The sequence below is a fragment of the Pelophylax lessonae genome (assembly GCF_965119305.1).
Source record: "Pelophylax lessonae genome assembly, chromosome: 7".
Lineage (NCBI taxonomy): Eukaryota > Metazoa > Chordata > Amphibia > Anura > Ranidae > Pelophylax > Pelophylax lessonae.
The window spans coordinates 176,367,050-177,520,482 of record NC_138774.1 but is presented as its reverse complement, the minus strand read 5'-3'; the positions used below and the strand labels follow the sequence as shown (position 1 = coordinate 177,520,482).

The 1,153,433-nt window shown below is 43.9% G+C and overlaps 1 protein-coding gene across 10 annotated transcripts; it reads left to right on the top strand.

Moving 5' to 3' along the window:
* The first annotated feature begins 318,330 nt into the window (after positions 1 to 318,330).
* Positions 318,331 to 1,013,719, top strand: DAB2IP (DAB2 interacting protein). 10 transcript variants are annotated; one of them, XM_082263572.1, is made up of 18 exons: positions 318,331 to 318,762; positions 426,857 to 426,963; positions 574,074 to 574,192; positions 823,972 to 824,125; positions 831,382 to 831,480; positions 832,075 to 832,629; positions 873,408 to 873,552; positions 886,693 to 886,837; positions 921,047 to 921,283; positions 924,699 to 924,897; positions 935,660 to 935,838; positions 947,281 to 948,157; positions 980,336 to 980,485; positions 981,879 to 981,917; positions 989,995 to 990,197; positions 996,890 to 996,977; positions 1,006,022 to 1,006,092; positions 1,012,472 to 1,013,719. In XM_082263572.1, exons 1-18 carry the CDS (start codon positions 318,645 to 318,647, stop codon positions 1,012,479 to 1,012,481), a joined length of 3,495 nt encoding a protein of 1,164 aa, XP_082119698.1. In that variant the 5' UTR covers positions 318,331 to 318,644; the 3' UTR covers positions 1,012,482 to 1,013,719. The 10 variants fall into 10 exon arrangements, with proteins under 10 accessions (XP_082119698.1, XP_082119694.1, XP_082119697.1 ...); XM_082263568.1 differs by lacking the exon at positions 1,012,472 to 1,013,719 and having other exon boundaries at positions 426,860 to 426,963; positions 1,006,022 to 1,006,417; XM_082263571.1 differs by lacking the exon at positions 1,012,472 to 1,013,719 and having other exon boundaries at positions 947,347 to 948,157; positions 1,006,022 to 1,006,417.
* Positions 1,013,720 to 1,153,433: the final 139,714 nt, after the last annotated feature.

The following is a 1,153,433-nucleotide window of genomic DNA, read 5'->3' as shown; positions in this document are numbered from 1 at the left end:
ACAAAAGCAACAAAAAAAAAGGGGGTAGACTCGGTGGACTACTTTGTCTATTTCTGCCGTTACTTTTCTATGCTTCTAATATGCGCTTTTATCTCCCATTCTATTTCTTCCTGTCCCATCTTCACTGCCTAAACCAGTGTCTTAAAACTGGCGGCCCTACAGCTGTTGCGGAACTACATGTCCCATAATGCCTATGAGAGTCATGCTTGTAACTGTCAACCTGACAATGCCTCATGGGAATTGTAGTTCTGCAACAGCTGGAGGGCCACCAGTTTGAGTGCCGGTTCCCACTAGTGCAATGCCAGACATTGCATGTGATTTGCACCGCATTGCTGTGCAGATCACATGCGATGTCTGTGCGATGCGATTTCAGCCATACAAAATGTATGGCTAAAATCACTTCACATTCACACCAAAATGGTGCAGGACCCTTCTTTTGGTTCGCACTGGATTCGGATCGCACGGGTGTTCACACCTTTGTGATCCGATTCCTGCAACATTTCACAGTTGGCACTGCGATCCAATCTGGGGGTGTCATTAACTTTACATTGACACCCCAAGCGATTCACAGATCTTAGTGTGAACCACTGTGCGATTCTGGTGTGATGCAGGAAACGGCACTGATTCGTAGGGTTTCCCGCATTGCACCAGTGTAAACCGGGACTGAGACCCCTGGCCTAAACATAAACAGTTGTACAACCTGATCTTTTCTGTTCAGAGGAGTTGTTCAAGATGGACTAAAATTCAATCTTTACAAAACTGTGCTGTCTATGTACAGTGGCCTTTTAGTGGGGATTTGTGAACAGGAAAACAGCTGTGTTGCAAGATAATACTTCCCCTCGGACTTGAACGTCATCACCACTATCTTTACTTTTAAAAGATTGCAAAAAATGTTGAAAATTGTCTTTTTCATTTGCTGCCTTTTTAGGCAAGTACTCAGAAAAATAGGAATGTGCATCTGGTTCAGACCTGTACAAAGATTTATCTATTGGAAAATGGGATGGTATGAGCATGTGTATAGTGAAGGCTTTTGTGGCTGTATAAACATTTATCTAGGTGACAATGTAATGTGCGATATAATCCAGATAAGTGATTGTACAGATACTTCAATGCCCTATTTGGACCTTTTGGTCTGACAGTATTGCAGTGAAATCATGTTTCTCTGTTACTTTTTGGGTTAGAAATGCCTATTAGTCTAAAATTGAAGGAGGCATACTCCTGTATTGTCCACATTGTCCTGAGAAATCTGTGCCCCTGGAAATGCTTCTGGTTTTCAGATTTAGCCTCCTGCGTAGGAAGCCCTGGCTATGAATTCATATGCTGCAAACTAATAATATTCAGGTCTCAGAAATAAGAAGCGAACATACACACACAGATCAGGATGAAAAATGTCTGATTATAAATACAGACACAAATCATTTGCATAAAATAGCTTTTAATCTATGTATACTATGAGAAAGAACCAACAAGAAACTAAAGGAAAGATGTCGAGGCCTTTTGAGATCTCACACTGAAATGGTTTGTTAAATCATTCCTGTCAGTCATGCAATATGTTTAACATTATCTCTAATCTAGACAGATTCCTTGTACAGGGATTTTCACTCATTCATAGTGATCTACTGAGTTTTTTTCAACAATGCGGCCATTGCTGTCATACAGAAGAGATCAGATGGAGCTTGACACAAACACCAAATATCAATCATCCGAACCAAATGGTTTGGGAGGATAACTGTCATATCATATCTATCAGTACTGCCAGATGCTCAGGGGCAAAAGACGAACTGTGTAAACCAATAATCTTTACCCTTCTAAGGATATGCCAACCCTAGAGGAGTTAGACCACGCCCCCTACAAAGAATTATGTGACAGTTAGACAGGTTTAGACAGATAGTGCTCTTGTAACTCTACAGCCAGTGTATGTCTGATGAGAATGTTCAGTGTAATAAACACCCTGATTCAAAAACATTTTACAATAGGCACATATTCTGCCAGGTTAAGGGCTTTACCTTCATATCTTCACATTTTGGATAGATATTTCTGAAGTTGGTAATTTTGTTCACTTCAAAGCAGTTACAACATAGGGAAGCTGCAGCAAACACTAGGAACCCAAAATATGAAAAAAAAAAAAAAAAAACTTGTGCTGATTTCAGGGAGGTATTTGCACTTGTTGCAATCCTCAGCATGAGCGTTATCTGCAATCTATGATGGGAAGGAGTAATTAACAGTCATTAGAGTGAGTGGACCCAGGTGTATTCTCTGCCACGCAGATGCCTCCACCTGCCAATATACGCAGTCCAGCTGTGGCCAGCATTGTCTACATGGCTCCTGCCACTGTCGGCTCATTGGACTGAACAATGAGCATTAGCCACAGTCACAATACTTGTTAAGCTCCAGCCTGGCCAACGCAACATGGAAGCAAATGATTAAATAATAGACAAAGCAACTTGGGTTCACCAGTATAATCATTTTCTCGTTTTAGAGGCCAAAAACATCTTGCAGGTTGCTCCATCAACCAGACATGGCGCTCCCATAATTACATGATACACAGTGGATAAAATATGTAATTATTTGCTTGTCCGCGACTCTGGGAATTGATGAACTGGTACAAAGGACATCAAACGGTACGGTCATTTGTTCAACATAAATTGCTGTGTTGGATTGTGCCTGACAAATAAAAATCAAATGATCTGTTGTGCCAGAAACAGAAATCAAGAGCTGTGAATGAGCACGAAACTGGCCCAAATCCCAAAATGTAATAGAGTTCTTCATGATACAGGAAGAAATGGTGTATGTTTTTCCTTTTTTTTAAATACAGAGGGGTTGATTTACTAAAACTGCAGAGTGCAAAACCAATCAGCTTCCAGGTTTTTTTTTTTTTACAAAGCTTAAAGTGTTACTTAACCCATAACAGTAAAATTAGTCATGTATGTAGTAAAGCATGCTTGTTATTCTCACTGTGGAACCTAAGGGGTACTCCTGTGCAGTGTGTAAAATGGCTGTTTAATCCGATCTTCTCTGATCCTTCTCATCCTTTACAGTCCCCAGTCCATCTCCTGATAGTACAGAGCCTTGGGGGCACTCTGCACATGCTCAGTTTGTATTGCTAGAGATTTTTTAGTTTTTTTGGGAGGGTGCATGTGATCTGCACAGGGCCAATCAGCACTGTCTAGACAGAGTGTCAGAGGTTATGCAGCCTCAAAGGACAGTCGGAGGAGAAAAAAACTCCTCCTACAAGCTTTAACCACTTCAGCTCCGGAAGGTTTTTCCCCCTTAATGACCAGGCCATTTTTTGCGATCCGGCACTGCGTTATTTTAACAAAAAATTGTGCAGTCGTGCAACGCTGTAACCAAATACAATTGATGTCCTTTTTTTCCCACAAATAGAGCTTTTTTTTTTGGTGGTATTTGATCACCCCTGCGTTTTTTAGATTTTGCGCTATAAACAAAAAAAGAGCGACAATTTTGAAAAAAACTCAATATTTTTTAATTTCTGCTATAAAACATTCACAATAAAAAAATTTAAAAAATCTATTTTTTTTATCAGTTTAGGCCAATTTGTATTCTGCTACATACTTTTGGTAAAAAAAATCCCAAAAAGCGTATTTTAATTTGTGATGAGACCCTTGCTCGCTCGCTTCCACTCTCCCGACACTCCTCTGTTTCTAGTGAGTCAGCTTGCAGATCGCAATGTCTGATGGTTCGGTCAACCAAGGATCCGGGATCCGAACTACAGCTATGTGCCGTTCGAAATCCATTAGAATAAACACCAGGCAAGGCTGTATGTAAGTTCAAACAGGAAGACAATTTATTGGAAGAACACAGCACACTTTTATACAGAATTTGGAACATCCTGCCCCCAACAACCGCTTTCCTATTGGTCAATTGTAAAGTACCTGCAGTTCCCCTTCTGGTCCTCCTTAGCCATGCAAATGAGGAATTGAAAATGAGTCAGCAGTGATTAGTCAGATAACTTGACCAGAAGGACTGCCATGTGCAAGGAGACAGAAGCCCCCAGGGGGCAATCAATGTACTCAATAGCCAGACACAGAACAATGGTTCCCTAACGAGCCCTCATTACACATTACTCTGAGTGTCAATACATCCCTTAGCAGACAGCAGGTGAGTTTATTAGCACACCCGACAATAGGTGAATGGAAAGCCACCTCAGACAAAAGCAACATTGTTAGACAGTCATTGAACTTCCTGGAATGACCATATTAGGAGTTGTACTTCCTGGTCAGAGACCTTGCTGACAAATATGAAGCAATTCAAACCGTCACCCATCTGTCCTTAAATTCCAGTGACGGTGAACACCATCACATAATTGGTTTGTGCAAAAGTTATAGCTTTTACAAACTACAAGATAGATTTTTGGACTTTTTATTTATTTTTTTCTTTTTATAAGTAATGGCGGCGATCAGCGTTTTTTAGCGGGACTGCGACATTGCGGAGGACAGATCAGACCCCTGACATTTTTGACACTTTTTAGCGACCAGTGACACTAATACAGTAATCAGTGCTAAATATTATGCACTGTTACTGTATAAATTACACTAGCAGGGAAGGGGTTAGCACTGGTGGTGATCAAAGGGGTTAATGTATGCCTAATAATGCTTACTGACTGTGGGGGGGAGGGCTCTGTGACAGGCACAGAGAGATCATGAGTGTTAGCTTAGCTGAAACTCATGATCTCTCTCTGCCTGTAAGACAGAAGACCCTGCTTTGCTTACATGAGCAGGCGGGTCTTCTGTCAGTTTCTGTGACGAGTGCGGGAGGCCGGCGATCGCCGCCGCTCCTCCTGCTGCCTGACTCCCGCTGCGTCTTATCACAGCGGGACCGTGGCTCCAGCCGCGAGACCGCATGCACATAATCACGTAGATATACGTGATTATGTGCAGTCGAGCCGCCCTGCTGCAGTATATCTGCATGGGGCGGTCGGCAAGTGGTTAACCAATGCTCGGCCAGACAGTTATAGAAGTCACAAAACTGCTATATACGGCTAATGAGAAAAGGTATTTAGCAGTTTATATTTACTAAAATAATCACATTTTCATGTTCTGTGTACTGTGGGAGACCAAATATAATGAATGCAGGGTCCGGGGTTTGGTAACACTTTAATTGAACAAACTGAAGTTAGAAGATGTCTGGCTACCATGCAGAGGTGCACCAGCTTTTGCACTCTCCAATTTTAGTAAATCAACCCCAGAAGATGATTCTCATGAGGGAGAAGAGAAATTTCTGTCATAATATTCAGGGGCCATGTAAAATGCTAAAATCATGGTTGGCAATGTGAATGACAGCTCTGTGAGCTAATTGGTGGGAGGGGGAGGTATGAAGGCAGAGTTACAAGAGGAAGGGCATTTAGTAGGGTTGCGCATCTTCACTTACCTCACGATTCGATTCGATTACGATTATTAAGGCAACGATTCGATTCCGCGATGCATCACGATGCATCACGATTACTATGGGGACCCTTTTCTAAAGGGGGATCTATGGGGACCCTACTCTAAATGGGTATCTATGGGGACCCTTCTCTAAAGGGGGATCTATGGGGACCCTGCTCTAAAGGGAGATCTGTGGGGAGCCTGGGCCTGCCCTAAAGGGGATCCAGGGGAACTGAGCTCTAAAGGGGGATCTATGGGGACCCTGCTCTAAAGGGGGATCTATGGAATAGATCCCCTTTAGTGCAGGGTCGCCATAGATCCCCCTTTAGATCAGGCCAGCGTCCCCAGAGATCCCCCTTTAGTAGAGCAGGTCCCCCCATAGATCCCCCTTTAGTAGAGCAGGTCCCCTCATAGATCCCCCTTTAGAGCAGGCCACATAGGGTCCTCCTTATATTCCCTTTAGAGCAAACAAGGCACTAGGCAGGGTCCCCCACTTCTCCTTTAATGGTCCATTCCAATTTTAAAGTCTGGAATCGCTGTTATAGGAGGACATTCACAATGCAGAATGAATGAAGAGTTGATTTACTCACGTGACGTCTCTTATGAGAAGCTGGAACCCGGGCGGGCTGGGGCATGCTGCGCACTGCTGAGACCGATCATGGCAGGCACGGGCATCAGGTTAGAAGAGTTACCTGATGCTAGTTGTAGTACCGTAGCCGTAGGCCCTGGTAAGGAGGAATGCTGGGCTCTGTAGTCCTCCTAGTTGTAGTATAGCAGGCCCTGGTAAGGAGGAATGCTGGGTTCTGTAGTCCCCCTAGTTGTAGTACCGTAGGCCCATGTAAGGAGGAATGCTGGGCTCTGTAGCCCCCTAGTTGTAGTATAGCAGGCCCTAGTAAGGAGGAATGCTGGGTTCTGTAGTGCCCCTAGTTGTAGAATAGCAGGCTCTGGTAAGGAGGAATGCTGGGCTCTGTAGTCCCCCTAGCTGTAGCATAACAGGCCCTGGTAAGGAGGAATGCTGGGCACTGTAGTGCTCCTAGTTATATTATAGCAGGCCCTGGTAAGGAGAAATGCTGGGCTCTGTAGTCCCCCCTAGTTGTAGTACAATAGGCCCTGGTAAGGAGTAATGCTGGGCTCTGTAGTGCCCCGACTTACCAGGAAGCAGAGCTGCAGCCAGTTGTGGATGAAGTAGCGTTAGGTGTATGGAGTAGGGCTCGGACAGGTCCTGGGTGATGAGCCTCATGATGTTGGGCATTTGGAGCTCGGACTCGTAGCGGATATCGCGTGCACGGTACAGGCGGAAAGCAGGGCGGGCAGGGCCTCCTTGGCCAGTCCATTGGGGGTGGCAGTCCCTGGGTCGGGGGACAGTTTGCACTGCAGCCTCCGCTCTCCTCCTCTCCTCTCCCACGAGGAGCTCCGTGTTCCGCAAGCCCGGCCGCCGCCGCCACTCTCATCAAGCGCCAGCGCCGCCCACGGAAGTGACGCCATTAGCTAATCGATTTTGCAGTCACCCCGAATCGATGCAGAATCGCGAAGGGTCGCATTGCGATGCATCGATTCGGCGATTATATTCCACAGGCCTAGCGTTTAGGGTGTGCATCACAAATTGATGACTTTCACTAATTGAGCAAGCAGGTGGTGGGCCAGTGGGTGGAGTTCGCAGAGCTGCAGCGTTATCGCCCTCCCTTGTTCCTTTGAATTCTAGAACAGTGACCAACAGGAAACAGCTTAAGGACATATAAAGATTTATCGTGCTGGCCCTGTAAAGAAACATACTGTGCTGTAAGTGAATACATCACCAGAAAGCTTTCACTATATTTGCACTGACAGCATGATCATACTGTCCAGGTATTTTTATATGGAAATGATGCATGTAGCACTCTAAGGCATGGTCTCCTCTCTCTTGTACTAGCACATTATTACACGGTTAACTTTCTGTATACCCAGCTGTATGTCTTCCACAGCCGGCTGCTCATTCCTTTATCAGTCGCTAACACCGCCACATCAATTTAAAGTTTAACAACCAACTTTTCCCATTTTCATTATTTTGCTGTCAGGTGGAGATATTCACTCCTCCGATAAAATGCAGCTTTTCCTCTTTATTTATTCACACACCAAATACAAATGTTAAAAAGGAGATCAGAGAGTCTGGCTGCGGGCGGAGGAGGATTCATAACAGGCGTAAGCGGCTTATTCCACGCTGCTTCCATTGTATTTCTTAATAAAGGAACCATCTCTTCCGCAGCCACGCTAGTCCAACCTCTGGAGCTGATAATTACACCAAGACTCCCAACCTTCTCATAGAAAGAATTCTATTTTTCACTCTTCAGATTGCCAGCTGTAATCGCAGATACTTAACACAAAATGAAAACTGGTCATTGCGCTCCTCAATCACACAGAAGAGGCACCGCTCCTGCGTTACTCTGACCGGGGGCTACTGGGTAATTGCCTTCTGATTATCTGTTAACTCATGCACCGAACGCACTTTCTAATGAAGTGATAATAAAGGCTTTAATGAAAGTCACTGGACAGAAGGAAAGGACCTCACAATGGCGCTTGTACAACATACAGAAGAGTCAAGAGGTGCAATTACAGCTGAGCAGCCCTGGGAGAATGATTTGTACATAACACTATTATTATTATTATTATTATTCAATAATAATAAAAGTCACATGTGGGACCCCACTATAAAGGTGGGGAGGGGGTAGAGCTCTTTTATTTCCATTAATTAGTCTGCTGGGGAGATTTTACCTTACTTGAAGACTCATGAAGACAACACAAGAAATGTAAATCCCCCCATCCAGCAGGGGTGTAGAGCAAAATAATTCGGATCCATTCTCACTCAGTTTAAAGCTCTCTAATATAAAAATCCTGATCACAATATCAGAAAATATATTTTTTTGTTTATTCTACATAAGATACAAGTATGGAATTTTTGTACAAAAACTTGTATTCAAGAATCCTAAAATGCAGCAAATGCCCTCCACAAACTAGACTGCAGAGTGTAAGGAGTCTATCGCATTACGCAGTGTGCAAATATGTGCAGTGCAGTATTACATTATATTGCAAAATGCAGTCAATGTAACCAGCATACAGCATACAGGACCCTTCCAGTGTCCTGGAGTGCAGTTCCTTAGTGACTAGGTGGTCCTATTTAAAGCAATAGATATTTACCTGTCTGTCTATTTAGACTGCGCTGGAAAATGCACAAATATGTGTGACAACACATCCAGTGTGAACCAGCACTCTTGTCATCACTAATAAGTAATTCTCTAATAGTATAGCCAATGATGATGACATCATAATGTAAGGAGGTTCCTAGGTAGATAACTATGACATGCTGGAGCTTATAGTTAACACACAGTAATTAGTGGCGTTGGTCTCTTGCTGCAATTTAGCATTCCTTCACTAGAATACTGGTTTTATGGCTCATGCTATATGCTAACAAATATTTATTTATTTTTTTATTTCACTTTTAATTATAAAACTTTTTAACGTCTACAAAGCTAGAAAATATATTTAAAAATGAGCCGACATTTGGTGCTAAGTACCACAGGGCTCTTTGGGAGGGCTTTACGCCCCGGGCAGAGGGGTACACATGGGGACACAGCTGTTCAGTCTTTAGATATTACTGTCACTGGGGAGGAAAATGCTCAAATCTCGCTACACAGATCTAAAAATATACTCCGACAGCACTGCTGAATATCTCTGAGCAAATTAGCCGGCAGCGTCCGGCCGTACCTGAGCCCAGAAGATGGCGATAGGCAACATAGAAAATTATATTTTTCCTTCCCAATGCAGCAAAACACATTTACTAACAGATTTACATATTATGAAATGCTGTAAAATACCCAGCAGAGTTCTGATGAGGACTTGCTTTTGCTGTCCACAGGCAGGACAGTGTAAAAGGTTGGTCATACAAGGACCAAGATTTCAGATTGTCTGATTGACAAAGATTCTATATCTGGACATTATTGTATAGGCTATAGGTGAAAAAAAAAACAGATAGGAGCAGATATTTTGTGACTTTTTATGAACCTTGCATAGGTTCTGTGTTTGGCAGTTTGGCGACGTGTAGATTATAACTGGCAGTTGATTGCTCGTTATATTTTTGTTTATTAAATATATTTTATTTGGCTCTTGATTCCTTCCTGAATTGTACAAAATACTACACCTTGTATGGTTAGGCTACCCTGTGTGGTTAGGTTCACAGCGCCCTTGTTTAGACTCCTGTGCAGTGTTGCCAACCCCCCGGAGGGAAATTTACTGGCAGAATGTCCAAAATTTACGGACGGCACAAATTTTTTACTGGCACTGCAAAAATGTACATAAACAGGCTGTTTTCAGTGCTAAACCGTGCAAATATCAATACTTAAACTATAAACATGTAGATAGTGCTATTAGCAATGTGTTTAGGTTAAACAAAAGTCAAAAACCATATTTCTCCATTTACATGAAGATCAGATTATTATAACCCAGCCAGCACAGCGTTCCCCCATATATCAGAGTGTGCAGGATTTCCCTTACAGTGTAACTCTGACATAAAGAGGAATGCTGCAGATCTTGATTTAAGGGGGAACTCTGATTTAAGAGGGGGCTCTGGTGACCAGAAACCGCCTTATATCAGAGTCCACTGCATTCCCCTTTACATCAGAGTTCCCTTTTACATCAGAGTCCGCAGAGTTCCCCCTTTGCACTGTAAGGGGAGAATCCTGCAGACTCTGATGTAGAGAGGAATATCAGGAACTCTGATGGGGGGGGGGGGGACTCTGGTGACCAGAGACCACCTTCCACAGATTAATTACACTAAGGTAAGGGGGGGATTCCCTGCTATAAGGGGGAAACCTTTATATCAGTTCCCCCTTACATTATTGTATTCACCCAGCCCTTGCATCAGTGACCCCCCCTTAGCCTGGCCTGGCAGTGCTGTCACTTACCTGAGGGTGGTCAGAGGCTGCGGAAATGATACGGGAGGTGGTCAGATGCTGTGGACATCATACAGGAGGTGGTTAGAGGCTGCGAACATGATACCGGAGGAGGTCAGAGACTGCGAACGTTCTACAGGAGATGGTCAGAGGCTGCGCGGACATGGTACAGGAGGTATTTAGAGGCTGCAGACACCCCCCATTCCCCCCCCAACAGTAGTGTCCTAATCTGCCCCCCTTCACCCTCCACATCAGTGTCCACCTCTGCCACCTTTTACATCACCCTCCCACAGCAGAGTCCTCCTCTGCCCACCTTCATATACCCTCTACAGCACTGTCCTTCTGTGCCCCCTTCAGCCCCCATAGTACTGTCCTTCTGTGTCCCCTTCAGCCCCCATAGTACTGTCCTGTGTCCCCTTCAGCCCCCATAGTACTGTCCTTCTGTGCCCCCTTCAGACCAAATAGTACTGTCCTTCTGTGCCCCCTTCAGCCCCCATAGTACTGTCCTTCTGTGCCCCCTTCAGACCAAATAGTACTGTCCTTCTGTGTCCCCTTCAGACCCCATAGTACTGTCCTTCTGTGCCCCCTTCAGCCCCCATAGTACTGTCCTTCTGTGTCCCCTTCAGCCCCCATAGTACTGTCCTTCTGTGCCCCCTTCAGCCCCCATAGTACTGTCCTTCTGTGCCCCCTTCAGCCCCCATAGTACTGTCCTTCTGTGCCCCCTTCAGCCCCCATAGTACTGTCCTTCTGTGCCCCCTTCAGACCAAATAGTACTGTCCTTCTGTGTCCCCTTCAGACCCCATAGTACTGTCCTTCTGTGCCCCCTTCAGCCCCCATAGTACTGTCCTTCTGTGTCCCCTTCAGCCCCCATAGTACTGTCCTTCTGTGTCCCCTTCAGCCCCCATAGTACTGTCCTTCTGTGCCCCCTTCAGTCTCCATAGTACTGTCCTTCTGTGCCCCCTTCAGCCCCCATAGTACTGTCCTTCTGTGTCCCCTTCAGACCCCATAGTACTGTCCTTCTGTGTCCCCTTCAGACCCCATAGTACTGTCCTTCTGTGTCCCCTTCAGACCCCATAGTACTGTCCTTCTGTGTCCCCTTCAGACCCCATAGTACTGTCCTTCTGTGTCCCCTTCAGACCCCATAGTACTGTCCTTCTGTGCCCCCTTCAGACCCCATAGTACTGTCCTTCTGTGTCCCCTTCAGACCCCATAGTACTGTCCTTCTGTGCCCCCTTCAGACCCCATATTACTGTCCTTCTGTGTCCCCTTCAGAATCAGCCCCCACAGCACTGTCATTCCCTGTCCCCTTCAGCCCCCACAGGCACTGTCATTCCCTGTCCCCTTCAGCCCCCACAGGCACTGTCATTCCCTGCCCCCTTTAGTCCTCACAGGCACTGTAATTCCCTGTCCCCTTTAGTCCCCACAGGCACTGTAATTCCCTGTCCCCTTTAGTCCCCACAGGCACTTTCATTCCCTGTCCCCTTTAGTCCCCACAGGCACTGTCATTCCCAATTTCCCTGTTCCCTTTAGTCCCCACAGGCACTGTCATTCCCAATTTCCCTGTCCCCTTTAGTCCCCACAGGCACTGTCATTCCCAATTTCCCTGTCCCCTTTAGTCCCCACAGGCACTGTCATTCCCAATTTCCCTGTCCCCTTTAGTCCCCACAGGCACTGTCATTCCCAATTTCCCTGTCCCCTTTAGTCCCCACAGGCACTGTCATTCCCTGTCCCCTTTAGTCCCCACAGGCACTGTCATTCCCTGTCCCCTTTAGTCCCCACAGGCACTGTCATTCCTCCCTGTCCCCTTTAGTCCCCACAGGCACTGTCATTCCCAATTTCCCTGTCCCCTTTAGTCCCCACAGGCACTGTCATTCCTCCCTGTCCCCTTTAGTCCCCACAGGCACTGTCCTTCTCTGGCTCTGCCGGGTCTGCCCCCTTCTCACAAGTTCCATGAGTGTCCTCGGCTCCTGAGTCCTGACTGTGTGCTCCTCTTCTCTAGCCACAGCTACTCTCACCGTGGATCCGATAGGCTCAGGCTGGGGGAGGTAGCGGCCGCGGCGGCAGTGGCGGGAACATTCTGGGCGGGCCATGGGCAGGGCACAGGCAGAGGCGGTCAGGCGGGGGAGGAGGAGATGATGACGAGACTCACTGACTGTTAGAGTGTCCGGCGATGGGACCGAGGCGCACGCCGCGCATGCGCAGTCAGATTGTCTCGCCGAAGCCATTGTTTTAACGGGCACTTTTCTCCTGCTACGGGCATTTACGGGCAGGAGAAAAGTGCCCCGAATTTACGGACTGTCCGTGAAAAAACGGACGGTTGGCAACACTGCTCCTGTGTGGAACAATACACCAGTCATATCTAAGAGAGGTTATTATTATGTTGAAATTTGGGCGGTGTATAATGGGGAAGCAAAAGAAAGAAAAGAAAAAAGGAAAGAAAGAAAGGGCAGAAAGAAGCGGAAAGAAAGAAAGAAAGAAAGAAAGAGGAATAAAAGGGCAGCAAGAAGCGGAAGGAAAAAAAGAAAGAAAGAGGAATAAAAGGGCAGCAAGAACAGGAAGGAAAAAAAGAAAGAAAGAAGGAAAGAGAAAAAAAGGGCAGCAAGAAGCGCAAGGAAAGAAAGAAAGAAAGAAAGAAAGAGAAAAAAAGGGCAGCAAGAAGCGCAAGGAAAGAAAGAAAGAAAGAAAGAAAGAAAGAAAGAAAGAAAGAAAGAAAGAAAGAAAGAAAGAAAGAGAAAAAAAGGGCAGCAAGAAGCGCAAGGAAAGAAAGAAAGAAAGAGAAAGAAAGAAAGAAAGGGCAGCGAGAAGCGCAAGGAAAGAAAGAATGAAAGAAAGGGCAGCAAGAAGTGGAAAAAAAGAAAGAATAGGATGAAGGAAGGAAGATTCTGTTTTTTATCACCTTTCAATAGGCCATACAGGGTCTCTTTTCTTAATAAAACCTCAAAAACTAGATATTTTTCTGCATAACAATCATCTTAGCTGGCTGAGCCTCTGCTGAGTGGGTTAAAAATAATGTTATTTTTTCACAATCCGAGCCCCAGGGAGGTTCAGAAGACCAAGGTCGTTTTTGTGCAGCTAAGCGATTGCAGTTCCACTTGTCAGAACTCATTACCTCCCTATTATATACTAACTAACATTACACGAGTCCATTATTGCTGCATAAAATCTGAATTCAGGTAGAGTCACATCATTAACTGTCATTGTTCAGCAGCGTCCTCTGTGACACAGGAAGGGTTAATTACTGCAGCGCACTTGTTTGTTGAACGCACAAACTAAGATTACATTGAAGTGACAAAGCAGTTCAGGGTCAGTCTACCAATAACTGACAGACTTTTACATACAAGGATCATAGCAAACGATTTAATGTTTCATATGTCTTCTGTTCTTGGATATTACAACCACCTTTTCCCTGGACCAGTGAGCTTGGTGTAGACCTTAATAAGCCAATCAATCAATCAATCAATCAGTATAGCAAGTAGTAATTTGGCTCTTTTCCTCACTTATGACTCATCATCTGACGGAAAGAGACTGTAGAGAGATTTTTCAACAGATTCCACTACAGTGATAAGAATATTTTCGGATCACCTATTTATTCAGTTTGGAAAAAATAAGACTTAAATCCGCACAAACACACTTAAACAATAAATGCATATATGGGGTGACATAACTTACTTTGTATTCAGCCTCGACGTGTGGGCTCTTACCCTGCTTCATCTGGTAATGAATAGTATTTATATTAGCCAAGACAGCACATTTTCAGAATTTGAGGGCCACGTGTGGACTTGGTTTTGGGTCAGTTTTGTTTAGAGCATTGTGATCCATTATTCAGTTTCAATAAATTTTTTTGAGATTACAAAGGTGCAGAACAGCCTTTCCCAACCTTTTTCCACAGAGGAAACCGTAAACTAATTGTAGAGTATCGGGGAACCCTTACTAAAACTAATTATTGAGGGTCAATGTGAAAAATGCCCCTTACATTGGTGATCATTAGGAGGAAATTAACCTATAAAGTGGTGAAGGTGATCAAAATACCACCCTTACAGACAGCTCAAAAAAATTGGGTTTATGGGATTATGCAGCTAGCTCTGGCAAGTGGCTTAAACTATGCAGGTCCGTCAGATAAGAGGTCAATCAGCCCCTGTTTAAGGAACCCTTAGCAATTTTTGGAGAGAAACAAAGAGAAAAGACAGGCGCCTCTGAGTAAAGACTGCAGCATTTATTTAGCAAGGTACATTAAAAACTTACATCTGGGTAAGTAAATGTAGATATGTGGGTCCTCCGGCGTCCGGGATCGGCATGGGGCCACTGCTTATGTGTCGTTCCGGTTCCTGTTCAGCAGAAAATTAGATTGTATGTTTGGAGTTTGACCGAGGCTTGGACCGCAGGGTGAGCTGCACTGTTGCCGTCTGTGGATCTTCCGGTGTGCTGACGACGTGTTTTGGAGCATGCGCACTGCGATGGGATCCTTTTTCAAGCTCTACATTTACTTACCCAGATGTAAGTTTTTAATGTACCTCGCTAAATAAATGCTTTACTCATAGGCGCCTGTCTTTTCTCTTTGTTTTTTGCATGTATGGAGATTGCTTCCGCTCCCCTCTAGGCTGGCCTTGAGTTTATGGACTGTTTCCTTCTCATACTACAAGGACTATTAGGGCAAATGGCTACCCTATGGACTATTAATTAGTGTCTTATGCTATCTGCTTGAGCCACCATGTGTATACTGTTCAACTTTTGGAGAGACCCTAGGGTTCCACGGACCCCTTGTTGAGATAAGCTGGTATAGAGATACTGTGCATTATACAAAAACAAGATCTAGGTGCATATACATTTTGCTTCATTATTTTTTTTCTAATTATCCATTTTAATTTGCCAGCACAATATCTCTTCATTTTACCTGTCTGATTTTTAATATTGTCAGTGCCGATAATCACAGTTTTTTTATGTGATCCATTAATATTTTTCCTTTTTTTTTCTCCATAAACCAGCTTGTTATGGACAGTTAGCTACTCTTTAAATGGCTGCACCAATGAAATAGCCTGATGTGTGTTGTGATGGTCATTTGTGTAGGTCAGTGTCTAACAGGAAACTTTATACTTTGATATGTGACATATCTTTTAGGTATTCCCACTGCTCAGCCAGGAGGAAGACAGGGAGCGGGTGCGATGCAGGAGACTGCAGAGAACGATTAGCGCTCCTCTAGGGAGATCATGTCCTGATCACGTGGAAAATGCTTTATTCCTGCAAAGTAAGTGAAACTGCTAAAATTTATATTTGCCAGTAAAATATATTGAAATATTTATTTTGTTATTTTCTGTTTAGTTCCCATGTCCACCTCTATCTGCACCAATATATAATTGTCCGTGACTGCTTGTAATGAGTAATGGGGAGCAGAATTTTTGCAGCGTTGGATTCAAGGTGCAAGGACTTCTAACTCACACACATCTCTCACAAATCCCTCACTAGATAATGCACAGCTGGATTATGCTTAATAAGATTCAGAGTGTTAATATAGCCATAGCCAACCATGTGACCACAATGGGGCCAAGAAGCATAGTGAAGGCCCAGAACTCTGTGGCTACAAAGTGATTAAGACTTTAAGGTTTAAATAGCATTTGGCAAATATATTTGGATAAATAAATGTATATATTAAGTTTGGGAACTGCCTTTAGGGCAGAAATATAAATAATTTTGTTGTTTTTCTATAGGCCATATCACACTTTCAGCCCTGGATTCTGCCCTTATAAACCCCATTAGAAGTCAGAGCTTTGTTGGGGAAGGGGGATTAAAAAAACCCTTTTGGCCCCCAAGCCAACTGTTTTGCTGGGTCCATAATATTGTATCATCTTTAGACACATCAGTGGATAGATAGAAGATATATCCTATGTGTCAGCAGGTAGATATTTCCTGGTGATGCTTTCCATTGCTGAAGGGTGGGGGGATGGTCAAGCACTCTTGAATCAAGTTTTATATTTGGGGCCCCCAAATGGGCAGAAACCCAGGGGTGAATTTTGTCTTTTTATAGTCTTTGAAACATAAATTAGTTCAGTTCTCTAAAGACTTCAGAAGGGGGAAATTAACAGCCGAATTTGATCCAGTCTAGTTCCTGACACTTTGGAAGTGTTGCTTCCCTTTCTCCTTCACTTTATTAGAGCTTCCCAGAAGAGCAGGAGCTTTTATAGCTACAGTAATGGAGGAAGGGGAGCAACTCCATATTATTGGCCAAAACTTTTAAATGGGATTTCCAAAAAGTTTGTGTGTTGACCAGGTGTCTTCAAATCTTTGGGTATATATATATATATATATATATATATATATATATATACATACATATATAGAGAGAGAGGTGGTTGGGTGTGTGTGTATACCTTCACAATTACCTGTGCAGTGATGGTCGGTAAAGACCATCGCTGCACAGGTAATTGTGCTGTCTGGTTTTGGTAATGGCATTACAGTGGATGTCATAAATCAGCGCTGTCAATGGACCCTTAATTGGGTATCCTGCTGTGCATGTCTAATTAAGATTAATTTATATTATTAACTGTTTGTCCTTGATATCATGTGGTCCACATTATGACCCCCCTCCATTTATATGCCTTTGCAGAGTTCATCACACACACACACACACACGCGGTCAACATTACCATTCTTTGAGTTTTACACATTAAATGGCAGTTGTCATCCCAGTGCCAACCACATGTGCCTGTAGATGGGTTTTCATCTTAGGTCACATGATTCTGTGCTGTGCAACCTTCCTCCACAGATGCCTGGAATCCTACACATGCTGTATTTTTGCCTGCTTAGATTCAGGTCAACATTGCCTTGTCTTTGCAGGTCCAATTCCTTGACATTCCCACAGTGATTATGGAATTATGGGTTCCCATCGCAGCAATGCTGAACTCATTGCTAGCAGATCCTAGGGTGATAACCCCACTTCAGCTAATCAGGGAGAAAAGGAATTCATCAAAATGTTTCAACAGTGTTAACCCTGAGGGGTCACGCAAATTGTATGGATGGTGTTGTGTACCTGCAATGTTGCAGTGCATTCACACCTTAGTTTGGATCTGAGACATGTGTTCCATGGCAAACAAAGTGTGCCAATTACTGCAAACAGCACCAGGTACTGAATAGTGTATTTACCACATAAAATGGCCATGCAACTTCTCACCGCTGTCTGCCTGCTCATAGGTTTTCTATCTCTACTAGAATATCTCTGTAAATTTATGCAGAAAATATGCACATTTTTTCCTTCTAATTCTGTTGCCAGGTAGTTTTTATTTTCAGGAGCGTAGGTTAAGGGCTTAATGCCATAAGAGCAATTAGGAGCCAAAATGTCTCTAATATTATTTGTGACGCACAGAAAAAAATGTTTAGAATTCAATATTCAATCTATTATATTCATTATTTCTATTATATGCATTTTGGTTGGACAGAGCTCTCTATTTTTTATAATGAATTATACAGCAATAGATGGCATTAAAAAAATGGTATGTTAAAAATATTAGTCTGGCTGGTAAAGCATATTGCTGATGGAAGGGACCTGTATCATCTTTCCTCTGCGTAATGTTGTTTAATAAGCTTTTATTGGGTTTTGTATGGAATATTTTACATTTTAAAGAGCATTTTGTCTCTTATTGGACTGTGGAAATAATTCATTTTCATAAGTAATGGTATAATATAAATGAGTATATCCAGGCTGTAGGGTATATTGGAATGTTCTGCTGTCCTTGGGCCAGGGAGCAAAACATAATAGCTACTATTAGAAGGTATCCGAAGGTATTAAAGGGGATCTAGAGATAAATCTTGTGTGATCAGTGCATCCAACCATCTTTTATAAACCATGTGTAAGCTGGTGGGGACATAGTTGCTCATTATTTATGCAGTTTACTGCTTGGTCGTAGCAAATATTAATTGTGCTTTACTGTTCCTGTCAGTGCATTTTTACTGACTGAAAAAAATATGCTGTCTGTGGAGCCAACTTATCTTATCTCAGCAGACATTTTGCAAGAATGCTGATTGTACTGCTCAATATAAATTTAGGTATCTAAAATTGAGTATGCAAAATACCATCATGAAAAAAGAACAGTAAAGATCATATTACTTATAGATGATTATAGTCATGGCTCAAACATTTTCTTTCCTTTCTGAAGCCTCACTTTAAATGGTTAGGGTGTTCATTGGTGTCTGTATGGAATATAGGAGCATCATTAAAGCATACTGTATCTATGGTCAAGAGTTAAAATCATATATTCATTTCCACGTTGTTTTTCAATGATTTCTAACCTGCTGCTACTAATCTGAATGATCTTGCAGTTTGTAAACTTACTTTGTAAAGTTCCCCACACATTTACTTCCTTGAATTCTGTTGCACAGATTTACTCTGCCCCATGAGTAGGCACTGTTGTGCCACATATTTCACAGAGCCTGCCTTCTGAACTACAGAGGTGCTGAGAGAAGGGGGTTCAGGAGGCGGAGTCAGTACAGGAATCACTGCTTGAAGGCATGAAGGGACCATGGGATATGTAGTTCCTTGCAATTAAAAGTAAACTGTAGCGGAGAAGCTGCAAAGCATACAGGAAATCTAGAAAGTTGTGGAAAGAGATGAACAATAGACAGGCAGAGCCCACAACATGAAAAGAGATTTTTAAAATAAGCTGATTTTGGATTGTAAAAAATAACTACTGTTTGTATTGCTATTACAATACTGATGTTATAAAATCAACGTGTATGCTGTGACCATAGATTTCCTTTATTTTTATTTTTTACCAGGGCCCACTTTGCGGCTCTGTCCAGGCCCCTTTGTCTGTACAATGATTTATAAAATGTAGTAGCTAAGGTTAGGGGTTTGTGGGTACATGCCATCACTTTTCATCTTAGTAGTGATTCAGGCTACTGTTGCTGTAATCATCCAAGCCAGAGCTAGGCTGTGGAAGAAATGTTCCTGTTTCTGTGAAGTCCATATAGCTCAGAATTCACCAGGAACTGCTGAAATCAGCATGACATACAGACGACCTGTCAATGTCATATGTGTTCTGGTATTCAGACATGAACACCATCTTATCATCATAAATATCCTGGGTGATTCTACACTGTAGAGGCTGCTGGAGAAGATCTAATCTCACTGCCCATTACGGGGGACAGGTTAGTGCGCCCTGATCATAAACAGTACATTTACTGTGACTGAGATCTTCTATTATCCTCTTCAACCCAACCATCAGAGCTCCACATGAGTTGGCTATATTGCATTTTTCAGAAATAAGACATTCCACATATTACTAGGAAGATAGGATGTGACCCCACAGACAGCAGGCAAGGAGGCTGGAGGCTTGATAGAAAACCATCTGGTTGTGAACAAATCTTTATACATCCAAGATTCTCTTACACAGTTTGTCATATATCATGAGACCTGTACACACTCTGTGATGCACTGCATGAGCTTCATCTCTGCTCATCTCTGACAGTGAAGAATTACCAGAGAGAGGGTTTCAGCACCATTTTTTATTCTGCCACCTTCAGGTTAAATGTGATCATTCAATGTCTATTCATTGACTAGATATACAAGACCGTAAATACCAGACAATGACCATTAAAGAACTGCTATCAGTGTGGGGCTGATGCAGGACAGAGATAGTATGGGGAAGGGGGGATTGGAGAGAGTGTGAAGAGGATAAGGGAGAGGCAGAGAGAGGGAAGGGCAAGGAGAGGCAGAGAGAGCGAAGGGCAAGGGAGAGGCAGAGAAATCAAAGGGCAAGGGGGCGGCAGAAAGAGTGAAGGGCAAGGGAGAGGCAGAGAGAGTGACAGGCAAGGGAGAGGCAGAAAAAGCAAAGGGCAAGGGAGTGGCAGAAAGCGTGAAGGGCAAGGGAGGGGCAGAGAGAGTGAAGGGCTAGGGAGAGGCAGAGAGAGCGATAGGCAAAGGAGAGGCAGAAAGAGCAAAGGGCAAGGGAGTAGCAGAAAGCGTGAAGGGCAAGGGAGAGGCAGAGAAAGTGAAGGGCAAGAGAGAGGCAGAAAAAGCAAAGGGCAAGGGAGCTGCAGAAAGAATGAAGGGCAAGGGAGAGGCAGAGAGAGCGAAGGGCAAGGGAGAGGCAGAAAGAGCAAAGGGCAAGGGAGAGGCAGAAAGAGCAAGGGGCAAGGGAGAGGCAGAGAGAGCTAAGGGCAAGGGAGAGGCAGAAAGAGCAAAGGGCAAGAGAGCGGCAGAGAGAGTGAAGAGCAAGTGAGCTGCGGGTAGAGCAAAAGGCAAGGGAGAGACAGAGAGAGCGAAGGGCAAGGGATCTGCAGAGAGAGCGAAGAGCAAGGGAGCTGCGGGTAGAGCAAAAGGCAAGGGAGAGACAGAGAGAGCAAAGGGGAAGGGAGCTACAGAGAGAGCGAAGAGAAAGGGAGCTGCAGGTAGAGCAAAAGGCAAGGGAGAGGCTGAGAGAGAGCGAAGGGCAAGGGAGCGGCAGAGAGAGCGAGGGGGGGGGGAGGTTGAGAAAGTGAGAATAGTGACCAGAAAAAAAGAGAGGATGCAGAAAGCAGGAGAGAGAGAAAAAATGGCGGGAGGGGGAGTGAAAGAGTGCAAAAGGAGAGAGAGAAAACAGAGAGCGTGTGTGTGTGTGTGTGTGTGTGTAAGGGTGGTGGGGAGTGAGCAAAGGGGTAATACTGTAGAGAATAAAAAAAGTGAGAATAGGAAAGAAGAAAATGAGGTGACAGGTGAGAGTGTGGGGAGCAAGTGGGGAGGAGATAAAGGAAGGGATGCAAGAAAGAGAGAGAAAAAAAAAACCCTCACTATAGTGAAAATAAGGAAAGGGAAAAAATGTGAGGAGAAAAGACATAAGGTGGAGAGAGAGAGAGAGCAAGCATAGAGGGGGAGAGAACGAGAGCAAGGGGGTGAGAGTAAGGAGGAAGAGAGTGTGAAGGGGGAGAAAAGTGAGAGAGAACAAGGAAAGGAGTAAATGAGAGTGGAGAAAGAAAAGACAAGGGAGAGAGGCAGAGAGAGCAGGGACCAAAAGAATAAGAGGGGAGAAAGAAAAAAGAGAGCAAATGGGAGGGAGGAGGGGGCAGAAAAAGAGAGTAGTACTAGTGACCAGAAGATAAGAAAGAATGCTGGAGGTAGGAATGAGAGAAAGTGTTGGGGATGGGCGAGAGAAAACTGAGTACATGGAGAATGGAAACTGAGTACATGGGGAATGGGGGGGGGGGGGTCAAGTGGAAGAGTGAGAAAGGGGGAATAGAGAAGAAATGAAAGTGGGAATGAAAGAAGAGGGGACAGAGGAGAGACTGAGATAGGAGTGAGAACAAGTGGGGAAGTATGTAAAGAAAAGGAGAGAGATACAAGAAAGAGAGACAGAGTGAAAGAGAAAACAAAAAAAGAGAAGCCATTTCAAGGGGGAGAAAGAGAATGAGAGTGGGGGCAAGCGATAAAGTGATTTAAAGAAAAAGAAAAGTTTGATCTACATGTGTAGAAATTAGGAGAGAGATCAAAGAATGAAGTGTTGGTTTTGTGTCTGCTCTATCGGCTTCCAGTTCCCCTTTTTTTTCCCATTCTGCAGTTCTTGTCCCTGGAGGACATTCACTGATATCTCGCTGTGTCACAGCTCTTTCTCTATTTAATCCTTCATTTAAACTTCTACTGTAAATCTCTCATCTCTGAATACATAATACCGTTAGTCACAGCCTGAAGTCTCTCTCCAACCTGTGACCACCCTGTAAATGGTGCAGAGGCCACCATCCGGCTTATGTGACATCTCTGCTTAGCCTGATAAAGCATTTCCTACAGTACCAGAGGCGGATTGCTCCTAGTTGTCAGTGCTGGACCTTAAGCTTCTGCGGGTGATTTATAAGAACTGAAGAAGTCAAGCGTTAAGAGCCAAACTTTTTTTCTTTTTTTTTTAGTTTTTTGAATTGGCAAGGATTAGAACTCCTGTCAGATTTCTCGGAGACTCTGTTGAAGAGATACCTTCACTTCCTGTCTGGTAAAAAGATTGTCCTCAGGATGGAAAATGAAGAGAAATCTCTCTACCAACAACACAGATGGAAGTAAAAATGTTTTTTTTAGAGTTAAAGGATAAGTACACTTTAAAACAAAATTTACTGGCACTGAGGAGAATTTATCAAAACTGGAGAAGCAAGAATATGGAGCAGCTGTGTATAGGAACCAATCAGCTTATTTTATTTTCAAAGCTTTAAGTGTATTTAACCACATTACCTTCATGACCAGTCCATTTTTTGCGATACAGCACTGCGTTAATTTAACTGACAATTGCGTGGTCATAGAAAATAGGACAGAATATTTAGCGCTGAACTAAAACAGTAGTTAAATGAGATCAGCAGCTAAGCACTAAAGGTAATCTTAACCACTTAAGCCCCGGAAGATTTTACCCCCTTCCTGACCAGGGGGTATTTTGCAATTCGGCACTGCGTGACTTTAACGGACAATTGCGCGGTCGTGCGACATTATACCTAAACTAATTTGACATCCTTTTTTTCCCACAAACAGAGCTTTCTTTTGGTGGTATTTGATCACCTGTGCGATTTTTTTATCATGCGCTATAAACAAAAAAAGAGCGTAAATTTTGCAAAAATAACAATATTTTCCACATTTTTTTATATGAAATTCCAAAAAAAGAAAAATGTAAAAATCAAAATTTTTTAACATTTTAGGCCAATTTGTTTTATGCTACATATTTTTGGTAAAAAAAAATCGCAAAGAGCATATTTTGATTGGTTTGCGCAAAAGTTATTGCGTTTACTAACTAAGGGAAAGATTTTTGTCATTTTTGTTGGTTTTTTTTTTAACGCGTAATGGCGGCGATCTGCAATTTTTTTTTGCGGGACTGCGACATTGCGGCGCACAGATCGGACCCTTGACTGACATTTTTGACACTTTTGGGGTTACCAGTGACATTACTACAGTAATCAGTGCTATACATATGCACTGTTACTGTAAAATTACACTGGTAGTGAAGGGGTTAACTTTTTTTTAGAGGGAGGGGTGGTGTGTGTCTCTAGGGGCGTGATTCTTACTGTGATTGGCTGTGGCTTGAGGTGTAGGAACAGTGATCAACGGTCCTACATAGTAGAACAGTATGATCACTGTTCTTACACAGGGGAGAATGACAGGCGGCTTGTTTACATCAGCCACCTGCCTTTCTCCCGCTGGCACGGACGATCGCGAGTGCCCGGCGGACATCGGGCGCGCTCGCTCCCCAGAGCCTCACAGGCTAGTGACGTACCCATACGTCACTTTGCCTGTGAGGGGCTGACCGCCGCAGTATATGTACTTGCGGCGGTCGGCAAGTGGTTAAAATCCTTTCAAAACTATTTAAATAACAAAGTGCAGCGCAATCTCAGCAATCTCATGTAGCTTAAAAGAGTTCATTAAGCCAAATGCATGATAATTCAAACACACTCATAATATGCAATGCAATTCATATGTTCATATATAAGAAATGAGTCCCATATAGCAGAATATAAGGTGAAATAGACAGTCTCTTAATAAGCGTTCAAAAGCCCAGGTTCTGGTAATTGAAGTCATGCAGCCACACATATATCGGTGCTTATTCCCAGCACCATAGCTCTCTCTGCCTCTCACCTCAAAACAGCTACCCTGAGGTGAGAGGCAGAGAGAGCTATGGTGGTGGGAATAAGCACCGATATATGTGTGGCTGCATGACTTCAATTACCAGAACCTGGGCTTCTGAACGCTTATTAAGAGACTGTCTATTTCACCTTATATTCTGCTATATGGGACTCATTTCTTATATATGAACATATGAATTGCATTGCATATTATGAGTGTGTTTGAATTATCATGCATTTGGCTTAATGAACTATTTTAAGCTACATGAGATTGCTGAGATTGAGCTGCACATTGTTATTTAAATTGCGTGGTCATGCAATGCTCTACCCAAATAAAATGTATATATATATATATCATAGGTAAAAAGGCGCTGGTAATCTTAATATATCACGTGTTATAAAAATTAATAGGTGATTTAAAGTGTAATATATGTGATTAAAAATTGCTACAAATATATATATGATCTACTATTGGTGCAATTAGCAAAGAAAAGTGCATACCAGTGCAATTTCAATTCAGAAGTGTTTGTGCTTCTCAAAGTAAATTAATCCACAAAGGTGTGGATCAGTGAACCAATAAATAGATATATAAAGAATTCCATACAAAAATCACATAAGAATATATAAAAATATAAATATATAAATGTGCTCCAAGTAGTGTTTAAAAATCCAGGCAATAGCATGCAATCAAAATTGTGCTTGGTGGATTCTTATTAATCCCTTCACAGTGCTCCAGGTGCTGGGATGTGACAACCGTCAATTAAGAAGTGCTTGTGCTTCTCAAAGTAAATTAATCCACAAAGGTGTGGATCAGTGAACCAATAAATAAATATATAAAGAATTCCATACAAAAATCACATAAGGATATATAAAAAAATCACATAAGAATATATAAAAAAGTATAAATATATAAATGTGCTCCAAGTAGTGTTTAAAAGTCCAAGCAATAGCATGCAATCAAAATTGTGCTTGGTGAATTCTTATTAATCCATTCACAGTGCTCCAGGTGCTGGGATGTGACAACCGTGGCCTCTTACCAGCTAGCAGCAGGTCACAAGGACCCCCAACGCCTGTGATCCCTTTATTGGGTGGATCAGACCTCTCCTCGATTGCTTGGATCTCTGGCTCCTATATTACTCGAGTTGGACCATGTAGTCCCCCCATACACATAAAGATATAGAAGAACAAATAGCCTCCAATAGTGAAATACTGTTTTATTCTCCAAAAAACATACACTATAAGGTGACAATTAGCCTCTTACTATTTGTTGTGCCCTCCTGGCACTGGGCAATTCGGCAGTACAAAATCGTTTTTTTGGGTCTTAGGAAGATATTCTCCGGGGATCTGCAGCACCCTGTATCTCCTTTCCCCCTTTCTTTGTATTGCAGCGGTGGATGTGTATCCCAGCCTCTGTTCCGAATGCCTCTGTGTGTTACTTCCGGGTTAGCATTGACCACAATGCATTTCGCTTAACGAGCGTCCTCAGGCAGTGACTGCCTGAGGACGCTCGTTAAGCGAAATGCATTGTGGTCAATGCTAACCCGGAAGTAACACACAGAGGCATTCGGAACAGAGGCTGGGATACACATCCACCGCTGCAATACAAAGAAAGGGGGAAAGGAGATACAGGGTGCTGCAGATCCCCGGAGAATATCTTCCTAAGACCCAAAAAAACGATTTTGTACTGCCGAATTGCCCAGTGCCAGGAGGGCACAACAAATAGTAAGAGGCTAATTGTCACCTTATAGTGTATGTTTTTTGGAGAATAAAACAGTATTTCACTATTGGAGGCTATTTGTTCTTCTATATCTTTATGTGTATGGGGGGACTACATGGTCCAACTCGAGTAATATAGGAGCCAGAGATCCAAGCAATCGAGGAGAGGTCTGATCCACCCAATAAAGGGATCACAGGCGTTGGGGGTCCTTGTGACCTGCTGCTAGCTGGTAAGAGGCCACGGTTGTCACATCCCAGCACCTGGAGCACTGTGAATGGATTAATAAGAATTCACCAAGCACAATTTTGATTGCATGCTATTGCTTGGACTTTTAAACACTACTTGGAGCACATTTATATATTTATACTTTTTTATATATTCTTATGTGATTTTTTTATATATCCTTATGTGATTTTTGTATGGAATTCTTTATATATTTATTTATTGGTTCACTGATCCACACCTTTGTGGATTAATTTACTTTGAGAAGCACAAGCACTTCTTAATTGACGGTTGTCACATCCCAGCACCTGGAGCACTGTGAAGGGATTAATAAGAATCCACCAAGCACAATTTTGATTGCATGCTATTGCCTGGATTTTTAAACACTACTTGGAGCACATTTATATATTTATATTTTTATATATTCTTATGTGATTTTTGTATGGAATTCTTTATATATCTATTTATTGGTTCACTGATCCACACCTTTGTGGATTAATTTACTTTGAGAAGCACAAACACTTCTGAATTGAAATTGCACTGGTATGCACTTTTCTTTGCTAATTGCACCAATAGTAGATCATATATATATTTGTAGCAATTTTTAATCACATATATTACACTTTAAATCACCTATTAATTTTTATAACACGTGATATATTAAGATTACCAGCGCCTTTTTACCTATGATATATACCTATTTATTGTTTTATTACAATTAAAAGGGCAGCAGGTTCAACAATCTTTTATTTAAAGGGCCAGGCGCCTTCTCTTTTCTTTTTATTGCAAATAAAATGTATGTCCTTTTTTCCCCCACAAGTAGATCTATCTTTTGGTGGTATTTGATCGCCACTGCTTTTTCTTATTTTTTGCACTATAAACAAAAATACTTCGACAATTTCTAAAAAAATATATATATATTTTTGACTTTCTGCTATAAAACATATCCAATAGAAAAATTTAAAAAATCAAATTCCTTCATGAATTTAGGCTAATGTGTATTCTGCTAAATATTTTGGTAATAAAAATCCCAATAAGCATATATTGATTGGTTTGCGCCTAAGTTATAGCATCTAAAAGCTATGGTATGCATACTGGAATTTTTATTTATTTATACTAGCAATGGTGGCGATTAGCGACTTATAGCGGGACTGTGATATTGTGGTAGAAAATCAGACACTAACTGACACTTTGTGGGAGCCAGTGACACTAATATAGTGATCAGCTCTAAAAATAGGCACTGTCACTGTACTAATGACACTGGCCACTGACTTGATTTAGTAGAACTGGAAAGTGCAAAATCTAGCCAATCAGCTTCTAACAAAAAATCCTGGAAGCTGATTGGTTTCTATGTAGAGCTACACCAGACCAGTAACACTTTAATTGAAGAAGCTGACGTTAGAAGCTAACAAACAAACAAAGGGTTGGGGAGGGGGGCACACCCTGAACATGCATTTCTAAAGCTGGTGCAGCTATGAAAACCAAATTGCATACATAACTACAGAGGATAGCGCACACATGAAAAAAAAATGACTATCAAATATAACAAGGCAATCAAATTTAGTAAACATGGGGATTTAGTCCCACCGTATGGCCATTTCGTGCTCAAGCCCACCACCACATCAAAGTACCCCATTGTCAGTGGGTCCTACACTATCCATAAAATGAAGGATAAATCCAAACTCTCCAAAGTTTAGAGAGGTTGGATTTATCCTTCATTTTATGGATAGTGTAGGACCCACTGACAATGGGGTACTTTGACGTAGTGGTGGGCTTGAGCACGAAATGGCCATATGGTGGGACTAAATACCCATGTTTACTTAATTTGATTGCCTTGTTATATTTGATAGTCATTTCTTTTGCATGTGTGCGCTATCCTCTGTAGTTATGTGATGTTAGAAGCTGCTTGGCTACTATGCACAGGTGCACCAGATTATGCACTCTCCAGTTTTAGTAAATCAACCTCTTAGCCCTCGTTCACACTGAGAGCGGGTTTGAAATTGTGCGAGTGCAGCTGCACTACTGTTGTTTTTAACGAGTAATTGACTGACATTTTTGACACTTTTGGGGGTACCAGTGACATTACTACAGTAATCAGTGCTATACGTGCTATACATATGCACTGTTACTGTAAAAATGACACTGGGAGGGAAGTTGTTAACTTTATTGGAGAGGGAGGGGTTAAGTGTGTCCCTAGGGGAGTGTTTCTTACTGTGATTGGATGTGGCTTTGTGTGTAACAGCACAGATCAACGGTCCTACATAGCAGGACCGAGTGATCAGTGCTTTTACACAGGGGAGAGTGACAGGCGGCTTTGTTTACATTAGCCGCCTGCCTTTCTCCCTCTCCACCCGACGGTCGCAAGTGACCGGCGGACATCGGGTCCGCCGGTCACACGCGCCGGCTTCTTCGGGTACAAGGGGGTGCGGGAGCGCGCCTCTGGCGGTGCACACTCGCCCCCTATTCGCTCCCAGGCTAGTGACGTACCGGTACGTCACTTTGCCTGGGAGGGGCTGACCGCCACCGTATATAGTCGGGCGGCGGTCATCAAGTGGTTAAAGAGGTCGGAGACTCTTCTTGAATTTACTTTCAATAATATATATTATAAATCACTAGCTGTTTTCCTATTGATTTCAGAAGTGCAATCTCCCCACTGTAGCTCCTGGCTTTGGCACACCCTCTGGCCTTGGAGTCTCAATCCTCCTGCTGCAATTTCCATGTAAAAAAAAAATAAGCAGGTAAAAAAAAAAAGAAAAAAACCCTACTTCATGGCCATAGCCCATATCCAGAGCTGAACACTAAGTCTGGGTTCACACTATTGCAATGCGGGAAACAGCGTGATTCTAGTGCGGGTTCTTGCATCGCATCTCCCTTGCAGGCAGACTGCCCTCTGCGAACTGCTGCGGGTGTCAATACAAAGTTAATGACCCCCTCAGAAGAGTGCGAAGTGTGAATTCCCTAAAAACACCTATGCGATCCGATTCTAGTTCGGGGAAAAAAAAGGTTCCTGCAGCATTTTCATGCAAATACAATGCGAGTTCAGCCCTACAAACTGTGTGGCTGAATTCGCATCACACAGACATCGTATGTGATCTGCACAGCAATGCGGTGGGAATCACATGCGATGTCTGCGTTTGCAATAGTGTGAACCCAGGCTAAAGGTCAGAGTCACTGGGAGATGCAATCTGTCAGCATCCACTCAAATTAAAAATATCATTAATGGATAGACTGCTGTTGTTTGTAGCCATATGCTGGTAAAATGTTTTCTGGAGGTATGACCAGCCCAGCCACAACTACTTATAAGTAGCTTTAAATAAAAGGCAATGGAACCAGAGACAGAAATTTTACATTGGATCACATGTAGAGATCTGCCTCACCTGTATGGCAATATGTCTGTCTGTATGAGCAATAATTGAATTTTCTTAGTGCAGAGGGATGTTGTGTAAACTACAGGCCCACCCCTCCTGTACCCTATATGAAATGTGCCAACAAAAACAGGCAGAATTGTGCAGGATAGCCTGGTAGCTGGAAATATCCCAATGAAAAACTTTTGATTTCATTTCATATTTCATCTACTTGTCTAATTCATCAAAAAGATTACAATGACATTAACCGGCAGTGAGCTGTTTGTGCGAATGACCTTTACGCCACGATTCCATGTATCGGGGCTAATTAACGTTCTGCTCTTCCGAGACGGGGACAAAAATGTGAAGTGTTACAATGAAACCGAAGGAGCCGCTTCCCCTCCTTTATTTTCTTGACTTGCATTTCTTTTATACGCAACTTACACCCACGTGGAAAAATCTTCACAGAAGAAACTCAGCAAGACTGTAGGTGTAACACAATGACTATACATCCCAGCAGGTGACCGCATTCGCCGACATCTCCACCCACGCCCACCTCATTTTTTTCAGAGGGAGAAAGTATTTCCTAACCTGAAATGCAGGTAAAAAAATTCTATATAGGGGGAATTCTGATATACCGGTCAAAAAAAAGAAAATGTAATGATGTCATCTAAGCTGGGTGATGTCATCATGGGTAAGTGATATAACTCTCAGAGAACTGCACCATATAAATGAACTTAATGAAGCTTACAAGATGGGGTTCAGTGATCCACATATCATTGCTCTCGCCCTGATCTGGCTTCATCTCACAGTTACCTTACTCACAACAATACATAGAATTCACGCCCTTTTGATTTTTTACAGGACTGTAAGGGATCATAGACCTGAAAGTAGCAGACAAATGGGGACAATGACCATTATGTAAGATGAGCCAGCTCAAGCTGCCTAACCAACCCCAATAAAAGGAAACATAAACAAAGAGCAAGAGTTCTTTTCAGGGTAAATTTGAACAAAACTATTAAATGACATTTGACTGCTCTGACTGTTTTTTTGCCAAAGCTAGACAATAATCTCATGACTATGGGGCAGCTGCCAACTGTTCTTAATGAAGAATGTAACCAGGCAAAAAATAAAACCTTGCCTAATTGTCTATATTCGGGATCTTCAAACTTCGCCCTCCAGCTGTTGCAAAAATATACATCCCATGAGGCATTGTAAAACTCTGACATTCATAGACATGACTAGACATTTTGGGAATTGTAGTTCCTGAACAACTGGAGGGCCATAGTTTGAAGACCCCTGTATAATATGACTGTCAAGTGACTCAGAAACTGCTGAGGCCAGAGCATCAACATATCAACCAGGCAACTCAGAAGGGAGTCAACAATGGCAGTGCCATATTTCTCACAAAGGGGGCTTACTTTAAACTTTTAGAAGTATCAGAAGGCACTAGAGAAGCCTAGAGTTGGAAACTTAAGGTAAAAGGAATGCAGTATCTGTTTTGTTGTTGTCTCTATATACCAGGCATCTCAACCTGCAAAAATCCATTTCAGGGAGGTGGCAAACTCATTTCAGGGAGGTGGCACCCCGCGCCGCCGCCGACGCCCCCACACTAATTTAACACAACTAGAGGATGATCCATTTCAATGGAATCAGTATACAAAGGTTTACTTCTTCTAAGAGATATTAAAGGAACACTCTAACACACGAATCACTAAAGTGGTGATGGTGGTAGGAGTCAGAAACCCTGCACATGCTGGGATATTTAGTTATGTGCTGGGGGCTAGTTGCACCCCTAGCACATATGACTTAGGCAGCCAGAAAATGTCATGTCCTTATTCATACATGTATGAACAAGGACATGACATATTATGACAAAACTCAACTAGTTATTAAAAAACATATTGCAGCAATTTACACACGCTTATGCACATACATTTTCTACTTATTTTGCAGACTGCTGCCGGTTACTGCTGGCCGGTACTGCTGGTGCGGTTACTGCTGGCGGGTACTGCAGGCAGCTCCTGCTAGCGGTTACTGCTGGTGGGTAATGATGGCGGTTTTGCTGGCGGGTAGTGCTGGCGGGTACTGCTGGTGGTTACTGCTGGTGGGTAATGCTGGCGGTTACTACTGGCGATTACTGCTGGCGGGTAGTGTTTGTGGGTAATGCTGATGGTTACTGCTGGCTGGTAATGCTGGCTGTTACTGCTGGCGGGCCGCCCTGAGAGGAATTACTGTGAGTACTGAGGGCCTGCATTTATGTCCCCTCTGTGAGTCTGCTATCTTGCACTCCTGCTTGTGTGTGGACTGAATTGCCAGGGCTATGGTTGCTGCTACCATGATCTAGTGAGAGACTGTTCCCTTGGCATTCCTGGCTGCATGGCTGTGTGGGACACTGAACCTCTGAACCTGCTGTAATCTGAATTGTGCTATGTAGGAATACAAAGCTCAGTGTGCCCTTGTAACCTAGGACTATGCAGACTGTTGTTCCAATGTGTGCTGTGCTGGTCTTCCAGGCTTACTGATTCCAGGGAGGAGCTTTAGTCCAGCGGCTGCAGTGGAGAGCAGAGCCGCTGCTTCCTGTATGGCTCCTGTCACAGGCGTAGGAGGGGTGTATTTCATATCACTCCGCCTGTGACAGAGCCAGAACTATACAGGAAGTAGCGGCTCTGTCACTGACTGCAGACATCCTAAGTCTTCCGCAGCAGCCGGGAGATCGCACGGCACTTGCCGGTGTCCGTGAGCCGCTGGCCAAAGGCGGGGAAACCTGGGATGTCTGATATACCAGAAGGCCAGGGGCTTCATACGTTGTGTCTGACACTGTTGTCATAGGTTGCTACAGGCTGGCTCCATTCAAATGCTTGACTAATAGTAATATCTGCCTGTTGTGTATGTAGACGGTGGCTCTTGTCACTGGTCTTGTCACTTTGAAATCCTAAAGTGTTTGTTACCCCAAAACTTCATATTCCTAATATGTGCCTGCGGTACATGTACTTGTATGAGAAAGTACCCTGTTCTCTTTGCATTGCTTCCTTTGTGTGAAATCCTTGGCGTTCCTGCTAGTCCCTCTGCTTTTCTATTGAAAACTGACCACACTAAGCAGGAGAACACACAGTAGTGAGTTATCTAGCAATTCCTGCTGATCAGACTTGTCCTGACACACCTCTGCTGCCCAGCCATTCACTGGGAAGCTCAGTGTGCTGCTTCTAAGCAGAAGAACACACTGTGGTCAGTTCTGTAGCTAGGTCTGCTCATCAGACATGTCCTGAAACACCCCAGCTGCACAGCCATTCACTGGGAAGCTCAGTGGGCTGTTGCTTCTCCTCCCCCCAGCTCTTATGCACCTGGGAACTGAGGTAATGTGATCACTTAAAAAAAAATGAAAAAAGGTATTTATAATGTATTTTTATATCTGTACAAAAATGTTTTGCCTTTCATTTTGATTTTAAACTGAAGGGGTTGTTTTACAAGGTGATCGTTTACAATCACTTTAATGAATTTTGAGACCTTGAAAATACACATTTCAGAATGACACTGAAAAATATTCACAGCTAACAATGAAACCAAATTGTATTTCTGTTAAATGTCAGTCCAGGTTAATCAGGATTCCAGCTGCTTTCGTTTTGCGTTCCCTCCAGTGGCTCATACCGGACGGTGGCAGGAATCATGCACGTCTTATGACAACCTCTTTTTTTTACTTGTGCTTTACAATGTTTTCCCTTGTGCAGGTCTCAAGGATTGGTATCTTTTTTATACCTTAATTGTAGAATGTCCTGTCATTCCCCCGCACCGCAGACCGCAGCAGGCAGCATAAAAGCTGGCACGGAAGGGAACAAGCTCTCGACATCTAGAGGGAAAAAAGAAACAATTACAGCAGAAAGGAAATGATTACAGAGCAAATTTATTATAAAAGTCAGAATATACCCCAGCGGGAAGTACTAGGTGAGGACATTAACTGTTTCTGGAGGATATTTAACCTTTTCTGTGGAAGGAAGGGAATGACTGGGTATTACCTACAAGTCACAAAGTCTCTGAATGCAATAACAATCACTTTTGATGCTTGCGATTATTTATTGGTTTCCAGGTAACCCCCGCATGACCTAATCACCACAAGCATATAAGGAGTCATGTACCGATCTACTGCCTGCTCCAAGGATGCAGCCCTTCACTGGTTGCCATGCGTTTTTGCACTTCTTGACCATTGTTAAATAAAAGCCAGCCCAGTAGGTGGTAAAATCACACGACCCATTCTATGAACTGTGTTTTTTCTGTATGTCCGCCATCTGCTGCCATTTGGAAGGGGTTGTACAGACATTACCAGACTGACCATTGTAGAGAGCGTTTGTTGCAGTCTGTGAAAGTAAAAACTAACATCAAATGTAATTTCTATGATAGTGGCTTGTGATTGAATGTATGAGAGCAGGGAACAGGATGACCCACATACAGAAAAACCTAGTGCTCTTAAATTCCTTTCTTATTGAGATTTTTCTCTGCTATCTGCAGTCATTCCAAAAAAAATCATTCAATGTATTTTTAAATATCATCTTCCCATCTAACAGCGCAGCTTTTTACCTCCAGCAGGAATACAGTGTGTAGCTACAGAGAGAAATGTCAGCAAGGCCACTGTGGCTGCGATGACACCTGGCTATGTATGAGGGGGGGGTCGTCCAATTTACAAAGCTGAAGGAGTGCAATACTAGCAAGCTGCATGTAGGTGCAGATCAGTTAGGCTGATTCCTTTTCTGTTGAGGCATGGAGTGACCAGGAGAGAATAAATGGTAAAAGTGGGGTAAGGGTGGGGGGTGAGGGGGATAGAGAGTCAGGAAAAGGGACAGAGAGCAGGGGGATGGAGAGAGAGAGAGAAGGGGTTATGGAAGACAGGAGAGGGATGAAGATACAGAGTGTGGGGGGAAGAGAGGAACCAGGGCCAGAGATATAGCGGAGAAGGATGGGGAGAGGTGTGACAAGGAGAGAGAGGGGCATTGTTAATGGGACACGATGAATGTCCAGGGCTGGCCCAAGACATTGTGCTGCAAAATTGATAATCATTTTTTATATTAATTTGTATTTTGATTGATTCACACTTTACCACTTATCTTCACCTTCTTTGCGCTGTGTTAAGAAAGAGTTGTCTAATGATCACATGGTTATGAGCAGCTGCATCTAAGGTTTTTTGAGGCTCTTTAACGGAGGAAAAAATAGTTTAACATATGAATTGTGCAGCACCACAAAAGCTTCCCCCTTCCTCTTCACGGCCACCGAACAACTACACTCCGATCTAGGCTCAGTGATGCAACATGCGGCGACAGCAACCCTTCAGTGGTAGGGGGTTCTCCTGCTATTGAAGCCTGTGCTGTTCCGGGAGCGGGAGAGCTGCTCCACCCCCTGCCCCACTCAGCTTTTCCGCCCCGTCCCGCTCCGCTCCCCAGCAGTACACCTTGTACTGCTAGGGAGCGGGGTGGGGCTGGGGAGCGAAGCATGATGCAAGGATGACACTGCATGCTAGAGGGAGGGAGCCTCGGGTTCTTAGCAGTGCGCCCCATTTTTCGCCCCTCTTAAAGTGCCGCCTGGGTCCCATGGACCCACCGGGACCCATGGTAGGGCCAGCCCTGTGAATGTCATTGGAACGTACTTTTAATATTCGATTTCGGAGTGAATTAAATGTGTTCATTGAAGAAAAGCTTTCCATCCTGCTTCTTCAAATGTTTTTTATCACTGTGGTAAAAAATGAACGTCTATTTAAAAAGAGAAATTTTCAAACTAAATTCAACCAGTATATGGCCAGCTATAGGGTATATAATTTGATCGTAGAATCTCTGTACAATCAACCTTAGATCTACCAAAACTCTGTAATATGAGGACCTTCCTGAACTATCCAATCAACTGCTATTAAATCAGGCTGACCCTTGCACTCAGTGCTGGGACAAGGTCATCCAGCGCCCAGGGCGAACGTGCAAAACTGCGCCCCCCTGGGTTGTGCATGACCAATCATTTTACCCATGCCTGATTACCACACTTGATAATTACACCTGTGAATAGAGTGCTAAGGTCAGGACTGAATAATTTACCCCTATGAGGCATTTCATATATGCATGAATACATACATACAAACACTCAATATATACATTAAACCACCAACTAATGTACCTGTCTAACCCAAATGTCTTCCCTGAATTTTTTTCATAATAAACGTTTAAATCCCAACTTCAGGAAAAAAACAAAAAATCAACCCTTGCAATGGGGCCTGAAAAGTCCCAGTATATTCCTAAGACTAGCATGAAAAAAAAAAATGGTTTGATATTCTCATTGTGTGTATGGGACTTTTTTATTCTAGGAGCAGTGGATAAGGGTAAAACCAATTAGTCCCAGTTCACACTGGTGTGATGCGGGAAACCTTGCTATTCAGTGCCGGTTCCCGCATTGCACCAGAATCGCACACTGGTTTACACTGAGATCTGCAAATCTCTGGGGGGTGTCAATGTAAAGGTAATGATGACACTTTTAGATTGGTTCGCAGATCGCAGTTCAAACTGTGAAATGGTGCAGGAATTGGATCCCATAGGTGTGAACACCCATGCAATCCGATTCCAGTGCGAACCAAAAAAAAGGGCCCTGCTCCATTCTTGTGCAAATGGGAATGCAATTTCAGCCAAAAAGTTTGTATGGCTGAAATCACATTGCACAGACATCGCATGTGATCTGCACCACAATGTGGTGCAAATCACATGCAATGTCTGACATTGCAATAGTGTGATTCTGCACTTAAACTGGCACACATGCATAGGTTTTTTTTTTTTTTTTTTTGGTTTAGCCAGTGGGCTGAATTGAAAAAAAACACTTCCAGATTCATCCATCCACACAAGAGGTGGATGAAGAAATCCCCTCCACGAGTCGTATTCTGACGCTGGGGACTCTTCTCTGTCAGAATACACTGATCAGCATTGCAGCTGATTGGCTGCAAGCTGCTGATCGAACAAGGTTTTCCAGCAAGCTCCCATTCTACAGAAGCTCCCATTCTGACAGGCGGCCAACAGGCAAGGCCACACATAGATCAAAATTCAGCTGGTCCCTGCTGAACCGAACAAATTTTGTTTCATGTGTACCCAGCTTTACCTTAATCCTTGCTCCAGTAGGCTCTCTCCAGTGCTGTGATTGGTCCTCGGGAGCTCCTGGGTAAACACTGTGACTGGCTGGGTCCCACTCCAGCCTCATCATACCATACAGGGTTAATGTTCCTGTATGGTATGTGATGAGACTTTGGGTGGTAGAGAAGAGCACTGTAGCTGGCTGGAGAAAGTATACATGAGGCTATTTCCCCCAGCACTGCAATGGTGGACTGTTTCACTTTGCTGGAGTTGGGCTGCAACATATCACTTGTTTATGGTCAATCTTTGAATAGATTAGGAATATACTGGGACTTTTCAGGCTCTACATACTGTAGATGTATTCCACATACACACTATATCTTATTAAAAGGCAGGATTAAGATAGAGTGTGTTTGTGTGGAATACATTTACAGTATGTGGAGCCTGAAAAGTCCCAGTATATTCCTAACCTATTCAAAACATTTTACTTTCTCTTTAGTAAACCTGCACTGCAAGGGTCAGTACAGGTTTACAGCACAGCATTGCACAGTAAAACAGGACAGGACAGATCGGGACTCACAGGAGGAGGAAATTCAGTCTGCTATCTGTCTCTTATCTTCAGCTTGAGGAGGAGAGGAGAGGAGAGCTCCGATGTCTGCTGGGCAGAAAACAGTGATCGAGGCTAGTGTGCTCTGCTAGCTCCGCCCACCTGTACAGGAGCTCTCACGGTCCCGATCCAACCAGCCAGCCTGTACGAAACCTGTGCCCAGGAGAGTGTTTCTCTCCTTTCCAGCAAGGGGCGGGAAGCCTGCAGAAGGTATGGGCGCATTGTTGGCTCTGATTTTGGACATGTTTTAGCAGCACAGGAGCTTAGAATAAAGGTGATTCTTCAGTGTTTTGGCGCCCCCTCCCACACTCCTCCCACACTCCGCCCAGGGCAGCCCTTCCTCCCGCCCACCCCTTGTACCTGCCCTGCTTGCACTATATACTTGTGGGTATATCTAAAGTAGATTATACAATCAGATTGTAATGGGCGTGGTAAACTTAAGCGGGAAAGAAGAGAGAGGGAAAAGGGGTTGTGTGGGGGGGGGGGGAGTAAAAAGAGATAGGTGGAGAGAGAGTGCAAGTTTGTGAAATGTTTTTAATGCAAGTTTACTACTGTGACTCATTCTTGCTGTCAGCCAGCATTGGTTGTTAGGGAGCTGGCAACCACCGGCATCCTAACAACCAGTGACTCATCCCTACTGTCAGTGAGAAATTCCCCACTGACAGCAAAATGTAAATAAAAGAGCCATACCAGGCCCTTCCATCTGGTATAAATTTTAAAGGTATCCCTATGCCAAAAAAAAAACAAAATAAAATTGCAGTGTTATATGAGGGAGTGGGGGTTAGAGGGGGAATGAGAGAACTGTCCTCCCTCCTGAACTATACCAGGCCACATGCCCTCAGCATGAGGGACCCCCATCCCTGCAAAGCACCTTATCTGGTAATGAGGACAAAGGCCTCTTTCCCACCAGTTGGTTATGGGGGTGGTAGGGATAGATTATCGGAATCTAGATGCCCACTTTAATAGGAAGACCCCCAGATCCTGGCTTCCCCATGTGAATGAGTAAGGGGTACATACAGTAGCCCTACTCATTTATCAAAAAAATGTCAAAAGTAAAAAAAAAGACAAGACAGTTTTTGGCAAGTCCTTTTTTTAAAAAAGCAAATTATGATGAAAGCTGGCCACAAAAAAAAACTCTGCAAAACACAGCTGCTCCTGTTGCTTGACACTCCCCGAATGATAGCACCCCTTCGTCCTGCCGTAAACAAGTAAACAAAGGGGTTGGTCACTGGCATTAATGGGTGGGGTTTTCTTGAGGGGCAGTCATCCTCATTGACAATGAATTTACCTTGGGGAACAATTTTATTTGTTTTCCAAATAAAAGACTTGTCAAAAATCATCTTGTGTTTTTATTCACCTTTGACTTTCATTGGTGAATGAGTAGGGGTACAATACTCATTCACATGGGGGGGGGGGGGGGGGGCTGGGATTTGGGAGCCCTCTTGGTCTAGGAGGCATCCAGATTATGATAAACTGTCCCCTGCATCCCCACAACCACCGGGCCAGGGTTTTGGGAAAGAGACCCTTGTCTTTATCAACATGTCAGCAGAGAAGATTCATTGTTAGGACACCAACAGGTGCCTGCTCCTAACAACCAGCACAAATCAAACTCAAAAATGCATCAAAAGATTTTGATGTTCTTCCACTGAAATCCATGGGCTACAAAAACACACTGCACCAAACCAAAGTAATACAGGACCCTCCCCTAAAGTAACATGGCAGCTGCGCTGCATTGATGTAAGCAGGCACAATTGAAAGCAATGTTATTTCCATTGCCATGTGACCCAAGTTGCATCTGAAATTGCATCAGTGTGAACCAGGCCTTACACTGTAGTTATAAATAAGTGAAAGTCCAGATTTTTTTTTAAATAAAATACTAATAGGGAGTGTCTGTCATTACCATATTCACATAACCAGCCTTTTTGCTGTAATAAGAAACTTTACACCACTGGCACATTAAACACTCTTTGCAGCTGTTTCATCAAAGATGAAAATCTCAGTACAGTAAATCTAAGAACATTTTAGGGGATACCATACTCCTAGACACAGACCACCTCAGAGACAGTAAATCCATTAGAGGAGCATGGGAAGGAGGTTTCCCAGAAATGCTATATACCAGTGATATGATAGGAAGAGATTTGTTTTTGACAGTTGCAAAAATGCTGTTTGCAGAGTGAAATAGGTGATTTTATATAAAATAAATTACAGAATGTCTTGTATGGAAATTATATATTTTATTTGAAAGTTTAACAGAAGTGGAGTTCTCCTTTCATTGTGATGTCTGCCTGTAAGAACTGCATATTGGTCCCTGACATTTCTAAATGAGTGAAAGTTAAGTGGATTGTTTGCCAGCTTTTCCAGAGTGGCCATCACAGCTGCTTTGAGGTGTAAGTCAAGCCAAAAAGTTTTTTTCCCCTAGTTGTTGATAGAGTGGAAATTTGAGAATGATTAGAACTCCTTTTGGGACTTTACTACTATCTTGTGCTCTGTCAGAGAGATTTCCCCTCACTTCCTGTCCTATTGACAATTGTTTTACTAGACAAGAAGTAAGGGAAACTGCAACAGGGGCGCATAGAGAAAGAAAACTCTAATGACATTTTTTTTTTTCTTTATGTAGCAATATTTCCAGGCATTGGGCCTGATATGGTTCTGCTATTGTTACCGGGTAACATTTCCAACACATTTAAGTTGAAAACCCAAGTGTGAGAACTGAGACAATGACCATTCCGGCATCTTTGGTTTGTTTTGTTTATTTTGTAATGGGGATGGGAGAAGGGAATGAGTGAGATACTCCTCTGGCTCAACTAGGTTCAACTGGGACACTGTACAGAAAAATGGCTGTTAGCGCTGTCTTGACGCCAGCTGAATGAACGGCCAACGCTCCCTGGTGCTTGAAGATACTGTTCTGCTGAACTATGCCTAAACTTCGACTTTAATATTCAGATTAACTCAGAAGATCCAGGACTGTAAGACATTTGACTCCTAACACTCTGTTTAGCTCAAAAGTCCGGTGAACAGCTCCCTCCAACCCTTCACTGACTGAGGTAGCTCCTTGTAACTGCTTGTGCTGCTGCAACTCTTAACACTGAACACTGCACGCTGTACACTTAAAGCGGAGTTCCAGCCATTCACTCACCTGTCCAACGGTCCAGCAATGCGGCCGCCCGAAGCCTCGATCCTCTCCCTCGGCGCCGGCATCACTGCTGTGGGCACCCGGCTGTGACAGTTTGCGGCTTCACAGCCGGGTACCCACTGCGCATGCGCGAGTCGCGCTGCGCGTCTTGATTGGCCGTCAATCTTCTGGGACCTCTGACGTGTCCCAGAAGATTGCAGGGAGGGAGGGGGAGAGGAGAACTTCCGTTCAGGGCGCCGCGGCGCTCCGAGCCGAAGTGGGATCGGGTACCTGTCAAAACTAGGTACCCGCTCACCCCCCAAAAAAATGACATGCCAAATGTGGCATGTCAGGGGGTCAGGACTCCCTAAAGCGGAAGTTACACTTTTGGGTGGAACTCCGCTTTAACTCTTCAGGACCCAACTGCTGGCTCCCCCTCTACACTTCAGGGTCCTCTCACTAGGCACCCCCTCTACACTTCAGGGTCCTCTCGCTAGGCACACCCTCTAACACTTTAGGGTCCTCTCACTAGGCACCCCCTCTGACACTTGCTGGCTCCTGGATCCCTGGGACCTTCACCGGAGTGGTCCCCTCTACACTTCAGGCAGACCCTTAGGTGCAATTCACAGTACTCACAAACAAGACATGCTTTCCTGGAACTGAACCCCTCTATCTCCACTGGTCCTCGGCACACCGGATCCTCTCTGCAGCTCAGCTCAGCTCTCTCTCTGGACTCTCAGGCAGCCACCCGAGACACCCGATTCTTCTGACAGGAGGACAGACAGCCGTACCCTCCCTCCTGGGACTCTGCTTCCTACCAAAGACAATGTGTCATGCGTTCCCCTCAAACTTATACCCACTCCCAGAATCCTCTGCGGCAGAATCTGCCTTCTGGGGTCGATACAGGCCTGAATGAGCCACTGATTGGGTTTCCTCCACTGCCCAATGAGAATCCTCTCATGGAGCCAGTGGGGAGACTTCCCTCTCAGCAGTCACCCCTGCGAGACATGACAGCCCAGCTGAAAATCATAGCCCTGCTGTTAGGCAGCCAAGGCACACTATGATTTTACCTAGCATCTAACTTGTAGGGTGCTACATCTATCTACTAAAGAAAACATTTTTATTTCTATCTGTGTTACTGTTGGAGATTTCTCCATTCCTCCTGATTGTTAAAGCTTTGTCAGCAAGACAGGAAGTGAGGGTACATCTTTCTGTCAGACCCTCAGATTCAAAAACTTGCCCATGGTTCTAAACGATTCCCCCACTCTATCCAAACTAAAAACCAAATGGTTTGGCTTAGTTGATATACACTTTAAAGAGGAACTTCACCCCCTGTGTTATTTTTTTTTCCAATAGCTTCTTTTTTTTCTTGGTTATCCTCAAAATTCATACTTACCCGCCCAGTGAATCCAGCATTGTTCTGTTGCACTTTGCCACTTTGCTGCTGTATGCTCGATCCCATGCTTCTATCTTCCTTTCTTATGTCATCAGGAGCTGGCTGTCTTCTCCTGGTTCTTTCAGCCAGTCCACTGATGACCGAGCAACAAGTCCTTCTTCCAGCACTGTGTGGAAGCTGATACCTACTGAGCATACCTCCCAACAGTCCCTGATTGTGCGGGACATTCCTGCATTTCAAGCTTTGTCCCACAGTCCCAGTATATAGGGACTTTGTCCCACATTGCTCAATTGCTGACAGCCTAGCAGGATATGTAGCAGTGGGAACATCCATCCAGCACAGCCAGGGATTGGTGGGCAAGCCAGGGGCATGGGCGTATGGCTGCAATGAGAGTGAGTGCAGCTATCAAATCAAAGCTCTGATGTCGGGGATGGGCGGGGCCAATATGCGGGGCTCCGCCTGTTTGTCCTGTGCATAGACAAAGCAGCTGGCGTTTATACATTGGTTGGCAGGGAAGGTGGCAGAGGGCAGGACCAACTACTACATGTGCATCCACAGCTGTGTATAATTCAGGTTGATTATACACAACTGTAGGTGCACATGCAGTAGTTGGTCATGCCCCCTGCCACTTTCTTCCCCTGCCAGCAATGTATAAAGACAGGCTGTTTTGTCTATGCAGAAGACAAGAGGGCAGAGCCCTGCATATTGGCCCCACCCTTTCCCACATCAGTGCTTCGATTTGACAGCTCCACTCACTCTTATTGCGGCCGTATGCCCGCTGGATTGCCCATCAATCCTTGGCTGTGTTGGATGGAGGATCACACTGATGCATGTCCTGCTAGGCTGCTCTCATTTATTATCCATCTGATGCCGCCATTCTTGCCTTGGCTCCTGTATGCTGGTAATAAAAGATTTTAGAAGATAAGTGTGCTATGTTTGTTTATTTGGTGTCTTTGCAGTTTAACTAATTCCTGAACCTTGCACTTTGTACAACGCACACCTGAACCTTGCCCCCTGTCCAACACACTCCTGAACCTTGCATTCTGTACAACACACTTCTGAACCTTGCACTCTGCACAAAACGCACTCCTGAACCTTGCACCCTGTACAAAATGCACTCCTGAACCTTGTACCTTGTATGTAACGCATTTATAAACTGTGCACTCTACATGAAAACGCACTCCTGAACATTTCACAGAGTATATAATGCATTCCTGAGCCTTGCACTCTGTATGAAATGCACCTGAAGCTTTCACTTTGTACAATGCACTCCTGAACCTTGCACTCTGTACAACACATTCCTAAACCTTGTACCCTGTATGAAACGCACTCCTGAACTTTGCACCCTGTACAACATATTCCTAAACCTTGCACCCTGTACAACGCATTCCTAAACCTTGCACTGTGTACAACGCATTCCTGAACCTTGCACCTTGTACGAAACGCACTCCTGAACCTTGCGCCCTGTACAACACACTCCTGAACCTTGCAACTTGTACACAAGGCGGTCCTGAGCCTTGTACTCTATATTAAATGCACCACTGAACCTTGCACTCTGTACAAGCACTCCTGAACCTTGCACCCTGTAGGAAACGCACTCCTAAACCTTGCACCAAGTACAAAACATTCCTGAACCTTGCACCGTGTACAACGCATTTATAAACCTTGCACCGTGTACATTGCATTCCTGAACCTTGAACCCTGTACAACGCATTTCTGAACCTTGAACCCTGTACAACACACTCCTGAACCTTGCACCCTGTACAACGCACTCCTGAACCTTGCACCTTGTACGTAACGCATTCCTGAACCTTGCACCATGTATGTTATGCATTCTTGAACCTTGCATCTTCTACAAAACCCACTCCTGAACCTTGCACTCTGTACAAAACGCACTCCTGAACCTTGCACTCTGTACAAAATGAACTCCTGAACCTTGTACTCTGTATAAAACGCACCCCTGAACCTTGCACGCTTTACAAAATGAACTCCTGAACCTTGTACTCTGTACAAAACGCATTCCTGAACCTTGCACTCTGTACAAAACGCACTCTTGAACCTTGCACCTTGTACATAACACGTTCCTGAGAGTTGCACTCTGTATGAAATGCACCATTGAACCTTGCACTCTGCATGAAATGCACCCCTGAACCTTGCACCCTGTACAAAACGCACTCCTGAACCTTGCACCGGGTATGTAACACATTCTTGAGCCTTGCACTCTGTATGAAATGCAACCCTGAACCTTGCACTCTGTATAATGCACTTCTGAACAACGCACTCCTGAACCTTGCACCCTGTACAAAACGCACTCCTGAACCTTGCATCCTGTAAAATATATTCCTGAACCTTGCACCCTGTACAACGCATTTGTAAACCTTGCACCGTGTACAACACATTTCTAAACCGTGCACTCTGTATGAAATGCACCCCTGAACTCGCATTCTGTTCAAAACGCACTCCTGAATCCTTCCACACTTAGCATACTGCACTTTTCCACAGTCTGTGCAAAACCATTTGTAATGGAAGTTTTTTATTCTTTTTTTTTTCATGGTTTGTGTCCAGGAGCCTCCAGCTTGTGGCACAGCAATCAAAGCTTTTTTTTTAAGTACAAGGAAGTGCATTTTTTTTTTACACCACACCCCTTCTGCTCCTCCCACTCTTAAGCATTTGGCAACACCCATTTTGCCACGCTACACGTTCCACAGATTACTTCCTCCCTCAAGTGTCCCTCATTCTGAGGTTCAAAAGTTGGGAGGTATGTTACTAGTGTATGTGACATAAGTATCCCAGGAGGCTGTAGGAGTAGGAATTCATGTCATTATCACCTAGGCGAGAATGGAGGCAGAGAGTGGACTGGACTGTGAATTAAAAGAAAGAAAACTGAAATAAAACACAAAATGAAAAAGAAAAGTTTGGATTTTTAGATTGTGGAGGGGGAAGGATTACAATTAAGTTAAGTGTTATTTTTTTTTTTTTTACGAAGGTCCATTTTGAGTCTGCGCTATACAGCGTTCATATACTATATACTGTACAAACTAGGCAGAACTAAGCAGCCTCTGATTGTGTGATCATCATCTGCAGAACTGTTTCAGCTTCATGATACAAATAAAATGAGTCTGTGAATGGCCAATGATACGTAGTTAACTGAAACTCTGATAAAGTAAGAACATCCAGTAAGTTTACTGTCATTTAATTTTTTTATTAAATCTAGGTTCAAGGGAATTAGTATTTATATGTAGTACTGCTACAGTGAGTTTAGAGAGGAGCTAAAACTAAGTCACAGATAAACTCAAGGGTAGGTTCTGAAAGTGAAAATAACATGGTGAGGACCATCTCTGAAAATCCAGAGCAGTTGATAACTGCTTCTGCAGAAACTGGTAGTTATATGCAAGGATGAAATAAAGCTTTCCAAGCCTATAAGATTCATGTAAGTGATCACTAAAATTCAGTCACCATAGGGGATGTCGCCACAGCCCAACATATGTTCTCAGTGTGATAAGACATATGTCAGCAGTGCCAAAACAAATAATGTTATTTTATTGCAGCCCTAGGTGTGATCATACCACAATGTTTCCACTAGATGGCACTCTTCCATTACTGTCTGTGAATGGGACATAACTTTGTTTGCTGCATCATGATATCAAACTCTGCTGAACCTGCTGGAGAGAAATGTGAATGTTTTTGGCAGTTATAGAGACTCATAGCTGGCTGTAGATTGCAAAAGAACAGGGCCTTTTTTTTATTAACATCAAATTACAGAATGGTTTATGCAGCAAATATATCAAATTTGTAATAGAAGTCGCATTCTGTAGTAAGACCTGAAATTTTGTTCTGTATTGCGATTCACACAGCCTGGCTGCGCTACATATTCATGGGTGACTCCAATATCCTACAACTCAGCTTTTAACTACTCCTCACCCCTTCCAACCTGCTGTTTGGCTTATGATAGAACATCACCAAACTGTTAAAATTTTTCTCTGTGCTTTCTCGTCTCTTGTAAGCCTCCTGCATCTTTCACTTTACACCCTCAGTGACCGAAACATGTTAGAATGACAAGACTATGCATTGCAGTAGAGCCAGACTCACTCACTGAGCTGGCAATTACAGCCTGATTTCTGGTGTTCCAGGGATTAAGTTAACTTAAAGTGACTGTAAACGATCACCTTGTAAAACAACCCATTTGGTTTAAAATAGAAATGAAAGGCAAACCATTTTTGTATAGATATAAAAAAAAATTATAATTACCTTTTGTATAGGTGATCATATTTCCTCTGTTCTTGGCTGCATAAGAGCTGGGGGGAAGAGAAGCAGCAGCACACTAAGCTTTCCAGTGAATGGCTGTGCGGGGGGGGGGGGGGGGCGCGTCTGATCATTGGAGGAAAGTAAACTAAGTTCCGAGCAAAGCTGGAGGACTAACCATGAAGTACTCTCCTGCTTACTGATGTCAGTTTTTAATAAGAAAGTAGGGGGACCGGCAGTATCACAAGGGATTTCACACAGAGGAAGCAATACAATGAGAGCAGGATACTTTCTCATACAGGTACATGGTATAGCAGGCACATATCAGGAATATGAAGTGTTAGGGTAACAAACACTTTAAAATAAAAGTATATTATTTGCCTGGAATAATTTGTTATTAAATAAAATTAAAATATATTCAGCGCAAATCAAAACAAATAGCTAACAACTGACTTATGCAAGCTGAACACTTAAAGGTCAAGACACAGTACCTTAGATAAATACAATCAGATAAAGTAGTGCAGCGAAAAAAGAATACTATAAAATAATACAAATCATAAAATCATAAGACGTTCATATAAAATCTATCACTTAAAGCGGAGTTCCGGGCACAGAAGTCATTTGTCAATAAACATACCCCCGGGGCAGTCAGGGCTAGCACATTCCACAATGGCTAGCCTCTGATCTGTCCCAGTTCGCACTTACCTTTTAGAAGAAATACTTACTTATAAAATTTCTTCCACAGTGTTTCCATCTCTCTTGTGGGCAGCTGAAGCCGGCGCGGTCCTCTTCTGTGTCTTCTTCCGCGTCTTCTTGTCCCAGAATGCGCCTGCACCGGCCCCTCTCGTCACTTCCGGTGCGGCGCCGCATTCCTCCACAGCTTCTGGGCATGCCCAGAAGCTGTTTAGCAGGGGAATGCAGCGTCGCCCGGAAGTGACGAGCGGGGCCGGTGCCGTCGCATTGATTCCTGGGAGCGATGACGGTCAGCTCCCAGGAATCATCGCGAGACAGGAAGTGACGGGTGAGCCGCGGCGCTGAGGGAGGAAGTACTCTGAGGTGAGTATTTACGATCTTCAATTACAAGGTGAGTAAACAAAAAAAAAAAACCTAACTATCTAATTCCTTTTCAGGTGATGTCTAACTAGCGGAGGGGCACAAAAAAAAAAAATATCGATTTTGTGCCCGGAACTCCGCTTTAAAATCCTCAAAATCATGACCACTGTGAGGAAGTGCTTGAAACTGGGACGTGCAGGTGCCGCTGTGAGAATCCCTCCACCGCAGTCATAAGCAGCCTCTCACCTCGTTCATAAGACCAAACAGGTCCCAATGCGCCTTCCCCAATGGGGTCAAAGATACTCCAGTCAGCATACAATAGCTGCGATAAAATCCATCCATGGTATGTAAAATAAATGAAAAAACATCTAGTGCTCTCTTTATATAATCAAACTTTTAAGCTTTAATAAAACAGTAGTTAAAAAAAAACTTACAAGCAAAGCACTTCATTCAAGTGCAAACAATCAGTGCTCTCAGTATACAATTAGACTGTAAGGATGGCCGTGGCTGGCGTCACACATTGCTCCTCCCCGTACTCGTTAAAACATCCTTGGTGGGACTGTAACGAGTATGGGGAGGAGCAATGTGTGACGTTGCTCCTCCCAACGTCAGGAATGGAGCCCCATAGTAAGCCCGCTCCTAAATACACTTGAAAGCTCCATGGAAACCAAACGCAACCTATCAGAACCAGTTGATTTGACTGTGCGACTCCCCAGCATAACAAGTGAAACGGAAGCCAGTATGAATTATAATGATCAATTACTGAAATTCCATCTACATCTTCCATCTTTTACATCAACACTATACTGAGTCAAACCTTGATGTGGGTTAAAATTTAAATTCTGGAGAGGCCCTCACTTCTAATAACGCTGGTTTAAATGTAATACCAACCTAAATGTCACATATATCATCTAAGGGAACCCCACTCCTCCTATCAACTATATACGTGCTAATATTAAAGAGGGCTCCCAACCTCCACAGAATCAATAAAATAATGAATGATATTTTCACAAACCAGTTGATACTATAGTTTATTAAAACATACGACTCAACCATGGCCAGCCTTTCACAATATATACAAGTCCTAAAAATAAATGAAAAATAAATAATGATTGAAAAATAAAAGTTAAAAAATGAAAATGAAAAATTACTAAATAAAAAAGATAATTTAATCTAATAAACTGATTTTAAATTGAATTAAAAATGAAACCCACTACCTATCTGAAATAAAACAATTCAAATCAAACTCGACATTTAAGCCAGCAGGGGCTATGGCCTTCATTTCAAAGATCCAAAACGATTCTCTGTGGCTTAAGTGTCTAATTAAATCCCCCCTGCAATGTCTTATCACTTTCTCTATGCCCCAAAGTTTGAGGCAACTGGGGTCCCTAAAGTGTTTTGATACTCTATGGGTTTTAACCCCTTTCCGGATATTATTAACATGTTCCCCTATTCGGACATGAAGGGCTCTGAGGTCCTACCAATATACTGTAGTCCACACCCACATTCTAGTATATAAGCCACACCTTGGGTGGTAGATGTGATCAAATTACTAATGCAGTATTGTTACCCAGTCACTGATGCTACAAAATCTTTATGTTTTTTGTTATTCACTTTCAAACTCCTACAAGCCGAACATTTGCCGCATGCATAAAAGCCCAAAAGAAAAGAATACAAACGGCTGTCCGAGTTCTTAGGAGGGTCAATAAGTGCCGACATTATAATCCAAAATCATATGAAATGCATTACTGTTCCCATTGTTACGATCACTGGTATTTGATACAATGATGTTCCTATATTAAGCTCTAACTCTCTCAATTGCTCTGTCTATAGTATCTTTAACATACCCCTTTTGATTGAATCTTTGGGCTAACACCCTAGACTGAGCTAAATACTCATCCTCAGTTGAGTTATTACGTCTAAGACCAATAAACTGTCCCCTAGGAATATTGCATAGCCACATATTATGGAATATAAGCTTTCCTGTCAATGGGCTTAAAGTGGTCATAAGTTTGAAAATTGTCTCCTTCTATAAAAATGTCTAAATCAAGAACTACCATATGATGTAAGTCGATATTCCATGTGAGGGTGATGTTTATATTGTTGTTATTCAATTTATTCACAAAAGATTTCAAGCTAGAAAAGTCGCCTTCCCAAATCATAATGAAATCATCAATGAATCTCTTGTAACAGCAATTTTTAAAAACCACTTCCTCCTCCCAGTGGGCCATAAATTGGCCACACTGGCAGCAAGTAGTAAAACAAAACCTCCTGCGCTCAAGTGCTGTCTGATGGAGTGGAAAGAGGTGCACTACAAACTCAGATGTAGAGAGAGCTGTTTGGTCTTGCTGCCCCCTTCAGGATCAAGGGTATCCAGAACCACTAGTTGAAAAGACAAAAAAGAAAAAGAGGGGCTCACCGACCTAGTGCATTACCATAAAACCATTTATTAAAATATTAAAAAGTGTACAAAGTACTCACAAGACTGGTGTGATACAACACACATAAAAATTGCATATACAGTCTCCAAGGTAGCCAGGTCCCAATTGTGACGAATGGACATGCAGATGGTCGCATGGGGCTGCTGTGGCTAGGCTGACGCTTTTCAGGGGCGAGCCCCCTTCCTCAGAGCCAGAAAAAATGCTGCTAAATCACAAGACGAACGGCCGAAGACTAAATGGGAGCTGGCCCCACCTATTCCTGCTCTGCCCCAACCCCAAGGGCGGGACAAAAGGGGAGGGGGGAAGGGAAGAAAAGGGAAGAGGAGGGGAGAAGGGAAGGGAGAAGAATAGGACGGAAAGGGCAGCAAGAAGGAAAGGGAGGGGAATGAAAAGTGGGGATGCTAGGACAGGGAAGGAACATGGAAGAGGGGGGGGGGGGGCAAGGACACTTGTCCAGCCCGAGCCAAACCATGCCCACCTTCCAAGGCCAGCTCGGACTATGTGATCAGCGGCAAAAAATATATAGCAAATGAAACACTTGTTCAAACATGAAAGGAAACAATAACAAACCAAATGTGATGAATAATACATTGAAGACAAAGTTGTATATATATATATATATACATACACCAACAGTCAATACCTTAGATCTCCATAGGTTCAGGAGGATACCCCACTGCCTTACCCATGCATCTCTACTAGAACAGCAAGCAGACCAGTGTCAACCACCCCCCAGCCTGGGGGTGGGTAATATATTGATATCTTTATATACTGCAGTGTAATGTACATTACTATGTCACCATCTATAATACACAGGTAGGTGCAGGTGCTCTATCATGGCTGGCTCTGTCACAGTTTCACAAACACTGTGACAGAACCAGCCATGATAGAGCACCTGCCTGTGTGTTATTATAATCACAATGATCTTAAAATGCATGTGTTTCTGTTTGTTATCAAGGCTTCCTAGGGTGGAATCTGCTTGTTCAGCAAGGGGTCTATCCACTAATCCCCCCCCCCCGCTGAGCAGAGTGGGCAGATGACAGGTCATCAGCCCAGGACACGGCCCACTCTGCTCCAAGGGCAGCTGGTGTAAACAAACCAACTGTCTGTTTACACCCGACTGCCCTCCAATTCAATCCGCTAAACAGAGGGGAATGGATCCCTTTATATTTTGTTTAGCGGATCGGACTGGAGGTAGACGGGTGTAAATGGTGTAAAAAGTCAGTTTAGACCCATCGCTCTATAGTAGTGAATGGAGGGTCAGATCAGACCTGTATAGTGTACACTGTACATTATTTTAGCAGATCACTGTTTTAGTGTCACTATTGATGTCAGTGTCAGATAGTCAGTTAAGCCAGCCATTGATGGTTAGAATCCTCCCCGGTTTAGCAGAGACTGGCTAAGATTCAAACCATCTTTGGGCAGGCTTATTGTACCCAAGTGATAGATTGACTTGGGTACAACCAGCCTGTCCGATTTTTACATGCGATTGTTTCAGGGAGGGGCTGGGGGTGGGGCTGAGGGTTGAGCTGAAGGGGGCCCCATCAGGTAGGCTGTAGGGGGCCTCATGATTTCTATCAGTGGCCCTGGACTGCAGTATTTTTTATCCCATTCGGGAAGGTGCATTGGGACCTGTTTGGTTGCTGCTTTTCTCTTTCAATGTTTTTATTGAATTTTTCAACATAAAAAAAGAAACAGATGAGCAATATTATACAGATAATGTGGCAAAGAACAAAATAAATCATAACTAGATACTGTTAGTAGCTCTAAAGGAACATACATGAGTTGGGTGGACTTCGACTAAGGTAAGCATTAATAGACAATGCAAATAAGTCCCCTATTGTCCCCAACCCATCAACTCTAAGGCATTTTCTAATTTTTAGTCTTTAAAAATGGAGTGAAACCACAAAGGGAACTTTAAAGCATTTGGGAAAGACCAACCGAAAGAAGGAGAGAAAGAGAGGAAAGTAGAAGAAATGATAAGATAAGAAATATTGCGAGAACATTTCAGATTGTAGAGTGATTAAAATTACTTCAGGTCAAATGTAAGTAGAGCATATGCTGCTAGGTATCTGACGGTACCAGTACGCTCAATGCAGGCTCACCTATGTGGCCTACAACTGTCCAGCTCGGAGGTCCCCTTCCAGATATGCAATCCATGGGCTCCAAACCTTTTCAAAAAGTTGCACTTTATCATTAAGTATGGCCAAGAGGCGCTCATTGATCATTATCCAAGATAATTTTACCTTAAGCAATTCAAAGGGTATGGCAGCCGACTTCCAAGACCTTGCAATCACTATTCTTGCTGCCACAAATATAAATCAAATTAAATCTAATTAGCAACTTGGCATTAGCAACCACATCTCCCAACAACGCTTGTTTTGGAGATTTTTGTAGGTTTACCTGGATCAGGGAGTAGTAGACAAAGTTGTACACCCTGATCCAGTATCGTCTCTCCTTGGGGCACTGCCTCCAAATGTGGAACCCTGTTCCCTTCTGACCACATCCCCAGAAACAGATTGGAGAGGCCCCCGAGACATAGGCGGCCAGTCTGGCTGGGACCATTTACCATCGTAAAAGAACTTTATAATTCGCCTCAATGATGGAGGTATTAATCAGCGCCCTGGAGGCGTTGCATGCTAACTTGTGCCAGTCCTCCAACTCCAAGGATTCATTCAGGTCCACTTCCCATTTCTCCATGTAACTCAGTTTCTTTGTTTCAGATGTCTTAAGAATAATATATATTTCCGATACGTGACCTCTGAGTTTATCAATTTTTCACATAAGTACTCCATTCGAGTCCTACAGGCGAGACCTGATGTGCGTTTTAGGGCATTAATATAATGTGCTAGCTGAGAGTACCTGTAATGTTCAGACACTGGCAATTGAAATTTGTCAATCAGAGCTTGTTTGGTATACATCCCCCTATGATCACACATATCAGCGATGCGCAATAGGCCTTTATTTATCAACCATGAGAATGCCCGGGGTTCTAGACCTGGGGCAAACTCAGGGTTTCGATACACTGGAGCCAAAGGTCCATAAGGAGATCAAAACTTATAAGTTTTGGATAACCTATCCCATATACCCAGGGAGAGAGACAATGACGGACATAAGATAGCCGGTCGTGACTTAGGTAAAAGCCACAACAAATTGGAGATCACCCACTCTCCACTGGAGCAGGATTCCACTTTCATCCACAGTGGGTGTGTGGCTTGCGTATGGGATCTTAGTTGAGCCAGCTGAGAGGCATAATAATATTCCAGTAGACCCGGAACTCCCAATCCTCCTCTCCCCCTGGGGGCATGGAGAGCATGTTCACACAAGTCCTCATATCCCACCATATAAATTTAATCAATTTCCTCTGAAACAATGCTAGATCCGTCATATTAAGTGCTATTGGTAGAGTACGAAACAAATATAAAACCTTTGGGAAAACCATCATTATTAAGGAGTGCATTCTGCCGAACCATGATGGAGGTTGATGTTGCCACCTAGTCAGATCCTCTGAGAGTCTTTTGAACAATGGAGGGTAATTTTGGGAATATAGAGTATGCAGGGATGGAGTGAGTTGTATTCCTAAGTAAGGGAGTGCTTTGGATTGTCATTGGAACGCAAAATTCAGTTTCAACGCCTCAACTGTGCTATCTTCTAAAGAGATATTTAACGCCTGAGATTTAGCATGGTAATTGTGAGTCTGGAGATATGAGAGCAATGTCGGAACATCAAATACAAATTTGGAATGGAGGTGAAGGGCGAAGACAACATCATTAAGATGTTATCTGCAAAAAGTACACATTTATGTTCAGCCCCCCCACACTATTTCTCATTTTTATGGCTAAGGGCTCGAGTGCTAATATAAATAGTAGCGGTGAAAGGGGGTATCCCTGATGAGTGCCCCTATGGATATTCAGGGAGTTGGACAGATGACCCTTGACCAGTACGGAGGCCGTGGGGCCCTTGCACCCAGAGTAGAGACATAAAGCGAGGGCCAAAACTATAACGATCCATAACATTAAGCAGATAGTTCCATGAGTCGAATGCCTTGTTGACATCGAAGTATAGCAACATCCCTTGTCTTATCCCTTGTGCATCCCAGTCTGAGTGAATCGCTGATATAACATATATAACTCGCCTAGTTTGGTCTGAGGCTTGCCTGGTGGGGACAAAACCTGCTTGGCCTGCCAAAAACGAATTCATTCGTGCTGCCAGAACCTTTGTCAAAATGTTTAAGTCAACGTTGATCAAAGAGATGGGGCGATAGTTCGCACACTCTCTGTGATCCTTACCCGGCTTAGGCAAAACATGAATGAAAGCCCTATTCTCATTTGGTGGAAGGGGTACTCCTCTTTGGATCTCGTTATAATAAGAGCAAATATGTGGAATTGGTTGCTGCTTTTTACTGTGGTGGAGGTAGTCTCACAGCGCACCTGCATGTCCCAATTTCAAGCACCTACAGTGATCATGATTATGAAGATTTTAAGTGTCTTGAGGATTTAATGGACTTAAAATGATCTTAATATGATCTTCCTATGATTTTATTATTTGTATTATTTTATAGTATTCTTTTAGAAATGTTGTTATTGCCTGGAGTTCTGCTTTAACACTGTGCTATTTTTCGAATAGCATTTTTTTTAACAGTTAAAAAAAAGACAAAAAGATGCGTTTATAGTCTATGTGGAATGAGCACAGTGCACAGGATTAGTATTTATGGCGGATGTAAATCGAGTGAATGAGAGAAGTAATTGAAATACGGCTGGACAGATGGAGACGTGAACAGCGAGATGGCAGCTTGATCCATGGCAGATGATAAGTCAGGAAGAGGCATCAATAGGATATGTGGATAATATATTCCAATCGCATTCATCACACAGGCGCTGGGAATGCATCGCCCGCAGAATGATCGTTCTCAGTTTAAGGGGCTTAAAGGCTTCAGGCCAAGAATACACCATATATTAATATGACCTATTCTGAGAAATAAAGAACAGCTTTGTTCACTGCACGAATTCTGACCAGTCAGGGGGGATAGGTACTGTTTCCCAATTGATAAGGCAGTTAGTTTCAGTTAAAGAAAAGCCATACCGATCATTATCTGCCCTCCATCCAGGGGTAGGCAATGAACACAGGGCCCAACAATCTCTGCCTCTTTCTCCATCAGAATGATCACCAGCTCATATACAGTATTAGAATAGTAGAGATCAGGGCCGGCCTTAGGTGTTCAGGCGCCCTGTGCGAGCTAATCCTGTGGCGCCCTCCGCACATTTTCTTGCACCTTTTTTGCACTTTATTTGACTTTTCTTTTTTATGATCACTAATAACTAAAGAGCCCCCTTTACATCAGAGACCCCCCACACAAAGCCCCCCTTAATTTACAGCCCCCCTCACATCAGAGACCCCCCACACAAAGCCCCCTTCACATCAGAGACCCCCCCACACAAAGCCCCCCTCACATCAGAGCCCCCACAAACAGAGCCCCCTTACATCAGAGACCCCCCACACATCAGAGACCCCCCTACACAAAGCCCCCTAACGTCAGAGACCCCCCCACACAGAGACCCCCTCACATCAGAGACCCCCACACAAAGCCCCTCTAAGATCAGAGACCCCCTACACACACACAAAGCCCCCCTCACATTAGAGACCCCCCACACAAAGCCCCCCTCACATCAGAGACCCCACACACAGAGCCCCCTTACATCAAAGACCCCCCCACACATCAGAGACCCCCCCACACAGAGCCCCCCTCACATCAGAGACCCCACACACAAAGCCCCCCTAACATCAGAGACCCCCTACAGACACACAAAGCCCCCCTCACATCAGAGACTCCACGCACAGCGGGAGGTAAGAGGCGGCCGAGGCCTGTGTTAACCCTGTCCAGGCCGCGGTCGCCGCTCACCTCCCTCTGTGCGGCCTGAATCGCCTGATCCTCTGCAAGCTGTGATGGCCTCACGGTGCCCTTGTTGCCCATGGCGCCCTGTGCAGCCGCACAGCTCGCACACCCCAAAGGCCGGCCCTGGTAGAGATAAAGCTGCGCTAAAAGTGATGCATGTAATTGCAACAAATGTGTCTCATAAAGTAGCAGTGAGCTGTCAAACAAACTTAAGAGTGAACATACAAGAAATATGCATATGTGCAATCAAGCAAATAAAAGGATCACCCCCTAACAGCAATATAAATACTAGCTCCAAACAAAAAAGTATATATATATACAGTATATAGAGTCCAGTTGAAGAGATAAAGAGTCCAAATACTGTGTATTAATGTGCAAAGAGACAGAAATCCTCCACAGCTAAAGTGAACTCTTCCTCCACTGTGTCAAAGTGCCAAAATCACGCTATTGCGCTTACCAGATGGAAACTGTAATCAGGCATTGGAAATAAACCATACGAGGTATGTATCCAGTCAGCTCCACCAGAACCCTTTAGTACCTCCACTCCAGGTCCGCTAGATGATATGCACAACGTTGTATGGAGACAACAAGGGCACTCCAGCAATTACCATGAAAAGATAATAGCCATCATAGTGAAGTATGCAACAATAGGCGTTTATTAAATATGGTAGAAAACTCACATGTATAAAACCAAAACAGCGCTTGTATTCGGCGGGATCCGAAGAACACAGCCGCCCGACTTCCGGGTATCATGTGTTAACGTCAGGCGGCTGTGTTCTTCGGATCCCGCCAAATACAAGCGCTGTTTTGGTTTTATACATGTGAGTTTTCTACCATATTTAATAAACGCCTATTGTTGCATACTTCACTATGATGGCTATTATCTTTTCATGGTAATTGCTGGAGTGTGGAGTGCCCGTGTTGTCTCCATACAACGTTGTGCATATCATCTAGCGGACCTGGAGTGGAGGTACTAAAGGGTTCTGGTGGAGCTGACTGGATACATACCTCGTATGGTTTATTTCCAATGCCTGATTACAGTTTCCATCTGGTAAGCCCAATAGCGTGATTTTGGCACTTTGACACAGTGGAGGAAGAGTTCACTTTAGCGGTGGAGGATTTCTGTCTCTTTGCGCATTAATACACAGTATTTGGACTCTTTATCTCTTTAACTGGACTATATATATATATATATATATATATATATATATATATATATATATATATACTTTTTTGTTTGGAGCTAGTATTTATATTGCTGTTAGGGGGTGATCCTTTTATTTGCTTGATTGCACATATGCATATTTCTTGTATGTTCACTCTTAATTTTGTTTGACAGCTCACTGCTACCTTATGAGACACATATGTTGCAATTACATGCATCACTTTTAGCGCAGCTTTATCTCTACAATTGTTCATTTTTTGTTTCCCACTGTAGCTGCAGCTTTAATTTATTTTTTTCAATTTTTTTCACGCGTTTATTTTTTCACGCATGTTTAGCGCGGTTATTTTTGTTTCATACAGTATACTATACAATACAAATTGTAGGAATTGGCTTATCTGCCAGGAAATCTGTAAAGTAACATGCATTGCAAATTTCATAAAGTGTAATAGAAAATTTACACTGGCTCTTCTTCCCCAGATTCCTCACTGCTCTTTGGATTAGAAGTGACATAAGAACTCTGATGATGTTGGGACACCTAAATACCTCCCCTCCTACCCACCAGTTTACAGGGATGCCTCTCCCACTGCAAGCCTGATTTCAGCTTTTAGTTGCCATGTGGAAATTCTATATATAAACAGGTTTTGAGTCACTACATTGCCTGGACTGAAAAAAAAAAAAAGGTTTTTGACTTATAAAGGAATATAGAAGTTAGAAATGGCTAATTGGAAATTTTTGCAAGGAGGAATTTTTCTTTAAAGTGTTGCAGAGTGGGTGGCATTTGGCAAACCCCATGTGGTGCCCTGCACTGAGGAGAAGAGGGTACAAGTGATTGTTATGCATTGATTCTGCGATGGGTCTCAGCAGGATCTCTCCTGCATCTCCTTTATTACTGTTGTATTTCATATTCGGCTTACAGATATGTGCCGCTGTGATAAGTGACGCACACTGAACTGTTCCGCCTGACTCCTCCATATGGAAATAGCTGTGTTGTTTAGTATGTCAGCGGGGTGATGAGACACCCCACAAATGTCCTGACAAGCTGGCTTTACTGATGGCAGTTGCAAATGTTTAGATTATAAGGTGAAAAATGCCAGCTATTGTAACGTTCCATGTCTGACAACCTATACCACGCTGCTCTTATCGCAAAACACTATTTTTTGAGCTTGCAACTATTTTAAAGCTAAAATCTAGGCAGATATAAAAGACAAATTCATGCAGCTCTGTATTCTTTAGTTCAGCATTAAAGTGCTACTAAACCCCCAACAGTAAAATCAGTGTGTATATGCAGTAATGCATGCTTGTTATACTCACTGTGGAACCTAAGGGCTTAATCCTCTGCATTGTGTAAAAAGGCTCTTTTATGCTGTCTTCTCTGATCCTCCCCTTCTTCCACTGTCCCCAATCCATCTGCTGATAGTACAGAGCCTTAGGGGGCACTCTGCATATACTCAGTTTGGTGTGTATTGCTAGAGAGTTTATTTTTTTTTTTTTGGGAGGGTGTATGTAATCGGCACAGGACCAATCGGCAATCTCCGGAAAGAAGGTCAGGGGTCATACAGCCTCATAGGACATTCAGAGGAGAATAAAACTTCTCCTACAAGCTTTAACCAGTGCTCAGGCAGAAACTGATAGAAGTCACAAGACTGCTATATAGTGCTGATGGGAAAAGGTATTGTAACAATGCTCATTGTAACTGAAATGTGCAGGTTTACTCATGCATGGTCATAGTTAATCTTTATTGCAAGAAGTTCATTTTTTCTGCCACAAGATGGAGCTTTATGAACTTGGATTAATCATCAGTTAGGAGAATTTCATTTTGGGAGTTGTGGTTCCAGCCAGAAAGAACTCAAAAGTGGGGTTATTTAAATTAGAAATCCCGGGAAGCCAGAGGGGAGTCCGAAAAGGGAGACTGGTGTGTGAGGAAGTGCAGACCCTGTCTGGAAGAGAGACAGGGGGAAAGATACAGGAGAAGACTGTGCTTTACAGTAGAGACAGTGCCTGTCAGTTCTGGAGAACTGGTGAAGCTGCTGCCATCTGCCTAGACAAGTCTGCATTCATCTCACTGTGTGCAGGAGCTAGCGATCATCCTGATGCCTAGTGTTGGAGACCCAGACCTGCTGATTTCTGCTGTGAGGCTGCTGAGTCTATCTAAGGGCTGTTGCTGCATCGCAGAGGTTCTGCTGCTGAATACTGCAGATGTACACCTAGAATCGTTCCATCTTAAAGGGGGCCCCCCGTTCATCACTGAAGAAGACCTGCTGCTACGAATACTGTGCTGTTGGTGAGTGGAATATTTATCCTGTGTGTCACACTGACTGACTCTGTAGTGAAATCTATTGTAAGACAAACCACACTATCCCTCTTAAAGGCACCACCAACTTTCCTTTGATATTCTGAAAAATTCTGCTGTTTAGAATTTTAACGCCGAACATCCGAGATTCATCTAATAATATACTCCTGATAATTAACCCCTTGCTGGACACTTTGCCACTCAGTGCCCTTGGGAACTCAGTGTTCTACAACCATTTCTTTTTTTTATAGAAAACATTTTCTTTATTTCTTAAACTTCTTCAAGAGCTCCAATGTGGATGGCCGAAGATTTACTTTGAAGACTGCATTAGAGAGCTTGTTACCCTGTTCAGTCAAGAGTTTATAGTTATTTTACTGTCATTGCATTGTAGCCTAGGCCCTAGCCTCCTCACTGTAAGTGACTCTAGGCGACCTAGTCATTGTTCTATTGATACCAAATATACCGTTGCCTTTTGTTGTTTATTTCCAGTGGGGAAAGCTTTTATTCAGCTTTATCAAAACCTAAGGAGGCACTGCTACGGCATTGATTGATATTTGAAACTGTATATGCTAAAACGTGTACTGCATTGTGATTTCCTGTTATTTTTGACTACTCATATTCCTAATTTAACTTGTTATCAAGGTATCCAAAGTCTCAAGTCTCATTTCAGGGTGACCCTGAGGCATTTACCAAACCTTTTCAATTTGTGTCTGTTGACGGATATACCCAAGGTGTCAGGAGTACAGAGGTTTTTGTAGAGGTCAAGGTAAGAACAGAGGACCCAATTCAACCAGCGGCTCCTGCAGGGGTAGCGCTAAAGTATTTAGTTGATACTTACTAAAATAATTACATTTACATGTTCTGTGTACTGTGGGAGACCAGATATAGTAAGCGCAGGGCCCTGGGTTTAGTAACACTTTAAATTTAGTTTTTTAATGCAAGCAGTATAGTACCAGAATTGTACCTGATATCAGCTTTTTGCAGTCTTTGTACAGCAGACCTGGAGTGTCAGAGGAAAAAGCTTTGCAAGGAGCCAATAACTTCATGTACTGAAAATGAGCATGATGATAGGTGGTGAGAGCAGAGTGACCCAGAGATGAGCTCATCACTCTGCTACTTCTTTCATTATCCAGTCGCAGGTTGGGACAGTTCTGGGAGGACCTGGGTTTAGAGGAAATACATTTAATGATGCTAACCATCAGAGTGAGGACATCTAATGGCACAATAGAGGTTCTGTGGACTGAAGGTAAAAATTTCAGTAAATATTGGTTCTATTATTTTATTTTTTAATACGCCATTGTTTTTTTTTTTTTTTTGCTATTTTTGGCTGGAGTTTTGCTCTAGGGGGAAAAAACAATTTCTTAACTCTTCCTTAAACCTTCAGAGGCACCTCAAAGAGTAGGACTCTCAGAGATACAGATAATCGATCATGTTACAAGTTCTTCTCCTGTCAGCTTGAATTTAAATTTCAGCCATTGTTTGAGGGTAAAGGTAATGTAAAGACAAATACCAATTGCATGGCAGACTTTAGGCACCATGTCAAACTAGCAACTTTGTAGCAGAGTGAGAGCACATCTCAAAAGAATTTGATGTCCAAACTGAAACCTCCAATGTGGGACTTGGAACTATTCTATCATAAGTCATCCATGAAGAGGAAGATCCTGTGATCCTTCTCAGTCAGAAGTTAACCATAGCTGAGGGTACTATGCTATAGTAGAACAAGAAAGCTTGGTCATTAGGTGGACCCTAGGCTCATTCAGGTATTACCTCTTAGGAAAGAAGTTCAGGCTCATTTGCACCCATGCTCCTCTGGGCTAAAAAGTCAGTGTCCAACAATTCTGCTTGTCCCCAAACATCACACACTCTCCAATATCTATTTATGGGACTGCAAATCACTGGTGTGCCTGCCCATTAGCAGCTGCATTGAATAACGAGTATCTTCAAATGCTGTAATACCAATCGTTCAGCAACTGGGCTTAAAATCACTTGGAACGACTGCAACAATTACCTGTCATTTAATGCAAAGTCATTTCTTGCAATTTATTCAACAAACACAGTAGGAAGAGTGATTCTGTAGTGGCATCAAATCTCTGCTACATATTAACACAGGGACATGGCCAAAACTCCAAGCAGAAATGAAAAACACCATCAAATGTAGATATGTGTTCATTAAAGTCATTAATGGCCCATTCAGACTATTGTGTTGTGGTAACATGATAAAACTTGTGTAATGCACAAAACATTGTGCAGTATGTTGTAGTTCCATTCATTTTGAACAGCATCCCAATGCACCTATGAAGCGCAGCACAAATATACTTGTGCTTAAGCCAAAGGCAAGACACAGATGTTGTGGTGCACAAGGCTGTATTTCTTTAAAAGGAACCTACCATAAGAGAAACATGAAGGCCAGAGGAGAACTGGGCTAGGAGCCAGTATGAAGAATATATGTTAGGGTGGTAGCCCTGATACTTAAGACATCGATCAGAGCAGAATCTGCAATCATTGACACGTGCTGGGTATTAAATAGATTCCTGTTTTCCATTCAAAACCACGATTACAGATTCTGGAAGAGGATATTTTGACCTGACCTTACTCCAGTGTTTCTCAACCTTTTTTTAGTCAAGACGCCCTTTAAAATGATGGACAATCTTAAGGCACCCTCCAAAATTATGGACAGTCTTGAGGCACACCTTCCTAAAATGTAAACACTATGCTAATAGTTTTACATAATACAGTAATATATACAGTGCCTTGCGAAAGTATTCGCCCCCCTTGAACTTTGCAACCTTTTGCCACATTTCAGGCTTCAAACAAAGATATAAAACTGTAATTTTTTGTGAAGAATCAACAACAAGTGGGACACAATCATGAAGTGGAACAAAATTTATTGGATATTTCAAACTTTGTTAACAAATAAAAAACTGAAAAATTGGGCGTGCAAAATTATTCAGCCCCTTTACTTTCAGTGCAGCAAACTCTCTCCAGAAGTTCAGTGAGGATTTCTGAATGATCCAATGTTGACCTAAATGACTAATGAGGATAAAAAGAATCTACCTGTGTGTAATCAAGTCTCCGTATAAATTCACCTGCACTGTGATAGTCTCAGAGGTCCGTTTAAAGCGCAGAGAGCATCATGAAGAACAAGGAACACACCAGGCAGGTCCGAGATACTGTTGTGGAGAAGTTTAAAGACGGATTTGGATAAAAAAAAAGATTTCCCAAGCTTTAAACATCCCAAGGAGCACTGTGCAAGTGATGATATTGAAATGGAAGGAGTATCAGACCACTGCAAATCTACGAAGACCTGGCCGTCCCTCTAAACTTTCAGCTCATACAAGAAGACTGATCAGAGATGCAGCCAAGAGGCCCATGATCACTCTGGATGAACTGCAGAGATCTACAGCTGAGGTGGGAGACTCTGTCCATAGGACAACAATCAGTCGTATTCTGCACAAATCTGGCCTTTATGGAAGAGTGGCAAGAAGAAAGCCATTTCTTAAAGATATCCATAAAAACCAAAATCTAACTTTTTGGCAACAATGCAAAACATTATGTTTGGCATAAAAGCAACACAGCTCATCACCCTGAACACACCATCCCCACTGTCAAACATGGTGGTGGCAGCATCATGGTTTGGGCCTGCTTTTCTTCAGCAGGGACATGGAAGATGGTTAAAATTGATGGGAAGATGGATGGAGCCAAATACAGGACCATTCTGGAAGAAAACCTGATGGAGTCTGCAAAAGACCTGAGACTGGGATGGAGATTTGTCTTCCAACAAGACAATTATCCAAAACATAAAGCAAAATCTACAATGGAATGGTTCACAAATAAACATATCCAGGTGTTAGAATGGCCAAGTCAAAGTCCAAACCTGAATCCAATTGAGAATCTGTGGAAAGAACTGAAAACTGCTGTTCACAAACGCTCTCCATCCAACCTCACTGAGCTCGAGCTGTTTTGCAAGGAGGAATGGGCAAAAATTTCAGTCTCTCGATGTGCAAAACTGATAGAGACATACCCCAAGTGACTTACAGCTATAATCGCAGCAAAAGGTGGCGCTACAAAGAATTAAATTAAGGGGGCTGAATAATTTTGCACGCCCAATTTTTCAGTTTTTTTATTTGTTAAAAAAGTTTGAAATATCCAATAAATTTAGTTCCACTTCATGATTGTGTCCCACTTGTTGTTGATTCTTCACCAAAAATTACAGTTTTATATCTTTATGTTTGAAGCCTGAAATGTGGCAAAATGGCGCAAAGTTCAAGGGGGCCGAATACTTTCGCAAGGCACTGTACATATGTAGGGGACCCAACGTTGGAGGTGCAAATGGTACTGATTAGTATTCCAATGTTTCTCCCCTTCCTTAGTTTTTCTCCGTCACTCAGCTAATGTGACCCCAAAGCTGATGGAGGGAAGCAGGAGAGGGTCAAACAAAGATGCTATACAGGCGACTGACATCCTCCTTATCAACTGATGATGTCGTAATGGTGCAGAATGAAAACCTATGGCTTTGCGTAACTAAAAGGCAGGCTTCACCCACCCGCTGCCTTGTAATACGCTCTGTGTCTGCTACCCCTCTTGCCAATCTCTCCATTGGCTACCACTCAACCAACAAATTTAATTCAGGTTACTAACCATAACTTACAAAGCCATCCATAACTTGGTGCCCAGTTACATCACTAATCTGGTCTCAAAATACCAACCAACTCATTCTCTTCGTTCCTCCCAGGACCTCCTGCTCTCTAGCTCCTTTGTAACCACTTCCCATGCTCGCCCCTAGGACTTCTCCCGAGTTTCTCCCATCCTCTGGAATGCTCTACCCCAATTTGTCCGACTATCTCCTACTTGGTCTACTTTCAGACGATCCCTGAAAACACATCTCTTCAGAGAAACCTATCTGGCATCCACCTAACAACTGTACTTTTATTTTCTCCATCAGCCCATTCCCCCACAGTTATTACCTCTTGTATCTTTTGAGCCTCCCTCTTAGATTGTAAGCTCTAACAAGCAGGGCCCTCTGATTCCTACTGTATTAAAGTGTATTGTATTTGTACTGTCTACCCTCAAGTTGTACATTTTTGGGCAATTTATAGGCATTTTGCCAAGGCACCCCTGAAGAAACCTCAAGGCACCCCAAGGTGCCTTGGCACCATGGTTGAAAAAGGCTGCCTTACTCCACCCTCCCTAATGAATCGATTTTCTCCCCGTGAGTGTCTCTGAAATGAATAAAGCTACAGGATTAGCATGACAGCAACAAAATAGCTTTTTATAAAGTATGGGTCTCTATAGCAGGCAACATACTGTATTTCTTTTTCAACAGGATTAAATTAACTACAGTTTTCAGCCTAGGGATTCCAGGAGCCCACTGTGCTGTCTGACCTGGTATAGTGATCACAAGACTGGTTGATAAGTGTTAGAAAGCATTGTGCAGATAAAATACTTCCCAGATACGTCTGTGTATTTAGTTGTTTGCCTGCAGTTTGACTTCAATAAAGGCAGAGAGAAAGCTTTAGGTTTGGGAGGATGGAGATTTTGTAACAACTCTAAAAATAATTATTTATTACAGAATCTGCTTAGCTTCTTAGGACAACCATATTTGCTTCGTTTTTCAGGTCAGAAACATTGGCAGCCACTGAGGTAGGGTTAGTGGATAGTTGTTGTTGTTGCATGGAAATTTAAATGCAAGAGGCTTGCACAACTGCCTAATACTGAGGCAGTAGTAGGCACTAACCAAAGCATGCACCTGCATTATAGAGATATACCAATATTTGTATGTTTGTAAGGGGGACTAGGATTAGGCAGGTGTTGGTGCCGAGCTGTGCAAGGCCCTGCCCCACTTCTTTTTGCATAGGACAACCACCCTCCTGATATTGATGGAACACTCCCCCATATTGTGTCATACTCCTGAGCATTGGCCCACTCTCAGCATTTCCAGCCGGAGGCCTTAATCCTAGTATAAAGGAATATCCACACATAAAATGCATTTTCCACACTTACTGTAATTTCTGAAAGCTTTCCCTGACATTGCTAGCCGCAAACGGGTAAGAGCACTCATCTACCCCAATCCTCTAGGGGCAAGGTGCCACGATCTAGGCGGCGGCCTTCCTTTAATGCTCATAAACGTCTTTTTCGTACCTCCGGGTCGCCAGAAAAAGGGGAGGAGTCCAGCGACGTAGGTCTACGTCGCTGGACGGGAACGAGCCACTTTGCTGCAGTACAGTCAACGTGACTGGTCGGCAAGTGGTTAAATAACTCATTAAAATATCAAAGACATCACAATGTAATAGCAAAATAACAAAGAAAATTGGTTACAAAGTGATTGTAGACATAACAGAATGATAGTGAACATGTATAAAACATGCATAATTTATGTATGAATGCAAAGGCTCACAAATAAGTAAATGCGATACAAGGCAGAACCCAACGGTTCTGACTGTGGTGTGTGTCTGCTGACACATATTGAGATATTATCCTAAGTTTTTGTTGACTGCTGCCAACTATCCGGTTCTTTGTTTTTAAACTCTGATTGTTAGATTGTTCATTGGCTTCTATGATGTAATCACAAGACATTTGCTACCCCTGAAGAAAGAATATCATTCCGCAATGTGTTGAGCTTTGCCTTGTATCGCATTTACTTATTTGTGAGCCTTTGCATTCATACATAAATTATGCATGTTTTGTACATGTTCACTATCATTCTGCTATGTCTACAATCAGTTTGTAACCAATTTTCTTTATGTTATATTGCTATTACATTGTGATGTATTTGATATTTTAATGAGTTATTTAATAAAAAATTATATTTTTTTATACCCCTTTACAACATACTTGTTTGACTTCTAACTGTAGGTCGTTATAGTCCCACCTTGTGGGAAACTTTTTTCTCTTTTTTTCTGGTATATCAGGGATGAGACCTACTCTGTAATCCAAACCCACATCCTCCCCATTTTCCCTTTCCTGGGAACCAGTTATGTCCAGTTCTCCAAACATAGTATAGACTCCAGGCAGTTAATAGTTGGCAGATAATGCACTTTTTCACTATCACAGTTGCCCAGCTATGGCATTTAGCAATGATAGCTGCCAATTTAAGGTACCGTATATACTCGAGTATAAGCCGAGTTTTTCAGCACATTTTTTTGTGCTGAAAACGTCCCCCTCGGCTTATATTTGAGTCAACAAAAAAAAAAAAGTTCCCAGCCGATCCGACGTGTTTAAGATTTAAAAATGGCGCCGCCCGGCGTATACATGTCACCACGCATGCGCCGCTCCCGCTCGGGACAGGCCGGGAATAGCCGAACGTATACCAGCTTTCCCGAGCGACGGCGGCGCGTGCGCAATGACGTGTCGGCGCCGGGCGGCTCCATTTTTAAAATGAAGGCACCTCTGGAACAGGTAAGTGAAACACAGCCGCACTAGTATGCCCGCAACCCCGCATCCTCTTGTACCATGCTTGCCACCCTGAATTCTCCTGTACATGCCAGCCACACTGCATTCTCCTGTACCATGCCAGCCACACTGCATTCTCCTGTACCATGCCAGCCACCCTGCATTCTCCTGTACCATGCCAGCCACCCTGCATTCTCCTGTACCATGCCAGCCACACTGCATTCTCCTTTACCATGCCAGCCACACTGCATTCTCCTGTATCATGCCTGCCACCCTGCATTCTCCTGTACCATGCCTGCCACCCTGCATTCTCCTGTACCATGCCCGCCACCCTGCATTCTCACCCTAGGCTTATACTCGAGTCAATCATTTTTCCCATCTTTTTGTGGTAAAAGAAGGGGGCCTCGGCTTATACTCGAGTATATACGGTATTTTTTCTACTTTACTAATCTACAGATTATTAACTGTATTGTATCCGCTGTTTTCTCTTATTAGTGGGGGCACCAGTGGCGTACCAATGGGGGGGGCGGGGGTGCGGCCCGCCCCGGGTGCCACTCACTGGGGGGTGTCAGCCGCTGTCCTGCCCGGTGTGTTCAGACAGATCCCGCAGTGTGACAGTCCGTGCTGCTAGCGGGGGGCGGGGCCACGGCGGGAATAAGGGGGCGGGGCCGCGGCGGGAATAAGGGGGCGGAGCCTCGGCGGGAAGAAGGGGGCGGATCCTCAGCGGGAAGAAGGTGAGTGCCCATTACCCAGGTGTGTGTGCTGGATAGGAGGGGGATGGGGCTGCTGCATATAGAGGAATTCATCATTCTCTATTATTCCTGCAGCTGCCTGCTGAATAACTGATTCCCCTCTCCCTCCTGCAGGAAGAATAGGGAAAGATCAATTCATCTATATGCAGCTGCCCCATCCCCCTCCTATACAACTTATTTTGCTGGCCCCCCAAAGTTCTTAACCTCCTCCAGTGCTCCTAATCCCCCCTCAGTGCTTTTAGCCCCCCCTGTTCTTTACCCCCCCCCCCGATGCTCTTCAGCTCCCCACAGTGCTTTCTCCCTCCCCCCAAGTGTTCCCTGTCCCCCCCTGTGCTCTCCACCCACTGGTTTTCCCTTCCCGCCCCCCAAGTGCTCCCTGTCCCCCCCAGTGCTCTCCACCCCCTTGATTTTCCCTGCCCACCCCCCAAGTGCTCCCTGCCCCCCCCCAGTGCTCTCCACCCCCCTGGTTTTCCCTGCTCGCTCCCCAAGTGCTCCCTGCCCCCCCCAGTGCTTTCCACCCCCCTGATTTTCCCTGCCCACCCCCCATGTGCTCCCTGTCCCCCCCAGTGCTCTCCACCCCCCTGATTTTCCCTGCTCGCCCCCCAAGTACTCCCTGTCCCCCCCAGTGCTATCCACCCCCCTGATTTTCCTTGCCCACCCCCCTAAGTGCTCCCTTTCACCCCAGTGCTCTCCACCCCCTGGTTTTCCCTGCTCGCCCCCCAAGTGCTCCCTGTCCCCCCCAGTGCACTCCACCCCCTGCACCTTCCAACCCCCCTACAATGCTTTCCAAACCCCCTCTTAATTCTCTCCAGTCCCCCCCCCCACCGTGCCCTTCAGCTCCTCCAGTGCTCTCTGCTTCGCCTGTGCTCTCCAGCCCCCCTAGTGCTCTTCTATCTTCTATCATGTCCTCAGTCTCTGAGCATCTCCTGTATCATGTCTGTATTTTCTGACCATCTACTGTATCATGTCTGCAGTCTCTGACCATCTACTGTATCATGTCCTCAGTCTCTGACCATCTACTGTATCATGTATGCAGTCTCTGAGCATCTCCTGTATCATGTCTGCAGTCTCTGACCATCTCCTGTATCACGTCTGCAGTCTCTGACCATCTCCTGTATCATCACTGTAGTCTCTGACCATCTCCTGTATCATGTCTGTAGTGTCTGACCATCTACTATATCCTGTCTGTAGTCTCTGAATATCTCCTTTAGCAAGTCTCCAATCTCTTACTCAAACTTAAACACATTGCTAATATTAGCTATCTACCTATGCTGAAGGTAGGACTGTGCAGGGGAGGCAGAGAGTGCAAAAGGGGGAACTGTGATTAGAGAGACGGAGGGCAGACTGCAAAGGGCACTGTGATGGGGGGCTGTGAAATTTGTGCAAAAAATATTCTTGAAAACATTACATTTTTTGTGGCTGTTTTTACATTTTAAAGTGGGGGGTGCCAGATATAGGAGCCGCCCCGGGTGCCAAATGCTCTAGGTACGCCACTGGGGGGCACAAGAGCAAAATCCACCGACACCCATGTCCACCCCACTGCTTCTGTTTTTTCTACAGATACGACATAGGAGCAGTAGAATTCTCTTCTTCATATGGGATTATGATTTTCCCTTGTGTTATAAAACAGATTGTTCTGTGGTGATTCATATCTGATTGTCCAAGCAAGTTAACCAGTTTACAATGTGCATTATTTCCATTCTTTGCCCTGGGGTAGCCCATCTAGTCACATTATGGTAAATGGGACCAGAAAGATACATTCTCTTATTAGAAGCATAGCAAAGTATTTTTATAGTATTTTTTGTAGGGTTCAATTTTTTTGCCCCAGCACACAATAAACTGAATCCATAGTCTCCTTTCTCTTTTCTCAACCACCTATGCACTGATGAGTGATAACAAGCCTGGAAGAGTTGTATTCAATGGTTGCTAGATTGCTCTATATTTGGGCTGTATCTTGGCTATAAACTAAAGGTTCTGCCTGTACATTTGGATACATTATTATTATACAGGATTTTTATAGCACCAACAGTTTACGCAGTGCTTTACAATATAAAAGGGAGACAATACAGTTACAATACAATAAAATACAAGAGGGTTATAAGGGCCCTGTTTAGAAGAGCTTACTATCTAATAGGGTGGGCAGGTGGTACAAAAAGTAATAACTATGGGGAATGAGCTGATGGAAGTAGTAAAAGATTAGATGGAGGTGTGATAGGCTTCCCTGAAGAGATTAATTTTCAAACAGCGCCAGAAGGCAGCTAGAGTAGGAGATAGTCGGACAGATTGAGGTAGAAAGTTCCAGAGGATAGGAGAGGCTCTGGAGAAATCCTGGAGACCAGCATAGAAGGAGGAGACAAGGAAGCTTGAGAGCAAGATGTCTTGAGAGGGGAGGATGGTTTGGGTGATATTTGGAGACAAGATTGGTGAAGTAGCTCGGGGCAGAGTTGTGAATGGCTTTGTAAGTTGTGGTTAGCATTTGATTTGCTGGGCAATCGGAAGCCAGTGTAGGGATATGGGCAGAAGGGTGGCAGACTCTGACTGGTAACGTAGATGAGTCTGGCAGCAGCATTCATGATGGACTGAAGAGGGGATTGCCTATAGAGAGGTAGGCCTATGAGGAGAGAGTTGCAATAGTCAAAGTGAGTGAATGAGTAGCTTGGTAGTTTCATTAGTTAAAAAGGGGTGTATTTTAGAGGTGTTACGGAGGTGATGTCTACAAGCTTTTGACAACAATTGGATTTGAGGCTGAAAGGACAGGTGTGAGGGGAGGTATTGATGGTTGCATTATTGAATTGATGGAAAAGTCATAGAGGGGGGTACGGATGGGGGAGGGGGGAAAATTATCAGCTTGGTTTTAGAGAGATTTATTTTAGGGAGTGGTGTGACATCCATGCTGATATGTCAGTAAGTAATGTGAGAGGAGACTTAAGGAGGGAGGTGAGGAGTAGACGAATAGATTTGGGTGTCATCAGCGTATAGATGGTATTGAAAGCCGTGGGCAGTTATCAAGTGACCACGTTTCTGGGAGTGATCTGCGCATATTTTAGAGGGGAGGGGAAAGTGCCACTAGAGAGGGAGAGATTGAAAATGTAAGTGAGGGAGCATATGATAGAATAAGAGGGTGACCGTAGTAATTGTGAGGGAACAGGATCCAGGGGACAATTGGTTAGATGGGCATCTGAGAAAAGTTTTGTAACCTCTTCAGCAGTAGCCAGTTCCAAAGAGGAGAGTGTTGACTGTGCTGTTAGGCTAGGTATGTTGAGTGGGGAAGATGTATGCACAGTGGGGGTGTCCTCACGTATTGCATCGATCTTGTCTTTGAAATGATTGCCAATCTCCTGGGCAGTGAGTGAGTTAGTGGGTAGAGGGGGTGGGGAACAAAGCAGAGACTTAAAGGTTGAGTAGAGTCGACAGGGACTGGATGACAAGGTATCAATAATAGAGACAAAGTAGGTTTGCTTGGCAGCATGGAGGCAGGAATTGTATTTTAGGAGGGCGGACTTATAAAGGGACAAGTCTTGCAGGGATTTTGTGTCACAGTCGTTCAAGAGCACGGCAATGTCTCTTGAGATTTCTAGTATTGTCAGTTTGCCAGGGTTGTAACGGTCGGGGCCTGATTCTGCATGTAGTTAAAGGAGCAATTAGCATGTAGTTAAAGGAGCATAGACAGAGGTGGCCAGGTCAGGAAAGGACAAGGGAGAGATTATGTCATAGAGCTGGTCAGTAGCAGAATAGAGAAGAGAAGGGTTAAAGTGGCAAAGGTTCCTACAAGTAATTGTTTGCTGCTTGGAGGGATAGGTGGTTGGAGGCAAGTATATTGTGAACCTGATGAGGTTTTGATCAAAGAGAGAAAAGGGGGTGTTGGTGAGGTTACCAGGAGTGCAGGGATGGGAGAATACAAGGTCGAGGGTATTACCATTGAAGTGAGTGGAAGTGTTTGTCCATTGGGTTAGGTCAAAAGATGAGGTTAAGTTGAGAAGTTGAGCTGTAGCTGGGCTGTTAACATTAACAGGGATGTTGAAGTCACCAAGAATGATAGTAGATAATTTGAAGAAGAAAAATTAGGGTAGCCAGGTATTTAGGATCTGATTTGTGACACTTGAATATGGGGGGGGATTGACAATACCAGACTAGCCGCAGACAAAGGGAAGGGTCATAAAAGGTATAAATGGAATAAACTGACATTCTGGGTGGACAGTTGTATAAATGGCTATGTACAGCATATGTGGACTCTATCTAGGTTGTAGACCAGCAGTTCTAGATGTGTAGTTGAATAAATGGCTTTTTATGTAGGTGGTATTTGTGCTGTAAACCAGCAGCTCTGAATGTATACTTGGATAAATGGCTCTACAGTATATTTAGGGGGAATGTTGGCTATAAACCAGTGACGGTTAGATAAATGGCTGTTTATGGTGTATATGTGCTATAAACCAGTGGCTCTGGATGGATAGCCGGATAACTGATTCTATATATAGGCTGCATATGTGTTTTAAATCTGCAGTTCTGGATTAATAGTTGGATAAATGGATTTATATAAAGTCTGAATCAGAGCTATAAACCAGTGGTTCTAGATAGACAGTTTGGAAAATGGCTATATCTAGACTGTATCTGGCCTATAAATGAGCAGTCCTAGATAAACATCTAGGTAAATGGATCTACAGTATCTCACAAAAGTGAGTACACCCCTCACATTTTTGTAAATATTTTATTATATGTTTTCATTGGACAACACTGAAGAAATTACACTTTGCTATAATGTAAAGTAGTGAGTGTACAGCTGGTATAACAGTGTAAATTTGCTGTCCCCTGAAAATAATTCAACACACAGTCATTAATGTCTAAACCGCTGGCAACAAAAGTGAGTAGACCCCTAAGTAAAAAGGTCCAAATTGGGTCCAATTAGCCATTTTCCCTCCCCGGTGTCGGTGACCTGAAAAAAAGAATTGTTGCTCTACATAAAGATTGCCTAGGCTATAAGAAGATTGCCAAGAACCTGAAACTGAGCTGCAGCACAGTGGCCAAGACCATACAGAGGTTTAACAGGACAGATTCCACTCACAACAGGCCTCGCCATGGTTGACCAAAGAAGTTGAGTGCTTGTGCTCAGCGTCATATCCAGAGGTTGTCTTTTGAAATAGACGTTTGAGTGCTGCCAGCATTGCTGCAGAGGTTGAAGGGGTGGGGGGGGGGGGTCAGCCTGTCAGTGCTCAAACCATATGCTGCACACTGTATCAAATTGGTCTGCATGGCTGTCGTCCTAGAAGGAAGCCTCTTCTAAAGATGATGCACAAGGAAGCCCGCAAACAGTTTGCTGAAATTAAGCAGACTAGGGACATGGATTACTGGAACCATGTCCTGTGGTCTGATGAGATCAGGATAAACTTTTTTGGTTCAGACGGTGTCAAGCGTGTGTAGCACTACTACTGCTGCTGGTTACAGGTTCCAGTGGGTTACCCATAGCAACAACACAATAGATTAGCGACTTTAAAGCGGAGTTCCGGGCACAAAAACAACCTTTTTTTTTGTGCCCATCCGCTTGGTCTCCTTCACCTGAAAAGGAATTGGATAGTTAGGCATTTTTTTTTTCACTCACCTTGTATTTGTAGATTGAAAATATTCACCTCAGTGAACTTCCTCCCTCAGCGCCGCGGCTCCGCCGTCACTTCCTGTCTTGCGATGATTCCTGGGAGCTGAACGTCATCGCTCCCAGGAATCAATGCGACGGCGCCGGCCCCGCTCGTCACTTCCGGGGCGACGCCGCATTCCCCCGCTAAACAGCTTCTGGGCATGCCCAGAAGCTGTGGAGGAATGCGGCGCCGCACCGGAAGTGACGAGAGGGGCCGGTGCAGGCGCATTCTGGGACAAGAAGACGCGGAAGAGGACGCCGAAGTGGATCGCACTGGCTTCAGCTGCCCACAACAGAGATGGCAACGCTGTGGAAGAAATTTTATAAGTGAGTATTTCTTCTAAAAGGTAAGTGCGAACCGGGACAGATCAGAGGCTAGCCATTGTGGAATATACTAGCCCTGACTGTCCCGGGGTATGTTTGTTGAAAAATGGTTTCTGTGCCCGGAACTCCGCTTTAAAGTGCTTGGCTCAGTGAAGAAACAGTCTACTGGTTTCGTTTTTTTTGTAGTTTTATTTGAGAACTTGGATAGGAGAAGGGATGAGTGGGATACTCCAACTTGAATGAACTAGGCACAATTTGCTGGGACGTCTAGAAATAACTGAGTACGGCAAGGCCACTGCCTAGCCTTGTCACTAGCAGTGAAGAAGAAGTAAAGAACTTATATTGCTCTGTGAATCGCTCTTCAGGGTCCAACTAGGCACCTCCTTTATCCCTATTCTTCAGGGTTCTAAATCGCAAAACCTTTACTGTAATTCTTTCTGTGTGAGCTAGCTCCTTGATCCCCTGACTTCATTGGAGTGGTCCCCCTTTCTGGGCCAGACCCTTTGGCAAGTCCCTCAGTACTCACGGACACTGTTTTTCCCAAGAGACTCTGCCAGCAGCTCAGCTCCACACCTGGTTCACTAGGCTGACTGCCTAAGACCACCTTCCTCACACACAGCAGGAGGAGAGACAGCCATCTGCCTTCTCCTGGGACTCTGCTTCCCACCAAAGATGCCCTGTCACATGTTCCCCTGGCTTTTATGAGCAATCCCAGGATGCATTGCAATAATGTCCTCCCATTTGGGACTCCCATAAAAGCCAATGTGTCACTGGCTAGGTATCCTCCACTGTCCAACAGGCTCCCCTATTGGATGCAGTGGGGATACTCCATCAGACCCAGTGAATCTCACCTGGAGACATGCAACAGGCACCCTAATAGATCAGGCTTCCCTGATAAGAAGAAGGAGCAATAGAAGCATTTTCCTAGCACCTACCACCTAGGAGGGTGCTAAATGTGTGTGGCGGCAACCAGTTGAGGAGTACAAAGACAAGTGTGTCTTGCCTACAGTCAAGCATGATGGTGGAGGTGTCATGGTCTGGAGCTGCATTAGTGCCATCACTGGGGAGCTACAGTTCATTGAGGGAACCATGAATGCCAACATGTACTGTGACACACTGAAGCAGAGTAGGATCCCCTCCCTACAGAGACTGGGCCCCAGGGCAGTATTCCAACATGATAACGATCCCAAACACACCTCCAAGATTACCACTGCCCTGCTAAAGAAGCTGGCCAAGCATGTCTCTAGACCTAAACCCTATTGAGCATCTGTGGGGCATCCTCAAACGGAAGGCGGAGGAGCGCAAGGTCTCTAACATCCACCAGCTCCGTGATGTCGTCATAGAGGAGTGGAAGAGGACTCCAGTGGCAACCTGTGAAGCTCTGGTGAACTCAATGCCCAAGAGGGTTAAGGCAGTGCTGGAAAATGATGGTGGCCACACAAATATTGACACTTTGGGCCCAATTTGGACATTGTCCCTTAGGGGTGTACTCATTTTTGTTGCCAGCTGTTTAGACAATAATGGCTGTGTGTTGAGTTATTTTGAGGGGACAGTAAATGTACAATGTTATACAAGCTGTACACTCAGTACTTTACATTGTACCAAAGTGTCATTTCTTCAGTGTTGTCACATGAAAAGATATAATAAAATATTTACAAAAACGTGAGGGGTGTACTCACTTTTGTGAGATACTGTATATTGGTTTATGAATGGTTCTACACACAAGTGGGCCATTAAGGGTAACAAGCGTAACATTTTGAATGCCACTCTAACGCACTGAAGTAAAGCACTAGCATAGTAGTGAGCTGCAACACAAATGGTAGTGTGTTGTGGTGTGTAGGATTGCCGAAGAAGGATTGTGTATGATTCGTGGCATGTTAAAGCAGATGTATACACTATAAAAAAAAAAAAAAACCTGCAAGACAATGGCTTTATGTGCTAATATGCATCGCATACTAGCACATTATGAAATACTTACCTTAGAACTAAGCCTAATGCCCGGTGACCACTGTGGGGGCTGACATGTTCCCCCGGCCTGTCTTTTGGGTTTGTGGGTTCCGGTGCTGCGAGTGGCCAGAGCTGAGATCACTTCACTCCCACGTATGTGCGTGGGAGCCCTCGGTTCCACCAAAAAGCTCTGAAGTTCCGGCACGATATGCCGGACCTTCAGAGCGCATGCGCCACTGACGTCAATGGTTGCATGCAGGGTGAATATCTCCTAAATGGTGCATGTTTAGGAGATATTAATTTTACCTACAGGTAAGCCTTATTATAGGTTTAACTGTAGGTAAAAATAACAAAACGGGGTATACAACAGCTTTAGGGTGGTTTGGCAGCCAATTTTTTTCACTGGGCTGCCTTAAGGCAATGCACATTAACGCGCAAAATAACATGCGTTAATGCACTGCAAAGATTTAGTCCTTAAAAATATCTTGTCTTTCGACTTATGAGGAATTAGCTCCTTAATTTTGGATTTGTACTTGCAGTAATGACATGTGATTACATTGTACTGTAACAGTCATCTGCACTTCCTGCACTTCAGAAGCATTTTATGGAATTTAAACTTTTTTGTTAGTCTGAATTCTCTAGATATTCTAGAGTGGTTCCAGTAACATCCTTTGTTAGGTATATAAGAATTTACTGTCAGTGTTTTTCACACCAGAATCCCTTTACATCCCCAGACACAAAGGAACCGAAAACAAAATTTATTCCAGGTAGTGAGGCAAAATTTAGTGTTCTGATGAAGCCAGCTGATTCTATTGAATTATCGTTTGAAAGCTTTCTTTATCTTATTGCAGAGCAGAATCAATTTGGGTTTGTAAAATCATGGTTATTTGTGAGAGGTTGATGTTGGTAGAGATCAATACTTACTTCTGCTGAGAATGAGACTACATGTGTGCATCCCACCACTAGGCACTACAAGAATCAGCATGTCCCAGCAGTTTTTTATATGAGGAAATCTTGGTGGCATCCCTGTGGAAGATGGAAGAATCAGGGTATCCCTCCATCTGGAAACTTAAATTGCGTGCATAAAAATAGGAAATAATCAATGATGTCTGTTAACCACTTAAGGACCAGGCCTACTTCTGGCACTTGTTGTTTAGAAGTTAAAATCAGTATTTTTTGCTAGAAAATTACTTAGAACCCCAAACATTATATATTTTTTTTAGCAGAGACCCTAGGGCAGTGATGGCGAACCTTGGCACCAGTGTTCCCTTTAAGGTGCGCGCGTGCGCGGACGCGCAGTGGAAATTACGTCCCGCGCAAGCACCTAGTTAGACGGCGCAGCCGCAGACAGGGCGGCCAGGGAGCAGAGCGTGCGCCCCGAGAGCACGCCCATCGTGTGACAATAGCGAATGAAAATTCGCTATTGTCATACGGATTCTCCTCCTGGCCAATCAGGGAGCGGGTCCTCCCGCTTCCTGATTGGCCGAAAGGCCAACTTCATGGCATTGGCCGAGGAGGAGGCGCCGGGACTCGGGAGGATGGAGACGCGGGAAGCTGGAAGCCGGGGACTGAAGACAGAGTACCGTGACCGTCCGTGAGGTAAGTGCACGGGGTCGCGGGGGGGGCCATGCCACGGCTGGTCAAACACCAGAAGATCCACTCAGGAGGTCAGAAGCTGTTCATTTGCTCAGAATGCAGCACATCCCTTACCCGAGCCGCAATGCCGACTTCCTGCTCCACCAGCATGTTAACGCAGGAGAGAAGCTGGCATCTCTGCATTTATTGGGGGCATTGCTGTGGCACTCTGCAGTTTATTGGGGGCATTGCTGTGGCACTCTGCAGTTTATTGGGGGCATTGCTGTGGCACTCTGCAATTTATTGGGGGCAATGCTGTGGCACTCTGCAGTTGATTGGGGGCATTGCTGTGGCACTCTGCAGTTTATTGGGGGTATTGCTGTGGCACTCTGCAATTTATTGGGGGCATTGCTGCGGCACTCTGCAGTTTATTGGGGGCATTGCTGTGGCACTCTGCAGTTTATTGGGGGCATTGCTGTGGCACTCTGCATTTTATTGGGGGCATTGCTGTGGCACTCTGCAGTTTATTGGGGGCATTGCTGTGGCACTCTGCAATTTATTGGGGGCAATGCTGTGGGCACTCTGCAATTTATTGGGGGCATTGCTGTGGCACTCTGCAGTTTATTGGGGGCATTGCTGTGGCACTCTGCAATGTATTGGGGGCATTGCTGTGGCACTCTGCAGTTTATTGGGGGCAATGCTGTGGCACTCTGCAGTTTATTGGGGGCATTGCTGTGACACTCTGCAATTTATTGGGGGCATTGCTGTGGCACTCTGCAGTTTATTGGGGGCAATGCTGTGGCACTCTGCAGTTTATTGGGGGCATTGCTGTGGCAATCTGCAGTTTATTGGGGGCATTGCTGTGGCACTCTGCAGTTTATTGGGGGCATTGCTGTGGCACTCTGCAGTTTATTGGGGGCAATGCTGTGGCACTCTGCAGTTTATTGGGGGCATTGCTGTGACACTCTGCAATTTATTGGGGGCATTGCTGTGGCACTCTGCAGTTTATTGGGGTCAATGCTGTGGCACTCTGCAGTTTATTGGGGGCATTGCTGTGGCACTCTGCAATGTATTGGGGGCATTGCTGTGGCACTCTGCAATTTATTGGGGGCATTGCTGTGGCACTCTGCAGTTTATTGGGGGCAATGCTGTGGCACTCTGCAGTTTATTGGGGGCATTGCTGTGACACTCTGCAATTTATTGGGGGCATTGCTGTGGCACTCTGCAGTTTATTGGGGTCAATGCTGTGGCACTCTGCAGTTTATTGGGGGCATTGCTGTGGCACTCTGCAGTTTATTGGGGGCAATGCTGTGGCACTCTGCAGTTTATTGGGGGCATTGCTGTGACACTCTGCAATTTATTGGGGGCATTGCTGTGGCACTCTGCAGTTTATTGGGGGCAATGCTGTGGCACTCTGCAGTTGATTGGGGCAAGCTGGTCACTCTGCATTGACGTCCCCCCCCCCCCCATTGCTCAATCTAAAGGTTTGCGCTCAGAAATTTTTTTATTTGCTCAGCACAGTAAAAAATTAGAGGGAACATTGCTTGGCACCCCAGATGTTTTGGAACTGCATTTCCCATGATGCTCAACTACACTGCAGAGTACAGGAACATCATTGGAAATGTAGTCCCAAAACATCTGGGGTGCCAAGGTCCACCATCACTGCCCTAGGGAATAAAATGGAGATTTTTGCAATACTTTATGTCACACTGTATTTGCGCAGCTGTCTTACAAATGCAATTGTTTTAGAAAAAAAACACTTTTTTTAATTAAAAAATAAAAAAGAGTAAAGTTAGCCCATAATGTGAAAGAGAATGTTATGCTGGGTAAATAGATACCTAACATGTCATGCTTCAAAATTGCACACACTCGTGGAATGGCGACAAACATTGGTACTGAAAAATCTCCATAGGTGTCACTTTAAAAAGTTCTACAGGTTACAAGTTTAGAGTTACAGAGGAGGTCTGGGCTAGAATTATTGCTCTAGCTCTAACAGTTGGGGCGATACCTCACATGTGTGGTTTGAAAACCATTTACAAATGTGGGCGCGACTTGCGTATGAACTCGCTTCTGCGCACGAGCTCGTAGGGACAGGGCGCTTTAATTTTTTATTTTTTTTTCTCTCTTTTATTTTACCTTTTTTCTTTTTTTTTACACTGTCCCTTTTAAAAAACTTTTTTTTTTAATCAATTTTATTCCTATCAGAAGAAATGTAAACATCCCTTGTAATAGAAATAAGCAGGACAGGCCCTTTTTAATGTGAAATCTGGGGTCAAAAAGACCTCAGATCTCACACTTAAAATTAAAAAAAAAATGGGCCCTTTTAAGGCCGTTTGGCAGAAGCGACGCAATGTCGTTGCTCCGGTCCTCCATGGCCATAGAGTCAAGTGGGGGCAATCTTGCCCTCAGTCGACTTCCTGCCTGGGACACAGAGGCTCCGATAAGCGGTGAAAAGGATCGGGAAGCGGGGGGAGCAGTTAGGGCACCTCTCTCCCCGCCTATAAAAGTGATCCTGCTGCGAATCTGCCGCTGGGACTATTTTTCTGTGAATAAGGACCACTGACCGTGTAGAAAAATACTGCGGTATCAGGGGCGGACCATCCATCCCCCCTATTCATGTGTCCGGCCCCCTAATCTTCATGCAGGGCACCGGAGGCATGGATTCCAATAGGAGATTTTTTCTTTTTTTGAAGCAAGTGATTAGAGTCAGAGGCTTAAAAAAAAGGGTGGGCGTGGGGCGCAGAGCACTGCCCCATGAGCCCACCCAGTTGTATGGCAATAGCGAATAAATATTCGTTATTGTCACACTGACTCTCCTCCCAGCCAATCAGGAAGAGGGTTGTGAGACCCCTTTCCCGATTGGCCAAAAGGAGAAGCGATCTTACTGGCCACTGGCCAGGAAGAGGCAGAAGACACACGGCTGGAGGAGAAGCACAGTGGCTCAGCCATCAAGCACTCAACGGCTTGGACAGGGGGAAGGAGGAGGTAAAGAGGCAGGCCGTTCAGGGGGGGGGGGGGGTGTTTTGCCTGCCTGCCGACTGACCAACCGACCGACCGTCCGTCGGGGGGGGGGGTGCATTGGTTTGCCGCCCCCCCCCCCCGAATTACCGAGCACCAGCCGCCAATGCGAGGTATAGCAGCTAGCTGCTGCCATAACACCTATATTTAATGTCAAAGTAGCAACGTAAATACGCGGTGGGCGGTCCGGAAGTGGTTAAAGTGGTTGTAAACCTATGAAATGAAATATGAACAAAGCATATTCCTCTATAGTGTGTATTTGTCTCAACCCAGAGCACTAAGTGTCATTTCTGTCTGCTACCTCATTCCTCGGCTATCTGCATGAGTCACTTCTGACAAGTTTTCCTTACACCAAATAAGGAAAACTAAGATCTGCAGAGTGCAGCTTCAGCTCCCCACCCACTACATTCTGAAAGCTCAGACAAGCTGTATAAATTTTGCACTTTCAGCTGATGAACAGGTACAACTTATGTGGAAGGATTTGTTTCATCTCTGCGTATCACCTGGGCTACTCACTTCCATAGGCGGCTCTCTAATTAGGCAATTTAGGCGGTCGCCTAAGGCCTCGCACCTACAGGGGCCTCGCGGCCAGTGGTGGAGCGACAACATTTAGAAGGGTGCAGTCAGGGAAATCTCCCAAGTAAAATATTGTTTTAGATCCTCGGATATAAAAGTTGCAGCAGTGTGCTGCAGTCCCTTCACTGCGGCTGCCAGGTGTCTGTTGTCCGCTGACACTTACCCCGCCTTCTCTGCCTGGGGATTGGCCGTCTGATCATGTAATCCTAAGATGTGGAGGAATCGGTGGGCGTGTACCTGCATCAGTAGGAAGTGACTGCCCGGTCAGCTCACTCTGCTATCATCGGTTGTTGCTCCGGGAGGAGAGCTCTGCCATGGCCCAGGAACCAGGCCCCAACTTGTCACTCTGCAGGCTGGTCATAGATTTGTGGTGTCTACTACGCAAAGGGGGTGAGTAGCCCCAGGGAAGTTGGAAGAGTCTTAGAATGGTTGGTGGAGTAGGAGGAGGAGAAGAAGGCCCTGGGTGGCTGGGGGAGGAGAGGGTGGCTGGAAGAGAAGGAGAGGGTCCCTGGGTGGCTAGGGGAAAAGGAGAGGGGCGATGGGTGGCAGGGGAAAAGGAGAGGGGCGATGGGTGGCTAGGGGAAAAGGAGAGGGTCCCTGGGTGGCTAGGGGAAAAGGAGATGGTCCCTGGATGGCTAGGGGAAAAGGTGAGGGTCCCTGAGTGGCTGAAGGAGAAGAAGAGGGGCCCCTGGGTGGCTGGAGGATGAGAAAGAGAGGGCCCCTGAGTGGCTGGAGGAGAAGGAGAGGGGCCCCTGGGTGGCTGGAGGAAAAGGAGAGGGGCCCTGGGTGGCTGTGGAAGAAGGAGAGGGCCCCTGGGTGGCTGGGGGAGAAGGAGAGGGCCCCTGGGTGGCTGGGGGAGGAGGAGAGCCCCCCCCCCCGTGACGCCAGAGTCAGTTGCCAGGGAAGAGAGTGGAGCTGAGCCAGTCCTGCATATCTGACATCAAAGCCAAACATGGTGGAGATGGAGCCCTTTGCCCTGCACAATAACAGCACCCAAGGTGGAAGGTGAGGGGTAGCGGGGCTGTGACATTATATAGCATATGGAGTCTGTACATTATTGGTAGTTTTGGTTGGAGTTGTCCTTTAGATGTTTAACTGTTGTTTTCCCCCCCAGCTGTAAGGGACTGAGGAATGACAACCCACTATGCTGGGACTTATAGTGCCCTAGAATGTGGAGGACTGAGGAATCCTCAGTCCCTCACAGAGGGCACTACAAGTTCCAGAATAGCAGGCTGCCATGCCTTAGTCCCCACAGAGGGCACTACAAGTCCAAGCATAGCAGGCTTCCATTCCTCAGGGGGGAATGGCAGTGCACTATACTGGAGTTTACAGTGCCCTCTGTGGGGACTCAGGTATGGCAGCCTTCTGCAGTGGGACTTGTCATGCCCTTGACTGTGGCGGACTGGAGAAGGGAAGTGTAAGGGGGTCTCTGGAAACTCTGATGCAAGGGGGAGCTTTGGTGACCACAGAGTTCCCTTTTACACCAGAGTCCCCAGCTTTCCCCCCCAAATCAGGGTTCCCAGAACTCTCCTTACATCAGAGTCTCCAGCATTCCCCCTTAAATCGGGGGTTCCCAGAACTCCCCTTCCTTCAGAGTCCCCAAAATTCCTCCTAAATCAGGGTTCCCAGAACTCCTCTTACATCAGTCTTCAGAGTTCCCTCTTACAGTGTAAGGGGGAAACTCTGGAGACTCTGATGTAAAGGGGGCTCTATGAAATTTGATTTAAGAGGGGGACTCTAATGTAAAGAGGAATTCTGTGGACTCTGATGTAAGGAGGAGATGCTGGGGGGAATCTGATTTAAAGGAGAACTCTTATGTAAGGGGGGACACTGAACTCTGATGTAAGGAGGGACTCAGGGAATCATGAATTATAGGGAAACGCTGGGGACTGTGATGTAAAAGCAGACATATATATATATATATATATATATATATATATATATATACATACATACATACCCGATGTTTAATGATCTTTGATTAAAGTTTGATTGGTTAGAGAAAATTCTAGAAACTCTGAATTCATAGTACAAAGGTTAAGGCTCTTAATATATGCAATTTATACATTTATTTTTATCGCTTGAATTATCTTTCCCATTATGGGCATGAGTGGGGCCTCATGTCCAAGTTTTGCCTTAGGCCTCACAAAGCCTAGAGCCGCCTCTGCTCACTTCACTGGGCAGATGTATGGGTTTACAACCACTATACAGTAAGTCCATGAAATAAAATAAATTTCCATAACAAAAGTACAATTTTTTTCTTGCTTTTAAAGGAAACCTGTACTAAAAGAACTAAGTGTATGCCATTGCAGACTTCTCCCTCTAAAAATGCTAGTTGTGTTGCTTCCAAGCTGACCCAGTGGCCTTTGGTATACTTTTTTTTATCACTGGTCTGGAAGAAGTGTGCAAGTTGTCATTCTGGCTTTTTTCTGTTGCATGCCTGTTCACTTCAGTGTCCCAGTGTTGAAATCAGAGACAGCCTGGTAACTAGCATCACCTGACATTACTGGGCACTGAAGTAGTCAATGACTTGTGCAGAAAGACATATTTTGGGTTGTGAAGATTAAGACTGAAGGAGTCTATAAGTCCTTACTAGAGTCTCCTGCCTGGTTCTTATGTCATTTGCTGCCACTGTCCTCACAATTTGTTGAAGATAGTGTGCCTTGTAAAACTAGATGCAGGGTGGCAGCTTGGAAAGATAAGGCAATTAAACACTTGATTTGGACTGTGTGGTGATATTGTAATAAACCCGGAGGCAAGGCTGACTGTCCTTAAAGCTGAATGCATAAAGAAGACCTTCTACTGCAAATCCTTCTTTGCAGCCTGCTGTTGCCCCCCTTGTAAGGGGGATTCGAACTAGGTAGATGTTGACACCTCAATGAGCAAGTCCTCCTCTTGCTTTTTTGTGGATAGGACAGCTACCAACCTGTTGTCGATGGAATCCTCTGCCATATTGTGTCACACCCCTGGCTGTAGGCCCACTCACGACATTCCAGAACATAGGCCTTAATATTTGTGAATAAAAGAATGTCCATACATTCCTTTACAGAATTCTTTGTCGGGACATGCCATACACAGGGGTATACATGCAGGTACATCTGTAGTTGTTATTTAGGCGCAGAATCCTAGCACATAATTTGTAAGCCATCTTCCCTTTACACCTCCTCTCCTTGGTAGCACCACAGAGTTGTGACCACTTACCCTTGTATAGAAGTCTACAACATTCAGCTTCATTCACCAAGTAGAGTCATGGTGCCCTCATTGGTACACCAGTCTATCCCATTGTCTCTTCGATAGCTCTGCCCAGCTGGGCATGCTCCCAGATGGCACACTCATTCCCAGGCTTCCACCAAAACTCACATCAGAGGACTCTGGCCTGGCCAAAAGTCTCAAGTCCCAAAGAAGGAAGACAAAGTTGGAGAAGTCAGAAGAGTCAGGGCAACAACAGCTGTTCCTATTAAGTTTTGTACCACAGAGGAGTCAGGGCAACTACAGCTGTTCCTATTAAGTTCTGTACCACCTCACCTGGGACCTCAGCCCTGTTAAGGGCTTAGACAGTAGCTGACTACATCCAGATAGCTCTGTGGTGTTTGGCTCCCATGCCCCATCCCACACTAGGCCCCTCCCACCCCTGCATTTATATGGGCAGTAACTCTTTCCTTATATCACTAGAAGAAGGTTTTCTCTAAAATGGGCCTTACACTCTATTTTTTTCCCCCTACACTATACAGCACTGGGAACAGAGCCATCTAGTGGCAAGCAGACTAACTGCACCTACTAACAACCTTTGCTGTTGTAAACTGCCCACAGTCCACACTAATACTCTCCCCACCACCCCACCAGCAAACAGTCATCACCACACCGAGAAGATAGCTAAAAAAAAAAACATTGGAGGACCCTCAGACAAGATGGGCTAAAATGAAACTGGAGCTCACTCTACTCACAGTAAAGCGGCTGCAGATAGGCTGGAGCATTTTGCCTATACTCCAGAGGAGACAGGTATTATTTCCCTGTGTCCCCAGAATACCCTGACTGTTCATTGAATCAGGTGGAACAGGGTGAGGGCGAGAGTAAGCTACATGCTGGTGATCCTGAATGCCATACAGTTCCCCTCACTTAGAATGGGGATCCTAAGCAAGTGAAGCCCACTTTAGTAGAGGTTCTGCAAGCAGTAAACAGAAAGGATACAAGATCACAGATACAAAGTCATAAAGAAGACATCACTCTAATAAGGCATAATATCTAGAAAATAAGAGAAAACAGTTCTACTCTTGAGGGTAGGATAGGAGATTTATAAGACAGAAAAAGAAACAAAATGTGGCCCTTCTGTGTTCCAAAACAAGAGCACATGATATGAGATAGGAGGATCTCGAAAATAGACTCCGATACTACAAAGTATAACCTTCGATTTTTTGGTATCCTTGAATGTGCGTAAGGCTAACACCCCACTGGATTTATTGAGACCAGGCTACGCAATGCATTTGGCAGTGAACATTTTGTGCAGTTTAGTGAGGAGGGCCCATAGAGTATTAGGTTGAATGCTCCCTAGTGAATCTAAGCAGGCCCAGTTAAACTCCCAGTTAAACTCCTAAATTACCATGCCTAGGATAACATTCTGAGATTAACCAGAAATTGTTGTGACTTACCTATTAACAATGCAAACATTTCAGTCTTCCTTTATTTCTTCTCAGAAGCACAAATGCAGAGAGCAAAGTTCCTGTATGTCAAGCGTAGGCTGAGAAATCTGCATGTTCCGAACTCTATGATATACCCTTCTAAACTTCTGCTGGTGGTCAAGGGTAAAACACATTTCCTGGACACTGCTCTTGCTACCCTAATCTGGTTGGATCATCATGCACCCCAAGGCATAGCCCTAAATAACATCTGCCATGCATTTCCTTTTTATCTCAAAAGTGGTGGTACCTTATCCTCTTAAGCAGCACTAGACCATAGCATTGCAAGACACATCAGACTGCACTTACCCCACTTGATTCCCAATGTGATTCTAGTGGACTTAGGATACCAGTTGTGGTGGGACTTCTGCGTTCTATCTGTTTTTCTTGGTTGTTTAACTGTTACTGGCTCACTGCTTCTCATGACTGCAAGATCAAGATGTTATTTCCGAGGACTTCAATCCAACCATCTTCCCTGATCTAAAATTCACTGCTATAAGCAATCATAGTATGTGATAATGTGTATGTGTAAAAAAAAAAAAAAAATCCTGATCAACTCCCCAGAGAGATACAGTCGTACTATGGTAACACTGTATTGCTCTGGTCACGGTATGTAACAAAAAGTAAATAAAATAAAAGGAAAAAGAAAAAATATTTTAAAAAATTGAAAAAAAAGGTATTACATTTTTTTTTACATACTGTCACCAGTCAGTGACCCTAGTCACTGCCACACCAGTTGTATGATGATGCTGTTATGTAAGTATATAAACCGCGCTAATGCTAACCAAATATAATTGATAATAAAGGAGTAGAAGGCAAGCAGCAACTTCAAAGTGTGACATCACCCCAAAACAATATATATGAAAAGTCGAGCTAAGTGATGTAAGATAAATAGTCTTAAGTGAGAAAAGTCCAAATAAACATAAATCAATGAAAAAAGTTTGTGAATTCCAGTAAGTGAAGGGTAAATCAGGTTAAGCAAGAAAATCCACAACTGATTGCTGTTCCGCTTACCAGAAGCTGGTGAGTATTGTGCAAAATTGATAATTAATAAAAATATGATGATGCTGTACTTTAATGGTGACATTATATTGTGAAAAAAACTATTGTAACGACACCCCGAGTATGAAAGGGGTTACAGTCGTTTAGGACAATTCATTCCCGAACACAAAGGCAGCTACACTCCACTCAGCCGAACAAGAAACCCATACGAATAATCCCCCCCAAGTACGAGATGAGGCTCTGTATTGAGGATCAAGCAGGAATCAGACTGTTTATTGAAAAGGAACACACGCTTTATATACACGTTAGAAGTAATGCAGTCACTACATGAACAATGACCCAAATCCAGCCCCCAACATCACACAGTGATTACATAACGAGCCCCCAATACCCATTAGTCTGAGTGTCAATACATCCCTTAGCAGACAACAGGTGAGTCCATTAGCACACTTAACAATAGGTGAATGGAAAGCCACCTCAGACAAGAATATCACAATTTACTTATTCAGACAAAAGCAACATCATTAAGCAATAGACAGTCGGTCTCCACATTAAACTTCCTGGAATGCCCATATTAGGAGTTGTACTTCCTAGTCATAGACCTCATAATGTACAGGGAATAAATTCTTCATATTTCAAGAGAGACATCATTCCTGAATATCACTGTCCCATTTGGAGCAATCCAAACCATATCCCCAGCGCCCCCCAGTTTCCTGGTCACCCCGCGCCCAAAGTGACTCCCGTCACAACTATTTTTTTTCTTCATCTCCCAAACTTCCAAAAAATTGTAACAAAAAATTACAACTTCAAAAAATGTGCTATGCATCTTACTTAATACCTCGGACTGTCTACTTTCCAAAAAGGCCATTAGAGGGGTATTTGTACTGTCCTGGTGTTTTCAGGTCTCATGAAATAGGATAGGCCGTCAGTACATCAGGATTGATCGATTTTAAGATATATAGTGGGTATAGAAAAGAATCATCCCCTTTAAAATAATCACTTTTTGTTGCTTTGGAGCCAGAAATGAAGACAGACAAAGTTTTTATTTTATCCAGCTGTACTTATAACATCCAAGTGAAAGATATAACACCAACATGTCAGAACTAAAACTAAAAAAGTTCAAAAACAGAATCATTGAGTTGAAAAAAAGGATCACCCCCCTTATGTCAGTGTTTGTTGGACTACCTTTTGCTTTAATTACAGCCTTTAGTCTGTTGGTATATGTATCTAGACTTTGCAATATTTGCCCACTCTTCTTTGCAGAACTGCTCAAGTTTAGTTAAATTTGATGGTGACCATTTGTGGACTGCAATCTTTCCACAGATTTTCAATGGGGTTTAAGTCGGGGCTCTGATTAGGCCATATGAGGATATTCGCCTTTTTCTCCTTCAATCACTGTGTGGTAAATTTTGCTGTGTGCTTTAGGTCATTGCCATGTTGGAAGGTAAACTTTCTTCCCATTGTCAACTTTTTGACAGAGGGCAGCAGACTTTTCTCAAGAATTTGATTGTATATTGCCCCATCCATTTTTCTTCTATTTTGACAATTGCCCCTGTCCCTGCTGCAGAGAAACACCCCATAACAGAATATTACCACCTCTATGCTTTACTGTAGGAATGGTGGTATTTGGATGATAAACTGTATTGGATTTCCGTCAGGCATATCGTTTGGTGTTGAGGCCAAGTAATCGTACTAGTCTCATCTGACCACCATAAGCGTACCTTGAACATTCTGAGGCCATATGAAAAAAAGAAAAAGGAGTTATGGTCAGATGAGACTAGAATTGAATTATTTGGCCTCAGAAATAAAGAAAACATTTTTTTTTTCATAGCCTCTTTGTAAGGATTAAGCAAAACATAAAAAACACAGTGGTGATTTAATTAATACCACTAAAAGAAAGCCCTATTTGTGTGAAAACATTTATAAAAATGTGGGTACAATGTTGCATGACCGCGCAATTGTCATTCAAAGTGTGACAGCACTGAAAGCTAAAAATTGGCCTGAGCAGGAAGGGGTAAAATTGAAGTGGTTAAAAAAAACACTCAGTGCTCCACTCCAAGTAGAGAATTCAATGGTGCTCCAGACAGCAAAAGTGAGAAAGGTACCTCAGCACACCCCTTTGGACAGTGTAAACTCACCAGAACATAGATGTAATTCGCTTAATCACATCAATTGGATTCCTCCATTCCTCAGGAACCACCAAGCTCCATAAAACATGGGTTTAATATATTCAATTGTAGGTATTATTCCTCCAGTGCTCTAAACACACCAATCTCCACTCAAAGGGACGAATGGGAAACATAGAAAGAAATGTTAATAAAATATAGAAAGAATCAGCGCTCAACTCTCAATGAGGGGGACCACTCTCTCTAACTCCAATGTATAATATAAAAACGTGTCTTTGGATCACAAGGATCTGGTGATCAATATCTATGAATGTGTACGTGAAGATGTGGAACAAAAAATGTGAAAAGATGAAAGCAATGAAATAATAGTAGTGATGGTGAATAAAAAGATGTATAAAATATATTCAGATAGTCATCCAATCAAAAGTAGGACAGGTGAGTAAACTGGTGCAATCACAAGTGGCTGATCATGCAAGACAAAATAGTGTGCAACTCATATATGATCAAACAATTATAATATAAAAAAGCACATGACAATGTAGATGTTGATCATAGGCAAAGTGACCAAAAACAAACTCAAAAAAAAAAAAAAAAAAAAAAGTGCAGCAATAATCTGCTGGAACGTGCTTAAAATGTCCACCAACTGAGTCTGAACATCTAAAAAATATTAATAATAATAGTCCCAATAAGTGATTAAGGTGCAAGGTGCCAAAAAATTTTTTTTTCTTATATATAAGGTGATCTTTTCAATACACTCTAGGGGTGAGGTGCGCTTTGCAGACACAGCAGAGTGAGTGTATCCCGGTGAGCTCAAACTCCAAACACCGAGTGCAGTGGCCGCTCACCTCCACAACACTCAGACTGAGCATTAGATATGAATATCCAGGCCACCCTCTCAACTCGTCCGCCAACTGCCTAGCGTCCTCCAGCAGCAATGGATCAAACAATGGGAGTATAGCAGCATAGGAAACTCAAAAAGCCTTAATCCCTGTATTGGTGCTCAAGCAAAGAGAGGCTCTCATGGTGCAGAAACGTAGGGTAACTTTTATTAAAAGACAGTACAGGCTACTCACATTACAGAAGGTAATAACGTGCAGACAGTTTCCAAAACCCGCCGATGCGGTGCGATTCGAAGCTTCCGGTCTCGGCCGAGGACCGGAAGTGACGTCAATACGGCTTACCCTGACGCGTTGCGCTACGAACACCCGTAGCTTTCTCAAAGGGGGAACAGAAAGAAATGAATTGCATAAAATTGGCAAAAATGTTTATTATTAAAAAAAAAGATAGAACATAGGAAACACAATTACATTGTTTGTTGCCTTGAAATTGTCGGCACTAACATACACAGCTTTACAATGTAAAGAAATTGTTGTCGCTCTGCTTGTCATCTGAGCCAGTCTGTGTTCCACAGTGCAATCACAAGATCCAAGACACCTGAAAATGATCCCACAGCCATTCAGATCCACCCCAATGCATTACGCCCTATCGGCTTCCTCAGGAGGTAGGATCCGGTCAACACAGCTTTCCATTTATATCCACTCACTAATTAACCCTTTTTTAGGAGCCGCAGTTCAAAGCAACAGATCCCCATAGATGATCCAATCTCCTGTCAGACACACACAGACAGGGAGATCACAATAGAGCAATTGGATGCCGCCAGAACAGCCACCAGCCCGATCCAAACGCTAAGATCTCCCCCAAGCGCTCCATACACAGGAAGTTTAAAAATGAACCAATTGGTCCACATAAATAACAACAAACAACAATAAAACTGGGGTTTCTATGTAGCTTTCTATTTATAGGCACTCACTATTCAACTATTAAACCGCAGCTCAAGGAAACCAAAGCCACTGATTCCCATGAATAATCCAATCTCCTGTTAGACACGCACAGACAGGGCGATCACAACAGAGCAGTGGGACCCCGCTAGTCCTACCCAATCCACCCCGCAACAAACACAGCGAGGCTTAAGACAGCCGCCAGCCCAATCTAACCTTTAAAATGCCCCCCCCCCCAGGAGTTTCATACACAGTAAGATTTACAATGAATCAATCGATCGACATAAATGACAACAATAAAAACGGGAATAAAATATTTAAAATGTTTGATACAGAGGAAACTAAAAAAGAGGAAGGAAAAATCACATATCATATATATATATATATATATATATATATATATATATATATATATATATATTCATACACATATACAGTATCTCACAAAAGTGAGTACACCCCAGCACATTTACACTGTTATACAAGCTGCACACTCACTATTTTACATTGAAGAAAAGTGTCATTTCACATGAAAAGATATAATAAAATATTTACAAAAATGTGAGGGGTGTACTCACTTTTGTGAGATACTGTGTATATATATATATATATATATATATGTATATATATATATATATATATATATATATATACCAAAAAAGAGAGCGGCACTCATGGGTCTTGAAAGGTATATGCACAATGACGGTTTTAATCAATGTTTCCTGAGGAAGACGAGCTTGTGCCTCATCGAAACGTTGATTAGAACCGTCATTGTGCGTTTACCTTTCAAGACCCGTGAGTGCCGCTCTCTTTTTGGTTTATATGTGCTGCAATCTCTGCTGTGCACCCGGGCCCATTTTTTTATCCCTGATATGTGTGTGGTGGCAGCCATTTGATATTGGGTATACAGTCAGGTCCATAAATATTGGGACATCTACACAATTCTAATCTTTTTGGCTCTATACCCCACCACAATGGATTTGACATTAAACAAGATGTGCTTTAACTGCAGATTTGCAGCTTTAATTTGAGGGTATTTTCATCCAAATCAGGTGAAAGGTGTAGGAATTACAACAGTTTGTATACAGGGCCGGTGCTAGACTATTCTGCACCCTAGGCAAGACCAGCTACTTGCGCCCCCCATAAATAAATTTAAAAAAAAACGTCAAAATGTCCCTATTTTCCTATATTCGCAGCACTTGCATCAATGCATTCTCCATACTCCCCCCTATACTTGCATTACTCATAGTGTCACGGAGGGGGGAGAGCAGTGTGTCCGGGTGGGGGGAGAACAGTGTGTCAGGGTGAGGGGGGGATAGAAAAGTATGTCAGGATGGGGGGAGAGCAGTGTGTCAGGTGAGGGGGGTAGCAGGGTGTCAGGTGAGGGGGGTTAGCAGTGTGTCAGGTTAGGGGGAGTAGCAGTGTGTCAGGTGGGGGGGGTAGCAGGGTGTCAGGTGGGGGGTAGCAGGGTGTCAGGTGGGGGGGTTTGCAGGGTGTCAGGTGAGGGAGGGTAGCAGTGTGTCAGGTGGTGGGGTAGCAGGGTGTCAGGTGGGGGAACAGTGTGTCAGGTGAGGGGGGTAGCAGGGTGTCAGGTGAGGGGAGGGTAGCAGGGTGTCAGGTGGGGGGACAGTGTGTCAGGTGGGGGGGTAGCAGGGTGTCAGGTGAGGGGGACAGTGTGTCAGGTGAGGGGGGTAGCAGGGTGTCAGGTGGGGGGATAGTGTGTCAGGTGAGGGGGTAGTAGGGTGTCAGGTGAGGGGGGGTAGCAGGGTGTCAGGTGAGAAGGGGTGGCAGGGTGTCAGGTGGGGGGGACAGTGTGTCAGGTGGGGGGTAGCAGGGTGTCAGGTGAGAGGGGGTAGCAGGGTGTCAGGTGGGGGGACAGTGTGTCAGGTGGGGGGCAGCAGGGTGTCAGGGGGTGTCAGGTGAGAGGGGGTAGCAGGGTGTCAGGTGGGGGGACAGTGTGTCAGGTGGGGGGGGGTAGCAGGGTGTCAGGGGGTGTCATCTGAGAGGGGGTAGCAGGGTGTCAGGTGGGGGGTAGCAGGGTGTCAGGTGGGGGGACAGTGTGTCAGGTGGAGGGGTAGCAGTGTGTCAGGGGGTGTCAGGTGAGAGGGGGTAGCAGGGTGTCAGGTGGGGGGGACAGTGTCAGGTGGGGGGGGTAGCAGGGTATCAGGTTGGGGGACAGTGTGTCAGGTGGGGGGGTAGCAGGGTGTCAGGGGGTGTCAGATGAGAAGGGGTAGCAGGGTGTCAGGTGGGGGGACAGTGTGTCAGGTGGGGGGGTAGCAGGGTGTCAGGGGGTGTCAGGTGAGAGGGGGTAGCAGGGTGTCAGGTGGGGGACAGTGTGTCAGGTGGGGGGGGGTAGCAGGGTGTCAGGGGGTGTCAGGTGAGAGGGGGTAGCAGGGTGTCAGGTGGGGGGACAGTGTGTCAGGTGGGGGGTAGCAGGGTGTCAGGGGGTGTCAGGTTAGAGGGGGTAGCACTGGGTGTCAGGTGGGGGATAGCAGGATGTCAGGTGGGGGGTAGCAGGGTGTCAGGTGGGGGGACAGTGTGTCAGGTGGGGGGTAGCAGGGTGTCAGGGGGTGTCAGGTTAGAGGGGGTAGCACTGGGTGTCAGGTGGGGGGTAGCAGGGTGTCAGGTGGGGGGACAGTGTGTCAGGTGGAGGGTAGCAGGGTGTCAGGGGGTGTCAGGTTAGAGGGGGTAGCACTGGGTGTCAGGTGGGGGGTAGCAGGGTGTCAGGTGGGGGGACAGTGTGTCAGGTGGGGGGTAGCAGGGTGTCAGGGGGTGTCAGGTGAGAGGGGATAGCAGGGTGTCAGGTGGGGGGTAGCAGGGTGTCAGGTGGGGGGACAGTGTGTCAGGTGGGGGGGTAGCAGGGTGCCAGGTGAGAGGGGGTAGCAGGGTGTCAGGTGGGGGGTAGCAGGGTGTCAGGGGGTGTCAGGTTAAAGGAGGTAGCGCTGGGTGTCAGGTGGGGGGTAGCAGGGTGTCAGGTGGGGGGACAGTGTGTCAGGTGGGGGGTAGCAGGGTGTCAGGGGGTGTCAGGTTAGAGAGGGTAGCACTGGGTGTCAGGTAACATAGGGCACAGCAGCAGCACACACAGGTCTCCATGCACTTACCCCCCCCCCAGCAGCCACAGCACCGCCTCCTCCTTGCTCAGCATCCTGTGTTCTCTGGTGTACGGGGCAGCCAGATCCCGCCGCCAGCACTTCCCTCCCTGCCGCCCACGGCTCCATGTGACAAAACCCGGAAGTAGCGGTGGGCGCTTGTTTGACATTAAACAAGATGTGCTTTAACTGCAGACTTGCAGCTTTAATCTGAGGGTATTTTCATCCAAATCAGGTGAAAGGTGTAGGAATTACAACAGTTTGTATACAGGGCCGGTGCTAGACTATTCTGCACCCTAGGCAAGACCAGCTACTTGCGCCCCCCCCCCCCCCATAAATAAATTTAAAAAAAAACGTCAAAATGTCCCTATTTTCCTATATTCGCAGCACTTACATCAATGCATTCTCCATACTCCCCCCTATACTTGCATTACTCATAGTGTCACGGAGGGGGGAGAGCAGTGTGTCCGGGTGGGGGGAGAACAGTGTGTCAGGGTGAGGGGGGGATAGAAAAGTATGTCAGGATGGGGGGAGAGCAGTGTGTCAGGTGAGGGGGGTAGCAGGGTGTCAGGTGAGGGGGGTTAGCAGTGTGTCAGGTTAGGGGGAGTAGCAGTGTGTCAGGTGGGGGGGTAGCAGGGTGTCAGGTGGGGGGGTTTGCAGGGTGTCAGGTGTCAGGTGGTGGGGTAGCAGGGTGTCAGGTGGGGGAACAGTGTGTCAGGTGAGGGGGGTAGCAGGGTGTCAGGTGAGGGGAGGGTAGCAGGGTGTCAGGTGGGGGGACAGTGTGTCAGGTGGGGGGGTAGCAGGGTGTCAGGTGAGGGGGACAGTGTGTCAGGTGGGGGAGTAGCAGGGTGTCAGGTGGGGGGTAGCAGGGTGTCAGGTGGGGGCACAGTGTGTCAGGTGGGGGAGTAGCAGGGTGTCAGGTGAGGGATGTAGCAGGGTGTCAGGAGGGGGGTAGCAGGGTGTCAGGTGGGGGGATAGTGTGTCAGGTGAGGGGGTAGCAGGGTGTCAGGTGAGAGGGGGTAGCAGGGTGTCAGGTGGGGGGACAGTGTGTCAGGTGGGGGGCAGCAGGGTGTCAGGGGGTGTCAGGTGAGAGGGGGTAGCAGGGTGTCAGGTGGGGGGACAGTGTGTCAGGTGGGGGGGGGGTAGCAGGGTGTCAGGGGGTGTCATCTGAGAGGGGGTAGCAGGGTGTCAGGTGGGGGGACAGTGTGTCAGGTGGAGGGGTAGCAGTGTGTCAGGGGGTGTCAGGTGAGAGGGGGTAGCAGGGTGTCAGGTGGGGGGGACAGTGTCAGGTGGGGGGGTAGCAGGGTATCAGGTTGGGGGACAGTGTGTCAGGTGGGGGGGTAGCAGGGTGTCAGGGGGTGTCAGATGAGAAGGGGTAGCAGGGTGTCAGGTGGGGGGACAGTGTGTCAGGTGGGGGGGTAGCAGGGTGTCAGGGGGTGTCAGGTGAGAGGGGGTAGCAGGGTGTCAGGTGGGGGACAGTGTGTCAGGTGGGGGGGGGTAGCAGCGTGTCAGGGGGTGTCAGGTGAGAGGGGGTAGCAGGGTGTCAGGTGGGGGGACAGTGTGTCAAGTGGGGGGTAGCAGGGTGTCAGGGGGTGTCAGGTTAGAGGGGGTAGCACTGGGTGTCAGGTGGGGGATAGCAGGATGTCAGGTGGGGGGTAGCAGGGTGTCAGGTGGGGGGACAGTGTGTCAGGTGGGGGGTAGCAGGGTGTCAGGGGGTGTCAGGTTAAAGGGGGTAGCACTGGGTGTCAGGTGGGGGGTAGCAGGGTGTCAGGTGGGGGGACAGTGTGTCAGGTGGAGGGTAGCAGGGTGTCAGGGGGTGTCAGGTTAGAGGGGGTAGCACTGGGTGTCAGGTGGGGGGTAGCAGGGTGTCAGGTGGGGGGACAGTGTGTCAGGTGGGGGGTAGCAGAGTGTCAGGGGGTGTCAGGTGAGAGGGGGTAGCAGGGTGTCAGGTGGGGGGTAGCAGGGTGTCAGGTGGGGGGACAGTGTGTCAGGTGGGGGGGTAGCAGGGTGCCAGGTGAGAGGGGGTAGCAGGGTGTCAGGTGGGGGGTAGCAGGGTGTCAGGGGGTGTCAGGTTAAAGGAGGTAGCACTGGGTGTCAGGTGGGGCCTACGGGGCCAGCATTCATTGCGGGCGCAGCGCGACGGGGGACAGCATCCACGGGGGGCGCGCAGCGCGAGGGGGCCAGCATCCGTGGTGGGACTCGGAGCAGGAGGGAGAACTGCATCCGTGACTGCGCCCCTAGGCAGCAGTGCGCCCTAGGCGACCGTCTAGCTCGCCTAGCGGGAGCGCCAGCCCTGTTTGTATATGTGCCTCCCACTTTTTAAGGGACCAAAAGTAATGGGACAATTGGCTGCTCAGCTGTTCCATGGCCAGGTGTGTGTTATTTCCTCATTATCCCATTTACAAGGAGCAGATAAAAGGTTCAGAGTTCATTTCAATTGTGCTATTTGCATTTGGAATCTGCTGCTGTCAACTCTCAATATGAGATCCAAAGAGCTGTCACTATCAGTGAAGCAAGCCATCATTAGGCTGAAAAAACAAAACAAACCCATCAGAGAGATAGCAAAAACATTAGGTGTGGCCAAATCAACTGTGGAATGGGAATAATAACCGCGCTATTGGAAATTATAAAAAGCTGCAACTTCAAGTGTGACCACACCCCAGTGAAACAAAATATAAATCAAGTCGCGCTAAACAAGAAGAATGGAACAAATAAAGTCCATATGAAGTCCATAAATATAAATGGTGCAATCCGTGATTCTCAAACCAGGCTCCTTATGGATATATGCTTACCAGAATGGTAAAAAAATAATGCAGGTTCTTTAAACCAGAACCTTATCCACTTTTTAGAAGGCAGGAACCAGAAGACTCGTGATAGAAATGTGATCGTTGGGTCATGAAAAAATATGAAGAAAAAAGCGCAATAGCGTAAAACCCAACAAAATGCGGTACAATGTGACTATTGACACCAATGTGGTTTGCAGTGATTGAAACAGAAAAAGTGCTTATAAATGGTGAAAAAAGTGTAACCTCCACCAATCTTTTTCACTGCTTACAAAACAGGAAAAATGGGCGTGCACAAAAAAACAGAGGAAATGAAGATCCCATATAGAAAGACACCTTAAGGTACTCCTTACCAAAGTAAATGGCAATCGCATGAACACCCAAATGACAGTGCTATCCTTCACCAGGTAGATTCGCCTCTTACCAAACAAAAGTAGTAAAACGCTTGCAGGTAACTCAAACTCCAAAGATGATAACACTTGTATCTAGAACTTCTAATTAAGGCAGGTTCCAACCCAGATATCTCCAAGGAATGACCCCAAGATGATCACCGCCTGCTTTGCACAGTTCTGCTGTGCAGTCATGTGACCTTCCTCTGCTTCCCTTCCCAATCTAAGAGACTACAGTTAGAACCGTCATTGTGCGTTTACCTTTCAAGACCCGTGAGTGCCGCTCTCTTTTTGGTTTATATGTGCTGCAATCTCTGCTGTGCACCCGGGCCCATTTTTTATCCCTGATATGTGTGTGGTGGCAGCCATTTGATATTGGGTATACAGTCAGGTCCATAAATATTGGCACATCTACACAATTCTAATCTTTTTGTCCCTCTGCGCTTTAAACGGACCTCTGAGATTATCACAGTGCAGGTGCATTTATACGGAGACTTGATTACACACAGGTGGATTCTATTTATCATCATTAATCGGTTATTATTCCCATTCCACAGTTGATTTGGCCACACCTAATGTTTTTGCTATCTCTCTGATGGGTTTGTTTTGTTTTTTCAGCCTAATGATGGCTTGCTTCACTGATAGTGACAGCTCTTTGGATCTCATATTGAGAGTTGACAGCAACATATTCCAAATGCAAATAGCGCACTTGAAATTAACTCTGAACCTTTTATCTGCTCCTTGTAAATGGGATAATGAGGGAATAACACACACCTGGCCATGGAACAGGAGTGTGTAAATGAGAGTGTTTGACCTTTCTTCCAGAAGTGCTTTTGTGAGGTCAGGCACTGATGATGGATGGGAAGGTCTGGCTCGCAGTCTCCGCTCTAATTCATCCCAAAGATGTTCTATCGGGTTGAGGGCAGGGGCAGGCCAGTCAAGTCTCCCCACCCCAAACTCGCTCATCTATGTCTTCATGGACCTTAGACACACTCCTAAACCTTGTGGACAGCCTTCCCAGAAGAGTTAAAGCTGGTATAGCTGCAAAGGGTGGGCCAACTCAATATTGAACCCTACGGACTAAGACAGGGATGCCATTAAGGTTAATGGGCATGTAAAGGCAGGGGTCCCAAGCCCCACACACAATATAGTGTGTGTGTATATATACATATATATATATATATATATATATATATATATATATATATATATATATATATATATATATATATATATATATATATATATATATATATATATAAATATCAGGGCTCAAAATGTCAAGTCCTGAGCTACTAGCCAGGCCTTAAGAGTTACTCGCCACCAGTTGCCCCACCCAACCCCTACCCTGCCTCGCCTATAATTCCACCCCTAAACACACCCTCCTAGTTATCTCATTAAATTACACTGTTAAATGTTGTATGCAGAATTAGGTTACAAAAATATTTATCAACAACAACTTTAATAATATGGGCATAGGCACTGTAAACATCATTACTGACTTGTTAAGTAAATATACACTACATACAGAGTGCAGGATTGAGAGGTGCACTACGAACAGACTGTAGTGTTGAGAGGTGTACTACGAACAGACTGTAGGGTTGAGAGGTGCACTACGAACAGACTGTAGGGTTGAGAGGTGCACTACGAACAGACTGTAGGGTTGAGAGGTGCACTACGAACAGACTGTAGGGTTGAGAGGTGCGCTACGCTAAATTATTGTGCAGGAGTGACACCTTCTTTCTGCGTTCTCACCGACCCCATCCTTAAAGCTCCACTCATACTTGTGTTCATATGTGTTTTGTAAACGCATGCAAAATTGCATATGCACGCATTTATAAAACCTGCTAAAACCACATCACGTTTGCTGTGCCATTTGTTGTTAATGGCATCCCAAACACCACAAGCTGACATGTGTTTTTCTGCATGCAAAAATGTGAAAGCACTGTAAAATTAGTGGTGTAAAAAAAAAAAACTGAATGCAGAAAAAGCTCAATGAGCTACTTTGCCTTATGTAGTGTATCCCCATTTAAATGAATGGGCTGCCCTATGCATGTTGTGCATAAAACGCTAGGTGTAAATGGGGCCTAATAGCAACCATTCAGAAGCCAGTACAGTTGGTATGATAAGTTAACAGCCTGCACCTATCATCCCTGTACATTGCCTGCTTGTGCAAACTTACACACTCGGACTTGTCTCTCTCTGTCTCTCTGATGGTCTCCCCAATGTCTCGGTTCTCACTTCTCCCCAGTAGGCTGTTACCTGAAGTTTGAGTTCTCGCTGCTGACTCTTCTTCCTCCTCCTCACTGCCCTGGGACGCGCATCTTCTCTGCCGCCTCAAGTCCGGCATGTAAGTGAGGAGAAAATCTGCGGTGCTGTGCTGGAAACTACACTTCCCAGTGTGCATTGCGGCTCACAGAGCCCTCCATAGAGATGACTGGGGAGACGGCTTGTCTAAAGCCGAGCAGACCCGCTCCCAGCCCGAGCCGAGCCATCCGATCGACCCGAGCCAAGCCATCCGATCCATCCGCCCCGAGCCGAGCCATCCGATCCACCCGCCCCCAGCCCGAGCCGAGCCATCCGATCCACCCGCCCCCAGCCCGAGCCATTCGATCCACCACCATTCACCACCATCTAAGCCAAGCTAGAACACTCGCCCTCAATTAAATTCCACTCGCAAAATGCGAGCAGGCGAGTGGAATTTTTGAGGGCTGTATATATATATACACACACACACACATACACAAAGTATCTCACAACAGCGAGGAAAGAAAAAATCACATATATATATATATATATATATATATATATATATATATATATATATATACACACAGTATCTCACAAAAGTGAGTACACCCCTCACATTTTTGTAAATATTTTATTATATCTTTTCATGTGACAACACTGAAGAAATGACACTTTGCTACAATGTGAAGTAGTGAGTGTACAGCTTGTATAACAGTGTAAATTCAGCTAGGCTGAAACACAGATCTATAATTTCCTCTAGTGCATCCACTCCCCCTACAGTTAGAAAGCCCTTCCTAGGAGCACATTTAACCCCTTGATCACCCATAGTGTTAACCCCCTCCCTACCAGTGTCATTTATACAGTAACAGTGCATTTTCTTAGTACTGATCACTGTATTGGTGGCACTGGTCCCCAAAATCTGTCACTTAATGTCAGATTTGTCTATCGCAATGTCGCAGTTCCGCTTAAAATCACTGATCGCCGCTATTGCTAGTAAAAACAAAGAAATAAATAAAAAGTCCATAAATGTATCCCATAGTTTGTAGACACTATAACATTTGCGCAAACCAATCAATATACACTTATTAGGATTTTTTTTACCAAAAATATGTAGCAGTGTAGCAGAATACATATTGGCCTAAATTGATGAAAAAATTAGATTTTTAAAAAAATTGTATTGGGAATGTAAAAAATATTGTTTTTGTTTCAAAATTGTGGTTCTTTTTTTGTTTATAGCAAAATATAATAAAAATCCCAGAGGTGATCAAATGCCACCAAAATAAAGCTCTATTTGTGGAAAAAAAGACTTCAACTTTATTTGGTTACATCATCGCACGACCGCGCAATTGTCAGTTAAAGCAGCACAGTGCCGTATCGCCAAAAATGGCCTGGTCATTAAGGGGGTAAAACCTTCCAGAGCTGAAGTGGTTAATGTGTGTGTTGAAGTTGAAGCAAGCCCTAAAAGTGAACTAACTCTTTAAATTCACAGTTGATATCAAGCATAACTTGCCTGTATCGGACCAGTTTTGTGCACCTCCAAAACATGTGGAAAAGTCTTTACAGTGTGCTACAAGATTACTTCATTCTCACACCTATAATCCTTCATTGAATATTTTTCACAGATTTATATATTTTGGTCATCTTAAGTATTTTCACTTACTGGCTTACTTCTTCACTTACGCATTGCATGGCAGATATTGTGATAAGCCTGTAGTAAATTGATGGTAAATCGCATTTCAACTCTAACAAACATTGTAAGTCAATTATTTTTTGTTTTGTATCTGTTGTTCTTTTTTCTGTACCAAGAAATGTGGAAAACTGAAGGACTCTGTTCTCGAATAAAATTTCATAATTTAAAAAAGAAAAATCAATCAATTGCCAAATATCTGAAAACAAATTTAACAGTTGTTGTAAAACAAATACAGTAAACCCTCCTCCATTGCGGGGGTTACGTTCCAGACCCAGCCGCGAAAAGTGAAAATCTGCGAAATAGAAAAACCCTATTAAAATGCATTGTAGGCATGTTTTTTTACTGTCACTGTACGTGTAAAAGCATTTTAAGGTCTTTAAACACACTTTTAAAACAATAGAAACTGGTTTAAACACATAAAAGATACTGAGAGACACAGCAAGAGCTATGGAAAACACAAAAATATTTCATTTTTAATGATTTATATAGTAAAATAACATTACAAAAAAAAACGCGATATACCGGGACCGCAAAAACTGAACCGCGATGGAGCGGGGGTTTACTGTATGCTGAATGTTTCTGACACTTGGATTTGTCCCTGAAGAATGGCAGTTAAAAAGATTTTATTGGGTGAAGATGTGAATGAATGTAGACAGAAAACAGGCTTTATTCTGACAGGCAAAAAAAATGTATGAATATTTACTGATTTTTAAATATGTCAGTATATAAGTGGCGCACTGGAGTAGTTGACAATAATAAAGTTTTTGGAAAGTATTCAGAAACTTGTGTAGGCTCAACCCACTGGCCTGTTTCTGTCATGACATGAGGCGCATTTGTTTCATGCAGTATCCTGAGAGCACTCACATGCAGCTGGGGACATCCTATATCTGGAGAATCTCTGAGGAGAATTTGGCAGCCCTGGTGGACAAGCATTAATACCCCAAGGATTGCTGCATATAAACTTCGGCTCTATTAATCATGCGGATTGTTACAGCAAGACCTATGATTTATATTTTTGCATTGTTCTGCTCAAAATATTTTAAGTCTTCAACCTGCTGGGATTTCATGAGTGTCTCTAGATAAATAACGATCCCTCAGACAGGTTCCCATAGAATATTCTCAGTAACATAAAGAAGCTATAGTGAAGCTGGTTTACTAAATAAAATAAATAAGTCACCTATAAACTTTGTGTTTACAATTATATAATCCTAACATGTGTGCTAATAACATTCATTCACATGTGCAATCTTGTTTGATGTTCAGTGTGTACAGTGATGTCTCATTTTTCCATGAACATCCAAATAATTTTGCTTTTATGCTTCCTCTCCTATGAGGTGAACCACACTATGCACATAGCAAACATACAGTACAAGATATATAAATATTGTATGCTATTACGAAAAACTTTGTACACTTTACTGTTGTAAGGAAAAGTCAGTGTACCTACGACTATATGAGAATAGCCCTACACATACGGTTTGCGAATGCTTTTTCAAAATTAATGTTTCAAAAATAAGGTCCCCTTTAATGATAGCTCTGCACATGGTGTTTGATATCTATATGGTATGGGTATCTAAAAATGCTAACAGCTAAAACTTGGGCATCAGCAACGTCCTAAGGATGATGGTGGATTGGCTCTACCAAATCCCTTGTTAAACTATATATTGGCCCAATGGAAGCACATCATTGGGACAATGCAAGGGGACAGTGAGCAAGTTGTTACCACTGACTGCTCGTCGCTCTATGTTATGTTGCACACAGTACAAAAGGAATCCATCCCTTTGGCCCTGGAAGATCACGCTTTTGGTAAACCATATAAAATATACCCGTTGTATAACCTTATTCAGAAAGTATGGTGTAAAGCTAAATATCTCAAGGGCAGTGGCGGCTGGTGAAGTTTTAACATGGGGGGGCGCAAGACCCCGCCCTTCTATTTTGGCCCCTCCCATTTCTCAGAAGCCACACCCCTTATAGACCCCACCCATTTTGTCCCCTGTATTTTGCTTGCGTGAACCAATTCTCCCAATATATCACATATTAAGGGGTCCATCAGTACTAGTATAACCCATAATAGGGAGCAGGGGCCCTATTATGGGATACACTGACAGAGTGGCACAAACCCCACAGTACAGGCCCCTTGTACAAACCCCACAGTACAGACCCCCTAGCACAGACCACACAGTACATGCCCCCTTTCAATGCAGTGACCAGCGTACATGCCCCCTTTCAATGTAGTGACCAGTGTGCATGCCCCCTTTCAATGTAGTGACCAGCGTACATGCCCCCTTTCAATGTAGTGACCAGCGTACATGCCCCCTTTCAATGCAGTGACCAGCGTACATGCCCCCTTTCAATGTAGTGACCAGCGTACATGCCCCCTTTCAATGTAGTGACCAGCGTACATGCCCCCTTTCAATGTAGTGACCAGCGTACATGCCCCCTTTCAATGCAGTGACCAGCGTACATGCCCCCTTTCAATGCAGTGACCAGCATACATGCCCCCTTTCAATGTAGTGACCAGTATACATGCCCCCTTTCAATGCAGTGACCAGCGTACATGCCCCCTTTCAATGCAGTGACCAGCGTACATGCCCCCTTTCAATGTAGTGACCAGTATACAGGCCCCCTTTCAATGTAGTGACCAGTATACATGCCCCCTTTCAATGCAGTGACCAGCGTACATGCCCCCTTTCAATGCAGTGACCAGCGTACATGCCCCCTTTCAATGCAGTGACCAGCATACATGCCCCCTTTCAATGTAGTGACCAGTATACATGCCCCCTTTCAATGCAGTGACCAGCGTACATGCCCCCTTTCAATGCAGTGACCAGCGTACATGCCCCCTTTCAATGTAGTGACCAGTATACAGGCCCCCTTTCAATGTAGTGACCAGTATACATGCCCCCTTTCAATGCAGTGACCAGCGTACATGCCCCCTTTCAATGCAGTGACCAGCCTACATGCCCCCTTTCAATGCAGTGACCAGCGTACATGCCCCCTTTCAATGCAGTGACCAGCATACATGCCCCCTTTCAATGTAGTGACCAGTATACATGCCCCCTTTCAATGCAGTGACCAGCGTACATGCCCCCTTTCAATGCAGTGACCAGCGTACATGCCCCCTTTCAATGCAGTGACCAGCGTACATGCCCCCTTTCAATGTAGTGACCAGTATACAGGCCCCCTTTCAATGTAGTGACCAGTATACATGCCCCCTTTCAATGCAGTGACCAGCGTACATGCCCCCTTTCAATGCAGTGACCAGCATACATGCCCCCTTTCAATGTAGTGACCAGTATACATGCCCCCTTTCAATGCAGTGACCAGCGTACATGCCCCCTTTCAATGCAGTGACCAGCATACATGCCCCCTTTCAATGTAGTGACCAGTATACATGCCCCCTTTCAATGCAGTGACCAGCGTACATGCCCCCTTTCAATGTAGTGACCAGCGTACATGCCCCCTGCAGAGGTATGGCAGTGGGAGAGATGGGATCAGGCAGAGGGATGGTGGTGGGAGAGATGGGATCAGGCAAAGGGATGGCGGTGGGAGGGATGGTCATGGGATGAGGCAGAGCAGAGGGGGATGGCGGTGGAAAGGCTGGATGGATGGATGGTCATGGGATAAAGCAGAGCAGAGGGGGATGGCGGTGGAAAGGCTGGATGGATGGATGGATGGATGGATGGATGGTCATGGCCCATGATGACCATCCATACAGCCTTTCCACCGCCATCCCCCTCTGCTCTGCCTCATCCCATGACCATCCATCCATCCAGCCTTTCCACCGCCATCCCCCTCTGCTCTGCCTCATCCCATGACTCATGGGATGAGGCAGAGCATAGGGGGATGGCGGTGGAAAAGCTGGATGGATGGTCATGGAGGACTGACAGGACAGGAGGACCACGAGGACTCACCGGTGGTGATGTCTTCTTCCAGCAGATGACCTCCGGTGGTCTGGTCTCCTCTCCGGTGCCGCCGTCACTCCCGTCCGGTGTCCACCCGACTCCATCGCCCGCGGTCCGGTCCACTGCTGCGAGTGACGTCAGCGGGGTCAGCGTTGGATGTCCTGGATGCTGTGATTGGTCCAGGCTGGAGGCTGGACCAATCACAGCCAGGAATCCACGAAGTGGGGGTTTCCAAGGAATCTGCCTTGCGCCCAGGTTACGCCCCCCACGCCCCCCAGAAGGCAGCCAATCGGCGCCTCTTCTGGGTGGTAACCCCACCCCCCCACCCCCTCCACATCGGCTGGCGGCGGCGGCGGCGAACGCAATTTTTTTTTTTTTTCAAACTTTATTGCTCGTTTTGCAATCTTTTTTTTTTTTTTTTATCTTTTTTTTTTTTCTTCCTTTTTTCAGGGGGGGCGGCGCCCTAGCGCCCCCTATGCACCGGCCGCCACTGCTCAAGGGCATGACAGGATTCACAGAATATAGTCCTATTTGTACAAATGAGACTTACTTGGAGCTGGCTAAGTTGCAGCATGGTGCTAAGTGAAAGGGATATGAAGTGATGTATGTTAGCCAAATTTTTTGAAACAGAGTATACAGTAGATACCCTTTGAAGAGTTAAGAGGGAAATTTAACCTACCAAATTCTATGTTCTTTTATTACATGCAGTTGAGACATGCAGTGATAGCACAGGGTAGATCATCAGAGTGGACAATGTCCCCGACGCCCCTGTTTACATTAATCAGGGAAGCAGAGACATCTAAAGGGTTTATATCGCAATGCTATGCTATGCTACTTCAATCTTTCTTGAAAAAACACCCTTTAAAAGTGCTGGGGACGTGGGAAAGGGATATTGGCCAGCTTAAAGGAGATCGATGGAAGGAACGCCTACAAACAGTGGTGACAAGTTCATTGAATGTGACGCAGAGTTTGACTCAGTTATACATTATCTTGAGGGTATATCTCACGCCTCAGAAATTGCATGTTATGGGCTTACTGCCTACTCCAATATACTCAGTGTAAGCAAGATCATGGAGATCTAATACACCTATTATGGAGGTTCCCTAAATTACATATGTATTGAAAAGGGGTGGTTGACCCTTTGAACAGGGTCTACCAAGTTTTTTTACCCATGAATTCCCAATTCTTGCTTACTTAGTATATTGGATGAATTTGAATGGGAGAATCATACTAGAGAGGCAATTGTGAGAACCTTGTTCTTAGCAAGTAAGCTTATAATTGTAATAAAAAGAAAAGAGAAGGCGCCTGGCCCTTTAAATAAAAGATTGTTGAACCTGCTGCCCTTTTAATTGTAATAAAACAATAAATAGGTATATATCATAGGTAAAAAGGCGCTGGTAATCTTAATATATCACGTGTTATAAAAATTAATAGGTGATTTAAAGTGTAATATATGTGATTAAAAATTGCTACAAATATATATATGATCTACTATTGGTGCAATTAGCAAAGAAAAGTGCATACCAGTGCAATTTCAATTCAGAAGTGTTTGTGCTTCTCAAAGTAAATTAATCCACAAAGGTGTGGATCAGTGAACCAATAAATAGATATATAAAGAATTCCATACAAAAATCACATAAGAATATATAAAAATATAAATATATAAATGTGCTCCAAGTAGTGTTTAAAAGTCCAGGCAATAGCATGCAATCAAAATTGTGCTTGGTGGATTCTTATTAATCCCTTCACAGTGCTCCAGGTGCTGGGATGTGACAACCGTCAATTAAGAAGTGCTTGTGCTTCTCAAAGTAAATTAATCCACAAAGGTGTGGATCAGTGAACCAATAAATAAATATATAAAGAATTCCATACAAAAATCACATAAGGATATATAAAAAAATCACATAAGAATATATAAAAAAGTATAAATATATAAATGTGCTCCAAGTAGTGTTTAAAAGTCCAAGCAATAGCATGCAATCAAAATTGTGCTTGGTGAATTCTTATTAATCCATTCACAGTGCTCCAGGTGCTGGGATGTGACAACCGTGGCCTCTTACCAGCTAGCAGCAGGTCACAAGGACCCCCAACGCCTGTGATCCCTTTATTGGGTGGATCAAACCTCTCCTCGATTGCTTGGATCTCTGGCTCCTATATTACTCGAGTTGGACCATGTAGTCCCCCCATACACATAAAGATATAGAAGAACAAATAGCCTCCAATAGTGAAATACTGTTTTATTCTCCAAAAAACATACACTATAAGGTGACAATTAGCCTCTTACTATTTGTTGTGCCCTCCTGGCACTGGGCAATTCGGCAGTACAAAATCGTTTTTTTGGGTCTTAGGAAGATATTCTCCGGGGATCTGCAGCACCCTGTATCTCCTTTCCCCCTTTCTTTGTATTGCAGCGGTGGATGTGTATCCCAGCCTCTGTTCCGAATGCCTCTGTGTGTTACTTCCGGGTTAGCATTGACCACAATGCATTTCGCTTAACGAGCGTCCTCAGGCAGTCTCATAATTGTGCATTTGGAAGTCAGAAAATCCTCCTACAGTAAAGAAATAGATTACAGCAGTGGGTAATATTCTGCGGAAGGAAACATTTATTTACCAACACAGGGGATGTTCACGAAAATATAAAAATTTTTGGGCCCCATGGTTGGATGTCCCTGGGCTGGATATAGTCATGGACAGGCTGTTAGGGTTGAATGTTGTATAATGACCAATTTCTGTGATTTATACATGATGCTTTAATACACTAAACAAAATTATAAACGCAAAACTTTTATTTTTTTTTGCCCCCATTTTTCATGAGCTGAACTCAAAGATCTAAGACTTTTTCTATGTACACAAAAGGCCTATTTCTGTCAAATATTTTTCACAAATCTGTCTAAATCTTTGTTAGTGAGCACTTCTCCATTGCCGAGATAATCCATCCACCTCACAGGTGTGGCATATCAAGATGCTGATTAGACAGCATGATTATTGTATATGATATATGCTACCTTGATGAGGGTGGACTCCCCTAGGCTGCATAGGCTCTGGCAAAGGTGGCTGACTGACATACCCGGCCTGGACAGGGAGGCCTGGGAGGACTGCCTTGGGGACTGTTCCAGACTGATGATAGCGTCCAGAGACAAGTTAATTCAGATGAAGTTCCTGCGCGGAGTGTATTATACGCCCAAGAGGCTGCACAGAATTTACCCCCGCAGGTCCTCTGCTTGTACTAGATGTCTTACATAGGAGGGTACTTATTTCCATATGTTCTGGACGTGTCCATGGGTGGCCAAGTTCTGGAGGGGGGTGTTTGACGTCATCAACACCCGTTTACGACTTTCGGTCTCCGCACTCCGGAGCTGGCGCTGGGCATGCCAGATGATGTTCAAAGGCCTAGGAATACTAAACTGCTGATCTTTCTGCTTTATTATGCAAAGAAGGAGATTATACTTAAGTGGGCTTCTCCCACGACAACATCGTGGGAGGCCATCATCAATGGGGCCTTACCAATGTACAAACTGACTTATGTTAATAGGAATTGCCCCCAGAAATTTGAAAAAATCTGACAACCATGGCTGGATTGTGGATATGTTGTGACCGCATCCTGACTCTCGTATTGGATGTATGGCTTGTGATGTTTGCATAAATGTCTTGATATAGCATTTGAGTATCTCCTGTTTCATTGTGTTGTTCACTTGTTACACCTTTGTTTTTATTCTGTATCATCCCTTTTATTTTTTAATAAAGAGCAACCCTGTTTTGTTAAAAAAAATATTCAATTCACGGCCAACAGCTCTGGTGGACATCCCTGCAGTCAGCATACCAACTGCACGCTCTCTTGCGATATTTGTGGCATTGTGCTGTGTGATAAAACTGCACATTTTAGAGTGGCCTTTTATTGTGGCCAGCCTAAGGCACACCTGTGCAATAATCATGCTGTCTAATCAGCATCTTGATATGCCACACCTGTGAGGTGGATGGATTATCACGGCAAAGGAGAAGTGCTCACGAACACAGATTTAGACAGATTTGTGAACAATATTTGAGAAAAATAGGTCTTTTCTGTACATAGAAAAAATCTTTGAGTTCAGCTCGTGAAAAATGGGGGCAAAAACAAAAGTGTTGCGTTTATAATTTTGTTCAGTGTATGTATGTATGTATGTGGTCAAGATAATAGGCTTAATGTAATGGTCTTGGATGCAAAAACAAGTATATTGTGATTCAGAGTTGTACTGGTTATGACCGCTTGTACATACAGTATCTCATAAAAGTGAGTACACCCCTCACATTTTTGTAAATATTTTATTATATCTTTACATGTGACACCACTGAAGAAATTACACTTTGCTACAATGTAGAGTAGTGAGTATACAGCTCGTATAACAGTGTAAATTTGCTGTCCCCTCAAAATACCTCAACACAAAGCCATTAATGTCTAAACCACTGGCAGCAAAAGTGAGTACACCCCTAAGTGAAAATGTGCAAATTGGGCCCAAAGTGTCAATATTTTGTGTGGCCACCATTATTTTCCAGCACTGCCTTAACCCTCTTGGGCATGGAGTTTACCAGAGCTTCACAGGTTACCACTGGAGTCCTCTTCCACTCCTCCATGATGACATCACGGATCTGGTGGATGTTAGAAACCTTGCGCTCCTCCACCTTCCATTTGAGGATGCACCACAGATGTTCAATAGGGTTCAGGTCTGGAGAAATGCTTCGCTAGTCCATCACCTGTAGCCTCAGCTTCTTTAGCAAGGCAGTGGTCATCTTGGAGGTATGTTTGGGGTCGTTATCATGTTGGAATACTGCCCTGAGGCCCAGTCTCCGAAGGGAGGGCTTCCTTTTGGGACTACAGCCATGCAGACCAATTTGATGCAGTGTGCGGCGTATAGTCTGAGCACTGACAGGCTGACCCCCCACCCCTTCAACCTCTGCAGCAATTCTGGCAGCACTCATATGTCTATTTCCCAAAGACAACCTCTGGATATGACGCTGAGCACATACACTTAACTTCTTTGGTCGACCATGGCGAGGCCAGTACTGCAATTACAAAGAACACAGGGGTGTAGCTACACAATGAAAATGTATACCCGAGCAATGGAATGTTAGTTAGTAGGAGAAGGAGAGGCAAGAAACCACTTGTAAAGGGCATGTTTTCCAGGAAATTTTATTAAGGTGATCAAAATCAAGCCACTCTGTCCCAAAAAAGCTTGTGTACTTTTTTGAGCTTCTAGCATCATGCTTCAAGTGATCAGGCACCATAACATATGACAACACTTATAGAAAAACACTTTGAATCACTCAGGTGTGAACTGAGCAAAGAGGAAAGAAATGGAAAGGTCTTGTTCCTTTCTGGCCAATTGCTTTCGGAGGTGATACCTCTCTAGGTGTAAGGAAAGTTGTTGCTTTTAGAAGTGGATATAGGTTTTATCAGTGGTCTCCAAACTGCAGCCCAAAGGCCGGATGTGGCCCTTTGCTTATTTTTATCCTCGGGGAAATATCTTTTCTTCTGATAAAAGGCACTATTCTCCCCACTGGCACCAACAGTGGGGCATAATTTCTGCCACTGACAACAACTATGAGCCATTATTCCTCCCACTGACACTTACGATGTGGCACTATTCCTCCCACTGACAGCAACTATGGGGCACTGTTCCTCCCACTGACACCAATGATGTGTCACTTTTCCTCCCACTGACACCAATGATGGGGGCTATTCCTCCCACTCACACTAATAATAGGCCACTATTGCTCTCACTAACACCAAAAATAGGGCACTATTCTGCCCACTGACACCAACATTGGGGTACTATTCCTCCCACTGATACTAACATTACGGCACTATTCCTCTGCTTAATATCAAAGATGGGGCATTGTTTACTCCCACGGGAACCAGGACATTTTTCTACTTCCACTGGCCACTGTCCGGTTCTCCTAAAATCTAAAGAACAGTAAACCAGGCCTTTGGTTTCGAAAATTTGGAGACCACTGGGTTTTATAAAAGAGCCAGTTCTGATAGCTGGGTCAAGTTAGGATTTCATTGAGTCCATACACCACAACTTTGCCAATAGCAGGGTACATAAAACTGTTTGGTTAGTCCTTAGGTGATTCTACAAGGCCAGGACATACCATTTTGCATTCACATGCAGCTCATAGTTCGAACTATTAGAAGGAGGAAAAACTTAAATTTTCCTACAACTAATACCTTATGTCTGATCTAAAAACCTGAATAGAAATCCCAGCCAGTATGCAGCTTCAGTTTGCTAAGACTGAGTTGCAGTTGCAAGATCTGTAAAGATTCTTTGATGGTTTGTGAGGAGATAGTTAATTTACTTTATCTGTAGCCACAAGCCTACACAGTTCAATCAGAAACTTGTTAGCAGCTAAGTGTTATTTCAAGTCTGCAGACATATTCAGATGATGTTCTAAATATCAAAAATGGACTGGTCATGAAGGGGATAAAATCTTCCAGAGCTCAAGTGGTTAATAATTAACCTCCCCCCAAGAGAGTTAACCACTCCAGACAGTTCACATGGGGATCGCAGACACTGCCATCAATAATGGGGGTTATTACATAAGCTAGCACCATTGCTGGGGATTTTTGTTGCAGAAACTGATGCGAATGCTTTGGGGTATTATTGTGTAAATTGGCTACTGTTTCCTAAACTGGCACCAATGCTGGGGGATATAATTGCAGAAACTGGCACTGATGTTGGGGGTTATTAATGCTGCTACTGACACTAATGCTGTGGATTACTATTACAGAAACTGGCACTGATGCTGGTGGTTATTATTATAGAAACTGCCATTTATGCTGAGGGTTATTTTTTTTCAAACTGGCACAGATGCTAGGGAAATGAATTGCAGAAACTAGCACTGATGCTGGGGGTTATTATTGCTGCTACTGACACCAATGCTGTGGATTACTACAGTTTTGCAGTAACTGGCACTTATGTTGGCGGTTATTATTGTGGAAATTTCCATTTATGCTGAGGGTTATTTTTTAAAAACTGGCAGGGATGCTGGGGAAATTAACTGCAGAAACTGACACCAATGCTGTGGATTGTTATTGCGTAAATTGGCACTGATGTTGGTGGTTATTATTATGAAGACTGCCATTTATATCAGGGGTTGTTATTTTCTAAACTGGCACCAATGCTGGGGGAAGTAATTGCAGAAACTAGCACTGTATCTGGTGGGTTTTATTATGGAAACTGCCTGTCCTCGGGTTATTTTTTTCAAAGCACTTTAAGTGCCTCTAATAAAATACATATAATTAAATGAGTTGTAAAGTCAGAAAGTTTTTTATCTTAATGCATTCTATGCATTAGGATGAAAAACCTTCTGGGTGTACCAGCCATCCAAGCACCCCCTAATACTTACCTGAGCCCCATCTCTATCCAGCGATGTCCACAAATCTCACGGCCATCAGGGATTCTCTTTCATGATTGGCTGAGACACTGCCACTGCGTCATTGGCTCCTGCTGCTGTCAATCAAAGTCAGTTAACCAATCAGGACGGCCGAATGGCTGCTTGCTGTGGGGGCACTCACCTGGAGGGAGGGGCCAGGAGCAGCAAAGATGGACACGAGAAGAGGAGGATCTGGGCTGCTCTGTGCAAAACCAACTGCACAGAGAAGGTAAGTATAACATTTTTTGAAAAAAAAACAAAAAAACGAGACTTTATAATCACTTTAAAATTTGTGAGTGAACTCTGTTTCTATGAAATTAAAAATAATTTATTGTGTATTGTTTTAAGTATTTTCTTGTTTTTAAATGCCACTGACTCTTTCTTTACACCCGGGGGAGGGTGTGTGACCTCGTTTCTGTAGGAACAGTTTGGTGAGAATAAGCTAACGTACACCAGTACATACTGTATGTGGGAAGAAGCAGATGTAGGAACATATACCATGTAGATAGCATCCATTGTAAGAACTGAACTCAGGATGCCAGCACTGAAAGGATATCATGTCCAGTAGTGACCCATGACAGCAAGAGTTCACTTTTCATGGGTCAGATCATAGAATTGTGTTTACTGATTGAATGCTCCGCTAGTTACTCTTTGCTTTATTAAACACAGACTTGAACGGTTTCCGGCGCTAGCAGCCAGTCGGTAACCTTTCTTTGTCTCCAGAATAAGGACATTGATCTCCAGCAGAATTTGCAGTTCTCTGTAAATCAGGCAGGTCATTAAATTATAACACCGTGGCAGTCAGTTGCAGATGGCGTTAAATAATAGATTTACCTGGGTGAGTGGATGGCCACTGCGACCTGTGGAGTACAAATGGGAATTTCCTCCTCAGTGAAATAAGTACAGAAGGGAGAGGCTGCGACATCATTAAATCCATCTTGAAGTTTATTAGAAGCGCACCGACCTCTGCAGCCAGTGACGGCCTTGCGTTCAAATTCATTTCATCTCATCCGTATCATGTTCTTACAATATTCACAAGAAAGCTAAATCATTGTTCTTTTACAGGATCAGCATATGGAATTTAATATTATCTTCACGACTCCATAACTCAGTGGGTCTGCTGCGATATGACAGCACCACCATCATGCTGTGAAGAGCTAAAAGCAGATCTCCATCCGAAACGACTTATTTAGTTTTGGGTGGAGCAAAACGAAGGCGGAGGGTTATAAAAATGTGATTTAGCAGGGCACACTGAGCAATTGCGGTCATAAAGGTAGCCATATAACGCTTGTTAGGCCTTGAATATATGGGCATTGTTGTCAAATATTTTTTGCTGAATTCAAAAGCAGGACTGCTCCAATGCATGTGTTTGAAAGTGAAATGATGCAAAACGCTGTGTTTGTCACAAAAAAGCAAAAGATTTCCCAGCTCACCCACCAGCCAGCCTGTAAAACAACCAAAGTGACCATCTAACAATTCACGTTAAAAACAGAAGGTTTTATTTGTATACATTTGCAAATATATGTGTAAGCTGCAGTGCCTACGTCAAAACTATATACTGTGGTCCTACTCCTAACTATAACTTACAGAGTCTCCAAAGCTGGAGCACATATAGCAGTGGATAGATTAGGGGCAGGTTTACCCTGAGGGAGCTCACCCCTCCTTAAAGGCACAGGGGCGCACGTGACACCCAGCAAGGTATCTAGTGCATCCCCACACCCAATACAGTCAGTTGTACAAAATAATGGCAACCACTCCAACCTATAACTAACCTTTGTATTGACCACTTACGGACTGTTCACATTGCTGCTACTGCAGCAAGGTGGCAGCCCTGGGTCTGGCGACGTAGACCTATGTCACCAGATTCCTCTCTCTCTGCGGCACACGCGCCGCCGGAGGTTCGCTCCCGCTGTGTTTAGACATCACCGCCGCTTTTCCCCGATCGTCGGGGAAAGACTGAGGAAATCCGATTGTGTAAACAAAGCGGGCGGATCTCCTCTGTGACAGGCAGGGACCGATCACAGGATTCAGCATAGCTGAACCTGCGATCTGTGTCTGTGTCACACAACCCCCTCCTCCCACACACGTCAGTAAGCATGAGGCACACATTTAACCCCTTAAACACCAACAGTGTTAACCCCTTCCCTACCAGTGTCATTATTACAGTAACAGTGCATATTTTTAGCACTGATTACTGTAGTAATGTCACTGGTCCCCCCAAAAGTGTCAAAAATGTCAGTTAGGGGTCCAATCTGTCCGCCCCAATGTCACAGTCCCGCAAAAAATTGCAGATCGCCGCCATTACTTGTAGAAAAAAATAAACAATAAAAATGACAAATCTTTCCCGTAGTTAGTAAACGCAATAACTTTTGCGCAAACCAATCAAAATACGCTTTTATTGTGATTTTTTTTTTACCAAAAATATGTAGCAGAATAAAAATTGGCCTAAAATGTTAAAACATTTTGATTTGTAAATTTTTTTTGGGGAATGTTATATATCAAAATGTGAAAAATATTGTTTTTTTTTTTTTCAAAATTGTCGCTCTTTTTTTCAAAAATTAAAAATCGCACAGGTGATCAAATACCAGCAAAAGAAAGCTCTATTTGTGGGGGAAAAAAAGACATAAATTTAATTTGGGTGCAGCATCGCATGACTGCGCAATTGTCCGTTAAACTAACGCAGTTGCGAATCGCAAAATATGGCCTGGTCAGGAATGGGGTAAAATCTTCCGGTCTTAAAGTGGTTAAAAATACGCTCATTGAGAATCTTTTTGTCAAAGACATGTAGCTAAATACATTTTGGAAAAAAATACACAAAGTATATTCCTGCGCCAATGGGGGACCTAAATAAATAGATTTACCTAATAAATCGTGGAAAATAATTAAATATGTATAAAAATAAATATATAATAAATATATAATAGTGAAATACCATCGACTGAAAATTATATATATCACCCTGGGTTTAATAAATACTTAAATAGCAGCAGCTATAGAAAGTGCTAGTGCCAATGTGGAAAAAGTGGTCAAAATAGATTGATCACCTATAGCGCTTGCTAACCTCAAAATTGTGGTGTGTGATGTGGGTAGTAAATACCATATACAGTGAAAATAAATAAATGATTAAATATATAAATATATATAAGCAATCAATCTACACACAGCCAGGGCCGGACTGGGAATAAAAACCAGCCCTGGAAATAATTTCATACCAGCCCCATAGCATTATTATACCGGCCCAACAGCATAACGCCATTTACGCCAAGAAAATTCCGGTTAAAAGTGGTGAAGGTGGAGCAATCCAGGGGGACCCCAGGAACTCTGGGAATGTGTGTGTGTGTGTGTGGGGGGGGGGGGTAATGATATAAGGGGAGCCTTTATATTAATGCCCTCTTACATTATTGTATTCCCCTTCCCCCCTTACATCACTGACCCTCCCCCTTCAGACTTGCCTGATGGCCTGTCCCTGACCTCCTCTCACCTTTTGCGCAAACCAATCAATATACGCCTATTGGGACTTGTTGTCCTCCGCTAGTTGGGGGAGGGTAACATATCCTCAGTTCTGAAGGGTTCATGCTGGGACTTGCAGTTCTTCGCTTTAGGGAGGGTCACATCCCCCAAAAGTGACAGATTACAAGTCCCAAAATGAACCCCTCAGAGGTGAGGATGTGACACCCCCCAACTAGTGGAGGACAACAAGTCCTAACATGAGCCACTGAGATTTAAGAACGTGATCCCCCCAAAAGTGCAGGACTACAAGTTCCAGCATGAACCCCTGAGATCTAAGGATGTGACCCCTTATATCTGACGGGTTCTGGGACTTGCAGTTCTTCACTTTAGGGAGGGTCACATCCCCCAAAAGTGACAGAGTACAAGTTCCAGCATGAACCCCTGAGATCTAAGGATGTGACCCCTTATATCTGACGGGTTCATGCTGTGACCTGTCATTTTTCACTGGTTGGGGGGCCGGGGGGGGACACCTCTTCAGCGAGGGGTTCATGCAGGGACATTGGGACCTGTAGTCCTTCACTAGTTGGGGGGGGGGGCAGGGTGTGATACATCCTCAGCTCTGTAAGGTTCATGCTGGGACCTGTAGTCCTTCACTTTTGGGGTATAACATCAGCAAAGGTGAGGGACTACAAGTCCCAGCAAAAATTTCTGAGATCCATCCTTGTGACCTCCTCCTCCCATCCCTCTGCAGGTGTCATCTGCTTCCACCTCGTCCTGCCCAGCAAACACAATAAATAGACTTCTGCTCACTTCCAGTGCTTCCTCTTTCCAACCCACATCTGCACATCTGGTTACAGCAGACTCCCACCGCCTCGATACAGTACATCCCACCAGGCATCTTCTGGCTGCAGTGCCCACATCTTCTTTTCAAATGTGGCGGGCTGCAGAAGGGGGGGGCGGGTAACATTCGATCTCTAATGCTGATTGGCTGAGAGGTGGCGGGCGGAGAAATTGTTGCAGCAGCAGAGACTCGGATTACATCGTCTCGGGCGGCTGGCTCTCGAGCATCTCCGGAAATGCGCATGTGCAGTTTTGAGCCGAGCTGGTCAAAGGACGGTCGGTTTGTGTTGAGTTCACGGCTCCTGGGCGCAGGTCAGAAGAGGACTTTGATGCCCCTCCCCTCTGTGTCATCTCACGGCGCACCCGCACTTCTTTGTACCCGGCCACCGTGACCCGCCCGAGATCGGTCCTGGGCAGGGACCGCAGCAGCTTCCCAGCCCCAAAGTGGCCCCAGGGCAGGCAGCCTAGCGGGAAAATTCCCGGTATCCCGCTAGGCCAGTCCGGCCCTGCACACAGCATATTATACGTGTATAAAATGTCCATATAATAGTGTTCTCCAAAAAAAAGATTTCCAAATGACAATCCGATCAACGGTGCAAAAATATATATATAGATGTAAATAAAGTGCCAGTGCTCCTGCTCCTTTTCTTCCTCCCGAGTGGCCCTTCACCGTGCAAAATAAGTGAAATACAGACTCACCAGAAAACGTGGGTCCTAAATACCATATGGCATTAAGACCAGCAGTGCTTGTAGGAGACAATCTCCAGATATGGGTGCGTCCCTCCTGCCGTATACGGGTATCCCTCACGCCGCCTCCTCTGCCAGCCCTCTCCTGGATATAAGGTCCCAAAGAGTGCAGATATTGCTGTGGTCCTCCTACTTCGGGTCACCTCCGGCCATAGGGAAAAAGGAATAAAAACCCGGATAGTGCAGTACTGTATAAGTGATTTTTATTGCACACTCCCGGTCACTCCAAACAAATTGCAGTCCCAAATCCGCAGTGTAAAAACTATTCGTAGGATCAAATGCATTCAGGGAACATCAAAGCGTGATAAAAAGCCAAAAAAACAAAGAAAAATGGTGCAAAATCGTGGGTATAGTCCATATAGCATGCACAAACAGCGTCAATACACGAGGGCTCCGAGTGGAGAGCGTGTATGACGTCACGATGTGTGTTCCACCTAACGGGTTTCGTCATTGGATAGACGTCTTCAGAGGTGACCAAGCGCTATAGGTGATCAATCTATTTTGACCACTTTTTCCACATAAATACATTTTGGCCTAAATATATGACAAAAATTGAATATATTGGATATTTTTTAACTGTCAAAGTAGAAAATGTAAATTTGTCACTAAATTTTCGCTCTTTTTTTATTAATATCGCAAAAAATGAAAAGCACAGAGGTGATCAAATACCGCCAAAAGAAAGCTCTGTTTGTGGGGAAAAAAAGGACGTAAATTTTGTTTAGGTGCAGCATTTCATGACCGCGCAATTGTCAGTTAAATTTGCGCAGTGCCAAGTGGAAAAAAGTGGCCTGGTCATTAAGCAGGAAAATCGTAGAGTCTTAAAGTGGTTAAGGAGCACATGGAAGGGCAATGCTCATAACAAAAAAAAAAAAAAAAAGATTTCCCAGCACACTTACCAAACAGCGTGCAAAACAGCCAAATTGACCCTTTCTAACAATTCACATTACAATCAGGGTTTTTAATGTTAATTGTTGGACAGGGCCAATTTAGTTGTTTTGCAGGCTTGCTGGTAAGTATGCTGGGAAATCTTTTGTTTTTTTTGGGATGTGTTGCCCTTCCATGTGCACATTACTTCAAAGGCTAGTTATAGGTTGGGGTGGTGCCATTTTTTTGTACAAAAGGCTGTGTTTGCTAAATGCAAAAACATCTCAATAGGACCTGCAGCTAAAGAAACCTAAAGCAGTTCAAACACAGCTTTACCGTGCCATTGGAGTAAAAGGAATCAGCGGATTTGCTTTTAATGTGCGTTTAAAACACATGTAAAACATAGAAAATCAAGGGCCATATTCGAAAAATGCTCTTGCTCGACAAAAGACCATCTGTACAAGCTATCATATTGTGACTCTGTATTGGGTGGAGAATGTTGGGGCATATGCAATTGAGGAATTTCAACTAATCCTCATCTGCGCTATGCCAAATGTGTGTGGACAGTAGAGATGAGGGTAAAGTACAGCATGAGCCTGGCCTTGCATTAGATAGCAAAAAGATTAGCAGATCTATCATTTGGGGATTATAAATAACCCACTGAAAGTTTATAGGATTCTAATACTTCCACAGCTGGCCATACTGTAGATGGGTCCAAAATTCATCTGGTTTAGCATTGACCGGTCTTTTTCGATACATGTGTGGCTGCTTCCACTTGACAGAATTCGATCTAACGATCAGCTTCTCTTAAATGAGCTTGTTGTAAATATTTTCTTGGTCAGCGGCTGCAGCCACTGATCATGATATTCTGACAGTGGGGAGAATTCTCTATCCACCTCAATTGTGTGAACGGAGAAATCCATTCCTTATTCACTCAACCCTCTCGCTGATCAAGTAAAAAGAGCCATCTTTGGGCAGTTTAATTAGGCACGTGTAAAAGAATGAAAAATAAAGGTGTTAGCCTACTTTACTAGCCTTCCTCCCAAGCATGTTGTACATGAGCAGGGCTGAAACAAGAGTAGGCCTTTTTTTTTTTTTGGGGGGGGGTTATATTTTCCAAAACAGGATATCGCATTAAACCTGTAGGTAAATAAGAACTGCTGCAACCAGTATATAACATTAACCATAAGCATATAGATGCACACCAGTATAGATATAATACAAGCTTTATATAAGAGACTAATAACAGTACATAAACCAAATGTATAAACAAGTATTATCAGAAAGGGCCCAATAGGAGTCCTGGTTGGATTGTGCATTTACACCTGGGTATATATAGTTATTAATGGAAATACCTCAACCAGCAAATTCTAGTTGCAGGGGCCCCTGAGGATGATCTGAGGATCTGTGTTTGTGTTGAAGATCTGAAGACAAGATCTGCGGTTATGGGGACATTCTCCAACTGATATCCAACCAGCCTGGAATGAAGAATCTTAAGGCAAGAACTGTTGTAGCACTGGCACTGTGGCACTGGAACACAGAGTCAGCTTATCTACACTGCGCCCTCTATAAAAGTTTCTAATCTGACATGAAACCGGACCTCTAAGCCCATGATCCCAACGTGGCCACAGGAAACCTAGCCTGGCTCTAGACTATGCTGGATATCAAGCTCTAATCTAAAACTATCTGTAGAATCCTTTACCAGAAGGGGGGTTAAAGTGGTTGTAAAGGCAGAAGGTTTTTTTTATCTTAATGCAGAGGCAGGACAAGCATATATATATTTACAGGCCAATTCAGACAGCAGATCCCTACATAAGAAAAAATGACTCCTCTCTCATAAAGCAAATGGAGCTTTTTTTTTTATTTATTTATTTATTTATTTTTTCTGCTCTATCTAAGCTGTGCTACTGCATACGTGTGAAATAAGCAATGGTGTGGGTAGAAACTTAATTTGTAAGGGTATTAGGTCATGGTACTATAAGGTGCTAAAATATTTAAAAGGTCATATTTTTTGTTTTCAGAATTTCCTATTTTCACTTTTCAATTTTATATCCTGCTTCTCAGATCACAAGTCTTCCAGTAAATAAATCATATTTTTCTGCGATACAATTTCTGCAATTGTCTTCCAAACCAATAAATCTTTAATCACTGTGACAAATCCATTTTAGCGTGAATACGATTATAACATCACGCCCTGTGGAGTGGCATGCCATCGGTCTTTGCTGATACGTAACAATCTGTTTAATGGCTGGTCCCATGTCAGGTGATGCTAAATGGAATTTCAATCAGTGACGAGAAGAGTAACATAATAGCATCGTGTCTCTGCACGGATGAACATTAATCTACCGTCATGGCCAACACCAGCTATTCATCCCGCTAATGATTTGTCATTGTTTGGGGCCGCCGTCACGCTGCAAATGGCGCACTCGGCAGAATTGAATCTCTCATTGTTCCATACAATGCTGCACTTAATGTATTTTTCTTCTTTTCTTCGGCCTGTTAAGTAGAGTCCAGAAAAGAATATTATCGCCTCATCTTCAGCATCTCCGGGAAAGTTTCCTACCACATCAAAGTAAAGGACTAATACACTTTCATACTGGTAAAACTTTGGCGCTGATTATGTTATACAACCAGCCAACCCCCTCCCACCAGACCCAAAACTATGAAATATAATCGATTTAAAAAATTGCTACAAGTGCTCTATTTAAGCATTCTTTAGGATTGATGACAGCTCCTCACCAGGTCTCTACCAATAGTCCACATGCATTTTGGTCACATATTGCAACAAGAATTGTCCCTCCTCTGCTTCTGCATGATTATACTGATCCTCATTGAATAGGTGGGTATGGGCACACAGTTAGTATGAATTTCAGGGACTGGACTGCTGTACACCAATTAAAGTTAATTAGGTATTAAAGTCAAACTAAATTTAATGCGGTAATAAACCCAAAAACAAACATTTATAATTTTGCAGCTTGCCAATTCTTAGATGTGATGGCTGCATTCATTTTCTTTTTTTAGGCTTTGTATGTTTTATTTTCCCCTAGTAACCCAGCCAGTAAGTCTGTTGTTTTTGTTTTTCAACAGGACAAGCTATCCTGTAGATGTAACAGTTAGAGAATTCAGACAAATCCTTTACTGACACGGGTGCTTAATATATTCAGTTTTTATTTATTAATGTAAAACCTTTATCCCAAAAGGAGCAAAACTGTTTGCTGTAACTTCTTATAAAGTATTACCCGGAGTTTGGCTTCAGTTTGTTAGTTTATCTAAATCTGCTAGTACATCTAACACTCCCCTCCCCCAAGAGTGACAATGCTGCTGTCCAAAGGTGTCTCTGTGCTCCTTCATCCAGAGTGTAGGCACCTTATTAAATTAGGTGTGTTGCTGGCCAACAGGAGGTGTGTTACTGGCCAGATCATCAGGTGAAAACAGAGGGTAAAAAGCCTAAAAAAGAAAACTAAAACATCTAAACCTAAAGCTACAATATATTACATTTTTGGTTTTGAGTTTGATATCACTTTAACTAGTAAGAAAAAACACAAACATGCAGCTCTTTATTGCAGAAGAGACTTGCTATAACACACACTTACCTGCTTGCTCCCAGTCTTCTATTGAATGTACACTGAGCTGTGCTTGCACAGCTCAGCGTGCATTTCATAGCAGACTCTGGCTGTGCCAGAATGACTGACTCCTGTGCACATATTTGGAATGATGTCATTTCCCCAACGGCAAATAAAGAGACCAAAAACCTGGCACCTGAAGTAGCCGGGGAGAAGGTGACAGTGACTGGAAGGGAATGTAACCACTGCATCACTGGGTGGTGGAAGTGAGTATATTTTGGGGTGTTAGTTCCGCTTGAACGCTTGAAAGCTGATTTCTGTATAGTTGGGCAACTACAGCCTGTATGTTGCGCTCTCTACCTTCTAAATTAAGTTTACTTATCTCAATCGTCTTTGTGTCAAAAAAACTAGATTTTCGGGTGCAAAATAAGTTGTCTTTCATTACAGCTTGAGATGCGATTTCCCTTTTTTAACAAGAGAAAAAAGTGACTAGATCTTGGGGTTGCCAGCTCTTTTTTCATGGTCCCGTAATAGTTTACATTTTTGTGGGTTGTATGTGCAAAGTGAGATCAAACAAATAATTCTACTGTAAGTATAACATTTAGTTAAAGTAATGACAGATACAGAAAACATTAGAAAATGTAACAAGAATACTTAACCAAAGATGCTGTTTCCGCCACAGAGTCCTGTCTGCTTACGCAGCATGGCACACAGGTGATAACAGACGCATGCATGATTGCAAGTTCTGATACGAGACTGAGGTCATATACGTTTTGGCTGTGGTAATATGACTTGTGTGTAAGAACCCCCACTGCAAGCAACATTATTACATTTGTAGGATTTGGTCACTTTGTAGTGACATCCCTCTGATATGAGCCAGCAAAGGTAACAAAACTTTGCCCTGTATGGCCCCTTAGCCAGGTTTAGAATTTATTAATAGGTATTGTGAGTCAACAATAATAACGAAATATGAAGTATACAATTTCCCCATAACGCCACCCCCTGGCTCACAAATATCATACAGTAATGCTTCCAACTGTAAAGGCAACATATCAACAGGAGAGAAAGCACCTCACTAAATTAAATTTTTCCACCCCCCCCCCCCCAATAAATGGAGGATCTAAAGTGTATTTTCCTATAGTGTATCCTACCTACTGTGCTTTCCCTGTCTGATTTATCTGTACAGAAAATCTAATTTGGCTATATAAAAAAATATATAAAGATATCCAAAATTCAAAAAAATATAACAAAAAAGTGTTGGACTATCAAAAAAAAAAAAAAAAAACACTAAACATGTCCTTTCAGGAATTCAAAAACACAGAAGCAGATATTAACAAACTTTCCTTTCCAAGAGTTAAAAAGCGTAGAAGCTTGTCCAAGTCCTCCATATCTAGTGATGGACAGCAGAGTCTTAGACATCAGATCACAGCTGCAGCAAGTGCAATGCTGTAGAACTCAAAGAATGCAAAGTCCATTTCATCCTATAGACTATGGCCACTCAAAAGTCAGAGATATGCAAGTACTTAACCAACATGGTAGATGTAACTTTTGGTTATTTATACAGACAATTCAGGTACTTGACCATCTTAGCAGGTGGAACCTGCACAAACAGTTCAACTGCTGATAGGTGGCAAAGTCTTTATTGACTGTTGCTGCTGTCAAAAGTGTCTGTCTACTTACTCCAATATGCTTCTTGTTGATGTCAAGGCAGGTGTGCTACCAAGATTGTTGGTCCAACATTCTACATTTTACAACATTGCCCCTAAAAGCCCATCATAGATTTCTAAACAGGCACATCAATAATCCCTAGTGACCTGGCCTAACACTAAAACTTTTTTCATCAAATGTGAAATATTGTTACAGGAACACCACTCATCTACCACCTGAACTCTAGACTACTCTGTATCTAAACCAAACTGTGTTCAACTATAGGCCAAACTTCAAATTACATAATGTGTGGGTTTCCTCTGTGTGCTCCTCCCCCATTTTAAAGACATTTTGGCAGGCTAACTGGTTCTTGTCTACACTGACTCCAGTATGTGCTTACAAATTACCCATGCATAATATGTCACCATATTCTACATGCCAGTCTCAAACATAAAATATCGGGGAGAATTAAGGAAAACAAAACCTTGTAACCTAGTTCATTTCATAATCTATCACATACCTGGTAGCAGAGCCTGAAATTATGAGAAAGCCTATCTTACACCTCTGACTCGGGGTAGTGTGAACAGAAGGCACAGTAGTGCAGACTGGCATGAATGCCTGCAGGTCTTGCCAGTAGCTGAGTGGGTATCCATGCCAGGTAGGACAGGTTGTTAGTAGTCTTTAGTGAAGCAGGTTGACTAGTAGGCAGCTGGTGGATGGCAGGCTGAAGCAGGGTAATACTGGCGACAGCAGTTGGGTGAGGAATGCACTGGTAACAGAGTATAGAACAGCAGGATGTAAGGCAAGTACTGGAAACCTCAGGAAGATTAGGAGAGTCAGACAGGTTGGGTCATACACTGTCAGGATGAATAAGGTACAGAGGAGCAGGCAAGAGCGTAGTCTGGGTACAACACGGTCAGGAGCCAATCAGTGGAAGAGAAGCAAATGGAGCCAACAGAAGCGGTGATCAAGGACAAGCCGGGGTCAGTGCAGGTGGAGATCAGAGAGTGGTCAGACCAGCCAGGTTAGCCACTGGGATCAGGGTGCAGAATCACAGAGTCACAGGATACAGGGAAAGCTGAAAGACAAAGCAGTTCTGATCCTGAGCACTGACACATTTTAAATAGCCCATTTGGCTCCATTATCTGTCACAAGTGCACATGAGCATGCTGATGCACACATGTGCGTGCACCTATGCGCATGCCCAAATGTATGCGCATAAGTGTTGGCCAAATTCCTATGTCTACGAGAGGAAGCATGAATTAGCATGTGAAGAAGAAATGGTGTTAAAGATCAGCGCAAGACTCCTGAGAAAGCTGCTAGCAATGTGAAGCACACAAAACCTCAAATGAACCAACGTATAAAATTGCAGCGCTCATTAATAATTAATATTAATAAGTGATCAAAAAAGTCCAAAGTCCACACAATAAATGTCCACCAATGCTCTAGACGATTAAAAATATATAAAGGATATGTCCAATGAAATTCATCAAAGCATATGAAATCCTATGGATACAAATCCACACGGGTATCTGATGATATTAGGCTCCTCAGATTGATTATCCATAGAAAAATATGCAAGAAAAAAATGAAAAAGCAGATCACGGTACAGTAATTACACATTGGAATGTAATACAAACATGGGGAGGGTATCACCAGTGGTGAAATGACAAGGCCTCACAGGTGCACGGTTCCTTCACCCCTCATGCAATGCAAACTCACCAGAGCGTAAATTATCATTCACCATCAATGACAGGAGCTCGGCAAGATATCAGTGCACACCCCAGAATAAGGACCAGGATCTTCTCATAACTCCAGTCAAATAGCCATCATCAATGTATTTAAATGGAAAAAAGTTGTTTTATTAAACTGATAAAAAGCACAACAGCGAACAATAGTAGTCACTCACATTGAAGATAGTATAACACTCTCAAAGGGCTGGTATCAGTACAGTCTTCATTGGGCGACCATGCCCAACATGTTTCCGGCAAAAGCCAATCGTCTGGGGCTCCGTTTTGGCATTTTCTTTTCCATACCCTTAAGTCTGTGTTCAAAATGACGCGGGCGAAACGTCACTTCCGCTCCCTGCGCCATTTTGCTGTAGCCGGAAACGCGGGATCAGAACTGACAATAACAAAAACATCACATTCCAAAAAATGAGGAGTATATACTCTTTTTTGTAGCCTTTTGTTGTCAATATTCCGACATACTTAAGGGACACTAAGCATGTCCTCAATGAACTAAGAGATATGGAGTTCAGGGAGGGAATGTTTCTGGTTACTGCCGACATTTGTACACCAACATCAAGTATGAGGATGGGATGACGGCAGTAAAATACTATTTAGATCCATCCCATCTCTACAAAAATCCTTTATCCTTGACCTACTATTTTTTGCCAAGACACACAACTACTGTTGGTTCAATAAAACATTCTGTTTACAACAGAGGGTTGTGGCAATGGGGGCTCAATTTGCCCCCAGTCTAGCCAACCTTTTCATGGCTTTTTGGGAAAAGGATGTGATTTATGGTCAGGATTGGAGATCGTTTTTTTTACCGGCGATTTATTGATGACATTTTCTTGTAATGGAATGGGGACAGATATTCTCTAGATTTGTTTTTAAATTCTCTTAATAGGAACGAAAGGAACATACATCTTTCTTTCTCAGTGAGTTTGGAGGAGGTTAATTTTCTTGATTTAGTGATATCGGTAAAAGAAGGACAATTATATACCAAAACGCATTTTAAAACCTCAGACAGGAATAGCTATATTCCGATAACAAACTGCTATCATCCTTTGGCTAAATACTATTCCTAAAGGCCAATTTGTGAGGATTAAGTAAAACTGTTCCACTACTGGGGATTACTATGAGCAGGCTAACTCTCTGAAAGATCGCTCTTTGGAAAAGGGGTACACTAAGGAGGTGCTAGAGTCCACTATGAGGGAGGTAGGTCTGATGGAAAGAGATCAACTTCTAACTGATAAAGAAGAAGGAAATAAAAAGAAATTGGTGTGTCCTTTTATTACAGGTTTTTCTACACAAATTGTTGTGGATCCCTCTAAAAAATTGTCCTTTTTTAAGGAACTTAACGGTTTTTACCCGTGTAACAATTGTGTCATTTGCAGTCAGAGCCCGAGGTGACTCGTGAAGATCACACAATTTAGTTCTTGGACCACAGGTAAAACGTACGATATAGAATCGTTCATTACCTGTGAGACAAGATATGTGGTGTATTTTCTTGAGTGTGGGTGTCATAAGCAATACGTGGGCCATACATCAAGAAGATTGAGGGATCGATTGAGAGAGCACGTGTACAAAATCAGATACCCGTGTGGATTTATATCCATAGGATTTCATATGCTTTGATGAATTTCTTTGGACATATCCTTTATATATTTTTAATCGTCTAGAGCATTGGTGGACATTAATTGTGTTCATACATGGACTTTGGACTTTTTTGATCACTTTTTAATATTTGGTTTAATTATTGATGAGCGCTGCAATTTTTTACGTTAGCCTGTAAAGAGGCACAGAAGTTTGTCTAGAGGAACCATGTTATCTACGCGCATGCCCTTCCTGACATAATCATTTACCAAGCAAATTTTATGAAAACTCAATTAAGTGGTGGCCAAAGGATCGCTGAGTGTCGGATATAACAATGTACAGTATATATCAATATTTAGGGGACCTTATTTAAAGGATTTTCTCTAAATATTGCATCCATTGCAATAACATGATTATCTCTAATTAGGACTAATATTAACCAAAACCGTTTTTTCCTTAAAGCAGAGTTCCACCCAAAAGTGGAACTTTAAGGACTCCTGACCCCATGACATGCCACATTTGGCATGTAATATTTAAGGGGGGGAGTGGGTACCTAGTTTTGACAAGTATCCGCTCCCACTTCTGCTTGGGCCGCCTAGGTGGCTTGAGTGGAAGTTCTCCTCTCCCCCTCCCTCCCTGCAATCTTCTGGGACACGTCACGGGTCCCAGAAAATTGCCTGGCCATTTAAGACATGCAATTGTGCATGCTCAGTGTGCACCCAGCTGTGAAGCCTCAATCTTTCACAGCCGGGTGCACACACTAGTGATGTCAGCGCCGAGCAGAGCGAAGGGAGAGAGCCGAGGGAGAGGAATGAGGCTTCAACTGGCCACAACGCTGGATCACGGGACAGGTGAGTGTGGGTTTATTAAGAGTCAGCAGCTACACTTTTTGTAGCTGCTGAATTTTAATAAACACAGAAACGACTGGAAACGTGATTGTAATTGTGATTGTAAAAGATCATCTTGTAAAACAAGCCATTCAGTTTAGAAATGAAAGGCAAAACATTTTTGTATGGATATAAAAAACATTATAAATACCTTTTTTTTATGTGATCACATTCCCTCTGTTCTCAGTTGCATAAGAGCTGGGGGGAGGGGGAGCAGCAGCACTCTAAGCTTCTGAGTGAATGTCTTTGCAGCGGGGGGGAGGTGGGTGTCAGAACAAGTTTAATCATTGGAGGAGAGCAGGCTGATTTCCAAGCACAGCTAGAGAACTGACCATGGTGTGCTTTCCAGCTTAGTGTGGTTCAGTGTTTAATAGGAAAGCAGGCACATCAGGGATTTTAAGTAAAGGAAGCAATACAAATTTGTAAAAAATTGTAAAAGGATACCTTCTCATACAAGTACATGGTGCAGCAGGCACATATCAGGAATATGAAGTGTTGGGGTAACAAATGAGTTAATGAATGATATGATTGGCTTAAATTCAAACTGTCATTAATGTAGAAAAATATACTTCAAATAAAACACCAGTTTTGTGTAAAACCCCAAGTTTTTGTAGTATCACCTTTTCTTTCTCTGTACTGTGCACATCCTGTGGATTCTGTTTTAAAATGTGTATGCACACTCTGCCAGTGCTTCTGCTTTACAGTTCCACTACAATGATTATGGCAGAATGTACCAAAGTACATGCTACCTAGGCTTGTGACGGTATCAGATTTTCATTGTGCGATTAATTGATTAAGGTTTTGCCACGGTATACGGTATTATCACGGTATTCAATTATTAAATTTAAATTATTAAATTTCTACCTCACTTGAATTTCATTGCTGAATTTAGGGGCTTTGGTTCACTTATGCACATTATTATATAGTCAGTCAGTACAGACTCTGTGAACCAGGCCTAAAATAGGTCATCAAGCAGTGTCTAGCCTAACTGGTGATAACTGGTCCTGGCGCTCGGCTCAGATCTGATGGCCTGGTCATTAAGAGGGCAATTCCTTGTGGTCAAGAAGTGGTTAAACCTGAAGGAGGTGTTGTTATTTATAAATTACTTTACTATTGCTTTAGGCCTGGTTCACATGTATGTGGGTTGGCGGCCCACATTTGCACAGGCATAGCAGCCCATTGATTTGAACGGGCTGCTATGCCCTCATTTTCCGCAGAAAAAAGGTGCATGCAGCATTTTTTTAAAATTCAGTGGCCTTTAAATCCATCCTGCTTTTGCACCATGCGACTTACCTGCAGTTCCTGCTCTGGCAAGCTTTCTGCGTTTTTTTGTATATGTGGGCACGGCATTTAAAAACACAGTTTGCGTGTGCAGCAACGGCAGGTAAGTCGCATGGTGCAAAAGAAGGATGGATTTCATGGCCACTGCATTTTTTTAAATTCTGCATGCGCCTTTTTTCAGCCGAAAATGCAGGCATAGCAGCTCAAGCCCATTCAAATCAATGGGCTGCTATGCCTGTGCAAATGTGGTGCCCCAACCCGCATACATGTGAACCAGGCCTAAAGCAATAGTAAAATCATTAATAGATAAAAACACCGGTCCTCCTGCAGGTTTAACCACTTCTGGACCGCAAGGATTTGCCCCTTTAAAGACCAGGCCATCGGATCAGAGCGCCAGGACCAGTCATCACCAGGTAGGCCAGACACTGCTTGATGGCTATATAATAATGTAATGTGGGCTGCTATGCGTGTGTGTGTATATATATATATATATATATATATATATATATAATATGATATGCTGCTATGCCCATGTATGTATGTATATCTCTATCTATATATATATATATATATATATATATATATCTAATTCTATCTAATTCTATCTATCTGCTGAAACTTGCTTGTATTAGCAGTGTTTCTGTGTCTGAGTCCTGGAAAAAGCATGTGGGTGTGTGCTGAGTGGGAGCCGTCTGATTGGTTACAGGGAGGAGCTAAGTCTCTCACTCTAGGATCATATTACCAGAGCTGTTTCTATTGAGTGAGTGAACTACTGAGTGTGTGAGTCATCCAGCTCACTGAAAATGTATCAATTCCAAAGTCAGGCAGACTTGAGGAGCAGAGAAACTCGGTATTTTAAAAATGCCACAATAACAATACTGTGGGTATGCAATACCGCGATATATCGAATTACCGAAAACCGGCATATGTCTAATGCTACCATAATCTAGCTTAATTCCACCCAGGAAGGCAAAATACAGAAAAATGTATAACTACATTTTTAGTGTAAATGTTTGGGTATTCTTACACCCTTCAAATCATTAAAAATATGTTACTGTTGATTAAACACTAGCTGTTTTCTCTCTTGTTGTTTTGGATTCAACTTAACTAAAGAAAAAACTTTTAAATAGCCATCATGCAGCATAAATTATTGCCTCTAAACAAAAACTTTCATTACATTCACATATTTCACAAAAACATAAAAACCATAATAAAACAGCGTAAATTGGTAATTAAAGCTGTGATCTTCTTCTTTAACCACTTAAGCCCCGGAGGATTTTCCTGCTAAAAGACCAGGGGGTATTTTGCGATTCGGCACTGCGTGAATTTAACGGACAATTGCGCGGTCGTGCGACGCTGTACCTAAACGAATTTGACGTCCTTTTTTTCCCACAAACAGAGCTTTCTTTTGGTGGTATTTGATCACCTGTGCGATTTTTTGATCACGCGCTATAAACAAAAAAAGAGCGACAATTTTGCAAAAATAGCAATATTTTTCACATTTTTTTATATGAAATTCCCCAAAAAAAAAATGTAAAAATCAAAATTTTTTAACATTTTTGGCCAATTTGTTTTATCCTACCTATGTTTGGTAAAAAAAAATCGCAAAAAGCGTATTTTGATTGGTTTGCGCAAAAGTTATCGCGTTTACTAACAAAGGGAAAGATTTTTGTCATTTTTGTTGTTTTTTTTTTAACGCGTAATGGCGGCGATCTGCGATTTTTTTTGCGGTACTGCGACATTGCGGCGGACAGATCGGACCCTTGACTGACATTTTTGACACTTTTGGGGTTACCAGTGACATTTCTACAGTAATCAGTGCTATACATATGCACTGTTACTGTAAAAATACACTGGCAGTGAAGGGGTTAACTTTATTTGGGAGGGAGGGGCTGTGTGTGTCCCTAGGGGCGTGATTCTTACTGTGATTGGCTGTGGCTCTAGCTGTAAGGACACTGATCAACGGATCTACATACTAGATCCGAGTAATCAGTGTCTTTACAGCGATGAGAATGACAGGCAGCTTGTTTACACAAGCTGCCTGACATTCTCCCTCTTCCCCCGACGATCGCCGAGTGGCCGGCGGACATCGGGTCCGCTGGTCACACGCGCGGGGGGGTGCGTGACCGCGCGGGAGCGCGCCTCCGCGGGCGCGCGCTCGCTCCCCAGACCCTCCCAGGCTAGTGACGTTAATTATCGTCACTCTGCCTGGCAGGGGCTGACCGCCGCAGTAAATCTACTTGCGGCGGTCGGCAAGCAGTTAATTCTGATCAATCAAACATATATTGATGCCATTTATTATAATCTAAGAACTAAACAATTGAAAGGTCTTTGTGAGTTATCATTACATTTCCCTCCTAGAAATAAATGAATAGTTAGCAACAAACACACGTATACAAAACACTTTCCACTAAATACAAAAGATATGGCCATCATTTTCTTGATTCATTCTCTGTTATCCATATTTAATGAGCTCATATCACCACGTTAATTTTCATTTAAGGACGTCCATCAAAAGTTGTCAATAATTCCCCATGGTTAAAATGACATTCATAGATTCATCACATTTGTGCACAAACATTTTATATCACCATCCGTTTAATTTTTTTCTATTTCAATCTCTTGTTCAATCCTAGCTATACAAATCTTGGAAACTTCTTAGCTTGTTGGAACAGATCTGACCCCTCCTAAATTAATGAAAAACTTAAAAATATTTAGTTTTGTATTCTAAAGTATCACACCTCATTATAATCACCAATAGGAACAATACAAAGTTGATATACATTTTTTTTTATAGTGATTGTTCACTATTGTCCTATCTTATGCTGTTAAGTAAAAAGTATTTTAGCTTAGTCACACATATAATTTATACAGAACTTTGAAAGTCAACTATCTTATTCAAATTACTACCATTAAAGGGCTACAACATGGTTTTCTTGGTGGGTGGGGCGTTCTTCCCTTTCCACGCCCAGTAGGTTGGAATGGAGAGCTAAACATTTAAATATTTATAATAATCATGGCTGCTTTTATGGAATTTAAAGGATGTTGACCTCAAACAGCCATTTCTTTTCTTTGTTTCAAATTATCTAATGAGGTACATAGTAAAAACTAACAATTTCATCAGGATTTTATTTCTGCAAAAGTATTTAAATATTTTCTTTGCCTTTTAAAATTTCTCTGTCACCTACATTTGAACATATGATGTTATACATTTCACAGAAAGATGAATTCAGAGGATAAAACATTTCCCTGCTTCACAAACACATAAAGGGAGGGGGGAGGAATCTGGAGAGTATGTCTTGTCTGCCCCCCTTTCTCCCTCACACAGGAGATGTAAGGGAGGGGTCATATGTCTCTCACACAAGCTCTATCTTTCTCATATACCACTTTACACAACATTTGCCTCAGGTTCATTACTTAAAGAGGCAGTAAACCCTCCTCTGACACTTTTACCTATAGGTAAGCCTATATTAAGGCTTACCTATAGGTACTGTAAATATTTCCTAAACATGTACCGTTTAGGAGATATTTACCTTACATGCAGCCAGTGACGTCACTGGCGCATGCGCTCTGAAGGAACGGCCGCTGGTGCCGTTTCTTCAGAGCCCGTGCCGTGACTGTCGGCTCCCGCGCGCGTGCGCGGGAGTGACGTCACCGCGGCTCCGGCCAATCAGATGGCCGGATGCTGCGATCCCGAAAGACGGGCGACTGGACATGTCGCCCGTCATACTGGTGAGCGGGCGACACGGCGGGGGCTCGTTCTTAGGTAAGTATTTCATAATGAGCTAGTATGCGATGCATACTAGCTCATTATGGGTTTCTCTTTCAGGTTGCAGCAAAAAAAAAGTGTTATGGGTTTACAACCTCTTTAACTCTAAGCTTACTTAGACCCTCAAACATAAGTAGCCAAACTTATTTTACAAATGAACCATACTTAGCATTACCTTTGTGTCTTAATTCAGGCAACATTGTCACATTTACCATAGACAAAACAACATGCATTCATCATGTCTTTATACAAGTAACATTTCCTCAACCTTAGCTAGCTAAAAACAAAACACAAATTGGTCAACGTTTAGATTCAGTCATACACACATATATCTTACATTAATGCAGTAATCATAATCTGAGCATCAGCTCATCGTTTCCAGACCTCAAAAAAGCTTGTTGTTCTGAAACTGCCTGCAATATAGAGTCCAACACTTTTTTACTATCACAAATTGAAGCTTCACTATCTGAATGTACTATGGCTTACAATACAAAAACAGCATTAAACTGAGCACAAACATTCTAACATAATCTTGCCATTACACATTCTAATTTTAGTATCTCTAGTTTACACAGATTCACCCTACTTCTGGTACCAAAATGTTTCGTCACGGTCATGTGATAATTTACCATTTTTGGGATCTTTTTTGATATGTGCAAAGAGAGATCACACAAATACTAACATTTAATAAAAGTAATGACAGATACAGGTAATATTAGAAATGATAACAACAATATCTACTGTAACTAAAGATGCTGTTTCTGCCACGGAGTCCCGTATACTTACACAGCATGGCACGTAGGAGATCACAGACGCATGCATGATTGCAAGCTCTGATACAAGACTGAGGTCCTATAAGCTTTGGCTGTGGTCATATAGGACTTGTGTGCAAGGAATGGCAAACCCCCACTGCAAGCAACATTATGGCCCTTTAAGGATTTGGTCAGTTTGCAGTGACATTCCTTTGGTATGAGTCAGCTGAGGTAATCAGACTTTTCCCTGTATGGCCCCTTAGCCAGGTTTAGAATTCATTATTAGGTATTGTGACCCAACAATAATTAGGAAATATGAAATATACAATTTCCCCATCACCAGCACGTACCCAACTCTTCCTTTCCTTCTGTAGTTCTTGATTGCTCAGTGAAGCCATCTATGATGGTTATTGGCCAATACCAAGTTGCAGGAGCTAGAAGGGGACCCAAAGGTCCAGGAAGCACATTTATTGTTCACATATCCTTGCATGTCCCAGAATTGAGGGCTCCTGGTGGCGCACTATAGGGGCCTGAAATGACTGTCATACAGACCCCCAAAGGTCCTATGAAGCAGTGACTGCAGTGACTGGTGGCTTTGTATGTAATCTGTACAGATAGGTAAACTTTAAGGTGAAGGACAGAAATATAGTACTATAAAAAGTAAGGTTTCCATAGCAACACGTTACAAAAAAAGCCGCAGGACTTTAAAATGGCTGCATCACCTTTAAATTTTGTTTCCTTGGATACCAAGAAAGTTCTGACAGTGAAAATAGTTGCAGAAATGTTATATATATATATATATATATATATATATATATATATATATATAAAGGGTTTATTACTGGGGTCACTTCAGGGATTATTTCACCAAATGTATACAATACTGGCAAATTTTATACTGAGTTCTATGACACTGAGGATTCTGAATATAATATGTATGTATATCATACATAAATTACATCACCACTCTCTAGATGTGTTAAATTTATATTTTATATTGAAAATGTAAAATTTAAACTTTTAAAATGTATATTTTATAGTGACACTACCAGCCTCCTGTTATGTTATCATTCGAGGTGACATCACCACTCTACAGATAAAAGTGATAATTTACAGGAATTATATCTCTGCTCTCTAGATATAGCTTAGATCTTAAAGGGTAACCCCACCTTGTGGGGAAAAAATAGGAAAATAAAAAATAATAATATAGCATATACAGCTGCAACATAAGTCATATTGTAATTGAATTTTATTAAAAATCACCTGTTTTCAAGCTGCAGCACTGTAGTTTTCTGTACAATGCAATGCAACTATGGCAACCTGAATGTTTTCTGTAAACAGATGGTATACAAAACGCCCCCAGAAATATCATTTCCTGCTTGTGTGATTGGCTTACTGAAGTCTGCGCTAAGATACAAGTCAGATATTTAGCATCCCCTGCAACAAAAATTTAATTTTTGGTGAGGCTCTCTAACCATCTAAAAGGCATGTAGGCCCTGCCACTTTTCTCATTAGAGTCTTGCAAAGTGCAGCAACTGATTGATACGTATGAAATCACTTCAATTTTCTATTCCTTTTGCACATGGACACAGACAAATAAACAGCTTCTTCAGAATAACAAAAGGTAGGAATCTGCAACAAGGTTTTTTTACAATCCTTGCAATATACCTGGAGGGGGTGTTTTTTCTCAACAAAAGTGGAGTTACTCTTTACATAATTGACATCACTGTCCTCTAGATGTTTTACTGTGCAGGGATGACATCACTGTTCTTCAGAAAAAAAGTTATATCTTTTCTAAATGAAATCCATGCTCTCCAGATACAAGTTTTATTTTAAAGGAATGGTATCACCGCTGTCCATAAAAAAAGTTTTCTTAAAGTGTATGCAAACTCTAACAAAACATTACTTCTTAGTAAGGCAGAGAATGAAGCCATACTCTATGAATTTCACATTGTTGGGTTTATTCAATGAAATAGGCTTCCAGACAAAGTCCCTGCCCTAAACCACACCCTCTGATGTGCTTTACCCTGAATAAACTTATTTGTAGAGGTTATAAACCCTACAGTGTGACATCTATAGATCATGCAGAGGTAAGTAGAAGTGAGACGTTGTCTGGAGCTGAACTAGGGCCATCCACAGGTAAGTGACACGGATGAGGGAGACATTAGTCTGGAGCCAAGCTAGAGTCATTCACAGTTGATCAGTACAGCTGGAGAGAGTAGAGAGATCAGAAACCAGGCCAGGGTTATACCAAAGAGTCCCTAAACAAGCCGAGATTAGGATCAAGAGTCAGGCATAGAGAAGTCCAGGGGCAAGAGGACTAAGTTATTATTGTTATTATTATTATTATAATACAGGATTTATCTAGCGCCAGCAGTTTGAGCAGCGCTTTACAACATGAGGGCAAACAGTACAGTTACAATACAATTTAATACAGAATGAATCAGAGGGCCCTGCTCATTAGAGCTTACAATCTAGTAGGTAGGGTCAAGTGATACAAAAGGTAATAGCTGTGGGGGAGGAGGGCATGGAGAAAATGAAAGTACAGTTGTTAGGTGAATGCAGGAGAGGCTTTTCTGAAGAGGTGGGTTTTTAGGGATTTTCTAAAAGCAAACAGAGTAGGAGATAATCGGACAGATTGGGGTAGGGAGTTCCATAGGAAGGGAGAGGCTCGAGAGGCTGTTCAAAAATGTTATATTTTGCAGACGTGACATCACCAATCTCAAGATATAAGTTATATTTTGCAGGAGTAACATCACTGATCCTCATATACAAATCATATTGACAATATCAGTTTGCAGACGTTATATTTTGATTTAGTAAAATCCCCGATCTCTAGCTATGTTATATATTATTTTATGTTATATTTTGACATCACTGCTCTCCAAAAAAAAGTTTATATTTTATGTTTAATAGGTTTTTACTGAACAAATGGAAATAAAACTATCCCATTTCAATATTATACATTTTAACTAGTCCTAAGTTGAAGTAAAGAAAACGATCATAAAACAGTCGTTAAATGGGTTATTTCTGTATATCCTATGGGAAAGTGTATAAAAAATAGAAGAGGAAGAGAATAAAAAAAAAAAAAAGGGGAGGTGGGAGGGGGGAGGCTGGAAGGGAGAGAGACAAAGAGAGAGAGAGAAAGAAAGAGTTGCCTGGTCATGGCCATCCATAATAAAGGTTATGAAAAACAAAAGGAAAAAGAAACTAGTGAGCACAGGCATTGTTTCCCCTTCCAGATTTCTGAGAGGTTCCAGAAGGCTCTGTGCAACTATTAGGTGTACAAGAAGCCAGAGATAGGTTCTGTATGGGATGTATATGTCTGTGTTGTTAGCGTTTTGGGACCTTAAAGTAATACTTAGGCTGGGCTCACACTTATGTGAACTGGATGTGGGTTTCCCTGCAGACAAGAGACTGTAACAGGCTCTCAATGAAGCCAGTTCACACAGCTCCGGGACGGCCGCAGTCCGCACTGGAAAAGGGTCCTGTGCGTTTTTGGCTCAGTTTCAGGTCCGAATTCATGCAAAAATTCAGACCTGTATCGCACCTGAAACGGCAAAAAGGGATGCACCGGACCACCTGGCCGCAGCTAGTGTGAACTAGGGATAGACCGATACCGTTTTTTCATTGCCAATACCGATACCGATATTTTGGCCATCGCATATCGCTATCGGCCGATATTTTGTACATTTAAAGTTTTGAAAAATAAAGACAATTTTTGACACAAATCTGGTACTGAACATGTTAATTTTGTTTAATGGCTGGCTTGCTGGCATCCTGTGGTGGGTGGGTGGCTGGCTGTCTGGCACCCTGTGGTGGGTGGGTGGCTGGCTGTCTGGCACCCTGTGGTGGGTGGCTGACTTGCTGTCCCCCTGCGGTGGCTGACTGGCACCCTGCAGTGGGTGGTTGGCTGTCTGGCACCCTGTGGTAGGTGGCTGGCTGTCTGGCACCCTGTGGTGGGTGGCTGGCTGGCCTGTGGTGGGTGGGTGGGTGGCTGGCACAGGGCATGTGGGTGGCTGGCTGGTACAGGGCCTGTGGGTGGCTGGCTGGTACGAAGCCTGTGACTGGCTGGCACAGGGCCTGTGGGTGGCTGGCTGGTACAGGGCCTGTGGGTGGCTGGCTGGCTCGCTGATACAGTGCCTGTGGCTGGCTGGTAGAGGGCCTGTGGGTGTGGGTGGCTGGCTGACACCGGGATGCTGTTGGTGGGTGTATGGCTGTGATACACTCCTACGAGATTAGTCCTGACTCCAGACGAGGCTTTCCAAGGCGAGGGAGGCGGCCTAAGAAGGCAGAATGACGTCACTAAAATATCGGCAATCGCGGCCAGTTTCCGGAGCCAGTTTGTTCCTTATGCTAGGGTCCTCACCAGTACAGTATTTGTACATTGATATCATATCCCCCCTCAAGTGTCTCTTCTCCAGAGAGAATAAGCCCAGTGCCTGGAGTCTTTCCTCATAGCTGATGTCCTCCATTCCCCTAATTATTTTTGTTGCCCTTCTCTGGACTCTCTCCAGTTCCAGCACATCCTTTCTGAGGACCGGTGCCCAGAACTGGACGGCATACTTCAGATGTGGCTGGACCAGAGTCTTGTAGAGTGGGAGAATAATCTCTTTATTTCTGGAGTGAATCCCCTTTTTTATACATGCCAGTATTTTGTTGGCTTTGCTTGCAGCGGCTTGGCATTGCATGCCACTGCCAAGCCGGTTGTCCACCAGGACCCCCAGGTCCTTTTCCATCTTAGATTTACCCAGAGGTTCCCACCCTAGCGAGTAGCTTGCTTTCGTGTTTCTGATGCCCAAGTGCATTACTTTACATTTTTCAACATTAAACCTCATCTGCGATGTAGTTGCGCACCCCATTATTTTGTTCAGGTCTGCTTGTAAGGTTTCCACATCCTGCTTCAAAGATATTGGCATGCTTAGTTTAGTATCAAATACCGAGATTCTGCTAGATATTCCCTCCTCTAGGTCGTTTATGAATAAATAAAGATTGGTCCCAGGACAGAACCTTGGGGGACACCCGCCCAATCCGAGTACTCCCCATTAATCACCACCCTCTGTACTCTCCCCTGGAGTCAGTTCTCTATCCAGGTACTCACCCTATGGTCCAAACCTACGTACCTTAGTTTGTACAGTAAGCGTTTGTGGGGAACTGTGTCAAATGCCTTTGAAAAGTCCAGATACACCACATCCACAGGACTTCCTTTATCTAGATGGCAACTCATTTCATCGTAGGAGGTTAATAGATTGGTCTGGCAAGAACGCTTTTTCATGAATCCATGCTGATTACTACTAATAATACCGTTTTCATTACTGAAGTCTTGTAAGTAATCTCTTAACCACTTGCCGACTGCCGCACGACTATTTACATCGGCAGTCAGCCCCTCACAGGCAGAGCGACGTAGGCTACGTCGCTGGCCTGTAAGGGTTTTGGGAGCGAGTGCGCGCCGCCGGATGCGCGCTCCCGCTTGGTCACGGACCCCCCGGCGCATGTGCCCGACGGACCCGATATCCGCCGGGCACTCGCGATCGTCCGTGACAGCGGGAGAAAGGCAGGCGGCTAGTGTAAACAAAGCCGCCTGTCAGTTCTCCCTGTGTATGAATGGTAATCAAACGGTTCTACTATGTAGGACCGTTGATCACTGTTCACTGTTCTTACACATCAAGCCACAGCCAATCACAGTTAGAAACACGCCCCTAGGACACACTTAACCCCTCCCTCTCCAATACAGTTAACTCCTTCACTGCCAGTGTCATTTTTACAGTAACAGTGCATATGTATAGCACTGATTACTGTAGTAATGTCACTGGTAACCCCAAAAGTGTCAAAAATGTCGGTCAAGGGTCCGATCTGTCCGCCCCAATGTCGCAGTCCTGCAAAAAAAAAATTGCAGATCGCCGCCATTATGCGTTAAAAAAAAAACAACAAAAATGACAAAAATCTTTCCCTTTGTTAGTAAACGCAATAACGTTTGCGCAAACCAATCAAAATACGCTTTTTGCGATTTTTTTTACCAAACATATGGTAAAAAAAATTGGCCTAAAATGTTAAAAAAATGTGATTTTTACATTTTTTTGGGGGAATTTCATATAAAAAATGTGAAAAATATTGTTATTTTTGCAAAATTGACGCTCTTTTTTTGTTTATAGCGCATGATCAAAAAATCGCACAGGTGATCAAATACCACCAAAAGAAAGCTCTGTTTGTGGGAAAAAAAGGATGCCAAATTAGTTTAGGTACAGCATCGCACGACCGCGCAATTGTCCGTTAAATTCACGCAGTGCCGAATCGCAAAATACCCCCTGGTCTTTTAGCAGCCAAATCCTCCGGGGCTTAAGTGGTTAAAGATAATGACAATGGGAGGAAGCAAGGAGCCGCACAACTCCTCCCAGTTGTGCGGCTCCTTGCTTCCTCCCATTGTTGCTGTCCTGGATTGCGGATCCTTGCCTGCACCTGTGCTGGATGTGCTTGGGATCATCCCCTCACCGGAGCGGTTCGCTCTCTCCTTACACGTTTGCGGTTAAAGATAATGGTCTGGCTGGTATCCCTAGTGTGAACCCGGCCTAAAGTCATTTTTTTTTTTTTTCCGTTAAAAATAACAAACATGTCATAAAGAGCTGCACGGTTCTGGATAAAATGAGAATCCCAATTTTTTTTGCTTGAAATAAAGATCACGATTCTCTTAAGATTCTGAAGAACCTTTTTATTTTAAAGATTTACAACCCCTGAACATTAGTGTAAAGAAATACAAAAATTACCATTAGGTTCTATTAGGGCCTTTTTTTTAGTACTCACTGATACCAATTACAGATACCTACAGCAAATGTTTTGTTTACACTTCAGCTGTCAGCAATGGTACAAAGCATTGAAGAGTTATTTTACAAATGAAATGAATATATATTTTTTAATTTTGGGCTTTTTTTTTTTTTAAATGTGAAACATGTAAATATATGTTAAAGGTGTGAAAATAATAATGAACAAAGCAAACAAAAAAAAAAGTTTTAATTAATAATAGTTTATAAAATAGAAATAAATAAATAAAAAATCAGCAGGAAAATTATAATTAAATGGAGAAGGAGAATAAGGAATCAATAAGGCTGATTAGAGTCAATTATTAACCCCCCCCCACACTTGGTACATGAATCGTGGAAATGCTGGATTAAGATCATGTGGGGGGGGGGGGTGTATCAAGATTGAGATCTTTTAATGATTATTTGTGCAGCTCTAATGTCGTACTTACCTGCTCTGTGCAGTTGGTTTTACTCAGAGCAGCCCAGATCCTCCTCTTCTCGGGTCCCTCTTCAGTGCTCCTGGCCCCTCCCTCCTGTTGAGAGCCCCCACAGCAAGCAGCTTGTTATGGGGCACCCGAGCCGATCTTCAGCTCCCTGTATCCATTTGGGCATGGAGCTGCAGCCAGGCCCTGCCCCTTTCTCTCCTCATTGGCTCACTGACTTTGATTGACAGCAGCTAAAGCCAATGGTGCTGTCTCTTGTGCAACATCGCTGGATCTAGATGGATCTCAGGTAAGTATTAGGGGGCTGAGGGGGGCTGCTGCACATAAAATTCTTTTTATCTTAATGTAAAGAATGCATTCTGCCTTTATAACAACTTTAAGGGGGATGACAAGAAGCAGTTAGAATACTAATGGATTCTCACCCGTGCAGAGCGAGGGGTTTTTGGGGTGATCCAGTAGAGAGGGAAAATTGATTTAGAGTTTATCCAGGTTTTAAGTCCTTTTATGTGAACCGCAGTCCAGAGGCATGGAGAGATCTTGGTTGGGAAAAAGCCTCCAACCCTGACCTCTAATATCTTGGTCCTATAAAGGTTAATTCATGTTCATGAGGTTTTGTGTGGAACAGGACAGTTGTGAGAGGGCTGTGGACTGTTTATCTGCTGAGATGTCGAAGGGCTTCTGTGAACCTTTTCTGGACCCCTAAGTGCCGGGTCACACTTGTGCGATGCGGGAAGGCTGCGAATTTGCAGCCTGTTCCCGCATCGCAAACGCACATCTGGCAGTTCACACTGCCATATGCGATACGCAGGGGGTGCCAATTAATTGTTAACGACACTCCCAGTTTGATCGCATATCGCAGTACGATCTGACAGTTGGCACAGGATCGGATCGCACAAGTGTGAACCACTGTGCGATCCGATCCTGATGCGGCTGAAAAAAAGGGTCATGTGCGACTTTTGTGCGGGTGCAGTGCGAATTTAGCCATACAAAGTGTATGGCTGAATTCGCACTGCACATCCGATCGCATGTAATGAAGGAGCAGTGCGCTCCGATATTACATGCGATCGCCGCACACGCTATAGTGTGAACCGGCAGTGAAGCAGACAGGAACTTTAACCCCTGAGGTGGGACAAGTTTATGATCGCAGTAAGCCAAATCTTTGTGTTGTACCAGAAGTTTATGGCCTTTTTTTTGTTTCCTTTATGTTGAAGAGCAGCTTTTTTTGTTTTGAATACATAAATACTGTTTGCTTTTACAAAGAGGGCTGGCTAGTAATCTGAACCCCCAAATATCATAATTGCTGCTTGAATGCGGGCACTAGCTGGCAAAGCTGTTGGAAGCAAAAGAGTCTAACATTTAAAGGGCCAGTACCTGTTTTGCATTTCTTGGGTCAGAGTGGCACAGGCATTGCAAACCTTGGAATGAGGTATGAATGAGGTTGTAAAAGCCTAGGTTCAGGCTACAGCAGTCCACCTAAGTGCAACTACAGGCCCAGCAGGAAGCAAACTGCTGTCATGAGGAAGTTCAAGCAGGCCAGGAAAAGGCCTTGGCTCTGTTAATACATGCTCAACAGTCCCAGGCAGCGCAGCTGGAGGCTCAGAATGAATCTCTGCAGCCCAGTTGACTGCTCTAGTGGAACGTTTGAAAGAGGTTGTTGTCAGTAGAAACCCACTGACAGTAAAGGCAAGCCATTTTTTGCTAGCACTCCCCACAATGATTTGGTAGCATTCCAGACCACTCGTAAATGGTGGCCTTTGGAAGGATGGCCTCCACACCAGTTGGCCAGCCTCATCACCCCTTTTTTAAAGGAGGACCACAGAAGGTTTATTATGACTAACTGGTGACTGAATTGTAGATTGTAATTGTACCTACTGTCATTGTAAAATACCATTTTCTATGCTTCTTTTTAAATGTTTCCTGGAAAAACAAAACAGTTTTGAATAAAATGGACAAAAAACATTTTTTGTTTCCCAATTTGTCTGTTTTTTTTTTTTTTGTAGTCCTTTCCATCTCTAGTTCTAAAATGGAATCCAGAGACTCAAATATATCTTGGATTCGAAAGAGCCCCCAACCCAAGTTTATTGCCTATTTTTGTTTGCGTTATGCTGAAAAAAAACATTTTTTTTGTTTTCCTGTTTTGAAGAAACAAAACTTGTTTGCTTTTACAAAGACAGCTGGCTATTGATCCAGACCACCAAATAGCACATAGAAATAGGTATACAGATATTGGTAATAGGTAATAGATTACAGATATTGAGAAAGTTCTCTTGAGGTCCGAAAGTATTCCCATTGGAACCAGGAAATGTCTCAGAATTGTGTTCCTCTCTGTGGATCATTTCTTTCATATGTTATATTTTACAGAAGTGACACCACCACTTTCTGTATATGGTATATTATACACAGGTGACATAATTCCAGTGAATCTAATAAACTGGTAAAAATTGGTTAATAATAACTGAAGAAATCTGCAAGAATGATAGCAAATATCCAGGGTTAAGTAGTTAGAGATGTTGCAGCAGGTGGAAGGAGACTGGCATGTTAATCGCTCACAGGTCATCTCTGTGATGAAATGTGAAGGAGCATTTGGCCCTAGCTGGGGGTTAGATTGTCGCCTGTGACTCCATGTTTGATGCGTGCATTTCATCAGTGTCACCTCTGCTAATCACACCTCCCCAAACAGATATTTACTGCTTTTCCTATATTTAATTAAGGTGGACTTTTTTACTGCTCTTTACTGGAAAGGAAATTGAAGAACGCCTTTACTGGCGCCGGACAGACTCTGGATTCACTTAACTCTTTCTAGGATGCTTTCAAAAAACAAGTTTTTACCTATCTGTACTTTCAGCAAGTCTGTAGAGTTCAGGATTCTAGTTTTGCTATGACTTTGATAAATGGCCAGACGCATGCTTCATGGATCTAATCTTGCTGGAGTGCGCTGTTGAGCTGAAGTGCTCCGTCTCTGATTGTCTGGGTCGGCAATGTAAAGGCACGGAAAGTTACCATAGCAAGGAGCATCTATCATTTCTCACCAGTTTCTCATAAGTTTTTACTGCTGCAAGAAATCTTCAGCTTACCAGCACAAGTTGCCAGGGGTACCTATGTAATGAACTTGGGGTGACTACTGTATTTACCATAAGCACCACAAAGTGTCACAAAATAGAATATTTGGTGGCTTCATATGTGATTTAGTCCATTATCACTTACATGTTGTACGTTTATGCTGAACTGAAAGGGTTAATTGCTTGTTTAGTCTAGTCCAGAGGAGAAAATACTTACCTTGTTGCTCGCTCCAGCATTGTCCCTCCAGAGGTGAGATCTTTCCCCCACAGTTCCTCTGTAAGCCGCAACCAGTTCCTGTCGCACTCCAGCCTCCAAAATGTACAACACACGGTTAATGTCCTTCTCTTGTACATGATGATGCTGAGGCTTTGCCCACAGATTAGAGCTTCAAGCAAAGAGCACCATAGTGGGCTGAAGGGGAGTGAAAGGTAAGGGATACAACCTTTTCTGCAACCCCACATACATAACAAGATATAAATCCTTTAAAAATGAGTGGACTTTTTTATTTTCTTGGAGTTGGGGTTTAACCCTTTTGCTGCCCAAGCCATTTTTTTTTCATTTTGCACACACTACAATGCACATTTGTTACATGAAAGAATGCTTGAACCCCAAAGTGTGTATTTTGAAAGCAGCTGACCTAAAAATAAAATGCTGGTAGTTGCAATTGTTTAATGTCACAAAAAATTATCGCTACTGTTTAACCACTTTAGCCCGTGAGGATTTTCCTGCTTAATGACCAGGCCACTTTTTTCAACTTGGCACTGCGCGATTTTAACTGACAATTGCGTGGTCATGCAACGCTGTACCCAAACAAAATTTATGTCCCTTTTTCCCACAAACAGAGCTTTCTTTTGGAGGTATTTGATCACCTCTGCGCTTTTAATTTTTTGCGATATTAATAAAAAAAGAGCGAAAATTTTGCGAAAAAATTGACATTTTCTACTTTGACAGTTAAAAAATATCCAATATATTCCAATTTTTTCATATATTTAGGCCAAAATGTATTTAGCTACATGTCTTTGTCAAAAAAATTCTCAATGAGCGTGTTTTTAACCACTTTAAGATTTTTACCCCCTTCCTGACCAGGCCATATTGCATGATCGTGCGACGTTGTACCCAAATTAAATGTATGCCCTTTTTCTCTTACGTCCTCAGACAGTCGCCGCCCCTTCCCAAGTCTTCACCAATGGGGTATTGACCTTTGCTCCGCAGGAGTAGCTAGGCAACAAGGATTGTTAATACAAAAGCTTTTAACATAGACACACCCCTAGGGGCTGTTCCCTCAGTCAATACCTCCCTGCACCAGCATTCCCAACTCAGTTTGATCTTGCCTAGCTTAGGAGTAGCAGGCTTTCCTGTGCTGGGGCTTTAGTCTCAGCCTTCTACCCTTTTTTGATTTTATTTCAAGTGTTTTTTCTTTTCTCTGCTAGCTGTTATTTTGTCAGCTTTAGTTAGGGTTCTTCGGATGAAGATGTTCATGCAGAGCTGGGTCTCGGACTGGCCGCCCTGGATCTCAGGGCTGAGTGCCAGATGGATCCCCAGCCTGCCATCGAGCGTTCAGCTTAGGTTTGCCCTGGCACATTGAACGACCCATCCCTGTTCGCTGCAGGGATGCTGCCTGTGAGGTGGCTACCTCACTGGACGCCATGCTGCGGTCTGTGGCTGCGGTCCACAAGCGTCCTGGCTGCGGCACTCCCTGTCTGCCTTGATAGCGGTTTGTCGCTGGAGACGGCTCCCCACGCCATCTGGTACGGTAAGCACCTTCTGTGTGGGGACCTTCTGTGTGTGTGTCAGTCTGTGGCTGTGTAGTACCCCCCATGTCTGTGTAAATGCGGGCTCCCTGTCAGATCCCTGTATGGCTGCACTGCCTGTGGGCTGCGAGGGGGGGGCCATCCTGCTCTGCTGTGAGTTATGCTCTGGGTGCAGATTTGGGTGCAGACATGTGTTGTGCGGCGACCGCTGCGGCGATCCGCCATTTCTTTGCTGGAATGCTGTGACCGGCCCTGTCCCTGTACAGCGCCGTGTTTTGGCGCCATTCGCCGCCATTTTGGCGGGCCGTGCTCGTCCGAGCACATGTCGGCGCCATTTTCCTGTAGCCTCATCCCTCAGCCGGGCGGCCATGTTTGCGGAGCCTCATAGGCTATATCAGTCAGCCAGCTATTGCATCACTTCCTATTTCTCTGGGAACAGCGATCGGTGGCAGCAGCCTGTTGTGCTCTCTCCAGGTTTTTACCTTCTTTGTCCTGTCATTCCTTGCTCAGTGTTATCTATCCCTGCGGGGTCGGTGCATACAGTAGTGTACGGTGGGCTGCGCTCGCGGTGGTGTTAAAGGGCCAGTACCTTTTTTACTTTTCATTGCTGGGGCATGGATTCTCAGGATAGCAAGTTTCCCCCCGCCCTGGTGGGGGACCAGGGGGCTGCTGCACCCCCCGAGGGGGCCGATCTGACCGCTGTAGTGGCTTCCTTAGTGTCTCAGGTGCAGATGCTGATGGCTGAACGATCCGCAAAGAGGGCCAGGGTATCCATTTCCTCTGATTCAGAGGGCGATGTGGCTGCTGTGGCTGGCGTACCCTTCTCGGGGTCCCGCTCATCTTTGGACCTTATGGGGTCCGAGGGGGAGGCAGAGGTGAAGGGGGTTGATGTTTCTCCCCCTGGCTCGCCTGAAGAGCTTGCACTCATGAATGAGCTGATTGCTTCCATTAAAGATACCTTGCACCTAGAGAATGAGCCTACTCCTCCTGCTAGGGTGTCCTCTTTTGGAACGCAGAGGACTCGAAAATCAGCGCAGGTTTTTCCCTGCCCTGCTGAATTTCACCATATGGTTAATGAACAGTGGCCCAATTTAAAGAAGCCCTTTACTGTGCCAAATAAGTTTAAACTGCTTTATCCGTTTGCGCCCTCCGGTGGATCACGCGGTGGCCATTTTGAACAAGGCTACTGCGGTGCCTTCTGAGGATACCCCGGTTTTCCGGGACCCTACGGACAGGAGAATGGAGTCTCTTGCCCGTCATGCCTATATGGTTGCTGGTTCTATGCTGAAGCCTATTTTTGCTTCCATTATGGCGGCACAGGCTGTTGCGGATTGGACAAAGATGCTTAGGCGCACCTTGGTGGCTGATTCAGCTTCACCTACCACGTTGGCTATGGTGGACCAGATCCATCAGGGTGTCATGTACTTGTGTGATGCGGACTTGAATTTTGCTCCCTTGGCTGCGCGCCTGTCCAGCGTGGCGATACTGAACCGTCGTCTGATTTGGCTGAAAAATTGGTCGGTCGACCAATCTTCTCGCAAGACACTGGCGGATTTTCCCTACGCGGGATCTCGCCTTTTTGGCGAGGCTTTGGATACTCTGATAAAAGGGGTTACGGGGGGCAAGAGTACTCTCCTACCCCAGTCTCACAAGCATAAGTCCTTCCGTGGTAAACGGAATTCCTCGTCTAGGCCCTCTCAGGGGTCCTTTCGTGCCTTTAGGTCACAATCCAAGGGCAAGCCCTTCAAAGGCCAAGGCTCCCAGAAGAAGCCGTGGGCGGGTAAGCAGAAGTCCGGCCAGTCCGGTTCAACTTCCCATACCACTTCCGCCTGAAGGGGCGCCCTCACCCGTTTCTGGGGTGGGGGGACGTCTGCGCAGTTTCCTACAACCTTGGCTGACCCGCATTCGGGACAGATGGGTTCAGGAAATCGTTCGATCTGGTTACAAGATCGAATTTCTCTCTCGGCCGGCGGGCAGATTTTTTCCCTCAAATCTTCAGCTGTCTCCGGAGCGCTTGCAGGATCTGCACCGGGCGGTGCGGGACTTGCGGGCCCAAGGGGTGGTTGTTCTGGTGCCTCATCGGGACAGATTTCGGGGGTTTTACTCCAATCTGTTCACTGTGCCCAGAAAGGAGGGCAAGGTGCGTCCGATTCTGGACTTGAAAGCTCTGAACCGCTTTGTGCGGGCTCGCAAGTTCCGCATGGAATCCCTGCGCTCAGTGGTGGCTGCCCTGAGTCCGGGGGAATTCATGGCCTCCATCGATCTGAAGGATGCGTACCTATACATCCCCATTTTCGAGGGTCACCAGAGGTACCTTCGATTCGCCATTGCGGAGGATCACTACCAATTCGTGGCGTTACCTGGCGCCGGTTCTGGCCCTGTTGCGAGCACAGGGCATTGCTGTCTTGGGGTATCTGGACGATATCCTGATACGGTCAAACGCCAGTCAAAGCCTGGTGACCGACCTGTCCACCACGATGCGGACACTGCAGGAGTTCGGTTGGACTATAAACATTCCGAAGTCGACTCTGTGTCCTTCGGTTCGTCTTCCCTACCTGGGAATGATTCTGGACTCTGTCCAAGCGAAGGTCTTCCTGCCGGAAGACAAGCTTCGGACTCTTCAGGACGAGGTCAGGTCCCTCAGGGACAACCGGCACTCGTCTCTCCGGACATGCATGAGATGTCTAGGTTTAATGGTCTCGGCTTTCAAGGCGATCCCCTTTGCCCAGTTTCACACGCGGGGTCTCCAAGCGGAGATTCTTGCCGAGTGGGACGGGCGGCCGCAATCCCTGGATCAGCGGATCTCGTTGAGCCACAGCACCAGAAGGGATCTTCTGTGGTGGCTCCAGTCCCCGGCGGTGTCGGGGGGCAAATCTTTTCGTCCATTGTTGTGGACAGTGATCACCATGGATGCCAGCCTGTCGGGCTGGGGTGGTGTTCTAGGCGTTTTGTCCGCCCAGGGAACTTGGACGGAGGAGGAGTCCTCTCATCCGATCAACATTCTGGAATTGAGGGCGATAAAGCTTTGCCTTTTGCGATGGACGGACCGGCTTCGGGGCCGTCCAGTTCAGGTTCAGACGGACAATGCCACCGCGGTGGCCTATGTCAACCATCAAGGGGGCACCAGGAGTGCCCGGGCGCCTCGGGAAGTGGCCGACATTCTGTCTTGGGCCGAGACGCACGTCCCGGCGATAACGGCAGTTCACATACCGGGGGTGGAGAACTGGCAGGCGGACTATCTGAGTCGCCAGACCCTGGACCAGGGGGAATGGTCCCTTCACCCGGATGTCTTCCAGATGTTGTGCGCGAAGTGGGGTTCTCCAGATGTGGACCTGTTCGCGTCTCGTCTAAATAACAAGGTGGAAAGGTTCGTGGCAAGGACGCGCGATCCTCAGGCAGACGCCTGAGACGCGTTAGTGGCGCCCTGGCATCAGTATCGTCTGATGTATGCCTTTCCACCGATTCAGCTGCTGTCCAGGCTCCTTCGCAGGTTAGCCTCGGAACTGCACACGGTGATTCTGGTGGCACCGGACTGGCCTCGCCGGTCTTGGTACGCAGACCTAGTAAATCTGGCAGTCGACGCTCCGTGGCGTCTGCCGCTTCGAGAAGACCTTCTGTCTCAAGGGCCGATATTCCATCCTGCTTTACAGTCGCTGGCTTTAACGGCCTGGCTGTTGAAAGCCAGGTCCTGAAGGATAGGGGTCTCTCCCCTGAGGTCATTCCCACTTTGATCAAGGCTAGAAAAGCCTCTTTGGGAAAAATTTACTACCGTACTTGGAAAGCATACTTTGCCTGGTGTGAGTCCAGGGGGTATTCCCCTCGCTCATACTCGGTGTCCTTTTTCAACGCCCTGTGGCGTCTAATTCATTGGTTAGCACCTTTGTTCAGGGAGTGCGACATTTGGCCGCTCCTAGGAGGGAACCTTTGCCTCCATGGGACTTGAACTTGGTTCTGTCCGTGTTACAACAGGCTCCCTTTGAGAAGATCAGGGAGATCTCGTTGTCTCTGTTGTCCAAGAAGGTTGCCTTTTTGGTGGCAATCACTTCGGCTCGCAGGGTGTCGGAGCTGGCGGCTTTGTCCTGCAGCTCTCCCTACCTGGTGGTTCACAAGGATAAGGTGGTCTTGCGACCTAACCCATCCTTTCTTCCAAAAAGGATCTCGGAGTTTCACCTTAATGAAGACATTGTCTTGCCTTCGCTCTGCGCGAAGCCTAAGCATCCGAAGGAGGTTGCCTTACATTCCTTGGATGTTGTCCGGGCGATCAGGGTTTACCTGTCGTCCACTAAATCTTTTCGCAAGTTGGATTCCCTCTTTGTCCTTCCTGAGGGACCTCGGAAGGGCATGGCGGCGTCGGCTGCGACCATGGCCAAATGGATCAGACAGACCATTGAGCAAGCCTATGCCTTGAAGGGGAAGGTTCCTCCTTTCCCTGTGAAGGCGCACTCTACCAGATATCTGAGTACGTCTTGGGCTTACCGTCATCAGGCTTCTGTGGCCCAAGGCGGCGACTTGGTCGTCTGTTCACACCTTCTCAAAATTCTATAAGGTGGATGTTCAGGCATCGGCCGATGCCTCCTTTGGCCGTAAGGTTCTCAGTGCGGCAGTTTCTTAGGGACCCTTGGTTTTTTGGGCCCTTGGTTATTGGGGTGTTTTACCCCTGGGTTGCTTGTTTTTCCTGGGTTGTTGCTCCTGTTCCTTTTTCTGATGTGAGTACTGCGTTGCCTTTTCTACGGTTGCGTCTCCCACCCCTCAGGTCTACACTGCTTTGGGACGTCCCATTGGTGAAGACTTGGGAAGGGGCGGCGACTGTCAGAGGACGTAAGAGAAAACGGAATTTTTGTAAAATCTTACCGTAAAATTCCTTTCTCTGAGTCCTCCGACAGTCGCCGCTCCCCGCCCCTCTTTTGGGGTTTTTGTGTACTCTTACTGCTATGCTACCAAACTGAGTTGGGAATGCTGGTGCAGGGAGGTATTGACTGAGGGGACAGCCCCTAGGGGTGTGTCTATGTTAAAAGCTTTTGTATTAACAATTCTTGTTGCCTAGCTACTCCTGCGGAGCAAAGGTCAATACCCCATTGGTGAAGACTTGGGAAGGGGCGGTGACTGTCGGAGGACTCAGAGAAAGGAATTTTACGGTAAGATTTTACAAAAATTCAGTTTTTTCTCCCACAAATAGAGCTTTCTTTTTGTGGTATTTGATCACCTGTGCGATTTTTAATTTTTGAAAAAAGAGTGACAATTTTGAAAAAAAAAAAAAAACAATATTTTTCACATTCTGATATATAACATTCCCCCCAAAAAATTTACAAATCAGAATTTAACATTTTATGCCAATTTGTATTCTGCTACATGTTTTTGGTAAAAAAAAAAAATCACAATAAGCGTATTTTGATTGGTTTGCGCAAGTTATCGCGTTTACTAACTACGGGAAAGATTTAGGTAATTTTTCGGGTTTATTTTTTTTACTAGTAATGGCGGCGATCTGCAATAATTTTGCGGGACTGCGACATTGCGGCGGACAGATCGGACCCCCTGACATTTTTGACACTTTTGGGAGGACCAGTGACATTACTACAGTATTCAGTGCTATAAATATGCACTGTTACTGTAATAATGACACTGGAAGGGAAGGGGTTAACACTGTTGGTTATCAAGGGGTTAAATGTGCGCCTCATGCTTACTGACGTGTGTGGGGGGAGGGGGTTGTGTGACACAGACACAGATCGCAGGTTCAGCTATGCTGAATCCTGTGATCTGTCCCTGCCTGTCACAGAGGAGATCCGCCCGCTTTGTTTGCACAAGCGGGCGGATTTCCTCACTCTCTCGGATGATCGGGGAACAGAGGCGATGATCACCGCCTCTCCTCCCTTGGCCCAACTCCCGCTGTGTCTGAATACAGCGGGAGCGAGCCTCCGGCGGCGTGTGCCGCTGAGAGAGGGAGGAATCCAGCGACGTGGACCCAGCCGAGCCGCTCTGCTGCAGTAGCAGCAACGTGAGCGGTTGACTAGTGGTTAACTAATCTAAATTTTCAGTAAAAATACACTAACATTGGTTTTACTGAACATAAAGAAAATATAATCCCCAAAAAGATAAGGCTGTATAGAGTGAATAGATACCAAATGTGTCAAGCCGTAAAATTGTGTGCACACCAAAAACGAAGAACTGAAGAACCTAAAATTGTCCAAAGGGGAAGCATTAAAAGCCTTTACAGGTCATCAGTTTACAAAAAAACCATGTGTGATGTCTTTAGAAGGCCTGCTAATAATATGTTTTTGTCCCACAACTAGGTTCAGTGGCATATTCTCAACCTTGTTGATCCTGTTGTTTACTGTCCCTCCCTCCTTGTCTGTGTTCCTGCTGCAGCCTGAGATTGTGTAGACTAGCTGTTGCCACGTCTACTGAGCATGCGCCAGGGGGAGTGGCTTAGACATGGCGGAGTAGAACCACACGCGTGCTGAGCTCCCGGGAACCCCCCGCTCCGCCAACATACACGGAGCAAATAATGAGAGAGAAATGACCTTGACAAGGAAAAGGAGAGCCAAAGGATCGAGTAAGAAAAACAATATACTTAAGTCTGAAGGCGAGATATTGCAGTTTTTCCCGGTAACAACTGCTCCAGGATCTAAGATGGCCGCGCCTCGTGGCCGACACGCCACCACAGCGGATGCAGCCAGCGGGAGTGCTCTGAGGGAGGAGAGCACGGGTCCATCATACCCTACCTTGCCGAGAGCCTCGGGAGTAGATGCCGGCGTCCCGGATGAGCCCGGTGGAGAGGGGGGTGGGCTGTCCCCGCGGATGGATGCGGAGCTACGAGCGCTGTTGCAGGCATTGCCTACCAAAGCGGATATCGCTGACATGATTGCCAGGCTGGAGGAGAAACAGCAAGCAGCGGTGAAGGAGGTGAGGGGAGAGATCCATGTGATGGCGCAGAGAGCGACGGTAAATGAGAGTACCCTCTCCACTCTGGAAGGACGGGTAAGAGCCTTGGAGTCCCATACCAAATTACATATGGAGGCAGAAATATCCCTTCAACTCCGCATGGAGGAGTTAGAGGATAGAAGCCGACGGAATAACTTAAGATTGAGAGGTATACCAGAGGCCACAGATACAGAAAACCTAGAAGTGACTGTAAGAGATATTTTCCAAAAGACCCTTGGAGATCTGTACCCTACCAGATTGCAACTGGATAGAGTTCATCGTGCCCTAGGTCCCCGAGCTACTGATCCAGATAGACCTAGAGATGTTATTTGTAGGATCCACCATTATGTGGACAAAGAACTAATTGTCCGCTTAGCTTGGGAGAAAGGCACAATAGATCTAAAGGGGGCGCATATTAAAATACTTCCAGATTTGTCCAGGGCTACATTGCAAAGACGTGCCATTCTCAGACCCTTACTGGATAAAGCCAGACAACTGGGACTAAAATATAGATGGGGTTTCCCATTGTCCGTTACTTTTCGTAATGCGCAAAGCTCCTTTACCTTACGAGCATTAAGTGACCTTCCAAGCCTTTACACATTTATGGGAATAGATCCTATTCAAATACCGAATTGGTTAACTTTTTTTCCTAGCACGAGAAGGAGCAGAGACGTGGTTTCTCAGGAGAAGAAGTAATAGACCCATCGATATCTGCTAGAGATACCCACGGACACAGGGGCTGCGGACTGACCTTTTTTTCCTTTTTGGGTTTTTTTTTTTTCTCTTTTTTTTTGGGGGTTTTTTGGGGGCCCCTAATGTTTTTTTTTATTTTTTATTTTTTTAGTGTTGTGAATAACTAGAGAATAACTGGAGAAACAGTGGGTGATTAGATGCCAGCATTCCGTCCCCTTCCTCCTCTCCTTTTGTTTTTTTTATATACTGCTTCACCTATTTGAGGTGGAGAAACGGTGGGCAAGAGATGGGGGAGGGGGGGATGATGAGGTTAGGGAATGTAAAATGAGGGCAGGTATGGATCTGCAAGGCCCGCACATCATAATATAAGGTGATTTTTTTTTTTCTTTCACCTTTCTTTTTTTTTTTTTTTTTTCACTTCCTGGGTGGCCTTTTTTTTTTTTTTTTTTTCTTTTTTGAGCTTAGTATAGCTCTCGTAATCACGGAAACGAGGGGGAATTGGCCCCTCTCCTTATATAATGTTCTTGCTTTGCTTGAGTCTCTCCTTTTGTCAAGAGGCTCTATACTTTGGTGATAGACACAGAAATAGAGGGTTCTTTTATTGCTTTCTTGCCTTTTGTTTTTTTTTTTACACTAAATGGTGTGTGCGCGGGCAGGTCTATGCCTAGATTGACTAAGGGATATTCACAGCCTTAAATAGTATATTAGGGAAGTATGAGCATAAATATCACCCACTTTTTTCTCCAAGATAATGTTATGGTACAATATCCGTTTATTGTACATAGACGGAGTAGTAACGTTGTAATGTTCTGATATAAGTAAGGACAGGAGGGGAGGGTTTGATTTGGATTGGAACGAAGGGCTATAAAAAGAAAAGAACAAATGAGTGATCCCTTTCCTTCCACTACCTTCCTCCCTTCTTTCCCCCTTTTTTTTTTTTTTTTTGATTGGTGCTGTATGGTCAGATTCAATAAGGAGAGGGGCTATAAGGTCTTGCTTGTGCGAGGCTTACACAGGTGGAATCACCTATGAGGATACAAGGGCCCACTCTTTTCTTTTTTTTTTTTTTTTTTCTACTAACAAATTTATAAGAACCGGAGTGCCCCCTCGTTGATTTATGCTCTTTTTGGCTGTGGTTGACTACACTTGGGTGGTGTTGAATACAGGCGAATTATGAAATTTGATGGATCGACTATGAGCAACTAACTATTATCTGTTAATAATACTTGATTGAAGGATTGTTAATGGTATTTAATGATGTGGACTAGAGAGTATCTCGCTGACCTTATGGGGACTATTGTTTTTCTTCAGTGGGGGCCACTGGTGGCTTCCCCCCCCCTCTCCCCCCCCCTCTCCCCCCCTTTTTTTTTTTATAGGGCCATGGGCCATGATCTCTGTTGGTGGGGCTGGGGGGGGGGGGGGCTCGGGAGAGCAGTGTCTTAGTTTTTTTTTATTCTTCTATATTCCTGCTGCTGTGTATGATCTATATCACTCTCCCAAATAGGTTAGTACATTGAGGGGTGACTTATAGTCACATAGTGTACAAGGGAAGTTTCCCTATTAGTGGAAGAGCGATAGGCTCTAGGAGGAGAGGGGTACGCCACCAATTTCAGTTCTCTTCTAAGCTTTTCATTTCCTCCTTTTGCATATTTTGGCAGCACACTTGAGTATAGAGTCATATATGTAGGAGTATACACAGTGGTAAAACATAAATGACAGTCACCTCCTGTCAATCATGTCTACATGCTGTCAATCAACTTCTGGGCACATCCTGACTGGTGGCAGTCCATTCTTTCATAACTAATGCTTTGAGTCTGTCAGAATTTGTGGGGTTTTTTTTGTTCACCCACCTCTTGAGGATTGGCCACAGATTCTGAATGGGGTTAAAGTCTGGGGAGTTTCCTCTGATGTTTATCCTGGAGAGAAATGGCTTCTTTGCTGCCCTTCTTGACACCAGGCCATCCTCCAAAATCCTTACCTCACTGTGAGTGCATATGCACTCGCACCTGTCTGCTACCATTCGTGAGCAAGCCCTGCACTGGCAGAGCCCCGATCTCACAGCTGAATCAACTGTAGAGAGTCCTTGCGCTTGCTTGACTTTCTTGGGAGCCCTGAAGCCTTCTTCAAAAATGCAGTGGAAATGTTTTTTTATGGGAGTAAGTTAATTTTCGTGGTAAAGAAGGAGTTTGAAGTTAATTGCAATATATCTAAAAACTCTTTGTAACATTCTGTAGTGTATGCAAATTGCCATAATAAAAACAGAGGCAGCAGACTTTGTGAAAACTAATATTTGTGTTATTCTCAAAACTTTTGGCCATGGCTGTACATTGGTTTTGACACAGTTAGTTGATTTGTGTGATGCACAAAATACAATGTCCAGTACAAAATCGCACCCACTTAAACACTCAAAGGGGTTGGGTTCAGCCTATTTACTGCCTGCAGAATCTCACAATTCTCCTCCTCCCATGCTCCCCCAGCCCTGCAATCTTCCAATGAGGCAGGGGTTAATAGAACAGAGGAAGCTGTGACACACACTCATCAAGAGTGCCTGGCTATTCCCACTTTTTCCACCCAGTTCCTCCATTTATACAGGCCATACTACAGCTTCTACGAATGAAACACAATCATTCCATGGAGGGAGCAGACCATCTATTATTCACCCATTCTCCATTTGCAGATCCTTTTTCATTCATAGAAGTCTGTAGTAATGATGTCTATGATGGGAGGAGCAAGGTGGAAAGGGTGGGTATAGTCATGCACTGTTGACAAGTACCTGTCACAGCTCTAATACAAAGCCCTGCCACATCCGAGATGGAAGATTTCTTCCAAACCAGGACACAGCAGTACAAGGGACACTTACCATTGAAGATGAATAATATTGATTGTGCTGATTTTTTATTTATTTTTTAATGCAAACTTAGGCCTTAAATGCAACAGGAAAATTGTGTAACAATAAAGTTCTATAAAGGACACCCAGAGGACTATTTTTTTTTAGTTAGCTTAAGGCTAGTTTCTGTCTTTGTTCTATATGAGATACATTTTATGTGTATTTAGCATGGCTATTTCTCAATCTTTTTTTTTGTGCAGCCTTCTGTGCTAGTCCTGAGTAGTATTGTCAGGAGTAGTACAATGTGATTTTGGGGTGTAATTCTAATTGTGTCCATGCTCTGTGTGAGAAATATCTTATTAAACTAACTATAAAAAAAAAAAAGTAATTTTCTACCGCATTTGCCAAAAACTTGTGGCAAAAAAATAAAGTCTTCAACAGGCTCACAATGCCTCTTAAAAAATACCTTGGAGTGTTCACTCTCCAAAATGTGCTCCAGGGCTTTTAATACAAAATTATTATCCCTGGAATGCCTAAAGGGATTCATTGGATTTTCGGCCTCTTTATGTGGCTAGACTGTAAAAGACTCTCACACATTCAGAAGGGGTAGCAGAATGTGTCTTGGGGTGTAATTCTAAGTAGGCCCATGCTGTGTGTTAGAAATATCTTATTCATTGAAAAGTTAGTGAAAAAAATTATTTTCATTTTCATTCCGCATCTTCCAAAAATGTGTGGCAAAAAACGTCTTCAAAAGACTCATGGCGCCTCTTAGGAAATACAGTGGGGTGTTTGCTTTCCAAAATGTGGTAATTTTGTGGGTGTTTCCACTGTCCTGGTTCTCCAGGGCCTCAAAAACTGTGATAGGTAGTCAGATAATTAAATGCGCAATTTATATCCCTGGAATGGCTAAAGGTGCTCCTTGGATTTTGGGCTCCTCTACATGGTTAGGCTGCTGTAAAAAAAATGTCACAAGCATGTGGTATCACTATACTCGGGAGGAGTAGCAACATGTGTTTGGGGTATATCTATATATCTATCTATGATGTGTGTTAAAAAAATCTTATTAATTGACAACTTTATTTAAAAAAAATATATTTTCATTTTCTTTCTTGCATTTTTCAAAGACTTTTTAAAAGTGGCAAAAAGTTATTTTTTTAAAAGACTTACTATGTGTTTCAGAAAATACCTTGGAGTGTTTGCCTTCCAAAATGGGGTAATTTTGTGGGTGTTTCAACTGTGCTGTTGCTCCAGGGCCTCTGAAATCGTGATAGGTAGTCAGGAATTAAATGTATAGTTTATGCTCCTTGAAAGCTCAAATGTGCTACTTGGATTTTGGGGACCTCTATGCAGGGCCGCTGATAGGGCAGTACAACCGGCCCTGTTGTACCGGGCCCGGCCATCAGCTACACAGTGGGGGCCCGGCCCCGGCCACATTAAAGTTCGTTACTGCATATTTAAAAAAAAATAGCTTTCTAAACTCTCCCACTTCTACTTGCCTATGGAGTGTGTTATATAATTTTCCTGGGCCCCATCAGGTCTACAAAGGGGCCCAGGAGGTGAGCGCAGTGGAGGGACTATTTCTTTATTTTCGGGCGCAAGTACATCATGCCACCCCACTATTCAAATAGTCCCGGCCGGCGGAGTGATACTACTGTTCTCCGTTCGGCTCCCGGGTTCTGTCCTGAGGAGATATGAAGCAGTTGAGCGGCTGTCAGCGAACAGCAGAAGGAGAGTGCAGCAGCAATGGACACAGTGAGTGGAGAATAGAGGATAGAATCCTCACTGTGTCCTATTATACCACAGCACAGCAGGTTATCATTAGCAGCACAAAAAGCAGGGGCTCTATCCTGTCTCTGTGTCACACGGCTGTTGGGTGCTGACTTTGTCAACTCATGGCTGTTAGATGTACTGAGTTTTACAGATTGTAACACAGCACAGCCATAACAAAGTTAGCATCCAACAGCCATGTGACACTGAGCCATGATAGAGCCCCTGCTTATTGTGCTGCCTGTGTGATGATCATAGGACACAGTGAGATGCTACTTTACAATTCAGTTGGGGGAGCAGTAAACATGTGCAGCAGAGCTGCATTTTTACTGCCCCCCAAACCAATCCCCTACATACCGATATGTCACTGGATTGGAAGGGTGATATCTTGGTCATTACTACAGCAATGAACAAGATATCATTTTTTTTTTTTGCCTCAGTGATTCTGAACACAGTAAAAGTAACCCTAGTGGCTAAGAAGCCAATGGATTACTTTTACAGGCAGTGGCATCCCTGCCTTTACCACCTTTAGGATGCAAACAGTAGCATCCAGTTCCTGAGACACAGTGAGAGGGGCGGATGTCGTTCCTCCCACTGTATGGCATGAAGCGACAAGGATTTTATCACTTCCAGTTTCGGTCTCGTAGCCATTACCAGTTTGAACAAGCATCTGATCAAACTGATCTTGGTTTGATCAGATGCTTTGGACAGATATGGGGTCTAAAAGACCCCAGATCTCTCCATAAAGAGTACCTGTCGTGGCTCATGCTATCACAAGGGATGTTCATCCCTTGTGATAGCAAAAAAGAAAAAAAAATGTAAAGATACAGTGTACGATTTTTTTCTTTGTAATAAAATTAATAAAAATACAATTTTAAATAAATTTAAACTGCCCCCACTACTTTATGCTTATGCGCAATTGCGAACGCACACGTTGGCTCCGCAAGCATTTATATAAACGGTAACAAACCTGCATTTTGTTTCGAGTTGGGATCAGGGGGCGGGGCAATGGGTGGTGTCAAGGGTTTGGTTGAGGGGGGCCCCATACAGCCCACCTGATGATGATGATGATTTCTAACAGCGGCCCTGCCTCTATGCATCTAGCTTCGCTTACGGAGATTTTTAGTACTGTAGTTTTTCGCCATTCCACGAACGTATGCAGTTTTAAATCGTGACATATTAGGTATCTGTTTACTTGGTGCGGCATCATCTTTTATAGTTTACCAACCAATTTGGTACTATATTGGGTTTTTGTGCATTAAAATGCATTAAAGTGTATTTTTTCCCCCAAAACATTTGCATTTGAAAAACTGCTTCACAAATATTGCGTAAAATAAAAAGTTGTAACACCCACCATTTTATTGTCTAGGGCATCTGCTTAAAAATATATAATGTTTGGGAGTTCTAAGTAATTTTCTAGCAAAACAAAAGATGATTTTTACATGTATGTGAGAAGTGCCAGATATTGTTTTGTCAGCTAGTGGTTAAATACCACCAAAAAAAGCTCTGTCAGTCTAAAAAAAATGATAAAAATTTAATTTTTGGGTACATTTGGGTACAGTCTTGCTTGACTGAATAATTGTTATTCAAAGTATGAAAGTGCAGAAAACGTAAAAATTGCCTGGGCAGGAAGGGGCTGAAAGTGTCCAGTATTGAGGTAGTTAATACCTCAGTACTGGACACTTTCAGCCAGGTAACCTATCAGCATGTCTTTTGGAGTGTGGGAGGAAACCAGGGTACCCAGAGGAAACCCATACAAGCACAAGGAGCACATGCAAACTCAATGCAGGTAGTGTTCTGGTTGGGATTTCAACCAAGGACCCCAGTGCTGCAAGGTAAAAATGCTAACCACTAAGTCACTGAGCTGCTCTAATTATGCTTTAAGTGTAATTTTATTTTTCACCAATCCAGCAGCATGCTTGGCTTAAAATGTCAATAGACAGCTGGCATATGAGGGCAGCATATACAATATGAAGACAGCAAAGCAATGTGCCATATCTAGTCTGCAGATATAGGACATAGCCCTAATCTGCTCATCCTGCAGACCTTCAGTTTTTGATGAAGTACAGGACCCAGCATGTCATTCATTCCATTCAGCATGCAAAATTCTAAAATGTAAAACAAACTTATGGATAGGGTTGTCACTTTTTCTTCAAGCCAAACCCGAACTTTTTAGTGGTGCACAGCAATTTTTTTTTGTTTAGTATACACTTTAGGATAACAGACCTGGGACACCTTTGGGCGCTCCAAACAGAATAGTAATGCAGTACACATACTGCCCCCTCTCCCTCCTGTCATGCCCTGTTCCGAGCTACATTCATGTCTGAATAATGTGTCTGGATTTCAGGGGTACCCGGAGGTGGCAACCCTAGTTATGGGTCCGAAAACAGTTTACAGCCCGCAGATGGATTTCCATTATCATGCAAACGATATTAGGGAAATTGCAGTTTCTGTGAATTTACATCTAAATTCTGTAATTGTTTTCCCTTATGTTCAAATATTTCTGTCACTTCACAAATTGAATCAGGACTAGGCTCGTTGGAAACAAAGGGCCTGGGCGTTATTCTGCTTTGAAGCGCAGTGACCCTGTGCCCAATGTTTTGCTGTCAGGCGGTCAGCATTCCACTAGAAGGAATCTCAGGCAGACTATATGGATCCACATTCCGAGGATCTCCTGTGTGCAGTGGAGGGCAGTCTGGCCACTCAGACATGAATAGCTGGGGCACAAAGCTCACATTCTATCTCAAGCTGGGGGGAGGGGGGTCAACATGGATGGGGAACAGATACTTATACAGCTCTGTCTATGTCAGACTAATACACATGACTTTAAATTATTTGCATTTTCACAATCCCTGTACTTTTTATGATCAATAGATTCACTAAGAACAGTTCTCTTTCTTTTTCCATTATGTGCCCAATCTGAATTTGACCTTATGTTCTCAGCACCACTCTTTGGGCCATCCTGCACAGGAACAACCTGAGTAGATCGGGTACATGGCAGCAGAGGCACTTGATTCACTGAGATATAGCAGCAACTGTTTGGGCCCAGGTACTTGCCAGAGCAGCATTGTTAATTTTGGGCAGTAATAAGTGTTAGCAGTGGCGGCCCGTGCATAGCGGGCGCCAGGGCGCCGCCCCCCTACCCCTAAAAAAAAGAAAAAAAAAAAAAAAATGACAGCGAACAAATAAAGTTTAAAAAAAAAAAAAATTGGGTTCGCCGGCCTTTGTAAGGGAAGTGGTGGCTAGGGGGGGGGGGGGGGGGTGGGGTTACGTCCCAGAAGAGGCGCCGATCGGCAGCCTTCTGGGGGCGTAACCCGATCGCAAGTCCTTGCGATTGGACACCCCCACTTTCGGATATCCTGGCTGTGATTGGTCCAGTCTCCAGCCTGGACCAATCATCATCCAGGACATCCGATCCCTGACGTCACAATGGGGGCGGTGCCGGTGCGTGAGTCAGTCACTCACCGTCACCGCCGCTCGGAGGACGAGGGAGAAGCCGCTCTCCTTCCCGCCGCCGCTGCCGCAGAGAGGACGGACTGGATCGAGGAGGGAAGAACCCGCCGCCGCCGCCGCCAGGTAAGTGCATTAAATTGAAGGGAGCAGGCACGCTGCACTCTGCAATGATTGGGGGACAATGCTGTGGGCACTCTGCATTTATTGGGGTACATTGCTGTGGCACTCTGCATTTATTGGGGTACATTGCTGTGGCACTCTGCATTTATTGGGGTACAATGCTGTGGCGCTCTGCATTTATTGGGATACAATGCTGTGGCACTCTGCAATCATTGGGGTACAATGCTGTGGGCACTCTGCATTTATTGGGGTACACTGCTGTGGCGCTCTGCATTTATTGGGATACAATGCTGTGGGCACTCTGCAATCATTGGGGTACAATGCTGTGGGCACTCTGCAATCATTGGGGTACAATGCTGTGGCGCTCTGCAATCATTGGGGTACAATGCTGTGGCACTTTGCAATCATTGGGGTACAATTCTGTGGCACTCTGCAATCATTGGGGTACAATTCTGTGGCGCTCTGCATTTATTGGGGTACAATGCTGAGGCGCTCTGTATTTATTGGGGTACAATGCTGTGGCGCTCTGCATTTATTGGGGTACAATGCTGTGGGCACTCTGCAATCATTGGGGTACAATGCTGTGGGCACTCTGCAATCATTGGGGTACAATGCTGTGGGCACTCTGCAATCATTGGGGTACAATGCTGTGGCACTCTGCAATCATTGGGGTACAATTCTGTGGCACTCTGCAATCATTGGGGTACAATGCTGTGGCACTCTGCAATCATTGGGGTACAATTCTGTGGGACTCTGCAATCATTGGGGTACAATGCTGTGGCACTCTGCAATCATTGGGGTACAATTCTGTGGCACTCTGCAATCATTGGGGTACAATGCTGTGGCACTCTGCAATCATTGGGGTACAATTCTGTGGGACTCTGCAATCATTGGGGTACAATGCTGTGGCACTCTGCAATCATTGGGGTACAATGCTGTGGCACTCTGCAATCATTGGGGTACAATTCTGTGGCACTCTGCAATCATTGGGGTACAATGCTGTGGCACTCTGCAATCATTGGGGTACAATGCTGTGGCCCTCTGCAATCATTGGGGTACAATTCTGTGGCACTTTGTAATCATTGGGGTACAATTCTGTGGCACTCTGCAATCATTGGGGTACAATGCTGAGGGCACTCTGCAATCATTGGGGTACAATGCTGTGGGCACTCTGAATTTATTGGGGTACAATGCTGTGGGCACTCTGCAATCATTGGGGTACAATTCTGTGGCACTCTGCAATCATTGGGGTACAATGCTGTGGCACTCTGAAATCATTGGGGGACAATGCTGTGGGCACTCTGCAATCATTGGGGACAATGCTGTGGCGCTCTGCAGTGATTGGGGACAATGCTGTGGCGCTCTGAATTGAAAGGGGCATGCACGCTGAACTCTGCATTGTGGGGGCACAGCACAGTGTTTATTGCATTGAAGGGGGCACAGCACAGTGTTTATTGCATTGAAGGGGGCACAGCACAGCAAAATTGTGTAAAAATAAAATTCCATAAAGGCGACCCAGAGAACAATTTTTTTTTATTTAGTTTAAGGCTAGTTTCTGTCTTTGTTCTATATGAGATTAATTTTATGTGTATTTAGCATGGCTATTTCTCAATCTTCTTTTTGTGCAGCCTTGTGTGCTAGTCCTGAGTCCTCTAATCCTTTTACCTGAAATAGCTTTTCAGGACCACAGCAGTACTGAGGCTGATGTACTAAAGCAGCTGAGGATTTTCAGACAAGAATATGTGCGAATTTCATACTTTAATTATGCAATCATGTGCAAAAGAAATAGGTAAATAGGAATTTGCTTTTCACATGACTGGATAATTGAAAATAATATTCACACAATTTATTGTATCACGATTCTTAACTCATTTTGTAAAACAGCCTATTTGTGTATCATTCTGTTTCCCTGTAGAAAAAAGAAGACTCTCTCTACCCATATGCCAGAATTAAAGTAGTTCCATTAAGAGCATTTTTTATCATTAATGCATTTTCTGCAATAAGGTAAAAATACTTACCAGAGTCCTGTACTGATCCAGCGCTGTGCCCATCTGCCGGTCTTCTCTCCTCTTTCCCTGCGCTCACAATCTTGTTTGATTGACTCCTGATGGAAAAAAAGGAAAGGTATGGTGGCGTTGCCTAGAAATAAAGTGTCATGTGTGCAGAAAGAAAAGTGTCATATGTGCAAAAAAATAGGATATGGTGACATAACCTGTAAATAAAGTGTTGTGCATGCTCAAGTGTGAACATACAAAAAATAAAGTGCAATGGTGCAAATGGGTACAATAAATATAACCTACCGGTAATTATAAATAAAGTACCTAATAAATACAATTAATGCAGTGCTAAAAAATATAACAAGTCATAAAGAATGGTATCCAACATCAGAAAATATATAAAAAGGTATTAAAAGTTGTAAAAAATTATAAAAAAATAATTATAATGTCCAATAGTCCCAGTAATCGAGCAAAGTGCAAAAATTGTGCAAAATATAATTGGTCATTTGATTGTGTAGAAATCACTCTGTGCAGACAGGTGCAATTGTGCTCCCCTATATGGACCGCACTCACTAAATGGAGGTACCCCTACAGGGGTCACAGGTAGATAGCCAGCAAATAGAATCGGACTTCCCCAACCACTCTCGTACCGACCGGCACAAATAGACTCTTAGCCCACTCTTATTGTAAAGTAGTTCCTATCCAGCGTTAGTATAAGTGGTGGATACTCCTTCTTGATGTCAGGTGGCTATTGTACCCTACACAAGCAGAATGTGAGGATCCACCATCCAACACAACCAGCACAGGGATCCACCTTCCAACACAATCAGCATGTGGGGATCCACCTTCCAACAAAACCAGCACAGGGATCCACCTTCCAACACAACCAACATATGGGGATCCACCTTCCAACACAACCAGCATGTGGGGATCCACCTTCCAACACAACCAGCATGTGGGGATTCACCTTCCAACACAACCAGCATGTGGGGATCCACCTTCCAACACAACCAGCATGTGGGGATCCACCTTCAAACACAACCAGCATGTGGGGATCCACCTTCCAACACAACCAGCATGTGGGGATCCACCTTCCAACACAATCAGCATGTGGGGATCCACCTTCCAACACAACCAGCATGTGGGGATCCACCTTCCAACACAATCAGCATGTGGGGATCCACCTTCCAACACAACCAGCACAGGGATCCACCTTCTAACACAACCAGCACAGGGATCCACCTTCCAACACAATAAGCATGTAGGGATCCACCGAAACACAACCAGCATGTGGGGATTCACCTTCCAACACAACCAGCATGTGGGGATCCACCTTCCAACACAACCAGCATGTGGGGATCCACCTTCCAACACAACCAGCATGTGGGGATCCACCTTCCAACACAACCAGCATGTGGGGATCCACCCTCCAACTCAAGCAGCATGTGGTAATCCACCCTCCAGCACAACCTGCATGTGAGGATCCACCCTCCAATACAATCCTCTACCCATCCTTGTACCCATTTGCACCATTGCACTTTATTTTTTGGATGTTCACACTTGAGCACACACAACACTTTTACAGGTTATGTCACCATATCCTATTTTTTGCACATATGACACTTTTCTTTTTGCACACATGACACTTTATTTCTAAGCAACACCACCATACCTTTCCTTTTTTTCCATATCGTTATACCCCTCGGGTTATTTGACGTAGGCAGCAGTCTTTATATCCCTTAGATATCCTAGCGTAGAATGTTTATAATTTTGATTGACTCCTGATGCTGCCAGTCAAATCCTGTGAGCACAGAGTGCAGGGTGGGCCTGTGCGGCGATGTGTGTGTGTGTCAATGGACGCACACAGCCCAGCTTGGGATCGAGCCTGCATCTCTGCCCCTATAGCAAGCACTTAAAGAGAAGGAGCAAAGATCACTGGTGGGGGATCCCAGAAGAGGGGGTTTAAGGCTGCTCTGTGCAATACCATTGCAAAGAGCAGGTGAGTATTTCAAGTTTATAAAGATTTGCCTTTAAAACTGCTTTAAAAGAGACGTTCAGGTTTCCAAAAAAATATGAAATAAAAGGTATACTTTCCTAGGTGGATGCAGCATCGATCAGATGCTGTATCTGTCCTTGCTGCCTTTACACTGAGAACTGAGCGAACAAACACCATCAGTAATGGGAATAAAGGCGTTAAAGTAAACGGCGTTACTTAACGCCGTTACTTTTTTGGGTAACTAGTAATCTAATTGACGCCGTTCCCATTACTTAATCGGCGTTACCGCAATTACATCTACCGCCACTAGATGGCAGTAGTGCAATTCCTCCTCACTCCTCTATGACCCTGCCAGCGCTGTCTGCGGTACTGGCATGTGTGACATGGAGGAAAGCAGAGAGGGAGAGCGGACCTGCCGAGGGTAACTGTGAGAGCCCTGCACTGTACCTGTACATCCACCAACCCCCCCCCATATACATCTACCTACCCACCTTATATACCTACCTACCCACCCTATACACCCACTGACCCCCTATACACACCTACCTACCCACCCTATACACCCTCTGACCCCCTATACACCTACCTACCCACCCTATACACCCACTGACCCCTATATACACCTACCCACCCTATACACCCACTGACCCCTATATACACCTACCTACCCACCCTATACACCCACTGACCCCTATATACACCTACATACCCACCCTATACACCCACTGACCCTTATATACACCTACCTATCCACCCTATACACCCACTGACCCCTATATACACTGGCAGTGTACCACGCAGGTACCAGTATACCACGCAGCCAGCCAGTACCACTCAGCAAATACCACTCATACAAGTTATTTGACATATTTGATTCTTTTTTTTAAAGTAACTCAATAGTTACTTTCCCTGGTAATTCGTTACTTTTTTACTGATGTAACTCAGTTACTTTTTGTGAGAAGTAACTAGTAACTATAACGAATTACTTTTTTTAAGTGACATGACCAACATTGAACACCACTGATCGCTCAGTTCTCCCCTTCGCTCTGACCAGAGAGTGGTGACTGTCAGTCATTGGCTCTGCCCCTCCAGTGCTCACTGGAGTGCTGGACTATGAAGGGGGTGGGAGAAGCTGGTTCGCTGAGAGGCTGAGCTAACTGCCAGTCCCGGCCTCTGGGTGGATTGATTCAGCACCTGGACCCGCTGATTGATGGAAGCAGACAGCGGACTTTAGCCCACTGTCTTGAGAAAACGGCTCACAGGAGGGCACAACATGCACTACTGTGATCCATAGGAAAAGTAGGGCCAAAAAAAGCTTTGAACATACTTTTAATATTGTCTGAGCTGGGGAGCACAAACACTCGACAGTAGCTTTTAAGCTTTCTTCTTAACCTGAAGAAACTCTTGAGATACTGAAACTTTCTGGTCTCAGGGAACCCCTGCTAATAATTACTATATTTACAGCTTACGGGACATTAGCAAAATGGTTAGAGGGAAGAATGCTCCTTTGATTTATGGTCGCTAGGAAAAATCCCTCTCTCACAGATAGCTAAACAGATTATTTTTGTGAGTGGTAACTTATCTGAGAGGCAGAAATGACTCATCACTCAAGAAACCCATAGCAACCTCTGGAGGAACCCTAGGGTTCCATGAAATCCTGGTTGGGAAAGACTGATCTCCAGGTTTGGTGTGGTGGAAGAGTGGCCAGGATAGATGGAGATCTCCCATAATTATTTGGGAGCCTTCTTACAGTATGACCCTTCAGCCCACAACTGAGAGGAGACGACAATTGCTCCTGATCTCCTGAAAATGCTAAGTGCCTGGCTTTGAGTTCAAAGTTTTCCACAGCTGGTCATAGACTGTTAGTTCTTCTTTACCAGCCAGGTGGTGGAACGAAAAAGGCTATCAGATTCCTTTATCTGCACAAGCACCACCAGGACATTCATTCTGACAGTGGCTCCTGCGGCTGATTGGCTACAGCCACTGATCAACAGATGTTTCCCAGCATGTCTGTTCAACAGAAGTCAATCTAACAATCCATTTCTGTCAAACAGGAAGCACTACACACACATATCAAAATTTGTCCGGTCCCTGCTGAACCCCAGCCTAAGTCACCTATATTGCCCAGCCTCCTGATTCTCTGTATTCTGTGTTATCTTGCACCCTCAGTCACTGAACCGTGTATTGTTCTTCACCTTTAGGCCTTGTGGTCTTACACCCAGTCCTGGTGATCTGTATTGTTTTTTATCCCCAGTCCCTGTGCTCTGACACCCAGATTCTGTGGTCTGTACTGTTTTGCACCTCAAGTCCTTGTACACAGCATCTCTGCATTGTTCTGCACCACAAGTCACTGTGCTCTAAAACCCAGTTTCTGTACTCTGTATTTTGCTGCACTTCCAGCTCCTGTGTTCTGTATTGCTCTGCAACCCATGTCCTTGTTCTCCACCACCCTAGTACCTGGGCTTTATATTTCTCTGCACCACATGTCCCTGCAATGTGCTATGCCTATAGTCCCTGCATAGTTTGCACCTCAGTCCCTGTATTATTCTGTACCCCCAGTCCCTGAACTGCTTTGTACCTAGAGTTTCTATATTGTTCTGTACCCCAGTCCCTGTATTTCTCTGCACTGCTGTGTACCCACAGTCCCTGTATTGCCCTTTACTCCCAGTTCGTGCATTGCTCTGTGCCTATAGTCGCTGCATAGCTTTGCACCTCACTCTCTGTATTATTCTGTACCCCCAGTCCCTGAACTGCTTTGTACTGTACCTATAGTTTCTACAGTGCCTTGCGAAACTATTCAGCCCCCTTGAACTTTTCGACCTTTTGCCACATTTCAGGCTTCAAACATAAAGATATAAAACTGTAATTTTTTGTGAAGAATCAACAAGTGGGACACAATCATGAAGTGGAACGAAATTTATTGGATATTTCAAACTTTTTTAACTAATAAAAAACTGAAAAATTGGGCGTGCAAAATAATTTAGCCCCCTTAAGTTAATACTTTGTAGCGCCACCTTTTGCTGCGATTACAGCTGTAAGTTGCTTGGGGTATGTCTCCATCAGTTTTGCACATCAAGAGACTGAAATTTTTGCCCATTCCTCCTTGCAAAACAGCTCGAGCTCAGTGAGGTTGGATGGAGAGCGTTTGTGAACAGCAGTTTTCAGTTCTTTCCACAGATTCTCGATTGGATTCAGGTCTGGACTTTGACTTGGCCATTCTAACACCTGGATATGTTTATTTGTGAACCATTCCATTGTAGATTTTGCTTTATGTTTTGGATCATTGTCTTGTTGGAAGACAAATCTCCGTCCCAGTCTCAGGTCTTTTGCAGACTCTATCAGGTTTTCTTCCAGAATGGTCCTGTATTTGGCTCCATCCATCTTCCCATCAATTTTAACCATCTTCCCTGTCCCTGCTGAAGAAAAGCAGGCCCAAACCATGATGCTGCCACCACCATGTTTGACAGTGGTGATGGTGTGTTCAGGGTGATGAGCGGTGTTGCTTTTACGCCAAACATAACGTTTTGCATTGTTGCCAAAAAGTTTGATTTTGGTTTCATCTGACCAGAGCACCTTCTACCACATGTTTGGTGTGTCTCCCAGGTGGCTTGTGGCGAACTTTAAACAACACTTTTTATGGATATCTTTAAGAAATGGCTTTCTTCTTGCCACTCTTCCATAAAGGCCAGATTTGTGCAGTATACGACTGATTGTTGTCCTATGGACAGAGTCTCCCACCTCAGCTGTAGATCTCTGCAGTTCATCCAGAGTGATCATGGGCCTCTTGGCTGCATCTCTGATCAATCTTCTCCTTGTATGATCTGAAAGTTTAGAGGGACGGCCAGGTCTTCCTAGATTTGCAGTGGTCTGATACTCCTTCCATTTCAATATTATCGCTTGCACAGTACTCCTTGGGAAGTTTAAAGCTTGGGAAATCTTTTGTATCCAAATCCGGCTTTAAACTTCTCCACAACAGTATCTCGGACCTGCCTGGTGTGTTCCTTGTTCTTCATGATGCTCTGTGCGCTTTAAACTGACCTCTGAGACTATCACAGTGCAGGTGCATTTATACGGAGACTTGATTACACACAGGTGGATTCTACAGTGGGTACGGAAAGTATTCAGACCCCCTTACATTTTTCACTCTTTGTTATATTGCAGCCATTTGCTAAAATCATTTAGGTTCATTCTTCTTCCTCATGAATGTACACATAGCACCCCATACTGACAGAAAAACACAGAATTGTTGACATTGTTGCAGATTTATTAAAAAAGAAAAACTGAAATATCACATGGTCCTAAGTATTCAGACCCTTTGCTCAGTATTTAGTAGAAGCCCCCTTTTAATCTAATACAGCCAGGAGTCTTTTTGGTAAAGATGCAACACGTCTTTCACACCTGGATTTGGGGATCCTCTTCCATTCCTCCTTGCAGATCCTCTCCAGTTCTGTCAGGTTGGATGGTAAACGTTGGTTGACAGCCATTTTTAGGTCTCTCCAGAGATGCTCAATTGGGTTTAAGTCAGGGCTCTGGCTGGGCCATTCAAGAACAGTCACGGAGTTGTTGTGAAGCCACTCCTTCGTTATTTTAGCTGTGTGCTTAGGGTCATTGTCTTGTTGGAAGGTAAACCTTCGGCCCAGAGCACTCTGGAGAAGGTTTTTGTCCAGGATATCCCTGTACTTGGCCGCATTCATCTTTCTCTCGATTGCAACCAGTCGTCCTGTCCCTGCAGCTGAAAAACACCCCCACAGCATGATGCTGCCACCACCATGCTTCACTGTTGGGACTGTATTGGACAGGTGATGAGCAGTACCTGATTTTCTCCACACATACCGCTTAGAATTAAGGCCAAAAAGTTCTATTTTGGTCTCATCAGACCAGAGAATCTTATTTCTCACCATCTTGGAGTCCTTCAGGTGTTTTTTAGCAAACTCCATGCGGGCTTTCGTGTTTCTTACACTGAGGAGAGGCTTCCGTCGGGCCACTCTGCCATAAAGCCCCGACTGGTGGAGGGCAGCAGTGATGGTTGACTTTCTACAACTTTCTCCCATCTCCTGACTGCATCTCTGGAGCTCAGCCACAGTGATCTTTGGGTTCTTCTTTACCTCTCTCACCAAGGCTCTTCTCCCCTGATAGCTCAGTTTGGCCGGACGGCCAGCTCTAGGAAGGGTTCTGGTCGTGCCAAACGTCTTCCATTTGAGGATTATGGAGGCCACTGTGCTCCTAGGAACCTTAAGTGCAGCAGAAATCTTTTTGTAACCTTGGCCAGATCTGTGCCTTGCCACAATTCTGTCTCTGAGCTCTTCAGGCAGTTCCTTTGACCTCATGATTCTCATTTGCTCTGACATGCATTGTGATCTGGAAGGTCTTATATAGACAGGTGTGTGGCTTTCTTAATCAAGACCAATCAGTATAATCAAACACAGCTGGACTCAAATGAAGGTGTAGAACCATCTCAAGGATGATCAGAAGAAATGGAAAGCACCTGAGTTAAATTTATGAGTGTCACAGCAAAGGGTCTGAATACTTAGGATCATGTGATATTTCAGTTTTTCTTTTTTAATAAATCTGCAACAATGTCAACAATTCTGTGTTTTTCTGTCAGTATGGGGTGCTATGTGTACATTCATGAGGAAGAAGAATGAACCTAAATGATTTTAGCAAATGGCTGCAATATAACAAAGAGTGAAAAATTTAAGGGGGTCTGAATACTTTCCGTACCCACTGTATTTATCATCATTAGTCATTTAGGTCAACATTGGATCATTCAGAGATCTTCACTGAACTTCTGGAGAGAGTTTGCTGCACTGAAAGTAAAGGGGCTGAATAATTTTGCACGCCCAATTTTTCAGTTTTTTATTTGTTAAAAAAGTTTGAAATATCCAATAAATTTTGTTCCACTTCATGATTGTGTCCCACTTGTTGTTGATTCTTCACAAAAAATTACAGTTTTATATCTTTATGTTTGACGCCTGAAATGTGGCAAAAGTTCAAAAAGTTCAAGGGTGCCGAATACTTTCGCAAGGCACTGTATATTGTTCTGTACCCCAGTCCCTGTATTTCTCTGCACTGCTGTGTACCCACAGTCCCCATATTGCCCTTTACTCCCAGTCTGTGCATTGCTCTGTGCCTATAGTCCCTGCATTGCTTTGCACCCCAGTCTCTGTATTACTCTGTACCCCAAGTCCCTGAACTTCTTTGTACCTAGAGTTTCTACATTGGTATGTACCCCAGTCCCTGTATTTCCCTGCATTGCTCTGTTCCCCAGTCCATGTTTTGCTCTCTACTTTCAGTTGCTTCATTGCCATTTACCGCCAGTCCCTGCATTGCTCCGTTTCCCCAGACCATACATTGCTCTGTACCTAGAGTCCCAGCATTGCTTTCTACCTCCAGTCCCTGCATACCTGTGCATTGCTCTGTACTCCCAGTATCTGCATTGCTACATACTGCTCTGTACTCATAGTCCCTGCATTGCTCTATACTCCTAATCCCTGTGTATTGCTCTGTACCCCCACTTTCTTTATTGCTCTAATTCAAGTCCCTGCATTACGATTTATTGCTTTGAATCCCTGCCTCTGTATTGCACTGTAACCCTAGTCGTTGCATTGCTCTATACTCCTGGTCCCTGTAATGCTATGCATTGCTCTGTACCCCCAGCTTCTACTTTTCTTTGTACCCATATTTATTGCATTGCTCTGCACTCCTAGTCCCTGCATTGCTGTGTACATCTGGCCCCTGTACTGCTGTGTACACCTGGCCCCTGTATTGCTGTTCAATGCTCTGTACACATGATCCCTGAATTACTCTTTACTCCTGGTTCCTGCATTGTTCTGTATCCCCAGACTTCGTATTGCACTATACCCCGTCCCTGCATTGCTCTGTACTCATAGTCCCTGTATGGCTATTCATTGCTCTGTACCCCCAGTCCCTGTATTGCTCTGGACTCCTGGTCCCTGCATTGCACTGAACTCCCAGTCCCTGTTTCTCTGTATTCCTGATCTGTGTTTTATTGTGCATTTAACTATCCCCCCAATCTCTATGCTTCTTTGTACTCCTGTTGCCTGCATTACTCTGTCCTCTCCATTTCTAAACTCTTCTGTCCCCAAGTCCCTGAATTCCTTTACACTCCTGGTTCCTGTATTGCTCTGTCCCCCTAGTCTCTATGCTCCCCCAGCCCCATGTTCTTCAGCACCCCTGGTCCCTGTGTCCCCCCAGTCTCTATGTCCCGCACCCTAGCCCCATGCTCCTCAGCACTCCTTGTCCCTGTACTGCTGTTTCCCCCCCAGTTTCTATATCCAACCCCTAGTAGCCCCCATGCTCCTCAGCACTTCTGGTCCCTATATTGCTGTGCTCCCTTAGTCTCTATGCCCCCCGTGTTCCTCAGCACTTCTATGCCCTATATTGCTGTGCTCCCCCAGTCTCTATGCCCCCCCCCCATGTTCCTCAGCACTTCTGGCCACGTACTGCTGTGCTCCCTCAGTCTCTATGTCTCCCCCCCCCCCCCAGCCCCGTGTTCCTCAGCACTCCTGGTCCCTGTATTGCTGTGTCCCCCCAGTTTCTATGCCCCCCCCTGTTCCTCAGCACTCCTGGTACCCGTATTGCTTTGCTCCCCCAGTCTCTGGGTCTCCCCCCCCCCCCAGCCCCGTGTTCCTTAGTACTCCTGGTCCCTTTTTTGGTGTCCCCCCCCAATTTCAATGTCCCCTCCTCCCCCAGTAGCCCCCGTGTTCCTCAGCATTCCTGGTCCCTGTATTGCTGTGTCCCCCCAGTCTCTATGTCCCCCCCCCCAGCCCCTGTGTTCCTCAGCACTCCTGGCCCCTGTATTGCTGTGTTCCCCCAGTTTCTATGTACCCCCGTGCTCCTCAGCACTCCTGGTGCCTGTTTTGCTGTGTCCCCCCCAGTCTCTATGTACCCCCCCCCCCAGCCCCTGTGTTCCTCAGCACTCCTGGCCCCTGTATTGCTGTGTTCCCCCAGTTTCTATGTACCCCCGTGTTCCTCAGCACTCCTGGTCCCTGTATTGCTGTGTCCCCCCAGTCTCTATCCCCCCCCCAGCCCCCGTGTTCCTCAGCACTCCTGGTCCCTGTATTGCTGTGTCCCCCATCAGTTTCTATGTCCCCCTCCCCCAGTAGCCCCCGTGTTCCTCAGCACTCCTAGTCCCTGTATTGCTGTGTCCCCCCAGTTTCTATGTCCCTCCCTCCCCCAGTAGCCCCCGTGTTCCTCAGCACTCCTGGTCCCTGTATTGCTGTGTCCCCCCAGTTTCTATGCCCCCCCCCAGTAGCCCCCGTGTTCCTCAGCACTCCTAGTCCCTGTATTGCTGTGTCCCCCCAGTTTCTATGTCCCTCCCTCCTCCAGTAGCCCCCGTGTTCCTCTGCACTCCTGGTCCCTGTTTTGCTGTGTCCCCCCAGTTTCTATGTCCCTCCCCCAGTAGCCCCCGTGTTCCTCAGCACTCCTAGTCCCTGTATTGCTGTGTCCCCCCAGTTTCTATGTCCCTCCCTCCCCCAGTAGCCCCCGTGTTCCTCAGCACTCCTAGTCCCTGTATTGCTGTGTCCCCCCAGTTTCTATGTCCCTCCCTCCCCCAGTAGCCCCTGTGTTCCTCAGCACTCCTAGTCCCTGTATTGCTGTGTCCCCCCAGTTTCTATGTCCCCCTCCCCCAGTAGCCCCCGTGTTCCTCAGCACTCCTAGTCCCTGTATTGCTGTGTCCCCCCAGTTTCTATGTCCCCCCCTCCCCCAGTAGCCCCCGTGTTCCTCAGCACTCCTGGTCCCTGTATCGCTGTGTCCCCCCGGTAGCCCCCGTGTTCCTCAGAACTCCCGCTCCTCATGTGGCAGTGCAGATCTGTGTGTGCCGAGCTGTGTGCACTGTGCAGGGTCCCGGCAGGCTGAGGCCGCCCCTGGGTTGTCCCGTTCTGCTTATTCACGGTCTGCAGTGATTCATGTGAGCAGCTCCGGGATCTCCGGACACATACAGCCGCCGGAGCTGAGAGGAGAGAAGAGCGGGGCCTGAGAATGCTGCCGGAATACAGGAGCCCCTCAGACTTTGATACCTGAGGGTCCCATTTCTATCCACTGAACACAGAGGACCCCATCTACAAGAAGTCAGCACATCTAGAACTGAGGACAACCGCCCCCCTCCAGGTACAAAAACTGAAGACAGGGGCCCCACAGCTAGAACCACCGAGGACAGGGAACCCCAACACTAAGGGCAGGTTAGTCTCCCCAACAGCAGACCAGGGGCCCCCTAAAAATCTGCTGCTTGGGCCCCCAGCAACAAATGTGAAGAACTGAGCAGAAACTCCCCATCCCACAGCTACAGGTACAGAGGACAGGGGCCCCAGCTACAGGTACAGAGCACAGGGGCCCCAGCTACAGAGGACAGGGGCCCCAGCTACAGGTACAGAGCACAGGGGCCCCAGCTACAGAGGACAGGGGCCCCAGCTACAGAGGACAGGGGCCCCAGCTACAGGCACTGAGGACAGGGGCCCCAGCTACAAGCACTGAGGACAGGGGCCCCAGCTACAAGCACTGAGGACAGGGGCCCCAGCTACAAGCACTGAGGACAGGGGCCCCAGCTACAAGCACTGAGGACAGGGGCCCCAGCTACAAGCACTGAGGACAGGGGCCCCAGCCCCAGCTACAGGCACTGAGGACAGGGGCCCCAGCTACAAGCACTGAGGACAGGGGCCCCAGCTACAAGCACTGAGGATAGCTACAAATACGGAGGTCGAGCATCAGCTACGATAACTGAGGATGGGGGTCCTCTCATATTGAAATTCCCAGGGACCACAGACACTGATGACAGGGGCCCCCATCTAGAAGAACTGAGGCCAGGGGCCCCCCCATGTAGAAAAACTGAGGACAAGGGCCCACAGCCCTGGTGATTGGTTACAAGCAGTAAGAGGTTGGAGCTTGACCTGAAGATCTTGTTGATTGTGGAGTAAACAGAGATGCTGAGAGCCCAGTCCTGCTACCCTGGGGACCCCCATCACCTCTGAACCCTTTTACCCTAGGCCCCCATCACCCCTAAGCACTCTTACTCTAAGGCCCTCCATTTCCCCTAACCCCTGCTACCGTGTGGACGCCAAACATCCCTCAGCTCAGCTACCCTGGGCGCCTGTGTGCCTCAGACCCTGGAGGTAAGTGCTGTCGGATCTAAAAGGCATTTCTAGTGCTGGAGCTTGGTGTGTGTATTTGAGAACAGTGTTACATTGGTCTTGATTCACTAATATATATTCACATATGATCATGCATTGATATCACAGGGCTGATGAAAACCTTTGCTTTTGGAGTTTAGCATTTGTCTGCACAGTGTGCAAAAAGTTTGTGCGCAGGCTATGGTGAACACATGCGGGATTTATTAACAAGGGTGCTGTGCTATACGATGTATGCTCCAGTGGCCAAATCTACAGCAGCTAAACCCTGTAGCTCCAGGTCTTTCTAAACTCTGTTAGCATTTTTACATGCGCATACTATATGGAAATAAAAAAGATATCAATGGCATATGGCTGTCATTAGAGGAGACTGTCAAAAAAAACCCTTGCCATGCCATGCATAGAGGGGTATGGTACTGCACATGTGCGGATCTGTATGTACATGATAAAAAGTTTGTACACAGATCTGTTGCTTGGAATACAGTGCAATGATTAATACTCCTATATATTGCATTTTCTTCCACAAAACAAAGCATACAGGGATTCTTCTGTTTGCCTTTTAGTTCATTGGTTAGTGAAATGGTCTTTTGTTTTTTTTTTTTAATTTAGGTTACTTTATTTTAATTGTTTGGCATGTGCATTGTGTGGCGTACCTTATAGGAACAAAAGACAGAAAAGCAATATTGTATAGAGCAGGGTATCCAAATCTTCTAAGAAAAGGGTCAGTTTACTGTCCTTCAACTTTAAGGGGGGGTAACTGTGCTCAGTGGTAGTAAACAATGCCCGATGTTTGGAATTAGGGGGAGAAATAGTTGGTGTCTTGGGGAGAAATAGTGCCCCATTGTTGGTGTCAGTGGCAGAAATATTGCCACATGGGCCAGATAAAGGCAAGCCAATGGCTGCAGTTTGGAGACCACGGATATAGATGATGCATGGTGAACTAGGACTGCACCATGCATATTGAACATCATTGTATGATCAGCTTAATAGGTTCTTGAATCATGATCACACACATAAGTGTGCGCAGCCTATTGCATTAGGGTGTGCACCCAAATCTTTTAAAACATTAATTGGTGTCAGTAGGGCAGTGGACTTCTCAGTAGGGCAGAGGTTGGTGTCAGTAGGGCAGTGGACAGTGTCAGTATTTTTTATTGTTATTATTTCATTCGTTATTATTTTTTACAACTTTTTTTTAGGGCTTTGGTAAAATATCAGCAGGGGTAATCTGTGCCGCACAGTGAGATTAGGGTGTGCCCAGGCACACCTGGCACACCCCCTGCGCACGCCTATGATCACACATGAGAGTAAACGTTCACAGAGTTCCCTCATACTTGCAGGAATGTGATCAAATGATATGGTGGTTTATACCTGCTCTTGTTCACATTATTCAGTACCCACCATAAGGTCTGCGGATAGGTGTATTGATACACAAAGTGCCAATAAAATGTGAAAATAAAACAGCCTTCATTCCGCATCCCCTTTCAAAATCTTAAGCTTGCCATACACAGCTCGAAATTCTCTTGATTTCTGCTAATTTGGCTGGAATTTGAGCCATGGTTGACCTTGTTGGCACCATCTGGCTCAAAGTTAATATCTCCGTTGACTTTTGGTGAAGGACCTAGGTATAAAATTGTTGGCGGAAATCCAATAAGATGAATTAACTGTTTGGGTAGTCCATCAGCCACAGGTACTGGCTCTCAGAATACAATAGCAGGCAGGGGAGATTTCTTCATCCACCATGTTTAGGTTCTTCTTGTTCAGCCTACATGTATTGTATACTGTATACATCTATAGATGGATAGCTAGCCTTAGGCCCTTTTCACACATACGGTCTGTTCAGTTCATCAGTTCAGTCACGTCAAAATTTATCAGTTTTTCATCCGTGTTTCATACGTTTTTTCATCCGTTTGTCCGTTTACATCTGTTCTCCCTCTGATCCGTTTTTTTTGACGGGATGAAAAATAGGGCATTCATCCATTCCAAAAAACGGACATTGATGGAAGCGGATGAAAACGGATGATCATCCGTTGTCATCCTTTTTTACACAGAGATGCATTGATGTCCGTTTTTCATCCGTCAACGGATGGATGAAAAACAGACAAACGGACCGTATGTGTGAAAGGGGCCCTAGGCTGGTCTGATGCAGACACTAAAGCCCCGTACACACGTAGCGATTGTCGGCCGCAAATATTCGGCCGCCGACCGATCGGCCGATTGTAGGCTTGTTAGTATGAAGCTTCCGACAGCGCATTTTCGGCCAAACAGAATCTGTCGTGCAGACTTTAAAATATTTGTTGGCCGTCACCAGAACGGCCGATTGTTCGCCAGTCAATACAGATTTCGGCCGACAGACAGCAGATTAGCAAGACTGGGCATGCTCAGAAAAGAAAAAAGACAAGGAAAGTTAACCATCACATGACATCACTTCTGCAGTCGGCTGTTGTTGGCCGACAAAATTCGTGTGCAGTCTTTTGCAGTTTTCAACAGACACGACAGCCCTGGACAAAAGACGGCCGATCGTTCGGCCGACGATCGGTACGTGTGTACGGGGCTTAAGAGAGGCTCTTGGCAGGCATTTTCAAGCTTCTCTAGGTGCCAGGTAGGCAAGAATGTAATAAGCTAAGCATTTGCATACGGTGCTAGGGTTAGGTAGTCACCTAAGAAAGTAGCTGTAACCGAAATATCTGTTTGAATGTAGACTCACATATCAAACACATATCAATTACACAGTTTCTGAGGCTAATTTAATGCAGATAAGGCACCAAGCGAGTTTAATTACCACCTTAAGCAGCCAGAGAACCTGTGTAATTACTATCTGTTTGGTTTTAAAGGGATTAGGTCTCCACCCTAGGTTGGTGTGAGGTGCAGTCTGGCCAAGATCAGTGCAGGGATGATGTGCCAATTTCGGCACATCGCACAGTTTCGTTTTTGTTTTAACAAATTCTATGGAGACGTCACACAGAAATCTCATAAAGTTCAATTGCTGGCTGTGCAGTGGGAGGCGGTAGATTGCCACGCACTGTGCTGCGCTGAAAAAAAAAGTACTGCATGCATTTTTCAGTGCACACCACCCGCATGACACCGCAAGGTAGTGGTGTGAACCAGGCAGATAGGGAGATATGGCATTTTCTCATGCTACGGGACTGTGCTGGAATAGCCACCCAATGTAACCCCACTGAATGTGGTGTGCATGGACCCATACAGAATGCAGAAAAGTAATATAAGTACTTAAAGTGTAAGTCCAGGCAAAAGCCAACTCTAAATCTGCTCTCTGCCACATGCTAAACCTAATCTATCTAACCCTGTAAAGCAAAATCGCTGTACTTCCCTATTCTGCAGCCGATCCGGTCCGGTTACCCGCGGTGGGAAGCTTTGTGCAGGAGAGCACTGACAACGGCTGTGAAGTCACCCATAGACTTACTATGGGGCTTCCATTGTCAGCTGCCTCTCTTGCACCTTCCTCCACACTGAAGCTGCCGCTGATAGCTGATGCTGGGGCCGGATTGGCTGCAGAATGGGTAAGTACAGCGATTTTTGCTTTACAAGGTTAGATAGATTAGGTTTAGAATGTGTCGGAGAGCAGGTTTAGCATTAGGTAGGTTTTGTCTGAAATTCCACTTTAAATGTTGCATTTGAAAAAAGGAGAATGCTCCTAAATCTTGGGTTACGCTGTGAAATGCCTGTGAATCGCACAAGAACTGCACCGCATTCCTGTTGAATTCACATGCGATTCAGTGCATTGCGATATGAGCCCAAATTCATTTTGAATGGGCTCAAATTGCACCAGTGTTGTGCATGCACCAATTTTGGAACCACAGTGCAACCGGATCGCATGGTACAATTTGTAACATGCGATCCATTGTGGGCAAATGGAATGTACTGACACCTGCTGCAGATTGCAAAGGCAGCACAATTTAAATGCTGTGTGGGAAACGTGCACTGATCGCAGGGCTTCCCGCACCGCATTTGTGGGAACCTAGGCTAACCTAACCTAGGAGTCACAATAACGACTGCTCGGCAGACCTTTTTTTGCTCTGCATACATCAGAGAGGGTAACATCACGGGTTTACAAATGGGCGTTCTTGTCAAACCAATCTCTTAACATTCTATGAGGAGGTGAGCTGTGAGCTAGATAGGGGCAGACCAGTGGATGTGGTGTACTTAGATTTCGCTAAGGCGTTTGATACAGTTCCCCACAAGCGCTTAATTTATAAAATAAGGTCTGCAGGTATCGACAGCAGGGTTTGCTCTTGGATACGGAACTGGCTAAAAGGCCGTGTCCAAAGGGTGGTAATAAACAGCGCATACTCAGACTGGTCTGAGGTGGTAAGCAGGGTCCCCCAAGGCTCAGTCCTGGCACCAACCTTGTTCAATTTATTCATAAACAGCATTGAGGATGGGATCAGTAGTTCTATATCAGTTTTTGCAGATGACACAAAATTGGGCAGGGCAATAACAGCACAGCATGAAGCAGATATCCTACAGAATGACCTGGACAAAATAGAGTGGGCAACAACATGGCAAATGAGGTTTAACGTGGAGAAGTGTAAGGTTTTGTACTTGGGGACTAAAAACATAAAAGCATAATACACTTTAGAGGGGGAACCTTTGGGGGAATCAAAAATGGAGAAAGATCTGGGAGTCTTAGTTGATGATAGACTAGGCAATAGCATGCAATGTCAAGCGGCAGCTGCCAAAGCAGGCAGAATATTAGCATGCATAAAGAAAGGGATGTATTCCAGAGATAAGACTATAATCCTTCCACTGTATAAAACTCTGGTCCGACCACATCTGGAGTATTCTGTCCAGTTCTGGTCACCAGTCCTCAGGAGGGATGCGTTGGAGCTGGAGAGAGTCCAGAGAAGGGCAACTAAACTGATTAGGGGGTTGGAGGACCTTGATTATGAAGAGCGTCTGCAATCGCTTGAATTATTCTCCCTGGAGAAGAGACGCCTGAGAGGGGACATGAGAGCAATTTATAAATATCTCAATGGGGATCTCAGCATAGAAAAACAGCTATTCAGTCGAAGGAATTGCATGAGGACTCGAGGGCATACAATGCGATTAGAGGAGAAGCGTTTTAACCTCAGGCAACGAGGGGGGTTCTTTACTGTTAGGGCTACAAGATTGTGGAATTCTCTACCACAAGAGGTGGTTTCTGCGGGAAGTATGGTGGCTTTCAAAAGACTCTTAGACGTACATCTCAAGGATCAGAACATTCAGGGCTATGTGAGATGATTACAGCCACACACACCTACACAGGTTGAACTGGATGGACTATTGTCTTTATTCAACCTCACCTACTATGTAACTATGTAATTTTTGAATAGGAGTAGGGAATAGTGAAAACCCCCATCAGGGTTTAGTTCTCCATCTGTGTCACAACAGACTATGAAAGAAAAGCTCTCCAAAGTGAAGTAAACTCCCACTTAGTTGTCACCAGGACACGTGTCCCCATTGGAAGATTTCCCTACTTTTCCTGCTCTGAGGACATTTAAAAAAATAAAAAATAGAATTTTCCCTTACTGACTTTCCTCTTTTATACCTGTGACAGTGGTGACCAGAACAAATCAGTAGAGCATCTCCCAAGCAGGGACACAGACTGAAATAAAACACTAAGTTTGAATCCTTCCCCACTTTTGCTCACAATCGAAAATAAAAAGTTGGTCTTAGGGCTTGTTCACACCACTAGCTGCTTTTTATCATTTTAATTATATCATATTCTTTTCAATAGCAAAAAGGTTTTGGACTTGGATTTACTAAAGATGGCCATACAACCACCCTAGGGCTGAATCTGAATAAAAAGGGATCTATGGGGTTGCTCATTTCTCACTAAATAGTGCAGATGAACAAATTTCCCACTGTGGCAATTGTATTCTAACAGCTGGTGGCCCTGGAACCCAAACTCAATACCCGAATGGCATTTGCATCTAATTGGATGCAGGTGCTGCTTGCCGGACAATTTTCCACCCCGACCCCTTCAGTTTTTCGGTTGAAGTTTAACTGACAGCGGCACCTATTGATTACATTTGGACTGTTTTTTAGGAACCAGATCAAACTCACTTTGTACGGCCAGTTTAAAGATAAGTTCAACTTTACAAAAAATAAATAAATGCACATTTTTTTTTGCAGGTAAAAAGTATGCATTTATTATTATTTTTTGTTAGGAGCCTATAAAGCTCTATATAGCTAGAAAGCTTTGCTATATATAGCTATATTGCTATATATATATATATATATATATATATATATATATATATATATATACATACATACATACAGTGGGTACGGAAAGTATTCAGACCCCCTTAAAATTTTTCACTCTTTGTTATATTGCAGCCATTTGCTAAAATCATTTAAGTTCATTCTTCTTCCTCATGAATGTACACATAGCACCCCATACTGACGGAAAAACACAGAATTGTTGACATTGTTGCAGATTTATTAAAAAAGAAAAACTGAAATATCACATGGTCCTAAGTATTCAGACCCTTTGCTGTGACACTCATATATTTAACTCAGGTGCTTTCCATTTCTTCTGATCATCCTTGAGATGGTTCTACACCTTCATTTGAGTCCAGCTGTGTTTGATTATACTGATTGGACTTGATTAGGAAAGCCACACACCTGTCTATATAAGACCTTCCAGATAACAATGCATGTCAGAGCAAATGAGAATCATGAGGTCAAATGAACTGTCTGAAGAGCTCAGAGACAGAATTGTGGCAAGGCACAGATCTGGCCAAGGTTACAAAAAGATTTCTGCTGCACTTAAGGTTCCTAAGAGCACAGTGGCCTCCATAATCCTCAAATGGAAGACGTTTGGGACGACAAGAACCCTTCCTAGAGCTGGTCGTCCGGCCAAACTGAGCTATCGGGGGAGAAGAGCCTTGGTGAGAGAGGTAAAGAAGAACCCAAAGGTGGCTGAGCTCCAGAGATGCAGTCAGGAGATGGGAGAAAGTTGTAGAAAGTCAACCATCACTGCAGCCCTCCACCAGTCGGGGCTTTATGGCAGAGTGGCCCGACGGAAGCCTCTCCTCAGTGTAAGACACATGAAAGCCCGCATGGAGTTTGCTAAAAAACACCTGAAGGACTCCAAGATGGTGAGAAATAAGATTCTCTGGTCTGATGAGACCAAAATAGAACTTTTTGGCCTTAATTCTAAGCGGTATGTGTGGAGAAAACCAGGCACTGCTCATCACCTGTCCAATACAGTCCCAACAGTGAAGCATGATGATGGCAGCATCATGCTGTGGGGGTGTTTTTCAGCTGCAGGGACAGGACGACTGGTTGCAATCGAGGGAAAGATGAATGCGGCCAAGTACAGGGATATCCTGGACAAAAACCTTCTCCAGAGTACTCTGGGCCGAAGGTTTACCTTCCAACAAGACAATGACCCTAAGCACACAGCTAAAATAACGAAGGAGTGGCTTCACAACAACTCCGTGACTGTTCTTGAATGGCCCAGCCAGAGCCCTGACTTAAACCCAATTGAGCATCTCTGGAGAGACCTAAAAATGGCTGTCCACCAACGTTTACCATCCAACCTGACAGAACTGGAGAGGATCTGCAAGGAGGAATGGCAGAGGATCCCCAAATCCAGGTGTGAAAGACTTGTTGCATCTTTCCCAAAAAGACTCCTGGCTGTATTAGATCAAAAGGGGGCTTCTACTAAATACTGAGCAAAGGGTCTGAATACTTAGGACCATGTGATATTTCAGTTTTTCTTTTTTAATAAATCTGCAACAATGTCAACAATTCTGTGTTTTTCTGTCAATATGGGGTGCTATGTGTACATTCATGAGGAAGAAGAATGAACTTAAATGATTTTAGCAAATGGCTGCAATATAACAAAGAGTGAAAAATTTATGGGGGTCTGAATACTTTCCGTACCCACTGTATATATATATATATATATATATATATATATATATATATATATATATATATAAAGCTATGCTATAAAGCATTACACCCAGGATCATCAGATCAGCCACGGTCCTGCAGACTGTCTGTGTATCTGTCTGACCGTACCTCCAATACGGACAGGCATTTACACTCCGACAGGAAGAATCAATGGACTGCCAGAGTGCTCAACAATGCCCAGGTAATTCATTGAGAACTACAAGCCGACAGCCACAAAGACTGTTGGTACTTGTAGTTTTCACAGAGCACTGTCAATGAATAATGTGGCTGGGTGGGAATGACAGCGAACAGGGGGAGAAGATCCCCCAATCGCTGCTAAAACGGGGACTCAGGAGGGGTTGGAGGCTGGGTCATCTGTAACATGTTACATAAGGTGAACTTAATATTAAATCTTTAGTTTCTAGTCACCTTCTGAAGTCATCTCAGTTCTGTTTTACAAATCTCATCCAATTTTAGCAGATGTGTAACAGAGATGCTGGGGATGCCAGCTTTCTCCCCCCTCCACAGGCTCCCTGCTGTCTGTTGGGCTTCACTAAGCTTCTGTCCATTGTCCTGACACACAGACACTCTGTCAAGGTGTAGGGAGTCAGCCATTCATCTGCCTATTGTCAGCTCTCTAATGCCCCATACACACGTGCAGATTGTCTGCAGACTTACCAAAACCATATAATATGAGGTCAAACCTAAACACTTTCAATTTGTATGCAATCCGGCAGGCCCTTGCACTACATAGAAAAGGTAAGTCTGCAGACAAAAGTCTGCAGATAATCTGCACGTGTGTATGGGGCATAAGGAACGGGGAGAGGGGATAGCATTCTCACTATTTACAGATTTTTAGCAGCTCATCCATTGCTCTGTATTTATAGAATATTATTTAGAGTGCACGTCTCTCTCATTCTGCAGAGCGGTGTTGTACTTGTGCTGGAGGACATACTGAAGTTTAGCGCTGGGATTACTGGCTGTAAACAAGCTCTTCTGAAATGCGCCCTTGCTCTGAAAAAGGATGAATCTACTCTTTAACCCTTTGGGTGAAGCACTCAGTATTCTGTTTTTTGATATATAATTCAGAGGTTTGGTAGAACGCTGCGTTAGGCTGCCGAGGCTGAGTCTGTCTGTGTAGAGGGTGGAATAGGCGTTTGAAGCGTAAGGGCAAATCCTGTTATTAAAAATTCTCTTTTGCAAGTTGGAAATGAGAGATTGGGGACGCTGTACTCTTTGGCCTTTGGATGTCAGCATAAAAAACATTAGAGAAAGAGCCGGTAAGATTATGTAAGCTCTTCCTTTCTCTGTCAGGCTTTGGATGCTGTGCTGGGATGTACTTTTACCTTGATTATAAGATGAACACCGCTTGTGGCTTGTTAGCCTGTCCAGAAATACAAGCCTCAGCAGTACCTGATGGCTTCCAGCTGCTGAGAATTGTAGATCTGCGTCACCCACAGCCGCATAACCTAATCTCATGAATGTAGGACTGGTTGGTCATAGTTAGCCCATGTTTGTTTTATGCTGAATGAGACAAAAATTGATTTGGAGCCGACTAAAACAATGCAGACCTTGCTTTTACTTTGTCCTTTCATGTTGAAAAGCCCCATGAAGTTGGTATCCCTGGACATATAAATATTTTTTTGGAAATATTTAAGTATTAAAGTAGAACTAAAGTCAAATGTTTGTTTCATTTTGGATAGATGGGGAGGGTTATAACCCCTGCCAGTTTTTCTTTTTTTTTTTGGCATCAATGTCATATTGGGGAGACTTCCCTTCACTTCCTGTCCCATAGGGTTAACAGGAAATGAGAGGAAATCCCCTCTTAGTTGACACCAGAGCTAGTGTCCCCATTGAAAGATTTCCCCTCTGTTCTTGTTCTGATGACAACTGAGACTCTCTCTGTGATAACAGTCATCAGGTTGGGGACAAACTGGGTGAATCTCCCTAAGAGGGGTACAGACAGCAATAAAAACTTGACAGGTGTTCCTATTCCTCTCTACTGTATCCAAAACAAAAAAAAAAAGTTTTGTCTGTAGTTTAACTTTAAGGTTAGGTTCACACCTGTGCGGCCACGGTTTGATTGGGCATGAGAGCCCATTCATTTGCCGGTGACACGCAGGAAATATGTCCCTGCACTATTTTTGAAATCGCAGCCCGCACATGTGTGGTTGGGATTTTCCACTGCCAGCTGCATACTATTAGGATTAATGGCACCCTTTTTGTGGTGCACTTTTGCACATGCGTCTTTTGGGGGGGTCAAAACCCCTTTAAATTGACGGAAAGTGGAAACGTATCACAGATCCTGGAATTTATAAAGACTGGTGCAGGCATATATTGAGAGAGCCTCTCACAGGTGTTCTAAAAGTGGTGCAGCATATGTCAAAATCATGTACCTGTCTGCAGCTTGTACTTGAATTTGGCATATGCAAACTTTTGCAATATCTGTCTCTGTATGCCAAAAGAAAGTTGGTCATAATTAGCTCCACTTTCATAAGATAAAAACTTTCGGTATTTTATTTTAAATTTGGTGCAGGTGTGCACTGTCTGAACCAAAACCATTGTAGATGTATTTTGAATTACACGTAACATATTCACAAGAGCAAATACCTCCAGAAAAGTGGCGCAGCAGTTTTTTTGAATCCCCACTAAAATGTTTATTTTAATCCTTTGAACAATCTGATGACCTAAGTCGGCATCAGTTTTGGGCCACTTTTGGATCAGGTCCAAAAATGATCATGGGAAATGCAATGAGAGAAAGCTTTTGTTGCCATGGCAATGGAAGGCAGGACAGATGTAACATGGAACCATACATTAGAAAATTGCTATAAGACTGAATTTACTGAGCTTTAACACATGTTGTGTGCCACTATGATCAATATTATCAGCGTTCATTAGTGTTCATTCACTAAGCTGGCTGACTAATTTCATCGTACCACAGTTCTCTTGATGTGTAATATGTATTTATTATTTATTACAGGTATTTATTTAGCGTCATCAATTTACACAAAGCTTTACATATACATTGTACATTTATATCAGTCCCTACTCTCAAGGAGCTTTACAATCTAAGGTCCCTAACGTAGATTCATACATACACATACTAGGGCCAATTACCCAACCAGCATGTCTTTGGAGTGTGGGAGGACACTGGAGTACCCTAAAGAAACCCACGCAGGTACAGGGAAAACATGCAAATTCTGTGCAGGTAGTTCTATAGTTGGGATTCGAACCAATGACCCTATTTAGGTCTCATTTACAGGGGCACGGAGATCTGCGCTTTTTACTTGCATACAGGGATGGATGAGCGGCCTCCATATCTGCCACCATCCCTGTATGCATGTAAACACCTGTCACTCCTGGGCACAGAGATTTGCCCTTTTTTTAAAGGTGTACAGCGCTCTGTGTGAAGGAACCCTTAAAGCGATTGTAAAGTCTATTTTTTTAGTTAATAATAATAAACACGTTCTACTTACCTGCTCTGTGCAATGATATTGCACAGTGGTCCTTTACACCTCCTACTCTGGCAGTGCCCTGCTGGGGTTTTCGGCTCCTCCTCTTCTCAAGGTGGCTGCTGTGGGGGCACCCATGCAGGCATCCATAGATACACACAGCACAGCTCTGCCTCGCTCCCTGCTGCCTCTTCACAGGATTTGACTGGCAGCAAAAGGAGCCAACGGCTTCCACTGCTCTTAGTCTGTCCTGTGGTGTCAGCAGGGAGTGAAGAAAAAAGATATGCAGCTATGCACAGTACTAAATCCAGAGAGGGCTAAGGTAAGTGTTTGGAGTGAGGGGGAGAACAAGTGGTAAAACATTTTTAACCTTCAAGTCTATGCATTAAGATAACCCCCCCCCCCCCATTACTTTATACTTACCAGTATCACTAAAGCCCCGTACACACGTACCGATCGTCGGCCGAACGATCGGCCGTCTTTTGTCCCCGGCTGTTGTGTCCGCTGAAAAGTGCAAAAGACTACACACGAATTTTGTCCGCCGACTGCAGAAGTGATGTCATGTGATGGTTAACTTTCCCTGTGTTTTTTCTTTTCTGAGCATGCCCAGTCTTGCAAATCTGCTGTCTGTCGGCCGAAATCTGTACTGGCTGGCGAACAATCGGCCGTTCTGGTGTCGGCATACAAAAATTTTAATGCCTGCACGACAGATTCTGTTTGGCCGAAAGTGCGCTGTCGGCTGTCAGAAGCATCATACTAACAAGCCGAAAATCGGCCGATCGGTCGTCGGCCGAATCTTTTCGGCCGACAATCTGCACGTGTGTGCGGGCCTTTATCCGCTCTCTCCCTCCTCTTTGGCTTAGAGACAGCAGTGGGAGCCATTGGCTCTCATCCAGAAAGGAGAAACTTTAACATAACACAGTTTTACTGGCAGGATCATCAGGTGAAATAAAGCTTAAAAAATAAAATGAATGCGGCCCTCACATCTATGGAGTGGTTCGCTGTAATGTTTTGTTTTTGGGTTTAATAGCAGCGGTGCGGCTTTGAAATCTTGTTACATCAGCCCTATTTCAAAGCTGCACATCGCTGTGATTTGCACTGCCAATTACATTGCGGCTTTTAACAGAAGTCTATGCAAGTCGCAATTACATCGATAAAAAAGCAGTGCAGGAACCTTTCTTATAATAGCTGCGACATTAATCTTCGCGTTCCATTTTCGGCAATGAGACGCAATGTGTCATGCAATTTGGAACTGTCAAATCACATGAAAAGCCGGATCGGTGTGAACAGAGGCATAAGCTGGATATTATTTCTTTAACTACACAAAATATTAAAGCTGGCCATACGTTGTACAATTTTCCTTTAGATTTACCAAATGCATATAATATGTGGTCAAACCTAAACACTTGCAATTTATATACAATCAGGCAGGCCCTTGCACTACATAGTTTAAGGTAAATCTTATAAAAATTGAACATGAAAATTGTATAATGTATGGCCAGCCTAAATCAATAAATATTTTGTCTTTGAAGAAAACCTTTAAGGCTGAGTTCCAGGCAAACATCTGAAAATAAAAATGCATATGTGAACAGATTTACCTGTCAAAATATTTGTTATTGTTTTTAGGCAGACGTTTGATCCAGACACATCAGTATGAGAGCCTAAATAGGCAGCTGTGTGACAGTAATTTCACGAATACACCCTGGTCACCAGCATGTGATTGTTGATGCCGATCAGGGATGTGCTAGGATCCAAGTGTGAACCAACCTGAGCTAGCCCACCAGAAAACTCTGTACTGAGTCAGTCATAAGTGGCCAAGGCATTCCCCATCTATACATGCCCATAGTATAGCTGGAGGGAGGTGAATACCCTGGCTGAAGACAATTGGCCCTCTACAGGCGACAGCTTCCTAGTGGGTTAGGACTTGGATCCAAACACACCTGAGCTGATGAGGTTATCGTTGTGCCTCCTCCAAGCACATTTAGAAAGAAACACTAACAGCACCATGCAGTGTTATAGAGCTCTCAGTGCTGCCTCTTGCTCTTCTACTCTGAGTGTTGCTGTGCAGGGTGTTACAGGGTCCAATTTTAAGTCATCATGGTCTTTATGGTAAGCATACATTAATTTTAAACTTGAATCTAATAAATGGAGCATTTGTGCATTGTGAAAAGAGTGGTGCTGATTAGGAATGGGCTCAGGCATGTTCAGAGAGTAGTCCCAAACCTCCTGAGCTATCCCGCCAGGAAACCCTCACTGCACACCGCCAATCATAGGTAGCCTAGTCAGGGTGTGTGTATGTGCCGCTGCAGGCCAGGAAATGATTCACTGCCTATGATTGGCCGTGTTCAGGCTGCACTGAAACAAAGTGGAGCATGTAACATTTTTGTCAGTGCTGCAGCACAGTGGTATTTGCAGACCTTCTAGGACCCAGGCAAATTGCCTTGTCTATGCTTTGGACTGTATTTGGCATTGTGTGAATAGGCCCTTAAAATAACAAAAATGTGTGAGCCATTCTTTGTGTTAGAACTGACTGCCAGGTAGGTATAGGCACACATATTTGAATTTTAGCCCTTGCATTTGGCCACTTCGTTGGCAAGTCGCAGCCAAACATGTCTATATCAGGGAAACTTTGTTCATTTTCCTGTGGGAGTTTCCGCAGCCCTGCTGCTGCATCTGTTTAGTGGTAATGCATTGATCAGTACGTTTTGGCTGTTTTTAGCTATTTAAAAACAAAATTCCTGCTTGTGCTGCATGCTTACTGTAGTTTGTGAGGTACCGGGTTAGCATGCAAGGTACTACACACACCAGAAATGGGGGTTTGTGTCTTGATTGTCAGTTACAGCATTTCTGTAAACTTCTGAATGTGGTTTCTTAATATTCCAGCCATGTTTGGCATTTGGCTTTGTCTCTGGCGCCTCTTGTCCAGTAGCGGATGCTTGCTGTCATCGGGTCAATATCCATGTATGCCGTTGTTGCTGAACGGCTCCTCAGAGAGTGGCTTGTCCCAGCTGATCCTCTGACCAATCAATCTCTCTGACTGCATCTAATTAATTCACCTGAGTGCGCCTCTATGAAGGGCCCCTGGGGCCAAATGCTGAAGTGCCGTTGGGGAACTTTTACTTTTCATTAGTTAACAGCTGGAAAAATCAAACCAGGCAGTGTTATTCCAGGGCTATGTGGTTCTGCTTGGACTGTACAACAGAGTGCCACTGATATGTCTTGTTTGATGGAGCAGCTACAGCAATATGTATGTATTTATCTTCCAAAAGACTTCTACTCAGAAATCGGGTTAAACTATCCTCCACCTTTGCTCTGTACTAAACACCTGGACTGCCCTTTCAGTGTGTGCTAAGTGGAAATGTATCATGTAGAACTTATGTACCTTAAAAGGTAACTCCATTTTTGTGGGGGGAAAAAAATCAGCAAATAAATTTAAAACAATATGGCGTATACAATTGCGATACACATTATATTGTGATTGAGAGCCGGTTCACATAGGCGCGACCCGACTTTGCCGGGCGACCTCGGAGAGACATGCACGGACTTCATATCATTGAAGTCAATGCAGGTCGCCCCAAAGTAGCTCAGGACCCTTTTTCTAAGTCGGAGCGACTTGTGTCGCTCCTATTAGAACGGGTCCTGTGCTAATCAATGGCAGGTGACCCACGGTGACTTGTCAGGTGACCAGTCGCCCCAGTGTGAACCGGCTCTGAATGTTATTAAAAATGACCTTTCCTTTTCAATCTGCAGCTGTTGTAATTTTCTGAAAATGCAATATGGCTACCTGGAGCTGTTCTGTACACAGAATGTGTACAGACCACACCCCAGAAACATCATTTCCTGCTTGTGTGATTGGCTCACCAATTTTCCCAGAAATCTGCCTAAGATACAAGTAAGATTTCTGGCATCCCGTGCAACAAAAATTGTAATTTTTGGTTAGATACTCCCAATAGGAACACATCTAAAGGGATGCAGGCCCAGCAGCTTTCCTCATTCGAACCCTGCAGCTGCCACAGCTGACAGATAATTAGGAAAACCACTTCCATTAGACCCACTCAGCACAGAGGAACAAACAATGATTTCTTCAGAATAAAAAAAGGGAGGAATCTGCTACAAAGTTTGTTACAATCCCTGCAATGTACACAGATCACCCAGAGGGGAATGTTTTTTTTCTCAACAAAAGTGGAGAAACGCTTTAATGAGCTTGAAAGGGATGTCTTTACAAAGCAATGGCTGCTGATTATACCTTATATTATACTTTGACATCTTGTGCTGGCTGGGGAAGCAGGTTCAGGTGTATATTGGTTCTCTAAAATAAGCTCAACTACATCCATTCCGAGGTCCTAGGGTTGCACTCTCTGATTTTTTTTTTCTTTCTTCCCAAAAGCCTCCTCTCCTCTCCTCCTCCCTTTCCCTCCATTTCTCTGTCATTCACTTTCTCATTTGTTACCCTCTCAGTCCCAGTTTCCCCCTCTCTTTCAAAAAATGTTACTCCAACATTTCATATTCCTGATATGTGCCTGCTGTACCATGTACTTCTATGAAAAAGTATCCTGTTCTTTTTATTGCTTCCTTTGTGTGAAATCCCTGATGTTACTGCCGGTCCATCTGCTTAAAAACTGACCACACTAGGCATGTAGACATAGTTGTGCTGATAACCCAGTCTGCTCTCTTCCAATGATCAGACTGGTGCTGACACCCCCCCCCCCCCCAGCCATTTACTGGGAAGTCCAGTGTGCTGCTGTTTCACCTCCCCTGTCTCTCTGAGCTCCTCATCTGAGAACAAAGTGTATGTGATATAAGTATACATAAATGTTTTTCATTTAATTTCTGTTTTAAACTGAATGGGTTGTTTTTAAGAGGTGAATTGAATGTGCCACTGTTTGGCTGACAGTTTTCTGTCTGGCTTCTTTTGATTTTTAAAAGAAGAATGTTAGCAAGGAGGTGGCTGACAGGGGCACCCATTAAAATTTGCATATTGTATGGCCAGCTTTGTTCTTCCCCGGTTCTTATGCCCTCTAGCACTTACTCTCTCTCCTTCTCCCATGTTTTTCTATCTTCCCTCTCCACCCTCATTCTTTTTCAACCCCCCCCATGCTCCCTCTCTTTTTATCTGCCTCTCCTCATCCCCCCCTTCTATCTTGTCTTGGTCTCCTCTCTCTCTCACGCCAACTCTCCTTTCCTCCTTGCACATGGCTCCCTCTCCCTCAGCTCACAACCTTGAGTACAGAACTTTGAGCCAAAGGGAGGGCCATCAGCATTTTGCTGTGGGGCTGCAGTGGCCACCTGGCTGGAAATAATGGTTCTTGTAGCTAATGTTATTACAAGACCATTAGACCCGGTTCACGCTACTCCGACTTGGTCACCTGACAAGTAGCGCTCCATTCTGTGCAATGGAATCGTTCTAATCAGAGCGACTCAAGTCACTCCGACTTAGAAAAAGGTTCCTGCACTACTTCTGGGCGAAGTCGGAGCGACCTGCATTGACTTCTATTATGAGAAGTCGTTTGCAAGCCGCGATGAAGTCGTGCTGCACAGGCGACTTTGAGTCGCCCTGGTGTGAACCGACTCTTAAGAAATTTCTCTGAAATAGTAGCAGCAATGTATGGTTACTTTGTACATCCAATGGCCACAAAATAACATCACCTCATTATTGCCTAGCAAATGTGCAACCTGTACTTTGTATGACACCTACTTCTAACTGCCAATTACTTGTATGGAAGTTCAGGTTTAAAACCGTATTCAAACCAAAATCAAAAATGTATTATATTGCAGCTTACCAATCATTCGATGTGGTGGCTGCATTTGTTTTCTTTTTTTTAGGCTTTTTTTTCCCCCTCGGTTTTCTTTTCACTTGGTGATCTAGCCAGTAGCTCGCCTCCAGTATTAGTGAGACACAACTCTGGATGAATGAGCACAGGAAGCAGAGCAGACAACAGCATTGCAAGTCTGGGTGGTAGGGGAGTGTTAAATGTATTCGCAGATGCACTAACAAATTGAAGCCAAACTCCAGCTCACACTTTATTAATCAGTTACCCCAAACAGATTTTTTTCTTTGGGGATAAAGGTTTTACATGAATAAAAATAAAAGCTGGTCATTTCAATCACCCCTGCCAATGTTAAGTGGTTTGTCTCATCCATGTAAACTGATACATTCTGCTGGAGAGCATGTGCTTTTAAAAAACACCAAACTTGCTGACCGGATTACAAAAGGAAGAAAGAGCCTAAAAAAAAAGAAAATCTAATGCAGGCATCACATCTAAGAATTGGTAAGCTGCAATTTAGTAAATGTTTGATTTTTGGGTTTAACTGCTGTGTGTAGCCAACTAGCCATACTCCTCCTCCACATATCTGAGAAAACGGCTCAGTTCCCATCATGCAGTTGGAAATCTCCCTGATCTGCTTTTGCATAAGGTGAAGCGTCAGTCACCTCGACATAGACACCTACCAGCTTAGATTTTAGCTGCTCTTTCATTGCAAGAACATTAGGTCAAATGTTGGTTATGTATTTAATATTGGTAAGTTAGGGGTGTTTTGCCCCAACAATGTGATGTATTCTCCGTGATGCTGGTTAACCCATTCTGGTGTACTGGCACAGTGGCGGATCTTGGTGGGTGGCTGGAATTATTTTGTTACTAAACATTGTTTATAAAAATGCTGTGTCTTTGTGCTAGTAATTAGGGGGGCTGCAGAATGTTAAGTGGAAACACATGTTTTCTGGCATTTTTATTGGCCTCTCTCAGCACCTTGCAACCAAGATTTCATGTCATGTCTGTACCCAGCCAGCCATAGCCAAGGACTTGTAGCTGCGCCACAATGGAGTCTTTCAGCATGACTGTGTGGGAAGGGTGGCTGGGGTCATAAATACCTGCAGGTGTGCCTTGCTCCAACACTGCTGACATTCTGTGCTCCCATATCACATCAGTGACTGTGTATTTCTACCCCTTGCTAAATATTGTACCTGTATGTTGTGTGTGATGGCTGCTGATAGCCTTCATATGTGTGCTTATTTCTGACCCCCCCCCCCCCCATTCCCATGTATAACACACACACCCTATATACAGCTCATTACCTAATGTACAGCTTGCCACCTGATATACATCTCTCTGCTTACCCAACCTCATATACAGCTCTCTACCCATGTACATCTTGCCCTCCATATACATCTTGTCATGTACAGCTTGGATTATAATCCAAGTAAAACCTTGGATTATGAGCGTAATTTGTTCTGGAAACATGTTTGTAATCCAAAGCACTCGAATATCGAATCAAATTTCCCCATAAGAAATAATGGAAACTCAGATGATTCGTTCCACATCCATTTATGCATAAGTCCTACAGTTTATAGTTCATATAAAAAAATGATAGCAATGTAATAGGTTGTGTAACTTTAACATGTCCATTGAAAGGGTATTAGAAGCAAAATTCAGAAGGAACTACAGTAAAACCTTGGTTTGAGAGTAACTTGGTTTAAGAGCGCTTTGCAAGACAAGCAAAATTTTCAAATAAATTTTGACTTGGTTTACAAGCGATGTCTTGATATACAAGTAGCCTCAAGTCACAGCTGAGTAGAAAAGAGAAGAGAGTCACCTCTAAGTGTAGCAATATGGTTAAATTTAATGAAGGTACAAACTTTAGCAACTCAGATGGTTGATGATTGGAACAGGCACATCTAAGGATGCAGGCATCCAGGCTAAAGCTGTCCACATAGACCATCCTCCGCACCGCCATCTACTTCATCCCTTCCATGCTGCCCCTCACTTTCAGATCGCTTTACTGCAGGGTGGTCTTCCCGGTCAGGATTACAGACTGGCAGCCGGCGGTCCAGAAGATAGTCTATGTGGACAGCTTTACCCCGGATGCCTGCATACTAAGATGTGCCTGTTTTATTCATCAACCATGTGAGTTGCTAAATGTTGTACCTTCATTAAATGGAACCATATTGCTACACTTAGAGGCGCCTCTCTTCTCTTTCATACTCTGTAGCTCCTGCTGGATTTTGCTTCTAATCCCCTTGTGGAAGCGGCTATTTGTGGATGGACATTTTATGGTTATATAACCTCTCGCAATGCTATAATCTTTTTATATGGACTATAAACTGAAGGACTTATGAATAAATGGTTGTGGAACGAATCATCTGAGTTTCCATGATTTCTTATGGGGAAATTCGCTTTGATACAAGAGTGCTTTGGATTACAAGCATGTTTCTGGAACGAATTATGCTCGCAATCCAAGGTTTTACTGTACAGTGTATAAAAGAGAAGAGAGGCGCCTCTAAGGGCTCTTTCACACGGGCGTTCCGTATGTCCGTTTTTCATCCCATCCGTTTGCGGATGAAAAACTGACATAATGTATCTCTATGTAAATACGGATGTCATCGGATGATCATCCTCTGACATCCGTTTTTTGTCAGTTCAGTTCAGTTCAGTTTTTTTGAACGGAGGAGAACCCTATTTTTTCTTCCTTTCAAAAAACGGAACTGAAGCAAAAACGGATGTCAGTTGTGTCATCCGCAGACATCCGTATTTACATAGACATGCATTGTGTCAGTTTTTCATCCGCAAACGGATGGGATGAAAAACGGACATACGGACCAGATGACCCAAGTGTCATCCGTGTCCGTTACAAAAAAAAAAAAAAAAGGACCTGATCGGGCAAAAAAAAAGGAACGCCCGTGTGAAAGAGCCCTAAGTGTAGCAATATGGTTACATTTAACGAAGGTTCAACATTTGGGCTCCATTCACACCTGAGCGTATCGGCTTCAGTCGGTTATTTTTTTTTTTTTTATTTGGGGCCTTTTTCAGGCATTTTTTTCTGGCTTTTTTTTTTTTTTTCCAGGGGTTTTTTGCAGGTGTTTGGAGGCAGGCATTGACATCTAACAAAAACACCTGTAATCTGCCAAAAAAGAAACTCATGTTCTTTTTTGAGCTTCAGGTGTTTTGCTTCAGGAGAAATATGCTCAGATGTGAACAGGGGCCATTGAAATTAATGGGATTTTGCTTGTTGGGCATTTTGAGACTTCAGAGATGAGCGTTTTACGAGCTGAAATATGCTCAGGTGTGAACAGGGCCTTAACAACTCGCATGGTTGATGGAAAAAAAGAGGTACATCTAAGAATGCAGGTATCTGGGGTAAAGCTGTCCACATAGACCGTCCACTGCATTGCCGTCAGCCTGCAGTCATTACCAGGAAGGACTACCCTGCAGTAGAGCGATCTGAAAGCTAGGCTTGAAACGCTCATGGAGCGCAGTGTGGAAGGGATGATGTCGATGGTGGTGGCGGTGTGTTGACCGCTTTACCCCGGATGCCTGCTTACTTAAGCCCCGTACACACGATAAGAAATTCGGAAGGGAAATTTCGTCTGACGACCGATCTGCCGATTTTCGGCTTGTTAGTATGGTGCGTCCGACAACCAACTCCGACTTTACGGCTGACAAAATCCTGATGTGCAGGCTATAAAATTTTTGTCCTCCGTCAACACACGTCCGATTTTCGTCTCATTAGTACAGATTTTGACGGAAAAAAATCTTAAGAGCAAGACTAGACATGCTCAGAGACGAACACATACAAAGCAATCCAACGCATGACATCACTTCTAAAGTAGAATTCTGTCATACAGGAAAATTCGTATAAAAATAACCTCTTCACTTTCCACATCAGACTAGCATGCCACAAAAAACGGACGACAGATCGTTTGATAATCTGATAGTGTGTACGGGGCTTTAGATGTGCCTGTTTTAATCATCAACCATGTGAGTTGCTAAATGTTGTACCTTCCTTAACCACTTAAGCCCCGGAGGATTCGGCTGCTCAAAGACCAGGCCCTATTTTGCAATTCGGCACTGCGTGACTTTAACGGACAATTGCGCGGTCGTGCGACGCTGTACCCTCATTTGCCGCATAGTTGCCCAATGAAACAGTTCACTGAGGTCAGCTTGTAAATTTGAGACATCCTGTAAAGAAATTATTCCACTGCAACGCTTGGTGTCATATGCAAAGACTGAAATGGTACTTTTAATCCCAGACCCGATATAATTTATAAAGATATAAAAAAGTAAGGGTCCCAACACTGAACATTGGGGTACACCACTGATAACCTTAGACCATTCAGAGTAAGAATTATTACCACTACTCTCTGAATTCTTTTTTTTTTTTAGCCAATTTTCTATCCAATTACAAACCGATCTTTCCAAGCCAGTAGACTTTACCTTAAGCCCCGTACACACGTACCGATCGTCGGCCCGAACGATCGGCCGTCTTTTGTCCAGGGCTGTCGTGTCTGAAAACTGCAAAAGACTGCACACAAATTTTGTCGGCCAACAACAGCCGACTGCAGAAGTGATGTCATGTGATGGTTAACTTTCCTTGTCTTTTTTTCTTTTCTGAGCATGCCCAGTCTTGCAAATCTGCTGATTGTCGGCCGAATTCTGTACTGACTGGCGAACAATCGGCCGTTCTGGTGTTGGCCAACAAAAATTTTAATGCTTGCACGCCAGATTCTGTTCGGCCGAAAATGCGCTGTTGGAAGCATCATACTAACCAGCCTACAATCGGCTGATCGGTCGGCGGCCGAATATTTACGGCCGACAATCGGTACGTGTGTACGGGGCTTTACACATTAGCCGTGTGTGGGGAACTGTGTCAAACGCTTTCGCAAAATCCAAGTATACTACGTCCACAGTTACCCCTCTGTCCAAGGTTTTACTTACCTCCTCATAAAAAGAAATCAGGTTTGTTTAAAAACTTCTTTCTTTCATGAATCCATGCTGTCTGTTGCTTAAAATATTATTATTTTTTTTCTAGCAAGAACTCATCTATGTGGTCTTTTTTATTAAACTCTCCAATATCTTCCCGACTATAGAAGTTAAACTAACAGGTCTATAGTTACTTGGCAAAGACTTTGATCCCTTTTTAAGTATAGGCACCACATTGGCCCTGCGTCAATCCAGTGGTACTATTCCAGTCCTTAACGAGTCCCTAAAAATTAGAAACCAAGGCTTTGAAATTACAGCGCTCAATTCTTTTAGGATGCGTGGGTGGATGCCATCTGATCCAGGCGCTTTATCCACCCTTATTCTGTCTAAATATTTCTGGACCATATCACTTTTGAGCCACATGACAGTTGTGACATGACGCTACTTCTATAGCAAGACATCGCTTCTTTATCAAGTCAAGGTTTATAAAAAATGTTTTCTTGTCTTGCAAAATGCTCTCAAACAAAGTTACTCTCAACCCAAGGTTTTACTGTAATCCTTTTAGAGTACTAGTGACTCTGTAGCTGAAAAAAACCCCTGCGAAGGCCTCAATCACACGACTGTAATACAACTGTAAAAAAATGTATTGATCATTAAGACAACACATAAGTTCCGGCATAAAAATTATCACGTTCTTTTTCTCAAAGGTATACGTGTATGCGCATGTCCTCAGATGCAGATTTGTTGTTGCAGAATTGAACACAGTGCATGTTTACGCCCCTGTGTGACTATCTCCATTGATTGCACAGTGTTGTAGTGGTTAGCACTTTTGCCCAGCAGCAAAAGGGTCGCTGGTTCGAATCCCAACCACGACACTACCTGCCTGGAGTTTGCATGTTCTCCCTGTGCCTGCGTGGGTTTACTCCGGTTTCCTTCCACATTCCAAAGACATGCTGGTAGGTAATTGGATCTTGTCTTAATTGGCCCTAGTATGTATGAATGTGAGTTAGGACCTTTAAAGCCCCGTACACACGAGTCCAAATTCGGCTGGGGATTTTCATCCGACGACCGATCTGCCAATTTTCGGCTTGTTAGTATTATGCTTCCGACAACCGACTCCGACTTTTCGGCCGAAAAAAATCTGATGTGCAGGCTATAAAATTTTTGTCCTCCGTCCAAAACAAAAGATTTTTGTGCAGTCAGTACAGATTTCGACAGGGAAAAATCTTATGAGCAAGACTGGGCATGCTCAGAGAAGAAAGAACACAAAGAAAGCAAACCAACACATGACATCACTTCTGAAGTAGAATTTTGTCGTGCGGGAAAATTTGTGTGCAGTCTAGGCACAGTCCAACCAACAAAACGCCACTCTGGACAAAAGATGAACGACCGGTCGGCGGAAATTCGTTGCGTGTGTACTAGGCTTCAGGCTCGTGTACACTGACAAAAATTGGACGAAATATCCTCCGATTTTTCTCTCTCATGCTCAGCGGTCATAACCGTTTTTAGTTGACAGTGCATAATGTTCACGAAATTTCTCGTCCAAATTTTTTTTTTTTTTTTTCTTTTTTTTTGGGACATTTGTTCCTAGACTTCCAGGTCGTCAGCAACTTCAGATCATGCGCGGTCTTTCGTATCCGATTTTTCGCGGACGTATTGCATACACAATCTAAAATTGGTCATGCTGGGGATGGACGATAAGAATTTTGGTGTTTGTCCCTTCTTTTTTTTTTCGTTGAAAATGTCGGCATTGGCTGCTGAAAGTACACACTAGCCAAAAATCGTGCGATTTTTACCTCGGATGGGAATTTTCGGCAGATTTTCTACTAGTGTGTACACAACTTTAGATTGTAAGCTCATTGAGGACAGTGACTGATCTGAATGTACAATGTATATATAAAGCTCTGCGAGTAAAGAGTAAAGATTCTGTGAATGGGCACCGTGACAGGTAAGTACAAATGATCTTCTTTTGAAGGAGCTTTCTTATATTTTTTATCAAAGTCCCTTTAAACCGAAATTATCGCTTCTTAGGTTATTCATTCATCGTGCTTATATGGCGATACCGAGCATGGGTAGTTTAGCTGGCGTTTATGTCAGTACGTGTCCGAACTGCTTGCACCTGTATGTATGGGTGGCCGAATTTTAAACTCTTTATTATTTTTTAATATAGTTTCTTATTTGGCTTCCTTACTTTCACAAGGAACTGCCAAGCACATTATTTACAAAGGCATTGACAGGTACACTTTATGGAGACCTAAAGGTTGTATTAGACCTGTTGCCTCCTCTACCTCCAGCCAGTCCAGTGTAGTTTACCTAGCTGAGCATTTCAGAATGCATCCATCCTAGAGGAGATTAGTGAATATGAATAAATCTCCTACTTTCCATCATGAATTAGAGAGTGGAGAAAAACTGCAGTAAACCCAATAATGAGGGTATTAATGTCCTACCAAATGTATATGTTATGTGACAATAATAAAGTGCAAAATAATCAATATAACAGTGCTAAGGTATTGCTACCTTGTGCCATACAGTGTAAAATGTAATGAATATGTCACTATTATTATAGATAAAAAAATATATCAATAACATCAATATAGGAAATTATTAAATAATGTTAAATTACTCGTATAGTAAAGTGCAATGTGGAAACAGCAAATAAAGTGCTTGCAAATGATCACATAAGTGAGATACTAAAGTCCATAATACAGGGAGTGCAGAATTATTAGGCAAATGGGTATTTTTGAGGATTAATTTTATTATTGAACAACAACCATGTTCTCAATGAACCCAAAAAACTCAATATCAAAGCTGACTATTTTTGGAAGTAGTTTTTAGTTTGTTTTTAGTTTTAGCTATTTTAGGGGGATATCTGTGTGTGCAGGTGACTTACTGTGCATAATTATTAGGCAACTTAACAAAAATCAAATATACAGTATACCCATTTCAATTATTTTTTTTACCAGTGAAACCAATATAACATCTCAACATTCACAAATATACATTTCTGACATTCAAAAACAAAACAAAAACAAATCAGTGACCAATATAGCCACCTTTCTTTGCAAGGACACTCAAAAGCCTGCCATCCATGGATTCTGTCAGTGTTTTGATCTGTTCACCATCAACATTGCGTGCAGCAGCAACCACAGCCTCCCAGACACTGTTCAGAGAGGTGTACTGTTTTCCCTCCTTGTAAATCTCACATTTGATGATGGACCACAGGTTCTCAATGGGGTTCAGATCAGGTGAACAAGGAGGCCATGTCATTAGCTTTTCTTCTTTTATACCCTTTCTTGCCAGCCACGCTGTGGAGTACTTGGACGCGTGTGATGGAGAATTGTCCTGCATGAAAATCATGTATTTCTTGAAGGATGCAGACTTCTTCCTGTACCACTGCTTGAAGAAGGTGTCTTCCAGAAACTGGCAGTAGGACTGGGAGTTGAGCTTGACTCCATCCTCAACCCGAAAAGGCCCCACAAGCTCATCTTTGATGATACCAGCCCAAACCAGTACTCCACCTCCACCTTGCTGGCGTCTGAGTCGGACTGGAGCTCTCTGCCCTTTACCAATCCAGCCACGGGCCCATCCATCTGGCCCATCAAGACTCACTCTCATTTCATCAGTCCATAAATCCTTTGAAAAATCAGTCTTGAGATATTTCTTGGCCCAGTCTTGACGTTTCAGCTTGTGTGTCTTGTTCAGTGGTGGTCGTCTTTCAGCCTTTCTTACCTTGGCCATGTCTCTGAGTATTGCACACCTTGTGCTTTTGGGCACTCCAGTGATGTTGCAGCTCTGAAATATGGCCAAACTGGTGGCAAGTGGCATCTTGGCAGCTGCACGCTTGACTTTTCGCAGTTCATGGGCTGTTATTTTGCGCCTTGGTTTTTCCACACGCTTCTTGCGACCCTGTTGACTATTTTGAATGAAATGCTTGATTGTTCGATGATCACGCTTCAGAAGCTTTGCAATTTTAAGAGTGCTGCATCCCTCTGCAAGATATCTCACTATTTTTGACTTTTCTGAGCCTGTCAAGTCCTTCTTTTGACCCATTTTGCCCAAGGAAAGGAAGTTGCCTAATAATTATGCACACCTGATATAGGGTGTTGATGTCATTAGACCACACCCCTTCTCATTACAGAGATGCACATCACCAAATATGCTTAATTGGTAGTAGGCTTTCGAGCCTATACAGCTTGGAGTAAGACAACATGCATAAAGAGGATGATGTGGTCAAAATACTAATTTGCCTAGTAATTCTGCACTCCCTGTATAATAGTGCAAATATTAAATGGTGCAAATAGTGCATAAAGTCCTTATGGTGCAGCTCTATAACAGGTGCTAGTGCATACACATATGCAGTAGTGGTGTGACCCTCCACTTCACCACCGGTGGTAAATGGTAAGATATCCCACTTACCAGATGGAGTTGATTCCTGTTGGCGTACGCCAGCAGGAATCAGTACAGGCTTGGAATTTTACCCTTGGTGGTTCCGGTCTCCTGGGGATACGTGGGGGTCCACAGCTTTCACCTATTTGCACTCAGGATATGTGCACTGGAAAATATATTTCCCAACTTTACCAAGTTGCACAGAGCAGCCCCGATCCTCCTCTTCTTGGGTCTCCTGCCTGTGCTCCTGGCCCCTCCCTCCTGCCGAGTGCCCCAACTGCAAGCAGCTTGCTTTGGGGGTCACCAAGCAGGCTCGCTCCTGAGCCACGGTTCTGTGTCCATTCACACACAGTGCTTGGCTCAGACTGCCTCGCTCTCTCCCAATTGGCTCACTGGCTGTGACTGAAAGTAGCAAGAGCCAATGGCTCCCGCTGCTCTCTCAGCCAATGAGGAGGAAGAGACCCAGGAGAGCCACTGCTCTTGTGCAAATTGCTAGATTGAGATGGGGCTTAGGTAAGTATTTGGAGGTCTGCTGCACACAGAAGATTTTTTTTACCTTCATGCATAAAATGCATGAAGGTAAAATAACCTTGAGCCTTTAAAACCACTTGTGCCTCAATGTCCGACCATTCTCTGACATATAGACCGATTTCATGTATGATGATCTACAGTGCTATGGAACAAGCCTGTCTCCTGAGTTGTATGAAAATCTATGCTTCTCATGATGGCTAACTCTGCAGTTATAGGTGTAGTGAGATCAGCCCTGTTATGCCATGCTCTTGGCCTGTGGCTCCAGCAGGCGCTCTGTACAGAGTTGGCACTGCTAAGCTGTACTGTGTCACCGCCTGCCAGCCTGTCTCCAGAGTCACCCGTGACCTTCACTATCGATCAATCTATCAAGGACTCTGCAACAGGGACATTACCATTGCTGCAAAGTGACCAACCGCAACCAGTTTCCACTTTACTGCAGCAGATTAGAGAGAGATAGATCTGGATAGGTGATTACCGATAAAGCCATTTTGCAGAGGGTGAGGGTGAAGTATCTGTTTACTTTGGTAGAACTCATTTTTTTTCTTTCTAGTTTTTGCTAATGCACCCTGCAGTGCCAAGTGCAGTGATGTGCACCAACTCGGAGAAATGTATTACAGAATGGCTGTCAGTAACTGCAGAAAGGTTAAGAAAAGGTGTGTGTCTGGTCTGTATAGATTACTGCTCTTCACCATAATGGAGAACCCCATTCAATACAAACCCCTCTGATAACTCCCACAATGTGATGTGTTGATCCCTTGGCATCTTTGTGTGTTTTACATGTAAACTACAGAAGTCCCAATGTTGAAATGAAAGTCTTCAGTGCCTCCAGTTTCACCTGGAGACTGTGTAGGCTTGGCTCATGCAGTGCCTGGTCCAGCATACACACAGAAAGCCTTGTGGTTATAATGGTCATAGATTTGATTTGGACAGTTTGTTTCTCTTCCAGTCAGAGCATTCAAACACTAATTGCAGATATATTTACTAGGTCTCATGAACACGGCTGTTTAAGGACCATACAGCGTGCAGAGCCTGTTGTGCGCCAAGGGTTGTGTTTGGGGCATACGTGTAAAGACCAGCGCACAGAGTGTGTAATACATTCCTAGGACCCGCTGCCATCACGTACAGCTAGCAAATGAAATGCATTAGAGGAGGTGGCTGTATGTGTTGTGTGGCAAGTGTTGCTTTTGGGGCATTTGTTAGTGCACATACTGTACGCATGCTGTGCAAAATTACTCTTCTAATACATTTCAGTGGGCAGCAGTGGGTCCTGGGAATGTCTTTACACAAGCTCTGCACACTATACGGCCCCTGTACGGCTCTGTGCATGAAGCCTTAAAGTGGATCCTTCGCAAGGAATTGAAACTACTCTGTTTATTTTTTTTATTTTCTGTGACACATTGGGAAAGGTTTCTGGATACTTCCTATTTCCGAACAGGAAGCAAGAGGAAACCTCTCCAAAGTGAGAAGAGATTCCCTTTTAGACCGCTGTCACCGGAAAAGGAAGAGTTCCACATTGTTTTTGTTTTAACCACTGTAAAATTCTGGATTTCCCATTGCTTTCTATCCCCGTGACAATGGTACTTGGGAAAAATAGAGAAGCTAAATCTTCCTATTGGGAACACACAAGGCAATAAAGCCTGACAGGGGTGCTAACACCTCCTTTACTCCACCCAAAACGGAAAAATCTCCTTTTGGGATATAGGTAGATACAGTGTAAGTCTTTGTTACAGTGTCCCATATTACATTGTTTTTGTAACTGTCATGCATGTGCAGCTTCATTGGCAGTTAGAGACTAGTTTTGTGGTATTGGAGAAGCAGATGTGTTGGAAGTTAATGTATTAATAAAAATGTGGGTGCTCCTATCGTTTCACAAAGGTGCTCCACATCTCATGTCCTCACGTCCCCCAGTTGTCCCGAATCCAGTGGGGCTGTTCTGGAATTGGAACAGAATTGTGCAGAGTTCTAGTGTTTTTTTATTCCTGAAAGCTCCTCTGCAAAATGATTGCCAATTACTTTTCCAGTACTTGGCACTACATGAGGATGTTCAGGCTTTGGTCACCAAACAAATAATGTCGGTGTGATCTCTTACTCCATTCCTGCTCAGTAGAAGTTCCACTGCTGATTATGTGTGTGTGTGTGTGTGTGTGGCGGGAGTTCTGCAGCTTTTGTTTTCAGAAATTCTATAGAAAATGTGTGCTCAGCAGATCTGCCTCCAGTGCCATTGTCCACATATGGCATGTAGTATTTGTCAGCAGCAGGGATAGGGGCCCATCAGTTTCCTCTGTGTGGCCACCATACCACATGATGGAGTGCTTTAGATCTCTAAACAGAATATTTTATAATACAGCCACATTTTTAGCTGTCAAGTTTTTATTGCATTGGTTTTCCCCTTACTTCATGTTTTGGTGACAATGTTATGAGTAGGATAGGAAATGAAGGAAAATCTCCAATGGGGAGACAGTCAGAAGCCAGTGTTCTGCCCAAAAGTCCAACTTGCCGAGGTCTCCAACTACGTTATTTCCAGTGACTGTACACCAGGAATAATTGGAGATTTCGAGCAGTTGGTGTTTTCACACAACACCGGCAGCCTTTACAGTCCGGTAAATGCTATAATTGGTTCACTTATTTAGTCCGCCCGCTAGTAACCAAAAAAAATGGCCGCCTCCAAGGCAGACTAACAATCTGCACTAATTATAGCATGTACCTGAGTGTAAAGGCTGCCGGTGTGGTGTGAAAACACCAAGTGCTCGAAATCTCCAATTATTTCTGGTGTACACTCACCTGGAAATAACGTAGTTGGAGTTTTCGGCAGAACACCAGCAAATAAAAGCTGACAAAGGTCCTTGCCTGCCCCTACTCTATGTTTTTATTGCTGTGTGTAAAACGCATGTATACACATATTCTAGTGTGGTTTTGGCAGAGTTTTTTTTGTGTATAAAATCCAATTTTCCTCTCCTACAAAAACACACAAAGCATGAAAAACACATTAAAAAAAAGCTTGAAGTCGCTCTACAAAAATGCACTGAAAAATGCATTGTACTGCAGCAGCACTTGTGTGAACCCTGGCTAAGTGATGTTCATGCGGTTGAAGTAAATATAATATGATGGGTGCATTATACCATCTCTTTGAAGCATTAGAAGGCTAATGGACCTACTGTGAAGAAGCAAAAATATTTGAAGGTCTGGCTGCAATATATAAATGGGTACTGAAGCGCCATAAAACTTCGCTGATGTTTAGAAAACAGCACCCTGATTACTGTTCGTTTTTTGTCCCAGTTCCCCCTTAAAAATCACATTGTTGCTAATAATTGCATGCATAGGGAACCCATTTCTTGAGCACAGGTAATGTTCAGGTGTTCTGTTCTTGGCTCCACCCACTGCAGTAACCTTACCCAGCACAGAATCAAATAACAGGCAAAGTCATACAAAGAAAGAATAAAAAAAATGTCAATGTAAATGATTGTATTAAAGTAAATACAAACAGAAAGAGATTTCTGAGTCGAGTAGACTGATGGGGTTTCTCCACAACTTTAGCAGGTATCTTGTATTCTGGAGCCTGCTGTTTTAAATCGTTGTGAAATATGGGGGGGGGGTCTCTGCTGCACAATGACTGTTGGGGGAAGGTGGAATGCATTCTTGTATTTGCCGGAGTTCATGTGACAGATTGAGGGTGCTAATCAGACAGGTGCTCTTCTCTGATCTCAACATGCGCCAGATTTATGTGCCGTTCGCATCAATTATTCAGTACAGATGACGGAGCCATCGAAGGAGATTTAGGGATTTTTGGCAAAGCTGTTTAAAAAGATGTGAAAAATGAGGTGGAGGAGGAAAAGTGCCTGAAATACAAGCCATCAGATACCTCTACCAAACACAGGAGAGGTGCAAATGAATTTAACTGTAAAAATGTTGAGATGCTTCCGGTGTCTTCTGTACAGTTGGGGGGGGGGGGGGGGTGCACCAATTTTGCTACTGTTATAGACTCCTGCTATCCAGACATTAGCATTTATCTGTGTTCCACATAATAACAATTCAACAAACGTCTGTTCTTATGTCTTTGTTATTCATGATGTGATTTGTATTTCTGGCAGATGACCTTCCATATCTTACTTTTCAGTCATGTGATCTGTGACTGTTCTGTTTTCAGTCACAATGATGCAGTGATGGGACAGGGCACAGACACAAAAACGTTTTTTTTTTTTTTTTATTAAAATAACAAACATCTTATACTTACCTCCTCTGTGTAGTGGTTTTGCACAAGGCAGCTCGGATCCTCCTTCTTGGGTCCCTGACTGGAGCTCCTGGCCCCTCCCTCCTGTCGAGTGCCCCCACAGCAAGCAGCTTGCTATGGGGGCACCTAAGCCGAGCTTCAGCTCCGTGTATCCGTTCGGCCCTGCCCCCTCTCATTACTGATTGGCTAACTGAGTTTGACAGCAGCGGGAGGCATTGGCGCCACTGCTGTGTCTCAGCCAATCAGGAGAGAGAGTCTTGGGCGGTTGAGTCATTCGTAGACATCACTGGATATAGAGGGGGCTCAGGTAAGTGTTAGGGGGGCTGAGGGGAGCTGCTACACACAGAAGGCTTTTTATCTTAATGCATTAAGAATTGGATTAAAAACCTTCTAACTTTATAACCCCTTTAAATGTCCTGCTTTGTATTCAGCCAGAAACCCTTTAACCACTTGCCTTCTGGGGCAATTTTGTAATTTTTCACATACATGCTAAAATCTGCATTTCTTTGCTGGATAATTACAATCATTTATATATTTTCTGAAAGAAGAGGCCTTGTAGAATAAAATGGTGGCTGTTGCAGTTTTTGATGTCACTGAGCAGTCATTTATCAAACGTAATTTTATTTAGTCAAAAATACAAATAAAGTGGTGATTACAGAGCTGAAACAAATCCTTCTACATGAGTCGTACCTGTTTATTTTATAAATAGGGAATTCTGCGCTTATGGAGATGTTTTATGGCTGCAGCCTACCTCAAGAAATATAGCCTGTGTAGTTTATATTCGAAAAAAGATGTAGGAATGGTGAGGTGGAGGCGCTGCCTAAAAGTGTTGGGGTATATTTATGTGAGAATGGTACCAATTTGGATTTCTAACAGCACAGTAACTATAATACAATCATATGACAAAGGCAATCAACAGTATAAAAAATAGCATATAGTGCAATAAGTGATAGTGGTGGTGGATATTGTGACACAATCAAAAGATATAAATGCTGGTATAAATATAAAGTGCTTAGTGAACAAAAAGTAACCAGACTGGATAAAATAATATCCAAAGGATATCAACCACTATTCAGTGAATAAATAGACAGTTGATAAGTGAAGTGAAGTGAATGATCAAATGAATATACAAAAGTAAGACCAATAAATAAAGTGTCTCAGTGTGAGGCCCCGTTCACATTGCCGCTATCCGACTTGGGGGGGGCGACCTCCAAGGTCGCGGTGCGAGCAGCGCGCCGCGACCTCGGAGCGGCCGCCACGGACTTCATAACATTGAAGTCTATGGCGGTCGCCTCCGGGTCACCCCAAAGAAGCTCCGGACCCTTTTTCTAAGTCGGAGCGACTTGTGTCGCTCCTATTAGAACGGGTCCGCAGCTTCCCTATGGAAGGCGACCTACGGCGACCTGTGAGGCGACCAGGTCGCCTTAGTGTGAACAGGGACTAAATGGATCCAATATATCCGTGCGTGATAATAAATTAAATTTATAAATAAAGGCTTAAAGTGGTCAAGTGCAAAATGTCATAAAAAATGTGGCAATATAAATAAACCAATTTATAAAAAATTATATATAAAAAATATATATATAGAAAAATAGGCAGAAAAGTCCATAAAGTGATTATATTGTGAATGAAGTATCAAGTAAACGTTGATGGGTGACACTCGAGGTGATCCACGTATTGGGTGCCAGGTTAGGAAACCAGTGCTCCCCTTTCAATATATCCCGCACTCACCAAAGCTCGGTACCCCCGCAGGGGTAACCAGCATGGTGTTAATATGGTAATGCCTCAGCCAGGTATATCCTGCGTACCGGTCTCATCAATGGTTAATCCTGGATCATCTCTCCCATATGTGCAATGTATTCAATAGACTCGATACATCCTCATGTATGGTTCATATCCATCAATTGTATAAAGTAAATACCAGGTCATATACAAGAAGATGAGCCTCATATAGTGAAGTACTGTATAAAATCCGCTTCTTTATTTAAATCAAAAAGGTACTCGCATTAAAATGCAGGTAAGACGAGCATACAATATATTAGGGACCGCAAATCCCTCGCTAGCGGTTACTTCCGGACGCTATGCGTTCCAGCCGCCGGATCTGCGTTCCAGTGGAGCGGAACTTCTTATATATGACCTGGGATTTACTTTATACAATTGACCTCTGTCTGTAGTCTAAGAACAGACAATTTATATGAGAAAACTACATTTCTCTTACGTCCTCCGACAGTCGCCGCCTCTTCATATTCGTCACATATGGGGTATTAGACTTTGCTCCGAAGGAGTAGCTAGGCAACAGAATATGTTAACAATAAAGCTTTTAACATATCCCACCCTCAAGGGGTGGTCCCCTCAGTCAATACCCTCCTACTTCCTGCAACCATATCTCAGTTTTAATGTCTAGCTTGTCAGGAGTGGCTGGCTCTCTCTGTGCTGGGACTTTCTGTCCCAGACTCTTTCTTCTTTTTAAAATTTTGTTTGAGTTTTCTCTCTACCTTTTACTTAGCTGTTATTTTGTCAGCGTTAGTTAGTTCTTCGGATGAAGAGGATCATGCGGACTGGGTCTCGGGCTGATCCCCCTGGTCGCAGGTCGTGGGTCAGTGGCTTCCCAGTCTGCCATCGAGCGTTCAGCCAGGTAACGCTCCTGGCGCAGTGAACGACCCATCCCTGTTCGGTGCAGGGATGATTGGTGAGGTGGCTACCTCACTGGACGCTGTGCGGTTTCTTAACCCCCATTGTGTGCGTCTTGAATGCGACTCTCCCTGCCTCATGTGCAGCGGTTTGTTCGCCTGTGCGGGTCCCCCACGCCATGTGAGGTAAGTGTATTTATGTGGGGACCTGTCTGTCTGGGGGGGGGTGTCAGTCTGGGACTGTGTATCCTGCCTCTATTCACACTGCTTGTCTCCCTATCTCTCGGCTGCATGCTGTGGGCTGCAAGGGGGGGGGGGGAGCTGTATGACACTGTGTGTGTCAGACTGGTCAGTGTGAGAAGCTGTGTGCTGTGGGGCATGTTTTTTTGGCATGTTTGGGCATATACAGCGATCGCTGCGGCGATCTGACATGTATTCTGATTTTGGAATGTAATGTGTGTTTTAATGCACTGTGGAGCGGCGGTTTCGGCGCCAAACGACGCCATTTTGCCTACACTCGCTCCGGCCGCATGTTTTACATGCATGGCGGCCATTTTCTTGTAGCCTCCATAGGCTTACATAGAGCGCCCTGGCAGCATCACTTCCTCTTTCCAGGAACACCGATCGAGGCAGCAGCAGCGGCGAGGGTCTCCTCAGGTTTTATCCTTCTGTTTCTTGCTATCCATTGCCTGTGTTCAGTTTGCATATTCCCTGTGGGGGTCTTATTGTGCTTGAGTGTGGTGCGGTGGGCTGCGCTTGCCGCGCTTGCTTAAAAGGGGCAGTTAACCCTTTGTTGTCTGGCATTACAGGGGCAATGGATTCTCAGGAGGGCAAATTTCCTACAGCTTTGGTGGAAAGCCAGGGGACCGCTGTTTCCCCCCCAGGGGGGGATTTAGCCACTATTGTGGCTGGCCTTGCTGCTCAGGTGCAGATGCTGGTGGCTGCTCAATCTACTAAAAGGCCCAGGGTTGCTCTTTCCTCTGATTCTGAGGGTGAAGGTGATGGGGCTGTTATGGCGGGGGCCTCCTTATCGGGGTCCCGCTCCTCTCTTGATCTAGTGGGGTCTGAGGTGGAGGCTGAAGTTGAGGGGGTTGATAATTCTCCCCCTGGCTCGCCTGAAGAGCTTGCAATCATGGATGAGTTGATTGCTTCCATTAAGCAAACTCTGCGTTTGCAGGACGAAGTGTGTCCCCCCGCTGCCTTGGCGGCTTATGGGACGCAGAGAAAACGCAGGACGCCGCAGGTTTTTCCCTGCAATGATGATTTTCAGCGCGCTGTTAAGGATCAATGGCGCAATCTGCGCAAACCTTTTGCGGTACCAAGTAGATTCAAGCTGCGTTATCCTTTTTCGCCTTCCACTGATGAAAGGTGGTGTGTGCCTCCCCCAGTGGATCACGCAATTTCGGTTTTGAACAAAGCCACTGCGATTCCTGCAGAGGATTCCCCTGTGTTCCGTGATGCCACGGATAGGAGACTGGAGTCTCTTGCCCGTCATACTTATTCTGTTACGGGTTCTATGCTTAAGGCTCTGTTTGCTTCTCTCATGGCGGCCCAGGCGATCGCAAGTTGGACGCAGATGCTTAGGCGCGTCCTAGTGGCCGACTCGGCCTCGCCGGTGACCCTGGATATGGTGGATCAAATCCACCAGGGTGTCATGTATCTGTGTGATGCGGACCTGGACCTGGTTCCGTTGGCTGCACGTGTGCACAGCGTGGCGGTGTTGTCTCGCCGCCTGGTTTGGTTAAAATGTTGGTCGGTGGACCAATCTTCACGTAAGACCTTAGCCAATCTACCTTATGATGGGTCTCGCCTTTTTGGGGAGTCCCTGGATGTGTTGATTAAGGGGATCTCCGGGGGTAAGAGCACTCTCTTGCCCCATTTCCCCAAGGCTAAGGGGGCTTCTGGGAAGAAGCATGCTAATTTTCGGCCCCCTCAGGGGTCCTTTCGTGCCTTACGGCCGCACTACAAGGGCAAACCGTTCAAAGGTCAAGGCTCTCAGAAGAAGCCCTGGTCTGGTAAACAGAAGTCCGGCCAATCCGGATCTGCAGCCCATAACAGTTCGGCCTGAAGGGGCGCCCTCACCCAGTTTTGGGGTGGGGGGGACGCTTGCTCGGTTTTCTTCAGCCCTGGTTGGCCCGTGTGCGGGACAGATGGGTTCAGGAAATCGTTCGATCTGGTTACAAGATCGAGTTTCTCTCTCGGCCGGAGAGCAGATTTTTTCCCTCAAATCTTCAACTGTCTCCAGAGCGCTTGCGGGACCTGCACCTGGCGGTGCGGGACCTGAGGGCTCCGGGAGTGGTGGTTCCGGTGCCTCATCGGGACAGGTTTCGGGGGTTTTATTCCAATCTGTTCACCGTGCCCAGAAAGGAGGGCAAGGTTCGTCCAATTCTGGACTTGAAGGCTCTGAACCGCTCTGTGCGGGTTCGCAAGTTCCGCATGGAATCCCTGCGGTCGGTGGTGGCTGCCCTGGTTCCGGGGGAATTCATGGCCTCCATCGATTTGAAGGATGCGTATCTTCACATCCCCATTTTCGAGGGTCACCAGAGATACCTTCGATTTGCCATTGCGGAGGATCACTACCAGTTCGTGGCGTTGCCCTTTGGTCTCGCCTCGGCTCCGCGGGTCTTCACCAAGGTGCTGGCACCGGTTCTGGCATTATTGAGGGCCCAGGGCGTTTCTGTCCTGGGCTATCTGGACGACATTCTGGTTCGGTCTGCGACCAGCCAGGGTCTGGAGAAGGACCTGTCTGTCACGATGCAAACTCTGCAGGAGTTTGGTTGGACGATAAATTTTCCAAAGTCGACACTGAGTCCGTCTGTTCGTCTTCCCTATCTGGGAATGATTCTGGACTCGGTGCAGGCGAAGGTCTTCCTGCCGGAAGACAAGCTCAGGACTCTCCAGGAGGAAGTCAGGTCCCTCAGGGACGTTCCGCACTCGTCTCTGCGGACGTGTATGAGATGTCTGGGATTGATGGTCTCGGCCTTCGAGGCGATTCCATTCGCCCAGTTTCACACGCGGGGTCTCCAAGCGGAGATCCTGTCCAGGTGGGACGGGCGACCTCAATCTCTGGATCTTCAAATCTCGTTGAGTCATCGCACCAGAGGAAACCTTCTGTGGTGGCTCCAGTCCCCGTTGGTGTCCGGGGGCAAGTCGTTTCGTCCGATCTCGTGGACAGTAATCACCACGGATGCCAGCCTGTCGGGCTGGGGTGGAGTTCTGGGCGTTCTGTCCGCCCAGGGGACTTGGTCGGAGGGGGAGTCTTCCCTTCCGATCAACATTCTGGAATTGCGTGCGATAAGTCTCTGTCTTCATCGCTGGACGGACCGGCTGCAGGGCTGCCCGGTTCGGGTGCAGACGGACAATGCCACGGCGGTGGCCTACATCAACCACCAAGGGGGCACCAGGAGTGCCCGAGCGGCTCGAGAAGTGGCCAACATTCTGTCTTGGGCCGAGACTCATGTCCCGGCGATAACGGCGGTTCACATTCCGGGGGTGGAGAACTGGCAGGCGGACTATCTGAGTCGCCAGACCCTGGATCAGGGGGAATGGTCTCTCCACCCGGCTGTCTTCCAGATGTTGTGTGCGAAGTGGGGTCTTCCAGATGTGGACCTGTTCGCGTCTCGTCTCACCAACAAGGTGAAGAGGTTCGTGGCAAGGACGCGCGACCCTCGGGCAGACGCGTCGGACGCGTTAGTGGCCCGTGGCATCAGTACAGGCTGATGTACGCGTTTCCACCGATTCAGTTGCTGTCCAGGTCCCTTCGCAGGTTACACTCGGAACGCAGCACGGTGGTTCTTGTGGCACCGGACTGGCCTCGCCGGTCCTGGTACGCAGACCTCGTGAATCTGGCGGTCGACGCCCCGTGGCGTCTGCCTCTTCGAGACGATCTACTGTCTCAAGGACCGATAAACCATCCTGCTTTACAGTCGCTGGCTTTGACGGCCTGGCTGTTGAGATCGAGGTCCTGAAGGAGAGGTGTCTCTCTCCAGAGGTCGTTCATACTTTACTCAACGCGAGGAAGTCTTCCTCCGGGAAGGTTTATTACCGTACTTGGAAGGCCTATTTTGCCTGGTGTGAGTCCAGGGGGTTTTCACCCCGCACGTACTCGGTTTCCCGTGTGCTGTCTTTCCTTCAAACGGGTGTTGATCAGCGTTTGGCGCTGGCTACGATAAAGGGTCAGGTGTCTGCACTGGCCGTTCTGTTTCAACGTCCCGTGGCTTCCAACTCCTTGGTTGGCACCTTTGTTCAGGGTGTGCGGCATCTGGTCCCCCCTAGGAGGGATCCTCTGCCCCCTTGGGACTTGAATCTCGTTCTATCTGTGTTACAACGTGCTCCTTTTGAACAGATCAGGGAGATCTCGTTGTCTATGTTGTCCAAAAAGGTCGCCTTTTTGGTGGCGATCACTTCGGCTCGCAGAGTGTCGGAGCTGGCGGCTTTGTCCTGCAAGTCTCCGTACCTGGTTATTCATTTGGATAAGGTGGTCTTGCGACCTAATCCTTTGTTTCTTCCGAAACGAGTTTCGGAATTCCATCTTAATGAGGATATTGTCTTGCCTTCGTTGTGCGCGAAGCCTAAACATCCAAAGGAGGTGAGATTGCATTCTCTGGATGTTGTTCGGGCGATAAGGGTTTACCTTAAATCGACTGAGTCTTTTCGAAAGACGGACTCCTTGTTTGTTCTTCCAGAGGGTCCTCGGAAGGGCATGGCGGCTTCGGCCTCTACCATCGCCAAATGGATCAGGCAGACCATTGAACAGGCCTATGCTTTGCAGGGGAAGGTTCCCCCTGTGCCTGTGAAGGCGCACTCTACTAGATCTCTGAGTACGTCTTGGGCCTGTCGTCATGGGGCTTCTGTAGCCCAGGTGTGTAAGGCGGCGACTTGGTCGACCGTGCACACTTTCACAAAATTCTACAAAGTAGATGTTCAGGCATCGGCGGATGCTTCCTTTGGCCGCAAGGTTCTTAGTGCGGCTGTTCCCTAGGGTCCCTTGTTGGGGACTCCTGGCTGTTGGGATAAGTTTTGTATCCCCTGGTTTTTTGTCTTTTCCTGGGTTGTTGCTCCTGTTGAGCACTTGTTTTTTGCTGTTACCCAGCTGGTTTCCTTCCTTTGGTAAGGTTCCTTTCTTTGATGCGGAGACTGCGTTGCCTTTCGGCGCGGATGCGTTTCCCACCCCTCATGTTTGCACTGCTTTGGGACGTCCCCATATGTGACGAATATGAAGAGGCGGCGACTGTCGGAGGACGTAAGAGAAAACTGAATTTTTGTAAAATCTTACCTGTAAAATTCCTTTCTCTGAGTCCTCCGACAGTCGCCGCCCCCGCCCCTCTTTTGGGGTTTGGTTGTATACTCTACTGCTATTCCACTAAAACTGAGATATGGTTGCAGGAAGTAGGAGGGTATTGACTGAGGGGACCACCCCTTGAGGGTGGGATATGTTAAAAGCTTTATTGTTAACATATTCTGTTGCCTAGCTACTCCTTCGGAGCAAAGTCTAATACCCCATATGTGACGAATATGAAGAGGCGGCGACTTTCGGAGAGAAAGGAATTTTACAGGTAAGATTTTACAAAAATTCCGTTATCCCACAATCTCTGGGTCTCTCAACCTAGTGTTCTTCAGGTGAAAACTAGTAATTACAACTGAAACAGGCACAAGCAAGCAGAGCTATGAAGGAAAGAGATGTGTTTTCATTACATTAGCACTCATACAACATAGAGTAAATAGTGAGGCATTTATTGGATGCTGAATACAAAAATGGTGCGTGAATTCAAAATGTGGTGTACATTTAAAAATGTGACAAACAAATATTGATATATAGAAAACCAACAAAGTGGTGAATGAATAATCAACATCAAATGTATATTAGTGACTTTGACACAAAAGCCAAATAAGCCAAAATAAATAGTCCAACAGTCCAAAATGCAAGAAAAGTGTGTTGTCTTCAGGGTCCATTCAGACTAGCGCGACTTGTCAGCCTGACAAGTCGCTCTCGGTCGCTCGCAATTGATTAGCACAGGACCTGTTCTAATAGGAGCGACACAAGTCGCTCTGACTTAGAAAAAGGGTCCTGTACTACTTTGGGGCGACCTGGAGGCGACTTGCATTGACTTCAATTATATGAAGTCCGTGCAAGTCGCGCCGAAGTCCACCACGACTTCACAGGTCGCCCCACAAAGTCGGATCGTGCCAGTCTGAATGGGCTGTAAATGCTGCTCAGGATTGTAGCAAATTAACCACTTAAGCCCCAGAAGATTTTACCCCCTTCCTGACCAGGGGGTATTTTGCGATTCGGCACTGCGTGACTTTAATGGACAATTGCGCGGTCGTGCGACGCTGTACCTAAACGAATTTGACGTCCTTTTTTTCCCACAAACAGAGCTTTCTTTTGGTGGTATTTGATCATCTATGCGATTTTTGATCATGCGTCAATTTTGCAGAAATAACAATATTTTTCACATTTTTTTTTATATGAAATTCCCCCCAAAAAAATGTAAAAATCAAAATTTTTTAACATTTTCGGCCAATTTGTTCTACATATGTTTTGGTAAAAAAAATCGCAAAAAGCGTATTTTGATTGGTTTGGGCAAAAGTTATCGCGTTTACTAACAAAGGGAAAGATTTTTGTCATTTTTGTTGTTTTTTTTTTAACGAGTAATGGCTGCGGCGATCTGCGATTTTTTTTTTTTTTTTTTTTTTTTTTTTTTTTTTTTCGGGACTGCGACATTGCGTCGGACAGATAGGACCCTTGACTGACATTTTTGACACTTTTGGGGTTACCAGTGACATTACTGCAGTAATCAGTGCTATACATATGCACTGTTACTGTAAAAATGACACTGGCAGGGAAGGAGTTAACTGTATTGGAGAGGGAGGGGTTAAGTGTGTCCTAGGGGCGTGTTTCTAACTGTGATTGGACATGGCTACTAGTGTAAAAACAGAGATCAACGGTCCTACATAGTAGAACCGTCTGATCTCCATTTTTACACAGGGGAGAATGACAGGCGGCTTTGTTTACATTAGCCGCCTGCCTTTCTCCCTTCCCGGCGAACGATCGCGAGTGACCGGCGGACATCGGGTCCGCCGGTCACACGCACTGACTTGTTAGGGAACGAGCCGGGGCGGGCGCGCGCTCGCCCGCTATTGGCTCACAAGCGAGTGACAGGCTAGTGACGTACCGATACGTCACTTTGCCTGGCCGGGGATGACCGCCGCAGTATATGTACTTGCGGCGGTCGGCAAGTGGTTAAGATGTGAAAGAAATCCAAGAAAATCAAAAGACAACTGTGATGTCCTCCTTACCCGGCGCAAAATAGGCAAGTGCAGTAAGTAAATTCCCTGTATTGCAAAATAAACACTTCACGTGATGTTCACCTCCAACCGTGTATAAACCACCGGTGCAAAAACAATATTGGCCTCTTACCAAATGGATATGAAAGGTGAGCTTGAAAATCACTACTTTGGAAAGAACGCTTATCCCTTCTCCTCCAAATGGGGATAGACGGCTTTGCCAGTTAGCCAGTGTAGATATTCAGTCCACGATATATACATGTGAATAAATGGAGGCTGATAGTGCATTACCCTTATAAAGTTTAATTTAAAAAAGACTTGCACTTACATGAAATGAAACGAAACAGGCTGGAAAATAAACTTCTGGCAGAGAGGATATTCTTAGGGTACTCGCGTCCGGCTGCAGCACGGACCGCGAGTGATGTAGTGACGGCACGCCGCCTCGCTGATGCATTTCCTCCAATAGGACTTCATAGGACTTGGACATTGTTTGATTATGAAGAGATGAGCATGACTAAACTAGGGGTTGGACCAGTAACATATGTCCTTCAATATCTGCTGCTTGCCCCTAATATTATGGGGTAGGAATGTCAGGATTGGAGTATTATATAAAGTAAAAAGATGTAGCACCCTGTTCCTTCCTGCAGCCTCAACATCCTTAAAGTGATTGTAAAGTATTGTTTGTTTGTTTTTTTTAAATAAACATGTTATACTTGCCTCTTGTGTGTGCAGTTGGTTTTGCACAGAGTGTCCTGGATTCTCCTCTTCTTGGGTCCCTCTTAAGCTCTCCTGGCCCCTCCCTCCTTTTGAGTCCCCCCACAGCAAGCAGCTTGATATAGGGGCACTCGAGCCGAGCTGCAGCTCCGTGTGTCCATTCAGACATGGAGCTGCCGTTCGCCCCCCTCTCTCTCCTGATTGGCTAACTGATTTTGACAGCAAGAGGGAGCCAATGGTGCCATTCTCGGCCATTCAAGAGGGAGAGTCTTGGACAGCCGAGGGACTCGTGGACATTGCTAGACAGAGAGGGGGTCAGGTAAATATTAGGGGGTGCTGGGGAGGCTGCTTCACACAGAAGGCTTTTTATCTTCTTGCATAGAATTCATTAAGATATAAAACCTTCTGCTTTTACAACTCCTTTAAATAATTCTGCCTAAATCAACTTTATATACATCGTATTTATTTGTTCAAATTGTTTTTGGCACTGAGCATAATAGAAATGTCAGAGAAACTTGTATACAAGACACGTGAGAAATAAACGTTGTCCGCTCTCAGCGTCTCTGACGTCTAGGAATATTATTGATCCCAAAGCAGATTTATTACCGGTGTCTTGTTCTCTTTGAACAGTGATGGATTCCAGTTTAATGATCTGAATTTCCTTCAGATAGAAGCAGAGCTTTGGACATCCTCCTGGATTTCAATGACACTGCTGGTTGAAAAACTAGTCCCTGTTAACACATCAGAATTGTTTGCCTGTAATTTGGAGTCACCGTACAAGATGTAATTGTATTTCTGAATGTTGCTTCCTGTTTTTACTTTTTTCAGATTTTCTTGGCACACATGTCAAAGGATGATTAGCTATATTTTAGCATTTCGTGGTTTCAGTGCTCCTCCAAAGTTCTGTGACTAACCCAAACCTGGCCCACGAAGAGCAAAACATTCTGCTCCTCGTGGGCTGTACCCGAGGGGGAGATAGTTGTCTTGTTTGTATGCTAGGGTGTTAATGTCACATCATCAATTGTTGAGAGAGCAGATGGTCAATATAATATGGAGTTTTTCTTAGAAAACGGGTGTGAAATCCGAAGGCTTTCTATGCAGTGGAATTAAATACTTGTCCTTGTAATAGTGATCCAAGCTCCCTCTTGACTTTGTTCACATGTAAAATGAAGATTTCTAGTTCTTAAAATGACAGTGTAGTGAGCCGCCTCTACAAATAATTTGGCTCCAATTCCATTCATCTAACCATGCCCCCCCCTCTACCCTCTATGGTCTCGCAATCAGCTGCATAAAACCATGTGCTAAATTGTGAGAATGGGGAATAATCGCACCTCTCAATACCCAGAAATATCAGAATATTGTACCAGCTCTGGTGGAGAATTGGGTGGAGGAGGAATTCTGAGACGGCAATGTGACATCTTATGTGATGTCGGCTTCCAAATTGCTTCCTTTGTTTTCTTAGTAATGGTTTAGCACTCAGCAGAGTGTTACTTTAAGTGCAGTAACCCACAGCGCCCATTCAGAATTCTCTTCAGCTGAAGTCAGAGCCCCTATAGATTCCTTATCTTCTGATTTGACTGCATCTTGAGAAAATTCACCCCCACTCTGTAATATCACTGCAACCCCCAACTTGCATTGGCGCATGGAATGATGGGTGTGCAGTATCACGTAACAGGAGGCTGCAGTTACATCAAGCCCCATTGTGAAAAGTCTGCTGAATCTGGCAGCAGTAAATATTTTTCAAAGCTTGGATTAATGTAATTCACAGTCAGTGTTAGCTGGGTAGCCTTGGATGGTCACTGATTTTGCTTGTTGTCTGCAGCTCTTCAGTATCCCTTAATACATGGGGCAGCAGTTTTAGAGGTGCACCCTGCTGCCAGGTGACACTGCTCCTGTTTTTCTCATTTTCTTCCTATGTTCCACCTCCCTTCTTCCCAAAGAGATGATTAATAACGCCTTAGCTGCCACTGGATTAATCAGTGTCTTGTGAGAATGGTTCTCTTTCCTTTTGGCCCTTTTAACTACATTAAACTCTCTCTGTCATGCAATATCTGCAGATTTTTTATGAATGGGCAGTGCCACTCCTGATGGATCTCTTTCTGTGATATGCATCTGGATTTGGATGACGGGGAATTAAAATGGCTCATAATTTATGATCAGCCCCCATAGGAGGGATCCAGCAGTATTGGTACAGATTACATTTAATCAGCTTTTCTGCTATTAGTCTATCAGTTAATCTGCTATCTGTCTCTGGGACATGCTCACCTGATTTATTTTCTTTTAGCATTTTAATTCCAGCACAGAGTGTGCTCTGTAAAAAATGACTTCTCTTCCTTTCAGCCATGCGGGAATATTCCTGACCTGGCAGCTGCCGAGGTGAATATTTTTTTTTCTCCTTGGAATTAATAATGTTGGGACTTCTAAGGAAAGCACATTACTTGCTTGACACAAAGACCCCAAAAAAACAGATGTCCCAACAGAGACTAACCTGCCTTTTTCTGTCTCCTTTAACACAGCATGATGTGTACATATACCAACTCTGTATCACGGAGCTGACCATCCCTTCTTCATGGTGCCACTCTATGGGTCAGAAACGTAATGTGCCTGTGCTCAGGGGTCTGAGGTGGTGGCTTTCATGACATACAAGTTCCTGTTTTCTGTTGTGTGTCCCTTTTTGTGGAAATTAACCATCAACATATGTTCTGGTAACCATTTTCACAGAATGGTATGTGAAATCCAAAATGTTACATTGGTCAGGGGCAGTGTGATATAAGGGATCTCTAGCAATGGGGGTATGTGTTATATTGGCAGCTATCAAGAATGGGATTTCCCCTCAGATCTGAGTGATTTCCTGTTAGACCTCTTGAAGAGGAAGTTAGGTGAAACATAACAAGGATTCCAATCACCCCTATATATAACAAAGACAATATTTTTTGGGGAATTTTAGATGCATTTTTTTTCTAAGCCTAAAGTCCAATTGTACTTTTAACTCAACTAAATGCACTCACTGGCCACTTTATAAAGTACATCTGTTCTGTTGCTTGGAAACAGGAATTGCTAATCAGCCAATCACATTGCAGCAACTCAATGCATTTAGGCATTTAGACATGGTGAAGATGACTTGCTGAAGTTCAAACCAAGCATTCAAATGGAGAAGAAAAGGGATTTAAGTGACTGTGAACGTGGCATGGTTGTTGGTGCCAGGCGGGCTGGTCTGAGTATTTCGAAAACTGCTGATCTAGTGGGATTTTCACGCACAACCATCTCTCGGATATACAGAGAATGGTATAAAAAAGGGAAAATATCCAGTGAGCGGAAGTTGCATGGACGAAAATGCCTTGTTGTTGTCAGAGTTCAGAGGAGAATGGGCAGACTGGTTTGAGATAATAGAAAGGCAACAGTAACTCAAATAACCACTCGTTATAACCAAGGTATGCAGAAGACCATCTCTGAACACACATTGAACCTTGAAGCAAATAGGTTACAGCAGCAGAGGACCACACCGGGTGCCACTCCTGTCAGCTAAGAACCGGAATCTGGGGCTACATTTTCGCAAATATGAACAATAGAAGACGGAAAAAAGGTCGCCTGGTCTGATTAGTCTCAATTTCAGCTGCAACAATCAGATGTTAGGGTCAGATTTGGCATAAACAATATGAAAGTGGCCTGTGATACCCTGGCTACTGAGCTTGACCTCCTTACCTCTGAGCAGGCTAAATAAATTCTATACAAGCGCTAACAAACCCGGACCCATGTTGGCCCGTAAACTTAAATCAGTGGGCTGTAAACACAAGCCTGTCCAGTTACGTGCCAGGGGTGGTGGTCTCACTTCCGACCCGATGAAGATTACGGCAGAGTTTGCTACCTTCTTGTCTGCCCTATACGGGAAACCAAACTTGTTTGACCTAGAATACGCTGAAAGCTTCTTTTTTTTTTTTAACACCTACATCTTCCTTCTTTATCCACAGCGGCCCGCAACACACTTCTTGGCCTGGATTACAGCCCCATACTTATCTCCCAATGCCTCTGTTAAATACGCTGGGTTTCTTTCCTCACCTTTCTCGATTTTTTTTTTTTTTTTTGGGGCACGAGGCAGGGCTGTTCACTCTCACCAGCGCTTTTTATTCTTGCACTGGAGCCGCTGGCCATGCTTTCCATGAAAAACCCAACATTTCTGGCGTTCCTACACAAATAACCATTATAAGGTAAATTTTCATGCGGATGACACCCTCCTGGTCCTCACAAATCCTATTGTTACTCTTCCAAACCTTCAGGTGACGCTAGATAACTTTTCCATTATCTCGGGCCTCCGTATAAATCTCTCTAAAAACACGGCACTGGACATCACCCTTCCTGATGACCTGGTCTTGCGACTACAGACCCAGTTCCCCTATCGATGGGCACCCCATTCCAAAGATTATTTGGGGATTAAACTCACTTCTTCCTACTCCATCGTGTTTGCAGCAAACTACTATCCTCTGCTGCGCTCACTGACCTCTCTTGTCTACTCCTGGCAATTTCTTTCTCTCTTGGATAGGTTGAATCCATGCTGTCAAAGTGACAGTCCTGCCCAAAGCCCTCTATTTCTTTCGGACCTTGCCCATACATGTTCCCTTCTTCTTTCTATGTCTTTTACAGAACAGAATCCTTCAGTTTATCTGGGCTCACAAACCCCCCAGTGTTCCCAGGTCAACGCTGTACACTCATAGATTACAAGGCGGCTTGGGAGCTCCTAATATGGCCAAGTATTATCTGGCAGCTCACATTTCTCAACTTTCCATGCTACATGCCACACCTGATGTCCCGTTATGGGTGCTTTTGAAATTACCTTATTGTGCCCCGATTTCTTTAGAAGCGTTGCTCTGGCTCCCTCATAGACTACGTCCTATAATTCAAGCCCTCTAATAATTCATAACCTGAAGCTGTGTGATTCTGTTAAGATATTCCTGGAAACTTGATGTCCCCTTTCTTGCCTCTTTTACCAATCGTTAATAATCCCCTTTTTGTACAGGGGTTGGAGCAATCTCGCTCCTTCTCCTGGTGGGCCCATGGCTTCACCAAGGTGCATCACTTTTTAACTGCACGTTCATTTCCATCGTGGGAATCCCTTGAGGAGGCGTACAAGATTCCCAGGCAGGAACACTTCCACTATTTGCAATTGCCAACTGGATTTTGTCTCTGTTGTACCTCCACTTTTCCTTTTCGCAAGACGTCTTTTGAGCATACTTGTCTACATTCCCGGGGTCCTCTGGTGTTATGTCATCGCTTTATGCCTCTCTTAATGGTAAGTCGTTTTTATCGACCTTTCCTATGTAACACAATGGGAGCGAGACCTTGGATCTGGTATTGAGGGGGAGGACTGGAGTAAGGCTTGGATCTGGTATTGAGGGGGAGGACTGGAGTAAGGCTTGGACAACATAGTGAAATGTTCACTCAACACTACCACTCTAGAGGCTGCTGATAAAGTGCTCCTGCGGTGGTACTGGGTCCCGGCTAGGCTTGCTCACGCTTATCCTGGCAGAAGTGACAGATGTTTTTCAAAAATTGTGGTCAACGTGGGGATGTCCTACATATGTGGTGGTCTTGCCCACGATTGATTGGCTTCTGGTCCAGGGCCTTTGGGCTTTTACAGATGTTATTTCATATAACGGTCTGCAGGGATGCCAGGCTGGCTCTTCTACATTGCCCTATACTGGGCCTCTTAGCACCCCAGCAGAAACCTTCTCAACAACATTGTCCCTTTACTTGTTTGGAGAGTTCCTTGGTCTTCATGGCAGTGTTTGGTTAGTAGTGCCTCTTGCTTAGGTGTTGCAGCCTCTGGGGCCTTTCCAAAAAGGTGTGGATATGTAATGACAGATCATGTGACACTTATGCCTTGTTTCCACTGAGCGGTATGGTTCGGTTCGATATGGTACACGATTTTTGCTGTTTCCATTGTCAAAAGTTGTAAATAGTACCCTAATTCCGAAACCGTACCGTACCACTTTTTTGGTACCCTTTAGTTGGGGTACCGAGCACATTAGTACCGTACCAACAGGGTGGAGCAATACTGTTGAGCTTAGGTACTGTTGGTGGTGGAAACGCAAGCCTGATCAAGGTGTACTGTACTGAACTGTACCAAACCGTACCGCTCAGTGAGAACGAGGCATTAGATTGCACACAGGTGGACATGTTGCACCAGAGCTTTTTATGGGCTTCATAACAAAGGGGGTAAATACATACGCACATGCCAATTTTCTGTTTTCTATTTCTAAAAAATAGTTGTATGTGTATATATTTTTCTCTTCACCAACTTAGACTATTGTGTTCTGATCCATCACATAAAATTCAGATTAACAAAACACTGAACTTAGGGCTGTAATGTAACAAAATAGGGAAAAAGACAAGGGGGTGAATACTTTTGCAAGGCACTGTATACCCAGTGAAGTGAGTAGCCTCAGATGAATTACAGAAATTAAACCCATCTTTCTACATCAGTTGTACCTGTTTATATACAGCCATTTTTCCCCTACAGTGATCCAAAGTGCAGAATTTACATAGGATCTCTCTGCTCAGCAGGGGGCGGAGAGCTGATTGGCGTGAAGGCACACGCCCACCTTTACACAGCACACATGAACAGAGCTGAGGCTGTCAATCAGCTGGAGATCCCTCTTCTCTCACCATCTTTTTCTGGGTGTCAGGAAAACTTGTCAGAAGTAACTCATGCTTATAGCAGAGGAAAGTGGCCATGGACAGAAATGACACTTCGTGCTCTGGATTGAGACAAGTACACACTATAAAAGGATATGTTTTGTTCATATTTCATGTCTGAGGTTTACAGCTACTTTTCTATTCTATTATCATTCTATTCTCTCTATTCTCTAGTTCTCATTCACATGTCTTAAAAGGCCATAGTGTGGCAAGTATACCAGCATCTGGGATCCCAGGTGTTCTGATTAGAGGCAGCTGCCCAGCCCATACAACTAAGTGACAGGCCGAAAACAGCCAGGGCTGTCCATGGCTCTAAGCTTGTTTCCCTTTTATATAGGCTGCACATCTAGTGGCTAGGAACAGATTGTCCAGGGACAAACATCCATTCCTAACCACAGGTAACCGATCGCGGTGCAGATACATGCTTACAGCTGCAGACAGCCCCAGCTCTTTTCAGCTTGCCATCTATTTGCACACTTCTGTTCTTGCTTTTATTGCTTCATAAGTCTTCCTGTGATAATGGGTTGTAGGTGTGTCTGGCATGGTGGCAGCAGATGGATATAATGACACTGGGGGTGGGGCAGTCATGGTTGTGGGGTGTGGCTTCATCTGGCAGTGGTGGTCTATTAGAAGAGAAAAGAATAGGAAGGGAGACAGAACTGACATTTTCTTGGTAAACTGTACACTACGAGATTGTACACAGTTTATACTTTACATACCACCATTTTAAACCGAAAAAAATACATAGTTGCATAGTAGTTGAGGTTGAATAAAGACAGTAGTCCATCCAGTTCAACCTGTGTAGGTGTTTGTGGCCATAATCACCTCCCATACCCCTGAATGTTTTCATCCTTGAGATGTACGTTCAAGAGTCTCTTAAACGTAGCCATACTCCCCGCAGTTACTACCTTTTGTGGCAGAGAATTCCACAGCCTTGTAGCCCTTACTGCAAAGAACCCCCTGCGTAGCCTGAGGTTAAAACATTTCTCCTCTAATCGCATTGAATGGCCTTGTGTCCTCATGCATTCCTTGGGAATGAATAGTTTTTTTTCTATGCTGAGATTACCTTTGAGGTATTTGTAAATCGCTATCATGTCCCCTCTCAGGCTTCTCTTCTCCAGGGAGAAAAAATCAAGCGCTTGTCCTCCAATCCCCTAATTAGTTTAGTTGCCCTTTCTCTGGACTCTCTCCAGCTCTGACACATCTCTTCTGAGGACTGATGACCAGAACTGGACAGAATACTCCAGATGTGGTCAGACAAGTGTTTTATACAGTGGTAGGATTAGAGTTTTATCTCTGGAATACATCCCCTTCCTTATGCATGCTAATATTCTGCCAGCTTTGGCAGCCGCAGATTGACATTGCATGCTATTGCTAAGTCTATCTTCTACTAAGACTCCCAGATCTTTCTCCATTTTTGATTCACCCAGAGGTCCCCCCCCCCCCCTAAAGTGTATTGTGCTTTTATGTTTTTAGTCCCCAAGTGCAAAACCTTACACTTCTCCACATTAAACCTCATTTGCCATGTAGTTGCCCACTCTGTTATTTTGTTCAGGTCATTCTGTAAGATTTCTACCTCACGATGTGAAGTTATTGCCCTGCCCAATTTTGTGTCATCTGCAAAAACTTGAGATTGAGCTAATAATCCCGTCCTCTATGCTATTTATGAATAAATTAAACAAAATTGGTCCCAGGACTGAGCCTTGGGAGACCCCACTTACCACCCCAGACCAGTCTGAGTATGCTTTATTTATTACCGCCCTTTGTACACGCCTCTTTAACCAGTTCCGTATCAAAGAGCAAACCTTGTGGTGGATGCCTGCAGACCTTATTTTATAAATTGAGCGTTTATGGGGAACTGTATCAAACACCATAGCAAAATCCAGGTACACCACATCCACAGGTATCCCCCTGTCTAGCTCACCTTCTCGTAGAATGTTGACAGATTGGTTTGACAAGAACGCCCTTTTGTAAACCCGTGTTGATTACTGCTGATGATGTAATTGTCTTTAGCAAACTCTTGGATATAGTCCCTTATCATCCCTTCCAGAAGTTTACATACTGTCGACATCAGGCTGGCCGGCCTATAATTTCTCGGAATATGCCTCTGCCTTTTTTTGAATATTGGTATCACGTTCGCTTTCCTCCAGTCCCCTGGTACATTTCCTGTCCTAATACTGTCAGCAAAGATCAGGAACAGTGGTCTGGATATAATCTTACTGAGTTCTTTAAGTACTCTCGGATGTACGCCATCTGGGCCTGGTGATTTATTTGTGTTAATTTTATCCAGCCTTTCCCTGATTTCACCCTCTGTTAGCCATAGCAGTAAGTCCTGTGTATTACTACTAACCATACAGTCATGGTCAGTGTACCCCTCCTTTTCCTGTGTAAAGACTTAGGAGAAGAAAGCATTTAGCACAGTTGCCTTTTCAGTGTCCTCTGTAACCATCCTCCCTTCATCGTAAATTATGTGTGCAACATGCTCTGACCTAGTTTTTTTGCTGTTGATATATTTAAAGAATCTCTTAAGGCCCGTACACACGTACCGATCGTCGGCATACAAACGTTGGCGGACGAAAGATCTGCCGATTGTACGCTTGTTAGTATGGTGCCGCCGTCAGCGCACATTCTGCCGACAAGAGTCTGTCTTGCAAGCATGAAAATTTTTGTATGCCGACACCAGAGCGGCCGATTGTTCGCCAGTCCGTACAGAATTCGGACGACAGACCGCAGATTTGCAAGACTGGGCATGCTCAGAAAAGAAAAAACACAGGGAAAGTTAACCATTACATGACATCACTTCTGCAGTCGGCTGTAGTCGGTGGACAAAATTCTTGTGCTGTCTTTGCACTTTTCAACAGACACCGACAGCCCAGGGACAAAAGACGGCCGATCATTCGCTGACGATCGGTACGTGTGTACGGGCCTTCAGGGTTCTTTTCACTATCCTTCGCTATTTGTCTCTCGAAGTTGATTTTAGCCATTTTGGTTTCATATTTACTTTTCTCATTAGATTCCTTGTATTGCTGGAAAGTCGATGATGTGCCCTCCGATTTATATTTCCCTAATAACTTTAGTTATATTACGGTTTAGCTAGCCAGGTTTGGCTTTGGCTCTTTCAAATGTATTTCCCATGGGAATGCACTGCGAGATGCATTTGTTTAATAGGTTGCTAAAGCATTCCCATTTTTCCTCTGTGGTCAGTGTTCCTAGGGTTTGATCCCAGTTTATTTCATCTATCATTGAGCACAGTTTGGGAAAGTTTGCCCTTCTGAAGTTAAGGGTTCTTATGTTCCCCTCTTGCCTTGCTATATTGTGATTTACGCTAAATGTGATCATCCTGTGATCGCTAGAACCCAGGTTGTCCTGGACTCCTACATCTGAGATTAGGTCTGGGTCATTAATTATTAATAGATCCAGCACTGCATTCATTCTAGTAGGAGAATCCACCAACTGAGACATGTAGTTGTCCTGTAAGGTTTCCATGAAGAAACGGGACTTTAGTGAGTGTCCCCTCTTCCCAGTCAATGTCGGGATTAATTGAAGTCCCCCAATATGATGACTGGCCCCAGCTTTGCAAAAAACCTTTTTGAAGTTTGAACCCCTAAAGATGTCAGTGGAACTTTATTCTCATGAATTGATAATTAAAAAACCTACTGGACAGAGGGTGAGCAGTCAATAAGTGTGTCCTGTTCTTAAAGTTACCTTGTATTTAATTAAATTAAACCAGTAAATATTCAGCCGAGCTTTCCCAGAGCTCGCCGGATACGTCTGTGAAATCTGCTATTATGATCTGGCATCGTACGAGAATAGATTTCATGCTTGTCTGATTAGATAATATCGGATGAAATGTAGTGATCGAATCTCAAAAACTGTGTACTAACAATCAGATTATCGTACGATCGCTTCAAAAGTTTTTTTTTTTTTTTTTTGTCCGATTTTTATTTAATCAGTACGGTTGTTCCGAACTACAATAGAAATACATTAAAACACATTACATCACTTGAAGGTCTATAAATAGGAAACGGTGCGCGATTCTAGCGAAGTGTTAGGACTTGTTTTGGACAGTTTTAATGTTAGGACATTAAAATTGGAAAGTGCAAATTCTGGTACAGCTCTGCATAGAAACCAATCGGCTTCCATTTGTTTGTCAAAGCTTAATTGAACAAGCTTAACTAAACCAGCTGAAGTTAGAAGCTGATTGGCTACCATGCAGAGCTGCACCAGATTTTGCACTCTCCAGTTTTAGTAAATCAACCCCTTTGAGCCTTAGTTCTAACAATCCGCTAGAATCGCTCACCGTTTCTTATTTGCCGACCTTCAGAAATGAAATCTATACAAATGATTTGGCTGTTGAGCGCAGCAGGCTGATGGTGGATTTCACAGACCTCTCCGGCGAGCTCTGGGAAGGCTCTGCTGAATATATACTGCTTTAATTTAATTAAACACAAGGCTTGGATCATTCTCTGACCTCCTCTGCAGATTGTGAAACAAATTGGAGCCGTAATATGCCACCTCACCCCTATAAATCCAGCAGAGAGTATGTCTGTATCCACTATCCTTCCCGCATATCAAATCCTGGGGACAGTTCACAATGTAACCCACCATAAATCCTACCCATCATTGTGAGAAACAAAGTGATGGCTATTAAAACTATTCAGCTTTGTAGTACCGCACAGGAGGTTATTTCTGTGTTATACAATCCTATTATATTGACGCTGGGTATTTGTGATTTCAACAAACAGGCCATACTATGTATTAAAGGAAAACTGTCATAAGAACAACACCTGGCTGCTGTTGCACTCCTGCTCCTGAAAATGCTAACAACGTGGCTGCCAAACTGATCTTCTAGACTCAATACTTTCTCAATCACTGTTCTGGAACAAGCATGCGGCATGTGAATTCATGTTCATAAACCTTGTAATATGACATCATACCATGTCCACATTGCTGAAATAGTTACGTGGCGTGGACTTCAGGGAGCACCCTCATATGTGTACCATATCTATAAAACAAAAACACACAATAGAGTGCTGTATGTAAAATACACTAATATATATATATATATACAGTGAGTACGGAAAGTATTCAGACCCCCTTAAATTTTTCACTCTTTGTTATATTGCAGCCATTTGCTAAAATCATTTAAGTTCATTCTTCTTCCTCATGAATGTACACATAGCACCCCATACTGACAGAAAAACACAGAATTGTTTTTTTTTTTTTATTTTAAAGGTTTTTTATTAAACAAACAAAACACAGTACACCAAAAGAAAAATGGCAGTGCAACATAACAGAGAGGATACAGAACATACAAAGCATCCTCTCCAATCATCTAACAAAATAAAACCACAGTACAGAGAATACCCAGTAATCGTGGTAAAAAAGGGGGGGTAACACATTATTATAAGCAATATATAACGACACATGCGGAGCAAAAGAAGGCACTGTAGACATCGCCTAGGAGGCGTCAGACACCGAGGAGGCAGTAAGATCAGAGTCTACCCAGAAGGACCAAATTTTATTGAATTTCTTCGGACATCCTCTGGCCTCATACGTCAGTTTATACAGAGGCAGAGCCTGATTAACAATAGAGACCCAAAATGGAACGTCAGGGGGTGTGGAAGATTTCCAACGGAGAGCAATAGCTTTCCTAGCATAGAAAAAGAGCAAACGCAGAAATAGTTTCGTGCGAGCCGGAGCATCCTCATCATCCACATATCCTAGGAGACAACGAAGGGGGTTACAGACATTGGACAATTGAGAGATATCAGTTATAAAGGCCGTCACCCCTGACCAAAAGGCACGGACAGGGGGACATTCCCAGAACATGTGAAAGAAGGATCCCACACCATCAGAGCACTTAGAGCAGAGAGGGGAGGATAATGTACCAATTTTATGAAGGAACAGGGGAGTGTAGTAAGCCCTATACAGGAATTTTAATTGTATGACTCTATCCCTGGAGGAAATTACAACCGGGATTTGTTCAGGAAGGACGTCATGCCAAACCTCCTCCGTCAAGTCCGGGACGTTTTCACGCCACTGGGACTCAACCACCGCCAAGCGCTTAGACTTAGAATGCAAAAGCCTACGATAATACGTGGAGACCAGTTTCTCATGTGAAGAGTCAGAGAGGAGATATTCCAAGGGGGATGGCTCCAGCGAGACATCCCGGAGGCCGAACTGCGCAGCCGCCGCATGTCTCAGCTGGAGGTAGCGAAAATGAGCCGTAGATGGTACAGCAAAAGTGGACTGCATGTCCGCAAAGGACCGGAAGGTTCCCCGGACATACAGGTGATCAACAGACTTCACCCCAAGACGGGCCCAAAAAATCCCGTCGTCCCGACCGAAAAACTCCCGAAACCGAGGATTGTGCCAAAGGGGGGCATTAGGGGAGTACGACCCCGGAGGGTCGGCCTCACCCAATGCGGTAGCCGCAAAAACCCGTAGAGTGACCGAGATAAGTGCAGTGTTCGGCCTGCCCATAGTAGATCTACGGTGCAGCAAATTTTGCAGAGAATCATAGGACGTGAAAATAGCCGCCTCCAAGGCCGCCGCAGCATGATTGTCCTCGGGATGGAACCACCAATGTGCGTGTGCCAACTGGGAGGCAAAATAATAAAGGCGTAGGTTGGGCGCTGCCAGTCCCCCCGCTAATACAGGTAACTGTAACGCATCTCTGGCCACACGTGCCGGCCGACCCCCCCAGATAAATGAAGTGAAGAGCGAATCGATGACCTGGAAACGACGTTTGGTAACATATATCGGGGAGTGACTCAACACATACAGAAATCGGGGAAGGAACATCATTTTAAAAATATTGATCCTACCCAAAACCGTGAGAGGAAGCTGGGACCAGAGCTGCAAAGAAGATTTAAGTCGGGCAACCAAGGGATCTAAATTATTGGGGAGGAAACGAGACAAGGGAAGTTGAATGTCAACCCCCAAGTATCGAAACCGATCTACCACCTGGAGAGGGCATAATGCGAGAGAAGGGGGCAGAACCTGGGGATCCAGGGGGAACAGAGTAGATTTACTCCAGTTCACCCGGAAACCCGAGAAGTGACCGAAGCGATCAATAATGGACAATAGAGTGGGGAGGGATTGATGTGGATCCGCTAGATATATCAACATATCATCCGCATACAAGGAAACCTTTTCCTCCAAGCCATTGATCACAAAGCCCGCAACAGCCGCACACTGGCGGATCTGCGCAGCCAAAGGCTCAATGGCCAGGGCGAAAAGCAACGGGGACAACGGGCACCCCTGCCTAGTACCCCGAAACACAGAATTGTTGACATTGTTGCAGATTTATTGAAAAAGAAAAACTGAAATATCACCTGGTCCTAAGTATTCAGACCCTTTGCTGTGACACTCGTATATTTAACTCAGGTGCTTTCCATTTCTTCTGATCATCCTTGAGATGGTTCTACACCTTCATTTGAGTCCAGCTGTGTTTGATTATACTGATTGGACTTGATTAGGAAAGCCACACACCTGTCTATATAAGACCTTCCAGATAACAATGCATGTCAGAGCAAATGAGAATCATGAGGTCAAAGGAACTGCCTGAAGAGCTCAGCGACAGAATTGTGGCAAGGCACAGATCTGGCCAAGGTTACAAAATGATTTCTGCTGCACTTAAGGTTCCTAAGAGCACAGTGGCCTCCATAATCCTCAAATCCTCAGAATGCTCAGAATGCTGGCCATCTGGCCAAACTGAGCTATCGGGGGAGAAGAGCCTTGGTGAGAGAGGTAATGAAGAACCCAAAGATCACTGTGGCTGAGCTCCAGAGATGCAGTCAGGAGATGGGAGAAAGTTGTAGAAAGTCAACCATCACTGCAGCCCTCCACCAGTCGGGGCTTTATGGCAGAGTGGCCCGACGGAAGCCTCTCCTCAGTGTAAGACACATGAAAGCCCGCATGGAGTTTGCTAAAAAACACCTGAAGGACTCCAAGATGGTGAGAAATAAGATTCTCTGGTCTGATGAGACCAAAATAGAACTTTTTGGCCTTAATTCTAAGCGGTATGTGTGGAGAAAACCAGGCACTGCTCATCACCTGTCCAATACAGTCCCAACAGTGAAGCATGGTGGTGGCAGCATCATGCTGTGGGAGTGTTTTTCAGCTGCAGGGACAGGACGACTGGTTGCAATCGAGGGAAAGATGAATGCGGCCAAGTACAGGGATATCCTGGACAAAAACCTTCTCCAGAGTGCTCTGGACCTCAGAGTGGGCCGAAGGTTTTACCTTCCAACAAGACAATGACCCTAAGCACACAGCTAAAATAACGAAGGAGTGGCTTCACAACAACTCCGTGACTGTTCTTGAATGGCCCAGCCAGAGCCCTGACTTAAACCCAATTGAGCATCTCTGGAGAGACCTAAAAATGGCTGTCCACCAACGTTTACCATCCAACCTGACAGAACTGGAGAGGATCTGCAAGGAGGAATGGCAGAGGATCCCCAAATCCAGGTGTGAAAGACTTGTTGCATCTTTCCCAAAAAGACTCCTGGCTGTATTAAATCAAAAGGGGGCTTCTACTAAATACTGAGCAAAAGGTCTGAATACTTGGGACCATGTGATATTTCAGTTTTTCTTTTTTAATAAATCTGCAACAATGTCAACAATTCTGTGTTTTTCTGTCAGTATGGGGTGCTATGTGTATATTCATGAGGAAGAAGAATGAACTTAAATGATTTTAGCAAATGGCTGCAATATAACAAAGCGTGAAAAATTTAAGGGGGTCTGAATACTTTCCGTACCCACTGTGTGTGTGTATGTGTGTGTGTGTGTGTATGTGTATATATATATATATATATATATATATATATATATATATATATATATATATATATATATATATATATATAATGTGTATATGTATGCCAGATGCAGATGACCCCAATCCAAAATGCATGCAAAAGCACCGAAAACACAGAATTTCATTAAAAAAAACACCTGTAAAAATCAGTGTAGCAACTGAAGATCTCAAATCTGATTACTTTTCCTCCTGTTTACAGAGAAGTATTTTTTGTAATTCACACCATGCTAATTTTTTTTTTTTTTTTTTTTTTACTGAAAGTTTTCGGAAGTTGATTGCTGTTGTAACAATTTTAAACTCTGTAATTGAGTTGGATTTTGACACTCGTGTTACTTTTCTTTGCATAGGGTCAAGCACAGTAATAGCAGGGATTGTGTGATGCTCCATATGCTTGCAAATATAAAGGTAGACGGTATTTACATCTGTTATGTTTTAGCCTTGTGTGGTCGATCCTTGCGATGGGTTAATAGCTTTGTATCTTGGTTACCGCTCACAGAGTCTTCTCTTCTTTTCTTCCCGTAGAATGACGCGTTCAGACAACAAGTCTGCCAGTAGCTGTTGGCATTTCGTTCTTGTTCTGATAATTCCCACTTTAGCTGAGTAATAAGAAAGGGGAGGCGTAATCTTTTGTTTTGGGTCTTATTTTTATCCGACTGGGAAGAGGCTGGGAGTAGGTGGGAGACAGCCAGAAAATTGTCTTGTAGGACCCGTGCAGCAGAGGCAATACTTGCCAGTGAAGAGCGGGTGCACCCTGGACTAAATGACTTGGGATCAGTGGTGGGATCAAATGTCTTGTGGTTCCAAGATATTGTGTAAGCAGTATTTCTACGTCAGTGTTTGTACTCGTTTATGGGTGCTCTTTTTGAATCAGAAAAGCTGGTGATGAAATGAAAGATCAAACAATCCCAGAGACTTTCCAGCATATCTTTGGATTTATTATAATACCTTGTTCCGTATGGGGGTCTATCTGTAGAAGCTCTTTACCTTGTCAGGCTGCTAGTTAGCGCTGAACTCTAGGAAAAATAAAATTCACTTTTGCTGTGCCTGCACTGCAAGGGTTACCTGCTTGCTTATATCGGAAGGGATCAGGTAAAGCAGTTTTACTTACCTGGTCCTCTGCTCCCAGAGGCTCCTGTGTGCTGCTACACTGGTCCTGGCAGTCTCCGTCCATTTTTCCCCCAGCATTCTTATGGTCTAAGGTTCTCTGACATCATCAAGACTGATGTAGGGTCTGCAGCCCTGTACTGCATATGAGAACACTGAGGGACACTCAGTCCACTACTGAAATGTCGGGGAGCAACGTTTAACGGGGAAGTGGCCTCACTGCAAGGGAGGAAATTGTATTTTTCCAAGAGTTGTACTTTCAATATATTTATGTGGAAATATCTGCACTCCAACGTGGAGGTCCCTGGGGTCAGTTTGTAACTAATAGTGCTCCATCTTCCTTCTACACAGGTAATGGCTTGCCAGGTTCAAACAATATAATCGGAACAAAGCCAGCCTTGGGGATGATAAACTGTACTGATATTGTTGTGTTTCTGTAAAGGGGCTGCCATGTTTAATCACAGAGGTCAGCCGGCAGTGCAGGCAATAATTACCATGCAGTCCTTACTATGTTTCCTTTCCTGTAAATAAGAGCTGTATTCAGTGTGAGGTGGAGATCCTTTACTCAGCGGGATTCTGGTTTCCGCTTTGTCTTCAGATGTGGCTGGATGGAGATTAAGAAGGAATACAAAGTTTCTGCAGTTAATCACCCTGAAGATATTATCAGTTAGGATGCTCCATGCATGTTTTCTGTAAAAAAGCAATTCTGATAATTATATTTCTGGACAAACTTCTGTTTATAAAGATTGTCAAAAATATTTCTTTGTTTTGCTAGGAAATTCATATTGCACAACTTCCGCTCCTGTTGCCGTTGTGCAGAAATGTTGGTACATACATCCTCATCACTTTGTCCATAGTTCCCTTGCTGCCACAGTGAAAGGCCTGCCATAGACTGAGCAAATTTCTTTCTTGGATCCACAGTTTGCAGGAAAAAAAATTGCATAATTCCCTAGAGAGTTGTTGTCCTTGCTCTCCTGGGGAGGGTGACGAGAGAACACAGTGATTATTGCTAGAGATTATAATTGCATGTAAAATCTGACAGGCTGGTTGTACCCAAGTTGATAGATCGATCGATTCCTTTTGAACCTTCTTCTATGGCCAGCTTAAGCATTGCATGTTATGGCTGGAATACACGATAAGAAAATCGGCTGAAAATTTCCGTTCAGCGAACGATCGGCCGATATTCTACTCGTTAACGCCCAGCCATCAATGACCGATATCGATATTGTGAACGAAAAATACCGTTTGAAAAAAACGAAAAATTCTGTCGACTCGTTTGCGAATGAACGATATTCTATACGTTGGTGTTAAGGTCGTTCATTTGAAATCTGTAGATCATCACACTGAACACTGTTTCGATGGTCGGTGGACAACGGTCGGGCGATATTCGGCCCGTGTATGTTGGCAACGTTTTCGACCAACGAACCCTTTTTCATTAGTCCGTGGTCGAACGATATTCTAATCGTGTATTCCGGCCATTAAGGGAGGTGACTATTTTAAAAAGCTGTATAGACACAAATGAGGAACATATATTACAAATGCAATACTCCTTTTTATTTTCTTTTTGCTCTAATAATAATAAATATACATAATAAACATTTTTTGGAAAGATTGAGAAAGGAGACTTTTTAGAGGAGTACAAATGAGGCTGGTGAGTTAAAGAGGTTGTAAACTCGATCAAAAATTATTTTTTTTTTTTACAACCTGCAAGAGAAAGACATAATGAGCTAGTATGCATCGCATACTAGCTCATTATGAAATACTTACCTTAGAACGAGCCCCCGCCGTGCCGCTCTCTTACCTGTATGACGAGCGACATGTTCAGTCGCCCGTCTTCCGGGATCGCGGCATCCGGCCATCTGATTGGCCGGAGCCGCGGTGACGTCACTCCCGCGCACGCGCGCGGGAGCCGACGGTCACGGCACGGGGCTCTGAAGGAATGGCACGATCAGCCGTTCCTTCAGAGCGCATGCGCCAGTGACGTCACTGGCTGCATTAAAGGTAAATATCTCCTAAACCGTACATGTTTAGGAGATATTTACAGTACCTATAGGTAAGCCTTATCATAGGCTTACCTATAGGTACAAGTGTCAGAGGAGGGTTTACTTCCTCTTTAAAATAGGATGAGGAAGAGTCGCCATTGGAGTCCCCAAAAGGTAAAAGAAAACTTTTGCTTTAAACCTTTGCTGCTGGGCCTCCTGCTCCACTTTAAAACTTGGGTGGCCAGACCATTTTTGCAATATTGTTTGTTTTTTTTTATTTTCACTTACAGCTTTCAGAGTTTGTGAAAGACCCCCCAAATGTTTATCAAATTTCTATTTTCACCAAAAATACAAATTTATTAGTGGATGCAAACACAACAAAATGTACAAAATGCCTGCTAAACTCCTACTAAGGCCTCGTTCACTTGGGACGTAGTATTGTGTATGCCCGTGGTGGTCCATTAAATTGGGTTGCAGGGGCTGCACAGACTGCTGCTCCCAATCTGTGTGGGTGTGGGTGCAAGGCCTAAATGCAGACAGTATGAGCTCAGGGACATAAACCTGGACCCGCACAGATTCCAAATTGGGAGCAGTGGCTTTGCCTTTGTGCAGTGGCTACATTCCTATTTACATCAATGGGACTGCCTGCACAGGGATGCACAGAACACCTGCGCATTCCTGTGTGGGGAAACATGGCCTTGCAGGGGCATGTGTTGTGTGTGAACGAGAAGGTCTTACTGTTTTTTTTTCTTTTGTTTCAAATTTTTTGTTTTTATAATTACATTTTCAATATTTTATGCATTTTATTTTTTGGGTGGGAATTTGGGGACTTTGGTGAGATATTTTGGGTCTAAAAAGACCCCTAATATCTTTTTGAGCAGGAGAAAGGGACTGAAGTCATAGAGCCCTCATTCTCTTTCCCTGTAGCCTCAGCTGCACTGCATACAAATGAAGCAAAGTCTCTGTATAGAGGCTCCTATTCATTCACAAACTGAATCATAGTAAACACCGTTTACTATGCTTCAGCGAGGAAAGGAAGGGGCTTGTAAATGCATGTCAGTCCATGTCACTGCAATATGTACAGTGTAGTGTATACTCAAGGTTCATGCTGCTATTTGGCAGGAGTTAATGGAATGCCTTCAAGCTTGTATTTAGGGTTGCACGTTTTTTACCAGCGACTACGAGAGCCAATACTTTGGAAGACAATCCCAATGAATAAGATTTTTTTTTTTTTTTAGATATTCTTGAATCAAAGAGTGAACAAAGAATGAAAATAAGAGGAGTACAGTTGATGAATTGTGCTGTGTGTACCCTGTCACCTGAGAGTGCAAGTACAGGCTGTTGATTGCTAGCTTCTGGTCAGTCTGGCAGGGAAAATGATGATTAAAAATGCAGACTCTGCTGAATATTCATGATAGGCTCATCGCTGTGTGCGATGGACAGACTGTTATGTCTGCAGTGTGTTAGCACTAAGTACAGCGAGATTTCCTTTCTCCCTGCTGCCAGTCATATTTACACAAGCGGCTGGTGGAGAGGAAGCTGGACTCAGCAGAAACACCAGCAGAAAGTTTATTTTACTTCTCTGCAGAAATGTCTGCTACTATCTGTACATCGTCCACATGACCACTGGTCACTATAGTTCGATGTACCCTGGGGAGTGGGGACAGCAGATACATGTCTTACGAGTTATATTCTCACTATCTTTCAATAAGTCAAGCAGAAGATTCCTGGCGTCAGGTCACCACCTGTGTGCATAGAAATTTTAAAATGCCCGCCTTTTTTCTTCCTTTTTTTTTTTTTTTTAAGTGAGCTCCAAACTTTTCAAGTCTTTACTGAAGCCCATGAAAACTCTTGAAGATTATCTTTAGACTGGACTGACAGGCGGACCTGATCAGACAGCCCATGTGAAAGGGGCCTTCGGCTGTGTGGCTGTGGCATGGCGATGATGAAAAAAAAAAAAATTATATATATATATATATATATATATATATATATATATATATATATATATATATATATATATATATATATATATATATATATATAAAATATATACAGTGGGTACAGAAAGTATTCAGACCCCCTTAAATTTTTCACTCTTTGTTATATTGCAGCCATTTGCTAAAATCATTTAGGTTCATTCTTCTTCCTCATGAATGTACACATAGCACCCCATACTGACAGAAAAACACAGAATTGTTGACATTGTTGCAGATTTATTAAAAAAGAAAAACTGAAATATCACATGGTCCTAAGTATTCAGACCCTTTGCTGTGACACTCATATATTTAACCACAGATCACTGTGGCTGAGCTCCAGAGATGGAGTCAGGAGATGGGAGAAAGTTGTAGAAAGTCAACCATCACTGCAGCCCTCCACCAGTCGGGGCTTTATGGCAGAGTGGCCCGACGGAAGCCTCTCCTCAGTGTAAGACACATGAAAGCCCGCATGGAGTTTGCTAAAAAAAACACCTGAAGGACTCCAAGATGGTAAGAAATAAGATTCTCTGGTCTGATGAGACCAAAATAGAACTTTTTGGCCTTAATTCTAAGCGGTATGTGTGGAGAAAACCAGACACTGCTCATCACCTGTCCAATACAGTCCCAACAGTGAAGCATGGTGGTGGCAGCATCATGCTGTGGGGGTGTTTTTCAGCTGCAGGGACAGGACGACTGGTTGCAATCGAGGGAAAGATGAATGCGGCCAATTACAGGGATATCCTGGACAAAAACCTCCAGAGTGCTCTGGACCTCAGACTGGGCCGAAGGTTTACCTTCCAACAAGACAATGACCCTAAGCACACAGCTAAAATAACGAAGGAGTGGCTTCACAACAACTCTGTGACTGTTCTTGAATGGCCCAGCCAGAGCCCTGACTTAAACCCAATTGAGCATCTCTGGAGAGACCTAAAAATGGCTGTCCACCAACGTTTAGCATCCAACCTGACAGAACTGGAGAGGATCTGCAAGGAGGAATGGCAGAGGATCCCCAAATCCAGGTGTGAAAGACTTGTTGCATCTTTCCCAAAAAGACTCCTGGCTGTATTAGATCAAAAGGGGGCTTCTACTAAATACTGAGCAAAGGGTCTGAATACTTAGGACCATGTGATATTTCAGTTTTTCTCTTTTAATAAATCTGCAACAATGTCAACAATTCTGTGTTTTTCTGTCAGTATGGGGTGCTATGTGTACATTCATGAGGAAGAAGAATGAACCTAAATGATTTTAGAAAATGGCTGCAATATAACAAAGAGTGAAAAATTTAAGGGAGTCTGAATACTTTCCGTACCCACTGTGTATGTGTGTGTGTGGTGTGTATATATATATATATATATATATATATATATATATATATATAATATATTTTTTTTATATATATATAAATATATTATTATTTTTTTTAATAATTTAAAACATATATGAATAATAACCACACTCCCTGTCCACTTACCTTTTTAAGCAAAAATAAGTGGACAGGGAGATGAAGCCTGCAAAAACATTCATCTCATCTCCTCTTGGGAAGAGGCAGGGGAAATAGAGCCATTAGTGACTGCTTGTCAAACTCCCGGCCACCACAAGAGGGCGCCAGTTCCCTGTTGGAAGTGTCTTTCACTGAAGAAGGCCGAAAAGCCACGGCCTCAATTATCGGATGGCGCGGTAGTCAGCGCACTCGGGGAGGGCGTGGGGGGAGCAGAAGGGATAGGACACCTCCTGCAGTGCATCCCTGGCGCCAGGTCGCTAATTCTAGTCGCCAATGCGACCTGGCGCCCGGGGTTTGTCGAGCCCTGGGTTAATGCACGTTAAGCTGTGTGTTCATGTGTTTTGCTCTGAGGCAGCCCATTGCAAAATTTGTCTCAAGAACAACATTCTCAAAGGTTCTGGGAAATGTTGGGCTTGTCAGTTTAGTCAGATGAAGGAAAACTTCAAACAAGCTCAGTAGCTCTGAAAAGGCAGCTCCAATACAGCAAGGCTTTCCTCAATGGGCACCCGCCAGTAGCTCAAATCATAGAACTAGTAATAGAGTAATAACCTGACAGCATTTTCTCCATTTCTGCTGAGCAGCTGCTGTCAAGTTGTTACTCCACAAGTGGTTCTAATATAGATGTGTGCAATCTGTTTCCAAAGGGGCCTTTCACACATGCTGTCCGTTTGTCCGTTTTTCATCCATCCGTTGACGGATGAAAAACGGACATCAGTGTATCTCTATGTAAAAACGGACGACAACGGATGATCATCAGTTAACATCCATTTTCATCCGCTTCCGTCAATGTCCGTCTTTTTGAACGGATGAATGCCCTATTTTTCATCCGTCAAAAAAACGGATCGGACGAAAAACGGATGACAACGGATGAAAAATGGATGTCAACTGATAAAACGGACGACAACGAATGAAAAACGGATAACAACTGACGAAAAAACGGATGAAAAATGGATGAAAAATGGATGGAAAACTGATACATTTGACGTGACTGAACTGATGAACTTTACGGATGGTATGTGTGAAAGGGGCCTAAGTCTATCAAAAGTTTAATCCTTTGCCCTGATGGAAGGGGAATAACATTGCCCCCGAAATGCAATGGCTATTTTTGTATGACTTTTTTATTTTTTAACTAACAATTAAAATTGCCTTGGACTCTTTCATCTGGTTTTTGTCTGTTGTTCCTTTCCTAATCTTAATGGCAATAGTTTTGCAGCCAATGTTCCAAAATGTCCCAAAAATCAGATGTGCCTCAGGTTTAGCAATGCAACCCACTACGGTGCATTGCAGAACGCTGCAACACATTTGTGTTACCTTTGAAAATAAATAGCACCGCACACATTTTGTCAATGAGCCCTTAATTAATAGCCTGTAGTTTTAATCCAGTTTGTAAATTCTGAAATTGCACGTTGACCACACAAAGAACCAATATAACTCCTTTACCAGTGTTTTTTTCCCATAATCTCCCTGGAGACACTACACTATGTGACTATTCTGCTGTAGGATGAAGCTGCTGAACCTTCATGTCTGCTGTCTCTACATTCTTTCCCATAACTAACTGTTTTTGGAAACATAGCGTTGGGAGCGCGCAGTCACACAAGTGAAAGTGTATCATCTTCATTATCTTTATCCATCGTCGCTACTTCAGTGACGCTTCCTCCTGGAATGGCCACATTAATATTTTTATGGTTGGAAGAGAACTTTATTTGCCGGATAGTTGATCTCACGTTGTGTCTGTTAGTTTTGATTTGGCCGCTCGGGGAAGCTTGCGGGAGATAATGAACACAGCGTGGTGTTGGCAGTTAGGCTCACTGACCTCTCTGAGTATTATCGAGGACGTGGCTGGTTGATTTTTAAGTAGTTGAAAGCCATAATGTCTGTCTGTGTAATCGCTCTCATCGAGGATAATTCTGGCTTGTTCAGAGTCGAAAAGTACATCTTACAGCTAATAATATGTTAGACAAGAAAACGTTCAGACTGTAACAGTCCTGGGGAAGTTCCTCCACTGCACCCAACAGAACTGATATGCCATATTCACAAGCTGGTGCTGTCTGTGTAATGTATATATTATATTGCGCATGTTATATTGCGCATGTTACTTTGTATAATTTTACATTGAAGACTTGGAGGCTATATTTACTTTGCCTGAACTCTGGGCAAATTTTTCTTTTAATCATGCAGTGGGGCTGTGCCCACACTGCATGGGGTAACTGCTTGTTGTTATCTAGGGAATTCGAGAATAAAAGGCAGGAGAAGCTCAATAGTGACCCCTGCCTATGGGAGGAAGGACTGACACAAATGGGGCAGGTAAAGTTAAATGGTTATGATTGGTCACTTGCCTGTTTGACTTTGTCAGGATTATTGGGGAGATTAAATAAAAGAAAAATGGAATTCTAAAGGCCATGTATATTCAGTCTTATACATAGAAATTTTGATGTTGCTGAAATGACGCCACGCGCCACAGACAGGGGGTCGAGGGACCCCTTCTAGCCACTAATACACGGAGGTAAGGCACCCCTACCATGACTTATGGACAGTCCAATCTCCTGCTCTTTTTGGGTGTTCCCCCTGCATCAGGTCCTGATTGTTTTGGCTATAAATAAAAAGCTATGCTTACTGTGGCATTCCCAGGCGCCACACCAGGAAGGACTCTAATCTCCTAACACTCAGGTAACCCACTCTACACTTGTGTAGTCCCTTGTTTTTTTTTTTTTTTTTTTTATCCAATGGCCTTGACTGCATTAATATAGGATTGCCAATTGAGAGCTCATTTTGCGTGTACCATGCTGGTGTCTTTGGGTCTCTTAGCTCTTTTCTAACTACTATGATTCAGTGCTAATTATTATTGGACCACTTAGGGTCCTTTTTTTTTTTCCCTCTGCCATTGTGGGATACACAAGTGTGATGAATATTTTCAAATTATGGCCCCTATTTACTATCTTTTTAGATTTATGCTTCATTTTGACAGTGTGGTGATCCTCCCGGTGTGACTGCTGTGAAGTTTTCTGGCTATGCCACGTTTGTTGCAGATCTCTATGGGCCACCTATACGAAATGGGGTTTACTCCCCTCATCGATGGGGGTTATTAAAGGTAGGCACACATAGCCCTGATGGGGTTCCCCCGCTATGTGCCCAGTCTAGTTATCTAGTTATTTGCTGTACCCCTTGTGGGCCCGGGGAGTGTTTGTGACATGGGTTCCCTCTGGGGTGGACTTTTAAGCCATAGGCTACGGCCAAACAACCAGTTCTGCATGCTTTTATCCTAGCGGTTATTCTCCATTGTTGCATGGCTTTAACTGGTCAGTATGATTTACGTAAGATACACTTATTTAGTTTGATGTAATATACTGATTGTATTTTGAATTTGACTACATCTTGTTTTTTCATACAACAGAATTAATGCACTATGTAGCCTTATACCCCTGAAGAAGAAAAAACTTTGATTTTTCGAAACCCATTGGGTGTATATCTCAACAATTTATATACAACCGCATTGTTTTTATTTGTTTATATATTGTAATTTTTTGTGTAAGATATATATGCGATAAAATTTGTACTTTTTTAACTGGCTTTGATTTACGCCCTAAAAAATCCCATTCGGCGGGGACCTGTACATAAATGTCAGTGATAATGTTTTACACAATTGTTTTATTGCTCCAACTATGCAGCCATTAAAAAATGGGGCTCAGGTTTCTTCTCTGTCTGACATGTTGTTTACTGATAATTGTGCTGTTTATCCCCCTGTAGTGTTTTCAGGTGCTGATTCAAGACAGGATGTCTCAGGTGACCAACATGGGTCCTCAGGTCCAATGGCACCTGCTACATCTGTGTCTCAGGACGCCCCTGGTGGTGAGTCTTATCGGCTGCCTTCCTTATTGATGTGGATGTCTTCTTTTGCTTCTTTAGAGGATAATTTTAAAAAATGTTTTCAAAACGGGGTCTATGGCCAATACACAATGTTCACTGCTTGTACCTGCCCTGCCGGTTGCAGATTCTAATGTTTGGTTGGTAGAACCTCTGATGCCCCATGCAGTACCTGAAAACTGTCTTAAGGAGGCCATGGCTTGCAAGCTTTCTCCTCTGTTTTCATTTGACAACCACTATTAACGAAAAGACTTGGAAAGGCGAATATTTAGATCATCTTTCTCTTTTGCCATCGCATAAAGATAACTGTTTAGAAAAAAGAGATTCTGACAAACATGAAGATGATAAACGTATAACTATTCCATGCAATTTTAACTATTGGCTTCAGGCCTTTTGTATGTTTGGGGAAAAACATCCGGAATTGTGCAGCGGTTTATCCCAACACCTTGAGATTATACTTGAGGCATATAAAAACTTTCCTGGTTTGTCGTGGGTTCTTTTATGGTGAGTCTTTTAGACAGAAATTTGCTGTACACAAACATCTCAAATGTGGTTCTAAGGACCTAGGTTTGTGGTTGAACCTCTTTATACCAAGAAAATCTCTTTTGCCTTTGCAGTCTTCAGAACCTGCCCCTTTGTTCTTTAGTTTTAATGAAGGGCAATGTAAATGGACAAAATCATGTCACTATAGACATGAGTGTGCTACTTGTGCCGGAGCGCACCCGGCCTCTCGTTGCTACAAGAAATTGATTTTGCATCGAGGATCACATTCCAAGGATACCTTTTGTCCGAGCGGCAACCCTGGTGAAGTTAGCCGCCATGCTGCCATTTCTTCACATTTGGCAAAACTGGCAGACAGCGGACTAGTTTAATGTTTTTTCTTCTGGCTTCCGGCTGCCACAATTTTCTAGCTAAGACTGTTTTTGTTGCAACAAACATGCCTCTGTTCGTCGTTTACTTACTGTTGTTGCCGAAAAAATTGTGAAAGAAGTATCTGAGGGCAGAGTGGTGGGCCCTTTCTTTTTTCCCCCTTTGTTATTTCAGGTTTTCTCAGTTTGGTCTAATCCCCAAGAAGCAACCCAACAGTTTTCGTCTTATCCACCACCTGTCCTTTCTCCCTTAATGACGATATTGACCCTCATTTAAGTTCTGTTTCTTACTGTAACGCTCCTGCGTTTCTTATATGGTGTGGATTTTCAGCTGCAGAAATAGTTCCACGTCAGTAGTCATGTAAGAGATATGCTGAGATACCATTCCCAACCTCAATGACTCATCATGTGTGGAAGCTCTTATTTCAGCCAGTAAATACACACAATTAGCAAGCTGGTTCCTAGAGTGACTTTATGTATGTGGTAACACAATGATGAAGGTTGAGGGATAGGTTGAGTGGAGGTGGTAGGTGATAGACACTTGAAGGTGAGACAGTAGCAGATGGATGCAGGAAGGTTTAGCAATGTTGTATGATAGCAGATGATAAAATAGCAGGTGGACATACAAAAGAGATCAACCCAGTGCAGAAAAGTAGCAGTAGTCTCAAGAGCTAGCAATCTAGTTATGCAGATGTGATAAACAGTCTTTACTATGCAGAGCTAGATAGTGTAAGCTTAGTATAAGTTTATATAGAATTCCCCTGCGGGGTACTTAGCACTATTAGCGATACAGCCGAAGGGTGGTTCAGGAGAGGCGGATGATCCAGTAGCGGGATACAGGGATCAGCGCAGCGAGGTTCCGTCAGCGAAGTAAGCTTGCAAGCATGGAAGCTTCAAGCAAGGTTAGCATCCAGGTAAGGGTGTTTGAACGAACACATGTGAGTGAGAACCGGCGCTTTAAATAGCCATCTAGTCCGGCGCTGGGTGATGACAGCTCCAGTCTTAAAGGTGTATGCGCACCTTTCCAAAAGTAAATGGTGGGGCGCATACACTTGTGGAAAGTGTAATTTAGGGTACCAAAGGTACCGGAACATTACACTTACGCATCCTTTGACGATGCAGTTGTTAATCTACGATGGTTGGGGTAGGTTTGCACTTATGGTCAAAGCTGATATTAAGGCAGCATTCCGTTTATTATCTATACACCCTTCGGCCTTCAACTCCTTAGGTTTTTGTTTTAATGGATGTTATTATGACAAATGCTTCCCTATGGGCTGTTCCTTATCCTATACTTATTTTGAGGCCTTTACAACATTTTTGGAATGGGCTGTGAGGTTCGAGACTGGATCTGATAACCTATTACACTAACTTGATGATTTTTTATTTTTTGCTCCAGCCAGTTCTGCAGATTGCCTGTATTTGTTCACTGACTTCTGCCTGACTTGTCAGCATTTTGGAATTCCGTTGGCCCATTATAAATCGGTGTGGCCAATGATGTATGATATGTTTTTATCCTTTCCAAACCAAAGGTGACGGTCCACACTTCACAGTCTTTGTTGGGCTTACTTGCCTTTTCCACCCTCATTATTTCCATTGGTTGTGTATTTTTTAAAAGACTTTACATTGCCATTTCTGGTTTCAGATCGCAAAGACCTTTTGTGCGCCTAACTTCACCCTTGGTTGCTGATTTGTTGGTCTGGAATGAATTCTTATTGTCCTACAATGGTTGCTCATTTTGGCAAACTCCTTTCCAAGTTGCTTCGGTTATTTCTTTGATCACCGATGCAGCAGAAAGTTTGGGCTATGGTGCATTTTACCAGGAACACTGGTCGGCAGCTCCATGGCCCTAATATTGGAAAGGTATGGGTTTAACAAAGAACATTGTCCTCCTTGAGCTATTCCTGATCTTAGTTGCCTTGGGGCTTTGGGGGGATCGTTTTCACAATTCCCTTCTCTTTTTCATTCAGATAACAAAGGGGTGGCATATGCAGTCAATTGTTTGTCTTCCAAGTCGTTACCTGTTTTAGTTGTTTTATGGCGTTTAGTTTTTAAATGTTTAGCCCTAATTTTATGGATTAAAGTCAAATATATTCCAGGTTATACAAATGTTGTTGCTGATTCCCTGTCCCCTTTTCAGCTGGATCGATTTTAGCAACTTAGCCCTAGATGCGGATCCCCATGGTTCCCCTTGCCTGGAGCATTTGTGGTCCATAATTTGTCAGCCGTGAACGCTGCTTTGCCTGATTCCCTAGCACCTTCCACTTGGGCGAACTACAACCCTGTGTAGTCATTGTGGTGTGCTTTTTGAACTCTAAGGGTATCCCTGCACATTGTTTTTTATGCAACGCTTTTATTCCTATTCACATAAGGTAAACATTTTGGCTGGAGATTCATTCGTTATGAAATTTCAGAGTTTACCTCGTGCAAAATTTTTCTTAGTAAAACAGGGTCTCAAATGTTAACGTAAGTGCTGTTTCCGCAGGGACACTCGAGTTCCAGTCACTTTAAATCTTTTACACCACCTAATGATAGCCTCTTCTTATGTTTGTTTTTCTTCAGAAGAAGTGTTCCTTTTTAAGGTCTTTCAGTGCCGGGTCACACTTGAGCGATGCGGGAAGGCTGCAAATTCGCAGCCTGTTCCTGCATCGCAAACGCACATCAGGCAGTTCACACTGCCATATGCGATACGCTGGGGGTGTCAATGAAATGTTAACGACACCCCCAGTTTGATCGCATATTGCAGTGCGATCTGACAGTTCGCACAGGATCGGATCGCACAAGTGTGAAACACTGTGCGATCCGATCCTGATGCGGCTGAACAAATGCCTCATGTGCGACTTTTGTGCGGGTGCAGTGCGAATTTAGCCATACAATGTGTGTATGGCTGAATTCGCACTGCACATCCGATCGCATGTAATGAAGGAGCAGTGCGCTCCGATATTACATGCGATCGCCGCACACGCGGAAGTGTGAACCGGCACTCAGCCTATGTTTTTTTGGGGCTTTTAGCATTTCAGAATTGCTACCTATATCCCCCTCTTCCTTAGGTCATTTGATGTTTTAGGTCTTGATTTTGTTAAAATTTTATTGCATTTTAGCAAAAATGATCAACTGGGTAAAGGATGATAGTTATTCGTCATTCACCAGGTTGTTCGGTCTGTGCCTTTTTTCTTTACTGTCCCAATATTTGCAAAACCGCCCTCTTTGCTCAGGACAGCTGTTACTGCTCAGATCTGGTCTTGCTCTTACACAATACCAATTTGCAGCTGTTCTTAAGAAATGCCTTTGTCATTTAGGTTTAGGGCATTTGCAGTGATGGACTGTATGGTCCAGTGTATGGTGGACTGTTTCTGACGTCATCATGCCCTTATACCTGCTCAACACGTGAAGACGTCAGGAACAGTCCACTGTTGCAATGTGGGGGAGCGCCGTTGCTGCTGGAGTGGAGGACCAGGTTAGTATAAGGCTTTCTGGTCACCCCTTGACAAAACTAGCAGTTAACCCATGCAGTGTAGGCACAGCCCCACTGCATGGGTAAAAAAATTGCCTGGAGTTCAGCTTTAAAAAAAAAATACAATTGTAAACAGTATCTTACTTGACTGCTGTTTACCAGCACAATTCATAAAGTCCCTGCACCTGATTTCTCTGAGATGAAGATTCAAAAGCAGCCCCCATGTTAGGTTTTATTTGGGGTGTTATGGTACCATCCAGAATAATACAAATATTCTCCCACCTGTATTCTACATGTTGTAAAATAGTTTTGAAGCAAATGTACAGTACTATGTTTTTGTATGGACTCCTGTAGGTGCTTCTCCCCCACAGGTGCCAACCTCAGTATGTGGCTTTTTCTCCTCCTCTTCTGTGATTCTCAGTTATTGATTCCCCTCCACTTTTGTTTCTTCTCTTCTGGCATCTTTGGTATTTGATTCCCCTCCAATGTGGCTGTGACACCTTCTTCTGTCCCTTTACTGTTCCCTCTTGGGTCCATCTACTGCCAATCTCATTTACACTTTTGGGCTCCCTTCAATTGTGTGTCCACTTTCCCCTGACGTTATTACGGTTCTGCTGCACGATAAATCGCTCTGTAATCGCAGCAACCCACATTGCGTGAAGCTTGTCGCCCAAAAAAGTTCAGGCGCTTCTTTTGGGCGCCATGCTTCACGCAATGCGCATTGCCGCAATTGCAGCATGATATATATTGTGACAATGGCAGGAAAACCACACAGCTATTATAGGTGCCATTCAAATGAATGATCTCACCAATGTGCGTTCTGCGATTTATCATTCACGCTTCGTCGCTTTGAAATCATGGGCAGAATCACAGCAAATCTGCTCAGGATTCAAGATGCTGAGGTGTGAATGCATCCTTAGTGTCATCCTTATTGTTGTACTTCTGTACACTGTGGCTCCTTTTCTTCCTTTGCTGCCTTCCTCCATAATGGACTCCTCTCCACTGTGGCCCCTCCTCTTAACATCGTTGTTATTCCAAGTATAAGACTACCTGCCAATGTGGCTCCTTCTTCCTCCAATGTTATCCTCAGCATTGGACTTCCCTTCACTGTCATCCTTATTATTGGACTCCCCTCCACTGTCATCCTCACCATTGAAGTCCCCTGCATTGTGGTTTCTTCCTCTTCCTTGGCATCCTTAGCATTGGAATTCCCTTCACTGTGGCTCTTTCATCCCTTCAACTTTGGCTTATTCTGTTGTCCTTTACTATTCTCCGTAATTGTCTCCCATCTACTGTTCTTTTTCCTCCTCTGCTCACATCCTAAGAGCTGTACTTGATTTTACTGTGACCCCTTTTAAAGAATGTTTATTCAGGGTAGGTTCACACCTATGCAGGTTGTAGTTGATCAGTGATACGCTTTCCCAGTGTGGTTTTTCTTTTTTCACAAACGCCTTTTGATGCATTTTGCTTTTTTGAGAGGTCTGTTTTTCATGTGGGGAAAACCAGCAAAAACGCAGAGAAGACACATCAAAAATGCATTTACATTGAAGTCTATGGAAACAAAAATGCAACCTGCTAGGGCAAAAAAGTCACCAACCCTTTCCAAAAATGCACCGGTTAAAAAACGCACGTGATCCATATGAGATCATGTTAACCCCTGTGCTATAGCTGAAAGGCGGCTTACTTTGCCAGGAGGTCCATGGACATCCTCCTGTGATTGCTCTGCCTGCGCCCCCTGCAGCGCACAGAGCTTACGGATTCAGCTGAGCACAGATCTGGGTAAAGGGACAATCACAGCGGCCCTTTACCCCTAAACACAAACTGGTTATTGGCTTTTCTTTCCACACGCTGGCATCGTGAGGAGACGAGAGCTGGTAACCAGCTTGTGTTAAAGGGACATCGACACTGATAATCAGGACACTGATTATCAGTACAGTCCCAACAGTGCCCACCAGTGCTGCCAATCTGTGCCCATTAGTTCCTCCTCATCAGTGTCACCTATCAGTGCCGCCTACCAGCGCACATCAGTGAAAGAGAAAAATTACCTTTTTGCTAAATTTTATAAAAACTATAAATTTATTTTTTTTGTTTTGTTTGTCAAAAAATAAAAAACCCAGTGGTTAATAAATACCACCAAAAGAAAGCTCTGTTTGTGTGAAAATAAATTATACAAATTTCATTTGGGTACAGCATTGCATGACTGCACAATTGTCATTCAAAATGCGACAGTGCTGAAAGCTGAAAATAGTCTGGAGCAGGAAGGGGGTGAAAGTGCCCAGTAGGTAAGTGGTGAAGTGGACTGTAGTGCATTTCTGCAAAACGTATAGGTGTGAACCTAGCCTCAGTCTGTATATGCACATCCTGACTATGAATAGTCTGAAGTACAGTGACTAATCCTGATATGACACTTACTGGGTTGAAGTGGAACTGCACTGTAGCATTTCTCCCAGTAGTAAAGCGGGCAGTTGTGTTTCTGTGCAGTCAGGAGTGACTGATAAAAAGCATATAATTGCCTGTGATTATAATCACCAGTAACAGGGTAGCGAAGGCTGATAGAGTTGATATTTGTTGGTTTTCTCTGTAATTTCTCCTTGAATGTGTCCTGCAGCAAGTTCGCAGTCAGACAATGGGGAATTGTGTGCAGCGTCCGATGCAGAGATTGGAGCTGATTGTATCTCCATTTTCTTCCTTTCTGTTTAGAGAATTAATGGGTTTTTTTCTTTAGTTTGTCCTTGAGAAGCTGTTGGGTCATTTTATATTAGAAGTTAAAATATATTCCTAGCACGATAAATCTCGGCATGTAATCAGAATATTGTGGCGTGATGTGGGGGAAATGTTAATAAAATCCCACTTCGAATACCCTAATTAATTATCAGATGTGCTGCTGTAGAGCAGGATGGCAGTGGCACTCCCTGAAGGTTATATGTTTCTTGTGTCTCCATTATTTTTTTTATCCCAATTATAAGGCTCTATGCCTGTGCTGCTGTTTTAAGCAGGATTCCATCCAATGTTCTGCATACTTTGACAGAACTCCCGGGATGCTAAGAAAAAGAGATATTGTGGCCCATCCCTAATCTACCCAAATCCCACCCGATTTAGATTTACTGTTATAATCTTCACCCATTTTACATTCCCCCTGCTCCCCTAAAGCCCAGCTGTAGGACTGTGTTGGGCGACTATTCCAGTGCAGTCCAACCTCATGAGATGGCAAAATGCCTTGTCCATAGTGTGCCTGGTTCAAACTACTGCCATGCAGTATTGTACTACACGCAGTACATTTTTCCAGCACATTGCGAGGAAATCCACTGCCTTACACTGCAGGGCTGGCGGTTGAACAGACTGAAATGTCTCTGTGACCCATATACAAATTGACGCACATTAGTAGGGGGTGCCCAGGGATGTATGATGAGGTTTGGCAGCCCTGGACGGATTGGTGATGGATCCCTGAGTGGGTTCTTGGCTACTTTGCCCTGGGTTGCATCGAGTGCCCTGTCGGGGGGCCTCCCCTCTATTGTGATGACGGTATATATTTTGCGTTTGTATAGGGAATCCACGCTACGGTTAATATATCTCCCTGGCTGCAGCCTACCTCTATATAATCTCAATCGAGAATATACTATCAATTTAAATCCAGGAGGTGAATGGCGCTGCCTGGAGCAAGAAATTATATACAGTAACTTGCAAAGGTTTTCACCCCCTTGACTTTTTACCTAATTTTGTTATTTTACAGCCTTAAGTTCAATGTTTTGTTAATCTGAATTTTATGTGATAGATCAGAACACCATAGTCTAAGTTGGTGAAGTGAAATGAGAAAAATATATACAAAAAAATATTTTTTAGAAATAGAAAACAGAAAATTGGCATGCACGTATGTATTCACCTCCTTTGTTATGAAGCCCATAAAAAGCTCTGGTGCAACCAATTACCTTCAGAGGTCACATAATTAGTGAAAAGATGTCCACCTGTGTGCAATCTAAGTGTCACATGATCTGTCATTACATATACACACCTTTTTTGAAAGGCCCCAGAGGCTGCAACACCTAAGCAAGAGGCACTACTAACCAAACACTGCCATGAAAACCAAGGAACTCTCCAAACAAGTAAGGGACAATGTTGTTGAGAAGTAGAAGTCAGGGTTAGGGTATAAAAATATATCCAAATCTTTGATGATCCCCAGGAGCACCATGAAATCTATCATAACCAAATGGAAAGAACATGGCACAACAGCAAACCTGCCAGGAGACGGCCGCCCACCAAAACTCAGACTGGGCAAGGAGGGCATTAATCAGAGAGGCAGCACAGAGCCCTAAGGTAACCCTGGAGGAGCTGCAGAGTTCCACAGCAGAGACTGGAGTATCTGTACATAGGACGACAATAAGCCATGCGCTCCACAGAGTTGGGCTTTATGGCAGAGTGGCCAGAAGAAAGCCATTACTTTCGACAAAAAACAAAATGGCACATTTTGAGTTTGTGAAAAGGCATGTGGGAGACTCCAAACATGTATGGAGAAAGGGGCTCTGGTCTGATTTGGCCATCAAAGAAAACGCTAGGTCTGGTGCAAACCCAGCACATCACATCACCCAAAGAACACCATCTCCACAGTGAAACATGGTGGTGGCAGCATCATATTGTGGGGATGTTTTTCAGCAGCCGGGACTGGGAAACTGGTCAGAGTTGAGGGAAAGATGGATGGTGCTAAACAGAGGGATATTCTTGAACAAACCTGTACCACTCTATGCATGATTTGAGGCTAGGACGGAGGTTCACCTCCAGCAGGACAATGACCCCAACCACACTGCTAAAGCAACGCTTGAGTGGTTTAAAGGGAAACATGTAAATATGTTGGAATGGCCTATTCAAAGCCCAGACCTCAATCCAATAGAAAATCTGTGGTCAGCCTAAAGCTGGATACACACTATACAACTTTTGTGCTTAGATTTCATTTAGATTTACCTTCAACTATGTAGTGCAAGGGCCTGCCTGATTGCATACAGATTAAAAGTGTTTAAATTTTACCTCCTATTATATGGATTTGGTAAATCTAAAACAATTTTATAGTGTGTATGGCCCATTAGATTGCTGCTCACAAGCGCAAACCATCCAACTTGAAGGAGCTGGAACAGTTTTGCCAAGATGTGGCAAGCTCATAGAGACTTATCCAAAGCGACTTGGAGCTGTGATTGCTGCAAAAGGTGGCCCTACAATGTATTGACTTTAGGGGGGAGAAAAGTTATGCACTTTGACTTTTTCTGTTATTTTGTCCTATTTGTTGTTTGCTTCACAATAGAAAAAAAAAAAATCTTCAAAGTTGTGTGGGCATGTTCTGTAAATTAAATTATGCAAATCCTCAAACAATGCATGTTAATTCCAGGTTGTGAGGCAACAAAACATGAAAAATGCCAAGGGGTGTGTGTGTGTGTGTGTGTGGGGGGGGGGGGGGTGAATACTTTTGCCATCGAAGAATTAATAATTTTATTCACAGTGTATATGGACATTTTTTGCACCTAGTCACCTCATAAGGAAATAATTTATGTGCAAGTTTTTTTATCACTTAACACCATTGAAGAATCAATAATTAATTTTATTCACAGTGTATATGGACATTTTTTTGCACTTAGTCACCTCATACTTGATGTGTGAGTGTATTTATTTATCTATATATTTTTCTGTGTGTTTATATTTTTTATGCACATGGTCTTGACTTTTTTATTTTATACATTGTACACATGGACACCGTTCTTTGCACTTAGTCACTTTATTTGGATTTAATCATTAGTATTATTTATGAAATTATTATTTCATGTACTTTAGAATTAATTGATTAACTGTTGATTTGCACTATAGCATCACTGAGATTTTAGGAAAAGTGGGATCTATTCACCTATCCCCATTTTAGATCATCTCAACTTATCTATTTATGTATAATTTCTTGCTCCAGACAGCGCCATTCATCTCCTGGTTTTATATTGGTATATATTTTGCATTTGTACTCCTCTCCTATATTCATAAAATGTATTTGCTGTACACTGTCAAATAATACCTCTTTAGATGTGCTGAATTGCTATGTAAACTGAACTTATTATACTATGCCATTTAAAAAAAAAAAAAAAAAGTGACATTTTAGTAAAGTTCATTTAAAAAAAAAAAAAGCTAACAGTTTGATGCACAGAGGTTGGCACGTCAGCCTTTTGGCAAATCCGCTAGACCACACCACACATCCGCCACTGCAATTTAATACAGAGTCTGATGTGAATTAGCCCTAAATGAAATGAAAGGGTGTTGGTGTTACTGGGAAAGGAAGACACAGAACAAAAATAGCGGAGTGAGATTCCAACCCTTCCACACTCTTCAAAAAAAGTCATGGTCCCCACTGGAGAGATTTCTCATCACTTCCTTCTTGTATCATTCAAACAGATAGTGAGTACAACAGGGGCACAGACTGCAATAAAAATCTGATAGACTATAACCCTTTTACCTCTGTACAAAACAAAAACAAAAAATAAAAAAATATTTTTTGGCTGATGTATATTGGAATTGTAAATAAAGTGAGATACACAACTGACTCTCCCAGGTACCTTTTCAGTTCAGTTTTTCCTGACATATCTCCAGAAATTGTAGAGGATATCTTCACCCCCCATACTTACAGTATTCTCTACTGCTTATCTAGTTCATTGAATGCCTCAAACTGACCTTTCTCCAAATTCAGTGATTTCAGCAGATAGGATTGAAGCCACCCACCCTTTTCCACAGGTATGGCCTGTAATCAGGAATGATAGAAGACAGTCTTTTATCATGCACTATTACGTGAGATTCTTTGGGATTTCTGATTTCACATTGCAGTATTCCCTATATAGTTGGACCCAGTGTTGACTTTGCACCCTATTTTGTATTTTTGAGCCAGAATCCAGCTGGTTCTTCAGGATTGTTCTCTGTGAAGGACACCATACCCACTACTGGCTGTCAGATTACAGACACACTGACAATAATCTACCTATTCTAAATGACATTTTTTCAAGTATTGCTAGGTTTGAGTGTTGAAATTTCTCCCTGCAGAGATGTATCCAATTCTCTCAGTAAAACTCAAGAGTTCAGCTGGAAGCTCCAAAAACCCTTGTCTCATTAATAATTCATTATATGGAAAGTGTAAGGTGAAGAGTTCGACTGTGTCTGCACAGAGCAGCCGCTATTGCCTGGAAGTTTGTCTTCAAATGTACATGAGTGATGGGGTCTGGACTTGCACTAGCTTAGATTTCTGTTTTTGCACTAGCTTGTGCATATGTGGGAGACTATGATGCACATTATTAAATGGATGAAATCTGTATTTCTCATTCTTTCATTGACGGACACAGCTTCTTATCTTCTTGACCTTTGGGTTATACTGCCCCCTACAGGAGTAGGACACTAGGCAGGAAAAAGCTTGACTATGCCTATGGGGCAGTCCCAGGGGAGTATACTTCCACTCTCTGCTATAGGCATTCAGTATTTTTCTGCCTAGTTAGGAGTAAGGACCTAGATCCTTGCTGGAATCTCTGGTCCTGGCAACTTTTTTCCTTTTTGAATAGAACTTTTTCCTGTCATTGTTGATTTGTTCCTGTGAGAGTCTACAATCAACTGCTGGACTGGGAGACGGACTGGATAATCTAGATCCAGAGGGTCCCGCCAGTCTGGCCAGTGATCGCGCACAGGCCTCAGCTCTGCGGTAAGTTGGCCGCGGCATATCCCCACTTTACGGGGGCTGGCCTGCGATTTAAACGTCTCGCGAGGGTGCATAGGACCTGGCCTCGGACTGAGTCGCAGCGTTTCTCCTGGCTGACGGCTCCCCCTCATTCCAATGGAGCGGTGGTCTGTCAGGAGCGGTGCCCACCCTGTTCCTGGTATGGTAAGTAGCTGTCCCCCCTCTACCCCTGGAGGGTTTTGGGGTGGACTTGGGCCCCTTCCTGGGACGGTCGGGCCTCCGGGTTCCCCTTTTTCCCATGCAGCGTCCCCCCACCTGCGTACTTGTTATCCCCTCATCTGCCCACGCCCCCCTTCCCTTCCGTGGGGTGGCCATATCTCTTGGGTCAGTCTAGGGTGACGAACAGGTGGTGGGGGTGGAGCGTGCCACCGGCAACCGGACGATCGACTTTTGGGAGGGGGCTGTACCTGATGGGGGCTCCTGCCAAGACTCCCCTTCCTGCTGGGATCATGTTCAGAGTTCCTGGGGTCCCCCTATTGACCCCTTGGAGCTGCGTGGTGCCGAGCAGGGCCACCATTTTCTTGTAGCCTTTTGTGCTTTAGATCAGTGGCCATGTTTGTGTAGCCTCAGCGGCCATTTTTTGTGGTTTTCTTATTAAAAAAAATAGCGGCAGCCATGTTTTTAAAGCTATATTGGTGGTGATTTTGGCGGTGGGAGCCCCTCTCCATCCCCTAGTGCTGACTCCTGGATCTTTTTCCTCCTGATTGCCGCATGGTGTGCAGTAGGGCTGCAACGACACGTCGATTACGAAAAATCGTCGACGTGCGTGAAAGGCGTCGACGCGTCAACACGTGACATCACACGCCCCCTGGCCGGCCGCAGCGCCGCTGTAAGCATTGCCGGCCGGGTGAAATCCCCCCCCCCCCCCCGGGCTCCGTCCTCACCGATGTCGGAGACAAGAGGACCATGAATACCTGAGGAGCTGTTCAGGGTGAGCGCTGACCGTCTCCAGCACCCCCGTACTCCGCCACAGCTTCTGCCGCAACACCTTCGCCATCCTCCCCGATCACCCAGGTACTCAGATGTCACATGTGCGGCGCTACACCGGATGTGGCTTGTAATGGTCTGTACTAGGTGGGAGGGCTTACTGAGGGGTCTGCACTGGGAGGGGGGCTTACTAAGTAGTCTGTACTAGGTGGGAGGGCTTACTGAGTGGTCTGCACTGTGAGGGGGGCTTACTAAGTGGTCTGTACTAGGTGGGAGGGCTTGCTGTGGGGTCTGTACTGGGAGGGGGCTTACTGAGGGATCTGTACTGGGAGAGGGGCTTACTGAGGGGTCTGTACTAGGTGGGAGGGCTTACTGAGGGGTCTGTACTGGGAGGGGGGCTTACTAAGTGGTCTGTACTAAGTGGGAGGGCTTACTGAGTGGTCTGTACTGGGAGGGGGGCTTACTATGTGGTCTGTACTAGGTGGGAGGGCTTACTGTGGGGTCTGTACTGGGAGGGGGCTTACTGAGGGGTCTGTGCTGGAAGGTGGCTTACTGAGGGGTCTGTACTGGGAGGGGGGCTTACTGAGGGGTCTGTACTGGGAGGGGGGCTTACTGAGGGGTCTGTACTGAGAGGGGGGCTTACTGAGGGGTCTGTATTAATTACAGGATTAATTAGCTAATCAAAAAAACACTCAATTAAGCAAAAAAAAATAAAAATAATCGTTAGATTAGTCGACTAATCGTAAAAATAATCGATAGATTAGTCGACAGACAAATTAATCGTTAGTTACAGCCCTAGTGTGCAGTTAGCTTGGGGCTGTAAGTACCTGATCAGTGGTGGGGAGTCTTTTTGTGGTGTTCTCTCTCTCCCTCTCTCTGCTATAGCAGCGGTAGTGCTCTGTGCTATGCCCTGTGGTGCCACCAGCGCGATGGGGTTGTCCCTAGCTGTGTTATACACTTTTTTTCACTAATGGAGTCCCTGGAGAACATTTTCCCACCTGATCCAACAGTCCCTGACTGCAATGATGCGGACACGGAGTCTACAAGGTGGATTTGGTCCTGGGAAAACGGGCTAGCAAAATAGTGTCCCCCGCCTTCACCTTCTTCAAACAAACCACACTCTACCCTATGAATAGTAGTTCTAATATTTGTGCAGGCAAGTGTGGGGAGTAGGTGTGGTGGGGGGTGAATCTGACCCCCGGTTTTGGAGGAGATGGTAGGTAAAATCCAGTTTGAAGAAGGGGCTGATAGAAACAATGTCATACAGGATAGAGAACAATTGCGTTCATTGTATAATTTAAAGGATATATATTAAAGAAAATCAAGAACATGGTGGAAAATACATTTTTTTTTTTTTTTTTTAAATACCATGAAGAGCAAATATATCCAAAAGGTTTGAGAATCCAGAATTTTCCTAGAATTAGAGAGATAGATCCAGATTTCAAAAAAAGATGGGAGGAGAATCTACAGCAACGTAGTAGAATTATGGTAATCTTATTGATGGACTACTATGAAAAGTAAATAATACAAAATTGATGAGGATCTACAAGGTGGCCCTGGATTCCTTATCCCCACATAGACAGAAACCACAGGTAACATCAAAAGAGAAGGAAATCTGTCAGGTGAGTGAAAGATTGAATAGGGACATATCAGGGGGGAAAAAATAAGAAATTAGAGAGGGACTGGATTGCTTACGCTACGAATCAGGCCTATAGATGGGGTGCCTTCTGAGGAGGGGGACCCTTCATGCCCAATTGGATGGGCTATCAGAGTTATGTGGAGAGTAGTCAGTCGGAAACCGAATCTGTAATCTCTATCAGGGAGACTTCATATGCGCCCAGGGGTAGAAACCATCAGAAACATGGTAATACTTACAAACGCAACAATTATGATTTAGGGGACGAATATTATTCTGGATCAAGTATGAGGAATGAACAGAGGAGAGAGGAACATAACCTTGCCCCCCCAAAAAAATGGGGAAGCACTCTTAAAAGGCGCAGAAGGAGGCGGTGGTATAAATCTAGAACCCCAGATGATCAGTATGTGAGTTCCCAATATGGTGAGAGCCCCCACACAGATGGGATTGACAACTCCGCTCCCCAAAAAATAGGACCTGGACAAATTCGCTCAAAACAGGGAGGGGGAAAGAAATTCAACGTAATCAATCTGTCAGATGTAGAGTTAACTAAGCCCCAATTATCCCTTCTAGAGAGGGGTCTCTCATTTTGCCCAACTCAGACTGGTGATGTGTTTGATATCATTAAAGACCTCTATTTATTTGCTCAGAAATACATTTTACGTACCATACACCACAAAAAGTCTAAGGAACATCCGTTGGGAGGTTTGGGGGATTAGAAAGACCTCACTAGAAGGGAGTATCATGTTTTAATGGACCTCACGGATTTGTGGGAAGAGGGCCACACTGATCTTGATGAGGAAATAGATGAGGTCTTTGTCAATTCAATGATAGAAGCAAGTGGGACACAGGAAGATTCCCCCACAATAGGGAACAAAAGGGTCTCCTTGAAGGAAACAGGACTATACAAAGATCGCAAACTTTCTCTCCCTTGGCGACAGTACCAGCAGTTTCCACGTTTGTAAAAGCAGTTACGGGTGAGATTAGACATCTTAAGAGGAGCTACATTGCCCATGATAACCTAAGCAATGAGGACAGAATGGGTCTCAGTGAATTATGACTGAACCCGGACTTGGTAATCAAGGGGGGGGGAATATTAAAGAGACAAAAAAATCAGCACTTATGGATAGTTGTCAGGCTGCAGCCTCCCTCCTAAATTTAACCCCATTTGGGGTATATACAGTGGGGATCGAAAGTTTGGGCACCCCAGGTAAAAATGTTGTTATAGAAAGGAGTAAGAACAATAACACTTAATACCCCAAAAAGGGAGTGTCAATAAATCTCACCCACTCGGCGCTATGGTGCTAATGCCACATATAATAGCATATAAATGAACAATTACACCATCAATACCAAAATTAATTAAAATTGATGTTCAAATCACCAATATTTGTAAACCTTTCGGATTTCAGCAGCTGTTATATATAAAAACATGTAAAAACAGGTGCATACATATAATAAATCACATGCATACACTAACAGCGCTATGATTAGTCACATAGTCCATCCTGTGACATATTAAATATAGTCCAGTTTGCTGGTATAATCTGCAATCTTAAAGTCCTTTGTGAGTATTCCAGTGCTCTGGCATAAAGGAAGTGTGAACCAGAAGGAGCCCCTTCACCACACCAGCATGCCCCCCAAGCAGTGCCCACGTACCTCACTGAGGGGTAATAAGCGCCCAACAAAGTATGCTCGGGATGGAAAGCCTCAATCTGCCAGACAAGGAATCTCTCAAGGATGACTGCTCACCACAGGAAATATACAGATCAAACCACTCAGATGTTTTTCCTAGCCCAACTCCGGACTTCTTTAGGGCTGCAGGCTGGATCACTCCATGTATGTCATTTCATGTATAAATAAAAAACGCTCATAGCATGATTCCATACACATGCAATTTAATAAAATAAAATAAACAATATGCACTCACAAAATAAAATAATTTCAATAGCATCAAGGATAAAACAGACTGTGGTCCCGGACCGGGCTACCTGCACGGCTCCCTCCGTCCCGTTGTGGAGCCGAAGTAGCGGCTGAGAACGACAAACGACTATCGGGTTCCGACTTCCGGGTTGGCGTGACCAAAAATGTTGTATTAATGTGCATAAAGAAGCCAAGGAAAGATTGAAAAATCTCCAAAAGGCATCAAATTACAGATTAGACATTCTTATAATATGTCAACAAAAGTTAGATTTTATTTCCATCATTGACACTTTCAAAATTACAGAAAACAAAAAAATGGCATCTGCAAAAGTTTGGGTACCCTGCAGAATTTATAGCATGCGCTGCCCCCTTTGAAAGGCTGAGACCTGCCAGTGTCATGGATTGTTCTCAATCATCGTCTGGGAAGACTAGGTGATCAATCTCAAAGGTTTTAAATGCCCAGACTCATCTGACCTTGCCCCAACAATCAGCACCATGGGATCTTCTAAGCCAGTTTTTCTCAACTCCGGTCCTCAGGGCACACCAACGGGCCAGGTTTGCAAGAAGACTGAAATACATCACAGGTGATATCATTTGCTGCTCAGTGATTGCAGTATTCTAGTCTGCATCTCCCCAAGGTAATACTTAAAATCTGGCCTGTTAGTGTGCCCTGAGGACCAGAGTTGAGAAACACTGTTCTAAGCAGTTGTCTAGAAAACTGAAACTGAAAATAGTTGACACTCACAAAGCTGGAAAAGGCTATAAGAAGATAGCAAAGTGTTTTTCAGATGTCAATATCCTCTGTTCGGAATGTAATTAAGAAATGGCAGTCATCAGGAACAGTGGAAGTTATAGCAAGATTTGGAAGACCAAGAAAAATATCAGACAGAACAGCTCGCAGGATTGTGAGAAAAACAATTCAAAACCCACGTTTGACTGCACGATCCCTCCAGAAAGATCTGGCAGACACTAGAGTTGTGGTACACTATTCCACTATAAAGATATACTTGTGCAAATATGGTCTTGATGGAAGAGTCATCAGAAGAAAACCTCTTCTACGTCCTCACCACAAAAATCAGCGTTTGAACTTTGCAAATGAACATATATACAAGCCTGATGCATTTTGGAAACAAGTTCTGTGGACCGATGAGGTTAAAATTGAACTTTTTATATGGGGTCCCTAGAGCTACACCCCCTTATATCAGGGTCCCCAGAGCAATCCCTTCCTTATATCAGGGTTCCCAGAACCTGCCTCCTTACATCAGGATCTACCGAGTCACCCCTCCTGCATCAGGGTACCCAGAGCACCCCCCCACAACATTAGGGTCCCCATTGTCACCTCATTATATATCAGGTTCCCCAGAGTCACCTCCCTTCCTTACATCAGGGTCCCCAGAGCTACCCCCTCCCCTTACATCAGTGTCTCTGGAGCCACCCCTTTCTTATATCAGGGTTCCCAGACCCCCTCCCTTCTTACACCAGGGTCCCTGTATTCATCCCTTTTGCATTAGGCTTCTCAGAGGCCCCCTAACATCAGGGTCCCCAGAATCACCCCCTCCTCTTCAGCAGAATCTCCAGAGTTCCTTTCCTTACATCCAGGTCCCCAGAGCCCCACTCCTTACATCAGGGGTCCTTGAGCCCCCCTCCTTACATCAGGGTCCCCAGAGTCACCCCTTACATCAGGGTCGCTAGGGGTACACCCCTATACATCAGGGTCCCCAGAACCACCCTTCTTTTTATTAGGGTTCCCAGACCCCCCTTCCCGACCTTACATCATGGTCTCCAGAGTTTCCCCTCTTAACATAGGGTCCCCAGAGCCCCCCTCCTTACATTACCGATCAGGGTCTCCAGTGTCATTCCCTCTTACATCAGGGTTCCTAGAGCCACCCCTATCTTATACCAGGGTTCCCAGACCTCCCCCCCCCCCACCTTACATCAGGGTCTCCAGAGGCCCACTTTTTACATCAGGATTCTTGCAGCCACGCCCCTTACATCAGGGTCTCCAGAGTCATCCCTCTTAACATCAGGGTCCGCAGAGTCTCCAACCTTTACATTAGGGTCCCCAGAGCTGCCCTCTCAACATTGAATCAGGGTCTGAAGAGTTTACTTACTTTTTTGCATCAGAGTTTACATTCACAGTGCAGCCAGCAGCTACAGGGGAAGGCTGGGGGGCAGGGAACTGGCAGCAGGTACGGAGGTGGAAGTTCGGTTGTCCTCCTCTGAAGTCTGGTGGTCGGAGCAAGCCTGCGGATTGGTTGCTAGGACACTGGGTCGTAGCAACCAACCACAGTTTATTATGGATATAGCTAGCGATGACAGCGGCATACTATTGTAAATTGTAAAATTAATTTGCATTGACAATGGGCAGGGTTGCTTTCTAATTACTGATAGTTTTCAGCTTGTGTCTTGGCTTTCCATGCCTTTTTGTACCTTCTTTTCTTCATGTGTTTAACACTTTTTTTCCCTGTGTCATTCCATTTTTTTTTTTACAGATAACCTAATTTCTGAACCTATTTGTTTTGGTTTCTTTGTATGTATGGATTGCATGGGTGGTTATTGACATGTGGTGAAATGTCAATAGCACCTTTTAGAAATATATTTACCTAGAAAAATGTTCCTGAGGCCAGTCTCAGTTGTGTGGAGTGCTGCCAGATGCAGATATGAGAGTCTTGGGTTTATGCTGGTTGAATTTGTTTTGTGTTGTCTTGTGATCCTCCTCTGGGATTGCACAGCCGATTTCACCGATTTTCTCTAAGAATTTCCCGTCAATCACTCTCTGCTTCTGCTGCATAGTTAGGATTTTTAAATCTTTTGGATTATCCGCTGGATTTACTGTAGCCGGTGCTGGTCTGATCCGACCGCCTGACCTGGAAAAATTTGTGTGCAGAGACAACTTAACCATTGCAGGGAATTGGTCAGTACTAGAGTACAATGAAAACTCAACTGGAACCATGCCAAGCTCTTTGCTTAGAATGTCTTTGCAGAACTAGAACACAAGATACTTAAAGGGTAACTCTACTAAACTTACGTGGGAAAAAATAGGAACAATATATCCATGCCAGACCCTTATCCGAGCAGGAAACTCAGCAGGTCTGGAAAAGGTGGGTCGTGTGAGCATCCGCCCCCCAGAACCATACCAGGCCACATGCCCTCAACGTTGGAGGGTTGCTTTGGAGCAGGATACCAAAGCACCTTGTCCCCATGTTGATGGTGATAAGTGCCCCTTCCCCACAATCCTGGCCGGTGGCTGTGGGGGTCTGCAGGTGGGCGGGAGTGGCTTATTGGAACCTGGAAGCCCCCTTAAACAAAGATCCTGGGCCTCCCCCTCATATGTGAATGAGAGTGGGCTACTCATTCACTCAAAAAAAAAAAAAAAAGTGTAGTGTAAATAAACACAGGAGGCAGTTTTTGACAAGTCTTTAATTAAAATAAATAAATAAAAAATAATTTTCCCCTAGTGTAGATCCAACATCAATCATGATAAACTCTTCTCTCGACGAAGATTCTCACCGAATGACCGCTCCGCTACCTTCTGTTGTTAAACTAAGGGGCAGGGCCACCTAGTGATGCCAGAGGAGCTTTTTTTTTTTTTTTTTTCTAGGTCAGCGGCTGGTGTTCTGCCGAAAACGTTAACTCGCCAAAATCTCCGACCACGTCACTTACGGTGACTGTACAGTAGGAATAATTAGAGATTTCGATGAGTTGCAGTTTTCACAGACCACCAGCAGCCAATACACTCTGGTACACGCCATAATGATTGCACACTGCTAGTAATGCCCGCAACTAACCAACAACCTGGCCACCTCCAAGGCGGCGACAAATATTTTACTCCTTACCCGGTGTTCTGTGAAAAGAGGCAACTGTTTGTGTACCGGAATGTAATTGGCTGCTGGTGGTCTGTGAAAACAGCAACTCATCAAAATCTCCAATTATTCCTGCTGTGGAGTCACCGAAAGTGACGTGTTTGGAGATTTAGGCGATTTTGGAGTTTTCGACAGAACACCTGCGCCTATCGTGATTGACGTTTGATCTACACCAGGGAACAATTCTTTTTTTTTTTTTTGTTAATAAAGGACTTGTCAAAAACTGCCACCTGTGTTTATTTACACTACATTTTTTTTTGAGTGAATGAGTAGCCCATACTCATTCACATATATGGGGTGGGGGGGGCTTGTGATCTTTGTTAAAGGGGGCTTCCAGGTTCAGATAAGACTCAATGAAACCTGCCTCCTGTGCTTATTTACACTACACTTTTTTTTTTGGTTTCCTAGGTATGGATTTTGCAGGGGACCCCACGCCATATTTTCTATTTTTTCATTGCCAGCAGTTTTTTAGATTTAGCTGTCAGTGGGTAATCCTGCTGACAGCTGGTGACTCAGCGTTTGTTAAGGCCGCCTGCTCCTTAACAACCAGCTATTTACACTGTTTGCTAAGGACATTGTCTGCCACCAGGGGTAAATTATTGCAGGCTTTCACTGCTAAAATACCGCATGACTTGATAAAATAGCGCATGCAGTATTTTGGTAGCATTTTTTAGTGAATGCCAAAAATTTTTTAAAAGATGCTGTGTCATCTTACTGCATACTCGGATATGCAGTAAGATCCTGCTTTGTTAAAGCAGCCCAATATCCTATAATTCCATGTGATGCTTGCCTGCTTTACTTCTGTCAGCACAAATGCAGTTTTAGAGGATTAAAATCTTCATTGATTAAATTTAGAGATGTCAGCAGCTCTTCATTTTAAGATTATGTTTTACATCTTGTTGTTATTTAGAGATCAGTTTGAATTGGAATATTAAATCAATCAGAAAATTCCTATCCAGCAAGTGTTGCAGCTGAAATAAAGATACAGAGTTCATTTTGTTTACCTTTTAATCTGAGTTCTCTGTAATCCACTGCAGAGAGTATCAAGTGAGTTTCTCATTTGCAGTGGATGGGACTGCTTAGTGAATCTGTGCAGTATAAATTGTTTTCTATGACGCTGATGTCAAGACAGTTTCAGGTACTTATTAGTTGTAAAACACAGTTTTATTTCTTACTGAATTCCAGGGTGGATTTGATTTAAATCAATTTGATTTCATTTATAATTTTTAAAGAGCAACTGTCATCTCCTCATTTAGGTCAACATTGGATCATTCAGAGATCCTCACTGAACTTCTGGAGAGAGTTTGCTGCACTGAAAGTAAAGGGGCTGAATAATTTTGCACGCCCAATTTTTCAGTTTTTTATTTGTTAACAAAGTTTGAAATATCCAATAAATTTCGTTCCACTTCATGATTGTGTCCCACTTGTTGATTCTTCACAAAAAATTACAGTTTTACATCTTTATGTTTGAAGCCTGAAGTGTGGCAAAAGGTCGCAAAGTTCAAGGGGGCCGAATATTTTCGCAAGGCACTGTGTGTATGTGTGTATATGTGTGTATGTATGTATATATATGTATATATATGTATATATATATATATATATATATATATATATATATATGTATATGTGTCTATGTATATATATATATATATATATATGTGTGTGTCTATGTGTGTATGTATATATATATATATATATATATATATATATATATACACTACATAACTAAGCTCCATTTCATGCTGAATAAACAAAATTATTAATGTGTCCTAAATGGAATACTATCTTTAGATAGATTTTTACTCCAAAGGTAATTTATAGATTTTTATCTACCCTGCTAAATTCATAACTGCATCAATTAAAATACAGCATTATTTTCTACTTCTGGACCGGAAGGTTTTACCCCCTTAATGACCATGCCATTTTTTGCGATACAGCACTGCGTTATTTTAACTAACAATTGCACGGTCGTGCGACGCTGTACCCAAGTAAAATAATGTCCTTTTTTTTGTACATATAGAGCTTTCTTTGGTGGTATTAGATCACCTCTGGAGTTATTTTTTGCGCTATAAACAAAAAAAGAGCAACATTTCTGAAAAAATAAAATAAAAAAATATATATATATATATATATATATATTTTTACTTTCTGCTATAAAACACAGCCAATAAAATTTTTTTAAAAAAATCTAAGTTTTTTTTTTTTTTTTTTATCAATTTAGGCCAATATGTATTCTGCCACATATTTTTGGTAAAAAAAAAAATCCCAATAAGTGTATATTGATTGGTTTTGTGCAAAAGTTATGGTGTCTACAAACTAGGGGATAGTTTTAAGACATTTTTATTTATTTTATTTTTTACTAGTAATGGTGGCAATCAGCGATTTTTAGACCCCTTACTGACACTTTTGAATGGGACCAGTGACATTATTACAGTCATCAGTGCTAAAAATTCTATGCAATGTTACTGTACTAATGACACTGGCAGGGAAGGGGTTGACATCGTGGGCGATCAAAGGGTTAAGTTTGTCCCTAGGGGATGTTTTCAAATTGTGTGGGGGATGGACTGACTAGATGAACATAGATATCTGTTTTCCTGAATAGCAGGAACACAGAATCCCTGTGTTCATCTGTGACAGAACGGAGGTCTGCCTTGTTTACATAGGCAGATCGCCGTTCTTTCTCTATGGGGAGCGATCACAGGTGGCCGGTGGACATTGCGTCTACCTGGACTCGCTGATTGGCTCCCCCTCTGGCTTTTGCATGACAGGACACATAGTATACGTACAGATACGTAGTTTTGTGCAATGGAGCCGGCGTGCCTTAGTAGATGTGTGGCGGCTGGTCGGCAAGTGGTTAAAGTTATACTTTTAGCCAAAATATGATACAGTCTGTCAGTGGAATTAACGCACCAACCTTTGTTTGGCTAAGTCCCTTCTGTAAACTTGTTTTATTACCTGGTGATCCAGCCACGAATTCTGTTGTTTTCCGCCTTCTATTAACAGACCAATCTGCCAAGCCAAGCGGCAGCTACAGGGAAGAAGGAGCCTGATGCTCCAGTGAGCCCTGAAGGGGCAGAGCAGAAAGCCTGTGACTGACAGTTACCAGCTCTCTGCTCCCTGAAGAACTGAGTGATCAGCGGTCTTTGATCGTTCAGTTCTTGGACTTAAAGGCGGTGGGGGACAGATGCAGCATCAGACCAACGCTGCATCCATCTAGGTCAGGGCTTGACAAATTTGCCTGAAACCTAGGAGCCTTTTTTTTGTTTTTTGTTTACGAACAACCAAGCTTTATTTTCAAAAAAATAACTGATACTAAATTTACACATAAAGATGACTAGGACCCCGCTCTCTATAGGGCAATCGGATGGGAACAGACTGTCTGTCTGTTTCCATCCGATGCCATCTGATCCGATCCACGGGATGGATAGAAAATAGAACCACCATCCGTCTGTTTTTGGCGGACAGGATAAGATGGTGGCAGATTACCGCTTCATAGAGGAGACTGAAGGGTCCCATCAGGCCTGCCTGAAAAACTGACAGGCGGACTTGATCAGACAGCCCGTGTGAAAGGGGCCTTTGGCTGTGGCATGGCAGGTAGATGATGAAGAAAAAAAAAAAAAAAAAAAAAAAATATATATATATATATATATATATATATATATATATATATATATAATATACATTTTTTTTTTAAATAATTAAAACAAAAAGAAAAATAATTATTTTTTTTTAAATAATTTAATAAATAATAATAACCACACTCCCTGTCCACTTACCTTTAAGCAAAGGTAAGTGAACAGGGAGATGAAGCCTGCAAAAACTTCCGTCTCATCTCCTCTTGGGAAGGAGATGGGCAGGCATTGAGAACAGGCAGGGCAAACAGAGCCATTAGTGACTGCTTGTCAAAGTCCCGGCCACCACAAGAGGGCGCCAGTTCCCCGTTGGAAGCGTCTCTCACTGAAGAAGGCCGAAAAGCCACGGCCTCAATTATTGGATGTCGCGGTAGTCCGTGCACTCGAGGAGGGGGTGGGCGCAAAAGGAACAGGACACCTCCTGCACTGCACCCCAGGCGCCAGGTCGCTAATTCTAGTCGCCAATGCGACCTGGCGCCCAGGGTTGTCGAGCCCTGACCTAGGTGAATATGAATGTTTGCTTTTATTTCAGTTCTATACTTCTCTTTTAACACTGACAGGGGTGCTCACAATGTTCAGCTTTTATTTATGTAAAACCTTTATCCCAAAAGGAAAAAATATTGCTTTAACCGCTTAATAAATGTTAGCATAAGTTAGTCTTAAAATTGTTCGTTCCATATGTAAAGTCCAATCTTAATCTATTAGTCCATTTAACAGCACCCTCTCCACTGACTGACAATGCTGCTGTTCAAAGGTGGCTACATTGTACTCCTTTATAGATAAATTTAGCCATAAATGTAGCCACCCTAAGGCTTCATGTACACTACAAGTCTCAAACTTGAGTTTATGAGCTTTTGGCGTTTTTTTTCCAAAGCTCCTAAACTCCACTCCATAAAAGTCTATGTGTCCATGTACACATAGGCTTTTACCAGAGTTTAGGAGCTGCTGCAGGTAGGTAAGCTTCAACTTCCCTCTCCTGAATGCAGAAGAATCACGTTCAGGATGGGAACCTTTTGACTGCTGGCCTGGCGAAAATGTAAAACGTGGCAAAACCGCGGTTTTGCTGCATTTCACATTTTCCTGCGGCAGCGGTAAATGTAGGCAGGACTTCATGTACACTAGCCTACACTGACAGCTCTTAAACTTAAGTTTGAGCTTTTGGTGTTTTTTTTGCCAAAGCTCCTAAACTCAACTCCATAAAAGCCTATGTGTCAATGTACACATAGGTTTTTAGCAGAGTTTGAGCTGCTGCATTTAGGTGAGTTTTAATCTCCCTCTCCTGAACGTGGAAGAACGGCATTCAGAATAGGAACCTTTTGACCGATGGCCGTGGGAAAACCCAGCAAAATCGCGCCAAAATGTTTTTTCCGCGCCTGCGGTAAATGTAGGCCAGTGTACATGAAGCCTTAGAAATGCTGGTAGGTCTCCTGTCTGAATTGGCCCTAGTATGTATGCATGTGGAATAGGGACCTTAGATTGTAAACTCTTTGAGGGTAGGAACTCATGTGAGTTTACAGTATGAGAAGCACCGCGTAAATTTTTGGCACTGTTTAAATACTTGTAATAAATTATTAAATATGCAGAACAGATCTGCACATTGCTATTGTTTTCCTTCCCCTGTTGAGCTATTCTCTTTGCGGCTTGAAATGCTCAGTGATGTTTCCTCTTGTTATCTTTCTTATATTCAGAGGGTGAACACAAGCAAAACACGTCAAGCAAACAAAACAGTGATAAGTCTTCAGCTGCTGCGCAAAGAAAATAATTTGGTACAACACGACGTTTATCACACCAATTCCCTATTAACACGGACATGTCAGCACCAACCACTTCACGGTTGTTTTTTCTTTGTGAAGCTTTTCTTTTGCGTGTTATCACCCATCTTTGCTGCGTGTTCTGAGATATCTGATCTCCTGCAATCACAATCTCTGCAATAATCCCCCTTACTAACCTTCTGCAGGTAACCTAATTTTCCCCCATTATATTCCACTATTCTGTGAAGGGGGAAAGTACTCTGCTATAAAACAATGCAATCCCAGCTGTCTATTCTGCAGTTTCTGCTTTTTTTTGTTTTTCTTTTTTTTTTGCTAATCATAAAGTAACAATTTTAACAATCTTCGTGGCTAATTTGATATTTTCATTTGCTGCAGGGATTTTCTAGCACCAATGTCTAAGTAAAAAATTTGGAGCATAAAGTGGAAACATTGGATTCAGAGATAATCACGTAAAAGGGCTGCATGGAGAGTTTGGACGATTTCATTTGATATTGTTATGTACACTCAAAAGTTTAAAGACAGTTGACAGAAAATGTCATTCTTCAGGTGACCTCTAATCCCTGACACTTAAAGAGGACCAGTCATGATTGAGCTTATGCACCAATTAGAATGTTGTTACCTTTTTAGTATATCCCTGATGTGGAAGTTTAAGATTTCCAGAAAGCATTTTCTTCCCACATTTCCGTGGTGAGCGTGCAAATATTGCTTTGTTTCGAAAAATGATTAGTCGCGGTGTTAAGATTTACACCTTGCTTGTGAAATTCCAGCGACGGTCGTTACTTCGACCCCACAGTCAGCGCTTGTTCATTCCAGGTAATTCATGAACACAAGACTTTATTGCTAATAAACAGAACCGTGATAAAGTGCGAGCCGGTGGATGGTTTGAGTTTGGACATTGAATCACTTTGATGATTCATCATTTGCCAAGTTGGATTATTACTTTAGTAAAACATATTTATTGGTTAACATTTGTAAAAGACTCAGCCTGTAACACAGTTGAGAGTGCTGATTACTGAAAAATGAGCAGCATTTAATGAGGGTTTTGGTGGTCCTATTTACCTTGTATAGCGCTGTGTAGTATGTAGGTGCTATATAAGCTACAGGAACCAGTGGTAAATAATGGTGACTTCTGGGTGGCCAGGGCTGACGAGCCTAATTTACAAATGATACTTATGCAGAAAAAAGTTTCCACATCAGCACCAAGCTTTAGAAATTGTATTTTTATGCAGCTCAGTCTTACCAAACATCTATATAAAGCTCCCAGAAAGGAATCATAAGTGGTAAGAAGTCATTGGGCTGCAGAAATGCCTGACATGACTGTCAAAAACAAGAAGATATATATAAAGGAACTAATGTTTATTGAAAAATCACAGATCATAAACAGAATGCCTGAAATGATCTCCTTTCCACCCAAGGGACTGGAACTTTTATCCGTTATATTCAGCTCTGGTAGAGTGGAGAGCCGTTTACCCAATAATGCTGGGTCTTAGAAATAGGACTGTAATGTAAACTGACATTTTGTGCGAGGGAGCACTGTTCATTCATATTGTGTTCTTGGCAGCATAAAATATTAATATTGTAGCAGAAGAGGGGAGTGGCATTTGTGAAGAGGGAAAAAGAAGTAAAACTATTTTGAGCTATGGACAACGTACTGGAGTGCGTTTCAAGTTTCTGCCCACATTGAAACTACCACCTTGGTGGAGTCTGCAATGCATACATTGAGAAAAATGGGTGTGGAGCTGCTTATTGGTGTATAACCCTTTACTTGTGCTCCAAAATAAATGTGTTTTTAAACCTAATAGTTTCCAGTATAAAACGAATCGATAGCTAAGTAAACAATACTTTTATAAATGTAAACAATACTTAAGACCCCATTCAGACTGGGGCGACACGACTTGGTGGGGCGACCTCGGCGCGACTTGCACAGACTTCATACAATTGAAGTCAATGCAAGTCGCCTCCAGGTCGCCCCAAAGTAGTACAGGACCCTTTTTCTAAGTCGGAGCGACTTGTGTCGCTCCTATTAGAATGGGTCCTGTACTATTCAATGGCGAGCGACCCACCGCGACTTGTCAGGCGGCCAAGTCGCCTGACAAGTCGCGCTAGTGTGAATGGACCCTTATAAATGTAAAAAGAGGGGAAGTTTGGGGTAGATGATGCTGTGTACCTCCATCCCTTTCATATAGAAAACGAGGGGGGGAATTAAATTGGGACTTTATATGAGGCGTGTCACTATACTGGTTGATAACGTATGCCAAGCATATATTGACTGTCAAAAACAAGAAGATAGATAGATATATAAAGGAACTAATGTTTATTGAAAATTAATCACAGAAAAAACAGTACAAGGCATTAATCACAAATTAAACAAAAATGACATCATAGTTGTAACCATACATAGGAAAAGCCATGGGTATATAGATGCAATCATAACCCACTTACATGGGAGTAATCATCAAGAGCTAAGTGCGAGCAGAGTCCCGTTGAGGTAGATATAAAAAAAAAACAACATGTATACCACACTTTGATAGCCGAGCAATTGCATCCTAAATGCTCAACGCGTTTCGTGAACTAATTACTTCCTCAGGAGCAGCGCAATCAATATATACTTCAGCTCACAATCTTGGCATTTGGTGTATAGGATTGACTAGGGGCGTCTCCACCGGGAACTGAGGGAGTAACCCATCAACATATGACAGAGAAAAACTTGCATAATCAGTGATATTAACTATGATGGAGTGGCCAAAAAATTGCAAAGAAGGTGCAGGAAGGTACAGTCTACAGAGGGGATGAAATGGGTACTCCTCAGACATAGATAGGGTGACTCCCAACATCACGCTGGCGTTTTCTGTGAGGGAAGGCATCCCCATCCGATCGGGCATGTCGAGCAGGTGTTGGCGCCAAAACAAAGCTTCCCCAAAGAAAGGATGCCAACAAGGGTTGGTTATCGGCGTCCTTTCTGCATTGCACTGCTCTGTCCTGAGGAAGTGATAATTAGTTCAAGAAACGCATTGAGCATTTAGGATGCAGTGGCTCAGCTATCAAATAGTGGTACACTTGTTGTTTTTATTTATTTAATATATCTACCTCAACGAGACTCTGCTCGCAATCAGCTCGTGGTGAGTACTCCCACGTGAGTGGGTTATGATTGCATCTATATACCCATGGCTTTTCCTATGTATGGTTCCAACTATGATGTCCTTTATGTTTAATTCTTGATTAATGCCTTGTACTGTTTCTACCATGATGTATTATCTATATTTATTATCTGTGATTCATTTTCAATAAACATTAGTTCCTTTATATATATCTTCTTGTTTTTGACAGTCCATATATGCTTGGCATACGTTATCAAACAGTATAGTGACACGCCTCATATAAAAGTCCCAATTTTAATTCCCCCCTCGACTTTTATAAATGTGCGATATGATTTGCCTAGTACATAAACAATAAAACACTATGTACATTAAAATACAATAAAGTGACTTCACTGTGCTTGCAATAAAATCTGTGAATAAAGTGATCTGCTGAGATCCAATGAAAAAAATCAATAAAGTGACGTGCTTTTAAATAAAAAAAACATTTTTTTTTTATTCCAGTGACAATTAGGATGCAAAAAAATGAAGAGAGGAGGAGATCATGGTAAAGGATAGGGGGGATGGGGGTGGGGCTGGGCAGGTCTAGGCATGCCTGTCTAAGAAAGACCAACAACCTTTTCAGGAAGTCAAAGACAGCTTGGCAAATTCAGATAAAGTATGCTAGCGTTGTTGGTGGAGAACAGGAAGAACCTGATTGCCTGGCTTAGATAAGACTTTCTAAGCTACACAAGTCGCTAGCCAGAAAATGAATAATATCAAAGATAAAGATATTTAACATACTATTAGTAGAAAATTTTCATTTTTGACCAGAGTTTCCTGTTAGGTATTTTCATTAATAGAATGTACATATATTGTTTGCACTGTTTTTTACCTTTTTTATGATTAAACAATTTTCTGAAGTGTTAATATTGTCTCTAATGCACTACTGCAGAACTTGAAAGTGATTCTAACCGTCAAAATTTTTTTTTTTCTTTAAAATGACAAACGTCATACTTACCTGCCCTGTGCAGTGGTTTTGCTCAGAGCATCCCTGATCCTCCTCCTTCTCGGTCCCCCCCCCGGCCGAGTGCCCCCATAAGCAAGCCTCTTGCTTATGAGGGCACTCCTGCTGGCTAGCTCCTGAGCCTTGCTGTCTGCGTCTATTGACACAGACAGCCGGATTTGGCCCTGTCCCCGATCCTCCTCACTGGCTGCGATTGATTTGAAGCAGGAGCTCCTGCGGCTATGTCTGGGCCAATGAAAAGGAAGACAGCAGAGAGAGCTTCTGCTCTCATGCACATCGCCGGTTGGGGGGGGGTGGAAACTACATGCAGAAGGTTTCTTTACACTCATGCAAGAAATGCATTACCTTCTGCCTTTATAACCACTTTAAAGAATCCCTGTCTCTTTGAAGAGTGCTACTATAGTGTTAATCTTTAGATATATCTGTGTGTGGTGACAATGTGTGTTACAGCTGTTTATTTTAAGTCATAAGTGTTATCGCTACTATTGTGAAGCTGAAAAATCTTGAGGCTGAGAGTAGCATTGTCACAGTGATGGCGCGGTGTCAGTTTGACCAGCCATTGAGGGTGGCCAGAGTCTGACATCATGTCTGTCACCCGCCAGACCAAAGGATAATTTGATAATTTTATACAAAAAAAACCTCCGCCTTCATCAGTTACATTGAAAACTTTGAATGGATTCTTAATAGAGTTTTCCTGTGTGCGCAATTAAGATAATTATTTCTCAGCAGATACTGCTGGCCAGTCAGACAGGCCAAACATGGTTTGAATCTCAGCAGGAACTGGCAGAGATTCAAACCGTGTATTTGCAGGCTATATGTTCCAAGTCGATCGATCAACTTGGGTACAACCAGCATGCCGGGGTTTACCTGGGATTATTGGTAACGGCTTCTATAGCTGCTAGCAATAATCGCTATCCTCTCCTGGTGGGGACAGCTTAGTTACAGCAAAGAAATGTGCTTCATGTATGGTCAGACCTAACTCTCCTGGTCCAGCACTTATCTTCCCTACATAGATTTACAAAGGAAAGCTCTATTTTGAGTCCATTCTAGTTTCTCATTTTAACTGAAACCCTGATGAGGGGGAGTTCTTTATGCTCCCTAAAAAGCGTTGGCTGTTTTTTTGAGGTTTTTTTTAATTATTTTACCTTTTTTTATTTTAATTTAAGTATTTTTTTATTTTTATTTGGCATGTTTTTATCATTGACATGAGCTGTCTGATCTGGCAATTTTCAGCTAGGTGACCCCGACTGGAAAATAACATCCATCAGGTTAGGGAATTTCCTTTGCACTGTCATAAACAGAAATGTTTGGCTGAGCTATGGAGTGTACAGCAGGTGGTGGTGGGCAGTCATATTGTGTGTCCTGAGCTAAATGTACTTCAGTGTTGGTGGACACAGGTTCTGGTGCCACCCATCCTGAGATGTTTTAGCTCTTCCTGATACATATTCTAGAAAAATGATAAAATAGGTAAAAATCCCTTTTAATGGCAGTTGTGCAGACCCGTGATGGGAGTGCAGAGATCTCGTCAACAGAGTTCTTGAGATATACTGTCAGGTGGTCTAAATCTCCAGAATCCACCAAACATTTAAACATCAGTTTTGGGTAGAGTGCCTCTTGAATCTTGGCATAGTTCTTTGTTGATCGTTTTAGGTCAGGATTTCATTGGTATGGCACATAGACGCACCACAGGATGTACACTGAGCCCTTGCTGCGTAGAAAATGTCAAAATTCCAAAACTCGCTCTTCTTCAGTCTTAGCCGCGTACATACAGCCCGCCCCCCACAGCTCACTTTGTATACAAACATGAAAGAATAATGAGAGTCCTGCAGGGATGACACAAAACATCAGCCGAGGATTCGGCAGGGGCTGAAAGGAGATAATTTTATTTCACAAAGAAGACTGTTCCCAGCCTGCTATATTCAAGACAAAAGAGGGGACAATTTAACGGCATTCGACCAGAAAGAGTGATGAGAGGGGGTGGTTCTGGTCACATGACCCTTCAGAATGCGTTACATTATTAGATAAATCGGCAGCCTTTTCTGATATTTTACTTTCATGGACTGACAAAGCTTGCACTGAGAATAGCACTGCACAGTATGACTTCTCTCATTCTTTATGCTGAGTAATTCTCAGTATCTGTACTTGTACTGTATGTATGGACACTGCACAGTATGACTTCTCTCATTCTTTATGCTGAGTAATTCTCAGTATCTGTACTTATACTGTATAAATGGACACTGCACAGTATGACTTCTCTCATTCTTTATGCTGAGTAATTCTCAGTATCTGTACTTATACTGTATAAATGGACACTGCACAGTATGACTTCTCTCATTCTTTATGCTGAGTAATTCTCGGTATCTGTACTTATACTGTATAAATGGACACTGCACAGTATGACTTCTCTCATTCTTTATGCTGAGTAATTCTCAGTGTCTACTTATACTGTATATATGGACACTGCACAGTATCACTTCTCTTATCTTGTATGCTGGGTGTAACTCCCAATGACCATCAGTATTCTGTATGTGTGGGTGCTGTACTGTAGCATGTCTCATCATTTGTATGCTGGTAGTAATTGTCAATTTTGTTAGTATCTGTTTCTATATGTACAGTAATGTAAAACGGTATTTGATCCCCTGCTGATTTTGTATGTTTGCCCACTGACAAAGAAATAATCAGTCTATAATTTTAATGGTAGGTTTATTTTAACAGTAAGAGACAGAATAATCAAAATATCCAGAAAAAAGCATTTAAAAAAACTATAAATTGATTTGCATTTTAACTACTCACTGACCACCCTAGGCAGATTTACTGCGGCAGTGCGGCTCGGCTGCGCATAATCATGTAGATCTACGTGATTATGTGCATGTGGCCTCGGCGATCGCCGCCGGCCTCTCGCAATCTTCAGGGAAACTAACAGGAGAGCCACCTGCCTATGTAAACAAGGCAGGTGGCTCTCCTGTCAGACAGGCACAATGAGATTGTGAGTCTCAGCTAAGCTGAAACATCGATCTCTGTGTGCCTGTCACAGAGTCCCCCCCCCACAGTTGGCAAGCAAAATTTAGGAGCACACTTAACCCCTTGATCACCCCCCAGTATTAACCCCCTTCCCTGCCAGTGTCAGTTATACAGTAACAGTGCATATTATTTAGCACTGATCACTGTATTCGTGTCCCAAAAAGTGTCACTTAGTGTCAGATTTGTCCGCCGCAATGTCGCAGTCCCACTAAAAACCACTGATTGCCGCCATTACTAATAAAAACAACAAAAAAATAAAAAGTCCAAAAATCTATCCCATAGTTTGCAAACGCTATAACTTTTGCACAAACCAATTAATATACACTTTTTGGGATTTTTTTTTCTTTTTTTTACCAAATATATGCAGCAGAATACAAATTCGCCTAAACTGATAAAACATTTTTTTTTTTTTTTTTTTTTATTGGGAATGTTTTAAAGCAGAAAGTAAAATATACTGTTTTTTTTTTTTTTTTCAAAATTGTCGCTTTTTTTTGTTTATAGTGCAAACTCTAAAAACCGCAGAGGTGATCAAATACCACCAAATTAAAGCTCTATTTGTGGGGCAAAAAGGACATCAATTGTATTTGGGTACAGCGTGGCACGACCGCGCAATTGTTAGTTAAAGCAACGCAGTGCCGAATCACAAAAAATGGCCTGGTCATTAAGGGGTAAAACCTTCTGGGTCTGAAGTGGTTAATGAGTGAAAAAGTATATGATTCCTTATCAGTCAGCAAGATTTCTGGCCCCCAGGTGTCCTCTATACAGGTAAAGAGCTGAGAGTAGGAGCACTCTCTTAAAGAGAATGCTCCTAATCCCAGCTTGTTACCTGTATAAAAGACACCTGTCCACACCTGTCCACAGAAACAATCAATCAGATTACAATCTCTCCACCATGGTCAAGACCAAAGAGCTGTCCAAGGTTTGTCAGGACAAGATTGTAGACCTACACAAAGTTGGAATGGGCTACAAGACCATCACCAAGCAGCATGGTGAGAGGGTGACAACAGTTGGTGTGATTATTGACAAATTAAAGAAACACAAATTAACTGTCAAACTCCCTCGGTCTGGAGCTCCATGCAAGATCTCACATCGTGGAGTTTCAGTGATCATGAGAACGGCGAGGAATCGGCCCAGAACTACATGGGAGAATCTTGGCATGCTGAAATTATACTCGCCAAGAAAACAATTGGTAAAACATTACGTTGGGAAGGACTGAAATCCTGCAGCGCCCACAAGGTCCCCCTGCTCAAGAAAGCACATGTACAGGCCCGTCTGGAGTTTGCTAATTAACATCTGAATGATTCAGAGGAGAACTGGGTGAAAGTGTTGTGCACAGATTAGACCAAAATCGAGCTCTTTGGCATCAACTCAGCTCGCCGTGTTTGAGGGAGGAGGAATGTTGCCTATGACCCCAAGAACACCATCCCCACCGTCAAACATGGAGGAGGAAACATTATGCTTTGGGGGTGTTTTTCTGCCAAAGGGGACAGGAAAGCTTCACCGCATCAAAGAGACGGTGGACGGGGCCCTCAGCCAGGGCATTGAAAAATGGATCATGGATTGGTATTCCAGCATGACAATGACCCAAAACAAACAGCCAAGGCAACAAAGGAGTGGCTAAAGAAGAAGCACATTAAGGTCCTGGAGTGGCCTAGCCAGTCCCCAGACCTTTATCCCATAGAAAATATGTGGCGGGAGCTGAAGGTTTAAGTTACCAAACGTCAGCCTCAAAACCCTAATGACTTGAAGAGGATCTGCAAAGAGGAGTGTGTGCAAACCTGCAAACTAAAGGAAACGTCTGACCTCTGTGATTGCCAACAAGGGTTTTGCCACCAAGTACTAAGTCATGTTTTCCAAAGGGGTCAAATACTTATTTTACTCATTAAAATGCAAATCAATGTTTAACTTTTTTGAAATTGTTTTTTCTGGATATTTTTGTTGTTCTGTCTCTCACTGTTAAAATAAACCTACCATTAAAATTATAGACTGATCATTTCTTTGTCAGTGAGCAAATGTACAGAATCAGCAGAGGATCAAATACTTTTTTCCCTCACTGTATACTTTTTCTCTTTCTAGTTCTCTAGTTTGCAGTTTGAAAAGTCATGTCAAGCAATGGTTGAGTTACCTTACAGATCAGTACACACGAGTTAAATCCTCGTTTCTATCCTTACCTACGCACTGTAGCGTTCAACCAGAAAATGACAGACAGACTATTTGCTAGTTTCCGGTCCTCGTTATTGTCAGATCTTCTCTTCTCATTTTCCTTCTGGCGCTCTGTCCATGGATTCATCTTTGTTTTGTCCATTTCATTTTGTTTGTTTTTTATATTTGGTTGTCGCGCTTGAGTAAACAGTTCGCTCTTAGCAATTTGGCTTTATTGACTGAGAGAATAAATTTGCTTTGTTTAATACCATGCGCGGAGCGTTGTGTGATTTCCAGACTTTTAATTGCACTATAAATTGCTGGAAGTTTGTGTCCTTTTAAAGCGTTAGTAAATTCATGCGGCAGGTGATGTGCGTATCTATAAAACTCCTAATAAATACAGATGATGCAAGAGGCAGAGGGAGGATGTGAATGGGGGTGTGGGGGGTGTGTGGGGGGGGGGGGGGGTCGTGTTTCTGCAGATAAAATTTACATTATTAAGAATCTCAGGTTTTGGCTCCTTTTTATCCCCTTTTTATTTACTCTTGAAATTCATCTGACTCCCTTATCCAAATGGGCGCTAAATTAGAATAGTAGTATTAAAGCGGAGTTCCGGCCTCAAATACCTTTTTTAAAGCGGAGTTCCGGGCACAAAATCGATATTTTTTTTTTTTTGTGCCCCTCCGCTAGCTAGACATCACCTGAAAAGGAATTGGATAGTTAGGTTTTTTTTTTTTTTGTTTACTCACCTTGTAATTGAAGATCGTAAATACTCACCTCAGAGTTCTTCCTCCATCAGTGCCGCGGCTCACCCGTCACTTCCTGTCTCGCGATGAATCCTGGGAGCTGAACGTCATCGCTCCCAGGAATCAATGCGATGGCACCGGCCCCGCTCGTCACTTCCGGGCGATGCCGCATTCCCCTGCTAAACAGCTTCTGGGCATGCCCAGAAGCTGTGGAGGAATGCAGCGCCGCACCGGAAGTGACGAGAGGGGCCGGTGCAGGCGCATTCTGGGACAAGAAGACGCGGAAGAAGACACAGAAGAGGACCGCGCCGGCTTCAGCTGCCCACAAGAGAGATGGAAACGCTGTGGAAGAAATTTTATAAGTAAGTATTTCTTCTAAAAGGCAAGTGCGAACCGGGACAGATCAGAGGCTAGCCATTGTGGAATGTGCTAGCCCTGACTGTCCCGGGGGTATGTTTATTGAAAAATTACTTCTGTGCCTGGAACTCCGCTTTAACTAAAAATACCCCTATAATACTAATCCATCGCCCTTTACAGAACTGCTATTCTCATACTTACAAGGTGTACAGTATTGGATTTTAGTCAAAATGTTACTTTTAAAAACGCTGTCTGAGCGTGGCCATCTTGGATGTGGGCATCTGAAGCCGCAGTGTAATCTGCTGTGTCCTTCTTCCTGATTCCAGGGAGTGTTCTGGGAGTTCTTCCTGATTCCAGCCTCCTGGGAGTGATGACAAACAGCTCCCAGGATGCAATGCAAAGGTGGAAGTGATGTTGGTGGCCTTGGCCACAGAGGGGGTAGAAGGAGGAAGTACAATCAAAAATGCCCTGAAAATAAGGTAAGGGACCCCCAAAAAAAATTGAAGATGCCCAATTGTTGATCAGCATAGCGAGCACTCCAGGAATCACTAAAGTTGCAAACTAGGCCGGAACTCCACTTTAAGTAATTATTTTAATGTTCAAGTTATAGAATTGCCACATTCTTCGTGTGATTGGTTTTAATTGCCAATGTGTCCATACTGTTGCTGCAGTTAACCACTTAAGCCCCGGAAGATTTTACCCCCTTCCTGACCAGGCCCTATTTTGCGATGTGGCACTGCATGACTTTAATGGACAATTGCACGGTCATGCTACGCTGTACCTAAACAAATTTGACGTCCTTTTTTTCCCCACAAATAGAGCTTTCTTTTGGTGGTATTTGATCACCTGTGCGATTTTTTTTTTTTTTTTTTGATCATGTGCTATAAACAAATAAAGAGCGTCAATTTTGCAAAAATAACAATATTTTTCACATTTTTTTTATATGTAATTCCCCAAAAAAATTTTTTAACATTTTTGGCCAATTTGTTTTCTGCTACCTATGTTTGGTAAAAAAAATCACAATAAGCGTATTTTGATTGGTTTGCGCAAAAGTTATTGCGTTTACTAAGGGAAAGATTTTTGTCATTTTTGTTGTTTTTTTTTTAATGAGTAATGGCGGCGATTTGCGATTTTTTTTTTTTTCTTTTTTTTTTGCGACATTGCGGCTGACAGATCGGACCCTTGACTGACATTTTTTACACTTTTGGGGGTACCAGTGACATTACTACAGTAATCCAGTGCTATACATATACACTGTTACTGTAAAAATTACACTGGCAGGGAAGGGGTTAACTTTATTGGGGAAGGAGGGGTTAAGTGTGTCCCTAGGGGCGTGTTTCTAATTGTGCAGGGATGTGGCTTTACATGTAACAGCAGAGATCTACGGTCCTACATAGCAGGACTGTTAGATCTCTGCTGTTACACAGGGAAGAATGACAGGCGGCTTTGTTTACATTAGCTGCCTGCCTTTCTTCCTTCACAGCGGACGATCGCGAGTGACCGGCGGACATCGGGTTCGCCGGTCACACGCGCAGACTTGTTAGGGAACGAGCCGGGGCGGGAGCCTGCTATTGGCTCACAGGCTAGTGACGTACCCATATGTCACTTTGCCTGGCCGGGGCTGACTGCCGCAGTATATGTACTTGCGGCGGTCGGCAAGCGGTTAATATTCTCTGGTCATTGCTGAAGGGTATGTGCTCATTTCATTGCTGTAGCAAACATACACAGGTTGCTATTGTCACATATTGTTGCTTTGGTGAATATACACTCATCAGCCACTTTAATGGGTACGCCAGTTCAATTCCTTAGTAACACAAATCGCTAATCAGCCAATGACATGGTAGCAACTCCATTCATTAACCTCTTATTAACACTGAATGCGGCTTTGAAATTGTGCGACTTCATCTGAAATCACATGATTTCAAAGCCGCATGTCAGTGTGACTTTGAATACCTCTCTGCAGCTTTTTGCACGGATGTCTATTCAAGTCGTACTGAAATCTGTAAAAGTAGTGCAGGAACTACTTTTTCAAATCAATGTGGCACCACAAAGTCGGTGTCGCATCGATTTGAACATGGCCATTGTCGACAATGGGTGCAACTTGTCAAATCGAATGACGAGTCACTCCAGTGTGATTGAGGGCTTGGGTATCTAGTCGTGGTGAAGACGACGTGCTGAAGTTCAAACCGAGCATCAGAATGGTAAAGAAAGGGGATTTAAAGCGGAGTTCCACCCAAAAGTGGAACTTCCGCTTTAGGGAGTCCTGACCCCCTGACATGCCACATTTGGCATGTCATTTTTTTAGGGGGGGAGCGGGTACCTAGTTTTGACAGGTACCCGCTCCCACTTCCACTCGGAGTGCCGCGGCGCCCTGAACGGAAGTTCTCCTCTCCCCCTCCCTCCCTGCAATCTTCTGGGACACGTCAGAGGTCCCAGAAGATTGCCGGCCAATCGAGACGCACAGCGCGACTCGCACATGCGCAGTGGGTACCCGGCTGTGAAGCCGCAAACTGTCACAGCCGGGTGCCCACAGCAGTGATGCCAGCGCCGAGGGAGAGGATCGAGGCTTCGGGCGGCCGCATCGCTGGACCGTTGGACAGGTGAGTGAATGGCTGGAACTCCGCTTTAAGTGACTTTGAACGTGGCATGGTTGTTGGTGCCAGACGGGTGGCCTGAGTATTTCAAAAACTGCTGATCTGCTGGTATTTTCATGCACAACCAGCTCTAGAGTTTACGTAGAATGGTCTGAAAAAGAGAAAATTGTGTAAAAGTCGTGTGGACGAAAATGCCTTGATGACTATGCTGAAAATCAATTCCAATTTTTCATCAACAAATGAAAATGGAACAAAAATGAGAAGGACATTTACCCACCTGAACTTCTGCTTTCCTCGGAGCTCCACAGCCCCCCAGACCAGTTCTCTGCCCTGTGTACTCCCTCACTCCCATTTACTTCCTCATCCCCACTACAGATTATTAGATTTTTACTCCAGGAGTATATAAGAAGTTTGGAAATTGTAGAAAAATGCTTAAATAATGCATCTTGTTGCACTAGTAAATATACATAGATCATTGCCATCATAAATGTGCTCATATTGTTGTTGCCGTGAATAAAATCAGGTCATTGCTACAGGGTATGTGCCCATTTTGTTTCTCTAGTAAATCTACCCAGGTTTTTGCCAAAGTATATTTTCTCTTCAGTGTCTCAAGAATGACCGTTTATTGCACCAGTAAATATGGTTACACAATAGCCGTGGTAAATTTTCCTATTTGTGCTGCCCTAAAGGTGTCCACAGGAAATATGGTTAGATCACTGCTGCAGTGAATAGTCCCATCATTGTACTTAGTGACAGTGACATAACCCTACCGGCCAATTCAGCTGTCGATCGTGAAAGTGAAGTTATTTGTGTTAAGGCTTTTTGCATTCACAAGCGGGACTGAAGTGTTAAATAGCAGAAAACGTCAGGGATTGAAGTTGTCAGTAATTATTTACATGAAGTTTTCCCACGTGTCGCGCTCATTAAAAACTTGTAATTAACTTGCAGAAAAAACAGCGTATAGGACAGCTTCCTTCATAACACGATTTCAGAGCGGTTTATTGCCTCTGTTGCTCAGGCGGCTTCATTATATATAAACCATGTACAAATGGATAAGCAACATTATAATTTCAGTGAGAAAAGAGGACCGGTGTCGCTTTGAAATAAAGGCAAGAACAAGACTTTGTGCCCAGATGTTCATCAAGAACTCCAAAGCTTGGATTATCAGAAGATCGGTCTCCCCGGAATTGACGACGCTGTGGCAGAAGACTGAAATTCTAGTGAAAGATGGAGAAAAAGATTCTGTAATCACCAAACCTTGATGGAATTGTGTGCTAAAAGTCAGCAATGATAAACTAGAATGTGCTTTAATATTAAAATTTGTGAACAAATCTGCAGTATTTTGCGAAGGCTGTGTGAATTAAGAGATATGATTGAGGAAGTTGTTGTTGATGAATTCCTGTCTAGGGATCCCATAAAGGAATTCTGCCAGAGTGCTATTAAGGTTTCCTTAATGTTAGAATTCTTCACCCTTACCCATGTATGAGGAATTTTCTGTCCTCATTTTTTAGGAATAATGCGTTTAGATTATTGGTTCTTCAAATCAGCCAATAGAGCTCACAGAGGAATCTATCATGCTGGTGCAGCACAGCTGCCCCTCTACTTAGGCTCTGCAGAGGGTTCTGCGTCTAGGTAAGCCCTCATATAAGGGAGGCAGAGCTTGCTTTTATTTCAGCAGTATCTCTACTTGGAAGGGATCTTATTTCCTTTTAGCCCCATGGCTATTTTCCATCTCGTTACGCTCCTAATTTTGGCCATACACTGCTTGAATCCGCCAAAATTTGAGTTTGTGGGTTCGCCCTGTCAGTACCACCCAGCTTGACAAACTTTAATATGAAAATTGAAGGACCCAGGGCAAAATGGTCAGCGGAACGGTGACCGCAGCCAATCAAATGCAATCATTGTTCAGGCATTCAGACAGCTGCAGGAGCGGCAGCTGTCAGAGTGCAGTGGTGGTCAGTGCAGAGTCCTCCATCCATGATTTCTTTATACAAGTGTATGTCTAGGTTGTTTCTCGCACTGATAGGTGATAAGCCGGTAACCACATTGAAAACAACTTATGCTAGCCATACAATTGTGGATGTTCCTTGTTCAGCCCCTTGGTCTGAACATAATTAATAGTTGAACAGTATGGATGAAGGAATCTGCCCTACTGACTTCTGTATTCTGATAGCCACAGCCCCCGTCTCTGTATGGATACCCACACAATGATTAAAGCCTCGTACACACACAACGATTATCGGCCGACCGATCATCCGTCTTTTGTCCAGAGTTGTGTTTTGTTGGTTGGAATGTGCCTAGACTGCACACAAATTTTCTCGGCCAACAAAAATCTACTTCAGAAGTGATGTCATGTGTTGGTTTGCTTTATTTGTGTTCTTTCTTCACTGAGCATGCCCAGACTTGCTCATTAGATTTTTCCCTGTCGAAATCTGTACTGACTGCATGAAAATCGGCCGTGTTTTGACGGCAGACAAAAATTGTATAGTCTGCACACCAGATTTTTTTCGGCCGAAAAGTCGCAGTCGGTTGTCGGAAGCATCATACTAACAAGCCGAAAATCGGCAGATCGGTCGTTGGACGAAAATTCCTTGCCAATTTTCGACGCGTGTGTACGAGGCTTTAGTCTGATTAGATGCAGTTCTGCCAACAATTTCCACCTGGCTTCTTTGATTTTTTGGCCGGAGTTTGGGGAGCCAGCTGGTGCAGAAATGTTAAAAGATAAGTTCACCTTAGGAAATGTTACATGTCTCACCCCTTTTTTAGGATGGAACATGTAACACTGCTGCAGTCGCTACCCAACCTGCCTCATCTAGTAATAGCGAGCCAGGGATTTTCTCCCCAAACCCGCTGTCACAATATTTTTTTTAAATGCTCCGCCTGCCCAGCACGTCATTCATTCACATAGTTCTGTGAATGGGAAAACTACAGCTGATGGCTTGTAGTTTTCAGTGAGAGCACTGGTGAACTCTAGGTAGTTCATTCATTGACTTACGAGGTACGAGCAGACAGTTTACACTGACAGTCTGCCAAAGCCCCGCATTGCACCCACGATTGGCTTTGCAGGCCTCCAGTAAAAAAAATAAATGCACATTTTTTTTTACATGCGTTTTCTTTTTTTACAAAGGTTACCTTATCCTTTAAGCACGGATTACATTATGCAGTATGAGGATAGCCACGAGAGGGCAACTCTTGTAACAAGTCTGTATATAAAAGTATGATATGAAGTGTAATGTTAAAGTCCTATTGAAAGCTACTTTCAGGAAGCCTGACAATATTATAACCAACAGTGTGTCCTGTGTGAAAATTTGTATACAGTTTCCCTAATCCTTATAAATATTCAGCTTGTCTGGTTGACAGCTGCATTATTCAGTGCGTCTGTTTCTGACAGATCTGTGTTTTCAGAAATTGTTTCAAAAGATGGTAAATATTTCTGCGGTCTTGGATTTGGATTTGGTCCTAGTTTTAGATTTTGTATTAAAAGCAAATATCTTGCGATGGAGATAAATTGGACGCTAGAGGCTGGTCGAATATCTGAAATCTTCTAGTATAATTGAAAGAAAGGACTTTAGTACTGCAGGTTGCTGAATACAAATCGCTTTTTAATGGTAATGCTGCTGGACAATCCGGTTGGTCTTATCTACAGTGTAAACATTAAATGCACATTTATATTATATTCTGCCAGATTAGTTTCGTAGTTAATTTGTTGCATTAGACTGATAAACTCTAATCATATGTTAACCACTAAAGGACTGCAAGGTTCTACCCCCTTAATGACCAGGCCGTTTTTTGCGATACCACACTGTGTTACTTGAACTGACAATTGCGCGGTCGTGCGACACTGTACCCAAATAAAATTGATGTCCTTTTTCCCCCCACAACTAGAGCTTTCTTTTGGTGGTATTTGATCACTTCTGTGATTTTTATATTTTTTGCGCTTTAAACAAAAAAAGAGCCACAGTTATGAAAAAAAAAAAACCAATATATTTTACTTTCTGCTATAAAACATTCCCAATAAAATGTTCATCAAAAATCATCATTTTAGGCCAATATGTATTCTGCTACATATTTTTGGTAGAAAAAAAAATCACAATAACTATATATTGATTGGTTTGCACAAAAGTTATCACGTCTACAAACTAGGGGAAAGATTTGTCATTTTTATTTATTTTTTTTTATTTTACTAGTAATGGCGGCGATCAGCGATTTTTACCAGGACTGTGACATTGCGGCGGAACAGATCGGACACCTGACACTTTTGGGGGGACCAGTGACATTACGAAAAATATACACTGTTACTGTACTAATGACACTGGCATGGAAGGGGTTAACACCAGGGGCAATCAAAGGGTTAAATGTGTGCCATGGGGATGCTTTCTAACAGTGTGGGGGTTTGGCTCACTGGATGAACACAGAGACCGGTGTTCCTAAATAGAAGGAATACAGGATCCCTGTGTTCATCACTGACAGAACATCAGTCTGCTGTGTTTACATTGGCAGACCGCCGTTCTGTCTCCATGGGGAGCGATCGCAGGTGCTCGGCGGACATCATGGCTGCCGGACCTGCTGATTGGCTTCCTTTTTAGCCAATTGGCACATGCATGCCCACACTAACTGCAACACGAAGCGACGTACATGTACTTTGTTTCGCGTAACAGAGCCAACCTGCCGCTGTTAAACTAGTCAGCAAGTGGTTAAACAGTATTTTGATTTGCCTTTACCTTCTTTTCCACTAATTAGAGACTCAGTGAGGTTGATTTACTGAAACTAGAGAGTGGAAAATCTGATGCAGCAAATAAATTGGAAAGTGATTGGTCTCAGTGCAGAGCTGCACCAGATTTTGCACTTTTCAGTTTTAGTAAATCAACCCCAGTGTTACTAGCTGAGTGTATGGTGCAGATCATGTGACCTGGCTTTCGTGTATGAACAGAGCTAATGAATACATATATAGCAGTTTACATATTTATAACCACAGAGGCTACCATAGCTGAAAATCTAATTTTGATTGGCTGTCATGCTGCTCCTCTGGCATCAATACAGAACTGGCTGCATAATTGTTCCAGTTAGAGACCCAGAAATCAGCATGACAGGAAACAAGCATCTGTTGTCGTATTTTTTACACAGTGTCAGAAGGTAGTGCCTGGTGCTTGCTCCCCATGTCGCTGAGCATCTCCTAGGGACTTGGTGCTGAAAAGGCGTACAAAGTCTAAATAGTTGATTATGTACAGCCACTGAGTGGTGCGTTTGCTTTGTACAATGGCATGTCCAAATGAAAATGTCTTGCAGTGCTGCACCACCACAGATGAATGCTTTTTTTTTCTTTACGTCATACCTCCCTCCTTCCTGCAGAGGGAGCTCTTCACAATGCAACCAGTGTAAGTATATTATGTAGAACCCCCATCCTTGCCATCTTGGTTTCGGGCAAATCTCAGTGAACACAGGAGCTATACAGCAGGAAAGATATGGAACATTATGTGGACATGACTAAATTGAAAATTTATATCTCTACTCAAGTCCCACTTCACCTCTTAAAAAAAACTTTTCTACGTCAGGCCTGCAAATTGCAGCGGTGGGGGACTCTGAGCAACTTGGGGAGCGATGATGATCTGTAAATAAATGCCATAATTGGGATTGATCACAGAAGGATCTTTGTGTAGACATCACACAACTGGACAGTATGTTTGAAAGCAATTTATAGCTTTCAGGGACCAGTTCTTTCTTTTAAACAAGTTGGAAGCCATTACACACAATGCAGTTCCACACACAAGTGATTTCTTCTTGCCAACATGACTTCTCTTCAGCTCCAGGAGGCATATACAGTATGTACGTTCTACCATCCAGTGCTAGAACCTTTTGGGCTCATTTTATATATTTGTATTTAGTAAGATTGTCACCTTCTGTCCTCACTGCTGCCCTCCTAGGCAGGTATATAGGTATAGGTTCATAGGTATTTGCACTATGTAGGGCATATAGGTAGAAGGAGAATGTGAGGTGGGGGCAGAACATGCTAAGATTTTTCATCTGCACATTAGAGCTTCATGGTTTACTAGTATTATCCTTTAAAAACATATTTTTGTGCCTGGAAATGTATTTGGTTGATATTAGCAGCACAGCCACTTTCCTTTTGGGCGGTCTGACTGCAGCAATCTTCTTCTGAATAATCGAGCGTGCTAAAACTTCTTCAACTTTCTTCAAAGTTTTGAGTAACTTTTGTCATCTCTCTTCTTCCTGCAGAGGGCAGCATTGTGCTGGAGATCAACCTATTTCCCAGGAATTAGCAGAGCAGTAAATCTTCATATTCTGTAAAATGTTAGGAAAATCTGCTTTTATTTCATGCCAATTGCATCTGCTGCGACCGCTACAGCGCTCTCTTGTCCCTTCTTTTCTGTGTCACAGCCAATTGGGGATATGAGAAAAAATAAATATCTAACAAGAGAGAAATAAAAATTTGTGACAAGAGGAAGCAGTGGAGATAAATTTATATACTTAATTCATATTTCTTTCCAAATATGAGCGTAGAAAGCGTCGCTGTAGCACTCAGCCAACTGGCCCTTCAGTAGTCACTGACTGCAATCTACAATCAGAAATCATAATAAAAGAGCAGAGATAATGAAGATCTATTCTCCGAGCTTACTTTCCAGGACCACAATAGGAAAAAAAAGTAGTAATGTGGCCAACAATGATGGCACAGATATCAGTTTTTATTTTCAAATTCCAGAAACTGTATCTTCCATGTGTGATTGTTTTTTTTGCCGGCTGTCCATGTATGTAAATACACATGGTACTCCATTTTCTTCTGTAAGAGGCGGTGGAGAATGATTGCAGTAGCATGATGTGTGTGTTGCCAGTTCTGGAGTCAAATGATATTGCTGTCTCTCAGAGCAGCTGGTTGCATGGAGAAGCTCCAACTAGTCACCGTGTCTTTTCTGCTAGACTGCCCCCACCACTCAGAGGGATGGTAAATGCATCACTTCCCCATATTAAATGATTTTCTTTGTATTACAAAATGTTTTGCTTGGTTTATTCTCATAAAAGCAAAAATCTGATCAGTAAAGTCCTGGGAAAGCCCCATCAGCGTCTCTGAAAATCCACGTACTGTACATACAATCTACTGACCGCACCAAAAAACATCGGAGCCCAAGGTTTTTGATTATAAAATTGATTCATAGCAGAATAAAGCCAACGCATTTTGGGGGCCAGAAAACACCTCCCCCTTAAACAGGGCTCTAAGACAAGTACTAATACCAAAGTCCTAAATATAAAAAGTCATGAATATAGAAAATTAATATACAAGTCAAAATAATGAATATAAAAGTCAAAGGGCATACATAGCCATTTGCATATAATATCGGATTCCAGTAAATAGCATAATATCCTACATACCAAAGATAACAAAACTTCATTAGCAAACCGTGAAACAAATAGATTGATAGGTAGGTAACACCGAATGGTTTGCTGTCTCCCTGGTGCCAGGGTTCGGCATGTGGTGGGCGGGGTTGATAAATTACTGGGAGGGGCTGGGCATGACCCAGCTGTCTTGGTCCACATTGGAACCAATGACCGAATATATGGAAGGTGGAGGCTCATTAAAAACCAATTTAAAAAACTAGGCTGCAAGTTGAAGAGAAGGACCTCTAAGGTGATATTCTCTGAAATATTTCATGCACAACACAGGAAAGACAGGGGGAGATTAGAGAACTGAATGCATGGCTAAAGACCTGGTATAAGGAGGGATTTGGGTTTTTAGAGCCCTGGGCTGACTTTTCATTGGAGTGCAACCTATATGCTAAAGATGGTTTGCACCTAAATGAAAGGGAATCTGCTGTGCTGAGAAGAGTTTTCTGGGAAGGCTGGAAAAGTATTAAACTAGGATTGAGGGAGGGAGGGGGGGGGTGAATTTGATTATAATGGTCAGACAGAGGTCAGCCCCTATATTAAATAATCAAAACAGCAACTCAAATGTTTGTCAAATGAGTTTCAGATGACGCTCAGTGGGGGGAGGCGAAACGCGTAAAGCGGGGAACTAGCCTCTGACGTCACTACCGGTGGTTGGAATGCACGCCGAGGCAGCGCTCACCACATGATATTAGAGGCTGATCAATCGTAAATTTTACCTGTAAGTGTATTTGATTCATATTTTAATAAAAGTCTACATTATTACACTATGGAGATCTTCTTTAATTGCATGAATACCCGTCCATTGGAGTCGCATGAATAGGAACCCTGTATTGGACTTGACCCACGCACAGGCATTCAGTATCACCAGGAAGACAACTAAATTATGCTTGTATAGCATTAGATGCCCGTTTCTTTATATGTTCCGGTGAGTGAGGACATGGGAGGGGAGCACAGAGTGACTCATGATTGCTTGGATTCCAGCACTGACACTTTCAATGAACTTATTCATTTGCATTGCTATTAATTATTATCACAAGGGCTTTTTTTGTGGCACTTTATTCATATATTTATTGAATATGATAAGCTGTTTGTAAATTATTTATTCCACATTATATCACAGGATTGTAATACCCTTTTTTTCACTAGCTAAATAATTATTTATTTTATATTTGCACTAACCACTTTATATTTTGTATAATATTATATACATCTCTAAAGGTTATTACCTTTGTCATCAGCAGAGCCCCTGGTACTTTGTATATCAATTGTATTATTTATTAATATATTTAATAGCTCACAGGATGGAGCAGTATTGACCCATGTTTCAAGGCACACACTCACTTTATTTGTAGCATTTCAGACACTTTTTTATTATTCCATCTATTTATTCCCAAGCGCGGGGACACCCATATTTATAAATCTCAGTAATAACATTAGATATCAAAAAAAAAAAAAGAACACAAGAAAGTGTCCTTCCACACCAGTCATTTTAACACCCGTGCAAACATTTTGAGTAACAAATAGTGTCCAAACACAATTCTCAAAAATGGATCTTCTCCGTGATAATTCCTTCCACCATCAAAATGTAATATCCCTACAAAAGCTAGATTGCCTGCTTACCAGAAATTAAGCAGGCGGCATCTACATCGGGAACATGTTCCCTGACTGAGCCAGTGAGCCTCTGCCCTCTGGGGACCATCCAAGGAGTGTCACTTCACAAGAGGTTTTGAAGTTGGACCAGTTGCCAGATGTTTGTAAAGGAGATCTAACCATCCCATTAATCTATGTGGAGACACAAGGCCCAGGCTGGGTTTAAGCCACAAATGGTGTTGACCTTTGTAAGAGGTCAAAATTTCTGGTAAGCAGGCAATGTAGGATATGATCAACATGTATAAATACATAAGGGGTCCATATAGTAAACTTGATGTTGAGTTATTCACTTTAAGTTCTTTACAGAAGACAAGGAGGCACTCTTTCCGTCTAGAGAAAAAGAGATTAAATCCCCAAATATGGAAAGGTTTCTTCACAGTAAGAGCTGTTAAAACATGGCTAGACTCCCTATAGAGGTGGCTCTTGTCAGCTCAGTAAGGTTGCTTTAAAAAAAGGCCTGGAATGTTTCCTAAATGTACATAATATAACTGGGTACTAACATTTAGGTAAAGTTGGAAGTTTTTCGCCTTCCTCTGGATCAACTGTGGGTAAAGGATTGTATGTATGGGATTGTATGATTTTTTTTTTCTGTTGGTTGAACTAGTTTTTTTTCAACCTGTCTAACTATGGAACTATCTCAATAAAAACAAGACAATATTGCAGTATGTTACCTAATATTGACCAGTGCTATTAAGACCCCACTCAGACTAGCACGACTTGTCAGCCTGACAAGTCGCGGACGGTCGCTCGCCATTGAGTAGTACAGGACCCGTTCTAATAGGAGCGACACAAGTCACTCCGAATTAGAAAAGGTGTCCTGTACTACTTTGGGGCGACCTGGGAGCGACTTGCATTGCATAGACTTCCATTATGTGAAGTCCCTGCAAGTCGCGCCGAAGTCGCGGTGCACACTGTGCACCGCGACTTCACAGGTCGCCCCTCAAAGTCAGATCGCCTCAGTGTGAACCGGCTCTAAATGAAATGCTGTGTCTAGAACATGAAACAAATATTATTTTTGTAACTATTGCATAGATACACCTGAGACCACAACTAAACCAGAGCCAGCGTGCTCAGCGACAATATCAGTGACCCTTAGAAAATCTTAATCCTGTGTCTCATTTGTTTGTTTAGTATTGAGGAGTCATCTTTATTCTGCAGTGGAATATGAGTTCCCCAGCAAATGTTTATTATTTACATCTCTCATACCTGCCATCCAATCATTATCTATAGATCTGCTGGAAGATTAACACTGGGACCCGTTGACAGCTTTATCGGACTCCTGTCTGAATTCTGTTATTGTCTCATTTTTCCCTGGAAGAGGAAACATTTACATGATTATCAGTCCTTGTCTTGGTTAGCGCCAATTTCTTAGGCTGGCCAGGGTCTGACACAAGCAGTTTATTCTAGATTCTACTTGTTTACAGAGCAGTTTATTCTAGATTCTACTTGTTTACAGAGCAGCCTGCGGAGTGTAGCGGAGTGTAGCATCTGGAGACGTATGTACATGGACTTTTTATGGACTCTTCTAATCCAATTTAATATCTTTAGGCTACTGTGTCATTTAAGTAGCATATGTCCGTATTGGAGCTTGTGGAAGTTTTTGGACACTCATTTCCCCAGTTGTGCGCCAGGTCTAACCCCCCTCTTTCTTTTCCAGTTTATTCTAGAAGGCACTTTCAATGATCAGAAGTGTTTGTCAAGGCACAAGGAAATTGGAAATGCATTTGGATATCTTTGTATCGGACAACCAAATGTTTTCTTTTCAGTGGAAGCTTTTGCCACACATGAGCCACTAACATCAGTGAACTGAATTGGGATGATTCTGGTGGGATCTGAGCAATATGTCAGTGTATGGGCAGCCTAGGTATCCAGCAACGCAGTGTAGCAGTTTGCAAAATAAGCATATACAAATACCCGGATTTATAATTTACTTCTGTGTGGAGGGGAATAAGCAGTTTAGCCATCACAGAACACAAGTTTCTATTTGAAGTTTTGACAACATACTTATACATTAGACATTGTGCACACATACTGTATATCCAGTGTGCCTAACCTCATAGACTTCCATTGTTTTACATGCAGCAATCCACTGTTTCTCTTTCTGCACTGTAAACATGAGCAGGGTCTTGCTCCTCAAAACTCTACCCTGGTTGGAAATGTATTGGTGAAGGAAAGAAAATGCACAAAGTTTTCCTATATTGGTAAAATCTACACAATAAATTAGGCAGGAATATACTCTCCTTTAACATGTGATGAAAGTCAGTAGAGGACATTTTCTGTGCTGTATATAATACTGAGGATATAAAACCGCTCCTGTGTGTTATGTGCTGAGCATTTGACAGTGTTTGGATTTTTGCTCATACTCCATATACTCTATTCCAGGCTGATGAGAGTCAGGAGTTGATATTGTAACTAAAAAACTAAGAAAAAGATGGGGCTTTATATGGGCAAATGGGAAGAGGAAAATCACAAATATCATACAATTATGATAAAATTACTCTCTTTTTATTGTACATACATATATATAAAAAATATATATCCTATAGACCCATATTGAGTGAAAAATAAAAGAAAATCGCTTGTGTAGAAATATATTCCCCTAGGGAATGCTGATACAGTGTATCTCAAAAGATGTTACGATCTCTATGTAGCATGGTCTAGGGTCCCCAGCAAGCCGACGCGTTTGGCAACAGGGCTTCCTCAGGGCCAGAGAGACCAAGGCAGACCGATATTTCAAACTGCGACAGAGACCTGAACGGACACATGCGCTGAGGAGCAAGTTAACAAGGATGGACATACAAAAGGTGATGTACACTAAAGCAACTGTGGCCATGCAGATTAAGAAGGCATTGCTGTTCAATATCCTTTTAGATATTATCATGGGACCACAAAATACAGATAAAGGACACGTTCCTGATATCCTACTACATCATTATTGATGGGGTCTCAATATAGACCACTGTATGCATGAGGCAGGTAATTCATAGGGTATATTGTATATCCACATACATTAGCAGCATCATGGACCTTGCCACCAGAATGAAGGACTCCTTCCGTCCACCATCATAGCATAGACCTGCCTTGATGATATTGATTTTTGTGGGAAAGATACCTATAGGAGCACAAAACAAGTCGTAAGAAGAGTCTGCACAAAAAAGTATGTGGGTGGTTTGATTGGTAGAGTCGCCTGTTGTGGTTATTCAAAAGATAGGCACGAGTGATCTGCTCGTTATAAGCTGGTAGTGTGCTCCACTTGAGAAATGTTCTTTATCAGCCAATAGGTGGAGTATAGGATTTGTGGCATGGATGTTGTGGCAGTGTTTTTCAACCTTATTTCAGTCAAAGCACCCTTTAGAATTTGGCACAATCCTGGGGCACACCAGTTTGAGGGCTTGTTCACATCAGGAGGTGCGTCCGAGTATACACGCTTTTATGCATGTTTTCGCAAGTCTCATTCTCTATTGGGCTGCTGTACGCATGAAACATGCAAAAAGGTGTCGGCATAATTTTTAAAATCGTGAAGTTTTAAAATCCATGGTACTGCGGTACCAAGCATTTTAACAGGCGTGAACATACATGCATCGAGAATTAATGGCACCCAATTTCATACTTGTTACCACACTGCACTTGATGTGAACAAGCCCTAAAATGTCTGTAAGGCAAAGTTCAGTAATCTGTAGGTTGTAAATCTTTTCCCTCTAAAACACACCCCCCCCCCCAGCACAACCTCCCCTTCAGCTCCCAAATCCCCCAACTCCTAGCATAACCCCCCAGATCCTCCCTCTTGGCACAACTTCCCCGCCAAATCCCCACTCCTAACACAACCCCCTCCCCAATTTTCACAACCTCCCTAAATCAACACATCTAACACCCCCACTCCAAAATTCCCCCTCATAGCACAAATCCACCTGCTAGTATCCCTCAATCCCCCCTTCTAGCACAAGCCCACCAGATCCCGCCTCCTAGCACAAGCCCCTCCCCCAACCCCTACTTCTAATCCTTCCCTTTGTCCCAAATCCCCCCTCCTCGCACAACCCCCTCCCCCAAATCTCCGCCCCTAGCACACTCAAACCTCCCCTCTCAGCTAATAGTAGTGGGAGTAGACACAGCAGCAGACAGGAGAAGAGAGCTGGGAGGAGGTGTGGGCTGTGGTCTCCCCCCCCCCCCACAGCTCCTCTCACTCCTCTCTCTGTATACAGGAGTTAGAAAGTGTTACTAAACCCACAACAGTTAAATCAGTCTGTATATGCAGTAAAGCATGCTTGTTATACTCACTGTGGAACGTAAGGGGTTAATCCTCCACCTTGTGTAAAAAGGCTGTCTTCTCTGATCCTCCCCTTTTTTTACTGTCCCCAATCCATCTGCTGATAGAACAGAGCCCTAGGAGGCATTTAGCATATGCTCAGTTTGGTGTGTATTGCTAGATTTGTTTTTGTTTTTTATGGGAGGGTGCATGTGATCAGCACAGGGCCAATCGGCACTGTTCAGACAGAAAGTAAGGGGTCAAACAGCCTCATGGGACAGTCAGAGGAGAATGAAAACTCTTCTTACAAGCTTTACCCAGCGCTTGGCCAGACACTGATAGAAGTCACATATTTAGTGGTTTATTTTTACTAAAATAATTGCATTTCCATATTCTGTATACTGTGGGAGACCAGATATAGCAAATGCAGAATCCTGGGCTTCGTAACAGTTTAACACAGGATTGCTCTCAGATCAGACTGTACAGGTTTTGATCATCTCCCTCCACCCACAATTTCTGCTGCCTAGACTATATCAGTGTGGGGAGGAGATAAAGGGCGGTAATCAAACTATGTATATTCTGAGCAATCATGTGTTACTCCTGTGTACAGAGAGGAGAGAGCACAGCCTGCACCTCCCCTCGGCTCTCTCCTGCTCCATGCCTATGTGTACAATTGCTGGCAAAACCGAAAGCTGAGCAGGCCGCCTAACATGTCATTAGCAACCGATAATGCATAAATATATCAACATCATAATATAAATTATAATAGCCAAGTTTATGGTGGGTGGTATACGGACACTTGGGGAGCCTAGAACACTGACACCCTGACAGTTGGAGGTCCAGGACAACGGCACACTGACACTTGAGGGCTCTAGAAAATTGACACAATGACACCTGAGGTTTCTAGGGAAATTACATTTTAAAGTCCCAGAATACTAACGCATGGAGATTTGAGGCTCCCAGACCAATGACGCACTGACACTTGGGGATTGAGAACAATGATACACTGACTCATAGGGGTCTAGAACAAAGTAAACTCACTTTCTGGAGTCACAAAACAATTGCAGACTGACTGTTGGGGGTTGCAGAACAGGGACGCACTGACAGTAGTGGATTCCAGGGCAGTGACACACTGATGCCTTGGGATCCCAGAACAATGACACACTAACACCCGAGGGTTCTAGAAGAAAACATAAAGTAATTTCAATTGAATGCTCTCACCTACAATTCCTTGTAATATTTTTATCATTGTCATTGCTGTTTGTATGTTTCTTTCACTGTAAGCAGCATTCTGTAAAGCCTGAAATATCCTGCAGTAATAAATGGGTACTGTAGATGATTTGATAAATTGCCAGCAGCCATTAAGAACTTTTAAAAATAATGCCAGTCTAGCGTGTAGAAAATATCATTGTCCAAACACTATGCATCTTTTTCATTTTTATGGCAGTTTTATAAAAGGTTTGATCGAAGTACTATTTTCTGAAGGTCAATGCACTTTTATTTATTTACGCCAAGAGTTGAACACTGATGAAGAGCTGATTGTGCTGACGTGGCATTTCTGGCAGTGTGGCACTAAGCCCGCCAAGATGTAAAGGGCAGCCAGACCTCTGGCAGCTGCTGTGAGTTCTTCTGTTTTGTACTTTTGTTGGCGGGCCGCACTGGGACTTCATGCAGGGCTTTGGTGCTTGCACTGTCACCTTCTGGTGCAATCTGGCCCTGTAAAACTGCTTGAACAGGCAGAGATCATCAGTAGGAATCATTGTATTTCTGTGGTCATTCCGGTCTTCAGCAGGGGAACAGCAGAATGAGGGACATTTGTCATGGAAATTACATTCGGCCTTGTGAGGCTGAAGCTTTTGGGCTTATATTCTATGTATTATATGAATATCTTTGCTGCTGCTTGACACAACATGTCTTAATAGGTGAGGCCTGTGCTCTGCTGTTCAGAATTTGGCCATGTGGAGATCGGTATATGAGAGACTGACTGCACTGGTGGTGGTAACATTAAGCGGCATTGGTTATTTCCTGTGTCAAATCTTCAACACAAACTGGCTTCAGTGATCTGTGGTAAAGAATAAGAATTGATCATGTGTAGCCAGTCTGTAAGGCAGATGTGTCCCTGCTGCTACTTCACCCTTGAAGGATATCAGATGCCTGAAAGGATATCCGGTATCTAGAAACAATATAGGCACCTGGAATAAAATCAGGTACCTGGATGGTTAGCAAACAACTGCAAGGTTATAATGTACTTGAAATGATATAAGCCACCTGGAAGGATTTCAGGCACCTAGAAAGAAATTGGGCACCCAAAGAGAGATTGGGCATGCAGAAGGATATCCGACATCTGTAGGGATATGATGGATACTGAGAACTTGGAAGGATATTGAGTACCTGGAAGGGGTATCAAGCACCAGAAAGGATAGCAGCCATTTAAAGGATACGGGGCACTTGGAAAGATCTTGGACACCTGGAAAGATATTGGGTACCTAAAGGGATGTCAGGAACCTGAAGGGAAATTGCAAACCTGGAGAAATTTTAAGAAGCTGGATTGTAAATCAGACATCCGGAGGGAAATGGAGGTGCCTAAAAGGATATTAGGCTCCTGGAAGAAAACTAGACACCTGAAAACTAAATCAGACACCTGAAATTATATTGAGCACACTGCTGCACACGGAAGGATATTTGTCAGCTTGAGGACTATCAGGAATCTGGAGGAAGTTCGGGCACCTGAAAGATATCGGGCATGTGGAAAAATATTGGATTAGATGCAAAATAGGATAGAGTCAGCGATTCAGTAATGTCCAGTTGGGGTTATATTTATTTATCTTGAAGACGATCTTGAAGACGAGTACAGCAGAAGTATGCTATGGGGCACTTGGAAGGAAATAAGACACCTGGAGTGATATCAGGCACCTGGAAGTATAAAAACTCTGCATTATTCTGGAACTGCTGTAAGTTCAGTGAAATAATGAGGCTTTGAAGGTGATCTGTCTGTCCCCCTGCAGCAGTAAGTTTATCCTTACACAGCTCATTGGAAGATTGGCAGTACTGTTTGAAGCATTTCCCTTTTTAGAATGTCAATTTCAGTGTCAGGACACTTTATACCCCCCTCCATCCCCGGGGCAGCTTCTCAATTCTCAGGTGGCCAGGGAGGAGGAGGAAGAAGAGATGGAATGCTGAAGGTTTTGCTTAGTAAATTTTCTAACTTGTAACTGGGACAGAGGACACATCTGAATGGACTTTGCTTGTGTGAAACCAAGGTGAGTTTTGCGTTTTTAATAATATTTCTGCCGCACCACATTCTAGATGTTATGAAATGTTTATAATGTATCTTAAGCCAAACTTTTTTTTTGCTTTTAATTTTGGATGAGATAGGAAATTTTTAGAAACCATCAGTTTTTAATTTAATTTTGCTGTGTCCCATTAATGGAGGAATACTCTTCACTTCCTGTAAAAGAGACAAAACAGAAAGGAAGAGGAAGACTTTACAAATCAAGGGGAAATCTCACCACGATTGTGAATGCGGGAACTGCAGGGAAATGGCATGGTCAAAAAGACCATGCCATTTCCCTTTGGCTGCCTTTTTGAAAAGGTGCTGAAACGTAGGCACAGCAGCCCATTTGTTTGAACGGGCTGCCCTGCTCCTGCAAACACGGCTGGAACTCTTCTTCTGTTTCTGGACTCTTCTGCTACAGCAGAGAAGTTTCCAGTCACCTTTGTTTGCCTGCTGTGCCATTCGGAATGTCTTTTGTCTCCAGGTAGGAATTTCACACGGTATGTTCAGAATCCTGAGATTTGCAGTGAAGAAGGGAATTGATTGTAGCATTTAGCAAACATGCTCCACTGGACACAAAGCAGCACAAAGTCAAACATCTACATTTACTGCCAGTAGAAATGGTAAACACGTTTGTGAAGTTTCTTCTGTCAGATACCATGTATACATCTCCTTCTGCAACTTTTATTGAACTGGTTTACTTTCTTTTGTAGTTACGATCTGTCAGTTTTCCTATATTTCTCTGTTTGTTTGCTGTCCAAAGTTGCAACTCTGCAGGAGAATCTATGGAATCCATCTGCCAAGACAACATAGATAAACCTCTGCTGGAGGGTAGAGAGACATCACTGAAAAGCACAGGAAACACCTGGAATGTGAAGCTAATCACAGTTTAGGTAAATCAAAGTTACATTAAGTCCACTTTCACGCAACAGTAAAGTAGAACTAAACCTTCCTCTCTTACAGCCCTGGAAGCTGTTGTCCTAACCTCTGTTTGATCTGCTGTTTCCATGGTGCTGCACATGTTATCAGTTATAACACCAGCTATCTGATTGCTTGACAGTTGAGAGCACAAGCAAATATGACAGTTACTATTCACAGCATGCCTTGATTGTAACTGTTTTGGAAACCAGTAAATCAATGGGTTTAGTTCTGCTTTATCCAGTTGTACCTTGACTGCTTCTTGGTGCTTTACAGCACCCTACAAAAGCAGTACTGACACCAGTTAGAAAGTTGGTGATGTCAGTGACAGTTAGTGATGTCTGTGGCAGTTAAGGATGTCTGACAGTTGTAGGTGCTAGGGATGTAAATGTAGGTGACAGTTCATGATGTTGGTGATAGTTTGCGATATTCCTAGTAGTTGGAAATGTCAGTTATAGCTATGCTCGTTAATTCCACTCGCATTTGGGAACATAAATTGTATCTAGCTCAGTGTTCAATAATAATGGATTCCAGTTCTACAGTCAGCAGATTTTGAGTGTTCACTGCCGGTTACAGCACGCAGTAACTGCCGCTGATCATTAATTAATTAAGATAATAAATTGGTGCTGTTCTCCTGAATTGCTCGCATTTTTAATTTATCCTTTGTTACCTGGCGGATGAGCTTCCCAGCTTGTCCATTTAGACCACATTGTTTAATCAACTATAGCAGTCATATTGTGTCACCTGTGAGGAGTGGGGAGGACAGCCAGTCAGATGTGTCGTCAGCCTTCCATGCTTCACCTCCTGCCTATCTGTCATGTCACCAATGATTAAACTCGTATGGTGGCGTTTTAACTGAAATAATCACAGAATCTTCTCAGTATGTGGCCCCATGGTTCCAATATGTCCGTGTTCCAATTTCAAATGATGGCTATGCTTCATTATAAACACCAGATTGGAAGGAACATATTTGAAATTTTGGAGCCACTTTCTCCCTCTTTTCTGTAGTCTTCATGTAGTGTTTTCTCTTCTTACAGAAGCATCCTTTCCACACCAGTTATTATTGTGAAAATTGTAACAAATATAAGTACATGATATTCTACAGTTATTATTCTATCATTGTAAACCTTAAAAGGTGCAACACTTCAATATGTAATTCTCTTCAACTTTGTAAAAACATTCTAAAAAAAACTGTTGAGAGCTAAATTTTTCCCAGAATCCTCAGGGGGAATGCAATCTGTGTTTATAATGTCAAGGAATAATCATCTATCTTTGTGAGTTGGAGACAGATTGATGAGAAATGCAACAGTGTTCCTGACTGGTGGACTGCTGAGGGTGCCATGGGAAGGGTTAAAACATGGGTCTCCAACCTTTTGGCTTCTCTGGACCACATTGAATGTAGAGAAATTTGCTCGGGCCGCATATAAGATATATACTATAGTTAAGGTATACAGTTGGGATCGAAAGTTTGGGCAACCCAGGTAAAAATGAGTATTAATGTGCATAAAGAAGCCACGGAAAGATGGAAAAATCTCCAAAAGGCATCAAATTACAGATTAGACATTCTTATAATATGTCAACAATAGTTAGATTTTATTTCCATCCTTTACACTTTCAAAATTACAGAAATGGTGTCTGCAAAAGTTTGGGCACCCTGCAGAATTTATAGCATGCACTGCCCCCTTTGCAAGACTGAGACCTGCCAGTGTCATGGATTGTTCTCAATCATCGTCTGGGAAGACCAGGTGATGTCAATCTCAAAGGTTTTAAATGCCCAGACTCATCTGATCTTGCCCCAACAATCAGCACCATGGGATCTTCTAAGAAGTTGTCTAGAAAACTGAAACTGAAAATAGTTGATGCTCACAAAGCTGGAGAAGGCTATAAGAAGATAGCAAAGCATTTTCAGATGTCAATATCCTCTGTTCGGAATGTAATTAAGGCAATGGCCACAGGCAATGGCCAGCAGAACCCACAGGCTATGGCCAGCAGGACTCACAGGCCATAGCCAGCTTCCAGCAGAACCCACAGGCCATGGCCAACTGCCAGCAGGACCCACAGGCAGTGGCCAGCAGGACCCACAGGCCATGGCCAGCAGGACCCACAGGCCATGGCCAGCAGGACCCACAGGCCATGGCCAGCAGGACCCACAAGCCATGGCCAGCAGGACCCACAGGCCATGGCCAGCTGCCAGCAGGACCCACGGGCCATGGCCAGCTCCCAGCAGGACCCACAGGCCATGGCCAGCAGGACCCACAGGCCATGGCCAGCTCCCAGCAGGACCCACAGGCAATGGCCTGCAGGACCCACAGGCAATGGCCAGCAGGACCCACAGAAAATGGCCAGCAGGACCCACAGGCCATGGCTAGCACTAGACAACCAGACAGTATTGAAGGTTATTTCCTATTTTAATGTTATTGGGTTGGCAGGGCACTGGCGCAGGGTAAATGGGTGTATGGGGGGGGGGGAGGGGATGTGGGGGTCAGGTGGGGTTGTCAGGGTCTCTCACCTCAGTGATGCCGATTGCAGCTCCTTGCACGGCCTCCTGGGGGGTGATGACATCTTTAAGTTGCAGCCAGCACCCAGCCCGAGCATCCCCTTGCAGGCTGGCATGCCCTACCTCTGCCTGCCTGCAGTCCAAAGACTCCAGGAGTTGTAAAAACGTAAGCTGTTCTCAAGAGTTCTTCAGGTTTCATTGCTGCAGCCATCCAGCGCACAGCCCCAGCTGGTCATGTGACATGTATGACCCATCCCCTCATGCCACATCACAGGTCCCAGATGACTGCCGGACAATTCAGGACTCGCACATACACAGTGCACACCCAGCTGTGAAGCCGCAAGCTGTCACAGCCCAATGCCCACAGTTGAAATGCTGGCATCGGAGAGAGAGAAGAGGGAGAAAAGCAAGGGGGGCTTGCAGATCGGCGATCGGTGGTGCGGTGTGTCACTCTGACACACCGCATCACCAATCCTGGTAAAGAGCCTATGACGTATCCAATCACAGCTGGTCATATTGTAAATAGGAAGTGCCGTTGATCGGCGAGTAAAGGAGAGTCGATCGGCGACTGAGGAAGGGGGGGGGGTGTCTGTGCTGTAATCAGTAATCAGAGCATTGATTACCAGTGCAGACCCTTGGGGGATGCCACTAGAGCCACCAGGGATTGCCCACCCATGGCCACCAGGGATGCCCACCCATGCCATCAGGGATACCAATCAGTGCTCAGGGAGCCTGTCAGTGCCCTCCTCATCAGTGCTGCCCATCATTGCCATCTATCAGTGCCGTCCACCAGTGCCGCCTATCAGTGCCCCATCAATGCTGCATATCCGTGCTACCTATCAGTGCCGCATATTAGTGTCTCATCATCAGTGCCACCTCATCAGGGCCTGCCCGTGCGGCCTCATCAGTGCTCAACAGTGCAGGAAAAAACATATTTATTTACAAAATTTTATAACATAAACAAAAAACCTTTTTTTTTTTTTTTTTCAAACTTTTCAGGCTTTTTTTATTTGTTTAGCAAAAAAGTATAAACCTTGCAGTGACCAAATACCACCAAAAGAAAGCTCTATTTGTGGGGAAAAAATGACATAAATTTGGTTTAGGTACAGTGTCGAATGACCGCGCAATTGTCATTCAAAATGCAACAGTGCTAAAAGCTGAAAATTGGCCTGGGCAGGAAGGGGGTGAAAGTGCCCTGTATTGAAGTGGTTAAAAGTCAGCAGGTACACTTTTTGTAGTTTCTGACTTTTAATAAACATAGAAACAACTGTAGCTCCTCTATAAAGTGTATGTAAATGCAATTCTTAAAGTCTCCTTATACATATGTAAATTCTTAAAGTCTTCTTATACATATTTGCAGTAATGTGCAAAAGCTTTGGGTACGTGTGAAAAAAAATGTAGTAAAATTGGGATGCTTTCTCAATTAACCTACAGAGTGCATAAACCGAAAGAACTAAATCAAACCAATATTTGGTGTGTCCACTCTTTGCCTTTAAAACAGCATTAAAGTGGTTGTAAAGTCACATGCCCTGCTGTCCTATCATGTCACCTCCCTCTGCTTGCATGCCCGAGTAAGTGAGTACGGTGGGAGGGGTTGGCACAGGGCCTGTGGGTGACTGGCTCGCTGATACAATGCCGGTGGCTGGCTGGCTGGTACAGGGCCTGTAGATGTGGGTGGCTGGCTGGCTGGCACCGGGCTGCTGTGGGTGGGTGTATGGCTGCGATACACTTCTGCAAGACTAGTCCTGACTCCAGACGAGGCTGTCCAAGGCGAGGGAGATGGCGTAAGAAGGCAGAATGACGTCACAAAAATATCGGCAATATTGACCAGTTCCGGGGTAGATACCGATATATCCGGGAAAGTGCATATCGGCCCCCAATATATCAGCCTTGCCGATAATTGGTCTATCCCTAGTATTTAGCATTATTATTTTAGGAAAACACACACACTGTACTGAACAGGGACATAAACAGACTGGATCAAAGTAATGAATACATGTTTCTTTACTTTACAAGCACTGGAGCAGCTGCAGGGAATAAAATTACACAGGCATGAGAGGAGAGGGGTGGGAAGGAGATTGGCTCTCGCACAGACTATGGAACTGACAGGGAGAGGGGGAGGGGGAGATGCAGAGATGCTGAGGAGAGAGCTGGATGACGGAGGCATGTAAAATGCCCATGCTATCAGAGATCAGCAGCCATGATGAACGTGGTCAGTTTACAGAAACAAGTAGGATCAGCCAGGTATTGCACATCATAGAAAGGGACAATTGACATGGCAAAAGAGCTATGCTATATCACGTTCCCTAAAGGGACAGAGGCATGTTTTTTTTTTTTAGGGTTACAACAACTTTAATTTTCCTATGTACACTTTCATTCTGTTAGGGTTCACATGAGTGGCCAGGGGGTGGTAAAAGGAGAAAGTTGAACTGCGGTTTTTACTGAATGGCCCAGCTACACTAGGGCATGCAGCCACTTAGGGCTGTACACATGTACACACATGTGGTGAAAATTTTATGGTATATTTTATTTGGCAGACTTTGCACATCCGAATGCAACCGATTCCAGTAAATGGATTTGCATCACCACCACCGTGCAATTGCATGCAATTTTGCACTGAGGATCGGCATTTTGAGGGTAAAAACAGGGTAAAAAAAAGATAATCCAATGCAGAACGATATTTACAGGGGTGGCAGTAAGAGCCCTTTCACACTTGTGTTCAATCTGGATCCTTCTGTCAGTTTTTTTAGACGCCTGCACACTAAACCACAACCTATGTCTGTAAGCAGGCAGATGTAAACAAATATACATCGCTTTAACTACTTCTGGACCGGAAGGATTTGCCCCCTTAATGACCAGGCCATTTTTTTGCGATTCGGCACGGCTTTACTTTAACGGAAAATTGCGCGAAGGTGCGACGCTGTACCCAAATATCATCAATGTCCTTTTTTTTCCCACAAATAGAGCTTTCTTGTAGTGGTATTTGATCACCTCTGCAATTTTTTTATTTTTTTCCACTATGAACAAAAAAAAGAGTGACATTCTGCTATAACATTCCCCCCCCCCCTCCCAAAAAAACTTAAAAATCACATTTTTTCATAGCTTTAGGCCAATTTGTTTTCTGCTACATATTTTTGGTAAAAAAAAAAATCGCAATAAGCGTATTTTGATTGGTTTGCGCAAAGGTTGCGTCTACAAACTAGGGGAAAGATTTATGTCATTTTTTTTTTCTTTTACTAGTAATGGCGGCGATCTGCGTTTTCTAGTGGGACTGCGACATTGCGGCGGACAGATCGGACCCCTAACTGACATTTTTGACCCTTTTGGGGGGACCAGTGACATTACTACAGTAATCAGTGCTAAAAATAGGCACCGGTATTGTAATAATGCCATTGGCAGGGAAGAGGTTAACACAGTGGGTGATCAAGGGGTTAAATGTAAGTCTAGGGAAGTGTTTCTAACTGTGGGGGTTGGGCTTTTGAAATGATCACAGAGACCTGTTATCCTATATGGAAGGATCACTTGCGCTCTGTGATCATTCCAGAGAGAAGAATGGTCAGCTGCTTTTTACAACAGCTGCCTGTCCTCCTCTCTCAGCGGGGAGCAATCGCGGGTGCCCAGCGGCAATTGGAGCTGCCGGCCCCGTGCATCGAAGTCCCCCGCTGCAGCAGGCGCGCGACTGATGTAGGGCTATGATAGTTCGCGCAGGAGGGGCTGCCTGCTGCAGTAAAACTGCGGTTGGCGGTCCTTAAGTTGTTAATTCTTCTTACATCTAAACCAGTTTATGTCCCCAGAAAAAAAACAAAAAGCCCCATGCACACTCGGTGTATAGACCCGGCGCATAAGGCTCTGGTGTTTAGGCGCAGGTGGAGGGCACAAGTCACAGGTGCAATCGGCTCTTGAAAGTTCTGTACTAACGATCAGATTATCGTACAAACCGCTTCTAAAGCTGTATTTTTAATGCGACTTTCTGATCGTGTGTACGGACTTTAAAGCGGGGAGTACAGCCAAAGCTCATTTGGCTGTACTTCCCTTGTGGATCACAGGAGTGCAATTATCTTTGCATTCCTGTGACCCGTTTTCATCAGACAGCGGGCTGAAGTCCGCTGTTGGCTGACTTCAAAGAGCTGGTCCAGGCTCGGGAAGGATTGTGAACATACCTACCAAACTAAGGAAGGTAGGTATGGATCATAAGGTGAGTACCTGGATAGAGACCTGGCTCCAGGGGAGAGTCCAGAGGGTGGTGATTAATGGGGAGTACTCGGATTGGGCGGGTGTGGAAAGTGGGGTCCCCCAGGGTTCTGTCCTGGGACCAATCCTGTTTAATTTATTCATAAATGATCTAGAGGAGGGGATATCTAGTACAATCTCAGTATTTGCAGATGATACTAAATTAGGCATGCCAATATCTTCTATGCAGGATGTGGAAATCTTGCAAGCAGACCTGAACAAAATAACGGGGTGGGCAACCACATGGCAGATGAGGTTTAATGTAGAAAAATGTAAAGTAATGCACTTGGGTGCCAGAAACCAGAAAGCAAGCTATTCACTAGGGGGTGAACCTCTGGGTGAGTCTAGGATGGAAAAGGACTTGGGGGTACTGGTAGACAACAGGCTTGGCAGTGGCATGCAATGCCAAGCCGCCGCAAGCAAAGCCAACAGAATACTGGGATGTATAAAAAGGGGGATTCACTCCAGAAATAAAGAGATTATTCTCCCGCTCTACAAGACTCTGGTCCGGCCACATCTGGAGTATGCTGTCCAGTTCTGGGCACCGGTCCGCAGGAAGGATGTGCTGGAACTGGAGAAAGTCCAGAGGAGGGCAACAAAAATAATTAGGGGAATGGAGGACATCGGCTATGAGGAAAGACTACAAGCACTGAACCTATTCTCTCTGGAGAAGAGACGATTGAGGGGGGATATGATATCAATGTACAAATACTGTACTGGCGACCCTAGCATAAGGAACAAACTATTCAGAGAAAGGGAATACAATAAGACACGTGGCCACTCACTAAAACTTGAGGAAAGGCGGTTTAACCTTAAAGTGCGTAAGGGGTTCTTCACTGTAAGAGCGGTAAGGATGTGGAATTCTCTTCCACAAGCAGTCGTATCAGCGGGGAGCATAGATAGTTTCAAAAAACTATTAGATGTACACCTTAAAGACCACAACATACAGGGGTACACAATGTACGGTTAAAAGCAAACACACACGCATCATGGGTTGAACTGGATGGACTTGTGTCTTTTTTCAACCTCACTAACTATGTAACTATGTAACTATGTAACATATGGGCAGGCTCTGCCCAGAACCTTGGACTGCCACCTGGCTCAGCCTCTGGTAAAGCCGCTGAGAGCCTGAGCCGGCCGCTCACGCCCCCTCCACAGCCCAGCGCTCCAGTGAGTGCATGGGAGGGGGAGGGGGGGCAGAGCAGACTGACAGTCATCAGCTCTCTGCTCAGGGAGCTTTGAGAACCGAGCGTTCGGTGGTGTTTGATCGCTTGGTTCTCAGTGTTGGAGCTGGTGGGGGAAGGATGCAGCATCGGACTGATGCTGTATTCAGCTAGGTAATTATGAATAAAAACAAACCCATACATCTATGTTAAGTCTGTCTGAGATTACATGAAGGATCAAATGCAATCAAGGCAGCCTAAATGCACAGGTGAACTGTGGTTAATTTTCATGAAATAATACCTAGTTATCCTACCAAGAAGACCCTTGTTCAGGCAATCGTATTAGAGTGACAGTGTTCTATCTCTGTCTCCCAATTCTGCTCCTGCATTGACACCCTGTCACATGGGCTTCTGATGGAGATTGCAGGTGACCATTTTAACACACTTTGGTCCATTGTTCTCACTCATCATGAGAAATGCCACGCTGCCATCAATGGAGTGCATGTATGTAGACAGAAATTGGCTGTAAAGTGACTGCAGGAGATCAGCAGTATTAACTAGCATCAAAGGATAAAAATCATTTCATTGACAATGTTATTTTGTTAGGGTTTATACCTTCTGTAAGAAAAAGGAAGACCTCTACCTAAAACATTAGCTCTAGGTAGACTGACCCTTCCCTCCCTGATATTACAGAGTGAGCCAGAGATACAAGCAGTGTTCTCAAAATGCTGCTGAAGCATGAAGGAACTCCCAGACTGAATTATCGTGTAGAACATTCTCCTTGTAATGAGCCCTTTTCTTACTCTCAGGGAGTACGCCGCATCCAAACCTAATAATTATTCTAATCCTTGCAGATTCAAAGTTAAATGTTTAATATCTAGAGCGGAGCTGAATTTAATCAGGAAAAGGAAACTCCTTTCCTGTTTCTGCACCTGTAAGTGAACATCTCTTTCCAACGTGTCGGGAGCAGCGGCAGTACTGGGTTTGCGGGAGAAATAACTGAGACCCTGGCTGCCTCACAACTGCTGTTCCTCATAGTCAGACCTTTCATCGCTCTGCACTGAAAACTGCTTCCTACAGATCTGGAAATTACCACCAGATTTGTGTTAAAAGCCGCCAGTATGTCTGTCATTTGTAGGGCTCTGTCCGTTGTTTGTGGCACTCCACCCCTTTGAAAGTTTTATTGAAATGTTCTGGAACTTGTCAGATAGTTTTTAATGAATAAAGAGGATTATAGCCTATTCACTTACTGTCCCTGTGTTCATGATTTCATCTCAGGATTTTCTTTTCAAAACATTCAATTCACAAAAGTAAATATCACCTTAGTACAAAACAGTTTTTGTTTCACACAAATTAATTATTGCTTATAATTTCTACCTGTATTGGCTTGTTTTCTGTTTTCTCTACAGACGCCTGAAATGAGCCTGGCATTATTGTAAGGAGTGTAAACCTGAGCGTTAATCTTTGTGGCTAGTACATACAAAATAATAGAAAAATACCTAAGAAAACATGGGTATAGCCTAGGATATAAATAAATATAAAGGTCAGTCTCCTCTTGTCTGCAGGAATTTCCATCCAGACCCTGTTATCTGGACTTACAACACTTCCTATTGTTAATAAAAAGAAAGCAGCATCATTCTGAGTACCACCAGCACTTCGACAGTGACAAGGCTGAACTGAACTATGACAAAACAGGACACAGACAATTCTGTTTCAGTCGTTTTTGTTAGTTTTACAAGAAAAAAAGTAGTACAACACAGTATGTGCTTTTACATTGCTGGAGCTGTCAAAGACGATGAAAGCAAACAGTAATGTTGAAATCGAGAGATAACAATATAGTCCCATGTTGTAATCTAGCAAAGCTATTAACGGTAGAGCTATCATGGAAGATTCTGCGGTTACGTTACCAACCAATCATGACTAGGACACAGACAATTCTATCTGCCAGTTATGAATGTATGCAACTTCCATATTGAATAAAATACATCTTTATATAATGCCTCTATATTTTAATGTCACATAATGGACTTTCCAGTCTTCAACTTGAATGTTCTTCCCTATCACACTCTTTCACCCTATCTCTACCCCTTTCTTTCTCTACAACCTCCCTTTCTCTCACTCCCCTCTCTTTCTTTTTCCCTCTTCTCCAACCTTGAAGCTGGGTTCACACTGATGTGGTGTGGGAACCACAGCGATTCCCGTGCTCTTTCCGCATCACATCAGAATTGCAGGCAGTTCACACTGTGCTCTGCAAACCGCCGGGGTGTCAAAATAATGTTAATGACACCCCCAAATTGGTTTACAGAACGCAGTGCAAACTGTGGAATCGGATGGAAGAGGATTGCATGGGTCTGAACTCCCATGCGATGCAATTCCAGTGCGGACAATAAAAAGGGTCCTGCACTTTTTTGCTGCGGATCCATTGCGAATGGATCTGTACATAATGCGTGGTTCCATTCACACCACACTAATTTCGCATGTCGTACGGACAGGAATCCGGTGCGATTCCTGTACACATGACATGCAATGCTGTAGACCACATAAGTGTGAACAGCCTGAGGGGTCTATTCACACCAGGTGCGGTGCGACTGCAATGTTGGTTATTCCAAGAGAAGATTTTTTTCAAAATGTCTAGTCTCCTATGTGCCCAGTTCACACGACCATGTTGCGTGTGTACGGGCGGTGGGTGCCGAAAAATAGTATGGCTAGCTGTACTTTTTTTATTTTTTATCCAGTGCACTGCAAGGTTATCCACTGCCTCGCACTGCATGGCGGCTGATGCAGTTTAACAAATGTCACTATGTGATCTTTCAATAAAAAAAAAGTGAGCAGTGAGATGTGCTGTGTTATGACGCAGTGGCTAGTATGAATGACCCTCAGTCTGTGTCTCTCTCATTCTCCCCATCTCTCTTTCTTCCCCTCTGCCCCACATCTTGCTTTCTATCCTTTCCCCCTTCTTTCTTCTCCCCACCTTCTCTGTATGTCTTCCCCACTCCTTATTCCCCTCTCCCCCCCTTCCCCCATCTATCTCCCCCCTCCTATGTTGGTGGAAATTCTCCAGCGGTTCTATTTCTGCTGACCGCATTAGATACAGTTCATTGTGTAACTGTTCTTATTGGATATTCTGAGTTATATTGTGTGTGATATAACCGATCTGTGTGCTGGGGGTCTCCCGGCAGAATATTGCAGTCAGTAATTCTCATATAATTGTAGCAATTAGATTTCCTCTTTAGAGTTTGCCTGGTTCCCTGTGTGCTCATTGTTGGCGGTGGATTGTGTGGGTGCAGATCTGCAAGTTCTTCCGTAATATACAGTATGTATGTTAAACACTGAGGCTTCTGCCCTGTGATTGGACTAGTGAGTGTGTATTATCCAGCCTAGTCTGTTAATCTCCCACCCCAATCTCTGACAGTTCCATCTGCAGTTATTTAAGCAATTTATACTTTTATGGCCTCTTTCACACTGCTGCCTGAAAACACCCAGTTTTCAGAAATGTGGGTTTTTTTTTTTTTTCACATAGTTACATAGTTAGTGAGGTTGAAAAAAGACATCAGTCCATCCAGTTCAACCTATGATGTGTGTGTGTGTTTGCTTTTAACCGTACATTGTATACCCCTGTATGTTGTGGTCTCTAAGGTGCCCATCTAACAGTTTTTTGAAACCATCAATGCTCCCTGCTGATACGACTGCTTTTGGAAGAGAATTCCACATCCTTACCGCTCTTACAGTGAAGAACCCCTTATGCATTTTAAGGTTAAACCGCCTTTCCTCTAGTTTTAGTGAGTGGCCACGTGTCTTATTGTATTCCCTTTCTCTGAATAGTTTGTTCCTTATGCTAGGGTCGCCAGTACAGTATTTGTACATTGATATCATATCCCCCCTCAATCGTCTCTTCTCCAGAGAGAATAGGTTCAGTGCTTGTAGTCTTTCCTCATAGCTGATGTCCTCCATTCCCCCTACATTTTTACTGTTCTAAATGTAGCTGATTGATTTCGATGTGCCTGTACACACAGACGCACAAACATGCGCTGCATGTTGATCAGTGGAAAAAATAAAAAAAATAAATCTAAGTTGCCGGTCAGTAATTTTGGGGGTATACTCACAAATACACACTTCCTGCTTGTGTATGGATACTCGCGAATCCACAGAAGTTATATACAGCTTACACTCAGTGTGCAAGAGGCCTAATGCTTGTCTTTTTTTTTTTTTTGTATTTAGGATTAAATATGCTTCAATAGTAAATATGTGGATTTATAGTTTCATTTAAGGTTATGCTACTTTTCTGGATTTTGGCTGAAGATGAATCTGAGATTCGCTGGACAAACTGAGTTTAGATTGCTTGATAGACACTTTGGTTGCAGTTGGACGCCGTGCATAGTGCAGCATACACACACGTGCATGCAAATCATTTGTAGGAACATGCTGGTTGCATGCTGTAGTCTTAGTGCAGCTTGTTTTCTCCTTGTTAGTGGATGGTCCATATTGTATAGAACTGCACAGCTGACATATACATGTAGAGACCAGAGTGTATGACCATGGTTACAGGCAGAACATTTCCAAACATCTGATTGATTATACAGGATAACGGTTTGTCAACATTATTTACAGTGTACAGTTATAAAGGTCTGTATTCTTTATGTTTTATATAGATTGTATTGACTGACCCCTATACAGCCCCCTCTCCAGCCACCAGCAAAAAGCATAGCTGGAGAAAACACTCTCACTGATATTGTTCATTTGGGAAAGGAAATCTGTTTCTTTCCCAGGAAATAGTTTTCTCAGAATAACTTATTCTAGACTTTTTTTTTCTTGCAGTTCATTGTGTGTGAAATATCAGTCGGGTTTCCAGCTATAGGCACTGGCACACAGGGCCAGTATGTTCTCACCATTCCTGGGAAATGCAGTTGAGATTGCATTAACAAGTTCAAATCGCAACGTGGGAATCAATGTCCCCTGAAATTATTTTCTGCTGTCCATCTGTCATGTGATTCTGTCCTGATTGGTCAAGGCACGTTGTGTGAAATCCTAACCCTGGCTATTTTATAGTCTCCACCTTTGCTTGTTAAAAAACAGATGTAGAACATGATGTGAGGGTCGGGCTGAGTCACTTTTCATCCCATTGTCTCTCCGCATACAACACAGCAAAGGACTTCCATCCAAATCCTGAGAGCTCTTACCACTTTGAAGCTGGATTTAGTTCCCAGCAGGCCCCGCCAGCCAGTCGTGTCTGTGTTTCTTTCCAGGGGCTACATTAAAATATCATCACGTTTCCTTAGAATTTCTGTCATAACAGATGTGATGGGGCAAAACTTTTTTCTGTGAAGTATAACAGGAGAGGTTATGGTGAGGTGGGCTAAAAGGAACCAAAAAGCCTCTACTTAACCAGTACAAAGTGTAAGCTCTGTCAGTGCAGAGTGCACCACCTGCTATAGTTGTCACCATATAGCAAAGTGGATTACGTTATGTTAGGTTCATCGTGTACACTGGATAATCACAATCACAGACTGGTTTGCACCTCATTTGCAAAGCTCAGAAATGTAAGAGGTTAAAATGGGATTCAAGCCTAACACTCAGCCCTTGTTCACACTATGAATCACACAGGAATGCCCTGCACATTCTTGTGTAAATCACATGTAATTCAGTGCAATGCAATTTGTGCCCATTTATTTTGAATGGCCACTGCATCGCACCAAAAGTGTACTACTTTTCTAAACGCACTGCAATTGTTTTGTACCATGCGATCCGAGGCAGGCAAACACACTTTTTTTGCAATCTGTGTTTAGGGTGTCAACTTAACATTGACACCTGCTGCTTTTCGCGTTTTGAACGTGAGTGGGAAACAAGCAGGGAACAACGATTTATTACATCACGTTCTAGTGGGAACCTAGCCTAACTATTCTTAAAAATTTCCCCTGTCTCCTCCTCCTACCTATTCTGCCTACCCTTTTTAATTTGTTCTGGTCCAGTCATATGATCCTGCAGATCTTGCTCCCCATATCATGGAGCGCTGGACAACACCTGGGAATTCCTGGAGCCTTGACGTCACCCATAGGCTCCCATAATTTAGTTGTCCCTTGCAGCAGCTGTTCATTGACACATGGAAGCCAGAACTGCAGAATCACGTGACTGGAGCAGAGCGGACTAAAAAAAGGTAAGTATACAGAGAAAGCGGAGGGAACATTTTTAAGAATGCTTAGTATTAGCCTTGAATTCAACTTTAATGCATAATGGTCCCTCCATAGCCACCCAGGAATTCCCAACATTGTAAAATAGTGGCAATGGTTTCCATGTTCTTATAGGACATGGACAGAGTTGTGTTTTTTTTTTTTTTTTTTTTAACGTGCCCTGCCAGGTATCATTGACTAGGTCAGGGTGACGAATTGGGGAGAATTAATTAAAAATAACAGACAATTCTACCTTAATAGGTGCTGTTGCTCATAGCAACCAAACATCTTCTATTTTTTTTTTTTTTTTTCCAAACAGCCTATTATTGGCTGCACTCTAGTTGAGATAATGTTTGTGAGCATGACCACAGTGTGTGTGACAGCCAGGTGCGCCAGCAAGGCCTTACAGTTCATTGTTCTCATGTTACCCCACTGCTGGCCATACACCTATCAATCTGGTTCATGTATTACAGTGAGGGAAAAAAGTATTTGAACCCCTGATGATTTTGTACGTTTTCCCACGGACAAAGAAATGATCAGTCTATAATTTAATGGTAGGTTTATTTTAACAGTGAGAGACAGAATAACAACAAAAATGTCCAGTAAAATGCATTTCAAAAAAGTTATAAATTGATTTGCATTATAATGAGTGAAATAAGTATTTGACCCCTTCGCAAAACATGACTTAGTACTTAGTGGCAAAACCCTTCTTGGCAATCACAGAGGTCAGACGTTTCCTTGTAGTTGGCCACCAGGTTTGCACACATCTCAGGAGGGATTTTGTCCCACTCCTCTTTGCAGATCCTCTCCAAGTCTTTAAGGTTTCAAGGCTGACGTTTGGTAACTCGTACCTTCAGCTCCCTCCACATATTTTCTATGGGATTTAGGGTCTAGAGACTGGCTAGGCCACTCCAGGACCTTAATGTACTTCTACTTGAGCCACACCTTTATTGCCTTGGTCGTGTGTTTTGGGTCATTGTCATGCTGGAATACCCATCCACAACTCATTTTCCATGCCCTGGCTGAGGAGAGGAGGTTTTCACCCAAGATTTGATGGTACATAGCCCTGTCCATCGTGCCTTTGATGCAGTGAAGTTGTCCTGTCCCCTTAACAGAAAAAGACCTCAAAGCATAATGTTTGCACCTCCATGTTTGACAGTGGGGATGGTGTTCTCTGGGTCATAGGCAGCATTCCTACTCCTCCAAACACGGCTAGTTGAGTTGATGCCAAATAACTCAATTTTGGTCTCATCTGATTCTGCTCACAACACTTTCACCCAGTTCTCTTCTGAATCATTCAGATGTTCATGAGCAAATTTCAGATGAGCCTGTACATGTGCTTTCTAAGCAGGAGGACCTTGCAGGCGTCGCAAGACTTCAGTCCTTCGCGGCGTAGTGTGTTATCAATTGTTTTATTGATGACTATGTTCCCGGCTGCCTTGAGATTAATGTCAAGATTCTCCCATGTAGTTCTGGACTGATTCCTTATGGTTCTCAGGATCCTTGAAACTCAAGGTGAGATCCTGCATGGAGCCCCAGGCCGAGGGAGATTGACAGTTACTTTGTGTTTCTTCCATTAGCGAATAATCGCACCAACTGTTGTCACCCTCTCACCAATCTGCTTGGCGATGGTCTTGTAGCCCATTCCAGCTTTGTGTAGGTCTACAATCTTGTCCCTGACATCCTTGGACAGCTCTTTGGTCTTGGCCATGGTGGAGAGATTGGAATCTGATTGATTGTTTCTGTAGACAGTTGTCTTTTATACAGGTAACAAGCTGAGATTAGGAGCACTCCCTTTAAGGGGACTTTCACACTGAACACTGGTTTGAAACTATTCAGCTGAACTCTCCCGATTTCAAACCCGCCTTTCAGTGCAACTTCGGGGGCAATTTGAATGACATCTGTGCAAAATTGGGACAATGCCAGCAATAGGCTGTGATTTGGCATGCCATTTGATATGTCAAATTGTGCCAATGTGAGCGGGGGGGGGGGGGGGGGGTTATAGAGTGCTCCTAATGATAGCTTGTTACCTGTATAGAAGACACCTGGGAGCCAGAAATCTTGCTGATAGGGGATAAAATACTTATTTCACGCATTAAAATTCAAATCAATTTATAACTTTTTTTAAATGCGTTTTTCTGGATATTTTTGTTGTAATTCTGTCTCTCACTGGTAAAATAAACCTACCAGTAAAATTAGACTGATCATTTCTTTGTCAGTTTGAAAACGTACAAAATTAGCAGGGGATTAAATACTTTTTTTCCTTCACTGTAATGAATGTAGCAGATGTCAATCGTTTTCATTTGTATTTCAATCAATTTCACCTAATTTGCATGTCATGGATTAAAAGGTATAAGCAGTTAGGTAGGTTGATAAATCAGATGGTGTATGACAGGGGTCAGCAACCCATAGATCGTGATCTACCATTATATAGCAGCCAGGTGTCTGGTAGATAGCTGGCTGGGTTTGCTGATCTGCCATCCCAGAGCATCAAAGAGTGCAATGAAGGGGGACTACTTGTAAATTTGGAGTTTAGTAGAGAGCAAAAGCCACTCAAGCCAATGTCTCCTCTGTAGTGCTGGCTCCTGTCGAATATGGAATGATACCAACTGCACTCCACCTCTTATCCCGGCTAGCAGTCTCCAGAGTGGTGGCAGCAGCAGGAAAAAAATGATTTTCAATGTCAGTGTGAAGCAATACACTGAGCATAAAAGTATTGGGCTGCATTCATACTGATGAGATATCAATAATTTCGCTTTGGGATTAAAGAGGAAGTAAACCCTCCTCTGCAACTTGTACCTATAGATAAGGCTTACCTATAGGTACTGTAAATATCTCCTAAACATGTACCGTTTAGGAGATATTTAGCTTGCATACAGCCAGTGACATCACTGGCATATGCGCTCTGAAGGAACGGCTGCCCGTGCCGTTCCTTCAGAGCCAAGTGCTGTGAAAGTCAGCTCCCGCGCGCATGCGCGGGAGTGATGTCACCGCAGCTCCTGCCAATCAGATGGCCGGATGCCACAAAGCAGGAAGAAGAGCGACCGAACATGTCGCCCGTGAGGGAGGTGAGCGAGCTCCACTGCGGAGCTTCGTTCTAAGGAAAGTATTTCATAATGAGCTAGTATGCGATGCAAACTAGCTCATTATGTGTTTCTCTTTCAGGTGTTTGTTTGTTTTTTTTTTTAATTCTGAGGTTTACAACCTCTTTAATAAAGTATTCTGTATTTGAATGAGCTGCAGTTTACCCACACCGAGGGTACATTGCAGTGTATCGGCAGCTTTCCTGTGGGCTTGTGGGGCATAGACATAGACTTCAATTATATCCTGCGGGTTTGGTACACTTTCTGAATGCAGGAGTTTTGGTGCCCTTTCAGAAAGTGCACCGCACCTGCAGGATATAATAGAAGTCTATAGCAAAGCGCAGCTAACCCAGGAAAGTTCAGATGCACTGTGCTGCAACTGCAGTGCAGATAAACCGCAGCACATCAGTGTGAAAGCAGTCTTCTAGGGGGCTCAGAACAGTAAGCATTCCTTTACATTTGTAGTTTGGGGTGTGGTAAAACCACATAGCTGAGACAGGTTTTTACCACCCCCTGCCTAAACCATACCCCCTTTAGCTGCAGTAGCCAGGGGTGTACATATGTCAGAGCCGCAGCAGAAGTTATATGCCCTGTCATGGTTGGTGTGTTTACCACCTGCCAAGCATGATCAGTTGACATGAATGAGGACGCTCTGCAAATGCCTTGCAACCTTGTGCAGTACAGCAAACAAGGGGTTAAAGCAGGCAGCATTGTATTGCTTTCTTATCACCTGCTTTAACCCCTTTGACCCTGCAGAAGCATGCAGTTGTGGGGTACTTGCAGAGTGGCTCTATTTACTTGGATGGGTTGCAATTGACATGCAGTAGCACCAACCAAAAGCAACAGGGGGTTTAATTCATGCTGTGGCATGTGTACAACTTTGGCTGCTGCCTCAGCAGCTAAAGGGGGGTAGGGGTAGTTACTTAACTGCATGGTTTTACCGCCCCAACTTTGTGTGAACGAGCCCTAAGAGTGCTGCCCCCTAATAATACAACTAGGGGTTCGTTCACACAAGTGCAGCAGGCACCGCTGCTCCTCTGAAAAGTGATCTGAGTGTGTTTGATAGGTGGTGAGGAGGCGATATACTGTATCCTCACCACCTGATTTAAACCCATGGTTGCCGTGCAGTGCACGTGATTGCGACATGGTAGTACAGCTATTAGCGTTTTAAATCCGGTGTGAGGAGGCGACACTGTACCTGGTGATCTACGACTTCTCCCATGTTGTTCAGATAGATCTCCACCTCTCTAAAGTGATTGTAAAGGCAGAAGGCTTTTTATCTTAATGCATTCTGCGCATTAAGATAAAAAGCTTTCTGTGTGCAGAAGCCCCCCTCAATTCCCCAATACTTTCCGAAGCCCATCTTGCTCCAGCGATATTGCAGGAGTGTCTCGGCTGCCCGGGACTCCCCTCCTCATTGGAGACGGCAGCACGGCACCATTGGCTCCCGCTGCTATCAATCAAGTTCAATGAGCCAATGAGGAGAGAGAGGGGGTGGGGCTGGGCTGCGGCTCTCTGTCTAAATGGACACAGGGAGCTGAGGCTCGGCTTGGGTGCCCCCATAACAAACTGATTGCCGTGGGGGCACTTAACAGGAGGGAGGGACCCGAGAAGAGGAGGATCCAGGCTGCTCTGTGCAAAACCATTACACAGAGCAGGTAAGCATAACATGTTTGTTATTTTTAACAAAAAATACTTTACAGAGGCTTCCTGCCCCTGGTCTATGAAGAGGCTGATTGCAAAATAAGTGTTTGTTTTTTAAATAATATTAATAATAAAACAAGTTTGGAGGAAAGCTTTATTTGTAAAATTCTCGATTGACAAATCAATCCAAGTAAAAATAAAAATCCTTTTTCACACTGACAGCAGCTGGCCCTAATGGCTGTTGGTGTCATTGATCGCAATCAGATGGATACAGAAGAACTTACAGTTGGTAGAATATTGAAAGACTTGTGACGGAATTAAAAGGCGATTATTTGAAAAAAGTCTATGTATGGCTGGCATAAGGATGATGTCACATGAGCAATCTGCCACACAGCCTTCCTGTTGGGCTGATACATACTATAAACAGTGAGGATAAATCCCTTTCCATGACATGTCTGTGGAGGCAGAGTGATCAGTCTAGTCCTAGAACGCCCCCTACCCCTCCTAAAGACCATCTATTCACTCGTAGAGGAGTGTTGGATAAGCCTCCATAGGAGAATTTTAATTGAACATTAAAGTCCATTTGTTGCAGAAGAGCTGATCATGCAGAAAGATGAACTCTCTCAAATATCAGCAAAAACTTCTCTTATAAGAAACCATTTCATCAGTAAATAGTTGCAGATATTGTGGCCCCTCATGGGTGCTTTGATCATTCATTGACCATTTGCTGCCCTAGGGCGTCTGCGAGCTTGTGGCAGGAGCAGTGAATAATGAGTACATGTGTTTTCCAGGAGTGTGCTACATGTTTGGAGCCCCCGAAAGAGCTAATGAGGGTCCTCACTGCAGAAGGGTCTGGCATGGAGTAACAAAATATTTTGTGTATATGTGAAGAAGAAGATGTATACATACTGTGCGGACACTCGACACTCCATTGTGGCCAAAGAAGAAAAATTCTCATCTGAATTTACAATAGTTATAAAAGTCACGAGGCTGTATAATATATTTCTCTTTATTGGCATCATATTGCTCTCACGTTTTCTCTGTGTTCTGCTGTTGGATAGTGATTACGGTTTGAGCCGCAGTTTCTAGACTTGTCTGTATTGATAAGATTGGATAGCGTATCTCTGTGACCCATCCTGTCACTTCATTGGAAAAATCACTGAAAATTCTCTGCAATTTGCTCTCTGCTGGTCATGTGTCCTAACGAAGATTCAGACTTTCCTTCTCTAAATCGTATTTATTCCTGTGCACAGTTAAATCTGAGTGGCTGCTGAAAAAAACAGTTTACAAACTTCAGTAAATGAAGTAAACTTTTCGGGATTGGATTTGACTGGCACAGACAGTCTCTCACTGCACTAGCCAAAAATGAGTGTATATGGCAAGTCATTTAAATGGCTGTAGTGTTACTGAGGAGCAGAATTAAAATCCTCTGAAGACCTGAAGACCTGATTTTACCCATACACGTTAGATAGCTCTCATCCTAACGAGGATTGGGCTGTTTTCATGATGCAAGGGGAATCATTATGCTGATTTTATCCCACATAGACATGGCCATCGATTGGATGTCTGTATGCTGTCCGGATTTAACTTGGAAGTGAGATAAGCAATCTGTGCGGTTGGCTTCTTTTTGCTGTGTAGAGTGTTTATGTAGCAGTAAGAGGGGAGGTCTCGCTGTGGGGTGTGAGTAGTTTCTCTCCAGCCCTCTCACATTACACTCGTCTCTTTCCCTGTCAACATGACTTCTACCTACAATGCTGTACAGAAAACCCTGTAGGGTCTCACTCTGCACTTCTGACATGTCGCTGTTTGGCTGGACCATTGTTCCGTGGTCACAGCCAGGCCCAGGACAGGTACCTCCACCCCAAAAACTTCCCATAACTTCCCCCAGCTTTTCCTGTCTTGTAAAGCACAGCAGATTATAAGTGACTCTTCGCAGCTGTGGGAGCCCCGGACGTGGCTGAACTGTCCCCAGTACTGAGCAAAAGGTGGAATCATTGAGGAGCAGGAATTCCCCTCTGTGGATCCTTAGCCAGGTCACCATGCCTGTGAGCAGGAAAAATTCAGGACGACGCTCCTATTACTACCGCTTTTTGGGGAGATCACAGCTTCAGAGGCAGCGCAGTCGGTCACGGAGTCGCAGCAGACCGCCCAGGAGGGGTAATCATTTTTTATAAAGTATGCTGTATGTAGCAGCTACACTGCATCAGATTCTTTGATTTCCTGGCATAAGTTCAGAAAAGATGGAATCTGATTGGTTGTTGCTTGGAAAAGCTTTAATTTCACTTATTATAACTTTTAACAAATTTTATATGTTTTTGAATCTGTCTTTTGTAAAGGAAATTTTAAATGGTTTGCTTCAGTGAATTGTCTTATGGAGAGATATTTTCTGAGAATAAAAATTAGTAGGGATGAGGGTGAGCTTGTAGAGGAGAGTTGGTGAGTATGAAAAGTTCAGCTTTTTGGCAGTTAAATGCAGAGACAAGGAAGTATGACTGGAGAACACCTGTATAACATTCCCTAATTTAAAGGTCTATGGCAACTAAAGAAAAAGACTACTTTGTGAGTTTGTGAGGAAGGGCCATTGGGACCATTCACACCCGTGTGTAAAAGTTCTCACGCTCAAGCCACAACGAATGTTTATGTCACTTTGCTGCTCCCTGCTACATAATTTGCATTTTTGTTATTCCTCATGGAATTATCAGACAGGACGTCGTCTACAACATTTATAACATGGGTTGGAATAGATTTCCTTCACTGTGAAAGTCTGTATTAAAATTATGTTCCCCTCCCCCTCCCCCTTCCCTTTCCCCTAAGATCACAATTATCAACTCTGATTTGTTTGCCTCAAGAATGGATAAAACTTTATTTTAAAGCCCATCCCCAGCTATCCAGCTTACATGTTTATTTCATTGTAGATAACATAGGGACTTTTAGAGCCTCTAACAGGTTTTTATTGACATTTGTGTTCATATTGGGGAGATTTTTCTTCATTTTCTATCATATTGGGGAGATTTTTCTTCATTTTCTATCATATTGGGGAGATTTTTCTTCATTTTCTATCAGGACAGGAAGTGGTGGCACATTTCTTCCAAAAGAGACAAAGACAAAATCACATTTTGAGTAGAGAAGGGTAGAACTTCTAACAATGCTTTTATTGTATTTTCTTATTTTTATACTTCATCCCCTTTTTTATATTGGTGTCAGAGACAGAAAGTATGGAAAAATATCCCCACTCTGTCCACAGCTAAAAAATGACTAGAGTGTATCTTTAAATTATTACTAAATGCAAACATTAGTTTTGGATAGAGTGGAGAGGGATTAGAATACCTGTCATATTTTATTGCTGTCTGTACCCCCATAAGGAAGATTCACCTTCTCTATTTGTCCTGTTTACCATTATCATTGAAAGTAAAAGTGGGTTGTCCACAGAAAATAATAGAGGAGAAACTCTGATGGGGACATTTGTTCTGGTGACCTGGGGATTCCCAAAGGATTCCCTAATTTGCAAGGATTCCCTCTCACTTCCTGTTTGGCTATGAGACAGGAAGTGAAGGGAAATCTCTGAAATGGGACACATATGGCAAAAAAAAAAATCTAAAAGGGGTTACAACCTTCCCTTACTCTGTCCAAAATGAAAATAACGTTTTGCCTATAGTTATACTTTAAAAGACTTACTTCTACTACAATTGACTTGAACTGGGCCATATACCTTCAGAATCTTGACGCTGGGTTCACACTGATGTGGCCGCGGGTCCCAGCAGGGGGTCCAGTGCATCCCTGTACACCGATTTAGGTGTAAATCAGGTCCGAATTTTTGCCTGAATTCGCACCTGAAACCAAAGATGCACAGGACCCTTCCAATGCGGACAGTGGCCGATCCGGAGGTGTGTGAACTGGCTCCATTGAGAGCCGATCACAGTCTCCTGTCAGGCAAATTTAATGCGGGGAAAACAGCATCTATTTCACAAAAGTGTGAACCCATCCTCAGTCTTATGTGGCCCAGTGCTGAAAAGATTTTCATCTGCTAGTCTGTAAACACTGAAGAGACTATAGATCTGGTGAGTTAGCAGCTGGGGATAGTGTGCTGGAGGAGGGAATAGTGCAGTTTGGCCTTGGGATGGATTTGGGGAAAATTGTAGTTATGGTAAACCTGTCCTTTAAATGTTTCTAAAAGTTCTAGAAACTTTACAGATTTCAGCTATGATAGATATACTGTTGCCATACAACAATATCACGAGAACCTGTCTCTGTACAGCAATGGTATGGGACCATGTCTCCATACAGAAATTGTATGAGGCCCTGTCTCCATATAGCAAATGTACGAGGCCCTGTCTCCATACAGCAATTGTATGAGGCCCTGTCTCCATATAGCAAATGTACGAGGCCCTGTCTCCATACAGCAATTGTACGAGGCCCTGTCTCCATACAGCAATTGTACAAGGCCCTGTCTCCATATAGCAAATATACGAGGCCCTGTCTCCATACAGCAATTGTATGAGGCCCTGTCTCCATATAGCAAATGTACGAGGCCCTGTCTCCATACAGCAATTGTACGAGGCCCTGTCTCCATACAGCAATTGTACGAGGCCCTGTCTCCATACAGCAATTGTACGAGGCCCTGTCTCCATACAGCAATTGTACGAGGCCCTGTCTCCATACAGCAATTGTACGAGGCCTTGTCTCCATACAACAATTGTACGAGGCCCTGTCTCCATACAGCAATTGTACGAGGCCCTGTCTCCATATAGCAATTGTACGAGGCCCTGTCTCCATATAGCAATTGTACGAGGCCTTGTCTCCATACAACAATTGTACGAGGCCCTGTCTCCATACAGCAATTGTACGAGGCCCTGTCTCCATGTAGCAAAGATATAATGATAGAAAAAAGATAACACTATACTAGTGTATCTCCCCGCTCCTCGGAAAAGGTTTTGTTTAAATATAAGATAAAAATATAAAATTGTGTGTGATTAGTGAGATATAAATATAAAAATATATATTGTGTGGCAGCAGCTGTAGATTTAAAATGGATGATAGAAAAATAGCCTAGGCTATATACAGCGCTTGCTGCAGAAAAACAATTAACTTAATGTATGTGAACAATGTTGAAAACGTATCTTTACAGTATAAGTGAAAATACAAATCAATTAAACACATGAAAATTAATAAAAAGTTCCAAGGAATTGATAAATAGATAAATAAGTCTTTTCCAGTGGTGATCAATATATGTGAATAAAATAAACTTCATGCTCAATAAATAAAAGTTTGTGACTTTCATGACGTGGATTCCTCTTTTCCTGTGGCTTGTGGTAGAAATAAATTACTTACCAGAATTGTTTGGTCCTATGTGCTGTATAGCACTAGGACCTACAGCGCTTGGAGGCCGTTCAGGCCGGATTGGGGATCCCCTTTGTGGATGATCCTGGTGGGATACAGGTTAGGTTCCTCCTTACCCGATCTCAATCCTCAGGATATGGGGTTAAAAGAAAGGCTCCAGATAGTGTATTATCGTTTTAAAAGTTTATTCATCAAATATTCATAAAAATCGGAGCGAAGAAAGACTCAAACTCCAAGTTTGCAGGCAAAGAAACCGCTTCCAAACACCTCCTAGCAGAGTGGCGAGCGGAGTGTTCCGGCTTGCGTTCCATGTGGTGCGTAGCGTGCTGACGTGCGTTCCACAACCTTGACGCGTTTCGTCACTTCCTGTGACGTTTTCAAAAGGTAGGGGGCCCGTACAGCAATTGTACGAAGCCCTGTCTCCATACAGTAATTGTAGGAGGCCCTGTCTCCATGTAGCAAAGATATAATGACCTGCCTCCATACAGAAATATTATGAAGACCTGTCTCTGTGCAATGATATTAAGAATAACTGTCCCCTCATGAAAATGGTACTTGCCCCCTATACAGCAATCGTATGAGGGCCTGTCTGCATACAGCAATGGTATGAGGATCTGTCTCAGTACAGCAGTGATATGAGGACCTGTCTGCATACAACAATGGTATGAGGATCTGTCTCACTACAGCAGTGATATGAGAACATGTCGCCATACAGCATTGGTTTGAGGATGTGTCCCAGTACAGCAGTGATATGAGAACCTGCCGCCATAAAGCATTGGTTTGAGGATGTGTCCCAGTACAGCAGTGATATGAGGACCTGTCTCCATACAGCATTGGTATGAGGACCTGTCTCCCTACAGCAAGCAGGGAATTCAGTGAAGTGTATGAATTTAGTGAAGTGTATGAAGTGAAGCATTGGTTAGGGATAATAGCAATGCCATGGGTTCTTTGCTTGGAAATACGTCTTTGCTGTGAAACCTAACACTGTGGCAATTTCTGGAGAACCAGTCAATAAATCACTTTATTATATATTGGAAATAAAAAGATGGTCCAGGGTCACTACAATGGGTACTGTGTGATTTGGTGTGTCCTTGTCCTCCCCTCCTGTTTAGTGCTAGTTATTTTATATTTAGCTAGACGCTGTTTCTTCTCTGTTCCCTCAGTCAGTGTTTGTTCTTTGTAGAGACAAGGCTTAAGAAAATCATTGTCTTCTTACACTTCAAAAGACTTGAAAAACATTGTCTGTCCTGCAATTATCCATAGTAAAGTTATGTTGGATTGAACTTCAGTGTCTCTCTGAAAAAGTAGGCTGCCGGGGATGATACCAGATCAGCAGTTGACCATACTGTCCAGACTTGGTCTATTGGGAGGTAAACAGAACTATGTTGTACAAGGGAGTAGTATTTATCAGCTGGCTAATTAGTTTCCTGCCTTGTGGGCTGACTCATGAACTTGTCGGACTCACATATATTGCTACAGTGTAGTTAGGATGCGACCTTGACAGTGGAATTGAGAATATGGTCATCCTTTTTCTATATTATAACATGTACGCCACATCTCTCTGTAAATTAGATTAGTTTGTGTGACTGGGTTTGCATGAATACACTTTTAATTTTGTCGTTCAATTAGCTAGTGAATGACGTAATGGCAAAAACTAAAAGAAATTAAAACTGTTCTTCAGGAAGTAATTTAGCTGTATGCAACCCACTTTCAGTCCTTTCAATCCTCAGAAGAATGCAGTTATTTTAGAGGTTCTTGCTGTCTAAAACCACCACTAGCAGAAAACCAAGGGTTCTGTTAGCCACACCGCAAATTTAACAACCATGTACTGTAACAACAGTGCCAAATATCTTACATTTAGGGTTATTGGTCTTCAAGGGCCCATTCACACTTTATTTTCAATGGGCTAAAATCGCACTGCACCACACCACACCAAAGTAGTGAATGCACTGCTTTTGGAAATGCACTGCAACCGGCTTGCATAGTACTTTTGTACATTGCGATCTGGTGTGGGCATGCTACCTGTGTTTGGGATGTCGTTAATTCTGCACTGATACCTGCTGCAGATCTCAAGGCAGTGTGATTTGAATATGGTGCAGGAAACCAAAACAGGCATGGAATATGGCATTCTAGCATGAATGGGCCCTAAAAAAATGTTAAAAATAAATATTGGTACTTAGGTGGATGCAGCATCGGTCCAATGATGCCTCTAAGACCAAGAAGAACTGAGCAATCAAAGATTGATGATTGCTCATTTCTCAGTCTTCAGTGAGCAGAGAGCAGGTGACTATCAGCCTTTACTCTGCCCCTCCAGCGCTCACTGCAGTTCTAGACTGTGGAAATGGCAGGAGCGGTTGGCTCATGCTCTAAGTGGCTTGCTGGGAGGCTGAGCTAGCTGCCCGTTCAGGCATCTGGGTAGATCCCAGCATTAAAATCAAGATCACTCCAGAGCCTGGATCAGCTGAGTGATTTCAGCCGACAGAGGACATTAGCCCATTGTCCACTGAATACGGGACACAGGAGTGCAGAGCGAAGTGCAGGAGAACTAGGACCAAAAGAGCTATGACCATACTTCTTTAAAAATGTGCCTATTTCATGGCAACAATGAATTTAATTAATTGGTATTCAGCCAATATACTGCTGAGGAACTAAAATTCTAGGCTGAATATATGCCCTCAACACAGTACTTCCCATGTGTGTTTACTCAAGGCAAAATGTTTTTTTCTGTGTGTTATGTGTGAGTTGCAGAGGTTTCTAAATTAAAGTTTAAGGCGTCACAGCCCCCAATTCCAATTGTCTCTGAGTTTACATGAAGCTTATTTTGGCACAGATCTCACTGTTTGCAGTGGCTGGTATAAACATGCACAGAAGCCTTCGTGTCACAGGCAGGGTAAACTCAAAGGTGAAATATTGTCCTTCTGCCAAACTGCACCTGAAAACAAAAGTCTAGTTATGCCTTCAATATGTGGATGCTGGAAGATATCTGGGCTCATGTCAAAGAGTCTTCTTTTCAAACACTGCAATTGCTATCCTAATGTAAACATGTGTTCAATTGACAACAGCAGTGTTTTACAAGAGGAGCCTGCATTTGACATGCTTTTATCTGCAGTTCAGCCGCACCTTAAAAGTACTTGATGTGTCCAGAGAAATGCAGCGTAATGCAAAGCAGGGTGAATGTAACCTCCAAACTACTATTTGTACTGCTCTGCTTGCCGTCATGAGCCCTTTATCTCTTTAGTCCTGGCAAGTCCTCCAGCTATGGTTCATCATTGTTCTGCAGTTTCCTCTGGGTGTTGTGACTCTCTCACACTTTAGGTGCTCAAAATTGGCAAAATCTCCCTTTGTGTTACATAGCTTGCATGTCAGAAGCCATCGGATAAGGAAACTTTTTTTTTTACTTTACATGAGTCTTGTGTGAGTTTGACTGACTCTCTGGGGTCCTTCACACGAACGCATTCATAAAGCAACGTGGGGAAGACTAGCCAGATACCATCAGGAAATTATGCTTCGATTCTAATCTCTTGGAGATATGGATAGAATACCGCTTTTATGGTCCTGTGTGTTACATAAAGATGAGTTTTTAGAACAGACCCAACAAGATTTTTTCCACTGGAACGGCAAACTATGAAAAAGTAAAAAGCTGCATATTGTTATTGGTGTACATTGTTACAGATGTACACTGTTAAAAGTATTGTGTAAGCAGCACTGTACTGTATGTCTGTGAAGGTGTGCTGAAACTGGGAAGAATTTAAGAGAACTAGTCCATTGTTATAGACATAAATTGTTTTTGGCATTCATCGCTATAGGTGTGCAGGCAAAAAGAGCAATAGGTGTGCAGGCAAAAAGAGCAAAGTGTTAAGACTAGAAAGTGTAGTGGGTGTATGAACATTTTGTTAAATGAAGAGATTTAACAACTCATATGAAGTAAAATCATGGTTGTCAAATAAATTCCCAGTTGGGTAGATCTCCAAAGGAATTGTCACAGTGGATACACTGGATATGAACTGGGGGTCACCAATCTAAGTGCAGCATGGGGGAGAGGTGGACACAACTAGATTGAAAAAGAGGTGTGGTCCTCGAAACTGGTTTCCACACCCTTTGGCGTCACTTCCCGTTTCTTCACATTCTACCCATTGCTGCGGCAGCACCATTTTGGGATCCTGGATGTCTCCTCCTCCCAGCTAAAAATGCACCAATGACTTCAATACATGAGATCATTCACACACACTGTGAGTTGCCAATTAGTGTGTGCTGTGTCCACCTCTCCACCTTGCTGTACTTAAATTGGCGCCCCCTTGCTGTCTCTCATAGCTATTGCAGGTGCCATCCAGACCATGTGTATATACCGTGACAGTTTCTTTGGTGTCCTTCCTAGCTGGGAATCTAAAAACCATGACAAACATAATTAGTTTTACTTCATGTGAGTTGCTAACTAATTTCCTTTTAATAAATGTTCATACACCCACTACAATTAGTCGGCGCACTTTGCTCTTTTTGTCTGTTTGCCACCTAGAGATCTCTTCAGTCTCTCTCAGAAGTGCTACATTAAGTGTGCTGGATTGGATTCTTTAGCAGGCCCCAAAGCCATAGGATTTGCCCTGAGGATTTAGGTCACACTGTGCTTTCCATCCATGTAGTTCGTCTTAAGACCAAGCTGCACCCATCACACCCTATTGACAGTTTTTTTTTTTTATCACTATAGGTGTTCATCTTTATTTCATCTATCTTTTGATTCAGTTAGAGGATGTGTCTTAAAAATGGTTATTCTCATCTTGGCTTTTCCAACTTCTTGCCATCAAGGAGCTAGTCACAAACAAGTAGAAATGAGCTTCTAGGGGACAGCAGCCTCTTTTCATGTAAATATTTTCTGTGCCAGATCCCTTTTGTCCTCTAGTGTGTGTGAAGGCTCATACTAAATATGATTTAAGATGATGAGGATACCAGCAGCCGTAGGGGTATTTACCTATCAGGGAAGGTGGGTACAGAAGATGAATGCTGGGATGGCAGTAAGAGCCACTTGACAGGAAGGCCACGTCTCCTGAACATTTTCAGTTCTGACTGTAGTATAGCTTTCACTGCTAAGAGGAATTTTCATGTCAGTTTTCCTTTGTACTGCTTATGGCAACCTTATAAGCACCTCACTAATCCCTTGTGAATGGAGAAATGGAGAGGAGGATTATTCCTGTCAGGAAACTGCTGCCGATTTAAAATTGAAGGAGCGCAGGCACTGCTTCTCTTTAAATGCCTCTGGTGACCCAGTTTAGAGGGAATTGTGTTAATTTCAGCAGTTTCTCCTCCATAAACAAACACGAGTCCCCGGGCACCTGTTTATACGTCCCCGGTGCATTTGCCAGAAAAACTGACTGCAATAATTGTTCCTAATCCAAGGTAATCCCTCTCCAGCTTCTTCATCTCCATGTCCAGGGGAGAGTCACTTCCACTTCCTTACATAAATTTTTTTGTACATAGATGTACCCAGGTAAGTACAGACAGTAAATGGACTGCTGCTGCGGTGGGCTGGGCTGTTATATGTGTTGCACTTGCATTGAGTCGTAGACAACAAAGTGAAAAATGTTGACTTTGTACTCTTTGTTTAACAAACTGCAAAATAAATTGATATTTGTATTTAGACGTTTTAGCCACTCCTAATTTCAAAACCATAGCCGTACTGGAGGTGACAGCAGATATCAATCAATAGGAATAATATATTTTCCTTCACTAGGCCATAGTGCTTATTTATTATGAAGTCAGCAGTCCAATGATCATATAGGGAATTTTTGCCATATTTTATTCTGGGAATGCAGCTCCTAAAGGCATAGCTTCCAACTGTCCCTGATTTTGAGGGACTGTCCCGGACTTAGAACAAAATCCCTCTGTCCCTCTTTCCCTCTTTCCTCTTCATTTGTCCCTCAATTTGGTCTGATCTATAGAGTTGTAGATAAAATGTATTATTTGTCTTTCAAAAAGTGTTTTGCAGTTCTAAACCTTTTACCTAATTTCTTATTTGCTGCATTTCTAAATTTCAAAAGCCAGTATAGTTACATAGTTAAGGTTGAAAAAAGACAATAGTCCATCCAGTTCAACATGTGTAGGTGAATGTGTGTATTAAAGAATAATCGTGGTAAAAAAAAACACTTGTGAGTTTAGCAATTTTTTATATATATAAATCTCCTTTAAGGGGGTGTGTCCTATGACCAAATACTTTTACTAAAAAAGTTCCTCGTTTTGCCATCCTAAAAAGTTGGAAGGTATGCCAAAGGGAACTGCAGAACCTCAGCCAAATTCTAAAATAATATTTAGCTTTTTTTTTCCTTAGTGAGAAACACCAATTGTAGCCATTTCATTTCTTCTTTTTTTTTTCCAATACTTTTTTATTGAAGTTTTCAACCATTCAAATAATAGAAACATTAGTAATCAGCTTCATCAGAAGGAATATAAATATTCGTTTTTACAGATCAGGGACATGGATTCATATGATCAATATCATATATATATGAATCATTCGTATAGAGGTGTTATGAATGCATCGAAAGGTTAATTTGGTATGGCCATGCCATATGGAAAGAGTTTTAACATTTTAATAATTATAAAACAATACAACTATTTTAGACTAATAGTTGTGCTAACCTTGTAATTAAAGATGTTTGAGGATGTTAAAGAACACCTCAAAGACAATATCTGCATGCCTCATCATCTGGAGCAATCTCATTAGAGACAGACGATTGGGCCGCAGCATTGTTAGTGAATTGTCTTGAAAAATATCACAAAAATAAACAGATCGACAAAACGCAAAATGTTCAAAGTGATCTACACATTCTCCTACCAGCTAGGCGTTCAGGTTGGGTATATAGAGCGCCAGGGACACCATTGATATTCGAAATGAGAATTCTTGCCCTCTCTGTATGCTAACACTTGTTCGTATTGATAGATTTCGTTCACTTGATGTAAAACTTCTCCTACATCAGGTGTTGCATTCGATTTCCAATTCCACAGTATGGCTGTTTTATCAGCAAACCAGATATGCATGGATATCATTCTTAAAGGGGTAGATATTTAGGACAGGGCTCAAAATTTAAAGTCCTGAGCTACTAGCCAGGCCTTAAGGGTTACTCGCCACCAGTTGCCCCACCCAACCCCTACCCTGCCCCGCCCCGCCCCTAATTCCGCCCCTAAACGCCCTCATAAATTATCTCAAAATTACACTGTTAAATGTTTTTGAATTAATGCAGAAGTTACAAAAATAAATATTAATAACAATGTTTTCAGTGCCCATCAGTGCAGCCTCATCAGTGCCCATCAAGGGTCTGGAGGGCGGAGGGCTGAAGAGCACTGGGGGGGGCTAAAGGGGGGGCTGAGAGCACTAAGGGGCTGGAGGGGTGGGCTGAAGAGCACTGGGGGGGCTGGAGGGGGGGCTGAATAGCACTGGGGGGGCTGGAGGGGGGACTGAAGAGCACTAAGGGGCTGGAGGGGGGGCTGAAGAGCACTAAGGGGCTGGAGGGGGGCTGAGAGCACTGGGGGGGCTGGAGGGGGGGCTGAAGAGCACTGGGGGGGGCTGGAGGGGGGGCTTAAGAGCACTGGGAGGGCTGAAGAGCATTGGGGGAGGGCTGGAGGGGGGGGGGCTGAAGAGCACTGGGAGGGCTGAAGAGGGGGGGGGGCTGTACAGCACTGGGGGGCCAGCAAAAGAAAAAAAGAAGTTGGATAGGAGGAGCGGTGGGGTGGCTGCAAGAGGAATTGATCTTTGCATAATCCTCCTGCAGCTGCTAAGTGCCTGCAGAGAGGAGAATCGGACATCCAGCTGGAAAGATCAATTCCTCTATATGCAGCCGCCCCACCGCTCCTCCTATCCAGTCACACAGGGAGGCTGCTAAATCCTTGGACACTCACCTGCTTCCAGCACCCGTGAGCAGCGCAGCACAGACTTAGGGAGCAGCTGCCTACACATGAGATGATCGGCGCGAGTACCGGTGTAGCTCTGGGAGATTGATTTTCACGCTACACCGGCTTGACACCCCCCATCGGTATGCCACTGCTGGCCGGATAATGTTAGAGCGGCGGATCATCCCGCTGTAACAGCTTCAATTGTAATTGCCGGGCGCTCGCTGACACACACAGTCCCGCCTCCTAGCCCGTCTCCTTTGATAGACGTCACACGTCCTGGTTGGCCAGGTGTTCTGTCTATCAAAGAAGTCGGGCTAGGAGGCGGGACTGTGTGTGTCGGCGAGCGCCCCGCAAATTACAATTGAAGCTATTACAGCGGGATGATCTGCCGCTCTGACATTATCCGGCTTTCCTCTCCTCTCTTCCCCAGAGCTCGCCCAACATAATTTTCCACTCGCAGAATGCGAGCAGGCGAGTGGAAAATTTGAGGGCTGATTTAGGACACATTGACACTAAGAATGGCTTGCTCAACATTAGGCCTGACCAGAAACCCTGTAACTTGGGAAATTAGTTTGAAAATTTCCACCCAGAAACTACGTAGGTGGATGCATGTTCAGAGCATGTGTGTCAGCGTGCCTATTGGGCTGCAGCCCCTCCAGCATTCATTGGTGTTATTTGGTTGGACTTTAGTGGTTATGTATGGTGTATAATACCATCAATGGATTTTTTGGGCCATCTCCCAATAGTTTGTACATTTAGAGTACTGGTAATTGCATTTAATCACTTTTAGCCATTGGGTATCATTAAAGGTTTTATTCAGCTCTGTTTCCCATTTGCACAAATGTGAAGCCATTTCATTTCTCTTCTATTATTTTCCTTTTCTGTTTATCTCCATATTCAGCCAAATCTATTTCTTAGGCACTATCATTACTGTGTAAATACTTTCCACCAATTATTTTTCTCTGTAAATTTCAGCAGTTGTTTACTCCAACCTTAACTGAACGTAGTCCTTTACTCCCAGTGGAGAGAAGCATTACAAGGGGTTTTCTGATGGCGTGTCATTCTCTTTTGTTATTGAATGTTTTTCCCATCATATCCTTCCCAATTCATCCTATGAAACAGTTCAACATCACAATTTTCCCAGACAAAAGTTTAAACATTAAATAAGCTGCAAAATATAGCAGAGGAAAGAGCGGGCTGATCTTTTTAAATAGTACACAGTGGGCTTAGTCTATGAATATATGACTTTCTGCAGATGGACCAGCTGGAAGACTCTAAAACGTTACTCTCCTTTTATGCTGGTTTGCTCCTCTATATACTGTACAGTAATTAAACATTCTGGGACTTATAGTTCCTTTATGTACACTACCAAAACATGCTGGAATTTGTAGTTCCTGTAAACATAGTTCCAAAACATGCTGGGAGTTGTAGTTTCTCTATATAAAGTAACAAAACAAATGCTGGGAATTGTGCTTCCTTTTTCTACAGATTATGTATCTTGCTGGAAAGTGTATTTCCCATATAATCAGTGACAAAGCTGCTGGAAGTTCCTCTATATACAATTACAGATTATGCTGAGATTTGTGGTACCTCTATAAAGTGATAAAAAAATGCTGGGAGTTGTGGTTCCTATATACAATAATAGAGCATCCTCTGGGGTGCAGTTCTTTATATACAGCTATGGAACATGCTAGTTGTTGTAGTTCTCTATATACAATGATTGAATACAGTACATTTGAAAAGTATTCACAGCGCTTAACATTTTACTCATTTTGTTATATTACAACCCTATTGCAAAATGGATTGAATTAATTATTTCCCTCAAAATTCTACAAACAATACCTCATAATGACAATGTGAAAGAGGTTTTTGTGAAATCTTTGCAAATTTATTAAAAATAAAAATAAAAATATCATGTACATAAGTATTCACAGCCTTTGCCTTGACACTCAAAATTTAGCTCAAGTGTATCCTGTTTCCACTGATCATCCTTGAGATGTTTCTACAACATGATTGAAGTCCACTTTTGGCAAATTACGTTGATTGGATATGATTTGGAAAGGCGCACACACCTCTCTATCTAAGGCCCCACATTTAACAGTGCATGCCAGAGCATAAACTAAGCCATGAAGTCCAAGGAATTGTCTGTAGTCCTCCAAGACAGAATTTTTTCGAAGCACAGATCTGAAGAAGGGTACAGAAAAATGTCTGCAGCATTGCAGGTCCCAATGAGCACAGTGGTCTCCATCATCCATACATGGAAGAAGTTTGAAACCACCAGGACTCTTCCTAGAGCAGGCTGACCAGCCAAACTCAACGATCAAGGGAGAAGGGCCTTAGTCAGGAAGGTGACCCAATACTCTCACTAAGAGTGGCCAGACAGAAGCTACTCCTCAGTAAAAGGAAAATGACAGCCCACCTGGAGATTGCCAAAGGGCACCTGGAGGACTCTCGGACCATGAGAAACAAAATTCTCTGATCTGATGAAAAAAAGATGGAACCTTTTTGCCTGAATAGAAAGCATCATGTCTGAAGGAAATCAAGCACTGCTCATCACCTGGCCAATACCATCCCTACAGTGAAGCATGGTGGTGGCAGTATCATACTGTGGGGATGTTTTTCAGTGGCAGGAACTGGGAGACTAGTCAGGATCGAGTGAAAGATGAATGCAGCAATGCACAGAGACATACTTGATGCAAACCTGCTTCAGAGCGCTCTGGACCTCAGACGGGTGCGAAGGTTCGTCTTCCAACAGAACAATGACCCTAAGCACACAGCCAAGATAACAAGAGTGGCTACGGGACAACTCTATGAATATCCTTGAGTGGCCCAACAAGAGCCCAGACTTGAACCCATTTGAACATCTCTAGAGAGATATGAAAATGGCTGTGCACCGACGCTCCCCATTCAACCTGATGGAGCTTGAGAGGTCTTGCAAAGAAGAATGGGAGAAACTGCCCAAAAATAAGTGTCCCAAGCTTGTAGAATCATACTCAAAAAGACTTAAGGGTGTAATTGGTGCCAAAGTATTGAGCAAAGGCTGTGAATACTTATGTACATGTGATTTTTTTCGCTTTTTGTTTTTAATAGTATTTTTTGTAGCATTTTGAGGAAACATTTAATTTAATTTAATTTTTTCCATTTTGGAATAAGGCTGTACAATAACAAAATGTAGAAAAAGTGTAGTGCTGTGAATACTTTCCGGATGTACTGTATGTTGGAAGTTGTATCCCCCTGTGCACTGTGATGGAACGTGCTGGAAGTTGTAGTATTTCTATATGCAGTGATGGAACATGCTGAGAGTTGTAGTCGTCTGGCAAAAGGTGATGGTGATGATACTAGGACTTCCAGGGATAGGCGAATGGTGTGTGCCTCTCAAGGTATAATGTTATAGCTCTGTGTGGTGGGATGAAATCATAGTTCTCCTGGGTGGGGGTATGATGTCATGGTTCTGTTTGGCAGGATGATGTCATAGTTCTTTTCCCCTACTGTCATTTATCATACATTGCCCCCATTACCCTCATCCAGGTGAATTGTACTACATTTATGGGTAGTGCAGGAGTAGCTCCAGGTCACAGGCAGGATTTGCTATCTGCTGCAGGCCCAGGACAGAAATCCAGGTAATTTTTTTTCTTGTAGACCTACCTAAAGAGCAAAACCAAATGTAAAAAGTCTTTCCCGCAGTCTGCATGCAACTCCAAATATATTGTTGTATTAATTACGGATACATTTCCACTTAAAAGTATAATTTCGGATATGGCTGGATGCTGATCAGTTGAATTACCTGCTGGCTTCTTGAATTTCTTGTCGAATCTCCTCAACAAAATGTGGCTCCGGTCCTCTTTCATCTGTTATAACACAAAGGAGTCCCACTCCTCCAGTTGCATTCTCAACAATAAAGAACAAATTCAGCAGAGATAGTGAAAGCCCCTCATAATGGTCAGGGTAGGTGTCTAACTCCGAGATCTTACCAATAGTGGTCCCGAGCACCTACCAAACACTGAAATGCCTATTCTGGGCATGGTGACAGTTCAGTATAGTGCTACTTCCATTTAACCCGAGAACATAACCCACAATGTAATGTCAGGAAACGTTAACTCCTTTGATGAATAGTGCTTTACTTTCAATGGGGTTACTATGGCCCTAACGGTCAGGAACATGTAAAAGAATTTAAATATATGGGACCAGTTTGTAGTCCTGTTTTAGTAATTTATTGATAAGCAGATCTGAACCAGGAAAAGCTCTGTTCTGACAATGCACTATGACATCATTTGATCTGTGAAAGTGTAATGATGTGAAAGTGGACAGAGCCTCATACTACATTTCCAGGGAGGTCCAGCACTGGACTTTAATAGCTGTTCTCATACTGGAAGATAACAAAAGAAAATCAGGTGATCTAGTAATTCAGTTGTAACATAATCTCTTCGTTTTCCAGAGTGGAATTAAAGGCCAACATGCAGGAAATTTTTTACTATGGATTAACTGATGGCAAAGCTTCACTGCCAAAGTCCCTGAAATGAGAACTGTCTGTATTTCTTGTTGCAGCCAGTCACATTGAAGATTTCATTCTCTGGCCATCATTTTTCCAGTGATTGGCAACACATACAGTTTCTCTTTCTGATAACAAAGAAGATATGGAATGTCTACCTGGAACTTAAACAGTGGGAACCACTGATTTTTCTCTCATGTTGGGACAAGCAATGTGCAGGGTATCAGTGTTTACTCTGCACCTCTGGCTGTTTACTCTCCACATTGAACTCTGATGACTGAGCGTGACAAGACATGTTAATCGCCTGACGTGTTGCTGGCTATGTCCGTAGTAGAGTGTCAGTCTGTTCTTGGCAGCCTTTGACATAAACGCTGAATTCCTTTACCTTATCTGTGTACACAAAGATTGGGGGAACAATGGGGCAAGGAATCCACAAATCCACCTTTTCCTTGAAGGAATTACAAACCTTCCTACCTTCATCTTGTATTTTTCATCTGCATAAGATGTACATTGCACCTGTACTTTCATGGTGTTATTGGTTGCTCTGTATGCACAGTCTACAGTAGAGTAAATCTTCATATTCCTGTGTCAAAGTTTGTTTGTGTTCAAATATGTGGCATGGCACTGCACAGGTTAATGCATGACATTTGTCTGTAGTCTAAGAACTGACATTTCCTGGGAGAAAACTATGTCCCACAATCCCTGAGTCTCTCAGTCTAGTATTCCAAAGGTGAGAGCTAGTCAGTAAGAGAATCTGACACAGACTAAGCAGACAAAGAAAATAAAAGGATAAGTAGTGCCAAAGCTCTATTGGCCTTTCTTTTCCTGCAGTTCACAGGAGTGCATTTTGTTCTGCACTCCTGTGATCCATATTCAGCTGACAGCGGGCTAAAGTCCTCTATCCGCTAATGTCACTCAGCTGGTCCAGGCTCTGGATGGATGCCAATTTTATAGCTGAATACTGCACCCAAGGACTAGAGAATACTAGCTTAAGTGCAGACTGGAACTGACTTTATTGTAAACTCGCACACAATATATGCCACACAAAATCAGGTAGTAGCCTGATCACATTACCTTAACAATGCAAACTGTAAACAGTAATCTCATTAGCACATCTAGGGAACAGCCACCGGTGATCTAATTAACAACTAGTTACCTAGACAAACCTAGGTGACTCAGTTTACTGCCCACCCAGACAATGCTTTGATTAATGAGGGATCCTAGACAGACCAGCAACAGTCTACAACCCTGAATACACAAAGTACACCGCAACAGTGACGTTTGGAGGTGGGAACATCATGGTATGGGGCTGTTTTTCAGCATTCATTGAAGGAAGGATAAATAGAAAAATGTACCAAGACATTCTTGATAAAAATCTGCTGCCATCTACCAGGACGATCAAGTGAGGAAGGTTAAGCGAGGGTGGACATTTCAGCAAGACAATGTTTCCAAACACAAAGCCAAGGAAACTCTCAATTGAAGAAACTCTCAAGAAAGAAAATAAAGCAGCTAGAATGGCCCAGCCAATCACCTGACCTAAATACAATAAAAAATCCATGGAAAGATCTAAAGATCAGAGTTAATAGAAGATGCCCACTGAACCTTCATAATTTGAAGACTGTGTGGAAGAATGGGCCAAAATCACACCTGTGCAATGCATATGACTAGTTTCTCCATACAGGAGGTGTCTTGAAGGTGTCATTACCATCAAAGGATTTTGTATGAAGTATCAAATACATTTCAGTTAGCATGTTCAATACTTTTTCCCTGTGTCATTCCATTTTATTACACATAAGTTAATTTCTGAACGTATTTGTTTTTTATTTTGTTTTTTTGTATGTATGAATTACATGGGTTGTTACCAACATGTAGTGAAAATTTCCTGTCAATATCACCTTTAGGCGGAATAACACTAGCCGTGGCTCGCAGCAGGGAGTCCGGCGCGTCCCTGTTCTGTTTCAGGTGCCCATCAGGTCCGAATGAATTGGGACCTGAAACTGAGCCAAAGAGGTACAGGATCCTTTTCCAGTGCAGACCGCGGCTGCCCTGGATGTGTGTGAACCGGCTCTATTGAGAGCCAGTCAAAATCTCCGGTCATGCTATTTGGATGCGGGAAAAACTGCATCCAATTTTCATTGGTGCGAACCCAGCCTTAGAAATATAATTACCTAGAAAAACGGTGACGTGTTCAATGCTTATTTTACCAAGTGTGTGTGTGTATATGTATGTATGTATATATATATATATATATATAATATATATCTCCATGTATCCATGCCCTTCAAAATCAAGTTATTCATAAAGTGCTCATACAGTACAATTCAAAGTGCTCTAGTGCAAATAAAAGTGCAAAATCATATGCTGCAATTCTTCTCAGAAGTAAAGTGATTTGTGCTCTGTTCAAACTTCACACTTCAGACTCCCCTATTCTGTGTCACCAGCAGGGACCAAACTCCCTGAAGGTTGTTAACCCCCTGAGCTTATACCGAAGAAGGTCAGAATGTGCTTCTGTCCCAGATCCACTGTGTATATTACACCATTATCCAAGGGCTCTGTACTCCCAGATTCACATCAAAAGTGGGGTGCCTCCTCTGGCAACTAGAATGATCTGACCGTGCTTGGTATGGAACTGCTGCTTCCGTGATTCCATACCAAGTACTGGCAGATTGTTCCGGGTGCTAGGGGAGGTACCCCACATTTAACCTCCCTAGCGGTATTCCCAAGTATGGCTCGGGGTTAATATACAGGGCCACACTCTGGATTACCCCACAATAAAGCTCACCTTCACCTGTGATCCCCCGCCATCCTCCCGCTGTCCTCCCGCTGTGTGCTCGGCCGATGCCAGCACCTGTCTTCCGGCTCCCTTCCCTGCGAGCGTTGCGACGCAGGGGGGGGGGTTGAACCGGCGGCAATTTCAAAAATGTAAATACATTAAATGACATGATACAAAGCTGTGATCTTAAAGGATTACACTGTATCATGCCTTTTCACCACAGGATTTCAGTCGGTGACCCGTTGGCTTTTTCAGTTCCCTGCCTGTGCTTTTCCAGTTCTTTGTGCCTGGAAAATTGAGAACAACCATGGCATCCAGCTGTGTACTCGGCCGATGCTGACACCTGTCTTCCGGTTCCCTTCCCTGCAAGCGCAAAATCGCTTTTAGAAGAACTGGAAAACAGCGACAGGAAAACGGAGTTACCTGAAGAACTGAGCGATAGCGATTTGTGGGAAAATTCGTCATCCGGTACGGAAAGTGACGACAGCAACGATTCTGATGTCTATTTCTGGCACATAGCTCCGTTAGAAATTCTGAAGAATGATTTGATATACTTCCCAAATTTTTTTTAGTTTTGGTGCAGGATGAGAAGTTTCATCAAATTCTTCATTATTTTCAAAGTGGAGATATTTCATTATGAGGGAAAATCAGTTCCTCTAAAAGCGGCTTTGTGCTTGCAGGGAAGGGAACCGGAAGACAGGTGGCCGGCATCGGCCGACCACACAGCGGGAGGATGGCTAGAGGACGGCGGGGGAAGGACGGTGGGGGATCGCAGAGGAAGGTGAGCTTTATTGTGGGGTAATCCTGAGTGTGGCTCGGGATTACCACTTTTGGTACTCTATTAACCCCAAGCCACACTCAGGAATATTATATTATTATAATTTACGATTTCGGGTTTCAAACTTTATCATACCCGGGATGTCTACTTTTAAACTCTTGTTTGGACAGATTTAAGTGGGTTATTCCTAAGAATTACAGGTCTAAAATCTAAATCAACATATTTCCATGCAAAACAATGTACCGCTTTTAGCACAAAAATTCTGACATAATCAGACCGCCAGGGAGGGTAATGTGAATCTGGGAGCATGGAGCCCTTTATATCTTATAAAAAACTAAGTAGCCTACCTTAAAATTTAGGTACAGTGAAAAACTCTGCATTCACTTTCATTCACAATTTTTTTCATGTCTGGGGAATAATTGGTTACCCCCACAAGGCTGATGCCGGAATTCATCATGCAAGCAGAACGTCTGTTACTGTAGGCTGATTTGTTTGACTAGTTTCAGGCCTGGCTATCTGTCCTGATTTCTGGCTAGTGTAAGTAGTATGTAGGGCAGCGTCCAGGGCTCAGTAGTAGGTAGAGCAGTGTACAGAGGTTAGTAGTAGGCAGGGCAGTGTACAGAGCTCAATAGCATAAAGAGAAGTGAACTGAAGTCAGCAGTATGAAGAGCAGTGTATAGAGATCAGTAGGGCAGAGGACAGGGGTAAGGAGGCCAGAGGTTAGCAGGGCAGAGAACAGGGGGTCAGGAGGGCCTGGTGCAGAGAGGACAACAGGGTACACTACGGGAGGGGGGGGGGTCAAAAGGGTACAGTACTGAGGGTTTAGGAGGGCATGGTGCAGGAAGAGTCAGTAGGGTACGGTGCAGAGGAGTCAGGAGGGCGCATTGCAGGGCTTCAGGAGGGCATGATATTGGGGGGTCAGGAAAGGGAACAGTACAGGGAGGACACGGGGCTGAGAGAGAGGTGCAGTGAGGACAGGAGGACACGGTGCTGAGAGAGTCAGGAGGGTACGATGTTGGGGGTTCAGGAGGGCACAGTACTGGGGTTCAGGAGGGTATGGTATTGGGGGGTCAGGAGGACATGGTACATGGGGGTCAGGAAGGATGGGGTGTCAGGAGGGCATAGATGTTCTTTCCTTATGCAGAGCGCATTGGATTTGGCGAGGAGGGTTGGTGTAGAAGCGCGCACTACACACATTGAAAACACTTGGAAGAGCCCGAACCCGCCTGAGCTATTTCAAAGCTTTTCCCTGCCCTGCAGCTGCGTGTATGAAAGCCTAGGGTTGTCTAACCTCTGCAGCAGTGAGGGAGAGAATAGGGTCGGCAGTGCAGGGCCGTGTTTGCAATCTACTCGTCATCTGCCCGCTGTCAACGGGTAGATTGTGATCGATGAGTTGCCGACCCCGATTTACACGCACACACAAATATTGTACGAACTCTATATGTACACCTACACACAGATATTATACAAGCTCTATATATGCACCCATCCCCAGATCATGTACCAGCTCTATAGGTGCATCCACACAGAGATATTGTACCAGCTTTATATGTACACCCATCCTCAGATATTGTATAAACTCTATATGTACACCTACACACAGATATTGTATGAACTTTATATTTGCACCCATACCCAGATATTGTATGAGCTCTATATGTACACGCACACACAGATATTGTATGAGCTCTATATGTTCACTCACACACAGATATTGTATGAGCTCTATATGTACACTCACACACAGATATTGTACAAGCTCTATATGTACACCCACACACAGATATTGTACAAGCTCTATATGTACTCGCACACACAGATATTGTATGAACTCTATATGTACACGCGCACACAGATATTGTACGAGCTCTATATGTACACTCGCACATAGATATTGTACGAGCTCTATATGTACACGCACACACAGATATTGTACGAGTTCTATATGTACACGCACACACAGATATTGTACGAGCTCTATATGTACTCGCACACACAGATATTGCACGAGCTCTATATGTACTCGCACACACAGATATTGCACGAGCTCTATATGTACTCGCACACACAGATATTGTATGAGCTCTATATGTACACGCGCACACAGATATTGTACGAGCTCTATATGTACACTCACACATAGATATTGTACGAGCTCTATATGTACACTCACACATAGATATTGTACGAGCTCTATATGTACACTCACACATAGATATTGTACGAGCTCTATATGTACACGCACACACACAGATATTGTATGAGCTCTATATGTACACGCACACACAGATATTGTACGAGTTCTATATGTACACGCACACACAGATATTGTACGCGCTCTATATGTACACTCGCACATAGATATTGTACGAGCTCTATATGTACACGCACACACAGATATTGTACGAGCTCTATATGTACACGCACACACAGATATTGTATGAGCTCTATATGTACACGCGCACATAGATATTGTACGAGCTCTATATGTACACTCACACATAGATATTGTACGAGCTCCATATGTACACTCACACACAGATATTGTACGAGCTCTATATGTACACGCACACACACAGATATTGTATGAGCTCTATATGTACACGCACACACAGATATTGTACGAGTTCTATATGTACACGCACACACAGATATTGTACGCGCTCTATATGTACTCGCACACACAGATATTGTACGAGCTCTATATGTACACGCACACACAGATATTGTACGAGTTCTATATGTACACGCACACACAGATATTGTACGAGCTCTATATGTACTCGCACACAGATATTGTACGAGCTCTATATGTACTCGCACACACAGATATTGTACGAGCTCTATATGTACACGCACACACAGATATTGTATGAGCTCTATATGTACACTCACACACAGATATTGTACGAGCTCTATATGTACATGCACACACAGATATTGTACAAGCTCTATATGTACTCGCACACACAGATATTGTATGAGCTCTATATGTACACGCGCACACAGATATTGTACGAGCTCTATATGTACACTCACACGTAGATATTGTACGAGCTCTATATGTACACTCACACATAGATATTGTACGAGCTCTATATGTACACTCACACATAGATATTGTACGAGCTCCATATGTACACTCACACACAGATATTGTACGAGCTCTATATGTACACGCACACACACAGATATTGTATGAGCTCTATATGTACACGCACACACAGATATTGTACGAGTTCTATATGTACACGCACACACAGATATTGTACGCGCTCTATATGTACTCGCACACACAGATATTGTATGAGCTCTATATGTACACTCACACACAGATATTGTAAGAGCTCTATATGTACATGCACACACAGATATTGTACGAGCTCTATATGTACACGCACACACAGATATTGTATGAGCTCTATATGTACACTCACACACAGATATTGTACGAACTCTATATGTACACTCACACATAGATATTGTACGAGCTCCATATGTACACTCACACACAGATATTGTACGAGCTCCATATGTACACTCACACACAGATATTGTATGAGCTCTATATGTACACGCACACACAGATATTGTACGAGCTCTAAATGTACACGCACACACAGATATTGTACGAGCTCTATATTTACACTCACACACAGGTATTGTATGAGCTCTATATGTACACGCACACACAGATATTGTACCAGCTCTATATGTACACCCACACACAGATATTGTACGAGCTCCATATGTACATGCACACACAGATATTGTACGAGCTCCATATGTACACTCACACACAGATATTGTATGAGCTCTATATGTACACGCACACACAGATATTGTACGAGCTCTAAATGTACACTCACACATAGATATTGTACGAGCTCCATATGTACATGCACACACAGATATTGTACGAGCTCCATATGTACACTCACACACAGATATTGTATGAGCTCTATATGTACACGCACACACAGATATTGTACGAGCTCTAAATGTACACGCACACACAGATATTGTACGAGCTCTATATGTACACGCACACACAGATATTGTATGAGCTCTATATGTACACGCACACACAGATATTGTACGAGATCTATATGTACACCCACACACAAATATTGTACGAGCTCTATATGTACACGCACACACAGATATTGTATGAGCTCTATATGTACACTCACACACAGATATTGTACGAGCTCTATATGTACATGCACACACAGATATTGTATGAGCTCTATATGTACTCGGACACACAGATATTGTACGAGCTCTATATGTACACGCGCACACAGATATTGTACGAGCTCTATGTGTACACTCACACACAGATATTGTACGAACTCTATATGTATACCCACACATAGATATTGTACAAGATTTATATATACACGCACACACATATATTGTACGAGATCTATGTATACACGCACACACAGATCTTGTACGAGATTTATATATACACGCACACACATATATTGTACGAGATCTATGTATACACGCACACACAGATATTGTACGAGATCTATGTATACACGCACACACAGATATTGTACGAGATCTAAATGTACACGCACACACAGATATTGTACGAGCTCTATATGTACACGCACACACAGATATTGTACGAGATCTATATGTACACCCACACACAAATATTGTACGAGCTCTATATGTACACCCACCCCCAGACTCTGTACTAGCTCTGTATGTACACCCAGCAACAGAAATTGTTCTGGGTCTATATGTACACCTACACACGGATATTGTGTTAGCTCTGTACATACACATACTCAGATATTGCATGATATCTTCTTATAGATATAGTTTGAGATCTGTTGCCACACATGCTCACAGATATCCTTTGAGAATTAGTTCTACATTTGTACACAGATAAACGCATGCATACTGATGTGCGTTGTGTAGGGGCAGTAGGATACCTTCTTACAATGTATCAGACTGTTTACTTTGTTTTTCCTTTTTTTTTTTTTGCTTTATTGAGGTGTCACTTTCTTCATCCATCTGCACTGTGTAAAAATGCAGCATTTTTATGCCATGTACACCCCGCACATCTATGGTGGGAACAGGGCACATAAATAGTTGTTTTCTGTGTGTCCTTATGCTGAGCCTAGATAACCACAGTTCAATGGACATGATGTGAATGAGCCCTAATGGCATCCATATTGGGGGAGGGGGGGCTCAGGTTATTTCAGTGCAAGGCATTGTCTATATTACATGATATAATTATATAAAAAGATTTTCTCTTGAAATAGATGCGTTTAGTTATCTCTGGGGACCAACGGCTCATAACGTTGTGTACATGTTTAATTATGGCAAATATTTATTTACCATTTCTTCAGGATTATTTCTCTCATATCTATTGTTTGTGACAGCGCGCCTCACCTTCCTAAACTCTATAATAGCAAATATTTACCATGTACTGTAAACAAATGTGAACTTCATTCCCACAATATGCTTAGCTTGCCGAAGGTGTTTATAAATTGGGCACGTCATTAACTGCTTTTGGAGAGCTGACCAGCTGGTTTTTGGGTACCGTGATCAATTATTTAAATTTAGAATCAACAGAAAACAAGATAACGTTTCGGTTATTGGCAGAAAATGAAGTCTAGAAAATCATGACTTCCTCTAGACATTACACACAATGTAGTGCAATCACTAGTGATGCCCTCCCCTTATACCCTAAACTACATATTAGATTGAAGCACTCAGCTGGCAGGAGCTCAGAGCATACAGATCACAGCTGTAAGAAGCTCCCCTCGTCTGAGATTATACAGATGCATCTCAAAAAATTAGAATATCAAAATGTTAAAGGGATTGTAAAATCTCAAAGTTTTTCACCCTAATGCATTCTATGCATTAACCCACTTCACGACGACATGAGGGCAAATATGCGGTCTCAGCTTCAGGGGGTTGTACAGGGGTGATGCCTGCAGCTAGAGGCATCACCCGGGGACCGTAGTTTAGAGCTGATAGTCGGCTGACTTAGGGCTGCACGATATTGGAAAAAAAAGTACATTGCGATATTTTTTTTTCAACAATATATTGCGATATTGAGAGGAAATCATGGAAGTATTGCAGCAGCACAGCCTTCTTCTGATTGTAATTGCAGATTGCACCATACAGCCAGGGCAGGCCAGGGTTAATATTATTGTAGGGATTGACAGTGACAGTCAGTGTGGATTAGGCACAGTCGGGACTCACAGTGGTGGCAGGAGGTAGAAGAACACAGCCTGACATGACATCCGTCCAGTCCCACACGTTCTACGGTGTACTGAACTACTCAGGGAACTGACTCAACTCTTCACTCTGAACTGTTACAATACAAGCTTGTTTCCAGTTCTTCAGTGTCATTGTGCTGGGAGCCGCTGATTGGTTACAGGGAGGAGCTGAGCTTGGTCTTAAAGCGGAGTTCCAGCCATTTACTCACCTGTCCAACGGTCCAGCGATGCGGCCGCCGGAAGCCTCGATCCTCTCCCTCGGCGCCGGCATCACTGCTGTGGGCACCCGGCTGTTACAGTTTGCGGCTTCACAGCCGGGTACCCACTGCGCATGCGCGAGTCGCGCTGCGCGCCGTGATTGGCCGGCAATCTTCTGGGACCTCTGACGTGTCCCAGAAGATTGCAGGGAGGGAGGGGGAGAGGAGAACTTCCGCTCAGGGCGCCGCGGCGCTCCGAGCGGAAGTGGGAGCGGGTACCTGTCAAAACTAGGTACCCGCTCCCCCCCCCAAAAAATGACATGCCAAATGTGGCATGTCGGGGGGTCAGGACTCCCTAAAGCGGAAGTTCCACTTTTGGGTGGAACTCCGCTTTAAGTAATATTCTAATTTTCTGAAATACTGAATATCACTCTGTGTATAATGAATCTATATAATATATGTTTCACTTTTTTGAATTACTGAAACTTTTTTTTAACTTTTTTAACTTTTTGATGATATTCAAATTTTGAGATGCACCTGTACACATCAGTTTGCCAGGTATATTACCACCCATTTGTTTTATGTCCTGGTATGGATACAAATATGTTGCCAGACTGCAGACATGGCACAGCTATGGATGGTAGGGAGAGGTGGCTCCAGAGCAAAATGGAAGATAAGGTGCCCAGTGAGTGCAGACAGACTCTCCCTGAAGTTATTGCGGGGAACCGTCAGTGATAATGGAATATTGTATTTTGCAGCGGTTGCGGAAGAATATCCATATCATCACTTAGCTTTACAGAACAAGATGATTATGACTCTCAGCTATGTAGTGGCAGGAAGCTGGTTTTCTATTTCCAGCGTCCCCGCTGTATCTTTTCAGAGAAATGCACAATTTTTATTTCCAGCCATGAGTTTACCACTTAAAGCTGCACTTTTCTTCCATTCTCAGCCCAGGGGGTTCTCTGTTCCCAGAATCCATTAGACAGAAATAATTCTCTCTGACAAAGACAATTCAGACCTGGGAACCTTCTGATTTCATCTTTACCAGATGTGGCATGAAGAAGTGGGAGAAATAAACTGCAAGCTCTGTGGCCTAGAGCTCCTTTTATCATATTAGACATACCCATGGAGGAATGGTCTGTGGTGGCACTCCTGATTCCAGGTTCCTGTTGATAAGAGATTCAGGGAAATCACACATAGTTGGCAGCCATGACGATTTAGCATTTTATCCCTGAGGTAGAGTCATGTGACTGCACAGCATGATGTTGCCAGTAGAAATGAATTGTGGGAAATAATGCTGAGATGACAGCCTTGGCAGTTAGCATTTATCTCCCTGCAAGACAGCCATGTGACTGCACAGTGCTATTGACATGTTCCCAGTAGCAGGGGATTATGGGTAATAAAAAATGGAGATGGCAGCTATGACAGTTCAGTGGCAATTTTTCCTTTTATTTCAAGTGTTTTGCTTTTGGCTGTTAAAGTTAAATATCTCATCTGGAGCTTCTTTGAAGCTCTGTGGAGCCCCCTTAGCAGGGAAGGCAGTGCACAGCGGGATTAATAGCGCACCTTCCCTCTACTAAATAATTTATCTGAAGATTCAGAAATAGTTGGATCTCCTCTGCTCCTCACTTAATAAATGTTGAATCTTTGTAGATGGCAGTACTGCACTGTAGATTATGTCAGTACTGTCAGTTTAAAAGAAGTATCTGAGACCGATGAGAAGGATTGGAGCTGTGGACATCTGAGTTCAGTAGACTGCCCTAGACTTGGTACTCTACGTGTCTATATAGATCTGTATAGACCTGTGCTCTGCATGTCTTAAGATCTATATAGACATGGTGGTTTAGGCGTCTGTAGAACTATATAGACATGGTGATCTACATGTCTGAAGATCTATATAGACACGGCTCAACCGCATGCTTTTACTGCCAACTGTGTGAGCGTGCCCCAGGAAGGCTCACTGCTACTAATGTAGGAGAGAACACTGACCACTGATGTAAATGGGGACAGTAGGCACTGACCACTAACATAAGTGGTTATACTGAGCACTGACCACCAATGTAAGGGGGCACTGTGACAGAACCCACTGTCACTGTGTGTTTTGGAAGGGACTGTGTGCAAGCCTCCTACCGACAGACTATGGGCCAGAAGATACTGGGAGAGCTGGGGACATGCTGGCATTGAGTTAATGTAATGTAATGCTACAGCCCTTCTCCCCCCCCACCCCCCACCTCCTCTTTTTGTGTCTAATTGTGTGGATTCATGACACAGACAATGGTCTGGACTGGAGACATCTCTCCGCAGGGGGTGTGTATTGACTGCCTGTTTCAATGTACAAATGTTCCGTTCCCATTGGCTGGTCCTTGTCCCCCCCCCCCCTTTGGCAAGGCTAAGGGGAGTTTCCCTAACTGTGTGTAAAACTGTATGTCTTGGAATTTAATAAACAGTTTCTTGCTTAGACTCACAACATAGAGTGTCATCTCATGTTTGTGGGAGAAGGCTATACCAGCTCTATCTCCCTTCGGCTTGGATCGCTAAATCCCTAGCTCTGGTAAGAGCAGTTCCTGCTTCACTCTAAAGCATCCCTCACACTAGGGAGGAAGAGAACATCTCTGGCGGCGAAACCCCTCTTTCCATCGGGGCGTCCGCTACAGGAACACTGGGCATCTAATGTTGTACGTAGTCCTGACACCTCCAAATTGCACACTCCTGACCCCCACATTCTATACGCTAAGTTGTATGTTACACAATAAAGGGGGAGCAGTGATCACATAATCCTGACTGCTATATGCCAAAAGTTCTGTTGTATGTTACATAGTCCTGACCATTGCACCACAAACTATATTTTGTCTGTTTTGACAGTTGCATTACATACACTATATTGTACATTAAATAGTACCGATCGCTCCATATTCTGTCTTGATTGTTACATAGTCCAAACGGCTGTGCTGTATATGTTACATAGTCCTGACCACTGCATTATTTACACTGTGTTGTACGGTACTGTCCTAACAGTTGCAATTTATATGCTTTGTTGATCATTTACATATTTCCTAGCAAGGAGTTTTTATTGTCTTAACAGTGAGTGGTTGCAAAGCAGTTCCCAACCAATTAAAAAAAAAACTCTTCTTTTAGCCAGAATCAGACATAGTGTTAGCTCTCTATATTCTGTGTTCAGCAAAGCATGTATGATAGAAGATTTTAAAGTAATAAAGGCAGATTTGTGGGTACACGGACTACAAAGTGTGCAATGTACATAGTAAGTGGGCTCAAATGTCATTTAACCTATTCCTCTTATGTTCAATCTGAGTTTATTGAAAATCTTACCATACAGTATACAATACGATAGAAGTTATGCTCATACAAAATAGGGCCAATATAAAAAACAAAATACAAACAAAAACTCAAAAAACAAAAAATAAATAATAGGGATACTCAGATCAACACAAACTATAAGGGGAGCGAAACCCGATAACCCTATTCCTCTTAAAGTGATTGTAAAGCTTTTTTTTAATTTTATTTTAATAAACATGTTATACTTACTTGCTCTGTGCAATGGTTTTGCACAAAGCAGCCTAAGGCCTCTTTCACACGGCCGCTCCGTATGTCCGTATATCACCCCATCCGTTTGCGGGTGATATAAGGACATAATGCATGTCAATGGAATTGCGGATGTCAGCGGATGACCATCTGCTGACATCCGATTTTCGTCCTTTCAGTTCTGTTCCGTTTTTTGGAATGGAATAGAACCCTATTTTTCTTCCGTTTAAAAAACGGAACGGATGCAAAATCGAAAGTCAGCGGTGTCATCCTCTGACATCCGCAATCCCCATACACATGCATTATGTCCGTATATCATCCGCAAACGGATGGGATGATATGCGGACATACGGACCAGATGACACAAGTGTCATCCGTGTCCATGAAAAAAAAAAAGTGCCGGAGCGGAGATAAAAAACGGAGCGGCCGTGTGAAAGAGGCCTTATTCTACTCTTCTCTGGTCTCCCATCGGCGTTCATGGCCCCCCCCCCCCCTCCGCTTAGTGCCCCCACATCAATGCTTTGGGGGCATTTGTGCATGCTTGCTCCTGAGCCCTGCTCTCTTGTGTTCATAAGCCCCACCCCCACTTATTCGTCACTAGCTCTGATTGACAGCAGGAGGAGCGAGATAGCTGAGAGAGCCTCGGCTCTTGCGCACATCGCTGGATTGAGATCAGGCTCAGGTATGTACTGAGGGGGGCTGGGGGGGAGCTGCACGCAGATTTTTTTTTTTTTTTTTTACCTATTGCATGGAATGCAGTAATGTAAAAAACGTTCTGCCTTTACAACCACTTTAAGCCACTCCCACTGTTAGGTGCTATCTGTACATGCCCACTGCTCACCTCGGCATGCTATGTGCTTTTTTGTTAGTGAGCCATTGGGTGTCTAAGGTCCTTCACAATCCTAGCAACACCCACGCACCATAGTGAGAGTTTGTATTTAACTTTTCCTAGCTAATAAGTAATGACCGGGTGATGTCAGGGACCTGTGGTCTGCAGCGTTATCCTGCACCTCCAGACATCTAGTCTATAGTACGCACAGGCTGCTGTGACTCAGGGCTCACATTATTTTCATTGTTGGTATAAGAAGAGGGGTTGCTTGTGGTGCAAAGGGGAAGTGGCCTGGAAGAGCTTGTGGTGTTCACATGGGACAGAGTGCTTGACTGCGTGGCCTGTTTTCAGTGGGTGACTGAGTCTTTAACCACTTCCATACAGAGCAGTTTGACACCCTTCCTGCCCAGACCAATTTTCAGCTTTCAGCACTCTCACACTTTGAATGACAATTGCTCAGTCATGCTACACTGTAACCAAACAAATTTTTTATCATTTTTTTCACACAAATAGAGCTTTCTTTTGGTGGTATTTGATCACAACTGGGTTTTTTTTTTTCGTGATATATGCAAAAAAAGAGCAAAAATTTTGAAAAAAAAACACTTTTTTTTAGTTTCAATTATAAAATTTTGCAAAAAATTAATTTTTCTTCATACATTTGGGCCAAAATGTATACTGCTACATGTCTCTGGTAAAATTAACCCAAATTAGTGTATATTATTTAGTCTGTGTGAAAGTTATTGAGTCTAGAAGCTATGGTACCAATTACTGAAAATTGATCACACCAGAAGTACTGACTGCCTATCTCCTTTCTTGAGGCCCTGAAATGTCAGGACAGTACAAATACCGCCCAAATGACCCCTTTTTGTAAAGTAGGCAGTCCAAGGTATTTAGTAAGAGGCATGGTGGGTATTTTGAAGTTGTAATTTTTTCCCACAATTCTTGGGAAAATGAAGAAAAAAAATTTTTTTTCTTTTTTTTCCCACAAAGTTGTCAATTTTTAAGCTATTTCTAACACATAGCATGTACACAGCAAAAATTACACCCAAAAATACATTCTGCTACTCCTTCCGAGTATGGCGATACCACATGTGTGAGACTTTTACACAGCCTGGCCACAAAAAGATACTCCACGTCCAAGAAGCACCTTCAGGCGTTCTAGGAGCATAAATACACATAAAACTTTCTTACTACCTATCACACAAATGACCCCATTTTGGAAAGAAAACACTCCAACGTATATTCTATGAGGCATTATGGGTCCTTTGAACATGTCATTTTTTTCCACAGGTTTTTGGAAAATGTGGGAAAAAAATGAAAACTTTTTTTTTTTACACAAAGTTGTCAATTTATAGTATATTCCTAACACATAGCATGTACACAGCAAAAATGACACCCCAAAATTCATTCTGCCACTCCTCCTGAGTATGGCAATACCACATGTGTGAGACTTTTTCACAGCCTAGCCATATAGAGGGGCCTAACATCCAAGGAGCATCATCATGCATCCTAGCCACTTGCCTAGGCCTATTTTTGACATTTGGTATTTACAAGCTAAAATCAGTTGTTTTGCTAGAAAACTGCTTAGAACCCCCAAACATTATATATTTTTTTTTAGCAGTGACCCTAGAGATTAAAATGGAGATTATTGCAATATTTTTTATCACACCGTATTTGCGCAGCGGTCTTCCAAACGCAATTTTTTTGGAAAAAATTCACTTTTTTTAATTAAAAAATAAGAAACCAGTAAAGTTAGCCCAATTTTTTTCCATAATGTGAAAGATAATGTTACGCCGAGTAAATAGATACCCAACATGTCATGTTTCAAAATTGCGCACGCTCACGGAATGGCGACAAACTTTGGCACTTAAAAATCCCCATAGGCGACAATTTAAAAATTTCTACAGGTTGCCATCCTTGAGTTACAGAGGAGGTCTAGGGCTCAAATTATTTCCCTTGCTCTAACGATCACGGTGATACCTCACATGTGTGGTTTGAACACCGTTTACATATGTGGGCGGGGTTTCCGTATGCGTCGCTTCTGCGCGCGAGCTAACGGGGACAGGGTGCTTTAATTTTTTTTTTTTTTTTTTACTATTTATTTTATTTATTATTTTTTATTTTTACACCGTTTAACAAAAAAAAAAAGGATCATTTTTATTTCTATTACAAGAAATGTAAACATTACTTGTAATAGAAAAAGACACGACAGGACCTCTTTTTTGTGAGATCTGGGGTCAAAAAGTCCTCAGATCTCACAAGTACACTAAAAGATAGAAAGAAAAAAAAAAAAAAAAAAAATTATTATATAAAATGAAAAAAAAAAAAAGGACCTTTAAACCGGTTGCTAGGCAACAACATTTTCCGTAGCCCCGGTCCTCCAAGACCATAGAGTCAAGTGAGGGCAAGCTTGCCCTCACTCGACATCCTGTCTGTGAGGATCCGGGACCGGATCGTTTTCCCCGCTGCCGGCGGGTCCGGTAAGCGGGGAAAAGGACCGGACGCGGCGGGAGGGGGGGGGGGCACCTCTTCCGCCATCCCAGAAGGGTGATCCCACGGCGAATCCGCCGCTGGGACCACCCTTATCGGAAAGCCAACCATCCACCGTTTAAAAAAATACCAGGGTTATGGCAGCTATCTGCTGCCATAACACCGGTATTTAGGTTTAAACGGAGGACGTATATAAACCTTTTTGGACTTAGACATGGTGGCTGTATGAAGGGCGACAGGTACTCGGGTACTTTGTTGGGCAGGTGACAGGTACTCTGGTACTGATGAGCAGGTGGCAGGTACTCGGGTACTCCGATAGGCAGGTGACAGGTACTCGGGTACTCTGATGGGCAGGTGACAGGCAGGTGATAGGTACTGATGAGTAGTACTGATACTGATAGGTGATACTGATACGTGATAGGTACTAATGAGTACTGATGAGTAGTGATGGGTACTGATGAGCAGGCGGCAAGTACTCGGGTACTTCAGGCGTCAGGTACTCTGATGAGCAGGTGGAAGGTACTCGGGTACTCTGATGGGTAGGTGACAGGTACTCAGGTACTCTGATGACGGGTACTCCGTTGACAGGTACTCAAAGTACCCGAGTATCCGTCATCAGAGTACCCGAGTACCCGTCATCAGAGTACCCGAGTACCCGTCATCAGAGTACCCGAGTACCCGTCATCAGAGTACCCGAGTACCCGTCATCAGAGTACCCGGGTACCTGTCATCAGAGTACCCGGGTACCTGTCATCAGAGTACCCGAGTACCTGTCATCAGAGTACCTGATGGGCTGGTGACAGGTACTCGGGTACTTTGATGGGCTAGTGACAGGTGCTCTTTATTGGGGGGGGGCAATCAGTGTGTTTGGGGTGCACTATGATTGGTAACTAGCTGTTACCACAATCTCCTCCTCACACAGGATCAGTGTGTGAGGAGGAGAACACGGTGACAGCTAGTTACCGTGTTCTCTGTTGACATTTGTGACCGGCTGTGATTGGACACAGTCGGTCACGTGGTAAAGAGCCAATTTCATTGGCTCTTTACCTAGATCGGGGATCGACTCTGTCCGAGGGACGAACCTCGTCCCCGATCGCTGCTCTGCGCGCCCCCGGGGCCGCGCATTACAGAGAGAACGAGCGGCTCGTGCTGGAGCCGCTCATGTGATCGGCTGTGATTGACACAGCTGATCACGTGGTAAACAGCCAATTTCTATTGGCTGTTTACCTTGATCAAGGATGGGCTATCTCCGAGGGACGAGCCTCACCCCCGATCGCCGCGCTGCGCGCCCCCGGGGGCGCGCAGTAGCAGCTGGAGCGGGCGGACGTCATATGACGCCCGCCCGGATCCGTACAACCACCATGCCGACGTCATATTACTATGACTCGGTATGGAAGTGGTTAAATGGTTCTCTGGCTTATTTGTGGCTGTTGAAGTACTATATTTAACTTCACCACTGACATGAGGTAATTGCTTGGCCTGATACCTTGCTAGGTGTTATCGCTGGCCCTGACCTATGCTGGGAGTTTTTATTACTGGCCCCAACACTTGCTGGGGGCTCTCATTGCTGGTCCCAGTGGAGCTTATTTTACTTTCACAATCTCTTTAGTGTATCTCCAGGCCCTATTTAGTCTATACAAAGGGGAAAAGGTGGCACACTATGTGCTATTGACCTGAAAGAAACACTCACTTTGGGCCACACCCACCTTTGGCCCCGCCCACACATGCAAAGTGGCCGTACGTGCGCAGCATCGGCTCCCTCACTCGTGATTCCAGCACCTGCACAGCACCTCCAAAAAATTGTGTGTGGGGTCAAGTTGCACAGTCTGGATCCCAATACTGTCTGGTTGCATAGTGGTTTATGCAGGGAGTGGTTACAATAAGAAGACACATTTTATTATACAATTTGGGAACCTCTGTAATTCCTAGGAAAGCAATTATTTTGTATCGGTAGAGGGAATTTCAGCTGGAGAAAGCTAGAGCGGTTTTGCTAAGGAGCCCCATCACATGCTGGCACTTGTAGTGCTATTTACTATCTTATTTCACACAGGAGAGTTTTTAGCTATTTCTGTTTTTGGGACGTCTGGCCCAGAGATTAGTGGTGCTGATGCTGAATACTGGGGAAAGCTCTGCCAGTAACCCCCACCATTCAGGGAGCCAGAATCCTATTATTGGTCACTGTGATCCCCATTGGCAGAATGGCGGTGTGAATACTTTTGCTCTGACACCTCACAATTTGTGTTTTTGCAGCATTCTTTCTGTGGGGCTCAATAACCCCTGCTGTGCCCCCTTTGATAAAGCTCAGGTGTCAGCTTCTCTTCCAGAAATCATATCCTCAGTGGTAGAAAAATGACGTGTGGCCTAAAATTACAGCATTACCTCAGGCCTTGCAGTTGCCGTGGTAACTGGCCCCCATCTTATAATGAATAAAGCGGCTGCTATGGTAACAGGGCTAATACCCATCCAGCCACTCACTTCCATTATCGTCATTTTAAACATCTTTTAGTTAACTTTCTGTGCTGGCGCCGGAGGAGGTGACTCTGAGACTGAAAGTCTTCACCGCGGGGGACTTTTCTACCAAATTTTGCATTGTAACTGTTTCACAGGCTGGCCCTGCCCACTGCGCTGCAGAAGGGACTAAAGCACAAATGCAGATCTGCGCCTTCCCACCGCTTTTCAATTTTAACTCTGCGAGTTCAGAAACATCCACTTATAGTTACATGATATCACTTAAAGGAAACTTACTGGGAAAGACCTGAAGGTTGCTATAACTGACCATTGAAAATTATAATTGCTTAGCTGTCATGGCAGTCATCTGGCTTTTGAATTCCTAAATCACAGATCTGAAAGAGGTCAGCGGGTCAGAATTTCATCAGTTGTCTTTCATTGGCTGCATGCTTATTCTGAGTCAGTAACAATAACAGCCAGATGACTAGCGTTTTCATAAGAGGATCAGCAGTGGCAGCCCCATATTTTTTTCACAGCAGGTTTCCTTAAAAGTGACACTAATGGAATTTTTTTTTTTTTTTTTAAGTTTTGGATAGAGTGGAGAGGGATTAAAACTTGTTAGGTTTTATTGCTGTCTTTGCCCCTGTTAGGGAGAATAACCCTATTTGTCATTTTTACTGTTATCATTGAAATTTGAAGTAAAATAATATTCTGGGTTGACGTGTCAAAGATGGCACCGGGAGCAGACATCAGACCAAGAGGCTCTACTATCTGGTCTACAGATCTCCTGACCTATTTGTGCAGGGTAACTTTGACTGGCCCGGTTTGGCTCTCCTTTCCTCTGTGGCGACGAGGGATATGACAAATTAATTAAGTGGCACCTGAGCCCGCTACGCTGTCGATCCCATGAGTGCCTAAGGACTTGTCGTAAGATCACTCCACTATTACAAGCAGATGGAGGTCTTAATACCTGTTCCTAATCTCCCGTTGTTGTTTGGCACTGGACAACCCTAGGAGCATCCTGGGGCATAAGTTAAAGCGGAAATACTCCCTCCTATCATTTGCAGCCAAGGAAGCTGCCATCTTGGCCTCTGTTGATCTTCAACTGCCATGAAGCTGCACATTTGATCAGTTATTACACTAGCCATTTGATGGTTTGACAGTTCGGTTGAGAGCACAACTGGTTGCACTTGCTAGGAATTTAACTGTTTTTTTTTTTTAATTGTTAATTCAATGAGTTTAGTTCTGCTTTAAGCTCTTGCTCCTTGCAATTGTCCATGGATTAGAGATCGACCGATTATCGGCAAAGCCGATATATCGAGGGCCGATATGCACTTTCCCCGATATATCGGAATAGGCCTTTGGATTTACTGATATTGCCAATATTTAGGGAAAGTGCTTGTACCAGAGTGATGCCTGCAGCTAGAGGCATCACCCTGGTACCGGTGTCCATAGCCGATGGTCAGCTGACTTGTAATGACAACCAATGCGGCTAACAGCTGCTCGGCTGTCATTACAAGGAGCGGGAGGGGACATCCCCCCCCCTCCCGCCGACTTCCGCGACTCGCCTGGGTCTCCCGTCCCACCGGGAGACCCGGGAATCCTACCTGCACCGCCGCCATCTTACCGGGTCTCCATTTTTTTTAATTCTGCACCACCGAGTACCCGGACTTCCAGGTACTGGCGGCACAGAATTAAAAAAACTTACAGCATTCAAAACAGCCAAACTTGGCGTTTTGAATGCTTTTAAGTGCAGAGGAGGGGTCTGGGGTCTTTTAGACCCTCAGATCCCTTCACCACAGTACCTGTAGACCAGGGGTGGGGAACCTTTTTTCTGCAAAGAGCCATTTGGGTATTTTTAAAATCATCCGGGGGCCATACAAAATTATCAACTTAAAAATGTGCCTGTTTTATTTGGTCAAACATTTAATTAACTCACCCCTAATGTGATGGCTGCAACTGCTTCTCTTTGGTGAGGTGTGTGATGTTAGCTGGTATTGATGATGTTGCTACTGGCAACTAGTTCTCCAGGTTTGCCCCCCTAAATGCAGAGTGATTAGTGCCCCCATCAATGCAGAGTGATGAGTGCCCCCATCAATGCAGAGTGATGAGTGCCCCCATCAATGCAGAGTGATGAGTGCCCCCATCAATGCAGAGTGATGAGTGCCACCATCAATGCAGAGTGATGAGTGCCCCCATCAATGCAGAGTGATGAGTGCCCCCATCAATGCAGAGTGATGAGTGCCCCCATCAATGCAGAGTGATGAGTGCCCCCATCAATGCAGAGTGATGAGTGCCCCCATCAATGCAGAGTGATGAGTGCCCCCATCAATGCAGAGTGATGAGTGCCCCCATCAATGCAGAGTGATGAGTGCCCCCATCAATGCAGAGTGATTAGTGCCCCAATCAATGCAGAGTGAATAGTGCCCCAATCAATGCAGAATGATTAATGCCCCCATCAATGCAGCGTGATTTGTACCACCATCAATGCAGAGCGCATGGGGATTAGAGCATCTCCTGATTACACACAGAGCAGGGTTCTTCTACTTACCCGGCACGTGCGCTCTCATACGAAGTCACGCCTCCTGGACCGACTCCTATGATAGACGTCACCACTGTGCTGTCTATCATAGGTAGGAGGCGTGACTTTGTATGACAGCAGCCACGCCGGGTAAGCAGAGGAACCCGCTCTGTGTGTAATCAGGAGGCGCTTCCCCTTCCCTATCCCTCCGGAGGCAGCCCAATAGCAGGGCCTGATCAGATGGCTTTGGGGGCCGCATAAGGCCCGCGGGCCGTAGGTTCCCCACCCCTGCTGTAGACATTAACATTTTTTTTTTTTTTAATGTCAGAAAATATCGGCCGATACCGCTATCCAATGATCAAAATATCGGTATCTGCGTTAAAAAAGCGATATCGGTCGATCACTACCATGGATACCCAGGACTGTAATGTTTGCCGTAAGTACTGATCTACTTAAGTTCTGAATTTGTTTGCCTGACCCAGGAGTTTATATGTGTCTTTTGTTTGTTCTTTCTTTTGACGCTCTTGCCTGTACAGTTGGGTCTCCTCTTGGGTTTTCCCGAGAATTCATGACCTGCATTGCAGTTACATTTGGTTGCAACCATTTCTTACTGCCTATGTATTAGTAACCCTAGTTTTTACTGGGTGACCTGCACAACACTTATTCTCCAGATAAAATGTGCCTATTTTTTTTATAATCAATCTGCATGCTTCTTGCACACTGTACCCCCTACAGGCCGCTCTCAGTTTTAAGGGGGGTTGGTGAAGGGGTTCTAAAGTGTTTTTTATTTTTTGTTGTTTTCTATTTTAATCTGCTACAGCTCAATCAGTATGGACTTTTATCTCTTTCCTTGCAGTTGATATGCTGTGTACCATGCTGTTCCATTTGGGTCTGCTGCTTCTTGTGCAGATATTATTAAATAATGCCTATGACTCATTACGGGTCACGAGAGGAGTAAAACTTTAAAGCTGGATACATAATATACAATTTTCTTAAGACTTTTAAACTTACCAAAATCATATAATATGAGGTCAGACCTAAACACTTTCTATTTGTATGCAATCAGACAGGCCCTTGCACTACATAGTTGAAGGTAAGTCTAAAGGAAATCTACCAACAAAAGTTGTATAGTGTGTATCTAGCTTTAAGTCTCAAGAAACCCAGAGTAGGTTATCATTACCATTTTAGCTATTGTAATTTTGCCAGGGTGTGAGTGTTCTGATGCACAAGTACCTGCCTTTATGGTTATTAAACCTGGTATTGAACCCAGATGGGCAGTATTTAGTCACATATGCCTTAATTGAATGTATGAAAACTGTCCTGGTAGGTCTCTACCTACCTTCCCCTGCTTCACTTAACCACTTAAGCCTCGGAGGATTTGGCTGCTCAAAGACCAGACCCCTTTTTTCAACTTGGCACTGCGTGACTTTAGCTGACAATTGCGCGGTCATGCAATGTTGTACCCAAACGAAATTTATGTCCTTTTTATTTTCCACAAACAGAGCTTTCTTTTGGTGGTATTTGATCACCTTTGCGCTTTTTATTTTTTGCGATATTAATAAAAAAAGAGTTAAAATTTTGAGAAAAAATTACATTTTCAACTTTGTCTTTTAAAAAATATCCAATATACTCAATTCATGTCATATATTTTGGCCAAAATGTATTTAGCTACATGTCTTTGACAAAAAAAATCTCAATGAGCGTATTTTTATTGGTTTGCGCAAAAGTATAGCGTCTACAGACTATGGTGTGAATACTGGAATTTACACAGCTTTAATTTCTGACTGCCTATCTCATTTCATGATGTGCTAAAATGGCAGGGAAGTACAACCCCCCCTCCCCCAAATTACCACTTTTTGGAAAGTAGACATCCTAAGGAATGTCCTGAGAGGCATGTTGAGCTCATTGATTATTTCATTTTTTTGTCACAGGTGTTTGAATAATGACTAAAAAAGTTGTCATTGAAATGATATATTGCTCACACATGCCATGGGTATATGTGTAATTACACTCCAAAATATATTCTGCTGCTTCTCCTGAGTACAGAGATACCACATATGTGAGACTTTTTGGGAGCCTAGTTGTGTACGGGACCCCGAAAACGAATCACCACCATCAGAATTTCAAAGGGCGTACATTTTTCATTGCATTTTCTTACTACCTATAACGGTTTCGGAGGCCCTGAAATGTCAAGATACCACAAAACCCCCCAAATTACCCCATTTTGGAAAGTAGACACCCATAGCTGTTTGCTTAGAGGCATGGTGAGTCCATGGAATATTTTATATTTTGCCACAAGTTTTGGGAAAATTACAATTTTATTTTTAACACAAAGTTGTCACTAAAAGATACATTTCTCACACATGACATGGGTATATGTGGAATGACACCCCACACTACATTCTGCTTCTTCTCCTGAGTATGGAGATACCCCATGTGTGAGACTTTTTGGGAGCCTAGCTGTGTACGGGACCCCAAAAATCAATCACCATCTTCAGGTTTTCTAATGGCGTAAATTTTTGATTTTACTCCTCACTACCCATCACAGTTTCGGAGGCCCTGAAATTTCAAGATGGCACAAAACTTCCCCAAATGACCCCATTTTGGAAAGTAGACACCCCAAGCTATTTGCTGAAAGGCATGGTGAATCCATGGAATATTTTATATTTTGCCATAAGTTTCGGGAAAATTATTATTTTTTTTTTATTTTTTTAACACAAAGTTGTCACTTAAACATAAATTGCTCACACATACCATGGGTATATGTGGAATGACACCCCAAAATACATTCTGCTGCTTCTCTTGACTACAGGGATACCACATGTGTGAGACTTTTTGGGAGCCTAGCTGTGTACAGGACCTCCAAAACCAATCATCACTTTCAGGTTTTCTAATGGCGTAAATTGTGCATTTCACCTCTGCGCTACCTGTCACAGTTTCGGAGGCCCTAAAATTTCAAGATAGCACAAACCCCCCCCCCCCCCCAAATGACCCCATTTTGCAAAGTAGACACCCCAAGCTATTTGCTGAGAGGCATGGAGAGTCCATGGAATATTTTATATTTTGCCACAAGTTCCGGGAAATATATATATATTTTTTTTGTTTTTTTACACAAAGTTTTCCAGAGAGTCCAGAAACGTACCAGTACATTGCTGGTCCTTGTTTGGCATATAGTGTAGGTTTTTTTTTTTTTTCATGCAGCCTGTGGGCTGAACGAAAAAAAAAGAGAACCTAACAGAAATCACCACAGGAATATTGTGTAGTATACACACCATTAACCGCCCAACAACCAAACCTACTGATTTAATGGTGGGTATACATGACAATATTCCACATATACCTAAAGGTATTCTAACTGCAGTGGTGAAATCAACCTACCACAGCTGCTGCCATCAGAGGTATCCATATATGCTGAGCGCAAACGCTGTTTGTGTCAGAATATATAAAATCAGTGTGGCAGCCGACGGGTCCCTGCAAGAGAAACAGATTAACAAAAGAATGAAAAACAAAGAACAGTAAAAGTACAGTAGGAAGAGTAGAAGAACATAAACATAACTGACTCGACAACTGTTTTTGGCTTTTTTATTTTATTTTATTTTTTTACACTTTTTTTTGTGAACTGCAACTTTCCAGCTTAGGGCCTCTCAAAATGTCGATAGCCATCTAACATCTTTCGAGACTCTGTTTTTGTGTGCCCTACACTATGTCGTGTTGTACCCTACACTAAAACTCCACTAGTGTGTGGTAGCGACGGAAACATTCCCCAATGCAGAGACCAGGTTGGTTAGGACAGTCGGGACAATAATAACGGGTGTCACGCCTTAATCCGCGCCTGCTATAGACACGACATCTTCTTTGGGGGTGTGTTTGGGTAGGGGTACGCGGAAGGACATGTGGAAAAGGCCTCTCATGCAGCCGGCTCACTGCATCTGGAAGGGGAAGTTGGACAGGAACACCTCCTGGGTACAGGTAGGCATTGATGATCTCTTCCTGGAATTCTCGGAAGGATCCGGTTCGTCCCGACGCCCTGTATAGGACAAAGGCGTTCAGCATAGCCAACTGGAATAAATAAACAGACACTTTTTTGTACCAGCGTCTGGCTTTACGGGCAACTAAATAACCCCTCCCATATTAAGGTTGTAGTCGTGGACACAGAGGGGTTTCTCCATAACGCCAGTTGCCGTAGTAATTTGGATCGTCGTGTCTGGGTAAATGGAGGACAGAACGAAAACATCCCGTGTATCCCTCCACTTCACTGCAAGCAATTTGTCCATTTTCAAGCAGGCTCTCTCCCCCCGATTTAAGATGGGAATTTACATGCCGTTGGGGGAAGCCCCGGCGATTAGGTCGCACAGTGCCACATGCGCCAAATTGTAATTCACGAAGGTGACTAAATAGTGGCACGCTTGTGTAAAAGTTGTCCACGTACAAATGGTACCCCTTTCCGGATAAGGGTGACACCAAGTACCAAACTATCTTGCCGCTGCTCCCTATGTATTCTGGGCAGTTGGGGGGGCTCCACAGTGCTATCTTTTCCCTCATAGACCCGGAAACTAACTGTATAGCCTGTGGCCCTGTCACAAAGCTTATACAGCTTGACCCCGGATCTGGCACGCTTGCTGGGGAGGTACTGTTTCATAGCAAGGCGGCCAGTAAACTTAATCTGGGACTCGTCAACGCAGACAACTTGTTCGGGGGTAAACAAGGCTGCAAACCGCTGATTGAAGTGGTCTATGAGGGGCCGAATTTTGTGGAGCCGATCATATTCAGGGTCTCCCCGAGGACGAAAGATTTTATTGTCGTTGAAATGCATAAATCGCAGAATTTGCTCCTATCTCGCCCTGGACATGGAGGCAGAGTACACGCGCATATAGTGAATTGGGCTAGTGGACCAATATAGCCGCAATTCACTCTTTTTGGTTATGCCCATGTTGAGGGAAAGGCCCTGAAAGATTTTAAAATCTGAACCATTATAGGTTTCCAGGCGAATTGTCTGGCAAGGGGCGAATTTGGGTTGGTTGCGATGAATTGGCGTGCATATAAATTTGATTGATCCACAATAGATCTGAAAAGATCTTCCGTGAAGAACAGCTCAAACAAATTCAGGGGCATAAAACTAGCTGTTTCCACATGGATTCCAGGTTGGGCAGTGAATGGGGGAAGTACTGGTGCTTTAGAATCAGTGGGTTGCCAATTGGGATATGCCAGCGCATCAGGGAGGGCACTATGTGCTCTACGGGTCTGTTTTCGAATACGCGGTAGCTGCGGGCCACTACTTGTGCTAGCCACGGCACCAGCTTCAACTGCACTTATGGGACTTGCCACATCACCAAGTGTTACTGCAGTGCTGGTTGTACTAGGTCCAGGGTGTACTAGGCCGCTGGCGCTTGCCAGGCCACCAGAAGGATGAGCGGCACTAGTACAGACACTCTGCTCCATACGAGCACCCTGCGATTCCTGCATCTCAGCAACTCCAGAATGGGGTCGGGTACGCCTGGGTCTAACAGGGACCCATCCGTCGTAGGAGCTATCTGTCAGGGAGCCGCTTCAGGTTCGTATACTGACCCTGATTCTGCCAGTGAGGCTTCCCCATCGCTCTCATCTGACATGGTCAGCATACTGTAAGCCTCTGCACTACTGTACCAACGTTTGGTCATTTTAGTAACTAAATTTACTGGTACAGTAGTGTGACTCACAGGTAAAAAAAGCACCTGGTTGTCAAGGACTATTTCAAGCGCTACCAAAAAAACTGCTAATGCTAGCAGGGATCAGGCCTGACTCTGCTAACACAGCGGTTTTGTGTGTTGTGTTTTTTTGTAAGTGACAGTAATCTATTGATTACTACACTTGCCTGGGTGGGGTGGGCTGGACGGAGGGGTTAAAGCGGAGTTCCGGGCACAAAATCGATGTTTTTTTTTTGTGCCCGTCCGCTAGTTCTGGATAACCTGAAAAGGAATTGGATAGTTAGGTTTTTTTTTTTTTTAAAACTCACCTTGTAATTGTAGATCGTAAATACTCACCTCAGGGTACTTCCTCCCTCGGAGCCGCGGCTCTCCCCGTCACTTCCTGCCTCGCGATGATTCCTGGGAGCTGAACATCACCGGCCCCGCACGTCATTTCCGGGCGAAGCCGCATTCCCCTGCTAAACAGCTTCTGGGCATGCCCAGAAGCTGTTTAGGAATGCGGCGCCACACCGGAAGTGACGAGAGGGGCCGGTGCGGCGCATTCTGGGAGAAGAAGACGCGGAAGAAGACGCGGAAGAAGACGCAGAAGAGGACCGCGCCGGCTTCAGCTGCCCACAAGAGAGATGTAAACGCTGTGGAAGAAATTTTATAAGTAAGTATTTCTTCTAAAAGGTAAGTGCGAACCGGGACAGATCAGAGGCTAGCCATTGTGGAATGTGCTAGCCCTGACTGTCCCGGGGGTATGCTTATTGAAAAATCACATCTGTGCCCGGAACTCCGCTTTAAATGCAGGTGCTGGCAGGAATCAGTGCTGATCATGCAAACACCGCGTTTTGGGAACCCTAAACTATGGGGACGCTAGTAAAGTTCTGATCAGATATTGATCTGTTCAAACCTTATACTAGTAATGGAAGTGTATTTGTGTGTGTGTGTGTGGTAATGAAGGGGTTATTTCTAACTATGCGCCGGGGATCTGCGTTTTCTTAGACTGACGCTAACATTAGCTAATGTCACTAATAATCGTGATCAGAAAAAAAACTGCACACTATAAAAGTGACACTGTGACAGGGCAATGAAGGGGTTAACTGGGGGTGATCAGGGGGGGGGGGATCAGGGGGTTAAATCTTTATTGGGGGGGTAGCTGGGACCCTAAACCTACTTGGGACAGAAAATAATTCGCTAGCGCTAACTCAAGTCACAATCACACTAATACAAAATACAGTAAAACACTATATTACCTGTTTATTAGTGTGCAATGTGACAGGGGGATGGGGTTAACTGGGGGTGATCAGGGGGGGATCAGGGGGTAAATCTTTATTTGGGGGAGTGGCGGGTATCCTAAGTGTAAAAAGAAGGGCCGCAAGCGCTAAACCTGGTCACAAGTCACACTTATACGGGGATATAGGAAAATGCTATATACAGTATACAGTGTGTGTTGTGACAGGGGGTGTAGGGGATAACTTGGGGGGGGGGGGTGATCGGGGGGTTAAATGTGCCTATCTAAGTGTGTGTGGGTGTGCTGGTGCAGTACTCGCAGTTTAGATCTGCTCTCTCCTCTCAATGAATCTAAAAAGGATCATGGGAGGGGAGAGCAGGTCTTTTCTGTGCCTGTGTTTACATTTCACAGGCACAGATCAGTATCTGATTGGGCAGGACCGATCAACAGGTCCAGACCAAAAATCATTGGCCTGGACCTGATGACTGATTGGTTCTGAACCAAATCAGGCCATCAGCGGGGGCGTGCGGGTGAGCGCCCCCAGAGCAGCAGGAATGAGCGACGTAGCCCTAAGTAAATAGTCGTGCGGCGGTCGGCAAGTGGTTAAACTGCTGCATAAATTGATTACAATTCTTGCCGGCTATTCCACAGATATGCAAAAAGAGGCACACTCAAATCCCCCTTGGTACAGCTCCACCATCTGTTTGGTTGATCTGTAACCCCCCTCTTTTTGCACATGCAAACTACATAGGGGAAGGTGCCACTATATTACCTTGATTTTTGTAGGCCTCAACCTCCCCCTCCACAATTTACCTATTCCACAGATAATATGATCATTATGAGAGACTTTAATATGGTTCCTGACCCAGACTAGAGACTCACAGATATATAGTAGGCTTCAAGGATTGACCAGAGAAATTCTCTTCCTATGCATGACGCAGACTAGAAAGAGTTTACTCCATCAATCCCAGCAAATATTTGAGCAAGGTAAGTGGAATGGGCAATTGCTGGCCTGGCTTGCCAGGGAGCAATCTGCATATGTGACTATTCCCTAGATTATCAGTTTGACAGGTAACCTATCCACAGACACTGTGGCGATAAATGACTTCTTTGCTTTCTATTATTGCGAACTTTATACTTCCTAGGTAAATTATGCTATTAGTGACCTTAAGACTTAGCTAACTACTGTGGACTTCCCTGTTCCTACATCAACTTACAGGGATCAGTTGGACTCCCCTATCACACTCGAAGATGTACAGAGGGCCATTTCCTCCCTTTAACCCAGGAAGACTCCTGGCCCAGGTAGGTTCCCAGCGAAATTCTTAATTGCTTGCACGTTCTCTTCTGTGTTCAGCTGTCGATGTGGAGGCATTTCCTCACAGCTGAAACTTTGGAATTTTTTTTTATATTGATCTCTTCTGGGCTCCTCTAGCATGTGTAGATGTTTGGCTTTGGAACAGTGGGATTGATCATGCTAGCTGATAATGACACTTTTTTCCTTTAAAAGATTAAGTATTACCACAACATAAAAAATCCTACTACACATAATTCAGCAAAGCTCTGGGGCCTCACACCCCTTCCAAAGAGTAAACTCAGCCTTATTGTTTAGCATAGGCACACAACTTGCTCTATGATTAAGCCCCAGTAAAGGGACAAACCAATATTAGACGGAGGATCCATTCTTCCTGCCTTCCAGGTGTCATTGTGATCCTTCCTATCTGCCTTCCATGTGCCATAGTGATCCCTTCTTCCTGCCTTCCACATGCCATAGTGATCCTTCCTGCCTTCCAGGTGTCATTGTGATCCTTCCTGCCTTCCATGTGCCATAGTGATCAAAGCATACTTTATAGGTACAAGGAATCCTAGGTTTGTTTAACCACGGCACTTAAGCCCTTCCCACTATCATGTTTGGCCATGTGCCATATAGTGATCCTTCTTTCCTGCTTTCCATGTGCCATAGTGATCCCTCATCCCTGCTTTCCATGTGCCATAGTGATCCATTCTTCCTGCCTTCCAGGTGTCATTGTGATCCTTCCTATCTGCCTTTCATGTGCCATAGTGATCCTTCCTGTCTGCCTTTCATGTGCCATAGTGATCCCCCTGCCTTCCATGTGCCATTGTGATCCTTCCTGCCTTCCAGGTGTCATTGTGATCCTTCCTGCCTTCCAGGTGTCATTGTGATCCTTCCTACCTTCCAAGTGTAAGTGTGATCCTTCCTGCCTTCCATGTGTCAGTGATCCTTCCTGCCTTTCATGTGTCATAGTGATCCTTCCTTCCTGCCTTCCATGTGCCATAGTGATCAAAGCATACTTTATAGGTACAAGGAATGCTAGGTTTTGTTTAACCACGGCACTTAAGCCCTTCCCACTATCATGTTTGGCCATGTGCCACAGGTCACGGTCTCCATGAAATGTCCCTCATTTTCAAATTCAGAAGTTGGGAGGTATGCAGACCTCTGAAGTTTGAGCAACTGGCGCTGATGATTACAGCTGTCCTAGGAGCTGCTTCATCCTTTGTGGGTAACATAAAAAATCCTTTTTGACTCCCCCAGGGGACCAAGTGCATGCAGTAAATGGTCCAATTTTTATCCATGGTCTTTTGGGTGTTAAATGATCATTTTTATTACTGTCTGTGCTGGCCGTAGGTGCACTCCAGGCTGAAACCCAAACTTGTGGGTGTTTCTATGGAGGAACCACAGGAAGCACTATAGTCACCTTACCCTGCCCCTGTTAAAATAGATTGCTAAAGTGTGCCAGCTTACCCTGCCAGCACCGACTAAATACTCGCAAGGTGTGGTACAAGCTGTCTGTCCATACTGCTCAGCAGTGAGGCCACAGATCAGAACAATGCCAAGTGCTCCATGCACTTGGTCCCCAGTGAAATTATTAAGGATTTTTAATATGTAGTGATACTTCTTCTCCAAAGAAGTTGTAAAGTCAGAAGGTTTTTTTATCTTAATGCATTAAGATAAAAATCCATCTGTGTGAAGCAGTCTCTCCAGCACCCCTAATACTTACCTGAGCCCCATCTCTGTCCAGCGATGTTCATGAGTCCCTTGGTCGTCCAAGACTCTCCCTCCTGATTGGCTAAGACACAGCCACGGCGCCATTGGCGCCAGCGGCTGTCAATGAACGACAGTTAGCCAATCAGGAGAGAGAAGGTGCGGGGCTGAGCCACAACTCTGTGTCTGAATGGATACAGGGAGCTGTAGCTCGGCTTGAGTGCCCCCTTAACAAGCTGCTTCCTGTGGGGGCACTCGACAGGCTCAGGAGCAGAGAAGAGGGACCGGAAAAGAGGAGGATTTGGGCTGCTCTGTGCAAAACCAACTGCACATAGAAGGTAAGTATAACATGTTTGTTATTTAAAAAAAAAAAAAAAAAAACATGACTTTACAATCGCTTTAAGGCCACATATTTAAGTGACTCCATATTTGGAAATGATCTGAAAGGCTTCTAGAATAAACTGAAAATTGCTGTATAGTGTGGAGCTGCCAAGATCACTAAATACAACCAGTTATCGCCAGATGTTCTGTTTATACAGCTAAGGGTTTCTTTTGGAACATTATAATGCTAGGAATATTTCCTGATCAAAATTCTCTGCTAATAACTAGAAGGTGAAGTTTCCGGGACGTTCCTCTTCTGTGCGGAAAGCAGTTAAGAACTTTATCTGCCACATCCCCCATTCACAGCCATCTCTGCCTTGAACCGGATGGGCCACCAGCGGCTGCCTGCTAAAATATTCATAGAATTAGGCAGACATATTTAAAATCGCAACGAGAATCTCCTCGAAGTGACACTCAGAATAGATGAGCGTCATTTACATTGCCTGCCGAGCTGACATTTCCTCTTCTATATTTTATTTCATAAGTAGAGAGGATTTGTCATGTACTGTATACTATACAACCTCCACCTTCAATGTATGTTATAGCTTATACCAGTGGTGATCAACTCACTTGATCTCTAGTCCAGGGCTGCATTTGAGACCCACATCACCTAAGAGACACATTTAGGCTCTGTTTACACCTGGCGTTTTTCAATGCTTTTTGCAGAAACACACTACAGTCCATTTACCATGGTTTCCTATGGGACACGTTCACATCTATGCTTTTTTTAGCTGCTGTGTTTTTGGAAAGGGTCAGGGACTTTTTTAAAAGCAAAATGGTGTGTTTTTGGTTCAATGGACTTAAATGGAGAAGCTTCAAAAAAGCATTAATGCATTTTTGCTGTGATTTTGCTGTGATTTGCATTTTGCGTTTTTTTAATCCACCCATTCCTCACATCTGAATGGGTATTCTTTGCAAAATGAAGATTCATTTCATTGTCTTAACTCTGGAGCAAATGCAATTGCAAAGTGCAGTCTTTGCCTTTAGTAAATCCACCCCAATACATGACACTGCTAGTTATCATGTCTATTGCAGCCCCTTTACAAACTATGCTTCCTATGTTTGCAAACTACAGCCCCCTTTTGATATCTCTCACAGATTTAGGCTAGATGAACACCTGTGCGGGCGGTGCGGCTGCGGGACCCGCACCAATTCCCGCAGCTGCATCAACCCCCACACAAAAACGCAGGACCTTCCAGCGGGTGCCATTAATCATAACACACTGGAAATTGCACTCGCACAGGGAACTGCACTGTACCTAAATTAAAATGAATGGGTTGTCATGCCCTAACAAACGCCAACCGCATGGCCCGCACAAGTGTGAACCTAGCCTTAATTAGATCAGAGAAAAAAAACATAAAAGAAATTGGATGGACATCACTGATGGACATCACTGAAAAAGTTAAGATATTGTGAAAGAAATAAATCAAACTATTTATTTATCCTCTAGAAGCCAGTCCAAACAAAAATTGTTTTTATTTCCTTGAGTAAGCACCAAAACACAAACTGCTGTCTTCAGGGAACAGGACGTGGTCAGTGACCATGTACGTACTACAAGAGATGGTCAGAGACTTCAAATATGACATAGGTGTTGGTGAAGACTGAGGACATATGTCAAAAGACAATCCTAATCCGGAGAAACTTTAAACGAGACTGCTAGTGATCATTGCCATTGCAGTCCCTTTGCAAACTATGGTTCCACATTTGTCCTCCTTACACACTCCCTTTTGATATTTCTCCCAACATTCTATAAAGATCAGAGGAGAAAAAAAAAAGAGAAAAGAGATAGACATCATCTGTGTAATCTATGAGGATGAATTACTCCAATGTACCGGCAGGTACAGAGGTCAGTGAAGGTTTGTTGAAATACTCTACTGCTTGTTAAAAATATTTAGGTATGGTAAAGTCTGGGCACAGGTGTACTTTAACATATTCTTGTAAAAAATAATACAAACAAAACTGGTTGAACTAGATGGAATTGTATCTTTTTTAAACCTGACTATGTAAAATGGCATACACATAATGTAAGTATTGGAACCCTTAACCTAATACCGATATCTTATTAGGACACTGCTGTAGTATTGTCTAGCTGCAAAAAGATAGAATAGCCTACTGTCAAATGAAACACTGATGAGATGTACAGGACACTGAGATTGTGTCCTGGACGGCAGGTATATTCCCCTAGTATTTCAGTTGTGGTCCCTTTAAGGGGGACAGTTTGAAGACATTGTTGAGCACTCATGGGTTTTCGCCCTTGCAGGGTAGGGAGTTCAGGGGTAGTCTGGCTGGAGAGGAGAGGACTGGTTTTTGAGTGAGAGAGTGAGCTGGACACCTGTAAACTGAGTTTAGGATTGAGAAATAGTGACTAAGCTGTGAAAACCTCCTTCTTCGGACCCCTGATGCCAATAGCAGACCCCAAAACCAGAGAGTGGAACTGCACCTTCAAGTAGTTTGGCAATTTTGAGCCAGAGTATGGACTATTTGTGTTCTTTGTTTGCTAAAGATGAGCTATTTTTTCTGTTTGCCTATTTTTTTTAAAAAAGGACTGTTTGTTTTTACAAAACATGGCTGGCTGATGATCTCATGCTACCTCATATCACAGAGAGCAAAAGGCTTCCCTGAGTTTCAGGATGTTTAAGACTACACCTTGAACAAAGAAGTTCCATTGACCTTGCTCCACTTCTGTTTGGCAGGGTTCCCACCCCCAACCTTCCCACCGTTGCAGCTGGCATCATGATTCATGATATGGGGATGAGGGTAGGGCAGGTAAGAAGAATTTTCTGTAGAGTCCAGCAATGAAAATCTCTTCATTATCTGTGAGATATAAATAGTCTGGTGCATGTCACTTAATGAGCATTGTTGGAAAAAATCCTTATGGAGGGGGCACATCCAACGCTGTGAACACTTTATCATAGGGGCAGTGAAGACTATGATCCCTGTGATCTTCAGGCACTTAGATATTGACAGGTCTGAACTTATGGGAAACTGACATATAATAGCAGGCCAACAGCCCAATCAACTGTGGCCGTGGAATGCCCCATAGCCGCACATTACAAGGGAACAAGGATGCTGAAGACCTCATTGATCTAATATGACCACAAATATTTGGGCTGGTGGTCTGCCCTCAAGTGACAGTTTTTAGTGACTTTGGGCTGAACTGAGCTTGGCTTTTATTGAGATAAGAAAGGCATAGGTCCTCTAAAATTGTTTTTTTTTTTTGGAAACTTTTTATTACATTTTTAATGCTACATGGGAAAACAGGTGATCTATCACGCGCAGGAGCAGACCACCTAGACAACGTACAGAACGTATAAACAGTGTAGAAAAAAAAAGAAACCAAAAGGGGGCCAAAACACCTCAATACAATTGTTTGTGTGGCTCGTGCTAAGACTACAGAGATTCAAGCAAATATATAACCAAAACGCAACAGGAGCTGAGGGTTTATTCCAGTGGAGCATAAGTGCTTTTCTGGCATAGAATTCTGAAATTGCTTTTATTGCTTTCTATCCAGTCCCCAAAAATTGGCTGAAATTAGTTCCCAGCTCTGCCCACCTTCTGCAGTCGTTGTTCTCCCATATACTGTATTTCACACTGCATAAAGTGCAGCAGGTAGAGGGAGTTATCATTTGTTCAGAGACCTTGTCCTTTAGGTATTAAAAGCCAGGTGGAGACCCAGCCCAGCAGACTTTACTATTAATTGAAAATCAGTGTTGGATGGTCTTACCCTTTAAATTTGCACCCCTCCCCTACCTCAGTGTGAGCAGCGTCTATAAAGAGTGTTTTATAATCAGCCAGATAACAGCCATTAATCAATAGGTGTGTGAGTGCCGCCACTGTTCTCTGTCCCCAGGATCGATGCTGAGAAAGAGGAGAAAAAATGAATTCTATAGCGGACTGCCACCGTGAAGTTTACAGGAATTTCTTCAGCTGGAAGCGGATGACCTTTATCACGCAGAGTTAATTATCAAGGGAATATATACGCTCTGGATTTAATCAGACTACCATGCCATAGCCAAAATATGTTCACAGATATGCCCGGCACCCATCCTCTTACTCAGGACAATTACCGAACAGTGTGAAAGAAGTAGGTCATTACTCTTGTTGCTAATGTGCGGCCTTCAGAGTCTGACCACACACATTTACTGAGGCTGCATTGGAGAACTGGGTAACTAAGGGGATTAAAAAATCTGTTTTTTTTTTCTTAAGCTTTGACCTCCATGTACAGGACTTGTACAGGACTTGTCACTGAATAGAGAACAGAGCAAGTGCAAGTTGGCACTGGATGCAGGTAAGTCGCAGTGACATAGCTGTACATCTGGTGCTGCTGTAGTGCATCCTTCAGTAATTTGAATGGATTACCCCTCTCACCATAATGGCAGACAACATGTCACACACCAGCTGAGAGTTGAAGTCAGGCTTACAGAGAAAGTGACATCTCTGTAAGCAGATAAGCAGGAGGGAAAGGTACTTAGAGAGAAAACTCAGAGGATGTCACTAGTGTGGGGTGTTCACTAGTTATCCTAGCGCAGGCAGAAGAAGGCGCAGTGGCAGGACTGCAGGAACTTAAAAATATTGTAATATTGTCACTATAAATATACAGTGGGGATCGAAAGTTTGGGCACCCCAGGTAAAAATTTGTATTAATGTGCATAAAGAAGCCAAGGAAAGATGGAAAAAATCTCCAAAAGGCATCAAATTCCAGATTAGACATTCTTATAATATGTCAACAAAAGTTAGATTTTATTTCCATCATTGACACTTTCAAGATTACAGAAAACAAAAAAATGGAGTCTGCAAAAGTTTGGGCAGCCTGCAGAATTTATAGCATCCACTGCCCCCTTTGCAAGGCTGAGATCTGCCAGTGTCATGGATTGTTCTCAATCATCATCTGGGAAGACCAGGTGATGTCAATCTCAAAGGTTTTAAATGCCCAGACTCATCTGACCTTGCCCCAACAATCAGCACCATGAGATCTTCTAAGCAGTTGTCTAGAAAACTGAAACTGAAAATAGTTGATGCTCAGAAAGCTGGAGAAGGCTATAAGAAGATAGAAAAGCATTTTCAGATGTCAATATCCTCTGTTCGGAATGTAATTAAGAAATGGCAGTCATCAGGAACAGTGGAAGTTAAAGCAAGATCTGGAAGACCAAGAAAAATATCAGACAGAACAGCTCGCAGGATTGTGAGAAAAACAATTCAAAACCCACGTTTGACTGCACGATCCCTCCAGAAAGATCTGGCAGACACTGGAGTTTTGGTACACTATTCCACTATAAAGAGATACTTGTACAAATATGGTCTTCATGGAAGAGTCATCAGAAGAAAACCTCTTCTACGTCCTCACCACAAAAATCAGCGTTTGAACTTTGCAAATGAACATATAGACAAGCCTGTTGCATTTTGGAAACAAGTTCTGTGGACCGATGAGGTTAAATTTGATATTTTTGGCCGAAATGAGCAAAGGTACGTTTGGAGAAGAAGGGGCACAGAATTTAACGAAAAGAACCTCTGTCCAACTGGGGGTGGATCAATCGTGCTTTGGGGTTGTATTGCAGCCAGTGGCACAGGGAACATCTCACGAGTAGAAGGAAATATGGATTCAATAAAATTTCAGCAAATTTTGGATGGTAACTTGATGCCATCTGTGAAAAAGCTGAAGTTAAAGAGAGGATGGCTTCTACAAATGGATAATGATCCTAAACACACCTCGAAATCCACGGGGGATTACATCAAGAGGCGTAAACTGAAGATTTTGCCATGGCCTTCACAATCTCCTGACCTCAACATAATTGAAAATCTATGGATAGACCTTAAAAGAGCAGTGCATGACAGACAGCCCAGAAATCTCAAAGAACTGGAAGACTTTTGTAAGGAAGAATGTGCAAAGATACCTCAAACAAGAATTAAAAGACTCTTGGCTGGCTACAAAAAGCGTTTACAAGCTGTGATACTTGCCAAAGGGGGCAGTACAAGATATTAACTCTGCAGGGTGCCCAAACTTTTCCAGACGCAATTTTTTTGTTTTCTGTTATTTTGAAAGTGTAAATGATGGAAATAAAATCTAACTTTTGTTGACATATTATAAGAATGTCTAATCTGTAATGTGATGCCTTTTGGAGATTTTGCCATCTTTCCTTGGCTTCTTTATGCACATTAATACTAATTTTTACCTGGGGGGCCCAAACTTTCGATCCCCACTGTAGCGCAGTAGGGCGGAGAAATTTGTGACCGAGCTAGTGCTGACCAAGTATTTTTATTTTATTTTATTCTCCAAAGCTTAAAGGAAACCTCTCTGATATTGTTCATTTTTTATTTATCGTATAAGATATGTATTATTCATAACATTGATCCTTTCAGCCGAAGCTCATAAAGGTATTTCACCACTTCTGCGTGAGTCTCGTGTGTCTAATGTGTATTGCTTGCTCAGGCGGTCAGAAAACAGAACAAAGAAGTCACTCAGTAGTTTTGGTTTGATCTGCATTTTTGATTCCAGATGAGACCATAATGTAATTGTCAGTGTCACTTACCCCCTGTGACCAAAGATGCAGCAGATTTTGCAGACGGAGAATATTTTACACTAAAAACCTCAAAATGTAGAAATGTTTTTGGGTGAGTTGCAGTGGCTTTCACAAATTAAAAAATACAAAAAAAAAGACAGAAGCAATACTTGCTCCTTTTTTTTACAGAGTAAATCAATCTGTAAACCAAATGACCTACAAACCTGAAGAGCTTAACAATTGTGCTGTATAGAAGACAGAAAGTGCACATGAGTGGCCATATACATCACTGATTGTGTGCAGTAACACTTTAGCCTTTTTTCATTCAGGCATGAGACACCTTGAATTAGACCATACATTTTACACTTCCATTCTACAATCTCTGTACATTTTTCTTTAGATTTACTAAATCTCTGAAACAGAATGGGCCTTCCTATACAATCCATTCAGGCAGGCCCTTGTACTAAATAACTGTTCTTTGGTATAAATCAGATAAATTAAAATTGCAGTAATTATGATTCGTTTGAGGGTTAATAATCCACCAATAAGGCTGGCCATAGAGGAATCATTTTTCCAATCAAGGTGGATAGTGGAATCTTCCCTGCTGAGACATTGTATTCTAATAGTGGGGACCCTCTTCTGTCAGAATATAGTTACCGTATACTGACCAGCAGCAGCAGCCAATTGGTTGAAACTGCTGATGTAGAAAATGTTTCCAACAAGCAGGTTGGACAGAAGTTGATTGTTAGATCCCATTCTGTCTAGTGGCAGTGGCCACACCTGCTGAACCGGCCGAATTTCTGTCAGTGTATAGGCCAGCCTAATGGCCTATACACGTTATGAGAAAAACGGGAGAAGGTTTTTGTCCGAGGAACATTCGTACGATTTTCTGTGTGCAGTGTGTACCAACTTTGAACAGCTGATTCCTGACATTCTGAACGGAAATTTCCGAAGGAACAAATGCCAAAATTTTTCTCGTATGGGACCAGAACGGACAATTTTTGTAAGAGAATTAGCAGATACCAAAGACTGCTCATGATCAAAAACCACAAATAACAAAAAAAAAAGCCTTTGTCGTAATTTTCGCACATTATTTCTATCCTTGGTTCTGACTTGCTGTGAAACCTCAAGGAAAACTGGTCCTCCCCTTCTCCACCATCTTTCACCCACACCCCAACACTGATACTAATAGCTGCTATTCTTCAATTTAGCTAAACAGAACATAATTTTGCTTGTGATACTCATCAGAAGCTTCACATTTTAGGCATTTTTTTTATTTTCAGTTCCAGTGTGTGGTCTGGTGTCTCCTATCCAAGTTTTTCAATCTAAAATAACTTCAGAACTTTTTTCTCATTACAGAGGCCTTTAAAATACTCCCTTCTTTTCTCAGACTCCCTGCGGTATGACCATTAGAACCATTTTCATGTTAATAGTGGCTGCACCATCTCATGTCTCTTTCAGCAGAAAATTAATCATCAGCAGAGGGTTCTGTGTATCCCAGGTAAAGCAATGTAACATTTTGCAGCTAATGGTGAGATTATGATTATTAACTTTGTATAATAAGAAGAGTTTGTACAAGATGCAGGTGCTTCCTAGATCCAACTTCTCTTTCAATACAATGTTTGCCAACATATATTTAGAGTTTTGGGTGGAGAATATCTAATACATCTAGCTAGGGATGCACCGAAATGAAAATTTTGGGCCGAAACCGAAACCGAAAATGCAGGATGCCCTTGGCCGAAAACCGAAACCGAAACCGAAAATGACTTTTTCCCCAAAAAAAATTTGAAATGGATAGAACAGGGACATAAACCAAAAACAGGCAGCGACGTACACCTACACCTGTCGCTGCCACCCTGTCACAGTATATGTACTGTGATGGGTTGGCAAGAGGTTAATTTAATTACCAATGGTATTTGTATTATGAGGCATGAGGGGTTAATGTATTGTCACTGCTGGTCACTCATCTATTAGTGACTGACCAGTGGCAGGTAATTAACCCCTTTGTGCTGCATTAGTGCAACCAGTGTTAATTAACACTGACACTGGTTGCACTAATGCAGCACAAAAGGGGTTAATTAACTGCCACTGGTCAGTCACTAATAGATGAGTGACCAGCAGTGACAATACATTAACCCCTCATGCCTCATAATACTAATAGCATTGGTAAGCTGCCTCAGCTCCCCTCCCCCTTCCCCCACTGCCTCAGCGTCCTCCTCCTCGGGTGTCCTCTCCTGCATTCAAAAGTCCCGCCTCTGGCCGGCGGCACCGCCTCTCAATGATGTCCCTACTACTCTGTGCATTATGAATGGACATACTAGGCGGGGGGCGGGGCGAGCGGCCGCTATAGAGAGAACTATTGTGATCCTTCACTGTCAGCTCCTCACGTCTATGTATGAATGAGAACTGAACTGAGCTGACACCGGGCGGGGGGGGCGGGCGGAGCGGCCGCTATTAGCTGTGACTATGTGAGAGCTTCTCTTCCTTGTCAGCGGAGATACGTGCCTGTCAGGGAAGTGAAACTCTCACATAGTCACAGCTAATAGCGGCCGCTCCGCCCGCCCCCCCGCCCGGTGTCAGCTCAGTTCAGTTCTCATTCATACATAGACGTGAGGAGCTGACAGTGAAGGATCACAATAGTTCTCTCTATAGCGGCCGCTCGCCCCGCCCCCCGCCTAGTATGTCCATTCATAATGCACAGAGTAGTAGGGACATTATTAAGAGGCGGACGGCCGGCCAGAGGCGGGACTTTTGAAACCTGCCCTGCGCTGCGCTGCGCCCTCCTCCTTCCCCACGGCGGCCATTTTTATTTTCGGCACTGTTAACCCATTATCGGCCGAAATGAGAGAGGCTCATTTTCGGCCGATAATTTCGGTGGCCGAAATTTCGGTGCATCCCTACATCTAGCCCACCTCAGGCTTTAAGAAAGGAATGAAGACTGAGGATTGGTGAAATGGAGAGTTTGAGCTTCACGGAAATGCCTGTATAAACCAGACTCGTGCAGCCATATACTTACTGGCTGTAATGCAGTTTTTTTTTTCAAGCAAATTTTGCCAAAGCAGTTCACATGTCAAAATGTGAGGGTTCCTTAAGAACTCAAAATTTTGGTGAATGCAAAATCGGTATTTTCTGCAAAATCACTCTGGTCTTTCATATTCGGTAAGAGTTTTTGAAAATGATTTTTTTTACTCTGTAATGTTTGTTACCTGGAGTTTGCACAGTTGAAGGTTGCACGGGTTTATATAACTGTGTTCTTGTTCATAACGTGTCCGCACACACACTGAGCAATATTCCTTTTTCAATGATTCTGCATTTATAACAAAGTACTTTTCTAAATAATCAGCATTGTCAATAATCAGCATAGCTGCAATAGAAAGCTCTGGGTCTGGGTTCCTGGGCTTTTCGGATTCTTAGTTTACTAAAAGGTGGCCAGTTACCTGTAGCAGACATGTTTGTAAGGGTCTGTGTGGACCTCCTTTAGGCTTTTGTCAATGGCATCAGTTTGACGTCAGCTTGAATAATTACGCATTCCTTGTCAGATGCATCTAACCTGCAGTTCATCTCCTTCTGATCTGCATTTCACCTGCTTTAGTGGAGATTTGTATTCCCATAGACTTCCCATAGCTCTCTGACACAGGTCCTTAATCTGCCCCAGAGAAAACTCACTGTTGCTTATTCCAGACACTGTTTTTGATGCTTATGGCTAAATGTCAGACATTTACCATTATGCTGACCTGCAGTTTTGTCACTGCTTTGTACTAATTATTGCTTCCTTTCCTGCACTTTTCAGTTCTTAGACAAGATCCCCAGGTTTGTAGATGTTGGGATTATGGCTTTTTTTTTTGTTTCATTGAAATAAGTGAGATTTTTTTTTTTTTTGGCATATCTATTGGAAATTGTTTAAGAAAGTCATGACAGCATTGTCCTTATCACATGGTGGCAGCAAGTTCCAGAAAACTCAATAGTAAAAAAAAAGAATAATAAAGATCCAGCTCACATCATAGAGATACACCCCCCCCCCCCATTCATCAATTACTGTCTCACCCCCTCCTCTCTCCCACCCTCCTCTCCTCGTCTATTCGTGCCTCTTACTCTTCTTACTCCTCCTCCTCGCTCTTTCTTTTTTCCAAGTTCTTTTTCTTCTCTCCCCTCCTCCATTCTGTCTTTACATTCATTCCCTCCCCCTACCACTAGCTGGATATATGGAGAGACAGGGAAGTCTCATTGGCTTCTACATCTTGCATAATTAAAATGACTAGCTACCAAACTCTTCACAACAATGAAATGTGCAGAGTGTGTTTGTCGTTGCTATGGCAACTGCCACAAAGAACTGAAAAAATACTATGTATTAATTGCTAGATGCTAAATAGAGGCTCGTGTCACTTTTTTACTTAATTTTATGGAGATTTCTGGTTTAAGAAAAACAAATCCATTAATTCAATCAACAAGGCACATCAATCAATATAAAATGAACTCCGAGTCGGAAATTGCTACATTTATTTGTGCACCAATGTGATGATGAATTTCCAAAGCACAGTGACGGGTGTGGGGGACAAGGCGTATGCCGTTTACCTGGCCGGGATTGTGAATAGCAAGTGCATATTATTTCATCTCTTCATATATTCTCTTCCTGCTTTGTTACGCATGCAAAAATCCGTTATGCTGTTTGAATAAATGAACTATGAAATTGTGGCTATTGTCAGCAGCTTGGAGTCCTGATATCGTTTTTCTAGTTGGGCTTTTGGAACCAAGGGGGAGGAGGGACAGACAGGTGGCTTTTCTGTTTTGTGAGGGGAAGTATTCCAGGAAGCCTTTATATGTACCTGATCATCTTTGAAGGAGACATTTGATGGAAGTAAGCCCATCATAATGAATGCCAGTTTAGTTCTTTAATATTTTTTAGTGTGGTGTAGCCCTCTGCCTAAGGACATGCAGGCAACTTTGCCGGGTATGTGAAGGATTGGAAACAAAGTGAACCAATCATCCTGTTGCACACATCAAGCGAAGCTGAACACAACACCTAATGCACTTAGCACTAGATCACTGTCCCAACTGCTCTGCATGCCTCTGTACCCAGGAGGAGGAGGCTCCCTTGTCTAAGCTGTGTGTATGCTTTTGCAGCGAATATTTGGAAAGTCATTGGCAGTTTAGCTTGCATTCAAATTTTCCTGGAATTCTAGCCCTGGGGTTACCCTCCCAGGTAAAGGGGTGCACAGTGTCCAATTGACCTACCTAGACACATGTTTTTATGAGACAAATAACTTGGTGAAATGTTTTTTTTTTTTTTTTTTCAAGATCATACATTTTTAATAAGCGCCGGTTCACATTACCGCGACGCTACTTGCAGGGACGACCTCCGAGATTGCGGTGCGAGCAGCGCGCCGCGACCTCGGAGCGGCCGCCACGGACTTCATAACATTGAAGTCTATGGCGATCGCCTCCTGGTCGCCCCAAAGAAGCTCCGGACCCTTTTTCTAGGTCGGAGCGACTTGTGTCGCTCCTATTAGAACGGGTCCGCAGCTTCCCTATGGGAGGCGACCTGCGGCGACCTGTGAGGCGACCAGGTCGCCTCACAGGTCGCCCTAGTGTGATAAAGTGGTAATAAACGAATAAACCCAAAACAAAAAATGTAGATTTAGATGTGGTGGCTGTATTATAATTTTTTTTTTTGTAGGCTTTTTCCTCTGTTTTCGCCTGGTGATCTGCCCAGTAACACATGTATTATGGTGCCTCCACTCTAGATAACGGTGCAACAGAGACACCTTTGGACAGCAGCGTTGTCAATCTGGGGGGGAGGAGAGTGTTTAAGGTACTAGCAGTTTTAGATACACTTACTAAGACAAGCTTTAGCTATCACCCTTTAACCACTTCCATACCGCCAGCCATCATATGACGTCCTTAGTGGGGATTGACCGATTATCGGCAACACCGATATATCGGGGGCCGATATGCACTTTCCCTGATCTATCGGAATTGACCCTGGAAAATACCGATATTGCCGATATTCTCGTGACGTCATTGCGTATTTTGCACTACTCACATTCTGCCTTCTAAGACCTCCTCCCACGCATGCGTTGCGCACACATGAGGTCATTCTCCGCGCGCTGCACATGTTCTGCCTTCTAAGACCACCTCCCACGCCTCGGACAGCCTCCTGTGCAGCCAGCTGCAGTCCGGTCACGGTGCCAGCCAGCCACCCACAGGGTGCAAGCCATCCAGCCACAGCAGGGTGCCAGCCGCCAGCCATCCGACCCAGAAAGGGGTGCCAGGCCAGCATCCAGCCACCTACCCCACAACAGGGTGCCAGCAGCCAGCCACCCACACCACAACAGGGTTACAGCAAGCCAGCCACCCACAGGGACACCAAGCCAGCCACCTACCACCACACAGTGTTCCAGCAAGCCAGCCACCCACAACAGGCCAGGGTGAGTGACACCAAGCCAGCCAACCACAGTTGGGTGACGCCAAGCCAGCCACCCACCACAGTGTTCCAGCAAGCCAGGCACTGCCACCCACAACAGGGTGACACCAAGCCAGCCACCCACCACAGTGTTCCAGCAAGCCAGCCACCCACCACAGTGTTCCAGCAAGCCAGCCACCCACAACAGGGCGACACCAAGCCAGTCACCCACAACAGGGTGACACCAATCCAGCCACCCACCACAGTGCTCCAGCAAGCCAGCTACCCACCACAGTGTTCCAGCAAGCCAGCCACCCACCACTGTGTTCCAGCAAGCCAGGCAGCCACCCACAACAGGGTGACACCATGCCAGCTACCCACCACAGTGTTCCAGCAAGCCAGCCACCTACAACAGGTTGACACAAAGCCAGCCACCCACCACAGTGTTCCAGCAAGCCAGCCACCCACAACATGGTGACACCAAGCCAGTCACCCACCACAGTGTTACAGCAGGCCAGCCACCCAACACAGTGTTCCAGCAAGCCAGCCACCCACAACAGGGTGACACCAAACCAGCCACCCACCCACCACAGTGTTCCAACAAGCCAGCCACCCAAAAGAGGGTGACACCAAGCCACCCACACTGCCAAGCGTCAGCCACCAATCCAAAACAGGGTGCCAGCAAGCCACCCACACTGCCAGGCTTCAGCCACCGACCCAAAACAGGGTGCAAGCAAGCCACCCACACTGCCAGGCGTCAGCCACCGACCCAAAAACAGGGTGCCAGCCAGCCACCCACACTGCCAGGTGTCAGCCACCAACCAACAACAGGGTGCCAGCCAGCCATCCACACTGCCAGTCGTCAGTCACCAACCCACAACAGGGTTACAGCAGCCAGCCACCCCAGAACAGGGTGCCAGCCAGCCACCCACACTGCCAGGTGTCAGCCACCAACCGACCCACAACAGGGTGCCAGCAAGCCACCCACAGCAGGGCAGAGTGCGAGCAGCCAGCCAGCCATTTTTTTAAACTTTAATGTCTCTTTCAAATTGCAGTGGAGATGGATGAGAACAGAAAAAGTAAGTGTGGTCTGGGACTATTTCTCGTCTCCACCTTCTCCAGGAAAAGCAGCAGTGTGCAACACATGCACAAACAATATAAGCATGGCATCAGTAATTGCAAAAAACAAAAATACATCAAATCTTTGGGCCCATCTAAGAGTTCATCATATTCAATTATTCATTTCGTTTTTTCTGTGCTGCATGTAATATCAATGTGATTTTGAAATACCTCCTCCACTATCCCAGGCAACAATAACAGAGATGTTTGTGAAAAAAAACAGGTGTCACTGTCTAGATTCAGATGGAAGATTCTAACTGCTGGAAAGAGTAATCACAGAGATGATGGTCACTGATAACCAGCCACAATGGTGTCTGACTCAGGATTTAAGTGGTTGATGTCCATACTTGAGCCAAGGTACACACTGAAGAGTACACACAGAAGAGTGAGAAGTATTATCGAACTGAAATGCTGGGAAAGATTCACCAAAAGGTCATTGAGAAAGTAAAGGCTATGCTGCAACCAGAGAATGCTGGCAACTCGCTCTCATTCACAAATGACTGCTGGTCAGAACAAACAGAGTCACTAATGATTCTTACATGCCACTTCGTTGACAGCGGATGGACAAAAAGGCAATTGGTATTGAATACAAAAGTGATGGAAGGATCCCACACTGAGTACAGTAGAGAAATGTTTCTAGGCATGCTTGAAGACTGGGGAATCAACAAAGACCGAGTGATGCTTGTGCTACTTTGATACAGTGGAGCAAACATGCGGAAAGGAATGAGGCATGCTGATATGTCAGACCTCCGTGTCATGACGCACAACGCCCTCCAACTTTCAAATGATGGTCTGTCAAGCCAAAGAGCTTTTGATTGATATATGTTTTGAGAAACATGGAGATTAAAAATATTGTGCTTGCAAGTCTTTTGAATCCTCGATACAAGAACCATGCTTTCTCTTCTGATGATGTATTGGCCAAGGCAAAACAATGGCTGCCAGAAGATATTAAACAGGCAGTGCAGGAGGTTCCTGCAGAAAAGACAAGTCCAGAACAGCATTTTTATAATCTGAAAGAGCAGCATGCTGCAAAAACAGAAAAATGTCCACAAATACTACAATGAACAGAACAGAATCATCTTCATCGTGGTCGAATTGATCAGGACATTTTCAGTGTTTTATTGGGGGCCTCAGGCGGAGGATTCAATTTCTTCTGAATCTACAATAATGAGCCTGGATGATGAACTTCATCTCTATTTGAAGGGACCAGTAATTGACAGAAGAAGTGGTGATCCTTTTCAGTGGTGGAAAGAAAATGAGGCACGCTACAAAAGACTTGCTTCCCAAGCTAGAAGATACCTGTCTCTCCCAAGCTAGAAGATACCTGTCTCTCTCTGCTCCTCTGTCCTTCTCTCCTCTTTTACTAAGTGAGCATGTTAATGAAGTGGCAGCATTATATGAACAAAACAGAAGCCGTTTAACAGATGACCATGGACATGCTGAAATGTTATGCTTTCTGCAGTATAATATTGTTCTACTTAACTGGAAGTATTGAAAGTGTAGTAGTACTAGTCCACTCCAATCCACTGTCTAGCTTTTTTCTAGCAGTTTTGCACTGACTGCAGTAGTTGCAGTGAGTGCACTACTGCAGCAGTAGTCCACGAACTCCAGCCCAATCCACTGTCTAGCTGTGCTGTTGCCTAGCTTTTTTTTTCTAGCAGTTTTGCACTGACTGCAGTACTGATTTAAAATCATTTCAGTGAGTGCACTACTGCAGCGGTAGTCCACTGACTCAATCCACTGTCTAGCTGTTTGTCTAGCTTTTTTTTTTTTTAGCAGTTTTGCACTGACTGCACTGCAGTAGTGATTTAAAATGATTGCAATGAGTGAGTGCACTACTGCAGCAGTTTATGCATCTTTCACAATTAGACAATGTGAAACTGATGTCCCTGCAAGTACAGTTTTCCTATCAGTTTTCATGCAGTTAAAGAGGTTGTAAACCCATACAAAAATGTTTTATTTTTTTTTTCAACCTGAAAGAGAAACACATAATGAGCTAGTATGCATTGCATACTAGCTCATTATGAAATACTTACCTTAGAACGAGTCCCCGCCGTGCCGCCCGCTTACCTGTATGATGGGCGACATGTTCAGTCGCCCGTCTTCCGGGATCGCGGCATCCGGCCATCTGATTGGCCGGAGCAGCGGTGACGTCACTCCCGCACACGCGCGCGGGAGCCGACGGTCGCGCCACGGGGCTCTGAAGGAAGGGCACCAGCGGCCGTTCCTTAAGAGCGCATGCGCCAGTGATGTCACTGGCTGCATATAAGGTAAATATCTCCTAAACGGTACATGTTTAGGAGATATTTACAGTACCTATAGGTAAGCCTTATCATAGACTTACCTACAGGTAAAAGTTGCAGAGGAGGGTTTACTTCCTCTTTAAGGTGTAAAGAACGAGCCCTTAATGTTAAACATGTTAATAAATAAAAATTAACATGTTCAGTAACAGATTTGTGTCAAAATTTGTGTTTATTTTGCAAAATTTTAAATGTACAAAAATATGGGCCAATATCGGCCGATACCGATATGCGATCGCCAAAATATCGGTCTCGGCAACGAAAAACCGATATCGGTCGATCGCTAGTCCTTAGGTTTGAGTGGAGATATCTGAATGATGCCTGGAGATTTTTTTTTTCTGCCAGCAATTCCCTGCACAGTAATAAAATTCATAGTGGCTGTTCAGCTGCTTGATTGTTTTTACAGGCAGCAGGAGAGGGGGCGTACTTCTACCAGGTCGACAGTGCGATCAGGGGGAAGCAGAATGAATCCGCCAGTGGCGAAAGTTTACCATAGAGCTGACCAATCTCTATGACCTTCGGAGACCGGGCGCAATGTTATGACGTCACATCCAGCCTTGGCAGATGTAAACACTGCCATTTCTTTTGCTGGGAAGCCGAGATCATGTTTCTTTTTTTTTTTGTTTGATCTCAGGCTTTCCAGCCTAGAGGCGAGATCTGGGGCCTTATAGACCCCCAGATTTTGCTGTAAAGAGGACCTGTCATGCCCTATTCCTATTACAAGGAATGTTTACATTTTTACATTCCTTGTAATAAGAATAAAAGTAATTAAAAAAAAAGAAAAATTGAAGGGAAAGTGTAATAATAAAAAATAAATAAAAATGTAAGCGCCCTCTTCCCATCACACTCGCGCGCAGAAGAGAACGCATACGTAGGTCACGTCTGCATATGTAAATGACATTCAAATCACACATGTGAGGTATTATCACGATCGTTAGAGCCAGAGCAATAATTCTAGCACAAGACCTCCTCTGTAAAAAAATGTAAACGAGTCGCCTATGGAGTTTTGTAAGCACTGAAATTTGGCACCATGCCATGAGTGTGCGCAACTTTAGGCCTGTTGCACACTGCAGCTTGAAAAAGCTCAGTACAGCTTTTTTTGTTTTGATAAAATACAGCCCATTAAAGTGTGATGTGCTGGGTATCTATTTCCTCGGCGTAACATCATCTTTCACATTATACAAACAAATTGGGCTAACTGTACTGTTTTGCTTTTTTTAACCACTTGCCAACCGCTCACTGGAACTCTACTGCGGCAAAGTGGCTCGTTCCCATCCAGCGACGTAGACCTACGTTGCTGGACTCCTCCCCTTGTGGGCGGCGCACGCACGTGCGCCGCTGGAGGCTCGCTCCCGCTGTATTCAGTCACAGCGGGAGTCGGGCCAGGGGAGGAGCGGCGGTGATCACCGCCGCTCGTCCCCGATCGTCGGGGAATCGAGTTTGGAGATCCGCTCGCTTGTGTAAACAAAGCGGGCGGATCTCCTAAGTGGCAGACAGTGACAGATTGCAGGGTTCAGCATAGCTGAACCTGCGATCTGTCCCTGTGTCACTCAGTCACCTCCTCCCACACACGTTAGTAAGCACCAGGCATACATAAACCCTTCCCTCTCCAATAAAATTAACCCCTTCCCTGCCAGTGTCATTTTTACAGTAACAGTGCATATTTATAGCACGGATTACTATAGTAATGTCACTGGTACCCCCAAAAGTGTAAAAAATGTGAGTCAAGGGTCCAATCTGTCCGCCGCAATGTCGCAGTCCCGCAAAAAAAATCGCAGATCGCCGCCATTACTCGTTAAAAAAAACCCACCAAGAATGACAGAAATCTTTCCCTTAGTAAACGCAATAACTTTTGTGCAAACCAATCAAAATACGCTTATTGTGATTTTTTTTGTTACCAAACATAGGTAGCAGAAAACAAATTGGCCAAAAATTTAAAAAAATTTTGATTTTTACTTTTTTTTTGGGGGGTGGGGAATTTCATATAAAAAAAATGTGAAAATATAATTTTTTCAAAATTTACGCTCTTTTTTTTTTTGTTTATAGCGCAAAAGGTAAAAATTGCACAGATCAAATACCACCAAAAGAAAGCTCTGTTTGTGGAAAAAAAAGGACGTAAATTTCGTTTGGATACGGCGTTGCACGACCGTGCAATTGTCAGTTAAAGTCGCAAAGTGCCGAATCGCAAAAAGTGGCCTGGACGTAAGACAGCAAAATCCTCCAGTGGTAAAGTGGTTAATACCTGAAAGTTCCTCCCCCCCCCCCCCCCCCCAAAAAAAAAGTGCGTTTGAAAATTTGCTGCGCAAATACTGTGTGACATAACATATTGCAATGACTACCATTTTATTCCCTAGGGTCTCTGCTAAATAAATTAATATATATATATATATATATATATATATATATATATATATATATATATATATATATATGTGTGTGTGTGTTTAATGTTTGGGGGTTCTAAGTAATTTTCTAGCAAAAAAACAATTATATTTATATGTAGGAGGGGAATGCCCAGGATTGGAAGCGGTTAAGCAGTTACAGCAACCGTTTTTTCTTTTTGGGATAAAAGTTTTACATAAAGAAAATGGTCATTGTAAGTTCCCCTGTCAGTGGTAATTGGTTTGGCTTATCCCACTGCTACATCTGAAGGACAGCTTGTTTTGTTGAAAAACAACAGACTAAGACCCCGTTCACACTGGGGCGACCTGGTCGCCTGACAAGTCGCCGTGGGTCGCCTGCCATAGAGCAGCACAGGACCCGTTCTAATAGGAGCGACACAAGTCGCTCCGACTTAGAAAAAGGGTCCTGAGCTTCTTTGGGGCGACCTGGAGCGACCTGCATTGACTTCAATGATATGAAGTCCGTGCCGGCCGCTCCGAGGTCGCGGTGCCTTCACAGGTCGCCCCAGCAAGTCGGGTCGCCCCAGTGTGAACGGGGTCTTACTGACCTGATCACCTGGTTAAAAGAAAGGAATATAATCCCAAAAAAGAAAACTAATGCAGACATCACATGTAAGAATTGGTAGGCTGGATTATAATAAATGTTTGCTTTTGGTTTAATACTGCTTTAACTTTGAACTGGCAGAAAGTTGAATTCTCAGGGTACACCAGTAGAAAGGGAAAAAGGTGAAAGGCCAAGAGGGTAAACCAACTTGATTTGCCCAAGTACTGTATTTAATGTAGATTTGTGTAAAATGAGGGAAAGTATGCAACAAAGATAAATATATCTTTTGGTGTGTTTTTATTTGCAAAAAATGTTTATTTACAAAAATCTGGATATGTTTCTCTCTCAGTTTCTGCTTGTATACAATTAAGTTGCTTTCATCCTTTTAACTTCTACAAGTAAATATTCACATACTTTTGCCTCAAGCTCTGGCATAGAAATCTTTCCTTGCCACAGAATAAAGTTATGTTGAAAGATCTCCTGCCGCCAGGATAGTCCAACATTCATACGATCAGTGATAATTCACAGAACATGTTAATGGCGGCACAGTATTGTATGCCTGGCGGCCTTGATTCTGGTGTCCTAGCAGTGATTTCTATCACTCCTGAGGGGACTTTATAAAGACGCCAGTTACCATGGCAATTTTGTCTTTCACAACGTAGGGCAATGATTGGCTCTCACCCAGAGCGATGTCAGGTTTGTGACAGCAAATTAGTTGGGTAACGCAGGTCTGAATTGTGTGTTTTTTTAGCAGTACAAGGGCTTTTGTGCTTAGTGAGCTCCGTAGCTTTGTTTTGAGAGCTGAATGCAATCTGTTTGTTATAGAACGGAGAAAAACCATCTAATAACAGGCTGAATTTTCTTCTATTTTTGTACGAAGGATAAGTGCTGTGTAGGCAGATTATCTGTGATGGTTTAGTTACATAGTAAAGCACGCAATGTATAACTGTATGGAACATTCACTTTGCTATCCAATATGCAGAGTACCATGCAGGTGAGAAAAACAGAGTAGCTGCTGGCGAACTACAAGTTCAAGCATATTTGGAAAAATTTGGAGCACCATCAAATCCTTAGCTTTCAAACACATTAAATGTTGGCAGCACTAAAATGCGCAAGAGAAAGCACTGGGAATGCAGTCTTCCTTTCAAATGGAAAATAGATCGAGAATGCAGCCTATGCAATCACTGGAAGATGTACTTATAATCCACCCTATCCATTCACTAATGTCAGCAATAATATTATATCCTATCCATTTAGTAGAGGCAGTGGTACGAATAAAGTCTGTAATACGGCACTGAAGAAGAAGAAAGCCTATGGGGGATTTGCTAAAACAGGTGCACACAGAATCCAGTGCAGCTGTGCATAATAACCAATCAGCTTCTATGTTTTAGGCTGGCCATACACTATACAATTTTCTTGTTCAACTTTCCTTTAGATTTACCAAAACCATGTAATATAGGGTCAAACCTAAACACTTTCAATTTGTGTGCAGTCAGGCAGGCCCATGCACTACATAGTTTAAGGTAAATCTAAAGGAAATTGAATAAGAAAATTGTATAGTGTATGGCCAGCCTTAGGCCCCTTTCACACAGGCGGACCGTTCAGATCCGCCTGTCCGTTTTTTTTGGCGGATCTGAAGGGTCCCCCCATGCATCCCTATGGGGCATCGGATGTCAGCGGAGACATGTCCGCTGACATCCGATCCATCAAATCCGGACGGATGGAAACCCTATTTTCCATCCGTCCAGCGGATGGGATCGGATGAGAACGGACCGACGGTCCGTTCCCATCCGATTCCCCCATAGAGATGTATGGGGATCTGACAGCTGTGTCTCCGCACACAGCACGGAGAACAGCTGTCATTCTCCTGCTCAGCGGGGGATCGGCGGATCGATCCCCCGCTGAGATAAACAGAGCCCGTCCGACAGACGGATAGTGTGAAAGGGGCCTTATTGTCAAAGTTTATTTGAACAAGCTTAAATTAGAAGCTGATTGGTTACTATGCACAGCTGCACCAGATTCTGTTTGCACCAGTTTTAGTAAATCTACTCCTATACAGTATCTCTTCACCAGAGACTGCAGAATGTAGACTATCCATTTATTTAAGACCGCACAGAATTTGCAGCCTTTAAATTCACTAGACACAGCACTGTGAATGCAGCCTATCCATTCATTAGAGACAGCGCTGTGAATGCAGCCTATCCATTCATTAGAGACAGCGCTGTGAATGCAGCCTTTCCATTCATTACAGACAGCGCTGTGAATGCAGCCTATCCATTCATTAGAGACAGCGCTGTGAATGCAGCCTATCCATTCATTAGAGACAGCGCTGTGAATGCAGCCTATCCATTCATTAGAGACAGCGCTGTGAATGCAGCCTATCCATTCATTAGAGACAGCGCTGTGAATGCAGCCTATTGATAGTCATTAGAGAGAGCTCGTAGAACGCAGCCTATCTATTCACTAGATACAGAGCTGTGAATGCAGCCTTTCCATATTCATTTGAGAGAGCACCAAGAATACATCTGTTTACTAGAAACAACACTGGAAATGCAGCCTATTCATTTGCTAGAAGCAGTGGTAAGACTAAAGCCTATATATATTCAATAAATGGAGCACTCAAAAAAAAGCATGTATCTTTTCACCAGAGAACACACAGAGATTGTATCTTTTTCATTTACTAGATACAGCACTGATAATTCAGCCTATCCATTGGCTAGAGTCCTGGTGTCCAACCTTTTTGTGCAGCCCTCAGGGCCTCCTCAGACACTAATTGTTGTTTCCCTATTGCCATCTTATAGCAATGATTTCTATCCTTCTCATGTGTCACCTGTCTATGACTGTCTCCTTAAAGCGGAGTTCCGGGCACGAAAACTATTTTTCAGTGAACATACCGCCGGGACAGTCAGGGCTAGTACATTCCACAATGGCTAGCCTCTGATCTGTCCCGGTTCGCACTTACCTACAAGAAGAAATACTCACTTTTAAAATTTCTTCTCCAGCGTTGCCATCTCTGTTGTGGGCAGCTGAAGCCAGCGCGATCCTCTTCTGCATCCTCTTCCGCGTCTTCTTCTCCCAGAATGCGCCTGAATCGGCCCCTCTCGTCACTTCCGGTGCGGGGCCGCACTCCTCCACAGCTTCTGGGCATGCCCAGAAGCTGTTTAGCAGGGAATGCGGCGTCGCCCCGGAAGTGAAGAGCTGGGCCGGTGCCGTCGCATTGATTCCTGGGAGCGATGACGTTCAACTCCCAGGAATCATCGCAAGACAGGAAGTGACGGCGGAGCCAAGGCACAGAGGGAGGAAGTACAGAATAGGTGAGTATTTTCAATCTACAATTACAAGGTGAGTGAAAAAAAAAATGGCTAACTATCCAATTCCTTTTCAGGTGAAGGAGACCAAGCGGATGGGCACAAAAAAAAGGTTGATTTTGTGCCCGGAACTCCGCTTTAAGCATGTCTCTAACAACTCCTAAAGCGTGTTCACAGCTTCTGAAGGTCTCCTGCAGCATGTCCACAGTCTCTGACCATCTCCTGTACCATGTCCGCAGTCTCTGACCATCTCTTCTATTATGTGCGCAGTCTTTGACCATCTCCTATATTATTTCTGCAGTCTGTGACCATCTCATGTACCACGTCTGCAATGTCTAACCATCTCTTAGATTGTAAGCTCTTCTGAGCAGGACTGTCTTAATCCTCTTGTATTTTACTGTGTCTGTATTGTCTCCCTGTTATATTGTAAAGAGCTGTGTAAACTGTTGGCGTTATATAAATCCTGTATAATAATAATAATCTCTTGTATTATGAGCACGGTGCTTGAAAATCTGTATGAAGTCGAAAGTCTCTGACAATCTCTCCTGTTGTGTGCCTGCTGCATCTTACACTAAATATTCACTACATTTTATGTGTTGCTCTTTAGTGATGTTGAGGGCCACACTTGAGGCCATATATATATATAATATATATATATATATATATATATATATATATATATATATATATATATATATATATATTATATAGTGAAAGTGTATAGCCTCAAGATAGGGGCAACCTATAGCACTTGCTAATTAATTGTCTATATATACACACATTAAAAATGTAGCCTATCCACTAGCGAGCATTGAGAATGCAGAGTCTATCCAACTATCCAATCGCTAGAGACAGTGCTGAGAATGAATCCTATTCAATCACTAGAGACAGTGCTGAGAATAAAGCCTATCCAATCACTACTACAGCACTGAGAATGCAGCCTATCCATTTGCTATAGACATCACTGAGAATTCAGCCTATCCATTTACTATAGACAGCACTGAGAATGCAGCCTATCCATTTACTATAGACAGCACTGAGAATGCAGCCTATCCATTTGCTATAGACAGCACTGAGAATGCAGCCTATCCATTTGCTATAGACAGCAGCAAGAATGCAGCCTATCCATTTACTATAGACAGCACTGAGAATGCAGCCTATTCATTTACTATAGACAGCACTGAGAATGCAGCCTATCCATTTACTATAGACAGCACTGAGAATGCAGCCTATTCATTTACTATAGACAGCACTGAGAATGCAGCCTATCCATTTACTATAGACAGCACTGAGAATGCAGCCTATTCATTTACTATAGACAGCAGTGAGAATGCAGCCTATCCATTTACTATAAACAGCGAGCATGCAGCCTATCCATTTACTATAGACAGCGGTGGAAATGCAGCCTATCCATTTACTATAGACAGCACTGGGAATGCAGCTTATTCATTTACTATAGACAGCACTGGGAATGCAGCCTATCCATTTACTATAGACAGCAGAGAGAATGCAGTCTATTAATTTACTATAAACAGCACTGAGAATGCAGCCTATCCATTTACTGTAGACAGCACTGAGAATGCAGCCTATCCATTTACTATAGACAGCAGGGAGAATGCAGCCTGTCCATTTACTATAGACAGCGCTGAGAATGCAGCTTATCCATTTACTATAGACAGCAGCGAGAATGCAGTCTATTCATTTACTATAAACATCGCTGGGAATGCAGCCTATTCATTTACTATAGACAGCACTGAGAATGCAGCCTATACACTTCCTATAGACAGCACTGAGAATGCAGCTTATTCATTTACTATAGACAGCACTGAGAATGCAGCCAATTCATTTACTATAGGCAGCACTTAGAATGCAGCCTATTCATTTACTATAGACAGCACTGAGAATGCAGCCTATCCATTTACTATAGACAGCACTGGGAATGCAGCCTATCCATTTACTATAGACAGCACTTAGAATGGAGCCTATCCATTTACAATAAGACAGCAGTGGGAACACAGCTTATCCATTTACAATAGACAGCAGTGGGAATGCAGCCTATCCATTTACAGTAGCCGGCACTGAGAATGCAGCCTATCCATTTACTATAGACAGCAGAGAGAATGCAGTCTATTAATTTACTATAAACAGCACTGAGAATGCAGCCTATCCATTTACTGTAGACAGCACTGAGAATGCAGCCTATCCATTTACTATAGACAGCAGGGAGAATGCAGCCTGTCCATTTACTATAGACAGCGCTGAGAATGCAGCTTATCCATTTACTATAGACAACAGCGAGAATGCAGTCTATTAATTTACTATAAACATCGCTGGGAATGCAGCCTATTCATTTACTATAGACAGCACTGAGAATGCAGCCTATACACTTCCTATAGACAGCACTGAGAATGCAGCTTATTCATTTACTATAGACAGCACTGAGAATGCAGCCAATTCATTTACTATAGACAGCACTTAGAATGCAGCCTATTCATTTACTATAGACCGCACTCAGAATGCAGCCTATCCATTTACTATAGACAGCACTGGGAATGCAGCCTATCCATTTACTATGGACAGCACTGGGAATGCAGCCTATCCATTTACTATAGACAGCAGCGAGAATGCAGTCTATTAATTTACTCTAAACAGCGCTGGGAATGCAGCCTATCCATTTACTATAGACAGCGCTGAGAATGCAGCCTATTCATTTACTATAGACAGCACTGAGAATGCAGCCTATCCATTTATTATAGACAGCAGCGAGAATGCAGCCTATTCATTTACTATAAACAGCACTGGGAATGCAGCCTATCCATTTACTATAGACAGCAGTGAGAATGCAGCCTATTCATTTACTATAGACAACAGTGAGCATGCAGCCTATACATTTACTATAGACAGCAGTGGAAATGCAGCCTATCCATTTACCATTGACAGCACTGGGAATGCAGCTTATTCATTTACTATAGACAGCACTGAGAATGCAGCCTATCCATTTACTATAGACAGCAGCGAGAATGCAGTCTATTAATTTACTATAAACATCGCTGGGAATGCAGCCTATTCATTTACTATAGACAGCACTGAGAATGCAGCCTATACATTTCCTATAGACAGCACTGAGAATGCAGCCTATCCATTTACTATAGACAGCAGAGAGAATGCAGTCTATTAATTTACTGTATAAACAGCACTGAGAATGCAGCCTATCCATTTACTATAGACAGCAGTGAGAATGCAGCCTATCCATTTACTATAGACAGCAATGAGAATGCAGCCTATCCATTTACTATAGACAGCACTGAGAATGAAGCCTGTCCATTTACTATAGACAGCAGGGAGAATGCAGCCTATTAATTTACTATAAACATCGCTGGGAATGCAGCCTATTCATTTTCTATAGACAGCACTAAGAATGCAGCCTATACACTTCCTATAGACAGCACTGAGAATGCAGCCTATCCATTTACTATAGACAGCACTGAGAATGCAGCCTATCCAGTTACTATAGACAGCACTGGGAATGCAGCCTATCCATTTACTATAGACAGCACTGAGAATGGAGCCTATCCATTTACAATAGACAGCAGTGGGAATGCAGCCTATCCATTTACAGTAGCCGGCACTGAGAATGCAGCCTATCCATTTACTATAGACAGCACTCAGAATGCAGCCTATCCATTTACTATAGACAGCACTGGGAATGCAGCCTATCCATTTACTATAGAAAGCACTGGGAATGCAGCCTATCCATTTACTATAGACAGCAGCGAGAATGCAGTCTATTAATTTACTCTAAACAGCGCTGGGAATGCAGCCTATCCATTTACTATAGACAGCGCTGAGAATGCAGCCTATTCATTTACTATAGACAGCACTGAGAATGCAGCCTATCCATTTACTATAGACAGCAGCGAGAATGCAGTCTATTAATTTACTATAAACATCGCTGGGAATGCAGCCTATTCATTTACTATAGACAGCACTGAGAATGCAGCCTATACATTTCCTATAGACAGCACTGAGAATGCAGCCTATCCATTTACTATAGACAGCAGAGAGAATGCAGTCTATTAATTTACTGTATAAACAGCACTGAGAATGCAGCCTATCCATTTACTATAGACAGCAGTGAGAATGCAGCCTATCCATTTACTATAGACAGCAATGAGAATGCAGCCTATCCATTTACTATAGACAGCACTGAGAATGAAGCCTGTCCATTTACTATAGACAGCAGGGAGAATGCAGCCTATTAATTTACTATAAACATCGCTGGGAATGCAGCCTATTCATTTTCTATAGACAGCACTAAGAATGCAGCCTATACACTTCCTATAGCCAGCACTGAGAATGCAGCCTATCCATTTACTATAGACAGCACTGAGAATGCAGCCTATCCAGTTACTATAGACAGCACTGGGAATGCAGCCTATCCATTTACTATAGACAGCACTGAGAATGGAGCCTATCCATTTACAATAGACAGCAGTGGGAATGCAGCCTATCCATTTACAGTAGCCGGCACTGAGAATGCAGCCTATCCATTTACTATAGACAGCACTCAGAATGCAGCCTATCCATTTACTATAGACAGCACTGGGAATGCAGCCTATCCATTTACTATAGAAAGCACTGGGAATGCAGCCTATCCATTTACTATAGACAGCAGCGAGAATGCAGTCTATTAATTTACTCTAAACAGCGCTGGGAATGCAGCCTATCCATTTACTATAGACAGCGCTGAGAATGCAGCCTATTCATTTACTATAGACAGCACTGAGAATGCAGTCTATCCATTTATTATAGACAGCAGCGAGAATGCAGCCTATTCATTTACTATAAACAGCACTGGGAATGCAGCCTATCCATTTACTATAGACAGCAGTGAGAATGCAGCCTATCCATTTACTATAGACAACAGCGAGCATGCAGCCTATCCATTTACTATAAACAGCACTGGGAATGCAGCCTATCCATTTACTATAGACAGCAGTGACAATGCAGCCTATCCATTTATTATAGACAGCACTGAGAATGCAGCCTATCCATTTACTATAGACAGCACTGAGAATGAAGCCTGTCCATTTACTATAGACAGCAGGGAGAATGCAGCCTATCCATTTACTATAGACAGCACTGGGAATGCAGCTTATCCATTTACTATAGACAGCACTGAGAATGTAGCCTATCCATTTACTATAGACAGCACTGAGAATGCAGCCTATCCATTTACTATAGACAGCACTGGGAATGCAGCTTATCCATTTACTATAGACAGCACTGGGAATGTAGCCTATCCATTTACTATAGACAGCAGTGAGAATGCAGCCTATCCATTTACTATGGACAGCACTGAGAATGCAGCCTATCCATTTACTATAGACAGCACTGGGAATGCAGCCTATCCATTTACTATAGACAGCAGTGAGAATGCAGCCTATCCATTTGCTATAGACAGCACTGAGAATGCAGCCTATCCATTTACTATAGACAGCACTGAGAATGCAGCCTATCCATTTACTATAGACAGCAGTGAGAATGCAGCCTATCCATTTACTATAGACAGCACTGAGAATGCAGCCTATCCATTTACTATAGACAGCACTGAGAATGAAGCCTGTCCATTTACTATAGACAGCAGGGAGAATGCAGCCTATCCATTTACTATAGACAGCACTGGGAATGCAGCTTATCCATTTACTATAGACAGCACTGGGAATGTAGCCTATCCATTTACTATAGACAGCACTGAGAATGCAGCCTATCCATTTACTATAGACAGCACTGGGAATGCAGCTTATCCATTTACTATAGACAGCACTGGGAATGTAGCCTATCCATTTACTATAGACAGCAGGGAGAATGCAGCCTATCCATTTACTATAGACAGCACTGGGAATGCAGCCTATCCATTTACTATAGACAGCAGTGATAGGAGTAGTAGGATTGGGAAATATTTTTGCAGCATGTTACAGTGCCTGTGGTGGATTGCGGGAAATAATGTGACATATTCTGTGGTGCTTATAATTAAAGCTTCTTATACGACTTACAAAATGTGTTGAGGGAACAGGTGATTTACATAGCACAGTGTCTCCGGAAATTATTATATCAACGCATTCGTTTTGCCAGTTGCAGCCTTTTCATCTGCCCTTCACAGCTATAGAGCCGTTTGTTCCAGGTGAGGATGTTCTGCTTCTTATTCGTTGCACATCTGATGCTCTGGTGAAGAGACGTCACAAATCAGCACTTCACAATATCCAGATGTAGGAGAAGAAGAGGAAGAATTTTGCTGACTAAATCTTTTACCTTTTGTCGCATCTGTTGCACAGTGCAAATCATCCACCCATAAATATTTTCTCTTTATACTGGACACAAATAATCCTGTCACATGGAATTTTTTTGATCGTGGTTTCAATAAAAAAAATAAGCAGAAAATATTGTCAGTTTAGAACAACTGCAGCTTTTTCATACAATTTTAGATGCTTCCATTCTGACAGATTCCTTGTACATGAGTCTTTGGAAGGAAGAAGAGCTGTGGGACAAAGGCCATGTCTGTTGCACTGACAGTGGAAAGATGCAGACAGATGCAATGGCGTTGAGGAATATTATCCATAGAAGGTCGGCAGCTGCTGGGGTGACACACTATCTATACCTACAGAGACTTTAGTTAGGAGAATAGTAGGTGAAAGAAGGGAGCTCTGGGGGTGTGGTCTGGAATTTGGGTGTGCTTTCTACTAATTCATACACATATTTGATGGCTGGCAGGCTGGAAAGGGCTGTTTCCATGCATTTAGACAAGTTGCATGTTTTTTTGCTCGTCAGCTTCTCTCCTAAATGCGCTTTTGATTTAGATTTTTATTTTTTTCAACCTTTAAATGCTGCTTTTCCTGACAGACTCCACGGCAGCATACGTATGGGTAGCCCCGCCTCCTCTCCTACCCCATAGGGCCTAGCTCCCATAAATCGGTGCTCCAAGACAGGAGCCATGTTCCTTTTTTTGTCCTCCTCCTACAAGTTTAAATGCTTTTCCCTATGGGACAAATTCCTGTCGGCCTGATGGAGTGTCAGCGTGAGGAAGTGACGGTGCTTCATAGTGAGGATGGTCCAGCAATCCAAGCGATTAAGGGGGTGGAAATGGGCAGTATAACTGGTGCAAGGAAGAAGCTGTAAATCCTGAATGAGCTCTTTGGTCATTCGTCCCAGCTACTAGCGGGAGGCCCTGATGCCCAGCGTGCACGCCGGTTGCATGGTGGTGGGGAGAGGTCAGGTCTCATCTACAGAAAGTGGTATTGTACTGTTTCTCATTCCTCCTGTGTTCATTATGTGTTCTGTGTTGTTATTTTACCTGTGTTTCCCCGCAGTATAGGTCCGTAATGGCGGCTGGAACGTTCCTGTGTCCCAGACCGCCGCTCTGGGCTCCTCCCTCCACTCGTCTGCCTGATGCTGAGTGGCAGACGAAAATTAAGCTTGGGGCACATGGCGGTTCACGCATGCGCATTCCGCTCATCAGGCCGCTCACGTCAGAGGGGGCCAGTCAAGCTGTATAGCACTGGGATTTCTGCGGGATCAGCGGAGGCTTCCCTGTGCTCTGTCCAGTGAATGGCTCAGTAAGTCGTGACTCTAGAGGTGGAGGAGGGGGAGGGAGCAGTGAGGAGAGGGGGGGGGGGGGAAACTGTGTATTACTGGACTCACTCTCTCCCCATTGCAGGCTATTCACTGAAGCCGCAATGGATCCTTCACTGCCCCATGGTGGCCAGTCCCCTCTAGGTCTGGTTTTCGTTCTTTTGTATATGGAGCCAGGGATCAGTCACCACCTAAACATCATCACTCCTCCTCCAGGTCCCGTCGCCATAGGTCCAGATCAAGGTCCAGGCATCATGAGGATAACTCTGGTCCGCCCCGTCCTCAGCCAGTCCGCCATTTCTGGGACAATTCCTGTTGGGGCTTTGGGTCCCCTGTTACAGAGGGCAGGTCTCTATGCGACATTAGCTATTCCTGGGCCATCAGAGAGAGACAAGGTGGAGATCAACCGGTTGAGTCGCTAGTCAGACGGATAGTCCAGGAGTCCCTCAGGGACTGGGACTCGAGTCGGGCTTCCGGCCAATTGCCCGAGGCTACAGGCGCACTTCCAAGGGAAGAATCTGAGCCAGCTGCTATTCAGGAGGTTCTTCAGATAGCGAGGATGACTTGGAAAATCAGGGCATGGGTTTTGACTTCACCATGGTGCCTCCGTTAGTCAAAGCGGTTAAGCAGTCATTGAAATAGGAAGACCAAGTAGAATCGCCGGCAAAGCAAAATAAATATTTCAAACATCTGAAAAAGGAGCGTCCATATTTCCTGTTCTTAGAGGAACTCGGGGAAATATTTACAGATGAATGGGGTGGAGTTGAAAGAAAGAACTCCCTTTCGTCCAAGTTTTCAAGGATGTATCCCTTCAAAAGTGAGAAGGTAAAACATCTTGAGTCAGCTCCTATGGTTGATGCGGCCTTGATTAGACTAGTCAAGCACGTCACCTTGCCGCTGGAAGACTCTGTGTCATTTAACGACAGTCTGGATAGGCCAATTGACACGGACCTTAACCACTTTACCACCGGAGGATTTTGCTCTCTTACGTCCAGGTCACTTTTTGCGATTCGGCACTGTGCGACTTTAACTGACAATTGCGCGGTCATGCAATGCCGTACCCAAACAAAATTTACGTCCTTTTTTTCCCACAAACAGAGCTTTCTTTTGGTGGTATTTGATCACCTGTGCGATTTTCATTTTTTGCGATATTAATAAAAAAAGCGACAATTTTGAAAAAATAACAATATTTTTCTACTTTGACAGTTAAAAAATATCCAATATATTCAATTTTTGTCATATATTTAGGCCAAAATGTATTTAGCTACATGTCTTTGACAAAAAAATTCTCAATGAGTGTATTTTTAACCGCTTTATGACCGGAAGGTTTTACCCCATTCCTGACCAGGCCATAGTTTGCGATTCGGCACTGTGTTAGTTTAACGGACAATTGCGCGGTCGTGCAACGCTGTACCCAAATTACATTTGTCCTTTTTTTCCCATAAATAGAGCTTTCTTTTGGTAGTATTTGATCACCTGTGCCATTTTTACTTTTTGCGCTATAAACAAAAAAAGAGCGAAAATTTTGAAAAAATAACAATATTTTTCATATTTTTTTATATGAAATTCCCCCCCAAAAAAATGTAAAAATCAAAATTTTTTATCATTTTAGGCCAATTTGTTTTCTGCTACATATTTTTGGTAAAAAAAAATCACAATAAGCGTATTTTGATTGGTTTGTGCAAAAGTTATTGCGTTTACTAAGGGAAAGATTTCTTTCATTTTTGGTGTTTGTTTTTTTTTAACGAGTAATGGCGGCAATCTGCAATTTTTTTTGCGGGATTGCGACATTGCGGCGGACAGATCGGACCCTTGACTGACATTTTTGACACTTTTGGGGGTACCAGTGACATTACTACAGTAATCAGTGCTATACATATGCACTGTTACTGTAAAAATGACACTGGCAGGGAAGGGGTTAATTTTTATTGGAGAGGGAGGGGTTAATGTATGCCTGGTGCTTACTAACGTGTGTGGGGGGAGGTGACTGAGTGACACAGGGACAGATCGCAGGTTCAGCTATGCTGAACCCTGCAATCTGACCCTGCCTGTCACTTAGGAGATCCGCCCGCTTTGTTTACACAAGCGGGCGGATTTCCACACTAGATCCCCGACGATCGGGGAAGAGCAGAGGTGATCAACGCCCCTCCCCTGGCCCGACTCCCGCTGTAACTGAATACAGCGGGAGCGAGCCTCCGACGGGGCACGCGCGCCGCCGAGAGAGGGGAATGCCTGGTGACGTAGGTCTACGTCGTCAGATGATAACGAGCCACTTTGCCGCAGTACAGTCAACGTGACTGGTCGGCAAGTGGTTAAGAAGATATACACCTCGGCCGGTATGGTCTGTAAACCTGCCTTGGCCCTAGCAGCAATGTTCAAAGCCATGGCGGCATTGACGGACAATGTGGATGCCACGTTGAGAAGCGTCTCAGAAGAGGTGGCCAGAGGTTCCTCTATTCAGGAGCTCAGACTGGCGTCAGCGTTTCTGGGGGAGGCGTCCATTGATATTATCCGCCTAGCGGCTAGGGTCATGCTGTCATCCGTAACTGCCAAGCGTGTCCTGTGGCTGCGCCCCTGGTTGGCTGACCCTGCCTCTAAACAGACATGGTGCAGAAAGAATTCCTTTTGAGGGTTCTTCACTATTTGGAAACAAGCTGGACAGCGCCATCACCCGTGCCACAGGCGGTAATTTGGGCTTCCTTCCCCAGGATCGCCGGTTGCTGGATCATAGAAGAACTAAATGCCAGAGCTCGAACAAAGCCAGGGAAGCACTTATCTACAGGCCTGGGCGTGAATTCAGAAAAAATTGGAAACGCAATCAGTTAGCAGGCCAGAAGTTCTCAAAAGGGGCATCCTCAGGTGGCCATGAGGCCACAAAAGCAGGTAGGCGCCCGCTTACTCCGGTTCTCGCACGTCTGGGCAGCCTCGATCAAGGATCGCTGAACTATAAGAACCATCTCTCACGGCCATGTCTGGACTTTAGACAGCCCTCCCATTTTACGGTTTGTCCCTACAACCCTTTCTCGATCAGTGGAAAAAAGGATAATTCTTCTCTCATACGTGGACTCACTGGTCGCCCAGGGCGCAGCTGTACAGTTTCCAGCCGAAGAGAAATTTCAAGGTCTTTACTCCCCTCTCTTTATGGTCTAAAGAAAAACGGCTCCTGGAGGCAAGTTAGTTCAGGCTCGGGGGGCGCACTGTCTGTCGGAGGTGGCCCAGGGCAGTTGGGACTTCCCTTCTTGCGGGGGGGGGGGGTTTCGAATGTCCAACAGCTTTGGGCAGCCTTCTGCGCCCTTCAGGCCTTTCATCACCTTGTAGTCAGAACTTCAGTCCTCCCTAAGACTGGGCAGTCGCATATATAAAAAGACAAGGGGGGACGCGCAGTCCTTCCCTGATGGCAGAAGTCAAACCAGTGATGTCTTGGGCTCAACGGAATTTATCCAACCTCACCGCTGTCTACCTTCCGGGAGATCAGAACGTCCAGGCAGATTTCCTCTCGAGGACTCCCCTGGACAACAACCAATGGTCCCTTCATCCCGAAGTCTTCAACTGGATCATCCCTCTGGAGATCCTCCCAGAAGTGGACCTGTTCGCCTCCCCATGCAATGTCAAACTGAAGTGGTTCTATTTGAGATGGCATTGTCCCCAGGCTTACGGAATAGATGCCCTGATGGATCGGTGGGAATTCCACACAGCTTACGCCTTTCCCCCAGTCTCGGTCATCTTCAAATTCCAGCAGAGACTCAGGATGGAGAAAGTAGGGATTGTGGAGGTCATTCCTTTCTGGCCGAAGAGGCCGTGGTTTCCCCTACTGCTACAATTGAGTCTTCGAGACCCGGTACCTCTGCCCGACAGGCCGGATCTCCTATCTCGGGGCCCCGTGTTACATCCCTGTCCAGCACAGCTGCACCTGATGGCTTGGTTCTTGAGAGGGAAAGATTGGAGGCACTAGGTTGCCCAGCTGGAGCTGTTTCTACACTTCAAAATGCCAGACGTCCTAGTACTAACAAGGTCTATGAAAGAATCTGGTCCAGGTTCACGAATTATGTGGCCAATACAGTCTGCTTCTTTACCGACCCTAAAATTCAAGATGTTCTTGACTTCCTCCAGTCAGGTCTAGAATTACGTTTGACGATGAGCTCCCTCCGAGTCCAAGTCTCGGCTATCTCCGCCTTTACAGGTACTTCCTGGGCCAAGCATCCCCTTATTCGCCAGTTCTTCAGAGGGGCTACTAAACTTAGACCTCCTAGGAAACGCAGGTTCCCCAAGTGGGACCTCCTGTTTGTCTTGGAATTTCTTTCGCTGGCCAATTTGGAGCAAGGAGATCCGCTCTTTGTCAAAAATCTCTCCCTGAAAGTGGCCTTTCTGGTGGCTATCTCATCAGCCAAACGGGTGTCAGAGATCAGTGCTCTAGGTTGTAAGGAACCATTCTTGACGTTCTTTCCTGACTGAGTAGTACTGGTCCCAATGCTGGGTTCAAACCCGAAGGTATCATCGGTTTTCCACGTCAACCTTCAGATCTCCAGACGATCTCAGTGCCCATCCACTGGATATAGGCGAAGTACTGCAACTATACTTGAAAGTAATGGCTCCTTTCTGTCAGTCCGATTATCTATTTGTACTCTTCTATGGAGGGAACAAGGGCAAGCGTGCGTTTTCAAGGTCAATTGAATCTTGGATAGTCCAGACCATCCAGTGGGCTTATAAAGCCAGGGGCTTGGCACCTCCAGAGGCGGTGACTGCTCATTCCACCAGAAGGATCTCTACGTCTTGGGCGGCCTCTCGTCATGTGGCATCTGAAGTGATCTGCAAAGCGTCCTCGTGGTCCTTGATCAACACCTTTATGACACACTATTGTGTTGAACCTGCTTCCTTGTCCTCTGTTAATTTTGGTTTAAAAGTTTTGTCAGTTGATGGTGCAAATTAAACCTTTTTATGTTTGACCAGCAGTTGCTCACCCGGGATTGTATGGCTAGTTATTTCCCATATGTATGCTGCCATGGAGTCTGTCAGGAAAACTGAAAATTTCCTATCAAATACTTACCGTATTTTTCCTTTCCTGATGGACTCCATGGCAGCAGGCGTTTCCTCCCATCTGCTGTAGTCTAGTCCTGTCTTGGAGCAAAGATTTATGGGAGTGGGGTCCTATTGGTTAGGAGAGGAGGCGGAGCTACCCATACGTATGCTGCCATGGAGTCTATCAGGAAAGGAAAATTACGGTAAGTATTTGATAGGAAATTTTCTGTTTTCTAATATGCCTGTAAAAAGCCTAAGTGTGCATGGACACCTAGGCTAACATATAGTTGCTTTACAGGGTAAAATAAAAAAAATGCATGATGCCTAAAAGTAGAACTATAGGAATTTTTTTTTTTGTTTTGTTTTTTTCCATTTCAGGTACAATAAAGGAGGGTCATAACCTCTGTTTCATCCATATACGTATGCCATTGGGGAGATTTTCCTTCACTTCCTGTTGCAAAGCCAAAATAGGAAGGGAGAGGAAATTACTCCAAAGTGAGTAACTCCTTGGTTGTCACCAAGGTCACCAGAACTAGTGAAAGATTCCCCTCTATTACAGTTCAGGGGACCACCCAAAATTAGGGATTTCCTTTTACTTTCGCTTACAGAAAAAACTAATTGGGAGGGTTAACCTCCCCAGTAAGAGCACAGACAGCACTAAAAACCTGACAGGTGTTCTAATCTCACTCCACTCTTAAAAAGAAAAAAAAAATCCTTTAGTTATACTTTAAAGTGACTCTAAAGCTAAAACATTTTTACATTAAAGTGATATTAAAGGCACAGTTAAAAAATAAATACATAAACATACCTATCTGCTCTATGCAGTGGTTTTGCACAGAGCAGGCTGGATCCCCCTCTTCTCTGGTCCCCCTGCTGGCGCCCCTGGCCCCTCCCTCCTATCGAGTGCCTCCAAAGCAAGCAGCTTGCAATGGGGGCACCTGCTTGGCGTATCCAGTTAGACACTGAGCCACTGTTCGACCCCATGCCCTCTCTCTCCTCATGTTTTTTCAGCCAAATGAGAAGGAAGAGTCTCCGGAGAGCTGAGCCACTTGTGCACATCACTGGATCGTGATGGGGCTCAGGTGAGTATTTGGGGGGGGCTGCTGCACACAGAATGTTTTTTACCTTTATGCATAGAATACATGAAGGTAAAAAACAACCCTCAGCCTTTGGAACCATTTTAATGCAAGAAAGAGAGCCTTGGATGCAGATATTGTTTACCACTTCTGGACCGGGAGGTTTTACCCCCTTAAAGCGGAGTTCCAGCCTTTTCACTCACCTGTCCCACGGTCCAGCGATGCGGCCGCCCTGAAGCCTCGATCCTCTTCCCTCTGGTCTCGGCGGCGCCGTCATCACTGGTGTGGGCACCCGGCTGTGACAGTTTGCGGCTTCACAGCCGGGTACGCACTGCGCATGCGCGAGTTGTGCTTAGCGTCTTGATTGGCCGGCAATCTTCTGGGACTTCTGACATGTCCCAGAAGATTGCAGGGAGGGAGGGGGGGAGAGGAGAACTTCCGTTCAGGGCGCCGCGGCGCTCCGAGCAGAAGTGGGAGCGGGTACCTGTCAAAACTAGGTACCCGCTAGCCACTCAAAAAAATGACATGCCAAATGTGGAATGTCAGGGGGTTATTACTACCTAAAACGGAAGTTCCTCTTTTGGGTGGAACTCCGCTTTAATGACCAGACCATTTTTTGTGATACGGCACTGCGTTATTTTAACTGACAATTATGTGGTTGTGCGACCCTGTACCCAATTAAAAGTGATATCCTTTTTATCCCACAAGTAGAGCTTTCTTTTGGTGGTATTTGATCACCTCTGCGGTTTTTAATTTTTTGCGCTATAAACAAAAACAGAGCAACAATTTTGAAAAAAATATATATATTTTTTTTACGTTCTGCTATAAAACACAGCCAATAAAAAAATGTAAATTATCAATTTTTTTTTCATTATTTTAGGCCAATATGAAGTCTGCTACAAATTTTTGGTAATAAAAAAATCCCAAGAAGTATATATTGATTGGTTTGCACAAGCGTTATCGCGTTTACAAACTAGGGGATAAATTTATGTAATTTTTATTTATTTTTTTTACCAGTAATAGAGGCGATCAGAGATTTTCAGCGGGACTGCAACATTACGACAGACAGATCGGACACCTAACTGACACTTTTGACACTTTTGAGGGGATCAGTGACATTACTACAGTAATCAGTGCCTAAAATATGCACTGTTACTGTACTAATGACACTTGCAGGGAAGGGGTTATCACTAAAGGGTTAAGTGTGTCCCTAGGGAATGATTTCTAACTGTGTGGGAATGGACTGACTAGATGAACAGAGTTCCGTGTTCCTAAATAGCAGGAACACAGGATCCCTGTGTTCATCTCTGACTGAACGTTGGTCTGCCTTGTTTACATCGGCAGACCACCGTTTTGTCTCCCTGGGGAGCGATCGTGGGTGTCCGGCGGACATCGTGTCCGCCCAACCTGCTGTTTGGCGCCCCCACTGGCTTTTGCACAAAACAAAGTACAGGTACTTCATTTTGCGCAAAAGAGCCGACTTTCCACAGTATATGTACTGCTGGCGGTTAGCAACTGGTTAAACAAAATAAAAGCTAGTGTCAGTCATCGCTGACTGTCTACACCATATTCAAGCACAAACATACACATTTTATGTTCAATAAAGATTTATAGGGAGCTATAAACCGTTTTCGATAATTTTAAGCTAAGGCCCCTTTTACAGGATCGGGTCCGCTTGTCCATTTTTCAGGCAGGCCTGATCGCTATCCATTGGCCCTTATGGGGAGGCACCAGGGCCGGTGCTAGACTATTTTGCACCCTAGGCAAGACAAGCTACTTGCGCCCCCCCCCAAAAAAAACCAAAAAACTTTAAAACATTTTTAAAACACTGTCACTGCACTATGGGTGAGATGGGTTTTAGGTAGAAATGCACCTGTGGTGTCATTGGAAAAAAGATTGTCCCTGCATCCTTGGTGTCACTGAAATAAAAAATTCCCTGCATTGGTGGATTCACTGGAAGGAGAAATGTCCTTGTGTCCGTGTTGTCACAGGAAGAAAAACATTTTCCCTGCGTCCATCATATATGATGTGCACCAGTAAATTTAAGGGGCTTTGGTGGTAGGAAGCTGGCAGTGGGGTACGGGGGGGGGGGGTGAAGATGACAGGGGGTGGGATGGAAGGAAGATGACAGTGGGGAACGGGGGGGGGGGGGGGTTGAAGATGACATGGGGTGGGGTGGTAGGAAGATTACATACATCCCACCCATCTCCATACATCCCACCCATCTCCATACATCCCACCCATCTCCATACATCCCCCATCTCCATACATCCCCCATCTCCATACATCCCCCATCTCCATACATCCCACATCTCTATACATCCCCTATCTCAATACATCCCCCCCTAGCTACATACATCCCCCCCAGCTCCATACATCCCCCCCCCCAGCTCCATACAATCCCCCTATCTCCATACACCCCTCCCTCCATACATCCTCCCCCTCTCCATACATCCCCCTCCCTCTCCATGCTTCCTCCCCCTCTCCATACATCCTCCCCCTCTCCATACATCCACCCCTCTCCATACATCCTCCCCCTCTCCATACACCCCACCCTCTCCATACATCCTCCCCCTCTCCATACATCCCCCCCCTCCATACATCCCCCCCCTCTCCATACATCCTCCCCCCTCTCCATACATCCCCCCCCTCTCCATACATCCCCCCTCTCCATACATCCCCCTTTCTCCATACATCCTCCCCCTCTCCATACATCCTCCCCCTCTCCATACATCCCCCCCCTCTCCATACATCCCCCCCCTCTCCATACATCCTCCCCCTCTCCATACATCCTCCCCCTCTCCATACATACTCCCCCTCTCCATACATCATCCCCCTCTCCATACATCCCCCCCTCTCCATACATCCCCCCCTCTCCATACATCCACCCCCCCTCTCCATACACCCCCCCCTCTCCATACATCCTCCCCCCTCTCCATACATCCCCCTCTCCATACATCCCCCCCCCCAGCTCCATACAATCCCCCTATCTCCATACATGCCCCCCCTCTCCATACTCCCCCCCCCCCCCTCTCCATACATCCTCCCCATCTCCATACATCCCCCCTCTCCATACACCCCCCCCCATCTCCATACACCCCCCCTCTCCATACATCCTCCCCCTCTCCATACATCCTCCCCCTTTCTTTACATCCCCCCATCTCCATACATCCCCCCATCTCCGTACATCCCCCCCCCCAGTTCGATCTCCATTTACCCTCCCAGCAAGTTAGTATTAGATGTAAAAATCACAGTCACAGACCTCAGATCAGAGCGACGATGTAACAGAGAGTGGTATGCTGCTCCCGCCTCCTCTGTGTACAGGAAACACAGGAAGGGGGAGGGGCGGGTTCAGTGCTCTCCGCTCTCTGCACTGACACAACACGGGCAGGCTGCAGCCAGGGAGAGAGACCGGCTGCCATGTGTCACTCGCGGTGTGCGGGAACCAAGCCGCCCACACCGCCGCGCCCGCAAGCATTCCTATACTCAGCCCTGATTCGCTGGGGACGATCCCGGCGAATCAGGGACACTTGAGAGGTAAGGCTGCGCCCTAGGCAGCAGTGCACCCTAGGCGACTGCCTGTTTCGCCTAGTGGGAGCGCCGGCCCTGGGAGGCACCCGTCTGGCATCCGATCCCACAAGATCCACTGAAGACAGACATAGGGTGATACGTTTGCCATCTGTCCAGCAGATGGGATCGGATGAAAATGGACAGACTGTCCATTTTCATCCGATCTCCCCATAGAGGAGAATGGGACTCTGACAGGTCCATCAACGGAGCTATCCCCGCTGATCCAAATGGATCTGCCCCATGTAAAAAAGGGAACTAAATTGAATTGTTATTTTACAATTTTTTTTTTTTTTTAGTTATGTGACTGGCAAAGGACAAATCAGGGCTGGCCAAACACAGACTCACACTTTAGAGAGCATACATCAACAAAGTAATTGAAATCCCTCTCAAATATCTTTCCCTGCAGATGCCAAAGAACAGGGAGAGATTAACCTTTTCTCAGCCAAGGCACCCTTTAAAATTCTTCACAATCTCGAGGCCCCCATTCTAAAATGTAAAACACTAAACGAATTGTTTAACATTCACACATGTAGAACACCCAACATTACCGGTGATGTATCCCTCCAAGGCAAACACACCTTTGTACACTGGTACTGACTAGTATTCAGTTTATCTCCCTCACTCAGCTAATGTGACCCCAGTGCTGATGGAGAGGGGCAGGGGAGGAGCAAACAAGGATGCTCTGGAGGGGCTCCCTATCCTCCTTATCAATTGATGATGTCATTGGTTGTTAGAGTGCTAGCGTCTAGGAGATTTTAGTGGTGTACAATGCAAACCTGTGATTTTGTGCAACTAAAAGTTAGGCTTGATCCACTTGCTGTTAAGTATACACTTTTTGGGCAATTTTTGAGGCATTTTGCCAAGGCACCCCTGAGGAAACCTGATGGCACCCTGGTTAAAAAAGGCTGATCTATACGACTTGTATAATTGAATTATGGTAATTAACACTTTTTTTTTTTTTTTTTAGTATCACTTCAATGTTCTTTAACCACCTTCTGCCTGGCCTATTCTAATAATAGCATTATCCTGGGTGGACATCACATGACATCCTCCCACTCATGTCCCTTGTGTATGTCCTAGGGGGCCACACAGTGGCGCTGTCTGCAACCCACGGTGTCCACCGGAACACACATTGTTGTGTCGGGTTGGCCCTGGTACCATGCGATTGCTGCGACCATTTACAGAGATCATATGTCAATTGTACACAATGGATTTCATTTATAGCAATTCATTGTGTACTATTGTGATCTCTGTGATTGGTCACAGTGATCACATGGTACAGCGCCAGCCAGAGTGGACTGGTACCATGTGATAGCTATGGCCAATCACAGCGATCACAATTGTACACAATGGCACATAAATGTTGACTGCATGACAGTATATGAGAGATACAAGTGTGACCCACTGTCATTTCGATGAGTGTGGGTTTCCTCTCCATGTCATGATTACAGACCGCATAGACTCGCACAACAAGAGTTATTTAAAAATGAATACGTTTTTATTATACATAGTTCAAATTCCGCCCAGTGAACATAGCATAACGTTGAACAATGCATTATACTGGTTCACTATGGGCATCCATTGAATGAAATGAAACCTTAATTAGTCTCAATACAGATAAAATAAAATCAAAGACACAAAGTCCATCTAGTTCAACCTATAAAAAAGGGGAAAATAACATTTTTTTTACATTCCTTCATACACAATCCCATACCCACATTTGATCCAGAGGAAGGCAAAAAACACCAGCAAAGCATGAACCAATTTGTTACAGCAGGGGAAAAAATTACTTCCTGATCCCCCAAGAGGCAATCGGATGATCCCTGGATCAATTTTACATATAAATGTTAGTATCCAGTTATGTTCTGTACATTTAGGAAATAATCCAGGCTTTTTTTAAAGCAATCTACTGAGCTGGACAGAACCAGCTCTTGAGGGAGTCTATTCCACATTTTCACATCTCTTACTGTGAAGAAGCCTTTCCATGTCTGGAGATTAAATCTCTTTTTCTCTAGATGTAAAGAGTGCCCCTTGTCTTTTGGGATGACCTTAAAAGGAATAACTCACTATATGAATCACTTATGTATTTACTGTATACATGTTGATCATATCCCCCCCCCCCCCCACTCTTCTCTTCTCAAGAGTGAATGAATTCAGTTCCTCTAATCCAGTGTTTCTCAACTCCGGTCCTCAGGGCACACTAACAGGCCAGATTTTAATTATTACCTTGGGGAGATGCAGACTAGAATACTGCAATCACTGAGCAGCAAATTATATCACCTGTGATGTATTTCAGTTTTCTTGCAAACCTGGCCTGTTAGTGTGCCCTGAGGACCGGAGTTGAGAAACAGTGCTCTAATCTAACCTCGTAGCTGAGCTCCTCCTTGCCTCTTGTCAGTTTGGTTGCCCTTCTCTGCACTTTCTCCAGTTCTCCAATATCCTTTTGGTGAACTGATGCCCAAAACTGAACTGAATGTTCCAGATAAGGTCCTACTACTGATTTGTAAAGGGGCAAAATTATGTTTCGTTCATTGACGGACACAGTTCTTCAGTACTCTAAACCATTGGGTTATATTGCCCCCTACGAGAGTAGGACACTAGGCAGAAAAAAGACCTGGCTATGCCTATGAGCAGTCCTAGGTGGTATACTCCCTCTGTGATATAGGCCTTCAGTTTTTTTTCTGTCTAGTCAGGACTAAGAACCTAGTCCCCTGTCGGGATCTCTGGTCCTGGCAATTTTTTCTTTTTAAATTGTTTTTTTTTCTCCTGTTTTTTTTTTTTCCTGTGAGATCTACAATCAACAGCTAGACTGAGCGACAGGATGGATAAGCTGGATCCAGTGGTCACCCAGTCTGGGCAGTGCACGAAGACCACAGCTCTGCGCTAGGTTGGCTGTGGCATAGCCCCACTGGATGGGGACTGGCCTGCGAGTTAAACGTCTCGCGAGGTCGTACAGAGTCAGTGTTTCTCCTCCTGGCCGACAGCCCCCATTTTGATGGCGATGAGGTTCTGTCTGGAGCAGTGCCTGCCTGTTTCCTGGTTATGGTGAGTAACTGTCCCCCCTTCCCCCCTGGGGGGTTTTGGGGTGGACGTTGGCCCCTTCCTGGGATGGTCGAGCCTGTGGGTTCACCTCAGACCTCAATGAATGTTGGGGGTCCCTGTGAGTCATCTCTTCCCCCCCTCCCCCCATTTGGGGTAGCGTGGTGGTTTGGCATAGTGTCTGGGGCTGGTGTGCTGTGCTGTACTGTACTGATGGGGGGCGCATCACCAGCAACTGGGCTTTTGGCTGGGGAGGGGGGGGGGGGAACTGCCTGCTATGGGGGTCCTGGACTTTGTTGTTACAGCCAGGCCTCCAGGGATCCCTCCTGGGCCCATTGGAGCCGTGTGCGGTGGCCATTTTGCCATGGCCTATGTGTTTCAATGGCTGGCGGCAATGTTTGTGTAGTCCGGCGGCCATTATTCAATGGTTTGGCCTGCTAATAGAGCAGCAGCCATAACAGAGGAGCCTTTAGGCGGCAGTTTCGGCTGTGGGAGCTCCTTCTTTTTCCCCCTAGTGCTGGCTTCGCCTGGCTTTCCCTTTGGATGCCGCACGTGGAGCAAGTGCAGACGGTGCTACTCTGGTGGGATGGTGAGTCTGCTGGAGTCCCTCTCTCTCTGCTGCAGGTTGTGGGGTGTCTGCTTGCTGGCAACCTGGAAGTGCTATCAGTGCGATAGGAGCATCCCTTAGCCGTGCTAGCCACTTTTTGTGGGGGTTCTCCTCTTTACTGATGGAGTCTCTAGGGCATGATTCCCCACCTGACCCCCTTTAGAGGCTGCAGGTCCTTCGGGGTCCCAGCCATCCATTGATGCACTGACAGCGGTCCTGGAGTCATTTGTGTCCTGGAGGGAGGTGGCTTTTAGGCAGTGGGCTTGCAAAAAACATCCCCGCCTTTCCCGCCTCATCTGTCTCCTCAGATCCTGAATCTGACTCTGATGTGGCCAACCCTTCGGGGTCTGCGGCCACGCTCCCTGAATTATCAGATAGTGAGGAGGATTCCTCCATGCTTGTAGTGGCGCACGAGAAGGAGCTGGTTGACGCACTGATTCTGTGCGTGAAACTTTAAAAATGGAGGATGCAGCTAAAGCTGCGGCGGAGGTGGCTGTCCCGTTTGACACACACAAGCTGCCTCGCACGGCAAAAGTGTTTCCTTATCCGTCCTACTTTGACAGATTAGTTGCAAAAGAGTGGAAGCGTCCAAAACATCCCTTTTGTGGTTCCTAAGTCCTCAAGAAGTGGACTGTCCCAACAGTGGTGGACCTTCCCCCCCCCCCCCCCCGGTTTCCAGGTTGAACAAGGCAATGTTGAGGAACTTTTAAAGATCCGACTGACAGGAAGGCGGAGTCTCTGGCCCGCAATATGTTCACTGTTGCTGGGTCGGCGCTTAGGCCAGTCCTGACCATTGCCCTGTTGTCTCCAACTCTGGCGGAATGGGCTAAACTTTTGCACCGTGACCTAGAGGGTGAGCAGCTTCCCCCTGCATTTGCTGAATTGGCAGACCAGTTGGTCCAGAGGCTGCAGTTTGTCTTCAAAGCCTCTTTGGATTCGACACCTCTGTTTTCTAGGATGTCTGTTTTTGGCAGTGTTGGTCTGCGGACCAGACTTCTAAAAAAGCTCTAAATAATTTACCTTTTTAGAGCGATCACTTGTTTGGGGCTACACTGGATGACATCATTTAGAGTCTCACAGGGGGGTAGAGTACTTTACTTTTCTTCCACAGTCCAGGAAGGGTAAAGAGCCTTGTCGCAGACGTGGCCCGTCCTTCAGGGTCCTCTGACAAGGGCTCAAAACCTTTCAAGTCCACCTTGGAGGTTCCAAGTGGCCCTGGTCTGGCAAGCCAGACCAGGATTATCTAGACCCACGGTCAAGGCTCCTTCAGCATGAAGGTGCGCCCTCACCAATGCCTGGGTTGGGGGGACGTCTTCGCTGGTTTCCTGCGGCCTGTGGACCGCTTTGATAAACGACAAGTGGGTCCACAAAGTGATACTGTCCGGTTACAGATATTTTCATACTTGCCCTCCAGGAAAGGTTCTTCCTTTCCAATGTGTGTTTGTCCTCTGACCGATTGCAAGCTCTCTTTTGGGGAGGGGTACAAGACCTACTGCTTCAGGGTGTGTTTGTCCCGGTTCCTGTATAGAAATGGTTTCAGGGTTTTTATTCCACCCTGTTCATGGTCCCAAAAAAGAGGGCAAGGTACGACCGATTCTGGACCCTAAGGCCCTGAACTGCTTTGTGCGGGTATAGAAGTTCAGAATGGAGTTCATTCGCATGGTGGTGGCATGCCTACATCAGGGATTTTCTTGCCTCTATCAACATCAAGGATGCTTACCTGCACATTCCAATATGTGCCCGACAGCAGCGCTTCCTCTGTTTTGCTGCAGGAGAAGAGCATTATTAGTTCATGGCATTACCCTTTAATCTCGCCTCCACTCCTTGGGTCTTCACAAAATTGTTGGCTCCGGTTCTGGCGTTGCTACATCAGCGGGGGGGATTGCGGTACTGGGCTATCTGGACAACTTCCTCTTGCGAACGGAGTCCTCTGCTGCCTTGATAAACAACGTGGAGATCCCTCTACAGACCCTGAAGGAGTTTGGCTTCTAAATTTCCAAAAGTTTGCTCTGATTCCATCCAGAAAACTGAATTCTCTGGGTCTGACTCTGGATTCAGCTCTAGGCAGAGTGTTCCTTCCTCTGCACAAACAAAAGTTGCATGCTACAATTCATCTCTTGCTGTCCAGCAGATGGTCATCCCTCTGGGCTTGCACGTGTGTGCTGAGCCTGATAGTATCTATCTTCAAGGCATTTCTGTTTGCACAGTTCCATACAAGGTCCCTTTAAAGGGAGATCCTGGTAAAATGGGACAAGTGTCCGAAGTCTCTGGGCAATCTGATCTGGTTGAGCTGGGAAACCAAGGGGTCTCTGGTCTGGTGGCTTCGCTCTGGCTCTTTGGCAGGGCAAATCCTTTCTCCCCTTGTATTGGACAGTGGTCACCAGGGATACAAGGCTGTCCAGGGGCGGGGAGGTGTCCCGGGACTAAGCTGCACTCAGGGTTTTTGGACACTGGAAAAGTCCAGTGTGCTGATCAATGTCTTGCAACTCCGGGGCGATCGGCTTGGATCACTGGACAGATCGACTTCGGGGGCTTCCAATGCAGATTCAGTCAGACAATGCCACAGCAGTTGCTTATGTCAATTACCAGGGCGGAACAAAGAGTCGGTTGGCAGCTCTGGAAATAGCCGGCATTCTCCGGTGGGCAGAACAGTTAGTTCCAGCCCTCTCCGCCGTACACATTCCATGAGCAGAAAACTGGCAGGCAGACTATCTAAATTGGCTGGTGTTGGACCAAGGGGAGTGATCCCCTCAACCGAAATTGTTTCAGTAGATATCTCTCCAGTGGGGCACCCCCGAGATGGATCTGTTGGTGTCCTGGCTTAACAGAAAGGTACCGAGGTTTGTGGCAAGACCGTGGGATCCTCTGGCCGGCGCCACAGACGCTCTGGTGGCCCCCGGGGGGCCAGTATTGTCTGATCTACGCCTTCCTCTCAAGCTTCTGCCATGGCTTTTGCGCAGAATCGTGGCCAAGGGGATTCCAGTCATTCTAGTGTCCCCAGACTGGCCTCGCCGGTCTTGGTACGCTGACCTGGTGCGGCTGCTCACCAATGTCCTTTGAAGACTGCCTCTCAGGGAGGATCTCTTGTCTAAAAGGGCAAATATTTCATCCTGCCTTTACATTCGCTGGCTTTGACGGCCTGGCTGTTGAAAGTCAGGTGCTGAAGGATAGAGGTTTGCCTGGATCGTTGATTCCGAAACTGCTGAAAGTCTGCCTTTTGTAAAATCTACCATCGTACCTGGAAAGCTTATTTTGCGCTGTGAGTTGATTTGTTTTTGCTTTGTTCTTTTCGGTGGTTCTGTGTTTAGACCTTCCTTCACTTAGGTGTCGAGCAGAAATTGGCCTTGAGTACCATCAAGGGCCAGATGTTGGCCTTGGCAGTCTTCTTTCACCGACCCCTGTGCACGGCCTCTCTGGTTCGTACCTTTATTCAAGGTGTTCGACATCTGACTCCACCGGCGTGGTCTCCTTTAGCGCCGTGGGATCTGGACTTGGTACTTTCAGTTCTCCAGAAGCCTCCCTTTGAGAATATTCGGGAGATTTTTCTGCTTAAAGAGGAAGTAAACCCTCCTCTGCAAGTTATACCTATAGGTAAGCCTATGATAAGGCTTACCTATAGGTACTGTAAATATCTCCTAAACATGTACCGTTTAGGAGATATTTACCTTCGATGCATCCAGTGACGTCACTGGCGCATGCGCTATGAAGGAACAGCCGCTCGTGCCGTTCCTTCAGAGCCCCGTGCCGTGACTGTCGGCTCCCGCGCGCGTGCGCGGGAGTGACGCCACCGCGGCGCCGGCCAATCAGATGGCCGGATCCCGCGATCCCGGAAGACGGGCGACTAGACATGTCGCCCATCATAGAGGTGAGCGGACGGCACGGCAGGGGCTCGTTCTAAGGTAAGTATTTCATAATGAGCTAGTATGCGATGCATACTAGCTTATTATGTATTTCTCTTTCAGGTTGTAAAAAAAAAAAAAAAAATTTTTTTTTACAGAGTTTACAACCTCTTTAAGCTGTCCCAGAAGGTAGCCTTTTTGGTGGCTATCACTTCTGCTTGCTGGGTGTTGGAGCTGGCGGCGTTATCTTGTCGTACCCCCTACTTGGTTGTACACAAATATAAGGTTGTTCTTCGCCCATGCCCGTCAATCCTTCCTAAGATAGTCTCTGATTTCCATTTCAATGAAGACATTGTGCAGCCTTCCCTGTGTCCAAGGCCCAAGCATCCTAAGGAATTTGCTTTGCATGCCTTGGATGTGGTTCGGGCGATTCGGGTGCATTTGGCAGCCACGGAGTCTTTTCAGAAGTCAGACTCACTGTTTGTGATCACGGGTTGGCCAAGAAAAGGGCTGTCCGCTTCTTCTGTGACCATTTTCAGATGGATCAGACAAACGAATACTCAGGCCTATTTGATTAGAGGTCAAGTTCCTCCTTTCCCTGGAACAGTGGACTCTACTCGGGCGCTTAGTGCTTCTTGGCTCTTCCTTCATCAGGCGTCAGTGGCGCAGGCCACTTGGTTGTTGGTACACACTTTCACTAAATTATAAAAAGTGGATGTGTTGGCATCTGCGGATGCTTCCTTTGGCCACAAAGATTTGCAGACTGCTGTTTAGAGATTCTGTTCCCTCTTTGGGGGTGAAGTGTTCAGGTTGGGCGCCAGTTGTTTTTTTGTTGAGTTCCTGGTTACCCGGTTGGCTATTTTGTTGGGATTTTTGTTGTCCCACCCCTAATGTTTAGTTCTGCTTGGGGACGTCCCAATGGTTCAGAATACTGGAGAGCTGTGTCCGTCAATGAACTCAGAGAAAATGGGATTTTTTACTTACCGTAAAATTCATTTCTCTGAGTTCATTGATGGACACAGCACCCACCCCTCTATGGAATTGTAATACTTCCGACACTGCTTGTTACAAAACTGAAGGTCTATAGCAGAGAGGGGGAGTATACCACTGCCCATAGGCATAGCCAAGTCTTTTCTTCTGCCTAGTGTTCTTCTTCTGTAGGGGGCAATATAACCCAGTGGTTCAGAATACTTGAGAGCTGTGTCCGTCAATGAACTCTGAGAAATTGATTTTACGGTAACTCCCTGGAGTCTATATCTCTCAATACAAGAAAGGACTTTGCTGGCTTTGTAAACCGCAGCTTGACACTGCATGCTATTTTTAGGCTTATGATCTACCAGAACACCCAGATTTTTCTCCACCATTGATTCCCCCAGTTGTTCTCTCCTAGTATGTATGATGCATGCATTTTCTTAGCCCCCATGTGCATAACTTTACATTGATCAACATTAAACCTAATTTGCCACATAGTTGCCAAATTAGATTGGCTTGTAAGCTGTAGACATCCTGTAAGAATATTCCACTGCATAGCTTGGGTCATCTGCAAAGACTGAAATGGTACTTTTAGTCCCAGACGCTATATCATTTATAAAGGTATTAAAAAGTAAGGGTCCCAACACTGAACTTTGGGGTACACTGCTAATAACCTCTTAGACCATTCAGAGTATGAATCATTAACCAGTACATTCTTTTAGCCCGTATTCTATCCATTTGCAAACAAAATATTCCAAACCTGTAGATTTTACGTTGCACATTAGCTGTGTGGGGGAACTGTGTCAAATGCTTTTGTGAAATCCAAGTACAGTACTGTATACTGCATCCACAACCACTCCTTTGTCTAAGGTTTTACTTGCCTTCTCATAAAAAGAAATCAGATTTGCCTGACAACTTCTGTATTTCATGAATCCATGCTGTCTGTTGCTTAAAATATTTTTTTTCCAGCAACAACTCATCTATGTGGTCTTTTATTAAACTCTCCAGCATCTTCCCAACTATAGAGAACAAGCTAACTGATCTATAGTTACTTGGTAAAGACTTTGATCCCTTTTTAACTACTTAAGGACCAAGCCTATTTCTGACACATGTTGTATACAAGTTAAAATCAGTATTTTTCTTACATCCTCCGACAGTCGCAGCCCCTCGTACAGCCTTCACGAGTGGGTAATGGTGCCCTCTGCAGGAGAAAGCTAGGCAGTTTGAAATGTTAATAAAAAAACTTACTACACTTAGGCACACCTCCAGGGGGCCGTCCCCCAGCCATTATTCTGAACCAGATACCACTGTCCTTCAGTTTTTATGCTGCCGCGTGTCAGGAGTAGGCTACGTTTCCCTGCTGGGACCTAGTGTCTCAGTTTCTTTATATTTTTTTTCTTGAAAAGTGTTTTTTTCTTTGAAAATAGCTTTTTTATGTCACCCACTATCGCTAGTTATTCAGGAAATTCTTGGAGGACTACAAGCGACAGCAGAACTGGGTCTCGCACTGGATAATATAGAGTCCCAGCCTGCCACTGAGCGTTGCAGGTCATTGGTGTGCCCTGGCCTCGCAACGTCAGTGCCCCTTGAGATGGGGACGAGCCTGCGGAGTCCCTTCTTCGCCGGGATGTCTCAACTCCGAAAATGCCCGTAAGTTGCTAGCATCCTTCCTGGCTGATGGCATCCCTGCTCAGAGCGGTGCCCGCGTTCGCTGGATTGGTGAGTGCTACTACCCCTGGGTCCCTAATAGGGGGCTATTGTCTGTGGGGGTGTACCGTGGGCCCACTCTTAGGGGATGGCAGTACATGGTGGCTTCTGTGGTATCCCCTTCCTGGCCGTGTGGTGCAGCCCCCCTTCCTCCCTGCCCCTGTTGGGGGCGCTCTGCGGTGCTAACTGCTATGACTGGTGGTGTGGGGGCTTCATACATCCTAGGGGTGCTCTCTGGGGTTCCCTGTGAGGGCCAGCATGTGTATTTTGTGCCCTATTTGGGGTTGCTCGCACGACCACAATTTTGGGTGTGGGCAGGCTGTTTAGGCCTCTTTGTGTGGGAACCATCTTAACTCATTCTGGCGCTGGTTTGGGCGCCATCTTGGATGAGGGCGACCTCCTAGTAAGGGCGGTGGCCATTTTGCCAGTGCTTCCTCTCACTTAATTTATATCAGGCACCATATTTTTAGTGAGTGAGGTCCCTTCCTCCTTTCTCTCTCACTGCAGCAGCGTGTGTGTGGCAAGTACACTGGGACACTGTGGGGTGATTTTAACCATTCTATTTGGGCATTTTCCTGCAAAAACAGTTTTCTTCTTGTACCTGTAGCTGTTTCCAAGGGTCTCCGCGAGCGGTGCAGTTTTGCGGTGGGGGACCGAGGGAACCGCCGTTTTAAAGGGCCAGCAATCCAAAACTTTTTTAATTCAAAATGGAGTCCCAGGATAACAAATTCCACACAGACCTGGTTGGTGCTTCAAGGACCCTTGAATCCTCTTCCATGGCCTCATTATCTGCTGCTCTTGCGACTTTGGCATCCAAAGTGGATCTGCTGATGTCTGAACACACTTCTCTTTTGACTCAGAGCCTGATTTGGTTGCCACGGACAATGTCCCCCTGGAGGGGTCCCTGTCCTAACATTCCAAGGGGGAGGAGGAGGAGTCTTCCTCCACAGCAGCGCGGGAACCCTTTGCGGGTCCTGTGGACATGCGTTGGACGGTGTCACCTAAGGTGGCCCACACTGTTTCTAGGTTGAATAAATCCATGTTGATGCCGGTGTTTACCGGGGGTAAGAGTACCCTTTTGCCCCAGGCCTCTAAGGGAAAAGCACCCCACGCTAGGCAGGGTCCTTCCTTTAAGGTTCATCCTGGGTCCTTTCGTGCCTTTGGGGCATAGGATAAAGGAACATTTTTCAAGACCTCGGGGAGTCAAAAGAAACCATGGTCCGGTAAGCCTAAGACCGGTTCGGCGGCCCAGTCCACCTCTTCCTGAAGGGACGCCCTCTCCCATTTCCGGGGTGGGGGGATGTCTGTGTTACTTTGAGGAACCCCGGTTGTCCCGAATTCAGGACCGGTGGGTTCACAAACTGATTCATTCTGGGTACAAGATCAAGTTTCGCTCTCGCCCCGCAGACAGGTTCTTTCCATCAAATCTCCATCTGACTCCCGATCGTTTTAGAGATCTCACGAGGACGGTGCAAGATCTTCTCGCCCAGGGAGTAGTTGTGCCAGTCCCTCCGCGGGACAGGTTTCGTGGTTTTTATTCCAATTTGTTCACGGTGCCAAGAAAGGAGGGCAAAGTGCGTCTGATTCTGGACCAAAAGTCTCTGAACTTAAACTGAAAGTTCCGGATGGAATCCATCTGGTCGATGGTAGAATCGTTGAGTACAGGGGATTTCTTGGCCTCCATCGACCTAAAGGATAAGTATCTTCACGTTCCTATCTACGAAGGTCATCAGCAGCATCTTCGCTTCGCAGTGGCAGAAGAGCATTATCAGTTTGTGGCGTTACTTTTTGGTCTCGTTTCGACTCCCAGGGTATTCACCAAAGTTTTGGCTCCGGTGCAGGCTTTGCTGCGTTTAAAGGGGATTGCGGTCCTCGGTTATCTGGACTACCTCCTATTAAGGGCGAGCTCGTGTGCCACCTTAACGAGTGACCTGGCGGTCACAGTTCAGACGCTCCAGGAGTTCAGGTGGACCATCAATTTTCAGAAGTCAGCTCTGACCCCTTCTGTTTGCCTCAAATACCTGGGGATGGTCCTGGACTCCGCTCAAGCGAAAGTCTTTCTTTCGGAGGACAAATTTCGGACCCTACAGGGTGGGATCAGGTCCCTCGGGGACAGAGATCTCTCCTCTCTGCGGGCCTGTATGCAGGCTCTGGGTTTGATGGTTTCGGCCTTCGAGGCCATCCCATTTGCTGAGTTTCACATGAGGACTCTGCAAGCAGAAATTCTTTCCAGGTGGGACAGAACACCTCAGTCGTTGGACAGGAGGATTTCTTTGAGCCTCCTCGCAAGATCGGATCTTGTGTGGTGGCTCCTGTCGCCAACTCTATCACAAGGCAAGTCATTTCGACCTCTGCTGTGGATGGTGATCAACACAGATGCCAGCCTGTCGGGCTGGGGTGGAGTTCTGGACTTGCTTTGTGTCCAGGGGTCGTGGTCGACGTAGGAGGCCTCCTCTTGGGGCTATGAGCGATCTAGCTCTCCTTGTTCCATTGGACAACTCCTCTTCGGGTTCAGACGGACAGCTCCGCGGCGTTGGCTTACATCAATCACCGAGGGGGCACCAAGAGTGTCCTGGCGGCCAAGGAAGTGGCCGAGATTCTGTCTTGTGCCGAGGCGCAGGTTCCGGAGATTTCAGCTGTGTACATTCCGGGTGTGGAAAACTGGCAGGCGGACTACCTGAGTTGCCAGACCCTGGACCAGGGAGAATGGTCCCTGCATCTGGAGGTATTTTGCCTCCTGTGCACCTGGTGTGGAACTCTGGACGTGGATCTGTTCGCATCCCGTCTCAACAAAATAGTGGGAAGGTTCTTGGGCAGAACCTGCGATCCTCTGGCGGACACAACGGACGCGTTGGTGGTGGCCGGGCACCGGTATCGGCTGATTTATGCCTTCCCTCCGATTCAACTGTTATCCAGGTTCCTCCGCAGGTTGGCACCGGAATGGGGGCTGGTCTTTCTGTAGCCCCAGACTGGCTGCATCGGTCTTGGTACGCAGACATTGGGCAGATGGTCGTCGAGCCTCCCTGGCGACTTCCGCTGAGAGACGATCTACTGTCTCAGGGGCCGATCTTCCATCCTGCTTTACAGTCTCTGGCTTTGACGGCATGGCTGTTGAAAGCCAGGTCCTGAGAGACAAGGGAATCTCAAAGACTGTCATTCCTACCTTTATTGAAGGCCCGGACAGCTACCTCTAGGAAAATTTACCATCGCACCTGGAAGGCGTATGTTGCCTGGTGCGAGTCGCATGGGTTTTTCTCCCTGCTCTTTTTCGGTGGCAAGGGTCTTGGCCTTCCTACAGGAAGGCGTGGATCAGCGTTTGGCGCTGGCCACGATTAAAGGTCAGTTGTCGGCCTTGACCATTTTTTCCAGCGTCCCTTGGCGGATAATTCCTTGATTTGCACCTTTATTCAGGGGGTGCGACATCTGGCTCCCCTGAGGAAAGCTCCTTTACCTCCATGGGACCTGAATTTGGTTTTGTCCGTTTTGCAACGGCCTCCCTTTGAGAACATCAGAGACATTCCTCTGCCTGTGTTGTCCTGTTGGTGGCCCTGTCTTGCCGCTCGCCTTATCTGGTTGTTCATAGGGACAAAGTGGTCTTGAGACCCAATCCCTCCTTTCTTCCCAAGGTGATATCTGCTTTCCACCTCAACGAAGATGTTGTCTTGCCTTGGCTTTGTGCGAAACCCAAGTATCCTAAGGAATTTGCCTTGCATTCCTTGGATGTGGCTCGGGCGGTCAGGGTTTACCTGTCCGCCACGGAGTCTTTTTGGAAGTCTGACTCCCTGTTTTTCCTTCCTGAGGGACCTCGGAAGCGTTCCGCCATGTCCGCGGCAACCATTTCTAAATGGATCAGACAGAGCATTGTTCAGGCCTATTCAATCAAGGGTCAGGTTCCTCCTTTCCCTGTTAGGGCTCATTCTACTAGAGCTGTCAGTGCCTCTTGGGCATTTCGCCATCAGGCTTCTGTGGCTCAGGTGTGCAAAGCGGTGACCTGGTCACCTGTGCACGCTTTCACAAGATTTTACAAACTGGATGTGATGGCATCCTCGGATGCTTCCTTTGGCCGCAAGGTTTTGTGTGCGGCGGTTGTTTGAAGAGACGTGTTTTTTCCTGTCTCTTCCTGGGGTGTTTTTTTCTTATTCTGGATTAGCTCTGGTTTGAGCTTTTGTTGCCCTGATTTTGTTGCCCTGTTGGTTCAGTTGTTTTTTCTGGCCTGGTTGATAAGTTTCCTTTTCGGTAGGTTCCGTCTTTCCACTTCTCACACCTGCACTGCTTTGGGACATCCCACTCGTGAAGGCTGTATGATGGGCTGCAAATGTCGGAGGACGTAAGAGAAAATAGAGTTTTTGTAAAAACTTACCGTAAAACTCTTTTCTCTGAGTCCTCCGACAGTCGCAGCCCCCGCCCCTCTGGTTTTTTGGATCTTGGGGTTGTTGCCTTCCGGTACTGCTTGCTACAAAACTGAAGGACAGTGGTAACTGGTTCAGGATAATGGCTGGGGGACGGCCCCCTGGAGGTGTGCCTAAGTGTAGAAAGTTTTTTTTTTATTAACATTTCAAACTGCCTAGCTTGCTCCTGCCGAGGGCGCCATTACCCACTCGTGAAGGCTGTATGAGGGGCTGCCACTGTCGGAGGACTCGGGAGAAAAGAGTTTTATGGTAAGTTCTTACAAAAACTCTATTTTTTTGCGAAACAATTACTTAGAACCCCCAAACATTATATATTTTTTTTTTAGCAAAGACTCTGCAGAATAAAATGGTGGTCGTTGCAATATATTTTGTCACGTGGTATTTGCTCATCGGTCTTTCAAACGCAATTTTTTTGGCAAAAATACATTTCACTGCATGGAAAAAAAAAACTAAAAAGTAAAGTTAGCCCAATTTTTTTGGAGATTATTGAAAAACGATGTCTCAGCGAGTAATTAGATACCTAACATGTTACGGTTTAACCACTTGCCTACCAGTCACGTTGACTGTACTGCGGCAAAGTGGCTCGATTCCGTCCAGCGACGTAGACCCACGTCGCTGGACTCCTCCACCTGTAGGCGGCGCTACCGCTGTTTTCAGTCACAGCGGGAGTCGGGCCAGGGGAGGAGCAGCGGCGATCGCCGCTGCTCTTCCCCGATCGTCGGGGAATCAAGTTTGGAGATCCGCCCGCTTGTGTAAACAGACCCCAGACCCCCCCACTGCACTTCAAAGTGCCAAAATCTGCATTTTTGAATACTGACGGATTTTTAAAATCGGCACCGTTAGCAGCCAAGTAAACTGGAAGTGACATTGTGACGAATCCTGGCTTTTTTCGGGACTCCAACCAGCCGGCAGACGTGCCGGCTGGTTGCTCGGGTCTCCCAGTGGGACGGGAGACCCAGGCAGAGCTGCGTAAGGCGGCAGGAGGGGGGTTGGACGTCCCCTCACACTCATAACGGCCGAGTAGCTCCTGAGCCGCAGCTGCAGGCATCATCCCTGTACAACCACTTCTGCAAGCCGGCGCACTGGTACATCAGTTTGCAGGAAGTGGTTAAATATAGGCACTGCATTGGCCTTACGCCAATCCAGTGGTACTGTTACCACTTTATGACAGCCCTATAGCAGATTTACAGCTACAGGGCGGCCGCTCTGTGCAGAATCACTTACAGTGGGGATCGAAAGTTTGGGCACCCCAGGTAAAAATTTGTATTAATGTGCATAAAGAAGACAAGGAAAGATGGAAAAATCTCCAAAAGGCATCAAATTAAAGATTAGACATTCTTATAATATGTCAACAAAAGTTAGATTTATTTACATCATTTACACTTTCAAAATAACAGAAAACAAAAAAATGGCATCTGCAAAAGTTTGGGCACCGTGCAGAGTTAGTATCTTGTACTGCCCCCTTTGGCAAGTATCACAGCTTGTAAACGCTTTTTGTAGCCAGCCAAGAGTCTTTCAATTCTTGTTTGAGGTATTTTTGCCCATTCTTCCTTACAAAAGTCTTCCAGTTGTTTGAGATTTCTGGGCTGTGTGTCACGCACTGCTCTTTTAAGGTCTATCCATAGATTTTCAATTATGTTGAGGTCAGAAGATTGTGAAGGCCATGGCAAAACCTTCAGTTTACGCCTCTTGATGTAATCCCCCGTGGATTTTGAGGTGTGTTTAGGATCATTATCCATTTGTAGAAGCCATCCTCTCTTTAACTTCAGCGTTTTCACAGATGGCATCAAGTTACCATCCAAAATTTGCTGAAATTTTATTGAATCCATTTTTCCTTCTACTCGTGAGATGTTCCCTGTGCCACTGGCTGCAATACAACCCCAAAGCATGAGTGATCCACCCCCATGCTTAACAGTTGGACAGAGGTTCTTTTCATTAAATTCTGTGCCCCTTCTTCTCCAAGCGTACCTTTGCTCATTCTGGCCAAAAAGTTCAATTTTAACCTCATCGGTCCACAGAACTTGTTTCCAAAATGCATCAGGCTTGTCTATATGTTAATTTGCAAAGTTCAAACGCTGATTTTTGTGGTGAGGACGTAGAAGAGGTTTTCTTCGGATGACTCTTCAATGAAGACCATATTTGTACAAGTATCTCTTTATAGTGGAATAGTGTACCACAACTCCAGTGTCTGCAAGATCTTTCTGGAGGGATCGTGCAGGCAAACGTGGGTTTTGAATTGTTTTTCTCACAATCCTGCGAGCTGCTCTGTCTGATATTTTTCTTGGTCTTCCAGATCTTGCTTTAACTTCCACTGTTCCTGATGACTGCCATTTCTTAATTACATTCCGAACAGAGGATATTGACATTTGAAAACGCTTTTCTATCTTCTTATAGCCTTCTCCAGCTTTGTGAGCGTCAACTATTTTCAGTTTCAGTTTTCTAGACAACTGCTTAGAAGACCCCATGGTGCTGATTGTTGGGACAAGGTCAGATGAGTCTGGGCATTTAAAACCTTTGAGATTGACATCACCTGGTCTTCCCAGACAATGATTGAGAACAATCCATGACACTGGCAGGTCTCAGCCTTGCAAAGGGGGCAGTGCATGCTATAAATTCTGCAGGGTGCCCAAACTTTTGCAGACGCCATTTTTTTGTTTTCCTGTAATTTTGAAAGTGTCAATGATGGAAATAAAATCTATCTTTTGTTGACATATTATAAGAATGTCTAATCTGTAATTTAATGCCTTTTGGAGATTTTTCCATCTTTTCTTGGCTTCTTTATGCACATTGATACAAATTTTTACCTGGGGTGCCCAAACTTTCGATCCCCACTGTATATATTCCTAGTCGGGGCCTCTATGAACTGGACCATTCAATTGTCTTGTAATAGGTTAATACATTTTTGACCTTTAACTGTTCCAGTTGTGCCATTACTCCAGTTAATTTTCGGGCAGCTAAAATGCCCCATTATTATTACCCTCCTAGCCCTTGCAGCCCTTTCTATCTGTGCATGAAGCTGAGTTTCCACCTCCTCATTCACATTGGTTGGCCTATAACGAACTCCAGTGATAAACTTTGAAGTACACACACTCACGTAGAGACAGAGAGACAGACACCACCACCACTCTGTTTTATCCTGTCTTTCCAGGAAAGAGAGCATAGCCAGGAATATAATTAGCCCAGTCATGTGAAGAATGAAGCCAAGATTCAGCAATACCAATTAAATCATAGTTCTCTTCATGCACGAAAGCTTCCAACTCACCTATTTTATTTGGCAGACTTCTGGCATTGGTGAACGAGCACTTTAATTCATTGACACATTTTGCACGTTTTTTGATTATTTTTTATTTTAGTGCAAATAGTACCTTATCTATTGGTTGTTTGTAACATGGGAACCTTTGTATTATCTGCTATAGACCTCCCCCATCTTCCCCATTTTTAATTATTCCACCCATCAATAGGGACTGGCCCCTGTCTGACCTGTTTGCCCCATTATAATCAAATTCACCCTCCCCCCCCCCCCCTCAATCCTAGTTTAAATACTCCTTCAGCCTTCCCATTAACCTCACCCCCAGCACAGCAGACCCCTTCCATTTAGGTGCAAACCATCTTTAGCATATAGGTTGTACCCCAATGAAAAGACAGCCCAGTGCTCTAGAAACCAAAATCCTTCCCTCATACACTGGGTTTTTAGCCATACATTCAGCTCTCTAATCTCCCACTGTCTTTCCTGTGTTGCGGATGGCACAGGCAATATTTTAGAGAACTTTACCTTTTGAGGTCCTTACCTTCACAAACAGAATCCCGGGACGCATGACGCCCAAAAAAGGTACAAGAGCTTCTTTTGTGCGTCATGCATCCCGCAATTCTGTTTGCGCGATGTTACCGCGATTCGGCAGGCGGAAATCGCAGCAACATCGCACAATGTTTGGGGTGCCATTGCAAATCATAGGCATCGCACAGGCATCCCGCGATTTGCAATGATTTCCGGATCGCGGGCAGAATCGCGGTGATTCTGCCCACGATCCACTACGCCCACATGTGAATGTAGCCTAAGAGCCTCAGCTCGGCGCTCCAGTGACAGTAACTGGCTCTATGCAGACTGGAAACTGAGTGCCAGGCGATCAACTGTGTTTGATGATGTGTGTTTGCTGAGTTCTCGGGCTTAGGGCCGGCGGGGAACAGATGAGTAGGAATATTTATTTTTTTTCTTTACTTCCCAAACTTCACTTTTTATATTTTTTTTCAAGAAGTAACACTGTTCACTGCGCTGCGGCGTGCTGATATGTGGAAGCATCCAGTGTGATGCAGAAAAATGCAGCATGTCTCCATTTTACTTCACCACACTATAAATAAAGCCAGTCTTAGTGTAAGAACAAGGCACCTACTGTAGAAAACAATTGTTTTCTATGTGTCCTAGTGGTAACCTGTGTTTTTCCTGTAAAGAAAAATGTGAATGTACCCTTAGCATTAGAGAAAAATGTAGTGTCACTATTGGTATCAATCTGTTTTTAGGTAGAGAAAAAGGTTTAGCGTGAGTGTAAATGTGTATTGGCTAAAAAAATTTTTTTTATTTTGTGTACGTTTTAATGTTTTAGGATAGGATAAAAATGCACACTATTGTTTCTGGGCCCAACTACTAGTAAAAGCAATAGAAAAAGCACATTTGTGTGTGTGTGTGTGTGAATGTCAGGAGGTTTCATCACTCCTTGGCAAATAGAAGGAGAAGTAATAGAAAAAGTGACAGATTTTATCTTCCCAGGCTCCAAGATCACTGGAGACAGAGACTGCAGCCATGAAGTTAAGAGACTCTTGCTTCTTGGGAGGAAAGCAATGGCAAACCTAGACAACATTATAAAAGCATATCATCTTACCAACAAAGTGCCGTATAGTCAAAGCTATGGTTCTCCCAGTAGTAACCTATTACAATGAAAGCTGGACCATAAGGACGGCTGAACGCTGGAGAATTGATGCTTTTGAACTATGGTGTTGAAGACTCTTGAAAGTCCCTTGGACCTCAAGAAGATCAAACCAGTCAATCTTGAAGAAAATCAACCCTGAATATTCACTGGAAGGACAGATCCTGAAGCTGAAACTCAAATACTTTGGCCACCTAATACGAAGTGGGGACTCATTGGAAAAGACCCTGATGCTGGGAAACATGGAAGGAAAAAGGAGAAGAGGATGACAGAAAACAGGATGGATAGATAGCATCATCAAAACAATTAACATGAAGTTAGGCAAGCTCCAGGAGGCAGTGAAGGACAGAAAAGCCTGGCACACTATATTCCAGGAGGTCACAAAAAGTCGGACACGACTAAACGCCTGAACAACAAAAACACGTCAGGAGTTGGATAATTTATTTATTTTTTATTTTTTTTGGTAGTTGGTCATAATAATGCCGTAAAGACATAAAGCTAAAGTTAAACATGTATATTTTTATTGTTTTGGGCTAGTTTTCCTTTGATAATAAAAAAACAGAAGCTATCCATTAAGATTTACCACCAAATTAAGGCCCAATTTGTGATGAGAAATCAAGGAAACTGAAAAAACTGGAGAAACATTACTCTAGAGTAAACAGTGCAATTAAATTGTATCCAATCATACAGGCCTTTGTATTACATAGTCGTTTATAGATCTGAAGAAAAAAGTTCAATCATATGTACCATATGTGCTCAACTAATTCTGATTAATGATTGTGACATGTGACACACGAATCTGGCTTTGAGTTGGTAGATATGTAGTGATATTTATTTATTTGTGACAAAAGAAACATACATATCTCCAGATATTGTGGCGTGAAATTGGTGCATAAAAAAAGTTTAATTTCATCTCGGAATAATGAGCTTTGTGGCCGAGTTCATGTCTTGAGTCTCTGAGTTTCATTTATAGCTATAACTGGTGTGAGGATTGCGCTGTGATTGCTGCACTACTTGTGTTTTATTATTCTGATTCATCATGTTCAATACATTCTTACCTGACTTTCTTCATTTCTGTTTTAAAGCAGAATCACCTTCTGAGAAGTCAGGAAGGAGGCGGAGCATGCCGGGGAGCACAGCAGAAAAAAGCCCTACTATGGAGCCTGCTGCCACCACACCATTCCGAGTGACGGTACGATGACTTCTTGTGAATCAGCCTTTATTGCTTGGAACTCAGTAGTTATGTGACTCATTTTCACAGCAATGTGAAAATAATGTTACAATTATGTTGTAGTCTAACATAGTGTTATTGTTTATAATTCTAGGATGGTGAAAACTTTTCTGCAGTCACAGTTAAAACAGAACTTATGCTTATTTTTCTTTTGCATTTTAATTTATTTATTCAAGTTTGACAAAGATTGTTGCACAATTTTCAAGACTAAAACATATGATAACATCTTAAACATGCACATTATATCGTTCTATTGTAAACCTGGTATTTTTCACCTAAAACATGTATGTAATTAGCGATTGAAAATAAGTATAAGCATAATAAAGAGATATTTAGTCTTATCGGCCAAAACTGAAGATTGCCAGTAAAGAGCTATTCAAACTAGTCTAGTGTAAAATGATGACAACTGTATGTGAAATTTGGTTAAAGCTTATACAAGTGTTCTATAATACCAATACATTTTAGCAAGAATTTGAGGTTCTAGAATGTTACCTTGTATTGCTATAGACTAAAAAACAAATCATTCACATTTTTAGTATTTATCATTGCATATTAGAACACTCTATAGCAGTCTTTTTAAACCAGGTGCCTCGCTGCCATCTGGGTTCTTCACAGGTGCCATGGCAAAATGCCTTTAAATTGCCAATAAAGCGGATGGATCAAGCTTACCTATTTCATTACGCAAAACCACTGTTTTTTATTGTGCAGCATTACAACCTTCAGGACTGTATGGGGCTGCCACCCTTCGGCATTCTACCAACTGATGATGTGATCAGTTGATAAGGAGAATGTCTGGCACCTGCAGAGAATGCTTGTTTGACCCTCTCCTGCTTCTCTCCATCAACACTGGGGTCATGTTAGCTGCGTGAGAGAGAAGAGAAACACTGGAATACTAGTCAGTAGCAGTGTGTAAAGGTATATTTGTTTTGAAAAAAATCAAAACCATCTCTAATGCAGGGTGTCCTATATTTGTGGATACTGCAGTGTTATGTAAAACTATTAGTGTTGATTTTTACATTTTAGAATGGGGTGCCCTGAGATTGTGCATATTTTAAAAGGTGCCTTGACTAAAAAAAATCCCTCTCGTTCGTTCTCTTTACTGGTCACTCAACAGAATTGCATTATATCCATGGTTGCTAGTTACCAGATTAGCTTCAGTTTACCTTTAACTTCATTTGGAATACTTGATAATTCATCATTGTTCCATCATCCAGTTGAGCTTTGTTTGGCTGTTTCAGTGGAGACTGTTATTTTTTTCCAGTTCCGAGAAAAAGCTATCCCGAATGCTAAGAAAATGTCTGCCATCAGTCACATCAGGGAAATCAGACCTCACTATTGAATCTACAGGTGATATTTTAGGGTTAATGAAGGTCAAAGTGTTACCCAGTGAAAACACTTTGATCCAAAATCTTTCCTTTTGACATCATTGTCCCTTCCTCTGAACATTTCCTAAATCACTTAGAAGAAGCTGATTGAGCGAATTTTGCAATCCTAGTAGAGACTAAGCACCATCTTAATAGCACATTATAGTTCGCTTCTACCAAGGATGTGTTTATAGATGTTTTAGAGATGATAGCAGGCCTGTTCTGCCACTCATGAATTTCATGCTTAATCTAGTAAAGTAAGGCGCTGTTCTATACCAAAACACATGTGCTATTTTAATGCGTGTCCCTCCAAAAAAACAAAATGTATATTTCTCTTTCATTCATTGAAGGACACAGCTCCTGATTCTTCTTAACCATCGGGTTATACTGCCCCCTACAGAAGTAGGACACCCAGGAGGTATACACGCACTCTTAGCTATAGGCACTCCATTTTTTTCTGTCTAGTCAGGAGTAAGGACTTATTTGCTTGCTGGGATCTCTGGTCCTGGCAATTTTTTTATTTTGTAAATTCATTTTTTTTTCCTCTTTTCTTGTTTTGTTCCTGTGAGAAATACAATCAAGTGCCAGCGAGCTCGTACAGACCACAGCTCCGCGCTAGGTCGGCCATGACATAGCCCAACTGGACGAGGGCTGGCCTGCAAGTTAACCACTTACTGACCGCCCGCCGCAGTTGTACGTCGGTATTTTGACGCTAAATTCCGGGGTTATGGCAGCAGATAGCTGCCATAACCCCAGTATTTTTTAAAACGGCGGACGATCGGCTTTCAGGTAAGGGTGTTCCCAGCGGCGGATTCACCGCAGGATCACCCTTACAGTGCGGTGGAAGAGGTGCCCCCCCTCCCGTCGCGTTCCGGTTGTTTTCCCTGCTTACCGGACCCGCCGGCAGCGGGGAAAACAATCCGGTCCTCTCTCCACACAGACAGGAAGTCGATTGAGGGCAAGATGGCCCTCACTCGATTCTATGGTCTTTGAGGACTGGAGCGACGTCATACGTTGTTGCCTAGCAACCGGCTTAAAGAGCTGATTATTTTTAAACCCTTTTTTTTTTTTTTTTAGTGTCCTTGTGAGATCTGAGGACTTTTTGACCCCAGATCTCACAATAAAGAGGTCCTGTCATGGCTATTTCTATTACAAGGAATGTTTACATTCCTTGTAATAGGAATAAAAATGATCTATTTTTTTTTTTTTAAACTGTGTAAAAATCAAAAATTATAAATAAAATAAATAGGGGAAAAAAAAATTAAAGCGCCCTGTCCCCGTTAGCTCGCACGCAGAAGCGAACGAATACGCAAGTCCTGCCCACATATGTAAACGGTGTTCAAACCACACATGTGAGGTATCGCCACGATCGTTGGAGCGAGAGCAATAATTTGAGCCCTAGACCTCCTCTGTAACTTTAAGCTGGTAACCTATAGAAATTTTTAAAATGTCGCCTAATGGATTTTTAAGTACCAAAGTTTGTCGCCATTCCGCGAGCGGGCGCAATTTTGAAGCATGACATGTTGGGTATCTATTTACTCGGGGTAACATTATCTTTCACATTATGGAAAAAATTGGGCTAACTTTACTGTTTTCTTATTTTTTGATTAAAAAAAGTAAATTTTTTCCAAAAAAATTGCGTTTGGAAGACCGCTGCAAATACGGTGTGATAAGAAATATTGCAACGATCTCCATTTTATTCTATAGGGTCTCTGAAAAAAAAAAATAACGTTTGGGGGTTCTAAGTAGTTTTCTAGCAAAAAAAAAAATGATTTTAGCTTGTAAACACCAAGTGTCAAAAATAGGCCTGGTGGGTAAGTGGTTAAATGTTTCGCGAGGGCGCATACGAACTGGCTTCCACCTGAGACGCATCGTTTCCTTGTGGCCGATAGCACCCACATTACAATGGGCGGCCTCCCCTGATTATGTTTTTGGGGTGAACTCAGTATATAGCGACACTACTGGGTCTCTGTCCACGCACCCTGAGTGCTCAGATAGTGAGGATGATCCCTCTGCTCCTCTAGCTACGCTTAAATAGGCGCTGGTGGATGCACTGTTTGTGTCAGTTCGTGAAACTTTAAAAATGGAAGTTGCTGATGCCGCGTCGGAGGCACCGGTTTCTTTTGGTACCCACAGGCCCTCCAAAGCAGCGAGGGTGTTCCTCTTTCCTCTTACCTTGATGATATCGTTCCAAACAGTGGGGTTGTCCAAAACGCAGTGGTTGCTAGGCGTTTTTTGCTTGCAGGATTCTTATGAGGATTTACTGCGTAAAAGGTGGATGGTCCCCCCTGTAGTGGACTCGCCGGTTACCAGGTCAAATTGAGTTACCTTTATCCCAGTTGAGGAGTCTCTGACCTCTACAGGTCCAGCTAATAAGAGTGGTAAAAGGGAGACAGCGCTCAAAATAAATACTAAGTGATAAATATTAATTAATTATAAACATTATTCCCTCTCATTTTATAATTAATTAATATTTTATAATAATGTTTATAATTAATTAATATTTATCACGTAGTATTCATTTTGAGCGCTGTCTCCCTTTTACCACATTTATCACAACCCGCTGTTGTTTTTGACTAGCAGCTCAAACCTTTGTTTTAATATTTGCTTCACCTTTAAAATTTGCTTCACGATTCAATATACAATATTTATTTTTAATTATTTATTAATATCTTGGCGCGATCACGTGAGTATTTTATACTCCTATAGTTTCCAGATAATAAGAGGGCTGATGCTCTGGCCTGCCATATGTGCACTGTGGCTGGTTCGGCAATTAGGCCAGTAATTACTATTGCCCCGGTGCCACGAACTCTGACGGAGTGGGCTAAGGTGTTACGCCAGGACATGGAGGGAGAATAGTTTCCCCCTGTCTTTGCTGAGCTGGTGGACCAGACCAGTTGGTCCAGGGGCTACAGTTTGTCTGTGATGTCTCTTTGAATGCGAGTCCTGTGATTCTAGGCTGTCTGTATCAGCAGTGGTCCTTCGGCGTATTGTCTGGCTGAAATGCTGGTCTGCGGACTAGACTTCTAATAAGGCCTTATCTGATCTCCTCTTGTAGGGGGTTACCTGTTTGGAGCTACCTTGACATTGTTAAGGTCTCACGGGGGGGGGGGGAGAGTACTCTTCTTTTGCAGGCTATCAATGGAAAAGAGCCCCGTCGTAGACATGGGCCGTTCTGCTCGGCTCCTAAGGGGCCTCTTCGTCTCTCAGGATCTCAAGATTAGGGATCAAAAGTCAGGGCCTCCACCAGAGGTTCCCAGAGGGCCTGGTCTGGCAAGCCATGAGCGGGCTCTTCCAGACCTGCGGACAAGGCTGCCTCTGCATGAAGGGGCACCCTCACCCGTATCTGGGGTGGGGGGACGTCTTCGCTGGTTTCTGTATGCATGGACCTCCCCTGTACAGGTCAAGTGAATCTACAAAGTTGTTCGGTCAGGCTACGAGATTGAGTTTGGTCTTGTCCTCCGCAAAGGCTTTTTCCCTTCCAACTTGCATTTGTCCCCAGATCACTTACAGGGTCTCTTTGGGGCAGTGCAAGACTTGTTATTTCAAGGTGTGATTGTTTCGGGTTCCAACTTCATAAAATTTTTAAGGGTTTTTTTTACTCAAAACTCTTTACAGTGCCCAGGAAGGAAGGCAATGTACGTCCAATTCTGGATCTCAGGGTTCTAAGCTGCTTTGTGCGAGTACAGAAGTTCCGCTTGGAGTCCATTCACATGGTTGTGGCGTCCCTGCATCAGGGGGATTTCTGCTCACACCTTTTGACATCAAGGCCGCCTACCTGCACATTCTAATATGTGCTGGTCGCCAGCGCTTCCACCGTTTTGCCGTGGACGAAGAGCATTATCAGTTTGTGGCGCTGACCTTTGGTCTCACTTCCGCACCTCGGATCTACACATGATTGTTGGCCCCCGCTGCTGACATTTTTTGAGTCAGCAGGGGGTCGCAGTACTGGGGTACTTGGATGATTTTCTTCTGCGAGTGAAGTCTCCGACTGCTCTGATGGACTACTGGAGATTGCTCTGCTAACTCTGAGGGAGTTCGGTGGGATCCTGAACATTCAGGAGTCTGCTTTGTTCTGTCCGCAAAAAATAGAATATCTGGGTCTGACTCTGGACTTGGCCTCAGCCTGGGTGTTTTTATCCTCAGGAAAAATTCCAGGGCTTGCATGTGCGTGCTGGGCCTGATGGTGTCCACCCTCGAGGCGGTCTGTTTGCACAGTTCCACACAAGATCTCTGCTAAAGAGATTCTGGTGAAATGGGTCAAGGAGCCACGGTCTCGAGAGGTGGCTTCACACTCTGACACTTCAACAGGGAAAATCCTTCTCCTCCTGTACTGCACGGTTGTCCCCAAAGATGCCAGCCTGTCCCGGTGGGGAGACGTCCTCAGCACAGACGAGCTCAAGAGGTCTGGGGGCACAGGCTGTCCGGGGGTGCAGGCTGCGGGGAGGGCGCAACAATCACTGCTAACGCTTCCAATTTTGTGCCCCCCCCTCGGCCTGCGCCCCTGGCGGGGGCGCCAATCTGGCTAGCCCCGTGGTACGCCCCTGGATTCAGGCCTATTACATCAGGTGTCAGGTTCCTCCTTTCCCTGTTTAGGCGCACTCTACAAGAGTGCTTGGCATCTCCTGGGCTTCCCTTTTTCAAGCATCAGTGACGCAGGTTCTACAAGGCCTGGTCGTTGGTGCACACTTTTACAACATTTTTTGTTTGGAGGACCTAGTCCTCTTTGAGGGTGTATTGTTTTTCAGGTGAGCACCAGTTGTTTATGGTTGAGCTCTATATTACCTGGTTGGTTATGGTTAGCCTTGGGAATTTTTTTCTGATGTGTTCCCACCCCTTATATTTAACACTGATGTGGGACGTCCCAATGGTTAAGAAGAATCAGGAGCTGTGTCTGTCAAATTCCATTCGGGAGGTGATCTGTTTCGGAGTGGTGCCTGCCTTGTACAGTGGTATGGTGAGTAGCATGTCCCCCCAAAACCCATGGAGGTCACGGGGGGCGCCCCCTTTCCTGGAATGGTCGGACCTTAGGGACTTCCTTGGTTCCCAAGCACCCCAGATGTCTACTCTGGAGAAGGTGCAGAGATTCGTAGCCTAGTCTCAAGAACCTCTGGCCAAAGCCACAGATGCCCTGGTGGCTCCTTGGGGGATCAGTATCGGCTGATTTATGCATTTCCCCCGTCTAAACTTCTGCCGCGTCTTCTGCGCAAGATAGAGGTGGAAAACATTTTGGTGGCTCCAGACTGGCCTTGTTGGTCTTAGTACGCAGACCTAATAAGATTGGCCACCGGTACCCCTTGAAGACTTTTTCTCAGGGAAGATCTGTTGTCACAAGGTCCGATCTTCCATCCTGCTTTACAGTCTCTGGCTTTAATGGCATGGCCGTTGAACATCAGGTGTTGAGAGATGGGGGTCTCTCTGAGTCTGTAATTCTCTTGAAGGTTAGGAAGTCGACTTCTCGAAAAATCTATCATTTGTACGTGGAAATCGTACATTTCATGGTGTGAATCGCTGAAAGTGCACCCTCATTTGTTTTCTATCACCAAGGTTTTGGCTTTTCTGCAGAAAGGGGTTGAACAGCGGTTGGCCTTGGATACTATCAAAGGCCACGTTTCGGCCTTGGCTATCTTTTTTCAACGCCCGTTAGCCACGCATGCCCTTACCTGGACGCTCATTCAAGGTGTGCACCATTTGGCCCCTTCTGCGGCGATCCCCGTTACCACCATGGGATCTCAATTTGGTGCTGTCTGTTCTTCAAAAGCTTCCTTTTGAGAAAATTCGGGAGATTTCACTGCTTGCTTTGTCTCAGAAGGTTGCCTTCTTGGTGGTCATCACTTCTGCCCACAGAGTATCTGAATTGGTGGCGTTATCTTGCCGCTCACCTTATCTGGTGGTTCAGAGATAAGGTGGTACTTCGACCTAATCAGTCGTTCCTTCCTAAGGTGAATTCTGATTTTCAATTAAATGAAAACATTGTACTGCCTTCCCCATGTCTTAAACCTCAGCATCCTAAGGAGTATGCCTTACATTCTTTGGATGTGGTCTGGGCTATCAGGGTTTACTTAGAGACCACTGCATCCTTCAGAAAATCTGACTTGCTTTTTGCTTTTTGTCCTTACGGATGACCTTGTAAGGCATTGGCTGCATCTGCTGCAGCCATTTCCAGATGGATCAGACAGATGGTGGTACAGGCCTATTCACTGAAGGGTCAGGTTTCTCCTTTTCCAGTGAAGGCACATTCTACTAGAGTGCTGAGTGCCTCCTTGGTTTTTTGCCATCAGGCGTCAGTGCAACAAGTTTGCAAGGCGGCAACTTGGTCATCTGTGCATACATTCACTAAATTCTACAAGGTAGACGTGTTGGCATCAGCGGATGCTTATTTTGGCCGCAAAATTTTGCAGGCTGCAAAAGAGAGAACTTTCTTTTTTTAATTTCTCTTTGAGAATTTGTTGTTTCTGGTTGAGGTCTGTTTTACCTGGTTGGCTATGTTGGCCATTAGGGCATTCAGGTTTTTTGTTCCTGTCTTGTTCCCACCCCTCATGTTTTTACTGCTTTGGGGCATCCCTATAGTGTATGATTAAGCAGAGCTGCATCTGTTGAACAATAAACTGGATTTTTGTAAGAACTTACCATAAAACCCTTTTCTCTGAAGTTCGACAGATGCAGCACCCGCCCCTCTACTTTTTGAGTTATGGGGTCTTTTTCTGTCACTGCTTGTAATACAACTGTTGAGTATAGCAGAGCCTGAGGGGTTATGCCTTCTGGGATAGCCCCTGTAGGCGTGGACAATTTTTTTTCCTGCCTAGTGCCTATCCCTAATGGGAGGAGCATAACCCCATAGTCTATGATTAAGCAGAGCTGCGTCTGTTGATGAACTTCAGAGAAAAGGATTTTACGGTAAGTTCTTACAAAAACCCATATTTCCTTATTTCTTAATTTTCCAAAATAAATGAGAGCTGCAAAATACTCATCATGCATCTTAGCAAATACCTTGGGGTGTCTACTTTCCGAAAATAAGTCATTTGGGGGGTTTTGTGCTATCTTGACATTTTATGGCCTCCAAAACTGTGATAGGTAGTGAGGAGTGAAATCAACAATTTACGCCCTTAGAAAGCCTGAAGGCGGTGATTGGTTTTCGGGGTCCTGTACGCGGCTAGACTGCCAAAAAGTCTCACACATGTGGTATCTCTGTACTCAGGAGAAGCAGTAGAATGTATTTTGGGGTGTCATTTCACATATATTCATGGCATGTGTGATCATAATATCATTTAGTGACAACTTTGTGTAAAAAAACAAAAACAAATTGTAATTTCTCTTACGTCCTCTGACAGTCGCCGCCTGATGGTATTAGCCTTCACTAATGGGTAATGGCGCCCTCTGCAGGAGCAAGGCTAGGCAGATAATTGATTATTAGGTTAATACAAAAAACTTTTTATACCTCGGCACGCCACTAGGGGGCCATCCCTCAGCCATTATCCTGAACCCAATCTGATATTACCTCAGTTTTACGCTGCCTAGCTTAGGAGCAGGTTAGGTCTTCCTGGCCGGGACCTTGTGTCTCGGTTTTCTTTATATTTTTTTCTGAAATCATACGTTTGTTCTTTGCACAATAGATTTTTATTTCTCTCACTATCACTAGTTAGTCAGGGATTCTTTTCCTGGAGGACTACAAGTGACTGCAGAGCTGGGCCTCGTACTGGGTAATATAGATCCTTATGGAATCCCAGCCTGCCAACGAGCGTCGCAGGTTACTGGTACGCCCAGGCCTTGCAACGACAGTGCCCCTCGGAATGGGGACGAGCCTGCGGAGCTGCGTCTTCGCTGAGGGTGTCTCAACCCGGAACTCCCGCGTGTTGCCAGCATCCCTCCTTGGCTGGCGGCACCCCCACTTAGGGTGGGAAGTGTCTCGTGTCAGAGCAGTGCCCACTTCCTGGACTGGTGAGTACTGATACCCCCTTGTCCCTGGGGACTTTTGGGGGGTTGTGGGCCCACTCTTAGGGGATAGCAGGGCTAGTGGTCTCTGTGGGTTTCCCCTTCTGGCCGGCTTTGGGTTATTTCCCTCCCTCCCTGTTCCCACTGAGGGCGCTGTATGGGGTACTTGTAGTACTTGGGGGGGGGGGGTGCTCCATAGCTCTGGGGGTCTCACTGAGGTCCCCTGTGGTAGCCAGAATGTGTGTATGCGCTTTTTTTGCTGCCGTTTGGAGCGGCCGCCATGTTTATTGTGGGCAGATTCCTGGGCTCTGTGTAAGGGCAGCAGCCATTTTAGGATACTGCATAAGGCTCCCGATCTGGCGCCATCTAGGATGTGGGCACATGCTAATTAAGGGCAAGCATCCATTTTCCCTGTGTCCTTTTACATAGAGTTTCAATAGGCACCTTTTGTCTGGGCTGGGCCTCTAACGGCATGAGGTCACTTCCTCCTTCACACATCTCCTGTGAGAGAACGCTCGTGGCAAGTACTGACAGGCTGGGGGATTTTTGATCATCCTTCTGACATTTTTCTACCAAAACAATATTTACTTGTGACTAGTGTGTTTTCTGAAGAGGCTCTTTCAGTTAGTGCAGATTGCGGGGGGGGTTTGAGAAGGGGATCCGCGGGAACCACCGATTTAAAGGGCCAGCGTCCCTTTTTAATTTTTATGGCAAAAATGGACTCCCAGGACAGCAAATTCCCTGCAGATCTGATGGGGGCTTCGGGTCCCCCTGAAACCTCTTCCATGGCCTCTATATCTGCTGCTCTTGCGACTTTGGCGTCCGAGGTGGATCTGCTGATGTCGAAACGCTCCTCCAAAAAAAAAATAAAAGAACGGCCTGTGCCCTCCCAGTCCCCTGACTCTGAGCCCGAATTGGTTGCCATGGACGATGGCCCTCCTGAGGGGTCCCGGTCCTATGCTTAGGATGAGGAGGAGGCATCTTCCTCCTTGGTAGCGCGGGAACGCGCTACGATGGATGCTCTCATTAGCGCTATTTAAGAAACTCTCAATCTTGACGATGAGCCATCTCAGTCAAGTTAGCAGTCCGCCTTCGGGTTCCGAATGCCCCATGAGTAAGGTCAGGTTTTTATCCCTGCCCTGAGGTATTTCACGAGATTGTGAATGACCAGTGGCGGCGCAGTAAGCACATGTTGGCGGTGCCTAATCGTTTTTTCCCTCCGCTATCCATTTTTGGAGGTGGTGGACAAACGTTGGACGGTGTCCCAAAAGTGGATCACACTGTGTCTAGGCTGAATAAGTCCACCTTGATGCCAGTAGAAGATTCCCCCGGTATTCAGGGATCTGGCAGATAGGCGTGTGGAGGCGCTCACCCGCCACATTTATCTGGCGGCGGGTTCCCTGTTATAACCTGTGTTTGCCTCGGTGATGGCCTCTCAGGCTCTCACGGCATGATCCAAGGTGCTTCGCTGCACTCTGTGGCGGAGTCAGTCTCCGACTGCCCTTGCCATGGTGGATCAGATCACCCAGACTGGGATGTTCTTGTGTGACGCGGCCTTAGAAGAGGCCCCCGTTGGTCGCCCGGTTGTCTGCGGTCGGGGGCCGCGATCAGCCGCTTTACCTGGGTGAAGAGCTGATCGGCTGACCACGTGTCCAAAAAGACGGTATCTGAGGTCCCCTATGTGGGGGGTCATCTTTTTGAGGATACTCTGGATGAGTTGATTACGAGGCTCACAGAAGGTAAGAGTATTCTGTTGCCCCAGGTCGCTAAGGGAAGCCCTTCCGCACGCAGCGGTGGCCCTCCTTCAAGACTTAGCATAATTCCTTTCGTGCCTTCGGGACGCAGGAGAAGGGTAGACCCTTCCGGCCATCCGGTAGCCACAAGTGACAGTGATTGGGTAAGCCACAAGCCAGTCAGTCTGGCTCGGCGACCCAGTCCAGCTCTTCCTGAAGGGACACCCTCACCCGTTATCAGGAACACTGATTGTCCGGCATTCAGGACAGGTGGGCTCACGAGCTGATTCGTCAGGGTACAAGATCGAGTTTCGATCTCGCCCTGCAGACGGGTTCTTCCCGTCCAATCTCCAGCTGTCCCCCGATCGTCTCAGAGATCTCATGGGGGCAGTGCACGATTTGCTTGCCCAAGGAGTCATTGTACCCGTTTCCTCACAGAAAAGGTTTCGCCGGATTTACTCCAACCTGTTCACGGTGCCTAGAAAAGAGGGCAAGGTGCGTCCGATTCTGGATTTAACGTTTCTGAACCGCTTTGTGCGGATACAGAAGTTCAGGATGGAATCCATCCGGTCGGTGGCGGCACCGTTGAGGCACAGGGACTTCCTGGCCTCCATCGACCTTGAAGGATGTGTATCTGCACATCCCTATTTTCCAGGGTCATCAGAGATATCTCCGCTTCACGGTGGCTGGGGAGCACTACCAGTTTGTGGCGTTTCCTTTCGGTTTCGCATCGGCTCCCAGGGTTTTCACCAAGTGGCTCCGGTTCTAGCTTTGCTCCGTTTACGGGGCATTGCTGTACTCGGTTACCTGGACGATCTTTTGTTAAGGTCAAGCTCATGTGTGACATTGGTGAGTGATCTGGCCGTGTCGGTTCAGACACTCCAGGAGTTCGGGTGGACCATCAATTTTCGGAAGTCGGCACTGACTCCATCAACTCGTCTTCGGTACCTGGGGATGGTCCTGAACTCTGCTCAGGCTCGAGTCTTTCTTCCGGAGGCAAAAACTCGGGACTCTGCGGGACGAGATCAGGTCTCTCAGGAACAACGATCTCTCCTCCTTGTGGACCTGCATGCAGGCTCTGGGCCTGATGGTTTCGGCTTTCGAAGCAGGTCCGTTTGCTCAATTTCACACCAGGACTCGGCAAGCAGAGATCCTGGACTGGTGGGACAGGATGCCTCTGTCCTTGGTCAGGAGGATTTCTCTGAGTCGTCAGGTTCGGTCGGATCTCTTGTGGTGGCTCCAGTCGCCGTCCTTGATGCAGGGCCAGACCTTTCGGCCTCTGTTGTGGACGATTCTCACCACGGATGCCAGCCTATGGGGCTGGGGAGGAGTTCTGGGCGCGCTTTGTGCCCAGGGGACGTGGTCGGCGGTGGAGACTTCATTGCCGATAAACGTCTTGGAGCTCCGAGCGATCAAGCTTTGTCTCTTCTTCTTCTTCTCTTCGTCTCTGCTTCAGGGGTGTCCGGTCCGGGTACAGATGGACGATGCCATGGCTGTGGCTTATCTCAATCATCAAGGGGGCACCAGGAGTGCCCGGGCAGCCCAGGAATTGGCCGAGATCCTGTCTTGGGCCCAATCGCATGTACCTGCGATCTCGGCTGTTCGCATTCCAGGTGTGGAAAACTGGCAGGGGGACTATTTGAGTCGCCAGGGGGAATGGTCCCTGCATCCGGAGGTATTTCGCCTACTGTGTGCCCGGTGGGGGACTCTGGAAGTGGATCTGTTCGCTTCCCGTCTCAAAAAAAGGTGGAAAGATTCATGGCCGAAACTTGCGATCCTCTGGCGGCCGCAGCGGATGCGTTGGTGGCGCTTTGGCACCGCTATCGGCTGCTGTATGCCTTTCCTCCGATTCGACTGTTGTCCAGGTTCCTCCGCAGGTTGGCGCCGGAATGGATGTCAGTCATTCTGGTTGCCCCGGACTGACCTCGGCGGTCCTGGTACGCGGACATCGTTCAGATGGTCGTCAAACCTCCCTGGCGGCTTCCGCTGCGAGACGATCTTTTGTCTCAAGGACCGATCTTCTTCCATCAGGCTTTACAGTCTCTGGCATGGCTGTTGAAAGCCAAGTCTTGAGGGATAGAGGTATTCCACAGGCGGTCATCCCTACCTTGTTAAAGGCTCGTACAGCTACCTCTAGGACGGTTTATCACTGCACCTGAAAGTGTATATCGCCTGGTGTGCAGCGCATGGTTTTCATCCTCATTTTTTCTCGGTGGCGAAGGTCTTGGCCTTCCTGCGTGGATCAGCGCTTGGCGCTGACTATGGTCAAGGATCAGTTGTCGGCCTTGGACATCTTTTTTCAATGTCCTTTGGCGTCGCATTCCTTGGTTCGCACCTTCATCGTTCACACCTTCATTCAAGGGGTGCGGCATTTGGCTCCCCCGAGGAGAGATCCCTTACCTCCCTGGGATCTGAATTTGGTTTTGTCTGTGTTACAACAACCTCCCTTCGAGAACATCAGAGAGATTCCTCTGTCTGTGTTGTCCCAGAAAGTTGCCTTTCTGGTGGCCATCACGTCGGCTCACAGAGTGTCTGAGTCGGCGGCCTTATCTTGCCGTTCTCCTTATCTGGTACTTCATAGTGATAAGGTGGTTCTGCGACCCGATCAGTCTTTTCTTCCTAGGGTGGTTTCTTCATTCCATTTCAATGAAGATATCATGTTGCCCGAGCATCCCAAGGAACTTGCCTTGCGTTCCCTGGATGTGGTCCGGGCGGTCAAGATTTACCTGTTCACCACGGAATCTGTTCGGCAGTCTGAGTGGAGCAGACAGACGATTGTTCAAGCCTATTCTTTTAAGGGTCAGATTCCTCCTTTTCCTGTAAATGCCCTTTCTACTCGAGCCGTCAGCGCCTCTTAATTTTTTCGCCATCAGACTTCTGTGGCTCAGGCGTGCTAGGCGGCGACTTGGTTGCCCATGCACGCTTTCACAAAGTTCTACAAACTTGATGTTTTTGGCATCTTAGGATGCCTCCTTTGGCCGCAAAGTTTTGAGTGCCGCCCCCACCCCTCTGGTTTTTTGGATCTGGGGGTTGTTGCCTTCCGGTACTGCTTGCTACAAACTGAGCTAATATCAGATTGGGTTCAGGATAATGGCTGAGGGATGGCCCCCTAGTGGCGTACCGAGATATAAAAAGTTTTTTGTATTAACCTAATAATCAGTTATCTGCCTAGCCTTGCTCCTGCAGAGGGCGCCATTACCCATTAGTGGAGGCTAATACCATCGGGCGGCAACTGTCAGAGGACTCAGAGAAAATAATTTTACGGTAAGTTCTTACAAAAATTATATTTTTCCCAAAACTTGTGGTAAAATATGAAATATTCCATGGACTCCACATGCCTCTCAGCAAATAGCTTGGGGTGTCTACTTTCCAAAAAGGGGTAATTTGGGGGGTGTTTGAACTGTCCTGGCATTTTATGCTCAATCTTAGAAACTTATGCCACACATCACCCACTCTTCTAACCACTTGAAGACCAAGCCTTTTCTGTGACTTTTTGTTTACATCAAAAAATATTTTTTTTTACTAGAAAATTACTTTGAACCCCCAAACTTTATATATATTTTTTAAAGCAGAGGCCCTACAGAACAAAATTTCGGGTGTTGAAATTTTTTTTGACACACGGTATTTGCGCAGAGATTTTCCAAACGCAATTTTTCCAAAAAAAAACCCACTTTTTTTTTTTTTATTTAATGCACAATATATTTCCCCTCCCACTGCTTGTAAAAGCAGTCTAACGGCTAATTGTCTACTAGGATCACTTTTACATGTAAGCCAACTGTTGGCTTTAAAAAAACAATACCAAGATGATGACTAAATCTGCAGGCATCATCCTGGTATGACCACTCAAATTCCAGTGATGTACCAGTACTGTTGTTGGTCCTTGTTGGGTATATATGTGGATGAAGAAATCTCTGCCAGAAAATGTGTGGTATGCCCACCATTAGACCTCACAACATCCACCCACTTCTAATGATGGGCATACATGAAATCTCTGCCAAAAAAGTGTTAAAAATATATGGCGAAGCATAGGGGAGATCCTCCCTCTGTGTCCACCCCATCCCCTATGCTTGCCATATATGCTCTTTTTTTAACTGCAGTGGTGAAATCACCTCCTTCAGCGCTGCCATCATAGATTTCCATATATGCTGAGAGCAAATGCTGTTGCTGTCAGAATATATAAATCAGTGTGGCAGCGGATGGGGGCGTACTTGCAAGGCAAACAACGGTTAACAATAAAACAATGACAATAAAACATTACATTATAATAGCATAGAATGGTGGTATCTGAAAAGCAAAAAATGGTTAACAATGAAAAACAGTAACATTAAAACATTACAGTATAACACTATATTCTAAAGTACAGTAAAAGTAGAAAGAGTAGAAAAATAGAGTAAGAACAGAAAATTAACTCGATAAAATGACAACTATTTTTGGCTTTTTTATTTTATTTTTTTTTTTTTGCAACTTTTTTTTAAACTTTTTTTTTTTTTTTTTGTAACCTTAAAACGTTCCAGGTTAGGGTCTCTCAAAATGCGATCGTCATCTAACATCTTTCGAGACCCTGTGTAAGTGTGCCCTAGACTGTGCCGTGCTGTATCCTATGGTAATAATCTACTAGTGTGTGGTAGCGACAGAAACAGTTCCTGATGTGGAGACCAGGCTGGCTAGGACAGGTTTGCACAGGTAGTGGTAGCCACTAGATCTCCGGCTAAATTGGATAAAAGATATATTTATCACAAATTGTAAATACCATATCTTGCAGGAGTATGGCACTAGGCCTTAGATATTGACCAGTGGAACAGTAAATTGAGCTCAAGTCAAGAGCGTAACTTTGTAGCATGTAACAAGACAAGAGGCTGCAGCAGGGGAGGATCTGTGTTAGCCTTTTTTTTTTTTTTTAACACAGCCAAGAACTGCACAGGGGTTAGGATTTGCACGTGTCCTATCTAAAACAATGTCTCAGTCCTAAAAGTAGCTACCTGAATGATGCCTCAACAAAATTGCTGTCATCCTGGAATAAAACAAAACAGAAAAAGTCATTACCAAGGAGAATTCTGTGACCTTAGTAAAAAAGGAATAAATAACTCAAAGTGTTACAGGGCTTGTCCGTGCTATGTGCAGCGACCTGCGTTTTTCTCTACTGGATAAATTCGGGTCACCCCTAGAGCACATAGAAAACAATTGTTTTCTGGTGTCCCATTCACACTACAACGCTGTTGCAATGTGTGGTGGGTTGCAGTGCAGAAAAATGCAGCATGTCTGCATTCATCTGCACTGCACTGGATTTGGCACCACATGTCACTACACTGCAGGGCAGCCGACACTGCACTAGCCTTCACGGTAAAATGCTGTGTTTTACTATGCAGGCTGCTAATGTGAACCTAGCCTTACACATTGTTGAGCCTGCATGTAACAGGGAGAACATATATCAGACATTAAGTACAATTTGATGTGGTTTGTATAAATGGTTCACTTTAGACCTTTGTAAATTGTTTCCCATCTGGCTTACTGGTGTGTGTATTGTGCTATCATGATTATAGAAACATATGTACAATGTCTGCAGTGATAGGAGTGTTTTTCTTCTGTAGCTCTTGGTAAATCGTACAATAATAGGATTTAGTGACTATAGATTCATAGACCCTGTGGCTTCTACATGTGTATATATTGATTTGGAGTGTCACCAACATACATTTCACTCCCTGTCTGTGTCAGGCGTCTGTGGGGACATGCTCTAGTGAAGTCTATTACCCTACACTGTATTGTTACAGTATCCCCTGTGGCCAGACCTCCAACCCTGCAGTATAACCGTAAAGGATGTGTGAATAATGTGCTTTAAAGGACAGTAATCACTTCAGTCTGACATTTGCACCATATTTATTGATTCAATTAAATATATATGGCAAAAGTATCTGTGCGAATGAGTACAATTAAAGTGGTATTAAACCCAAACACATTATATTGCAACTCACTAATTCTTAGATGTGGTGGCTGGGTTCACTTTCTTTTTTAGGCTGTCTTTTTTTCTATTTTCATCTGGTGTGGCCTGTAAGTCTTATATTTTCAAAAGAAACAAGCTCTTCAGCACAATGTATCAGTTGCAGAGATGAGACAAGCTATTTAACACTAGCAGGGGCTCATACAATAATTTGCTTTTATTCCTATTTGTAAAACCTTTATCTCGAGACTAGCAATGCTGCTGCCAAAGGTGCCCCCGTGCTCATTCATCCAGAGTGTGGGCACTGTAATACAGGAGGTGTGGTACTGGCCAGATCACCTGGTTAAGACAGATGGGAAAAAGCCTAGGAAAAAAAAACTGATGTACCCACAACATCTAATGAATAATCAATTGCAATATATCACATTTTTGGTTTTGGTTTAATACAGCTTTAATTGTTAGCAGTTGTGTAAATTCTAATTTGGGGGATTGTGTGTTTGGGGAAGGCAGGGCTAGCATTTTCCTGGCTCAGCCCCATGCCACCATGACCTTGGGTCATCCCACCCCTTGACCCCATGTAGGACATCCCTTACTAGAACATAAAACTCTGTCAGTACCTGGAGTACCTGTTCTTTTTCTGTCCTGGCTCCGGACGAGGCACGAAGACTACTGAAAGGTAGTGGATGCCCGATGGATCTGCTGTTCCTTTTATTTTTTTTTTCATGAACTTTTAATGATTCCTCTTTATTGCAGGGGGGAGAGGTCCTTCTCACAGAAGTCACAAAAGGGCAATTTCATCATTGAGCGATAAGATTCCTTATTCCAAAGCAAGGTACAAACGACACCATATTCAGCCAAGCCCTTCCTCAGCCTCTGCAGGCCCATCTTTAAGATTATCCTGACATGTACCAACTAGCCAAGATCTGTCTCTTCCTATGGATATGATCTCCAGTACATGCTGGGCTTGTGGCGCTGTGCCGTTGCCATCTAAACGCCTACGTGAGTTGTGCTTCAAATAAGCTTCCCAAAGCAGTCAAGCCATCGATGAGGATATCAAGTCTTATATTAAGAAGGCGGTGGAGGAGGGAGTAAAAGCTCTCTTGCCTGGGCCTTCTGGTGGAAGAAGTTCCGCTCGTTTGAAGAAACGTGACGAAATTTCGCCGGAGCCGGGGGCCATAAATTCAGGCTCAGAGGTGGAGTCAGATTATGGTCAGGAGGAATTGGAGGCCTATTCTTTTGAGTTTTTCCTTAGTGTCCATTTTCATATCTGCTGTTAAGCAGGCCATTGATTGGTAAGAGGCTGTTCCAAGTACTCAGGAGCCGAGAAAGTATTACCCCAATCTTAGGAAAGATGGAATTAATGGAGGACGAATGGTCCAAGCCAGACTAGAAGCCGGGGCTACAAAACAGGGTGAACAAATTATATCCATTTCGCTTGTCATTTAGGCGTGGAGGCTTGGGATGTTTCTCCAAAGGTGGATGCATCTTTACAGCGCCTCGCGAGACATATCATCTTGCCGCTGTAGGAGACGGTGTCCTTTCGGCATGCTATGGAGAGGAAGGTGGACTCGGAGCTTTAAAATGTCTTCACTGTGGCTGGAGCAGCATGCAGGCCGGCGATGGCTCTGACCTCTATTGCTAAAACGATTAAAGCTTGGTCCTCAAATTTAGAATCAGCCTTAGTTTGGAGGATGATTAATTTTCAAGTCTTCAAGCCCTTAAGCTATCCGCTGATTATATTGCAGAAGCAGCATTGGACCTTGTTAGATTTACATCCCACATCATGGCTCACTCAGTCACGGCTAGGCGTGCTCTGTGCCTTAAGTATTGATCTGCAGATTGAGCCCCAAAGCAGGCTCTTTTTTCTATTCCTGTCACGATTCTCCGGGTGTGAGCCCACAGGCAAGCAGGTGACACGGGATCCCCCGGGGAGTGGAATCTCAGGGCCAGCTGGTGTTCTGCCAGGGACCCCCTCACGGGAGTTTGGACTAAGCTGCGTGCTGGCCCCAATTCACGACCCCCAGGTTCACCCTGCTCATGGGGAAAGTTCACAAAGACACAGTGCAGGTACGGATGGATGGATGGAGCAAAAGGAGAACTTAATCAGGAGAACTAGCCGAGTCAGTACACAAGAGATAAGTCCACGAGACGTCAGGTTAGGAATAATTGCACTGAAGGGGCTCAGGAACAAGTGTTGTCAAGCAACCAGAAACTGGTCTGAGTGGGATTTAAATAGGGAGCCACATGGGAGGCTGGACAGGAAGTAGCAGGAAGGAAGGTCTATTAACCAACAGGTGGAGCAGGCGACACCCATAGCTGCTTAGTCAGTGCAGCAAGATCAAAGCACAAGCTTGTGGAACCACAGGTGCCAGCAGGCCTACAGCAGCAAAAGGTAAAAAACATATGCAAACAGTAAGACACAGATCAGCCCTGCAGCTGATCCGTGACCATTCCCTTTTCAGGCAATACTCTCTTTGACAAGCAAGACTCTCGAGGAAGCAATTCGCTGGGTGACTGGAGGGAAATCTGGCTTTCTTCCCCAGGATCGGAAGCGTCGTTCCCAGCCCTTTTGTCCCAGTAGAAGGTTTTGAGACCAGTCCAAGGACAGCCGATCCTATAGGCCCGGCAGGAAGTTCTCCAACTTCGCATGGCAGCCTTGTGGATCCTACTCAGATCAGTCCAAAGCCAAAGGTTCCCAGGCTTCCAAAGCTACAGCCAAATCCTTCTGCAAGTCGGCCCGCCCAGGAATGGCCAGTAGAAGCGAGCTGGTCTCTCTTCGGTGATGTCTGGGCAGAGAAGATAAAGGATTCCTTGGTCTTGCAGGTGGTTTGTTGCAGCCTGCGGCTCTGTTTTCAAAGTTCCCGCCAAGAAGCTTCTTCTTCTTCTTCTTCAAAGTTTCCGCTTCAGCAGAGAAGCGAACATCGCTGAGTTCATTCATTTGGGAATTGCTCGAGCTTCGAGCCATTGTGCCGGTGCCGGAGTTAGAACAGGGCCAGGTATTCCCCCCTCCTTCTCATTCGAAAAGTCTCTGGCAAGTGGCGCCCAGTCTTTGATCTAAAAGGCCTAAATGTTTATCTAAAGCCCCAGTGCTTTCGGATGGAATTCCACAAGACCATCACAATGGTGATCTGTCGAGAAGACTGGATGATTTCCATCGACCTTGAGAATGCTTATTTTCATGTGTTGGTGAACGAAGCCCATCAACGTTTTTTAGGATTATTCTTTGCAGGCAACCATAAACAGTTCAAATGTCTTCCCTTTGGCCTCAGTTCCGCCCAAGGACCTTCTTGAAGTTTTTGTTGCAGTGGTCGCATACCTGCGGAGTAAAGGCTTTCGGATTTTTCACTACTTGGATGATGTTCTGGTTCTAGATTGGACCAGGGATCTTTTGTTACAGCACAGAGAGCAGGTCCTGCATACCTTGGCAAAGTTCAGATGGATGGCAATTCTGGAGAAAAATCAGAGGAGGCGGGGCGGAGGCGGGGCAGAGCACGTCCTGAATACAGTGCATACAGTACAACTCACTGAGAGGAGGCGGGGCGTAGGCGGGGCAGGTCACGGCCTGAATACACTCTTGGGCTCTTGGGTAATACTGCAAGATTTCTGGAATGGAATACATCCCAGCACACACTGCGAATCGCAGAATGACGTCATCGCCGATCGGACTCGGAAGTGAGGAGAGGAGGAATAAAGCAGAAATTAAGGTATTTACTAGCAAAAAAAAAAGTTTTCCATAGGTAAAAGCCGTTTTAAAGGGGATTACATAGATCTAAAGTTACGAAAATGGGTGGAACTCCACTTTAACTTCATCAGAAGATTACCTTGCCATTGTTCATTCGCAACGATCTTCGATGGTGGGGCAGAGCAGACCTGTCTGTAGGCAAGCCCATCAACCCCGGAGGCTGGGTAAATATTACTTCTGATGCAAGTCCCCAGGGTTGGGGGGCCCATTGCAAGGGATTGAACGCGCAAGGAGTTTGGCACCCTCAAGTTCCCTGGTCTTCCAACCTGTTAGAGCTCAGTGCAGCCAGGGAAGCTTTGAAAAAATGCCTTCCAGTCTTCCAGGGCAAGAGAATCAGACTTCTGAAGGACAACAGAATGGCAGTCTCTTATGTGATGAGGAAGGGAGGTACGAGGAGTTTGTGCCTTCACCAAGTCACATCTGAGATTTTCGAGTTGGCTGCGCTTCGCCTATTAGACCTGTCGGGGGCATATATTCCAGGCTCTCAATATTCTATGGCAGACCAGTTAAGCCACAAATTCTCCAATCACACGGAGTGGATGTTATACCCAAAATATCTTGAAGAGATTTTCTCCCGAGGGGGGCTACCCAAGGGGGACCTTATGGCATCCTCAAGAAATTGCCAGGTTCCTCGGTTCTTCTCCTGTTTTTTTTTCTGCCTGCAAGCCCTGGGCCAGGATGCCCTCTCCCAGAGGTGGAACTTCCGTTGAGTTTACATATTTCCACCGACTGCCTTAATACCTAGATCCTTAATGATGATTGTGGAGGAGCAGCCCCTGGCGAAAAATGATCGCTCCATTCTGGCTGAGGAGGCCGTGGTTTCCTCTCCTTTGTCACCGGGCGACTTGCCCACCACTCAGTTTACTTCAGGCCCGGGACTTAATGCTCCAGAAAGGTCAGTTCCACCCCGATCCAGCCCACCCAGCCTTGTCTACGTGGCTTTTGAAAGGGACAGGCTAAGAGATCTCAACCTCTCTGAGTCAGTCATGTCAACCCTGTTGTCAGCCAGGAAACCATCAACCATGTCTACCTATCACCTGGTGTGGCAAAGATTTGAGCACGTTTCTTCTCAGCAAGGATTTTCCTTCCAGGCCCCTTCAGTAGCCAATGTTCTTGGCTTTCTTCAGTCTGGGCTGAATGCAGGCCTAAGTTACAACACTCTTAAAGTCCAGTTCTTGGCACTGACAGCGTTAACAGATATTTCATGGACCAAAGAACCACTGGTGATCAGGTTTCTTAAAGCAGCAATTAAGATTTGACCTCCAATTCATCCTTTTTTCAGAAATGGGAGCTTACCATTAGTCCTGAAGGGACTATTAAGATCGCCCTTTTTTCCAGATACGACAAGTTCATTATTTCATCTTACCCTGAAGATTGTTTTCCTTACAGCAGTGGTCTCAGCTAGATGGGTCTCAGACATCGCCGTGTTCTGCTATTAAGAGCCATATTGCACCTTTTTCCTGGATGGAGTGGTGCTACACCCTTCTCCACGTTTCCTACCTAAAGGTATCCTCGGAGTTCCACTTTAACTGGCATTCAGTCCTCCCAACTTTTTCACCTTCAGAGCCGGGTGTTAAGGAATCAGAATTGTGCAAGTTGGATCTGAAGTTAATTCTGCAAACATAGTTAGAGAGAACAGAGCCATTTTGCAAGTCTGAAGCTCTTTTTGTGTATCCAAAAGGTCCCAGGATGGACATGCCGGCTTCCCCGAGGGTCATCACAACATGGGTTGTGAAGGCAATCCAGATGGCTCACTCGCTAGAAGGCCCCCCCCCCCCCCAGGAGGTTTGTGCGCACTCTATCAAGGCACTTTCTTCTTCATGGGCAGCCTGGTCTAAGGTATTGGCAGACGTGGTTTGTAGGGCAGCGAGTTGGAGCTCCCTGTATACTTTTATTTGACATTACAAGCTTGATTTAATCTCTTCTCAATCCAAAGAAATGGGATCTTCTCTTCTGTCGTCTGCTTTGTCTTCTTGTTAATAAACTTACTTTAGCAGCATCTGGTGTTGGGTTTTTGTCCCCCCCCCCCGTTAGTTATTGGTCTAGTTAATTTCCGAGGTCATGGTGGCATGGGGCTGAGCCAGGAAAATAAAAATGTTATCAATACTTACCGTAATTTTCCTTTCCTGGCTCTGCCCCATGCCAGCAGACACCCTCCCTGGTCCGTCGCAGACTAGTTATAGAACAGGTACTCCAGGTACTGACAGTGTTTTATATTCTAATAAAGGATGTCCTACATGGGGTCAAGGGGCGGGACGACCCAAGGTCATGGTGGCATGGAGCAGAGCCAGGAAAGGAAAATTATGGTAGGTATTGATAACAATTTTCCATTTTTGGTTTTGGGTTTAATACATTATTAATTGTTGGCAGTTGTGTAAATTCTGATTTGGGGATTGTGTGGTTGAGTGAGGCAGGGCTAGCAAACTGTATAATGTGCACTGACTTTTTTGTTTTCTGAAATCATGGAATCTCAGTGGAGTTTTCAGGATTTAAGCAGGAAGCTGATGATTTTGGGGGTCCTCTGCTTCTAACAGTTGGCAGTGGTCGGTCTCATTGTTCTGACAGATTCCCTTTACTTTTGCATAACTAAACCCTTACTTCAGTTGTCATTTTTCATTTCTCTTTAAAGTTATGTATGTGTGAGAGTGTAGGGAGGGTCATGTCCTTCCAGGTCACTCCCTGCACGGTCCTTCCTGGTCCCTCTCCTTTGTCTTATAACACCTTCCACGTAGCAGTCTGAGGAGTTGGCTTTGTCGCTGTCAGGATTATGGATTTTGTGTGGGCTGCCATGATAGGAAGTTGAATTGTCCACTATTACAATCAATACAAGATGGCGGATTTGAATGCATATTGTCATGCAGCTGTTCCGATCTTAGCTGCTCACACTTAATGCTGGTAGACTGGTGACACAAAAACACTCTCGCAAACCTTCCCTGACTATCAGTTGCCAAATTTTGATGCAAGTTTGTAATTTAGGTGTTGACTCAAGACTTTAGGTGGAATCTATCAACAGACTGACATTACACTACACAGTACAGAGTCATATAACAGAAAGCTGCAGTTAGCCAGGTATTTAAGTAAAAAACGTGGTGAATATGGCTGCAGTGTATTTATTAGATAGGATATAATTTTCAGTTTGCTTGTTGGCTGAGCTTCTCTTAAGGAAAAAACTATTTTCTGGTGGTCACTTAACATCTCTGCGAAATGTTTGACTTTCTGCACAGAAAGAAAATTGTAAAGACAAAAGAACACATTTGAAGGAAACTAAAACATTGTTTCTCTAAATTGAAAGCTGTGAGGTCAGCGAGGTCAGTACTGATTCTAATTATCCACGAGTTCTCCCCTGCTTCCCGGATAGACAATGATTTCACGCCATTATTGTCACCGCTAAATGAAATGTATGTCACTGTATTAATGTGCAATTAGAAGCGATTTAATTAATATCTGGGATTAATAAAAGGAGCAGGTTTTAGGTTCACGGCTGTCAGGGAGTTACCAGAGTTTTTGTGACGAGCGATCAATGATTAATAAAAGAGAGGTAAACTAATTAAAAGGGAAATTTGTGCAAGTTCACGCCTTGCAATGAGATTTTCTGCTGGTTACTGTATGACGAATTCCCAGACATGTCTTATCTATCGCATGTCAGAAAAATCTCTGGGCTAAGTGAATAATTTACCGCCAGATGCTCCATGTTCTCTGTAGAATTGAATTCAATGCTGTCTTTCCTTCTTTCGCTGCTTGTAAAGTCCTTTTCCATAGAGTCCTAGCAGTTTATTTTCTTAATCCAAACTCCCACTCCCTTCCTTTGCCTTTATTGTAATCCCCCTCTGGCATACCCCAATCCCCCCTCTGACCTTCAATTGTTCCCCAATTACCCCCGCTTTCTCTCTTTTGTACCTAAACCTTCCCATTGCACCCCTGTCTCCTTCTGTTCCACTATTTTACCCTTTGTCCTTAAGATACTATGGAGGGATGTCCCTGCCTCCCTCCATAGTATCTTAGTCCCCCTTCTGACTCTTTTCTTGTATCCCAGTTGCCCTTTATACTTTTTATGTACCCCTATATCTCCCAATCCTCTCTTTGTTCCTCTCTTGTACCCCAACCCTTTCCATCTGTTTTTCCTTGATTCTGTCCCATTTTTAGGTCCGATTAATAGTTTAATAGAAACTATATTACCAAAAGTATTGGGATGCCTGCCTTTACACACAAATAAACTTTAATAGCATCCCAGTCTTAGTCCGTAGGGTTCAATAATGAGTTGGCCCACTCTTTGCAGCTATAACAGCTTCAACTCTTCCGGGAAGGCAGTCCACAAGGTTTAGGAGTGTGTCTTTGGGAATGTTTGACCATAAGCCTATTTGTGAGGTCAGGCACTGATGTTGAACGAGAAGGCCTGGCTCGCAGTTTCCGCATTAATTCATCCCAAAAGTGTTCTATTAGGTTAAGGTCAGGAGGAGCTCTGTGCACTCCAGTCAAGTTCCTCCACCCCAAATCAGTGGAGGGGGGATTTTGGTGTGGGGTTGTTTTTCCGGGCTTGGGCCTGGCCTCTTAGTTCCAGTGAAGAGAACTCTTAAGGCGTTCATGCTCCCAACTTTGTGGGAAAAGTTTGGGGAAGGCCCCTTCCTGTTCCAACATGACTGTGCACAAAGCAAAGACATAACCACATATAAACACGTGGATGAGTGAGTTTGGGGTAGAGGAACTTGACTGGCCCACCTGGTCCTGGCCTTAACTCAATAGAACACCTTTGGGATGACTTAGAGCAGAGACCGCGAGCCAGGCCTTCTCGTCCACATTAGTGCCTGACCTCACAAATGCGCTTCTGGAAGAATGGTCAAACATTCCCATAGATGAACTCCTAAACCTTGTGGACAGCCTTCCTAGAATAGTTGAAGCAAAGGGTGGGCCAACTCAATATTAAACCCTACAGACTAAGACTACGATGCCATTAAATGGATTGTAAGTCTCTAAGTTTTTCACCTCAATGCATTCTTTGCCTTTAGGTAAAAAACCTTCTTTGCTGCAGCGCCCCCCCCAGACCCCCTCTTTTTCTTACCTTAGCCCATTCGTTCCAGTGCCGTGCATAAGCCTAGTGGCTCCAGCCACTGGCTCTTATCCCATTGAACAGATCGATAGCAGTGGGAGCCAATGGCTCCCACTGCTGTCAATCAAATCTAGTGACATGGGAGCTTGGGGCAGGGCCAAGTCCCACTGTTTGTGTCAATGGATGCAGCAGCAAGACTCGGGAATGCGCCTGCACGGGTGCCCCTATGGAAAGCAGCTTTCTGTGGGGGCACCCGATGAAGAGGAGGAACCAGTAGTGGGGCACCCCAGAAGAGGAAGATCAGGGCTGCTCTGTGAAAAACCCTTGCACAGCGCAGGTAAGTATAACATGTTTGTTTTTTTTATTTTAAAAAATCCGAACCTTTTACAACCCTTTTGAAGTTCATTTGGGTGTAAAGGCAGGCAATACTTTCGGTAATATAGTGTGTATGTGTGTGTATATGTATATATATATATATATATATATTTATATATATATATATATATATACAGTATCTCACAAAAGTGAGTACACCCCCCACATTTTTGTAAATATTTATTTATATATTTTCATGTGACAGCACTGAAAAAATTAGACTTTGCTGCAATGTAAAGTAGTGAGTGTACAGCTTGTATAACAGTGTAAATTTGCTGTCCCCTCAAAATAACTCAACACACCAATAATGTCTGAACCGTAAAAAAATGAAAAATGAGTACACACCTAAGTAAAAATGTCCAAATTGGGCCAAATTAGCCATTTTCGACTACCTGGTGTCATGTGACTCGTTAGTGTTACAAGGTCACAGGTGTGAATGGGGGAGCGGCTGTGTTAAATTTGGTGTTATCGCTAAAAATGTTTAAATTGGGCCCAAAGTGTCAATATTTTGTGTGGCCACCATAATTTTCCAGCATTGCATTAACCCTCTTGGGCATGGAGTTCACCAGAGCTTCACGGGTTGCCACTGGAGTCCTCTTCCACTCCTCTATGACCACATCACGGAGCTGGGGGATGTTAAGAGACCTTGCGCTCCTCCACCTTCCGTTTGAGGATGCCCCACAGATGCTCAATGGGGTTTAGTTCTGGAGACATGCTTGGCCAGTCCATCACCTTTACCCTCAGCTTCTGTAGCAAGGCAGTGGTCGTCTTGGAGGTGTGTTTGGGTTCGTTATCATGTTGGAATACTGCCCCGTGGCCCAGTCTCTGAAGGGAGGAGATCATGCTCTGCTTCACTATGTCACAGTACATGTTGGCATTCATGGTTCCCTCAATGAACTGTAGCTCCCCAGTGACGGCAGCACTCATGCAGCCCCATACTATGACACTCCCACCACCATGCTTGACTGTAGGCAAGACGCAATATTTGTACTCACCTGGTTTCCGCCACACACGCTTGACATCATCTGAATCAAATACGTTTATCTTGGTCTCATCAGATTACAGGACATGGTTCCAGTAGTCCATGTCCATAGTCTGCTTGTGTTCAGCAAACTGTTTGCGGGCTTTCTTGTGCATCATCTTTATAAGAGGCTTCCTTCTGGGATGACAGCCATGCAGACCAATTTGATGCAGTGTGCACTGTATGGTCTGAGCACTGACAGGCTGACCCCCCCACCACTTCAACCTCTGCAGCAATGCTGGCAGCACTCATACGTCTATTTCCCAAAGACAACCTCTGGATATGATGCTGAGCACGTGCACTCTGCTGCTTTGTTCGACCATGGCGAGGCCTGTTCTGAGTGGAACCTGTCCTGTTAAACTGCTGTATTGTCTTGGCCACCATCCTGCAGCTCAGTTTCAGGGTCTTTACAGTCTTCTTATAGCCTAGGCCATCTTTATGTAGAGGAACAATTCTTTTTTCAGATCCTCAGAGAGTTTTTTGCCACGAGGTGCCACGTTGAACTTCCAGTGACCAGTATGAGAGAGTGAGAGCGATAACTGCAAATTTAACACACCTGGGACCTTGTACACACATGGCACTAGGGAGGGAAAATGGCTAATTGGGCCTAATTTGGACATGTTCACTTAGGGGTGTACTCACTTTTGTTGCCAGTGGTTAGGACAATAATGGCTGTGTTGAGTTATTTTGAGGGGGCAGCAAATTGACACTGTTATACAAGCTGCACACTCACTACTTAACATTGTAGCAAAGTGTAATTTCTTCAGTGTTTCACATGAAAAGATATAATACAGTATTTACAAAAATGTGAGGGGTGTACTCACTTTTGTGAGATACTGTGTGTGTGTGTATGTATGTATATATATATATATATATATATATATATATATATATATATATATATATATATATATATATATATATACACACACACACACTGTTCACAAAAACAAAGGAACACTTTGAAAACACATCAGATCTCAATGGGGAAAAATATCATGCTGGATAACTATACTGATATGGATTGGGTAATGTGTTAGGATCAAAAGGATGCCACATCGTTTAATGGAAATTAAAATTATCAACCTACAGAGGGCTGAATTCAAGGACATCCCGAAAATCAAACTGAAATAATGATGCAGCAGGCTAGTCCATTTTGCTGAAATTTAATTGCAGCAACTCAAAATGTATTCAGTAATTTGTATGGCCCCCACGTGATTGTATGCATGCGTGACAACTTTTGGGCATGCTCCTAATGAGATGATGGATGGTGTCCTGGGGTATTTCCTCCCAGATCTGAACCAGGGCATCTTTGATCTCCTGAACAGACTGAAGTGCAACCTGGTGGCATCGTATGGACCAAAACATAATGTCCCAGAGGTGTTCTATTGGATTTAGGTCAGACGAGTGTGAAGGCCATTCAATGGTAGCAATTCCATCATCCTCCAGGAACTGTCTGCATACTCTCGCCACTTGAGGCCAGGCATTGACGTGCACCAGGAGGAACCTAGGACCCACTGCACCAGCGTAGGTTCTGACAATGGCACCAAAGATTTCATCCAGATATTTAATGGCAGTCAGGGTGCCATTGTCTAGCCTGTGGGGATCTGTGCACCACTCCATGGATATGCCTCCCCAGACCACCACTGACCCAACACCAGACCGGTCATGCTGAACGATGTTACAGGTAGCATAACGTTCTCCATGGCTTCTCCAAACCCTTTCACGTCTGTCACGTGAATCTGGGGTGAGCCTACGCTCATCTGTGAAAAGCACAGGGTGCCAGTTGCGGACCAGCCCATTCGTGTGTTTAATGGCAAATGCCAATCGAGCTTCATGGTGCCGGGCAGTAAGCACAGGGCCCACTAGAGGACGTTGGGTCCTCAGGCCACCCTTATAAAGTCGGTTTCTGATTGTTTGGTCAGAGACATTTACTCCAGTGACCTGCTGGAGGTCATTTTGTAGGGCTCTGGCAATGCTCATCCTCACCCTCCTTGCACAAAGACGCAGATACCAGTCCTGCTGATGGGTTAAGAACCTTCTACCGCCCTGTCCAGCTCTCCTAGAGTAACTGCCTGTCTCCTGGAATCTCCTCCCTGCTCTTGGGACTGTGCTGGGAGAAACCGCAAACCTTCTAGCAGTTGCTTGTATTGATGTACCATCCTGGAGGAGTTGGACTGCCTGTGCAACCTCTATAGGATCCAGGTATCATGCTACCAGTAGTGACATTAACTGTCATGTACCTGGTAGGCAGAGTCGAATGTGCGGAGGAAGGCCTCTCTTACACCTCTGACTCAGAGCCCCTCATATAGTAAACAGGTGGCGCAGAGTCGCACGAGTGCCGGTGGACGTGCAGGCTGCAGGACTGCTGGTAGCGTAGAGTTCCAGAAGGAGGCAGGTGTCCTGCGAGTAGTTGGACCAATGCAGCAACTAGGAAGCCTCGGGGAATACTGGAAGGTAAGCAGAGTCAGAGAAGCTGGGTCTTACACAGAGAGGTCAGATCAGGTACAAGTGGAGAGACTGGAGAATGACCAAAAAACAAGCTGGGGTCAGTGCAGGCAGAGAACTGAAGTAGTCAGAGGCAAGCCGGGTCAAGATTTCAGGAACAACACAGGTAACAGGAAGCAGGACTGGCACAGAATGCTGTAGACGAGACAGCACTGATCCTGGGAGCAGATCCAGCTTAAGTAGCCCTTTTGGCGCCTAAACTTTCATGAGGTGCGCCGTTCACATTGGCGTGCGCATACGCACTCAAATTTGCATCCCAGCACTTCTGCATTAACCAATGCTTCAATTAGCCAATTAACGCGCGCTAACGTGTTGGCGTTAGCTAAGTTCACTTCTTCTTTAGGAGATCCGAAGGGCAGGACCTTGCCTGCAGTTGACAACTTGTCTTCTGGCAGGACCTTCCTGACATGGCCCCCTCCCAATGGGCAGCCTCCGGATGCCCAACTGGGCCATCTTATCCAGATGGGACTGTTTAATTGTCTGAAGGAGTCTTCTGGCATGGATGTTGTTTTCGGGTTCCCAAGAATTGTCCTCGGGGCCATATCCCTTCCATTTGATCAAGAACTGGATTTGGTTACCTCTTTTCCTGCAGTCCATAATTGCCTCAATTTCATATTCCACTTCTCCCCCTACTATTGTTGGCTCAGGTGGGCCAGAGTTTCATTCCGGGAAGGGGTTTGGAGAGGTTTCAGTAGGGTCACATGAAAGACCGAGTGGATCCTAAAGGAGGCTGGTAATTCCAATTCGTAGGCCACATTATTGATCCTTCTCTTTACAGGGAATGGACCCACAATCTTAGGTCCCAGTTTCCTTGATGGACATGCTAATTTTAAGTTGGTGGTGGATAACCACATTTGATCGCCAGGCTCCAGAATTAATTCCCCACGCTTTTTCCCATCAAACATTTTTTTGTTGTACTCCTGTGCCTTGGTTATTGTTGCCTGTAGCAGCTTGTTGGTTTCCAGGAAGGTTACTGTTTCTAGCACAGCTGGAACAGGGCATTCCGGGATAGCGCTGGGTAGAAATGATGGGTGGAAGCCGTAGTTGGCAAAGAATGGGGATTGTTTGGTAGCAGAGTGGTTGGGATTGTTGTAGGCAAATTCAGATAGAGGAAGTAATGATATCCAGTCATTTTGGGAAAAGGAAGAAAAGCAGCGCAGGTATTGCTCTAGGGTTTGGTTGGTCCTTTTCGTCTGACCGTTAGTTTGGGGGTGATATGCCGAAGAGAAGAATAGTTCAATTTCTTGAGGTGAATTGAACCCCTCGATCGGATACAATGTTAGCTGGGATTCCATGGAGCCTCATTATTTCCTTGATAAAAATCCGTACTGTCTCTAGAGCAGATAGTGTGCCTTTCATAGGAAGAGAATGTGCCATTTTGGACAGCCTATCAACGACTATATAGATGGTTGCGTACCCTTCTGAAGGAGGGAGTTCCACGATGAAATCCATTGAGATCATTCTCCATGGTCTGTCCGGGATTGGCAGTGGTTGAAGCAGACTCCATGCTTTGGTCCTGTTACCCTTGCTTCGGGCACACGTGGTGCATGTCTCCACATACTTTCTGCGGTCCTTATCCAGATGAGGCCACCAGAAAGTACGCTTGATCAGCTCAATTGTTTTACTGGCTCCGAAGTGACCTGCTAAGGCATGGTCGTGGCATAAGCTTAAGACAGGGACACGTACTTCTTCTGGGACAAAGATTTTGTCTTGATGCCCATTCCTTACTTGCAAGGATGTTTTCGGAAGAAGCGGAGACTCCTACCGAAGCCTGCCTGATTTGGGAGAAGATGTCCTCTTGCAATAAGAGAAAGAATGATGTCAGGAAGCTCTGTTTCCTCAGGTTCACCAAACATGCGGGAAAGAGCGTCCGGTTTAGTATTCTTCGACCCAGGCCTGAAGGTTATGTGGAAGGAAAAGCTTGAAAAGAACTATGACCACTGAGCTTGACGTGGTCTCAGGCGTTTTGCTGTCCTCAAGTATTTAAGATTTTTATGGTCTGTAAAAAGGAGTATAGGGTGAGCCGCCCCTTCCAAGAGATAACCCCATTCCTCTAGTGCAGCTTTTATTGCAAGAAATTATTTTCTGCCGATTAAAGTTTATGAGAAAAGAATGCAACTGGGTGTAGAAGGCCTTTGGCCCCCCGGCGTTGAGAGAGTACTGCTCTTACTGACGATTCTGATGTGTCAACCTCCAACACGTATGGTAAGGTTGGATCGGGATGTTTAAGAATAGGTGTAGATGTGAACAGCTGCTTAAGAGTCTCGAAAGCGGATTAGGCTTCGGGAGTCAAGCAAAACCGGTTGCTATGCTTGGTCAACTGTGTGATGGGAGAAATGATGGCAGAGAACCCCTTCATGAATTTTCTGTAGAAGTTTGCGAATCCTACAAAGCGTTGTACTCCCTTCTTATCCGTGGGAGCTGGCCAATCCAGAATGGCTGGCTGTGACTTTTTGGGGATCCATCTTTATACCCTCTGTAGAGATTATTAATCCCAGGAACTGGATGCTTTGGCCCTCAAACTCACATTTTTCTGGTTTGGCGTATAGGCCATATTGTCGAAGGCGGGTGAGCACTTTTCTTACGTGTCCTTGGTGTATTTCTAAAGAAGGGGAAAAGATCAAAATATCGTCCAGGTAGACAATGACAAAGAGATCCAGAAAGTCCCTAAAAATTTCATTGATAAAATGCTGGAATGTGGCAGGGGCAATACATAGGCCAAAAGGCATCACCAGGTACTCAAAATGTCAGAATCGGGTACGAAATGCCGTTTTACACTCATCCCCAGCTCGTATGGGGACCAGATTGTATGCCCCTCGAAGATCCAGTTTTGCAAAGATTGTTGCTGACCTGAGTCTTTGAAAAAGTTTGGGTACCAATGGTAGGGGGTACCTGTTCTTGACCGTGACTTTGTTAAGCTCATGATAGTCGACACAAGGTCGGAGGGAATGATCCTTTTTTTCCACAAAAAATAAGCCTGCTCCAGCTGGAGAGGTTGATGGGCGAATTAACCCTTTCTTCAGGCTCTCGTCAATGTAGTCCTTGAGAGCTACGAGTTCCAGTTCAGATAAGGGGAAGATTCGTCCGAAAGGCAACTCGGCCCCTGGGAGCAGTTCAATAGGGCAATCATAGGATCTATAAGGAGGGAAGGTTTCTGCTCCTTTTTTACAAAACGTCCGAAAAGTCCAGGTACGTGGTAGGGACAAATTTGCAAACCTCAGGGTCAGCATCCATATATAACAAGGCTGATGGGGAACATGGTGGTCCTGGTATGCAATGTTGTTTGCAGTAGGGTGATTTGAACTGGATCTCCCGTGTGACCCAATCAATGTGAGGGTTGTGTGCCTGCAGCCAAGGCATGCCAAGGATAATTGGGAACAAAGGTGAGGCTATGACATCCAAACGTAAAACTTCCTGGTGGTTGTAAGTGGTGGTGACAGGTAAAGGGGTGGTCTCTTGAGAAACAAGTCCAGATTTAATGGTGGATCCATCTGCCAGATGAACTGAAAGCTTCCAGGCCTTGGACTGTAAGGGTATCCGGTGTACAGCGGCAAAGGATAAGTCTATGAAGCAGCTGCAGGCCCCAGAATCAATTATAGCCGGCACTTGAATAGTTCCTCCTGGAAGCTGTAACAGAACAGAGAGAACCAGATGAGAAGAACCATTTGGCAGGGCTGGGGACTTGGGAGAAGAGATAGACAAGCACTTACGGAGTTTGGCTGGGCAATTTCTCACATAGTGGCCTGGTTCCCTGCAGTAAAGGCACAGATTGTTCTTGTGCCTGCGTTGTCGTTCCCCGTTGGTAAGGGAAGGACGGAGTAGGCCAAGCTGCTTGGGTTCAGGCACATCCTGAGCAGGTGCTGAGGGTTCAAAAGAAGCCAAGGCTGGTGAGTTAGCTACTCGAGGCAACATTCACACAGGGCGATCTGGTCCAGCAGATCTCTCCGCCCTGCGTTCTATCAATCTCCGGTCAATCTGGATGAATAACTTTTATGAGATCGTCCAGCGAGTGTGGGACCCAAACTCACTAGCTCATCCTTTAGGGCTTCTGAAAGGCCCATACGGAATTGGTAGCGGAGTGCCGCATCATTCCAATTTGTGTCTGTACTCAACTGCCGGAAATCGGAAACTTATTCCTTGACCGCTCTGCGGCCTTGCTGGAGGGAATGGAGTGCGGCTTTTGCAGTGGTAGTTCGCTGAGGATCGTCATAGATATGGGCCATGTCGCTAAAGAAGGAGGACAGGGTGTCCAGTGAAGAGGATTTCTGCTCCAAAAGACGATGAGCCCATGCATGGGGTTCCCCCTGCAGCAGGGAGATGGCAAAACCGACTTTTGTGGTCTCCAAAGAGAAGGTGCGGGGCTGTAAGGCAAAATAAAGTTCGCAAGCAGTGCAGAAAGCCCTGAACTTGCTGCGATCACCCGAGAATCTTTCGGGGGTAGGTACTCTGGGTTCCAGTGGGAGCATCACAACTGTGGATGGTGCAGAGTTCCCAGCAGAAGGTGAGGACGCAGCATTAGAAGCTGTGGATGGTGTTGACAGCGTCTGAACATGTTCCTCCAACCGTGTATAACCTTTCTGCAGGTTCTTGACGGCCTGTGTGAGGCTGGCCAGGTGTTGGCATAATTCATCCAGGGGAGAGGTTCCTCGCTCAGGCTCAGACATGGTTGTCTCGTACTGTCACGTACCTGGTAGGTAGAGCCTGCTTTTGCGGAGGAAGGCCTCTCTTACACCTCTGACTCAGAGTCCCTGATAGAGTAAACAGGAGGCGCATAGGGCAGAGTCGCACGGGTGCCGGTGGATGTGCAGGCTGCAGGACTGCTGGTAGCGTAGAGTTCCAGAAGGAGGCAGGTGTCCTGGGAGTAGTTGGACCAATGCAGCAACTAGGAAGCCTCGGGGAATACTGGAAGGTAAGCAGAGTCAGAGAAGTCGGGTCATACACAGAGAAGTCAGATCAGGTACAAGTGGAGAGACTGGAGAATGGTCAAAGAACAGGCTGGGGTCGGTGCAGGCAGAGAACTGGAGTAGTCAGAGGCAAGCCCGGTCAAGATTTCAGGAACAACACAGGTAACAGAAAGCAGGACTGACACTGAACGCTGTAGACGAGACAGCACTGATCCTGGGAGCAGATCCAGCTTAAATAGCCCTTTTGGCGCCTAAACTTCCGCAATTAACCAATTAACGCACGCTAACGCGTTGGCGTTAGCTAAGTGCACTTCTTCCTTTGGAGATTCGAGGGGCAGGACCTTGCCTGCGGTTGCCAACTTGTCTTCTGGCAGGACCTTCCTGACACTAACATCTAGTGCACCTGTTGGTAATTTCATTACCACCAAAGAAGCTGAAACTGATTGACAACCCCTCTGCAAGTTAACTGACCATATCAATATCCCAGGAGTTTTCTTGACTTGATGCTGTATTCTGATTAAAAACTGTTCCTTTTCATCTCTTTTGAGCAGTGTATATATACAGTATGTCACAAAAGTGAGTACACCCCTCACATTTTTGTAAATATTTTATTATACCTTTTTATGTTACAACACTGAGGAAATTACACTTTGCTACAATGTAAAGTAGTGAGTGTACAGCTTGTATAACAGTGTAAATTTGCTGTCCCTTCAAAATAACTCAACACACAGCCATTATTGTCGAAACTGCTGGCAACAAAAGTGAGTACACCCCCAATTTAAAAAGTCCAAATTGGGCCATTTTCCCTCTCCAGGGTCATGTGTCTCCTTAGTGTTACAAGGCCTCAGGTGTGGTAAATTTGGAGCAGGTGTTGTAAATTTGGTGTTATCACTCTCACTCTCTCGTACTGGTCACTGGAAGTTAGACTTGGCACCTCATGGCAAAGAACTCTCTGAGGATTTAAAAAAAAAGAATTGTTGCTCTGTATAAGATGGCCTAGGCTATAAGAAGATTGCCAAGACCCTGAAACTGAGCTGCAGCACGGTGGCCAAGACCATACAGCGGTTTAACAGGACAGGTTACACTCAGATAAGGCCTTGCCATGGTCGACCAAAGAAGTTGAGTGCACATGCTCAGGGTCATATCCAGAGGTTTTCTTTAGGAAATAGGCGTATGAGTGCTGCCAGCATTGCTGCAGAGGGCGAAGGGGTGGGGGGTCAGCCTGTCATTGCCCAGACCATACGCTGCACACTGCATCATGTGACAACACTGAAGAAATTACACTCTGCTACAATTTAAAGTAGTGAGTGTACAGCTTGTATAACAATGTAAATTTGTTGTCCCCTCAAAATAACTCAACACACAGCCGTTAATGTTTAAACTGCTGGCAACAAAAGTTAGTACACCCCTAAGTTGAAATTTACAAATTGGGCTCAAAGTGTCAATGTTTTGTGTGGCCACCATTATTTTCTGTCACTGCCTCAACCCTCTTGGGCATGGAGTTCACCAGAGCTTCACAGGTTGCCACTTGGGTCCTCTTCCCCTCCTCCATGACAACATCACGGAGCTGGTGGATGTTAGAGACCTTGCGCTCCTCCACCTTCTGTTTGAGGATGCCCCACAGATGCTCAATAGGGTTTAGGTCTGGAGACATGCTTGGCCAGTCCATCACCTTTACCCTCGGCTTCTTTAGCAAGGCAGTGGTCATCTTGGAGGTGTGTTTGGGGTCGTTATCATGTTGGAATATTTCCCTGCGGCCCAGTCTCTGAAGGAAGGGAATCATTCTCTGCTTTAGTATGTCGAAGTACAGTGCTTTGCGAAAGTATTCTGCCCCCTTGAACTTTGTGACCTTTTGCCACATTTCAGGCTTCAAACATAAAGATATAAAACTGTAATTTTTCGTTTAGAATCAACAACAAGTGGGACACAATCATGAAGTGGAATGAAATTTATTGGATATTTCAAACTTTTTTAACAAATAAAAAACTGAAAAATTGGGCGTGCAAAATTATTCAGCCCCCTTAGTTAATACTTTGTAGCGCCACCTTTTGCTGCGATTACAGCTGTAAGTCGCTTGGGGTATGTCTCTATCAGTTTTGCACATCGAGAGACTGAAATTTTTGCCCATTCCTCCTTGCAAAACAGCTCGAGCTCAGTGAGGTTGGATGGAGAGCATTTGTGAACAGCAGTTTTCAATTCTTTCCACAGATTCTCGATTGGATTCATGTCTGGACTTTGACCTGGCCACTCTAACACCTGGATAAGTTTATTTGTGAACCATTCCATTGTAGATTTTGCTTTATGTTTTGGATCATTGTCTTGTTGGAAGACAAATCTCCGTCCCAGTCTCAGGTCTTTTGCAGACTCCATCAGGTTTTCTTCCAGAATGGTCGTGTATTTGGCTCCATCCATCTTCCCATCAATTTTAACCATCTTCCCTGTCCCTGCTGAAGAAAACCAGGCCCAAACCATGATGCTACCACCATGTTTGACAGTGGGGATGGTGTGTTCAGGGTGATGAGCTGTGTTGCTTTTACGCCAAACATTTTGGTTTAATCTGACCAGAACACCTTCTTCCACATGTTTGGTGTGTCTCCCAGGTGGCTTGTGGCAAGCTTTAAACGACACTTTTTATGGATATCTGAAGAGTGCACATATCTGGCCACTCTTCCATAAAGGCCAGATATGTGCAGTATACGACTGATTGTTGTCCTACGGACAGAGTCTCCCACCTCAGCTTTAGATCTCTGCAGTTCATCCAGAGTGATCATGGGCCTCTTGGCTGCATCTCTGATCAGTCTTCTCCTTGTATGAGCTGAAAGTTTAGAGGGACGGCCAGGTCTTCGTAAATTTGCAGTGGTCTGATACTCCTTCCATTTCAATATTATCGCTTGCACAGTGCTCCTTGGGATGTTTAAAGCTTGGGAAATCTTTTTGTAACCAAATCTGGCTTTAAACTTCTCCACAACAGTATCTCGGACCTGCCTGGTGTGTTCCATGTTCTTTATGATGCTCTCTGCGCTTTAAACAGACCTCTGAGACTATCACAGTGCAGGTGCATTTATACGGAGACTTGATTACACACAGGTGGATTCTATTTATCATCATTAGCCCCCGTTCACATTAGGGCACTCAGACTTTGGGGGCGACTTGCACGGACTTCACATAATGGAAGTCAATGTAAGTCGCCTCCAGGTCGCCCCGAAATAGTATAGGACCCTTTTTCTAAGTCGGAGCGACTTGTGTCGCTCCTATTAGAACGGCTCCTGTACTACACAGTGGGGGCGGGAGGACCACGACTTGTCAGGCTGACAAGTCGCCTGACAAGTCGCGGCAGTGTGAATGGACTCTTAGTCATTTAGGTCAACATTGGATCATTCAGAAATCCTCACTGAACTTCTGGAGAGAGCTTGCTGCACTGAAAGTAAAGGGGCTGAATAATTTTGCACGCCCAATTTTTGAAATATCCAATAAATTTAGTTCCACCTCATGATTGTGTCCCACTTGTTGTTGATTCTTCACAAAAAATTACAGTTTTATATCTTTATGTTTGAAGCCTGAAATGTGGCAAAAGGTTGCAAAGTTCAAGGGGGCTGAATACTTTCGCAAGACACTGTACATGTTGGCATTCATAGTTCCCTTAATGAACTGTAGCTCCCCAGTGTTAAACCGCTGTAGGGTCTTGGCCACCGTGCTGCAACTCAGTTTCAGGGTCTTGGCAATCTTCTTATAGCCTAGGCCAGTAATGGCAAACCTTGGCACCCCAGATGTTTTGGAACTACATTTCCCATGATGCTCCATTATACTGAAGAGTGCATGAGCATCATGGGAAATGTAGTTCCAAAACATCTGGGTTGCCAAGATTCGCCATCACTGGCCTAGGCCATCTTTATGTAGAGCAACAAAGCTTTTGAAAACTCAAATAAAATTCTTGGAAAAGAAGAAAGAAAAAATATTTTGATACCATATTGTGGCAATACAGTTTTTTGCACTATGTAAATGGGATTTAAAGAAACGTTTTTTTCAAATGGGTAGAAGCGTTATATTCATCCCCTACTGCCTCAATTCGATATTTCGGTTTTCAGTATTTTTCGTTCCCCGTTCCCCATCTGCAGCTGCACATGGCAAGGTTGTCCCTTATTGCCTATTCTATTTATATTGGTTCTGGAGCCCCTAGCACTTTCATTACATACAACTTAGGCACTATGCGAACACGCTCCTGTTGCACACGGACGCACACGGACAATCTGGTGGTTCTCCCATGGTTTGAGTGTAAATGTAGCTCTGATCCTCACAATCTGGGTTTCATTTCACTTTTTTATGGATCCATAAACTTCTCTAAACTTAGTCTAAAAGTCAAATACATGTTGTGCTAGAAGGAAGAGCTAGGTGTTATTCTGGAAAAGGACTAGACTAGAGGGATATTTGGTCTTCTACGGCTACCAGCTCTAGAACTGGTCTTAGCTGTGGAAAATTCTTGGAAAGGGTCTTTATGCGTTTTTACCTAAACCCCTGCTCGCATTTCCAAATATTTCACAGGACATTCTCCTCTCTGCTTCAGGGGGTATGGAAGGGAGGGAACAATAGTACATTTAGGCTCCATGTACACGGGATGCTGGAAATGGCCGTTTAGGAGCAGTTGGGCGTTTTTTTCAGAAGCCCCTGAACGCAGCTCCATGTTATCTTATCTGTCCATGTACACATGGTCGTTTACAGTCATTTGCAGGCAGTTGCGTTCAGGGATGTTTTTTAGAACGCAATTATTTGCGTTCGAACGTGTGTTTCCCGGCGTTTCAAACGCGAAAACGCGACCGAACGCGTCCGAACGTGACCAAACGCGATGACCCGCGTTTAGCGTTCGTGTTTTTCCATTTTAGAGGGGAATCATTTTTTTGACCTCCTAGGAACGGTTCTAAACGCAAACGCCCACTAAACGCGGGTACAAACGCGACCGAACAGACGTTTCAAACGTCCTAAAAATTCCAGCATTCAAAGGGACTTTTAACAACGTCCCCTGTATATGGAGCCTTATAGTTGACATGTCTGATAGCAAAGGGGGTTTACCCCCCCCCCCCCCCCCCCGCCATCATTGTGGTGTAGTATTCCAGGTGGGTGGTTTTCCCCATTTATTCTCCTTTCCCTCTCTATTCTTACCCCCTTTTGTATGCTCTACAGTCACCCCCTTTCCAACCTTTTCTACCCCCCTCTTTGTTGCCTGACTTTAAACGCCCAATAAAGTTTCAGATCTCTGTTTTTGTGTACATCCCATTTTCCCCTTCCCCCTTTGAATGACTTTTAAGCAAACGTCATTTATGTATACTATTCTGTTTCTATGAGCCTCTACCGCACTTTTTCGGTTTCAATGGTTTTTATTGAAAATTTTACAAAGAACATGAAAAAAAAAATACAAGAATATAACAAACTGTAGCACTTTTTTCCCCCAATTGTCCTTCAAGTATGGAAGAATGTAAACCGCAGAAAATATTTGTGGTCTATTAGTTCCTAGTACGTATTCATCATTTACCGAGACATCATGAGAGTTATGCAAGCTAATAAATACTAATCAAAATTAAGGATTGGTTTGATCACTAGGCAAACAGCAACGTTCAATGTTCACAAAAAAAAAAAATATAATAAGGCACCACTAACTTCCATTGTTGAACAAGAATCAAGTCGCTTCGCTGCCTGCCGTACCTAATTACTAAGACAGGAAGTGCTGGCCCATGTAAGTTCGGCAATTGGGAGTACCCAATAAGGATAACTATTGAGTAGTTGAGTAAGGAAAAGAAGGAAGAGGAAAGATTGAAGAAGAAGAAAGTGGACCTGACCCCACCCCGCACCCCATGTTCCCAGGGCCCTTACAGCTGGCAACAAGCTTATGAGTTACCAGTAAGATAACGGAGCCATGGGTCCCACACCTTATCAAACATCTTCATTTTATTGTTTAATATGGCAGACATGCATTCATTCAACATAATCCATGTGAGTTTATGCCTGAGCTGGTCGAATGACAGGACAGGAGATCTCCAAGATCTTGCAATCGTAATTTTTGCAGCTGTAAATATAAAAGTGATTAATCGTCTTTGGGCCCTCATGGCTGTCTCCACCTTGAGACCCAATAAGGCCTGCTGTGGGGATTTAGTTAAATTAATTTGGGTGAGGGTGTAAATAAAATTATACACCCTTATCCAATGTCAATGATCAGGGGAGGTTAACAGGATTTTTTCTTCACTATGATTGCTTATTTACATTTTTGTAAATTGCATCCATTAAGGTTCCATTGTATACTATTGTGATTGATGTAATTGGCCACAGCTATCAAATGGTACAGGTGATTGGCCCCTGTACCATGTGATCACTGTGACCAATCACAGAGATCACAATAGTACCAATAGTACACAATGGAACATGAATGGATGCCATTTACAAAAATTATTGATTTTAACAGTGATCAGATCATACACTGTATGTCTGAACACAGTATGTCAAAAAAAAGTGTAAAAAAGAAAACAAATGTAAAAAAAAAAAAGATTCCTATTTACATACTGTTATCAATCAGTGTCCCTGATCATTTGATGAGATTGTACTGCTCTGGTGACAGCATATAAGAAAAACATTGTGAAAAACAAAATGTATTTAATTTCCTAATATACCACACCATCCTGACAAAAAGGGGATATTTGTACTACCCTGGCATTTTAGGGCCTAGAAAAATGAGGCAGGCAGTCAGTACATCAGGACTGATCAATTTTCAAATATATATATATATATATATATATATACACACAGTCAGGTCCATAAATATTGGGACATCAACACAATTCTAATCGTTTTAGCTCTATACACCATCACAATGGATTTGAAATGAAACAAACAAGATGTGCTTTAACTGCAGACGTTCAGCTTTATTTTGAGAGTCTTTACATCCAAATCAGGTGAAAGGTGTGGGAATTAAAACAGTTTGTATATGTGCCTCTAACTTTTTAAGGGACCAAAAGTGATTGGACGGATTAACAATCATAAATAAAACTTTCACTTTTTAATACTTGGTTGCAAATCCTTTGCAGTCAATTACAGCCTGAAGTCTGGAATGCTTAGACATCACCAGACGCTGGGTTTCATCCCTGGTGATGTTCTGCCAGGCCTCTACTGCAACTGTCTTCAGTTCCTGCTTGTTCTTGGGGCATTTTCCCTTCAGTTTTGTCTTCAGCAAGTGAAATGCATGCTCAATCAGATTCAGATCAGGTTACTGACTTGGCCATTGCATAACATTCCACTTCTTTCCCTTAAAAAACTCTTTGGTTGCTTTCGCAGTATGCTTCGGTTCATTGTCCATCTGCACTGTGAAGCGCCGTCCAATGAGTTCTGAAGCATTTGGCTGAATATGAGCAGATAATATTGCCCAAAACATTTCAGAATTCATCCTGCTGCTTTTGTCAGCAGTCACATCATCAATAAATACAAGAGAACCAGTTCCATTGGCAGCCATACATGACCACGCCATGACACTACCACCACCATGCTTCACTGATGAGGTGGTATGCCTTGGATCATGAGCAGTTCCTTTCCTTCTCCATACTCTTCTCTTCCCATCACTCTGGTACAAGTTGATCTTGGTCTCATCTGTCCATAGGATGTTGTTCCAGAACTGTGAAGGCTTTTTTAGATGTTGTTTGGCACACTCTAATCTGGCCTTCCTGTTTTTGAGGCTCACCAATGGTTTACATCTTGTGGTGAATCCTCTGTATTCACTCTGGTGAAGTCTTCTCTTGATTGTTGACTTTGACACACATACACCTACCTCCTGGAGAGTGTTCTTGATCTGGCCAACTGTCGTGAAGGGTATTTTCTTCAAGAATTATTCGGTCATCCACCTCCGTTGTTTTCCGTGGTCTTCTGGGTCTTTTGGTGTTGCTGAGCTCACCAGTGCGTTCTTTCTTTTTAAGGAAGTTCCAAACAGTTGATCTGGTCACACCTAATTGTTTTTTCAGCCTAATGATGGCTTACTTCACTGATAGTGACAGCTCTTTGGATGTCATTTTGAGAGTTGACAGCAACAGATTCCAAATGCAAATAGCACACTTGAAATTAACTCTGGACCTTTTATCTGCTCCTTGTATCTGGGATAGTAAGGGAATAACACACACCTGGCCATGGAACAGCTGAGCAGCCATTTGTCCCATTACTTTTGGTCCCTTTAAAAAAGTGGGAGGCACATATACAAACTGTTGTAATTCCTACACCTTTCACCTGATTTGGATGTAAATACCCTCAAATTAAAGCTGGAAGTCTGCAGTTAAAGCACATCTTGTTTGTTTCATTTCAAATCCATTGTGGTGGTGTATAGAGCCAAAAAGATTAGAATTGTGTCGATGTCCCAATATTTATGGACCTGACTATATATATATATATATATATATATATATATATATATATATATATATATATATATATATATCTCATAGTTTTAGAATTTTCACACAGACTAAAATATTATACACGGATTTGGGTTATATTGTATTTTACCAAAGAAATGTAGCAGAATACATTTTGGCCTAAATCTATAAAGAAAGATTATTTATTTTATTATTCGGTAATTTCTTTGTTTATTTAGCAACAAAAAAAACAGTGATTAAAAATGTAATTTGGGTAGAGTGTTGCATGATTGAGTAATTGGTATTCAAAGTGACATAGCTGCAAGCTGAAAATTGACAAATTGGTTAAACTTTGATTTTTCAAGTGTGAGGTTTCTCATTTTGTATCACTCTGTTAGATCCTACTTATTATGCCTTTGACTCATCCATTCCTCTTCTTATATCGTGGCCCTCCAAACTGTTATGAAGTGTGTTCATTTTCCTCTCCAACACAGCATCTTGTTGGCATGGAACAAACATGCCCTTTCTCTCAACCTGCCTTATAGGCTTCTCCTATCCAGCCAAGCAAGGAAATCCCTAGCCTGATGCATTTCCAACCCAGCTTTCAAAGTGGAAGCCATTTCTACCATACCATTGGAAGATGATACTAACAGTTGTCAATCTTTCAAAGAAGAGTAGTCCAAACTCTCACAGTTCTGGTCACTTAAGGAAGCCAAGCTCCCCATCAACATATTGGAACTCAGAACTGTAAAGATGGGTCTGCACCACTGAATCCCCCTTTTTTAGGGACCCCCAGATGAGAGTGCAATAAGACAACGCTATGGCTGTGGCCTAAATCAATCACCAAGGAGTCATCAAGCCTTGAAGGAAGCAAGCACGATCATCTCATGGACAGAGAAACACCATCTAGCGATTTCTCTTCTTGGCATCCCAGGTGAGGACAATTGGATATGGTTGTCAGAGATCTTGGTCTCCAGACATAGATTTCCTATGTTCAACAACAACCCTGTGGCCTGGGCCAAGGATCCTTAAGTACTGGCATGGGCTGCTCTGATAGTTCCTTAGTTCCTGGGAATCAGTTCCTGGGAATCAGGCTAACCTTTGCCTTTTATATTGGGCAGACTAGATGGGCCAAATGGTTCTTATCTGCCGACACATTCTATGTTTTTATGTTTCTATGTTTCTTTTCCTATGAATTCTGCCTTGAATGCCCAACATAGAGCAAGAGAAGAAGACAGTGATTCCTATTGCACCAAATTGACCCAGAAGAACCTGGCACACATACTTGCTCAGACTTATCCTTGCTGCTTCAAACAGGACAGGTCTGCTATCGCAAGGCCTCTTGTCCTCAAAAGCTTTGCCAGTGTCAAATCACCTGAAAGTACCAGCCTATAATGCAGGGTCTATAAATATCAAGCCTGTGTCCCGTAGTGTACTCCAAGATTATTAGGTTTTTAGCTGCACCATATCCATTGTTTTTCTCTTTCTGCAGGTTTCCGGATTAGTTGACTATGTGTGAAGAAAATTATGGAGCTTGCCTGTAAGTCACTTTGGGCACAAGATCTTACGTGGGTGCTCACCTTGTCTTGTGGTGCATTGTGTTGAGTTAACTGCAGGCTGTTATACAGGTCCAGGGCTGTGGTTTGCCTATGGAGGAGCCCTGTCCCTGAGGGGCCCTGTCCCTGATGGGTCTGTAACATGGACTCCAAAACATTGCCGAATTTTTGGTAAAAAAGCCTTAACTAGAGCATAGTTCAAAGCCTGATGCTTTGGTGGACTCCCTGAACCAACGTTGTTGCCTGGCTCTTATGTCAGTTCAGATGCACAGAATTATCTAGCTGCAAAATTGATCTGGGGATATAGTCAGTCTATAAGAAGCATATGAAAATGATCAAACTTTTTAGACACCTTTTATCAAGAAATTCACTGGCAGAAAATAGCACAAAAAGAAGAGGGAGGAAAGCTGTGTAGTACAGACTGTCAGAAAGTAGGCAGTAATTAATCTTGTGGTGTAGTACACAAAAAAGTTTATTGAAACTAGTTAAAAAGATATTGCGGAATTACATCCACATGGGACAGCCCCAACCTTCCAAAAATGAAGCAACAACACACATGCAAACAACAATGTTAACAACAATCCAGATTGTTGCTCAGTGTACTAGAGCAGTGCTCCCCAACCTTTTTATCGATGCGGACCGGTCAATGTTTGATAATTTTTCCGTGGCCCGCTGAGAAGGGGGTCGTCAATGCAGAGTGACCAGCGTGCCCCCAATCAATGCAGAGCGCCACTGCGTTCCCCCCTCAATGCACAGTGACCACAGCGTGCCCCAATCAATGCACAGTGACCACAATGTTCCCCCAATCAATGCACAGTGACCACAGCATGCCCCCAATCAATGCACAGTGACCACAGTGTGCCCCCAATCAATGCACAGTGACCACAGCATGCCCCCAATCAATGCACAGTGCCACATCATGCCCCCAATCAATGCACAGTGCCACAGCATGCCCACAATCAATGCACAGTGCCACAGCATGCCCCCAAGAAATGCACAGTGACCAGTGCACTTACCTGATTTGCACCAGCGGCTTCTCCTCAGTCTCCCCGTGTCTCCTTGAATCTTCCCTCCTTCTCCTTGGCCAATGGCATGGGTTCGCTATTCGGCCAATCAGGAAACGCGTCTCAGACCCGCTTCCTGATTGGCCAGGAGGAGGATCCGTGTGACAATAGCGAATATTCATTCGCTATTGTCACACAAATGGGTGGGCTCAGGGCGCACTTCTCTGCGCCCCGGGTCCACCCTTTTTTTTTTCTAAAATGGAAATAATGCAATGTTCTTTGGGCGGACCGGTGCTGTTTGATCCACGGATCGGTACCGGTCCACGGCCCGGGGGTTGGGGAACACTGTACTAGAGGGAATTTAAAGAACCATCTTGAATTGTAACTAACAATCAGGGGCATTTGTGTATTAAAGCATCCAGTGTTGCTGGTATTCCAGCCTGTAAGTAGAGAATTATCCATTTAAATGAAAAAGAGACACTGGAGGAATCTATTTCTTGCTCAATGCTGTGTCTACATTTGGCATTTTGCCTCAAGGTCTGTAAATTCTGCTCTACCGGGACTTCTGTCATTTATTTCTATTTTTCTCAGTTGTGCACACTGTGGTTAGATGACCCCTCCTGGCTGCAAACAAAGGAGCCTGAATATTATTTCACAGATAGCAATTAGACTGCAAATTCTTCCTGAATTCTGGTCACTGTCATTTTTAGGAAATTGTGGGTGCAATGACGAGGATTCAGCATGTAGAATGGCGTTATACTTTGTGTTAAAATGACAGAAAATTATTAAGAAACCTTTTCAATTAGGTTTAAAGGTTTTTAAAAAACAAAAAAACACAAAAAACTATATACTAATGACATGGGGAATGTTTAGCTCAGTGGTAGATGCAAATAAGTTCACGTCAGTCATGGACTATTAGGGCTTGGTAGCCCTTTTTATTTAAAAGAAAGCAAAAGTCCACAAACAAATGACTTCCCACGCAGATGATCTTCTTCAGCTTCAGCAGAATACAAACACTGGGAAATGCCGTGCCACCTGGCTCATAAGCTCAGTCAGCTTCAATTGCACTACCACGCTGTTCTTCTTACCAGTCTCTCGGCTGGGACCTCTGACCGCTTGATGAGACCTCTGGCTCCCCCAATAGGAGTGGTCTCCAAACTGAGAGTGCTGAGCTATCCTCAGACCTGAGCATACAAGGACATTGTACACCTGTGTACTCAGACAGGTTTCAGGTGTCTAACAAAACCCCGGACACAGGATTGAATTTTCCAATCTAGAACTGCAGGATCCTGAGAAAGTCAAATCCTAAGCTTTCTCTTCCCAGAAACACTAGTCCGGAATGTTGCATTTACCCTATAGGCGAATCCTGTGTCATTCTTATATGTATGAGTGGTTCCTGCGCTATCCGAGGTCGTATATGTTTCCCTTCCTGCTGCTGCACCACAGTACTGGCACCAGGAACCAATCCTGTGTCATATTTTCCTATCTTCTCACAATGACAGAGTCTCGTCCTGTCACCTTATATACAGTACCTTGAAAAAGTATTTATACCCCTTGAAATCTTTCACGTTTTGTCATGTTACAACCAAAAACTTAAATGTATTTTATTGGGATTTTATGTAAAACGCCAACACAAAGTGCCACATAATTGTGAAGTGGCAGAAAAATGATAAACGGTTGTCAATATTTTTGACAAATAAATATCTAAAAAGTGTGGCATGCATTTGTATTCAGCCCCTTTTACTCTGATACCCCTAACTAAAATCTAGTGGAACCAATTGCCCTCAGAAGTCACCTAATTAGTAAATAGAGTCCACCTGTGTGTAATTTAATCTCAGTATAAATACAGCTGTTCTGTGAAGCCCTCAGAGGTTTGTTAGAGAACGTTAGTGAACAAACCGCATTATGAAGGCCAAGGAACACACCAGACAGATCAGGGAAAACATTGTGGGGAAATTTAAAGCAGGTTATCAAAATATATCCCAAGCTTTTGAACATCTCACGGAGCACTGTTCAATCCATCATCCGAAAATGGAAAGAGTATGGCACAACTGCAAACCTACCACGACATGGCCACCTTAACTGACTTTGAACTTGATAAAACGCAGTGCACCAACACTAGCAGATGACATGGCTCTCCAAATCATCACTGACTGTGGGAACTTCAAACTGGACCTCATGTAACTTGGTTTCTGTGCCTCTCCACTCTTCCTCCAGACTCTGGGACCTTGATTTCCAAATTATATGCAAAAATGTCCACAGTCCGTGATTATTTGGGCAGTCATGTCATCTGGTGTTGGGCCATTGTGTTTTATTAAGTCAGCACAGCCCTCTAGCAGGAAATTCTAGAGCACTTAATGCTTTCCTCTGCTGACCAGCTTTATAGAGATGCTGTACCAATACCTGGTTTAATGATCATGGTATTACTGTGCTTGTAGGCCGCCGAGGCCTCCGCTCCGAGTCCGGGCGCATGATGATGTGGAGTGTCCGGCCGACAGCCGTTGCCGCTGCTGGCCTCTCCGCGGCCGATTCCGCGAGTCTGAGGGCGAGTCTGAGGGCCGCCGCATTACCGCAATCTGGCCACCCGCCCGCCCCGCCGCTGTCCCCGACTGCCCGGGCCCCGCATTACCGCAAATTCTGCAATGGTCTATCATCTGGCCGTGGCCGGCCGCCGGCCTCCGCTGTCCCCGACTCCCCACTCCTAACTTGGCTCAGCTGGCAGCCAGCTCCGCAGCGGCATCCAGCGTAGCTCAGGAGGAGGAAGTGGAGTCGGTCGGTGGACCGTGTGACTGTGCTGTGGTGTGAAGTGAACCGTCAGGTGACTAAGGCCGGGGGTGGAGCTAGAGGCCGGCGGGGAACCCATGCTGCCTTGTTGTTGTCGGGAAGAAGCGGGAACAGCCGCTGGCGCCGCACCTCAGACACACTGACAGTCTGTCTGAGTGACTGAGTCAGTGTGGAGTGGAGTGGACTAGTCACTCACTAGTCTGTCTGTCACTAGTGCATGCCTGCCCAGTGCCCTGGAGCTGGAGTCACTGACTGCCTGAGACTGGAGTGGAGTCGACTGTGAGACACCAAAAACACCACCACCACCACACCCACGACCATGACAGGAGCCAAGGCCTGCTGCAACAGCAACAACAGGTAAGGAAAGGTCAGCACAGCAGCACACAATGTACAAACACACAACAGACCACACCACCGTCACCGCTAGGATTTGTGGTTCCGGGTGGCCTGCGGCAGAGCATTGTTCACTTCTGGCTTAGCAGCAGGCAGGCCGCAGGCGTAAAAAACAGAAAACCGCTACACACTGTCACTGCTAGAAAACATGTGCCATGCCAGTTTGCTTGTTACATGTGATGTGACAGCCAGGTGCACATTTTCAACTTGGAAAATGTGCACCTGGCTGTCACATTACATGTAACAAGCAAACTGGCATGCCGCATGGCACATGTTTTCTAGCAGCAGTGACAGTGTGTGTGTAGCCGTTTTCAAAACAGCTACACACTGTCACTGTTAGAACATGTGCCATGTAAGGAAAGGGCACAAAAACAAACACAACACCGCTGGGATTTGTAGTTCTGGCCTCCGGCAGAGCATTGTTCCCTTCTGGCTTAGCAGCAGGCAGGCAGGCCGCAGGCGTAAAAAAAAGAAAACAGCTACACACTGTCACTGCTAGAAAACATGTGCCATGCCAGTTTGCTTGTTACATGTGATGTGACAGCCAGGTGCACATTTTCAACTTGAAAATGTGCACCTGGCTGTCACATCACATGTAACAAGCAAACTGGCATGCCGCATGGCACATGTTTTCTAGCAGTGACTGATCTGAGGTTTGATAGTGCAGGAATTGGGACTGATCTGAGGTGTGAAGGTGCAGGAATTGGGACTGATCTGAGGTGTGATAGTGCAGGAATTGGGGTGATCTGAGGTGTGAAGGTGCAGGAATTGGGGTGATCTGAGGTGTGATGGTGCAGGAATTGGGGTGATCTGAGGTGTGAAGGTGCAGGAATTGGGACTGATCTGAGGTGTGAAGGTGCAGGAATTGGGGTGATCTGAGGTGTGATAGTGCAGGAATTGGGGCTGATCTGAGGTGTGAAGGTGCAGGAATTGGGGCTGATCTGAGGTGTGAAGGTGCAGGAATTGGGGCTGATCTGAGGTGTGAAGGTGCAGGAATTGGGGCTGATCTGATTTGTGAAGGTGCAGGAATTAGGGTGATCTGATGTGTGAAGGGTCAGGAATTGGGGTGACCTGATATGTGAAGGGGCAGGAATTGGGGTGATCTGAGGTGTGAAGGTGCAGGAATTGGGGTGATCTGAGGTGTGAAGGTGCAGGAATTGGGGTGATCTGAGGTGTGATGGTGCAGGAATTGGGGTGATCTGAGGTGTGAAGGTGCAGGAATTGGGACTGATCTGAGGTGTGAAGGTGCAGGAATTGGGACTGATCTGAGGTGTGATAGTGCAGGAATTGGGGTGATCTGAGGTTTGATAGTGCAGGAATTGGGACTGATCTGAGGTGTGAAGGTGCAGGAATTGGGACTGATCTGAGGTGTGATAGTGCAGGAATTGGGGTGATCTGAGGTGTGAAGGTGCAGGAATTGGGGTGATCTGAGGTGTGATGGTGCAGGAATTGGGGTGATCTGAGGTGTGAAGGTGCAGGAATTGGGACTGATCTGAGGTGTGAAGGTGCAGGAATTGGGGTGATCTGAGGTGTGATAGTGCAGGAATTGGGGCTGATCTGAGGTGTGAAGGTGCAGGAATTGGGGCTGATCTGAGGTGTGAAGGTGCAGGAATTGGGGCTGATCTGAGGTGTGAAGGTGCAGGAATTGGGGCTGATCTGATTTGTGAAGGTGCAGGAATTAGGGTGATCTGATGTGTGAAGGGTCAGGAATTGGGGTGACCTGATATGTGAAGGTGCAGGAATTGGGGTGATCTGAGGTGTGAAGGTGCAGGAATTGGGGCTGATCTGAGGGGTGAAGGTGCAGGAATAAGGGTGATCTGAGGTGTGATAGTGCAGGAATTGGGGCTGATCTGAGGTGTGATAGTGCAGGAATTGGGGGGATCTGAGGTGGGATAGTGCAGGAATTGGGGCTGATCTGAGGTGTGATAGTGCTGGAATTGGGGTGATCTGAGGTGTGAAGGTGCAGGAATTGGGGTGATCTGAGGTGTGAAGGTGCAGGAATTGGGGTGATCTGAGGTGTGAAGGTGCAGGAATTGGGGTGATCTGAGGTGTGAAGGTGCAGGAATTGGGGTGATCTGAGGTGTGAAGGTGCAGGAATTGGGACTGATCTGAGGTGTGAAGGTGCAGGAATTGGGGTGATCTGAGGTGTGAAGGTGCAGGAATTGGGGTGATCTAAGGTGTTAAGGTGCAGGAATTGTGGTGATCTGAGGTGTGAAGGTGCAGGAATTGGGACTGATCTGATATGTGAAGGTGCAGGAATTGGGGTGATCTGAGGTGTGAAGGTGCAGGAATTGGGGCTGATCTGAGGTGTGATAGTGCAGGAATTGGGGCTGATCTGAGGTGTGATAGTGCAGGAATTGGGGGGATCTGAGGTGTGATAGTGCAGGAATTGGGGGGATCTGAGGTGGGATAGTGCAGCAATTGGGGCTGGCATGCAGACTTCTGCGGCCATTTGATGAGATTACCAAACTGGTCAGACGCAGCCAGGGCACCATCAGTGACATCGTACCTTACGCCTTCTTTCTGGAGCGTGCATTGTGTTGTGTCATTGATCAAGCCGTCGAGGAGCAGGAAGATGAGGAAGTCGCAATGCTGGATTAATTCCCAGGGGGGGCTACTCCATCTGAGACAAGTCAACAACAGGAGTCTGAAGAGGAGTCAGAGGAAGATGGTGCCGGGGCAGATGAGGGGGAGCAAGAAGAGCATGCTTTAAACTATTCTGGGATCCCTGGTGTTGTCCGTGGATGGGGGGAGGAGAATGAGGACGACATTATCCTGCATGATGAGCAGGATCCAGGGCACTACACCGCTTCCAGTTTAGTGCAAATGGGGGGCCTTCATGCTCCAGTGTTTTAAGAGGGACCCCCGTATAAAAAGCATAAAGGGCAAGGACCAATACTGGGTGGCAACGTACTTAGACCCCCGGTACAAACAAAAAATGGCAGAAAGGTTCCCACCATCACAGAGTGCTGTCAGAATGCAGCACTTCCAGGCCTTGCTTTGAGAAATGCTGCATTCTGCTGGCAGAGGAATTTCCACTCACAGAGAAACAGTTGCGGGTACCAATCCAGCAGCGCCTGCAAGAAGAGGGCGGTTTGAAGATGTGTTGGTCACATCTGATATGAGATCATTCTTTCAGACGACCCATCGACAGCTGTCCTCGTGATCCAGCATCAGGGAACGCCTAGACCGACAGGTGTCCAACTACATCGGGTTAACGGACGATGTGGACATTCTGAGAAGTGATGAACCCCTGGACTACTGGGTGGGCAGGCTTGACCTCTGGCCAGAGCTTGCACAATTTGCTATTAAACTGTTGGCTTGTCCCTCGTCCAGTGTACTGCCTGAAAGGATGTTCAGCGCAGCAGGGGGGATCGTGACCGATTCGCGCACTTGCCTATCTCACGACAGTGTTGACTAGATCACATTTCTAAAAATGAATGAGGCATGGTTCTCGGAGGAATTCAACACATGTGACCAGTAGACCATGTTTGATTCAAATTCCTTATGACAGGCCACAAATATCCGCCACCACCCATAACAATTCATGGTCCTTGTCTTAGGTAAATACAGCGGCATAAAAGGCCTTTTATGCCCGTTGAATGCCTAATATTTGGGGCCTGTAATGGCCGACACCTATTTATCCTGTGAATGCCTAATGTACCTCCAGCCATAGAATACAAAGTTCTTTGCTGTCAGGTGAACGCCTGTCAGCTAATTTTTGGGGCCTGTAATGGCCGACACTTCTGTATCCTGTGAATGCCTAATTTTTCAGACAGGAATTGAAAATCAATGGGTCTGTAAACGTTGCGCTAAATTGTGGAACGGATGCGGACCTATTTTACAGACGTGTGAATGGACCCTATATATATTTGACATGTATTTACTGGCTTCTGTCAGTTCTGGCTGATTTAGGCCGAGCTATTACACTAAAACCAAGCAATATTACAAAAAACAAAATAAACGTTATAACTGTATAAACAATTTATATAACTTATAAAAAATTTTTTTTATGGCAACTTTTCCAATGGCAGGATCATCTCCTGCACCCCCTTCATAGCCTGGTGTTGCCTCTCCTCCGTGGCCTTCATGCGCTCCTGAATTGACGAAATTTCCCAGATAAAAAAAGAATGCTTGTCAATCGCAGATTCACTTAATACTTCTGGTATGTCAGTGTCCATGTTGTGGGACTATGTGTGCACAGCTAGTAAGTATTTTGTGGCTGCAAATATGACCTGGAGGTTTTTCATGTTCGCCTGCCATTAAAATGAATGGGACCCGCTGCGAACCTGCGGTTTGTGAACATTTGAGCGAGTTTGCGCGATCGATGTTCGTCCTTCACTATATATATATATATATATATATATATATACACACACACATTTTTTTTTTTTATTTCCTTATTATCTCTATGTGTTTGTAAATGAGAACTCAACCACATTATTATAATCTAACTTTGGTGTTCAATTTCTTCTGTCTGCTTGGTGTATGTGCGGAAGTTTAAATCTCAGCTCCTTTGTATCAGGGCTCTTCCTTCCCAACATGCCATTCATTGGTCAAAACAAGGTGTGAAGGCCAATTCCCATGATGTTGTTTGGGTATCCCTAATCTTCTACACTTACAGTTAAAGAAGAACTCCGGGATAGTTATACAATTTGCACATTGGCCCTGTGTAGCTGTAGTGTAAGTAAAGTTAGTAGTTAGTGTAGTGTAGTTAGTAGTGTAAAACTGCTAATGTGATTTCGATTAAAATCACACGCTACAAAATGCTGTACAAAACTCACTGTTTAAAAAATGTGTGACATCTCGTTACATAGAATTTTCTCTGTCCCTGGGTTCCTGGAGGAGGGATCTCTGAAGTGGTGACATCACTTCCTGCTAGTTTTTGTCACCACATACTAAGACTACAAATTCCATCATGCCTGGGGATTTAGAGTCTGGCTGTAGTTCTCCGTAAAGCAAGCTTTTGATGCAATGGGTGGACTAGATTGTCTCAGACTCCCGTCCCGGTCCACCCACAGTCTGAATGGTATTCAAGTGGGCAGGACTATTTGGGATGAATATGTGTATGGGATGAATCTGACTCCTGTTCTATGCTGTACAGTGGGAGGATCAGACCAGGAGTTGAAAATCATTGTATCTACTCTCTGTATCAAGCAGTGATGTAATCACCGCACCACTCACTGTACTTAGAACTATAGGGGGAATGTAGAAGGCCAGGGGGATAGAGAGCACAGAGGCCACTGGTCTTCTGAATAGGATATGAGGGGAAAAGAGGCCTCCTCACAGAATAGAAAAGGCTGGATTTCTGACTTCCAAAGGGACTGTGTGCTTAAACCCAAAGAATTGATTTAAAGGTATGTGAAAACATTGTAAAAAGCATTGGGACACCTGCCTTTACACGCACATGAACTTTAATGGCATCCCAGTCTTAAGGCCCGTACACACGATACGAAAATAAAATTTCGTTAGACGAACAATCTGCCGATTTTCGGATTGTTAGTATAGTGCTTTCGACAGCCGATTAGGAATTTTCGGACGACAAAAACTGGATATGCAGGCTATAAAATTTTTATCGCACGTCAACACAACATCTGATTTTCATTTAATTAGTACAGTTTTTGTCCGAAAAAGATCGTAAGAGCAAGACTAGGCATGCTCAGAAACGAAAGAACACATACAAAACAATTCAACACATGACATCACTTCTGAAGTTGAATTCTGTCATACGAGAATTTTCGTATGAAAGTAACCTCTTCACTTTCCATATGAGACTAGCATGCAACAAAAAACGGACGAAAGATCGTTCGATAATCTGATAGTGTGTACGAGGCTTTAGTCTGTAGGGTTCAATATTGAGTTGGCCCACCCTTTGCAGCTATAACAGCTTCAACTCTTTTGGGAAGGCTGTCCACAAGGTTTAGGAGTATGTCTATGGGAATGTTTGACCATTCTTTCAGAAGCGTATTTGTGAGGTCAGGCACTGATGTTGGACGAGAAGGCCTGGCTCGCAGTCTGCCCTCTAATTCATCCCAAAGGTGTTCTGTCGGGTTCAGGTCAGGACTTTGTGCAAACCAGTCAAGTTTCTCCACGCCAAACTCGCTCATACATGTCTTTATTGCCCTGGGGATGTAGCTGTGTTCAGAATTAAGCAATCACATTAAAACTCGTGTTAAATAGGAGTCCGAACGCACCTGTCCTCATTTTAAAGTTAAATGAATTGATTTCAGTAATTCAATGAAACTCATATAATATATAGATGTGTTACACACAGAGTGATAAATTCCAAGCATTTCTTTCTTTTAATTTTGATGATTATGGCTTACAGCTAGTGAAAACCTGAAATTCAGTATCTCAGAAAATTATAATATTACATAAGAACAATTAAAAGGATTTTTAATGCAGAAATATTAACTTACTGAAAAGTATGTACAGTATAGTATGTACTCAATACTTGGTCAGGGCTCCTTTTGCATGAATTACCGCATCAATGCGGCATGGCATGAAGGCGATCAGTCTGTGGCACTGCTGGGATGTTATGGAAGCCCAGATTGCTTTGATAGCGGCCTTCAGCTCATCTGTATTGTTGGGTCTGGTGTCTCTCATCAACCTCTTGACAATACCCCACAGATTCTCTATGGGGTTTAGGTCAGGCAAGTTAGCTGGCCAAACAAGCACAGTGATAATATGATCATTTAACCAGGTATTGGTACTTTTGGCAGTGTGGGCAGGTGCAAATCCTGCTGAAAAATTAAATCATCTTCTCCATAAATCTGGTCAGCAGACAGAAGCATGAAGTGCTCTAGAATTTCCTTGTAGAGGGCTGCGCTGACTTTGGACTTGATAAAACACTGTGGACCAACACCAGCAGATGACCTGGCTCCCTGAATTATCACTGACTGTGGAAGTGTCACACTGGAACTCATGCAACTTGAATTCAGTGCCTCTCCACTCTTTCTCCAGACTCTGTGATCTAGATTTCCAAATGAAATGTAACATTTTCCATAGTCCGTGATGATTTGGGGAGCCATGTCATCTGCTGGTGTTGGTCCACTATGTTCTATTAAGTCCAAAGTCAGCGCAGTCCTCTACCAGGGAATTATAGAGCACTTCTTCCTCCCCCCTGATATATATATATATATATATATATATATATATATATATATATATATATATATATATATATATATATACAGTATCTCACAAAAGTGAGTACACCCCTCGCATTTTTTTTTTAAAATATTTAATTTTATCTTTTCATGTGACAACACTGAAGAAATTACACTTTGCTACAATTTAAAGTAGTGAGTGTACAGCTTGTATAACAGTGTATATTTTCTGTCCCCTCAATATACCTCAACACACAACCATTAATGTCTAAAGCGCTGACAACAAAAGTGAGTACACCCCTAAGTTAAAATGTCCTAATTGGCCCAAAGTGTCAATATTTTGTGTGGCCACTCTTATTTTCCAGCACTGCCTTAACCCTCTTGGGCATGGAGTTCATCAGAGCTTCACAGGTTGCCACTGGAGCCCTATCCCACTCCTGCATGAGCTCCTCCACCTTCAATTTGAGGATGCCTCACAGATGCTCAATAGGGTCTAAGTCTGGAGACATGCTTGGCCAGTCCATCACCTTTACCCTCAGCTTCTTTAGCAAGTCAGTGGTCGTCTTGGAGGTGTGTTTGGGGTCGCTATCATGTTGAAATACTGCCCTGAGGCCCACTCTCTGAAGGGAGGGGATCATGCTCTGCTTCAGTTTGTCACAGTACATGTTGGCATTCATGGTTCCCTCAATGAACTGTAGCTCTCCAGTGCCGGCAGCACTCATGCAGCCCCAGACCATGACACTCCCATCACCATGCTTGACTGTAGGCAAGACACACTTGTCTTTGTACTCCTCACCTGGTTCCTGCCACACACACTTGACACCATCTGAACCAAATACATTTATCTTGGTCTCATCAGACCACAGGACATGGTTCCAGTAATCCATGTCCTTAGTCTGCTTGTCTTCAGCAATCTGTTTGCGGGCTTTCTTGTGCATCATCTTTAGAAGAGGCTTCCTTCTGGGACGACAGCCATGCAGAGCAATTTGATGCAGTGTGTGGCGTATGGTCTGAGCACTGGCAGGCAGGCTGACTCCCCACCCCTTCAAACTCTGCAACAATGTTGGCAGCACTCATATGTCTATTTCCCAAAGACAACCTTTGGATATGACGCTGAGCATGTGCACCTAACTTCTTTGGTCAACCATGGCGAGGCCTGTTCTAAGCAGAACCTGTCCTGTTAAGCCGCTGTATGGTCTTGGCCACTGTGCTGCAGCTCAGTTTCAGGGTCCTGGCAATCTTCTTATAGCCTAGGGCAGTGATGGCGAACCTTGGCACTCCAGAGGTTTTGGAACTACATTTCCCATGATGCTCAACTAAACTGCCTAGGGTATCTTTATTTAGAGCAACAATTCTTTTTTTTCAGATCCTCAGAGAATTCTTTGCCATGAGGCGCCATGTTGACCAGTATGAGAGAGTGATTTTATTATTATTATTATTATTATTATTATTATACAGGATTTATATAGCGCCAACAGCTTGCGCAGCGCTTTACAATGTGAGGGAAGACAATACAGTTACAATACAATTCAATACAGGAGGAACTAGAGGGCCCTGCTAGTTAGAACTTACAATCTAGAAGGGAGGGTCAAGTGAAACAAAAGGCAATAACCGTGGGGGATGGGCTGATGGAGAAAGTGGAGGTATATTTGTTAGGTGTGGGTAGGTTAGGCTTCTCTGAAAAGGAGGGTTTTCAGAGATCGCCTAAAAGCTAATAGAGTAGGAGATAATTTGACAGATAAGGGTAAGGAGTTCCATAGGATTGGAGAGGCTTTGGAAAAGTCCTGGAGGCGAGCATGGGAGGAGGTGACGAGGGAGCTAGAGAGCAGGAGGTTTTGAGAGGAACGAAGAGAGCAATGAGGTTGGTATTTTGAGACTAGGCTAGTGATGTACCTGGGGGCTAAGCTGTGGATTGCTTTGTAAGAGTTCAGAGTCCAGGACAACACCTAAGACCTTGGCATGCGGGTATGGGCTGATAGTAATGCCATCAATATTGACAGAGAGATCAGGGAAGGGGCACGTGGTGGAGGAAAAATGATAAGCTCGGTTTTGGATGGATTGAGTTTGAGGAAGTGGTGTGACATCCAGACCGATATATCTGATAGTAAATTAGTGATACGTGAGGAGACTGAGGGAGAGAGCTGAGGGGTGGATAAATAGATTTGGGTATCTTCATTGTAGAGATGGTATTGGAAGCTGTGGGAGGCTATCAACTGACCCAGAGATAACATTGGTGATGACACCAAATTTAACACACCTGCAACCCATTCACACCTAAGACCTTGTAACACTAAGGAGTCACATGACACCAGGGAGGAAAAATGGCTAATTTGGCCCTATTTGGACATTTTCACTTAGGGGTGTACTCACTTTTGTTGCCAGTGGTTTAGACATTAATGGCTGTGTGTTGAGTTATTTTGAGGGGACAGCAAATTTACACTGTTATACAAGCTGTACACTCACTACTTTACATTGTAGCAAAGTGTCATTTCTTCAGTGTTGTCACATGAAAAGATATAATAAAATACTTACAAAAATGTGAGGTGTACTCACTATTGTGAGATACTGTATATCTATATGTATATATCATAACATTTTTGCCCGAAGTTCAGCTTTAAGCTTTCTGTAGGACACAATGTTTTGGGGTTTTGGGCTCAGTTGAACACTAAATTATAGCATCTGTGCCAATGAATTTGTGATTGTTAAGTGTCATTGAAATATTGATTGATTGTCTTTTCAGATATCTATTAGGTAATTTCTGCAGTAAAATGCCTTGGCAATTCTGCCGCTTTAATAATTTTGTTCTTCTGAATCTGAACATCGGCATTAGAGTATTATGAATTTGTGGATTCTTATGTACATACAGAGCATCTCCATGGCAACCCTTCTCATCGCCGGCCTTTAGAAAAAATGCCAACCTTTTTTTTATTTTTCATTATTTTTCTCCTTATCTGACTTTATATAATATGAAGAAAAAGTCCCCAAGAATGTTCCTGCTTTCTCATTAATTCATTTGAGCCTCAAGAAAAACAAAGAGGGCTTTTATTAAAATGTATATTATTTAACCCCCTCTTTCCTGAGAAAATAGTTTGTCTCAAGAAAAAAATCCGCTCTAAAATTTTTTATTTTTTTTGTGGAATTTAATAAAAGTATTTATTACCGGCCACACCCTTGGTACATCCTTATGAGAATTTGATGCCATATAAGATGTGGTGTATCTCTTCACCTTCCTAGGAGATATTTGAGATTTCCTATATTTTGCTGTACTGTAGCATGTGGTTTGTTAGCTGCTTAAAAGAATACCTGTGACACCACTTTATTATAGGACAGAAAGTGGGCAATGTTTGAGAAAAGATCTTCCTCATACTAGACAGGCTGCATTCGAGATCTCTGACTACCAACGTTACATATTTATCCCTAATTGCTATGAAATCGAAACCGTATATTTAACATATAAAGCCGTTTATAAAGTACTTGCTTGTCACTAGGGCTGCAACTAACGATTAATTTGTCTGTTGACTAATCTATCGATTATTTTTACGATTAGTCGACTAATCTAACGATTTTTATTTTATTTTTATTGCTTAATTTAGTGTTTTTTTGATTAGCTAATTTATCCTGTAATTAATACTGACCCCTCAGTAAGCCCCCATCTCAGTACAGACCCCTCAGTAAGCCCCCTCTCAGTACAGACCCCTCAGTAAGCCCCCTCCCAGTACAGACCCCTCAGTAAACCCCCCTTCCATTTCAGACCCCTCAGTAAGCCCCCCTCTCAGTACAGACCCCTCAATAAGCCCCCCTCCCAGCACAGACCCCTCAGTAAGCCCCCTTCCAGCACAGACCCCTCAGTAAGCCCCCTGCCAGTACAGACCCCACAGTAAGCCCTCCCACCTATTACAGACCACTTAGTAAGCCCCCCTCCCAGTACCGACCCCTCAGTAAGCCCCCTTCCAGCACAGACCCCTCAGTAAGCCCCCTTCCAGCACAGACCCCTCAGTAAGCCCCCCCACCTAGTACAGACCACTTAGCCCCCTCCCAGTGCAGACCCCTCAGTAAGCCCTCCCACCTAGTACAGACCACTTGGTAAGCCCCCTACCATTACAGGCCCCACAGTAAGCCCTCCCACCTAGTACAGACCACTTAGTAAGCCCCCTCCCAGTGCAGACCCCTCAGTAAGCCCTCCCACCTAGTACAGACCACTTAGTAAGCCCCCTCCCAGTACAGACCCCACAGAAAGCCTTCCCACCTAGTACAGACCACTTAGTAAGCCCCCCTCCCAGTGCAGACCCCTCAGTAAGCCTTCCCACCTAGTACAGACCACTTGTAAGCCCCCCTCCCAGTGCAGACCTCTCAGTAAGCCCTCCCACCTAGTACAGACCACTTAGTAAGCCCCCCTCCCAGTGCAGACCCCTCAGGCTCACCTGCGATCACATGCTACTGCTGGAGTGGCGCGTAACATCTCGTCTGTGTGGGACAGTGGGAGGGATCAGCCTGCAGCGGCCCCAATCAATGCAGCGGCCCGGCCAGCAATGCTTAAAGCGGCGCTGCGGGCTGGCCGTATCTTGGTATCCCGGTAGGCGAGTCCGGCCAGGGGGCGTGTGACGTCACATGTTGACGCGTCGACGCCTAATTTTCGTAGTTGACGTAATCGATTACGTCGACGTGTCGTTGCAGCCCTACTTGTCACAGAATGTAAATAAGTAAAGCAGAGATAATTAGTAGGTTAGAGAGGAGTCCCTGGCAGTCCGACAACTTGGAGATAAATATCTGCTCATCTTCCAAATAACACATGTGAGGTGTTTTTGTTTTTCTTTAGAGTGGCTACCTTTCTCTATCGTTCATTGACGGATGCAGTCTTCTTATCTTGATATCAGTAGGGTTATGCTGCCCCCTACAGGAGTAGGACACTAGGCAGAAAAAAGTTATACCCTCTCTCTCCCTGCTATAGGATGTCAGTTTTAATCTGCCTAGTCAGGAGTAAGGACCTAGTTTCTTGCTGGGATCTCTGGTCCTGGCAAAGTTTTTTTTCTAGATAGTTTTTTTTACTTCGCTTTTTCTCTGGATTTTTTACAAGCAACTATGCTGGATGTGGGTACTGGGCTGAATGTATAGATCCAGTGGTCACCCCAGCCGGCCAATGGGCACGCCCAGACCTTAGCTCTGCGCTGGGTCAGCCGCAACATAGTCCCACTGGAAGTTAAATGTCTCGCCAAGTCGCATACGACCGGATCTAGGCCCGAGTCGCAGCGTTCCTATTTGGCCGACAGCCCCCTCACTTCGACGGAGAGGGGTTCTGTCAGGAGATGGTACCCGCCTGTTCCGGTATGGTGAGTAAATGTTCCCCCCTCTTTCCCTGGCAGATTTTGGGGTGGACGCGGGCCCCTCCCTGGGATGGTCGGAACCTCACAATCCCAGGTTCCCCTCTGTCCTGTCACGCACCCCTGCCTACCTCCCCCCCCTCACTACTGGGGATGTTGGGACGTTGGTGACTACTCCCGGGGGCTGAGTCCAAGCTTCAGGCCGCAGATGGGGTCGGTGGGTGCACCACCGGTGACGGACGAACGATCGTGCGGGTGGGGGGGAGGTGTGTTTTTCTACCTGTCACTCCAGGGCCCACCTTCCAATCTATTCCATTCAGTAGGCTGGGGGGTTCCCCTGAGGGTCCCCAGTAACTTTGCAAACCGTGCAGGGCTGCTATTTTCTTGTAGCCACATGTATTCTGCATGCAGCGGCGGCGATCTTCGTATACCCGACGCCATTTTTCAGTGGATTTCTTATAGGAATCACTGAATAGGAGTTCCTGGAGGCGTTTCTGTGGGTGTAGCCCCTCCCTATACCCTGGTGCTGATCTCCAGATCTTTCTTTTGGGATTGAGATTGCTGCTGATACGTGTGTGCAGACGTTCTGGGCCTCCTGGTGCATCTTTACTGTACAGTGGTGAGTCTGGGGGTTCTCTCTCTCTCTCTGCTGGGGGGCGCTGTAGCACGGTGGGACGTTTTTTACATTTTTTGCTGACGAGTTCCCCTGGTGCAACATGGACCCTGCAAAACATGTGTCCCCACCTGACCCCCTCTCAGAGGCTGCAGGGCCCTCCGGATCCCTGCTGTCAATAGATGCACTTTCGGCGGTCCTGGAATCGTTTGTGTCCCGTGTGTAGGTGGCCTTTAAAGGGCGAGGTGCTAAAAAACGCCCTCCGCCTACCCCTGCCTCATCTGATGTCTCAGATTCTGAGCCTGACTCAGCCCTGCCGGGCCTACTACCTCGGGCCCTGTCTCCTCCAATAGTGAGGATGACATTTCTAACGCTGCCGCGCAAGACAAGGAGTTGGTGGGCGCACTGGTTGTATCTGTGTGTGAGACCCTAAAAATGGAGGACACAGCTGCGACTGAGGCGCAGGTTATATTTGGCACTCACAAGCAATCCAGAGGGGCAAAGGTTTTTCCTTTTCCCTCTGTATTTTGACAGCATGCCCAAAAAAGAATGGGACTGCCCAAAGCATTCACCTGGGGTTCCTAAGTGGATTGCTAGACGCTATCCTTTTAAGTAGTCCCTAAATAAATAGTGGACTGTGCCACCTACGGTGGACCCTAAGGTCTCAAGACTGAATAAAGCTACCATGATCCCAGTGGAGGATTCCCCAGCCTTTAAGGATGCGGTGGATAGAAAGGCGGAGTCTGTGACCCGCAATATGTACTCCCTGGCGGTGTCTGCACTAAGACCGGTGATTACGGTTGCACTTGTCTCACAAACATTGATTGAATGGGCTAAGTTACTACGCCGTGACCTGGAGGGGAGACAAATCCCTCCTTCCTCCAGGCCTGAGAACAAGGCCACTTCGGCCTGAAGGTGCGACCTCACCCGTATCTGGGGTGGGGGGGGACATCTTTGCCGGTTCCTGGACCTGTGGCTATCCCAAGTACAAGACAAATGGGTTCAAGAGGTCATACGGTTCGGTTACAAGATTGAGTTTAGATCCGTCCCACCGGTAAGGTTTTTCCCTTCCAATGTGCGATTGTCCCTGGATCGCTTACAGGTTCTCTTTGGGGAAGTTTAGGACCTGGTACAACAGGGAGTAATGGTTCCGGTTCTGTGCGGAATGTTTTCAGAGTTTTTCTTCAAACCTGTTTATGGTTCCCAGGAAGGAAGGCAAGGTGCGTCTAATCCTTGACCTAAAGGCACTGAATTGCTTTGTGCAAGTTTAAAAATTCAAGATGGAATCAGTTTGCAGGGTGGTGGCTTCCCTACATCCGAGGGATTTTCTGGCCTCCATAAACATCACTGATGGTGTCATTCTTGAGTCTGTCCCCTTCGCTCAATTCCATACGAGGATCCTCCAGAAGGAAATCCTTCTCAAATGGAACAGAAATCTGAATTTCCTGGACAATCAGATCCAGCTGAGCCAGGTGTCCAGGGAGTCCCTGATATGGTGGCTTCGGTCCCCGATGCTCAAGCAAGGGAAATCACTCCTCCTTGTATATTGGACGATTGTCACCACGGATACCAGTCTGTCCGGGTGGGGAGGAGTTATCTGCTCAAGGAGTCTTGACCCTGAAAGAATCCAGGTTACCGATTAATCCTCTGGAGCTGAGAGCGATCAGGCTTTGCCTAGTCCAGTAGACCTAGCACCTGCAGGGTTGTCCAGTGCGCATTCAATCGGACAATGCCACGGCCGTTGCTTAGGTCAATCACCAAGGAGGCACCAAAAGTATCCTTGCGGCCTTGTAAGTGGCAGGCATCCTTCAGTGGGCGGAACGCTTTGTTCCAGCTCTCTCCGCTGTTCACATTGCAGGAGTAGAAAATTGGCACGTGGATTACCTCGGTCGACAGGCCTTGGATTCAGTGGAATGGTCTCTCCATCTGGAGGTATTCCAGCAGTTGTGCCTTTGTTGGGGAACTCCAGATGTAGATTGTTGGCATCTCGGATCAACAGGAAAGTGCAGAGGTTTGTGGCCCGTTCCCGGGATCCTCTGGCAGAGGCCGCAGAGCGCTGGTGACCCCGTGGGGTCAGTATCAGCTGATGTATGCCTTTCCTCCTCTCAAGTTGCTGCCAAGACTTCTTCGCAGGATTGGGGTGGAAGGGATTAAGGTCATTCTTGTGGTGCCGGACTGGCCTTGCCGAAGCTCCTTTAAGACTTCCTCTCAGGGAGCACTTGCTGTCTCAGGGGCCAATCTTCCATCCTGCTTTACGGTCGCTGGCTTTGATGGCTTGGCTGTTGAAAGCCAGGTACTGAAGGACAGGGGGTTGTCTGCTTCAGTGATTCCTGCTCTGCTTAAAGCAAGGAAAGCGACTTCTAGAAAGATCTATCATTGTACGTGGAAGCCGTATATTGCGTGGTGTGTGTGTCCCCCTCGTTCTTACTCGGTGGCTCAGATCTTGGCTTTTCTTCAACGGGGAGTCGATCAAAAGTTGGCCTTGAGTACTATCAAGGGTCAGGTCTCGGCCTTGGCAATTTTCTTTCAAAGGCCATTAGCCACCCATTCCCTAAAGCGTAACTTCATCCAGGGGGCGCGACACCTGGTTCCTCCGGTGCGACCTCCCTTGCCACCTCGGGACCTTAATTTGGTGCTGTCGGATTTCCAGAAACCTCCTTTTGAAAGTATTCAGGAGATTCCCCTGCCTACCCTATCCCAGAAAATGGCCTTCTTGGTGGCTATTACTTCTGCGCGCAGGGTGTCGGAACTTGTGGCGTTGTCCTGTTGTTCCCCCTATCTGGTAGTTCACAGGGGATAAAGTGGTACTTCGTCTGGATCTGTCCTTCCTTCCGAAGGTGGTTTCCAGTTTTCACTAAGACATTGTGTTACCCTCTTTGTGTCCTAAGCCAAAACATCCTAAGGAATTTGCACTGCATACTTTGGATGTGGTTCGGGCAATTAGGGTGTACTTGGCGACTACTACGAGTCTTTTCGGAAGTCAGATTCGCTCTTGTGATTACGGATGGCCCTAAGAAAGGGCTGCCTGCATCTGCTGTGACTATTTCCAGATAGATCAGACAGACAGTGTTGCAGGCTTATTCAATTTAGGGTCAGGTTCCTCCTTTCCCTGTGAAGGCGCACTCTACTTGGGCGCTTAGTGGTTTCTGGGCTTTTCGCCATCAGGCATCTGTGCTTCAGGTTTGCAAGGCAGCTACCTGGTTGTCTGTTCATACCTTTACAAAATTATATAAGGTGGATGTGCTAGCATCTACAGATGCCTCTTTTGGCTGCAACGTTTTGCAGGCTGATGTTTAAGGGGGCTCTTAGTCTCCCTTGAGGGTTTTATGGTTTTTTCAGGTGGGTCTCATCTTGTTGTTCTGATGAGTCCTAGGTTGCCTGGTTGGCTATGGTTTAGCCTTGAGGACTTATTTTTCTGCTATCTCACCCCTCATTTTATGGCACTGCTTTGGAATGTCCCTGCTGATATTAAGATAAGAAGACTGCGTCCGTCAATGAACGATAGAAAAAATTGGATTTTTTTCTTACCGTAAAATCCTTTTCTCTTAAGTTCATTGACGGACGCAGTACCCGCCCCTCTATTTTTGAGTTGGGTTGTATTATTTTCTCTGACACTGCTTTGATACATAACTGACATCCTATAGCAGGGTGAGAGAGAGGTTATACCCCCTGGGACTTCCCATAGGCATAGCCAGAACTTTTTTCTGCCTAGTGTCCTACTCATGTAGGGGGCAGCATAACGCTAATGATATCAAGATAAGAAGACTGCGTCTATCAATGAACCTTAGAGAAAAGAATTTTACGGTAAGACAAAAATTCAATTTTTTCATAGGTACCTGCTACCACTTCCTCTAATGATGTCTGCTTGGGACACCTTTCACCTACATGTCCCAAGTGGCTGCAGAACCAGTCCCATAATGCGCTGTGCCTCGCACATGCGCAGTGGGGAGCTGGCTGAGACATCAGGAAGTCACAGTTGGCTCCCACATCCAAGATAGTGATGCTGGAGAGTGGAAGCCCTGTGAAGATTTACTTTTTTTTTTAAAAAGGGATGAAGTTTCTTAAGTGTTATCAAACCCTCCTTCAAAAAAATACATGAATAAATGTATACCTTAGGTCACCATTGCTTCCTCTCCCGTTTTGTGCAGTTTTTTACAGCATTACCAGCTTATGAAAGTTTCCTCTGTTGCGTTTGTAACTATAGGGTATCTTCCAGTGTCGTCTTTGGTTCTCCCACCTAGTGCCATGTTCATGGGATGCATGCACAGTAGAGGCTGCTGGCTCTGTGCTTTCTGCCACATGCACAGTACAACTGCCGGCGTTGTGTTTAGTCTGTGTATGCACGTTTAGTGCCGGTTCACACTGAAGCGGCACGACTTTCGAGGGGGACCTGTGAAGTCGCGTGCACCGCGACTTCGGCATGACTTGTACGGACTTCATAAAATGAATGTCTATGCAAGTCACTCCAGGTCGCCCCGAAGTAGTACAGGACCCTTTTTCTAAGTCGGAGCGACTTGTGTCGCTCCTATTAGAACCGTTCCTGTACTACACTATGGCACGCGACGGTGCATGACTTATCAGGCTGACCAAGTCGCCTGACAAGTCGTACTAGTGTGAATAGACACTAAGGGCTGCTAGGTTTCTGTACTCTGGCACTGTGCCCAGATAGCGCATGCACCATACAGGATGCACTGCCGAGGTAAAAAGACAATAAAAAAGTAAGGATTTGATGAACAAATAAAAACATAATTTCATGTTTTTTTTCTGCAGAGCTTAAAGTGATTGTAAAGTCTCGTTTAAAAAAATAAAATAAAAATAACAAACATGTTATATTTACCTGCTCTGTGCAGTTGGTTTTGCACAGAGTGGCCCGGACCCTCCACTTCTTGGGTCCCTCTTTGGTGCCCCCTCCTGTTGAGTGCCCCCATAGCAAGCAGCTTGCTGTGGGGCACCCAAGCCGAGACACGGCTCCCTGTTTCCATTCAGGCATGGAGCCATGACCCAGGCCCCCCCCCCTCTCTCCTGATTGGCTGACTGATTTTGATTAACAGCAGCGGGAGCCAATCGCACTGCGCTGCTGCTGTCTCAGCCAACGAGGAGCTGATCTGCAAAACTCCTTCAACATCGCTGGATAAAGATGGGCTTAGGTAAGTGCTGCTGTACACAGAAGGTTATTTTGTCTCAATGCTTAGAATGCATTAAGATAAAAAAAACCTTCTGCCTTTATATTTGCATTGAAATAGAGAAGTCGAAGAGTATTTTTAAAGATCTCCTACCTCCCACTGCTGCACCTGTCACATGGTGACCTGAGAGCCCTGTGGCCTGTACACACAGGGACAGTTGTTCCGCTTTTTGGTGTGCCATGGCAAAAAGTTATACCCTCTGTCGCATTTGGAGGGCAGACATGACCCATTCAAGTGAATGAGGCTGCATGGCAACCATGAGCCTAGCCTAGGTTGCAGTGCAGTATTCCTGCAGCAAAAACACATTCAGTTATCAAACAAGTATTGAGAAAACACCCCCTGAATGCCTGTCAGCAGCTTCTATACAGCTCTCTGAAAAGCGATCCACCAAGGATGAGTTTTTCAGAGGCTGTCACAAGTGTAAACAATACCTTAGGATTTAATACTAGTTTAAATACTGATTTTGACCAGACTGAAGCTCATTTAGCTCACCTGAAGCACTGTGGCACTGTCAAAGTTGTTGTACTGTATATAAAATATCCAAAGAGACTTCAGTTAGACCAGTAATAGAAACCCCCAGATTTCTCAGATGTGAGCTTCTTCAAACATTTGGGGCTCTTCAGGTGGAAGCACTGTCCCCAGCATACAGCTCCAGGTACTGCAGAGAGAGCAGTGTGTGTGTGTGTGTATGTGGCTAGTCGTAATATGGTTATGGAGAAGTACAGTCATAATCTATCATCACATTTTTATTTTGCTACTGAAGAAAGACAATAACATGTAAGAAATGGAGATTCCTACCTCAAGAGGGTATCCAGGGAAAATGGAAAATCTCTGGACATGTTTTCCAATACTGTGATTGTCTGCCGTAAATCAGATATTGTTGCTGTTCCATCAGATATTTGGTGACAGAAGTAATTTTTTCATGCCAGATGTGGACTGATGCTGATCACAAACTTGGACTCTTTTGGTTTTTGGCCATTTTGGGTCTAAGTCCAGCATCTTCTAGACCACTCCTGAGCCCTGCAGTAGGTAGGTTTCCCTTTATATTGTGCTTGCTATATAAATCATTTTGTTGCATTGTACAGCTGTAACTCAGTATAATGTTTGGCAGACCCAAAAGCCAGCTCCAGCATCAGAATTATAAAATTATAAAACCAAAACATGCACCAGAATTTCACAGCAAGTTATTGTTGTCTAAGTTTCTGAACATATTGCATATATTGTGCTGATGCTGAAACCAGCAAAAATGATGTTTTAGATAGTGAGAAATGAATCTTGAGCTGGGTTATAGGATAATTTATACCCAAAAGAAAGCTGGGTGTTCCGACAAGCTGGAAGTAGCTCTGTGCCTGGAACATCAGGTTACTTTGTAGAAGTCTGATCAGTGAGAGCGCAATAAATGTGTTTCCAATATTTGTATATATTGGTGTCACTTGCATGAAGGGCTTTAAAAAAGGCTGCAGTACCAATGATAGCCAGTGGTAGGAAACATAGGCCTTCTACAGACAGACTGAGTTAACTAAAGTTTGTAAACTGTGTTAGGGCACTATTCAATTTTACACTATTAAGATTATACTGTATTTTGTAAAGCAGTTCAAAGAGCAGTGATGATGAGCAAAGGGCAGCAATCCCATGCAACCAATTTTGGCTGTAGCAAAAATGTTTTCTAACCGTTTTGTCTCCTTGCTTTGCCTGAGAATGAAGAGAAAGGAGAGCAGCGCCATCTAAGTGCAGTATTAAGGGTACGTTTATTTCCAAAGGATAGATGTAAATTCGCATGATTTAAAAGCATATACTGGCTTCATCCACTCCAGTGGGAGGACGAGCAGCTGGGATCCGGGGAATCTCAGCTGTTCCGACTGTGCTGGTGGCTCCCAGCACTTCCGGATGCACGGGGTCCCTCAAAAAAAAAAGCCGCTGGCGTCACTTTCGGGTAGAAGGTGAAGTGGGAGGTGCTCACGTCTGAAGCATGCATGCTTCTTCCTTGGCAATGAATTTGGTCATCGGGGAGGAGTTATAAATAGAAAGTACGTGTCGCGGTGATGCCATGGTAACCGGTTCACAGTAAACAAGTACTGCACAGAGCTGATAGGAACAAGTACAGCCCTAGAAGGCTGGCGCAGGAGTTCACGGTACCCTTATCTGGGTATATGTATAAACACATTGGACTCTACTTGAATAATTGCTAAAATGCATAATAGATTCAATAATAAAAATATTGGTAATAACAGAAAACTAAGAGTCAGAAAAAAACTGGAAAAAATAACAGAAAAAGGATAAAACATAAATGCAAATATATATATATATATATATATATATATATATATATATATATATATATATATATATGAAAAAATATATAAAAATATATTTAAAAATGAATGATCAACAGAATGAAAGTGAGTAATGTGTACTAATGTAGAAATATCTGGCTTAGTGGGGGGGTTTGTCCTATGATAGTAGTTAGAGCAGGGGACTGATCTCTAGCTCCCCGTTTAACCCACCAGGTGCCACAGTATCCAACCTGTAGATCCAGTAGGACTCTCGTGCACACAGACGCCTGAAGCGTTCTGCCACAGAGAGGTTGTATATATGTTATAGGCATATATGTTTCCATTGTTATAGGAGAGAAGAAGGTCAAGAAAGGCTAACGAATGGTCATTTTTATAATTTTATATTTTTGTTATTATTTTTTCAATCTTTCATTTTTGATTCTCAGTTTTATGGTATTACCAAATGTTTTTATTATTTTATTTAATATGCATTTTAGTAATTATTCAAGTAGAATCCAATGTGTTTATACATATGCCCAGGTAATGGTACTGTAAACTCCTGCACCAGCCTGCTAGGTCTGTCCTTGTTCCTATCAGCGTTGTGCAGTACTTGTAAATTGTAGCGCTTAAGGTTAATGATAAAAAGTCCGTATCAATAAAAGGAAAAGTCCTTTAAAATCAATCCAAGCAATGGATAACCACGTGTGGATGGAAAAATAGTAGTATATTGTCCGCTCTCCCTTGAAAGACCACGTGACATAGACCACCACCAAGAGAGGTATCTTAAATACCCTTACCAGATTTCACCATGTTATGAGCAGTATACAGATACAGACATCAATGGGCATAAAGCTGGCTCTCAGTAGATATCCACGATACACTAAGTCTCATGCGCTGGTATCCTCTCGTAACTTTGTCTCAGAAAAGATATGAGGAGCCTCTCATAGGGTAATACGTCTTAACCAAACTTTATTTAGGCATAAAACATATTAATTTGCACTCACATTATTGCAGAGTGGCAGCAGCGTTCAATGTACATTCCTCTAGATGTTTCCAACCAAAAAGATGGCCGCCGTCGTCCTCCACTGCGCATGCGCCCGCCTCCACCAATGGGAACGCCCGACGTACGTTTCGTCATACGAAATGACATCAGGGGGCGTGGCCTCATGGCGGAGGGACACAGGAGCAGGACGAGATGGATTGGATGGATTTAAAACCGGAAATAGGAGCTATGCACTCCACTAACCGGAAACTGCAAGTAGGAAATCGGCAAAAAATCGGCAGTAACATGTAATTTGCCCAAAAGGGTGTATTACACCAGAAAGGGGGAAATAAATCCCGCTATAATACCACACAGAATTATATTAATAGATGTATAATCCAATTTAGTAATACATATCTTATTATAGATAGGCATGCACAGTATCGGGACGGCGCCATCTAGTGGACAAACGAAACAACTACACCCTGCTGCCACTTACATCAATATGACAATTTAAAACAGACAACAATAAAGATAAAAATACATCAATCATCAAAATATGGTGCAGCTAATCATAGTAAAAAATAAAAAATTTTCACATTAATAATTAAGACTTTCATGATTCTATTTAAAATGGTGATCAATAGAGAAGAAACGACAAGAGGTATACCTTCTTACGAGAAGAATATTATATAGATAAATGGGTAAATCATGCGTTATTTATAAACGCATTCAAGTCCCACTCGACATTGAGTCCATGGGGGCATAAGCTTTAATACGGTAAATCCAGGAAGTTTCCAACCTGGAAACAACCCGCGTGAGGTTACTTCCCCGTCAATTCCCCACATACCTATCAATTCCTAAGAAAAGAGTACCTGCTGGGTTCCTATTATGATGTGTGTCATAATGGCGGGAAACACTATGCTTAGGAAACCCATTACTTATATTGGTAATGTGCTCATTCAGGCGGACCCTAAGCATCCTAGTGGTCCGCCCGATGTATTCTAAACCACATGGGCACCTAATGAGATACACCACGTGTCTGGACGCACAGGTGATGAAGGTATTAATTTTGTGTACCTTTTTAGTAGTCCTCGCTTCAAACTCCTCACATTTTTTTCTACCTCCCGTGTTAACCTTACATACAGCACAGGATCTACAGGGAAAAAATCCAACTTTGTCCTGAAAAAAGGACACCCGTTTAGGGGGATTGATGATATTGGGGGCTACTTGTAACCTCAGGGGTGGTACACCCCTAAAGACCACCTGTGGTGCTTCTGGTAAGACCGGACCCAAAATCCCGTCATTCCTCAGCACCGGCCAATGTTTTCTCAAAATTTTTTTGATAGAATAGTGTTGCGTGGAGTATGAGGAAAAGAAAGCATGTTTGTACGTATCATCCGTTTGCCTACATCTGGGTTGTAATAATTCCTATCTGTCTCTCTGATATGCAGTGCATAGTGATATAGCCAGTGTTCCTCTAAATAGCAATGAGTATCAATCAAAGTAATACATTGTAGCAACCCATTGCTGTATTGAGAACAATACAATACAAACACCGGTGTGCACATGCTTTCTCATGGACTGAATTTCCTATATAGTGTTTTAAAACCACAAAAAATCTCTCTCTAAGGCTCCGTTCACATCTAGGCGTTTTGGGGCGTTTTTGGGGCGTTTTTCTGCTCTAGGATCAGCTCTCAAAACGCCCAACAAGACAAATCCTATTCATTTCAATGGCCCCTGTTCACATCTGAGCGTTTTGACGCTGTATACAAAACGCCCAACGCTCAAAAAAGTACATGAGCTTCTTTTTGGGCAGATTACAGGCGTTTTCCATTGATCTCTATTCAATCTAAAAACGCCTGCACAAAAATCGCGGTAAAATCGCGGTAAAAAACGCCGCAAAAATCGCGGTAAAAACGCGCGAAAAACGCTACGCTCAGGTGTGAATGTAGTCTAAAGAAAACCCTCGAAGGAGGCTCTCAAAAAAGAATTGTTTGGGAAGAAAAAAGAAATACAAAAACAAAGCAAAATCGGGTGTGGTTCACTATACATCTGTTGGCTAAACTTGGCTAAACATAGCTCTCCATTTGTATTTAGGATAGTCAACCATTGTTGTAGGAAACCCGATGTGTTAAAATCGGCCAGTCTATGGGTGAAGGTGGGAATTTATCTTATCCAAATCAGTCTGAGCAAAAAGATAGATACTTTATCATTGCTATAAATATTGGCATCACCCACAGATCCCAGAAAGAAGAAAGTTTGGAAATGAACCTCCAATATGATGTTATAATTGTGTATTTTAATATTTTGATACTGAGGATCTATGGCAATAAAGATGACTTCAGGACATATGGTCGAATATATCAAATATTATGTCACTTGTATGTACATATACTATACGAGCATATATAGTCCGGAGTCACTTCCTTAATTGTCATTGATCCTGAGAAAAACTTTTTATAAGTATCATTAAAGCTCTTATGTGTGTGTAAACACATCCTGGCTGAATAGAAAAAAGCTCAGATATTCCTATGTAAAAAATTTGTTATTACAAAATATCTGATATGATATTACCAAAACATGGAAATATATATATTTTAATGGTAATTTTTCTGGACAAAATTTAATGCTAATAGATATTTAGGTGTAAAAGTGTGCCATGTCCCACTCAAAATTCATACCTTTAGGTAATCTTGTGTGGAGTTTAAATATCCAGAAAACTTCACGTTTGCAAAGTATCTGGAAAATATCTGCTCCTCTTTTAGGTTTTAAGATTTTTTCAATGACCTGAACCATGACCAGAGAAATATCTCCTTCATGTAGGTCATTGAAGTGACGAGCGACATTCGTTGACTTGAGACAACGTATGTCACTTAGATGTTCTCTAAATCTGTCCTTGAGTCTCCTAGTTGTTCTGCCCACATATTGGGTTAAACACTTTTTGCAGGTGATCAAATATATGATATATTCAGAGTTACAATTAAAAAACTTTTCTATTTTGTAGATCCTGCCACTAACAGTGGATTGAAAATGGGGACTTTTTAGATTATGGGGACAGGTGACACAGTCCTGTGCCCCACATCTGTAATTTCCTCTACAGTGTAGCCACGTTGGCGATGGAACGATTTTTTTAGTTTGATACATGCTCGGGGACAATACATTTCCCAAGGTGGGATATACATATATACCATTATATTGTTTCAGATATGATTATTGGGCAGAAAATACAGACTGGAGTTTTTTCTATATTGCTCTTATTCTGAAATACACTCTATTGCTTTTTGAAGCCGGTCAAAATGATTTTTTAGAAATCAAGAATTTTTTCGTGACACTTTATACAATTTTTTAACAATATATTTTTATTATTTCACAACAATAAATTTTTGCACTTCAAAGTCACTTTTACAAGGTTTTCTACACATATTCTTTTCATTTATACCAGATATATATATGTCTTTATCAAATATATGACATATGACAAAATGCACTACAAATATTGAATATGTTTTTTATTCTTGATTGTTTTTCACTTTAACACTCATCACTAGGATATTTATCTGACTTATATTTATGTTAAAATGTACAATGTTTTTTGCACTAGTGTGTTTAAGTTTGAATTTGTTGGGGTCATTCTGTCTGTGCAATCTGGCCATAGATTCCCAACAGCTGACCGATGGGAGGAACAACTAGCTTGATGACTCTAATCGTTGCCAGCTGCATGTATGGGGTGTATATATGGCCGGTGCACATCCAGAGTGAACTTGGTGATGAATAAGCGACATATCCAGTCGTGAAACGCGTCCACCGATTGTCCTGCATTCACAGTGTGTACCTGTACCTGCCATTTGATTGATGTGGAATAAAGATACTCCTTTCTTTGAAAATCCATCGGAAGTGCGGTCATTCCTTTTTGTTTAAGGGTATTTAAGATACCTCTCTTGGTGGTGGTCTATGTCACGTGGTCTTTCAAGGGAGAGCGGACAATATACTACTATTTTTCCATCCACATGTGGTTATCCATTGCTTGGATTGATTTTAAAGGACTTTTCCTTTTATTGATACGGACTTTTTATCATTAATCTTAAGCGCTACAATTTTATACTTTTTATGTCTTATGATTTTTTCAGGATCTTTTTTTGTAGCTGCTTTTTATATATTTTATGTAATCTATTCAATCATTTGCTATTTTGATTTTTAGCTAAGTGGTGCATAGCGCAGCTGTTTTACACTGTTTTATATCCTCCCACTGGAGTAGATTAACCCAGTATATGCTTTTATATCGCACACATCCTGTGAGTTTACATTTATGGAAATAAAGTACCCTTAATACTGCACTTAGATGGCACTGCTCTCCTTTCTCTTCCTTCGCATATTTCCACAAAGTTCCTTCTAGCACTTATTAGAGCCTGCAGCCTTCTACAGCCAGTATTTCCCCCTTCTTTCAGCGATCATCCCACGCCTGAACTCTCATGGACTTTTATACCTGAAATTTTTCCTGCATATGCTCTCCTCTTCTCAGCCTACAGTGCACACATGTTTTTGTTGTTTTTATGTTATTTTCTTTTCCTGAGAATGTTTGTGTTTGAAAGAACCATCTCACCGAATTCTAATATCTAGTCAGCCTTCTCATTATGACATATAGGATAGATCAAAAGAACAATCTGTGGCCAACATTACTTTTCTCAGACCCTTTAAGAATACTGTTGCCATGCAGGGATGTACATTGTTAGCAACAAAGTTTAGATAGGTGGTGCGTGTCAAGTAACATCCACATGAATGGCAGCACCTAAGGTTTCCCAGCAGAATATTGCCCAAAGCATCACACTACCTCTGCTAGCTTGCCTACTTTCCATAGTGCATCCTGGTGTCATCTCTTCCCTAGGTAAGCGACACACATACTCAACCGTCCACATGATTTAAAGGAAAACTTGATTCATCAGACCAGGCCACCTTCTTCCATTGCTCCGTGGTCCAGTTCAGATGCTCACATGCCATTGTAGGTGCTTATGGCTGTGGACAGGGATCAGCATGGGCACCCTGACGGGTCTATGACTATGTAGCCCCATACACAACAAACTGCGATGCCCATTATTTCTGCTTTAAACACAACTTTATGGACAACATGTTTTCTTGCTGCCTAAAATATCCCATGGCTTTCAGATGCCATTGTAATGAGATAATCAATGTTATTCACTCACCCTGTCAGTGGTGATAAAGTTATGGCATATCAGTGCATGTTTTTTTATGTCTGTCTTTGTATGGTTAGTATAAAAACATTTATGTAGGTGAGCTGCAATAGGATTTGTAGAAATCTAATATGCCGCATACATCCCCTTTCCAATTATATTTAAGTTCATAACCTCCTTTATTGGTCATTAGTTGTTAGAAAATCCCAATATCCTCTGCACGCTGTGATCCATCTACAGTATATATACCTAAATGTTTCTTACACAATTGTGAAGGAAAAATGAATTGTCAAGAATTTTTGTAATGCGTGTTACATCTCTGCCAATACACATCACGTGTTGTAATAAGTAGTCTTCTATTATTACGTCACCAACTAATTATCACTCAGAAAGTGCTGAGCTCACCCAGCAGTGCCTATAATGCAGATCAGTGACTGCTTTTGCTGGCTGCACCTCATCCCCCAGGCACCCCCCCCCCTTCCCCCTTTACACTGTCTGCTCCAGAGCCCTATAAATTCTCCTCCCGAATGGCTGGTAAAATTGCTGTCATCATTCGGCAGGAGGTCGTGCAAAATTTACAGTGGTCACTGAGAGGCTAAGTCATTATTGTGCTGCAGAAAAATCTAAAGTGTCATATTTATAGGAGTTGGAATAATTTCCATCCATCCGGGGATTATCCCTTTTAATCTAGAAAGTCGTCGCTCTCTATGTGGCTACGCTTTAAACAAATCACGACCAAAAGCGGGATGGATGACTCTCTGTAGGCCTATAAAGAGCGGGCAGTGCGCAGGACACTTGGCAGTTCTGAAATTGATAGCCAGTTCAATTGATCGCCATGTTTTCCTCCTCTTATGCTAAAAGTTATGGCCATCACCTGCTGTTCCTGTGTAAACAGATTACATATCTACAGAATGCACTTTTTCCCACTGCTTTAGAATCTCCAAGATGAATTTACCATCCAAGCCATTGAGGTGGTTGTAAGGCCACTGTTGCTAAAGGGGCTGCACAGAAAAAAAATTCATGCTGATTTGGCTGTTTTCTCAAACAGCCGATCATTTAAATAAGACTTTTGACCTCACTAACTTGGCTTCTGGATACATTGGGCATTTTGTTTTCCATTTTAGATAAATCGCTTTTAGATTTTAAACACACTTTAAATTCAATGTTTTTTTTTTGTTTTGTTTAAAGTGTTTTTCCATTCACTGGAATAAAAGATTTTTTTCCATTTCATTGGAATAAAATTTTTTAGATATTAGTTATTATTAGCACAGGGTGTCTTATTTTAGCCAGTAAGGGTTTTTTTCACCCATTGAAAAATCGTGTTTATCTTTTTCTTGTTGCCATGGATGATCTGTATCTTCTTCCGGGTTTCATAGAGCTCAGGGCATCACGGTTGTCATGGTTACAATTGTTCAGTACAACAGCCAATCATCACTTCAATCTATCTTCTTATGCGGGTGTCGTCTTCTCCTCCGCTGATGAAGTCCCTCCCCTTGAGACATAACGCGTATGGAGGGTAGGAGGAGTGTCTCAGGGAAGGAGGGTAGGAGGAGCGTCTCAGGGAACTTCACTAACAAGCTGTCTGTACCCCGCACTTGTTTTAGTGCTTTTTCAAGTAAGAGGCGCATTTTTTTTCTAATATAATGGTGTTTTATCAATAATACACTATGGTCTCCTTATATATTCTTCCTGGGCTGATCGTATGGGCTGATTGATATTATGAGAAGTACTCTGTTTGGGCTTTCTGATCTGGGTCTGAGGATAAGGAAGTGGGAAGCAGGACGGAGTTCCAGTGATCTATTTATCCTTCTCTGGAGAGATGAAGAAAAAACGTTTGTGACTTGCTGTTAGTTCAGGGGTCCACTAGCAAGGTGAGAGGCCGGCATATATGGTAGAGGATGTGCACGTTGTATCGCATCCATTCATCAGATATACCAGATGATTTATGTTTCAGAGCACCTTCTCTGCACTGGCTTTTTTTGCTTGCATTGACTTTGACACAGCCATTAATCTCTAAACCACTGGCAACAAAAGTGAGTACAGCCCTAAGTTAAAATGTCCAATTTGGGCCCCAAGTGTCAATATTTTGTGTGGCCACCAATATTTTCTAGCATTGCTTTACCCTCCAGGGCATGGAGTTCACCAAAGCTTCACAGATTGCCACTGGAGTCCTCTTCTACTCCTCCATGACGACATCATGAAGCTGGTGGATGTTAGAGACCTTGTGCTCCTCTACCTTCCTTTTGAGGATGCCCTACAGATGCTCAATATGGTTTAGGTCTGGAGACCTGCTTGGTCAGTACATTACCTTTACTTTCAGCTTCTTTAGCAAGGCAGTGGTCGTCTTGGAGGTGTGTTTGGGGTCGTTATCATGTTGCAATACTACCCTGCTGCCCAGTCTCCGAAAGAAGGGGATCAAGCTCTGCTTCAGTATGTCACAGAACATGTTGGCAATCAATGAACTGTAGCTCTCCAGTGTCGGCAGCACTCATGCAGCCCCAGATCATGACACTCCCACCACCATGCTTGACTGTAGGCAAGACACACTTGTCTTTGTACTCCTCACTTGGTTGCTGCCACACATGCTTGACACCATCTGAACCAAATAAGTTTATCTTGGTCTCATCAGACCACAGGACATGGTTCCTTTATTGGGCCCAATTTGGACATTTTTACTTAGGGGTGTACTCCCTTTTGTTTCCAGTGGTTTAGACAGTAATGGCTGTGTGTTGAGTTATTTTGAGGGGACAGCAAATTTGCACTGTTATACAAAAGCTGTACAATAACTACTTTACATTGTAGCAAAGTGTCATTTCTTCAGGGTTATCACATGAAAAGATATAATAAAATATTTACAAAGATGGGAGGGGTGTACTCACTTTTGTGAGATACTGTGTATATATATATATATATATCACCAATTAATTACAAAATTAGGTCCTATTTTTCCCTACTGTTTAATCCATTGTGAGGGTTCCCTCTCCCTCTTCCTACCGAGCGATGTATTGAAGATTTGATAATCTGAGTCCTCTTCCTCTTTGGGAGGCAAACATTGGCATGTTCGCAGTATGTTTCCTGGCACATGGTTGAAGGTTAATTGGTGAGTAGTTCCCAGAACTTCACTCATATGTTATTGTTTCTCCCTATCTGATTTCTCTGTGTTTCAGGAAATGATTGCAGCGGTGGATAGGACTGAAATTCACTCAGAAAGCAAGTTGGGTGTCTTAATCTGCTTACTAAATAGCGGACCCCATTTATAGAGCACTAACATTGTAGTAAACTTAGACGTAATGAATTCAGTGTAATGTATGTAAGTAACTACATATTATGGAGAGGTTATTTTTTATAAGTATAATGCATGTGGTAAAGTAGATGTATCTAACACATTTACAATCTACGTGCTCATCCTGTACACTTAATTAGGCACATCACATGCAGGGACAGAAAAGGAAAAACATGGCCATTGCTTCCTAAGGTTTTTTTGTTCACCTTTTCTGAAATTACAAGGTCACATTTTAGTTAGAGCATCTTGCATATCTAAGTCCTTTTCTGTGCAGATTAGACATTGATCTCCACCTTCTCTAAAGATTTGGTAAGTAACTACACTGTGACCAATATCTCCCACACCACCTTTTGTGTAAGTCTGCATGTGAGTTCCTGCACATTCCTTTTATGTGTCACCACAGATCCATCCCCTTTGCTTCTCTGCACCTCCTTTTGTATCTGTCTTCAGCCAAGATCTCCTTCCCTTCTCCACACCCCCTTTTTGTGTCAGTCTTTAGCTCAGATCTCCTTAACTCTTTTACATCCGTTTCTGTTTAAGTCTACAGCTTTCTCCCTTCTACTGTACTTTCCTTTTTATGGCAGACTTCACCCTGGATCCTCTTCTCCATGTTTCCCCTCTGTGTCATTCTTCAGCCAAAATCTGCTACCCAACTCCACATCCATTTCTGTCTCAGTCTTCACCCTAGATCCCTTCTGTCCAAACATTTCACTCGGGGCCTAATTCACTATAAGTTGGGAGCAGAGCTGCTCACTTCTCCAGAAATAACTCCAGCCTAAACTCATTAGAATCCTAATTAGGTAAGTGGCTGGAGTTAAACCTTCAACTAGGTGCTTTAGTGAATTCGGAGTTGGAGTTAACCAAGATTGAATTCGGGTTTGGAGTTAACCAAATTCCCTTTGTGTTTTTCATAAAAGCAAATTTGTCTATTCTGAATCAATATTACACAGCAATGTCATTTATTATGGTTTAGTTTAATTTTAAGGTATAGTTATGTATCTTATGTGTTTTAACCTTTAGATTTACTAATAGCAGACTACACAGCTGTCTAATTAGCAATCTTCATTCTTTTTTCATCTGAAACTTTCAGGCATGTCTGATTGTATTCAGCACTTTGGTGTAGTGGTCTATGCTCATAGACAAAGATTGCTAGGTCATGAGTTCAAAGCCCAACCATGATAACACCCTGTGTGCTCACAGTTGTGTGTTATTATTTTTTTTTGCCACATAGTAATACATTGGCTACATCACCTAAAATTGCATGTCAATGGCCATGTATATTCAAGAAACAGACATGCATATGTGCAGGGTGCAATTATGCATTTGCCAAGTTTCTGTATTTATTTACAGTTGTCTAAAATTTAAGGAGGTGATGGCACATTTGGGATTTGAACACATGCTCGCAGTGTTTATAGACGGGAACACTAACCACTAAACCATTGAGCTGAGCATGATTACCCATGGAATATTTATTCCCATGTTTCAATAGTTAACCACTTCCTTACACGGCAGTTACACCCCTTCCTGCCCAGGCCAATTTTCAGCTTTTAATGCTGTTGCATTTTGAATGACAATTGCGCGGTCATGCAACTCTGTATCTAACACAAATGTATGACATTATTTTCACACAAATATTGCTTTCTTTTGGTGGTATTTGATCACTGCAAGGTTTTTTTTTTTATTGGCAAAAAGAAGACCTAAATGTTTGACCCCCTAAAAAAATTTGTTTATGTAATAAAATTTGGTAAATCAATATGTTTTTGGTTGCACTGACGAGTATTGATGAGGCTGCGCTGGCAGGCACTGATGAGACACTAATATGCAGCACTGATGGACACTGATAGGCGGCACTGATATGCAGCATTGATGGGCATTGATAGGTGGCACTGATGGGCAATGATTGGCACTGGTGGGCAGCACTGATAGATGGTAATGATGGGCAGCACTGATGAGGAGGGCACTAACAGGTTCCCTGAGCACTGATTGGCATCAATGGTGGCATGGGTGGGCATCCCTGGTGGCCATGGGTCAGCAATCCCTGGTGGCTCTAGTGGCATCCCCCAAGGGTCTGCACTGGTAGTCAATGCTCTGATTACAAGCACAGACCCCCCCCCCCACACACACACACACACTTACTTTGCATATGAATGCCATTTCTTCACAGCTGAAAGTGGCCCTCACCATGATTAGCCAGTTGATTGTGACCACTTGCTGGAATGTGTGCAACCCAATTTGGTTTAATTTCTGGTCCAGGGCGAACGCCAATGTGCCATTTGCAGTTTTTTGTAAAGAGATTTTGCTTTATTTTAAAAATGGTGCACACAGACAACTAAAATGTATTGGAAATGTTTTACCTAGGCCAGTGATGGTAACCCTTAACCCCCCCCCCCCCTAGATGTTTTTGCCCTACATTTCCTATAATGCTCATGTACTCTGCAGTGTAGGTGAGCATCATGGGAAATGTTACAAACACCTGTGTTGCCAAGGTTCATCATCACTGACCTAGGCCAACTAAAAAGGTGAGTGAGCGCTGTAGCAATCTTTTATTTAGTAATCATTTTTAGTGATTTTTTTATTAAATGTTTTGGTTACATTCATCCACAGAGGCTGAATGGAAATTTTGTATTATTCCCTAATTTATATATATTTTTAGCTAAATATATACATACACACTTTTTTATTAATTCTTACAATTTACCTCCCCCCACACACACACATACTCCTCCCCCCACACATACACACACTCCTCCCCCCCCCACACACACACTCCTCCCCCCCCACACACACAAACTCCTCCCCCCCACACACAAACTCCTCCCCCCACACACACACACTCCCCCCCTCACACACACACTCCCTCCCCCACCCCACACACACTCCTTCGCCCCCCCCCCCCACACACACAATCCTCCCCCCCACACACACACACACTCCCCCCCACACACACACTCCTCCCCCCCACACACACACTCCTCCCCCCCCCCACACACACACACACTTCCCCCCCCCCCACACACACACACATTCCTCCCCACACACACTCCTCCCCCCACACACACACTCCTCCCTCCACACAAAGACACACACACTCCTCCCCCCCCCACACCTCATTCCCCCCGCCATACACACCCACACACCCAAGCCACACTTCGCTGGAGTAAAGGGAGAGACCCTACCCATGTTCATACTGTACTGCCATTGCACACACACAAAAAATACAAGAAATGGATTACATTCAATATACACAAAAGATATCTGAATTACATCCAGACAAATATGAAGAAAAGAAAAAAAAACAGGAGCTGTGTATGTGTGTGTGTGTGTGTGTATATATATATATTTGAGAAAATATGTGATCAAGCTCCTTGGATATTATCTTTGGAAAAAAGTAAGGACTATGCACACACATATATATATATATATTGCACTATAGTTAGTTTATATTTTGTCACACCACTGCCATGTAGTGGTCAGATTATTTAATCAAGCTCAATTTCTAATAGTTGTATTTTGGGTGCATAATTGCAACATTTTGCAAAACACAATTTACACAAACATAATCACTTTGTTACATTTAATTCATAATATATGCCACTGATAGTTTCTTAGCCTATCAATTTATATTTAAAATACTAATTTTTCACAGAAATAAATGTTTTAAACACCTATATATAATTTCCAGCACACAGGATTATTTTTATAAATTTGTTGATTTTATACAGTTTCACTAAACTAGGTTAATTATTTGGGAATTGTGGTCTCTGAGGTTTTTTTTTTTTGTGTTTTTTGTTATCTATATACCAAACATACATGCACTGGCACCTTAAAAATTAATATAGTTTGATTCGATTAGTCCATCAAAAAATTATAATAAATAAAAATTATTTGAGCTTGAATTTGGTCTAAATAAAAAAAAATATATATATTTTTTTTAAAGCACAAATCACACATGCTTTGAAAAAATTACATTAGCACCAGGTAGCTAAGTGGTTAGCACATCTGCTGTGCAACAGTGTATTTGGGTGTTTAAATCCCTGAACTACCTACAACTGTCTGTTGTTATATATGACAAGCAACACTAATATGGCTTCTCCCCAAAAATATATTAATTTCACACATATACAATATTTTATTTTTGGGTTGGTTAGATATAGGAAGTAACAATAGTATATTGTTTTTTGCATATTTATATATATATATATATAATATATATGCATAAGGAAAAAACAATATATTATTGTTTCTATATCTAATCAACCCAAAAATATATTAATTTCACACATGTACAATGTTTTATTTTTGGGCAGAAGCCATATTAGTGTTGCTTTTCAATGTGGGGTCCCACACATTTCCTCTTTTCTATTCCCTTTTTGTCAGTTTTTATTCCAAACCCCCTTCTGTGCCAGGCTTGCCTATATTTACTTCTCTCCTCCACTTCCCATTTTGTGTCAGTCTTCAACCCAGATCCCCCCCCCCCCTCATCCTCCTCATCCCCTCTCTACATCCTCCTCATCCGCTTCCTTCATCTTTCTCATCCCCTTCATTCATCCTCTTTATTCCCTTCCTTCATCCTCCTCATCCCCTTCCTTTATCCTCCTCAAACCCTTACTCTATCCTCTTCATCCCCTTCTTTGTCACTCCTCAGCCTAGATCCCATTATCTCCTCCACATCCCTGTCTATATAAGTTTTCCGCCCTTCTTACCTTCAATATTCCACATCTCCAATCTCTAAGTAGATTATAATTATGGATAATTGCTCTCTGTATTTTGTATGCCGTGCTGTTTTACAGTCAGAAAACAAATCCAGCAGCAGATCCCAGCCATGGCAGTTGGCAATTTTTCCAGATTCTTAGCAGCTACCTGTAGACATCTAAGAGTCCCCAAGATTGTTCTGGGCTGAATATTGTTTTATTTCTTTGTTGAGCGTAGATAATCCCTCTGAACTCAGGGGATATTTAACCCAGTGAGGACAGTTGTATCCTTCCTCCAGCTGTTTCTTTCCTTCCAAGTAAATAATAATCAATAATTATAACCCACATGTCCCATGTTGTGTTTGCTGTGACTGGCTGCTGAAAATATTTCTATAATATCCACCTGCTTTTCCCTAGCTTGGAGTGTGATAAAAAATTCTTCATGTGATGATTCTCATTTTCTTTCTGCTTATTCATGGAACTGGCCTGACTTCTCTTTGTCCCTTCGAGTTTACAGTTTAGCAGAAAAAATCCCTGCAGGGTGTTCTGGGCAAGCCCCAGCTGAATATTTCTGGTGCAGCCGGGGGACATCTCTGGGAACATTAAAGTGATTGTAAAAAGTTTTTTGTTTTAAGACCCCATTCACACTTGCAGATTTGGAATCGTGAGCAGAATCACTGCAAATCTGCCCACTATTCCAAATCATGTGGCAGTCGGTGCAGAACAAATATGCGGACAAATATGGGGACCTTTTTTATGCTTTGTATCCTTACATGATAATGGACAATTTGAGCTTATGTGTTTGGAGTCAGTTGTATCTGGCTATATTTCATCTAATCTGGAAAGCTCAGAGTGAAGGGTATATTGGGATCATCCTTGGTTCCTAATGGAGATTTTTTGTAATTACAATAACCGTGTTTTGACCTATTGTTTTAAGATGGTCATGTTTTTCTGGTATGCGATTGGTCTCGCTGTATGTGGGTGGAAGTATTCACAAGCGGTTGCTGTGGATCACCAAGTGGATTGAAGAAGCACATAGAAGACTGGGTCACGTGGATATTTGGTCATGTAGAAATTTATTACTCTTGTTTTGCTTTGCATGGACTTTTTATGCACAATCTTTTTTTATGTTTATAAGCACATTTAATTTATACACATACAGGTGGATATTTTGTCATATGGATATTTATGATTTTTGTTTTGCTTTACGTGGACTTTGTATGCACAGTTTTGGGTTTTTATGTTTATAAGCTTATTTAGTGCATATACATATCCCCGTACACACTATGAGAAAATCAGACGAACGATCGGCCGGTTTTCCTTGATTTTTCACAGCAAGTCGGAACCGAGGAAAGAAATAATGTACAAAAATTCTCATACGACAAAGGCTTTTTTTGTTATTTATTGTTTCTGATCATGTACAGTCTTTCGTTTCTGCTATTTCTCGTATGAAACCTTACAAAAATGGTACACAAAATAAACGAAAATTGTTTGTTCTGTTCCCATACGAGAAAAATGTTGGCGTTTATCCCTTCTGAAAATTTTGTTCGGAATCGGCTTTTGAAATTTGTATACGCATTATCAGAAAATCATACAACTGTTCCTTGGAGTAAAATGTTGGCCTGACTTTCTTAGGCTACATTTGCGTTTTCACGTATTTTTTACTGCGCTTTTACCGTGCTTTTTACTGTGATTTTTACCGCGATTTACAGACGTTTTTTGTGCAGGCGTTTTTAGATTGAATAGAGGCCAATGGAAAACGCCTGTAATCTGCCCAAAAAGAAGCTCATGTACTTTTTTGAGCTTTGGGCGTTTTGCTCACAGCATCAAAACGCTCAGATGTGAACAGGGGCCATTGAAATGAATAGGATTTGTCTTGTTGGGCGTTTTGAGAGCTGATCCTAGAGCAGAAAAACTCCCCAAAAACGCCCCAAAACGCCTACATGTGAACGGAGCCTTATAGTGTGTACGGGCTAAGACAGAAAAATTTGCTATATTTGTTTTGATTTTTATTGTTTGTATATAAATATAGCACTACACTCTTTATAGTACACACTTTATATCTGGTAGCAGCTACATATATAAGTCCCGGTTCACACTTCTGCGATGCGGGAACGCTGCGAATATGCAGCGTGTTCCCGCATCGCATCCGCACCCCTGGCAGTTCACACTGCCATATGCGATACGCAGGGGGTGTCAATTAAAAGTTAACGACACCCCCAGTTGAGATCACATATCGCAGTGCGATCTGCAAGTTTGCACAGAATCGGATCGCCCTAGTGTGAACCACCATGCGATCCGATTCTGCTGCGGATATAAAAAAGGGTCATGTGCGTGTTTAATGGGATTGCAGTGCGAATTCAGCCATACAAACTGTATGGCTGAAATTTGCACCGCACAGAGATCGCATGTAATTTAGGAGCAGTGCGCTCCGAATTACATGCAATCTCTGTGATCGCACAAATGTGAACTGGCCCTAAAGGTGTTTTTCCCAAATGTGGATTCTTTTTTATCACATTTTGATATTTCAACTCAGGCAACTAGTCTCTTGAAACCATTGTGAGTGTGGGAGTATGATCACATGAGCGGTCTGCTTGTTTTTCAGGCGGTATTGATCGGACCCTCTATTCTCCTCTATGGACAGTTGGATGTAAACGGCTACCTCAGATCCGATCTGGCAAAAACAAATGGAAGGGGTTCTGTACCCCTCCGTCTGGCCGGATTAGATTGGAGGGCAGTTGGGGCCGCCGGTCCATTTACATCAAACTGCCCATAGAGCAGAGTTGCCTGTGTCCGTGTCTGCTCTGCATAAGCGGAGCAGACACAGACCTGTCATCCGGCCGCTCCGTTCAGCTCAGCTTAGCAGGGGATCAGCAGATGGATCCCCCAGCTGAGAAAAACCATATTCCGCTCATGTGAAAGGGGCCTTACTATCAACAGTGAGCAGAGCTTTCGGATGGCTTCTGGGTGGGGCAAGATAATCTTCTACAGTGTTTTCTGAAGAGTGTTAGTGGGTCAATGATTTCTTGTTTTCTGATGCCCATTTAAGATGCCCTAAGAAAGACTTGTTGTTTCAAGGCTATCTATAGTGTACAATTCTACATCTGACCCTACCTAGATCTCTCCTCCAATAAAGTGGGAGGAAGACCAGAATAACCTCGAATTTGGTTTCTCTGCAAATATAAAAAAGCTTTTTAGTCCCAAACACAGAAGTGTTAAGAATTACGATGCAGCAAAACTGTTAATTGCTCAATTGGAAGCAGAAAACCATATTGCAATTAAGCCAAATGGAGTAGAAGAGGAAAGATTGCACAGAAGGAGATAAAAATCTGCTTATCGAATGATAAATATTTATGCATCTGGCAGATTTTAGGCGTTTGTCTAATAGAGGTATGGAGATAATTACTTGCTGCAGCAGAGGTGCTGAACCCTTTTATGACAGCACCCCAAATGTCAGTGGCCTACTTCCAGGCCCAGCTGTCAATTTACAGAGCTAAGTATTGCAATAGAATCCTAATGAGTATTTTTCTCGTTCAAAATATTTTATTAGTTTAAGAGCATATAACAAATAGATAAGGATAACAATCGCATAATGCCACCAAGTATGTAGGTGTGTGCCTAATTCTGTACAGCTGTGAAAGCAGAGTCCCGAATGGTCAGGAGCAAATTTGGCAATCCTGGCAGGAACCAAATAACAGCGCATGAGGACCTTATAGGAGGCTTCAACTGCAACAGTGTTGGTGGAGGAGGATTTGGTATTAGTCCAGATGTCCAACATATTGTGTCATTTAAGGTACAACCTAAATTGGATTCCCATTTTGCCACATATGTTGGGGGACCAATATCAGGTTTGGCAAGTAATTTCAGGTACAATTTTGAAATTAAGCCTCTGGCATGAGGCTCTGTATAGCACACAGTGCCTTGCGAAAGTATTCAGCCCCCTTGAACTTTGCGATCTTTTGCCACATTTCAGGCTTCAAACATAAAGATATAAAACTGTAATTTTTTTTGTGAAGAATCAACAACAAGTGGGACACAATCATGAAGTGGAACGAAATTTATTGGATATTTCAAACTTTTTTAACAAATAAAAAACTGAAAAATTGGGCGTGCAAAATTATTCAGCCCCCTTAAGTTAATACTTTGTAGCGCCACCTTTTGCTGCGATTACAGCTGTAAGTCGCTTGGGGTATGTCTCTATCAGTTTTGCACATCGAGAGACTGAATTTTTTGCCCATTCCTCCTTGCAAAACAGCTCGAGCTCAGTGTTGTTGGATGGAGAGCGTTTGTGAACAGCAGTTTACAGTTCTTTCCACAGATTCTCGATTGGATTCAGGTCTGGACTTTGACTTGGCCATTCTAACACCTGGATATGTTTATTTGTGAACCATTCCATTGTAGATTTTGCTTTATGTTTTGGATCATTGTCTTGTTGGAAGACAAATCTCCGTGCCAGTCTCAGGTCTTTTGCAGACTCCATCAGGTTTTCTTCCAGAATGGTCCTGTATTTGGCTCCATCTATCTTCTCATCAATTTTAACCATCCTCCCTGTCCCTGCTGAAGAAAAGCAGGCCCAAACCACGATGCTGCCACCACCATGTTTGACAATGGGGATGGTGTGTTCAGGGTGCATTGTTGCCAAGTTCGATTTTGGTTTCATCTGACCAGAGCACCTTCTTCCACATGTTTGGTGTGTCTCCCAGGTGGCTTGTGGCAAACTTTAAACTACACTTTTTATGGATATCTTTAAGAAATGGCTTTCTTCTTGCCACTCTTCCATAAAGACCAGATTTGTGCAGTATACGACTGATTGTTGTCCTATGGACAGAGTCTCCCACCTCAGCTGTAGATCTCTGCAGTTCATCCAGAGTGATCATGGGCCTCTTGGCTGCATCTCTGATCAGTCTTCTCATTGTATTAGCTGAAAGTTTAGAGGGACGGCCAGGTCTTCGTAGATTTGCAGTGGTCGGATTCTCCTTCCATTTCAATATTATCGCTTGCACAGTGCTCCTTGGGATGTTTAAAGCTTGGGAAATCTTTTTGTATCCAAATCCGGCTCTAAACTTCTCCACAACAGTATCTCGGACCTGCCTGGTGTGTTCCTTGTTCTTCATGATGCTCTCTGTGCTTTAAACGGACCTCTGAGATTATCACAGTGCAGGTGTTTTAATACGGAGACTTGATTACAAACAGGTGGATTCTATTTATCATCATTAGTCATTTAGGTCAACATTGGATCATTCAGAGATCCTCACTGAACTTCTGGAGAGAGTTTGCTGCACTGAAAGTAAAGGGGCTGAATAATTTTGCATGCCCAATCTTTCAGTTTTATATTTGTTAACAAAGTTTGAAATATCCAATAAATTTCGTTCCACTTCATGATTGTGTCCCACTTGTTGTTGATTCTTCACAAAAAAATACAGTTTTATATCTTTATGTTTGAAGCCTGAAATGTGGCAAAAGGTTGCAAAGTTCAAGGGGGCCGAATACTTTCGCAAGGCACTGTATATGTCCGAAGGGCGATAGCTGATTCAAAGGGACATCTCTAGACATGTGCGTAGAATAAAAATTTTTTGATTTGCAAATAACGGAATATTTCAGAGTTGGGCACGTGAAAAGTTTCACATAGACCCGGGAATGGTAATAGGCCTGAGGGAGAGGCCATGTTATACAAGTGAGTTAGACCAGTGGTGGTCCAATTGTGGCAAGATCTTAGGGAAACCCAGGCAGGATAGAATAATGGATTTTGTAAGAAGGAAAGAAGGGGGTTGTGTGCAGACTGAAGTCCATATGTGGTTTTCACATTATCCTAGATTGAAAGGGTATGTTTAGTAATTGGGCTCAGAGCAGGTGGACGAGATTTAGGATTCAACCAGAGGAGGTTGGATACTGAATAGGGATCAAGTTCGGTAGATTCAATAGCTACCTAAAGTGGAATTTCTTTAGTGGCATGATATTTGGTAATGGGGGCAATCTGGGCAGCCCTGTAATACGAAACAAAGTTAGGAAAACCTAGTCCGCCGTGGACCTTGGAAAGAAACAAGGTAGACCTGGGAAATCGTGGCCGGGTGCAATCCTATGTAGACGAGAGCTCTACGCTGTAAGACGCAGAAAAAGTGGGCCGGTACTGAGATCGGGAGGACTCTAAACAAATAAAGGAGTTTGGGAAGAATTGGCATTTTAATAGCGCTAATCTTTCCAATCCAAGAAAAAGGGAGAGAGGCCCAGAAATTCAAAAGGTCAGTTATTTTCTTCAACAAAGGGGTGTAATTGGCTGAAAATGAGGTAGAAATGTTAGCTATGAGTTTAATGCCAAGATTCGAAAGGTGGTGTGGGGACCAGTGCTGGGACAAGGTCATTCGGTGCCCAGGGCGAAGATGGCAAACTGCGCCCCCCCCCCAATGTAAAGAGAGTCAGACCCCGTTCACACAGGGGCGACCCGACTTGCTGGGGCAACCTGTGACACCGCGACCTCGGCGCGACTTGCACGGACTTCATATAATTGAAGTCAATGCAAGTCGCCTCCAGGTCGCCCCAAAGTAGTACAGGACACTTTTTCTAAGTCGGAGCGACTTGTGTCGCTCCTATTAGAACGGGTCCTGTGCTAATCAATGGCAGGCGACCGACCGCGACTTGTCAGGCGACCAAGTCGCCTGACAAGTCACGCTAGTGTGAATGGGGTCTCAGTGTCATTTCAAAACAAGTAAATACTTAAAACAAATTAAATTAGGTCTAATTCAATAGAAACTGAGTTTTAATTATATGTATTTTTATTAGAGGCAATTAGAGTGCTTTGAAAACATAATGCAGCAAATGTGGGGTGGGGGGGCCTTATTAACCACTTGAGCTCTGGAAGATTTTACCCCTTCCTGACCAGTCCATTCTTTGCTAATTAGAACTGCGTTACTTTAACTGGTATTTGCGTGGTCATGCAACACTGTACCCAAACAAATTTTATATCATTTTTTTTACACACAAATAAAGCTTTCTGTTGGTGGTATTTGCACACCACTTTTTACTTTCTGCTAAAAAAACATCAAATAAGAAAAAATGTTTTTCTGCTGTCTTTGGTAAAAAAAATAAAATAAGTGTATATCAATTGGTTTGTGTGAATGCTATGGTGCCTACAAACAATGGGATATGTACAGGATTTTTTTTTCTTTTTCTTATACTAATAATGGCGGAGATTAGCAATCTATAGTGGGACTGAGTAACACTAACCCCAGATACCCCCTGCACTGTAACCTCTCTACCTCAGGTACCCCCTGCACTGTCACCTCTCTACCCCTGATACCCCCTGCACTGTCACCTCTCTACCCCTGCACTGTCACCTCTCTACCCCTGATACCCCCTGCACTGTCACCTCTCTACCCCTGCACTGTCACCTCTCTACCCCTGGTACCCCCTGCACTGTCACCTCTCTACCCCTGGTACCCCCTGCACTGTCACCTCTCTACCCCTGGTACCCCTGCACTGTCACCTCTCTACCCCTGGTACCCCCTTCACTGCCACCTCTCTACCCCAGGTACCCCCTGCACTGTCACCTCTCTACCCCTGGTACCCCTGCACTGTCACCTCTCTATGCCTGGTACCCCCTGCACTGCCACCTCTCTATCCCTGGTACCCCTGCACTGTCACCTCTCTACCCCTGGTACCCCCTGCACTGTCACCTCTCTACCCCTGGTACCCCCTTCACTGCCACCTCTCTACCCCAGGTACCCCCTGCACTGTCACCTCTCTACCCCTGGTACCCCCTGCACTGTCACCTCTCTACCCCTGGTACCCCCTTCACTGCCACCTCTCTACCCCTGGTACCCCCTTCACTGCCACCTCTCTACCCCAGGTACCCCCTGCACTGTCACCTCTCTACCCCTGGTACCCCCTGCACTGTCACCTCTCTACCCCTGGTACCCCTGCACTGTCACCTCTCTACCCCTGGTACCCCCTTCACTGCCACCTCTCTACCCCAGGTACCCCCTGCACTGTCACCTCTCTACCCCTGGTACCCCTGCACTGTCACCTCTCTATGCCTGGTACCCCCTGCACTGCCACCTCTCTATCCCTGGTACCCCTGCACTGTCACCTCTCTACCCCTGGTACCCCCTGCACTGTCACCTCTCTACCCCTGGTACCCCCTTCACTGCCACCTCTCTACCCCAGGTACCCCCTGCACTGTCACCTCTCTACCCCTGGTACCCCCTGCACTGTCACCTCTCTACCCCTGGTACCCCCTTCACTGCCACCTCTCTACCCCTGGTACCCCCTTCACTGCCACCTCTCTACCCCAGGTACCCCCTGCACTGTCACCTCTCTACCCCTGGTACCCTTGCACTGTCACCTCTCTATGCCTGGTACCCCCTGCACTGCCACCTCTCTATCCCTGGTACCCCTGCACTGTCACCTCTCTACCCCTGGTACCCCCTGCACTGTCACTTCTCTACCCCTGGTACCCCCTTCACTGCCACCTCTCTACCCCAGGTACCCCCTGCACTGTCACCTCTCTACCCCTGCACTGTCACCTCTCTATGCCTGGTACCCCTGCACTGTCACCTCTCTACCCCTGGTACCCCCTGCACTGCCACCTCTCTATCCCTGGTACCCCTGCACTGTCACCTCTCTACCCCTGGTACCCCCTGCACTGTCACCTCTCTACCCCTGGTACCCCTGCACTGTCACCTCTCTACCCCTGGTACCCCCTGCACTGTCACTTCTCTACCCCTGGTACCCCCTTCACTGCCACCTCTCTACCCCAGGTACCCCCTGCACTGTCACCTCTCTACCCCTGCACTGTCACCTCTCTATGCCTGGTACCCCTGCACTGTCACCTCTCTACCCCTGGTACCCCCTGCACTGCCACCTCTCTATCCCTGGTACCCCTGCACTGTCACCTCTCTACCCCTGGTACCCCCTGCACTGTCACCTCTCTACCCCTGGTACCCCTGCACTGTCACCTCTCTAACCCTGGTACTCCTGCACTGTCACCTCTCTATGCCTGGTACCCCCTTCACTGTCACTTCTCTACCCCTGGTACCCCTGCACTGTCACCTCTCTACCCCTGGTACCCCCTGCCTGCACTGTCACCTCTCTACCCCTGCACTGCCACCTCTCTATGCCTGGTACCCTCTGCACTGTCACCTCTCTACAGTTGTGTAAAGTTTTGCTTATGTGCTCCCCTCTAGCACTGTAATAAGGACTAACCTTTGTACCATGTCCTGTAGGCAGAAGGTGGTCCCAAACTCAGCAACATCCACAGCCCAGCCCCAGTCACAGTTCTCACTGGCAAGACAGACTGCTCTCTGGATCCTCCATGCACTTCCTGCTTTTCAAATAGCCCGCCCACAAAGTCTTCTTCACAGGCATAGCAGCATAGGTTGCAGGGTGGGCGGACAGAGGGATATGGACGGGGGTGGAGCAACCTCCCTCCTCTTTCATATACTGTACATGGCAAGTGAGGGGGAGCTGTGCTGTGCTGTCTGCCAGACTCAAATCACAGCCAGCCACCAGCGTGTGTCTGCTAGGCAGGCTCTTCTCTCTGCAAGGAGCCTCTCCGTCTATGCAGGGAAGAAAGGGGCGGAGTCCCGCATAACGGCCCCGCCCACACCCGACATCAATGCTTAATTCTGACAGCTTCACTCACTCTCCTGCCCCCATCGCCCACCAATCCCTCTCCTGCCTCAGATCGGCCACCAATCCCTCTCCTGCCTCAGATCGGCCACCAATCCCTCTCCTGCCTCAGATTGCCCACCAATCACTCTTCTGCCCAGCCAGATTGTAGCAGAACACTGCCACCACTTCACCTATCACTGCGCCCCCCTTCCTCCAGCAATTTGTTCCGCCCAGGGCACCCGCCCCTTCTGCCCCCCCCTTGTACCGGCCCTGGTGGGGACCATGAAAAAGGCAAAGCTGATTGAGCAAGACTGAGCTCACTGTCAGATAATGAGATGTTCAAAGCTGTAGATTTGTGAAAATTTACCTGTAGGCCTAAAATGTGGGCAAACTCTTTAAGAGTCTTAATAAGATTGGGTGCAGAAATGTGTGGGGAGGAGAGACATACAAGCACATCGTCAGCAAATAGACATAATTTGTAGTGGTGATGACCCCCCCCAGCTTAATACCTTTGACTAATTAATTAGTATTTTTCAGACAGTATGAAAACTCTGAAAATATTTTACAGGACCCCCTATGGGTTTTCTATAGGGTTCTCAGGCACTGCTGTATAGAGTTTGTAAATGGGAAAGTTCTGATTATGACATAATTGCAGACATAATATGATTCATTTTTTGTTGTTGTTGTTGCTAAGAGTTTTGGGCCTCATTCACATTGGATGTTTTTTTCAGCTGCTCCTAGGGGCGTCTGGCGTTTTTTTCCTACCTCTAAACACCCCTGCATGTTAGCCCATGTGTCCATCTACACATAGACTTTTAAAGGAGTTTAGAGGCAGAAATAAAATCCATTGCAAGGGTGTCCTGGAGCAGTGGCATTTCGACAGAAAAGACGTTTGACGCATGTAAACGTGCATTAGCACTTGAGCATTAATTTATATCGATAGCCAGAATAAATGATCATTCTGGCTAGTTAAATTAATTACCCTGCAAACGCCTAACACGGCTAAATGCGCCTAAACGCATTTACAAGCATCAAGCTTTTTTTTTTTTTTCTGCAAAAGTGCCCCTGCCAGGAGAGCTAGAGAAATGTCCTGTGTGTATGAGGCTTTACAGAGTGTCTTCCCAATATAATGTGTTTAATAGAAATAAGAAACTGCAAAAATAATAAGTCTTTAACTTTGCCACCATTTTGGAGTTTAGAAATGTTGTCAGAATTTGACACTGTGAAGATGTGTGCTGACTCCAGACAGAAAAGTTTGTGGATTCATTGTTTCTTACAACAACTTCTTCTCTCTGTGGTGGGGTCGTTTTTCCATTGTTTTCGGTGCAGTTCACATTGTGTAATCCATGAGAAACACATTAACCTTTCAATTTATTGTTCGTCGATAGAAAATTGATCGGCAGAAAATTTTCAAACTTGTCCTTTGTTTTTTCAGCTCAAAAACGTCACAACTGATTACCGATTTGTGTCCATTAACTGGCCGAAAAACGAAAAAACTGTCCAAATAACCAAATTTCAGCTGATTTTTCGTATAGTGTAGTATGGCCATCATTAGTCTAACCTGGTATAGGATTATTCATTAAAGGTGTCAGTTGGTTATAGTTGTAAATCGATAATCGTGTGTGTGGCTCTCTATTCACTATTAATGAGAGGACCCTGCAGGCCTTTGCCACTTTTTGCTGCGCAATCAACGCTTATTACTTGCTTAGCTTGGATGATACAGGGTTAATGATCACTAACATAGTAATCCATAATATATCTTCAAAGAAAGTGCATTGGAGTGGAGGGGGGGGGGGGGGTTCTTAAGAGTAAAATTTTTTTTTTTTTTTTTGCAGTAATTTGCTTCTGTATAACAGCAAAGAAAAACAAAAAACAGAGGAGACATTTTAATATTGCTGCACATTAATCAATGGCAGTTATCGGAATAAAGAAATACTGAGCAAATGAATGATGCAGTGAGCACCCGAATGCTACTACATGGTCTGTGCAGCACACGTATTGAGGCCATGTGTACCACAGCTGGATTCATAATAAATATACAATGAGCCTAAAGTCACCAGGATGGGTGTTGGTGTGCTATACACAGGCTATTGTATTAGGAAATGCACCCCAAAGCCTACTACACACTATAAGATTATTGGACAAGTTATGGTCTGTTTTTTTGCATGCTAGTCTCCATATCAAAATCGAATAGGTTACTAAAGTATGAAAATTTTCTTACCACAGAATACAAATTTGGAAGTGATATAATGTATTTGTATCTTTGGACGAAAAGAAGGAAACCATCGCAATGGGACACAGATGGCGGAAAAAAGCCTGTCAGTGGTTTTAACCCTCCCATACTCTATCTATCCAAACTGAAAAAAAAAAAGTTTCTCTATCGTTTATTGACAGACGCAGCTTTATATCTTTTTGACCATTGGGTTATGCTGCCCCCTACAGGAGTAGGACACTAGGCAGGAAAAAAACTTCATCACGCCTATAGGGCAAGTCCCTACAGGCAAAACCCCATACACTTTGCTACAGCCCTCAGTTTGTTTCTGCCTAGTTTAAGAGTAGGACCAATTCCCTGCTGGGACTTCTGTCTTAGCTGTTATTTTTTTGGGGAACCTTTTTTGTAATTTATGTCTTTTAGTTAGAGTTCCTGGAGAACTACAAGCAACAGCCGGATGGGAGGTAATCTGTTCGGAGCGGTGCCCACCTGATATCGTGGTATGGTAAGTGTCCCCCAATTCTCTGGCGGTCTCGGGGTGGACGTGGGCCCCCTCCATGGAATAGTCGGACACTCGGGTATCTTGTCGGTTCCCCTGGCCTCTCGGGTATACCAGGCCCCCCTCCCATGGCAGGTTCCTACCTCTGGGGGGTGGATATATTGTGGCTGCTGCGGCGGTTCTGTGGGCCGGGGGGGCGTTTCTCTGGTGGTGTCTTCTTCCGGGGACCCTCCGATGCCTTTGGTCTGCTGACCCCATTTTGCTGTAGACCCCATAGGAATGCAATGGGCGGCCATTTTCTTGTAGTCCACGATTGCTGGACAGTAAAGGGAGAAACCAAACACTAAGAATCGACTGATATCAGTTTTTCGTTGCCCATACCGATATTTTGGCCATTGCATATCGGCCGATATGGGCCGATATTTTGAACATTTAAAGTTTTGCAAAATAAACACAATTTTCAACACAAATCTGTTACTGAACATGTTAATGTTTGTTTATTCACATTTTTAACATTAAGGGCTCGTTCTTCGCACCTTAACTGCTTGAAAACTATTAGGAAAACTGCACTTGCAGGGACATCAGTTTCACATCATCTGATTGTGAATGATGCATAAACTGCTGCAGTAGTGCACTCACTCACTGCAATAATTTTAAATCACTACTGCAGTGCAGTGCAGTCAGTGAAAAACTGCTAGAAAAAAAGGTAGACAAACAGCTAGACAGTGGATTGAGTCAGTGGACTACCGCTGCAGTAGTGCACTCACTGCAATGATTTTAAATCACTACTGCAGTCAGTGCAAACTAAACTGCTAGAAAAAAGGGTAGACAACAACAAACAGCTAGACAATGGATTGGAGTAGTCAGTGGACTACTGCTGCAGTAGTGCACTCACTGCAATTATTTTAAATCACTAACTGCAGTCAGTGAAAAACTGCTAGAAACAAAACTAGACAGTGGGGAGTCAGTGGACTACTGCTGCAGTAGTTACACTCACTCGCTGCAATCATTTGTGACTGCAGTATTGATATAAAATTATTGCAGCAGTGAGTGACACACTACTGCAGCAGTAGTCCACTGACTCCAATCCACTGTCTAGCTTTTTTTCTAGCAGTTTTGCACTGACTGCAGCACAGCGCAGTCAGTGCAAAACTGCTAAAAAAAAAAGCTAGGCAAAAGCTAGACAGTGGAATGTATTGGAGTGGAGTGGACACTAGTACTATACTATTACACTTTCAATACTCCCAGTTAAGTAGAACAATATTATAGTGCAGAAAGCAGAACATTTCAGCATGTCCATGGTCACCTGTTAAACGGCTTCTGTTTTGTTCATATAATGCTGCCACTTCATTAACATGCTCAGAAGGAGAGGAGGAAAGAGGAGCAGAGAGAAAGAGAGGTATCTTCTAGCATGGGAAGCAAGTCTTTTGTAGCGTGCCTCATTTTCTTTCCACCACTGAAGAGGATCACCACTTCTTCTGCCAATTACTGGTTCCTTCCAATAGAGATGAAGTTCATCATCCAGGCTCATTATTGCAGATTCAGAAGAATCTTTTATTGAGGCCCCAATAAAACGCTGAAAATGTCATGATCAATTCGACCTTGATGAAAAAGATTCTCTTCTCTTCGTTGTTGTCTTTTTGGACATTTTTCTGTTTTTGCAGCGTGCTGCTCTTTCAGATTATAAAAATGCTGTTCTGGACTTGTCTTTTCGGCAGGAACCTCCTGCACCTCCTGTTGAATATCTTCTGTCAACCATTGTTTTGCCTTGACCAATACATCATCAGAAGAGAAAGCATGGTTCTTGTATTGAGGACTCAGAAGACTTGCCAGCACTACATTTTTAATCTCTTCATGCTTCTCAAAACATATATCAATCAAAGCTCTCTGGCTTGACAGACCATCATTTGAAAGTTGGAGGATGTTGTGTGCCATGACACTGAGGTCTGACATATCAGCAAGCCTCATTCCTTTCCGCATGTTGGCTTCGCTGTCTCGAAGGAGCACAAGCATCACTCAGTCTTTGGTGATTGCCCATTCTTCAAGCATGCCTAGAAACATTTCTCTACTGTACTCCCCAGTATGGTATCCTTGCATCACTTTTGTATTCAAGACCAATTGCCTTTTTGTCCATCGGCTGTCAATGAAGTGGCATGTGAGATGCATTCTCTGTTTGCAGCATAGCCTTTTCTTCACAACGACCTTTTGGTGAATCTTTCCCAGCATTTCAGTTCAATAATTTTTCTCACTCTTCAGTGTGTACCTTGGCTCAAGTATGGACATCAACCGCCTAAATCCTGAGTCAGACACCATTGTAAATGGCTGGTTATCAGTGACCATCATCTCTGTGATTACTCTGTCCAGCAGTTGGGATCTTCCATCTGAATCTAGACAGTGACACCTGTTTTTATTCTGAAACATATCTGTTATTGTTGGGTAGATGTATAGATGCGCTAAACCCGGATGATAAAAGCAGCACCTGAATTCCTGAACCTTTGGAATAGAAAATAAACTGATATATGAAGGTGCGCTAATAGAAAAGGTGATTAAATACATAGACTATATAGTATATAGTGACACAAAAATTAGTCATAAATTGCTACAAAGCAAAATAAAAAAATATATACAAATAAGAGAAAAGTGTGGCAAAAACAACATATTTTCAATTAAACCAAAAATGGTAAATGAATGAAGTGCCGAGTGAGGTGAAAAAATGTAAGAAGCCTCTTAGAATGTGAAATCTTCAGGCAAGTCCATAGGATTTTAGACTGCAATCAGGGTAAAGGTGGTTCACTTATTTAACCCCTCGAGTTCTGCATGCAGATCCCCTGTGTGCACACAATAAGGTGGCTCCTTACCCGATACATAGTATCAATGGGCTCATAGAAATATAGCCTCGATAGCCAAGCTATGGGATGTTCATCAATACGGCAAGTATCGCTCAGAACTGCAGGACAAAAACGCCACTCCTACACCACGCCCGGATCCGGCAGTAGCTTCCAGCGTCAGCCACAGACTCTCCGCAATAACACCAGGAAAACCACAAAAACTGGCATCCACTGTGATTGGAGTCCGCTCCTCCTGGAGTACCAGGAGGTATTTCAAAATCACATTTATATGCATTTTGTTTTTTCTGTGCTGCATGATATAACTGAATATGATGAACTCTTAGATGGGCCCAAAGATTTTACATATTTTTGTTTTTTTGCAGTTACTGATCCCTTATATTGTTTGTGCCTGTGTGGCACACTGCTGTTTTTCCTGGAGATGGTTGAGACGAGAAATAGTCCCAGACCACATTTTTACTTTCTCTTACATTCTCTGACAGTCGCCGCCTACGCATACAATCTGCACGTCTGGGTATTGGTCTTATCCACAGGAGTAAGCTAGGCAGAAGATTTTGTTAGAATATACACAAAAACTTTGTATAGACACACCTACAGGGGGCTTTCCCTTTGGTCCAGCAAGCTGCATTCCCAATTCAGTTTGTCTCTGCCTAGCATAGGAGTAGGCTGTAGTATCCATGTAGTGTATTGGCTGTATAGGCTGTAGTAGTGTATAGGCTGCATGTAGTGTATTGGCTGTATAGGCTGTAGTATCCATGTAGTATAGTGTAATGTAGTATCCATCTCCATTGCAATTTGAAAGAGACAATAAGGTTAAAAAAATGGCTGGCTGGCTGCTCGCACCCTGTTGTGGGTTGGCTGGCTGCTGTCACCCTGTTGTGGGTCTGTGGCTGATGCCTGGCAGTGTGGATGGCTGGCTGGCACCCTGTTTTGGTTCCGTGGCTGACGCCTGGCAGTGTGGGTGGCTTGCTGGCACTCTGTTGTGGGTCAGTGGCTGACGCCTGGCAGTGTGGGTGGCTTGCTGGCACCCTGTTGTGGGTGGCTGGCTTGGTATCACTCATCCTGGCCTGTTGTGGGTGGCTGGCTTGCTGGAACACTGTGGTCAGGGGCTGGCTTGCTTGGAACCCTGTTGTGGGGTGGAAGGCTGGCTGCTGGCACCCTGTTGTGGGGTGGGTGGGTGACTGGCTGGCACCCTGTGTGCTGGGTGGCTGGCTGGTACAGGCCCAGGGGCTGTAGCTGGCTAGCTGGTACAGGCAGGCCTGTGGCTGGCTGGCTGGTACAGGCCTGTGGGTGTGTGTGTGGCTGGCTGGCACCGGGCAGCTGTAGGTGGGTGTATGTATGCGGCGGCTTTGTTAAACACACTGTGTGCACTCACTGTACACTCACTGTCCCGTGACTCCCGACTCCAGACGAGGCTGAGGAAGGCGGCCTAAGAAGGCAGAAGCTGTCCCAGTGCGGGGGGGCGCGTGGCGTCAAGACAATATCGGAAATATCGGTAACCTCCGGGGCCGATTCCGATATATCGTGAAAAGTGCATATCGGCCCTCGATATATCGGCCTTGCCGATAATCAGTCGTTCACCTACTAAACACTCTAGGCATAACCCAGGTGCTTTTCTATTACCTGTGTTAAATCGATCTTTCTGCTGCACAGAACGTTCCTGGAAGCCTCCTTCTCGATTTGGTAATGTTTTTGGGATCCCTTGTTGGTATTCTTCACTCACACTGTGTGAATGTGTTAGGCTGCGACTTGCTATACCGCTAGTTCTGCGGTCCGATTGCGTTTTTTTACAACTTTTTTTAAAGTGACACTGCATCTTTTTAATTTCAGTGTAAATGGAGTTCCAGGACAAAGTTTCACCTACAGACCCCCTCAGTGCAGCGGCGGAACCCTCGGAGTCGCAGCCCTTGTCGGCTTTTACAGCAGTTTTGGAAAGGCTGGTGTTAAAAATGGATTTAGTGTTGAAAAGTACCTTTGCCTTCACCTCCCTCTGTAGTATCTTCAGATTCTGAGGCAGATATGGCCGCGCAGACGCATCCCACCTTGGTGGCTCTGTGTCATCACATTCTGATGACGAATCGGACATGTCCTCGTCAGCCACCGCGCGGGAAAGCGCATTGGTGGAAGCACTTATAGTTTCAGTGCGAAAAACTTTAAAAATGGTGGATGAGTCTACAGTGTCAGGAATGCAGGTGTCTTTTAGCACCCGCAAATCCCAGAAATCGGGCAAGGTGTTTCCCTGCCCGGAAGTTTTGGATAATATTGTCAATGAACAGGAGGGGTGCATCAGGCACATGCTAGTGGTGGCCAAGCGTTTCAAACGCCGCTATCCCTTCGCCGATGCGGTTTCCACTCCAAAGGTGGATCATCCGGTTTCCAGACTGAATAAGTCTACTGTGGTCCCGGTGGAAGATTCTCCGACCTTTATGGACCCCATTGATAGACGGATTGAGTCTCTGTCCCGCCATTTACATGTTAGCAGGCTCAATATTGAAACCAATATTTGTGACCACCCTGGTGTCACAGATAGGCTTGTGACGGTATCAGATTTTCATGCTGCGATTAATTGATTAAGGTTTTGCCACGGTATACGGTATTATCACGGTATTCTATTATTAAATTTAAATTATTAAATTTCCACCTCACTTCAATTTCATTGCTGAATTTAGGGGCTTTGGTTCACTTATGCACATTATTATATAGTCAGTCAGTACAGACTCTGTGAACCAGGCCTAAAATAGGTCATCAAGCAGTGTCTGGCCTAACTGGTGATAACTGGTCCTGTGGCTCGGCTCCGATCCGATGGCCTGGTCATTAAGAGGGCAAATCCTTGTGGTCAAGATGTGGTTAAACCTGAAGGAGGTGTTGTTTATAAATTACTTTACTATTGCTTTAGGCCTGGTTCACATGTATGCGGGTTGGTGGTTCACATGTATGCGGGTTGGCGGTTCACATGTATGCGGGTTGGCGGCCCACATTTGCACAGGCATAGCAGCCCATTGATTTTGAACGGGCTGCCATGCCCTCATTTTCCGCAGAAAAAAGGTGCATGCAGCATTTTTTTTAAAATTCAGTGGCCTTGAAATCCATCCTGCTTTTGCACCATGCGACTAACCTGTAGTTCCTGCTCTGGCAAGCTTTCTGCATTTTTTGTATACGTGGGCACGGCATTTAAAAACAGTTTGCGTGTGCAGCAACGGCAGGTAAGTCGCATGGTGCAAAAGAAGGATGGATTTCATGGCCACTGCATTTTTTTAAATTCTGCATGCACCTTTTTTCAGCTGAAAACGCAGGCATAGCAGCTCAAGCCCATTCACATCAATGGGCTGCTATGTCTGTGCAAATGTGGGCCCCCAACCCGCATACATGTGAACCGCCAACCCGCATACATGTGAACCACCAACCCGCATACATGTGAACCACCAACTCTCATACATGTGAACCACCAACCCGCATACATGTGAACCAGGCCTAAAGCAATAGTAAAGTCATTAATAGATAAACACACCGGTCCTCCTGCAGGTTTAACCACTTCTGGATCGCAAGGATTTGCCCCTTTAAAGACCAGGCCATCGGATCAGAGCGCCAGGACCAGTCATCACCAGGTAGGCCAGACACTGCTTGATGGCTATATAATAATGTAATGTGGGCTGCTATGCGTGTGTGTGTGTATATATATGTGTATATATATATATATATATATATATATATATATATATATTAGAGCTGCACGATTCTGGCCAAAATGAGAATCACGATTTTTTAGCTTGGAATAAAGATAAAGATCGCGATTCTCTGTGTAACAAAAAAAAAATTGGGATAACTTTACTGTTCCGTTTTTTTTTTTTTTTTTTATTCATTAAAGTCTATTAATTGCGTTTGAAAGACTGCTGCTCAAATACAGTGTGACATAAAATATTACAACAATCACCATTTTATTCTGTAGGGTCTCTGCTAAAAAAATATATAAAATGTTTGGGGGTTCTAAGTACTTTTCTAGCAAAAAAAAACTGATTTTAACTTGCAAGCAACAAGTGTCAGAAAAAGATCCAGTCTTTAAGAGGTTAAACCTTCATTTCTCCCTGGCAGAGGGAAGGAAAAAATACAATGTAATCATTTTTGTTTATAGTTAGGAGACTTAATGCTGAAAGGCATTAGCTGTGTGAGTGAATGAGTCATCCAGCTCACTGAAATGTATCAATTCACAAGTCAGGCAGACTTGACAGAGAAACTCGGTATTTTAAAAATGCCACAATAACAATACCGTGGCTATGCAATACCGCGATATATCGAATTACCGAAAACCGGCATATGTCTAGTCACAGACCATCACTGAATGAGTGAAGTTACTTAAAGGTCACTTGGAAACGGAACCGCTTTCTCCGGGGCTGATTGAGCTCATGGATCAAATGGCTCAAGCCCTGCTGTATATATGTGATGCATCGCTGGATGCGGCTTCCCTGGTGGCCAGAGTGTCTGCGGTGGGGATTGCTATTAGACGCATGGTGTGGTTAAAGAGCTGGTCTGCGGACCAGGCTTCCAAAAAGGCTCTTTCTGACCTTCCCTTTACGGGGCAGCGGTTGTTTGGATCCTCCCTGGATGAGTTGATCAAAAGCCTTATGGGTGCCCTCAATCCTCTAAGGGCAAGGCACCACGTACTAGACGGGGGCCTTCTTTTACTGCTCATAAGCGGCTTTTTCGTGCCTCCGGGTCGCAGGAAAAAGGAAAGCTTTTCAGGTCTTCTGGGGGTTCCAAAAAAACATGGTCAGGTAAAATTGAAGACAGGCCAATCCGTATCTGCAGGCTAATCCTCGTTTTCATGAAGGGACGCCCTCACTCGTTTCTGGGGTCGGGTGGGGTGGGGGGACGTCTTTGCATCTTTCCAGAGACTTCCTTGTTTCAGGACAGATTGGTTCAGGTAACCGATCCGATCAGGGTACAAGGTCGAATTCCAGTCTTGACCGTCGGACAGGTTCTTCCCGTCCAATCTTCACCTATCTCCAGACCGGTTAAGGGATCTTCGAGAGGCGGTACAAGATCTGCTGTGGCAAGGGGTGATTGTGCCGGTTCCTTCTCAGGAACTCTTTCAAGGGTTTTATTCAAACCTGTTTACTATGCCCAGGAAGGAAGGCAAAGTGCATCCAATCCTGGACCTCAAGTGAAGTTTTGAATGGAGTCCATTCACACAGTAGTGGTGTCCCTACACCAGGGAGACTTTTTGGCCTCCATAGATATCAAGAAAGCATATCTACACATTCCTAAATACGCTGGACACCAGCGTTTTCTTCGCTTCACTATAGGAGAGGAGCATTATCAATTTGCGGCATTACCCTTTGGTCTCGCCTCATTGGACAATGCGTCTGCAAGGTTGTCCGGTCCAGATTCAATCGGACAATGCCACGGTCGTAGCGTACATCAGTCATCAAGGGGGCACCAAGAGTGTCTTGGCGGCCCAGGAGGTGGCCGAGATTTTGGATTGGGCGGAGAAGTTTATTCCGTCATTCTCTGCTGTGCACATCCCAGGGGTGGACAACTGGCAAGCGGATTACCCAAGTCACCAGGTGTTGGATCAGGGGGAGTGGTCCCTGCATCCGAAGGCGTTTCACCTCCTGTGTGTCTGATGGGGGACACCCGATGTCGACCTGTTTGCTTCTCGACTCAACAAGAAGGTTCAGAGGTTTGTAGCCAGGTCAGGGGATCCTCTGGCCGACGCCATAGACGCAATGGTGGCTTCTTGGGATCAGTATTGGCTGATCTATGCGTTCCTTCCGCTGAAACTCCTGCCGAGGCTTCTGCGCAGAATAGAGGTGAAAGGGATTCCGGTCATTCTGGTGGCCACAGACTGGCCTTGCCGTTCTTGGTTCGCGGACCTGGTAAGGTTGGTTGCGGATGCTCCTTGGAAACTTCCTCTCAGGGAAGATCTGCTGTCTCAAGGGCCGATCTTCCATCCTGCTTTACAGTCGACGCCTTTAACTGCGTGGCTGTTGAAAGCCAGGTATTGAAGGATAGGGGTCTTTTTGACTCCGTGATTCCTACACTACGCTGGCCATTGAAGGCCAGGAAGTCTACTTCCAGGAAAATCTATCATCGTACGTGGAAATCATACATTTCATGGTGTGAATCGCTGAAAGTGCACCCTCGCTTGTTTTCGATAGCTAGGGTTTTGACCTTTCTTCAAAAAGGGGTTGAACAGCATTTGGCTTTGGGCACTATCAAAGGCCAAGTGTCGGCTTTGGCTATTTTTTTCCAACGTCCTTTAGATGCGCATGCCCTGATTCGCACTTTTATTCAGGGGGTGCGTCATATGGCTTTCCGAGGCGATCCCCTCTCCCTTCTGGGGATCTGAATTTGGTATGATCTGTTCTTCAAAAACCTACTTTTGAGAACATTAGGGAGATTCCTCTGCTTACTTTATCTCAGAAGGTTGCCTTTATGGTGGCTATCACTTCTGGCCGCAGGTTGTCTGAATAAGCGGCGTTGTCCTGCCGTTCCCCTTATCTGGTGGTCCACAGAGATAAGGTGGTACTTCGACCTAATCAGTCCTTTCTTCCTAAGGTGGTTTCTGACTTCCATTTGAATGAAGACATTGTGCTGCTTTCACCCTGTCCTAAGCCCAAGCATCCCAAGGAAATTGCTTTGCATTCTTTGGATGTGGTTCGGGTAATTAGAGTTTACCTGGCGGCTACTGAATCTTTCAGGAAATCTGACTCTCTTTTTGTCCTTACCGAAGGACCTCGTAAAGGATTGGCTGCATCTGCTGTGACCATATCCAGGTGGTTCAGGCTTATTCACTCAGGGGCGTAGATAATTTTTTTTTCCTGGGGGGGGGGGGGGATCAGCCTTGAGTACCCAGAGAACAATAATTGGCACGTTTGCTATGCTGTGACAAAGTGTGGTGTGTATATATACAGTATATACAGCGCCCCCAGCAGGCACATCTGTTAGTGAATCAAATAGTAAGCATGGCTTCAATGTCAGCCGGGCCCTGCCTGTCAGCCTCGAGGATAAGACAGGTGGTCTTCCCAGTAGCAGTGCGGCTCCCGCAGCTGATAGGGTACACTAGCCTAGCTGCTGTGAAATTGATCGATGCTCGGGGGGGGGGTTTGGACCCCCCCTTATCCACGCCTCTGTATTCACTAAAGGGTCAGGTTCCTCCTTTTCCGGTGAAGGCGCATTCTGCTCGAGCGCTTAATGCTTCTTGGTCTTTTTGCCATTAGGCGTCAGTGATGCAAGTTTGCAAGGCGGCAACTTGGTCGTCGATGCACACGTTCACAAAATTCTAGGGATGCACCGAAATTTCGGCAACCTAAATTTTTGGCCGAAAATGGGCTTATTCCATTTCGGCCGAAAATGGGTTAAAGATGCCGATATTAAAGATGGCCGCCGCGGGCCCAGTGCAGGTTTCAAAAGACCCGCCTCTGGCCGGCGGCCTGCCTCCCAGTGATGTCACTACTACTGCGATCTGTGCATGAATGAACTAACACACCGAGCGGGTGGGCGAGCGGCCGCTAAAAGCTAAAACGATGTGAGCGCTTCACTTCCCTGTCAGGCATGTATCTCCTCTGACAGGGAAGTGAAGCGCTCACATAGTTTTAGCTATTAGTGGCCGCTCGCCCGCCCGCCCGGTGTGTTAGTTCATTCATGGACAGATCGTAGTAGTAGTGACATCACCGGGAGGCGGGCCGCCGGCCAGAGGCGCGTCTTTTGAAAGGAAGGACACCGGAGGAGCAGAGTAAGGAGATTGCATCCTTGGGATGGGGAGGGACGCTGTACTGCCGAGAGGGACGCTGAGGCGGGGGGGGGGGGAGGGTGTACTGCCGAGAGGGACGCTCAGGCAGGGGGTGGGAGCTGAGGTGAGCTTACCAATGGTATCTAGTAGTATGCAGCATGAGGGGGTTAATGTATTGCCACTGCTGGTCACTGATGCATTAGTGACCGACCAGTGGCAGTTAATTAACCCCTTTGTGCTGCATTAGTACAACCAGTATCAGTGCAACCAGTGTTAATTAACACTGATAATGGTTGCACTAATGCAGCACAAAGGGGTTAATTAACTGCCACTGGTCGGTCACTAGTGCATCAGTGACCAGCAGTGGCAATTGATTAACCCCCTCATGCTGCATAATACAAATACCATTGGTAATTAAATTAACCACTTGCCAACCCGTCACAGTACATATACTGTGACAGAGTGGCAGCGACAGGTGTACGTTGCTGCCTGTTTTGGTGTATGCCCCTGTTCTATCTATTTTAAAATTATTTGGGGGAAAAAGTCATTTTCGGTTTCGGTTTTCGGCCAAGGGCATCCTGCATTTTCGGTTTCGGTTTCGGCCCAGAATTTAAATTTCGGTGCATCCCTACAAAATTCTACAAGGTAGATGTGTCGGGGCAACTTCAGATGCCTCTTTTGGCTGCAAGGTTTTACAGGCTGCTGTCTAAAAGAGAACTTTTTTCTGTTTGAGGGTGTATGTTTTTTCTAGGTGAGCTCCAGTTGTTCCTGGTTGAGCTTCTTGTTACCTGGTTGGCTACGTTTAGCCTTGGGAAATTCCGTTTTTCTTTAAATTTTTTTCTCCCACCCTTCATGCAAATACTGCTTTGGGACGTCCCAATGATCAAGAAGATACGAAGATGCGTCTGTCAATGAACGATAGAGAAAACTGGATTTTGGACTTACCGTAAAATCCTTTTCTCTGAAGTTCATTGACAGACACAGCACCCGCCCCTCTAATTTTGAGTGGAATGGGGTTGTTGCCTTCTAAACACTGCTTGCTCAGAAACTGAGGCCTGTAGCAGAGTGTGTGGGGTTATGCCCCCATAGGCGTGGTGACGTTTTTTTTTTTTTTGCCTAGTTTCCTAGTCCTGTAGGAAATAGCATAACCCAATGGTCAAGATATGAAGCTGCGTCAGTCAATGAACTTCAAGATAGAAGAATTTTATGGTAAGTCAAAAATCCATTTTTTTCCTATAGTTCTAGTTTAAAGTAAATGAAAAATCCAGCAGCAAGGATAGTGAACTCCCCAATTACTATGACAGATATGCAGAGGAAGGAAGGTGTCCGGAGATCTCACCACACCAAAGGTCAATTACTTTTCCATATTCATTGTTGGTGGGGTTTTCCCAACACCAATATCCCAGATATGCTGTCCAGTGAAATTTCTTTGTTCAGGAGTAGAATTGGCTATCCATTAGGGTTTTGGGAATGATAAATCTCTGACACTCGCCACTGTATTCATTATTGTGGCACATTGTGGGACGTGCTGGAAATAGGAATTTGTGATCACTATGCCGCTTTTCCGTGTGCTGCATTATGAAAACACGGGGAAGATGTGACTCGACAGGGCAATTTCCAGTCCCTGTGCTTGGCCTCTTATCAGATGTGACACAGATTGAATCAGTCACAGATAAAGGCGCTCTTCAATTCAAGAGATTCACAAAAAGTTAACAGACAAATCATTCCACTCTAGAAAAATGGAAAGGCCCCTCAGCCCTCTCGCTGCTGCTGTGAAGCTGCTGCTAATGCCGCATGATATTACTTAATATTTTCTTTTCTCCCGATGAGAAATATTTTGCTGGAGTAATTTTTGGGGATATGTCAGGCAATGCAAGTTTTTTTTTTTTTTTTTGTTAAATTGGCTGTGAGCTGATCAATATCCTGCCAGGGACGAGAATTGTTAAAGAAAGAAGAAATGGAAAACGCACTTCTCTTATACAGTTTATTGCAGTGTACTGATCTGGGCTGTACAGAGACAAACACAAAATGTACCAGCAGCATGTAAGCAGAAAAAGAAGAATTTCTGGTCAGTGGCAGACTCCTAGTCCTGATCTTCATCCTCCTTGTTAGCCTCACTTAGCACCGGTTCACATATGTATGATGACAGACATTGCATGTGATTCGCAGCGCACTGCTCTGCCAATCACATGCAATGTCTGTGCGATGCAAATTCAGCCATACAGGTTGTGTGGCTGAATTTGCATCGGATTCAAACACAACTCGCACAGGACCCTTTTTTGGGTCCACACTAGAATCAGATTGCATGGGTGTTCATGCGATCCGATTCATGTCCGCATCAACAGTTCGCACTGCGATATGCGAACTGATCTATGGGTGTCATTAACTTTGTATTGACACCCCCCAGCGATTCGCATATGGCAGTGTGAGCTGCCTGTGAGTTGAGTGTGATGTGGGAACCCGCAGTGGATTCGCAGGGTTCCCGCATCGCATATGTGTTAACCGGGACTTAGTGCCAGACAGAGATCGCATGTAATTCGGAGCGCACTGCTCCTAAAATGACATGCGATCTCTGTGCGGTGCAAATTCAGCCATACAGTTTGTATGGCCGAATTTGAACTGCAATCGCACTAAAAGACGCACAGGACCCTTTTTTTGGTCCACAGCAGTATCGGATCGCATGGTGGTTCACACTAGTGCGATCTGATTCTGTGCGAACTTACAGATCGCACTGTGATATGCGATCTTATCTGGGAGTGTCGTTAACTTTTAATTGACACCCCAGCGTATCGCATATGGCAGTGTGAACTGCCAGGGGTGCGGATGCAATGCGGGAACACGCTGTATATTCGCAGCATTCCCGCATCGCAAAAAATTTGAACCGACACTTACACTGTATCATTTCCAGCAGTGAGCTTGCAGAAAAATTAGTTTAGTGAAGGCCAGAAATGGGGAGCAATTTAAAATTTTACAGAAGCTGCTTAATATGAGGCACCTTTCACACTTGTGCGACCTGAAATTCAAGTGAATTTGACACGACTTGAACACCGGTTCACATTTGTGCGATGCGGGAACGCTGCGAATATACGGCGTGTTCCTGCATCGCATCCGCACCCCTGGCAGTTCACACTGCCATATGCAATACGCTGGGGGTGTCAATTAAAAGTTGACACCCCCAGATAAGATTGCATATCGCAGTGCGATCTGTAAGTTCGCACAGAATCGGATCACACTAGTGTGAACCACCATGCGATCCGATTCTGCTGCGGACCAAAAAAAGGGTCCTGTGCGTCTTTTAGTGCGATTGCGGTGCAAATTCAGCCATACAAACTGTATGACTGAATTTGCACCGCACAGAGATCGCATGTAATTTTAGGAGCAGTGGGCTCTGAATTAAATGCGATCTCTGTGATCGCACTAATGTGAACCGGCACTGAAGCAATGTCTGTGTAATCTTGAGGTCTGTGGACCTCAAGTCGCATGAATGTCAGATCAAAGTAGTGCCGGGACTACTTGGAAGTTGCTGCAACTTGAAGTTGCACAGATATGAACTTATTCATTGGAAATCAGGTCGCAGGACAAGTCGCACAAGTGTGAAAGGGACCTAACACAGACCTGTTCTTGACTTGTAACCTCCATAGCAGTTGAGCTTGTCAAGACGATTTTTTAAATTTTGACTGTACAATAAAGATGCGTAATGATCTGTTTTGCTATTTAAAGCTGGCCGGAATCACGTGAATTATTCAAAGCAAACTGGCAGTGAGGACAATGGGCAGTTTCCCTTTCACATTATATATATGTACAGTATATTTATTATAATACATACAGAAATACATTGTACAGTATGTGCTTGATTGATAGGACTAGAAATGATGATAAGAAATAGAAAAAAACAGCTGCTGTAGTTATACTGCGGCTGGTCGGCTCTGTTATATAAAACGACGTACCTGTATTTGTTTAGTGTAGCAGTTAGTGGGGGCACGGCGAGATCGCTCCCCATGGAGACAGAACGTCGGTCTGCCAAAGTAAACATGGCACACCGCTGTTCTGTCAGCAATGAACACAGGGATCCTATGTTCATCCAGTAAGTACATCCCCCCACACAGTTAGAAAGCATCCCCTAGGCACACATATAACCCTTTGATCACCCCTGGTAAGTAACCCCTACCCTGCCAGTGTCATTAGTACAGTAACAGTGCATATTTTTAGCACTGATTACTGTAGTAATGTCACTGGTCCCCCCAAAAGTGGCACTTAGGTGTTCGATCTGTCCACCACAGTCCTGCTAAGAATTGCTGATCGCCGCCATTACTAGTAAAATAAATAAATAAATAAAAGTGACATAAATCTTTCCCCTAGTTTGTAGATGACTTTTGCACCAACCAATCAATATACACTTATTGGGATTTTTTTTACCAAAAATATGTAGCAGAATACATATTGGCCTAAACTGATGAAAAAAATTGATTTTTTTTTTATTTTTTTTATTTTATTGGGAATGTTCTATAGCAGAAAGTAAATAATATTGTTTTTTTTTTTGTTTGTAGCGCAAAAAAATAAAAACCGCAGAGGTGATCAAATACCATCAAAAGAAAGCTCTATTGTTGTATTCTATTGCAGCTTATCAATCATTAGATAAGGTGGCTAGACCAGTTTTCTTTTCTTTGGATTTTTTCCCTCTGTTTTGGTGATTTGGCCAAAAACACACCTCCTGTATTAGCGAGACACAGCTCTGGATGAATGAGCAGAGGAGACACAGCAGACAACAACATTGGCAGTCTTGGGGGGTTGAGTGTTAGGCCTCATACACACTGGACGTTTTTACAGCTGCTGTTTTTGGCATTAGACGTTTTTTTTCTGCAGCCAGTAAACTCCCCTGCATGTTATCCTAACCACACATAGGCTGTTATGAGCAGTTTTTGGCAGGGGCGTTTTCTGGCTGAAAAAAAATCCCAGAACTAGTAGGTTTTAAGAGGCGTTTTTAAGCTGTAAAAATGCTCTAACTCTGATGAAAGCTTAAAAAAGCTGAAAAACGCGGCTATTCGGCGTTTATCAACGCTTTTGAGCCATAAGCTTTTGTGGGAGTGTAGTTTTGCTAAAAAAAAAAAAAAAAAAGGAAAAAAGAATGCTACAGCTGAAAAAAAGCTAAGAAACGCTGAAAAACACTGCTGCAAAAAGCTGAAAAACTCCTTCTCCAGCTACAGCTTGCTACTAACAGTCTCTAGCATACCAAACTGAACATGTGCGTAGTTCCTCCAAGGCTCTGTACTATCAGGAGATGGATTGGGGACTGTGGAAGAAGTGAAGAATCAGAGAAGACAGGATTTTTTTTTATTAGTCTTCTGTAATATTCTAATTTTCTGAGATGCTGAATTTTGGGTTTTCACTAGCTGTAAGCCACAATCTTCAAAATTTAAAGAATGAAATGCTTGAAATATATCACTCTGTGTGTAACACATCTATATAAAATAAGAGCTTCACTTTTAGAATTGAATTACTGAATTAAATTCGTTTTTTGATATTCTAAATTTATGAGATGCACCTGTATAACTGTGTAAGCATGCTTTACTGCATATACAGACTGATTTTACTGTTGTGGGTTTAGTAACACTTTAAGTCTCGGTTCACACTGGGGCGACTTCAAAGTCGCCAGACTCTGAAGCCGCCCCGTACAGCGCGACTTTAGCGTGGCTTGCAAACGACTACTCTCATAGAAGTCAATGCAAGCCGCTCCAAAGTCGCCCCCAAGTAGTGCAGGAACCTTTTTCCAAGTTGGAGCTACTCGAGTCGCTCCGATTAGAACGGTTCCATTGCACTGCATGGAGCACGACTTGTCAGGCGACTAAGTCAAGTCGCCCCAGTGTGAACTGGGACTAAGTGGTTTGTCTCATCCATGTAAACTGATACAATCTGCTGGAGAGCTTGTGCTGTAAAAAATAATAGATTTGCTGGCTGGATTACCATATAAAAATAGAAGAAAGAAAGCCTAAAAAAAGGAAACAAATGCAGCCATCACATCTAAGAGATGGTAAACTGCAATAAAATAAATGTTTGCTTTTGGGTTTAGAGCTGCTTTAAGGAAAATAGCACTTACTGATCATGTTTATAGATATTTACTGATATTATTATTATTCATAATTTATGAAGAACTATTTAGGGAGCAGTTTAGTAAAAATGCCACAAAATGTGTAAAAGTTTATGTAAACCTAAACTTTTTTTAGTATTAAATCAAGTAAGCTATTTTTTTTGCTGTCTGTGTTAAGCAGGGGGGATGTCTCTTTACATTATATCCCAGGTACACAACAAGAAGGGTCCTTTAAGGGCTAATTCAAACAGACAATTAAGCCCTTCCTCCGTGCAGAACCACTGGCAGATGCGTGTGCATCCACCTCAGAGCTGCGTGCAGGCAGCCCATAGAAGTGGATGCACACGCAGAACCTGCACTTACACAATCACATGTCAAAGATTAACCTGTAAGCAGGAGTGGGTTCACAGATCCAAATGCAAAGGCTCTGTGTTCAGATCTGTGCTCCTGTCTGCATGTCAAACTTTCAGATACAATTGTGCCCATGCCGGTGCCACGTGTGCTTCAATTTCTGTGGGCTGCTTGCATGCAGCTCTGAGGTGGATGCACATGCATCTGTCACCAGCTCTGCACAGAAGACAGGCTTAAGCCCCGTACACACGTGCAGATTGTCGGCCAAAAAGATTCTGCCGACGACCGATCGGCCGATTTTCGGCTTGTTAGTATAATGCTTACGACAGCCGACAGCGCACTTTCGGCCGAACAGAATCTGTCGTGCAAGCATTAAAATTTTTGTATGCCGACACCAGAACGGCCGATTGTTTGCCAGTCAGTACAGATTTCGGCCGACAGACAGCAGATTTGCAAGACTGGGCATGCTCAGAAAAGAAAAAAGACAGGGAAAGTTAACTATCCCATGACATCACTTCTGCAGTCGGCGGACAAAATTTGTGTGAAGTCTTTTGCACTTTTCAGCGGACACGACAGCCCGGGGACAAAAGACGGCCGATCGTTCGGCCGACGATCGGTACGTGTGTACGGGGCTTTATTCTCCCAGCTGAATAAGTCCTTACACAGGCTCTCTGACCAGGTCCACCTGTCAGTTTTCAGGCAGACCTGATCAGAAGCTCCATGCAGGTCTATAGGTAGGCAGATGTTAAACGTACTTGTGTCAGTTCACATTGGCCTATCTCTGAGTGCATCCTTTTTGGATTTTCCAGACCTAAATGGAACTGATGAAAACTGGTACATCCAGCAGCCTATAGAACTCAAGGGTCTACCACAAAGCAAAGTCAAAATGCGGACAAACAGTGAACGGCAGGATGTCACAAAATCGACATCTATCTTGTACAGTTCTAGTTCAGCAGGGGATCTGCTTGCGGAATCCCTGCTGAATTGAGCATAGAGGTCTGCTTGAATCACTTAAAATCTCTTGCAAAGTGAAAAGAATTCCCAACTTCAGCTGGCCATACACTACTCAATCTGATCGTACAATCTCCTTTAGATCTACTATCATGTATGCAGTACAAGGGCCTGCCTGATTGGATACTACTTGCTTGGATTTTTAGTCTTTGTTATATTACATACTTTGATGTAACCATGCTAACCACAAGCATTACAGTTTGATAGTACAATCTCATTTAGATCTATTATTAACAAATGTGTAGTATAAGGGCCTTGCTGATTGATTACAAAATCCCAACTCTATTGACAACTAAAATAAAGCATTTTGCTTTTATATACCTTTTATAACTAAGTAGAAGTTTTAGTATTTTTTCAGAAGTAAAAATCGCTGACCGTTCCCTACAAACAGCTGACTAACTGCCCTGCTACATAAGGACACAACAGGCAGCCACTGCTGGGCTTAGTGCCATCACAGAGCAATATGCTGCACAATGAAGGTCACTACATTGTGAAATGGCAACCCCTGGTGGCATTTGTGCCTTATTTATATGTCCTTATTATTATTACAGGTATTAACCCAATGCCAATAATTTACGCAGCAATTTCACATCAGTCCCTATCTTACATGCATACACTCACACGTTCATACTAAGACCAATTATTATATATGCATGTCTTTGGAGTTTGGGAGGAAACCAGAGTACCCCGAAAAAACCCACAAAAGCCCTTTTAGAACATACAAACTCCATGCAGATAGTGTCCTATACTGAAATTTGAATCGGGGACCACAGTGCTGCAAAGCAGAAGTGCTAACCACTAAGTTTTTCTGCTGCCATCTCGTATGTAGTTGTAATGAGCAAATTCCTTTACAGATCAGAATTACAAGGTTGGCGATTCTTTCTCTCCAGTCTGCAGAGAATTGTACAATACAACAATGACTACTGTCTGTATTCATATGATCAGCAGAAAAAATTCAACAAGTAATTAATTTTAGGCAGCAACAGCCACATAGAATGTGTCTGCAGTCCAGGGCTGCTGGCCGGTCGTAGCTGGATTTATTCCAGGGGGATTGGATATGTATGTACATGTCATTATGGCGCTGTGTTGTTGCGCAGAGTAAGTGAATGCCGAGCTCTTTGTATGAGAGGGATTATTAGCATCACTCCTCACTGTGGAAATGTTTGCCCTTCACTTTTTCCCCTACTGTATCTCCTGGTGAGTTTCTGTAAGAGGCAATAAATATAGAACTGTTTTGTTCTTTTGGGACTTGTGACCCGAACTAATACTGTGACCACACACCAAGGTGACCCATCCTGGCACCTTGGTGTGCAGTCAAAATTTTTGATCAAATCAGGTTATGATGCTGCTGAGGCAATCTGAGAATGCCCCTCGCTGTATTGTGGATCTGTAATTCCTAATTATAATTTGTTTAACAAATTGAATTTGAGTCATTTAAAATCAAAGTTGAGTTGGGTATACGTGTCTTTTTTTTTTTTTTTCATTCGACAAGCAGGTTCAAGAAAAAAAAAGCTGGCAGGTACCCACACCAGCACAAGCAATGTTAATGCAGGGATCCTCCCCAAAAAAGACAGTTGAAAAGACAGCGGTACACATGTTCCAACATTCACCCAGTTCCTGCAGCGAATCCACATAAATGATATAACTGAAATCACGTGTATGAAGATCAGCAGTTTTTGATGTAGCTGCAACATTTTTGGGGCAAGTTGTCTGAATGCAGAACTCTGTGAGCCATTTGTCTATTGAATAGAGATGTATTCTGTATGAAACTTACTACGGAGGCCATCGTTTTCCCCTTAGGTGTTGATCCACTGGTTTTAGCCACAGTTGTGTCAGTGCCTGCCTTTATTTATTTATTTATTACAGGTATTTATATAACACTGACAATTTATGCAACACTTTTACATATTTAGGCTCCTTTCACACGGCCGCTCCGTGTGTCCGCAAATCATCCAATCCGTTTGCGGATGATTTGCGGACATAATGTAAGTGAATGGCACTGCGGGTGTCAGCGGAATACCATCCGCTGACACCCGATTTTCCTCCTGTCAGTTCTGTTCCGTTTTTACGAATGGAACAGAACCCCATTTTTGCTTCCGTGTAAAAAACGGAAAGGAAGGAAAATCGGATGTCATCGGTGTCATCCGCTGACATCCGCAGTGCCATATACTTACATTATGTCCGCATATCATCCACAAACGGATGGGATGATATGCGGGCACACGGAGCGGATGACAGAAATGTCATCCGCTCCGTGGAAAAAAAAAAAAAAAAAGTCCCGCAGCGGACCTTTCACACGGAGCGGCCGTGTGAAAGGAGCCTAAGACTCCGTTCACACTGGGGCGACCTGTCAGGCGACCATGTCACCTGACAGGTCGCCTGACAGGTCGCCTGCCATAGAGTAGCTGTGGACCCGTTCTAATAGGAGCGACACAAGTCGCTCCGACTTAGAAAAAGGGTCCGGAGCTTCTTTGGGGCGACCTGGAGCGACCTGCATTGACTTCAATGATATGAAGTCCGTGCGGGCCGCTCCGAGGTCGCGGTGCGAGCTGTGCACCGCGACCTGTGAGGTCGCCCCAGCAAGTAGCGTCGCCCCAGTGTGAACGGGGTCTTATTGTACATTCACATCAGTCCCTGCCTCCAAGGAGCTTACAATCTAAGGTCCCTAACTCACATTCATACATACACATACTGGGGCCAATTTAGACTGGACAATGAACCGACCAGCATGACTTTGGAGTGTAGGAGGAAACTCACGTAGGCACAGGGAGAACACGCAAACTCCAGGCAGGTAGTATTGGGGTTAGGATTTGAACCAACAACCCTAATGCTGCCAGATCCTCAGCATTTAGCCCCTGTGCCTTCATCCCCCCCCCCTCCCCCAACAGGGTGTCAGAAAAAAAAATTCTCAATATTTTCTGTGTAGGTCTTGACACCTTGTTCTAATCAGCTACTGCTCAGCATCCTTACCGGTTCCCGTTCAGATTTTCTTGCTGCCGATAGATTCATTGTCAGATGTTTAATATTCTCTAAAGAATGGTATTTTCTGCGGGAGGGAGTGGAAAAATAGGGATTTAACACGTCTGCTTCCGGGAGCATCAGGATTCATGTGTGAGTTGCTGGTGCTAAAACATTTTGTCATATTTACCTCTACAATTCTCAGCTCCCTGCTGGAGATCTCTGTATAGACATCACGTAGCAGCTTCGCTGCAGTAAATGACACTACCCAGAATCCTTTTCCCTGTCTTTAGTGGCTTATTTACATATTTACTTTACTAAGAGCAGCTTGATGATGTGGGCTTATTCACTAAAGTGCAAAGTGCAGTAACCTAGCAACAAGATTTCTTCCTATATCACTAGAATTCATAAATTATGGTTTTTATTACTGCACTCTGCACTTATGAAAATAGAAATATGACAGTTGACATTGTTAGGTTGTTTCATGTTTTGGGGTTGTGCATCCTTATCCTTTCTTCAAAATAACTAAACAAGTATGCAGAATGACATTTGTGACATTTTTAGCCTTTACTGGCTATAAGCCTAATCCCCAGGCAGTGACTTGCTAGGTATTGAAGCCATGATGGGAATGAAAGTCTTAAAAGCTACACCTCTAGGGCAGGGTTTACTCTGTCACAGTACGTTATTTCATGTGTCAATGTGTGTTGAATACAGCTCTTTTATTTCAACACGGGCTGCCAATGCATACCAGTGTGGCCAAAACTGCACCTGACCCTGACCCTAAACTCCCAGTAGTGTTGCAACGTGCTGCAGCACATGTACATTGCCTTGTACATTGGGTTGTCTTTCAAAATAATGCCACTGCAGTGCACCAATGCATGCATACTGCAGCATTGTGCAGCTCAATATTGTGAACCCAGCCTCAAACTAAATCAGCAACGGTAGCTCCATATTTATGTCTTTTTTTCCCCCCTTACTTTCTTTGGACATTACAGGGAGTAGAAATGACATCTGTGATTAATACCAAGAAATAGCCGCTCAATGTTATCGATCTTCTATCAACAATCACATTTTGGTTGATTGGAAACTATTGTCTCACGTAGAAATTGCATCAAAGTGATTTGCTGCAGCGACTGTTTCTTCCTTTGAAGCGCAGGTGTTTAGATGAGAATAATAGGTAGCAAGACATTGTCTGTCTTCAAAACTGTCAGATCTGTCCACCACTTGCTTGGCAGACACACACAGTGTTCACCAATCCTCCGTCGACTCTATAGAACAGCTCAGAATCATTGATCATATCAGAGATTTTTCAACAAGATGATGGTAAAAAATGCTTATTATCGCCCTACCTGGCCCAGTCATTGCGACATGGAGGTAGTCTATTTCTACATGATGGTTCAGCAATGAGAGGATTCTCTGACTATGAAGGGAGGATTTGAATAATGTTATGTTTTCCCCCCCTCTGTGAAAAGTCAATGGACCCTTCATTGCACACCTGCTACCGTTGTTGGGTGGATTGGGATGAAAAGTCTCGGCAAGTTACAGTGTTGTGCTGTTCTGATGGACATATGCCTGATGAAATAGAGGGTGCTGAAAATTAAGCATTCAGGTAGATCCAAAATGGCTGGAAACAATGCAGCACATTGTAAACATTCTGGAAACTGCCAAATACTTCTTCTATCACTTTTGCCTCTGTTATCATTATTGGGTAACCTGCAATTATCTGCTGTGATGGAGTCACCCAGATCCTTCCACTGGTGTAAGTTTATGAATTCAATACATATATTTCTTTAGCAATAGCAACTCTATTTATAACTGGTCAGCAATTATAGAGAAATTCCAAGCGTCGTTCTAAGGACTTTTTCACTATATGGAAATCAACCTTGGTGCTCACTAGCCATCTGCTATCATACACCTCACTCTCCTAAGCTGATCTTGGTTATATTTTCCCAGTTTAACTGCTCAGCTAAACATGCTAACCAAACCTATGTTTCCATGTTTCTATGGGGCAGACTGGCAACAGGTTAGGTCCCAAATTACCTCTCGCCCTATAAACATACCAGCAGCTGAATTGACATTTAAAACTGTAACCAGGTTGTATATGGTTCCATCTTGTTTGGCACATCTCCACCCTTTACTCCCCAATACCTGCTTTTGAGGCTGCGATGCAATAGCAGAAGCAATGAACACCTAGTGGGCTGGTCCTATGCTTAGCAGAATCTCAACCACAGTCCTCAACCTTTTAAAAACCCTATGTAACTGCCCTTTCCCAAGAGGATTCTGGTATGTGCATCTCTATCTTAAACCTCACGCCCTCCAAAACCCATTTCAAATTTGGCAATTATGTACTACTAGCTGCCAAACAAACTATAGCAAGAGTTTTCAATAAGCAATTCACACATTTCATGGAAGTCTGACAGCGCATTGATGCTTTTTTTTTATCAATGAGAAATGTATTAGTATTTCAAAATGCCCACAAAATATTTCTTGCAGTAGGGTTCCTATAGGTATGTGATGCTTGCCCTTCATGACCAATGGCAAGGTATACCTCACTATACAGTACAGTAGGTGGTATGCTTTAGAGGAGTATATGGGGAAAGCCCCGATTCTCCCCACCCTTCCCTATGCTTCCAAATCGCACCTTTTCTCCTTTCTCAAGCTCTATTCACCTCCTCTCCATACCCCCTTTTGTAATACCTTTACTGTATTCTCTTTTTCTCTTTTCTTGCCTTGTAAGTTTTTTTGTGTACCTCTTTTTGAAAAGACCAAACTCATCCAATTGCCCCAAGCTCTCTCTGAAACGAATACTTAGCCCAGTGGTGTATTTAGGTTTTGTGCTGCCCTAGGCCTGACTAATCTCGTGCACTAATTTAACTATGATCCACCCCTTCCTGTCAAGGCCACACCCCTTCCTGTTTAAGACCCGCCCTGTCATCTGCAAACCACACCCATTCCTGTTTAGGCCCAACCTCTTCCTCTCTGTACATTACGTCAAATCTGGACGGATGGAAATCCTATTTTCCATCCGTCCAGCGGATCGGATGGGATCGGATGAGAACGGACAGACTGTCCATTCCCATCTGATTTCCCCCATATAGATGCATGGGGAACTGACAGCTGTGTCTCCGCACACAGCGCGGAGACACAGCTGCCCTCCTGCTGCTCAAAAAAAACGACGGACGGATAGTGTGAAAGGGGCCTAATAATTTCACAGCATGTAAAATAAAATTCACCAAAAAAGAACTGGCTCTTTAACTGGAATTTCAGTAGCGCAGGGATGGTGATGACCTCCCAGTATAACACACTGCCAAGTGCCAATACAATGTGATTACTCAAAATAACTGGATCTGATAAGATGCATAAATATGAGATAAATAAATAAAATCACATCCATAAGAGTCCATAAAGTCCATTAATAAAGTGCATAGAGCATTTCAAGGTGCATTCATGAGGAGTCCAAAGTGCAATTATGCAGGATCAATGGTGTGAATTATAGGACCACCCTTGCTTGCCACCACCTTCAGTGCCGCAACAGGTGGTGGCAAGCAAGGGTGGTCCTATAATTCACACCATTGATCCTGCATGATTGCACTTTGGACTCCTCATGAATGCACCTTGAAATGCTCTATGCACTTTATTAATGGACTTTATGGATGTGATTTTATGTGATTTTAATTATCTCATATTTATGCATCTTATCAGATACAGTTATTTTGAGTAATGTGGAGCCTGTGGCTGTGGGAGGCAGCATGGGACAGGTCAGGGAGGGCGGGGGCTTTTTTGTGCAAAAAATCCCTAGAATATCCATAGGCCTGGGCCTTGTCGGCCTAGGCCAAGATACAGGCAGCGTAGTAATTAGAGCATATTTTGCAGTACATTTTTTTTTTTTTTTTTTTTTAGATTTAATATTTTTTTACATTTTTTTTAACACTACATGAACCTTAACAGAATGTAAACTGTTTAATGATTTTTCATTGATTTCAGCATGCATGAAACACTTGATTAAATCACAAAGCAACGTCATTAAACAGTTTACATTCTGTTAAAATGTACTGCAGTCAATGCACAGCTGCAGCACAGTTACATTTTAATTTTATTGTACCTGCTCGCTGCTCCTGCTGTCCTGGCCTGGGGGTACCCGGGTTCTCCTCTGAAGCTGCTCCGTGCTCTGAGACTGCTCTCAGACTCTATCCCCTGCAGTGCTGTCTCTCTCTCTCCTCGTCCTCTCGTCTCGGGATGTGCAGGGATGGCGGCCGCGCGGAGGAGGGTGGGCGGAGAATTAGGCTCCGCCCCACCACCTAAATTAGGAGAAGCATCTATGGGGACCGTGACACGGTCCCTCCCCTCCCTCCCTCCCCCCTGGCAAAGTACGTCGCCGCGACGCCGCCCCTTCAGCAGCTGCAGACTGCAGTGAAACAAGCCGCAAATGTGTTTACTTCCTCAAGCCGCCGGCCGCCTGGGACTGTCACTGCTTGTGTGCGGCGGAGGGCGGCCGCGGGAAGGAAGGATGCAGAACATTGCCGGTACCCGGGTCCCAGGAGGACGGGTTGGGGGGGGTTCGTGCAGGGGGGGGCGGCTTTTTTGCCGCCCCCCCGCAAAGTGCCGCCCTAGGCCTGGGCCTTGTCGGCCTAGGCCTAGATACAGCGCTGACTTAGCCAGAAGCCAGATACCCCTTAAGATGCAAAAATGTTTGACCTTTCCATGCAAATATTCTTCCCCCATTATTTTGGTTGAGACAAGTTTGTTTTGTTATCAACCCTCAATCTAGATCCTTAAAGTGATTCTAAAGAGAGTAGTGTTAAAGCGGAGTTCCGGGCACAAAAACGATATTTTTTTTTGTGCCCCTCCGCTAGTTCGACATTACCTGAAAAGGAATTGGATAGTTATTTTTTTTTTTTTGTTTACTCACCTTGTAATTGAAGATCGTAAATACTCACCTCAAAGTACTTCCTCCCTCAGCGCTGCAGCTCACCCCGTCACTTCCTGTCTCGCGATGATTCCTGGGAGCTGAACGTCATCGCTCCCAGGAATCAATGCGACGGCACCGGCCCCGCTCGTCACTTCTGGGCGACGCCGCATTCCCCTGCTAAACAGCTTCTGGGCATCCCCAGAAGCTGTGGAGGAATGCGGCGCCGCACCGGAAGTGACGAGAGGGGCCGGTGCAGCCGCATTCTGGGACAGGAAGACGCGGAAGAAGACACAGAAGAGGACCGCGCCGGCTTCACCTGCCCACAAGAGAGATGGAAACGCTGTGGAAGAAATTTTATAAATAAGTATTTCTTCTAAAAGGTAAGTGCGAACCGGGACAGATCAGAGGCTAGCCATTGTGGAATGTGCTAGCCCTGACTGTCCCGGGGGTATGTCTATTAAAAAATGACTTCTGTGCCGCTTTAATTGCCATAATTCATTCACATAAATCATGTACATCATGCCCCACTGTATGTTTTTTTTTTTTTTTTTTAAAGCCTCTAAGTACCTTCTTCCTGCAGTGCTGTTGTGTGGTCACATGATCTCTCCCTGTTCTTTGGCATCTGAAGGGAGGGGCTTCTATTACTCTGCTGATGTATGCTCTCTACATTAGGAGTCTGTGCTTGGCCAGCTATGAATGGTGCTGTGCCAGTCAATATTAAAAAAAAAAAGATAATAATTTTAAGAGCAATTTACATTTTGAACACTTTTGTATGCACACAACAAGCCCTATAGTCCCTATTTAATCACTGGAGTGAGCAAGAGGGGTGACTATGCTCCTTCGTACAGTGGGACCATAAAGAAAGAACTTAGCCACCCTCTAACAGGATGTCAAATCACAACAGCAAAAAAAGGAATTTGGAGGAGGCTTAGAGCTATAGTGCTACCTTTTTTTAGTTAGGAATATATACTTAAAGTGATTGTAAAGTTAAGATAAAAAACCTTCTGCCTTTACAATGCCTTTGAAGTGGAACAAGTTGATAAAAGTATGTTCTTTAGCAAGGAAAATACATTTCACATTAATAATTATGCTGTCAAAATGAGTGTGTGCTGCAAATTACCTCTGACATTGCTCCTTTTTCTTTTTGCTGGAGGCTGCCATTTTGCTGAAGCCCAAAGCCCCTGAACAGCAGTAAATCATAAGGCGGAACTAAACCCACCAATTTATCGGTTTCAAAAAAAGTTACATTCCTGGAATGCCTGGATTGCTTACTGTCACATTTGCTTGTGTCCTCAACCAAACTGTTAAACCATCAAATGGCTGGTGTCATAACTGATTACATGTGCAGCACCATGGCAGTTGCACATCAAACAGAAGCAGCTTCCTTGGCTGTAAAAGATAGGAGGGTTTAATTCCACTTTAAGAGTCCATTCACACTTGTGTGACTTAAAAATCGCTTAATTTCCATTATAATTTTACAGTGCGACTTGATGCGACTTTTTTGCGACTCTGGCTTTGACAAATGTAATAGTTTTTGCTCTACAAAGTCACAGACAAGTTGCATGTATATCTTACAAGTGCACTTTTATTGAAGTCAGAACAAAGTAGTGCAGGAACTACTTAAAGTCGCTGATATGAACGGTACTCATTGGGAAACATGGGGTGTGACATGTCGTGCGACTCTGGGGTCCAAAGTCGAGTGACAAGTCGCACAAGTGTGAATTGGGCCTAAGGCTGTCAGTATCTTGGCTAAGGCTGTCAGTAGATAAAGGACAAAATGCTTAAGATGAAATCTAGTGCAGCCACCACATTTAACCACTTCCCACTCGCATGATGTCATATGACAACATGAGCTTGAAGTGGTTATATCTGAATGATGCCTGCTGCTACAGGCATCCTAAGAGATATCTTTCTTTTATTCCCTGTAATGTAAAAACCATCTTAGCAGATGATTAGCTTATACAAGCAGACATGTTGAGCCCATTGAATATTTAATTTTTTTGTCACAGATGTTTGAAAAAAATATATATATATTTTTTTTACACAAAGTTGTTATTGAAATTATATATTGCTCACACATGCCATGGGTATGTGGAATTACATTCCAAATTATATTCTGCTGCTTCTTCTGAGTATGTGGATACCCCATGTGTGAGACTTTTTGGCAGTCTAGCCGTGTACAGGACCCTGAAAACAAATCACTGCCTTCAGACTTTCTAAGGGCGTAAATTGTTGATTTCACTCCTCACTACCTATCATAGTTTTGGAGGCCATGAAATGCCAAGACCGCACAAAACCCCCCCCCAACCCCCCCAAATGACCTCTTTTAGACCAAATTCTGCAGGCTCCTGTATGACCACTCAAATTCCAACGAAATACCAGTGTGGGCTGAACGAAAAAAGAGAACCTACTAGATGCCTCCATTCACATCGATCGATGTGGATGAAGAAATCCAGAAAGTGTGTGGTATGCCCACCTTTAGGCCTCCCAGCATCCACCCACTTCAAATGATGGGCACAGATGCAATGTTATTTTTTTTTTCGTTCAGCCCATGGGCTGAACAAAAAAACAGAACATAGATTCCTCCATTTGCATCGATCGATGTGGATGAAGAAATCTTTGCCAAGAAAAGTGTTAAAAAATATATGGCGAATCATAGGTGAGATCAGCCCTCTGTGTCCACCCCATGCCCTATGCTTCGCCATATATGCTCTTTTTCAGTGGTGAAATCACCTCCTACAGCACTGTAATCATTGATTTACGTATATGCTGAGAGCAAACGCTGTTGCTGTCAGAATAACAAATCAGTGCTGCAGTTGATGGACGTACCTGCAAAGAAAACAATGGTTAACAATAAAACATTACAATATAATAGTATACAGTGCAGTAAAACAGTAGAGTGGTGGTATCTGCAAAGAAAACTCTGGTTAACAATGAAAAACACAGCAACAATAAAACATTACATTATAATACCATACAGTACAGTAGAATGGTGGTATCTGCAAAGCAAACTATGGTTAACAATGAAAAACAGTAACCATAAAACATTACAGTGTAACAGTATATTATAAAGTACAGAAAATTAACTCAATAAAACGACAACTATTTTTGGCTTTTTTATTTTTTAATGTTTTTTACTTTTTTTTTGTTTTTAACTTTTTTTTACACTTTTTTTGTAATTGTAAAAAAACTAAAAACGATTCAGGCTAGGGTCTCTCAAGATGCAATAGCCATCTAATATCTTTCGAGACCCTGTGTGAAAGTGTGCCCTAGACTGTGCCGTGCTGTACCCTATACTAATACTCTAGTAGTGTGTGGTAGAGACGAAAACAGTCCCCGATGCAGAGACCAGGTTGGCCAGGACAGGAGGGACAAAAAAAGTGGGTGACACGCCTATATCTGTGTTTTCTACAGATACAACATCTTCTTTTGGGTCCTCTTTGGGTAGGGGTACCAGGTAGAACATCCAGAAAATGCCTCTTTCTGGATACAGAAGGGCTGTGATGATCTCTTCCTGGAATTTTAGAACGATCCACTTCTTCCTGACGCTTTGTATAGCACATAAGCGTTCAGCAGAGTCAATTGGAATGAGTATAGAGAAACTTTTTTGTACTAGCGTCTGGCCTTACAGGCAATTAATTACGGCTCCATCATCTGGTCGTTGAAGTCCACCCCTCCCATGTTAAGGTTGTATTCATAGACACAGAGGGGCTTCTCAACAACACCAGTGGCAGTTGCAATTTGAACTCTCCCCTGTGAGACCTTTATTGATGTCATCCAGGGCAGCTCCAAACAGGTGATCTCCTTGGACAGGAAGATCAGTCAAGGCCTTTTTTGAAGTCTGATCCGCAGACCAGCACTTGAGCCAAAAGAAACACCGAAGGACCCCCACTGGTGGCACAGTCCTCTTGTTAAGAAGGGTCAACCCCACTATAATTTCTGTCAAGATAGGCAGGAAAAAGAAACACCTTTGCCGCTCTGGATGGCTTGTGAGTGCCAAAGAATACCTGCGCCTCCGTTGCAGCTTCAGCTTAAGCTGCGTCCTCAATCTTTATGGTCTCATGCACATATAAAATCAGTGCATCCACCAATGCCTTTTCGTGCGTGGTCACAGACATGGAGGAATCATGCTTACTATCAGCGGATTCCAGGTGCATGTTTGCAGACCCAGCAGGGTGCCCTACGTCCACGGCAGCCAAATTAGATTCAGGGTCTGATTAAACAGACGAGACAGGGGAAGGCAGGGGGCGCTTTTTGCTATCTCGTCGCCCGAAAGCAACCTCCACCCGAGGACACAAGAGACTCCAGGACCGCCGTCAGTGCATGGATGGATGGTTGGGAACCGGAGGGACCCGCAGCCTCAGAGAGGGGATCAGGTGGGAAAATGTGTTTCAAAGACTCCATGAGTCACCAGGGGGATCCCACAAAAGGTGTAAAACGCTTCTAAGGGACAACCCCCACCGCGCTGTCAGCACCACCCGGTCGCCAGGCACAAAGCACTAAGTGATCCTTAGCAGAGAGGGAGAGGACCCCACAAGACTCACCACCCGTAGAAACAAGCGCCTGCAGCCTCCAGGATAATGCACTACACATGTGGAGATCAGGAAGTAAAATCATCCAGGAGTCAGCACCAGGGGATGAGGAGGGGCTTCCACCGATGAAATCGTCCCCACAGGGCTCCACTGTCACTGCCGCCACAGTTTGCAATAGCAAAGCACATCAAAACGGCCGCTGGACTACACAAACATGGCCACCGTGTATACGAACGCACAGGCTACAACAAAATGGCAGCCCCACGCGGCACCATGAGCAAACAGGGACCCAGAAGGGAGACCAGGCCTCAAGGACAGATCCAGGCAGGATGGGGGGGGCCCCTGGCAGGAGCCCCCACCAGGTACAACCCACCTCCGCACAGTCAATCGTCTGGTCACCGGCGGCGCACCCCTCCAGCCCCCCATCGCTAATAAGCCCCCTGCCTTCACCCCAGGAACAGTGGAAAGACCACCTAAACAGCCCCAGCATATGTGGAGGGGGGAGCAGGTGAGGGACTTGGCAAGGGGGGGGGATGCCTGCAGGAAGGAGGGGAACCCGGGGGTTTGACCGTCCCAAGGGGGGCCCACGTCTACCCCAACACCCTGCAGGGGGAGAGGGGGACAGCTACTCACCACACAAGCAACAAGGTGGGCACCTCTCCGACAGAACCCCTATCCATCGAAATGGGAGGGGCTGTTGGCCAGGAGGAACGCTGCGACCCGGTCGTATGGGACCTCGCGAGGCATTTAACTCGCAGGCCAGCCACCGTCCAGTGGGGCTGTGTTGCGGCCGACCTAGGGCGGAGCTGAGGTCTGCGTGCGCTCGCTGGCCAGACTGGGGTGACCACTGGATCTAGATTATCCAGCCCATTGCCCAGGCCGGCAGTTGATTGTAGATCTCACAGGAAATTAGCTCCTTACTCCTGACTAGGCAGAAAAAAACTGAGAGGCTATAGCAAAGAGAGGGAGTATACCCCCTGGGACTGCCCATGGGTGTAGCCAGAATTATTTTCTGCCTAGCGTCCTACTCCTGTAGGGGGCAATATAACCCAATGGTTATGAATACCAAGAGCTTAGTCCGTCAATGAACGAAAGAGAAACAACTGATTCATATAATATTGAATCGTTAGGTAATCATTTATCAGAGCACTTCTTGGAAATGCAAAGCACTTTGTTTCTGAAGAAGGGCAAATGGCAAAAAATGTGTACCCATATTTCAGCTTTAAGTATAAAATATAAAATAACGTAATATACACACAGGGGTCCCAAAGTGGGGATGGGGAGACTGGAGTTAATCTTTATTCAATGTTAGTTTATAAAACAATTTGTGTTGTCAAATTTAATAATTCTTTCACTTCTATCACTCTTTCACATCAAGCGAAACAAATACAAGATTGAACATATTATGTGTGCCCAACATAACAGAAAATACTTTGAGAAACATTGCTAATACCATAAAAGCACCCAACTCAATGGATCCGCTGCGGCTCGCCATTAACACAAATGATACAATCTAAGAAAAGGTATTTATTCCCTTCAGTGCTGAAACTAACCATTCTGCGCCTTAGTGTTCTGCTCCAGAATAGCATGACTGGGCCCTATTCAATCTGAACAGATAAACAATGAGGCCCAATAATGATCAGCAGGTGACTTTCAAAACACAAGCCGAGCCACAACAACACAATTTATTACCACCACCGACGACCATCATTACTCACTGCTAGCCACACGCCGGGCTGAAACAAGAGCTGCTGCAGTTTACAAATATCTCATTAACAATGTCATTAATACAAACTGCTCACTCCAGCGCAATTATCTGTGGTGGACGAAGAACGACTCCTTTCTTCCAGGAAAAAAAAGAATCTGATACAATACAAGTCTGATTTCAAAGATTATTTGAGACACATAAAACAAATCAGCTTTGAGTCATTTCACTAAAATGCAATACGTTCAGCTTAGCGCTTTTCATACACACATGCTGCAGTTTCCCAAATTGTATAATTTCTCTTATTTAATAATTTGTCTTCAGACAATCACATGCCTACTTCGTCAAAAATGAATCCAGGACTAATGCAGATAGTATCAGCTTCTAATTGCTGTTGCTTACATCACCTATATAGCACTGTACATGTGTAAACTGATGCACTCAATATTCCTTTGGATGTGCTCTAATTTTCTAAGGCTAAGCTTTACATTTTGATGATAATAATCACTGCAGCTGATATAAATTTAGAAAACAAAATATTTTTTGAAAAATGTAAAGTTGTTTCTGAAATAGGGCTATTTGGAGCCCATCTACAAACATGGACTAGGATATAGGACTATACTGTATACTGGTATGCAAGCAGATTTGACATCCTTTTTTCCTGACAGACTCCATGGCAGCATACGTTTGGGTAGTCCCGCCTCCACTCCTACCCCATAGGACCCCACTCCCATAAATCCTTGCTCCCTTTCCAGTGCTGAGACTTGTAGTTAGGGCTTTATTACAGATGTCACAGGGGGTCGCCTGCTCCGCACCCCCTCCATGCAATAAACGCTTTTAATTTATTTCAGTGACTGCAACGCATTATGTGATTGGGGGAGGTGCAGATGAACACCACATTCTCCACTCCAATCACATAACACCTTGCTAGGCTTGCAAGAATGCAAGGCTTTAATGAATGGAGAAGATGCCGAGCGAGTGTCCACAGTGATCAGTGTACTGGAGCCAGAACTACAAGTCTCAGCACAAGACAGGAGGCTGGTGCCTGAGTAAAAGTAGGATATGTAAAAATAATGTGGAGCACACACTACATCTGTGATGGTCATGGTCATGCCCTATCATTTGTTCATTTTCGAAGACTATTTTTAAAATAAGCCACATAGGTAAAAATAAACAATGGCCAGAATGTGCTTCTCTCCATGATCTCAGGTTCTATTAAAAATAATAGTCTTTTCCAATTTTTTATTCTGGCTGGTAGAACCCTGATCCCTAGATATTATAAAAAGTTCTATACCCCCTACTATTAGAGATTGGGTCACTGAACTGATTTATCTCATAAGAATGGAGAGGTTTTGGAAAAAAAAAAAGAATGGAGAGGAATTAATTGCCATGACTAATGATAACTATGTTTCTTTTTACGGACTATGGTACGCATTGATGGAATTTGTAACTTCACCTTAAATGTTGCCCTTTCTTACTTCATTTTAGTTATCTAATTATTTCCTACTTTCGGTACACCCTTTTCCTAACATTCAGTGCCAGTTCACACTTATGCGATGCGGGAAGGCTGCAAATTCGCAGCCTGTTCCCGCATCGCACACGCACCCCTGGCAGTTCACACTGCCATATCCGATACGCTGGGGGTGTCAATGAAATGTTAACGACACCCCCAGTTTGATCGCATATCGCAGTGCGATCTTTACAGTTCGCACAGGATCGGATCGCACAAGTGTGAACCACTGTGCGATCCGATCCTGATGCGGCTGCAAAAAAGGGTCCTGTGCGTCTTTGCTGCAGGTGCAGTGCGAATTTAGCCATACAAAGTGTATGGCTGAACTCTCACCGCACAGCCGATCGCATGTAATGAAGGAGCAGTGCGCTCCGACATTACATGCGATCGCCGCAGCCGCACATATGTGAACCGGCACTCATTCCTCTCTGACTCCAACTTTCTAATTTTCTTTCTCTTGTCTTTTTTCTTTATTTATTTGTACTTTATTTGATTTTTCAGATTATCCTTTTGTATTCATTACTTTTTCCTTTTTCATTATATTTTTTATATACAGTATATCCAATATATCCCATGTTTTTATTTATTTATTCATTATTATTTTTTATTTGTATTTTGTTTTTGATACACTTTATTTATGCATTAAAGTATCGTTATAAATGATAACTAAGATTTTGTTTGCGCTATACAATACACATTTACTGTAAGTGATAATTTATTTGTTGATGCTTGTAGCTTCTATTTTCACAGGATATTGTATTATTGTTTATGCCCTATTATCCTACCATACTTGACTTTATTACCACTTCCCACTGGGAGGACGTCTATGGACATCCTCGGGTTTCTGTGGTCATACCAGGATAATGCCTGCACCTTGAGGCATCATCCCAGTATAAAAATTCTCAGCCGGTGATTCTGTTTCCAGCAGAAATGATTATAGTGGCTGAATAGCCACTCAATCACTTCTGCGGGTGGCGGAAGGGGCTCCCACTCCCCTGCCTCCGCTGCCTCTCCCATCATGGAGCGATCTGTGACGGTGGCTGCCCAGAACAGGGAGAAAGGAACTGACATTGTTCCTCTCTCTCTCTCTCTGTGACCCTGGAAACAGGAGGCTACGAGTATGTCGTCACTTCTGGTTCCATCTCTTTGTTAACCTGGCCCTTAGCGGCGAATAAAGCAACAGATCAGACCAATCTGTTTCTGATCGGCTGCACTGGAGGCCAGAGGAGAGATTTGTGGTTTAATGGACCCCAGATCTCTCCATAAAGATCACCTTTCACGGTGGTGTGTCATGTTGTTCATCCCTTGTGATAGCAAAAAGTTATTTAAAAAAAAAAGTGTAAAAAAAAAAAGTTTTGTATAAAATAAATATTAAAAATAAATCGCTCTCGTGCTTACGCGCTAATGCGAGCGCATATGTTACTCCCCCACACATATGTAAACTGTGATTGAACCACACGCGTGAGGTATTGTTACAAATGTCAGTGTAAGAGCAATAATTCTAGCACCAGACCTCCAGTGTATCTCTAAACTGGTAACCTGTAAAGGCATTTAAAGCATTGCCTATGGATATTTGTAAGCACTGTAGTTTGTAGGGCTGCGCATCTTCACTTACCTCACGATTCGATGCGCTTACGATTATTAGGGTCACGATTCGATACGATTCGATTCCGCGATGCATCACGATGCATCACGATTACTGCCCAATGCCCATGCACAGCCCACTGCCCAATGGTTTTCAAAACTTTATAAAAAAAACAAACAAACAATCAAGTAGGCACAAATTAAAGAATCATTTTTATTTTCATTTGCTTTTAAAGGACACTTCCCTGGACCCTGTCATCGCCTGCAAGCCCTGAATACTCATAGTGCACTTGCACTGCAAACATATGGGAAGGTCTGAAAATGAAAATAGCATAGCAGAGACAGACAACAACACGAGTATTTACTAGAAGTAACAGTAAAATTAGTAAAAACTGTAGTAGTGCAGTTTACTGCTTCATAAAAGAAAATATTAATATAAGGTCTACCTTTTAAAGTACAACTAAAGGCAAAACTTTTTTGATTTTGGATAGAGGAGAGGAGGAGATGTATTAGAACAGGGGTGTCCAAACTATGGCCTTGGCCTCCAGCTGTTCAGGAACTACAATTCCCATGAGGCATCTATGACATTCACATCACACAGTCAGACTAGGCATGATTGGAATTGTAGTTCCTGAACATCTGCCAGCTGGAGGGCCATAGTTTGGACATAAAACACTGACAGATGTTCTAATACAGCTGCCTCTGTTGTTCCACGCTGGAGAGATTCACCCACTCTATTTGTCCTGTGTTGTTATGATTATCATTGCAAGTACCCCCAAATTTTGTGGGATTTCCATTTTCCTCTCACTTTCAGTTTGGGACAAAAAGTGAGGGTAAATTTCTACAATGGGGGCAACATGGCAAAAATAAACCTTACAGGTGTAATAATTAAAGAACCTTCCCTTGCTCTATCCAAAATTAAAAAAGTTTTGCCTATAGTTGTACTTTAAAGCCAAGATAGAAGCCAGCCAGCCAGCCAAGCTAATATTCTTGTGAAAATGGTCATTATAAATTCCCACAAAAATTTATATAAATCCTTTTATGTGAATATATGCATTGCAAGAAATTCCAGGTGTGCCATAACCTGTCCTCTACAAAACAGAGCACTTCCTGACTAGTAGCAAACATCAAGGTGAACCTGGCAATAGTGCACTGCTAGAGGGGAGTTATAAATATAAGCTTTAAGCTTATCAATACAATTATGTCACTTTTTATGTCACTTTACAGAAAACGTTACCTGTCCTGCAGACAGTCTCTGTCTCTACCACTATTAAACCCAACTGAAGCCAAGCCAAGCCACCATTAGAGGAAGGAAAACCCTTGACAGAGTAAATCATCAACTTAAGTTTAAACCTTGAGTAAATCTTTATGGGATCACAAAACACACAACACGATTGTCTGCATCAGAATCATGAGAAAGGTTTGGCATTGGCACTGGTACAACTCAAGGCATATGGTTAGGTCAGGTTTGTGTGTATTTGTGATCCAGTAAAGATTTAATCAAGGTTTTACGCTTCAATGTATGATTTAATCTTTCAAGGATGTTCCTTCCTGTACCGTGACTGGCTTGCCTAGAATAGATACACTTTTACCTTTTAGTATTTGTTTGGTTGAGGGAACCCCTACACTTGCTATTGCTACAGAGTACAACAGACAGACATGCGTTGCAATAAATTCCAGGTGTGCCATAACATGTCCTCTACAAATCAGAGCACTTCCTGACTAGTAGCAAACATCAAGGTGAACCTGGCAATAGTGCACTGCTGCATAACTTCCATGTTCACCGTGATGTTTGTTTCCCCCTGCAACTTCCAGTCAACTCAAGTGAGTTGATGGCTGCTAGAGGGGAGTTATATAAATAAAAGCTTTAAGCTTATCAATTCACTTATGTGAATGGACCATTTTTTAAAACAAGTCATTCTCCATCTCTCCAGTGCCAGAAAAGCTGTAAAAAATATAAAATGTTCCAGGTTCACTGTGATTGTGTTTACCCCTGCCATTGCCAGTCAACTAAACACACAGTGTGTGTGTGTGTGTGTGTGTGGTGACAACTCAAAAGCTTATACGCAGCTCTAGCATGAACTCAACACACACTGTGTGTGTGTGTGTTGAGTTAATGCTAGAGCTGCGTTATAAGCTCTTGAGTTGTCACGACACTCAGTCGGTCATGTTACAGAAAGAAAACTTTACCTGCACTGCACTCTACCACGTCGTCGATTACATCTGTAACTGAAGCCAAGCTAGCCAACAAGCCACTATTAGAGGAAGGAAAATCCTTGAGAGAATAAATTGTCAACTGAAGCTTTACCTTGAGGAAATCCTTATGGGGTCACATTCACAAACTCACAAATATAGTAATATTACACAAGAATCCAAAATGGTGTATTTATTTGTGATCCAATAAGATAAGATTTACTCGAGGTTAAGCTTCAATGTACAAGTTATTTCTCTCAATGATTTTCCTTCCTATAATGCTGCACCGTGGCTTGGTGTCAGTTGTCTAGAACAGTGTTTCTCAACCTTTTAACAGTCAAGGCACCCTTTAAAAATTAAGGACAATCTCAAGGCACCCTTTAAAAATTGTGGACAGTCTCGAGGCACCCTTTAAAAAATGTGGACAGTCTCGAGGCACCCTTATTCGAATAGTTTTACATAATTCAGCAATATCCACACGTACATTTATAAACTGGTTCTGACTAGTATTCCGATGTTTTTCTTCTTCTTCTTGACTTCTTGATGACTTCTTGACTTGGCCTTCATCCACACGCCGCCTTGTATACAATTTTTGGACAATTTTTAGGCATTTTTCCAAGGCACACCTGAAGAAACCTCAAGGCACCCCGGGGTGCCTGGGCACCCTGGTTGAAAAAGGCTGGTCTAGAAGAAAATACACTTTAATATTATTTATTTGGTTGAGGGTTAAATGAACCCCTAGACACTTTTAGTGTGAAGCAACGGATTTTGGATTGGCAATGGACATTGGACAGGACAATCTTCAGAAACAAACCATCAGTGCTATAAAGCTATAAAACAACACTGGTGACTGGCAGACTAAATTAGTAATTACTAATTCATTAAAAACATGAATTAGTAATTATTGCAGTGCATAGCATTTGGGAACCTGTAGGTTTTTCTGTTAGAACACTAGCTGATCCACATGCTCAGGTTTCCGACTGCTTCTTTTTGCAGTTATAACATCTCCTGCAGTAGAGAAAACCCGCTCTGCAGATACACTTGTACCTGGGATACACAAGTATTGCTTTGACAGCTGAGAGAGGAGGGGAAATATGACCTCATGCTCACGCCACCATTTCAAAGGGTCCTCAGTGAGAGGCAGAGGTGGGGCTTTACAATATTTTTCCATTTCGTCTTCTGCTTTGGCATAGGAGGTCTTAGGTTCTATTGCACCATCAGTGAAAGACTGCCCCAGCAAAGTCATGAGCAGCGATGTTGTGGCCTTTTTTTTGGGAGGAGAATGGCTGTCCTCATTGGATGTTTCTTCTTCCACAGTTGCTTTTTCCCTAGGCACTTCATCCACATTTGTCCTTCTATTAGATGTAAGCTGTGTTTGAACAAAAGATAACAGTATAAGAAGAGCTGAGTGATTAATTCTGATGAGGTGTGGGAAACCGCACGGTAATCCATACAGTTCCACTTCCCACACCGCATCAGTGAATCAGGGCTTATTACACAACACAATATAGCTGAGCTTCTAGCTGTCTGTGAGGAAGCATGATGAAATTCTAATTACCTCCAAAGATGCAGCCTCCTCAGTCACTCCTCTGTATATCTCCGATCTCTCCTCCTCTGTGAGAATAAACGGCAGTCCTTTAAAGCAAGGATCCAGTGCAGAGGCTGTATGAAGGATCTTCTTCTCTGCTTCAGTGCTGTACCTCTTCTGGAGATCTGTTTTGATGGCATTCTTGATCTCATGGGTGTGTCTCCCATGGTGTCTGTCATGCTCTGGAGCAGTTGTGCATTTAGAGGGGCAATGAGAGACACTGTTGGGTTGCGCTCTTCTGACATCAGCAAGGTTGCATCCTTCATTGGCTTTAATGCACTCCCAGCGTCCTCTGCATTTGACACATCTGTTTCATTGAGAGTGCAGAGATCAGACTCTCCTTTTCTGACTTCTGGAGACAGCAAGGTGGCACAAACTGCAGGTTGTTGTTCTAAGAACCTCTCGACCATGTCATATGCGCTGTTCCATCTTGTTGGCACATCAGTTATTAGCTTATGATTCTTCAGGCCCAGACATTTCTGTTTCTCTTTTAGACAGTGGCTTGCTCTAGTGCTGCAATGAAAGAATGTGGATATTCGTCGCACTCTGCCGAGAAGCCTAGAGAGCGTGGCCCCTTTCAGTGCCCGCTGACATGCAAGATTGATTGTATGGGCGAAACATTTAACATGAGGAAACTTACCAACTTGAGCTGCAACTATCATGTTCGCCGCGTTGTCGGTCACAAGCACTACAGATTTATCAGACAGCTGCCATTCTTCCACGACATGAGACAGTAGCTCTGCCAGATGAGCACCTGTGTGAGACACATAAATGGCTCTTGTTTGTAACACATGTGACAAGACCTGCCAGTCCTTAGTAACGTAATGTGCTGTTATTGTAACATAGGACTCCGTTGTGACTGAAGTCCATGAATCGCACGTTATTGCGACTGGACTGGCTTGGTTCATTGACGCAAGTACCTGAGCTTTGGTGTCGTGGTAGAGTGCAGGTATAACGTTTTCTGTAAAGTGACTGCGTGACAGGATCTTATAACATGGTTCTAGCGTCTTCAAAAGGTAGCGAAACCCGGGGTTGTCCACAACAGAGTAAGGCCGTAGGTCCTTGGCGATGAAAGCTGCCACAGCTTTAGTTAGTTTCTTCCCTTTTTCAGAGTTGGGCGGATAAGTTGACATTATGGCATAATTTCTTGGCTGATCTGGGTCTAGTAGTCTTTCCTTGGCAGTGGTGGCACTGCTGGTGGCGACAGGTGTTACTTACTCAGAGTGAAAACGGCTAACATGTTTCTCAAGTTCGTAGTATTCCCTAGGTATTTTATTTTTGTGTGACAGGCTTTACACACAGCGTGTGTCTTGTCCAACTCACGCTTCCCTGTGTGTTCGTAAAATCCGAAATGTGCCCAGATTTTTGCTCTTAAAATGCTAGGTGCATTTTTTATCTCTCGATCTTTTTCTCCTTCTGCCATTACCATACTAACACGTATGTGACGGAGACGGATGACGTAAGTTTTTAAACTCTGTCAGTGCTTTTAAAAAAAAAAAAAAGCACTTGTAAACTAAGCCGCAACAAGCAAGCAACATCTTTCATAAAATATTACTGTGTGTCTGTCTGTCTGTCAGTCCCTTTTATGCATGCACTGAGCCAGAGACCCCCCTTACCCCACAGCTGCCTGCCTGACTGACACTGACAGTCAGAGAGACCCCCCTTCACCGACAGCTGAGCTGCCTGACAGTGACACTGACAGAGACCCCCTACAGCTGAGCTGACACACTGACAGAGACCTTCCCACACCTTCCCCAATCCCCCACAGCACTGACAGAGACCCCCCACCCTTCCCCTGACCCCCACAGCTGACACTGACAGAGACCCCCCTCCCCCCACAGCTGAGCTGACACACTGACAGAGACCTTCCTTCCCACATCTTCAACAATCCCCCACAGCACTGACAGAGACCCCCCCTTCCCCAGACCCCCAAAGCTGACACTGACAGAGACCCCAACCCCACTAACACTGACAGTTTGAGATGCCCCCTGCCACCGCAGAACACTACCCCCCACCGACCGTCCCCTGTCTCGGGTCCCCCCATCACAGACATCCCCCCCAGAGATACAGAGAGACCCCCATGATTAATACAATTATTCGTTCGGACTTACCATACCTGCTGTGTGACTGTGTGGGTTGTTGTGCACTGCATTGCAGAGGAGGACAGGTGCTCTGCTCTCTGGGCTCCAGTGGCTGGCTGGCGTGTGGCGGCTGGGCGTGGGATGACCACGGTGAGGCGGGCGGTGCTGGCTGGCTGGCTGCGATGGGGATGCTTGGGGCTCCAGGTCCTAGATGGCTGCAACACTCTGGGCTCCTGTGTGGACTGGAGTGTGGACTGGCTTCTTGGCTGCAAGGCCGCAGGTGGGACGCCGATACACGCGGGGGATGTTCTTGCTGCGCCTCGACCCGGGTCAAAGAGAGGGAAGAGGAGGGGCGGAGCCTTTTTATTAAGCTCCCACACCAATCCACCAATCAGCTGTGTTCTTGTGACTTCCTGCACTAATCCACCAATCAGCTGTGTTCTTGTGACTTTTTTCTCCCAGGCGCGACAGGGCGTGGCCGCGGCTGATGTCGTCATTTCCTAATCGATGTTGACGGCACCCCGAATCGATGCAGAATTGCGAAGGTTCGCACCGCGATACATCGATTCGCCGATTATATTCCGCAGGCCTAGTAGTTTTCCACCATTCCACAGGAGGATACAATTTTACAGCATGGCATGTGAGGTTTCTATTTCCTTGCCGTATAACATAATCTTTTGTATTTTACAAAAAAAAGGCATTATATTGTGTTTGTGCAATAAAATTCAATAGTGCAATAAAATTCAATACAGAGTATTTTTTCCAAACAAAATTGCGTTTAAAAAACTGCTGCGCAAATACCGTGTGACATAAAAAATTGCAACACCCATCATTTTATTCTTTAGTGTAAAAAATATACAGTATCTCAAAAAGTGAGTACACCCCTGTGTCAGAAGGAAAATCCTTCCGTCCGTTGCTGTGGACGGTGATTACCACGGATGCCAGCCTGTCGGGCTGGGGTGGAGTCCTGGGCAACCCTTCCCTTCCGATCAACATATTGGAATTGAGAGCGATCAAACTCTGTCTCTTCCAGTGGTCGGATCAACTTCGGGGCCGTCCGGTTCGGGTACAGACGGACAATGCTACCGCGGTGGCTTACATCAACCACCAAGGGGGCACCAGAAGTGCCCGGGCGGCCCGGGAGGTGACCGACATTCTGTCTTGGGCCGAGACTCATGTCCCGGCAATCTCAGCAGTTCACATTCCGGGTGTGGAGAATTGGCAGCCCGACTATCTGAGCTGCCAGACCCTGGACCAGGGGGAATGGTCCCTGCACCCGGAGGTCTTCCAAATGCTGTGTGCGAAGTGGGGATCCCCGGACGTGGATCTGTACGCGTCTCGGCTAAACCACAAGGTGGAAAGATTTGTGGCAAGAACGCGCGATCCGTGGGCGGATGCCTCGGATGCGTTGGTGGCCCCTTGGCATCAGTATCGCCTGATGTATGCCTTTCCTCCGATTCAGTTGTTGTCCAGGTTCCTTCGCAGGTTAGCCTCGGAACCGCACTTGGTGATTCTGGTGGCCCTGGACTGGCCGCGTCGGTCCTGGTACGCCGACGTTGTTCACCTGGCAGTGGCGCCTCCTTGGCGGCTGCCAATGCGGGAAGATCTACTGTCTCAGGGACCGATCTTCCATCCTGCTTTACAGTCGCTGGCTTTAACGGCCTGGCTGTTGAGACCCAGGTCCTGAGAGACAGGGGTCTCTCCCCAGAGGTCATTCCTACTCTAATCAAGGCTAGGAAGACCTCCTCTGGAAAAATCTATTACCGTACCTGGAAAGCCTATTTCACCTGGTGTGAGTCCAGGGGGTTCTCCCCTCGCTCGTACTCGGTGTCGAGAGTGTTGGCTTTAATCCAGACTGGTGTGGACCAGCGCCTGGCGCTGGCCACGATTAAGGGCCAGGTTTCTGCACTGGCTATTCTTTTCCAACGCCCTGTGGCGTCTCATTCCTTGATTCGCACCTTTATTCAAGGTGTGCGACATTTGGCTCCTCCCCGGAGGGAGCCTTTGCCTCCATGGGACTTGAACTTAGTTCTGTCCACGTTGCAGTGTTCTCCCTTTGAAAACATCCGGGAGATATCGTTGCCTCTACTGTCTAAGAAGGTTGCTTTTTTAGTGGCGATCACTTTGGCTCGCAGAGTGTCGGAGTTGGCGGCGTTGTCTTGCCGCTCTCCTTACCTGGTGATTCACAAGGATAAGGTGGTCTTGCGACCTCATTCGTCTTTTCTTCCTAAGGTGGTCTCTGAGTTTCACCTTAATGAGGACATTGTCCTGCCTTCGCTCTGTGCGAAGCCTAAGCATCCTAAGGAGGTTGCATTGCATTCCTTGGATGTTGTCAGGCCAATCAGGGTTTACCTGTCGTCCACTGAATCCTTTCGGAAAATGGATTCCCTCTTTGTCCTTCCTGAGGGACCTCGGAAGGGCATGGCTGCGTCTGCAGCGACCATTGCCAAATGGATCAGACAGACCATTGAACAGGCCTATGCTTTGAAGGAACGGGTTCCACCCCACCCACTGGACGCCTTCGTAAGGGGAACGCGTCGGTTGGAGAAGCCGCGCTATCACTACTTGCGGACCCCGCTGCAGAGCGTCCGCGAACATCTGCCTCCTGTCCAAATTTTTTCCATTCATTGGTTTCCGGTCTGATATTTGATCCTATACTTGTGAGATCCTCATCTGAGAAGTGGAATGGGATGGCGACCCTTTGACTGTTACCTGCAGTTTGCCATGGCTATTGCTTAAATGCTTGTTCATTACATCTGTCTGGTAAGCGTGTTTTGGCATTTCACTTGGTGGCGGATCTGTTGCACCCTCCTACTCAGTTTTGGTTGCTGTGTGATTACACTCTTCCACGAGGATCTCTGGATGTCTCTTCTTTTATGGACTATTTATGGACTTTCATTTAAAATTTGATTAAGCGCTACATATTTATATTTATCTTGTTTTTATATTATCAGTATATGACCAGTGTAGCTGCTATATGATATTTTGATATATTTTTATATATATATATGGTTGGAACTTTTTACTCAGTGCAGTTACCTATACATAATCCTAAAGAAATTGCTTTGCATTCTTTGGATGTGGTTCAGGCAATTAGGGTTTACCTGGCGGCTACTGAGTTTTTCAGGAAATCAGACTCTCTTTTTGTCCTTACGGAAGGACCTCGGAAGGGATTGGCTGTGTCTGCTGCAACCATATCCAGATGGATCAGGCAGATGGTGGTATTGGCCTTTTTCACTTAAGGGTCAGGTTCCACCTTTACCTGTTAAGGCGCATTCTACCAGGCCACTGAGTGCTTCTTGGGCTTTTCGCCGTCAGGCGTCAGTAATACAAGTTTTCAAGGCGGCACCTTGGTCGTAAGTGCACACGTTCACAAAATTCTACAAAGTAGATGTGTTGGCATCCTCGGATGCTTCTTTTGGCCGCAGGGTTTTGCAGGCTGCTGTTTAAGAGATAATTTAGTCTCTTTGAGGGTGTATGTTTTTTCTAGGTGAGCTCCAGTTGTTCCTGGTTGAGCTTCATGTTACCTGGTTGGCTAAGTTTAGCCTTGTTGGGAATTACGTTCCTTTCTGAGTTGTTTTCCCACCCCTCATGCTTTGGGACGTTTCAATGGTTAAGAAGAATATGGAGCTGTGTCTGTCAATCAGAGATGTATAGTAACGAAGTAGAACTACTTAAGTACTGTACTTAAGTACCGAAATGCGGTATCTGTACTTTCCTAGAGTAGAATTTTTTTCTCCTACTTCTACTTTTACTTCACTACATTTTTTCGATGATTTCGATACTTCTACTCAAGTATTTTTTTTTTGTGCTGCATAGTTACTCGTTACTTTTAAAAAAATTACCACTGCCAGAACAGTAGATGGCAGGTTGCATAAAGCTCAAAAAAATGTGTATAATGTCATTTGTAAATCAGAGCATACGAAAATAAAGGCTGTGTATAATAAAAGCTGCTATACCAAATCTTTCCAATAAAAAGAAAAAATGAAACAAACAAATAAATGATGCTACAGCGCTTAAAGTGCATCAAGAAACTACTAACAAACACAGGTTAATCATTTGAATAAATCATTTGAAATAATAAAAAACAATATGATGTTCAAACTTTTGACTTCTTTCTTTAATAACTACATAACACAGTACTTGTACTTCTACTTTCAGTACTTGAGTAGAATTTTTTTTTCAAAACTACTGGTACTTTTTACTTTTAGTACTTAAGTAGCAAATTTTTTGAAAAAACTACTTGCAATACTTAAGTAAAAAAAATGTTGAATACTTTAGTACTTCTACTTAAGTAACTTTTTCTGCGAGCACTTCCACTTCTACTCAAGTCACTTTTTGATCGAGCACTTGTACTTTTACTCAAGTAGAAATTTCGAGTACTTTATACAAGTCTGCTGTCAATAAACGATAGAGAAAACTGGATTTTTAACTTACCGTAAAATCCTTTTCTCTTTCACTGACAGATGCAGCAACCGCCCCTCTATATAGGAGTTGGGTTAGGGTTTTTTTCTTCTGACACTGCTTGCACCAAAACTGAATGCCTATAGCCAAGTGAGTGGGTGTATACCCCCAGGGACTGCCCTATAGGCGTGGTAAAGACTTTTCCTGCCTAGTGTCCTACTCCTGTAGGGGGCAGCATAACCCAATGGTTAAGAAGAATATGGAGCTGCGTCTGTCAATGAACTTCAGAGAAAAGGATTTTACGGTAAGTAAAAAATCAATTTTTTTACATGTAGGAGTGAAGTGTGTGAATTGGCCCGAGTGGCAAGTATTTAATCTGTATGCTTACAGTCTTAATAAAAAGTTTAATTTGAAAACTTATCTTTACTGTGCAAATGGCCAAAAATCTCTTTTGGCCATACTGCAGCTTTCATTTTTTCAGATGTCTTCAGGCCGGTCATTTGATATGCTGGGTCTTCTTTCTCTTTGGATTTTGTCCAGGGCTATATAGTAACACCCTATTCAGGGGTTGGATCATGATGCCCAACACTACCAGTAGGACCTCGGTCAACTGGATTGAAGGGCACTGGGTGTCCTTTAACCCAGAATGCTGAGGACATCTTGTGGCAGAAAGCAATTATTGCAAGGAACAGCAATACATTTTTTTTTTTTTAAACCTACACAGTGTCTTTAACCACTTGCCGACCGCTCACTGAGCTGGTACTGCGGCAAAGTGGCTCGCGCGCCGCCGGAGGCTCGCTCCCACTGTATTCAGACACAGCGGGAGTCGGGCCAGGAGAGGAGAGGCGGTGATCACCGCCGCTCTTCCTCGATTGTCGGTAGTCGAGTGAGGAAATCTGCCCACTTGTGTAAACAAAGCGGGCGGATCTCCTATGTGACAGACAGTGACAGATTACAGGATTCAGCATAGCTGAATCTGCGAATCTGTGTCTGTGTCACACAATCCCCTCCCCTTATACACGTCAGTAAGCATGAGGCATACATTTAACCCCTTGATCACCAATAAAGTGAACCCCTTCCCTGCCAGTGTCATTATTACATTAACAGTGCATATTTATAGCACTGATTACTGTAGTAATGTCACTGGTACCCCCAAAAGTGTCAAAAATGTCAGTTAGGGGTCCGATCTCTCTGCCGCAATGTCGCAGTCCCGCAAAAAAAATTGCAGATCCCCGCAAGTAAAATAAAATAAACAATAAAAATGACACATCTTTCCCGTAGTTAATAAACGCGATAACTTTTGCGCAAACCAACCAAATACGCTTATTGTGATTTTTTTTACCAAAAATATGTAGCAGAAAACAAATTGGCCTAAAATGTTTAAAAAAATTTGATTTTTAATTTTTTTGGGGAATTTTATATATCAGAATGTAAAAAATATTGTTTTTTTTTTTCAAAAGTGTCGCTATTTTTTTCAAAAAATAAAAATCGCACAGGTGATCAAATACCACCAAAAGAAAGCTCTATTTGTGGGGGAAAAAAGGACATAAATTGAATTTGGGTACAGCGTCTCACGACCGTGCAATTGTCCGTTAAAATAACGCAGTGCCCAATCGCAAAATATAGCCTGGTCAGGAATGGGGTAAAATCTTCCGGTCTTAAAGCGGTTAAAAATACTCATTGAGAATTTTTTTTGTCAAAGACATGTAGATAAATACATTTTGGCCTAAATATATGACAAAAATTTAATATATTGGATATTTTTTAACTGTCAAAATAAAAAATGTCAATTTTTTCGCAAAAGTTTTGCTTTTTTTTTTATTAATATCGCAAAAAATGAAAAGCGCAGAGGTGATCAAATACCACCAAAAGAAAGCTCTGTTCGTGGGAAAAAAAGGACGTAAATTTAGTTTAGGTACAGGGTTGCATGACCGCGCAATTGTCAGTTAAATTCGCGCAGTGCCAAGTTGCAAAAAGTGGCCTTTACCGGTGGTGAAGTGGTTAAAAAAAAAAAAAAAACCTTGAGTTGGGCTATACCTGTAATCAAGAAAAGATCACTATTATATGCAGTAGTTTGTGCTGTGCCTGTCACCGAGTAATGCCAAATTCACTTTAGGGAGATATTGGGAATAATTTTTTTGTAGCACAGTGGCTTGTTAGTTAGTACTTCTACCTTGCAGAACAAAGGTCCTTGGTTCAAATCCCAGCAGGTTTCCTCCCCACTATGAAGACATGTTGGTAGCTTAATGAGCTTCTGTCTGAATTGGCCCTTGTATGTATTCACCTGAGGTAAGGACCTTGGATTGAAAGCTCCAGGGGCTTATGTGCAGTATGTATAGCGCTGCGTAAATTGTTGATGCTATTAAAGTACCTGAAATAAATACATTTGCAGCAAATCAGCAACCAACCCCAGGCAAATTGTCACTGTTGTGTTGGATATTTAATGGTTAAGTTCACCTTTTCTGGCAGAATTTAACTTTTCATAATGAATCCTTTTGTAATATAATTTCTGACCCAACTGATGTTTTTTATTGGTTGGGCCAGATGGACTTGTGTCTTTTTTCAACCTAACTATGTACCCATGTAACAATCCCAATGTTCACATCTCTCACTTGAAATTTTATGTTTCTGTCTCAATTTTAAAAAAATCGTTCTGCTTGCATCACTTCCTATAGGTCATTTCCAATCATTCACTGTGTTGTTGCAAATCAGAAAAGGGTTTGATAGGTGTATTACCAGTCTGGACCACACATCCTTCTTTGGTATACCACTACCAATAAAATCTGATTGTACAAGCTCCTTTAGATCTACCATCAGCTATGTAGTGCAAGGAACTTCCTAATTTGATACAGATCGAATAGATTGTTCAGGTGGGTTATCCTATTCCATAGTTCTGGTAAATCTAAAGGAAGTTACATAGAGATTTTGCAATCAGATTGCATAGTGTATGGCCATCTTCATAGAAGTACATAGGAGGGTGGAGACAATCAGCAGTCAGGCCCCATTTACATCTTAACATAGCGGGAACTCATGTTCCCACACACGTTTTTCTTTTTCCACTTAAATGGGCAACCCTACGCCCAACAATTGCCCCAAAGAAGCTCTAGAAGTTTTTTTTTAGAGAGGAGTGTTGTGTGTTTTTCCCGTGCTATTTGGTGGTTTGCACAGCAAAGCATGCATTTTCTGTGCAGTTTTCCATGCATTCGGAAACACACAGATGTGTATAGAGCCTCATTGTTCTCATGTAAACACACCAATTTCACTTTCAGGCCTCAGTCACACCTAGCATAGTGGGGACTTACGGTTTTTGGCTTCTTTTTTCAATCACACATGAGGCAAAGTAGCTCGTGGGACATTTTGGCATGTTGCAGGTTGCACGTTTTCTTACTGTGCAGTTTGCTGCGCTTGCGGCTCATTTTTTTCACGTTGCAAAATGTGTGTTTGCTTCTGTGTTTGGTGTACCATTAACAATTAATGCCACTGTTTTTGTGTATTAAGGTGGCCATATACTATACAATCCGATTGTACAATCTCTGTATGATCTCCTTTAGATTTACTAAAGCTATATAATAGGAGGAGGTACTCTATATCATAGTTGATGGTAGATCAAAAGGAGATTGTACAATCAGATTGTGTAGTGTATGGTGAGCTTTACAGTGTTCCAGGACATACTTCTCCTGTTTTCAATACTACAGCTCTATTCACATAGGCTGTTATCTGATTGCTCTGCTCCTGCACACTCTGCCAAATGAATTATCACTGCCTGTGTGTTTAAACTGTTACTAAACCCAGGACCCTGCATTCACTATATCTGGTCTCCACCAGAACATATAAGTGCAATTATTTTAGTAAATATAAACTGCTAAATACCTTTTCTCATCAGCATTATAAAGCAGTCTTGTGACTTCTATCATTGTCTGGCAAGCACTGGTTAAAGCTAGTAGGAGGCATTTCCTTCTCTTTTGACTGTCCTATGAGGCTGCTTGACCTCTGACCCTCTGTCTGGACAGTGCTGATTGGCCCTGCGCTTATCACATTCACCCTCCCAATAAAAAAGCTTTTCTAGTAATACACACCAAATGGAGCATATACAGAGTGCCTCCAAAGCTGTGTACTATCAGGAGTTGGATTGGGGACAGTAAATGAAGGGGAGGATCAGAGAAGACAGGATCAAACAGCCTTTTTACACGATGTGGAAGATTAACTACCTAAGTTAGGTTCCATGGTAAGTATAACAAGCATGCTTTACTGCACATTCAGACTGATTTTACTATTGTAGGTTTATTAACACTTTAGAGGGAATGGTATTCACTGATTGCATTGGAAAATTGTGTACCTGAGGAAGTAGTGGGTGGTAGTGATCTGCTGGAAGGTGGGAGGGCAGATGCAGGGTGTGTGCTAATGAGGTCATCTGGTGAACTCCTTCCTGTGTCACATCCCAGGAGGTCCAGGAAGTAATGGAGACATTTTTTTTTTATACAGCCAGCTGAACACCAAGGTAAGGAGTGTGAAAGATAAATAAAAAGCTTTTTTATCTCTGCAAAAGAATTACGTTAATGCTATATTGGTACATAGGGATGCTGGAATTTAGAAGAAAAAGTGAACTTATTATATCCTTTAAATAGGAAAGTCCTCTCCTTTTCCAATGGCAGCCTAAATGTGAAATGTTCCATTCCAAAGTATTACACAGGCTACCACATAACAATTGTACCAGCTCTTGAAGTTGTCCATGTCCTTGTTCAGCAGGTATTCATGTTGTTTAAATATAATTGTCTGCAGGACATACAGTTCAATGATGTGTGTCTACAATTCCTGCAGGGATGATTCAGATACTTTTAGAGTCTGTTATTCATCTGATAGAAGTTTTCTGGATGGGATTGCTCTGTATTCTGCTTAATATCTCATCTTTCCTCCTAGTCTCAGTGTTCTCCTGGAAGGTAAACTGCTACGGGAACAGAGCTTCTCCTCTATATTCCAGCCTGTTTTCTCCCTCTCATGGTCTGTTATGTCACTTTATCTTCACAGTGTCCGTCTACCCTCAATTTGTGATTCAGTTCTGAAATGTTGTGTGGTATTTGAGTCGCCCTCTGATGTCTCATACCTGGAACTGTAGTGGTTCCTGGCTATGTCCAGTTTCCATTATAAGGGTGTATTGGGCTTTCTAGTGAAGTTTTGGCTTGTTTGTTATGCATATGGAAACTGCAGAGATGGGAGTACTGGAAAAGAGGGACATAAAGGACTGGTGGGGGGTTTAACCTATCAGTTTACTTCTATGCCAAAATTTTACTGTGGGTAGACTGTCCTTTTACTAAGCCATATACAAAGCTTGCAGGAAATGTTTGCATTGCCTGTAGCAACCAGCCGAATCATTCCCATAGTTGTTTTCCCTGTACTGAATTAATGACAGCTGGAATTCAGTTGCTATAAGCGACACCATTTCTGGTGTTTTAACACTGACCCCTTCAGGAATTGCATAGTAAAAGTGGTGCAAAGAATAGCAGTGTTGTTACTCTTCACAACCAATCATCTAGCAGGATATGTCTGGTCGTTTTAGGCTCCTGGTTTTGTCCAAAGACTCAGTACATGTGATTCGGGAAGATGGCGGAAGAACCGCATCCGCCATTTTTCCCGGTTTACTAAGGGGGTTGATTGAGCTGTTGATCTGTGAACGAGCCGTGCAGTATGCCAGCCTGGCTTGTCTGACAGCATTTCAGAGTGAGCGGATGGTTGCCATGGTAACAGAGGCTCAGGGAGGTCTCGTGGTGACGTTGCTGGCCCTTCGCAGACTCTGGGAGCAGCAGATGTGAGATGGATGCTTGTGTGCTACCCTGACAACATACAGCATCCCTTCCCCTGGCTTGGAGTTCACAGTACGCAGCCCTATCTAATAGCAATTAAAACTGGGAAGGGAAGGTGACTGTGTTCTGTCTGATGTGCCACCCTTTTTCATCCCCCAGGGCTTTCTCAGCCGTCGCCTTAAAGGCTCCATCAAACGGACAAAGAGCCAGCCGAAGCTCGACCGAAACAGCAGCTTCCGCCACATCATCCCAGGCTTCCGAAGCATCGACAATGATCGGTAAGGTGATTGATTCTTCCTTGTGTGAATGAATACAATGTAACTGCGTAGGGAGACATATTTCCTCCAATAGCTTGTCACATTGTATCAGTTCCTGTCACCTGCTGCCTGGATCCATGGCTTGGGGATGACAGAGAAGTGCCAGTATATCTGGCTGAGGTCCCCACTGATCCTTTTCTCTGAGCATCCCATTACCCTTTCACCATTACCTGTAGAAGCCTACAGTCACTGCCCATAAAACTGATGCCTCCCTGTATAATAACTGTGAATGTCATTTGTGTGACGGCAACTTTTCAGGGGTGGGAGGGGTGACAGATTGGCGATGTACAGGAATGTCAAACCAAAATGTATCCAGTGCCATAAGACAGGTAAGTACGGTCAGGGGGTGACCCAAAACTTCAAGTCTAAAGAAAAATTCCCATCAGATTTCCAGGGAGTTATTCAACTAAAGGGAACATTGATTTTTTTTTTTTTTTTTTTGTTAGTGTGGGAAAATCAGATTTTAACTTTCAGTAGAAAAGACTCCAATGTGATGTTAAATGAATCCTGCGTGCTAAAATGTTGTGTCTTATTGCAGCAGCTAGAGGCAAATGTTTGATTCTCTGTGTTGTTAAGATTTAATGGAAATGATGAAAACATTTTATTTTACTATAGAATCTGTCTATACTTGCTATATCTTTCATTGATCCATTTACAAGATTTTATAGCTCTAAAATGTAAAACTTTCATCTCAGTGTTGGGTTTCCTCTGGCTTTAATTCTCTGCGTTTGTCCCTTGTTGTGTTATTGTCATGGTTTGGTGTGGATTGTCAGCTCTCTGGACAAGCGAAGAATTTGCTGTGTTGGTGATTACAGAGAATAGCCAGATTGAAGCTTATTTAGTAGAGCAGCATCCTATAGCAACTAGTCATATATCGCTATACTATATTCAAGTCAGTGAAAACATTATTTTGGATTGTCACACTTTGTGGTGCTTTATTGAGTTAGATGGTGAGATATGTCATTGTGGATTTCCTGGGACAGTCATTAGAGTAAATAACCTGTTCACTTCTGACTTAGATCTCCCCTCTGGCATATGTAGTCATTTCATGCAACAGTTTTTGTTCTCTTTCTCTGTTCACAATAACAGACTGACTTTCAATGTTGTTTTTAATTTAATAGTATGAGCAAGGTGCTGTAAACCTTAGTAACTGTCTGTCATGTTTTATGACATTGGTAAGGTAAATTCTGATTCCTATGAGTTACCACATATTACAGTCATTGCTGTTCTTATCGAATTAAAGATTCTGTGTGACCCAGCTGTGTAGCTCTGGGGCCAGAATATTTGAATTTAAAATCCCCGTCTCCCCCACTAGCTCTAATTAATGTCTTCACGATTGCGCTTTCTGTCACCTGCGCATTTCTAATCAGAGGTCCGGTCAGCTGCCAGGTAATTGGTTGTGGCGTATTGAAGCAGTTCTGTGTTGCTGGTGTACATGTTGAATATTCATTTGAACAAGAGGACAGGATGATGTTGGCACTAATAGCTGCTTCTGCTAACCACAGACAGCTCTACAAAGGCTGCGCATGGTCCAGGAGCCAGCCTACTGCTGCTGACTAGCACAAAGGGTTAAATCCTCCAGAGATTACCAGTTCTCTTTGGTGTACAGTAACCAACAGCAACTAGCCCAGTGTCTGCTGTTATTGGCCCTGCCACAGCCACTATAACTTCACTTTTAAATCTGTCATTAAAAAGAGATGCTGTATGTTAGCTGAAAGCTGAAATAGGTCTTCTAGTGGGAGTGACTGCTATGTAATGTTGATTGGCTGAAAAGGCAGACTTAGAGAGAGAGCACAGGTTAGGGGCCCACGGATTCAATGTGGAAATCTAATGAGTAAGTAGTACATCTAATTTACAGAATCGCAGATTGTTAGAAGAGTTGTCACTCATTGTGTTATGTAGCCATACAGCAAAGCATGCAGGATCACAGGAAGATGAACACAAATTTATAGGTCTTTTGGCAGGTACAAAAAACTGTACCAATATATGTGTTTTTTTCTGTGGCTTTACCTAGCTGTCCTGGGAGATATACAGAGGTTGCCATTGCTGACCTGAAAATGTTAGTTCCCTGCGTGTCATACTGATCTTTGAGAATCTTTGAAACATGCATGAACTGCAGAACTGGTAATGCACAGATAAATAATAAAAGTAAGTAAAGATGCGCTAGCCCACAATCTATAAAGGCTGCTGCACCTGAGACTTCCTGAATACCAGGAGATAAAGTGAAAAAATATATATAGAAAGTGCACTGTCATAAAAAACAAAAATCCCAGTTGACGCCTTCTGAGGAGAAACGCGTCGGCTAGCAACAGCGGTGATGTCAGCGCACACGGACCACACTGCAGGTTTCCGTGCAACCATGAGTATCAGTGCTTTTATCCCTATGACTTTTTGTACGTGAGTTTGTTTTTTAATAAACACTACCTTTTAGCTATAATGCACTATTAGTCCTCCTTTTATTCCCTATATCCATCTGTGATCCCGGAGACGGAGTCTGTTCGCAGTATCACTGATCGATCCCTAAGCTGAGAACAGCTTACATGCCTGTTGACCGTTTTGGATCTGGTAAGCAGCCATTTCATTATTAGAGCACGGTGGTGATGCATGCAGCACTTTGAAGGATAAGAACTTAAGCACCATTGAAAACTTTCCACAATCAGATTATTTGGACTGTTGTTGGAATACAGATATTTTTGACATTCACTTGGAACTTTTTTCTATTATGTTTTATTTTTATTTTTTTATATTTGTTTGCAATTCATGCACTTATAGTATGTTACTAAACACAGCAATGTGATATGTTTCCATGATTTTATGCACTATATTCTTATATACATTTTCCCTTTGGGATTTTTGTTTTTATAACAGCACACTTTCTATATATATTAATGCACACATTTGGTCTGCATCACCAACTCAGAGGCTATAAGAAAGCTAGAGGATTACCATGATTCCCAAGCATTGTTGGTTATATGTTCCCTTGGACCCTGAGCTCTTTTCAATTCATAGACCCTTCATCAGCATAATGGAATTATGCTTAAAGTGGAGCTCCACCCTAAAGGGTAAGTTCCGCCTTAAGCATTCCTCCCCCCTCCTATGCCACATTTGAAGGTAACTAATGTGAAAAAACAAGCGTCATACGAAGTGCAGCATATGTGGGCTTTATCCACAGGGATGATTTGTTGCAGTGCCAACTATACACACTACATGCCTTTGATGCTTACACTTTTGTGAGTAACCTTCTTGTGTGTTTTTTAAAAAATCCCACATATGCTGCACTTAGTATGGCACTTGTGTTTTCTCCTTAGTTACCTTCAAGTCCCTTTTTGCTTGCACAGAGAGCTGCCTTCCAAGTGAGCTTATTCATGGACTTTTTATGTATGAACTCCATACAGAGTGTGTCCAACCCTCTGACTGTCAGCAGAACTAGTTGGGCCCATCAGTACTCCCAATTTTTCACCAATATCCTTGTTATCTATGCCACATTTGGTATGTAATTTTTTTTTTTTTTTGGGGGGGGGGGGGGGAGTGGGTACCTAGTTTTAACAGATATTCACCGCCACTTCTGCTCAGGTCTCTCCCCTTTCCTACCTGCAATCTTCTGGGACACGTCACAGGTCCAAAAAGTTTGCCCGACCATGGAGGAAGCGCAGCGCAGTGCAAACCTGGCTGTGAAGCCGCAAGCTGTCACAGCCGGGTGCCCACAGTTGTAATGCAGGGGAGAGGAGAGGGAGAGAGTCGATTGTTCGGGCGGCCACATCGCTGGATCCTGGGACAGGTGAGTGTGAGTTTATTAAAAGTCAGCAGCTACACTTTTTTTACTGGAACTCCGCTTCAAGTGTGAGAGTACATAGTTATCTATGTTTGTTTCTGACGTATACAGTACATGAAAAATTTCTGAAGGGTTTGGACCACCATGTTTGAACTTTGAATTGGTCACATATGATAGTGGTAGATAATATGTGAACAATGCATCCAACTACCAGAAAGGTGTATTGAATGTGATTATTCTTTTACCTTGACCACTTGAGTGCTAGTCTGTATGTACCCCTTCATTACCAGGACATTTTTTACGTTCTCCTGAAAATTGTGCATCACTGAACCCAAATTCATTTTATATAATTTCTTGTGACAGAAAGAGCTGTATATTGATGGTGTTTAATAACCCGTATTAAAGTGGTCTTTAGTGAAAAATGACCCCTTTTTGGGAAGACACTTCAAGATGATCTTTTATTTGCCACAACTTTTTGGAAATAAAGAAACCTGCTGGTATTGAGGTGGTTAAAGGATAAGTTCACCTTTTAAACATATTTGTTACACCTGTATTTAGGACGTAACTTGTAACATGTTTCAACAGCTCCACTGAGCCCCCTTCCCTGTGACAGCAGGTGAGGCTTCCTCTGTGATTAAATGAACTACAAGTCCAGTCTCCCATTGCAGCAGACAGCTTGTAGTTCTTAATGGAGGACAAGTATGCAAATAAGTACGCTCGTAGTCCATTCACTCTGGCTTTCAATCTGAAAGCTCTTAAAGCATAACTCCACTTTTGTTGAGAAAAAACATTCCCCTCTGGCTGATTTCTGTACATTGCAGGGATTTTAACAAACTTTGTTGCAGATTCCTTCTCTTTGGTATTCTGAAGAAATCATTATTTGTTCCTCCATGTCTCTGTACTGAGTGGGTCAAATGGGAGTGGTTTCATAATTATCAGCTGTGGCAGCTTCAGGGCTCTAATGAGGAAAGCTGGTGGGCCTGCATCCCTTTAGACGTGTTCCTATTGGGAGTATATCACCAAAAATGACATTTTTGTTGTAGGGGAAGCCAGGAATCTGACTTGTATTGCATATCTGACTTGGCAGACTTCTGGGAAAATTGGATAGCTAATCACACAAGCAAGAAATTATGTTTCTGGGGTGTGTACAGAACACCTCCTTGTAGCCATATTGCATTGCATTTTCAGAATATTACAACAGCTGCAGATTAAAAAGGAAAGGTACATTTTTTTAACATTCAATCACAACATGATTTGTGTCGCAATTGTATACGCTATATTGTTTTTTCTTTATTTGCTGATTTTTTTTTTCACCACGAAAGTAGGGTTACCCTTTAAGGAGGTACGGGCAGAAAACTGGAGAGAAAGTGTGCAGGAGCCTGACATCGCATCTGTTATTCACTGATCGCAGGTGCAATGCTTTGCAGGCTATTGTGTAAAAAAAATGCAAAACATGAAAAAAGATGTGCCTTTATTATTTTGTAGTTAATGGTGAACTTATTTTTAAAACATGCAGCTTGGTAGTGGCGCACTAGATTCATCTCCATAATGAATGTACAAATCAATCAAACAGAGGGAGGAGAAGGTGAAGGGATTAATGTACAGGTCACATAAAGTGGGAGGATTAATACAGTGGGGGAAAAAATCTGATAAACCAAAAATCCAGAAAAGAACACAATACAAATGGTATAAATTGAGTTGCAGTTCAGTCAGTAAAAGGAGTATTTGATCCCCAAGCAAAACATGACTTAGTACTTGGTCAGACTAGGTAAGACACTATTTGTAGTTGGTTACCAGGTTTGCACACATCTCAGGAGGGATTTTGGTGCACTCTTCTTTACAGATATTCTCTAAATCCTTAAGGTTATTTGGTTGTCGCTTGGCAACTCAAATTTTCAGCTCCCTCCATAAATTTTCTATAGGATTATAGTCTGGAGACTGGATAGGCCACTCCATGACCTTAATGTGCTTCTTCTTGAGCCACTCCTATGTTGCCTTGGTGGTATGTTTTGGGTCATTGTCATGCTGGAAGATTGTTCTGGCTGAAGGAAGAAGGTTCTCATCCAAGATTTTACAATACATGGCCCCCTCCATTGGCCCCTCAATACAGCAAAGTCGCCATGTACCTTTTAGCAGAGAAACAACCCCAAAGCATAATGTTTCCACCTCCGTGCTTGACTGTAAGGATGGTGTTCTCAGGGTCATAGTCAGCATTTTTCTTCCTCCAAACCCGGCGAGTCGAGTTAATGCCAGAGAGCTAAATTTTGGTCTCATCTGACCACAGCACTTTCTCCCAATCCTTCTCTGAATCATTTAGAAGTTCAGTGGCAAACTTCAGATGGGCCTGTACATGTGCCTTCTTGAGGAGGGGGACCTTGCGGGCGCTGCAGGATTTCAATCCATGGTGGCTTATTGTGTCACCAATGGTTTGTTTAGGGACTGTGGTCCCAACTGCCTTGAGATCCTTCACAAGCTCCTCCCGTGTAGTTCTGGGCTGATCCCTCACTTTTCTCATGATTATCCTTACCCCATGAGGCAAAATCTTGCATGGAACTCCAGATCGAGGGCGATTGATGCTTATTGTATATTTCTTCCATTTGCAAACAATCGCTCCAACAGTGTTCACCTTCTCACCAAACTTGCTGATGGTCTTGTAGCCCATTCCAGCTTTGTGCAGGTCTACAATCTTGTCCCGGATGTCCTTTGACAACCCTTTGGTCTTGCCCATAATGGTGAGGTTTGAATGGAAGAAAGAGATTCTGTGGACAGCTGTCTTTTATACACATAACGAGTTGTTGTTTGGAGCACCTTTATAAATTGACAAGACTAAAATGTGTACCACATGAGCACATACTGTAGCTAGTCTGTGGAAGGCAGAATTATTGTTGGTTGGGAGGGGATCAAATACTTATTTTACTTACTGAACTGCAACTCAATTGATAGCATTTGTATCATGTTTTTTCTAGATATTTGGTTGATATTCTGTCTCTTTTATTTAAAATACACGTATGATAACAATTATATACCCTTAATTTCTTTGTAAGTGGGCAAACTTGCAAAATCTGCAAGGGATCAATAAATATTTTTGCCACTGTAAGAAGGGCTTGAAGTTAGGAACAAGGGAGGTTTAGGTGTTAATATACAGTCACTACAGAGACAGCATGGGGATGAGAAAAAACAATCCCACAATTACCTTTATTAAATGCCCCACTATTTATCTACTAATGCTATTCCTATCCTCCTCCCGCTACTCCCTGGAATCCCTTTGTTTAATAAATCCTCCTCCTTCGCCTTCTCTATAGTAAGAGGAAGTGGGGAGCCCTCCAATGTAAACAATAATAGAGTGCACTTTGTAATTGATGTGATTGGCTCTGTACATTTTGCGAGTGATCTATGCTGACTAATGACAGCGTGATCCCAGGCATTGTATAACCAATGGATGCACACACAAGTAGTACAGAGTGAATGGCACCCCAGAATATCATGTCCTCTTTACCACTGTTTTAAAATTGTACGGTGGTATGCAAAGTGTTAAAGGAAACCTTGACACCCCCTTTCACACATTCAAGCATTTTCAGTTGACTTTGAAGCATTTGTTTTGTGCATTTGTACATGTTATTTTCAGGCTTACATTTATTGTTTTAGCCATTGAAAAGCTAGTCAGGAGGAGAGGCAAGAAATTGCATACAAAAAGTGTTTTTAAGGAACTTTCATCGAAGTCTGTAGAGGCCAAAAATGAGTGATTCTGGCCCAAGGAAGCTTGTGTACTTTTCAAGCTTTGGGACAAAAGTTTCAAACAAAGATATAAGCGGCCATCTTTGAAAGAAAAGCTCCTTCATCGATTATACTGCCTGTAACAGGATTTCTGAATGTGAGAGGGTATGATCAATCGCATCATTCGCTCCCATATTCACAGATTGCGTTACAAGCAATGTAATCAATAAAAAACATTTTTTATCAGTGGAGGAGGAGGAGACATGTCCCATCTGTACTGCTGTTCTGAAGGCCTGAAGCTGTTAACCATTGCAGCACCAGAGGTTTAGAGACAAGAGTATAGGCATCCCTGTAGTGAGGATTTCGCAAGGATTCAGCTGCATGCACATCTTCATTGCCGGTAAGTGATGTAACTAAAACTGAAGGACTTTTTTCTTCAGCTTTAAAACTAAACTGCAGGGAAATAAAATTTCCTCCCTTGCAGTAGGGCTGTCCCACTACTGCAGAGGTTAAAGGTTTAGTATAGGGGAGGTTTTCATTTACCCAATCCTTTGCTCCTGCAGGCTGTAAGACTACTGTCTGCAGCCTATGTTCTGGTAGTTGCAGGTCTCCTGATATCACCAGTTCAGAGCCAATAAGCACTGCATTGAACATGAGAACACTGAGGGACAGTCCACTGCATAAGATAGAAGAGGAGAGCGCCAGCTGCCAGGGGAGTGGAGAATCAGGTAAAACTGCTTTTTGGCCCTCTAAACCTAAACAAGCAATTAACCTTTGCAGTGTAAGGGCAGCTTGGGCTCACTGCAAGGGAGGATTTTTCCCTACTTGCCTGGAAATGGCCTTTTACATTTACAAATTATGACTTTTTCCCTATTGCATTTTCCTCTTCTGACTACCTCTGGGCATTTGAGTCAGAAGGCTGGGGTAGTTTGGTGTAGTCTTTACCTTGTCAAGTATCTTGAATTTTAATAGATTTTATAAAAACAAAATTTTATTAAAAACACAAACGCACACCTTAATTATATTAGCCACACCTCTTATTAGACTAGTCACACCCACTTTATGTAGTATTGTGTGAAATACATTGCTACTGGATCACCCTTCTAAGCTTCTTCCTGCGTCGACATCTCTGTACATGAGTGTCCCCAGTATTTGTGTCTGCTTCAGAAAACTAAAATCACTTCAAAATAATATTCATGTTTAGTAAGTAACTTTGTTCAAAGCATTGACCTGCTACAGTATTAATCCATCCACATGTTCCTGGTTTCTTGAATTGCCTTCCCTGGGGAGGTCTCTCAACCGGGAGCAAGGTAGAAGGGATTCAGAGTTCCATTATCAGACCTATTTAAATATTCTGTCCATGTATGGAAATAGGGGAGATGTGGTAAAGTGTGGTGAATGGCATGAAGGTTTATCTACAACTAACCATGGAGGAGAGGAGAGCGGATACGGGATAGGGTATAGAATCACTTGCTGAAGCCGTATATCTTTGCCCATCGGGGAACAAGAAAAGAGTATCAGCATGATTCAAAAGGATTGGTCTGTCCACTACTGCCACTACTGGAGGAGTAATGATGAAATCATATTCTGTGAAAAAAAAACACTGTCACCTTGCCAATGCAGTGAAAAGGGACAGTGCCTTTGTAAAGCCCCTCCAACTCCAGTTATACTCTATGTACCAGCACTTCCTTGCAGTTTCTGCCTCTGCTGCAGCCAGTCCTGAAATCCAAGATGTCGGCAGGTGTCAGATGTTAATGGGTTATGGCATCACTCCCTCATGTGACATGTGAATAGACCAACATTACATCTGGACATCTATGTCTATTTGCATTTGTGAAGGCCACCACTACACCTTAAACAATATCATACAGAGGAGGAAAATAGGCTTCTGGTTCAATGTTTCCTACCTAGCCAGGCTTGCCTGATCAAACCACATCTAACATTCGTTGGCTCCCTAAAATGCAAAGTATTTAATATTAAGCATTTTCTGTGTTACGGAGGTGAAACGTCTGGCAGATTGGTGTCCTTGCTAATGTATTGTTGTGTTTACCTGGGAAGGATTCACTGATTATATACGGACTATATCTGCTTATTTTTAGGTAAATCTGGTAAAAAATGTTTCATTCTGGCTCCTTGTTTTATATGGATTCATGTTCTAATCAGAACTCACAAAATTGAAACCAGGTCAAATTCTGCTTTTTTTGGCTGTTTGGTGATGGATGAGCAGCTCTGCCATAGAAATCGATGTCAAATCATCAAAAAATAAAAATATAATAAATTGTTTAGGGTAATGCAATACTGGGTCTTATTATCTTGGATTTTGTACCTCTGGTGGAGAGCAGGATAATGCAGGCATCAGTGCATTTAAAAAGAGTGCTTTTCAAAATATGTGCCACAGTCAAGTGCAGAGAGATCCATGCTGATTTTTTGGATGTTTGGCTCTATTGGTGCCATTCAAAGAGTTGAATGGGATGTCTTTTATAAAGGAGGCAAACCTAGGAGATGTTGTAAAACAATAAAAAAACTGTCAATTTAATTTGCAAATCATGTGTTAATAAATATGCTCTTTAAAGGACCTATGTGAAACAGATATGATCTATCATTTTTTTAGTTTGATAATTTTGCCATCATGCCACCATGTAGTATTTTACTGGGAAGACAAAGTGTTATGCCTTCATTTACTGGCTTTATCCTGCTTTGTCTCTGTGGAATTTGTGGCTGTTTTCTGGAACAATTAAGTGAATGATAAATGACCTCGTCCTCCAATCATATGTGATTCCTCTGTTCTGTCAATATGAGTGTTTTCTTGATACTCATTTCTGTATAATGAAACTCCCAGGAGACTGGTAATGTACGTCCTATTCCTTCAGCTCATCATTGTGGTCGATGGCTGCCAGTTTTCCCAATGTAAAGTAGATTGGCGCAGTGCCATTTGTCCATACGCCTTATCTCCCAGCTGCATTACTTAATTCTACAATAATGCCAATGGATTGATTGCTTTGGGTTCTGCTGCTTATTGGACCGCTGTAGAAGTTTTAGAAGCTAAGATATTGGATAAATGTAGAAACATTTTAAGTTTCTCTCTCTGTTCTGTGTGCAGATTCTATGAGTTTGTGGTGTGGTGCAGTGACCTCTCTATTGAATTTCTAAATGGATTGCCTGTGAAGCGCATTTGACCAGCTCTTGGGTGCTTTGACAGGTGTATGAATGTGTGTGTTATTATATGGGGACTAAAAATTACATTTAAAGAAATACAGACATTAATAAAGCAGCTTTTCAAACCATAAAATACTACCAAAATAATACATTTATTAACTTGGCCTTAACGTGATTGTAAACTTTCACCTTGTAATACAACCTATTTAGTTTAAAATAAAAATGAAAGACAAAACATTTGTGTATAGATATAAAAACATTATAAATGTATTTTCTTTCCCTTTTTTATAAGTGATCATATTCTCGGTTGTCAGCTGCATAAGAGCTGTGGGAGAAGAAATAGCAGCACAATGATCTTCCCAGTGAATGGCTGTGTGTGGGGGTTTCAACTTTCCACACAAGTCTGATCATTTAGAGGAGAGGGGGGGGGGGGTGAGTTCCCAGCATAGCTAGAGAACTGAAAACAGTGTGTCCTCCTGCTTAGTGTGGTCAGTTTTTATTAGGAAAGCAGAGGGACTAGCAGGATCATTAGGGATTTCACACAAAGGAAGCAATACAAAGAGAATGGGATACTTTTTTTTATAGAAGTACATGGTACCGTAGAAACATCAGGAATATGAAATTTTGGGTTTATATATTCTTTAACTAACATAGATCAGGAAATGACCATGTGTATGGGCAGTGTAACTGATGTCCCACTTATTAATACATTGGAAGTTATTTCACAATGATGTGGCTCACATACTATTGATGATGCATCACTCCTGTATATTGGGGATTAGACATAGGTGCACCAAGCCCAGCCACTGTTGATCCTTTCTATGTATTGGTGATGGTACATCTGGCCCTCGGGCTGGCTTACTCTTTTCATCACCGTCCATTTAAGGTTTCTGGAAGGACTTTTGGACCTAATTCACATTTGACGATGGCTGATCTAGCCCGGATTACGACATTAGAAGCGAGCGCATGAAATGTCCGGTCTCTCCATTTCTCACCTCTCTTCTGGAGTGGAACATGTCGGTGAAATTGGATGATCAGCGGCGCGTTCCAGAGTCTTTATCTCTCCATCAGATGGCGGCTCTCTGCAGATAACGTACAAATACCTCTACAATGTCGGGTTACTCCGGCGGAATGATAAGCATGAAATAAGTCGATGCTGCTGAAACAGCAGCGGAATATAATGTGTGTCTGCATTATTCATCGCTTGTAAACAATCTCTGGCTGTGTTCCTTCTTATTTGGCCCAGATTTCTCCTGAAGACTCTCATCTTCACAGTCCCAACTGCCCTTTATTGACCCATTGCTGGGTCTGTGAGTTCTGGGGTGGTGGGTGTTTGGGGGGGGGGGGGATCTACTGTTGTACTTCTCAATTATTTATCACAATGGAAAACACATTCGTTTATGTATTTTATTTGTATATCGTTGCTCCTGCCACTTGGCATGCCCGGCCCTCTTTGTTTAGCAATCTTACAAAGTCACGTAGGAAGCACAGAATAAATATTTCTCTACATAGAAGTGGGAGGCAGCAGATGTTGTTGGCTTTTAAATCCTTTCCCTGAAATCTTCACATTAGCACACAAGATTTGCTTACCTATATATTGGCCTGGCAGAAACGGTTGCTCATATATTTGTCTTCCTTTCACATTGGCGCATCCTTCAGCAGCTCCTTGTTCTATGGCAGTGATAGTCATAGGACAGAAGATTCACAATGATGTTTTTAAAGAAGAGAAACTTTTTATATATTCGAGTTTTATTTTTACTCACTGCTTAAATATAGTATACTTGGAGAGTTGTGGTATCAGAGGTGGAGCTTGGTATCTGCCCTTGGTGGTTTGACCTACAAGTCCCTGCTTGTCTATGGAGTGGGTGGAGTTTGTCCTGCACCTAGATGCTGAGATGGCTTATTATTTCAACAAATGATCAACCCCTTAAAAAATCTATCTTCTCTTAAAACTGAACTGGCAAACAGTTAAAAACACAGATGAAATACATATAAGGGAGCTGTTTTACCTGGCAAGAGATTTGTATTTCTATCCAACCAGCCCTAAGACCTACACAGCTCTGCTACAAAGCACAGCCCTGTCCGGCAGGGCAAAATACCTGGTTTTTCTCTGCTGCTGTCAAGTAACACGCACAGGTCTTGTCCCTGCCGCAGCCTGTGAATGGACAATGAAAAGAGAAGCAACAGACTGTCCAGCTTATATATTTGTCACTCTGCTTGCTCCTGCTATCAGCATGTTCTTTGCTCTGCAGCACACCCAAATTCCTCCTTGTGCTGCTTTTTCCCCGCCTTTGAGCTCTGCTGTACAGGGATTGCAAGAGGCTTATAGTAGGTCACATTCAGGTACTTCAACTTCTTGCATATAAAAATACATTTAGCATATTCTTGAATACAGAGCTGCATTATTTTTTGTCTAAATCTGCCTGGTGATCAGCTTTAGACCCCTTTCACACATACAGACCATTTATTTCATCAGTTCAGTCACGTCAAAATGGATAAGGAATTCATCAGTTCTTCATCCGTTTTTCATCCATTTTTTTTATCTGTTTTTCATCAGTTTTGTTTACATCCACTACCAATACAAAAACGAATGAAAAACAGACAGTTTGTCAGTTTACATCCGTTCTTCGTTCGATCTGAGAAAAATAGAACTTTGATCAGTTTAAAAAAAACAGATGATGACGGATGCGGATGTAAACTGATGTAAATGGATGATCATCCATTTAAATCTGTTTTTAGGCATTTTTTTTTTGTTTTTTTTTTATTTTACACCGGCTATATCTGTATCAGTTGTGCCTTGATTTATATTATGGGATGTTATGCTATCTTTGAGATATATGATTAAGCCTTATGGGTGTAAATTGCACTGTTGTACACTTTGTTTACTTTTTGCAAAACTTTAATAAAAAATATTGGAATTTAAATCTGTTTTTAGAGATGCATTGATGTCCGTTTTTCATCCGTCAACAGATGGATGAAAAACGGACAAACGGACAGCATGTGTGAAAGGGCCTAGTCCAGTTTGTAACAGACAATGTAAAGTTAAATCTTCCAGTAGGGAGACTTGGACACAGAAAGTAAGCCATGTAAAGGAATAAGTCTCCGCCATAGTGAATACTGTATTACAATCTCCTCTACCAATAATCTTGCCAAGCATTCACCCTGTAGATCTTCTTGTGGCAAAATCTGCAGTTTAATTTTATGTCCGCCCCTTAAGGCTGATCTCTTCGTAGTTACATTTTTTCCCAGCTCCGTCTGCGATTTTTATTTATTCAGAGTATCAGCAGTAATGCAGATGTTTCCCATTTCTTGTGTTTGTTGAAGATTAGCTCCGCTGATAGGAAATGAAATGAACTTTTAAATGAGTGTTATGAGAAGGCATGCAAATGGGTATTGAAAGACGCAGAATACAAACCGCACATGACAACGGCATCTTGTGTGTCCAGGCTGGGATTATTGCACAGCAGCAGATAGGACAGGCTCATTTCAGAGGGAAGAGGAGAAAATTAAATATTCTAACTTGTAAGACACATTTAAGCAGAACCTTTTTTTTCTATAGTTCCCGTGCAACAATCAGTAATTCTTATCATGAAAAAGAGTAATATTCGATTACCCCCTTTTTTATGTAGTGTATGTATTGTAATGATAACAATTTTATAATATTACACAAGGAATTAGACAGGTTAGATAACGGTTTTATTCTCTTTTGACACTACCAGCAACAATGATCCCCATCAATGCTTTTGGCAGGCGGTACCGTTCGTTGAACGTGACCTATTCAACTGAATGGGTTCACCCTGCAATCGCTTGCAATGGGAATAAAACAGGCAGTGAGGAGGTGACATAACACCTCCTCATCCTCTGCCTGACGTTTGATTTGAACATGGATCACTCATCAGAGGGCACCACATATATAAGCAAGGGCTAGCACTTCAAAATAACGTGACAGAAGTTTTTCCCCCACAGAGGCAGTCTTGTATGGAGTGGCCTGTGATCATGCCACCCTATTTGTTCTTTTTCATAGCCTTTTCACAAATTAGCAGAAGCCCTGCTCACATCGCTTATCCAATCATGTGCAAGAAAAAATGCTGTTTCTCTTTCGTTCATTGACAGACACAGCTCCTGATTCTTCTTAACCATCGGGTTATACTGCCCCCTACAGGAGTAGGACAGTAGGCAGGAAAAAGCTTGACTACGCCTAGGGGGTATACACCCACACTCAGCTATAGGCACTTTTTCTGCCTAGTCCGGAGTAAGGCCTTGCTGGGATTCCTGGTCATAGCAATTTTTTTCCTTTTTAGATGGATTTTTTCCTATCTTTATTTTGTTTCTGTGAGAATCTACTATCAACTGCCGGATGGACTGGATAATCTAAATCCAGAGGGTCCCCCCAGTCTGGCCAGCGAGCGCACGCAGGCCTCAGCTCCGGGCTTGACCGGCCACGACATAGCCCCACTGGACGAGGGCTGGCCTGCAAGTTAAACATCTCGCTAGGGCGCATACGCATACGGCCTTGGCCTGATTCGCAGCGTTCCTCCTGGCCGACAGCAACCCACATCCCGATGGAGCAGTGGTCTGTCAGGAGTGGTTCCCACCCTGTTCCTGGTATGGTAAGTAGCTATTCCCCCTCTACCCCTGGAGGGTTTTGGGGTGGATGTGGGCCCCTCTCTGGGATGGTGGGACCCCGAGATCCCCTCCCCCCAGCCCTCTAAAAATTCAGTAGTCACTGTGGGTCTTCAGGCCCCACCCCCCGGGTGAGGTTTTGAGCTGGCTCTTGCCACATGCTTTTAAGGGGGCCTCTGTTTGGGCATCTGCCCTCCCCTCTGCCCCTTGGTGGTCGGCTCCACTGAGGCTCGTGCCCAGGCGATTGAGCCTTCACAAAAATTTAGGCCGCCCCTTGTGGCCTACTTGGTCATGAGGCCGAGTCGGCCTCCATTGGGGTGGCGGCCCCAGTGAGCCTGGCTGGGAGGAGTGCACTTTTGACTGGGCCTCAACACAAATTGAGGCCACGGCTTGCGGCCTAACAGGTCGCGCAGCCAGCTTGGCACCTCCCTTGGAAGGGGTAGTGCGTTTTAAATTTTTAAGGCAACAATGCCGCCATTATGGTGGAGGGCACCTGCCTTTTTAGCATTGCGAGACCATTAGGATACCCTGCCTGCACATCACAACGGCCAGCCCCCTTTTAAGGGGGCTATTTCCTATTGGCTGGGCCTCTATGTTTTTTGCGGGGTCCAGTAGGTGGTACATTTGTGGACCTTGGGTCGGCGTCCCCCTTGCGGGATCGCAGTCGGCGGCCCTCCCCTGTTTGGTATGTTTTTCTGGGGGACCTTAGTATATAGCGTCCACCACCCTCCCCTGCCTCATCTGTCCATCAGATCCTGAATCTGTTTCGGTCGCCGCAGCACGAGTCAACCTATTGGGTCTGGTGTCCACGCACCCTAAGTGCTGAGACAGTGAGGATGTTTCCTCTGCTCCTCCAGCCGTGCATGAAAAGGCCTTGGTGGATGCACTGATTGTGTCAGAGCAAAAAATTTTAAACATGGCGGAGATGCTGCGTCGGAGGCGCTGGTCCCTTTTGGCACCACAGGTCCTCCACTGTGGCGGGGATGTTCCCCTTTCCCAAATGTGAAAAAACTATCAGCGCTATGGATATAATGTGCAAAAAGGTGTGCAAAAATATATATGCAAAGGAATAGAATAATATATATATATATATATATATATATAGTGATCAGCTGCAGACACTAATGTGATTACACTCCACAAACAAATGACTCAATAAAACAAATGTGTTGCGCTAAATCATACAAGTGCACATAAGGTCAAAAAAAAGAATAAGCAACAAAAGTCCATGTGATAAGAATAGTGCTATATAAATCAATATATTCTTGGGAAAATAATATATGCAAAATCCCCGTGTGCAAACAGTGCTGTGATAACTTGATTCAAAACTTCTCCAACCAAAATGTGACAAGGACTGCTCCGTGAGTGTGAAAAAAACAGACTTCTAAGAAGGCCTTATCTGATCTCCCTTTTGCCTGCTTGGAGCTTCCTGGGATGACATCATTAATAGACATGGGCCTTTCTTCGCCGGCTCATAAGAGGCCTTTTTTCATCCCTGAAGGGATAAAAGTCCTTCAGGGCCTCCCCCGGAGGTTCTAAGAGGACCTGGTCTGGCAAGCCACGAGGGGCTCTTCCAGACCTGCGGACAAGGCTTCCTCTGCATCAAGGGGTGCCCTCAACCGTATCTGGGGTGGGGGGATGTCTTCGTTGATTTCTGAATCCGGGGACCTATTTGGTACAGGTCAAGTGGGTCCACAAAGTAATTCGGTTCCGCTACAAGATCGAGTTTTGGTCTTTTCCTCCGGAAAGGTTCTTTCCTTCCAACCTACACTTGCCCCAGATCGCTTACGGGGGTCACTTTGGGGCAGTGGAAGACTTTTTACTTCATGGGGTGATTGTCCCGGTTCCGGCTTCGGAATGTTTTCAGGGGTTTTACTTACACCTGTTTACGGTTCCCTGGAAGGAAGGCAAGGTATGTCCAATTCTGGACCTCAAGGCGTAAAGAAGTTCCGAATTGTGTCCATCCGCACGGTAGTGGCGTCCCTACATCTGGGGGATTTTCTCGCTTCTTTCTACATCAAGGATGCCTACCTTCACATTCAAATATGTGCCGGTGACCACTTTGCTGTGGGTGAGGAGCTATATCAGTTTGTGCCATTTACCTTTGGTCATGCCTCCACTCCTCGGGTCTTCACAAAGTGTTGGCCCCGGTTCTAACATTGTTGCATCAGCGGGGGATTGCGGTACTGGGGTACTTGGACAATCTTCTTCTGCGAGCAGAGTCTCTGACTGCTCTGGTGGACGCCTTGAACATTACTCTGCGATCTCTGAGGGAGTTTGATTAGATTCTGAGCCTTCAGAAGTCTGCTCTGGTTCCGTCAACAAAACTGGACTATCTGGGAGGATTTGGCCTCAGCCAGAGTGTTGCTTCTTCGGAAATTCTCCAGAAATGTCAGGAGGCAATTCAGCTTCTGTTGTCCAGCAGGGGGTCATCCCTCTGGGCTTGCATGCGGGTGCTGGGCTTTATGGCGTCTACCTTCGAGGCGGTTCCGTTTGCATAGTTCCTCACTAGATCTGTGCAAAAAGAGATTCTAGTGAAATGGGACAAGAATCCACAGTCTCTAGAGGTGGCTTCGTTCTTCGGCACTTTGACCGGGAAATCCTTCTCCCCCTGTACTGGGCGGTTGTCACCACAGATGCCAGCCTGTCCGGGTGGGGAGGCATCCTTGCACAGCTTGTGCTCAGGGAGTCCGGACTAGAGAAGAGTCCAGACTACCCATCAACAGTGTTCCCTTTAAGGTGCGCGCGTGCGCGGTCGCGCAGTGGAAATTACGTCCCGCGCAAGCACCTAGTTAGACGGCGCAGCCGCAGACGGAGCGGCCAGGGAGCAGAGCGTGCACCCCGAGAGCACGCCCATCGTGTGACAATAGCGAATGAAAATTCGCTATTGTCATACGGATCCTCCTCCTGGCCAATCAGGGAGCGGGTCCTCCCGCTTCCTGATTGGCCGAAAGGCCAACTTCATGCCATTGGCCGAGGAGGAGGCGCCGGGACTCGGGAGGATGGAGACGCGGGAAGCTGGAAGCCGGGGACTGAAGACAGAGTGCCGTGACCGTCCGTGAGGTAAGTGCACGGGGTCGCGGGGGGGCATTGCTGTGGCACTCTGCAGTTTATTGGGGGCATTGCTGTGGCACTCTGCATTTTATTGGGGGCATTGCTGTGGCACTCTGCATTTTATTGGGGGCATTGCTGTGGCACTCTGCATTTTATTGGGGGCATTGCTGTGGCACTCTGCATTTTATTGGGGGCATTGCTGTGGCACTCTGCATTTTATTGGGGGCATTGCTGTGGCACTCTGCATTTTATTGGGGGCATTGCTGTGGCACTCTGCATTTTATTGGGGGCATTGCTGTGGCACTCTGCATTTTATTGGGGGCAATGCTGTGGCACTCTGCATTTTATTGGGGGCAATGCTGTGGCACTCTGCATTTTATTGGGGGCAATGCTGTGGCACTCTGCATTTTATTGGGGGCAATGCTGTGGCACTCTGCAGTTTATTGGGGGCAATGCTGTGGCACTCTGCAGTTTATTGGGGGCAATGCTGTGGCACTCTGCAGTTTATTGGGGGCAATGCTGTGGCACTCTGCAGTTTATTGGGGGCAATGCTGTGGCACTCTGCAGTTTATTGGGGGCATTGCTGTGGCACTCTGCAATTTATTGGGGGCATTGCTGTGGCACTCTGCAATTTATTGGGGGCAATGCTGTGGCACTCTGCAATTTATTGGGGGCAATGCTGTGGCACTCTGCAATTTATTGGGGGCATTGCTGTGGCACTCTGCATTTTATTGGGGGCAATGCTGTGGCACTCTGCAGTTTATTGGGGGCAATGCTGTGGCACTCTGCAGTTTATTGGGGGCAATGCTGTGGCACTCTGCAGTTTATTGGGGGCAATGCTGTGGCACTCTGCAGTTTATTGGGGGCAATGCTGTGGCACTCTGCAGTTTATTGGGGGCAATGCTGTGGCACTCTGCAGTTTATTGGGGGCAATGCTGTGGCACTCTGCAGTTTATTGGGGGCAATGCTGTGGCACTCTGCAGTTTATTGGGGGCAATGCTGTGGCACTCTGCAGTTTATTGGGGGCAATGCTGTGGCACTCTGCAGTTTATTGGGGGCAATGCTGTGGCACTCTGCAGTTTATTGGGGGCATTGCTGTGGCACTCTGCAGTTTATTGGGGGCAATGCTGTGGCACTCTGCAATGTATTGGGGGCATTGCTGTGGCACTCTGCAATGTATTGGGGGCATTGCTGTGGCACTCTGCAATGTATTGGGGGCATTGCTGTGGCACTCTGCAATGTATTGGGGGCATTGCTGTGGCACTCTGCAGTTTATTGGGGGCATTGCTGTGGCACTCTGCAATGTATTGGGGGCATTGCTGTGGCACTCTGCAATGTATTGGGGGCATTGCTGTGACACTCTGCAATGTATTGGGGGCATTGCTGTGACACTCTGCAATGTATTGGGGGCATTGCTGTGACACTCTGCAATTTATTGGGGGCATTGCTGTGGCACTCTGCAGTTTATTGGGGGCATTGCTGTGGCACTCTGCAGTTTATTGGGGGCATTGCTGTGGCACTCTGCAGTTGATTGGGGCAAGCTGGTCACTCTGCATTGACGTCCCCCCCCCCCCCCCCATTGCTCAATCTAAAGGTTTGCGCTCAGAAATTTTTTTATTTGCTCAGCTCAGTAAAAAATTAGAGGGAACATTGCCCATCAATGTACTGGAACTCTGAACGATCAGTCTTTGTCTGGATGATTGGATAATTCATTTTCAGGGGTATCGGGTACAAATTCAATCGGACATTGCCACGGCCGGGTCCTATGTCAACCACCCTGGGGCACAAGAAATGTCCTGCCAGAACGGGAAGTAGCCGGCATTCTAAGGTGGGCAGAACAATTGCTCCAGCCCTCTTTGCTGTACACATTCCATGGAAGGTACAGAGGTTTGTGGCATGGTCACAGGATCCTCTGGCCGACGCCGCAGACGTATTAGTGGCTCCTTGACGTCAGTATCATCATGATTTATGCCTTTGCCCCTCTCAAACTTCTGCCAAGACTCCTGTGCAGAATCTAGGCAGCAGGGGATTCCGGTCTTTTTAGTGGCTCCAGACTGGTCTCGCTGGTCTTGGTACTCTGATCTGGTACGGCCGGTCACCGATGCTTGGGGACTTCCTCTCAGGGAAGATCTGCTGTCCCAAGGGTCAATCTTCCATTCTGCTTTACAGTCGCTGGTTTTAATGGCTTGGCCGTTGAAAGCCAGGTGCTGAAGGATGGAGGTTTGTCTGAATCGGTGATTCCTGCTCTGTTAAAGGTTAGAAAATCTACCTCTAGGAAGATCTACAGTCATACTTGGAAGACATACGTTGCGTGGTGTGAGTCTTTTGGGGTTCTCCCTCACTCCTTTCGGTGGCTCAGATCTTGGCTTTCCTCTAACGGGGTGTTGAGCAGCGCCTGGCCTTGAGTACCATCAATAGCCAGGTTTCGGCCTTGGCTGTTTTCTTTCCTTGGTGCGTATCTTTATCCAGGGAGCTTGACACTTGGTTCCTCCAGTGTGGTCTCCATTATCGCCATGGGTCCTCAAATTGGTGTTGTCAGTTATCCAGGAATCTCCCTTCGAAATATTGGGAGGTTCTCCTGCTTACATTGTCCCAGAAAGTGGCCTTTTTGGTGGCTTTTACTTCTGCATACAGGGTGTCAGAGCTGGCGGCGTTGTCTTGTCGTTCACCTTACCTGTTGGACCTAAGGTGGTTCTTTGTCCCTGTCTGTTGTTCCTTCCAAAGGTCGTCCCTGATTTCCATTTGAATTAAGACATTGTGTTGCCTTACCTATGTCCCACGCCTAAACATCCTAAGGAAATTGTTTTGCATTCCCTGGATGTGGTTCAGGCAATCAGGGTGTACCTGGCAGCTACTGAGTCTTTTAGGGAGTCAGACTCATTATTTGTACTCACAGTTGGACCTCGAAAAGGGTTGGCTGCTTCTGCTGCGATCTTTTCCAGATGGATCAGACAGACAGTGATTCAGGCCTATTCAATTAAGGGTCAGGTTCCTTCATTCCCTGTTACGGCACACTCTACTTGGGTGCTTAGTGCCTCCTGGACCTTCCGTTATCAGGCATCAGTGATACAGGTTTGCAGGCGGTCATCTGGTCGTCTGTGCACACTTTTACAAAGTTTTATAAAATGGATGTGATGTATCTGCAGATGCTTCTTTTGGCCGCAAAGTTTTCAGGCTGCTGTTTAGAGGACCTGGTCCTCTTTGAGGGTGTATTGTTTTGTTTTTTTTCAAGTGAGCTCCAGTTGTTATGGTTGAGCGCCATGTTACCTGGTTGGCTATGGTTAGCCTTGGGAATTTTTATATGCTATTTTCCCACCCCTCATGTTTGACACTGCTTTGGGACATCCCAATGGTTAAGAAGAATCAGGAGCTGTGTCCATCAATGAACGAAAGAGAAAATTGGATTTTTGACTTACTGTAAAATCCATTTCTCTGATGTTCATTGACAGACACAGCACCCACCCCTCTGTGGAGTTGGTTTTCTTCTGACACTGCTTGTAACAAAAGTGAGTACCTATAGCTGAGTGTGGGTGTATACCCCTGGAACTGCCCAAAGGCGTAGTCAAGCTTTTTCCTGCCTAGTAGTGTCCTACTCCTGTAGGGGGCAGTATAATCCAATGATTAAGAAGAATCAGGATCTGTGTTGGTCAATGAACATCAGAGAAATGGATTTTATGGTAAGTCAAAAATCCCATTTTTTTTTTTTTTTTGTTTCATTTTCCTTGCACTTGATTGGGTATTCTTTGCAGAGTGAAGGTTTACCTCATTTACTAAGCTCTGGAGTAACTGCATTTGCCCTTAGTAAATTAACTAGTAAATTAACTAGTGTGACTTAGGGCCTAATTCACTATAAGTTTGGAGTAGAGCTGCTCACTTCTCCAGAAATAACTCCAGCCTAAACTCATTAGCATCCTAATTAGGTAAGTGGCTGGAGTTAAACCTTCAACTAGGTGCTTTAGTGAATTCGGAGTTGGAGTTTACTAAGACTGAATTCGGGTTTGGAATTAACCAAAATCCCATTGTGTTTTTAATAAAAGGAAATTTGTCTATTCTGAATCACTATTACACAGCAATGTCATCTATTATGGTTTATTTTAATTTTAAGGTATATTTATGTATCTTATTTTAACCTTTAGTTTTACTAATAGCAGACTACACAGCTGTCTAATTAGCAATCTTCATTCTTTATTCATCTGAAACTTTCAGGCATATCTGATTGTATTCAGCACTTTGGTGTAGTGGGCTATGCTCATAGACAAAGATTGCTAGGTCATGAGTTCAAGGCCCAACCATGATAACACCCTGTGTGCTCACAGTTGTGTGTCATTATTTTTTTTGGCCACATAGTAATACATTGGCTACATCACCTAAAATTGCATGCCAATGGCCATGTATATTCAAGAAACAGAAATGCATATGTGCAGGGTGCAATTATGCATTTGCCAAGTTTCAGTATTTATTTACAGTTGTCTAAAATTTAAGGAGGTGATGGCACACTTAGGATTTGAACTCATGCTCTCAGTGTTTATAGACAGGAACACTAACCACTAAACCATTGAGCTGAGCATGATTACCCATGGAATATTTATTCCAATGTTTCAATAGTTAACCACTTCCTTACAGGGCAGTTACACCCCTTCCTGCCCAGGCCAATTTTCAGCTTTTTATACTGTTGCATTTTGAATGACAATTGCGCGGTCATGCAACCCTGTACCTAACACAAATGTATGACATTATTTTCACACAAATATTGCTTTCTTTTGCTGGTATTTGATCACTGCAATGTTTTTTTTTTATTGGCAAAAAGAAGACCTAAATGTTTGACCCCTAAAAAAATGTGTTTTTGTTTATGTAATAAAATTTGGTAAATCAATATGTTTTTGGTTGCACTGACGAGCATTGATGAGGCTGTGCTGGCAGGCACTGATGAGACACTAATATGCAGCACTGATGGACACTGATAGGCGGCACTGATATGCAGCATTGATGGGCATTGATAGGTGGCACTGATGGGCAATGATTGGCACTGGTGGGCAGCACTGATAGATGGTAATGATGGGCAGCACTGATGAGGAGGGCACTAACAGGTTCCCTGAGCACTGATTGGCATGGGTGGGCATCCCTGGTGGCCATGGGTCAGCAATCCCTGGTGGCTCTAGTGGCATCTCCAAAGGGTCTGCACTGGTAATCAATGCTCTGATTACAAGCACAGACCCCCCCCCCCCCCCACACACACTTACTTTGCATATAAATGCCATTTCTTCACATCTGAAAGTGGCCCTCACCATGATTAGCCAGTTGATTGTGACCACTTGCTGGAATGTGTGCAAGCCAATTTGGTGTCATTTCTGGTCCAGGGCGAACGCCAATGTGCCATTTGAAATTTATTGTAAAGAGATTTCGCTTTATTTTAAAAATGGTGCACACAGACAACTAAAATGTATTGGAAATGTTTTACCTAGGCCAGTGATGGTAATCCCTAACCCCCCCCTAGATGTTTTTGCCCTACATTTCCCATAATGCTCACGTACTCTGCAGTGTAGGTGAGCATCATGGGAAATGTTACAAAACACCTGTGTTGCCGAGGTTCATCATCACTGACCTAGGCCAAATAAAAAGGTGAGTGAGCGCTGTAGCAATCTTTTATTTAGTAATCATTTTTAGTGATTTTTTTATTAAATGTTTTGGTTACATTCATCCACAGAGGCTGAATGGAAATGTTGTATTATTCCTTAATTTATATATATTTTTAGCTAAATATATACATACACACTTTAATTATTTCTTACAATTTAGCCCACCCACACACTCCTCCCCCACACACACACACACACTCACACTCCCCCCCACACACTCACAATCCTCCCCCCCCCACACACACACTCACACTCCCCCCCCCCACACACACTCCTCCCCCCCACACCCACACACACACTCCTCCCGCACACACTCCTCTCCCCCCCCCACACACACACTCCTCTCCCCCCCACACCCACTCCTCTCCCCCCCACACCCACACACACTCCTCTCCCCCCCCCAAACCCACACACACACTCCTCTCCCCCCCAAACCCACACACACACTCCTCTCCCCCCCACACTCCTCCCCCCCCCACACACACACACTCCTCTTCCCCCCCCCCCCACACTCCTCTCCCCCACCCCCACATACACACACTCCTCCCCCCCATACACACACAATCCTCCCCCCCACACACACACTCCTCCCCCCCCCACACACACCCATACACACTTCGCTGGAGTAAAGGGAGAAACCCTACCCATGTCCATACTGTACTGCCATTGCACACACACAAAAAATACAAGAAATGGGTTACATTCAATAGACACAAAAGATATCTGAATTACATCCAGACAAATATGAAGACAAGAAAACAAAAAACCAGGAGCTGTGTACAAATGAATAAGCTTTATTGAACATGTATAAAACATCAGTAATCACTCAAGCAGGCATGTGAAATGTGAAATGCCCCCCCCACCCCAAAAAAAAAAACCCAAATCAAGTAATCTTTATTCAAATTACATTGCAAAGATACAACATATGATGGATAGAGCTTACAATATCCAAAAACCAAGCAAAATAAGTTGTAGACACCCTAGTATTAAGCATAAAACATACCCAACATACTTTTATGTTTATTGTTTGCACGAGCCTACCTTTCCATTTAAATACCATCAAATCAGTAGTACATACAGCTACACAGAGGCATGAAAACACATGTAAAGAGTACATAAAGACACACTTTGCAAAAACTATACAAAACATTTAGAGCATGAAAAGTATTCATCCAACAAAATACACTTACTGCAATATGGGTCCTTAGGCATGCCAGCAAAGCCCCCACCCCCAAAAGCAAATTCGGACATAAAGACATGTGGCCCTGCTGCCAGAAGCCAAATGAGCTGCTCTTAATCATCCCTTTATATAACCTTGGTTAAACTACACCCACCCGGTATAGGAAACGCCCAGCAAAGTAATTAATTGGGTCTGTTGGTTCCTAAACCAAAATCACCAGTTCACTAATGAATGAGTGTTTGGCTGGCCATACATGATCCAAGTTTCTTACAAGTCAACACACATATGAAATGCTTTCAATAATCTCAGCATGAGCACAAAGTGGCTTTTTCATTTAGACTAAGGCTGGCCATACATGATCCAATTTTCTTACAATTTTCTGTCCAATTTTCTTGAAATGTACCTTCAAGTATGTAGTACGAAGGCCTGCCTAATTAGATACAAGTGAAAGTGTTGTTTAGCTTTGACCTCACATTATGTGGTAGATCTACCAGAAATTTGTACAACAAAAGTTGAACATGTATGGCCAGCCTAATGGGCCATACACACTAAGATTTTCTGAAGAAAAAAAAAAAAATATGTGCATTTCTCTCATTAGCGCCGGAATAGCGCCGTTTTACCGCAAATTTGAGGCGGTATTTGCCGCAAATTCACTATAACTCCCACTAACGTTTTCAAAAACGTTATTTTCAGCCTAATTTTTGGTATGGAGCATGCGCACATGGGCTATCTACCAGAAATTGACTCTGGAGCTATTTTTGCATTTTACACTTTTATTAATATCTTTTTTTCTACTTAACTTTTTCACACAGTTTAAAAGCAGTTTAGCTCAAAATCATATAGCACATCTTCCCCACACATTTTTTTCCTGCCATATTTTGTGATTTAGAAAAAATTTGTGAATTTGACACTGCTCATAACGTTTCTGATGGTGTTATAGTGAATTGCATTTGCACCTAAAAATAGTCAAAATGGAGGTATAATAGAACAAAATAAGCGTTGGAGGTACAGTGAATTTGGCCCTTAGTGTCTCAGAAGTAAAGATGGGAAAAGGTTCATCAATCTGTGAAAAGTGGCATCTAAAAATTGTAGAACAATTTCAGAAAAATGTTCCAGGGTATAGGACAGGAGAAGTATACCAGAAAACCCATCTTGCTACACTTACCTTTCCTCCTTTTTTGGGCAGTCAGCTCATTCCTCTTGGTTTAGACTCCCTGGAAGCTTTTAATTGCTAACCCTAACTCCGTTGGGCTCCACAACAAGTTTTTCTACTGCTTGCAAATAAGGAACTAGATTATTTCTCTGATAAAGAAAAAAGACCTTACTAATTAACTACTTTTGAATACATTTATTTCTATGACCCACTTTCTACTAGACCCATCTGTATTGTATACTGCCATCTTAATACACCAAATTATCTTAATATTCTATCACTTATGTCTCCAGATGTGTAAGAAACCAACAGACCACTGTGAGAAACAGTTTATGTAATATGATTACTGAAGTCCACCCACATGTTGCACAGCTCCATTTTTTCCCACTCCTCAACTAATCTAGCATGTCCTTGTCACTGGCAGTCTGCTACATATTCTGTGTGACAGTACTGTGCACACTCTGTGACCTCATCATCCAGTCCCTGGCTGACCTTCTACATGTTTTCAACTCCTTTAACCTACTTGCTTTTACTGGAACCCGGCTTTAGGAACTTGACTCTTCCCTCCAGCTGCCCTCCCTCGTGATCACCTCCACTGTACTTACACACCCAGACTTATAGGACAAAACAAACGTGGGGTTGGAAACCTTCTACCCTCCCAAAGAACCTTCTTTCCCCCCTCTTTGCGCCTTTCCTCTTTTAAAGCTCACGATATTCGTCTCTTTTACCCGGTTTCTCTGAGGATTATTGTGATCTATTGGCCTCCTGAACCAGTATCAAGCTTCCTTGACCACTTCTCTGACTTCTCTCTCCAGAAATATCCACAACTATTCTTGGTGACTTCAATATCCCTGGAATATGTTAGCACTCTAGCTACCTCTCAACTCCTCAACCTGACTTCCTCTTTTGACACAATACAACAAATACACACTTCTATTCAGTCTAATGGCATCACCCTTGACCTTGCATTCTCCTACTTCTGCGCTGCTTTCAACCTCTCCAACACTTCCTCTCTCTTTCTAAAACCTTATTAACTTCATGCTTTCCCTGTCTTCTAACTCCTATCCGTACAACCAACAAACAATTACTCATAGAAACCTTTGCAGGACTGTGGGACCTAGCGCTTATGGTGTGTAAAATCTGAGTGATTAAAGTGCTAAGTGTTTAATTTTGTGCAAAATATAATAATTTAAATAAATACTTGTGTAAGCTGCTTGCTGCAGTGAAAAGTGCTAGTGCTCTTTTAAAGTATAATGGTCAGTGATTGCAGCGCTGCTTTGAGATATCTGTGCAAATATGCTTAACCACTTCCATACCGAGTCATGTAAAATGACGTCGGCAAAGTGGTTGTCTAGATCCGGGCCGCCGTCATATGACGTCGGCCCGTTCTGGCAGCCAGTGCGCGCCCCCGGCGGCGCGCAGCGGCGCGATCAGGGATGAGGCTCGTCCCTCGGACATAGCCCATCCCTGATCAAGGTAAACAGCCAATAGAAATTGGCTGTTTACCACGTGATCGGCTGTGTCAATCACAGCCGATCACATGAGCGGCTCCAGCACGAGCCGCTCGTTCTCTCTACAATGCGCGCCCCCGGGGGCGCGCAGAGCAGCGATCGGGGACGAGGCTCGTCCCTCGGACAGAGTTGATCCCCGATCTAGGTAAAGAGCCAATGAAATTGGCTCTTTACCACGTGACCGGCTGTGTCCAATCACAGCCGGTCACAAATGTCAACAGAGAACACGGTAACTAGCTGTCACCGTGTTCTCCTCCTCACACACTGATCCTGTGTGAGGAGGAGATTGTGGTAACAGCTAATTACCAACTACAGTGCACCCTAAACACACTGATTGCCCCCCCCCAATAAAGAGCACCTGTCACTAGCCCATCAAAGCACCTGTCACTAGCCCATCAAAGTACCCGAGTACCTGTCACCAGCCCATCAGGTACTCAGATGACAGGTACTTGGGTACTCTGATGGGCTGGTGACAGGTACTCGGGTACTCTGATGACGGATACTCTGATGACAGGTACTCGGGTACTCTGATGACGGGTACTCGGGTACTCTGATGACGGGTACTCGGGTGCTCTGATGACGGGTACTCGGATACTCTGATGACGGGTACTCGGGTACTCTGATGACGGGTACGCAGGTACTCTGATGACGGGTACTCGGATACTCTGATGACGGGTACTCGGGTACTCTGATGACGGGTACTCGGGTACTCTGATGACAGGTACTCGGGTACTCTGATGACAGGTACTCGGGTACTCTGATGACAGGTACTCGGGTACTCTGATGACAGGTACTCGGGTACTTTGAGTACCTGTCAACGGAGTACCCATCATCAGAGTACCTGAGTACCTGTCACCTACCCATCAGAGTACCCGAGTACCTTCCACCTGCTCAGCAGAGTACCTGACGCCTGAAGTACCCGAGTACTTGCCGCCTGTTCATCAGTACCCATCACTACTCATCAGTACTCATCAGTACCTATCACGTATCAGTACTGATCATCAGTACCCATCAGTACAGTATCACCTATCAGTATCAGTACCTATCACCTGCCTGTCACCTGCCCATCAGAGTACCCGAGTACCTGTCACCTGCCTATCGGAGTACCCGAGTACCTGCCACCTGCCCAACAAAGTACCCGAGTACCTGTCACCCTTCATACAGCCACCATGTCCAAGTCCAAAAAGGTTTATATACGTCCTCCGTTTAAACCTAAATACCGGTGTTATGGTAGCAGATAGCTGCCATAACCCTGGTATTTTTTTAAACGGTGGACGGTTGGCTTTCCGATAAGGGTGGTCCCAGCGGCGGATTCGCCGTGGGATCACCCTTCCGGGATGGCGGAAGAGGCGCCCCCCCCCTCCCGCCGCGTTCCGGTCCTTTTCCCTGCTTACCGGACCCGCCGGCAGCGGGGAAAATGATCCGGTCCCGGATCCTCACAGACAGGATGTCGAGTGAGGGCAAGCTTGCCCTCACTTGACTCTATGGTCTTGGAGGACCGGAGCTACGGAAAATGTTGTTGCCTAGCAACCGGTTTAAAGGTCCTTTTTTTTTTTTCATTTTATATAATAATTTTTTTTTTTTTTTTTCTATCTTTTAGTGTACTTGTGAGATCTGAGAACTTTTTGACCCCAGATCTCACAAAAAAGAGGTCCTGTCGTACCTATTTCTATTACGAGGAATATTTACATTTCTTTTAATAGAAATAAAAATGATCAATTTTTTTTTTTTTTAAACGGTGTAAAAATAAAAAATAATAAATAAAATAAATAGTAAAAAAAAAAAATTAAAGCGCCCTGTCCCCGTGAGCTCGCGCGCAGAAGCGAACGCATACAGAAACCCCTCCCACATATGTAAACAGTGTTCAAACCACACATGTGAGGTATCACCGCGATCGTTAGAGCAAGGGGAATAATTTGAGCCCTAGACCTCCTCTGTAACTCAAAGATGGCAACCTGTAGAAATTTTTAAATTGTCGCCTATGGGGATTTTTAAGTACCAAAGTTTGTCGCCATTCCGTGAGCGTGCGCAATTTTGAAACATGACATGTTGGGTATCTATTTACTCGGCGTAACCTTATCTTTCATATTATGGAAAAAATTTGGCTAACTTTACTGGTTTCTTATTTTTTTATTAAAAAAAGTGAATTTTTTCCAAAAAAATTGCGTTTGGAAGACCGCTGCGCAAATACGGTGTGATAAAAAATATTGCAATAATCTCCATTTTATTCTCTAGGGTCTCTGCTAGAAAAAAATATATAATGTTTGGGGGTTCTAAGCAGTTTTCTAGCAAAACAACTGATTTTAGCTTGTAAACACCAAATGTCAAAAATAGGCCTAGGCAAGTGGCTAGGATGCATGATGATGCTCCTTGGATGTTAGGCCCCTCTATATGGCTAGGCTGTGAAAAAGTCTCACACATGTGGTATTGCCATACTCAGGAGGAGTGGCAGAATGTATTTTGGGGTGTCATTTTTGCTGTGTACATGCTATGTGTTAGGAATATCCTATAAATTGACAACTTTGTGTAAAAAAAAAAGGTTTTCATTTTTTTCCCACATTTTCCAAAAACCTGTGGAAAAAAATGATATGTTCAAACGACCCATAATGCCTCATAGAATATACGTTGGAGTGTTTGCTTTCCAAAATGGGGTCATTTTGTGGACTTTTCCATTGTATTGGTGCTCTAGGGCCTTGAAAAGTGTGATAGGTAGTAAGAAAGTTTTATGTGTATTTATGCTCCTAGAACGCCTGAATGTGCTTCTTGGACGTGGAGTCTCTTTTTGTGGCCAGGCTATGTAAAAGTCTCACACGTGGTATCGCCATACTCGGAAGGAGTAGCAGAATGTATTTTTGGGTGTAATTTTTGCTGTGTACATGCTATTTGTTAGAAATAGCTTATAAATTGACAACTTTGTGGGAAAAAAAAGAAAAAACATTTTTTTCTTCATTTTCCCAAGAATTGTGGGAAAAAATTACAACTTCAAAAAACCCACCATGCCTCTTACTAAATACCTTGGACTGTCTACTTTACAAAAAGGGGTCATTTGGTCGGTATTTGTACTGTCCTGACATTTCAGGGCCTCAAGAAAGGAGATAGGCCGTCAGTACATCTGGTGTGATCAATTTTCAGTAATTGGTACCATAGCTTCTAGACTCAATAACTTTCACACAGACTAAATAATATACACTAATTTTGGTTAATTTTACCAGAGACATGTAGCAGTATACATTTTGGCCCAAATGTATGAAGAAAAATTAATTTTTTGCAAAATTTTATAATTGAAACAAAAAAAAGTGTTTTTTTTTCAAAATGTTTGCTCTTTTTTTGCATATATCACGAAAAAAAAAAAACCCCAGTTGTGATCAAATACCACCAAAAGAAAGCTCTATTTGTGTGAAAAAAAATGATAAAAATTTTGTTTGGTTACAGTGTAGCATGACTGAGCAATTGTTATTCAAAGTGTGAGAGTGCTGAAAGCTGAAAATTGGTCTGGGCAGGAAGGGTGTCTAACTGCTCTGTATGGAAGCGGTTAAGCCAACATAGTGACAACATTCATGAAATTAATAAAATGCAAAAAATATTCATATAAAGTGCTTAAACAATAGTGCATATCACAAATAAATATATATAATGTCCATATATCAATCCTCCCGAATATTAAAGTGCTTTAGTGCTTGATCCGTGCTGTATGAGGGGTTGCCCCCTTTGGTTATCTACTTACCACAATGTGGTTAATAGCAGGCATGGAATACTGGTAAACTTTACACACAGCTTCTTAGATGCTGTTGGGAAGATTGTTGCTGGTAAGATCCTCAAATATAGTGATGAATCCCGAGTGTCCTCATAAAAAGAAAACTGATCATAGTGAAGATCGTTTCAACAAGGAATTTATTGAGGTAAACAGGGGTATACTCACAAACATAGTTAAAAACATGCATGAATACAAAGCACGGCTCGGTGGTTAGCTACTCCCGCAGCGTGCGCTCACCGGCCGGAAATCACGTGGCTGTCCGCTCGACCAATCGCTAGACGCGTTTCGCTGTCAATCACAGCGTCATCTGTAGCTCCACCGGCCGGAAATCACGCAGCTGTCCGCTCGACCAATCGCTAGACGCGTTTCGCTGTCAATCACAGCGTCATCTGTAGCTCCAGAGCTACAGATGACGCTGTGATTGACAGCGAAATGCGTCTAGCGATTGGTCGAGCGGACAGCCACGTGATTTTCGGCCGGTGGAGCGCACGCTGCGGGAGCAGCTAACCACCGAGCCGTGCTTTGTATTCATGCATGTTTTTAACTATGTTTGTGAGTATACCCCTTTTTACCTCAATAAATTCCTTGTTGAAACGATCTTCACTATGATCAGTTTTCTTTTTATGAGGACACTTGGGATTCATCACTATATTTGAGGATCTTACCAGCAACAATCTTCCCAACAGCATCTAAGAAGCTGTGTGTAAAGTTTACCAGTATTCCATGCCTGCTATTAACTACATTGTGGTAAGTAGATAACCAAAGGGGGCAACCCCTCATACAGCACGGATCAAGCACTTTAATATTCGGGAGGATTGATATATGGACATTATATATATTTATTTGTGATATGCACTATTGTTTAAGCACTTTATATGAATATTTTTTGCATTTTATTAATTTCATGAATGTTGTCACTATGTTGGCTTAAGCATATTTGCACAGATATCTCAAAGCAGCGCTGCAATCACTGACCATAGAAACCTTTGCCACTTTAAAAGTCTATGTTCCACCAGTTCCATAAAATACACATATATATTTTCAAAATAATAAATGCACATATATTTTCATGCAATCGAGCATACAAACCATGGCAACCATGATTAGTGGATCATGGGTGCAATTCCAGGCTCCATCAGACTCTTCCTCCATTTCTCTGTCTGTACCAAGGTATAGACTGTCAGTTATATAACTGGAGGAAGTGTCAGTTCAGGAGCAAGGTACAGACTGTCGAAGAACTGGAGGAAGTGTAAGTTCACTAATTACCACACTTGTGTTCTATTGAGAATTACAAGTTCTTCTGCAGCAGTGGGACTTGTAGTTTATTCATTCACAAATCACTGTGAATGAATGAAACCCCCACAGCTACACCAAGTCTGACAGCTTCTGCAGGGACATTTTTAGAGTGGGGGTCTCGGCACCAGGTTTCATGTTACACCCTAAATATGGGTGCAACATGTAACATGGTCTTAAAGGTGGGCTTAGCCTGTAACCCTTCTCATCTCTATTCTGCAGTAGACCACCCCTATAACAAAATATCCCCCTATTCTGACCTGACCTGGCCACTTCTGTCTACAACAGCACTCTCTTTTCCTCCCTGAACATACTCACTCTCCTCACTACACACAGAAGCAGACTCTGACTGCTGAGAAGCCGCTCGGTTGTCATTCCAAGGAGGGGAAGTCCTCTCCCGTCCCACCGGGCCATCCTACCTTCACTGCTGCTGTCTGACCCGGATCTCCATTTCTTTGAATTCTGTGCTGCCGCGTACCCGGAAGTGATGTCTTGACGTGACATCACTTCCGGGTACTGGCGGCGCCAAATTAAAAAAACTTACAGCATTCAAAGCAGCCAAACTTGGCGTTTTGAATGCTTAAGTGCAGAGGAGGGGTTTGGGGTCTTTTAGACCCCCAGATCCCTCCACCATACTACCTGTAGACATTAAAAAAAATAATTTTTCAGTTTCCAAAAATATCGTCAGATATCGGCCAAAAGTATTGGTATCGGCTGTAAAAAACGATATTGGTCAATCACTAATATAGACAACACCAGAAGTCTCAAAAAATAGCCGTACTCTTGAGCAACTGTGGCAAAAAAAAAAAAACTCCCAGCAAGACCTCACCCTGTATAAGCCAGCCCTCCCAATTACAATTCCTTGCTTTGTACTGCCAAACAGATCTATTTTATCACTCTTTAACACCCTCTCATTCAACTCATCATTCACAAACTTACTCACTGTACAGGAGAATATTTAAAAAATGAGATTAAAACTTAACACCCACCTAATTGCCTGCCCTCTGGACCTTATTCCCTCAAAACTACTATGGTCACCTTCTTGCTCTGTTCTACTCTCTTTAACTCTCAAACTCTGTCTGGCATCTTCCCCAACCCTCAAAAAATGCATTGGTTACATCCATGCTTAAAAAGCCCTTGCTGGATCCCACCCTGTCTGAACAACCTAAAAGTCAAACTCTTATCACCCCTATTCTGCAACTGCAACCTAACTGGTAACAACCTCCTTGACCCCTTTAAAGCTGGCCATACATTGATCAAAATTCAGTCTGTTCAGCATGGACCGGCCAAATTTCGGGAGAATGTGGCCGACTCTGCTCGACAGAAGTCAATTGTCTTTTAAAGGGATATGCTTGAAAACGTTTGTTGACCAACTAATTATCTGCCGTCACTGATCATTGTTTACTGACAGAGGCAGGTCCCATGAATACAGTATCCTGGCAGAGGATATTCATCCATCCATCTCATTTTTGTGGATGGAGGAATCATTTTTTTTTTTTCTTTTTATTCAGCTCGCTGGCTGAGCAAAAAAAAAAAAAATAGCCATCTGTGGCCAGCTTTAGTCTGGCTTTCCCCAAAACACTGCTCAAAAACACACTAATTGCATACCTACTATCTTCTAAAATCAACTCTTTACTCTTACTCTTAAATATTTCTGCTACCTTTAATACAGTTTACCACCTGATCCTCCTCAAAAAACTACACTGCTTTGGCTCTTTGCTAGGTTTTCTCTTACCTTTTCACTGCACCTTCGGTGTTACTTTTACATTAAACCACTACAAAATCTATATGACTGCACTGTGACATCACAGTAATTACAGAATGAAAATAGGATTGAGTTATTCTGGTGCAGACAGTCTCGGTATATTCTATAGAGACTACTGAAATATAGGCACCATCTAATTCTGCCTGCATCTGTCACGTTGAGGAATGAGCCAGTAATAGTTGCATATTTTATATTCTATATTTGTGAGGCTGTGCACTCTTTATTCATGAATTAAACACTTGTTTCCACACATCACTATTGTTATTTTCTTTTAGCAAGCTATAAGCTAATTAACCATCTGCTGCCACATAACAAATGTCAGAGTGAAGAGAGAAAAAAGCAAACCTCATTTAAAGGGACAGCAAGGAATACAGCAGTAGGTTCAGAAGATAATTGATTGCTTTGGATTTAATAAGCTGCTGAATTCTAAAATAAAAGCTAATTATAGGAGTCTCAGCTCTGACTTGTTCGGCAGTGAGAATAATAAACAAATGTATACAAAAACACCATGGAGTACATTCCCTTTAGGGAATTGCTTGTCATGCCACTTTTTTTCCCATAAATGCACCACCCTTTAAACCTCTTTAACTGAATTCAGGTTCTTGCTGAGATTATGTTCCCTTTTCAGTTTTAAGCACACAGTAAGTCAACTGTTTTTGAGATTTTTACTGTTCAGGGGAAAAAACTGAACAGACCTGAGTTGTAATGGCCCCAGAGCGGCAGTGATCAAGCCTCCTATTGTTATGTGATACTACAGCAACCACAAATAAATGGGAGCAGGATGACGTCAGATTACAGTATTAAATACTGTAAATCTTTATGTCATGGGAAATTATTTTACTAATGGCTAATGGGGTGCTGGTACAGGGAATGCAGCTGTCCCTGGGGCCCTGAAATCAGAGGATCTACACATTATTGCTCCCTCCCTTATTTCTTCACCCTACACTTCCCAGCTTTGAGTTTACATTACATCCTGTGCAGTAGAAATCCAAACCTCTTGTAGAATTGTTCACTTTATTGAAGTTGACCCTGGTTTATTATAAATGAGCCGCTGGCTAGCCCTGTGGCTTTGAGACTCCCTCTTTTTCAGAGGTTCTCTACTTTAATTGTTTTGGACCTCTGATGTCCATCTCTCACATAGGGCTTTGTGGGTCCTAGAGTCTTGAAATATATAAACAATATATTTTTCCTTTGGATAGCAAGCTGATCATTGTGAGGCATTCCTGTGCCATAAGGTCTTAGAACCCCCAAGCATTATATATCGCAACCATATTGCATTAATGAATTTTACTGCACAAAAACACAATATAATACCTATTTTTTGGTAATATTTTTGTAGAGTAAATAGATACCAAGCATGTCAACATTTGCAAGTGTGCATGTCTATGAAATGGTGTCAAACTACAGTACCAAGAATTGTCCATAGGAAATGCTTTAATAGCATTTAGAGATGACCAGTTTTTAGGTAACGTGAGCTCTGGTGCTAGAATTATTGCTTCACATGTGTGCGGCAACCACTGTTTATATATGTGTGCAGGGAATAATCAACTTTATTGCTATCACAAGGGATGAACAACATCCCTTGTGATAGCTTGGGCAGTAATAGGTCCTCTTTATAGAGAGATCGACAGGGGAGGACTGATTGACTTTTGAGCCTTGTAAAAGTGATTGAACAGCTATATAGCCACTTAGATCACATTTACATGAAAGAGCATCACTTTTACTAAAAATTGATACCATGGATGATACCATGATCCTGATATGACCTTTTCCAGTCCAGAACATATATGTACACTGGAGGGAAGCGGTTAAAAGTGACCTTCTTGATCAGTGTTTCTAAACATTTTAACCTTCGAGGAGCCCTTAGCAAAAAGTTTGAGATCTCGAGGATCCCTTGAAATATTGTTCACATTTACAGCTCACAGAACATTGGTGTGATCAGCGAGCTGTTGATAATACCGATTATTCTAAGAAATAGCATTAGAAAAATAAATATTACAATGTACTTATTTAATGTGAAACTTGTGGTTTCTTTTTCTGCTGAGATGCTCCATTCGTAGGAGCAGGGCACATTACGTGGGAGTAGGGCACATTACATGGGAACAGAGCACATTACATGAGGGCAGGGCATATCACGTGGAGGCAGGGCACACTACATGAGTGCAGGGTACCTTATGTGGAGGCAGGGCACATTACATGAGGGAAGGGCACATTACTGGGGGTGAAGCACATTACGTGGGAGCAGGGCACAATACATAAGGGTAGGGCACATCACATGGAGGCAGGGCACTTTAGTGCGGGCAGGGCACATTACAAGAGGGCAGGGCACATCACGTGGAGGCAGGGCACATTACATGAGGGTAAGGCACATCACATGAAGGCAGGTCAAATCACGTGGAGGCAGGGCATATTACAAGAGGGCAGGGCAGATCATGTGGAGGCAGGGCACATTACATGAGATAAGGGCACATCAGGTAGAGGCAGGGCACATTACATAAGGTTAGGGCATATCACATTGAGGCAGGGCACATTACATGAGGTCAGGGAACATTGCATGAGGGCAGGGCATGTCACGTGGAGGCAGGGCACATTACTGGGGGCAGGACAAATTACGTGGGAGCAGTGAACATTACATGGGAGCAGGGAACATTACATGGAGACAGGGCACATAACGTGGAGGCAGGACACATTACGTGAGGACAGGGCACATTAAGTGGGAGCAGGGTGCATTACAGGGGACAAAGCACAGGGCACATTACAAGGGACAGAGCACATACCATGGGACAGAGCACATACCATGGGACAGAGCACATACCATGGGACAGAGCACATACCATGGGACAGGGTACATTACATGGGACAGACTAGAATGCTTTCTTTTTCTTCTTCTGGCTTCAGAGGTGGCTTTCATAACTCCTCCAGTGGCGTGCTGTTTGCTGCGTCCCCTCCTACCCACCTCCTATCCTGTCTATTCCAGATGATGACACATACAAGCACCCGGGATGGACAGGAGGTAAGGAAGGGCCAGCGGGGAATAGCGTGATTCAGCAAATAGTATGCCAGCCGCTTCCCTGTCTAATCCGTACATTTGTCCATGCAAACTACCTGTCAGCTGCCTGCGTTTGACAGATGGCGCAGAACCCCTGAGGTCCTCTCACGGAACCCAGATGAAATACACTGTTCTAGATAGTGAACAGCAAAGCTGGGATCCACAAAAGGGGGATGTTAAAGTATAGATAGTAGATTTTGAAGAGGGGGAATGTTCCAAGGTCTTATCTCCAAATCTGCCCTGGGAATTGCTGGTATATGGAATGATGCTCTTAGTATCAGATTAGGTATGTGACTGCAGAGGTACCAGACTGTATTTCCTGATATTAAAGTATTATTCTATAGCTGATGATAAGCTGAGAAATTTATTTTCTTTCTGGATTTCTCTTTGCTGTCCCTCTCCCTGGATACGTTGCAGATGCTCAGGGAATTCTGTGCTCCCCTCACTGTTAAACCAGCCAGTTTTTCATCTTTTGTGGGAAAATGACCTTTATCTGGGCTGAACTGAAAACATCTATTCAGTCTTAGGAAGTCAGGAAAAATGTTACCATTTTTAGCTCAGAGTCCATCTGACAGACCAAACATTTCACTTCATTGCTGTGGAGACTAATAGAGAATTTGTGAGCTGGAGTCACAGGAGGAGAAGAGATCGTCACTTTATTCCACAAGATGAAAGGCAATTCAGAGACGGACCTGAAATTCATCCAAACGTTTGATTCTGATTTAGAAGAATTTTGTATGTGATGGAGCGGATGGCAGGGACGCCCTGACATTCGCTCTTTTCAGCCTCTTCAGACATTTGATTCTGGTAAAAGCTTCTGTTCAGAAACTTTCAGAGACAAGTACACAATTCCTCCTCATACAGGGGGCAAGTCTTTCTCTACATTATTTCAGGCAGTAATGAGGTTGAACCCTCTAATGTGAACAAATCAATAGATGCTTTGTAGATATGTAGAATAAAAGACCAGAAACGTGGCAAAATACAGCGCAGTTATCCAGACATGTACGTTTTTATTTTTTCCCTTCAATTTTGTCTTCAGCAAGTGAAATGCATGCTCAATCGGATTCAGGTCAGGTTATTGACCTGGCCATTGCATAACATTCCACTTCTTTCACTTAAAAAACTCTTTGGTGTCTTTCGCAGTATGCTTCGGGTCATTGTCCATCTGCACTGTGAAGCGCCGTCCAATGAGTTCTGAAGCATTTGGCTGAATATGAGCAGATAATATTGCCCGAAACACTTCAGAATTCATCCTGCTGCTTTTGTCAGCAGTCACATCATCAATAAATACAAGAGAACCAGTTCTATTGGCAGCCATACATGACCACGCCATGACACTACCACCACCATGCTTCACTGATGAGGTGGTATGCTTTGAATCATGAGCAGTTCCTTTCCTTCTCCATACTCTTCTCATCACTCTGGTACAAGTTGATCTTGGTCTCATCTGTCCATAGGATGTTGTTCCAGAACTGTAAAGGCTTTTTTAGATGTTGTTTGGCAAACTCTAATATCGCCTTCCTCTTTTGAGGCTCACCAATGGTTTACATCTTGTGGTGAACACTCTGTATTCACCCTTCTGAAGTCTTCTCTTGATTGTTGACTTTGACACACATACACCTACCTCCTAGAGTGTTATTGATATGGCCAACTGTTGTGAAGAGTGTTATCTTCACCAGGGAAAGAATTCTTCGGTCATCCACCACAGTTGTTTTCCATGGTCTTCCGGGTCTTTAGGTGTTGCTGAGCTCACCGGTGCGTTCTTTCTTTTTAAGGATGTTCCAAACAGTTGATTTGGCCACACCTAATGTTTTTGCTATCTCTCTGATGGGTTTGTTTTGTTTTTTTTCAGCCTAATGATGGCTTGCTTCACTGATAGTGGCAGCTCTTTGGATCTCATATTGAGAGTTGACAGCAACAGATTCCAAATGCAAATAGCACACTTGAAATTAACTCTGGACCTTTTATCTGCTCCTTGTAAATGAGATAATGAGGGAATAACACATACCTGGCCATGAAACAGCTGAGCAGCCAATTGCCCAATTACTTTTGGTCCCTTTAAAAAGTGGAAGGCTCATATACAAACTGTTGTAATTCCTACACCGTTCACCTGATTTGGATGTAAATACCCTCAAATTAAAGCTGAAAGTCTGCAGTTAAAGCACGCATTGCTTGTTTAATTTCAAATCCATTGTGGTGGTGTATAGAGCCAAAAAGATTAGAATTGTGTCGATGTCCCAATATTTATGGACCTGATTGTATGTGTGCATGCTACACAAATATACCAGTTTTTTCCTAGAAACTTATCAAAAAGATATGAATTCTTACATCAGGATCAAAAACAATTTTCATTATTCTCAATGATAGCCTGAGTGTAACACATAAGGGCAGGTGGTTCATAAACACTCACCATATGCAAATATCGTAATCACTCTGTTAAGCACTAGTAGGAATCCTAGAGTTGATATAGAGAGGTGCGCCAGCACCTGCGGTGACAATAGATCGTGGGGAGAGCACGCCTAGGCAGGGTAGCTGAAAAAAAGTTTGAATATATATACAATTGAATTGAATTGAATCCAATTCAGTTGAACTCAATCTCATCAATGAAAACACCACCTATCTACATGTATCATAAAAAACTTTAAATACTTTAAACTGCTGTCACATAATCCAAGGGTCCCCATAGAGAAGCCCAGATATGTCTATCCAGAGTTGGATAAGTTGTTACAAAGATAACAGATGAAAGCAAAAACAGTCAATAAAGCACTCCCAGATGATTAAAGATGTCCCATCTAAGGTAAATAAAGATCACAAGAGATGCAATTTGTGAAGTGTTCACAAAAATTTTTTGTGCAAAAACAACGCATATCCAAATCATCTACTACTCACCAAGGCACCAAGCATGGAGACGTAACAGCACCCTCCGGTTCCAGGCAGGTGATGTGGCGTTTACCAACATTCCTGCCTTTATATGCTTCCCCAATCAGCTGGCGTCTGATGTCACTGGCAGATCGTAGACATGCCTCCTCCTTCGCGCACATGTGAATGCCATCAGGCGATGATGTCACATGCGTGCGCCGCGAGTCCCCTGCCACCATCTTGGAACATCTACCCGAAAGGGGGTGGTCACTTACCAAATGGGACGGTCAGAACTAGAACAGCCCAGGGAAAGGTAAACAAACCAAGGCAGACATTTCCTGCCAAACAGGTCTACAACCCGACCACAGCCATGGACCATAGGGGGACCAGCAATGACAGCACGATGGGCAATGGTGCCCACCTCTGACAGGGATAAGATTAAACCCCTTGGGACCACAATCATCCTGTGATGAGAAACACCCCACATGCTGTTTTGCTTGCGTCTTATCTAGCAAGGTTACTTTGCGGTATAATCAAGGAAGCTCAGACCTCTGCAGTGTATAAATGTGCTTTTACTATACAAACATACTGTACATACAAAACTATTACAATATTAGGAACATAATAAAAGACTGGCAGATATAACAATGCCTAACAAATGAACAGCCTATGGTCTGTAAACAGCAGAAATACGCTTAAAGTTACTTAACTTATTAGGAACAGTGTGTTCGTGATCTCAGATGACAACGAGGACTCAGGTTCTTAAGCAGTTGCTGGAGAATCAGGTGAAAGCATCTTGGTTGCAGGGGTCTCTGGTGTTCACTGCATCATGGAGTCCTCCTTGTCTCATTTGCCTGACAACCTTTTATATATAAGGTTTGTTTACCTTATCTACCGAACAACAGAAATAAACAGCTTATCTTAACGACAAGCTATTTCCTATTTGAGAGGTTTTCTCAAATTCTACCTCAAGGTGGCACTCTGGTCTTTTTGACCAGGTTACTTGTTTAGTGTATCTATAGAGACAATAGACTGTTTAAATTGTCAACTGAATACAACAATGGCATCTAAGTTCCCATTGTATCCAACAGCATTTATTTGACAATTTCAAACACAAACTGATTTTGTGTGTCTGTGAACATGTAATGTCTGATTAATATAAAAAAATCATATTTTTTATCAAACACAACACACATGCCCGTACGATCAGTGATCCACCTACCAGGTGATGGCTCCAGAGAATAAATTAAAAAATAAGAACAAATATAGCAAATTGTCAATGGCCAAAACCTTCTGACAATCAATATGATAATGGTCAAACAATGTTTCATTAATGAAAGAAAAGTAATCACAATAGTGATACCTATAGCGCTTGCTGTTTTCTCCCTAGTGGAAATTAATAAATTACACTATTGCTAAAAGTACATTGCCAAAAATAAATAAATACACTGATAAATATAAATAGTGTATAAATAAATTAATAAATTACTAAACCACTCATAAATAAATGTCCATCCAGTGTATGGTGATAAATTGATCAATTAATAAAAATAAGTCCAAACACAACTTAGGTGACTAAAGTGCTGGTGCTTCTTCCTTGACTTCTTTGGTGCTTCCTTCACCGTGAAAAATAAATGAAATGCCCACTCACCAGATACTGTGGGTCCTATATGTCTTATGACATTAGAACCAACCGTGCTTATTAGAAGATCCTTTCCAGGTTCGGATTCCCTCTCCCTGGATGTAGACAGCCGCTGCGGTTAGACTTCCACCATGGGATGTGTCTCCTCCAGCCCCGATCCACTTTATAGGATGTGCTTCCCCTGTAAATCACCTCCAATCACAAGCCATATGGGGGAATAAACGGATAGTGCGGTATTGTTTTTCCAGTAAATTTATTTCACACACCCCGCACACTTCAACGGTACAAATCCATATAAAATTCCAATAGGTGAGTACAATCAGGTGTCATGCACATCCAAAGTTCAAATTTGCAGCAAAAGGTGAGGTAAAACGTGATCAATCCAAGCAGTGACAAACAAACGGACAGGACCGTCATACACGTGAGCTCAGGCAGTGGAGAGCGGTAATTCCGGCTTGCGTTCCACTCGAGCACGTATGACGTCACGGCGTGCGTTTCGTCATTGGTTAGACGTCTTCAGAGGTGGAGTCACACGTCTAGCCCAGATCTTATATGCCGGAGCTGCCGCTCTGCATTCCGCCCATCTCCGCCCATAGGCTCTACCCGAAACCCGGAAGTGACTCCGTGTCCCCGCAATGTTATTGTGCTTAACAAGCCATAAAAAATATCTGTGCGAAACTCAAGTTTTTTTCTAAAAGACATTCTCTCCTAGCTTAATATCGGTTAGCTTCTCATAACGTGTGTTAACACTATATGCTATATTTATTGGAAATCATGTACATATGTAAATAGTTTAATACTTTCTCGATAATAAATAACTGTTTATTAAATTAAGTTTTTAAAATTATTTAGGGTTGCGTTACTATACAATTTTTATTGTTTGCATCTTAAAAATCTTTATTATTTATATATTAATATAAAAATTTATTTTATTAAAATTAACTTTTATTATTAAAAATAATTACTATTTTTATTTATAAAATACGTGGATTTACAAAAACACTTTTACTGATATTATATATTTCTGTATTATGTGTTTAAAATTGTGAGTATAAAAACATTATTTATAAGTAATTTCAAAAACATTATTTTATATTTTAAAATTTTAAAATACTCTGGCTGAACAGAAAGAATTGAATTTAATAAAATTTATGGATTTGAAATAAAACAATTCATGTCCATGTCGATGTTCATACCCTTGGGCTGTAGGGTGGAGAGTTCGTAAATCCACCGAGACTCATTCTGAGAAACGGTGATTCGCATATTGTTACCCCTCCAATTTTGTTCAATCCTATCAATGCCCAAGATGGTAAGGAAGGTAGGGTCCCTATTATGTACCATTCTAAAATGTAGGGAAAGACTATGCTTTTTAAATCCTTTCTTGATATTGGCAATGTGCTCACCCATACACACCCTGAGTTCTCTCGTGGTGCGGCCCACATATTGTAGCCCACATGGGCAGTTGAGGAGATAAGTGACATGGGTACTTCGGCATGTAATTCGTTTCTTTATGTTATACTTCTTTTTTGTCACATTTGATTGGAACTCAAGTACTTGTCGTTTTCTAGTTTTCACAGTTCTGCATGATTTGCATCTTCCACATGAGTAAAAACCTTTGTAATCTAAAAAAGTTAAAAGTTTCCTTGGGGGGATCTGGAACATTCTTCACCAGTTTGTCTCTGAGGTTAGGTCCTCTCCGGTATATGAACTTCGGCCAATTCGGAATAACCTCCCTCAGTTTTTCATCTCTCAGAAGAAGGTGCCAGTGCTTTTTTATGATGTCTTCCACTTCCTTATATCTTACATTGTACTGTGTGATGAAGTTCAAAGAGTAATCCTTATTTTCTTTTTTCTTATCTTTTAGAAGTGATTCTCTATCCATGCTTTTTACATCTTCTCTAATTTTTTCCAGTGTATTTCTCTTATATCCTTTTTCATGGAACCTATCTAGAATCATATCCGATTGAGTTATAAAGTCCTGTTCATTGCTGCAATTCCTCTTTAAGCGCATAAGTTGTCCCTTGGGGATTCCTTTTATCCAGCGTTTATAAAAGCGTTTTTGTGCAGAGTCCTCTTTCTCCCTTAAATATAGTAAGGTCCAGGTAATGTATCTCATTCCTATCCCATGTCCCGCTGAATTTAATTTTGTAACGGTTGTTGTTCATGTCTTCTATGTATTCCCTCAGTGTTTCTTCCGATCCTTTCCAGACGATGATCACGTCATCTATATACCTTCGGTACATTTCCAGTTCATCTCGTTTTTTTCCCCAGATTTCCTCGTTTTCCCACTTACTTAAAAAAAGGTTGGCTACACTGGGTGCATAGCGGGCACCCATGGCAACTCGGGTACATAGAAAAGAAGAGGAGGCGCAAACACCTAGTGCATTACCCGTGGTCACTGTTGCAAATTGTTTAATTAAAAAATGCCAAATGCATACTCACAGACGCAGAGATAAAAACATGTTACAAGAATCCACCATGTGTGAACTGGAACAAGTCCTTCAGTCAGGACCGCTAACGCGTTTCGGGGGTCAGGCCCCCTTCCTCAGAGCTGGTCAGAGCTGGACGTGGTAAGACCAGCACTGAGGAAGGGGGCCTGACCCCCGAAACGCGTTAGCGGTCCTGACTGAAGGACTTGTTCCAGTTCACACATGGTGGATTCTTGTAACATGTTTTTATCTCTGCGTCTGTGAGTATGCATTTGGCATTTTTTAATTAAACAATTTGCAACAGTGACCACGGGTAATGCACTAGGTGTTTGCGCCTCCTCTTCTTTTCTTTTCTATGTACCCGTTTTGGAGTTCCCTGCCTGAGGAGAGCAGCACACCAGTCTTCCCATTCGGAATGAGCGCTGGGCTGAATTTTTGTACCCATGGCAACTCCTTTATGTTGACGATAGTATTCTCCCTGGTGCCAAAAATAATTACTTTTCATTGCCATCTTCAAGAGTTTTAGAATAAATTATTTTTGTTCCGGTTCCAACTGTAGTTGATCCTCTATGGCCCACTTGATGGCTGATAAGGCATCCTCTTGTTCAATGTTCGTATATAACGATTCAACATCTATGGTGGCTAAGATGATATCATCATCTTCCCATGTATGTGAATCGATAAGATTAATGAGATGTTTGCTATCTCTGAGATGTGATGGGTAATGTGTAACCAGAGGTTTCAAGTAGGTATCTAAGTATTCTCCTATGCGTGAGAAGAGGGAATCTATCCCACTAATTATGGGCCTGCCCGGCGGTTTTTCAGGGTTCTTATGGACCTGGTGGGACCCTAAATAATTTTAAAAACTTCATTTAATAAACAGTTATTTATTATTGAGAAAGTATTAAACTATTTACATATGTACATGATTTCCAATAAATATAGCATATAGTGTTAACACACGTTATGAGAAGCTAACCGATATTAAGCTAGGGGAGAATGTCTTTTAGAAAAAAACTTGAGTTTCGCACAGATATTTTTTATGGCTTGTTAAGCACAATAACATTGCGGGGACACGGAGTCACTTCCGGTTAGTATCTCCTATGGGCGGAGATGGGCGGAGTGCAGAGCGGCAGCTCCGGCATATAAGATCTGGGCTAGACGCGTGACTCCACCTCTGAAGACGTCTAACCAATGACGAAACGCGTTAGGTGGAACGCACGCCGTGACGTCATACGTGCTCGAGTGGAACGCAAGCCGGAATTACCGCTCTCCACTGCCTGAGCTCACGTGTATGACGGTCCTGTCCGTTTGTTTGTCACTGCTTGGATCGATCACGTTTTACCTCACCTTTTGCTGCAAATTTGAACTTTGGATGTGCATGACACCTGATTGTACTCACCTATTGGAATTTTATATGGATTTGTACCGTTGAAGTGTGCGGGGTGTGTGAAATAAATTTACTGGAAAAACAATACCACACTATCCGTTTATTCCCCCATCACGGCTTGTGATTGGAGGTGATTTACAGGGGAAGCACATCCTATAAAGTGGATCGGGGCTGGAGGAGACATATCCCATGGTGGAAGTCTAACCGCAGCGGCTGTCTACATCCAGGGAGAGGGAATCCGAACCTGGAAAGGATCTTCTAATAAGCACGGTTGGTTCTAATGTCATAAGACATATAGGACCCACAGTATCTGGTGAGTGGGCATTTCATTTATTTTTCACGGTGAAGGAAGCACCAAAGAAATCAAGGAAGAAGCACCAGCACTTTAGTCACCTAAGTTGTGTTTGGACTTATTTTTATTAATTGATCAATTTATCGCCATACATTGGATGGACATTTATTTATTAGTGGTTTAGTAATTTATTAATTTATTTATACACTATTTATATTTATCAGTGTATTTGATTTATTTATTTTTGGCAATGTACTTTTAGCAATAGTGTAATTTATTAATTTCCACTAGGGAGAAAACAGCAAGCGCTATAGGTATCACTATTGTGATTACTTTTCTTTCATCATTGGCACCCGCACTTTATATAGCAGCTGCTATTAATATAATAATCACAGAAAATATTTTTTACACACTATTTATTCATACCAGGTTTCTGAAACAATGTAAGGTTCTGGCACTCTCAGTGCCTCCTATCACATTTATTCCGGGTGATTTCCATCTACCTAGACAGAAGAAACACATATAGGTGTGTTTCCCTTTAAGGCTGAAGCTGTCATCACCCAGCGCCGGACTAGATGGCTATTTAGGGCGTCGGTTCTCACTCACATGTGTTCGTTCAAACACCAGTACCTGGATACTAATCTTGCTTGAAGCTTCCATGCTTGCAAGCTCTCCTCGCTGACGAACCTCGCTGCGCTGATCCCTGCATCCTGCTACTGGATCATCCGCATCTCCTGAGCGATCCTTCGGCTATCGCTATTAGTGCTAAGTACCCCACAGGGGAAATCTCTATAGACTTGTACTAGGCTTACACTATTTAGCTCTGCATAGCAAAGACTCTCTTTTACATCTGCATAACTAGATTGCTAGCACTTGAGGCTACTGCTACTATTTCCTGCACTGGGTTGATCTCTCCTGTATGCACCTGCTACTCTGTCATCATACATGATCGCTAACCCTTCCTGCATCCATCTGTACTGTCTCACCTCAAGTGTCTGTCACCTACCACTTCCACTCAAACCTATCCCTAAGACCTTTATCATTGTCTCACCACATGTATATAAAGTCACACTAGGAACCAGCTTAATTACTGTGTGTATTTACTGGCTGAAATAAGACCTTCCATACATGATGAGTCATTGAGGTTGGGATTGGTATCTCAGCATATCTCCTACATGACTACTGACGTGGAACTACTTCTGCAGCTGAAAATCCACACCTTATAAGAAACGCAAGGAGCGTCTACAGATTGAACGAACCCAAAAAATGGATTCAGCAGAAGTAGCCACTCAGGTGACACAATTAAAACAGCAGGTATCTGCGTTAATACACGCACTTGCTGAATTGAAAAACGACAATCAGGCTCTGTCGCAGCAGGTAATTAGACTGACACAACTTACCTCTGCACAGTCTCCTGAACCCAAGATAAATCCCCCTTTGGTATTTACAGGCGATCGCAAAAAATTTTGCGAATTTAAAAACGCATGTGAGTTACTTTTTTTGCTAAAACCTCGTACCTACCTTACTGATCACATTAAGGTTTGTACTATTATTTCTTACCTATCAGGCGATCCTCGAGCCTGGGCAGATTCTCTTTTTGAAAAAAACGACCAGCTTCTCAACTCCTATGCCTTGTTCCTGGCAGAGCTCACTTGCCTATATGATGACCCCAATAGGCAGAGTACTGCCGATCTTCAGTTAAGATCCTTGACACAAGGAAAAAGGCCTGTAGAAGACTTTGTCGCAGAATTCAAGAGATGGACCCTTGATTCAGGATGGAATGATGCATCTCTGAAAACCCAATTTAGGCTTGGCCTATCAGAAGCCGTCAAGGACGAGCTCGCCCAAGCAGAGATGCCAAAAACCCTGGATACATTGATACAACTCAGTATCACCATAGAGAGAAGACTACGAGAAAGGAAGTCTGAAAAAATGGAAATGCCATTATCCAGTTCTTCTCAGAATTCAGCTATTGACCCCACTCCTAAACCCGCTCCAGGTAACCACAGACCCCGGCTACCTAAGGAAAAAAGGAGACCTAGTAGATATGGTGATCCTGCCTGGTCATGGTCCGAGCCTGCCTCAAACAGTCGACCTTGTCACTCTGACACATCCCATTTGGACCCTGATCCTACAGAGATGGATGAGGAGCCTATGGAGATTGGTGCCATACATGCTAGGTTGTCCTCACAAGAAAAAAGAGATCACAGGAGAATCTGTGGCCTTTGTTTTTATTGTGGTGAAGGGGGACATTTCATTACATTCTGCCCAACCAGACCCCATAGGCCTAAGGCTCTCCCAATGGAGGCCAGGCGAATCCGAAGGGTCTTCCCTGAAAAACAGCCTGGAAATTATCAAGGCTGTTGCCAGCCCTGTCCCCGTTCTATATCAGTGAAGGACACCCAGAAATTAACAAATATTGGAATAGATATTCCTTCAACTCCAGTGAACTTTATACCACGTTCAAAAAACCCTCCTGTACCACCTCCTGAGTATACTCCTATTTTTGCAAGCACATTTCTGGCTTCCGATGAAAATACAGAGATTCTTGCACCTGACTGCGTACGTGCTTCTAATGGCACGGTGGTATGTAGGAAGGATCTGAGGATGTTTGAAGAAGCATTGGTTGCTAGGTCTACTAGGATTACTTCGGATGGTTATGCGTCCGATTCTAGTGAGGGGTCCATGTAGCAGACACCCTAACAACAAGTGATCCGATTCTCATCGGTTACCAACCTGATCCGATTTTTATATCGGCAACAAGGGATCCGATTCTCATCGGCTACCAACCTTTTCCGATTTTCATATCGGAGACCAGTCTTATCCGATTCTCGTATCGGCAACCAGTATTATCCGATTTTCATATCGGCAACCAGTCTTATCCGATTCTCGCATCGGAGACCAGTCTCATTCCGATTCTCATATCGGCGACAAAAAAAAAAAAAAAAAGAGAAAAATTTTTTTTTTTTCCTTCCGATTTTCGCATCGGCAACCAGTCTCATGTGATTCTTATATCAACAACCAGCCTTAGAGGCCTTCCGGAGCCGGCCTTACGGGGGGGGGTAATGTAAGGTTCTGGCACTCTCAGTGCCTCCTATCACATTTATTCCGGGTGATTTCCATCTACCTAGACAGAAGAAACACATATAGGTGTGTTTCCCTTTAAGGCTGAAGATGTCATCACCCAGCGCCGGACTAGATGGCTATTTAGGGCGTCGGTTCTCACTCACATGTGTTCGTTCAAACACCAGTACCTGGATACTAATCTTGCTTGAAGCTTCCATGCTTGCAAGCTCTCCTCGCTGACGAACCTCGCTGCGCTGATCCCTGCATCCTGCTACTGGATCATCCGCATCTCCTGAGCGATCCTTCGGCTATCGCTATTAGTGCTAAGTACCCCACAGGGGAAATCTCTATAGACTTGTACTAGGCTTACACTATTTAGCTTTGCATAGCAAGGACTGTCTTTTACATCTGCATAACTAGATTGCTAGCACTTGAGGCTACTGCTACTATTTCCTGCACTGGGTTGATCTCTCCTGTATGCACCTGCTACTCTGTCATCATACATGATCGCTAACCCTTCCTGCATCCATCTGCACTGTCTCACCTCAAGTGTCTGTCACCTACCACTTCCACTCAAACCTATCCCTAAGACCTTTATCATTGTCTCACCACATGTATATAAAGTCACACTAGGAACCAGCTTAATTACTGTGTGTATTTACTGGCTGAAATAAGACCTTCCATACATGATGAGTCATTGAGGTTGGGATTGGTATCTCAGCATATCTCCTACATGACTACTGACGTGGAACTACTTCTGCAGCTGAAAATCCACACCTTATAAGAAACGCAAGGAGCGTTACAAACAACCTCTTTGGCGCGCTAATATACATAGTATATTTCTTCTATAATGTTTCATTAATACCTCCAATGAAAGCCCTTCAAATAAATACACAGTCAGACAATTATTGAGAACAATTCTACAAATACATAGTAATGTGCATTCTCATAGGCATGGCATGGAAAAAAAGCGTCAGAGGATAAGTCAATATAGAGAAAATATACAAGCATGTATATATAGGGGGATCACTACTATAAGTAAGGCTTGAAGTTCATTGCCTCATTCAAACCCAGGAATTTAGTGGCAGACAGTTTATAGATGCATCTTGCCTCACTCTGTAAAAGTTTTTTGTCAACATCTCCTCCCCTTTCTTGAGGAGGGACATGATCTTATGCAAAGAAATTGACATTTGACAAATCAAATCCATGGTACAATCCTATATGTCTACTAATGGGAGTTTCCATTTTCTTTTTGGAGATTAGGGAAACATGGTCCCCAATGCAATGAAAAAAGGGTCTCTTTTGATAAGTGTCTTGGAAAATACTGGTATATTTGTATAGCATGCACACATATATGTAAACGTATATTAGCAATGAATGAGAACTGTAAATATTTTTACTCTGTTGATTTTATCTGTTCCTTGTAATTACACATGCTTTACAGCTCCTGAAAAACAGGAAAGCGAAACATGTTGAGCAACAAGCATTGTGACTGACAGTTTGTCTATGTATATGCAGATGTGTATTGAATGAAAAAGTTTTTAAATACGGTACTTCATTGGGGAGCAATTGTGTATACCCCATATCTTTTTAAATTTTGATTTAAATTGAAATTGTTTTTACCAATTTATGTGTTGTGGCACCAATAAAATCACTTTATCCATATTTGTACAAAAATTCTATCTCTCTGGGATGAAGGTGCCTTTGATCAATGGATGAATGTGGCTTATACAGAGATTAAAATAGGTGCCTCTACTATTTAAAATCCACTAATACACCGTGTCACCCTGCTCTGCACATGCTCAGTTGCTCTCTATTTTTTGGCACTGTGCTGAACTTTTAGAGGCTGATCTACTGACAGCCTAAAGATTTATTTCTTCTCTGGGCTTCAGCAAAATGGCAGCCTCCAGGAAGACCAAACAGAAACCATGCTGGAGGCAATTTTCAGCACACACTAAATTTGTTAGCATAATTCTAAATGTGTAATGTAAGTTCCTTGCTAAAGCACATTATTTTTAATCAAGTTTTTATGGGCAAATTTCCGCTTTAAGGAGACCTGTAATGGCAGAAATACAAGGGCTGCCACTGCTGACCTCCACCAGAAGATGCTAGTGGCCTGGCTGTCTAGTAGCATCAGCAAATCTTACTCAAAATATCATGAGACTAGCAGTCAGAGGCAGCTTTGCAGATACTTAGCTATAAGGCTGTAGGCACAGTAGTGCAAAGATACCCTCATATACCAGGAATTGCTCTGCTATCAGAAATACCAGACAACAGATAGATTTTCTGGGGTGTTGCCAAGGCACAAATGACATTTAACACATAACATATTATCACTTTATTAGTTCGGGTCCACTTTAACGAGAGCCTATTGTTTCTTTTAGGCCTGTTCACACCAGTGCATTTGTGGTAATAGATGTTACATGTGTTGGCGCACTATAGATGGCACCCCAGTGCACCTGCACTGCTCACATGATCAGACACAGGTTTGATTTTTGCTCCACTGTGGTGTTTTAGGCTTCCTATTCAAATAAAGTGGCCATCCTAATGCAGTTGGGAGGGCCTAAAATTAAATCAAACTGCAGACCCCATATTGAGGCTTTCCAGAATAGGGTCAACAAAACACACTGGTAAATAGGGACAGCTTGGCTTTTTGATACATTTCTACAGTACTTCAGAATATTCTGTTTTCAAGGAGTTCTTTATGAGCAGTGAGGTGGCATTAGAAAGAGGCAATCTGCAACAAAGAGGAGAAAAACAGCTTATAAAAGAATATAGTCATTTAAAGGAGATCTCTGCTATAAATAAATTAAATTTACAGTCTTTATGGTGCTCTTAAGATCAGAAATCCACACAAAACCTAAACAAAAAACTTTAGAAAAAAAAGATGAAATAAAAGAAACTGCTTTTGTTGCAATACTCGCCTTCAATCCAGAACTGTCCCCACTAGTACTACTTTTTTGCCATTAGATGTCCTGAGTGTTACAGGTTGAATGACATCTAATATCAATCAACCCACTTTCTCTAAACCTAGGCTGATATGGAACCTCTTTCCACCTGTGACTGGATGTTGGAAGAGAAGCAGCATAGTGAATAAATCAACTTTGTCACTCAGCTTTCTCCTCCTATCAGTATGATCCTTGTTAGCACGTGTACTGATTGGCTCCTTGTGCTGCTTCTTCCTATTACAATTTGTGCTCTGCTGTACAGGAACTGCAAGGGGCTGATTTGAAACAAACAAAAAAAAAACACATTTAATAATGTACTAATGAGTACAGAGCTGCAATTTCTGTGACCTTTATATCTGCCTTGAGTTCTGCTTTAAATATGAAGCATTAAGTTGCTGATCTCCTAAATCATACCCAGAAAAAGGTGGTGTCTCCCCCACCCTGCTCTGAGTTCCAACTCCTGTTGACAGCCTTTTCATACTGGGAAGGGGAGTGACTTCACATGGCTCCCATAGACTTTTGCACATGGACAGGGTTTCTGTTCACACAAAGGGCTGTTCTGAAATGAAATGAAATTCTGAGTTATTTCCAGTTAATTGTAAGTAGTGAAAACCTTTAAGGTTTTCAGGGCATGCTGGGACTTGTAGTATCTTGGTATAGGTGTTAGCCTATGCTCACAGCTGGGCTGTCTCAGACTTTTTAATGAGCTTGTGATCCGTGTACAGTATGTGAACTGTGCACTTGTATCACAGTCATCAGTGCTGCATTCATTAAATCCGTTTAAAAAAATAAAAGTCTGTGTCTGCCGGCTGCAGCTTGCAAAGACCAGGTCTGTGAAGGCCATGACTCTTTCCCACCCGCACCTTGCCCCTAGACCCTTGGCCTGCCTAATTACAGAGCACAGCTTTCTCTACAGCGGGCCCGCCACCCTGCAGTCATTACAGCTAATTTGACGAGACGTCATAATGCAGCATTTCCTGATAGAGGGCTGCGAGTCGCTGGGCCGTGAAGTCTCATTTCTAAGTGGCCACTAATAAGGCACAGTTAATTTCACGCTCGATCTTTGTGACATTTATAATCAGTGCGCGGGAATGAGAGACGCCATAAGCCCGATGCAATATTTATTACATGCGTTTCATTAAAGGTATTTCTGCTGTGTTTAACAAATTGCCCAATTTGTCCGTAAGATACTTAATAAGCACCGTTACTGGAAACTGCCTTGACATGACCCATGGAAATCTGTCCCGGATTGGTCATCTGGTCAGCGTAAGCAGCAAGGGTTATTACCAGCCATATTTCTTTTGGGATTTTATTTATAATTCCCATAAAACAAACATCCTGAATATCTAAACATTTCACAATTTTTTACCGCTGCGTCGTTTGTTTTGTGTGTAATTACTGCCTAGAGGTCATTGCTGGGGCTTTGCTGAGAAACGGGGCAAATCCAGTATGTAAAAATGTCAAATCTTTAAGGCTTAATTAGTGGCTGGCTATAAATAGGAAAACACAGCAAAGCAGCTATATCACTGCATTTATTGGTCCTCTGTACTTCCCTCGTTGAAGAGAACCAATCATGCACACACAGCAGCACTTTCAAAGGCCGTTGATACATACACATAACAGTATGGTAGCGTAACAAAATTTCATTAGGCAACAACATTATGAACCCCTTTTTTTAATAAATAGACTTCCTATGACATCAGATCTAAACCAGGAAAATAAACCTCTGCTCCCACAATTCAATAAAATCTGGTCTGTAAGAGCTGTGTGCTAGTGAAAGGAATGGAAGCATGGTTTGATGGTATTGGATTACATGTTGGTTAAAGTCTAAAATTACATTTAAATAGTTAATTGTGCATCGATGAACTAACGCCTTAGTCTTGATTCCCAATACCTCTTCCTAAGCCATCCTACAGGGTAATGAAAGTCACAGCATCCTCTATGAGAAAAGCTAATTTCCTGCCCTAGGTACCAGACATTTTTCCTCGCTCATTGCCTTCTTTGGCATTGGTCCTTTCCCTGCCCCCATGAGTTCTGCCTCTGTAGCCTATGAGATAGGACCCAGATCCTGGAAGTCTTGCCTCCATTAGTATGTGTGCACATCACGTATGCATTGATTTAGACACCCGAAGAAGGAAGTAAATAGAAGTAAAAGGATCAGCATGTAACCCTGGTTTCAGTTATGTAAAATGGGCCTTTGGAAGGGGGGGGGGGGGCTGCTATTTTTGGAGTTGGGCTTTAATCTCCTATAGCAAGAAAAAAGGGTAAACATGAGAAGTGATTAAATCTAATGGTTTTGGAGAGTTTCTTTGAAAACCTTCTGTGTTTTCTATTCATTCATAAACCCTCATAAAATATAAAAAAACAATAAATGACTGCGCTTAATCTAATTCTATAAGTAAAGGTGGTTTTGACACAATTAGCAGCCAGCACATAAAGTTGTTGAATCTCAACCAGACACTGCGAAAACTGACAAGGTGTGCAGAGCTCCATATACAAAACCAAGAAAAGTTCATTAAGCTTAAATGACTTTCACATATACATAAGATCCCATTCTGAAATAAATCCGCCTGAATATGAATGATAGATATCCATAAGCGATGAACCCCTCAGAGAGAAAGTCCCATTGGTGTATGCTGGTTGGATAACAGAGAAGCCTCCACCGAACACCCAAAAGTGTGGCAGCTTACCAGAATGTGTAGATCCCCATAACAGAGATCCACACCAGCTCCAATGATAATAAGCCCCAGGGCGTAATGATCAACAGCATTGGATGGTGTCTCTTCTCCTCAGACCAACTCACTCTCCAGGTATGTCAGTGATTAAATCCTCTTAAGTTTCCACACTTTCCCAGGTATGTCAGTATTGACCCTAATAAGTTGTCACACCAGGTACATTTTTTTTTCTTTCTTTCTTTTCTTTAAAGGTGTCCTCCCTCCGGACACCTTCAAAAAAAGAAAGAAAGAAAGAAAAAAAACATTTTTTTACCTTTCCTTGTGGCCTTCCGAGGTTCAGCCTCTCCTCGGCAAGAAGACCCCCTCTTATGGGCTGTAAATCTCCCTCGATGGTGGGTTCCCCTTGGTGCTGGGGGTTTCCTTTCTTTTTTTGACATCACCTCTGGTAAACGTGATCTGCCCTGGTGTGACAACTTATTAGGGTCAATACTGACATAGCTCGGAAAGTGTGGAAACTTAGGAGGATTTAATCACTGACATACCTGGAGAGTGATTTGGTCTGAGGAGAAGAGACACCATTCATGCTGTTGATCATTACACCCTAGGGCTTATTATCATTGGAGCTGGTGTGGACCTCTATTATGGGGTTCTACATATTCTGGTAAGCTGCCACACTTTTGGGTGTTCGGTGGAGGCTTCTCTGTTATCCAACCAGCATACACTAATGGGACTTTATCTCTGAGGGGTTCATCGCTTATGGATATCTATCATTCATATTCAGGCGGATTTATTTCAGAATGGGATCTTATGTATATGTGATTTGAAAGTAATTTAAGCCTCATAAAATATACTTTAAATAGGTAGATACCTGCCAAATTACTTCTGATACAAGATAAGATATTATAACCGAACCATAAAATAATGAGACTCTAATTTGTGCCTCAGAATGGAAAGCCACACAAATAAAAATGATCAAGCTTTATTCCACCATATTAAAATACCACCTATATGGTGATCACTTAAAAACAATTCACAAAAACTTATCATTGCACAGGTCACTGCATCAGACAATTATCGTGTACAAAGCATAAAAGCCAGTTAATGTCAGGGTCATTTATTATTATTATTATTCAGGATTTCTATAGCGCCAGCCTTTACAATGTTAGAGGGAGACAATACAGTTACAATACAATAAAATACAAGAGGATTAAGAGGGCCCTGCTCAGAAGAGCTTACAATCTAATGGGGTGGGGCAGGTGTTACAAGAGGTTGTAACAGTAGGGAATGAGCTGATGGAAGATTAGTTGGCGGTGTGATAGGCTTCCCTGAAGAGATGAGTTTTCAGGGATCGCCTGAAAGCAGCTAGAGTAGGAGATAGCCGTACAGGTTGAGGTAGAGCATTCCAGAGGATGGGAAAGGCCCTGGAGAAATCCTGGAGACGAGCATGGGAGGAGGAGACATCGCCTTTCGTAAGATTCCCCACTTTCTCAGGACCAAATTGCCCCAGCTGATAATACAGATTTCTGAAAGCTACAAATACAAAACATAAAAATATAATTACATATTCTACAGACTGTAATTAAATATACAACTAAAGAATACTGAAATCTTTTATAGTAATGTGTTCTATCTACCTTAGGGAGGAGCAAAGCAGGAAAACAGACAGAAAAAAAAAGAATTTTATATATATATATATATATATATACATACAGTGTGTATATACAGTGCCTTGCGAAAGTATTTGGCCCCCTTGAACTTTGTGACCTTTTCCCACATTTCAGGCTTCAAACATAAAGATATAAAACTGTAATTTTTTGTGACGAATCAACAACAAGTGGGACACCAGCATGAAGTGGAACAAAATTTATTGGATATTTCAAACTTTGTTAACAAATAAAAAACTGAAAAATTGGGAGTGCAAAATTATTCAGCCCCCTTAAAGTAATACTTTGTAGCGCCACCTTTTGCTGCGATTACAGCTGTATGTCGCTTGGGGTATGTCTCTATCAGTTTTGCACATCGAGAGACTGAAATTTTTGCCCATTCCTCCTTGCAAAACAGCTCGAGCTCAGTGAGGTTGGATGGAGAGCGTTTGTGAACAGCAGTTTTCAGTTCTTTCCACAGATTCTCGATTGGATTCAGGTCTGGACTTTGACTTGGCCATTCTAACACCTGGATATGTTTATTTGTGAACCATTCCATTGTAGATTTTGCTTTCTGTTTTGGATCATTGTCTTGTTGGAAGACAAATCTCCGTCCCAGTCTCAGGTCTTTTGCAGACTCCATAAGGTTTTCTTCCAGAATGGTCCTGTATCCTCCCAGGTGGCTTGTGGCAAAACTTTAAACGACACTTTTTATGGATATCTTTAAGAAATGGCTTTCTTCTTGCCACTCTTCCATAAAGGCCAGATTTGTGCAGTATACGACTGATTGTTGTCCTATGGACAGTCTCCCACCTCAGTTGTCGATCTCTGCAGTTCATCCAGAGTGATCATGGGCCTCTTGGCTGCATCTCTGATCAGTCTTCTCCTTGTATGAACTGAAAGTTTAGAGGGACGGCCAGGTCTTCGTAGATTTGCAGTGGTCTGATACTCCTTGCATTTCAATATTATCGCTTGCACACTGCTCCTTGGGATGTTTAAAGCTTGGGAAATCTTTTTGTATCCAAATCCGACTTTAAACTTCTCCACAACAGTATCTCGGACCTGCCTGGTGTGTTCCTTGTTCTTCATGATGCTCTCTACACTTTAAACGGACCTCTACTATCACAGTGCAGGTGCACTTATACGGAGACTTGATTACACACAGGTGGATTCTATTTATCATCATTAGTCATTTAGGTCAACATTGGATCATTCAGAGATCTTCACTGAACTTCTGGAGAGAGTTTGCTGCACTGAAAGTAAAGGGGCTGAATAATTTTGCACGCCCAATTTTTCAGTTTTTTATTTGTTAACAAAGTTTGAAGTATCCAATAAATTTCGTTCCACTTCATGATTGTGTCCCACTTGTTGTCGATTCTTCATAAAAAATTACAGTTTTATATCTTCATGTTTGAAGCCTGAAATGTGGCAAAAGGTCGCAAAGTTCAAGGGGGCCCGAATACTTTCGCAAGGCACTGTGTGTATATACATATATATATATATATATATGTATATATATATATATATATATATATACATACAGTGTGTGTATATATATATATATATATATATATATATACCATATTTTCCAGCGTATAAGACGACTGGGCGTATAAGACGACCCCCCTATTACATGATCTACTGGTAATACTTATACTTAGGTTACCTTGGAGATATTATACTCGGCGTATAAGACGACCTCCCATTTTTGGGGGATTTTTTTGAGGTTAAAAAGCAGTCTTATACGCCATAAAATACAGTATATATATATATATATATATATATATATATATATATATATTAAATCGATTTAGCTACATAGACTAATGTTTTCAGTCAGACCTGACTCATAGACCTGCACTGAAAATGAGAAACAGTAAAGAAGCACATGCACTGTTCAGCATTATAAAGCAGGAAGCAGGGGCTGAACAAATATGGCCACACCCTTCTATGTATATACTTACTATATATATATATATATATATATATATATATATATATATATAGAAACAAGGTTTCAAAAACCATAATGAACATTGTCATGCTGATAAAACTATTTAGAAAAAGCTAATCTCATTTTCAGGCATATTAGAAGATGACAGATTTTCTCCAATGATCTCCTATTTGTACGTCACTAAAGTGCACCACAGATCTCTGATATGATTTCTACCAGTTACGTAAAGGGAATGGCCCTGGCAGTCAGCTGTGCATTGTGAGCAAAACAAAGAAAAAAATCTGCAGCCATTTTTGTTGGAGGTCTTTAAGCAATACAACAATTCTCAGCATTCATTTTTGCAGTTTGGTTTTCTTTAGTCCTCTTAATAGTTTTCAAGCATCTATAGTTAGTGGCACTAAATACCTTTAATAGGGAAAAATTTTACAATATGATGGAAGTTTCTAGTCTTCTTGATTATTATTTGTTTTTTTTTGCATTTAGAGTGACAGATGAAATGTGACATTAATAAGGAAAGAAAAATAATCATCTCAGCAGTATCTGGTGAGCACAGTTCATGGCTGACGCCGCACACAATTGTAAATCAATTAAAACTTCCCAGAACCGGAATACATTTCCAGAAGACTTGAAGTAGAAAGTCAGAAGAATGGAAATGAGAGGCGACTCCTACGCAGGTTCCGTCAGGCTGCGCCACTCATTGTTCGGCTCCAGAAGCGTCTTTATATTTTATGGAAAATACTATGTTGGGGCGAATCAGGATTTGCTGATTACTGCTCCAAGGCAGATATTTTTCATAAAGGACCCCATGTATCATCGCGTCAGTATTAGGAACAGTCATATTTCTCAATGCCAGCCTAATTCACACATCGGATCCCAGCCGTTGTTCGGATGTTTTATTGGTGCTGAGATTCTGACTTATCAGACTGATTCTTTTTGTAGCTTTTATGATATACAATATACAGTACATGAGCAATACCACTATTGTGTCTTGTCCAACCACTCTTTTCTGCTCTATCGTTTATTCTGTAAACTCCATAATTGCACATCTAACGGGTGATCCCTGCTCATTTCACAAAGCCGCTTAATACAGACCTTTTAATAAAAATTACATCTGCGTGCAGCTCTGCATGCTGAAAATATACAGTGGTTTGTTTAACAAGCATTTTTTGCTTTTACTTACAATTACTGTTTTTCCACACCCTGGTTGAGTGGGGCACTGATGATGTAACCTGGGAAATATGTAACCCATGCATCCTGGGAAAGTTACAGCAGTAGTGCTTTCCTGCAAAATCTCATCTGTAAATTGGAATCTCGCGAGATCTTGTGGGAAAGGCATTTTTTCCCCCTCAGATGATGTGCACTTTCGCATGTTCCAGGAGGCAGAACCACAGTTCCAGGAAGTAAAACAGATTGATTAATCTGCCCTTAGTAAAAATGGCCAAAATGAGTAGAATGGGAGGAAAGAGAAAGTAAGGTATGCAAAGAAGAATAGATAAGCCCACAAATATCTATAACAATCTGTTTATAGATTACCATTACTAAATATTTCTAGAGGTACCTTTGTTTTCATTTTTAAGACTGTCAGAATAGAAATATGATTGCAGGCATTGCTTTCTGGTTTGTCCCTACAAATAGTCCCAATTTAACAGTGACGTGTCATTATTTGTGTTACCAAGGCCATTTTTAAGATACACAAGGTGGGGACCTTCTGTCGGTGGCGCTCACTAGTTTGTCCCTGTAAGAGTAAGTAATGTATAGCTGTAAGGCTACCAAGTAAGGAGCAGTCTGTGTAAACTGAGTGGAGCAAGGGGTTAAAGCGGTGTCTCAGCTCGCCACTGCGTGCAGATGACAGTTCCAGTTCCACATGCTGGGCAGTTAGCAATCTAGCTGGCAGGTTCCAGAGGCTCTCAATGCTGAATGACACACACGTGGTCTCTGGCAGCCTCAGCAGCAGGTCTGTCCTCCCTCTAATGTAGACAGTAAGGCACCAGCAGCAAGACCTCTCTATGCAGCACTCTTTCTCTCATGCAACGGTGTCACATCCCGCATCAGTGTCTTCTCAGCTGGCCAGGTCTGTCCTCGTAACTCTCTTCCTGTGACAGCCTCAGTTGCTCTTAGTTCACCCGGGAAAACAGTGAAGCTTTTCCTACTCTCAGAACAGGAATTATGTCTCCTTCCTCCATAAATATAATGTAGACGTTAGCCAAGATGTGGGTTGTACACAGAAATGTACTAATAACTGGCAACCACCCAAATCTGTAACTAGCCTTTGCAGTAAGGTGCACATTGAAGGGCAACGCACATCACAAACAAATAAAAATTTTCCAGCACACTTACCAGTTATCCTGCAAAAAAACAAAAGCAAATTGTCCATCTCTAACAGTTCATGTTAAAAATAGAGGGTTTAGTTTGCACACATTTGCAAATATATGTAAAGCAAGGCTCCTCTGTATACTGCGGTCTTCTGTATATAGGCACGGTATATGCCATCCTCCGGCCTACTATAACCTGTTTTAAGAGTCTCCAAGTTGTAGCATATTGCAGCAGATAGATTAAGGGCAGGTATGTATAGTTAGGGTCTGTAGATATCAGGGTGCCTTGCCGTGGCCTGCAGCTTACGCATGTATTTGTAAATGTGTGCAACTAAAGCCTTGTTTTTAATGCATACTGTTAGACAGGTTAATTTGGTTGGTGGCTGGCTGGCTGGTTGGTAAGTAGTGACTGGAAATTCTTTGGCTTTTTTTGACATGCGTTTGCCCTTCCAGTGCTCCTTGCTTATAAAGTGGAGTTCCGGCCACAAAAATCGCACCGGAAGGGGCCAGTGCCATCGCATTGATTCCTGGGAGTGATGACGTTCAGCTCCCAGGAATCATTGCCAACCTGAATTGATGGTGCAGGCCGTGCCCGCCGAGGGAGGAAGTGGAAGAAAGGCGAGTATATTTTTCTACAATAACAAGGTAAGTAAAAAAAAAAATCGTAACTATCCATTTCCTTTTCAGGTGATGAAAAGCAAGCGGATGGCCACAAAATCGATTTTGTTGATTTTGTGTCCAGAACTCCGCTTTAAGACCAATTATAGATGGGGGAGGTGACCACTTTTTGTATTAAGGGCAGGTTTGCCTGGAGGGAGCCCACCCCTCCAGGAAGGTAAATGGTCTGCCGAGCAAGAGCACAATGGCAGCTGAAGGCATCCAATGCGTCCCCGCAACATTGTACAGAGAAATACAAGGTAAAATAAAAAGAATAAAGCATGAAAAAAGTAAAACAAATGCAGCGACCACTTCTAAGGTCTGGTATTCAGCAATGTATTACATTTTGTTCTTGAGTTTAGTTATACTTTAAGTCTGTAAGCATGCAAGCTGTTTGTTCCCTGCTTCAGCTTCTGCCCCTACAGTTCACTGTAGCCCTGCCCACACATACTGCAGCATAAATAGAATCATGTAATAAGAAGCTGAAGTCCTAGCTGGAATTCCAGCGAAAAAACAGTGGTGAATTTTGTGAAGGTCACATGAAGGTAAATGGAGGGGACTTTTGTACTTGAGCACAGCTGCACTGTCTACTCAATAGAATAGGGTGATTTGCTGATTAACAGGACATTTTTCCTGAAATTGGTCTTTGAGAAAATGTAAACCTTCCACTTAGACTGTGTTCTCTCTTTAAATCATTTTGTCTCGGTTTGCAGCATCTGCTGGTGTTGCTGTGTCACCCTTTTTCATGATTGCTGCATCTTACAGTCTTATTAGCTCTGTAATATTAATTTGGATAGTAAATATTTTTAGATATTGACTGAACTCCATTATATGAGCGCTCCAGTGTAATGTGAGCTCAGCGCGGTATATGCCATCCTCCGGCCTATTATATATTCCATTAATACAGCCAGAAATAGCGGCAGGCAGGAAGCGGCCTGGCGATAAATCTCCCATTGTAAATGGCATTTAATATCTTCTATTTATAAATGTCATTGGAAGTTATTTTACCGCTAACCTCCTGCTACATTAACTTCTTCTTATTAGAGCTTTTTGTAGCGGCCCGAATGTTTCCTTCAGGCGTTTTGTCTTTTCATCAGTTATTCCTCATGGCGGTATTGATCCAATGAAAGAAATATATTTTGTGTTTATTCTGTACAGGTCCAGAATATGTGCCAATATTTAATGTTTCTGAAAAGCTCTCTAATCACACTGCAATGTCTAATATGTGATTTATCCATGCAGCTTCCTGCATGCCATCATGGTTACTTTGCTGCATCGCACACATGGAATGATGGATAATAAGATCATTTTCAATTGTTGCCTCTCCACCTCAATGCCTGGTACCCATAGGCAGTTTTTTTTTTTTTCCTCAACCTAGCCAACTGCATGAAACAAAAATAAAGCACACATAAGGAGCGTTCTCTACAAACAGTGTTCTCCCTGCTGAGCTATTGTGTTCTGGCAGGGGGACTGCCTCCCCACCAGAACACACCGGTCAGCTCTCACAGTCATTGGCTGCCAGCACTGATCGGATGCTGCTCAGCTGCTGCTTTTCCAGCATGCCCATTCAACAGAAGCCGAACGTTAGGCCAGCTTCTGTCGGACAGGCTGCTGTACACACTGGCCAAATGTTGGACGGTTTCTGTTGAACCTATTATTCAGCCAGTGTGTACCAGCCTTTAGAAAAGTGGAATATGTGTCTTATTTAAATAAAGTCTGTTCATCTGTTTTTTGTTTTAAACTCATTTCCAGCACAGTTGCTGTTGCTTTGATATGTGGGAGTTTGTTGTGTAGAATGTTGTCACATAGCGTCTGAGAACAGAGTTTATATCCAACAAGGCTTTAAAAAGGTATTTTCTGAACATGGCGCACACAATAGACAGGGATTCTACGTCTTAAGCAAGCTGCGGAGGCCAGGGCACGCCTTCTTCCCCTTATTAACATAGATTTAATGGATACACCAGATAAACATAATACAATTTGATGGGTGGATAGGGATGACATTTACAAACTAATTTTTCACATTTTCCTCTTTGCTTTCTTTACAGAGTAGGAATTTCCAAATGTGAAGTCTTCTCTCCCACAGTGAGCACTCAAAAATCCTCTTTCCTTGTTCTGAATCCTTTTAGCTCAAGAAAGCATAAGGCTTCATTCACATTTGAGCGACTCCAAAGTCACAAGATTTCCAGTGCGACTGTGATCCAACTTTACACTCACTGGTACTAAGTTGCATCAAAAGTCACATAAAGTAGTGCAGGCACCTTTTCAAATTCGTTGTGATTTTAAGTCGCACCAATCTGAACAGGTGCCATTAAAAACAATGGGCTGCGGCTTGTCATGTGACTGTGTTCAAAGTCGCACAAATGTGAATGGAGCTTAAATCTGATTAGTGGTTTATTCTGGCGTTCAGATCTTGGCACAGCTTAATCCTGGAGTGTGCAGCAGAATAAGGTAACTAATGTGAAGTTGGCCATACATTGTATGATTTCTATTCCCCGATAACAGTGCAGATGGACGTATTTTCCTGCAGGCCAATATGTTGTGTGAGCTGGCCCCTGCAGCTGTCTAAATACCCAAATGGTGTCTGCAACTAATTGGATGTAGCTGCTGTATCAATGACAAATTTCTGCCAGGTTCCTTCGATTTTCAGGTCAAAGGATTTCAAGTGAGCAAGTGCCAATAAGGCCACCCAAGGTTCAAAGTTTGGTCGCTCAGCGTATAACCAGCTTAAGGGCTTGATTTGGGAATTAGGTTAGTGTTGGACTAAGGCTGGGTTCACATATATGTGAATTGGATGTGGGTTTCCCTGCATCCAATTCGCATGACATGCGAGTGTGACCGACTCTCAATGGAGCCGATTCACACAGGTCTGGGGCGGCTGCGGAGCAGATTGCAAAAGGGTCCTGTGCATGTTTGGGTCCAGTTCAGGTGCAAATTCAGGCAACACCTGAGTCGCACCTTAACCAGTGAACAGACACACACTGGATCCGAGGCACAAACCCACAGCCACACACATGTGAACCCGGCCTAAGGGTTTAAAGCTGGGAGTATGGAGTGCTAGGATTAGGGTGGGGCTGGCTAGGGGTTAAAGTGAATAAATTGTTGATATTTAAACAAAAATGCAGCAAAATACATTTTGAAGAAAAAGCTGTACCTTGCTAGAAAGCAATTCTTAGCTCTAATCAAGTGATCTTATACAGAATGAGATGATGTTTACAATCTGCTACAGGCAGGAGAAGACATTTCTTCAGTCTAGACTCTCCTAATAATCACTCAGACTGTACACTGTAAGTTTGTAGCAAGTCACAAGGTTGCAGCAGAGGGTGATCTGTGTCAGACATTTGTGAACATACCCGAGAGCTCTACAGACATTTGCATTTAAGTGTTGGTGCCATCTTTCTGAGACAGCATAGCAGTCCACGAAGTAGATGTTCACCTGGGTGATCTAAACAAAAATGTAGCTGTCATTCTGGGGAGGAAAGCAGATGAAGTCATTGCGAGGGGAAGTAATGGGAGAGGTAATATATATCTTTATTACACATTACTTGGCATGCATGCCCTTAACATGAAAAAAATATGTGATGCTAGGTCCAATTCAAGTGTGCTGTCTCCTAGGTCAGTTGTTAAGGTTGGGGTGCAGATAAAGGATGGCTAGGTGTTGGGGGGTGCCTTATTGTAGTGAAGCTTTAATAGTGAAAAACAAAACAGGTTTATTATTCTCACTGGTTTCTGGTGAAAGGAAGCTCTCCAATAAGTGCTGGACTAATGGCACTGGGAACAAACATATGGTTCCTGCCCTTTCCTCTGATTTAATAAAATGTATTTCCAACCAAAATGTTCTGTTCTAGTTTGGATAGCATGGGTAAGGATTAGAACTGGGGTTAGAGAGATATCTCTTTGCTTTCTGTCAGTGGACAGTGATGGGAAATCTGAAAGAGGGACTGCAGGGACAGACTGCAAACAAAAGCTAGAAGTCCAATCTACCTATAACCATCCCCTTGCTACCACAAAATGTGCTCAGATTACAGTGATGCGGTGTTAAACTCCGGTAAGAAAAAGCCACCAGAAAACCTGAATGACTTACTCAGGTCATATTGCATAAAATAAAAGATAAAAGAGTGTGCTACACATAGCCTGTACAGAGAGCAGAACTGTGGGAGGGTCTCAGCAGGCCCAACCCACTACAAGTCACCTGAGGAAAACCAGAAGGGGACAGAGACCAGACCAGCCATCCTGCACAAAGGAGAGAGCAGCACTGACTGGTCTTTATTTCAGGAAACTCCTGCATAGAGGCAAAGTTTAACACTGGATTACTGCACAGATCTGGAAGAAATCCGCTCAGCACACCAAGATTCAGGTAAGAATACACGTTTCTCATACAGTGTTTATAAACTCCTTGCCTATCCTGGAGTTGAGCTTTAAAGATTTTACCTTGCTTCCTTGTTATCAGCTGCACAGTAAAGTGGGGTACAAACTAGTAGAAAATCTGCCGAAAATTCCCATCCGAGGTAAAATCGTACGATTTTCGGCTAGTGTGTACACAACTTTCAGCAGCCGATGCCGACATTTTCAACTGAGAAAAACGGAGGGACAAACACCAACATTTTTTTCGTCCGTCCCCAGACGATCAACTTTTGTTTAATGTGTATGCAGTACGTCCTTGAAAAATCGGATACCAAAGACCGCCCATGAGCTGAAGTTGCTGACGACTCAGAAGTCTAGGAACAAATGTCCCAAAAAAAAAAATCGGACGAGAAATTTCGTGAACATTATGCACTGTCAACTAAAAACAGTTATGACCGCTGAGCATGAGAGAGAAAAATCAGAGGATATTTCTTACCCTCCTGCACTCTATCCCAAAAAAATTTTTGACAGCACATAGACTTTAAATACCAGTGTCCGATGGCAGATCCTTGTTACATTGCAGAACACAGCTAAAGAGTTTACACTAAAGTTTTACCACTGCAGCAGACACAACTTCAGGGATGCCTGTGTATTTAGGCTGTGATGGAAGCATTAACTCCCAGCTCATGTTTAACATTCTAGTTCTCAGGTAGTGACTTAATAAATAAGTTAAAGTGTCCGTTTATAAAATTGAGATAAGCTGTGATTATGATGATCGCGGCTCATCTCAAACCTTTAGCGGTTTATGTAACAGATGATCAGCAGAGAAGATGTACTCCGCAGATCATCTTAGAGTCATCACACAATGCTTCCCTCATTCATTGTTACACAAAGGGCCAGTTTATGAAAGTTAGATCTGAGTATCTTACTGGCTGTTAGTGTGAAATATTTCCATCCCGCTATATATATATATATATAGATATAAATACACAATGGATATAAAAAGTCTACACACCCCTGTTAAAAGTCAGGTTTCTGTGATGTAAAACAATGAGTCAAAGATAAATAATTTCAGAACTTTTTCCATGTTTAATGTGACCTATAAACTGTACATTCTAATTGAAAAACAGACTGAAATCTATTAGGGGGGAAGTAAAAATAAAGAAATAAAATAATGTTGTTGCATAGGTGTGCACACCCTCTAATGACTTGGGATGTAGCTGTGTTCAGAATTAAGCAATCACATTTAAACTCATGGTAAATAGGAGTCAGTACACACCTGCCATCACTTAAAGTGCCTCTGATTAACCCAAAATAAAGTTCAACTATTCTAGTAGGTCTTTCCTGACATTTTCTTAGTCGCATCTTACAGCAAAAGCCATGTTCTGCAGAGAGCTTTCAGAGCTTAAGAGGGATCTCATTGTTAAAAGGTATCAGTCAAGAGAAGGGTACAAAAGAATTTCCAAGGCATTAGATATACCGTGGAACACAGTAAATAAAGACCATCATCATCAAGTGGAGAAAATATGGCACAACAGTGACATTACTGAGAACTAGATGTCCCTCCAAAATTGATGAAAAGACAAGAAGAAAACTGGTCAGGGAGGATGCCAAGAGGCCAACACTAACATTAAAGGAGCTGCAGGAATATCTGGCAAGTACTGGCTGTGTGGTACATGTGGCAACAATCTCCTGTATTCTTCATATGTCTGGGCTATGGGGTAGAGTGGCAAGACGGAAGCCTTTTCTTACAAAGAAAAACATCCAGGCCTGGCTAAATATTGCAAAAACACATCTGAAGTCTCCCAAAAGCATGTGGGAAAATGTGTTATGGTCTGATGAAACCAAGGTTGAACTTTTTGGCCATTATTCCAAAACATATGTTTGATGCAAAAACAACACTGCACATCACCACAAGAACACCATACCCACAGTGAAGCATGGTGGTGGGAGCATCATGCTTTTGAGCTGTTTTTCTTCAGCTGGAACAGGGTCAAAGTAAAGCTGAACATGAAGAGGAACCTTATCTGTCAGCATGACAATGACCCAAAACATACATCCAAATCAACAAAGGAATGGCTTCACCAGAGGAAGAATAAAGTTTTGAAATGGCCCAGCCAGAGCCCAGACCTAAATCCGATTTAAAATCTGTGGGTAGATCTGCCCTCTTAATCTGACAGATTTGAAGTGTTTTTTTCAAAGAAGAGTGGGCAAATGTTGGCAAGTCAAGAGGTGCCGTGCTGATAGACTCATACCCAAAAAGACTAAGTGCTGTATTAAAATCAAAAGGGGCTTCAACAAAGTATTAGTTTAAGGGTGGGCACACTTATGCAACCATATTATTTTAGTTTTCTTTTTTTAGCTTCCCTCCACCTAAAAGATTTCCGTTTATTGTTCAACTGAGTTGTACAGTTTATAGGTTACATTAAAGGTGGAAAAAGGTTGCCTCAAATTCTTCTGTCTCTCTCTCTCTCTTTATATATATATTAAAGCCTTGGATTGCAAGCATGATTCGTTCCGTAAACAGGGCCTTAATTTTACAGCTGTGTTATTTGAATGATATATTTGGATATATTTATTTTTCAGTTTTATGAATGGTGTACAGTATAGCTGCATGGTAGATGCAGTTTCAACCATTTCTCTATACACCATTCACATGAAAAAGCATGCCTGATTATTTTTGAAAAATAATACGTATGTTTCCTACTTAGGGGGTGTCTGTTTTTGTTAATGGGGGGACTTTATCTTTATTTTATTTTTATCAGGTAGTGTATTATTTACATTCATAAAACTGTGGTTGTGAGATGTCAGCCTGCATTGACAGTTCTCCAGTGTTCTTAGCGTTTATAGATTGTTTCACTTGTCCTTAGGAGAAGTGATCTACAATTCTTCATAAGCCGGCACTCAGAGAACTTGTTACTCTGTCAATGCCGGCAACTTTAACAGCAAGGATTTACCGCTGATTAATAAACATACATCTTAGTGCTAGTTCTTTAGAAAAAGTATGTAGCATAAATGGAAGAATTACTGCTTCCAGCAAAGCTTAAAATGTTACTAAACCCACAAAAGTAAAATCAGTCTGTATATGCAGTAAAGCATGCTTGTTATGCTCACGGTGGAACCTAAGGGGTAATCCTCTGCATTGTGTAAAAAGGCTGCTTGATCCTGTCTTCTCTGATCCTTCAATTTTTCCACAGTCCCCAAACCATCTCCTGATAGAACAGAGCCTTGGAGGCAAGCTGCACATGCTCAGTTTGATGTATATTGCTAGAGAGTTTTTTTCTTGGGAAAGTGCATGTGATCAGCACAGGGGCAATCTGCACTGTCCAGATAGAGGATCAAGGGTCCTGTAGCCTTATAGGACAGTCTTTGCAGAATAAAAACTCCTCCTACAAGCTTTAACCAGACACTGATAGAAGTCATCAGACTGCTATATACTGCTAATAAGAAAAGGTATTTAGCAGTTTATATTTATTAAACCTATTGCATTTGGGAGGCCAGATATAGTGAATTCAGGGTCCTGGGTTTATTAACACTTTAATCACACAGGTATCCCACTCTTTGACAGAATCACTTTACTGGCGCTCAGATGGGAGAGCAAGATCAAAAGATATTAAAAATATACTTGATGAAATATTCCATGATGAATCTGCTTTTTGATCAAATAATAGACTTCTTCCTTTGATGCCTCTGGTGTGAATTGAATATTCTGAGGCAGTGTAGACAGGTAATATTATCTTTCATCTTCAGGAATTTTCCTCCTTTCATACCATTTTATACCGTGTTGCTGATATTTTACTGTACACAGTCTCCCCCTGTGCTATATTGCACTGACACTGAGAACCTATAGACTTGGCTGGTTTAGGGCAGCAGACACCAAGGTCTTCATCCAGCACCAGTACAAACCTCCAATATGCTGTTCTCATCTGCGGTAGGTAAACCAGAACTCCAGAAATCACGACTGTATGTGTCCTGGTCCTGTGACATGACTGACGCACACAAACGCGGGTAAATGCTAGTCGCTTTTAGCGTTTGAGTGTTCATTCATTTACAATTCCATTTTTAATGGCTAGAATAAATTAAATGATTATTTTAGCAAATGGAATGAATGAATGAATGCCTAAACATGTTTGAATAACACAGCTTTAGTTTTGTTTTTTATGCTGCTTTTCTCCGCCCAGGAGAAAAGGTGTTCAGGTGATCTGGACAAATGCCAAGTGTACAGGGTTCTTAGAGCCCTTTCACACTGAGGTGCTTTTTAGGCACTTTGGCACTAAATAAAGTGTCTGAATAGCTCACGTAAACCTATTCCTATTGAAATCAATGAATGCTTTCACACTAGTGGGATGGTGAAAAAAAATCCTGCATGCAGCATCTTTGGAGCGCGTTTAAAAAAGCGCCTCAAAAAAGCCCCTCTCTATTGAAATGAATGGAAAGCGCCTCAAAAGCGACTCAAAATGGTTCTTGAAGCAGTTTTTAAATCACGTCTCCTTAAAAAAAAGCGCACCACTAACGCCTCAAAAGCGCTGCTATAGCGCTCGCCGTTTTATGGGCAGTTTTCAAGTGCATCAGTGTGAAAGGGTTCTTGAAGTGATATGAAAGGCAGAATTTTTTAATTTCTTTTAATTTGCTAAATTAACCATTAATAGAAGAATTTACATGCCCTTTCAATTTTCTTCCTCATACTGCTTTTCAGCCACACTGCCCAACTACAGGTATGTGGGTGCCCCTGTGCCTACCAGGACCAATGGAATCTCCACTATTTGCATGCTTCTATTTAGGACTTCAACCTTACTTGCATCCATTCCCAAAACAAAGAGCCAATGCCATATTGACTCTGGAGCAGCTGTCCATTACTGCCATGGAGGAGGAGGGGTGACATGGCTTTGGCTCCGTGTCGTCTCGCTCTGCCTGTGTGTATAGTGATGGGAATATCTGCATGTAAGATTGTAGTGTGGGCAGTATGAGAAGAAAGATGAAAAAAACTGCAGGAGCATGGTAAGTTCTGCTATTTGCAGCTCATTCAGCAAACATAAAAAACTGACTGTAATATCACTTGAATAAAATGATTTTGTTATTTATAATGTATTGTGTCTAAAAAAAGCCTTGTATTTCTTTCAATGATTCCAAGGCACTCTCTAGTTGTAGGAGGTACTGATGACAGTCACAATTTCCTCTCTTTCAATAACCGAATACTTTGCATTCATTAAAAAGAATGCAGGGATTTTTATGAATGGAGGAGTTACAAAGTGACTGACTCACAGTGCTCAGTATACAGGCAGTCCCCGGGTTACAAACAAGATCTGTAGATTTGTTCTTAAAGTGGAGTTTCACCCTAAATTTATACTTGCCTCCATCTTCTCGCTCCGGGTCACCTGAAAAACAAATGGATAATCGCAATTTTTTTTTTTTACTTACCTTGTAGAGAAAATATACTTACCTTACTTCCTTCTTCCTCCCCTCGGCGGCCACGGCGATTCGTCACTTCCTGGCTTTTGCAATGATTCCTGGGAGCTGAACGTCATCGCTCCCAGGAATCAATGCGCCTGCACTGGCCCCGATGTCACTTCCGGGGCGCGCGCGTCATTCCCTTCTAAACAGCTTCTGGGCATGCCCAGAAGCTGTGGAGGGATGACGCGCGCGCACCGGAAGTGACGGCGGGGCCGGTGCAGTGCATCGTGGGACCGAAGAAGGAAGAGGACGCAGAAGAGGATCGCGCTGGCTTCAAGCTGCCCACACCTGAGATGGCAGCGCTGGAGAATACTTTTTCAAGGTAAATATTTCTCCTAAAAGGTAAGTGCAACCCGGGACAGATCAGAGGCTAGCCATTGTGGAATGTACTAGCCCTGACTGTCCCGGGGGTATTTTTATTAAAAAAAGTTGGAACAGGTACATTTTTTAAGTGTAACTCCAGCCATAAAATTATTTTTAGGTTTTGGATAGCATACAGAAGGGTTAACACCCCTGTAAGGTTTGTTTTGCTGTCTGTGCCCCTGTTCAGAAGATTTTACTTTGCTTTCTGTCCCTGTGACAATTGGATTTTGAAAAATTTGGGATGTCGTGGAAACAAGGATTGGTGATAAAGTTTCAGTAGAGACACCTTTTTCCCATGAGAACTCTTACAGGAGAGAATTTCCCTTCCTAGGAGTAGATTTCCCCTCACTTCCTGTTGTCTCCCTCCGTTTGTTAGTAGGAGTCATATGTAAGGTGGATGTATTTAACTCGGTGGCTGCCTGTACTGTGGCTGGAACCACACACAAGTCTCAGTGTGGGACGTTTTGGCTCCAGCAGACGTCTACAGCCAGAGATGGACACAACATTAGAAATAACTTATTTTACAGTGCAAATAGCCCAGAATTCTTTTGGCCATACTATAGCTTTAAGGGTAACACTGGGAAAATTCTGAGCCTGATTTGATTTGCAGAGTTCTCTGTCAGCAGTGTGATGGTGGAGCCTCTGATGCTGATTGCCAGGCGATTTATTACAGCATAGGATTGCGATTTTTTTAAAATAAACCCTTCCTTCCTGTTGTGTTTGAGATTAGGTCTTTGCCCGGGCTTTGTTTGGAGGCCAAAAGAAACAAAATGGCACTCCAAACAGCATTATTTCTTCCCCTTTTAATGTTTTCAGACTTCATAAAAATTAACAGTCTTTTTGTTTAATCTAATTATCTACCTCCTTCCCTGTATCTTTAATTAAGCAGTGGCAGTATAATTAGCCCAAACAAAATAAATGAACGTTAAGTTGGTGGAAAGATTTACCTGTTTATGAAACCTTTTCATAAGCAACTGTCTGTATTTCAGTTTAAATCACATTTGGGAAGTCAGGAATAAACTGACATTGCAGAGTGCATTTTGGACGTTGCATAATAAGAGATGTCAGCTGTATTACCCCTAATGTTGTTTTCTGTTGGATAATAAGTGTAAATTTCAGCTGTAGATTGCGCTAATTGGGGAATGATCGCCAGCTAATTAACAGACTGTGTATGCAACGACCCATCAAAATATCATAAATGCTGCCAGTGGAGTGCCAACTCTGGGAAAGTTTTCTGCAATAAAAGCAGCATTATCAAAATATCATTCCCACATTTTAATTGTCTTTATTTTTGTATTTTTCAAAAGCAATTTACAAGTTCGGATTCTATCAGCAGAGTGCTGTATTACTGGTAGACCTGCCTACTTTGTTCTTATGTCTACAAACTATACCAGTCCTCACAATCCCATTCCGTTCCCTTCTCTAGCATTCATTGCTTATGACTGTCACTGAGCAACTGCACACTTGACATGAGTTAAACAAATGCATTTTAATATTTATTAACTCCATTTCAAATTTCTAGACTGTAAAGGGTCTTGCACACTGCAGCTCAAAAAAAGCTGCTTTCGGTATCTTTCATCGACAGATGCAGCTCCATCTAGTTGGAAACTATAGGTTATGCTCCTCCTATCAGGGATAGGCACTAGGCAGGAAAAAAGCTTAACCACACCTTGCTATCATCAAGCAGTTTGTTTCTGCCTAGTGTAAGGAATAGGACCTAGCTTACTGCTGAGACTTCGATCTTAGCTATTACGGGAAAGTTTTGTTAGTTTGTCATTTTTTTATTTTCATTAGTTAGTTCCTGAGGACCAAGATCCAGAGGAACTACAAGCAACAGCCGGGTGAGGTTTCACACTGGATAATCTAGATCCTTAAGGTCTCCCTGCCTGGCCAGCAAGCGTGAGCAGGTTATAGTCCAGAACTAGGCCTGGCCACGACAGTGATCCGACAGATGGGGACGAGCCTGCGAGTGGACCGTCTCGCTGGGATGCACACAACCTGGAACGCCCTGAGTCACAGCTTCCCCTTAACTGACAGCACCCCCATCCCGGGTGGGAGGTGATCTGTTTCGGAATGGCGCCCACCTGGTACCGAGGTATGGTGAGTAAATTGTCCCTCAAAAAAACCTCTGGTGGTCTCAGGGGCAGACGTGGGCCCTTCCCTGGAATAGTCGGACCTTAGGGGTTCGCCTGACACCTCGGAGGACTAGTCCCGTGTACCCCTCGGCATTCCCCTACCCCTAGCAGGTTTTTACCTTGGGGGGGCAATAATAATGTGGCCGTTGTGGTGCTTATTTGAGGTGGGTGACTTCTCCTGTGTGGGTCCCTGGTCAGGGACCTTCTGATGGCAATTGTTCTGGGCCCTCTTTTGGGGGTCCTGGAGACCGCATGGCACGCCGTGGGGGCCGCCATTTTGCTGTGGATCATGGTTTATATATTCCCATTAGATTATATGGGCAGCCATTTTCTATGATTCCCCATTGAGAATGCATGAGCGGCCATTTTCCTTAGGTCCATAGGCTGGACAGGCATGCGGCATGGCTTTTTAAATATAGAGGCTGAGTTTTCTCTTCTTCCTGTACAGTCAGTGTCAGTTTCATTTTTGCACAGATCATGCTGGAAGTCTCCTCTGTGGTCCGGTAACGTTTTCCTGGGGTTACCTGTGGCTTTTTCCTCATTCACTACATATCTTATAATAACCAGGGATTGTGAGCCCGCACTTATAGCGGTGGAGCCGCGTTTTTGGCAGTTTTAAAGAGACACTGTCCAAATATTTAAAAAGTGTAACATGGAGTCCCAGGATAATATTTCACCTGCAGACCCCCTGGGAGCAATTGCGGGACCTTCTGGTTCACAGTCTCAGCCAGAGATTGCAGCTTTTTTGCAAAATCTGATGTCTTAGGTAGATTTTGTCATTGCTAGTGCTGCTAGCCACAAACGCCCTCCGCCCTCACCTCCTTCAGCAAGGTCTTCGGACTCTGAGATAGACATGGCCGCCACAGACGCAGACAACCCTGAGGGGTCAATCTCCTCACATTCTGGCGGTGAAGAGGACTTGTCCTCCTCAGCCGTCGCGCGGGAACACGCTTTGGTGGAAGCTCTGATAGTTTCAGTGCGGAAAACTTTCAAATTGGCTGATGAGCCCACAGCACTGGGTACGCAGGTGTCTTTTGGCAACCGCACATCCCGTAAATCGGGCAAGGTGTTACCTTGTCCAGAATTGTTTCATGCTATTGTGGATGAACATTGGCGGCGCATTAAGCACATGTTACCGGTGCCTAAGCGTTGTGCATACCGTTACCTCTTTGCTGAGGCAGGGTCCACTAGATGGACTGTACCACCAAAAGTGGATCCCCTGGTGTCCAGGTTGAATAATGCGACTCTGGTACCAGTGCAAGAGTCTCCAACTTTTTCGGACCCCGTGGATAGACGGGAGAAATCTTTGTCCCGCTATTTACACGTGGTAGCAGGTCACATGTTAAAGACTACCTTTGTGAATGTTTTAGTAGCGCAGACTGCTATGGAATGGGTGAAGTTATTTAAAAGTAACTTGGAAGCTGAACAGCTCCCCCTGTGGTGTTGGAACTACTGGACCAGTTGACTCAAGCCCTGGTGTTCATGTGTGATAAGTCCCTGGATTCAGCCCCATTGTTGGCCAGGGCGTCAGCAGTGGGGATTGCTATTAGGCGCATGTGGTGGCTAAAAAGCTGGTCGGCGGACCAAGCTTCTACAAAGGCCTTGACTGATCTTCCCTACCCAGGGGAGAGGCTGTTTGGATCTGCTCTGGACGAGTTGATCAAAGGTATCATGGGGGGTAAGAGCCCTCATCTCCCCCAATCCTCTAAGGGCAAGGCACCACGTCCTAGGTGGGGGCCTTCCTTTAATGCTCATCTTTTTCGTGCCTCCGGGTCGCAAGAAAAAGGTAAATCATTCAGGTCTTCTGGGGGTTCCAAGAAGCTGTGGTCGGGAAAAGCAAAGACTGGACCTGCAGACAAGTCCTCGTCTGCATGAAGGGGCGCCCTCACCCGATTCTGGGGTGGGGAGGATGTCTTTGTTTCTTTCTGGAACCCTGGACCTCCTTGATTCAGGACAAATGGGTTCACAAACTGATCCGATCTGGGTACAAGATCGAATTCCAGTCTCGCCCGTCGGACAGGTTCTTCCTGTCCAATCTTCAACTATTCCCAGTCCGGTTAAGGGACTTGCCAGGGGCAGTACACAATTTGCTGTTGCAAGGTGTGATTGTACCGGTTCCTTTTCAGGAACGTTTTCAAGGGTTTTATTCAAACCTCTTCACCGTGCCCAGGAAGGAAGGCAAGGTGTGTCCCATCCTGGATCTCAAGACCCTGAACCGCTTTGTGCCAGAACAGAAGTTTCAGATGGAATCCATCCGCACAGTAGTGACGTCACTACACCAGGGAGATTTCTTAGCCTCCATAGATATCAAGGACGCATACAGTGCATTGCGAAAGTATTCGGCCCCCTTGAACTTTTCGACCTTTTGCCACATTTCAGGCTTCAAACATAAAGATAGAAAACTGTAATTTTTTTTGAAGAATCAACAAGTGGGACACAATCATGAAGTGGAACGAAATTTATTGGATATTTCAAACTTTTTTAATAAATAAAAAACTGAAAAATTGGGCGTGCAAAATTATTCAGCCCCTTTAAGTTAATACTTTGTAGCGCCACCTTTTGCTGCGATTACAGCTGTAAGTCAGTTGGGGTATGTCTCTATCAGTTTTGCACATCGAGAGACTGAAATTTTTGCCCATTCCTCCTTGCAAAACAGCTCGAGCTCAGTGAGCTTGGATGGAGAGCGTTTGTGAACAGCAGTTTTCAGTTCTTTCCACAGATTCTCGATTGGATTCAGGTCTGGACTTTGACTTGGCCATTCTAACACCTGGATATGTTTATTTGTGAACCATTCCATTGTAGATTTTGCTTTATATTTTGGATCATTGTTCTTGTTGGAAGACAAATCTCCGTCCCAGGCTCAGGTCTTTTGCAGACTCCATCAGGTTTTCTTCCAGAATGGTCTGGTATTTGGCTCTATCCATTTTAGCATCAATTTTAACCATCTTCCCTGTCCCTGCTGAAGAAAAGCAGGCCCAAACCATGATGCTGCTACCACCATGTTTGACAGTGGGGATGGTGTGTTCAGGGTGATGAGCTGTGTTGCTTTTACGCCAAACATAACGTTTAGCATTGTTGCCAAAAAGTTCGATTTTGGTTTTATCTGACCAGAGCATCTTCTTCCACATGTTTGGTGTGTCTCCCAGGTGGCTTGTGGCAAACTTTAAACAACACTTTTTATGGATATCTTTAAGAAATGGCTTTCTTCTTGCCACTCTTCCATAAAGGCCAGATTTGTGCAGTATACGACTGATTGTTGTCCTATGGACAGAGTCTCCCACCTCAGCTGTAGATCTCTGCAGTTCATCCAGAGTGATCATGGGCCTCTTGGCTCCATCTCTAATCAGTCTTCTTCTTGTATGAGCTGAAAGCTTAGAGGGACAGCCAGGTCTTCGTAGATTTGCAGTGGTCTGATACTCCTTCCATTTCAATATTATCGCTTGCACAGTGCTCCTTGGGATGTTCAAAGCTTGGGAATTTTTGTATCCAAATCCGGCTTTAAACTTCTCCACAACAGTATCTCGGACCTGCCTGGTGTGTTCCTTGTTCTTCATGATGCTCTCTGCGCTTTAAACGGACCTCTACTATCACAGTGCAGGTGCATTTATACGGAGACGTAGATAAAGTAAGTCATATCAAGCTCAATTGCTCAAACGTCCGGGTGTAGTCCATACAATCGTTCATAACTGATGAGTTGACGGCTGACGCGTTTCGAGGCCCAGCCTCTTCCTCAGAGCCACTGTGTCATGGCTTTCTCCTTGGTTTATGTAGTGATGTACTGATCCAGTCCCTACCCCTAAGTGGGAGTGTCTCTTCCCCCGGGGGAATGGCTAGAGTACTACAGCTCTTCCTCTCATGACCTCACTGTTATTAGTGGTATATAGTGACATAAATCAATCATGCTGATACAAAACAATGCTAAACATATATGCTAAAAATGTATATGTATACGTATAGTTAAAATCATGTACATGAAAATAGGATTAAAATGTAATATAGTAAAAGGACTGACTACGAAGAACAAGGTACAATCCTTAAAGAAAGATTTGTCGAGAAGGGCTATAAAGCAGAACATATCGAGGAGGCATATGTTAAATATTGGTTAATGTATGGGAGTGACCTCTCGGCCGAACACCCATCTCCGATAGATAGTCTCCAGCATACCAGCAACTCCAAGAAAAAGCCCCCCAAGGTTACTAGCACAGGGTCAGTCAGGTTCAGTACTGTCTACAGTAACAAAGCCTTTGACATCCAACGCGTGATACAGCGCAATTGGAAAATTCTTAAACAAGATCCAGTTTTGGGAAGTGTATTGCCACAAAGACCAGAAATAGTGTTTAGGAAGCCAAAGGACTTGAGGAGCCAAATCGCACCCAGTAGGGTTCGTAAACCTAAAATCTCTCGAGGGGTACCTACATCTAACCCGTGGTTCTCAGCCTTTGACCAGAAGGGAAACTTTAGGTGTGGGGTCAAAAATTGTGGGGCCTGCTCCTTCATGTGGCATCGGAAGAAGGAAGTAGCTGGCACAGACGGGCGAAGCCACGTGATCAAACAATTCATTAATTGTGGCACAAGCTACCTTATATATGCCCTAATCTGCCCATGTGGTCTACTATACATCGGACGTACCATACGACCCCTGAGAGTAAGATTCGGGGAGCACAAGTGTAGCATACTCAACAAAAAGACCAAGGAGGGACCGAGAGATCGTAACAACTACTCGGTACCCCGCCACTTTTGCCAGTTCCATGATGGAGACCCTACAGGGCTAAGGGTGTTTGGGATCGAAGCCATCAGTAAGGACCAGGATGATGGGGTGAGATTCCAGAAACTCTGCAAGAGAGAAACATACTGGATCTTCTCTCTGGGGGCTTTAGCACCAGGGGGCATTAATGAGGATCTAGAGATCCATGGGGTTCTGTAAGGACAATGGGTACACTGAGTCTGTTAGCTCCATTGATCCCCATACACATTTCCACATGTTCAGGTCGGATGCCGGGCCCGTTGGATAGCCTGTGCCGTGGGCACCCTACATTCGGTCTGTTCCTTCTCTGCTTTTTGATATTGGTTCTAAGGATAAAAAAACATGATCTAGATTCAATTTTCTAAGTTGAATCTGGATCATGTTCTAGTTCGAGTCTCCGGAGCGGCATCCATGGATGTTGTTCTGGAGTCTCGGAACTATATTGTAAAACATGGTCCCATCCAGTTTGCAAACAGCCGTGTAGTCGCAGGTTTAGCGGGAACCTGTGACTATCAGTGAATGATGATATCGGTTCACCCAGACTTGAGGACGGGTCTTTTCCCCTGGAGAGACGGAAAAGTCAATCCTCGGGTCAACCCTCAAAAGGAAGGTATATATGTACACCTACACATTCCCCTCAGCTATCAATTATTCTCTATATTGATTTTAATTGTCGGTTTTATATTGTGACCATATTGAGCATTTATCTAGATATACAGTGCAGCATATTCTTATACACGTGTTCATATCAACGGTTTTTGGACTCGGATTAACGTAGAGAAGGGCTCTGTCCATCTTATATGCATATTGTGCATATGTGGTGCTGCGTGCATGCGTGTGTGCATATGGGCATGTGATCACATGCCCGGTGTGGGTCCTTGTACGTATGTATCATGCGCGCCACCACATGTATGCACTAGGACCACAATAGTACTAATAGTAAGAGGAAGCAAGTAAAAAATATACATATATCCATATACAATCCTCTCAAGTCCATTAGAGACGCATTGTGGTTTCAAATGGTTCCAAATTAAGGGTGGAGGTCCTACAATAAGGGACAGTGCTACAATTGAGGCTAAAATATATGATTACTGGAATCGTCCATATGTAATCAATTAGGATATGGTGCTGTGCAGTAGGGGCGGTGCTGGTGCTCGTTGGACCAATGGAGGGCCAGGGAGGGTCACCATGGAGACGAACTACCTCGCTGTACGTAGCATCTCTATTCATGGGAAGTGACGTCAGCGGAAGTGATGTTAGCGGAAGTGACGACAGCTGGAACGCATCGCGGTAACCCGGAAGCCATGTAACGGCGTGCGTTCCACGGAGCCGGTGATCGGCATGTAATGACCGATCGGCTCCATATTCCGCATGAGTCCTCCCTCTATTGGCATTCTACGGAGCCGGGAGCCGGTGTATAATGATCGATCGGCTCCCCACCCCCGTTTTGACTCCCCCTGTTTGGTGCAGATCTTCTCCACGCCCCCCCTCCCTCTCCTGTATGATGAAAGAATTTGGGGATTGTATGGAGAGGAGTGGGTGAGACTATGGCCCAGACCACAGCAGACCGGCAAAGGTAAAAAAGGAAAATTATGGGGAGTATTACCAATAGTGATCACATTAGCTGCCCTCCATTGTCAGTTCAGGGAGCCCCTACAGTGTCTCTATATGCACTCAGCAAGCAACTCCATCAGTCTGTGATATCTGCTCATGGTAGTTTTTATGTATATGGTTTTTACTTTTACTATATTACATTTTAATCCTATTTTCATGTACATGATTTTAACTATACGTATACATATACATTTTTAGCATATATGTTTAGCATTGTTTTGTATCAGCATGATTGATTTATGTCACTATATACCACTAATAACAGTGAGGTCATGAGAGGAAGAGCTGTAGTACTCTAGCCATTCCCCCGGGGGAAGAGACACTCCCACTTAGGGGTAGGGACTGGATCAGTACATCACTACATAAACCAAGGAGAAAGCCATGACACAGTGGCTCTGAGGAAGAGGCTGGGCCTCGAAACGCGTCAGCCGTCAACTCATCAGTTATGAACGATTGTATGGACTACACCCGGACGTTTGAGCAATTGAGCTTGATATGACTTACTTTATCTACGTCTGTGAGTAGCCATTTTTTAATGTTACTTCAATAAAGCCTTCTATTGAGGATAATGCGCTAGGTCGGTGCGCCCTTTTTTGTTTCTTTGCTTTCAGTACCGGTGGACTACCCCAGTCCGTTATGGGCAGCAAGACCTAAGCCATCTAAGAAGCCAGTTGTGAGTCCCGGGAGGAGTGTGGTCGAGGGGCTTGGATACCAAGCGCAGGAGGAGGGTGGTCACACCTTATTGTTTTTTGGAGCATTTATACGGAGACTTGATTACACACAGGTGGATTCTATTTATCATCACTAGTCATTTAGGTCAACATTGGATCATTCAGAGATCCTCACTGAACTTCTGGAGAGAGTTTGCTGCACTGAAAGTAAAGGGGCTGAATAATTTTGCACGCCCAATTTTTTAGTTTTTTATTTGTTAAAAAAGTTTGAAATATCCAATAAATTTCGTTCCACTTCATGATTGTGTCCCTCTTGTTGTTGATTCTTCAAAAAAAATTACAGTTTTATATCTTTATGTTTGAAGTCTGAAATGTGGCAAAAGGTCAAAAAGTTCAAGGGGGCCGAATACTTTCACAATGCACTGTATCTACACATTCCTATTCACGCTTGACACCAGCGGTTTCTTCGTTTTGCGGTCGCAGAGGAGCATTATCAATTTGTGGCGTTACCCTTTGGTCTTGCCTCAGCTCCCAGAGTGTTTACCAAGGTTTTAGCAACGGTATTGGCATTGCTGCGCCAGCGGGGGAATTGCGGTACCGGGGTACCTAGACAATCTCCTGTTGAGCGGACTCTCCTTCAGTCTTGTTGGGGGATCTGATGGTCACTGTCAGAACTCTGCAGGATTTCGGTTGGAATATCAATCTCAAGAAATCCACGCTGACATCTGTCTTGAGACTGGATTATCTGGGCTTGAGTCTGGATTCAGCCTTGGCCAAGGTGTTACTTTCCCTGGACAGGCTGCAAAATTTTCAGGAGGCGATGCGGTTGTTGTTGGCAAACAATCTGTCCTCTCTTTGAGTTTGCATGCGGGCCTTGGGTCTGATGGTATCAACCTTCGAGGCGGTTCCGCGTGCTCAGTTCCATACCAGACCTTTGCAAAGGGAGATTCTTGTCAAATGGAACAAGGATCCAAAGTACTTGATTTCTTTGATTCAGTTAAGCTACAACGCAAAGTCTGCTCTGTTGTGGTGAATTCCGTCTCCAGCACTATGCCAGGGCAAGTCCTTCCTTCCGTTGTTTTGGACAGTGGTGACCACGGACGCCAGCCTATCGAGCTGGGGCAGGGTGCTGGGGAAGCTCTGTGCCCAGAGTACCTGGACGATGGAAGAGTCAAAACTACCGATAAATGTTTTGGAGCTCAGAGCAATAAAGCTTTGTCTGAGCCTTTGGACGACTTGTCTGCAAGATTGTCCGGTTCGGATTAAATCCGTCAACGCCACGGCTGTGGTTTACATCAATCACCAGGGGGGCACCAAGAGTGTCTTGGCGGCCAAGGAGGTGGCCGAGATTCTGGCCTAAGCAAAGAATTTCCAGCCCTCTCTGCTGTACACATTCCAGGTGTGGAGAACTGGCATGCGGATTACCTGAGTCGCAGGTTTTGGATCAATGGGAGTAGTCCTTGCACCCGGAGGTGTTTCATCTCCTGTGTGTTCGGTGGGGAACTTCCAAGGTCGATCTGTTTGCTTCTCACTTTAACAAGAAGGTACAGAGATTTGTAGCCAGGTCTCGAGATCCTCTGGCAGAAGCCACAGACGCTTTGGTGGCTCCTTGGGTTCAGGGTGGGCTAATTTACGCCTTTCATCCCTTGAAACTCCTGCCGAGGCTTCTGCGCAGGATAGAGGTTTCCGGTTATTCTGGTGACTCCGAACTGGCCTCACTGGTCTTGATACGCATACCTAGTGAGGTTGGTCCCTGATGCTCCTTGGAGACTTCCTCTCAGCGAAGATCTGCTGTCTCAAGGTCCGATCTTCCATCCTGATTTACAGTCGCTGGCTTTAACGGCATGGCTGTTGAAAGCCAGGTGTTGAGAGATAGAGGTCTTTCTGCCTCTGTGATTCCTACGCTATTGAAGGCTAGGAAGTTGACTCATAGGAAGATATATCATCGTACGTGGAAATCGTATATTTCATAGTGTGAATCACTGAAGGTGCACCCTCGCTTGTTTTTCGATAGCTAGGGTCTTAGCCTTTCTGCAGAAAGGAGTTAATCAGCAGTTGGCTTTGGGCACTATCAAAGGCCAAGTGTCGGCTTTGGCTATATATTTCCAACGCCGTTAGCTACGCATGCTTTGATTCATACTTTTATACAAGGAGTGCGCCATATGGCTCCTCCGAGAAGGTCCCCACTACCTCCGTTCTTCAAAAGCCTCCTTTTGAGAACATTCGGGAGATTTCTCTTGTTGTCCCAGAAGGTTGCCTTCTCGTGGCTATCACTTCTGCTCTGAGAGTATCTGAACTGGCGGCGTTGTCCTGCCACTCACCTTATCTGGTGATACACAGAGATAAAGTGGTACTTCGACCTAATCAGTCGTTTCTTCCTAAGGTTGTTTATGATTTTCATCTGAATGAAGACACTGTGTTGCCTTCACTCTGCCCTAAGCCAAAACATTCTAAGGAATTTGCGTTGCACTCTTTGGATGTGGTTTGGGTGATCAGGGTCTATCTGGAGACCACAGAGTCTTTTAGAAAATCAGACGCTCTTTTTATCCTTACCGAAGGATCTCGTAAGGGATTGGCTGCATCTGCAGCGACCATATCCAGATGGATCAGGCAGGCAGTAGTTCAGGCTTATTCACTGAAGGGTCAGGTTCCTCCTTTCCCAGTGAAGGCACATTCTACGAGAGCGCTGAGTGTCTCTTGGGCTTTTCGCCATCTTGCGTCGGTGCTGCAAGTTTGCAAGGCGGCAACTTGGTAGTCTGTACATACGTTTACAAAATTCTACAAAGTAGAATCTTCGGATTCTTCCTTTGGCCGCAAGGATTTGCAGGCTGCTGTTTAAAGAGAACTTATTTTTTTTTTCTCTTTTAGGGTGTATTGTGTTTTCAGGGTGAGCTCCAGTTGTTCCTGGTTGAGCTCCATGTTACCTGGTTGGCTAAGTTTAGCCTTTGGGGAGTTACGTTTGGGGAGTTACGTTTCCGTTTGCGTTGTCTTCCCACCCATCATGTATATACTTCTTTGGGACATCCCTATAGTCTCTGAATAGATGGAGCTGCGTCTGTCGATGAACGATAGAGAAAACTGGATTTTTGTAAGAACTTACTGTAAAATCCTTTTCCCTAAAGTTCATTGACAGACGCAGCACCCATCCCTCTACTTCTGAGTGAATGTTTTTTTTTTCTATTTAAAATACTGCTTGCAGCTAAACTGCTTGATGATAGCAGGGTGTGTGCGGTTATAAGCCCCCATAGGTGGTGTTAAGCTTTTTTCCTGCCTAGTGCCTATACCTGATAGGAGGAGCATAACCGATAGTCTCTGACTAGATGGAGCTGCATCTGTCGATGAACTTCAAAGAAAAGTTTTTTTTGGTAAGTTCTTACAAAAATCCAGTTTTTACAGGCATTTGGGCTTTTATTTCTCTGCCTAAAAGCTGGAAGAAGCTTAAGCTTTTTTGTGCTCTTTCACGTGTTTTTATTGCACATTTTTTCGAGCATTTGTAAACATAAGCGTTTTTTTCACAAACCCTCCCCTCAGCTAATTTTTCAATTTTTTTGTGCTTTTTCCACTTTTTCATGTTTTTTTTAAATGCGTGTTTTTGGCTTTTAGGTGTCTTTTATGCTGGAAAGCTTCTCAAAAACGCGAGTTTTTGCCTGTAAGCTCATATGCCTGTAAATTCCTGGAAACGCTATAGTGCTATAGTGTGCATGGACACATTGGCTAACATGGAGAGGAGTTTCCAGGCAGAAAAAAATGAGAGCTCAAAAGCCTGTTGGAGCTGCTTATTTGAGCTGCAGTGTGCATGAGTCCTAAGAGGCAGCCTGGCTGCTGATATGTTGTACGAAGTGAGGTCAAAATAATGGGGACTTTGTGTGTGCTTGTATGAGTTTGTATTGTGCTACCCATATTGAAAATATGGGAAAACCAAAAAAAACTTCCCAGTATGCCAAAGAATCTCAGGAAACAGTAGCAAAGATACAATACTAGAGAATTCTTTCTTGGTCCTCATAGCAGTACAATGTTAGAAAATCTCTCCAATGGAAGCTAAACATATAATTTTGCAACTGTAGCTCACTATTGTTTACGAGCCTCCAACTGGTCCATACCATACACCAACAATCTTGTCACCTTATTTACCATAAAATGCTCTCCTGCTTACTTCACTGGCGTTCATATAATTTACTTGACACTAGAAATTATTTCAGAGCATTCCCTGTCCCCCCCCCCCCAAAGTGGCGACAATTCAGTTTCAGCTTTTCTCATTTTCCCATTACTAGTGTCGCATATTAAAGTGATTGTAAAGTCTTGTTTTTTTTTTTTTAAATAAACATGTTCTACTTACCTCCTCTGTGCAGTGGTTTTGCACAGAGCAGCCCCAAACCTCCTTTTCTCAGGTCCCTCGCTGGCGCTCCTGGCTCCTCCCCCCTATTGACTGCCCCCACAGCAAGCAGCTTGCTATGGGGGCACCTGAGCCGAGCTGCAGCTCTGTGTGTCCATTCACACACAGAGCTGCTGTTCACCCTGCCCCCTCTTTCTCCTGATTGGCTCACTGACTTTAATTGACAGCCGCGGCTGTATCTCAGCCAATCAGGAGGGAGAGTCTCAGATGGCCGAGGGACTCGTCGACATCACTGGACAGAGAGGGGGCTCAGGTAAGTATTAGGGGGTGCTGGGGAGGCTGCTGCACACAGAAGGCTTTTTATCTTAATGCGTAGAATGCATTAAGATAAAAAAAAACCTTCCTGCCCTTACAGCTCCTTTAATTACCAGCCCTTTGCTAGCACATAAAATCAGTGATGGCGACAGAAAGACCATTCTTATTTTGGATGGTAGTAAAATGATGTGTGTAATTGTTTCTTTATTCGTCAACTGCTATAAAAGAAAGTGTCAATATTCCAGCACAAATACATCTAAAGAAATATATGCACATAAAGAAATGCACATAAAGAAAATATGTACATAGAAATCTAAATTTTTATGAAAAATTACAAAAGACAGGAGACTGGAAAAAGCATAGTCCTCCAAACAATATAGAATATTTGAGGGCAGAAAAGTTGAATAGTGTAAGGGGTCGAATCCTCAAGCAGTGCAGAGTGTTTCAGGAGAATAGAGTTAGTGAAAGGAGTTCTCCAAGAGCGCAGACTTTTGCAATCTGGAAATGAGCTGAATCCTGCAGCAGCACAATTTATATTAAAAGAGGATAGTTAGATAAAATAAGGAACAGTTTATCTAGCAGCACAGAGTGCTTCAGAAAAGGTGCATAAAATAATGGCAAGAGAAGAGCCATCAAGCAGCTCAGAGTGTTTTGGAAGAGGAGATAGTGGAAGAAGCAGAGTCCTCCAGAGTTTTGTACGTACATTACTTGTGAGCTCTTTGCACATTTCAGGTCGATGAATCCCCCCACCCTTCCTTCGCTGATGGTGTGTGCCATAATATTTTTGACACTAGAAAGGTTTTTTGAACACATATGAGCTCCTGACAAAGTATATTTTTTCTGTGTGAATTAAGGATAAACAGGCGAGGACGAGACAATTCACAGTCACGTCCTTGGGATTATTCAGGCAGTACAGTAAATCCAGGAGAGACACAGAACATTAGAGCGCAAGACACTGTGTGGAATATAGAAGAGGATGCAGAGAAATGAGAATGATTGAAATACCAACAGAAATGATGGGGATGACAGACGTTATATGTAACAGATAGAAACACTCTCCCAACATGTCATTTATAAGTTTATTATCGATGAAGAAGCAGTTTTCTCCTTCATCTTTCACTTCCTGAATGTGGAGTGTGGAAAGCACAACTCCAACCTTCCAGTAAATTGATATCTTCAGATATTGTGCCATAATGAAAACATTGTACACAGTATACAGTGTAATAGTATTTTGGAGACTTTTGTCATCTGTTTTGATTTGTGCAGGAAACACCGTGTTATACATATAAGAAAATCTAGGAGGTATATATATATATATATATATATATATATATATATATATATATATTTTTTTTTTTTTTGTGAATTCTTTTCATGAAGAAAATAATACAGAAACAGAGCCTCTGGGCTTACAAAGGCTTGAAAAAAACAAAAAAGTACAAGAGAAAAAGAACAATAACGAAAAAAAAAAACCCCCAAAGCTTGCTGCATTAAGGAGGAATATTGTGTGCTCCATAAGGTGTATACATATCATTTTATGAATAACCTATGGTTAGAGACCTGTGGTCTGCGGCTAGTCATCCCCTCTGTTATATTAAAGGACAGGATACTCTAGGGTGGAACCTTCACAGGATCCTCTTGTCCAACAGTGGTGTTATCTGTCTCCAACCAAATATTCCAGACTTCCTCTATTGGTATAAGCTATTTTATATAATGGGATTACGGAATTAACCAGTGACTTCCACATGTTAAGGGTGGGAACATTGTTTGCTCTCCATTAAAGCACAATCAATTTTCTGGCATAGAAGAGGAGAAGACCCAACATTGTACGGTCCACTCTAGTGTGAGCCAAAGCATTTACAAGCCCCAAAATGCAGACATCTATTTTTTGTGGTATAGGCATGGTGGTTAAATTAGTGATGAAATTCACAATACTTGACCAGTAAGCTTGAAGGGAAGGGCAGTGCCATATCATGTGTTAGGAGGTATATTTATAAAGCAAATATATTTATAAAGCAAATAATTAATAAACATTGCCTGCAGGTATATCTTCCTAGGGCATGTGTTTTAAAGCAGAACTAAAGGTAGGATACTCCCCTTCCCAAAGCTCCCTCGCTGGCATCTTCTTCTATGTGCAGAGTTTCAGCCATCTTTATTAGCCGGCCCGGGATGACTTTACTCCTGATTATGTGCCTGATCTAGTCTTCTCAGTACACAATATTGGCCTGGTGCGCTCATGAAGCTCAGTTTTCAGTTCTCGGATCACTGTGAGTAGGTAGGCAGGAAGGTGTTTTTTTTTTTTTAGAAGAGACCTTTCCAAAGGTCCCTTGTCAATGCCGGCATCCTCTCCTGTGTGATATCACTTCTGTGTATGTGCCAGAGCCACTCATCCTAGCACATAGGGAAGGAATTGGCCTTGTGCTGTAAGCAGAGTGCCTGTCTCTGTATGCAGTATAGCAGTGCAGCATATTTGCCGCAACTACCCTCTCCCTGTCATTAGTTGTTAAGGATGCTGCCAGCTTCACGGACAACAGCCTCCTAGCAACCAGTGGTACTGCAGTGGGTGGAGATTGATAGGGAAGCTTAGACACCAGTTCCCCATTAGGTCAGCTCTAGCCTTGTAATTGTCATCAGGCAGTGGGCAGATTATTTCGCCAATAGCAGGTTTTCTATTCGCTGAGGATCTGCCTGCTGTCAATCACAAGGAAGCAGAGCTGATGAGGAGCTAGCATCTGTAAATTGCAATGAGGGTCTGCCCCCCCCAGGCACCCCAACGCTGCGCTATCTGACAGGTGCAGCGGCAGGGAAGAAGCACAGTTGCACTGAGGGCAAAGCGTCTGTATGGACACTCTGGCCTCAGTATGCCTCCACACTTGGTGCGTGCCCCAGATTTATATACGTGTCTTCAACAGGCACTTGGGTCTGTATGTTTGACATTTGTTGTGTGGAGGCATGTCAGAATTCTAAAAAGTGTCTTTGAATTCCCCTGATTGAGTCATCTGCTCCCAGGTCTCTGTAACACTATCTTCCTCTCTGTATCTGTGTGCAATAAAGCTCATTATCCTGATACTGCACCATTAAATGCTGGATCAGCAGCTGTTGAAAGAGATGCCACCTGCGATGGCCTTTTTTATGAACCCTTATAACCTATTGCTGAAGAACGATAAAACACATTTTCTCCTTTTTTAAGCATTTCTGGAAAAGGTTCTTCATTCATTTATAAAGTACCGTACGATATTTATAGCTCAACATAGCAAAGAGCTTTGTGATTCTTAGCTTCTGATAGGGCATATTTAAAAGAAATTGGATTTTTGGCAGAGTTAAAAAAAAAATTGCCTAGTTGAGGTGGTGACATCTAAACCTTCTATTCACAGCATCTGGAGAGTATTGTATATGAAAGGAGATTCTCATCTCGGCAAATGGAAGAACAATATTTTACTGCAGAGTAGATCACCAATCAATTAGAAATGTCTGCCTCCTGTGTTCAGATGAGGCATCAGTAAAAGATAGAATAATTGTAAACAGAAATTAGCGGTGATGATATTGAGGTATCAAGTTATCGTTGACCATGCACATTACAAATTGATTAGTCACTCAGAACCAGTGCAGTTGAAGCTGGTGGTTAGATGATAATGCAATTACCTAGAGCCAATGTTTTGAAAACTGGCCATGTAACAATGTCATGTAATCATTCAGAGTCAATGTAGTGAAAGCTGGCCATGTATTGGTGTGATGCCATGTGATAACTTAGGGCCAATATAATAAAAGCTGGCCATGTATTGCTGTGATGTCATGCAAAAGCTTAGGGCCAAATATAGTGAAAGCTGTCCTTATGATGACATCATGTGATAACTCAAAGCCAATGTAATGAAACCTGGTGCTGTATTATCATCAAGTGATTACTCAGGAACAATTAAAGCCAAAATAGTAAAAGCTGGTGTAATGTGATCATTCAGAGCCAATGAATCATTATATTGCAGAGTGCCCATGTCACAACCTCCTTGTATATAGAGTGAATACTTAAAAGATTTGAACCGATGTGAACATTTGATAACATCATGCATAAACCCCTAGATTGTCATCTTGCCATCTGTAGATACAGTATCTCACAAAAGTGAGTACACCCCTCACATTTTTGTAAATATTTTATTATATCTTTTCATGTGACAACACTGAAGATATGACACTTTGCTACAATGTAAAATAGTGAGTGTACATCTTGTATAACAGTGTATATTTGCTGTCCCCTCAAAATAACTTGACACACAGCCATTAACATCGAAACCGCTGGCAACAAAAGTGAGTACACCCGTAAGTCAAAAAAAATGGGCCCAAAGTGTCAATATGTTGTGTGGTCACCATTATTGTCCAGCACTGCCGTAACCCTCTTGGGCATGGAGTTTACCAGAGCTTCACAGGTTGCTACTGGAGTCCTCTTCCACTACTCCATGACGACATCACGGAGCTGGTGGATGTTAGAGACCTTGCGCCTCTCCAACTTCTGTTTAAGAATGCCCCACAGATGCTCAATAGGGTTTAGGTCTGGGGACATGCTTAGCCAGTCCATCACCTTTACCCTCAGCATCTTTAGTAAGGCAATGGTTGTCTTAGAGGTGTGTTTTGGGTCGTTATCATGTTGGAATACTGCCCTGGAGCCCAGTCTCCAAATGGAGGGGGATCATGCTCTACTTTAGTATGACACAGTACATGTTGGCATTCATGGTTCCCTCAATGAACTGTAGCTCCCCAGTGCCGGAAGCACTCATGCAGCCCCAGACCATGACACTCCCACCACATTGCTTGACTGTAGGCAAGAAACACTTGTCTTTGTACTCCTCACCTGGTTGCCGCCAGGTGACTGACAGGCTGAACCCCCACCCCTTCAACCTCTGCAGCAATTCTGGCTGCACTCATACATCTATTTCCCAAAGACAACCTCTGGATATGACGCTGAGTACGTGCACTCAACCTCTTTAGTCGACCATGGCGAGGCCTGTTCTGTGTGGAACCTTTCCTGTTAAACCACTGTATGGTCTTGGCTACCATGCTGCAGCTCAGTTTTAGGTCTTGGCAATCTTCTTATAGCCTAGGCCATCTTGTGTAGAGCAATAATTCTTTTTTACACACCTGCTTCCCATTCACACCTGAGACCTTGTAACACTAGGGAGTCACATGACACCGGGGAGGGGAAATGGCTAATTGGGCCCAATTTGGACATTTGCACTTAGGGGTGTACTCACTTTTGTTGCCAGCGGTTTAGACATTAATGATTGAGTGTTGAGTTATTTTGAGGGGACAGCAAATTTACACTGTTAAACAAGCTGTACACTCACTACTTTACATTGTAGCAAAGTGTCATTTATTCAGTGTTGTCACATGAAAAGATATAATAAAATATTTACAAAAATGTGAGGGTAGTACTCACTTTTGTGAAATACTGTAACTGAAGTGTTGGTAGGGCAATGGATACAAAGGTAAATATAATCTGGCAAAAAATCCAGCTTTTGGAGGCTGCTCTCTGTCAGCTGGGGTGTTTGCAGGGATCCCTGGATCAGTCTGAAGAGTATAATAAAGAATGAGAGCTCTAGATCAAGCCCAGTAAAGATTCATTCTTTCCAAGCAAGAGGTCAAAGAGTGTAGTCAACACATTTTGGGGGGCTGAAAAATCCCCCTTCATCAGGCATTTACAGGTGATTGGAGATCATACTGAAGAGGTAATACCAAAACATGAAGATTAAAGTAATAGCAGTAAGAGTTACCTTTCATATATCCTATATTATGGGCGATAACCAAGGAATAAACTGCTGAGTGTATAGTGAATTCTGATCAGTGATTTATTTTCCTAGGAAAACTGAGAATTACCCTTTCCCAAGGCTTCCCCAAGGTGCTGAACTGCAGGGCCAGAAGCAATTGCTCTCACCAAATATCATGACCTATATTTTCTCAAAAAGCTCTTTCTGATTTCAATTTAAAGTTCCCCTTATCCAATTTAATGAGCGGAAGCAATTACTAAGCTGTAAAATGAGACCGCGTTATCTTGCCTGGTTTCTAGGCGATCGCTTGGCGCACTGCAAAATACCAGAGATGTATAGTAACGAAGTAGAACTACTTAAGTACTGTACTTAAGTACCGAAATGCGGTATCTGTACTTTCCTAGAGTAGAATTTTTTTCTCCTACTTCTACTTTTACTTCACTACATTTTTTCGATGATTTCGATACTTCTACTCAAGTATTTTTTTTTTGTGCTGCATAGTTACTCGTTACTATTATAAAAATACCACTGCCAGAACAGTAGATGGCAGGTTGCATAAAGCTCAAAAAAATGTGTATAATGTAATTTGTAAATCAGCGCATACGAAAATAAAGGCTGTGTATAATAAAAGCTGCTATAGCAAATCTTTCCAATAAAAAGAAAATATGAAACAAACAAATAAATGGTGCTACAGCGCTTAAAGTGCATCAAGAAACTACTAACAAACACAGGTTAATCATTTGAATAAATCATTTGAAATAATAAAAACAATATGATGTTCATACTTTTGACTTCTTTCTTTAATAACTACATAACACAGTACTTGTACTTCTACTTTCAGTACTTGAGTAGAATTTTTTTTTCAAAACTACTGGTACTTTTTACTTTTAGTACTTAAGTAGCAAATTTTTTGAAAAAACTACTTGCAATACTTAAGTAAAAAAAATGTTGAATACTTTAGTACTTCTACTTAAGTAACTTTTTCTGCGAGCACTTCCACTTCTACTCAAGTAATTTTTTGATCGAGCACTTGTACTTTTACTCAAGTAGAAATTTCGAGTACTTTATACAAGTCTGCAAAATACTGCTACAAATTGAGGTTTACAGCTCCTGGTTATGAGATTATATGAACATTTGAGAAGTAGGACAGCGAAGTCCTAGGTGCCCCATCCAGAAAGTCCTTTTATACTTGTCAAGTGGACAGAAACTGTATTTTATATGGTTGCCATGCATCTGAAAGTTACCTGAATGTCTGTGAGACATGGTTGGAGGCAGCGGGATGGGTAATCAGCCAAAAACCATGAGGGTTCAACAGAGTGCAATCTCCGCCAGATGTTTCGAGAATGGCTCCTTCAGAGGCTCATACCATCATTTTTGGGTAATATGCTGCTGTACAACTATGTTTATTGTCAGCTGTGAGTTATATTACCTTCGTTGCACTATTTTCATGTATGGTGCCGCTTTCTCACACATATCTGTATGTAGAAATTTTCTTTAACCACTTTAGGACCGGAAGATTTTACCCCCTAATGACTAGGCCATTATTTGCAATTTGGGACTGTGTGACTTTAACTGGTAATTGCACAGTCATGCAATGCTGTACCCAAACGAATAGTATGTCCTTTTTTTCCCCCACAAATAGAGATTTCTTTTGGTGGTATTTAATTGCCACTGGGATTTTCATTTTTTGCGATATAAACAAAAAAAGACTGAAAATTTTGAGAAAAATTATATTTTCCACTTTTTCTTATAAAAGAAATATCCAATAAACTCAATTTTTGTCATACATTTAGGCCAAAATGTATTTAGCTACATGTCTTTGATAAAAAAATCTCAATAAGCGTATATTTATTGGTTTGCGCAAAAGTTATACCGTCTACAAACTATGGTGTATATACTAGAATTTACGCAGCTTTTACTTTATGACTGCCTATCTCATTTCTTGATGTGCTAAAATGGCAGGGCAGTAGAGCTGCACGATTTTGGATAAAATGAGAATCACGATTTTTTTGCTTAGAATAAAGATCGCAATTCTCTCACGATTCTTGGCGTAACATCATCTTTTACATTATACAAAAAAAAATTGGGCTTACTTTACTGTTTAGGTTTTTTTAAATTCAATAAAGTTTATTTTTTTTTAAAGTGGTTGTATCCTTAAAAAACAAGAAACAAACCCTGCAGGACAGAGGCATAATGAGCTAGCTCATTAGGAAATACTTACCTTAGAATGAAGCCCCGACATGGTCGCCCGGACACCGCTGAGGCAGCTGACATCTTCCCTCGGCGTCTCTTACGAGTTAGGTGGCTCCGGCGCTGTGAGTGGCCAGAGCCGCGATGACGTCACTCCCGCGCATGTACGCAGGAGTTCACTTTCCGGCAAGGAGCTCTGAAGGTCCGCTGGACCTACAGAGCGCATGCGCCGCTGGTGTCAGTGGCTGCATGCAGGGCGAATAGCTCCTAAACCGTGCAGGTTTAGGAGATATTAATTTTACCTACAGGTAAGCCTTATTATAGGCTTACCTGTAGGCAAATGTTAAAAAGCGGAGTATACTACTGCTTTAACTTGTAAGCAACAAGTGTCAGAAAAAGGCTAGTCTTAGGGAGGTTAAACTGCCCTCTCTTAGAGCCCATTCACACTGCAGCGGCACGACTCTGTACTACTTCGGGGGCGACTTGTGAAGTCCCGTGCACCGCGACTTCGGCGCGACTTGCACGGACTTCATATAATGAATGTGTATGCAAGTCGCTCCGAGGTCGCCCCAAAGTAGTACAGGACCCTTTTTCTAAGTCGGAGCGACTTGTGTTGCTCCTATTAGAACGGGTCCTGTAGCAGTCAATGGACTGCGAGGGACCGCGACTTGTCAGGCTGACAAGTCGCCTGACAAGTCGCGGTAGTGTGGATGGAGCCTTACAGACGGTAGTTCATTCCTTTGATCTAAAATAAGGAAATGATACATTGGAAAGCATTGTGTTTATAGTTATCTAGCAACCTTAACAATGTTGATAAACATTTTCCGGAGTTTTTTTTTTTTTCTTTGACAGCTGTGAGTGAGCAGAGATTGGCTCTGTAAGAATCGAGTAAATGGCGTTTTAAGATCGTGAGGGGGGGGGTGAATCGAGATTGCATTTTTTTAATGATTAATCGTGCAGCTCCACAGGGCAGCATGAAAGCGCCCCCCTTCCCCCCAAATTATCCCTTTTTGGAAAGTAGACATCTCAAGGAATTTGCTAAGAAGCATGTTGAGCCCATTATATATTTATTTTTTTTTGTTGCAAGTGTTGCAAAAAAAAATGACAAAAAAAAAAAAACCACACACACACAAAGTTGTCATTAAAATCCTATAGTGTTCAGACATGCTATGGGTATATGTGGAATTACACCCCAAATACATTCTGCTGCTTCTCCTGAGTATGGGGATACCCCATGTGAGAGACTTTTTGGCAGTCTAGATGCATACAGGACCCCGAAAACCAATCACTGCCTTTAGGCTTTCTAAGGGTGTAAATGGCTAATTTCACTTCCTCACTACCTATCACATTTTCGGAAGCCATGAAATGCCAAGATAGCACAAACCCCCCCTCCCCCCAAATTACCCCTTCCCAGAAAGTAGACACCCAAAGCTATTTGTTGAGAAGCATGTGGAGTATTTTGCAGATCTTGCTTTTTGTCACAAAGTTTTTAAAATGTAAAAAAAAAAAAAAAAAAAAAAAATGTTCTATTTCTTTCTTTTTTTTTTCTATTTTCCAAAACAAAAAAGGGCTGCAAAATACTCACCATGCCTCTTAGCAAATACTTTGGGGTGTCTACTTTCCAAAATAGGGTCATTTGGGGGGATGGGTGTGCTATTTTGACATCTCAGGGCCCCTGAAACTGTGATAGGTAGTGAGGAAGTAAAATGAGCAATTTACGCCCTTAGAAAGCCTGAAGGCCTTGATTGGTTTCCGGGGTCCTATACACGGCTAGGATCCCAAAAAGTCCCACACATGTGGTATCCCTGTACTCGAGAGAAGGAGCACAATTTATTTTGGGGTGTAATTCCACATATACCAATAGCATGTGTGAGCAATATATCATTGAGTGACAAATTTGTGTAGAAAAAAAAAAAAATAGTAATTTCTCTTTCGTTCATTGACAGACATAGCTCCATATCTTCTTGATCCTTGGGTTTATGCTGCCCCCTACAGAAGTAGGACACTAAGTGAAAAAGAAGCTTGACTACTCCTATAGGGCAGTCCTATGGAGTGTATTACCACTTCCTGCTATAGGTCTTCAGTTTTTTTCTGCCTAGTCAGGAGTAAGGACCTAGTTCACTGCTGGGATCTCTGGTACTAGCATTTTTGCCCTTTTGAGTGGAATTTTTTGCTTCTTTTATTATTTTATGTTTCTGTGAGAACTACAATCAATTCTGTTCCTGTGAGAACTGCAATCAACTGCCGAACTGGGCGACAGACTGGATTTTCTAGATCCTTATGGTCTCCCCAGTTCTAGCAAGAGAGCACTAGGTCGGCCGCGACATAGCCTCACTGGACGAGGGCTGGTTGACATGGATGCATAGCCCTGGTCATGACCTGAGTTGCAGTGTGTCTCTGGCCCACAGCACCCCCATTTCAAGGTGGTGCAGTGGTCTGCCTGGAGCAGTGCCTGTCTGGTCCCAAGGTGTGGTGAGTAGAGTCCCCCCTCCCTTCTGGTGGTTTTTCAGGGTGAAGGTGGGCCCCTCCCTGGGTTGGCCCCTCCCCTTTTGCTGTCCAAATTTACCTGGGGGTCCTCTGAGGGTCCTGGGAGCCGCATGGGCACCGCGTGGAGCCACCATTTTGCCATGGATGGCTGTGCTATCTACCGGTGGCCATGTTTGTGTAGTCCGGCGGCCATTTTCTTGTAGTTTCTGGTTGCCATCACACGGCAGCCATGTTTTTAAAGCCTATAGAGCCGTGAATCGGCAGTGGGCCTCTAGTGTCAATTCCTGAACCTTTTCTTTCTCTCTGATCGCCACACGGCATGCAGCCTGGCACTCTGTCTCTGTGCCTGAGTAGGGGGTGGGGAGTCCCTGTGGGTGCTAAATGGCTCCCTCTTTCTGCTATAGCGGTAACTTGGTGTGCTGGGACTTGTGGTGCCGCTGGTGCAGCAGTGGGGGGTACTTTACAGCAATTTTCTAAATTTTTGTTGCGGTCCCCAGGTTAGTTCCTGGAGTGCGTATAACCACCTGACCCCCTTTCAGAGGCTGCACGGCCCTCTGGGTCCCAGTCCTCTTTGTCTGCTATGACGGTGATCTTGCAGTCACTAGTGTCCAAAGTAGATATGGCCCTCCAAAATAGGATGAGCAGAAAGCGTCCTCTACCTTCACCTGCATCCTCTGTCTCCTCAGATTCTGAGGTTGATTTGGCCATCGCGGACGGTCACCATACTGGGTCTGCGTCCAAGCACCCGGAGTCCTCTGATAGTGAGGACGAAGCCTCTTCCACTACAGCCACGCATAAAAGGGCGCTAGTGGATGCACTGATTGTATCAGTTCGGGAAACTTTAAAATTAGAGGACACAGCTACAGCTTTTTTCGGCTGCGCAGGTGCACTTTGATACCCACAGAGCCTCAAAGGCAGCAAAGGTATTCCCATTTTCACAGCATTGTCACAAGTCAGTGGGGTTCCCCAAAATGCACTGTTGTGGTACCTAAGCATTTCGCTAGAAGGTATACTTTTGAAGAGTCCCTGTTAAAGAAACTGACAGTACTATTTGTGGTGGACTCTCAGGTCTCCAGGTTGAAAAAAGCCACCCTTCTCCCAGTGGAGGACTCTCCTTCCTTTAAGCACCCTTTTGACAAGAGAGCTGAATCTCTGGTCTGATACCTTTTTACCATGGCCGGTTCCATTCTGCGGCCGGTGTTTGCCATTACCTTGGTTTCCCAGACCTTAACGGAATGGGCTAAGCTCCTGTGCCAGGATTTGGAAGGGGGACACCCTCCTCCTGCCCTGGCAGACCAGTTGGTACAGGGGTTGCAGTATATCTGTGATGCCTCTTTGGATGCGGCCCCCTTAGCTTGCAGGGTGTCCATGACAGTGGTGACCCTTCGCCACATGATATGACTGAAATTACCAGGCTTCCAGGCAGGTACTCACTGATCTCCCCTTTGTAGGAGACTGCCTGTTCAGAGCTTCCATGGAGGAGGTCATTAAGGGTCTTACGGGAGGTAATAGTATTCTGCTTCCTCAGAATACCATGGGGCAAAGAGTCTCGTTGCAAACGTTCCCCTTTCTTCTCGGCCCATAAGTGGTCCTTTCGTCCCTCCGGATCTAAGGACCAGGGGTGAAAATCCACCCATAACCCTGCAGGGGGTTCCAAGAGGCCCTGGCCTGGTAAGCTGAGAGCTGGTTCCTCAGGGACTGCAGACATGCCCACTTCTGCCTGAATGGGCGTCCTCACCCGTATCTGGGGTGGGGGGACATCTTCGCTTCTTTCCGGATCCGTGGACCTCCTTGATTCAAGAGAAATGGGACCACGAGTTGATTCGGTCCGGTTACTAAATCAAGTTTCGGTCCTTGCCTCCGGGAAGGTTCATCCCTTCCAACCTGTGCTTGTCCCCAGATGGCCTACGAGGTCTTCTTGGGGCGGTACAGGATCTGCTCTCATAAGGGGTCATGGTACCGGTTCCAGAATCCGAACGTTTTCAGGGGTTTTATTCGAACCCTTTTTACTGTTCCCTCGCTTCAACAGGGAAAATCGTTTCTCCCCCTGTACTGGACGGTGGTCACCACGGATGCCAGCTTGTCTGGGTGGGGAGGTGTCTTGGGCATGGATTGTGCTCAGGGGGTTTGGACTCTGAAGGAGTCCAGCCTGCCGATGAATATCCTGAAAATTCGGGTGATCAGGTTTTGCCTGACCCAATGGATGGATCATCTGCAGGGGCGCCCGGTAAGGATTCAATCTGACAATGCCACAGCCATGGCATATGTCAATCATCAAGGGGGCACCAAAAGTGCCCTAGAAACCTGGGAAATAGCCAGCATTCTAAGGGTGGCAGAACACTTTGTTCCAGCCATCTCTGCTGTGCATATTTTAGGGGTGGAAAATTGGCAGGCAAGACTGCCTCAGTCGGCAGACGTTGGATCAGGGAGAATGGTCTCTCCACCCGGAGGTGTTTCATCAACTGTGTCTCCAGTGGGGGATTCCTGATGTGGACCTGTTGGCCTCTCGTCTCAACAGGAAGGTGCAGAGGTTCGTAGTTCCGGATCGCCACGGACAAGCTGTGGGAGGGTCCATCAGCAGCGGTGAGCTGGCCAGAACGCCGTGGTTGCCTTTCTTATGATTACATTGCCTTATCTTTATATTTTTGATGTAAGCAGATTGGATTAGGGGGGTTACTTTGGTGTGTGTACATTGATTTATGGAATCAAAATAGAAAACAGTATTACACTATTGTGCCTCCTATCCTATCTTTTATTGGTACGGTCCGGTCTCTGGTCATCCATTAGGAGCTTTCCTGTTTGAGGTTATCAAGGGTGCAAGCAACCTATGCTTACAGGCGAATGATCATTGATTTTCTGGTGAGTGCCCATTCTTAAGGGGAGCACTTATGGTGTGGTGAAGGCGGACGCCAGATCTGTGTGTGGAGCACTGGGAGTACCAACGCTTATTGTGGAATCCTGTTTTTTCAGCAAAAAGACTGAACTTTCATAGATTCATTTATTTCATGAGAATGTTTTATGATTAACAATATGCTATTACATATTGAGCGCTGCTGAATGCTATTGGTGCTAAATTATTTATTTATAGTATTTATTGCATTTTATTGAGAGTAAAATATCTGTACACTGTATATAGTGATACTGTGGCAGGGAGTGAAAGGGTTAACTGGGGGGTGATCAGGGGGTGAAATATGTGCCTATGTGTATTGGTGTCAATGTAGTGCTTGTGTACTCACAGTAGATGCTCTCTCCTCGCTCGCTGGAACCGAAAAGGGCTCCAGGAGGGGAGATTGCATCATTTCCTGTGCCTGTGTTAACATTACACAGGCACAGGTCGTTCTGTGATTCGCCAGAACCGATCAGCAAATCCAAGCCATAAATCCTTGGCATGGACCTGACGAGTGATCGGTTCTGGAAGAATCAGATTATTGCCGTGTCGGAGTGCATGCATGCGCGCCACCTGCTCGCGGGCACGAGCGATGTACAGGTTCGTTAATTCGTGCAACCGAGCTATCTTGCCACAGTAAATCTGCGGCGGGTGGTCGGCAAGTGGTTAAATAAAGATTACATTTAAACAAAAACAGTGCGATCCACCAACTACTTTAGTGAGTGCTATTAAAGTATAACTAAAGGCAAAACTGTCTTTCTTTGTTTTGGACAGAGTGTGGAGGGATTAGAACCCCTGTCAGTTTTTATTGCTGTCTCTGCCCCCGTTAAGGAGATGTATCCCCTCTATTAGTTCTGTTTATCATTATGAAAGTAAAAGAAACATTTGGGGTTTTGGGTTGTCCCCAAAAAAGTAATAGGAAATCTTCAAATGAGGACACTAGTTCTGGTGACCTCGGGGTCCCCAAGGAATTCCCTTAATCTGCAGGGATTTCCTCTCGCTTCCTGTTTATCAGATGCAAATATACCAGAAAATATTGCCATTTTGTAGATGCAGAAAAAAAGTTGTATTATTCATTAAAAAAGTCAGTCAGTATAAACTATGTAAAAACTCAAACTGCCTTGTACTACAGCATTCACAAAGTGTGTGCTGCTGCTTAGTGGTGTACTAAGGCTTGGCAGGTAATAATGAGCATTAGGAATATTGCTCAGAGTAGAGGCCTTTGACCCTCAGCATAGCTTTGGTATAACTGGGTGCCTGAGCCCTCAAAGCCCCACGCCACCCCCTCTTCGCTGTTGGTCGGGTCATTTTCTGTGCTTTGTTCTTGAGAAGCTCCAGCGTCTGATTATCTTTTCAAATGGGAGTCAGCGCTCTGCCGGAATGATCTCTGCGGTTTTAATGACACTCCGCAACTCTTCTCATCTGCAGTTATGGCTGTGGTAAAGTGCTTTGTCCTTGAATATTAAAATCATTTTTATCTGAGCAGCAAATTAATAATTGGCTCTTCACTTCAATCAAACTTCTGTGAACAGACGATTGTTTCCTCTCTAACCTTGAAGCCCCACAGCAGATGGCTTCTCCGCTGTATACCTATACGATGTGATAAAAGGGGACATTATTCCCTTTTTTTTTGGATGCGGTCAATTTCCCTGAAGCATGAGGCTCTGAGAACCTGACATTTTTCCATCAATGCCATTTAGTACCAGTGTTGGCATTAAGGTAAAGGAGACCTCTGCTCAGTGTTGTTCACATGAATTAGCTACATGATTATTACAGAGAATTTACCTGAGTGAAACTTTTATAATCTCCTCATAGCAAAATATTGTGAAGACTTTCCCTGCATCGCCCCTGTATTCTTTTTGCTAGCACTTAGCACAATGTAACGAAGGATTTGAGCACAAACTCTTATGAGAAAATTTACTAAAACCTATGAACACAGAATCTGGTGCATCTGTGCACAGTAAACAATCAGATTATAGGTTTTATAACACAACAGCTGCACCAGATTCTGTGTGCAGCAGTTTTAATAAATCCCCCCCATCCTTAGTAAAGGTGTCAGGCACTGGGTTTTGCACATTTGCTGATCTTCCCCTACAGCAAAGTGGTGCTCTGATGCTAGCATTCTAGTATTCGCTTCACTTACTAGTGAGTCACTGACCTGCAGCCAGTAAAGTGTGAACTCCAATCTTGCATGTTTGCACCAGGGCTTTCCGTTCAGGTCTGCCTGCCAGTTTTTCAGACGGACCTGATCGGACACTCCATGCACCCCTATGGAGCAGCGGATGTCAGCAGTGACATGTCCACTGACACCCGCTGCTATCTGATCTGGTCCTGTCCATGAAATCCAGACGGAGGGTAACCCTATTTTCCATGCGTCTGGAGGATCAGATTGGATGAAAACAAACAGGCAATCCATTTTCATCCAATCTCCCATAGAGGTCCATCTCCGCACAGTGAGCGGAGACTGATTTTGTCATCCGCCTGCTCAGAGGGGATCAATCCCCAACTGAGCAAAGCAGAGTCCGCCGACCGGAAAGCAGGGGAAATTGCTGTACTAACGTCGGATAGTTAGTACAGCGGCTCCTCCTGAGCTGTCAGATTTTTTGCCCTATAGGCAAATGACGGCGGGAAGGGGGTCACATTATCCTGACCGGACGTCATATGACGGCGGCAGGATAATGCGCAGGGGCGCGCATAGAGGCGATCAGTGATGCGGCATGTCACTCTGACACAGACTTGTATAAAGTACTCGAAATTTCTACTTGAGTAAAAGTACAAGTGCTCGATCAAAAAGTTACTTAAGTAGAAGTGGAAGTGCTCGCAGAAAAAGTTACTTAAGTAGAAGTACTAAAGTATTCAACATTTTTTTTACTTAAGTATTGCAAGTAGTTTTTTCAAAAAATTTGCTACTTAAGTACTAAAAGTAAAAAGTACCAGTAGTTTTGAAAAAAAATTTCTACTCAAGTACTGAAAGTAGAAGTACAAGTACTGTGTTATGTAGTTATTAAAGAAAGAAGTCAAAAGTTTGAACATGATATTTTTTATTATTTCAAATGATTTATTCAAATGATTAACCTGTGTTTGTTAGTAGTTTCTTGATGCACTTTAAGCGCTGTAGCACCATTTATTTGTTTGTTTCATATTTTCTTTTTATTGGAAAGATTTGGTATAGCAGCTTTTATTATACACAGCCTTTATTTTCGTATGCGCTGATTTACAAATGACATTATACACATTTTTTTGAGCTTTATGCAACCTGCCATCTACTGTTCTGGCAGTGGTAATTTTTTTAAAAGTAACGAGTAACTATGCAGCACAAAAAAAAAATACTTGAGTAGAAGTATCGAAATCATCTAAAAAATGTAGTGAAGTAAAAGTAGAAGTAGGAGAAAAAAATTATACTCTAGGAAAGTACAGATACCGCATTTCGGTACTTAAGTACAGTACTTAAGTAGTTCTACTTCGTTACTATACATCTCTGCTCTGACACATCGCATCTCCGATCTGACGTAGGCTCTTTACCATGTGACCAGCTGTGTCCAATCACAGCTGGTCACATAGTAAATAGGAAGTGCTGTTGATCGGCTTTCCTCAGTTCATGCCTCACAGGCATCAGAGCATTGATTACCAGTGCAGACCCTTGGGGGGGGGGGGTGCCACTAGAACCACCAGGGATGCCCACCCATGACCCCAGGGATGCCCACCATGGCCACCCCATCAGTGCTGCCCGCCAGTGCCCTCCCCATCAGTGCTGCCCACCAGTGCCCATCATTGCCATCTATCAGTGCCGCCCACCAGTACCCATTATTGCCCACCAGTGCTGCCTATCAGTGCTCATCAGTGCCCATCAATGCCGCCTATCAGTGCCCATCAGTGCCGCCTGTCAGTGCCCACCAATGCTACATACCAGTGCTACCTATCAGTGCCGCATATTAGTGCCACCCTATCAGTGCCGCATATTAGTGCCACCCCTCAGTGCCTCCTCATCAGTGCCTGCCAGTGTGGCCTCATCAGTGCAGGAAAAAACGTATCCATTTACAACATTTTATAACATAAACAAAAAAACTTTTTTTTTTTTTCAAACTTTTCGGTCTTTTTTTATTTGTTTACCAAAAAAGAAAAAACCTTGCGGTGATCAAATACCACCAAAAGAAAGCTCTATTTGTGGGGAAAAAATGACATAAATTTGGTTTAGGCCTGGGCAGGAAGGGGGGAAAGTGCCTGGTATTGAAGTGGTTAAGTTAAAAAAAAGTCTGTGTGAAGCAACCCCCCCAAAATTACCTGAGCCCATCTTTATCCACCGATGTTGCAGGAGTGTCTCAGCTGCCCAAGACTCCCCTCCTCATTTGCTAAGACAGCAGTGTGGCGCGACTAGCTCCCACTGCTGTCAATCAAAGGCAGTCAGCCAATCAGGAGAGAGGGGGCGGGGCCAATCGCGGCTCCATGTCTGATTGGACACAGGGAGCTGTGACTCAGCTCAGGGCCCCCACAGCAAGCTGCTTGCTGTGGGGGCACTCAATTGGAGGGAGGGGCCAGGAGCACAGAAGAGGTACCTGAGAAGAAGAGGATCGGGACCACTGTGCAAAACCAACTGCACAGAGCTGGTAAGTATACCATGTTTGTTATTTAAAAAAAAAAAAAAAAAATATGGGACTTTACCATCACTTTAGGGGTGTATATGAGCTGAGCCCTTATCTGAGATCATCCAAAAATGGGACCGACTGTTAGCGGAGGTTCTGTCATAGCTGCTCTTAGAACTGAATAGGCAACTAAGGCATTGTCTTTCATACCAATCAATCTATTCCAGTATTAGATGATTTCAGATAAGGGCCAGACATTACATAGCTCTAAGTTCTTTTGTGCCAAGGGCTATATAACAGTGAACAGACTCCTCTGTGCCAAGGGCTATATAACAGTGAACAGACTCCTCTGTGCAAAGGGCTATATAACAGTGAACAGACTCCTCTGTGCCAAGGGCTATATAACAGTGAACAGACTCCTCTGTGCCAAGGGCTATAAAACAGTGAACATACTCCTCTGTGCCAAGTGCTATACAACAGTGAACAGACTCCTCTATGCCAAGGGCTATATAACAGTGAACAGACTCCTCTGTGCCAAGGGCTATATAACAGTGAACAGACTCCTCTGTGCCAAGTGCTAAACAACAGTGAACAGACTCCTCTATGCCAAGGGCTATATAACAGTGAACAGACTCCTCTGTGCCAAGGGCTATATAACAGTGAACAGACTCCTCTGTGCCAAGTGCTATACAACAGTGAACAGACTCCTCTATGCCAAGGGCTATATAACAGTGAACAGACTCCTCTGTGCCAAGGGCTATATAACAGTGAACAGACTCCTCTGTGCCAAGGGCTATATAACAGTGAACAGACTCCTCTGTACCAAGGGCTATATAATAGTGAACAGACACCTCTGTGCCAAGGGCCATATAATAGTGAACAGACTCCTCTGTGCCAAGGGCTATATAATAGTGAACAGACTCCTCTGTGCCAAGGGCTATAAAACAGTGAACAGACACCTCTGTGAACAATTGCAGAATGGAACCCCTTCCTGGAGAACCGTTGTACTGAATTTTTGCTCTTCCTCTAGTTTCTGCTAATAATGCTCATAGTCAGTTGGGTTTGTGCTTTCCTATTTTCAAGAAATTTTTTTGGGGTCTTTAAACAAGGTGACACCCCCCCCCTCTCTTTTTCCCTTCTTTAGAATAGCACAGCATTTTCCTTACTATCGCTGTGTGTGCGCACTTCATAGTTACTATGAATGCATTGTAGATCTTCTATCTGGACATAGAGGTTTCTAATAAAATGGAAAGCGGTAGTGAGCATTTCAGAAACGAAGAATTAACCTCCTGGGCGCGATTTGCAAATTTGTTGCATACTGAGTTTCTTTCAAATCTGAGACATGCAGATTTACTGACACTCTAAATAAAAATTCTGCGTGAGAAGGCCATGTCACGTTCTTGCATACTCTCGCATTATTATGTATCAGTGTTGTAATGCCCGGGGCCTCATGGAATAGGCAGTTGGGGGGGGGGGTAGGCGTACGTGCCCTCCCCCCTCTTCCCGCCAGTTCGTATCCCATTATTCTACGGGAGTTAATTACTTGCAGTGTTTGTTTTGGGCTGATTAAGTTTAATTACCTTTTTCTGCTTTGTGTGAGGATGGAAGTGACGGCGGCATTGAAAGAAGTGTAATTAAATCTCTATTATATCACTTGGTGTGTATCAGTGTGTGTTTACCGTGACCTCCGCCTGCCGCTGACATTCTTCCCACTGACACCTGTCTACAAAGGAGGAAGATGATTAGAAAGATGGATACAAATTACAGGCCACTAATGAGCTATTAATAACCCCTAAAAAGCGCTATCAGAAGCGATTGAAAAACTTGCCTCAGTTATCTGCCAGTATTGAGGAGTGTTGGTCTTGATATGACACTTTCGACAAAGATTCACAATTTTGTCTGATGTAGGGCCATGCATGTCCGTCTGCGCTGCTGATGTGTGTGACATGTGGCCACAATTCTCATCTGTTCATTGGATATTGCTTAATGACAGGTTCTCTTCAGCAAGCTGGAATAGCTGTGCAGGAAAAGAACTTCCGGTGATCATAACTACTTAATATGGCTCTAAAAAGCTTGGTCCTCCCCTGATGAACCTGTGCCTAGAATGGACACCATGTTATCTGTCTGTGTGTTGTTCTGATCTTGTGCAGATACCGTATTACGGATGATTGCCCCCTAGTGCCTCTGTACAGCGACAGCAAAAATATCTGCCATAATTCTTTATAAGGGCTGATTCACACCACAAAAAAGCATTCCAGATCCGTTCCGGATGTGTTTCTGCATGCACCTTTTGGATGCATTTTTGAAGAATTGCTGTATGCATTCCAGGTGCTTTTTTTCTTCTTTTTTTTTTTTTTGCACTATACTGGGGTCCGGTGAATTTTTTAAGTGTTCCAGTGCATTCCGGTGCGGTTTTGATGCATTTTCCTGTGTTCCAGTACAGTCCACTGCAGGAAAAATGCAGCATGTTCTACTTTTTTTTTCTGAAACTGAAACACACTAGAACTGAGTGCACTGGTGTGAACTATGCCATTGGAATTCATATACCCTACTTTCCATGTGTTTTTGATGCAGAAAAAAACGCATTGGACTGCATGTGATGTGAACTAGCCCTAAATCCATGTAAGTGTTATTCATACACATTACTTATCATGCATGCACTTCACGTGAAAAATATATCTGATACTGTGGATAAATTCTGAACAAGTGAAATGTCGGCCTCTACTTTTACTAACGATGTGTGTCTAATTACTTTGAGTAAAAAGTGCACAGTTCAGTGGAGAAGCTTTAATTGTCCTCTGCTATTAACATTTACTGAACTTTGGCCTCATCACGTAACTCTAGATTGACTTCTCTAAATGTCCAAAATGTCACCCTGGGTGAGCAGCGCGTGCTGAGCGGCATTTGTGCTGGGGAATGTTGACTTACCTGCCGTCTGTTGTGCCGTGTGCACCAGCACATAAAGAGGAAGGTTGTCCTGGCAACAGATGACAGCAGCATGAACTTTGGACAGGAGTAAGGGAATTTACACTTTTACAGTGTCTTTTGGCTGGCAAACAACCGTTTTTTGTCAGTGAACTGGCATTCTCCACCTCCTGCGCCACCTTTCTGACCAGACAGAGCTTATTGCAGAGTGTCTTTTAGACAGTATAGGGTCAGAGTGACGAGCCAGAGGAATCATCTCTCTTTTTAGTACTGTGCTTCACATTGTTTTGTGTCACTTTTTCTTATCTGTGGCAAGCAGATATTGCACAAAAACATCATCTCTAGCCAGCACCCCAAGTTAGCAGTTGAGAGTGGAGGCACACAGGAATAATCATTTCAGCTTAAAGTACAACTGTAGCCAGACTGTAGACATTAAAGGGGAACTGAACTCCAAAAGCCCTGCTTAAAAAAAAGGTCATCATTACAGGCTTACTGTGCCTTGTCCCAGAGTGGAGGTGGCTATCTTGGTAAAGGCCGAGCTTTGCTTTCTTATGTTAGAGATTCCAGCAAGGAGAATAGTGAGCATCGCAGTAGTGACATCACCAAATCTCACTCCAAATCAGCTGAGAATAGCAGTCAGAAGCAGCAGTATCTTAAATCTCACACATATACTGTATACCATTACATACCTCCCAACAGTCCCAGATTCTGTGGGACTAACCTGCATTTTCACATTAGTCTCATTGTCCCATATATAGAGCTGTTGTTCCTCATTACCATGCTTGCTGTTTAGGTACAACCTCCTCATCTGTCACAATTCTCTCCTCCTGTGTAGCATCTTGCTGTAGTCACTCCTGCCCCAGTAGTTACATTATGCCCACAACAGATTTACATATGAATGAGAGGTGCCAGATTTATATATGAAAGAACACATTGGGACTTGCATATAAATGTGACAGGACCACTTACTGAAAGGAGAAAAGGAGAGGAGGGGGTGGGATAGTGCCTCTTTAGGGAGAAATCTGGGTCTTGGTCTGAAACTGGAGAAGAGGAACCAATGAATGAGCTAGTGAGAGGGAGAGATACAAGATGCTGTGCACCTACACTACCCACACTGTGCACCTACAGTCCTGGCCAAAAATTTTAGAAATGACAAAATTATTAATTTTCACAAAGTCTGCTACTTCAGTGTTTTTTAGATCTTTTTGTCAGATGTTACTATGGTATACTGAAGTATAATTAAAAGCATTTCATAAGTGTCAAAGGCTTTTATTGACAATTACATTAATTTTATGCAAAGAGTCAATATTTGCAGTGTTGACCCTTCTTTTTTAAGACCTCTGCAATTCGCCTTGGCATGCTGTCAATCAACTTCTGGGCCACATCCTGACTGATGGCAGCCCATTCTTGCATAATCAGTGCTTGGAGTTTGTCAGAATTTGTGGGAGTTATTTTTTGTTCACCCGCCTCTTGAGGATTAACCACAAGTTCTCAATGGGATTAAGGTCTGGGGAGTATCCTGGCCATGGACCCAAAAGGTAGATGTTTTGTTCCCCAAGCCACTTAAGTTATCACATTTGCTTAATGGCAAGGTACTCCTTAATGCTGAAAAAGGCATTGTTCGTCACCAAACCTTGGATGGTTGGGAAAATTTGCTCTCGGAGGATGTTTTTGACCCATTCTTTATTCATGGCTGTGTTCTTAGGCAAAATTGTGAGTGAGCCCACTTGGCTTGGCTGAGAAGCAACTTGAATGAATGGTCTCAGGATGCTTTACTGTTGGCATTACACAGGATTGATGGTAGCACTCACCTTTTCTTCTTCAGACAAGGTTTTTTCCGGATGCCCTAAACAATCAAGGGGATTCATCAGTGAAAATTACTTTACCCAAGTCCTCAGCAGTCCAACCCCTGTACATTTTGCAGAATCAGTCTGCCCCAAATGTTTTTCCGGGAGAGAAGTGTCTTCTTTACTTACCTTCTTGACACCAGACCATCCTCCAAAAGTTTTTGCCTCACTGTGCGTGCAGATGTACTCACACCCGCCTGCTGTCATTCCTGAGCAAGCTCTGCACTGATGGTGCCTCGATTCTGCAGCTCAATCAACTGTAGGAGACGGTCCTGGCGCTTGCCGAACTTTCTTAGCTGCCTCGAAGCCTTCTTCACAGATGCAGTGTAGACGTTTTTATGGGATTTGTAATTTTCATGGCAAAGAGGGACTTTGCAATTAATTGAAATTCATCTGATCACTCTTCATAACATTCTGGAGTATATGCTAGTTGCCATCATAAAAAACTGAGGCAGCAGACTTTGTGGAAATTAAAATTTTTTGTCATTCCTTAAACTTTTGGTCACTGTTGTACACGATAGACACTCTGTGCACCCACACTATCCACACTGCACCCACACTATCCACACTGTGCACCTACTCTACCCACACTGTGCACACACACAGACACCCAGGCAACAGAGGTCTTCTGTAGGTGGAGGCAAAGAGGAGCTAGCCATTTTAGGATTGAGGTGGGGTGGTATATTACTATGCATTCTTTCACCACCTTTGAGGCATACAGTATGGTGACAAGCAGTAAGGGGCTTATAATAATGACCACTGCATTCTGTGCACAGTGCTGTTAATTATAGTCATGGCCCCTGGACTGCATTCACTATGTTGTACCTTATACTCCTGACCCCTGCACTATATGTGTTGTACATTATGCTCCTGACCCCTTTACTGTATATGCTGTGTTGTAAATTAGTTACATATTTAGTCAGGTTGAAAAAAGATACCAGTCCATCTAGCTCAACCAATAAAAAACAGTAAAAAGAAAACAACCATACAATCCCATATACACAATCCTATACCTGCAGTTGATCCAGAGGAAGGCGAAACCCCCCAGCAAAACATGATCCAATTTGCTACAGCAGGGGAAAACATTCCTTCCTGATCCCCTGAGGGGCAATCGGATATTCCCTGGATTAACTCTACCTATAAATATTAGTACCCATTTATATTATGTACACCCAGGAAAGAATCCAGGCCTTTTTTAAAGCAATCTAGTGAGCTAGCCAGAACCACCTCTGGAGGGAGTCTATTCCACATTTTCACAGCTCTTACGGTGAAGAAACCTTTCCGTATTTGGAGACTAAAATCTGTTTTCCTCTAGACGTAAAGAGTGCCACCTTGTCCTCTGTGTTGACCTTAAAGTTATTAACTCAACAACAAGTTTACTATATGAACCCCTTATGTATTTATCCATGTTGATCATATCTCCCCTTAATCTCCTCTTCGCAAGAGAGAATAAATTCAGTTCCTCTAATCTTTTCTCATAGCTGAACTCCTCCATGCTTCTTATCAGTTTGGTTGCCCTTCTCTGCACTTTCTGTAGTTCCCCGATATCCTTTTTAAGATTTGGTGCCCAAAACTGAACTGCATATTGCAGACGAGGTCTTACTAATAATTTGTACAGGGGCAAAATTATATCTCTCTCTCTGAAGTCATTGCCTCTATTAATACAAGAAAGGACGATGCTTGCTTTGAAAACCGCAGTTTGGCATTGCATGCTATTATTAAGCTTAGGATCTACCAGCACACCTAGATCCTTCTCCGCTATGGTTTCCCCCAGTTCTACTTCCCCTAGTATGTATGATGCATGCATATTCTTAGCCCCCAAGTGCATAACTTTACATTTATCAACATTAAACCTCATTGCCACATAGTTGCCCAATGAAACAGTGCATTGAGGTCAGCTTGTAAATTGGAGACATCCTGTAAAGAAATTATTCCACTGCAAAGCTTGGTGTCATCTGCAAAGACTGAAATGGTACTTTCAATCCCAGACCCTATATAGTTTATAAAGATTTTAAAAAGTAAGGTTTCCAGCACTGAACCTTGGGTAACACCACTGATAACCTTAGACCATTCAGAGTAATAATCATTAACCACTACTCTCTGAATTCTATCTTTTAGCCAATTTTCTACCCATTTACAAACTGATCTTTTCAAGCCTGTAGACTTTACCTTACACATTAGCCGTGTGTGAGGAACTGGGTCAAACAGTTTTGCGAAATCCAAGTATACTACGTCCACAGCCACACCTCTGTCCAAGGTTTTACTTACCTCCTCATAAAAAGAAATCAGGATTGTTTGACAACTTCATTCTTTCATGAATCCATACTGTCTGTTGCTTAAAATATTTTTTTGCAGCAAGAACTCATCTATGTGGTCTTTTATTAAACTCTCCAGTATCTTCATGACTATAGAAGTTAAACTAACAGGTCTATAGTTACTTGGCAAAGACTTTGATCCCTTTTTAAATATAGGCACCATATTGGCCCTACACCAATTCAGTGGTACTATTCCAGTCCTTAACGAGTCCCTAAAAATTAGAAACAAAGGCTTTTAAATTACAGCGCTCAATTCTTTTAGGATGCGTGGGTGGATGCCATCTGGTCCAGGTGCTTTTTCCACCCTTATTCTGTCTAAATATTTCTGGACCATTTCACCTTTGAGCCATTGTGGATCATTTAGGGCTGTGTCAATACCATCCTCTCTATGGTCATGAGCTCCCCCATGCTCCTTTGTACACACAGAGCTGAAGAAAGTATTTAATAAATTTGCCTTCTCTTTGTCCCCAGTCACCCACTCCTGATTATTTTGTAAAGGGCCTACATGCTCACACCTAACCTTTTTACTATTAATATATTTGAAGAATTGTTTGGGGTTTGTTTTGCAATCTGTCCATTTTGAATTGTTGTGTCCTGGATTTCCTTTTTACATATTCTGTTACATTGTTTACAATAATTAAACAATGATAGTGTTCCTTCATTTTTATATTTTTTAAAAGCTCTTTTCTTATTATTATATTTCCTGTATGCATTTTTGCTTACAGCTAACATTAAATTAAATTATATTATGGTCACTGCTACCCAGATGTTCTTTTATATGAACAATATTAATTAGCTCTGCATGGTTTGAGATTACCAGGTCCAACAGAGCATCATTTCTAGTGGGGGCCTCAATAAACTGTACCATAAAATTGTCTTGTAATAGGTTTATAAATGTTTGCCCTTTAACTGTTCCAGCAGTGCCATTACCCCAGTCAATGCCTGGGTAGTTAAAATTCCCCATTATTAACACTGTCCCAGCCCTTGCAGCCCTATCTATCTGCTCCAGGAGCTGAGTCTCCACCTCCTCATTAATACTGGGAGGTCTATAACAAACTCCAATGATAATCTTTGTATTACACACACCCATGTACATTTCCACCCATACTGCTTCAGACTCAGCACACTCTCCAGCAACTAGGTCCTCTTTCACACTCACTTTGAGATTACTTCTCACATTGAGACAGACACCACCACCCCTCCGTTTTACCCTGTCTTTCCGAAAGAGAGCTTAGCCAGGAATATTAATAGCCCAGTCATGTGAAGAATGAAGCCAAGACTCATCAATACCAATTAAATCATAGTTCTCCTCCTGCACCAGAGCTTCCAACTCACCTATTTTGCTTGGCAGACTTCTGGCATTGGTGAACGAACACTTTAATGCATTGTCACATTTTGCACACTTATTTTGCATATTTTTAGTTTTGGTACAAATAGTACCATTTCCAATGGTTGTTTGTAACATGGGAACCTACTTATCCTCTGCCATAACTCTCCCCCCGTCTTTCCCCATTTCACCCACCAATAGGGGCTGACCCTGTCTGATCTGTCTGCCCCATAATAATCTAATTCACCCTCCCCCCTCAATTCTATTTTAAAAACTCCTCCAGCCTTCCCATAAACCTCTCCCCTAGCACAAAAGACCCCCTTCCATTTAGGTGCAAACCATCTTTAGCATATAGGTTGCACCCCAATAAAAAAGTGAGCCCAGTGCTCTAAAAACCCAAATCCCTCCTTCTTACACCAGGTCTTTAGCCATGCATTTAGCTCTCTAATCTCCCCCTGTCTTTCCTGTGTTGCGTGTGGCACAAGCAATATTTCAGAGAATATCACCCTGGAGGTCCTTCCCTTCAACTTGCAGCCTAGTTCATTAAATTGGTTTTTCAGGAGCCTCCACCTTCCATATATTCTGTCATTGGTTCCAATGTGGACCAAGACAAGCTGGGTCATGCCCAGCCCCTCCCAGTAATTTATCAAACCGGTCCACCACATGCCGAACCCTGGCACCACGGAGACAGCAAACCATTTGTGTTAAGTGATCCTGGCGAAAAAATTATTCTATTAGTCCTTCTGATTATAGAATCCCCAATTACCTGCAACTGTCTAGGCCTACCTACAGTCTGCTCACCACCTTTACTAGACGGACTGCTCTCCCGGCTGTTAGGGATAGCAGTGACATTTAGTGCTGCCACCTCTGAGCTTGCCCCCCCACATCTTCACCGAACATGGCAAATCTGTTAGGGCGCTCAAACCCAGGGCTGGCCTTTCTTTTCTGTGAGCCCCTACCACTCCATCTGACTGTATTAACCCATCTTCCTACCTGATAATCCTGACTTACCCCTCCACCCTGCCCATTAACCCCGCTATCCAACTGCTCAGCGAGCAGAGGACCCCTTTCAAGGTTGTCAGTTTTGCAATTTGCTCCTCCAGATCTCTTATGTGAGCTTCCAGAAGGGCCAACCCACTCACATCTGTCGCAGCGGTATCCATCCTGGAGTGGTTGCTCCGTTATTGTATACATGTGGCACACTGTGCACTGCACAAAATCTTCAATCTTGCTAGCACAAATTTTCCCAGTTACAACAATAATAAAACCAATAGAAAATTTCAGAAATGTTAGTCCTAAATATGTAGTACCTAATACATGTGAACACTGCGCCGTATATATACTATGTTGTATGTTATAAATCCTGACCCCTGCACTGTATACACTATGTTGTATTTTATATTCCTGACCCCTGCATTTTATAGTCTATGTTGTATGTTTTAGTTCTGACCTTGCACTGTTTACAATACGTTGTAGATTATATTGCTGACCCCTGCGCGGTTTATGCAATGTTGCAATGTTGTGGATTATACTCCGGACCCCTGCACTGCATTCACTATGTTGTACATTATACTCCTGACTCATGCACTGTATGCACTATGTTATGCAATGTACTTCTGACTCTTTTATACACTATGTTCTACATTACATTTAGCTGGGTGACATCGGCGTAAATAGTTTTATTACACAGGATTTTCGCCATTTACAAAAACCTTCAGCCCATTAGATTCTTTATATGATCTTGGGACTTTTATTGGACTTTTAGATATTGGATGAGAAGTAGCACTTTATGGTTACTTTGCTTGCACAATTAGTTTCCTGTATATTGTTATCTAAGGCCATATATTGATGCACTTTAATGTTTTATGTTCATGTATTGATATTTTTTTTTTATTTATATCATATTTTGATGCGCTTTACATTATAGTGCTGCACATTTTTGTTTGGTTTATTTTTACTATAAGGTTGGTGTGTCCCCATTTTGTGTGAGCCGGTTCTGCCTCTGAATGCTCACTTGTGGGTTTTTTATTGAAGCAACCTTTTCAAAGTCGCATAGATGATAATAATGAGTGCCATTAAAAACAATGGGAGGCAAATTATCATGCAACTTTATGTGCCCAAAGTCGCATGACAAGCCACACAAGTGTAAGCAGAGCCTTAAAGCGGTATTGAACCCAAACCCAAAAATTCACAAGAAGTGAATGGAATGATCAGTCCCAGCATATATCATACCTTTGTACCATGTTGATCTGTTGTCTGTAGATCCCCTGATATTCTGGGTTTAGTTGTCGCTTTGTGTCATGTGACATTCTGACTATCCTGCTGTTAGACTCCGTCCCTTCCACAGCCACTTCCTGCAATTAGTATTCAATTCCACCCAGGAAACACCTACAGGAAGAGTCCAAACCTCCCAATTCCTACATTATTCAAGAAAGAAGCACCTTTATACACAGTCTGTTCTGACAGCTAGCTGTGCTGCTGCTGGGCAGGATTGAATTGATCACAATTAGAATTCAATCCTGTCCAGTTAAATATGCTGACCAGTGTAAACAGGGAGAGTCCCACCCCTCAGCTCCTGTCCTCCCAGAGTCCTGTGATCTGATTCATTTACATATGAAGAAAACACCTTCATAAAAACCTCTCATAGCCCCTCCTCTGTGGTCTTTCAGTAAGTCATTACTCTTTGGCATGCTGCAAGATAGGAATGACACAGAAGGAGGTATGACACATTTACTCCTTTCACCACCCAAATGAAGGCCCAGAAACACCCACAGTAACCCTAGGACCCACCCACATCAACTCCCAGAACTGCTACAAACGATTCCCATAGCTCACCCTGAAGCTACAGAAGGTCAAAGGATCATGGGATATGTAGTATCAGGACTGGAAAAGGAAGGAAACAGGAAGTCTGAGAACTTTGAAATTCAGCCAGGAGGAGAAGTGATATCAGAGACACAGAAAACTGCTGTATATAGCTAAAGGAGGTAAGTTACACACAATCTGACACTGGGGTTGTGATTCATTTACATGCACAATATATCTGTTGTTTTGGTTGAGGAAGAGCTGGAGTTCTTCTTGAGAAAAATCCTTAGATGTGGTGGTTGTTAGAGCCTGATTGTCAGCCGCAATAGCACAGTCCCGCTATAGGTCACTGATCACTGCCATTACTAGTACAAAAAATGAATAAAAACTTCATAAAATACTGTATATACCATAGTATGCAGACGCTATAATGTTCATGTATACCAATCAATATATGCTTATTGGGATTTATTTTTTTTTTTACCGAAAACATGTAGCAGAATATATATTGACCTAAATTGATGAAGATATTTGGTTTTTTAACATTTTTATTGGATATGTTTTATAGCAGAAAGTAAAATATATATATATTTTTTTAAATTGTCAGCCTTTTTTTGTTTATAGTGCAAAAAATAAAAAATGTAGTCGTGGTCAAATACAACTAAGAGAAAGCTCTATTTGTGGGGAAAAAAATGACATAAAGTTTATTTGTGTACACCATTGCATGACCGCCCAATTGTCAGTTAATGTAATATAGTGCCGTATTACAAAAAATGGCCTGGTCATAAAGAGGCGTAAATCTTCCGGAGGTCAAGTGGTTAAAATAAGCGAATACCATGTTTATTATTTTAATAGAACAAAAAAATTGCCTTTAATAACATTTTAATACATAGCGTTTGTGTATATGTTTGTATATACTGCATTGTATGTCTTTGTGTGTGTGTTTATGTACATATACACACACATACATACATCACTGTGTCTCCTATATCGTCTATTTCCAGTTCCATCCAATATAGTTTCTGCAGATGAAGGCAGGATTTGCATGTTACTGCATGTTTGCGGCAGCGATGGTATTCCAGATTTCTGCCATTGGTGTCATAGATGAGACTTTTACAGTTTTCTGTCATGTTAATTGTTAGCGAGTTGTCAGGTTTGAGACAAAGACATATCAGTGTTACATCAGACTGTCACTTCCTTGAAATAAAAACTTCCAGTTTAGACATCTTGAGGCCCATGCAGTAAAATCCTTGAGGGTTTCTAGGTGACAGCAATAATAATTTTAATCTTGTTAAATATTGTCAAGAGGCCAAAAAGGTAGTCATGGGTGGGCAATTCAATTCAAATTAAAATCTTCAAATAACAGCTTTAAACACAGCTGACCCTGATCATTGCCTCCACACCATAGACAGCAAATGGTCAACTCACCATTCTATCAGCATCCCACAGGGTGCTGTGTGTGTGATCCTCAGTGACAAACAGGAAATGCAAGTGTGTCATCGTCATATGTCCCATCAACATCTAAGAAAAAAAAAAATTTGTGCTGCATTCAAAAGTCTCTTAAGGCCCGTACACACGATAAGAAAATCTGAAGGGAAATTTCGTCCGACAACCGATCTGCCGATTTTCGGATTGTTAGTATGGTGCTTTCGACAGCCAACTCCGACTTTTCAGCCTACAAAATCCTGATGTGCAGGCTTTAACATTTTTGTCGTCCGTCAAAACAGCGTCTGATTTTCGTCTCATTAGTACAGATTTCGACGGAAATCTTAAGAGCAAGACTAGGCATGCTCAGAGACGAAAGAACACATACAAAGCAATCCAACACATGACATCACTTCTGAAGTAGAATTCTGTCATACGGGAAAATTCGTATGAAAATAATAACCTCTTCACTTTCCACATCAGACTAGCATGCCACAGAAAACAGACGACAGATCGTTTGATAATCTGATCATGTGTACGGGCTTTAGGGAAAGACATTTTCCTGCACACAGCTGACTTCCTGTCTAGTTTATGTTCTGGCGACCCTCCTTTTTTTGTCACAGAGCAATGTTATTTTAAATTTCCTTTGGGTGTCATCATTTTGAATATTTACCTACTGCACCCAGTGCTTGCAACTACATGTAACTTTCTGCATAAGAGATTAAAAGAAAAAGTAGCAAAACCATCTGATTTTCCACTGCTGGTTACTGGGCAATGGAAGCATCATAAAAACAATTGTTTAGAATCAATGCTCTCCCTGTGTGGCTGATATCCTGTCTGTGTTTATTAAAGCCACACTCCAAACACAATGTAGTTTCTCATTTTGTTTGAAAAATGAGAAAGGTTTAGATCCTGTAGCAAGCTTTATTGCTGTCTGAGTCCTTTAGGTCTCATGCACAAAGATGCTTAGAAGCCTTTGTGTGCTGAAGCATAAAATTCCCAGCACTTTCTGGTACCCAGCAAGGTTTATGTGCGCATACAGCCACCAATACAAGTAAATGGCTGCACTGTATATGCCCATGCTTGAAGGAAAAAAAAAAAGGGAAATTTCTGCAGCAATAACATGGGAAAGAGTTAAAATGCTTGAAAATGTTTTTTCTATTGCCACCTTTGCCTTCCTCTCTGGTGCCAATTGTTGTATAGGTGTCACAGAGACAGGAAGCAACGGAAAATATATATATTTTTTTTTAGCTGAGAGCGAGGCGAGTGATTAAAATGAAATAGAGAATTTATTAGGTAATCTAGAAATGTCAGTTCATTAAAAGTCTGTAAACTCCTATGCCAGAGCAATGTCAGTGAAATCTTATACTTCAAATCGCATTACCACCGCCTGGGTGCTACAATGCACCTCCACATTTGACTCCGCCGCGGCCAGTGCTCACTCCTTACCATAGATTGGGAACCTCCAAACTATAAGAGGTTAAAAGCAGCACAAGGAAAGGGTCTCCTGGTCCCAGAAGCAATAACCTGACTCCATGACAACAGCAGCCTGATTCCCCATTACGTGGCTCACACAATGGCTCTACAGCTTCAGTATACAGCCACCCAAAAGTGCATGTGTCACTCAAAGAAATAATAAACATACTCCATGGCCCAGTCATTCAATGGGCAGGATTTATTAAAAAGCAGACTACTCACAAAGGTCTTGGTGCATCAGAAACTCACATACAGCACCTGCTACTATTGTGATCATGCTGTCTTCCGGGTCCCGGTCTGAGCCGCTGCCCTGCAACTTAGTGAATACAGGAGCCTGCACGCATTGAGAAAATGTAAAGGGTACCCTACATGGTGCCCATGCCTCATGTGATCACTAAGCAGCAGGGCAACCACTCAGCACAGTACACAGAAACTAGAGGTGATCACCATAGTAACGGTTCCTACTATAACGATTGCTAGGTATGACACATGCATACTTGAATTGGGCCAAGCTGGACCAATGTAACTAAGTAAAATATGCATACATAGACTTCAGCTTCTAGGGCTCATTCAGACAGCAGATTAGTGCCTTTCTCCATCTCCATGCAGAGCTACTGGCAGATACGTGTGCATCCACCGCAAGAGCTGCATGCAGGCAAACCATAGAAGTGGGTACACACGCAGTGCTGGCACGGACCCATAGAAGTGGGTACACAATGCAGCGCTGGCAGGAACCCATTGAAGTGGGTACACACGTAGTGCTGGCACAGACCTGTAGAAGTGGATACACACGCAGTGCTGGCATGGACCTGTAAAAGTGGGTGTACACACAGTTCTGGCATGGACCTATAAAAGTGGGTACACACGCAGTGCTGGCATGGACCTGTAAAAGTGGGTACACATGCAGTGCTGGCATGGACTTGTAGAAGTGGGTACACATGCAGTGCTGGCATGGACCTGTAAAAGTGGGTACACACGCAGTGCTGGCATGGACCCATAGAAGTGGGTACACACGCAGTGCTGGCATGAACCCGTTGAAATGGGTGTACACGCAGTGCTGGCACAGACCCATAGAAGGGAGTACACATGCAGTGCTGGCACGGACCCATAGAAGTGGGTACACACACTGTGCTGGCATGGACCTGCAGAAGTGGGTACATATGCAGGGCTGGCATGGACCTGTAGAAATGGCTACACATGCAGTGCTGGCACAGACCCATTGAAGTGGCTACACACGCAGTGCTGGCACAGACCCATTGAAGTGGGTACACATGCAGTGCTGGTACGGATCCATAGAAGTGGGCACACATGCAGTTCTGGCACTGACCCGTAGAAGTGGGTACACACAGTGCTGGCACAGACCCATAAAAGTGGGTACAGACGCAGTGCTGGCACAGACCTGTAGAAGTGGGTGTACACGCAGTGCTGGCACGGACCCATAGAACTGAGTACACACGCAGTGCTGGCACTGACCCATAGAAGTGGGTACAAATGCAGTGAGTGCTGGCACAGACCCATTGAAGTGGGTACACATGCAGTGCTGGCACAGACCCATTGAAGTGGGCACACACACAGTGCTGGCACAGACCCATAGTAGTGGGTACACAAGCAGGGCTGGCACAGACACAACTGGAGGTCAAAGTTTTACATGCGGGCAGAAATGCTGCAGAGCGTTCAGATCATTGTAACCACTCCTGCACCCATGTCAAACTTTGCCATGCTGTGTCCTTGCTGGGGCGTGTGGATCCAGTTTTATGGGTTGCCTGCACGCAACTCCCAAGGTGGATGCACAGACCTCTGCCAGCAGCTCTGTATGGAGGATGACACTACTTCGTACTGTGCTTTTAAATGATGATGTCACCATTTGACCTTTAATTTCTTGTCTGCAGCAAAACCGGAGCTACACCTTGTTTTTATTTTTCATTTATAAAAGATCTTTTATAATATTTTCCGACTCCTAGAGAATGAGAGGCGTGTCGGAATGGGAAGCCGCAGATTGTCCCAAGGGCTGGTTGATGTTAATATTCCTGTGTTCACATGTCAGGGCGACAATAACGGTATTTTATTACATTGTTTTCTTGGCGTCCAGCTGTTAACTCTTGAGTAGGTGTCGTCTTCTGCTGTTGTCAGGCGCTATGTGGAATACTATGTAAGAGGTGATACATCGATTTCCTGCATCTGTTATCTTTGTTCAAGCACAGCTGGCTTGTCTTGAGGAAGGAAAACAACTGTAACATGTTCTGCAACCAATTAGGTGTTTCCTTTCATTATTTAGCCTGCAGTGGAAGAGTTGGATCTTGAATCTGATTGGCTGTTACAGACAGCACACTCTGTATTCTATTCCAGATTTCACAGACTGGCCATGCTCAGTAGGGTTCCTCCTCTGATATGAAAGAGCTGCCTTTTTTTTTTTTTTTTTAAATAGACTTTGTCTCTCATGTCCTTCAGTATTTGTTCTTCCACGATAAGTATTATTTATTAACGGCGCCCAGTGAACTTCGCTGATGGGGGAGTTTATTCCACAGAAGCTGTTTATGCTTCGGAAATAGTTGCACGCCTAATTCTACCAGTTAAAAAGCATTAAATTACCTGGCTTTTCTCTGAGATCTGCATTTCCATAATATGGTGATCTCTGCTGCGGAAATTCACCCTCCAGTGCTGATCTGGCAGAAATCGGTCAAGGTAGCTACTTGCCAAAAAAAAAAAAGGTTGCGTCATCATTTGCAGTATCTTGTTATGTAAGCATGTACTATTTTCTACCAAATGTAAAATACCACCACAACCCATTTTATTACCTAACCGCATAAGCCAAACAGGAAATCTCAGTTAGTGGGGACAGAGGTTTTCTAGCACTCTGCCAACCTCTTACCCAATAGACCCACAAGTAAATGAGGACAGTGGAAAGTGAAAATGTGTCCTTGGCTATTGTTAGGTAGGTTTATTGCTGCTAATACTGGCAAGGACCAAGCCTGTCATGAGAGAAACTTGGTGGCTGCCATGGCCAACATCTGCTTCTGAAAATTCCAGTTTCCTGGCTCTCACTCTTACCTTCGGGCTTCAATGCATTGAGCAAGTAGACAGGCATGCAGATAAGAACTTCTTGCTTTGTCTCAATGTCTTTATTCACACAATGAAGGAAAATGACTCACTAGGGGGCGCTAGGTTGAGCAGCTTAGGATCTTGAGGCTGTGCAGACGCTGGCAGTTACGCTGAGATGCACTCAAAGCTTGGCTTCCTTACAGGTGACAATAATTTCAGATGCTGGGCAGTACAGACGTGATACTGTTACCATAGACATGATGTATTGCAGCCCCCCTCCCCACCTAACAATCCCTACTTTCCAGACTGTGACAAGACCGTGGCATTTAAGGATAAGCTCCAGCAAAGTACATGTGGCGGCCACTCATCTTCAAACAAACCTGGAGAGTGCGCGGCTGTAGCGCGTTCAGATGTACATCCCCCATGCTGGGAGATAATCAGGATAAATGTCGCCATCCGCTGATTAAACATGATCTATTCCGCATCTTAATCAGCCCCTTAGTGGGAGGAGAGGAGATGGCACCATGGCTGCAGTCTGAACCATAGCCTGCCTGGAATTTCATAGAGGACAATATTAACATTATTATTTCTGTAAGGCTAACATATTCAAAATTTCTGTGTAATAGAGGGTTAAATTATTTATACAGTTACCCGGTGCTCAAATCCATCTTGTTCACGAAGCTCTTTTTTTCTGGGCTAAAATACTGACTGTATGATCGATTTAGATTTTAAGAACATCAGCGACAAGTGCAATTTTCCCCAGCCAGGAAGCCACTCTGTGTGTTCAGCATAAATTATTAGCACAGGTTACTTTGGTGTACTGCATTTGAGTACAGACATATTTCTTTGCAGGTTAGCAGTTTGGTTAGGACTATACTGAGGGTTAGTGGCTGGGGTAGAAGTGGGGTTTGGACTAGGTTGAAGGCAAGGGCCTAAGTTGAGGGTTAGCAGCTGGCTTTTGACTAAACCAGGGGGAGTATGAGTATAGATTAGGCTGAAGGTTGGAAGTACACTATATTAGGAATAAAGTTTAAGGGTACGTTCACACTGAACGCAGGTTTGAAATCGTGGGAGTTTGGGGGCGATTTGAAAGATATCTGTGCAGGTTCATGCACAGATGTCTATTGAAATCACCCCCAAAGTCGCCAAAAAGTAATGCAGGAACTACAGTGCCTTGCCAAAGTATTCGGCCCCCATAAACTTTTCGACCTTTTGCCACATTTCAGGCTTCAAACATAAATATATAAAACTGTAATTTTTGTGAAGAATCAACAACATGTGGGACACAATAATGAAGTGGAATCAAATTTATTGGATATTTCAAACTTTTTTAATAAATAAAAAACTGAAAAATTGGGCGTACAAAATTATTCAGCCCCCTTAAGTTAATACTTTGTAGTGCCACCTTTTGCTGCGATTACAGCTGTAAGTCACTTGGGGTATGTCTCTATCAGTTTTGCATAGAGAGACTGAAATTTTTGCCCATTCCTCCTTGCAAAACCGCTCGAACTCAGTGAGGTTGGATGGAGAGCGTTTGTGAACAGCAGTTTTCAGTTCTTTCCACAGATTCTTGATTAGATTCAGGTCTGGACTTTGACTTGGCCATTCTAACACCTGGATATGTTTATTTGTGAACCATTCCATTGTAGATTTTGCTTTATGTTTTGGATCATTGTCTTGTTGGAAGACAAATCTCCATCCCAGTCTCAGGTCTTTTGCAGACTCCATCAGGTTTTCTTCCAGAATGCTCCTGTATTTGGCTCCATGCATCTTCCCATCAATTTTAACCATCTTCCCTGTCCCTGCTGAAGAAAAGCAGGCCCAAACCATGATGCATAAGGGTGATGAATAAGCGACATATCCAGTCGTGAAACGCGTCCACCTATTGTCCTGCAATCACAGTGTGTACCTGTACCTGCCATTTGATTGATGTGGAATAAAGATACTCCTTTCCTTGAAAATCCATCAGAAGTGCGGTCATTCTTTTTTGTCTGAACCAAACCATGATGCCGCCACCACCATGTTTGACAGTGGGGATGGTGTGTTCAGGGTGATGAGCTGTGTTGCTTTTACGCCAAACATAACATTTTGCATTGTTGCCAAAAAGTTTGATTTTGGTTTCATCTGACCAGAGCACCTTCTTCCACATGTTTGGTGTGTCTCCCTGGTGGCTTGTGGCAAACTTTAAACGACACTTTTTATGGATATCTTTAAGAAATGGCTTTCTTCTTGCCACTCTTCCATAAAGGCCAGATTTGTGCAGTATACAACTGATTGTTGTCCTATGGACAGAGTCTCCCACCTCAGCTGTAGATCTCTGCAGTTCATCCAGAGTGATCATGGGCCTCTTGGCTGCATCTCTGATCAGTCTTCTCCTTGTATGAGCTGAAAGTTTAGAGGGACGGCCAGGTCTTCGTAGATTTGCAGTGGTCTGATACTCCTTCCATTTCAATATTATCGCTTGCACAGTGCTCCTTGGGATGTTTAAAGCTTGGGAAATCTTTTTGTATCCAAATCCGGCTTAATACTTCTCCACAATAGTATCTCAGGCCTGCCTGGTGTATTCCTTGTTCTTCATGATGCTCTCTGTGCTTTAAATGGACCTCTGAGACTATCACAGTGCAGGGGCATTTATACGGAGACTTGATTACACACAGGTGGATTCTATTTATCATCATTAGTCATTTAGGTCAACATTGGATCATTCAGAGATCCTCACTGAACTTCTGGAGAGAGTTTGCTGCACTGAAAGTAAAGGGGCTGAATAATTTTGCACGCCCAATTTTTCAGTTTATTATTTGTTAAAAAAGTTTGAAATATCCAATAAATTTTGTTCCACTTCATGATTGTGTCCCACTTGTTGTTGATTCTTCATAAAAAATTACAGTTTTATATCTTTATGTTTGAAGCCTGAAATGTGGCAAAAGGTCGAAAAGTTCAAGGGGGCCGAATACTTTCGCAAGGCACTGTACTTTTGGAAATTGGTGCTGCGCCGCAAAGTAGGCATTATACCGATTGGGACAGTGCTGTTGCCGGCAATAGGTCAAATCGGGTTAATATGAACGGGGGCCTAAAGTTGCGTTAAGTTAGACCAGTGTTTAGTTTTAGGTTAGATACACTGGTACTGACTAGTATTCCAATGTTTCTTACTCCCTCAGTTTCCTGTCCTCACTCAGCTAATGTGACACCAGTACTAATGGAGGGGGGAAGTAGAGGGGCAAACTGGGATGTTGTGCAGGCACCCGACATCCTCCTTGATGGCATAATTGGTTGTTTCTGGAAATCTGTAATAGTGTAACTAAAAAGCAGACTTGATCCAACCGCTGGCTTGTATACAAATTTTGGGCTATTTTTAGGCACCCCTGAGGAAAACTGGGCACCCTGGTTGAAATAGGTTGAGTTAGACTAAGTTCAGAGTTATAGGATGGGTCAGGGACTACTAGGTTGACAGTTAGTGATCAGGATAGCTCTGGAATGAGGGACTAAGCTAAGGGTTTGTAGTTGTTGTGTCCATGAGGCTCCATTGACACCTGAGCGTTTTGTTTCCAGGTGCGTTTTTTTTTGGGATTTTTCCATGCTTTTTTCAGGCGTTTTTTTCTGCCGTTTTTGTTGCAGGTGTTTGGAGGCAGGCATTGACATCTAACAAAAATGCTTGTAATCTGCCAAAAAAAGAAGCTCATGTACTTTTTTGAGCTTCAGACGTTTCGCTTCAGGTTACAAAAAGCTCAGATGTGAACAGGTGCCATTGAAATGAATGGGATTTTTTGCTTGTTGGGTGTTTTGAGACTTCAGAGATGAGCGTTTTATGAGCTGAAATACGCTCAGGTGGGAACAGGGCCTTACTTTCTCAGATCCCAGCACAAGGAGGCCAGTATGTGACATTTTGCACACTCTGTCTCCCCTTGTCCAGAATTTTCTTGCTCTGGGACAACTGACAGACAGCAAACTGAGAGTGATTATGAAAGGTCAGGTTAACGATGCAGTTAACCATTTACACACACAGCCACCACCACGTGTTTTAACTGAAATATACAAACAATATGTACTGTTACAGTTGTGACTGAAAAGAAATGGGTGTATTACTTGCTGCCATGTCTAGACAAGAATGTAACAGAGTTTACAATACAGCAGCTCTCTGAAGAGGCAACAATTCTTTCACTTTCCAATTAGGATATTCATAGTTTCAACCTAAATATTATTTTAAAGAAAATGTGACATGTAACACAGTAAAATAAAATGGATTAAAAGTGAAAAAATACTTTTAAATACTTTTTTATTTATTATTTATTTCTAATAATTACTTTTATTATAGAAAGCTCAGCTTAGCTGTTTCTAGACTAAGTAACTCCCATACAAATGTGCAGAAATGATATCATCCCGATCCAGCAAATCAATAGGCTTAAGACTTTCACCTGGAGGAAGACTGGTAGAGAAGATGGAAGTGCCAGCAATGGAAGGGAATGCTTGCAATGTAAATCTGCCATATCGTGCTAATATGCCATGCATACGGGAACATTATAGAAAACAGCTTTTTGGGTTCAAAATAATTTTTATGTTATGGTAGCTTACTGCTGCTTTAAGCACAGTTCGCCTGGTCTTTGGTTCCATGAAGAGTAAGACCAGTCTGAGTCACTGGCCCTCAGAAACGTTACTCACAATATCCTTGATAGCTTTGATGTCCAACATTAGCTGCAGTTGCCTAATGCAGCAGCATTTTGTTGTACACGGAAAGGGCATTGCACATCCAATTGCACCCAATCAAAGGGTCTGAGGAGTGTAGTATAGGGGTGTTGGAGATATTTTATCATGCTCAGCAGACACAACCCTAGCCTGTATTCACACCTGAGCAGAGCATAAGTGTATTCCTCGTGATTTTGAAGTCTTATTTTCAGGTGAATTAAAGGGGTTTTACATGTGTATCAAGCTTTAGGGCTGGGCAAGGGGAGGTGGGCAGTTCTATAGAAGAGGAATTCTTCTCCTATAGTGAAAACTAGCGCTAAAAATTCACATTTACAGCCGTTCCCATTGGGATCTATGGGATTAAAAAAAGGCCTTAATATATTCAAAAAAAGCTTGTACTTTTTGGAGTGTAAAAGAGTGGGACAATTGAGCTTAAAGCATACCTCCAATTTTGTTGAGAAAAAAACATTCCCCTCTGGGAGATATATGTACGTTACAAGGATTTTCTGAAGAAATCACTGATTATTTCTCTGTGCCCCTGTACTGAGTGGGTCTAATGGGAGTAGTTTCATATTTATGAACCAGCTGCTGCAGAATCAGGGCTCTAATTAGAAAAGTTTCAGGGTCTGCATCCCTTTAGACGTTATTTCCTATTGGGAGTATTCACCAAAAATTACATTTTTGTTGTGGGGGATGCCAAAAATCAGACTTGTATCTTAGTGTAGACTTCTGGGAAAATCAGTGAGCCAATCAAACAAGCAGATGTTTCTGGGGGGTGTTCTGTACACATTCTGTGTACAGAACACGTCCAGGTAGCCGTATTGCATTGCATTTTACAGAAAATTACAGTGCTGACGATTGAAAAGGAAAGGTCATTTTTTTTTCAAATATTTTTATTTAACATTTTTCATTTACATAAACTTACAGGTTGCAAAAAAAAGGAGGAAGTTATAGATATACTTGTGTTGCCCACGAGAGAAACAACTGATGTCACTGAAAATCTCGAGATTATGTGTGATGCGGCCCGAACATATCATTATTTTCCGGACCTAAACATGGAACAAAGGACAGTAGTGCATGTTATAAACGAACACTCCAGTGGGAAACCCAACCAGCGAGGGATTAGTAGCAGGTACTCTGTCATGGTTTCGTAACACCCACGGGATACACTACGATGTGGCAGTTGAGGGATCCTTCAGCCTCTATTTACTCTATATATGTGTCCTTGTACAGTGGGAGACTGTTATTGACTATGGTTCTCCAGAAGACAATAGATGGAGGGGCCTGTTTTGTCCAGTATAGCACAATAGCCTTCCTAGCATAGAAAAGCAGGAGGCCCGCCAGTGTCCTCTCTGCTATTGATGGGATCAAGCTTTCCACCAAGCCCAATTTCTCCATTTTTAATGGGATTTTAGTTACTGACACACTGTTAATAACCCCCAACACCTGCGTCCAATAAGCCCCAATAACCGGACAGGGCCAGAAAATATGGCAGAAATCACCGGGGGCATGGCTACATCTCCAGCACTCCGAGGGACGAGATTGATTCATAGGATGAAGCCTCAATGGTGTGGTCCTAGATATCGTCCCAATCCTCTTCATCTACATGCCAGGAGTCACACTGCCATTTAGAACACAGGGCAGACAATGTGGGGAGAGCAACCGACACCAGATGGGCATAGATTCTGGATGTCTGTTTTTCCACACAACCCACCCAGACCACCCACTCCAGAGCAGGCTGGACCAAAGCTATGGACACCCATAGGAAATGAGTGGAGAAGGCATGGGAGAGCTGCATGTACCAAAAAAAAAAAAAAAATGAGGTGGAAGGTTGAACTCCGAGGATAATTGTTGCCATGACTTCAGGGTGGTACTGTCAGTAATCTGGGAGATGTTTTTTATATTATATTTAGCCCAGGCAAACAGATGGGTCATACAGGGGTTAAGCCAGAGAGGTTTAGAGGGAGAAATAGCCCCCTCTGGGATGCGCTCAAAAATGAGGCTCGACCTCCAAGCTGTGATGGTAGTGAGCATCAGTGGGATGAGTGGGTATGGGGCCCTGGAGCCCCTAAATACAAGAAGTCACAATGCCTCGAATGAGGAGACCACTGCAGCCTCCAGCACCGAGGAGGCATTGGTGCAGTCACTGGATAGCCACCTAACCGTTGTCACTAGTTGCGTGGCGCACAAAATATTTGACAATCAGGGAAAGCGAGGCCCCCCTAATTTATCGGACGCATCAGGGTGGACAATTTGAAATGGGGAGAATTGGGTTCCCAAAGAAAAGAAAATATCTGGTTAAAACGATTAAAAAAGGATTTCGGGATCCAAGATGGGGAGTGACGGAATAGATATATGAGATTAGAGAGAATTTTCATTTTAATTAGGTTTACATGACCTATGAGCGATAACGGCAGCGACTCCCATGCCCTCAAACTCGCCTTGGTGTCCTGCAATATGGGAATGAGATTTAGGGGGAGGTAATCTGAAGCCCTGCGAGAAACAACAACCCCTAAGTACTTAAAGCTTTCTACCCACTGGAGTCGTAAATCAGGAGGGGCTAAGCTACGGGCTTCTGTGTCGATTGGGAATAGCAGGGACTTAGACCAATTTACTCTGAGACCGGTGACCTCCGAGTAGGTATTCAATAACGGCAATGCCCCTTTAAGGGAGTAGCCTGGGTCGTTGAGAAACAGCAGTATATCATCCGCAAATAATGCAACTCTCTCTTCCAGCCAGCCGACTCGCAACTCCTTAATAGCAGGTGTGGTGCGAAGTTCCTCCTCCACCGGCTCGAGAGCCAGTGCGAAAAGGGCCGCAGAAAGAGGGTATCCCTCGTGGGTACCTCTATGGAGCTGAAACGGGGCTGACAACCCACCACCCAACTTGACAGACGCTGTGGGAATGAAATAATATAAATATGTGCTGTGCGAACCTGTGTAGCTTGTATTAATAATAAATTAATTTAAACAAATACTGAATTTGTAGTGAAAAATTTGTATCACTCTGTGTAGAAAAAAAAATATATATATGTGTATATATCAACAGTTATGCACTGATTAAATCCAATTTAAACACAATTAATAATTCTCTATATGCAATATAACCATACAATGAATATTCAAACACATATAAATAATGCAAAGTGACGTAGTGAATTAGCGTCCAATAATTTTTAAAAGGTAACTCTACTTTCATGGGGAAAATAAAAGCAAAATAATAAATAATAAAATAGCGACACAAGTCTATAATATATAATATTAAATAAAAATATAATATAAAATGTAATATAGTGATACAATTGTGACGCAAGTCATATTGTAACTGAATGTTATTAAAAATGACCTTTCCTTGATCCTTTTTTGAACAGGGTGACAAGAATGGTCGCCTTCTAGCCCTGCTGGCCCAAAATGATAAGCCTCTTATCCAAGATCCAGCTTCCTGGGGGGAGGAAGTGTCTCCTCACGTGACGACATCTTAGAGACCTTTGCCCACTATTATCATATCCTAAATACCTTTACTCTCCCGCAGAATATTAATCTCCGGTCACTAGCTCCCCTGTTTGATCAGGTGGCCCTGATCAAACAGGGCCACCTGATCAAACCTGATGAATTTTTCATTTTCCCCTGATGAGGACACCCCTGTGTCAATACGCGTGGGGGAGGGGCCATACGTCGGGGTATGAGTACGGCTGAGAGCATTTTCACAGCTCACTGAGTGGATAAACCAGAACAGTTAGACCCCCGCCTGAGCTTCTGGGCCACTATTTGCAAAATAGCTATTATAGTGAGGTGCGCTGCAAGCACCAATTAAATGTAAGTGCAATACATTTATTTTTAATAAAGTCTGTTTACAAGACGTTACTTGCACCATGTACATCTTTCTTCGTATCCATATGAGCCATCCGTGAGGGATAGGAGCACCCTGACAGCATTTAAGAAAAAGCAACCCCGCATCCATATCTATTGGATTGAGCACAAGGCCATTACTGACCAAGCTTAAGTGCAAGGTCACAGGCATTAAGGTGAGGCACCCACCTGAAGGGGGGGGGGGGCACAGAGATTGGAGGTGAAATCAAGTTTGCTCACGACCATATTTGAGCACTGGTGATTGTGATTTAATCTCCATACAGAGAAGCATACTTTGTTTGGACACTTATAATTTGGATACCAGGCATAAGGAATTGGACACTAATTCACTATATCACTTTGCATGATTTATGTGTTTAAATATTCATTGTACGATTATATTGCATATAGGGGATTATTAATTGTGTTTAAATTGGATTTAATCAGTGCACAACTGTTGATATATACCCTTTTTTTTTTTTCTACACAGGAGTGATAAAAAATTTTCACTACAAATTCATTATTTGTTTAAATTAATTTATAATTTATACAAGCTATACCGGTTCGTGCAGCACATATTTGTATTATTTCATTCACAACACACTCACAGCAAGCGAGTGATCAGTGCTAGCGGCATCCTAAAATTTACACCACCATAGATTGCTCGCAGTCCCATTTAAATTTATTAGATGCTGTGGGACTATTGTACAGGACCTGAAGCCACCTAATAAATAGCAACGGGAAGCCAATACGCCTGAGTACCTCCCACAAGAAAGGCCACTTGATGGTATCAAAAGACTTCTCGATGTCTAGAGATGCCACCACACTCTAACCCATATTTAAAAGCTGCACATGAATGTTGGTGTGTAATCTACGTAGATTAATGTCTGTGGCTTTATTAGCCATGAAACCTGTTTGGTCAGGATCAGTTACCACGGGGAGTGTCCACTGGGGTCTCAGGGCCAAGAGTTTGGTCAATATTTTGAAATGGATTGTTCAGCAATGTAATTTGTCTATATGAGGCGCATAAGGAGGGATCTTTTGGCTACTTGTGGATAAGTATTATATGTGCATGGCACGTGGAAGGGGGAGAGCCCCCTCAAACAAGCATTGAGTGAAAAGGTCAGCTAAAATAGGGGCCAAAAATTTACTGTAGGTCTTGTAAAATTCAATTGGGAGACCATCTGGCCTGGGGGCCTTCCCGGCCAGGGATGACTGAACGGCCAGTGTTATTTCCTCCGCAGTGATGGGACGCACCAAGGCCTGCCACTTATCAGTCAACCAGCCCAGGGCCACCTGATCAAACAGGGGAGCTAGCGAGCGGGGATTAATATTCTACGGGAGAGTAAAGGTATTTAGGGTATGATAATAGTGGGCAAAGGTCTCTAAGATGTCGTCACGTGAGGAGACACTCCCTCCCCCAGGAAGCTGGATCTCGGTTAAGGGGCTTATTGTTTTGGGCCAGCAGGGCTAGAAAGCGACCATTCTTTTCACCCTGTTCAAAAAAGAATCAAGGAAAGGTAATTTTTAATAACATTTAATTACAATATGACTTGTGTCACAATTGTATCGCTATATTACATTTTATATTATATTTTATATTATATTTTTATTTAATATTATAGACTTGTGTCACTATATTATTATTTTTTTTTTAATTTGCTATTTTTTCCCTTGAAAGTAGAGTTACTTTTTAAAAATTATTTCTTACCATTTAGATATTTATAAGGCCCCCTGCACACAGGGTGTCCAATCCCTGCATTTTAGTGTGCCCGAGAATCACAGGCGCAGTGTCCCTCCCTGCAACCTTATAAAGTCTATGGCAGGCTGAAATACTCTGAGGTTGAATGCTGTACCAAGTAGTTCTCGCGTTAGGGCACTATGCATTATGGCTGACTGGAAGCCTTTCTCAAGAACTTCAGTGTTACTGTGCCAATAGAAAGGCTTGGGATGGTCTGAATTTAGTTCCTATTAACATACAATACAATACTTCTAAACATTTACCCCTTTGCTAGGACAGACAGTGTTCGAAATTAATTTGCAACTGAAGAGTGATTTTCCTGCACAGTACAGATAGGGTTAGTTTAACACACCTTCTCAATCCATTCATAAACAAAGAGAAGCAGTATTTTTCATTGCTGGTTTCTAGAAAAAAATAAAAAATAAAATAAAGCATTTACAAAGGTAAGCGTCAGTTTTCAAATAATTAAATAAATAAATAATAACAAACATAAAGAACCCATGCACACTAGCACGACTTGTGAGGCGACTTGTGTAGCCCCAGGTCGCCCCAGGTAGCTTGACATAACAAAAGCAATGTTAATCAATCAGTGCCGTCTTAATTGGCACTACTGAAGTCGCTCCAACTTCAGAAAAGGGTCCTGTACTACTTTGAGGCGACCTGTGATCCGACTGTCCCATATACTTCAATGGGAGTCGCCTCCTTATCTTAATTGACACGACTTGTTATCAGACTTTCCAGGAAGAAGAAAGAGATTAGCCAGGCATTCCCCACAGAAAAAGTCGCCTGTCTCTTCAAAGTAGTGCACAAGTCTCTTCCAAGTCTCTTCCAAGTCTCTTCCAAGTCTCTAAATAAGTCTCTTCAAGTCACAGGGCGACTTTCTGGTCGTGGTAGTGTGAACCGGCTCAAAAAGTAGGTGTTATCCAATTTGGCTGAAAAAGCAGATACACTTTAATACCAATTATTCCCAATACATCCATATTTCCATCTTATAAGGTTTCGCAAACCGACAACCAACATATTATTGAACAGACTTAAACTATGATTCGTTAGAGACTAAATATGATATTGATCTTTTGGTCGCAGTGTTTTTCAACCTTTTTTGTGCAAAGGCACACTTTTTTCATGAAAAAAATCACGAGGCACACCACCATTAGAAAATGTTAAAAAAAATTAACTCTGTGCCTATATTGACTATATATAAAGTAATTCTCTTGAATAGGAATCAAATAAACACAAAGAAATTATTTTATAATCACTTTATTATGAATGCGTGGTGGTGGGGACAAGGTGCCTTCCAAGGGGGAGGCTGCGCAGAGAGCATGGGGTGGCAGCATACCCCCTCCTTCTGAATCATACCAGGCCACATCCCTTTTAACACTGCGAGGGTACCTTTCAAAATGAAGCCCCCCCCTCTTTGTAAGGGAACTTGTTCCCAGGTTGAGGAGACAAAAATGTAATTTCTACATCTTGCTCCCAGAAGGGATCATGTGACTCACAGGCATGTGTCGGGGGCCTATTAGAGTGGAAGCCCCTTTATAGTAAAGGTGCCCCCCAAATATCTGATCCCCAATAACCTCCAAAATTGAATAAACACACACAAATCGTTGAAAAAGTATTTTGCTAAAAATTCCATAAATAAAAAACAATGTCACCTGCTGTACAGTAAATTCATCATCAATTTCCAACATCAGGGCAGGCAACAATGTAGAGCCAGCCTCAATCCTGAAGACCCAGCACCACACCACAATGTCCTCCTACCTAATAATGTTGCCCAGGCTGCCTGTCACCACCACGACGTGCTGTCTGACACAGTCTTCTTCTTCTCCAGGTTCTGTGACAGTGAGTCCCACGCTGCGCACCTGCAGACAGTGCAGTGCGCGCTGAAAGTGGGTGGAGGCAGAGCCAAATTGTAAAAGGCGGGGACTGGGGGGCGGCGGCCTGGAGGAGAAGAGGCTCAGAAGGGGTGACGTCACTGGTTGCTAGAAGCTAAGCGGCCTCTAGCCTAACAACCAGTGCTCCCCGCAGAGAGAGAGCGCCGCCGCCACAGGACAGAGGCAGAGAGAGCAGCGCCTCTGCCGCAGCCACAGGACACGAGCGGATGATAGATGGTCAGTAAAGCGGTTCTGCGAACTGCCAAAGCTTCGGATGAAATTGGAATTTTTTCCACGGCACACCAGGCAATATCTCACGGCACACTAGTGTGCCGCGGCACAGTGGTTGAAAAACACTGGCATAGACAACTTAGGATATTTAATGTTTTATTAGCCTTCTGGACCAGTGTAGTATGGCCATACTTGGGGTCTACCCGATTGGTATCTTCTCATACATTATTGTTACCACTTTTTACAAAGGTAACTCCATCACAGACAGAATTATTGAATATGAATAAAGTTTGATTCTAGATGTATGACAATTCGGCTCCAATTCAATATAGGTCACCAATTCCAGTTAGAGATGTGTATGCTTCACTAGACTGTATATGACGGAGCAAGTAGGAGTCTTCTGCAGAACCTGGGCTGTAAATACTGTTTATAATACTGCTGTATTCCTGGCCTGTGTTTTATAAGAGGTGCTTTAAGCTGCTTGGTGGCCTTTTAACCACTTGCCGACTCCCTAACGACGATTTACGTCGGCAGTCAGCCCCTCACAGGCAAAGTGACGTAGATCTACGTCGCTAGCCTGTGAGGGTCTAGGGAGCAAGCACGTGCCGCCGGAGGCACGCTCCCGCGTGGTCACGGGCCCCCCCCCCCCCCCGCGCTTCTGACCGGCAGACTCTGCGATCGCCGCTGCAGAGGGAGAAAGTCAGGCGGCTAGTGTAAACAAGCCGCCTGTCATTCTCCCCTGTGTAGAAACTGTGATCACACGGTTCTACTATGTAGGACCGTTGGTCACTGTTTCTACAGCTCAACCCACAGCCAATCACAGTTAGAATCACGCCCCTAGGGACGCACACAGCCCCTCCCTCTCAAATAAAGTTAACCCCTTCACTACCAGTGTAATTTTGCAGTAACAGTGCATATGTATAGCACTGATTACTGCAGTAATGTCACTGGTAACCCCAAAAGTGTCAAAAATGTCAGTCAAGGGTCCGATCTGTCCGCCGCAATGTCGCAGTACCGCAAAAAAATCGCAGATCGCCACCATTACGCGTTAAAAAAAAACAACAAAAATGACAAAAATCTTTCCCTTTGTTAGTAAACGCGATAACTTTTGCGCAAACCAATCAAAATACGCTTTTTGCGATTTTTTTTTTTTTTTTTTACCAAACATAGGTAGCAGAAAACAAATTGGCCGAAAATGTTAAATTTTGATTTTTACATTTTTTGGGGGGAATTTCATATAAAAAATTTGAAAAATATTGCTATTTTTGCAAAATTGAAGCTCTTTTTTTGTTTATAGCGCATGATCAAAAAATCGCACAGGTGATCAAATACCACCAAAAGAAAGCTCTGTTTGTGGGAAAAAAAGGACGTCAAATTCGTTTAGGTACATCATCGCACAACCGCGCAATTGTCCGTTAAAGCCACGCAGTGCAGAATCGCAAAATACCCCCTGGTCAGGAAGGGGGTAAAATCTTCCGGGGCTTAAGTGGTTAAATACATCACCTTCTCTGGCTGCTGACCACAAACTTGAATCTGTTTTTGTCACCAACTTGAACATTTTTGAGAAATGAGGATGGTGCTGTGTTCAGTATGTTTTTCCCATTCTCTCCACACAATTTGGGGTTTGTCAGATCTTAATTGCATTGCATTAGTTAGGACTAGGTTGCAAATTAGTGGGTTTGAGAAAGGATTAGGAACTTGGTTGAGGGTTAATGATTGGGTTTGGTCATGGAAAGCTATTAACACATTATATACACTGTAAGCATTGGTATAATGCACACATGGGCTTTAGTTCTATCAAATGAAAACTATACATTTATTTATGAATGTTTTTTTTTTTCCTGAGATTAAAAATGTTTTAGTCTAATGTATTTTGTGCTTTGAAGGTTTTGATGCTGAGCCAACAACATGGCTTACAGCAGAGAACTATAAATGTAGATACAGTGTTAAATTCCTTTTATTCTGTCGAGATGCAGGACATTTTACAGACAGTGCTAGTGAGTTGGTGGTTGGGACTTGTTTTTTTTTTTTGGTAAGACAAAGGTGGTATGTGGTATTGTGGTACACGGAAAATGATGGAGGTCTTAATGTATTCTAGTGCATAGAATGCCAGACACATAGAATATAATGTGTTTGGCAGTGCAGATCACAGGCATATCTGTACAGATCTTTGCCATGTGACTCAATTATACACTGGTCAGTTTATATGTCCAACTATCAGAATAGCAGATACATGAATCCCTGGCACTTGTTTATACAAAGTGGGGAAGTTTATATTTTACTCTAGAAGTGGGGGATGAAAATCCGCGAAATAGAAAAACCCTATTAAAATGCATTGTAGGCATGTTTTTTTTTTTACTGTCACTGTACATGTAAAAGCATTTTAAGGTCTTTAAACACACTTTTAAAACAATAGAAACTCATTTAAACACATAAAAGATACTGAGAGACATAGCAAGAGCTATAGAAAACACAAAAATATTTCATTTTTAATTATTTATATAGTAAAATAACATTACAAAAAAAAAAAACGCAATATACCGGGACCACAAAAACTGAACCGCGATGGAGCGGGGGTTTACTGTATATATATATAGTGCCTTGCGAAAGTATTCGCCCCCCTTGAACTTTGCAACCTTTTGCCACATTTCAGGCTTCAAACATAAAGATATAAAACTGTAATTTTTTGTGAAGAATCAACAAGTGGGACACAATCATGAAGTGGAACGAAATTTATTGGATATTTCAAACTTTTTTAACAAATAAAAAACTGAAAAATTGGGCGTGCAAAATTATTCAGCCCCCTTAAGTTAATACTTTGTAGCGCCACCTTATGCTGCGATTACAGCTGTAAGTCGCTTGGGTATGTCTCTATCAGTTTTGCACATCGAGAGACTGAAATTTTTGCCCATTCCTCCTTGCAAAACAGCTCGAGCTCAGTGAGGTTGGATGGAGAGCGTTTGTGAACAGCAGTTTTCAGTTCTTTCCACAGATTCTCGATTGGATTCAGGTCTGGACTTTGACTTGGCCATTCTAACACCTGGATATGTTTATTTGTGAACCATTTCATTGTAGATTTTGCTTTATGTTTTGGATCATTGTCTTGTTGGAAAACAAATCTCTGTCCCAGTCTCAGGTCTTTTGCAGACTCCCATCAGGTTTTCTTCCAGAATGGTCCTGTATTTGGCTCCATCCATCTTCCCATCAATTTTAACCATCTTCCCTGTCCCTGCTGAAGAAAAGCAGGCCTAAACCATGTGGCTGCCACCACCATGTTTGACAGTGGGGATGGTGTGTTCAGCGTGATGAGCTGTGTTGCTTTTACGCCAAACATAACGTTTTGCATTTTTGCCAAAAAGTTTGATTTTGGTTTCATCTGACCAGAGCGCCTTCTTCCACATGTTTGGCGTGTCTCCCAGGTGGCTTGTGGCAAACTTTAAACGACACTTTTTATGGATATCTTTAAGAAATGGCTTTCTTCTTGCCACTCTTCCATAAAGGCCAGATTTGTGCAGTATACGACTGATTGTTGTCCTATGGACAGAGTCTCCCACCTCAGCTGTAGATCTCTGCAGTTCATCCAGAGTGATCATGGGTCTCTTGGCTGCATCTCTGATCAGTCTTCTCCTTGTATGAGCTGAAAGTTTAGAGGGACGGCCAGGTCTTCGTAGATTTGCAGTGGTCTGATACTCCTTCCATTTCAATATTATCGCTTGCACAGTGCTCCTTGGGAAGTTTAAAGCTTGGGAAATCTTTTTGTGTCTAAATCCGGCTTTAACTTCTCCACAACAGTATCTCGGACCTGCCTGGTGTTTTCATTGTTCTTTATGATGCTCTCTGCGCTTTAAACGGACCTCTGAGACTATCACAGTGCAGGTGCATTTATACGGAGACTTGATTACACACAGGTGGATTCTATTTATCATCATTAGTCATTTAGGTCAACATTGGATCATTCAGAGATCCTCACTGAACTTCTGGAGAGAGTTTGCTGCACTGAAAGTAAAGGGGCTGAATAATTTTGCACGCCCAATTTTTCAGTTTTTATTTGTTAACAAAGTTTGAAATATCCAATGAATTTCGTTCCACTTCATGATTGTGTCCCACTTGTTGTTGTTGATTCTTCACAAAACATTTTATAGCTTTATGTTTGAAGCCTGAAATGTGGCAAAAGGTCGCAAAGTTCAAGGGGGCCGAATACTTTCGTAAGGCACTGTGTGTATATATATATATGTATATATATATATATATTTTTTTTTTTTCAAAAAGGTCATTAATGGTAAACTAACCCTTTAAAGGAGTTGTAAAGTCAGAAGGTTTTTTTATCTTAATGCATTTTTTGCATTAAGACAAGGCTTGACAAACCCCAGGCGCCAGGTCGCTATGGCGACCAGAAACCGGGTCCTGGTGCCCGAGCTTCCGCCAGCCTACTCACCACAGGCACTCCTATTGCTCTCACGTATGCTGCTAAAGTCTGCCATCTGCCCTGATGCCTAACAATTTATGCCCGAGCAGCAGATCCTGCAACCAGCACAAGAAGCCTGAAAGCCGTACTGCTTGTCAGGCCAAATTATCTCTCGGAGAGTTGAATGTCAGTGCCGCCCCGCCCCTCTAAGATGATGTCATTGCCAGGCCAGTGAGCTATAGCGCCGCAGTAGCTGAGTGCTGACTGCGCCCTTTGTGCAATCCTGCACTGGGTGCAAGAAGAAGCCTAAAAGCTGTACTACTCATCAGGCAGAGCTATCTCCGCCCAACAGGTGAGTGCCCATTCCAGCCTGCCTCTCTAAGGTGATATTCCTGGGCCAGAGCGAGAGCAGTGCGTTGTGGGAGTGGATTGTATTGGATGTAAGGTACAAATAAGTTGCTATATTTACTGTTTCGTGCACAAATGCTCAGCTAGTGTTTATGGGTTGACACTTTTTTCCTGCAAAAGATTGCAAGTCATATACAACCTAGAGCTGTTTTGTTCCTAGGGAAGTTCTGGGCAGACTGGGCAAGATGCTAAAACGGAAGCATGAAGGATTTTTTGAGGGTGCAGCTAAACCTATCGTGGCTCTGAAACATAAACCCACATGGTCTGGATTTTAGGTAAAGTTTATGATGTACAACAAATGCTTAGGATTGGGGTGGCCCAGTTGGGTATTTTCACCCAGGGCACCAAATGAGCTTGTCACAGCACTGCAGCAGAGCCAAAGTTTTTCTCCACACACTGGCACCCCCGTGCACCCTCCGCCCCCTCAACCAGCAGACCCGCCACCACTGTGCAGAAAAGCCCCCCCCCCCACACTCCCCTCTTCACCAGCCAATCAGCGCGCACCGTGGCCCACACCTCCTCCTTCCCACCGGTCCCCATGCATTTGCTATAGGCAAGCAGGGAGGTGAGCAGAGCTCAGGCTACGCAGCATGCCACACACCACAACACACACGTTAAAAACCTCAGCCGCAACAACTTCAAGTGTCTACACCCCAAGATACCCAAAGGGACACACATCCCCTTAAATCACCCAGTGTGAAAAACCGCCCCACCCAGAAGCATGCCCAGCTCCAGTCCCAGTCCCCTCCATGTGCAAATTCAAGACCTGATATCTCTGTCGTTGAAAAAAAAGTCCTGTTAGTTAAAAAAAAAACTGGCTCCTAATTTTTTTAGCTGGCTCCTAGATTTAAAGCAAATTTGTCAAGCCCTGTATTAAGATAAAAAGCCTTCTGGATGTAGCAGCCTCCCCAGCACCCCTTAATACTTACCTGAGCCACCTCTCTGTCCAGCGATGTCCACGAGTCCCTCGGCTGTCCGGGACTCTCTCCTGATTGACTGCGACACATTGGGTTCCGCAGCTGTCAATCAAAGTCAGTTAGCCAATCAGGAGAGAGAGGGGGCAGGTCCGAACAGCAGCTTTGTGTCTGAATGGACACACGGTGCTGCAGTTTGGCTCGGGTGCCCCTCATAGCAAGCTGCTTGCTGTGGGGGCACTTGATAGGCGGGAGGGGCCAGGAGCGCCAGTGGGGGACTCGAGAAGACGAGGATCCAGGCTGCTCTGTGCAAAACCAACTGCACAGAGGAGGTAAGTATAACATGTTTGTTATTTAAAAATACAAAAAAAAAAAAAAAAAAACGAGACTTTACAATCACTTAAATTACGCCAACTGAATGCTTTGCCCTAAGGCTGCATTCACACCTGTGCATAGCGTCTTGAAGCATTTTTACAGCGTTTTTTTCCATGTTTTCATATGTGATTTTGGCATGTTTTTATGTGTGACTTGTGCAGTTTTATACAGCGTTTTTGAGCTTTGGCATTTTTTTTATCATCCAGTAGAGAAAACTATCATCCTTTGCATCGTTTGTTGCTAGGTTTTTCAGCATTTTTAGCTTTTGCATCAGCTTTTATTTCTTTTATATAATTATTATTAATTTATGATATATATATATATATATATTTTTTTTTGTTAGGTTCTCATATGTGCTAATTGGATGCACATCTAATCTGCATTCCAAGGGTCTTGTGCATGTTTGGGTCTGGTTCAGGGTGCGAATTTGGCCAACAATTTGGACCTGATTTGTACCTGAGCTGGTGAACAGCAATGGACCGGACCCTGTGATGGGAACCACAGCCGCACATATGTGAACCCAGTCTTAGGCTAAGGGGTTAGAGTTAAGGTTAGGTTAGAATTGAAATGAATAAATAAATCCCAAAGGGAATTGGGATTCAATAGTGTTTGCTAGTAGGAAATGAGGATATTAAATGAACGATAAATATTCATATAGACTAAAATATCACTAAAAATTACATTAAAAATTAATAAATTCATAAATAGTATACCCAATAAATAACATACAATATTAAATCAAATGGGTGTCATAAAAGTGCATATTAGTGCCAAAAAGTAGTCCAATAAAAGTTCATATGTGACTTGGTGAAAGTAGATTGCACTTCAGTGCAAAACAAAGTGCAGAGTGCTCAGTGCTGGATCTTCCAATGGTCCGTTAACCAGTTGAGTGAAGTGACTTTTAAGATAAATAAGATGTAAGCTTACCAGAAGTAATGGGTCTAAATTACCTTACGGTAAAAAGACCAATCGTGCTTAGTGGCCCTCCTGGCCTCAGATCCGGTACCTGTTGGGCTTATCCCCCACCGACCGAGGTCCCTTCCTGGGCAGGCGATATCCTCCAGGTCCGGTTAGGGAGAGATAAAATAATTTGTTCCAGATGGTGTAGTACCGTTTAACAAGGGTTTTGTTGGAGTTCAGAAGTAAAATATACACGCAAAGTGAGTTTAAAATATAAATTGCGCCCGCTAGCCTGAAGTCTGTAGCGTGGAGAGCGGTAGCTACCGAGCTGCGTTCCAGCTAACTTCCGGGTAGGCGGCGTGCGTTCCACCTGACGCGCGTTTCGTCAGGGCTCTTAATATCCTCATTTCCTACTAGCAAGCGCTATTGAATCCCAATTCCCTTTGGGATTTATTCATCATTTCAATCCACACATACTATAGCTGCTGCTCCCCCTTAGAGTTTAACCCCATCCCACCCTTTAGCTGCTCCTAGGCACGAAGAATACACTCCACAGAGTGTATATACTATAGGTTAGAATTGGATTAGGGGTCCGGGTTATTTAATCATTTTTTTTTTTTTGGTTTTGTTAAGGTTAAGGTGTTAATTTTACTACAACTACTACTAATAATAATGCTAATGATAATAAAAAATAAATGAATACATGTAAAATACATACACAGATAAATATAGATAATCATAAATAAATACAATAAGACCCGGTCCACAGTAGCGCGACTTGTCAGGCGACTTGTCAGCCTGACAAGTCGCGCTCCCTTGCGGTCCATTGACCGCTACAGGACCCGTTCTAATAGGAGCGACACAAGTCGCTCCGACTATTGGCACTTTTCCACTGCAAGTACCGGCTCGGCTCTACTTGGCCCTGCTTGGCCCGGTTTGCTTTTCCACTGCTGGTACCATATGGTACGGTGTTGGAACGGTTCGGTACGGTACGGTATGGTTTGCTTTTCCACTAAAGTAGTACTAAAGTTAAGTGGGTGGGATAACAACGGGATGGGTGGGATTCTCTGACCAATCAGTGGCTAGTAGTGACTCCATGCAAAGGATTGTGGGATATGGTACCGGGTATGGTACCTCTTGGAACCACAATCGAGGTGGTACTGTTATAGAGAGCCGTACCGTTCGGTTCCATGCAGTGGAAAAACGCCGCCATACCATACCGTACCATACCGTACCGAACCGTTCCTACACCATACCATGCGGTACCAGCAGTGGAAAGCACAAAAGCGAGCCGAACCGTTCGGTTCCATGCAGTGGAAAAACGCCATTAGAAAAAGGGTCCTGTACTACTTCAAGGCGACCTCGGAGCGACTTGCATAAACTTCCATTATTCCATAAGTCCATGCAAGTCGCTCCGAAGTCGTGGTGCATGGCAATGCACAAGTCACCCCCGAAGTAGTACAGAGTCGTGTCGCCTTAGTGTATACCGACTCTAATTGTAAACTATGTAATAATAAATAATGTAACCCCTAGCCCTTATATAAAAAAAAAATAATAATCATAATAAAATAATAGCTTAACACCCTTACACAAAATAAATACATTATTTTTATTAATAATAAATTATTATTATTTTTTGTTCAGGTTTGGGTGGTATTATTTTATTGTTGTTATTATTATTATTAATGTATTTAATATATTTTTTTAAGGTTAGGGGTTAATTTTTATTTATGTATTGTTACATATTATTAATTTCATATATTGTTGCTATTTTTAATTTTTTTATTTGAGCAGATAATTGCTCAAAAACGTGCGACAAAACACACAAATGGCTTGTTTCCATTAATTTCTTTGGGAATAAAAATGCGCAAATCTGCCCAGTTTGAGCTATGAAGAAAAGCTCCAGTTTTTCGAGCTTCAGGCATTTGGCTTCAGGCGACTTGAAGTGGAGATGTGAACCAACTCCGTAGAGAATAATCTTGGGGCCTAAAGAATTTACTCTGTCTTTAATTTAAAAAAAGCAGTGCACTTTCTGGGCCTTATACTTGTATATCTGCAGTGTAAGATCTAGGGCAATGCGACCTCTGACTGCAAGTCTCAGAAGATTTGTAGCAAGATTTGGTAATATGTTGTTTACTGTTCTCCTTGCTGGAAAGGAAGCTGCTTCGGATGACTTTCATTGCCAGGAACTCACTGCTTCTTCAAGATTCTGTGGATCTTTGGTTTCTCAACCTCTCCTGCTGCTCTTTGTTACCCTTCCATTCACCAGATCAACAGTAATCAAGGGGGACATCAGTGACATGAGCAAGCACAGCTTTGCTCCTACTAATATAGCTGCATTCACAAAAAGAAAACGTTTGAAACAAAACATGGTAAATCAAAAACAGGAAATGGATCAACTGCATTTGTCCAAAGGTCAGGTCTACTTTAAACAATGTAATGAAATTATTCTAGCAGTATTAAAGCCCAAATGTTTGTTATGTCTAGAGGTGAGATGAAGAGGCTCTAATACTTACCTTACACCTTGCTCCAGCACTCTCCTTCTCTGTTCGAAGCGCTGGTCTGTGGGAGGAGCCTCAGCTTTAAAATCTACATTACAAGGACATTAACCCTGTACGGTAGGCTGAGAAGTCTGGAGTGTGACCAGAGGCTTTTTCTCCAGTCACAGCACTGGAGACACCCTGCTGAAGTGAAGAGTAAGGTAAGTATTTAATAGTTAATCCTCGGACCTTAACCACTTTACCACTAGAGCATTTTGCTGTCTTACGTCTGGGCCACTTTTTGCGATTCGGCGCTGTGCAACTTTAACTGACAATTGCGCGGTCATGCGACGCCGTACCCAAAGGAAATTTACGTCCTTTTTTTCCTACAAACAGAGCTTTCTTTTGCTGGTATTTGATCACCTGTGCGATTTTTACTTTTTGCGCTATAAACAAAAAAAGAGCGTTTATTTTGAAAAAATAACAATATTTTTAACATTTTTTTATATGAAATTCCCCCCAAAAAAGATGTAAAAACCAATTTTTTTTCTAAATTTTTGGCCAATTTGTTTTCTGCTACCCATGTTTGGTAAAAAAAATCGCAATAAGTGTATTTTGATTGGTTTGCGCATAAGTTATTGCGTTTACTAACAAAGGGAAAGATTTATGTAATTTTTGGTGTTTTTTTTTTAACGAGTAATGGCGGCCATCTGCGATTTTTTTTGCGGGACTGCGACATTGCAGCGGACAGATCGGACCCTTGACTGACATTTTTGACACTTTTGGGGGTACCAGTGACATTACTGCAGTAATCAGTGCTATAAATATGCACTGTTACTGTAAAAATGACACTGGCAGGGAAGGGATTAATTTTATTGGAGAGGGAGGGGTTAATGTATGCCTGGTGCTTACTGACGTGTGGGGGGGAGGTGACTGTGTGAGACAGGGACAGATCGGATGTCCAGCTATGCTGAACACTCCGATCTGTCACTCCCTGTCACTGAGGAGATCCGCCCGCTCTGTTTACACAGGTGGGCGGATCTCCAAACTGGATTCCCCGACGATCGGGGCAGAGCAGCGGCGATCGCCGCCGCTCCTCCCCTGGCCCGACTCCCGCTGTGAATGAAAACAGCAGGAGCGCGCCACCGGCAGCGCGCGAGCGCCGCCTACAGGGGGAGGAGTCTGGCGACGTAGGTCTACGTCGTCAGACGGGATCGTGCCACTTTGCCGCAGTAGTACTCCGGTACATAGCGGTAAAGTGGCTAGACTAAATGGGCATTTAAAGTGGAACTCTCCCCCTCTCCCCAAAATTAAAAGTCAGCATCTACAAATACTGTAACTGCTGACTTCTAATATAAGGAAACTTACCTGTCCAGGGATCCAGCGCTGTCCTCACCCGAGCAGATTTGGGCTTTGGGTCCAGGCACTGACATCTTAAGGGAAACAGCGGCTTCACAGCTGTCCTCCCCCCTTTGTGAATGTCTCGCAGTCTTCTGGGGCCTACGATGTGTCCCAAAATGCTGCAGGGGAATTAGTGTGGGGGGGGCGACCGTCCACTTCTGATCTGACTGGAAATGGGAGCGGGTACCTGTCAAAACCAGGTACCCACTCTCCCCACCCCAAAATCTTCCAAATGTTAAAGAGGAGTGGATGCAAACAAACAAAACTTCCCCTTTTTGGTGAAATTCCCCTTTAACCCTTACATTGCGGTGGTCATTGCAAAGTTGGATTTTTTAAAATTTTACTGGAGTGGGGCTTTAAACCTGAAAACAAAAATTGAACGTGTTGCAGCCTACCAATACTTAGATGTGGTGGCTTCATTAGGCCTAGTGTACACTTGAAATAGAGTGATTAAAGCAGGACTTCACCCAAAAGGGAAGCTCCGCTTTTCTGTCTGTCTTTTTTGTTTTTTTGGGGTGCAGTTACATGATTTGGCAGGTACCTTCCCCCACTCGGATCATCTAGCCGATTTAAACAGAAATTCACCCCCCCCCCACCCCATTTGCCCACAGCCTTCTGGGAGGCGTCACAGGTCTCCGGAGGCTGCAGGACCATTCAAAAAACGCAGTACGGCAGTCGGGGGGGGGGGGGTGGTGGTTAAAAACACAGATCTACTGCCTGTTTCAATAGCTCCCCTCTTCCTGGCTGATACTGATCAGCAGATGTGCAGCAGCCCACAGTATGGCCCATTAGTACTTGTGAGCTCACCCTAGGTAATGCCAGTGTTGTCAGAAAAAAGGGATACCAGTGGTCCTTGTGAAGTCACTTTTCCTTGTAATAGGTGATACCAGTGCTCCATGTGAGAGAACAGGAAGTGATGGAAGCTGTTCTGACCAATGAGGATTGATGATGTGTGGCATGGAACCTAGGAAAAATTGGGCAGCTATACCTATCAATCAAGTCTTCTACAAATGCTCTTTGATTATTGTCAGACTCCAGTCACTGGTTGAAAATGCTGGGTTGGGAATGAGCATTTTAACAACAAACTGTACTGTCCCCCCGCAGGTGTTGAAGCAGTGTTGTTGCATCTCTTGGTAGAGAATAATTGCAGTAATTTCCTGAGCTGCCAACTTACGATCGATGCTGGTTCTATTATTTACCTCACCTAGTAAGGACAGAATGGGATGAAATATGGCTGACATTTAATTTTACCTCCCCTCCGGGCAACATTCTCAATCAGCAACTCGCTACCTGCCATACAGCATCAGATATGGAAGAACATGTACAGCACAGTCTTCAGTGCTATAATATCCGATTGCTATTTACAGAAGAAAAGTCACAAACTGTAAACATTATACATTTTTATATATAGTAGCACTGCCATATTCAGTGGTGTTGAAAACCAATCCATTCAAATATGTCTGCAACAAAAGAGTTTACATTTTATTATGTCTTCCACAGTCACACACCAATATTATACATTGATATGATATAACTCTGTCATATTCTACAGTGCTGTATAGAGAACACTGAGCCATTCACATCGGTCACTGAACCAGATGAGCTTACACTCCCCGTCACACACTGTATTCATTTATATAGCTTTGACTCACTGTGTTGTACGGAGTGCAGACTTTGTGCATCTGTGCCCAGCACTGGGAATTCATTCCCACCATTGAACCTGTAAAGCTTTTCTCATCTTCACACTCTTATACCACTGAAAGCAATTAAAAAGAAAACAATAAGGGCCAGCAGCTGTGGTTGTTGGGGGTGTCAGTAAGCATGGCCAGGTGAGAGCGTTTATGAGACAGCTAGATCTATCGCAGCATTTCTCACACCTGACACTGGAGTAATAAATATATATCTATATTTTTGCTCTTTCTAGCTGCTCCCAAGTGGGTTACGTCAGACGGTGGATGATCTCTTTGTGAAGTTCCAGCGACTCTACGGGATCTATTTAGAAAGATTGGCCACATAATTGCTTTTTGCTTTGCCGCTCTTCCTTCTGTTGGCTGCTAATTTTCACTTGTTTTTATTCTGTTTATCAACAATGTGCCTGAAAAGCTGCATTGTCAGATTGCACTGTAAGGATTACACCAATTAGATTGGTTAAAGAAAAATAAAAAATAAACATTCCAGCGCCTCTAAGGCTACATTCACACCTGAGCGTAGCGTTTTCGCGCGTATTTTACCGCGATTTTACCGCGATTTTTACCGCGATTTTTGTGCAGGCGTTTTTAGATTGGATAGAAACCAATGGAAAACGCCTGTAATCTGCCCATAAAGAAGCTCATGTACTTTTTTGAGTGTTGGGCGTTTTGCTCACAGCGTCAAAACGTTCAGATGTGAACAGGGGCCATTGAAATGAATAGGATTTGTCTTGTTTGGCATTTTGAGAGCTGATCCTAGAGCAGAAAAACTCCCCAAAAACGCCCCAAAACGCCTACATGTGAACGGAGCCTAAGAGGGTTTCATCTCTGGCTTTTTTTTTTTACTAGAAATGGGTTTAGGGTAATTGATCAGCAGTACTTTTTAGTAATAAAGGTCAGTTTCATAAACTGACAATGTTACCTGGAAGATTTAGCAGGAATTCTCTAGAATATTTGCCCATGTATTGAATATCCAAAAATATTGGATTTCACCACTCTCTTCAATGCCCTATTCTCCTTCAGGACTGCAGACACTAAAAATGAAAGCAGTATTAAACACAAAATCAAAAATATAATGTAGCGCTATCCTCGTAGGAGCCGCTAGTTACAATGGGTCCTCTGTTGCTGGCCTCAACCTTTTCAAAGACCTCAGCCCCTCTGACATACCAGACTTCCCAAACACAATTTCATAGAAAAATCACTGATAGTGACATTAGTACCCAGCTAATATGCTATTTTAAAGAACACAAACACCAGACCAATTAGTAAGACAAATATAATATATTGTCATAAAATAAAGTAGGTAAAGGTAAGCAAGAATAAAAGGTGAAATAAATAACAATGGTAGTGATACATGTAAAATGCAGCTTGGTATGAGTAACTGGGCCCTAAGCTGTAACCGTGTGTTCCATTCACAAAAGCAGATCGCAGGCGATCCTGAAAATGTCAATTCACTACTGCTTTATGCGGTATTTACCGCATAAAGCAAAAGCGCTCAGTAAATACCACATAAAACAAGAGTTTAAGTCAATTCATTAAAGGAAATAAAAAAAATGAATGCATTCAGTAAATAAGAAGTGGTCCTGGCATGCAATACTTAAGGAAACAAGATGGTTGTTAAGGAGCGGGTGGCAGTCACGTCCTTAACAACCGATTAGACATCAGCTGACAGCAGGGTTCCCCACTTACAGCTGAATGTAAAAAAAAGAATTGCTGTCATTTGAAAATTGCTGACAAAAATGGCATGGGGTCTACCCCCAATCCATACCAAGCTCTTCGGGTCTGCTATTAATTCAAAGGGGAACCCCACACCAAAAAACAGCATGGGGTACCGCAAAATCCAGACCTTTATTCGAACATGTAGCCTGGCAGGTCAGAAAAGGGGGCTGGTGAGTGAGCTCCCCCCCCTCCTCCCCCAAACTATACCAGGCAACATGCCCTCAACATGGGGTGAGTGCCTTGGGGCAGGGACCCTCCCAAAGCATCTTGTCCCCATGTTGATAAAGACGAGGGCCTCTTCCCCACAACCCTGGCCAGTGGCTGTGGAGGTCTGAGGGCGGGGGGGCTAATTGTAATCTGGAAGCCCTCTTTAAGAAGGGGGCCCCAATGTGAATAAGTATGGGGTACATAGTATTCACCAAGAAAAAAGTATAGTGTAAATAAACACAGGAGGCAGATTTTGACAAAAACAAAAATAAAAAAAACTGTCCCTCGGTGTAGATCCAGCGGTAATCACAATGAATGTCACTGGGTGGCCCCGCCCCCTTAGTTTATTTATTTGGTATATGACAACCATCTCATCAATCCTAAGTTTCAGCTGTGGATACCAATGGCGGAGGGGCCCGCTGTGGAATGGTGGCACGAGCTCCAGTGAACCCACTCGGTATGGCTGCAGCCAAAGATAATTACCAGCGTACCCTTTCTGCATGGCTGTGGGTGTAGATGATGACCTGCTAACCCACTCTGTAAGGCTGTGAGTGTAGATGATGACTGACTAACCTGCTCTGTAAGGCTGTGGGTGTAGAAAATGACCGGCTAACCCATTCTGTAAAGCTTTGGGTGCAGGCAAGTAGGCCACACTGAAGGGTGAATGCCTTGGGGCTCCGCAGTCTCCCTGGATGTCCACTTTCTTCCCTGGTCTGGCACCAAGTCCTACATTTTTCCAGGACAGACAGTAAAGAGAATCATCCCCTCCTTGAGACACAAGTCTTTTTGGATCTTTAGTTCTGAAGCCAACCCACATATTGTAACAGTCTCTCCAAGAGACTACATGTCCCAGTGGGCTTTGCAGCAGTCTTGTGTCCTCTTCTTCCTGCTTTTCCTGAGCCTGAGTCTATCTGGATTTTTAGTTCAGAAAGTCAATTACTACATTATAGAGATGCCTCTTTGGACCATATCTCCCATTATCCCAAGCACACTGCATTACAGTCTATGAGATTGATTGGCTAGCTCTTCTGCTCCCTGATTGCTCCTTTGCTGTCAGGAAGGGTAGGGTGAGCTGGGCAGAGAAGTTTCACACAGAGCATGAGAAGAGAACACAGGATGCTCTGTCTCCCAGCATAAAATGTAGGCAAGGGAAGGTAGAAGAATCGGCAGCTACATGGAAAAGCCGTCAGCCAACTACTGTAATATATTGCCACGTACCAATCATTCGATATGGTGGCTGCATTTATTTTCTTTTTTTTTTTAGCTTTTTCTCCTTTTTTTTACCTGATGATCCGGCCAGTAAACTACCTCTTGTATTAGAATGCCCCGACTTTGGATGAAGGAGCACAGTTTCACCTTTGGACAGCAGCATTTTCAGTCTGGGGGAAGGGGGATGTTAGATGTACTATCAGATTTAGATACACTAGAGAATAGAAGCTAGAAAATGAGTTGGGACAGGTATATACAGATAATAATTGGAGCCAAGCCTTACATAAAAGTCTTGGAGCATCTCATTGTGTAGCCCATTGGGAAAATATATTTAAAATTTGGTATAGATGGTAACTAACTGTGGTAAGATTAAGAAGGATGTCTCCTAATGTGTCTCCAGACTGCTGGAGAGGATGTGAGAGATCGGGCACTTTGTTGCACATTCTTTGGCAATGTAAATCAATAACGAGCTTCTGGAATTCGGTATTCAAACTGATAGCCTCTACTACTGGATGCATTATAAGGCTTTCTGCTGCCCTAGCACTCCTTGGTCTTACGATTGAACATATACCTAAACAATTTAGGATCTTAATCCTTCACATTCTAATTGCAGCACGACCAACGATCATAAAGCAATGGAAAAAGGATGTTGCAATTGCAGAGGTTATATCTCGGGTTCATGTGCAATGCTTGTATGAACACTCATGCATTTATACACAATAGGAAAGCATGGTCCCTGCATAATTGGGAAACATGGATAACAAAATACCAGTTACCCAATATAAAATAATTATATTTATGACAGAAAGCTCGGGATCTCCATATGATAAGTGAGGATATATTGTTGTTTATGGTTTGTTTACCTGTGTAGTCAATTTGTCACTATGTACTGGTGTATACTGAATACTACGGGGTTATGCATTTGCAGGAAAGCATGTTCTGTTGAAAAACTTACTGACCAGATAACCAAATTAAAATAAAAGAAAGAAAGCCTATAAAAGAAAACAAATGCAGTTATCACATCTATAAATTGGTAAGCTGCAATAAAATACATGGTTTAATAACAGCTTTAATAACATCTGACATTCTATACAGTTTATAAAATGCCTCCTGTGTGACGGTGCGTAAATCAGCATAGGATTGCCATTGTTTGGTGCTTAGTTATAGAGTGTATTGTTGCAGCTGATTCAGCTTGGGTTAATTTTTGTTGCACAAATTAATCTGCCATCCTCACCACCTCAAATCGAACGGAAGGACACGTCCAGTCTTGGTCGTCTGTTAATCAAGGAGATCTTATCTGTCAGGCTTTAATGGAAACACAAATGTCAGCATTTTGATTGGGTGGAAAAGATTGGCGGATTTTTCTGACGTGGCTGTTTGTTTGGGATTCAAGACATCAATCATACCCCTTTCTCACCTCTCTGGGGAAGCTGTGTATTGGCAGCTATCGTGCTGCTTGACTGCTATCTTCCTGAAATCTTGGTGAACATTTGTAATCTGGAGCAACACTCTGCAATCTAATCACTTTGTGCTGATGGTCCAGAGAAGAGCTACTAAACTAGTACATGGATTGCAGGAAAAAACTTACCAGGAAAGGTTAAAGGACCTTAACATGTATAGCTTGGAAGAAAGAAGAGACAGAGGGGATATGATAGAAACTTTTAAATACATAAAGGGAATCAACTCGGAGGAGAGCATATTTAAAAGAAGAAAAACTACCACAAGAGGACACAGTTTTAAACTAGAGGGGCAAAGGTTTAAAAGTAATATGAGGAAGTATTACTTTACTGAGAGAGTAGTGGATGCATGGAATAACCTTCCTGCAGAAGTGGTAGCTGCAAATACAGTGAAGGAGTTTAAGCATGCATGGGATAGGCATAAGGCTATCCTTCATACAAGATAGGGCCAGGGACTATTCATAGGATTCAGATATATTGGGCAGACTAGATGGGCCAAATGGTTCTTATCTGCTGACACATTCTATGTTTCTATGGTCAAAGATGGTGTCCACGTATATGCTAACTGCAAGCTATTGGGACCTTTTTAGCATCGGATTATAATCACAGTTATAGATTTAGAATCCCCATCTCTTCCTCAGTCATGGGTAATATTCTATGTCCTGCTACTGCGGGCACTTTCAGGTTGTTGCCAAAGTGTCATGTGCATGTCATGTGATGCAACTGTATTCTCTGTTTAACCCTTTCACTGCAAGAGCCATTTTTTCATTTTTTAGAACACATTTTAGGCTCGAATAATACTTAAAAAGGTTGTAAAGGCTGTAAAGATAAAAAAACCTGTTCGCAGCATTCCTCCCAGCCCCCTCTCCCCCACTACTTACCTGAGCCCCATCACGAACCAGCATTGTGCACAAGAGCAGGGGCTCTCTATCCCCATTGGCTGAGACACAGCAGCAGAAATTGTCTCCTACTGCTGTCAATCACAGGTAGTAAGGAGAGAGCGGGGTGCGGGGTGTGTTGAAGACACACACAGGTGGCTCGGGAAGGGAGCACGCACGTGTGTCCCCATAGCAAGTGCCTTGCTATGTCGACACTCAGCAAGGGGGAGGGGCCCAGAGTGTCGGCGAGGGACCTGAGAGAAGGAGGATTAGAGCTGTTCTGTGCAAAACCACTGCACAGAGCATGTAAGTATAGCATGTTTGTTATTTTACTTTTATAAAAAGTTAGCCTTTAATATCACTTTTAGGCTGCATTCACCCCTCTGCGTTTGGAATCGTGGGCAGATTTGCTGAGATTCTGCCCGCATGAGATGCTATTCATTTGAATGGCACTTAAAATTGCGGTACGGTTCTGCCACAATTGTCACGCTATAAGTTGCTCTGCAATTGCGGCATCCCACATTGCGTGAAGCATGTTGGCCAAAAGTAGCTCCGGAACTTTTTTTTGGGCGACATGCTTCATGCACTGATTTATCTGCGACAGTCATGGCAGAACTGCACTGTGATTTTAGGTGCCATTCAAATGAATGGTATCTCAAATGTGTGTTCTGCGATTTGTTATTCACACCTCGCCACTTTGAAATTACGGGCAGATTCGCAGCAAACCTGCCCGCGATTCAAAACGCTGAGGTATGAATGCAGTCTGATCCCTTAAAACATTATGAGGTTAACTCTTTAAAACTGGAGCAGCCAGAATCTTAATCAGCTGTGAAAAGCAACCAATCCGCTTCTATCTTCAGCTTGTTCAGTTAAGCTTTATTAACGACAGATAGAAGCTGATTGGTTTGCTATGCACAACTACTCCAGATTCTAAATGCTCCAGTTTTGATAAATTCCCCTGTATATATTTTCTAAAAAATATAATGGTGGCAATTGCAGTTTTTATGTCCCACAGTAATTACACTGCTGTTTATCAAATCTACATTTTCAGTAACCAATACACATAAATTAATTTTGGTGCACAAAAAAAAACAATATAAAACCCTTTTTTTTTTTTGCGGTTGTGTAGAGTAAGTAGATAGTTACTATGTCAAGTCTTATTTTGCATGCCCATGAAATCTAGATCCAGTAGATTTGCTGAGTTCCCAGCTCCACTCACTAGTTACATTGTTGTACCAGTCTTCCCAGCTACACTCAGTAGACTTCTACATCAGAGCTTCCAGCTCCAACCAGTATACTGTGAGTTCCTTGCTCCACCAACCAGAGAGCAATAGAATAGTGTTGTACTTGATATCCCAGCTCTGCCCACTAGCTACAGTTCTGCACCATAGTTCCCAGCACTGGGCACACCAGACCCTAGATATCTGAGTGTTGGAATTACAGGTTGGGTAGGTGTTGGAGTTATATGGGAAGAATAGTGCTGAATAGGATTACAGGGATTACTGTGAGGGGCACGTCTGGGTAGGGCATCACTCTCTGCACCCTGAGACTACCTGAATCAGATCTTAAGAGCTTAAAGCCAACATAACACTGATTATATAGTGTGCTTCATCATTATAACAATACAAGTTTCATTTCCACGCACAGACAAGTCAGACAGTGTTAAAATCTCAAGAAACAAGATGGCTGCTGACATCCGCCTGCTGAGAGCTCTGGTTGCTGTGGTAACAGTAATGCCGCCGAGTCAAGGAAGAGATAATATATATTTTTAGCCATGGAAAAGATTGATGTTACATGGAAGAGATTTCAGTGACACGCATGAATCGGGACACTGTATAAGGCAAGATTTTCTTGTATTATTACAGAGAGAGATGAATCTTTGGCCCGGAGGAAAGGTCTCTCTCCCCTGACTTTGTGGGTGTTGATTTGGAGGTGCTGCATCTGGTTGAAGTGGGGAAATCATCCACTGGGTTGGTGACCTCTATGGACAGGAGGAAGAAATCAAAATACTGTTCATATACAATAGGAACTCATTTAAAATATGCAACAGGTTCTCTTTGGATGTGTGTGATAGTTTCTGATTTACCCCCTTATGTATTTAAACATCTAAAGTAATTAATAGAGGTTCAGCTGTAACTGGCTGATAAACTCGATTGAAAAGCATAAAATATCAGTAAGCCACTTTCAGTCATGGATGGAGATGACAGGATACATTGTCCCTGCAATTGAATGTTGCATGCTCAAGGTGACATTACAAAACAGTCTCACTTGTTGCTTCATTATTGAAAATTCAACAGAATGAGTGAGACGCCTTCACTTGGCTACACTTTGGCTGCAGGAACAGAGTGCTATGGAATAAAGATTTCAGTACTAGAGCATCTGAAATATAAAAGAAGGCACTGAGTGGCTTGACCTGTCCACCTCCAACAATACATTATACTGTACATTTTGGCTGCCTCCTAGCCAATGGGTATGAGCTATAGTACCCCGACAGCTTTGGATACATCAGGTGGGAGGTGCTGTGATTTGTATTGCCACCTGATTCTGATTGCCTGCCTCCTTTTGTGCTTTCCCTCCCAATAAATCTCCTTATTTCTGGCGCCTCCTCACTGGGGGGGTTCTGGGAAGTTTCTGCCACCATCAGATAGCACATTAGGTTTGTTTTCTATGCCAGAGGCTGCAGTCATCCTGCATTCATTTAAATTCAATTATTGGGAAGTTACAGAACGTATAGAAGTGGGTCAGTGTTTTCCCACTGCCTCCCGCCGCCCTGCGCTGCTCATCCCCAGGCTGTAGACTCTTGTCAATCGCCCATTAATTGCTGCGGGGTGTCTCTTTAGCAGGGTATTGTGGGTAAACATGGTATCAAGGCGAGCAGCGCGCTCTAGAGATGTTGCCGGGGGAAACACAATCTGTCTATGTCTTATATTTGTTCTCCGTTTATAATGGGGGGAGTGTGAGGGATCTGGGCCGCAGCATTGTAGGTTTTAATGCAGATTTAAGTAGCTGCTTTACATAGAGCAATCGCTGACGGGAGATTGATGGCGTACCTGGAGGATAAATCAGACGCTGAACATTTACAGAGCTTGTAGACAGAGATTTTAACCAGCTGTACTAACCAATCATTAACTGTAATCAGGCAAGTTGTAAAGGTGAAAATATAATTTATACTGGAGCATGAAAGATTATCTACAAACAGGCTGTGACAACATTTTTGAATGGCCATGTTACAGCTTCAGACTATAGAGACATTGGGACGATGCAGAGGGGGTTAGGGAGGGGAGGGACAATACCCAACGCACAAACAGCTTTCTTACTAGAAATGCATTATAAGAAAAGTACTGACAGTCAGCCTAACAAAAGTGAATAGGCCACACAGCAAGGTAACATGAGTGCGAAATATCTTTTTGTGTGAATCAGATACTTTACATATGTAGTTGTGAATATTATTGGTAGCACTTTCACACTTTGTTTTGTTTGGATGAAATACAGTGCCTTGAAAAAGTATTCCACATTTTGTCATATTACAACCAAAAACATAATTCTATTGTATTGGGATTTTACGTGATCGACCAACACAAAGTGGCACATAATTGTGAAGTGGAAGAAAAATGATAAATGGTTTTCAAACATTTTTTTCCAAAATAAATACCTGAAAAAAGTGGTGTGCATTAGTATTCATCCCCCTTTAGCCCGCGTTCACATCGGGCCTATGTGACATGCGATTTGACATGTGAAATCGCATGCCAAATTGGAGCCTATTGTCCGCAACAGCACCATCCAAATCAGCGCGACCCCGACTTTGTGGCTACGCACCGATTCCCACTAGTAGTTTATGCACTACTTTTGGTGACTTTGGGGGTGATTTCAATAGACCTCTGTGAAGGATGTCTGTCCTCCCCCCCCCCCCTTTTTTTTTTTTACCTGAACCTGATTCGATCCAGCGATGTGCAGGAGCGCAGCGTCTCAAGCCGCTGTCTCTCTCCTCATTGGACAGATTGATAGCAGCAGGAGCCACTGGCTTCGGCTGCTGTCAATCAAATCCCTAACATGGGAGCAGGGGGCGTGGACGAGTCCCACTGTCTGTGTCAATGGACGCAGTAGCGGGACCCAGGAGCGAGCCCGCATGTGTGCCCCCATGGAAGCGTCTACCTAAGAGGAGCTTCTAGTTCTCTACTGCTAATCACATGTTCAAAAAAAAGGCTTTGGAATACAGACTAAAAATAAAAAAATAATATAAATAAACGGTTTTAAACTGTCATAAAAATATATATTTGAAATCCAATCTTTATTATTATTTGCTGGTAACATGGTGTGGGCGGATTTCTGCCTGTTTTAATGTGAAGCCTCCATCAATCTACATGTATTATCCCAACCCCATTGTGCTTAGCTGGTTAGTGGGCATGGAGGAGGGAAGGAGTGGGCTGTCATTTACCACGGTGTATACTCCCACATGTTTGACTCCATAGTCACGTGGGCTGCTCAGATGTGATAGAGAAGAAATGCTCAGAATAGAAACTCACTGAAAACTGAGCATGTGCAGAGCTGCCAGCATTGCTCTGCAAAATCCCCAACTGCATTGGGTACCTGAACAGAAGGGAGAGTAAACAGCAGGATCAACCAGGTTTTTTGCAGAATGCAGAAAATGAATCTCATAGTGTCAGTGGGTATGAACAGCATTTAAGTTGTTTTACAGCATCTATTGATAGTTTTTTATGATGTTGGTTTAGTGATACTTTAATATTGATAAATGTAAGGTAATATACTTGGAGACTAAAAATATGAATGCAGGTTACATGCTATGGGGGGAAACTCTGGGGGAATTCAGGATGGAAAAGGATATGGTAGACCACAGGCTTATCAATAGTAGGCAGTGCCAAGCTGCAGCAAGCAAAGTTAGCATGTATTAAGAAGAGATAAGACTATAATTCTAATACAGTACAAAACTCTGGTTTGCCCACATCATGAATTTGCCATCCAGTTCTGGTCACCAGTCCACAGGAGGGATATGCTGGAGCGAGTCCAGAGAAGGGCAACAAAGCTGATAAAGGGGGCTGGAGGACCTAAGTTATGAGGAGTGGCTGCAAACATTAAACTTATTCTACCTGGAAAAGAGATGATTAAGAGGAGATATGATTGCAATATATAAATATCTAAATGGTGATTCTAGCATAGAGAAAAAAAACTATCAAGTCTCAGGTCACTTAAGAAGACATGTGGCCACTTAATGAAGCTGGATGAGAAGCAGTTAGCCTTAAAGTGTTACATGTTTACATTAATAAAGAGGAAATCCATGAGTTTCCTGCACTAGACACATTGTCAGCCTGATGCAGAATGACTGCATATTTAGCAAACATTCTAGCTGACTTGAGTATGACTGGCCTCTGTTATTGTAGCTATGAGTTCCTGCTGTTGTTATTGTCTGGACTTCCAAGATGCAGAGCCACCGCTGGTGGATGCAGCACATTATCTGGGACCGACAGGACAGACAAGACTGCAAATACATCTAAAGCTAGCCATACACTATTTTGCTTTATCTCATCATAAATAGCCCTGTAGCATAGTTACATAGTTAGTGAGGCTGAAAAAAGACACCAGTCCATCCAGTTCAACCTATGATGAGTGTGTGTGTGTATTTATGTCAATAGTACATTGTATACCCCTGTATGTTGTGGTTGTTAAGGTGCCCATCTAATAGTTTTTTTAAACTATCAATGCTCCTCACTGATATCACTGCTTGTGGAAGAGAGTTCCACATCCTTACTGCTCTGACGGTATAGAACCCTTTAAGCAGTTTAAGGTTAAACTGCGTCTCTTCTATTTTTAGCGAATGGTCGCGAGTCTTTTTGTATTCCCTTTAACTGAATAGTTTGTTCCCTTACTAGAGTCACCAGTACGGTATTTTTACATTGATATCATATCCCCTCTCAAGCGTCTCTTCTCCACAGAGAATAAGTTCAATGCTTGTAGTCATTCCTCATAGCGGAGATCCTCAAGTCCCTTTATTAGCTTTGTTGCCCTTCTCTGGACTCTCTCCAGTTCCAGCACATCCTTCCTGAGGACCGACGGCATACCACCGGGAGACCCGGGCAACCAGCCTGCACGGCCGCCAAAGACCCGATCAAAGCCACATTCGGCTCTGATCGGGTCTCCATGCAAAAACCCAGAAGTGATGTCATGACATCACTTCTGGGTACTGGCGACAGATTAAAAAAAATGACAGCATTCAAAACAGCCAAACTTGGCGTTTTGAATGCTTTTAAGTGCAGAGGAGGGGTTTGGAGTCTTTTAGACCCCCAGATCCCTCCACACGAGTACCTGTCAAGTAAAAAAATAATGACCAAAATATCGGTATAGGCAATGAAAAAACTATATCAGTCGATCACTACTCCAAATGCAGCCGGACCAGAGTTTTGTAGAGTGGGAGAATTATTGTTTTATCTCTGGAGTAAATCCCCTTTTTAATACATGCCAATATTCAGTTGGCTTTGCTTGCAGCAGCTTGGCATTGCATGCCATTGCTGAGCTTGTCGTCTACTAGGACCCCAGATACTTTTCCATCTTTGATTTCCCCAAAGGCTCTCCCCCTAGTGAGTAAGTTGCGTTTGTATTTCTTGCGCCCAAAGGCATTACCTTACATTTTCAACATGAACCCTCATTTACCATGTAGATGCCCACCCCATTATTTTGTTCAGGTCATCCTGTAAAATTACCACATCCTGCATAGAAGTTATTGCCCTGCTTAATTTAGTATCTTCTGCAAATACAGAGATTGAGCTGTTTATCCCATTCTCTTGGTCGTGTATGAATAAATTAAATAGGATTGGTCCCAGGACCGATCCTTGGGGACCCCAATTTCCACAACAGACCATTCCGAGTACTCCCCATTTATCACCACCCTTTGGACTCGCCCCTGCAGAGTTTTTAATCCAGGTACTCACTCTATGGTCCATACCTACGTACCTTAGTTTGTACAGTAAACGTTTGTGGGGAACTGTATTAAATGCCTTTGCAAAATCCACATACACCACATCCACAGGCCTTCCTTTATCTAGATGGCAGCACACATAGAAGGTTAACAGATTGGTCTGGCAAGAGCGATTTTTCATGAATCCATGCTGATTACTACTAACAATACTGTTTTCATTACTAAAGTCCTGTATATAGTCCCTTATCATCCCCTCCAATATGTTACAGACTATTGCCCGGGATAATATCTTGCCCCTTTTTCAAATATTGTTACCGCAAGACAATTGCGCGGTCGTGCGACGCTGTACCTAAACGAATTTGACGTCCTTTTTTTCCCACAAACAAAGCTTTCTTTTGGTGGTATTTGATCACCTGTGCGATTTTTTGATCATGCGCTATAAACAAAAAAAGAGCGTCAATTCTGCAAAAATAGCAATATTTTTCACATTTTTTATATGAAATTCCCCCCAAAAAAATTGTAAAAATCAAAAATTTTTAACATTTTCGGCCAATTTGTTTTATGCAACCTATGTTTGGTAAAAAAAATCGCAAAAAGCGTATTTTGATTGGTTTGCGCAAAAGTTATTGCGTTTACTAACAAAGGGAAAGATTTTTGGCATTTTTGTTGTTTTTTTTTGTAACGCGTAATGGCGGTGATCTGCGATTTTTTTTTTTGCGGTACTGCGGCATTGCGGCGGACAGATCGGACCCTTGACTGACATTTTGACACTTTTGGGGTTACCAGTGACATTACTACAGTAATCAGTGCTATACATATGCACTGTTACTGTAAAATTACACTGGCAGTGAAGGGGTTAACTTTATTTGAGAGGGAGGGGCTGTGTGTGTCCCTAGGGGCGTGATTCTAACTGTGATTGGCTGTGGGTTGAACCGTAGAAACAGTGATCAACGGTCCTACATAGTAGAACCGTGTGATCAGTTTCTACACAGGGGAGAATGACAGGCGGCTTGTTTACACTAGCCGCCTGACTTTCTCCCTCTGCAGTGGCGATCGCAGAGTGACCGGTGGACATCGGGTCCGCCGGTCACACGCGCGGGGGGGTCCGTGACCACACGGGAGCGCGCCTCCGGCGGCGCACGCTCGCTCCCTAGACCCTCACAGGCTAGCGACGTAGATCTACGTCACTTTGCCTGTGAGGGGCTGACTGCCGACGTAAATCATCGTTAGGCAGTCGGCAAGTGGTTAAAGAACCTCGGGTGCAAGCCATCTGGTCCTGGTGACTTATTTATGTTAAGTTTTTCAAGTATAGTTCTGAGCATCTCAGGCCTTCAGTAACTGTATAGTAAACTTTGGTAAACCTCTCTGTATCAGGATCTCGCTCCTCTAACTTTGCCATTCTTGCTTCAATGAGATGAAAAGCTTCAGCTAACTGCTTTTTCAATTTTGAAGTTTCTAGGTCCTGATTTTCTTCCCTAAATGCTATCATCTGCTGCTCTAGTTCAATAAGGTCTTCATTGGTTAATTCTTTGCCATGGGAGTCCAGTAACTCAGTGATATCCTTTTCACTGATTTCCAACTGCAGTTGATTACCAATAGCAACCACAGCTTGCCTGGTTTTGGCGATTTCTTCATCTGTAAACCCCAGAAATTCTTGTGTGAATTGGGGGCACAATTTGTTACAAACTCCTCTTAGATTTGTTTCTTTCACTTCATCCCAAGCATCAGCAATATTTTTGATGGCATCATAAATGTTATAATTCTTCCAGAACTCTCTTAAGGTCATCTCATCCTTTTGAGTAGCCCTGCCAGCTTGTGAGAATGTCCTCTGTAAATAATAGGCCTTAAAGGAGGCTATGACTCCTTGATCCATTGGCTGAAGTAATGATGTGGTGTTGGGGGGTAGAAATACCACCTTAACATTGGGGTACATGTCAACTAAAGTGTATGGATGTCCAGGGGCATTGTCAAGGAGAAGAAGAATTTTAAAGGGAATGTTTTTGCTAAAGCAATAACGTTCAACAGCAGGGACAAAGTTGTTCAAAAACCATTCTTCAAAGAGTGTAACTGTAGCCCAAGCCTTTGAATTTGCCCTCCAAATAACAGGAAGCGATGCCTTAGTGACATTTCATAGTGCCCTCGGATTTAAGAAGTGATGCACTAGCAAAGGCTTGAGCTTTTAATCCCCAGATGCATTGCCCCCAAGTAATATAGTCAGCCTGTCCTTTGATGCCTAATGTCCTGGTGCACTTTTTTTCCTCTTTTGAAATGTAGGTCCTCTCTGGCATTTTTTTTCCAAGATCAGCCAGTTTCGTCTACAATAAAAATTTGTTCTGGCAAATAACCTCGGTCATCAATAATATCTTCCAATATCTTGGGCAAATCATTTGCAGCACTTACAACGGCACTCGCTGCTTCATCTTGAACTTTAATATTATGAAAATTAGCTCTTTCTTTTAAGCGATTAGCCCCGTACGCACGTAGCGATTTTCGGCCGCAAATATTCGGCCACCGACCGATCGGCCGATTGTCGGCTTGTTAGTATGATGCTTCCGACAACCGACTGCGACTTTTCGGCCGAACAGAATCTGGCGTGCAGACTTTAAAATTTTTGTTGGCCAACACCAGAACGGCCGATTGTTCCTCAGTCAGTACAGAATTCGGCCGACAAACAGCAGATGAGCAAGACTGGGCATGCTCAGAGAAGAAAAAACACACGGAATGTAAACCATCACATTACATCACCTCTGCAGTCGGCTGTTGTTGGCCGACAAAATTAGTGTGCAGTCTTTATCACTTTTCAACCGACAGGACAGCACCGGACAAAAGACGGCCGAAGTGAACAAGAAGAAAAAGAAAAGCGTAGCAGCCAGCCAATTTATTACCAATTTATTGGTATTTATAATGTAAAACAGGTACTATACTGTATAAAAACACTCACTGTCTATAAGGCTCATCAGTTGGATATGCCCGCTTGTTGTGCCTCTTCAGCCTGCAGCAGCAGTGGTCCCTGACCCTCAGAGCCGTCCAGCAGTGCGGGATCCAGTACAAGGGCTAAAAGAGACCCAGAAGGATAGTTACATTCAAGACCAAGCAGTAAAAATTCCAAAAAAGGCTATATTGATCAATTTCTGTTTAACCACTTGCCGTCTGCCTACAGTAATAATACTGCGGCAAAGTGGCTCGTTATCGTCTGACGACGTAGATCCCCGAATTTCGTTTGGATATGGCGTCGCACGGCCGCGCAATTGTCAGTTAAATTCGCACAGCGCCGAATCGCAAAAAGTGGCCCAGACGTAAGACAGCAAAATCCTCTAGTGCTAAAGTGGTTAAACAATGAAAAATGGTTTAAAAACGCACACAATTGAATGGGATCTCCACATTGGCAAATTACATGAGCTCATGCTGGGACACAGAGATAATTCTGTACTGTAACACAGTCCTGCTATCCTAGAAGTTACAGGTACAAGTACAGGGCATACTCCGAATAGTAATAAGCACAGAGTACAGAACTGTAATCTCACCAGCTCCACAGGTTCCAGATGCTTCTGGCCATGCAGTCCTGTATGTGGGGCATACAGTACATGTAGTACTGCAGTGTGTGATGTGTCTGGAGCTGCAGGATGGCTGCTCGGCGGTATCCAGGACCAGCGTGGAGCGCAAGCAGCCGGCAGTAACGTTCGTAAGTAGGAGTCGTTCGCAAATCTAATGTTCGTAATTCGGGGACTGCCTACACTGCTGATGCAATGCACCGCACTGGATTAGGTGTGAAGGTGTGTGTGCGTTAACACAATGCACCAGTGTCAAAGTGTTATTGGTAAAGGTGCACCAAATAGAAATTTTGGTGCTGGAACGGAAAATATATACAAACCCAAATCCAAAAAAGTTGGGACACTGTACAAATTGTGAGTAAAAAAGGAATGGACTAATTTACAAATCTCATAAACTTATATTTTATTCACAATATAATATAGATAATATATCAAATGTTGAAAGTGAGACATTTTGAAATATCATGCCAAATATTGGTTCATTTTGGATTTCATGAGAGCTACACATTCCAAAAAAGTTGGGACAGGTAGCAATAAGAGGCCGGAAAAGTTAAATGTACGTTTAAGGAATAGCTAGAGGACCAATTTGCAACTTATTAGGTCAATTGGCAACATGATTGGGTAAAAAAAGAGCCTCTCAGAGTGGCAGTGTCTCTCAGAAATCAAGATGGGCAGAGGATCACCAATTCCCCCAATGCTGCGGCGAAAAATAGTGGAGCAATATCAGAAAGGAGTTTCTCAGAGAAAAATTTGAAAGAGTTTGGAGTTATCATCATCTACAGTACATAATATCATCCAAAGATTCAGAGAATCTGGAACAATCTCTGTGTATAAGGGTCAAGGCCAGAAAACCATACTGGATGCCCGTGATCTTCGGTCCCTTAGACGGCACTGCATCACATACAGGAATGCTACTGTAATGGAAAACACAACATGGGCTCAGGAATACTTCCAGAAAACATTGTCGGTGAACACAATCCACCATGCCATTCGTTATTGCCATCTAAAACTCGATAGGCCAAAAAAGAAGCCATATCTAAACATGATCCAGAGAAGCACATGCGTTTTCTCTGGGCCAAGGCTCATTTAAAATGGTCTGTGGCAAAGTGGAAAACTGTTCTGTGGTCAGACGAATCAAAATTTGAAGTTCTTTTTGGAAAACTGGAACGCCATGTCATCCGGACTAAAGAGGACAAGGACAACCCAAGTTGTTATCAGCGCTCAGTTCAGAAGCCTGCATCTCTGATGGTATGGGGTTGCATGAGTGCGTGTGGCATGGGCAGGTTACACATCTGGAAAGGCATCATCAATGCTGAAATCTATATCCAAGTTCTAGAACAACATATGCTCCCATCCAGACGTTGTCTCTTTCAGGGAAGACCTTGCATTTTCCAACATGACAATGCCAGACCACATACTGCATCAATTACAACATCATGGCTGCGTAGAAGAAGGATCCGGGTACTGAAATGGCCAGCCTGCAGTCCAGATTTTTCACCTATAGAAAACATTGGCGCATCATAAAGAGGAAGATGCGACAAAGAAGACCTAAGGCAGTTGAGCAACTGGAAACCTGTATTAGATAAGAATGGGACAAAATTCCTATTCCTAAACTTGAGAAACTTGTCTCCTCAGTCCCCAGATGTTTGCAGACTGTTATAAAAAGAAGAGGGGATGCCACACAGTGGTAAACATGGCCTTGTCCCAACTTTTTTGAGATGTGTTGATGCCATGAAATTTAAAATCAACTTATTTTTCCTGTAAAATGATACATTTTCTCAGTTTAAACATTTGATATGTCATCTATGTTGTATTCTGAATAAAATATTGAAATTTGAAACTTCCCCATCATTGCATTGTTTTTATTCACAATTTGTACAGTGTCCCAACTTTTTTGGAATCGGGTTTGTATATTTATATATATAATTTTATTATATTTACCTTTTAAATTATCAGGAATTTAAATGAATAGGAATTCATTTTCAGCCATTATCGGTACCTTTAGTGCAAGAAAAGCGCATCCCTTTAAATTCCATGTATGTTTTCACACTGGTCTGTTGCGCTTCCATTGTAGTTTTGAAAATTTAGCTTGCTGCATTTTTTGTCAGTTAAAAAAACACACCAAAAATGCACCTCCCTGTTGAAATGCATTGAAAATGCTGCAAGAACGTATCAATAACATACCCATTTTATGTTTTTGATGCAGTTTTTGAGACACATGACCTGTGATAAACACAGTAAAGTATTTTTGGGGCAGCTTTTTCTCTATCGGAAAAATGCTGAAAACATAATTTTCAGCTGTTCTAGTTCACCAAAATTTTGGTGCATCTCTAGTTATTGAGCCTTTAGACTGCAGTGACCCAACAGCTCTGCGATTGGTCCAAAATAATTATTATTTTTATTATTGCAGGAATATCCATAGTGCCAACAATTTACGCAGCGCTTTACATACTGTACATTCACATCAGTCCCTGCCCTCAAGGAGCTTACACCCTAAGGTCCCTACATCATACGCATACATACACATACTAGTGTCAATAAAGACAGGAGTGTCTGGGGTACCCAGGGGAAACCCACAAAAGTCGGGAGTAGAACATGCAAACTCCATACAGGTAGTATCTTGGATAGGATTTGAACCAAGGACACTAGTGCTACAAGGGAGAAGTGCTAACTTCAATTTTCAGTAATTTTCAGTAATGCTTTGTAACTTGTTATCTGCCAGGAGTTAGGCTTGGTTCACACCTATGCATTTTTATTGCTTTTATTGCAGAAAACGCACTACAGTCCATTTAACATGGTTTCCTCTAAGACACATTTACATCTATGCTTTTTTTTCAGCCACTGCATTTTTTGTCAAGTGTTAGGGACTTTTTTAAAAGCAAACCGGTGCGTTTTGTTCAGTAGACTTCAATGGAGAAACTGCAGAAAAGCATTAGTGTGTTGTGTTTTTTAATTTACTCAACAACAAATTAGCCAAAAAGTTAAAAAAAAAGCATAAGGCTGCATTCAAATGTCAGCGTATTGATTGCGGGCAGAATTGCCGCTATTCCGCCCGCGATCCGGAAATCATTGCAAATCGCGGGACGCCTGTGCATTGCCCGTGATTTGCAATAGCACCCCAAATGCTGTGTGATGTTGCCGCGATTTCCTCCTGCCGAATCGCAGTAACATCGCGCAAAAAAAAATCACGGGACGCATTACGCCCAAAAAAGTACAAGAGCTTCTTTGGAGCGTAATGCGTCCCGTGATTTTTTTTGCGCGAGTCCACTTGGTTCACTTTTTCATGCGATTTTTTTTATGTGTTTTTCATTTTTTAGGCTGCATTCACATGTCAGCGTATTGATCGCGGGCAGAATCGCCGAGATTCCGCCCGCGATCAATACGCTGACATGTGAATGCAGCCTAAAAAATGAAAAACACATAAAAAAAAAACGCATGAAAAAGTGAACCAAGCCTTAACCCTCATTCACATTGAACGCGGCTTTGTAATTGTGTGGTTTCATCTGGACTCGCGTGATTTCAAAGCTGCATTTCAGTCCAACTTTGGGAGGCGACTTGAAAGACATCTGTGCGGGTTCATGTATAGATGTCTATTGAAGTCACCCCCGAAGTCACCAAAAGTAGTGCAGGAACTGCTTTTGGAAATCAGTGCAGCACCGATTGGGGCGGTGCTATTGCCGGCAATAGGCTGCGATTTGACCCGTCAAATCGCGCTGATGTGAACAGGGGTTTAGGGAGATTTCATGTGCTCCTTGCCAGGACAGCGCTGGAAGTGGAGGTGGAAGATTTAACTGTGTACATGGCCTGAGTTGACAGTTCACACTCAATGTCCTCATTCTTGTGTCCAGTCAGCTTGGTTTGCTCTGGTACTGCTCAGGGCAGCCCCTCATAAATGAGGAGGGGCCCCTGTGCTGGCAATGTGGGGCCCCAGAATAAAGTCATCCTGGTAAATGCAGCACCTGATCCACTCTACTGGACAAAGAGCAATGTGCAGGATGGGGAGGAATCTGCCAGAGCCCATCCCAGATCCCTGTGGGGGGGGGGGGGGGGTATTGTGCTGTGAGCTTGTAGAGGGCAGCACTCCGCCCCACACACTGTGATACATAGATACATTGTAACACCGACTTCACCCTGATACAATCAGCTACAATGTAACAGCAGCATATCCAGCTGCACTGACTGCACACTGCTCTACACTGGCACTCTGTGCAGGGAGGAGACGCTGGGGGATGTGAGCTCAGTTCCCAAGCTGGAGACACACACAATATGATACTGCTGCTGCTGATCTGTTCTCCTAGATCTGAGCCCCTGGAGGGGGAGCGGGGTAAGTGTAGGGGACTCTGATGGATGGGGGGGGGGTCGGATACTGAAAATGTATTGATTGTACAACTCCAGAATAGTCTGAGCTGTGCATGGCTCATTGTTCTGTGTGCACCATTGTCTGGATTGTGTGCTGGCTGTGCACTGTGTACTCTGGAACACACAGAATGTCAGCTGGGTGTTAGCTCTGTATAATACAGATATTGTTTCTGTTATATAGCCTGTCCTCTATGTGCTCTCGTATACTGGCTGTGTATTGTGTACCGTGTCCTGTAGATCTTCCTGTGCTGTTCACTGTACAGTATAATGTGGATGGTATACAAAATACATTGTGCTGATGGTATATAGTGTATACAGTGAGCTGGGTCTGAGGTCAGCAAAGTTGGTGCAGCAGCTGTGGATGGTTAGGCTCATAGCTGACATGTCTTTGTAGCTCTCATTAACCCCTTACTATCCCCACCGCAGAAGCTGAGGGTCAGGATGGGGTGTATGGTATTAGAGCAGCCAGTGACTCTGCGTCACCCTCTGTATATGGAGAAGATGCTAAGCTGTGTTCTGTATATGGAAGGATGGTATAAAGATGCAGGCTGTGCTCTGTATATGGGGGGGGGGGGGGTGGCATAGAGATGGTGCTAGGCTGTGCTCTGTATATGGGGGGATGGCACAGAGATAGTGTCAGGCTGTGCTCTGTATATAGGAGATGGCATAGAGATGGTGCCGGGCTGAGCTCTGTGTATAGGGGGATGGCACAGAGAGGTTGCAGGACTGTGCTCTGTATATGGGGGTTGGCACTGAGATGGTGTTAATCTGTGCTCTGTATATGGGGGGATGGCACAGAGATGGTGTTAGGCTGTGCTCTGTATATGGGGGGATGGCACAGAGATGGTGCTGGACTGTGCTCTTTACATGGGGGGGTGGCACAGAGATGGTGCTGGGCTGTGCTCTGTATATGGGGGGGGGGGGTTATATGAAAGATGGTGCTGGGCTGTGCTCTGTATAGGGGGGGAGTGGCACAGAGATAGTTCTGGGCTGTGCTCTGTATATGGGGGGGGGGGGGGCTCAGAGATGATGCTGGGCTGAGCTCTGTATATGGGGAGATGGCACAGAGACGGTGCTGAGCTGTAATCTGTAAATTGAGGGATGGCACAGAGATGGTGGTGAGCTGTGCTCTAAATAGGGAGGGATGGCATAGCGGGTGCTAGGCTGTGTTCTGTATATTGAGGGGTGGCACAGAAATGGTGCTGGGCTGTACTCTGTATATGGGGGGATGGCACATGAATAGTGATGGGCTGTGCTCTGTATATGGGGGTTGGCACATGGTTAGTGCTGGGTTATGCTCTGAATTTGGAGGGATGGCACATGGATAGTGCTGGGTTGGGCTCTGTATATAGGGGATGGCACATGGTTGGTGCTGGGTTATGCTCAGACTATGGAGGGATGGTGCCCGGTATATGGAGGGGATGACAGAGAGATGGTGCCAAGCAGTGTTCTGTAAAATAAGTGATGGCGCTGAGCTTTGCTCTGTATGTGGAGGGACAGCACAGAGAAGGAGCTGGGCTGTGCGCTTCATATAGGGGCATGGCATAGAGATGATGCCGGGCTGTGTTCTGTATATAGGGGGATAGCACAGGGATGGTGGCGGGCTTAACTCTGTATATGAAGGGACAGCACAGAAATGGTGTTGGGCTGTGCGCTGTATATAAGGGATGGCACAGAGATGGTGCCGGGCTGTGCTCTGTATCTTAGGGGATGGCATAGAGATGGTGCCGGAATGTGTTCTGTATACAGGGGGGACATTTCTTTGTTTATGGGGGGATGGCAGAGGTACGATGGGCTGTGCCCTGTAAATTGAGGGATGGTACAGAGATGGTGTCGGACTGTGCTCTGTATTTAGGGGGATGGCACAGAGATGGTGCCTGGGCTGTGCTCTGTATTAAGGGGTGGCACAGCGATGGTGCCGAGCTGTGCTCTTTATATAGGGGGATGGCACAGAGATGGTGTTGGGCTGTGTTCTGTTTATGAAGGGATGGCGCAGAGATGGTTCTGGGGTGTGCTCTGTATATAGGGGAGGGCACAGAGATGGTGTCGGACTGTGTTCTGAATAGGGGGATGGCACAGAGATGGTGCCGGGCTGTGTTCCATATATAGGGGATGCCACAGAGATGGTGCCGGGCTGTGTTCTGTATATAGGGGGATGGCACAGAGATGGTGTCGGGCTGTGTCCTGTATATAGGGAGATAGCACAGAGATGGTACAGGGCTGTGTTCTGTATTTAGGGGGATGGTACAGAGATGGTGGGGGGCTTTGCTGTGTATATGGAGGGACAGCACAGAGATGGTGCTGGGCTGTGCTCTATATATAAGTAATGGCACAGAGATGATGTTGGGCTGTGTTCTCTATAAAGGGGGAAGGCACATATATGGTGTCGGGCTGTGTTCTGTATATAGGGGGTGGCACAGAGATGGTGCCGGGCTGTGCTCTGTATATGGAGGGATGGCACAAAGATGGTGCTGGGCTGTGCTCTGTATATAAGGGGGTGGGATAGAGATGGTGCCGGGATGTGTTCTATATATAGGGGGATGGCACAGAATTGGTTCTGGACTTTTCTCTGTATATGGGGGGGATGGCAGAGATACGATGGGCTGTGCCTTGTATATTGAGGTATGGTACAGAGATGGTACTGAGCTGTGCTCTGTATATATGGGATGGTGCTGGGCTGTGTTCTGTATATAAGGGATGGCACAGAGATGGTGCCGGGCTGTGTTTTGTATATAGGGGGATAGTACAGAGATGGTGTTGGGCTGTACTATGTATATAGGGGATGGCACAGAGATGGTGCCGGGCTGTGCTCTGTATATAGGGGGTGGCACAGAGATGGTACCGGACTATGCTCTGTATATAGGGGGATAGCACAGACATGGTGTTGGGCTGTGCTCTGTATATAGGGGATGGCACAGAGATGGTACCGGGCTATGCTCTGTATATAGGGGATGACAAAGAGATGATGTCGGGCTGTGCTCTGTATATAGGGGGATGGCACAGAGATGGTACCGGACTATGCTCTGTATATAGGGGATGGCACAGAGATGATGTCGGGCTGTGCTCTGTATATAGGGGGTGGCACAGAGATGGTACCGGACTATGCTCTGTATATAGGGGGATAGCACAGACATGGTGTTGGGCTGTGTTCTGTATATAGGGGATGGCACAGAGATGGTACCGGGCTATGCTCTGTATATAGGGGATGGCACAGAGATGATGTCAGGCTGTGCTCTGTATATAGGGGGATGGCACAGAGATGGTGCCAGGCTGTGTTCTGTATATAGGGGGATGGCACAGAGATGGTACTCAGCTGTGTTCTGTATATAGGGGGATAGCACAGAGATGGTGCCAGGCTGTGCTCTTTATATGGGGGGATGGCACAGAAATGATGCTGGGCTTTGCTCTGTATATGGGGGGGGGGGGGGGGTGGTAGAGATTCGGTCATGGGCTGTGCCCTGCATATTGAAAGATGGTACAGAGATAGTGCCTGGCTGTGCTCATCATATGGAGGAATGTCTGTATATGTTGTAGTGATACCATTGAATTCAGTTCTTTCAGTGTTCCACTGTAATGGCATTTTGCTGTCTCGTTTCTCACTGTTGTGTGATATACTGTAAGCGTGCCACGAGCGATTAATACTTTTTAGGGTGGAGTATTATATGGTTCTACAGAAGAGGCCTCGGTGCTCACCAGACTTGTACATTTAGTCTATTTATCCAATGGGAGGCCTGGCTTAGCCTGTTGGTGATATCACATGCAGTACACAGGTGACAGGAAATTCCTGGACCTGGCTTATCAGTGAATGTTGAAGGTTAATCATTAAACTCGATTGTATGAATATAATGCGTATATACAGAGGTGTGCAAAGCGGCCCACAGGAGGATGACCCATGTTGGAGCCTTTATACAGAGCATTACCATTCTAAAGCTTAAAGTCACTTCCATGAGAATACGTTATATTTTTTTCTTGTCATCATTGTCAGTAGTTTAGGGCCCAGCAGATGGACATAATGACACAATGAAATGGCATTGGACATATACAGACAGATGAACATGAACAACCGGCTCACTGCCCATTGTGCTTTTAGTGAAACGGGAGGAAAGTAGAGATTCTACACACAGAGATCAATCAAATTGTGGCTGCCATTTTATTTATTTTTAGAGGGCAGAGTAGACAGTGAAAAAAAACCTCTAATTGGCTGTTACTTTACCCTCAATATTTTTAATCTTCTCAGACAGTGTTATATTAACAACAGTGGTACTGTTGCCTCCCTGCTACAAATTTATTCTGATATCCCAGTAGCTAATAGTAGTAGGTACAAGAGTGTCTGGTTGTAACTGGAATTTCAGTGTCCATTAAGGCTTTCAAGCCATAATAGAGACTGCCATCCTGGGAAGGTGAATAGAATAGTCTGTTATCTAGTGGGGGTCATTGGAGTAAATATAGAAACGATTCCTCATCAGCATGACAGACAGGTACCCAGTAACATATAGATATAATATATTTCTATACACATTGTTCTCATTATGCTTATGTTACCCCTGGTATGATGGCCTTCTGTACTGTGTCTGTCCTGCAGACTTTTTCTCATTCAACATTTCCTCCCATCCAAAGCAGCAGATGGCTTTTCTTGCTGGCCATAAAATCGTTTCCTGTTTCCTCTGAAATACTTTTGTGGCCCCTTAAATGTACAAGCAATATCAGTACTAGAAGCTGTGGAGGATGACAGGAAAAACATTCCTACAGCAACTCATTGCATTCATGCCAGAATTATAATGCATTGATCACTTTATAGACTCTCCTAAAATATTGCAATAAACACCAAGCCCACCCTCAACTAATATATCCATCATGAATGCATGCTGGAAGGTTAGATTGTTTACTTCTCTTGAAGTGTCTTTTGGCAATACTGTCCTGATATGGCAGGAAGTCTTACTCTTCTTGCTGCATTTCCTTCCTTTGCTTTACCCTAATATTATTATTTTCTTATGCTTCACTTTGTATTATCCCACTTCTCTGCTTTAGCCTGGTGTTATCCCATTCCTCTGCCTTACCCTGGTGTCATCCCATTCCTCTGCCTTACCCTGGTGTCATCCCATTCCTCTACCTTACCCAGGTGTCATCCCATTCCTCTGCCTTACCCTGTTGTCATCACATTTCTCTACCTTACCCTGGTGTCATCCCATTCCTCTGCCTTACCCTGGTGTCATCCCATTCCTCTGCCTTACCCAGGTGTCATCCCATTCCTCTACCTTACCCTGGTGTCATCCCATTCCTCTGCCTTACCCAGGTGTCATCCCATTCCTCTGCCTTACCCAGGTGTCATCCCATTCCTCTACCTTACCCTGGTGTCATCCCATTCCTCTACCTTACCCTGGTGTCATCCCATTCCTCTGCCTTACCCTGTTGTCATCCCATTTCTCTACCTTACCCTGGTGTCATCCCATTCCTCTGCCTTACCCAGGTGTCATCCCATTCCTCTACCTTACCCAGGTGTCATCCCATTCCTCTACCTTACCCTGGTGTCATCCCATTCCTCTACCTTACCCTGGTGTCATCCCATTCCTCTGCCTTACCCTGGTGTCATCCCATTCCTCTGCCTTACCCTGGTGTCATCCCATTCCTCTGCCTTACCCTGGTGTCATCCCTTCCCCCTGCTTTACCTTTTCATCATGCAGCTTCACTTTATTATCATACCTGTCCTCTACTTCTTGCTTGCACTTCTCCTGGGCTGACAGTGCGTGCGTTTGGGACCAGTTACTTGGCAGCAGAGTTTTAGTCTATGTTATTCTCTGACTGTGACAGGTTCTCTTTTTTTTTCAGAAAAATAAATTTCCTCCATAAGTGATATAATCTTGTGGACGAGAGGTGTAATCTTTATTTGTGCATTGTCTTTGTCAACCATATCGATATGATCCCTTTCAGCAGTGTCTTCCACTGCTTATGACAAATAGAAAAAGTGATTTTCAATAATCCTCTTTAGCACAGAGAGTTGTCATGACCACAGTTACAGAGCTCAAGTATGTGTTGGATAGACGGAGTAAAATATTGGTGCTTTGAGGGCTGTGTCTGTGCTGTGTCTGGTTGTTATGGGCTACTGCCTGCAGTGTTGGCCAATAAAGGATTATATATCCTGCTGAATGGCAGTTGATAATGTTCAATGTGTTTTGTCAGATCACTATATAATCTTCTATTGTATCATTTCTAATCTCATTTCATTATAGGATGTAGATTGACAGCGTAGAAGATGCTTCTTTCACACAAGCCACTCCGAGTGTGCTGTCCCTGAACACCCATTTGGCACTTTATGAAGTCCTGTGTCTCCGGCCCTCTGAATTATGGCTTATCAGTTTATTAACACAACCATAAATTTCCCACAGTAGAAGGAAAACAAGTTGTATACAGTAAAGGGTGAGACTTGCATACAGCATTTCTGTTGTTTTACAAGACGCGTGGCTTTATGGGAAGCTAATGACTCTGTAGGTGGCTTGTAAAACAAGAAGAGAAACGCCCACTATGCCACCAACCTTAAAGGAATGAGAAGACTGTCATTTCTTTTATACATTGAGGAGATTTTATCAGAGCTGGAGGAGCCAAAATCTGGAGCAGATGTGCATAGCAACTAGTTTGCTTCTATCTTTCATTTTCAAAGCCTAAAGATTTTGTTCACCTTTACCAAAAACAGCCTATGCAGATATGGGGCGTCTGTAGATAAAAACAATCTGTGCATCTCTAACTAAAGTTGAATAATGCTCTTGCTATATGTGTTGGCCATTTACGTACCTCCTGAAGCCTTAATGAAATACTCCCAGGACGTTGCTAAGTGAGGACTAGTAGTTATTGCTCAACTTCTCCTTTACAGCAGTAAGCTCTCAAACACTGAATTCATTGCTACAGCATTAGGGGAGGGAAAGGGCATGAGAGGGGGTTTGAATCAGAGAAAAAACTCACTCCTGTGATGGTGGAGATGACCAATAGGGAATAGGCCTTGCTTAGCAATGTCTGGGGAGTATTCCAGTCAGGCTTTGGGAGGTATGTAAACAGCCTACACCTATTTCAAGGGTATTATTAAACTTTAGTCAGAGCTGCACAGTTTGTTATTATCTACAATCACCCCTTACCTACATAGGGGCTTTTTCCGTGCCACAGCGAGTCTACTCACTGTGATGACGACACGCTCCTCCTTTCTTACGTGTTGCATTCCTTTGGACTGTAGACTCACTTTGGGATGGAAAAAGCTTGTGATCTGTTTATCATTGCGAATTGGAGTATTTTAATCTAATGCACAAGTTTTTCATACCAATGTGAGTGCAATTTTAAGGCCTCAGGCACACTGGATGTTTTTGCAGCTGCTTCTAGGGGTGTCAAATGTTTTTTGTTCCTGCCTCTAAGGTCAGAAAAAACCTCCACTGTCAGTGCATCCAGGAGCAGTAGTGTTTTGGCATAAAAAAAAAAAATTGACACTTGTAAACGTGTCTAAACGCTTGTTAATGCTAGGAGCGTTTAGCACTTGAGTGCTATTTCATTTCATTGGTCAGAATAAATGATTATTCTGGCCAATTAAATCAATTAATGTCCAAGTGCTTGACACCTGTAATTGTGCCTAAACGTGGCTTAAAGCATTGCACGCTTTTACAAGCGTCAGGCTTTTTTCTGCCGAAACGCTGCTGCCAGGAGGAATGGCTTTTAGGAGAGTTTCCAAAACAGCCTGTGCGCATGAGGCCAAAAAGCCTTGTTTTCATAAATATTCAGTGAGCACTATGGAGTTTCTCTATATTTTCCTTATGAGCATATGAGTTCCTAAGTGTTTCTTGGAAGCAGATCCAGACTGCGAAGGAGACCGGTCGAGCCTGTGATATAATGCTGTTTATGACTTCCTTTTAACTCTGACAACTTCAGATCATGCTCCTAATGAGATGATGGACGGGGTCCTGGGGTATTTCCTCCAAGATCTGGACCAGGGCATCTCGAAGCTCCTGAACAGACTGAGGTGAAACCTGGCTGTGTTGGATGGACCGAAACATAATGTCCCAGAGGTGTTCTATTGAATTTAGAACAGGCGAGTGTGGGGGCCATTTAGTGGTATCAAGTCCTTCATCCTCCAGGAACTGGCTGAATGCTTTCACTACATGAGGCCGGGCATTGTCATGCACCAGGAGGAGCCTAGGACTCACTGCCGAGGGTCTGGCAAAGGGTCAAAGGCCTTCAACCTGATACCTAATGGCAGTTAGGGTGCTATTGTCTAGCCTGTAGAGGTCTGTGCGTCCCTCTATGAATATGCCTCCCCAGACCATCACTGACCTACCACCAAACCGGTAATGCTGAACGATGTTATAGACAGCATAACGTTCTCCACAGCTTCTCCGGACCTTTTCACATCTGTCACATGTGCTCAGGGTAAACCTGCTCTCATCTGTGAAAAGCACAGGGCGCCAGTAGAGGACCTGCCAATTCTAGTGTTCAATGGCAAATGCCAATCAAGCTCCACGGTGCCAGGCAGTGACCATAGGGCCCACTAGTGGACGTCTAGCCCTCAGGCCACCCTCAAAAAATCTGTTTCTGATTGTTTGGTCAGAGACATTCACACCAATGGCTTGCTAGCGGTCATTTTGTAGGGCTCTGGCAGTGGTTATCCTGTTCCTCCTTGCACAAAGGAGCAGATACCGGTCCTGCTGATGGGTTAAAGCGGAGTTCCGGCTACAAAATCGATATAGTCGATTTTGGGCCATCCGCTTGCTTTTGGTCACCTGTAAAATAAATGGATAGTTACGATTTTTGTTTTTGTTTACTTACCTTGTTATTGAAGAAAAATATACTCTCCTTTCTTCCACTTCCTCCCTCTGCGGCCGCGGCCCACGCCGTCACTTCCTCTTTGCATTGATTCCTGGTAGCTGAACGTCATCGCTCCCAGGAATCAATGCGCCTGCACCGGCCCCGCTTGTCATTCCCTGCTAAACAGTTTCTGGGCATGCCCAGAAGCTGTGGAGGGATGCTCCTGTACTGCTTTAGCTCCCTGGCCTGGGAATGACATCATCTTAGAGGGGCGAGCAAGTACTGACGTTCGCCTCTCTGGTGGAGATAATTTGGCCTGAGAAGCAGTACGGCTTTCAGGCTTCTTGTGCTGGTTGCAGGATCTGCTGCTCAGGCATAAAGTGTTAGGCATCAGGGCAGATGGCAGACTTTAGCAGCATACGTGACAGCAATAGGAGTGCCGGCGGTGAGTGGGCTGGCGGAAGGCAGGACCCGGGTTCTGGTCATCATGGTGGCCTGGGGTTTGTCAAGCCCTGAGCTACACCATGATGCAATAATGTGTGTGGCTGTACCATAAGTAGAAAAAAAGCACCAAGCTGAAATTTCCATGCTGATTGCACATGACATCGCTGCCTTATTGCACATACGCTTGATTTCAAAATGAACCGTCTTTAGCTGAACTGTTCCGGCAGGATTATTCCTGGCCAATGCATCTTTGTGTTACCGAGTGTAATGTTATTAGTAATCCTCATCATCCCTCTCCGCTATTAAACTGCTGCACCAACCAATGTATGTATGGAGGATTGTAAGAGCTATTAGGGCTCATTCATATGGGTGCAGAGGGCCGTACACCATGAAAAACAAGCCTATCTCTGCACCCAGGAGTGACAAGTGTTTGTGTACAGGTGCCTGTATTAATGACAGGCTGCAGCTGTACGCTGATAACTACACATCTGATTGTTTACTTGTGTACAGTGCAGACAGCTTACATCCAGACCAACGCGTCAGTCCTGGTCTGCAGGTAAACGCTCAGATGTGCAGTTACCAGCGTACAGCCGCAGCCTCTCATTGATCCATACAGGCTGCTGCAGGCAAACACCTGTCTTTTCTGGGCGCAGAGATACACTCGCTTTTCACAGCATACAATTCTCTGTGCCCCTGTATATGAACCCCTATATTATATGCTTTTCCAAAAGTAAAAATATATTATAATCGTAATTCTTATCATTTTCGTTCATATTATTAGTAAAATGTATTACTTTAATAAAAGGGCAATTACCATATACTTGTCAGGAGAGTAGTAGGGAGTCTGCCATTGCTGATCTGCTAATGAATGCTGTGAGGATCATTCTTCAGGTCTGAGGACAAGCATGCAGTGAAAAGACATACCTCCTAATACGCTTATTTGTTCTAGGTCAGGGACTCAGGAAGCATTGAAGCCAGAGGATGTATATGGCCGCCAGGCAGCATCCCCTGAAAGAGGCCAGCAAAGGCAGATTATATATATTTCCTTTTACTTAAAGGATCACAAGATTCACAAATGTTCAGTGATGTGCTAGGTGATTACAGAGAAATAAACTCTCCAGTGTTCTCCTATATGGGCAGTATGCAAGGAACCAAATCTTCGAATATGAGAGACCAGCATCTGTCCTTCTGTGTATATTACGTATTCCTTTCCTAAACTCAGTTTTTATAATTTTCGACAGGTCTGGTGGTTTTTAGGTGAACCGTATTTGCTTTTTTTTTTAATGGCTCATTGATTTGGATTCAGAGACCTGGCTGAGATTTGGCCAAATACATTGTGTGCCCTACCAACCTTACCAGCTGACATTTTCTGGGATAAAGGGCAGTATTGGGTAGACAGTATCCTTGTTACATCCATTGTTATAGGATTGCAGACATTATGGAGGTGCTGTGTGCCTCATACCTCAGTGACCGCTGCAAATGTTTATCATCTTCCTCCTCTGTGTTCTTTCTCTTGGGCCTGGCACACAAGGGGTGTCATAGCAGCTCTTCATTCTCTTGGCTGAGTCACAGACTTATCCTCCTCTTTGTGTAATAAAGGCTCAGTGTGTTTGCATTCTTCTTCTCATGAGTTGGAACATGTCGGTGACTTCCAGCTGCCGGGGCCACACTTAAATTCATGGCCTGGGGCCACACATTTCGCACAAGTCCAGAAAGGAAAAGCTGAAGCACCTCCCGCTCTCTTTATAGCTTACTGTGCATTATGACACCCAGGGAAAGTTGTGCATTGTTTCAGGTTTTCACTGTAATCCACCCATCCGCCTAGTTGGAGAGATAATGTTGGCTGACTGATTTTCTACAACAATGAAACCAACCAAAATCTTTTGCATCAGATGCAGACATTTTCAGCTACAAAGTTTCTGCCCTTGTTTTATAACTGCAGCAGAAAAATAATAGGAAGCCCATGTACAGGGCAATTACGTAGGCTCACAGATTTTCATAGACGCCATTCAAAATGTTTTTTATTTTTATATATTGAAGAACAGCATGTGTAACAAAATAAGGTTGGCCTCAGTCCATCATACATTTCTTCCAATGCAGTGTCTGCTTCCCAGCAATGGATACAGAATGGGAAAAGTAGAGGTTATTTCTACATTGTCTCCTGTGCTGTACAACACTCACCTCATATGACAGGTTCACTTTTCCACTTCCAAACATTCCAGGGTCAGCAGTGAGGGCAGGCGACAGTGGAGTTTTGGAAAGTTTTAGCTTCAGGCTAATAGTTAGGACACTTAAAATATTAATCTTTTGGCTTTTTCTGCTCCGGAAGTGAAGGGGGGGGGGGGGTAGGAGTAGGGTCAGGGAACCTTGTGACACCTCATTCTTCCCCATAAGGGGTCATTTTCTGTCTCTTGAGGTCCTTCTCCTGTAGGAAGTCATAGCTCCGGGCGTCTGATTCTTGTTTTTAGGAGTGTTGAGGTTTGTCCCTGAAGAGGCTCCATTGGCAGATGCTGAACAATTTTATGATAGATCAGAAATACCTTGGCCTTGTTTGATATCCTCTTCCTGGAATTATTTTGTGATTGGGAGTAAAAATGAATGGTGGTTGGACCAAATCTCTTGTTTGAGGGAGATGCTCTTTACATGTGATTTTACATATCACATTCACAGACTGTTAGTTGTGTGATGGATGCCATAGGCAGGCAGATTATCTGCTCTGGAAAACGCACACCCCTTGGTTCACATGTGATGCAGTGTGGGGAAAGCACAGCCTTGCACAATGCCTTAGGTCCAATTCGTTCAGTTCACACTACTATGCTGCAGTGGTGTGCGTTGAAAAAAGTAGGACATTCTGCAAAAAGAAAAAAAAGCAAAGGGGGCTGAGCTTTGTAGCAACACACTGTATTGCACCTTCACAGCGTGCAAAGCAGCTGTATATATGGTATCACACGCTGCAGGTGTGCAGTCACCCTAATTTTATTTGTGAGTTTGGGGGGACAGTTGCAGTTCTGGTTTCCGGGAATTTCCTGGAATATTGGCGTTTTCTCTCTGTCCTCTTGCTGAACTCTCCATCTCTCGCTCTCTCTGTGTCAGGGACTTTTCTAGTCGGGTAATTCAGTTTATTGCTCTGCGCCTCGGGGAGGAAAGTTTGTGGTGGGTGACGTCCTGGGCACAGCGAGGAATCCGAATTGCTTTTCTGTAGATATTGATGCTGTGGGAGTCGCAATGAAGCGATCACAATGGAAAAAGCAAAAATATATTTCTATCACAATTACTGTCTTAGCTGGAGACCGGCTGGATAGATATGCTGTTTATACAGATGTATATGAATAGAGGGTCTAACCATATTCATTCCTTCTATCTGATGCCAGCAACTACTGATGAAAGTGAAAGGTAATGCTGGGACTTCTAGTTCCACAGCAGCCGTAGGCCTGCCAGCTGCCCCCACTGCTTCACTGTGGCACAGATTGTTTTATTAGCTGACCGTGATATTGTCAATTCATTATTCCACACCTGTGATTGCTAGTATTCCAAGATGGCAGGAAGGACAATGATTATCATGGATTATGAAGCCAAGGTCTACACTGATTTATGGCTCTTCCATATTTTCATTTCTGTAATGATATATGATTCAAAGCTGAATATTGTAGGGAAGGGTTAGAAGGTTTTTATTGCTGCCTGTGTTTCTCTAATTTTTGTCCCCTCGCTTTTTTCCTGTTGACGGGTGTCAGGGCCAGGAAATAAAGGGCCAAAAGTCCTCCAAGGTGATGCAGACCGCAACAAAACACTTTTTAGGGGAGTGAGGAAAGAACATCTGTGAGCTGTCATTGCAGTCTGCCTTCCCGTCCTCATGTCCCCAGTGAACACCATTTCTTGACCTGCAGCCACTGGGATGAAACATGAAAGGAAATCTCTCTGACAGAATTAGTAACCCTTCCCAATAATAGTCAGATTTAAAAAAAAAAGGTTTTGTCGAGACTCTATGGTAGAATTTTAGAAAGATACACAAATGAGATTTTCCAATGTTCATCACACATGAAATTCTGGGCCTGTTGTAGAACATGAGACTTTCCTGTGACACACGGCTGCTCCTATGTGATCATAACTCCTTCTAGTCATTACATGTAATGCAAGATTGAGCAGGGAACAGGTAGGTATGCTCCTTGGGGTGAGCAGCCTATTAAGGCACTGAGACCACACCAGTGGCTTCTTGCAAACGGTGATGCATTTTTTGGTGGCATTTACAAAGGTGCTGTGCAGTGCTCCACATAAACAACAAAAACTTCAAAACCCACCTGTATACCTGGGATAAACTCTGCATACTGAACAAGCCTAATTCTGGTCAGACACAAAAATGCACACTTTTCCCATTTCCAATATTGACAAAACTTATCTCTAGCAGCTTCACCTTCCCTGCTCCCCAGGATACAGGACCAGACCCTCAGCATGCCCAGGTCTTTAAATTCACCAGGAATTCACCTGGCTGCTTAATTGCAGCCAGAGACAGGTGCATTGCTGTGATGGATCAGATGCTCCTGGATTGGATTTGTATGAAAGAAGCTTGATTCATGTATAAACCCCAGAGAGGACTTCTCTAGGCTCTCTGTGGGACATTCTCGGCACACAAGACATGTATTCTATCAGCTCCCAAATTGTCTCCTGTAGTAAATGACTGAAATAAAACTAAAATGTTATGAATTATTAATTGCTTTTGCAGGCAGTCCAGAAATCTATCCTTGGGTACAAAGGGTAGACATATAAAGGCTTTTGGTTTAGGTATTTAAAGCAGTATTAAACCAAAAACCAAAAATGTAATATATTGCAGCTTATCAATCCTTAGATTTGTTTTCATTTTTTAGACTTCTTTTTATTTTATTTTCACTGATGATTTGGTTACCCTATCCTAGAATGTCTCTAATCTGGATGGAAGAGCAGCAGAACCACCATTGGACATCAGCCCTGTCAGTCTAGGGAGAAAGTAGTGTTAAATGCACAGCCAATTAAAAGCCAAACTCAAGCTAGCACTTAAAAGCAGATATAGCAATGTTTTTATTTTCTTTAAGGATAAAGGGTTACATTAACAAAAGATGACCATTGTAAGCATCCCTTTCTATGTAAATGGTTTGGCTCATCCCTCTGACACTTTCGCTGAAAAGCTTTGTCTGTTAAAAGAAGATGAAAAATAACAGACTTACTGGTTGGATCACCAGTTAAAAAAAAAAAAAAAAGCCTAGAAAATAAAGGATTAGTAAGCTGCAATATAATACATTTTTGCTTTTGAGTTTATTACCGCTTTAGGAACAGGAAATGCAGGTCATCTTTAGACATAGTAAGGTCATTCACAGCAGTGAAAAGAGTAATAGTTATGTGAAAAGTGCTGTAATCCACAACAGCCAATCAGAAACCTTAGCTAGTTGTTGGTTGCAGAGGGTCTGCATACATGTTTAGTCACCCCACATATGTAGTGAATGACCCCTTTATGGGCCTTCGCTCCTCAATGGTGGTCAAAGTATAGTAGGAGGGCTCCAGGGGTGTCTGACTGCATTTTCCAGCCTGCCCCAATTATCTTTCTAGCAATGGTGACCAGATAATTATAAATCCCTGCAGTCTTTCTGAACCGTTTCCTCTCTGATTTTAGGTTGGTGGTGCGATGTATTTGCAGTTATAGCAGATTGCACAGACCTAGATCTTTGCTCATGTCTACACTCCATTGAGCCCAGACAAGAAGTGTTTAGCCTGGCCCAACATCTGTATTCCAATCTGAGTTCTCCAGCTCTCCCAGGTAATTGGACTTTACTTTCCAGAGAAATATTTTGTGAACCTCTATCTGAGTGTCTAGTGTATGGCTCCTCCGGTATGGCCAATAGGGAGCAGGGGATTCTGGGTTGAGCTATGGAAGTCATTGTTGTGTTTTGCTTCCTTGGTCACTCAGATTAGTCCGCTGTCTGCCAGCATTCCGACAAATGCTTCCAGATGTTGGTTCTCTGTGAAGAGGCCTTTTCCCACAGTTCCACTGCACTCTTCTGGCCCCACACAGGAAGTTCTTATTTTCAGGCAACAAAGGGCAATTCATTATATGATCATTTGTATAACTCTCCTATCTGATATGTGACTTTTATATGTGATGGTAGGGTTTATTTCTCACTATAGCTAAGGAAAGTGATGGCTGACATTGGAAGGGAAAGTATCCAGCATGCTGGAAATCTGTACAGCTCAATATAGACACCAAACAGACTGTCTTCTCCAATGTGTGCAATAGATATGACCTGACTTTTGTTCAGAATATCGCAGTCAGTTATGGACAAGACCAGCACAAAGTGGATGGATGTCCTCTGGTCACACAGACGTGTTATGAATTAACAGTATTCACAATTCTGCTTTTTTTCTTTGGTTGCCAATTACTAAGTGGAGTTCTAAAGCTGAGGGTCAACGTGGTGACGTCATGCATCAAAGTGTTTGTAAGATGGGGTTTATACTTAGCACAAAGAGGAAACCACTACATGCAGAGTGCTTTACCGGCAATCAGTAAGAGCCCATTGTGGACTGGGTTGGCCTAAGGAGTAAATTTCATGGGTCACTGCACTCTGAAATATTTATTGAAGATAGTCTGCTGTGAGCGCTTTTCTGTTATCTTAGCCAGGTTTAATGTGAAGTAAAATGGTAAACTGCTTTTTTTTTTTTTTTCATCCTTCAGCTTTAATAGCTAAAAACTGATTGGTGGATGTGGGAGGCAGCTCTGTTTATGTTCACAAAGCTATAAACCTTGTTAATTGCCATAGTGGTCATTCTATTTTCAGCCATGTGGCTTTCATTTTAATCTGCCGTTGACTCTCATTGCTAAGATAAAGATCACTACAGGTTAGCGAATTGAGCCCCCAGCCTGTATAAAGGAGTCACAGATATTGTCGCTGCAAACAATCACACCCCGAGCTCCACTTACTACTCTTTTGCCTCTGTGAGCCAACGATAAGTTCTCACCATCATCTGCCATTCATTCACCCGCTGACATCACAGCAATGTGCCCATAAATTAATGGAAAGATTTTTTTTCCATCTTTTACAGCAACAAGCAGATGAATATTTTCCCTCAGAGGATCGTTTAGTCGATAAGTGATTTTCTGGATTTTTTTTTCTCTCCATTGCCTGAAGCAGTCAAAACCACAGATCACCAGTGAAATTGAGGATGCTGCCGTGAAGCTGCCTGACTGATACATTTCTGTGAATGACCACATCCCGGGGATGGGAACACAATGAGCCAATACAAAGACATGAGAAGGAAATCATAGATCACCATCTGCAGGTTAGGACTCATCATGGCAGGCTGTAGGGCTTATTTGCAGGCAATGTCTTCTTCTGCAGAGGATGATGGTCTGCAGTCCTTATTTCTGAGCAGAAGGCTTTGGCACACATACTGTATACACAAGCACACTGCAGTGTTCATTTTACTGTGACTCCTTGAGATATACTGCTTAGCCTAGCCCACCCCTGTACCCAGATCAAGGAGTGTAAATCAGGCATACACTGCAGGACTCAGCCCTGAAGTTGAAGGACCCCTAAGCTTTGGAAGTATTTTGGCATTATGGTTCTTTAGTACTTGGACCATGTGACTTGTAGCACAAGTAGCCCTAGGTCCATTTCCTAGCAGAACTATATGTTCAACGTTTGTAATCTGTACTGAAGTATGTATTCGCTATATTTAATACGCAAAAATAAATGCAAATTTAAAGAGGAGACCTGCAGAGGCCATTACACAACAGAAAAATTTTCTTTTTTGCCGATTACCATTGATATCTGGACTCTGATTGGCTGTTGGCAGTGCAGACATTTCCCTGCCTGGTGTAAATGTGTGTACGTTTTTTACAGTCCCTGAAGCTGGGTGGCACCTGTGCCCAACCACTGAACTGTGATCAGTTTGGCAACAACTTTTTCCTTCTTTTGGCTTTCTGATGTTTGGATATTGGATACTCTCCAGATGGGAAAGAATTCCCCATTTCTGTCTCCACAGATTCATAGTTTCCTGTTCAGCTTTAAGGAAATGAGTGCTTTGAGAGAGCTGAGTCACCAGACCTCGGGTGCAGAAGGGGGCGGGGGGGGGGGGGGTCTCAGGCTCAGCACACAAGAAAGAAGAGGTTTTGCTGTAAGGTGATACAGCTCTCAGCATCTCAGCAGTGAATTGGTTGGTCTGATCACTCTTCATGTTTTGCTAAATACAAGCATGCTGCAAGTGAAATAACTGCCAGCAGTGCCTTACTCCACTGATAAAATATTAACCGCAAATCAAGGAGCTGCATGTTCCATCAGTGAACTCCATCATGAACATTTCTCCCCACCATAAACTTTCCAACATGCTGGCAAATGTCTAAAATATTAATATTGCTTTTTATTGCTACAAGGCACTCCGTAAGTGTTCTTTCTTGAGGCTCTGTACACAGAGAGAACTTTTAATATGTATCTTTTAACAAAAAAACAGTTTTTGAATGGAGTGGGAAAAGAAAACAAATTATTCCTGTACAAGTTTTAAACAAGTATTAGTTTCAATGCAGTACATAGTTTAAAGGGTAACTCCACTTTCGAGGGGGGAAAAAAATTAGCAAATAAAGAAAAAACAATATAGCGTATACAATTTAGACACAAATCATATTGTAATTGAATGTTATAAAAAATGACCTTTCCTTTTCAATCTGCAGCTTTTGTAATTTTCTGAAAATACAAAGCAATATGGCTACCCGGAGGTGTTCTGACCACACCCCAGAAACATAATTTTCCACTTGTGTGATTGACTCACCAATTTTACCAGAAGTCTGCCTAAGATACAAGTCAGATTTCTGCCATCCCCTGCAACAAATTTTTTTTGGTGAAATACTCCCAATAGGAACACATCTAAAGGGATGCAGGCCCAGCAGCTTTCCTCATTAGAGCCCTGCAGCTGCCACAGCTGATAGTTAATTATGAAAACCACTCCCATTTGACCCACCCAGCACAGAGGCACAAATAATGATTTCTTCGGAATAACAAAAGGTAGGAATCTGCAACAAAGTTTGTTAAAATCCCTGCAATATATATAGATCACCCAGAGGGGAATGTTTTTATCCCAACAAAAGTGGAGTTACGCTTTAACTTGGAACACATGTTAAGCAATTTACTAATAGTCAACAGTAGACTTAAGCCTTACAACTATTTGCACGCCCACATTAAAAAATATAAAGACCACCTTTCCCCACGAGGTGGGTAGTAGAAATATGAGCTGCACACTAAGGGATTACAATTTGTAATGGGACAGGACCCCTCAAAAAGGCTCTATATGACTTCATGGTAGGTGTCTCCCAGCTTGGAGAAGGTTAGTAAGAACCCCATACTGTTTAAATAACAATTGTAAAATTGTAGCATTAACATACATTTTTTTAAATTCATTTTGTCATGTAAAATAGCAGACCATTTTTTATTGACCTAGATACCACAACATCTTTTGTTTGACCTGTACTGTAGTTTGGATCCATGATTTCCAAGCTCTAGCCAAGAATTGTTTAGCTTCCATGACTATGAAAAATATCTATTTCAATTGGTTAGAAGTACATGAAGAAGCTTTGAGATTAAGCAAAGCTTTATAGGGATTTTTGGGTATATTGTCTCCTAGGACTGTATATATCCGTTGGTATGCCCTTGTCAAAAATCTTTCAGTTATTGGGCAGTTCCACCCATGCACCAAAATGCCAGCTGAACCATAGCCCCAAAAGCAATGATTTGAGGCACCCAGCACAAATTTAGCTATTCCAGAAGGTACCATTTACCATCAAAGTAAGAGCATATAAATGACCTCTAAAAAAAATAGAATTTACTGTCCCACGTGGTAGTGTCCCATATTTGAGACTATTGATGTGTCTCCAGCAGAGTCCCTGAGTCATTTTCCCATTGGACGGTCTAAAACAGAAGGTCCAACATATGGCTAGACAGTATAGATTTGCAGATAAAGGACAGTGTGCCTTTAGTCAAGGAGTCACTATTGCATACGTGCTCAAAAGGGAAAAGAGTGAATGTGTATTTCTATCAGTAAAAGTGCACTGTCCCTTTTATATTTACAACTATATGTGACTAAATATTCATAATTATATTAGATGATGCAAGTTGATACTTATACTTAATAAAAACATAATCATGTGCTTAAATAAATCAATATTTAAAAGGTGTACAATTTATAATCAGAATTAAAATGTGTCACAAAATCAAAAGTTTATATATATGCAGTCCAATGTGACTCCGTGCAGTCAATGTGCTGCATGCTCTAAAGAAGGGGTCTTCAAACTTTGACCCTCCAGTTGTTCAGGAACTACAATTCCCATCATGCCTAGTCATGTCTGTGAATGTCAAAATTTTTTCAATGCCTCATGGGTAGTTCTGCAACAGCTGGAGGGCCGTAGTTTGAGGATTCCTGCTCTAAAGCTTCCTCTATAAAGGTGCTCCAGTGCTTAAAAGTACTTCTCAAATAATGGGGCCTCTTACCAGACCAACATGATCTTGAGTTACAGAGATCATAAGCGTATTCTCACTCCACAGATGGTAATCGCTTTCACTATCGGTTCTCCAAGTAACTCTGCAAACCCCCCCACTGGGATACAGCAAGGGTGTCCCCACCACAAGAAAGCATGCCTTCTTTCTTGCTCCAAGAAGCACTCGCCAACAATCATATATTCCAAGCTCAAAAAAATAAAACCTTCATGGTGTAGTAAAATTAAAATCCTCTTTAGTGTAAAAAGTATTGATCTTATATTTAAAACGATAGGAACATGCAGAATACACAAGCCAAAAGCACGGCTGGGGGACCAGCCAGCACGTCCGTACATGATGACGTCACACTCTAGCTCTGGTCGATGCGTTTATCCATAATAGGTGTCCTCTGGGATTGGAGCCTTAGACCGGCTGCTGTACACACAGGCCGAATAAACCAGCCAATGCCTCCTGATATTGTACAACCAGTAAGGGAGTTAAGGTAGGTGTATTTTAGACAGGAACCTATCTATTCATGCATGATTAAAGGGGTAGAAGTTAACCTGTACAGTGCTCCCAAGTGTTTATGAAAATTACATTTATTTACTATATTAGATGGATTACTAGTGGGCCCGATTACCATTATTAGGGCGATTGGGTATAAACAAGGTCCCTGAATTCCGCAAACAATTAGCCAACATCAAGTCCGGTTTTTTATACTTAAGGTAAAATGTAATCTTATATCAGCTAATCTGCTTCTCAGCTTTATCTGTCAAAAGAAGGTCAAGTTGTTGTGACACTTGTTCCAGTTGTTTAGATCGGTGGTCTCCAAACTGTGGCCTGGGGGCCAGATGCTGCCTTTTGCTTTCTTTTATCTTGCCCTTGGGGCGTCATTTCATCCACTGATACCAACAATGGGGCATAATTGCTACCACTGACACCAACGATGGGTCACATTTCCACCCAATGACACCAACAATGGGTCACAATTTCTCCCAATGACACCAACAATAGGGCAACAATGAAGGGACACACTTTCTCTCAGTGACACCGATAGGGCACAATTGCACCCAGTGACGCTAATGATGGGGCACAGTTTCTTTCAATGACACCAACAAGACCAACAATGGGGGTCCAATGACACCAATGATGGGGCACAATTACTCCCACTGAAATAAACAATTAGGCATTATTTTTTCCCACTGACGTCAGGACTTTTTCTACTCACACTGACCATTGTCCGACCCCTGTAAAGTCTGAAGAACAGTAAACTGTCCCTTTGTTTACAACGTTTGGAGACCCCTGGTTTGAATGTTGGAGTAGGGTGCTTTTTTTTTTTTTTTTATTGAGCCGTAATTTGAAGATGCTGTGACTCCAAATCTGCCAATTGGGCCACCCTTTGTTTATTCTCCAGCCAGATTTTTATTGCTGTCCGTGTCCAACTTGGGGGGCACTTTCCCTCACTTTCTTTTGGGGCACTTTCCCTCACTTTCTTTTGGGGCACTTTCCCTCACTTTCTGTTCTTGTTAGAACATCATTTTTGGGGCAAAATTCTCTTGTCTGGGGAAAAATTAGACCAGAGTTAAACCAGGGAGTGGGGAAAAGGACACACACACAAAATAGAACTGAGGTTAGGCTTTAAGTAGACTAGAGCATCAGTGTGTTCCATTAGATGTTGCCTCTAGCAAGCCAACCCAGCACTGTGAGAAAAATATAAAAAATGTTTGCTGCTGCTCATGGGAGCCCAAATATGTGTGCTGTCAAGCTATTGTCTGCATATAATTTGATCAATATAACTTTTACAGTTCGCATCCCTGTGATGTCACCAGCAGCAGCGGTGGTAGAGGAGACTGCGGCAGTCTGTGTTCAACATGCCTGAATGATACCAACTCCCATTTTGTAGATGAATATCTAATGTTTATCACCTTCACATGGAAGAAATTGTCTTATTCTGAAATCTACCTTCATTTTCTATTTTAGCACTTCACATCAGCTGCAACTCTTCTAAACAACAAGATGGCTTTCATATTGCGCTAATGATGGGCACATTTTCTGCTCCAGGGAAGAATATTTAATTGGTTTCTGAGGGATTTTGTCTGGGAGGAGGATCTGCATACAACTTGCTCTGTTTTGGCTTTGATTCAAACTGATTTGCCACTTTTTGTTGCTGATCTGCTGCTGTTTGTCTTTGTTTCTGGAGATTATTTGGTTGCTTGAAGTGTTTAACATAGTCGTTTGGCCTCCGAGGGGCGCTGCGTGTGTGTTTATGCTTTGCATTAATTTAATAGTTTTCTTTAAAGCTGAACTTTAGTTAGACATGGAAGTTTAAATGCACACCTGGGACACAGGCCACCTCGAATGCTCATCTGAGATTGGCTGGATTGAATTGGCACCTCAAATGTTCATCTGGGATTGGCTACCCTGCACATTATATCCCTATGATTACCGCTATCCCTATCTTCTGATTGAGACCGTTAACAGCAGCCTGGTTCAAGCCTCCTTTTTGAACCCACGCTAGTATAAAATGGAGATTGCACAGAATCATGTGACATGAGGCTGTGGAGGGAAGAGCCTGTTGTGGATTGTATTACATTAAGGTAAGGAGCGAACAGTTTGCCAGTTGCAGGGCTTGCTAGATTTAGTGTTTTTCTAACAGGATCCACATGTTGAGTCCAACTCCAAATCCTGTCCTCCTGTGTCACACACTTCACCAGTTTTCCCACCTGCAGTCAGCAGAAGGGTTTTGGGTTATTGTATGCTGAAATTTTGGCTTTTCTTTTCTGAAAGGACAAATTGTAATTAATGTAGAAATTAGCCCCATCTGCATATTGTTAGGTTTCCTGTCTGCTACGATCTGAGTAATTAGGTGTATCGGATGTGCTGATTAGCGCGTCCTCTGTGTCCTCCTTGGAAGTGACACAAACTCCCTCTGACTCTATAAAACAGCAGCTGAAATAAAAGATAATTGTAGATGGCTGCTAGTTGAATTAAATGGCAACCACTGTGGTCATTGGTTTTGTTCTTGTGCCAAAATGATAACATTGATACAAGAGTCATGTGTATTTTTTTTTTTTCTTGAATCCTGGTGTGCTTGGTGTATTTCTTCCACTTCTGTGCAGTGATCCTCCAGTGTGAAACCTTCATCTGTGCAGGAACTTCATGTCACCGTTGCTCTCTCCTGGTGGAGGGTGACCTGTCTTGTCCCCGCCCCCCTCCTGTAATGTTCTGCAGGCAACCTCTACTGGGTTTGACCAACTGGATCCCTCGCACAGCTCTTCTCAGACTATGTACAGCACAGTGATTATGCCACTGCCAATTTTACAATGTAATATCTGGGTATGTAAAGGCATTTGATGCACACAAAGTTGATTTATACGTTTTGTGGCAATTGAGAAATATATTCACAAGTTTTTTGTCCTGAATTCAGCTTTAAGCCATGTACACGTGAGCACCAAAATATGGGCATTCTGCAGGCATTATTGGTATACAAGCGGTCCTTAACACTTGGGACACAGATGATGTCCTGAGTAAAAAAGGCTCCTCAAATTAGTGGTGCGCTGAACTGAAAATTCTGGATGCACTGGGCCAAAAAACGAAACTGAAAGGGACAGCTTTAAAAAATAAATAATATATATATATATATATATATATATATATAGTAGTATAGTATAATTGTATTATATTCAACTTTTAATTTAATAGTTTTTGAAGCACTTTTACTCTTCACACTAGTCCGTTGTGCTTCCATTGTGGTGGTAAAATTCCTGCTTGTTGCATTTTAGTGGATATTTGGTCAGTTACAAAAACACACCTTCCCATTGAAATGCATCTTTGTTGCATTTTTGATGCGCTTTTTTGAGTCACATGCCCTGAGAAAAATGCGCCATAAACTCGGTAAAATCACATGAAAATCGTGCTGGTTTTCCGAAGGCTGTTATTGGCACTTTTTTTCTATTGGCAAAACGCAGATAACCCTATTTTCAGCCGATTATTTTTGGCAGCTGATATATCGGTGCATACCTACCTCAAAAGAAAAGCACATTAGCTAGATGGTCACACATTGGGCCAAAATAATATGTAAACACCATCTCCTCCTATAATACTGTTACAGCAAGGTATAGGAATACATATGCAGCTATAATGATACATAGTACAGAAAGCCTTCCCCTCCAGTAAGCTACAGCATGGTGCTACATTGCTATAATGATACGCAATATAAGATATCTGCTTTTATATGATACTGCTACAGTGGGGTGTAGGAATACAGATACATTGCTGTAATAATACATAATAGTGCATAGTGCATGGTCTATTCTTGTAGAATACAATTAAAACAGGGTTCATAAATACAGATAGTGTGACATACATTAGAGGATGCTGTGGTCTCCTATAATATTGTTATAGTGGGATGTATGCATTCAGATATATTGTTCTAATAATACATGATATGGGTTAGTTTATTCTTGTATAATACCATTACAGTGTGGTGTATGAATTTATATACTGCTACAACAATACACAATGTTGCTTACTCCATTCTATGATACAAGCACAGTGTGATATAGAAATACTACTATAAAATATATATTTTTATAGAATGCCCTCCTGTCCTATAATACACTTACAAAATTTGGTGTATGTATATAGATAGGCTGGAATATTTTAGTCTCGTATGACACCATTATGGCAGAGTCTCCGAATGCAAATTCTGAATTAATCTCTTGTGTAATATATGGAGGGACAGGAATGTATTAAATATGAGCCTGTCCTCTAGGAACTCCCCAGTGTAGACATACTATATTTACAGTACAGAGGATGTCTGCTGCAAGGCGGGTGGAGCTGCCTCTTTTATGATAGTGGTTCTTGCTGTTAGATTCATCATATGTAGATTTAGAAAGTGACAGTCTTGAAATGTGGATATTTTCTGCTTAGTAAACTGTAAAGTACATTAGTCCCCTGCATATATAAAAAGGTCTGATTTTCTGAGTTACCCACTGTACTTCAGTGGTGAGATGTCACCGCTGTAGGGACTGTCAGTGAGCAAAAATATGCCCCACTGTTCGTGTCAATGGAAAGAATGGTGCCTCATTGATGGTGTCAGTAGAATAAGTAATGCAATGACAGGAATAGTGCCCAAGGACCTGATAAAGGCAGGCAAAGGATGCAGTTTGGAGACCACTGCCATACACAATGCAATATGAGTGAACAATCACTGTACAGTCTTGTTTAAACCTTATAATAGGAGGACAAAACTAAACAATCCTTTCACTTAATATCCTTTTAGTGCCCACCCTATAGATTACATAGCTGTTGGCAAATCTAAAGGAGGGTGATAGATCTAAAGGAGATTGTATAGTGTATGGTTAACCTAAAGCTGGCCACATATTACAATCACATTGTGCAATTGTCCTAGAAGTACCAGATACCATAAAGTACAAGGGCCTGTCTGATTGTATAGCCAGGGCCTGTCTGATTGTATAGCATATAAAATTCCACCCAAAAGGGGAAGTTTTGCTTTAAGCCCCCCCCCCCTTTACTAAACTGCATTTTTTTTTTTTTGCGGGGGGGGGGGGGCGGGGTGTGTACCTGGAAGTTCTCCTTTCCCCTTCAGTCCCTGCAGTCTTCGGGGACATATCACAGGTCCCAGAAGACTTCGGGACCATTCAAAATGTGCAGCACGGCTTGCACATGTTCAGTGGGTACTCCACTGTGAAACCGCAAGCTGTAACAGCTGGGTGCCCACAGTTAAGATGCCGGTGGCGGGGACAGAGCAGCAAGGGAAGCAATGGCTTGGATGTGCACAAAACGCTGGGAGGTGGGACAGGTGGGTGACTGTTTATTAAAAGTCAGCAGCTACAGTTTTTGTAGCTGCTGATTTTTAATAAATACGAAATTGACTGGAGCTCCTCTTTAGGTGGATTGTTTAGGTAGGCCCTTGTGTTTACAAAGATTGGGCACTTTCTGACACTATACAATTTGATTGTACAAACTCGTCAACTATGTAGTGTAAGGACCTGTTTGATTTGATAAATTGAATGAATTGTTTAGATATGTGCTCGTATTATACAGTTATAATAAGTCTGAAAGGGATTGTACAATGACGTTGTATAATGTATGGCCAGCTTTTACAAAGATTGTGCAATTGGGTTGTAACCTGTTTGGTTCAACTGGTGTTGCCAGAGCTGTTTGGATTTGTCCCAGAACAATGATCCGATGGTAGTTTGCTTTTCCTTGCCTGGCTAACAATGCAGTTTATGGCTGGTTGCTTTTTCTCCACAGAAAATGGAATGTTTGGTGATTTTTTTTTTATGTGTATCGATCATGAACACTGTAGACACTCGATCATACTCATTACGGCTTTATATTTTCCTCCAATCACCTCAACTATTACTGAAATCTAACTGTGTTATTTACGGCTGTTGGCCTAAATGGTCTCTGTGAATTGACTGTGATGAGCCTTCTATTCATTGTGGTCCAATGAGCTTTCTTTACATAATAGTGCAATGAGCCTTGTATCCATGTCTGTAAAATGAGCCTTCTATTCATTGTAGTCCAATGAGCTTTCTTTACATAATAGTGCAATGAGCCTTTTATCCATGTCGGTAAAATGAGCCTTCTATCCATGGTAGTGCAATGAGCCTTCTATCCATGGTAGTGCAATGAGCCTTCTATCCATGGTAGTGCAATAAGCCTTCTATCCATGGTAGTGCAATAAGCCTTCTATCCAAGGTAGTGAAATGAGCATTCTTTACATACTACTGCAATGAGCCTTCTATCCATGGTAGTGCAATGAGCCTTCTGTCCATGGTAGTGCAATGAGCCTTCTGTCCATGGTAGTGTAATGAGCGTTCTTTACATAGTAGCGCAATGAGCCTTTTATCCCTGTCGGTACAATGAGCCTTTTACCTATATCTGTACAATAAGCCTTCAATCAATGCTCGTACAATGAGCCTTCTATCAATGCTGGTGCAGTGAGACGTCTATCCATGTTGGTACACTGAGCCTTCTATCCATGGTAGTGCAATGAGCCTTCTCTCCATTGTAGTGCAATGAGCCCTCTGCTCATTTGTGTGTGCCATTACTGGGGCTGTGATGTAATTGGCTGCAGTATAGCAGAAACCAAGAGAAGCAGCAGCAGACATAAATTTGACTATAATCTGTAGACAAGTGGAGCATAAAACTTTGTGCAGTGTATTCATCATACCTAGGAAGGGAATTTTTTCGGCCTTCATGTCCTTTTAAATGAAACCTTTATACATCTGCAATTTTCTTCTCATTATCATGCAGAAAACAAAATGCCATTTTGCTGCTGCAATGTCAGATGCTCCACCTTAGCGGCCTGGGCTGTGTGAAGACAAAGGCCTGTGATTTAGAAGTATGAGCCATTGTGTCCGTAGCGGATTGTACATTGTGTTGCTGTTGTTTATGTCATGTTAATGATAAAAAAGCAGAAAGCTTTGGGGAGGAAGGTGGCTAATTTTGGTTTCTAGAGTTGTGTATACCCCAGCAAGGAAATTAATTAATTTATTTTTTGTTAATTGTATAACACAATTCCACAACGGAACATTTTTCATTGTGAGAAGGTTCTGCTGGTCGGAGGTAATAAAGGTATTGTGGCTTCTCCTCTAGTGGCTGTGCGCAGGGCCAGGAACTGGTTTGTTGTTTGCCCAACCCATCATCTTGTTTTCTCACTTTGATTGGTTTATTGCTCTCATACTGATTCCTCTGATGTTTTGCTTTTAAAAGTGTTATAAATTCTACAGAAAGCAAAATGTTTTCTTGTATGAGACCCCTTTATACCTGATCTAGAGGGAGCTGACAATATGCTCCAAATAGGTGACATATAGGATTGCCAGCAAATAACCCATATAGGGGATCTTCGGATGATATGACATATGGGTGCTATAAGGATCCTCAACTTAGATCATTTATAGGTTCTTCGGGGTATACCCACTATAAGTAATGTATGGTCATCACAATATATCTCCATATACTGTATGAGATGTGTACGATCCTCACAATATGCTTCATATAGGTCATGTGTAGGATCCTCACAATATATCCCCATATAGTACTGTATGTGATGTGTAGGATCTTCCTATTATGCCTCATATTCAGTTCGGTCCATATATATTTGGACACAGACACAATTTTAGATTTTTTTTAGGTATTTACCAAAGCATTTTCAAGCTATAGTTTTCTGATATGGGCTTAAAGTGCACACTTTCAGGTTTAATTTGAGGGTATGTACATCCAAATCGGAGGAAGAGTTTAGGAATTACAGCTCTTAGGAATAGCCATCCCCCCTTTTTCAAGGGATCAAAAGTAATTGGACAATTGAATCGAAAGCGGTTTCATGGCAAGGTGAGGGCTACTCCTTTATTTCTTCATCAGTTAAGCAGGTAAAAGGTCTGGAGTTGATTCTAAGTGTGGTATTTGCATTTAGAATCTATTGCTGTGAACCTACATCAAACGTTCAGAGAAGCTGTCCATGCAAGTGAAACAGGCCATTGTAAGGCTTCAAAAAGGAAACAAATCCATCAGAGAGATAGCAGCAACATTAAGAGTGGCCAAATCAACAGTTTGGTACACTCTAAAGGAAAGAAGAAGAAAAGCACTGGTGAGCTCAGCAACCTAAAAAGGCCTGGACGTCCACAGAAGCCAACAGTGGTGGATTATCGCAGGATCCTCTCTATGGTAAGGGAAAACCCATTCACTACACCCATACAAGTGAAGGACACTCTCCAGGAGGTGGGCATATCATTGTCAAAGTCTACAATCAAGAAAAGACTTCACGAGAGCAAATATAGAGGGTTCACCACAAGGTGAAAACCATTCATAAGCCTAAAGAATAGAAAAGCCAGATTAGACTTTGCCAAAAAAAAAAAATTAAAAAGCCAGACCAGTTCTGGAAAAGAATTCTTTTGATGGATGAAACTAAGATTAATCTGTAGCAGAATGACGGGAAGAAAAAAGTGTGGAGAAGGCTTGGGCATGCATGGCTTCAAGTGACACTCAGTCATTGGTCTTTATTGATGATGTGACAGAAGACAGAAGCAGCCAGATTAATTCTGCAGTGTTTAGAGATAAACTGTCAGCCCAGATTCAGCCAAATATAGCAAAGGTGATTGGATGGTGCTTCACAGTACAGATGGACAATGATCCAAAACACATTGCAGAAGTATCCCTGTAGCATTTGAAGGATAAGAAGTGGAATATTCTGCAATGGCCGAGTCAATCACCTGATCTCAACCCAACTGAGCATGCATTTTACTTGCTGAAGGCAAAACTAAAGGCAGAAAGACCCACAAACAAAGAACAACTGAGGACAACTGCATTTAGAGCCTGGCAAAGCATCAGAAAGGAGAAACCCAGTCTTTGGTAATGTCAATGGGTTCCAGACTTCTGGTAGTCATTACCATTAAAGAATTATCAACATAGTATTAAAAATGAACATTTTATGATTTATATTCATTTGTCCAATTACATTTGAGACCCTGAAAATGGGGGGGGACTAAATGGTTGCAGTTCCTAAAATTTGTACTTGATATTTATGTTCAACCCCTAAAATTAAAGCTGAAAGTCTGCAATTCAAATTCATTTGGATTGTTTCATTTTAATTGTATTCTGGTGGCATAGAGACCCAGAAGTATGAAAATTGTGCCTGTGTCCAAATATATATGGACCTAACTGTAGGTCATGTTTAGGATCCTCACAATATGCCTCATACATGTAATTTATAGGATCCTCACAATACATCATATACATCATATATATGTGATGTGTATAATCCTCACAATATACCTCATAGAGTTGTTGAGTAGGATACTCACAATACACATTGTATAAGAGATGTATAGGATCCTTACAATTTACCTCATATATGTGATGAGTAAGATCCTCACAATACACTCCATTTATGTGATAAGTAGGATCTTCACAATACACTTCATATAGCTAATGAGTAGGATCCTCATAATAAATCACATGTGTAGTTTGTAGGATCATCACAATTTACCTCATATAGGTAATGAGTAGGATCTACAGCATATACCTCATATAGGAGATGTGAGAGTTCCTCAACATATACCCAATATAGGAGATGTGTAGGTTCCTCAGCATATACCCTATATAGGAGATGTGTAGGTTCCTCAGCATATACCCCAGGTATGGGCTATATAGAATCATCACAATATACTGCATACCATCAGTTTGACTTTCGAGATGCTTCTGTGTACAGTGTGTAGTATTTCCTTGGCACTTGTGCACTTATTGTGTCATGTTTGTTGACTCACATCCTGTGGTTAGCAGTAGAGCTGTAATTCATATTGTCAGAACTTTAATCCTGTGTCATCCTCTGGATCCCTTTTCTCTGAGGAGGTTTCCAAGTCAGGATGAGGTCATTATTTATTGTGACTCTCTGATTCACGTCAACATTACAGGTAATAAAACCTCCCAGTAGAACCCTTGGTAGTACTCAGATCTCACAGGACATCCTGCAACATCAGATTGGACATAAAGCTGTGGATCCCCAGAGCAGGAAAGTTCAGGGTTAGGAGGCCCTTTTTCACGTATCATGGTTGGAGGCAAGAGGGCTTCCTTTGTGGCTGTGATCCAAGCACCTCTGAATGTGGTGACAGAGGTACAAGGCTAAAAGAATTATGAGTGCCAGTAGCTTGGTAGCCGGTGATTGCCACAGATAGAGATGTAGTCAAGGTGAGCCAGGGTCATACACGGAGAGACAGCAGCATGGACAGGAAGCAGATAGAGCAAGGTCCAGGAAAAGGCTGGGGTCAGCACCAGGAAAGCAGGCAGAGAATAGTCAGAGGCAAGTCAGGGTCGGTATCCAGAATCCACAGAGCAAGGTCAGGAACAAGCCAGGTTAGCAATGGAAGATCAGTCAGCAAGCAGGAACACTGATCATAGGAAAGCTTAAGAACATCCAGCAATTAGCACATACCAGAATCTCCTTTAAATGGGCAGCTTGGAGCCTATGCACGTGGATGTGGGTGCTGGGGCACAGAAATTCACCTACGTGTCAGTGCACACTGGATATTAGCCCAAGTTTGTCTGTTTGTTGGTACAAGTGCACGAGAACTAGCTGCATGGGAAAAAGCAGTGGCTGCATGGGAGCATTAGCTGCGCAAATACGAGAATTAGCCGCACAAGAATAACAATTAGCTGTATTAACTTCCTGACACCCTTATACTCATGATGGTGGATGTATATTCTTTTTCTAAGCTATAGCTCTCATTGGAGCCAGATATCCCTTTGTGCTGAACAAAGGGTCTGGGACAGCATATAACATACATTACAAGTCACGCCATACTTACATACATACAGGGACAAAGAAATGTTCTCAGCCTGAGAACGTTTTACTCTATGTAGTCCTGACATCTATAGATGTATATAACCAATATATACCATTATGTAGTTTGTTTTGTAGGGTATAATGTCTCCAACACAAGGTCCTGAAAAATCTTAGGTGATATGCAATGTATGTATAACAGGTATTCACTATTCTGTAGACTCATACAGTGTGTACCATGAGTTACCTCTCCTACACAAGGTCTAGAGAAGTACTATATGTCCTACCTGTAATGTATGTTTTAGGGGCTATTTACAATTCTTTACACAGTTCCCACACAAGGTTAAAGGGTAACTCTACTTGCGTGGGAAAAAAATAGCAAAAATTATTTTAAAAAAATAATCTGAAATATACAATTGCAATGCAAGACTGTGTGCTAATAAAACTATCTTTCCTTTTTAGTCTGAAGAGCTGTGCTTTTCTGTAAAATGCAATGCAATATGGCTACCTAGAGGCCACATTGCATAGTGAGAAATGTATTTTCTGCTTGTGTGATTGGCTCACTGACTTTCCCAGAAGTCTACGCTAAGATGCAATTCAAATTTTGGGCATCCCCTGCAGCAAAAACATCCTTTCTCTTTCGTTCATTGACAGACACAGCTCCTGATCTTCTTAACCATTGGCTTATACTGCCCCCTACAAGAGTATGACTATAGGCAGAAAAAAAGTCTGGCTACACCTATGGGTAGTCCCAGGGGGTATACTCCCGCTCTCTGTTATAGGTACTCAGTTTTTTTCTGCCTAGTCAGGAGTAAGGACCTAGTTCCTTGCTGGGATCTCTGGTCCTGGCAGTTTTTTCTTTTTAGATAGAATTTTTTTTCTTCAGTTTTTTCCTGTGAGATCTACAATCAACTGCCGGACGGGGCGATGGGCTAGATCCAGTGGTCACCCTAGTCTGGCCAGCGAGCGCATGCAGACCTCAGCTCTGCGTTAGGTTTGCCGTGACATAGCCCCACACCGGACGGGGGATTGCCTGCGAGTTAAATGCCCCAAGAGGTCTACAACTGCGCTTGAAAAGGCACTGGTGGATGCACTGATTGTATCTGTGTTTGAGACTTAAAGCTGGAGGACGCAGCTGCAACGGAGGCGCAGGTTCCCTTTGGCACTCACAAGCTATTCAGAGCGGCAAAGGAGTTCCCTTTTCCCTCCTATTTTGACAGAATTGTCACTGAAGAGTGGGGACAACCAAAGCGTCCCCTTGGGGTCCCTAAGCCAGTTGCTAGTCGATGCCCCTATAAGGAGTCTCTTCTGAGGAAGTAGACTGTTCCACCGGTGGTGGACCCTCCGTTTTCCAGATTAAACAAGGCAAACATGATTCCGGCTAAAGAGTCCCCGGCCTTTAAGGACCTGCCTGAAGGGAGGGCGGAAGCTGTGGCCCGCAGTTTGCACATCCTGGCTGGTTCGGCACTGAGGCCGATTGGACTAAGCTTTAACGCTGTGACCTTGAGGGGGAGTAGCTTCCCCCAGCCTTTGCTGAGCTGGCGGAACAGCTGGTCCAGGGGCTGCAGTTTATCTGTGATGCCTCTTTAGATGCTGCTCCCCTAGTGGCTCGGCTCTCTGTTTCAGCAGTAGTCCTTCGGCTTGTCTTTTGGCTCAAATGCTGGTCTGCGGGTCAGACTTCTAAAAAAAGGCCTTGACTGATCTTCCCTTTCAAGGTGATCGCCTGTTTGTTGCTACCCTGGATGACATTATTAAAGGTCCCATGGGGGGGAAGAGTACCTTTCTTCCACAGGCTACTAAGGGCAAGGACCCTCGTCGTAGACGTGGGCCCTCCTTCTCAGCTCATCGAGGCCTCTTCTGGAGGATCCAAGCAAACTTGGTCTGGCAAGTTAAGTGCGGGCTTCTCTAGACCCGCGGACAAGGCCCCTTCAGCAGGAAGGTGCGCTCTCACCCATATTTGGGATGGGGGAACGTCTTTGCTGGTTACTGGACCCGTGGACTCCACTGGTACAAGAACAAGTGGGTTCACAAGGTCATTCGGTCCGGCTACAAAATCGAGTTTCATTCTTCCTTCCGACGTGCGACTTTCCCCGGTCCGCTTACAGGCTCTTTTTTGTGGCAGTGCAAGACCTTTCACTTTATGGGTGATGGTCCCGATTCAGACTTCAGGGCATTTTCAGGGGTTTTACTCAAACCTGTTTACAGTCCCCAGAAAGGAAGGCAAGGTGCATCCAATTCTGGACCTCAAGGTGCTGAACTGCTTTGTGTAGTTGCAGAAGTTCAGAATGGAGTCCGTTCGCACGGTGGTGGCTTCCCTGCATTAGGGGGATTTTCTTGCCTCCATTGACATCAAGGACGCTTACCTTCACATTCCAAAATGTCTCCAGCGCTTCCTCCCCTTTGCCGTGGGAGAGGAGCATTATCAGTTTGTGGCGTTACCTTTTGGTCTCGCCTCTGCTCCTCGAGTATTCACGAAAGTGTTGGCCCCCGGTGTCAGCATTGTTATGCCAATTGGGGATTGCAGTACTGGGCTACTTGGACGTCCTCCTTCTGCGAGCGGGCTCTCCTACTGCTCTGGTAGAAAACCTGGAATTCACCATACGAGCTTGAGATATTTGGCTGCATTCTGAATTTTCAGAAGTCTGCTCTGGTTCCGTCCCCAAGCTGCACTATCTGGGTCTGGCTCTGGACTCTTCAAACAAAATAAGGTGAAAGACACACCTTTCTCCTGCGCTCAGAAAACGAGGCTCCCCGACTGATCTTCCCACAGGACTTTGCAAAAGGTGTCTCAGATGGCTATGGTCTTGCTGCCCTAAAGGACTGGGGCAGTCCAACAGTACTGCAAACAAAAAAACACAAAAAGGGCGCACCGACCTAGCGCATTATCCTCAATCCTCAATCCATGGGCTCTGAGGAAGAGACGTAGGCCTCGAAACGCGTCAGCCGTCATCCTAATGGGATAATGGACTTTTTCGTATGGACTACTTCTGACACTCAAGTTTCTGAGTCCGATATGATTGATTTCATCTGTGTTTGTGAGTAGCCATTTTTATGTTACAACAATAAAACCATTATTGAGGATAATGCGTTAGGTCGGTGCGCCCTTTTTGTGTTTTTTTGTTGGCTCTGGACTCTGCCTTAGCCTGGGTGCTCGTTCCTCTGGACAAACTCCAGAAACTACAGGCTGCAACTCATCTCCTGCTGTCCAGCAGATGGTCATCCCTCCGGACTTGCATGCGGGTGCTGGCCCTGATGGTGTCTACCTTTTGAGGCTATTCAGTTTTCACAGTTCCATACGAGGTTCCTGCAAGGGAAATTCTTGCCAAATGGGACAAGAATCCGCAGTCTCTGTACAATCAGACCCGGCTGAGCCAGGAAACGAAAGAGTCTCTGATATGGTGGCTTTGTTCTTCGGCGCTTCAGCTGAGCAAATCCTTCTTCTCCTTGTATTGGACAGTGGACACCCTGAATGCCAGCCTGTCCAGTTGGGGAGGCGTCCTTGGGAAATATTCTGCTCAGGGGATCTGGACACTGGAAGAGTCCGGACTACTGATCGATGTCTTGGAACTCTGAGCGATTAGACTGTGCCTGGGACATTGGACGGATCGTCTTCAGGGATGTACAGTGCGTATGCAATGTGACAATGCCATGGCTTATGTCAGTCACCAGGGGGGGCACAAGAAGTGTCCTGGCGGCTCTGGAGGTAGCCGGCGGTCTAAGGTGGGGAGAACGGTTCGTTCCAGCCCTATCCGCCGTACACATGGGGGGTGGAAAACTGGCAGACGGATGTGTTTCATCAGTTGAATCTCCAGTGGGGCAACCCGAGGAGGATCTGTTGGCTTCCCGGCTCAACAGAAAGGTGCAGAGGTTTGTGGCTCAGTCACAGGATCCTCTGGCGGATGCCACAGATGCGCTAGTGGCCCTGTGGGGTCAGTAGCGTCTGATTTACGCCTCCCTCTTCTCAAGCTTCTGCCAAGACTTCTACGCAGGATCGAGGCAGAAGGGATTCCGGTCATCTTAGTGGCCTTGGACTGGCCTCGCTGGGCTTGGTACGCCGATCTGGTGCGGCTGGTCGCCGACAGTCCTTGGAGATTTCCTCTCAGGGAGGATCTGCTGTCCCAAGGATCAATCTTCCATCCTGCTTTACAGTCGTGAGTCGGTGTTTCCAACGCTGTTAAAAGCTAGGAAACCTACTTCTAGGAAGATCTACCGTCGTACGTGGAAGACGTACATTGCGTGGTGTGTGTCTTTTGGTGGTTTATCCTCGCTCTTGTTCGATGTCTGGGATCTTGACTTTCCTTCAACGGGGGGTTGAGAAGAAACTGGCCTTGAGTACTATCAAGGGTCAGGTGTCGGCCTTAGGGGTCTTATTTCAATGGCCCTTGGCCACATACTCCCTGGTGCGTACTTTTCTTCAGGGAATTAGGCACTTGGTACCTCCAGTGCGGTCTCTGTTGCCGCCTTGGGGCCTCAATTTAGTGCTCTCAGTCCTCCAGAAGCCTCTTTTTGAGAATCTTTGGGAGATTCCCCTGCTTGCACTGTCCCAGAAGGTGGCTTTCACTTTTGCGTGCAGGGTGTCAGAATTGGCGGCGTTATCCTTTCGTTCTCCTTACTGGTGGTTCACAGTGATTAGGTGGTTCTTCATCCCTGTCCGTCATTCCTTCCTCAGGTTGTCTCTGATTTTTCATTTGAATGAAGACATTTTGTTGCCTTGCCCTGTGTCCCAGGCCAACACATCCGAAGAAAACTGCTTTGCATGCCTTGGATGTGGACCGGGCAATTAGGGTGTACCTGACAGTTAGGGAGTCTTTTAGGAAGTCAGACTCACTATTTGTGCTCACGGATGGGCCTCGGAAAGTGTTGTCTGTTTCCTCTGCGACCATTTCCACATGGATCAGACAGACGGTGTTTCCCTGTCAAGGTGCATTGTACTCGGGCACTTAGTGCCTCCTGGGCTTCATGTCATCAGGCATCAGTGACGCAGGTTTGCAAGGCAGCCTCCTGGTCATCGGTAACCTCCTGTTTACCTGGTTGGCTATAGTTAGCCTTGGGAATTTATTTTTCACTGTTCCCAACCCTCATGTTTAACACTGCTTCGGGATGTCCTAATGGTTAGGAAGATCAGGAGCTGTGTCCCTCAATGAATGAAAGAGAAAATTGGATTTTTGATTTACCGTAAAATCCATTTCTCTAAAGTTCATTGACTGACACAGCACCCACCCCTCTGTTTAGTTGTAATTTTACTGACACTGCTTGTAACAAAATTAAGTACCCATAGCAGGGAGAGGGAGACTGCCCATAGGCATAGCCAGACTTTTTTCTGCCTAATGTCCTACTCCTGTAGGGGGCAGTATAACCCAATGGTTAAGAAGATCAGGAGCTGTATCCGTCAATGAACATTAGAGAGAAGGATTTTATGGTAAATCAAAAGTCCCATTTTTTTGGTGAGATACACCCAAAGTAAAATCGCATCTAAAAGGATGCAGAATGCAGACCCTGCCACTTTTCTCACTAGAACCCTGCAGATGCAGCAGCTGATTGATAATTATAAAACCACTCCCATACAGATTCACATTGACACCGAAAAACAAAGAGCTTTTTCTTCAGAATAACAAAAGGTAGGAAACTGCAACAAAGTTTGTTAAAATCCCTTTAATGTACATTAATCAACCAGAGGGGAATGTTATTTTGTCAACAAAAGTAGAGTTACTCTTTAAAGAATTCCTATATGTCCTAAGTGACATGCAATGTATGTACTCTATATTAAGTATTTAACATTCTATGCATACACACAATATGTACAGTGTGATACTTCACCAACACATGGCCCAAAAAAGTCCTATATATCCTAGTTCACTTGTAATGTATATGTGTACACTTGTAATGTATATGTGTGTATATATATATATATATATATATATATATATATATATATATATAAGGGGTACAGTATATGCCATTCTATATATTCACACACTATGTATGGTGTGATACCTTCCATTTGATCTGGAGAAGCCCTATATGTCTTAGGTGTCCTGTAATGTATGAAGGAAAGGTATTTACCTTTCTATACAGTAATACAGTGTGTAGGTGATCACGGTAAAGTGAAATCGGATTCTGTAGCATAATTGTGCTCAGCTCTGGTTAGGGATGGCAGCGGCTGTAGTGCCAGCTGTACACTATATAAAGAGTCAGTTTTTTTTTTTCCCCCTAGAGGACTGCGTTGAGATTTTCCCAGAGGCCCCAGGGGACTTGGGCAGGGGGCCAAGATCCAGACTGCAGGAGACCTGGCCATACAAGGAGGAGGAAACCCTGCAGCCAGGAAAGGGCTTCCAGAGTTAATAGTGGCCCGGTGCCCTCTTCTTTCTGTTGGGATAAAGCTGACAGCTCACTGATTTCCAGGTACAACTCAGCCTGCTCATGGTTTGTCCCTGGAAATATTTTGTTACACTACCGCCCCCCTTCCCACCCCCTACTTTTCTTGCTTCTCATTTTTCTCTATGTTCTGGGCTGTGTTTTCTCAGTATGCAGTGGAAGTATGTATTTATTTCAGATACTTGTATAGCGCCATCAATTTCCACAGCGCTTTGCCTATGTATTATACATTCACATCAGTCCCTGTCCTCAAGGAGCTTACAGTCTAAGGTCCCTAACTCAAATACATATACTGGGGCCAATTTTGACAGGAGCCAGTTAACCTTCCAGCATGTCATACATTATACAATTTTCTTATTCAATTTTCATTTACCTATAACTATGTAGTGCAAGGGCCTGCCTGATTGCATACAAATTGAAAGTGTTTAGGTTTAACCTCATATTATATGGTTTTGGTAAATCTAAAGGAAAATTGTATAATGTATGGCCAGCCTAAATCTCCTAAATGTATGCTTGTGGATATTTCCAGCGAATTGTCATTCTGCGACATTACAGACTTAAAATGTACCTGGTAATAGTCCAAATCATATATTCATTTCTACATTGTTCTTCAGTTTATTCTAGCATACTCCTATTAATCTGAACAATCTTGAAATTTGTAAACTTACTATGTGAAGATCCCCCACACATTTACTTTGCTGAATTCCGTGACATGTATTCACTATGCCCTGTGCATAGGCACTGCTGTGTCACACATTTCACAGAGCCTGACCTCTGACCTACAGAGGTGCTGAGAGGAGGAGTTTCAGCAGGCAGAGTCAGTACAGGGATCACAGCTTGCAGGCAGCAAGGCATCATGGGATATGTAGTCCTTAGAAATTGAAAGTAAACAGCAGAGGAGAAGCTGCAAAGCATGCAGGGAATCCAGGAAATTGTGTAAAGAGATGGCCAGAAGGCAGACAGAATTTGTAGCATGAAAGGAGATTTTTTGAGTAAGTTTTATATTGTATTGCAAAAACTAACTATTGTTTGTGTTGTTATTACAATGTTGGTGATATAAAAAGAATGTGTATACTGTGACCATAGCAGACATCCCAACCTGCAAAAACTCATTTCAGGGAGGTGGCAAAGTCATTTCAGGGAGGTGAGCCCCACCCCCCCCCCCCCCACGCACGCCTGCGCTGCACCCCCCCCCCCCCCTTTCCAATTTAACACTACCAGAGAATAATAAAATGAAATGTAATCAGTATACCTGGTACTGGACACTGGTGCTGGCACTGGTCACTGGTGCTTGTACTGGCCTGGTCACTGGTGCTCGTACTGGTCTCTGGTACTGGCCTGGTCACTGGTGCTGGTACTGGTCTCTGGTACTGGCCTGGTCACTGGTGCTGGTACTGGTCACTGGTGCTGGTACTGGCCTGGTCACTGGTGCTGGTTGCTGGTACTGGCCACTGGTGCTGGTACTGGTCACTGGTGCTGGTACTGGCCTGGTCACTGGTGCTGGTACTGGTCACTGATGCTGGTACTGGCCTGGTCACTGGTGTTGGTACTGGTGCTGGTCACTGGTGCTGGTACTGGTCACTGGTGCTGGTCACTGGTGCTGGTACTGGCCTGGTCACTGGTGCTGGTACTGGCCTGGTCACTGGTGCTGGTACTGGCCTGGTCACTGGTGCTGGTACTGGCCTGGTCACTGGTGCTGGTACTGGTGCTGGCCATTGGTGCTGGTACTGGCCATTGGTGCTGGTACTGGCCACTGGTGCTGGTACTGGTCACTGGTGCTGGTACTGGCCACTGGTGCTGGTACTGGCCTGGTCACTGGTGCTGGTTGCTGATACTGGCCACTGGTGCTTGTGCTGGTACTGGCCTGGTCACTGGTGCTGGTTGCTGGTACTGGCCACTGGCGCTGGTACTGGCCACTGGTGCTGGTACTGGTCACTGGTGCTGGTACTGGTCATTTGCTGGTACTGGTCTCAGGTGCTGGCTCTCTGGTGCTGCTCTCAGGTTAGGTCACTGTGTCTGTCACAGAGTGGGGTGTCACGATGATTGGTCCTGCGCCAAAATGCCTCCTGGAGTAGAAGATGTGGCTGTAGTAGAGAGCAAAGCCGCTGCTTGCTCTCTGCAGCTCCTCCCACAGGCGGAGTGCATGACTCATATCACTCCGCCTGTGAGCCGGATCTACTTCGGCTCCGACGGGATTTCTCTGTGCAGGCTCAGCTTGCTGACAGCTGACACACTCTTCTGCCTGCATCGATGAGTCATCTCATCTGACTCACTGTGACTGACTCACACACAGAGCCGGGATATTGCCCTGAGCTCGCGGGTGTCCGTGAGATCAGGGCGGAAAGCGGGAGTCTCCCGCGACTTGCGGGAGACTTGTTGCGGGAGACTTGAGATGTCTGCCATAGATTTCCTTTAAAGAAAACGTATGTTTCTGACTTCATTAATCTGGACCACTGACCCGAACAAAGTTGCAGATCAAGAGCTCCAAGTTTACTTGCTGAACACTAATTGTCCTAAAGCCAAGGGACCAGCATGACATTAAAGTGTTACTAAACCCACAACAGTAAAATCAGTCTGTATATGCAGTGAAGCGTGCTTGTTATACTCACTGTGGAACCTAAGGGGTTAATCCTCTGCATTGTGTAAAAAGGCTGTATGATTTTGTCTTCTCTGATCCTCCTTTTTTCCACTGTCCCCAATCCATTTTCTGATAGTACATAGTCTTGGAGGGACTCGGCACATGCTCAGTTTGGTGTGTATTGCTAGAGAGAATTTTTTTTATTTTTGGGGAGGGAGCATGCAATCAGCACAGAGCCAATCGGCACTCTCCAGACAGAGGGTCAGGGGTCATGCAGCCTCAGAGGACATTCAGAGGAGAATGAAAACTCCTTCTACAAGCTTTAACCAGTGCTCGGCTGGACACTGATAGAAGTCGCAAGACTGCTATATACTGCTGATGTGAAAAGGTATTTAGCAGTTTATATTTAAGAAAATAATTGTATTTCCATGTTCCGTGTACTGTGGGAGACCAGATATAGTGAATGCAGGGTCCTGGGTTTAGTAACACTTTTGTCTCTGGAATGGTGAGGGAGCTCAGCATTGTCAGCTGCCATGTTTATCTCAGCACAGATTTCCTTTCTATTAAATGCTGCTATGCAGACATGTGGGGATGAAGGATCGCAATATAGGCAGGAAACAAATCTTGCGTGTTTGAAGTACTCTGTAGAAATCGATTGTCACATCAGGTTAGAAATGTATGTCTCCTTCATGTGGCTGGTGTTTTCTCAGCTATGGAGGTCTCTTATGCTGCTCATGCATGGAATCAGATTGTTTTATTAACATTTTCAGTGCCTTCATTTGATTGTCTTCCTAGGCAAAACATGAACAAGCATATCAGAGCATTGGTTGGAAATTTTCACCATATGCTCCATTCTGCTGAACTGATAAAGCAGAGATGGATGCAGGAATTTGGAGATTGTGTAGAGCCCTGAATATGAAATGGAAGCTTTAGCTGAGCTTTTCAGAGGATCTTGTCATTTGTGTGGGGGGCAGCAGACTCCTCTGTGTCACATAATACAGCGCGGCCTGTTTTTATTGTGTCAGCTCGTTAGCTGTTTTCTCCCTGCTGGCAGCAAGGCTTCATTTGTTTCCAGTAATTATTTGCAGCGGTGGAGAGCCACGGAAGTGATGTGGACTGAGCCTGGCAGACTGACATTTCCCAATCTCTGCCTCCAGAACTGGAGCCGTGGCAGCTTCGCTCGGTGCCGCTGTCAGATCTAGGTCACTGCAATGCCGAATGTCACACAGTAAAGAGTGGCGGGCCTGGGAACAGAACTATGTACTGTACAAATCAATTCCTTGGCAACCAGGACACAGACTGAAATAAGACGGCAAAATGTCTGTGTTATTATTAGACGGTTATGAAGACACTTGCGATCTGGAATGACCTTAAAGTGTAAGTCCAGCCAAAACATTTTTTTTCCATTTTGGATTGAATGGGAAAGAGTTAAAACCTGTATCAGTTTTTTTTTATCTTTTGCCTGGGGTTCTGCTAGAGGAATTCTCTAACATAGGCCACTTTCACACAGGCCAGATCCATTTTGGCTCAGTGGGGATTCATCCGCTGATCCCCTGGTGAGCTGAGAGGAATGGGTAAGGACCTGTCACTTGTCTTATGCAGGGTGAACACGGACACAGCCCGCTCTGCCCTATGGGCAGCCTGATTTAACCACTTCAGCTCCAGAAGGTTTTTTCCCCCTTAATGACCAGGCCATTTTTTGCGATTTGGCACTGCGTTACTTTAAAAATTGCGTGGAAGTGTGACACTGTACCCAAGATGTTCGTTTTTTCCCACAAATAGAGCTTTCTTTTAGTGGTATTTGATCACCTCTGCGGTTTTTAGATTTTGCACTATAAACAAAAAAAGAGCGACAATTTTGAAAAAGACACAATATTTTTTACTTACTGCTATAAAACATTCCCAATAAAAAAAATGTAAAAATCAAATTTTTTATCACTTTAGGCCAATTTGAATTCTGCTCATATTTTTGGTAAAATAATCCCAGAAATAATTTTAATTGGTTTGCGCAAAAGTTATAGCGTTTACAAACTATGGTATAGATTTTTGGACTTTTTTTTATTAGTAATGGCGGCGATTAGTTCTATCTTCATATATTCTCTCTATTCTGTGCTTTACTCCTATGATAGTGCACTCTAGTTTGGTCCGAACTTGGGTTCGGACCAAAACCATAAGGCTGGCCTTAGATGGTGCAATTTGCAGGAAAGAAAATCTCTCAATTCCTCCATCAGCACAGTCAGTATTGATGGGGAGGAGTACCTTCCTAATGTGTTGTTCTTGCAGGGAGGTGCGGGGAGCCGTCCCTTCTGGGAGCACAGGGTGATTTTTGCTAGTGGCTAGAGTCGTTGCAATAATCGCATGCTGAAAATCTGACATGTTGGTTGTACCCAAGCCGATCAATGGATTAAATTGGGTACATTCAGCCTGCTCATAGATTATATGAATCTCAGCTGGTCCCCTATGGCCAACTTAAGAAAGCTGCCACTCCTGCCCACTGCGGCCTGTTCAACTGCAGTCAGGGCGTTTTCCACCCCACAGCTGCATGTACACAAAGGGGCGAGGATGCTTGTGACATTGTTGGCCAACAAATTTGTCTACATCTGTACATTAGTGTAGCAGAGTTTTTCAAAGCAACTAATGGTGATCAAACACTTGTGACATAATCCTAATAATGCACAGTGGCTGATCCCATTGATGGATCCTTTACCAATAGCACAACAGTGAATATCTGTGTCACTCCTGATGCTTCCGCTCTGCTGGAATTGGACTTCTCCCCTGGGTAGGAAGGTCACTTACTTTCATTTGGACTGCATGGAGGATATGCAATAATAAAGTTGCTCATCACATATTTATAAATTAATAGTAAAACAAAAAGTGTGTCAGCAATTGTATAAATAGAGTCGAGCTCTGCATGGCAGTTTCCTGGCATTGCAAAGGTTTCAGCATATGGATGCCTATTTCTAAATGATCTGAATCTCTCACTAGCCGCATTATTTAGCGATGGCCTCCTCTGGGACTGCGGCCTTTCATGGTACTCCACAATCTGTCTCCATTCCCAGCTGGCCATGGTTTATGGGGCAGATAATATACAGCGAGATGGTGGCAGTCCAGCGTATCATCTGCTCTGTCTCTCATGTAAGAATATAAAGAGCTATGTGCAGACTGCTGTAACCCAGAGCAACCAATCATCTTTCACCGTTCTGACTTCTCTGCTTCAATGAGCAGTATAATGTGTTCCAGCATCTTACAGGCCCTAGTGCTCCTATGAAATGTCATCATCCAGATCACATTAATAGGGCCAGTAAACAGGAAAGTGAAATCTCTGTGGGCCGGTCCTGAGCACAGTCTTCCTCATTAGACTGTAGCTGCAGCCACTTTAACTGCCATATGACCTACCTTGTATGGAGGCTAAAGTTTGTAGTGAACATTGCATGGGCAGCCTAATTTACCGACACCTTTAGCTTATGTCGCCTTAGCGCTGAGAATTTTTGTCTCTGCAAATGTATTTCAAATGTTGGCAGCCAAGATGAAGGGTGAAAGGAAAGGTGCAGGTATCTCATCCAAATTCAGCTCAGGAACTGCTGGGCTGTGATCTGGATTATTACATGCTATTTATTTCTATCAGGCAACTCTTCAGCGTGGAGCTTAGTATGTCGTTAGTCTGTCCAGGAAGATGTAAATATTTCCTTTTGTTTGCGGTGTCTCTGGGAAATTTTACACTGGCTTCTATATTTTAACAGACGGCCACACATCTGCGGTGATAAAAATCGCTCTGCCGCGTCAACGACTTTTATTTAAATGTATAAATTGTGAAAGAAAGCAAAAAGTAAATCCTGAAGCATATTGTTGGGGGAGATGGCGGATTTAGTATGTAATAAGATGACACACTGGAGAATTGTGCTTGGTGCAGCATTCATGAAGCCTTTGCTATCATCGCTCGTGTCAGCTTACAAAGTGTTGCAGAACTACAAGTCCCAGCATGCCTAGCCACCTAAAACTTTGTCTGCCTGTATAACTCCTGTATGACTCTGAAACCAGACCCATGTTTCCTACAGTCCTAACCTCTTCCACTCTCATTTAAACCTCTTTCTGCTTCTAATATTTTCTATTTCTGGTCATTCAGGGCTCGGAATATTTAGCATGGGAGGAGTTGGGGACTCCTGAATGACAGGCCCATGATTAGGAGTTCCCAGATCTCTAGGTCACTGGTAACCAGCAATTGAAGCAATGTCAGGAGTGGAAGGTTAGGCCTAGGCCAATCATGTTGTGTGTGTAATATAGGCTTTTTTCAGCTTAGTTAGTGTGCAGACCACTGATTGCTATTATATGAACTATTTTGATGAGGTTTCCTTATTGCCATAGCGGGAAATGAATATGGATCTGATTTGTTGGGAAGGACAATGCCACGGTCACATAACCAGCTCACAGTTCTTTTAATTTTATTAGTTTTATCACTTTTTATCTTCCATCCATCGCTCTCTGGCGGTAGAGGAGACAGCAGCCAATGAACCGTGACGGTATAAGTAGTTGCACGCTGCTTCTCAGAAAACTCGTTTTCTAACATGACAGAATCTAATCCGTCTGATCAGACACATCCCGTTCTTTATTCCCTACAAAACTCACTGACTTCCTCTTCTACCACACTTCAGCCCTGCTTAAATATCGCTTTACGCTCCTTGAGGTCTATGACAAATCTGACAGATATTGATTAAAACTCAGGAAATATGCAGATGCTCGGCGGCTGGGCGGATTAAACTTTTAGGATTTTAGCAACTCCCCTGCAAGCTCAGGGTAAAATTTGGATCAAAGTCACCAATTTATAAATCTCTCTACTTTTATTCTAAAATTCTCTCTCACTCTTTGCCCTTCTATCCCCTCTGTTACCTCTGTTGCTCTCATTCTCTTAATACCCTTTTCATCCTCTTTCTTTATATGCAGTGTATGTAATGTATGGATGTATACAGTATTTGTCAGGCAGAGTGAATTAGGATATATATGATTTCTTGGATGGATAGAATATGCCATGTGCTTTCCCAGCCATTTTCCCCGAATAGAATATATGTTTTTGCATATTGTAAAAAGAGATTTGCCACTTCAAAGCGGATTGGGTCACATTTATAGACAAACAGTAAAGAACAAAGAAGTGCAGAATTGGATCAGTGATCCCAGCACACAATGCCCCGGCCTGTATCCCTGTCTGTACAGGGCTTGCTGACATTGTGAATCTTTTGAAGTTCTGCTCAGCCACCAGTAGAATTCAGACTTTGATTGGTCACGTGTCAAAAAAAGAACTCGTCAGATGCTGGCACCTTACTACCTCTGCTTCAGTATTGGTTCCTGAGGACTGCTGATCAGAGGTTTATTGGCAGGGAGGGACAGCTTATTAATCATGATTTTATATCTGTTTCTGGTAGAAGTGTGCGCTCTTATTTCCCTGGTTTCTCTCTGTGGCGTCATGTAATCTAAACTAGGACACTAAACTAGGCATGCCATTATCTTCTATGCAGGATGTAGAAACCTTACAAACGGACCTGAACAAAATAACGGGGTGGGCAACTACATGGCAGATGAGGTTTGATGTTGAAAAATGTAAAGTAATGCACTTGGGGGCCAAAAACCAGAAAGCAAGCTACTTACTAGGGGGGGAACCTCTGGGTGAGTCTAGGATTGAAAAAGACTTGGGGGTACTGGTAGACAACAGGCTTGGCAGTGGCATGCAATGCCAAGCCGCTGCAAGTAAAGCCAACAGAATACTGGGATGTATAAAAAAGGGGATTCACTCCAGAAATAAAGAGATTATTCTCCCGCTCTACAAAACCCTGGTCCGGCCACATCTGGAGTATGCTGTCCAGTTCTGGGCACCGATCCTCAGGAAGGATGTGCTGGAACTGGAAAGAGTCCAGAGAAGGGCAACAAAAATAATTAGGGGAATGGAGGACATCAGCTATGAGGAGAGGCTACAGGCACTGAACCTGTTCTCTCTGGAGAAGAGAAGATTGAGGGGGGATATGATATCAATGTACAAATACTGTACTGGTGACCCTAGCATAAGGAAAAAACTATTCAGAGTAAGGGAATACAATAAGACACGTGGCCACTCACTAAAACTAGAAGAAAGGCGGTTTAACCTTAAAATGCGTAAGGGGTTCTTCACTGTAAGAGCTATAAGGATGTGGAATTCTCTTCCACAAGCAGTCGTATCAGCAGGGAGCATTGATAGTTTCAAAAAACTATTAGATGGGCACCTTAGAGACCACAACATACAGGGGTATACAATGTACGGTTAAAAGCGGACACACACACATCATAGGTTGAACTGGATGGACTGTTGTCTTTTTTTCAACCTCACTAACTATGTAACTATGTAAAAATCTGGGAGGTTCTTAGATGTGATGGCTGCATTCGTTTTTCTTTTTTTTTTTCATTTTCTTTCCCTGAATTTGGCACCTATTTAGGCTTGACTGTTAACGGACCAAGTCGGCCCTATTGCCGCTGGATGGAGTTCTTGACCCCCAGTTATATTCTTTCTGCCCAGTGCCTATAGTGGGGCAGTTCAGATATTTGGAAATCATAGTCTCGGCTGAGATTGTGGACTATTGCCGTTTGAACATATTTCCCCTGCTGTCAGAGTTAGGGATAAGGTGAAATTGTGGTCTAAACTACTGCTGTCAGTGGAGGGTAGAGCTAATTTATCAAAATAATTTTATTGCCCCAGCTGCTCTATTTCCTCCACAATACACCTGTGGTTATAGCCCTTGAAATATTTTGTGGTAAATTGCATATTTTGCTCGCTACTATAGAAATTGGGTCCTTCTAGGGTCAGGCTGGAGCAACTCCAGAGGTCCAAGGATACTGGGGGCCTAGCTTTCCTGATCCCCTGGCTCAACTACCTGGCAGCCCAGCTGCAGCAGCTGCTGAACTGCATGAATAATGTACCAGCCAAGGGGGAAACACACACTGATTCCACATTAGCTGTGGCGTTACACTGTGTAGAAGCTCAGACTCTCCCGGAAGCCCTTGAGGCCCAGCTCATCTTAACCACTTCCTGCAAAGTGGTTGTACCAGGGTGATGCCTGCAGCTAGAGGCATCATCCCGTGCCATTTTTTTAGAGCCGGTGGTCAGCTTTGTTCCGGACTCCAACCTCGGCCGGCTGGTTGGAGTCCGGAACAAAGCCGGAAGTGGCGTTCATGACATCCCGTCCGGGTTACTTGGCGGCTAAAGGTGCCAAATTTAAAAAAGTGAAAGTATTCAAAAATGCAGTTTTCGGCATTTTGAATACATTGAAGTGCAGTGGAGGGGTCTAGAGTCTTTTAGACCCCCGATCCCTCCATAAAGAGTACCTGTCACTGCATATTACTGTCACAAGGGATGTTTACATGGTTTGTGACAGCAATAAAAGTGATCAGATTTTTATTTTTTTTTTAAACCTGTGCTAAAATTAAAAAATGAATTAAAATAAATAGGAATTTTTTTTTTTAAAGCGCTGTAAGCTCGCGCACGAAAGGAAACGTTTACAGAATTTGCGCCCACAAATGAAAGCGCTGTTTAAACCACACGCGCGAGGTATCCCCGGGATTGCCAGAGCGAAAGCAATAATTAAAAGAAAAAAAAGAGCTTTTCTAGCTCTAAACTGGTAGCTGTTAAAAATTTTTAATGCGTTGCCTATGGAGATTGTTATTGACCGTAGTTTGCCGCCATTCCGCGGGTGTGTTTTTTAAACCGTAACATGTTAGGTATCTATTTACTCGGTGTGACATCATCTTTCACAATATATAAAAATGGGTTAACTTTACTGTTTAGTTTTCTTTAAATGCAGTGAAATGTATTTTTTCCCCCAAAAAAATGGCGTTTGAAAGACCGCTACACAAATACCGCGTGACAAAAAATATTGCAATGATGGCCATTTTATTCTCCAGAGTCTTTGCTAAAAAAATATATATAATGTTTGGGGGTTCTAAGTAATTTTCTAGCTAAAAATACTGATTTTAACTTGTAAACAACATGTGTCAGAAAAAGGTTTGGTCCAGAAGTGGTTAAAGTCCAACAAAAGGTACCCCACGCATAGGCTACTACATGAGATTTGGTTCAAAGCAAAACCACTACAAAGAGTTTCAAGATTTACTAGTTACAGCCCCATCTGGAATAACAATACTTACGCGGAACTAGCAAAGCTGCAGTGTGCAGCCCGGTGGCTAACATATGGTGTTCAATTGCAGCACGCCATTAAAGTGCAAGCATCCTTCGAGCAGGTGGTGTTATCTCCCACTCCTCTTTTCAATATGATGCAGCAATCCACATCCACTAAAGGCTTCATCTCCAGGTGCTATGCAATGCTGCTGCCAGAGTACCTGGAGAATTTTCCAAACAGGGCTATGGAAAAATGGGTGAAGGATGTAGGTGATATAGATGGGGATCAGTGGTTGGAGGCCCAGGAATCTGTCCATGGCTGTTCTTTAAATGTAACCCAAAGACGGTCCCAACTATATATATTATTGCGGGTTCATCATACTCCACTTAAATTGTTTACTCTTGGACTCCGTGCAGACCCATTGTGTCCGAGATGCAAGGGAGCTAATGGGGACCTGATACATCTCCTTTGGTGGTGCCCAAAGTTGCACCACTTTTGGACTGGCATAGTAAACCCCAATAACAATACTTTTCAAGTAACCGTCTTTCTTGACCCTAAACCTTGCTTATTGGGTATACTGGATGAGGTTATAACGGACATATATGTCAAAGAGACGGTGTCCGGAGCACTGTTCCAAGCTCAAAAGCTGATCTTTCAAACCTCTCCAACTTTAGAGATGTGGTTAGCCAACACTGGATTAACTTTGATATGAGCGCTTGATATATCAGCATAGAGGCAGCCCGACCTGGTTCAATAAGATCTGGGGATGTTTTATAGCTTTCCCTGGCTTGGCTCCATTGGACCTTATTCTTGATAGGCTATTAACTTAAAGTAGGGACTCAACCGCTCAGTGTACCTCACCCTTGGAATGCACTGGGGAAGAGATATGATGAGAATGTCTTCCTAAACCATATCTAGGGATGCATACACTTTGAGATATAACCGCTAATGCCATCTCCGGTTCAATTTGTTTTTTAAACCTGCTTTTGCTTTGTACAAGAACATTATTATATCTACTTTGTATTCTGCGAATGTATTGTATAATGTAATACTTTGGAATGTGCATTGTTTATTGTACTGTTAAAAGTTAATAAACTTTATTCTGATTTGAAAAAAAAAAAGCTTTCTTTCCTTTATTTTCACCTGGGGATCTAGCCAGAAAGCCTGTTATTTTTAAACAAAACAAGCCATCCTGCAGATGTAGCAGTTAGAGGGTTAGGACAAACCATTTACCACATACTCCATTGCCCTCTATTCCTCTCCTGCCATAGCTGGGAGGCTTGACTTTCTTTGTTGTAATTTGTATAACTTATGCTACAGACTTGAAAAGAGCCATGCCTTCCCTTTAGCCTATGTGTTTATTATGTAGAGAATATGGAAGGAATGTTAATCTTTCATTGAGCATGCTTTCATTGTGCTGTATTGCTGATGTTGCCAACTCCCTTTCCTGTACTATAAATATGATGGCCTGGATGCCCCCATGTCTGTACAAAAATGAAGAATATAAAGAATAAAACATTTAATACTGAAAGCAGTGCTTACAATGATCAACTTAAATAATTTATGTACAACCTTTAACCCAAAAGGAACAAAATTGTTGCTGTAACTGCTGCAAAAGTGTTAATTGGAGCTTTTCTTCAGTTTGTTTAGTGTATCTAAATCTGCTAGTCTAAAACTCCCCTCCCCCAGGCTGGCAATGCTGTTGTCCAAAGGTGTGTCCGTTGCTCCTTCGCCCAGAGTGGTGGCACTCTAATACAGGAGGTATAATAGAATAAAGATAACCAGGTGAAAATGGAGGGGAAAAATTGCAACCACCACATTTAATGATTGGTAAAGTTCAATATCTTACAGTTTTGGTTTTGGGTTTACTTCATTCTGTCTGCAATGATGAGAATTTCCATGACTCTCCATTGTTCTCCAAACTGAACCTCCAGCAGGCAGAGTGGGACACATTGAAATGGCAGTGGCAGTTGTGCAGATCTGGAAACCATCATAAACTGAAAAAGAAGTCATTTGTAGCGGAATTATCCTCTGAAACCAAAACATTTTTTTTATCTTGAAAACAGTAGGGAAGGGTGAAAACCTCTGTCGGGTTTTTATTGCTGTCTTAGTCTCTGCTAGAGAAGTTCACCCTCTTTGTGTCAATAGGATGGAAAGTGAGCGAGAATCCAAGAAATGTAGGTTGTCACCTAATCAGGAATAGACGAATCTTCCAAAAGGGACATTTACTCTGGTGACATTTGTCTGACAAGCGATCCCCCCTTTTTAAGGGAGATTTACAATTCTTTCCTTCCTGTGTGTCTATAGAACAGGAGAACAGAGTTGTGCTCCCCAACAGGAAATAAAAAAACGGACTAGTTTTAACCATTTCCTACTTAGGCCCCTTTCACACAGGCGGACCATTCAGATCTGCCTGCCCGTTTTTCAGATGGATCTGAATGGATGCCCCATATATCCCTATGGGGCATCAGATGTCAGCGGAGACATGTCCTCTGACATCGGATCCGATCTGTCAAATCTGGACGGATGGAAACCCTATTTTCCGTTCCCATCCAATTCCCCCATAGAGAACAGCAAGGACCTGACAGCTCTGTCTCCGCACACAGCGCAGAGACACAGCTGCCATCCGCCTGCTCAGCGGGGGATCGGCGGATCAATCCCCCGCTGAGATAAATGGAGTCCGCCGACGGACTCCCCTGTGTGAAAGGAGCCTTAGAGTCTTTACGTCTACACTGCGGTGTAATGCTGTTTGCAGTGTTCTTACCCCAGGGGACCTTTTGGATTTTTTATTTTATTCTGAATTTGGAAGTGTTGCTATCACCATCATGAGGGACAACACAGCAAGGACAGTTTTCCACACTTTGTTAATTCCACTAGTTTGAATATTAGGTGTGAAGCCAAGCGCCCTGAGCAGAGATATCACCAGAGATTCAGAGACGCAAGTCAGACTTATTTTGGATCCAGTGTATAGTGCCTTCTCCTCGGAGAGCACTTGAGAGCACCCCCTGTATCCTGGCAACACCTGTGCTTGGATCTGATTGGTGCTCAGCATCGGAGGACATAAACACACCTGTCCATGGGGCATAATACATGAAAACCTAGCAGGTGTTCCCACAGGGCATCTGTGAAATAAACAGACTGTTTATATCAAACACCTGGATTATTACTAGGCAGGGAAATCTAATAAAATATTACAGTTCTTGTTTTTTTACACAGATCCGGCTGACATAGAGTGTATAGATTAATGGCAATGTCTGTGGTCACTAAGCAGTGACACTGACATCATCCTGGGTCTCTGCTGCCCCTGTGCATTTGTCACTTTGCTGTGTTTTATTATTATTTTATGGTCACTCTGTAATATTTATACAGAGATTTGTATGCAATGTGCAGTTTGTGTTCAGTAAGCAGTTAGGCACCTCAGTCCTTGGTTCTGTTGATGCATGTACTATTGTTTTTCATTCCCACGGCTTTACACGGGGTACACACAATCGCCCGATTGTCCTCGTCCTTTACAGCAAATCGGAACCGATGAATGAAAATTTGTATTAAATTTCTCGTACGACAAAGGCTTTTTTTTGTTTACTGTTACTTATCATGCGCAGTCTTTCTTTTCTGATTTTTCTTGTATGAAAATCGTACAAAACGGTACACGATCATGAAAATCCTTCGTTCTGTTCCCGTATGAGAAAAATGTTGGAGTTTGCCCCTTCAGGAATTTTCGTACGAAAAGTCGGAATCAGCTGTTGAAAGTTGTGTACACACTATACGAAAATCGTACAAGAGTTTCTCAGACAAAAATGTTCGCCCGATCTTCTTGTAGTGTGTACGAGCCTTTATAGTTCTGTATTATTTCCTCCATCGCCTCCTCTTAGCCAAAAACAAAATAAACTGACAAATAAAAATGGCAAGCATACAAATAGAAACCTCAAAAACACTTTGAGTATTCAAACAGTCTTTGGGGGAGATTTACTAAAACTAAAGCTGAGTTCCACCCATTTAACAATGTACATGCACCCACATGCCCATCCACAGTGCATTTCTAAATACTTTATTTTGATGTCTTTGTGTGGACTTCTGGTTCGACCCCCCTAGGTGATGCCATCCTAAGGACTCATGGGATAATGGCGTCTACTATCCCTGGAGTCCATGGTGAGATGCGCCTAATACTCAAATCTCGCATAATTTGAAGACCGGAAATGACCGGGTTGTCCTATCAATGCTATGGTACCCTGTCATAAAGAAACTGCGTTGCACAGTGTCATTTCTGCACAGGCGGGAGATCAGGAGGTGCATGCTGGGTTACTATCCGCACCAAATCCCAGAAATAAAGATAAGCCGGCTTCAGATGCCCACAAAATCGATGGCCCCTGCCTGCTTCCGAGATTAGGTTCAATTTTATTGATTTTAAAGAAAGAAGAAGGAAAACATTCATAACATTATGCCAGTCTTAAATAAGAAGTGCTAACAATGACCGGGGGAGAATTTAAAATAAAAATGATTGTGGAGACTGGAGCTCCGCTTTAATCTTTGACAATAAATGCTAGAAGCTGATTGGTTACTATACACAGTTTACTAGATTCTGTGTGCACCAGTTTTGGGATTTCTTCCCCAGTCTGTGTCTCTGTAACACTTTTCCTTTCTAGTATTTTTACTTGTGAGCCACAGATCCTTAGTGCCCTGGGTCAAATATGCTAAATGTATACTTCTACTTCCTCGGGAAGTTTGGTATTTTAGTAGTAATATCATTCAGTGGCCTGTGGATAGTGTTCCGTCAGCAGTAATCCACCCCAGTCACAGGATTAATCTTCCCATCTCCAGAAAAAAAACATTTAAAGAAGATGTGGAATTTTTTCAAACTTATACATGCAATCAATTAGAGGGAAACTTGAAATAAGCCAAATAGCTCTGACTGGGCAGCTGTCACCCAGCAAGGCTTCCTCCAATGGGAACCGGACAATTGTCGCTCAAACTATAGAAATACAAAAAGGAGCAGCAGACCTAAGGACGGATAAAAGAATCCAAGGAAATTTTAATTGTTGGTAAATAGGTCATATAAAAACATCCCCCCCTTTTTGGGGGCCAAACTAGTTTCCTTTCATCAGCGTTTCAACACAGGAAAAAACACGAAGGGACTTAGAGGAAGAATGACTTCACAGTTCTATATTAGAACTGGAAATAACCTCTCCTTGTGGCTTAACAATTATAATGTATGCAATCAACACTCAGCAACTATTACATCCTATTCTAACAAGAGTTTATATGTATGTATATGGTTTGAGCAATACGTACATCTGTCAGTTTTTGCTTTTCATGTTTTTTACTTTTTTTATAGTGATCGTCCCTCGAGGCCCCCCAGTCATCTGCTCAGTCCCACCAGGCTCTGTACTGCTGTTAGTGTGTGGAATATGATATATCTCCCTCTGTTACATTGTGATACCTTTGCACTGTCTTTGTAGTGTGCATCTCCAATTTTGCCTATGCAGGTTTGAGAAAGTAACAAGGTTCAGGTACACTATATCACCAAAAGTATTGGGACACCTGCCTTTACATGCACATGATCTTTATTGGCATTCTTAGTCCAGAGGGTTTAATACTGAGTTGGCCCACCCTTTGCAGCTATAACAGCTTCAACTCTTCTGGGAAGGTTGTCCACAAGGTTTAGGAGTGTGTCTATGGGAATGCTTGACCATTCTTCCAGAAGCGCATTTGTGAGGTATTCTATGGGGTTGAGGTCAGGACTTTGTGCAGGCCAGTCATGTTTCTCCACCCCAAACTCGCTCATCCATGTCTTTATAGACCTTAATTTGTGCACTGGTAAATGCAGTTATTATTCTTTCTAGGGCCCATATACTCCCTACTTATTATAAACCTATTTCAGAAGGACACATAAAGCAATGTCAGATTGACAAAAAAGTATAATTACCTCTGCAGGCTGGAATAGGGAGCCTGGGTTGGGCTAAATGGCATTTTATAAGGTACCTTTGCTTCTGTATATTTGCAGATGATTGGCAACGGATGGGTCATCTGTATGGATATCGCACACAGAAGCTATTTTGTAAGCTATATTGCTGTTGAATACAGTTGGACTGTAATGGAATGGGACACTATAAGCCTCATACCTCTGAGATATCAGCAGTTCCTAGTGAAGAACATAATGCCTTTGTTGCAGTAATATCACAGGGAGATGTCTGCTACTACTGTACACAGCAGAGGTAGTATGTTGTGAAGAGTTAATGTCACCAATGCAGAAGAAGACGTGGATGTTTGACTTTACACACTTTACACAATCGGTATGTGACATCGCTAAATATGGCACTGCGGCATGAATTACAGACGCCACTTACTAAGCAGCAGCTGCCACATATGTATAGGGGGAAAATTCACCCCAGACTGGCTGTGTGTTATGGGGGTGCCTTACAATGGTCACCTGACCATGATCTGAGAATGGTGACACTTGGGAATGTCTGTGTTCCTCTGCGTGGTTCAGGCTGGCTCAGCAGTATTATGGTGAAGAGGAGAAGCTGCCACACACACAGGTCCTTTTCTATTCTTTTGCACAAGTTTGACTGTTCTACATTTCCAGAAATAAATGTTTACATTTTGTATGAACAGAACATTGGATGCACCTAGAGTTCCCTGTATTCGTATCTGTGAGCCATCTGATGTGGCAGAGAGCTTTGCAGGGAACGTGGATTTCACACTTATCTCAGATTAGAAATTGTGCTGCTGATTCTGCAAATCTCACACACGGTGTACAGGCAATGGAAGTCACCCAGCGTAACCAACTGCCACCAGGAAAAAAATGATAAAAAACCAATACAAGGAAATAAAAGAAAGAATTACATTCCTAAAATAAAATGCAGCATACTGATAGCTGTGTGCCTTATAGGAGACCTGGACCTGCCATTGTACTCCTATTACATTCCTAAAATAAAATGACGCATACTGATAGCTGTGTGCCTTATAGGAGACCTGGACCTGCCATTGTACTCCTATTACATTCCTAAAATAAAATGACGCATACTGATAGCTGTGTGCCTTATAGGAGACCTGGACCTGCCATTGTACTCCTATTACATTCCTAAAATAAAATGACGCATACTGATAGCTGTGTGCCTTATAGGAGACCTGGACCTGCCATTGTACTCCTATGCTTCACAAATCTGAGGGGGTGGATCTGGATAACCTCCTTCATCTTTTTTCTTTACATTTAAACTAGACCATGGATGTGTGTGCCTGGACATAGACAAATAGAGGTGTTCACATAGACCAGGGGTGTCAAACTCAATTTCATCAAAGGGCCGCATAAGCAGTATGATTGCCCTCAAAGGGCCAGTTGGATCTGGGGTGCGCTACATACAGAGTGCAGAGTTCAGGAGAGCATAATGTACAGAGTGCAGGCTTTAGGGGTGCATTATGCACAACATGCAAGTGCAACCCAACCCCCCAAAGCTTTCTTGCATTTCTCTCTCCTACCTGGCCCGGTTCTAGTATCTACCTGTGTAGAGTGCTCTGCCTCACCTTGCAAAGAGGTTGCTTTTTCACTCAAGATTCTTGAGATCTGTCCCTGCCATGAGTGTGTGCAGGGATCTGTTACTTCCGGGAGCCGCTGTGCTTGAAAGTGACAGCAGGGAAAGGAGGGCCAGAGCTGGAGGTGGTGGAATGGAGTTCCACCATGTTGGGAATGAAAAATAGGGTGCGAGGGCCACTTGAGAAGGCCTGGAGGGCCAGATTCGGCCCGCGGGCCTTGTGTTTGACATGGGTGACACAGACTGTTCACACCAACATTTTATTCCTCTGATGAACTGTTCAGGCTCTCTTTAGTTGCCAGGCAACTGCACAGATTCCAGCATCACCAATTCATCTGGAGAGTTATGCGGAACAATAGCAGGTTGTGGCAGAATTCAGTATATTGGAACAACAAACGTGTGTGTGTGTTTAGGATCAAGTGACCGTAGTGCAGCACTAGTGTCAAACTGGTGTGTGTGTTATCCCCGGTGGTCCAATTAGGTTGTGCCATGGGGCTCTTGGTTCATAGCTACATCTGTGATAAGAAGTCCACAGGGAATTTTAGCCCTGTCTTGGCTCCCTCTACATGCCCTGATATTTTGGTCTATTTCAGCAATGACCGTAAACTGATCTGGTCTACAAAGGCGAGACAGATATTTCTGTGAAAACATTTTTATTATTCCTGCCGCAAGAGACACTTGTGTATATTGTTATCCGGTATTGCGACATTGTTAGATGGGAAGTCTGACACTTATGAGGAAGTCTCATCCCAGGCGGTGTATTTTGGGCTTTCACCATCTTCTGTCACCTGCTCCCCTTAAATGAATAGTGCTAAGCTGGAGATGAGCGGAAACTCAGACAGATGGCTGTTCTGTTTTGGGCAGAACTTTCAACTTGACACCAAAGCCATTTCCTGCTCTGTGACCAAACTGTGCTGTCATATATAAACACCGACTGACTGTCTGCACCCAACCAAAATAATTCTGTGATGGACCGGCACCCTCCTGCAGGTTACTGCCTGTGCCTGCCCAGCAGACATCTAATACTCCATGCCAAGCAAAATGTATGGCGGAAAATACAAGCAGTCCAAATATGTTAAATTAGTGCTAACTATGGCGCTGGACTTCTTTTGTGTTTGTACTCACATGGCTGCAGAATTAGTGATTCTTTTTAATATGTAGATGCATTTGATTTGGTATTCTCTAACACTGTGCTTCATTCTGAATTCTTCTTGAATGATGTGAGTTGTAGCTTGATGCATCTAGCATGGAACAATAAGGGACACATTTATAATGGAGAGTGGCTATCGCTATCCGCCATCATACTCCACCTGATTGTTTCCCACTCCTACCATTCCCTCTCACAGTATGAGCTCCACTGTAGCAGAATTACAAGGGGCTGATGTCAGGTCAAACTCAGGTACACTGCTTATATTAAAAAATATATATTTAATGATGTGTTAATGATTTAAAACTGCATTAATTTGTGTACTTTATGCCTGCTCAGAGTTAATTTTAAATAGCGCTCTGCTGGCCTCAGGACTCTGAATTTAGCAAAGCGCTATTGAAAGCACTTGATAAATCTCCCTATTGTATTTTTAAAGAAGCATTAAGGTTGTACAGTGATTTCTGTGCAGTCTTCTCATTTTATCTACAGCAGATAATTTCCAATGTACATGTTCTGCTTCTTGGGAATCTTGAGTTTCTTTTGTTTTTTGCCATTTTCTTTCAAATTGCTTCATGCGGCTCTTTCACTGTTAAGTGAATTTTCTCTGATAGACTCGTCCGGTCTGCCGGACTCCGCGTTCTGAATTTTCTACAACAAGCCGAAGATGGATTCTGCCTAGCTGAGTAAATTGTTTTGTCTTTGAACGGTGTGGTGGCGGTGTTGTTGCAGAGAAAACAACACATGTAATGAGCCAGATGCCGCCTCAACAAAGTGCCTTTTTTTGCAAACCGTTTTTGCAAATAGCAATGAGCCGAGCTATCTACGCGGAGGGGCGAGGAGGTGTACAGTTCTTCTTCTATCCTTCAGGCTCTTAACTCTTTCATGCCTTTGATACCTGCTATACTGACACTCTCAACAATTTGCCGTATGTAGCTGGAAGTTGTCGCATAGATCATTGCAGTAATTGCTTGACTGGATTTCCTACCGTCTCTTCTGTCGCCATCTGTTGTGGGTTGGAAGCAGTGAAGATTTTAAGTTGGCGAAGCATTTGTCAGATGAACACAAATTCCTATATACTGCAGTCATTAGACAATTCATAACTGGTTACCATCCCAGGCCCCCTATTTCCCATTTACACACACACACACACACACACTCTTATTTTGAACTACTTCAACCCCTGCTGTCTCGTGTCACCCTGGAGCACCCCATCTCTTGACATCCACTTCTGCACAGCACCTTTTTCCCTAGGGTCCCCATGACCCCACAACACCAAATTTATTTCTGCCTCCTATCTACCCTAGAGCACCCCTGCCACCCTCCTCTACCCCAGAGTACTCATTCCTTGCATTCCCCATAACCTCTTTTTCTTTTGTCCCATCTACCCAAGAGCAAGCTATAGAAATAATGTCAGCTTACAGAAATTGACTATTGGTATCTTTAAAGCAGGGGCCTACAAATGTTTTAAACAAAGGGCCAGTTTACTGTCCTTCAGACTTTAGGGGGTCTGGACTGTGGTCAGTGGGAGTATAAAAAAATTACATAGCACCTGGTCAGTAGGAGTCGGAATTGTGCCTCATATTGGGTATTAGTGGTAGAAATAATGCCTTATCATTGGTGTCAGTGGGAGGAATAGTGCCCCATTGTCAGTATCAGTGGGAGGAATAGTGCCCCATAGTTGATGTCAGTGGAAGGAATAATGCCCATTATTGGTTTCAGGGGAAGAAATTGTGCCCCATCATTGGTGTCAGTAGAAGAAATAGTGCCCCATCATTGGTGTCAGTGGAAGGAATAGTGCCCCATCACTGGTGTCAGGCGAAGGAATAGTGCCCCATCTTTGGTGTCAGTGGAAGGAATAGTGCCCCATCTTTGGTGTCAGTGGAAGGAATAGTGCCCCATCATTGGTGTCAGTGTAAGAAATAGTGCCCCATCATTGGTGTCGGGGGAAGGAATAGTGCCCCATCTTTGGTGTCAGTGGAAGGAATAGTGCCCCATCTTTGGTGTCAGTGGAAGGCATAGTGCCCCATCTTTGGTGTCAGGGAAGGAATAGTGCCCATATCTTTGATGTCAGGGAAGGAATAGTGCCCCATTATTGGTGTCAAGGAAGGAATAGTGCCCCATCTTTGATGTCAGGGAAGGAATAGTGCCCCATTATTGGTGTCAGTGGAAGGAATAGTGCCCCATCACTCGTGTCAGTGGAAGGAATAGTGCCCCAGCACTCGTGTCAGTGGAAGGAATAGTGCCCCATCACAGGTGTCAGGGAAGGAATAGTGCCCCATTATTGGTGTCAGGGAAGGAATAGTGCCCCATCTTTGATGTCAGGGAAGGAATAGTGCCCCATTATTGGTGTCAGGGAAGGAATAGTGCCCCATCAGCTGTATCAGTGGGAGGAATTCCCAATCACCGGATAAAGGTATGCAAAGGGCCGCAGTTTGGAGACCACTCACTGCTCTAAAGAACAGAAAATAGGGGAGGTGTTCATAGAACAATTCACAGATATCTATATTCCCTTTTTTTTTACCAATGAGAACTGAAAGTCTAAGCTTCATGATGGCCAAGTCTGTTTTGTATTATGAAGGTCACAAAAACCCTTTCTTAGGTTTGCCTTGTGCCAATATTTGTAGATGTAATTCTCTACGTGGAGTGGTAGTGATTTGTGTGATAATCACCGGGCGCCACCCGCCCCCATCACAGTGGAGTCACGCTCCATCAGGTGAAGCAAATTGCACGCTTCTTCCACAGAACTTCCTTAGTATCATGCTGGGACATGTGCTGGATTTACCACGTTCAGGATAAATGTACAAAGTCCAAACTTGTCTGGAATTCTCTCCCATATACAGGAAATGCAACAAAGTGTTTGTGTGTACAGATTCTGCTGCATTTCATATGGGCAGTGTGTGATGTCTCAGCCAATCAGCAGAGTCTTCCATAAGTGGAGCGTTAGATAACAGAAGGGCCCTCAGTAACACAGAGTATTTTAGGAGAGATGGAGTGGTAGAGTCCACCAATAGTGGGAACATTTCAGAAATAAATATGTGATATAAACCATAGTGTACCTCCTAGAATACCTGCAAACAGCTTCTGGGGGGGGGGGGGGGGGGGGGGGGGGAGTGAGTCTTGTAAAAGTTTTAGGATTGACAATTTTGGCTTGTATGATGCATTAAGTGGGTGTTGGAGGTTATAAAGGGTCTGTACAGGGAGCACATCCTAAAGCACCATGTATTTTTCTAAGTGAAATATAAGACAATGACCTCATAGCGTGCTGCACAGCAAGTGCTGTACATGTTCCTGACAGTATTATTTGGTCAATGTTTATTTTTGGCATAAATAACATTTGTAAATAGCTATTGATATCTGTAAGCACATCTGCCATGTTCAGCGTTTCAGCGTTAGGTTCTCATCTGATTCTGAGTTCTACTGAGGGAAATCCAAATGTATCCACTTAATATTCCTGGTTAATGAAAGGACAGCACTGAAGATGGGTCACCCATGATAGCAGCCAGTTACTGACTGAGCAATGCTCTATATCTTGCCCGTCACGCCGCCATCAACCTTCATTCACTCTCTACAAGCACCACTGATAGGATGGAAATTGGATTTTTTTCCTGGGTACAAAACTGCCATTGTGTCTTTATTGCCTTCAAACTCAATAGACAATTTAATGTTCACGGCGATTGCAGCCCATTCCCCACAGAGGGACACCTTCCGTGTATACATTGCGCTGTCAGTGCAGGTTTGTCAGGAATCACTGATATACTCTGTGGCTGTCAGTGCAGCAGGTAATCTCATTGTGACTTTGCATTAGGAAGTTGAATGCGGATCTATGTAGCATTTCAGTGAAAGACTTCAGATCTGGTCGTGACTTTAACAAAAGCACTGTCAGTTCTTTCTCAGTTCTACAAACTTTACTTTTCCCTTGGGAAATGCAAACTTTTCCCAGCATGCTGAACCATACTTTTTCACTCTCGTGCAGTCATTTCTGAGCTGTACTTTTATTCATTGGCGAATGATCACACTCAGATCAGTCTTATCACTAGAGAAATTGCACAGCGTGTGACTGCTGTGAGTGTGGCTAGTGCGATCTGAGACGCTGTCATTTATGTAGTTACATGTAGATCTATACTGCCAGTATCAATGGCCTGGCAGCAGAATTGTTTAGTATTTAGGTAATTCAGAGACCTATTAGAAGATAGCTCAGGTGATGGTGGAACAGGTCACGGCGCTGTATCTCAGGGTGATGATATCAGACTTGCTCCAGGAAGCTAAAAAGCTGAGATTGCTTTAGTAAATAAAGGCAAGCGATGGATCTGTGACCACCAATCTAGTTATGAGTAACCAGATTTACAGTGCAAATTTGCAGTGAGAAAAATGTGATTGAACATCTAAATAAGAATCAGTGACAACTGTTGTGCTCCTGAAACCTCCCACTGCAGCTCAGTGATGTACGTATAACTGTAATGAATGACACTTCCACCTATAAATATTTTCCCTAGGTATCCTGTATCTACACAGACCTACCATGTTGTGTGAAGTGCCAATCCGTCTCAGACGTAACCTTTGAAAATCTCCTTCTAAATAAAATTCTTCTCTGCCTGTAGGGGGTGCTCTTCTCCATACATTTCCTGCCTGATGTTTTCATCAATAGGTCTATTGAGTCTAAACGATTCAGAATCATTATTGTTAAAGGGACATGGATCTGAGCCTGCATGCCAAACGGTGCCATAAAACCACCAACTATGTACATAATTCATTACCCATTTTATTCCTATACACTCATGCAGCCCCAACTGGCTGAGATAAAGAAAAATTGAGCTGTAAATGAGTCCCTTTTGTTTTACAAACCTTTAGTGGATAGTAAGTAACTATATATATATATATATATATATATATATATATATATATATATACAGGGAAGGCAACTAGTTGCAGGGAATAAGCTCAAGTCGCACAGAAGGTGACCAGCACAAGTCACGCAGAAGGTGACCAGCACAAGTCACACAGAAGGTTACCAGCACAAATCGCACAGAAGGTGACCAGTACAAGTCACACAGAAGGTGACCAGCACAAGTCACACAGAAGGTGACCAGCACAAGTCACACAGAAGGTGACAAGCACAAGTCGCACAGAAGGTGACCAGCACAAGTTGTATGGAAAGTAACCCAGCATAAGGCTCCATACACACTTGTATGACTCCAAAGTCCAACGAAGTGCAACTTTGATGCAACTTTGGATAGGTGCGACTTGGATGTGACTTGTCCCAAGTCGGATCCACTGTTCCACCACTGTTGCTTGTAATGCTTTTGGGTATGACTCTAATGCAACTTTTGAAGGTTAACATTAAAGTCTATGGCCTTCAGTTTGCATGAAAGTTGAACTAAAGTAGTGCATGAACTACTTTGAAGTTGCACATATATGAATGGTTATCATTGGAGTACGACTTGTACGACATGGAGTACGACTTGTCATGCAACTTTGATGTCCAAAGTCACATAGTTAGTCAGGTTGAAAATAGACATCTCCCTCAACCAATAAACGAAAAAAAACAGTAAAGAAAACCCACCCATACAATCCCGTATACAGTTGCAAGAAAAAGTATGTGAACCCTTTGGAATGATATGGATTTCTGCACAAATTGGTCATAAAATGTGATCTGATCATTATCTAAGTCACAACAATAGACAATCACAGTCTGCTTAAACTAATAACACACAAAGAATGAAATGTTGCCATGTTTTTATTGAACACACCATGTAAACATTCAGTGCAGGTGGAAAAAGTATGTGAACCCTTGGATTTAATAACTGGTTGAACCTCCTTTGGCAGCAATAACTTCAACCAAACGTTTCCTGTAGTTGCAGATCAGACGTGCACAATGGTCAGGAGTAATTCTTGACCATTCCTCTTTATAGAACTGTTTCAGTTCAGCAATATTCTTGGGATGTCTGGTGTGAATCGCTTTCTTGAGGTCATACCACAGGATCTCAATCGGGTTGAGGTCAGGACTCTGACTGGACCACTTCTGAAGGCGTATTTTCTTCTGTTTAAGCCATTCTGTTGTTGATTTACTTCTATGCTTTGGGTCATTGTCCTGTTGCAACACCCATCTTCTGTTGAGCTGTAGCTGGTAGACAGATGGCCTTAAGTTCTCCTGCAAAATGTCTTGATAAACTTGGGAATTCATTTTTCCTTCGATGATAGCAATCCGTCCAGGCCCTGACGCTGCAAACCAGCCCCAAACCATGATGCCCCTGTAAGGGTAATCCCAAAACTCACGGGTTTCAATAACATTTTGACTGTTGAAGCCAGATTGAAAATTATATTTATTTAGACAAACATGTAGATAGGAAGCCATGTTTGGAGAGCAAGTCAATCACATACATTCTGTTGGCTTAATGAACATTGCTCTACCTGGCTAGGGTTTGTAATACATTTTTATACACTACAGTGGGTGGCACCTAGCTATCTAATTTCTTTTGAAGTCACATCTCATTCTTTGATAACATTCTTTGAAATGCGAAATGGACATTTAACATAGACATGTCACTTCCAAAGCTTGTTGGCTAAACAGGTCTTCAAATGTTGAGATAGCAATCATTAACAGCTGGAGCTGTAAATTACTTTTGAATACAACAGCTGCTGTACAATAGGACTTCTCACACAGTATATATCCAATATTTCTGCTTAATCATAAATCCATAAGTAAATATTTGATAAACAAAATGGCTGCTTCCCTTTTCCTCATCACCCCCACCACCATACTTCACAGTTGGGATGAGGTTTTGATGTTGGTGTGCTGTGCTTCTTTTTCGCCACACATAGTGTTGTGTGTTTCTTGCAAACAACTCAAACTTTGGTTTCATCTGTCCACAGAATATTTTGCCAGTACTGCTGTGGAACATCCAGGTGCTCTTGTGCAAACTGTAAACGTGCAGTAATGTTTTGTTTGGACAGCAGTGGCTTCCTCTGTGGTATCCCCTCATGAAATCCATTCTTGTTTAGTGTTTTACGTATTGTAGATTCGCTAACAGGGATGTTAGCATTTGCCAGTGACTTTTGTAAGTCTTTAGCTGACACTCTAGGATTCTTCTTCACCTCATTGAGCAGTCTGCACTGTGCTCTTGCAGTCATCTTTACAGGACGGCCACTCCTAGGGAGAGTAGCAGCAGAGCTGAACTTTCTCCATTTATAGACAATTTGTCTTACCGTGGACTGATGAACAGCAAGGCTTTTGGAGATACTTTTATAACCCTTTCCAGCTTTATGCAAGTCAACAATTCTTAATCGTAGGTCTTCTGAGAGCTCTTTTGTGCGAGGCATCATTCACATCAGGCAATGCTTCTTGTGAAAAGCAAACCCAGAACTGGTGTGTGTTTTTTATAGGGCAGGGCAGCTGTAGCCAACACCTCCAATCTCATCTCATTGATTGGACTCCAGTTGGCTGACATCTCACTCCAATTAGCTCTTGGAGATGTCATTAGTCTAGGGGTTTACATACTTTTTCCACCTGCACTGTGAATGTTTACATGGTGTGTTTAATAAAAACATGGCAACATTTCATTCTTTGTGTGTTATTAGTTTAAACAGACTGTGATTGTCTATTGTTGTGACTTAGATGATGATCAGATCACATTTTATGACCAATTTGTGCAGAAATCCATATCATTCCAAAGGGTTCACATACTTTTTTCTTGCAGCTGTATACAATCCTTTACCCTCAGTTGATCCATGACTAGTCTCACATGTGTAAATGGTGTGCAAGTCAAAATCAATGTGACCAGCTTATGTTGTACAGAAGGTGACTTTGCAGCAGGTGTTAGGTGTTCAGAACAGGGCTGTCTGAAAAGACCGCACAACTTCCCTTTGCATAGTTGTGATTAAGCATTGTGTGCGCTGATGTATTAGTAAACCATATTCTATTCTCCTAGATGCCACCATAAACAATGCAGTTACCTAGCAGAAGAATGGACAGTGTGTTATTTTACATTTTTAAGCTGGATTCATATGCTCTGTGGCTGGGTCACCACTCATAAAAATAAAGTATATGTTGACAAGAACCTCCGGAGGAGAGAGATCAGCCGAGTGAAATCCACCATAATCCTTCCAGTGGTCTCTTCCTTCTGATTTTTATGCAAATGTGGCGGCTGGCTGAGTGCTCGCTATTCATCCTGCCGATCCCCAGGCGTTAAAAGGCCATTTATAAATTCCTTAAACATTTAGTCCTATCAGCAGCAGGCCGGCTCTCCACACACCATTCACAGAGCCTCTGCAAAATAGGATTAACGTCCCCAATGTGCACAAATGGTGTCCGTATCGCTGCAAAACGTGACTGCAATATGTGACTACTGCCTTATTTTTCACCATTTCCACTCTAACTTTTTTTTTTATATGAATTTCCTCCTGTTTGCATACCAGTTTGTGGTGTGGTTCACCTGATAGATTTGACATGTTAGCTGCACTGGTATTGTATAGAAAGAAATGAACACTGATAAGACTGCCATAAAATCTACCATTCCATCCAGGAATCTAGAATTGTTTCATCTTTCCTAATGATGAACATACAGTATAGTAACAACGTAAAAAAAAACAACTTTTCAAACAGCTGTAGTGGCCAGTTCTCATAGACAGCTGCTATACAGTACTGTAGCCATTAAAACTTCCACTTTCTATTCTCCTGCTCACTTCAGACCTTTTGTGCAACTGGCTCTCTCACATACCCCATATCTCTTACTCAGCCTAGATCGTTTGCTCACCCCACATCTCTTACCCACCCCTGCTCTCTCATTCACCCCAGATCTTTTGCTAACCCAGCTCTCAAACCGAGCTCTCTTACCCAGTATCTCTCATTCACATTTGCTTTCCTACTCCCCCCCAGACCTGTGGCTTACCTATGCTTTCCCACTTGCCCAGATCTTTCCCTCACCCCTGCTTTCCCACGCAGCCTCACCCTCTCACTCACCTGGTCATCTTACTCACCCAGTCAATTGCTCCTGTTCTCTCACCACAGCTCTCCTACTCACCTCATCCCACTCCACCCATGGTAATTTGGACATCAAATTTCAATTTGATTTTAGTTATAGTCTTTTGACTAAAATGCCCTTTTAGTTTTAGTCGTATTTTATTCATCTGAATTGTTTCAGTTTTAAGCATATTTTAATCGACTAAAATTTAATGAGTTTACTTAAATTGTAATGCAGTATTTAAGCATTTCTCTAGAATTTCCAAACTCATTATATACTCCTGGAATAAAAATCTAATAACATGTTGTTATTTATGGTATTAAGGTTTTACCATGCACTACAGATTTAGCCGTTGTGGTAACCAAAGTTAATTTTGACGTCAAATTTCAATTTACTTTTAGTCATATAGGTTTTATTTACTAAAGCTGGAGAGTAGAGTGCAAAATCAGACTCACTTCTACATAGAAACCAATCCGCTTCTAACCTCAGCTTCTTTAATTAAGCTTTGGCAAAAAAACCTGGAAGCTGATTTTGCACTCTCCAGCTTAAGTAAATAAACATGATAGTCTTCTGACTAAAATGCCCTTTTAGTTTGTCATATTTTAGTCATCGGAATTGTTTTGGCTTTAGTTGTATTTTAGTCACCTGAATTGTTTTACTTTTAGTTGTGTTCTACTCAGCTAAAATAGTGTTAAATTAGTTGACAAAATTAACCCTGCTGACTACAGCTATCACTCGCCTCTGCCTTTACTTACCCCAACTCTCTGTCATCCCAGCTCTCCTTCACCCCTGCCCTCCCAATGTCTCCCTCAGCCCTACCCTCCCGCCGTCTCCCTCAGCCCTGCCCTCCCACTGTCTCCCTCAGCCCTGCCCTCCCGCTGTCTCCCTCAGCCCTGCCCTCCCGCTGTCTCCCTCAGCCCTGCCCTCCTGCTGTCTCTCTCAGCCCTGCCCTCCTGCTGTCTCCCTCACCCCTGCCCTCCCGCTCTCTCCCTCACCCCTGCCCTCCCGCTCTCTCCCTCACCCCTGCCCTCCCCCTCTCTCCCTTACCCCAGCTATCACTTAACCCCAGCCTCACGCCGGCTCTCACTCACCCCAGTTCTCACTTAACCCCATCCTCACTCACACCGGCTCTTACCCCAGTTCTCACTTAACCCCATCCTCATGCCGGGTCTCACTTAACCCCATCCTCACTCACGCCGGCTCTTACCCCGGCTCTCACTTAACCCCAACCTCACTCACACCGGCTCTTACCCCAGCTCTCACTTAACCCCATCCTTACTCACGCCGGCTCTCTCACTTAACCCCATTCTCACTCACACCGGCTCTCTCACCCCTGTCTTCACTTGTGCTTGCTCGCTTACTCATGCTAGCTTTCACTTACCCCATCCTCAGGTTGGCTTTCTCACTCACCCCAGCTTTTACTTACGTCAGTTGTCTCTGTCCCCCCAGCTATCACTTACCCCTGCCTTCACTTACCCCCGGCTTTCTCAAGTCACTCCAGCTCTCACTCATCCCTGCCCTTGGACTCTCTCCCTTGCTCTCACTTAACCCCCTCATACTCACTCACGCTGGCTCTCCCCTTCGACCCAGCTGAGCTCTCACTTACATCCATCCTCACACACCCCAGCTCTCTCCCTCACTGAAGCTCCCTGCATTCTTTCATTTTAACAGCCCAGTATTAATAGTACATTTAGCAATTTCGAGCCACTACATTTATGTACATGAAGGTGTTATTGATCCAACGGAGTTGTCTTTGCAGTGAAAATCTCCTTTCCTCAGGTGGAAACTTTCTTGAGCCTAGTTTGTACCCAATTTAAATTCAGCATATGCACACCTGCCTGTTTTGTGTCAGAGCTTTTTTATAAGGATCCCCTGAAAGACCTCTTGTCGTTTGTGTAGTGAACATATGTTGGTGGTTGTTGTCAGGGTGACCTGCACCAGAAACTATGTCGCTTATCGGCAGAGTGTCAGCTGTGCTGTACAGGAGTGTGACATCCTCCGCCTGAATGCTGAACAAGTTTAAGCTGCTGACAGCGGCCGTCTCTCTATGACAAATGGCACCGCTCAGAGCTGTAACGCCAGTGGTTGCTAATTACCATCACCCAATCTAACAAGGAAAATCATACTCCGGAAACAAGCCTTTCCGAATTCCAAAGTTTCCTGAAAAGCATTTTCAGTATATTCCTTTAAAGTTGTGTGTTGTCAATGGAGAGGAAATGTTCATTATTTATGGGGTTCCGTGCCTCAACAGTTAGGAACATGTAGAAGATTTCTAAGTGAAAAACATTTAGGACCTGTGAATAATTCTCCTCCTCAGAATGCCATAGCTGTTTAGAATTGGAAACAATCAAAACACATTGTTTCCACCAACCAGTCGGATCTTTCTTTCCTGTGGTTTATGAGCCAGTGCTGATGATACAGCAGTGGGGGCTGACACTAGTACAAAATGATTCTGGGTCTTCTCAACCCTCAGTCTGTAGAGGTGACTGGAGGAATCCACACACCAGTTTTCTATGTGAATTAATGGGGGCGAAACTGACTCCCCGTCAATGTGGGAAGCAGTATTCATTAGTCCAGTGGTGATCACGCTGCATTCATTCCTAGCATCTTTTCTGTCACCTGGAGATGACAGTAGACATTTGTGATACACCTCTCACAGCCCCCTATGTAAATCACACACCCAAGCATCAAAACACCAAACCCAGAGCGGGGTGGGAATGGAGACCTATCGGTTGTGATGAGGGTGGGGAGTGGGAAAAAGTAGATAGAATACACACAGAGGTACAGATGAAAAATTGTCTTTCCTGATTTTGGCACAGACTTTCCTAGGATGTTATATGTATAATAGGCTGATCACGCCAAAAATTAGTTTGTCTCACCAGAAATAGTGAGTCACTTATGCCTCGTTTCCACTGAGCGGAACGGTTCGGGTCGGTACAGTTTGGAAGGGTTATAATGGTCCGGCCTATTCAGGTGAGCGTTTCCACTGCAAGTCGGGCCACCAGGGACCATGCGGGGTTTACACCAAATGAGGTGTTTGTTTTGCTCTTTCATTTGACGTGAGTATTGATGGTTTCCTGTCCGCCAATCAGTGGACTCTATCGTGTGACGCCAGTAGCTCCGCCCTAACCGTACCGTACCATTTCCTATGGCCCTACATCTGAAGCAGGACCAGGAATGGTGCGGTTTGGTTCGGTTGTATGGGCCACTTTCATAATGGAAACACTCAAATTAGCGTACCGTACCGAACCGATCCGCTCAGTGGAAACGAGGCATTACAGATCTTTAACCCCAACATAATCTTTAAATGTAGCCCAAACTTGGACCAAATCCCTTATGCAGATTACTATATGGGTATAGTATTATCTGGCAGATACAGTATACTGCAGTCAGCCAATGGGGTTAATTACAGTAACTGAGCTGGGTGTTTTGCGAGGTAGGAGGAGATCTGTTGAGTATTGGCAGCAGATGAGTCCCCTGTCCTATCTGCATTATTTTTTAATCTGTGCTATGTCTTCCTAGAGTCCATTCACACTCGCTTTAAAAAAATGCTGCTTCTACAGGAGTTTAGCGTTTTGCCTGTTGAAGCAGCTCAATGTTATCCTATGTGTCAGTGCACATTAGGACGATTAGAGGCCGGAAAAAGACCCCTTCAGGATTGCATTTTTGAGAGTAGTTTTCTGGCAGAAAAGAAAAACGCTAAAGACTCCTAAACGTTCCTAAATGCTTGGCTTGTACTAAAAAGGTGTATAAGCGTTTTTGTTTTTTTTTTGCCAAGGGAGCTGGCATTTTTTTAAGCCCAGTGTGCATGGGCCCTTTTAGGGCGACCTGTTAAACCTCTGCTCAAAGGCCACTTTCCAGAATTAAAATACAGTTGGTTGCATTCTGCATTTTTGCTCCTTTCGGTCTGTAGCAGTAATTATTTACTGCCTACTCTAGGTCTGTTCCCTTCCTTGTGCAGCCCTGTGGAATGATGTTTTCCTACCACAGATGGTTGCAGGACAATAGGAAAGGAACTGATTTCTGTGATGGGAGCTCAGATCACCTCCACAATGTGACAGTCCTTCCCTTCACTACTTTATCTACAATAATATGCATTAAAGAGGCCACTGGAGCAGAATGAACATGTCTTACAGTGCGTTATGTGTGGCAATGTGCTGTCAAGGTAGTCTGTGATTTTCATTATCCTTTAAAGTGTTACAAAACCCAGGACCCTGCATTCACTATATCTGGTCTCCCATAGTACACAGAACATAGAAATGCAATTTTCTCTTTCGTTTATTGAGGGACACAGCTCCAGATATTCTTAACCATTGGGTTATACTGTCCCCTGCAAGAGTAGGACACTAGGCAGAAAAAAAGTCTAGCTACGCCTATGGGCAGTCCCAGGGGATATACTCCCTCTCGCTGCTATAGGCACTCAGTTTTTTTCTGCCTAGTCAGGAGTAAGGACCGAGTTCCTTGCTTGGATCTATGGTCCTGGCAATTTTTTTCTTTTTAGATAGAAATTTTTTTCTCCTGGATTTCTCCTATGAGATCTACAATCAAATGCCAGACTGGGCGACGGGCTGGATAATATATATCCAGTGGTCACCCCAGTCTGGCCAGTGAGCGTGCGCAGACCTCAGCTCCGCACTAGGTCGTCCGCAACATAGCCCCACTGGACAGGGGCTGGCCTGCGAGTTAAACCTCTTGCAAGGTCGCATACGACCAGGTCTCCGCCTGAGTCGCAGCGTTGCCCCTGGCCAACAGCCCCCCATTTCGATGGAGAGGGGTTTTGTCTGGAGCGGTGCCTACCCGGTTCCTAATACGGTGAGTAGCTGTCCTCCTTCTTCTCCTGGAGGGTTTTGGGTTGGATGTGGGCCCCTCCTTGGGACAGTCAAAACCCCGGGTTCTCCTCCTTCCCCCTTTCATCTGTCCCCCATGCTACCCCCCCTCCACTTATGCTGAGGCTGTTTGGGTGGTCTGGTCCACCTCCTAGGCTGGGCGCGGGGTGGCATACTAGCGTTAGGGGCTGGGGTGGTGCTCTGCCGGTGACCGGACGGTCGGCTGTGCGGAGGTGGGGGGGGGTCGTACCTGGTGGGGGGATTCTGCCAGGGCCCCCTGTCCTGCCTGGGTCTGTTTCTGAGGCCTAGGAAACCCTCCTGGGTCTCTTGAAACCTCGTGGTGCCTCCAGTTCGTTGTAGCCTTTGTATTTCTCTGCTCCGCGGTCATGTTTGTGTAGTCCAGCGGCCATTTTGTGGTGGTTTGCCATTGAATTTAGCGGCAGCCATGACAGTGGAGCCCTGTGGGTGGCGATTTCGGCAGTGGGAGCCCCTCCTCATCCCCTAGTGCTTACTCCTGGATCCTTTTACTTCCTGATCGCCTCACGTGCAGTGCAGATTATCCTGGTGCCTGCAGGTGCCTGTCTGTGCTGGGTGGTGAGTCTGGTGGGGTTCTCCGCCTCTCTGATGAGGATCGCTTGGTGCTCTGTGCCTGGCGACTGGGTGATGCTGCCAGCACAGTGGGGTTGTCTCTTGCAGTGTTTTACCCCTGTTTTGTGGGGTTCCCCTGGTGACTCATGGTGTCTCTGGAGCACATCTCCCCACCTGATTCCCTCTCAGAGGCTGTGGGGCCCTCCGGGTCTCAACCATCCATCCATGCACTGGCGGTGGTCCTGGAGTCCTTGATGTCCCGGGTGGAGGTGGCTTTCGGGCGACAGCTAGCAAAAAGCTCCCCCTGCCTTCCCCCGCCTCATCTGTCTCATCAGATCCTGAATCTTATTCGGCCACCACAGACTTGGGTCAACCTCCTGCGTCTGCAACCACGTGCCTGGAATCTTCTGATAGTGAGGATGACTCCTCTACATCTGCAACCACGCATAAAAACCATGCAGGTTCCCTTTGGCACTCACAAGTCATCTATAGCGGTAAGGGTCTTTTCTTTTCCCTGCCTATTTTGACAGAATTTTCACTAAAGAGTGGGGACAACCAAAGCATTCCCTTGGGGTCCCTAAGTGCTTTACTAGGCGTTACCCCTATGAGGAGTCCCTTCTTAAGAAGTGGGCTGTTCCACCAGGGGTGGACACTCCGGTTTCCAGATTGGCCAAGGCAACCATGATTCCGGTTTAAGAGTCCCCGGGCTTAAAGGCCCTAGCTGACAGGAAGGTGGAGGCTGTGTCCCGCAATATGTACACTCTGGCTGATTCGGCACTGAGGCTGGTATTTACCATTGTCCCGGTGTCGCAAACTCTGACTAAGTGGATGAAGCTTTTACGCTGTGACCTGGAGGGTGAACAGCCTCCCCCTGCCTTTGCTGAGCTTGCGGACCAGCTGGTCCAGGGGCTGCAGTTTATCTCTGGTGCCTCTTTGGATGTGGCTCCCCTAGTGGCGCAGCTTTCTGTTTTGGCAGTGGCCCTTCAGCATGTCTTTTGGCTCAAATTGTGGTCTGCAGACCAGAATTTTAAAAAGGCCTCGACTGATCTTCCCTTTAAAGGAGATCGCCTTTCTTTCGCAGGCTACTAAGGGCAAGGAACCTCGTCATGGACGTGGGCTTTCCTTCTCGGCTCATAAGACATTTTCTCTGTCGCTCATTGACAGACGTAGTCCTCGTTGATTACTAACAACTCGGGTTATACTGCCCTCTACAGGAGTAGGACTAGACAGGAAAGAAAACGTTCTGGCCACACCCTAGGGGCAGTCCCAGAGGGTATATCCTCTCACTTCCTGCTACAGCAAATCTGTTTTTTTCTGTCTAGTTAGGAGTAAGGACCTAGATGCCTTGCTAGGATCTTCGGTCCTGGCAGGATTTTTTTCTTAGAAAGATTTTTTTTTAGACAGCTTTTTTCTCCAGTGTTCCTGTGAGATCTTCAAGTAAGCAAGCTGTAACTGGGCGACGGGCTGGATGTTGAGATCCAGTGGTCACCCCAGTTCAGCCTACGAGCGCATGCAGGCCATAGCTCCGCGCTGGGTCGGCCGCGACACAGTCCCACTGGACGGGGACTGACCCTGCGAGTTAAACGTCTCGCTTGAACGCCAATGACCAAGAGTCACGGCGTCCGTACTGGTCGTCAGCCCCCCCACCCCGGTGGAGAGGGGTTCTGTCAGGAGTGGCGCCCGCCTGGTTCCGGTATGGTGAGTAGTATGTTCCCCCTTTTCCCCTGACGGGTTTGTGGTGAACGCGGGCCCCTCTCTGGAATGGTAGGATGGGTTTCCCCTCTATCCTATAACAGGTCACAGATCCCCCAATTTGAGTGTGATTTTTGTGAACAGAAACCAGGAGGCTTGGTTTGGGAGCTGACTATCTAATGTCATTTTAAAACTGTAAAGGTGACTGAAGTCAGTGGCAGTACTAGAATGGGCATTACTAATGTAGCAAGAGGTATCTTACCCGTCAGAGGTGTTCACAGGGCGATGCCTATGCCTGAAGCACTGCAGTCCAGATCGCCATTCCTCCAGCAAGGGCAGAGAGCTGCCTTCCGACGGCCCACGGACTGCATGCGGCCCGCCAGGGTTCGGTACCGCCGGCCAGGCTTATCACCATCAGGGTGAAGGTTGTGGGGCCGAGATACTCCCGCAGGCGAACATAGAATCCTGTACAGGCCGCCGCCATTGTCTGGCAGATCACACGAGGCCGCCATATTGGCGTAGCTTCGTGTCTCCAGCATGGGGGTGGCCATGTTTGAGGTGACCAAACACCTCGTGGAGCCAGGGGGAGGTGCCGGAAGGCGTGTTAAGGGGCGGAACCGCCTCCTTTACCCAGGAAAAAGGGCCAAAGACTTCCTGTCTGTAACAGGACAGCACTGAGCAAGCTGATAGAAAACTTCTGTGCATCAGGGATGAGCCTTGGGGTCTCTCTCTCTCTCTCTCTGTGGGGTCCAAAGAGGCAGGTAACACTGAGGGGCGCTGTTGCGCTGGGGGATTACAAAAAAAAAAAAAAAAAGAAGTTTTTTACTTTGTCATTTTTTTGTCGCTGGCAAATGTCTTGTATAATCATTGACTCTGCCGCATAGGTATCCCCACCTGATCCCCTCAAGGTGGCCGCAGGACCCTCCAGTACCCCACTTGTTTTTAATGCATTTACGGCAGTTTTGGAGTCTTTGGTATCCCGGGTGGAGGTGGCCTGTCAGGGACGGGGGTCAAGAAGTGACCCCCGCCTACCCCCATTTTTTATCTGATACTTCAGATACGGATTCGAAGCTGGTTAATGCAGCTGCAGGTCCCTCTTATGGGGCTGTTGTCTCAGGTAATGTCTCCTCAGCAGTGAAGAGAACGTTTCTGCCTCCGCCATAGCACAAGAGTGGTGGATGCACTAGTTGTGTCCGTCCGGGAAACCTTTAGTCTTGAGGTTACACCGGCAGAGGTAGCTGAGACTGAGATTCCTTTTTGGTACTTGTTAGCCTACCAAAAGGGCGAAGGATTTTCCTTTACCCAAATGGGGTCGTTTTGAAACGAACCCCTGTTATTTCCAAACGCATGGTTAGGCGCTATCCGTTTGAGGAATCCCTCTTTAAAGGAAGGTCATACGGTCAGGATACAGGATCGAGTTTCGATCACTTCCACCGGTGCGATTCTTCCCTTCTAACATTGTACGGTTTCAGGGGTTCTATTCGAACCTGTTCACAATGTCCAGGAAAGAGGGCAGGGTGCGTCCAATTTCTGGACTTGGGGAAAGATGGAGCCCATCCGAACAGTGGTGACCTTCCTGCATCAGGGGGATTTCCTGGCTTCCATAGACATTTAGGATGCCTATCCTTATATCCCCATCATCGCAGGACATCAGCGTTTTCTTCGCCTTCCCAAAGATCATCCCTGGTTCCCACCAGGAGACTGAACTATCTGAGCCTAAGGTTGGATACATCCTGGGCAAGAAAGTTTCTCCTTGCGGAGAAACTCCAGAAGGTTCAGTCAACGATTCGGATGTTGCTGTCCGTCAATTGGCTGGGACTGATGGTGGCCTTCTTAGAGGCAGCACCGTATACCCAGTCTCATACCCAAATTCTCCTGAAGGAGATTTTTTTCTAATGGAATCAGAATTCCGATTTCCTGGACAATCGGATCCGGTTGAGCGAGCGGACCAGGAAGTCTCCGATGCTCAACCAGGGCAAGTAATTCCTTCCGATAGCATCCAGGTTACCAATAGGGTATCGGAACTGAGAGCGATCAGATTTTGTCTGATTTACTGGACCGAGCAGCTCTAGAGCAGCCCGATTCGGATCCAATCGCACTATGCCACGGTCGTGACTTATGTCAAGGAAGGGGCACTTAGAGTGTCCTGGTGGCCATCGAAACGACTAGCAACTTTCATTGGACGGAACGGTTTGTTCCGGATCTCCCCGCAGTGTTCACTCCGGGGGTGGGAAATCGGTAGGTAGATTATTTCAGCCATCAGATTCTGGATCAAGGGGTATGGCCTCTTCATCCAGAGGTTTTTCACTAGCTGTCCCTTCATTGGGGCACCCCGGATGTGGATCTGTTGGCACCTTGGCTCAACAGGAAGGTGCAGAGGTTTGTAGCTCGCACCCGCGATCCTCTAGCAGATGCAGCAGAAACGCTGATCGCCCCGTGGGGGCAGTATCAGCTACGGCATGCCTTCCATCCTCTCAAGTTACTGCAGGAACTTCTTCACAGGATAGAGGTGGAGGGAATTCCAGTTATTCTGGAAATTCCGGACTGACTTCGTCGAGCCTAGTACGCTGACTTGGTGAGGCTAGTCGCGGACGCTCCTTGGAGACTTCCTCTCAGGGAGGATTTGCGGTCTCAGGGACCGATCTTCCATCTTGTTTTACTATCGCTGGCTTAATGGCCTGGCCATTGAGACCCAGGTACTGAAGGACAAGGGAGTGTCAGCTTCAGTTATTCCTACCTCTAGTTAAAGCAAGGAAAGCGACTTCCAGCACAGGGAAGTCTTATATTGCGTGGGGTGAATCTCTTGGATTTCCCCCACATACCTATTCGGTGACCCGAATCTTGGTCTGTCTGCAACAAGGGGTTGAGCAGAAACTGTCCTTGAGCACATCAAGGGTCAGGTTTCAGCGTTAGCCATCTTCTTTCAGAAACTTTTGGCTAATCATTCCTTGGTGCGGAATTTCATCCAGGGGTTGCGACATCTGGCTCCCCCAGTGCGTGCACCCTTACCGCCTGGGATCTTAATTTAGTGTGGTCAGTTCTTCAGAAACTTCTCTTTGAAGATATTAGGGAGATTCCCTTGCTTACATTATCCCAGAAGGTGGCCTTCTTGGTGGCCATTACTTCTGCACGCAGGGTGTCAGAACTGGCCGCATTATCTTGTCGTTCCCCATATCTGATGGTTCATAGGGATAAGGTGGTTCTTCTTCCGAATCCATCCTTCCTTCCTAAAGTGGTTTTCAGAGTTTTCATCTGAATAAAAATATTGTGTTACCTTCCCCGTGTCCTAAGACTAGCCATCCTTGGGATTACACTCCTTGGATGGGGTTCAGACAATCAGGGTACACTTGACTACTACGAACTTGTTTCGTAAGACGAACTCACTTTTTGTGATCACGGATAGCCCTAGAAGGGGGTTGCCTATGTCTGCCGCGACCATATCTAGATGGACCAGTCAGACGGTGGTACAGGCTTATTCTATTAAGGGTCGTAATCCTCCGTTACCTGTTAAGGTGCACTCTACTCGGGCGCCTAGTGTTTCCTGGGTCTTCTGCCATCAGGCGTCAGCGATCCAGGTTTTCAAGGCGATGAATTGATCGTCGGTTCATACCTTTACATCATTTTATAAAGTTGATGTGATGGCATCGTCAGATGCCTCTTTTGGCCGCAAGGTTCTGCAGGCCGCAATCTGAGGAGACTGTTGGTCTATCTCAAGGGTTTGTTGGGTTTTTCACTTAGGTCTCATCTTTTTGCTCGATGAGTCCTTGATGCTTCTGGTTGGCTCCGGTTGGGCCTTCTGGATTTGGATTTCTGTTAGCCCACCCCTCATTTGTGGTACTGCTTTGGGACGTCCCGAGTTGTTAGTAATCAACGAGGACTACGTCTGTCAATGAGCGACAGAGAAAAATGGATTTTTGTAAAATCTTACCGTAAAATCCTTTTCTCTTAAGCTCATTGACAGACGTAGTACCCGCCCCTCTGTTTTTGAGTTGGGTTGGGTTAAATTCTCTAAACACTGCTTTGTGAGATAACTGATTTGCTGTAGCAGGAAGTGAGAGGATATACCCTCTGGGACTGCCCCTAGGGTGTGGCCAGAACGTTTTCTTTCCTGTCTAGTCCTACTCCTGTAGAGGGCAGTATAACCCGAGTTGTTAGTAATCAGCGAGGACTACGTCTGTCAATGAGCTTAAGAGAAAAGGATTTTACGGTAAGATTTTACAAAAATCCATTTTTTTCGTCCCTCAGGGTTGACTGACAAGGGTGCGAAGCCTTTCAGGACCTCCTTTGGAGGATCCAAACAAACCTGGTCTAGCAAACTGAGAGCAGGCATCTCAAGACCCAGGGAAGCGGTATCACCCAGGTGTCACTTACGGCACGTGGGTGAGAGACGGATAGGTATCGGGTGGGTGGGAGATGGAGCGGGTGAGAGACAGAGCAGTGTTGAGTGGATGCCAAACGGAGCAGTATCACCTGAGTATCGCTTACGGCAAGTTGGGGAGAGATACCCATCTGCCAGCAGATCTGCTAATGTAGAATTGCTTATATCTTTAATTTGTATATATGTGAGTGGCATATTCAGTAACATTTGTAAACGGAATTATGCTATGTGACATCATTTTACCCGTACTGTTGTGCATTTTGGTATAAAATTTGACTATTTTTAATTTATTACTAAAAGGCGGTGTCTGAACTATCAATGAAATTATGACGCAGTGCCTCCAGCCGATTACGGCAAATAATTTAATAACTAAAAACAAAACCCAATCAATTTTGTTCAGACACTCATAGTATACCACGCAATTTTCCCGAGTTCTTTTTTTTTTTATCAGTTAATTTCTTTTTAAAAGCATATACCAATCTTAGTGAAACAGTCTACAGTAGGGAATATATATATAAGAATATTTATTCGCAAGACATAATTTCACCATAAATGATCATACTTGAGTGACACAAAGAGATAACCTTACATAAAATACCAACTTAAAACGATAAATGCGATGTGATATTTAGCTAAACGATGAAAGTAAAATAAAGCAAGATTATGTATTTCCCAGGTGTAGTATGAACCATAAATTAATATTCTATATAATCAGACCACAATAGTCTGCGAATCACATGGCCGAAAGTCATTCCACTGCAGATGAAGTGAGAATAAGCCATGCAAAACGGAAGACGTAAAATCAAATAATGCGCTTAATCTGATATTAAAAATGTTATAAAAACAAAAATCATCTCTTTAGAGAAAAATCTACATATGGTTTATACGGCTGGGATTGTACTTTCGTTACCCTTTAAATACGAAATGTAAAACATTTAAGGAAGTACATAAACAATATTGAATAATAATCAAATAACAGCAAGGCATAATTACCATATTTAAAATGGTGCTAGCTTATAGAATAGTAGTTACCAGGTTCCTTAAGATGGCTGCATTTCCAAGATGGTGGCCAATTAGGGAGGAGTTTCGCTTGGCGTCCCTCAAAGGTTCAGATACATGGTGGACCAAGATGGCGTCTGTGTAGATGAGTCTATGCATGGCTGTTAGTAGTGTGTATGTTGTAAGTGTGATGTGTCTTGTGTCTTGTGTGTTGTGTTGTCTCCTATTACATCTCTGGTTTCTTTTTATTTTGTGTTGAACAAAAGGGCAGTAAAAATTATCATAAGCCAAACCCAGTGGGAGGAACATTATTCCTATTGGTTGGAACATCTTATTCATTAACTGGTGATGTCATAGGGTGACACCTCTTGGTTAACCAGTATATTAAAATTAATTAAAAATTCCTCCATTTAAGACTATTATAAAAAAAAAAACATAAAATGTAATCATGCTCTCATCTATGACGTCCATTTAATCCACCAGGTATCTGAATAAAGATTAATCTGGATAACACCATTCTCATATTTAATATATCTTATGTAATATATCTATATTGGATTTTACTTTTTAACCCAAGACTTCAATTAGTAGCAGTAAGAATTATATAGATAAATATATAGTTATATATATATATTGATACACAACAGCTTGTATATGTAACTTTTTCTACACATGGTTTGTTTCCAATTAGAGTATTATCCATTTAAGGGATTATTATGTTAACAACAGTACATTCATGATTTTGGGACTGGATGATAAAATATGGTCGAAATTTCTGACCATTTGACACTACTATATGATAGAATATAATGTACTTCTCAGTAGGAGGTTGTCATAACAACATAGTTCCATAACACCTTTTGTATATGATGGGGCAAAGATGTTGTATCAGTTTATGATTTTATGAAATTCATTTTGAGATTTGCAGTTCTCGTCATTCTAAGTGACAATGTTTATTTGACTCCGTGTAGATTTCAACAACTTTATCCCCCTGTTTGTGTTTAGGTAAATAAATGACAGATTCTAGTCTTTGTCCAGACAGTTTTGTTTGTCTTCTCAGGGTGGAAACAATAGTTTACTTGCATGGTAGATGGTTGAACACAGGTGTTATCCTGAAATTGAGTTTCGCCCATTGTGTGAGTCATGGCCTGAACATAAAGTTTTACGACCTCTCTGGTTTTTCGTGTTTCAAGACCAGGGGAAGGATGTCTTATGTAAACCTTTTCCCCCAAAGGCCGATCCACCTGTGATAAGCGATTTATTTATCTGTCTTTCTAAGTATTGTATTTAAAAGTTTGTCAAACACATTTTCCTTTCGGGGCAGATGACACAGCTTCTCATCTCAAAGTTCAGGCAAACAAAACCATGTCAAACAATGGACGCAATGTGTGTTTCAAACTGAAAGAGTTTTGACTCAATATGTAGCAAGGTCAATGGAGGCCTCAAAGTTCACAATTCTTGACCTGTAATAATAAAAATGTATTTCTATTTCGCACTGAAAGTTTAACAGTACATGAGCATCACCACCTAATGGTTGGAGGAGGAGAAGACTAGTCTCGGACTCTGACATAGGATGTACAAAATATCAGCCGATACCGATATGCGATGGCCAAAATATCAGTATCGACAATGCAAAACCGATATCGGTCGATCCCTACTATGGAGTCAGGCTGCACCTGCTCAGTTTGGAGTATATTGCTAGAGGTGTTTTTTTTTTTTCTTGGGAGAGTGCATGTGCTCAGCACAGGGCCAATCAGCACTGTCCAGTCAGGGGTCTTGCAGTCTCATACAGCAGTCAAAAAATTTCCTCTACAAGCTTTAACCAGTGCTTGGCTGGACACTGCTAGAAGTCACTGTTTTAACTGCTGATGAGAAAAGGTATTTAGCAGTTCATATTTACTAAAATAATTGCATTTCCATGTTCTGTGTATTGTGGGAGACCAGATATAGTGAATGAAGGGTCTTGGCTTTAGTAACACTTTAGGCCTAAAGATCAAACAACCAGAGAAGATGAACCACAGTGCTCAGTGCAAAAACTCCAAAAGTGGTAAAAAGTGACACCAAAAGAAAATCGTGCTCTTCCTCTCTATCAAATACACTGTCTGGCTAAAAAAAAAGTCGCCACCAAAAAAAAGAAGAAAAAAAAAGGTCACACACTCTAAAATTTAGCTGGCTTTGATTACGGTACGCATTCGCTGTGGCATTGTTTCAATAAGATTCTGCAATGTCACAAGATTTTTTTTCCGCCCAATGTTGCATTAATTTTTCACCAAGATCTTGTATTGATGATGGGAGAGTCAGACCACTGCGCAAAGCCTTCTCCAGGAACGTTCCAAAGATTCTCAATGGGGTTAAGTTCTGGACTCAGTGGTGGCCAATCCATGTGTGAAAATTATGTCTCATGCTCCCTGAACCACCCTTTCACAATTTGAGCACGATGAATCCTGGCATTGTCATTTTGGACTATGCCCGTGCCATCATAGAAGAAAAAATCCATTGATGGAATAACCTGGTAATTCAGTATATTCAGGTAGACAGCTGACCTCATTCTTTGGGCACATGCAGTAACTATCCAATAGGATATTTACTGCATGCTTAGTTTAGTTAGTTGCTTAGTTAATTCCAGGTGGCAACTTTTTTTTTGGCAAGGCAGTGTAAGTGCACAGGCTGGCACACTCATCAGAGACTTCTGTCCCCTTTTACTTAAAAGAAGTCTCAAAGCATTTTGTATATCTGAAACCGCTAGTCTCCCACACCAGGCCATGGAGTTTAGCTCTCTGTTCCATCCAGCATAGAGTCCCGTACATTTGGACAAATGGATACCAACATACATTTATTGGCACTCCTGTGCCGTTAAGGAACTCTACAAATATCTCAGTGAATTTAAAAGAAAGATAGAGGAGCCTCTCATATGGCACTTTTCCACTGGGTACCGACTCGGCTCTACTCGGCCCTGCTTGGCCCGGTTTGCTTTTCCACTGCGGTACCGCATGGTATAGTGTCGGAACGGTTCGGTACAGTACGGTATAGGTTTGCTTTTCCACTAAAGTAGTACTAAAGTTAAGTGGGTGGGATAACAACGGGGTGGGTGTGATTCTCTGACCAATCAGTGGCTAGTAGTGACTGCATGCAAAGGATTGTGGGATATGGTACCAGTTTGGTACCTGTTGGAACCACAATCGAGTAGGTACTGTTTTTTCAGAGCCGTACCGTACCGTACCGTTCGGTTCCATGCAGTGGAAAAGTAAACCTATACCGTACCGTACCGAACCGTTCCGACCCTATACCATGCGGTACCGCAGTGGAAAAGCACAAAAGCGTGCCGAGCCGGTACGGTTCTATGCAGTGGAAAAGCGCCAATAGTGTAGTACATTCAGTTTAACGAATATAAAACTACAGTTGCACTTACACCAATTAGAAATGGTTAGGTATTGAAAAAGAAACTAAAAACACCAGTTTGAGTTTCACCTGCGTTCCAAACACTGGAAGTGACGTGTTGCGGAAAGGCCCGCCCAACGCATTTCGTCAGCAGCTTCTGATCTCACCTGAGGTCACCCTGATGATGTCAGACGTTGCTGGCCAAACGCGTAACAAATACATTTTAGTTACTGTACATGTATATTTATGTTTTTATGGCACTATCTTCTTTGGTTGTTAGATTTTTTTTTTCATACTGATCTAAATGTAGCCGATTGTTTAAAATGAGTCAGTACACACTGGTTCATAAACTTGCGCTGCATAGAAATTGGTAAAAAAAAAAAAAAAGATCTGTGTTGCTGAACAAATATGCTCATATAAACGCTACACTGTCTTAAAAAAGATAGAAGAATGTTTATGCGTGTGAGCACATATGCACAATTACGAACATGTGCTATATGCCCCCTCGTGTTTTTTGTTCTAGGAATATCTGATGTTTTTACACCAGTACCGTGTGCAAGGTCCCTAACCTAGTATAACCGAACTCTTCACAGTGCCTGTAGTGTGCCATATTGGCTGATCATGTTATGTGTGTGTGTGTGTGTGTGTGTGTGTGTGTGTGTATAGTACAGTAGATCTACTCACAGTCCTCACTCATGTTATGTATGTATTAACTCCCTCTCTCCTCATTACATGGTTGAATATAGTACCAAGTGTGTTGCACATCGATAAACGTATGAGATTCAACGAAGTGTATCATTGTTATTTATTACCAATTAATAATAATTATTGGCTCTGGCTTACTTTACCATTTACATTCTGCCTAGTAACAAGTGTTTAACCTCCTGCTGCTGGCAGTGTGGAAATCATTTTCACAATACCGTTTCATTTCATGTGTTTCTTTCGTATATCTGCTGTAGTCACCACCTATTACCAAAAGTGCTCCGCGGGGAACCGGCTGCCATTTGTAAAGGTTAATGCCAGGTTGCAGCATTTGTTGGCTGAAATATATTGCTCTATTGGGCATTGTGCGTATTTTCCTCTAAAAAACGTTGTGCGCTGGGAGAAGATTGGTTCCAGGCTGTAAATATTTCCGTTAAGTGTTCGTCCACCATGTACGGCGGTGGAAAGTGAGGCAGAAAATAGATATTTGCCGCATGGCGAAAGGTCAGCGTCATTTAACTTGTTTTCCCAAAACATTCACCGTGATGAAGTTGTTGATGTTCTTCAGCAGAGAACAAAGTGTTGGATTTCTGTCAGCAACAAATTAGGTTATTTTCCAGTCGTTGATCTTTGTTTCTATGTGTTCAAGTTGTCTGCAGGCCGAACAGACGACATATTGTCCCTAGGTGAGGACGGTAAGACCTATGAATCTCTGGCTGGCCACAGCTCAGTAACCGATCCGAAGCAATGCAAATAATTAATCCTAAATGGTGCACACAATGGGGAGCAATGTCCTCCAACAGTGGGCCACTCCAAAGAATGTCACGACAATCGATCAATAGAATCATTTCCCAGCAGGGGAAGAGGTGGCGACCGGTGTGTTTATGAAATTAAATCCACCTTCTGCTGTAATACCTGAAGATGAGGTGGTTAGAAAATCAGCAACTGCTTTGCCATTCTTCTGGGTGCTGATTGAAAACCGACCGCTGCATTCTGGGCACCTGCGAAGTGCTCCTCTTTTTGTTTCCTATTTCTACAAATGTTCACACAGCACCATACACTGGGCGTTGTGAGGTAAAACTTCCATTGGCTTCTTTGTGTGATGTGCAGCACTGTGGGCAGCCTCTCCTTTCCATTCAAATGAACAAGAACAACTGCCTGAGTTGAGCGCATGTGTTTATGTTAAAGTGATTATGCCTAAGCAGGGTCAGATTGCTCCTCCATGTTCAAATGCACTATGATATCTCTTGCCGTCTTTTACCTTATTGTTCAATGTTTATTATTTGTAATGGGTTCTGTGAGCCTCTGGGTGATTTGTATTAATTGTAGCACAGCAGAGAAAACACAAAGGAGATTCTTATTTGTGTCTGCAGGCAACACAGGCAGTCCCACTTACATGAGTCACAGTGACAGCAGTGAAACTCCTAGGTTACCTCAATAAATGAAGTCACATGAGCTTCATCAAAAGAATTTGCTAAGACAGCTAATTGTTCCTGAGGAGATGCTTGTTCTTTTCTATTGTTGGCGTTATGAGAATGTTTCCACCGAGCGGGTGGGGTCAACGGCATTACAGTTGTCTGTGGGATACAGTGGTATGAGGATAGAGTAGGTGGATTTACAAAAGTCTCATCTATGTCTTCTCTCTCCACAGGTCACATCTAATGCCGAGATTGAAGGAATCACGCTCACACGAATCTTTGCTTAGTCCCAGCAGCGCGGTCGAAGCTCTAGATCTCAGCATGGAGGAAGAGGTGGTCATCAAGCCTGTCCATAGCAGCATTCTGGGCCAGGACTTTTGCTTTGAGGTGGGTTGTTTCCCTGAACTGTCCCCCCGTTCCTGGGGGTAGGAAGATAAAATTTCAAATCTCCCCCTTTCAGATAATTATAACTAAATAGGTTCAAGGTTGGATTTAAAAGTGTATCCCTAGCCAAAACTGCTTTTTATTTGGCTTTGGATGAAGAAACTCTGTCATGTTTTTTTGCTGACTGTCCAGTGGAGAGACTTACCCTTCCAATTTATAACTGTTGACCACTGTTACTTGGATGGAAAGTAATGGGACATTCAAAAATGTTATAAATGTCACCAGAACAGAAGGTGAGGGGATGTCTTCCTATAGGCTTCTCACATATTATCAGAGGCAGGGGGAATTTGCATGTGTGAATGCACCCTGAAGTCTCGTACACACTATTTTTTTGTTTTTGTTTTCATTTAGCATGCTAGTCTCACGACACTGATCCGACGCGGAAGCCGCACGACTTCTGACCCGACTTTACCCTGCGACTTCAGTTCCAACTTCCATGTGACTTCAATGAACGGGATCCAATTTTTATTAGACTCTGAGATGATTGCGACTTGTACTTTGACCTATCAAAACAAATCCTTTGGCTCTGCTATGGGTAAAATCTTATGCCAAATCCATACAAGGTCCTTCGGTCTGGATTTTAAGGGGAAAACCCATGCAAAAAAAAAAAACTACGGCGTGGGGTCCCCCCCCCCCCCCCAAAAGATTAAATTAGTTCTAAAAAGTTCTTTATCGATGGAGATGGAGAATATCCCCCATCGTAGCACCAACATCAATCACAATGTGTTCTTTCTCTGCTTCCTCCACCGATGCCTTCTTTTTCCAGTTCCTCCATCAATGTTTTCTTTCTTTGGTTTGTCCACCGATGTTTTCTCTCTCCGGTTCCTCATCCGATGTCTTCTTTCGCCGGTTTTCTTCACCGATGTCTTCTTTCTCTGGTTCCTTCACCAATGTCTTCTTTCTCCGGTTCCTCCACTGATGGTCTTCTTTCACCGCCCCCTGAAGCTTAAAAAAAAAAAAAACACTCCGATGCTGGCTTCCTTTGTTCTGTAAGCTCCAGGGTCTAACAGTTCTTGTATAGCTATGGGGCATAGCATTGCAGTGACATCACCCTGCGACCCCACCCTCTTGTGACGTCACAGACCCATCATGCCCAGGTCTGTGACGTCAAAAGGAGGTGGGGTCTCAGAGTGACGTCACCGCATGGCCATGCCTCATAGGACATGTCAGACACAGGAGCTCACAGAATGGCGTGCCGGCGGCGGAGAAAGAAGACATCGATGGAGGAATCAGAGAGAGAAGACATCAGGGGAGGAATCAAAGAAAGTAGACATCAGTGGAGGAGGTGAAGAAAGACATTGTGATTGATGTTGGAGCTACAGTACGACATGGGCCATTCTTCTTTTTTTTTTTTTTTTTTTTAAAGGATTTTTAAAGGACTTTTTAAAACCGTTTCTTTGTAATACTACACTGCTTTTTTTTTTTTTTTTTTTTTGGTGAATGGGTAGGGTTACAAAATACCCCATACTCATTCACATGGGGGGGGTGGCCGTGATCGGGGGCCCCTTTCTTAAAAGCGGCTTCCAGATTAATTGGGGAAGAGGCCATTGTACCTATCAACATGGGGTTCCCTCTCAAGATCCATACCAAAACTCAATTATTTTTGGGGGGGGCCATGCCATTTTTTATAGGGGGTTTTACATTGCTAACTTTGCATTCACTTGATCCCAGAGCATAGTCTAGAGTGGTGCAGGAACATTTTTCAAAGTCGGACCAACACAAGTTGAACCAGTTAAGACGGCTCTCGTAGAGAACCATTGATTTTGACATGTCATGCGACTTGTGCTTTCGAACTTGGAGCGCATGTCGGACTAGTGTGAACCGGCCGAAAACATCTTTGTCTTGGTCACTCAATTTTTTTTACATACGAATACTGTCTTGGTTGAACTAAAATAATTAGTTCTGTTATCGCACATTAAAAATTTCCCTGCCTGTCCCTTCGGATAATTTTCCCTTTGGATAATTACCACCAATGAGAGAGCGTTCGGCTTTCAAAAGCTGTGTACTAAAGATTATTGGACGATCACTTTGAAAGCAGTATCTTTTGTGCAATTTTTAATCGTGTGTACTAGGCTCTAGGGATTCTCATCTCTTTGAAAAGATTTGCTGTTGTGCTTGGGACAGAAGGTGAACATAAATCTCCTTAACAGGATACAGGCAACAAGAACATGGGCTCTGATTGATCTAATTGTTCCCTACAGTGTCCAAAATAAGGAGTATTTGCTTCAGATATAGTCAGAGCCGTCTTTAAGGCAGGGCAAAAGGGGAAGCTGCCCTGGGCCCCATCATTTTTGTGGGGCCCAAAGCAGCTGCCTCATACTTGTCAACTATCCCTGTTTAAATTCCCTTAAAGTTTTAGTCCCATAGCTGCCCAGCTCTGCCCTATTGCCATGTACAGATGACTCACCTGCAGACCCTGTGTTTACCTGTAAATAACCTGCAATGATATGTAAATTGTGTGGCATTAATATGTAAATAGCCGTGGACCAGCTGCATTGATATGTAAATAGAGGCAGCATTTATATGTATATCATGACACCCTGAGGTCATATCCACCTTCACTTCTGTTGAATGCTGCCCACTGGGGAGGTAAAGGGTTGAAAGTCCTGCCTACAACTGAGGTAATTAAGCCTACCATCAGCCTGTTGTGCAAAGGTAGGCAAATTGGAGGGGGAACCTTTTTTCAAAACACCATGGTGGCACAGCACCCTGAATTTTGGTGGGTGTGAATACACACATCTCAGCAGATGCGTGAAGGTGACGCTGTGTACCAGATGAAGCGCAACACATTTCTGTGGTATCAGGAAAGCAATTTTGCATGTTTTCCTGACACAAGAAATGTGAATGCAGTCTAAATGTCTCAGTTACATTGGTGGTCAGTGTAAATCTTCTCATTACATTGGGCTTGGTGAAAAATCCTTTCATTCACACTAGTGGTCAGTGTAAATGTCCCCCTTACTTTGGTTGTCAGTGTAACTTCTTCATTACATTGGTGATCAGTGTACATTTCCCTTTACAGTGGTGGTAAGTGCAGAATTGCCCTTACATTGGTGGTCAGTACAAATCTCTTCAACAATGGTTGTCAGTGTAAACTCCCGCTTACATGGAGGTCATTGTATATTCCCCCTTACACTGGTGGTTGGTAAAAATGCTCCTATTACATTGGTGTCAGTGTAGAAATCCCTCTTTATATTGTTGGGGGGGGGGGGGGGCGTAAAATCACCCATTGCATTGTGGTCAGTGCAAATTGCCCCTCACATTGGTGGTCAGTGTAGAATCTCCCCTCACATTGGTGGTCCGTGTAGAATCCCCCACTATATACTTGCCAAAGATTTCCTGCTTTGCTCTACATGATTAAGAATTTGCCACAGTGTACTGCCTCCTGACTAATCCCATCCCTCCACCACTGCCACTGATCCCATCTACCCCTCAGCATTGCCACTGATCACCCCCTTTCCCCAGCAATGCCACTGATCTCAGGAGTCCTAGTATCCCTAGGAGTTTTCTATCTATTGATGGGTCCCCTCACCTCCCCAGTCCATGGTGTGCACCAAGAAACCAATCAGTGGGCAGTAATGATGTGCACTAACCTCTTGCAACCAATTATTGATCGGTAAGGATGTGCAGTAACCTCTAGCAACCAATCAGTGAGTAGTAATAATGTGCAGTAACCTCTAGTAACCAATTAGTGAGTGGTAAGGATGTTCAGTAACCTCTAGCAACAAATCAGTGAGCAGTGTTATTGTACAGTAATCTCTAGAAACCAATCAACAAGCAGTAGTCATGTGCTGTAACCTCGAGCAAATAAACAGTGAGCCATAGTGTGTGCTGTAACCTCTAGCAGTCAGTCAGTGAGCAGTAATGATACACTGTAACCTCTGGCAACCAATTGCAATTGCTGCCTGATCTGATTAAGTAAACTGATTTTGAGTCTAGCTGCTGTTTATTGTATGTCTCAGAGAAGGTGGAGAGCGAAATTGCATGGGGGGGCCCAAGAAAATGTTTGCCCAGGGTCGAATCAATATTAAAGACGGCCCTGGATATAGTTTATTGAATAATATTTCTATGCCCGTAGCATAAACATCCTGGTGTGTGTTAATCAATATATCCTTCTATGTACATTATTAGGAGTTTCCACATTACAATGTTCTTTTTCTTATCTAATTTTAAAATCCAACAACACAGCACATAACCCACTATCTGCATCTATGACACACTGTCCCTATGTTGACAGGTATCTGCTTTTACTGCACCCCTTTCATTTAAATAATTTTTGTTTACATTCTTTAAAAAATTGAAGCTGAAAAAAAGTGAATGATGCAGGAAATGATTCTCCTATTGGCTCTGGTGATATGGTTTAGGATACCAAGCTCAGTGAAAAAAGCGACCAGTTCTATTTAGCTGAGATATTTCTGCAGATGGACAGAGCTGCCTGCTGTCTGTGTGCTGTTGACCACGACATTTCCTTTTCCACTGTGGATAGCAGGAATCCTGCACTGTAATCTGGCAGACGGAGAGATGAGGCCAGAAGTTTCCAGGTCACCGATTAAGTGACAGTTCCTCGAATAAACTAGATACAATCCGACAGCCGCAGCTACAGGCGGAGAGATGAGTGTCACTTGCTTTATCATAGAAATGTCCATCTATCACTTGCAAGGTCAAAACGGACAGACATCTAGGAAGAAGCAGAACTGGATACCTCACATAGTGAGACATTGGAGGAGATTTACTAAAATTGGTGCACACATAATCTGGGGCAACTGTGTGTAGCAAATAGTCAGCTTCTAACTTTAGCTTGTTCGATTAACCTTTGACAACAAGACCTAGAAGCTGATTGGTTACTATGCACAGCTGCACCAGATTCTGTGTGCACCAATTTTAGTAAATCCCCCCCCCTCCCCATTTAATCTTGCGATCTATACGGTAAATACCTGGCAATCCCCAGAAAGTGCTACAACTGACAGCAACCAATTCAGAGTTCAGCTTTAATGACGTAACTCAGCTAAAGATTAATCTAAATCATTTTTATTTGTTCCTAATGACTACTGTTCTAATGAGTGATCTGTATATATACACAGCGTTGATTATATGTAAAAAAATATAGGGTAAGTTGGCGCTGCCAAATAGTATAAATAAATCAATGGGAGAAATGTGTTCCTTATACACACTAGATAAATGTAGGCAATACAACACAGTCAAATACACAAATATAGGCAATTGCACTAGACCAAAAAATAGATAAAATACAAAATTATTAGCTGTGATAAAACGTTGATAAGTGGTGTAGTACAAAATTAAAGTGACTGGTGCTAATTATAAAAACATAAACCTGAGATAAAACCGTAGGTGAAAGTGGTGGTGCTGTGTGAATGCTTAAAAATTAAAATATGAAAATGTCCCAGGTGAGAGGATTAATAAATATATAATAGTTAATGCCAGGTGAATAAGAAATATAAATAAATAACTAATATAGGTGTATAAGAAAATTCCAAGTAGTGCTATACGATCTAAAAAAGCAAATAGCAATAAATGGGTGATATATGGTGAGTGAATAAATTAGTATGTGTATATAACTACACTAATATACGTGATCCAGTAAAAAAGTCCATAAAAAAATTGTTGTTTGATATCAAAAAGAGTCCATAAGTGAAGAATTTAAATTAGACTGTAAAAGTGCAATAAAAATCTTCTAAAAGGAGAGAAGTGAATCCCAGTAGTGACTTCAGAACGTGGGTGCTGGGTGAGGAAATCGTGCTCCCCTCTCAATAAATCCCGCACAATCTCCACTTCTCCTGGGATTAATCCTACTTCCTCTCTCCCATAAATGTGCATACAAGCGATAAGTAATCTCAAAGGCAGCTCTCCATACGGTATACAAGTGTCCGATGATGTAAAGATAAGAAGCACTATATAGTGATGTACCGTTTAATAATATGGCGTTTATTGACAAATATTAAAAGTACTCACATTTAAATGCAAGTAAAAATGTCCATAGGTGAGTAGGGACCGCAAACCCCTCGTTTAGCGGTACTTCCGGGACGCCGTGCGCCTCACCAACCGGATGTGCGTCTCACAAGTTCGATAGGGCGGAACTGACGTACCTACGCTCAAGCTTTTTTACTGGATCACGTATATTAGTTTAGTTATATACACATACTAATTTATTCACTCACCATATATCACCTATTTATTGCTATTTGCTTTTTTAGATCGTATAGCACTACTTGGAATTTTCTTGTACACCTCTATTAGTTATTTATTTATATTTCTTATTCACCTGGCATTAACTATTATATATTTATTAATCCTCTAACCTGGGACATTTTCATATTTTAATTTTTAAGCATTCACACAGCACCACCACTTTCACCTACTGTTTTATCTCAGGTTTATGTTTTTATAATTAGCACCAGTCACTTTAATTTTGTACTACACCACTTATCAACGTTTTATCACAGCTAATAATTTTGTATTTTATCTATTTTTTGGTCTAGTGCAATTGCCTATATTTGTGTATTTGACTGTGTTGTATTGAATACATTTATCTAGTGTGTATAAGGAACACATTTCTCCCATTGATTTATTTATACTATTTGGCAGCGCCAACTTACCCTATATTTTTTTACATTAACTGAATATAGCTTTACACTATATTTTTAGGGAGACTGCAGCCAACAAATTTTATTTAAATTTTATCCATTTGTGCGGAATTTTTTATACTAGCGTTGATTATATAATTTATGCACAGTGCAAGCTGTTGTTTTCTGATTTTATAGTAGTGTTATTTTCATCTATACCAGCCATATTATATGAAACTTGCAAAAATAACATCTCCCTTTATGTGAAAAATACACCATTTCTAGGGTGTATTCCTACAACAGTTAGGCATATATGATACAATTTAAAGAATCAGGATCTATATTTGACTCCTCCTTCTCTGCATATCATAACTGAGCAAGTCTGAACCAGGATAACAAACTGCTTCCTAGACATGATTAGTTGTGCTGACTTTCCTCTGTGTGCTGTCAGTCAGTATGATGTAGAGAAGATGGACTGAGTATAGGCACACCATTTGTGAGGGTGTGGTTGGTCCTGTTGGCAAAGTGATCATTTTTGTTAAGTAGAAGTATCAATGTTTTGTTTCAGGTGGAGATTTAGAATCATGTTTTTCTTAAGTAACACGTATCTTTTCCTGGCAGGTTACAGCATCCTCTGGAAGTAAATGTTTCTCCTGTCGCTCAGCAGCTGAACGCGACAAATGGATGGAAAACCTCCGTCGTGCTGTTCATCCCAATAAGGTAATGTGTGGTTCAATATCTTTATTCCCCTCCATCCACTCCCACCCACTGAATAGTCATGTGACAAATCCACTTTTGTCTAGAAATCGAATCAAGGGAAACATTAAAAGATGGCAGCCATATTGGCTCTGCTTTATCACACCACAGGACAGTCATGTGACAGCTCAGCATCATATGTCCAGTAATAGGGTTATGGGAAAGAAAAAAGGTTGACCGCTATAAGGGCTGTTTTATCTTGGCACAGGACAGATGTGTAATCACTTAGCATCATGTGTGCAGTAATGGTATTATGGGTAAAATAACAAGGTGGTGGCCCTAATGGCTAAGCTATATCCCCCCCCCCCCCCACCACAGAACAGTCATATGACCATGGGAGATTATGGGAAAAAATAAAGAGGTGACCGCCATGATGCAGCTTTTTTTCCCTACAGGAGCATTTATTGACTAGAGAGCTCTGTCCCTATATTGTATGTTAATTATACTGTATATGCACCTTAGTGGCCTATGTACACCATATCCTACTGAATCATATACAGCATCTGTAGGGTCTCTAGACCATCTCCCTCAAGAACTGAGTTATTTTTGTGTTTGTAGGACAATACTCGCAGAGTGGAGAATATGCTTAAATTGTGGATTATTGAAGCCAAGGACCTTCCTGCAAAGAAGAAATACCTATGTGAGCTGTTTTTGGATGATGTCCTTTATGCACGAACTACCTGCAAGCTGAAAACGGACAATGTCTTCTGGGGGGAGCATTTTGAGTTCAACAACCTGCCAGCACTAAAGAGCATAACGGTGCATTTATACAAGGAGACAGAAAAGAAGAAGAAGAAAGATAAGAACAACTACATGGGACTGGTCAATATCCCTATCGCTGCAGTGACAGGACGCCAGTTTGTGGAGAAATGGTACCCTGTGGTGTCCACAAACACTAGCAAAGGCAAATCAGCTGGCCCCATGATTCGAATCAAGAGCCGCTACCAGAGCATAAACATCCTTCCCATGGAGATGTACAAAGAGTTTGCGGAGTACATCACTAATAACTACATGAACTTGTGCTCCACCCTGGAGGGTGTCCTCAGCGTCAAGAACAAGGAGGAAATGGCATCCGCGTTGGTCCATATACTGCAGAGCACTGGGAAGGCCAAGGTGAGATTGATGCTGCCTGAAGGTGCTGCTTGTCTTTTTCCTTAAATATATCACACACTAGGTATTTTCCATGTTGTAATACATGTTACAAATGAAGTAGGCCCCATGGAAATTGGTGACTTTGCCAACATATTTGAACAGGCAAACATTAGATCTTTGTTAAAACCATACCTACAGATGAAGCTGATACTCTTGAATAGGAACACCAAAAATGCCTTTTAAAAAATGTATTCAACAGAATATCAATAGATGTAATACATGTACTGTGGAAAGATAAATACACCCTTGCCATCAAAAGCTGGCATTTTCCCTGTATTAGAAATAATTTCTTTTTGGTGTTTTTGTATAGCTGTCCACCAGTGACTGACATCATTAAAGTGACTGTAAAGGGTCATTTTTTTAGTAAATAAAAAAACGTTATACTTATCTGCTCTGTGCAGTGATTTTGCACAGAACAGCCCCAATCCTCCTCTTCTATGGTCCTTTGCTGGTCTCCTGGCTCTTCTCGGTGGCTCCCTTTGGTGGCACACCTGCGGGCTCGATCCCGAGCTGGGGTGCCTGTTCCACAGACACAAGCAGCATGGCTCGGCTCCAACCACACTCCCTCGTCACAGGATTGAATTGACCGCAGCAGGAGCCAGTGGTTCCCTCTGCTATTAATCTGCAAACTGTAATTTTTGCTGTTTTGTTCTCTTTTGGACAACAAAGTATTTTTCTTATACACTTTTCTCATGCAGGTTGAACTGGTACAACCTCTTTCTGGTTGTAGATGCATGCATTTTGATCCAATCTGTTGCAAGAGTTACCTGAACACCCTGCAATAAAAGTTTAGGATTCTTGTAGACTTCTTTTAGTATCACACAGTCAGCTCTTGGATTGAATTTGCTGGACCACTCGTTCCTGGACACATTTTTGCGATTATTTTGCTTACACTGGAATGCTGATTGCAAATAGTGTGCCGTTTGTTTTTTTTAAGTCCTTTTAAAGACTCAAAGGCATCCACAGCTTTCTTTCTGAAGACCTATTGATCTTGGCATGATGACACCACACATGTCAGTAGCAAAAAGAAGTTAAGTTATAAAGGGTTATTCCACTTTTTCTCTTAAAATATATATATATATTTTTAAATGTTAAAGGATAAATTCACTTTAAACAAAAATAAAAAAATTCAAATAGTTTTTGCGGAAAAAATGTGCATTTATTATTTTTTGTTGCAAGAGCCTGGAAAGCTTTGCACCAACGATCCGCAGATCGATGTTAGAGACCTTGTGCTCCATTACCTTCCATTTGAGGATGCCCCACAGATGCTCAATAGGGTTTAGGTCTGGAGTCATGGTTGGCATGGTTGGATGGCAGTCCCATCACCTTCACCCTCAGCTTCTTTAGCAAGGCAGTGGTCATCTTGGAGGTGTCTTTGGGGTCTGTATCATGTTGGAATACTGCCCTGCGGCCCAGTCTCCGAAGGGAGGGGATCATGCTTGATCCCATGCAGGTCTCCTGCACACTGTCAGTGTATCGGCTTTCCTGTAAATCCTGTACGGGTAAGCCAATACTCCCTGACAGGAAGACAGAATGAACTCCACAGCACCCTGGTGGGTAGTTCATTGATAAACAGCCAACAGCAGCTAAGAATGTTGGGGCTTGTAGTTCTTTCAGACACACAGAGCTGTGTGTCTAAATGATGCAGACGTGTGGGCGGAGTCCCGCATGGCCACCCTGTTTTTCAAACAGTGGCATCTAGTACAGGAAACTTCTCCCAATACTGTTACCACAAGGGGGGGGGGGGGCAGCACTGGGAACACGTTACATGTTCCACCTTAAATTCGGGGGAACATGTAACATGTTCCCAAAGGTGAACTTATCCTTTAAGGAATATAGTGTACAGCTGCGGTCAGACACAGGGATAAAAAAAATGTTTCATTAATGACTAGCAAGTCAGTTGCAGTTGTACATCAAATAGAGAAATTATGGCCAGTAACAAAACATTTAGCGAAACAAAAAGCACATTAATCATGTAGTGACAGAGGAACAATATGGATAACAGAAAATGGAATCTTTGTGCCTTTAACAGAAAACTGTAGGTTCACTATACAAGAAACAAAAGGATGCAGAAATGGAGATCATTTCTGCGGAAGAGCCCGAGTAAATAGAAGAAAGAGAACAGACAAGAAAAGGGGGAAAGAAAAAAAGGAACGTGAGGAAGAACACCAGGATTGCCCCAGCTAGAGCTTTTTTAGAAAAAATTAAAAAGTGAATGAACATTTTCCGCACCCGCCAGATCCACACTGCACTTACCTCCTTGGGTGATTAAGTTTTACTGTCCACGCAGTCTGGTGCAGTAGTCCTGGCGTTTTAAAACCACCCTGTTCTTCTCCTTTATTCCTAGAACGTGACCTTGTTGACGGATCAGAACCAATCTGATCTGTCCCAGTGTCCCTAGGGAAAAAAGAGAACAAACCGTTCAGTTTTTACCACATCCTGCCCGAAGGACGTCATATGATGTCTTTGATGGACTTTGAGTGCTGATATCTGAATGATGTCTGCAACTGCAGGCATCATTGATATCTTTCTTTTTCCGCCGGTGATTCCAGACACAGTAAAAACAGTTATAGCGGCAGTTCAGCCTTTCTGTATTTTTACCAGCTCACCCATGCAATCAGCGAGCTGGAGAATGAATTCACTGGCGATGGAAGTTTACCATAGAGCTGACCAAGCACTAGATGGTCCCTGGTCATCTCTATGACTCTCGAAGGCCGGACGCAACGTTATGACGTCACATCCGACATTGGTAGTTGTAAACACTGACGTGTATTTGGCTAAAAAAGCCTGAGATCATTTTTTTTCTGTTTGATTTTAGGCTTTCCAGCCTAGCGGAGAGATGTGGGGTCTTATAGTCCGTAAAGGGGACCTGTTATGCCTTTTTCCTTTTCAAGGTTTACATGCCTTGTAATAGAAATAAAAGTGATAAAAAAAAGTGTAAAAATAAAGAATTAAAGAAATAAAATTGAAAGCGCCCCCACGTACTCGCACGCAGAAGTGAACGCATATGTAAGTTTCACCCCCATATGTAAATGGTGTTCAAATCACATGTGAGGTATTGCCCTGAACGTTAGAGCGAGAGCAATAATTCTAGAACAAGATCTCCTCTGTAACTCTAAATAGGTAACCTGTAAACATTTTTAAAGTGTAGCCTATGGAGATTTTTAAGTACCAAAATTTGGCGCCATTGTACGAGTGTGTGCATTTTAAAGCTTTACATGTTAGGTATCTATTTACTCTGCGTAACATAATCTTTCACATGATACAAAAAAAAATAAAAAATCAGGTTAACTTTTGTGTTTTTTTTATTTTTTTTATTTAATTTAATTTGCTGATTAAATACCGTGTGACATAAAAAGTTGCAACGAACGCCATTTTATTCCCTAGGGTCTCTGCTAAAAAACATATGCAATGTTTGGGGATTCTGAGTAATTTTTTATTAAAAAAATGGTGGTTTTTACATGTAGGAGAGGAGTTTCAGAATTGGCCCGGTATAGAAAAGGTTAAATCCCAGGACCACTGCACCAGGCTGCGTGTACAGTGAAACTTTATCACCCATGGAGGTAGTTGCAGCTCGAACCAGGGAGTGGGAGGGTATGGAATTGTAATTCACCTTTTCATTTTTCTGAAAAGGTGAACTTACATTTTAATTTAATACATTCTGCCAGCATACCCTGTAAGAATGTCAAATCATTAACAGCTAGTTTGGATTACTAGATGCTAATTTCATGGATTTGATGTGGTGGTAAATGTGGGGCTGTACTTAGTGATTCCATATGACAAATCTGCATTTGTTATTATTTTAGATCATGAAAACTAATAAACCAAGACAATATTAGGTATCTCTGGTTCAAGTATGTCACCATTATCTGATGACACTATATAAATCAGGATCTAATGTGTACCTTTTCAAATATGTTGAAAAAGTCAACAATTTTTAGTAGGGTGTGCTTATTTCTTTACACGACTGTATATCATTACTCTGGGTATTTCTCATGTCCTTTATATCACATCGAATATTTTCCATGTTCTTGTATACTCTTTTCTAAATATTTCCCATGTCCTATATTCAGCACTGGATATATTTTCCATGAGCAATATGGATCCTCCTCTAAATATTTCCCTTTTCCTTACATAATATATGTTGGATATTTCCCAAGAATTTGTACATCCCACATTGTTTATTTGCCAAATCTTTATATATCCCATGCTGGTTATTTCCCATGCTCGAATACATCCACTGCAAGAGTCTGGAGTTTGTATAACCAGTATCAGGTCTATTGATTGCTTCAGTCATCAAATGCTGGGACTTGTAGTACCCCAGTAACTGGAAAGTGGAAATCTGGTTATCTTTGTTGTAGATACTTGGGTAATTTTTAGAGCATTCATTGTGACATTTTCCTTCCACGTTGTGTTTTACTAATACTGAGGTCCGGTTCACACTGATGCGATGCGGGAAGGCTGCGAATTCGCAACCTGTTCCCGCATCGCACACGCACCCCCGGCAGTTCACACTGCCATATGCGATACGCTGGGGGTGTCAATGTAATCTTAACGACACCCCCAGTTTGATCGCATATCGCAGTGCGATCGTGCAGTTCGCACAGGATCAGATCGCACAAGTGTGAACCGCTGTGCGATCCGATCCTGATGCGGCTTCCAAAAAGGGTCCCTGTGCGCGTTTGCTGCGGCTGCGGTGCGATTTAGCCATACAAAGTGTATGGCTAAACTCGCACCGCACAGCCGATCGCATGTAATGAAGGAGCAGTGCGCTCCGACATTACATGCGAACCCGGCACTCGCACAAGTGTGAACCGGGGCTCAACGCCCTTTTTTAGGAAATGAAAAGTTTGCACCAACCTGCTTATTTGTGAAGTATGGTATGTGGAAGGAAGTGTTTGGTTTGCAAACTCCTAGTTAGCAGAAACAATATTTGATGAAAGTTCATATATTTTCACATTAACCCTGATATAAGTGCAAGCACTATTGAGGTTTCCTGTTTGTGGCTGGCTCTGTCTATTTTTGGAAATTGGTAAACTTCCTCTTTATCTCTTCACATTATTAGGCCTCATGCACTTGGGGCTTGAAACGCCAATTATTCAGGCGTTTAGCGTTTTGTTTCAGCCTGTAAAAGAACCTCTATGTAAGCCATCTGTCCATGCACACATTGACGTTTACAGACTTATTAGATGAGAAGCATTTACAGGCAGAAAAAAAAGCCACCAAAACGTTCTTGAGAGGAGCTGAAAATGTGCTATACGTTTCCAAAATCGCATAGACGCCTAACGCATTTGCGTGTTAATGCATTACAATAGCTAGCATGAATGAATATTCTGGCCAGCAGAATGCATTTATGCTCAAATGCTATATGTGCCTAAACATTCATAAATTTGTTTGCAATATGGGTCTTTTAACAATGGTTCTTTTAATGATGCATTTTCCTGCCAGTAGTTCTTGCATTCAAAGAGGCTTTTACAGATGCCCCGTGTGCATGAAGCCTTGGAATAGCATGAAAATATGTTAATGGATTGCTCTGATCTGAAGTTTGTTGTAATTTGGTGTCATCTATGCATCTGGGTGTGTACATTGTCTTGAAAAAGTATTCATACCCCTTGAAATTTTCCACATTTTGTCATGTTACAACCAAAAAAGTAAATGTATTTTATTGGGATTTTATGTGATAAGACTAACACAAAGTGGCACATAATTGTTAAGTGGAAGGAAAATGATAAATGGTTTTCAAAATGTTTTACAAAGATCTGAAAAGTGTGGTGTACATTTGTATTCAGACAATACTTTGTATAACCTACTTTTGTTGCAATGACAGCTGCAAGTCTTTTTGGGTATGTCTCTACCAGCTTTGCACATCTAGAGAGTAAAGTCTTTGCCCATTTTTCTTTGCAAAATAGCTCAAGCTCTGTCAGATTGTATGGAGAGCATCTGTAAACAGCAATTTTCAAGGCTTGCTACATATTCTAAATTGGATTTAGGTCTTAAATTTGATTGGGCCATTCTAACACATGAATATGCTTTGATCTAAACCATTCTATTGTAGCTGTGGTGGTATGTTTAGGGTTGTCCTGCTGGAAGGTGAACCTCCACCCCAGTCTCAAGTCTTTTGCAGACTCTAACAGGTTTTCTTTTAAGATTGCCCTGTATTTGGCTTCATCCATCTTCTCATCAACCTTGAGAGTTAGAAAGACTACTGTAGAGGTTCAGTAGGTTCATTGACCAGCTTCCCTGTCCCTGCTGAAGAAAATCACCCCCACAACAATTTGTTGCCACCACTTTGTTTCACGGTGGGGATGGTGTGTTCAGGGTAATGTGAAGTGTTAGTTTTCAGCCACACATAGCGTTTTTCTTTTAGGCCTAAAAGTTCAACTTTATTCTCATCTGACCAGAGTACCTTCTGTCATGTTTGCTGTGTGGGGTCACTGTGCAAACTTCCACACACAAAAACAATCACTTTTTTGGTAATGTTTCATGCAGTCTTCTCTATTGACTATGTTATATTTATTCTATCATTCTTCTGGTGACTAGTGGGGCTGGTACAGAACAATTACTAAATATTCTTAAGCATTTATTATGAATACTTCCTCTTCCCCAAGGTAAACTAGCATTTACCAGTATATGTAGCACTGTTAAACTTTGATAATGATGGGAGGGTGGATATTATGATTCCAGCAAGGGAGAAGGGGTGAATCATAGGAGAGCCAATAGAAGTTACAAAGCTGGAGGGGGCTGGATGAGGGCGGAAATAACAGGAGACTGCAGAGATCCGTGAGTATTCATCAAGAGAGGAGAAATGTGCGGGCAAACAGTGGTGAGTTTCTGTCTGTGTGTGTATATAATATATATATATATATATGTGTATTTGTGTGTGTGTGTCTGTGTAAATCCAGGAAGTGAACAGGCATCAGCTTTAGGTGCCCACAGTTATAATGGCTGCAGCCAGACTTAGTGGAGGGAGATTTCTGCAGCATATTTGGCAAGTACAGAATCACAGTATATATAAAATAATATGCAAAGTGGTTGGAGGGAAGCTTCAGAATGGCAAATATGTTTTTATTACAAATGATGTGAACAGACTGCAGTTCTTTTTTTAAGTAATAAGAACAATGCACAATTTTGTTTGATATCGGCTCAGGACTATATACAGTACATATGTATATTCAAATTATTCCATTACTGCATGTATTTGCTATTATTCATCCAACTAGAAAGTTAACTATATAAACATTCATATACTCCAATCACTGCTTCTGCAAGGTAATATGAAGCCAAGATATACCTGAACTATATATACTTTAATATGGTCCTACTACTTCTTCCATGGCTTGTTACAGCCAATCAAAGAGGTCTACCATCTCTAGATGGTTCAGTCAACCAGAGGGGCCTAAATTATATACATAGGCATTTGGTCAGCCTCCATCACTGGATTTTCAATTTAGCATTTGTGTCTATCACACAACATGGAATTCTTTTCTGGCGAGCATTGGCAAAAGAAATTCCCACTAATGATCAGACATAAACAGGATCTGTGTGCAAACACACACGTGTTAATTGCCATCATTCCCGCATCCTCACCGCCTTCCCACTCCCTGTTCAGAGATTGTTGGCAGCATTGGGATGATCTGTGAATTGTATGATTCACAGAGTGCGTTTGCTGGCAGACACTCTGCTTTGCTCATTTTACAGGAATCCACTTTTATTGGACTGGCAGGAGCATGATATGGCCAGCAAATTCATTCCTGAGATAAAAACCGTAAATGTGCGGTGCAGACAGAAAACGCCATCCTCTTGTCAGTAATTAGAAGTGGGGAGACAATTTATCAGCACACACTATGCACAGAAACAAGCTTTATAAATCATTAGAGCACACTGAGAGGATCATTGACATCAAGCTGGTCTTCTTACATGTTTATCTAAAGCAAACCTAAGAACAGGCTATAAAAACTACTGCAGTTATATTCATTTCTCCCTGCTTCTTCTGTGTGTTACATGAATCTGTGCAAACTATCTGTTATACCCCAGTGTGTGGAGCCTTAAGCCTCGTACATACGCAACGAATTCCCGCCGACTGGTCGTCCGTCTTTTGTCTAGAGTGCGTGTCTGTTGGTTGGAATGTGCTCTAGACTGCACACAAATTTTCCCGCACGACAGAATTCTACTTCAGAAGTGATGTCATGTGTTGGATTGCTTTGTATGTGTTCTTTCTCTCTGAGCATGCCTAGTCTTGCTCATAAGATTTTTCCCCATCGTAATCTGTACTAATGAGACAAAAATCAGACGTGTTTTTTTTTTTTTTAAATCAAGAAAAAATTCACACCATTACATTCAATAAAAGAAACAGTTGGTCGAATTGGGGCCCTGTGCCTTTAAGGAGGGGTGGGCTCCCTCCGGGCATACCTGCCCTTAACCTGTCCATTGATATATGTGCTTCTACTATGAAGGCTCTGGAAATTTTACAGTTAGGACCTCAGCGGTTCCCTGACGTGGGCATTGCGGCTTACGCATATATTTGCAAATGTGTTCAAACAAAACCCTCTGTTATTAACACAAACTGTTAGACAGGGCTAATTAGGTTTTTTTGCAAGCTGGCTGGTAATTTTGCTATGTATGGTATATCCATTTGGTGAATGGCCTGTTTGCTTTGTATTATGTGGGTGCCTGGCAATGTTTATGTGTTGCAGGCTGCACTGGAAATCTCCTATTTGAAGTTGGAAGCAGAGAAAAGGCCTCTCTGGTTTTATGATGCCAGCCAGATTAAAATGACGCCACAGATATCCTCAGCCTGATGCTGAATTTTTTGTATGTCTGCTTTTCTTTGCTAACCATCAAAAGTCTAAACATTATAAAATTCCCCCTCCTTTCCCCCCCTTCTACTGCGCTCTGTTCCCGACCGCTCATGCGTTGACAATGAATGGATGTGATATCCGATAAATGCCTCACCTTTGCCGGTGAATTAATCTGCAGACATCTGTTGGATGAGCTGTTGGCTGGCGAGGAGGTTTGTAGAACTTGTGTCGCATTATTATTTTATCCTAATTAGCATAATGCTATGTAAAACATGGTTTTAAAGTTCGTTTTCCAAACATTTCACAAACGGATTTTAAATCTTGTTGCAATCAATCATATAACGTTACTTGTAATGGCTAGAGGATTGAAAATGTACAGGGCCCCTTTTTCAAGAAAAAGGAAAGTGCGAGCAACCAATCACATTGTCAGAGATGATCAGGGTGGATGCTCTGTGAGTTTTGTCATGGGTGTGTTTTATTTTTACTCAGAAAAAAAACTTTGTGCAGATCCCTTAATCCAGAATTAAAGTAGCGGAGGGATGTTCTCTAAACCCCTACATCTAGGATGGGGAGGGAAAAATATCCCCAGTGGAGACATAGACAATTATTGGTATCTGTTGTATCTGTGTTAACCCTTCACCATGCTATTCAATGTAAAAAAAACAAAAAAAATAATGTTGACAGAAGATCCACTTTGAGCAGCAATTCCTTTTCAGTAGGTTACAACAGGTAAACCTAGTCAATGAAGTGGTAGTGATCTCCAGCTAACACTGCAACTGTGCTAAGCAAGAAAAGTTCATTCGATTTACCTTCACCTGAGTGTTAATAATCCACTGTGAACAGATTTAGCAAGCCTTTTACAGCGCTTTTGTGAGAGCCTATTACTGCTTGTTTCCGGAGTTTCTATTGGGAAAGACCTCTCATGCTTTAATATGTGTATGGGTAGGACAACAGTGAGCTTAGAAAGAGGGCAGACCTGGAACTGGGGAACATAGTAGCTACATTTCCAATGTCCAGGAATTTTGCAACTATATTATATGTTAAAGCTTTAAAAAAAGACTGCTATGGAAGATGAATGGCGGGATTAAGCTACGCTCAGCAGGAAGGCCATGTTCCTTGGTCTGTATAAGTGCCACCCTCTAGCCTAATATTTTAAATCTGGCATCCCTAGTTTGTCCTTCCGAAAGATGTTGTGAAGTTAGATTTGTTGGAGAAATCACAATGTAGCCAATGAGGGATCCTAGCAGATTTGTTTCAAACTAGAACATTAGTAAATATTTATGAACTTCTCTATGAAGAGGGAAAGGAACTATATATAGTCTCCAACATCCTGCCACCTCCAGCAATCATCTCTGTGTTCTGCCCTGTATATATCTTTTTCCCACATAGATGACATCAACTTTGCACACCAGACACTCCGCAATCCTCTGTGTGCTCGCTGCTGCAGGAAAAATTTAGCTCTCCCCTTTTCCATAAACCCCTCCTGCACATTTCCTGACAAAGCTGCTGACCATTCTCTTCATTTGTTAAGTTCCTCCCGCTCTTCGTCATATGAGATTTCCCCAGCTGGTCACTTCCGATTTGTGAGGAGACATCAGATCCAGGAGCGGACTGGGCAGGGAGGCAGTTTCCCCCCGGGCCGATCTGATCCCTTCAGAAAAGACCGCCGCAGCAGTAGCTCAGTTTAATTTTTATGGTGACTGGCCGGCCCCCGAGACCCGTCTGTTCCTCCGCCAGCTATAGTCTGCACTAGACTGGTTGCTTGGATCACCAGCCGCCTTGCTTCTAGCAAGCAGTGATGTTACGGTTCCGAGGAGGAAAGCAAGGCCAAGGAGAGGACCCAGCATGCAGCCTCTTCCACGCCAATTACTGACTGTTTGGCTCCACTCACTTCCTCCCTCTATCTCCTACTGTGCGACCGCTGCAGAAGGGAAGAGGAACTGCCTGAATCATTTAATGTCACTGACTGACTGTGCCAGCAGGAATGCAGGACCAAACAGAGCAGAGCCAAAGCACCTCTCCAGGGTCAACCTGCTGCTTGAGGTGAGGTCTGAAGCAGAGCAGTGAGTGACAACATATGTGTCATGTGGAGCATTATTTCCCTTTGTCTGTTCTTTCTTTCTTTCTCCATCCCTCTTTCTCTATTACTCACTTTCTCTCGCCATTCCTCTTTCTTTCTCTCTCCCTCCATCCCTCTTTCCTTCTCTCTCCCTCCATCCCTCTTTCCTTCTCTCTCCCTCCATCCCTCTTTATTTTTCTCTCCCTCCATCCCTCTTTTTCTTTTGTTCTTTCTTTCATCCTTTCTTTCTCTTTCTCTCACCCTCCATCCCTCTTCTTTCTCTCTCCCTCCATCCCTCTTTCTTTCTCCAAGCCCTCCATCCCTCTTTCTTTCTCCAGCCCTCCATCCCTCTTTCTTTCTCCAGCCCTCCATCCCTCTTTCTTTCTCTGGCCCTCCATCCCTCTTTCTTTCTCTGGCCCTCCATCCCTCTTTCTTTCTCTGGCCCTCCATCCCTCTTTCTTTCTGTCGCCTTCCATCCATCTTTCTTTCATTCTCTCTCCATCCCTCTTTTTTCTTTCTCTCTCCCTCCATCCCTCTTTCTTTTCTCTCTCTCTTCGTCCATTTTTCTTTCTCTCTCTCTCTCCCCGTCCATTCCTCTTTATTATTCTCTCCCTCCATACCTTTTTCTTTCTCTCTCTCTCCATTCCTCTTTCTCTCTCTCTCCATCCATCTTTCTCTCTCTCTCTCTCTCTCTCTCTCTCCTCTATCCCTCTTTCTTTTTCTCTCCCTTCATCCCTTTTTCTTTTTCTTTCTCTCCATCCCTCTTTCTATCTCTCGCCCGTCATCCTTTTTTCTATCTCTCGCCATTTATCCTTCTTATCTCTCGCCATTCATCCTTCTTTCTTTTTCTCTCCCTCCATCCCTTTTTCTTTCTCTCTCTCTCCATCCCTTTTTCTTTCTCTTGCCCTCCATCCCTCTTTCTTTTTCTCTTCCTCCATCCCTCTTTCTTTCTTTCTTTCTCTCTGTCTCCATCCATCCCTCTCTCTCTCTCTTTCTCTCTAAACCCTTATTTCTCCATCTATTTCCTGCATCCCTCTTTCTCTCTCCATCCACCCCTCTCTCTCTCTCCATCCATCCCTCTTTCTTTCTCTCTCCCTCCATCCCTCTTTCTTTTCCTCTCCTTCCATCCCTCTTTCTCTTCTTCCATCCCTTTTTTTCTTTTATTCTTTCTTTCATCCTTTCTTTCTCCATTACTCTTTTTCTCTCTCCTTCCGTTCCACTTTCTTTCTCTCTCCCTCCATCCCTCGTTCTTTTTCTCTCCCTCCATCCCTCTTTCTCTCTCTCTCTCCATCCCTCTTTCTCCCTCCCTCTTTCTTTTTCTCTCCCTCCATCCCTTTTTCTTTCTCTCTCGCCATTTACCCCTCTTCTTTTTTTCTCCCCCCATCCCTTTTTCTTTCTCTCTCTCTCTCTCTCTCTCTCCATCCTTATTTCTTTCTCTCTCCCTCCTTCCCTCTTTCTTTGTCTCTCTATCCACCCCTCTTTCTATCAATCCCTCTTTCTTTCTCCCTCCATCCATCTTTATTTCTCAGTCTCTTTCTCTCTCCCTCTCCCTCCATCCCTCTTTATTTTTCTCTTCCTCCATCCCTCTTTCTTTCTTTCTCTGTCTCCATCCATCCCTCTTTCTCTCTCTCTCTCTCTCTCTCTCTCAATCCTTATTTCTTTCTCTCCCCCTCCATCCCTCTTTCTCTCTCCCTCCCTCTTTCTCTCTCCCTCCATCCCTCTTTCTTTCTCTCTCCATTCACCCCCTCTTTCTCTCTCTATCTCTCCCCATCCATCCCTCTTTCTTTCTCTCTCCATCCACCTCTTTCTCTCTCTCCATCCATCCCTCTTTCTTTCGCTCTCCCTCCATCCCTCTTTCTTTTTCTCTCCTTCCGTCCCTTTTTTCTTTTATTCTTTCTTTCATCCTTTCTTTCTCAATCCCTCTTTCTCTATTACTCTTTTTCTCTCTCCTTCCGTTCCTTTTTCTTTCTCTCTTCCTCCACCCCTCGTTCTTTTTCTCTCCCTCCATCCCTCTTTCTTTCTCTCTCCATCCCTTTTTTCCTCTCTCTCTCTCTCTCTCTCTCCATCCCCCTCTCTCTCTCTCTCTCTCTCTCTCTCTCTCTATCCCTCTTTCTCTCTCTCTCTCCCTCCCTCTTTCTTTTTCTCTCCCTCCATCCCTTTTTCTTTCTCTCGCCATTCATCCCTTTTCTTTCTTTTTCTCTCCCTCCATCCCTTTTTCTTTCTCTCTCTCTCTCTCTCCATCCTTATTTCTTTCTCTCTCCCTCCACCCCTCTTTCTCTCTCCCTCCATCCCTCTTTCTTTGTCTCTCTATCCACCCCTCTTTCTCTCTCCCTCCACCCCTCTTTCTTTCTCAGTCTCTCCCTCTCCCTCTATCCCTCTTTTTTTCCTCTCCCTCCCTCCCTCCATCCCTCTTTCTTTTTCTCTCCCTCCCTACATCCCTCTTTCTTTTTCTCTCCCTCCCTCCATCCCTCTTTCTTTTTCTCTCTCTCCCTCCCTCCATCCCTCTTTATTTTTCTCTCCCTCCATCCCTCTTTCTTATTCTCTCCCTCCATCCCTCTTTCTTATTCTCTCCCTCCATCCCTCTTTCTTTTTCTCTCCCTCCATCCCTCTTTCTTTTTCTCTCCCTCCATCCCTCTTTCTTTTTCTCTCCCTCCATCCCTCTCTTTATTTCTTTCTTACTCTCTCTCTCTCTCATCCATCCCTCTTTCCTTTTTTCTCTCCTTATCCCTCTGCCTAAAACCCTTTTTCTTCTCTCTCCCTCCATCCTGCTTTTTTTCTCTCCCTCCATCCCTATTTGTTTTTCTCTCCCTCCATCTTCTTTTGTTCTTTCTTTCAAACTTTCTTTCTCCATCCCTCTTTCTCTATTGCTTTCTTTCTCTCTCCCTCCCTCCATCCCTCTTTATTTCTCTCTCCCTCCATTCCTCTCTTTCTCTCTCCCTCCATCCCTCTTTCTTTCTCTCTCCCTCCATCCCTCTTTCTTTCTCTCTCCCTCCATCCCTCTTTCTTTCTCTCTCCCTCCATCCCTCTTCCTTCATCCCTTTTTCTTTTTCTCTCCCTCCATCCCTTTTTCTTTTTCTCTCCCTCCATCCCTTTTTTCTTTCTCTCTCTCTCTCTCTCTCTCTCTCTCTCTCTCTCTCTCTCCATCCCTCTTTATTTTTCTCTCTCGTCATCCATCCTTCTTTCTTTTCCTCTTCCTCCATCCCTTTTTTTTCTCTTCCTCCCTCTCTTTTTTTTCTCTCTCCTTTTCTCTTTCTATCTCTCTCTCGCCCTCCACCCCTCTCACTAAATCTCTTTTTTTTTCTCCCTCCATCCCTCTTTCTTTTTCTTTCTTCCTCCATCCCTCTTTCTTTTTTCTTTCTCCATCCCTTTTCTCTATTACTTGCTTTCTCTCTCCCTCCACCCCTCTTTTTCTCTTACTTTCTCTTTTCCTCCAGCACTCTTTTTCTCTGTTTTTCGTTCTCCCTCCTGCCCTCGTTTTCTCATTCATTTAATTTATTTATAAGGCCAGACAGAGGCTGATTCAAATTCCACCAGTTCCGCAGGAGATGGACAAATTTCAATCCATCTATGGGCAAACTGGTTGTACTAAAGTTGATCAACAGATCAACTTTAGTACAACCAGCCTGATTTTTATCAATGCAATCACTGTTAACTATAGCTGCCGGCAGTGATCATTTTATTTTAACGGCAGGGAAACCTCCCACTGTCAGAACACAGTATTTTCAGCATGGGGTGGGGGTTGGAAAGAGGCAGAGAAGAGGGAGACCGTGAGGGGGGCCGAAATGCTGCACCATGAGCCTCTAGGTTGTACTTGCCCCCTGGGTCAAAAATTGCCGGTCATCCCCTGAACAGATCTATTATTGAAGCAAATGTGCACCTACACCAAACATGATATGATGACCTCAGCTAATAGTGAGGCCAATTGATTTGTATGAGGAGCACATGCCATGTCACTTTTAACCTCTTCAGAGCTCTGTGAATTTGGGGTGACATTCCCAAGCCCTAATAACAACTTTCAGAAAGTCAGTATTTGTACTTTTCCAGCTTTCATCTGCTGAAAATAATGGAATGCCTTTTTTTGGGTGGAATAAATAAGTGTTGAAATGTTCTGTAATAATATAACAGAAGGCATTTAGGAATTGATTGAGAGTCAATTATTACCTTTACCTTTGTTGAAATCTGAACTAGCTGTATAAAAAAAAGCAGTCATGATCTTTTGGTATTCCCTGTGAAATCCTCATGTCAGCACTTTTCAATGTTTTTTTTTTTAAAAAAGGAGGTTCTGTGGTTCATCCACCATTAGACATCATGGCAACTTCCTATCAGTGCTGAGATTGGTTGTCTGCTTCATCACTGTGTGCATAGCATCATAACAAATTTTCAGATCCAGCAGCTTTTCACGATACAGAATGGCGACACCTTTGGTTTGCCGGTTCGGTTCCTTCACCATTCCTTCTGTTGTTTCATTGCAGAATTATGTGGATAATTTAGTGGCCGCATAAACTTTTTATAGGCCATTGTTTCTCTAATTTATGATCTTTTATGGCGTTGATGTCCAAAATTTTAATTATATTAAATGTCAAGAATTTTAATCTACAGTTGCACCAGTGAGGCATTCAGTAGTGTTTCAGCTACTGAAAAAAGTTTCAAATTTCCTGGATCTCATCACCTACTTCTGCCAGTATGATGAAGGAGCTGAAACTGCAGTTTGTGCACCTTACTACATTAATACAGTGGATATTTACCTTCTTTTTCTAGATTATACTTTCCGTAGCTCTCTTCTGGAATATATTCGTCTGTCTGTGTAGGAATATATACACTGCTCAAAGAATTAAAGGAACACTTTGAAAACACATCAGATTTCAATGGGGAAAAATATCATGCTGGATATCTATACTGATGAACTTGGTAATGTGTTAGGAACAAAAGGATGCCACATCATTTGATAGAAATGAAAATGATCAACTTGGAGAGGGCTGAACTCAAAAACACCCTGAAAATCCAAGTGAAAAAATGATGCAGCAGGCTAGTCCATTTTGCTGAAATTTTATTGCACCGACTCAAAATGACACTCCGTAGTTTTATATTTCCCCCACGTGCTTGTATGCATGCCTGACAATGTTACGCATGCTCCTAATGGGACGACAGATGGTGTCCTGTGGTATTTCCTCCCAGATCTGCACCAGGGCATCACTGAGCTCCTAAACAGACTGAGGTGCAACCTGGCGGCATCAAATGGAACATAATGTCCCAGAGGTGTTATATTGTATTTAGGTCAGGTGAGCGTGGGGGTATTCAATGGTATCAGTTCCTTCATCCTCCAGTAACTGGCTGTATACTCTCGCCACATGAGGTCAGGTATTGTTATGCACCAGGAGGAACCCAGGACCCACTGCACCTGCGTAGTGTCTGACAATGGGTCAGAGGATTTCATCCCGATACCTATTGGCAGTCAGGGTGCCATTGTCTAGCCTGTAGAGGTCTGTGCATCCCTCTATGGATATGCCTCCCCAGACCATCACTGACCCACCACCAAACCAGTCATGCTGAACGATGTTACAGGCAGCATAAAGTTTTCTACTGCTTCTCCAGACCCTTTCACATCCGTCACATGTGCACAGGGTGAATCTGCTCTCATCTGTGAAAAGCACAAGGCGCCATTAGCAGACCTGTCAAATCTTGTGTTCAATGACAAATGCCAATTGAGCTCCACAGTGCTGGGCAGTGAGCACAGGGCCCACTAGAGGACATTAGGCCTTCAGGCCACCCTCATGAAGTTGTTTCCAATTGTTTGGTCAGAGACATTCACACCAGTGGCCTGCTGGAGGTCATTTTGTAGGGATCTGGCAGTGCTCATCCTGTTCCTCCTTGCACAAAGGAGTAGATTCCAGTCCTGCTGATGGGTTAAGGATCTTCTACGGCCCTGTCCTGCTCGTCTAGAGTTACTGCCTGTCTCCTGAAATCTCCTCCAGGCTCTTGAGACTGGGCTGGGGGACACCGCAAACCTACTGACAATGGCACGTACTGATGTGCCATCCTGGAAGAGTTGGACTGCCTGCGCAACCTCTATAGGGTCTAGGTATTGCCTCATGCTATCAGTAGTGTCACCGACCCTAGTCAACTGCAAATCTAGTGATGCCTAAAAGGGGGCAAAAATAAAGACAGTAGGATGAAAGGAAAAGGGGTTTATTGAACAATTTGCATAACAGACTAGTCAGCTAAGTGTAAAAATGCGTGAGGCATCTCAACGTGTAAATCTGGGATATACCTGGACCTGGAGTAGCAGGATTAATTCCACCTACCTAACTTCTTAATGATGTTAAAGGGAACCCCTTGGCAAGAGGCTGTTGAAGCAGCTCCTATTTTAAAGGGGTGGCCAGAGTATAACTTAGGGTCTAAGCCTAGGTTCACTAGGAGGATGTGGCAATGTTTAATGAATTTTGCTGTAGTAAGCAGGGTACTTGGGAATAGTAGGAGCGGGCTATCCTTGGGTTTGTCTGCCAAATGCGCCATGAGTTGGTCTAGGACTGCTACCGGGCACCAAGCGGTATGGCTCTCAAAAAACGTAATATTGGTGCCGGCTCCAGTCTGAGGTGTGGTGCAGGCGTCTAGATGCAACCGTATATGGTCGGGGTATCTGATTAACTGTTTAAATAGGAGAATATGAGATTTAGTGCCGGTACATGTAAATTCGCCTGGTCTTAAGAACCCATAGAAGGCCAGATATATTGCTGCTTTGAGGACCATGTTCGGTAGTAGCCCAAAGGGGGACCTGTTAAGCATTTTGGACATGTTGCGGAATATATGCCTAGTAATAGGGAGCCTGCTGGTCAAGGCAGGGGGACTACTCTTCTGAATCCCCTTTAATTTTGCACCAGAAAAACAGAGGGCCTATCAGGGTGCAGTAAGGACGCAAAGTGCTGAATTCTTGCCAAATATGTCTTGTTATATGTATTATTGTTGTAACTAGGAAAATGTGTGCTAGCAAGATTGAAGGTTTTGTGCAGGGCACAGTGTACCGCATGTATACAATAACGGAGCAACCGCTCCAGGATGGATACTGCTGCGACAGATGTGAGCAGGTTGCCCTTCTGGAAGCTCACATTAGAGATCTGGAGGAGCAAATTGCAAAACTGCACAGAGCTGACAACCTTGAAAAAGGGGTCCTCTGCTCGCTGAGCAGGTGGCTAGTGGGGTTAATGGGGAGAGTGGAGGGGTAAGTCAGGTTTATCAGGTAGGAAGGTGGGTTAATACAGTCAGAGGGAGTGGTAGGGGCTCACAGAAAAAGAAGGTCAGCCCTGGGTTTGAGCACCCTAACAGATTTGCCATGTTGGGTGAAGATGTGGGGGTGGCAAGCTCAGAGGTGGCAGCCCTAGATGTTACTGCTATCCCTAACAGCCGGGAGACCAGTCCATCTAGTAGAGGTGGTGGGGGGACTGTAGGTAGGCCTAGACAGTTGGTGTTAATTAGGGATTCTATAATCAGAAGGACTGATAGAAGAACTTTTCGCCAGGATCACCTCAACCGAATGGTTTGCTGTCTCCCTGGTGCCAGGGTTCGGCATGTGGTGGACCGGGTTGATAAATTACTGGGAGGGGCTGGGCATGACCCAGCTGTCTTGGTCCACATTGGAACCAATGACAGAGTATATGGAAGGTGGAGGCTTCTTAAGAACCAATTTAATGAACTAAGCTGCATGTTGAAGGGAAGGACCTCCAAGGTGATATTCTCTGAAATATTGCCTGTGCCATGCGCAACACAGGAAAGACAGGGGGAGATTAGAGAGCTGAATGCATGGCTAAAGGCCTGGTGTAAGAAGGAGGGTTTTGGATTTTTAGAGCACTGGGCTCACTTTTCATTGGGGTGCAACATATATGCTAAAGATGATTTGCACCTAAATGGAGGGGGGTCTTTTGTGCTAGGGGAGAGGTTTATGGCAAGGGTGGAGGAGCTTTTAAACTAGGATTGAGGGGGGAGGGTGAATTAGATTATAATGGGGAAAATAGGTCAGACAGGGGTCAGCCCCTATTGGTGGGTGGAATGGGGAAAGATGGGGGAGTGTTATGGCAGAGGATAAGAAGATTCCCATGTTACAAACAACCATTGGAAATGGTACCATTTGTACCAAAATTAAAAATATGCAAAATAAGTGTGCAAAAAGTGACAATGAATTAAAGTGTTTGGTCACCAATGCCAGAAGTCTGCCAAGCAAAATAGGTGAGTTGGAAGTTCTGTTGCACGAGGAGAACTATGACTTAATTGATATTGCTGAATCTTGGCATTCTTCACATGACTGGGCTATTAATATTCCTGGCTATGCTCTCTTTCGGAAAGACAGGGTAAAACGGAGGGGTGGTGGTGTCTGTCTCTATGTGAGAAGTGATCTCAAAGTGAGTGTGAAATGACCTAGTTGATGGGAGAGTGTGCTGAGTCTTAAGCAGTATGGGTTGAAATGTACATGGGTGTGCGTAATACAAAGATTATCATTGGAGTTTGTTATAAATCTCCCAGTATTAATGAGGAGGTGGAGACTCAGCTCCTGGCACAGATAGAAAAGGCTGCAAGTGCTGGGACAGTGTTAATAATGGGGGATTTTAACTACCCAGACATTGACTGGGGTAATGGCACTGCTGGAACAGTAAGGCCCCTTTCACACAGGCGGACCGTTCAGATCCGCCTGTTCGTTTTTTTGGCGGATCTGAACGGTCCCCGGATCTGAACATGTCCGCTGACATCCGATCCGTCAAATCTGGACGGTTGGAAACCCTATTTTCCATCCGTCCAGAGGATCGGATCGGAAGAAAACGGACCGACGGTCCGTTCCCATCCGATTTCCCCCATAGAGATGCATGGGGAACTGACAGCTCCTAAGGCCCCTTTCACACATACGGTCCGTTCAGTTCATCAGTTCAGTCACGTCAAAATGTATCAGTTTTCCATCCGTTTTTCATCCGTTGTCATCCGTTTTTCATCAGTTGTCATCCGTTTTCATCCTTTGTCATCCGTTTTTCATCCGCTGTCATCCGTTTTTTGTCCGATCCGTTTTTTTGACGGATGAAAAATAGGGCATTAATCCATTCAAAAAAACGGACTTTGATGGAAGGGGATGAAAACGGATGTTAACTGATGATCATCCGTTGTCATCCGTTTTTACATAGAGATACATTGATGTCCGTTTTTCATCCGTCAATGTATGGATGACAAACGGAAAGCATGTGTGAAAGGGGCCTTAAAGGGCAAAAATTTATAAACCTATTACAAGACAATTTTTTGGTGCAGTTTATTGAGGCCCCCACTAGAATTGATGCTCTGTTGGACCTGTTAATATCAAACCATGCAGAGCTTATTAATAATGTTCATATAAAAGAACATCTGGGTATCAGTGACTATAACATGATTTCATTTAATGTTAGCTGTAAGCAAAAAACACATACAGGAAATACAAAAACACTTAACTTTAAGAGAGCAAATTTTCCAAGGATGAGGGCTGCTCTCCAGGATTTAGAATGGGAGGGAATATTGGCATTGATGAGCACAGAGCAGAAATGGGAAATTTTCAAAAAGACTTTATGCAAACTCACTGCAAAGTATATTCCCATGGGTAATAAGTTTAAAAGACTAAAAATAAAACCTATGTGGCTCACAGCCAAAGTTAAAAAAGCTATAAATAAAAAGAAAAGAGCTTTTAAAAAATATAAAAATGAACAGGTATAGGATTGTGTATATAGGATTGTATGGCTGGGTTTTTTTCAATAATGTTTTTTTTTTCATGGTTGAACCAGATGGACTTTTTTCAACCTAACTAACTATGTAACTATGTCTTAATGGTGTTGTGAGAAAGTTTAAACTGGGAGAGACAGTAGGCTACGAAAGCCAGCAGGTATTGAATGTCACAGTAATTTCGATTGGGATACTGAGACTGGAACGACTGGAAAGTTATCCAAGCCATATTGTATGCCTTTCTAGTGTTGGCTCATAGTGACTTGCGATCAGTGAGTATCTAATCCGTTGTTAACAGTGTGTAGTGCGGGGTCGGAGTGGCAATGGCATCTGCGTCTGGAAGCTGCTGGAAAAACAGTGGATAATAAATTGTGATAAAGTATCCGCGGCTGTATTATCTACACCGTTGAGGAATTTGCAGTGAAAATGGAATTGTATTGGAGGGACAGCTAAATGAACTTGCGTACAAAGGACATAAGTAATGAACTGGATCAACCTTTGTTAATGATTTCAGAGATGGCTTGATTGTCTGTGGAGGAAACTACAGTGTTACCCATCCACTGGTGAACCCACACTTGTGCTGCGGAAACTATTGGGAAAATTTCAAAAGCGATGACGTTTGTGCAAAACTGGGAATTGCCATAATTTTGCCTGGCCATGGTCCTGCTAACCAGTGAGTGCCAGAAATTGCTACATAGACTCAGGGAGATGACACTGCAGGAATGAACATGGCAATGCCGTTCCAACACTGAAGGAACTTGTCCCACATGTGTAAATCGGATAAGGCCACGGGATCTAGTTTTAATCCGAGAATCAGAGTTGGGAGCTGTGGGTAACAATGCCAGAAACCTAGAAATGAAGGACCTACCTTGGGGAATAATTCTCATAGCAAAATTTGCATTTCCAGCAGTGATTGCAGTTCCTTCCTGGTACTACGTATGGATATGGTATCTAGTTCTGGCTGATTTGTCAACAGGCAGACTAGCCTGCATGGACTGGGTGTCTAACGCAATCCTCAGAAAGGTGAGATTTGTGAGATTGATGTGGCAACCATGCGTAAGGTGACTTGCTCAACATTGGTGCCTGGTGTACTGGAGAATAATAGTCTCAAAAGTTTAGCTTTAGGAGCCGAAGCTGGGTACGAGATACCCCTGTGCTGCCGCTCGGTCATGCGCTATATTGTGAATATATATACATTTTTTTTTTTTTTTTTAAATGTGTACAAATGTTATGTGGTGCAACAAGCGAACTCACTATGGTGATAGTGGGTCAGTTAAGAAACGAAAACTCTTGTTGCACAGGACTTAAAGCATGTCATTCCTTGAGTGTGATAGAGGCCGAGTTACCTGAGGCCTACCAGGAAAATTAAACAATGTAAACTCTTTCAGGTAACTAAAGCCTTTTTAAGGCTTTAGTTACCTGAAAACGTGTCAGGTAAGAGGTATGAATGTTGCGGTATGTTGTAAATGTATGACGTTTGTGTTAACGGATGAGGAGACTTGCCACCAACAAGTCAATTAAAGAATGAACATCTCAATCCGTAGGTACCGTAAGCGTGACGGGTGACAACGGTAGTGTTGAAACGGCGTAAGCATCAGGATAAATTATATATGTACAACAAAACTGATGGGTATGTGATAAGCGAAAGTTTTGAATATATTATAATGTGTGACTATAAAGTTTGAGGAAATACCCACCTGTATTGACTGCACCAAAACTTGGACTTGTAAGTCCTGTGGATGTGTAGAAACAAGAACTATAGAAAATAAGAAACAAAATACAAGAAAACCACCGCCCGGTCAATATGTTACCTGGGCCCTAGGTTAAGTAACAAGATCTACCCACAGTGCAAGTGTCTAATCAACCAGACAATATACTGTATGTAAAGTATGACCAATATACAGTTTAAGTGAGAGTATTTATAACTGCCGCTGAATTTAACAAACAGTACCTTAAATATGTCACAAGGTGTAAATAGTATGTACTGAGGAACATATCAAAATGGAACCGATAGCACAATGGCTATGGATATAACAAAAACTAAGAGATAAGTGAGATGCAGATGTGTAAATATGATGTATGAATATCGTAAGTAACGAAAAATGAAATTGTACTAAAATATTGACGTGTTTGTAATTTGATAAACTTTTAGTAAAGAGTTCAGGGAGGTTGAAGCTAGAAAGTAAAGGAAGTAACGGTGATTTTGTTAGGCTTAACAATACTGTGTGTAGAACATTTGAATCGTATGCATGGATAGCATGAAAAGGCGGATGAGAAGAAATCCTTTTGCAAAAAAAGCACAATATTTTCGTACCATACTGATGCTGAAACCAAACCAGTGAAATGCAAGTGTACCAGGAATGAAGCAAACCGATAGCAGTAACCTGCGAAAAAATTGTGGCAAAACCGGTGCTCAATTCGGGGAAAATCCGAAAATTTTCCGTAGAAGAGTCGTGCGCACTACCGCGTTGAAGGAAACCTCGTGGCAGTGTTGGCTCCGGACGTCCAGAACCCGGGAGCGGAACCAGCAAGGTGAAAGGTAACGTCGACGAGATGAGAGGGTTGAGTGCATGTATTTATGGAGGGAGACGACTCCTACAAATTCAGGCTATATATATATTAGAGCTGCACGATTAATCGTAACAGAATCAAGATCGCGATTCACTCCCCCTGACGATCTTAACATGACACTTGCTCGATTCTTTACATAGCTCTGAGGGAGCAGCTATCAAAAAAAAAAAAAAAAAAAAAGAGCCTCCCGCAAAAGCCTATCAGCATTAGTCTCCCACTGAACTGTAAACACAAATGATTACATTGTATCTTTTCTTTCCCTCTGCCGGAGGAAGGAAGTTTAACCTCTTAAAGACTAAACCTTTTTCCTACACTTGTTGCTTGCAAGTTAAATCAGTTTATTTTTCCTAGAAAAGTAGTTAGAATCCCCAAACATTTATATATTTTTTTTTTTAGCAGAGACCCTGCAGAATAAAATGGTGATTGTTGTAAATTTTTATGTCACACTGTATTTGCGCAGCAGTCTTTCAAACGCAATTAATACACTTTAATGAATAAAAAAATTAAAAAATAAAACAAAACTGTAAAGTTATCCCAATTTTTTTTATAATGTAAAAGATGTTACACAGAGAATCGTGATCTTTATTCCAAGCAAAAAAATCGTGATTCTCATTTTGCCCAGAATCGTGCAGCTCTATCTTACAGTGCATGTTAGATTCAGCACCAAAATTTCAAAGCTTATACGCAACCTTCAAGCAGGAAAATGGCTTACAGAAGTGACTTCTTGGGCAGTTGTTTTGCTTTGTGACTGGTTCCCTTTGAGAGGAATTTGACATTAGGAGGAGATGCTTTAAAGGGTAACTCCACTTTCGTGGGGAAAAAATGGCAAATAAAGAAAAAATAATATAGCGTATACAATTAGGTCAAGTCCTATTGTAATTGAATGTTACTTAAAATTACCTTTCCTTTTGAATCTGCAGCCACTGTCGTTTTCTGAAAATGCAATACGGCTAGCTGGAGGTTTTCTGTACACAGAATGTGTACTGAAAACACCCCAGAAACATAATTTCCTGATTGCGTGATTGGCTCACTGATTTTCCCAGAAATTTGTACTTCAGGCATCCCCTGCTACAAAAATGTCATTTTTGGTAAGATACTTCCAATAGGAACACGTCTAAAGGTAAGAATCCAGACCCAGCAGATTTCCTCATTAGTGCTCTGCAGGTGCCACAGCTGATTGATAATTATGAAACCACTCCCATTGGATTCATTTTCCCAAAGGGGCACAGGGAAACACATGGATTTCTTCAGAATAACAAAAGGTAGGAATTTGCAACAAAGGTTCTTTTTTTGTAATGTACAGAGATCAACAAAAGTGGAGTTACGCTTTAACCACTTGCCGTCTGCTCACTAGAGCTGTACTGCGGCAAAGTGGCTCTTGTAGGTCTGACGACGTAGTACTACGTCGGCAGACACTCCCCCTTCTAGGCGGCGCGCTCCTGCTGTATTCAGTCACAGCGGGAGTCGGGCCAGGGGAGGAGCAGCGGCGATCGCCGCTGCTCTTCCCCGATCGTTGGGGAATCGAGTGTGAAGATCCGCCCGCTTGTGTAAACACAAGCGGGCGGATCTCCTAAGTGACAGGCAGGGTCAGATTGCAGGGTTCAGCATAGCTGAACCTGCGATCTGTCATTGTGTCACATAGTCACCTCCCCCCACACGTCAGTAAGCACCAGGCATACATTAATAAACCAATAAAATTAACCCCTTCCCTGCCAGTGTCATTTTTACAGTAACAGTGCATATTTATAGCACTGATTACTGTAGTAATGTCACTGGTACCCCCAAAAGTGTCAAAAATGTCAGTCAGGGGTCCGATCTGTCCGCCACAGTGTCGCAGTCCCACAAAAAAACCCGCAGATCGCCGCCATTACTCGTTAAAAAAAAACACCAAAAATGACATAAATCTTTCCCTTAGTTAGTAAACGCAATAACTTTTGCGCAAACCAATCAAAATACGCTTATTGCGATTTTTTTTTTACCAAACATAGGTAGCAGAAAACAATTTGGCCAAAAATTTAAAAAAATTTTGATTTTTATATTTTTTTGGGGGGGAATTTCATATAAAAAAATTTGAAAAATATTGTTATTTTTTTCAAAATTTATGCTCTTTTTTTGTTTATAGCGCAAAAAGTAAAAATCGCACAGGTGATCAAATACCACCAAAAGAAAGCTCTGTTTGTGGGGAAAAAAAGGACGTCAATTTCATTTGGGTACGGTGTCGCACGACCACGCAACTGTCGGTTAAATTCACGCAGTGCTGAATCGCAAAAAGTGGCCCAGACGTAAGACAGCAAAATCCTCCGGTGGTAAAGTGGTTAAAGATGTGCTAGTCTTAGCAGATGGCACAATGTCTCCTCTTTGTCCTTATTAATAGTAATACTCCCAGATTTGCCCATATTGTCTTGGCCCTCTGTGGCTCACTCTCCCATAGGTGACAGTAAACATTGCATAAATCAGAGTGATGAACATGCAGCACAGAGAGTGATGTGTTAGTGCAAGACCTTCTTACAACCAGATTGTACATTCCATCCTGGTCACATAGGACACCACTTTAAATTCCATGTTTGTAGCTGTAGTCTGGCTTACCAATAGACCACTTAAACTCACCGCCAGCAATGTTTTATATAGCCCTGGTGCCCAACCCGCAGACCTTTGCCTCTTTCTGTGTGGCCATCGTGGCCCCCTGAAACACTAATCTGTGTGTCACTATAGCCCGGTTATAGCAGTGATTTCTGACAGTCTCATATAATGTGTCTTCGGTCTTTGGCTGTCTCCTGAAGCAGGTCCAATGACTAAAGCATGTTCACAGTCGCTGACCATCCCCTATATCATCTCTGACCATCTCTTGTGTTATGTTTGCAGTCCCTGACCATCTTCTGTCATATGTCCACATTCACTGACCATCTTTTATCATGCCCATAGTCTTTGCCTATATCCTGTCTTGTGTCTGACAGTGAATATTCACTGAATTTTATGAATGTCTCTTTGGTGATCTTGTGGGCTGCACTTGAAGCCCTCCATATTAAGAAAGTTGACCACCACTGCTTTATAGTAATGTCACCTATTTTTTTTTGTCCCATTAGCTATTCTACTCAGTAGATACTTACGACCTTGTTTTTCCATCCTATCTAGTGAGTGTGGCCACCAGCGTACCAAAAATAGGGGTTTTTAACATAATAAAAAATAAGTCTTCATTGTAGAGTCATGTGACAAGAGGCTGTACCACTCATTACAGTAACAGAAAATCTGCTAAATTAGAGTTTAGTGGATTGTAAAAAAAGCTAGATAATGAAGTGAGTGGACTCCCTGATTTTAGCACAGCTACAGTATTTCCTGGGTAGCCTCAGGAGCCCTCTGATTGGAGTCGCTATCATTATTTTTTATTTCCAGAGGCAGGCCAGTCGGTATTATTAGCGATTTGTTTCAGGCCTCAGTTGAGAATATTACGTGTGATTTCATTAAATACGGGCACTCTGGAGGTTTCTGCATGAGAAGATTCCACTGATGATGAATAGAACTTTCTCTTGGCATAATAATAGGAGGTAGATATCATATATCACACCCGCCATCGCTGCTTTGCCTGACCAATTGTGTGTCATCCGCATGTGTGTGTTTGCCTCATCCATCTGCTGCAGGAGACCCTGTGTGAGGCAAGAAGATGGCCAGCAGCACAGAATATAAAATGTAATCTCCCCTGTATCAGAGGCAACCCCCCTCCCTTCTATATTATACCTTTTTCTCGGGTTTCAGTCTCCATTTTATTTCTTAGGCACCTCCATGTTCTATATGGTGAATTCACTCTGAAGACAGTAATGCCCTCTTACTTGGTACATCCTGGACAAAGTGGAACCAGAAAGGAATGTTTTACTTTCACTAAGGGACCCCCCTCTGAAGCCAGAAAATGGCAGTTCCTCCCCTGATACACCAGTGGAAGAAGAGGTGGAAGAAGAGATGCAAGAGAGTGACAGTGAGTGTCTCCTCATTATGTATCCGCACATATGAGAGCAGAGCTGAATGATTTATCACAGACCATACAGAAAACCTTACACTGGAAAATCCCATTCTTTACCTGTCCTTTCTTACACTGGACTGAAGGGATCCTGAACTCTGAAAAGATTTAAACCTGTCCTAGAACAAGTATAAAAATGGGGAAGACAAAGAAAAGTCAGATATTCTTCATACATACTTGCTCTAGCTAGAGGGTCAGAATTACAAGCGGGCAACAGCAGTTGTGGAAGGAGAGCTCAGTAATAGTATGTTCGGTGTTTGTCTTATGACAGGTACGGAGGGTCTGTATAGGAAGGTGTCTATATGCATCACATGTTATATATACAGGCCACCTCCGCCAGTTCTAAGTAGTGATATGCAAATGATGGGTGATTACATAACCTTCTACAGCAGAATGTTTATGAAAATGCACTATTTCTTTTTCATATTTCATAAGGCGCACACAGCCGGAGAGGAAATCTTACAGTTTGCTACAATTAAGAAGTGAAGTTCAGACAGCACAAGTCTCTGCGGAGGACCCTCCACTGCGTATTCTCTAAGATGAAGAATCTGCAGGCGTTTTCCACCACTAGAATCATGTCAGCTCAATAAGATTCCTCTACAGGAGGGTGAGAGGTGCTGGCAGAGCTAATCAATGTGCACGGAGTGTACTGTTGAGCTTGCTAACACATGCAGTACATGACCAGTGATACACAATCTGGGGGCACAGCTGCCACAGGTCTGCCATGCGAGAGAGTCCCGGTTGGCAAGGGAGAAAGAGGCTGCCAAGACTGAAACAAGAGTGGGCAGATCTCTAAATGTTCACCATTATTGGTCAGATTGATGGTTTCTGGTTCCCAATCTAAGACTCTTCCCCTGGATTTTATAAAAAAAATAAAAACCTCTCTGTGGCTGTGACAGATGGTGCCAGTATGAAGTTTGAAGTAAATGTTTCCTTGTGAAGTCTATTCTCTTCCTGGATGACCTCATATTTTGTGCATTTGGATTGCAGACAGAGTATTTTGCTCAGCTGGAGTAGTCCACTATGTTTGTGGTTGATGAGTTAATTCAGACACTTCCCTAGATCTAATGTGACACGAACTGACAGCTGGGTATACCACATCTGATTTGCCGCCTGAATACAAAGCGAAATTCGGGTCATAAAAGCCAATTAGTTATGGTTACAAATCTGAATAGAATACACAGAAATTACCTACCGTAAATCCTAAACCTAAAATGTTTATATTGTATGTTACTGTTGGCACCGTAGGAGCTGTGGTCATCTGATGAAAATCATATAGAGTGAATCTTATCACCATTCTCCTCTTTGTTCACACAGGTCTGAGTAAATCTCACTGCCCTCACAAATAACCTGCATTGTTTTTGTGGCCACCACCCTGCGTGCAATACGACTATACTGTTGACTGATAACCCAAAACGGCATGTCCTGTCCTGGATGACCAGTACAGCTCTGGACCTGGATGCTTATAATCAAGTTATAACCTTCTCATAAAACTGCTTTCATTTTAGGGCTGGACTGGCTAATGTCCGCACCGTAGGGCGACAACAAAATGTGATCTCTACAAAAAAAAAAAAAAAAAAAAACCTCTGATTAAATTTACCTTTATGTGAAAACATCCCTGTTTGGGGATTTATCATCCTGTAATCCAAAGACCTGCACACCTAATTTTGCTTTCCTTTGGATAAACTGGGGGTTTGGGATCTGAGGATGTTGGAGGGGGGGGTGTTTTTTCGTTCTCATCTCTCGCTTTCCATCCTCCTGCAGAATGTTATTGTCTTCTAATACCTCCTGAGTCTCCAGAACCCGTGCAGGTAGAGGCAGGGTCCTTTGATGTGCTGAAATCGCCACAGGCTCTAGAATAATTGACTGCAGGCAGAAAGATTGATGGATGAGATGGATGCTTCTTTCTGAGGATAATCTGTTTTTCTTCATCACCTTTTATTTAATTTGTCTTCGCTAAAATGTAATATCATATTCCGGGTCCCACTGACAAAACAAATCTACTTTTATAGATTGAGAGCCTGATGGATAAGCCTGATGAGGCAGAGTCAGCCAGATATGTCTGACACAGAAAATCAAGTATTGGCTCCATGGTATTACAAGCTGGACCTGCTGTAGAATTTAAAGAGAAACTCTGGGCACATGGGTAACTTTATACAGTTTTTTTTAGGTAGATACTTTATTAGGTACACTAGCTCATTACCGCAAATAACAAAATAGTCTCAGGGCTGCATCCTTATGCATAAAGCATGAAGACATGGCCAAGAAATTCAGCTGTTCAACCAAATCTTAAAATGCAGAGGATACATAATCTACTTCTTGTAGTATGCTGCAATTTGCAGATGTTGGGTCAGAATTTGGTGAACCCGCAGTGAATAAATCCACTCTAGTGACATCTGTTTGATGGCAATAATATACAGTACTGGTGCCGAGAACGATGTACCAGTACATACTGTGTAGAACCCCCTTAATATTCACAGATCATCACATGAAGGACTTGAGACCTCATAGCCTTCCAATGAGATAGTTGTATCTATCAAAGTGGCTGCTGGGTGTATACTGTATTTAAAGATACAGTATCTTGTCACCAAAAAGAATCTGACATAGCTTTAGTATACAGTTAATTTCAGTATTACAGAATAAGGGTCTCATTGGTCAAAGAAAAGTATCCAATACAGCATGGAGGACACTGATAAAATGCAGCAACTGTAGAAATCCTAGAGAAGATTGAAGCAGGGGGGATTGATCCTGAACTGGCTGCAGATACAGAAATGAAGAGGCACTGCACAAATAGGTTTTCTTACTTTTTTTTTATTCTGCGATTATTGAGGTGATGGCTAGACCCTGTACACTTTTATAACCAAAATGGTTTAAATACATCAAAGATAAAAACTGTGTTGGCTATAACAGCCATCCTCCACCATTCATTTTCTTTTCATGTGATAGGGTATATTTATTGTCATTGTTGGAAGAGAAATGATGTGCTGCCCTAAAACACTGGAGCCTTATCAGCTGCCCAGTTTGTCTACACAGCCCTTTCAGTAATGTTTCATTTATTTTTATTCCCCTTCCAATTCCAAGTGGAGAAGAGTTACTCCACTTGGCTGTGTATGTCTAATATTGCTGCTGATTTGAGGGGCTTGTTCACTATTGATCTGAGCGTGCACGTTACTCTTGTCCGCAGACCAGGGAATAAGAACACTTTAGAGACACAAAGTCTTGTTTTCTCAGTAATCAGAGGTGATGACGATCTATATATTCCTCAGGCTTATATAGTAAATTTTCTTTTATATGTGGAGTCTTCAGGGAAGCCGATATTGCTCATGAAAGACGCTCCGCTTTGTAATATTCAGCAGCGCTCAGTCTGTGCGGAAACATAAAGCATCACACAGAAATTCTCATTAAAATCCTATTCCGCCCAAATACTCACCGGAGATTTCCCATCCCACAAACTAATACATAAAGAATGCAATAAGCACTTCCCCCTCAGCCACCAGATGAAATGCAGTATGCTACCCAGTGCTAGGACGGTGATTTTATCGGGACATGTCATTTTCTTTGACAGCCTTTAGTCAAGGCATATACAGTATGTGCATTCAGGTAGGAGAGGACTTTTTGTCATCCTTATCCTCCGGATTTCCTGTAATGCACAGAATATTTTAAAAAAACCTTTAGAGAGAATCCTCTCTCTTTGTGAAAATTGTTCTTAAATATATACAGTATTAGTAAAATCACTTCAATGAATATAAAATGAGCAACGTGTTGTATTGTTTTATTAACTTTTATGTCTGTAGCTCCAGGTATAGAAGTGTCCGTCATATGCAAACTCGGCTTCCATTAGTGTTAAACAGTGACTGTGCTTTACTGCCCCTCTCTCTGTCATTGGAAATCTATAAACACCGCTTGTCAGCAGCCTGTAGGCGATACTTCCCTCAAGGTGTTTTACTTTGTAATGCATGGTCTTAAAAATCTAATAAGAGTCTCACGGGTAACATTACCTAGGACTTTCCCACGCCCTGGCAGCCAATGCACCTATAAAAATGGATTGCTCTATGCAGCCGTACATGTTTAAATGCCCATCACTTTTCCATTTACCTGTGCATGAATGTGTGGCATATTTCACCAAACATGAAAGTGTTACATTTAGGGGAATATACGTATGTGAATGTGTGGGTAAATACTGATGCAGAAGGGATCAACATTTACAGGAGTATGAACACATTCACTTGTAATGGCAGCTGTATGTATGCGGCACCTTTTACTCCCTGGGTGCCGGAAAGCACTGAGGATTTTACACTTGAAGAGTTTTAAGCTAATAAATGTCAGTGTGCATGAGGCCTATATATAAAATAGAAGTGTAAAACATGGAAGTTGCATTTGTTTATTCTTTTCAGGTACATGTTGTCAGACATGATTGAACTGCCAAAAAATAAATAAAAAATTGGCTGGGGATTCCTATAGTTTTCACGTTATGATCCCCTGGGTTCCACCTATAATTTCTAACTAACTTCTTTTAAATGCCTCCACTTTATTGCATCACTTCCTCTGCAGCTCCAATGAAGGTGTTTGTCTGTGTCCTTATAGAGCACACAGGTGGCATAGCTGTATACCCCTGGGGCCAGAAATGAGTCCAAGCCCCTAATCTTCTATTCTGCACCCACTTCTGTAGACCTAACTAATACCCAACTCCTTTAACTCCCTTCTCTACACTCCCTCACAGTTCCTCTAACCATACCTAAGAATTTGCTGGAGTTGAGCCAGCAATGCCAGAATCTTGATCTGGCTTCTAGGTTATTGATAAAATCGGTAAGATCTCCAGAACGGCCCGCCTGTTGGGAAATGTTTATAAACTACAGCTTGCATGATGTCAATCTCCATAGTCATGCTCAATGCACTGTCTGATGCCGCCACTCTTGCAACAGGCCCCATTGAGAGACAGAATTAACAAATATCGGAAGCAGCCCTTGTCTTCCAGAAGCAGTCAGCAGCCTGTTATCAATGATCAATCTGATACTATTAGCAAAGGGGGATGTCTGTTAAGCCTCGTAGACACTACTAAGTTTTTTTTTTTTTCATTCAAACAAAAAACTGACAGCTCAGGTCCGATGCCACTGTGCTAACAATCTGATGTTAATACATCAATCTCTCCTGCTGTGCTATTGTGTGTATGTGTGTGTGTGTACCGCCAAAACACTCCGGTCAGCGCTTTCAGCCATTGGCTGAGAGCGCTGACTGGAAGTCGGTAGGCAGAACTTTTTCGGTCATGACCCTGTAAGAATATTTAATAATAATATCTTGCGCTCGTACTTCATTATGTCAGAAATTTATACTGCTCTGAATATAGCAGTGTATTTATTTATGGTTAATAAGCAAAGATCTGTGCGGTAGGAGATCTATAATATTCGGTGCTGTTTTGTTAGATTCAAACACTATATATAATATATAGGTTAAATAGGTAAAACAGACTAATACTGTAGGCCAATGCTTGTGAAAAATAGATTTCATATCCTTATATTGTATATTATAATTGAAAACAAATGCATACACAAAAGATATTGGAGAGAGTCCAAAGAAGGGTAACTAATTAGAGTATTGGAGGACCTTAATTATGAGGAGCGATTACAAGCGCTTAATTTATTCTCCTTGGAGAGGAAACGCCTGAGAGGGGACATGATAGCGATCTACAATTACATCAATGGCGATCCTAGCATAGGTAGAAAACGATTTAGTCCCAAGGAGTGCAAGAAGACACGTGGCCACACAATGAGATTAGAGGAGAGGCGGTTTAACCGCATGCTGCGTAAGGGGTTCTTCACTGTAAGGGCGGTGAGAATGTGGAACTCTCTTTCACAAATGGTGGTAGCTGCAGGGAGCATGGCTACTTTTAAAAGACTTTTGGAAGTGCATCTCACAGATCATAGCATTCAGGGTTATGGGAAATGAGCAGGCCACTGACACACACACACCTATACAGGTTGAACTGGATGGACTGATGTCTTTATTCAACCTCATCTACTATATATATCATACTATATATGTAACTATATATTATTCTGGATAAAATGAGAATCACAATTTTTTTTGCTTAGAATAAAGATCACGATTCTCGGAGCAACATCATCTTTTACATTCTACAAAAAAATTGGGCTAACTTTACAGTTTAGTTTTCTTTTAATTCATTACGGTGTATTTTTTCCCAAAAAACTGCGTTTGAAAGACTACTGCGCAAATACAGTGTGACATGAAAGATTGCAACAATCGCCATTTTATTCTCTAGGGGTCTCTGCTAAAAAAAAAATATATATATATATTTATATATATATATATATATATATATATATATACATACATATATATATATAATGTTTGGGGGTTCAAAGTAGTTTTCTAGCAAAAAATATTGATTTTAACTTGTATGCAACAAGTGTCAGAAAAAGGCTTAGGGTCCTTTCACATGGTCAGTTCGGTTTTTTGTCCGTTCAGTCACTTTTGTATAGTCCGTCCCGTATGTCCATTTTTCATCCATCCGTTTGCTAATGAAAAACTGACATAATGTATGTCTATGGCAGGGCTTGACAAAACCGCATTTGCGACTAGAATTAGCGACCTGGCGCCTGGGGTGCCCTGCAGAAGGTGTCCTGTCATTTTTGCACGGACTTCCGCGCCGTCCGAAAATTGAGGCCCCGGCTGTTCGGCCTACTTGAGATGAGAGGCTTCCAATCGGGAACTGGCGCCCTCTTGTGGTGGCCGGGAGTAATGACTGTTGTAATGACTGTTTCCACTGCCTGTTTGTTCTCAATGCATTACCATCTCCCTGTCCAGTTAGTTACCTTTGACAGGGAGTGTGGTTATTATTATTAATTTAATTTATTTTTTAAATGTAAAAAAAAATAAATAATATTTTTTTCTTTTTTTTAATTATTAAAAAAAATTAAAAAAATATTTTTTTTTCCAGTTATTATTATTTAAAAAAAAATTATGTGTATGTATATTATATATATATATATATATATATATATATATATATATATATATATATATATATATATATATATAATCTTTCTTTTTTTTTCCTCATCGCCATGCCACAGTCGAAGGCCCCTTTCACACGGGCTGTCTGATCAGGTCCGCCTGTCAGTTTTTCAGGCAGACCTGATCGGACCCTTCATTCTCCTCTATGGAGCAGTAATCTGCCGCCATCTGATCCTGTCCGCCAAAAGCAGACGGATGGTGGTTCTATTTTCTATCCATCCCGTTGATCGGATCAGATGGCATCGGATGGAAAGAGACAGACAGTCTGTTTTCATCCAATTGCGCTATAGAGGAGAGTGGGGTTCTAGTCCTATTTATGTGTAAATTTAGTATCCGTTTTATTAAATAAAGCTTGGTTGTTAGTTTAAAAAAAAAAAAAAACTGGCTCCTAACTTTTTTAGCTGGCTCCTAGATTTCAGGAAAACTTGTCAAGCCCTGGTCTATGGGATTGTGGACGTTAGCGGATGACATCTGCTGACATCCAATTTTGCGTCCGTTCCGTTTTTTAAACAAAAGAAAAATAGGGTTCTCGTCCGTCTCAAAAAACGGAACTGAACGGAATGGACGCAAGACGGATGTCAGCGGATGGTCATCAGCTAACGTCCGCAATCCAATAGACATACATTATGTCCGTTTTTCATCCGCAAACGGATGGGAGGAAAAACGGACATACGGACCTCCGCCTGTATGAAAGGACCCTATGTCTTTAAGAAGTTAAACTGCCCTCACTTACAGACAGACGTTCATTCCTTTGATCTAAAAGAACGAAATGATACATTGTGTTTATAGTTATTTAGCAGCCTTAACAATGTTGATAAACATTTGCTGGAGGCTCCTTCTTTTTGACAGCTGTGAGGTGAGCAGAGAACAGCTCTGTAAGGCCTCATGCACAGGGGGCGTTTGAAAAAATGAGCTGCAAAGCCATTGCTGATGCCAGGAAAATGCAGCTGTAAAACGTGCTTTTAGAAGCATTTTGTATTGGAGTTAATGCACGTTTTAGCCACATTTAGCAGCCTTTCTCTGCCCTCTTCTATTTTCCAGCCTTAAATCCAACTACTACAGCTTAAAAATGTCTGACATAGCCTAATGCTATATGCGGCGTTAAGCAGCCTTTAGCAGCATCAGGCGGTTTTACAACCGAACGCTGTTGCTCCAGAACGCATTGGCCCTGGGTTTCTTTTACAGCTTGAAAAGGCCTATACCACTTACAGCTCCTAAAAGCCTATGTGTGCAGGAGGCCATAGCATAACATGGAGGGGCTTTTTTAAGCTTCAAAAAAAAGTCTGAATCTCCTAAAAGCAGCTGTAAAAACGCCCTGTGTGCATGGGGTCTTAGAATCGAGGACATGCCGTTTGAAGATCGTGCAGCTCCACTTTCTCCTTACTTTGAGTGTTTCCCTATCCATCTCTGCCATGGTTGTAATCTATTGTTCCAAGAATTCAGAATCCTACCAATTTTCGATAAATTGTAACTTTAAACGGATTAACTTTTGTATTTTTATTTTCCAAAAATCCTCATAAACAAAGATAAATGTGCATACAGCTCTGAGTGCTGAATAGAAAACACATTTGCATCATATGTGTAAAATATTGTTTAATTTATTTTTTATTTTTTTTGGAGATTTTGTGAGGTTTTTTTTTTTTTTTTTTTCCTTGCATAACTGCTATAACAAACTGACCCGGACCTTGTACAGCACATGCACGAGGCACTGACATAATTGGTGGCCTACACAGAGAACAAGTAAGAAGGAGTTAACCAAAATATATATTTTTTTTTTTTCATGGCTGTATGGGTTTTGGAGCAGGGGCAGGGCAGAACAGAGGGATTAGCGACAACTAGCTTTAAAGGACATGTATTTGTAAGTGACATTTCTGTATTCATATCTATTTTTTAGTTAATGCTTGTGGTTTATTAAAGAGGGGGAGGAGGAAAGCCTGCTTTCACACTTCCCAATTTTAAGTGCAATCCAACCATACCCTCTATTTGGCTCCCCTACTGCACCCCCATTCTCAGGAATTCCATTCTTCAAAAGTTCACAGGTACCCCTATAAAACATCCTCACACCCAACATTTCTCCCCACCCCTCAAATAAAAAAACAGTGCAGGGCTCACAAACTCAAAACCAAAATGATAAAAATTTATAGCAATGAAGAATAATCCTACGAATCACCAAGTTCTTACCTCCTATGTCTTCTTTCCAAGTGCTAACCAGGCCCAACTCTGCTTCGCTTCCAAGATCAGACAAGATCAGGCGCATTCAGTGTGGTGTGGCCATTTTCCTTTTCCCTGAAGTCTATTGTTAACAGCAATATGTGTAATCAAAATGCTTTACATAAACTGTGATTTCCTGGTAATAAACAACAACATAAATCAAAAAAGTGCTTAAATCTAAGAAATATAGGGGGCATATACAGCAGAAAATACACTAGGAAAGAAGAAAGAGTCCCAAAAGCTGTGATGAGAAAATAGGATGAGCTTCTCAGGCCATCACTATCAAACACTCGTAATGTCTCCCAGGTCTCATTGATCACACATAAGGCTTACCAAATAATGCGCCCCTCCATATTTGGGATCGGCCGATAACGTTTTATCTGGGCCTATACCAATACCCATTTTCGGGGCACCCTTCAGGCCAAAAGCTGATATTAGGTGCCGATATCCTGTACTATTAAAGTTTTTATTTTTACACTGTCCTTTTTAAATTTTAGTTTTTTTTAATCACTTTTATTGCTGTCACAAGAATGTAAACATCCCTTGTGACAGTAATAGGCAGTGACAGGCACTCTTTATGGAGGGATTTGGGGTCTATAAGACCCTAAACCCCTCCTCTGCACTTAAAAGCATTCAAAATGCCAAGTTTGGCTGTTTTGAATACTGTATTTTTAAAGAAAAATATCTGGTGCCTTTAAGGCTTCAGTAACCGGAAGTGATGTCATGACATCGCTCCTGGGTCATTACGGTTTTGTTTGGGTTCAGCCAGTGGGCAGAGCGGCTTGTAATAACAGCCAAGCGGCTGACTAGCCGCATCAGTTGTTATTACAAGAAAGCCAACCGTCGGCCCTAAAAACAGTACTGGGGTGATGCCCGTAGCGGCAGGCATCACTCCGGTACCACCACTTGAAGCAATATCGGCCATATTGGCAAGTTTGTGACTGATACTTAAAAAAAAGTGAATATCGCCCCCCAAAAATCGGTCAATCCCTACTCCATATGACAGTGGTCACATGTGCATAGTGAAATTTCCCCAGGAAATGGGCACTCTCTCCAGCCTCTACTCATTCACAGAGACACCAGGAATTTTGCTGTCAGATGTCCACAACTTGCAGGGAACCGCTGCACTGCTGGGAATTAGCTCAGCAAGACCGATGCACATGTGTCAAAAGAGACATTGCGTAAAACCACCAATAAAAATAATTTATTAAGTCTAAGCGCTTACAGACATCCAGAAGTAACACAGCATATCACATGGAGTTCAAGCATCAAAGATGGCCACCGTTCTTTCAGACATGCTCAGTAGCATGTATCTGGGTTTCGTCACAGATAACATCATTAGGGGCATGGATACACACCCATACTGAGCTGTTTAAAGTGGAACTACACTGTATCTGAGCACCATAAACCAAAAACCCTATTTAATTGATTTTTAATATTCAAAGCAAACTCCCCATCCATCTATGTCTCAATGCTTTGTTTTGCTGAGAAATCACTTTGAAAATCACCCCCTAGCATTTCTGTCTGTGGCCATTTTGAGTAAGGGCAGATGATTCAAGGAGCATTTACTTCCTGGAATCCATCTGCCCATGCATGCAGACAGGATGGTGTGCTTAGTTGATAAGATTTCTTCTCATTCCCTGAAGACTCCTGGGATGTAGGACATGTTTTCCTAGGCCAGAAATCAGGAAGTAACTGAAAAAACATTTAAAAAAAAGTTGATAAGTAAATTTGATATAATTTCCTATCTATTTCCTAATTCTATAGAAGCATAACAAATAAAAATAGTCAATTGTGATTGAGAGGGTGAAGTTCCACTTTAAATAGACTTATCTGGCGAAGGGGGATCACATCCCATTGGCTAAGAGAAACATCAATCAAATCGTTAAACCAATGCTATTTTCTCATCACAGCTTGTGGGACTCTTTTCTTTTTTTACTCTGTCCTAGTGTATTTTATGCTGTATATGCCTCTATGATAATGGAGTTGTAAAGGTGGAAGGTTTTTTTATTTTATTGTATTCTATGCATTAAGATAAAAAAACCTTCTGTGTGCAGCAGCCCCCCTAACACTTACCTGAGGTCCCTCTCTGTCCAGCAATGTCCACGAGTGTCTCAGCCGTCCTAGATTCTCCCTCCTGATTGTCTGAGGCACAGCAGTGGCGCCATTGGCTAACACTGCTGTCAATCAAAGTCAGCTAACCAATCAGGAGAGAGAGTGGGGCAGGGCTCTGTGTCTGAATGGACACAGGGAACTGTGACTTGGCTCGGGTGACCCCATAGCAAGCTGCTTGCTGTGGGGGCACTCAACAGGAGAAAGGAGCCAGGAGCACAGAAGAGGGACCCAAGAAGAGGAGGATCCAGGCTGCTCTGTGCAAATCCGCTGCAACAGAGAAGGTTTATGTAAAGCATTTAAATACACATGTATGTTGCTGTAACAATAGACATTGGAGGAAAGGCCTATGGCCACACCACCACCCTGAATGTGCCTGATCTTGTCTAAACTTAAGGCTTGAGAGACATTGGGGGTAAGATCTTGGCGATTCATAGAATTATTTTTCATTACTATTCATTAATATTTATTTTTGGTTTTGAGTTTGTAAATGCTGCACTTGTTATATACCTATATCTGTTGTGCCGAGCTTCTAGGCATAGTGTCGGCAGCTAATATATACATGGATTCACCCGAGTGGAGATATTTTACCTCTACTTTCATTTAAAACAGCATTGTTCCTTTTCCTCCTGTGATCACGATTCCATGAGAACATCTCATGCTAATTAGCACATTAAAGAACCATTATTTATAGTGTTTTATTTATCTCAGGAAGCAAACATGTAAAGTGATCTTTCTATATTTGCCCTTTTGGTTTCCCTTTAAAGTGATTTAGGATAACATCTCCACTCTGTGTACCCAGGTGCCAATTCTCTAGAAAGAATATCTGATTGTGTATCTGAAACTCTTGAGTAAGCTGTGATGAATATACAGGAATGACTTCTCACTAAGCTCCTCTTGTTGAGATGTGTGGCCTCTGGATCAGACTTCTACTTTCTAAACAAACTGGTGAGCTGATGACCATGCGTGGCCCATCACCCTCCATCCAGGAATGAGGGCACAGAAACTAGGTCACATCGCATCTGCTGTCAGTCTCAGTGTCAGTAGCATTTGAGCTGTAACTGTGGCCGTGACACTGTATATTAATAACTCCAATCCATATCTGCTGATCACACGGTCAAGCCCCCCCCCCATCCCACCGCATCCTGACACTTACCTGTCAAAGTAAAGGGAGGCTCTGTGGCTGGACAGATTTTCAACTCAGGAATTTCTTTTTAAATCATAGCTTTATATTTCTATTTCTCTGAATAATATAAATGTTAATATTAAACTCATGTATGAGTATATAGCTTTTCTGACACATTTATATGTAAGTGATTCGTAATGGGAACTTTGAGCGAGGACAAAAATCTTCACTGACCAGGAAGGTTATTTGCATTACATGCACATTTCTTTAATGTTAAATAAAAGGTACCTTTTGGGTAGTGAACAACTTAGCGGTATACTTAGATCGTCAGTGTAGAATTAACACATGAGCAGTATCCTGAGATGGTCTGCATGACATGGACACCAGAACAGCAAGTTGTAATGGTGTTTATGGAATGAACACAGGAGCAATATCCTGAGATGGTCTGTGTGGCATTAACACCAGAGAAATATGCTGGGATGGTGTTTATGAGCATTAACACCTGAAGGGATGGTGTGGGTGGAATGAAAACCTAAGCAGTATTCTGGGTGGAATGAAGGCTGGGGTGATGGGCAATAAGCTGGGATCCCCCTCAATTTATGGCCTGGACATAGGCCACATTGCCGGGTGGGTAGTACAGAACTGACCAGTGGCCTAGGTCGTATGGTGTGCATTGTAGATAGAAGTGCTATCCCCTGATTTCCAGCAGAGCTGGCTAGTAGCTTAGGTAGTCAAGTGAGAAACTCATGCTGACCTCAGTTGTAGTCTAGCTTTTATGGTAGCTAATGCATGACTAGAGGTAGAGTTGCTTGTTTCACGGAAAATCCATTATACTAGTGGCAGTTCAGACTGAGCACAGTGAAAACTGCAACATGTTGGTGCCTCTAGGATTTGTAAATTATGATGAATGACATTGAGGTGTGCAGTGAATGAGCACATTTTTATGATCTATGTCACTTATTAGCTATCAGCTGTACATTTTACAGTATAATGAGCCGGCTTTAGTCCTCTATCCATTATCCCTTCTGAAGTTAAGAGTCTAGGATCTCAGCCTGGCACCCCAGCAGCATTTTACTCATATAATCTTCTTCTTTTCCTTAGGACTTCCTCACTGATTTAATGATGTCTGAAGTGGATCGATGTGGAGATAATGAACACCTGATATTTCGGGAAAATACATTGGCCACCAAGGCCATCGAGGAGTACTTAAAGCTAGTGGGACAGAAATATCTACAGGATGCTCTAGGTAAAATTGTTACTTTCATGTTTTTATTGGCAGACAATCTGCACACTCATGGTGTTTAAAATTGCAAACCGTCCATAACAGAACTAGGGTGACATGCAATATTATAGCCGTTTTTCTTGTTTATACTATGCATGATTTTTTTTCTTCATTGTGGCTTGGATGTAGGTAGCGCTGCTGTATAGCAGTCAGGATGCTGTTTCATTTTCCCTCTTGCCCACCTGTTCTGCCTGTTAATAGTACTTTAATGGAAGAAGAGCAAAATAAGTGTCATTATTTAAATAGGAAATTTGCAGATGTCAAGGGACAGACCCTGTGTCAAATATTTGTCTCTAAAAGTGTTTGTCCTTGGAAAGGTCCCATCCAACACTTACTATAACATTGGTTCAGTTCTTCCCATCAATCAAAGTTAATTTTTTAATCATTGTATCTAATTACCAACATTGTGAATGCAAAAATAAATATACTATATCCTAAAAGTTGTTATTGGGTATATTGTAACATGATGAGTTTTCATAAACTGACTTGGCAGCTGAGTCTCTGGAGGAACTTTGATGCTGGAATCTTTTGAATATTTGTCATTCTACTCCTGTATAGTTGTTGACCGCACCTCACGCTCCATGAATTGACACATGGGCTCTGCACCATTCACCTCCACATCTAGTACATAGATCATGTGACGCAGCAATATTCTAAAGAAACTATCTCATATTTAAGGAAGGTCATACATTTTGTAATTTTCCTTCCTTCAACTGTGGATTGAAGGAAAAATAATTACTACATTCCCCCATCAACACAGGCCTTTCACACAGCACTATTGTGTTCTGCCAGCATAAAGCCTTCCCCACCGGGAGAATACAATGATTACTTCTGGTCTCTTTAGCCGTCAGCAGTGATCGGATGAAAAAAAAACCCAACAGGCTGATTTGTTGAAGTTGATCAATGGACCAACTTCAGTACAACCAGCCTGCCCATAGACGGATCAGTATTCGGTCAGTTCCTGCTGAATTTTGATCCATCTATGGCCTGCATAGATAAAGCAGCGACACTCACCTGCTTCATAAAAAGGGGAACTGAAGAATTTATTCAAGTTTGGGTTTGCAGAGAGCCTGGTCTTCCATTGCACAAATACATGTATCTGTATTCTGCATCAGCAAGATAGCTTGTTTACTGAAAACCTTTCACTGATGTGATGGCTTGCCTACTAGAAACAGTAATGTCTTGACTGTTTTATAGTTGCCAACAGTCACAGATTACCCGGGACATTCACATATATGGGATAGTACACTCTGCATTGTAAAACCCCCCACCTGCAGCGCCGGGGTAACACATAGGTTAACTTCAGAGCTTTTTTAGATCCTCCCCCGCCTCCTCCTTTCCAATAGATTAAGTATACAAAAGGGGGGGGGGGTGTTTGCTTCTCTCTGATTGGGCGGGAGTTGGAGAGGGGGCATGGGCAGCCTTGTAAAGGTGAAGATTGATATGGCAGGCCGCCTTGAGCTGAACTCTGCAGTATGTGTGAGGCTGGGGTGCATGGAAGCAGAGGTACGTTTCTACAGTGCAATTTGGGCTCTCTGCCGCTCCATCTCTGGGGTAAATGCAGATACCTGGGCTCTTTGTTGTTTTTTGTAAGGGAGAAGAGCGAGCAGCAGCCATTCTCAGGGACACACACACCTCTGCACTGACCTCCCTCCCCTTCCCCCCCCCATACACAGAACAGTGTACACATTCATGGCTGTGTGAGAAGCCTCTGCTGTCAGCTGTGTCCTTAGCCTTTGACCATCTCTATCATGTCAACAATCTCTGAACCCATCTCCTGTATCATGTCCTCACAGTCTCTGAACATCGTCTGTACCATGTCTGCAGTCTCTGACCATCTGCTGTACTATGTCTGCAGGGTCTGACCATCTGTTGTACTATGGCTTCAGTTTCTGACCATCTGCTTTACCATGTCTGCAGTCTCTGACCATCTCCTGTACCATGTCTGCAGTCTCTGACCGTCTCCTGTACCATTTCTGCAGTCTCTGACCGTCTCCTGTACTATGTCTGCAGTCTCTGACCGTCTCCTGTACTATGTCTGCAGTCTCTGACCGTCTCCTGTACTATGTCTGCAGTCTCTTACCATATCCTGTACTATGTCTGCAGTCTCTAACCATCTCCTATATCATGTCTGCAGTCTCTGACCTTCTCCTGTACTATTTCTGCAGTCTCTTACCATCTCCTGTAGTGTGTCTGCAGTCTTTTACCATCTCCTGTATTATGTCCTCACAGGCTCTGACCATTTCCTGTATCATGTCCTCACCGGCTCTGACCATCTCCTGTACTATGTCTGCAGTCTCTGACCTTCTCCTGTACTACGTCTGCAGTCTCTGACCTTCTCCTGTACTACGTCTACAGTCTCTGACCTTCTCCTGTACTACGTCTGCAGTCTCTGACCATCTCCTGTATCATGTTTTCACAGGCCCTGACCATCCTCTGTATCATTTCTGCAGTCTCTGACCATCTCCTGTAGTGTGTCTGCAGTCTTTGACCATCTCCTGTATCATGTCCTCACAGGCTCTGACCATTTCCTGTATCATGTCCTCACTGGCTCTGACTATTTCCTGTATCATATCCTCACAGGTTCTGACCATCTCCTGTATCATGTCCTCACAGGCTCTGACCATCTCCTGTTCTATGTCTGCAGTCTCTGACCATCTCCTGTATCATGTCTTCACAGGCTCTGACCATCCTCTGTATCATGTCTGCAGTTTCTGACCTTCTCCTGTATTGTGTCTGCAGTCTGTTCATTTCCTGTATGTGTCCTGTAATGTGTCTGTTCATCTCCTGTATCATATTCTCAGGCTCTGACCATCTCCTGTATCATGTCCTCAAAGGCTCTGACTATCCCCTGTATCAGGTCCTCACAGGCTCTGACCATCTCCTATATCATGTCCCCACAGGCTCTGAACATCTCCTGTATCATGTCCCCACAGGCTCTGACCATCTCCTGTATCATGTCCTCACAGGCTGTGACCATCTCCTGTATCATGTCCTCACAGGCTCTGACCATCTCCTGTATCATGTCTTCACAGGCTGTGACCACCTCCTGTATCATGTCCTCATGTCCTCACAGGCTGTGACCACCTCCTGTATCATGTCCTCACAGGCTGTGACCATCTCCTATATCATGTCCTCACAGGCTCTGATCATCTCCTTTAGCATGTCTGACCTCCTTTACCAATCTCTGACCTTCTCCTGTACTATGTCTGCAGTCTCTGACCGTCTACTGTAGTGTGTTTGCACTCTCTGTCCATCTCCTGTATCATGTCCTTACTGTCACACCTTGGCTGGGAATTTATATTGTGGTCTGGTGTGTTCTGGATAGTTTCCCTGCTGGCTGAGCCACTGGGTGATTCCTTTTCTGGGCTTGTTTCTCACTATCTCCTACCTTTTGGTATGAGACTCTTGCTCCACCCAGTGGCCAGCTGTAGTCAGTTACCTCGTCCCCTGACCTATATATACCCTCTTCTACTTCCTGCTAGTGCCTGAGTATAGGTTTTGCTTCCTGTTGTCTGCTGTGTATGTTTTGCTCTCGTTGTTGACCTTGACTTACCTCAATCTCGCTTTGGATAACCCCTTTTGGACTGTACCGGCTCTGGCTATTGATCTCGGCTCGCACTTGACCTCTCTTTGGATTACCCCTTTTAGATTGTACCGGCTCTGGCAAACGGACTTGGCCTGTTCCTGACTACTCTTCTGGTCTTCGCTCCCTTGGGGTCTGGCTCCCGACCTACTCCAAACCATGAGTCCTTTCTTATTAGTTGTTCCCTAGGTTTGCTGGTTGCACTTTAATTTGTGGTCCCGATATTTCGGCTGCAGGACCCTATCCGCTCCTCCACCTGATACCGGGATAACAAGACTACTGGTCAGGAAACCGGAGGAGCAGTAGGGGTCTCTGGCAGGCCTAACAGGATACTCAGGCCAAATGGACCTCAACGAATTGGTGCAGGCAGTCACACTTCAGGGACAACTTCTGGGTGTGCAGGCCAACCAAGTAAAGTCATTGGAGAAGAAATTAGAGTCCATCATGACTATGCTGTCCTCCAAGTCTATCATGCATGGTCCCAGTCCTACCGCTCCTCCGGTTTCAGTAACTATTTTCGGAAGTTCGTTAAAGAATTTTCCAAGATTCTAGCCCCCATCACAGCCCTCACTAAGAAGGGAGTTAATTGTTCTCAGTGGCCTCCAGAAGCTTTAGAAGCCTTTGACCACCTCAGATTGGCCTTCTGCTCCACTCCCATTCTTCGCTATCCGCAACCTTCAGCAAAATACTTCATGGAAGTGGATGCCTCTGAAGTGGGTGCTGGAGCGGTATTATCCCAACAAGACCACTCTACCAACAAGTTACACCCAGTCACCTTCTTTTCAAAAACAATTTCTGTCTCTGAACAAAATTATGATATTGGGAATCGTGAGCTTTTGGCCATCAAACTGGCATTTCTCTGTCGCTCATTGACAGACGTAGTCCTCCTTGATTAATATCAACTCGGGTTATACTGCCCTCTACAGGAGTAGGACTAGACAGGAAAGAAAACGTTCTGGCCACACCCTAGGGGCAGTCCCAGAGGGTATATCCTCTCACTTCCTGCTACAGCAAATCAGTTTTTTTCTGTCTAGTTAGGAGTAAGGACCTAGATTCCTTGCTAGGATCTTCGGTCCTGGCAGGATTTTTTTAGAAATACTTTTTTTAGACAGCTTTTTTTCTCCAGTGTTCCTGTGAGATCTTCAAGCAAGTACGCTGAAACTGGGCGACGGGCTGGATGTTGAGATCCAGTGGTCACCCCAGTTCAGCCTACGAGCGCGTGCAGGCCATAGCTCCGCGCTGGGACGGCCGCGACATAGTCCCACTGGACGGGGACTGACCCTGCGAGTTAAACGTCTCGCCTGGACGCCAATGACCAGCAGAGTCACGGCCTCCGTATTGGTCGACAGCCCCCCCACCCCGGTGGAGAGGGGTTCGGTCAGGAGTTGGCGCCCGCCTGGTTCCGGTATGGTGAGTAGAATGTTCCCCCTCTCCCCCTGTCGGGTTTGTTGGTGGACGCGGGCCCCTCTCTGGGATGGTCGGACACTCAGTTTCTGGGTCTCCCCTCTATACTATAACAGGTCACAGATCCCCCAATTTTGAGTGTGATTTTGTGAATAGAAACCAGGAGGCTTGGTTTGGGAGCTGACGATCTAAAGTCACTATATGACTGTAAGGGTGACTGAAGTCAGTGGCAGACTACTAAAAGGCATTACCATGAAGATAGAGGTATCCTACCTGTCATAGTGTGTACACAGGCCGATGCCTATGCCTGAGTACTGCAGCCACAGATCGCTATCCCTCCAGAAAGCCGGTCACTTCCACAGGCCGCACAGCCTCCCGCAGGCCGAGGACACCTCCCGCAGGCCGAGGCACTTCCGCAGGCCGCACAGGCCGAATGCACACCTCCTGCAGGCCACTGCTAGCTTGCAAGCCGCCGTTATCCTATACAGACCGCCGCCATTTTTTCTTGCAGATCGCACAAGGCCGCCATATTTGCGTAGCCTCGTGTCTCCAGCATGGGGGCGGCCATGTTTGAGGTGACCAAACACCTCGTGGAGTAATTGGGAGGCGCCGGAAGGCGTGTAAAGGGGCGGAGCCGCCTCCTTGGCCCAGGGAAAGCAAGCCAAAGACTTCCTGTCTGTAACAGACAGTGCTGGAAGCAAGTTGATAAGAAACTTCTGTGCATCAGGTGAGCCTTGGGGTCTCTCTCTCTCTCTTTCTGAGGGGTCCAAGCAGGTAGACTGAGGGGCGCTATTGCGCTGGGGGACCAAGTTAAAAAAAAAAAGAAAAATGTTTTTTTTTCTTGCAATTCATTTTTTTGTGTTTGCTGGCCAGTGTCTTGTTACATGAACCCTGCCACACATGTATCCCCACCTGATCCAGTCGGGGTGGCCGCAGGACCCTCCAGTACCCCATTTGTGATGATGCATTATCAGCAGTTTTGGAGTCTTTGGTATACCGGGTGGAGGTAGCCTGTCAGGGACGGGGGTCAAGAAGAGCGACCCCCGCCTACCCCTATGTCATCTGATACTTCAGATACGGATTCTGAGCTGGTCATTGCAGCCCCTTTTCTGGGGTTGTTGTCTCAGGTACGGTCTCCTCAGACAGTGAGGAGGACGCTTCTGCCTCCGCCATAGCACAAGAAGCGTTGGTGGAAGGTCGCCCGAGGGGGTCCCGACCCCGCGCCCACGGCCTCCCACCCGGCGGCGGTGCGCACATCGCCTGCAACTCCCGCGACACCACACTAGTTGTGTCTGTCCGGGAAACCTTAAATCTTGAGGTTACACCGGCAGAGGTAGCGGAGACTCATATTCCTTTTTTTGGTACTAGCAAGCCTACCAAAATGATGAAGGGTTTCCCTTGCTCAAATGGGGTCGTCCGTAAACGAGCCCCTGCTATTTCCAAACGCATTGCTAGGCGCTATCATTTTGAGGAATCCCTCATTACAAAGATGGACGGTACCACCAATAGTGGACTCACCGATTTCCAGACTAAATAAAGCCACTGTTATCCCGTTGGATTGACAGAATGGGCCCCACCCATCTCTAGGGTGGGGGGACGTCTTCACCGGTTTCCGGATCCAGGGCTTTCCAGAATCCCGGATAAAGGGGTTCGCAAGGTCATATGGTCGGGATACAAGATCGAGTTTCGATCACTTCCACCGGTGCGATTCTTCCCTTCCAATATTCGACATCCCCGGGTCGCTTAAAAAGCTTGGCGGGGGACAGCTTGATGCAACAAGCAGTGGTAGTTCCCATTCCTTGGAGGAGTTTTAGTCAAACCTGTTCACAATGCCCAGGAAAAAGGGCTAGGTGCGTCCAATTCTGGTCTTGAAAGAGATGGAGTCCATCCATACAGTGGTGGCCTCCCTGCATCAGGGGGATTTCCTGGCGTCCATAGACATTTAGGATGCCTATCTTCACATCCCCATCTTCGCAGGACATCAGCGTTTTTGTTGCTTTTCCCAAAGATCATCCCTGGTTCCCACCAGGAGACTCAACTATCTGGGCCTAATTTTGGATACATCCTTGGCAGGAGTGTTTCTCCATGCGGAGAAACTCCAGAAGATTCAGTCAATGATTCGGATGTTGCTGTCCGTCAACTGGCTGGGATTGATAGTCTCCTCTTTAGAGGCAGTACCGTTTGCCCAGTTTCATACCCGAATTCTCCAAAGAGGAGATTCTTCTCATATGGTATCGGAATCCCGATTCCCTGGACAATCGGATCCAATTGAGCGAGCGGACCAGGGAGGCTCTGGTCTGGTGGCTTCGGTCTCCGATGCTCAGCCAGGGGAAGTCATTTCTTCTGATAAATTCCAGGTTACCGATAAATGTGTTGGAACTGAGAGCGATTAGACTTTGTCTGATTTACTGGACCGAGCAGCTCCAGGGCAGCCCGGTTCGGATCCAATCGGACTATGCCTCGGTCATGACTTATGTCGATCACCAAGGGGCACCAAGAGTGCCCTGGAGGCCATAGAAGTGGCCAACATTCCTATTGGGGGAACAGTTGTTCCAGTTCTCTCGCGATATTTATCAAGGGGGTGGACAGGCAGATTATTTCAGCCGTCAGATTCTGGATCAAGAGGAATAGTCTCTTCATCCAGAGGTATTTCATCAGCTGTCCCTTCATTGGGGCACCCCGGATATGGATCTGTTGGCAGGTTGGCTCAACAGGGCTCGCGCCCGCGATCCTCTAGCGGACGCAGCAGACGCGCTGAGCGCCCCGTAGGGGAAGTATCAGCTACTGTATGTCTTCCCCCTTCTCAAGTTACTGCTGAGATTTCTCCGCAGGATAGAGGTGGAGGGAACTCCAGTTATCCCGGTATTCCGGGCTAGCCTCGTCAAGCCGGGTACGCTGACTTGGGCAAGACTAGTCGTGGACGCTCCTTGGAGACTTCTTCTCAGGGAGGATCTGCGGTCTCAAGGACCGATCTTCCATCGTGCTTTACAGTCGCTGGCTTTAACGGCCTGGCCATTGAGACCCAGGTACTGAAGGACAAGGAATTGTCAGCTTCAGTTATTCCTACTCGAATTAAAGCAAGAAAAGCGACTTCCAGCAAAGTCTATTATCGCACATGGAAGGCTTATATTGCGTGGTGTGAATCGTAGGAGTTTTCCCCCACGTACCTATTCGGTGACCCGAATCTTGGTTTTTTCTGCAAAAGGGGGTTGAGCAGAAACTATCCTTGAGCACTATCAAGGGTCAGGTTTCAGCGTTGGCAATCTTCTTCCAGAAGCATCTGGCTACTCATTCCTTGGTGCGGAATTTCATCCAGGAGGTGCAGCACTTGGCTTCGCCAGTGCGTGCGCCCTTACCACCCTGGGATCTTAATTTGGTGTTGTCGGTTCTTCAGAAACCTCCCTTTGAAAATATCAGGGAGATTCCCTTGCTTACATTATCCCAGAAGGTGGCCTTCTTGGTGGCTATCACTTCTGCACGCAGGGTGTCAGAACTGGCTGCATTATTGTGTCATTCCCCATATCTGGGGATTCATAGGGATAAGGTAGTTCTTCATCCGAAGTCATCTTTTTTTCCTAAGGTGGTTTTCAGACTTTCATCTGAATGAAGATATTGTGCTACCTTCCTTGTGTCCTAAGCCCAGTCATCCTCGGGAATGTGCGTTGCATTCCTTGGATGTGGTGCGGGCAATCAGGGTATACCTGAAGACTACGGAATCATTCCGTAAGACGGATTCACTTTTTGTGATCACGGATGGCCCCAGAAAGGGGTTGCCTGCATCTGCCGCGACTATCTCCAGATGGATTAGACAGACTGTGGTACAGGCTTATTCTATTAAGGGTCGGAATCCTCCGTTCCCTGTTAAGGCGCACTCCACTCGAGCGCTCAGTACTTCCTAGGCCTACCGCCATCAGGCGTCAGTGGTCCAGGTGTGCAAGGCGGCTACCTAGTAGTCGGTGCATACCTTTACAAAATTTTATAAAGTTGATGTGATGGCATCGGTGGATGCCTCATTTGGCCGCAAGGTTTTGCAGACCGCAATTTGAGGAGACCGGTGGTCTACCTCAAGGGTTTTTTTCCGTTGGAATTTCTGTTGAGTCTCATCTTTTGATTGATGAGCCTTTTAAACTTCTAGTTGGCACCGGTTGGGCCTTCTAGATTGGATTTTGATTTCCATTTTCCCACCCCTCATTTGTGGCACTGCTTTGGGACGTCCCGAGTTGATATTAATCAAGGAGGACTACGTCTGTCAATGAGCGACAGAGGAAAATGGATTTTTGTAAAATCTTACCGTAAAATCCTTTTCTCTTAAGCTCATTGACAGACGTAGTACCCGCCCCTCTGTTTTTGAGTTGGGTTGGGTTAAATTCTCTAAACACTGCTTTGTGACATAACTGATTTGCTGTAGCAGGAAGTGAGAGGATATACCCTCTGGGACTGCCCCTAGGGTGTGGCCAGAACGTTTTCTTTCCTGTCTAGTCCTACTCCTGTACAGGGCAGTATAACCCGAGTTGATATTAATCAAGGAGGACTACGTCTGTCAATGAGCTTAAGAGAAAAGGATTTTACGGTAAGATTTTACAAAAATCCATTTTTCCAAGTGGAGGCATTTGTTAGAAGGTACTAAGCTTCCAATTGTGGATCAAACTGATCATAAGAACTTGACATACCTTGAGAAAGCTCAAAGATTGAATCCCAGGCAAGCCTGCTGGGCACTGTTCTTCACTCGATTCAACTTCGTTGTGACCTACATCCCGGGTACCAAGAACATAAAAGCTGACGCTCTGTCTCGGCAGTTCCAAGAGAGGCTATTAGTTCCTATCTCCCTATCCTGGGAGGACCAGAGGTTTTCCACCATGGCCTTTATAGATTCTGGTGCTGGCGGTGTGTTCCTTGACGCAGCACTGGTTAAAAGACTGCAAATTCCTGACGTTCCTAAGAAGTTGCCACTTTGTGTAACCACCTTAGGAGGCGACCCTTTGGGAGACGGGCTTATTACCCATGAATCCAAACCTCTATCCGTTCTATTGGGCACATTACATCAAGAAATCCTAACATTTGACGTAGTTTCGTCCCCGAGACATCCAATCATTCTCGGGTTCCCATGGCTTTGTGTACACAACCAGTCTATAGACTGGTCCTCGGGTCAAATTTCCGCATGGAGCACTTCCTGTCTAGTTCACTGTCTCCCGAAGCTTGTACGCAATAATGTTTCTGTCCAATGAGGTTTCAGCTGACTACAGCTGGCCACTGGGTGGAGCAAGAGTCTCATACCAAAAGGTAGGAGATAGTGAGAAACAAGCCCAGAAAATGAATCACCCAGTGGCTCAGCCAGCAGGGAAACGATCCAGAACACACCAGACCACAATATCAATTCCCAGCCAAGGCGTGACTATCTCCTGTATCATGTCCTCACAGTCTCTGACCATCTCTTTTATCTGATGGGATCTGCCTGGGCAATGGTGTCTGGAGTATCTTTATCTGCTAATTGTTAAACTTTCTGGCATACACATAATTCTATTGTGGTATAGGATCTGGGCCTGCTGTCCCTCCATCCATCTTTCTTTCTCTCCCTCCCTAGCATTTTTTTTTTCTCTCTCTCTCTCCATCCCTTTCTCTTTTTCTCTCTCTCTTCCTTCTCCCTCTTTCACCTCAGACTCTATCCACACCCACTTTAAGCCATGTCCATTATTTAGCAAAGTTCAAACCACGCCTACTTTTCCACCTTCCACCAAGACCACACTTACACACAAATGCCCCGCCCCTAATTAAAATAAGATCCCGCCTACAGACAAAAAAGTTTCCCTATTAATTTTTTCAGAATGTTGGCAACTATGCTATTTGGAGGATTGAAATGTGATGTGTGTTTTGCACTATGGTTCTTTCCTCTTGCCTCCTATATGATTGACACCATGCTGAGAGCCACCGATTTGGAGTGTACAGCCAGTGAAAGCGGTGCCACTTATAACAATGCAAAGCGCATATAGACCTCCTTTAATTAGTGAGGTCCATTTAAGTAGGTGAGAAGACACTTATAGGTGGGGTGAAGGGCACTGTGGTGATCAGAGGCAATTACTGAAGAGTTTCTGGTGTGCTGGACTGCACTTTTTTTCACAGACATTGAATCATTTATTGATGAACTGTATATATATTTAAAGGAAAAGATGGACTCGCGTAAATGTATTATATATTGATGATTTTTACACTGTTTCAGATATTTATTTATGCACTATAATTTGAATACACTTTATTGAAGGAGAGCGCTGCACTTTTTTGTGACTAGCAATGATATAGGTTCCAGAAAAATGTAATCATATTTTCCTCTAAATAACGAACTTCAGCGACTTACCACATTGAGGAAAGAAAGAAATCTGACTCTGTTGTTTGTGTTGCTGGAGTACAGATCATGAAAAGCAAAGAAAATTCCCAACTTTCTGAGATGGGAAAGTGCCTTTCATGACCAGAACTGGTAAGATAGGGGTGCTTCCTGCCAAACCCCCTGAACACACTTTCATTATTGTAGATAAGAGAAAACAGACCATCAATACTTCATGTGATTAGACATTATCATGTATTTACAGACTCTGGCAACCATCAAATCTCTTCCACACACTGGTGATTAATTTATTTATATATTTTTTTAATTCTCTTTATTCATTTTCAAGAAAGGTTTACAGTGCAGCAAAAAGAACAATAAGCCCTGCTAAAACCAAGCAGGATATGCAGTCCCAAAATAAAGGGCAAAAAAAAAAAATACAAAAAAGTGCAATATACCAGACTATATGACCTTTGCAGCTGCAATCCAGGACAATACATTCTTAATAGGAGCATAAAACCTCTCCACACACAAAAGGCTTTATACTTATCCATGGGATAAGTAACATCCATCCTGCTCAGGCTTGCAACTAGTGATCAGTTTGTAACCACGACAGCTGTAGTGGCTGAATCTTTTATTGTTTCTACAATAAATTATATTTCTCTTTGTTCATCGATGGACACATTGGGTAATACTGCCCCTTACAGGAGTAGGACACTAGGCTGAAAATAATTCTGGCTACACCCAGGGGGTATACTCCCTCTCTGCTATAGCCACTCTGTTTTTTTTCTGCCTAGTCAGGAGTAAGGACCTATATCCTTGCTGGGATCTTTGGTCTAAATGTTTTTTTCCTGTGAGATCTACAATCAACTGCCAGACTGGTCGAAGGGCTGGATAATCTAGATCAATTGGACAATGCCATGGCTTATGTCAAATACCAAGGGGCACAAGAAGTGTCCTGGTGGCTCAGGAGGTAGCTGGCATTCTAAGGTGGGCAGAATGGTTCGTTCCAGCCCTCTCTGCTGTACACATTACTGGGGTGGAAAATTGTCAGGTGGATTACCTCAGTCGGCAGACGTTGGACCATGGGGAGTGGTCCCTTCATCTGGAGGTGTTACATCAGCTGTGTCTCCGGTGGGGCACCCCTGAGTTGGATCTGTTGGTGTCTCGGCTCAACAGAAAGGTGCAGAGGTTTGTGGCTTGGTCAAGGGATCCTCTGGCGGATTCCACAGGCACGTTGGTTGCCCCGTGGGGTCAGTATCATTTGATTTACACCTCCCTCCTCTCAAGCTTCTGCCAAGGATCAAAGCAGAAGGGATTCCGGTCCTCTTTAGTGGCTCCGGACTGGCCTCGCTGGGCTTGCTAGGCCGATCTGGTGCGGCTTGGCAGCTTCCTCTCAGGATCTGCTGTCCCAAGGACTGGTCTTCCATCCTGCTTTAGTCGCTGGCTTTGACGGCTTGGCTGTTGAATGCCAGGTGCTGAAGGATAGGGGGTTTATCTGAGTGGGTTATTCCTACACTGTCTGAGTCAGTGATTCCTACACATCTTCAAAGAAAATAAAAGGAAACATTTAAGTGGTTGCTATGGGTAACCCTACTTCATACACTTTATTCTGCATGTGAAATTTAGCTGCACATTATTTTTCAGGGTGGCTCCAACCTGCATGATGGGCAGTCGTGGAATAATGTTCTTATTGTCTGATGCTCCCAGGCTGGTGTGCTTCTATTACTTCACTGATGTATATTCATTTGTTAATATTTTATAACTCTGACTCTGACCTGCATGCTTTTCTTCCCAGGCGAATTCATCAAAGCACTATACGAATCAGATGAGAATTGTGAGGTCGACCCCAACAAGTGTTCTGCCTCTGACCTCCCCGAACATCAGGGCAACTTGAAGATGTGCTGCGAACTGGCTTTCTGCAAAATAATCAACTCCTACTGGTCAGTGTCATCAGTCAGGAATGGGGCACCTTTATACTTGAGTATCACCATCTTGGAATAGGAGGCATTTATACTTTAAGTGATGCTGGCTGAACAAAAATGAACCCAACCGATTCTCCCATCCACATGTTCAATTTGGATGGGGGAATCCTCCCCATTGTGTCAATGTATTCTGACAGTGGGACTTTCCTGCCATCAGAATACACTGATGAGAGCGTCAGCCAATTGAGTGAAAACTTACCAACAAGCTGGTTCATAAGAAGTCAATCGATAGGTCAACTGCTGAACCAACTGAATTTTGATCCATGTATGGCCAGCCTTTATACTAGAATGCTGGCAGCTTGGAACAAGGGGAGCTCATACTATGAGTGCCACCAGCTGGGAATGGGGGATGTTAATACTATGAGTGCTGCTAGCTGGGAACAGGGGGCTTTTATATTATTAGTGCAGCTACTATTGGTGGTTGGAAATTTTTACTATAACTGTGCAAGCTGGAACGAGAAAGGGCTTTTATACCATGCAGTGCCGCCATGCAGTGCTGCAGACTAGGAATGTGGGATGTTTATACTTTTAAGTGCCTTTAGGCTCCATTCACACCTGAGCGTTTTTGGGCATTTTTCAGGCTTTTTTGCAGGTGTTTGGAGGCAGGCATTGACATCTGACCAAAAACGCTTGTAATCTGCCAAAAAAGAAGCTCATGTACTTTTTTTGAGCTTCAGGCATTTTGCTTCAGGTGACAAAACGCTCATGTGAATAGGGGCCATTGAAATGAATGGTATTTTGTTTGTTGTGCTTTTTGGAACTTCAGAGATGAGTGTTTTACAAACTGAAAAATGCACAGGTGTAAACAGGGCCTTAGCTGGGAATGGGGAACATTTATACTTTGAGTGCTGCCAACCTAGAATTGGTGGTTAGGGGCAGTGGTGGGATTCAAAAATTTTAGTAACCAGTTCCGACTTTCCCAGCAGAATGACCAGCGTGCCCCCTTTCAATGCACAGTGACCAGCGTGCCCCCTTTCAATGCACAGTGACCAGCGTGCCCCTCTTTCAATGCACAGTGACCAGCGTGCCCCCCTTTCAATGCACAGTGACCAGCGTGCCCCCCTTTCAATGCACAGTGACCAGCATGCCCCCCTTTCAATGCACAGTGACCAGCGTGCCCCCCTTTCAATGCACAGTGACCAGCGTGCCCCCCTTTAATGCACAGTGACCAGCATGCCCCCCTTTCAATGCACAGTGACCAGCATGCCCCTCTTTCAATGCACAGTGACCTGCGTGCCCCCCTTTCAATGCACAGTGACCAGCATGCCCCCCTTTCAATGCAGAGACCAACGTGCCCCCTTTCAATGCACAGTGACCAGCGCTGCGTGCCCCCCTTTCAATGCACAGTGACCAGCGTGCCCCCCTTTTAATGCAGAGAGACCAGCGTGCCCCCTTTCAATGCACAGTGACCACAGCATTGCCCCCAATCATTGCAGAGTGCCACAGCATTGCCCCCAATGATTGCAGAGTGCCAGCCACAGCATTGCCCCCAATGATTGCAGAGTGCCAGCCACAGCATTGCCCCTAATGATTGCAGAGTGCCAGCCACAGCATTGCCCCCAATGATTGCGGAGTGCCAGCCACAGCATTGCCCCTAATGATTGCAGAGTGCCAGCCACAGCATTGCCCCTAATGATTGCAGAGTGCCAGCCACAGCATTGCCCCTAATGATTGCAGAGTGCCAGCCACAGCATTGCCCCCAATGATTGCAGAGTGCCAGCCACAGCATTGCCCCCAATGACTGCAGAGTGCCAGCCACAGCATTGCCCCCAATGATTGCAGAGTGCCAGCCACAGCATTGCCCCCAATGATTGCAGAGTGTCAGCCACAGCATTGCCCCCAATGATTGCAGAGTGCCAGCCACAGCATTGCCCCCAATGATTGCAGAGTGCCAGCCACAGCATTGCCCCCAATGATTGCAGAGTGCCAGCCACAGCATTGCCCCCAATGATTGCAGAGTGCCAGCCACAGCATTGCCCCCAATGATTGCAGAGTGCCAGCCACAGCATTGCCCCCAATGATTGCAGAGTGCCAGCCACAGCATTGCCCCCAATGATTGCAGAGTGCCAGCCACAGCATTGCCCCCAATGATTGCAGAGTGCCAGCCACAGCATTGCCCCCAATGATTGCAGAGTGCCAGCCACAGCATTGCCCCCAATGATTGCAGAGTGCCAGCCACAGCATTGCCCCCAGTTGCAGAGTGCCAGCCACAGCATTGCCCCCAATTGCAGAGTGCCAGCGATCCCCCCACGAGACCCATGCACTTACCTCACGGACGGTCTCGCAGCTTCTCTTCAGTCCCCGGCTCCCCGCGTCTCCGAGTCCTCAGTCCTCCCGCAGCGCCTCCTCCTTGTCCAATGGCACGGTGTTTGCCTTTCGGCCAATCGGGAAACGGGAGGACCCGCTCCCTGATTGGCCAGGAGGAGGATCCGTGTGACAATAGCGAATTCTCATTCACTATTGTCACAGAATGGGCGGGTCGGGCGCACTGCTCCGCTCTGCGGCTGCGTGGTCCGAGCGCGGGACATTCAATTGTACTGCGCGTCCTTAGACGCACAGAGGGATTCAGCCGGTTCTGCGAACTTGCAGAAAGTTAGTAACCGGTGCGAACCGGCTGAATCCCACCACTGGTTAGGGGGGATATTTATACCTTGGGGTGATTTACTAAAGACAAATATACTGTGAACTTTGCAAGTGCAGTTGCACAAATTTCCCCCAGGGCTTATGGAATGTGATGAATCTCTGCTGATTTCCATCATCCAATCTTTTGCAGGAAAAAATGCTGTTTTTTTTTTTTGTTTTGTTTTTTTCCTTGCACCTGATAGGGTATTCCTTTGAAAGTGGAGTTTCATCGCATTTACTAAACTCTGGGTAAGATAAGTGCAATTACCAGTGCAGTCTTTTTTGCCTTTGGTAAATCAACCCCTGTGAATCTTTGCAGCTAGGAATGTGAGAAGTATAGAACAGAATGGCTGCCAGCTATGAATATGGGACATTTTTATCATGCAGTGCCATCAGGCAGGCGTGGGGGGGCATATAAATGCCACCTCTCAGGAATAGTTTACATTTATACTTCAGTACAGCCAGCTGGGATTGGAGGACATGTATCCTATAAATGCTGCCAGCCAGGAGTGAGGGACATTCGGAAATTGAACACTGGCAACTTTGGCAAGTTTAGTAATTAATTGTCTCCTATTACCACCCTATTTGGCATTTAACAGTTTACATTCTCCAAAGTCTGCTCCAAATTTAAAATTGTGAATTCTTTTATTGCAGATAATATAATAATATTGCTGATTAGAACAGGTTAATATCAGCTAATATTGGGATTTTTACATCACTCAGGGAATGTAAAATGGGATAAATTAAACTAAAGGCCTCTGTGTCCCTTCAGAATGCTACAATATGAGGTGCTGAAAGGTGCTGGTTGAATTTGGCATTCTGGTTCCACCTCAGGAGTTTTATTGGCAATGATTTCTGCTCTCAAAAATTACAAAAAACTGCAACCCATCCACAAAAAATAACCCCAAAAAAACTGAGAGAAAATGGTCCATAAACCTAATGGTGGCATATTCTGCTGCTAAGAATTCTGCTGCTCTATCAGCAGAAATATTCGCTCCCATGTTTTGTTTCCCAGACCCCTTGATGGCCATATATTTAAGAGGGAATTGAATGGTGGTGATTATAGGACAATTTAGACATCTGGAATGTTCCGGAACATGTAGCCTGCTTTGCGCTTCGGAGACCATTAGCAGGGAATGATGAAAAAAGGGATTCGCCTTATCTCATCCATTCTGCTACATCATAATCTGATGCTTTCTATGCCTGGAGGGAGCTGGTGAAATGGAGCCACAAACTAGCTAAATATCGACATCTATGAACATCTGAAACATACTCTCAGGTGAGAATATCCCCCATAATGCACCAATTTATCTTGAGATAAAGACGAAGAAGAAAGGCTATATATTGTTCGGTTGAATCATTTTACCTTCCTAAGCTGTGTGGTATTAGAATTAGTTTTGAATGCACAGAAAATATTGGGGGTGTTAGCTATCAAATTAGGATAAACAAAAACTCTGAAGTTCTGAGCGCTGCCTATGATAAACAAATTGTTGCTGAGTATTTACCTGGTAATATAGTAAAATGATGTAACATACTTTCTGGGGGGGGGGGGGGATCAAGACAGGAGTCGCAAGGAGCATAAATTGCTGCTTTCCTCATTATAAACTTCAATTTTGGCTGCAGAGTGCAAACAAAATTCATCCCATATGTGCAAAATAAAACAGATTGGTGTTTTCTAAAAGCTGGGATTTGATCCGATTGGAAAAGAAGAAAGTCAGAGGACAGGAACAATGGTGTGCAGAATTAGGACACTTAGATTGTGGTTGTAAAATCGAGAGCAAAAGGTGTCTACCGCTTTCCAGAGGCAACAACAATGATGCAGAAAATTAAAGCAGAGCTCCATACAAAAGGGGAAACTACCTGTTTTTGACATGTACCCGTCTCCACTTCTGGGAGACCTCGCCGCAGGGAGGTTCCTCGGATGTTCGGCCCCCCTCCTCCTTCCTCCTCCGCTGGGCCAGTTAGAAAGCGCAGCACGCTTGCGCAGTAGGGATCCAGCTGTGAAGCTGAAAGGCTTGTGGCACGAATGGCGGTGGCAGCACCCGAGAGCCAATCAGAAAATTAGCTGGGGTACCAACAATGCGGGATCCCTGGACAGGTAAGTGTCCTAATAGAAATATACAGTATTTGTATCTGCTGACTGTTACATTTTTGGTGGGGGGCGGAACTCCTCTTTAATTAAAGCACTAATAACACTTCTCTGGCTGCATGGCCCTTAAATATGGCCTGCATCAGATTACAAAAAAACCCTGACATCAGTTTCAGTAACTTTGCAATACCTGCAGCTGATTCTTAACCACTTCCCATCCCTATGATGTACCACTACATCCTCAGCAAGAAGTAGTTAAATCATGATTATGACTGTGGCTGCAGCCATGATCCTGGTATCAAAATTTGCAGCCGCAATGGGCTTTCATGTAATAGTGATCTCTACAGCCACACGGTCACTTTTACAAGCCTCGGTAGGTGGCCCTCCATCTCCCACTATTTCTAGGCTCTTCCATTCCACTAGGGAGCCTGGGACTACTACACTTTGTCAGGCCAGCTGCAGACCGGACAGGGAGGAACATCTGTTCCTCCTCTTCACCTGTGATGACAGGCAGCCGTTCAAATCAATCTTGGTTTGATCGGCTGTCTTGGAGGGCAGAGTAGAAATCAAGGGTATAATAGACCCCAGATCACTCAATAAAAAGTACCTGTCACTGCCCATGATATTACAATGTTGTTCATCCCTTGAGATAGTAATGGGGTTGAACCGAAGAAAAAATTAAAGAAAGTGTAAAAAAGATACATTATAATAAAATAGAAATAAATGTAAGTGCCCCCATACTCCCCATTGCGCATGCACACATTTTAAACATACACATAGGACCCATATGTAAATGGTGATTGCAACACATGTGAGGTATTGCTGTGAGTGAGAGCAATAGTTCTAGCCCCATTTAACTCTAAACTGGTAACCTTTTCAAGTGTCGCCTGTGAAGATTTTTAGGTACCGTAGATTGTCACCATTTCAAGGGAATGCAAAATTTTGAATCTTGACCTGTTTGGTATCTATTAACTCGGCACAACGTCATCTTTTATATTTCACCCAAAAATTGGGTATTATATTGTATTTATTTTCACTAAACACAAATGCATGTAGGTGTATTTTTTACTGAAATTTTGCACTTGATAAACAGCTGTGCAAATATTGTGCAATATAAATAATTGCAACAACCACCATTTTATTCTCCAGGTTCTTTGCTTTCAGAAAATATAGAACGCTTGGGTGCTCTAAATAATTTTCTAACAAAAAAAAATGCAGATTTTTACGTATATATGTAAAAAATGTCAGAATTGTCCTGGAAGATAAGTGGTTAATAGTACTTCTTTGGCTAGCGAAGCGAAGACACTAGTTTCTCATTAGGTCTCTTTGTGATTGATAGTAGGCAGTGAGCAAATTCCATAACCAGTAGCAGGCTGTCTGTCGGCTATGGATCTGCCAAGTGCATACTGTCAATCACAAGGGGAGTGGACCGAATAGGGAACTAGTGTCTCTAAATCCCTATCAGGCTCCTCCCACCTAACTACAAAACTCCAAGGCCTCTGCTCTATCTGTGTGACAGCTGCAGCGGTGGGGAGGGATCTTAGCTGCATTGAAGATGGAGTGTTTGTATGATGCTTACCCCAACTTTTTGGTGTTTTTCTTTTTCTTGTTTTGCTAAGGTGCCTTTATTGCTGGCACAATAGAGTTCTAAAGCGTGTCATTGATTTGTTAAATCTGAAGGAACCAATCACAATCTTACTCTACCGCACACTAAAAACAAGAAACTGAGAATTTGATTTCTTGTTGTGGGTACCTATGACAGTTCATAAAGGTACCAGATATAGCCTTTTATTTCCTCATCCTAATTTCAAACCGTGTATTGTTGTCAGTGCTGTGTAATATCTCCCCAGTCTTTTTAACTAAAAGCACACCACTGGTCACTGACTGCCAATCTATTTATAACTGTCCTCAAAGCACACATCACCATGGAAATGAGGAGCTACAGTAAAATATGGGAAACCATGGCCTTCACTGCATCAGTTACTGTGTATAACCGCTTCCACTGTGGAAATGCGTCTGAACCTAAACACACTTTACAAGGAATTAACTAAGCTTCCTGAAGCATTATTATTGGTGCAGGAAACTGTCTGGAGTGGCGTGTACCATATTTTTTTTTTTAATGAATCTTTATTTAGTTTTAACAAGAAAACAGATAAAAGTGAGACAACAATGTCAAAAGTGTGGGGGAGGGTTGTTAGCAAAACAGTGCCACAACCCAGGGGGAACAAAAGTGCAACGTGGTACATAACACAATGAAAAAGGAGCAGCAAATATCAACATAGTACAATGTAAAAACCAACATTCAGCAGACAATAGAGGACGGCCTGCAGGAGGCCATGAGCCACAGTCAGCCTTAACATCCTCAAGTCTCCAGGAGGCGTGGGACGCAGCCCAGGGGAGCCCCAGGCCGAGGCACACCCCAGAGGGAGGGGGGCCAACAGCCTCCATCAGACCGCCCCCAGCGCGGCACCCCCACCCGTTGCCCCCCCCCCGGCACACCCAACCACCCAAAACGGGCTGAGGGGGTACATGGCAACAGAGCAGGACCTCACAGAAGAACAGCACGGCCCTCAGGCCAGCTCAATAGCCTAAAGGGGCCAGAGGAGAGGGAGGCGCAACATAGCTGACTCCAACAGTCCACCCAACGCATTCACAAAGTCACCCACCAGAGGTAGATTGGGCTGTATGTGGGGAGAGAACAAAGAGAAGGGGGAAACCGAGAAGGGAAAAGGAGAGTGGGGGGGGGGGGTAGGGGAGATACCTAGGGAAGGAAAAAAGGGGAAGAAGGTCGTACCTGTCGGAATCCGGAGCACCTCCAGCAGCACGCCTCCACGAGGTACTCCTGTCCATCTGAAAGTCAAAGACACCCTACGGAAAGGGGCCTAAGGGTTGGGCCAGGGGAGAGCTGCCACGGACGGGTCAGCCAACACTAACAGGGCATGATCAAGGCTCAAGGGTATCGCGGCCGGGTCACCCGAGTAATCGAGCCACGGTCTCCACCTTGAGTCATTGCGCTCCCTTGTCCCTCGACATCTAGCGACCCAGTCCTCTGCGTCTCTTATACTGTCCACCATCCGCCGCCACTCCGACCTGCCCGGGACCTGCGGCCGCTTCCAGTAAATTGGGATTAGTCTCCTAGCAGCGTTGAGGAGATGAGGCAGCAAGCTGCGTCTATAGCGGCTGAGCAGCATACAGGGCACATGCAGGAGAAAGTGGAGGGGGCTGAAGGGAACATCCAGGTCCAGGACGGACTTGACCTGTCCCTGGATGTCGCGCCAAAGGGGGTCAATTACCCGGCACTCCCACCACAAGTGAAGTAGGGTACCAACACCGCCACAGTTCCGCCAGCATGCAGAGGAGGCCGAGGGATAGATGCGGGCCAAGTCCGCTGGTACCCGGTACCAGCGCGTCAGGAGCTTATAATTCATTGCATCTTAGAGTTTACTGAGCTCGAGTGGGTTAGTTAGTAAAGACAAGAAAGCTGGGTGTCAGAAAGCTGTATTCCCAGATCCCACTCCCATAGCCGAAAACAGATGGGCACAGAAGCGAAGGATGCAGCACCCAATAATTGGTATAACTCAGAAACCATATGAGGGATGGGATCGTCCTGGATGAACAGACGTTCAAAAGGCTTAAGAGAGGCCTGGGGGCGGATGGTAGGGGCGTGAACAGCAAAGAAATGGTGGAGCTGCCTATATTTCTAAAAGTTCATAGGGGACCCGCCGTGGCGTGCTTTCAATGTATCGTAAGACAGGAGCTTACCGCGTTCCATCAATTTCCCGACTCTGGCGTTGCCATCGTCCACCCATGGGTCAAAAAAAAGCCATCTGGCACTGCAGAACAGAGAACTGATCACTCCGATTTAACAAAGGGGCTTGCCCCCCTTTTGTTAGTTAGGTTTAGCATCTGCTCTGATTTGTATGTTTGGAAGAGCAGTACAAGCATTATGCTTTCACCAATCTTTTAATTTCCCTCTTTGAAATGGATAAGCAAAGATATTGGCTAAGATATTGGCAAATAGATTACTCCCCCTTATCCCAGATATCATTTCGCTTGATCAAATTGGTTTTGTCCCGGGGAGAGAGGCTAGGGACAACACCCTCAAAGCATTGAACATTCATCATTGGCTGAACAATTCGAAGACTCAGGGGTTTTTCTTGTCGCTTGACGTGGAGAAGGCGTTCGACAGAGTGGCATGGGACTACATGTCCGAAGCACTAAAAGCAGTCGGAATTGGTGACCAAATGTTACAATTTATCATGGCCCTATATGCCGAACCCAAAGCCCGTGTTAGGGTAAATTACCACCTGTCGGATGCCTTCTCCGTGTCGAATGGCACTTGACAGGGATGCCCCCTTTCTCCACTTATTTTCATCATCACACTAGAACCATTTCTTCGTCGACTTCGTGCCCATCCCGACATCAAAGGAGTCACCATTGCCGATAAACAATATAAAGTAGCGGCATATGCGGACGATATTCTCCTCTTTCTCACGGAACCCCTTACCACAATCCCTAATTTGCGACCTTTCAAACAATCTCAAACCTCAAAATTAACTACACCAAATCTAATGCACTAAATATCTCCCTCCCAGAAAAAACCCTGAGTCTGTATAAAACAAATTTCCCATTCTTATGGTACCCCAACTTGATTACCTATCTAGGCATTCAAATCCCCACTTCTTTTAAGGAATAGTACTCCTTAAACCACGCAAAACTACTTCGCTCCATCAAACGTGACTTATTGGAGTGGAAGAACTGCCCCTTTTCTTGGTTTGGTAAAATTGCACTCATTAAAATGAACATCTTACCAAGACTGTTATATCTTCTACAGACAATCCCTATCAAGCTCCCTTCCTCCTTTTTTCTAGATTACAAGCGAATCTGCACTGATTTTGCCTGGTCCTCTAAACGCCCTAGGCTAAATTGGAGTAGACTCACTTCTCCAAAACTTCAAGGTGGAGTGGGCCTCCCAGACCTGCTTAAATATAACTGGTCCTGCCATCTCACTAGAGTAGTTGACTGGCATATTCATGCATTTTCTAAGGATTGGGTCAATCTTGAAAAGTCGATGTCAAAAATTCCAACTAAACAACTCCCTTGGATTGACCCTCTTTTAACGCACAAACCGCACACAAAACACCCATTAATCAATGCTTCCTTATTGGTATTTAGGCAGATGTGTAAGAACTTTGCTCTGGCGTCCGCCCCTGGACCATTGACCCCCCTCTCCAATAACCCCAACTTCCCACGGGGTCTTAAACTTCATAACAGCCCTATCATTGATGCAGAAAACCCGCAAAGAGCATAACACCTCTTTTCTCAACCACGATATACCCTTTTTCAACTATCTCCAAATCAGACAATTCCTGCTCGATCCCAAAAGAATCGCTTCATGGTCAAAACCTCAGTCCCGCTTTGAAATACTATGCCTACATACGGAACCTCAACGACATTTGATTTAAAAAATACATACACTCTTGTCCCCACAAAATGATGCCAGCCCAGATAAAATTTGTCAAAAGTGGGAGGAAGAGCTCTCAATCCACCTTTCCTATTCAGATTGGGAAAAAAAATTTTCTCACATACACAAAGGCTCTCTCAACGTATCTGTTCAGGAAAATGGTTTGAAAATTTTTACAAAATGGTATCTAACACCTGATAAATTGCACAAGATTAATGCAGCCAACTCTCCCCTTTGCTGGACATGTTGCGAAGAAAAAGGTACTTTACTACATATACTGTGGGAGTGCCATCTTATACAACCTTTCTGGAAAGCAGTACACGACACAATCTCGAAAATCACAACGTATACAATTATTCCCCTGCACAATACCTTCTTCATCACACATCACTTCCTCAATCTGTCTATAAAAAGTCACTCATGCTTCATCTTATTAAAGCAGCCAAAATGTGCATCCCCTGTCACTGGAAGACAACAACCCCTCCATCCATCAATGAATGGTTTTCTCGCATAACCAAAGTAGCTGAGATGGAAGAACTAATTCACCAGGCTAGGGATTCACCAGAAAAATATTACAAACAATGGGCGCCATGGATCGATTTTGCTAAGACTAACGTTCTCCAAGACCATACGAATACTTATATCGCACAAACAGTCCCAGCCTAAACACTTAAACTTCTGACCCGATTTATGCTCGGTTACATTGCTACCAAAAACTCTCCTACATATTACATCAAATTATATATACCTTTATACTATTTCCTTCACACTCCCTTGTTCCACCCCCTGTCCATTCACCCCCCCCCCCCACCATCCCCCCACAAAGACCTGATACGCCCATGTAAGGACTCTTAACAGGTTTAGGATTCCTAGAGCTTTCCCTATTCTAATCCACTCACTACCCACCTTCCTCCAACACAAAAAGAGGATCTTCCCCCCTCAACCAACGTTATATCTAAGAAAAAGACCTATCTCTCTACAGGGGAGTGCATCTATGGTCCGGACACAGCTTGATCCCTTAGGGCAGTGATGGCGAACCTTGGCACCCCAGATGTTTTGGAACTACATTTTCCATGATGCTCATGCACTCTGCAGTGTAGTTGAGCATTATGGGAAATGTAGTTCCAAAACATCTGGGGTGCCAAGGTTCGCCATCACTGCCTTAGGGGTTGCCCGGAACTCGGATCCAATCCTCCTGAATATGGAAAATCCTTTTCTATCGTGCCAATGTGACCGCACTAGGTCTATAATACAAACATCAAGTACTCACAGGGTACAGAGATTTTTGTTCTTCATAGTTTTGTATTTTGTATGCCTATTTTTCTATTTGGCTATGCTACGTGTTTAAATTGTACTCGGCTTTACCTAGAACAAAGTTCGATGTATGTCACTTACTTGTTTGCATTTATCAAAATCTAATAAAAAGATTTGAAAGAAATGGATAAGCAAAAATTGACACACAAAATCTTTGCTTATCCTGTTTCTAAATACCTGCTCAAAGAGGAGCTCCAGGCTCCTTCAGAAAAAAATAAAAGTCAGCAGCTATAAATACTGTGACTGCTGACGTTAAACATAAGGACACTTACCTATCCAGGGATCCTGCAAAGTCCTCACCCTCACAGCCTGTTTCCCACGCTACATGGATGAGTTGCGCTGTGCTATGTAAATGGTCCCGTAGTCTTCTGGAACCTGTGATGTGTCTCAGAAGACTGCCAGGGAAGGAAGGATGGCTAAACTTCCAACTCAGTTCACCGTGGCGATTTGGGAGCGACTCCCTGCAAATAAAAATAATAGCTCCACTTTAATTAGTGCTTCCTGCGACAAATAATAAAAGTGGCGCATGCAAATTAATTAGTGTGCTCTCAAATTTGAGTTTGGGGCCAGATTCAAGCGCCTTTACTCTGCGTGTGGAGCAAAACTGAAGATATGTTCAGTATTTAGAATATTCTGGTAATGGTGCTTACTTTAGAACTGTTTTATACATTAGCATACGGTGTAAGTCGATATTTTGGACGTTTATATAATGTCCATTACTTAAGTCCTGTAAATACTGTTGTAAACATAACTTAAATTTTGTGCCACAATTTTGGCACACACAGGGCAGAGTGATTTAATATGTTGCACATATGCAAGTCAAATGAAGAAATTGGTGTGCACCAATTTTATTACTTTTGTCATAAAAATTACTATTTCATAATATTGTTACTTCTAATCAATATTCTGGAACTGAGAGCCATCAGATTGTCTCTTCAATATTCAACTTCCCTTCTGCAGGGTCATCCAGTGAGACAAGTAGTAGTGGTCTACATAAATGATCAAGGGGACACCAGAAGTTAAGACTGCCCTAAAGTAAACAAATCTGATATTCTCTTGGGTGGAAACCTAAATTCCAGTACTCTCAGCCTTCCACATCCCTTGAGTGCAGTGTTGCCAACCGTCCGTATATTCACAGACAGCCCGTAAAATCGGGGCACTTTTCTCCTGCCCGTAGCAGGAAAAAAGTGCCCGTTAAAACGATGGCTGCGGCGAGACAATCTGACTGCGCATGCGCGGCGTGCGCCTTGGTCTCGTCGCCGGACACTCTCATCAGTCAGTCATTGAGTCTCGTCATCATCTCCTCCTCCCCCGCCTGACCGCCTCTGCCTGAGTGCCTGTGCCCTGCCCATGGCCCGCCCAGAATGTCCCCGCCGTGGCCGCTACCTCCCCCAGCCTGAGCCTATCCACGGTGAGAGTAGCTGTGGCTAGAGAAGAGGAGGACACTCATGGAACTTGTGAGAAGGGGGCAGACCCGGCAGAGCCAGAGAAGGACAGTGCCTGTGGGGACTAAAGGGGACAGGGATATTGGGAATGACAGTGTCTGTGGAACTTGTGAGAAGGGGGCAGACCCGGCAGAGCCAGAGAAGGACAGTGCCTGTGGGGACTAAAGGGGACAGGGAAATTGGGAATGACAGTGCCTGTGGGGACTAAAGGGGACAGGGAAATTGGAAATGACAGTGCCTGTGGGGACTAAAGGGGACAGGGAAATTGGGAATGACAGTGCCTGTGGGGACTAAAGGGGACATGGAATGACAGTGCCTGTTGGGGACTAAAGGGGACAGGGAATTTGGGAATGACAGTGCCTGTGGGGACTAAAGGGGCAGGGAATGACAGTGCCCGTGGGGACTAAAGGGGACAGGGAATGACAGTGCCTGTGGGGACTAAAGGGGACAGGGAATGACAGTGCCTGTGGGGACTAAAGGGGACGGAGAAATTGGAAATAACAGTGCCTGTGGGGACTAAAGGGGACAGGGAATGACAGTGCCTGTGGGGACTAAATGGGACAGGGAAATTGGGAATGACAGTGCCTGTGGGGACTAAAGGGGACAGGGAATGACAGTGCCTGTGGGGACTAAAGGGGACAGGGAAATTGGGAATGACAGTGCCTGTGGGGACTAAAGGGGACAGGGAATGACAGTGCCTGTGGGGACTAAAGGGGACAGGGAAATTGGAAATAACAGTGCCTGTGGGGACTAAAGGGGACAGGGAATGACAGTGCCTGTGGGGACTAAAGGGGAAAGGGAATGACAGTGCCTGTGGGGACTAAAGGGGACAGGGAAATTGGAAATAACAGTGCCTGTGGGGACTAAAGGGGACAGGGAATGACAGTGCCTGTGGGGACTAAATGGGACAGGGAAATTGGGAATGACAGTGCCTGTGGGGACTAAAGGGGACAGGGAATGACAGTGCCTGTGGGGACTAAAGAGGACAGGGAAATTGGGAATGACAGTGCCTGTGGGGACTAAAGGGGACATGGAATGACAGTGCCTGTGGGGACTAAAGGGGACAGGGAATTTGGGAATGACAGTGCCTGTGGGGACTAAAGGGGCAGGGAATGACAGTGCCTGTGGGGACTAAAGGGGACAGGGAATGACAGTGACTGTGGGGACTAAAGGGGACAGGGAATGACAGTGCCTGGGGGACTAAAGGGGACAGGGAAATTGGGAATGACATTGCCTGTGGGGACTAAAGGGGACAGGGAATGACAGTGCCTGTGGGGACTAAAGGGGACAGGGAAATTAGGAATGACAGTGCCTGTGGGGACAGGGAATGACAGTGCCTGTGGGGGCTGACGGGGACAGGGAATGACAGTGCTGTGGGGGCTGATTCTGAAGGGGACACAGAAGGACAGTACTATGGGGTCTGAAGGGGACACAGAAGGACAGTACTATGGGGTCTGAAGGGGGCACAGAAGGACAGTACTATGGGGTCTGAAGGGGGCACAGAAGGACAGTACTATGGGGTCTGAAGGGGACACAGAAGGACAGTACTATGGGGGCTGAAGGGGGCACAGAAGGACAGTACTATGGGGTCTGAAGGGGGCACAGAAGGACAGTACTATGGGGGCTGAAGGGGGCACAGAAGGACAGTACTATGGGGGCTGAAGGGGGCACAGAAGGACAGTGCTGTAGAGGGTATATGAAGGTGGGCAGAGGAGGACTCTGCTGTGGGAGGGTGATGTAAAAGGTGGCAGAGGTGGACACTGATGTGGAGGGTGAAGTGGGGCAGATTAGGACACTACTATTGGGGGGGAATGGGGGGTGTCTGCAGCCTCTAAATACCTCCTGTACCATGTCCGCGCAGCCTCTGACCATCTCCTGTAGAACGTCCGCAGTCTGACCTCCTCCGGTATCATGTTCGCAGCCTCTAACCACCTCCTGTATGATGTCCACAGCATCTGACCACCTCCCGTATCATTTCTGCAGCCTCTGACCACCCTCAGGTAAGTGACAGCGGTGCCAGGCCAGTCTAAGGGGGGGTCACTGATGCAAGGGCTGGGTGAATACAATAATGTAAGGGGGAACTGATATAAAGGTCCCCCCCTTACCTTAGTGTAATTAATCTGTGGAAGGTGGTCTCTGGTCACCAGAGTCCCCCCCCCCCATCAGAGTTCCTGATATTCCTCTCTACATCAGAGTCTGCAGGATTCTCCCCTTACAGTGCAAAGGGGGAACTCTGCGGACCCTGATGTAAAAGGGAACTCTGATGTAAAGGGGAATGCAGTGGACTCTGATATAAGGCGGTTTCTGGTCACCAGAGCACCCACTTAAATCAGAGTTCCCCCTTAAATCAAGATCTGCAGCATTCCTCTTTACGTCAGAGTTACACTGTAAGGGAAATCCTGCACACTCTGATATATGGGGGAACTCTGTGCTGGCTGGGTTATATTAATCTGATCTTCATGTAAATGGAGAAATATGGTTTTTGACTTTTGTTTAACCTAAACACATTGCTAATAGCACTATCTACATGTTTATAGTTTAAGTATTGATATTTGCCCGGTTTAGCACTGAAAACAGCCTGTTTATGTACATTTTTGCAATGCCAGTAAAAAATTTGTGCCGTCCGTAAATTTTGGACGTTCTGCCAGTAAATTTCCCTCCGGGGGGGTTGGCAACACTGCTTGAGTGGACAATTGAGAGGTGGACTTCCTAAGCCACCATCGTCTAGAGACCCAGGGGAGAGGTCTCTGCACCCAGAGTGCCCGTATTCCATCGTGCTTCTTAGTTGCTGCCTTGAACAGCATGGCTGGTAAAATGCAAGTCTAAAGAATTAGGGTATTTCTGACCCTGTTATTCCCAATGTACTCAGAGCAAGAAAATCCAACTCCTGAAAAATTTACCATTGTACATACTAGGCTTACTTTGCCTGGTGTGAGCACAAGAAGATAGATCCCAGGGAATACTTTATCATTCATATTTTGGCCTTTCTTCAGTCTTGTCTTGACCAAACTCAAGGTTCAGGTTTCTGCTTTATCTGTTTTTTTTTCCAAAAACCTCTTGCCTCACAATCCCTCATCAAAGGGATTGACTAAAAGATAGATACCAGAGGGTGGTTGTAAATGGGGTTCATTCAGAACAGAAACCAGTCACTAAAGGTTTTTCGGGCAAGATATGTCATGATTTGGCATTGCTGAAGGATTGATCAAAGCAGTGGAAACTGCAGTTCATTGTTTTTAAATGTAAAATAGTACACCTTGGGAAAAAAATCCCTTGAAAGAGTACAACATTGGGGGTACAGTGTTAGCGAGCACTACAGAGGAAAAAGAAATTACTTATTTCAGATGATTGCAAAATGAGCAAACAGTGTTACCAGGCAGTAGGGAAAGCGAATAGAATTCTAGGATGCATCATCACTAGAGGGATCACCAGCAGGGGGAATGCGGTTCTGATACCTCTATATAAATCTTGTGAGACCTCATTTGGAATACTGTGCCCAGTTCTAAAGATATTGATAAGATAAAACATATCCGGAGCAACTTTAGGAACTTAATATGCACAGTCTGGAGGAAAGAAGGGAAAGGGGAGACATGATTAAAATCTTTAAATACATCAAGGGGGTGAATAAGGTTAACCACTTTAATACAGGGCACTTCCCTCCCTTCCCGCCCAGGCCAATTTTCCCCTTTTAGCGCTGTTGCATTTTGAATGACAATTGCGCGGTCATTCAACACTGTACTTACACCAAATTTATATCATTTTCCCCCCACAAATAGAGCTTTCTTTTGGTGGTATTTGATCACCTGTGCAATTTTTACTTTTTGCTAAACAAATAAAAAAAGACAGAAAAGTTTGAAAAAAAAAAAAAGTTTTTTTGTTTATGTTATACAATTTTGTAAATAAATAATTTTTTTCCTGCACTGATGAGCACTGATGAGACTGCACTGACAGGCACTGATGAGGAGGCAATGATGGGGTGGCACTGATGGGGTGGCACTGATGGGGTGGCACTGATGGGGTGGCACTGATGGGGTGGCACTGATGGGGTGGCACTGATGGGGTGGCACTGATGGGTGGCACTGATAGGTGGCACTGATAGGCGGCACTGATAGGCACTGATATGTGGCACTGATAGGTAGCACTGATATGCAGCATTGGTGGGCACTGATAGGCGGCACTGCTGGGCACTGATAGGCGGCACTGCTGGGCACTGATAGGCGGCACTGACGGGCACTGATAGGCGGCACTGACGGGCACTGATAGGTGGCACTGACAGGCACTAATGGGCACTGATAGGCAGCACTGGTGGGCACTGATGGGCGGCACTGATCGGCACTGACGGGCGGCACTGATGGGCACTGATAGGCGGCACTGGTGGGCAATAATGGGCACTGGTGGGCGACACTAAAGGATGGCAATTATGGGCACTTGTGGGCAGCACTGATAGGGAGGACACTGGTGGGCATCACTGATGGGGAGGGCAATGGGGGGCTCCCTGAGCCCTGATTGCCATCCCTGGTGGCCATGGTGGGCATCCCTGGGGTCATAGTGGGCATCCCTGGGGTCATAGTGGGCATCCCTGATGGTTCTAGTGGCATCCCCCCCCCGAGGGTCTGCACTGGTAATCAATGATCTGATTACCAGTGCCGACCCCCCCCCCTGTCAGGGGAGCCGCCGATCGGCGCTCCTTTACTCGTGCCTGTCAGGAAAAGCGATCAACGGCTGTTCCTGTTTTACTATGTGACCAGCCGTGATTAGACACGGCTGATCACATGGTAAAGAGCCTCCGTCAGAGGCTCTTTACCGAGATCGGAGGTGCAGGGTGTCAGACTGACACCTCGCATCACCGATCGCCGCTCTGCGCGCCCCCGGGGGGCGCCCAGAGCGGTGTTATCCTGCCGCCATCATATGACGTCCGGTCAGGATAACTCAACCACATTCCCGCCGTCATTTTGTAATAGGGCGGGCGGGAAGTGGTTAAGGAGGGCAGTTTTTTTCAATATGAAACCAAAATCAAGAACACGGGGACATGACCTCAAACTAACTGGAGGAAAGTTCAAAACTAATCTTAGAGAGTATTATTCTACTGAAAGGGTAGTGGATGCTTGGAATAAACTTCCAGCAGATGTAGTAAGACAGTCAACAATAAGGGCTCATGCACACCGCAGCTCAAAAAAAAAAAAAAGGCGTCTTTTCATGTCTAAAGCTTCTCTCAAAAACGCGAGTTCTGTCTGTAAGAGCATATGCCTGAAAACTCCTGAAAAAGCCATAGTGTGCATGGACACTCAAGGCAGAAAAAATAGAGCTCAAAAGCCTGTAGGTGCAGCTTCCTTTGAGCTTTTTGGGCTCATGCACACTGCAGCTAAAAAAACAAAAAAAAGCTGCTTTCTCTTACGTCCTCTGACAGTCGCCGCCCGATGGTATTAGCCTTCACTAATGGGTAATGGCGCACTCTGCAGGAGCAGGCTAGGCAGATAATTAATTATCAGGTTAATACTAAAAAACTTTTGTACCTCAGCACGCCACTAGGGAGCCATCCCACAGCCATTACCAGAACCCAATCTGATATTACTTCAGTTTCAAGCTGCCTAGCTTCAGGAGCAGAGCTTTAGGTCTTTCCCGGCTAAGACCTAGCGTCTTGGCTTTCTTATATTTTTTTTCTGAATTTAAGTGTTTTCTCTTTACACACTAGATTTTTATTTCTTCTCACTATCACTAGTTAGTCAGGGATTCCTGTCCTGGAGGACTACAAGTGACTGCAGAGCTGGGCCTCGGACTGGGTATCATAGATCCTTATGGAGTCCCAGCCTGCCAACGAGCGTCGCAGGTTACTGGTACGCCCAGGCCTTGCAACGACAGTGCCCCTTCATATGGGGATGAGCCGGCGGAGCTGCGCTTCGCAGAGGATGTCTCAACCCGGATCGCCCGCGTGTTTCCAGCGTCTCTCCTTGACTGACGGCACCCCCACTTAGGGTGGGAGGTCTCCCGTTTTTGAGCGGTGCCCGCTGCTGGACTGGTGAGTACTGAAACCCCTTGTCCCTGGGGACGTTTGGGGAGTTGTGGGCCCACTTCTAGGGGATAGCAGGGCTGGCGGACTCTGTAGGATCCTTCTTCTGGCCGGGTTGGGGTTTTTTCCCTCCCTCCCTGCCCCCGCTGGGGGCACTGCATGGGAATGCTGTGGGGGTCTCCCTGGGGTCCCTGATAATAGCCAAAAATGTGTTTGGTGCATTTATTTTGGAGCGGCCGCCACTTTAGTGGTTTGCCGATTCCTAGCTCTGTGAAATACAGCAGCCATGTGAGATTTCTGCTCAGGTCCCCGTTCGGGCTCCATCTTGGATGTGGGCAACATGCCTAGTAAGGGCAAGTAGCCATTTTCCCTGTTACTTTTGTCATTGACTTTCAATAGGCACCTTTTCTCTGGGCTCGAGGGCTTGCCTCTAGTGATGTGAGGTCACTTCCTCCTCCTTCTCCATTTTTTTATCCTGTGTAACATGGGCTGACAGGCTGGGGATTTTTGCTTATATCGCGCCCATAATTCGAATTCCAAATAATTCTTTTTTTTGCTAGTTGGTTTTCTCAATGGGCTCTTTCAGTTGGTGCAGATCGCCGATTTAAAGGGCCAGTGTCCCTTTTTTCATTTAAGGCAAAAATGGTCTCCCGTGATAATAAATCCCCCACAGACCTGGTGGGGACTTTGGGTACACCTGAATTCTCTCCCCTGGCACCCATATCTGCTGCTCTGGCGACTTTGGCATCCCAGGTGAATCTGCCGATGTCGGCACGCTCCTCCATAAAAAACGACCTGTGCCCTCCCCGTCCTCTGACTCTGAGCCCGAATTGGTTGCCATGGACGATAGTCCCCCTGAGGGGTCCCAGTCCTCCACATTGAGGGAGAGGAGGAGGGGGAATCTTCCTCCTCGCGCTACGATGGATGCTCTTATGGGCGTCATAACAGAAACTCTATCTTAACGATGTTGGTGGTGCCTAAGCGTTTTTCCACCCGCTCTCGTTTTTCTGAGGCGGTAGACGATAGTTGGTCGGTGTCCCCAAGCAGGGGATCACACTGTGTCTAGGCTGAATAAGTCCACCTTACTTGCCGGTAGGGGATTCCCGGAATTCAGGGATCTGGCGTTTGGAAGCGCTTGCCCGCCACATTTATCTAGTGGCGGGTTCCCTGTTGCAGCCTGTGTTTTGCCTCAGGGTTGGCCTTCCGGGTGCTCATGACATGGTGCAAGGGGCTTCGCAGCAGGATCAGCTCGTCCACACTGCGAGCTTCCTGGGCGACGCGGCTTTGGAAGTGGCTCCGTTGGTCGCCCGGTTGTCGGCGGTGGGAATTGCGATCCACCGCATTACTTGGTTAAAGTGCTGGTTGGTTGGCCACGTGTCCTAAAAGATGGTGTCTGAGGTCCCCTATGAGGGGGGTTGTCTTTTTAGGGTAACTCTAGATGAGTTGATTACGGGGCTCCCGGGAGGTAAGAGTACTCGTCTACCCCAGGTCACCAAGGGAGAGCTCCCCCGTACACGGAGGTGGCCCCCCTTCAAGACTTAACATAATGGCCTTCGTGCCTTTGGGACGCAGGAGAAGGGTAAACTCTTCCGCCTTCCAGGTGGCCACGAGGAGCCGTGGTCGGGTAAGCAAAACACCGGTCAGTCTGGTTCGGCGGCCCAGTCCACCTCTCCCTAAAAGGGAAGCCCCCCACATTGTCGGGGTGGGGGGACGTCTGCTTTATTTTCAGGAACCCTGGTTGTCCGGCATTCAGGACAGGGGGGTTCACGAATCAATTCGTTCAGAGAGATCGAGTTGATCTCACCCCGCAGACAGGTTCCTCCCGTCCATTCTTCAGCTGCCCCCTGATCATCTCAGAGATCTCATGGGGGGCTGTGCACGGTTTGCTTGCACACGGAGTCATTGTATCGGTTCTTTTTCGGAAAAAGTTTTCGCGGTTTTGACTCCAACCTGTTCACGGTGCCCAGGAAAGAGGGCACGTGTGTCAGATTCTGGACTGGTAGTCCCTGAACCGCTTTGTACGGGACGTTAAGGATGGGATCTATCCGGTCCGTGATGGCCTCGTTGAGGCCTGGGGAATTACTGCATCCATCGCCTTGCAGGATGCGTATCTCCACATCCCTATTTTCGAGCATCATCAGAGCTGCTTCCACTTTGCGGTGGCTGGGGAGCATTACCAGTTTGTGGCGTTGCCTTTCGGTTTTGCTTCGGCTCCCAGGGTTTTCACCAAGGTGTTGGCTCCGGTCTAGCTTTGCTGCGTTTACGGGGCATTGCGGTCCTCGGTTGCCTGGACGACCTCTTGTAAGGTCGAACTCATGTAACCTTGGCAAAAGATCTGGCTGTGAAGGTTCAGACACTTCAGGAGTTTGGGCGGGCCGTCAATTTCAGAAGTCGGCACTGACTCCCTCTACTCCTTTCTGCCAACTAGATGGTCCTGGACTCTGCTCAATCTCGGGTCTTCCTTCCGGAGGAAAAAAAATCGGGTCTTTGCGGGAGGAGATCGGAGCTCTCAGAAACAACGATCTCTCCTCCTTTGGGGACCTGCATGCGGGTTCTGGGACGCTGGTCTCGGCCATCAAAGCAGTTCTGTTTTCTCAATTTCACACCAGGTCTCTGCAAGCAGAGATCCTGGACAGATGGGACAGGACACCTCAGTCCTTGGAAAGGAGTATTTCCTTGACTCATCCGGGTCGGATCTTCTGTGGTGGCGCTGGCCGCTGTCCTTGACACAGGGTCGGTCCTTCAGACCTCTATTATGGACGGTTGTCACCACAGATGCCAGCCTGTCGGGCTGGGGAGGAGTTCTGGGCACGTTTTGCGCCCAGGGGACTTGGTCGGCGGGGGAGACTTCGCTACCGATCAGCGTCTTGGAGCTCCGAGCGCTCAAGCTTAGTCTGTCCCGGTGGTCACCTCAGCTTCAGGGGTGTCCGGTGCGGGTACAGATGGACAATGCTATGGCTGTGGCTTATATCAATCACCAAGGGGGCACGTGGAGTGCCTGGGCGGCCATGGAAGTGGCCGAAATTCTGTCCTGGGCCGGATCGCAGGTACCTGCGTTCTCGGCCGTTCTCATTCCGGGTGTGGAACTCTGGCAGGCGGACTATCTACGTCGCCAGACTTTGGACCAAGGGGAATGGTCCCTACATCTGGAGGTGGTTAACCTCCTGTGCGCCCGGTAGGGGACCCCGGGCATGGATTTGTTTGTGTCCCTTCTCCACAAAGTGGTGGTAAGGTTCGTGGCCAGGGCTCGTGATCCTCTAGCAGACACCGCTGACGCGTTGGTGGTGCCTTGGCACCGCTATCAGCTACTGTATGCCTCTCCTCCAATTCCACTGTTATCCAGGTTCCTCCACAGGTTGGCGTCGGAACGGATGTCAGTCATTCTGGTGGCCCCGGACGGGCCTTGACCGTCCTGCTACGCGGCCGTCGTTCAGATGGTCGTCAAACCTCGATGGCGGCTTCCGCTGCAAGACGATCTGTCTCAAGGACCGATCTTCCATTCTGCTTTACAGTTGCTGGCTTTGTCAGCATGGCGGTTAAAAGCCAGGTCCTGAGGGATAGAGGTCTTTCTCAGGCAGTCATCCTTACCTTGTAAGGGGCTCGCAAAGCCACTTCAAGGAAGTTTTTTCGCAGCACCTGGAAAGCGTATATCGCTTGGTGCGAAGTGAATGGTTTTTACCCTCGTTCCTTCTCGGTGGCAAAGGTCTTGGCCTTTCTGCAGAAGGGCGTGGAGCAGCATCTCTGACAAAGGCATGCTGACAAAGGCAAAGGGTCCGTCGTTGGCCTTGGCGTCTTGTTTCAACGACCTTTGGCATCGCTTTGGTCCGCACATTCATTTAAGAGGTGTGGCATTTGGCTCACCCTGAGGGGAGCTCTCTTGCTTCCAGGGGACCTGAATTTGGTTTTTTACAATAAACCTCTCTTCGGTAACATCAGGGGGATGTCTCTGTCTGTGTTGTCACAGAAAGTTGCTTTTCTGGTGGCCATCACTTTGGCTTGCAGAGTGTCTGAATTGGCAGCCTTGTCCTGCCGCTCTCCTTATCTAGTACTTCATAGAGATAAGGTGGTTCTGCGACCGAGTCAATCTTTTCTTCCCACAGTGGTTTCTTCCTTCCACCTCAATGTGGATATTGTGTTGCCTTCGCTGTGCGCACTGCCCAAGCATCCTAAGGAGTTTGCTTTGCTTTCTCTGGATGTGGTCCGGGCGGTCAAGATCTACCTGTCCGCCACGGAGAAGATTCGGCAGTCTCATTCTCTATTTGTTCTTCCTGAGGGACCTCGGAAGGGATTGGCCGCCTGCGCGGCGACCATTTCTAAATGGATTAGACAGGCGATTGTTCAGGCCTATTCCATCAAGGGTCAGGTTCCTCCTTTCCCGGTAAAGGCTCATTCTACTCGAGCCGTTAGTGCCTCTTGGGTATTTTCGTCATCAGGCATCTGTGGCTCAGGTGTGCAAGATGGCGACATGGTCGTCAGTGCACACTTTCACAAAGTTTTACAAACTTGACGTTTTGGCAGCTTCGGATGCTTCTTTTGACTGCAAAGTTTTGAGTGCGGCAGTTGTTTGAGGGGACATTGTTTTTAATGTCTTTCCTTGTTGGGGTGTTTTTTCCGGGTTTGTTCCAGTTTTTTTACCGTGGGCTCAGATTGTTACTAGCCCGGTTATTTGCGTTACCTTCTTATCTGGTTGCGTTGCTTTCCCACCCCTCATACCTGCACTGCTTTGGGATGTCCCATTAGTGAAGGCTAATACCATCGGGCGGCAACTGTCAGAGGACGTAATAGAAAATATAATTTTTGTAAGAACTTACCGTAAAATTCTTTTCTCTGAGTTCTCTGACAGTCGCCGCTCCCACCCCTCTGGTTTTTGGATCTGGGGGTTGTTGCCTTCCGGTACTGCTTGCAACGAAACTGAAGTAATATCAGATTGGGTTCTGGTAATGTCTGTGGGATGGCCCCCTAGTGGCGTGCTGAGGTACAAAAGATTTTCTGATAATTAATTATCTGCTAGCCTGCTCCTGCAGAGTGCGCAATTACCCATTAGTGGAGGCTAATACCATCGGGCGGCGACTGTCAGAGGACTCAGAGAAAATAATTTTATGGTAATTTCTTACAAAAATTCTATTTTTACAGGCATTTGAACTTTTTTTCAGCTAAAGAAGCTTGTACTTTGTTGGGCTCTTTTGCACATTTGTATTGAGCTTCCTTAACCGCTTCCATACAGAGCAGTTAGACCCCCTTCCTGCCCAGACCAATTTTCAGCTTTCAGCACTCTCACACTTTGAATGACAATTGCTCAGTCATGCTACACTGTAACCAAACAAAATTTTTATCATTTTTTTCACACAAATAGAGCTTTCTTTTGGTGGTATTTGATCACAACTGGGGGGTTTTTTTTTCGTGATATAAGCAAAAAAAGAGCAAAAATTTTGCAAAAAAAACCCACTTTTTTTTAGTTACTATTATAAAATTTTGCAAAAAATTTATTTTTCTTCATACATTTGGGCCAAAATTTATACTGCTACATATCTCTGGTAAAAGTAACCCAAATTAGTGTATATTATTTAGTCTGTGTGAAAGCTATTGAGTCTAGAAGCTATGGTACCAATTACTGAAAATTGATCACACCAGATGTACTGCTGGCCTATCTCCTTTCTTGAGGCCCTGAAATGTCAGGACAGTACAAATAACCCCCAAATGACCCCTTTTTGTAAAGTAGACAGTCCAAGGTATTTAGTAAGAGGCATGGTGAGTTTTTTGAAGTTATATTTTTTTCCCACAATTCTTGGGAAAATGAAGAAAAATTTTTTTTTCTTTTTTTTTTCCCAAAACGTTGTCAATTAATAAGCTATTTCTAACACATAGCATGTACACAGCAAAAATGACACCCCAAAATTCATTCTGCTACTCCTTCTGAGTATGGTGATACCACATGTGTGAGACTTTTACACAGCCTGGCCACAAAAAGAGACTCCAAGTAGCACCATAAGGCGTTTTAGGAGCATAAATACACATAAAACTTTCTTACTACCTATCACACTTTTCAAGGCCCTAGAGCACCAATACAATGGAAAAGTCCACAAAATGACCCCATTTTGGAAAGCAAACACTCCAACGTATATTCTATGAGGCATTATGGGTCCTTTGAACATGTCATTTTTTTCCACAAGTTTTTGGAAAATGTGGGAAAAAAATCAAAACTTTTTTTTTTTACACAAAGTTGTCAATTTATAGGATATTCCTAACACATAGCATGTACATAGCAAAAATGACACCCCAAAATACATTCTGCCACTCCTCCTGAGTATGGCAATACCACATGTGTGAGACTTTTTCACAGCCTAGCCATATAGAGGGGCCCAACATCCAAGGAGCATCATCATGCATCCTAGCCACTTGCCTAGGCCTATTTTTGACATTTGGTGTTTACAAGCTAAAATCAGTTGTTTTTGCTAGAAAACTACTTAGAACCCCAAAACATTATATATTTTTTTTTAGCAGAGACCCTAGAGAATAAAATGGAGATTATTGCAATATTTTTTATCACACCGTATTTACGCATCGGTCTTCCAAACGCAATTTTTTGGGAAAAAATTCACTTTTTTGAATTAAAAAATAAGAAACCAGTAAAGTTAGCCCAATTGTTTTCCATAATGTGAAAGATAATGTTACGACGAGTAAATAGGTACCCAACATGTCATGCTTCAAAATTGAGCACGCTCACAGAATGGTGACAAACTTTGGTACTTAAAAATTCCCATAGGCGACACTTTAAAAATTTCTACAGGTTGCTATCTTAGAGTTACAGAGGAGGTCTAGGGCTCAAATTATTGCTCTTGCTCTAATGATCGCGACAATACCTCACATGTGTAGTTTGAACACTGTTTACATATGTGGGCAGGGTTTCCGTATGCGTTCGCTTCTGTGCGCGAGCTCGCGGGGACAGAGCGCTTTGTCTCTGTCTGTGAGGATCTGGGACCGGATCGTTTTCCCCGCTGCCGGCGGGTCCGGTAAGCGTGGAAAAGGACCAGAATGCGGCGGGAGGGGGGGGCACCTCTTCCGCCACCCCGGAAGGGTGATCCCGCGGCGAATCCGCCGCTGGAACCACCCTTATCGGAAAGCCAACCGTCCACCGTTTAAAAAAATACCAGGGTTATGGCAGCTATCTGCTGCCATAACACCGGTATTTAGGTTTAAACGGAGGACGTATATAAACCTTTTTGGACTTAGACATGGTGGCTGTATGAAGGGTGACAGGTACTCGGGTACTTTGCTGGGCAGGTGACAGGTACTCTGGTACTGATGAGCAAGTGGCAGGTACTCGAGTACTCCGATAGGCAGGTGACAGGTACTCGGGTACTCTTATGGACAGGTGACAGGTACTGATGAGTAGTACTGATACTGATAGGTGATACTGATACTGTACTGATGGGTACGGGTGATCAGTACTGATACTGATAGGTACTGATGGGTACTGATGAGTAGTGATGGGTACTGATGAGCAGGTGGCAAGTACTCGGGTACTTCAGGTGTCAGGTACTCTAATGAGCAGGTGGAAGGTACTCGGGTACTCTGATGTGTAGGTGACAGGTACTCGGGTACTCTGATGGGTAGGTGACAGGTACTCGGGTACTCCGATGACGGGTACTCGGGTACTCCGGTGACGGGTACTCAAAGTACCAGAGTACCTGTCATCAAAAGTACCCGAGTACCTGTCATCAGAGTACCTGATGGGCTGGTGACAGGTACTCGGGTACTTTGATGGGCTAGTGACAGGTGCTTTTTATTGGGGGGGGGGCAATCAGTGTGGTTGGGGTGCACTGTAGTTGGTAACTAGCTGTTACCACAATCTCCTCCTCACACAGGATCAGTGTGTGAGGAGGAGAACACGGTGACAGCTAGTTACCGTGTTCTCTGATGACATTTGTGACCGGCTGTGATTGGACACAGCCGGTCACGTGGTAAAGAGCCAATTTCATTGGCTCTTTACCTAGATCGGCGATGGGCTCTGTCCGAGGGACGAGCCTCGTCCCCGATCGCAGCGCTGCGCGCCCCCGGGGGGCGCGCATTAAGAAAGGAACTTTTTTTTCATCTCAAAAACGTGAGTTTGGTTGTTTTTTTCTTCTACCTGTAAGAGCATATGCCTGTAAACTACTGAAAAAGCCTTAGTGTGCATGGACACATTGGCTAACATGGAGGGGAGTTTCCAGGCAGAAAAAATAAGAGCTCAAAAAAAAAGCTCAGAAGCTTGTAGGAGCATCTTCTTTGAGATACAGTGTGCATAAGCCCTAAGGCTGCATTCACACTTGAGCGTAGCGTTTTTTACCGCGATTTTACCACGATTTTTACCGCAATTTTTTCAGGCGTTTTTCATTGACATCTATCAAAAACGCTGGTAATCAGCCCAAAAAGAAGCTCATGTACTTTTTTCAGCTACAGGCGTTTTGCAAAACGCTCAGATGTGAACAGGGGCCATTTAAATGAATGGGGTTTTACTTGTTGGGCGTTTTGGAAGCGTTTCTTTTGAGCGTTTTTGGAGCTGAAAACGCCCAGGTGTGAATGGAGCCTAATGGCTTCAAGCATGTTTGGACAAACATCTAGAGATCTAGACTCAAAAAAGTTAACGAAAAAGAAAAACAAACAAAAATAAAAACTGCCAGACTCAATGGACTACGCAGTCTTTTTTCTGACAACACTTTTCTTTGTTTCTGTTGTAAAGTGAAGTGTTACACCTACCTGCTCAGTGGCCCTGCACCTCCTCCTCTTGGGCCCCCCTCCAGCCCTCCTGGCTCCCCTTGTTTCTCAGCGTGCCCCCATAGGAAGCCGCTTGTTATGGGGCACAACTGCGGGCTTGATCCTGAGCTGCACTGCCTGTGTCTGTGTCCAAAAACACAGGCAGTGCAGCTCACCCCAAGGAATGCATTAATGTAAAAATTGTTAGGCTTTACAACCACTTTAAGTTTTTCCTTCGAGGAGTTGCTCATCTAGATCCTTCAATTCGACCCCGTGTCACCTTGCAATCTCAACTCTTCAAAGACCCTCCTTTGAAACAAGAGGTGTTTTGTTGAAACCTCACTTAGAAGGTTGCCTTCCTGGTATCCATTACATCTGTTAGTCATGTTTTTGATTTTTCAGCTGCCCTTTCTTGTTTTACACAAGGACAAAGTGGTTTTGAGACCAATACCTTCCTTACTATCCTTTCACCCCACTTCCATGAGGACATTGTTCTACCTTCATTTTGTCCTGAACCAAAACATGACTAAGAAATTGCCTTACATTATCTAGATGCAGTCAGTGCTGACAGCATCTACCTGATAGTCACAGCCTCTATTTGCAAGGCAGATTCCCTCTTTGTCCTGCATGTGGGCCCTCATAGAGGTGGATTAGGCAACTCATATCTAGGGCTTACACCCATAGGGACAGACTTACTGTTTTCCCTATTAAAGCCCATTCCACCAGGGCTCTTGGCACCTTCTGGGCTTTTCAAGCATCTGCTTCCTAGATTTGCAAGGCTCTCACCTGGTCCTCGGTTCACACAATTTCAAAGTTTTACCAGGTAAACTTTCAGGCCTCAGGCTCATGCAAGCTTCAGCTGCAAGGTGCTTCACGCTATCATCTGTGTATTTTTGTTTGGGTTCTTCACCCTTGTTTTCTTGTGGGCTTGCTGGCAGTCCAGTTTGCTATGTGGATGCACACCGCCCTTTTTTTTTTTTTTTGCTTGGGTACGTCCCATGGTCCATGAATTCAAGTTCTCTGTGCTGTACTGTAAAATGAATTTTGAAATAACTCGCAATTCCTTATCCTAGAGTGCAGTACAGGAAACAGGCCTGGTACATACTTAGTTTTACATAGTTACATAGTCTGGTTGAAAAAAAAGACACAAGTCCATCTAGTTAAACCAATAGAAGGAAAAAAATAAATACAAATTATACAATCCTATATATACAGTGCAAACCCACAGTTGATCCAGAGGAAGGCAAAAACCCCAATAAAGCATTATCCAATTTGCTCCAGCAGAGGAATTCCTTCCTGGTCCCCCAAGAGGCAATTGGATGTTTCCTGGATCAACTTTACCTATAAATATTAGTATCCAGTTATATTATGTGTATCTGGGAAAGAATCCAGGCCTTTCTTAAAACAAACTGAGCTGAACAGAACCAGCAATTTAGGTAGTCTATTCCACATTTTCACAGCTCTTACTGTGAAGAAGCCTTTCCATATTTGGAGATGAAATCTCTTTTCCTTCAGATGTAAAGAGTGCCCCCTTGTCCTCTGTGATGACCTTAAAGTGATTAACTCCAACAACTATACAGACCACTTATTGATTTATACATGTTGATCATATCCCCGCTAAATCTCCTCTTCTCAAGAGAGAATAAATTCAGTTCCTCTAATCTTTCCTCATAGCTGAGCTCCTCCATGCCTCTTATCAGTTTGGTTGCCCTTCTCTGCACTTTCTCCAGTTCCTCGAAATCCTTTTTGAAAACTGGTGCCCAATACCGAACTGCATATTCCAGATTTGTACAGGGGTAAAATAAAATTTCTGGTTATGGTTTATACTGCATATTTGTACATTAAATGTAGGGTAAGGTGAGGTAAATTGGCACTGCCTTACTGGATGAGAAAAAATGAATTATTATTATATATATATATATATGGAAGGGGTTAACTTAATTATTCACTGGATAAAGTGCTGATGTGCGTATATAAATATATACCGAGTGCAATAAACACTGTAAGTAAAAATATAAAAGTGTAAAAATGACAGAGATGTTCTAGATTAAAAATCACAGTGAATGTGAACACAAAGTGATATGTGCAATAAATAAAGATAAATAACATTAATCAATGTGCCAGTGAAGTAAAGTATGAATTAGAAATGTCAGGTAAGAACACCAGACTAAAATAAATTAAACATCAAAAAATCCACAAAATGTGTAATAAACAGTCCATAAAGTGCTACAAAGTGAAAATAGTGCTTCAGTAATATTGATAGGTGATATTCCGAGTGATCCGGGTGTTAGGTACTGGGTGAAAGAACAGTGCACCCCTCCAGTATATCCCGCACTCACCAGAGATATGCACCCCTGCAGGGGTAATAAGCCTTAGGGTAATAGCCTCTATCCAACGATTCCTGTGTAATGGACTCGTGGGTGAAGATATCCCTGGATCGTTCCTCTCAGCAGGGCAGTGTATGATCAATATGCTGGATAAAACCTGGTATTCCCTTTCATCTCACAGAATGTGGGTTTATTGCTTGCTAAAGTCGTAAAAGATCCTGTAATTACGTACTTTTTAGTTGGCTTAGGTCAGTGATGACCTAGGATCACTGACCTAAGCTAACTAAAAAGTACGTAATTACAGGATCTTTTAGGACTTTAGCAAGCAATAAACCCACATTCTGTGAGATGAAAGGGACTGAGAAAGGGAACGATCCAGGGATATCTTCACCCACGAGTCCATTACACAGGAATCGTTGGATAGAGGCTATTACCCTAAGGCTTATTACCCCTGCAGGGGTGCATATCTCTGGTGAGTGCGGGATATACTGGAGGGGTGCACTGTTCTTTCACCCAGTACCTAACACCCGGATCACTCGGAATATCACCTATCAATATTACCGAAGCACTATTTTCACTTTGTAGCACTTTATGGACTGTTTATTACACATTTTGTGGATTTTTTGATGTTTAATTTATTTTAGTCTGGTGTTCTTACCTGACATTTCTAATTCATACTTTACTTCACTGGCACATTGATTAATGTTATTTATCTTTATTTATTGCACATATCACTTTGTGTTCACATTCACTGTGATTTTTAATCTAGAACATCTCAGTCATTTTTACACTTTTATATTTTTACTTACAGTGTTTATTGCACTCTTGGTATATATTTATATACGCACATCAGCACTTTATCCAGTGAATAATTAAGTTAACCCCTTCCATATCTATATTAATAAAAGCCCTGTGTCCCTGCGTCCGTCCCTGTGTCCGTGGAAATGCGCTACTGCACATGTGCCGCACGAACAGCCGTTGGGACGCAGCCAGAGACACTTCGGGCGGCCGGCCAGCGCTGGGTGGGCGTGTTAGACAGGAGCGGATCCAATTAGAGCCAAGAGCCAAATCCGGATTGGACAAATCTGCCCTCTGCACCAGTCTCCCCTCCTCCTCTCTACCTGATCGCTGTGACTCCTTCTCTGCTCTTTCCCGTGCTGTACATGTGAGTGCAGAGCTGGCCGGCACTGTGCTCGGAGATCCCCCTTCCCGGTGTCTGCACTCCCCCATCTACCTGCATGCCAGGCTGGCTGTATCCTTCCTGAGGGCCGCTCATTTCTCCGACACAAAAACCATCTGACAGCAATGACCTCTCCTTCTTCCACAGGGATGTGTACACCAAGCACAACGGAAATCCTGTGTTCACCCGGAAATGATTCCCCCGTTCATTACAGTGTAATGCGGGCGTCGCTGGTGTGTGTAGTGCTATATATGGGTCAATTCCTAATAAAGCTCCTCAATATGTATATATGTGTTATATAAGGGCCTTTCCTGTTATGGCTCCTCTATAATGTACAATGCATTTTTTAAGGGCTCATTCCTGTTATGTGGAGGGGTACAGTAATGAGGAGGGGGTATGAAGCACTGAGTGGAGGGGCACAGTAATGAGGAGGTGGTATGAGGCACTGAGTGGAGGGGCCCAGTAATGAGGAGGGGTATGAGGCACTGAGTGGAGGGGCCCAGTAATGAGGAGGAGGTATGAGGCACTGAGTGGAGGGGCACAGTAATGAGGAGGAGGTATGAGGCACTGAGTGGAGGGGCCCAGTAATGAGGAGGGGTATGAGGCACTGAGTGGAGGGCCACAGTAATGAGGAGGGGTATGAGGCACTGAAAGGAGGGGCACAGTAATGAGGAGGAGGTTTGAGGCACTGAGTGGAGGGGCACAGTAATGAGGAGGAGGTATGAGGCACCGAGTGTAGGGGCCCAGTAATGAGGAGGAGGTTCAAGGCACAGAGTGGAAGGGTACAGTAATGAGGAGGAGGTACGAAGCACAGAGTGGAAGCATACAGTAATGAGGAGGAGGTATGAGGCACCGAGTGGAAGGGTACAGTAATGAGGAGGTACAAGGCACAGAGCGGAAGGGTACAGTAATGAGGAGGAGGTACTGAGTGGAAGGGTACAGTAATGAGGAGGTATGAGGCACAATGTGGAAGGGTACAGTAATGATGATGAGGTATGAGGCACAGAGTGGAAGGATACAGTAATGAGGAGGAGGTATGAGGCACAGAGCGGAAGGGTACAGTAATGAGGAGGAGGTATGAGGCACTGAGTGGAAGGGTATAGTAATGAGGAGGTACGAGGCACCGACTGGAAGGGTACAGTAATTAGGAGATATGAGGTACTGAGTGATGGGGGTAGAGCAATGAGGAGGAGGTATGAGGCACTGAGTGGATGGGAACAGAAATGAGGAGGAGGTATAAGGCACTGAGTGGAAGGGTACAGTAATGAGGAGGTATGAGGCACTGAGTGGAGGGGTACAGTAATGAGGAGGTATGAGGCACTGAGTTGGAGGGTTCAGTAATGAGGAGGCAGTATGAGGCACTGGGTGGATGGGGTACAGTAATGAGGAGGTAGGAGGCACTGAGTGAAGGGGCCAAGTACTGAGTAGGAGGCATGAGGCACTGAGTGGAAGGCTACAGTATTGAGGAGGAGGTATGAGGCACTGAGTGAATGGGGTACAGTAATGATGAAAAGGTATGAGGCACACAGTGAGGGAGGTATGAGGCACACATGGCACACAATACTTAATAAATACCAGTGCCTGGCAGTTGAAAATGTGGTGTGTATATACAGTGTATATATATATATATATATATATATATATATACATACATACACACACATATGTTCTAGCGCCCGTTAATTTAACGGGCTTAATGTCTAGTATATATATAATAATTAATTTTTTCTCATCCAGTAAGGCAGCCCCAATTTACCTCACCTTACCCTACATTTAATGATATAGCCCTTTGGACTATATTTTGAGGTAGGCTGCAGCCCAGTCCTTGTCCAAAAGCACGGAAATTTGCACATCTTCATATTTGTACATTGCTCTTTAAATATGACCTCATTAAAATGTTGAGGTTCATTGGTTGAGTGCTGGCTTTCTTTTAAAATGTTATTTAATGGTGTCAACATTGGCTGTGAACTCCCAACTAAAGAGGCAAAAGGGGTCTGGTGCTGTATGGATTTGGTTGTAATTGTTGTCTATGTCTACATTAGGGAGAATAACTTTCTGTAAGGACATATAAACAGGATGTGAAGAGAAATAATTACAGTGGGAGCACATGACAATGTAAAAACTGACAAAAACCATTTCCACTGTACAAAACAAAAACTTGCTTGCCTTAGTGTCGGTTCACACTGATCCGACTCGAAGTCGCCCCGACTTCGGACGACTAATGAAGTCGCCTGTGCACCATAATGGAAGTCAATGCAAGTCGCTCCGACTTTGCAAAAAAATAGTGCAGGAACCTTTTTCTAAGTTGGAGCGACTTGAGTCGCTCTGATTAGAACGGTTCCATTGCACATAATTGGAAGCTACTTGTCAGGCGACCAAGTCGCCTGACAAGTCGGATCAGTGTGGACCGCCACTCAGATCCAAATCAAAAGTAGATCTCCCACTGTTTAGATTTGCCCCTATTTTTTGTGGGCAGCATTCTCTTATATTAGTAATGTAATTATTATCATATTGTATATATTCACTTTGTACAGGTATGTTGAAGAGGTTAGCAATTTACATATCAGTAATGTTTAAAGGTTAATTTCTAAAAAAGTAAACCTCAATATACTAAGAAGAATTTTGATCTCTGTCTCATATCTTGGACTGTGTGCAGTCCTCAAGGAGCAGGATTGAACAGCCCTGATACATTTGCCATTCTTTTGAGATGTTACTGATGCTACCATCTGAGCAGGTTAACATAAGGATGGATAGGCAGGTGCGATCATTGTATAGTTTGAATCACATCTGCAATGCAGCTAATACACAAATTGTTGGCAATTTAATTTCTGTATTAGTGAACGTATTGATTCCCAAGGTCATTGCTGTATAAAGTAAAAATTAAAGTGTCATTAAGGCGTCATCTCTCGTTTAATGAGCAGTGTAAAAGAGATAATTGGTTCTCTGCTGTCGATTGATCTTAATTTATTTCCCATGGTTCTTTCTGCAGCGTCTTCCCTCGGGAGCTGAAGGAGGTCTTTGCATCGTGGAGACAAGAGTGTAACAGCCGCGGTCGTCCTGATATCAGCGAGAGGCTTATTAGCGCCTCCTTGTTTCTGCGCTTCTTGTGCCCCGCCATCATGTCCCCATCACTGTTCAACCTTCTCCAAGAATACCCGGATGACCGGACCGCCCGCACCCTGACGTTGATTGCCAAAGTCACCCAGAACCTCGCCAATTTTGCCAAGTAAGTATCTCCCAGAGGAGGCGGAGAGTGGTGGACCTATTCCCTGTTTTGGTGCACTTATCACAGGCCTCCAATTAGGCAGGAAAATCAATAGCCATTACTTGTATTGACTTTTGATTTCATCTTCAGCTGTGTCAATGGCTCTCCTCTATTGAATCAGTAAGAAGTGAGCACTGGAGCGCAACTTAATTAAAAGTGCTCTGAGACAGAATGCACTTCTGATGTTTACATAGGGGATAAACACAAAATAAAGTGCAGGCAATAATAAACAACGAGGTCACTCTCTCTGGGTGCACTTAATGACACAAATTAACACTGGTGAGATGGCAACATGTTACAGCGTCTTCTTAACACTAATAAATACATTTTACGAAAAGATTTCTGAATGCAAAATCAGAGATGTAGCTTGAAGGGGAAGGCAGGGGGCATATGACATTGGACAGATGAAGAACAAATTATCGATTAACGTCTGAATGTGATGCTTGCCGTAAGAGCCATTTCACAATAGCGATCTGTATAGCTTCACATCCTTACTGGCAGTGTTACTTTTGGCATCAAAGTTTGATTTAATTTTAGTTATAGTTTTTTGACTAAAATGGCATGTTAGTTTTAGTCACATTTTAGTAATCTGCAATTGTTTTAGTTTAAGTCAGTCTTGGAGCTAAAATGCCATTTTAGTTTTAATCCCATTCTAGTCATCTGCAATTGTTTTAGTCTTAGTCTTTGGACTAAAATGCCAAGTTTTAGTTTTCATCCCATTTTAGTCATCTGCGATTGTTTTAATTTTATTCATATTTTAGCCTAGTAAAATCTCCAGTAGATTTTAGTCAAATAAAACCATTTTAGTCAACTAAAATTTAATGTGTTCAGTTAAATTATAATGCATTATTTAAGCATTTCTTTAGCATTTCCAAACTCATTATATACTCCTGAAGTAAACAAAATCTAATATTATATTATTTATATTATTAAGGTTTGAACAAACTCACAGATACAGTTTTAGCCACTCTGGATGGTCTGAGGAGGCCTGTAATGCTGCACAGTGCTCTTGATGGTGGTCTTAGAGGAGGCCTGTAATGCACAGTGCTCTGGGATGTTGTTCTGAATCTGAGAGGCCTGTAATGCTGCGCAGTACTGGATGGTGGTCTCAGGTCTAAGGGATGGCCTGTAAAGTAGAGAGCTCTGGGTGCCGGTGGTCAGAGGAGGCCTGTAATGCACACAGTGCTCTGGACAGTGGTCTGACTCTGAGAGGTCTTTAATGCTCAGTGCTGGATGGTGGTCTGAGGGGAGGCCTGTAATTGTAATGTACACACTCACAGTGCTCTCTGCTCTGGATAGTCCTCGTCAGGAGTGGGACTCTCGCCAGGAGGCCTGTTGCATAGTGCTGCTCTGGACTCTGGGGCCTGTAATGCTGGCTGCACAGACTGCTAACTGCTGCTAAATGAATCACGCTACAGACTCGAGTCACTTGCTTGCTGGGAGCTGAAGCAGGCAGAGCTCTGAGGAAACCAGAAGTTCACAAGGGTAGATGTCCCTGCCTCACAATATAGTTTTTTTTCGTTCATTAGCAAAAATGGAAATGAGTTCCGTCAGTGGACAAAAATATCAGTTAAAAGGGTGGTTGAGGGGGGGGGGGGAAATCCTCTCTTTATGTTGGATAAATGTGGGTGGTGAGGGGCGTAAAATGGGGAAGGCTCACAAATCTGTGCTTCTACTCCCACTGCCGGCTGTTTAAAGCGGAACTAAACCCCTCCATTTAACCCTTTCAAAAAACAGTTACATTTATGACGTGTCGGGAATGTAAAACTCCCATCGGTTGTGCTTTCAAACAAACTGTCAAACCATCCAATCATGGCAGTTGTTAAACAGAGGCCAGGATGTTTGCTTCCTTGGCTGAAATTGATAGGAGGGTTTACTTCTACTGTAAGTTCAATGTTCAAACACTATAATTATGAAAGAACTGCATGCAGCCCTCGACTGTATATCAAGCCCTTTTTAACACTTTTTCCTGTATCCATGGTTCAGCAAATGTTAACCACTTTTTTTACCAAGGTAAGCTTATAAACAGAATGGTCAACAAGTGCCTACATTGAGCTCACAGCCACTGCTGCAGCTTTGAGCTTGATACCGCCTTTAAGAGGCGGTGAAAGGCTTTTCAAAAAAAAGTGATCAGGCAGCAGGTAAAAAATGATTACCTTTAGCAGAGTAGAGTAAGTCAACAATAAATCCCTAACAGATTTTAAATTTTTCCCTGTTTCGGACTGTTGTAAAAACATTCTCCGCAGGACAGAAAATAAAGATAAATCTTTCTAACAGAAACCCATTTAGCAGGAAAAAAATCTGACAAAAGTTTTCATCCTTTCCCACTCTATCTAAAGCAAAAACAAAAAACATTTCAGCCTAATATATTCTCTAAGATACCGGGAGGGGATTTTCCTAAGACCGAAACATACATAGTCTGAAGTAGCTGTGCAAGACCGCTATTCAGCTTCTAGCTTTCATTTTCAAACTTTAAGGTGTAGTTTACACTTGCAGTTGGGGGGGCAGCAAAAAATAGGAAGTTGAATGGCAATTTTACCACCTACTCCTAAACTGCAAAGGCAGTCAGACAGGGTTGTGCAAAAATGATCCTCCCTGTCAAATTAGATAGGCCGTACCCCTGCCAAACATGACCTATTCAAGTGAATGAAGCCATGGTGCAGCTGTGAGCTAGACTCAAAGTTTTCGGAGCAAATTCACTTTAAAAAAACATTTAAGCTATCAAAAACAGGTATTCAGGAGGCAGCAGTATTGCCACCCGAATGCCTGTCAGCTGCTCATGTACTGCTATCTAAAAAGCGATTTATTGCATTTCACTCAGACCAACTTCAGCGTAAACAAGTTCTAATTGAACAATCTGAATCTAGAAGATGATTGGTTACTATTCACAACTGTTCCAGATTCTTTTTCCTCTAGTTTTAGTGATTGCCCCAGGTCCCTTATATGCAACAGTGTTTCTAACCCCATTCACAAATATTTTTACATTGCATACATTGTTTACAGAACCCAAGACATTATGATTTGTGGAGTACAGCCTGTTCTCTGTTGCAACAGGATGCTTAGCAGAGGCAGGCAGTTAATGTCTTTCTGTGCCTGTAAGGAAAAGGAAGTCACTTGCGCATAGGAAAATGACTTTCCCAGAATCAGAACCATGTTTTGATTCATAAACTTAAAAAACTCATAAAACTTAAAAAATGTATGGCAATGTCATTTCTTGTTCTGTTATAGTAACCAGATTACCGTTCTAGCAGCCCAATCCTGAGGATAGCAAAGCTCATATGACTGACACCTGCTGTGATTCTGACCCGCCAGAACCCTGCCATGATGTGATAAGTAGAGCTGATCCATTGATCTAATGTTTTTCTTTTGCTGACAGGTTTGGCAGTAAAGAAGAGTATATGTCCTTTATGAATCAGTTCTTGGAACATGAGTGGACGAACATGCAGCGCTTCTTGTTGGAGATCTCCAACCCGGAGACCATTTCCAACACGGCTGGCTTTGAGGGCTACATTGACCTGGGTCGGGAGTTGTCCACACTGCACTCGCTGCTCTGGGAGGTCATCTCGATTGATCAGGTACATTAGCTAATGGCTTCCATGCTGTTTCCCTGTTCAGCCCATATGGCTGGTGCTTTTTGAAAATCATTCTGATAACACATCATTATCGTAGCTCTGTGGGGTCACAGGAGAGCAGAGGATGCAAGAAGATTCAGAAGAGAGCCGCATTGTGGCAGTTTAAAAAATGATTGTACCAACTGCATCATACAATTTGCACTATAAAATATACTTATATAAAGCCTCTAGATTTTTTTTTTATATCCTTTCTGCATGGGGTGTGGGTCAGATTTACTGGACTTAATTTACTGGCATCTAGTAAAGTATACTTTTGAGTGGGCTGGCCTTTTAAACCTCTGACATTTTATATTATTTGCCCCAGACACCGACGTGCTTACTGCATGTTTACTTAATGTTATTAAAAGCTCATTAAGATGGCAGATGAGTGCTGTCCTTTGCGCAGAGATGCTGGCAGATGCATGTGCATCCACCTCAGAGCTGTGTGCAGGCAGCCCTTAAAAGTGTATGGACACAATCGCATGTCAAAGTTTGCCTCTAAACCTAGTAAGTCTACTTTCTGCCCTATTATTGGATGTGGCTTCCACTGTAGGGATTTCTTTATCTCTCCCCTATTTCCTGAAGCTGAGCCTGGACCAGCATTTGGCTCTCAGTAGTATGAAGGGCCAAACTTTTCAGAATAAAGCAGCTGTTTCCCAGATTAGAAAGGCTGTCATCTGGTCTTCTGTTCTCACATTGGAAGGAAGGAGGGGTTTGGGTTCCTGGAGAACTGGGCTGACTTCTCAGTCGGCTAACTGGCTCTTTAGTAAGGATGGGCTGCACCTTAATGGGGATGGTACAGCTCTTTTGGGGAGAAAAATGGCCACCAAGTTGGAGGGGCTTTTAAACTAGGAGAGGGGGGGAGTGCTCAGAAGTAGAGTCAGTCAGGAGAGAGCAAAGGACAGAAGACCGTATTAGAGTCAGCAGCGACAGTTCCATAACGTCAATTGGGGGGTCTGTGCGGGAAAACCTCAGACCAAACAAGAATAAAAATAATCACCATTCACTATCAACCTCCACAAAACTAAGAGGGGTATATTCAAATGCCAGGAGCCTAGCTAATAAAATGGATGAGTTGGAATTGTTAGTACATGAGGAGGACATAGACCTTGTGGGAATAACGGAAACTTGGTTCGACCCCTCACATGACTGGCTGGCCAATATCCAAGGGTATTCGGTGTAGCGGAAGGACAGGGTAGGAAAAAGAGGGGAGGAGTATGTCTCTATGTCAAGAACCTGGGCTCTAGCGATCACAGGATGATCACATTTAGCGTAAATAACAATATAACAAGCCAAGTGGGGAACATAAGAACCCTAAACTTCAGAAGGGCAAACTTTCCCAAATTGTGCTCAATGATGGAAAGGGTAAACTGGGACCAAACCCTGGGAACACTGACCACGGAGGAAAAATGGGAATGCTTCAGGAACATATTAAACAAATGCATCTCGCAGTGCATTCCTATGGGAAATAAATTTGGAAGAGACAAAGCCAAACCTGGCTGGCTAAACCGTAATGTTAAAAAACGTATTAGGGGGAAAAAAATGGCCTTCAAGAAATATAAATCAGAGGGCATAGTATCGGCTTTCGAGCAATACAAGGAGGCAAATAAGAAAAGGAAATACGAAATCAAAATGGCCAAAATCAACTTTGAGAGACAAATAGCGGAGGATAGTAAAAATAACCCAAAGAAATTCTTTAAATATGTAAACAGCAAAAAAACTAGGGCAGAGCATATTGAACACATAATTAACAATGATGTGAGGATGGTTACAGAGGACACTGAAAAAGCAACCGTGCTGAATGCTTTTTTCTCGTCAGTCTTTACACAGGAAAAGGAGGGGTACACTGACCATGACTGTAGGGTTAGTAGTAATACACAGGACTTGCCGCTATGGCTAACAGAGGGTGAAATCAGGTAAAGGCTGGATAAAATTAACACAAATAAATCACCAGGCCTGGACGGCGTACATCCGAGTGTACTCAAAGAACTTCGTAAGATTATATCTAGACCACTGTTCCTGATCTTTGCTGACAGTATTATGACAGGAAATGTACCAGGGGATTGGAGGAAAGCTAACGTGATACCGATATTCAAAAAAGGGCAGAGGCCTGTCCCGGCAAATTATAGGCCTGTCAGTCTGTCAGTATGTAAACTTCTAGAGGGGATGATAAGGGACTATATCGTAGAGTTTGCTAAAGACAACAACATTATCAGCAGTAATCAGCACGGGTTTACAAATGGGCGTTTTTGTCAAACCAATCTCTATTGACATTCTACGAGGAGGTGAGCTGTGAGCTAGATAGGGGGAGACCAGTGGATGTGGTGTACCTGGATTTCGCTAAGGTGTTTGATACAGTTCCCCACAAGCGCTTAATTTATAAAATAAGGTCTGCAGGTATCGACCGCAAGGTTTGCTCTTGGATACGGAACTGGCTAAAAGGGCGTGTCCAAAGGGTGGTAATAGCGCATACTCAGACTGGTCTGAGGTGGTAAGTGGGGTTCCCCGAGGCTCAGTCCTGGCACCAACCTTGTTCAATTTATTCATAAACAGCATTGAGGACGGGATCAGTAGTTCTATATCAGTTTTTGCAGATGACACAAAATTGGGCAGGGCAATAACTGCACAGCATGAAGCAGATATCCTACAGAATGACCTGGACAAAATAACAGAGTGGGCAACGACATGGCAAATGAGGTTTAATGTGGAGAAGTGTAAGGTTTTGCACTTGGGGACTAAAAACATAAAAGCATAATACACTTTAGGGGGGGAACCTTTGGGGGTATAAAAAATGGAGAAAGATCTAGGAGTCTTGGTAGAGGATAGACTAGGCAATAGCATGCAATGTCAAGCGGCAGCTGCCAAAGCTGGCAGAATTGTAGCATGCATAAAGAAAGGGATGTATTCCAGAGATAAAACTATAATCCTTCCACTGTATAAAACTCTGGTCCATTCACATCTGGAGTATTCTGTCCAGTTCTGGTTGCCAGTCCTCAGGAGGGATGTGTTGGAGCTGGAGAGAGTCCAGAGAAGGGCAACTAAACTAATTAGGGGATTGGAGGACCTTAATTATGAAGAGCGTCTGCAATCGCTTGATTTATTCTCCCTGGAGAAGAGACGCCTGAGAGGGGACATGATAGCAATTTATAAATATCTCAATGGTGATCTCAGCATAGAAAAAAAGCTATTTAGTCGAAAGGATTGCATGAGGACTCGAGGGCATACAATGCGATTAGAGGAGAAGCGTTTTAACCTCTGGCAACGTGGGGGGTTCTTTACTGTTAGGGCTACAAGATTGTGGAATTCTCTACCACAAGCAGTGGTTTCTGCGGGAAGTATGGTGGCTTTCAAAAGACTCTTAGACGTACATCTCAAGGATCAGAACATTCAGGGGTATGAGAGATGATTACGGCAACAAACACCTACACAGGTTGAACTGGATGGACTATAGTCTTTATTCAACCTCACCTACTACATGCCTAACAGGTGGACACTGATGGCAGCATTGGGTGTAAGGTCCTTCAGGCAGCTTGCAGACAGTCCCTGGTTGTTTGTTGTTTTCTCTTTCGTTCATTGATGGACACAGCTCCTGATTCTCCTTAACCATTGGGTTATACTGCCCCCACAACAGGAGTAGGACACTAGGCAGCAAAAAGCTTGACTACGCCTATGGGCAGTCCCAGGGGGTATACACCCACTCTCAGCTATAGGCACTCAGTTTTTTTTCTGCCTAGTCAGGAGTAAGGACCTAGTTCCTTGCTGGGATTTCTGGTCCTGGCGATTTTTTTTCTTTTTAAGTCAAATTTTCTGCTATTGTTGTTATTTTGTTCCTGTGAGAATTTATAATCAATTGCCGGACTGGGTGGCAGACTGGATAATCTAGATCAAGAGTGTCCCCCCAGCCTGGCCAGCGAGCGCGCGCAGACCACAGCTTCGCGTCAGGTCGGCTGCGACATAGCCCCACTGGCCTGGGTTGGCCTGTAAGTTAAACGTCTCGCGAGGGCGCATATGACCTGGCCTCGGCCTGAGTTGCAGCACTTCTCCTGGCCAACAGCACCCACATTATGATGGAGCTGTAGTCTGTCCGGAGCAGTGCCCACCCTGTTCCTGGTATGGTAAGTAGCTGTTCCCCTCTACTCCTGGAGGGTTTTGGGATGGACGTGGGCCCCTCCCTGGGATGGTGGGACCCCCAGGTTCCCCTCCTTCCCCCAGCCCATCTAAAATTTTGGTGGGTCTTTCGCGCCCCCCCCCCCCCGGTGAGATTATGAGCTGGCTGTTGCCACATGCTCTTTAGGGGGGCTGGTTGCAGTTGCTGCTGACCGGGTTTTTCCTGGTGCGCACTGCGGGGTTGAGGAGGGTTTCCTGCCACCCTGGGGGTTGGTGACTGGGGCAGGGATGTCCTCTGGGCTCCTGCGACCAACTAGGCCATGTGGCCGAGTCGGGCGCCTCAGTTGGGGGGCGGCTACAGTGCGTTTACCTGAAGCCCCCACTCTTCCTTTGGGCATCTGCCGGGCTGGGATCCGTGCACTTGCACCTGGGCCTCCACAAAAATTTAGGCCGCGGTCTGCTAGGCCATGTGGTCAGCTTGGCGCTTCCCTTGGAAGGAGTGGCGCTGTGGGGGCGCTTCATTTTTTAATGACAGCCTTGCCATCACCTGCCCCTTTTAGCGATGCAGGACCATCAGGATACCCTGCCTGTATGTCCACTTCACGGCAGGGGGCCCCCTTTTAAGGGGGCTATTTACTATTATGCCCTTTATGGAGGGATCAGAGGGCAACCCCCTTGTTTTTTGCGGGGTCCAGTAGGTGGTCTATTCATGAGCCCTTGGTCGGCATCCCCTTTGCGGGATTGCAGTTGGTAGAGATTGCAGTTGGCAGGGATCGCAGTTGGCAGCCTCCCCTGGTTATGTTTTTCTGGGTGACCTTAGTATATAGCAACCCTACTGGGTCTGCATCCATGCACCCTGAGTGCTCAGATAGTGTGGATGATTCTAGCCACGCATGAAAATGCGCTGGTGGATGCACTGTTTGTGTTAGTGCGTGACACCTAAAAAATGGAGGTTGCGGCTGTGGCAGAGACGCCGGTCCCTTTTGGCACCCACAGGCCCTCCAAAGCGGCGAGGGTGTTCCCTTTTCCGCTTAGTTTGACAACATTGTCACAAAACAGTGGGGTTGTCCAAAACACAGTGGTTCCTAAGCGCTTTTTGCTTGTGGTGTCCTTATAAGGATTAACTGTGTTAAAGGTCGGCATTCCCACCTGTAGTGGACTCGTCGGTTTCCAGGGTAAATAAAGCTACCATCATTCCGGTTGAGGAGTCCCCGGCCTTTAAATATCCAGCTGATAGGAACTTAGGCCATTATTTACTATTGCCCTAGTTTCACAAGCTCTGATTGAGTGGGCTAAAGTTTTACAATGGGACCTGGAGGGGAAACCATTTTCCCCTGCCTTACAGGGCTGGTGAATCAGTTGGTCCAGGGGCTACAGTTTATCTGTGATGTCTCTTTGGATGCGGCTTCTTTGATTGAGTCGGTATTAGCAGTGGTCCTTCTGCGTATTATCTGGCTGAAATACTGGTCTGCGGACCAGACTTCTAAGAAGGCCTTTTCTGATCTCCCCCTTGTAGGGGAATGCCTGTATAGAGCTACCTTAGATATCATTGTTAATGGTCTCAGAGGGGGGAAGAGTACTCTTCTTCCTCAGGTTACCAAGGGCAAGGAGCCCTGTCGTAGACGTGGGCCATTCTTCTCGCGCCATAAGAGGTTTTTTTCATCCCGCAGGGTCTCAAGACAAGGGATCAAAAGTCAGGGCCTCCACCGGAGGTTCCAAGAGGACCTGGTCTGGCAAGCCAGGAGTGGGGCTGCCTCTGCATGAAGGGGCGCCCTCACCTATATCTGGGGTGGGGGGACGTCTTCGCTGGTTTCAGGATCCATGGACCTTCCTGGTATAAGACACGTGGGTCCACAAAGTTATTCGGTCAGGTCGAGGTCGAGTTCGGTCTTATCCTCCGGAAAGGTTCTTCCCCTCCAACCTGTACTTGTCCCAAGATCACGTTTTCAGGGGTTTTTACTCAAACCTCTTTACAGTTTCCAGGAAGGAAGGACATCCAATTCTGGACCTCAAGGCGCTAAACTGCTTGTGCGAGTACAGAAGTTCTGCGTGGCGTCCCTACGTCAAGGGGATTTCTTCTTGCTTCTATCAACATCAAGGGCACATTCTAATATGTGCTGGTCACCAACACTTCCTCCGTGTGAAGGAGCATTATCAGTTTGTGGCATGGACCTTTGGTCTCGCCACCGCTCCTCCGGTCTTCACAAAAGTGATGGTCCCGGTGCTGGCATTGTTTGAGTTTGCGGGGGATCGCAGTATTGGGGTACCTGGATGATCTTCTGCGAGCGGAGTCTCCGACTGCTCTGATGAATAACTGAAGATTGCTCTACGAACTCTGAGGGAGTTCGGTTGGATTCTGAACCTTCAGGAGTCTTCTTTGTTCTGTCCTCCAAAACTGGACTATCTGGGTCTGACTCTGGACTTGGCCTCGGTCAACGTTTTTTATTACTCTGGAAAAACTCCAGACATTGCATGAGGCAAATCAGCTTCTGTTGTTCAGCAGACGGTCATCCCTCCGGACTTGCATGCGTTTGCTGGGCCTAATGGTGTCCACCCTCGAGGCGGTCTGTTTGCACGGTTCCAAACAAGATCTCTGCTAAAGAGATTCTGGTGAAATGGGACAAGGATCCACGGTCTCTAGAGGTAGCTTCATTCTCTGGCACTTTACAGGGAAAATCCTTTCCCCACCTGTACTGGACGATTGTCACCACAGATGCCAGCCTGTCCGGGTGGGGAGGCATCCTCAGCACAGATGTTCTCAGGGGGTCTGGACACTGGCAGAGTCCAGACTGCTGATTAATGGTCTGGAAATCCGAGCTATCAGCCTTTGTCTGGCTCATTGGCCAATTCATCTTCAGGGGTGTCCGATACAAATTCATTTGGACAATGCCATGGCCGTGGTCTATGTCAAGCACCAAGGGGGCACAAGTAGCGTCCTTGTGGCTCGGTAAGTAGTCAGCATTCTAAGGTGGGCTGACCGATTCGTTCCAGCGCACTCAAATTTCTGCCACAACTCCTGTTCAGGATCAAAGCAGGGATTTCATCCAAGACTGACCTCGCCGGTCTTGGTACGCCGATCGGGTACGGCTGGTCGCCGATATTCCTTTTGGACTTCCTCTCAGTGGGGGATCTGCTGTCTCAAGGACCGATCTTCCATCTTGCTTTATAGTCGCTGGCTTTGACGGCTTGGCTGTTGAAAGACAGGTTCTGAAGGATGGAGGTTTGTCTGAGTCAGTGATTTCTACGCTGTAGAAAGCTAGGAAATCTGCTTCTCGGAAGATCTACCATCCTATGTGGAAGACGTACATTGCATGGTGTGAGTCTCTTTGGCTTCATCCTCACTCCTTCTCAGTGGAACAGATCTTAACCTTCCTTAAACAGGGGACTGAACAGATATTGGCCTTGAGTACCTTTAAGGGCCAGGTATAGGCTTTGGCGATCTTTTTCCAACAACTTTTGGCCACGCACTCCCTGGTGCATACCTTTCTTGAGGGTGCCTGACATTTGGTTCTTTCAGTGCAGGCTCCGTTGCCGCCCTGGGATTTTAATGCAATGCTTTCAGCGCTACAGAAACCTCCCTTTGAAAATATTCGGGAGGTTTCCCTGCTTGCACTGCCCTAGAAGGTGGCCTTTTTTGGTGGCCAGCATCTCTGCACACAGGGTGTCGGAACTGGCGGCGTTATCTTGACGTTCACCGTATTGGTGATTCACAAGGATAAGGTGGTTCTTCGCCCCTGTCCATCATTCCTTTCTAAAATGGTCTCTGACTGTCATTTGAATGAAGACATTGTGTTGCCTTCCCTGTGTCCCAGGCAAAACATCCAAAGGAAATTTCCTTGCATGCCTTGGATGGAATTCAGACAATTAGGATGTACCTGGCAGCTACAGAGTCTTTTAGGAATTCAGACTCTCTTTATTTGTGCTCATGGATGGACCTCACAAAGGGTTGTCTTCTTCTGTGACCATTTGCAGATGGATCAGACTAGTGATCGACCGATGACGTTTTTTCATTACCGATGCCGATATTTTGGCCATCGCATATCGCTAGCATCAGAGGTCAGGTTCCTCCTTTCCCTGTCAAAGAGCACTCTACTAGGGCGCCTAAGTGTCTCCTGGGAATCCGTCATCAAGTGTCAGTGACGCAGGTTTTGCAAGGCGGCCATCTGGTCGTAGGTGCACACTTTTACAAAATTTGGCATCTGTGGACGCTTCGTTTGGCCGAAAGGTTTTTCTGGCTGCCGTTTAGAGGACCTGGTCCTCTTTGAGGGTGTATTGTTTTTTTCAGGTGAGCTCCAGTTGTTTATGGTTGAGCTTCATGTTATCTGGTTGGCTATGGTTAGCCTTGGGAATTTTGTTTTGTTTTTTTTTCCACCCCTCATGTTTAACATTGCTTTGGGACGTCCTAATGGTTAAGAAGAATCAGAAGCTGTGTCCGCCAATGAATGAAAGAGAAAATTGGATTTTTGACTTACCGTAATATCCATTTCTCTGATATTCATTGACGGCACCCACCCCTCTGTGGAGTTGGCTTTCTTCTGACACTGCTTGTAACAAAACTGAGTGCCTATAGCTGAGAGTGGGTGTATACCCCTGGGACTGCCCATAGGTGTAGTCAAGCTTTTTCCTGCCTAGTGTCCTACTACTGTAGGGGGCAGTATAATCCAATGGTTAAGAAGAATCAGGAGCTGTGTCCGTCAATGAACATCAGAGAAATGGATTTTATGGTAAGTCAAAAATCACGTTTTTTCGTGGACCTGTTTGTTTGCTGTGTTCACCACCCCTTCATTTGGACTGCATTTGGTGGTCCAGAAGATGAAATACTTTCTGTGTCCCTCAAAGAACAAAAAGAAAACAGGGTTTTTGTACAAGCTGTAATATATTTTTCTTAGAGTCAATTAAGGGACAAAGTTTCCACCTCTTTGTGTTTTATGATCATGCTCTCTGTACTGCTTTGCTACAAACTGAGACATGCTGGTACCAAATCCTGGGCTGGCCCAATGTATTTTTGGTTGCCATTGTCTCCAGAATCGACAGTATAACCCAAAGGTGGAAGACTTCCTGTGTCCCTCAATGGACTCTAAAATATATATTTTTTTCAATGTGTTTATTTAATTTTTCAAGTTTTAAGGACAGTATATTAGACAGATGTGTCAGAACATAGCACCTGAGTACAGTAAGCGATACAACATCTGTCATTAACAGTGTCCTGTCATCAATCAAAACCTTTTAAAACATGGAAACAAAGAAAGTTATCTATCTGGTGCTCAACAGGGGTAGACCAGTCAAAGCTAAGGATATACAATATGCGACTAGGAGAAATTAACAAAAAAAGGAGAAAAGAAAAGGTGGGAGAAAAAAAGAAAAAGTGGATAGGTTGAAGTAGAAAGATGATGGGGGTGGGGGGGGGGGGAGTAGAAGAAATGAAAAAGAAAAGAGATGTAGGGAGGGGTGGGAAAAAGGGGGGCACGATACAGGGGAGTATCGTATATTATCAATGACTGGGTCAATTACGGCCTGGATTAGACAGCTAGATTTGGACGGCAGTGAGGGTGAGGAGAGGGAAGAAATGAGAAATAAGATGTAGGGAGGGGTAGGAAAAGGGGGGACACGATGCAGGGGAGTATCGTAAGTTATCAACAGCTGGGTCGATGACGGCCTGGATTAGACAGCTATATTTGGATGGCAGTATGTGATCCAGGGGTTCCAGATTTTGTGAAATTTGGTATTGTTATTTGTGAGGATGCTTGATAACTGTTCATTCATGAAAAAGCTGTCTATTCAGAATTTAATTTCCGAGAGGTGGGTGAGTTTTTTTCAATGCCTTGGCTATGGTCATTTTAGAGGCTAAAAGGATGAAATTAGTAAGTTTGAACTGTATTTTTGTAACACCAGGAGGTGTAAAAATGCAATATTGCTAGCCAGGGTTCTCTAGAAAGGCAAATCCTGAACAACGTATGAAGAAGGGAAAGAACTTTAGACCAGAAGCGATTTAGCATTGGGCAGGTCCACCATATATGGAGAACGTCGGCAGTAGCCTGGCATCCTCTGAAACATAGGCCCAAATGTCCAGGGAACATATGGGCCAATCTGAAAGCTACAAGATACCATATGGTAAGTACCTTGTAATCTGACTCCAATGTAGTAACGTTAATAGAGCAGGACACGATAGTGGACCATGCTTTCTGCCAGTTTTTTTCTAATTTTTGTGCCCTCAAATCCTCCTATTATCTGGCAACATAAGAATGTGTGGATGGAGAGGGCAGTCTGTTGAGGTGGGATTGGACCAAGAAAATAAGTTTGGATGCTAGGGGAGAGTAGTGACAAGTGTGTTCAAAGGTCATTATTGAGGTGAGTGGGTCTTCGTCCTGGAGAAACAATATGATCCAGTGCTGAATTTGGGCATACTGAAAGAGTTCTGAAGAGGGCGCCTTGAAGCTTTGGAGGGTCACCCAGGGTAAGAAAAACCCCTTCTCCACTAGACCATATACCATATTAAGTTTTACGCGAGAAATACTTTTTTTTTCATTCATGTTTTGCTGTGATGTAGTATTACCGTATTACAAATATAATCATCTCTATATAAATATCTCTTGCTTATATTTATCTTATTCCCTGGCAGGCCACAGTGACCAAGCTGGGTCCTCTTCCTCGTATCCTGCGCGATGTGAATACAGCGCTCAGCAATCCATCCAGTATACAGAGCTCTGTCACAAGCGATCACTCTGCCTCCACCCCAAATGCCAGCAACAATATCTCTGTCGGCCTCCAAAAGATGGTAATAGAGAACGACTTAACTGGGTAAGAAGAGAAGGGATAATTTCTTGAATAAGCAGGTTATGGGTGTTACCCAGAGTCTCCCAGACATAACATCACCCTGCTGTTCTCCAGCAGTATATATCAGAGAATTTATAGACAGTCCACACAAAACTGATATATTCCAGTTAAAGTTAACAAGATCTCTCCCCTCCTCCTAAGCTATGTTCCTCTCATAACATTTCTGTTCACCTGCTGCATTCTCTGTAAATGTAGAAAAATCGGAATATCCACCATTAAGAGTTTTTTTGTAGTGGTCCCTCCATACACCTCTTTTGTGACAAAAATTACCTCAACTCATTTTTTTTTTTTTTTTACTTCCCTTTGCAAAAAAAAAAAAAGTTTACATTTTGTTAAATAATTAGTCATGTACATTTTTGCTTGTAGTAATTGGTCACATTCAACTAGACTTGCACACCGTAGCATTTATATCCACACTCTGTCCGCTTGTCAGCTTGGTTGCATGTAATGTGTCATGGCAAATGTTGATTGTCCAAGAACATGAAGGTACTCTAGATGATTATGGAAATAGAATAGGGTGGTTTCAAAAACCTTATACCTACTGTTATGTTTTTGGACATGCAAGATCTGCTTTTACATAAATCTCATGGCACCATGGTCATTAGGTAAAGTTAACAGATTTGACTTTATAACTGTACATGCTCAGGGATGCTCCAGATGCTTATTTAAATTTAAAGTGATATTAAAGGCTTGGCTTTAAAAACAAAAACAAACATGTCATACTTACCTGCTCTGTGCAGTGGTTTTGCACAGAGCAGCCCTGATCCTTCTCTTCTCGGGTCCTGTTCTGGTGCACCTGGCTTCTCCTTACTGCCGAGTGCCCCTAGAGCAAACCGCTTGCTCTAGGAGCACCCGAGCAAGCTCGCTCCCAAGCCGCTGCTCTGTGTGTCCATTCACACACACACAGTTGCGGCTCCCCCCCTCCTCATTGGCTCACTGGCTGTGATTGACAGCAGCGGAAGCCAATGGTGTCCACTGCTGTGTCAGCCAATGAGGAGGAGTCCCTGGAGAGCCGAGGCTCTCACACACATTGCTGCATCGAGATGGGGTTCAGGTAAGTATTAAGGGGATTGGGGGTGCTGCTGCACACAGAAAGTTTTTTTTTTTTAACTTTAATGCATTGAATACAGTAAGGTAAAATACCTTCTGCCTTTAGAACCACTTTAACCACTTTAAGACCGGAAGGATTAGCCCCCTTAATGACCAGGCCCTATTTTGCAATTCGGCACTGTGTTACTTTAACGGACAATTGCGCGGTCGTGCGACACCCAAATAATATTGATGCCCTTTTTTTCCCATAAATAGAATTTATAGGTATTTGATCACCTGTGCGATTTTTATTTTTTGCACCATAAACAAAAAAATAGCGACAATTTTGAAAAAAAAGCAATATTTTTCACATTCTGCTACATGACATTCTCAAAAAAAAAAAAATCAAAATGTTTTAATCTTTTAAATTTGTTTTCTGCTTCATATTTTTGGTAAAAAAAAATTGCACTAAGTGTATTTTGATTGGTTTGTGCAAAAGTTATCGCGTCTACTAACTACGGGAAAGATTTATGTCATTTTTATTGGTTTTTTTTTGTTTTTTTTTTTTTAGTAGTAATGGCGGCGATCTGTTATTTTTTGCAGGACTGCGACATTACGGCGGACAGATCAGACACCTTACTGACATTTTTGACACTTTTGGGGGTACCAGTACAGGGACATTACTACAGTAATCAGTGCTAAAAATATGCACGGGTACTGTAATAATGACACTGGCAGGGAAGGGGTTAACCCTATGGGGGATCAATGTGTTAAATGTGAGCCTAGGGGAGTGATTCTAACTGTGGGGGGGGGGCTTGTGAAATGACCATAGAGACATGTGATCCTATATAGAAGGATCACATGAGCTCTGTGATCATTTCAGGGAGAAGAACAGTCAGCTGTGTTTACAACAGCCAACAGTCCTTCTCTCTCAGCGGTGAGGGATCGCGGGTGTCAGGCGGCAATCCGAGCTGCCTGACCCGGGCATCGGCTTCCCCACTGCCGAGTGGGGGCATGAGCGTGCTGGCGGAGGCGTGCACTCACCCTCTAGCTTCCCGTGCGCGACCGACGTAGATCTATGTCGTTTTGCGCAGGAGAGCCACCCTGCCGCAGTAAAAATGGTTAAAGGCTAAGTCTGTGTTTTACATAAAGTTTCATGTTATTTATATGAAGCCTGGTTGTACACACCATATTTAAAATCCAACGCCCCTTTCAGGGTGCATCTTCATGCAGAAGTTTGTGATCTTTTGAATTTATTTAGACTGTGTTGGCAAAGCCACGTCATCCAGGTCTACATGTCCCATCTGCCTCTCCCTTCTCTCTAGTTCAAGCCGCATTTCCTCCCTCAGGTCCATACCTCCATATATACTTAAGGTTGGGGGAAAACATTGCAAGAGCTCCAGCTCTCACCTCCTGCATGCTTTTCAGGCTTCATTGCAAATAATAGTACATGCATATTGATCATTATATCAGTGTTGCTGCATATACTGTACTACTTTTTGCTTAAAGAGGTTGTAAACCTCAGAATTTAAAAAAAAAAAACACCTGAAAGACAAACACATAATGAGCTAGTATGCATCGCATACTAGCTCATTATGAAATACTGCAGGCGCCTCCACCAGGAAGTCACCACCTTCCCTAATAAAATGTAATTATACTGATCAAAAGGACGATAGCGGTGGAATGTTAAACGCCAGTTACATTGTATTTAACAATTTAATTAGTAGAAAGCAGGGAATACAGAGGCGGAAGGCCTGTCTCTGTAATTACCACTTTTATCCCAAATTCTGCTCAGCATGTGGGGAAACTAAAAATCTATTTAAATTTACATGCTGCTTAAAGCCAGCAGATTGGGAATGCCAGACTTAGACACGCCTGCTTTCTGAGAGATGCTTTTCATCTGTCCAGGGCATTCCATAAACTCTTTCTGTTTAGAAAGTGTTTGAAGAACTGTAAAATGTAAACATTCAACCAACCTGAAGGAAGAACTGTCTGTTACTTATAGATACCTATCTGTTTTCTAAACAGACTGTAGACAAATAATAGCTGCAATCGTGCAGGGTGGAAAAAGAGATGGCCTTTCTTTCAGACATTGGAATTGATTTACTAAAACTGGAGAGTGCAAAATCTGGTGCAGGTCTGAATGGAAACCAATCCGCTTCCAGTTTTTTCTGTAAAAGCTTAAATGAACAAGCTTAAGCTAGAAGCTGATTGGCTATCATGCATAGCTGCACCAGATTTTGCACTCTCCAGTTTTAATAAATCAACCCCATTGTGTACCTCGTCCATCTGAGTGAAATAAAAACCAATTTAAATATTCAGTGTATTTGTGGATCTGGTTCCTGATGCAACACAGACAGGCATTATTTAAGAGAAGTGAGATCCAGCGCAATTTTGCTTTTCAGGACTATTTTCCCATACTCATGTCCCAGTTACAGCTGCAGAGCATTTTCTGAGTGTAGGGAGTTTGGCTGACTTGTGTTACTAGCAGGTCGTCTGGTGTGCAATAATATATATTAGCCAGACTTCACCTTCCATTACACTGTTGGATTAGGGAATGCTGAGTGATTGGTTTCAAGTGGGTTAAGCCGCGTCACACATCGACTTAGAGAGAAATATCTTCACCTTTAGCTGCACTTTGTTGAGTGACCTAAAATTAGGTCTTTGGTGTGTGAAAATTAGGCAGAACAAGTTGTGTTTTTGGTGAAAAGTTTAATGATATGGTAGTGAGGCAGCAAATGTAACATAATTTTACTTGATCCCTCAGATGGCTGGCCAAAGAGTGGCAAATATCTTCCTGAGTATGATAGCAGGAGGTAGCTGCCCATCCTTAATCAGGTAGTAATAACACTGTAGTACCTGCCCTATATTGACAGCTTCAAATTTTGTTTGCTCTATAGCAGAGGAAAGGGGGACTTCCAAGGTTCAATTCACGTTAAAAAAATCCCCTGTAAATAATGCCTTTGTCTGCATCAGTATTTATTATTTAAGGCAGGGGGTCTCCAAACTTTCTAAACAAAGGGCCCTTTAGACTTTAGGGGGGTGGACTGTGGTCAGCAAGAGTAGAAAATGGTATCCGTGGAAAGAATAGTGCCCCATCAATGGTGCTCGTGAGAAAAGTAATGTCCCCCATTCTTGGTGCCAGTGGAAAAAATAGAGTCTCATCATTTGTGTCAGTGGAAGGAATAGTTCCTCATTTTTGGTGTCAGTGTGAAAATTAGTGTCCCAAGGGCCAGATAAAGGCAAACAAAGGGCCACAGTTTGGAGACTACTCATCTTAGGTGATGTTCAAAACCAGAAGTATTCCTTCTGTCTGGCTGTCTATGGCCATGCATAAAATTGTCTGAAGGAAAACTTATTTTATCTTTCTTTCGTTCATTGACGGACACAGCTCCACATCTTCTTGACTCTTAGGTTTATGCTGCCCCCTACAGGAGTAGGACACTAGATGGAAAAAAGTTTGACTACGCCTATAGGGCAGTCCCAGGGGGGGTATACTCCCACTTCCTGCTATAGATCTTCGGTTTTTATCTGCCTAGTCAGGAGTAAGGACCTAGTTTCTTGCTGGGATCTCTGGTCCTAGTATTTTTTTCTTTTTAGCTTCATTTATTATTTTCTGTTCCTGTGAGAACTACAATCAATTCTGTTCCTGTGAGAACTATAATCAACTGCTGGACTGGGCGACGGACTAGATATTCTAGATCCTTACGGTCTTCCCTATCAGGCCAGCAGGCACAACCCGACCTCAGCTCCACGCTAGGTCGGCCGCGACATAGCCCCACTAGACGGGGGGCTGGCTGGCGAGTAAACTCCTTGCGAGGATGCATAGCCCTGGTCACGACCTGAGTTGCAGCATGCCTCTGGCCCGCAGCACCCCCATTCCAAGATGGTGCAGTGGTCTGCCTGGAGCGGTGCCCGTCCGGTCCCAAGGTGTGGTGAGTAGTGTCCCCCCCTCCCTTCTGGTGGGCTTTTCGGGGTGGACTTGGGGGGGGGGGTGATCCTGGTGGGGGGGGCGTACGTAGGGGTCCCGGAAGCCGCGTGGGTGCAGCCATTTTGTTCTCTCTATCAATGGCCATTTTTGTGTCTTCCAGCAGCCATTTTCTTGTAGTTTCCCATTGCTATCACACGGCAGCTATGTTTTTGAAGCCTTTGGAGTAGTGAATCGGCAGTGGGCCTCTAGTGTCAGTTCCTGAAATTTTTCTTTCTCTCTGATTGCCGCACGGTGTGCAGCCTTGCACTCTTTCTGCTATAGTGGTAACCTAGTGCGCTTGGACTTGTGGTGCCGCTGGTGCAGCGGTGGGGGGGTTCTTTACAGCAATTTCAGAATGTTGTTGCTAGTCTCCAGGTTAACCCATGGAGTCCCCTGAGCACGTGTAACCACCTGGCCCCCTCTCAGAAGATTCAGGGCCCTCTAGGTCCCAGTCCGCCTTGTCTGCAATGACGGCGGTCCTGTAGTCACTAGTGTCCAAGGTAGATATGGCCCTCAAAAATAGGATGAGCAAAAAGCGTCCTCTGCCTTCACCAGCATTCTCTGTTCCCTCAGATTCTAAAGGTTGATTTGGCCGCTGTGGACGCGAGTCACCTTACTGGGTCTGCGTCCACGCACCCAAAGTGCTCTGATAATTAGGATGAATCCTCTTCCACTACAGCCGTGCATTAAAAGGCGCTAGTGGATGCACTGATTGTATCAGTGCAGGAAAAATTTTAAAATTGGAGGACACAGCTACGGCAGCTTCAGCTGCGCAGGTGCAATTTGGTACCTGCAATGGCCGCATTTTCGAGCGCATTGTCGCAAGTCAGTGGGATTCCCCAAAACGCACTGTCGGGGTACCTAAGCGTTTCGCTAGAAGGTATCCTTTTGAAAAGTCCCTGTTAAAGAAACTGACAGTACCACCTGTGGTGGACTCTCAGGTTTCCAGGTTGAATAAAGCCACCCTTCTCCTGGTGGGGGACTCTCCATTCTTTAAGGACCCATTTAACAAGAGAGCTGAATCTCTGATCCGATGCCTTTTTACCATGGCTGATTCCATTTTGCGGGCCGGTGTTTGCCATAATCTTGGTTTCCCAGACCTTAACAGAATCGGCTACGCTTCTGCACCAGGATTTGGAAGGGGGGACAACCTCCTCATGACCTGGCGGAGCTGGCAGGCCAGTTGGTCCAGGGGTTGCAGTATATCTGTGATGCCTCTCTGGATGCAGCCCCCTTAGCTTGCAGGGTGTCCATGACAGCGGTGACTTTGTTGCATGATATGGCTGAAATACTGGTCTGCAGACGAGCCTTCCAATCAGGTACTGACTGAACTCCTCTTTGTAGGAGACCGCCCGTTTGGAGCTTCCATGGAGAAGATCATTAAGGGTCTTACAGGGGGTAAGAGTACTCTGCTTCCGCAGGCTACCAGGAGCAAAGAGTCTTGTCGCAAACATGGTCCTTTCTTCTCGGCCCATAGGCGGTCCTTTCGTCCCTTGGGATCTAAGAACCAGGGTTAAAATCCAATCTTAACCCCGCAGGGGGTTCAAAGAGGGCCTGGCCTGGTAAGAGCGGGTTCCTCCAGGACCACAGACAAGTCCACCTCTGCTTCAAAGGGTGTCCTCATCGTTTCTGGGGTGGGGACGATGACTTTGCTTCTTTCCAGATCCGTGTACCTCCTTGATTCAAGACAAATGCGTCCACGAGTAGATTTGGTCCGATTACAAGATCGAGTTCGGTCATTGCCTCCTGCATGGTTCTTCCCCTCCAATCTGCGCTTGTCCCAGATTGCCTACGAGGTCTTCTTGGGGCAGTACAGGATCTGCACCCACATGGGATCATTGTACCGGTTCCAGAATTGTAAAGCTTTTAGGGGTTTTATTCAAACCTATTTTACTGTTCCCAGGAAGGAAGGAAGGTCCGTCCAATCCTGGACCCCAAGGCCTTGAATTGCTTTGTGCGAGTTCAGAAATTTCCGGATGGAGTCCACTCCCATGGTAGTCGCATCCCTTTATCAAGGGGATTTTCTGGCCTCTATCGACATCAAGGATGCTTAACTTTATTTGCCAACCTATGTCGGGCATCAGCATTTCCTTCATTCAGCATTTCCTTCATTCAGAGGAGAAACTCCAGAAGTTGCAGGATGTGATTCGGCTCCTGTTGTCCAACTGACGGTCATCTCTCAGAACCTGCATGTAAGTGCTGGGCCTGATGGTCTCCACCTTTGAGGCTGTTCTGTTTGCTCAGCTTTGAGAAGCTGGTCCTGAATCACCTGACTGCGGGTCTACCACCTACACTGGACCCACACCAGTATGCCTATCGCCCGAACAGGTCAACTGAGGATGCAGTTTCTACAGCTCTTCATTCTGCTCTCACCCACCTGGATAAGAGTAACACATACGTCAGAATGCTGTTCATTGACTTTAGCTCTACATTCAATACAGTCCTCCCCACTGTATTGATCACTAAGCTCAGTGAACTGGGTATCTGCACCCCTATTTGCAGATGGATTCTGGACTTTCTCACCAACAGACCTCAATCTGTTAGGTTGGGAAACCAGGTATCCTCAACCCTCATTCTGAACACTGGCATACCACAGGGCTGTGTTCTGAGCCCACTGCTCTACTCCCTGTTCACCCACGATTGTGCTCCTCTGTATAAATCCAACATCTTTATCAAGTATGCAGATGACACCACCGTGGTCGGCCAGATCGAAAACAATGACGAATCGGCCTACAGGGAAGAGTTTCGTAATCTGGCAGTATGGTGTGCCACCAATAACCTGACTCAACGCCACAAAGACCAAAGAGCTTATTGTGGACTTCCGGAAATCCAACAGCGGGAGACATCTACCAGTCAACATCAATGGAACCGAGGTAGAGCGAGTCTCCAGCTTTAAGTTCCTGGGAGTTCACATCTCTGAGGATCTGTCCTGGCAGCAGAACACGTCAGCTCTGGTAAAAAAAGCACAACAACGCCTGTACTTCTTGAGATGTCTCAAGAAATCTCATCTGTCCCCGGGGATTTTAACGAGCTTCTACCGCTGCATCATTGAGAGCATCCTGACCTACTCCATCACTGTATGGTACGGAAGCTCCACTGTGTGTGAACGTAAAGCATTGCAAAGGGTGGTCAAAACCGCTCAACGCATCACTGGCACTCAACTACCTGCCATTGAGCACCTTCACCACAGTAGATGTCTGCGCAGAGCTCACAACATCATCAAGGACCCTTCGCATCCCAGTCATAAACTGTTTAACCTCCTTCCATCACGAAGGAGATACAGAAACTTGCGCACCAGAACCAGCAGGTTCAGGGACAGTTTTTTTCCATCCACCATCATACTACTGAACTCAACACTACACCGTTAATCCCTACAAAACAAACACAAACAAAAGACTGCGTATGCCCTCTGTACTATACGTGTACATACTACATAGTATATCTTTTCACTTCTCAGTACATCTGCACTATTTATATTTGTATGTATCTTTATCATTACGGTACATTCTGCCCAACATTTCACACTCATCTGTGTATGTAGTGTATGTGTATGTATGTATGTGTATATGTGTATATATATATGTATATGTATGTATGTATATATATATGTATATGTGTGTGTATATATATTTTTTAATTTGTAAATATGCTAGATGGTTATCTGCACTCTTGTACGACTGCTACATTTTGCATTTCTGGTAGATGCTAAACGGCATTTCGTTGCTGTGTACCTGTACTATGCAATGACAATAAAGTTGTATCTATCTATCTATCTATCTATCTATCTATCTATCTATCTATCTATCTATCTATCTATCTATCTATCTATCTATCTATCTATCTATCTATCTATCTATCTATCTATCTATCTATCTATCTATCTATCTATCTATCTATCTATCTATCTATCTATCTATATCAGATATCTTCAAAAGGAGATTCTTGCCAAATGGAACAAGAATCCACAGTCTCTAGATAATCTGATCCTGTTGAACCGGGGTGCGAGGGAGTCCCTGATCAGGTGGCTCCGCTCTCCGGCGATTCAACAGGGAAAATCCTTTCTCCCCCCTGTACTGGACAGTGTTTACCACGGATGCCAGCCTATCCGGGTGGGGAGGTGTCTTGGGCACAGATTGTGCTCAGTGGGTTTGGACTCTGAAGGAGTCCAGCCTACTGATCAATATCTTGGAAATTCAGGCGATCAGGCTTTTCCTGACCCAATGGACGGATCGATTTGGTGATGTTGGTTCTTCAGAAACCGCCTTTTGAACATTTTCGTGAGCTTTCTTTGCTTACTTTTGTCGCAGAAGGTGGATTTCTTGGTGGCTATTACATCTGCGCACAGGGTGTCGGAGTTGGCTGCACTGTCTTGTCGTTCTCCTTACCTGGTGGTTCATAGAGTGAAACAAAGTGGTGCTTCGTCCCTGCCAGTCGTTCCTTCCTAAGGTCGTCTCTGGTTTTGATTTAAATGAAGATATTGTGTTTCCTTTCTTGTGTCCTAAGCCTAAGCACCCTAAAGAGATTGTTTTGCATTCTTTGGATGTGGTTCGGGTGATCAGGGTAGACCTGGCAGCGACTGAGTCATTCCGGAAATCTGATTCCCTATTTGTGGTTTCCCTTGTGTGTATTTATGGATGAACCCCGTAAGGGGCTGGCTGCGTTTGATGCGACCATTTCCAGATGGATCAGACAGATGGTGGTGCAGGCCTTCACCAGCTCCATTCTCAGTTGACGACTCCTAAGTGGAAATGCGTCGGAGGGGGCTAGCTGCGACATCTCACGTCACGGACCGTTCTGCAGGCGGCCGTTCACATTCTTGAGCTTGATTTGCGTTTGTTTGTCCTGATTGATGTAAGTAGCCATCTTTTGTTTGAATAAAAGTATTGAAGGTAATGCACTATTAGTCCCTTTTACTTCTACTGGGTACCTGTGTTGTGGATCTTGCTCCTTACATTGCCGGAATTTCACTACTGCAAAGCGGACCAGCTTCCAGGCTTCCTCGCGGAACTCCCTGTTCTGTAGCAGTCCAAGCTCGAGTCTCCCTGCTTTCTGGTAAGCATCCATCTTTACCACCAATTGTCATCATATCAACATCAAATAAGTTCGGAAGCCTTTCTTAAAGGTTTTTTTGCGGTAAGGGGCCACCTTGACTAACATTAAGGACCGTATATAGGAATACGCTTACCCTCACAGAGTGGCACAGAACACTCGTTTTACTTTTGAAGTTTTTTACACTTCACAATTTTGAGAGACTTGTGTTTTTTAATTTTTTGTTTCATACCCACCAACACGGATTTATTCACAAGACTGTATATGTTTTTGCACCTATTTGGATATGTGCTAATCATGAAATGTTATGTTTATGATTTTTATTCATATATTAGGTTAGCGCACTACTTATTCTTTTCATTTATTATCACTTCATTTTTCTAGTGCTGCTTTCCGTTCCCAGCACTCATAATTTGCGCACCTTTCACTTTCACCACTACTCTATTAAGGCTCAGGATCCTCCTTTCCCTGTTAAAGTGCATTCTACAAGGGCACTTAGTGCCTCTTGGGCCTTCCATCATCAGACATCAGTGGTGCAGGTTTTCAAGGTGGCCACTTGTTTGTCAGTGCACACTTTCACAAAATTTTATAAGGTGGATGTGTTGGCATCTGCAGATGCTGCCTTTGACCGCAAGGTTTTGCAGGCCACTGTTGGAGAGGATTAGTCCTCTTTGAGGGTGTATTTTTTTGTCAGGTGAGCTCCAGTTGTTCCTGGTTGAGTTCCTGTTTTACCTGGTTGGCTACGTTTAGCCTTTAGGAAGTGTGTTTATTGCTGTGTTCTTCCCACCCCTTATGTTAACACTGCTTTGGGACATCCTAAGGGTCAAGAAGATGTGGAGCTGTGTCCGTCAATGAACGAAAGAGAAAACTGGATTTTTGTCTTACCGTAAAATCCTTTTCTCTGATGTTCATTGACTTACACAGCACTCACCCCTGTATTTAGTTGGGTTATGTTCTTCTAACACTGCTTGTTACAAAACTGAAGACCTATAGCAGGAGGTGGGAGTATACCCCCTGGGACTGCCCTATAGGCGTAGTCAAACTTTTTTTCCACCTAGTGTCCTACTCCTGTAGGGGGCAGCATAAACCCAAGGGTCAAGAAGATGTGGAGTTGTGTCCGTCAATGAACATCAGAGAAAAGGATTTTACGGTAAGACAAAAATTCTGTTTTTTTCTAAAGCAGCCAATCAGATTCTACCATTAGTTCCTTTACACTACACTGGGAACATGAAAGAGAGAGTCTCAAATAATTTTTCTTGTTTAGGCCCATTATGGCAGCACCTTGTTGTTTGATATGATGTAATGGTCCAGGGTCACATTGACACCTTGTCTCCCTTTGTTTATCTATCTCCCTGTAGTCTGATAGATTTCACCCGGTTACCCTCTCCAACACCTGAAAACAAGGACTTATTTTTTGTCACAAGGTCTGCTGGAGTCCAGCCCTCACCAGCACGAAGCTCCAGCTACTCGGAGGCCAATGAACCTGATGTGCAGATCACGAATGGCAGCAAGAGCCTGTCTATGGTGGACCTACAGGACAATCGGGTACTGGATGTTGGTACCAACACATCAGGGATTGGAGACTCTCTGAATGACAGTCAGACATCTTTTAGTCAGCTTCAGGCGATATGGACCGCACGGACACCACAGGGTAATATAATGACCATGACAACAGCCCGAAGAACAGGCCAAACACCAACCACTCCAAATGCAGATGCCACATTGGGTAGGCCACAGCTCCTGGCACCTCTATCATTCCAGAACCCTGTGTACCAAATGGCAGCAGGTTTGCCAGTATCACCACGGGGTTTGGGAGACTCTGGTTCCGAATGTCATAGTTCACTTAGCTCCCACAGTAACAGCGAGGACTTGGCAGGGAGCAAACATGGCTTTATTAACCCTGGAAGTAGCGAGGAATTCAGTAGGCGATCTGGGGACATGTCACGTAGGCAATTATCTTTGAATGAAAAAGCTGGACAGCCCACAATGCCACGGCAGAACAGTTCGGGTCCTCAAAGGAGAATAGACCAGCCACCTCCTCCACCACCCCCACCAATGACCAGAGGAAGGACACCACCAACGTTACTCAATACAGCACCTTACCCTAGGCCATCAAGTGGCAGTATGATGTCCTCGTCACCAGACTGGCCTGGCAGTGGAGCCCGAATGAGGCAGCAATCCTCGTCGTCTAAAGGGGATAGTCCAGAGATGAAGCAGAGAACAGTGCACAAACAGGTAGGTGCTTTGATATCCACGTTACTTATAAAATATTTGATTGATGCAAATATACTGTTTTAGAAAGGCTGTTGATTGCGACCATAGCCCAGCATAAATACTGACTGTTTTCATCAGGCTTGGTCATGTTGTGTCTGTCTAATATCTAGAAGTTTAAGCCTTCTGGGAAATGTAGTTCATCAGCAGCTCTGGGCCTGCCTGATCAAACATAATAGGAGCTATATTTCCTTAGCAGCTGAGGAGCCAAATTCCCAGTGTTTTTTAGTTGTAGCTTTTCAGCAGTCGGAGGGAAGCTGAGGCTTTGATCTTTATCCTATGTTCTGGTAGTCCTCAGAAGGCTGTCCATTGGTTTGATATTTATCTGGACTGGACCTCCAGTCTTTTGAGTTAGAGATTTCTTGTAGTAGGTCTGTAGGTATTTTCAATCGTAGTCTATTTCAGCAATACATGTGTGACCCACAGAAGCTTCCAAATCCAGTGATCCTTCTCAGTTAGCGTTCTCCAACTAGTGCCGGTGGTTCTTTGGGCCCTCTAATTTTGCACTTGTCAGCCTTTCAGCAGATGTTCATTATATATTATATACTTCACATTTTAAAGAAATCAAGAAGAGGCTTACCATGTACAGCACAAAATGGTTTAACATGAGTGAAGGGTATACCAGAGACCCTCAAATTGTACAAAAGCTGCAGGTGAAAACCTTATTTCCTTATTGCTTATAATATAATGGTAAGATTGGAGAATATACAGAAACCTTAAACTTCTAGGATCATTGAATGGTAGGAAAACAGAACAATTGCAGCATAATGTGTTAGTGTATAAAAAATTTATAAAATATCTGCGTCTAAATGCCGTTAAATTTCTGAGGGTAAAAATATAAATAAATCTTTTGGATATTAAATGACAACAATGTTACTGCTGGGACTGCACCATTGGAAAGTGGAAGCAGGGTAAATATTAGCCATTTACAGCTGTCATCACAAGCGGAGATGTTGTGCTTGTGGAGGTTGTTGCAGGATTTTGAGGGGCAAAATGTAAAGCAGTAGACCTGACACTGCAGTTGGGAAAGCGAAATAGTGCCAGATGACATCTTATCATTTTCAGCTGGCATCTTCTGGCCCTACTAAAGAAGTGACATCACTAGAGCGCTAGCCAGATAGGGATCCTGAGCTATCCATCAGTTTACAGACTGTGTTTTTTAAGTCAAGGAAGACCCATCAAATTCAGAAATTGATGATCAGTATGGCAGCTAGGAGTGGAGATGCTAAAGACTCACAACCCTATATGGTAATTTGGCAGCAAATTTTTGCGTTTCTTTTTCTATACGCTATATACATTTACTGATGGTTTTCTGTCTGAAATTATTTATTGAATTTTAAATAATCTGTCGATTTCCACTTTTTGCATAGGATGACCGCTGTTTTTTAAAATAAAGTTTTTCAGGGTGAGCAGAAATTACAGCATTGTCCCGGGAATGCAGAGATGTAGACTAATCTAGAGAGCTCAAGATACTTCTGGGTGTCTGCAATGTCATTACTTCTGCTGTAATTGTGTTGTGACATGATGACTATGTACAGCGACAAATCCTTCCCTGACCAAACACCTTTTACCCTTCCACTGTTCCAGCAGTTTTAATTGAGTAGGTGATAGAAGCGAAGTATCACCAATGAATCTTGCAAAGCCTGTTATAAGAGGACCATTATCTGCTTCTTAATGGATTTAAGTGCCATTTTATTTCTATTACAGTCTGTCAGAGTACAGATGATAACTATATAGGTGAGAAGCTGTTGTCAGAAAAGCAGCCGTTTCTCTGTCATTTCAATTGGATTTCAAGGTCATTCATGCAGAAAGGAGAAAGGCAAGAGCTTCCTTCACCTGGCTCAAAAATCTCCACCAGTATTGCAGTGCAACCTACAATATTCAATAGTGAACTGAATGTAACCAATTAGTGTACATGTCCTACAACACCAAACAGGAGAAAAACTATCTATATGCTTTGTTCTCAAAATCACCCTCCCCAGAAGGGCAACCATTGAAGCCATGTTAGGGGTACAGTCAGGGGCAGACTGACTATTAGGGCACTCGGACACTGCCCAAGGGCCCGGGACTGGTAGGGGGCTCCATCAGGGCTGCCAACCTCAGTAAATTCAGGGACAGCTAGTGCAGATTTTTACCTCTGTCCCTGAAAAGTTTGTTACAGTCATCAATTTTCTAAATCCAGAGGCAATAGCTCTCAACTTCCTGTTCAGCCAATGGGAATACAGTGTACTTGCCCCATTCCCCAGCGTGGCTTATTTGACTTTAGAATAATAGATGGCGGCAGCTGGAGGACAAGAGAGGGAGGAGGGTACACAGCCTGCAGTATGGGATGGGCTGCAGCCTGCTTGAAGGTAAGCTGGGGTGAGCTAAATGTAGTTTTGTCAGTGGCTTACTCTGGTGAGCAGGGGGGGGGGGGGGGGCGCAAGGCTGTGTTCCCTCTACAAGGGCTTCTGTCTCTGAGGCTGTAAGATCGATTTTCTGTGTGAGAAGTGCACTGCTTCTGGAGGAGGGAGATGTTCTGAACTTCTCCCCAAATCTCTGCTACACCTCCCTACTCATAACCTCCCCACCAGTACACAGGCACAGTCTCCTCCTCTCCTGCATTACCACCTAATGTGTCTGTGAGATGCTGGAGCACTACAAGTCACAGCATGCCAGGAGATGGGGCAGCAGGAGTGTGTTAGATCAGCCTGATTTTTAGATAAAAGGTGCTGGTGTGTGTCTGTGTGTGTATACTTTGCGTCTGTGTACAGTTGTGCTCATAAGTTTACATACCCTGGCAGAATTTATATTTTTCAGAGAATATGAATGATAACACCAAAACTTTTCTTTCACTCATGGTTAGTGTTTGGCTGAAGCCATTAATTATCAATCAACTGTATTTACTCTTTTTAACCTCCCTGGCGGTATGATTCTTTTTGATTTTAGGTGCTGAAAGCGGTACAATTATTTTGCATGTAATTCTTAAGAATGAGCAGCCCAAACCAACTATTTACATATGATTTTTTTTTACTGTGCGTTCTTCTTTATAACATCTCGGGTATGATAATGTTTGAAACACAAAATCATGAATTATAATATAATAAATGACTATAAATAAGTTAAAGTATGTATGTATATATATATATATATATATATATATACACATTTATATATATATATACAGTACAGACCAAAAGTTTGGACACACCTCATTCAAAGAGTTTTCTTTATTTTCATAACTATGAAAATTGTAGATTCACACTGAAGGCATCAAAACTATGAATTAACACTTGTGGAATTATATACATAACAAAAAAGTGTAAAACCACTGAAAATATGTCATATTCTAGGTTCTTCAAAGTAGCCACCTTTTGCTTTGATTACTGCTTTGCACACTCTTGGCATTCTCTTGATGAGCTTCAAGAGGTAGACACCTGAAATGGTCTTCTCAGTCTCCTGACCTTAATATCATTGAGGCACTCTGGGGAGATCTCAAGCATGCAGTTCATGGAAGACAGCCCAAGATTTTACAGGAACTGGAGGCTTTTTGCCAAGAAGAATGGGCAGCTTTACCATCTGAGAAGATAAAGAGCCTCAGCCACAAATACCACAAAAGACTTCAAGCTGTCATTGATGGTAAAGTGGGATATACACGGTATTAAGAACTGGGGTATGTAAACTTTTGATCAGGGTCATTTGGGTAGTTTCTGTTGTCATTATGATTTAAAAAGAGTAAACACAGTTGATTGATCATAAATGGCTTCAGCCAAACACTAACCATGAGTGAAAGAAAATTTTTGGTGTTATCATTCATATTCTCTGAAAAATGGCCAAGAAATCATAATTTCTGCCAGGACATGTAAACTTATGAGCACAACTGTATGTATACTGTGTCTGTGTATATGTATACTGTATGTGTGTGAATGTCTATGTATACTGTGTGTGTGTCTATTTATATGTATACTGTGTGTCTGTGTATATGTATACTGCGCGTGTATGTCTGTCTGTGTATATGTATACTGTGTGTGTGTCTGTCTGTGTATATGTATAATACTGTGCGTGTGTGTGTGTCTGTGTATAATGTATACTCTGCGTGTGTCTGTCTGTGTATATGAATAATACTGTGTGTGTGTCTGTGTATAATACTGTGTGTGTGTGTGTGTGTGTGTGTGTGTGTGTGTGTGTATACTGTATGATTCATGAGTACCCACTGCTGCTACCGAAATCTACCAATCGACTTCTATTGAACAGACATGCTGGATTAAGCCGCTCAATCAGCTGCTGTTTTGCCACCGTCCACAGAGAGGAGAAAAATGCCTGCAAAAATCCACTTGTTGCCATTTGGAGCCAGCTGACTGGTTAACTGCTGAGCTTGGCCACGGATCAGGCTGAAGGCAGGTCTGGATGCACACCTGTGCAGTAATATCATGGCACACATCAAACAGCTTTTATTCACCTGCCCCACTGCCCGATCTGAGGGCAACCACAGCAGTTCACCACTCAGCCGGCTGCACAACTGCACATGCAAGGTTCAGAGCCAGTAACAGGTGATTCTTTCCTGCCAGCCGCCTGCCACACTAAGGACAAAGGTGAAAAGGTGTGTGTAGGGGGACATTGATATAAGGTGGAACTCTGAACAGAATCACGGAGTTAGAAAAAGGATCACGCCCTTGTGTCAGTGTTTTGTTGAACCACCTTTGCTTTAATTGCAGCCTTTAGGCCCCTTTCACACAGGCGGACCGTTCAGATCCGCCTGTCCGTTTTTTTGGCGGTCCCCCCATGCATTCCTATGGGGCATCGGATGTCAGCGGATACATGTCTGCTGACATCCGACCCGATCCGATCCGTCAAATCTGGACGGATGGAAACCCTATTTTCCATCCGTCCAGCGGATCGGATGGGATCGGGTGAGAACGGACTGACGGTCCGTTGACATCCGATTTTCCCCATAGAGATGCATAGGGAACTAACAGCTGTGTCTCCTCACACAGCGCGGAGACACAGCTGTCCTCCTGCTGCTCAGCGGGGGATCGGCGGCTTGATCCCCCGCTGAGAAAAACGGATTCCGTCCAAAAGACGGAGTGTGTGAAAGGAGCCTTAGTCTGTTGGGAAATGTCCTTTGCACATCTAGACTTTGCAATAGTTGCCCACTCTTCTTTACAGAACTGCTCAAGTTCAGATAAGTTAAGTTTGATGATGATCATTTCAAAGATTTTCAATGTGGTTTAAAGCGGAAGTAAACCGCTGGATGTCTTTTTTTTTTTCTAACTTGCAAGGTAATGTCATAATGTGCTAGCATCGCATACTAGCACATTAGGTTAAACTTTCCTGAAAACAAAGCATTCCTGCGCCGTGCTGTCACTGTTGCAGGCACTTCCCATCTACACCCAGTCCTCCTTCCGTGTTCGTGGACAGCGGCCAGTCACAAAGTGGGAGCCTCCGTTTACGGCACAGGACTCTGAAGGTACCGCCCGGATGTACTTTCTTTCTGAGTGCATGTGCCAGTGATGTCACCGGCTGCATGTACAGTAATTATCTCCTTAACAGTGCACGTTTAGGAGATATTTACAGTACCTATAGGTAAAAGAGTTTACTCCCACCTTAAGTCTGGTCCCTAACTAAGCCATGCAAGGACATTCACCTTTTCCTCCTTCAACCACTGAGTGGTCATTTTTGCTGTGTGCTTTGGGTCATTGTCATGTTGGAAGGAAAACCTTCTTCCCATTGACAACTTTCTGGCAGAGGGCAGCAGATTTTCCTTAGAATTTGAAAGACATTTTGTCCCATCCATTATTCTTCTATCCTGACAAGTGCCCCAGTCCCTGCTGCAGAGAAACACCCCCATCACAGGATATTACCACCTCCATGCTTTACTGTAGGAATTTTAGTCTCATCTGACCAAAGCTCCTTTTTCCATGCGGCTTCAGAATCTTTCAGGTGCGTTTAAGGTGGTCATACGAGACTAAAATTGAATTATTTGGCCCCAACACAAAACGATTTCTGGCGGTAGTCCAATACAGCTCGCCATCCAAATAACACCAATCCTACAGTAAAGCTTGGAGGTGGTAATATCCTCTTATGAGGGTGTTTCTCTGCAGCAGGGACTGGATCACTTGTCAGGATAGAAGAAAATATGGATGGGGCAAAATACCCTCAAATTCCTGAGGGAAATTTGCTGCTCTCTGCCATAAAATTGTTAATGGGAAGAAGGCTTACCTTCCAATGTGACATTGACCCAAAGCACACAGCAAAAATGACCACACAACGGTTGAAGGAGAAAAAGGGGAATGACCTTGCATGGCCCAGTCAAAGCCCAGACTTAAACCCCATTGAAAATCTGTGGAATGACTTGAAGACTGCAGTCCACAAATGGTCACAATCAAAAATAACTGAACTTGAGCAGTTCTGCAAAGAAGAGTGGACAAATATTGCAAAGTCCAGATGTGCAAAGTTAGTTCAGACATATCCCAACAGACTAAGGATAGGAATTAAAGCAAAAGGTGGTTCAACAAAATACTGACTTAAGGGGCGTGATCCTTTTTCAACTCAGTGATTCTGTTTTTTATTTATTTTTATTTTTTTCTAACATGTTGGTGTTCTGTCTTTCACTTGGATGCTAAAAGTTGCACTAGTAAACACAGCAGAATAAAACAAAAATGATGTCTGTCTTCATTTCAGGCTGCAAAGCAACAAAATGTGAATATTTTAAAGGGGAGTGATTATTTTCTATACCCACTGTATAATGTACATAGACCTGACCAAGGTGTTCATTGTGTCAACAGTTGCTGGTTTTAATGAAGTTCCTCTGTAACCTTGGGGTACAAGGACTGTGGTATACAGTATGTTTGCATAGTATTGTATATAGCAGATGCAGATTCAGTTTAATCTCCCACTGGCCATTCCCATTGTTCACTGTGGTGCGCTTTGCGCACGACAGGTCATAATCTTTCTGATAGCGGCCCAGTGCATTATTTTTCCTAGGGGCCCATGATTATTATTATTATTATTATTAATATTATACATGATTTATACAGTGCCAACAGTTTGCGCAGCGCATTACAACATGAGGGCAGCCTGTACAGTTCCAATACAATTCAATACAGGAAGAAACAGAGAGTCCTTCTTGTTAGATGCTGTTAAGGTGACACTGCCAATTAGAGGCTCCTGGTGCCTTTACTGGGTCACCAGCTAGAAGTCTCCTGCCACTCTGTATGTCGCCAAACTCAGTGCCCCCTCTGCATGTCATAAATATAACTGCCGCGTGGCGGCCATCTGTAAGCCTGGGAGTTCCACAATCTTCCTTTGCCCAGGGGCCCCATGAGTTGTCAGTCCACCCCTGGATACAGTGTACTTTATAGACTGTACTAGAATTATTCTATGATCCTGTGCAGTGGTCGAACATGTTACTGAACCAATATTCTATGCATACAGCCCAATAGAATTGTATTGTATTATGGTCATGTACAGTGGTCAGTTATGTTTTGGGAGTAGTTGTATACAGTGTAATATAGGGTAGACAAACTGGCACTCCTTCTGTTTTTTTATCTATTGAACAAGCAGTGCAAGTTATCAGGTGCACAGCTCTGTTGACACAGTTCCCATAATTCCAAGGGTCCTCCTTTCACTGAGTGTATGGTATGGGTCTTTGAATCAAAAGACCGGGGATAAAGATAAGTGGGCGGTGATTACGCTCAGAGGAGGAATAAAGTGAAGATACGTGCTGCTGCTGCTGTGTGCATACATACATACAGTGCCTTGCGAAAGTATTCGGCCCCCTTGAACTTTTCAACCTTTTGCCACATTTCAGGCTTCAAACATAAAGATATAAAACTGTAATTTTTTTGTGAAGAATCAACAACAAGTGGGACACAATCATGAAGTGGAATGAAATTTATTGTATATTTTAAACTTTGTTAACAAAAAACTGAAAAATTGGGCGTGCAAAATTATTCAGCCCCTTTACTTTCAGTGCAGCAAACTCTCTCCAGAAGTTCAGTGAGGATGATCCAATGTTGACCTAAATGACTAATAATGATAAATAGAATCCACCTGTATGTAATCAAGTCTCCGTATAAATGCACCTGCACTGTGATAGTCTCAGAGGTCCGTTTAAAGTGCAGAGAGCATCATGAAGAACAAGGAACACACCAGGCAGGTCCGAGATACTGTTGTGGAGAAGTTTAAAGCCGTATTTGGATACAAAAAGATTTCCCAAGCTTTAAACGTCCCAAGGAGCACTGTGTAAGCGATAATATTGAAATGGAAGGAGTATCATCAGACCACTGCAAATCTACGAAGACCTGGCCGTCCCTCTAAACTTTCAGCTCATACAAGGAGAAGACTGATCAGAGATTCAGCCAAGAGGCCCATGATCACTCTGGATGAACTGCAGAGATCTACAGCTGAGGTGGGAGACTCTGTCCATAGGACAACAATCAGTCGTATACTGCACAAATCTGGCCTTTATGGAAGAGTGGCAAGAAGAAAGCCATTTCTTAAAGATATCCATAAAAAGTGTCGTTTAAAGCTAGCCACAAGCCACTTGGGAGACACACCAAACATGTGGAAGAAGGTACTCTGGTCAGATGAAACCAAAATTGAACTTTTTGGCAACAATGCAAAACGTTATGTTTGGCGTAAAAGCAACACAGTTCATCACCCTGAACACACCATCCCCACTGTCAAACATGGTGGTGGCAGCATCATGGTTTGGGCCTGCTTTCCTTCAGCAGGGAGAGGGGAAGATGGTTAAAATTGATGGGAAGATGGATGGAGCCAAATACAGGACCATTCTGGAAGAAAACCTGATGGAGTCTGCAAAAGACCTGAGACTGGGACGGAGATTTGTCTTCCAACAAGACAATGATCAAAACCTAAAGCAAAATCTACAATGGAATGGTTCACAAATAAACATATTCAGGTGTTAGAATGGCCAAGTCAAAGTCCAGACCTGAATCCAATAGGGAATCTGTGGAAAGAACTGAAAACTGCTGTTCACAAACGCTCTCCATCCAACCTCACTGAGCTCGAGCTGTTTTGCAAGGAGGAATGGGCAAAAATTTCAGTCTCTCGATGTGCAAAACTGATAGAGACATACCCCAAGCGACTTACAGCTGTAATCGCAGCAAAAGGTGGCGCTACAAAGTATTAACTTAAGGGGGCTGAATAATTTTGCACGCCCAATTTTTCAGTTTTTTATTTGTTAAAAAAGTTTGAAATATCCAATACATTTTGTTCCACTTCATGATTGTGTTCCACTTGTTGATTCTTCACAAAAAAATTACAGTTTTATATCTTTATGTTTGAAGCCTGAAATGTGGCAAAAGGTAGAAAAGTGCAAGGGGGCCGAATACTTTCGCAAGACACTGTACATACATTTGTTTATAAAGAGAGAGGGAATCGGCGCTTAATTTCTAAAAATGGTGGACCACAGATAAGACTGTAAATATATAATATTGGCCAACGTGGAATGAAGAACAACAATAAATGTAAAAAGGATGAGTATAAAAAGATATTATTGAAAAATCAATCCTAAGTAAGAAGTGTTGAAAGATATTAAAAGATAGTCCAATAAGTGTTAAATACAAATGTTGACCATAAATGATGATATAAGGCAATAAGAATAAAAAAACAATCCTGGTATAACAATGTGAACAATATATAAAGTGCTGAAGTGCTAATAAATAAATCAATTAAGTGATCAGTGCCAAATATAAATAATATAAGTGGTTGAAAACACTATTGATGATGACTGTGGGCAACAGATGGGTTGTACAATGCAGGTGATGAATAGAATCAATATCCTGTGCAAGTGAAAGTGCAAATAATGATCAATAGTGCAAAATATTGCTCAATAGTGCAAAATGTAGACCAGCAAAAATGCTGTGAGATGTCTAGAATGAGTAAACGCAAAAACAATTATAGCACAAAGTCCCAAATAAATATGTGCACAAACTAAGGTGCTATTAATAACAAGTGAAGATAATAAAAGTTCATTGGTGATCCAGTGGCTATGTTAAAAGAAACACTTCTGGTGACAGCCAAGTGCGATTTATTCGTGAGCTTTGAATCCAAATTAAGTGCAATGGCCGCTCACCTCCATTAACACTCAAATGAGCGTTTTGGTGTAATCAACCACCATAGGGGACCTCCAGATATTCTCCAATAATATAAGGGCTTACAGATGTGAAAAGGTCTTTAAAAATATAATGCCCTATAGATATTCCTTTCCCTTCTAAAGGATCATCACTCTGGCAGATGAGGATCAATATTCTTAGTAGATTCCTGGGACCATTTTTAGAAATTAAGAGCTGATTCCCTCTCTCTTTATATCCTTTTAGTATGTTGTGACACTACTGAATCAGCTGCTGATTTCTGGTGTTCCACCAATACTCCATTTTCTGACCCCACATTGTTCTGTACCTCATTGGTAGCGCATTGGTTCCCCTCTTCTTTTGTCTTTTTTCATACATTTTGATGTTTATCTCGAGAGGGAGCATTTAGAGGGTCTCCAACATACAGTGGGGCAATGGCGAATGAAAGTAGACACCTTGCTAGATTTCTTTAAACAATAGAAGATACTTTTAATGATGGGAAGAAGGACTAGAATTTTTAAAAAATCCTTAATCGTGAGTTTAGTATCACTTTAAGGGCTTCGTGCAGGTTGTCCCACTTATTGTTCCTCCTGTAAAATCCCTGTAGACACCATGGGACCTCAGTTCTGGTTCTCTTTAGAAGCCTCCCATTAAACCTTTTAGGTTATTTCCTTGTCTGATCTCCCTTTCATGGTGGCCTTTCTTGTTGCTATCACTTCTGCAAGCTTGTTCTCGGAGTTAGCAGCCTTATATTGTAAGCAACCTTTTCTAGTGATACACAAGAAAAAGATATCCCCGAGGCCTAGGGTTTCCTTTCTCCACAAGGTGATTTTCGCCTTCCACTTTAACCAGGATATTGTCTCCCCTCCCAATGACTTTCCCCAAAACATCCTAAAAAAATGTCTGTCCACTGGTCAAGATGTGGTATGTCTATCTCTCAACTACAGCCTCCATCAGCCAAACAGATTCACTCTTTCCTTATCCTGTTATTAGCATTTTCTGCTTTGTTGCCCACCCCCTCAGATGGACTGATTTGGGTTGTTTTATGGTTATGACTAAAGACCCTGTGTCGTGTACTTTACATTTAAGAAAAAAGGATTTTTACTAACCTGTAAAATTCTTTTATTGGATTACAGTAAAGAACATAGGTCCCTCCCCTTTATTATTTATGATCTTCCTGTTGCTTTGAAAGTCAAAAATCATGTTTTATGTACTGTAAATGATCTTTGCACCCATGACTGCTGACGCTCTGGAAGACCCTGATTCTTCTGGTTCATGTAACTTGTTTAAAGGTAAATGACCCAAGTTTATTTTGTATTGGTTCAACAATCTAAAATAATGCGTTAAGCCTGTTTTTATATGTGACTTGTGATACTAGGGCTTTTGAGATCAGTTAAATTTAAACTATATGCAATAGTTTCCTTGGGTAGAGAGTGTGGAACAGTTTTATAAACTACTTTCTGGTGGTAACTTTTTTTTCACTAGGACAGACAGTAAAGAGAAATCTACAATGTGAACATCTGTCACTGAAACAGAACATGAGTATAAATCTACCAATGGGGAAACCTGTTCGAATGACAATTGTCAAGGATGGTTTTTGCCCTCAAAGTTTCGAGATTTCCACTTCCTTTCTGTGAGGTATTTAAGAAGAAGACGAGGAGAAATCTCTCCAGTGGGCAAATAGTAACAGAAACTTGAAAGATGTTTTTCTCTTTTACCATAGAGAACTGGCTCCAGGGGCGAGTCCAGAGGGTGGTGATAAATGGGGAGTACTCGGATTGGGCAGGTGTGGAAAGTGGGGTCCCCCAAGGTTCTGTCCTGGGACCAATCCTGTTTAATTTATTCATAAATGACCTAGAGGAGGGGATATCTAGCACAATCTCGGTATTTGCGGATGATACTTAACTAAGCATGCCAATATCTTCTATGCAGGATGTGGAAACCTTATAAGCAGACCTGAACAAAATAATGGGGTGGGCAACTACATGGCAGATGAGGTTTAATGTTGAAAAATGTAAAGTAATGCACTTGGGCATCAGAAACCCGAAAGCAAGCTACTCACTAGGGGGGGGGGAACCTCTGGGTGAGTCTAAGATGGAAAAGGACCTGGGGGTACTAGTGGACAACAGGCTTGGCAGTGGCATGCACAAAATACTGGCATGTATAAAAAAGGGGATTCACTCCAGAAATAAAGAGATTATTCTCCCACTCTACAAGACTCTGGTCCGGCCACATCTGCAGTATTCCTTCCAGTTCTTGGCACCAGTCCTCAGAAAGGATGTGCTGGAACTGGAAAGAGTCCAGAGAAGGGCAACAAAAATAATTAGGGGAATGGAGGACATCAGCTATGAGGAAATACTACAAGCATTGAACTTATTCTCTCTGGAGAAGAGACGCTTGATGGGGGATATGATATCAATGTACAAATACTGTACTGGGGATGACCCTAGCATAAGGAACAAACTTTTTAGAGAAAGGGAATATAATAAGACACGTGGCAACTCACTAAAACTAGAGGAAAAACGGTTTAACCTTAAAATACGTAAGGGGTTCTTTACTATCAGAGCAGTAAGGATGTGGCATGCTCTCCCACAAGCAGTGGTATCAGCAGGGAGCATCGATAGTTTCAAAAAACTATTAGACACCTTAAAGACCACAACATACAGGGGTATGCAATGTACAGTTAACAGCAAACATACACACACACATAGGTTGAACTGGATGGACTGATGTCTTTTTTCAACCTCACAAACTATGTAACTATGTAACCATGCCATCTAAACCATCTTTTGATGTAACCCACTCGTTTACCAGTTTCCAAAAACCTAGTGGTCTGTCAAGTCTACCCCATGCTTTTTTAGATATCTATGTTTATCCCAAGCATGTATGAATCTGCTTACTGTTGGCTGGCTCACTACCTCTGCTGGAAGTCTATTCCAAGCATCAACCACCCTTTGGGTAACAAAATATTTTTAAGACTAGTTTCCTCCTGCTATTTTGTGGTCATATCCTTGCATTCTTGATCTTCAGCTGTGATTGATAACTGTCACAGTTGCTTGTTCTCAATTGAACTATCAAGCCATCAAATGGCCAGTGTCATCAATTATCATGATCTTCCGCTCCATGGCAACAGAGGCTAAGATCGCAGCTTCTTTGGCTGCAAAGGATGGCAGGGGGGTTTCGTTTTGCTTTATTTTAAGTACATGGTGGGCGTATCTCTAATGCCCATGTACTAACTAGCTCATAAAACAGCAGGATGGTTGTGCCCGGTAGTATTTGCCATGTTGGACACTGAGGCATTGTAGAATCTTTTTATGATGGCCGACCTGAGCCATCTGGATTGAGACACATAACCCACTCTGCCTTGTTTTCCAGCTCATCACGTCATCTATATTGCTGACCATCAATCACACTTGCAGGTTTTTTTGTTTACAGCTATTGATTTATGAGTAATAACGCTGCGAGTGTTGACATTAGGCGATGTAGCATGTATCAGCATGTGTACTGTAGTGATCAATACTCATTTTGAGGACAGGCTGGTGCTGTGTGTTCAGCTATATGGTAATGCGCTGAATGAGAATCAAAGGCAGTTCTAGCAGGCAAAATGAATCTGTAATTTTCCTTCCCTGGTCTCTTATTAAAACATTATCTGTGGCAGAGTCGGCACTTGCTACTTGTGATATCCGTGTACTGTCTGAATGTTTAATCCCCCACTTCTTTTTGAAGGGAAAGTGGTTTTTGAAATTACAACCTTTCCTTTCCACAAGAACAAATCGAGGGTAATTTTTCATTTGGGAATTTTCTCCTGAGCGCTGAGTACTTGTGAAATGTTTATTATTTTCTCCCTGACTTATACTGAAAATAAAAATTCATATAATTCTTACAAGTAAAAGGATTGGAGAAATCTGGAATTTAAATTGAACATATGTGAGTCGAAGTCTTTCAATGTCCAGGGGGTGCACAACTTTTCCCCCTTAAGTTTCACTGTGTACCAGATGGTGAAGTCTATATGATACCCCAGCAGAAACTGTCGGCAGAAACTACCAAGCATGACAATGGATGAGAGATCTCTCCCTGCGATCGGTAAAATCAATAAATTGCTGCTTTTAATTAAAGCTGAACTTTGGGCACAAAACTTTCATTTAAATATATTCCTCAGTAGCCACTTGGGATATAAATTCACTTGTGCACCCCAAATGTGTTTGCAAATTCAGTCATTACCTTCTAAAAGTAGCATTGATATTATCACAGTACTGTACAGAGAGCAGAGATGTGGCAGGAACCCAGTAGGTCTACAGACTTCCTGCAAAAAACAACTACAGGAGGGGAGAGGTACAAGACCAGTTATCTTGCACAAGGAGAGAGAGCAGCAATAACCGATCTTAAATTAATTGTAAAGTTATTTTTTTAAATAAAATTTTAAACATGCCAATCTTACCTACTGCCAGCCCGATCCTCCTTTTCTGGGGTCCGCCACTGGTACTCCTGGCTCCTTCACCCTGCTAAGTGCCCCCATAGGGAGCCGCTCTCCAGAGGGGCACTCTTGCATGCTCAATCCCGAGCCAGGCTGTTTACATCTATTCACACAGCCAGCTCAGTCTTGTTCCTCGCTCACAGGTTTTGACTGACAGCAGTGGAAGCCAATGGCTCCCAGTACTCTCCGCCAAGCCCGTGAGAGTGGGGAGAGTAAAAAGGAGCTGCTGCAGATGTGCATAGCGATGGATCGAGATTTGGCTCAGATGAGTTTTTAGGGGGAGCAGGGGAGGGAGCTACTATGAAAAGTGTTTTATCTTAATGCAGAAAATCCTTAAAGTGTAACTCCGCTTTTGTTGAAAAAACATCCCCCCCAGCGGTGGAAGTACACCATAGAGAATACCGAGGACCAGATGGTCCCTGGCAGATGGCCTTGATCTCGGCTTTCCAGCTGAGATTGTTTTTTTTTTTTTATCCTAGGCTTTCCAGCCTGTAGGAGAGAACTGAGGTCTTATTGACCCCAGATCTCACCATAAAGAGGACCTGCCATGCACTATTCCTATTACAAGGGGTTCACATTCCTTGTAATAGGAATAAAAGTGATCAAAAAAAATTTAAAAGAAAAGTGTAAAAAAAAGAAGAATTTAAAAAAAAAAAATGTAAAGTGTCCCCGTGTGCTCGCATGCTGAACGCATACGTACGTCGTGCGCACATATGTAACTGGCATTCAATACACACGTGCTGTAGCGCTACAAATGTTAGAGTGGGAGCAACAATTCTAGCCCAAGACCTCCTCCTTAACTCTATACATGTATCCTGTAAACATTTTTAAAGAGTTGCCTATGGAGATTTTTAAGTATCGAAGATTGGTGCCATTCCATGAGTGTGCACAATTTTAAAGCGTGACATGTTGGGTATCTATTTACTCGGCATAACATCATCTTTCACATTAAACAATCAGCTACAGCACCTGCATGACTCTAATGAGGAAAGCTGCTGGGCCTGCATCCCTTTAGATGTGATTTCCTATTGGAAGTTTCTCACCAAAAATGACATTTTTGTTGCAGGGGATGTCTGAAATCTGACTTGTATCTTAGGCAGGCTTCTGGGAAAATTGGTGAGCCAATCACACAAGTAGGAAATTGTTTCTGAGGGGGTTCTGTACACATTCTGTATACAGAACACCTCCAGGTAGCCATATTGCATTGCATTTTCAGAAAATTACAGCAGCTGCAGATTGAAAAGGAAAGGTAATTTTTAATAACAATCATCTACAATATGACTTGTGTCACAATTGTATACGCTATATTATTTTTCCTTTTATTTGATATTTTTTTCCCCACGAAACTGGAGTTACCGTTCACACTGTGGCATTTCGAATCGGCGCATTTCACAGGGCGCCCTTGTGATCCCTGTTATTTTCAATGGTGCTAAAATTGTTTAGCGATTTTGCCTTGATTGTCATCCAATGAATTGCTGTAAAAATCCAGCAAACAGAATCACGGGACGCTTGTCGCCCAAAAGAACTTCTTCTTTTGGGCAACAGGTGTCCCCCACTATTCTGTTTGCGCAAGTTTTACCGCAATTCATCGGACGAAATTGTTGCCATTGAAAAGAACAGGGATCGCAAGGGCCACCTGCTATCCGCAACACCATAGTGTAAACGAAGCCTTAAGGTAAAAAACCTTTAACTTTACTGCCACTTTAATACAGAAAGCTCCTGCAAAAAGGCGAAGTTTGCACTGGATTAGTGCGCAGATCTGGTAGAAACACACAAAGTGCACTAAAATTTAAATGAGAACATAAATGCCTCTTATGGTTACACTATTTTTGCTCATAAGTAAAGCTGGGCACACCTTACAGTCTTCTTTCGATTTACAAACAACTGTTAAGTGTGGTGGTGCCTGCCCATTTATTTTCTCCATAACTGGTCCTCTCCCTACGTAAGAGATTGTTCAAACAAATTGTAATGTGTGGCCATACAGCTTGTTTTGTGGTATAAAAAGTGACTTTGGTTGTCATGTTAAACTTTGGCTCTCTGTTATATATGGCTCACCATTACAGCCGGAGGAGTGGTAGCGATTTCTGCACCTTCCATTCTACTTTTGATGCTGGTAGTGACTGGTCAAAAACAAGGTTCAGGGTACACTGCAAGCTACTTCTCAGTTCTTGGCTCTAATTAAAAGTCTTCATCCACATCACGCATTAAATGTGTTTTAAACTTAACTGTATATGTAACCTTCTTCCTGCTAAAAGGTTAACATTCACGGTTTCTGTGGTCAGTAATGATAGAAACATAACCAATTATGACCATAATAAAGAGCTGACTCCCCCCTCAACTCACCCTTTAAAGTGGTGGAAGGGGTTTCTCCGCATAACAATATGATGGTAGAGTCCAAAATTAGGTATAGTGCAGAAGTGACTTCAGAAATGTGAGCAGATCACCTGACAATGGCTCAGCTGGGCAGGGATGACTACATTGTAGAGTTTGGCTCCAGTCCGGCCTGTGAGGGTCATTCAATGTCAGTGCTGCCTTCTTACTATGTATTGAAAAACTTCTTTTATCTGTAATGAATTTGTAGCTGCATTAATAATTCTGCAAATATTGATATAAAAATCAATTCTCCCTCCTTCCCTGTGCAGACGTGTTCAGAATAATTCACGCTACGGATTCAGGAGTTACAATCATATATATATTCTATTATACCAGTGCAGCATACAAATGGAGCATTCCTTAATAATTCTGCCTGTTTTATCTATTCCAGCTTGGGAAACAAGTAAGATTGATTTATGAAATTATGCTCTGATTCTTTTGTGTATAATGTGCTTGATGATTACCATTTTTGGTGAGAAAACACAAGGAAATGCATATTCGGAAACTCTGCACAAATTTCTTTGTGTCACAACTACTCCTACCATAGTTGGTCAAGCACTATAGCTTATCTGTGTTCTTCACCTATCCAACAAGCTCCCTTTCCCATAAGGCAAGCAGGCCTATTGGTACTTGGTTGCCCCCAGGTCTTACACACAATGCTACAGTGCCTGACTACTACACTGAGATAGGGGCAAGCCTAACACAGCAAATCGGTAATTGCGGTCGGCAGAGAGGTCTAAAAGGCAGTCCAGGTTCAGGGCAGGCAACTTTTAAAGAATAGTCGAGATCAAATCAGTGGTCAAAAGGCAGGCAGAGAGTATTCCAAAGTCCAATTTGAGAGATGCTAACATGGAAACCCTAACTAGCAGGCAGGGCAGGGATTGGTTGAAGGTAAAGGGTCAAGACACAGAAACAAGGCAGGCAAACAGGGAGCTTGAAGCACGTGTTGCAAACACTACCACCAGCATGACACCCACCATACAACTTTTGTTGTTTGATTTCCTTTAGATTTACCTTCAACTATGTAGTGCAAGGGCTGGCCTGATTTAATACAAATTGGAAGTTTTTAGGTTTGACCTTCATATTATATAATTTTGGTAAATCTAAAGGAAGAAATCTAAGGAAAATTGTATAGTGTGTATCCAGCTTAAGGGTCTCTACACCAATCAGCCTGCAGGTGACAGTCAGACAGGGAGAGTGCAGCTCAGCCAAAACCAGGATGCTGGATGAAACCAGCAGCTGCTATGAAACAGAAGTGTAATTATCAACACTCATTCTTTTATTCATCCTAAACTTTCAGGCATGTCTAATTGTACTCAGCACATTGGTGTAGTGGTCCATGCTCATGGACAAAGACTGCTAATTCATGAGTTCTAGTTCCAACCATGTTAACACCCTGCGTGCTCACCAATGTGTGATTATTATGTTGCCACATAGTAGTAATACCTTGGCTAAATCATTTATAGTTGCATGCACATGAGAAAAACATACATGTAGATGTGGCAGTGGCAATTAGGCGTTCGCAAATGTTTAGTATTCGCAGCTGACTAAAATTCATGTAGGTAATGCCTGGGATTCGAACCAAGGCAACAGCTACACAGTGGATTGGACTGGAGTCAGTGGACTACCGCTGCAGTAGGGCACTCACTCACTGCAATAATTTTGAATCACTACTGCAATAGTGATTTAAAATTATTGCAGCAGTGAGTGGTTCTCTACTGCAGCAGTAGTCCACTGGCACTCACTCCAATCCACTGTCTACTATGTCTATATATATATTTTTTAGCAGTTTTGCACTGACTGCAGCGCAGTCAGTGCAAAACTGCTAGACAAAATAGACACAAGCTAGACAGTGAATTGGACAGACTCAGTGGACTGGTGGACAGACACTACTACTACACTTTCAAATCAATACTTTCAGTTAAGTAGAACAATATTATAGTGCAGAAAGCATAACATTTTAGCATGTTCACCAGTTAAACGGCTTCTTTTCTTTTCATAAATTGCTGCCACTTCACTAAAAACACGCTCACTTGGTACTGAGGAAGGAGGATCAGAAAGGTATCTTCTAGCATGAGAAGCAAGTCTTTTGTAGCGTGCCTCATTTTCTTTCCACCACTGAAGAGGATCACTTCTTCTGTCAATTACTGGATCCTTCAAATAGAGATGAAGTTCATCATCCAGGCTCATTATTTCCGATTCTGATGAATCCTCTGCATGAGGCCCCAATAAAACGCTGAACATTGCATCTATTTGACCACGATGAATTTTCTCTTCTGTCCATTGTCTTTTGGGACATTTTTCTCCGGCATCCTGCTCTTCCACATCAGAAACCTTCTCTTCTTGTCCTTGACTTTTCTTTTCTTCAGGAGGAACCTCCTGCACCTTCTGTTGAATATCTTCTGTCTGCCGTTGCTTTGCCTTGGCCAATACATCATCAGAAAAGAAAGGATGGTTCTTGTATCGCATGGTAATAATGTCCAGCAAAGCTTTCTGGTTTGACAGACCATCATTTACCATCAGTTGGAGGGCATGTGCCATGCAACTGAGGTCTGACGCTTCAGCAAGTCTCATACCTTTAACCATGCGCTCCACTGTCTCGCAGCACAAGCATCACTCCCGTCTTTGGTGATTCCCCATTCTTCTAGCATGCCTAGAAACATTTCTTTAATGTACTCCCCAGTATGGGATGCTTGCATCACTTTTGTATTCAACACCAAATGCCTTTGCATTAGTGATTCTGTTTGTCCTGACCAGCAATTAGTCATGAATGAGAGTGAGTTGCCAGCATTCTCTGGTTGCAGCATAGTCTTTAATTTGTCAACAACCTTTTGGTGAATCTTTTGCAGCATAATTGGTTGATCTCTAATACGCACACACATAATATATATATATATATATATATACACACACACGCGTTTGTTCCTGCACATGCCATAAGCTACATACTGTGGCAGAACTGTGTATAATATGTGTGTATATATATTTCCAGGAACATGTTCACATGCAGGAAATGTAATGTGCCTAGAAATAGGAACTGATGTGTGTGGACAATTAGGAAATGAATGTGTGGTGAGGATCACTAAAAGCGCCCAGCAGCAGTACACTTCCGGGAATGTGTGCACCCAATCTTGTGCCATTTCCGGTTCACGAGGCGAGTGCATATGCGCCAGTTCGCGAGTACGCCATCGCAAACTTTTTTGTTTGTTTTTTTTTTGTTTTGTTTTGTAAAAATGTTGGTGTTCAGAAAGATTTATTTGACATCTTTCCTGTTTTACATAGGCCAACTAAAAAGTGAGTGAGCCATGCATGAATCCAGCACTGTAGCAGTGTTTTTTATTTTTTTTATGTTTTTGAAAATATTTGCAATTATCCCCCACCCCCCCATATTACATTCTGGCTACTTTATTAAAATTACTTGCACATGTGCCCAAGAAAATGAGTAGGTATGCAATTACATTTTAGAACACTTTGAAGAGGTGCAAATCGTTTACCCTTCTCAAACATTTATTTCTAGCCTGCAACAGTAAAACATAATACAATAAAACAACAATTTCTTATAAAAATAATAAATAATATCAACATTTGGAAGATTAATGTATTAATGTACAATTATGAAATAGCATTTTACAATATGGTTAGAAGGGCCCTACTCCAAAGAGCTCACAATCTACAACGGTAAGAAACATAATTGCACACACATTAACATTATAAAACAAGAATAAAAAAAAAAGTTTGCTAAGAACCAGCACAATCATTTTAGAAAATCAACATCTAAAGTTTAAGTGCAGGATAAATAAATAATAAATAAAAAAAGGAAGCAATGGAAAAAAATGCACATACATTTATGGTTAGGGTTAGCAGGAAGCTCCTTTTCCATCTAAACCATAACATTAACTAGATTAACATTAGGAATTGTAGGTCTAACGTGAGGTTTAGCAGTAACTAGAAAAAGATATGGCTCCAGAGGCTCGCAAACAAACACCTGTTCAGATTTAACAAAGACACACAATTTTGAAAGCATGCCCCCTCCAAAAAAAAACTTTTGGAGGGCCAAAAAGCAGAATGATTACAGCAAACAGATCAAAACACAGCCTTAGTGGGGTGTGGGTCAGTCATTATGCACGCTATCTCTGACATTCGTCATTCATCATCCGCATACAAAATTCAAATAGGAGTGCAGGATCACACATCCATATCTGCCCACAAACACACAGTTGTAAATTGGATGCAAAACCACAGTCGCTTTCTTTAGAATGTCATGTCTTGGTTTTCCATTATATGAAACCCATCAGAATATTGTGAAAATTAAACTAGAACAACAGAGAATCTTCTTGTTAGGTAGTGGAAGGTTTGTGATTTGAACCAACGACCTCAGTTAGCCACTGTCCTGCCACATGCATGGAGCCTCCATCTCTGTGGTGTTAAACAGCACTAAGTCCCTCGGGTCCCTAAAAGTTAATCAATGCACATGTACCCTGGAAGTCCTGAGTGCCATTGAGCAACCTGTTTCTGTGATATGCCATCTGGGCCCAATGCTGATTATGTCTGATTCTTGTCAGCATGCTCCTATAGGACCATCTCTAATTTTGAGGCTTTTTTTGTTGGCCTATTTTAGGACCATCTCTAATTTTGAGGCTTTTTTTGTTGGCCTATTTTTTACAGCCGCGTACTCGTATTCTTATTCACTAATTTCCAATTCACTATTCACTATAACGGCACCTTACAATTGCCAAGGCTAGGTTTGAAATTATTTTCATGGTCTGGGCATGCGCACATGTGCTGCTTCATAGTCGTAGGCTGTGGGAGAATTTTTTACTTCTCAGACATTCCTTGAAATGTCTTTTTATATATCACTTTTTGAAATACCTTAGATTGTAAGCTCCTTGAGGGCAGGGACTGATGCGAATGTGCAATAATATATGTAAAGCACTATGTATACTGACAGTGCTATATAAATACCTGAAATGAAATGAAATGAAAATGTTTCAAGGTAGATCATGCCCAAACATACCACATCTTTAAGAACCATTTCATCTATGCTATCATGCTCAAAAACATTATTTCCAGGACTATTGTAGAACTTTTAGCACGACTACTCCCTCGCTGCTGTACATTGCCGATAGTGAATTTGCATGTACGATTACGTTTTCTCGCGCGTTATAGTGAATTCAGTTTAGGAGTGTTTTTAGGGCACGTTCGTCGTAAATATGAAAGTACGCCCATACGCTTGCGTAGTGTTATAGTGAATTAGGCCCAATGTGTTGGCCTTGAACAGTAACCAATAGCAGGATCAGCTTACTGATTACAGATTGGTGAATGTTGATTTCTGATTGACAGTTATATTGTGCACATTGCTGTCCACACTGTCCCATTGAAGTAGGGTTTGTCTGCATAAATTATCTCCAGTCTAATCTATAGGAACTATGCTCACTGTTTGTCCAGCATGGGCTGGATTGAAATAAAGTGACGCAGCTTGAAGTATGCATTTACTGTGATATATTTGCAAAACACATCTATCTACATGTGCATGTACTGAAAAAGTGCAACCAATGAGTACTTAAGGCACTACAGAAAATAAATACTTCCTATAAGAGCAGGGTAGATTTCAGGGATAGCGACAAGTGCATCACTATATGGGGGTAACATATTTGCTGCTAGCCTTGCATTATGGCTCTACAAATTTTAGTAAAGAGCACTTCTCTAAAACACCAAGTGCAATGTGTTTATTATAGAACCAAAGCCCAAATCTGAGTCTTATTTGACTACGTCACATCCGCTGTCTGGTTTGGAACGCACTTCCGGGGTTTGAAGCGCACGGCGTCCCGGAAGCCCCGCTGTATACCTCAGAGGAGTCGCGGTTCCATGGTTTTTATGCTCGTTTTACATGTACAATTTGTGAGTGAGTACCTTGTCATTCATTTAATAATACGTTTACTTAGCAATACTTCACTATGTGAGGTTTTCTTTCTGTATATAGTCCGGCAATTCTCCTTTCCCCCTGATTCAACACTGATGCCCCTTGGAGTCCTTTCTTGAAAGTACCTATCTGGATAAGTGTCTCTGGCTTGGATACCCCATACTGAAGGTCTTATTGAGAGAGGTCCCCACTGTTTCCCCCAGGAAGGTACAACGCCTGTAGGGGTATGGATTTCTGGTGAGTGCGGGCTAGATTGTGAGGGGAACACATTTTATTCCTCACCTGCATCCCTGGAATCGGACCACCCTAAGATCGATCCAGTTTTTGGGAAACAACACCCATAGCACCGAATGGACTTTTACCTATCACTTCACCACTAAATTTATGATTTTAAATTTGGCCCATATAGCACCAATCACTTTACCCATGATTTACGTTGTTTATGGATGATCACCTAGCACCCTAATTTATAACTACAGTCACTGATCTTCAGTGTTTTTACTCACTTGTGTCACTTGGCTATGGGCACTGATTTGCCAATACACCAATTTGGTGTCCACTTTGTACCTTATATTTTCTTGCAATTTGCACTTTAATTACAAGTTTATCTGAGTACCACTAATGGATTTTTTATGATTTTCATCTACACCAGTCTCTTTAATTATTGGCACCCATTCGCCAAATACTAATTTCGGTATTCACTTTGCACTTCATATATATTTCTTTGCACCTTTTTTATGGTTTTATTTATTGTTGTGCAACTGTATACCTTGTATTGTACAATATTACTATTATTTGGTATTTTTCCATTATTACCTACTATTTACTACCATTCATAGACAAATTATACATTTTAGGCAGCACCATCTACCTCACCCTTACCCCATACTTACAGTGCCTTGCAAAAGTATTCGCCCCCTTGAACTTTTCAACCTTTTGCCACATTTCAGGCTTCAAACATAAAGATATAAAACTGTAATTTTTTGTGAAGAATCAACAAGTGGGACACAATCATGAAGTGGAACGAAATTTTTTGGATATTTCAAACTTTTTTAACAAATAAAAAACTGAAACATTGGGCGTGCAAAATTATTCAGCTCCCTTAAGTTAAAAATTTGTAGCGCCATCTTTTGCTGCGATTACAGCTGTAAGTCGCTTGGGGTATGTCTCTATCAGTTTTGCACATCGATAGACTGAAATTTTTGCCCATTCCTCCAGCAAAACAGCTCAAGCTCAGTGAGGTTGGATGGAGAGCGTTTGTGAACAGCAGTTTTCAGTTCTTTCCACAGATTCCCTATTGGATTCAGGTCTGGACTTTGACTTGGCCATTCTAACACCTGGATATGTTTATTTGTGAACCATTCCATTGTAGATTTTGCTTTATGTTTTGGATCATTGTCTTGTTGGAAGACAAATCTCCGTCCCAGTCTCAGGTCTTTTGCAGACTCCATCAGGTTTTCTTCCAAAATGCTCCTGTATTTGGCTCCATCCATCTTCCCATCAATTTTAACCATTTTCCCTGTCTCTGCTGACGAAAATCAGGCCCAAACCATGATGCTGCCACCACCATGTTTGACAGTGGGGATGGTGTGTTCAGGGTGATGAGCTGTGTTGCTTTTATGCCAAACATAACGTTTTGCATTGTTGCCAAAAAGTTAGATTTTGGTTTCATCTGACCAGAGCACCTTCTTCCACATGTTTGGTGTGTGTCACAGGTGGCTTGTGGCAAACTTTAAACGACACTTTTTATGGATATCTTTAAGAAATGGCTTTCTTCTTGCCACTCTTCCATAAAGGCCAGATTTGTGCAGTATACGACTGATTGTTGTCCTATGGACAGAGTCTCCCACCTCAGCTGTAGATCTCTGCAGTTCATCCAGAGTGATCATGGGCCTCTTGGCTGCATCTCTGATCAGTCTTCTCCTTGTATGAGCTGAAAGTTTAGAGGGACGGCCAGATCTTCGTAGATTTGCAGTGGTCTGATACTCCCATTTCAATATTATCGCTTGCACAGTGCTCCTTGGGATGTTTAAAGCTTGGAAAACCTTTTTGTATCCAAATCCGGCTTTAAACTTCTCCACAACAGTATCTCGGACCTGCCTGGTGTGTGCCTTGTTCTTCATGATGCTCTCTGCGCTTTAAACGGACCTCTGAGACTATAACAGTGCAGGTGCATTTATACGGAGACTTGATTACACACAAGTGGATTCTATTTATCATCATTAGTCATTTAGGTCAACATTGGATCATTCAGAGATCCTCACTGAACTTCTGGAGAGAGTTTGCTGCACTGAAAGTAAAGGGGCTGAATAATTTTGCACGCCCAATTTTTCAGTTTTTTATTTGTTAACAAAGTTTGAAATATCCAATAAATTTCGTTCCACTTCATGATTGTGTCCCACTTGTTGATTCTTCACAAACAATTACAGTTTTATATCTTTATGTTTGAAGCCTGAAATGTGGCAAAAGGTCGAAAAGTTCAAGGAGGCCGAATACTTTCGCAAGGCACTGTATTTGACCTTTGCTCTATACTATGGTCACACGTCAAAACATTTAAAAAAAAAAAGAGAAGATAAAGAAGGCACACAGCTAAAAAGTTTATTTTCTTTATTGCTTTGATTTTCTCTGTAATGGTTAAGTATTTTTACAATTACTGTAGCTAAATATTGGATGCATCTGCCAATGCATCAGTTTCTGAAAAAAGCCCTCCACCTTCTTGTTCATTCATATTGAACTGCACTAAACAATGTATGCTTTCCTGTGGTCTGAAATGTTCATGTTCATTCATATTAAGGGTCCATGCACACATTGTTTAAAAAAACGTCAGTGCCCTTGGCAGAAAAAAAAACACTAATTTTGTTTTGAGCATTTTTTTGGACCAACGTTTAATGTTTTTTCCTGACAGAAAATTGCTCTCAAAAACACAAAACAGAGAAGCTTTTTTCTGCCTCTAAATGGTAAGCCTACAATATGCCTCTAAACGTCCTGATGCACATGGACAGATAGGATAATGTTAGTGGCTTCTACAGGCAAAATGCAAAACTCCTCTAGGGGCAGCATAGCCTGCGTGCATGGACCTTCACAATGATGTCATGATTCTGCCATATATAATTGACACTGCAGTTTTTATTTCCCTTATGCTTGTTTTTTTACACGGGGTGACACTTGAGAATTTCTTGTGTAATGCTGGAGACTCAGCACCTCTAGAAGTTCACAGTCCCCTTTTAGCTCATCTGTCCCACCTTCAGCTTACAGATATATGAAAAATTATTGTCTGGCATCTCTTCATTAAACTGATCACCTTCACTGCTATGGTTAGGGCCTCAACGGCAATTGTGTGTTTCCAAAGTGAAGATAAAATCTCACTTTATGCAGATGACACCCTATTATATTTGGGAGATACTACAGGTTCACTGACAGCAGTGATGCAGCTTTTTGATCAGTTTGGAATGCTCTCAGGCTTTGCCATTAACTGGCATAAACCGGTTCTACTTTTACTGGATCCATTACCTACAGCCTTACCAGAGAGTGTAGCCCAAATACAGGTAGTCACATCTTTTAAGTATCTAGGCATAGTGGTGACCTGGAATTACACATCTTAAAATTTGAAACCAATTCTACAAAAATTAAAAACATATACCCGTCAGCTGATGTAAATTGCAACAGGCAGTGACAGGACGAGTCAATCTCATTAAGATGATTATATTATTTATCCTACATAATGCCCCAGTGTGGATACCAAATTACTGGTTCCTAGGCATAGACTCACAATTTAGAGCTCTTATTTGGAAAAACAGGGTGGCTCCTATAAAACAACAACAACACTTTACAGGCTGAGATTTACCTGCTGTAGTGGACTCATCCAGAGACCTACTAATATGCCCGAACACAGAATGCTCAGCTTTGTCCCATATGGAAATGCGTTTTCCTATAGTCCCATCCCATTGTCCCACAGCTGTTGATGAAAGTATTAAAAGATGTCAAACATAAACTGGGATTAACAGGTTTCCTGACTAGGACACCTATCTGGAATAATAGATTTTATAAGGAACTGGCTAAGATTGTCAGCCATTCGTTGTGGACAAAAGCTGGAGTTAACTATGTTTCTCAAGTGCTAACTGACTCTGGCCTGAAATCAAATGCCCAACTGATGATGAAATTTCCAAAGTTGAGGAATCATTAACCACATTACCACCGGAGGATTTTCCTGCTTTACGTCCAGGCCACTTTTTGCAACTTGGCACTGCGCGACTTTAACTGACAATTTTAGCTTTTAATTTTTTGTGATATTAATAAAAAATAGCGAAAATTTTGCAAAACATTTTCTACTTTGACAGGTAAAAAATATCCAATATATTCAATTTTTGTCATATATTTAGGCCAAAATGTATTTAGCTACATGTCTTTGACAAAAAAATCCTCAATGAGTGTATTTTTAACCGCTTTAAGACCGGAAGATTTTACCCCATTCCTGACCAGGCTATATTTTTTGCGATTCGGCACTGCGTTACTTTAACGGACAATTTGCGTGGTAATGCGACACTGTACCCAAATTAAATTGACGTCCTTTTTTTCCTACAAACAGAGCTTTCTTTTGGTGGTATTTGATCACCTGTGCGATTTTTACTTTTTGCGCTATAAACAAAAAAATTGACAATTTTGAAAAAATAACATTTTTCACATTTTTTTAGATGAAATTCCCCCAAAAAAATCAAAATTTTTTAACATTTTATGGCAATTTGTTTTTTGCTACATATTTTTGGTAAAAAAAATCATAAGCAGCGTATTTTGATTAGTTTGCGCAAACGTTATCGCGTTTATTAACTACAGGAAAGATTTGTCATTTTTATTGTTTATTTTTTTTTTACTAGTAATGGCGGAAATCTGCGATTTTTTTTTTTGCGGGATGTCGACATTGCGGCGGACAGTTTGGACCCCTAACTGACATTTTTGACACTTTTGGGGGTACCAGTGTCATTACTACAGTAATCAGTGCTATAAATATGCACTGTTACTGTAATATTGACACTGGTAGGGAAGGGGTTAACTTTATTGGTGATCAAGGGGTTAAATGTATGCCTCATGCTTACTGACGTGTGTGGGGGGGAGGGGACTGCGTGACACAGACAGATCGTAGGTTCAGCTATGCTGAATCCTGTAATCTGTGACTGTCTGTCACAGAGGAGATCCGCCTGCTTTGTTTACACAAGTAGGCAGATTTCCTCACTCGATCCCCGACGATCGGGGAAGAGCGGTGGTGATCACCGCCTCTCCTCCCCTGGCCTGACTGCCGCTGTGTCTGAATACAGCGGGAGCGAGCCTCCGGAGGCGCGCGTGCGCCGCCGAGAGGAGGTGTTGTCCAGCGACGTAGGTCTACGTCTCTGGACGATAACGAGCCACTTATACCGCAATACCAGCTCAGTGAGCGGTCGGCAAGTGGGTAATATCAAGAGATTCAGCTGCATCGTGCTGTTAGGTGCCAAGGTAGATACACCGTTATGAGATTAGTAGAATCCCCATTTCTGGAATCCATATTCACTGACATTAAAAATAAATGTATTATCTTTTGGTAAGAGTCCCCCATTTGCCCTAAATGTCTAGCCCACCCCTGGGGACCTCATTCACATGCTGTGGCGATGTCCCAAGCTTGTGAAATATTGGAACTGTGTTATTTCAACAATAAACAGCATATATCAGGTTCAACTGGCTGTGGATCCGCTGACGTGCTTGTTGGGTAGCCTTAACAAAGAGCAGTATCCTCCTCCTGTTTATATAGCTCCTACTAGACGTTTGTACTTAGCCAGAAAACTGATTGCTCGGTTTTGGCTCTTCACACACTCTCCAACAAGCATGCAGTGGATCCAGGCAGTAAATAGCATACTTGTTCGAGAAAGAAACACCTATTACCATAGAAAATCTCCAAAGAAATTTCGAAATATTAGGCAATGTTGGTAAATACTCCAGGAATAGCATCCTCACAACTGATCCTAGATAGACTGTTGCAGGGATAGATGGCTGGATACTTCAGGCTTAGTTCCGCTATCTCATGAGACTTATTACAAACTAATTTAAAAAATAACCGTCAAGGGCTGTTAACCCACGAAATAGAAATATTAGGAGTACCTTATTCCAGGTTGTTTAAATGTTGTGTAAAAGTTGCATTTGTTTTATTTGTTTTCTGATCATTATTTTTTTGTTTTCCTCCTCAGTCATAACTATGTGGCATTACATGTTGCATATACTTATTAAAATGTACCTGATACATAAGATGTAATTGAGCCATGTTGGCTCCTTGCGCACTGTTCAATCTTTCTTTCCAAAACTTCAATAAAAACATTGAAACATAAAATGTACCTGAATGGCTGTACAGTTGTTAAGGAACTACTTTTCATTTGATTTATTGATTCTTTGCTCTCAAAGATTGAATGCCTAGCTATCTGTACATTGTAATCCTGGTGTCTAAGTTCCAAAAATATTTTCTTTGATTAAAAAAAAAAAAAAAAAAAAATGATCACCTCTCCAATTTCATCCTCCCAAGAAGGAAAGAACCATAATTGATTTCTTACTTATCGCTTCTCTTCAGACTTCCACTTTTCTCCTTAAATATCTCCCCTGCACGCTGGAATACTGAGTGTAAAAATATTAATTCATTACAGTCTGGTAGTTAGAAAGTCCTTGTGACAGTCCAGACACGAGTTGTGGAATGCTGACTGTTTTATATTCTCCTTTTGGAATGACATCCATTTTTCCCTTCTAGACAATTGTTTCTTCTCTGTCTGTAACTTTTTAATGAGAAGCAGAATGATAATAGTAGATAGAATTCTCCAAGCTTTAGCTTAGATTGGCACCTGAGTATGCATGATTTGAACTGAATGTTTTTGGTCCTCAGAATTTGCACTGCTGGGATCTGTTTACAAGACATTGTGAGCTGATTTTTGTTTGCTAAATGTCTTTATTGGTTTGTCTTATATTTTGTCTAAATTGTGCTGGTCAGTTTCATATGTTTTGTAATGAATGTGGCTAACCCAGCTTTAGGAACCATTAATCTTCATTTACAATGTGTGTTTTTACAATTGCAGTTTGATGCTCAGGAATTACTAAGCTAACTTGTTGTATCTCAGTTAGGTAGATGTATCTTGTTTGTGTCCATATATAAAATATGCTGCTTAGAGTGTATGTTCACCATGGAGGGTAATGGATGAGCATGGGGGATGTTTCCCACCCAATAACCATCAATGGCACTAGTGATTTCCTGTTGTCAACATGTGACCTATGCTGGACAGCAGTTCAACTATAGATCATGTTAGCAAAACTGTAGCAAAGTGGCTGTAGGGAAAAAATCTGAACATTTTGGCTGTTTTCTTTTTGGAATCCTGAGGTTATTTTGTTGCCATTCTTTGCTTCATTGTCACTAGGAACAGCAAATGAAAATCAATGGTAATTCCATATCTATAGCTTTATTAGACAGTCTACTTTCATGTAAAATGCCTATTTTGTGTATAGCAGAGCAGTCAGCTCTACACAGCACACTGTTTATCTCCTAACCCTCAAATGTGGAGAATTGCTGGGGTACTGACAAGTTCCCCATGTGTTGTCCACAATATCCAATAATGAGAGAGAAGCTGAGTAAAAAAATAACAATAGCCTGGTGGGTAATGTTGCTATCTTTTCGCCCTCATGTACCATCATGTATGCCAGTGTCTGTGTGCTAGAGGTCAGTTTCTGGTGCCATGTCTGTCCGAGGATTGTTCCCAGGACATATACTATATTAGTATTGGGATGCCTGCCTTTACATGCACATGAACTTTCATGGCATCCCAGTCTTAGTTCGTAGGGTTCAATATTGAGTTGGTCCACCCTTTGTAGCTATAACAGCTTCAACCCTTCTGGGAAGGCTGTCCACAAGGTTTAGTAGTGTGTCTATGGGAATGTTTGACCATTCTTCCAGAAGCGCATTTGTGAGTTCAGGCGCTGATGTGGACGAGAAGGCCTGACTCACAGTCTCCGCTTTAATTCTTCCCAAAGGTGTTCTATGGGTATGAGGTCAGGGCTCTATGCAGGCCAGTCAGGTTGCTTCACCTCAAATTCACTCATTCATGTCTTTATGGATCTTGCCTTGTGCACTACAAATTCTGGATGAACACACTGCTACACCCTTTCCAGCAAGCTATGCGATGAAAAACAGCAATCTTTAGTTCACATATGTTGCAATACATGTTTAAGTTGACCAACTGCGTCAAAGTAATCCCTCTTCTGGCCAGTCCTAAACTGCAAATACTATGGTGGACAACATGCCAACATGGGAACTTTTCTCTTTGCCTTGTGCACTGGTCCAAATCATTTGGTGGAGGGTGAATTATGGTGTGAGGTTGCTTTTCAGGGGTTGGGCTTGGCCCCTTAGTTCCAGTCAAGGGAACTCTTAAGGCGTCAGCATACCAAGACATTTTGGACAATTTCATGCTCCCAACTTTGTGGGAACAGTTTGGGGATGGCCCTTCCTGTTCCAACATGACTGTGCACCAGTGCACAAATCAAGGTCCATAAAGACATGGATAAGCGAGTTTGGGGTGGAGGAACTTTACTGGCCTGCACAGAGTCCTGACCTCAACCCGATAGAACACCTTTGGGTTGAATTACAGTGCAGACTGCGAGCCAGGCCTTCTCAATCAACATCCGTGCCTGACCTCACAAATGCGCTTCTGAAAGAATGCCCAAACATTCCCATAGACACACTACTAAACCTTGTGGAGGGCCTTCCCAGAAGAGTTGAAGCTGGTATAGCTGCAAAGGGGTGGTACAACTTAATATTGAACCCTACGGACTAAGATTGGGTTGCCATTAAAGTTCATGTCTGTGTAAAGGCAGACGTCTCAATACTTTCGGTGATGTGTATATTGTTTCTCAGTTTCTTACTCTCCACAAGAGTTTCAAAAGGACAACCGTCACTAATCTGAAAATAAAGTGTAATATTACTAAGACAATGCTATGATATCCACCCCATTAATCCCAGGTGGAGCTAGCTATTTAGTGTATTGTAAATAGAGGTTTGATGAATATTTTTGTGGTATGTTGTCTCGTCATGAGTTGACTTTGGCTTTCAAGCTGTTGCAGAACTACAGTTCCTAGCAGGCCGCTAAACCTGTTCTGCAACTGTTGGAGAGCCTGAAGGCCCCAGAGTTTTACTGTGTGCATCCATGCCTTTTGACATGAGATCATTTCCATTTTTCTTTTGCTGCTCATGTTTTTGTTTTTTCAATTTCATTGCTTTCTTTTGTTCTGGTTGTATGTTTTGTTTTTAGGCCCCTTCACCTGTGAACCCCAATGCTCTGGACCGCACAGCCGCTTGGCTCTTGAATATGAATATGATGTTAGAAGATGAAAGCATTGAGCCAGATTTCAAGCACAGGGATAATATGAGGAATAAGGAGGAGATGACCCAAATAGAAAAGGTAACCTCAACTGGGTGGAACCTCAGAATTTCCCTCTATCAGATCTCCATCCCTCATCCCGCCACCCCTCTTGGGGAAGTAATGTCACAGCCAGCCTTAAAAAACTCATTGTAGATGCTCAAGGAGAAAAAGCACTATGAAGTAAGCCCAGTCAGGTGTATGTCCAGTCTGGCAAGATCCAGTAGATCTTTCCTGAAAATGATTACTTTTCTTAAATCTAAATGTCCTCTTATCCCAGCTGTATCTATCTGGTAAATAATCCTACAAAGGTGCCTTATTATGTGGGCTAGAACTGCCAGAGTCTACCTTTGCTGGGTGAGGTTTTGTTCCATTGACAGGTTATTAAAAGCAGTTAGTGCAGGTTTGAGAAAAACATGACATAGCCTAGGCATCAAACAATATTAATCAGTTGGGAATCTTTTTACCCCTTATGTGATATATAGTCCATCCAACCTTTTATTACTTTGACAATAGCCAGCTGGTGTATGGAGGAATACAAGCTATGCATGTGTTATTACGTTATGAGGAATACAAGCTATGCAGCACGGCTCTTTAGACTGCTGCATGATCTCTTGCAAACCAGTCTGTTTAAATCACCCATATATGGGTTGACTTACTAAAGGCAAATAGACTGTGCACTCTGCAAGAGCAGTTGCTCCAGGGCTTCGTTAATGAGCAGAAGCTTAGCTGACTTCCATTATCCAATTATGTGCAAGCAAAAATTCTGTTTTTTATTTTCCTTGCATGTTATTGGGTATTCTTTGTAAAGTGAAGCTTTACCTCATTTACTAAGCTCTGGAGCAACTGAACTATGCAAAGTGCACAGTCTTATTTGCCTTTAGTAACCACCAAGAATGTATTCCCAGTTCAGGGCCATAAGAGCGTTCGTACAGGTGTAATTATATTGCAGCCTTCCATTTTAATTTAGGCATATTCTTTAACCATGAGTATAGGAAAAGTAATTCTATTCAATGTAGCGTGATTATAAAACCAATACTAATATCACAGCCAATTCTGTTGAATGAACTTTTAACATCGATGCTTTAGGAGCTATCCAGTGCTAACCTTTTGTTACAGTCTGTTTACCTGTCAGCATGGAGGAGGAGGGTTGGGGTCTCTGCTTGGTCCTGGGGTTATTGTTGGAACAGGCCTTGATTATATAATGAAGGCCAGTAGCATAAGCCTGCTGTGATGAAAGGGTGTTTTTCGGTAAGAGAGCACGTCTGCAATTTCTGCTGTGTTCTTTTCTATAACAAAATAGCCTTCAATCTAGAATTCCATCTATCATTCTGTATGATTGTGCCATAGTAGTTGTTTACACCTGATAAAAACAGAAAGAAACGTTAACCGCCACAGTTTACTTTTTGACACATTTTTTTTTTTTTTTTCAAAGTTTCATGTTCACAGCACCAGAGAGACATTATGGAGGCTAGTAAGTAACAGGTGAAGATGTTTCTGTCATAAATGCCTGCACTGTGATGAATGAAGTGGTGTATAGCTGACATGGCGGCAGGTGATAATGTCTCCTGATTTCTGTAGGATATACTACAGCTGTTTAACGCATTAAGACTCTCACATCACTGTGATCTTTAATGAGCATCCTGCAGAAGGGACGATTTACCCATCCAGCCTAATCCTAAAATTCCTCCTGCCAGATACTGTGGCTCTGTAACTGACTGTATTGCAGTATAATTAAGCTAAAATCCATATGTTAGTGATGGCGGGAGGTTCTGCAAAGTCAGAGGATGGCAGGTTGAAGCTAAGAATCTCATGGTTTTGTCTGTGTGTAGCTGGTTCACCAGCTCTCATCACAAGCTGCAGACAGTAACACATCCTGAAGGGGCCCCTGCCTGGGCCCATCTTTGCACAAAAACCTCATTAGAAAAATGAAATCTTTCCAGGACTGAGCTTGTCCCTTAAAACTGCTATCCGTAGGCTACAAGACACTGCTGGATGGTTGCTCTGCAAGCAGCGGGCTGCACTGTCCTTTGAGAGATGCTGCTGCCTGAAGCACAGACACAGCAAGCAGCTTCTTCCAGTCTTACACAATGATTAGGAAGAACTCTTAGCTCCCCACTGAGCAAAATGTAAATACACAGAGCGCAGACTGAAATAATTGCCATTAATGGCCTGCTTGCCTTCTTTTCATAGACACCAATAACTGTCCGCTCTGAGGCAGCACTGTTTATTATCAACATGAAGGTGACTTATTAGAATCTGGATCTTCTCTGCAGCTCAAAGCTTCAATTAATACCTGAAAATAATCATCAGCTAATTAATGGTGTTAATTTAATAGACTAGATGGAGACGCTGGCAGGCGACCCTTGTATGGCAACATATCAGAGATGGCAGCACTTCAGCGGTGTCCTTTACAGTTTTGACCAAGTTAGGTAGGGAAGAAAAGACAAATCTGCACCACAAGTATAATAATTAATGTTCTGAAGAGTACTGTTTGTCAGACAGCAAGAGGAGTCTCTTTTTTTTTTTTCTTTAATGAATTGCAGGGTTTTAACTTAATGAGAAGTTTTGGCCAGATGTCAGTATTGGATGTGTGTGGCAGTAGTAATTATCCAAGGTAGAGCGTTCTCAACTTACCTAAAGGTTACATTCTGATTGACTGCAAACCCTTTTACTAATCTTAGCCTGTAAATGCACTTTTAGTCTGCCAGTTCAGTTCAATTCACTGTTTACAAAATGCCAAACAACTTTCTGAAAGCAGCCTTCAGCTGCAGTGCAGGGGTGCTGAATGTTTGTGGCAGTGCTGCTGGGAAGCATTTAGCAATCTGAAGACACTTTGTAAATGCCTACGTTCATGTTTAAAGTCACTGCCAATCATCAGCAGTAACAGAACCCCTTCCTATGTTTGCATGGCTGTTTACATGTTTTGTTGCTGTATATGCAGATTTCGACTTATTGTCATTGGCACTTTAACCACTTAAGCCCCGGAGGATTTGGCTGCTAAACGACCAGGGGCTATTTTGCGATTCGGCACTACGTGACTTTAACGGACAATTGCGCGGTCGTGCGACGCTGTACCTAAACGAATTTGGCGTCCTTTTTTTCCCACAAACAGAGCTTTCTTTTGGCGGTATTTGATCACCTGTGCGATTGTTTGATCACGCGCTATAAACAAAAAAAGAGCGTCAATTTTGCAAAAATAGCAATATTTTTCCCTTTTTTTTATATGAAATTCCCCCCCAAAAAAAATGTAAAAATCAAAATTTTTTTAAATTTTCGGCCAACTTGTTTTATGCTACCTATGTTTGGTAAAAAAAATCGCAAAAAGCGTATTTTGATTGGTTTGCGCAAAAGTTATTGCGTTTACTGACTAAGGGAAAGATTTTTGTCATTTTTGTTGTTTTTTTTTTTAACGCGTAATGGCGGCGATCTGCGATTTTTTTTGCGGTACTGCGACATTGGGGCGGACAGATCGGACCCTTGACTGACATTTTTGACACTTTTGGGGTTACCAGTGACATTTCTACAGTAATCAGTGCTATATATATGCACTGTTACTGTAAAAATACACTGGTAGTGAAGGGGTTAACTTTATTTGAGAGGGAGGGGCTGTGTGTGTCCCTAGGGGCGTGATTCTTACTGTGATTGGCTGTGGCTTCAGCTGTATGCAGAGTGATCAACGGATCTACATAGTAGATCCATATGATCAGCTCTCATACAGAGGGGAGAATGACAGGCAGCTTGTTTACACAAGCTGCCTGACTTTCTCCCTCTCCCCCGCCGATCGCAGAGTGGCCGGCGGACATCGGGTCCGCCGGTCACACGCGCGGGGGGGTCCGTGACCACGCGGGAGCGCGCCTCCGGCGGCGCGCGCTCGCTCCCTAGACCCTCACAAGCTAGTCACGTAGCCCTACGTCACTTTGCCTGTGAGGGGCTGACCGCCGACGTAGATCGGCGTGCGGTGGTCGGCAAGTGGTTAAAGGGCATATGCAACAAAAAAAAAACACACTAGCATCAGCACACAATGTATCACGTGCATTAAAGAGCACATGTGATGCCTTGTGTTGTGCTGGAAAAAAATGACAGGCTAGATTTTGGCCTGTGCCTTGAGGGCCCATTTAAAATAAACGCATGTACTTAATGTAATCTAGGTCAATGCGCCAAAAATGCAAGCATAAGTTTGCCTAAGAATATCAAAGCTGTTGGATAATCTTTTCGGATAATGATCTTATGACTATGAGAGATCCCAAGCCTGCAAGTCACGGTGAAAGGGTAGTTGCAATCTCACAGGTTGGAACAAGTATCCCAGTCACTGGCTGCATGAGGCAGGGGTCTCCAAACTTTCTATACAAAGGGCCAGGATACTGACTGACCACCCACCTATGGTGTCAGTTAAAGGAACTGTGCTCATTGTTCATGTCATTGGTAGGAATTGGGCCCCCACTGTTGGTCTCACGGGGAGGAATTGTGCCCTTTATTGGTGTCAGTAAATTAAATAATGCCCCAAGAGCCAGATAAAAGCAATCAAAAGATACGCAGTTTGGAGACCACTGGTCTAAGGGATAAGCCACTGGTACCTCTGGCTGCTAGCTTGGTTTTTACAAAATGAACCTACTTGTGATGAGCATAAGTCACAGGTTAGTATGTGGCATTCTGAGGTGATCTCACCTGAGAACAATTCAAACATTTACAGATATTATTCCTGTAAAGCCTACAGTATCTCACAAAAGTGAGTACACCCCTCACATTTTTGTAAATATTTTATATCTTTTCATGTGGAGGCACTGAAAAAATGGCACTTTACTACAATGTAAAGTAGTAAGTGTACAGCGTGTACAGCTTATATAACAGTGTAAATTTGCTGTCCTCTCTAAATAACTCAACACACAGCCATTAATATATAAATACAAGTTGCGCTAGAAAGTGAAAAACATATGTGATTATGTAAAAGTGTCCAAAATAAAGTCCATGTATGAGTAAACAGCACGTCTGGCGAAATTTTCTGTACAGGTACCGCTTACCAAAGGCAAATGATAAATAAGCCCAAAAACTCCAAGGGGTCCACAGGAACCAGATGTCAAACGGACTCCGTATTTCTGAGTGGATCTCCTCAGTGTTGGGTATTCATGTGAAATATAAATTGAAAAACGCCATAGCGTAAAACCACAAAAAATTGAACAAACACCCCAGGTGATAGGAATGTCAGAAAAGTGCTATAGTAGTGATGGTAGAAGACATAGACACCTCCAATCCTGTGAAAATACTCCTTACCAGAGTAATAGAAAGTGTTGCAGAAAAAATATATAAGAGAAGAAGGCCTCCCCTGATAGGACTGCAGCTTACCAAAAGGGAAATAAAATGAGCATATAGATCCCAACCGTGTCACCGAAGAGGGCTGACATACATATGCCCTTACCAGCTCCAAATGATGTAAGGCAGAGAAACTCCAAATCCAACTAAGCACTTCCACTGAGGGCACAGCTCCAGATGCTATATGAGTGAACACTCCAGACCAGACGCTTCCAATGGGAACGCTGATATAGGCTCAGCATACAGATGTTATCAGCCGTAAATTGAAAGAGAGGTAGACCATAGTGTAAACCCACGGACAATTTATTAAAAAACAAAGGGCAAACACTTACAAACATGAAGATCAGAATAGCCAAAGGAGAGAGATATGGAGCCGCCGGCCGGACGGCTCTGCTCGCCCGTTCCTTCGTAGGACTGTAGCGTATAGGTGACGTCAGCACGCCGTGATCTGACGCGTTTCATCAAAGATGATGTTCTCAAATGTACGGGCGGCGTGCTGACGCCACCTATAAATAGCCAATGAAACCGCCAAATCAATAACCGGAAGTTCCCTTACCGCCATATTGAGTGTGGTGCTCCGGAACCGGAAGTGACTACACAGCCCGGAACCAGAGAGTAGTAGGTTTCAATCAGAGAATGGACAACGTATGACGAAATACCGGATATCCGGAAGCGCGAGTTATGCAAATTACCTAAACTGGTAAACAGTGAGTGTCATTAGACAATACCGTAAACCAGAAAAAGGAACATAACTAAATAAATATTGGAACGAATATTCCCTGGCTTTAATTTAAGATAAGCCATACAAATTTAGTCTAGTCATGAAGGACCAAATTGGCATCTTATTATTGCATCATTTTATTGTGTTTAGTCATGAGGGCTGCACTGATTTAGTGTTGCAGGGCTGTACTTGTTAATCATTTGGTGCGAGTCCATCACCAGAATTTCCCGCTTAATTGGTCCGGCGTGTGTGCGGCGTGTGGTCTGAGCACTGGCAGGCTAACCCCCCACCCCTTTAACCTCTGCACCAATGCTGGCAGCACTTATACGTCTATTTTCCAAAGACAACCCCTGGATGTAACGCTGAGCACGTGCACTCAACTTCTTTGGTCGACCATGGCGAGGCCTGTTTGGAGTGGAACCTGTCCTGTTAAACTGCTGTATGGTCTTGGCCACCATGCTGCAGCTCAGTTTCAGGGTCTTGGCAATCTTCTTATAGCCTAGGCCGTCTTTATGTAGAGCAAGCATTCTTTTTTTCAGATCCTCAGAGAGTTCTTTGCCATGAGGTGCTATATTGAACTTCCAGTGACCAATATGAGAGTGAGAGCAATAACCCCAAATTTAACAAACTTGCTCCTCATTTACACATGGGACCTTGTAACCCTAATGTGTCACATGACACCAGGGAGGGAAAATGGCTAATTGGGCCCAGTTATGACATGTTCACTTAGGGGTATACTCACTTTTGTTGCCAGCGGTTTAGACATTAATGGCTGTTTGTTGAGCTATTTTGAGGGGACAGCAAATTTTCACTGTTATACAAGCTGTATACTCAGTGGCGTAGCGTGGGTTGTCAGCGCCCGGGGCAAGGCAAGTAATTTGCGCCCCCTAACCTGCGGACTTTTAGCACTCCCTGAGTCTCTTCCTACAATTGTACTGACCAGCCCGATTCCTATACTGACCTACCTGTCCACTACGCTAACCTACCTGATTCCTATACTGGCCACTACACTGACCTCTATACTGACCTACCTGTCCACGACACTGACCCTTACACTAACCTACCTGATTCCTACCTGACCACTATACTACACTATCCACTACACTACACTACACTGACCACTACACTACACTGTCCACTACACTACACTACACTTCCCACTACACTACACTGCACTACACTGCCCACTGCACTACCCACTACACTACGATACACTGCCCACTACACTACAATACACTGCCCACTATACTACACTGCCCACTACACTACACTACGATACACTGCCCACTACACTACACTGCCCACTACACTACAATACACTGCCCACTACACTACACTGCCCACTACACTACACTGCCCACTGCACTACGATACACTGCCCACTGCCCACTACACTACGATACACTGCCCACTACACTACACTGTCCACTACACTGCCCTGCCCACTACACTGCACTGCCCACTACACTACACTACACTGTCCACTACACTGCCCACTACACGACACTGCCCACTGCACTACACTACACTGTCCACCACACTGCCCACTACACTACACTGCCCACTGCACTACCCTACACTACGATACACTGCCCACTACACTGCCCGGCCCACTACACTGCACTGCCCACTACACTTCCCACTACACTACATCATTGCCCACTGCACTACTTTATACATAGTGAGGGCTCTCCACTCCAGTCCAGGCTGCTCCCCACCTCACCTCTCACAACGGCTGGCTGAGTGTCACGACAACAGGGAAAGATAGATAGATGAATGATTACTGACTCTGTGACAGTGCCAGGCTGCTGATTCACTCGCTGAGCTGACTGAACTCTTCTGAACATGCGGTCGATTGTGAGGAGTGGCGGCACAGGCGGGGCTTGGCTTCCAACATTTCCACATGCGCTGCAGCGCCACTCCACCCTACGCCAATGGACAGGTGAGGCACAGTCCAGCTCTGCCCCCCCACCATTTTCATCCATAGAGCGCCCGCTGGACATCTCCCAGCATAAACATGGCGGCAACCGCAGACAGTGTGTGATACTGTGTCAGACAGAGTGACACTGCGGGAATGCGCCCCCCCCCCCCCCCAGATGTTGCGCCCGGTGCGGCCGGCCCCCCCTGCACCCCCCACGCTACGCCACTGTGTATACTCACTACTTTACATTGTAGCAAAGTGTCATTTCTTTAGTGTTGTCACATGAAAAGATATAATAAAATATTTATAAAAATGTGAGGGGTGTACTCACTTTTGTGAGATACTGTATGTCCTGCTTAAAGTGCAGCTCTGGAACCAGAAAGAGGTTGAAATATGTATATTATGTCAAAGCTGTCAGTACATACTTTTCTTGTATGATCTACCCAAAGCTCTCGAAAATATGGCATGCAAATAAGACTGTCTATTGGTCGCTATTTGCTTAGCCATACGCGCGTCCCCTATGTCAGCGCTCAGACCTGTTGATTGGTTGTTGGGACTAGAGTATAGGACTGTGGGTGAGAGATTATGGCCCTTTTTCACAGCAACCTGGGTGCAAAGTTTTCCTGGTGAAGGTAAATGCAAGCAGTTTGGTCATACATACATTGTTATATCCGGCAAAATTGAAATCCTTGTGTGCGTATGGTGCGAGAGCTACCTGTTTTTTTTATCAGCTCTTCTGTCCGTCTTTACGCCATTTCTCTTCATATATCCTTTTCCTCACAGAGACTTCTGAATTACACCAAGTAAGTGAGCGCCTTCACCTGTGTGTAAACTTTTAATTACAAAAAGTTACAAGTTTAAGTAAATGAGTGTTATTCAGTTCCACTTATTGGAATCATCACTGAGATTATATTTCCGTTATCTCCCTGGAATCTCTCTCATAAAACTCAATTGCTATGTGCCACTGCTCACATCCTTTCTCATTTTTCCTGCACTGCATTACTGTCATGATAAAGAAAGCTAATTTCATCCATTTGTGTTTATATCTGTTAATGCAAAAAATGTCCAAAGTGATAATACGACAAACCATGGATGATTTGATTTTCTTTTTTGCAACCATGGATTGCCCCATCAACAGTCAGTGCCGAGGGGAGAATCACTCCCACACTATTGTGTTCTGCCTGCAGGGAGCCTACCCTGCAGGCAGAACACAATGATTATGGTTAGTGGCTATAGCCAAAGGTAGTAATTGTATGCAAAAAATCAGACAGGCTGGTTATACTTAAGTCGATCGATGGATCGACTTCAGTACATGCAGCCTGTCCATACAAGGATCAAATATTGGTCGGTCCCTGCTGAACTGGCCGAGATTAGATCCATCTATGGTCGGCTTTAGTAGGTCTGAAAAGTTTTCTCCAAGGAGAGGGGAAATAGGTTTGTTTAGTGATCCCATATCTGTATGTAAAGTTATCGTTCTGTTTCAGTTGTCAATGTTCTCTTTTTCCCTCTGAAGTTTTAGGCCTCATTCTAATTTACTGATCGATTATACACTTTTTTGTTAAAGTTTGGAGAATAATTAATGCCCGTTTCTCCCGGCAGTACCAGCAGGAGATCATGGTCCTCCAAGACAAGCTGCGCCTTTCCAACAAGAAACTGGAGGAATATGAGAACCGCTGCAAAAGCCAAGATGAGCAGACACAGAAGATTCTACTGGAATACCAAGCACGGCTGGAGGAGAGTGAAGAGCGCTTGCGCCGACAGCAGGAGGACAAAGAGATGCAGATGAAGGGCATTATAAGCAGGTAGAACCATCAGAATCCTCCTTTGTGTCTAACAATGAATGTGACTCCAAAAACCTGCCAACTGCCCACCAGTGTACAACCACCTTTTACCTGCTGCCACTTGTTGTATGACTGATTATTCATCTTGGTAATAACATGCTAGACCCAATACTGTTCTTGCTTATTCAAGCAAGGTTCTGGAAGCTACGGTTGTATTAAAAGTTGCATACTAGTTTCAAATTTGTCACCTCACACACTTAATATTGGCTTTAGTGCCCTAGTGACAGCACACAACTTGTGAATGAAATGAGGCTGCCTCCATTAAAAAGGTGCTTCAACAAGTTCTCTTTAAGGATATCTAGGCTTTTGTGGTTTACCACAGGATCGTGGTCACACATTTTGTAGACAGTTTGAAAGGTGCAAGTATCTTCATGGGGTGGGGAGAATTGCTAAAAGGCATACCTTTTGAGACTATCAGAGGACAAACATCTTGGTTGTAGGCTTGTGGAGATGAAAGTCACTGCATTTGTCCTAGTAAAGTTTTTGTTTTTTTTCCTTTATGTATTTTTTTCTGACATGAAAAACTTTCTGTGCCCAGAACTCACACGCAAGGGTTCCTAACAAGAACCAGCATTTAACATGGAACCTGAAAAAATTATTTCTTTTCCATTTTGGATGGATTAGGGGAAGGGTTATTGCTGTGTTGCCATTGGGAAATTTTCCCTAACTTCCTGTTCTGGTAACATTTTGTCATATCCTGCCCACAAGGCATCATCAGGACAGAAAATAAGGGAAAGTGTCTACTACAGGGTCACACTAATAAAAACCTGGGCAAGTTTTAACCTTTCCCTTAACCCTTCCCACACAGAAAAAACATTTAAGCTAGACTTGTTGATTATCCTCTGTTCCTCTTAGTATGTCAGGACTCTTATTTTCTAAGTAGTATGACCAGTACCTGTGTGACTTTAAAACTTTCAGCTTTCATTGGAGAGATGAAGCACTACTATCATGTCTGTGAGTATCCAGAGTAAGGAAGAGGTCTATCCTGCTGTACACCTAAATGGTGAAGATTGGCATAGACTGGAGAATTCAGGATCCAGTCAGTCCAGCCTAATAACCAGAAAGCATTTTTCTTTTTACAATACCGGACTTTACTGAAAAAGTATAAAAATAATACAAGTGTAAAGAAAAATTAAGCAAAAAACATTTGGCATGGTGAATGCCATGCTGATATACAGAGTAGACAAGCGCGAGATGGGCAAACATAAAGCAGCATAGACAACCAATTAGTCATGAGCAGTTAGGGGGGAGAGGGGTGGGAGAAAGGAAGGTTCCATCAGAGTAATATCTAATGACTTTGAGCCCAAAATACTAAAAAGAAATATTACACAGTGTTACCTAAACAGTAACCACACTAGTTGGATGTCCAGGGAAGCCTCGCTTTGTCATATTTACATGGATATCCTCTGCTCATGTAAGTTAGCTTATACATAGGAAGCAAAGCATCTACCATGGCTTTGCAGGGTGCCACCATAGGAGACAGTGGAAGCCCACTTCAGCAAGATCTCCTTTTTAGCATAAGACAGGAGGTAAGAGATCAACAACTTCAAAAGATGTGACTGCTGTGCGCAGGGCCGCTGATAGGGCAGTACAACCGGCCCTGTTGTACCGGGCCCAGCCCTATTAGCTACACAAGGGGGCCCGGGCAGCAGTCCAGTTATTTTCTCCATGATAAAAAAAAAAAGGATTTTGCAAACACTTTTACTGGGATGGCATGTGGGGGGTATAAATAAATTTTCCTGGGCCCCATTAAGCCAATAGAGGGGCTCAAGAGGTTAATGCAGTAGAAGGACTTTTTTCTTATTTTCGGGCGCATGCGTACAAAGCGCCGTAGCCCAGTGCTGATTTGCTGCCATATAGTTCCGGTGAGCCGGCGCCACTGCCCACTGTGTTCCCTGGCGGAGGGATATTACTTTGCTCTGCTCAGCTCGCGCCTCCCGTTCTCAGCCTCAGGTGCTGAGACTAGTGTGAGACTGTGAGTGAGATGACAAGCGGCTCAGCAGGTGACCGAGGAGCAGGAGAACAACGTGGCTGCATTGGACACAGTGAGTGCACAATAAAGTATGGAGTCCTCACTGTGTCCTATGATCTTCAACATGAAAATCACACAGGCTGCCCAGTCAGCACATGTCCTGTCAGTGTGTCACATGACTGTTAAGTGCTGACTTTGTTAACTTATGGCTGTACTGAGTGTTACAGACTGTAACACAGTACAGCTATAATAAAGTCAGCACCCCCAGCAGCCAAGTGACACACTGAGAGGGCATGTGCTGCATGTGTGATTTTCATGCTGAAGATTATAAAACACAATGGGATGCTACTTTAAACTTGCTGAGCTCTGTGTTTTTACTCCCCCCCCCCCCCAAACAATCCCCTTTAACTGCTTCCTGCTCAGCGATGTACAGGTGACGTAAGGGGGTCCCTCCCGCCAACACCTTTACCGGGTTCTCCTAAGCGATGGGGGAACCTGTTAATAAGGCGACCAGCAGCATTCGCTTGCTGGGACACAGTGAGAGGAACTGATGTTCCTCCCACGGTGTGACGTCAGAAAACGGAAGCAATGAGGATTTTATTATTTCTGGTTTCTGTTTCATGTAACCAAGCCATTACCGGCTTGAACAAGCATCTGATCAAACCGCTCCTGGTTTGATTGGATGCTTTGGAGGCCAGAGGAAAGATTTGGGGTCTAACAGAGCCCAGACCTCTCCATAACCTGTCATGGCCCATGCTATCACAAGGGATGTTGTTCATCCCTTCTGATAGCAATAAAAGAGATAAAAAAGAAATGTAAAGATACAGTGTGAAAAAAAAAAAAGAAAGTTAAATAAAATAAAATGTAAAACTTTTTGTTAAAGCTCCCGTTCCCCTGTGCTCATGCGCAATTGCGAACGCAAACGTTAGTCCCGCACGTATATGTAAATGGTGACAAACCTGCATTTTGTTTTAAGGTGGGGCCAGGGGTGGGTCGAGGGTGGAGTTGAAGGGGGCCCCGTCAGGTAGGTTGTACGGGGCCCCATCATTTCTAACAGCAGCCCTGGCTGTGCGTCACCATGAAGTCCTAGCAATGCTAAATCGAGCGAGACAGGTAATGTTAGTTGTAAATGAAGAGTAATCAACTCAAAACCTCAGACCAATAAGTAGTGAGCTTAGGACATTTCCAAAGCATAAGCAAAAAAGGATCCCGTGTGTCCGAAAGTGGGGACAAGAAGAGTCCTTCCCCAGTTACAGTATCTCACAAAAGTGAGCACACCCCTCACATTTTTGTAAATATTTCATTATACCTTTTCATGTAACAACACTGAAGAAATTACACTTCGCTACAATGTAAAAGTAGGGAGTGTACAGCTTTTATAACAGTGTAAATTTGCTGTCCCCTCAAAATAACTCAACACAGCCATTAATGTCTAAACTGCTGGCAACAAAGTCAAAATCTCCAACTTGGGCCCAAAGTGTCAATATTTTGTGTGGCCACCATTATTTTCCAGCACTGCCTTAACCCTCTTGGGCATGGAGTTCACCAGAGCTTCACAGGTTGCCACTGGAGTCCACTTGCACACCTCCATGATGACATCACGGAGCTGATGGATGTTAGAGACCTTGCACTCCTCCACCTTCCATTTGAGGATGCCCCACATATGCTCAATAGGGTTTAGGTCTGGAGAGCTGCTTGGCCAGTCCATCACATTTACCCTCAGATTCTTTAGCAAGGAAGTGGTCGTCTTGGAGGTGTGTTTGGGGTCGTTATGTTGGAATACTGCCCTACTGCCCTGCTGCCCTGTCTCCGAAGGGAGGGGATCATGCTCTGCTTCAGTATGTCACAGTACACGTTGGCTATCATGTTTCCCTCAATGAACTGTAGCTCCCCAGTGCAGGCAGCACTCATGCAGCCCCAGACCATGACACTCCCACCACCATGCTTGACTGTAGGCAAAACACACTTGTGTTTGTACTCCTCACCTGGTTGCCGCCACACATGCTTGACACCATCTGAACCAAATAAGTTTATCTTGGTCTCATCAGACTACAGGACATGGTTCCAGTAATCCATGTCCTTAGTCTGCTTGTCTTCAGCAAACTGTTTGCAGGCTTTCCTGTGCATCATCTTTAGAAGAGGCTTCCTTCTGGGATGACAGTCGTGCAGAGCAATTTGATGCAGTGTAAGCGTAGGGTCTGAGCACTGACAGGCTGACCCCCCCCACCCCTTTTAACCTCTGCAGCAATGCTGGCAGCACTCATACGTCTATTTCCCAAAGACAAGCTCTACATAGGACGCTGAGCACATGCACTCAACTTCCTTGGTCGACCATGGCGAGGCCTGTTCTGAGTGGAACCTGTCCTGTTAAACCGCTGTATGGTCTTGGCCACTGTGCTGCAGCTCAGTTTAAGGGTCTTGACATTCTTCTTATAGCCTAGGGCCATCTTTATGTAGAGCAACGATTCTTTTTTTCAGATCCTCAGAGAGTTCTTTGCCATGCAGTGCCATGTTGAACTTCCAGTGACCAGTAAGAGGGTGAGAGCGATAATGCCAAATTTAACACACCTGCTCCCATTCACACCTGAGATCTTGTACAGTAACACTAACGAGTCACATGACACCAGGGAGGGAAAATGGCTAATTGGGCCCAGATGGAACATTTTCACTTAGAGGCGTACTTACTTTTGTTGCCAGCGGTTTAGACAATGGCTGTGTGTTGAGTTATTTTGAGGGAACAGCAAATTTACACTGTTACAAGCTGTACACTCACTACTACATTGTAGCAAAGTGTCATTTCTTCAGTGTTGTCACATGAAAAGATATAAAAATATTTACAAAAATGTGAGGTGTACTCACTTTTGTGAGATATTGTACATCCGAGAAAGCCACAATGGAGAGTATATTAGACCCAATCCAGAAACCTAACCTTTATAAGTTTGTCTCTGGAGGAGATGACCAGCTTGGGACCCTGATCCAGGCAGTCCTCCCAGTCCTCTTTATCCAGAGAGGGAATATCCTCCTTCCAAATTTCCCACAAATTCTCTAAGGGGAGTTAACACACATTATCAGCACACCATACAGGGGGGACAAAGGTTGTTTAAGGTCTCCCTGGGCCAACAGCTCATCAATAGGATTAGCCTGGAGGATGGGTGGTTGTGCAAATTGTACCTTGACCGCGTGCCGCAGAGGAAAGTACCAACAAAAACATCTCCTGTGGCAAATGGAACCAATGCGAAAGCTGAGTGAAGGATATCAAGAAGACATGATATCAGCCAAAGTCTTGACACCATATCTTGCCCACAATTGAGGGTCAGGAATAGAACGAAAATGAGAGAGAGTAGGATTCCCTCAAGAGGTTGAGTCGGGAAAATATGACTAGTCTTCAGGAACTGGCGCCGAGCCATCATCCAAACTCTCAGCGTGGCCTGGGTTGGATCAGGCACTGTATCATAGAAAGCAAAATGAGACCAAATTCATGAGCTCTCATCTAGAAAGAGCAATTTTAGGTTACACTAGTGCTTGGGCGCCTTATAGGGTTTGGCCCATCTAGTTTAAAATTATTCTTCTAATTCATGACACTTAAGAACATTGCCCCATATGTATTTCCTATAGAGACACATTGAAATAGTCTTCTATAGCTTTGACATAAATGGAAAGCAGTGAAAAGCTTGTTTGCCAGTCTTTTTCCATCCCCCAGCCAGGATATTTATGACACATGGTCTGAGGTTATTTCATCTCTAATTTTGTGTGTGGTTTGCAGCAATGTTATTCTGCTGCTCTGTTCAAGGCACTTGATTATATTTGCAGGAGGTCAATCCATCATATTTTACCAGATGTCTCCCTAATCTAAATCAGATTTTCAGCCCACAGGAGTGTGGAATAGACATACAGGGTATTACAAAGGTTTAAGTGCAAAACTACTTTTTTCTCCCAGTCTGTATCAAACCCCTTAACTAATAATGCACAATAACATGGCACTGCAGACTGGGCTTGAAATACAACAGATCACGCAGCTGTCAGAGATTTTGAACCAAAACACGAGCATCATCTTAATAGGCCAGATATTGATTGGCACTTGTGAGGCACCAGAGATTGCAGAGCAACTTGCAATGACCCAGCGTCCTAGAACTGTCACAGCAAGAGAACTGATGATGTCTCATAGACCTGACGTTTCGTTTATAGGTCACATTGTTTACATAGATAAAATGATGTGCAGAACTACTACAGCTGTAGGTTATACATTCACAAAACCCATAGCAACCCAACCACATGCTGCTGAAAAAGGATTTATAATTGTTAGGCTATATATCATCCCCCCCCCCCCCCCCAAAAAAAAAAAAAAAAAACTGATCCTGTCAATACACACTAAAAACAGAGTTTAGTTGCACACATTTGCAAATATATATTAAGTACTAATGGGGGGGGGGGGGGGGGCAGGTAGTAAAAGTGAGGTGGAAGCAGGGATTAGTTACAATAAAAAGGGACCTGCGCCAGAGACCCTGGGGGTGGTAAGAAATTATTGTGGCATATTACACAGCTCAGAAAACACTGCCCTAATATAGAGCCAGTTCTTTCTAAATTCTCTGATTAACCAGGTTTCTTCTAGCTGTTCTTAGCATTTTTTTGCATTGTAGTAAAGCAGAAAATGTAGATTTAATGTGTGGTTTGTTTGGTACAGGTTGATGTCTGTGGAGGAGGAGCTGAAGAAAGACCACGCAGAGATGCAGGCAGCTGTGGACTCCAAACAGAAGATTATTGATGCACAGGTATGGATATGTTCTGATACAATAAGGCCCTGGGCAATTCTAGGAGGTAGAGAATAGAATCAGCTTGCCGTCTGTTATGGACACAGTGTCACTGCCTCCGGATGGCACTTTATACTTATTAGGCAAAAATATATTAATTCAGCAAAATGTTATTTAATTTCACAGGGAAAAGAGCAGACGGTGCCACTTATATATTTCCCTGAACAGCCACTTAACTGATAGCACATCGGGCCTTCAGACATCCCACATCTCATCCAGCAAAAATGAGGCCAGCTTCACTAATAACTATGAAATTATGAAGATGCCTTATCAATGTTTCTTGTCCTGAGTTAATTACAATTCATAATCAGAATTTGTAATCCCACAGAAGTTGGCTCTGCCTTCCCATCATTTCCTGACTGCATTTAGATTTTATTAAGCAGCTTTGTAATTCTTAGAATGTTCTCAATGTTCATATCTGTAATTATTACAAGGGAACATCCCCACCAGAAAGCAGCATTCCTCTTTGAAATCTTTGGCAGGATACATACACATCCATTTGTTCTTGTTGCTGTTCATTTCTCAGCACTGTAACTTACCTGGCACCACAGTTCTCAAATAGGACATTGTATCCAGTATCCTATTTCCGCCACCATATATCTATTCTAAGGCTGGCCATCCATGATCCAATTTTCTTACAATTTTCTGTCCAATTTTCTTGAAATTTACCTTCAAGTATGTAGTACAAAGGCCTGCCTAATTGGATACAAGTGAAAATGTTGTTTAGCTTTGACCTCATATTATGTGGTTTGTGGTAAATCCATCAGAAAATTGTACATGTATGGCCAGCCTAAGTTTATCTAAGCCCTTTCATTCAGGTTGAGAACAGATAACCAGCACCACTAATTTTGTAAATACATTTTCTCTTTCCTAATCACACATCACAGGAAACAGGAGACTTAATTCTTAGACAAGTAGGTTTCTTGGAGTTGCTTACCAAGTATGCACACAACTCAGGAGGGATTATGGTTCACTCTTCTTTACAGATCTTCTATAAATCCTTAAGGTTTCTTGGCAACTCAAGAGTTTTAGCTCCCACCATACATTTTCTAAAGGATTAATGTATGGCGACAGGCTAGCCCACTTCATGACCTTAATGTGCTTCTTCTTGAGCCACTCCTTTGTTGCCTTAGCGGTATATTTTGGGTCATTGTCATGCTGGAAACCCATCTTCAGTGTTCTGGCTAAAGGAAGAAGATTCTCATCCAAGATTTTACAATGCATGGCCCCCATCCATTGGCCCCTAAATGCGGCAAATTTGGCCTGTACCTTTAGCAGAGAAACAGCCCCAAAGCATAATGCTTCTACCTCCATGCTTGACTGCAAGGATGGCGTTCTTAGGGATCATAGTCAGCATTTTTTCCTCCAAACACGGCAAGTTGAGTTAATGCCAAAGAGCTCAATTTTAGTCTCTTCTGACCACAGCAGTTTCTCCCAATCCTTCTCTGAATCATTTAGCTGTTCATTGGCAAACTTCAGATGGGCCTGTACATGTGCCTTCTTGAGGAGGGGGAGCTTGCGGGTACTGCAGGATTTTTAATCCATGGTGGCGTATTGTGTTATCAATGGTTTGTTTAGTAACTGTAGTTAGGGCCGGACTGGCCTACCAGAATACCAGGAAATTTCCCCGTAGGCCAGCACGACTGCATGCCCTGGGGCTGCTTTAAAAAGGGAGCAGCGCCTGTAAAAAATATGTCTGCGGCAGGGTCCGAGGCGACATGTCAACTGCACATGCACTGCCGCCGCTCAGAAAAGCCTGTACACGCTCACCCATTCTCAGGGCAGGCGGGCGGCATGTGCAGTGAAGTAATGGCGCCGGGCAGCACCATTTTTAAATGTAAGGCAGCAGTGGTGTTCCGTCCAGTGGTTTTCTAGCAGTCCGGAATTACTCACTGCTTTGCGCTGTTTGCGTATTGGCTGTAGCGGAAGGAAAAAGTCAGTCATTCCTAGGGGGAGTGTGGAGGATCGAGACTCCTAGGATATTGGCTGACCATCATCCACAGGATTTCATCCCTGTTTGGCAACAGCTTGTTCTGACTGGTAAAACAGGGGTCAGAACATGAGGTGAGCGGCCAATCGTTATATGGTGAAGGATTTATTCTCAGAAGCTTTACTTTCAAGCACCAGCACTTTCTGGTTTTTGCTTTACATTTACTGGAATTTTTGCACCAGTTTTTCAGCACCAAACTTTTCTATATATATATATCTGGTTTTGGGATTTTTACACAGTTTTGATTAATTATAATGAACTATTTACACTATTTTTACGATTTTAAGAATCTACTCCTTTTATATGTACGAATTTAACCTATATGAATTGTAATTTTGTACATTTATTTATGGCACTTCCTCACTTTATTTGCATTTATTGATACACTTTTGTGTATATTTATATATAAGTGGCGCTGCACTTCTCTCATTTACTATAATTTAAAATACACCTATGATAACAATTATGGACCCTTAATTTCTTTGTAAGTGGCAAACTTACAAAATCGAGAGGGGATCAAATAATAATTTTTCCCACTGTATATATACCAAAGTTTGTGAACCGACTTTCACACAGACTAAATAATATTAACTGATTTTTACCAATGAAATGCAGCAGAATACATTTTTTGCTAAATATATGAACAACAAATATTTATTTGCAAAATTTTATAACCGAAACAAAGAAAAATGCTTTTTTTGTTTTTTTTTCATAATTTTCAGTTTTTTTTGTTTATTTAGCAAAAAACAAAAAACCCAGAGGTGATTAAATACCACCAAAGAAAGCTCTATTTGTGTGAATAAAATGTGAAAAATTTAGTTTGGGTACAGTGTTGCATGACCGTGCAATTGTAAGGGGGTAAAAGTGCCGGTATTGAAATGGTTATGGGGAAAAAAAAAGAAAAGCCCTTTTCTTTTTTTCTTTCAGTAGCTTAGTAGATGCCCCCTACTTTTTGTTAATGGGGTAGTGCAGCGTTAATTTTGAAGTAAAATTTTGATTTAGTTTTAGTCAGTCTTTTGACTAAAAATATAATTTTTGTAAGAACTTACCGTAAAATTCTTTTCTCCTGACAGTCGCCACCCGTTCAGTTAGCCTTCACGAGTGGGGTAATGGCACCCTCTGCAGTAGCAGGCTAGGCAGTGAAAAGGTTAAACAAAAGCCTTTACACATAACACACCTCTAGGGGGCTGTTCCTCAGCTACTACGAGCTGCTGTTCAGTTTTGTAGCAAGCAGTACATGAAGACTATCAACCCCAAAAAGAAGAGGGGCGGGGGCGGTGACTGTCAAGAGGACTCAGAGAAAATAATTTTGCGGTAAGTTCTTACAAAATTTATATTTTCTCTTACGTCCTCTGACAGTCGCCACCCATTCAGTTAGCCTTCACGAGTGGGATGTCCCAAAGCAGTGCAGGTGTGAGGGGTGGGAAGACGCAACCAAAGAAAAGGCAACGTGCAACCAGGCCAGAGTCGAAAAAAACTGAGCCAACAGGGCAACAAAAGCTCAACAGGAGCCAACCCTGGACAAATACACCCCAAGAAGAGACAGAAACACGCGTCTCTGCAAAACAACTGCCGCGCACAAAACTTTGCGGCCAAAGGAAGCATTCGAGGATGCCATCATATCAAGTTTGTAAAATCTTGTGAAAGTGTGCACAGACGACCAGGTCCCTGCTTTGCACACCTGAGCCACAGAAGTCTGATGGCGAAACACCCAAGAGGCACTGACAGCTCTAGTAGAATGAGCCCTGACAGGGAAAGGAGGAACCTGACTCCTCTTGATTGAATAGGCCTGAGCAATCATCTGTCTGATCCATTTAGAAATGGTCGCCGCGGATGTGGCTTTGTCCTTCCGAGGTCCCTCAGGAAGGGACAAACAGGGATTTAGACTTCTGAAAAAACTCAGTGGTGGACAGGTAAACCCTGACCGCCCTAACCACATCCAAGGAATGTAAGGCAATTTCCTTGGGATGCTTGGGTTTGGCACAAAGCGAAGGGCAAAACAACATCTTCCTAGAGGTGGAAAGCAGATACCACCTTGGGAAGAAAAGAGGAATTGGGTCTCAAGACCACTTTGTCTCTATGACCAACTCGATAAGGCGAGCGGCAAGACCGAGCCCCCAACTCAGACACTCTGCAAGCAGAGGTGACAGCCACCAGAAAAGCAACTTTCTGGGACAACACAGGCAGAGGTATGTCTCTGATGTTTTCAAAGGGAGGCCGTTGCAAAACTGACAAAACCAAGTTCAAGTCCCATGGCGGCAAAGGAGCTTTCCTTGGGGGAGCCAGATGTCGCACCCTCTGAATAAAGGTGCGAATCAAGGAATTAGTCGCCAAGGGACGCTGGAAATGAATGGCCAAGGCCGACAACTGACCTTTAATCGTGGCCAGCGCCAAACGCTGATCCACACCTTCCTGTAGGAAGGCCAAACCCTCGCCACAGAAAAGGAGCGGGAATGAAACCCCTGTGACCCGCACCAGGCAATGGTAAATTTTTCTAGAGGTAGCTCTTCGAGCCTTCAATAAGGTAGGAATGACAGCACTCGAAAGACCCTTGTCTCTCAAGAGTTGGCTTTCAATAGCCACGCCATCAAAGCCAGAGACTGTAAAGCAGGATGGAAGATTGGCCCTTGAGACTGTAGATCATCTCACAGCGGAAGCCGCCAGGGAGGCTCGACGACCATCTGCACCGTGTCTACGTACCAAGACCAACGCGGCCAGTCTGGGGCTACCAGAATGACCCGCACCTGTTCCGACGCCAACCTGCGGAGGAACCTGGATAACAGTAGAATCGGAGGGAAGGCATAAATCAGCCGACACCAGTGCCAGGGCACCACCAACGCGTCCATGGGTCCGCCAGAGGATTGTGGGTTCTGGCCACGAACCTTCCCACCTTTTTGTTGAGATGGGACGCGAACAGATCTACATCCGGAGTCCCCTACCGGGCACACAGGAGGTAAACACCACCGGATGCAGGGACCATTCTCCCTGGTCCAGGGTCTGGCGACTCAGATAGTCCGCCTGCCAGTTCTCCACACCCGGAACGTGAACGGCCGAAATCACCGGAAGGTGCGTCTTGGCCCAAGAGAGGAGCTCGGCCGCACGGGCACTCTTGGTGCCCCCTTGGTGAGTGAAGTAAGCCCCTGCCATGGCGTTGTCCGTCTGCACCCGGACCGGGCAACCCTGAAGCCGAGTTGACCAACGGAACAAGCAGAGCTTGATTGCTCGGAGCTCCAAGATGTTTATCGGTAAGAAGGCCTCCTCCACCGACCACGTGCCCAGAACTCCACCCCAGCCCGACAGGATGGCATCCGTGGTGATCACCGTCCACAGCAGAGCCCGGAAGGACTTGCCTTGTGCCAGAGTCGGTGACAGGAACCACCAAAGATCCAATATTGCGAGGTGGCTCAGAGAAATTCTTCTGTCCAACGACTGAGGCGTTCTGTTCCACCTGACAAGAATCCCTGACAAGAATCTCTGCTTGCAGAGTTCTCGTGTGAAATTGAGCAAATGAGATTGCTACGAAAGCCGAATCCATCAAGGCCCAGGGACCACATGCAGGCCCGTAGAGAGGAGAGATCGTGGTCCTTGAGGGACCTGATCTGGTCCTGCAGGGTCCGGAGTTTGTCCTCCGGGAGAAAGAACTTTACCTGAGCGGAGTCCAGGACCATCTTCAGGTACAGGAGGCAAACCAAAGGGGACGGTCTACCCGAACTCCTTGAGCGTCTGAACCGTGATCGACAGATCGCTCGTCAAGGTGGCACACGAGCTCGACCTTAACAGGAGGTCGTCCAGATAACCGAGGACCGCAATCCCCTTAAATGCAGTAAAGCCAGCAACGGGGCCAAAACTTTGATGAAGACCCTGGGAGCCGAAGTGAGACCGAAGGGCAATGCCACAAACTGATAACGCTCCTCTGCCACCGTTAAGCGGAGATACCGCTGATGACCCATGGAGACAGGGATGTGCAGATACGCATCCTTTAAGTCGATGGAGGCCAGAAAGTCCCCTGGACTCAATGATGCCACCACCGACCAGATGGATTCCCACCAGAACTTATGAACCCTGACAAAACGGTCCAGATCGGATGCACTATGCCCTCCTTACTTGGGCACCATTAACAGATTGGAGTAAAAACCGCGAAACCTGTCCCGTGAAGGGACTGGCACAATGACTCCTTGGGTGAGAAGACCTTGAACCGCCCCCTTGAGATCTCCGAAACGATCGGAAGTCAGATGGAGATTTGATGGAAAGAACCTGTCAGCGGGGCAAGATCGAAACTCGATCTTGTACCCTGAACTAATCAGTCCGCGAACCCACCTGTCCTGATTTTGGGACAAACAGGGTTCCTGGAAACAACGCAGACATCCCCCCACCCCTGAAACGGGTATGGGCATCCCTTCAGGAAGAGGCGGACTGGGCCCCCAAACCGGCCTGACCGACCTTGGGCTTACCTGACCATGGCTACTTGTGACCACCTGAGGTCTTGAAGGATTTCCTGTCATCCTGTGCCCCGAAGGCACGAAAGGACCCACGATGAGCCTTAAAAGAAAGGCCCCCGCCTAGCCCAGGGTGATTTTCCCTTAGAGGCTTGGGGCAAAAGAGTACTCTTGCCCCCCGTAAGCCCCTTGATCAACTCATCCAGAGTGTCCCCAAAAGGATGACTACCAACTTAAGGGACATCAGACAGTCTTCTTGGAAGCGTGGCCAGCCGACCAGCTTTTCGGCCAAATAATGCGGCGGATCGCAACCCCGACCGCAGACAGCCGTGCAACCCAGGGAGCCTCGTCCAAGGTCGCGCCACACAGGTACATCACGGCCTGGGTCACTTGATCCACCATGTCCAGGGCAGGCGGAGATACTGACTTTTGCCACCAACGTGCACTCCGGGGGGACCATTCCGTGACAGCTTGAGAAACGATCACTGAAGCAAACACAGACTTGAGCAGGAAGCCCGCCATGTGGCGCAAAAGCGCCCACACACACCTATTCCCCGGATCCTTAAACACCGAGGAGTCCTCCGTGTGCATCAAGGTAGATTCATTTAGTCTAGAAACAGTGTGGTCTACCCTATGTGACACCATCCAATGATTCTCAACATGATCCGCAAAGGGATAACGGCATTTAAACTACTTGGGCACTGCTAGCATATATGTTTGATGCCACGCCATTGGTCGTTCACGGTTTCGTGAAACACCTTGGGGCAGGGAAAAACCTGACCCGACTTATGGGCTTTGCGGGACCCTAAGGAAACCTGTTTACCTGACAGGGAGGGCTCATCATCAAGATTTAAAGTCTCCTTAATGGAGCTAATAAGTGCATCTACCGTAGCGCGGTCCCGCGCCTCCGTAGAGGAAGACTCTTCCTCCTCCCCACCTGAATGTGAGGAGTGGGACCCCTCAAGGGGGACGTTGTCCGTGGCAACCAAATCAGGCTAAGAGACAGAGAGCATAGGCCGTGTTTTAGAAGTGCGTTCAGACAGCAGCAGAACTACTTAGGACGCCAAAGTCGCAAGAGCAGGAGATAATGAGGAGTTCCTGAAGCACCAATCAGGTCTGTGGGAAATTTGCCATCCTGGGACTCCATATTAGTAATAAAAACATTTTAAGGACGCTGGCCCTTTAAAAGGGCGGTTCCCGCGGACCCCCACTGGAAACTGCACCACCTGTGGAAACCCTTCAAAAACAGCAAAGAAACCGTTTTTACAGGAAAATGCCAGAGAAAACAGTTAAAATCACCCCACAGTGTCTGTACTTGCCACACGCTGCTGCAGTGAAAATGAGAGAAAAGAGGAAGGGACCTCATGCACAGAGGTCTATGCCCGCCCTGAGCCACAAACAAATGGTGCCTGATAAAAGTCTATAGGAGTCTACTAGGCGGTTGCCCATACCAAAGATGGCGCCCGATTGGCGCCAAAACGATGAGCTAAAATGGCTGCTGCCCACACAGTGAGTCCCAAACAGCCTGCCCTCGTGAACGGCGGCCGCGTGAACGGCGCCAAATAGAGCAAAAAATACATGCGCTGGCCCCAACAGGGAACCCCAGAGAGCACCCCCGGGATGTATGAAGCCCCCACACCCCCCCCAGTCATGGCAGTATGCACCGCAGAGCGCCCCCAGCAGGGGCAGGGAGGAAGGGGGCCATGCCATACGGCCAGGAGGGGAGATACCACAGAAGCCACCATGTACTGCCATCCCCCTAAGAGTGGGCCCACAGAACACCCCCACAGATAAATAGTCCCCTTTTAGAGACCCAGGGGTAGTAGCACTCACCAGTCCAGCGAATGCGGGCACCGCTCTGATACGGAACACCTCCTACCCTGAGAGGGGGATGCCATCAGCCAGGAAGGATGCTAGAAACTTACGGGTGTTCCGGAGTTGAGACATCCCGGCGAAGAAGGGACTCCGCAGGCTCATCCCCATCCCAAGGGGCACTGTCATTACGAGGCCAGGGCGCACCAATGACCTGCGACGCTGGGTGGCAGGCTGGGACTCCATAAGGATCTATATTATCTAGTGTGAGGCCCAGCTCTGCTGTTACTTTAGTTCTCCAAGTATTCCCTGACTAACTAGCGATAGTGAGTGAAATAAAAAGGTATTTTCAAAGAAAAAAAGCACTTTTCAAGAAAAAAAATATAAAGAAACTGAGACACTAGGTCCCAGCAGCATAAAACTGAAGAGCAGCTCCTAGTGGCTGATGGGTAATAGCTGAGAAACAGCCCCCTAGAGGTGTGTTATGTGTAAAGGCTTTTCACTGCCTAGCCTGCTCCTGCAGAGGGCGCCATTACACACTCGTCAAAGCTAACTGAACGGGCGGTGACTGTCAGAGGACGTAAGAGAAATTACATTTTAGTTTTAGTCATCTGAATCGTTTTAGTCGACTAAAATAGTGTTATTTTTATTGACGCAATTAACACTGCTGTACAAATTTACTTGCAGCTTTATAGATGACAATGTGTAGTAACTACCAAGCAAATATGAATTTCATGGAGTCAAAAGTTGTCTTTTTGTCATTTCAGGAAAAGCGTATTGCCTCACTAGATGCCGCCAACGCCAGGTTAATGAGTGCCCTAACGCAGCTAAAAGAGAGGTACAGCATGCAAACACGTAATGGAATTTCACCCACAAACCCAACTAAATTGCAGATCACAGAAAACGGTGAATTCAGAAACAGCAGTAATTGTTAACGGTCGGAATACAGCAGAGACACATGACCGTTGCCCCCGCTAATAACGGACTTGGCTCACTATGGATGGTCCTGCTCTGACGCACTCATTGCTGGAGGCAACACATTAGACTGATGTATTCTGGGAAACACCTAGAAATGCAAATGATAGCGATTTTTTTTTCTTGGAGAAAAAACTACTCACAGATGTTGTAAAAAATGTGCCATAACAATACATATTTGTATATGATTCCTGTTATTGCTGGTGAATTATTTTAATGTTAAATGATACTATTTTTATTTCTTTCTTGTCCAAAAACATTTGCCAAAATCTACCCACAAGGGTAGGACAGAAAAATATAGTAAGCAAATATTCTAACACTATGGGTGGCCTAGAATGCCTGCAGAGCCCTGTACGGCGGAGATATGAACACTGATGACACCTGCACTTTGTCCGTGGATCCCGTAGGATTCCCATTTAACTATAAAATAAAAATGTAAAACAGCAGCAAATCACTTCTTCTCTCCTTCAAAAGTATGTTTGACTGGTTTACATTTAGCCTTTCATAAGGAAATGGGAAGCAGTCACTTGCCTGCATTATATCTACTAAATTCCTCCAGATACCCATGTATGTGTCCAATCAGGAAATAATCACTTTTCAGTAATGGCCCACTGTTATTTACACTGGTCAGAAGTGATGCCCTCTGCTGGACAGAGGTGGGACACCTATGGCTAAAGTTAGTCTTCCAGATAAATATGGCCAGATTATCTACATGTGGGATCAAGATGCTTTGCAAGAATAACCCCTCATCTGTTGTGCAGCCTCTACTCCACATGGATTCCTAACCCTCCAATGTGGCCTAAACCAGCATTAGGATCTTCAAAATAATTGCTTTTCCATTTCCCACACTTTGACACTTCAAACCAGAGAATATTTGGTGGTGAAGTTTAGCAAAGTACCAGAAAATGGTGGGAGAAAAAAGTTGAAGACTGGATTCTGGCCTTTAGAAAGTGGTCCCTGAGCTTAACATGATTAATGGCTTGTAACCAATAGCAACAGTCCGCCAAAGGCAGAAAAAGTATAGGGAGACTGCAGTGAGTCTAGAAGACAAGCTCTGTGTGCAAGGTAATGTAGTCAGCCTTCCTGAAGAGTACAGAAAGATTGTAGAAAAGTCTAATAGACAGCTCTGCATCAGGCAGTGTAGGCAGCCTTCCTGCAGAATTGCTGTTGAGAGGTCAGGTTAAGCCACGTAGAAATGGTGTTTTTTAGCAGTCTAAAAGACTTACAGTAAGAGAAACAGTAAAGTTTTCCGTGTAGCTGTAGGACGTGCCTGTATCTAATAAGAATAAATATGATTACTTTTTGTGCATAAATTGTGCAGAGAAAAAAAAAAAGCAATATTCACTGTATGTGTTCTATATCAGTAACACACAATGGCACAGCTGTTTAGTTTAAGCGAATATTCACATATACCTTTTATCAAAAAATGTAGAAAAAGAGTAGAGCTCACCTTTACAAGATCAGTGAAAGAGTCTTCAAACTTCAAACAACTTTATGCAGCATATTTCAAATGAAACGTGCCATGTTGGACTGATAACGAAAGGCCATCATTACCCAGATTTCTAAGCTGACATTTCCATGGAGGACAAGTCTCCGTCACATAAATTGTGACATGGACAGACAGCTGCACCAGCTTTGAATCAGGAATTTGTCATCTCTATCCACTTAAAAAGACAAGTTCACAGATGGACAGGCCAATTATTTTGTCAGAAAACTATTGGTGATACCGGACTACACAAAACAGTGTTCTCAAGTTAAATCAGAACTGCTTTTGCACTGTACACCCTGTAGTCCTCTATGCATTCAGAAATAGTTTATCATATGCAATCCTATTCCTCTCCACATAACACAGCAGAAGAAAATTAGATGCCATAAGTTTCCTGCTCCACCTCCGACAGAAATAAAATTTCCACTGAACAATATAATAATTTAAACTATAAGTGAGTAAATTATAAATTTCCCTCTTATAACCAAAACTCCCCAAATACAAGGCTTGCATCTTAGCCTTAGATAGTTTTAGCATAACAATATACCTCAATATGGCTGTAATGCAAGTATTCCCCTGAACAAACAGTGCAGTCACATCTGCATTATATCCACACAGTAGAGATGGCAGTTTAGCAGAATTCAGGAGAGCAGGGAGGATATATGGATTGAACTCTTGTACCTGGCACTAAGACTCAAGTTTTTTTTTTTTTCTTGGCTCTCTACACAAAGTTGTGAATTATGCAGGTGATTCCCTTGTAATGCAGAATCTGCCAAGCGTGAACCATCTACTCAGTTTGGTGTTATGAAACTTCCAATATTATCCTGTCTCATGTCTAACGAAACACTGCACTGTATCAAAGAGTGAATCTGAGAAGTCTACATATTCTCTCTGCTCAAAAAGCATTTATGAGGCTGTATAAAATCTCATATAGTATATACAGTATCTCACAAAAGTGAGTACTTCCCTCACATTTTTTTGTAAATATTTTATTATATCTTTTCATGTGACAACATTGAAGAAATTACACTTTTTTTTTTTTTTAAATTAGTTGAAGAAATGACACTTTGAAACAATGTAAAGTAGTGAGTGTACAGCCTGTATAACAGTGTAAATTTGCTGTCCCCTCAAAATAACTCAACACAGCCATTAATGTCTAAACCGCTGGCAACAAAAGTGAGTACACCCCTAAGTGAAAATGTCAATATTGAACATGGAGTTCACCAGAGCTTCACAGGTGGCCACTGGAGTCCTCTTCCACTCCTCCATGATGACATCACGGAGCTGGTGGAAGTTAGAGAGCTTGCGCTCCTCCACCTTCAGTTTGAGGATGCCCCACAGATGCCTAATAGGAATTAGGTCAGGAGACATGCTTCGCCAGTCCATTGCCTTTACCCTCAGCTTCTTAAGGCAAGGCAGCAGTTATCTTGGAGGTGTGTTTTGGGTCGTTATCATGTTGGAATACTGCCCTGCAGCCCAGTCTCCGAAGGGAGGGGATCATGCTCTGCTTCAGTATGTCACAGTACATGTAGGCATTCATGGTTCCTTCAATGAACTGTAGCTCCCCAGTTCCGGCAGCACTCATGCAGCCCTAGACCATGACACTCCCACCTGCATGCTTGACTGTAGGTAAGACACACTTGTCTTTGTACTCCCCACCTGATTGGCGCCACACACGCTTGACACCATCTGAACCAAATAAGTTTATCTTGGGCTCTCATCCATCCGACCACAGGACATGGTTCCAGTAATCCATGTCCTTAGTCTACTTGTCTTCAGCAAACTGTTTGTGGGCTTTCTTGTGCATCATCTTTAGTAGAGGCTTCCTTCTGGGATGACAGCCATGCAGACCAATTTGATGCAATGTGCGGCGTATGGTCTGAGCACTGACAGGCAACCCACCACCCCTTCAACCTCTGCAGCAATGCTGGCAGCACTCATACGTCTATTTCCAAAGACAACCTGTGGACATGACACTGAGCATGTGCACATAACTTATTTGTTTGACCATGGCGAGGCCTGTTCTGAGTGGAACCTGTCCTGTCAAAACTCATTGGTCTTGGTCACTGTTCTACAGCTCAGTTTCAGGGTCTAGGCAATGTTCTTTCAGTCTAGGCCAACACTAATTAGTCACATGACATCGGGGAGGGAAAATGGGTAATTGGGCCCAATTTGGACATTTTCACTTAGAGGTGTACTCACTTTTGTTGCCAGCAGTTTAGACATTAATGGCTGTGTTGGGTTATTTTGAGGGGACAGAAAATTTACACTGTTATACAAGCTGTACACTCACTACTTTTACATTGTAGCGAAGTGTAATTTCTTCAGTGTTGTCACATGAAAAGATATAATAAAATATTTACAAAAATGTGAGGGGTGTACTCACTTGTGAGATACTGTATAACTCCAGGACATAAGGAACATGTGAAATAAAGGGTAATAATTTATCAATGGAAGGAACACTAAACACATAGGAAGGAAAGAAAAAACTGGTTCACTTTCCCAAACCTGCAAACTCCCCCACCCTGTCCCATACTTGAAGAAAATATTTCATATTACATTTACATCATATATAACGTATATCTCTTTTTGTGCATTTTCACTTGTTGACAAGTGACAGCATAAACTTTGAAAAAAACAATGTGGGCTATGTTTCACATATACAGCCAATGAAGGGTATGTAGTTACTAAGTTAATGTTACAGAGGTACATCAGTCCCTATTTGTCTTTATTCGCCCCAGTTTACAGATTGATAGTTAGGAAAAATGAAAGCTAATGGTTTCCTTTGAAAGAAATGCGCCGTGCTGGGTTTTACTTGCTCAAAAGCTTGTTTGTGAATATGGAGAATTACTTGCTGCTAAGCTCTTTGATGCCTGGCAACTAAACTGGCCATGGTAAATAGATGGCAAAAAGATTCAACCTTGCTTTCTACATGCAGATAAATGGAATCCCCTGGTGTAATGCAAGTTGGCAGTAAGGTGCTCTTAAAACTAGCCTATAGCTGATCATCCAAAAAACAAAAAAAGATGACCCCAAAGCTAACCCCTCAATCACTAAACAGTCTGCACTACCCCCCAAAGTATTCCTATCCTTACTCTTTCTTGACAGACATTCTCTATCTGCATTGTCTTCCCACTGACTCCTCAGGACTTTACATTTATTATATAACAGACTTATTTTAGATTTTTTGCAAATACTGAAAAAAAAAAAAACTAAAATATATTGGTTACTCTCACTCCATTGTTTTTTAAATGGCTCAATGTTTCTTGTGCAGAATCAGCCCATCCTCTTTTTATTAGGGAGCTTAGTTCATGTCATTCTTCTGTCACATTCAGCTTTATAATATTCCTTTTATACCAAAATATTTCTCTGGCTCCCAGAAATTGACTCTTATATTGTTACACTGAAGCAATTTTAGGTCAGTCGTAACGCTTCCAATTTGCGGTGAATAGACACTTCCAGAATTCACTTATGAAAAGCCTGACTAAGCACTCTGCAGCACAGATCTGTCATATCTATTGCCAAATTGTTCTGACATTAATGCTCTGTGTTTTGACATATGCGCACAAATTTCTGTCAAATAGAAAAAAGAAAACAAAATGACTTGCAGCAGGTAGGCAGTAAATATCCCCTTAACTTTATTGCAGAAAGGAACTGATTAACAGGAAGGAACTTCTTCAAATGTAATCAACTCATTTCTGTTTAAACCAAAACTGTTTTCTTCGTTCTTAGGAATTGTTTAAAACAAAACAGATTTACATGTTTAATGTTCACTCCGGAGCCTTCATTAAATAATACGATATTCAATTTCCCCACATAGCTGGCAGAGGAATTTGGCACCATGAGACAGATTTCTGATATATTTACTCTCCGTTACAAAAATTTCACATATCTGTTCCCACTCTACTTATAAAACCATGTTATGCACCATGAAGTTTTTTCAGGGCCGCATTACGGTTTGTTTAAATAATACTTATTTGTAAACCACTAATGCCAGTTATGTCATTGTCTTTGACGGTAACATTCTTAAATCAGACTTCTAATACCTTAAATGTATTAGCCAACAGACAATGAAACTGAATATAATTACTCAGAACATATACACAGATTACAGCTCTTGGGATAAGAATATTATATATATATATATATATATATATATATATATATATATATATATAAAGGATTTTGTTTAATGGACACACTGAAGTCTGGAAGTGGACTATAATCACCAAGTGATTTTTTTTTTTTCACTTTAATATATAGCTAGTTTTCTAGATGTTGTTTAGCTTTTATGTTAAAAGTGTCAGTTGCCGGATTAAATTGTTGTGAAACGTGATTGTTGGCAAAATGGTTTTCCCAAATGCCTTTATATTCATTTTCTTTGAATGTTAACGTTTTTGTAAAGTTTATAGCAGTGGAATTTCTGACAACATCACTGATCATGGAAAATCTGTCCGAAAACATTCTGGAATCCATTTGCATGTTTAATTTTTTTCGGTCATCGTCATCCTCATTTTTTTGTGAATTTATTTTCATAGCATTTGAATGTGAAGCTTCCTCACATATTAAACCAAAAAAAATTTAGATTATCTCCTTTTTAAGCAATGCAAGTTCAGTAGTTGGGAGCCTATGGGTTTTGAAATCATGTCAGCCATAGAAAGTCTAAAAAAAAAAAAAAAAAAAAAAAAAGATTTAATATAGAAAACAATATAGGAGAAGGCGATGGTGGGTAAATTATATTTCTTTTTTTTCACAGTATGCCTTAGAAAAAAAATCATCATTAATCTGGAATACTGTCCACTTAATATTTGGGGAAAGTCTCTGCTTGGAAAAATAAAGGCACGGAAGAATGTAAGTGATCTTAAAAAATACAGAGAACCAACTCCATGATTTGCCTGCGGATTTTCCCCTTGCCTGGCGAGTCCCAATGCACAGGGATTTTATATCTGTGTTGGAGAATGCAGATTCATCCCACTGATAGCAGCCTGCTAATCAGTAAATTCCTGTTTAAAAAAAATAGTAATAATGACACCTTCCATGCTGCTCACTAGCACTGTGTGCTCCATCCCAAATTTTAAACAGCCTTCGCACAGTTTGGACTTACCGTGAGATGGGACTGACCAGCCAGAAAACTTTGTGGTTTTTATGGACAATTGTGTGTAGTAATCTTATTTTTACTGACTGAACTAGGACAATATAAAACCAATTTCATCTGTGGCCACTCAACTCCAAGGAGCCAAAATACTGAGATTTGGAGTTCCGAGTCCACAAAAGCAAAAACAGAAAAATGCTGCTTTCGGGGGTTAAAACTCCAAAAGACCTTTTTGTACAGTTTAATATTATTATCATCGAATAAAGGACAAAACTGCGGTCTTTTACCTCTACTTTCCATTATGGAAAATAAAAGAATGTATACTGTTGTAGATAACTATAAACCTGCAGAAACTTACACGGGAAGACTGGAAGTATCAATATTTTTTATTTTTAAACATGAAAAAAATTATTTATATTGTGACGTTTGTGGTCAAAATTAAAATATAAGTAAAGAGCCAACTCTATTCATGACTTGACATAACTCTGTATCTTGTAAAATATGCAATAGCAAAAATACTGAAAGGGTGTAGTCTTTCAAATAATTGCCCTAAATATATAAACTGAACTAAAACAGGAAAAAAAAAAAAAAAACATTCTCCTGTTTGCACTTATTATTTATAGACTGATATGAAGACATCTGGTCCAATTTTGTTTTTTTTTTTTGTATTTATTTTTTGCATTGGAAGTCATGCTGAGGGTCAGTAAGACTCAGCCATCAAAGATTTTACTGGTCTATGACACAGCTGAAATAAATATAATTTTATTTCTGTTACAAATACTAGTACTTTTTCTATATTTTAGATAGAGGTTTCCCTTATATCCAAGTCTACAGAACAATGAGAAATAGGGCGCAACAAAAAGGTAGCATGAAGTTTATTATGTTCCTACTTTTACAAAAGTAATCATATTGATTAAAAGATGACCAAATGTGAAATCTCAGAACTACACAGTGATTTTCTTCAAATGTTTGCCACAAATCTATTTCATGAAATACAGTACAAAAGGAGTCACATGTACTAGTCTTTTGTGTGTATACCTATGTAGGTTTGGACTATGTGGTGCTGTACAATGTGGTGAATGTAGTTGACATTGCTGCACACCATAAATTAAAAAAAAAAAAAACTTTCTCTAGGTTGGAGTGTGTCTAAAACATCAATCATACATTATATACAGGCTCACTGTAGTTCACATAAATTGATACTGGATATGGTTAGTAAAGATAGGCATGCAGTGTCATTAAGAAATAAAAATGCTTACAATGAAGTTTTATATTTGTTGTCAAAGTAAATAATTTTTTCCTTATAGCTTTCTATTTATTTATTTTTTTTTACTTGCAAATATGCAGACCAACAAATGAACAGACCAATAATATTTTTCTGGAAATGTAATGGATAGGTCAACTAGGAGGCTTTTTAAGGTAAAATGAATGGAACGTTCAAGCTAGTATTTAGAACATCACACTTCATATGTAAATAGGAGATTATTAAAGAGAGTGTAAACTAGAGGTTTTCTCTTTAATAAATGCCTTGGGTTTGAGAGTAGGTGGTTTAATTTTGGTGAAATTAAATATTAATTAGTTTTCATCTTCCATGACAGTGAATGTACTCTATTTCACAGCACATTTGCACACAGGGTGATATAATGCAGCAATCTTTTTCTTCCCAGTCATAAAAAATGGTGTTTAAATCTCCTGCAGAAGGACACCACACACAGTGTAATTACTGCAGCCATCCTCCAGAATCTCTGAACTCCAAGCTGACAGTATGATAACTCAGGCCCTCCAAAAATTGCTCATGGCTTATTCAAAATTTCACAACAATTTATAGCACCTTCAAGAGGAGAAGGTTCCTTTCCAACTACTGGCTGGTAAAATGTTTTTTGTTTGAACTGCAACAAATATAGCACCAATCTGAAGACTTCCAAATGCTCAATGGAAACCTAGGAGAAATAAATAAGCTGCCATCATAAGTCTTCCTCTAAAAATGCTAAATGAAGACAATGGATAACATGAAAGTCAGACAACCAGCATTTTCAGAAGAAAGTCAACAATAACAGCCAAGGGGCTGCTCTTAGAATTAGTTTAACTTAAAAAGGTAACATCTCAGGACCGCCATCCAACTCAAGGTGACCATTGTTTAGGTCCCAGATTCAGCATTAAAGACATACACTATATCTCAATGTGTGAAGCTCCTGAGCTATCCTTTGGCCTCCAGTGCTGGATGCAACATCAGCTGTGAAATGTAACAACTGTCACAACAAGTTTCCTCAAAAAAGAAGAATTGGCCTCTTGTTTGGATTTACCATATTCTGCCACGATAATGTCTAAAACATTTAATAAGAATGTATTGCAAGTTCTGTAAAGTTTACACAACTAAACTTTCAAAATGTTTTTTTCTATGGTGCAGAAAATTTAAAGTAATAAATACAAAATAAAGTGTACAACATTTCTTCAATCTTCCTAAATAGCTCTAGTAAAGTAAGTTTTAAAGACCATTCTAATCCTCCAGCTCCAAAAATGTCACCATGGAAATAATATCAAGATTGCTTAACTTATAACGGGTGTCGTTTGTGGACAGGAAAGGCCATTAAAAACTGCCACTAATTTCTTTGTTAAATAAATTGAAAATATATTTTGCCATTGCACAGAATCTAAATTTGCATCACTGAACATATGGCAGCTTTATTAATTGAAAAATGTATCATTTTATGGTGCAGTATCTGTAGCGTGTGATTTTTTTGTTTAAACTATTGAAGTCCACCTCAAATACATAATGTCTATACAGAATATCTGGTAAATATGGGTTATCACATATATCTATCTATGTGTACCCTTATATATTTTTTTCTGAATTAATGTGGTATAATAAAGTGTACAATAAAGGATGTAAGAATTCTTGGGCTTCATTCGAACAGTAGACAGAATTTGTATTTTATGTTGAATGGACAGGGCAAATGTCCAGATTGATGTTTAAATCTGCTGCAGTATTTGCATTGAGGTATACAGAGACATTTCTACTGATGCTGCTTGTTGAGGAATAGTGGCAGATGACCCAACGACTACTGAGAATTTTTTGTGTGTAAATAAGTGTATAGATTATGTTGATAAAATAAAGGTTAATAAAAAGTTGTGAATATCTCAGTTTCATTGTAAAAATGGCTCTCTGGAATACTGGGACTTTTAACTTTGCATTGCATCTTAAATAACTTCTGTCGCTGCAATATTAACACCTGCTAAGCACTTTGACTCTTCAGTATACTTTGAAATATCTTTTACATTACAACAAAAATGTTGTGTATGGCAACTCGAATATAATTAAAAATAGATTTTTTTAAACTCATTAAAAAGGTATTTTTTGCATACATATTTCCATATGCTTTTCCCCTACTGTACCTTACCACATTTTAAAATACATTCAGCTCTCCAGCCACCTCCATGTTTTACCCATACATCTGTATTTAAGCTAAAGGCCCCATTACAGGAAACAATACCTTATATATTTTTTTTCTTTCAAATAGAAAACAATGTCATTCATGTTAGTAATGTTTCTCTCATATGCCTTCTTAATTGTCAACAGCTAAAAAATGCATAATGAACAAAGCTGCACATTATTCAGTTCCTTTTTATCTAAAAACAAACGTTTACAGTTTGTTTAGCAACTTCATCCAATTTGTCATCTGCTTTCCATACATGCTATTTATCTGTCATTTTTTTTATTTGAGAAGGTCAAACTTTATAATAGCTTGAAAAGGGACACTAGAACTAACAGTAAAGAGAAATCTGGAATTGGCTGAGAACAAAATTATTTTAAAATCTATCCTGTCAGTTTATTTGAGGAGATTGCTCAGTAGATAGGCCAGTAGTTATTTTTATATTATTTTTGAAAGATCTACTTTCTATGTTATCAATGTACTAACATTTTACAAATTGTGTTCTAAGAATGACGTGGATGTGCAATTCATGTATATCGGAAACTAGAATAATAAAGATTTATTTACATATTTTATTCTGTTTTCACGTCTTTTAGTGGGTGTCTGTTTTAGGATAACATACCGATATGTGACCAGCTTATTTACTAAATATCAGAACTAGTTAGCCTTCAATAATGCTCCAAAAAAAAAAAAAACAATGACACTTCTAGGTCATTTACAACGACAGTTAAAGGAAAAAAAAAAAAAAAACTCTATGGTCAAGTTTCTCACAGCCACCTTGCAAGCATAAACATCAAAAGTGACAGTACAAGAAGCAGGAGAGGAAGTTCCACTGCACAAACTCTAGGAATACATAGGAATGGGGAAGAGTTAAAACAGCTGACAGTTTTTTTTTTTTCATTGTCCTGCTGGTACAATTATCACTCAGTGGGAACACAGGCAACAATGTAACCCTGAAAGATGTAACAATCTGTGAATTGGGGAGAGGCTGTGAGATGTCACAGGACTCTCTTCCCCATTCACAGATTATGTTACAGACAGTGTTATTAAAGATAGAACTTTTCTCAGTGGAGGAGAAGACATATCCCCAATGGACCATCTGTATTGCAATTCTGCCTGAAGACCCTCTGCTGAGCTGGAAGTTCCGAGACAGAATGACGACAAGGCATCCCTGCAGTGTAAATTTCTCCAGGATCCAGCTGTCTGCACAACCTGGGACACATACAGTGGGTACGGAAAGTATTCAGACCCCCTTAAATTTTTCACTCTTTGTTATATTGCAGCCATTTGCTAAAATCATTTAAGTTCCTTCATTCTTTCTCATGAATGTACACATAGCACCCCATACTGACAGAAAAACACAGAATTGTTGACATTGTTGCAGATTTATTAAAAAAGAAAAACTGAAATATCACATGGTCCTAAGTATTCAGACCCTTTGCTCAGTATTTAGTAGAAGCCCCCTTTTGATCTAATACAGCCAGGAGTCTTTTTGGGAAAGATGCAACAAGTCTTTCACACCTGGATTTGGGGATCCTCTGCCATTCCTCCTTGCAGATCCTCTCCAGTTCTGTCAGGTTGGATGCTAAACGTTGGTGGACAGCCATTTTTAGGTCTCTCCAGAGATGCTCAATTGGGTTTAAGTCAGGGCTCTGGCTGGGCCATTCAAGAACAGTCACGGAGTTGTTGTGAAGCCACTCCTTCGTTATTTTACCTGTGTGCTTAGGGTCATTGTCTTGTTGGAAGGTAAACCTTCGGCCCAGTCTGAGGTCCAGAGCACTCTGGAGAAGGTTTTTGTCCAGGATATCCCTGTACTTGCCCGCATTCATCTTTCCCTCGATTGCAACCAGTCGTCCTGTCCCTGCAGCTGAAAAACACCCCCACAGCATGATGCTGCCACCACCATGCTTCACTGTTGGGACTGTATTGGACAGGTGATGAGCAGTGCCTGGTTTTCTCTACACATACCGCTTAGAATTAAGGCCAAAAAGTTCTATTTTGGTCTCATCAGACCAGAGAATCTTATTTCTCACCATCTTGGAGTCCTTCAGGTGTTTTTTAGCGAACTCCATGCGGACTTTCATGTGTCTTACACTGAGGAGAGGCTTCCGTCGGGCCACTCTGCCATAAAGCCCTGACTGGTGGAGGGCTGCAGTGATGGTTGACTTTCTACAACTTTCTCCCATCTCCTGACTGCATCTCTGCAGCTCAGCCACAGTGATCTTTGGGTTCTTCTTTACCTCTCTCACCAAGGCTCTTCTCCCCCGATAGCTCAGTTTGGCCGGACAGCTAGCTCTAGGAAGGGTTCTGGTCGTCCCAAACGTCTTCTATTTGAGGATTATGGAGGCCACTGTGCTCTTAGGAACCTTAAGTGCAGCAGAAATCTTTTTGTAACCTTGGCCAGATCTGTGCCTTGCCACAATTCTGTCTCTGAGCTCTTCAGGCAGTTCCTTTGACCTCATGATTCTCATTTGCTCTGACATGCATTGTGATCTGGAAGGTCTTATATAGACAGGTGTGTGGCTTTCCTAATCAAGTCCAATCAGTATAATCAAACACAGCTGGACTCAAATGAAGGTGTAGAACCATCTGGAGGATCATCAAGGATGATCAGAAGAAATGGAAAGCATCTGAGTTAAAGAGGAAGTAAACTCGGCAATAAAAATCAAACTTTTAACATGTATGAAACATATATGCAATATAATTACATTGTAAGCATCATACATGTTTAAAAGTACCTTTTTTTCAAATTTAATGTATCTTCTACTTCCTGTAATAGGCAGCGCCATGTCTTCTCCTGTTTAATCGTACCCCCGCTGACGTCATTTCTGCCCTTACTGCATTATTTGCCGAAATCTCGCGCAGACTCTCTATGAACGACTGGCTCTCACTGTCTAGGAATGCTTCACTTACTCCCCCTCCCCCTGTCAGAGAGATAAGATAGCTCGGGAGAGGAGAGGAGCATCGCGAGACTTCAGCTGTGCCGTTCTCATTTACTCCCCCTCCCCTTGTGTAACTTCTCATGGTCACTCCCCTGTGAGAGAGAGACAAGGAAGCTGGGGAGAAAACCATGACAGGGAGAATCGCGAGACTTTAGCCATGCCGTTTTCAGATAGACCGGAAGAACGCAGAGATCCTTTACTTACTGAAAAGGCATGCAGACTGTGCCGTTTATTGGATAGCAGACTGGGCATGCGCCGATGACGTCATGAAATATTACAGGAAGGATTACTGGAAGAATATACAAGTAAGAAATCTTTTACATCCACCTATCGATTGCTGTGTTTATGCTGATTACAATGAGCCTAAGTGAAAATTGTGAGTTTACAACCTCTTTAATAAATCTGCAACAATGTCAACAATTCTGTGTTTTTCCGTCAATATGGGGAGCTGTGTGTACATTCATGAGGAAGAAGAATGAACCTAAATGATTTTAGCAAATGGCTGCAATATAACAAAGAGTGAAAAATTTAAGGGGGTCTGAATACTTTCCGTACCCACTGTACTTCAGTACAGGTTTGGGATGTGATAAACGTTGTAGAGATTTTCTTGAGCTAAACTTCAACTTTAATATATTGAAGTTTACCAAACAAATATTTTGTGTATCTTATAGATTTCTGCCTGCAAATCTCAAAAATAACCTGTGATTTACCTATCACACGTCCCATTTTATAGAAATCCTCTGATTCTGTCTTTACCTCATATATATATTCTTTGTTTCAATAATTTTTATTAGAAAGTTTTGTAAAAGAGGCACAACAATACAAGTATAAAAGCAAGGCACAATGCCATACATGGAAAACATGAGAACGGCCCCCGCGTAGGAGACAATAACATAAACTGACGGCATCAAACAGATAAAGGGTCCATGACGATAGAGGCAGTCAATCTGTGAAAACATATTTTAGCAACGTGGGAGTATGGGCGGGCTCAAGAGAAACAACCCAAAACATGCACACACACCCCCCCCCCCCCCGTCCATCCCCTTCAGCTCCAACTCCACACCATCCTAGACAAAAAACAATACGGGGGAATTAAAGTATAGGGGAGTGGGGGGACCCACCGCCTCTGACCCATAGGCCACCATGAACCGTCGTCCCCATGGAGAGACCTATAAACTAGTACCTTGAGGGGGAGGAGAAGAAGGAAGAAGTGAAAGAGAGAAAGAAAGAAGAAAAGGGGAAGAGGAAAGGGGGGTGAGGAAGGGGACACCGAATCAGCGCATTGGATTCCAGCTGGCATAACTAGGTGGCCATCCCTAAGAAATTACTCTGCCTCCCTCAAGCCTACCCCAGTGGGGCCTCAATGGCCCAAGAGGCTCAATTCAACCCAAGTCGGTCCGTGGGTCTCCCTCCAAATATCGCAGCCATGGGTGCCAAACCTCAAACAACTTTACCCCGTCATTCAATACTGCCGACAATCGTTCATTAATCATCAGCCAAGTCAGTTTTGCTCTAAACATTTCAAGAGGTATAGTTGCCGAACGCCAGGACCGCGCTATCACTATCCTTGCTGCCATAAAAATAAATCGTATAAGCAATTTAACTCCCCTGGGGGTGTCCTAAACCGCCTCCCCCAGCAGCCTCTTATATATATTCTAGATTTACTTTTGATTGCTTTATAAAATGCTTTGGGTTGATTTACTAAAGCTGGAGAGTGCAATATCTGGTGCAGCTCTGCAAAGAAACCAATCGGCTTCCATTTTTCTTTTTTTGGTTAAAGCTTAACCACTTAAGGACCGTTAGGTTTTACCGCTTTAATGACCAGGCCATTTTTTGCAATTCGGCACTGCGTTATTTTAACTGACAATGAAAGGTGCGGTTGTGCGACGCTGTACCCAAATAAAATTGATGTCCTTCTTTTCCCAAAAGAAGAGCTTTCTTTTGGTGGTATTTAATCATCTATGCGATTTTTTGCGCTATAAACAAAAAAATAGCGACAATTTTGAAAAAAAAAAACAATATTTTTTTGCTTTCTGCTATATAACATTCCCAATTAAAAAAAAAAAAAAAAAATCAAATGTTTTCATCGTTTTAGGCCAGTTTGTATTCTGCCACATATTTTTGTTAAAACTGACATTTTTAACAGTTTCGGGGGGACCAGTGACATTACTACAGTACTCAGTGCTACAAATATGCACTGTTACTGTACTATTGACACTGGCAGGGAGAGGGTTAACACCAGGGGCGAACAAAGGGTTAACTAGGGGGTGTTTTCTAACTGTGAGTGGAATGGGGTTATGGAATTAACACAGGGACCTGTGTTCCTAAATAGGAGGAACACAGGAGCCCTGTGTTGATTGCTGACAGAACAACAGTCTGCCATGTTTAGAACTGTCTGTCTCCCTGGGGAATGATTGCAGATGCTCGGCCACAATCGCTGCGGCCGGACCCGCAGATCAGCCTCCCTTCTCACATGCGCGCACCCACGATCACTCCCAAGGAGCAATGTATAGTTTATGGCGGTTCGCGCAGCTGAGCCACTTTGCCGCAGTATATCTGCGACAGGTGGTCGGCAATAGGTTAATTAAACAGGATGAAGTTAGAAGCTAATTGCCTACCATGCACAGCTGCACTATATTTTTCAATCTCCAGGTTTAGCAATTTAACCCTTTTGTGTTGCTAATGCATGTCTAGACATTTTGCATAACATTTGTGGAACTGGTAAAGTTTTGCCATGCTTAGGCTGGATGGATGCTGCCTGGAAAGGCTATAAAAGGAACTTGCATGCTCAAATGCTACTTTGTTTGTTGATATCCATTTTCCATACATTTTGATGTGTTTCAAGGCATAACATTGTCTATGTACATGTAATGTACATAACACTTAAACTAGTTATACCCTTGCTAGAGAACAATTGGTGACAGCAGAAATGTCACACCAATGTCAGAAGAGTCATGATACATTCTGCTACATTTGTGGCAAGTGCACGCTTAAGTCTTAAGGACGCACCATGACTAGACTTAAAAAGAAAGCATATGAATTGTATTTTGATGATTAAGACAAGGTCTGGGCGCCTCACATCTGTTGTCGAACTTAGATCTTGGCTCAGAGAAACTTGGAAGTCAATGCCTGATAAGGCAAGAAGAGAATAATCATGTGACAGACTGCTACTTCTTTCTTACTAATGCCACTGGTTTCTCTTCTAAAAATAAGAAATCAATCGAATACTCCAATCTGCCTTCAACCATGAGACACTTGGGGGTTTGTTTACTAAAGCTGGATGGTGCAAATTCATGCTAACTTCTGAAACATACCAGCTTCTAACCTCAGCTTGTTCAATTTGGCTTTGGCAATAAAACCTGGAAGCCGATTGGTTTCTATGCAAAAGTGAGCCCGATTTTGCACTTCCCAGCTTTAGTAAATACACCCCTTGATGAAAATCTGCCAGCATTGAAGACACCAAAGAAATGGAGCCTAGATTAACCACTAGCCGACTGCTCACAATGATATTACTGCGGCAGTGTGGCTCCCCTGGGTCCAGCGACGTAGACATACGTCGTTAGAGTCCTAGTGGTCTCGGCGGTGCGCATTTAGACACAGCGGAAGTCGGCGCCTCCCTTCCCCGATCGTCGGGGAAAGTGTGAACAAAGCAGGCGGATCTTCTCAGACAGATAGGGAGAGATCACAGGATTCAGCATAGCGATCACTGTGTCTCTCACAGAACCCCCTCCCCCCCCCCCCACGTCAGTTAGCATGAGGCATACATTTAACCCCTTGATCACCAACAGTGTTAACCCCTTCCCTGCCAGTGTCATTATTACAGTAACAGTGCATATTTATAGCACTGATTACTGTAGTAATGTCACTGGTCCCCCCAAAAGTGTTAAAAATGTCAGTCAGGGGTCTGATCTGTCCACCGCAATGTCGCAGTCCTGCAAAAAAATCGCAGTAAAAAAACCCCAAAACAATAAAAATGACATAAATCTTTCCCGTAGTTAGTAAACGCGATAACTTTTGCGCAAACCAATCAAAATACGCTTATTTCTATTTTTTTTTTACCTAAAATGTGTAGCAGAAAACAAATTGGCCTAAAATGTTAAAAAATTTTGATTTTTACATTTTTTTTTGGGAAATGTTATATAGCAAAAAGTGAAAAATATTGTTTTCTTTTTTTTTTTTTTTTTCAAAATTGTCGCTCTTTTTTTGTTTATAGCGTAAAAATACCACCAAAAGAAAGCTCTATTTGTGGGAAAAAAAGGATGTAAATTTGGTTTGGGTACAGAGTCGCACGAATGTGCAATATTCCGTTAAAGTAACATAGTGCCGAATCGCAACATAGGGCCTGGTCAGGAAGGGTGTAAAATTTTCCAGGGCTAAAGTGGTTAAACAGATCCTGCAATGCACCAGCCAGGCATAGTCAGTGACAATGATCAGAATTTTGAACTGTGTTTTCCTGGTGAGCCTGATCTCATAACAGTGAAAATTGAACAACCTAATCAGGGTGTCAAATCAGAGGTAAGGTTCAAAGATTAGTAGCAATAGCAGTAGAGAGGCTCCCACTAACCAGCTGGATAAGAACACAAGCAGATCACCCTGGCAAATGATGTATGTTCCCCTGAGGTGCAAGGTCTACAAGCACTAACCGGTATTCAACAGCTGCTGCGAAGATGGGTTTTGCTGCGTGTTAGTAACAGGTCACAGTGCTCAGGATTGCCTCACATGGGGTAAGCAAGCCGGGGTCCAGTAATATAGCAGAAAGAGATCAAGCAGAAGGGCAGTCAGTAAGGTTTGGAACAAGGGGGAAGCATAGTCAATGATCAAGCCAAAGACTGGTTATGAGCAGATCAAGCAGAAGCGTAGCTGAGGAACAAGCTAAAGATTGGTAATCAGTGATAGCAAAGATACGGATGATATCAGGAGTGGCAAGAGCAAGATATTGGCTGGAAAGCGCACAATAATCTGGCAAACAGGAAATGCAAAGGCATTCATGAAAAAAAAATTATTTTAAAAGAATCAAACACATATAAACAAATCCTGGCGCTGAAAGACAGATGTTCAGAGGTCCCAAAAAAATGTGTGTAAATTATGCGGGATGGACGGATTTTTGCCAAAAAGCCAGTTAGTCATGTCAGGGTTGCAGCCGACCCATGTCCAGATCCTGACTGAGAGACATATGACACAACAAATAGATGGGTATAATGGCGCTTCCAAGACTAATGACAGATGGGCACTTTGGAATCACAAATCTTGAAGAATAGTCACAGTAAGAAATGTCAGGTTTATTAAAATCAATGAAAACGGTGTAAGACACTGTAGACAGCAGGGAGCATCCAGCAGTGAGGCAATACCTTTGAAATGAACCAAGGGATCGGGTGATGACCCCTGTCCAGGTGTTGGAAGGACAATAGGAGCGCTGATGGCGTGAAGAAGGAAACCCCTAGGGGCGATGGAAGAAGGAGGGGGGGAGGGGGGAGAAACTCAACCCCTGTAGCCCGGTCCGGCCGCAAGCTGTCCCGCAGCACAGCGGCGTCGTCTCCTAGCTTCAGGCGGCTGAGGCGGCACTGAGGGATGACATCATCGGCCGCTGACAGTCGACTCCCAGAAGCCCATACAGCGCATCATGCCGAGCCTCGTACCCGATGATCGATGTGGGAGGCAGCCTCGCTGAGCCGAACGCCCCACACAGCAGTGCGAGCTGCCTTGCAGTGAGGAAACTGGTAGCCACAAATGGAGGATTACATGTTGATGAAGAGCAGAGCCCGAAACATGTAATCCTCCATTTGTGGCTACCAGTTTCCTCAAGATTTGTGATTCCAAAGTGCCCATCTGTCATTAGTCTTGGGAGCGCCATTATACCCATCTATTTGTTGTGTCTTTTAAAAGAATCTACTTTTGTAATATGCTATTTTAATTATATTTAGTCTTGTGCGGTTAAAATCCTGCCATACCCAGGGGGTAATAACCTTTTTTCTTTGTAAAGTGGTTGTAAAGGCTGAAAGTTTTTTACCTTCATGCATTCTATGCATATAGGTAAAATACCTTTAGTGCGTACCCCCCCTCAGCCCCCTTCATGCTTGCCTGATCTGGATCCAGAGATGTGCATGAGAGCTGAGGCTCTCCTAGGTCTCTCCCTCCTTATTGGCTGAGATGCAGCAGCAGGAGCCATTGGCTCCTGCTACTGTCAATCATAGCCAATGAGGTAGGGGTGGGGCTGAGCTGCACTCTCTGTGTCTTATGGACACAGACAGCTAGCTCAGGAGCAAGCACGCATGAGTGTCCACATAGCAAGCGGCTTGCTATTGGGGCACTCTGCAAGGGGTCGGGACCCAGAGCAACGGCATGGACCTGAGAAGAGCAGATAGCACAGAGCAGGTAAGTATGACATGTTTGGTTTTTTGTTTTTCTATACAAACATTTTAAGCAATTATACTAACAGCTTTTTTTTTTCCCTTTGGCATAAATGTTAATAAAATCTTACCATTGTAAGCACCCCCTCAGTGTTCAATGTTTTTCTCAACCCTCTAATTTACTGCACAGATGGGCTTGTTAAAGTTTAAAAATAATAGAATGATCAACAGGTAAAAGAAAAAAAAAAAAGACTGCATCAAATATGTAATTTTTAATTTTGCCTTTAGTACTGCTTTCAGACCTGTTCACATTACCCCGTCATAATTATTTTGTGTTGTAGAAATAAAACGTAATTGGGAGTAAGCAAGCATTTTACACTAGCCCAGCAGGACAAACACGGACATGAGGACATAAGAATTTAATGGCATATAATCTGGTGTAATGGCTCAAAGCTCCACTGTTTAATTGATGCTAGGGGATGGAGGTAATCCGTCATCAGGACAACAATCACCTCTAAATGTGTTTTTTGAGCACTGAGACCATCAACCTGGAAGCCTACACATTTAAAGGACAGATGATTTTAGAGGGTTTTCCAAACAGCTTTGTCTTGCCATGGTCAATTTGTGTCTTTCATTAGCTTCAATCAGTCCCTTGACAAACAACTTATGAAGCTCTTCGCCATAACATTTTGCGATTGACCATTTCAACATACATGCACAACACAGTGAGGAGTGGGAGCTGCCAATATCCTTTAAGAGACCCACAAACTTTTTCAAGGGAAAACCTAACTAGAAGCAACAGGCATTTCCAAATAGGTGATTCTGTCCTCTGGCCAGCTTTACCACTTAAGCCCCGGAGGATTTGGCTGCTAAAAGACCAGGGGGTTTTTTGCGATTTTTTACTGCGTGACTTTGACGGACAATTGCGCGGTCGTGCGACGCTGTACCTAAACGAATTTCACGTCCTTTTTTTCCCACAAACAGAGCTTTCTTTTGGTGGTATTTGATCACCTGTGCGATTTTTTGATCATGCGCTATAAACAAAAAAAGAGCGTAATTTTTGCAAAAATAACAATATTTTTCACATTTTTTATATGAAATTCCCCCAAAAAAAAATGTAAAAATCAAAATTTTTTAACATTTTCGGCCAAATTGTTTTATTGTTTTACATATGTTTGGTAAAAAAAAATCGCAAAAAGCGTATTTTGGTTTGCGCAAAAGTTATCGCGTTTACTAACAAAGGGAAAGATTTTTGTAATTTTTGGTGTTTTTTTTTAACGAGTAATGGCGGCGATCTGCGATTTTTTTGCGGTACTGCGACATTGCGGCGGACAGATCGGACCCTTGACTGACATTTTTGACACTTTTGGGGGTACCAGTGACATTACTGCAGTAATCAGTGCTAAATATATGCACTGTTACTGCAAAAATGACACTGGCAGGGAAGGGGTTAACTTTATTGGACAAGGAGGGGTTAAGTGTGTCCTAGGGGCGTGTTTCTAACTGTGCAGGGACATGGCTATTGGTGTAAAAGCAAAGATCAACGGTTCTACATAGTAGAACCGTCAGATCTTCATTTTTACACCAGGGAGAATGACGGGCGGCTTGTTTACATAAGCCGCTCCGCCTTTCTCCCTTCACAGGAGCGATCGTAGTGTGACCGGCGGACATTGAGTCCGCCGGACACACGCACTGACTTGTCTGTGAATGAGCCGTGGCGGGCGCGCGCCCGCAATAGGCTCGCAAGTCAGTGACAGGCGAGTGACGTATCCATACGTCACTCTGCCTGGCCGGGGCTGACCGCCGCAGTATATAGTCGTGCGGCGGTCGGCAACCGGTTAAGATGTAGGTGGTTGCAAGTGATTGTGTAATTTTTAGGTTACAGATGCAGTTGGTAAATTGCTGTCTATAGATTACTAAACAGTGGCTGGCCCAGGCTGGGGGAAACACACTAATGCCTCGTACACACGCAACGATTATCGGCCGACCAATCGTCCGACTTTTGTCCAGAGTGGTGTTTTGTTGGTTGGAATGTGCCTAGACTGCACACGAATTTTCTCGGCCAACAAAAATCTACTTCAGAAGTGATGTCATGTGCTGGTTTACTTTCCGTGTGTTTTTTCTTCTCTGAGCATGCCCAATCTTGCTCATCAGATTTTTGTCTGCCAAAATCTGTACTGACTGACAGGAAATCGGCCGTTGTGTTGACGGCCAACAAAAATTTTATAGCCTGCACACCAGATTTTTTTCGGCCGAAAAGTCGCAGTCGGTTGTCGGAAGCATCATACTAACAAGCCGAAAATCGGCCGATCGGACGTTGGCCGAAAATTCACGGCCAATAATCGATGCGTGTATACGAGGCATAACTTGTGTGCTGCTGTTGCCAGGCTTTTTGGATCCAGCCTACAATCAGTGATATAAAATATGAGAAAACATGACAGCTTCCCGCACAAAGCTGGATTCCCCTGCCTCATTTAGCTGTCAGCCAGTGGATTACCCAGCCGAAAGTGAAATGTAAACAAAAGGGGTGGGGATTCAGCTAATGACATAACTCCAGTATGGGCAGTGTCCATTTTTGGGAAAAGACTTGTCACTGGGTGAGCAAAGCAAAGCCTGATGGGAAACAGAGAGGCTAGTTCCCCATCAAGTCTGCTTCACTTTTGAGTGGCTATGCACAGCAATGTGCAAAATCCAAAGTTGCTTTTGGATTAAAATCACCCACTCCCATGTGCTGTCAATCAAATGTGGAGCAGACCAGATATGGAAGCCTGTTTCTTTCAGTGTTACACCCAAACAGAATGCTAAAGGGTGTTTAACCACTTAAGCCCCAGAAGATTTTACCCCCTTCCTGACCAGGGCCTATTTTGCGATTCGGCACTGCGTGATTTTAACGGACAATTGCGCGGTCATGCTACGCTCTACCTAAACGAATTTGACATCCTTTTTTTCCCACAAACAGAGCTTTCTTTTGGTGGTATTTGATCACCTGTGTGATTTTTTGATCATGCGCTATAAACAAAGAAAGAGCGTCCATTTTGCAAAAATAACAATGTTTTTCACATTTTTTTATATGAAATTCCCCCCCAAAAAAATGTAAAAATCTAAATTTTTTAACATTTTCGGCCAATTTGTTTTATGCTACATATGTTTGGTTAAAAAAAAAAGAAAAAAGAAATCGAAAAAAGCGTATTTTGATTGGTTTGCGCAAAAGTTATCGCGTTTACTAACAAAGGGAAAGATTTTTGACATTTTTGTTGTTTTTTTTTTTTTAACGCGTAATGGCGGCGATCTGCGTTTTTTTTGTGGTACTGCGACATTGCGGCGGACAGACCGGACCCTTGACTGACATTTTTGACACTTTTGGGGTTACCAGTGACATTTCTACAGTAATCAGTGCTATGCATATGCACTGTTACTGTAAAATTACACTGGCAGTGAAGGGGTTAACTTTTTTTTGAGAGGGAGGGGTAATGTGTGTCCCTAGGGGCATGATTCTAACTGTGATTGGCTGTGGCTTGAGGTGTAGTAACAGTGATCAACGGTCCTACATAGTAGAACCGTATGATCACTATTCCTACACAGAGGAGAATGACAGGCGGCTTGTTTACATTAGCCTTTCTCCCTCTGCACTGACGATCGCCGAGTGACCGGCGGACATCGGGTCCGCCGGTCACATGCGCGGGGGGGGGTCCGTGCCCGCGCGGGGGGGGCGCGCACTCGCTCCCTAGACCCTCACAGGCTAGCGACGTAGTACTACGTCGCTTTGCCTGTGAGGGGCTGACCGCCGCAGTAAATAGTCGTGCGGCGGTCGGCAAGCGGTTAAACCAATAAGTCAAGTGGGGCTGGAAAAGACTAGGAGAAGTGGCAAATGAGTGACTAGGGGGGGACGCAGATATTGCATCAAAGTAGCAGGGCACTTTGAGAGGTATGTGTGTTATAATGTGCAAATAAGCTATAAAGGCTGAAACCTGCATTGAATACAGAGCTCCCTGCTGTTCTTCACATAGTTACATAGTCTGGCTGAAAAAAAGACACAGGTCCATCTAGTTGAACAAATAAAAGGAAGGGAAAAACAAATGTACAATCCTATATACACAATCCTATACCCACTGGTGATCCAGAGGAAGGCAAAAAACCTCAGCAAAGCATAATCCAATTTGCTCCAGCAGGGGAAAAAAAAGTCCCCCCCTGATCCCCCAAAAGGCAATTGGATGTTCCCTGGATCAACTTTACCTATAAATGTTAGTATCCAGTTATATCCTGTATAAAATTGGCCTTACTATGTGTATGTATGCATGCTAGTTAGGGACCTTAGATTGTACGCTCCTTGAGGGCAGGGACTGATGTGAATGTGCAATGTATATGTAAAGCGCTGCGTAAAATAGACAGCGCTTTATAAGTACCTGAAATAAATAAATAAAATATAAATAAATAAAATAAATATTATGTACATGTAGGAAATAATCCAGGCTTTTTTTTGTAAAGCAATCTACCGAGCTGGACAGACGCAGCTCTTGAGGGAGTCTATTCCACATTTTCACAGCTCTTACTGTGAAGAAACCTTTCCATATTTGGAGATCTAATCTCTTTTCTTCCAGGCATAAAGAGTTCCCCCTGTCCTCTGTGATGACTTTAAAGTGAATAACAACACCAAGTTCACTATACGGAACCCTTATGTATTTGTACATGTTGATCATATCCCCTCTCTAATTTTTTTGGTTGCCCTTTACTGCTCTTTCTCCAGTTCTCCGATATCCTTTTTGTGAACTGGTGCCCAAAACTGAAATGCATATTCCAGATGAGGTCTTACTAATGATTTTGTACAGGGGCAAAATGATATCTCTCTCTCTGGAGCCCATGCCCCTGTTAATACAAGAAAGGACTTTAGTTACTTTTGAAACCACAGCTTGGCATTGCATGCAGGGCCGGACTGGCCTAGCGGGATACCGGGAAATTTCCCGGTGGGCCGCTTTAAGATGCGGCTGCTTTAAGGATTTGACCGCACCGCGGCCGCGCTGTGATGGCCGCTGCAGCCCAGGCCCGGCCCCCGCTGCACTCCAGTGATGGGATCTTTCCTACTTCAGCTGCTATGAGCGGCATGACGTCAAATCCGGGCGGCGGGAGCAGCTGTGTGAGTGTGCGGCAGTGGATCATTCATCTGACTGCAAGTAACTCTGCAGGACGGTCACGGGGGGGTCACGGCGCCTATCCCTCCCACAGCACACAGACGCCAGCAGCAGCCTGACTGAGAGTGACAGTGACTGAAGGAGCGGAGCGGAGCAGAGCCTGAGACAGCCAGCTGAGCCAGGCAAGAGTAAATGGGCTGGGGCCTGGGGGACCTGGACCTCTTGCATTTGGGGGGGCAGCATATTTTAGGGCCCCTACTAGTACTACAATGCTAACCTACCCCCTCCCCTAATACAATGCTGACCTGCCCCCCCCTCATACAATGCTTATCTGCCATGCAATCCCCCCCTGGGCCCCCCTCCCCCTAATACAATGCTAACCCCCCTCCCCCTAATAAAATGCTAACCCCCCTCCCCCTAATAAAATGCTAACCCCCCTCCCCCTAATAAAATGACGACCTCCCCCTAATACAATGCTGACCCCCCCCCCAAATTTAGGGGGAGGGAGGGGAAACAGCATTGTATTAGGGGGAGGTCATCATTTTATTAGGGGGAGCGGGGTTAGCATCATTGTATTAGGGGGAGGGGGGATCAGCATTGTATTAGGGCCCCTAATAATTCTGACATCTCCTGTACCATGTCCGCACAGCCTCAGACATCTCCTGTACCATGTCCGCACAGCCTCAGACATCTCCTGTACCATGTCCGCACAGCTTCTGACATCTCCTGTACCATGTCCGCACAGCCTCAGACATCTCCTGTACCATGTCCGCACAGCACAGCTTCTGACATTTCCTGTACCATGTCCGCACAGCTTCTGACATCTCCTGTACCATGTCCGCACAGCCTCTGACATCTCCTGTACCATGTCCGCACAGCCTCAGACATCTCCTGTACCATGTCCGCACAGCACAGCTTCTGACATCTCCTGTACCATGTCCGCACAGCTTCTGACATCTCCTGTACCATGTCCGCACAGCCTCTGACATCTCCTGTACCATGTCCGCACAGCCTCTGACATCTCCTGTACCATGTCCGCACAGCCTCAGACATCTCCTGTACCATGTCCGCACAGCTTCTGACATCTCCTGTACCATGTCCGCACAGCCTCAGACATCTCCTGTACCATGTCCGCACAGCCTCAGACATCTCCTGTACCATGTCCGCACTTTTACCACTTTTAACTAGAATTTGCTCTTTTATATATAAACCCTATATGCTTTCATATATGTCTTATCGATATTTAATACACTCTTCAAACTTGCTTTAAAATGCATGGTTTTCCCTTTTATGAACAAGAAAATAATGGCGTTATGCTGTTGGGCTGGTATAATAATGCTATGGGGCTGGTATGAAATTTTTTCCAGGGCTGAATTTTATTCCCAGTCCGGCCCTGATTGCATGCCATTAAGCTTTTGATCAGCCAGAACACCCAGATCCTTCTCCTACATTGATACCCCCAGTTCTACTCCACCTAGTATGTATGATCAATGCATATGCATAGCTCCCAAGTGCATAACTTTACATTTATCAATATTAAACCTCATTTGCCACATAGTTGTCAAATTAAACAGTGCATCGAGGCCGGGTTGTAAGTTGGAGACATCCTGTAAACAATATTATGCCACTGCATAGCTTGGTGTTACCTGCAAAGACTGAAATGGTACTTTTAATCCCAGACCCGATATCATTTAAAAAAATATTAAAAAGTTAGGTCCCAACATTGAACCTTGGGGAACACCACTACCAACCTAAGACCATTCAGAGTATGAATCAATAACCACTACTCTCCGAATACAGTATTTTACCCAGTTTTCTATCCATTTACCCAGTTTTCTATCTGATTTTTTTTTTACCCATATGTTGGGAACGGTGTCAAACGCTTTTGCAAAATCCACATATACTACGTCCACAGGTTTCACTTACCTCCTCATAAAAAGAAATCAGATTTGTCTGACAACTTTTGTCTTTCATGAATCCATGTTATCTGTTTCCTAAAATATTTTTTTCCAGCAAAAAAATGATCTATGTGGTCTTTTATGAAACTCCCCAGTATCTTCCTAACTATAGAAGTTAACTGCTTGTTGACCAACCCACTTACTTTCACTGCAGGGCGGCAGCTCCTCTGGGCAGAATCATGTACAGGTATGTCATTCTGCTTTTGGAGTCTGCGGCGTGCATATGCACCGCTGTCGACCCGCCCCCCCCCCCCCCCGCCGCTGTGATTGTACACAGCCTGAGCCAAATCAGCAAATCCGACGGACCCGATGTCCGCCGGGACCTGCCGATTGTTCCCGACAGAAGCAGTATGGCGGTCTGCCTATGTAAACAAGGCAGATCACTGTTCTGTTACTAGGGAGGACAGAGATCCTGTGTTTCTGATAAGCAGGAACACAGGTCCCCGTCTTCCAAAAGTACAAGCACCTCCCACACAGCAAGCACTCCCAGGGAACACATTTAACCCTTTGATTGCCCCTAATGTTAACCCCTTCCCTGCCAGTGTCATTGGTACAGTGACAGTGCATATTTTTTTAGCATTAATCACTGTATTGGTTTCACTGGTCCCCAAAAAGTTGTTAAAGTGTCACTTAGTGGCCAGTGTCACAGTCCCGCAATAAAAGTCTAGTAAAAAAAAAAAAATTCCATAAAAATATCCCATAGTTTATAAACGCTATAACTTTTGTGCAAACCAATTAATAAACACCTGTTGGGATTTTTTTACCAAAAATATGTAGCAGAATACATATTGGCCAAAATTGTTGAAAAAATTAGATTTTTTTACATTTTTTTTGGATGCCTTTTATATCAGAAGTAAAAAAAAAATGGATTTTTGTAAAATCTTACCGTAAAATCCTTTTCTCTTAAGCTCATTGACAGACGTAGTCCTCGTTGATTAATAACAACTCGGGTTATACTGCCCTCTACAGGAGTAGGACTAGACAGGAAAGAAAACGTTCTGGCCACACCCTAGGGGCAGTCCCAGAGGGTATATCCTCTCACTTCCTGCTACAGCAAATCAGTTATGTCACAAAGCAGTGTTTAGAGAATTTAACCCAACCCAACTCAAAAACAGAGGGGCGGGTACTACGTCTGTCAATGAGCTTAAGAGAAAAGGATTTTACGGTAAGATTTTACAAAAATCCATTTTTCTCTGTCGCTCATTGACAGACGTAGTCCTCGTTGATTAATAACAACTCGGGACGTCCCAAAGCAGTACCACAAATGAGGGGTGGGATAACAGAAATCAAAATCCAGAAGGCCCAACCGGAGCCAACCAGAAGCATCAAGGACTCATCGAGCAAAAAGATGAGACCTAAGTGAAACACCCAACAAACCCTTGAGGTAGGCCAACAGTCTCCTCAGATTGCGGCCTGCAAAACTTTGTGGCCAAAAGAGGCATCTGACGATGCCATCACATCAACTTTATAAAATGTTGTAAAGGTATGAACCGACGATCAAGTCATCGCCTTGAAAACCTGGATCGCTGACGCCTGATGGCGGAAGACCCAGGAGACACTAGGCACCCGAGTAGAGTGCGCCTTAACAGGGAACGGAGGATTCCGACCCTTAATAGAATAAGCCTGTACCACCGTCTGACTGGTCCATCTAGATATGGTCGCGGCAGACACAGGCAACCCCCTTCAAGGGCTATCCGTGATCACAAAAAGTGAGTCCGTCTTACGAAAACAAGTTCGTAGTAGTCAAGTGTATCCTTCTGAACCCCATCCAAGGAGTGTAATGCAAACTCCCAAGGATGGCTAGTCCTCCTAACTAGACAGAAAAAAACTGATTTGCTGTAGCAGGAAGTGAGAGGAAATACCCTCTGGGACTGCCCCTAGGGTGTGGCCAGAACGTTTTCTTTCCTGTCTAGTCCTACTCCTGTAGAGGGCAGTATAACCCGAGTTGTTATTAATCAACGAGGACTACGTCTGTCAATGAGCGACAGAGAAATATATATATTCTTTTTTAACAAAAATTGACAATGCCCAGTAGGAGGGTGAAACGCAGCTTCTAGCGAGGTTGAGAGCGTACTCCGTGTGACGTCAGTTCCGGGTACTTTCGGGAAAACAGCATCCACCGGACCAGATCGCCATTATTTTGCCATTATTTCCTGTACTTTTGTAAGTGTACTTTGTTTTCTAATTAATTAAATTGATTTTACATACTTCAATATGGCGGGCCTTCTGTATTCGGTTTTATGAGGATATGAAGATATAAACAGTGATACATTCAGCACTTATGTTATCATCTGGGAAAAAGTGAAACCATCAGCTCCCTAGGAGATCATACCAGGCTCTATATTTATTTTTTTTCTGGTGAGTGGGGTCATCCAAGGGGAGCACCATCACCTTATGTATTACAGCACTGAAGCACTTTGTGAATAACAGCACAGCAGCACTTTTTCTGCACTATGAACTTTATTTTTTAAAGACTTTATTTTTTATTGATATGCTTAGAGTGATCATGCATTTATAGCACTTGATCATTTTATTTATTTATGGATGAAATTTGATGCACATTATTGGGTATTATTTTGTATATAAATGCACTTAGAGTTGCACCCAGCACTTTAATTATACAAATGATTTGACACACATATCTTAACAGTATGAGGAGCAGCGCTGACCTTTTTACTTTTCCACTTTAAAGGCACCACACCTTATTGGTTAGCAGCAGCCCCTCTATTATTTTTGTAACTTAAGTTTCTTTGGTGAAAAAAATCCCCACTTTAGGTATTACTGGGTTGCCCAGTGTGGGGGGAATACCAGGACACACCAGGCGATTGATAACATTTATTTTTGTAGCAGCAGAATTTCTATCACAAGATTGTGGAGGTCTCCCATGATTCCATTTGAACTGTTGAAAGTTAAATGGTTATTGCATTCCTTTCAGCCATCTTGCATAATAAAATTGCCTTTTTTGAGAAAATATGGGATCCCGGAATCAAATACATCTCTGACGCTACTTAAATATCCTATATGGGCGATTATCGGTGGGGTCATTTTCTATCTCCTATCCCCTTTTTTTCTCTTCTACCATTTCCATGTGATACTTACTTTAAATCATTCCCCGACTACCAGGAGCATTGTAAGACTGTACTTGCAGTAGAGGGGAGCTTGAGGCCTTCAGCATCATGAGAATGATGTATTCATGTCTCATGTCTTTCTATTGACTATACTTTTCTGTAATACGTTAATGTGAACTGCGTTTATATGCCATAACGTCTGTACTTTTTTTTTCAAATACTTTTTAAAATTATTGGAAATAAATTTGCATACTCGTTGTGAAAAGGTTTTTAAACTGCCTGTAAGAAAAAACTATTAAAGTAAAAAAAAAAAAGTAAATTACTATACACACTTTTTTCCCCAGCTTCTGTCTGCTGTGCCTCAGTGAGGCTTGGGGAATCTGGAATATTTCAAATCAGTAGATGCTCCCAGTACTATGCTGCTGCATCTTTTTCCCCAGAAGTGCTTTGGATTCCCTGGGACCTCATCAGGCGGTGTTGACAGCACTTGCTGCACCACAAAAGCTGAAAGCAAGGTAAGCAGAAATGTTTTTTTCCCCTACAGCTCTTATACCTTTTATATACAGCATTTCAAGGGAGAGGCAGCAAAGGTAAAGGTCCACTTTAGTTACCTGAGTCACTTAATGTTGTTCCTCAGTAGGCACATGGAGCTTTTTAGGATTAAAATGTATCCTTAGACAAAACTTTTTGTTTCTAGTTGTGGATAAAGCAGGGAAGGGTTAGACCCCTTGTCAAATTTGTATTACTGTCTGTGTCCCTGCTGGGGAGATTCACCCTCTTTGTCCAGATGACACAGGCAGCTACGGGAAATCAAAAAATTCAAATCAAAAATTTGAAATTGTCTCCAGAATTAGAGGCAGAGGGAAAGCCTCCAATGGAAAGCTGTTTCAGTTAGAGCTAAATAAGGCATATCTTTTCATTTCCTGCTACGTCTTCCGGAAAGGAAGCGAAGGGAATTGTCTGAAAAAGAACACAGACATGAAAGAAAAAAAATGTCCCTGTCCCTACTCTAGCCAAATCTAAAAAAAGAAAAAAAAAAAAAAAAAAAGAAAGAATGTTTCGACTATAAAGTTATATTTTGCCTGGTACTGAATGCCCTGGAATCTGCCCAGATAGTGCTGAAACTTGTGACCAGACAAGGGAAAGCAGGATGGGCTAAAAAAAGATGATGGGACTAAACACAAACAGAGGGTTTTGAATTTCATTGAGAAGATCTCGGTTCTTTATTCCATTCAGCTTTCCCGTGCTGTAGAACAGAATTTCATTAAGAATATCTCTATACTTTGTTCCATTCAGCTTTCCCTCAACCCTGACCAGTCTCCCAGTCCCTGCTGCTGAAAAACACCCCCACAGCATGATGCTGCCACCACCATGCTTCACTGTTGGGATGGTATTGGGAGGCCACTGTGTTCTTGGGGACCTGAAGTTCCGCACACATTTTATTTGTAGCCTTCCCAATATCTGTGCCTTACAACAATACTGTCTCTGAGCTCTTCAGGCAGTGTCTTTGACCTCATGGCCTTTACTCTGACACAGAATGCATTGTCAGCTATGAGGCCCTTTATAGAGAGGTGTGTGGCTTTCCAAAGCATGTCCAATCAATTTACCACAGATTAACTCCAATCAAGGTGTAGAACCATCTTAACAACAATCGAAAAAAAAAAAACGGAGGCAACGGAGCTAAATTTCAAGTGTTGTTGCAAAGGATCTGAATAGTTATGCCAAAGTGATATTTTAGTTTTTCCTTTTTCATACATTTGCAAAAATTTCCAAAATTCTATTTTCACTTTGTCATTATGGGGTACTGAGTGTAGATTAATGAGGGGAAAAAAAAAGTAAAAGTGGTCCGAATATTTTACGAATGCACTGTACACACACACAGAGCACAGCACTAAAACATGGACATCTTATAGGAGGTATGGTGTCACCAAAGTAAAATAGGAAAACAAATAGACAACTATAAGTGTGTTTTATTGTTATATAGCTTGTTTTATGTATTGTCTGTACATGAGGACAACCATATTTGCTCAAAACAAACACAGACTCTGATTTCCAATTCACGATGCAACATGGCAATCACCTCACACGAAGTACCTCAAGACAGCATCTGCCTGACTAAAACCAAAAGATTCCTTCCAGTCTGTAATGACATAAAACACCCACAATGCTTCTGGTAGCTAAAACCATTTGATTTAGGCTAATTTTGCATTAAAGAGCAACTCCCACTTTTGTTGAAAAAAAAAAAAAAACCCTCTGCGTGATCAGTGTACAGCCATGGTCAAATGTTTTGAAAATGACACAAATATTCATTTTCACAAAGTCTGCTGCTTCAGTGTTTTTAGATCTTTTTGCCAGATGTTACTATGGTATACTGAAGTATAAGTACAAGCATTTCATAAGTGTCAAATGCTTTTATTGACAATTACATTAAGTTTATGCAAAGAGTCAATATTTGCAGTATTGACCCTTCTTTTCCAAGACCTCTGCAATTCTCCCTGGCATGCTGTCAATCAACTTCTGGGCCACATCCTGACTGATGGCAGCCCATTCTTGCATAATCAATGCTTGGAGTTTGTCCCAATTTTTTAGTTTTTTTGTGTACCCACAAGTTCTCAATGGGATTAGGGTTTGGAGAGTTTCCTGGTCATGGACCCAAAATGTAAAGGTTTTATTCCACAAGCCACTTAGTTATCACTTTTGCCTTATGACAAGGTGCTCCATCATGCTGGAAAAGGCATTGTTCGTCACTAAACTGTTCTTGGATGGTTGGGAGAAGTTGCTCTCGGATGATGTATTTGTACTATTCTTTATTCTTGGCTGTCTTCTGAGGCAAAATTGTGAGTGAGCCCACTCCCTTGGCTGAGAAGCAACCCCACACATGAATGGTCTCAGGGTGCTTTACTGTTGGCATGACACAGGACTGATAGTAGCGCTCACCTTTTCTTCTCCGGACAAGGTTTTTTCCAGATGCCCAAAACAATTGAAAAGGGGATTCATCAGAGAAAATGACTACCCCAGTCCTCAGCAGTCCAATTCCTGTAACTTTAGCAGAATATCAGTCTGTCCCTGATGTTTTTCCTGGAAAGAAGTGGCTTCTTTGATACCCTTCTGGACATCAGGCCATCCTCCAAAAAACTTCGCCTCACTTTGTGTGCAGATATACTCACACCTGCCTGCTGCCATTCCTGAGCAAGCTCTGCACTGATGGTGCCCCCATCCCTCAGCCGAATCAATTTTGGGAGACAGTCCTGGCATTTGCTGGACTTTCTTGGGCGCCCTGAAGCCTTCTTCACAATGCAATGGAAATGTTTTTTTTTATGGGATTACGTTCATTTTTTTGTCAAAGAGGGACTTTGCAATTAATTGCAATAATTTTGATCACGATTTATAACTTTCTGGGAGTATGTGCAATTTGCCATCATAAAAACTGAGGGAGCAGTTAATATTTGTGTTGTTCTCAAAACTTTTTGACACGGCTGTACATTGCAAGGATTTGAATATGTTTTTTCGCAGTCCTACCTTTTTCTGCTCCGAAAAGCTGATCATTCCACTATGTGTGGTTCATTATAATCAGTCGATGCACTGCTAGTGTTCTGATCAGAAGATCTACAGTGTCTGCATCCCTTTGGTAGTTTTTAACCCTTGTAGAGTATCTCTCTAAAACATTTCTGTTGGAAAGGGGTGCCTAAAATTTGACCTGCTTCTTATTCTTAGTGCAGACTTCTGGGAAAATCAGTGATCCAATCACGCAATCTAGAAATTACATTTCTGGGGGAGTTCTATATGCTATTGTATTGGAATTTTACAGGAAATTACAGCAACTAAAGTTTGTAAAGGAGACATAATTTTTAAAAACATCAAATTACAATATGGCTTGTGCAGCAATTGTATATGCTACCTTTTTTCACAAAATTGTAGATGCCCTTTTAGTCATATACTGTATGAATTGGCATATGACATGTACCTTAATTTTAAGTGGGTAGTTTCAGGGGGAAAAAAAAAAAAAAACTTACATTTCAAATAAAAACTTTGAAGCAAAATAAGGGTCAGTGCCCATCAATGCAGCCTGATCAGTGCCCATCTGCAGCCTCCCTATTGCCCATCAATACAGCCTGATCAGTGTCCATCAATACAGCCTCACCACTGCAGCCTGATCAGTGCCCATCTGCAGCCTCCCTATTGTCCATCAATGCAGCCTGATCAGTGCCCATCAATACAGCCTCACCACTGCAGCCTGATCAGTGTCCATCTGCAGCCTCATCATTGCCTATCAATGCAGCTTGATCAGTGCCCATCTGCAAACTCACCATTGCAGTCTGATTAGTGCCCATCTGCAGCCTCACCATTGTTGCAGCCTGATCAGTGCCCACCTGCAGCCTTACCATTGTTGCAGCCTGATCAGTGCTCACCTGCAGCCTCACCATTGTTGCAGCCTTATCAGTGCCCACCTGAAGCCTCACCATTGTTGCAGCCTGATCAGTGACCACCTGAAGCCTCACCATTGTTGCAGCCTGATCAGTGACCACCTGCAGCTTCACGTCAGATTACACAGAGTGGGGATCTTCCGTTTACTCGGCGGCCTCTTTAATACAAAATCCCGCCTCCCGGGTCCTACTATAGGCAGAAAAATGGTCCAATGTCGGTCCATGAAACTGGACTTTGTATTACAGAGGCCACCAAGTAAACAGGAGATCCTCACTCTATGTAATCTGACGGCACATGCCCCCCCTCTTTCCCCTCCGAAGAAGCCAAATGCAAATATTGGCATATAACACGCAGACTCTATTTGCACCCGATTTTCAGGGAGAAAAAGTGCGTGTCATATGCCGATAAATACAATACATTTGCTTGGGACCTGTGTTTTCTTACTCCTTGCAAAAAGAGGAAATATTAGGATGAAGTGTTCATTTTCATGAAAGGTAAAGAGTAACTTTCCTCTTTAAGGCAACCCTAGTTGAAGTGATAACCAACAAATTATTTCTGTGCAGTCTTCGCAGCTCCAGGTTTCGGTTGGATGAATCTAAACACCTTTCCCGTAAACTTGTTTGATTCATCTGATTTGCATCGACTGTCTAATGCGCTGCAAAGTCACAGGGCCAAATCACATCTTTCGCCTTGTGTAATTTTACACTTCAAGAACAAATGTAACGAGGGCTACGGTGTTGATGGAAAAAAGCCGTAAAATTTTAATGATCTTACAGAATGCAAAACACTCTTCATTTTAATAATGGATAAATACGATGCGATTTGCACATAAAAGATGGCTATAAATATTTGATTACATACATAGGCGATATCATTTTACAGCCTTAAACATTATTTTCACTGAAAATTAACATCTTAACTGCTTTCTTCTAAAAATCTAATTGGTGTTCTCCTGATTGTTATTGGAAGCAGAGAGAACCACATCATCTACTCTCCTTAATTATGTCCTTGTGGGGCACTAAGAAGGGGAGACGCAGGATCCAGGGCTTCACCATGTGTTGTAAGTAGTTTACCAAGGTTAGCTGACCTGGATTTACCTGCATGAAGTGAAAACATTTGCTGCATCTGTGAAATTGAAGGTAAATGGCTCAGAAGGGGACATAAATGAAGAACAAGATACATTTAAGGGAAGGTGGACTAACTGCATAAAAAAAGCAGAAAAATAGAAAAAATTCCTCTTCTTCTAAGTGACAACGGTTATATGCTGCTGCAGTCAGGAAGGTTAGTGGTAATTGTATTTCCGGTGGGTTTTGCTGGGTGAAACCCACTGGCTCTGTGGATTATAAAAGGGACAGGGGTCCGGACCCGAGAAACCTAGACTTAACAAAAGTACAAAGAGTTTGTCCTGCTAGCCTGCCGATATGCCAAGACCTGAGTGGCAACCAAGGAACACTTCAGCATCCTTTTACAAGCTAGAGCAGTAATGGCAAATCTTGGCACCCCAGATGTTTTGGAACTACATTTCCCATGATGCTCAACTACACTGCAGAGTGCATGAGTATCATGGGAAATGTAGTTCCAAAAAATCTGGGGTGCCAGGGTTCAACATCACTGGTTCAATCCTGGCTACTACCACCATGGACTAAGCCAGACATCTTTCCTGTGTAGGTAGGCATGGTTTATGTAATACGGCACTGCATAGTCATGCGACACTGTACCCAAACAAAATGTATGTCCTTTTTCCCCCACAAATAGAGCTTTCTTTTGGTGGTATTTTTTATTTTTTTGAGCTTTAACCACCTCCTTCCCAAGCCTATTCTGACACTTCACTCCTACATGTAAAAATCTACTTTTTTTGCTAGAAAATTACTTAGAACCCCCAAACATTATATATATATATATTTTTTAGCAGAGACTCTATAGAATAAAATGTTGTGTGTTGCAATTTTTTATGTCATACTTTACTCGCGGAGCGGTTTTTCAAACGCAATTTGTTAGAAAAAAAAATTCATAAATAAAAAAAACAGTAAGGTTAGCCCATTTTTTTTTTACAATGTGAAAGATGATGTTACACCGAGTAAATAGATATCCAACATGTCACGCTTTAAAACTGCGTCTACCTGTGGAATGGCAGCAAACCACGGTGCTTAAAATTCTCCATAGGCAAAGCTTTAAACACCTTTACAGGTTACCAGTTTAGAAGGGCACAGAAGATCTGGTGCTAGAATTATTTCATTTGCAACAATAGCTCACATATGTGGTGCGATCACCGTTTACATATGCATGTGGGAGTAACGTATACGTTCACATTTGTGCGTAAGCACAGTGGGACAGGGGCACTTAAAAAAAGTTTTTTGTTTACACTTTTTTTTTCAATTTTTTTCTACAAACTATATTGCCATCACAAGGGATGAACAAATATCCCTCGTGACAGCATGGGCCGGGACAGGTCTTCTTTATCTTTTAGACCCCAAATCTCTCTAACACGTCATGCAGCTGATCAGACCGAGATCTGTCCTATCGGCAGCTTCTCTGGCTGCTGGTGGCCAGGTAAAAAAAGGGGCAGAACCCAGGGGCAGGCTGAAAACTTTCAACCCAGGGAGCAAGTACAAACCAGAGGCCCATAGTGCAGCGACTCAGCCCGCTCCCACTCACCCTTTACCTGTCCTCCTCCTGACCTTCATTGCAGGCTGAAGCTCCACTCCTGGTACGCTCTACTCACTGGCTGAATCCCAGTTCCCGACCTGGCCAGCAGGAGGCAGTTGGGGGGAGCTGGGACAGCTTGGTTGGGGCTGGCCGGGGGGAGGAGAGTCCCCAATGGGGCATTAAACCGGCCTCTGCTCAGTCACAGTTTACACCATCAATGCTGTGGGTGGGGGGAAGGCCTGCGCTCTGTCCTTGTCTTCAACCCGCACTCAGTAGGTCAGCAGCAGGGACTTTTTACTTCTCTTCACCAGGAATCCGTTAGGCATGTCTGTAGCAGAAGCGGTGCAGCCTTTTTACCGGGCATCAGAGCAGCCCAGGGGCCAATTGCCCCCCTGCCCCTTGGCCCAGAAAATATAATTTCCTAATAAATATAGGTCAAAATGTATTCTGCTACAGGTTTTTGGTTAAAAAAAAAAAAAAATCACAAGCGTATATTGATTGGTTTGCATCTACAAACTTAACTGTGTGCCTGGCCTGTGTTTTTGTGTACTGTACTACTTTAACTAGGAGAAGTGATGGATTTTATTTCCTGCTTTGTGGGGAAAGAAAATCCATTACTCCCCTGCTGACCGGACAGGGCTCTGCCTTGCTTACAGAGCCAGAGCTCTGTCCTATGTAAATTCTGGACAGTCGGCAGGTTCCGGCAGTAATTTGCTGTGTTTAACCACTTGCCCACTGGGCACTTCCTAACCAGACCAATTTTCAGCTGTCAGTGCTCTCACATTTTGAATGACAATTACTCAGCCATGCATCGCTGTACCCATATGACATTTTTGTCCTTTTTATTTACACAAATAGAGCTTTCTTTTGGTGGTATTTAATCATCACTGGGTTTTTTATTTTTGCGCTATAAATGAAAAAAGACTGAAAATTTTGTAAAAAAAAAAAAAAATGTCTTTGTTTCGGTTTTAAATTTTGCAAACTTAGTAATTTTTCTTCATGAATTTTGTACAAAAGTTATACTGCTACATATCTTTTGTAAAAATAACCCAAATAAGTATAGATTATTTGGTCTTTGTGAAGTTTATAGAGCCTACAATCTATGGTGCCAATCATTGAAAATTGATCACACCTGATGTACTGCCGAGCCTCATTTCTTGTAACAAGCCAGTAAAGTACAAATACCCCCCGAATTACCCCTTTTTGAAAGTAGACATTCCAAGGTATTTAGTAAGAGGCATAGTGAGTTTTTTTGAAGTTGTAATTTTTTTCCCACAATTCTTTGCAAAATTAAGATTTCACATACTTGTCATATTACCAAGTTATTTCTCACACACTGTATAGGCATACTTGCAACTATACCCCAAAATACATTCTGCTACTCCTCCTAAATAGGCAATACCACGTGTGAGACTTTTACACAGCCTGACCACATACAGAGGCCCAACATCCAAGTAGCACCTCCAGGTGTTCTAGAAGCAAAAAATTACACATATATTTTCCTGAATACCTATCACACTTTTGAAGGCCCTGGAGCACAAGGACAATGGAAACGTCCACAAAATGACCCCATTTTGGAAAGCAAACACCCCAATGTATAATCTCTGAGGCATAATGAGTCTTTTGAACATGTCATTTTTTTTCCTCAAGTTTTTGGAAAATGTGGAAAGAAAATGAAACCAAATAATTTTTTTTTTTTTTTTACACAAAGTTGCTTGCTTATAAGATATTTCTAACACATAGCATGTACATAGCAATAATTATGCCCCAAACTACATTCTGCTACTTGTCCTGAGTATGGCGACACCACATGTGTAAGACTTTTACACAGCATTTCCACATACAGAGGCCCAACATGCAGGGAGCACCGTCAGGTACTTTATGGACATCAGATAACAAATCTTAATTTCCTGACTACCCATTACATTTTATGAAGTACTGTAGGGCACTGATGTGCTATGGATGAGCACTGATGTGGCACGAATGAGCACTGATGTGGCACGAATGAGCACTGATGTGGCACGAATGAGCACTAATGTGGCACGAATGAGCACTAATGTGGCACGGATGAGCACTGATGTGGCACGGATGAGCACTGATGTGGCACGGATGAGCACTGATGTGGCACGGATGAGCACTGATGTGGCACGGATGAGCACTGATGTGGCACGGATGAGCACTGATGTGGCACGGATGAGCACTGATGTGGCACAGATAAGCAGTGATGTGGCACGGATGTGGCATGGATGACCACGGATGTGGCAAAAGTGAGCACGGATGTGGCAGATGTGGAAAGCCTGTGTGAAAGGACCCTAAGAGGTAATGATGTGCACACATGCATGGTGGAACTCCATGCCGTTACAGGGAGTGAGGTAGTGGTGCTATGCTAGACAGGTGGAGAGGACATTGGCGGCTCTGCGTGTCTCTCCAAAATGCATCATATACCATGGGGGTGAAATTTATTATCAAGGGAGTTGATTAGAGTCATCTGTTCAAGTAAACGTACCCCATGTGTAAGGCAGTAGACATGTGCAGAACAAAAACATTTGTTTCAATTTAATTTGCAATTTAAAAAATGTTGTTTAGTTAAATTTGTTTAATTTGTTTTCCGAATACATTTAGTTTTGTTTATACATTGTAGAATTTGATTTGAATTCAATTCGAGCATTTGAATTCAAATTTATTCTATTCAAAATTCTAATGTATTCTTTTCTAAATTCGAATTTCGGGAGACCGTTTTATTCTATCCTATTTTTCTTTTTTCTATTCTCTTATTTTCTAATCTTTAATATTTGCATAAAATGTATTCTATTTGAATTCCGGAAGACAGTAACATTCCCTTCTATTGTTTTTTCTATTCCATTCTATTCTCTTATTTTCCATTCTATTATTTTCTATTCAAATTTATTCAAATTTCTTCTATTCAAAATTTGAATTTGATTCAGAAGATGGTTATAGTCGATTTTATTTAATTCTATTTTTTTCTATTCTATTCTTAGTTTCCATTCTATTCTTTTCTATTCTCATTGAATTCAAATTTAAATGATTCGAAATTCGAATTACAAAAGATCGTTATATTCTATTTTAGTCTATTGTTTTTTGTATGTTCTATTCTTTTCTATTGTATTCACTTAATTTCCATTCTATTCTTTCAATTCTAATGTCTTTTCTTTTCTATTCTATTCAAAATTTTTCTATTTAAAATTAAATTTTCGGAAGACAGTTACATTTTATTCTATTCTATTCTCCTATTTTCCATCCTATTCCATGGTTCTATTCTATTTCATTTAATTATATTCCATTCTATTCTTTTCTATTCAATTCTATTTTTCATTCTAGAAAAGAAAAAGTGGTTGAGACCAAATAGGACTACAAACACTCGCCCAGCGCTCTTGGTGAGGGAAATAAACCACACACTAGATCAAATAAATGACATAAATGACATAAAAATCATTAATGATCGCAGCCGCTGTGTTAAAAGCAATGTATATAAAATTATGAAATAAATACTGTAAAAGTACATAAAATGTAGTCCAGCACTTAAACTATATCGTGCGCTGCTGGATGCATTAAGTGCTGGACTACATTTTATGTACTTTTACAGTATTTATTTCATCATTTTATATCCATTTTTCATTCTATTCATTTTTTCTTCCATTCTAATCTATTTGAAATGTTAGAAGATGGCTATATTCTATTTTATTCTATTTTTCTATTCTATTCCCTTATTTTCCATTCTATACTTTTCTATTCTAATCTATTCAAATGTATTTTGCTTGAAATTTACATTTTAGGAGATGGTCATATTTATTTTATTCTATTCTCTTGTTTTCCATTCATTTGGGTTTTTCTTTTCTATTCTTTTCTACGCTATTCACATTCAAAATGCATTCTATTTAAAATTTGAATTTCATATATATTGTATTTTATTCTATTTTTTCTATTCTCTTATTTTGCATTCTATTCTTTTCTATTCTAAACTATTCTCGTCAAATTTATTCTATTTGAAATTTGAATTTCAGAAGATGGTTGTAGTGTATTTTATTCTATTGTTTTGTTTTTTTTCTATTCTATTATTTTCTATTCTGTTTCCTTATTTTCCATTCTGTTCTTTTCTATTCAAATGTATTCTAGTCGAAATTCAAATTTCAGAAGATGGTTATTTTCAATTTTATTTATTCTATTGAACTTTATACTATTTAATTATATTCTATTGTTTTTTTCTATGCTTTTCAAATTTATTCTATTCAGACTTTGAATTTCAGGAAGACATTCTATTTTATTCTATTCAGTTGTTTTTTCTATTCTATTCTAATCAATTCTATTTTTTTCTAATTTTCAAATCTATTATTTTAAATTCTATTCGATTATATTCTATTTCTTTATTTTCTATTAAATTTAATAATTTTCTGGTTTTCAAATTAGTTTTTTTTTTAATCTGATTCGAATTTCACCCGAATTTCGTTTTATTATTTTGGATTTGTTTAAATTCGTTACTATCGTAATTCGGAAATTCAGAATGAAACGAACTGCATACATCTATAAGACAGTGATCCTATTCAGTGCCTAGCGTAGCCCAGAAAATCTTACTCCAGGGTAGGTCTCCGATGTGACCCACACTTGTGGGGTCACATCGGAGGAGGCACATGGAGGAGGTACTACCCATCTACTCCCCCATTACAAGGCAATTTTGCAAAATGGCCAAATTCCCAGATTGAGCGGCTAGTGGGCTAAAGCCCACCATCAGCTCATGTAACAGTGCAGGACCAGGCTCGGCAGGGGTTCCAACAATAATGTCAGGATCCACCCAGAATCCTGACAGGCAGTTGTTTTCATCTCTCAGCAAGCCACTGAGAGCCTGAGCAAGCTGTTCCTACCCCCTCCACAGCCCAGTGTTCGAGTGAGCACTGGAGGGGCAGAGCAGAGAACTGGTGACTGATGCTAGGTACATACTTTATTTTTTTCATTCAACCCAGCAAGCTAGGTCACCATACTAACAAAGCAATTTTAGTGTGGCAATCTCCCCACTGAGCTATTGTGTTCTGACAGGGGGAATGCCTGATCGGATGCTGGTTTTCTTTCTTACTGTGTGGGGGGATGGACTGACTGGTTTCCCCACCTGAAAGACTGCTGCCCTTCTGGGAATATAGCTGAAGACACTATTTGTGCTTGTCAAGGTATCATCTGTGCACAGCTGAGGGGCCTATTCTGCTACAATCCTCTGGAGCTAAGAGAGGGATTTAGCTGGGGATACAGTCTGAAAGATTTGTTGAGGAATTTTCTGTCTGAGGACGGAAGGAGGCATCCAGGTACCTAGTACACTGAGTACAGACCTGGGTGAAGTGTTCTAGTGACTGTTGCTGCTGTTAACTCCTAGTTCACCAATACTAATGCTTGCCTGGCTTGGGCTGGACTATTGCTTTTAGAGTCCCAGTGCTATCCTTTCCCTGATCTATGGCTGCAGGGACTGTTCTAAGAAGTAGCTGCAGAGAGAAGAGTGTCCTCTCATTACTGTCTGGTGTTCTGGATACCCCACAGCTCACCTGAGCTCCATCCAAATTTATCAACAATAAAGTTTGAAAAAGGCAAACCCTAGATGGTTTACTAGGCCAGAAGAGTGAATGCTGCTGTTTGCCACACTAGTGGGAGCAAAACCTGTGACAAAAGTAAGCAGCCCTTTTGGGGGTTAGTGCATAAAAACCTATAGTAAATACACACTGTGTTTGAATAGGAGGACTCATTTTATTAGCATGGAGTTCTAAAAATACCCAGAACAGCTGGCAGTCAAATGGCTTTTCTTAACTCAGGTGCTAGGGGCCACTGTAGCCAATAATGCACAGTGCAAGGTAAGACATTTATTTTTTTATGTCAAACACATGGGACTGCTTCAACCATGTTCATAATAAGGGGATTTGGGGGTACAATGTAAATCTTGCTGGAACAGATTCATGCAGAATTGATTTCAATTGATTTCTGATCTAAGTTAGTAACTGTTGGTTCTTTCTAAAGCTGCACAGCCTCCATAGCGTGCACTAAATAAAGTTCCTGCCACCATTAGGCGTGATTGACTTCTCAACGTGATCTATAAGTTTTATCTGTGAGCGCTACAAGACAAGAATGAGCTGTCCTGCCCCAGCCCTGTGGCAGGTGAGGTGGTCCCAGAGGATTGCAAAGTGCTTACACTGCAGAATAATTATCTCAGAATTAGCAAGCAGGTAGAGAGAGCCTTTCAACCATCCTAAAGCAAATGACTTCTTGGCTAATGCAGGTTTCCTAAGCAACCTTGATTTATGCGCCTGGCTGGCGCTTTACGAGCACCGTAACGGGATGCTTAGTGATGTAGATGAGAAAATAGCTGTCTCTAAATGTACATCTTATGTTAATTATAGATGATATCGCCCGGGGTTATTGCTTAAATTTTTCATGAACAGATATATTTGTTACAGACCATTATATACGTAAAATAAATAAAATCTCGGCTGAATTGTAGTCCTGCTCCAGGAGTAATTACACCCATGTTGTTCTGTGTGTGACGAGGGGAAGCGTCAGGAAATTTGTGCTTTTCCCCATGAGGAAAGACTGACGATAGACAGAGAGAAGACGAACAGCTGGAGCCATTAAAGCGCACTATCAGGATGAGCCGATCTCCAGTGGAAGCAGCTGATGAAATGCCTTCATTAAATTCATTGACTGTAATCAATGACTTGGAGCGCACAAACGCTGGACGCTCAGAAGCGTCGGCTGAGCGCACACTAAGAAAGGATTTCATTGGCTTATGAAGCATGCAGTCTCATTACTTGCTTGGATGGATTTATTATTAAATTCATTGGCAGGTCCCAAGACAGGATAACTTATCTCTCCAGTCAGAAGTTATATCTTACAGGAGTGATATCACTACTTTCCAGTTGTAAGTTACATCTTACAGGAGTTACGTCACCACTCTCCAAATACAAGTTATGAGTGTAGCGCCCTTCTAGTATAGGTGCTAGGATGTAAATAGTCAGATTGGTGTAATTTGCTCCTCCGCTGGCGGGGCTAGAGGCAAATCTATCTTAAGCAGGTCTGCTTAATAGAATGCTGCAATTCATTTGTTTGCCTGGGTTCCCCCGCCTTCTAGAAACTAGTAGATCTTTCTGGAACATGGATGGGAGTTAGGCAAATAGGCAGCATGAGTATGTAGCAGTCCCTTGTAATTACAGGTTGACTTATATATTGAGAGAACATGTGAGCTCTGGGTCCTTCCCAAAGGGTGGAGTGCACCAGCCAGGGGTGATGCAGGCTTGCAACCCCTGGCACTTGCTGCCATGTGGCCTCAGGTGGTCAACCTGAGGGCCTAAAGCTAAAGTAGAGGAGTCACCCTGGTGCTTCTGAAGTGCTGACTGAAGAGGAGCCGTGCCTGAGAGGATCTGTTTGCAACTCGAGTGAGTACAGACCAATGGTCTATGGGTCTGTTTTTTTTTGGCTAGTACAGTCAGCCAAGGGTCCAACTAAAGGTATCACTAGTTAGTGACCCGAAGAGCTTTGTCTACCTGTCCTTCACTACAAGAGAAGTCTGCCATCTGCTCCTAGCAAGGGACTTCCTCTACTGTTCAATTCTAGATCAGCTAGAGTCTTCAATCTGTGCATAGTTTTGTTCTGGAGTATCCTACTGCAAATCCCCTACCCTAAGTTCCTCCAAAAATAAAACTATAAAACAACACCTCTAGACTGGTCTTTGACTACATCGAGCTTATGCGTGTTTGTACCTGGGTGCCTAATGCCTGGGTGCCAGTGAAGGACTATCTGGGTAATACTCAAGTGGCTCCTACGGGCGGTGGCGTTACATATTTTACAGGAGTTATGTCACCACTCTTCACTATATAGGTTATATCTTACAGGAGTGACATCAAAACTCTTCAAATACAAGTTATATCTTACAGGAGTGATATCACCACTCTGCAGATGTAAGTTATATTTTACAGGAATAACATTCTTGGACCCCGGATTAATGGTTATTTCTCAAAGGAATTAAAAATATATGTCACATTTTACAAGAATTACACAAACACTCACTGGATATATTTTACTGCATGCTCAGGCTCCAAACCAGCTTTAAGTGAAATAATTTGGGATAATTGTACAAGGGGGGTCTTCAAAAAGTTTCTGCATTTTTATATATTTAATAGAGAGAAAAAAAAGTGCAAAAACTTTTTGAAGAACACTAGTATTTAAATTAATTGATAGCCTTCAATTTTACCATGTAGCACTGCTTAGGCAGCATGTATTTAAAACATAACTAAAGGCAAAACTTTTTTTTTTTTGTTTTGGATAGAGGGGTGAGGGATTAGAACACCTGCTGTTTTTTTTTTTTTTTATTGCGGTCTGTGTCCCCCCGTAGGGAAATTCACCCTCCCTATTTGTTCTGTTTACGGTTATCATTGAAAGTGAAATCTTCCATTGGGGTTCTAATGACCTATGGGTCCCTAAGGAATTCCCTTCATTTGAAGGGATTTCCTCTCACTTTCTGTTTTGCTATGGGATAGGAAGTGAGGGGAACTCTCCCCAATGAGACAAAGATGTCAAAAATAAACCCCGTAGGGGTTATATAAAAAAAAAAAAGATACTTCTTAGAACTCTTTGGAATAGGACTACCAAATGTTAAGAAGATAAGATAGAGAAAACACTTTTCAATGCATATTTTGTATTTTATTCCTACCACAGAAGCTCAGGGGTGTGTGATGTGCAGAGTTCAAGGGTGCGCTATACACAGAGTTCAGGAGTACGCTACGTACAGAGTGCAGCGATTAGGAATGTGCTACGTACACATTGAAGAGTTCAGGAGTGCGTTACGTACACAGCGCAGAGTTCAGGAGTGCGCTACGTACACAGTGCAAAAATCAGGGGTGCGCTACGTACACAGTGCAGAGATCAGGAGTGCTCTGCTTACACAGTGCAGAGATCAGGAGCGCGCTGCCAACAGTGCAGAGATCAGGAGTGCGCTGCCTACACAGTGCAGAGATCAGGAGTGCGCTGCCTACACAGTGCAGAGATCAAGAGTGCGCTACGAACACAGTGCAGAGATCAGGAATGCGCTAAGAACACAGTGCAAAGATCAGAAATGCGCTACGTACCCAGTGCAGAGATCAGGAATGCGCTACATACACAGTGCAGAGATCATGAGTGTGCTACGTGCACAGTTTAGTAATCAGAGATCAGGAGTGTGCCAAGTGCACAGTTTAGAGATCAGGAGTGTGCTGCATACAGAGTTTAGGAGTACACTATGTACACAGTGCAGGGTTCAGGAGTACAGAGTGTAGCAATCAGGCATGCACTACATAGAGTGTGGATTTGCGAATTAGCTAATTCTCTTGAAAAAAAGACTGCATTTGGTGATGGTACTGACTACCAAACTTAATATGGGATATAATTTACACTAACATAAAAAAAGAGAGCGATAGTACAGAGAGAAAATTCCACATTACTTTTATTGAGATTCAGGGGGGAGTTGAGGGGGGGAGCGGAGGGAGGGGAAGGGAGGGGGGAGAAAGGGAACACAAGATGGTGGGTAGGATGGAGGGAGGGCTGGTTAGATGGATGGAGGGTAGGATGGATGGATGGATGAGGGAGGGATGGTTGGAGAGATGGATGAAGGGATGGTTGGATGATGAAGGGAGGGATGGTGGAAGAGAGGGATGGATGGATGGTTGGATAGAGGGAGGGATGGTTGGATGGATGAGGGAGAGATGGTGAGAGGGAGGGATGGACGGATAAGGGATGGAGTTTTTTCCCATCTCAGTCCTCAAACTATACACATCACCTTTGCTCTGACACACAGATCATCAGCATATCGCTTTAGGGGTTGTCAGCCACTGTTGTATCTGAATCAACCCATCTGGACCATTTTTTTGCAAACTTTTTTGGGTACCCCCTACCCTTAAATGTCATCTTATATAAAGGCATATCTGAATTAACTCGCTTTTTCCAAGCAGACAATTTTCTTTGTGTGTCCAATTCAACGCTATCAATTTCCTGACATAAAAGAAAAGGATACGTAAAATGGATTTAGTGTAGTTATCCATAATGTCATCCTCAATCTCCCCAAAAAAGGCACAATAAAGGACTACATACAGTGCATCTGAAAAGTATTCACAGTGCTTGACTTTTTTCACATTTTGTTATATGACAGCTTTATTCCAAAATGGATTCAATTCTTTATTTTAATCAAAATTCTACAAACAATAACCCATAATGACAATGTGAAAGAAGTTTGTAAATCTATTAAAAATAAAAAAAAACAACATACTCCTGGTAACAGAATGGATCCGCTTGATTGATAACATAATAGCGGCGGAGGAGTAGATGGCGACATGAATGGGCCACCATGGAGCTTCCCAGTTCACAGTAAATGCTCTTTACATTAGAGTTCTCTTTCCATTGCCTCTCCTCACTTTCTTCTTTCCCTCTTGTTTTGCACACGGACGCAAAGTTCCTGATCATTCTAAAAATTTGTAGCGCAACCCCCTTATTCTGTGTGTAGAATGGAGTATGGACTTATATTTCAAACTGTCGACTATACAAATATGCTATTTGTTGTCACCAACATGCTCATGTGCATTATGCCTACTGCCCTTGTGGGGTCCCTTTTTCTATTGCCTTTTCTTTCAAATATTTTATTTTAATAATGCAAAAGCAAGAACATAAAGAAGATAACAATCGAAACATTTGCAATCTGGGTTACATAAGATTGTTGTACAATAAAGCAGATCCAACATTGATGACAATGCGTAGATGAGGCTAGAGTGAGAAATACAACAGAGATGTATCTGGGAGCTGTGATACCAAGTACACACCAATTAAGTTAACAATAAGGAGGAGGACTGACTGCATAGAGTAATTACAGTCCAAGTTATGGCTAAAGAGTCCAAGCTCCCTCATAGCTGAGTAGGTGGGAGGAATCTACAGCATCGTCGGGTGGGTCAAGGACTGTATAGAAACATAGTACAAATTTGGACCTATCTAAGGTAAAACTGACCCAGACTGCTGAACATAAGGAAGAAGAAAAGAACAGAGAGAGTGAAGCTAGAAAGGAAAGGTGAAGGAAGTAGAAAAAGGAAGAGAGAAAAGGGGGGAGGGGGAAGCAGCCGAACTCCAGAGAGGCACGCCCCAACCTCATGGCCTAAGTCAATCCCGGAACAAGGGATATTCCCACATAAGCAGCCCATGGTTCCCAAATCTTTTCAAACGTAGTTACCGTGTCTGTCAGGGATGCCACCATCTTTTCTTGGGACATAATCCACGTGATTTTGTTTCTGATTTGTCTCATGGGCACCTTTCGTTGCTTCCAGGCTGCGGCAATAGTCATTTTTGTGCCCAGAAAAATAAAAAATATTAGTTGTTGCAGGTGTTTAGAAATCTTGGGCACTCTAGATCCCAGCAGGGCATAAGCCGCTCGTCTGGGGATTCTAAGTTCGGTGACTTTGAATATCATGTGGTGTACTCTATTCCATGTGCTCCGTAACCTCGGGCAATCCCACCACACGTGGAGCATGTCGCCAGGAACCTGGCATCCTCGGAAACATAGTGGAGAGGAGGAGGGAAACATTTTATGGACTCGCGCGGGTACTAAGTACCAGCGAGTTAAAACTTTTATATTTGCTTCTATCAAGGATATGTTTCTGATGCCCCTGAAAGAGCGGAAAAACATGTTTCCCCACTCCTCCACTCCCCACGCCTCCGCCAGATCCCTTTCCCATGCTTCCATGTAGGGTAGTTTGGAGTCTTCCGACATTAATGCTAAGTATATCAGAGATATGCCACCCCTTTGTGCCGCTGAGTTTCCGCACCACGTCTCATAGGCCGTGAAAGTAAATGGGGGGGTCATCCCTGTAGAGATCGAGCGCAGAAAATTAGAAATTTGCAGAAACCTATATGCTTCCGAGGTGGGCATCTGCAGTTTATCGTGACAATGTTTCAGAGTGTATGGGCCAGTAGTGGTGAAAAACTGCCCTATGCGGTAGAGGCCTTTGTCGAGCCACCATTGAAATGCTTTGATGTTCAGGCCCGGAGGGAATTGTGGATTGTTGAATATATGTGAGAGCGGTTGGAGAGAGGATGTCAGAGCCGGCAGGGTTCGCAGAGAATCCCAGAGTGCAAAAGACGCTGAGAGTGTGGGGGACAGTATGGGTGGTCTTTGTCTAGGGGAGGCCCAGAGGAGAAAGTCCAGAGTGTATGTCGGGACCGTCTGCCTCTCCATTTGAACCCAGTCCGGTTTTTCGTATCGGGAATATACTATTGAAAGTTGCGCTAGCCTCGCCGCCCGGTAATAAGCCCAAAAATTTGGTACGCCCAAACCCCCTTGTTTCCTAGGCCGGAACAAAACTTTGCGGTGCAGCCTATGCCCCGTTTTGCCCCAGATGAATTTAATTACTGTGTTTTGAAATTTTTTGAGCTGGTCCCTGATTATGGGAACAGGTAAAGCTCTAAATAGGTACAGGAGTCTGGGGAGTACATTTATCTTAATTGAGTTAATTCTGCCAAGCCAGGATAGGTTATAGGAAGACCAGTCCGTCAAGTCCCTCCCCAGGGATTGATAGATTGCTGTGTAGTTCAATTTGTGAAGGAGTCCAATTCTGGAAGGTAAATTTATGCCTAAATATTTAATGTGAGAGTTGCTCCACTTAAACTTAAATGAGGGCTGGAGTCGAAGAGCTTCCTGGGGATTGATGGATACATTAAGGATGGAAGATTTCGCGAAGTTCACCCGTAGGCCTGAGATTTTTGCAAATTTGTCTAATAAGGAACAAATGTTCGGAAGAGAAGTAGTGGGAGACGTAACGAATAGCAAGAGGTCATCTGCGAAAAGAGCACACTTATGTTCTGAGGGTCCGCAGGAAACCCCTTTGATGTTGGGATCCGCTCGGATAGCCAACGCCAAAGTTTCTATTGCTATTGCAAAAAGTAATGGTGAGAGGGGACATCCCTGTCTCGTGCCTTTGGAAATAGGGAAGGGGTCAGAGTAGAACCCCTGGTACCTAATCTTGGCTGTGGGTGTAGAATACAGGGAGTGCATGAGACCCATGAATTTGGGACCAAAGCCCCATTTGGACAGTATCGCAAAGAGGTAAGGCCACTCGACTGAGTCGAATGCCTTCTGTAGGTCCACTGAAAGAAGGAGTCCTTCCTGACTCCCCAAGCCGTCCCAGCCTGATCCAAGTAGGGAGACAATGTCTATCGCCCTTCTAATTTGATCCGGGCCTTGCCTGCCTGGCATAAAGCCAACCTGGTCCTTGTGAATGTACGTTGTGATAAAAGAAGCCATCCTATTAGCTAAAATTTTGGTTAGTATTTTCAAGTCATTGTTAATCAATGATATCGGTCTGTAATTGCTCACCTCTCCAGGATCTGTGTCGGGCTTGGGGAGCACTGAGATGAAGGCTGAGTTACTATCTTTATCCAGCGGGTTGCCTGAATGAATCATGTTGAAGTACCTGGCCAGGTGAGGAGTTAAAGATTCTCGGAAGGTTTTATAGTAGATATTAGAAAACCCATCCGGACCAGGAGCCGAGCCCAGCTTAAGTGATTTAATCACCAATGCAATCTCCGCCTCCGTGAAGGGTGCATCTAGTAAATCTTTATGTTCGGTGGCAATGGCAGGGATACGGAGATCACAGAGGAAACTTTCTAAATCAGGGTCAGCCTCTGTTCTGTCAGAAGTATATAGTTTTTTGAAGAAATCCGCAAAGGCCGGCAGTATGCGTTTGGGATTCTGCGATTTCTGGCCCCCCGCAATAGAAAATTTAGGAATGTGGATCGAGCGAAATCGGGGACGCAGTTTAGAAGCTAGCATGGAACCTATTTTATCCTTATGATGGTAAAATTTGGCTCCCTGCCATCTCAGGTACTTTTCGGCCGAGCCGGTGAGAGCCAGGTTAAGAGTAGCTCTAGCTTCGTCTAAGACGCGCAAGGAGACCAAGGTAGGATCAGCTTTGTGATTGGAGAGAAGGGTAGAGTACTCTTGTTCCAATTTAGCAATATGAGCCCGTCTATCTCGTTTAAGTTTGGAAGACATTTGAATTAGTTTACCCCTAATAGTGGATTTGTGAGCCGCCCAAATAACCTCTGGGGAAACATCTCCTGTGTCGTTAAGAAGAAAATATTCAGAGAGCGACTTTTCAATCTCTGAGACTCTGCAAGGTTCGCTAAGTAGAGATTCGTTGAGCTTCCAGTGGAAGGCTGTATTAGTGGTGTGGGGTCGAGTTATCGTGGCCGCCACCATCGAGTGGTCCGACCAGACCGTGTCTTTAATGGAAGCGGACTGAACATACGGGAGAATAGAAGAGGATACCAGGATGTGATCAATACGCGCATACGTCTGGTGTGGATGGGAGAAGTGAGTATAGTCTTTGGTCGTGGGATTCATTTCCCTCCAGCAATCTATCAATCCCGTTTGGTTAAGCAATTTTGCCAGTTTCACACTATGTGTTGGGGGTCTTAGTGACTGGGAACCTGGCGGTCTGGACTTGTCCAAGCTAAAGTCAAAGGCCGTGTTGGAGTCACCACCAAAGATTAAGTGGCCCTCTAGATGTGGGAGGAGCCGTTGGAACATGGATTGAAAAAATTTAACCTGATTGAGATTAGGGGCGTAATAAGATACAAAAGAGAATAGTTGCCCGTCGATTGTGCCTTTAACAAGCAGAAATCTACCGTCCGCATCTGCAAATTCCGAGATCAGGTTGAATCTACAAGATTTAGCGAATAAAACAGCCACGCCGCGTGTTTTGTTGTTTGCATTTGCTAAGAAGAATGTGGGAAACTTGGCATGGAGGAATTTGGGTCTATACGTCTTCGGGAAGTGCGTTTCCTGAAGCATAAGAACATCAATTTTCCTATGATGCATTTCCTGGAACGCTTTCCTGCGTTTCACAGGGGAATTAAGACCCTGAGCGTTATGAGTGGCTATGCGGAGACGTGGAGCGGGAACCTTAGAAGAAGACATCCTGTTTGGAGGAAGGAAGCCCATGGAACAGTAAACCACTTACCCCCAGTGTGTCCACAACATGAGAGACATTGGGAATCCGAAACGGAGTAGCTTTAGGGATGTTGAAAGATGTTGGCCCATCCCTCCGGAGCTCGGCTGCAATGGAAGAAGGGAAGAGGGAGATAAGAAAAAAGTGGAAAAGTGAAAGTAGAGGTGGCAGACCATCGTCCAAAAAGGACCTGAGTGAGCGGATTGTGGTCTGCATCAATCCGCTCCGAGGCATAGAAAAGTGCCCGACACCCAGTCCTGGGTGACGGGGAGCTGTCACGCAGGAGACAACCAATAAAGGGAATCTCCCGGCGACAGGTGGAGGCGGCACGAGACCACCCCGACAGGGCTCCCGCCCATCTGAAACATGCTGAAAAAGAAAAATAATACCAGAGTATGCATGCAAGGTGACCAACATTACATTAAAGTGAACTTGAAGGCAGTACAAACTTATAACAAGCCTGGAATGAAAACAATAACGGCTTAGCCAAAAATATGGTTACTGCGAAAATGTTAAAAGGTAGTAAGAAACTCGACGGGAACATTAGACGTTCCCGGCCCCTCATAAAAATTTGTGACCAAGGGAAAAAGAAGTCCAAAAACAGGAGTCTGTTTCCAAAAGGAAGGGAAAAAAAAAAAAAAAAAAAGGGCGGGCAAGATAACCGGTATAGCAAGTCAATTGACTAATTGGGAAGTCAGGTGGGACCTGAATGATAACAAACTTCAGAGAGAAGTAACTGTAGAGAACCACGTCCTCGTGGATGGAAGATGTTGAGGAGTAGCTGGGGAGATCATGGAGGATTACAGTCTTTGGAGCGTTTGAACTTGGCCTGGGTCCACACAGGTGTCAGAGGGCTCGTCGGGATCGGGCGCTTAGATGAGCTTGAGCTGGTGGATGGACTCTGTCGTTCCGGCGGCTGTGGTAGAAGATTAAGGTGAAGGAGTAGCCTTTCACCCTCATGAAGACTGGAAAAGGAGTGGGTTTTGTTCTTGTGGGAGAACTTAAGAGCAAATGGGAAGGCCCACCAGTACTTTATTTCTTTTTGCGAGAGGACGGTTAGCAATGGTTTCAGTGCTCTTCGTCTTTGAATAGTGGATGGGGCTAGATCCGTAAAGATTTGGACTGGATGACCCATGCAGGTGAGCTGAGGGGCATTCCTGGCCCTCTTGATGATCTCCTCCTTCACCGAGTAGAAGTGTGGTTTAACAACCACATCTTTAGGGCTGCCGTCCTTTCTGGGGGGGTCTAGGGCCCTGTGGGCTCTGTCCAGTTCTAGCTTGTGGTCCGGGATCCCCGGAATAAGGTCCTTGATCAGGCTGTGAATAGCTGCGGGAATGTCAGTGACCGTGTCGGGAAGACCCCTCAGTCTAAAATTTTCCCTACGCGATCTGTTTTCCAAGTCCTCAACTTTGAATAAGGCAGAGTCCAATTGTTCTTGGAGTGTTTGGATCAGACCGGTATGCTGGTTGGTCTTAGCTACAGTCATGTCTAATTTGTTTTCAATCAGCTCCATGCGCGACCCCAGGTTCTGGAGGTCTACCCTAAGGTCAGAAGTGATTTTGAAAGCTACCTGAGCTAATCCTGAATCCAGAAGGGCCGCCATCCTGGAGAGGATATCATCTGGCTGTGGGGATGCAGGCCCGGCAGCGTCACACAGGCCGGGGCGGTCCTGGCGCGCAGTGGGTGAGGCACAGGCCGGGGACAGTGAGTATTCTTCCGCCATCCGTCCCAACAGGGATTCTGTAGATGCTGGGGATGGGGTGAGGAGCAAGTGTGTACTCACTGTGCCCCGTGGAGTGAGGTGCTGAAAGCCTTCTGTGATCGGGACGGCCGGAGTCGGATCTCCCTCCTCCATGTCTGTCATCTGAGGCGCCGGATCCGCCATCTTGAGAGGAGCGGTCTCCGTTATCGCTGCCTGGTACTGTGGTCTGAGGTCCCTCTTGACCCGGTTATGGGACACGTACTGGGGCCTTAAGTCTAGGGGCTGCCGATCCTGCGTTTCTCGGCGCTGGGAGTGGTCGGTCACCGGCTTGGGGCGGGAGACAATGTCGGGGTGCCACGCAGCTCCGGGCCTAGTCGGCCATCTTGGAGAGCTCCATCCCCTGGGTAATGTTCAGTGTCATGGGTGGGGCGGAGGTTGCATCGGCTGGCTGGCCTTTGGTGGTGTCTTGGGGTAGCCTAGGGTATATGAAAGAGGAGGCCTCACCAATTCCCCTACCTCGGCTGGCTGCTGTTCTGTGGAGGTCCGCGGCCGGATGCCGCTCTAATCGAGACCCCGGCTTCTGGGCCTGACCAGGCCGCAACCGCCGATCCGCTCCTGGGAGTCCGTTTGGGAGGATTTTAGGCCAGGCAGGACCCTTAGGGCCTAGGGGTGCTTGGTGGCTGGCGATTCCTTGAGGAAAGCTACCGGGCCAGCCGCTTCTCGGACGTCCGCGGCCGGATGCCGCACTAATCGAGGCCCCGGCTTCAGGTCGCGACTAGGCCGCAACCGCCGATCCGCCCCCGCTGGTTTAAATGCATAAATTTTCGGCCAGATAGTGTCCAACAGGGTTGGGGAAGCTCTGTGGGGGAAGACAGCCCCCCAGATGCAGCCAAGACGGAGGATTGCTGTTGATTAGAGTGTGGAACCGGCGGAGCTCCTGTTCCACACGTCCGTCTTGGTTCCCTTCCGGACACGCCCCCTCTTCTATTGCCTTTTCATGTTTTTGTATGCAAAATGTTTATGAAAACCAAAATAACGATTACTAAAAAAAAAATATATATATATCACATGTACATAAGTATTCACAGCCTTTGCTCAATACTTTGTTGAAGTACCTTTGGCACCAATTACAGCCTTAAGTCCTTTTGAGTATGATGCTACAAGCTTGGCACACCTATTTCTGGGCAGTTTCTCCCATTCTTCTTTGCAGGACCTCTAAAGCTCCATTAGGTTGGATGGGGAGCGTTGGTGCACGGCCATTTTCAGATCTCTCCAGAGATTTTCAATTGGGTTCAAGCCTGGGCTCTGGCTGGACTACTCAAGGACATTCACAGAGTTGTCCCTTAGCCCCTCCTATGCTATCTTGGCTGTGTGCTTGGGGTCATTGTCCTGTTGAAAGATGAACCTTTGCTCCAGTCTGAGGTCCAGAGCCCTCTAGAGCAGGTTTACATCAAGAAAGTCTCTGTACATTACTGCATTCATCTTTCCCTCAATCCTGGCTATTCTCCCAGTTCTGGCCGCTGAAAAACATTCCAACAGCATGATGCTGTCACCACCATGCTTCACTGTAGAAATAGTATTGGCCAGGTGATGAGCGGTGCCTTGTTTCCTCCAGACATGACACTTGCCATTCAGGCCCAAGAGTGCAATCTTTGTTTTATCAGATCAGAGAATTTTGTTTCACATGGTCTGAGAGTCCATCAGGTGCCTTTTGGCAAACTCCATGCGAGCGGTCATGTGCCGTTTACTGAGGAGTGGCTTCTGTCTGGCCACTCTACCATACAGGCCTGATTGGTGGAGAGCTGCAGAGATGGTTGTTCTTCTGGTAAGTTCTTCTCTCTCCACAGAGAAATGCTGGAACTCTGTCAGAGTGACCAATCGCTCACTTTGGTCTGGCGGCCCACTCTAGGAAGAGTCCTGGTGGTTCCAAACGTCTTCCATTTACGAATGATAGAGGCCACTGTGTTCATTGGGTCCTTCAATGCTGCAAAAAAATTTCTGTACCCTTCCCCAGATCTGTGCCTCGATACAATCCTGTCTCAGAGATCTACAGACAATTCCTTGGACTTCATGGCTTTGTTTGTGCTCCGACATGCACTGTTAACTTTGGGACCTTAAATAGTTACATAGTTAGTGAGGTTGAAAAAAGACAACAGTCCATCCAGTTCAACCTATGATGTGTGTGTGTGTGTTTGCTTTTAACCGTAATAGACAGGTGTGCCCCTTTCCAAATCGTGTCCTATCAACTGAATTTATCACAGGTGGACTCCAATCAAGTTGTAGAAACATCAGTGGAAACGGGATGCACCTGAGCTCAATTTTGAGTATAATGGCAAAGGCTGTGAATAGTTATGTACGTGTGATTTTTATTTCCCCTTTTTTTTTTTTTTTAATAAATTAACAAGGATTTCAAACAAACTTCTTTCACATTGTCATTATGGGGTATTGTTTGTAGAATTTTGAGGAAAATAATACATTTATTAAATTTTGGAATAAGGCTGTAACATAACAAAATGTGGGAAAAGTGAAGTGCTGTGAATACTTTCCGAATGCACTGTATATTTGGAAAAGGAATGGTATCTGACAGAAATTCAGTAACCTGTGACCATAATGGCCAAACTTTGTAACATTCCTATAGCATATGTAAGAAAGACCCTACATTTATGACAAAGACATTATCACGTCACCATTTTGAATAAGCGCAACTGTATAATTTTGTCTTTAGCTGAGGGAACTGTGTCTATATATTTATTAAGGACTTCTACCCATAATTCCTCTATAAAATCTGGCAAAATTGCTAACTATCTATCTTGTGTCCGATGACAATGTTTATGATTAACCACTTGCCGACCGCTGCAAGTACATTTACTGCGGCGGTCAGCTCCTCCTGGGCAAAGTGACGTAGTACTACGTCGCTAGCCCAGGAGCCTGTAGGGGATGAGCGCGCACCGCCGGAGGTGCACTCCGCCCCCGCTCTTTCCTCTGCATCCCCGCGTGTGTGACCGGCGGGTCCGATGTCCGCCGGTCACTCGTGATCTCCCGGTGGAGAGGGAGAAAGGCAGACGGCTAATGTAAACAAAGCCACCTGTCATTCTCCCTCGTGTAACAGCAGAGATCATACGATCCTGCTATGTAGGATCGTATGTCTCTGTGGTTACATAAAAAGCCACACCCCTTTACAGTTAGAAGCACGCCCCTAGGGACACATTTAACCCCTGAATCACTAATAAAGTTAACCCCTTCCCTGCCAGTGTCATTTTTACAGTAACAGTGCATATGTATAGCACTGATTACTGTAGTAATGTCACTGGTATCAGTATTTTTGACACCAAAAGTGTCAAAAATACTCGTTAAAAAAAAAAAACAATAAAAATGACATAAATCTTTCCCTTAGTTAGTAAACGCAATAACTTTTGCGCAAACCAATCAAAATACGCTTATTGCGATTTTATTTACCAAAAATATGTAGCAGAAAACAAATTGGCCTAAAATGTTAAAAAATTTTGATTTTTACATTATTTTTTTGGGGAATTTCATATAAAAAAATGTATAAAATATTGTTAGTTTTGCAAAATATTGGCTTTTTTTTTGTTTATAGCGCAAAAAGTAAAAAAATCGCACAGGTGATCAAATAGCACCAAAAGAAAGCTCTGTTTGTGGGAAAAAAAGGACGTCAATTTAATTTGGGTACAGCATCGCACGACCGCGCAATTGTGCGTTAAAAGTCAAGTCAAAACCCCCTCTACAAACTGAAGTTGTAAAATCTCCACAGACACTCAAGGTACCATGCCCCCACCGTGAAAAGGAACTAAGCAAATAATATACTGAAATCATTTTTTTCAGGAATATATATTGGAACATTGGAAAGAATATAGCGGAAGATTAATGTCGCAAAAGAACTCCAAAGGAAGCTGTATATTGATTTCCAGATATTTAAATTAGTCTGATACTGAAATTGGACACATAAGAGGCCGTCTCAAACATGCATGCCTGTCTAAGGCGAATAACACAGATTTTGCCTAATTTATGCAAAATCCCGAGTAGTCCCTAAATTCCTGTATAAGGGAGAATGCCGCACACAGTGAAGGACCTGGATCATTCCGATATATTAGCATATCATCTGCATACAGTAATACACATTCTTCAAACTCTTCAATGCGAAGGCTTTGGACCTTAAAGCGGAGTTCCGGGCACAAAAACGATTTTTTTTTTTTTTTGCCCCTCCGCTAGGTAGAGCTCACCTGAAAAGGAATTGGATAGTTATTTTTATTTTTTTTGTTTACTCACCTTTTTATTGAAGATCGTAAATACTCACCTCTGACTGCTTCCTCCCTCGGAGCCGCGGCTCACCCCGTCACTTCCTGCCTCGCGATGATTCCTGGGAGCTAAACGTCATAGCTCCCAGGAATCAATGCGACGGCACCGGCCCCGCTCGTCATTTCCGGGCATGCCCAGAAGCTGTTTAGGAATGCGGCGCCGCACCGGAAGTGACGAGAGGGGCCGGTGCAGTGCATTCTGGGACACGAAGACGCGGAAGAAGACAGAGAAGAGGACCGCGCCGGCTTCAGCTGCCCACAACAGAGATGGAAACGCTGTGGAAGAAATTTTCTAAGTAAGTATTTCTTCTAAAAGGTAAGTGCGAACCGGGACAGATCAGAGGCTAGCCATTGTGGAATGTGCTAGCCCTGACTGTCCCGGGGGTATGTTCAGCAAAAAATCATTTCTGTGCCCGGAACTCCGCTTTAACATCCTCTTTCAGTTTTGCAGCCAATGGCTCAATGGCATAAAGTGCAAACCTGCCTAGTTCCCCTATATATATTGGAAAAGGTTCATAAATAAGTATATTAAGTCGAGCCATGGGATCACCATAGAGCAGTTGTATCTATGAAATAAATGTAGGACTGAAACTGAATTTGGCCAATAATGGAAAAAGGTATATCCTTTCAACTGAATCAAAGGCTTTATTTGTATTCAATGATGCAATCACTATATTCCTGGAATTATCATGGGTAAGTTGAAGGTAAAGAAACAGCCTTCAAAGATTGATTTGAGCACATCTAGCTGGCATGAAGGAAGGAAGGAGGAGGAGCCGGAAGCTGCGTGTGATCCGAGCACAGCGAGGGGAGCTGTGTGTGTGTGTGTGGAGGAGGAGCGGAGGAGGAGCCGCGAGCCACACATGCGGGGGAAGCCACACTAGGAAGCCGGGGGCCGGTTGCAGGAGGCTCGGAGGGTGACCGGGGAGACCGAGCGGGGACAGAGCAGCAGCGGCGGAGAAAAGGACCTGATCTGACAGGACCCAGAGACAGGGGACGCAAGTAGAAAACAGCTGATCAGCTGGTAGGGGGAGGGCTGGTGGGGGACTACAAGTACAAAACTACAAGCAATACAGGTTACTAAGGGGCTACAATAGACTAAGAGGGGTAGCTGTGGATCGATCTGCACTGGGCTGATCTAACTGCTCTGCTCACTCTAAAACTGCTCTGCGACTGACTGACTGACTGTGCTCTGCGACTGACTGACTGTTCTCTGGCGACCGACTGACTGTTCTCTGGCGACCGACTGACTGTTCTCTGGCGACCGACTGACTGTTCTCTGGCGACCGACTGACTGTTCTCTGGCGACCGACTGACTGTTCTCTGGCGACCGACTGACTGTTCTCTGCGACCGACTGACTGTGCCCCTTGACTGACTGTGCCCCTTGACTGACTGTGCCCCTTGACTGACTGTGCTCTGCGACTGATAGTGCTCTGTGGCTGATAGTGCTCTGTGACTGACTGACTGCTCTGTGACTGACTGTGACCGACGTGCCCAGCGACCAACCGAGCTCTGCGACTGACTGACCGTGTTCTGCACCTAAGTACCCAGGAGGACTGGTAAGTATCTTAGCGAATGGTGAGTATCTTAGCGACTGGTGAGTACCCCAGGTTTAGTACCAGATAGGGGTAGAGTAGGTAAGAAATAGTAGGTTGTTACTAATTATCCCCATAGAGTAGAGGGTAATAATGTCCGACAGGATTGGGGATGCCACTCAGTGCACTTCTTGCTGCATTTATGCGTTCCTTGATGAACCAATCAAGGGCGAATACTGCTGTGCAAGATGTGTGCGACTTGTTTCTCTGGAAGCCCAGATCCTGGATCTAGAAAACATAGTGGCAACACTGCGTAACAACAACCTGGAAAGAAGCTTGGACATTACCCATCAGGCGCTGGCAGGGGCCAGCATAGAGGTGGGAGGAGTAGAGGAGACGCAGGCATCAGAGGTAGGTAGTTGGGTGACCCTTAGGAAGGGTAGGGGGAAGAGCGCTAGGGAGGCCAGTCCAGGTTGAGGGGGATATCAGCTCAGGGGTGGCAGTGCTGGAGCAGGTGCCCTCCCCCAGCTGCCAGGGGAGTGGCAGCTCCAGGAAGAAGGGGGGCTGAGAGTCAGGAAAGGTTAGACAGATTGTGGTAGTGGGGGACTCAATCATCAAGAGGACAGAGAGGGCAATCTGTCAAAACGATCGTGGTAGCCGAACAGTATGTTGTTTACCGGGCACTCGAGTTCAGCACATCGCGGATCGGGTAGACAGATTATTGGGCGGGGCTGGGGATGACCCAGCGGTCATGGTGCATGTGGGCACTAATGACCAAGTAAGAGGAAGGTGGAGGATCCTAAAGAACGATTTCAGGGACTTAGGGAATGGATTGAGGAGTAGGACCTCCAAGGTGGTTTTCTCTGAAATACGGCCGGTACCTCGAGCCACACAAGAGAGGCAGAAGGAGATTAGGGAACTTAACAAGTAAGGAATTGGTGTAGGAAGGAGGGGTTTGGGTTCATGGAGAACTGGGCTGACTTCTTAGTCGGCTACCGGCTCTTTAGTAAGGATGGGCTGCACCTTAATGGGGATGGTACATCTCTTTTGGGGTGAAAGATGGCCACCAAGTTGGAGGGGCTTTTAAACTAGGAGACGGGGGGAGGGCTCAGAAGTAGAGTCAGGAGGGAGGGAGCAAAGGACAGAAGGCAGTATTAGAGTCAGCAGCCACAGTAGTTCCATAACGTCAATGGGGGGGTCTGTGAGGGAAAACCTCAGACCGAACAGGAATAAAAATAATCACCATTCACTATCAACTTGCACAAAACTAAGAGGGGTATATGCAAATGCCAGGAGCCTAGCTAATAAAATGGATGAGTTGGAAATTTTAGTACATAAGGAGGACATAGACCTTGTGGGAATAACGGAAACTTGGTTCGACCCCTCACATGACTGGCTGGCCAATATTCAAGGGTATTCTGTGTACCGGAAGGACAGGGTAGGAAAAAGAGGGGGAGGGGTATGTCTCTATGTCAAGAACAATGTAAGGGTGATAGAGAGGAATGATATTACGGAAGGGATGATTACGGAGTTAGAATCAGTATGGGTAGAACTCCACAGGGAAGAAGAAAAGAGAAAAGTAATTGTGGGGGTTTGCTATAAGCCACCCAACCAAAGGGAGGAGGTAGAGCTGGAATTTATATCACTATTGGGAAAATTGGCAAAACTGGGATCAGTCATCGTATTGGGGGACTTCAATTATCCCAACATTGACTGGGAAGAGGGGACTACACACTCACAGAAGGCCCATCTATTCATGGAAACCTTACAGGATAACTACATGTCTCAGTTGGTGGATTCTCCTACTAGAGAAAATGCAGTCCTGGATCTATTGATCACTAATGACCCGGACCTAATCTCGGAGGTAGGAGTCCAGGACAACCTGGGCTCTAGTGATCACAGGATGATCACATTTAGCGTAAATAACAATATAACAAGGCAAGTGGGGAACTTAAGAACCCTAAACTTCAGAAGGGCAAACTTTCCCAAATTGTGCTCCATGATGGAAAGGGTAAACTGGGACCAAACCCTAGGAACACTGACCACAGAGGAAAAATGGGATTGCTTTAGGAACATATTAAACAAACGCATCTCGCAGTGCATTCCTATGGGAAGTAAATTTAGAAGAGACAAAGTCAATCCTGGTTGGCTAAACCGTAATGTTAAAAAACGTATTAAGGGAAAAAAATTGGCCTTCAAGAAATATAAATCAGAGGGCACAGTATTGGCTTTCAAGCAATACAAGGAGGCAAATAAGAAATGTAAATACGAAATCAAAAATGGCTAAAATCAGCTTTGAGAGACAAATAGCGGAGGATAGTAAAAAGAACCCAAAGAAATTCTTTAAATATATCAATAGAAAAAAAACTAGGGCAGAGCATATTGCACACATAATTAACGATGATGGGAGTATGGTTACAGAGGACACTGAAAAGGCAACCGTGCTGAACGCCTTTTTCTCGTCAGTCTTTACTCAGGAAAAGGAGGGGTACAATGACCATGACTGTATGGTTAGTAGTAATACACAGGACTTGCCGCTATGGCTAACAGAGGGTGAAATTAGGGAAAGGCTGGATAAAATTAACGCAAATAAATCACCAGGCCCGGATGGCGTACATCCGAGAGTACTCAAAGAACTTTGTAAGATTATATCTAGACCACTGTTCCTGATCTTTGCTGACAATATTATGACAGGAAATGTACAAGGGGATTGGAGGAAATCTAACGTGATACCGATATTCAAAAAAGGGCAGAGGCATGTCCCGGGAAATTATAGGCCTGTCAGTCTGACATTGATAGTATATAAACTTCTGGAGGGGATGATAAGGGACTATATCGTAGAGTTTGCTAAAGACAACAACATCAGCAGCAGTAACCAGCACGGGTTTACAAATGGTCGTTCTTGTCAAACCAATCTCTTAACATTCTACGAGGAGGTGAGCTGTGAGCTAGATAGGGGGAGACCAGTGGATGTGGTGTACCTGGATTTCGCTAAGGCGTTTGATACAGTTCCCCGCAAGCGCTTAATTTATAAAATAAGGTTTGCAGGCATCGACCGCAAGGTCTGCTCTTGGATACGGAACTGGCTAAAAGGGAGTGTACAAAGGGTGGTAATAAATAGCGTATACTCAGACTGGTCTGAGGTGGCAAGTGGGGTCCCCCAAGGCTCAGTCCTGTGACCAACCCTGTTCAATTTATTCATAAACAGCATTGAGGATGGGATCAGTAGCTCTATATCAGTTTTTGTAGATGACAAAAAATTGGGCAGGGCAATAACTGCACAGCATGAAACAGATATCCTACAGAATGACCTGGACAAAATAACGGAGTGGGCAACGACATGGCAAATGAGGTTTAATGTGGAGAAGTGTAAGGTTTTGCACTTGGGGACTAAAAGCATAAAAGCACAATACACTTTAGGGGGGGAAGCTTTGGGGGAATCAAAAATTGAGAAAGATCTGGGAGTCCTGGTAGAGGATAGACTAAGCAATAGCATGCAATGTCAAGCGGCAGCTGCCAAAGCCGGCAGAATATTAGCATGCATAAAGAAAGGGATGTATTCCAGAGATAAAACTATAAACCTACCAATTTATAAAACTCTGGTCAGACCACATCTGGAGTATTCTGTCCAGTTCTGGTTGCTGGTCCTCAGGAGGGATGTGTTGGAGCTGGAGAAAGTCCAGAGAAGGGCAACTAAACTAATTAGGGGATTGGAGGACCTTAATTATGAAGAGCGTCTACAATAGTTTGATTTATTCTCCCTGGAGAAGAGACACCTGAGAGGGGACATGATAGTAATTTATTAATAGTGCAAAAAATTAGTTGAAAAACTAGTAATTGGGGCTATAGCGGTGCTGTATACTCCCGTCCCTGGAGACAAAGGATAGCAAGACAATATTATTATAAAAGAGATTATATATTATTATATATTATTAGAGATTGCTGTGCAAGCGGACCAGACGGGCTTTAAAAACTCTTATGTGTCGTTGGTTATTGGACTGGCTGGAATGACTTGCTACATGGGACATTCCTATCCACACTAGCAATCCCATTACCCTATGATAGTCTGAACTGGGACCTTCCAGTGACATTGCTGTCCTCAGAAGGATTGGGGTTCTGCTCTTTTCTGTGGATCAATTCATTTTGACCTAACTAACCCCGGCCATCTCTCTATATTTCCCCTTGCTATTTTGGGCAGCCATGGATTTAAACTTACTATAATTCTGGTGACATACATTAAGTCCTTCTGAGATATTTGGACTCCATCTGTGGATGATTCAATCTACAATCATTTTTGGACGCCCCATTGGCCCTTGTATCTATGTGACAACACTTTGAGTTGATTTTACTAACAGCCCCATGAACCTCAACGAGTCTCTGGCACCTATTTTGCCCTGAAGAAGCCATTTGAGGCGAAATGCATTGGTAACCCGTACCCTGCACCACTATAGGCTAGCTTTATCTATATGTGGAGTTGGGTGTGAGTAAGGTGACCTATAGAGGCCCACACTTATGGTCTGGTTGATATGTGTTGGGGGTTGTATTTATGTTTATATGTTAATTGTCATTTTAATGTTTGTAATTTGAAATAAAGCGACTTTTTATAATAATATTGTCTTGCTATCCTTTGTCTCCAGGGACGGGAGTATACAGCACCGCTATAGCCCCAATTACTAGTTTTTCAACTAATTTTTTGCACTTTCAGTCTAGGGGTGATGGTGCTGTTGGTTGAATGACTGAACGTTCATTTTTATAAAGTAATTTATTAATATCTCAATGGTGATCTTAGCATATAAAAAAAGCTATTCAGTCGGAAGGATTGCATGAGGACTAGAGGGCATACAATGCGCTTAGAGGAGAAGCTTTTTAACCTCAGGCAACGAGGGGGGGTTCTTTACTGTTAGGGCTACAAGATTGTGGAATTCTCTACCACAAGAGGTGGTTTCTGCGGGAAGTATGGTGGCTTTCAAAAGACTCTTAGACGTACATCTCAAGAATCAGAACATTCAGGGGTATGCGAGATGATTACGGCCACACACACCTACACAGGTTGAACTGGATGGACTATTATCTTTATTCAACCTCACCTACTATGTAACTATAAAACCAGTTTGATGCGATCCCACTAGTTGAGTAATCACAGTCTGCAGCCTTCTCGCCAACACTTTAGCTAATATTTTACCATCAGTATTAATAAGTGAAATAGGTTGATATGATTCAGAGTCTAGGAGGTCCTTCCCAGGCTTAGGGAGCAATACAATAAGGGCTTCCCCCATAGATACTGGTAATTTACCTGCCTGTTTAGAAGAATTAAAGACCTGCAACAAGTGGGGGACAAGAAGGTCTCTATATGTCTGATACCACTCTACTGGGTAGCCATCTAAATACTGGGATTTATGGGGAGCAAAGGAAACCAGAGCAGCCTATATTTCATCTGTGGCGATTGCTTGGTCTAGCAATTCCCTATTATCCCTAGACAACATAGGGAGGTTAATATGTGAAAGATATACACTATATTACCAAAAGTATTGGGACATCTGCATTTACACGCACATGAACTTTAATGGCATCCCAGTCTTCATCCGTAGGGTTCAATATGGAGTTGGCTCACTCTTTGCAGCTATAACCGCTTCAACCATTCTGGGAAGGCTGTCCACAAGGTTAAGGAATGGGTCTATGGGAATGTTTGACCATTTTTCCAGAAACGCATTTGTGAGGTCAAGCACTGATGTTGGAGAGAAGGCCTGGCTCGCATTCGTTGCTCTAATTCCTCCCAAACGTGTTCCAGTGGGTCAAGGTCAGGTGCAGGCCAGACAAGTTCCTCCACCCCAAACTATCTCATCCATGTCTCTATGGACCTTGCTTTGTGCACTGGTCCAAATCATTTGGTGGAGGGGGGATTATGGTTTTGGAGTTGTTTTTCAGGGGATGGGGTTGGCCCCTTTGTTCCAGTAAAGGGAAATCTTAAGATGTCAGCATACCAAGACATTTTGGACAATTTCATGCTCCTAACTTTGTGGGAGCAGTTTGGGGATGGCCCTTCCTGTTTCAACATGACTGCACCAGTGCACAAAATAAGGTCCATAAAGACATGGATGAACGAGTTTGAGGTGGAGGAACTTGACTGGCCTGCACAGTTCTGACCCTAACCCACTAGAACACCTTTGGGATGAATTAGAGTGCAGACTGCAAATTACTTTACAAATATCTATTTGTAACTCTAAAGCTACCCTAGTTTATTTGCAATAGAGATTCTAACCAGCAGCAGTGCAGTAAAAAGAAAAAGTCAAATTTTAAGCAAAGTTGCTGCACCATGTAAAAGATATTTCAGAATGATCTCCGGTAATGACAGATTCAGGTAGTACATACACCAGCAGCATCTCTGAGACAATCGCAGATAAATGAAAGCAGACAGCATTTCAGGCCCGGATAATCACATGTCAAACGACAAGTTTGCACGACCAAATCAGGACCCTGCACAAATTACCTCCTATTATCTGCTCGGCTGCACCCAAATTAAATGGCCTTTTCATATTCTACCTCCTTAATTGTAATGTAAATTAAAGTTACAAAACAAAGCTGAATCTCTGTGGCGAGGCCAAACCTTCTTGGCGACAATATCATATGTTATATTCTCATTACCTGTGTGGTAAAAGGTAAAACACAGTCGTTATAAGCTTACAGATGTGAAAAATTAGGTAGACCCCATTGAAACTTTTGACCTTTTCTACACATATGAACAGGTAAACATTAGATCTTTTTTCAAGCAGTGTATACAGATAAAGATGATATGCTCGAATAAGAACATCATGTATGTTGCTTTTTAAAAATTAGTTCAAAACAAAATTATCAACAGATATAATGGTGTACCATGGAAAAAGTAAGCTTACCGTTGGCATCCAAAGCTGGTTTTGCCCCCCTGTATCAGAAATAGTGATGAGCCGAACACCCCCACCCCCCCCCCCGGTTCTGTTCGCACCAGAACATCACGAACAGAGGAAAAGTTTGTTCGAACAAACTAACCCCATTGAAGTCTATGGGAGTCGAACCTCGAAAATCAGACGGCCTAATTTTGAAGGCTTAAATGCAAGTTATTGCCCCAAAAAAGTGTATGGGGGTCCGGGTCCTGACCTGGGGAACAGGTAGCAATGAAAAAAAAGTTTTTAAAAACGATCGTTTTTAAAGGAGCAGTGATTTACTGATTTTAATGAGGCTTAAAGTGAAACAATAAAAATGAAAAAATCCTTCAAATAGCCTGGGGGGTCCCCTGAATGTGCCTGTAAAGTAGTGCATCTCTAGGATGTATGTAGCCTGCTGCAGCTATACTGATATTTCTAAAGCAAAAAATGTCATATACAAATATACATACAAGTTTCAAATCGCATGTACTTGTCATACAGGTGCAGAAAAAATGGGCCTTGCTTGTTGGTGGTGCCTGAACCCTGCAACCCATCGCAGTTACTCTTGCTGGGTGCAGGAACGGGCCCTGCTGCTAAAAAATCCACACAAATATGAAAATCGCATGTAGTTGTCATATAGGTGCCAAAAATTGGTGTTGCTGTTGCCTGAACACCGTAACCAACCCCTCACAGTTACTGTTCCTGGGTGCAGGAACGGGAGCTGTTGGTAAGAATTCCATGCAAATTTGAAATCGCATGTGCTATACAAGTGCCAAAAATTGGGCCTTTGCGGAAGGTGTTGCCTGAACACTGTAACCAAGGCCTCGCAGTTACTATTGCTGGGTGCAGGAATGGGACCTGCTGGTAAGAATTCCATGCAAATGTAGCAGGATTTCCAGGCATTGGGCCTGATGTGGGTCTGCCATGGTTACCGGAAACGCCAGCAGCCCCTTTAAGCTGAATACCCAAGGGTGAGATTTGAGTCAAAGACCAGTCCGGCATATTTGGTTTGTTCTGTTTATTTTATATTGAGGATGGGAGAAGGGAATGAGTGGGATGCTCCTCTGGCTCAACTAGGCGCAAATGGGACACTTTGAAGAAAAATGCCTTTCAGCACTGTCTTGAGGCCAGCTGGATGCCGACCAACGCTTGCTGGTGCTTGAAAAACACTGACTTGCTGAACTGTACTTGACTTCTGAAACTCTGGTTAGCTCAAAAGTCCCGGACTGTACTGAGAACTGACTCCTGATGCTCTGGTTACCTCAAAAGTCCCGAACACTGCTCCCTCCAGCTCCAGTCCTTGCTGACTGAGGTAGCCTCTGTATACTGTTTCTGCAACTCTCAACACTGCACACTGTACACTTTAACACTTCAGGGCCCAACCGCTGGTGCCCCCTCTGTACTTCAGGGTCCTCTCACTAGGCAACCCCTCTACACTTCAGGGTCCTCTCGCTAAGCACCCCCTCTACATTTCAACCTGGGACACCCGATTCCTCTGACAGGAGGAGAAACAGCCATACTCTCCCTCATGGGACTCTGCTTCCCTTTAAGACGCTGCATCATGTGCTCCCCTCAAACTTATACCCACTCCCAGAATGCTGTGCAGCAGAATCTGCCTTTCTGGGGTAGATACAGGCCTGAGTGTGCCATTGGCTGGGTTTCCTCCACTGCCCAATGAGAACCCTCTCATGGAGCACAGTGAAGAGACTCCCCAAACTCAACAGCCACACCTGGGAGACCTGACAGCCCAGCTGAAAATCATGGCCCTGCTGATAAGCAGACAAGGCCCACTATACCTTACCTAGCACCTACCTTGTAGGGTGCTACACAAATTTGAAATCGCATGTGCTATACAAGTGCCTAAAATTGGACCTTTGCCATTTGTAGTGCCTGAACACCGTAACCAAGGCCTCGCAGTTACTCTTGGTGGGTGCAAAAATGGGACCTGCTGGTAAGAATTCCATGCAAATTTGAAATGGCATGTGCTATACAAGTGCCAAAAATTGGGCCTTTGTGGTAGGTGTTGCCTGAACACCGTAACCAAGGCCTCGCAGTTACTCTTGCTGGGTGCAGAACGGGACCTGCTAGTAAGAATTCTATGCAAATTTGAAATGGCATGTGCTATACAATTGCCAAAATTGGGCCTTTGCGGAAGGTGGTGCCTGAACACCGTAACCAAGGCCTCGCAGTTACTCTTGCTGGGTGCAGGAATGGGACCTGCTGGTAAGAATTCCATGGAAATTTAAAATCACATGTGCTACACAGGTGCCAAAAATTGGGCCTTTGGTGTTGGTGGTGCCTGAACACCGTAACCCCTCACAGTTAGCAGGGCACAGGGACAGGCCTGCTGTTAAAAATGACACACGACATTTAAATTGTATGCACTTGTCATACAAGTGCAGAAAAATTAGGCCTTGGGGGTTGGTAGTGACCTAAACCAAAAACATTGTTGGAAGCTAGCAGAATCAAGGTAGAGGAATAGGATAGGCAGCATATGCATTCTTCAAGGGATGGCAGACCCCTAGAAAATTCAAATCTGTTACATCAGCATCAGGGGCCTGATAGCTCTTGTTGATCCAGGACTGGTTCATTTTGAAGAAAGTCAGCTGATCAACAGAGTCTGTGGACAGACACACTTGTCCGTCACAAAACCTCCAGCAGCACTGAACGTCTGTTCAGAAAACAGGCTGGAAGCAGGACAGACCAGTAGCTCCATTGCATATTGAGCAAGTTCTGGCCAGTGGTCCATCCTCAGGACCCAGTAAGCCAGTGGATGCGCAGCTGGAAAGGTCTCCAAGTCTGTTCTTGCGCCTAGATAATCATGCACCATATGATGTAGATGCTGGCGATGGTTGCTTAAATCTAACAGCCCTGGGTGCTGCTGAGGACAAAAGAACTGTTTAAAGGCATCGGTCAGCCGGCCGCCTTCTCCACTGCTCCTCCTTTGGCTAAACGATGCCTCAGAAACACGTCCGGAGAATGTTGACCTCCCAGTGTCTGGAAAGGCGGTACACAATTTTTTTCAAGGCCTCCTCAAGATGTTTCATCCTCTGCTCCCTCTGCAAAGGCAGGATGAGCTCTGCAACTTTACCGTTGTAACGTGGATCAAGAAGGGTTGCCAACCAGTAATTATCCCTCTCCTTAATAGCATGAATCCTCGGGTCCTTTCGCAGGCTTTGCAGAATCAGGAAGTCCATGCAACGTAAATTGGAGGAGGCACGAGCTTCTGAATCCTCTGGGTCACTAAGGATGACATTGTCAGCAGGAGCAACCTCTCCCCAAACCACGTACAACTTCTGTGGTTTCTGGGGAATCAAAACCATCCCTTGAAGACTGCTGTATGGTATCCTCTTCCTCTACATCCATGCTGCCGAAATCCTCATCCTCCTCTTCCTCCTGTGTGTTTTGTGGCCCTGCAGCAATGATATCTGCATAAAGGGGACCTTGTGAGGAAAGGAAGTCCTCCTCTTCCTGCCCCTGTTCTGCCTCAAGTGCCCTGTCCATGATTCAACGCAGCGTGTGCTCCAGCAGGTAGACTAGTGGGATAGTGTCACTGATGCATGCATCCTTATTTAAAAGCCACTGGCATGGTGAAAAAAAAGCCAAGCTCCCCTGACCCTGTCCTTGTGCCATAATCACACAGGTACTCATTGATGGCTCTCTGCTGCATGTGCAGCCACTGCAGCATTGCCAACGTTGAGTTCCACCTGGTGGGAATTTCACAAATGAAGCGGTTGTTGGGCAGGTTGACTTCCCCTTGAATGACAGATAAGCGAGCACTGGAATTAAACAAATGGTCAAGAAATGCTGCACCACCAGATTCAGAACATGTGCCAAGCATGGAACATGTTTCAAGTGTCCCTGTCGGAGGGCAGAGAGAAGGTTGGTGCCATGGTCTCATACAACCATTCCTGGCTCAAGCTGTCGTGGCGTCAACCATCTCTGAGCCTGCCCCTGCAGAATTGACAGAAATTCTGCACCGGTGTGACTACTATCCCCTAGACCAGGGGTACTCAAAAGTAAACTTGAAAGGTCCACTTACAAATTTTCCATTCAGTCTGAGGTCCGGAAAAGTGTCCGTCAAATTCCAAATACAGAACGCCAACAACAAAAAAAGACATTCCCCAAAACTTGCCCCCATCCAATGCAGAGTGATCAGCGTCCGTGCCCCCATTAATGCAGAGCGACCATTGTGCGTGCCCCCATTAATGCAGAGTGACCATGTGCGTGCCCCCATTAATGCAAAGGGACCATGTGTGCGTGCCCCCATTAATGCAGAGCGACCATGTGCGTGCCCCCATTAATGCAGAGCGACCATGTGCGTGCCCCCATTAATGCAGATTGACCAGTGTGCGTGCCCCCATTAATGCAGATTGACCAGTGTGCGTGCCCCCATTAATGCAGATTGACCAGTGTGCGTGCCCACATTAATGCAGATTGACCAGTGTGCGTGCCCCCATTAATGCAGATTGACCAGTGTGCATGCCCCCATAAATGCAGATTGACCAGTGTGCATGCCCCCATTAATGCAGATTGACCAGTGTGCGTGCCCCCATTAATGCAGATTGACCAGTGTGCGTGCCCCCATTAATGCAGATTGACCAGTGTGCGTGCCCCCATTAATGCAGATCGACCAGTGTGCATGCCCCCATAAATCTGGACCGCCGAAACGGTCTGCTTCCTTCTGTCATCAGCAGGGGGGGGGGCAGAATGGAGAGGATCGGAGTGGCTGTGTCTTGGCATGATTACAAAAAGCCGAGTTCTTCTGCTTACCCGGCAGAGAGGATGTCCTACAAAGTCCCGCCTCCTGGACACCGGCTCCTATGATAGACGTCACCAGTGTTCTGTCTATCATAGGTAAGAGCCGGCCCAGGAGGCGGGACTTTGCAGGACATCCTCTCCGCCGCAGAAGAACTCGGCTTTTTGTAATCATGCAGCGCTGCAAGTGTAAGACACAGCCACTCCGATCCTCCCGATTCTCTCAATTCTGCCCCCCCCCCCCCCCGCTGATGACAGAAGGAAGCAGACTGCTTCGGCGGTCCAGATTTAAGTCCGTGTGGGTCCAGAGGTGGCCCGGAGTCTGCCTATTGAGGACCCCGGCCCTAGACAGACCAACAGCATGGCATCTTTTAGCCTGACTGCTTGCGTAGCCCCTTGAACGCTTAGGGAGCACTGCTGCTGCAGAGGAGAATTGAGCGGAGGAGGAGAAAGAGGAGGTGGTGGTGGAGTTGCCAAATGTGGCAGAGCCAGCACCAGCTTTTAAAGCATGGTAGCAAAACAAGCTGCTAGACCAAACCCTGTCCTGCATCCTTTCCAGCTGCCAGCAGAGTTACCCAGGGAGCCATGAAAGAAATGCAACATCCTTGTCCATGCCTGCTGGACCAAGAGTCAGCAGTAATGTGCACCTTCCTGCTGTCTGCTTTGTCCAATGAGGCCAAAACCCTACCTTCCACATGGCGGTAGAGAGTCGGAATGGCCTTACGCGAAAAGAAATGCCTTTTTGGGACCTGCCACTGTGGTGCAGCACATTCCACAAATTTGCGAAAGGGAGCCGAGTCTACCAGCTGAAAAGGCAGCAACTGTAATGCTAGCCATTTGGCCAAGCTAGCATGTGGATGGCTGGGACAGTATTTCTTTCTACGGTTCAAATACTGGGGTAGTGAAATTTGCCTGCTGCTCAAATCAAGCAGTGGTGTACGGCTAGCAGATTGGGTGCAAGTCTCTGTGCCACTCATTGCTATACCATCATCTTTCTCAATGCTGGTATTTGAGAAGGCATTGGGTATAGTAGGGTTAGAGATCGTAGATGAGGAGCAAGGTGATGTATGCTTGTTTTGATCTGGTGCCTCTTTCAGGTGCTGTTGCCAACAGACTGCATGGCAGGTCGTCATATGCCTTGTCAAGCATGTGGTGCCCAAGCGGCTGGTGTTCTGGCCACGCTTGATCCGCTTTAGACAGATGTTGCAAACAGCAACGCTGCGGTCTACTGCACAGATGCTGAAAAAGCCCACACTAATTACGTTTTTGGGAGTCCGTGGGGATTTTGCAGCACCCTGCACCTGTGGAGTTCTGTTTTGTGACGCAATATGTTGGCTACTTCTATGGCGGCCCCTGGAGCACATCCTGCCTCGTTGGAGTTGTGCGTCCTCCTCATCCTCCCCCTCCTCCTCCTCTATCCTGTCAGGCACCCAAGTACAGTCAGTGACCTCATCATCCCCTCCCTCCCTCGTCACTGGAGCAAACTTGGCAATATGCTTCAGTTGTGGCAACATGACTGCTGGTTTCTTGTCCGTCATTGTCACCCCCCTCTTTCTAGCTCATGTTATTCCCTTCATCAACCTGGGAACCAAAATCACAGCTTTCAAATTGCTGCGCATCCTCAAAGATCATGTTACTAACACTATGATCGAATAGTTCAGGTGACTCCTCCGTGCATGATGGTGGGGCAACTGAAGGAGTAGCTGTGGAGAAGGAGCCTGTGGAGTGAGCCGCTTTAATAGCTGTGGTGGAAGGCAAACTACTGGGAGCATGGAAAAAATATATTTGACCAGCGCTATGGAGTGTGTAAAAAAACTATTATATACAGGTATGAAGCTGCCACCAACCAACCCCTAAAAATAGGGGTCAAGTATGTAAAGGGTATGAAAGGATTGGTAACGGCGCTAACCTGTTTAAAAGGTGTATTGCACTAGATCCTATGTGTGTATATTGGTGATAAAAACAATTATAAACCAAGTGAGAATAAGTCACAAGTGATAATAAAGTGCAAGTGCCAAATAACAGGATCTATATTTGAGCTGAGAATATATGTGCCCAGAAAGTGCTTGGTGCTATAAATAAATGTGAAACATCAAGTATAAAGTGCTGATTTATTTATTCAAAAAGGTGCAATAATAGTGCGGGTATTATGTAAAAATAAAGTGTTGTCCATAAACATATACAAGTAGGACTTTTATCACTACTGTGCAAAGAGCAGTGCTAGTGCAGAAGAAAAAAAGTGTGGTGGAAACACTAAGGCTATTGCCGAAGAGTGCTGTACCTATAAAATGCACTAGGTGTCGCACTCACCCTTTTTCACCCCTGAGCACAGGGTGTTGAATGCAGGCTGGAGTAAATTCCCCAAGCACAGTAGGTAAAACAACTCAGGGTGCAATCTTTTTTGATGGGCAAACCTCAGGGGGATCCTCCGGATGCGGGTCCAATCTGGGTGCTCAAAACAAAGAAACCCCCATGGTGTAGTATATACAGTTGAATAACATACAAGTGTAGCAAACTCACAGTTCAGGCTGATCAGTTCAGTGAGCAATGCAGACGCCGGGCGCTGAGATGCTTCTGCGTTCCACGGCTACCAACTGCAAAAAACCGGAAGTGATGTTGATGTACAAACTTCGCCCTAAGCGTTTCGTCATTGGACGTCTACTGGAGCGGCGTCAACACACCATCCTTCCGGCTCTTAAGTAACCATCTGTATCCTAGCAACCGAGGACGCTACAGCGCCATATTGGTGCTCGAACGGGGCCGGCCAGCGGACATATTACTAGTCCTTAATAGTGCCCGCTCGCAAATGGATACATAAGGTATACTTCATTACATCATGCATGATCAGACTGAAACCGGAGAAACATAAATATTTATATAAAAGAAAAACTTTATTTGAAAAAAATATTAAAAAAGGGGGTAAAAGATTCATATAGTATATGTGAAACCAATGGACAAAAATTACAAGCATATCCCAAAAAAAGATTAGAGAACGATCTGCTAAAATGAAGGAGTAAAGTGATAAATAAAGGAAGTTTCACTACACCGTGAGTGCATAGTGTGTTACTACATACAAAACTTATTAAAAAGATCCAATAAAAGGATGTGCATCTTATAATAATAATGTGAGGGATGGAAATTGGAAAAACAAAAAACAGAGTAAATGGTTAAAAAAATGTTTTGAAAGGAATCCTTATGAGGAGGAGCCATATTTAGTGAGGGTTCAAGATGGATGTTAGAGGAGAAGACTAAAAGTGGAATAAAAATGGAATAAAAAGTGGAAAAATGAAGAAAAGTGAAAAAAATGAAAATTTTTTAAAATGTTTAAAAAGGATTCTTGTGAGGAGGGACCATATCTTCACGATAGATTCAAGATGGATGTTGAAGGAGAAGGCAAAAAACCAAAAATAATGTATTAAAAAATGTAAAATATAAGACATATAAAAAATAAACTTTCAATCTGGGTAAAAACCGCAGAGGATGTTGAAGGAGAGGGCTAGTCATAAAATTGTTAGAGGAGGGAAATGTATGTAAATGTATGTAATGTATGTAAAGGGACACACACACACAAAGGACTGGTGACTGAGGTTGAACACTGAGGCTCTCTGAGTACCTGGTGAGTATCCTTGCGACTGGGAGTGTCCTTTGCGACTGGGGAGTATCTAGCGACTGGTGAGCATCTTGCGACTGGGAGTGTCCTTGCGACTGGGGAGTATCCTTGCGACTGGGGAGTATCTTGCGACCGGTGAGTATCCCTGCGACTGGTGACTATCCTTGCGACTGGTGAGTGTCCTTGCGACTGGTGAGTGTCCTTGCGACTGTGAGTGTGGTGCGACTGACTGGGCTGTGCAACTGAGTGTTGGGCAACTGAGAGTGTTGTGCGACTGACCGGCTGTGCGATTGTGAAGGTGGTGCAACTGAACCGGGCTGTGAGACTGTGAGTGTGTGCGACAGGAGTGTTGTGCGCCTGACCGGGTGGTGCGACTGGGAGTGTCGTGAGACTGACCGGGCTGTGAGATTGTGAGTGTCAAGCGAGTGTAGCGGAGTACCAGAGGGTGAGAAGGTAGCGTTAGGAAGCCAGGAAATAGCCACATAGGATAGACTTAAATTATTGAATTCCCATTAGATTAGATTAGTAGGTACAATGCCCAGCGGGTGTGGAGATGCGACTTGGTGTACATCTTGTGATATGTATGCGTTCCTCAGACATGTGATCGAGGGCGAATACAAATGCGCAAAATGTAAGCACGTTGCTTCCCTGGAAGCTCAGGTCCTGAATCTAGGGAAGCAGCTGGCAACACAGACGAATGTCCATACTGGAGGAGAGCCAGGATCGTACCAGTCAGGTGCAGACAGGGGTCTGCACAGAGGTGGGCGGAGTATTGGAGGTGCAGGCATCAGAGCAGAGTAGAGGGGTGACAGTTAGGAGGGGTAGAAGGGGACAAGGCAAGGAGGCTGATCCTGGGCTGGAGCACCCCAATAGATACGCCCCGTTGTGTGATGTTGGGGAAACCAGCCAGGGACCAGCATTGCTGGAGCAGAGCGACGCCCCTAGCTGCCAGGGGAAGAACTCCTCCAGTGAGGCCGGGAGAAAGGGAAAGGAAAGACAGGTGCTGGTGGTAGGGGACTCAATTATTAGAAGGACAGACAGTGTAATCTGTGACAAAGACCGTGTGCGCCGAACAGTCTGTTGTTTGCCGGGCGCTCTGGTTTTGCACATCGCGGATCGGGTGAACAGTTAATTGGGTGGGGCTGGGGAAGACCCAGCTGTCATGGTACATGTGGGTACCAATGACATAGGCAGAGGAAGATGGAGAGTCCTAAACGATTTCAGGGACTTAGGCGCTAAGTTGAGGAGTAGGACCTCCAAGGTAGTATTTTTCGAAATACTACCTGTACCTCGAGCCACACCAGAGAGGCAGCGGGAGATTAGGGAAGTTAACGAGTGGCTGAGGAGCTGGTGTAGTAAGGAGGGTTTCGGGTTCCTGGAGAACTGGGCCGACTTCTCAGTCGGCCACCGGCTCTTTGGTAGGGACGGATTGCACCTAAATGGGGAGGGTGCAGCCGTACTGGGTGAGAGGATGGCCACAAAGTTAGAGGGGCTTTTAAACTAGGCGACGGGGGGGAGGGTACAGATGTAGAATTAGCCAGTGGAAAGCAAGATTCAGAGGGCAGAAATGGGGGCATTAGCGGTAGGGTGTTCGGAGCTCCTAAACCCAGGGTGGGTATGGGGAAAAAATCAAGAGAGCAGCCTAATAACAACAAATGAGGATATATGTAACCGATCAAAATTAAGGAGGTTTGTATACCAATGCCAGAAGCTTGGCCAACAAGATGGGAGAGCTGGAGCTGCTGATGTTTGAGGAGGACTTAGATTTTGTGGGGATAACTGAGACTTGGTTTGACAGCTCTCATGACTGGATGGAGACCATTCAGGGGTATTCCCTTTATCGCAGGGATAGAGAAGGTAAAAAAGGGGGAGGGGTATGTCTGTATATTAAGAACAGTATACAGGTAAATATGAGGGATGATATTAATAATGGAGCTATGGATGAGGCAGAATCCCTATGGGTAGAGCTTCAAAGGGAAGGCACGGTGGGGAAGGTAATATTGGGCGTATGCTATAGGCCCCCCAACCAGAGGGAGGAGGGTGTGGCGGACCTCATGTTACAGATAGGATTGGCAGCAAGGATGGGAAATGTCATTATAATGGGGGACTTTAATTATCCAGATATAGACTGGGCAGAAGGAACCGCGCACTCAGCCAAGGCTAGGCAGTTCCTAAATGTTTTGCAGGACAATTTCATGGGTCAGATGGTGAATGCACCGACAAGAAACAATGCGGTACTTGACCAACTGATTACCAAAGATACAGACCTGCTCACGGATATAGAAATACGGGACAACTTAGGGAACAGTGACCATAGGTCAATTGGTTTCAGGATTAAGTACAGTAATAGGAAACACAAGGGTAATATAAGGACACTGAATTTCAAAAGAGCCACTTTCCCTAAACTGCGTTCGCTGCTAGAAAATATCAAATGGGATAGAACCCTGGGAACAAAGAACACGGAGGAAAAATGGGAGTGCTTCAAGAGCATACTTAACAAGGGGATTGGCCAGTGCATTCCAAAGGGAAATAAATTTAAAAGAGCAAAACTAAACCCTGGGTGGCTAAACTCCAACATAAAAATGTATATTAGTGCTAAAGAAAAGGCCTTCAAAAATTACAAGACTGAGGGGTCATTGGCAGCATTTAAGCATTACAAAGAGTGTAATAAGAAATGTAAAGATGAAATCAGGGCGGCTAAAATAGAACACGAGAGACATATAGCGGAGGAGAGTAAAAAGAACCCCAAGAAGTTCTTTAAGTATATAAATAGTAGGAAAGCGAGGCCAGAAAACATTGGCCCCATAAAAGATGATAAAGGAAATATGGCCACTGAGGACAGAGAAAAGGCGGAAGTGTTAAATAATTTCTTCTCTTCAGTCTTCACAAAGGAATCGGGGGCTACACGAACCCAGCTTGTAAGGCCGAACTAAATAATACACCTCAGGAAGTGCCGCCATGGCTAACAGAAGATAGACTTAGAGCTAAACTAGAGAAACTTAACATAAATAAATCCCCGGGACCGGATGGCTTGCACCCGAGGGTTCTTAATGAGCTCAGCCAGGTGATTGCCAGACCATTATTCTTGATCTTTAACCACTTCAATACCGAGTCATTGTAAAATGACGTCGGCAACATGGCTTTAGCGATCCGGGCCGCCGTCATATGACGGCGCCTGGATCTCCCCGCTACTGCGCGCCCCCGGGGGCGCGCAGTGCGGCGACCGGGGGTGAGGCTCGTCCCTCGGACTGAGCCCAACCCCGATCAAGGTAAACAGCCAATAAAATTGGCTGTTTACCCCGTGATCGGCTGTGTCAATCACAGCCGGTCACAAATGTCATCAGAGAACACGGTAACTAGCTGTCACCGTGTTCTCCTCCTCACACACTGATCCTGTGTGAGGAGGAGATTGTGGTAACAGCTAGTTACCAAGTACAGTGCACCCCAACCACACTGATTGCCCCCCCCCCAATAAAAAGCACCTGTCACTAGCCCATCAAAGTACCCGAGTACCTGTCACCAGCCCATCAGGTACTCTGATGACAGGTACTCGGGTACTCTGATGGGCTGATGACAGGTACTCGGGTACTCTGATGACAGGTACTCGGGTACTCTGATGACGGGTACTCGGGTACTCTGATGAAGGGTACTCGGGTACTCGGATGACGGGTACTCGGGTACTCTGATGACGGGTACTCGGGTACTCTGATGACGGGTACTCGGGTACTCTGATGACAGGTACTCGGGTACTCTGATGATAGGTACTCGGGTACTCTGATGATAGGTACTCGGGTACTTTGATGACAGGTACTCGGGTACTCTGACAGGTACTCGGGTACTCTGACAGGTACTCGGGTACTCTGACAGGTACTCGGGTACCCTGATGACGGGTACTCGGGTACTCTGATGACCGGTACTCGGGTACTTTGAGTACCTGTCACCGGAGTACCCGAGTACCCATCATCGGAGTACCCGAGTACCTGTCACCTACCCATCAGAGTACCCGAGTACCTGTCACCTACCCATCAGAGTACCTTCCACCTGCTCATCAGAGTACCTGACACCTGAAGTACCCGAGTACTTGCCACCTGCTCATCAGTACCCATCACTACTCATCAGTACTCATCAGTACCCATCAGTACCTATCACCTATCAGTATCAGTACTGATCATCCGTACCCATCAGTACAGTATCAGTATCACCTATCAGTATCAGTACTACTCATCAGTACCTATCACCTGCCTGTCACCTGCCCATAAGAGTACCCGAGTACCTGTCACCTGCCTATCGGAGTACTCGAGTACCTGCCACTTGCTCATCAGTACCTGTCACCTGCCCAGCAAAGTACCCGAGTACCTGTCACCCTTCATACAGCCACCATGTCCAAGTCCAAAAAGATTTATATACGTCCTCCGTTTAAACCTAAATACCGGTGTTATGGCAGCAGATAGCTGCCATAACCCTGGTATTTTTTTAAACGGTGGATGGTTGGCTTTCCGATAAGGGTGGTCCCAGCAGCGGATTCGCCGCGGGATCACCCTTCCGGGGTGGCGGAAGAGGTGCCCCCCCCCCCTCCCGCCGCATTCTGGTCCTTTTCCCCGCTTACCGGACCCGCCGGCAGCGGGGAAAACGATCCGGTCCCAGATCCTCACAGACAGGATGTCGAGTGAGGGCAAGCTTGCCCTCACTCGACTCTATGGTCTTGGAGGACCGGAGCTACGGCAAGCGTCGTTGCCTAGCAACCAGTTTAAAGGTCCCTTTTTTTTTTTCATTTTATTTAATTTTTTTTTTAATTTTTTCTATCTTTTAGTGTACTTGTGAGATCTGAGGACTTTTTGACCCCAGATCTCACAAAAAAGAGGTCCTGTCGTGCCTTTTTCTATTACAAGTAATGTTTACATTTCTTGTAATAGAAATAAAAATGATCATTTTTTTTTTTTAAAAAAACAGTGTAAAAATAAAAAATAATAAATAAAATAGTAAAAAAAAATAAAAAAAATTAAAGCGCCCTGTCCCCGCGAGCTCGCGCACAGAAGCGAGCGCATACGGAAACCCCGCCCACATATGTAAACAGGGTTCAAACTACACATGTGAGGTATCGTCGCGATCGTTAAAGCAAGAGCAATAATTTGAGCCCTAGACCTCCTCTGTAACTCTAAGATAGCAACCTGTATACATTTTTAAAGTGTCGCCTATGGGGATTTTTAAGTACCAAAGTTTGTCACCATTCTGTGAGCGTGCGCAATTTTGAAGCATGACATGTTGGGTATCTATTTACTCGGCGTAACATTATCTTTCACATTATGGAAAACAATTGGGCTAACTTTACTGGTTTCTTATTTTTTAATTCAAAAAAGTGAATTTTTTCCCAAAAAATTGCGTTTGGAAGACCGCTGCGCAAATACGGTGTGAAAAAAAATGTTGCAATTATCTCCATTTTATTCTCTAGGGTCTCTGCTAAAAAAAATATATAATGTTTTGGGGTTCTAAGTAGTTTTCTAGCACAAACAACTGATTTTAGCTTGTAAACACCAAATGTCAAAAATAGGCCTAGGCAAGTGGCTAGGATGCATGATGATGCTCCTTGGAGGTTGGGCCCCTCTATATGGCTAGGCTGTGAAAAAGTCTCACACATGTGGTATTGCCATACTCAGGAGGAGTGGCAGAATGTATTTTGGGGTGTCATTTTTGCTATGTACATGCTATGTGTTAGGAATATCCTATAAATTGACAACTTTGTGTAAAAAAAAAATGTTTTTTTTTTTTCCCCACATTTTCCAAAAACTTGTGGAAAAAAATGACATGTTCAAAGGACCCATAATGCCTCATAGAATATACGTTGGAGTGTTTGCTTTCCAAAATTGGGTCATTTTGTGGACTTTTCCATTGTATTGGTGCTCTAGGGCCTTGAAAAGTGTGATAGGTAGTAAGAAAGTTTTATGTGTATTTATGCTCCTAAAACGCCTTATGGTGCTACTTGGACGTGGAGTCTCTTTTTGTGGCCAGGCTGTGTAAAAGCCTCACACATGTGGTATCACCATACTCAGAAGCAGTAGCAGAATGAATTTTGGGGTGTCATTTTTGCTGTGTACATGCTATGTGTTAGAAATAGCTTATAAATTGACAACGTTTTGGGAAAAAAAAGAAAAAAAAATGTTTTCTTCATTTTCCCAAGAATTGTGGGAAAAAATTATAACTTCAAAAAACTCACCATGCCTCTTACTAAATACCTTGGACTGTCTACTTTACAAAAAGGGGTCATTTGGGGGGTATTTGTACTGTCCTGACATTTCAGGGCCTCAAGAAAGGAGATAGGCCATCAGTACATCTGGTGTGATCAATTTTCAGTAATTGGTACCATAGCTTCTAGACTCAATAACTTTCACACAGACTAAATAATATACACTAATTTGGTTTGGTTACAGTGTAGCATGACTGAGCAATTGTCATTCAAAGTGTGAGAGTGCTGAAAGCTGAAAATTGGTCTGGGCAGGAAGGGGGTCTAACTGCTCTGTATGGAAGCGGTTAAGGATAGTTTACAGACGGGTATGGTGCCAGCTGATTGGAAAAAAGCCAACGTGGTACCAATATTTAAAAAGGGGCCGAGATATATCCCGGGTAACTACAGGCCGGTCAGCCTAACATCAGTAGTCTGCAAAATTTTGGAGGGGATGTTAAGGGACTACATACAAGACTTTAGTAATGAAAACGGTATTATAAGTAGTAATCAGCATGGATTCATGAAAGATCGTTCATGCCAAACCAATCTATTAACCTTCTACGATGAAGTGAGCTGCCACCTAGATAAAGGTAAGCCTGTGGATGTGGTGTATCTGGACTTTGCAAAAGCCTTTGACACCGTTCCCCACAAACGATTACTGTACAAACTAAGGAAGGTAGGTATGGACCATAAGGTGAGTACCTGGATAGAGAACTGGCTCCAGGGGAGAGTACAGAGGGTGGTGATTAATGGGGAGTACTCGGATTGGGCGGGTGTGGAAAGTGGGGTCCCCCAGGGTTCTGTCCTGGGACCAATCCTGTTTAATTTATTCATAAATGATCTAGAGGAGGGGATATCTAGTACAATCTCAGTATTTGCAGATGATACTAAACTAGGCATGCCAATATCTTCTATGCAGGATGTGGAAACCTTGCAAGCAGACCTGAACAAAATAACGGGGTGGGCAACTACATGGCAGATGAGGTTTAATGTTGAAAAATGTAAAGCAATGCACTTGGGGGCCAGAAACCAGAAAGCAAGCTACTCACTAGGGGGGGAACCTCTGGGTGAGTCTAGGATGGAAAAGGACTTGGGGGTACTGGTAGACAACAAGTTTGGCAGTGGCATGCAATGCCAAGCCGCCGCAAGCAAAGCCAACAGAATACTGGGATATATAAAAAAGGGGATTCACTCCAGAAATAAAGAGATTATTCTCCCACTCTACAAGACTCTGGTCCGGCCACATCTGGAGTATGCTGTCCAGTTCTGGGCACCGGTCCTCAGGAAGGATGTGCTGGAACTGGAGAAAGTCCAGAGAAAGGCAACAAAAATAATTAGGGGAATGGAGGACATCAGCTATGAGGAAAGACTACAAGCACTGAACCTTTTCTCTCTGGAGAAAAGACGATTGAGGGGGGATATGATATCAATGTACAAATACTGTACTGGTGACCCGAGCATAAGGAACAAACTATTCAGAGAAAGGAGATACAATAAGACACGTGGCCACTAACTAAAACTAGAGGAAAGGCGGTTTAACCTTAAAGTGCGTAAGGGGTTCTTCACTGTAAGAGCGGTAAGGATGTGGAATTCTCTTCCACAAGCAGTAGTATCAGCAGGGAGCATTGATAGTTTCAAAAAACTATTAGATGGACACCTTAGAGACCACAACATACAGGGGTATACAATGTACGGTTAAAAGCAAATGCACATACGCATCATGGGTTGAACTGGATGGACTGATGTCTTTTTTCAACCTCACTAACTATGTAACTATATAATATATATAAAATAAACTTTCAATCTGGGTAAAAACCGCAGAGGATGTTGGAGGAGTAGGCTTGTCATAAAAATGTTGGAGGAGGGAAATGTATATAAATAATCAAAAAATAAAGAGTATGAAAAAATCAGAGTCATAACGGAGACTGGAGAAGGAACAATAAGAAAAGAATGGTATCACGCAATGAAACGAAATGGATTTATTCGATGAATTCTCTCCATCCGGAAGGATTGAATGTAGACATAGACTTGAATTGTTTTATCACAGATATCCAACACCCTTCCCTCTTTTTTAACATTTTTTAACAGTTTTATAATATAATATTTTACCTTTAGACAGATTTTATAATATACACATTTTTGAGCCTTTTGTCCTCCACCTCCTCTTTTACTATGACCTTTTTAAAATGACCGTTATAATGATTTTGTTTTCATACTCTTTATTTTTTGATTATTTATATACATTTCCCTCCTCCAACATTTTTAGGACAAGCCTTCTCCTCCAACATCCTCTTCGGTTTTCACCCAGATTGAAAGTTTATTTTATATATTTTATATATATTATATATTTATATACATTTCCCTCCTCTAACAATTTTATGACTAAACCTCTCCTTCAACATCCTCTGCGGTTTTTACCCAGATTGAAAGTTTATTTTTTATATTTTTTTATATTTTACCTTTTTTAATACATAATTTTTGGTTTTTAGCCTTCTCCTCTAACATTCATCTTGAATCTATCATGAAGATATGGTCCCTCCTCACAAGAATCCTTTTAAAACATTTTTTCATTTTTTTCACTTTTTTTAATTTTTCCACTTTTAATTCCATTTTTATTCCACTTTTAGCCTTCTCCCCCAACATCCACCTTGAACCCTCACTAAATATGGCTCCTCCTCATAAGGATTCCTTTCAAAACATTTTTTTACCATTTACTCTTTTTGTTTTTCCAATTTCCAGCCTTCTCTTCCAGCATCCCTCACATTATTATTATAAGATGCACATCCTTTTATTGGATCTTTTTAATACATTTTGTATGTAGTAACACACTATGCACTCACGGTGTAGTGAAACTTCCTTTATTTATCACTTTACTCCTTCATTTTAGCAGATCGTTCTCTAATCTTTTTTTGGGATATGCTTGTAATTTTTGTCCATTGGTTTCACATATACTATATGAATCTTTTACCCCTTTTTAATATTTTTTTCAAATAAAGTTTTTCTTTTATATAAATATTTATGTTGCTCCGGTTTCAGTCTGATCATGCATGATGTAATGAAGTATACCTTATGTATCCATTTGCGAGCGGGCACTATTAAGGACTAGTAATATGTCTGCCGGGCGGCCCCGTTCGAGCACCAATATGGCGCTGTAGCATCCTCGGTTGCTTGGATACAGATGATTACTTAAGAGCCGGAAGGATGGTGTGTTGACGCCACTCCAGTAGACGTCCAATAATGAAACACGTAGGAAAGAGTTTGTACGTCAACGTCACTTCCGTTTTTTTGCAGTTGGTAGCCGTGGAACGCGGAAGCATCTCATTGCCCGGCGTCTGCATCGCTCACTGAACTGATCAACCTGAACTGTGAGTTTGCTACACTTGTATGTTATTCAACTGTATATACTACACCATAGGGCTTTCTTTGTTTTGAGCACCCAGATTGGACCCGCGTCCGGAGGATGCCCCTGAGTTTTTTTACCTACTGTGTTTGGGGAGTTTACTCCAGCCTGCATTCAACACCCTGTGCTCAGGGGTGAAAAAGGGTGAGTGCGACACCTAGTGCATTTTATAGGTACAGCACTCTTCGGCAATAGCCTTAGTGTTTCCACCACACTTTTTTTCTTCTGCACTAGCACTGCTCTTTGCACAGTAGTGATAAAAGTCCTACTTGTATATGTTTATGGACAACAATTTATTTTTACATTATACCCGAACTATTATTGCACCTTTTTGAATAAATAAATCAGCACTTTATACTTGATGTTTCACATTTATTTATAGCACCAAGCACTTTCTGGGCACATATATTCTAAGCCCAAATATTGATCCTGTTATTTGGCACTTGCACTTTATTATCACTTGTGACTTATTCTCACTTGGTTTATAATTGTTTTTATCACCAATATACACACATAGGATCTAGTGCAATACACCTTTTAAACAGGTTAGCGCCGTTACCAATCCTTTCATGCCCTTTACATACTGGGAGCATGGGTGTCAGAGGAAAAGGAGGATTAGGATGGCTTATTGATCCACTCCACCAACTCTTCCACATGTTGTGGATGAATAGCACGGGCAGCACTGGAAATAAAGGACGGGTGTGCCCCGCCTGCAGAAGATGCACTATGTCGACTGCGACCACCACTTTTCACAATGGACACAGAGGCTGCTTGCCCTCTTTTCGTGGCCTGTGAGTGTCGGCTCTCCTTGTCTGCCTTTCGGACATGATGTTGATACAGATCAATATAGGGTATACGCAACTGACCAATAGATACTCAATGACCTGATATGATGTAATTGATAGCCCTATAGATGAGCTGTGGTGGTTATAGATGTACGCAAGTGACCGATTATCAATACTCTCACTGATATCTGATGTAATCTGTAATCCTATAGATGGATGATCTGTGATCCCTATAGAAAGATCCACAACTGAGCCAAGGTTACTGTGGCTTATTTTTGCAGTGATCTCTATTCCTACAGTTCTGAGACCCCTATAGAAAGATCCACAACTGAGCAAAGGTTACTGTGGCTGATATCTGCAGTGATCTCTATTCCTACAGGTCTGAGACCCCTATAGAAAGATCCACAACTGGGCAAAGGATACTGTGGCTGATAGCAGTGATCTGTATTCCTACAGGAAATGTAGTGTGGGGCGTGTACTTGGCCCCTGAGCCATGATTGGCTAAATCCTGCCTTTAGTCCAATCATGGCAGAGATCATTTGATTGGCCAAAGAATGAGGTCAGGGTGCATGCTTTGGCGAATCACATAACGCGCGGCGCACGTGCAGTGCATTATGGGAAACTAATTTCCCGCGAAGAAGCACATTTGTTCGTCATTCGACAAACGATCGAATTGGCGATGTTGGAGTCTAACTTACCTTGGACTCGAACTCAAAGCTCATCCCTAATCCAAAACTACTTTTGTATAATATAGCACACAGCACAGCACTGATTATCCCACGATACAGGACCTGTTTGTGCCAGTAATCATACACCCACAGTGATCCACGCAACCCAGCTGCTGCTGCTCTGCGTCCCCTTCAGCCTCTGGCAGAGGCTAACACACTGGAAACAGTTCCTTATAAATCGCACACTTTTATGCTGTATTGCGCATGCGTGGCTGGCAATGTGGCATCTACGTGCATGCCCATTACATTCAAACACACCCTCCATGCAGGGTACACCTGTTTTAAAAAGCGAAGAATGGGCCTAGCCACAAACATTCTATCACAGGAGGAGACGAACACGAGGGCACTTATGCGCAAGGCGAAAACAGCAAAATGGGGTAAGAGCAGCTTAGGCTGAATCTTGTTGGTCACAGCTGATACCTTGCAGGTGATCAGCCCAGGGTAAAAAACAGTGTGTCAAACAATAAGCAAAGAAATGTTTAAACACATTTTTCATCAATCCCACAACTACACAAGCTCAATTAATAACAATTGATACAATTGGAAGATTAATCCCTGAGGAAAGGCCAGAGCTTTTAACAAGATGTATTTTGCATAGCTTAACATCCATAGTCTCATGTGGAGACTCACATGGGACTTGGTCTCTGTTATTTTTTAAAGAGAACAGTGCATAAAATATTTACATTTGCTGTACGTGTAAATATTTTAAATTGGACTTACCAGTCCTGCCGCAGGATTCTGTTTGGAACAGGAATCCAATCTTCACCCATCACAGTGAGCTTTGTCTTGGCGACCTTCAAGGACTGGGTTCCCTATGTATTAAAGGGGCCACGGCCTTGGACCTGTAGAGCACCCTGCATAGAGCGCCTTTGGGATTTGATATTACCAAGGGTCTGGATCCCAGGGTCCAGCGCCTAAAAAGGACAACATTACAGGCAAAACCTTGTATCTGCTTCCGGAGGCTCGGGTACCATCTTTTTAGTCCACTGACTTTTTCAGATGGATCTGATAGCTATCCCCTTAGATTCAGTGATCTCTGATTAAGGTATATAGCATAATCTTCTTTGAAGGAAATGTGGAGAGACTCTCCACCGTGACCATCACCTTCAGACACTGGCGAAAAAAACTTCCTGTGTGGGAGGGGTTATATAGGGAGACATCCTTTCTGATTGGTTGCCAGTGTCCTTCACCTGTAGGTGGCTATATAAACCATTATGTTATGATTTATATGTCTGTGTCCTGTTATGTACGAAAAGAAAATAGTGTTTTGTATAATTGTTGACCAGTTACTAACTTTAGCTCCGTGACATTTTTGACCACTTCACCATGCAAAATTCTTTCAGTTCCAAGATGTTTATGGGTTTCTCTGCATGAACTGTGTGTTTCAAAATGCCCAAAAAAGGGCAGTTTATAACCATCTGTTCCTTCTTTTTGAGCCATTCCTTGGTGGATTTGATCAGTCTTCAGAAAATCACTCCAAAAGGCCTGGTATTTTCCTTTACGTTCACTGTAAACGGTTATCTTTCTCTAATGTTCCTTTTGGACACCAAAGGCTTATTCTTGACACACCTCTCATACAGATTGAACTGGTGCACCTAGTTGTTGCAAAAGTTACTTGAACATCCCACAATAAAATTTTTGGTTTCTTGAAGACTTCTTTTAGCATCAAGTTGTCAGCACTTGGGTTGAATTTGCCAGGTCAGCCAGTCTTAGAAAAATTAGCAATTGTTAGAAATCTATACTACTTGCAGATTATTTTTCTTACAGTGGAATGCTTGATCTCAAATAATTTGGTGGACCTTTTAAATCGCTTGCCAGACTCATAGGCACAGCTTTCTTTCCGAGGGCCTTAGAGAGCTCTATAGATCTTGGCACAATGATAAAACACAAAACGATAGCAAAGAAAACACCAGATCCACTCAACGTACAAATTGTCCCCACATAGCAGGCCAGGGATGATTTCTAAAGTTGGGAGTTTTTTGGGCAGGCTTCAAGGATGCCACTGAATGGCATACTGGTAAGGCTTTTAAACTGCACAAAATATTCCAATGCTGCACAATGTTTTAAACACACTGGGAGCCTGTGACTGCATAGTATATTTTATTGAAGATCATTATTCAAAGACTAACGCAGTTTAAGACTTTATTGGATATTGCTATAATATTTTGTCTACAGTGCCAAGCTGAATGTATCTGACGTAGAAAGATCAGCCTGTCCATTCACCAGTGACTGCAATTAAAATACACCTTTTCACTCACAGGAGATAACAACAAGAACACAGGCTATCCATTCACCAGAGACAGAATGCAAACTAAAACAAGGAAGAAAGCCGCTCAGGTGCAAGTTCAGCACTCGGTGCAGGTCAGATCCGCCATCCAAGCATGTAGAAAAGAGAGACCGCACTCAAAGATGTTAAATAAAAATCCTTAGGACTCCTTTATTCTCCATAAATCCAACAGACAGCAGACAGACAGTGCAATACACGGACAGACGTGTCGGGTTGACGCGTTTCACGATAAAAATCGCTTATTCATAACCACACAAGTGGTTATGAATAAGCGATTTTTATCGTGAAACGCGTCAACCAGACACGTCTGTCCGTGTATTGCACTGTCTGTCTGCTGTCTGTTGGATTTATGGAGAATAAAGGAGTCCTAAGGATTTTTATTTAACATCTTTGAGTGCGGTCTCTCTCTTTTGGATGTCTACAGAATGCAAACTGCCTAGTCATGTGAGACCGTAGAGAAGTTGCAATCTCTCCATTAACCTAAGTAGACATTAAACAAGCAATCAATTCATTAGCGGCAGAGAGCAACTATCCATTTACCTTATGGCCAGAAGCCTGGCCAACAAGATGGGAGAGCTGGAGCTGCTGATGTTTGAGGAGGACTTAGATTTTGTGGGGATAACTGAGACTTGGTTTGACAGCTCTCATGACTGGATGGCGACCATTCAGGGGTATTCCCTTTATCGCAGAGATAGAGAAGGTAAAAAAGGGGGAGGGGTATGTTTGTATATTAAGAACAGTATACAGGTAAATATGAGGGATGATAATAATGGAGCTATGGACGAGGCAGAATCCCTATGGGTAGAGCCTTCAAAAGGAAAGGCACGGTGGGGAAGGTAATATTGGGCGTATGCTATAGGCCCCCCAACCAGAGGGAGGAGGGTGAGGCGGACCTCATGTTACAGATAGGATTGGCAGCAAGGATGGGAAATGTCATTATAATGGGGGACTTTAATTATCCAGATATAGACTGGGCAGAAGGAACCGCGCATTCAGCCAAGGCTCGGCAGTTCCTAAATGTTTTGCAGGACAATTTCATGGGTCAGATGGTGAATGCACCGACAAGAAACAATGCGGTACTTGACCTACTGATTACCAACAATACAGACCTGCTCACGGATATAGAAATACGGGACAACTTAGGGAACAGTGACCATAGGTCAATTGGTTTCAGTATTAATTACAGTAATAGGAAACACAAGGGTAATATAAGGACACTGAATTTCAAAAGAGCCAATTTCCCTAAACTGCGCTCGCTGCTAGAAAATATCAAATGGGATAGAACCCTGGGAACAAAGAACACGGAGGAAAAATGGGAGTGCTTCAAGAGCATACTTAACAAGGGGGTGGGCCAGTGCATTCCACAGGGAAATAAATTTAAAAGAGCAAAACTAAACCCTGGGTGGCTAAACTCCAACATAAAAATGTATATTAGAGCTAAAGAAAAGGCCTTCAAAAAATACAAGACTGAGGGGTCATTGGCAGCATTTAAGCACTACAAAGAGTGTAATAAGAAATGTAAAGACAAAATCAGGGCGGCTAAAATAGAACACGAGAGACATATAGCGGAGGAGAGTAAAAAGAACCCCAAGAAGTTCTTTAAGTATATAAACAGTAGGAAAGCGAGGCCAGAGCACATTGGCCCCATAAAAGATGATAAAGGAAAAATGGCCACAGAGGACAGAGAAAAGGCGGAAGTGTTAAATAATTTCTTTTCTTCAGTCTTCACAAAGGAATCGGGGGGCTACACGAACCTTGCTTGTAAGGCCGAACTAAATAATACACCTCAGGAAGTGTCGCCATGGCTAACAGAGGATAGACTTCGAGCTAAACTAGAGAAACTTAACATAAATAAATCCCCGGGACCGGATGGCTTGCACCCGAGGGTTCTTAATGAGCTCAGCCAGGTGATTGCCAGACCATTATTCTTGATCTTTAAGGATAGTTTACAGACGGATATGGTGCCAGCTGATTGGAAAAGAGCCAACGTGGTACCAATATTTAAAAAGGGGCCGAGATATATCCCGGGTAACTATAGGCCGGTCAGCCTAACATCAGTAGTCTGCAAAATTTTGGAGGGGATGATAAGGGACCACATACAAGACTTTAGTAATGAAAACGGTATTATAAGTAGTAATCAGCATGGATTCATGAAAAATCGTTCGTGCCAAACCAATCTATTAACCTTCTACGATGAAGTGAGCTGCCACCTAGATAGAGGTAAGCCTGTGGATGTGGTGTATCTGGACTTTGCAAAGGCCTTTGACACCGTTCCCCACAAACGCTTACTGTACAAACTAAGGAAGGTAGGTATAGACCATAAGGTGAGTACCTGGATAGAGAGCTGGCTCCAGGGGAGAGTACAGAGGGTGGTGATTAATGGGGAGTACTCGGATTGGGCGGGTGTGGAAAGTGGGGTCCCCCAGGGTTCTGTCCTGGGACCAATCCTGTTTAATTTATTCATAAATGATCTAGAGGAGGGGATATCTAGTACAATCTCAGTATTTGCAGATGATACTAAATTAGGCTTGCCAATATCTTCTATGCAGGATGTGGAAACCTTGCAAGCGGACCTGAACAAAATAACGGGGTGGGCAACTACATGGCAGATGAGATTTAATGTTGAAAAATGTAAAGTAATGCACTTGGGGGCCAGAAACCAGAAAGCAAGCTACTCACTAGGGGGGGGGGGGCCTCTGGGTGAGTCTAGGATGGAAAGGGACCTGGGGGTACAGGTAGACAACAGGCTTGGCAGTGGCTTGCAATGTCAAGCCGCCGCAAGCAAAGCCAACAGAATACTGGGTTGTATAAAAAAGGGGATTCACTCCAGAAATAAAGAGATTATTCTTCCACTCTACAAGACTCTGGTCCGGCCACATCTGGAGTATGCTGTCCAGTTCTGGGCACCGGTCCTCAGGAAGGATGTGCTGGAACTGGAGAAAGTCCAGAGAAGGGCAAAAAAAAATATTTAGGGGAATGGAGGACATCAGCTATGAGGAAAGACTACAAGCACTGAACCTATTCTCTCTGGAGAAGAGACGATTGAGGGGGGATATGATATCAATGTACAAATACTGTACTGGCGACCCTAACATAAAGAACAAACTATTCAGAGAGAGGAGATACAATAAGACACGTGGCCACTCACTAAAACTTGAGGAAAGGCGGTTTAACCTTAAAGTGCGTAAGGGGTTCTTCACTGTAAGAGCGGTAAGGATGTGGAATTCTCTTCCACAAGCAGTCGTATCAGCAGGGAGCATTGATAGTTTCAAAAAACTATTAGATGGACACCTTAAAGACCACAACATACATGGGTATACAATGTACGGTTAAAAGCAAACACACACACACATCATAGGTTGAACTGGATGGACTGATGTCTTTTTTCAACCTCACTAACTATGTTATGTGGTACTGAGACGGCATCCCATCAATTCACCAGAGACCGCACTAAGAATATGGCCTGTCTATTCACTAGAGACAGAACCGAGAATACAGCTTGCCATTTACTGGACATAGCACCAAGAATGCAGCCTATCCATAGACCAGAGAAAGCACTCAGAATTTAATATAACCATTCATTAGAGACAGCACCAAGAATGCAGCCTATACATTCACCAGGGGTGGCACAGAAAATGCAGCCTATCCATTCACCAGAGACAGCACTAAGAATATGGCCTGTCTATTCACCAGAGATAGCACCAATAATGTAGCCTATCCATTCACCAAGGACAGGAGTGAGAATGCAGCCAATCCATTCACTAGAGACAGCACTGATAATGCAGCCTATCCAATCACTAGAGACAACACTGAGAATGCAGTCTATCCAATCACTAGAGACAGCAGCGAGAATTCAGCATATCCAATTACTAATGACAGAAGAAGAATGCAGCCTATCCATTCACCAGGGACAGCACTGAGAATGCAGCCTATCCATTATTAGTATAGCAATATTTCCAGGCATTGGGCCTGATATGGGTGCCATTGTTACAGGTAACACTCCCAACACACTTAAGTTGAATACCCAAGTGTGAGGTTAGAGACCATGACCATTCTGGCATCTTTGGTTTGTTTTGTTTATTTTGTAATGGGAATGGGAGAAGGAAATGAGTGGGATACTCCTCTGGCTCAACTAGGTTTAACTGGGACACTTTATAGAAAAATGCCTGTTAGCGATGTCTTGACGCGAGCTGAATGCTGACCAGCGCTTCCTGGTGCTTGAAGATACTGTTTTGCTGAACTGTGCTAGAACTTTGACTTTAACATTCTAGTTAACTCAGAAGATCCAGGACTGTAGTGACACTAACTCTTGACACTCTGTTTAGCTCAAAAGTCAGGTGAACAGCTCCCTCCAGCCCTTCACTGACTGAGGTAGCTCCTTGTAACTGCTTGTGCTGCTGCAACTCATAACAATGTACACTGCACGCTGTACACTTAACTCTTCAGGGCCCAACTGCTGGCGCCCCCTTTACACATTCAGGGTTCTCTAATTAGGCACCCCTCTGACACTTCAGGGTCCTCTGACTAGGCACCCCATTTACCGTTAGCTAGCTCCTGGATCCCTGGGACCTTCACCGGAGTGGTCCTGTTTAAGCTAGGCAGCCCCCAGGGGCAGCTCACAGTACTCACGAACTTGGAATGCTTTCCTGGAACTGAACCCCTCTTTCTTCGCTGGTCCTCGGCACATCGGATCCTCTGCAGCTCAGCTCTCTCTGGACTCTCAGGCAAGCTACCCAAGACACCCGATCCTCCTGACAGAAGGAGACACAGCCATACTCTCCCTCCTGGGACTCTGCTTCCCGCTAAAGATGCTGCGTCATGCGCTCCCCTCAAACTTATATCTACTCCCAGAATCCTCTATGGCAGAATCTGCCTTCCGGGGTAGATACAGGCCTGAATGGGCCACTGATTGGGTTTCCTCCACTGCCCAATGAGAATCCTCTCATGGAGCCAGTGGGGAGACTTCCCTCTCAGCAGCCACACCTGGGAGACATGACAGCCCAGCTGAAAATCATGGCCCTGCTGTTAGGCAGTCAAGGCCCACTATACTTGTACCTTGTAGGGTGCTACATCAGAGACAACACTGAGAATGCAGCCTATATAATAACTACAGACAGCAGACTCTCTAATGGATAGGCTGAGAATGTAGCCTATCCAATAGAGACAACACTAAGAATACAGCCTATCCAATCACTAGGGAAAGCACTGAGAATGTCAACTTGCTATTCATATGAGACAGCATGTAAGTTGTAACCTATCCATGTCCAAAGATTACAGAACACTAGAGACAGCACTAAGAATGTTTCCTATCCATTCACTAGAGCAGACCTGGGCAAATTGCTGCCCCAGGGTCACATCTGGCCTTTTGGTTGTCTCTATCCAGCCCTTAATGCCTCCACTGACAGAAAGCCTGTCAGCTTTCTCACCAAGGTAACTGAGGCATGCTGACAGAGGTCATGGTGGATAGCTGCAAGAACTGGAAGGAGAGTGCCCAAGGAGCAGATCGTTACAGCAGTGAGGCTCGGTTCTGGTGGAAGAATATTGCCTAAGAGACGTCCTGATGCTTTCCCAACACTCTGCTATCTGGTCAAATTCTTCCTCTGTTAGGGCCTGCACACCGAAAACCCCAGGAGTGGTGCATATGTTTTTGACTCCAGATCAGGATCTGCAGAAATCCCTGCTGTAGCAATCCCAGGCTCTCAACTTCAAGTCACAATGCATTTCAGAGTGCACTTGACAGGTAGTGAGGAGGTGTTATATTGGATATAAGGGGCAGGACAGGGAGGTGGGTAGGAGGTGGGACCAAGGAAAGGTACTCAGAGGTGGGTAGGGAGCAGAAAAAGGGTGACTCAGAAGGGGGAAGTTCCTGCACCTATTATCTGAGGAAAAAAATCCCTGCAGGGGGGCACTTGAAAGGCTTGATTTACCCCATAATACCACAATAGCACGCTCCAATTGCATGCATTGTACACAGTTGTGGTATGGCCCCATTTAACTCAATAGGCGAGTGTCGCTTGTCAAACTCTGCACACCAAGTCAAAAATGCCACTGTTGCATGTAAACAGCCCCATCCAGCTGTTATTTTACAGTTCAGGTGAGTGGGCAGCCACCTGTTGTTAGCTCCTGTCTGGAAGAGAGCTATTTTGTGCAAATTAATTCTAGCACCATGTGTTTGTTTTCTATATGTTTATGTACTTACGGATCATCCCAGGTTCAAAATTATTATGGAGCAGAATTAAGTTCAGGCCTCCACAACAGTCCCATTTTCTTAGGTGGCCCCTTGGAAAAATGAATTGCCCACCACGGTACTAGAGAATTATTAGGAATATCTATTCACTAGAGACAACAGTGAGAATATATCCTATTCATTCACCAGAGACATGACTGGGATCGCAGTCTATCTATTCCTTAGAACTCGGTGCCATGACTGAGGCATTATTCATTATTTACCGTGAAATGTCTGTACAATATGCACACGTTCTTCCTTGTTATTCTTCATATTCATTAGTAATTGTGCTGTGAACAGGATGAGATGGAGCCACTCCACAGTACATTATTCAGTTAAGATTTTAATCTATCAGTATGTAGAGGAACACAAACTGCAACTGTAATGATTAGACAGAGGCAGGAATTAGCACCTGCTCCTCATTAACTTCCAGAATAATTAGATCCTGCGAGGGAAAGAGAAGACGGGGAAATAATATATTCTGATTTGGTTCACAGTGGTATGTAGTGGGAACGCCAGACACCCCAGAAACAAGAGTGGCTGCAGTGTTATTAATGTAAGTCTACAACATGGAAATATTAGCAGGAAATATGGGGGTCCTTCACGGATGATAATTAGGCAGTTATTCAAATGTAGAAATATCTTATTAGCAGCATAAAGAAGCCAAATGACGGGATGAGGGGAATTCACATTTCTTATGGAAAAAGGGAAAACATAGTCACTGTAGCTGGCCATTCCTCATCCCTGTGTCTATGGATGAACATATCTGAACCAGGAAACAAACAATATGGATCTCCCATGATGCAGCGGGACCCTTTCCTGCTCGGTTTTTGTTTCTTTATCTGCCATCAGGAACAATAATTTGAATAATTTAAGACTGCAGTACATAGTTGTGAGTGGCTCATTCTACTCAAGAGAGTTTGTCTGTGCTATAAACACGAACCAGTGAAGGAAGCAGCAGCCGACATCTTCATCAGACAAGGATATACAACTCTTAGAAGACATACAGTAAATGGCCAATCTCCAATTAGAGAAGATGCTTCTTACAAGCTGCTTATGGAGTGAAAGGCCTTTCCCCTCAGAGACTAACCAGTCCAGACCTCATCTACAACCCCTTAATGTGGAAACACAAATGACTTGTCATTAAGCTTTAGTCACCATTGTGACGGCGATGAGCAGCAAAACTACTGAAAATGATCTACAAGTTTGAAAGCAATTTATATATCGCATCCTTCCGACCCTCTTTTATAGTCTGTAATTTCATCTAAATCCTAAATCCTATTATCCTTTTATCTCATGTGAGTCTGTATATTATTGTGTGCTTCCTGGAATAAAACATACTGCACTTAGAGGCGCTCAGTTTGTTTGTTCATAATCTTGCCTCTGGAGTCTGAGGATTTGGAAAAAAGGAAGGCAGAGCTATATCCTGGTTTAGGTGAAAACCTGATACTACTTTCGGCAAAAAGGATGGATGAGGCCAAAAAGACCACTCTATCCTGAAGAAGGATCAAAAATGGCTCTCTCTAAAGGAAAGAGACGCTAACTCTGAGACCCTCCTAGCAGAGGTTATAGCAACCAAAAAGACCAATTTCCTTACCAATAATACCAAGGGAATCTGCCTGACAGGTTCCAAAGGCTGCCTCTGCAGCGCCGAGAGTACAAGATTCAGATCCCAAGGACACAGGGGTGGCTTAAATGCTGGAACCATCCAAATCACACCTTGCATAAATGTCTGCACCAAAGAGTGCGTCACTAAAGGTCTCTGGGAAAAAAACATCCAGGCTGAGACTTGTCCTTTAATGATCCCTAATGCCAATTTTAAGAGCACCCCTACCTGAAGAAAAGCAAGAGTTCTAACAATGACATCCTTACGAGGATGCCATTTCTTGGATTCACAGCAAGAGATATAGGATTTCCAAACTCTATAATAGATTCTCCTAGAGACAGGTTTTCTGGCATTAATCAATATAGCCAAAACCAAGCCTGAGATCTCCCAATCCTTCAAGATTCTGGTTCCAATAGCCAGGCCGTCAAATTTAGTGACCATAAAGCAGGATGGAATATGGGACCTTGGGAGAGCCGATCTGGATTACATGGAAGCAACCATGGATCCCCCATGGCTAACCTCACAACCTCTGCGAACCAAGGCCTCCTGGGCCACGCAGGAGCCACCAGGATCACAGGCTTCCCTTCCACCTGAATTCTGCTCAACAACCGTGGCAGAAGTTGGATCAGAGGAAATGCATCAGGCTGAATTATGACCAAGGGGTCACTAAGGCATCTGTTTCAATAGAGATTGGATCCATGGTTCTGGACACAAAATTGTCCAGCTTGTTGTTGAGCCTGGATGCCAAATTAATAGATCTACGTCGGGGGTACCCCAATGTTGACAGATCAGCTGAAACACCTTGGGATGCAAGGACCATACCATTGCCCTTGGCACAATTGCTGGCGACTTAGAAAGTCTGCCTGCCAATTGTTCACACCCGGAATTAATCCTGCTGACAAACATGGAACATACCTCTCTGCCCATGCATGTCAGTATGTGGTTCACCTCTTTCTGAACCAATTGGCTCCTGGTGCCCCCCTGATGGCTAATATAAGCCACCAGGTTCGCATTGTCGAACTGAATCCTGACAGGACACCCCCGCAAACTGGTTGTCCAATGACACAGCGCCAAACAGGCTGCCCTGCTTTCCAAGATGTTGATGGGCAAGGGTCTCTCTACCCGAGACCAAGTCCCCTGGACAGAAAGACCCTCCAAGGCAGCCCCCCCAGCCGATCAGGCTGGCGTCTGTGGTTACAACCTTCCAATTTACTGGCAAAAAATATTTTTCTTTGCTTAGGTTGATGAGAACCATCCACTAAGACAGATCCTGTCTGACCCCTGGAGCAAGAGACATAGGGGAATCCAACGCTTGGACCTTCTTGTTCAAGAAGGATACTGTTCTGAAACAGTCTGGGGAGGAATTGAGCATAAGAGACTGTCTCGAAAGAGGCCACCATTTTGCCCAATAGTATCATGCATAGTCGTATGGAGGGAAACTTTTTCCTCCCTATGAACCAAACCAGACTTGTTAGGGCTACAACCTTTTTTGACATCAAAAAAACTTTTGCCTGAACTGCGTCAAGAACCAGACCCAGATATTCCAAGATTGAACAGGCTTTAAGGTTGATTTCTCTAGATTGTTAATCCAACCCAAATACCTCTAGGCACTGGATTGTTAGGGACGCGTCTTGTGTTAGCCCTAGCTTGAACCATTCTAAGATTAGGTCGCCCAGGTAACCCATGACAGAGAGGCCTTGGGGCCTTAAAAAGGCTAACACCGGGGCCAAGATTTTTGTAAACACCCAGGGAGTTGTAGCCAGACCGAATAGTACAGCTACAAACTGGAAATGACACTGTCCTACTGCAAACCACAGAATCTCTGAGGGAGCCTGAAAAACTGGTACATGGAAGTATGCATCCTTGATATCTATGGAAAGCCAGAAAATCTCGTCTTCCTAGAGAGGCTACCACAGTGCGGATTGATTCCATGCGAAAAGCCCAAACTGTCAGATACTGGTCCAGAGCTTTGGGATCTAGAATGGGTCTTACCTCGCCATTTGGTTTTGGCACTGTAAAGAGATAGGAGTAAAAACCTGTGAACCTTTCGCTAGTTGGAGCCTCTACAATCACGCCCTGCACCCACAAATGTTCTAGGGTCTGGAACAAGGACTTCCTTTTTACTGGGCAAACAGAGACATTTGAACCCAAAAACCGAGAAGGAGGAAACTCTCGGAACTCTATCATGTAGCCCCGTGCCACTGTGGACAAGACCCACCTGTCCTGCACCACAAGTTTCTGAGAATTGTAGGAGCCTTCCCCCCATCCAAACAAGTGGGGGCGCCCCCTCATAAGGCGGCTTTGGAACCTGATTTAACGGGCCTTTGGACCCAGAGTTTTTTCTGGCCTTGAGTTTGAGGTCTTCTAACTCCTGATGGCTGAGGCCGTCAGAACTGCCTAATAGCGGACGTGTTAGGAGGTGCCGTAACACTTGGAGCTTTAAAAGATGGACGTCATTTCTATGACGAAACGCGTCAAGTTGAAACGCACGCTGCCTCGTTCTGGGCCCACAGTGAACCCAAACGCCATCTCCCCACTTCCGGATATGGCGCGGCTCTTACCAGCAGACACTAAGGATAGCCGCGAGGCATTGAGTCTGCAAGGACATTCATTAAGGGCACCAGTTTTTGCTTTTTTTTATTGTGATTGCGTTTGAAGTTTTTTGAATAAAGAGGAAACCATTTTAATACCCTCTGCACCATGAGGAGCCTTCTTTCTTTTCTCACATCCTGAGTGCATACAGGAGCAAGCAGTGGACCCCCGTATACCCCGTAGACCCCCAGGAAACCGGAACCAACTTGACAATAAACACCCAAGCCTGTACCGATTTCTGTTGATGTATGCCAACAGGAATCCACTGGATCTGGTAAGTGGGCCATCTTGCCATTTACCACCTGGAGGTGAAGTGGAGGGTCACACCACTACTGCATATGTGAAAAGCACTACCACTTTTTATTTGCACAGAAGGACTTTATGCACTATTTGCACTATTTAATATTTGCACTAATATGGACTTTATTTACCTTGTGATCATATTTAAGCACTTTAGTTGATGTACTTCCCTTTGCACTTTATTAGCTGAATAATTTATGCTATCCATATTTTTCTAAATTGAAGCTATTTATATATTTTTTTGTGCCTTAATTTTTCATATTTATATACATATTCTTTTACTGTAAGGCACAAGGTAGCAATACCTGAGTACCACTATATTCACACTTTTTGCACATTTATTGTCACAAAACAAACAAATGTGGTAGGATTCCAACGCCCTCCACTCTAGGGTTTAGCGCAGTTTCCCCATATTCTTTAATAACCACATCCACTGTTTTAACTAGCAGCTTACCCTTGTATATACTCCTTATTTACATATTCCAGTGGCGCAAGTGATATAATAACTACCACTTTAAAAGATGGATTTTTAATCTTTCTTTTACAGGCAAAAATGCGCTTTTTTCACCTATAAATTTTCTGGATGTAAAATAAATCCAGATCCACACCAAAGAGACATTCCCCATGGAAAGGAAAAGCTGTCAGTAGTTTCTTACAAGGTAATTCTGCTGACCAATTCTTAAGCCATAGTACTCTGCGCATATGAACAGAGAGAAGAATAACTCGGGAAATCTGTTTGATAGAATCTTTAAGGGCATCTGCCGCAAAACACAAGGCGTGAGGAAACTCCACCAAATCTTCAGAAGATTCCCCCTGAATAGGTAGACTTCTAGTCACCCTTTAAAGCAATCCATTTAAAGGATTGGCAAACACCTTTGGCCACTATAGCTGGTTGAACAGCAGAGCCAGCGATGGCAAAGGAAGCTTTAAGTAGGGATTACAACTTTTTATCGGCTGGATCCCTAAGGATCAAGGCGATTAACCACTTTAAGACCAAGCCTATTTTTGACACTTGGTATTTACAAGCTAAAATCTTTTTTTTTGCTAGAAAACTACTTAGAACCCCCAAACATTATATATATATTTTTTTTGCAGAGACCCTAGAGAAAAAAATGGAGATCATTGCAATATTTTTTAGCACACCGTATTTGCACAGCGGTCTTCCAAACGCATTTTTTTTGGAAACAAATCACTTTTTTTAATTAAAAAATAATAAAACAGTAAAATTAGCCCAATTTTTTCCATAATGTGAAAGATAATGTTACGCTGAGTAAATACATACCCAACATGTCAAGCTTCACGCTTGCGGAACAGTAACAAACATTGGTGCTTAAAAATCACATAGGCGACACTTTAAAAAATTTCTACAGGTTACCAGCTTAGAGTTGCAGAGGAGGTCTAGGTCTTAAATTATTGCTTTCGCTCTAACGATCGTGGCGATATCTCACATGTGTGGTTTGAACACCGTTTACATGTGGGCGGGGCTTCCGCATGCGTTCACTTCTGCGCACGAGCTAACGGGGACAGGGCACTTTAATTTTTTTTTTTTTACTATTACTATTTATTTTATTTATTATTTTTGATTTTTACACAGTTTTTAAAAAACAAAAAAGATCATTTTTATTCCTATTACAAGGAATGTAAACATTCCTTCTAATAGACATAGCCATGACAGGACCTCTTAATTGTTAGATCTGGGGTCAAAAAGTCCTCAGATCTCACAAGTACACTAAAAAGAAAAAAAAAAATGGTTAAAAAAAATGGTTTGACGTCTTGCCCTCACTCGACTTCCTGTCTAAGAGGATCCGGGACCGGATCGTTTTCCCCGCTGCCAGCGGGTCCGGTAAGCAGATAAAAGGACAGGGACGCGGCGGGAGGAGGGGCGCGGTACTCCTTCCGCCGGATCGTAAGGGTGATCCCACGGCGAATCTGCCGCTGGGACCACCCTTACCTGAAAGCTGATCGCCTGCCGTTTTCAAAAATACCGGGGTTATGGCAGCTATCTGCTGCCATAACCCTGGTATTTAGCATCAAAGGGCCAACGTAAATCGACGGCGGGCGGTCGATAAGCGGTTAAGCATATATGCATGCAGTTCAAGGCAATTAAACATATATGCTTTTATGCAATGCAAACAGGTGATGCCGCAAACATGTGTACCCATGCAAACATGCATCCACGCAATATGCATCCTCACAATTAGCAAGCATGCGTTTATGCAACATGTGTCTATGCAACCATGCGCTTATGCAAACACATGTCCATGCATTTATGCAAAATAAGTTTATGCAAACATGTAAGTAATCATGAGTTCATGCAAGCATGTGCCCATGCAAACACGCGCCAATGCAAGTGAGCAGGTAAGTGATTTATGCAAATATGCAGGCATGTGTTTTATGCAAGTAAGCAGGCATGTAACATGTTTACTATGCTGCACAAGCTCAACTGCACTTGGCCCCTACTGATTTTTCAGGATATGCCAAGCATAATGCTGCTTTAAAACAGCCTGAAAATAAGTTCCTGCAGACCAAATGCACGCTATTCTGGAGACATAACTCCTTAAAGTGCACTGATACCCGTACAGGGGTGTATCGACAAACAGTTGTACAAGCCCCCCAGATTAAACAGTAGGTATACAAATTTATAATGCCATCCATTTGTGGAGTACACGTGGTGAAGGAATCAGCAGACAAGAGTTTCTAGAAGCATATCACTTTTTGGGTCTTGGGATTGTCACATTGGACTTTCATTTTACATTTATGATTTTTGCACTGTTGCACTTATGTGTCCACTTCCAGTGGTTTTTATGCACTTTATTGTTATTTTTTTTATATTGTGAGCATCTTTCCTCTACATTTGATTTGCGTGTCACTAGAGTATTTACTCATTCATTTAAAGGGGCAGCTACACATATTATAATCACCTCTATAGGCGCCATCACTTGTACTTGTATCGCATTTTTTACCTTACTGCAGGGTAAAAAAATGTTTTCATTTAGAACCACTTTATAAAAGGAACCTGTCACAAATGCAAAAACCTCTGTGAATAGGCTGCAATGCCAGAAGCCACCTCCAAATGTAGTTCTAGGAGTTAAAACCAAATTTACCTGCTGAACGACACACTACTCTGGCATTAATATGCCGTATTGGAGTCAGGAAGCTGCTGCTTCCTTCTAACTTTAATCACATAGGTGCTTTCTTTTGTGAAAGAGTACCTTTAAGAAACCCCCGCTGGCAGCTTTGTAGAACATGAACCGTACTCCACTTGGAGATACAACACGACAAGCAACGATCCTGTTTGACAGTTGAAATCCGACGCGTTTCACAGTTGGGGATCCCAAAAGACTTCCAGTGCAGACAGCAACTTGTCAAGAGGACAAAATGCAAGAAAACATTCAATGCAAATTATCCGCCAGGCCCGCCAGAGTGCCACAAAATATCTTGGTTAGGGGGGTGATTTGTGTCTGTGATAAATCAGCCCCTCATAATGCTGAAATAATTAAATCCTTACAGAATTCAGGAGGCCAATTAATATGCAGAAGACTCATCATTCAGAGTGGAAATCAGACTTGCCGCTGTACAGTGTCCCTGGTGAGGATTTGCGAGTAAGAATATGAAATTCTTGCATGATTTATACACATGCCGAATACAAAACTTTGCTTTCCATCTTTCTCAGATTTACAGGCTTTATGTCTCCTTGACCTTTGTACTTTCCCTCAAATTCCATTAGATGGTTTTACAACTGATTTACTTGCCTTCGGAGATTCAAAATACTCGGACTGCCTCCAAGGGGCATGCTCAGCCATGCTGTGCCATTGATTATTGAGTCTACCCATCACAGAGATGAGCCAATAGTGAGTTGTGGGAGAACAAGAGGAGGTGAGAAATATCCCTTGATCACAGGAAATGTTCACTATTTGCATTAAGGTGCATGCTGTTTTGGGTTTCCCTACAGACTGTACAGGAAAGCTGATCTGGCTGTGTTTACTGTGAAATGTGCCAGCGTTGTACCATTACCACCACAGCTTTATGAATGCCATTAATTCAACACAACAAATTTCTGCATCTCATGTGTAGTAAATTATGATACTTGTCATTGTCTGTAGATTTCGCAAAGATTCTGAGCCTAGGGAACATCTGAGAATCTAAAGACTACAGAATTCTAACCCTATGGAAGAAACTATTGGGAACATTCTGTGAGCCTAAAGCAGTGTTTCTCAAGCTTTTTTTTTTAAACAAGGCACCCTTTAAAATTATGGACAGTCTCTAGGCTCCCCCCATTCTAAAATGCAAAAAACTATTCTAATAGTTTTATATAATACATCAACTTCCACACACATAGGACACCCAACGTTAGAGGTGATTTATCCTTCCAAATCCAATACAGTCACACACTGGTAATGACTAGTAATTTCAATGTTTCTCTTCTCCCTCAGTTTTTCTCCATCACTTAATCCAACTTCATCACATAACGTGACCCCAGTGCTGACAGGCGGGGCAGTGGAGGACCATTCGTTGCTAAGACACTGGCGACTAGAAGATCGTAATGGTGCACAATGAAATCCTGTGGCTTTGTGTAACTAATCATCCATCTGCTGGCTTGTATACAATTGTGGGGACATTTTTAGGCATTTTGCCAAGACACCTGAAGAAACCTTAAGGCACCCTGATTTAAAAAAGGCTGGCCTAAAGGCACCCGTAAAACCTGACCAAGGCTTCTCAGAAGTGCAGTCTGTTGCATTTTTTTTTATCTGCAGCAAGACCGCTAATCCCTTTATTTTGGAAGATACCCACCAGCCCTCCTTTATCCTTGTGGGTTTCCACTATCATTGATATTGTGCGTATGGAGGAAATGCTAACATTGCTAACATTGGATAATGATACCTTTGAGAAACATAAAATGTTATGGTGGGTCTGGCTCGACTTCTCCACTTCTGATGCTCTGAAGGCCAGGTTATCACCTAGGGGAGCTCCTGAAGCTGCAAGGACATAGTTTACCCTTATAATGGTCCAGAGGTACTGCTAAAGCTTCTCCTCTCTTTCCTTATGGGGCCTTTTTAGGTCCATAATCCTCTTCTTTCTCTCTTTTTTTCCCTCTGTTTCTTATCTTCCTTCTTTTCTTTGTACCCTTTTCTCCCCCACCCCCTTTTTTTTTAATATACAAATTTAAACCTTACTTTCTAAGGTTCCTCATTGAGAAAGTTTTTGCTACATCATAGTTATCTCCTCCCGTTATTCCTACGATTGTACTGACAACGTACCTAATGTTTATGATATGCTTTGTTTACCTGATGGGGAGGTTTCCCTTTCTTGTTCTTATAATTCATAAAAAACATTTTTCTCTAAAACCTGACCGAATCTGACAAAAATGTAAGTTGCAAGAAAAATAATAAAATTTTCCTAAAATCTCTTGGATTTTTACCGGCATTTACTAACATACTTACTAAAGCCAAGATTGCTCTACTACAAAACCATAACACATTGAAACCAAAGCAAGTTGTTAAAATAAGTGAACTAAACAATTGTCAGGAAAGCTCTGGCAGAGGATGAGTTAAAACTCACAGGCTAATCCCGGCTCCACCCTTCTCATCAAGAAAGAGCACTATTTAAGCTGGCTCAGCACACAGGTTCAGTGCTGTCTCGTCTTCAGCTTCCCCTGTTGTTCCTGCTTCTGCTACCTGTCTCCACCTGTGAAATACCGACCCGGCTTGCTCTTGACCACCCCTGCCTCCTGCCTGCATCGACCTCGGCTTGACTTTGACCATCCATCTGCACCACCGATTTCATCTGATCTGCTCTTCCTGTGTATGACCCGGCTTGTTTAACTCTGCTTACTTTCAGTTTCTGGAAGCTCCCAGTCACACCCGCTGTATTCTCTTCACTGGAGTTCTGTGGCCATCTGACGTCCTACTCTGCCATCAACCAGCACGCCATCAGGCACTCGTGCGACTCTGTACTCCCGTGCCTTCTGTTTACACTACCAGGGGCCCCCGAGTCAGAGGTGTAAGAGAGGCCTTCCTCAGCATATTCAGGCTCCACCCACCAGGTACGTGACAGTACGAGACAGCCATGTCTGAGCAAGGAACCTCTCCCATGGATGAGCTTTGCCAACACCTGGCTGGCCTCACACAAGCCGTGAAGAGCTTACAGGAGGGTTATGTTCAACTGGAGGAACGGGTTCAATCCCTTTCCTCTACTACCACCGCTCCCAGTGCCGCTTCCTCATCCTTCACCAGAAGCCCTGTACCTCCGTCAGTTGTGATGTTACCTCCAGAACCCAGAGTGCCTACCCCAGAAAGATTCTCCGGTGACCGCAGCAAATTTAGGGCCTTGTGAACTGTACTTTGTCCTACAGCCTCACACCTTTTCATTGGAAACCACAAAGGTTGGATTTGTGGTTTCCTTGCTACAGGGTGAGCCCCAGTCATGGGCCCACAGCCTATTGGAACAGAAGGCTACTTCCCTTAATACTCTATCCTCCTTCTTTGGGGACATGGCCCAGATTTATGAAGACCCTCAACGTACCGCCACTGCAGAAACTGCGCTTTATTCTCTCCAGCAAGGCCGCAGAGCGGTCGAGGATTAGGTCTTTGATTTCAGACGCTGGAGTGCAGATACAAATTGGAATAACGCAGCTCTCTGTTACCAGTTTCGTATGGGACTCTCAGAATCCCTAAAGGATGAACTTGCCAGAGTTGGAGTGCCACATTCCCTGGACGATCTCATCAAGCTCTCTATTCAGATCGACCGGAGGTTAACCACTTGCCGACTGCCTAAAGTAGATCTACGTCGGCAGTCAGCCCCTCACAGGCAAAGCGACGTAGGTCTTTGTCGCTAGCCTGTGAGGCTCTGGGGAGCGGGCGCGCTCCCGCTCGCTCACGGACCCTCCCCCCGCGCGTGTGCCCGGGGGACCGGATGTCCGCCGGGCACTCGCGATCGTCCGTTAGAGCGGGAGAAAGGCAGGCGGCTAATAATGTACACAGCCGCCTGTCATTCTCCCCTGTGTAAGAATTGAGATCATACGGTTCTACTATGTAGGACCATTGATCTCTGTTCTTACACAAGTAGCCACATCCAATCACAGTTAGAAACACGCCCCTAGGGACACACTTAACCCTTCCCTCTCCAATAAAGTTAACCCCTTCCCTCCCAGTGTAATTTTTACAGTAACAGTGCATATGTATAGCACTGATTACTGTAGTAATGTCACGGGTAACCCCAAAAGTGTCAAAAATGTCAGTCAAGGGTGCGATCTGTCCGCCGCAATGTCGCAGTCCCGCAAAAAAAAAAATTGCAGATCGCCGCCATTACTCGTTAAAAAAAAAAAAAACATAAATGACAAATCTTTCCCTTAGTTAGTAAATGCAATAACTTCTGCGCAAACCAATCAAAATACGGTTCTTGCAATTTTTTGTACCAAACATAGGTAGCATAAAACAAATTGGCCTAAAATGTTAAAAAAATTTAGATTTTTACATTTTTGGGGGGGGGGGGGGATTTCATATAAAAAAATGTGAAAAATAGTTATTTTTGCAAAATTGACACTCTGTTTTTGTTTATAGCGCATGATCAAAATTGACGCTCTGTTTTTGTTTATAGCGCATGATCAAAAAAAAAAATCACACAGGTGATCAAATACCACCAAAAGAAAGCTCTGTGGGAAACAAAGGACGTGAAATTTGTTTAGGTACAGCGTCGCACGACCGCGCAATTGTCCATTAAAGCAACACAGTGCCGAATCGCAAAATAGGCCCTGGTGAGGAAGGGGGTAAAATCTTCCGGGGCTTAAGTGGTTAAGGGAACGCAGGTCTGAGAGGTCTGCCGGAGTTTATCGCCCTGTATGGATGCTTCCACGGCTCCCCAGTCCTCCTGGTCCCGCTCCCGTTGAGAATTCAGTACCTGCTGGTGATTTCACTGAACCTATGCAGCTCGGCCTACTCTGTCCCTCGCTCACCCAGGAAGAACGCCAACGCAGGCGCCTGAATAATCTGTGTATGTACTGCCGGGAACCAGGTCATTACGTGAGGAACTGTCCTGCCAACTCCGTAAGTGCCTGTCTATCTCCCCTCCCAAGTCTTTCACTCAGCTCAGCAACTCTTCGCATCTAAATCTCTCTGTTCTATTACAGCTTCCAGGAAGAGTTATTCAGGTTCCAGCTATCATTGACTCAGGAGCCTGTAGTTGCTTTATTGACCAAACATTTGCTGCCAAGCATCAGATCCCTCTGCAACCCAAGTCTCGGAAGCTTTCTGTTCACCTTGCGGACGGATCCGCTATTAAATCCGGACTAGTCTCACAGGAGACTATACCAGTACCTGTCATCATTGCTTCCTGCCACAAAGAACTCTTATGTCTTGATGTCATCGCCTCACCCTTGTTTCCTATCATCTTGGGGATGCAGTGGCTGCAGGCTCATAACCCACACATCAATTGGATTACACAAGAGATTCAGTTCAACTCATCCTATTGCTGCCAGCACTGCTTATCAGATTCCCCTCGTTCACCTTTGTTATCTATGGACTCGGACTCCGAAGTTTACAAATCTGTTCCTACTGCCTACCTGGACTTTCTGGATGTCTTTAGCAAAAAGGTGGCAGAAACTCTTCCCCCTCACCGGTCTTATGACTGTCCAATCGAGCTACTCCCCGGGGCTGTGGTACCGTTCGGTAGGATTTTTCCCTTATCTGAACCAGAACTCTTGGCCCTAAAGGACTATATTGATGAAAGCTTGAAAAAGGGATTCATCCACCCTTCTACCTCTCTGGCCGGAGCGGGCATTTTCTTTGTTGAGAAGAAGGATCATTCCCTGAGACCATGCGTTGACTACCATGAACTTAAAGTCACAATCAAGAACCGGTACCCCTTACCCTTGGTACCCAAACTTTTTCAAAAATTCAGATCAGCAACGATCTTTACAAAACTGGATCTTCGAGGAGCGTATAACTTGGTCCGCATACGGGCCGGGGAAGAATGGAAGATGGCATTTCGTACCCGATTTAGGCACTTTGAATACCTGGTGATGCCCTTCGGTTTGTGTAATGCACCTGCTACATTTCAACATTTTGTCAACGATATTTTTCGAGACTTTTTGGACCTTTTTGTTATTGTCTATCTGGACGACATTTTGATATTCTCTTCTTCATTGGAAATTCACAGGGAACATGTAAGGAAGGTGCTAACTCGTCTTCGACAGCATGGTCTATACGCTAAACCAGAGAAGTGTGAGTTTGAGCGGTTGAGCATCCAGTTCCTGTGACTGATAATTTCTACTGGAGGCATAGAGATGGACCCTCAGAAGGTTGCTGCTATTCTGGACTGGCCTGCTCCCACTGATAAAAAAAGGAATCCAACGTTTCATTGGTTTTGCAAACTTCTATCGAAGATTCATCAGGGGATTTTCAACCATCATATCCCCTATTACCCAATTAACCAAACAGGGCAACAAGTTCTCCTGGACTGCAGAAGCACAGTCTGCCTTTGAAAACCTCAAACAATTATTCACATCAGCATCCATTCTTAAGCATCCTGACCCGGCTCTACCATATGTTCTGGAGGTTGATGCTTCAGAAATGGCAGTAGGGGCAGTGCTCTCCCAGGGCCAAGGAACCAAGGGCCTTCTTTATCCAGTTGCGTTTTTTTTCCCGTAAACTCTCTCCAGCCGAGAGGAACTACGATGTGGGGGATTGTGAACTCCTAGCGATTAAGGCAGCATTGGAGGAGTGGAGATATCTTCTGGAAGGGGCAGCTCATCCTATTCTTATTTTTACAGATCATAAGAACCTTGAATACTTAAGGACAGCAAAACGCCGGAGGCCACGTCAAGCCAGGTGGGCATTGTTCTTTGCGAGATTCTGCTTCCACATAACATACAGACCTGGGTCAAAAAATACTAAACCAGATGTCCTCTACCGAATGTTCGCAGAATCTGAAGAAACTGATCTCCCAGACACCATTCTATCTCCCGGAAATTTCCTCCTGTTGCAGGAAGACTTAATTTCTCGAATCAAGCAGGCTTCTGTAGGAATTCCCTTGCCCCCTGAGACACATTTACAAACCAGGTATGATCTATTATGGCACCAGGACAAGATCTTTGTACCGGAAGGTGTACGCATTTCTGTTCTGAACCTGTGCCACGACCATGCGTTGGCAGGACATTTTGGGGCCAGCAAAACAGTCGAATTAGTACTCCGTACATTTTGGTGGCCCCATTTGCAGGAAGACTGTAGGAAATATGTGGGGGCATGCACCACATGTATCCGGAATAAAAGCAGCAGGACAAAAGCATGGGGTTTGCTCAAACCACTGCCAATCCCAGATAGACCTTGGAAAATGGTGTCAATGGACTTTATTGTGGAACTTCCCCCTTCTGAAGGGTGTACAGCCATTTTTGTAGTTGTCGACCGACTCTCTAAGATGGCACACTTCTTACCCATGAAAGGCACCCCTTCTGCGTTGGAAACAGCACAAATTTTCATTAAAGAAATTGTGAGGCTTCATGGAGTCCCGGCTAATATTGTATCTGATCGAGGGGTACAATTCACCTCAAGATTCTGGAAAGCTCTATCTGAGTCCCTGAAGATGGAGTTATCCTTTTCCTCAGCCTACCATCCCCAAAGAAATGGACAGACGGAAAGGACGAACCAGACTCTGGAACAATACTTACGGTGCTTTTCCTCCTTCTCTCAAGATGACTGGGTAACACTGCTGCCATTAGCTGAATTTGCATACAACAATACTAAACACTCAGCTACCCAGCAAGCTCCTTTTTTTGCTAACTATGGTTTCCATCCATCTTTCCTTCCCAATTCTATCCCTGAATGTCCCGTTCCAGCTGTGATGGAAACAGTAACCTTCCTCGAGGCTAACAATAAATTGTTACAGGAAGCAATTACCAAGGCACAGGAATACAGTAGAATAAATTTCAACAGGAAGAGACGTGGGGAGTTAATACTGGAACCTGGTGACTAGGTATGGTTATCCACAGTTAACCTGAAATTAGCCTGTCCTTCAAGGAAGTTGGGACCTAAATTTGTAGGACCATTCCCAGTAAAAAGGAGAATTATTAACGTAGTTTGTGAATTGGAACTACCAGCTTCCTTTAAAATCCACCCAGTTTTTCATGTCACCCTGCTAAAACCCGCCATCCCTGATCCTTTTCCTGAGCGAAGTACAGGTCCCCCCGAGCCAGTGATTGTGGATGGTGAAGTGGAATTTGAGGTTGAAGCAATTATGGATTGCAGGAAAAAGGAGGAATCAGGTTCAGTACCTGATTAAATGGAAGGGGTATGGTCCTGAAGACAATTCCTGGGAACCTGAAGAAAACATCCATGCCAGAAGACTCATCCAGGCTTTCAACCGGGCCCACCCAGAAAGAATGGCCCAGTTGGGCATCCGGAGGCTGCCCATTGGGGGGGGGCATGTCAGGAAAGCTCTGGCAGAGGATGAGTTAAAACTCACAGGCTAATTCTGGCTCCACCCTTCTCATCAAGAAAGAGCACTATTTAAGCTGGCTCAGCACACAGGTTCAGTGCTGTCTCGTCTTCAGCTTCCCCTGTTGTTCCTGCTTCTGCTACCTGTCTCCACCTGTGAAATACCGACCCGGCTTGCTCTTGACCACCCCTGCCTCCTGCCTGCATCGACCTCGGCTTGACTTTGACCATCCATCTGCACCACCGATTTCATCTGATCTGCTCTTCCTGTGTATGACCCGGCTTGTTTAACTCTGCTTACTTTCAGTTTCTAGAAGCTCCCAGTCACACCCGCTGTATTCTCTCCACTGGAGTTCTGTGGCCACCTGATGTCTTACTCTGCCATCAACCAGCACCAGCACGCCATCAGGCACTCGTGCGACTCTGTACTCCCACGCCTACCAGGGGCCCCGAGTCAGAGGTTTAAGAGAGGCCTTCCTCAGCATATTCAGGCTCCACCCACCAGGTACGTGACAACAATGCATTTAACATTATGATATTTAACCACTTGACCTCCGGAAGCTTTTACCCCCTTCATGAAGAGTATTTTTTGGCTATTCAGCGGTGTGCTACTATAACTGGCAATTTGCTTGGTCATGCAAAACAGGATGCAAATTCAATTTTTATATTTTTTTTCACACAAATAGAGCTTTCTTTTGGTGGTATTTATTCAACACTGTTTTTTTTTTTTTTAACTTTTACTATATAAACAAAAAAAAATACTTCAAATATTGAAAAAAAAGTTTTTCTTAGTTTCGGTTTTAAAATTTTTAAATAGGTAACCGTTCTTCAAAGATGTGCCACCTGTTCGCAGTAAATGTACTATGGGTGGGCAGCAAGTGGTTAATTACAGAATATATCATAATGAATATTAGGGGCTCATGTACACAATCAAAAATAAAATTGCATTTTGTATTTTTTTTTTTTTAAACAGTGTGTAAAGATCAGTAAACCTTTGCTGCGTTCAATTCGCGTTCGTGAATGCACTTATATGCATATACATGTAAATGAAATCTTAACTTAAAAAAAAAAAAAAAAAGATGAAGTTTACGCGTATAAAGGCATGCGCATGTTTACGCTTCTTGGCGTATGTAAACTCATGTGCTTTAAAGACCATACTTCCTTTTTTTTTTGTTTTTTTTATTTCTTTATGCCATCAAGATCCTTCCTTGCCACCATACCAGAGCAAGTACTGAAAGAAGTGGTGAAGCAGTCAGGTAAAGAAAAAAATAAATAAAATTGTTGTAGTAAGAATAATAAAATGACCATCAGGATTTTTTATATTCTGATATAATTGTTATTGTTACTCTATAACTCTAAGGCCTCATTTACACCACCATCTGGGGGCAGTTGTTAGCGTGCCTTATCAACAGTGAGGACTGTAGCATTGTAAAATGAACGCTGTTTTCAGAAGAAGCTGGTACAGTTGTGCTCAGAAGTCACATACCCCTGTAGAATTTGTAGCTGGTTAACTTTTATTGCTGCAATAATTCCACAAAACAGCCCACTTATAATATAAAAAAACAGCACCAGAAAATGTCTAACAAAATCATTTGCAGTGAGGAGACCCAGATTGAACTTTATGGTCACATCCATAAATACTATGTTTGTAGACTCAACAAGACCTAGTAAGAGATGAACAGAAAAATCTTCACTATTTATTATGTCCATCACAGTGATATTATGGTCGCAACTCCTAAAAATTAATAAAAAATACCTTTCCCAGGCTCTGGATGATCTGAATGACTTTTAGGTCCACTGCACAAGCATCAAATGCACACATAAGTAAATGTCATTCACATTTTTAGCAATGGCAAACATTCAAAAATTGCAGTAATGTTAATTTGTGCCCTCACCAACCAGACTTGGGCTTGGTTCACATATATGCAAATCAAATGAGTTTTGAACCACATCCGATTCACATAACATATGAATCTGACCGGTTTTCAATGGAGGCAGTTCACACATGTCCGAGGCGGCCGTGGTCCATTTTTTTAAAGAGTCCTGTGCGTTTTTAGTGTCCGATTCAGGCTCGGATTCAAGTAAAATTTGCATCCGATTCACACCTGAACCGGTGAACAAAGCTGCACTGGACTCCTTTTAAAAACTGACTGCAAACCGCAGCCAGACATGTATGAACCTAGCCTAAATCTTATCTTATTGCGACACTACATTTATAGAAAACATTTTTTCCTCTGCCTGCATTGCAATGTAGCAAGTAAAAAGAAAGAAATACCTCTCCTAAGGTAAAACTTTAACCACTTGCTGACCGCCAGCAGTGCCATATACTGCGGCAGTTTGGCTCTATTGCGAGAAACGATGTACCTGTTTCGTGCACTAGCCAGTGGGGGCGTGCGATAGACAGAACGGCAGTCTGCCAATGTAAACAAGGCAGACAGCCGTTCGTTCTGTCAGAGATGAACACAGGGATCTTGTGTCCCTGCTATTTAGGAACATGTATCTCTGTGTTCATCTAGTCAGTACATCCCCTACATAGTCAGTAGGGATACACTTAACCCTTTTGATTGCCCCTGGTGATAACCCCTTCCCTGCCAGTGCCATTAGTACAGTAACAGTGCATATTTTTAGCTCTAATTACTGTAATAATGTTAATGGTCCCCTCAAAAGTGTAAGTTAGGTGTCTGATCTGTCCGCCGCAACGTCGCAGTCCCACAAAAAAAAAAAAAATCGCTAATCGCCGCCAATACTAGTAATAAGTAATAAAAATAATAATAATAAATAAAATAAATAAAAATGCCATAAAGTTATCCCCTAGCTTGTAGATGCGATAACCAATCAATATACACTTACTAGAATTTTGTTTTACAAAAATATGTAGCAAAATACATTCTGGCCTAAAATGATGAAACAAAACAGATTTTTTTTTTAAATTTTTCTTTATTGGTTGTTTTATAGCAGAAAGTAAAAAAATGTTTTTTTTTTTTCAAAATTGTTGCTATTGTTTTGTTTATAGGTCATCAAATACTACCAAAATAAAGCTATATTTGTGGGGAAAAAAAGGACTTAAATTTTATTTGGGTACAGCGTCGCATGACCGCGCAATTGTCAGTTAAAATAACGCAGTTCCGTATCGCAAAAAAATGGCCCGGTCAATTAAGGGGGTAAACCCTTCCGGTCCAGAAGTGGTTAAGCTTTACCAATCTTCTATGTTACACAAAAGTTGCATGAATGCGATATCTTAGCAAACTTTGTGGATTATGTATTGGGGGTGAATATATGGGGAGGAGGTTATGTACATGTTAAGTTTAAAAATATTGCAGGGAAATGCATTTTTCCAACGTTTAGTGCTGGTTCACACTTGTGCGATGCGGGAACGCTGCGAATATGCAGAGTGTTCCCGCATCGCATCCACACATCTGGCAGTTCACACTGCCATATGCGATATGCAGGGGGTGTCAATTAAAAGTTAACGACGCCCCCAGTTGCGATCGCATATCGCAGTGCGATCTGCAAGTTCGCACAGAATCGGATCGCACAAGTGTGAACCACTGTGCGATCCGATTCTGATGCGGCTCAAAAAAAGCCTCCTGTGCGAGTTTGCTGCGGATGCCCTGCAAATTCAGCCATACAAAGTGTATGGCTGAACTCGCATCCGCACATAAGATCGCATGTAATGAAGGAGCAGTCCGCTCCGAATTACATGCGATCTCGCAAACCGCACAAGTGTGAACTGGCACTTAGGGTTTGATTTGAATAGTTTGATTAAGCGAGTCTTGGGGAAGAGGTCTGCCTTCTATGGTGCATGTGGGAGGCTCAGGCTGCATAGACTGTGAGAGAGAAACTAGGGACGGAGGTAAGTCACTGTCATGGCCACTGATATATGCAATTGATTTACTTGAGCTGTGCATGAAATATTGGCCAGTGGTGAGATCCAGAACTAAAGGTTACTACTGCAAATACAGGATCTGTATTTGTTAGGTATTCTATTGCAGATGAATGTTTAGGGTAAGTGTTGGGTGATCCTTATAAACTCTCTTAGGCTTGTTTGACAATATTGTGAAAGTGTCACCCTCCGTCATTAAGGCTACATTCACACCTGAGCGTAGCGTTTTCGCGCGGTTTTTTTTTACCGCGATTTTACCGCGATTTACAGGCGTTTTTACAGGCGTTTTTTGTGCAGGCGTTTTTAGATTGAATAGAAACCAATGGAAAACACCTGTAATCTGCCCAAAAAGAAGCTCATGTACTTTTTTGAGCGTTGGGCGTTTTGCTTACAGCGTCAAAACGCTCAGATGTGAACAGGGGCCATTGAAATGAATAGGATTTGTCTTGTTGGGCGTTTTGAGAGCTGATCCTAGAGCAGAAAAACTCCCCAAAACGCCTACATGTGAACGGAGCCTAAAGTGGTTGCAAACTCTTACATACACTCAGTAAAGTGACTGGCCTCAGGTGATACACTGAGATTAAATACATCCTCCTACATAGGTTGTATCTGCTGCCATCTCTTCTCTGCATCTGTTTAAAGTGCTAAATTTAAAAAGCGGGTCTGAGAGTTCAGAAAAAACAGGGACAGAGCTGAAGTTACACTCTGCAGAGCTCAGTGAGGAGAGCTCTGAGAGCTGACTGGAGAGAAGAGACACTTTCACACAGATCACAGGACAGAGCTGAGGCTGTCAATCCACTGGATATCCCTGTCTGTCACCTTTTTTCTTGTTGTCAGGAAAACTTGTCAGAAGTGAATTATGCTCTGCCCTGCTAACCCCACCATACATGGTACTAAAATCCGCGCTTAGGATAAAGGTATTAGGCTGCTGCCCACCTCAAGGTATGACTCAAAGGAGAAATACTAATTAGATGAAACAAAGGTGAGGTAGATGGCGCTGCTGTGGGTAGGTAAATTAATGAATAAATGAATAAATATATGGTATCCAAAACCAGGAACAAAAAAAAATATATTCACAGATGGATAGAGCCCAAAATATGCAGTAGGAAATTGCAAGTGCACACACTATAATAAAATATAGAAATATAAATATAGTGCAAAAGTGCAAGTGATTGTGCAAATAATGCAAATAAGAAGAATATATTTAGAAAAAGTGCGGCAAGTGGCATATATTAGTCAGTGAAGTATAACTGACTAAATAGAAAAAAGGTTGGTAAAAATAGGTTACCGCCTCTGATGATGTCCTATGACGAAACGCGTAAGTCGTAAACGCGCCACTTCCGCTGATCGTTGGAACGCACTTCCGGCCGTTGGGAGCGCACGGCGTCCCAGAAGCTCTGCTAGATACCAACCCGGCTGTTGCGGCTCCACAATTTTAAGGCTCTTTTGTCTCTCAATAAATGTGAGTACCTTTCTTTTACGTGAATTAAAATACAGCTTTACAATACTTCACTATGTGAGACTGTTTTTCCTCCATATGGTCCGGTACTTCCCTCCTATGTTTGATGTAATACTGATGTCCCCTGAAACCCTATTGATTTATACCATTTGTGGAGAGGTGTCCCTGTTTGAGGATATTGAGGAGATTGGAGGTCCTGACTGCAAGAGGTCCCTAAAATACCCCCTTCCTTCCTAAAAGGATACAACGCTTTATACCCCTGTAGGGGTGAGGAATTTCCGGGGAGTGCGGGCTGGATTGAGAGGGGAGCACCTTCTTTTTCTCACACGCACCCCCAGAAAAGGACCACTTGAGAAATTATTCGGTTAACAGGAATTACCATCCACTTATTAATGGACTAATTAGCACCTACATACGGACTATTTACACTTACCACTTGAGATTTGTTCACTGGACTCACTTTTATAAAATATCTATTGCATTTATTTATTTATACATGTTTATATTGTTGCACAGAGTTTTATCCCTTACTTCGTGACCCTTCTTATCAATTATCTTAATTTATTCACTGTGCACTTTAATTTGCACCTAGTGGTTGGAAATATATATATATATATTTTTTTTTTCAACAATTGCACCTTAATTTTACTGCTCCATATACTTATTTTCACCTATTTTTACCAACCTTTTTTCTATTTAGTCAGTTATACTTCACTGACTAATATATGCCACTTGCCGCACTTTTTCTAAATTCTTCTTATTTGCACAATCACTTGCACTTTTGCACTATATTTATATTGCTTTATTTTATTATAGTGTGTGAACTTGCAATTTTTCTACTGCATATTTTGGGTTCTATCCATCTGTGAATATATTTATTTTTTGTTGCTGGTTTTGGATACCATATATTTATTCATCAATTTACCTACCCACAGCAGCGCCATCTACCTCACCTTTGTTTCATCTAACCCCACCATACGTTGGCCTCCTGAGCTCCTGTACTGTGCCCTATGCACTCCCGAATCCCTGTACCTGTACCCTCCTGACCCTCCAGTCCTCTGCTCTCCGGACACCAACATACTACAGACTTCTGGACACTAATCTACATACTATGGACCTCTGGACACCAGCCTACTTACTACAGATCAACAGGTTGAATGAAAAAAAATAAAAAATAACAGACAGCTGTAGCAAAACAAGTGATGCTCTATTTAATTCTGACAGCGGGTGGCTCTCCCCCAAAAAGTCAATCTTGTCCCAGATCCAATAATGGTGATGCGCATCACCATTATTGGTGTAGCAGGTTTTCCAGTCATTGTGCCTGATATGGGTCTGCCATTGTCACCGGTTACCTTTCCAGCCCATGTGAGCTGCGACCCTGGGTGTGAGAACTGAAGCATTGACAACTCCGGCATCTTTGTTTGTGGTTTTTATTGTATTTTAAGGGGATGGGAGAAGGGAATGAGTGGGATACGCCTTTAGGCTTCAACTAGATACACTTGGGACTTTGCTCCTGAAAAATGCCTGTTGGCGCTTCCTTAACGCCAGCCAACGCTCACTAACTCTGAGAACACTGTAACTCAATAGAAGTTCTGAATCCTCGACTTGAAGTCCAGAAGATCCAGTTACACTTGGATTCACAAAAATGGTCTCCTTGGTCAGTTGTGGTAGCAAGCTGGCCACACAAAATTTTCACACAAATTTTTCTTGTTTAGCTGCTCTTCAAACTCCTCCTGCTTTTAATGAATGCTGACAAACTCAGATGTAATACTCCGGGTGGGGCACTTGGACATACTCCCATTGTTCATTTTTGACCCGGATGGAACAAGCATGTCTTGACCCGTCCGGGCAATGGACTTCCACTCTGTCTATGTAAATGGAGCGCCCGTAGTACCACTGAGCTTTAACTTTAGCAAATTTTTCCTTTAACCCTTCCTCTGGAGAGTCCCGGTACGGCTTTGGGACAAAGAGGTAGTCCCAGATAAGTTCATCCCACCACCAGTCTCTGAACTTTTCTACTAGAAGCATGACTTCCCTGGGAGCATAAGGGTAGTCGTAGCCATACTCCAATGCCAACTTCTTCTACATCCACCGCTGCATCCTAGATAACTTGGGGAGGGTTCTCCAGTTACCTCTCCCTGGTGGAGAAAATGGGGTGTGCACTCTTTGAATCATCTCCTCATAGGCTGTGTTTTGGTCCCTGGACCTAGCAATATTCCCCGGTGGGGTGAGGTCTGGGACCCTTGTGACATAGGGATCACAGAACCCCAATTTCTGGGCCAGTTCCCCTCTTGCAATAGCCTCCTTAGCTTCCTGGTCTAGGGGTACAACAACTTCAAGACCTGGGTAGCTGCTTCCAGTATCTGATCCCCATTCCCACTCGGTCTCCTCAATAGATCCCCAGTCATCCATACCTTCTTCCAGGGATCCATATCTCATGCAGAAGGATGGGGAATCCACTCTAACAGGGCATTTCTCACCCTCACTGCTGGTGCTGGAAGAAGATGCCTGGGCAACTTCAGTCTGGACAGGCTGGAGAATACTTATAGGGGCAGATTCCGATATAGCCCTGACCGACAATATTTCTGGCCAGGTCCCTACTGTTTGGGTGAACACGGATCCCCTATCTATGGAGCTCTGCGACCAAACTCCCTTCCCGCAGACTGTAGGCCCACCAACTGCAGGCAGGGCCTCCATCTGCATCATCAGCCTGAATATACCTCTTCCTGCTCCGCGGAGGAACTTTGACTCGTTACCCGTCACCTCCTGAGTGAGGTCTGTCTCCCACATAACTGTAAGCTTCTTGGGACGGCCCTCGCTCTTCTCTGCCCTGAGCAGCAAATCACCACATTGCCCACATTGAACCCACGCCTGCACCCTCAGAGTAACAGTGGCACACTGGGGACATACCACTCCAAGGAACTCCCGACCTCCTCCGGTGCAGAACGTGAGTCCGCCGTCCGGCACCATCCGGATACCGGTATCAAAAACTAACGGGGGATCGGGCAGGTAGATCTGCTCTCGGATCTGCTCCGCAGGGTTTTCACCCATGGTGGCAGCTATAGCGGGAACACTCTTTGCTCCTCTAGTGAACGACATGCCTTCTCCTACACGTGCCTCCAGCACGGCCGCGCCCGGAGGAGAGGATATTAATAGGGTCCCCTGGGTCACTCCTGATTGGCCGGATGTTCCCACTGTGTCCACCCATTCGCCATATTGGGCGGTTACCCCTCCCTCTGGGCAGTCCTGCTCGTGGCGCGCTTTCCTGCGCGGTACTGTAACTCTTTCTCTGCCATGCTGCTGCGCTGCAAACACTTGGGAAGTAGCTGCAAAGCGGAGTATATCACTTGCTAGACATACATCCGCCCACCTTAATTGCACTAGGGTCTCCACTGTGCTTTTCCTGACTAAAGTCAGCTGTCCCTTCTTGCTCGGCAAGAGTAGCATCCCGCTGCCGACTGCACGGTCGATACTCCTCTTCCTTGCCACACACGTCCAATCCTCATCTTCCATACTGGCTCCGGGACTAGCCCCACTGCCCTTCTCGGAATGGCCAACTAAATTCTCCACACTATGCATGCAGGAACTATACAGAATAAATGTCCCGCTGTCAAATGCACGGTCAACATCCTTCCACATAGTGTGCACCACCACCCAGCCCCCGACACTTCTTTCCCCATGTCCCTGGCCTCCATTTTCACTGTCCACACTAGGACCTCCGGTGTCCACTTCTCTGTCCTCCCCTGGACCCTTGACGCCATCTAGACTGTCCACACCAGGACTCCTTACTGTCAAGCAGTTGCTGCATTCATGCATCCTCACACATTTACCTCCTGGTCTCCATTTTCTGATAGCAGAATACATCTCATAGTTCATATGAAAAATCTTGATCACTTTACAGTCTCTCTTAGAGCCTTTGCATTGCCACAAGCATCCTACTATGTGGGCTTCCAGCTTCAACCCACTCTCCCTGCCTCCCGCAGTTGCAGTCTCACACCCGGCCTGGCGCTTGAATAGCAGTTCCGGACACAAAAATCAACTTTTTGGACTTTTTCTTGTGCCGTTTCCAAGGGCAACTGGTCCAGTAACTAATGGCAAAATCCCAGACGAGCCCCCAAATGTAGCAGGTTTTCCAGGCATTGTGCCTGATGTGGGTCTGCCATTGTCACCGTTTACCTTTCTAGCCCATGTGAGCTGCAACCCTGGGTGTGAGAACTGAAGCATTGACAACTCCGGCATCTTTGTTTGTCTTTTTTATTGTATTTTAAGGGGATGGGAGAAGGGAATGCGTGGGATACTCCTTTAGGCTTCAACTAGATCCATTGGGACTTCTGTTCCTGAAAAATGCCCTTTGGCGCTTCCTTAACGCCAGCCAATGCTCACTAACTCTGAGAACACTCTAACTCAATAGAAGTGCTGAATCCTCGACTTGGAAGTCCAGAAGATCCAGGACTGTGAACTTTAGAACCACCGACACTGCTATACTGCAAAGAAGTCACTGAATACTTCCCTCCGCCTTGCATTGGCTTGAGGTAGTATAATGTAGAATTCTGTAAAGCTGTAACTTCCAACTGGCGCACACTGTACAATTCAGGGCCCAACTGTAGGCGCCCCCTTTAACCTTGACTCTTCAGGGCTCACTGACTATGTATCCCCCCTCTGCAACTTCAGGGCCCTCAACCTAGGTACCCCCTTTTTAGCTAGCTGACACTGGATCCCAGAACCTCTTCCGGAGTGGTCCCCTCTGACTTCAGGCAGGCCCCCAGGGGCAATCCTCAGTACTCACGACCTGTGTAGGCTTTCCTGGGACTGGACCCCTCTCGCTCTCAGCACACCAGATCCCCTCAGCTCAACTCAGCACTCTCTGGATTCTCAGGCGACACCCCGAGATATCCGCTTCCTCAGACATGAGGAGAGACAGCCGTACTCTTTCCTCTGACTCGGCCACCGCCAAAGACACGTGTCACACACTTCCCCCAAACTTATACCCACTCCCAGAATCCTTTGCAGCATAATCTGCCTTCTGGGGTAGTTACAAGCTTGGATGTGTCCCCTGATTGGGCTTCCTCCACTGCCCTATGGGGAGCCTTCTCACAGGAGCCAGCAAGGATACTTCTCATACCTCTCAGCAAGCACATCTGGAAACCATGACACCCTAACTAAACAAATCACAGCCCTGCTGTTAGGCAGGCAAGTCCCAATATACATTCTCCTAGCACCTACCTGTAGGGTGCTACACCGGTTTTGGGACAAGGGTGACTTTTTGGATTTCATGAATCATAGCTGATTTGTATCACTTTAGCTATATGTTATGGATATATTTGTCTGGCTTCTGATGCTCCTTCATGGGAGGGTTGTTAGATCTCGCCCACCCTTTCCTCTTGTTGTGCATTTTACGTATTTGAGGTCTACATTGTTGATGCCGATTTCTTTAGATTTTTGTCTCCCTTTAGATCACCACCTCTTCCTTCACATTCCTGTCCTCAACCCCCTTTACATTCCTGTCCTCAGCCTCTCCCCCCCCCCCCCCCACCCAGGGCCGGTGCTAGACTATTTTACGCCCTAGGCGAGACTAGCTACTCCCCCCCCCCCCCAAAAAAAAAAAAATTTAACAAAAAGGAAAGGGTTTAAAAACTCCTTTATGTCATATTCAGTGACCCTGATCTGATGGTTCCTTCATGTAATTCTTTCATACCTAGTGACCCCTATATTCCTCCATGTCACACCCGGGGACCCTGATGTCCCCCTATGTCACACCCAGGGACCCTAATGTTTCCCCATGTCACATTCTGGGACCCCAATATTCCTCCACGTTGTGCTGTCATACCCACTGACCCCGATGTTCCTCCATGTCACACCCAGGGACCCCTGTGTTCCTCCATGTCGTGCTGTTATACCCAGTGACCCCAATGTTCCTCTATGTCACACCAGGGGCCCCTGATGCTCCTCCATGTCATACCCGGGGGCCCTGATGTTTTTCCATGTCACACCTGGGGACCATGATGTTCCTCCATGTCACACCTGGGGACCTCAATCGCCCATGGCATACCAAGGGGTCACAATTCCTCATTGCACACCTGGTGACCCCGAACCCCTGTTACACTCGTGACCCCTATCCCCCATGTCATACCTTTATGACTCTGATTCCCCATGGCACACCTGGTGACCCCAATTCTCTTTCACACCAGGGATCCTCCATGTCACACCCAGGGACCCTGATCCCCTGGTCTGGGGACACTCACTGGGCAGTATGAAGAGAGTGGCCCGCACTCTGCCCTCCTTCACTGTGATCCTGCTAAATTCCTTCTCCCAGGACGCTCCTCTCCTGGACCACAGTGCTCACCACAGCTCCAACTGGCTCCTGGTGGAGGGAGAAGCAGCAGTCAGAGAGCATCGCACATCCTTCATCACCAACCTCCTCAGACCATTCCAGTACCTCGTCACTTCTGCTCCAGTAAAGGTGCCGCCCTCCAGTGCCGAGCTCCGGCTCAGGTTCAGCTCTCCTCCGCTCCCCGCTTAAAACTGACCCAGGGAAATGAACAGCTGCCCACCAGCTCAGTGTAGAGAGTAACGTCCTGCCCAGGGTTTAGGCCGTTCAGCTCCAGATGAAGAGGATCATTATGCAGGCAGCACTCCGGTGGGCTCCCTTCCTGCCTCTTGGGCCCCCCCTCCCCAACAATGGTGGAAATCCAGGGCCTGGTAGTTCCACCATTGCCCCAGACACCTGGCATCTTCCTCTGTCCCTTCTTCATCCCCCACTGCTGCACCTCCCTTCAGCTCCCAAGGATCATTCATGATGGAGAGAGAATGCTGACTCGTGGCTGCGCCCCTAGGTGGCAATGCGCCCTAGGTGGCTGCCTAGTTTGCCTAGTGGAAGCACCGGCCCTGCCCCCACCCTTCTATCACATCACCTCCCTCAGATTGCTGTCCTCGGCCACCCTTTATATCACCCCCCTCCTCCTCCACATTCCTGTTCTCACTCCCATTTTACATTCCTGTCCTCAGCCCCTCTGTCCTTATATCACCTCTTCTTCAGATTCCTGTCCTCGGCCACCCTTTATATCACCCCCCTTCACATTCCTGTCTTCAACCCCCCATTTATATTACCCCCCTCTTCCTTCACATTCCTGTCCTTACCCCCCTTTACATTCCTGCCCTCCGCCCCTAAGTCAAGCCCCTGTCCAAATTAACCAATTTCAGACCGGAGGATTTCCCCCCTTAATGACCAGGCCCTATTTTGCGATTCGGCACTGCGTTATTTTAACGGATAATTGCGCGGTCGTGCGACACTGTACCTAAAAAAAATTGACGCCCTTTTTTTCCCACAAATAGAGCTTTCTTTTGGTGTTATTTGATCATCTGTGCGATTTTTATTTTTTGCGCTATAAACAAAAAAGAGCGACAATTTTTTAAAAAAAAAACAATATTTTTCATATTCTGCTATATAAAACTTTCCCAAAAAAAAAAAAAAAAAATAAATCAAATTTTTTTAACATTTTAGGCCGAATTGTTTTCTGCTACATATTTTTGGTAAAAAAAAAAAAAAATCGCAATAAGCACATTTTGATTAGTTTGTGCAAAAGTTATCGTGTTTACTAACTACATGAAAGATTTATGTCATTTTTATTGTTTTTTTTTTTTACTAGTAAATGGCGGCGATCTGCGATTTTTTGTGGGACTGTGACATTGCGACGGACACAGATCGGACCCCTAACTGACCTTTTTGACACTTTTGGGGATACCAGTGACATTACTACAGTAATCAGTGCTAAAAATATGCACTGTGACTGTAATGACACTGGCAGGGAAGGGGTTAACATTGTTGGTGATCAATGGGTTAAATGTAAGCCTAGGGGAGTGATTCTAACTGTGGGGGGGGGGTTGGACTTGTGAGATGAACACAGAGACATGCGATCCTATATAGCAGGATCACATGGGCTCTGTGATCATCTGAGGGAGAAGGACAGACGGCTGTGTTTACATCAGCCGACCGTCCTTCTCTGTCAGCGGGGAGAGATCGAGAGTGTCAGGCGGCAATCGGAGCCGCCTGACACATGCGTGAGCTTCCCTGCTGACGATCGGGACGGGAGCGCGCCGCCAGCGGCGCGCGCTCGTCCCCTAGCTCCTCCCAGGCAAATGACGTACCAATACATGGTTTTGCCTGGAAGAGCCAGCTTGCCAACGTATATATACAGTATACGGTCCGCAAGGGGTTAAAGCACATTCTCTGCCTTCAATGGCTTGCTAGACACACTGCAAAAAAAAGTGCCCCTGGAAACTTTTTAGAGATGTTGGCAACTATGCAATCCTATATCCACAGTTGTCCCAGAGTAAAACAAAAAAATAGCCCAAAAACACATGATTCAATTGGCTCCAGCAGAGGAAAAAAATTCCTTCCCGATTTCCCACGAGGCAGTCGGATATTCCTTGGATCAACTACTGGAGTTATCCTTTTTAGGTTTATCACCTAGTCCATTTTTTTTTCTTTTTGATGCAAGAATGCAGTTGACAATGAAAATGGCCTCAACATTTTGCCAGTGTAATAATACAGAAATGGCAGCATATTGTTGTCAGTATAGTTTGAGAACCAGGTAGCAGTGCTGGGTCTAAGAGTGGACATTACCACTTGACCTCTAGAAGGTTTTACCCCCTTCATGACCAGGGCATTTTTTGCTATTCAGCATTGTGCTATTTTAACTGGCAATGTGCGGTCATGCAACACTGTGCGCAAATTAAATTGATATCAATTTCTTTTACAAATAGAGCTTTCTTTTTTTTTTTTCTTTTTTTAAATTTCAACATAAATCTAGGCCAAAATGTATTCTGCTACATGCCTTTGGTAAAAAAAAATCTCTAAGTGCCGGTTCACATTATTGCGGCTTGCGAGATCGCATGTAATTCGGAGCGCACTGCTCCTTCATTACATGCGATCTCCTGTGCGGATGCAAATTCAGCCATACACTTTGTATGGCTGAATTCGCACTGCATCCGCAGCAAAGACGCACAGGAGGCATTTTTTGAGCCGCCTCAGAATCGGATCGCACAGTGGTTCATACTTGTGCGATCTGATTCTGTGCATACTGTCAGATCGCACTGCGATATGCGATCAAACTGGGGGTGTCGTTAACATTTAACTGACACCCCCTGCGTATCGCATATGGCAGTGTGAACTGCCAGAGGTGCAGGTGCGATGCGGGAACACGCTGCATATTCGCAGCCTTCCCGCATCGCACAAGTGTGAACCGGCACTAAGTGTGTATTAATTGGTTTGTGTGAAAGTTTTAGCGTCTACAAACTATGGTGTGTGTATATTACATACATATATATATATATATATATATATATATATATATATATACATATACATACACAGTGCAGACCAAAAGTTTGGACACACCTTCTCATTCAAAGAGCTTTCTTTATTTTTATGACTATGAAAATTGTAGAGCCACACTTCAAGAGGTATTCACCTGAAATGGTTTTCACTTCACAGGTGTGCCCTGTCAGGTTTAAAAAGTGTGATTTCTTGCCTTATAAATGGGGTTGGGACCATCAGTTGTGTTGTGCAGAAGTCAAGTGGATACACAGCTGATAGTCCTACTGAATAGACTTGTTAGAATGTGTATTATGGCAAGAAAAAAGCAGCTAAGTACAGGAAAACGAGTGGCCATCATTACTTTAAGAAATGAAGGTCAGTCAGTCCGAAAAATTGGGAAAACTTTGAAAGTGTCCCCAAGTGCAGTCACAAAAACCATCAAGCGCTACAAAGAAACTGGCTCACATGCGGACCGCCCCAGGAAAAAGAAAGGAAGACCAAGAGTCACCTCTGCTGCGGAGGATAAGTTCATCTGAGTCACCAGCCTCAGAAATCGCAGGTTAACAGCAGCTCAGATTAGAGACCAGGTCAATGGCACACGGAGTTCTAGCAGCAGACACATCTCTAGAACAACTGTTAAGAGGAGACTGTGTGAATCAGGCCTTCATGGTAGAATATCTGCTAGGAAACCACTGCTAAAGAAAGGCAATAAGCAGAAGAGACTTGTTTGGGCTAAAGAACACAAGGAATGGATATTAGACCAGTGGAAATCTGTGCTTTGGTCTCATGAGTCCAAATTTGAGATCTTTGGTTCCAACCACCGTGTCTTTGTGCGACGCAGAAAAGGTGAACGGATGGACTCTACATGCCTGGTTCCCACCGTGAAGCATGGAGGAGGAGGTGTGATGGTGTGGGGGTGCTTTGCTGGTGACACTGTTGGGGATTTATTCAAAATTGAAGGCATACTGAACCAGCGCTACCACAGCATCTTGCAGCGGCATGCAATTCCATCCGGTTTGCGTTTAGTTAGACCATCATTTATTTTTCAACAGGACAATGACCCCAAACACACCTCCAGGCTGTGCAAGGGATATTTGACCAAGAAGGAGAGTGATGGGGTGCTGCGCCAGATGACCTGGCCTCCACAGTCACCGGACCTGAACCCAATTGAGATGGTTTGGGGTGAGCTGGACCACAGAGTGAAGGCAAAAGGGCCAACAAGTGCTAAGCATCTCTGGGAACTCCTTCAAGACTGTTGGAAGACCATTTCAGGTGACTACCTCTTGAAGTGTGACTCTACAATTTTCATAGTCATGAAAATAAAGAAAACTCTTTGAATGAGAAGGTGTGTCCAAACTTTTGGTCTGTACTGTATATAGAAGTTTTCATCTACAAATTATGGTATATAAATTAAAATTTACGCAGCTATAGAGACTATACTTGTAATGACGGTGATCAGCGACGTATAGTGTGACTGTGATAGTATGGCAGGCAATCTGGCGTGAACAGACAGTGCCTGGGCGGGATACTGACACTGATACAGTGATCAGATTTAATACTGTACTAATTACACTGGCTGGGAACAGGTTAATATCAAGGGGCAATCAAGGGGTTAACTGTGTGCCTGTGTTAACTGTTTGTAAACCCAGAACTCTGTGCTGTGATTGGACACAGCCCATCAACAGGTTTCAGCTGAAATCATTGGCTGAAACCTGCTGCCAAACTCATGTTGTGTGCAATCACAGCATGGGTCAGCAAGGGGCGTGCACATGCATGGCCGAAAACCTGGAAGCAGGCAGCAACATGAACCAACAGCTGACACCCACTCACAGTGATTGCACTGTGAGTGGGCGGCAAGTGGTAATAAATGAGAAGATGGATGGCGGTCTGTTTAAAAACAAGCAGATGTAGGAAAGAGGGGAGGCCTCAGTTGTTAAAGGAAGTGTATGTGGAAAAACATGGACTTTATAAACAGGTAGTCCATGTTTTTCCACACTACTCTAAAGCGGATGTGGCACAATTCCCATCTTGTGCATTCAGTTTGCCACCCCTGGTGATGCACACTTAAAATTATTGTTCTATTCTCAGTTGTTAAAGCATAAAATATTAGATTATTGTTTTTGCTCAAGAAAAGATTTGTTGGTAGAGTTCCATTCCCAAGAGTTATGAATTTTATGCTCCCTTGCTGGCTGGAGCAGCACTGTTCAACGCTACACTTTAGACCTTATGCACACAGACCTTCTGTGTTTACTGCGGAGGAAAGTGATCTGGTATAATATAAACAAACGTTTCCTGTGTGTAATATACTGACGCTTACATGTGTTTAGTTGCATAAAACCATGCTAAACAGATGCAAAAATGTATTGTTTACATAAAGGCAGCTAGTTTGAATGTACCTAGATGTTGCTAAATGTCTACTTTGCGGTTAGCCCTAGAAAAGCATTACATGCACAAATTTAAACCCCAGCAAACTCCTCAGGCCCCTATTCTTAGTAATAGGGAATTCACCCCGGGCCTCACCCCCACAATGTTGGATTGGTGGGCCAATAAAGGCTTTCTGCTCTTAGTGGATTTATATGAGCATAGGGGAATATTGACAAGATGGGTTTTAATAGAGAAATATCAAATACTGGCTTCAGAATTCTTTCGTTATACTCCGATAACACATTTCTTACATACATTATCATGGAATTCCAATATAGTAACCATGTCGCCCATGGAATATTTGTGTCTGAAGTTTGATAAGATACGAGGACATATTTCTGAAATTTATACTATTTTGACAATTTCCCCTGTTAAACAGGGCTATATGGAAAAATGGGAGGTAGATCTCCAGGAAACTATTGAGCTCAAGGAGTGGCATTCCATAGCCCAGGAGGCTTCAAGGTCTCTCATTAATATCTCAATTATCGAGGCGGAGCCAGAGGCCGGCATGTGAGGACGTTCTGAGTGAGAGCTCCGCTGACTGCCTGTGATCCTGTACTCATCCTGCCCGCAAACTCCGTTTTTTTTCTTCTGTTGCCTGCTCGGGGGAACCCCTGGACCTGGAAGGACAGTGTTGGAGATGGTCAAATACGGTAAAGCGGCTCCGGTGCCGCCCGGGGACAGACTGGCGCGCTTTGCCTGGGGATCCCAAGATGGCGCCGGTCGCCTGGCGGAGGAGGTGCCGAGGGAGCGGGCTGGTGCGGACGTTGTGGGGGATATCTGGGATGATCCTGAGGCGCCTGAGCCCGCTCCTAGGCCTCCTAGGAAGGGGCATAGACAGAGGGGGAGATCGTTGGATCGGCTGGTGAAGCCGGTCTGTGCTGACAGCGCTGGCTCTCATCCCTCAGCCTCTGGGGAACCGTCCCTGTCCCAAATTATGGAGGCCATACAATTCTGTCGCTCTTCATTGACTGACCAAATTGATGGGCTTAAGATGGAGTTCTCTTTTTTGAAGCAAGATCTGGCCAAAGTGAAGGACAGGACGCGTGCAGCAGAGAGGAGGATTCAGGATGTGGAGGCTGTGGTCCGCCCTATGGAGACAACGGTGCAGGTGTCTAAGCAGATAGTGGCTGAACATACGCTGAAGTTGGCGGATATGGAGGATCGCATGCGCCGCAATAACCTCAGGTTTGTGGGGTTTCCCGAGGGTTCGGAGGCCGGGCACCCGGAGGACTTTCTAGAGGGCTGGCTGAAAGTCAACATGGATGCTGCCACTTTCACTAGGCTGTTTGCTATTGAACGGGCCCATAGGATTCCCTCCAAGGCACCGCCAAGGGGGGCCATCCCTCGCCCTATGATCGCAAAGTTGGTGCATTTCAGGGACAGGGAGAACATTCTGCGGGTGGCCCGTACAGGCCCTGCATTGGAGTTTAATGGATATCGTGTTTCAATTTATCCTGACTTTTCGGCAACAACGCAGAAGCAGAGAGCCAGCTATCAACCTGTGAAACGGCGTCTCCGTGAACTTAATTTGGGGTACAGTATGCTGTACCCGGCCAAGCTGCGGGTGGTGGATGGGGGCAAGGCCCACTTCTTCAATAATCCGACGGAGGCGTCTGCGTGGCTTGATGCGAGGGGCCCTGGAGCCCGGCGTGGGTCCCCTGGGAGATCCTGAGTGTGGCTTGACCTGCCTACTGCTGTACCATGATTCTGCTCGGCTGGAGTTTGTGTGACTGTGAATGTTTTTTTTTTTTTTACAGGTGGTTGGAGGGACTCTTTTTTTCTCCTGGTTTTTTTCCCCTTTTTTTTCCTTCTGTTTTTTTCTGCTCCCTTTTTTTTCTCTGGCCTCAAGGACCTTTTTTTGAACACTTGGCTCGCTGCTGAACTGTGTAGGGGGGGGGGGGGGTTTGGTTTTTTTTTTTTTTCTTTGGTGAACCCAAGGACTGTGGACCTGATGTTGTGGGGGGGCTTGTCCGAGTGATCTTGGGGAGGGGGGAGGGGTGGTATTGCACTTCTGAGGTAGAGACTCTGGTGTTTTTTCTAGTTTTGTGTTTTGGGAATGAAGCACTTGGCGGGTTTGGGGCTGGGTGCAGGGAGGGGGGTGGGGAGGGAGTGGGATGGGGCTCTTGTTTTTTCCATTTCAGGTGACTGGGGGAACTCGGATGGGACTCTGCCATGTGGGGGGACCTGTATTTGCTGTGATCTGGTGATATGGGAATGTCTGCTGCTTGATGGAGGAGAGGATCCTGGAGTTGGGGCTGAGTGGGAGGGCCCTGGAGGATGTGGTGGGAGGAGTGTTCTGCTGTCTGGAAATGCACATGATGGCTGAGCGTCTGAAAGTGGTGTCCTGGAATGTCCGGGGCTTGAACTCGAAATTTAAACGTTCATTGATTTTTGATTATCTTAAGGCGCATAAGCCGCATCTGATTCTGTTGCAGGAGACTCATCTACAAGGCTCCAGGATCCTCTCCTTGAAGAGGGCGCATATTGCTAGCATGTATCATTCAACGTACTCCTCTTATGCGAGAGGGGTCTCTATTTTGGTAACGAAAGCAATGCCTATCACGATACAAATGGTTAAAACGGATGTGTTTGGGAGGTATGTGATCCTGGTCATCAAGGTGTGCCTACATATACTGACAGTTGTAAATGTTTATGTGCCTCCTCCATTCTCCTTGGCCCTGATGGATGTGATTTTCAAGGCAACCATGGAGGTGGCGGAGGGACAAGTGTACATTATGGGGGATTTTAATGCTGTCTCTGACCCGGAGCTTGACAGGCTGAGGGGTAAGGCCGGTTCTCCGGCTCCTTTGGCGAGGTGGTTGGCCTCTTCTGGTTTTCGGGATGTTTGGAGACACACTCACCCGTTGGCCCGGGAGTTTTCATGCTACTCGGAGACATATAAGTCACTGTCTCGGGTGGACACCGTCCTCGCCGAGGAGGCGGGATTGGGTCTGGTGGACTCGGTGGAATATTTGCCGAGAGTCCACTCGGATCACTCTCCCCTGGCTCTCACTCTTCGGGTGGGGTTTAGGGAGGGGGTACGTCAGTGGAGGATGGAGGCCAGTTGGTTACAGGAGGAATATGTTAAGATTGCTTGTTCACGGGCCATAGCCAACTACTGGGTGGAGAACGGGGAGTATGGGGAACCTCAGCTTCAATGGGAGGCCTTTAAGGCTACCTTGAGGGGGGTTTTCATGACCGAATTGAAAAGCTTTAGGAGACAACTGGCCTCTACTAGGGCGGAAAAGGAGCTGGTGGTTTCTAGGACTGAGATGGACTATGTGGGTGCTCCGGACCCGGAGGGGTTGCTTAGTTGGAGACAGGCGACCAGAGACCTACAGATGTTCCTGACTGACCAGACGACCAAAACTATTTTGGCCCAGCGGCGGAGGGTGTTTGAGTTTGGGGACAAGAATGGGCGGATGTTGGCCTTTCTGGCTCGCTCGGAGCATGCGCCGGTGCATGTTGGCTGTGTGCTGGGCGAACAGGGTAGGGAAGTTAGGGATACTGCTGGGATACTGCTCGATGACTATCTGCAGGGTGTGGAGTTCCCGCAGTTGTCGGCTGAGGAGGTCAGTTTCCTGGATAAGGGACTTACTGTGGGGGAGGTGGGAAGGGCCATTGCGTCCTTCTCCCCCCGGAAGTCCCCTGGTCTGGATGGGATGCCGTCGGAATGGTATCACACCTTTAGGGAGGAGTTGTCGCCCCGTTTGCTGCACTTGTACGATTCTGCGCGGAAAGGGGGGGTTCTGCCTCTTTCTATGAGAGAGGCATTGGTGGTGCTTATCCCGAAACCGGGGAAGGACCCGAGAGATTGTGGGGCGTACAGACCAATCTCGTTGATTAATGTTGACACCAAAATTTTGGCCAAAGTTCTAGCTATGAGGCTGCAGACGGTTATCCTGAAATTGATTAGGGCGGATCAGACGGGCTTTATGCCGGGGCGGTGTGCGCAGATGAATGTGCGGCGTCTTTTTGTCAATCTTCAGGCTCAACATGACGTGTGCGGGGAACGGGTGGTGGCCTCTTTGGACACTCAGAAGGCCTTCGACTCGGTGGAGTGGCCGTATCTATTCCGGGTGCTGGAGGCGTACGGCTTCGGCCCGGTTTTTCGCTCCTGGGTTCAATTGCTGTATACAGAGCCTCTGATGAGGGTTAGGGTTAATGGACAGATCTCTGAGCCCTTCCGGATGCATAGGGGGACCAGACAGGGATGTCCTTTGTCACCCCTGCTCTTCGCCCTGGCTATGGAACCTCTGGCGATGAGATTGCGGGAGAGTGTGGTTTTCAGAGGGTTGAGGGTGGGCTCTATGGAGGAACGGGTCTCATTATATGCGGACGACATGCTGTTGTACTTGCAGGATCCGGGACCTTCCTTGACCTATGCCATCAGTGTGATTCGGGAGTTTGGGGAGTACTCTGGGTTCTGTATCAATTGGGCCAAGTCATCTCTCTTCCCACTGGACGAGGGGGTTGTGGCTCCGGCTGGGTGCCCGATCCCCCTGTCCAGTTCCTTTAAATATCTGGGAATCGTGTTTCAGATGCCGATATCTGGGTTTTTGGAGACCAATCTTGCTCCTATTGTGAAGGCCTTTCGGGAAAGGGTGGAACGGTGGCGGTCCCTCCCCCTCTCGCTGCTGGGCAGAGTAAATCTTTTTTAAATGATTTTTTTGCCCAAATTCTTATACATCCTGTCGAATTCTCCGGTCTATGTTACGAGGAAGGTTTTCCGGAGGATCGACGCAATCCTTACCACCCTGCTGTGGGGTAGTAGACCCTCTAGGGTGGCTTTGTCGGTGCTCAAGTGCCCGGTAGCGAGGGGGGGATTGGCGGTGCCAGACTTGCGGTCCTATTACTTTGCAGCACAGTTGGTCTTTCTGCATTGGCGGTTTTCTCCGCAGGTGCCTAACGCGACGGTAGAGGTGGAGGCGGCACTTGCCTCCTCATTTGAATCGCTGATCAATGTTTTGTACAGGGGGGGGGGGCTCCTGGGCGGAATTTGGGGTCGGTGATGGGGTTGCCTGGGAGGATTTTTCGGATTTGTGCTCGGAAGCTGGGGGATACTCCGTTGGAGTCATCTCCGAATGCTCCGTTGTGGTTCAACCCATCGTTGCGGGAGCTTGCTAGCCTGCAAGATGGGGGACAGTGGGCCAGGTTTGGCCTTAAATATTTGCATCAATTGTTTTATCAGGGTAAGATGGTGTCATTCATGCAGTTGAGAGACAGCTTTGGGATTCCCGGGACGTGGCGCTTCAGATATCTGCAACTCCAGCATGCGGTGCGGGCGCAGTTCGGGGGGGGGGAGGTGGTCTTGGCTAACCCCTCTCTTGAGACTGTGCTGCTGGATCCGGAGCCTTTGAAACGGATCTCTAGATTCTATGGGGCGCTGGGTCCTGGGGGTCCTGGGGTGGTAGATAGGGCCAGAGTTAGATGGCTAGCTTTTATACCGGAATTGACGGAGGAACGCTGGGAGGAGGTTTTGGAGACGTACCTTGGTACGGTTATCTCGTCTACTGATAAGATGATCCAATTGCGTTATCTTCATCAGACATATTACACTCCGGCCCGCCTGTTTTCCATGCGCAAGAGGGATACTGCTGTGTGCCATAAATGTTCAGGGGGTAGGGGGTCCCTTTTGCACATGGTGTGGGATTGTCCTAAGGTGAGACCCTTGTGGTCTCAAATTACGAAGTTTACGGAGGAGAACTTTGGACTCCCGAATATTTGCTCGCCCCTGGTGTGCCTTCTGGGGGTAATAGAGGTGGAGGGACTGGATATGGCCACTAAGTTATTTATCCGCATCCTTTTCTTCTGTGCGCGGAAGTTAATCGCCAGGAGGTGGATCTATACTGAGGTGTTGTCCCTAGACATGTGGAAGAGGGTGGTGAATGCGGACATTGTGCTATATAAGATGACTTATGAGGCTAGGGGGTCCCCTAAGAAATTTAGGAAAGTTTGGTACCGCTTGGTGGACTCCGATGCTACTTTGGTGGCTACGCCTTCTGACCGACTTTGAGGACTGTGGACCTGTATTGGGGGGGGTTGGGGGCTCTGGACACTTCTCAGGCATGGGTTTCTTAGACGATTGCGGGCCCGGCTAGGTTGGGAATGTTATTGTAGAGAGGTTCTCTGGGGGGGTCACCTGAAGGGGGGGGGGGAGATGGGCGGAGTTCTGCTCGTTTGGTCGCCCGCTGGTTCTTCCTCGGGGGGATCAGTGAGGTGACTGGGGTGTTGGTTCTGTTTGGGGGGCAAGGGCAAGTTTTTCATTAGGTAGTGTGTTTCAAATAAAAATGGGGTCCGGCTACTCGCTCGGTCCGTGGGATATTGAAGTTTATAAATCCAGGGGATAATCTTTTGTTTTTCTACTGTTTCTGACTGTATTGCCATGTGCCCCTTGGAGAATGCTGAGTGATGGTTATAATGTTTCATTGTGTTGTACTGTTGTGGACTGTGTGTTTATGCTGGACTTCAATAAAAATCTTTTTAAAAAAAAAAAAAAATATCTCAATTATCGAAGCGAACTATGAAGTGCTTCTGAGATGGTACATGGTACCAGCTAGGCTGGCAACCTATATAATGGGAGCGCCCCCCTTATGTTTTCATGGCTGTGGATAAGAAGGGACGATGTACCACATATGGTGGCAATGCCCTAAGTAAAGACGTCACTGGATTAGGGTGTACAATTTCATCTACACTCTCACCCAAGTAAACCTTGTCAAACCCCAAGACAGGCTTTGCTGGGCTGCAAGGTGGAGACCGCCTCGAGACCCCAGAGATGTCTCATAACCTTTATATTTATAATCAGCAAAAATGATAATCGCAAAACCTTGGAAATCACCTGTCTTGCTATTCGAATAGCTCAAGCACAAACTTTCCTGGATTATGATCAATGAACGCATGTCAGCGATCTTGAATAATAAAATGAGGATGTTTGAAAGGGTTTGGGACCCATGGGTCAGGTACCTGACTGGAGATTCTCGAGCCATACCTGATAAAGGCAGCTCCAGGATAGTGGGATTCGGCATGCAAGGTCTTACCCTATTTTCCCCTTCAACCCTTCCCCTTTTCTCTTTCTCTCTTCTCAGTCTTTGCTTTTACATCTCTTGGGTCTTTCCGACTATTCCTTATAAACCTAGATAAGTAACTACTTTAAAAAAGTGAAGACTGGTTACTGCGGCTTCCTTCCCCTGGAAATGTGGGCCCCCTATTACGAATGTATACAGTTAAAGCCAGGCACATCTCCAGCCCATTGGGGTTTGCACGCTGACCCCAGGGTAGGAAATGCAATTCGCAGGTACTTAGTCCTTTACTGTATAACGAGCCTGAGATGTGCCTTGTTTATGTGACATTAAGAGTTTAAACAATTTTTAGGGTTATCCACACTGACAGTACAATCTATCCTGATTGTGAAGAGTTTTATTCCAAAGAACTCTCCTTTTTTTATGTTTTTTTTTTAGGTTTAAAAAATGTTGGGTCTTTAGCCAATTCTATATGTATTTTACATTTGTGGGAGATACACACTCTTTGTCATATTTTGTATTCCCTTTTGTTTTTGTGAAATACTTTAATAAAAACAATAAAACAGAAAGGCATTACATGCTTCCAGATGCATTTAGAAATGAGCTCTAAACACATCTGGGTGCATGTATGTAGCACAGATTCTATACTGGTTCCGCTGTTTAACCCAGGGTTTGATCCCCATTTGGAGCAAACAGCCAGTCACAGGGTATTTACAGCCAGGTGCACAAAGGTTTCACTCAGTCCTTTCACATAGTGAGCAGGCAGGTAGTGTCTTTTTGTGGTTATTTTCTTTTGTAGAACTAGGATAGGGGATGGGGAAAAAGCCTTGGGATGCCCAGAACAAATTGAAGGATACTATGTAACAAATGGTTAACTGACGTAAAATAAGGTCTTCTATAAAAGAAATAGCAAACAATTCAGCACAGGGGGCTCCATGGATACAACCCTTTTTTCCCCTTCTTTCTTTGTGAGTTCTCATGTAAATTCAAATGTTATTGGGTATGTAGTAGTTTTGTTGTTTAATGTAAATAAAAACGGAATTTTGTAAAATCTTACCTGTAAAATTCCTTTCTCTGAGTCCTCCGACAGTCGCCGCCAACTTCATATTCGTCACAATAGGGTATTAGACTTTTCTCCGTAGGAGTAGCTAGGCAACAGAATATGTCAATATTAAAGCTTTCAACACATCCCACCCCCAGGGGGTGGTCCCCTCAGTCAATACCCTCCTACTTCCTGTATCCATACCTCAGTTTCAGTGGAATAGCAGTAGAGTATACAACCAAACCCCAAAGAGGGGCGGGGGCGGCGACTGTCGGAGGACTCAGAGAAAGGAATTTTACAGGTAAGATTTTACAAAAATTCCGTTTTCTTTTACGTCCTCCGACAGTCGCCGCCAACTTCATATTCGTCACAATGGGGACGTCCCAAAGCAGTGCAAACATGAGGGGTGGGAAACGCAGCCGCGCCCAAGGCAACGCAGTCTCCACATCAAAGAAAGGAACCTTACCAAAGGAAGGAAACCAGCTGGGCAACATGAGAAAAAACTTGCTCAACAGGAGCAATAACCCAGGAAAAAACAAATAATCCTAGGGACAAAAACATATCCCAAACAGCCAAGGAGCCCAAAATAAGGGGCTCTAAGGAACCGCCGCACTAAGAACCTTGCGGCCAAAGGAAGCATCTGCCGATGCCTGAACATCCACTCTGTAGAATTTTGTGAAGGTGTGTACGGTCGACCAAGTCGCCGCCTTACACACCTGGGCCACAGAAGCCCCATGACGACAGGCCCAAGACGTACTCAGAGATCTGGTAGAGTGCGCCTTCACAGGCACAGGGGGAACTTTCCCCTTCAAAGCATAGGCCTGTTGAATGGTCTGTCTGATTCATTTGGCGATGGTAGAAGCCGACGCCGCCATGCCCTTCCGAGGACCCTCCGGAAGGACAAACAAGGAATCAGATTCAGTCGATTTCAGGTAAACCCTAATCGCCCGAACAACATCCAAGGAGTGCAACTCCACCTCCTTCGGATGTTTAGGCTTCGCGCAGAGCGAAGGCAAGACAATGTCCTCATTGAGGTGAAATTCCGAAACCCTCTTCGGAAGAAAAGAAGGGGTTAGGTCGCAAGACCACCTTGTCCAAGTGAATGATCAGATACGGAGACTTGCAGGACAAAGCTGCCAGCTCCGACACTCTGCGAGCCGAAGTGATCGCCACCAAAAAGGCGACCTTCTTGGACAACATAGACAACGAGATCTTCCTGATCTGTTCAAAAGGAGCATGTCGTAACACGGACAGAACAAGATTCAAGTCCCAAGGGGGCAGAGGTTCCCTCCTAGGAGGGACCAGATGTCGCACCCCTTGAACAAAAGTGCTAACCAAGGAGTTAGATGCCACAGGACGTTGAAAAAGAACGGCCAGCGCAGACACCTGACCCTTGATCGTAGCCAGCGCCAAACGCTGGTCAACACCCGTTTGAAGGAAGGACAACACCCTAGACACCGAGTATGTGTGAGGTGAAAACCCCCTGGACCCTGCACCAGGCAAAATAGGCCTTCCAAGTACGGTAATAGACCTTCCCCGAGGAAGACTTCCTCGCGTTGATCAAAGTGTGAATGACCTCAGGGGAGAGACCCCTGTTCTTCAGGACCTCGGTTTCAACAGCCAGGCCGTTAAAGCCAGCGACTGTAAAGCAGGATGGAATAATCGGCCCTTGAGACAGGAGATCTTCTCGAAGGGGTAGACGCCACGGGGCGTCGACCGCCAGATTCACGAGGTCTGCGTACCAGGACCGGCGAGGCCAGTCCGGTGCCACAAGAATCACCGCGTTTGGTTCCGAGGTCAACCTGCGAAGGAACCTGGACAGCAATTGAATCGGAGGGAACGCATACATCAGTCGGTACTGATGCCACGGAGCTACCAACGCGTCTGACGCGTCTGCCCGAGGATCGCGCGTCCTTGCCACGAACCGGTTCACCTTGTTGTTCAGACGAGACGCGAACAGGTCCACCTCCGGAAGACCCCACTTCGCGCACAACATCTGGAAGACATCCGGGTGGAGGGACCATTCCCCCTGGTCCAGGGTCTGGCGGCTCAGATAATCCGCGTGCCAGTTCCCTACCCCCGGAATGCGAACCGCCGATATTGCCGGGACATGTGTCTCGGCCCAAGACAGAATTTTGGCCACTTCCCGAGCCGCTCGGGCACTCCTGGTGCCCCCTTGGTGATTGATGTAAGCCACCGCCGTGGCATTGTCCGTCTGCACCCGAACCGGACAGCCCTGCAGCCTGTCCGTCCAACGTCGAAGGCAGAGATTTATCGCTCGCAATTCCAGAATGTTGATCGGAAGGGAGGATTCCTCCTCCGACCAAGTACCCTGGGCGGACAGAACGCCCAGAACACCACCCCAGCCCGACAGGCTGGCATCCGTGGTGATCACCGTCCATGAAAGAGGACGAAAAGACTTGCCCCCCGACACCGACGGGGACTGGAGCCACCACAGAAGATCCCTTCTGGTGCGATGACTCAACGAAATCTGGAGATCCAGAGATTGCGGCCGCCCGTCCCAGCTGGACAGGATCTCCGCTTGGAGACCCCGCGTGTGAAACTGGGCGAAAGGAATCACCTCGAAAGCCGAGACCATCAATCCCAGACACCGCATGCACGTCCGGAGGGACGAACACGGAGCATCCCTGAGGGACCTGACTTCTTCCTGAAGAGTCCTGAGTTTGTCGTCCGGAAGGAAGACCTTCGCCTGGACCGAGTCCAGGATCATTCCCAGGTAGGGAAGACGAATCGACGGACACAGCGTCGACTTTGGAAAATTTATCGTCCAACCAAACTCCTGCAGAGTCTGCATCGTGACGGACAGGGCCTCCACCAGACCCTGGCTGGTCGCAGACCGAACCAGAATGTCGTCCAGATACCCCAGGACAGAGATGCCCTGGGCTCTCAACAAAGCCAGAACCGGTGCAAGCACCTTGGTGAAAACCCGTGGAGCCGAAGCGAGACCAAAAGGTAACGCCACGAATTGGTAGTGATCCTCCGCAATGGCGAATCGAAGGTACCTCTGGTGACCCTCGAAAATCGGGATGTGAAGGTACGCATCCTTCAAGTCGATGGAGGCCATGAATTCCCCTGGAACCAGGGCAGCCACCACCGACCGCAGAGATTCCATGCGGAACTTGCGAACCCGCACAAAGCGGTTCAGAGCCTTCAAGTCCAGAATTGGACGTACCTTGCCTTCCTTCCTGGGCACGGTGAACAGATTGGAATAGAACCCCCGAAATCTGTCCCGATGAGGCACCGGAACCACCACTCCCTGAGCCCGCAGGTCCCGCACCGCTAGGTGCAGATCCCGCAAACGCTCCGGAGACAGTTGAAGATTTGAGGGAAAAAATCTGCTCTCCGGCCGAGAGAGAAACTCGATCTTGTAGCCAGACCGAACGATTTCCTGAACCCACCTGTCCCGAACACGGGCCAGCCAGGGTTGAAGAAAACCGAGCAAGCGTCCCCCCACCCCAGAACTGGGTGAGGGCGCCCCTTCAGGCCGCATTGTTATGGGCAGCGGGTCCGGACTGGCCGGACTTCTGCTTACCTGACCACGGCTTCTTTTGGGAGCCTTGACCCTTAAATGGCTTGCCCTTATAGTGCGACTGAAAGGCACGAAAGGACCCCTGAGAGGGCCGAAAGGAAGCATGCTTCTTACCAGGAGCCGCCTTAACCTTGTGGGATTGGGGCAAGAGCGTGCTCTTACCACCCGTGATCCCCTTTATCAGTGTATCCAAGGAGTCGCCAAAAAGGCGAGATCCATCATAGGGCAGATTCGCTAAGGTCTTGCGCGAAGATTGGTCCACAGACCAACACTTCAACCAAACCAGGCGGCGAGACAATACCGCCACACTGTGTACACGTGCAGCCAACGGTACTATATCCAAGTCCGCATCACACAAATACATGACACCCTGATGGATTTGATCCACCATATCCAATGTCGCCGGTGAGGCAGAATCAGCCACCAGGACGCGCCTAAGCACCTGCGTCCAACTCGCGACAGACTGGGCTGCCATAAGTGAAGCAAATAGAGCTTTTAGCATAGAACCCATAATAGAATAAGTATGACGGGCAAGAGACTTCAGCCTCCTGTCCGTGGCATCCCGAAACACCGGGGCATCCTCTGCAGTGGACTTATTCAAAACCGCTATCGCGTGATCTACCGGGGGCGGTACACACCAACGCTCATCAGTAGCGGGCGTGAAAGGATAATGCAGCTTGAACCTACTTGGCACAGCAAAAGGCTTGCGTAAATTGTGCCATTGTTCCTTAACAGCGCGCTGAAAATCATCAGTGCAGTGAAAGACCTGCGATGTCTTGCGTCTTTTCTGCGTCCCATAAGCTGCCAGGGCAGCAGGAGGACATGGTTCATCCTGTAATTGCAGTGTTTGTTTGATAGAAGCAACCAATTCATCCATGAGTGCAAGCTCTTCAGACGAGCCAGGGGGAGAATTATCAACCCCTTCAACCTCAGCCTCCACCTCGGACCCCACAAGATCCAGGGAGGAACGGGACCCTGATAAGGAGACCCCAGCCATAGCAGCCCCATCACCATCATCCTCTGAATCAGAGGAAATTGAAACTCTGGGCCGTTTAGTGGATTGAGCAGCCACAAGCATTTGCACCTGAGCAGCAAGGTTAGCCACAACTGTAGCCAAATCCTCCCCTGGGGGGGAAACAGCAGTCCCCTGGCCTCCCACCAATGTGGTAGGAAATTTGCTTTCTTGAGAATCCATGCCCTAAAGTATGTGGAAGAATAAAGGGTTAACTGCCCCTTTAAAAAGCGCGGCGAGCGCAGCCCACCGCACACACACACCAGCACAAGCCGACCCCCACAGGTAAAAAGTACAACTCAGGCAAGGATACAGGGATAGGGAGGTAAAAACCTGGAGAGACCGCCGCTGCTGCTGCCTCGATCAGTGTGCCCAGGGAAAAGGAAGTGATGTCACGCAGGGTGCTCTATTAAAGCCTATGGAAGGCTACAAGAAAATGGCCGCCTGCAGTGCTACCATGCGGCCGGAGCGAGCGCCGCCAAAAAGGCCGCTCCTCCACCACAGCGAAACCGCCAAAAACAAATGCAGCAAATAAAAATAATGGCGGACCGCCGCAGCGGTCGCCGCAATGTGCATAACACGATACAATCATGCCCCTCAGCACACAGCCTGTCACACAGTGAGACACAGCACATAAAACTGACACAGAACAGTGCAGCATAGCCCCCCTCCTTGCAGCCCACAGAATGCAGCCAGCAGACAGGGAGTCCAACAGTGTGAACAAGGGCAGGGTTACACAGTCCCAGACTGACACCCCCCAAACAGACAGGTCCCCACACAGATACACTTACCTCCTAAATGGCGTGGGGAACCCGCACAGGCGAACAAGCCACTGCACATGTGACAGGGAGAGTCGCATCCAGGACGCAGAAGAACTGGGGTTGAGAAACCGCACAGCGTCCAGTGAGGTAGCCACCTCACCATAGCATCCCTGCACCGAACAGGGATGGGTCGTTCAGAATGCCAGGAGAAATACCTGACTGAACGCTCGATGGCAGGCTGGGAAGCCACTGACCCACAACCTGCGACCAGGGGGATCAGCCCGAGACCCAGCCCGCATGATCCTCTTCATCAGAAGACCTAACTAATGCTGACAAAAGTAACAGCTAAGTAAAGAAAGAGAAAAAAACTCAAATAAAATCAAAAAAGAAGAGAAAGGCTGAGACAAAATGCCCCAGCATAGAGACATCCAGCTACTCCTGACAAGCTAGACATTGAAACAGAGGTATGGATACAGGAAGTAGGAGGGTATTGACTGAGGGGACCACCCCCTGGGGGTGGGATGTGTTGAAAGCTTTAATATTGACATATTCTGTTGCCTAGCTAGGCAAGTCTAATACCCCATTGTGACGAATATGAAGTTGGCGGCGACTGTCGGAGGACGTAAGAGAAAAAACAAATTCTATAGTAAAAAAAGTACTTGTTTAAAAATAAAGTGGGCACAATGCCAACAGTCTCTCTCAGGCCTACTCGCTGTGTCACTGGCTATCTGGATGCCTACTTTTAGTTTTAGCTTACACTGCACCATGAGCATCCCGATAAGATCTTCTTTGCACCTTACCAGGTTGTTTCTGAGACTAGGGGGGTGTTCCTTCAACTCCTTGGTGAGCCAGAATCATCCAGAACACCTTGCAGCTTCCCAGAGCCTTGAAAGGTTTACCAGTTCTTCCAGGCTGGGTCACTCTCCAGCAGGCAAAACACCCTGCTGCCCTGTGCTCCACACCCTATATACAGCTCTCAGCCCCCTGCTGGTCATTCTCCAGACCAGGGTATGGCTCAGGCTGTATACCAGGTCAGCCCAGTCTCTACCCTCTCCTCCCACTATGTTTCAGAGATTTCTGGAAAGACAGGGAGAGACAGGCATACCAGAGCAGACCAAAATAATCAAATCTGCTCCACTGGCTACAGCAGAGCCCAAAAAGAACTAAATGTACTTACCTATACAAACACCTAACTAGAAGGGTGCTACATGAATTTTGGTGCCGGTGCACATGAGCCCATCTGTGTTGCAGGAATTCTGAGTAGCTCCTGTCAGAGTTCCAGTAATAAAGAACAGACATGCTTTCACAGTGACAGCCAACCTGTCCGATCATCAGGCACCCTGATCAAAGTGGCTCCCATAGACATTTGCTTAGCATTTTAAATGCAAAATGCAGCTCTGTTCCATGTGGTTTTTAACTGGACAGTCTGGTTTTGTGCCCTGTGTCTGGTTTACAGAGCGCTAAATCCCTTGTACATCTCCATTTGTGGAGTCTGGGGCATAGATATTTAGAAGTACTAGCAGATCATTCAGATGTGGGCAGCCATATTCCTATAGGTCATAGATACTGTACATGCATACATACTGTATGCCACAGTCCTTGTACCCACAGAGTACCATATCACAACTCAGTCTATCCAAAAGAATGAATTATGAACAATGACTCAAGGTCCACAAAATTGTCCTCTTACAATCTCCACTATTCAAACAGGTATGAGGTTCGGAGTCTACTGGTACCAATCAAAAGCATAAATCAATATCCCAGATGCCACCCTATGGGAATATTACTCTCAACGGAAACCCCATAAATAAACTAGAAAGTTTAAAAAACATATTATATATATATATATATATATATATATATATGCATAAGAAATAGCTTCCAAAATATTGCATACATTTTAAAGAGTACAGCATTTAAGAGAATGTAACATACAACGTAGCGTATAGAGTGCAAAAGGCAGAACCATGTCATCTACAGCACAGCATACCCAGGATAGTAATCCTTATTATGTACCATAGTGCCCCTTACATTTCTTGTCAGTGGAGGAAGAATGTCCCTTTGTCACGGGTTAGTAGAAGGAAGAATGCCTCAGAGCTGGTGGTCAATGGGAGAACAAATGCCCCAGTGTAAACAGTCATTGGAACTAAGAAGGTTCCTGTTTCAGCAGTCAATGGGAGGAGGAATATCCTGACATTGATAGTCAGTGACAGGAAGAATAACCTGGTGAAGTGGTCATGAGAAGAAAAATTCAGAGGCCTCGGTGGTCAGTGAGAGAAAAAAAAAAAAAAATCCAGGGTCAGTGCTCAGTGGTCAGTAAGAAGAAGAAAGTCCCAGGGTCAGTGGTCAGAGGTCTGTGAGAGGAAGAAAGTCCCAGGGTCATTTGTCTGTGAGGGGAAGAAAGTCACAGAGTCAGTGATCAGTGAGAGGAAGAAAGACCCACGGTCAGTGGTCAGTGAGAGGAAGAAAGTCCCATGGTCAATGGTCAGTTAGAGGAAAAAAGTCCCATGGTCAGTGGTCAGTGAGAGGAAGAAAGTCCCAGGGTCAGTGAGAGGAAGAAAAACCCATGGACAGTTGTCAGTGGGAAGAAAGTCCCATTAATGTTAGTAAGTAAGAAGGAAACTGCTCCAGTGTCAGTGATCAGAGAGAGAAAGAATGCCCCGGTGTTGGTCCGTACGAAGAAAAATGCCTCGGCATGGTAGTCAGTGACAGAAAGAATACCCTGGTGTTGGTGGTCAGTGAGAGAAAGCATGCCCCTGCAAATGTGGTTAGTGGAAGTTAAAATGGCATAATCCATGTTGTCAGTGGGAGGGTTCTCCTATCAGTGTTAGTGGAATACAAAAAATCCTCCTAACATTGGCATCAGTGGAATAAATAAATCCCCCAGCAGTGGTATTAGTGCAAGCTCAGTCACATACATGAGCACCCACCTGAAGATTCAGCGAGTTAGATTTACCAAAGCATACCATCCATATCATGACAAGGAGTTGAAATTCCTGAGTGCGACAAAACAGGAAAAAGTGCATAAATGAGCAGCAATAACACAACTAATTATAGAAATATGGACTATTTTAACTATCTACAGACACCAATCAGATTCAAGCCAGCACTAGAAGAGGAAACAAAGAATGAGAAGTCGGATCTGGATGCTGCAGGGAAATACAGACAGTTCTGATTTGTTCTGGCTGGCTAAATAGGAAGACTTATAATCACTGAATAAGCAGAAATAAGATTACATTTGCTACAGGTTTAGATATACAAGTGTAGCAGCAAACAGTTTTTGGAAACCAGAAGAGGAGGCCGGACGCAAACTTCTGGAAAACAAACCTTTTTATTCGCTAGTGAAGAAGACTTAGCAACAACTCAAGTCAGTTTGCCAAGTACCCAAATAATTGTGTACATCACATATATATCAGCAGTTGCGTCACAAATACATATTTTCTTAACTAGTTTGGCAAGCAATACATATTCTTCTCCAGATGTTTCCTGTAACATCTTATCTATGGCAATTAACATTCCCGGTTCCACACTTACAGTATATGTATTCTCGTTGGTTATAAGAGAATTGAGAGAAAGAGATAGAGGGAGAGAAGGGGGGGTTCTAAACTGCGCAGTTTTTTTGCCTTTTAGTACTACTGGGATCGTTGGAATCAACCATTTTGTTTTGCTAATTATCCACCATTTTAGAAGGCTTTCCAGGTGATGCTACACAAGGATTACAGAGCCACCACCAGACACTGGCCAAAGGGGGGCATCTAAAGGGGCAGTAGACACCTTTATTGCGAAATAATAATAGACACTAATACGTGATATGTATACAGTATATTGGGAGGAGGGGCTGATAAATCATACGGGGGCAGATTTGACTCCTATTTCCTTTCTGTGATACTGACTGTTGGCAACATTGCTCTGAGCATTTCCTAATTACCTATATCTGTGGAAGGGTGAGCATTCTGTAATGTCATCCAGGCAGGTCCTAGGAATTAGGTTTCAGATATAAAAAATAAATTATCAGTTAGTAATAAACTTTTCTGAGCTTTATTTATTTAGAAAAAGAAAAAAGCAGATATTTCCATTCTCTGCCTGACAGGCTTCTGAGCTCTGCAGGCTTCAGTGTCTTCACACATGGTACATTCATTATGTAGAACCCACATCAGACAGAGTACATCAGAACTCTAGTGGGTCCATACTGAAAACACTCAGATCTCCCTTTGTAAAGTTACATACAATGATTTGTCCTCTGTGTGGGTGAAATAAAGAGAACAACATAAAGATTGCCGTGTATCATTGGGATGCTGGTCGCACTGAGCGCAAAATTCTCCTGCATCATCATGAACATCAGTATTGTAATTGAAGACTTTCAGCATTTGTATGCCAGGCTAGTAAGGCCTTTGCTGTGAAGGACGCAGAGGACGCAGTGTACACAGTACATCGCTGGCATGAAACAGCCGCTCCATGGCCCCTATGACCCTGCAAAACTCAACCAACTTCATGTGGAGAATAAAGTCACCTTCAGCCAACATGACTGCAAGTGAAGGTGACTGAAGTAAGATGGATAACAAAGATCAGGCACATTGCACCAAATTCCACCATGTCCTGCCAAATGGGAAAGATCCCTATTAAGAAAACATGGCTCAAACAGACCAATGTCAGCTGTATATGGCACAGATCTTTTTTGCATGGTATAACTAGGGAACTAAATTACTGTGCACAACAAAGCTGCAGCAGTTATGGTAATCTTCCAGCAGCTGGACGATGGTAGAGGCTGTACCACAAGTACAATGTTGGGGTCTCACATTGACAAAAAATCTCCCAACCTAAACTACACAAATCTCTTATCTTCCATTAAAACTTAATATACTCTAACTAACAAAGTGCAATAACTGATAACTGCCAGTCCCAAAAATTTACTGAAGTGATCAGATGACTCCTCATGGGTTGCTCTGGGTTACAGCTTAGGTTACAGAATTCTGACAAAAGATTACAAGGCCTCCACTCACACTGTACTGCCCCTAGGCATGGTACAAGTTAATATAGTCAGGGCACAACTCTGATTGTAGCCACATACAATAAAGGTGACCAGAATTTTTAAATATTTTTTTTTTATTGGCAAATGGTAAACTATTTTAGAAGCATATTTTTCTCAAATTATATATGCAGCGTATGTGGTATGTGTTTATGCAATAACTGTATGATATATACTTTATTTCTCACATTTCGTCCATGAGATAAAAAAGAAAAAAGATACTTCTTTTTTGAGATAAGACTACCACATGTGATGAAGATATGAAGAGAACATAGAGAAAAAACAGAGTGCAGAGTTCAGGAGTGTGCTACATAAAGAATGCCGGGCTCAGCAGTGCGCTACATAAAGAATGCAGGGCTAAGCAGTGCGCTACATGCAGGGCTCAGCAGTGCTTTAAATAAAGAATGCAGGGCTCCACTGTGCCCATCCAATGCAGCCTGACCAGTGCCCATACAATGCAGCCTGACCAGTGCCCGTCCAATGCAGCCTGACCAGTGCCCGTCCAATGCAACCTGACTAGTGGCCATCCAAGGGAGCCTGACCAGTAACCCAGCAATGCAGCCTGACCAATGCCCATCCAATGCAGCCTGACCAGTGCCCATTATCCAATGCAGCCTCACCAGTGGAGGGGGATCAGGGAGAAGAGGAGAGCCAGCCGGATCATCACACAGGCCAGCGTCGCCCGCTGTGTCAGCTTTAATTTTAAATCACCGGGCGCGCGCCGTTACACAAGTCTCGACTCCTGGATCGACTCCTATCTATGGTAGACAGCACATGTCCCAGCATTGAACAAGTGTGCTGTCTATCCAAGGAGCCAAACCAGGAGGCGGGACTTAGTGTGATGGTGGCCCCCGGCGATTCAAATTAAAGCGGATAGCGGGCGATGCCGGCCTGATGCCCCCCAGTGTGTGGCACCCGGGCGGACCGCCCCCCCTGTTGATATGCCACTTGCTTTGGCGACCCCCTCTGCCTTAGAAAATCCAGGGACAGATTGGCTCCAGGGACAATGTCCCCAGTCAAGAGACTGTCCCCAGCAACCAGGGACGTTTGGCCACTCTAACATACAAACAAAGTATACCTATTTACACCCAAAAGATGAAAAGAATCACCCCCTTTAAAATACTTTTGCAGCCTGAAATGAAGACAGACACAGTTTTTGTTTTATCCAGCTGTATTTACTCAGTGCAACTTATAACATCCAAGTGAAAGATATAACCCTAACAGGTCAGAAATTTTTCAAACAATCACTGAGTTGGAAAAAGCATCAGCCCCTTGTGTCAGTATTTTGTTGAACCTCCTTTTGCTTTAATAACAGCCTTTAGTCTGTTGGGACTTGTCTCTATTAACTTTGCACATCTAGACTTTGCAATTTTTGCCCACTCTTCTTTGCCGAACTGCTCAAGTCCAGTTAAATTTGATGGTGACCGTTTGTGGACTGCACTCTTCAAGTCATTCCACAGATTTTCAATGGGGTTTAAGTCTGGGCTCTGACTAGGCCACGCAAGGACATTCACCTTTTTCTCCTTCAACCACTGTGTGCTCAATTTTTCTGTGTGCTTTGGGTCCCAACTTACTTGCAGAGAGCAGCATTTTTTCCTCAAGAATTTGATGGTATTTTGCCCCATCCGTTTTTCTCCTATCTTGACAAGTGCTCCAGTCCCTGCTGCAGAGAAACACCAAATAACCGGATATTACCACCACTATGCTTTACTGTTGGAAATGGTGTTATTTGAATGGTGAGCTTGGCATTGGTATTGGATTTCCATCAGACATATCATTTGGTGTTGATGCAAAA

What these genes read in the sequence shown, in the direction of transcription:
- DAB2IP (XM_082263566.1), top strand. Translation starts at nt 318,645, where the DNA reads ATGCCTGTGAGCAGGAAAAATTCAGGACGACGCTCCTATTACTACCGC. An exon ending in CAGCAGACCGCCCAGGAGGG is followed by an intron (nt 318,763 to 426,856) that starts GTAATCATTTTT and finishes TCTGTTTTAAAG; the next exon opens with CAGAATCACCTTCTGAGAAG. An exon ending in ATAGAGAACGACTTAACTGG is followed by an intron (nt 935,839 to 947,280) that starts GTAAGAAGAGAA and finishes ATCTCCCTGTAG; the next exon opens with TCTGATAGATTTCACCCGGT.